The sequence below is a fragment of the Sus scrofa genome, chromosome 15 (assembly GCF_054392235.1).
Source record: "Sus scrofa isolate SSC_HxYL_T2T_F1_AM1 chromosome 15, Sscrofa_HxYL_maternal_Yorkshire_Landrace_v2.0, whole genome shotgun sequence".
Classification (NCBI taxonomy): Eukaryota; Metazoa; Chordata; class Mammalia; order Artiodactyla; family Suidae; genus Sus; species Sus scrofa.
In genome coordinates, this window is record NC_139397.1 from 111,627,057 (window position 1) to 112,609,912 (window position 982,856).

The 982,856-nt window shown below is 33.4% G+C and overlaps 1 protein-coding gene, 1 long non-coding RNA gene and 1 pseudogene across 2 annotated transcripts; 2 read left to right on the forward strand and 1 right to left on the reverse strand.

Annotated features, from left to right (window-relative positions):
- Nucleotides 1–2,647: 2,647 nt before the first annotated feature.
- Nucleotides 2,648–83,647, reverse strand: LOC146396056 (uncharacterized). The gene is made up of 3 exons (XR_014830409.1): nt 83,211–83,647; nt 73,554–73,690; nt 2,648–2,750 (listed from the first exon to the last, which is right to left on the reverse strand). It is a non-coding gene; the product is annotated as an uncharacterized LOC146396056 (long non-coding RNA).
- Nucleotides 83,648–125,741: 42,094 nt separating this feature from the next.
- LOC146396057 (uncharacterized) lies at nt 125,742–727,738 on the forward strand. The gene is made up of 5 exons (XM_084999108.1): nt 125,742–125,852; nt 388,236–388,288; nt 468,242–468,330; nt 727,268–727,355; nt 727,665–727,738. The coding sequence occupies exons 1-5, from the start codon at nt 125,812–125,814 to the stop codon at nt 727,736–727,738; spliced, it is 345 nt and encodes a 114-aa protein (XP_084855234.1). The 5' UTR covers nt 125,742–125,811.
- On the forward strand, nt 623,375–623,515 carry LOC146396058 (U2 spliceosomal RNA; annotated as a pseudogene).
- Nucleotides 727,739–982,856: the final 255,118 nt, after the last annotated feature.

Below are 982,856 nucleotides of genomic sequence, written 5' to 3' on the forward strand. Positions count from 1 at the left end.
GGTTTTATCAATCAGAACAGTGGTTGTCTAAGGCAAACAGGGCTGGTGGTTGACCAAAAGCAAGGAATTTAAAGCTTTCTAAGGTATTGCAAGTTCCTTGATTGGGGCATTAGTTTCAGGGGTATGTGTATGTATTAAAATTCATCAAATTGTGTACTTAATATCTGAAAATTTTACTTAATGTAATTGTTCTTAAGTAAATTAGATTATCATTGTGCTTAACCACATTAACAGTCTCTAAGAGAAAATCATGATTGTCTCAATGATTGAGAAACAAATCATAATCAAATTTAATATCAACACATGAAAAATGTTTATAGTTTATTAGAACTAGAGGGATACTTCTTTGCTCTAATGAGTTGACAGTAAACATAATACTTAATAGTGAGGTTTGATAAAGTGTCCCTTTGAGTTCAAGACCGACAGTATTACCATTTCTAATACATACTGTACTGTAGTGTTTAGCCAGTATAATCTGGCAAAAAAAAAAAATGAACAAATGTATAAGAGTAAAGATTAAAAAATAAACTCAGTTGTGGACAACACAATAATGTATGTAGAAAATGTTAAAAAATATCCCCAGCTGACTTTTTTAGAACAATAAGACAGTTTAGCATGTTGTTGAGTGTAATGCCAATATAAAAAGTCACATTTTTATTTTCTGCCCATAATTATTCTGAAAACAAAATTTAAAATACCATTTAAATACCAAATATTAGAAATAAATGTGACAAAAATTTACAAAACTTTTATCCAGAAACTTACGGATGAGTACTGAAGGGAACTGAATAAGAATTACATAAATAAAAGAATATATGATATCTATGATGTGACAGACTTGATATTGTTTACATATATCTTTATCTCAAATTATTTTGTATATTTAGTACAGTGTTTGTGTTGTATGATATTTCATTCTAAAAAGTACATGAAATTTAACACAGCAAGTATTGTGAAGGCACTTTTTTTTAATGGCTGCACCCACAACATATGGAAGTTCCCAGGCTAGGGGTCAAACTGAAGCTGCAGCTTCATTCCTATGCCACAGCCACAATAATGCTGAATCTGAGCCACATCTGCAACCTACATGGAAGCTTGCAGAAAAATCAGATCTTTATTCCACCGAGGGAGGGCAGGAGTTGAACCCACATCCTCATGGACGCTATGTCAGGTTCTTAACCTGCTGAGCCACAACTGGACTCTTGTCAAGACACTCTTGATGAAAAAAGGATGAGAACCATGGCTCTACTAGATATAAAAGTGTATTATAAATTGATAGTCATGACAGAATTGACTTGGCCACAATTATAAAACATAAACTTTAGGATGCTGTGGTTCTCAACTAGGGGCAATTTTGAACTCTACTAGACACTTTGCAATGTGTGGAAATATTTAGAATGTCTGGGGTGGAGAAAAAGTGAGTAGATTGGCTGGGATCTACTGAGTTAAGGCCAGAGATGCTGCTAAACATCCTAAAATTCACACACAGTTCCCCTTGGCTATAAATAATTTTCTAATCTAAAATAATAATTGTGAAACTTTTTTTAGAATTATGAAATATTCAAAAGGAAAATTATTCATATTGGGATTATCAGCTAATGTCAAAGGTGAAATGAAGAACACTAGGAAAAAATTACGTTTCTAATAAATGATGTTGGGACAATGAAAAATTCAAATCGAAAACTTCACCCTGACTCATACTTTATGCCACAATTAAATCAAGGTGGCTTGTAAAACTAAATGCAAAATAATAGATATTTTAGAAGGTAAGTTATGAGGGAATCTTTATAAACTTGGGGCAGAGAAAGAGAATTCAAAATTCCTAACTATAGATTAAAGGACTACAAATGTGGCTACATGAAAAGTAAGAAATCCTGTTCATCAAATGACATGGCTTGTTGAAAAGTAAATTGGTTCACCCTCTTTTGGGGAAAAAGGTAAGAGGAGAAATGCTGGGGCAGAAAGACGTCACCTGCAAATCTTATGGTGTGGGAGTGTGCTTGATGGATTTGAATAGCAATAGAAAGGATGGTTGAAGCAGAGTTAAGAAAAGAATAGTAGGAGTAATAGAAAATGAGATTAGAAAATGTATAATGAGCCAGATCAGTATAGCCAGTTTTAGGCTACTTTGTAAGAATTTTATTCTGAAAGAGAACTGAGACTTTACCATTGGATTTAGCACCTTGTAGTTCATTGAGACATTAGAGATATTTACAGTGGTGGTGGGGTGGTATCTACTTGTGTGGGGAGAGTAGAGAGTAGGGATTTTAGAAAAATCTGATTGGAGATTCAAAAAAGAATGTAAGAATTTGAGACAATGACTATTAACGACTCTTCAAATAATTTTTTTTTTTTTGTCTTTTGTCTTTTTAGGGCCGCACCCATGGCATATAGAGGTTCCCAGGCTAGGGGTCTAATCTGAGCTGTTGCCGCTGGCCTATGCCAGAGCCACAGCAATGCCTGATCTGAGCTGCATCTGCAACCTACACCACAGCTCATGGCAATACCGGATCCTTAACTCACTGAGCGAGGCCTGAGATTGAACCCGTAACCTCATGGTTCCTAGTCGGATTCGTTTCTGCTGTGTCACGACGGGAACTCCTCTTAAGAATTTTTCATATAAGAGAAGTAGGTAAATAGGGTCCTACCTGAAGGGATGGTAATTTTTTTCTTTCCTAGTGGGAGCAGTAACAGGCCAGTCTGCATATTTTTGGTTGTTTCTGTCCATATTCAGCTGCAAATGTAATAAGCTGGGAAAGTAAAGTTAGAATTAGTAATGATTTTCCTTTAGTCAGGTACTTAAAATGAACCAAGAAAGATGCAAGATACTTTAGGATATGTATAAAAGAAGTTAAGTCTTTAAGAGACATTGAAAAAGTGGTCAATGGGTTATGAGCCCCAGTGGGGTTGAATATTCTTTATATGGAGCCACTGGATTATGTCATATGAAAAGAAGCAATGACTTGAGATGCTTGAAAATGAGATTTTAGTGGTCTCACAGTTACTAGTAATGACAAAATATTTTGTGTGGCTATAGAGAATGGACATATGAGATATATGTGAAAATAAGATCATTGCAAGAGAGGAATAATTATGCTTTATTATTTTATATTAGGGTCATTTATGACTGTTCTGAATAATTAAAATGATAGGAATTGCATTGAGTTAGTAACATTGAATCAGTAACTAAAATCTTTGAATAACTAATTGTATCACAGACTTAGAGAATAACACAAAACTATAAAACCCCTAGAAAATAATATAAGGAAAAAAACTATATGACATTGGGTGTGGCAATGACCCTTTAGATACAACATCAAAGGCATGATGCATGAAAGAAATAATTGATGAGCTGGAATTTATTATAATTAAAAACTTCTCTGCAAAAGACAATGTAAAGAAAATGAGACAAGCACAGATTGAGGGAAAATATTTGCAAAAGACACACCTGATAAAGGATTGTATTCTAAACCATAAAAAGAATATTTAAAATTCATTAAACTAGGAATAAAGGAAAATCTTTCAGCTTGAGAAAGATTCGTATATAAACTTGCTTCACAGTATTCAACACTACACAATTCTTTTTCAAAAATACAATTTCACTGGTAAAATTAAAAATCTGAGGTTGGTTGGGTATTTATTATCTCCATCTGATGTGAATTAAACCATAAAGGAGTTGTAACACAAATGACAGCCTTATGTAGAATAAACCTTTAAGCTAATGGAAGTTTAATAAGATATATGAAATTTACTTAGGTGGTTGCGGTGATTAAGGTTGATGCTCTCTGTATGCATTGCACACTCTGTCAAGTGACCTATGTTTGAGGACACAGTAATATCAATCAGATCCTACATTTCAGCTAAGCTGGTGGAAAGATAATAATAAAATTTGTGGAGCAGAATTGTTCTATTGATCTCTCCTAAATCTAATCTCCCTTGTCGTATCAACCAATCACTAGGTTTCTACCCCTTCAGGACTCTTTGCCCTAAAGCAATGACAGCTGGGGTTGGTATTATATTGAGAATGTTTTCATTAAGCCCTGTCATCCATTATCTGAATACTGTCATCAAAAACATGACAGCAAGCACTTCTCATGAGTTTAAATCATTCTGTAAGAGTAACATAAATGAATACACACACAAACACACCCACATACACACATACACACATATTTCCTAGGCTAGGCTTATTAGCAGGAAAAGTGATTGGGGGATAAATCAGATGGGAAAAAAAAATCTTAATTTCCTTCTTTCTCAATCAATCTAATTAATAACAGGAATCAGAACTTGGAGATGTAGGTGCTTTCTTACTTTCTAGTCTAAAAATAGCTGTATTCAAGACATTATCTTATTTATTTAGTTCTTCATTTGTCTATTAGGGCCTCACCCATGGTATATGGAAGTTCCCAGATTAGGGGTCGAATTGGCCCTGTAGCTGCCAGCCTATACCACAGCCACGGCAATGCTGGATCCTTAACCCACTGAGAGAGGCCAAGGATTGAACCTGCATCCTCATGGATACTAGTCTGAGCGTTACCGCTGAGCCACAAGAGAATTATTGTATTTAAAAGAAAGTAGAACTCATTTCAGTGACAGTATAACTTTAATAATGTACAAATTCCTGCTGCCTCTAAAATGGCTTTTATGTTTCAAGGGTATATTTTCTTTCTTCAACCAAGATTTTAAAATGCAGAGATAAGGTCAGGTATCTCATTGATTGGAAGACAGATTCAGGGAAGGTAGGTCCAAGGAGGAATAGGACTAATGCTTCTAAGTAAGTGATTTTGGTGAGTAAAACTAAGGAAATTATTTGCATGTTAAGTCAGTGTGGAAATATAATTTCTGCATTCTTTTTAATAAAATGAAGTAGTAATTTGAGTTAGTAGAAAGTAAAGCTGTTAATTATATATGTATGATTTATAATGATAGATAAAAATTGATAATGTGGTATATTCCTCATTGAAAATCACCTACTGTTTTAATGGGTGCTTGGGAAAAATCCAGTATTTTGATGGAGTGTAATAGGAAAAGTCCTAGCAAAGATGATATTAGTATTCCTGAAATCTATGAAAATTCAAACATTTAAAAACATTCCCTTACCTCTTTTGTGTCTACATATAAAAGGTGTAATAAATATGTTGAAAAGTGGCTAATGACATCTCAGCATTTAACATTATCATTTTTAAGACTTTATGAACTACAATTAGATAATTACTGGTAATTAGTATGTTAGGATAGCAGAATTACTCAAGTGTATAAGAGAGTCAGCAATATGTTGAATATATGGCATTCATCCAGGGATCAGTGGGGGTGATACTTTCTTTGCTTAATTTTTTATTAACATTGAATAAAGAACCATTCTTGGTCTTTATTAACTCCAAATGTGCTTTTGCTTACAGTTTTCACTACATTATATTCTACACTATTCATATTTTTGTCTTTTATATATTGCTCTTTCCAATAGCTCAAGGGACTTTAACATATTATTCACAGAGAACTAAAATGTAAAACCAAAACTGCAAACTTAACTGAGAAACTTTTACATTCTGAAAGATCTTTTTTACTCTTAAGTATTGAATATATTTTTAAATAACTTCTTGTAAGAGAATAATGCTTAAAATCACAGATCCTTTTTAAAAATATGAGCATTGCATTGATTCTGTCATTATCTCAAAGGTAAAGGTAGTCTGGTTTATGTCTAAAAGGTAGAATGAAGATAAATTAGGTCTATACAGATATAGCAATGGACAGAAAGTTAAAGATGAAGAATGATCTATAGTAGTAATATTAAATTGTTTAAAAAAAGGAAATTAAAATCTCAAGTAGCCTGTTATATATAATTCTAAACATATAATTTTGGTTTGATAATTTAAAAGAAGAATATTGCTTTAAGGACAGGAAAATAAATAAGAACATTTATAAGTTATTTGAAGACATTCACTTTCTCACAGATGAACCACATGAAGCAAGGTAGCCCCTAAAGGCAGTACTAAGAATTGTCAGATATTATTTTCTAAGTTACAGTATTAAAAATTGGAATTTTTCTGGAAAACTTCTCTTTATTTAATCCTAGTTTCCTCTACGTATTATACACACAGACACTCACAATTCATAACTAAAAGATTAGGATTCTGAGGTAAAAAAAAATTTGCATGTTGCTCAATACCCAAAAGCAATTCTTTATTTCAATGTTAAAAGTCTTATTTTAGGACAACATTAATATTACTACTTTTATGCTCTAAAATGTCAGGTATGTTCTACTTTACAGTTATCCTAATAGATCTTTTCTTCCTTGCTATTTATCCATAGCTACTGATACTAAATGAAATGTGATGACAAAAAGTATGATGGTAATAAATATTAAGAAATTGTTACTTGCATCATCTCCCATTTATTCATTTATTAATTTGTCAATGAGTGATGAACATTTTCATGATTCATTTCACTACAGGTCATTAAGAAAATTATAGTTAAAAAAAAGTGATTTTTACTCTGTGAATCCAAATCAGCTACATAGCTGTTTCAATCAAATGATTCCTTCTTTCTAGATCTGTATCCATTTGTCTAGATGAGCACTAGTTCTCTCTGTTTTCCTGGTGATGCAGGACTGTAGAGCATTATTTTTTAAAACAAGTGTTAGGAATTCACTTCACTAAATGAAGAGCTCTCTAGAATAAGGCCTATCTTTCTTTGTTTTAAAAATTCCGAAGGTGTTTGTCCATTTTCACCTTCACCCCAGCCACAGCAACACAGATCCAAGCTGTATCTGTGACCTACATGACAGTTTGTGGCAACAGCAGATCCTTAGCTCACTGAGCAAGGCCAGGGATTGAACTCACATTCTCATAGATACTAGTTGGGTTCTTAACCTGCTGAGCCACAATGGGAACTCCCAAATTTTTAGTTTATTTTATTACAATAATAGAAAACAAGAAAAAAAGGAGAATTTATAAAGTTCCCACCAAAATTTCCTCCAGTCTCTAGCTCTGTAGTTTACAGCTCTTAATGATTTTTTATGCATCATTCTGGACTGTTTATATACAAAGACAAAATCAAAGATGGACATAGGTATCTGAACATACTCATGTATAAATGTGTACCCATAAAATATGCATACACAATTACATATACATATACATGAACACACTTAAATATAGGTTTATATTAGTCATATATACTGTTTATCCTCTCTAGTATTCTTTATATCTTTTTTTTTTTTTCTTTTTAGGGCTGCATCCATGACATATGGAGGTTCCCAGGCTAGGGGTCCAATTGGAGCTAAAGCTGCTGGTCTGTGCCACAGCCATAGCAACAACAGATCCAAGCCACATCTGCCACCTACACCACAGCTCACAGCAACTCTGGATCATTAACCCACTGAGCAAGGCCAAGGATCAAACCCACAACCTCATGGTTCCTAGTTGGATTTGTTTCCGCTGCACCACAATGGAAACTCCTATTCTCTGTATCTTTATTTCTTCCTTTTTTCTTTCCCTAAGAGTATAAATATGTTAAGTTTCCTGACCACAGTGAATAAATTAATAAATAACAATTTCTCCATCTCTTAGTTACATTCTCTATCCTTCCCTTCTCAAGTGAGCTCCTTCAAAGAGTAGTGTAAACCCGTGGTCTTCACTTCCACAGTACCAATCACTTCTCTCTAATGGCTATATGCCTTGATTATACCACTCCACAAAGACTTCTTTTGAAAAAGCCACTCACTGTATCTTTATGAACAAATTTAATAAACACTTTTTGGTTTTTATCTTGGTATAAATCCAAGCTATATTGCCTAATGAATGACTTATTGTTTCTTAGGTTTTGTTTTGCTTTATTTCTTGCTTTCTCATCTTCCTTGACATTTTTTCCTTACTAGTATTTATCTTAGTCTCTTTCTTGAATTTCTCATTTTTCTATAAAAACCTTTAGGGTCTTCCATAAGTCTTTAATTCTTTCCTCTTTACATACACTTTCTTTGAGTGATCTTATTTCCTCTCAGAGTTTAACTTATAATTAAGCTAAATGATCCAACCTTAACTTTCTAACCCTGGCCTATTCTGGAGCTAAAAGTGATGCATCCAGCTGCCCACTACTTCTGTGTCCTGTGGAGTCTTTAAATCTGTTCTAGCTCATCATCTCTGTCTGTGACCCAACCCACCCTCCTCCACCCTGTGGTTTTCTTTGTATTCCATATGCTGACACTTAATAGTATTACCAAATTAAATGAGTTAGAAACCTGAAAGTAATCCCAAACTCTTACCTTTTCTTATCAATTGCTAGTTCAATTGCTAGCAATTTTACTTAAGTCTTTTTTTCTCCAAATATTTCACTCTTTTTTTCATTACCATCAAAACAAACTTTTACTTTTGAGAAAAAAGAAGATGAGGCCACTGCTATTTACAAGGGGTCTTTAATATTTAATCTGGTCCTGAATTAAGGCATTGTGGGAGAAATAAATATGAAAGGTTAAGGGGTCTAGTCAGACAGGGAAATAAGCATAGAAGTAAAGTTATTACTGATAGGGCAGTTTGAGGCCAAGCAGAGGCTTATGAATGTCAAGCTGTGGAATTTGAATTTTACTTTAGAATAATGGCAGTTATTGAAGAATTATTAATAGAAGAGTGACATGTTTAGAGCTATATTTCAAAGTCATTAATCTGGCTATATGCATTATTTGGGTTGGAAGGCAAAACAATTATGGAGGTTGGAAAACCAGGTAGGATAATTTTGAATAAAAATATAAGAAGTAAGAAAGGTATGAATTTGATTCCACTGGGAATCAAAGGAAAGGTAATACACTGAAGGACTTTGTTATATCTTTTTATTTTTTTGGCTGTTCCTATAGCATGTAGAAGTTCCTGGGACAGGGATCGAACCCATACCATAGCAGTGGCCTAAGTCACTTCAAGTGACAACACCAGAATAATCTGCTGCACAACAAAAGAACTCCAACTTTGTTATGCTTCTAATTTAAGCTGAAGGAGACTTTACCAAGAATAGAGTACAAATTTATTCAGTTAATTATTTATACATTTTTCTCATTATATAGAGTTGTTTTAAAATAAGAAAAGATTAAGTAGTAAAACTTATATCTTCTAAAATCAATTCAGTAATTCTGCTTAATCCTTTATTTATTTGACAAAAATATGTTAAAGATAATACAGAAATTTCAGATGACCTAGGAAAACAAATGGATGTCCCAGTTCTCTACATGTACCATTACATGCTCACCTAGAGTAGACAGTGAACAAACTGACATGTCACCTTTGTTTGCCTTGTAAGATACACTAAAAGTGCCCATATACATTGGTTTCATTCCTAGAAGTCCTGTTTAACAAAATTGTTACTTCTCTTATCACACCCGCTATGTTCTGAAGGTAAATAGTGCTATTATACATAGTAAAGTCAATGACATTATAAGGCTTAGCAGATGTTTTAGGACATGGACACAGATCTCATCATGAATGAATTCAACAATGAATTTTAACATCAATTTGTCATTTTCCTCATTGAATTTTTTCTTTCTTATCTGTCTTGTAATTAAAGGGCCAGAGTGCAATAGTTTGAATATGGAGAGTTTTCTAAAATATGACACTTGGAAAAGGGCATTTTGTAGACTGTCTGATTCATAATCACCCTTTCTTGTACTTCAACCTCAGAAAATTTGTAATTCAAAAAGCCTCAGGAAATAGTTGGGGGCTGATATATGTTGAAATAGATTATCTTCATAAAAGTGTCTCCACATTAGATTTTGGCATGTCCAGAGAAATAATTAAGCCTAGAACTGTGCATTCCTGTGACTGTTGATAGATCCATTTGTCATCTCTTAGAGGGAAAGAAATAGAATTTGTTGTTTCTTTGAAACAGAAAAAAAAATCTTTAAAGTATGAGAGTTTCCTATTTTATCTTTAATCATAAGTCTGTGACCACTATGGATAATCAGAATTAATCATTTTACTTCTGTCTAGAAATGAAAAAATACAAGCAAGCTGATGCCTTTATTTACTACATGAAATATCCAGGGGGAAGAGCTTGGGATTCTGAGATAGATAAGCAGAATTCAATCCAGATTATGCCATTTACTGGTTGTATTATCTCAGCTGGTAGGCTAACATCTCTGAAACTTATTTATATAGTGTATGAAAAATTCATAGAATGTTATGGGAATTAAATATGTAGTGCATAGCACATACCCTGACCTATTTCTAAAACATGCAGTTCAATAGTTTAGTGTTTAGCAAATAATTGATCATATGCAATTAGTAATATTTTAGGTCTAGTAATTTTGAAGAATTTATATATTATAAATTATATATTTTATTACCAAATATCTATTGAATTTCTACTTTGTGTCATGTACTTTTCTAGGCACTGAGGATAAAGCAATGAATAAAATAAATTTCTAGCTCTTGTAGAGCTTCTGCTTAAGTAAATATAAACCAACAGTGAGGTGGTTAACAAATACATTATATTTCAGGTGGTAATACATTTTATGAAGAAAGGTTAAGTAGGTTAAGGAGAGAAAGGAAGACATAAACTGGAAACAGGTATTAGTTTAGATAGAACTGTTAAGAAATGAAGCTCAGAATAATGAAAATTTAAGCAAGGACCTGAGAGAAGCAAGAAATGGGATTATGGGGGCTCATCTTCAACAAAGGAAATGAGCTTAAAAATGGCCTGAGGTGTGGAAAGCTTTGGGTTGTTTATACTCACCAAAATTCTATTAGAAGGTACATCATTTCCCCCAACAAGTCTTAAAGGTATTGATTAAGAAGCAAGGTATATGTGACAAGGAAGTCAGAAAAATATTAAGGATGTAATCATTTAGAAGTTTTCTACATAAGAGACAGATGCACAGTATAAAAATGTCCATATACATCTTACACATGGCATATTTAAGTTCAAAGATAAGTGATGTTCATTAGAGTACACTTAAGTATTTAAATGATGAAATACTAAAGTCTCAGAAGTGACGTTGAAGGAATTATTAACCTTGAAACTGTAATTAATTTAATTATGGAAAATGTACTTAAAATTCATCTGCTTTGAGTTTTTTCATATTTTTCATATACCATCTTCCTCACTGAAATCCTGTATGTTTACTTTTTATATTTTTTTTGCATGTGTTTTATTGTTTTGTGTTGTTTTTAAGTAGTGGCGATATAGTGACCTAAAGATGAAATTTGAGAAAACAAAATAAAACCTGCATGTATATATGTAATTTGCCTACAGAATCCCAAATGTTTTGAAAGCTTCTATTTCATTCTTCTTTTTGTGTACGAAAAATTCTTATTTATGAAAGATTTTACTTCTAATCATTTTTTGTCTTAATTTGTGGATTCTCATGTGATATACAGAAAACACCAGAATTAGGCCCTCCTCAGTTAAAATACAGCTATATGCCTAACATCTTTTTTCCTGTATTTTTTTCTTTCAAATATAAAATCTCCATCTGGTTTTGAAAAGAAATAAATCACATTTTTTTCACTCTATAGGAATTAGGCAAAAGAAATAGTGCTTGCATTTTTGTGTTTACCAAACCTATGTAGAATTCTTGGTATCTTCCAAATTTCAGCTTTTATGATAGGCATCATAATCTATTCCAGGGAGATAAAGATTTTGTGCAAAGAAGTCTGGTCTTAAAATCAGGAAATTAATTTACAATCTTATATTGGTTGCTAACTAACTTGGTCATTTTGAGCAAGTAGTAACATTTTTTGATTTTTTCTATTTATTTTTTTATTATAGTTGATTTACAGTGTCCTGTCAATTTCTACTGTACAGCAAAGAGACCCAGTCATGTATATATAAAGAACATATATATTCTTTTTCTCACATTATCCTCCATCATGTTCCATCACAAGTGACTAGATATAGTTCTCTATGCTATGCAACAGGGTCTCGTTGCTTATCCACTACAAATGCAATAGTTTTCATCTGTTAACCCCAAACTCCTAGTCCATCCCACAACCTACCTTCCCCCTTGGCAACCATAAGTCAGTTCTCCAAGTCCATGAGTTTCATTTCTGTGGAAAGTTTCATTTGTGCCTTTTAACCTCCCCCCCCCCCAAATTAAATACTTAGGAATAAACCTGACCAAGGAGGTGAAAGGCCTATATGCTAAAATCAATAAAATATTAATCAAGGATATTAAAGAGGATGCAAAGACATGGAAAGATATTCCATGCTCCTGTGTTTGAAAAATTAATATTTAAAAAATTGGCATACTACCCAAAGCAATCTACAGATTCAGTGCAATCCCTATGAAATTACCCATGATATTTTTCACAAAACTAGAACAAACAATCCAAAAATTTATATGGAACCATAAAGGACCCAGAATTGCCGAAGCAATCCTGAGGAACAAAAACCAAACAGGAGGCATAACTCTCCCAGACTTCAGGCAATATTGCAAAGCTGCAGTCATCAAGACAGTGTGGTACTGGTACCAAAATAGACAGACAGACCAATGGAACAGAATGGAGAACCCAGAAATTAACCCAGACGCCTTTGGTCAATTAATCTTTGACAAAGGAGGCAACAATATAAAATGGGAAAAAGAGAGTCTTTTCAGTAAGTGGTGCTGGGAAAACTGGACAACCACATGTAAATCAATGAAACTGGAACACACCCTCACACCATGTACAAAAATAAACTCAAAATGGCTTAAAGACTTTTTTTTTTCTTTTTTTTTGTCTTTTTTCTATTTCTTGGGCCGCTCCCACAGCATATGGAAGTTCCCAGGCTAGGGGTCCAATCGGAGCTGTAGTCTCCTGCCTACGCCAGAGCCACAGCAACGCAGGATCCGAGCCGCGTCTGCAACCTACACCACAGCTCATTGCAACGCAGGATCGTTAACCCACTGAGCAAGCGCAGGAACCGAACCCGCTTCCTCATGGTTCCTAGTCGGATTCGTTAACCACTGCGCCACGATGGGAACTCCCTTAAAGACTTAATATAAGACAAGACACCATCAAACTCCAAGAACTCCTAGAGAACATAGGCAAAACATTATCTGACATTAACCTTACAAATGTTTTCTTAGGTCAGTCTCCCAAGGCAACAGAAATAAAAGCAAAAATAAACCAATGGGACCTCATCAAACTGACAAGCTTTTGCACAGCAAAGAAAACCATAAAAATAAACAAAAAGACAACCTACAGAATGGGAGAAAATAGTTTCAAAGGATGCAGTGCAACTGACAAGGGCTTAGTCTCTAAAATAAACAATTTATATGTACAACTCAACAGCAAAACAATAACAACAACAATGAAAAACAAAACAAAAACAACAACCCCGTTGAAACATGGGAAAAAGACCTGAATAGACATTTCTTCAAAGAAGATATATATATGGTCAATAAGCACATGAAAAAATGCTCTACATCATTAATTATTAGAGAAGTGCAAATCAAAACTACTATTAAGTACAATCTCATACCTGTCAGAATGGCCATCATTAATGTATCCACAAATAACAAATGCTGGGGAGGGAGTGGATAAAAGGGTACCCTCCTACACTGTTGGTGGGAATGTAAATTGGCACAACCACTATGGAAAACAGTAATAACTTTTTGACCTTCAAGTTGTTGTGGAAGATGAAGTGATTGAATTAACTACTAGGTTTTCCTATATCCTAACAATCTTGATTGTATAAATTTAAAATATGCATACTTGGTGTATGATCTTTTATATATGTTGTTGGATTCAGTTAACTAAAATTTTCTTGAGAATTTTTGCATCTATACTCATCAAAGATATTGGCCTATTTTTTTTTTTTTGGTAGTAGTTTCGTATGGTTTTACTGTGGAAAGCAGTATGGGGGTACCTCAGAAAACTAAATATAGAACTACCATATTACCCAGCAATCCCACTCTTGGGCATATATCCAGACAGAACTTTGCTTGAAAAAGATACATGCACCCATATGTTCATTGCAGCACTATTCACAATAGCTAAGACGTGGAAACAGTCTAAATGTCCACCGACAGATGGTTGGATTAGGAAAATGTGGTGTATATATATAATGGAGTATTACTCAGCCATAATAAAGAACAAAATAATGCCATTTGCAGCAACCCGGATGGAACTAGAGACTCTCATCCTGAGTGAAGGAAGTCAGAAAGAGAAAGACAAATACCAAATGATATCACTGAAATCTGGACTCTAATGTATGGCACAAATGAACCTTTCCACAGAAAAGAAACTCATGGACTTTGGGAACAGACTTGTGGTTACCAAGGGGGAGGGGGAGAGAGTGGGATGGACTGAGAGTCTGGGTTAATAGATGTAAACTATTGCCTTTGGAGTTGATAAACAATGAGATCCTGCTGTATAGCACAGGGAACTATGTCCAGTCATTTGTGATGGAACATGATGGAGGATGATGTGTAAAAATGAATACATATATATATACATATACATATATATATATTTATATGTGTGTGACTGGGTCACTTTGCTGTATAGTAGGAATTGAAAGGACTCTGTAAATCAACTATATTGGAAAAAATAAAAAATCATAAAATGAAAAAGGAAAATATGTATACTTATTAAATACAATATGAAATTCCTTTTTTTTTTTTTTTTCTTTTTAGGGATGCACCCATGGTATATGGAAGTTCCCAGGCTAGGGGTCAAATCTGAGCTGCAGCTGCTGGCCTGTACCACTGCCACAGCAATGTAGGATCCAAGCCGTGCCTATAGCCTATGCCTCAGCTCAGATCCTTAACCCAATGAGTGAGGCCAGGGATCAAACCTGCATCCTCATGAATACTAGTTGGGCTTATTACTGCTGAGCCACAAGAGGGACTTCCTGGAATTCCATTGTGTTAACCATTACTTGTTTCAAATACTTTCAGAAACCCAAACATAATGTTGAATATCACTTATACTTTGACATTCTCAGTTGCATATTCAGAGTGGATTATTAAAAAATGTGAGTATTTTAAACTTCTCCCAACTCCCCTACTTACAAGCTAATGGATTCCCTATTCTCATATTTTATCATCTGTTTTATTGGTTTGGACTTTTTATCTTTAGTTATATTTTTTCTATACATTTATTTGGTCTTCTTTTGTAGATTGTGAACTTTATGAAATAAGAATATATACCTTGTTACATCCTTGATTTTTAGCATAATGTGCAAAGCAGTCATCTATAAATAAAGCATTGACAGATGTTTTCTTAATCAAGGACAGTGGATAACACAAATGACTCTTAAACTCATCTCCCTATGAAATTAATTTATCATTGTTGTCAAGTAAAAGGACCATATACAGAAATCCAACTACAAAAATTAGTGATAGATTTCCTTTGGCATCTTATATTTGAATTCAATTTATGTCCTATTAAATTAAGGGGAAATAAGTCAAGTAATGTCATGTCATGTAAATGCCTGATCTCACTGTTATTTCCATAGCAACCTGATTTAATGTAAATATCATGCAATAAAACTGAATTAAATCAAATAAAAATGGAATTGGAAAGAAAATGGACTTTATCTAAAACTGTTATTCTGTCAGTTTCTTCTTTCATGTTTTTTCCAAGGTAAAAGTACCATTTCAAAGGAGATATGGAATAAGAATACCTATCTTTTGTTAGAGTAAGATTAAAGGTACTCATTTAGTTGTGGTTTTTTTGGCCACACTTTATTTAGACTCTGGGGTAAGAGTAAATGAAATAATTTGCTTTTCTAATGTACATTTAATATACATTTTTTGTTTAGAATTCTGCACTAGGTGAAAAAGCTACATCTATGTTAATTTGACATATTTCCATTTTAAATGTAGTCATTATTGAAAAAATTTGCAAGAGTTATTAAAACTAACAGAGAAATAATTCTGTTATATAGTTAGATATAGATCATGATGTAGATACAGATATAGATCTCCATAAACTTTGGCAATTGAAATTGATTTTAAATATAATGGTGTTCCAGATTGCTATTGCAGTTAAATATTTAGGAATCCTTAAGATAAAACTTTTAACCACTTTCTTTTTATGGAAAACAAAAACTGCTAGTATGCATTCATACTACAGAGATCACATGACCTTATCAATTATAGAAGAACCATTTCAATTTAATCATTCTTTTTATGCAAATGAGATGGAAAATTTCTTGTAGATTTTTGTTAGTGAACTATTAACCAGATATCCTCACATGACTTAAAGCAGGTGTCAGAAATTAGGATTCTAATTCTTTTCCTGGTACTTATCACTAATTCAGTGACATGGAGTTTAAGCACATATGAATTACTTACTTTTTGAACTGTTTGCTTGCCTGTTGTTTGTTGACCTTTTTAGTAAATGATCTTTATTTTTATTCATAGTCAATAATTATTAATAAATACTAACATTCTCCCTTGAAAGAATAAATAACCAAAAAATGTTGATTTAGCACACACTAGTTACATTTTTACATTTTGGATATTATGTATGTAGTTATTAATTTAGTTTATCATTTTATGCTGGAAATATCATAGTAAAGAAGGAAAAACTTAAAAAATGGATTATAATTAAATTAAGCCTAGAATAAAATATGATGTTAGAAATAGTAATGTGATAGCCCATTTCTGTTTAGTAGACATTTTGCAAATATAATTATATTATAGAATCAACATAGTTTGAAAAATAATCTAATTAATGAACTTTCTAATTCTATAGATTATGATTTTATGTATATTTATCTCCTATTCTTTCCCTGCTACTCCAGCCTTCTACTTTTATCTACCATAGTTTATTAATGACAAATAGTAGGAGACAATGAACTAAGAATAGAGTGAAAAAATTGAGAGATATAGAATATATTATTCCCTGAAAAATAATTGGATTCTTTTGCAGGTAAATTAACTTATTCCATTAAGATTTTATCCTTACAGTCATCCTTAAAATGTGAGTTCTCTGTGTCTTTTCTTCATCAAAAAGGTGATATGAGTATTTTCTCATATCTAATTGTAAAGATTAGATGATCCATGAGAGGTTCTAAAAATGCTTCTTTATTAGTTAATGTTCTTTTATTTATGAATGCTTCTTAAGGCTTTCTTATTCTTTCTGCTCTCAGACTCTATATTTTGCACATTACTATTTTGCCTTTCAATACATGAGTCATAGTGTAGATAAACTCAAATGGCAAGTATTTCCAAAGAAGCAACTATATTGAATTCTTGTGACTTAGAGAAACCTCCTAAAGTTGCTGACATCAATTGCAGTATATGACTGTGTACTACTTTGATAAGTAAATATGTCAAAAAATGTTCTGATATGAGATAAAATGGATAAATCCAATAAAGTTTCTAAACAAAATTGAGTGAAAGAGTTGTAAGTCACCTTAAAAAATCGATTTGTTTCAATAAACTGCCTTTTGGAAGTAATGACCATTGTTTTGTATTTCAAAAGTGTTGAGTTTAGAAAACAGTTGTATGTTAATGACTTTGTATATTTGTCTTTTATCTATTTTATTTTATTTATTTTATTTTATTTTATTTTTTATTTTGCTCTTTAGGGCTACACCCACGGCATATGGAGGTTCCCAGGCTAGGGGTCTAATTAGAGCTGTAGCCACTGGCCTATGCCACAGCCACAGCAACTTCAGATCTGAGCCTCATCTGTGACCTATACCACAGCTCATGGCAATGCCGATCCTTAACCCAATGAGCAAGGCCAGGGATCAAACCTGCAACCTCATGGCTCTTAGATTCTTTTCCGCTGCACCAGGATGGAAACACCTCATTTATATTTTAAATTGATGCTTTAATTTTTCGTTGGTATTAATAAATAGTAAGTACTCATAGATATTAGGTACATTATTAAGGGTATGATCATTATTATTAATATTATCACTATGGTTGGTATTAAATAGTGAATTAGGATATCTACATGAGAATAGTAATTTTAAAGATTGTGCAATAGATTCTTGTAAACTTCTGGTTGGAAAGAAGAGATGACTGACCCATTAAGCGGTGTGATTTAAATAAGTGGATAATAACTTACACATATGCATATTAGTGCACCTTTCCTCTCCTATTTTAACATATGGCCTTTATCTTTTTATGTTTTCTAAAATAATTTCTCATTCAAGGATTTCCTTGATGTTCATATTATTCTTTTTTCCTCATGTAAAGAGTTATGTAGGTTAAGAAAATAGATACTGTGCAAGAATTTTCTGTTCAGTTATATGACATCTCTGTACTAATTTCTTGTATATTCTGATACGATGTAAATTGAAGCTCGCTTCTCACTGATATTTCCACCATCATTGCCAGCAATTTAGCATCCACATCATTGCCTCATGAGTTAACTATAATGCTTGCCTAGGTAAATCCCCTTCAGTCCTTCATGAAAAGAGCTGTCACTACAATTTGCACTTTTAATTCATTTATGTTCCCTCTATTTAACAGTGATAATGACAATTATAGTAATGGTTGGAATATATACTTCTTGGTACTTGTCAGTTCTAAGTGCTTTATAGCTATTAACACATTTTTACTCACAATAAATCCATGAAGAAGGTACTATTTTCATCCTTATTTTATAGATAGGGAAAATAAGTCACAGAGTGCCTAAGGAACTTGCCCATAGTGAAGAAGAAACAAAGTTGGAAAAAAATAACATCTGAATTAATTTAAAGTCTGTGAGTATCTTTTGTGTTGGCATCTTTTTGTGAGCTATCCCTTTATTCTCTATAGTCAGTATATTGATACTTATTTTTTTAAGTTTTATTGAAATATAGTTGATTTACAATACTGTGATAATTTGTGCTATACAATAAAGTGATTCAATTGTATTTAAATACTTGTCCTTCTTTTTCAGATTATTTCCCCCCACAGATTATCACAGAATATTGGGTAGAAATCTCTGCTATACAGCAGGTCCCGATTGGCCAACTGTTCCACATACCACAGTGTGCATATGTCAGTCCCCCAACCTGTGCCCTTTGGTAACCATAGTTTGTTTTCAAAATCTATGAGTATGTTTCTTTCTGCAATTTGTTCATTGGCATTCTTTTTTAGATTCTACATATAAGTGATATAATATGATGTTTTTATTTCTCTTACTTCACTTAGTATGATCATCTCTATGTCTATCCATGTTGGTACAAATGGCATTATTTCATTCTTTTCTTATGGCTGAGTAATATTCATATATATACATATTAACATCCTTTTTAATATAATGATTTTTATTTTTTCCATTATAGCTGGTTTACAGTATTATGTCAATTTTCTACTGTACAACATGGTGACCCAGTTACACATACATGTATACATTCTTCTTTCTCACATTATCATGCTCCATCATAAGTGACCAGACATAGTTCCCAGTGCAGGATCTCATTGTTAATCTATTCCAAAGGCAATAGTCTGCATCTATTAACCCCAAGCTCCCAGTCCCTCCCACTCCCTCCTCCTCCCACTTGGTAACCATGAATCTGTTCTGCAAGTCCATGATGTTCTTTTATGTGGAAAGTTTCATTTGTGCCATATATTAGATTCCAGATTAAAGTGATATCATATGGTATTTGTCTTTCTCTTTCTGACTTCCTTCACTCAGGATGAGAGTCTCTAGTTCCATCCGGGTTACTGCAAATGGCGTTATTTTGTTCTTTTTTATGGCTGAGTAGTATTCCGTTGTGTATATATACCACATTTTCCTAATCCAACCATCTGTCGATGGACATTTGGGTTGTTTCCATGTCTTGGCTATTGTGAACAGAGCTGCAATGAACATGTGGCTGCATGTGTCTTTTTCAAGGAAGATTTTGTCTGGATATATGCCCAAGAGTGGGATTGCTAGGTCATATGGTAGTTCTATTTATGGTTTTCTGAGGTACCACTATACTGTTCTCTGTGGTGGTTGTACCAGCTTACATTCCCACCAACAGTGCAGGATGGTTCCCTTTTCTTTACACCCCCTCCAGCATTTGTTATTTGTGGACTTAATAATGATGGCCATTCTGACTGGTGTGAGGTGGTATCTCATGGTCGTTTTGATTTGCATTTCTCTAATAATCACAGATGTTGAGCATTTTTTTATGTGCTTGTTGGCCATCTGTGTATCTTCCTTAGAGAAATATCTCTTCAGGTCTTTTGCCCACTTTTCCATTAGGTTGTTTGCTTTCTTACTGTTGAGCTGTATAAGTTGTTTGTATATTTTAGAGATTAAGCCCTTGTCAGTTGCATCATTTGAAACTGTTTTCTCCCATTCTGTAAGTTGTCTTTTTGTCTTCTTCTTGGTTTCCTTTGCTGTGTAAAATCTTGTCAGTTTTATTAGGTCTCACTGGTTTATTTTTGCTTTTATTTCTGTTGTTTTGTGGAACTAACCTGAGAAAACATTTTTAAGGTTGATGTCAGTGAATGTTTTGCCTATGTTCTCTTCCAGGAGTTTGATGGTGTCTTGTCTTACATTAAATCTTTGAGTTTATTTTGGTGTATGATGTGAGGGCATGTTCTAGCTTCATTGATTTGCCTGCAGCCATCCAGGTTTCCCAGGAATACTTGCTGAAAAGACTGTCTTTTTCCTATTTTATGTTCTTGACTCCTTTGTCAAAGATTAATTGACCATAGGTGTCAGGGCTTATTTCTGGGTTCTCTATTCTGTTCCATTTGTCTGTCTGTCTATTTTGGTACTGTCTTGATGACTGTGGCTTTGTAATATTTTTTGAAGTCTGGGAGAGTTATGCCTCCTGCTTGGTTTTTGTTCCTCAGAATTGCTTTGGGAATTCTGGGTCTTTTGTGGTTCCATATAAATTTTTGGATTGTTCTAGTTCTGTGAAAAATGTCATGGGTAATTTGACAGGGATTGCATTGAATCTGTAGATTGCTTTGGGTGGTATGGCCATTTTTACAATATTAATTTTCCTACCCAGGAGCATGGAGTATTTTTCCCTTTCTTTGCATCCTCTTTACTTCCTTGATGAATGTTTTATAGTTCTCAGCATATAAGTCCTTTACCTCCTTGGTAAGATTTATTGGCAGGTATTTGATTTTTTGGGGTGTAATTTTAAAAGGTATTGTATTTTTGTATTCCTTTTCTAGTATTTCATTGTTAATATACAGAAATGTGACTGATTTCTGAATGTTAATCTTACATCCTACTACTTTGCTGAATTTGTTGATCAGTTCAAGTAGTTTTTGGGTTGAGTCCTTAGGGTTTCTATATGGAGTATCATGTCATCGGCCTACAGTGAGAGTTTTACCTCTTTTCTTCCTATTTGGATGCCTTTTAGTTTTTTGGTTGTCTGATTGCTGTGGCTAGGATTCCAGTGCTATGTGGAATGACAGTGGTGAGAGTGGGCATACTTGTCTTATTCCAGATTTTAGTGGGAAGGCTTTCAGCTTTTCTCCATTGAGTATTATAGTGGCTGTGGGTTTGTCATAAAGGGCTTTTATTATGTTAAGGTATGTTCCCTCTGTACCCACTTTAGTAAGCATTTTCATCTTGAATGGATGTTTATTTTTCAAAATTATGCTCTTGGTACAATTTTGAATGAAATAAAGTACAGTCATCCTAATGATTTATGCAATAATTACACTGATGGAAAATGTGGTATATTCAGTTGTCCCTTGGTTTTGGGAGGGGGGTGGTTGTTTCCAGACCCCAGTCCTATTGTAGATATCAAAATTGGAGGATGCTGATTTCTCATGCTTGGCCTTCCATATCCATGGATTCAACTAACCATGGATCATGTAGTAGTGTATATATTTATTGAAAAAAACACATATATAAGTGGACCCACACAGTGAAACCCATGTTATTCAAGGATCAACTGTGCTGTGCAAAAAACCCTTTTTTGTTAAATATTTAGTTATGATCTATGCTTGGATTTTATACACTTTTAAAAAAAATCATGAATGTCTGGATGAATATTCAGAAGTTATGGAAGATGCAGTATCAATCCCATTTGTGTGATAGTGACTCATGGATTTTAGTAAATTTAGCTCCCTTATCTCCATTTATAAAATGTCAATTTCAATCCCCCCAATTACTCCTAGAAATTTTCAGTACACCAGGTCCAAGGCATGATACCACATCTGTTAAGAACACCTGAATTATATAATTACTGACAATCCAACAATTTTACACTATTTATAGCTTTATAAGACAAATCTCATGTTTTTGTTTTCTTTTTAAATTAGAAAAAAATGCTAATAAAACACATAAACTCTTAGGTCAAAAATACATCTCTTATTAATCTTGGGTTTTTAGAAAATGAATTCCTTTTTTTTTTAATTTTTTTTTTTTTTTGCATTTTTTTAGGCTGTACCCATGGCATATGGATGTTCCCAGGCTACGGGTCAAATTGGAGCTGTAGCCACTGACCTATGCCAGATCCACAGCAATGCCACATCTGAGCTGTCTGTGACCTACTCCATAGCTCAGGGCAACACCAGATCCTTAGCCCACTGGGTGAGGCCAGGGGTTGAACCTGCCTCCTCATGGATACTAGTCAGATTCATTTCCACTGAGCCACTATGGGACTCCATGAATTCTTTGTTATATCTTTAAAAGCACAACACTTACTCAAGGAAAAAGAAGTGGTAAAGAATTTATTGTGCATTTATTTGAAGCCAGGCTGTTTATATTATTGTACATGTATATTTTTGTAATATTAGCTATAGATGTCATATATTTTGGAGTTTACATTTTATGAAATAATATCAAAGTTAGCAATAACAATAATTTCTTTGACTTACATGTCTCTAAATTCATAATTCATAATGGGAAAAGTAATAGGCAGGTCTTCACCATATTGGCTTGAAGAATACCATTATAATAGCCAGTGACAGTGTGTCACAGTTTGAGCATATCGTTCCTATTGTGTTTTGATCAGTAAATGTGGAAATCATCCTGTTGTGCACTACTGAGCTTAACTGAATAAACATCACAACTCTTAGACATCAGTATGTCATAAAGAAAAAAAATGTATTCTTAGTCTATAGTAAATGGTGAAATTATGGTACTATGCCACTATATATACTTTAGTGGTATAATTTTAAGATTTTTAGTATACATTCACAAAACAACCTTAAGTTATGTTTGCATTGTTATTTTTAAAATAAAATAATAATATAAATACTTTTCAATGATAAAATTAATAACTTTATAAAGTAAGTATATACCACATAAAAGTGATATAACATGGTATTTTTCTTTCTCTTTCTGACTTTACTCAGTATGAGAATCCCTGGTTGCATCCATGTTGCTGCAAATGATATTTTGTCTTTTTTATGGCTGAGTACTATTCCATTGCATATGGCACAAATGAACCTATCTGCAAAACAGAAATAGACCATGGACAGGGAGAACAGACTTGTGGTTGCCAGCAGGGGAGGAATGAGGAAGTGGGATGGATGGGCAGTTTGGGGTTGTTAGATGCAAACTATTACATTTAAGAGTAGATAAACTCATACTGTATAGCATAGGGAACTATGTCCAGTTGGTTGGGGTAAAACATGATAGAAGATGTTATGAATAAAAGAATGTATATATATGTATGTATGTGACTATGTTGTATACCAGAAATTGACACAACAATGTAATTCAAGGGCACTCTTTTAAAAAAAAAAAGTATGGTAAAGGTTGTTCAGACCTAAACAAAACAAAACAAACAAGTGCTTTGATTTTTCTCACCCTTAAGTGATATTAGCTATCTTTTGTAGATAGTCTTGATCAAGTTGAGAAAGTTCCCCTCTATTTCAAGGTTACTGAGAATTTTATCATGAATGGGTATTGGATTTTGTCAAATTCTTTTTTCTGCATCTGTGTATATGATCATGCGATTTTTACTTTAGGATGTTAATGTGATGGATTATATTAATTGATTTTTAATGCTGAACCAACCTTGGATAGTAGGATATACACTTGTCATGGTATATAATTCTTCCTATACATTATTGGACTCGATTTGTTAATATTTTCCTGAGGATTTTTGCTTCTATGTTCATGAGAAATATTGATCTATAATATATTTCTTTTCTTGTAATATCTTTCTCTGGTTTTGGTATTAGGGTAATGATGGACTCATAAAATAAATGAGTTAGGAAGCATTCCTTTTTCATCTATCTTCTGAAAGATATTATAAAGATTTGGTATAATTTTTTATTGAAATGTTCGGTAGATTCACCATCTAGGCCTTAAACTGACTTTTAAAGTGCCAGTTGGATATCTTGTAGATCAGTGGTCCTAAAAATTTTAGTGGACAGTGAATTACATAGGAACATATTAAAATGTCAATAATTCCAGCATGGAGTCTGAAATTGTGCAAATCTAATAAGCTTCCGAGGGATGCTGTAGTCTGAGGTTCATGCTTAGGATTTTAGAAGGCCCTGCCTTCTCAGTTTTCTTCTCCATTCCTATTTCCAGTGGCAGGTACTGTTTTGCTAGGATTTCTATCTTAATATTTCTGTAAATTAGAAAATAAATTTATAAGCTCAATTGGATTTATGTAAAACATTTTTTTCTATAATATGTAATAGCTGGTGTTGTGTACTCCATATAGGATCACTTGAAGAAACACATCATGTTGTTCCACTATTAATGATGCTAATTTTATCATTTGGTTAAGGTGTGATGGCTAGATCTTACCAGAAAGTGTTTCCCCCCTTTTGCATTTGACCTGTTGTTCCTTTTTATTGCTGAGTAGAATTCCATTATGTGGATCGCCATGAATTTTATAATCTCCTATTGATGGACATCTAGGATATTCCAGCTTTTTGCCATTATGAATAAAGGATGCATGAAAAATTTTATCTTTTTATATGCCATTTCTTTGGAATTAAATCTTAAAAATTGACACAGTTAGGTCACTAGGTAGACGTATGTTAGTTTTAAGAAAGTGCTTATTTCTAAAGCAGTTGTGCCATTTTACATTCCTGCTAAGACTATGTAAGAACTAACACATTCTTCTAATATCTAATATTGTCAGGTTGTTTTATTTGTTTGTTTTTAGATATTCTGATGAGTGTGTAGATATATCGTGGCTTTAATTATACTTCCCAAACATATAGTTGAATATGATATCGAAAGCAGGCCTAATGTCGTTTGTAATTATTATACTTTAGCCATATATATAATAAAATTTCATTTATACTTGTTAAAATAGGACTTCCAAAAATAGGTAAAAAATCCTGGCCTATATATACATATAAAGCAAGCATATTCCAGATGTTTTATTAACTGAGAGAACCAGAAAGATGTTTTAACCAATTATGAGGAAAATTTAAAAACCGGTGTAATAGATAAGCCAGAAATTTACAAATAGATACAGAACTAGATTTTTCCATGGAGTGGGTTAGGGAGAAACAAGTGCTTTTTTGTTGGCCAAACTTTTATTTTTATGACCATAAATAAGAATTATTTGCATTATTTTCAGTTATCTACAACTTAAAAGATTTTAAGTAGCTTGAAAAAAATGACACAAAGGCTAAACTGCATAGAATTAGATAACCTTGAAAGATGTGCTCTAACGATGCATGTTTTCCTTTGAAGATACTCAGTAATTTTTGTTCCATTTTAAAACCTTTCACAGTTTTTCCCTACATACTTATGCTTAGTGTTAAAATAATCTGCAATTCCAAGAAATAAAAAATTCTTAATAACTAACTCTGTGTGTGTGAGAGAAGAGAGAGAAATAGCAGGGGGAATAGTGACTCTCCTTTCCCACAAGCGGTCATACTAATTCTTTAAATTAGGCACCAAATCAGGTAGTACATGAACTTTATTTTTTCTGACATCTTTTCTATAACTAAGAAATATGCTTGTAAAGAAAATTATGTATTATACACACAGAGACACATATTAGGACTACGGTTTTGAAATTTTAGTAATATATAGTTAATGCAGTTTTTGCCTATTTAGAAAAGTGATTATATCCTTGAGATGTCATAATTTATCCGTATCCATGGAAAGTTATGGAATGTGTCACACTAACTTAAAGTAGCTCAGCTGTAATGCACTGACTTTATCAGTTTTAAGTTTTACGTACATGGCATGGCCACCACAGAGTCTGTAGTCCTGTTGTATCCTGAGTTGTTCATATAGGTTTGCCCTCCAAATTAACATGAGATGAGGAGAATCTTCTTAAATGTGTACTAGTTGTGTAAAGATGAAGAGGAGTTAATCAACTAATGAATATATTAAGCAAAAAAGGACCATAAATGGTCCTATTGTTTTTTGTTTTACACTTAACAAAGTCATTAATAATGTACTGCTGGTTGCAATATTAGATTGACAGCCTATAATTTACTGTCATTTGATAAAATTTTATTGTGATTCTACTAAATGTTAGCCATTGTTCTAGGTATTTAGAGAACAGAAAATAGTGTTTCTGAAAACAGCCTGTCAGAGAAGATGGACAAGTTAAAAATTTTTTTTTGATGAAATACAATATGTGTTAAGGTAAAAATTATGTTTTCAGATAGCAGCATCAATTTTAAATATTTTAAAATATTTTTAAAATGTGCTAGTTTCTCTTTGAAAAGCAGGCGGTTTAACTTTGAAGGGAAACATTAATTTAAGTAAATTAATCTAGTTAGATATCTTATTTTGATATACTAAAATAGACAGATTCTTATTCAACACTTATTAACTCAAAATTTTAATTAAAGTATTTAGGCATAATTGTGGGCACAGATTCAGTTGTAAGAAATCAGACAGCAAGATCTCATGTACTGCTTACGCAGTTTCTATCGATAGAGCTGTAGTACAATAATGTCACAACCAGGATGTTGACATTGATTTGGTCTATGGATTCATCATCATAAGGATATTTCTATTGCTCTTTTAAAGCCATACCCATCCCCTCTTTGATTTCCCTGACCCTGACCTCTGACAACCACTAATCTGTTCTCTATTTCTATATCATTTCAAAATGATTAAACAAACTGGTAGGTATAGTACCTTCATATCATGGAGTACTGCTCTACAATGAAAATGAATGTATTATGGATAAGCACAATAAACTGGATTAATTTCCAGGGAATAATGTGGAGTGAAAAAAGTCAATCCTTAATGTTTACACACATTTCCTGGAAATATTTGTTTATTCATTCATCTTTTGAAGGTCATCTGTGTTGTTTCTGGTTTTTGGCTTATGAATAAAGTTCCTAGTCATTCATACCTGCATTCATGTGCAGGTTTTTGCATGAAAACACATTTATGTTTCTCTGGAATAATGGGTGAAGGTGCATTTTGCTGGATTTTATGTTAGTAATATAAACTGTTTCCAGAGTGGCCTTACCATTTTTTATTTTTACCAAAAGTCAGTTTATCCATATCCTCACAGCATTTAGAGTTGCTACTATGCTTTTATTTTAGCCATTTTAGTAGGAGTGGAGTGATAACATGATTTTAATTTGCATTTCTCTAATAGCTAATGATGCTGGCCATCACTTCATATAATGATTTGCCATGTGTCTGTCTTCGTCTATGAAATGTTTATTCATGTCTTTTGTCAATTTTCTAATTGGTTTTTCTTTTTACTATTGAGAGAGTAAAAAGAGATTGGGTTTTTTTTATGTATGAGTCTTCAATCAGATACTGCTTTGCAGTTAATTGTTTTCCTGTCTGTACGATGTTATCTCATCCTTTGTCAGAACGTTTCTCAGAGAAAATTTTTAAAATTTGCATTATTTTAATTTACTTATAAACACTGCAGATTTGGAATAAACTAAGTCTAAAGAGATATACATAAGTATTAAGGCAATTCTGTAAACCTTCTAGTGGCAGCTATAAGAAAACTTAAAGAACTATAGAACCAGTACAGAACCAGTACTTTAAATGTTTCCCAAATAACAGCTGTGTACAAAATCAGGAAGCAGACTAGGCTGCTGCTATTTTCAGAATATCTAAATTTATGATATAGAGGGAGGTAAATTAATTCCAGAATTTCCCTGAATATGTAATTTGTTCATAGGTGTGCTATGTATACATGTGTATACTCACACACATGCACATGCTTTCACACGTCACTTCATACCTAATAGATATAAGTAGGTTAGTTAGCTTTATTAAGGACCAGGTTTTATAATTATAAGACAAATCATTAGGAGAAAGAACCCAGCATCAGATCATAAAGTAGTTGAGTAATTAACATACATAATTGATTACTGGGAAGAGTGAGTGGTTAAAATAAAACTAACTCATAAAACAAGGGAGCAGAGTTGGTGTATCTGATTAATGTTCACTATAATTGGATTAATCTCAGGTTATGGTGGATCAGATGACATTCCTGCCCTCTTTAAGTGGCAACTTTCTTAGCAAGGAAAAAGAGGGAGAGAGGGAGAGAAACACATACTTACATCAGAATTATAGGGATGGCAGGTACTTTTATGCAGACTCTGATCATTATCTCAGAACAATTCTTGGTATATATTAGTTACTCAATAAGATTGTATTGAATAATTTAATGAATAAAGGTCATGGTTCTTAAAGAACATCCCACTCCAAATTAGAAGTTACATGCCCTTACTGGCCTTATTGCTGGAAATTAATACACATATAAGGCTTTCCCAGCTATCTGTATTTGCTTCCTGGTTTGCTATCTGTTCTTTTCTTCCCCTTCCAATCCTCTCAGGATGTTTCTATGAGCTATATAAGATCAATGATCTCTAAGACATTTTAGAGTAATTCCACTTGAGTATCAGTGAAAGGAACAGGTCCCTGATATCCCCCTGTCTACACCAGGCTGTATTATTTATTGAATTTGTGTGTATAATGGTTGTAAAAAATGATAAATAAGTTACAACTACTACATAGGCACAAAATTCCCAAGAATTTCTTGCCAGGACAGGTTCCTACTCTACTATTATCCTTTCTTCACAAGACCAGGTCCTGCTGACCTCTCAGTGGACCAGTTTTCCTGTGCCTTGTACTCCAGGACAACTGACCCCTAGCCCCAGATTTGGCTGATTGTTTTTATACTCTGTACTACTTATGCAATAAGAAAATCATGGCAACACTTTGCTCAAAGTTTGGGCTATGTAATTTTAAAAAGTCATTTTGTGTCACGAAGCTTGTCTTTTGGATTTTTACCAAGATTAATCCTTTTTTTCAAGCTTTTCTCATCAACATTTAAAAAATTTTCCAGGGTCTATCTGGAAAATTGAATTACAGTGTCTTCAGAAAACAAAACAAAAAAAAATTTGAGCTCTACAAAAATTAGAAAATCAAGATCTGCATTCATAGTAGAAGGCGACTGAATATCCATGAATATGTTAAAGAGATTGCTTGGGGAAAACATGTAAGGTCATTGGAAATAAATTAATGCAAACAGGGAGTGCATTTGATACAAGCAGGAGTGAGGAGAAAAAGAAAATTGATAGTGACTAAGCAACTATTATTTACATGCTGCTTTCACAAACAGTCTTTTATGTAAATATTACAGTGATTCTATAGATTGGCAAATATAATTTTTCCATTATAGATGTGAAGAAAGAAGTTATGCATATCACATAGCTATTGAAGAATGAATTGTGATTTAAGCACAGGTCTCTGTAACAACAAAACTCATACTGGCAAATAAACATGAATGAGTGACTAAAATGGTTCAGTGCCTAAGGATTCTAGAATTTCAAAGTTTTTCAAGAGAAGGTGAAATTGGGGGTTTCAGAACATGAACTTCCTTGGACCACAGTTATTTAAGATTCCTATCAGTAACTTAAAGGGTTCTGTCAGAAAAAAAAGGGTAAAGGCATTTAGAAGTGGCTTGCATAAGTAGAATGATTTTTAGGGTAGAGGTAACTACAAAGGAGGAGTGTTTAAGGGTTTCGAAGAGAAAAGCAAATAAAAAATTTAATGAATATCGTGAGTGTGTTTGAAGGGCAGAATGGAAGTCTCAGAGGTAAGTCATCAAACTATAAATATTTTGGTATTTTACCAGAAAGTGTGAGTGAAGAAAAGATGAGTTTGGGGAGTTAAGTAAGGAATAGATGATAAATGTCCTTAAATAAATCTATTTCTAGAATGACCTTGTCTAAAACATAGAATGACTATGAAACATTATTATATACTTTAAAAGCACTATACTTTAAAAGTACTATACTTTAAAAGGTAAGATTTATAAATAGTTTATATTGATTAGAAGAGTTTGGGGGGTCAATGAAATAACTTAGATGTTAGAGCTCAGATTTTGTTTTCACAAATTATACTCCAGCTTCCATAAGCACTATCTATCCTGGGTTCTCATGAAGTTTAACTTTCCATTTAAGTAACAGGAAATATGTCACTGATTTAAAAGGTATTCTGATTGTCTCCAAATGGAGGCAGCATGTTACATTCATGGCAACATTCTACCACCTGTCGTAGCAGTTGAATGAAAGCCGTGGTGTATCTCATTAACTGATCTCTTCAAAGGAGAGCACTACATTTTATTCTAGTTCAGAATTTGGACTATAGTAGGTATGCAATACATGTTTGTAAATTTAAAGTAAGAAAACAACAATTTGCAGAATATGTAAGTAAAAAAGAAATTGAAAAAAATCAAGAGGAAAAAGAAAAAAACCTGCTTTCGTAGTAGTAAACAGAATATAATGTCGGGACAATTTTGGATAACAGACCTTCACTGAGGATTTTAGATAACTAACTGTAGATTTCTTGTTGCATTATATAATATAAACATTCAATATTGAATTGAAAACATTGTTTAGAATTGCATATTGAGGATCCCAGAATTAAAGAAACAGATGGCAAAGTTCTTATTTTTCCTCACCTTTCACTGATATATTTTTTCTTCATCGCTTTATTGATATTGTGAGTGAAAGAAGAGGTATATTTTAAAAATGTGGTATTATAGTGCTTGTGAGTACTCCATTCAAACCATGAATATAACTTATTTTAACCAATAATAATTATGCTAACTTTGCCTTTTAAAATTGTGAAATATGGAGACTTCAGAAAGTTTAGAAAAGTAGATATCCTTTTTTTTAGGTTGAAGGAATCAATGTTCTTCCAGATGTTCTTAACATATCACATGTATAAAGAAGATATTTATTGTTGAATTCTGAGTATTATTTTAAACTAAAATCCATTTCTTGTCATCAAGTCTGGAGATGCACCACACTTTTGAAAGCTATTTATTTTCATGATTATTTTTGGTGATATTAGACCATCTTTTTCCTATCACCCTCGGCACTGATATTTTAAACTACCAACAAGATTGATAGAATTTGTTTCTGAGGAGGCTGAGAATTTATCTTCAGCCAAAAAATTATATTCCTAGAATCTTAATTGTTATTTTTTTTCTTTTTCTTTTTATTTGAGACTTCAGGCATAAAAATCTGTTTTGGAATTAATTCTTCTCTGTGTATTTGCTTTATAATTGTTATAAGCATGCAAATTGCTTGCCGTTAACATCCATTATTATATTTTCTTTAATTTGTGAAACTAAATTAAATGTTCCTCTGTATTGAATGCATAGATCATAGACTCAGATACTGCAGATGACCTCTAAAGTTTTTAATAAGTGAATTTCATGGCTTCAAGGCACTATTATATCATATTCCTTTGCCTCTTTGTTCTTTGAAAGTAATTGTTTTAGTAAATATATAATAAAGCCATCATGCATCCTTTATTTCATATAATAGATTAAAAATATGTAACTGGCCTTTAATCCAAATTGTCTTATATTGCACAACTCCTAGTAATGACACTTCAGCTTTCGAGTCAACATCTGTAGTTCTAATTGTCTTATACTAAACAATCCACAGAAGTGTGTTGAAAAGGGGTATAGTTCTGTTAACAAACATAGAAAACTGTACCCATACTATTACCTTGATTTAAGTGAGATGTGTTGTTGAATTCTGGTTTAAGATGAGAGTTTGAAAATACTTGTTTGTACCCACATCCCACTCCACCTCTCAGCTCCTGTTGAAATAATTTAAATTATATTTAATTAGATCAAAGATTCGGAGAAAATAACAAAAGATGCCAAATGTTTGGGAGATTTTCTTTGCAACAGAATGTAAACAGAATTAAATTGACTGAGACCTCCATAGCAAAAATACCAGCTGTAGAACTAATTGATTTGTCCCCGGGCAGCTCTGAAGAGATCACTTATAGCCAATAAATACAAAGTATGTAAAGAAATGAGTCATTAGAAAGTCATTAGGGTTATTAATTTAATAATTGCATTGAAAACAGATGGACTGTTAATACCCGATGGTATTGTCTGAATGTCTTTGTCCCTCCCAAATTCATGTACTGAAATATTAATCCTTAATGTGATGATATTAAGAGGTGGGGTCTTTCTGAGGTGATTAGGTCATTGAGGGCAGAGAGCTCATGAATGAGATTTTTTTTTTAAATAAAAGAGAATTCGAAAAGATTCCTATCTCCTTTCACTATGTGAGAACTAAGAGAAGTCAGCAGTTTGGAAATGGAAGAAGGCCCTCACCCAACAGTGCTAGCACCCCGATCTTGGCCTTCAGCTTTTGGAAGTGTGAGAGGTAAATTTCTGTTTTTTGTAAGCCACACACTCTGTGGTATTTTATTATAGTAGTTCAAAAAAAACTAAGACACACTACCTTTTCGCTATGTTTATATCTGTTATTAGCAACAATTTGCCCTCCCTAATATAAAGCACTTAAAGTTTTCTCTCATTTTAAAATAAGTACATAATTTCAGGAGCTTTCCTCTAGAGTGGGATTTGATAGATAATTTCAGTGCATTTTGAGGTAATCCTGTATTCTCACAATAGAAAAACAAGGTGAAAGGGGGAGGGAAAAGGCATCTTTGTTTAAAATGAAAATACAGTAAAGAGATCCATTTTCAAATGAAGTATTTCTCTACCTTGAACATTACAAGGATATCCAGACTGCCTATAGTTTTCCCACTCACACTCACCAGAGTAAATACTGACATTAACCCTACATTTAAGAGAAAGTGTTGAGAGAACAGGCCTGCTGAACTATAGAGAAAAAAATAGATATACTCCCTATATTAGTAAAATTAGTCCATCATTAAAAATCAGTATATAAGTGGGTAATAAGAATTGCTGTACAAAGGGGGACAAGATGAACCAACAAAAGTTCTCCATAGAGAATTGTGAATAGACAGGGGCATGTGCCTTTTTCAAGGAAAATTTTGTCTGGATACATGCCCAAGTGTGGGATTGCTGCATCATACAGTAGTTCTATATTTAGTTTTTTGAGGTAAACTCCATACTGTTTTCCACAGTGGTCGTACCAATTTACATTCCCACCAACAGTGTAGGAGGGTTCCCTTTTCTCCACACCCTCTCCAGCATTTGTTACTTGTGGACTTACTAATGATGGCCATTCTGACCAGCCATTCTGACTGGTGTGAGGTGGTATTGATTTGCATTTCTCTAATGTTTTGATTTGCATTTCTCTAATAATCAGTGATGGTGAGCATATTTTCATGTGCTTTTTGGCCATCTGTATATCTTCTTTAGAGAAATGTCTATTCAGGTTTTTTGCCCATTTTTCAATTGGACTGTTGTTTGTTTTGCTGTTGAGTTGTATAAGTTGTTTGTGTATTTTAAAGATTAAGCACTTGTCTGTTGAATCATTTAAAGCTATTTTCTCCCATTCTGCAGGTTGTCTTTTTGGGTTTTTTTATGGTTTCCTTTGCTTGCAAAGGCTTGTCGGTTTGATTAGGTCCCATTGGTTTATTTTTGCTTTTATTTTTGTTACCTTGAGAGACTGACCTAAGAAAACATTTGTAAGGTTAATGTCATAGAATGTTTTGCCTTTGTTCTCTTCTAGGAGTTTGATGGTGTCTTATGTTTAAGTCTTTAAGCCATTTTGAGTTTATTTTTATGCATGGTATGAGGGTGTGTTCCAGTTTCATTGATTTACATGTGGCTCTCCAGTTTTCTCAGCACCACTTACTGAAAAAAACTGTCTTTTCCCATTTTATATTCTTGCTTCCTTTGTCAAAAATTAATTGACTGTAGGTGTCTGGGTTTATTTCTGAGTTTTCTATTCTGTTCCATTGGTCTGTATGTCAGTTTTGGAACTGGGACCACACTGTCTTGATTAGAAAATTGACAGAACACAGTAAACCAAGTATAATGGAAAAAATAAAAATAATTTAAAAAAATAAAATGAAATGAAAAAATGAAAATTATGAATAGTTCATAAAACTTAAAACTCTACTGTTATATTTGAGAGAATATTTTAAGCAAAAGGAAGAAAGTGCTGTAAAAACAAAAGGACTAGGAGAGAGGATTAAGATGGCAGAATAGAAGGACTGGAGCTCAACTTCTCTCCTAAAAACAACAAAATTCACAACTAAAGGCTGAACAATCTCCACCCAAATGGACCAGAAACCTTAAAAAAGATACCCTACTCCAGAAGAAAAAGAGGAGGCCACATAAAGAGGTAGGAGGGATGATTTTGTGATATAAACAACCCCATTCCTCCCTGGTGGGAAAATCCACAGACTGAAAACTAACTGGTTCACAGAGATAGACTCACCTACAGGAGTGAGAGTTCTGAGCCCCACATCAAACTCCCATGTGTTGGGATCTGGCACTGGGAGAAAGAGCCCCTGGAGCATCTGGCATTGAAGGCCAGTGGGGCTTGTGTGCAGGAGCTCCACAGGACTGGAGGGAAACAGAGACCCCATTCTTAAAAGACACACACAGACTTTCATGTGCACTGGGTCCCAGGGCAGAGCGAGGTCTCCACAGGAATCTAGGTCAAACCTGACTGCAGTACTTGGAGCACATCCTGGGAAAACAGGGGTGAATGTGGCATGTTGTGAGGGAAGGACATTGGAAGCAAAGTTCTTGGGAATATTCAGCAGCATGCCTTTCTCTGGAGGTGGCCATTTTGGGAAAATCTGGCCCCACGCATCAGTCATCTGCTGAGAAGCCCCAGGGCAAACAACAACCCAGGTGGGATCACAGCCCTGCCCCTCAGTAAACAGGCTACTTAAAGACCCCTCAGGCACACAGCTGCCTCTAATCCCATCCAGAGACTAGGCTCCACCCACCAGAGGGATTAGAATCAGCTCCACCTACCAGTGGGCAGGCACCAGTCCCTCCCATCAGGAAGCCTACAGCAAGCCACAATACTGACTTTAGCCACAATGGGGGCAGATATCAGAAGTAAGAGAGGCTACAACTCTAGTATCTATAAAAAGGTCACCACACCAAAAACCTATAAAAATGAAAAGACAGAGAACTATAACTCAGATGAGGGAGAAAGGAAAAACCCCAGAAAATCAGCTGAGTGATGAGATTCTCAGCCTCCAGGAAAAAGACTTTAGACTGCTGATGCTGAAGATGATGCAAGACATTAGAAATAAACTGGAGGCAAAGATGGATAACTTACAGGAAACATTGACCAAAGAGATACAAGATATAAGACTTAAACAAAAAGAGATGCAAAATACAATAATAAATAAAAAATTCACTAGAAGCAGCCAGCAGCAGAATACAGGAGGCAGAAGAACAAATAAGTGAGGTGGAGAACAGATTAGTGGAAATTATGGATGTGGAACAGAAAAGAGAAAAAAGATTGAAAGCAAATAAAGAGAGTCTCAGAGAACTCTGGGACAATGTTAAATGCACCAACATCCATATTATAGGGGTGCCAGAAGGAGAAGAGAGAGAGAAGGGGACAGAAAAAATATTCCAAGAGATAATAGCCGAAAACTTCCCTAACATAGGAATGGAACCACTCACTCAAATCCAGGAAGCACAACGAGTCCCATATAAAATAAACCCAAGGAGGAACACCCCAAGACATATATTAATCAAACTGACCAAAATTAAAGACAAAGAGAAAATCTTGAAAGCAGCTAGGGAAAAGAAACAACATGCAAGGGAACCCCAATAAGGTTATCAGCAGATTTTTCAGCAGAAACTCTGCAGGCTAGAAGGGAGTGGCATGATATACCTAACATAATGAAAGGAAAAACCTCCAACCAAGATTACTCTACCCAGCAAGGCTCTCATTCAGATTTGAAGGAGGAAACAAAACCTTCACAGGTAAGCAAAAGCTGAGAGAATTCAGCAACACTAAACCAGCCTTACAACAAATACTAAAGGAACTTCTCTCGGCAAAAAAGAAAACACAGCAACAGGAAACAAAAATTCCACAAATGACAAGGCTCACCAGTAAAGGTACATATATAGTAATGATATGAAATCATCCATGCACAGTTATACCACCAAAATCAGAAATCATGAGAAGAGGTGGGTACAAATGCAGGACACTAGAGATGAACTTGCAATTAAGAGAACAACAACTTAAAACAATCTCATATACATATAGATTCTTATATCAAAACTTCAGAATAACTGCAAACCAGAAATCTACAATTGATACACAAACAAGGAATCTCTGGAGAAGAAATATATCTCATAGTAAGGAAGTGCATAATCCACCTTGAAGGGGGTCATTTGATGTCATTCTTGGAATGCTGAAGTCTTCTTACATCTGATTCTGATTTCCTCTCCATCAAAGAATGTATGATAATTATAATTAAATAATGCAACTGTACAATTAAATAATATAGTTCTACAATTATATTACTAATAACCATTTCTCTCCATGATACAATGTAAGGTCTATAATGTCTTGTTTATCACATCACCTAGAATGGTGTAATGCCTGTATTGAAGAATCAATAAGATGTAACAAATTGTGAGGACATAGTTATATAGTTACACTGTTTTTTAACCATTTTATGCATCTTATATTTTACTTATTTTCAGAGGGTGTATTATTTTTGTTATTCTTACCAGTTAAGTTATTCTTTTTATTATGCTATATAAAATATTTAATGGTATATAAGGCTTTCTTCTTTATAAATTTTAGTTGCGTAATATACACAAATTTACTATAATGCTAATTCTTAAAGAAAAATTGAAATGTAACAGATAATACTAAATAGTAAAGTTGAAAGCCATACAAAATGGGATAAAGTATAGAATAAATTTCCTATTTGTCTCAGCATATTTTCCATTCCACTTCTCCAGAGGGAGTCACTTCATCTTTCTTAAGATCCATGATATAATAATCTGTGTGAATGTAAATGTGTTTAAATATATGTATTTTATTCTGTAAAAAAAAATAAATAAAATTTCAAAAAAAACCCCAAAAGGAATAATTAAAAACTATCTTTGGAACTTAAAATCAATTTACTAACCATAATTATGTATTATAATATAAATATTTTCAAGCTGGTGCCTAGAAGAAAAAGTCAAAGGGATTTTTGAGTAAAGATTGAATATAATATATGTAGCAAAATGTAGCATAGATTCTGTAGATTCTGGAGTTTAATATCCTGATAATATTTCATGGTGGAAGAAGAAACAATGAAGGAGAAATAAAATAGACACTAATGAAATTATTGACATATTATGATGTGAAGATATCTTAAATTTTCTAGAGAAACAGTTAACATAAAAGGGCTTAAAATAATATTCAAAGCAATCTGTCATGGGCAACACTGAATGCTAGATGACACAAAGCAATGCCTTCAAAATCCCCTGTGACAAGTGCCTGTGAACATGGTATTAATGTCTTATCAAACAAATATGAACATAAATACATAAATGATTTTACATTCACATACTCAAAACATTTATCAATGCTCTTACCACACCCCATTAAATATTACAAAAACCTGTTTGTTTAAGCATACACAAGCACACATACATACACACATATATACACATATGTATGTCATATATAGATGTATATACGTATACCTATATACTTTAAGGTGATAAAGCAAAAGAAAGGCTTCAGTATATTATTTAAACTTAATGGAAGTGCATCAAAAGAAAATTTATTTATTTACTTATTTATTTTTAGGGCTGCACTCTCAGCATATGGAGGTTCCCTGGCTAGGGGTCAAGTCGAACTGCAGCTGCCAGCCTATGCCACAGCCACTGCAACACAAGATCCGAGATGCATCTGCAACCTACACCACAGCTCACAGCAATGCCAGATCCTTAACCCACTGAGCAAGGCCAGGTATCAAACCCACAACCTCATGGTTCCTAGTCGGATTCATTTCCACTGTGCCAAGATGGGAACTCTGATTTCCTTTTCTCCATGCCCTCTCCTGTATTTGTTATTTGTATACTTCTTAATGATGATCATTCTGACTGGTATGAGGTGGTACCTCAATGTAGTTTTGATTTACCTTTCTCTAATAATTAGTGATGTTGAGCATCTTTTCATTTGCCTCCTGGCCATCCATATGTCTTCTTAGGAGAAATGTCTCTTTAGGTCTTCTGTCCATTTTTTGATTGGGCTGTTTGTTTTTTTGTTGTTGACTTGTATGTGTGGTATGTATATTTTGGAGATTAGGCCCTTTTCAGTTGCATAATTTGCATAAAAATTTTAAAATAAATTTTTCTTAGTTCTTGTTTCTGGAATGTCACACAGAGATTTATGAGCCATATTAAACTTTTTATTTAATATCATTATCTTTCATTTTTAAATAAATATTTAAAATATTTATAGTATTTTATCATTATATTTTATTTTCTTAATCCATGAATATAATTAATGATAATATCAATAATAAATATTCAAAAGGATTAAACATCTGTGATTTTTACATTTATTTGATACATATTTACTGAGTACCTAGCAAGGTCTAGTCTCAGTGCTAAGGTGGTAGGTAGTGACCAAACGTACATTTTCTCAGAACTCACAATAGTGGATTGGTAGATAAGAAAGCAAACTTTAAAGTTAGACTGCTTGATTTTTATTTCCATTCCAATATCTACTCCTGGTGTGATTTTAAAATTGATTAATTTCTTTTTTTCTCTGTTTCTTCATTTAGAAAAGAGTAACAGTGTCACCTACTTCCTGAAATTTGCTATGAGGATTGAACCAGTTAATGTAAATAAGGCATTAAGAGGAGTGTCTCATGGGAAATGCTATAAAATGCATACTATTATTCTTATCATTACATTCTTATGGGAAGAACATACAATTTTATAAGTTCGTACAGTAAACTGAGATGAGCCTATTACTTTGACATATTCTATATCATGGGAACATATATGTGTCTAATGAAAACACATGCCTTTATTCTTAAAATATTTTTTCTGAGGGAAAATGGCTGCTCATAAAAGCTAAACACTTTAGGTGGTGAAGAATGGTTTAGAACTACACTTATCCAGAAAGCTCAGAAACCTAGACTTCAGGCACCATGCACATTCTATGCAATCATTTACATCAACCATCTGGCATGTGTATTCTAGATTTATGATTTGGAGCCTTGGGAGGTTTTTAAAAAGCTCTAAACCTTCTTTTTTTTCACTAAAGTCAATTTATTTTAGGGTATTATTGCCTGCAATATAATTAGTATCCTCATTTTCAGATATTTTCCCTGAGTGGATTAAATGTGTTCATTTTTATGACATAATTATTTTTTAAGATTGACTTTTGTTCTATACCTCACAGACATTAAGAATTGTAGTGATTATTTCATAATTCATATTTGAGTACTCAATAGATAGGCTTTTTAAATAATTATTTCTGTATTAACTTGCACCAGGAAATTGATGTCTTTCCCCAAATCCCTCAATTTGGACATTTCCATTTGTTTACGGTAGGGCTTGAAACAGATAAGTTCTTCTTGAATGGATGGCAGTGGGACAGTGGATTCCTATTCTAGTCAAAGTAAGTAGAAGAAATCAAATGATGTTTTAAGTAGGGCATCAAATGTACATTATGAAATGAAGATAAAACTGAGATGATGAATAGTAAGGCCAGTTAATAAGAAGAAGATAGACAAAAGTAGATAAAAGAAATGTGTCAAATAGAATAGTTCAGTTTTAAAACTGAATTTCAAATATGCAGTAAAATGAGTATTGGAATAATGGACTCAGAGTTTCCTTAACTTACTTTTTAATGCCTTGATATTAGTTTCTTCCTTACCTGTTTTTCATATTGCTAGTAGATCAGTATTGATCAAACATTACTTTCATTATATCATTTCATCCTGTAAGACAACAGTTATTTCAGTATGAAGCCTTATCTACTCTACTTTTTAATTTGTATATACCTAATATATGCAACTTCATCCCACTATGGACATTTAGGTTGTTTCCATGTCTTGACTATTATAAATAGCACTGCAATGAACATAGGGGTGCATGTACCTTTTTCAATGCAAGTTTTGTCTGGATATATGCCCAGGAATGGGATTGCTGGATCATATGATAGTTTTATATTTAGTTTTTTGAGGTACCTCCATACTGTTTTCCATAATGGTTGAACTAATATATATTGCCACCAACAGTGAAGGAGGGTACCCTTTTCTCCAAACCCTCTCCAGCATTTGTTATTTGTTGACTTGGTAATGATGGCCTTTTTGACCGGTGTGAGGTAGTACCTCATTGTAGTTTTTATGTGCATTTCTCTAATAACTAGTGATGTTGAGCATTTTTTCATATGCTAAGATTTGTTTAACCCTTCAGCAATGTTTACATAAAAATTGACTTCATTTGCCTTTCTGCTTCCTTTTTTTCTCTTTCCATAACCTGGCATCATCTTTTTTTGATGAACAACGTTATTTTTTCATGTTTTATTGTATTAGGTGACATCTCACCATAATATTTATCGTGAGATTTATAGCAGGCATCTTGGTCTTCTCACTTTAATGAGAATATTTCTCACATTCACTATTAATGTGATTTGCTTTCAAAAAAGATATCTGTCACAGTTATTTATATATTCAGACAATCTGATCTGAAAGTGTAACAATTTTTTTGTAGGTGACATTGTTTATTAACTTTATTTTTTGTCTTTTCAGGGCTGCCTCCATGGCGTATGGAGGTTCCCAGGCTAGGAGTCAAATCAGAGCCATAGCCACCTACATCACAGCCATAGCAACACCAGATCTGAGCTGGAACTGGGACCTATGCCACAGCTTGCAGCAATGTCAGATCCTTCAACCCCCTACGCAAGGCCAGGGATCCGATGCTAGTTGTTCTTAACCTGCTGAGCCACAACAGGAACTCTGCTAATTAACTTTTTATGTTAGATTTTATAGCTTAGCATGGTGGCTTTCCACTATTTGCATTTGTGGAAAGTGGAGAATCACTGTCATTAAAGATAAAATAGGATCTCTAATCTAGGACAAAGCAAGAACCACTGAATACAAACATATCATACTTAGTATGATTTTAAGCAGGGTAATTAAAAGAGTATTTACTTTCTAAGTGTTGATGTTCCTATCTTCTTTCCATTTGGGCTTACAGAATGTTGACAGCTAAAAATATACTCTTTGGCAGGAGAGTGAAAGAGACTTCTCTGGGGAATTTGAAAAGTCCAAGAAGAAATACCTAAAATACTTAAATTGGTGTGTCTCCAATGACAAAACTCAGCCACATCACCCCATGCTAAACTCATAGTTGATAATTCATACTCTTAGGCACAGTACTTTCAACCCAGTTTTGAGTTCCCCTTCCTTAAAATATGAAGAGACAGTAAAAGATTATCATATCTCTGTGAGAATTTTCTAATATAAGATACAAAGACCAAAACTAATGAATAACAAGAGCAACTTGGAAGAAAGAGTGTATAGATAAATGAAATATTTACTGTCTTTGAAAGATAAGAGAATTTACTGAATTCCTGAATAAGAATATATTGCTATTGAAAAAGAATATCTGAAACATGCAAATGAGCTCTTCAAAAGTAGAATTAAAATGTATAAATAAAAAACTCAAAAAAGTTTAGAGAATAAAGTGAAGAAATCTCCCAGGGAGAGGAATATAGAAAATAAGAAAGACAAGACATAATAATTAACTCTATATTAATTTCAAAATAATATGAGTTATAGGAAGAACAAAGAAAATGGAAAGGAAGAAATCATTAATGGCAAATCAAGATAATTTCCTAAACTTGAAGAGTATATGTTTCCAGATTGAAAGAGTCCACTGAGTACTCAATGAAATGAATGAATTAGGAGAAGGCCAAGGCATACTGACCATGAAGTTTCAGAACATTAAGGGAAAGCTTCTGCTGAATAAAATAAAAACATGTCAGATACAGAGGGTAAATAATCGTGTAGTTGGTTATTAGAGGCTATCATAAGTTGGAGCAGTACTTCAAAATAATGAAGGAAAATTATTCCACTAGATTTCTATATACATTAATTAAATATAAAGTAATATGATATATTCAGATATGCAAGGATTAGAACTCATCTCTTGCTCATTCACCCTTTCTCACGAGCACTTGGTAGAAGTTTCACCCAAATCAGGGAATAAAGCAAGAGAGAACCAACATGGGGTTATAGGAAACAAAGGACTCAAAACAAGAAAAAGGCAAAAGGAAATCCTAGGACAGCGGTAAAGGAGACTGGGTCCAGGTAGTAAGCAAGTCTGTCGGAGAAGATAAACAGGGTGGAGATATGTCTTTAATAAGATTAAATTGTTAGAATATCTTAAATGGTGAATGTAATGAGAGGAAACCTAGCAATCAGGCATCATTGTTTAGGGTGGGTGAAAAGGCAGCATTTCTGTTTGCTAGGGGCACAGAGTAGAGAATTTAATCTAAATTCCCACATTAAAAAGTGAGAAGGAAATTACTAAACCTTAAAAGTCAGGAAGTTAGAAGCAAGTACTGAAGCATATTATTTTAATATACAAAAAATTCCAAGGTAAATAGCTGAAAGATTTTGAAAGATTACTTTTAGAGAGTAGGTATGAAAAGACAAGGAAAAAACAAGAGCTTTTTTTTTTTCCTTTTTCTAGTGAGCATTATGGATCTGTTTGACTGTGAACTATATGAATGTATAACACTGAAAAGAAAAGCTCACAAGTGGAAATTTTTAAATAAATGTCACTAAAATATTAAATTTGAGTAATTGGGTATATGTAAGTCCAATGACAGAAATACAGGTGATTTGAAAAAGAGGCCCTTTGGTGGGAAATTAAGTTTAATTTGGAATAAAGACTGGGGTGATTATGGGGCATATGAACAAACACATATTCTAATCTTTTGCTATAGTAGTAATTGTGGTAGTAATAATAGTATGATAATGTTAATCTACATAAAATATTTATCATGGTATTATCCTGAGTATTTTATATAGATTTTATTTAGTGTTTATAATAATTTTACAACTGTGTCTAGTTATATATTTTGGTTGGTAGAACCATGAATATAGAACTGGTGGATATGGAGGACCCACTGTCTTATGCCATTTTATATAAAGGACTTGAGCATCTATGGATTTTGTTATACCAAGAGGTCCTGAAACCAGTCCCCTGAGGATACTGAGAGAGGACTGTACTATTCTCTTTTTACAAACATGAATAAGTAAACACAGAAAGAAAAGGAAAACTGCCCAAGGGTACAGCTTCCTCAGTAGTAGGTCTGGGATTTGTTAATAAAGGGTATTGGGTTATATACAGTTTTTTGAAAACCTCTCCTTTGTTGATTTATTTTTTCATTCTAAAGAATCCACTTATGGGTGCATTGATAAATACAAGATACATTTGTTGTTACAGATTGTGAGGAAATGTTTGAAATGTGTATAATTTTTAATAGAAAAAGTATGAGATTGAAAAATTATTAAAAATGTTATCTAAATGTGTTTCTATAATGCTATGTAATATTTTATTATATTTCCTGATTGTGTTCAATATTAAACACTGAACATATTTCCATTCTCGTTTTATAAGTGAGGATTCTAAAGCCCATAGATCTTCAATGAATTGTAAAAAGTGGTGCAATTAGTAACTGATACAATGTAGTACCAGAAAGGTCAATTTACCATCCCAAAATTCAGTCCCCTGCTGGGGACTCCCTCTCACTGTGTCAATTGTTACTTTGTCAATAATAGCACTTGCATCTATAGGTAGAAGAAAATAAAATGGAAAAGTACGCATAAATATGCAGATGCTGTATTTAAGAATTAATATGAACTTAATTAATACATTAATTTTAGAGAAAGGCCTACATAGAGAATAGTTATTACTGAGAGTTGAATTTTAACATAAATAGAAAATTTATTTCACTTTTCATTATATTTTGTAGTTCAGTCTGTTCCCTGCATTCCTCATCTGATATAAATTCATCATACTCTTTGAAGTTTAGAAAAACTTGTTCTCTCCTTCTAAAAGGTCATAATTGGCATTATTGGATGCAAACTATTGCTTTTGGAGTGGATTAGCAATGAGATCCTGCTGTTAAGCACCGAGAACTATGTCTGGTCACTTGTGATGGAGCATGATAATGGGAGAAAAAGAATATATACATGTATGTGTAACTGGGTCACTATGCTGTACAGTAGGGAAAAAAATGGTATTGGGGAAATAACAATTAAAAAAAACAACCAAACAAAAAAAATCTGATAAAGAGAAAAAAGTAAAAAAATAAAAGCTCATAATTTTTAATGGAAGGAAAGAGAATTAGCCCAAATATTTCCTTAAATGCAGCTGACCTTTGAACAACCCACTTATAGAAGGATATCTTTCAATAGTAAACACTATATGGTTTGTGGTTGGTTGACTCTGCAAATACAGAGGAACCATACATATGAAGGACCAAATATATATTATACTTGAATTAAGCCCCATGTTGTTCAAGAGTCAGAGGGTAAACTATATGTATTTTCTACCATCTAATTACCGTAAACATTAACTCATTTTTTTCCCTTGCTCATCTCTCATTATTAACATTTTCCTTTAAAATAAATGGAACCTAACACTGTTTACTCTTTTTTATTACTTTTTAATATGTGAAAATTTTTATATGTTATCCTAGATTATGCAAAAATGAAGTCCTTTTAAAAAGGCAAGTCATATTTCTAGTTCCTGACTTATAAATCTTGGTGATAAAAGATAAACAAATGGGTGGCAAGAGGCTTAGTTCGCAGCACACAGGTAAATACACAGCTAAAACCACAGCACCTTCATTTTGAATGCCAGCCATTAATTTAATCAAATCAGTGTCACTTAGATTAGTGCAGTATGAAGTTAGAGTAAATTTTCAGGCAAGTAAATTCATTATGTTATCAAAGGCCAACAAATATGTATGCCTAAGTAAGTAAGCTTAGTTGAAGTGATCTAGCACATAAAATAAAAACATAATTGAGATACATTGCATATTGAAAAATAATGATGAAAATTGTTGAGGTATTACAAAACCAGTTACAGAGATGTTCATGGCCTAATGCTAAATGCTATTATTTAAAATAATCAAAATTACCAACAAAATAATTTTGGTGGTTTATATTTTATAACGGATTATCTATCTGCCTATCCATATATCTATTATCTCTCTATCCATCTATCTACCTATAACCTATATATCTCTCTAACCAAAAATAAACTGCAGATAGAGGGGAAATATATCTAAGTTTTATCAAAGGGAACTCCATATCATATATTTTTTATTCATTCTCTCTATCTTACAATCTTATAAAATGTCAAAGTGTTCATAGGTAGATAATAGTAAATGGCAGAAATTGGTATTTGGCAGCCACAACCACTAGGAAAACACCTGTGGTATAACAGTATTGGGGTCTTGATACCTTCCAACAATAGATGTCCTCTGTGGCCCAATATGAAGTGTTTCAGAAAGAGAATTTTATAGGGTTTGGGATTGTGTTTTCTGATTTTGAGCAGAAGCCAAGGAAGCAGGTTTTGCTTTGTATTAGATGGCATTAAGAAGCAAGGGTACTTCTATTATAGGGTATACTATTGTTGACTAGAAAGTGACAGGAACTGCGAAAGGCTAAAGTGGCAATTTGTAAAGAGCAAAAGTTACTCATTTTAGTCAAGGTAAGGGGTAGTTTGGATATTCCTGTGGTTTGTACAATGTTGTTTATGTGTTTTTCAGGCTTGATTACAGAGTGGCCTTATTTTTGTCTTGCTCCATCATGGTCAGAGAATAACTTTGTCATATGATATTTTATGAAATTGTTTATACTTAACAGATGAACATCTTGATTTAGTTGTAAGTGCCAGGCCAGCTTGTGGCAAAAATGGAGTCATAGCTATTTGTCAGCTTCTGACTAGCAGAGGCTGCTCTTCTCTTTTTCACAGATTTTCTTAAATATTTAGAAAACCTCTTATATCACTCTTCAACTCTTCATGTTAAACATTCCATGCAATGAATGTCTCAAATCACTGGTAGAAAAAAAATATATATGTATATATGGATTACTAATATCTTTCAGAAACAGTACTCTTCTGGGAGGACTGTAACAATTCAACACCAGAAAAGTAAAATAAGATTAAACTATAGTGATAAGTCTGTGTTGTTTTAGACTACCAAGTTTATGGAAAGTTGTTATGCCTGGTGTGTAACACAGAGAACTGCACCCAGTATTCTCTGATAATCTATGTGTGCAAAAAATCAAAGAGAATGAATATGTGTATAGGTATGACTGGGTCACTTTGTTGTACAGTAGAAATTATCACAGCCTTGGGAGTTCCTATTGTGTCTCATCAGTGTCAGACATGTTACTAGTATCCATGAGGATATAGGTTCGATCCTTGGTCTTGCTCAGTGGATTAAGGATCTCTCATTGCCAAGAGCTGTGGTGTAGGTTGCAGACTTGGCTCAGATCTCACCTTGCTGTGGCTGTGGCATAGGCTGGTAGCTACAGCTCCAATTTGACCCCTAGCCTGGGAACTTCCATATACCACGGGTGCGACCCTGAAAAATAAAATACAAAATATTACCACAGCACAGAACTTGTAAATTAACTGTGCATTAATACACCTTAAATTAAAAAAACCCTGTAATGACAGCAGTAGATAGCTAATGCAGTGGGCTTTGCCCAGAAATGTGAAATATTATAGGAATGTTACAGGAAGAAGTATTGTTTTTTTTTTCTGTTAAGGAGGAATATTTCTATGCACAATTTAATAGTTATTATAGTTATACATATATTCATTATTTTTTCTCATATAGATTATTGCAGAGTATTGAGTAACCTCCTTGTGCTATACAGTAGGTCCTGTTAGTTATCTATTTTTTATAGTTTAGTGTGTATGTAATCCCATCCTCTTAATTTATCCCTTCCCCTCATGGTTTCCCCTTTGATAATCATAAATTTGACTTCAAAATCTGTAAGTTTTCTTTCTGTTTTGTACCATTTTTATTAGATTCCACATATAAGTGATATGATATTTGTCTTTAACTTATTTCACATATTATAATAATCTATGTTGGAAATGGCATTATTTTGTTTTTTTAATTACTGAGTAATTAATATTCCATTGTATATATGTACCACGTCTTCTTTATCCATTCCTCTGTTGATGGACATTTACATTGCTTTCATGTCTTGGCTTTTGTAAATAGTGTTGCAATGAACATTGGGGTACAGGTACATGTATTTTTTGAATTAGGGTTTTCTCTGGATATATGTTCAAGAGTGGGAATGTTAGGTCATGTGGTAGTTCTATTTTAGTTTTTTAAGAAATCTCCATACTGTTTTCCATAGTGGTTGCACCAGTTTGCATTCCCACCAACAGCTTTGCCACACCTCTCCAGCATTTCTTGTTTGTAGACTTTCTGATGACGGCATTTTGACTGGTGTGAGGTGACACCTTATTGTAGTTTGGATTTACATTTCTCTAAAAATTAATGATGTCAGATATCTTTTTATGTGCTTTTTGGTCATCTGTCTCCTTTGGAGAAATTGAGTAAATGAAGATATATAGAAACATAATTATTTTCTGTGGACTATGTCTATTATTTTTAAGACAACATGAAGTAAAAAGAAGTTTTGAAACCTCACTTAGGAAATAATAAAATTTGCTTCAAGGATGTCTTCTCTGATTACCTGTGTAGCAAACCAAATTTCATGTTACAACATTGGTTACATTTATGAGTTATTAGAGATAACTTAATTTTTAAAAGGTGCTTCTCTACTAATTTCAGCATAGTTAATTCAGTCTAAGTGCAAACATTGAATTAATTTGTACATTTAGATATGTACAGTAGAAGAAGTTGAATATTTCTGATTTATAAGAATAAATAATATTCTATGAATAACTTTGTTAATGTTCAAGAAAGAAATCTAGTTTCATTGATGGAAAAATCTTTATTTTAAGAAGAGAAGAAAATTAAAATGTATGAGAGTAAAGAGGGACTATGTGATAATGCTTTTTGATTCACAATCAAAGAATATTAGGCCAAATGTAAGAGAATGAGCAATAACAAGATTGCAGAAATCCAGATGGTCTGACAATTAAATATATATATATATATTTCAAATCCCCTATGTCTTTCTTTTGCATCCATCTCAATGTGGAGAGGGTTACTTTTTGCTCAGGGATCATGAATAGCAGCTATTACTTTATTCTAACAACAGGTACTTGACTAATAATAATACACATTCAGTTGAGAGAATTAAATTTTGAAATCCTATCTTTACCCTTTGTTAACACTACCAAAATAAGGTTTAAAACATTATTAGTTTGTAAAATATATGTTCTATTCATTGTTTATTCTAACTGAAGGAACCAGACTAATCACTCACTAGATTAATATATATTGTAAGCCTTCAGGTTGGTATAATTATCTCATTCTTCACATTGGTTTAAGAGCAAATTTGACCCATCAAAAGGTCATAAAGATCTGGCATGTAGATGTTGCCCTGACACTTATTTTTTCGATGACACTTTCTCTAATGCACAGAAATGTACAAGTGAAAGAATAACCTTGTTATGACTTCTCAAAGATAAAGGGAAGACAGTGCTCAGAAAATGTTGGTATTTTAAATATATATCAATTATTGTAAAAACTATTTTATAATTTATTTTATCCTTTTCTATGATGATCAAATAAAGCACAGAATAGTGATTATGAAAGAATTAAAATTAATTGAATTTAGCTAAGTGATTTTTTTCACAGATAAAAATAGGCATTTCTCCAAAGACATGCAGATGGCCAATAGGCACATGAAAAGATGCTCAACATCACTAATATTAGAGAAATGCAAATCAAAAGTACACTGAGGTACCACCTCGTACCGGTCAGAATGGCTATCATCAATAAGTCTACAAATAACAAATGCTGGAGAGGGAGTGGAGAAAAGGGAACCCTCCTACATTGTTGTTGGGAATGTAAATTGGTACAACCACTATGGAAAACAGTATGGAGGTACCTCAGAAAAATCAATACAGATTAGCATGTGATCCTGAAATTTCATTCCTGGGCATATATCCAGACAAACTTTCATTCAAAAAGATATATGCACCCCTGTGTTCATTGCAGCACTATTCAAAATAGTCAGGACATGGAAACAACATAAATGTCCATCAACAGATGAATGGATTAAAAAGATGTGGTATAGAAGTACCCATTGTGGCTCAGTGGTAATGAACACAACTAGTATCCATGAGGATGCAGGTTCAATCCTTGGCCTCGCTTATTGGGTTAAAGATCTGGCCTTGCCACCAGCTGCCACATAGGTAACAAACTCGGCTCATATCTGGTATTGTTGTGGCTGTGGTGTAGACCTGCAGCTGCAGCTCTGATTCAGTCCATAGCCTGCCAACTTCCATATGCCACAGGTGTAGCCCTAATAATAATAATAATAATAATAATAATAATAATAATATAATAAAAAAGAAGGTACATATAAACAATAGAATACTACCCAGCTATAAAAAAGATCAAAATAATGCCATTAGTTTGTTTGTTTTGTTTTGCTTTTTTGGGCTGCACCCATGACACATAGAGGTTCCCAGGCTAGGGATCAAATAGGAGCTACAGCTGCCAGCCTACGCCACAGCCACAGCAACATAGGATCTGAGCCGCTTCTGCAGCCTATACCGCAGCACACAGAAACACCAGATCCTTAAACCACTGAGCAAGGCCATGGATCAAACCTGCGTCCTCATGGATGCTAGTGAGATTTGTTAACCACTGAGCCATGACGGCAACTCCAAAGTAATTCTATTTGCAGTGACATGGATGGAACTAGAGACTCTCATCCTAAGTGAAGGAAGTCAGAAAGAAATACAAAAACCATATGATATCACTTATATCTGGAATCTAATATATGGCACAAATGAACCTATTTACAGAACATATCAAACTCATGGACACAGAGGTCAGACTTTTGGTTGCCAAGAGGGAGGGGGAGGGAGTGTGATGGCCTGGGAGTTTGAAATTAGTAGTTGCAAACTATTGCATTTGGAATGGATAATCAATGGGCTCCTGCTGTATAGCCCAGGAAACTTATCCAATCACTTGTGAAGAAACATGATGGAAGATAATGTAAGAAAAAGAATGTGTATATATGCATATATATTCAGTTGTAAATCAACTGAATAAATTTTTTAAAAAATGTCTTTATTTCAGTAGTTTTTGGGTTGACACCAGCAAGGTGAATTTTAGGTAAATTGTTTTCTCTGGATTATAAGGGAAATATAAATATTTCATGCTTATGTCTAGATCATGGTCTTATCTTTAGGTAGACTGTGAAAGATATTGGGTCCCTAATGAAACTGACCAGTGGAAAATTGTCTCTTGGTACTATCTGACCCAACTTATATATAGTTTTCATAATATCAAAGTAGTTATTTACTTTTTTTGTCCTCTGTTGAACCTGTCCCCACCCTCACCTCCCCACCCCCAGAAAGCTTAATACTTGACAGAAGGGATTCTTTCATGAGACCTTGAGAAATAGCTCTGCCATTACTAACTATGAAACCTTGGTGAGTGTCTTAAGTTTTACTTTTCTATCACATAAACTGGAGAGAATCTCTACGTTATTGGCTATTAAATATAAAATGAGAAATATATGTTAAATGCTTAGGAAAATGTGTGTTCTTCAGTAAGCAACTGATAAATGAAAGGGGCTAAGAGTTATTACAATTTTGCCAGACTGACTCCTGCTTTCACTAATCAGGATGGTTTGAAATTCTCACATCAGTCCTTCTATGGAGGCATTATCCTGAATTTCAACTCATGATAGATTTTTTTGAAAAATTATTCATGTCACATCCCTGCCATTCTTTGACAGTTTATTAGATGTCTGCTATATGCCACATTTATATAGAAGAATAAATATTTCCATGCAAAAGTGAAAAAGATAGATACATTTGGAAATATATTGCAATATTATAAGATAAATATGTAAACTTAAAGCTTTGCAATCACTAAGTAATAATGGCCTCCCTGATACCATCTCCCTTTTCCTTGTAATTTCCTTTATTTTCTCTGGTGCTTACAAACCTCTGACTACCATATCCCTTATTTCTGGGTCCCAAACATAAAAAATCTATTAGGATTTACTGGCACCTAATTCCCAGTTTTTTAAAATTTTCTCATAAAACTAGTGCATTTCAGTTTATCCTGTTAAGTCTGAGGGTATTTCTTTCTTACAGATTTTTTTTTAATTTTTGGTAAACATAGCTTTATTGGGAACATGTACAATGAACTCATTTAAAAATATCCACTTTTATATATTTTAATATAGTCAAAGAATTGTGTTTCCATCACCAGAGTAAATTTTAGAACATTTTTCTCTATCCCTCAAAGAAACCATATACTACTTAGCCATTACCTCCCTCCTCCTCATTCTCCCATTCCTAATAGCTCTAGGTAACCACTAATATACCTTTCATCTCTATTGATTTGCCTACTCTGGACATTTCATATATAAATCGAACCTTTGGTATGTGTTCCTCTGTGACTGGATTCTTTCACTTGGTATTTTTTCAAGGTTTACTATGCTATAGCATGTATCAGTATTTCAGTTCTTTCTATTGCTGAATAATATTACAGTCTATGGCTATACCACATTTTTAAAATCTATTTATCAGTTGCTAGATTTAGGGTTGTTTCCAGTCTTTAAGAATGCTATTAAGAATAATACTTCTGTAAATATTTTTGTACATTTTTTTTGTGAGTGTACATTTTCATACTTTTGAAGTAGAATTGATGGTAACTATGTTTAACTGTTTAAGGAACTGCCAGATGGTTTTCCAAAGCAGTTTACCATTTTATCTTACCAACAGTGTATGAGGGTTGAATTTCTCTGCATCTTCATCAAAGGTTAATAACTATTTTTTTCATTATGACTGTGCTAGACTATAAAGTGGTATTTCATTTTGGTATTTATCACATTTCCCTGATGATGAATGGTGTTGAGAATCTTTTCTGGTGCTTAATCATAAATCTTCATTGGAGAAATATCTATTCAGATTATTGGGTTTTTTGACTATTCATTATTATTCTTCATATATTATAGATGCAAGTTCCTTATTGGACATATGATTTTCAAAAATTTTTTTCCACTTCTGTGCGTTGTTTATTCACTTTCTGATAGTGTCTTTTCAACACAAAAGTTGTTATTTTTGGTGATATCCAACTTATCTATTTCTTTCTCTTATCACATTATTTACTGTTTAATGTGAAAATAATATGTAATCAGTGTGAAATATTTGAAAATTATAAAATGTAAAATGAAAAAAAAACCCACTATTCTTAACTTCACCATTCAAAGGCAACCACTGTTAATATTTTAAAATTTGCTTCATAAGTTTTTCCAGTTGTTTATACAATTCTTATTATGTCTGTGTTTTCAATTAATGTTATAGTTAAGGTATTTCGTGTCCTTAATGCTCTTTTAAGCCATGGCTCTTATTTATGTTCAATTGCATTCAGTGACTATACATAGTTTATCCTAAACATTCCCCTAAGTTGATCTTGGACATTTATAACATGCACAAACACACACACACATAAATAAATAAATATAATATTTAATAAAAGTAAATAATTGTGCTTTCAAAAATTGAGGTTGGGCTACTTGAAAGTCTGTGTATCTTTCATCTGTATTTGTAATATTAGATTCTACTTAACTTCTTAAAGGATTTTTTTACCTTAATTTGCTAATTTTTGCTCTTTATGTCAATGTATCATAGTAAAAGGAATTTATTTCTTTGACAGAAAGAAAAAAATTATTTTCTATAATAGTTCTAATGCCCTCATTAACATTTTGTACAAAACAGAAATGACTTAATAAATTAAATGGAGAAAAATCCAGTGGAATATATTATTATGATACATTATAAAAGAAGTTGTATGAGTGACCTGGAGTTCTGAAATATGAGATGTGCATTAAAAGACAGTGACAAGAATGAAAGGCAAAATTCTGTAGATAATATACTATTAAAAATTACTCCCAGAATTTGCTTCATTTAATTTCTTTATAACCTTCTGACAAGAATGATGTACAACTTATTATTTTAAAAGATTTCTCAATAAACCAGAAAAGTGATGAACAGCTCTTTTGACCCTGGACTCAGAAATAATTATGATTATATACACTATTTAGCTTGAAAAGAATCAGACACTATTCATGGTCTGGTACTTCTATGATATTTAATAATCTATACATACAAGTCATTGAAGGTCACTCAACCTTAGAATGCTTGAAACGGACTTAGTCTTAAATGAATAGTCAAGCATGCTTCTTTTCTATTATCCACCTGTCTTAAACCTACCTATGTATGAATTCCTGAAAGATGAACACATTGATTTTATCTGCCATTGACAAAGTTTAAAAGAATTCAGTTATTTTGGACTTATAAATATATTTTATTGAATAGAGTGTTAGAAAATAGGTAGATATTTCACACTATAGGTTTTTGTTATAAAATGAAGCTAGAATCATATTTTATAATTAACTGTCACTTGTTCTGTTATCTTATTTTGGGCAAGCAATATGCTATGGTTGTAAAAATAATAGAAATTTATCTGTGATTCCTGTGGCATTAATGTGGATATTAAAAAATGCAAAAACAAACCATGTTGAAACATAGAAGCATATGCTATCACAAGAACTTGGAAAAGCTATATTATATAATCAATATATTAAGAAAATCCTTAAATAATAATTTTACATATTCAACCTACAATTATCTTTATTCCTATGAAATCTGTTTCTCTGCTATTTTTTGTAATTCATACAGTTCCTCACTGCCAACAAAAGCAAGAAGGTTTAAAACTGCATCTCCAGATTCCAAGGTTACTACAGGATTTTACACTAGGTTTGTTTTACTTTAGGATACTAGAACTTTATTTCGTTTCTAATAAAGCCAGTAGTCATAGTAAATTTTGCATTGTGGTTACTTTCAATGTTGGTGGAAGGAGGTGGTGATAAGGATGATAAACCTATCATTTAAATATCAGAAACAAAATAGCAATCATGTGCATAACTTTCATCCATATATCTCAGCTTAAGAAATTGTATTTTATTCTCCAAATGAGCAGAATGAAGCAAAACAAACAAACAAAAACTACACATCAGGATATTTAAACTTAAGCATCAAAATTCTATTCTGTTAATCTAGTTTGTTTTCATTTAGTAATACATCAGTAACTGAGTCGGATCATTTCTGAATCCTTAATTACCAACTAGGGAAATAATTTAATCAATAGATTGTAGATGGAAACAGTGGCCCTAAGGGAGAATGTACTGTTACCTTCGTTTGGGTACAATAAATGGTCAGCAAGGAGCTCTTGACCAGCATTGTGATCAGTGTGAACTGTTGGAAGCCATGTAAAGCAATGGTGTGACTGGTTAGCTAGAAAGCTTCTTGTTTATTTACTCTCCTCATGCTCAGGCAGGATACTAGCTATGATCAGGGATTAAGGGAATGGTAAATAATGCTGGTTTGTCTATCAGATTTCCTAATTTGAATTCTTACTTTACTATGTACTGAGTCTCTGACTTGGGATAAATTAATAACTTGTTAGCACTCCAGCTTTTTTATTTTTAAAAACGAGAAAGACCGTAATAATATTTTATAGGCATGTTGTGAGGATTAGGTTAGTTATACATGTAAAACATATGTGTCTGGCACAAAGTGAACTCTCACACATGTTAGTCATTATTCAAATATGAGTTATTTGTTGGTTTGTTGTTTTTACTGCAAACATAGAAGGTGTCAGATATAATATAAAATTAAAGATAGGCTTATTAGGAAAACTGATGATTTTCTTAACAAGAGGTAAGCCTAGTGAGAAAAAATGTTGGGTCAATTAAGAGCCTTTTAAAATTGAGATTTCTGACATGTACCTGAAACACTGAGGTTTTCAAGATAAGGGTTTCTAAGTAATAATGCTTATATTGATGGACTCCAAAGTTATATTTTTGCAAGAAATATGAAATAAGGCTTTATGTCCTCATTTTGAGGCTGGATGGAGAATGGAAAGATTAGAAAATGTGGTATTTGTTTGTGCTATGGCAAAAAACAAAAAATTAAGACAAAGTAACAAAAATGAGTGTCAACTCTCAAATTAGAGGTTAATATTAACTTACGTAAGCAGAGCTTTAGGTATAGCAGGAACTTAGGAATTAACTAAAAGTTATCTTTTTATATCATTAGAAAATAACAAATGGCACTGAAAATCAATTAAATTATAAGTTTTTTAAAATGGAAGAAAATATTGTTCTTTATATGTCTTTTCTTTTTAACTCAAAATATATTACAAATCCCACATATGCCAGGAAAAAATAATCCAAAAACCAGTATATTCATTTGAGATAAAGATTTAAGGTGGTTCCTTTATGTGGGAAAATCAAAATAAATCAATGAATAATTATTTTTATACAACCTCATCCTCCTTTGAAGACCACTATTAATCTTGAATTAATTTTCTCATACAATTGTTATAAAAACTAACAATATTATTGGCTTTTATATCCCAAATCCTATTTTTTAAAAAAATGTAAAAAGACAGGGAGAAATATATTCTCTACAAATCAATATTAAGGAAACAGATTAAAGCCATAGTTCATTTATACAGCCAAATAACAAGATCAACTATTCCCTGTTACAGTATAAACAAATCTTCTGTAAAGAGTAACACAAAAATAGGGTAAATTTTGATTTTGATTTTTTTGATTCTTTCATCCATAATTCCTTTTATTATAGGTTTAATCACTAGCTTTCATTACTAAAAACTGTGTATTATGAAGCCTAAACACAAGGGGACTATTATCCCACAATGGCTTCTGGTCAATACATACATTTTCCTAAGACTTCACTACTGCATAATATTCATCGTCTGTCAGCTCTTAAAAATACTCCAGGCCCCAGACTCTCTAAACTCATTTCTTTTTATGACTTTTTATTGACTTATTTCACCTATTAGTTTTCTGTTGCTAGATGTCAACAGTAAGATCCAGGTCTCTATCTTTAGCCTAGTGAGAGAGCAACATCTCATTAGAAGGCCTTACTGTAAGTTATGAAGCTCATGTTCTTCCTTTTGGTATAACATTGACCATTATTGAGACATATGCAAGTTAAACTTGTACACAGTGCATTTCACAGTAATTTCTTTTCTTTCTTCTTTTTTTTTTTTTTTTTTTTCCCCAGAGTACTATTTCTTGCTTCTGATCATTTGCTACTTCCCTTTCACTGGCCTTCATTTTTCCGATGAGAATGAAGGCCAGTGAGTGGGCTTCAGTTAATAGATGGGAAAGGCAGAATAAGAAAGACTGGAGTATATTCCATAAAGAGCCCAGGCAATTCATGTATGGATTGCAGTTTTTAACTACAAGGCTTAGAAGAAGCCATGGTTATTCTTAGGTTGGAAAGAAAGATTCATAGTGTAGGTACAGATTCCTGAGAGGAAGAAAATGGAAGAGAATAAGAACTATCTTGGAAAGTTTCCAAATAGAAACCAATTTTATGAAGTATAGGTTCAAAAGATGGGGTGGTCAGAATTGATGTTGATTTATTTGACAATTGCTAACAATCTAGAAAGAGTGAAAATGGGATCGAAATGTTTGGCAGAAGATTCAAAGGGCAAGACAACTAGGAGATTAAAATCCATCAACAAAAATCTGAACTCTCCTATGGAAAGACTCAGTGTTATATGATGATTGTTGAAGGAGTAGGTGGAAGGATAAGTGACAGAAACCTTCTTTTATTCTTAATAAATTAAGAATAAGGCCCATTTATTTGGGAATTTCAGCACAGGGCTGAAGTTGAACATTATAAATCAAAGCAAAAATACAGTAACTAAAAACAAACAATAATCTAACAAATTTAGAGCAAGCCTAATAATAATAATTATAGTTATTATTTATTCAATAACTATTGTGAGTCAGGAACTATACATACAATATTTCTGATCTTTAAAATAGTTATTATTGATCCTATTTTGCTGAGGCAAAGAGAAAATTAAAAATTACACATAATGTAAGCACTAGGCCTAAAATTCAAACCTAGATTTTTCTTGAATTCTAAATCCTCAACATTTTCATTTAAAATATTACCTCTCAAGCGATCAAGTACAGGAGACCATGCCCAAAAAATTAGGTACCAGGTTTCCACAAGTTAAGATAAATTTAAAGTTAGAATTCTGATAAAGTTTACATAGGGCCTAAACTTTGCTTATGTTTAACACCTTAATGCTGTATCACCTAATACAGTGAGTCCTTTACATCCTCTTACCCATATTACAATGAAAATTAAGTATTCAAAAGTGTAAAATTCAATGCAAGCAAAGATATATGAAATGTTACCGTATTTTCTTTTAGCTAAGTCACTTGAGCTTCTCATATATTCTATTACCAATTTCATTTAAGTTATTGCATCTCATTTATCATATCCTACAAACTAAGGTTAGTTCTAAGAATCATCCTATTTTGATGTGTTAACGTTTATTGCCATGGGATTACAGGGTATAAATTCTTCAGTGCTAGGTAATCTCTAGTTCTAAATCACCTTGTTATCTTCTCCCTGTAAAGATAACTGGATTAATTCATCTTTTCATCTCAAAATGAATTTCATGGCCTCTTTAGCCAAAGGGGAAAGCAAAGTTAAATAACTATTTTGGCTTCTTTATTATAGGTTTAGATGCTTCTTTCAGTTCTCAGAATCTTACTACTCTACTAGTATTAAGGATAAAAAAGTCAAAATATGTTGCTACTTTACCAAAGTATAGGGCAAAGTTTTAGTAAGGAGGAGTGGGCACTATATTTCTTATTTTGTTTAGATAATTTTCTAATACTTTTAGTCTGTGCAAGGCTGTGAGGGGAGGGTTCGACCTTAGGGAGAGCGGGAAAGCTTCCAAGCTCATCTAGTAGGTAGATCTGCATGATGAAAGGACCAAAAAAAAAAAAAAAAAAACCACAGTGTATACCATGAGGGAGAAAGTTCCAAGTGAGCCAAGATAATTGAGGTGTTCTATTTATAATCCCCTTAAACTTGCCACTAAAAGCCACCTCCTCTAGCAGGGAAACCTGCTTGTATACTCGGCATTGACTCATATCAGCATTCCTGCTGCTTATGAGTCCTATAAAATATGAATTTGAGTGAGAGAAATTAATCTTGAGCTTCCCACAGAGGTGAGACCATGTAACTGACACATATTGCTGATGTAATGGTTGTAAGAAATAATTCTGGGTGACTAGATGTTACTCTTTCCCATATATCTGTTCTTTTGATTATATGGGAACCATTTTATGTGGTTTAATGTTATTATTCTTTTTATGCTATTTTCATGAAGTTTTAATATATGTAGGCATCCAGAAATAAAATTTGAACTACTTTAGATTCCTTCTATTTAAGTAAATTCTTTGACAAATGTTTTTTCTTCAGGAATTTGAAATCTTTTATACTTTAATTTTTCTTTAAATTGTTTTCTTTGTATATCAGTAGACATTATCCAATATTACTTATGTCAAATTAACCCTCAGTTCCTATCAGTAAATCCATATTCTCATAATATCTCAATAAATCCATATTCCCTAATTTTTAACCCTAAGCTATATTATTGATTTCAAAATATTCATGTATTTCTCTGAATTCTCAATCAGCTTACATTTCATATTCTTTTGAGATTGGAGACCCTTTATAATTACCTTCCAAGAAAGAGGCAATGACATACAAGAAATGAGACAAGACAGTAATTAAGACAGGCTTTCATTTTACTATCTTTGGTAGTTAAATGTGACAGTTACAGTGAATACTTCATAACAAGCCATTCCCCAGTCAGCAAGATTGACATTTGTAAATAGTTTAAAGATAGTGAGTAGAGATTTCTTGATTAGATAAATGATAAAATAGCAGTAAAACATATCCTAATGATACCCTTATGCCCTCAACATTATCCACTGTGGCATCACTCTTAATTCTGCTTGAAAAAGGCCAGTGAAGTTCACCTCATACTGTAAATGATTCAATACACTACCAAAGTATACTATACAGAACCTACTTACTTGTTCTTACTATCTTATAATTAACTAAGAATGAAAGGAGATAATGTAGTTTCTAATATTCAGAGAACTAAATGATATTACAGACAGTTCCCTACCCTTTTTTCTTACCTCCAATTTTTACTTCCTTGCCCATAAATTGATTTTCCTCTCTTTATGCCCTGCATATTAGCATGATTTGGTTGTAACTCTGGAATCCAAAAGAAAAAAATTATCATATAGAATAAGTAAAAAGCCCAAAGCCTGCTCTTTCTGGGCTTGGAGATTATGGGAAGGAGAGGAGGGCAGAAGTAGAAGAGAGAGGGCCAAAATTCATAATAAAGAGTATCGAGGAGCGGAAACACAAGCTCTGAAGAATTTACATAGGAGACAGGGTTATTTGAAGGGACTATTTTAAATTATGAAACTGAAATTCATTAGCATATTGATTCATTCAACAAATATATACTGAGACCCACTATGTGTCAGGTACCATGTAGGTGGTAAAGACACAGCACTTGTTAAACAAACCATCTTCTGTCAAGTGATCATTGGGAATTCTCTTTGAGCCCATAGTTACGGGTTTAAATAAGATCAACAATTTAGCAAGAGCAGGCACATTGCTAGTGTGAACAAATTATTCATGCAGCATATCTGTGCCTTCAAGACCTGCTCAGGCTAAGAACAATGTTCAATGTTAACACTAGAGGTTGGACTATTGAGAAAATACAATGATATGATTTAAATAGATGAGATAGACTTGTTATAGAGGTGAAACAGATTTTATGGTCACTTGGTGGCTCACCCGTTGTCATTTTATGTTCATGAGCTCCTGGTAGCCAACTTATACCAGTTTCTCAAAGGGAGAATAGTTACTTGCTGCACTGAAATGTCTGCTGACTCTACATCAAAAATCCAGAGGCCTTTTGTCCTACTAAAATTTCCCTCCTTATAGTACTTACTAATATCTGCTGCAGAAACTACAAATTTCCTTTTTTCCTCTCCTCTTCATAATGACCACTGTCAGAGGCACTTGTACCATGAACTAAATTAGCTGGAGGCTCTTCTTTTATTATATGTCTTACTGAAATAATTGTAGTTTTTCAGTTATCTGGTAAATAGAAGAAATACTCTAGTATAGAAAGTCTGCCTTCCCAATTTAAAGTGGCTCATCTGATAGTTTTCCTTCTTAATAGTAGAATCTTCAGTGTGCAGCAAAAAATCTGTTATTATCAGGTCATATTTGGGCTCCTTACATATTATCTACCTCAGTGAATTATATTTAACCCCATTGTCACAAATCTCTCCTGTTGAACATATAAAGGTAGTTACTATTGTTTTCCTTTCAGGTGTTCTGAGCTAAAAGGTCATCAGTTTTGTACACTGACTGTGGTGTCCTCTGTAACAGTGAGGTAGTCAGGCCCCATGTGGTATGGAAGCAGAAAGTGAGCTATCCCCAAAACAGAATGGCAAAGGTAATGGTGTTTTCACCAAGCAAAAGCAAATGCTTCTGGTAGTCCTTATGTATCAAATGGTAGAAATATGCCATTGGAAGATAAAGTGCATTGCAGATGTTAGGGCTTCAACAAGACTACAACTGGAACAGAAAGTTCCTATCTGATTCTTCACTTGATTAAATTTAAGGAGCATTTCTCACATTGAGAAGCTTTTGTTTTTTGTTAAGGTGGAAAATTGAATGTAACGAAGGATATCATACTTGCATGTGTTTTATCTGATGCTATCATTAATCTGTAGTTTTTCCAAGAAAGCTATGCATTTTATTTTCTAATTTGGTAGTAACTGAGATTTAGAGCATTGTTTACTTATTATAATAGCCCTAATTCCTTAAATGTGGAATGAAATAGGATTAAGGAAAGAGTATTCAGGGAAACTCAGGGACGCTAATGAACATTCTGTGTTTCTCTTGTGAAATAATTCACCTCCAACAAATGCTTCTCTCTATGCATCTTTTTCAATTTTCAAATTCCCAAAGTACATAATCCCATTGATCCAGGTTTGGTCAGTTTTCTCTACATGGATCGATTAGCTATGGTCAAGGGACAAGAAGAATAAGAATGAGAAGTGCCCAGATAAGAGTCATTGTTAGTGTGGCAGCCACATGAATTTAAAGCCAAATTTATAGCTGACTCACTATACTAAAGAAAAGAAAAAATATGGTTTGTGACTCTAGGTGCATGTTAATTAAGAAAGTTAAAATTCTTTCTGAAACAGAGCATCACTTTGTATATGAACAAGAAAGCAGTAAATGCAGATAATACACTTACCTTCTTTATTAAAATTCATCAAATTTTAGGCAGCATAGCAGAGTATTTAGGAATTTGGACTCCAGACTTAGATAACCCTTTTGAACTCTGCTTTTGTGCCATATCAGTTGATCCTCTGCACCTCATGTTCCTCAGCTAAAAAAAATAATAATAAAAAAATCTACCTAATAGGGTCGTTTTGAGGGAGAAATGAGTTACTGTTGGAGTGTATTTACACATTATGTCTGACACAGCACTGTATAAAATTGGTTTATAAATTATAAATACATGAAGCACACTTATAAGGAAAGAGAAAAATTCAGCTAAGCAATTTGGAAACATCATGTTTAGTCCTGAATTCAGCAAGACCATGTGTGTATGTGGAGATATTCTTTCATAGTAATATAATCACAAATATAACATAAGAGGAAAAGTTCAAAAGAAGTTATGAAAAATAGTTAAATAATTAGAATTTTACTAGGGAAAGATATTAGATATTTAATTAAATTACATGCAAAAACTTTGAAAAAAGATTTAAGAGGTCTAAAATAAAGGATAGGAAAGTATTTTACAAGCATAAAACATAATTTAGCCTCCTCAATCTCCCTTTAAGAATTTTTTTACTTGAAAACGGCACACATTTTTTTTTCCACTCTCTGCCTTGCAGTAACTGATGGTTCTGATCTTTCATTGGTGGGCAAATATGTGTTTCTAGAGTGAAGCATTTAAAATCCCATTGTTGCCACACAATTAAACCATGATTACCAATATTTAATCTCCATCTCTTTGAAAACTTTGTCTAGCTTTGTATTGGTTCTGAAATCAAGCTAAGGAAGAAGGTGCTATTTATTTCCAACATGTGAAAACAAAAGGAAAAAAATCTCCCCTTCTGCAACAAGCTAGATATCAAAACAAATCATTCTGCCTGTGCTCAGGCAATAACACGCTCACACCTGAGGACTTTTGTTTTTGAGCAAGTGATACAGAGACGCAGGCAAAGAGAGGTTAGTGATATGGCAGTGGTGGTGACCACCTAGTGTGGTTGTCTGTCCGATGACTCTGGAGGTGTCCAGTAGCCACAGTGACGTACTGTTCTGATGGTGGTTTGCTGCCTAGCCCATCTATGTTCTTGCCCTTTTTCTGGGTTTAACTCTAGAGCTTTGTCATCTCTTACTCTTTGTTTGCAGTCCCTCCTTCTTGAGTTATAAATGATCCCATGCTAATGCAAAAGTGGGAAATACTAGTGATTCATGAAGAAAATATAATATTTTAAAAGTGAAAGTATAGTGTATGTTAAAACAGTACAAGAGAATATTTACAATAGTAATTATTTGTGAAATTTCAATTAAAGCAGTTAATCACAGAAAACAAGGAAATTTAAAAATTAGTGGGAATTTTAACCTAATTATCTCTACAATGAAATTAATCTCAGGAAAGCAATAAAACTAGATAAGTAAATTCAATAAATTCACTCTTAAACCAAATTTATTCTATATGTTTTAATGACTTTAGTCATAGAAGTTACTTGGTTGCTAACAATCACTACAAATGCACTTAGAGCTCCTTTATTTATAACAATTTAACTAGGATAAAATATAAGTAGAAATACATCAGGAAAGTATCATTTCACATTGTTTAAATGAAAACACATCACTTTGGAAATTGAAAAGAGTATGACCTAGTGTTAGGGATCCTATAGCTCTGTTCAATGTCACCTTCAGTGTGTATGAACAAATACCTTACGAACTTACTATTTTCACTTATCCACACTTGTACCTTTCTAGATCTCTACAACCCTCAAAGAATGCAAGAGAATATTAGGAAGAGGCATTTCCAAACTTATAATAAATTTTTCAAAAGAAATTGAAATTGTCCCTTGTTTAATTCATAACTATGAAATACAAGGTGAATTTTCAAAGTCAGTGACAAACTTAATGCAGGAAATATATGAAGAATACTCCAAGTTTCGACCTTGAAAAGGTTTAGGTAATGCAAAATATAAAATGATTCATAAATAGTAACTTAATTTTATTGTAGTGAACATCATATAATGCATGCTATATTTATAAAAGCATATTTAATTCCGAACTGAAGTTTAGCATTTCATTATTTTTCTATATACCAAATAATCCAAATTAAAATACTCATACCTATACATTAAATTATTAAACATTAAATGAAAAAATCAAATTTATTAATACAGATAAAACAAGTCATTTTAGTAGACATGAAATATTCATACATGAAAATGTAAACATCTTAATCAGAGATAAAGGCAAATAGAATAGCCAGAATGCCCCTTCAAAAAAGAAAGAAAGAAAGAAAGAAGAAAAGAGAAAGAAAAGTGAGGAATAAGGAAGGGGACAACCTTAGGCAGTTTATAACTATATTAATTTTATTTAGGAAAATAAGTAAACTCCTCTTAGTAATTTACCCATTTGCAGATGTGAAAGGCAAATGCTATTCTAGATATGCTGTTTTCCTGATTATCCCTCCCAGGGAATCAGTCTAATCATTATTGATGTGTACATGAGGGCAGGCTGTGCTGTGCATGAAGGCACCTAACCTAACCAAGCGATTGAAATCAAGCCTATGTTTCATTCAAGTCATGGACCTTGGCACAGGGTTGTGTTAGTCTGGAGAGGTTGCCTTTTCAGAATCAGACTGAGTCACCATAAGGACCAGCACTGGTGCTGATACAGGCTTTTTCACAGTCTGTCTCATCACCACTTTTGGTACTGGCCATTGGATCATTATAAAGGAAAGAATGGATTTCTACCTAAGCAATTTCTTCTAGGTTAACTCATCAGTCAAGGATGCACCAGTGTGCCAATGAGTAACATACAAAAAGAAGTTCCGCTGTGCATAAACAGGCAGAAAACATGGGTACTTTTATGGCTCTGAGTACACCAAAAATCTAACGTTGATGTTACAAATTACTATTATGATGTTGAATGGTGTTAAGATTCACCAGGACTTTTTTGCATTCCTCTACCTCCCGAAGTCATATACCTTATATTTCTGGAGTAATATAAGACAAAATGTATAGTTTTGTGCCATGGGAATCAGACCTGACTCAGGCACACCAAAAAATAACTTCACAAGCTCTATTTTTCCACTTTCACATCCTTCCCTGTACAATACCATTACTCCACATAGCCATATGGGAAAAGAGAGGAATGTGGTCCTTTCTTCTTAACAGCTTCTAGTCTGTTATCATAGCAATTCCTGGAAATCACTAGCCAAAGCTCCCGCCCATGAACACTTGTACTTGCTTCCTTCAGCTGGAACTCCTCGTTCCTCAGCTCCACCTATTTAAGATGTCTGTGCTGCTAGCTCCTTCTGTTCCAAAGTCACTTTCTCAGGAAGGCATTTCCCTGGCCACCCTATCTAAAATTGCATTGCCTTGCAAATTCCCTCTCCCAGTTCCCTACTTTATTTTACTTATTTCTTATCACCTTTTAATGTATAGAACTTTTGTTAAATGTTTTAATTATTGTGTCTTTTTCCCACTAGACTTGTTCACTACTGAATTATGAGACCTGGATAAGTGCATGGTATGAGAGGCACTGTTAAGTATTTGTTGAGTGAATGAAAGGCACACTCTCAAAGTTTGATTCTCAGAAACAATTAAACATGAACAGAAACTAGTTTTTCTAGAAAACTTAGTGCTCCATACCAAACTACAAAGATCTAAATAGTATTTCTTTGTATAGCCTTGTCGAAATTAGTACTGTTACTAAACAGAGGCCTGAAGGCATATTTAACAATTTTTTTTTTTAATTCAGCTACTTTGGAGGAAAGTGGAAGAAGAGCTGGACATTCAGAATCACCCTGCCTTTAGTGTTAGTGAATGATTATGGACAGGTTTGCCTTCTTTTTAAGGCATTATCAGTAAAATTTAAAAATGACTAAATGGCATCTATCATAAATTTAATTTAACTCTGATTCCTGGTCTTAGTAGTGAAATTATTTTTTCTCACTGAATTATTTTCTGGGTAAAATATTGACCAACTTTTAGATATTCTTTGTTATATTGTATAAGTATTTGTTTACATATCTCCTGTCTTGTTAAATTGAGTGCTTTGGTATAGGTGTTAATACTTTATTTACCTGCCTCATCATGTACACTTTAACAATGCTCTAAATCTTAAAATAAGCTCTAGACACACACACATGATTATACTTTTCTTAAGAAAGAACAATACATGCATTTGTAGATATACATACTTCTCTCTCAACTTATACACTATACCTATATATATAGAGAGAGATAGATGTAACTTTTTATATTAACCTAGAGAAACAAAGATCAGCCCTATTGGCCACTTTAATAATTGGAAAAGAAGGAGTGATTATTAACTTTAAATAACTCAAAATTGCTTGACTAATTACTAACAGGATTATCTGTATTAAAAAACAACAGCAACAGAAACAATCTCTTGGGAAACTAGAGTTCTCTTTTTAACTGATTGCTGTTTAGATAAATTTAGGGGAGTTTCCTTTTTTGTTTGTTTTGTTTTGCAGTGAAGAGAAAGCATCTCTATATTAATCTTTTTGACTACAGCAATCTTGCAAGATTTAGCCAACATTTTAACCACTAACATACCATTTTATCTGATGTATAGAAATTTGGGGTTGTTTTTTAACAGGAGGCCACTATAGCTTTATCTTGCACTGGTCATTATTTATCTATCTATAGATTTACATCTATTACTCTGTATATGTCTATGTCTGTATATCATCAAAATATTGTTATAGATGGTTCTTAATATGTCTAAAGGTAGACATAGCCAGAAGGTGGAACAAAGCATAATTTCCTCTCTAAAACCCACCATAGTGATAAAAACAATATTACTCAAGCAGGGTTGTGACCATCAACTCTCAACCATGACACTGACCTTATGAATGTCTGATAATAAATATTAATTTCTCCCATTTGAGAGTGCCAGTATTTGAGTTCTGCTGTTGTTTTTTTCCTAGTGGTGTGTGGTCTATCCTACCTTACTTAGATGTTATATATTTCTCAATGCATACCTTCATCTGTAACTATATAAACTTAAAGCTTGGAGGAAGAAGCTTGGCACTCCCTTTCTTCTAACTCCACCTAGATAAGAATGAAGATCTAATAAGTTTAACAACTGAAACTATCATCCAGGTGCTTCTTGGGGCAGTTGCAGCTCACACATATAATTTTGGAAGATAGGCAATAGGAGCAAGTTATTAAGAACTGAGGCTCTGCTTTGTGATTTCTCTAGTTGAAATTATATAATCTTTAAGAATGGGCAAGCCTGAAAAAAAAATGGCCCATATATTCCTGGTGAAATTAATCAATACCTAATTATTTAGAAGCTGTAAATGCTATCTTTGGCTGACATGCTCACAAAATGTGTTTTCTTCTGTCAATAAAAGCCAACAAATCAGAAGTCTAGCATAAGAGAGGTTGTTACAGAGGACAAAAGACTCACTCTCATTTTTGCACTTAGCTGTTTCATCAATTTAATGGTATTTATGCCACTTTAATAAGAAATAAAAAGATCTTTGGCCTTACAAATGTAATTGGAAAATAGTAACAAACTGATAATACCTAAAACCATAGAAAATATAGTATTCTAAAAAGACCTTTAGAATTCAGGACAGCAAAGCAACATCTGAGATATAGAAAAATAAGTACCACTATATTGACTTTAAGAATAATTTTTAAATGTCATGCATTTTCTCTTTAATTTATTTAAATATTAATTTTTCAATCTGAAATCAGGTTTCATTGATTGTAGTGGACACTGGAAGGCTCAATTCAGATCCAAAGCAAATTCCCTCAGTTGCTGGGAATTTTGACTGTTGATGGCTTAGTGCTAAATCCCCCAGACTAAGAGAACCATCTCAATGTCAGATCCTCTCCCCAAGAATAGCCCCTTCAATGACTGTTCAGTGCTGGGGTATATAGGTTACCCTTGCCTCTTTTGTTTCAAGGGACAACTGTGAAGGACGATTCTGGCTCCAGAACTCCCTGTGGGATCACTTGCTGTGAAATCCTTTGTTGTGACTTCAGCAAAAAATCACAGATTTCTCTCTGTCTAGTTCTATCATCTTCATTTCTTACAGGTTTTGATTTAGGCTACTCACCAATTAACCTCTTACATGGATATCTTCTCAGAACGTACTTACCATTGCAACAGATCTAATACTGATCAAGCAAAAGCTAGGTACTTACATTTAAAATCGTATCATAAAACAATTTTTAATAGTGAAATTACATGACGGTAGCACCTGCCCTTGTACTTATATACCCATCATTTCCATCTGTCATGACTTAAATCACATACATGTTTATATTTCTATACTGTGAACTCAGAACCTCTTAGATTTAGACTTTCTGCACAGCAGTCAGAACAATTTGTTAGTAATTAGCCAATCATCAAGTATTTTTTTGCTTCTAAGATCACTGAGTTTGGCTTTTTAGCATTACTAGGACTTAATCTTTGAGACTTAGTTGAATTCAATCTACAGTTGGGAAGAATCACCAGTAAGTAAATATAGGCTTACTTTTTATCTATCTATCTATCTATCTATCTATCTATCTATCTATCTATCTATCATCTATCTATATTTATCTATCATCTAGCTATCAATATATCATATTTATATACCTGGGCATTGAATAATATTTTAATTGGGTTGCTTTTCAACCAAGCCTATTAATTAATATATTAATAAAATGACTTTATGTAAATATTTTCTTTATATCCATCATAGTATTTTCTAGATTCCCTTATTCTTTATTCTCCAAACAAAATCATATTTATACTATTAGAAATGATATATAAAAACTTGTACCTGCAAATGAACATCAACATATAAATTTACATGTCTCAGGATGAAACCAGTCCATTAAACTCTTGAAATATAAAGGCCAACAACCCAAGTGTCAGTAGAAAATAATATGTTTCTAAACTTTTGTTTAAAACTTTTTTTATTACAAATATAATGCACAAACTGAAAAATGCATAAACATAAATATACAGTGCAGCAAACATCTACAAAGAAAACACTTATTTAACCTCTAATATGAGCCAAGAAATAGAACAATGTCAGAGGCTCAGAAGCACTCATTGGTGTCCCTTCCCAACATTGTATTCCTCCCTTTATTCTAGAAATAACCATGATTTTTACTTTGCTTTATAATTTTACCTCCTTAAATGTGTAATGATCTGGTAATTGAATGGTTGGTAATATCTTATATACCCTAAAACTGACATGATTTTTTAATTTAATCTCCTTGAATACCCTGGACTTCTTACTTAACTAATCACTGGGCATTGGCATTTTGATGACCTCATCAACCTAAAATTCAATATGCTCCAATATAAACTTATTAAAGCCTACTCAGTTCAGACTATCGTCTTGTATTCCATTGAGACATCTTATATTTTCATTGATAGCATCAATTCTCATACTCCAAATTCTAAAACCTGAAGTCGATCCTTTACATCTTTCTTTTTCTTATATAAGCTAAATCCTGTTCTTTTTTTTCTTCTAAGTTATTTCCATTGTCTTTTTCTGTTTATCTGTAGTACCAGATAGAGTCCTTCTCCGTATGCCTATTGAAATATTACAAAAGCCACTAACTTCCTCTCCTTGCTTTAGTCTCACTCAGTGCTTTAGTAACATCCATACCCCACCTCCAAATTAATTTTATGAACCAAGATTCCAATTATATATCTTCTCAAAGTCTCTATTGCCTCCCTTTCATCTGAGATTAAAGTCTCAGATTTTCATGTCATTCAGATATTCATATGCTGACCACATTCAGTCTCTTCCTCCTAATCTCCTGCCATTTCCTCTCCTCGCTTTGCACTACAACAATGCTAGTGGTATTATATTTCGCTGGGCAAACCATAGTGTTTGCTGACAGTACTTACTCTTTCTCTTTACTAGTCCATATTTCCTTTCCGTACAGGATTACATTTTTAGAAACCTTTTTTTCATTCACCATTAACAACTTTATCTTCCCCTGGATTAACCTTTATCCTGAAGGGTCAATGTCCTCTCTTTCACACTCTGAATTTTGTAAATACTTCTATTTTTGCACTTATAACAATGTCATAATAACATAGTGCAATACATTTTAGTGCCATGTTAGTCACTCCTACCGGCTGTGGATTTGAAAATAAGAGAAAATATATCTCTATATACTTAAAAGTAAGCATATTTCCTCTTGTGCAGATGATCCCTCGATACTTGTTCAATTGATTTTTTTTTTCCTTTTGTTTTTTAGGGCCGCAACTACGGCATATGGAAGTTCCCAGGCTAGGAGTTGAATCAAAGCTGTAGCTGCCGGCCCATACCACAGCCACAGCATTGGCCAGATCCAAGCCACATCTGCTACCCACACCACAGCTCACAGCAATGCTGGATCCCACTGAGCAAGGCCAGGGATCAAACCTGCAACCTCATGATTCCTAGTTAGATTCATTTCCTCTACACCATGGCTGGAACTCCTACTTGTTCAATTGAATCATTCTTTAAACTCTGTTTCCATATCATATGAATTCATATTTATTGTAGCAGCACATTGAGTATTTCATTAATCTTAATTTCTACACAGCTGCACTTTTTCCTTGAAAACCTTGATATTGAATCAAGGGGCCTTTGCAAGATTACACGTTCCCAGGTCTACAATTTCAAATTACCACTGAATAATCTAGAGTTAAATCACATGCTTCTCCATGAATAAAAGGATTTAAACCTATATTTATAAACACACTTTATTTTCTATTGTCTGTGATACTTTAATAAAACTATTCCACTTTAAGCCATCTTGGAAAAATAGTTTTCTTTTAAAATTTGCCTCATGCCTGTTAACTAGTGGCTTTATCCAAGAAATAAATATATATAGTAATGCAGATCATTAACATTTTCAGAATTGAGATGGCAAAGTCATATTTCTTTTGAACTTCTTTTGTTTTTGTCTAATTTATTTTCAGAAATGACTCTTTGAAATAAGCTAGACTATTTGAGAAACTAAGTTCTTTGCATCTTAAATTACTCTTTTTCTTTCCTAATGGGAAAGAAGACCCCTTCACTTTTCTAATTACTGAAAAAAAAGGAGTAACATTTGTGTTTTGGCACCAAATTAGTCTAACATGAGATCTTCTTTCTTTTAAATAAATACATATTTTTCTCATTTATGAGCTTCCATGCATGCTACTGCTTTCATTAAATTCGATCGTATGAAACTGCTATTTTATTGTGAAAATTATGATCAACCTTGTTAATTTGCAAATTGTCTGTACTAGTTTGGTGTAACTGTGAAAACAATAAAACTCACAGAAAAGGGATAAAATAGCCTTTTAAAATCTTTCCTTGGCATCCTTTTTTTCCCCAGAAGATACAACATTAATATTTTATAGAAGTAACTGTGATAGTCTATTCTTGACTTACCATGTAGAATTGGTAAATACCTGAGAATTGCATCTTCAATAGTGGTAAAAGATTACAACTTGTAGCTCAAGAATTATATACATTTAATGATACCTTGTGTTGTAAGGAGAAGAGATATAGAGCAATAGACTTTTTGTACATTTAACGATACTTTGTGTTGTAAAGAGAAGAGGTATATAGCAATAGACTTTTCGCTGCATTTTGTGAGTTCACCTAAGGGGACACTTTAGGCAAATGGCAAAGACAAACAGCAATACCTTTGCTAGAGTTTAAGCAAATCATGAAGCTTATAGGAGCTGGTGTGGGAGAAGACAAACTTTTGTTTCACTTTCTTTAAGAAAATCTTTCTATATCGTACTTTATATATTTGGGATACATATGCACACACACACACACACACACACACACACTCTCTCTCTCTCTCTCTCTCTCTCTCTCTCTCACACACTGAGTGTTTTTCTGGTGATAATTTTGTGTCATTGGTTGGCCTTCCTTCCCTCCTCCCTCCCTTCCTCACTTCCTTCCTTTCTTTCACCCTTCTCTCTCTTGCTTCCTTCCTTAGTCTGTTTCTGTTGGTGTACATCTAGGTTGCTTCCAACCTTTTCCAAAGAGTTTCACCAAAGTTTCTTTTCCAGGCTTCATGTGGTCTATTGTATGTCTCCACCTGGACTCTCTTGCCCAGGAATTAGTGGGTTTATAATCCCCTTATGGCATTTACAAGCAGTTCTCCCAAGTTTTTCCATGTGCATTTGAATTTTGTGAGCCAGAGATGAGCAAGTCCATCCTCTAGGTATTCTTGAGAAAGGTTAGAACAGATGTATGCAATAATTTGCAAATAATGTCTGCACTTTTCCCTCCTTTTGGAGGGAAGGAACTGGAGACCCTGATCTGCCACCATATAGGACCAAGAGCAAAACTACCACTGAGGTTGCTTGGGAATGGGGGGTAGATGAGTCAAATGCCACAAAACTTTCCCACCATTCCGAAGGTGGCTTTTTCTTAATTAAGTATTCTTTTGCTTTCTTTAAACCTTTGATTTTTTTCAAAGGTTTAAAGAACCCAAATAAATCCTTAATGATTCTTAGTTTAGCACTTTTATAAATTACTCATATTTTTATTTGAAATATGTTGACCATACACAAACATAAAATACATTCCTTTGGTAGAATACTCATAAAATTATCATACCTGAAACACTAATAAAATAGAACAAGGCTGTAAAAATTTACTATTGACATTACTATCATAAGGATAAAATTGTTTTGCTTAAAATCCTGGGTTTAATAAGAGAAAAAATTTGTGTATCCATTGATCTATAGATTCCTTAATTTATGTCAAAAATACAGCTTTTTTTTGCAGAAATTGACAAGAAAATCCTAAAATTTATGAGGAAATAAAAGAGGCAGCTTCTCTATCTCCAGCAGGAGTTCAAACTGCTACCGGCCTCTATGGGAGGCTCTCCAAGATTAGCAAGTGGGTCTGACCCAGATTGCTTTCAAACTACCACCTGTGTTCTGGGATTTGGAGCATATGAGATTGTGCACACATTCTTTAAGAGTAGAGCTCTCTTTCCTAGTCCTCTAGCTCTCCCAAATATAAGGCCTACAGATTTTCAAAGATAGCCATTCTGAAGGCTTTTGTTCAAGGTGCAAGATTCCCACACTGGGGAGCCCAGTGTGGGCCTCAAATACCTTACTTCTTGGGAGGACCCCTATGGTTGTGATCCTGTTTGTGGGTCACCAACCTGGAGATGTGGATCACAATTAGACCATAACTCTGCATCTCCTATCCATCTCATTGTGGGACTTTCTTTCTGTCTTTAGTTGTGAAAAATATTTTTTGTTAGTTTTCAGGTTGTTCTTATAGATGGTTGCTCTATAAGTAGTTGTAATTTCAGTGTGCTCAGGAGAGGAGGAGGTGTGTTCAGGATCTCCGTGCTAAGGTATCTTGATCCCACCCTTCATATTTGCTTTTCAATTAAGTAGTTTTTAGAAGCTTTAAAATTATGAGTTATACAATTTTTCTAAATGTTATCTGCAATGTTCTACCCTTAGAACATGACATGTTGAGCTTTCTCACTTTTTTCTGTTAAATTAATATTAGCTCTGCATAGAGATCTCTTTGACAACCTACTGTAAATTAACAACCTATTGTAAATTAGCTAGCTTTGTATTTAGTTTTTGTGTGTATGTCTGAACATATTATGTCAATTATTTTGTATATATACACCTAGAAGTAAAATTGCTGGGACATATGGTAACTCTAAATTTCGCAATTTGAGGAAATGTTACACTGTTTTCCAAAGCAGCTGCACTGTTTTATATTCCCATAAGCTGTGAAAGAGAGTTCCAATTTCACCACATTCTCATCAACACTTGTTATTGTCTATCTTTATTATTAAAGCAATACTAATTGTTGTAAATAAGAATTTCATTATGGCATTTATTTGCATTTTCCTATGAATAATGATGTTGAACATATTTTTTGTATTTGTAGGTAACTACTTGAGAGAAATGTGCATTCAGACTTCTGTCCATTTTGGTTTGTTTGTCCTTTTGAGTTGCTAGAGTTCTTTATGTATTCTGATTACCTCTATTCTATGTATGTTCTTCAGATACTTTTTCTGATTCTGTTGACTGTTTTCACTCTCTTAATGGTATTGTTTGCAGCATAAGTTTTTAATTTTTTTCTAGTCCAATTTACCTACCTCCTTCCTTCCTTCTCTCCCCTAATAGCAGAGGGGCTTGTTCCACCCACCAGTAGGCCTTCTACAGTCCACGCGATGCTAGGTGTCATAGCCATCCACATAGGGAGCCTGACCTTCCTAGAGACGTCACATGATGCCTGAAAGAGACAAATACCATATGATCTCACTTATATGTAGAATCTAAAAAACAAAACAAATATAGCAAAGGGAAAATAGACTCATAGATACAGAGAACAAATCCGTGGTTGCCAAAGGAGAAGGGGATGTGGGGTTCAGTGAAATGGGTAAAGGGGATTAAGAGCTACAAACTTGCAATAATAAAATAAATAAGTCAGGGATATTTAATATATAGCATAAGGAACATGGTCAATAATATTATAATAACTTCGTATGGGGATAGGTGTTATTGGACCTATAACTTTGTAATGTGTTTAAATACAAAATCATTATGTCATACACCTAAAACTAAAATAATATTCTATGTCAGATGTATTTCAATTTAAAAAATAAATAAATGAGAAACAACAAAAGAACAGACACATAGTACTATGTTAAAATGAAATAATTTAATCCACGTAACAAACCGGTGAATATATATTACTCATTTTAACCAAGAAATATAAACTTTTATCTTACTTTTCCTTTTTATTTGAGGATGTTATTGTATACTGGGTTTAATTAAATTTTTCAAAATTACATAATTTGTAGATTAATTATTCCCAGAATACATCATAGCAAAAGGAGTATGCTACTGTACTGTAACTGATCACTGCCATCTCTGAATATTCACTGACCCTCTAAATAAATAAAATATCAAGAAAATAAGGGTCTGAGCAATTCTAACAACTTTCAATGACCATGACATTTCTAAAGGGATACAATTATTTTTAAATTTTTTTGTTATAGTTGATTTACAATATTCTGTCAATTTTTACTATACAGTACAATTTTTTTTTCTCACATTTTCTTCTATCATGTTCCATCACAAACGGTAAGATATAGTTTTCTGTGCTAAACAGCAGGATCTGCTTATCCACTCCAAATGCTATAATTTGCTTCTATTAACCCCAAACTCCCAGTCCATCCTACTCCCTCCCTCACCCCCTGGTAACCACAAGTCTGTTCTCCATGTCCATGAATCTGTTTCTTTTCTGTAGATAGGTTCATTTGTGCCATATATTATATTCCAGATATAAGTGGTATCTTATGGTATTTGTCTTTCTCTTTCTGACTTACTTCACTTAGTATGAGAGTCTCTAGTTCCATCCATGTTGCTGCAAATGACATTATTTTGTTCTTTTTCCATTGTGTATATGTACCACATCTTCTTAAGCCATTCAAATGGCTGATGGACGTTTAGGTAGTTTCCATGTCTTGGCTAATGTGAATAATGGATATAATTATTAATGTATATGAGATGGGAAGATTCTGCAACTCTTGTACTTACCTATATATAGCAATGTGATTATTTTATAAAATGTCTAATAAAAATGACATGGAAGTGTTTAAGAATAAATTAAGAATCACTTGTATAATCACATCCCTTTAAAGAAGCAAGTGACAATGTCTATACTATCAAATACCTGAAACATGAACATTGCTAAAAAGGCATTACATATTCAGGAGTCAAGTAAAAATATCACCCTTTCATTTTTCAAGTAACAATAAGCAGGTAATGGAATAATCTTTTACGAATATATCATAGTTAATTTCTCTTCCATATATGGGCATTTAGCTTGTTCCCAATATTTTGCAATATTTTGCACTTGTGACCAAGGCAGTAAGCCTGAATAATTTCTCCATATGAAATTTTTATTGTTGGAGGTGTATCTTCAGGATAGATTCCTATTGGGATTTCTGAGTCCAAATTTATATTCATATCAGGTTTACTTGGTATTGCTAAATTCTCCCCCAGAACAGTTTTGCCACTTTCTATTTCCACTAGCAATGTGTAAAATTTATTTTTTTCAGTTCAAGTTTTCTGGTCTTTATCATATAAAACATCAGTTTCCTTAAAAACTAAGGTAAGGGGGAATTCTAGTCATGGCTCAGCAATGACGAACCTGACTAGTGTCCATGAGGACACAGGTTCCATCCCTGGCCCCACTCTGTGGGTTAAGGATCTGGCATTACTGTGAGCTGTGATGTAGGTTGCAGATATGGTTTGGATCTGGTGTTGCTGCGGGTATGATGTAAGCTGGCAGGCACATCTTCAATTCAACCCTTAGCCTGGGAACTTCCATATGCCATAAGTGTGGCCATAGCAAGCAAAAAAAAAAAAAAAAAAAAAAAAAAAAAAAAAAAAAAAAAAAAATTAGCAAGAATGAACTTCACTCATAGAACTTGGTTAAGGAGCACCTTCAAGATATAGCCATAACTACTGCGGTGGAGGGAAATTGCATGTGTATTTAAGCATCGTGTAGAAAGAAAATAAAATTTTAAATATAGGGACAAAATCAAAAGTTACACATCTGGCAAATTGAATTTATTAGCTCAGGTTTGTATTAGAACTATTTCTGATGGGCAATGTCATGTAATGGTCATAGAAATTAGCACAAGTATTTATTTCTTTCTTTTTTTTTTTTTTTTTTTTTTTTTTTTTCATCTTTTCAGGGCTGCCATTAAGGCATATAAGTTCCCAGGCCAGGGGTTGAATCTGACCTGCAGCTGCCAGCCTACACCACAGCCACAGCAATGCCAGATCCGAGCCACATCTGCGACTCACACCACAGCTCATGGCAATGCTGAATCCTTAACCCACTGAGCAGGGCCAGGGTTTGAAACTGTGGCCTCATGGATACTACTTGGGTTCGTTACCATTGAGCCACAATGGGAACTCCAGCAAGTATTTCTTTTTAAATAATTTTAAAGACTCTCAAAGTAGGCTGAACAGATCCACCAAAGATATCCATATCTGTATCCTCAGAATCAGTCAATATGTTATATGACAAAAGGAACTTTGCCTATATGATAAAGTTAAAGATCTTTAGATAGGGAAATTATATCAGCTAGGCCTGATGTAATTACAAGGGTTCTTTTAAGAGGAAGGCAGGTGATCAGAAAGGAGAAAAGATGCTATGCTGCTGGTTTTGAAGATTGAGGAAGACATGCGCTATGGAATGTAGATAGATTCTAGAAGCTAAAAAGGGCAAGGAAATGCATGTGCCACTAAAGCCTTCAGAAGGTATACATCCCTAGGAACCCATTTTAGACTTCTGACTTCCAAAACTATAACATAATAAATGGTTATTGTTTTAAGTTATTGATATGTGAAAATTCATAATAGCAGTAGTAGGAAACTAATAAAATTCTGAGTGGAGACAATATTTTTTGCCAATACATTTACATTTAGATTAAAAATTCTGCTGTGAAGTTAGGAAAATCAAAGAACTTGGTATACAAAGTGAATGAATATATACTACAAATAAGATGTAAGTATTTTTATATACCTGTTTACTCTGAGGGAATTAACCAGGAACATAAGAAAGAATCACCTGGGATTTTCTTTTAACTTCACTCCCCTCCAGAGAAAAGAATTTTGGAAATTATAGCTCCTAGGATCTTGCAATAAAACAAAGGATTTCACTATAGTAAGCTTAAGTAGGAGCAATTCTGAGTTCAGTTGTCATTTGTTAGTAGGAAAAAATATACATCTTTTATATGCCCATCCTTTTTTATATGTTTTACAACTATACCTATACTTTTTTAATATCCAGTCTTCTTTAATTTCAGTTTATATATTTCAGATCACCAAATGCCCTCCCTCAAAAAGCTTGTTTAGGCAGCAGAACAACATGGTCCACGAGGCATAGCTCTTCAGTGAGTATTTCCTTAATAAAGCTGATTTAGGCATATCCTCAAATCTTAAAGACTCTTAAATGATTTTTAGTTATTTAAAATGGTATACCCAGTTCACAATAAAATAATGGAAATATACTTTAAAAACTAGGTTTCTAGGAGCAATGTGATTAAGTTTAGATAGAATTATAGCTGTTTGCTTTTATTATATCTTTCAAAATTGTGATAGTGCTTATATAGACATCACATGTACAGACATTTTCCATGTCCCTTTATTTGACAGAATTTCAGAGCAAGTATGGAAACATCTTTAAAGATTCCCTGGTGGCACAATTAGCACTTCCAAATCTTCTTATTAATCGACAGAGATGCTTGACTAATTTAGATTTAACTCTTAATTTAAAAAATGTTTTCTTTAAGTTCTGGGTACAGCTTTCTTTTTTAGTCACTTATTAGATGCATATAGTTCAGCATGACTGAAATTATCTTTGAAGAAGTGAATTCGAGTGTACATTTTATCAGGTAAACTTTTAGCAGTTGTTTGAACTATTTTGGACTTTCATTTAAAAATTGAGAATTCAGGGGTTCCTGTTGTGGCACAGAGGAAACGAATCTGACTAGGAACCATGAGGTTGCAGGTTGGATCCCTGGCCTCACTCAGTGGGTTGAAGATCCGGCTTTGCCATGAGCTGTGGTGTAGGTTGCAGATACTGCCCAGATCTGGTGTTGCTGTGGCTCTGGCGTAGGCTGGCGGCAACAGCTCCGATTCTACCCCTAGCCTTGGAACCTCCATGTGCGGCCCTAAAATGACAAAAGAAAAAAAAAATTGAGAATTCACAGTTACAAATAATATTAATCACACATTTTAAAAGGATATAAAGGAACATATCAATTGATATTTGATTAACTTTCTTTCGGGAATATTGTGGGGAAATGTCCAGAATTAGGCTATATTTTACCAGAGATAGTGCTACTTAAAATACGTATTTAAATGTGTGTTAAGTCTAAATCTGTGGTGATTAGCAGCATTAATTTATATTTCAAAATTATTTGTAAGTTAATTTGTTTGAAATAAAATTGCAGAAGCAATCACTTATAATGAAGTACTTCAAGAATGGCATAGTAAAACAATTAATTACTGTGAATTAGAAAGATAACTACTATATCTTAAATATCACTTCAAATATAGAAACCAATAAAAAAGACGTATTTATGGTTGGAATCTGCAATGTTCTTTGAACTTTATATTGCTATGCTATTTTACAGAGATTTAGAGCTAGTTATAGGAATAGTTCTACTTGGTATATTGTAGGAGAAAATGTCCCAATAAAATGTAGAAAGGAGAGACCCCAGCCATGATGACTAAGCAAAGTCTAGCCAACTGCCCCAACCAGTCCTCCCCCATGCATCTGCTTCTGTAAATTTGTTTCCACATCTACTACCTTATGTCCTTGTGAGCAGTATGATTTATAGCACCACATTACTTTTAAAGTTAACTTACTTAAATATATTCTAGACAGTCCCCACCATGCACAAAATTCTCTTCTCAGTGTCCACTTCCCATAAACCTTGTATCACTTTCTGTATCCGTATTAGTCTGTCCCTTATTTTCCAACCAGAGCAATCAGCTGAAGACACTTTCTTTTGCCTTAAAATGCAGTTCCATCCCTCATTCCTTCTATATTGAAAGCACACACATTCTACTTTTCTAAAGCAACCACAGACTGTCCTTTATAATTTCTAAAAACACGTGTTTTTCTTATGGAGACCATTCAGGGTGGCACTGATCATATTGATTAATTATTCTAAATACCTTTTCAGTTTCTGTTTAGTAACTGATGTCTCAGTGTCTCATTTGACTTCTGTTAAACCTAGGTATGATAAGATATTATACCTAATGTTGACAGCTGTAATGACATGTGTGTATTAATTAGATCAGCAAACTTCAATTCTAATTTAAGATATTAATTTAATACTGAAGATATTAATTTAATACTGAATATTTCCCAGTTTACTTGAACCTAAAATTAATTCTGGTCAGTTAGTTACCTTCCATATTTTGAGGATTTATATATGCAAAGCCTTAGTCAAGGAAATGCAGAATAAAGGCATCTTTTAAATATGATACAGTAACCCATGCTGCTGTTTCTGGAATTTGTGAAATAAGAGTGTAGAGATTGGGCACCACTGGATGTAATGAGACCAGTGTCTCATTTATTAGATGGAGGTCTTGTACTAGGAACCAATCCCTGTTAAGTTTTTGCACTCCCAATATAGGAGTGTTAGAAGGGCTGTTACATTCAATTAATAATCTGTTCTCTTATGCTTCCTATAATTGAGATAAGTCCCTGTCATGCCTTGGGTCTCAGAGGATACTGCTTTTGGCAAAGAAATAAATTCCGGTCTTTAAGACTTATTTCCACCAGTTGAGTATTCTTTTCTCTTCCTATGTTTCCTCCTATGGCCCAGACTTCTGGGTCAGTATATACTTCCATCCAAGGCAGGCCTAAACCTTGATTAGGCTCCATTGCCATGTGAATTGAGGCTTTAACTGCTTACAAAATATCTCTTTCTAAAAGAGGAGTTGGACTCTCTGGAACAATCAGAAAGGCATGAGAGAAGAAAGTGGATTCCCAGTCACAACTCAAAGGTTGTATAAGAAATTTTGTAACCGGCTTGCCAGAAATATAAATGTGGCAGATTCATGAGGGAGGGGCCCAGGATTGGAGAGGAGAACTGAAAAGTGGCTCCCATATTCAAGAGGAAGTCAATAGGCTGTCTTCCTACATTTAGAGTTACCCAGGGCTCCTGAGTGGTGATAAGGACAATAGCCATTATGGAAATGTCCTGTCAGCCTTGATCCTGGGCCTGAGGGGTCAATCCCAGAAACATTCATCTTCAGGGGCAGTCCCTCTTCCAATGATCTCCCCAACATATGGGGCACGGCCTAGGTATTATGGTCTGAGTCTTGGGGCATTCCCATTTAAAGGGTCCCTCTTCTCCACAGAGGAAGCAGGCTCCGGGCATAGGTCTCTGCCCTGGTCCTCTCACCTTGGAAACTCCCAGGTTGACTCCCTGTAGTGCCATAACTAGAGCCTCAGCCTTTTCTCTGTCTCTCCTCTTGTTCTCCTTTTATTCTCTCTGGCCCGGATTATAACATACTTGAGTTGCTACTCAGAGGAGGTGCTCCAGGTCCTGATCAGGGCCAAAAGCCAATTTTTGGAGCTTTCTCCATATATCTGGCACCGATTGAGCTATGAACTTATCCTTAAGAATTATTCGGCCCTCCGTTGTTTCTGGGTTCCCTGTTTTATGTTTTCTCAATGCCTTTCTGAGTCTTTTTAAGAAAGCTGATGGACTCTTGTTCCCCTAGTAAACCTTCCGGATAGTTTTTAACAGGCTTTACTCATGAGGCTTTTAATCCCTCAACTATATAAGTAATAAAATGATTTCTATGCCAATTGTTGTTATCTCCCTCATCAGCAGACCAATTGGGATCGCTCATAGGAACTGCCTGACACCCTGTGGGGAATCTTGATCATTCCTCTTCTAATCTGCCTCTGGCATTTATAGCATCATTCCATTCATCTTCCCCAGCTTTGAGCAGTTTTGGAGACTTTATGTAATTTCCCACTTATAGTCAATGTCTGTTTCCATAATAACATGACGTCCTTGAAGGCTAACTCAAAGGACTGCATGAGACCCTGAAAGACCTCAATATATCTGGGTCATCAGCAAATTTTCCCAAATCTGTTTTTATTTGCCTTAAGTCCTGAAGTGAAATAGGTGTATGGACCTGTATTTGGTCCCCATTCTCTGTTTGTTACTTCTTGTAAAGGGAATAGAGAGAGATATAACCTTGGCACTAGTTTGGGGGGGAGGAGCCTTGAACAGTATTGGAGAAGGCTGATTAACTTCTGGCTAATTGGAGAATGGTATTATAAGCTAGTGAGCCTTTAGATGGCCATAGCTTTCCATCTAACAGATTATATAATGGACAGGCTTTTGTTCAAAAGAAAATTAAATGTTCCTTTTTCAGAATCTCAGGGTCAAACTTTTTCCAGTTCTTCAAGGCACATGTCAGAGGAGTTGCTATTGAGCCATGCACCAGGCTTGAGGGTGTGGCTCCCATCGAAAAAAGAGAAAAAACCCAGCATCCAGCACCTATTGTCCTTCTTGGCTACGTGAGGGTGTCCCCTCTCTCATATGGAGCAGCTAGATACTACTGGTCAAATGTCCCATCCGACCTCAGGCTGACTGGAATTAACCACTCTTTACCAGCGTAGCCTCTCTTCCTGTCATCCCTGCCCATTACCTGTCTCTGGACAGAGGTGAAGAAAACCCAGGCATACAGGCCCTGCCCTGGGTTTTCGAATCCTAAGATGCTCACTCCGACATGCCCTGTATTAACATTAGGAAAGTTTCTAAACCACAGTTAACAGGTAAATTGGATGAACCAGCCATCAATTACTCCGACCAGGGTGAAAGTAAACAGCAAAAAGCAAAACTGACTATGCCGAGGCTCTGAGGCTAAACACTTGGCCTAAGTTGGATGAATACTAGCTATTAACTCCTTTTCCCCCACAGACCTGGTAACAACTCAGGATGGTCTTATCATCTAGAGGTCTGTTTCCTTTGCCCCCACAGCTCTATTTGAGGTAATGGCAAAGGAAATGATGAAAGATCAGGTTAGTTTTATACCATAATCTTCAGAAAATCCCTTTTTGAAATCTTTGATCACACAGTCTACAACCATAGGTTTAGGCTTGGGTGAACCCATGGTGTCTTTATGAGGATCTTTTCTATGGCCTGATATTATGAGACCTTCTTTGACCTTGTGGGTGGTATCCCCAATAGCTTTGCCTCCACCACTTTTGAAAGCAAGACAGATCCCACTCAGCTTGCTCTATGACTGGGAAGAGCACCTGCTTTGTTGCAAGTATCTCCTATCCATCTGGGCCCCTGGTCTCAGGAAGGCACTCTCAGACAAGTTCTAATGTTTTGGGCAAAGGACAGGGGACCTTGTACCCAATCCTCCCTATACCCTGAACTGAGCCAGGGAGGATAGGCTTGTCTCCCTGACTCAGATCCTGGGCCTCCGTGAACTGAGAAAATGGGCAGTCCAATGGCTTGTTTAGAATCTGGGCCAGGAGTTCCTGGAGGCCCAGGGGCAAGGTCAAGTTAGATCATCTCCTCGGAGGAATTTATGGCCCAAAATGGTGGAAGCACAGGGGGTCTCTGGCTCGTGGGCTTCTGGGTTAGGTCTCACACCACGTGGCCGCCCTGTGCCGGTGTTGCAGACAAAACAAGGGAGGGTGCCCCCTTCTCAGAAGGTGGCCATTCAGATGTTTGCCTGACCGCCCCCCTCTTGGGAGTTTAGGTGCCTCTTAACAATTGGCTGGTTCGTATAAGCCCCAAACTTGGATTGGACTCGCAGGGAGGGAAGAGAACCCTCAGAGTCCGCTACAGCCATAAGCCCTATGAGGTCACCATGGAACTGCAGGTTAGGACCCACTCGGACTCCGTAGCCACTAAGACCATGGAGCCACAAACTTGAACCTGAAGCACAAGCGAATCAGGCCACTCATTCACTCTCACACACACTCAGAGGTTATCACAATGCCTCCCACTCCCTGGGAGTCCCTAACTAGTAGCTCGATCAAGCACAACTTTCAATCGGCTACGCCTGACATTTGCTCCACCCAAGCAAGAGGTTCCTTTGCTTCCAATCTGGAGCACTAGGACTGCTGTTCCGGTCAGGCACAGCTTCTGACTGGGAGAGTCTCCCTCAGGGGGTGATCAGTCCCCTCTTCTGCCCACTGGGGCAGGACCTGACTGGGGTTGACCCCGGGGCCTTACCTTGGCCAGATGCCTTTCTGGTGAGTTGGTCTGTCTCTCCACCGAGTCCGGTCAGGGTTCGGTCACCCAGGAGTCAGGAATGCCGCTCATGAAGGAGGACCCGGAATACCGTCGTGTGGCGCGCCGCCTCATTCGGTTTGAGGCTCCCCGGCTCTCATGCGGCCTTACCTCTGTTCCGGGGGCTCAAGGGGCCAGAACGGTTGGAATCTCACTGGGGCCTCCAGAATGTTACGGCAGATACCCAGCAGCCCTGCGCTGCAGCGTATCAGCTCTGGCGACAGCCCTGTGGCTGTAGCGTACCAGCTCCAGCAGCTCTGTGGCTGTAGTGGATCAGCTCTTTTACCCGGCAAGAAACCAAGCGAGCACTCAGAGAGTTGGAGAACTCAGGTTTATACGCCAGCGGGCTCAGAGGAGATCGCTCTCCAGAGTCTGAGCCCGGAAGAAGGGTTTCACAAGGCTTTTATGGGCTACGTCTTCCGGGTCCAAGCTTGGCTAGTTGGACTGGAGTGACGTCAGGCAAGGTAGTAGATGCGGAAACAAATTTACAGAAGCAGATGCATGGGGGAGGACTGGTTGGGGCAGTTGGCTAGACTTTGCTTAGTCATCATGGCTGGGGTCTCCTTTCTACATTTTATTGGGACATTTTCTCCTACAATATAAGCGATGGAATGTTTCAAGCTGGTTATATAAAACAATAATCAAGCAATAGACATTTATTTCTCTTCCTTCCTGCCTAGCTCTTTGTTATAAGTAGTGTTTTAGAGTGGTAATATATGGTCTTTAGAATTAAATAGTCTCTTTAATTTTGCCAATTATTAGTTCTCTTACCTTGAATTTATGTTTTTATATTAGTTATTATCTCTGGGTTTTGAAGTTTTTATATAAGAAATAAGGCTCATTTTGTTTTGAGGTTAAACACAATGCAATATCATATATGAAAGTACCTACCACTTGTGGCATATGGTATTTAATAAATTTGCTTCTTTTTTTCTCAAGTTTAAATCATCTTTTTAAAGGTAAATGCTACTATTACAATAGAGTGCTATTATTTACAAAATAATGTCAATAATAAGTAAAATAAACTAAAAAGTGATTATTATCATTACAGGAATGAAGTTCCTTTAAAAAAAAATCAAGTTTATATCAATAATAACAAATCATGTGGAAAAATCTTATTGTGGCTTCAATATATTCAGTGGAAACACCTTACCACTTGTTCTGCTATGAACAGTGAGTTATAAATAAGATATTTGATCTCCTGTATGCAGATGACATGATACTATACATAGAAAACCCTAAGGACTCAACCCCAAAACTACTTGAACTGATTAATAAATTCAGCAAAGTAGCAGGATATAAGATGAACATTCAGAAGTCAGTTGCATTTCTGTATACCAGCAATGAAATATTAGAAAAGGAATACAAAAATATGATACCTTTTAAAATTGCACCTCACAAAATCAAATACCTCGGAATACACCTGACCAAGGAGGTAAAGGACCTATATGCCGAGAACTATAAAACCTTAATCAAAGAAATCAAAGAAGATGTAAAGAAATGGAAAGATATTCCATGTTCCTGGATTGGAAAAATCAATATTGTGAAAATGGCCATCCTACCCAAAGCAATCTACAGATTCAATGCAATCCCTATCAAATTACCCAGGACATGTTTCACAGAACTAGAACAAACAATCCAAACATTTATATGGAACAACAAAAGACCCAGAATCGCCAAAGCAATCCTGAGAAACAAAAACCAAGCAGGAGGCATAACTCTCCCAGACTTCAAGAAATACTACAAAGCCACAGTCATCAAAACAGTGTGATACTGGTATCAAAACAGACAGAAAGACCAATGGAACAGAATGGAGAATCCGGAAATAAACCCTGACACTTATGGTCAATTAATCTTTGACAAGGGAGGCAGGAACATCAAATGGGAAAAGGAAAGTCTATTCAGCAAGCATTGCTGGGAAGCCTGGACAGCTGCATGCAAAGCAATGAAACTAGAACACACCCTCACACCATGCACAAAAATAAACTCAAAATGGCTGAAAGACTTAAATATACGACAGGACACTATCAAACTCCTAGAAGAAAACATAGGCAAAACACTCTGACATCAACATCATGAATATTTTCTCAGGTCAGTCTCCCAAAGCAATAGAAATTAGAGCAAAAATAAACCCATGGGACCTCATCAAACTGAAAAGCTTTTGCACAGCAAAGGAAACCAAAAAGAAAACAAAAAGACAACTTACAGAATGGGAGAAAATAGTTTCAAATGATGCAACTGACAAGGGCTTAATCTCTAGAATATATAAACAACTTATACAACCCAACAGCAAAAAAGCCAATCAAGCAATGGAAAAATGGGCAAAAGACCTGAATAGACATTTCTCCAAAGAAGATATACAGATGGCCAGCAAACACATGAAAAAATGCTCAACATCGCTGATTATAAGAGAAATGCAAATCAAAACTACCATGAGATATCACCTCACACCAGTCAGAATGGCCATCATTAATAAATCCACAAATAACAAGTGCTGGAGAGGCTGTGCAGAAAAGGGAACCCTCCTGCACTGCTGGTGGGAATGTAAACTGGTACAGCCACTATGGAGAACAGTTTGGAGATACCTTAGAAATCTATACATAGAACTTCCATATGACCCTGCAATCTCACTCTTGGGCATCTATCCAGACAAAACTCTACTTAAAAGAGACACATGCACCCGCATGTTCATTGCAGCACTATTCACAATAGCCAGGACATGGAAACAACCCAAATGTCCATCGACAGATGATTGGATTCGGAATATATACACAATGGAATACTACTCAGCCATAAAAAGGATGATAATGCCATTAGTAGCAACATGGATGGAACTAGAGAATCTCATACTGAGTGAAATGAGTCAGAAAGACAAAGACAAATACCATATGATATCACTTATAACTGGAATCTAATATCCAGCACAAATGAACATCTCCTCAGAAAAGAAAATCATGGACTTGGAGAAGAGACTTGTGGCTGCCTGATGGGAGGGTGAGGGAGTGGGAGGGATCGGGAGCTTGGGCTTATCAGACACAACTTAGAATAGATTTACAAGGAGATCCTGCTGAATAGCATTGAGAACTTTGTCTAGATACTCATGTTGCAACAGAACAAAGGGTGGGGGAAAAAAATGTAATTGTAATGTATACATGTAAGGATAACCTGACCCCCTTGCTGTACAGTGGGAAAAAAAAAAAATAAGATACTTGAGGGAATCTTAGATCATAATGTTAAGGAATAATACAAACAATTACATATTATATTTTCTTTGATAAGTTGATTTTCTATGCATTGACTCAATTAAGAGCATTCTTTGCTTATTGCCTAGGAAAGAAGTGGCACAGCAGAAATTCTAGTGCAAAGGGAGACTACATTATGAGACTACATTAGGAGTAAATGTCCTACCTTTGATATGGAGAAGAAATTCCTGGTGCTTGAGTTTGAGATGGAAATAAGAGAACACAATGAAGGGTCCAGGCTTGTGGAAAAGGGGGAACCAGTCCTGGTAGGACCTTGCCATACATAATGAAGTGAGCATCCATAGGGACTGCCAACCATCATTTGCAAGAACTATTGATCTCCCCAGACTCTAAATTACCTGAGTGTCCGAGTCAGTGAACAGAAACTATCAGTTTCCTTTAGGTAAACATCATAATATACCTTTGCCAAGTGTTCCTGAATTATTGTCTTTTCTTTCAGCATCCATTTCTTTGTGAGCATTGAATGTATTCTCCATTGACTGTTCAATAGGGATACCACGCATGCATGTCTTGAGACTTTGCTCCATCCAGATTCAAAATGCAGTATATGGATAAATTTCATTTCCACCAAACTGCCACCAACACTTTTAAAGTCTTAGAATAATGTTAAGTAAGAAAAAGAGTGTGCATTTTTGCTTAGTGGAGTGGTGATAGCATGGGAGGAATGGCTCATGAACCTCTCCACATGTGGAGCTAAATGGAACCAACTCTACATCCACTCCTGCCCCCACCTACCATGCCAAAATCATTATATTTTATTTCATAATAAATAAATAAGTTGCAGAGTGTAGGAGAGGAAAAATAATTTTCCCTCTACTCTTCTAGGTTCTTGGCTGAGGCTCTCCTCTATAATAAAAGATAGGTTAACAGAAGAAAAACAAGTTTATTAACATGCATACCCTCTGTATATATAAGAAATATCTCACAAAATGAAACAACTACTTGAAATGGTCCTAGTCACCACCTTAAATGTCATCTAAAGCTAAAGACAAAGGAAGATATTGGTGAGGAAGGAAGTCAGTTATGGGGGGTTATCAGGCAGTGTCCAGTAAACAAGGGTATAATTCTTATGCAGATTTAAGTCAATTGCCTTCTCCATTGATAAAACTAGTAGAGATTTAGTCATTCTCTTCTTCCTGGTACAGCGAGGGAGACACCCTTACAAAAAGAGAATTTCCCTGTAAATGTAAATGTCTCTTACAAAAGAATAAGTTCTACTAGTAACTTCAGACCTTCTATGTCTAGTTGTTTCTTAAAAATAATTAATTTAAGATAATTCTTATGCACAAATATGCCAAAGGGATATATTTGGGGCGATAAGTTCTGTTCCCCTTCAAGAGTCATGTACAAAATTAGTTATAATGCTGTTTTTTGTTTTTTGTTTTAATGAGTCCACCATGGCATTGAACCAATTCCACAAAGTAGTCTAGGGAAATGTCTGTGTTATCAGATTGCCCCCCTTATGTTCTGACATTTCTCAAAAAAAGACGTTCACTTCAAAGTGATATAGGCACTGAAAAAGTTACTAATCTCAACTACCATTCTATTTTCTGTCTCTAATTTGACTACTGTAGGTACCTCATATAAGTGAAATCATGTTATATTTTTCCTTTTGTGATTGTCTCATTTCACTTTGTGTAATGTTTTCAATATTTTATCTGTGTTTAGCATGTGTTAAAATTTCCTTCTTCTTAAGGCTAAATAATATTGCATTGTATGTGTATACCACATTTTGTTTGTCCATTCCTTCATCAATGCACACACGGGTTGTTTACAGCTTTTGACTATTTCAATTATTACTTCTATGAACATGAGCACAAAAATATATTTGAGTCCTTGCTTTCAATTATTTTGGGTTTATACCCAGAAGTGGAATTGCTAGATCTTACTATAATTCTAATTTATATTTTTGGAGGAACTGTCATACTTTTTTCCACAGCAGCCGCATCATTTTGTTCCAGTCAGCAAGGCACAGGGGTTCCAATTTCTCCACATTCCTGTCAACACTTGTTATTTTCCATTTATTTTGTATTATAGTCATCTTAGTGTATATGAAGTGGTATCTCATCGTGGTTATGATTTTTATTTCTCTAATAACTTGTGATGCTAAGCATCTTTTCATGTACTCATTGGTTATTTGTCTATCTGGGGGAAAATGTCTGTCCAAGTTCTCTGTTCATTTTATAATTGGGATGTATTTGTTGTAGAATTCCAGTAGTTCTGGGTGTATTTTGGAACTTAACCTCCCGGATATGATTTGCATATGCAAATATTTTTTTCCCGTTCTGTAGGTTATTACTATTTTTTCACTCTCTTGATAATTTACTTTGATATAAAACAGTTTTAATTTTAATGAAGTCCACTTTCCCTTTTTTTTTTTTTTTTTTGTTGATCATATTTTTGGTGTCCTATTTAAGAAACTATTTCCAAATCCATGATCTTAAGATTTCCTCTGTGTTTTCTCCTAAGGGTTTTACACTCTTAGTTCTTACCTTTTTGTCTTTGGTCTATTTTGGCTTCATTTTTGCATAAGGTATAAGATAAAGAGGCAAATATATATATGTATTTTTTTTCCTATGTAGATATCCAGTTTTCCAAGCACCAGTTGTTGAAGAGAATGTCACTTCTCCATTGAATTGTCTTGCCACCTTAGGGGAAGATCAATTGACCGTAGGTCCATGGGTTTATTTCTAGATTTTCTATTCTGCCCTATCTCTCCTTTTGCCACTATAATACTGCTTTGATTATTGTTGCTTTTTAGTAAATTTTGAAATCAGATAGTGTGAGAACTACAACTTCGTTAATCATTTTCAATATAGTTTTAAGTATTTGGGATAACTTGGCATTTCATTAATTTTTAATGGGTTTTTTAACTTTATAAAATATATCATTAGGATTTTAATAAGGATTGCATTGAATCTGTAAGTCACTTTGAGTAATATATTTATCTTAACAATATTCAGTTTTCTAATCTGAAAACATAGGCTATCTTTTCCATTTATTTGTATCTTCTTTGGCTTCTTTCACTATTGCTTTGTAATTTTCAATGTACAAATCTCACAATTGCTTGGGTAAGTTGATTCCTAAGTATTTTGTTCTTTTTTATTGCTATTGTAAATACCATTGTTTCTTTATAAATTCCTTTTTAGATTGCTTTTGAAGAATGTCTTTTTAGTAATATGTAAATGTGAATATATCAAATACTTTTTCTGCATATATTGAAGTGATCAGTTATTTTTTTCCTTGGTTTATTAATGTGGTCATTTATTTTGATCATTTTAAAATTTATGTTGAAATATAATTGATGTACAGAATAGAAGTTTGAAGTATACAACATCCTGATTTGACTTACATACATTACGAAATTATTATCACAGTAAGTTTAGTAAATATCCATCATCTTATTTAGATATAAAATTAAAGAAGTAAAATATTTCTTTGTGATGAGAGCTTTTAAGATTTATTCTCCTAAAATCTTTCATATATAATATAGTGTAGTGTTAATTTTATTTATCACATTGTGCATCATATCCCTACTACTTACTTATAACTGGAAGTTTATAATTTTTGACAGCTTTCATCCAATTCCCCCTATCCCTACCCCTACCTCTGGTAAGTACAAGTTCCATTTCTCTTTCTATGAGATTGTTTTTTTGTTTTAGAAATATAAATGACCTACAACAGTATGTTACCAGCATAGTGATTCAGTATTTCTAGATATTTCAAAATGATTACCACAACAAATCTAGTTATCTATGTGATGATACACAGGTTTTATATAGTTATTAACTATATTCACCACACTGTATATTTCATGCTGGTAACTCATTTATTTTGCAACTGAAATTTTGTAACTCTTAATGTCCCTCACCTCTTTCTCTTTTCCCTTCAGCCCCTTCCAATCTGGCAAACATATATTTTTTTCCTTTTTTTGTAAGTCTATTTCTGTTTTGTGGTGAATGTTCATTTGTTTTGTTTTTTAGATGATATGTCTAAAATTTTAAGTAAAATCATATGGTCTGACTTATTTGACTTATAATATGCTCTCAGTCTATCCACATTGTTGCAAATAGCAAGATTTCATTATTTTTTTATGGCTGAGTAACATTCCATTGTGTGTATATGTATGTGTGTGTATCACATTGTCATTTTTCTTTTTTTTTTTTACCACTTAATGAATTTTATTACATTTATAGGTATACAACAATCATCACAACCTAATTTTACAGCATTTCCATCCCAAACCCTCAATGCATCCCCCACACCCCAACCTGTCTCATTTGGAAACCATAAGTTTTTCAAAGTCTGTTAGTATCTGTTCTGAAAAGAAGTTCATTGTGTCCTTTTTTTAGATTCCATATATAAGTGATAGCATTTGATGTTGGTGTCTCATTGTCTGACTATCATACTTCATGTAGCATGATAATTTATGGATCCATTGATGTTGCTGCAAATGCCGTTATTTCTTTCCTTTAAATGGCTGAGTAATATTCCATTGTGTATATTTACCACATCTTCTTGATCCACTCCTCTGTCGATGGACATTTAGGTTGTTTCCACTTTTTGGCTCTTGCAAATAGTGCTCCAAGGAACATTGGAGTACATGTGTCTTTGCGAGGCCTGGTTTTCTCTGGATAGATGCCCAGGAGTGGGGTTGCTATATCAAATGGTAATTCTATTTTCAGTTTTCTGAGGCATCTCCATAGCATTTTCCACAATGGTTGAACAAATTTACATTCCCACCAACAGTGTAGTAGGTTCCTTTTTCTGCACACCCTCTCCCGCACTTATTGTTTACTGTAGACTTTTTGATGATAGCCATTCTGGCTGGTGTAAGTTACCTCACAGTGGTTTTGATGTGCATTTCTCTAAGAATGAGTGATGTTGAACATCTTTTCCTGTGTTTTTTGGCCATCTGTATGTGTTCTTTGGAGAACTGTCTGTTTAGATCTTCTTCCCATTTTTTGAAGGGTTGTTTGTTTTTTGGGTATTGAACTGTAGGAAGTATTTATAAATTTTGGAGATTAATCCCTTGTCAGTTGATTCATTTGCAAATATTTTCTCCCATTCTGTGGGTTGTCTTTTTGTTTTGTTTAAGGTTTCCTTTACTGTGCAGAAACTTTTGTTTAAATAAGTCCCATTATTTATTTTTGTTTTTATTGTAATTAATCTAAGTGGTGGATCTGAGAAGATGGTGCTGATGTTTATGTTGGAGAGTGTTTGACCTATGTTTTTCTCTAAGAGTTTTCTAGTATCTGGTCTTACATCAAGGTCTTTAATCAATTTTGAGTTTATTTTTGTGTATGGTGTTGGGAAGTGTTCTAATTTCATTCTTTTCCATGTGGCTGTCCAGTTTTCCCAGCACTACTTATTAAACAGGCTATCTTTTCTTCATTGTATATTCTGACCTCCTTTTCATAAATTACTTGACCATAGGTGTGTGGGTTTAATTCTGGGCATTCTATCCTGTTCCATAGGTCTGTATTTCTGTCTTTGTGCCAATACCATATGGTCGATGGTTGTTGCTTTGTAGTATAGTCTCAATTCAGGGAGCCTGATTACTCCAGCTCCATTTTTCTTTTTCAGGATGGCTTTGGCTATTCTGAGTCTTTTGTGCTTACAAACAAACTATAAAATATTTTGTTCAAGTTCTGTGAAAAATGTCATTGGTACTTGGATAGGGATTGCATTGAATCTGTAGATTGTCATGGGTAGTATAGTCATTTTGATAATATTGACTCTTTCAATCCATAAACATGGTGTTTCATTCCATCTGTTTGTGTCATCTTTGATTTCTTTCATCAGTGTCTTATAGTTTTCTGAGTACATGTCTTTTGACTCTTTAGGTAGGTTTACTCCTAAGTATTTTATTCTTTTAGATGCGATGGTAAATGGGATTGCTTCCCTAATTTCTCTTTCTGCTCTTTCATTGTTAGTATATAGAAGTGCTGTCGATTTCTGTGGATTAATTTTGTATCCCATGACTTTGCCAAATTCATGGATGAGCTATAACAGTTTTCTGGTAACGTCCTTAGGATATTCTAGGTATAGAATCATGTCACCTACAAATAGAGATAGTTTTACTTCTTCCTTTCCAATTTGGATTCCTTTTATCTCTTTTTCTTCTCTGATTGCTATGGCTAGGACTTCCAAAACCATGTTTAAGAGTAGCAGTGAGAGCGGACATTCTTGTGTTGTTCCTGATCTCAGTGGGAATTCTTTCAGCTTTTCACCTTCAAGAATGATGTTTGCTGTGGGTTTGTCATATATGGCCTTTATTATGTTGAGGTAGATTCCCTCTATGGCCACTTTCTGAAGGGTTTTTCCCAGAAATGGGTGTTGGATTTTGTCAAAGGCTTTTTCTGCATCTATTGAGAGGATCATATGGTATTTATTCTTCAGTTTGTTAATTAGGTGTATCACACTGATAGCTTTGTGGATATTGAAGAACACTTGCATCCCTGGGATAAATCGCACTTGATCATGATGTACAATCTTTTTAATGTATTGTTGGATGTGGTTTGCTAATATTTTGTTGAGGATTTTTGCAATGATGTTCATCAGTGAAATTGGCCTAGGGTTTTCTTTTTTTGTGGTATCTTTTCTGGTTTTGGTATCAGGGTGATGGTGGCCTCATGGAATGAGTTTGGGAGTACCGCTTCCTCTGCAATTTTTTGAAATAGTTTCAGAAGGATAGGTGTTAGCTCTTCTCTAAATGTTTGATGGAATTTGCCTGAGAGGCCATCTGGTCCTGGACTTTTGTTTGTTGAAAGTTTTTTAATCACAGTTTCAATTTCAGTTCTTGTGATTGGTCCATTCATCTTTTCTATTTCATCTCGGTTTAGTCTTGGAAGATTGTACTTTTCTAAGAATTTGGCAATTTCTTCTAGGTGGTCTGCTTTATTGGCATATATTTGCATGCAGTAGTTTGTTATGATCCTTTGTATTTCTGTGATGTTCATGTTACTTTTCCTTTTTCATTTCTAATTTTATTGATTTGAGTCATCTCTCTTTTTTCTTGATAAGTCTGGTTAAGGGTTTATCAATTTTATCGATCTTTTCAAAGAACAAGCTTTTAGTTTCATTGATCTTTCCTATAGTTTTCTTTGTTTCTATTTCATTGATTTCTGCTCTGATCTTTCTTTCGTTCCTTCTACTAGCTTTAGGTCTTGTCTCTTCTCTCTCAAGCTGCTTTAGATGTAATATTAGCTTGATTATTTGAGTTTTTTCTTGTTTCTTGAGGTGGGTTTGTATTGCTATAAGCTTTCCTCTTAGAATGGCTTTTGCTGCATCCCATAGGTTTTGGAGTGTCGTATCTTTGTTGTCATTTGCCTCTAGGTATTTTTTAATTTCCTCTTGGATTTCTTCAGTGATCATTAGTTGTTTCATAGCATGTTTTTTATTCTCCACGTGTTTGTGTTTTTTGCAGTTTTTTTCTTGTCGTTGATTTCCAGTCATATAGCATTGTGGTCAGAGAAGATGCTTGATACGATTTCAATTTTCTTAAAGTTACCAAGGTTGGATTTGTAGCCCAGGATGTGATCAATCTTAGAGAATGTTCAATGCGCATTTGAGAAGAATGTGTATTCTGTTACTTTTGGATGGCATGTCCTATAAATATCTATTAAGTCCATCTGGTTTAATGCATTATTTAGGGCTTGTGTTTCCTTATTGATTTTCTGTCCATTGCTGTAAGTGGGGTGTTAAAGTTCCCCACTATGATTGTGTTATTGTTGATTTGTCCTTTTAAGGTTGTTAGCAGTTGCCTCATGTATTGTGGTGAACCTGTGTTGGGTGCGTAGATGTTTAAAATTGTTGTATCTTCTTGGATTGATCCTTTGATCATTATGTAGTGACCTTCTTTGTCCTTTAAAATATTCTTCATTTTAAAGTCTATTTTGTCTGATATGAGTATTGCTACTCCAGCTTTCTTTTGAAATCCCCGTTTGCATGAAATATTTTCTTCCATCCTTCACTTTCAATTTGTATGTGTCCCTAGAAGTGAAGTGGGTCTTGTGAAGACAGCATATATATGGATCTTGTTTTTGTATCCATTTAGTCAGTCTGTGTCTTTTGGTTGGAGCGTTTAGTCCATTAACAATGGACTAAGGTAATTATTGATATGTATGTTGTTATTGCCATTTTATTAATTGCTTTGGATTTGTTTTTGTTGCTCTTTTTTCTTCCCTTCTTCTCTTGTTCTCTCCTCTTCTGGTTTGATGACTATCTTTAGTGTTGTATTTGAGTTGATTTTTCTTACTTGTTTGTGTATCAATTGTAGATTTTTGGTTTGCAGTTATTCTGAAGTTTTGATAGAAGAGTCTGTATATATGAGAATGTTCTAAGTTGTTTGTCTCTTAATTGCCAGTGTATCTCCATTGTCCTGCACTTGTACCCACCTCTTCTCATGATTTCTGATTTTGATGGCATAATTGTGCATGTATGATTTCATATATTTACTGTATATATACCTTTACTGGTGAGCCTTGTCATTTGTGGAATTTTTGTTTCCTGTTGCTGTCCTTTCTTTTCTGCCTATAGAAGTTCCTCTAGTATATTTTCTAGGCTGGTTTTGTGTTGCTGAATTCTCTTAGCTTTTGCCTTTCTGAGAGGCTTTTGATTTCTCCTTCAAATCTGAATGAGGTCCTTGCTGGGTGAAGTAATCTTGGTTGGAGGTTTTCTCCTTTCATTATGTTAGGTATATCATGCCACTCCCTTCTGGCCTGCAGAGTTTCTGCTGAAAAATCTGCTGATAACCTTATTGGGGTTCCCTTGTATGTTCTTTGTTTCTTTTCCCTAGCTGCTTTCAAGATTTTCTCTTTGTCTTTAATTTTGGTCAGTTTGATTAATATGTGTCTCAGGGTATTCCTCCTTGAGTTTATTTTATATGGTACTCGTTGTGCTTCCTGGATTTGAGTGAGTGGTTCCTTTCCTATGTTAGGGAAGTTTTCGACTATTATCTCTTGGAATATTTTTTTCTGTCCCCTTCTCTCTCTCTTCTCCTTCTGGAACCCCTATAATACAGATGTTGGTGTGTTTAACGTTGTCACAGAGTCCTCTGAAACTCTTTTCATTTGTTTTCAATCTTTTTTCTCCTTTCTGTTCTGCATCTATGATTTCCACTAATCTGTCCTCCACCTCACTTATTGGTTCTTCTGCCTCCACATTCTGCTGTTGGTTGCTTCCAATGAATATTTTATTTCAGTGATTGTATTTTGCATCTCTTCTTGTTTAAGTTTTATATCTTGTATCTCTTTGGACAGTGTTTCCTGTAAATTGTCCATCTTTGCCTCCAGTTTATTTCTAATGTCTTGCATCATCTTCAGCATCAGCAGTCTAAAGTCTTTTTCCTGAAGACTGAGAATATCCTCCTTGCTTTGCTGCTTTTCTGGGGTTTTTTCTTTCTCCCTCATCTGAGTTATAGTTCTCTGTCTTTTCATTTTTATAGGTTTTTGGTGTGGTGATATTTTTTCAGATAATAGGGTTGTGGCCTCTCTTACTTCTGGTGTCTGCCCCCCCTTGTGGCTGAAGTCAGTATTGTGGCTTGCTGTAGGCTTCCTGATGGGAGGGACTGGTGCCTGCCCACTGGTAGGTGGAGCTGATTCTAATCCCTCTGGTAGGTGGGGCTTTGTCTCTGGATGAGATTAGAGGAAGCTGTGTGCCTGGTGGGTCTTTAGTCAGTCTGTTTACTGAGGGGCAGGACTGTGATCCCACCTGGGTTGTTGTTTGCCCTGGGGCTTCTCAGTGCTGATGGATTGGACCAGATTTTCCCAAAATGGCCACCTCCAGAGAAAGGCATGCTGCTGAATATTCCCAAGAGCTTTGCTTTCATTGTCCTTCCCTCACAACACGCCACATTCACCCCTGTTTTCCCAGGATGTCCTCCAAGTACTGCAGTCAGGTTTGACCTAGATTCCTGTGGAGACCTCGCTCTGCCCTGGGACCCAGTGCACATGAAAGTCTGTGTGTGTCTTTTAAGAATGGGGTCTCTGTTTCCCCCCAGTCCTGTGGAGCTCCTGCACACAAGCCCCACTGGCCTTCAATGCCAGATGCTCCAGGGGCTGTTTCTCCCAGTGCCAGATCCCCACACATGGGAGTTTGATGTGGGGCTCAGAACTCTCACTCCTGTAGGTGAGTCTCTGTGAACCAGTTAGTTTTCAGTCTGTGGGGCCTTCCACCCAGGAGGTATGTGGTTGTTTATGTCATGAAATTGCCCCTCCTACCATTTGATGTGGCCTCCTCTTCTTCTTCTGGAGTAGGGTATCTTTTTTAAGGTTTCCGGTCCATTTGGTTGAAGATTGTTCAGCCTTTAGTTGTGAATTTTGTTGTTTTTAGGAGAGAAGTTGAGCTCCAGTCCTTCTATTCCACCATCTAAATCCCTGGGCCAGGTTTTGAATGTTCAGTAACTCTCTAATTTTTAAGTGATCCTGGCATGTTCCTGGTCAAATTGGTAGTCTTATAGCACATTTTTCTGAAATCAGTATATAACAGTGGTTCCCAAAATCTTTCATGTCATGGCACTTTTACTGCCTCAGTATCTCTTCTTGCAATACTTATAAACAGAAATTAAATAAAAACAAAACAACAGCTAATAATTCCATTTATTACGTGCTTATATTCAAAAATAAGTTAAAGTTTTTAATTGGCATAATATCCAATAGATTCCACTCTGGTTTTTTTGAAATATTAAACATTGCATAATGCCCCTGTTAGTCCTTGTGATGCCCCAGTGTACTTTGGCATGTAGGTTGAAGACTTCATTTTTAAAAGTCATATGCTATACAATAGTTTGAATTTAATAATGATGTCTTCAATCATGGTTATTTTTAATTACCATAAGTAATGTTTAGTAGAAAAATAAAAATGTTTTGAAAAGTTTAGTGGTTTTAGAGTTAATTATAATTAATTATATTATATTATAATTTTAGCAGAGAATAATAAAATGATTTGATAGGCCCATACAATTTTGTGTAACTACATGAAGTGTTTTAAATCTGGTTACAAAAGATGGCTGTTGCAATCTAGTCTTTATGTAGCTTCCCTACTGAAGATTAAATTTATGTGGCCTCTTGAGGAATGCATTTGGCAATGTAATACGTTTTGCTTCTAGGTTCTATCTCCAAGGATAATTTGAAGAAATTGCACAGAAATTTATTTTCAAAGCAAACTATTTTCTTTTTAGGGAGATATCTATATCCATTTTACAAAGGAAGAGAGTAATACAGCAATCAAATGTAGATATTCAGCAAGTGAGGACCTCATAGATCTTGTACATGTAGTCATTTCATATGTAATTTTATTAATCAATATAACAAAGAAGCAAGAAATTTGAGGAATCTTAACTATGAAATAAAATGTGGGGATTTATATCAAAGAAACATTTAAATATCTTAAGACCATTAAATATCTATATGGCGAATTCTTGGAAAATATAAAAAAACAAATTTGGGAGTATACTAAAGCAGGAAGAGTTTTTCCTCTTGATTTCTGCCTGACTCCCATAGGCAACTTCCCTTGATCTCTGTGATTTTCATTTCTTATTAAAATATGCAGAATTAATTAGATTTATAGAGCTGAATGATAAAATTGATTAAGATACACATTGGGACTCAATGTGACCTTATCAAGTGAGGTGAGCCATTCATTAATTCAGATAATAGAGCTTATTATAATAATCTTTTGCTTATGCTATTGTTGAGCATAACCACTTTTTTATATTTGCATATGCATATTGAGATAATATCATTTCATTAATTTTTGTACTGAAACTTAATCCTTGTTAGAGTAATTCTGAAAGTTTTAGATGCCATTTATTTTCAACTGTGTATTTGTGTACTACTTCCTATATGCTTTACTAATATATATACAATTGAAACTTTAAATTTTAATATGTTCCTGTACCATCAACTAATTTATACACATCTCTCTTATATATATTCCGTAATTTATATAAATGTCCAGAGTGCTTGGTGTGTAGACAACATTCAAATCTTCTAAGTTCCTTTCCTGTCTTAATTTTTAATGTTTTATATCCACCACTTTTTGTGTAACTGTTTTTCCCCACTTCTTTATTCTTGCAACCTGTTTTCCATATGAAACCAGAAGAAAATTTCTAAATGTAAACCAGATCATGCTACTTCAACCCTCAAAATTTTTTTAGTACTTTCTATCACAATTAGAATGAATGAAAAAAAAAATCATTCTAAGAAACTACAGGGCCGTCCATGTCTAATGGATTTCATTCCTACAATTTCATGAACTTTCCAATCACCTGTCCCTTGCTGGATCTCCTCTAATCTCAATGGCATTTTTGTAATTTACAGATACGTTAGGCTCAATTTCAAATCAAGTCCTTTTTTCTGTATTTTTTTGCTGCCTAGATTGCTCTTCTATCAGATAATCCACATCGATGCAGCATCATTTTGTCTGTGTGTTTGCTGAAATGTCTCCTTGTCTAAGACATCTTTGGTGACAAACTAATCTAAAATAATCTGGAGTTCTCTGGTGGCTCAGCATGTTAAGAGTCTTGTGTTGTCACTGCTGTGGCATGGGTTTGGTCAGGAACTTCCACATGCTGTATGTAAGTGTGACAAAATAAAATAATGTAAATTTCCCTAGTCCTAATTTTCTCCTTTTCCTTGAAAGGGCTTATCATTACTTTAAAGTTATTTCATATATTTATTTGTATATTTTTACATGTTTCTTGTTTTCTGCACTAGAATTATGGTGACCATGCTATTCGGTGTTCAAAAATATATACTTTTAAGAGTGATAAGGGGTATTAAAATAACTGGAAGCATATATATTTTTAAATGTTGATTGACAAAAATTACTTTTATTATATTGTTGAATCTAAAAATAATTCTAAAAATAAAAATAATGCTAAACAAAAATTATTTTCTAAAATATAATTCTTTTAAAAACACATAAATTAATGTAAACACCAAAAACTTCTTTATATTTATTATTAAAATATTAAAAAACATGAGGAATAAGTTAATGTAGTATATATTTTAATACTTTAATCAATTCTATTAGTATTATCTGCCTGTAATATAATGTCAAAGTATTATAAAAGTCTTACCACAGATAAGGTATTCCAAAGCAAGCTTTATAAAATTTCAGACTTAAATATTGTTCTCTCCTAGTACTTTTGTTTGATTTTTCCTTTTCTTTTGTAGGAATTTAAATATTTTCCTGTCTGTAAACTATTTTTAATATTTTTAATTTGCTAAAATTATAAGCTTTCGTCTTGAGACTGGGCATAGTTCCCAGTTCTGTACAGTAGGAACCCATTGCTTATCCCTTCCAGATGTAACAGTTAGCATCCTCTAACCCCAAACTCCCACACCATCCCACTCCCTCAACCCTCCCGCCAACAACCACAAGTCTGCTTTGCATATCTGATCTGTTTCTGTTTTGTAGATAGGGTCATTTATGCCATATTTTAGATTACGCATATAAGTTATATTCTATGGTATTTTTCTTTCTCTTTCTGACTTACTTCACTTAACATGAGCATCTCTAGTTGCATCCATGTTGCTGAAAATGCAATTATTTTGTCCTTTTTATGGATAAGTAATATTCCATTGTATATATATGTACCACATCTTCTTAATCCATTCATCTGTTAATGGATATTTAGGTTGCTTTTGAAATAGATGTTGGTTTTTCTTTAGCATCTTTGTGTCTTCTAATGTCCCTGTAGTTTGTAACATCATCATGGCCACCATAGATGGTGGACAAATATTTTCTTACATTTTGTCTTAATCTGTATTCCCTAAAAATGTGATCTGACAGAAAATTCATGAAATAAAGATGTTATTGGTCATGCAGTTCTGTGGATGCCTGGGGGAGGTGGGATCAGTGTGAGGCAGGGAAGAAGGCAAAACAAATATAAGGAGTTGCATTGTTGTGCAGGTTATAACATTTGGGCAAGTAATTTCTCTATTTTTTTGACATCTTCAGAGAGGTTGCCTCTCCAGACTGTTTGTCCTGGGAAGATCAGAGAGAAAAATAATATTGTCTGTACAACGTATCTTCTGCTTTAACCCCGGTGAGTATTAATCCCCTTGAACATGTGGTGTTTGTTAAGGAATCTGAATCTTATACTTCAGTAACAAACAGAAACCCAGTGGGAGGAAAATAAGGGGCTCTCAGTGTATGTTATAAGTGAGGCACTGATACAGCATATCCAGTGAGCTTCTCAGTCTTTTGAAGATAAGTACAGAATGGTAAAATTACCAGGCATTAGGTGTCATTCCACTCAGAAACAAGGCCAGGGAGGAGAGATGACCTAATGCATGATCTGAATTTGCTACAGTTTATCCCTTGTGCAACTCAGATATGCTTATACTCTGCTAATATATTCCATACTCACCTTTAATTCTTCCCTGAGAATAAGGATGAAATAATGATCTCAACATTTATTGCTAGTTGTGTATCCTTAAATAAACAACCAAATGCACAAACTTTAAAAGGAAATTCCACCTGGTCAACTTCGGCAGTAATCTGGGATCTTGCTGAATAGGGTGATTGAGACCTTGATCTTTGTGTCATGATTCCTCAAGTACTTTGGGCTTATGGGGCTGTGTTTTATACAATGGACATTTTCAGTTATTTTTATCACTGGTTACAAAAATGGCAAAATAGGGAGTTCCAGTTGTGGCTCAGTGGGTTACAAACCCCACTAGTATCCTTGAGGATGCGGGTTCCATCCCTGGCCTCACACAGTGGGTTAAGAATCTGGCATTGCCAGAAGCTATGGTGTAAGTTGATGATGCAGCTCGGATCCCACATTTCTGTGGCTGTGGCATATGCCAACAGCTGCAGCTCTGATTTGGCCCCTAGCCTGGGAACTTCCCTGTGCCAACATGTGTGGCTCTAAAAGGCAAGAGAAAAAAAAAAAAAAGCCAAGAAGGAGACATTCCAGTAAATCACTCCATTCCAGATATAGTTCTTTTTGATCTTCTTGTATAATGCCAGCTGTATCTACTCATGATTGTGAAGATAGAGTACTGCCACCATTACAGTTTCACCAGGTATAGAAGCTTAAGGTAGTTATAACTCTCTTCTTCACTTAGAAAGTAGCACTTCTAACTTGGGAAAGTCTAAGGGGATGGGAAGCACCAATTTAAAAGTGAATAATGGAATAATGGTGATAAAGCAATCCTGCATTTCTTTCTTGCTTCCCAGACCTAATTATCAGCTATTGGTTCAGTGCACATACTGTGTACTGGAGGACAATGACTTTAGATTTTGCCTCTGAGCTTGCTTCTTTATTGAGTCCATCAGTGTAATTGAATGTAGTTAGTAAGAGCTGTGAATCTTACAGTCATTAATTCATAGTCATACCTCTTTGGTGATAAAGTGGGTACCTTGGTCTGAGGCAGTGTCACATTAAATATTCTTTGAGATGTCAGGAATTTTGTAAGCCTGATGGTGTGTTGATGGATGCACTATGGACAAGGAAGGAAAATGCTCATCCAGAGTGTGGAACTTTTTTCTAGAAAAAGATTATCATCATTTTCTACTTGGAAGAAGGGGTCATATTTAATTGACTTATCAACGAGTGACTGGCTAGACTTCCCAAGAATAGTGATAGTTAGAGGACTCTGCAAAAATCTCTGCCTTTGTCAAGATGGGCATTCAACAGTGATAGAAACTACATCGGCTTTAGTGAGAGCAAATCCAACTTATTGGAACCGTGCATAGCCTTATTTATTTCCATTATGACCACTCTGGTCATGAACCCATTGTACAAGCACTTTGAATAATCATCCTGACTACTTTGTTGAAGAGGTCCTCCATGGAAATGGATTCTCTTTCATGGAAATTGACATTATTTGGTAATATCTACTTGCTCTGTATTCATTCCCATGTGATTATCTGCATAATTCTCTCCCAGAATTCTTAGCACTGATTTATAATTCCTTTTTCTTTGAAACTCCTGACCAATGAGCTAAATCAGTGGCACAATTGAGGAATCAATATATATTTCTCCTTCCATGAGCAGTGAATGATTGAATTCACTGCTCACAGCTCTGTCCATTGGGAGAAACTGCTTCTGAATCTGGGGCCAGACCTCAGTGGAGCTGAAAATGGGCAGAGTCTATTTTGAACTTGCACCAACATTTTTGGCTGCCTCATTTGTTAACCAGGTCAACTTCTTTCCTTCTTTGATGTTACATATGAGGTACTTACCATAGGACACCTTCTGACATGTTTTATTTTTATTGATTGATTGATTTTTTTTTTCTTACAGTGTAATGTAATGAGAGATTCTGGTTTTGTTGTTGTTCTTTGGGTTTTTTATTTTGTTTTTGTTATTTTTAAATGATGAGCCTCTCTTGCCTAAAAAGGACTTGGCTTATAGTATAGGTTTAATAAATGTTTATTGAAATAGTGAAGGAATAAATAAACTCTGATTCATCACTTGGCTTCAGTTTTCTTTGTAGTGCTCATCATTCCATAACATATTAATATTATTTTTCTGTCTTCCTCTCCTCCACTTAAATATAAAATACACAAAGATGTGTATACTTTGTTCAACATTATCCCAAGTGTATATAAAAGGGCCTTTTATATCTTTGTTGAAATAATTACTAGGTAGACCATGCTTTCCTTATTTCCTGACAAGTAATACTTAGCACAGCACCTGGTATCTAATAGGTAGTCAATGAAAAAGTTGTGATATAAAATGAATGTATCAATTCTAAATAGTATTTGGGACTGAAGGTAGATTTTCTTAGCACTATTTTGGTTTTCTGGCATGTAGAATTCAACTGGACCTAAAATTATGACTTTAGCTCCTTAAATGTGTTTCTCAAGACGTTGAAAATGTCAATCATTTATCAGACTGAAAGACTGGAACGGCTCATTTCTTTTATTTACACACAGCTTTTTTTTCCAATTCTATCTAGTTTGGATTTTTCATTATTATTGTTACCTTATTTCTTTGAAAAAAATAAAACTAAAATCTTACAAAGTGACATAGGAGGATACGAGTCTCCTTTGTCAGCTTTAATTTATCTCACAGTAGGAAAGTTCTTAAAGGAGACAATTTTTAAAATACTTTTGTATTTTATTTTGTACATATCTGGAGAATATCTGGCAAGAGGATGACCATAGACATTTTTCCTTTCACTACTTGGAAGATGAATAAGGAGTTAATTTTCATTTTTGACACATTATATTGAAATTTTGAATCCATTCTCTGCAAGTTCAGTTTGAAGGAGTCTAATCTCATGATATCATTGAGGACAGCTCTATGAATATTTGTGACAAATGATTCTTTTATTTGCCTTGAAAATTATAATTCAATTTGACAAAATGAAAAAAAAATTATGGATAATGTTTAATCACTACTGTCATATAAGACCTAAGCTGTCAGCAGGATGCCATGACACCTAGTGTTAGTCACTTCCGACTGAGAGAGGATCCATAAAGCTTTTAATAGCCTAGGAAGCTGTGACTTGATATGCTAGCTCATGTAATAGATTTGTTGTCTTTCATGTTCTATATGGGATTCTATATTAGAAACTAGCCTAAATAATATTTTTAATATGTTAAGCTGTTGTATTCTTTATATTTCCACTTCCTAAAATTGAATGCAAAAATATATTGCCAAAATTATAAAAAGCCTTAATTATTGCTTGACATGAACATAATTTTAACCGTAAAGTTTAATGAGATGTTTTATGAAACTAGTCAACATGAGATTATGTTCAGAGGCTATATGCCCAGTCTCGTCCTGGGTACTGCATCATTATCAATAACAAGTAGGTGGAGCTGTAGGAGGTAGCTTATGTACAACAAATGGGGTTGGATTAGCTATGTTTCCAGGATTCCCTGTGGATTGGATAATTTGAATAATTTCCTAGGCTCTGGAATATAAGGGTTGTCTTTAATTGTCTGATAATTGAGCCCAGGGTGCTTAGGGCAAATACACAGAGGCCCTGAGTTTCAGAGTGCCAAAGGGAAGCAGTTAATCAGCTGTTCAAAAAGGGGAACTGGGAGTTCCCATTGTGGTGCAGCAAAAATGATTCTGACTAGGAACGATGAGGTTTCGTGTTTGATCCCCAGACCAGCTCAGTGGGTTAAGGATCTGGTGTTGCCATGAGCTGTGGTATAGGTGGCAGACACATCCTGGATCCTATTTTGCTATGGCTGTGCTGTAGGCTGGAAGCTGTAGCTCCGATTTGACCCCTAGCCTGGGAATTTCCATATGCTGTGGGTGGGACTTTCAAAAGCAAAAAACAAACAAACAAAAAAACAAAAACAGAAAACAAACAAACAAAAAAACAGAAGGGGAACTGGCTGTTCCTTAGTCCAAACCACAAAACTAGGTCAAAATAGCATCAAAAACCAAACAAAAACGCACCAAAAAACAAAACAATAAAAAAAGCTGTATTACATGGGAGAAGGAGTGTTAAACACAGTTGACATTACATCTAAAGTTATTTCTGAATTGTGTATATGTGTGCACAGGTGCTCATGTGAGAAAGTATGTGTGCATGTGTAAGAAAATCATTTATTGAATAGCTCCTATGTAACAGGAACTATATGAGATCTTGAGCAAAAATGATGACTGCTTCACACTGAGGTCTTTTTGTTTTGAATAGATCTTTTAAAATATTTTATTTATTGCCATGAGATGTGGTGTTGGTTGCAGATGCAGCTTGGAAAAAAAAAAAAAAAGGAAAAATAAAACCTCAATTGACAAGCATAATAAGCTTTCAAGATTGCATTTTTTTTTTTGGCCATTTCTTTTCCATTTTTACTTTTTAAAAATATCTTAAATATTTTTAACTCTATGCACTATCATCGTAGTAGATTTTGCCATCCAATATTTTTGGTCTTTTAATTTGATAAACATAAGTTTGGGGAAATTATTTGGACAAATATCATTTTTTAAATTAATTTACATTGAGCCTCTTAACTTGAATGTATTTTTTTAACAAAATATCAAAATGGCTTTACTCTCCCTTTTAATTAATATTTTGTACTTAGTAAATTACTTTTTCTTTACTAGGCTACATTAAAATTCTAGACATTTACTGAACATAGTTTGAAGACTCTAACCTATATTTTTCTTATTAAAAATCTTATGAGGAGTTCCCATTGTGGCTCAGTGGTAATGAACCCAATTAGTATCCATGAGGATGAGGGTTTTATCCATGGCTTTGCTCAGTGGATTAAGGAATCCCACGATTTTATGAGCTGTGGTGTAGGTCATGGATGAAGCTCGGATCCTGCATTGCTGTGGCTGTAGCATAGGCTATTGGCTGCAGCTCTGATTCGATCCCTAGCCTGGGAAGTTCCATATGCCACAGGTGTGGTCCTAAAAAGACTTTATGAGATATAAAGTTTGTAGGATGTGTTTATTTTTGAAGTAGGAAGAATGGGAAAAGACATGTCTTAACTTCCTTTACCGTATTCTATTTCACCATGAGCCAGGAACCATATATTACTTTAGTTCTACCAAAGACAAAGTAATATGTCTATTCACATATCAGAATTACTAGTAATTCTGGAAAATTCTCAAATATATCAATCATTTCTTAATATCTTACCTATCTAATTTTCTATTTTTAAATAAAATATTAAGATGAGTATATTTCAACATATATGAAACATGTACGCATTTCGAAGAAGGAGAATGATAACATACTTGGAAGTCTGGTTACTGTTCCCACCTGGGACTAAGAAAACTTGTAATATATGCATATATTTGTAGAGATGAAGATGTGATACCAAGATCCCCATTAAAGGAAGAACTTAATACCAGTTGATGCCTGTAAAGCTTCTTAAGGGTCTCCTTGAAGTATTACATGTGAGTATATTGAGCCCATCTAGGTAGTCCAAAATAATCTCATCCCAAATTCCTTAATTTGATCATATCTACAATACTCTTTTTACCATAAAAGTAAAAATTTCAGGTTCTGGGGATTAGAACATTGACATCTTTGGGACCATCAGACTAACCAGCATTTAACTACATAGGCAGAGGCAACAATGGGTACTAAATGAAAATATTATGCTGCTGGGAGTATCTTCGGTTATTGAGGAGATTCTAGACGGTGAATCAGTAAAAGACTTCTTGAGAACAATTTTTACATATAGTTTTTAATATGATTAAAAGCTGGTGGGGGGTGATTTGACCCTCTAGGATGACAGAGAAGCTCATGCCAAGACATGGAAGCCACAAGAAATAGAAATGTTTATGAAATTCTAGATACTGGCAGTTTTTAGCTACACGGCACACATCTTTCTTACATTTTGATATTTCCAAAAAATAGCATGTATCTTACAACTATTAAGTACATTTAGTGCAGCCATTCATTTATTTTTCTTAATATCCTATTATTAAAAGATTCTAACAAACATTTAAAAATATAGATACAATGTGATTTTATAAATTTGGTTTATAGGATGCTAAGAAAATGGTGATAGGGGAGCCTGAAGAATAAAACATGTATAAAACTCACTACAGCCTATAACTATGAAAGCAAGTTTATAAACCATAATAAAAGACAGGAAGTTTTTGAATCCATTTAAGAAGGTATTTGGCATAGTGTGATTTTACTTTTAGAAATATCACATTGACTGTATAGGAAAAGGAGTGACACTAAGGGCAAAGAAAACAGGAGTTTGCCATAATCAAATTGCCAAGTATTAAAGGCAAGTATTGAAAGTGGGGTGGCGACTCTATGATAATATGATGTAGAAATGGCCCGTTTTGGTAAATGATTCCTTGGAAGGTAAGAGAAGAAACAGTTGTTAGGATAACTCCTTGATTTTGGCAATTAGTAGAATGTTTTAATTTTTTCCTGAGTGAAGAAATGAGGAACAATCTTTTTTTGGAGATGAATGGGGGGAGATTAATGAGAAATGATATGTATACATCATATTTAGTTTTGAGATATGTGTGAACTATATAAGTATAAATATCTACCAGCCCTTGGATGTAAGAATCTGAATCCCAGGAATAAGTTTTTAGATGGAGACAAAAATACAGTGGTCATTCAGTAATAACTGAAAAACTTAGACAGATATGAGACAATGTAGAAGAAGGCTATGGACTTTTCAGTTTAATTTTGATTGTTCTCAGTTTGGTTTCATTTCTTGTTTTGGAATACTCTTCTATGTGTGTATTATCTTGAGATGTAGTGCCATGTTTCTCACCATAGTATTAAAAGTAAGACTAACTTTCATTTCTCTGCCCCAATGACCAAAGTTTGACATGTGAAATGGGTTCAGCCAAATAGTTGCTCCCACAAAAAACTTTGAATATGGAGTTGGAAGCGTGAGTATTTAGGGTTCATTTATAGGAAATGAAGAGGTTTTCAGTGAATGCAACACCAAGGCCCAGTAGCAGACTTTGGCAGTTGTAGGGGCAGAGTTCTAATCAGACCCTTTCTATTAAGCATGGTTAGTAATGTTTCCTGACCACCTTCTGTTTTTTTACCAGTTTTCAAAGCTTAGTCTTTCAGTTTACCATTAGTTCTTGAGTTCCTAACATTGCTCCAAAAACACCTTTTCTGCCACCTAGTCTAGACAGAGATGACTATCTTTCTTACAGTTATGCTTAATACAGAAGACATACAGAATGAGAAAAGAAATGGGAGGAGAAATAAAATGATTTGTTGGTTACCATCAGTCTTAGCTTTTCATATGTCACAGTAAGAATTTTTCACTTTGAACCCAAAGGTTTTATATTACCATATTCTCTTTAGACAATACAGCCTGGGAGGTAAAGGGAAAAAAAAAAAAAAACTGATAGTTTTGGAATTTTTCAGGCTGATTTGATGAAAGAAGGTGACTGACAACAGTGATTTTATTGTCTGGGAATGAATGAATCTCTTTATAACTTTTCTTTCATTACTCGTGCATTCATAGACTTAAGTGTGTGTTTTATTCAGTTTCATTTTTTAGAAAGGTATGTGTATGTGTATGTATGTGTGTGTATAAATACACAATTTCTCAGTGTATTAATATTTTTCCAATTCTGAAAGGTCTTTCTGGCCTATAAAATGTGGATTAAAGTGATTTTTGTGTTTGTTTTTGTTTTCACTCAATAAAGAATTATGCAATAGTACCATAAAATGGTGTCTTGATGGAATAAATGGAGCTTGTACACCTGTTGCTATCCAGAATGCCTTTAAAATAGAAAATAAACTAGCTCATAAATCATTAAATCTTTTTCCTTTCAATAGTGCACAGGTCCCATTTCAGTATTATGAAAAATAAAACATTAAAAAATGGAGACAAAAAGCTTTTCTAGAGTAATTGAAGAATCTGAAATTGAAATATGCCTTATTCATTTTCATGCAAGGGTCAATATAGATTATGAATTTTTAGGTTTAGTGGATTTTGTTCAGATTTTGAACATAAATAACTTTTAAGATTATTTACCATAAGTATATGATCATCCAATTATTCATTTATCCATCTATTATTCTACAAAATTTATGTTGTAACTTGCATATAATGCCACTGCATTAAGTATAGGAGGATGAAGAGTATACAGATTTTCCTTATCAGTGACCCACAGTTTGGAGAGATGATAGAAATGAGCTCAATTATAAATAGCAAAATAGATTATTAGTATGAAATCAAAAAATTAAGAAAATTTTAGCAATAAATCCTAATAATTTCAATGGTAAAATGGATTTCATTAGGTTATAGAGGTCTATGAAGTCAAGAATTCTGTCTGTTGGGGAAAGGAGCAGGCTATGACTTTCTCAATATTTTCCTACTTTTAAGTTCAAAATAATTGACCTTTGTTAGAATTAAAATATATTAATAGAAAAAATGCTTAAAGAAAAATTCTTAAGAAATATAAAATATTATTTAATTATAAATGTAAATGACCTAAAAAATGAAGTACAGAGGAAAATAACAACAAGGTACTTGAAAGGTAATAATACTTAGGGGAAATAGTCCATCAATTTGTAGGTACTTGTGAATACTCAATTCTTATGTTTTTGCCCTGACTGATAATCTTGAGACTATTTTTTTTCTGTCAAAGCAAGACTTATTTTTTACTGTACAAATCTCATTACATCATCATTTCATTACTTGAATTAGGGTGGATAAGTAATTATTTTAGTTACAGCATAAAATGTTCTATGTGCAATAGTTTAGGGAATGCATTAATCAATTACATTTACATATTGAAATGTATCATGCACTACACAATCCTTAAAAGAAAAAAAGGATTTTTTGACATTTGTTAACTGAGTTATTTTATTTTATTTTATTTGTCTTTTTGCCTTTTTTCTAGGGCCACTCCTGCAGCATATGGAGGTTCCCAGGCTAGGGGTCGAATTGATCCTGTAGCCACAGGCCTATACCACAGCCACAGCAATGCCAGATCTGAGCCGCATCTGCGACTTACACCACAGCTCACGGCAACGCTGGATCCTTAACCCACTGAGTGAGGCCAGGGATCCAACCTGCAACCTCATGGTTCCTAGTCAGATTCGTTAACCACTGTGCCACGACAGGAACTCCTGAGTTATTTTAAATAAGGGAATTTTATTAGCAATAGCTGCCTAGGTCAAGCATCAAAACATTGGTTTAAAAAACAAAACAAAGCAAAATATATTGGTTTCAATAAGTAACATTAGTCTATCTAGGACTAAAGTTAATTACGGATCTTACAGTCTTAGAAATTTGATTGCATTTTAAGGAGAAAGAAATGCTTCTATAAACAATGTCATGTATTTTCAGAATCTAAAATGACTGTTGATAGTCTATATCTGTATCTATCTGTCTGTCAGTCTATCTATCTGTATTTCATTTTAGGGCCACATCTACGTCATAGGGAAGTTCCTGGGCCAGGGGCTGAATCGGAGCTGCCTACACCACAGCCACAGCAACATAGGAGCTGAGTGGCATTTCTGACATATACCACAGCTTTTGGCAATGCCAGATCCTTAACCAACTGAGCTAGGCCCGGGATTGAACCTGTGTCCTCACAGGCATTATGTTGGGTTCTTAACCTGCTCAGCCACAATGGGATAATCTGTTGATAATCTATATTGACAGAGAACTAAATACTCATATTTTACTGTATTTCCTATTAGATTATGCTCCATGCCAGATTCTTGATTCTCTCTAGTATAATTGAAATGTAATATAAAAATTGTAGAAGTTCCTGTCGTGGCTCAGCGGAAATGAATCTGACTAGCATCCATGAGGATGCAGGTGTGATCCTTGGCTTCACTCAGAGGGTTAAAACTCTGGCGTTGCTGTGAGCTGTGATGTAGGTCATAGACGCAGCTTGGATCTGACATGGATGTGGTGTAAGCCAGCGGCTACAGCACCAATTCGACCCCTAGACTGGGAAACTCCATCTGCCTTGGGTGCCACCCTAAAAAGAAAAAAAAAAAAATGTATAAATTGGAGTTCCGGTCGAGGCTCAGTGGTTAATGAATCTGACTAGGAGCTATGAAGTTGTGGGTTCGATCCCTGGCCTCGCTCAGTGGGTTAAGTATCCAGCATTGCCGTGAGCTGTGGTGTAGGTCTCAGATGCGGCTCAGATCTGGCGTTGCTGTGGCTGTGGTGTAGGCCGGCAGCTACAGCTTCGATTAAATCCCTAGCCTGGAAACCTCCATATGCCACGGGTGCGGCCCTAGAAAAGACAAAAGACAAAAAAAAAAAAAAAAGTATAAATAGATTTTATTTAAATAATTAAGCAAATTAAAATTAAGTACTGTGTATGTGAATGTATACTTAGGTGTATTTTGTTGCTTTTTATTTTGTTTTTTTTTCTTTAAACTCAATAGGAAAATCTCTAAACTTTCACATTCATGAATATTATCAATAGTCCATTGTCTGTTTCATCTCTGTGTATAAATAGTTTGACTGCAAATCTATAAATGTGATTTATTTGAGTTTTATAAGTTTTTTTTTTTCTTGCTGGACCAAAAATATTACCGAGCTTTGTCACAAGGTTTTTAGTTTCCATTTTAATACATAATCTAAAGAAAAGTGATTCATATTTGGTGGGGTAGTTGAAAGAAGTGGTAATTTTATAAATAACCTTAAAACAGCTGCAGAGAAAGAATATGTACAATGATATAGTCATAAGAAGTTTGATTTAATCATCTAATATTAATAATATTACGTTTGTGAAAAAACAGAATGTTGAAATGCATTGATATGGATTTTGCATTGTTCACTGGCATAATTTATTGTTGTATTACAATTCTTACTTTATCAGCTAACTAATGTTGATTATTTTGTATATCACAATCACAATGCTAAATACTTAACCAGTATTACTTCATAATAAATCATAATAAATCCATGAGATAATTATTATCTCACTTTTCATATGAAGAAATTAAAGCATAGAGAGATGAAGACCTTGTTTTAAATCACTTATCTATTGATTATCAGCACTAAGATTTGAACCTAAGAAATGATTCCAGAGGAACATTTGTTTCTGTGAAGTTTAATGTGTTAGGGGAAAATAATCATAGTACTTGTACTCACTTGTATCAGTAAGGCATATTAGTAGATGATGCTGGCTGATTAAACAGAAAAGTTTATTGAAAAGCTGTTGTAGGGTATCACAATAACTAAGACCTTGGAGGAGTGAAAGGCTTAGTGCTTACAAACATCCAAAACCATTGCAGAAGTGGTGGTGAGAACAGCAACATAAATTCACTTGCTGCCGCTAGTGGCTAAATGCTCAAGTTTACAGCCCAGAGCTTGACTTAGTCATACCACCATAAATGCCAGCACCAATGCCCTCTGTGCATTAGGGAGATAAGCTTGTGATCATTGATGAAATCAACAGCCACATGCTTTGGCTTCTCTTCTTGCCAACCAAGGGATATGCAACATAGAACCAGCTTTTTTCATTCATTGCCTTTCAAATGATATGCTTAGATGATTTATATTAGCTTTGTGGTGACCAGGGCTTTCTGTTTCTCATTTATGGAGGCAGAATTCATGAATCTTGCTATTTCCCTAAAGGTTAGAAGGATATTATAAAGTGTTAGACTGTCATAAATGTTGAGCAATTCAACATTCAAATTCAAGAACTCAATATTGTTTGGTTAGGAGATGCCTCTACAAGTTTTTAAATCCTATTTTTACTCTTGCATGTCCATGTTTACAGTTATTGCAGATTCTCCACTGACTGCTTTGATCTATCTTCTCTAGTAATATTTAATACTGTACTTAATATCTAATGAAAGAAAATGTTATGTAATAGAATTTCAAAACTGTTGATTGTGAATTATGATGGTTCTATCCAACATACTAATATTTAGGGACTAGATTACTATAAGACAAATAATTAGAGATAGTAAATGATGGCATTGTTTGAGTACATTCAAATAACAATGGACAAAGACTCTTATCTTTTTCATAAAATTCTAGATATATTGTGAAATTTTTCTGGCCGGAAGCACACCCAGAAATAGATCCATTTATTGTAAAGATTAATAAAAGAAGCCAAGATAATTTAATTGTTCATTTTTTAAATTTCTTTATTGTTGCAGTTAGGCAATTCCAATTCATGATTTGACTTGCATCAAAAATTTGATGTTTAGCATGGTGATGAAATATGTTTTTATGGGGGAGAAGTAGGCAGAGCACATTTATTTCCCATCCTCTACTGTAAATATCCATTTATATTGTTCATAGGTGTTTGATCAGTGGATATTCCTGCAGGCAGTCATAAGAGGTAGATTTTCTTCAGAATAGAGTGATTTTAAAGATAACTGTATTCTATAAAATGAGTTGCTTTAATTTTTTTTTTCTTTTTTTAAAATTTTTTGGCCACCCTGTATGCTATGTGGAGTTCCTGGGCCAGGGATCAGATTTGGGCCACAGTTGTGACCTATGTCACAGCTGTAGCAACACTGGGCCCTTAACCCACTGTGCTGGCTGGGGATGGAACCTACATCCTAGTGCTTCAGAAACACTGCCCATCTCATTGTGCCATAGTGGGAACCCCTAAAATGAGTTGCTTTTGGTATGTAAATTTTTAGGTCACAGCCTAGGTTAGACAAATAATAGACACTAAGGTTCTGCTCCTTTAAGACTCAAAACATTAAAAAAAAAAAGACTCAAAACATTAAATTTTATTAACAACTTATTAGAATAACAAAGCATTGATTTCAGGAGGAATTCCATGTTCATTTAGAGACTTTTAAACATGTTACAGTTAAGGAAACTGAAGACAGAGAAGCTAAGTGGCTTGGCTCAGTTTTTCAATACCTACAATGGAAAGAAAGCCCAGCCAAGTCTCCTGGCTCACAGAGTAACTCCTTAATACACCATCCTGCCTGTCTCAGTGCCCAGTATGGGTGATAGTCAAAACAATGATCACACCTGTGATTCATTTCTCTGTGTGTATTGTGCTTCAGTCTTAAAATAGTGTGTCCCAAGTCTCTGTCTTTACAGATAAAGAACACTAAAGCATTGAAGGAATGCATGTGATCTGAGTTGTTTAAGTCTTTATGAAAACACAAGCAAATCATAGTAACTTGGTCATTGATTCTGATTTTAGCTTCATATTATCACCTGAACCGTGACTGATTGCTATTAACTCAGTTATCCCTTACAGACAAGTATCATCTTAGAATGAACTGTTAGACTGAAGAATTAAGTAAAATTAGTTTTGTCTAAAGAGCAAAGTAGAGATGACTGTTCATAGATTTTCATTGATGATTCTCATGTAAAATAAATATACTTAAATGTGAATGGTGTCACTTGTCAAACATTTCCATATAATATGAACAAAATGTTTGTCCTGGGAGGTCATTTGTCCCACTACATCTCTTGTAAAAACATGGAGCTAGCTCTATTAAAGTACCCCTGGAAAAAATAGTTCAGTGCTTGCAGACTGATGTTCCGTAAGAAAATCCAGCAGACAATCTGCTTTCCTCCTTATTCCAGAGGAAACAGTGGCCAAGGGCACTGGATTCTAGAATTCTGAACAGAAATTTTTGTCTTCCAAGGCCTACTTATCTTCACAATAGATTTCAATGGTTTGGATCAAGGCAGGATGAACCTGTCAAAAAAAATTTGTTGAAATAGTTTTTAATTAGAAGGCAGAACAAATGTGGTTATTTGAATTTGTTTTTATAGCATTTAAGTCATTTTACTATTGCTCTCTTGAGGGATGATATCTGAATATCAGGACACCAAACACCCTCAGAAAACAAGCTTTACATTTCCAATGCTTCATAATAGGCCTGGAGCCACTCCAAGTCCCATTAATAAGAACCTAATGGTAAAACAATAACAAGGAGAAAATGCCAATGAAGCACAAATTTGTTGAGATTAAATTATTTCTCATCCCAGCAAGCTTGTTGCATTTGACATTTTATAAAATCAGTCAAAATAGAAGATAAAAACAGCTCTTGGAGTGAACTTTGATGTCAGACTGTTGGGAGTCTCCAGGGACAGTTGACACTGCTAGAAAGGCCTGAAACTGTGAACTAGGATAGCAGTTTTGTGATCAGTCTTTGCAACGAACTTCTTGTTTTCTATAAATGTATTTCATGTTCATGAGGCACAGGCTTACACTTATAGCAGGAAAAAGTGGCAGCAGGCATGCGGAAAGAAAAAAAGAGATTATCAGGCTTTCTAGAGTACAGTCATTTAATATATCTATCAGTGCTGTATGTTTGCTTTTACTCTGGCTAAGCACAACAATCTGCTTGGGAAAAAAATCTGGAAAAAACAAAGGTGACTTTGCCAATATTATGTTTCACTTTGACAAGCTCTGAGGTTTCTGAGGGGAATCCAGTATAAGTGGGATCAGGTCATTCATTTATGTTGTATACAAATATAATTTAAAGATACAGCCTCCATAGCAAATAGGCTTTCCTATGAATAGGCTTTTGGAGGACTAAAGGTGAAGCATTCTTTAAGATTAACTAATCAAGTATGGTGTTAGCATTATGAAATGCCCTGGTTGCAAATGTTGGAGACATTGATTAAATTTGCACTTTATGGATACACACTGGAAAATACAACCTTTAACTTATGGATGGATAAACTTCGTAGAGCAAAATCCAAAGCTCTGGCTAAGTTTTTATATTTTCTGTGTGACTGCACTCAAGGAGTCCTGCTTGCTTTTTGGCTTGAACAACTTGAGAATGTTTCCAAGTCTTATTTAGAAGAAAGCCAAGCTACATATTTTTAGCTCTACTTTGGACAACTCTGAAATTCAAGGAGATGTTGTCTAATTGTTTTTCATATACTTTATACAGTATCTTTTCCAGAATTTCAGACTTAAAATATGTGAATTTAATTAATTAGTATGTGCTGATCAATTTAGATAGAATCCCTCAAAACCACTAGTTTCCTAAATATTAGATGAGGGGCATATATTCAATTTAGAGCATTTCGATATCAAAATGAAGTAAACAATCCAGCAGTAGTTGTATGATCATTTCTATGTATCTAAGAAGATTTAACTTGAATTAATGATGGCCCATGCATGTGTTCTGTACTTAGCCCATGCCTATAACTGCTAATTTATATCTAAAAATATTTATATTTTTACGTTTAATTTTTATGATATACAAGTAATGATGGTAACCATAACAGAGACTGAACTTCTAAGCAGCAGATATGAGAGTTAGTTAACTTACAAAGACATGAAATGTCCATTTTATAAGGCAGGATGCCAAGTAAGATAGCGTTTTTGATTGAAGGAGACCTGGGTTAGTAGAGGGCAAGGTTTCCTGCCCCTAGTCTATCCTCAATAGCCATGTGGCTCTGTATACATCACTTACCTTTTTCATTCTCCTGTGTCTTTTCATCTGTAAAATAAGATTATAATATTAGCTTTTCTTTTTTTAAAAAAGGCTAAAATAATCAAAAGATATGGACATTTTTAAAACTATAAAGCACTGTTTATGTGTAACAGGTTATTGTTTTCATCACTGGGTAGAAACAAAAGGAATCAATCCCTAGTACATACCTTTTTTTAATCAGGGTACATAAAATCTCACAAGAATGGCTTTCTTCCTTTTTATGTTAAAAGGAGAACTGAATGACAAAGATATTTGCTGACTGTTAGACTACAAAATAATATATATGAAATGGTTTTCAAAGGTTGAGAAATTATACCTTAGTTTTTACTTTATATATTATATTATGTTTAGTATCTGTAAATTGGAAAGGAGTATATCAACAGAGTACAGGGGAAAGACAGTAGAATTAAATCTTTTCCAATATCTGTGTACATCTAGTCTTACTAGATACCCTGCTACTCTTCATAAACAGTTAGGGAATAATACTCCAAGAATGATAATAGTTTGAATCAGAAGAATAAACCTAGAGCATCATCTTTATTCTATAATAAGATGAAAGAACATGGTTTATATTAAATCATGACAGATTCATAAAGATTTAAACACCCACTTAAACCTTGCTCTACTAATGTATACAGTTTTTTTAAGTAGTCATACAATGATTTATGAAGTTAGGGTCATTGTCCTTCATAGCTTTGCTTAATTACATGAACACTGTAATAGTAAGTAGACAACAATGAGAAATACATGCGGTGTTCAGTAACTTCATTTTTCTTTCTTTCGTTTGTTTTCCCACAACTCCTTTAACACTGCCCCTAAATGGTGTCCAAACAGAATATTGTTAGCAGAGCATAGGTGCCTCCTTTCTCTGCCAGGAAACTGATGGGTTAATTTGTACACAGATAACTGATCCATCTACCTACAGGTGGGCCTAGTGAAAACACCATACACCAGAAGGGTTAGAAGGTTTTATTCATTTTCCTGTAACCTCTTCTATTACAGTTGAGGATCTATAAATAATTTGGAGTAATTCTAGGGACTAATTCCTTGAAATTAATAAAAAAAGTATTATAAACTTCCATTTATACCTCTTATACTATATGCCTCACTATCTCACATCTTTTTATGGGTCCATGACTTGTTACTGCTTTATGCTGTTTAAAGCTTTGACAATTTTCAGGTGACAGATTATCCTTGGTGGAACACCAAGTCCACTTCCAATTAGAATGCATTCAGTATTATTTGACGAAGTATGCTGTTATATACTGACCGACATAGAACAATGGTGATGATACAAATTAAACTTCTCCTTTAAATATTTACACACAGGGAAATTGAAATGAGGGCTTCTAGACTATGATAAAAGTTCAGTGTGTCACTTAGAATGAGTGAGTAGCCAGGACTTATATTAGGGATAGTAAGACATGTGTTAAAATTGATATCCCCTAAAGGAAAATGTATACACATAAAAAAATCTTTGTGTAAAAATGGACATATATGAATATATGTTCATATATACACATCCTTAAAATTTGCTTTAATCTTATTTAAAGCCTATGAGAATAACCTGGAAAACAGCAGAGATGTCCAGCCAATTTCCCACCTAAATTGTTGTCCTGTTGGGAAATGCTAAGCCCTAATCTTCAGAGATGGTAGATGCTTGGACAGACATAAATAGTCAAGCCACTACTTAAGAAATCAGTTAATATTGGTAAATATTTGGTACCATTGGGTGGAGGGTACAGTTCTTAGTATACGGATTTATTTAATTTATTAACTTTTATTTTATAATGGAGTAAGGTTGATTTACAATATTGTGTTAACTTCAGGTATATAGCAAAATGAGTCTCTTTTATATATATATACATATTTATTCTTTTCAGATTATTTTCCCATATAGGTTATTACAGAAAATTAAGTAGATTTACCTGTGCTATGCAGTAGGTCCTTATTGATTTACTGTTTTGTACATAGTACTGTATATATGTTAATCTCAAACTCCTAGTTTATCCCTCCCCCACCTTTCCCTTTTGGTAATTATAACTTTGTTTTCCATGTCTGTGAGTCTGTTTCTGTTTTGTAAATAAGTTCATTTGTATCTTTTTTTTTATAGATCCCACATATAAGTCGTATTATATGATATTTGTCTTTCTCTCTCTGACCTCACTTAGTATGATAATCACTAGGTACATCCATGTTGCTGAAAATATTATTTCATTCTTTATTATGGCTAAGTAATATTCCATTGTATACATATGCCACATCTTCTTTATCCATTCCTTTGTCAATGGACATTTAGATCGCTTCCATGTCTTGGCTATTGAAAATAGTGCTGTGATGAACGGTGGGGTGCATGTATATGTTTGAATTATAGTTTTCTCCAGATAGATGCTCAGGAGTGGGATTGCAGTGTCATATAGTAGTTCTATTTTTAGTTTTTTAAGGAACCTCCATACTGTAGTCCATAGTGGTTGTACCCATTTACATTCTTACCAACAACATAGTAGAGTTCCTGCTGTGACTCAGTGGGTTAAGGACCCAATGTTTTCTCTGAGAGGATGAAATGCTTTATATATTGTGTGCATATGTATTTACAATTGTTATATCTTCCTCTTGGATTGATCCATTAATCATTATGTAGTTTTTTCTTTTTTTTTTTTGTGATGGTATCTTGAATTCTATTTTGTCCGACATGAGTATTACTAATTCAGCTTTCTTTTATTTCCATTTGCGTGGGATAGCTTTTTCTCTAAATTTCTATAAATTTCCTCTCAGTTTCAGTCTGTATGTGTCCCCAGATTTGAGGTGGGTCTCTTATGTATAGCATATGTATGGGTCCATATGGTCCATTCAGCCAGTGCATATCTTTTGGTTGGAACGTTAATCTAAGTAATGATCCATATGTACGTTCTTATTATCATTTTGTTAATTGTTTTGGATTTGTTTCTGTAGGTCTGTTTTCTCTCCTTCCTTTCTTGTTCTCTTCTCTTACGATTTGGTGACTATCTTTAGTATTGTGTTTGGATTGCTTTTTCTTTTTTTATGTGTATCTATTGTAGATTTTTGGTTTGCAGTTACCACGAGGTTTGATATAGCAGTCTGTATACATACAAGACTGTTTTAACATGCTGGTATCTTAATTTCAAATGCATTTCCAATATTTTGCATTTTAATTTTTCCCTTTTCATGATCGCTGACCATATTTGTGTGTGGATGATTTCCTACATTTACTATATGTTTGCCTTTACCAGTGAGCTTTCCCATTCATAATTTTCTTTTCCACCTAGAGAAGTTCCTTTAGGATTTGTTGTAGGTCTGGTTTGGTGGTGCTAAATTCTGTTAACTTCTGCTTGTCTGTAACACTTTTTATTTCTCTGTAGAATCTGAACAAGAGCCATGCTAGATAGAGTATTCCATGGCTTATCAGGCTGGATCAGGATATGTGTCATAAGAGAAAAAACATTCAACTAAAAGTTTATATTATCTCAACTAAAATGTAGAATATGGGACATTTTCCAGGCATCCCTGTTATTTATTTGTCCCCCGTTTGTCTACTTTGAAATATGGGGTAGTAACTAGAATTTCCTGCCAAAAAGCTTGACCATATAAAGATTTTTTTGGGGGGGGGTAAATACTCTAATGTGGATCCATTTATAATTAAAACAAGCACTATAACCTGTCAAAACTTAAAAAGCTACTTTGATAATTATATTGTATGATAGTAACCTGAGGTAAGATGGTGGCAATAAATAAATAATCAATTGAAGAATGAAACAGGCCTGTAAAGAAAATGGTGACAATTAACTCTATTTGGAGAATATGGCAAAAATAAAAAATAAAAAAATAAAAAGCCATTCAAATCCAAAATATCACTAGGTGACTTATTTGTCACATGCATAGTCACTGGAGATGGGGTTTAAGCACAAAACTTGAGTGAATGTCTAGACAGCTAATTGATTCATTTTTATGGAAATTTTAGTTATTTCAAATGTCATTCTCAACCATCATGAATTTTATTGAATATCTTATTTTTTTTTAAAAACACAGATTAGATTTGGATATTGGTTTAAGCAATATATTGCTTATATTATGTAGTTTTTATTCTTTCACTCAGTCTTTTTAACCTTTATCTTTGAGCAAAAATGTACTAAAATTCATTTTCATCTCTACACTAATGTAGTGATTCTTACAAGATTCATTTTGTTTCTCTCTTATTTTTGAAATAAATAACATTTTTTCCCTAAAAGGTGATAGTTATTAGATTTCATTAATAAACAATATTGCTATACCTTGTTCATTTGACAAGATAATATTTATTGGTTTGTAGAAATAATAAAATTAAACATAAAAATCATTGATTTTTCTTCCTTAGAAAAATTATTCCTATTAATAACTGTAGTTACACAGTTTAAAAAAATAAGTCATTTTCCCCCTTTCTTCTATTAGGTCTTGAATGAATACAGTATCCATATCTAAACTTGTTTCATCTCTACTTTAGCATACTATTATTACATATAAGCTATAATGAGTCTCAGAAATTTTCAGATGAGTTAAGTATTATATATTGAAACACTCCATAGAAACCTATTCTAGAAGATTAAGGTAGATGATGAATTTATGATGTGGTATAGGAATACAAAAATTGTATCTTAGAAGAAGAAACTACTCTAAATGAGCCCAGAAGCAGGAATCTATTTTAAAAAGGAAGGGTAACATGAAATTTAAAACTAGAAATGGCACATTTATAATCTGATTAATTTTTATTTTAGTAGATATACTTAATGTATGTGTGAACTAACCTCAAATCAATAAATAGTAAAAGCTGTGGTCTTATAAATAGCATAATTCAAACAAAACTATCTTGAAATTCCATTATGAATATACTAACTAGAATTTTTTAAATATATTGCAATATTTAAACAAATGAGATCATACTCAGGAATAACGTTACCTCAAACTTGCATCTACAGCTTTATGTCTTCTCAAGGCAACTACACTTTCTTACAGATTAGTTCTCATTTACTGTCTTAATTTTTTTTCTTTCTTCTATTAAAAACACATTTATTTTTTTCATCTTTACAATAACAAGAATTATCCTATATGGACAATTTTGAAATTTATATAGGAAAGTACAAATAAAAAAGTATCTGTCTAATGGTCAGTTTTCCTAGGATATCCTACAGTTATCCTAGAGTTAAGCACTCTAGGATATGTAACAGATTTTACCACAAATAAAAATATAACTTACTTCTGGATATCTTCCACTTGATAGTTGGCATATTCCTCAAATTACAAAATTCAATTCCAAACTTATTAGATCTATCAAAACTAGTAAGGTATTACAATACATTGGGAAAGGAGACAGTGGTTCAAACCAAAGCGGTATAACAAGGAGGTGAAGAGGAAAGGTGAGGTTATGGATATACTGTAAATGCAGAACCTACAGAAACTGCTAGACAATTGGATGTGAAGTTAAAGGTCAAAAGATTAAATAACTCTAGTGTTTTTAACATGGGCAACTGAAGGATATTATTTCTATTTATTTCATTTTGAAAGGAGCCGTACTGAATAAAGATGTATCAAGATTTTAATTTTAGACATATAGTTTCAGAACTTTGCCTATCAGACACAAAAGTAAGGATAGTGAGAATACAGTTAAAAATACAAGTTTGGATACAGGGGAGACATCTAGATGAAAGCTCACGCTTTGAGAGATTTCAATATACAGTTGAATAAATAAGGCCACAAGAAAGTAAAAGAAATGGTATATATATATAATAGAGTAGACAGAAATGTACAAGGCCTGGGACAGGCATTGGCAAACCATAGGCCATTGGCAAAATCCACCAGCTATTTTTATAAATAGTTTTATTGGAATGTGGATGTGTCACTTTGTTTCCATATTTCCCATAGCTGGTTTCACACTACAATTCTTGAGTGGAATAGTTTCAATGAAGATTTTATGGTCCACCAAGCATAAACTATTTACTATTTGGCCCTTTATTTGGTCAGAAAAAGTTTACTGACCCCTGGTTTAGAGGAAACTAGTTAGCAGAGACTAAAAGTTGTATTGCTTTTCACTACAGTTTCCCCAGGACAGTCCTAAATCATCCCCATTGTCACAGCAAATAGAACAAATAAATAACAGAACTTTTCAATTTCTGACAGGTCTTTGGGCAATATCTGATATAATCACTGAAACTGAGATTAAAATAGAAGCAACTGTGGAGTTCCCTGGTGGCCCGACAGGTTAAAGATCCATTGTTGTCACTGCTATAGCTCTTGTCACTGCTTTGGTGCAGTCAATTCCTTATAAGGAATCTTAAATATCTTTTTCTATGCACATATAACCTCTTGATTCTGTTTCTCTGGGGAACCCTGACTAATACGCAGGGCATAGCTCAAAAAAGAACAAGAGTACATCATAACCAAAAAAGAAAATATTCTTAAAAAAAAAAGAAATTAAAAGAAAGCTGATAATCCAGAAAGCAAACTTAGTACACTTAAGAACTCAGAATTTATATAAATATGTTTCATAGGTTAATGGCAAATGGTTTGGGGCAAATCATTAATAAATCATTTCCTAATCATTATAGAAAAAGTAGTTTATATTCTCACTAAAAAGATATTCACATGTTTTTAAAATCTTAATGTTGAAAAAATTTTGATTTAAAAAATTCTGCAATTATCATGAAAAACCATTTTCAGAGTTTTGGCATCAACTTGTATACATACAAAAATCTGCCCTTACAACAAGAAAAAATAGTAAGAACTAAACACCAAATTCTTTTCTTGGGCCCATCAGAGAACTCAGATTACAGAGCAAACCACCAATTAAAAATTTGGAAAGGTAGGCACCTACAGGTAGAAACAGGATCTGGGCATTTACTTACCTGGAGCAGAAGCTGCTTATAAACTGTTCAGACATTAAAGCAGCAATTTTGACGAATTAGTGGAAATTAAGTGTGGGCTGGTGTGAGAGTAAGAAGCTCTCCTGGAGACTATACTCAGCAGATTCTCATAATTTGCTTTTTATCCAGGAATACCACTAGGGTCTCGAAGGGAGAATGGAAAGAATCCAAAAGTTTCCTTTATATCTGGCTGGGGAGGGAAAGAGCAACCACTAGGAAATCCACCCAGACCTTCCCCCTTGTAAAATGAAAGCCTTATTTTGTAGGGGAAGGACATCATCAAAATGCAATGATGAAATATTGTAGCTGGGGGAAGGGAATTCCACCCAGCTGCAGCCTCCCTATCTCACTAAGGGGGAGGGGAGAACCTGAATCTGCTCCCCCTCCCCCCGAAATAGAACAGGAAAAATGCAGGTAATTGCTGTTAGCTGGGGAAGGTAATAGGAGTTGAGAGGAAAAATTCTCAATTTCTGGAGGAGGGATGGAAGTACTTATGAAGACCATCAGATCATCTATTTCAACACACAGGTCCAATATGCATGCCAAAGATTAGAATTTAGTTAGAGAACACCCTCTCCAAGACTCTACTACCAGGCTAACAAGTATCCAGTAATAATGATGCACTGTTCTCAGCACAGTCTTTTTTATTTTTTTCCAACATGCATGCACCACATAGCTTTTAGTTCATTATGACTTTTCCTATTGTCTACATTCTTTTTTTTTTTATTGAGATAGGATTGATTTAAAATGTTGTATTAGATTTTGGTGTACAGTGAAGTGATTCAGTTATATATATATACATATATAGAATATATATCTTCCTTTTCATATTATTTTCCATTATGGTTAATTATAATATATTGAATATAGTTCCCTCTGCTTTATAGTATGACCTTGTTGTTTATGTTATATATTGTAATTTCTATCTACTAATCCCAGACTTAATTTATCCCTCCCTACTTACTCTTTCCCCTTTGGTAACCAGAAGTTTTTTCCTAAGTCTGTGTGTTTGCTTCTGTTTTGTAAATAAGTTCATTTGTATCAAATTTTAGATTGCACATGTAAGTGATATCATATATTTGTCTTTGACTTCATTTAGAATGATAATTTCTAGTTGCATCTATGTTGCTGCAAATGGCAATATTTCATTCTTATGACTGAGTAATATTTCATTTTATACATAACCCACTGAGCAAGGCCACAGATCAAACCTTCATCCTCATGGATACTGGTCAGATTCTTAATCTACTGAGCCACAATGGGAAACTCAAGACTTCTATGTCTTGACTATTGTAAATAATGGTACTGTGAACATTGGGGTGCATGTATCTTTTCAAATTAGGGTTTTCTCTGTAGATATAACTGGGAGTGGGATTAATACTAGATGGCATAGCAACCCTATTTTTAGTTTGTTTGTTTGGTTTTCATCATTGTTGCTTGTTTGTTTGTTTTAGTTTTTTAAGACCCTCCATACTGTTTTACATAGTGGCTGCCCCAATTTATATCCCCACCAACAGCGTAGGAGCAGTCTCTTTTCTCCACACTCTCTTCAATATTTATTATTTGTAGATTCTTTAATTATAGCCATTCTGATCAGGGTGAGATGATACCTCATTGTGCTTTTGATTCAGCACAGTCTTTTAAACAGAATAGATATTAAGAGTAATGTGAGAAAAAAAATGTATACATGTATGTGTAACTGGGTCACCATGCTGTAGAGTATAAAATTGACAGAACATTGTAAACCAGCCATAATGGAAAAAAATAAAAATCGTTATACGTAAAAAAAAATAAATCAAACTCTAAAAAAAAGAATAGATATTAAGAGTATCTTATGAAGAAGAGAAAATAATGAAGAGAAATAAAACAAAAGTCTTAATTTTATAATTGTAGGAAAATTTTTAAATATTGAGTTTATTCCAGATTCCAAAGTACATATGTCAGGCACAAATGTGAGAATGGGGGTCCTCTGAAATCATAAGTGAATAGGGAAGGAGTATATGTTACCTAAGTAAAATAATATTATAGAAAATTATGAGTTTCGAGTTTGTATACAGTCACAAATATTCCTTTAGGCACTTCATGGGATGGTTTGAGAGTGATTGCTTGCCCACAGGATATAGAACAATTGATTTCTGTAGCAGAGAAACCTGGCTGTCCACCACTTAGGTCCATTTTAAATAGTATAGATTTGTTGTTGGGAAGTGGTTGCCCAAATAGGAACTACACTTCATGGCTCCTATAAGTGGATAGAACTTGTGAGATTTCAGCAGCCCAACATGAGTGAAACTGATTTGGTAGGTAGAATAATGACTCCCAAAAGAGATCTATATCCTCATTTCTAGAACCTGTGTATATGTTAGGTTGTAGGGCAAAGGGCAAATTAGGATTACAGGTGGAATTAAGGTCACTAATTAGCTGACCTCAAGGAGAGTACTGAAATAACCAGATGGAGCAAATGTAATCACAAGCATTCTTAAATGGGGAGAAGGAAGCTAAAGATTCAGAACCAGAGAGAAGCTTTGTTGAGGAAGCCTTGGATGACCGTTGTTGACTTTGAAAATGGACTGGAACCATGAAACAAGGAGTGCAGGCAGCCTTTAGAAGCTGGAAAAGGTAGGAAAACTGATTTTATTCTCTAGCTTCCAGAAAAGAATGCAGCCTTATTGGGGTTGTGAGGATGTCTGACTTGCACTACTGTAAGATAAATTTGTGTTGTTTAAGCCAGAAGTTTGTAGCAATTTGATATAGTAGCAATAAGAAATGAATATCCTGAGTTATGTCGTTTTGAAACCAAAATAATTTTAAAAGTAGGTGGCTTCCTCCATTCTCTTTTTCCTCTTCTTTGATGACTTTAATAGTCAGTATTGAAGATGTTGGACCCTTCTTAGACTCCTGAAGGCATCCTTTGGAGTATTCACCTGCACTTAGTTGTGAGAGAAACACACATCTATTTAGTTAAAGTCACTAAAATTATTTAACTAATGTAATGAAACTTCCAGTCTTGCAATGACTTGGCTAATTTTAGTTCAGAAAATAATATTAGAAAAGGTATACATCTAAATATAAACATTCTAATAAAATGTTTTTAATGTGCAAAATAATATCATATGGATATGAAACAGTTTTTAGGTTAAAATTCAGGGGGTTCTCAAGCTAAAGTAAGCATAAACTCTTCAGTAGAAATTACATGAGAGAGGACAATAAAGATCTCAGTAAAGTTAAACCTAATATGAAATAAAAGCAATTGATTATGAAGTTGTGATGCGTACACTGAAATACTAATAATACTTTTTAAGGTTAGGCATTTTATAAGGATTGTGTAGATTATTTTTTATTTTTTTCTGAAGATTAACTTTACCTGTATTACTGAGTTTAGTAATAAGGTTATTTTAATGATATTTACAGTTTCTAGAATCAAACTGCATTAGTATTACATATTAGTGTTATAAAGGACAAACTGGTCCTCAGACAGTATTAAGTAGCCCAACTTTAACTGTATGTTGTAAACAATATAGGACCCTATCATATTCAAAATAACTTTAAGCTTAATAGGCACTATTAGTTGTGTCTTGGGACAGGTTTCATTTGCAATGGTTTTGGTATTTCAGTATGAATGTTTCATGTATCTTTCCTTGTTGTTGGCTGGTATATAAAATAAACCTTGACTTTTCCTACTGTGAACATTTCCACATAAAAGGGGATCATTTCAGACAACATATAACCAATCAATGAAAAGACTTACTCTTTGAGGAGTTCCCGTCATGGTGCAGTGGTTAATGAATCTGACTAGGGACCATGAGGTTGCGGGTTGGATCCCTGGCCTTGCTCAGTGGGTTAAGGATCTCGCATTCCTGTAAGCTGTTGTGTAGGTTGCAGATGCGGCTCGGATCCCGCGTTGCTGTGGCTCTGGTGTAGGCCAGCGGCTACAGCTCTGATTCGACCCCTAGCCTGGGAACCTCCATATGCCCTGGGAGCAGCCCTAGAAAAGACAAAAAAAAAAAAAAAAAAAAAAAAAGAGGAAAAAAGAAAAGACTTACTCTTTGATATAGAATGATTCTAGTTCAGCATTAAAACTTTGGCTATCACAACATTATTGAAAGCTCTCTCGAATAAAATCAAAATTAACAACCAGTTTTTTGGCCCTTTTATAAGCCCCAGCCCATATACAGTCGCTTCAGAGAACTAGCTAAACAAAGAAAAATCATCAAACACAATGAACACAATTCTTTATCAAACACAGTGAATCCCTGTATTTTTCCAGTTTTGACAGGCAGCAGAATATATTGAAGAGATGTGTTTAGGCATCCTTTGATGCCTGAGGGAAGAGGAAATAAAATATAATGTGACAGGAGGAAAAAAGTGAGTTTGCAATGGAAGCACACTGCCAAGTGTCATGCTCTGGTGTTACTATTACAGCACTACCAAATTCACATCAGCGTGAAAACATGTCATTTGTAAATGGTAATGTCTGCAAAATACTATTGCCAGGGAGTCCCTTAAGTTTTGACTTAAATATACACAGTTTAAAGCTAGCTGATGGAAAATACCTAAAGCTAGTCAGATTAGATAAAAAAGCTTATGGGGTTAAACTAAAAGTTCCATGTTATAAAGAAAAATGTTAAAATTCATTGTGAAGATTTTCTAATGTCATAAAGCCAGACAAAATATGCTATTGTTCCTTCATCTCTAATCATTTAATTGTAGAGCAAATTATGTTGTTCTGTTTTCAGCGTTTAATTTTTAAGTTAGCTCTTGGCTGCGGTATCCTTGATTACAGAACTTAATTAGCTGTGCCTGTTAAACAGAATTATGCTCTATTCAGTGTACATGATCACAAGGAAAAGCTTAGTACAAGGAATCAAAATCATAGTGAAGCCTGGTTGACAGTTTCTAAAAGGTGAAAGAGCAGTTTCTAAACAGTCTGTATTTAAGGACAGAAGATTCAAAGGAAAAGAGCTACAATAAAATACAATTATTTAGGCCTGTGTTCTATCTAGGTAAATACTTTTATTGCATGACTGTAAATACTGAGTTACAGAAAATTGAATTATCTTTCACTTTTCTTGTATTACTTCACCAGTAGAGTGATCAACATGATAACTTAAGAGCAAATTAAACAGAACTTTTTTTTTTTGATTTTATAGTCTCCTGGATTTTTAAAAAGCAGCATATTACCTACAGCTGTGTAAATATGTTTTGTGTTTCCACTAGTCAGTAATAATAGCTTCTGATTTTCTTATGACATGCAAATTATATAAATACATAGCAATATACAGTAGTAAATGATGGCTAAGCCACAAATGACTTTTCAACAATATCCTATAAAGTGGATGAGTTCAGAGGTAATTACAACTATGGAAAATTTTTTTTCTCCAAGTTTATGAAAACTTTGTTGTGAATATCACCCAGATGCTACTGCTCAACATAAAATTTCAAAAGAGCTTTACAAATTTAAAACAATTAAGAGATTACATCATGTTAAAATGTTTCTTTTGGATACCTCAAATGAAATAAAAGGACATTTACAATATATACAAACACTATTAAAAATTTTGAGCACAATGAGAGGGTAGGCTTGGTTCCTCAGCAGTGATATCTCCAAATCAGTTTTCAGTTTTATTTATTTATATAATGTGAGATAGGAAACTTTTAATGCAGAAGCAAATAATTTTTTAATCTTGTTTAGCATGCAGCAAAAACATTTACTTGTTCATATTGCATGGGATACTGTGAGTCATCTGTATGGCAGGTCAATAGAGGTTAGCTGTGCTTAACTGGGTTCTGTTGAACTGGACTGAGCTCATGATTATTATTTTTTAACGTTGATGGAAGTAATAACCGTTATCTAGGAAGCTCATTTCCATATTCAAAGGCAGGAACAAGAAAAGCAAAGCCTAGCCATGCAATTTTATTTAATGCTTCTGCAGGAATGTAACCACCTGTGTTTAATTATATACTATTAGCTAAAACATGTTACACTGACAAAGGCCAGAGTTTAAGGAGGTAAGAAGAATTGACTTTTCCACAGAAAGCATAGACACTGGACAGCATAGTAGTCAAAGTTGTACTATCCTATTATAGAGGAAGAATAGTGCTCCAAACAGTGACCCAGTATGCATAGGGATAGATGTTACAGCATTTCAGAGGCAAAAAAAAATCTGCTTCTAATAATATTCATTATATAAGAATTGGAGAATATAAAATTTTCACGTCTTGATTGTTTTACCATATTTATTAAGATCTATTTCACTCCACTAGAACGTGAGCACAATGAAGGCAAATCTTTTTATCTATCTGTTCTTAGAGAAATGCCTGACCTGTTATCGGCACTCACGTATGTGGATGACTTAATGAAGAGAAGCATAGAGCACATTTGGAGGGCGATGTGATTACATTAATAAAGATGATTTTTAATGATACCAAATCTAAATCAAGAAAAAATTCTGAAAACTTCCAAATGTGAAGTTAGGGTTAAACCCTAGCAGAGCTTATTGAGTTACAAAAAGTATTTTTATGGCCTGAATTTCTAGAAGGTAGTCTGCAAATGATACTTTCTTAAATCAATAACATATATTATAGGAGAATTAAGATATTATAGTAAGATGAAACTTTTTCTAATAAACTGAGTCTCATTAAATTCTGTTCCATTAAAAAATATATATTGAAAAAATAGTGCACACACTGTAAGAGCATATTTCAATAATTTTCCTAAAGGGAATCTGTGTAATAAGCCATCCACATGAAGAAAGAGAATATTATTAGAATCACAGAAACCCCCTCATGATCTATTCATATCATACTAATTATTCCTATAAGCACTCTCCTGACATTTAAATAAATAGGTTAATTTTGATTATTTTTGAAATTTTGTAAGCACAGAATAAATTGTATTGCTTTTCTCAAAATCAGGTATGTGGGAAAAATCTTTTGTGTTTTAATAGCTGTATATCATTTATCTTCTCATACAATATTATAATATGTGAATCCATAATCTATCATGATTATTTGGGTTGCTGTTGTGAACATTTTGGTGCATAGTACTTGTGCACATGTGTGCATTTTAGGAGGCATAAATCTAAGTGCTATTGTCAGGTCATCTGGAATGCATATAAATATATATATATTAAAATTTAATAGTACTGTACTATATATGAATTGATACATATATCTGGTAAAACGTGTCCAAAAACTTTTCCAAAGTTCTAACAAGTTATACTCTAGTATCAGTGAATAAGAGGTACTATTGTTTTGTATTCTAGAATTTCACCTTTTTAGAAACCATTCTGGGGAGTGTTCGATATTAGCTTTTACAGCATAGCAAATCAAACTGGTCTTAAACAACATCCATTTGTCTTGAAACTTTGAGATTATGCTTTGGGCTTAGTGAATCTTCTGGTCTCAGCTAGTCTCACTAATGCTTCTGCAAACAGCTTCCAGTTTAAGATGGATGATGCCAGGATGCCTGTGGCTGGGACATTACATCTTGGTTTCTTGTGAGGTGGCGTTATCTAATAGGGTAGACTGGGTTTTTCACGTGGTAACTGTATAGGCTCTTGAGAAATAATAGTAAAATACAAAATTCACCTGGGAGTGATTTTTTTTTTTTTTTTTTTTTTTTTTGTATACTGTGAAGTCATGATGTAGCTCCTTTTAAATTTTTCTGTAGTGATATTACAATTAACTCAGAATTGAAAAGACCTCTGTTTGGACACTGCTATAAAGATCTATCTTTGTCCTAAATCAAGTGTTGAGACTTCATGAGTCTTTGTATTCTCTAAGATATTCCCTTGTTGTATATGTCTAGGCTTGTAGTAAGACTAAACTGTCTCTACTATCGTAATGTTATGGTACATTTTCTTATTCAGTGTAGCAAATTCTTTCTTCCTTCTGTTTCTTCTTTAATATATATATATATATATTTTAGCTATTCTGGGTCCATTGCCTTTTATATAAACTTAAGAATTGGATCAATGGCCAAAAAATAATTTCTTGGAATTCTTAATTCAGACTAAACAATTTAGAGAGAATGGCAGCATTATTTTTGTCGGACTTTTCATCTATAAATTTAGTCCATCTATCTATCCATCTACTTAGTATTTTTTAACTACTTTTAATGTTACATAGTTTTATGTGGACGAGTCTTGGTATGTATATTCCTTTATAATTGTACTTTTAGTTGCTACTTAAATGGTCATGTTATTTTAATAAATATATCTTGAAGGGCATAGAAATACATTTTATTTTTATAATATTGAATTTATCCAGCCAGCTTAAGTTTAATTTTAAAATCGAATCATCTATATGGATGTTATTTTTGACATAGACAATTGCTACCTGAAGACGTTGACAATTCTTTTTTTTTCAACTTAATACATATTCTGGGCTGCCTTTCACCCAATCTATTGACTATTATAGATTTCAGTTCTAAAATTTCTTTATTATTATTATTATTATTATTGGTCTTTTTGCCTTTTCTAGGGCTGCTCCCATGCATATGGAGATTCCCAGGCTAGGGGTCTAATTGGAGCTGTAGCTGCTGGCCTATGCCACAGGCACAGCAAAGCCAGATCCCAGCCATGCGTGTGACCTACACCATAGCTCATGGCAATGCCAGATCCTTAACCCACTGAGCAAGGCTAGGGATCCAACCCGCGACCTCATGGTTCCTAGTCGGATTCATTAACCACTGAGCCACGGTGGAAACTCCTAAAATTTCTATATATAGCATCTTAGTTTTCTAAAAATATTGTCAATCATATTTTTGTGCTATTTTTATAATCCTAAAAAAGCATAGCTACTTTAAAGTAGCTCCCTTGTGTTTCTTGTTTTAACCTTCTATTTCTCTTGGTCGTTTCCTTGTGTTGTCTTATTTCCTTGAGTGTCTGATTATTTTTAATTTAATTTGTTATTTTATTATTTTTTTAGGGCTGCACCTGCACCATATGGAAGTTCCCCAGGATAGGGGTCGAATTGGAAATGTAGCTGCCAGCCTACGTTGCAGCTACAGCAATGCCAGATCCAAGCCACATCTGTGACATACACCAGAGCTCACAGCAACGCAGGAGCTTTAACCCACTGAGCAAGGCCAGGGATCAGACCCACTCCTCGTGAATACTAGTTGGATTCTTAACCTGTTGAGCCACAACAGGAACTCCTGTTTTTAAAATTTTTATCCTATACATTATATATGAAAAAAATTTTGTGATAACTTGAAGTGATGCCTTATAGTTTCTTTTTCCAGTTATATTGAAGTATAATTGACATTAACATTGTATTAGTTTTAAGTGTACAACATAATAATTACATATATATTACATATTTAGTCAAAATCCATCACTTATGTTATTATACTTTATTTCCTGTCATGAAAACTTTTAAGATCTATGTCTAACTTTCAAATATAACATGTAGTAATGTCAACTATAGTTCCATGCTGTATGTTATATCCCCAGAACTTATTTATCTTCTAATTGGAAACTTGTGCCTTTTAACCACCTTTACCCACTTCACTCCCCGTCTGGTAACCATCAATCTGTTTTGTTCTCTGATTCAATGAGTTTATTTCGTGTGTGTGTGTGTGTGTGTCTGTGTGTGAGGTCACACTGTGTTTTTCTTTCTCCAACTTATTTCACTTACATTGTATCCTCAAGGTACATCATGTTGTTGCAAAAGGCAGTTTTTTTTTTTTTTTAATGGCTGAATAATTTCCATTGTGTGTATGTGTATATGTGTGCGTGTGCACACACATGTAACAATTACATTTTCTTTCTTCTGATGATGCACAGGTAGGCTGTTTCTGTATGTTGACTATGTAAATAATGCTGCATTGAACATTGAAGTGCATGTATCTTTTCAAAAGTGATTTTTGTTTCTTTCCAATATAGACCCAGAGGTGGAATTGCTGAATTATATAGTAGTTCAACTTTTAATTTTTGAGGAATCCCTATACTGTTTTCTATGGTGGCTGTACCAGTTACATTCTCACTAACATGTACAGGGGGTTCCCTTTACACCATGTCTTCGGCGACTCTTGCTCTCTCTTGTCTTTCTGATAATAGCCATTCAAATAGGTTTGAGGTGATGTATTTCTCTGTGGTTTTAACTTGCATTTCACCGACGATTAGAGATATTAAGCTTTTCATGTACCTGTTGGCCACTTGTATGTTTTCTTTGGAAAAATGTCTTTTTGGTTACTTCACACATTTTTAAAAATTGGATTGTTTTTAATATATATTGGATTGTGACTTCTTTATATAGTTTAAATATTTAAACTTCATGATATATAGGTTTTGTAAAATTATCCTCCCATTCTGTAGGTTTCCTTTTCATATTCTGATGGTTCTGTTGCTGCACAGAAGCTTTTTAGACTGACATAGTCCTACTTACTTATCTTTGCTTTTTGTTACCTTTGTTTTTGACGTCACATCCAAAAAATCACTGTCCCTACCTATATCACGGAGCTTACCCCTATATTTTTTTTTAAGAATTAATGGTTTCAGGTCTTAAATTTAAGCCTTTAATCCACTCTGAGTTGATGTTTGTGTAAGGTGTAATATAGGTTTCTTACAGTTTTGTTCTTTCTGCGCATGGCTGTCAACATTTTTCCCAACACCAATATTGAACAGACTGATTTCTCCATTATACATTCTTAGTTTATGATACAGAAGCCAATTGACTATGTATGTGCAGGTTTATTTTTGGGATATTTCATTTCATTGTTATATGGAATTTTTTCTATACCAATACCATACCTTTTTGATGTAGCATTATAATGTAGTTTGAAATCAGGAATTATAGTACCTTCAGCCTTGTTCTTTCTCAAGATTGCTTTGGGTATTTGGTGTTTTTTTTTTGTTTGTTTGTTTTGTTTTGTTTTTTTGGTTCCATGTAAATTATGGAGCTTTCCTTGTATGTAATCTTTTTCTATTAATGATTCTGAGATTCTCTCTTGGTATTTTACTTTTGACTTTCTGGATTTTGATGTCTATCTGTTTTTATCCAGGTAAGAGAAACTTTCAGCCATTATTTCTTCACAAAACCTTTCTGTCCTTTCTTTCTTCACTGTCTAGAACTTCTGTAAAGCGAATATCGGTCTACTTGATGGTGTCCTATATGTTTTTCAAGCTAGTTTCACACTTTTTAAATCCCATTTAATGAATTCCAATGCCCAGTTTTTGAATTCACTGATTCTTTCTTCTGTACCATTTAGTCTGCTGTTGAGCCCCTCTATTGAATTTTTCAGTTCTATTATTGTATCCTCATCTCTGTGAATTATTTAATACTTTGTTATATTTTCCATCTCTTTTCTGAAATTCTCATTTTTTTTGTGTGTTATTCCTGACTTCAGTGGATCTTTAAGACCATCATTTTAAACTCTTTATCAGATGACTCCTTTATCTCCATTTCATTTAGTTCTGTTTCAGGAGTTTTATCTTGCTCATATCTTGTTCTTTTGCTTGAAACATATCCCTGTTTCTTTTTTCTTGATTCTCTGCATTGCTCTTGTGCATTAGATAAAACATCCACTTCTCCCAGGGTGAAAGAAGTGGTCTTGTATAGGCGTGAAGGAGTTGTTTTAACTAAGGGAGAAACATCACTTAAGCTCATGGTTGCCTCTCAAAACTTTGTGATTATCCAAGTGGTCTTCTTTGTTATTAGTGATTCCATATTAGTGATTCCCTATTGTTGAGGGCATGCCAAGGCCTATTAGTGTCCCAAAGGGGAGGATCTCAGTCACCACTTACAGAAAGGTTGGTAGCTGGAACCTCAGGAATTGGCTTTTAAATATGCTAATAGATCTCTTTCAGAGAAAGGCTATTCTCTCTGTTCTGATTCTTGGGGAGCTAGGCAACGAAGAACCACTTCTTTTTTTGCTACAGATCAATTGGCCTAGTGAACATAAGCCCTGCTGACAACTAAAGCCAGTCTTTTAAGGAGTATGTCCTCTGGGTGGCAGCCACAAAAGCTTGGGTACCAGACATGTGAAGAAATTTTTTCAGGGAAATAGAAACCGGGAGTGGGTCAGAGGGAGAGCACAAAGATGGTGCCTGATGTGCCTGCTGGCCTCCCAAATCTCTGGAGACTATTGCAGTCTGCTGCTATATTTGTAATAAGTTAGAAGCCTGATCCTAAAGCTATAACTTTTAAGGTATGTAAATAGGCCTTTTTCTGGTGAAAGACTGGGTGCTTTTTGGATTGCTGCTGCCAAGACTGGGGAGGAAGCCATGATGAGTGCGCAGGAGCCCATTAAGAACTGATTCTTTGTTTACTGTAGTATTGTGGGTCTTGGGGACTCAAGTCCCATTGGCTTTCAGAGTTAGGTGTTGAGGGGAGCTGTCACTTAGGTAGAACTCTTAAAAGTTGAGACACTAAATGGTTCTTCATTCCTCAGTTAGAACCTTGGAGGTGTGATTTTCCTCCTGATTATATGTCACTGTGCTGGGAGTAAAGTTTATTATGAGATTGTGTCTCAGTCACTCATTGATTTTAATCTTTTTTTTTAATATTTTTCCCAGTGTGTAGGAGTCATTCAGCTGGTTTCTAGATTGGTTTCTAAGGGAATTATTCAAATGTAGCTGTAGTTTAGTGTGTCCATATAAAGAGGTGAATTTAAGAGCTTCTTATCTCACCAACTTGAATCAGAATCCAGCTGATAGTTTCTTCCTGAGAGAAAACTTACTCTAACTCCTGGGAAGTGGCCAGACTAGAAGAAACAATCCCAAATCACCATATTCTGTACAGTTTTAGATTACTCTAAATTTTGCTTTGGTCTCTTAGGGGCTGATATTATTTTTAATGTTGCTTCTACAATATAGTCTTTTTGGGTGACAACTCAAACTATAGTAGAATATTAAGGCCCCATTCACCTCTGAACCTAGAGCTCCAAACACTTATTTGCTCTAATCCTGTGAATTTATCAAAGCTTCTACTTGGTTTTCTAGATGATCACCTAATGATTTTGAAAGGGCAAGTTTCTTTAGACAAAGGCAGCCCTTGAAGTCTTGTTCAACTCTTTGGAATTCTCTCATCTTGTAGGTCATGGTCTCACAATTCATCACTGACTTATCTCTCTAATACCCTGGAACATATGTAAGTTTCTGTGTCTCTGTGTACTTAAACATTTCTAGTTCTCTGTGGGATGGTGGTTCAAAAACCACTCCACCTGGCAGTTAATTGTCCAGACTGTTTTTGAGTTAGGTATTATTCTTTATTCCAGATAATGAAGTACATTTGGAAAAGTTTTGTAACATCTAAAATTGTAAAGAAATGGAAAAGGAACTTGAACCCAAGTTTATTGTGTCACAAACTTCATATACTTAGCATTCTGGAGAGTATCTTACTTATGAAAGTAAGTTTACATCATGTTAGATTGTAAACATGTTTCATTTAAAGTGTTCTCACTTACTACATTCATACCTTAAAAAAACTCAGCTAAAATTTCATACAAATGTACCAATGTTTGCTCTCTAAATTAGATGTAACTTGGATACTAGGAGAGAAGTCAGATTTCTAGAATGAATTAATTTCCTGTGTCTTTGAATTTCTGTTATAGTAGTATTACATAGATTTTGGTGGGGGGATATACTATACTTTTCTTGTTAGACCATGTGTATATTTCTTGTATTTAGCAAGGCAGTCAGTCCCAGACCATTCTTTAGTAAATAGTATTAAGCCTTCCTATTTACTGAGAAAGTGAGTATGTGTGTTACAGTGATACACACATTTATATTTTATGTATAATGCATTTGTTAATATACTTCAAGAGTTTTGTGCTTTTTAATGTTTTATTTTATGACATTTTATGTTTATTTTCTAAAGTGAAAGGCACATTTATTATCAATTTGATCTGTAGCTCATTTGTCTCTAAACTTCTATAATGTAGTGAAAAATACCACACATATTTTTCTTATTGTAAAAAGTATCCCACAAATGGAATAACCTTAAATCCTGTAAGCTAAGTTTATTTGATTTAGAGACAAAATCAACTCTTTTGTATATAAAATCAATCTTTTCCTATCACATAGGAGATAAAGAATTACATTTGCATAGTGAGACGAATTCAGTGTTCTGGAGGGCATCAAAGACTAAGAGTTAGTAAAAATATAGACAAGGCAATTGGTCTATAAACATGATATCATGGGAGGATTACTATAAAATCATTATGATAAAAACATGTTTTATATAGTTTTAATTTTCTTAAGAGAATGCAGTACCTGGTTTGGTGACACCTCTGAAGACAAGGTTATTACTCTCTACAAATATATTAAGATATGTGGATTATTTCTAATAATAGTCACTAATCCTAGACAGGATAAATTATGTAGTTTCATGTCACTTCTCACACAATAAGTAGAACACAGTTAAACATTGCATTGGATGTAGTTGATTCTGTAATTAATTTTATGAGCTCAATGAGGTCGAGTCACCATTTTTTTCTTATTATTGTCTAACAAATTATAGTTGAGTAATATTTCATCTTTATTAATATGAAAGTGCAGGTTCACATTGAATTTTATTCAAAACAATCCACTGAAGTCCGTATCACTTTCTAAATTCCACAGCCTAGAAAGGAAATCTTATATAGAATCAATCATACCGAATGCATTTGGGTCTAACTTTCAGATATAAAATCTATTTCTTTTCTACTATTCATGACTTATTTAAAAATTAAAATTTGTTTTGATTGCCATGAGAGAATATGGGAAATATAGTTACTAAATATTTTTTTTTCAAAAAAAATTAATAGACTCACCATATACCCAATGATATTGCAGCAGAGTCTATCACAGAAAAATAAAAACTAGTTATTTTTTTACTCTGAAGACAAACTGAATGTGGGTACATTGGTTATTTAGAAAGCCATAGATATATATTTTTGAGGCCTAATTATTTTCTAGTTTGTCACAATCCTGATTTCTTTCTTCATCCGTTTGTGACTGAATTGGCCAAAATATGCAATTTTTTCAATACTAGGTGTTTATAGGTAATGTGGCAATTGATTCAGCATTTGTTTCTTAAGGCTGTAGTTTAATTTTATAGTATTTTATTAACAGAATGTAATGCTTTTATTTTTATGGTATATCTCTGACTGGAAATTTGCTGTATCAGTAATATTACTAATATTATTAAACAACATAAGTCCAAATCTGTAAAACACAACATAAGGTCATCGCTAAAAGACCATAAGATAAAGTTCTCCTGTAGTGAATATGCTATTTCCATCAGGGATGTTTTTTCTGTCCTTCTCTCTCAACATTCTTCAGACATTATAAACTTGAGAACTATAAAATATGTCTACATTATGTGCTAGTTCTGATTGGCAAACTATAGAATCTGGCAGAATATTAATATGCTTAAACATAGAACAATTAGATATTGGCAAGCTTGAGTGAATGTACCAAGCATTTAAAAGTCAAGTTATAATCAGAGCCCACACACTTTTCATCAACACATGCATAGCCCACCTGTGGTTTATTAATTATCTTAGTCATGAAAATTGAGCACAAAACAACACCTTTTTACAAAAATATACAGCCTATATATCTTCTTGTGCTTATTTTTCTGAATAGTAATCTCTAGAAAACAAGAGAGATTTAAAATAAATACTATTTTTTCATTTTAAATATAGCTAGAATTACAATGAAATGAAAGCATTTCTTATAGTAATTATATTTTTAAGTTGGAATTTTTAAATATTTTGCTAAAGCCTAGAAAAATTGAAAATTTCTTTAACTACAAAAGAATATGGTCATTTGAGTGCCATTTGAGAGTAAGATTCACAAATGTCAATATGTAGACTTTTAATTTAGAAGTATTGATACTTTAATATACATAATTACTGTGAAAAATTACAGTTTGCCAGTATTTAAGGTTATTAAACATTTAAGTGTCAATAAATGATCAAAAATTAGTATCTTTTTAAGAGTTCTAAACACTCAGTAATTTAAAAAAATTTGTGCAAACATTATGCTGATATTTAGAATTCTTATGTTGTCTTGGCATTTTAAAAACTGATAAACCTTAATACTCATTTAATTAGTTTATGGGACAAATATTTTTATACTTATTCAGGTCACAGAATACCTAGAACTATGTTATTTGTAAAGTGTTAATAGATAAATACTAAATCATATATTTCATTATTTTTCATTAAATTTAATCTTTTACTAGAGCCTAGGTCACAGATCTCAAAAATACAGGTTGACACAAGAAGCAATAAAATATAAAACAAATGTTTTTTGAAAGGCTTCCATGAAGGTGTAAGAATAACAAAGACCAATCTTTACATCATAATATCATACACTAGTAAACTAAATAAAATACACAGAATGCTTTCAAACATTGGAAATCAACCAGTGCAGGACTCTTGGAGAAGGGAAACAAAGACGTGAGTTTTATAATCAAGTCTTTAAGAAATTTTGGGATCACTTTGCAGAGAAATAAATTCCTCACAGAACCAGGAGCTCTTATTTGGCAGATAGAGATTAGATTTTGGTAAGGCTGAAATTAAGGGACAGGGGCTTAGAAAGAAGGGAGCTATGTGGAAAAAGAACAGCAGAATCTGCATCAGGAATCCCAGATATTTGCTGAGCAAAGGGGAGTGTATGCATGAAATAAAACTCCAAAAGTCAAGGAGGAAAAAAAAAAAAGGAATATGGCTGCTGGAAAAATGCTGAGAGCAAGTAAAAATAGTAAACTTACTTGAGCTCTGACCAGCCAAAACATAGAGGCCTCAGTGATTATTCTCCTGGGACCCTTAATAGAAATTAGAGGGGAAGGATACAGCTTTCTGAATTAGAGTAGCAAACCCAGGCTGGCAAAACTTACAATTAGGCCTCAAAGTGGTCAGAATGATCTGAATTTAACTGTAGGCAAGAATGATATGACTTTATTTAAAGGAAAACACATTTCAAACATTCAACAAAGTAATGTCCAGTATGTAACAAAAAATGAATTAGGCATGCCAAGAAGCATAAAAATATTTCCATAACCAACAGAAAAAGTGTTCAAGAGACACAAGAAATGGCAGGGATGACATAACTAGAACACAAATATTAAATATGCGGTTATAGAACTTGGATCTCAGACATGTAGAGATAAGATTAGCATCACAATTGCTTGCTTATTAAAAAAACACAGTTCAAGAAAAGTCATTAACATGAAGTCTGGATATCCATCAGGGAACTGAAGTTTCAGGACCAGCTACTACCCTGAAATCTAGAGAGAAAAAGGAATATGCAAACAGAAACAAGATTTAAGTATTTGCTGACTTAAGACAAACATCACCAAATGCCATGTAAATCAGTAAAGAGATTAAACTAGGCATTCTTAATGACTTGCTGAAGAGCACATGTTGGTGAACAAGACCAGCATTCTTTTTCCCCTATAGAACCAAGGAAACTTTCAGGGACAAAGCATCAAAAGTATAAATAGAGAGTAATGTTGAGAGTCATAGTAGAGTCATACAGTCTACCAGGGCTGCCTGATTGAAGCTTAAACACTGCACCAGAGGACACTCCCAGCTACTGTAACAGAGCTCAAATTTAAGTGGAAACAGATGGGATATACAAGAGACAGAGTCTATCTGGGGAGGAGGACAATGGGATAACAACAATCCAAATTGGAATAAATAAACAAGATTTCAGCAAAGAATTTGACATTTCTAGTTTTGCTGAAGGTAACCATAGCAACAGTAAACTTTAATCCAAACCTGGGATTTCTCATAGGATTAGCAAAACTACCACACTAAAGACTTTGAAGAAGGAAAGATGTGCTTATCTCCAAGCATAAATCATTTATCTTAGTATCTACTGCCCTAAAGTAACAACTTTCCTAAAAAAATTGAGACATAGAAAGAGGAAAAATATGATTTGAAGAGACAAAATGATTATTGGAATCAAACTTAGATATGACAAATTATCTCATCAGAGTCATCAGACTTGAGACTTGAGGAAACAATTGGTGAACTTGAGGAGTGTGATGATTGATTTTTTTTTTTTTTTTTTTTTTTTTTTTTTTTTTTTAGTGTGTCAGTGTGACTGGGCTAAGGGATGCCCAGATAAGCTGGTAAAACATTATTTCTGAGTGACATTATTACCAGAAGAAATCAGCATTTGAATCAGAAAACTGAGTGTAGAAGGCCTGTCCTCAGAATTCCCTGGTGGGAACTATAGATAATATATATAATTGCATGTGTAAGAATCCAGACCAAAAACCTTTATACTATATGATTCCATTCATGTGACATTCATGATGACAATAGTGGAAAAAAATCAGAGATTGCCAGGTATTTTTGGTGATGGGTGATTTTTTTTTTTTTTTTTTTTTTTTTTTTAAACTACAAAGGAAACACACAACACAGAGGAGCTTCTGTGGAACTATTCTATATAGTATTGGGTTGCAAATGCATGTCTATATCTTTTGTGTGAATTAATTTTATATTTTTTCCTTATCTGGGTAGTTTTCTAATGTCCAAATTCTAGTTTGTGAAATGATATTGTTCACTGTTCTATTTCTGCCACATGAGAGGCTCAGCAAAAGTTAGGTTGTATCTGTGTATATCCATTATTGAGGTTCTCGGGTTCCACTAATTACATCGGATAATCTGAATTACAGCCCACTTCATGTAGGTGGCACCACATTTTATTGTGGAATTATCAATTTCTTCATCCTCTTGTGAATGAATAGTGCTTGCTGTTCGTATAATAGCATGCCCATAGATGATACGGTCTGTTTCTTATCTGGCAAACATTTGTCTAGGGTATGAGAAGGTAATGCCAAATTGTCTTCTAGATTGGTTATACCAGTGCTTCTACCATAGGAATGAGCTTGCTCCACCTTCTTTGCAACATTTGATATACTCAGAATTCTTAATTATTACCAATCTGTGTGGTGTTGAAATATTTTCTTTCAAGTAAGTAAAATTTTTCTATGCATTCTTATTTCTGTGAAGTTCAAGGCTGTTGCCCACTTTTAGATTGTCTTGATTTGTTGGATTTTGTTACATATTTTGGATACAGTTCCCTTTAAGGAGATATTAACTATAAATGTTTTGTCCCACTCTTTCACTTGAGGGTATACTCCAGTCCAACAAAACAAGAATTAAAAAAAAAAAAAAAAAAAAAAAAAGAGAGACAAAGAACAAACCAGTAGTTATCAGAAAGAGAGGGATAGGTAGAGAGGCAAAATAGGTGAAGGGGTTTTAAAGAGGTACAAACTGTATATACCATAAGTTATCAAATAAGTTACAAGGATGCAATGTATAGCACAGGGACTGTAGTCAATATTCTGTAAAGGCTTTTTATAGAGTTCAGTCTATAAAATTTTGAATCACTGTTGTACATTGGAAGCTGATATTATAAATCAACTATATTTCAATAAAAAGAAAAAGGAATCAAATTTTATAATTAAGTTCTAGTATTTTGCTAATATGGCTTTGCAATTTATGGCAATACTTGGGAGACACTGAAGCAAAATGGAATATAATTACAGTTAGGAATCAAACAATTTTGAATTATATAAATATAATAAAGATATTAACTTTGGAAATTGGTTGAAATTTCTTTTAATATGCTTGTTTAAAAATTAAGGGCAACCAGTAATGATTATAAATGGGATATAGTTTTGAAATCTTTCAAATTTTTAAAACATAAAATAAAAATGTTTTTATTATAATAAAGCTTATGGGAAGGGGGAGAGCATGTGGAGGGGAAGAAATGCACAACTTTCAAAGTTAATAGAGGAGTTCCTACTGTGGCTTGGTGATTAACGAACATGACTAGCATCCATGAGGACATGGGTTCAACCCCTGGTCGCTCTCAGCAGGTTAAGGATCCGGTGTTGCCATGAGCTGTGGTGTAGGTTGCACACGTGGCTCAGATCCTGTGTTGCTGTAGCTGTGGCATAGGCCATTGGCTATAGCTCTGATTCGACCCCTGGTCTGGAAACCTCCATATGCCACTGGTGTGGCCCTAAAAGACAAAAAGACAAAAATAAATAAATAAATAAAGTTAATAGAAACTTGAAAGATCTAACATAAATTGGAGAATAGTTTCAGAATGAAAGATTAAAAATGAAAGAAGTAATGTTCTAAATAAATAAGGATAAATTACTTTGCAGAATTTGTCAAACCCATGAATTCTTAAGGCAAGAAAGCACAATGAAAAGAAAAAAAAAAAGCAATGTAAATTCACATATACCGGAGTTCCTGTCATGGCGCAGTGGTTAACGAATCTGACTAGGAACCATGAGGTTGCGGGTTTGATCCCTGGTGTTGCTCAGTGGGTTAAGGATCTGGTGTTGCCGTGAGCTGTGGTGTAGGTTGCAGACGCAGCTCGGATCCTGCATTGCTGTGGCTCTGGTATAGGCTGGTAGCTCCAGCTCCGATTAGACCCCTAGCCTGGGAACCTCCATATGCTGTGGGAGCGACCCTAGAAAAGACAGTAAGACAAAAAAAAAAAAAAAAAAAAAATTCACATATACCTTATAGTGAATACGTACAAAACTAGAGCAAAAGAGTTTTTAAAAGCAGTCAGAGAAAAGTAGAATAATGATGATTTAATGAATAAAGGTTTGTCTGGAGCAAGTATATAATGCAATATATAATTAAAACACTGAGAAAAGTCAACGTTAACCTTGAATTCTGTACATTGTTAAACTCAGCCAACTAACAGTAAATTAAAATGATTTCAACATGATTGTTGGAAAACTTTACCACTGAAAAAGTTTTACTAAAATAACTAGAGAATGGAGAAAGATACAGCAGTTAAATAATGAGAACAATAGAAAACATACAAATAAATCTCAAAAGCTTTTGGCTATACTAAAAATATCAACTTTGAAACTAAGCTGAAACATTAGGCAAAAGTGAAATCAAAGACGAGAAAGCAGAGTATGTGAAATAATGAAATTGTAATCATTTTTAATTGGATAGATTTTTCAATCTGAACTAAGTGACATTAAAATTTTGTCATCACCAATAGAAATAATGTAAAAATGAGTAGAAGGAAACATGGCTATTTCCATATAATAAAATGCCTTGCATCTTATAAAAATAATAATCTATATATTTATGTTTTTACAAATAATATAAGAAATACTGCCAAATGAATAAAACAAAAGATGACAATAAAAACCATTGGATAATTATTTTTATATTACAAGATGCTTATGCTATATGCTTATGTAAAGATATGGATAAAAATTATTTTAAAAATATGGACAAATGTTTCTAATAGGTTTGAGCTATTTTTTTTCTGGTTCTATGTGTTTATAGCAATAATATATATATATATATAATATATATACAATGGGATTCATGTAAGTAATAATTAAAAGGAACACAAATAGCATTACCAAAACAGATTAAATTGTAAGATAGCTTTGGAAATTATATAGTTCAGTCTTTGCTCAGATATAGAAACCTAATCTTAAGGAGAATTAGTAAGTTTTCTATGGTTGCTTAGATGATTAGTAACAGAATAAACATGAACTGGGTATAGGACTCCTTAAATTCAGCGTAGTAGTATTTTTTCCTTGAGAAAACACTTTTTTTCTAGAAAGAGTCATACATACACACAAGCACATGTCCTACCCTTCCGTACAAAAAAATCGATTAGGCTAAAGCAGATTAGTTTATGTTGGTAAAAATGTTAAGTATTTACTGCAGAGATATATGTATATATGTATACAGAATAACATGTATATGTGTATACAGGATAGTATACTCTATAAAGATAGAGACTTTTAAAAGAAATATATGAAAAAAAATTTTCATTGTTAATTGCTAGTTAAAGGCTTTTACAGTTAGTCTTTAATACATACACAATCATTACCTTTGTCAGTAGAATAGCTATTCCATTAGACTCTAAAGACACTTGGCTGAAATGTCAGCATTTGGAAACCAAGTAAAATTTTAAAATTCTTAACCTGTATATTATTTCAATATTCATCATTGGTTCAGTTATGTAGAAAAATTAATGTGAATATCACACTGTAGAAATAATTTTTAGATATATATATATAATTTGTAATTTTATAATAATATCTGATCATATTATATAGGAATATGATAAGTAGCACAAGATATGGTATCAATGCTCTGACTTAAGTTATTATAGAAAACTTACAAATGAATCAGAAAAAAGTTTCATAAGAAAGGGGACAGTAGAAGTTAATTTTGTTCATATAAAATAATTCAGCTAATTTTTATAATTTTTTTAATTCACTAAAACAGACTTACATACATGTATTGAAGCAATTAGGAAAAAATTTAAGAGAGTCCAAATGGAAAGAAAAAACAACTAGAGTCTAATTAAAACAAGAAACTTTATCCATTTTGTTCAAGGACTCCCGTTTACTACCATCTTATGACATTTTGAACACTTTTTATATTTTCTCACATTATGCATTAAAGGGAGTACGTTTACCCTCAAAATTATTTTTTTAAAACTATTTTTATTTATTTATTTATTTTATTTTTTTGTCTTTTTGCTATTTCTTTGGGCCGCTCCTGCGGCACATGGAGGTTCCCAGGCCAGGGGTCGAATCGGAGCTGTAGCCACTGGCCTACGCCACAGCCACAGCAACGCGGGATCCGAGCCGCGTCTGCAACCTACACCACAGCTCACAGCAACGTCAGATCGTTAACCCACTGAGCAAGGGCAGGGACCGAACCCACAACCTCATGGTTCCTAGTCGGGTTCGTTAACCACTGCGCCACGACGGGAACTCCCTACCCTCAAAATTATACTTCTGCTTTTAGAATATAGGAAGATAGTTTCATTTATATTCATTGAATATTTAGTGCCTACTAGTAAAATATTCGGTTATAAACCCCCAGTTAAAAACATAAGCTCCATAAGGACTAATACTTTGTAAAACATGATGATGAACACAAGTACTAAAGAAATGAATAAATTATTTCATAAAGAATTGTGAACATAAACTGGCTATTAAAATCTCAGCATGCTGAGGCTGAGGATCTAATTTAATCATGTTATAATCACTAAGTTCTATAGTAATGCAAAAGTTGATCTTCTGACCCAGTGGACTACCTATGTCCAGAAAGATGATTTACAAAACATACGTAGGAGCCAGTAGACCACAAAGACATATAACTCAAGACTTTAAATAGAAACTTGAGTAAAAGCCATTCTAATGTAAAAAGCATCTGAATTCCAGCATCTTGATTAGCACCTGGAAAAATGATTGAGCCGACTCTGTTAAATATTTCACCCCTGTGTAACCACACAAAAAGAATTGTAATTATTTTTCTGTTGTGTCAAAGACAGAAGTACATTCTGCAATGCAGAATGGCTTGGAAAAGTAGTCATATATTCAAGAAAGAGAAGATCAGAAATAGGATAATAAACCAGGGGAAAAGTTTTAACAATTTCTAGGAATGATGAATAAAATTAAAAGTATTAGTATTTAATGTTTCTGTGCTGTAGTTTGGCCATGTATTTTACCTTTGAATTATGTATACCAGCCAGTCTTTGGTGATTCTTCATCTAAAATTGTATATAAACATATAGGTTTACCTCAAAGATGTACAAGAATGTTACTAAGAGTAAAAACAACCCAAAATAATGACTAAATAAACTTGGTATTTAACAATTGTCTATAAATGTCTACTGTGTTCATTTAATTGACAGTAGTCAAATATTCTGTATCTTTCAGATATTCTGTATTTTTTCTATAAAGTACTGCGATAAGAATGATATAGTATCCAAGTATAATTGTGAGTTTCTTTTGTTATGTCAGTTTTGACTTAATGTATTATTAATCTTTATTCATTGCATAAAATTTAAGATGGTTATATCTTTTATGTACTTATACAAACTTTATGAACTTTCTCTATATATTCCTGATAAAAATTATCTGGGCTGAAGTTACTTCATGTGATACGAAAATATCTTCTCAAGCTCTATTTGAAGTGTGTTTGGGGGTTTGTCATATCTACAGTTGTCATCAACTCACTGCAGTTTTAAAATTTTATAGCAGTAGACCGCTTTGTAATCCTGATTCACTGAGGTTCTTGGGTTTTTCACAGTTTTTCTCCGGGTTACTGCTCCAATCAGTGCAGGCCCTGCATGCCTGTACTGCAGAGGTTTTGTTTCATTTTGTTCTTGTGTTTTCTTTTCTTTGTGCTTTCTCTTGTCTTCTCTCCTCTCTTTTCTTCCCCTCTTCATTCTCTTCCATCCTTTCTTTCTTTTGCCACTCTCTTAATGATAGACTGCTGTTGTTTATATTCTGTGGTAGGCTTGAATGTGGGTGGAAATGGGTTTTCTGGTTTGATTCAGCTCCTTCTTGGGCAGACCCTCTGTGCCTGAGCCTCAGCACTGGGGCTTTCTTAGATTCCTGGTTTCTCTTTCACACAGTAAGGAAACTGCCTTTTATTCACATATTTATGAGTAAAGAACAATAATTCCAGGGAATTAGTCATTTTGAAGAAATCTGCACCTATGCAATAGAGACATATTTTTTGAGTTAGAAGTTGTTCCTTTAATTTCTGATACATGTAGAAATAAATTTCTACCATGAACTTCCAAATATCATTAAAATGTCAGATTTAGTTAGCTGAAATCTTTTACACGCATGAGCAACTCTATGTAGTATACTCCATAGTACAATGTAACAGAAATTCATTGTGATGGCTATTGAATGATTATCTTGAATAGCACATTCAACCAGTTACTGCAGTTGTTATAAATAAATCTATTATCTGTGTAAAACTCAAAAAAATTCCCTATTTATGATTTATTTAGTTTGATTTAGTTTATTTTTATAATTTTTATTTTTTACATTATAGCTGGTTTACAGTACTCTATTTTCTACTATGCAGTTACACACACGTATAATACATGTATACATTCTTTTTTCTCACATTATCATGCTTCATCATAAATAACTAGACATAGTGCCCAGTGCTATGATTTATTTTATTTAGTTTGATGTAGTTTTTAAATTTGATGTCTGAAACAATGAAACATGCATTTTATATTTTTAGACTTTAATAAGAATTATATATGCCCATGTATATAACATAATAATCCTTATAATAATCACATCAGTAAATAGACTCTATAGTATTTTAAGAACTACAATTTTAAAATAAATTACTTTGCAAATACTGTTAATAAAAGTCTTATGCAATTATAAAGATCAAAACTCTATAAAAGGAAGTGGAGGGATGAGATACAACTTTATGAGCAAAATGGAAAGAAAAAATAACTTAATGAAATATTTAATTCTAAATAGGCATTTATTCTTTACTGTTCATGAAAAATAATTAAATACCATAGAAATACACATATTTAAGGTAAATATTTTATTTTTTACTATTGTAAAGACAAGGGGCTGAATTACATTAGTATGTAGCTACTTGTTTATTTCTTAAAAGGAATCAAACCCCCATACACACATACAAGTGATTGCAGTAGTTGTATGCAGGAGCCACAGTGTATATTACATTTCCTGGAAGGAAAATGGTAGGGATGAGTTTGAGTGGCATCATATTATTATATTTTTATTAGTAACTATCTATATGGGATCTTGCATTTGGTTAAATAGGTTTGAATCCTATTACTATTCTTGAATATCTATGTGATGTGTAATTTTGGACAGTTACCTAATGCTGTGACTCTCAATTACTTCATCTATAAAATAGTAATAATAACAATATTACCATACACTTTTGCTGGATGGATTAAATTAATGTGCCTTTTATTCCTGAATGTAGGAAGACTATGATAAGTACTATATAGATATATAGGTAATAGAAATTATTTTTATCATAATAATCATATACTATCTACTGAGGTAGACACTTTAAATACATTATCTTAATTCTTACAGGCAATGTGGCAAATTTTGGATATATTTTATATCTCATATATTGGGTACTCTGTCCAAGATAATGTTTTAGGGATAAATTGAGATTGCATGGTTTTTAATATGAACTTAATAGGGTATCAGTATTATTATTTATTCTAGGACATTGTCAGTTTAGTCTTTTTCAAGGCAGCCATCATCTTAACTGTACAGATCAAAAAGGGCTTTTCAGCTTGTGACTCCTTTCTCTTGCTTTTCTATGATGCTGTTTATGTGTATTCTTTATAACACTGTCTCTCTCATTTTAATTTTATGTCTTAAGATACTCTAAGAAAATAAATGTGATATGAAATTATATTTTAGGAATGTTTCACATATCCATTCTTCTGAATGTTTTACATGACAATTTCTCTACTGAAAAAAGTAAATAATAAATTCAGTGGAAATGAGAATAAATCAGCAACAATAGACATTACTCTTCAAATACTTTCAGTAAATGTATTATATTTTCTGATCATATTTAAGATAGCTTGATTTAGCATTGGTCAAGGTTGATTTATTATAACATTTGATCTTCTCAGGAGATGTAATTTTTGTTAAGAGGGAAAATCTTAACCACTCTGGATCATGAGGATGATCATTATATCAAACCAAGATTTTTAAGTGCTGCTGGATAACTGATTCCCTGGTGCTTTGATATATTTAAAAACATTGTCAGAAACAATGCATTTCTTAATCATTTGTTTAATAATTGTTATTGTTCTTGAGAGTTTGATACTTGAAAAGTATTTCTTTCAAGAAAATTAGTAGGAAATATAATAAACATTGATGTATTATTGTTTGCAATGTTTTTCCTTGAGAAATCTTCCAATATTTTCCATTTCTAAAAATCCCTAGAAATTCATTGTAAATACTATTTTTCCAAAGAGTATGTCAAAGAATGTAGTACACAAACATATTGTTTTAGGTACTTATTAGGTTTCTTTTCCTTTATTTTATTAATGTCATTTTTTCTTATACCCATTTTTTCAATTAAACTGATAAATATCTGCACATATTACCTTTAGCTTCTATAAATAAAGATTAAAGTATAAGAATTTTAAAATTTATTGGATTTAAGATATATATTTATATACAAGATTTTTTGGGAGTTCCCATTGTGGTTCAGTGGTAATGAAGCCAACTAGTATCCATGAGGATGCGGGTTCAATCCCAGGATGTGCTCAGTGAGTTAAGGATTTAGCATTGCTGTAGGCTGTGGTATAGGTTGCAGAATGGCTTGGATCCCAAATTGCTGTGGCTGTGGTGTAGGCTGGCAGCTGTAGCTCTGATTAGACCCTAACATAGGAAATTCCATATGCCGAGGTGCAGACCTAAAAAGACAAAATTTTTTTTTTTTTGTATATGGCATAAAGATATAATCATTAAACAAAAAAATTCTATTTTTTTCCTTCAGTCTATCTTTCTTACAAAAATCTAGGAAGTTTATGAAGTAAATTATTAATACAGAAAAATTTGTTTCTCCTTGATCATGTTTTAGACTTACAAGTTGTAGTGCCCGTTGTGTACCTAAGTATACATGTATCTGTCCAAAAATAGGCAGAACAAGCAGAACCTGACTTTTTATGAGATTGGTTTGTGTGATGTTAACAAAATTAACCCTTCTATTTGCCTTTTTTTAAAAAATTTTCCCACTGTACAGCAAGGGGATCAAGTTATCCTTACAAGTATACATTACATTTTTTTTCCCCACCCTTTGTTCTGTTGCAACATGAGTATCTAGACAAAGTCCTCAATGCTACTCAGCAGGATCTCCTTGTAAATCTATTCTAAGTTGTGTCTGATAAGCCCAAGCTCCCGATCCCTCCCACTCCCTCCCCCTCCCATCAGGCAGCCACAAGTCTTTTCTCCAAGTCCATGATTTTCTTTTCTGAGGAGATGTTCATTTGTGCTGGATATTAGATTCCAGTTATAAGTGATATCATATGGCATTTGTCTTTGTCTTTCTGGCTCATTTCACTCAGTATGAGATTCTCTAGTTCCATCCATGTTGCTGCAAATGGCATTATGTCATTCTTTTTTATGGCTGAGTAGTATTCCATTGTGTATATATACCACATCTTCCGAATCCAATCATGTGTTGATGGTCTCTAGAATATATAAGCAACTTATACAACCCAATAGCAAAAAAGCCAATCAATAAATAGAAAAATGGGCAAAAGACCTGAATAGACATTTCTCCAAATAAGATATACAGATGGCCAGCAAACACATGAAAAAAATGCTCAACATCGCTGATTATAAGAGAAATGCAAATCAAAACTATTTGACTTTTTAAAAAAGGGCGTAGATAAAATAACTTTGTTGTTAGTTTAGTTAAATGACTAATATTAATATTATGTTAAGTAAATATAACCCCTGAAGCAATCATATTTGCAATTTCAGAATATATTTCTGCGAACTTTTCAACTGTCAGTATCCTGATCTGAGATTGGATATATATAATACTTGTACATAGAGAAGTAAATACTTGAATGACTAAACAAAAGATAGTACTTTTTATTTATGAATCAGTAGATATAAATCTGTCTTCTTTCCCAGTTTTTACCCTAACCCTATTTTGCTCTGGTAGCACATGTGACTGAATAGGAAAAAGTGGCCTCTTATAAAATTAGGGTTGTATTAAGGTTAGGTCTAAGCTAATTAAACAAAAAATATTCTAAGTAATGGTTGCATAAGACATAGGATATTTCTTAACATTTCTGTTTTATAAATTCAACCATTGACCTAGGTTCTTGTGTCATCTCCTAAAACATATTATCTTAAAGACTGGTTGGAATGGACCCATCTTCCCATCTGTATTAATTCTCCCTATAGTAGGAAACAGAAGGCTACCTAAAGGAATGTTTTGAATTTAAATTGGAGATAAGCAAAAGTTGAGCACATGAAGCCTCTACTCATGTAACTATGTGCACAGCTACAACTGCTTTCCTGTAGAAGAAGGCAGAATTATTTTTTTGGTTGACAACCAATTGTTTTTGCTATTTTTATACCTGAGAATAGTGTGGTATTAAAGCGAAATACACTGTTATGGCTACATTATTAAAGGAGTAAATAGTGTATAGCAACTTCAGTTAAAGTTTATGAAGCAAACATAGAATTGCTCTTCTTTCTTTAATAAAAGCAATACAAAAATGAGAAGAGTAAAACATTTGAAGCATTATTTGTTAAACCTTGGAAATAACCCATTTGAAATCCCAATCTTGAAAGAAGGAAAGCAAATTATTGTTGTGTGTGTGGGTGCTATCTTTCCCATTACTACCTTATGGGACATGAGCCAGCACCAATCCTGATAGTATGCTTACTGCTATTGCCTTGGGAAATCCCCTCTATCCCTAACCTAGGAGTTCTAGGTTTTCTGCCAACCTTCATGAAACTGTGACAGATTAACATGTTAGTCAAAATATGGAACACTTTTGCACCTTCATTGTTTTTGACACTCTGAAACTGATGATCATAGTCAGAAGCAATGCTGAATTAGAAAAGCACCATTTGGCAACCAGCATAGTAAAAATTAAATTTATCCAATGAACACAAATGGATTCTTAAAATAGCAGGTGAAAATTGGAGGAGAAACAAGGTATTTATATGTTCTTGAACGACTATCACACAAAATATTTATTATTGCAAAGTGATCAAAATTAACATCACAATAGTTAAACAAATGAAAATAAGGTATAATAAAATTTGATGCAATGAGAAGAATAAAGCATCATTTCTGTTATATTTCTACAAAAAATTATGTATAATTATGAGAAAACATCAGGAAAACCCAATTGAGTGATGCTCTATATAAGAGCACTTCAAAAGTGTGAAGGTCATGAAAGTCAACAAAAGACTATAAAATAGTTCCATATTGAAGGAATCTGAAGAGACACAACAACCAAATGAAATGTAGAGCACTAAATTGAATTAGTATCCTATTAAAACAGAATAAAATACTATATTAGTTCAGTAAGATATAACTATTTCTATATTACTTTGACTTTTGGAAACAGGAATGGAGGCTGTGAATTAGATAGCACTAATGTATCAATATCTGGAGTTTGATGGTTTTAATGTGCTTAGGTAGGACAATGTTCTTAGTTTTAAAAATTACACACCAAAGTTTTTCAGTGTCAGTAACTTACCTCTCAAATAATTCAGGGGAAAAGTTTTTTTGTCACATCCTATTATCCTTTAAAACAATACATACATGCAACAATTTCTAGACTGACCAAGAATGTCAAGGAAGTAGAAGATCTGAAAAACATTACCAGCCACTTTGACCTAATTGATACTTGTGGAACAGTATATCAAAAAATCTCATGATATGGAGTTACCGTCGTGGCTCAGTGGTTAATAAATCCTACTAGGAACCATGAGGTTGCGGATTTGATCCCTGGCCTTGCTCAGTGGGTTAAGGATCCAATGTTGCTGTGAGCTGTGGTGTAGATTGCAGATGCGGCTTGGATCCCACATTGCTGTGGCTCTGGTGTAGGCCAGCGGCTATAGCTCCAATTAGACCCCTAGCCTGGGGGTCTACAGAAAGTAGCCCTAGAAAAGGCAAAAAGACAAAAAAAACAAAAAAAAACAAAAAAAACAAAAACAAAACTCACGATAAACAACACACTTCTAAATAATCCTTGAGTCAAAGTAAAATTCACAAGGAAAAGTAAAAAATATTTCTAATTGAATGATAATAAAACATCAGAATCAGTAGAATCCAGTGAAAGAAGTACTTAGAAGAAATAATATCTACTTACATGTGGAAAGAAGTGGAGTTGGTCTAAAATCAGTAATTTAAGAGGTCAACTTAATTAGTTAAAAGAGCAATTTAAACCCAAAGAAAGTAAAAAGACAAAATAATAAAAATGCAGCATTTAATGAGTTGGAAAAAAGACAAGTAATTGTCAATACCAAAAAGCTGGCTTTTAAAAAAATCAAAAGAATTAATATGTTTGTATTCTCTCCATTTTTATCTGTTAATAAAAATTACAATATCACAAATTAAAAAGAGGCTATCACTATAGATCTTACACAAATAAAGGATAATAAGGTAAAATTATGCATATTTTTGTCATCTAATTTGACAATAAAAATTAAAGACATTTCACATTTAAATGAACAAATAAGATCACAATCTTGTGAAAAAGGAAAAAAAGTTCTACATCTATTTACCTTTATTACAAAAAGGATTCCTTAGAAATAAAACTTCAGGCACAAGTTATTTCACTGGTAGTTTCTATCAGACATTCTAAGAGTAAAGAAAAAATTTATATAAGCTTTTTTGAAAAAATATTAAAAGAGTGAATCCTTCAGTGTGTTTTAAAAGGTGAATCTAATCCCCATACTGAAACTAGAGAAATTGTTACAAAAAGAAGGAAAAAAGAGAGGAATGAGTGTATTGATCAGTTTCCATCATGAACATAACTGAAAGCTTCCTTAACAAATAGCAAATGGAATCCAGCAATATATAAAAGGATAATGTATCATGACCAAGTGAAATTCATTGCAAAAATTGGTTTAATACTTTTAGGAAATACTTTTAGAAAATACTTTTATTGGTTTAAATTATTATTTATTGGTTTAAATTGGTTTAATACTTTTAGAAAATACTTTTATAAATACTTTTAAAAAATACTTTTAGAAAAGCAGTCAATATAATTCATCAGGTTTACAGGATAGAGGCAAAAATTCATGTGATTTTTCACAAGTTGCAGAGAAAACATTTGACAAAATTCAGTACCCATTCATGAGAAAAACTCATTGTATAGAACTTCTTAATTTATCTGCAAAAACCTATATCTATTTTTATACTTAATAGTAAAATATGAGCCACTTTCTCACTAACCTTTTTGAGGCGGAATGTATACTTTTAACATATCTATTAAGTGTTGTATTGTGTGTTTTAGCCATTAAAACAAGGCAATAAAAAGAAAAAGCATACTTAGAGGAAAGGAATTAAACTTTTTGTGGACATAATAATTGTTTATGTAGATAATCTTAAGAAATCACGAAATTACAACTAACAAGTGAATTTAGCAAAGTTTCAGATATGACAGTAATAAAATAGTCAACTTTATTTTTATATATCAGCAGCAAACAACTGGAATACTAAGTTGATAAAGTTATTATCTTCTAGGAGTTTAATGTCATATCTTATGTTTAAGTCTTTAATTCAGTTTGAGTTTATTTTTGTGTGTTACGAGGGCTGTGTTCTAACTTAATTGACATACATGTGGCTGTCAGATTTCCCAATACCACTTGCTGAAGAGACTGTCTTTTTACCATTGTATATTCTTGTTTCCTTTGTCAAACATTAATTGACTGGATTTATTTCTAGGCTCTCTATTCTGTTTCACTGATCCATATGTCTGTTTTGTGCCAATACCATGCCAGTTTGATTACTGTAGCTTTGTAGTATTGTCTGTCAGATGAAATTACAAGCAACTAATACATTTCTCAAGGTTTCAGGATATAATAGTAATAAATCAGAATTCCCTTTATTTTTATATATCAACAGCAAACAACTGGAATAGTAGGGCGATAAAATCCACTTATAATAGAATCAAAACATAAAATAAAAGGAATAACTTGACAAAAAGATATGAAAGTCATTAAAACTGAGTGCAAGTTGTGAACTACTTTTTAACAAACCAAGTTAGAGTCAATGCAGATGCTATAATATAACATTAATGAATTCTCCACTGGTTCTATTCCAGTGATATGCAGAGGCTGATTTTTCCTGTGTCATATAATATGATTAAAAGTAGAATTTATTTATTGAAAGACACACTTTGTTTTAAGCTCAATTTATTTAAATTTGGTGAAACATCCAAAACCATTTATACAATTCTAAAATTATTTTTATCATTATAGTAGTTATTTTAGTCATGATTGTTTGATATATTGTCATATTGTCATCAACAAAAACCTTTGAAAGTATCCATGTAGGAGTTCCCATTGTTGCTAGTGGTGATGATCTCATATCCATGAGGACACAGGTTCGATCCCTGGCCTTGCTCAGTGGGTTAAGGATCTGGCATTTCAGTGAGCTGTGGTGTAGGTCAAAGAAGTAGCTTGGATCCTGTGTTGCTATGGCTTTTGAAAGGTGACATTTATAGATGTCAGTTACCAACACAGTGCAACATGGAGGACTAATTTGTCTCCTTGAGATATTGTTAACAGAATTTATGAAATAAAATCATTAATTTATCAAGAAATATGAAATTCAACTAAAAATATCTCCATGGAAAGCATTCTTTCTGCTTTTTTGAAAACAAGTTACATTAATTAGAGTGTCAGTAATGAAAAAAAAAAGAAGTAGCAACTGGAAATGAATACTAGTTTAAAGTGTATATAGAAGAAAGAATATCATTTTGACATGTTTATCATAGCATGAAATAGCAGTAAAACAATACTGCAGATGTTTGCATTTGAGTCTGTATGATAGAGGCAGACATAATTTGAGGATAATTTAGTATCATAATTAGATGAAACAAAATATATTAAAATGAAAAAATTATATAATGCTAATAAATAAAAGTATAGATATTTAAATTATTGCACATATGCAACATTGGTACTCCTTGTATTCAGAGGCCTCATTAGGAGGAAAATATATTACTGTTATAAAATCAAATTTAAAACAATGTTCTGAAGAATAGAGGCTGATTTTTATCTGTATAGCCCTCTCAGCACCAACCATTTTTAACTGTATTATTGACAAGTATATGTCAATAGATTCAAATATAAAGTACAATTTATCATGCCAAAGGATTCATAGGATGTGTAGGAGAAATTGAAAAGTTTGAGAATAAATGTACCATGTTCTACCTTGAAATCATTTTTTGTAGAAAAAGATAAGACATTTATAGGCATAGCCCCATGCCCTGTCCATTTACTTCCTTCCCTATTAAAATATATAGCCTTGATTAAATGTGTCATATGTTAGTTGAAAACCAAAATATTTATCTCTGGAAGCAGGGCGGAGATGGGTCAGTATCTCAGAAAACTTAATAGGGAAGCTGTTAAAGGAACCTAACCAGGTTTCCAGTTTTTGTTAGGGATACAATAACCTGGGAAGAGAATCACTCCACCCTTTCAACAGCAGCAAACAGGACAGTCTACACATCTACAAGCTTTCCTGAATCTGTTAAAGATGGAGGTACGGACACAGTGGATTAGGAATCCGACTGCAGTGGTTCAGGTTGCTGAGGAGTGTATGTTAGATCCCTGGCTTGGCAGAATGAGTTAAGGATCCTTGAGGCTTGGATTTGGTCCCTGGCCTGAGAACTTCCATGTGCCACAATCATGCCCCCCCCGCCCCCCGCACCACAAAAGGAGGTAAAAGACCAACTAATTAACCTGAAATCAAGAAGAAAAAGACATGAGAACTTGTTTGCCTGGGGCAGATGCAGCCAGATACCTGCAAGAAGGATTCAGTTAATATTGTTAATAAATTGGAAAAGCCTTGAGAATAGGAATTCTGAGAGAAAATAGGAATTCTTAGGATTTATAGATATTAGGAAAACTTGGCATCTGTGTGTAGAATTGAACTAGGCCATAGTGGGAATATCTACACCAAGAAAATTGGCAAATGTCTCAAATTAGAGCTTGATTTATTGTTCTCTTGATTGATTCAACTTGAGAAAATGATGGATAAAATGTTAATAATATAGATTAAAGTTAAAACTATATTGTACTAGTGGTCTATATTGTACCAGTGGCCATTACTCCATAGAGAGCATAGAAAATGAGTAAAATACTTCCAATAGTTTGAAAACACACTGTTGTTTCAATGCTATGTAACATAAACGGCCAAGGAATGTTTCAATTTTGACTTGTTAGTGTAAACAGAAAACATCAACATTCATGTAGGAACTACTTATCTGTGGATTGCAACTAAGATTACATACTGATAGAGAAAAAAAATATGTTAAAAATGAAAGAGTTCTGTGAGACTCAGTCTGCTCTATGGAAGTTACAATAAAGTGTATCAAATATTTTATTAATTATAAATTGTGATGTATATATACTCTTTATATCAGCAAATTGAAGTTTTATACATATCTGTACATTTTGGGAGAGGTGGTTATTAATCTGAGTACATAACTGAATTTATATACACACACACACCATGGTTTATTCATTCTGTTGTTGGTGAAATTTGGGTTATTACAATTACCTTGCTATTTTTCAGGACACAGAAATATTGCACATGCTCCCTTTTGCCAGATTTTTCTGAAAGGACAAGGTAGCAAATACTTGTCAGGCATAGAATCTTGTCTCTGTCAGTAATTCTCTGTGCTGTCATTGTGATGAGAAAGAACCATAGATGATAGTAGATGAATGAGTGCCTATTAGGCCCAGGAGACTCAGTGTACAGATTCTTGCTCTTGGGTAATATATATAGGAAAGAATTTCTGGGTATGTATCTTAGTTTTCTGGGGATGCAGTAACAAATTGCCACAAACTGCGTGGCTTAAACAGTATAAATTTATTTTTTCACTGTTCCGGAGAAGAGGTTAGAGGTCCAATATAAGGTATAAATAGCTCTGGTACCTTCTGAGGGCTGAGAGGGAAGCATAAGTTCTAGGCCTCTTCATTTGTAGATGGCTTTTTCCTTTGTCTCTTTATCTTCTGAGTTCAAATTTCCCTTCTTATAAGGCTACTAGTCATGTTGTATTAGGGCATATCTTAATTATCTAATTTAACTTTATTCCTTCTGTAAAGACTGTCTCCAAATTAGATCACATTCTGATGTAGCTGGGTCTGGGATTTCAATATATAAATTTTTGGGACACTTTCAATTCATGACAGTATTTAAATGTTAATGTTGGGATTAAACACATTGAGATATGAAAGAATAAAAACTTAAGATGCCTAACAGACAGTAAACATCATAATCATCTGTTGTCACTTATCATTATTATATTATTATTTCATTTGCTTTAAATAGAAATCATTGGTTTTAAAGCCTCTGAATCCTTAAGTATCTTTTTCTTAACCCTGTCAGATGGATATCTTCAGTGAGTATAGGATTTTTTAATTACTGTAAATTTCTTTTTCTATATTGTGTATGCTATTCCAGGATTATACTGGAGCAGTTGAGAAGCACAATACTTGTTTAATCCTTTTTTTATTGAACCTATCTTTTATCTGCACTACACTCTTAATTTTAAGTTTGATTTGTCTTCTTTAAAGTAGTTGTTATTTATCTATATACCAGTTTATTTTCTTGTTTTTCTTTTTTACTATTTTACTTTAAAAAAAAAAGTTTATCCAAGCCATCTTTACAGCTTTTGAGACATCTTCAAGTATTTACAAATTTTGTAGGATGTGGAAACATTATGTTTAGGTTTTATTCAGATTGCTTAAGGATAATGTGTCAAATGCCAAGAAAAACTGAGTAGTTCTTCCTGTTTTTAGTTTTGAAATCCTTCAGGGCAGTGGTTCTGCTTTCATAACCACTAATGTGGACCACAATTCAGGTCATCTTTAATCCTATACAAAGATCATATACTGTGGGATGATGATAAGGTCTTCATCGAAGCCTCAGAATTTTTCATATTTTGAAATTTAATGATTATTATTACTATGAAAATATTTTTCTCCATAGGCTTCTGATTTATTTTAGGTAATAAATAGCACATGTTTCAGGCACTAGACAACTAATTTGTACTTAATTACTATTGACTTACAAACAGAAGAAGGCAAATGACTCAAATGTTAGATACTTTTTAGGATACAGGTTAACCCAAGGCAGTGACATCTGTTTATGGGAAACATTCTTTGAAAGATAAAATGTTATAATCTTTCATCTTAACAAGACTACAATTAGTAATTATCCACCTTGATTTATGAACAGTTTTTGTTTTACTTTATGAGCAATGATTTTCTATTAGAGTATAACTTATTTATAAATATTATTTATAGTGGTTTATAATGTGGAAATTGCTGAGAGTGAGAAATAATGCTATTGAGTATAGTGGTTATTTTGAAAAAATATTGATTGCTTGTACTTTGAAGAGTTTAATATAATGGTTATTTTTTAAAAAAGCATTGTAAAAAGTAATAGTCCATAAAATCCCACAGCTTGTTTCTAACAGAAGATTCAAAATATGTATTATTTGTTTGATTTTGTGGAATGGTAGTTACCATATTGGCTACTGATAGGAATTAAGGGCTGTAGCAAATACATTTAAATTCTCACTTCTGAATGGAAGGAATGTGTTGAAGCAGCTGGCATAAAACATTTCTTTTCCTGATGAATTTAGTCCTTTGTCTTGGGGGATACCTCCAAGGAAAGAAAATAAGGCAGGTGACTCAATCTAATCTCTTCGTCAGCTGAGCCTGTGGGTACGTGATGAGCAAGTTAATAATGATATTTTTAGGAAGACTTCTTGACTATTGAATGCACCAGCTAAGGATTACTAATAACAAAAACCTCAGAATCTAAGTCATGACTTTTTGGGGAATCTTGTAGAAGCTATTGCAAAGAGTTTAGCCAAACAACAAAAGTTGAGGGAACAGGCTCTGTTACAAGACTTCTCTCATTTCTGACACCAACCTTAAGTTTTGGGTTTTTTTAAAATCACCCTCAAATTCAAAAATTTAATAGACGAACTCAGAATTTACCAAAAGCTGTTATGCTCACAGTTGGAGTTTTATAGGAAGAAGATACACATTAAAATTATCCAAAGGAAGAAACTGGGGGCAGAGTCCAGTAGGGGTTCAGACATGGAGCTTCCAGTTGTCTTCTTTGTGAATCATGGATAGTGTTAACTCCTCTTAGTCACAGTGTGTGACAGTGTGGCCAGAGTGTTGCCAGCCAGGGAAGCTCACTTAAGCCTTTGGTGTCCAGAGTTTTACTGGGACTCAATCATGTACCCCATGTAGCTGATATTTAGTCTCTAGCCTCACCCAGAAGTCAGGCTAATACTGTGGGTCTTCCAATTTGCCCAAAAATCAGAAATGATACCTCATGGTCCAAAGCCCCCATCATAAATCATATCATTAAACTATCAAGTAGCTTGGATGTGTGACTTGTGCATACTTAGAAGGCTCCACTCTTAGTTTAAAGCTCTGCCGTCATCATAGAATTCTTAGTAAATTTTGAATAAAGACCTACAACACTTTCAATTTCACTGGCGCTTCTAAATGATATACTTGTCTTAGTTCCACTTATGTTATATTTTAAAGACCAGCATTGTATTATGCAGGAAAAAATTCATATGTAGACAACCTATACAGAAAATGAGGTAATGATTAAGATACATTTGTCATATGATTCATGCCGTATATCTTTTGATTGTCTTAGGATTGTCAGTGATTTTGGATCATGTTTGTTCCTGTACAGGTAGCACAAGGATGCAAGAAGGGAAAGGTACACAATGAGTTTAAAAACTACTGATAATATTCCATTCCTCTACCTGAATACAAAGCTTTGTTTTTTATTGTATGATATAAATGTATATGTATACATATACCTGATGTATTTCACATAAAATGGAATAAAAACTGAACTATAAGCATAAGTAATCTATAGCATTATAGAAATAGTAAAACTGAAAGGCAAAATAGAAAAGACAAACTGATAATTACAACTTCCATGTAAAAGAAGCATTACTTATTGCTATAAAAAATATTATATAAGAAAAGCCTTTTAATTGAAAAAAAAGGATAGGATATGGGTAGATCATTTCAAGAGAGGAACTATAATTGCACAAGCAACTTTCATAATTAATGAAAAATCAGTGATATAAATTTTAATAATAAGATTATACTTTTGCTTATCTAATGAAAAATTTAACATTAAATAAATACTTGTTATTTGTAAAGATGCAAGAGATGCACACTCTTATACAATATCAGTATAAACTGGCCCGATATTTTTAAAGGCCAATGTAGCAATCTGTCAAAAATCTTAAAATGTGATTAACATTTGATCATGCCTAGAAATACACTTTGAGAAAATAACCATAGATGTGTACTAAGGTATTTTTTAAAGAAACCTCATTTCTTTAAGTAAAAAAGCATAACTTGATTGCTAATAATAGGATACAAGCTAAATAAATTGATCAAATATTACTTGTATGGGATAGTAAGCAGCAAGTAAAATTTCATAGAGACAAATGATAAATAGAGAATCAATGTTCAAAATTGCCAGTGGCTGATTTATCTGGGGAAAAAACTAGATGGGGATATTTGGTTTTCAGTACATTCATATAATTTCCAAATTTTCAACAATGGACAGGTATTTTTCTTATAGAAAATATAACCTTTCCGTAGAATATGGTGTGGAGTTATAATTTTTTATTGCCTTTTTCCCCTTAAAGTCTTTATTTTTTTAGTTTAAAAACATAAATATTTTAAAGACATTTTCAATGACTTTAAAATGTTTTCAGTTTTCTCACTTTGTAGTTTCCAGAGGCTTAGATACTTTGAAAGGTTTTTGTCTTCTGACTTGTCAAATGAAGCATCATGTTTGGTATACTACAAAGCACAAAGTAAATATCCAGAGCAGCTGTCCATCCTACATTACACACCAAACATTAAATCCAAATGATTAGAGAATACTCTAGCTTACTTAATCATTACATCCTTTAAAATTATTCTCTTTTCAAAATTATATTTAATTTGACATCATTCTCCCTGTCATGACACTGTTAATCATGTGGTAAAAGAAGAAAGAATATTTTTTTTTAATTTGCCAGTTAGAAATTTAAAATTAATACTATTAAGCCAATACAAACATGTCCCTGTTTCTTCCCTAAAATTATATAGGGATTGAAGATACTAGATTTGTAGATTTCAGATATGTACTTTTATGTTGATGGCAATGTATACAGGAAGTTGTAGACTTGGAATTCTAAAGAGCTATTTGGGGTGTTAGCACCTTGGGAAAAAATTGAGTTCTCATATAGTTCCATCTTTCCATCTGTCTTTTTCTTTCTACCTCTGCAGTAGAATTAGGATTTATGGAATCCTTCTTAAGGTATAGGGAAGTAGCTAGACAGATTAATAGTTGGATATTCATATATATAATCTTATACTCACATATATATATATATATTTAACTTAAATCTCATTTAAAAAATTTACCCTATATTATATCTTTACATTGTTTTGTTTTTCTATACTCTGAAACTTCAGTAGACTGTCGGCAAAAAGATATTACCACAGCATTTTTTTTTTAAAGTGCATAACACATTGTTCCTTAACAATTGAAATGGAGAAAAATATTGTAATAGACATTTGGTTCTATTGAGAACTGTAAGAATCCATGCTAGTGATTCATATTTTTTACTTTTATTTATTTTTTTGCTTTTTTAGGGCCGCATCCATGGCATATGGAGGTTCCCAGGCTAGGGGTCGAATCAGAGCTGCACCTGCCAGCCTACATCACAGCCACAACAATGCAGGATCCAAGCTGTATCTGCAACCTACACCACAACTCACAGCAACACCAGATCCTTAACTCACTCAGCGAGGCCAGGGATCGAACCCGCAACCTCATGATTCCTAGTTGGATTCGTTTCCACTGCACCACGATGGGAACTCCTTTTAATTTTTGACGTGTATTGTTGAGAGTAAACAGTTAATATTTCCTGAGACCTGACCCAGTAGTCCTTTACTACTGCTAATACCAAGAAGTTGACAATCTATAAAGAAGCAATCAGTGCAGCATCAGATTTTTTTATTGCCGTAATCATAATAATAAAATGGCAGTTTGACTAAAAGACCTGAAAGTTTGATTCACTATGTATTGTGTTTTAGACAGTGGGAGCTTGTTAGGGAAAATAGTGGCACCAGGAAAAAGCTATATATTTTCCCTTAATAACCTTTAAAGAGGTTTGTGCACCTGAAGCATTTTAGAATTTCTTTATATTCTATTTGTGCTCTTTTGTTTAACTGACTTTTTTTCAGAAGTCAGCTATGTTCGTCTGATGAATATATTCATTTTTATTCTTGACCAACTGACCTTGAATTAATCTGTATTTGGCAATGATACATTAGCTTTTCCATGTGTATATTAATTAGGTAGAACTGTGTTCAAGAACTCAGAGCAAGGTTTTAAAATATGGCAGTTAATGTATATATTTATATTTTATTTTAAAAATTTTATTAAAATTCTTAATATGCATTTTTAAACAAAGTTAAGGAATTTAGTAAATGCCTAATAAGTAAACCAGTTTTTTTTTCGGGTTAGAATACTCCTAAGGATAGTATTAGTGTGATAGTAAACATCATTTCCAGGCCAGAATTTACTGTTCTTGATTTTGTACAGTCTTTTGGCATTAAGGTGATTATAACTTTCATTCTTTTAAATCCTGCATGTCCTTATTTAATCTACTGTAAATTTTAGGCTAGGACTAGTTTAATGAACTCTGAAAATGCTTAACACGTGCATCTCATTTTAGATTTGTTGATAAATGTTGGTGGCAATATACACAAAATAGAAAAATATTTTCAAGTAAAGATATGTAATCCATACTATTGATTTGATATTTTGTTCACCCTCTGGAATATTTGTGTCTTGGCAGTAAAAATAATAAATTGTAGCTTTACCCAAGTAACCTCTACAGAGCCTTTCTGAATAACAGTTTTTATTTATTTATTTTTTTTGTCTTTTTGCCTTTTCTAGGGCTGCTCCCGCAGCACATGGAGCTTCCCAGGCAAGGGGTCTAAGTGGAGCTGTAGCCGCTAGCCTACGCTACAGCCACAGCAACGCAGGATCCAAGCCACGTCTGTGACCTACACCACAGCTTACAGCAACGCCGGATCCTTAACCCACTGAGTAAGGCCAGGGATCGAATCAGCAACCTCATGGTTCCTAGTCAGATTTGTTAACCACTGAGCCACGATGGGAACTCCCTAAATAAGAGTTTTTAAATGAAGCAACATATTTATGAGCATATCTTGTAGACTGGAATATACATCTACACTCTTTATCTGTAATTTAATAGTGCTTAAAAGGAATCTGTCAAAGGTAAACAACTTAAACAGAAATAAATCAATTAGGAATAAGCTAATTATAAGGATGAGTTGATTTATGCTTGCTTTTTCCCCCCTCATCTATGAGGATCCTAGATTTCTAAATATGCTCCAGTGATAGGCTGACCATGTGCTGTGGTTTGTTGGGGCAATCCTCTCTTGAGCTTCTTATCTCTGTTTAATTATTCATTGTATTCCCCTTTGCTCTCAAATGTTTATGTGATAAATTATGTAGTCACCTACATGCAGTGGGGACTGGCATAAATGAAGTACCAGCCAAAATATAATGGAGGGACTAGAAAGTGAAAGGGTAAAGGACATGCCTGGGAACAAAGTAGGAACAAAGTAGGTAGTGTTCTTCCACAACTCTACCTGGAACAAAGTTCCTTTATGAAAGAAAATTGGCTAACATGTCATGCCAAGTTAACCTTGGAAAAAAGAATCATAATATAGATTTTATCATAGTAAATACTCAGGGAATACCTTTAAAAAGTAAATGAATTAGATTATTCAAATTTCTTCAAACTAGCATTCCTTGAATGCTTATGACCACCAACTATTTTTACGTAATAATACATCTAAAATAAACATATTCTGTAAATAAGTTTATTGAATACTTAATTATCCAAGCCCATATAGACTCCTAAAAGTGAGAGGCGACTATATCATTACTAATGGTAAAACTGTGAGAAATGTATAAATGGGCATTGCGCTGGGTAAGCTAGAATAGTTTGGAGCGATACTGGAAGTAAGATCACCATACACATTGTCCACATAAATCAGAGAGCATTGGATCTTTTAAAAATTACTGTAATTTTGAATGTAATGCCCAAACCAATAAATAAACTCTCTAATGGCATTTAAGCAGGGTATATCAGGTTCTCACTTGCATATAGTATTGTGTAGATAAGAGAGTGGGATCCACAATTCCTGTTGTAGAGTGGTGGAAAAATGGGAAGGGAGTTCCCACTGTGGCTCAGCAAGTTAAGAACCCGACATAGTCTCCAGCCTGCTGTGGGTTCAATCCCTGGTCTCGCTCTGTGGTTTAAGGATTCAACATTGCTATGGCTGTGTTGTATGTCTCAACTGCAAGTCTGATTCAACCCCTAGTCTGGGAACTTCTATATGCTGCACTTGTGATTATAAAAAGAAAAAAAAAAAAAAAGGGATGGGGGAAGAAAGGTGGGAGAGATAAAAGTGCTAAGGCATTTTTCTTCAGTGAACAGCTGGTCTATACTGTGTCACTTGGGGAAGACGTGATAACAGTTTAACAATCAGAACACTTAGTTGTCAGGAATAGTTTAATACTATATGAAATATGAGTGGTCACTGAAGTAGAAATGGAAGTTTCAAATAAGTCAGCAATTTGGAAGTTAACAGGTTACTCATCCTTATATTTAAATTTCATATTTCAAATATAGATATATATCATGTATACACTTATATGTAATCAAAATAATTTCTTAAACTAGATAAATAACAATTTTATTATGTAAAGCATCACAAAATGCACACATTTTATAAAAACCTAGCATGCCTAAAATATTCTGAAGAGGTTTGAAGGTGAAAGGCTAAAGAAAACTGCTAAAACTCAGAGGTGTTTCAGATTATGCACCTTTTTTTAACTCACAGCCCTAATTTAACCCAGTTAAATTTGGTGATGAGGCTTAGCTTAAGATAATCTGAAAGCTTGCTGAATACTTCAGTCCAAGCCCCATAATAGAAAATAAGTCATCAAGCAGATAATTTGAAGTTATAAAACTACATAAGAAACAATGACAGAATAGAGAAAAAATATAAAAGAAAAATGAAGAAAAAAGGAGAAAAGAAAACCAACATCCCTACAATTAAGGGGATTACAGAATGAAGGAATTCAAAGTAATTTTCTTTGTTTCATTTAATTGAGTATGTGATGAATTTTTAAAGGAGACTAAATCTTTCATTCATCCCTTTAGTTTTACCCTTACCCACCTGGCTCTTTACTGTAGGTGACAGATGTTAATGGACATTTGCCCCCCCTATTTCCCTTTGGTTCTTCCAAGGGAATCTCCAACATGAAATCAGAGGAACCAATGAGTAAGGTTTATTTCCATAATAACATCCATGTGGTGTCACCCTGGGCCGCATCACCTAACCATAGCATATACCTTTCAAAGTATTCTCACTTCTTCCTTTATTTCAATGATTATACTGTCTCTATTCCACTGGGACTAGGGGTGGGAACACCTCAGCTTTTAGTAATTGCCTAAGTGACTTCATTATCCCTATATGCACCTATGCTTTGTAAATAGTCCCTTTATTGAACGTTTCTTAAATTTTCTTACTTTGAGTATGACGTCTGTTTCCTATTTGGGCCTTGTTCAATTCAAGAAAAATAGTAAGTCTCTAACAGGCTATATTTCTGTGGCTGGTCTCTGTTTTTCTTGAGAAAAACCTGTTTATTTCATATCATTTTTTTAATCCATTCTTCAGGTTGTTTTTTTGACAGGTGAAATAAGTGGATGTGATCAAATCTTAACAGTTATGTGGCATATAAAATCTTCAATATTAGTGACCTGGCTCAGAAAAGAGCAGGTGGTATAAATTGCATTTTGTCATTTTTCTATTTTAACCAATACTTACCTGCATCTTAAGGCAATGATCCAATCAGTTTATAGAAAAATGTATCTTCCAACAGTTTTACAACTTTACAGGAGAATTCTGTAAAACATTTAAAGAAGAGTGAACACCTATCCTTCTCAAACTATTCAAAAAAATTAAGAGGAAGGGGCACTTTCAAAGTCATTCTATGACTTTACAGGTGAATTCTGCTAAACATTTAAGGAAGTGTTAATAGCTATCCTTCCTCAAACTATTAAAAAATTTTAAGGGGAAGGGACACTTTTGAGCTCATTCTATGAAGTCATCAATACCCTGCTACCACACAAAGGCACCACAAAAAGAAAATTATAGTCCAACATCACTGATGAACATAGATGTAAAAATCCTTAAACAAAACATCAGTAAACCAAATTCAATAATATATTAAAAGGATCATACACCAAGATCAAGTGGGATTTATTTCAGGGATTCAAATCCATCAATGTGAAATACCACGTTAACAAATGAAGGATAAAATTCACATGGTCATCTCAAAAGATGCAGAAGAAGCTTTTGACAGAATTCAAACCCATTTATGATTAAAAAAAAAAGCCTCAAAAAAAGTACATAGACGAATATACCTCAATATAAATAAGGCCATACAGGACAAAGTTCTAGCCAACATCATGTCTAATGATGAAAAGATAAAAGCATTTCTCTAAGGTCAAGAACAGGCCAAGAATGCCCACTTTTACCACTTATATTTATCATAGTATGGAAGCCCTAGCCATAGCTATCAGAAAAGAGAAAAAAGTAAAACAAATCTATATTGGAAAGGAAGAAGTAAACTGTCACTGTTTGTGGATTGTATGATACTATATATAGAACAACCTAAAGATGCCAACAAAACTTATTAGAACTGAGAAATGAATTCAATAAAGTTGCAGGCTATGAAATTAATATACAGAAATTTATTATGTTCCTATGCAGGAACAAAAACTATCAGAAAGGAAAGTTAAGAAACAATCCAGTTTACAGTTGCATCAAAAAGGATAAAATGCTTAGGAATAAACCTAAGTGAAGAGATAAAAGACCTATACTTACAAAATTATAAGACATTTGTGAAATAAATTTAAGATGACACAAACCAATGGAAAGATATATTGTGTTCTTGAATTGGAGGAATTAGTCTATTATTGGTCAATGACATTTTTCACAGAACTCAAAGAAAGACTTCTAAAGTTTGTAGGGGATCACAACAGGCACCAACTAGCCAAAAACATCTTGAGAAAGAACAAAGCTGCAGGTATCGTGCTTCCTGATTTCAAACTATACTACAAAGCCACAGTAATCAAAACAGTATAATACTGGGGCAAATGTAGACACACAGATGAATGGAACAGAACAGAGAGCCTAGAATTACACCCATACTTATATGGTCAATTATTCTAGGACAAGGAAGACAAGATTATACAATGTGGAAAAAGCCTCATTAATTAATTGTGCTGGGAAAATTAGATGGCTACATGAAAAAAATTGGACCACTTTTTCATGCCAAATATAATATAAAATAGGCTTATTAATTGTAATAATTTTATAATAATTTTAGGTAGATTATTTTAGATAATCTTTACACAAAATAATGCCAATGTCTGATGTGTTATTCTTGCCTTTCCTATAACTTTTTATTTCCTTTTATAATTTTATTGAAATATATTTGTGTGTAAACTTAAGGTGTACAACATGTCCACTTGTTACATATATTATTGTAATATGATTACTATTGTAGTGATAATTAACACCTCTATCATATTACATAATTTTCTTTTCAGTGGTTAGATGATTAAGTTTTAGTCTCTGTAGATTTGAGCATTAAAATACAATATTATCTGTATTCACTATTCTGTGAATTAGATCTCTAGCACTTATTTGCCACTTATTACCATTTTGTTCCTTAAAAATGGTATAATGATATAATATTGTAGACCTATCTTTAATTTTTTGAGGAACCTCCATGTTGCTTTCCATAGTGATTGAACCAATTTAGAGCCACACCAAAGGCATTCCCCATTTTCCAAATCCTAACATTTGTTATCTCTTCTTGATGATAGCCATTCCTAACAGGTTTAAAGTGTATCTTATTGTGGATTGATTTGTATTTCTTTGGTGTTTATTGGTTTTGAGCATCTTTTCATGTATTTGTTGGAAAATACTTGTAGTTCCTTCCTACATTTATTATTTGAATTGGTTTTTTGTTTGTTTTGAGCTGAGTGAGTTTTTAAAATATATTTTGCATATTAATTATTTGTCCTGTTTATCCCTTATCCAATATATCATTTGCAATATTTTTCTTATATTCTATAGGTTACCTGTTCTTTTTATTATTTGTTTCTTTTGCTATGCAGAAGCTTTTAAGGTTGGTATGGCCTCATTTGTTGATTTTTGCTTTTGTTGTTTTTTCTTTTGGTACCATATCCAAAATCCATTGTAAAGACCAATAGCAATGAGCTTCTGCCTATGTTTTCTTCTAAGAATTTTATAGTAATGGGCCATATGTTTCAGTCTTTGGTCCAATTCAAATTAATTTTTGAAAAGTGCTATAAGATAGGGGCCCAGTTTCATTGCTTAGCATGTGTTTAGTTTTTCCAGGTCATTGCTTGAAAATACTATTTTTTTATCCATTGGATTGATTCTCTTGGCTCCCTTGTTAAGTATTAGTTGACTGTATTCATGCACATTTAATTGTGAACTCACTATTCTATTCCATTGGTTTGTGTGTTTGATGTATTTGTTTTTATGTCTACTATTTTTATTACCATGTTTGCTGTATAATTTGAAATCAGAGATTGTGAAACCTTTGGCTCTATTATTCTTTCTCAGGGTTGCTTTGGCTATTCAGGGTATTTTATGGTTCCATACAACTTTATAACTTTTCTATTTCTGCAGAGAATGACATTGGAATTTTACAGGGATTGTCATGAATCCCTTGGCCTTTAGTAGTGTGGACATTTTAACTATATTCATTCTTCTGATCCTTGGACATAGAATATCTTTTCATTTGTTTGTGTTATCTTTGATTTCTTTCAACAAAATTTTATAGTTTTTGTTGTATAACTCTTTCACTTTCTTGGCTAAACTGCCTCTTAGGTGTTTTATTTTCTTTGATGCTATTGTGAATGGGATTTTTTTTAATTCCTTTTTTTTTTTAAGATGTTTCATTTTTAAGGTATAAAAATGCAAATGGTTTCTATATGTTAATTTTATATCTTGCATCTTTACTAGTTTCATTAATTTCCAACAGTTATGTTGTATCTCTGGGAATTTTAATACACACAGACATATTATCTGCAAATAATAATAATTTTACTTCTTCCTTTCCAATTTGTATGCCATTCATTTCTTTGTCTTGCCTAATTGCTCTAGCTGGAATTTCCAGTACTGTAGTTAGTAAAACATGTGAGTGGGCATTATTGTCTTGCTCCTGATCTTAGAAGCATAAACTTTCATTTTTTTACCCTTGAGAGTAATGTTTCTAATAATTATTATTATATGAATTAACATTTATTATTATCATTATTATTGCATTTTAGGCCACACCTGTGACGTATGGAAGTTCCCAGGCTAGGGGTTGTATCAGAGCTACAGCTGCTGGCCTATGCCACAGTCACAGCAATGTAGGATCCAAGCCACATCTGCAGCCTATACCACAGCTCATGGCAACACTGTATCCCTACCCCTTTGAGTGAGGCCAGGTATTGAACCTGCATCCTCCTGGATACTAGTCAGATTTGTTTCTGCTGTGCCACAATGGGAACTTCTAACATTAATTATTAACATTAATTATTAGCATTATTCAATAATGCTTCTAACATTTTTCTCAAGGGTAAAAACTAAGGGACTATTTGGTTCCTTCTACACCCAATATGTTGAGGATATGTTGTATTTTGTCAAGTGTATTTTATGCATATATTGAGATGATCATGTGCTTTTATCTTTCATTCTCTATGTGTTGTATTCCATTTACTGATTTATTTATGTTGGACTGTAATTGCATCACAGGAATAAATTCCACTTGGTCATGGTGTATAATCCTTATGTTTTGTTCTTGAATTCAATATGCTAATATTTTGTTGAGAATTTTTGCAGCTATATTCACCAATGATATTGGTCTGTAGTTTTTTTTTGTGGTATCCTTATCTGGATCTCTTATAAGGACAGTGCTGGTCTTACAGAATATATTTGGAAATTTTCTCTCTTTCTCACATTTTTGGAAGAGTTCCAGAATATTGTGTTAATTTTTCTTTTAATGTTTGGTAGAATTCACCAGGGAACCATCTGATTCTGGGTTTTCTGTATCGAGAGATTTAGGGTTACATAATTTTTTATTCATTATTGTTCTGTTTGCATTTTCTATTTTATGCTGAATCAATCTTGGTAGATAGTGTGTTTCTAGGAATGAATCCATTTATTTTAGGTTATCTTTTTGTTGGCATGTAATTATTCATAGTAACCTTTTATGATCCTATGTGTTTTTGTTGTATCAGTTGTAAGGTCTTTTTCATTTTTATTTATTTGAAACTTTTCTCTCTCTCTTTTAAATACCTAGCTAGAGGTTTAAAAATTTTGTTTATCTTTTTGAAAAACAAATTTAATTTTTGTTGAAACTCTGTCAAATTTAATTTTTGTTGAAACTTTGTCAATGTTTTTCTGGTCTCTGTTTCATTTATTTCCATTCTGATCCTTAGTACTTCCTCCCTTCTTCTACCTTTGGGATTTGTTTGTTTTTTTCTAGTTCCTTGAAGTGTAGTTAGTTTCCTTGAAGCCTTTCTCATGTCCTAATATATGCATTTATCACTATAAACTTTCCTATTAGAACAGCTTTTGCAGGATTTGGTATGTTGTGTTTTTATTTTCATTTGTTTCAAGATAATTTTTATTTGCCTTTGATTTCACTTTTGAATTACTATTTGTTCAGAAATGTGTTGTTTATTTTAGACATATTTTCAGATTTTTCCAGTGTTCCTATTTTTTATTTTTATTTTTTGATTTCTACCATAACATTTATTACCATTGTGGTCATACCATTGTTATGATTTGAGTCTTCTTAAATATGCTGTGATTTGTTTAGTGTCCTGTCAAATGATCTATTCCAGAGAATGTTTCACTTGCACTTGAAAAGAGTGTGTAGTCTATTGCTATTGGATCAGATGTTCTGTATATATCTGTTAAGTCAATTTGATCAAAAGAGTAGTTCAAGCTCAGTGTTTCTTTATGAATTTCATGTCTGTATGATATATCCATTCCTGACAGTGGGATATGAGTTTCCATACCATTATGGTATTCTATATTCCTTCCTGCAGATCTGTTAGTATTTGCTTAATATATTTGGTGCTCTAATCTTGGGTGCATATAAATTTGCAATTGTTGTTTTCTTGATATATTGACCTCTTTATCATTATATAATAACCTACTTTGTCTCTTATTACAATTTTTGGTTTAAAATCTGTTTTGTCTAATATAAGTATCACTGTCTCTGCTTTTGTTTTAGTTCTACTTGCCTGGAATACCTTCTTCCATCCTTTCATTTTGAGCATATGATTGTCTTTAGAGCTGAAATTGGGTCTTAATTATTTCTTTTTTTGTCTATCTAGTCTCTCTATGCCTGTTGATTTGTGAATTTTGTTTTATTTCATTTTATTTTTCCCTTGGCTTCAGACAATTCCCCAGGATACAACACTGAATAGAACTTTGAGACTCAGCACCCTGTCTTTATCCCAGTAGCATCTGGGGTGGGGGGAACTACTAATATTTCTGCATCACGTGTGATGTTTCTGTAGGTTCTTGTTTTTGAAACTTGGTGTCAGAAAATGAAGTTTCTTTTTATTTAAAGTTTTTATGAGCTTCTTTCTCATCAACTAATTTTGAATTTTAAGTTTTTTGCATCTTCTCAAATCATCATGTGATTTTTCTGATTTTTTTTGTTTTTATGTAGCAAATGTCATTGATTGATTTCCAAATGTTATAGTCTTAGATTCCCAAATTTTTGCCTCTGATTGATTCCCAGAGATAGTGAATACCCCTGAGGAGCTACCAGCTATAAAATATAAAGGTCTCTTTCTAAAAGCTTCTTTCCTCCCTGGAATGTTAATTGTTTTATCTTTGTTAGCTTTCACAATTATTGTTGGACTGCAACAATAAATCATATAACAGGAGTTCCTGTTTTGGCTCAGTGGTAATGAACCTAACTAGTAACCATGAGAATGTGGGTTCAATCTCTGGCCTCACTCAGTGGGATAAGGATCTGGCATTGCCCTGAGCTGCGGTTTAAGTCACAGACATGGTTCAGATCCTGCCTTGCTGTGGTGTAAACCAGCACTGCAGCTCCAATCTGACCCCTAGCCTGGGAACTTCTAAATGCTGCAGTGCAGCCCTAAAGAGCAAACTGCATTTGATTTTTTCAGTGACCCTGTACAGCATTAACAGTTTCCTGATTTTATAGATGAGAAAACTCAGGAAACACAAAGTGTACTTATAATAGATATTTAGTAAGTATGTGTTGAGTGAATAAATGATAGAAATTTAAATTAATATAACCCAAATTAAGAGTCTACTGTGTGATTCAGAGAAGTTAAGAAGGTATAGCCCTGAATTTCAAAGAGCTGGAGAGATAGACAACTACTTATAAAATGCTGTCACCTTACATATTGACTGAGAAGAAGCAAAAGTATCATGGTGTCATAATGAAAACAAATCATCTCTGAAAAACTGAGGAAGTCTTATGTATTACAAGCAATGAGATCTAACCAAGATATCTGACTTGTATTCTTTTTCTCCTTATAATATGTAATTTTCATTCATCTTTTTCAAATATATGTATATATATATTTTTTTCATTTAGAGTTTAGTTTTTTTAGAGGATTTTAAGGTTCACAGAAAAATTGAAAGGGCAGTTGGGAGATTTCTCACACATGAATACTTTCTCCACACATAAATAGCCTCCCACATTAGTCATTTAATTTAATTTTTGACAAACTAGAGTTTGGGAGTTATATTCATTGAGCAGTTAAAGTTTTCATTCAATTTTATTTGTGGCTTGCATTATTTATACTGAGAAGATATTTGTAAATTTTATCATCTTTATTTTGAAAATGAGGATAATTTTTAAAAAATTTTCTTCTAGTATTATGGCATTTTTTGGATGCCAGGTGTTATTTTTTTTGTGTATTGATGTTGCCAATACTCTTTAAATCTGTGATTTGATTTTTTTCATTTTTTGAAAAAAAATCTTTTGTCTCTTTTCATATTGTTCACATCTTATTCATTTTTTATGGCAATCCAATTATATGGTAGATATTTTCATTATATATTCCACATGTCTCTTATGCTCTTTTAATTTTTTCTTTTCACTGTTTCATTATCTTCATGTTTTATTTCATAGTTTGTCATAAACTTGTCTTCTTTATTTCATGATTTGCACTACATTAATTCCCTCTTCAGATAAAAAATTTCAGTTTGGGTCTTTTATTTTTTTAATAATTTATAGTTCTTTCTTGAGAAATTCTATTTGTTTAATTATTACAAGCATATTTTCCTTTGTATGCTTGAGTCAAGTTATCTATTATACTTTAAAATATTTGTCTTTTGATTACAATATCTGGGTAATCTGAGAATTTTTCTGGGTAATCTGAGAATTTTTCTTAAGTAGCTTTTCCCTGTGTTATGTCTGACATTTTCTCCATTTTTAAATCTTTAGTGATATTTTTGTTTTATGTTGGATATTTTGAGTGCTCTTTTTCCAAAGACTGTCTCTATTTTTTGTAATCATTTAACCTGACACCTAAGTTCAAACTTGTCTCCCCTTCAATTCAAAGAACTCTCTGACCTGTTTCCCTAGACTAAGCTTGGCTTTTTGGAGTTTATTCACACACATAGTTCAGGGATCATCCATTATTTACACTAGATTTAAATGCAAAATTTGGGTATAAGGAGGATATTTCAGGAAAGTTTTTATTCCAAATTTGCTGTTTTGTCTGTCTTGCTTTTCCACCCCAATTTTCAGCTGCTATACTCACCTAACACTCTGCTTTGGTTGCTCAAGCCAGTAGGAATGGTCTCTTTGATAGCATCTGTTCAGGGTTTTCTGCCCTACATGGTACTGATTATTGTCAGTTTTCAGACAAGAAACTTTAAATACATAAATATACCCATACTTTTCCTTTTATCCAAATGTAGTATAATGTTTCAAAGCTGCTTTCCTTTAGTCACCCAACATTGTATTCAGGTAGTTGATTTTTATATTTTGTCTAGAGTTTTTGGTTGTAACCTGTGGGGTAGTTGTTCTGATAGAAGCTGCACTACCTTTACATGTAACCTCCAATTTCTTCTTCAGCTGACTTCATTTTATTTAACAGTTAATTTTAGTTATTTATAAGAATCATTCGGTTTAGAATAAATAATTAAATGGAGATTACTTTTTAACCAAATTTTTAATGTCTATGTAGAACCAGCTTGTATTAACCACTTTATATAATTATTTTTTTAACCATATATTATTTGGAGAAATTAGACTAAGTTTGTTTCCTCCTTTATTGCATATTTTATTAGATTGTAGAATAAAGTTTAGATTTTCTTTATTTTTTTATTTTTCTCTTGTACCATCTACTTTGCCTGGCTTTTATAATCCCAATACAAAGAATGAGGACTTTTTTTTCTGATTTCTTCAATTTTGTCTTTAATTTCTTTTTATTAAAGTTTGGTTGATTTATAATGTTTCTTCAATTTCTGTTGTTCAGCAAAGTGACTCAACCACACACAGTTTCCTGTGCTGTACCATAGGGCCCCATTTACCATCCATTCTAAATATAAGAGTTTGCCTCCAAAAACCCCGAACTGCCCATCTATCCCACTCTCTCCCTGCCTGGGAACAAGAAGTCTGCTCTCCTTGGCCATGATCTGTTTCTGTTCTGTAGATAAATCATCTGTGCCATATTTTAGATTCCACAATTAAGTCATATCATATAGTATCTGTATTTTTCCTTCTGGCTTACTTCACTTAGTATGAGAATCTCAAGTTCTATCCATGTTTCTGAAAATGGCATTAGTTTACCTTTTTTATGGCTGAGTAGTATTTCGTTGTGTATATGTACCATATCTTAATCAATTCATCTGTTGATGGAAATTTAGGTTGTTTCCATGTCTTAGCTATTGTGAATAGTGCTGCAATTAACATAGGGGTGCATTTATCTTTTTCAATGAAAAAATTTTGTCTGGATATATGCCTAGGAATGGGATTTCTGGATGACATGGTGGTTACACATTTAGTTTTCTGAGGTTCTCACTCTTTTCTAATATGGTTTATAATTTTGATATAGAGAAATTAAATTTGAATGCAGTCTTTCAAATACAACTTTTATACATAAGGGGATTTCAAAATTTAGATTTCTATATGTACTCATTCATATTTCTTTTCTTCAACAAACATAAAATTCATTCCATGTGCCAGATAATTTACTAGTTATTATGAACACAGTGATGAATAAGAAATAATCTTCATACTTAAGGATTGGGTCACTGAAATTAAGATATTACAATGTAATCTGTATAATGCATCATTCCCCACACTGTTACAACTAATAGATAAAATGTCCTGGTGCCCCATTTGAATTTTACCTTACAGAAAATAGTTTGTTATAGTTTTGTTCATGTTTTTAGCTATGGATTCGATCACAAATTATTTAAGGCAGACTAAGTCTTTCCCATGGATATTTTCTTTCTCTTTCTGAAAGAATCTTTGAGTTTACTCTCATTTATAACCTTTTTACAAGGATTTTTGCACATCACATAATATATACTACATTGTCTGCTTTTGACCCACTTCTGTTTTTATATTCACAAAATCACCTTGTGCTGTTCTTGAATAATGCTGAATTGATTGAAATGTTGGCAGTTCATTTATTATGATTTTAACACTTCAAAAGAAAGGATTTATAAAAGATGTTAGAAGCTCTAGAATGCTAACATTCAAATCTCACTCTACTTTTAACTAAGTTAATATGTTTACACATTTCTGTAAAATTGACTACAGGAAACTATACCTAATCACTGATAAAGGAGTTGAAAATTGTCTCAAAGACAGTAAAAACCTCAGCAACAATACCCTAAGGATGTAAGTCTAATTCTAGAAGGGATTCTAAATACTCATGGCTTCCCAAATTTTATTTTTTAATCATTGTACACATGCAATAAGATAGAATTTCAGGATATGCTAGGGTAAAAAGCTGAAGCTGCTTTCAGTAGGAAGAAACAGATGAAGCTCAAATGACCAGGCTCTGCTCTCAACCCCTCTGATCATGGAAGACCCAGTACCTCAAGCACACCTATAATACAGTCACAGCACTTCATTTGGGACTGACTCCTCTAAACAGTTTATGTTCATTTATTTCTTGGAGTTATGAGTTCATGATGGAGATCATTTAACATAAGCCTTGCCTTGCTGACTGTTATTCTTTGAGAAGTAGTCACATGGCCTATATTTGGCAATATTGGAGTGAAGAGATTACTTAGAAGAAATATTCATGCTTTTCTATGCATCAAGGAATTCCATAGTGCTTGTTGATGTGCACAGCCATGTCACAATCATGAAGGGCACCAAAAACAGGAAGAAGCTGACATACAGAAGATAGAATGGAGAACCAGATGATATATTATCTTCATTTTTTCATTTTTTTTCTGTATTCTGGGTAGAAACAAACATAATAGAAATATAATGTCTATTATGAAATATGTTTATATATAATCTCTACTAAAAATTTTTATGTTGGTGATATAACTGATGGAATCAAACACCTCCAACTCTGGATAACTTTCTTAAGGTATTTTGAAATACTAACTAGTTTAGGAGGACAGCCTTTCATCTGCTTTCATGTAATAGAATTTTTATTACTTGTCACATGCAAATAAGTGGAAATGGGATATTGGCTTTCGTAAGTGCTTATATTGTAGCAAATGACAGTTGAAATTTACTTTGAGCTCCTTCTTGCTTTATAATTGCACAAATATTCAGACTGACTAAGTTTAAGAAGTCCTTTTAAGAGCATACTTCATTTGGATGTCTGTTAATGTCTTACAGAAATATAAATTTTATAGAATTATAAAACTTGTCTTATAGAAATATAGTTTTTATTCATATACTCAAGAATAATATCCTAGAAAACAGACTTATATGTTATCATGGAATATGAAGATGGAATACTAAACAGTACTGGTAGGAGTTCCCATTGTGGCTCAGCAGTTAAAAAAAAAAAAAAAACATTTAGTATCCATGAGCATACAGGTTCAATCCCTGGCCTCACTTAGTGGGGTAAGTATCCAGCCTTGCTGTGAGCTGTGGTGTAGGTTGCAGATGTGGCTTGGATCTGGCATGGCTGTGGCTGTGGCATAGGCTGGCTGTGGCTGTGGCATAGGCTGGCGGTTACAGCTATTCCCCTAGCCCAGGAACCTCCATATGCCTCAGGTGTGGCCCTAAAAAGAAAAAGATACTACTGGTAATAAGTCTGAACTAAATCCTTTCTTGTGTGTTGTAATACTCATTGAGAAATGAACACCAGTTAAGAGAACATTGGGGAACAACTATATGACGTTCCAATATCATCTAGTTGACCTCTTAGAGCTCATTTTCAAAAATTAAAATCAACATCAGGAATAAGAATATTATCACAAATAACTCTAAACACAATATCCGATAGTAGATGTCTTAATTCACCTTGTTCTACAGTTTTTAACCGCATTCTCAGTCTACAGTTGCATGGGTTGTACACAGACTCTCTTTTCAATTTTATAACTTGTCTTCAGCATTGTTTCCAAATATTTCTGTTTCGCAGCTGAATTATACATTCAGATAAAATACCTGAAACATTGATAGTTTTTATTAAGGCTTTATTAAATGTTAATTTTTTAATATTTCAATATGTATTTTTTACTTAAAAACTATATAAAACATTGACATTTAAATGTGGCCCAATCAGGAAATAAAGATAATTAACATTTTCAAACATTTTTTAACACATGTACCTCTATAGTATGTCAAATATTCCACATTTGTGTCAAACTTTATTAACTACCAGATTACATAAACATTTCCAAATGACAGAATACTTTATCTACATTGATGAAATTGTTCCAATTTAACACATTTTGAATTCTTCAACTCCCCATTGACTCATTTGTCACTTAAGCTTTATAAGTTTTTTTCCATTATTATACTAAAAAAATTTAACTTAAATTTATTGTACTCCTTAATATTCATCTTAAGCTATATAAGTTTTTTTTCATTATTATACTCAACAGTTTAACTTAAATTTATTGTACTCCTTAATATTCATTCAAGGAGCTAGAAAGAATCAAATAGATTTAGGGGAAAAATTGAGCTATATATTATTTGCATTTATTGATATGTTTTTATTAGGTCATGATTTATTGAAATACATGGTATGGGAATAAATCACTATTATACAAGATATCTTGTAATAAGTGCTATAAAATTTGTACAAAGAGTTATGCAACAGCATTAAAATTATTTTAAGCTGAATTCTTAAAGACTTCATAAAGAACATTTGGGTTGGCCTATAAAGAACTATAGGGTCAATCTATTTTATTGTCAGTATCTATTTGCACTGCCTTTTTAATTTAACAAGTTGTTACTTCCATATGATAATGCTCATTAGAGTATGTGGGTCATTTTTCTCACTTTCCTCTTCAAATTCCAATATTTTATTTCTCATTCTTCTCATCTCTTTTCATAATTTTCTTTCTTCTTCCTTTTTTTTTTTTTTTTTTTTGCTTTTTAGGCGTGCACTTGCAGCATATTGAGGTTCCCATGCTAGAGGTCTAATTGGAGCTACAGCTGCCAGCCTACAGCACAGCCACAGCAAAACTGGATCCAAGCAGCATCTGTGACCTACACCACAGCTCACCATAAAGCCAGATCCCTGACCCACTAAGCGAGGCCAGGGATCAAACCCGCATCATCTTGGATACTAGTTTGATTTGTTTCTGCTGCGCCTCTATGAAAACTCCCCATAATTTTCTTTTTTGGACATGGAATATTTAATAAAGTTAGGTAAGCACATTACCTACCTGGAGAGAGCACATAAATGCTAAGAATGGTCAACAGTGAATTGTTTCAAGTATTTGCTCAGCACACTGGCAACGGCATCTTAAATGCCTTAACCTTCTGTTCCTTCTTATTCTGATTTAATCCAGTTTAAATAAATATGTGTGTGTGTATGTGTGTATATATATATATATATATATATATATATATATATATATATATACACATATTCATACACATCCATGCACTAGGCCACAAGGCGAGTCAATATTTTGTGTACTAAATTCTAATTTAAAAAATCTTTAATGTAAAATGTAAATATTAAATGTTAGGAGAGTTTGAGAGTGGCTAACACCTTACCCAAGTCATCTTCTTTCTTCTGATTTTGACCCATTTGAGAATTAGAAGGAATGAAGGGGGTAGATCTTTAAATATCACTTTTTTCAGTGGTCAGTCTAATATTTAAGACTGAATATAGTTTATAGCTATGGCAAGTGGATTCCATAATAACAGCTGTAAGATTAGGCAGTGCAGGGCCTGGGCAGGCCTTCCTCCACAGGAAAAAATGCCATCCCTGCTAGTAGTTAGAATGGATCCCCTTGTGTGCATCTTTCTCCCAAAAGGGGAAGGGGAGAGGAAGGGCCCTGACTACAGATAAGTTTCTCTTTTCTAACTCTCCATTTGGGCAATGAATGAAGAGAGAGGATAGAGGTACATGTGCATATATTTATATATAAATAGTTCTCCATGTATATAATCATGAATATATGAATATTAATATATATTAAAATATACAACTAAATAGATTTGAATTTACTCTGCTATTGAATTTTTTAAATAGTGCAATCATGATATAGAACATTTCTATCATCACTTATAGTAAGTCTCCTTTGTTTACCTCTAGTCCCAGGTAACATCTGATCAACTCTTTGTTGCTATAGTTTTGACTTTTCTCAGAATCATACAATATCTGGCCTTTTTGTCTAACTTTTTCCACTGAACATAATACTTCACAAGGCTCTTTTATGTTTCAGTAACTTTTTCTTTTTAATTACTGACCATTCTGCTGTATGGATATAACAAAATTTGCTCTTCCATGTATAATTCTATGAACATTGGATTGTATCTAGTTTTTCTTTTCTTTTTCTACTTTTTTTTTTTGTCTTTTGTCTTCTTAGAGCCACACCTGCAGCAAATGGAGGTTCCCAGACTAAAGGTCTAATCAGAGGTGTAGCTGCTGGCCTATGCCACAGCAACATAGGATCTGAGCCACATCTGCGACCTACACCACAGCCCACAGCAGCACTGGATCTTTAACCTACTGATTAAACCCGCAACCTCGTGGTTCCTAGTCAGATTCATTTCTGTTGCACCATGACGAGAACTCCATATCTAGTTTTTTGATCTGAGTGAAGGTGATGTGAACCTTTGAGTAGATGTTTTTTTAATCACTGTTTTTTTCATATTACTTTTGCAAACACAAAGGATTTGTATTCCTGGTTCCTGTAATAAATATATGCTTAACTTTATGAGAATTTGCCAAAGTGTTTTTCAAGGTGGCTGCACCATTTTGCATTTCACCAACAGGGAACAGACAATTCAACCTACTTGTCATCAAATCTTTAAAATCAACTAGTTCTCCATGTTGCTCAGATACTTATTTTCAAATTTGCTTTCTAATCATTTCAACTATCCTTGATAAATGCATAACATGACACCATTTCCCCTCAGAATAATCGCTTTAGTCTTTTATTATGCAATTTCAGCTTCTTCATTATGGAGTAACACACTCAAACAGTGATTTTTTTTTCTTTTTTTGGCCACACCTGAAGCATATGGAAGTTCCCTGGTCAAGGATCAAATCCTAGCTGCAGTTGTGACCTACACCACAGCTGCAGCAATGCTGGATCCTTCACCCACTCCTTCAGGTCAAGGATCAAACCCATGTGGTGGTAGAGATAATGCTGGATCCTTAACCCTCTATGCCACTGCAGAAACTCCCTTAAATAGTGATTTATTCCTTCTGTTTACATTATATTTAATTTAATCTTTATTTTATATTCTGTTTCATTCTCTTTTATATTCTTAAACTGTCTGGTTTGGTGAATTTGCTATTTTTTCCTAAGAGTTATTTTCCCCTCATGGATATTGATAATCAACCACATGTTTCACTCTGCTAACTTTAGACTGTTTTATTTATCCACTGTTCCCTCATAATAGTACAACAAAAGTACCAACTGCTATTATTTTCCACAGTCAGCACCAACATATTCTTTAGAAGATATTGCTTATTATTCTGTAATTTCCCCTTTCCCATTTCCAATTCTAAAACTTGAAAGTTCTGCAAAATAGCTTTCTAGTTTTAATTCTAAGTTATGATTATATTCTCCTTTACATCAGGAGAATTTTTTTTTTTAATTTTCCCACTGTACAGCAAGGGGATCAAGTTATCCTTACATGTATACATTACAATTACATTTTTTCCCCACCCTTTGTTCTGTTGCAACATGAGTATCTAGACAAAGTTCTCAATGCTATTCAGCAGGATCCCCTTGTAAATCTATTCTAAGTTGTGAGGAGAATTTTCTTAAGCTCATGGTCCATGGGATAGAATTCAAGGCATCTGTGAGTATGGATAGTGTGATGGAACAGAATGACCATGAATGCATTGAAATTATTTCTATTGAGACATATATCATAATTCTCCTTTCCTTCATTCTAGGGAGGATTTAGTTGTTTTGTTAGACCAATAGATTGGGGTGTAATTAACATTTTGAGTTTTATTACACTAGTTAATAGAACACTTGCAATGTTTGCTTAGGTATTGGAACCTGTTCTTGGAAGGTTCCTTCTTGAAATGCAGTCATCATTGCAGGAGAAATCAAAGCTGAATAATAGGCAAAGCATATAACTGTCCCCATTGAGCTGTAAGTAGCCTTCAGTGCAGTTGTGTACTTCTGTGTCACATCTGATTAAATGAGAGATCCAAGTGAAAATCTTCTCAGCTGAGTCCAGTCAACCAAAGAATTGTGAGAGAGAGATAAAACAGAAAAAATTTCGAAGCCACTGAGCTTTGGAATGTTTTGACACACAGAGATAAATAATTGGAACACATGAAAATATATTTTATATTCATTAATTTCCATTTAAACTGTGCATTTGTTTCAGATATATGTATAAACAAAAATGCATAGTGCTATTAGCAATATTTTTGACTTGTCACCAATAGAAAAACAGGGGATTTTATATCGCATGATGGAATGTATTTTTTTAAATGCTTTTATAGATAACACTACTTTGAAAGTGTGATGTTTCTAGGCATTCAATAGATCTTGTTATTAGTGTGTTAATAGAGAAGCATATGACATTACATGTTTGTTTTTAAAATTTGGTGGCTATTTCAATATAATTATAATCCTAATCTAATTCAATATAATTTTCTTTGTAATCCTATAATTTTAATTGTAGGCCTTTAAAAACATAATCCTGAAAGAGGGTCCTTAGGCTTCAGCCTCAAAGAAGTCCATGACACAAACATTGTTAAAAAATGACCTGCTTTATAGCAAGTCTCTTTTTCCAGAACTCTTTACTTAATATTTCTATTGCAAGTGTACATTCATTTATACTTAATACTAGGCTAAAAAAGTAGAGGAAAACATATTTAGGTACATTGTTGATTAAAAATTTAGTCTTTGAATATGTGTGTGTGTTTGTGTTTCTGTGTGGGGTATGTATCTCTATCAGTGTGTCTCTTAGAGAATTTGCCAAATTTCACAGCGGTGTGTAGATCAGATATACTCAGTGGTACCTCTTTATTTTTGATGCTGGTAGTAGCATAAATGATCACTACTCTAAACTGCCAATTCCCTAATTCCCAGCTCTGAGGTTTTTAAACAAAGTTTGTGTTGAGAGAACATAGGAGAAAAGACTTATTTTTTAAACCACTGGAGAGGTCATCTACAACTTAAATGAATAATAGGTTGCATTTTCTTAAACTAGCATTCTTTCCAACAATAAATATTTTCATAGCTTGAGGAAATTCTATAACATAATTTACAAGTGAGGATAGACAGTTAAGCCACTATGGCAAACAACCCCATAACTCAGTGGTTTAAATAACAAAATGTATTTATTGCTTATATATTTAGATAGATGCAATTCTATGTGACCTTAAGGTACCCATCTACCACAGGAGGATGCCATTTCACTTCCTTATCAACGCAGGCTTCCACTGTGGCTGCAGCAGAAGAGAGAGTGCCAGACACGCTCATATCAGAATTAAATGCTTGTGGCCAGCCGGGGTGACACATCTCGTATCATCTCAGTTTAACAGAAAAAGACTCTTGCAAATGCCACATACACCCAGAAAAGGGAGAACTGAAATTCTTGCTGAGCAGCCTAAGTATCTATCATAAACATATTTACCAAAGAATAAAGTTAGCTTAGGGTTAAAGGTTACACACAAATGTTTAAAAATAGCTTCTGAAGAGTGGACAGAAACATGCTTATACCATTACGTTGATTACTAGGAAGACAAAACAGATCTGCAACTTACTGTAAATGATGGAGCATGGTAAATTTATTTTTTGTGAACCTTCACCTAAGTGTGATTAGTCATTTAACAAGGTGATTTCTCTTAGCTCACAGAATTATCAGTATTCTGTGTCCTTCATCCTTCTTAATATCACAAAGAGAGGTGACTTACTGCATGGCATCTGAATGAATAAAATACTTTCATGCCTAAAGCATATGTGTAAAACTCTTAATCCAAATCACAATTGTGACTTTTCATAAAGATTAAATGAGACATATATTATTTTATTCTTAATATTTCTTGCAAAATATTGGGGCTTAAACTTTCTGATCCCATTATCTATTTTTCTGAACATCCCCCCTACACACACACACACACACACAGCCAGACAGCCAAAGGAAGGCAAAGACAAAAAAATGAATCAAACAGAAAACATTAAAGAAAACAAACATCATCAGCAAAAAGTGCAAATGAGTTAAGGTTCAAAAATATTGGCTTTCTACATTTAAAATATTTTAAAAATAGAAATATTAATAGAAAAAAAAGGCCAAATTTACCAGATTTCATCACTCTGTTTATGGTAGGAAAAGAGCAACGTTCACAGATGTTTATCATATTTATAAATATATATATCTAGAGATATTATAAAATCAGGAATAAAGTTGTTATTCATAAGAGATTCAAATCTGTAGGACAAGGTTTAGAGTTTCTAATTTTCTGGAACAAAACCAGACTAGATGACCTAATTTTTATATGAAAATGTTTAATTTTTTTCTCGAACTGTTAATGTGCCTAAGATAATGAAAGCAGAGCAAAGTGTCAGTTTCTGCTTCTAAGGCAAAAGTGTTGTGAATGTATATAATAGAATAACATATATTAGAATAAATAGCCATGTATCACAGGGATGAAGATCATTAGAGCCAGACTGTCTGAACTGATATCTTCACCATTTTCCATTGTGTGTTGCCTCTGAGGATGTTAGGTAAATTTGTTGTATCTCTGTGCCTTTTTTTTTTTTTTTTTTTTTTCCCTTTTTGGCTTTTTGTCTTTTCAGGGCTGCATCCGTGGCATATGGAGGTTCCCAGCCTAGGGGTCTAATCGGAGCTGTAGCTGCTGGCCTATGCCAGAGCCACAGCAATGCAGTATCTGATTCCCATCTGCGACCTACACCACAGATCACGGCAACACCGGATGCTTAACCCACTGAGCGAGGCCAGGGATCACACTGGCAACCTCATGGTTCCTAGTCGGATTCATTTCTGCTGTGCCACACCGGGAACTCCTCTGAGCCTCTTAGATTATCTATATGGTCCTTAATTTCTTTATCAGTAACACAGAGATGATAATACTACCTTATTAAAATTTTTATAATTAAATGAATACATTTATATAAAGCATTAGCTACCCCAAACATGTGGTAAGTATTCGCATCAATAAATGTTACCTATTCATTTTTTAAACCATTATTATTTTCATGATCCTCTTTTCATCATGGAAGCCTCTTCTCTGATGATCTTATTGTTTTTTACCTCTGATATCCCTTCCCCTCAAGGACTGTCCATTCTCCACTCATTCCACACACTGCTTGACGTCCATTAAACTTGTTCTTTATATATATCATAGCACCTAGGTTGTTTAAAAGTCTGTTTGTTTTGTGTATAGTATTTTCAAACATTTGGTAAGATATCAGTATCATTTGTATGCAGATTTTATCATCATACTTCATTGGGGTAAGGATATGGCTATTTTTCCCATTGCTATACATATTTTATTGACAAAACTGTACATTGTGCCTTTATTTAGGTTTTATATATATGGAAAAGTATGTACTATCCATGCAGTTATGCATACAAAATAATATGTATAGATATGTAAGTGCTGAAAAGAAAAATTGACACTTAAGTTTATTAGGTTATTACGTGTTCATCATGGTTTAATCCTTATTCTAACAAGGATCTATTTGATTTTCACAATTACTCTGTGAGATCAATACCATAATGAATCCTATTTTATAGAGGGGGCACTGTACCTCTAAAGTAAGTTACCTACCTTTATACCATAACATGTGATAACTGACTTCATAGTCTGTGTCCTAAACCATTATGTTACTACACCTACTGTTTTATAATGTCTTCTCCACACAATGGGGTCTTCGTTTTGTTTTCTGTTGTCTACACAGCGTTACAATGCCACCTAGTAAACTATAGGTGCTTAACAAATATTTTGAGTAAGTAAATTAATCTGTTACCAGAGTTACCAGTGTGGCTCAGCAATAACCAACCTGACTAGTATCCATGAAGACATGGGTTCAATCCCTGGCCTTGCTCATTGGGTTAAGGATCTGGTGTTGCCGTGAGCTGCAGTGTTAGTTGCAGATACAACTTGGATCTGGCACTGCTGTGACTATGGCTTAGGGTAGCAGCTACAGCTCTGATTTGACCCCTAGCCTCTGAACTTCCATATGCCACAGGTGTGGCCCTAAAAAGCAAAAATAATAATAATAACAATCTATTACCTTGAACATGTTAATTGTTATTATTAAGTTGAACAAACACTATTTACTTCTTGTCTTGATTTCTTTATTTGATAGAGCTATATTAATATTTCTCGATGTGGTTATTGATTTGTAATTTTTTCTCAACAGTATAATCACATGGTATTTTGTAATTTTAATATGTTGTATTAAATGGTATTAAAATAATTATACTCTGTATTTATTGTTGGCTTATCTTTTTACCAGCATTAAATGTATGGATTCTTTGCCATATGTTATTTTGTCTGACATTACAGTTGCTCAGTTGCTGCTCTCCTCCTTGGCATTACCCATCAGATTGGCACTTCTTGTGCCCTTAGACTGAGTTTCCTTTGGGAGTTGTCTTGCTTCAAGAGAGTAAGCACATGCAAACCCTATTCACACTTTTTATAGTGGTATTTCTAAAATTTATTTTTATTAGAGTGTAGTTGATTTACAGAGTTGTGTCGATTTTGCTGTACAATATAGTGACCCAGTCACACACACACATATATTTATACAAGAAGACCATATGTATATTCTTATCCTATCTTCTTTTTCTTATACTATCTTCCATCATGGTCCATCCCATGAGACTGGATATAGTTCCCTATGCTATACAGTATGACTTCATTGCTTATCTAGTCTAAATGTAATCATTTGCATCTACCATCCCCATGCATTCCACTTCCTCTCTTCCTCCCCCTTAGCAACCACAAATCTGTTCTCTATGTATGTGAGTCTGTTTCTGGTTTGTAGATAGGTTTTTTTGTGCTATATTTTAGATTCTGAATATAAGTGATGTCATATGGTATTTGTATTTCTCTTTCTGACTTACTTCACTTAGTATGAGAATCTCTAGTTGCATCCATGTTGCTGCTAATGGCATTAATTTTTTCTTCTTTATGGCTGAGTAGTATTCCATTATATATATTTGCCACATCTTAATCCATTCATCTGCCAGTGGACATTTAGGTTGTTTCTATGTCTTGATTATTATGAATAGTGCTATAACAAACATATTCACTTTTCAAAGCAGTCCTCTCCCTACTGCCTCTTAGCTTCTGCTTGCAGTTCCCACAATGCCAGGAGCTGAGATCTCTCTGTCTTGTGCCTGTTTTGGGCCATGGTTTCTTCTAAAGGCTCTGGCTGTCATTCTCAGGGCTGTTTCATTCTTCCCTGCTTGCTTTCCACACTGTCTGATAACCTGATATTTTTCTGGGTTTGGAAGTGTACAATTACCTTAGGCTGACTAATTTTTGTTCACTCCTGTGTTTGGTGTATGTAGTGTGACTGCAGCTTTTATTGAACCATCTTGAAACCTGGAGCTTAGCATGGCCTTGAAAAGGGATATACTTTCTATTTTGAAAAACACTATTAGTTATTACTTAATGTAAAAGGAAGGACTAAGTTACTTGTTACTAAATCATGTTTCTTTCTGACATCAAAAAAGATATTGGGAATCAATCTGTTAATTTCACAAGGGTATTTTACTAAGTGGTGCCATTCCTGTAACAATCAGACATGAAATATCACTTCCACGATTTTGACTGCAGGAAAAAAATCAAGATTAAGTGAGAAACTTCATCTCAATATGTGAGAAAATCTCCATACCCTAAATTAGGTTTCTTTACATTCTACAAAAAACATTCTACCATAAAAATGAGTCTATCTATAAAAAGTGATTGGCATCCATGTATGTGGATATATAAGATGAAGTATCTGTATTAATATGGTTTTTAAATTTTGATATGTTTATTGCTTTATGCCAATTTTATTTCATATCTAAATTTTTTCAGAGATATATACAAATGCTCAAATACTCTTCTTCAACTGGGTAAATGAAGGATATTTTCATATTAATATAATTAAGAGGACCATGTCTCTTGCTTTGTTCTTAATGGACAGGATATATTACATTCTAGATTCAAAGAGAGAAAGAGAAAGAATTAAATCAGGATTTCCCCTTTTACCTTCTCTTAACAACAGGCATTCTAAAAGCAGACTTAAAAGTTGATTGTCTTTGTAATGAATTTTAGTCAACCATCTCTAATTCAGTCTTTTCACTAATAAGTATTAACCTGCTTCTTCTGAATTAGCAATTAGTAAATAATTAAAATAATTATTTAAGGATCCTATACCCTGAGTTCAATCCTTTTGATGGTAGTATCCGTAGCCTTTACTTTATCAAGGAGGTTTGCCATGGGTACTAGGTAGAACATCCTAATGTCAAATGTGTTAACCAAATGCAAGTCTCTTAGACAATTTACTGCCTTGGCACTAAACTCAAGGCTACCTCTGAGTTCTCTTTCCAAGGATAAATTTAGCACAATTTGTGATGTGGAAATATTACACTTGAGCTGTTTATATAACTCTTTTTCCTGAAAAAGAGTTACTGAAGAAGTTTTCTATCCTTATATTCGTCTTTGATCTAAGGCTGTCAGAACTTCATGTACATTTCATATTCTTTAGTTAAATACATGTCCTTTGGGTTATGAAGAACTGTCAGATGACAGAATTGGACATAAGCATATAAATTTCATGATCTATTGAAGTATTGGATACTACATTTCATTTTCTTTGTATTAGTTTGTCATACATTTGTGTATATATATGTGAGTATGCATACACATGTATAAATATCTATATACACACATATACATAAACTTCAAATGCTTTATTTTTAAAAATCCCCATCTGTTGTAATTTATTACTAATATTTTATTTTGAAGGATAGCTTTAACTTTGGTTTTTCAGTTACTCTGATTTTGCAAGCCAAAATACTGTTGTTGCCTCAGTCTCGGCATTTCCTCTAAGAAGCTCTTATGCTACTATTGTATTTTAGAATCATCTTTCTTGACATGTGTATATTAGTTTGCTTCTTTCTTAAGATATAACTTCTTTCTTAAGATAATTTTTTTAGATTATATCTAATATGCTATTTTTTCTGATTTGTTTTACTCAATATGCTACAGAAGAACTGATATAGATATACTTATTTTTCTTTCGATAATAATCTAAACACTTGGTAATATATTCCCTATTTCAGGTAGCTATGGCCTCAGACAATTGGCATCTGTTATTTTTAAACCTGCTGCTTTTGTAAATATAATTAAAATAATTTTAGTTTGCAAAATAAATAAAATATAATGATAACAGATATGAAAATAGTATTGGGTTGTAATTTGAAACTTTCTCAGAGCTCAATATTAAATTAGTTGGATCTACCAGAATGTGAAAAATATAAATTCTGTGTTTTAAACAGGAGGAAAAAGTAACATTTCTTAAATATAAATCGTTATTGGAATACCCTCTGTGGTTTCAAATTTTAAAAATACAGTTTAATATTAGTTTATTTTAGATAATATAAACCAAGTGATTTTCTTAATTATTCACTAGTTTTTGTTGTTGTTTATAAAGCCCTGATCTTAGCCTACATCCCTAGAACTTTACAGAATGAGCAACAAAAATTGAGTCAATTGTTCAAACAGCATGTTAAGTTTTGCTAGTTTTTTCCCTCCATGAATTTAGTTAAGAAAATGACTAACACAAGTAAATAATTATACAATAAGAGAAATAATAGAAGTCTACTAAAAAATCGAAAAAGCAACATGGTAATCTAGGGTATTAGGCAGTATAAGAAATAGGAATTAAGCCAAGGTTAAGTAACCAAACTAAAATTATGAGAAAAATTTCATTTCAGAGGACAATTTTAATAGAGTATAGAATATTTTAGCCAAAAATAGAAATGTGAAAAATGGAAAATTGGTATATAAAAAAATAAAACATTATATTCTAACATAGACTTCAAACATAACCTTAAGTTGTGTTACTATTAAATTCTTAAAAACCTGTGGTTTTAAGCATTTATAAACATTAATAACCCACATATTCGATGCAGTAAAATAAACAATAAATTATTTTCATTTTTTTAAAAGTTATCCTCATCACAATTTATTAAAAATATATTTTCACACTTCCTGTTTAAAACAAATAAATATAAATTAAAAGAAGATATAGTAGAGAGACAGAACAGTCTAGAGGATATCTTTTTTTCATGCTTCTCAACATTTATCCCTCCATATGCTAACAAATCACAATTATCCTTTTTGAGAGAAGAGGAAAAGTCGTGAGACCTGGGGAAACTCTCAAACACATGGTACTCCCTTCTATGCTACTGAGCACTGAGACTGCACAATAAGAAATCATCTCATTTATTTATCAAGTAGTTGGCCAGGGCAACCAGAAGCCTTCTCTAAGACTAGTTATTGTCTTTTATTTAGATACTTACCCCCTCAAATTTGGAATATTCAGCTGAAAGAATAGTAACTAATTTAAACTAAATTATATTCCTATGCATTTTAATAAAATAAATTCTGACTAGATATCTCGAAGAATTGCATTGCAAGTGACATGCCCTAAAATATGGAATTATCTGTGTCAGTGTGGAATTGACACAGTGTGTCTTCTCCATTTATTTCCTGAAAGGTCAGTAATCATTTTAATGTAGTGAAAAAGTTATTGGCTTAACTATCACTTTTAGTTTCATGAGAGAGAAAACATGGCAACAGAGGCTGGACCTTTAGGGGCTTAATATAAAAATATCAGAACAACAGAGTTAGCTTTTGGTAAATTTATACACAAACAAGATACATTTCATCACATTGGCTCCTGTGAAATTACATAGATAACTAAATACATCCAAGTTAATGGTTGCCCTTTTAGCTTGATACCATAAAAAGATAAGTGAGGATATTTAAAAATTGGTATACCTCAAAGAATTAGAAAACCCAACTTTGGGGTCCAAAAGTAAATTTAGTATAAGCTAAGGCAAAGTAGGTGAAAAACACAGTTGGAAATAAATTTAGAGAAAGAGTAACCAACAGCTGGAAGAAGATAGGTTTCTCACAGGATTGTATAATTCCTTGCTCGTAAATAGTCATACCCACTTTTTTTTTTAATTTTTTATTTTTATTTTTTTTAATCTATTTTATTTTTGGTCTTTTGTCTTTTTAGGGCCACACCCGTGGCATATGGAGGTTCCCAGACTAGGGGTCTAATCAGAGCTACAGCTGCCGGCTTATGCCACAGCAATGCCAGAGCCGAGCCACATCTGCAACCTACACCACAGCTCACAGCAACACTGGATCCTTAACCCACTGAGTGAGGCCAGGGATCGAACCCACAACCTCATAGTTCCTAGTTGGATTTGTTTCTGCTGCACCACGATTGGAGCTCCACACCCACTTTTAAAGAGCCATCATCTAGATGACATCTCTGGGAAAGTGGAAAATCAGTATCTCCTCAGTTCACTATTTAATTAGCACAGTTAAGCATTTAAGTCAAGTACTTGGTATATAGGACAGACCTCATGGCAGACATAGATTTTCTGAGACCATGGCTTTTCAAAATGCAAATTCAATAGAAATCTAAAGGTTTAAGGGGACTTGTTTGTTTGTTTATTTGTTTTGGTTTAGTTTTGGTTTTGGTTTGTTTTGGCAAGTAATGTCAGTACCAGCAAAGAAAGCCACATAGTTTTGTTGTCCTTAAGGCAACCTCCTGCCCATTAAACTTTCACACTCTCAGGAAATAGCTTGTACAAGTGTTTCAGTCTTTGAAAGACAAATCCTCTGATATTTCCATTAAGACTTAGACTAAGGGTGTCTAGAATTCCAAAACAGCCCTCTGTTGCATTTGCTCAGATATTTCTACTATTACTAAAAGTCCTCTAGGAAGATCACTTAGCACCAACTTGCTCTCTTGAAAGAGAGGGCAGATTTCAATAATCACTGGAGGGATGATTTGAGTGGGCTTTCTATCTTTGACTAAGGCCATACTCTCATCATCCTGCACATACTTGTCTACCAAGATCCTCTGCAGCAGCTACTCTTTGTTCTTCATGACTCCTAGACTATGACACTGATAACCATATGAAAACAGATTCACATCTAGTTAAAATAAATTAGAGGCTACTAGAAATTGAAATGATAGTTTGCTAAGTTTTAGAAATAGGTAGAAGTTACCAGGCAGATCTTACTTTCATTATTCTCTTTTTCCAAGATTAATGAAACAGTTTATGTTATTTTAAGTAATTTTTAAAATCGTCTTTTATTTATCACATGACAGATAAAATTTTACCTTTTGTTACTCATAGCTCTAGTTACATTTTTGACAAAAAGTAACACATTTTTGAAAGGCTTATAAAATAAATTCTAAAAGGAATTCATATAAGAGAGGATTCCTTTTTACATGTGTGTGAACAGATTCCAGTTTTTTCTACCCAGAATAATTGGATAATGGATTCAGGTGGCAGCACACACAAATGTTAAATGTATCCTGCAGTACCACCTTTCCTCTTAGATTAATATCAAATTTAAAGTGGCATAATTATATGAAATAATATCAATTTTAAATAAATATAAAAATTACAATGGCAAATGCCTCATAAACACTAATTTGATAAAAACTATTCCTTATTCTTCACTTAGTCTCTATGTTGAAGAGGAGAATAAAATCCGTGGCTCTTTCATTGATCAGTTATTTGTTTTTAATTTAAATTTTTATCCTCCAAAATTTTGTATTACAGTCCTTCAAATAAGTATCAGAACCTGGAATAAATATTTAATCAAAAATATTTACATTATCTTTAATATTTATGCTAAGTAGAAAACATACAAATATACACAGACTTTATAATTAATATTTCCCTATTTATTTACAGACCTTATCTAAAATTATTTTTAATTGTGGAAATGCTTTTTAAAATATATTTTAATGTGGAAAATATATAAATATAAAATTAAAATGTATTTATATATTAAAGTTTACTTATTTTACTGATGTTTCAACCAATATTTTTGTAGGTTTAACATAGCTGAAAATATGTAACTGCAAGCCCAGATCATTTTATCTAAAAAAATATGTATTCTATATCTCAAATTATGTATTTCTCTTAACCTCTAAAATGAGTCTGAAAATTATATTTGTGAGAATTTAATATCTATTTATAGAAGCCCTTACAATAATATCAGTAGAAAGACTTACAAATTTTATCAGTGTACATCCATGATTTTGAAGGAAGAGGATATTTTTTAGACAATTCATATATGACCTTGTGCTTTTTCCTGATTTTGGATTTATGAATTCCCTGTTGGTTTTCTTGGCTTCCATATACGTAATTAGCTATAAGTAAATATTTGAACCAAACTATAAAAGTTAAGAGTTATGTCGTGAAATAACACCTTAAATGTTGTTATTTTGAGTTTTCCTAGAAAACAAAGAGCAGAACATAAGTAGACTAAATCTCAAATTAGGTACATGGATAAAGATCAGTCTTATCAGTTTATATGATTAAAATAATTCTATCTATCTATCATCTATGTAACTGTAATGGAGTCCACTAGATAGAATAATTTAGGCTATCCTGAAGTAAACAATCCAAGAGCATCGTGGCTTATAACAATAAATATTTTCTTCTCAGTCAGGCTACATGTTGACTACATATCATTTAGAAATTCTTTTCTACATCTCTTACCTATGGACCCAGGCTGACAGAGCAATTGCTATCTGAAACATATCAGAGCAATAGAATGAAAGAGTGAGTTCCATCAACAAAAAGTTCCTGTTTGTTGAACATACATAAGCATACGACCCATCCAAGAGGACCTGGAATTACATTCCTATGCTGTGCTTAATAGGAAGAATAAATGGAAATATGTGATATAAACACTACTGGTTATATTACAACAAAGTCATAGTTTCCTATAAGTGCTATAACAACCTCCTCATTTAGGTATTTCTTTTATTTGTTTTTAATTTTAATCTGTAGAAGATATTATTAGTTTTTATTACCCCCGTGTCAAAGAAAATATTTTAAATGAATAACTTAAAAACTCAACATATAGGAAATACCCTATTGAAAATATTTTAAATGGATAACTAAAAAAATCAACACATAGGAAATGATGTTTAAGTTTGAAATAAATCAATAATTAATTGTCAAAATTGAGTTCTAGTAGACTTCAAGCTATAAATGTTTTTTCTCAAAGCAAAATCAAAACCAGAATAGTAAAAATTCATAAAAACAAAATAAACAAAAATATGATATAGTATTGCCCAAAGACCAGAGCAAAAACTGATTTATAAGAGAACAAAAAGAAGTCATCTTACTGGTAGCAAGTAAGCCAATTAAACTTCTAGTCCCACACAACTGGCTACTCATGAAACATTAAAATCAAATCACTTCAGGCAAATGCTTTGTAATGGATTAACTTGTCCATGATGTAATCAAGCTTTAGAATAATATTACAACTGCCAAAAAAGACTTTCAAACAGCAACATTAAGACCCTTTGCCAGATGAATCCATTACTGCAGAAAGAAATCCTTCAGGCAATGTTAGGTCACTGATTATAGCAATTTATTTCTCATTAGCTTAGAACAACCTAACCTCTTCATCTGTTTCTGCTCTGCGAAACTGCACTTCAGAATCTGTATATACAAACTCATAAGGGATCATTTTATTTCTTTCACTTAAAAAATGAGTATTCTCTAGAATTCTAGTCAGGAATGCTGACCAGTTGGCTCTTCTTGTTGGAATGTCATAAGATACTGATATTCTATGTAATAAAGAATATCACATAAAATCAGACATAAAGAATCACACATAAAATCAGAGGTGCATAGGGAGTTCCTGTTGTGGCTCAGCGATAATGAACTGGACTAAGATCCATGAAGATGCAGGTTCAATCCCTGGCCTTGCTCTGTGGGTTAAGCATCCGGCGTTGCTTGAGCTGTGGTGTAGGTCACAGATGTGGTTCAGTGTGTCTGTGGTGTAGGGCCAGCAGCTGCAGCTCTGATTCATCCCTTAGCCTTGGAACTTGCATATGCTGCAGGTTCTGCGCTGAAAAGACAAAAAAAGAAAAAAAATCAGAGGTGCATAATTGTAATGATCATCAAAGTATACTCAAAAGATTTCATATTTGGTAAAAAAAATTGAAAATTTAACATTAGTCAATAAAATTGTAAAGATAGCAACATTTCAAGGGATAGAAAATTCGTGTATCGTTAAAAAACAAAAGTTTTAAAAATATAAAAAATTATGGGAAACATCCTTTGTCATTAAAATTTAGCATAATCTTGCCATTAAAACTAATAAGTGTTTTATCTATCTTTCTATCTCTTTATCTTACAGTTGTGGAGACCAGAACTCAAATCCGTTTCACTGAGCTAGAATCAAGCTCTCTGGAGGGTTGCCTCCCTCTGGATGCTCTAGAGGATAATCCATTTTCTTGCCATTTTCCTATTTCCCAAATGCAGTATTTGAATCATTCACCTTTTTCTATCTTCAAAGCCATAAGCATAGCATCTTGCTTCAGTCATCACATTGCCATGATTTTCACTGCTTTTAATGACTTTTTCTCACCTTCCAATTTCTAAGCATTGAAGGAATAGAGAACACTGGACCAGAAATATAAGAAATTAAAGGGATTTCTCAAGAGAAAGCAGTCTCTAAATCTGGTTTAAAGTTTCCAGCAAAATATTCTAATATTCTTTATTATGTGCCTACCATTTTGAAAAATCCATAGGCAGGAAGATTTTAAAACATACTTAACCACTATTTGGTCTAATGCCCCCACTATCTCAAGTAGTAGGGTACTATTTCCAACCAAGAAATATATAGACTGGGGTTTAAAAAAGGAAAGTGGAAAATTCCTATTTCCCGAAAAATAAATGCTCAATACCAAGCCAGTTCTAAGCTTATGTAAAAACAAAGCTGAAGTCTGTTTATCACAGTTGATTTTTTAAGATTTAGGCAACATTGTGCTGATTTCAGAAGTACCAAGAGTGAGATTACAAAATAGGCACTGGTATTCTTAAAAAAAGTTCCAGTGTTTTAAAAGGCAAACTATTCTGCGTTAGCTCTTAACATTAGGTTTCTTGTCTAATAGTACTAACTAATAATAATATCTAAAGTTTGTGTCTAAAAACAGAACCTTCAACTTATGAATGGACTCATCAAACACAATCATCTCTCTCTATTCTGGATACTGCCACTCTAATTTAAAGTGTCATTTCTCATACCTGAATAACTGTAACATAATCTTATCTAAACTATTTCATATCGTGCTCTATCTACTGCAAACCATCCTCCATATCAAAAATCAAGCTTCTGGGTTAGTGTTTGTTTCATTACATGCAATCCCTAAATTACATTCTTTCAGTTTGAAAAGGTCAGAGGTGCTCTTAAGTATATTAAGGAGTGGGAAGTTATTATAAGTTAAAAGAGGAAATTAAGAAAGAATAGTGGTAAACAGGCTTAGTAAACAACAGGAAATAAGATCTAGTGACACAATTATCTTGATGCCTCCTCAGAAATGGTATTTATTTTTGTGATTTTTGACTTTGTTGATTGCCTTATCAGTGAGAGTCTTTGGATCAAGTATTCAATTTCCTCCTTGACAATAATCTTCATAGGGACAGCAACTGTCAATCCTCGTGCAGCGTTATACATCTCTAATGTCTGAATAGTCATACACCTAGTTTCACAATAGAAAAGGATGAAGGATAGATTCAGAGGAAAATATATAAATTATTTTATTTCGTATAAATAATTCTTCTTACTCAAAAGGCCAGAATCAAGAGTAGAAAAAAGAAGAATAGCAAGGATAAATAAAACTAATCAAAATCACCTGTTCTGCAGTGTATCCCAAGTCATCACACAATACCTATGTCATAGTAGAATTTATTGGGAGCTATGAATGGTAAAGAAGAACCAGCTAAACATAATTACTAGCCATGAGAAGAGAATAGGACTAATTGAAATAGTGTATAATCACAGATATATTAGCAAAAGAAAAACACATTTTTGAAGTGGAGAAATAACTGAAATTGTAGGGGGAAAAGCCACACTCATTTGGAAGACTCTAGAGAAAAATACTCTAGAATAAATAGAGAACAATTAAGTTAATTTGGGGAATTTATTCAACTTCATGGCAAAGAAATTGTTTCTATTATTAGAACAGGGAAAACACAAATAAAATGGACCAAGATATACTTGGAATGGAGAATCGAAAGCTAGAAATGGAGAAGTCAAAATACTCTGAATAAAACAAAAGAATTTTATACACATAAAATTGTAATTCAGTTAAAATGTAAACAGAAACTCTTGAATGTGAAGGCTCTGACTTTATTGAGTGATGTTTACCAAATTAAAATCAGAATGCATTTTAAATTAATAGATTTCTAAAAAGAAGGAAGATAAACAGAGGAACTATAAAATTTAGAAGGTTAATAACATCAGAAAAGAGATGAAAAGCATTGTACAAAATATTTAGTCCATAAATTAAAAACAATAAAAGTCTTTACATCCAGTATTTTAGTTTCCTAGGGCTGGAGTAATATTACTACAGACTTGGTAGCTTAAAAATAACAGTAATTTATTCACCCACAGAAGGACTGAGTATAGAAATCTGAAATAGAGAGTGACAGAGCCACACTCATTTGGAAGTCTCTAGAGAAAAATACTTCATTGTATTTTTCTAGCTTCTGGTGAGCCCCAGAAATTCTAGATTATACCCTTATCATTCCAATCTCTGCCTCCATCTTCATATGGCCTTCTTTTCTGTGTCTGTCTCAGTATTTGTCCCCACTTATAAGGGCATCTGTCACTTTTATAAGGACCCACTAATCCAATATAACCTCAGATTAACAACAGCTGCAAAGGTTTTATTTCCATCTAAGATCAAATACTGAAGTTCTGGATGAGTATGAATTTGTGGAGAACAATACTGAATCCGGAACATGTATAATATGAAAGTTCAAATTTATGAGACCTAAGATAAAGTAAGATGAGACAAGAGGAAGTGGCAGAATTCAGGAAAGAAAAAATAAATCACAGAAAAGAAGGCCTTTTTTGTAGCAAGGACAAATTAGAATAGACAGTGTTGTAACATAGTAATAGGTATAAATAACAGATAATAGAAAAGAAAATGAGAAAGTAAATTAAAATTATTAAATACCTTAAAATTATCAGAGGAAAAATGATAGAAATGTTTAACTACAAAATCAAGTGTACACATCATCAGTTTTCAATGCCTTATAAGTAGATTACTGAGCTAATATTATAGAAAATCATAATGATAAAATGCAAGATAAATTTCAACTATAAAAGATTTAAATCTTGAAGTGAACAGTACCCAGAACTTTATAAGGTTAAAAAAATATAGCATAACCCATATTAGGAGATATCCTAACAGACATTTAACTTCAGAAAAAGAAGCACAAAAGTAGTTTCATACTTCTTCACACTGTATTTAACAGTAGAAGGTAGTAGAGCCATATTTTTAAGACGCTCAGTGGAAGAAGTGCGACTGAAATTTTCTGTAGTGCCAAATATTTCTGACATTCAGGAACTCATGGAATTTGGTTTCTCTGAGCCCTTCAACTAAGAAACTACAATTGGGAGTTCCTGTTCATGGTACAGAGGTTAACAAATCCGACTAGGAACCATGTGGTTGCGGGTTTGATCCCTGGCCTTGCGCAGTGAGTTAAGGATCTGGCGTTGCAGTGAGCTGTGGTGTAGGCCGCAGATGCGGCTCAGATTCTGCATTGCTGTGGCTCAGGTGTAGGCTGGCAGCTACAGCTCCGACTGGACCCCTAGCCTGGGAACCTCCATATGCTGCTGGAACGGCCCTGGAAAAGGCAAAAAGACAAAAAAAAAAAAAAAAAAAAAAAAAAAAAAAAAAAGGAAACTACAATTGGACCAACTTTATTCAACCAAGAAACTGGTGCTAAGTTATGAATGAAGAAACTGGGCCACTTAGTAAGTGGTGAGGGAACTCAGGAAGCCCTGTGTAGAGGCCTAGGAGAATAACATCTAGCACCAATTTGATGAATCATGTCAGTGAGTTACCTTGGAAGGAGATCCTCCAGCTCTAAGGAAGCCTTCAAATGACTGCATCCTGGCTGACATGAGTGCAATCTCTTATGAAATCTGAAGTCAAATTATCCAGCCAAGCTGGTCATGAATTCCTGACCTACAGTAATTGTTAGAGAGTTTGGGACCTCAGAGAAAATAACTGCTGTGGTTCTGATTTGTCAACAGAATATGAATGTTAAAAATCATTAAGATGTAGACATTATACAAATAGAAATAGTAAATAGTGAGTAAAACAGTACTTATTTGCTTGACTTTTCTCTAATAAGAAAAATACCTTGAGCCTTTGGATAAGAGACTAGAACCCTCTTGCCCTTAATGACCCAGGCAAAAATCCTCTTCTCCTTAGGGAAGAGTAGATTTAAAAGGTATCTTTCTTTAGTTGAGGAGCAAGAAGCATTCCTGGATACAATATTCTCTCTGGTTCAAGTCAGAAATCAGTTCCCATTAGAAGAATGGAGAATCTGATTCTCTACCCAGGATGACCCAAATACACAAGGCATGTTTTGCTTTAATGAGGGAGGGTAAGAAGGCCATGTTACTGATGCCAAGGCAGGACCAGAGAGACACAAGTCCTGTTCCTCCCCATTAATAATGAGGAAATCTGATATATCTGACAAAAGTACAAAACTTTTCTTAGAAATTTCCTAAAGTGTGAAATTATGATAGCCACAAAGGAAACCTATGCAAATAACACATTATATATTATGTAGATTTGTATTAACCAGACTAAATGAAACAAAGTGAGAAGTAATTACAGCTTTGGGAGTGCCTGCTGTGGCACAGCAGGCTAAGGATCCAGCACAGGTTTGATCCCAGGCCTGGTGCAGTAAGCATCTGATGTTGCTGCAGCTGTAGGTCACAGCTGTAGCTTAGATTCAGTCACTGGCCAGGGAACTTCCATATGCTGTGGGTGTGGCCAAAAAAGAAAAAAAAAAGAATTATAATTTCAAAAATTTGCTCCAACTTGGGTTTAAAATTCTATATAATTCTTAGGAGTAAACAATCAAATTAAAAATAAAATTACAGAATAAAAATAATTCATATCAGATCTATAAAATTAAATCAAGAATCAGAAAGACTGATTAGTTTAAATATATTAATAAACAAAAAGCATAAGAATAAATTATCCATCCTACATTATGAAAATATAAAATATATAAAATACTTATAAAAATATTTCTACTCTAATTTTGATTATTTCTTCTATACTATTTTCTTTAGGTTTATATTGCACTTTTCTCTAGTTTCCTAATATGGGGGGTTAGATTACTCATTTTAGATATTTTTTCTTTTTTTAAATATATGCATTCAATCCCTGTAAGCACTGGTTTTGCTACATCCCCAAAATTTTGTTTTCTTTTTATTTTCACATGATCAAAGTAATTTTTCATTTAAGTCTTCTTTGATCCATATGCTGTTTAGAACTGCATTGTTTAATCTCCCAACATTTGGGGATTTTCCATCTCTCTTTCTGTTATTAATCTCTAGTTTAATCCTACTGTGGTCTTAGGGCATACTTTGTATGATATGCACTTTTAAAAATTTTTAAAGGTGTGCTTTATGGCACAGATTATGATCTGTCTTCAGGAATATTCCATGTGAATTTAAAAATAATGTATATTGTGCTATTGTTGGAAGAAGTATTTTATAAAAGCCAATTAGTTACAATTAGTTATAGGTAATTGAGGTGCTGTTCAGTTCAACTATGTCTTTAACTTGTTTTCTTGCCTGCTGGATATGTCAATCACTGATACAGAAGTGTTGAAATCTCCAACTCAAATCTTCATCCTTAACATATGAATTAAACTTTTCTAAAATGTAGTTATTGCTCTATAGTTTGCAATAGACATTTACAGCTAATCTAAGTCCATTTTCAAAAAATTCTGTGTTGTTTTGTGAGTATTTCAGGTGCTTTATAATAAGAAATAACTAATTCCTAGAAATTAATAAAGAAAGCAATGAAACCACAAGCTTGTGGAAATATCGATAAAATTAATAATCCTCTAGCTAGGCTAACCGTGCAACAAAAAAAGAAAGAGTAGATGCAAGTTACTAATACTAAAAATAAAAGACAGCTAATCACTAGTAATCTCACAAACATTAAAAAATATAATAAAGGAATGCTATGAACAATTTTTTTGCCTACAGATTTAATAACCTAGGGGAAATGGGGAAATTCCTTAAAAGATATAATCTATAAAACTCAAACATGGAGAATTAGACAAAAAAAATAAATTTATAGCTGTTAAAAGACTTAGACTAGTAATAATATCCAAAAAAGGAAGCCCTAGCCAAGATTTTTTTTTTTTTTCCTCTTGTCATTTTAGGGCTGCAGCCATGGCATATGGAGGTTCCCAGGCTAGAGGTCTAATCGGAGCTGTAGCTGCCAGCCTACACCACAGCCACCGCAATGCAGGATCCGAGCCACATCTGCGACCTACACCACAGCTCATGGCAACACTGGATCCTTAACCCACTGAGCAAGACCAGGAATCAAACCCGAAACCTCATGGTGTTCCTAGTCAAATTTGTTTCCACTGTGCCACTACGGGAACTCTCCAAGATGGTTTAACTACTGAATTCTTCATACTATTTAAGAAGGAAATGATCCCAAATCTATGGAATTTCTTCTAGAAAATAAAAGCAGAAGGAACATTTCCTGACTCATCCTGTGAAATAAAGACATTAAAATAAAGGAAAAAATCAATATCTTTTATGAACATAGATGCAAACTTCTTTAACAAAATATGTGAAATAAATAAAAATATATAAAATAATTAAACACCACAACCAACAAGTATTATTTATTCCAAATATACAAGAAAGGTTCAACATTTAAAAATCAATTAATGTATTCCATCACATCAACAGGCTAAAGATGAACATCATTTGTTTATATCAATAGAAAAAATAGGGAGTTCCCGTCGTGGTGCAGTGGTTAATGAATCTGACTAGGAACCATGAGGTTGCAGGTTCGATCCATGGCCTTGCTCTGTGGGTTAAGCATCTGGCATTGCTGTGAGCTGTGGTGTAGGTTGCAGACGTGGCTCGGATCCCACATTGCTGTGGCAATGGCGTAGACTGGAGGCTACAGCTCCGATTAGACCCCTAACTTGGGAACCTCCATATGCCATGGGAGAGGCCCAAGAAATGGCAAAAAGACAAAAAAAAAAGAAAGAAAAAATAATATTTGACAAAACAAACTAGCATTCAAATATAACTCTTAACAGATTAGGAATAGATGGGAAACTCTTCAACTTGGTAAATTTACAAAAACTCTACATCATACTTAATGGTGAGAAACTATGCCTCCTTTCTTTTTAATATCAGAAATAAGACAAGTCTCTCTTACTATCACTATTCTTGGTGAACTGGAAATCATAACTAATTCAATAAGACAAGAAAAAATAATAAAACAATACAGACTATGGAGGAAATAAAACTGTGTTTGTTTATAATGACATGATTTTCTATGTAGAAAATCACCCAAAATTCACTAAAAACCTCCTAGAATTAATAATCAAGTGTGACAAGATTGCCATATAAAGTTCACGAAACAAAATTTAATTATATGTTTAGTATATAAGTGGGAAAAGGAGAGATGAATAGGTTGAGCCCAGATGATTTTTAGAGTGGAGAAAATGTTCCGTATTATTGTAATGATGGATATATATCGTATATTTGTCAAGTTCCATTGAATGTACAATACCAATAGTGAACTGTAATGTGAACTATGGACTTGTGACAATTATTATGTGTCAAAGTAGGTTCATTATTGGTGAGATAGTGACATACCATTCTGGCAATTGATGTTGGTAATAGAGGAGCCTATGCATATGTGAAGGCAGGAGGTATCTCATAACAACATTTATATGTTCTAGCCATTTACAATTCTGTGACAAGAACTAATTCTAGTGCCTCCCCAAGTCACAGAATGATCATGAAATGAAATTCTATTAATTGCTTAAAAGAGGGAAATAATCAATATTTGGTAAATAGTGCTAAAAATTACCTCATTCTGCTTCTTGTCATCAAATAGTCAATATATCCTCCCCCCCACAAAACACCTGCCATACCTCCTCAAATCACATTATACAAAAGTCCCTCCATCATGGTATTAAGATGTTAAAATTTTAAGAATGTATCAAGGAATTAGAACAGATACGTAGAAAATAAAATAACCCTTCCAGAAAGTAAATGGTAAAATGCAAATCAAGGATTTTAATGCATGGATCACACTGTTTTGTAGACTGCATATTTGTGGTGGTGGGCAGATGGATAGAATTTGCCTCTATGAACTTGATTCACTACAATATTCATATATTCCTGTCATTGGCCTATTTTTTGCAGTCAACAAAGAACTTGGTAAAATGTTTTCTGTGTAAGTAATTATTAAAGGAGCTAATTAATGTTAGGCAGATTAATAATGTAATTCAAGTTTGGAATCTTAATGTTCAATCTTTGATGAAATATGTGTGATATATATAATATATATATGTATTAACATTTAGCAATTTTATATTTTCTACTAGATAGTATTGTAAAATTAAATACACCATATTCCATTGTTTAAACCATGTTTCTTCTACCCTAATTTCTTCTCTGGTTATATTTGAAACACTGATAATAGGTAAACATAAAAATAAGTTGTTCACGTGTTGTATTTTATATTGTTTCTACTAACAATTTTTAAGACTACACACATTTCCCCATTATTATAAATATTTTGCCATGATGTCATAAGCTGAATTATTTTGTTTTTCATTCACCTTTATTTGAAATGTGTTTTGAAGGATGAAATCTAACATAATGAATATAAATCTGAGGTAAAATTACTGAAGTAGCCAGAAAGAAAAAAAACCTCACTGAGTATATAAAATACCTGAGAGTTCTAGGAATTAATGCTGACATTATACTCTGCAGTGTGCTTATACTATCTTTATTGTTGTCATCTGTATTCTGGAGGTTCTCTTGGGATTGCTTTCTTGCTCATGGAATTTTGTTGACACATTAGATGTCAGCTTCTAAAAAATTTATGGAGTGGAACAGAAGGGTGTTTCCTTCTTAAACTTTTATATACTCAGGTTTTCTTCTCCTGATGTGGCAGCTGGGATTATCTTTGGATCACATATTGGGACTTTTTCCAGAATACATTTGAACAGGAAAATAAAGGAGAATACCAAAGTTTGACATTGACAGCAAATCTTCAAATTTTTAAAAATTAGTAATTTTTATTAGAGAAATCTAAGAAATAAAATACTGATTTCATGATTTTAGTATATGCACATCTTTACATTTTATATATTTGTGTAACATTTAGCTTTACATGTTTACATATTTAATCATCTTATTTATTTTTGACTTGCATTGAGGTATTACCATGACAGTGTTTTGCATCTAGTGTTTTAAAGCTAATTCATTGTATTTGATCCAAGAAACCAGGAGGGCATCTCTTCTATTTATCAAATGTCAGTGGCTTAGCCTCCTCAGAGGACAGAAACAAGGTCAGATAATTTCTTTTCCTCAGACCCTTCTCTCTGTGTATAGTTTTCTTTTCTTTTTTTTTTTTTTAAGTCTTCTGCTTGTGAGGGATAGCTAAGTTAGCAGAACCAAATGTAAAGTTCACCATGCTGCATTTTACTAAGTGGCAGAGTCACTGTATGTACTCTTTTAAAAAAATGTTTATTTATTTTTAAATTTTACTGAAATATAGTTGATTTATATATAATGTTGGGATACTTTCTGCTATACAATTGGGAGATTCAGCTGTACGTGCCCACACATCCATTCTTTTTCAGATTCTTTTCCATTTAGATTATCACAGAATATTGGGTAGAATTCCCTGTTCTATACAGCAGGTCCCCATTGGCCAATCTTTCCATATACCACGGTGTGCACATGCCAATCCCAAACCCTCAGTTCGTTCTCCCCTGACCTGTCCACTTTGGTAGCCATGTTTGTTTTCAAGGTCTTTGAGTCTGTTTCTGTTCTACAAATAAGCTCACTTGTATCCTTTTATACGATTCTACATATGATATTAAATGATGTTTGTCTTTCACTGTCTAACCTCGCTTAGTTTTATAATCTCTAGATCATCTAGGTCCATCCATGTTGCTGCAAATGACATTATTTCATTTTTTTATAGCTGAGTATTATTCCATTATGTATATGTACTCACCACACCTTCTTTATCCTTTCCTCTGTTGTTGGACATTTAGATTGCGTCCATGTTTTGGCTATTGTAAATAGTGCTACAGTGAGGTGTATGTATCTTTTCAAATTATGGTTTTCTCTGGATAGATGCCCATAGTGGGATTGTTGAATCATAGGGTAGTTCTATTTTTAGTTTTCTGAGGAACCTCCATACTGTTTTCCATAGTGATTGTAACGTTTACATTCCCACCACTCTTGATGCTTTCTGCTACATACTATTTTATACCTTGGTAATGTAGTCCTTAAATTCTTATGCACAGGCCTATGTCAATATAAATGAATATTTTGTATATGCACATATGTGTATATATATATATATATATATATATATATATATATATACATATCCTCCTCCTCTTTCCCCCCTCCTCTTTCTCTTCTTCCTCTTCTTCTACATCTACACACACACACACACACACACACACGCATGCACACACACAAAACAATATTTTTTAATGGGAGTTTGAATCAAGAATAATAGGGAATCCTGTTTAGAATTTCAAGGCGAGAAACTTTTAAAATATGGGAAGTTTATTGTATGTATTAAATATTTTATTTACTAGTTATGTTAATGTAAGAATAAACTTCTTAAAATTATCCAGAAATAAATTTATATTACCATTTGAAAGAACCAGTAGAACCTTAAATGAAACTTAATCACTATGCAACAAAATTTGTCCAGTTTTTTCACTTACAAACAATCTTGTGGGGTAATATCTGAGACAATAGGGAATGAAAATGAGAATATAATATTTTTGGGGGGGAGACTGAGTTTTTACTCAAGAGTAAGTTACTGTGTCCCGCAATATTAATAGTTGCAGCCTGACCCTGTAGGTTTATTTCAAATATTTTATAGTATAAAAGGAGATAAGCATTGACTTAAGAATCAGAAATTAGCCCTACTCTGACACTTTTTCTATAGAAAACAGGTAATTTTGAAGAGGATATATGTGATTAATTTTCTGAAAATGATTAATATCAGAGAATAAAATATTAAAAGCATGAGAAAAAGACAAAAGGAACCTGGTTGAAAAGCCTTAGAGAGTTTAAGAGAAAATTCTAAGGCACTAGAATAACTGACTATTATTATCTGTGAATAAAATTGACCATGCAGAAAATTTCACCAGTGATGTGAAAGACTGACTTTGAAATATTTTCCTGAATGGAGAAGAATATCAAGGAAAACAAAAGTGATTTTACAGGCTCTATCTTAGCTCTCAAACTACATTCAGAGTAAGATATTGACAAACAAATAAGGATGGAAGAAAAACTTCATAGGATTAAGACAGTCTTAAACTTTCAAATATCAGAGTGGTAGGCAAAATAATTTTCTATAACCTGTTTTTTAAAATGTACTTTCCTTTGCATGAGTTTCTTTTAACAGTTATTATTCTGAAACATTGTCAGAACTTCCCTTTATCTTTAATGAGCAGTTTAAGCTCATTATGTTATACTTCCTAGATAGTAGTCGACTGACAACTTTTCATCAATTAATCAAAGAAAAAACACCCACAAAATTTGAAACACCTTTCTTTATATTAAATGGAAATGTGTGGTACCTTTATGTTTTACTACTCTTGTAAGTACTTTGCCTTGAAACATTCATTGTATCGCTACATGATACAATTTACATTGTCACTCCTATTTCATTATTAAATTTCTATAAACATTCTACTATATTTAAGATCTTGACTTTAAGAGTACAGCGATTTAATGACACCCTGGAGTTGGCTTTAGGTTTCTTATTACAACCATCGCTGCGAATAATGTGGTGCTTTCTTTCAGGCTAGTGGATCATCTGTATTCCAAATGCCTATTCTAAAATTATCTGTAAAATTCTAAGTACAGCAGTTTAGACTATTAATGTTCTTTGCCACTGTAATGTAGCTAATGAAGAACATACCAGGATAAGGTTAAATATTAAGTTGATCCATTTTGTTTCCTTATATTTGCATATTTATTGTAATATTCACTCTGTTATTTTATTGAAGATTTTTCTAACCTTCATGACCAGTATTTTAGAATTTTTTTATTAAAATTATTAAAAATTATCCTTAAAGGCATTTCTTCAGACTTATGTATGTGATATAGTGCAATGCTCCAAAGATAAGTGGAGGAGTGAGGATGCTTCACATTGTGAAGTTTAAGCTTAGGAATTCCTACAAATTGTGATATATGATCACTAGTCATCTGGAGTCCAAAAGGGTAATATAAGGCAGGCCATATATTAAATATTAGCACAGTTCAATATCCTTGTTAATTTTTATATGAAACTACATTAGTAGAAGTTCTACTATTTTTCCAAAAGCTCAAATAATTTTTTATGCATACACAGGAGTCTGTGGCTGTTGCAGGTAGGGACCTTGGTCAGAACAGTAGGATAAAGGTGGAGATTACAATCTCTACGTAAACCAGCCTGAATACCAATCCTAGCTCATATAATCATTGGCTGTGCTTTATTTTCCTGAGTTTAAAATGTTTTTATTTTATAAAATGTTATATAGCATTCATAACACTTGCAGGAAGTATTATGTCCTTTACAGAAGAGGAAAGCCAGGTACTGAGATGTTATGTAATTGCATAGGATACCACTAATAAGGAACAGGAATGGGATTTCAGCCAAAGCAATCTCTTTCTAACTTCTATTGTATGCTTCCTCTCAAACACCCAGATCACATTAATACTTAACTTATAGGCTTATTGTTAGGATTCAATGACATGTGAAACATTAAGAACATAGTTTTAGCATGTGATGAACTCTCATTATATTTTTTATTTTTAAGTATTGCTGGTAACTGCACAATGGAGCCAGTTATTATCACTTGCTTTTTTTTTTTTTCTTTTTGGTTTTGCCAGTGGCATGCAGAAGCCAATGAGGCCAGGAGTCGAACCCATGCTACAGCAGTGACCAGAGCCACAGCAGTGACAACACGGAATTCTTAAGTCACTGAGCCACCAGGGAACTCCAACTCATTGTATTCTAGTTATCATACAGACATTTTATTACCATGTTGTTGAGTCTGCATGTGGGCAGGAGATGAGAAAAAAGGCAATGATATTCACAGAGAAGTTGAGCTAGATTCTGAGAAAAACCTTGAAAATATCCCAAATATCCCAAAGTATTAACCACTCTGTCCAATTTCTCTTGACATTTGACTATTTCTCTGCCCTTACTGTGGCTTGCATTTCATTCTCAATAGAGGTAATTCTTAGATTAAATAAAATGGCAATTTTATTTTAATATCATATTCACCACACTTTATGATTACTATAATAACCCTGTGTTACTAATTTTATTGAGTAAAATTACTAAAGAGTCATAAGAAAGAAGAAAGAAAAAATTTAAAAGGAAGAAAGGAAGCAAGTTCAGTTCTGAGCATAGAGTGAAATTTTATAGGTAAGTAGAACAAGGAGTGCTTATTTAGCATAAAAACAGTGAAATATAAAATGAAAAAATTAGCAATTTTACTGGCAACATATAGCCAGATATTTCCATTTATCACATAAGACATTTTGATCACTCATTGTATGTGTGTGTGCATACGTATGTGTATGTGTTTGCTAACTTTTCACTTTTCAAAGGTTTTGGCATTTTGTACACACATTCTAAAAGAATAAAGGAAGAGTTCTCATCCTATAAGGGACATGACCATGACCAAATCGCATGGAAAATTCCTCACAGTTCACCTATTGCTCTGGATGTCTGTTACTTCATAAATTAGATTTAGAATTAGCATTACTAAGGCAAATAAAAGCAGATTATAAAAGGTGGTTAGAGTTCATACTCCCTCACTTTGCCTACAAACGTTTAACTTAAGATATTTGAAGTGAAAACCAACTTAAAATTTCCTAAATACAAAAATTTAGAGGAAATTCTTCCAGTAACACACAAAATTACGAAGTCTCATCTATTCTACTGTGAGCAATATTAGTGTGCTCTGTACTAGTCGGAATGCCTTAGAAATTGACATCTGAGATATTTTTGTTTTTCAAAATGTTTTTATTCTACTTGAATTATAATGTTCTGTCAATTTCTGCTGCACAGCAAAGTGACCTAGTCATTTTTATGTATGTGTATATATATATATACACACACACACACACACACACACCTTCTTTCATTTTTTTTTATTATTTTTCTACTGCCAAATAATTTCCCAATGATTAAATGGGAATGTGCAAGTTAAATGAAAGTCTTTCAGGAATTGGTAAGGAGTGACCACTATTGGGTCCTAGACTATGTGTTCACTGTTAATTTACTCTGTGCCAAAGATGATTGATGGATTAAGGAAAATAGCTATAACTAATCCTTTTATGCATATAAGAATTCAGTGAATAAGTGATTTATACATTCTATGCATTTTTTTTTTTTTTTTTTTTTTTTTTTAGCGCCCCAGTTGTGGCACACGGAACTTCCCAGGCTAGGAGTCAAATCAGAGCTACAGCTGCTGAACTACGCCACAGCCACAGCAGTATGGGATCTGAGCCATGTCTGCAACCTACACCACAGCTCATGGCAACACTGGATCCCCGACCCACTGAACAAGGCCAGGGATCAAACCCGCATCCTCATATATACTAGTCAGATTTGTTTCCACTGTGCCATGACAGAAACTCCCTTATATGCATCTTAATGGCTGAAAATTTTTTCTTGATTATTTGATCATGAATGCATTTGGAACTTTCATTCCTTCCCTAGGCAACCTACACAAAAACTAAATAAAAGTAATTACTTCTGATTACTCTAATTTTTTTTTTAATTCTATAACACCAGGGAGTTCCCATCGTGGCGCAGTGGTTAACAAATTTGACTAGGAACCATGAGGTTGCAGGTTCTATCCCTGGCCTTGCTCAGTGGGTTAAGGATCCAGCGTTGCTGTGAGCTGTGGTGTAGGTTGCAGACGCGGCTTGGATCCCGCGTTGCTGTGGCTCTGGTGTAGGCCAGTGGCTACAGCTCCGATTCAACCCCTAGCCTGGGAACCTCCATGTGCTGCAGGTGCAGCCCTAGAAAAGGCAAAAAGACAAAAAAAAAAAAAAAAAATTTCTATAACACCAGTGCACCAACAGCTATTTACTTGGACCCAAACAATGGCTTTTTCTGCATAGAACTGTAAGAAGAGAAATAAAGTAATCCTTTTTTGTATTATCTGGATTGGTATTTCTATTACTATTTACACCTAGAATGGATCTTGATATGTAGGAAGATAGATTATTTTTTTCCCTAAACATGGAGGCAGATAACAATTTTTGAACTCAGCTATAGGTATCTATCCTCTTTGCTGCTTAAGATATTTTATTAATGAAGTGACAGATTTCTTCATAGGGCAATTCATTGAAAACTTTATATAGCCTTGCACAGCATGTCTAATAAAAAGGAATCTGGTATGATCAGTAGTAATATAATGAATACCATATGAATTAATAATATTTGGCCACTTCTTGAAGTTTTAATGGCTCCATCTGTCTCTTAGCTCGTTTAAAATAATTAATGTTCTCTCTCTTTTTTTTTTTTCCCTGCAGCAGTAACTCTTACATCTTAGCTTCAGATGGGTACATATATATATATATATATATATATATATATATATATATATATATGTTCCTGATCATGGACCCAACTATTTGAGTTTAGAGAGGATGTGAAGATTTAATTCTACATTTTAATACCTTAAGAAGAGACAGTCCAACATTTGCCAGGTTGATTTTTATTTATGAGATTCAGTCTCAAGGTTGCCAAGATGGCACAAAGAAGGAAATAAATCCAGCGCTTGTGATAAGCACTTGATTATCGTTACTGCAGCAAAGAAAACAAAAAAGTCAAATAACTTTTATCATGTATTCATCTGAATTTCATGTTCTCAAAAGAGTCTATAGATTGACATATTTATAGCATGCAATGATTATTCAATTGTCTGCTGGCTAACATTTTCTGATATTTTTCGTATTTTGCTTTACTTATTTACAGTTACCTAAATCATAGTGCTAATCCGAAAGCTAAGCCTATGAATACAAAATTAAAAGAAATGATTTGAGAAAATATTTCTAAACTGCACTTTAATAGAGAAAATGTTAAGAAAGTTAAAAGAGTAATTATAAAAACAGAATCTCAACTTTGTTTCAACTAGCATTAGCACAGCTAGAGGGAATAGTACAATATAAATTAGGGATTTTTTTTTTTTTTTTAAAAGCAGAAAGAACTTCTATGACTTCACTATATGGGGATTTGGCAGCCTGTGCCAGACATCAAAGTGGATGTTGTGCAGAGAGTTGCTGACCTGACATCTGAAATACAGACTTTATTGACTGTGGAGCATGAAATGTCTGGCATGTTAATCTTTAGTATCAAGGGATTCATACAAACAGAGCTGTCATTTTAAGGATAATTAGTAACTGAGACACACCAAAGAATGGCCTTATTAAAAAAATAACCTTTGAAAATGCACACAAAAAATATTTAATGAAATAGTAATAAAAATAATGACAAATTGTATACTTAGATAATAAAGTAAAACAAAATGACTGAGGGCATATATAGACAGGGAATTCCAACATCTATGACTGGTAAATCATATGGTAAAGCACATGTGTAGATTTTTTTTCTTTCTTAAAGCTTTGAATGAGTATCTTTTCTTCAAATTTAAAAGGCAAAAGATTTGTTTGTAACATATATTTCTTAAATACAAACACATTCACAAACTAAAATAAGCAGAATCTAGAAGAGAATACTAAAAATACCTGAGTTATAATACTGTGTAATTGATGAATTGATGAACTAATGAATTTATGAAGAAATCTTGGACTGATGAATCTTTTGGGTAAAAGAAAATTTTAATAGGGACAACATTTTAAAAAAATATATAGCTAATCAAATAAACTTCAAATTTTATAAAAATTAAGAACAATACTATTTAATAAAGCATACCACTTTTAAAGACTACATGTTAATTTTTTTTTTTTTTTTTGTCCTTTTGCTATTTCTTTGGGCCGCTCCCACGGCATATGGAGGTTCCCAGGCTAGGGGTTGAATCGGAGCTGTAGCCGCTGGCCTACGCCAGAGCCACAGCAACGCTGGATCCGAGCCACATCTGCAACCTACACCACAGCTCATGGCAACGCCGGATTGTTAACCCACTGAGCAAGTGCAGGGACCGAACCCGCAACCTCATGGTTCCTAGTCGGATTCGTTAACCACTGCTCCACGACGGGAACTCCTACATGTTAAATTAATATGAATTTTACTAGTATGTTCTTTCATTTATTCGTGGGCACATAATGCATTTACTGAGTGCCTAACTTATACACTGGCTATGGTAGGATCCTGACAAAAACTTAGTTCCTGTCCTAATTATGTCTTAGCTTACATTTTAAAAAAGCAATCTGCTTAAGAAAGATGAACAAGCAGCTACAGAAAGATGAACAGACAAAACCCAAGTTAGTAGAAGGAAATAAATCAAAAAGATCAGAGCAAAAATAAATGAAATAGAGACCCCCCCCCCAAAAAAAAGAATAGAAAAGACCAATGAAATCAAAAGCTTGTTCTCTAAAAAGGTAAACAATAGGGATAAGCCAAATTTATCAAGAAAAGAAGGGAGTGAAAAATCAGTCAAATCAGAAATGAAAAAGAAGGTACAACTGATACCACACAAATACAAAGGATAATAAGTGACTACTATGAGTAACTATATGCTCATATGCTCGTAAAATGGACAACCTAGAAGAAATGGACAAACTTCATTTTCTATCTCTGTGAATCATTTTCTGTTTTATAAATGTTTATTTTTATTATTTTTTAGATATAACATATAAATGATCTTGTATGATATTTGTCTTTCTCTGTTTGACATCAAAAATAATAAAATACCTAGGAGTAAACCTACCTAAGGAGGCAACATTCCTGTACTCCAAAAACTATGACACTGATGAAAGAAACTGAAGAGAACACAGAGTTGGAAAGAGGTACTGTGTTCTTGGATTGGAAGGATCAGTAGTACTAAAATGACATACTGCCCAGGCATTCTATGGATTCAGTGCTATCCCTATGAAATTACCAATGGCATTTTTCACGGAATTGGTACAGAAAAATTTTAAATTTGTATGGAAACACTAAAGACCCAGAATAGTCAAAGCAATATTGAGAAAAAAGAATGGACCTGGACCAATTATACACTGCAATACAAAATTGCAGTTATCAACAGTATGGTAATGGAACAAAACAGACAGATCAGTGAAACAGGATAGAAACTCCAGAAATAAACCCATGCATCTATGGTCAATTATCTATGACAAAGGAGGCAAGAATATACACTGGAGAAAAGATGATTTCTTCAATAAGTGGTACTGGGGATACTGAACAGCTGCATGTCAAAGAATGAAATTAGAACATTCTTTAACACTATATTCAAAAATAAATTCAGGGAGTTCCCTTCATGGATCAGCAGTTAATGAACCCGAGTAGGATCCATGAGAATGTGGATTTGATCCCTGGCCTCGCCTAGTGAGTTAGGGTCTGGCATTGCCATGAGCTGTAATGTAGGTCACAGACGTGGTTTGGATCCTGTGTTGCTGTGGCTGTGGTGTAGACCAGCAGCTGTAGCTCCACTCTGACCCCTAGCCTGGGAACTTCCATATGCCGTAGGTGCAGCCCTAAAAAGCAAATAAATAAATGTATATTAAAAAATAAATTCAAAATAGTTTAAAGAGCAGATACTATAAAATCCTAATCCTAGAGGAAAATATTGTCAAAACACTCTGACATAAATTTCAGCAACATTTTTTTTTATATCTGTTGCCTAGAGTAATGGAAATAAAAACAAGAACAGAGGTGTGTGTATGTATATATTTATATGTGACTGGGCCACTTTGCTGTACTGCAGCAATTGGCACAATATTGTAAATCAACGATGCATAAATACAAAAGAGGGGTAAATAAATATGTGGAGCACAAAACTACCTTATGTCATTTTGGTGAGAAGGGAAGAGAAGTATGACACTGGGAGAGAAAGCATGAGTATAATAATAGAATTAGCATTAACTTAGAATGACTTATTATTACCAAAGGGAAAAGGCTTTGGAGTGATAAATTAGACATTTGGGTTTAACAGGCACACATTGCTACATATAAAATAGATAAACAACAGGGCCCTATTGTATAGCACAAGGAACTATATTCAATACCTTGAATACTAAATATATTCAATGGAAAATTGAATATATACAATGGAAAATATTCTGAAAGGAGATATATATATATATATATCCCTACATAAATCCAATATAATATATATAATAAATATATGTATAAATATATAATGGAAAATAATCTAAAAGGATATATATGTACACACATATGTAAAAAAGTCATTTTGCTGTACACTGGAAACACTGTAAACTATCTATTCTATTAAAAATATGAAGAAAAAATGCCAAATATTAACCCATTTAAATAAAAATTCTACCTTTGAAGGCACACTGCATAGAGTAATGCTATTATTATTATTATGCATTTTTCCCAAACATTCTTTTACTGTCTAAAAATTGATTTTAAAAGGCATTTTCATTCTCTAACAACTGGCATAGCAGCCTACTTCACACAGGAATGATGTAAGCATTCTTCCTTTTCTATGTAAGGAGTTATGATGAATTTGGGAACAACTCTATCCAATTTTAGAGTGATTGTTGCTAAAGAAAGAGGAAGCCATCAATAAGGTGGGGGAAAGTGAGAAGAAAGACAGCCAAATCTCCATTTTTATGTAAGGGGAACTCTAACATCTAAATCTGAAAAATCAAGATTTGAAAATATAAGTGTATTATTTAAAGATATGGAAGTAAAAAAAAGTTTTGTTTTTTTTTTATTTTCCCACTGTACAGCAAGGGGGTCAGGTTATCCTTACATGTATACATTGCAATTACAGTTTTTTCCCCACCCTTTCTTCTGTTGCAACATGAGTATCTATACATAGTTCTCATTGCTATTCAGCAGGATCTCCTTGTAAATCTATTCTAGGTTATGTCTGATAAGCCCAAGCTCCCGATCCTTCCCACCCCCCTCCCCCTCCCATCAGGCAAAAAAAAAGTTTTAAAGATATGGAGATATCAGACTTTTCAGCTAAAAGAAATCAAAGCAGTTTCTTCTGGAATTGGGAGGTGGGAGAGAACAGGAGACTGCTATTTTCATGAGTCTCATATATCCATTGATCATACTCTATGCAAATATGCCTTGAGTAAAATTTAAAATTAAAAAAAAAACTAAAAACATTGAGTTAAAGCTCAATTAGTAAACCTAGAATAAAAACGTTTTAAAGGTATGTTTTTGAAGACTTTAAAAAATACATTAGAGGAAATTTGAGTCTTTCATGTAAGGCACCATCTTTGAGTCTTGATTATTTCTGATTTCTTAATTTAACTTTTCAGGTAACACATTACACAAATTAATATTTCTATTCTGCCAGAAAATTAACTTTTTTCCATAATTAATTTATGAGTTTTTTCTATGTAATGCTCACTAAATCTTAAAAAAAATCAAAAATGTCTTGTTCCAAATATTAGCCAGTTTTCTTCATATTTCAATATATGAAGCCATACACTAGTTTAAAATAATGGGCAATAAAGCTATACTTAACAACAAATTAGTGTATTAATTATGAGACAAATTAGGACAGCCAATATTTCTTCTTCAATTTCCTTGAAATTTCAATGAATAAAATTTTAAAGTAAAAACACTTTCACATATTAAATAATGAATAAATGTCCTAATTACATGAGATAAATACACTGTATTTGAATGTTTACTCTCGCCAATTGCTCTCCAAATGCTTTATGATATTGAATTGCATATTTCCCATGTATATTTCAATTAATTATACTTTTTTAACTAATTTAAAAGTAACATATACAAATGATTACAGATTATTTAAAGGAGAAGGCTGTGTAAGAACATTACATGTCTTGAAAGTCAATGGAAATATCTGCCCTAAGTTGACCTCAATAAAGCAAATTTTAATAAAATCCCTGCTCATAAAGTATTATCTTTAAATATCTAGGTCTTGAAGGATATACATGCAAATAAGTTTACCTTCACATTTTATTTACAATTCATTCACATTATTGATAGTATCTAGATACTAGTATAAAGTCACTCACAACTCTGAATTAGCCATTACTGAGTCATATAAAAAATGATTAAATATCAAGACCTTTCTTGACTCTGTGGACTATTTAGATAGCCCTTCTTACATCCTAATTTTGGAATTTAAAAATTCTTGTTATATATGTAATATATGCGGATTTAATTTTCATTGTTACATACTCGGGGAAAAAATATATCTGTATTTACTGAATTCAGTTATATAAGACATATTCTTTTTGTTTGTTGGTTGGTTGGTTTTACTACAAGCCTGATGTCACTGAACTTAATCCTGCCATTCTTCCAATATAATCATCCACTTAAACATTATTGTATTAATTACGTTTAGTGTACTGTAAGAGATTGTAAAATATAGAGGCTTTATTATAGTAGTAAATTATCTCTCAGTAACAGAAATCTAGGCTCACATTTTAGCTCCGCTTGAAGAGGTGATACTGTGATCCAGGTTTCTTCTATCTTACAGCTCTAACATTTCTGAGTAGATCATCCTAAAACTGAATGGTTGAAGCTGGGCTACCTCCGTATTTACATTGCAGCCTATGGGAAGAGAAAAAAATTAAATTCTAGGTACATGATTATGGAGACGACCTTGAGTAACAGCTGTAATTTATACTATGGAAGATTCTTCTTCACAACTCTTCTTTTCTTCCCTTTAATGGAGTTATACATACACACCTTTTGCCACATGACTTTGCAGTACTTTGGGTAGGTTAAGTGGGAAAAATATCCCCTCTGTGTTGATTTTGGGTTTGGCCACTTCACTATTGGAATGTGAATGGAAATAACAGTATGCTAGTTCCAATCAGAGGCTTTTTAAAAAATAAATTTTATTGGAGTATAGTTGGCCTATAAAGTTATATTAGTTTCAGTCATACAACAAAGTAAATCAGTTGTACATATACATATATCAATTCCTTTTCAGTCTTTCCCCATATAGTTATTACACAGTATTAAACAGTTTACCCTATGCTGTACAGTAGGTCTTTGTTACCTATCCATTTTATATATAGTACTGTGTATACATCAATCCTAACCCCCTAATTTATCCCTCCCCATCTTGCTTCCTCTTTGGCAACCATAAATTTGGATTCAAAATCTTTGAGTCTGTTTCTGTTTTATAAGCTCTTTTGTTTCATTTTTTATTAGATTCCACATGTTAGTGATCTCATACGATATGTGTCTTTGTTCGACTTACTTCACTTAATATTATAATCTCTAAGTCCATCCAAGGTGTTGCAGATGGTATTGTTTCATTATTTTTATTGCTGAGTAGTATTCCATTATGTATATGTACCACATTTTCTTTATCTAATCCTCTGTCCATGAATATTTAGGTTGCTTCCATGTCTTGACTATTGTAAATAGTGCTGCTGTGAACATTGAGGTACGTGTATCTTTTCAAATTATGGTTTCCTGTGGATGTATGCCCAGAAGTGGGATTTCTCTGTCATAGGAGTGTTCTATATATAGTTTTTTTTTAATTTTTTTGTCTTTTTGCCTTTTCTAGGGCCACTCCCGTGGCATATGGAGGCTCCCAGGCTAGGGGTCTAATCAGAGCTGCAGCCACCGGCCTATGCTAGAGACACAGCAATGCAGGATCTGAGCAGTGTCTGCAACCTACACCACAGCTCATGGCAACACCAGATCCTCAACCTTCTGAGTAAGGCCAGAGATCAAACCCACAACCTCATTGTTCCTAGTTTGATTCATTAACCACTGAGCCACGATGGGAACTCCCCATATATATTTTTTTAAGGAACCTCCATACAGTTCTCCAAAGTGGTTGTGGCTGCTTACAGTCCCAACAAGAACGTAGGAGAGTTCCCTTTTCTTTGCACCCTTTCCAGGGTTTATTGTTTGAAGACTTTTAGGTTATGACCATTCTGACTGGTGTGAGATAACTCATTGTAGTTTTGATTTGCATTTCTCTAATAATGACTGATGTTGAACATTTTTCATGTGCTTTTTGTCCATCTGTCTATCTTTGGAGAAATGTATCTTTAGATCTTCTGACAACTGCTTTAATAAAGTTGAAAAATAAAAACCATACAATCATCTCCATAGATGCAGAAAAGGTCTTTCAAAAATTCAACACCTATTTTGAGAAAGTAGGCTTGGAGGGAACTTGCCTAAACTTAATAAAGCCTGTATATGACAAACCCACAGCTGGCATCATTATCAATGGTGAAAAGCTGAAAGCTTTCCTGCTAAAATCAGGAACAAGATAAGGATGTCCATTCTCACTACTTTTATTCAACATAGTTTTAGAAGTCCTAGACACTGTAGTCAGAGAAGAAAAAGAAATAAAAGGAATCCAAATTAGAAAAGAAGTAAAATTGCCATTGTTTGCAGATAATACAATTCTATACATATAAAATGCTAAAGATACTACCAGATAACTATAAGAACTCACCAATTAATTTGGTAAAGTTGCAGGATACAAAATGAATACACAGAAATCTATTGCATGACTGTACAGCAATGATGAAAGACCAGAAAGAGAAATTAGGGAAACAATTTCATTTACTATCACAGAAAGGAGAATAAAATATCTAGGAATAAACCTACCTAAAGAGGCAAAACACCTGTACTATGAAAAGTATAAGATGCTGATGAAGGAAATCAAAGATAATGCAAACAGAAGGAAAGGTATATAATGCTCTTAGATTGGAAGAACCAATATTGTCAAAATGACTATACTACAAGGCAATCTATAGACTGAGCACAATCCCTATCAAACTACCAATGAAATTTTTCACAGAACTAGCATAAACAATTTTAAAGTTTGTCTGGAAACACAAAATATCCCAAATGGCCAAAGCAATCTTGAGAGAGGAAAATGAAGCTGGAGGAATCTAGTGTCCTGACTTCAGATTTTACTACAAAGCCGCAGTCATCAAAATAATATGGTACTGGCACAAAAACACCAGAAATATAGATCAGTGGAACAGCATAGAAACCTCAGAAGTAAACCTGTTCACCTATGGTCAATTAATCTATGTTAAAAGAGCCAGTCAGAGGCTCTATAAGGTTTATGGGGATTTCTTCTTTTCTCTCTCAATTCTACCTTCCATGAGGAAAAAGAAAGGTAAAACTGTACTAGACAGATGTTGCTCCCTGAGATTTACTCAAAAAAGAAAGTATTATAATCCATTGAATGGCAATCCCACATTTTGTTTATCCATTTATCAGTTCATAATCTAGATTTTGGCTATTATGAATAATGTTGCTATGAATATTTGAATGGAGGTTTTGTATAGATATGTTTTCATTTCTCTTGTGTAGATATATATTAGGGAAATTACTGGTTCATATGGTAACTCTATGTTCAATGGTCTGATAAACTACCATACTATTCCAAAGTGGCTGTATCATTTTATATTCCTACAAGCAGTTTATGGGGGTTACATTTTCTTCAAATCCTAACACTCATTATTTTCTGACTTTTTGGTACTCTCTAATTGGAACTAGCACACCATTATTTCTGCTCATACTTTCTTGTGATGTCTTTGGTTTTGGTATTGGGGCAATGGTGTGGCTTCATAGAATGAGTTGGGAAACATTTTCTTACTCTTTTTTAGAGGATTTTATAAACATTTGATATTCTTCCTCAAATGCTAGGTAGGAGTGAATACTGTAAATAATATATATTTGGACCATGTATTTTATCCAGGTGACAGCCTTTGCATTTGGTTGGAATATTTAATCTATTACATTTAATATTTTTATTGATATAGTTGGATTTATTTTTGCTATTTCACTTATCAAAATTTTCTGTAGTTTTCATGACACTTTTTGTTACTCTATTTTTTTCTTTACTTTCTTTCATATTAAGTAAATACCTTCTAATGAAGTAGTTTGATTTATTTAATTATTCTTTTCACTGTATTCTTAGTACTGCTCTAGGGTTTACCATATACATCTGAAGTGATCTGAATCAGCATCTGATGTGTAAAGCTTAATCCCAGTGATATATAGAAATGTCACTCCCATTTAACTCTATTTCTGTTCCCCATTTTTGTGGTATTAATAATGATACTCAACATCTATTAGTATTTTAAAGCTAAGAACATATAATTACTACATTTTATTTGTAGTCGTTTCCTTTCTTCCATCCACTTGCTTTGTGCTATTGTTGACAGATAAATTCACATAAATTGTATTTCTATATTTTATATGTTTGGTATATATATATACATATATACATGTATGTCTATATATGAACATTTATATATATATATATATATATATGTAAAATTGTGTGCAGTTGCCTTAAATCAGTGAAGAGAAGGAAAAGGATGATACTAATTCTTCAGTCTTATAAAATTATGTAATTATCTTCACACAGGCTTTTTTTTTTTCCCAAATGCACACAGATTACTGGGGTCACTTTCTTTCGGCCTAAAGAACTTCCTTTAGTATCTCTTGTAAGGTGGGTCTAGTAGCAACAAACTTTTGGTTTTGTTGGTGTTTTGTGCTTCTTTTTGTTTTTTTAAACCAAGAGATTATAGTTTTATTTTGGTCCAGACCCTAAAAAGGACTCCTTTCAACTGTCTTAACAAGTTTATAAATATATTTGAAAACTAGCTGACCTACAGTTTACTCTAGTTTGGATCTCCTATTAAATTTCTTTTACTACAACCTCCACTGTCCTCGAGAGTGACTTTAGGCTTGAGCTTCTTCACTCTCTGTTGCAAATGAAGGCAGTACTTTTGGGAAGTGATCAAGAGCTATGTTTTTTATGATCCCTTTTTCCTTCTCTATACCTGGGGAAATCTCTAAGGTTGGGCTTTGGAGGTGAGGCTAGAGATAATATCAAGTTTCCCTGTGAATGGCACCTCTATGCTAGGGGCTGAGCACTTGTTTAGATGGGCAGTAGCCTAGAGTCCTTTAGACTTGCCTTTCCTGGCATGAAATTACTGTCTCAGAAGCTAGGACAAGAGTGATCAGGCTATGAGTATTCTCAACATGCCATACCCAAAGTAGACCTTCCATTTCTGAAGTGTAGGGGTTAGGGATAAGAAGGAATTCTGTACCTCTCGACCACACTTTCTGAAGCTTTGTTTTAGCAACAAGGAACTTGGAACATGATGACAAATGTGAACATGTGGTTCCTCCCAGGAGGAAAGCCCTCCTTCTGGGTTAGGAGAAAGGGATCCCAGTCTTCTTGAATTTGTCAGTTTAGAGTGAGGTCTCTGCCATGCTAATCAGGGAGGAGAAGGGGGGGTAGTTATTGTTTCAGATACCGTAGACTCTCATCTTTATAGCAATTTTTATAGATTTATAGATATTTCTTCATTCGTTGGTACCACTTAGGACCATTTACAGAGGCTTTAGGATAATCTATATATAGTTTTCATCAAGTCTCACTGGAAAAAAGGTTAAAGGAGCTCCTCATACTACTCTGTTGGAAGTAAATCTCTTGATTGTTTTAAAGTGGAATCCTATCTCAGGTGGCAATTCTTGACTTCTGAGCCTCTGTCCAAATACCTGTTCTTTCTCATTTTCTTTGTTCCTTACATTATTTTATTTTTAACAAGTCATATTTAAAGTCTAATGATCACAAGCTTATTCCCAAAATAAACCTTTTTTTATTTATAAGGAACCATGTTATCCTGATTTGCTCTTAAATGGTAAACTGATTTTAACTCCCTCCATTGTTGTACAGAAACATGGAAACATGTTCAGACTCAGAAAAATAACTGAGAAACTGTGATAAATATTTTCTCTCATAGCCATCATATTGAAATTTGTATGATATATAGATATGCGTAGCCTATAAGCACAGAAAATGTCAGATGATGAACCGCAATACACTGAAGTTTTTAAAAAGTGAGATATCTCTTTAGATGAACATTTACGCAAGTGTCAGCCAGCAAACACAAAGACTATGGTAAGACCACCTGTTTCATTACTCTCGAATACATGGAAATTGTCTTCAGTATTGCTGAAATATCACAACATTCAAAACTGTCTATATATAGTAGTGTTAATTCATAGGTAGATTTTAAGAATGACTCAGACTTACTGCAAAAGTGAAAACAAATGAAGTAAATTATAATAACTTAAGAGTTAGTTTACATGCCACTTTAGAAACACACATTAGTTTTATTTTACATCTTATAGAAGACAGATGGGTATTAGAAAAGCTTTAAAATGAAACTTGTATACTAACCAAGTAACAAGCAAAATGCTCAAGACTACACTGGCATAATTTAACAACTGCAATTATTGGGCAAGACAGTCTGTGAAATTAATGGTCTCTGCATGCACAGCTTCTAAACATATACTATAGTGATTGAAAGAGGTGTGTTACACTTAAATCCACAATTGAATCTAATAGATTCTGTCCCCAAGTTACTAACTCAATCTCTGGTGTAAAATGAGGGGATTATCACTTCAAGAGTTAAGAAAGTCACTAAGTACCTCATTTTCTACTAGTAGATTTTTAATCACAGAGAGAATTAAGCTTGCGAAATAATGGGCATGCTAGTCTTCTGCTTCAAAATACAGTAATCATCATATAAACTGTTTAATTCTTAATTGTTGTGAAGCAATGTAATTGTGACACTGGTATTGACTTTAGGAAAATTTTCGATTGAAACTGAAATTGGATGGATATTCACAAGTATTGGTCATACAAATTATTTTTTGAATAGTAACTTTTGTACATAAGCACTGTTCTAATTGCAAAAATAACAAAATGTAATAATACGAAAATAATGTTAGTTGGCACTCATAAAGTTATACCTTTTAGCTAAGTTTGCAGTGTTTTACAAACACAATTTCTTTAATCCTTACATCCTATTTTTCACACACTCTGTTATAAAAACTGTTCTAGTTGGAAAAGATGATATCTGTATTTCAATTTTAGTAGATTACCTTAATATCGTGGAATTCAATATCCAAGAAAGAGTCCTGTTAGTCATACCTAATGAGTGCCCCCTGGAAGCTGATAGCAGAATACTACCATTATTCAAATTTATATGATTAGCCTATCCTATCTAGACTCATTTGCAGTGATAGATAGATTAATAAGACTCCCCTGTACTTGTGTTCATCTTTACATTTTTTTAAAGCACAATAGTAATGCCTCGCATCTTCTGAAGACTTGAAAGAATGACCCTATAAATTCTTTTGGTTCATTCTGAAATGACAACCTCATTCTTAGCTCCCACCAGAAACTGTCAGCATCTTGATAGTGAAAAACAGAATATAACCTCAAAGTAAAAGTGGACTTAGATGTGCAAAAAAATAACTGGATATAAGACAAATAGCTTAAAGCAGATGAGGGCAAAAAGCTAAAAAAATTAAAAGTTTGAAATACATTAATTATTATAAATAATAAATTATTAAGCATAATTTAAAAACAGTAGTTATTTGTAGGTTATTCAGGTGCTATCAAATTATTATTTTAATTGTGTCTTATTATAAGTATAATTATTATTGGAGGATGCAATAGAAGAGGTCAACATGGGATTAGTTCCCCATACTAATTCCAATTGATATTTATGTCCCATGAATATAAAAATATATAATCATAAAATTAAAGAACACTATAATAGCAAAGCAGAAAAGATTTATGAGGATAAGAAAATCAAGCAGAATGACACAGAATGGTGGAGTTAGGATGGATTACATTGGGATTGCAAGGTTTTGTGCTTTTCAAAGCCAGGAAAATTATCACCTAAGACATTTGCAACATTGACATCATTGCCATTAAGGCATTTCTTTCTGTGACATTATGGATTAGGGCATCTGTGAGTAGACTAAAGAAGTACATTACTCAGGAGTATAGATGAGGTGCCCTGATAAAATCAACAGTGATATTTATTTATTTATTTATTTATTTAATGGCTGCATCCTCAGCACATGGAAGTTCCTGGGCCACGGACCAAATCTGAGCCAGAGCTGTGAACAATGCCACAGATGCAGCACCTCCAGATCCTTTAACCCACTGCACCTTTAGGCTGGTGATTGAACCCATGCTGTCTCAGCAACCCTAGACACTGTAATTGATTCCCCACCCACTGTGGACAGTGAGAACTCCAGCAGTGATATTTTTAAATGACAAATGATCTTTTTTTTTTATGTAGGAGTTAAGAGACATAACTTTTTTGAGAATGATATCTAAGGACAGTGATTTATGCCCAGAATCTGATGAAGCATGAGGATATAAGGCTTCATTTGTGTCTTAGTTAAAAAATGTAGTGTCCAAAAGCATAATCTATTTGGAGGGGGAAAGATCATGGAAAACCTATTATAGTTCAAGCCTGCGAGTTACTTAAGTCAGTTCTGCCTTCATTCTATTGAGCAGAGGTGCACGATATGAATCCAACTGACTACAAAAGGAAAAAGCAAGTGAATTCAACCGCACATCTAAGATATCAGTGTTCAGCAAAAATACAAATAGTTAACTAAGCATATAAAGATGTTCAAATTTGCTATAATCTAATAAATTTCAAACAAAATATGTTGAAGAAGTTACTCATTGACTCTTGGTAAACACGTAAGAAATATACTTCAACAGAACAATTTTGATCTTTTGATTCAAGAATCTTAAAAATCCTTTAACATAGTTATTTGATTTCAACAAGTCTGTTCATAAAATGATAGGAAATGTAGACAAATAGTTATGAGTAAATGTCAATATTATTTTAAGCACTAATTAGATTGGATTTTAATGTTATTTCTAAATGTATGAATTACGGTAAGTTTGTTTCTTTTTTGTATTTTTCTTTGTTTTACAAATTCACTGACATTAAGTTATGTTATTTTGACATATTTTTAAGAAGAGACAAAAAACACATGCGACGAGTTCCTGTTGTGGCTCAGCAGTAACGAACCTAACTAATATCTATGGGGACGCAGGTTCAATCCCTGGCCTAGCTCAGCAGTTAAAGATCCAGCTTTGCTATGAGCTCTGGTGTAGGTCAGCAGCTGCAGCTCTGATATATCCCTAGCCTGGGAACTTCCATATGCGTGGGTGTGGCCCTAAAATGCAAAACAAACAAACAAAAAAACAAAAAAACCAGAATGTGTTCAACACAGCAGAAATTATATTCTCATTTAGGAGATAAGTAGCCAGAATTGATATAATAACACAGTTTCATGAGAATCTCAGGAGCCTAGCTTCATTCTGTCATATTATTTCACCATGCATCTAATGTAAACTTCCTCTTCATAGTGTCATCACATCCATAATTGAGAGGAAGTTGGTACTGGGTGATGATTCTCCTTGGTCTGGCACTTCTTTTTTTTTTTTCCCCCTTTTTTTCCTTCCTTCCTTCCTCCTTCCCTCCTTTCCTTCCTACCTTCCTTTCTTCCTTCCTTTCTTTCTTTTTTAGTGGGCACACCCATGGCATATGGAAGTTTCTGGAACAGAGACTGAATCCAAGCCACAGCTGCAACCTACACTGAAGCTGATGCAATTCCAGATCTTTTAACTCACTGCACCAGACCAGGGATTGAACCCACACCTTCATGGTGACCTGAGCTGCTTCAGTTGGATTCTTAACCCATTCTGCCATAGTGGGAACTCTAGTCTGGCATTTCTTTCCGCAAATGTTCTGAGTCTAGAAGGCAATTTACGAGGGTCGGAAGAGCAGGCATCCCTGGAAAGATAAAATAGTAACTCCCTCCAGAGAGCTTTACAGGCATGTCTCCTCTTTGAAAATATCTCCTCATTGGAGATATCCCATGATAGAAAATTATACCTTCTTTCTAACAGTAAGATTTGTTTACATTCAGGACAATTAGGTAATGTTGTCCTAATGAGTGAACATTGGGCAGGTTTGCCAGCAATTAGTATACAAAATTAGGAATTTATACAAGCTGAGTGTTCCTCAGCTGTGAAACAGAGCTGAGTGCATAGCAGCTACCTGGGTCTGTCCTCACAGACTTGAAGGTAGGGCAAGGGTACCAAGGTAAGCACGAAGCTTATATTACCTGCTATGACATGAGTAGAGCCCAGCTGACTTACTCCATTTGGTTACATTAGACTCCACCCACAAGTGTGGCAGGTTAGCCTATGAGCTGTGCTGCTGCTGAGGAACCACTTGATTGCTCGACCTAACTGATGGAAAAATGAAGGAAAGGAGCAAAGCACATATAAGAACTGTTCTTGAAGAAGGCTTTGCAGAACCTAACATGGTACATTTGATAGGGTTACAGATCCATACAAAACTGGGAATTATGGTCTTTATCATTTCTATGTGTGCAGAAAAATTGTCAGTAGGTCTATTACACAAGAAGGGAAACATATTCTAGAACAACTAGCTGTTGTCCTATTTCAGTAATCACACTAAAAAAGGAAATAGATAATTAGCAAGAAAGCAATGCAGAGTGAAATAAAACTCATTTATAGATGTTATTATTATGTATATTCACATACAAATAAATATCAAGATATCCAAATAATTTAAATATGTTAGTGAATTAAGGCTATTAATTTTAATGGTTGAATAATATATGTTAAATCACAACCAGATCTGAGGAGAATTTTTGAAAGAAAAAGTGAAGATAAATGCTGAAAGACAGTTTTATAAAAAAAAAAAAAAAGCTAAACTTTAATTCAGTATGTCCACAGGGAAATATCCAATTGAAAATCAGGATGTGGTGGCATTGTCAGAATATATATAAGAAAGAAAATGTGTTAAGACTCTGGAGGCATTAGGGCACTGCCTAAGAACAGCACCACTAGTTTAGTCCATTTTCCTGAAATTGAGTAGTAACAAAAACTAAAAGTAAATTGGCAAGAAATATGTCAGGATGTCATGAAATGACAACTTCTCCTTTGAGGTTATCATAATTGTAAATCTACAGTCTAGAAAAGAGAGAGAGGACCCAGAGAGAGTGAGAGCAAGTCATCTCATAGCTCACTAAAAGATATATTTAAGTACTCTAAGTAATTTTTCAGTCCATTTTGAGGAGGAAGTAAAATAAGTACTAAAACTGTCAAGTATCAGATTTAGACCTGTTGTGGTAGTGGTTTTGTTTTATTTTCTGTAATTAAACCTGTTTACTCATTTCCTGGTATTTTTTCAACAGGTATAAAGGTAGTTTAAGAAAAATGAATTGTATTGGATAATTTTAGAAGGATGTGAATTTATTATTAATTATCTTTCATTTATTTTATTTGCATATTGTGATGGCCTTACCTATTTTCCAATTAGTTTCCTCTGTTTTTGGATAGCAAGTGATTCTAACAGAAAACTCTCAATGTATTTTATTATGGGCTTGGTAAAAATGCCCAATCTAGCAGATAATTACACATTCTACGACACTTTTATAGGCTTTTATTTCATAGCCCATGAAGCTCAATATTTCGTGAATTTTATAGTCCATGAAATAAAGAGCTGGTGTAGTAATAAGTTAAACCATTTAGGTTTCAAAAATGAGTGTTAATTCTGAGATTCATTATGCTATAGGCCAATTGTCTAATTAGTTTGAGAGGAATTTTATTTTTATATATTTAGAGCAAGCTCCTTATCACACAAACAAATTTTTACTGAAGAAAAAGTCTGAAACCAAAGAAGTCAGGCAAAATGAAGAATAGTTTTTCATCTGTAATTCCAATTACAATGTAAATAGGCACAGGTTTGTACCCTACAGGGTTCATTTGAGACTTGTATAACCCATGCTGAAGTTTGAAGAAACAGCAAAAAAAAAAAAAAAAAACACCTTGAAATACCTCAAATATAGACAAATGCAGGTTATATCAAAAGTAAAGGTAGTTAAAAAACATCAACTTGAGTCTTTGAAATCATTGACTATTCATTCTTAGAGTGGCTTTTATTTTGAATGAAGCCTAAGTATCTCTTTTAATTTGTATGAAAGAAATGAGTTATCTGTGGAAAATGCACATTTACTTCTACATTGCCACAATATTATAATGCTGCCCATGGCTTAGTGAGTATATCTCAATGTGTATTCATGGAACACTGGTTTTGTTTTGAATTAAAAAGAAATCTGAAAAAGAGCTCTGTGGTTTAAAAAAAAAAAAGTGAAACACTTCATTAAACCATTTAAGATGTTTTTGTTTGGTTTTGAGGCAGGATTTCTGAGAGATCTAAACGTGCAATGTTCAAGGCAAGGCTCCAAAAGGGTGACAGACATTATACTATTTCCCAAACCCCTTTCACTGCAAGGCTCACTTTTCATAGAGCTTCACCTAATAGTTGCTTTCCGTAGAACCCATTAAGTTAAATGGTGACAATGATTCTATGAATTCACTCACTATGAATGTTTGGACAAGGATCCTTCACAAATAAAAATGATTTTTTCTTAGCCTTATATAATTTAGGTTTAAAGGAGCCATTTGGGCATTTATTAAGAAAGGCTTTTTTCCTCTGCCATTTCTATTCCATGCTATACTTCATATTTGATCAGTCCCTTATTAAAAGATATTTTATTGTGCCCATACAGTATACATGTATACTGGATGCTCATAGAGAAATAAATAGAATTTATGGTCTGGTATCAGTTTTTCTGAGACCATATGACTCTACCACAGTTCTGATACCTCTGATAGCATCCTTTTAAATCACTTCAAGACCAACAGTCTGGACCCTGAAGCATCCCTTGAGTGGCTTTATATACATAAGCTCAGTTAAAATTATCAGTACTTCTAAGAAGTCAGTCCTCTAAATAGTCTGTTTTGCAGTAAGAAAGCAAGATCACAGGGGTCATAGAGCAAGGAAATGGCAAAGTCTATCAGACCCAGCTTTCTGACTAAAGTTCTACCTCAGTATCACCATATTTTCAGTTTATAGATGCTTCTATAAATAGATGGAATTTGACAAGCACTGAAGGACTGAAGTTAGTGATTTAGGTTTCATAAATTTTTTCTTTCCATTTAATTACTGTGTGCACATTACCTAAGTTCTTTGGCTTTGGGTTATTCATCTATATAATTATGTTAATTATACCTCTTTATATGTCTATCCCAAAACATAGTAGATTTTAAACTTTTTAAAGAAAGATTTTTTTTAACTAAATAAAGTGTTATTCACAATTCTAATTAAATAAGAGATATAAAGCAATTTATTTTGGATGAAAAGGGGATGGCAGGAAGCATTAAAAACATGTTAAGGCCTCAAAATTCCCTTACTTCCTCCTGCCCAGTGAAAATACAGGCTACCTTAATAACAACTTTGCATATCATAGGGAATTCTCTTTGAAAGAATTCTCTTTGAAATTCTTTGTCATTTTAATATTCCCATATATCTAAAATTATTTTGTATTATCCCATGTTAAATAAATCAGTACCATCTTGCTATATCAGTGTGTCAAGTCTGTTGGCCAAACATTTTCTGGAATGTAGCACCCTTCAAATATTATATCAATACTTTCTAATGCTATGACAGAGGAAAAATGCATTCATTTTTAAAATTACATTCTTAAAATAAATGGCCTTAATCACACAAGAGAATCATCTTCAGAATTCTAAACTGCCATAAACATAATTCCTTTTTTATAGTTTCATATTTGCTGACTTTTTGAAATAAGATCAAATATGTTAATACAGCTAAGATCCAAAAGGACAGAGATTTGTTGATTATAAAATTGATTTTCTTTGATTCATTTAGTACAAATAAAAAAGTTCCTAAAAAGAATTTCTAATATATTGTCAAAGTAGATTTAATCTAATTTTAAACATGTTTATATTTTTGACACATTCAACACAAAGTAAATAAATTCCAACAAAAATTTAAAATTTCAGTAGAATAATAAACTTAGTGGCTACCAGATCTCCTGTGTTTATTTGGGGAGAATTGTTGAGATATACAATTTTATCATAACAATTATATAAATGATAATGTAGTTTTATTATGTCTTCAAATATATAAAATAATATGTTTCTTATTGAATGTAAAATAAATCCATTTAGCAAAGAGTGCACTATGGATATTACTTAAAATTAGGGTATTAAAGTGTTTAAATAACATGTATAATATAAATTATTCTTGAAAGCTTACTGTGAATTCTTTAATCCACATTTATTTCTCCCCTTCTGTCAGTGCTTATATATAAGTAACACTTATAGGAACTCATTTAGTATAAGAAATGCTGTGAGAATGTAATAGCATGTACTGGCTTTAATCTAAAAGACATGGCCAGCTTTCTGTTTTCTATTCCCAGAAACTAGTCCTTCTCTGCTGGAGTGCTCTGCCCTTCATTCTGACATCTGCTTTCTGGTAATTCAGAATCCATTAAAAATCACAAGAATTTGGTATATTTATTATATACATTATTTAATTAAATGTATATCTATTTAATGTATATTATATATACATATATACAGTCAATTTAAAATATTAATAAACATGTCATGAATTTTTTTTAGCTTAAGAAAATGAAGAACTTAGTGTCACTATAAAACTGCAAAAGCTTTTAAATAGTATGATTTATTCTCACCCACTAGTATTTTAAGGAAAGGCCCAGTTTAATTCTAGTACCTCTAACTGCTTTTATGTGGATTGATTACTTAGTCACCTTTGTTTGTTAGGTATGAATTTTGTTTGTTTTGTTTTTTGTTTCTGGTGGGATTTTTGGAGTATGAATTTTGACACTAAACCAAAATATAGATCAACTTTTTTTTTTTTGGTCTTTTTAGGGCTGTACCCACCACATGTGGAGGTTCCCAGGCTAGGGGGTCCAATTGGTGCTGTAACCACCGGCCTATGCCAGAGCCACAGAACACAGGATCCGAGCAGCATCTGCGACCTACACCACAACTCATGGCAATGCCGGATCCTTAACCCACTGAGAGAGCCCAGGGATCGAACCTGCTTCCTTATGGATGCTAGTCAGGTTCGTTAACCACTGAGCCACAACAGGAACTCCTGGATCAACAATTTTGAACAAACTGGGATACCAATAAGAATTTTTGCTTCCTTTTCTACACCTTCTCTCTGGAGCCCAGGACTTTCAAGCACCTGGCTCTTGTTCTTTTGGTCAGTGGCAGCTGGTAGGATGATCTGTGGATTTCCGATTTGGTACAGATTTGCTGGTAAGGAGGGCAGTGGCTTGTGAAAGAATGGCTCATCATACATCTAATCAGGTATGCATCTCATTCCTACTGTTGCAAATATGAAAGAGGCGAGTTTTAACACATAATATAAGCACTACCTCAGACCCTGCCATTGGTTTAGAGCAATAATTACAATTATTTGGAAAAAATAAACAATAAAAACAAAAAAACTTTTAAGGATTATCCATAAAGAGGACAAAAACAGCAAATGACATATACTATAAACCCCTTTTCTAAATATGGAAGTCACATATATGTCTCCATCTCAAAGGGGTGATTTGTTAAAATCTTCAAATTTCTTAGCTTTGTGGAAGCATTTTAAATTAATTCTGTGGGTTAATAAGCCAAGAGTATGACAGGTTTTATTTTTAAATCCGGTCCTAGTGCGGTTTTGAAACAACCTTCGCTAATGTATCTAGTTATGTGTGCCTTATGTAATTTTGGAATTGTTTCCTCTGAGGCTGATTTTAAAACTTATAACCTCCTGGAGGGAAAACAGTGTTTATTTAAAAATAGCATATCCAAAACTCTTCATGTATTACTAGAGATTTTTCTAAGGTATATACCAAGGTAACTCCAGGCCTACTGAATTAGAATCTCCATGGGTGGAATTCAAGAGTATCTGTTTATTTGTGTACTTTACGCAGTATTTTCATACTGGTGTTGGAATTTTGTCAGTATCGATCTATATAAGTATTATTTCTGAAACATGAATAGTTTGTCTTATTTGTCTTGTATGGATTTATCCTGTTTTTTCTCCACTTGGAAATATGTCTAAAAGGAGAATTGCTGGATCATGTGGTAGGTGTATGTTTATCTTTGAGAAACTACAAAACTGTTTTACAAAGTAATTGTCTCACTTTATATTGTTGCAAGTAGTGTATGACAGCTCTTCTTCCTCCACAACCTAGTCAGCATCTGAAATAGTTTTGTTTTTTCTTATTATTGTTAATTTTGTTTTAAACTTTGGCCATTTTAACAGCTATGCATTGATATCTTATTTTAATTTTAATTTACATTTCTCTAATGACTAACAATGTATAGCATCATTCTGTGTATTCATTCATCATGCATATGTCTTCTGTGGTGGACTTTTGGCATCTTTTGCTCATTTTTAATTGGGTTTATTGTATATTATTGCATTTTAATAATGATTTACATATTCTAAACTCGTTTTTTGATTTGCAAATATTTTCATTCAGTCTAGTCTTCATGTGCTTAACAGTCTTTCTAATAGTAGATGTTCTTAAATTCCATAAAGTATAATTTGTCAATTTTTTTTCATGGACCATATTTTCAGTATGTATCTAAGAAATATTTGCGTAACTAATTTTTGCATCATGGTTCATGATGGTTTTCTGTTATGCTTTATTCTAGACATTGCAGTTTTAGGTTTTCCCATTTAAATCTATGATTTGTTTTAAATTAATGATTTATATAATGCAAGCTGTGGATCAAATATCTTATATTTTTTGCATATGATTATCAAATTGTTTTGGCACTATTTCTTGAAAAGACTATCCTTTTTCCACTTAATTGTTTTGCACCTTTGATAAAAATGAGCTACTCTTATGCATATGGGTCTATTTCGGAATGCTCCATTATGTTCCATATTTCTACTTTGAAACTGATACTACATCCTCTTGTTTAATATAATGTTTTAATAAGTCTTCAAACATAGCTATTTTATAATATTTCCTTAACTGTTGTGGGTCCTTTGAATTTTAGATTCAGATATCAAATTTCTATAAAAGTAGTCTGGTAGGATATTAATTGGATTGCAGCAAATCTGTATGTTTATGTGGAGAGAATTGTCATCTTAATAATATTGAGTCTTCCTATTCATGAGTATGATGAATTTTCCACTTTTCCACTCCCTTTTTCTAGATTTTCTTTATTTTCTTTTCAGCAATGCTTTTTAGTTTTAATTGCTGTGGTATTTTATATCATTTCTCAGATTTACTCCTAAGTATTTCATCATATTTCAGCAAATCATAAACAACTTTTAAATGTTCGATTGTTTGTGTTCTACTACATAGAAATATTTTTGATTTTTACATATGGATCTTGTATCCTGCAACTTTTTAAAACTCACTTATTCTTGTAAGTTGTAGATTCCCATCAGTCTACATAGACTATCTGTGACTAAAGATAGTTCTATTTCTTGCTTAGGGGTCCAGTCGGAGCTCTAACTTCCGGCCTATGCCACAGCCACAGCAACACAGGATCCGAGCCATGTCTGCGACCTACACCACAGCTCACAGCAATGCTGGATCTCTAATCCACTGAGCGAGGCCGGGATAGAACCCACAACCTCATGGTTCCTAGTTGGATTTGTTTCCGCTGTGCCACAATGGGAACTCCTAATCTAAAGACCTCTTATTTTACATTTCTTGCTTTTTGCTCTGGCCATAACCTCTAATGCAATGTCGAATAGAAATGGGCATTCTTGTCTAATTCCTAATCTCAGGGGGAAAACATTCACTGTTTTATTATTAAGTAAAATCTCACCTGGGTGTTTTCATAGATGTCCTTTATCAAGTTAAGGAAATTTCCCTATATTCTTAGTTTGCTGAAATCTCTTAGGGCCGCAGTTGCAACATATTGAAGTTCCCAGGCAAGGAGTCAAATAAGAACTATAGCTGTTGGCCTACACCACAGCCATAGCAATGCCAGGTCCAAGCAGCATCTGCAACCTACACCACAGCTCACGGCAACACTACATCCTTAACTGATTGAGTGAGGCCAGGGAACGAACCCACATCCTCATGGATACTAGTCAGGTTTATTTTGACTGAGCCAAAATGGGAACTCCTTCTGAACTCTTTTTTTTAAAAAAAACATGAATGGGTGTTACATCTTATCAAATGTTTTTCCAGTGCCCATTGAGATGATGCATTTTTTTAAAAAAATTATAGATATAGTGAATTCAATTGATCTTTGAATGTCAAGCCACCTTGCATTCCTGGAATCAACCACAGTTAATCATGACTGAGAAATATATATATATATATATATATATATATATATATTTATATATATGTGTGTGTGTGTGTATATACACATACATACAGAAAGAGAATTTGATTTTTTAAAATTATGTTTAGAATTTCTACACCTATATTATCAAGGGATATTGGTTATACTTTTATTTTCTTATAATAGCTATTTTTGTTGTGAGTAATACTGTCTTCATCAAATGAGTTGGGATGTGTTATCTTCTCATCATTTTTCTGTAAGAAGTTGTGTAGAACTGATATTTATTTCTTAAAAGTTTGCTGGAATTCTCCAGTGAATCCAGTTTGTCCCAGAGCTTTCTTTATATGGAAAATTCATCTAAAAATGCAATGCTTTTAATAGATATAGGATTATTCATGTTATCTATTTCTTCTTGTTTAAGTGTTGGTGGTTTGTCTCTTTCAAGACTGTTGTCCATTTTGTATAATTCATCAAATTGATGTAAGAGATTCTATAATATTTCCCTCATATGTTTTAAAACCATGTAATAATTTGGTGACTTGTGTCCCTTATTTTTTCTTGATATGTTTAGTTTTTGCTTTTATGGTTTAGTGGTAGCCAGTGACTTGACAGAAGATTTCCTTAAATACCTTTACCCAGTATGTATTCCACATTTTGGCCTGGGATCTATTGTGAATACACACCCTTTAAATTTAGGAAATTTACAGAAAGTTTTATCTTTCGGTTCCTGTTTTTGGAGGTTCTAATTGTCAGCCAAAAGTGAGGTTTGAGCCCCTCTTTTGCAAGTCTCTCCGGGCATATGCACAACCCTGTGTATGAATTAATCTTTCATACCTTCAAGGATACTTGGGAGCTTTTCAAAATCTGCTATGTGTCATTCAGTTGACTAGGTATTTCCCTTTGATTTGATCAAGCTCTTGTTTGTTCCAACTGAAATTATAGCCTTGGGCAGCTGTGATGTTATTGATTGAAGTAGATTGCTGTTGTTTTTGAAAACATCCTAAGAATGGGCTTATTCCAGGAGTCCCTGAAAAGCAATTGAATGTCATCTGGCTATGGAAATATTAGTAGAGATTTAAAAGAGGTCATCCCTGACTATTGGCTGTAAAATTGTTGCCTTTTCATGCTTATCACTTCATAGAGCTGAAAATATAGAGGATGGGTGTAGTTCTAAGTAGAAATGTCATAGACCTGACGTTCTCACAAAGCTTAGTAGTTTTCTTAGTAGTTTTCTTACTTTTAACTTGTTCTGTGCCTTTGATCAATTTTCAGAGTTCTAAAATGGCTGATTTTGATAATTCTACTGTTAATTTTGTTGCTTTTACCAGGGAACAAATTTACTGAGGTTCTGTGTGTCTACCCCTACAAGCCCATATTTATTCGCATTTCTGTTATGTTTTTGTATCCTTTTAAATTTGATCAACAAGATCTGGGTTTTTGTTTTTTTATTTGGGGCTTGACTGTGTAAAATGCATTTGTCTATAATTTTCTTTTGATATTCTTGTTCACTACCCGATTCCTCAGGACTTAATAATATAGTATACTGAAAAAATATTCCTAAGAGGTATAGTGGCACAGAGCTGAACTGGAAGACAGTTATAACGAAGATAAATTTTATGCTCACTAGAAGCTCACAGTTAAAGCCCACAGTTTAGAGCTGATTATAATGGATCTTATATATTTGTTTAATATTTTAAGGGAAATGTAGTATTACTGATAAATTTGTATAATTTGATCATAATTTTTATTATATTCTCTTATTTATTTATTTATTTATTTATTTTAGGACTGCACCTGTGGCATATGGAAGTTCCCAGGCTAGGGGTCAAATTGGAGCTGTAGCCATTGGCCTACACCATAGCCACAGCAACCCCAGATCCGAGCCACATCTGTGACCTATGCCATGGTTTATGGCAACTCTGGATTCTTAACCCACTGAGTGGGGCCAAGGATTGAACCTGCATCCTAATGGATGCCAGTCAGATTCATTTCCACTGAACCTCAACAGGTACTCCTGATCCTAATTTTTTAAAGAAATTTATATTACTGATCCTTGTTCCCATGAGGATACTGATTATCAAGAAAGCTCCTCACAATGTTGCATGTGTGTGTGACAATTTATAAGACATCCAATGAGAAGATTATAATAATTCATTGATAATATCTACTGGTTTTTGTCATGTGATGAGTATTTCAACTTTTCTGAAATCCCCAAGAGATAAGCACAGTTAGTGTAACACTTAACAGCTAAGTAAATTTACCTCTAAAGAGGTTTATGACCTAAAGAGCTAGGAACATTTGAGTAAGAAATGAATCACAGACAGTCTTGTTACAGTAAATTTACTGGATTTAATGAAAACAAAATTAAATAGAGAAAAAGAGTGGGAAGGTAAGCAAGTGAAAAAAGATATGAAATATGAAATCAAAAAATAACAAATGACTGAATTAGATAAGCTTATCAAGAAAAGACAAGTGTTGGGAGTTCCTCTCATGGCTCAGTGGAAACGAAACTGACTAGTATCCATGAAGAAGGCAAGTTCCATTACTGGCCTTGCTCAGTGGGTTAAAGATCCAGCATTGCCATGAGCTATGGTGTAGGAAACAGAAAAGTCTAGGATCTTGCATTGCTGTGGCTGTGGCATGGGCCAGTGGCTTCAGCTCCAATTCGACCCCTAGCCTGGGAACCTCCATATGCTGCAGGTGCGGCCCTAAAAAGACAAAAAAAAAAAAATAAAAATAAAAAATAAAAAAAAATGTGGGCATTAGGCAAACCACTAATGGCAAATATGTATTAAGATGCTAGTAGAATAAGCTGCATTTAAAAAGAGAAGCAAAGATGCAAATTAGCTTGTCCATATAAAGGTGGAAATTTAGAAATGTAGACTTTCATAAGTTTGCTACTTAGAATGATTCTAAATTCTAATTGCAATAACACTTGGATTGATTGCAATTTTCTTTTCTATTATAATTAGCTTCATTTTGTCTTCATCTTTACCGATTTTGTTTTACACTCTTAATAATAATATCAGTAAAGCAAACAAAACTAATCAATGGCCTATATTTTCTAACACAAAAATCACTTACTAGCTGGACAAGATAGTAGCTATTCATCAATTCAGAGTAAAACTACATATTAATTTTAAAGATATTCTCAAATTAAATGCCTTATACATGAGAAAATTAACAATAAGTAATTTGAACAATTAATTATAGGATTGAAAATAAACTTAATGTTTACCTGAAAGTATTGCTGTCCATTTTACTTCAGACAGGTCTTTCTTTTGTCAAGACACTCATAGAAGGGAATTCCTATTGTGGCTCTTCGGAAACGAATCCGCCCAGCATCCATGAGGACACAGATTCGATCCCTGGCCTTGCTCAGTGGCTTGATCTGCTGTTACAGTGGGCTGTGGTATAGGTCACTGACACAGCTCTGATCCCACATTGCTGGGAACCTCCATATTCTGTGGGTGCGGCCCTAAAAAGACAAAAACAAAAGACACTCATAGAATACCTAAATCAAAACTTGAATCACCATATTATTTACATATGTTATCCAAATATACATTTTTAAGAATTAGATATATAAATGATTTGTACATTTTAAAAATAACTTATAATCTATGCATACACTGGAGGAAATACTTGGTTATCAGATCACTGTATTAATTATTTGGGGATTTTATCTAATTAATTTATTTATTTTGTGTTTTCCAGGGCCTTGCCCACAGCATATGGAGGTTCCCAGGCTAGAGGTCTCATTGGAGCTGTTGCTGCTGGCCTATGCCAGAGCCACAGCAATGCCAGATCCAAGCCGTGTCTGCGACCTACACCACAGTTCATGGCAATGCCAGATCCTTAACCCACTGAGCAAGGCCAGGGATCGAACCCACAGCCTCATGTTTCCTAGTCGGGTTCGTTAACCACTGAGCCATGATGGGAACTCCCGTATTTGGGGATTTTATAATCATTTTAATAAAATTACTTTTTAGTTAAAAACTCTATTGTGAACACATTACAAAATTGGTAATTTACAAGTAAAAACATAAAAATCAACACATTTATTAACAAAATTATGAACATGATTTTGCTAACTGAAATTAAAAATTTCTGTTATTTAAGTGATGGAAAAGTAAAGCACACTATTTTCCCTTTAAATGCTTGAACAGATTGTCACCATAGCAACTAATAGATACATCAGGAGAAAAATCATTCAAGTATATATTCTTGCAGGTGACTCCCACTCTCACATCTTTCTTTCAGTTGCCTTCATACTTATTATTGGAACCAAAACAAACATTACTGGAAAAAAGAGAATTTCACTTTAAAAGCACTGATTTCCAAGTAGCATTGACTTGCTAAATTGCATATAGCCAAAGTGGTAAATATGCATTTAGTCTTCATTCTGTAATATCAGTTCCTGCCTATTTAATTGCAATGGAACAATATTCCCTAGTTAGCACATCTTCTCTTACATGAAAAGCAATTCTTTCTGGTCTTCCTTTCTAATACATAGAGGCTTATATGGTATGTGTATGTGGAGGTTCTTAGAAGTAAATCCAAAATGTAGATTAAGACATCATCATAACTAATGGACAAAGAATAAAATATTTCAGTAAAGAATAATTTATAATATCCTCTCCAATGATATTAATTGCTGTCATTTACTTTGATTTATACTTGTCATCAAATCTCTGAGTTAGATATTTTATCCACAATTCCTAAATGAAAATATAGCTACTCTTAACCATTAAGTAACTTGACAACTATTTACAGCTATTAATCAGTGGAACTGGAATGTCAAACTATGCCTGTTTAAGTGTAAAACTAAAGATTTTCCACTGCAGTGTACTGCTGCTTTCATATTATACATAGAAGCCAGATGGTAAACTGGAAATATATCAGGCACAGAAGCCATGTCTGAGATGGTACTTTTATTCCAATATCCATCCTTTTCCCCCATGTGGAAATATAAATGCTACCCCCTCCCCTCAGTTTAGCTAGGCACTTGACTGGTCCTTACCATTCATCAACTTTTCTTGTAGCAATGAGTTGTAACATGGTTAAATTCAGAGCAATGGGAAATAAGCAAAAATTATGTATGCAGTTTCTAAGATGATACTGTCCCAAGGCTTCCTACTTCTTTTTGTAGGCTCGTGTACACATGTGGAGGGAAACCAATTCCAACCATGCAGGATTACAACCAAAGAATAGTAGTTCCACAAGATGTCAGAAATTCAGATGCCTGAACAACCTTGTGGCAGTCTTGTTTTGTTCAGGTTTGGACTCTTCACCCAGAGAGAGAGAGAGGCATAAACTTCTTTTTAGTTACTATATTTAAGGTTCTCTTTGTTAGAAGAGCTTGACTTTTACCCTAAATAATGTAGACTTTCATGAAAACATATTTTGGCCTGGTCTTTCCTAGTTACCTGATACCTAGAACAATTTTATTCACATAATAAATTTTAAAGAATCTACTACTGATTTAAATTAACCTTAGATACTGTTTATTAATAGGAAAAAATTTATAATAAAGGTGGCAGAGTTATTCTCATTATTATCAAATACAAAGGGTAAGAGAGGCAACTTAAGCTAAAAACAAATTCAGAGTTCCATACCAACCAAAGCTAAAAGTGAAACAGTATGGATTCCTTAGATTTCCTTGCCGGATAAAGTGAAACATAGTAGTGCATCAGCAATAACAGATTTTTTCTTAGCTTAGAATTCCGAGGAAAATTTTATTGCACTGGATTTTATGCCAAAGATAATTAACAATATAAACAATAATTCCATGCACGGCATTTTTACAAAATGCAGGGTATTAGATGTATATCACCTCTTGTTTTGACTTTGGAGAGTAAAACATTAAGATGTACTTTGTTAAGTATCCCATTTTATAGGGTTTTTTCAATATATGCAAACTATGGTGGATGGAATTTTTTCGTATGTTCATAGTCTTATTAAAGCTGGTGGTGTAGGTCACAAATGCCACTAAGATCCTGCATTGCTGTGGATCTGGCATAGGCTGGAGGCTACAGCTCTGGTTAGACCCCTAGCCTGGGAACTTCCATATGCCACGGGTGCGGCCCTAGAAAAGCCAAAAAATAAATAAATAATTAATTACTTTTGTAAAATTAATATATTGCTTTTCTGCATATGAAATTTTTAACATTAACATTTCTCTATTAGTTGAAATCAATTTTTTCTTTATATTCAAATAATATTAAAATTGGGAGCTTGGGGTTAATGGAGGCAAACTATTGCTTTTGGAAGGGTTTAACAATGAGATCCTGCTGTGTAGCACTGAGAACTATGTCTAGATACAACGGAGCACAACAATGGGAGAAAAAATTATGTATACATGTATGTGTAACTGGGTTCCCATGCTGTACAGTGGGGAAAAAAAGTGTGTTGGGGGAAATAACAATAATAAATTAAATAAATAAATAAGGAGGGAAAAAAAAAGCAGGTAACATCTTAGAGTTTAAATATAGCATATATACTTCGAAAAAATCAAGAGGTAAACATAAAAGCCCCATATTTGTAGATTAGTTGATGTTAAAATACATACTTTAACAAATATGAACTTAAAATATAAGGATTTTATGTAAGCAGTAAGGTGAAAGCTGATGATAATTAGAATTAAATATGAAATTTGTTATCTTGACTAGGAAAAATTCACTTGTCTTAGATAATTCAGCCAGATGTCTATTATTATTTTAGTCTCTTTCTTTTAGAATAATTTTGTTTCACTTTAAAGTTTGACAATAATGATGGAAGAATGGTGATTTAGACTAAAAATGACCTACCATCTTTGGAGCACTAATATTAGAAGGTCCACAAATTAGTATCTGTGGCCAAATAATCAAGGCAATTGATGTTTAGGTAACTTATATAAACATACACAAATGACTGCATTTAGGAAGGCCCATTATCCAGCTAGAGCAACCTCATATCTCTTACCATACTAAAGGCTATATTGAACAACAAGCCTCTATTTTCTTCTGAAGCTCATCACCTATCACCCACATAAACTAAGAAAGTAAATCCTTTTGGATTTACATTCTTAAATATATCTTGACTCTTAATAAGTATTTTATTGTATATTAAAATCATCTTTGCTTTAGTTTTTCCACATTTTTTAAACTTCAATATATTTTTTAATATTATTCCAAAATATCTGAATTCTACCCAGGGCCTTCATGATTTTACAGATTACAATCATATGAGCATACTTGTACTTATTCTAGATTCTCCCAAGTTAAAATTTTAAATGTATTCTACTATTCTCCCTTCATTTTATCTTCATTTCTTTTGTTTTTATCTCTTAATTTTTCCTGCTAAATATTTTTTTTCTCTTATATCTTTAACTATATGTTCTTTTGGAGAATATGAAATGTATCCTGACTTCTTCCAAAAGTAAGTTATATTTTATTTGGGCCTTTGACCTTTTTCATGAAATATTCCATTGACCTTTTAATTATAGTAACATAATGTCCATTGAAAATGGCTAAAAAGATTTTCAAATTTCTATTATGAGTTCTAACAGATAGTGTGAGGTTGATCATCCTATATAGAAAGCTTGGATTACTTTTTATCTAAATGTGTTCTCGTGCTCTCACCTAAATAGAAGGTCACCTAAATAATTTGTCAATGTATTTCTATTTTTATTCTCTCATTCCTCCTCAGGAACCTACCCCTTACCAGTTTTGAAGAATAAGTGGTTTATTTTTTGTTCTCCCCTACATAATTTACTCCCTGGAGAACTGTTGACATTGCCACAGCAGTCATCAGTTTTCAGACTCTGTTTAAAGGTTTTCATAAGTCTAGATGGAGAACTGGCCTGTATTCTCTATTTTTATAAATGAAAGTGCACTCAAGCACTGACTATAACATCTAACAGGGATGTCCTTTACGCTATCCCCCTTATCATGTAGTCAATATATACATACATATATTAAATAGTTTGCACAAATAAGGAGATGGCATGGAGGTTCACCTAAAGACTTGTTCAAATCAGTGACTTTGATGATGTCAAGTTGCTATATACATAAATATAATTTGGAATTTATTATGAATTCTATGTAGCTCTCAGACTGTGAGAGCTATGTATATGTATACTCTGTGTACATATTTCCATAGTATACATTCTACCTTTAAGTATGCACATGAATGTAAAGTCTGCAGAGGATAGGCATGGTGACATAGGTATTTTCCAGCATGAAAAAAAGTAAGGAATACATTGTGTTCTTAACCTGTTAAATACCTGAATGAGTAGTAAAAAATAAAACTAATTAAATAGCTTGGTCTATATTGCTAGAAATGTATTCCATGGAACACTAGCAAATAAGTTAATAGTGTCTATCTTTAAAACACTAATTAAAAAGTTCCTATTCATATAATTTACAACATATACTCTTCAATCTTTCTTGGAGATTGAGACTATTTATTAACATAGGGGGATTCTCTGTGGTCTGAACTAATTTCTCAAAAACTTTAATCAGACTTAAAAATATATATATATTTTAGGGCCGCACCTGCAGCATATGGAAGTTCCCAGGCTAGGGGTCAAATTGGAGCTGCAGCTGCCGGTCTAAGCCACAGCCACAGCAATGTAGGATCCAAGCCACATCTGCAACCTATATCATACCTCATGGCAATGCCAGATCCCCAGTCCACTGAGTGAGGCCAGGGATTGAACACGCATCCTCATGGATGCTAATTGGATTAATTTCCCCTAAGCCACAATGGGAACTCCTTGCAGTTTTCTAAATTCACCATTTCACTTTGAGTATATGGACTCTATTTAAACATATAGTATGTTGTTGTATTTATTATATTTTGAATTTATTATAAAAATACTGTTTACATGCTAGGTTTCGTATATAATATAATTGACACTACACATGAACAATTGCCCTATCTTCATGGATTTATTTTTGTTTTAGTAAGTATGAATACTACAAATTACATTCTGGTTGCAGCAAAGGAGAAAAGGCAAAAGACATAGTTTTACACAACATTTAACAAGACTATGTTTTATTACAGAAGCAGAGGAACTGACCTCTGGTATTAGGTTCTCTGAGGAATACTAAAAGTAAGAGAAGCACATTAATATTAAAGCCACTTATACAATTTTCAGACAGCTACAAAATGTCTAAATACCTTTTCCTTTCTTTGCTAAAGGAGTGCGAAAGTAGATTTGTGACCTTCGTTATTTACAACAAAATTATGTCTTCTTCTACAGCCTACTGAATTTACCAAAAAAGTCATGAACTTGTACCAACCAGAAACAAGCTGTCTGTAAGTTAATTAATCACTAATAAATACTGAGGTTAATCTGGAATATTTTATGTAGAAGAAAATTTAGAAATAGAGTTAAATGGACGCAAATTCATTTAATACTTTTTTATCTTATATTTATTATTTCTTAGGAGTTATGATCTATATTAACATGACAAACTATATATTATAAATGCTTTTTTTTTTTTTTTTTTTTTGCTTTTTAGAGCTGCACCAGTGGCATATGGAAGTTCCCAGACTAGTGGTTGAATCGGAGCTACAGCTGCCAGCCTATGCCACAGCCATAGCAATGCAGGATCCCAGGGCATCTGCAACCCACACCACAGCTCAGGGCAATGCCAGATCCTTAATCCACTGAGCGAGGCCAGGGATTGAACCCACAACCTCATGGATACTAGTTGGATTCATTTCCACTGCACCACAACCGGAATTCCCTGGAAATATCTTTATGCAATAGAATAACTCAATTTGAGGTAGGAAATGAACTCAAAAGATTTAAAGTCAAGTTCTCTCAATAAACACATTTTGGTCATTCTTGACTTGCAGTGAAATGTTTTAGGGGAACATTGGGGCAATTTAATTTGATTTTAGATGTAGCATTTTGACTCTTACATAACCAAGGCACATATTCATAGAATGATTTAATTATCTGGAAATATTCCTTTAATAATGCATTTAGGATCTGGCAGGAGATACTAATGAGAAATACTTAGACATAATTGATTCATCCACTGATTATGTTTCCTCTCAGATTCAGTGTGTGTGTATGTGCATTGTGCATATTTTCTATACTATTTTTCAAGACTGTTTTCATTATTTCTAAAACTTCTAAAACATCCACATTTTTAATTGTGATATTCATACCATAGAACAAATACTGTAATCTACTTTTGTTTACAAATATAAATTCAAAGGAAATTATTTTGATTAGAGAATTAATTTTGAAACACATGTTTATTCCTAGCTTTAGATCATACTCTAAAGGAGCTCTTTTAACCAGGGACTCAATTTAACTAGGATGCATGTGTCAATTAAGGATGTTAAAAAAATGATTACCATATTGAGTAAAATTTAAAAGGATTTTTGAGAGAGCTCAATATGTACCAAAATAGTTCACAAAATATCCAAAAGAAAGTCATATAGAAAAATTAATCTGGATTATATAATGCCCCCCCCCAAAAAATGGTTAAGGAGTATGATAGTTCCAGGGAAAAAAGAAAAGAGAAAACAACTGCTACGTATTCTGAGTGTTAGGGGAGCAAAAGTAGCATCCTGGATACAGCAGCATGCATCTAAGCAGAGAAAATGCAATCAGAATATTTCCATGAACCATAATTCTACCAAAAAAAAACCCTCTAGAATAATCAACTTAAGTTGTTAAATACCATTATTTATAATCATAAGCTTCATTTTTGTTTATGTTAGTCTCACAGTGAAATTTTTCTGCTGACTTTGAGCCATTGATTCACCAGTCTCTCCACTGAAACGAACTACCTGCACCATTCTATTTAGAGATACACAGTGGTCCAAAACTCTCCTCCCTAAATTTTCCCTGTCTTCATCAAGAGAACATATCAGTTTATTTCCTATTCTTCTCTTTTCCAATTACCCATAGTCTTCCAACACACATTAGAAACTCGACGTGTTAAGCCTAATACCATATTTATACTAAACAGCAGCAACAGCAACAAAAATAGTAATAAACCTTCTAGAAACACAGCACTTAATATCAAAATAATCAAGACAAATGTTGTGGAAACAGTTGGAAATTTGAGAATTAGTGGGAATCAAGTGATCTTTTAAAGTCATTTTTCAGATTCCATACCTACCCTCAAATACTGAGGTTAATGAGATTTATTGTAATTTTTTAATAATAATATAATCTACAGTCAATAGCAATTAAGACAGCAGTCTATTGATCAGAATACCCTTATGAATGTTTAAGTGGATATTCTTTGAATTTTTTAAAGAATTGTATTAGAATAATTTGGACTTATATTGAGACTCATAAATTCTGTATACCCATAGTGATTCTGAGTGCTCAATAATATTTACTCTATTTGTTAATTTTTTTCATTGTTTATAAAATGTGTTAGAATTTTTTTTTTAGTAATTGGAGAAGGTAATAAGATTATATTTCAAAGAATGTCAAATTCTCAGAACGGTGAAAAAATATCAAAGTGTGAAAAATATAAAAGTGTATATTGATAATGATAGTATGTTAACAAAGACATTGAGTTAATTTTTTAAAACCATCTCATTGTTAGTGTTCACTTTTGAATTTGGATGAATTTTTCTTCCCTCCAAGAACATTGTTAACAATTTTTCCAAATCTCTAAAGTCTTTTATTCTTGAGTGGGGGGAGAAAAAGCATGGGTCTATATTCACCATATTTTGGCATTATTCAGGAAAAAATAAAAGTGTAATTACTCTCAAAAATAATTTGTTTTTGTTTTATAACTGAGAATAAAAATGATCTTTTATTTAAGATATCCACTAGGGACAGAGCAAAATGTTTTTAGTTTATCATTATTCTGCAGAAAATTTAGATTTCCCTTAAGAAATCCAGTGAGAAGAGGCACTTTGCTCGAAATGACTGAATCACAGTTCTCAGGAGGCTGTCCCAAGAAGCAGATGTTTTCCATCTTCACCTGCTCCTGAAGTGCTATCATTAACACTTTTACCAATCACGTGCTATAAATTATAAGCATGCTCCATCTAGTTCCTTTTTTTGATTTGTATTTCAGTTTAAAAAGTCATTTCCACATGTTTTTTAATTTTATTTCAGCTTCCTGGGACCACTCTCCATTGCAATGTGTGACTATTGTCTCTGAAAATAAATGAAATGTAGCTGTCAATATCAATAAATAAATAAGATATAGTGAAAGATATATGAACAGATATATAAATGATTTGCTAAAGTATTTTAAAGTGTTTTTAGAAAGAACATTATTCACCATCCAAAATTATTTTCTTTTTTAGATTATTTGACCACCTCTGGGATTAGTATTGGAATATTCTTAGAGCTTGGCTTTTATTATGATCTTGAAACTTGACAGTCTCACTGAGTACAAAGCATATTTGCAAATTTGTTCAGTAAATACATAGGGCTGTTACCATGGGTTGATAAAATTCTCCAGAATGCACATGGTTACTAATCTAATAGAACAACATTATTCACGTGCATATGTTCATTTGATGTAGAATGTTTTTGAGAACTTCTTAATAAAATGTGTGTATACTCACGTCAGTTCCTCTAGATCCTGCCTAAGGGCAAAGAACTGAAAACTTAATTTATTCTCCTAAAAAAGAAGAAGACAGCGATAATTTTAATTAGGCTATGAGCTAATTGGTACTCACAAAACAATGTAGACATTTTATTTCAACTTTATGAAGAAGTCTTGATTATCAAAGATAGCACAAATAAAATAAATTAGAATTTTAAATCATAGACATATAATTTTTGTAATAATGCATCTTTTTTCATTTAAATTTATTTTCTGGAAATTTTTCTTTCTTTTGGACTAGTGGGGAAAGTCAAACTGAAAGACGTAATTAAAATAATAAACCTTTCAGGTACTCAGAACAATTGAATAAAGATCACATAATATAGAGTCTTAAAGGGAATGATGTTGACACACAAATAAGAATGACATAATTATCCTTGAAATTCTATTAGTAAAGTTCTGGGGAAGATGATGTTAATATTTTACTTTTAAATCTCTGTACTTATATATCACTGGATGATCTCTTAAAAAACAAAGCACAGGAGTCAAATCTTCATGGAAAAACACTTTTAACTCAGTATTATCCAGTGCCTCCTGATACTGCTATATAATTTCTATAGGTGGGTGGAATTTTATAATACTCTTCTGAACTTCTGAAATTCTAGCATACCTATGCAACTTCTTGACCTTATTAAATAAGATATTTGTAATAATTTGATCTATTTATTTTGACTATAACTTCAAATTAAAATCTTCCACTGCTTATACTTATTTGCAAGTTAGAAAAGTGATTGTTGTCTTAAAAATCTCCCTGTTGTGTCGTCTTAAAACATTTCATGTGGAACACAGATGTATTTATGGACACATTTATGGAATGTCATTTTCTTAATGTTTTTCAATGCTCTTTTTCTATTAATCTTCATAAATTATTCATCAGAGATAGAGGGATAATTGTATGAATGGGAGTCTAGAACTGATGAACAGTAGTAGTGATATTTTTAAAACTTTGACTATTTTTATATTGGAATACCTAGTCATAAATTCAAAATGATTTTAATTGTTGATTTGGACATGCTGTTTTTTCCTAATATTTCATATTTTCCTCTTAACTGAAATAACTGCAGAATACATGTGAAAATTGCATAACATGAATTTGCTTCTGATATAGAATATAACTTGGTTATTCAGTTTCTTTTTGGCTTTAAATTTCTGTTTCACTTAAATATTTTTTGTATAATTTGCTTCCCCACAGTTGATAGGCTAAGATTAGACAACAACTTTAAGAACTTACTTCTGATCTAGGTCTTTTTACATTTGCATAAAAATGACAAGAAATCCTGACTTGTAATCAGTTATGCAAATTAAAGTAATTATATAGCATTTTACATAAGTAGTCAAAAATGTTATGATAGTCTTGCTGCTGCCAACTAAAGCTATGTGATGGTTGATGCTGAATACTAGTTGGAGAGAGACCAAGAGTTATTGAATTTAGATTATCTTTTCTGTCAGTGTCTGTTTTTGCCTCCTTTGAGAGAAATTGAATTCCCTGCTGCTGGGCTGTGATGGGAAGACAAGCAAAATGGATAAGGCACCTAGGATTTAGTCTCCTTTCCTTTCATCTCACCCATAATCACAAAACATTTGCAAGAAGTCTTGACTTGGGCTTTCTTTTCACTAATGAAAAAGAGAAACTTGGTACTGAGTTGAAGGAATGCTTTGGGCTGATCTAATACTAGAAACTACCTCTGAAGTGGAGTGCTTTCCTCCTATCCCTGCTTCCTTTACTTGACTTGTAGGCTCTTAAAAAAACTTGTAATGGAAATAACTCTCAAAGATATTGCTAGCTAAGGGAGAAGGCTGCAAGCACTAATCCTGCTTTCATTAGGAGGGGCATTGGCAATTCTTCATTCAGCATCCCTTACAATGGAAGGCTGCAAGAAAGACCTTCTTTGGTGGCTCAAACTTTGGTTCTAACTCTAGCATAATCTCTTAAAACTAAGCTCATTGTCCCTTTCAAGGGTGGGTTACAGGCTGCTTTTTCTCCTGACTAGCAACATCTCACATGGGAGGAAAACTATATGTATACAACCCTTTATCTTCTTGATACCATCACTAGGCTCTCCTTATAGCTACCTTCTGCTTCAAAGCCACCCAAATCTTGCAAGAAGGATTCAAAAATTCTTTTTTTTTAAGTTTCAATAATACAGCGGTTAGTAATAGACTTGCTGAGGATAAAAATTCAAAATGCCAAAACAGTTGCGTTTCTATGTAGTAACAACAAACTATCAGATAAAACATATAAAAACAATCCTATTTACAACTCGTGTGTGTGTGTGTGTGTGTGTGTGTGTGTGTGTGTATCAAACCTTGGGAATTTAACCAATTGAGGTGAAAGAACTTGAAGAAAATACAAATAAATGAAAAGGTATTACATGTTCATGGATTGGAAAGATTAATACTGTTAAAATGTCCATGCTACCCCAAACATCTATAGAGTCAGTGTAATTCCTATCAAAATCCCAATGGTGTTTTTCAAAGACAAGGCTTAAATTTCTTGTAGAAACACCAAAGATCTCTAAATATCCAAAGCAATTCTGAGAAAGGAGAACAAATCTGGAAGCATCACAATTTCTGATTTCAAACTATATTATAAGGCTTTATTAATCAAAACAGTATGGTGCTAACATTAAAAATAGACACATAGACCAATAAAACAGAACAGAAAGCCCAGAAATAACCCCCTCATATACAGTCAACTAATATAAGGGAGCCAAGAAGATGCCATGGGGAAAGCATGGTGTCTTTAACAAATGGTGTTGGAAAAACTGGATAACCACATGCAGAAGAAGGAAATTAGACCCTTGTTTTATATCAGTCATAAAAATTACTTAAAAATGGATTAAATACATAAATGTAAGACCTAATACTTAAAACTACTAGAAGAAAACACAGTGGGAAAGTTCTTTGAATTTAATCATTGAAAAGATTTTTTGAATATGACATGAAGAGTGAAAGCAACACAAACATAAAAAAGGACTGCATCAAATTAAATAAAAAAGCTTCTGTGCATTTGTCTTTCACTGTCCAAGTTACTTCACTTAATCCGATAATTTCTAAGTCCATCCATGTTGCTGAAAATGGTGTTATTTCAGTATTTTTATGATTGAGTAATATTCCATTGTACATATGTATCCATTCCTCTGTTGATGGACATTTAGCATGTTTCCACATCTTGGCTATTATAAATAATGCTGCAGTGAACATTGGGGTGCATGCATCTTTTCAAATTATGGTTTTCTCTAGATAGATACCCAAGAGTATAATTTCTGGATCATATGGTAGTTATATTTTTAGATTTTTTTTTTTGAGGAACCTCTATACTGTTTTCCATAATTGTTGTACCAATTTGTATTCCCTTTTCTCCACACCCTTTCCAGCACTTATTTTTTGTAGACTTTTTGATGATGGCCATTCTGGCTGGTGTAAGGTGGGACCTCATATCAGTTTTGACTTGCATTTATCTAATAATTAGTGATGTTGCACATCTTTTCATGTGTTTTTTGGCCATCTTTATGTCTTCTTTGGAGAAATTTCTATTTAGAACTTATGCTTATTTTTTGATTGGGTTGTATGTTTGTTTTTGATATTGAGCTGTATGAGTTGTGTGTATATTTTGGAGATTAATCCTTTGTCATTCACTTCATTTATAAGACAAACATCATATCATATCACTTATATATGTAATCTTAAAAATGGTGAAAATGAACTTATTTGCAGAACAGAAACAGACTCACAGACTTTGAAAACAAACTTAGAGTTACCAAAGGGGACAGGTGGGAGGGTGGACTGGGAATTTGGGATTGGCATATGCACACTGAGGTAAATGGAATCAATGAATATGTGTATGTGTATAACCAAATCCCTTTGTTGTACAGCAGAAATTATCATGTTGTAAATCAACTATACTTCAATGAAAACTTTAAATATAAAAAAGCTTCTGTATATCAAAAGAACCTATCAGAAAAATAAAAAAGCAATCTCTTGAACCAGTGAAACCATCCATCTAGTAAGGGGTTAAGATCCAAAATATATAATGATAGGCAAAATATAAATTCAATAGCAAAAAAAGTCAAAATCAAAGCAAACTACAAAGAAAACACCAATAAACAGTTAAAAATTGGCAAAGAACTTAAATATTTTTCCAACAAAAATACAACAAATAGCCTACAATTATAATAATCTTCAATGTCACTAATCATCAGAGAAATTCAAGTCAAAACGATGAGATATCACCTTATACCTATTTAAATGGTCGTTATCAAAAAAATAAGAAATAACAAATTTTGATGAGTCTGTGAAGTAAAGGGAATCGTCATGCACTGTTGGTAGGAATGTAAATTGGTACAGCCACTCTGAAAAATAATTCAGCCATAAAAAAGAAATTCTGTTTTTTGCAACAAAATGTATGGACCTGGAATGCATTATGCTAAGTAAAATAAGTTAGATGTAGAAAACCAGGTACTGCGTATTCTTAATTTTATATAGATTCTAAAAAGTGAAACCCATAGAAAGTAGACTGTTATTTGTCAGGGGCCATAATGGGGTGTGAGGAAAAAGGTTTGTCAAAAGGTGCAGTCTCCCAATTATATGATAAATAAAATCTGGTGATCTAATACACGGCATGGTCACTATTCACAATAGCCCAGACATGGAAAAACCTAAGTGTCCATTGACAGATGAATGAATTAAGAAGATGTGGTACATATATACAATGGAATGCTACTCAGTCATAAAGAAGAATGAATTAATGACGTTTGCAGTAACATGAATGCACCTAGAGATTATCATACTAAGGGAAGTAAGTCAGAAAGAGAAAGACAAATACCATATGATGTCACATATATGGAATATAAAAATATAGCACAAATGAACCTATCTACAAAACGGAAACAGACTTGTGGATGCCTAGGGGGAGGCAGGGGGGAGTGATATGGACAGAGATTTTGGGGTGGGCAGATATAAATTGTTACATTTAGAATTGATGAACAATGAGACCCTACTATATAGCACAGGGAACTGTATCCAATCCCTTGGGATAGGACATGATAAAAGATAACATGAGAAAAAGAATGTGAGTATATATATGCCTGGGTCACTTTGCTATATAGAAGAAATTGGCACAACATTCTAAATCAAATATGTTTCAATTAAAAAATAACACACGGCATGGTGACTATAGTTAACAATATTGTATTTTATATTTGAAAGTTGTCAAACTAGTAAACCCTAAATGGTATTAGTAAAAACAAAAACTATTTTTTACAGTAGATTTTTGTTATCTATTTTATATATAGTAGTGTGTATATGTTAAAGTCTTAATTTATCTCTCACTTCCCCTCCTCCCCAAATATATGTAAGTTTGTCTTCTGTGTCTGTGAGTCTGTTTCTGTTTTGTAAGCTCATTTGTGCCACATTTTATATTCTATATATAGAAAATACCATATATTGTCTTTCTCTGCTTGATTTATTTATGCTAGTATGATAATCTCTATGTGCATCCATGTTACTGCAAATGACATTATTTCATTCTTTTTTATGACTAAGTATTCCATAGTATATAGGTATCACACCTTTTTCCATTCATCTGTTGATGGACATTTAAATTTCTTCTATGTGTTGGCTATTGTAAATAGTACTTCTATGAACATAAAGGAGAAAAAACCATAATTAATGTGAGGGGATTGAGGTGTTAGTTGTTAACTAATCTTATTGTAGTAATCATTTGGCAATATGTACATTTCACGTGTTTTATCTCAATAAAACTGGGAAAAGAAATAAATACAAAACAAAACAACAAAACCCAGAAGAACCACCACTGAATTATTCCTTGGTTCTTGAGGTTCCTAGCCAATCTGCTTTCTTCTCCCTACTTTTCATTGTCTTTTATGTTTTTTGGTTTATTTCGTTTGTTTTGTTTTGGTTTTTTTTACATGATATTCAGAGTTTTCTGATTACCTGTAGGAGGGCTAGGTAAAGCATGTTTATCCCATCTTCTCAGAAGCACTTGACCCTCTAGTCTTATAACATGCTTCCAATGAAACATCTTTTTATGCAGATATGTGTATCTCACATGATCATTTAAAAATGAATCTGCTTATTTAAGAAGATATAATAATTAAAACCCTTCAGAGTGTAATTTTAAAATATATACAAAAGCCTTAAAATATCATATAGTTAGTGATTGTCAGATCTGAGCATCTCAATGCTGCTCTTTGATTTGATTAATCAATATCAGCTGCTTTGGAAGTGGAAATTGTCATGGGAAGGAAGATGAAAAATTAGTGAGCAGAAAGATTAAGTAAATTGTTTAAATCACAAAGCTATGATTCAAAGTTCAGATCATCTGAATATAAGCTAGGACTTTAAAAATTTAGATGCAGTAAGAGACCAATCACATGAAGCAAGGAACATTTTAAAAAAAATATAGAATAAGCATGTAACAACCCACATGAAAAATATAATTTAGGATACTTGTAGAAAAATGGTTAATAAGAATAAACATATTTTGATTATTTGAAAGATTGATGCATGATTTCTTCAGAATTAGTTATTAGTTGAAACTTCTAAAATATATTAACTTATTACTATATAAATATTTGTATTAGTAATTTGGTGATAACTTTTTCCCATCATTACTATCCAATCCTCAGCACAAGGTCTCCCTGTTTATAAAGGATTATTTCATATTTTGTTTTCCTCAAATACTGTTTTTTATAAATATCTTTATTTAAACATATGATTGTAGATAATGGTGGAAAACCAATCACTCCACCCCCTGGCCACGTGAACAGTTAACAGTAATGCCAATCATAGTGTTACATCCCCTTCAATATAACCCTTGTTCCAAAGATATGTTCACAACTCAAGCCAGCTAATCAGTCTCATTTATAAGTGGTTACAGATGAGTCATGAAATGACTGAAGATGTTTAGGGCTAGGTGTCCAGTCTTTGGAGGAGTTGCTCAGAGAGAATTATGCTGACAATTTTGGGAGTATTTGAGATGACAGTAAAAGAATGATAGCATTTGTGTCATTGCTGCTGTTTGTCTTGAAGGTCAGTCCCCCCTATTTCACAAATTGTCCATTTTCAGTGTCTTAATTATTTTAACCTATTTCTATCCGTTGAAAACAAGAAGTCCTGATTAAGTGCATACATCTCAATGTCTCTGATAAGACAAAATACATATGTATGTATTATACATGTGTGTGCATGTAGATATATATGTGTGTATCCACACACACATTTATATGATGATATTTCATTCTTTCTGAACTTTATCTTTTGGTTTGCTTTAGTTTGTTAGCTATATCTAGGTTTGACAAGTGGAAAAAAATGTTTGTTTGAAGAACTCTCTCCTGTCCTTCAGATGTTCTCCCAGTCAACTTAAGTGGGCTTTTCTGACTGCTCAGGGACCTCATTTATTAGAAGGGCTAAAATTTTGTAACATACCGTGACAGTATTATCATCATATGATTATAGAACATAACTATTATGTGTTTCATGTCACTGATTACTACTTTAAGCAGATTTGTTAGAATGTAATATATATAAAATTTTACTAATATTACTAATATGCCCTGATCTCTTTATTATCCTCATCAAAATATCAGAATCTCCTTTTCTCTGCATCCCTCTCTCTACATCTCTCTTATAGTTGTTGTTATGGTGGCCATGGTCCTTGGAATTTAGACATTTAGTTTGAAGGAAATCTGAAAATATATTGCACCATAATATTAAAATAAAAATATCTTAAGATGATATCTCAGTAAAATTTGTATTTTAAGAACAAACATAAAACCTACTTAGGTACTATATAATAAAGGTGAGATATTTGACAATATTGTCTGAGATATTATGAGTACTAGGAGCTATAAGAAAAGCTATTTTTTTCCCCATGCACCAGAACAAAACAAGTGTAAGGCTTTTGTATCAATCTCAGATACGATTTAAACAGATTCTGGCTTGGGACTTCATTTCTTCTATACTGTCTTGTTTGGAGCAATGGAAATAGACTGGGACTGGGATTATGTTGCAATGGGCTATAGTGTTTAGAACACCTGCATGGGGACCCAGATCCTAAGGACTTTCATTTATGTGTGTTTTTGAAATTGCTATCCATCTATGGTATACTCGGTAGTAATAAGTAGCTTAAGTTTAAATTGTAATTGAATTGGCATTATCATTTGTTTACATCTTATTTTTTTTTTTTTAATTTTCCCACTGTACAGCAAGGGGGTCAAGTTATCCTTACATGTATACATTGCAATTACAGTTTTTTCCCCCACCCTTTCTTCTGTTGCAACATGAGTATCTAGACAAAGTTCTCAATGCAGGATCTCCTTGTAAATCTATTCTAAGTTGTGTCTGATAAGCCCAAGCTCCCGATCCCTCCTCCTCCCTCCCCCTCCCATCAGGCAACCACAAGTCTCTTCTCCAAGTCCATGATTTTCTTTTCTGAGGAGATGTTCATTTGTGCTGGATATTAGATTCCAGTTATAAGTGATAGCATATGGTATTTGCCTTTGTCTTTCTGGCTCATTTCACTCAGTATGAGATTCTCTAGTTCCATCCATGTTGCTGAAAATGGCATTATGTCATTCTTTTTTATGGCTGAGTAGTATTCCATTGTGTATATATACCTCACAAAATCAAATACCTCGGAATACACCTGACCAAAGAGGTAAAGGACCTATATGCCGAGAACTATAAAACTTTAATCAAAGAAATCAAAGAAGATGTAAAGAAATGGAAAGATATTCCATGTCCCTGGATTGGGAAAATCAATATTGTGAAAATGGCCATACTACCTAAAGCAATCTACAGATTCAATGCAATCCCTATCAAATTACCCATGACATTTTTCACAGAACTAGAACAAACAATCCAAACATTTATATGGAAACACAAAAGACCCAGAATTGCCAAAGCAATCCTGAGAAACAAAAACCAAGCAGGAGGCATAACTCTCCCAGACTTCAAGAAATACTACAAAGACACAGTCATCAAAACAGTGTGGTACTGGTATCAAAACAGACAGACAGACCAATGGAACAGAATAGAGAATCCGGAAATAAACCCTGAGACCTATGGTCAATTAATCTTTGACAAGGGAGGCAAGAACATAAAATGGGAAAAAGAAAGTCTATTCAGCAAGCATTGCTGGGAAACCTGGACAGCTGCATGCAAAGCAATGAAACTAGAACACACCCTCACACCATGCACAAAAATAAACTCCAAATGGCTGAAAGACTTAAATATACGACAGGACACCATCAAACTCCTAGAAGAAAACATAGGCAAAACACTCTCTGACATCAACATCATGAATATTTTCTCAGGTCAGTCTCCCAAAGCAATAGAAATTAGAGCAAAAATAAACCCATGGGACCTCATCAAACTGAAAAGCTTTTGCACAGCAAAGGAAACCAAAAAGAAAACAAAAAGACAACTTACAGAATGGGAGAAGATAGTTTCATATGATGCAACTGACAAGGGCTTAATCTCTAGAATATATAAGCAACTTATACAACTCACAGCAAAAAAACCAATCAATCAATGGAAAAATGGGCAAAAGACCTGAATAGACATTTCTCCAAAGAAGATATACAGATGGCCAACAAACACATGAAAAAATGTTTACATCTTATTTTAAGATGAATAGTGATTTCATTTTTATCCAAATCAGATATCCAAATCAGTAATTCACCTTTGAGTATCCTCCAATATGTATATTTTATGTGGCAAAGCTGGTACAAAAGTCTTCTTACTTTCCAAATGATTTTATGTTTATATTTTATTTTGAAATCTAAATTTCTACTTAATAAATTTGTATAATTAGCATTATTTGTACCACTAACAGCTCTGAAACAATATAAGGAGGTAAGTACCACAAAGACAAATGTCAACAGATTGAGGAAAGAGATTAAGAGTAGACATTTAGAATGTGTGTGGTTACTTGAATATGCATGCCATCTTTGAGTAGAAAATTAATTGATGAATTCATTTTGAAAACCACATAAAGTAATGTATATTTTTATTATGGTAATATTGTTTTGAAAATATAAACCAGAACATTCAAAGAGTCCAATTATAAGTGAATTTTTATATTGAAGTGGGGGAATAAAAGATATCAGAAAATAGTTCAAAAGAATTCTTTCATCTTAACTTGCTAGTTTACCAGCCCAGAAATTTAAAATGAAGAAGGAAAAATTACAAATAGAAGTCTGTGTATTTCCTAGGGGGATAGACTTTTTGATAGAACTCCTTTGTGAAACTCTTTTAACTCAAAACTAAAGAAAAATATATTGCATTTCAAGTGATAAGTGATTCAACAACAAAGATGAAATATATAATAATATACTAGAAACCAATGGTGTTCAGTACACGTTGTGCTGTCACCCTCGAAAGAGTGTCCTAGGAATGGGCAGATTTGCATGTGTATCCCATCACTGATATGTGAGTGTTACACTGATAATAGTTGTCTATTTCAAACCTGGAGAAGGATCAGAGCCCTTTGGAATTTCAAAGGACTAATTGCTACTGACACTCACCTATCTACCCCTCCAGCCACTGGGTCAGGATTTTAGAGGCCTTAATAGTGTTTTTACGGGGTAAGTGACCAAAGTGGAAACATGCATAGTGAATGCAGAGACAGAGTAAACCTAAAAAGAAAAAGTAATTATAGATCTTATACTAAATGTAATTTTTTTTGAAAAAATTAAACACTTCTGATAAGTATCTTTGGTTGACATTGTGAACTAGTCTTAGTCTGAAATCATCATGATGGGTAGAAAAGCAGAGCAATTAAAAAAAAGTGTGGTCCCTGATAATAGAAACTGCTAAATCAGACAGTGAAAAAGCAAGAAATTAGAGGCCTATCAAATTGCTGTATTTTCTTAAGTGAGATAATAAATACTTTCTCTGCTGTGGCTAATCGGAAGTGATTCTGACTAGTATCCATATGGATGCAGGTTAATTCGTTCAGTGGGTTAAGGATCTGGCCATTGCCTTGAGCTGTTGTGTAGGTTGAAGATGGGGCTCGGATCTGGTGTTGCTGCAGTGTGGCTTAGGCTGGAAGCTACAGTTCCGATTCAACCCCTAGCCTAGGAAACTCCATGTGCTGCAGATGGTGTGGCCCTAAAAACACACACACATACAAAATTGGATTCAAGTTTCTTTTACAGGTAGTAATTGTAACCATATTTACAGGATCACCACCATAATTATACTTTTTATATTCTGATATTTCTGACTAAAACCTCTTGTATTTATTTTTTGGATTATAGTGATTTTAATGTTTTGTTTCTTTTTGCTTTTTGATATATTAATTGATATATAGTTGATATAAAATATTATATTGGTTTCAGATACACAACAGTGATTCAAAATTTTTATAGTTATACTTCATTTATAGTTATTATACAATATTGGCTATATTATCTGTGCTGTACAATATATCATTGTAGCTTATTTATTTTATAAGTAGTAATTGGTACTTCTTAATCCTCTACCCCTATTTTGCCTCTCCCACTACCCTCTTCCTACTGGTAACCAGTAGTTTGTTTTCTATATCTGTGAGTTTGTTTAGTTATTGTTGTATTCACTACTTGATTTGATTTTTTAGATTTCACACATAAATATAACATATATTATTTGTCTTTCTCAGTCTTATTTCACTACCCTACAGTTCCATCTATATTATAACAAATGACAACATTTCATTATTTTTTATGGCTGAGTAGTATTTTGTGTATGTGTGTGTATACCACATTGTCTTTATCCATTCGTTTCTTTATAGATGCTTAGAATTGCTTCCGCATTTTTTTCAAATTAGTGTTTTCATTTTCTTCAGATATATACACTGGAGTGGAATTCCTGGATCATATGGTAGTTCTATTATTAGTTTTTCTGAGGAGTCTCCATAATCTTTTCCACAGTACCTGCACCAAGGTGCATTCCCACTGACAGGGTACAAGGGTTCTCTGTTCTCCAAATATTTGTCACCATTCATTGTGGTCTTTTTGATGTAGACATTCTGACAGCACTGAGGTGATATCTCATTGCAGTTGTGACTTGCATTTCTCTGTTGACTAGCAATGTTGAGCATCTTGCGCCTGTTGACTATTTCTGTCTTCTTTGGAAAAATGTTATTCAGTTCTTCTGCCCATTATTTAACTGGGTTGTTTGGCTTTTTGGCATTGAGCTTCATGAGTTGTTTGTATATTTTGGATATTAATCCCTCATCAGTCATATCATTGGCAAATATTTTCTCCTTTAAGTAGATTATGTTTTCATTCTGTTGATGGTATCCTGGGCTGTGCAAAAGCTTTTAAGTATAATTAGGTCCCATTTTTTTCTATTAGCTTTTGTTTCATTTGACTTAGGAAGAAGATCCTCTCAAAATATTGTTACAATTTATGTCAAAAATTTTCTGCCTATGTTTTTCTAGGAATCTTATGGTTTCTGGTATTACGTCTGGGTCTTTAATCTACTTTTAGTTTGTTTTGTATATGGTTGGAGAAAATCTTCTAATTTCATTCTTTTCCATTTAGCAGTTTTCCCAGCACCACTTGTTGAAAGAGATTGTCTTTTTTCCATTGTATATTCTTGCCTTCTTTGTCATAGATTAATTAATCATAAGTACATGGATTTATCTCTGAGCTCTCTATTCTGTTCCATTGACTTACATGTCTGTTTTTAATGCTGGTTTTGATTACTGTAGATTTGTTGTATAGTCTGAAATCAGGGAATGTAATACTTCCAACTCTGTTATTCTTAAGATTGTTTTGACTATTCAGGCAGAGTCTTCTGTGTTTCCAAACCAATTTTTAAAATCATTTGTTCTAGTTCTGTAAAAATGCCATTGGTATTTTGGTGGGGATTGCATTGAATCTGTAGATTGCTTTGGCTATTTTAGTCATTTTAACAGTAGTAATTCTTCCAATCCATGAACAAAGTATATCTTTCCATGTGTTTGTGTTTAAAATTTCTTTTATTGGTGTTCTATAGCAAGTACAGGTCTTTTACCTCTTTAGGTAGGTTTATTTCTAAGTACTTTCTTCTTTTTGATGCAATTGTAAATGAGATTGTTTCCTAAATTTCTTTTTCTTATATTTTTTTGTCAGTGTATAGAAATGTAGCAAATTTCTGTATATTAATTTTATCCTATGACTTTAAAAAATTCATTGATAATCTCTAATAGTTTTATGGGGCATCTTTAGACTTTTCTATGTAAAATGCCCTCTAAAAACAATGACAAACAATATTTAGCAAGGTGCTTGACTCAAGAGATATACTCAATGGCTGTTTAAGTGAATGTGTTATACAATTATAATTGGATTTGAAATCATCATCCAGATGTAATATATAGCACAGAGGTTGAGGTTTTGAAAGTGGAGCATGTCTAATATATTATGTGAAATATAATAGTATGAATGTACATGCCAATTTTGGATTGGATCATGTTGGGAAAGACTCTTAACTACAACAACATTCATGAAGAACAGCTATGTTTTTCATATTTTTGAAGCATCAAGTAATGCTAAATTTTATCAATATCTGACTGGCCTTTTCACCTCACTGCCATCCATAAGGAAGAAAAGAGATAGTGCAGATGAAGAGTAGAATATACCCCCAACACATTTATCTAGTAACTTGCTTATTCAATTCAATTTACCAAATTTGTCTAAATCTATATCCCAGGTTCCTTGTTAGGCATTGTAGAATATAGTGTAAAAAGAAAGTCATAGCATTTACTCTTAAATGATTAACATTTAGAAAGTAATGAATACATTTATAAAAACCAAGAGGTAGACTCAAGCAGGTCCTAAATTTAGGAGTGGAGATGGATAAAATCAATAGTTATAAATTAGCTTCTATGTCAATTGACATTTTACATAAGGGGAATAAAGTAAAGAAGAGCTTTGAACTGATAGTGTGAGGCTGAGAATGGTGGGTCAGAAAAAAATATAAAATAAAAGAGACATCTGAGAAGGTAGATATGGAATTAGTAAAATCTGTAATATGCTCAAAAACAGTAAATTATTTACTTTGAGCAAAATGTTCATATAAGGAAGTGCCAGATAAAGCTAGACAAATAAATGCAGATCATACCAAGGAAGGTATCAGAAAAGACCTTTAATTAACACTATATGAAATGAGATGTACCATAAGTTTTTGAGGAAGATTGAGATTTAGGAAATGCACTGCAAAAATCTTGGCAGAATAGAATAGGATAGAGAAGGAAAAGAGTAATCTTATAAAACATTTATAGCTATAATCTAGGGAAGATTTCAACAGGAACAACAATAGAGAAAATGAAAAAACAGAGAACATGAATTCCTGTTGATCTTTTCCTGAAATTATACATGTTTCTGCCCTTTACATACTAAAATGATGGCTGTTTATTTCTTTTCTGGTTCTGGAGGAACAATGAAAGTGGATATCCTGGCAGCTGGCCTTTCTACATTAAATACACATGTGGCAATCATCCAAATATCATCATATCAGGAAGAAATAAATTATATGTCAAAAATGAGTCTCAGGTTGTGCTATTAGAAATTATTATATGGCCTTTCCCCTCACTGTATAAGACTTGCTTTCCCAATTGAATAATTTAAGAGTAACCCTGTACAAGAGCGATTTATTGAAAAAAGAGTGATTGCTTCATGATCCATGATACTACGCTCCATCTGGGACCGGCTAACTCTTTAATGCACAGCTGCCTAAGCATCTGCCTCAGCATTGCTAGTACCCACTGTACCCTGTACTTCTTGACTGTCTTCAAAAGGAACTCAGTATGAAATCAAAAGTCTCTGACATTCCCAATTTGGTTAAACTGATGATTCATAGTTCATTACCAAAACTCTTTTCTCTCAGAATTTTTATTACAAGAACTGTTCTACTACTTGGACCAATGATGTTAATGCAAATAATTGATGGATTAGCAACATTTTAGGAAATAACATTTTAATATGTTTGGTCCCTAAAATACTTCATTGTGAGAAGATTTTGCCTTTGCCTCATGGACTTACCATTCTGAATCCTTAAGTGGCTACATTTTTTCCATTATTTTGCCTCTAAATAGTCAAATTGTCATAGTATTTTCTGGCCACTATAAAGCATCTTTCTATCTTGCCTCTTTTAGCCCTACAACTTGATATTTCTCTCCATGTGCTCTTCTCCATCTTCCCAGCCTCTGTGACTAAATGGCAGTCCTTATATTTCCTATGAACTCAGTTAATTTTTAAGAGAAATAAAAATAATTAATATATCACAATTAGGCATGCATCATCCTTAAACCCAAGAAAGATACTAGTTAAATTCAGTTGTGATAAAGTTTTAGAGCAAAGTAAAAGATTAAAAAAATAGTAGTGATATTTTGGAGCCACATAGCAGTAAATATGCGACTACAGATACCTTCTAGATGACTGACAAATCATCTAGCCTGTAGATCTGAGAAAATATAAAAAACAGTGTTGTAGGAGTTCCCGTTGTGGCGCAGTGGTTGACGAATCCGACTAGGAACCATGAGGTTGCGGGTTCGATCCCTGCCCTTGCTCAGTGGGTTAACGATCCGTCGTTGCCGTGAGCTGTGGTGTAGGTTGCAGACGCGGCTCGGATCCCGCATTGCTATGGCTCTGGCATAGGCTGGCAGCTACAGCTCCGATTAGACCCCTAGCGTGGGAAACTCCATATGCCGTGGGAGTGGCCCAAGAAATAGCAAAAAGACAAACAAACAAACAAACAAACAAAAAAACAAAAAACAGTGTTGTACATGAATAGTCCTTGTGCTAACTCAGAGTTTCTATACATTTTTTTTTCTTTTTCATTACCATTCTCTCCCTTGGATATTTTTTTAAAGATTTGAACCTAATCAACCCCCTAAGAAAATTTAATACTACAGATATATCTATAAATACGATGTACGACTATCTGTGCTTATACTTAAATGAGTCAAATTATTTTCACTCCTAAAACCAATTTTGGTCCCCATAGTGGTGATACCTTTTCTAGTCAGAATTCGTGCTCTGAAATAACCATGGGCTATAATATGGTGTGAAGTAAATCTCCCAATCTAGAGATGAGACAGAATCAGAGCATTGTGTTAAAGTATGTATATGTGGGGTAAGGGAAATATAATAATTATTCAGGTGAGAGAGGCAGATTGTACTGTAAGAACTATCAGACCATGGCACTGACCTTATAAATTATATGAAGACAATTTAAAAATCATCAAAAGTAGTAGGTATACTAATCATATTATTTATTTCATCAAGCAGAAAACAATAATGTATGAAATTAGTTTGTAATCTATGAACATGAAAATATTTTATTTATTGCTTTGGACTTTATTGTATAGGGGATAAGTGGAGATCAAATCCTTTCAAAGTGTAGTTTTAGTGTCCTGAATAAGGACTGGGAAATACTGACTGAGACAGCGGCCGAAAAGTCAACTTGGCCAGAATCTTCTAGTATTCATCTGTTTTGTTCTACCCATTTATCAGCAGGGATTTGGTTTGAGAAATGCTGACACAGATAGACAGAGAGTGCCCAAATATAGAGAGCTCCTCTCTCAAACCTAGAGTTTCACTGAGGAATAAGGAAGGAGATGCCACTTTCAAGAAGAAAAAAAAAAAAAAAAAGCAATACTGAGCTGAAAGAATATTATGCAGGGAAACTCAGAAGAATCATGGTTTTCAGTTAAGAGGAAAGTCTCAGAATTTTAGGTCTATTTTAATCATTTTATGTCTCCTAATTTAGTTTGATAATGACAATATGTCCTTAGCAATGAAAGGTCATTGAACACCTAAACATTGTTTCCTATTAAGAAGAAACTTAAGGTATTAGTTCAGAAGCTGCTCAAATTTTGCCATATTGGAATTAAAGTGTTTCAGTGTATAATTAGAAGGTGTATTATTTCATCAAGAGGAAAGTAAAAGCCTGTAGGCAAGTCTTTATTTAATCGAAAGGGGAATAGGACTGTTCTGCATTTTACTAACTATAAGAAAGAAGAGTTGTGAGCATTACATATATATTAAATACAAAATATTAATTAATTTCTATTACTTTTATAAGGATCAAATGAAAGAACATAGCAAGTTTATCAAAATAATTTTGAGGTTTTTTTTTTTTAAACTGGATGTGTAATCATGGGATATCTCATATTTTTTCTGATAATTACCTGCAGTAAATTCTTTAATTCAAGGTATATTTCTCTTTACATCTTGTTAAAATTTGAAATTATAAGTGGTCTGAAAGACTCAAATAATGATTTACCATGGAAACATAAATATGGAAACATAGGAAGATAGGATTAAATGTAGTTAAATGTTGTAAATTCAACTTTATGATTTTTAGAAAAAATAGAAAAATAAGTGCCTCAAAATAAAAATATAATCAATCAGATAGATATTACTTAATCTATAAAAATTAGATACTAAAGAATGTGTTGTGATGTTTTTAAAGCCACAATTAAGGATCCAGCATTGCTACAAGCTGTGGCTTTGGTCATAGATGCCAATTGGATTTGGCACTGCTTTGGCGGTGGCATAGGCCTGCACGCTCTGATTTGACTCCTAGCCCAGGATCTTCCTTATGCCAAAGATATGGCCCTAAATGTAAATTAATAAATAAAATTCAATTTTTAAAAAAGTTTTTTTTAGGGCCGCACCCCCAATGAATGGAAATTCCCAGGCTAGGAGTTGAATTGGAGTTGTAGCTGTCAGCCTACTCAAGAGCAATGCAGGATCCAAACTGCATCTGCGACCTACACCCCAACTCAAGGCAATGCTGGATCCCCGATCCACTGAGCAAGTCCAGGGATCGAACCTGCATTCTCATGGTTATTAGTTGGATTCATTTCCCCTGAGTCACAAATGGGAACTCCAACTTCAATTTCTTTACAATCTAAAATGTAGTGACATTTTCAGAATTGATTGTCAAGATTTGCACTAATGTCATTAATAATAAAATTTTTCAGAATTTGATAAGTGACATTTTCAGAATTGATTGTCAAGATTTGCACTAATGTCATTAATAATCAATAAAATTTTTAAGAATTAGTTAAATATGCAGACTTATGACAGAGACTCTTGTGTTCCTTATTTATTCATTGATGTGTATGTATATATTCTAAATAAAAGATAAGGAAATTTTATTTGCAACCAGAGAGAGAAATTAAGTTACTATTAGTAAATTAAGTTACTATTAGCAGCAATTTAATTCAGGTCCTTCACCAATGTCTGAACTTTGAATGAACTATTGTTATCTTAATAAATTCAGGTGTCTGTATACATGTAGATGGATCAAAAGATAGAGTGGACAAATATTAAGATAGATGATAGATAGATAGATGATAGGTGTATAAATATTTAGAGGGAAAGCAACAGTTAATTAACCAAGAAAGCAGAAATTAGTTTTCTAGAAATTTTTATTATTATTCATTTGAAGAATTTCACATATGTTTTCCTCTCTGTGAATGGTGATTTATTCAACATCAACCTCCTACATATTTTTTTTACATTTTTTTAAGTATAGTTGATTTATAGTGTTGTGCCACTTTCTGCTTAATTGACCTTCTGCATAATTTTGGCTAACTCAATCATTCATTCCATACTTGCCCTCCCTTTCTCCCCCAAAGACCCTCACTCTAGTTTACTTCATTTTATAAAGAAATTGCTGCTCATGCATTTTCATCAAGACATTCATCAAATGACAGTTCTGATTGTAGTATTAAGCTAAGTCAATGATTTTCCCTGTTTACATTCCTAAAGAGAAAGCTTTTGTTTCTAGGTTGATAGTCTGAAAGTCAGAAGGAATAGAAGGTGAAGGGAAGCATAAATCCCTAGTTTGTTTCGGTGAGGATAAGGAACATTTAGGTTTTGAGAAAAAACCTTTTTGACAAATTACTAGGTATATAAATGCCAGGTGTATTGGATCTATATTAGGTTATCTTAACTGCAGATGGGTTGCCTAAATTCAGGAGGTAAACATAGAACTTGTGATTCTGAATTAAGGGCAATTAAGCTTTAATGTCATTTAGAATGTGACTTAAGCATTCAATTTGTTATATAGAGACTTAATACTGAAATTTAAAGTAGTAATAAAATATACTAAATATGATGAAATCTATATGATACAAGATACAATAGATAATCTTTGACAAAATATTTTATAAAATTAAATGTATCATATCAAAATTATCAAATAATTTATAAGTAAATGGAGCTCCAAAGTAAGACATTCATTAAAGATTATTTGATCTCTAGCTTTAATATTTCATTTTCCTCCTTTTTGTATTTCCCTTTATACCCTGGCATTTAGTGCAAATAGTACATAAAACGCACACAGCAATTTTTAGACCATCTGTTATTGTTTATTTTGTGAAAATATAATAACTGTCATGAATTCTGAAATGGAGTAGTCTTCTGCCCTTCTGGTTAAGATCATTCATACATCTGCTTCCAAGAAAATTGAAGTGAATGTGGCATAGAATGGCTCTGTGATCAATTATGGCTCATTTATTTCTAACTGTTATGGCTAGAGGTGTGTCTGAAATCTTGGTGACATAAAAGTGTTCTAAAGATAGTCCTTAATTTTGAATGTGCAATATTAATAACACTCCCCTTTCCACATGACTGACCAGGAAAAATTGAATCACTTCTTTTCCTTTTTCCACAGTTTTAAATCATTGATACTTGTGGTGTTTTGCCTCCTCCTACATCTTCTATCAATTATAAATACTAGCAAAAAGGTACCATTTACTTTTTTAAGACTAGCTGAATTCTTTGAAAAAAGCCAATTCTCATGGGGATTTGTAAGATCCCCTTAGTATTTCTCTTTTTACTTAGCAAACAGAGAGTAAGCTTTAAAAGCCAAAGATTCGAATGTTGATATTGCTTGTTCTTTACTAAAGACCCATATAAATAAATACACTTATAAAATTATGATAATTCTGATAAATAAATCAGTCATTTTTTGATGTATAAGGCACATGTTTTTGCAAGCAATTTAATCTGATATAGTACTTCCTTGATTTGGAAGGGAATAGCATGTGACAGAATGGTTTGATCTTGACAGGGTTCCAAAGCACTGTCACTATCGAACTGTTGCAATACACCAGAAATAAACTGTAATTTATTGGTGACAGTGTGGATACACAGAACGTTGACTTTTGTTTTGTTGTGTTGTATTTTCATCTGTCAGACATGCTCTGTGCACTGGAGAACTCAGATTTGATGATGACTGTAGTCTAATCCAGGATTTCAATTTATATCCCCATTGTTTAACAGTAAAGTGCAGATTTACAACAAAGTGGAGGACATATTAAATATAATATAGTTTCAGTTTTGAAGTATACTCACCACCTCTCATGAAGCAATCATGTCAACATTTAAAGTTCCTCAAGGTGTTTTTCTACCAAACCTTCAATTTTTCAACTTTATTCAGCTGTCACTTTGATAATCAATCCTCTCTCCAATGCTAGAGGTATTTATATATTAAAATATCAATTTTGTAATTATTCAACTTAGAAAAATAAGTGAGCATAAAATAACTACATAGACAAAAAATAGTTATTAGTCTTGTAAAAAATCCTTCAAAGAATTCAAAACAATTTGTGGATAACACAACTTACACATTATAAACATAGTTTCAACTGTGAGTTCCTCTTTAAGGAAAACAATTTTGATATATCCTGGTACTAGAGGAGGGTTCTGATTGAAGGTGAGAATTAAAAAAAAAATTTATTGTGGTTTATTTATAATATTATGTCAATTTCTGCTATATAGCAAGGTGACCCAGTTTATATAGATATAGGTATATAGATACATAGATATTATCCTCCATCAAATTCCATCATGAGTGATGGATATAGTTCCCTATATATATAGATAGATAGACAGACATTATCCTCCATCAAGTTCCATCATGAGTGATTGGATATAGTCCCCTGTGGTATAGGACCTCATTGCTTACCCACTCCCAGTGAAATAGTTTGCATCTACTAACCCCAAACTTCTAGTCCATCTGACTCCTCCCTACCCTCTAGCTAACCACAAGTCTGTTCTCCATGTCCATGAGTTTGATTCTTTTCTATAAATAGGTTCATTTGTGCCATATATTAGATTCCAGAGATGTGATATCACATGGTATTTGTCTTTCTCTTTCTGACTTACTTCACTTAGTATGAAAATCTCTGGTTGCATCCATTTTGCTGCAAATGGCATTATTTTGTTCTTTTTATGGCCAAGTATTATTCTATTGTGTATATATACCACATCTTCTTAATCCATTCATCTGTCGATAGACATTTAAGTTGTTTCCATGTCTTAAGACATTGTGATTAGTGCTGTAGTAACTTGGGGTGCATGTATCTTTTTTTTTTTTTTTGTCTTTTTAGGGCCACACCCATGGCGTATGGAATTTCCCAGTCTAGGGGTTGATGGAGCTATAGCCACTAGCCTACACCACAGCCACAGCAACAACTGATCCAAGCAGCATCTGTGACCTACACCACAGATCATGGCAACATTTGATCCATAACCCACTTAGTGAGTCCAAGGATTGAACCTGTGTCCTCATGTATATTAGTGGGTTTGTTACCACTGAGCCACAATGGGAAATCAACATATATCTTTTTGAACAAAAGTTTTATCCAGATATATGCCCAGGAGGGGGATTGCTAGATCATATGGCAGGTCTATATTTGGTTTTCTGAGGTACTTTCATACTGTTTTCCATGGTGATTTTACCAAGTTACATTCATACCAAAGGTGTAGGAAGGTTGCCTTTTTCCCACACCCTCTCCAGCATATGTTATTTATAGATTTATTAATAATAGCCACTCTGACCAGTGTAAGGTGGTAACTCAATGTAGTTTTGATTTACATTTCCTTAATAATTAATGATGTTGAGTGTTTTTTCATGTTCCTGTTGGCCATCTATATGTTTTCATTGGAGAATTATCTTTTTAGGTCTTCTGCCCATTTTTCAATTGGGTTACTTTTTTGCTATTGAGTTGTATGAGTTGTTTGTATATTTTGGACATTAATCCCTTATCAGTTGCATCATTTGCAGCTATTTTCTCCCATTCCATAGGTTGTCTTTTTATTTTTATTATGATTTCCTTTGCTGGGCAAAGGCTTAAAAGTTTGAATACGTCCCATTTGTTTATTTTTGTTTTTGTTTCTATTTCCTTAAGAGACTGACCTAAGAAAACATTTGCACAGTTGATGTCACAGAATGTTTTTGCCATTGTTCTATTCTAGGAGTTTTATGGTGTTTTGTCTTATACTTGTCTTTAAGCCATTTTGAGTTTATTTTTGTGCATGGTGTGAGTGTGTGTTCTAGTTTCATTGATTTGCATGCAGCTGTCCAGACTGTCTTTTTCCCATTTTATGTTCTTGCCTCCTTTGTCAAAGATTAATTGACCAGAGGTGTCTGGGTTTATTTCTGGGTTCTCTATTCTGTTACATTGGTCTTGGTACCAGTACCACACTATCTTGATGACTGTGGCTTTGTAATATTGCCTAACGTCTGGGAGAGTTATGGCTCCTGCTTGGTTTTTGTTCCTCAGGATTGCTTTGGGAATTCTGGGTCTTTTGTGGTTCCATATAAATTTTTGGATTGTTTGTTCTAGTTCTGTGAAAAATGTCATGGGTAATTTGACAGGGATTACACTGAATCTGTAGATTGGTTTGGTTAGTATGGCCATTTTAATTGTGTTAATTCTTCCAATCTAGGAGCATGGAATATCTTTCCATTTCTTTGAATCCTCTTTAATTTCCTTGATATTTTATAGTTCTTAGGATATAAGTCTTTCACTGCCTTGGTCAGGTTTAATCCTTGGTATTTAATTTTTGGGGGTGTGATTTTAAAATATATTTTTATATTCCTTTTCTTATATATCTCATTGTTAGTATACAGAAATGCAACTGATTTCTGAATTTTATTCTTGTATCCTAGTACTTTGCTAAATTCAATGATCAGTTCGAGTAGATTTTCTGTGGAATCCTCAGGGTTTTCTTTATATATAGTATCATGTCATCTGCATAGAGTGACAATTTGAACTCTTCTCTTCCAAATTGGATACCTTTCATTTCTTTTGTTTGATTGCTATGGCTAGGACTTCCAATAATACATTGAATAAAAGTGGTGAGAGTGGGCATCTTTGTCTTTTTCCAGATTTTAGCAGTAAGACTTTCAGCTTTTCTTCATTGAGTTTTATATTGGCTTTGGTTTGTCATAAATGGCTTTTATTATGTTAAGATATGCCCCCTCTATAACCACTTTGGTAAGAATTTTTATTGTGAATGGATGTTGGATCTTGTCAAATGCTTTTCCTGCATCTATTGAGATGATCATGTGGTTTTTTACTTTTCTTTTGTTAATGTGGTGTTATGATGTTGATTGATTTGCCTAGGTTGAACCATCCTTGTGAACTTGGGGTGAATCTCAGTTGTGGGTATGATCTTTTTTATATGTTGTTGGATTTGGTTGGCTAAAATTTTGCTAAGAATTTTGTGTCTGTATTCATCAAAGAGTATGGTGCAAGCCACATGGGAAATCCATATATTCATCAAAGATATTGGTGTATAATTTTTTTGTAGTATCTTTGTCTGATTTTGGTATTAGGGTGATTGTGGCTTCATGGAATGTATTTGGAGTATTCCTTCTTCTTCAAGATTTTGGAAAAGTTTAAGAAGCATGGGTATAAGCTCTTCTTGGTATGTTGGTAGAATTCACTTATGAAGCCATCTGGTCCTGGACTTTTGTTTGTAGGGGGTATTTTTATGACATATTCAAATTTCTAGTGATCAATCTGTTCATTTGGTCTATTTCTTCTTGATTCAGTTTTGGTGGGCTGTCTCTAGAAAGTTGTCTATTTCTTCTAGATTGTAAAATTTCTAGGTATATAATTGTTTAAAGCGTTCTCCTATGTGTTTTTTTTTTTTTTTTTTTTTGTATTTCTTCAGTATCTGTTGAGATGTCTCCATTTTCATTTCTTATTTTGTTTATTCGAGATCTTTCTTCTTAGTGAGTCTGGTCAGAGGTTTGTCAGTTTTAGTCAAGGTGAGAATCTTGAGACAACTGATCTCTATGGATTCTGATTTCATCATTATAGTATCTTACTCAGTACCTATTACTCATGCTCATGACGGATATTAATTGAAATGTAAAGTTAATGCCAAAGTTAAAAACAAAGCACTGTACAATATGTAATTCATATGTCTCATATCTACTCTTGTGTTATCAATATATTTTCAACTTTATTCTGTGTATGATTTTCATACAGTTAAATGTACATGAGAAATGTGTAAAGTTCAAGTTTTGACAAATGAAAATCCAATCAATATCAAGGTACAGAAGATTTTCATCACTCCAGAAAATTCTCTTCTGCCCCTTTAAAGCCAATTTTTCTGCACTCCTGGAAATTAGATATGATTTCTACACTATATATCAATTTTTACTCTCTCTGGTATTATATATGCATGTTGTGATACAGTATGTGCATTTTATTTCCAAGTTAAGAGCTTCTTTTGCTTAGCATAAACTTTTTGAGTGTCTTCCATATAGTCTTTATTGTGGTTTGTTGGTTTTTATTGCTAAGTAATATTCCATTGCTGTATTTTTGTTTTCTTTATTGACTACAGTGTGGGATATTTTTTTCCATATGTTTTGTGAATATATTTGTTCTAGTTTTTGATATGTAGAATATATATTTCTACATATCTTTTGTGAATATATTTGTTCTAGTTTTTGACCATTTAAATTTTATTGTTCATCCTCTTATTATTGAGTTATTAGAGTTCTTTATATATTCAGGCTAAAAGTCCTTTAATAGATATTTTTATGCAAACACTTTCTCCCATTTACCCTTTAGTATTTTCAACTATATTTAGAAGTGTAAAATTTTAATATTCATGAAGTCCAATTTTATATAACAGTATTCCTCTATATTACCCTTTAAAATGAGTGTTGTTTGTGTGTGTACTATATGAGAAATAACTGCTTTCTTCTGAAGGTAATAGTTATTTCTTAAATTTAGAATCTTAGATCTAGTATTTATATTTGTGAACAGATGTTGGTATATGCTGTGAGGTAGGGATAAGATGTTTAACAGATTTTTAAATGGTTTACTGAAGAAAAAATAATTTGTCCCATGAATTACTTTTATAAAAATTAAATAAAGTTTGTGCATATGCCTGTATATTTGTATGTATTGTCTACTTCTCTATGCTCTATAATTTTCAATTGATTTATATAACATTTTTAAGCCAACATCACAGTTTCTTGATTAATAGTATTTTTGAAGTCAAGTAGTTTATATTTTTAAAATGTATTCTTCTTCCCCATCCCTTTTAATATCTCATTCCCTCTCTCTCTCTCTCTTTTTCTCTCTCACCCTCTCCCTCTCTTTCTCTCCCCTTCCCTCCTCTCTCCCTCTCTAGCTGTTCTATGTCCTTGGCATTATAACATAAATTTGAGAAGGATCTCAACAATTTTAAAATGGATTCTGGGATATAGATACTTTGAGGAACAAATTAATTTTTTCAATATTAAATATCATATATACATATTTATTTAAATCTTTATTTTTTTATTCAGTTTATTTTGAATTTTTTTTGTAGAAGTCTTAAAAGTCCTAAGTTAAATATAATTTCATGTATTTCATGATTTTGGTTATATAATAAATGGTATTTTAAAATATTTTCTATATTTTGGTTATTATTTTATTGACATTGTAAAGTTTTGCTATATTTACTATGAATTCAGGTATTTTTTGGAGGTATATTCTACATGATTTTTTAGGCAAAAAAATAGAGACTTTTTCTCATTGCCTGTTCTAAGTTTCATGTCTTTTTTTTTTATTTCATATTGCACTGTCTAGGAATCTAGTATATTGAATAAATGATGAGATCAGTTATCTTTGAATTGTGACTATTTTTAAAAGAGAAAGCAATTAGTATTTGGCCATTAAATATGATGTAAACTGTAGTGTTTCAGTAGATAGATATTCCTTATAAGGTTGAAAAAGGTTAACTCTACTCTGAGCTTGTTGAAGATTTTGATGATAAACACGTGTCACATTTATTCAAATATTCTTTTTATTATTTCTATTGAGATAATTGTTTGCTTTTCCTTCTTTTTTTCCTGGTAATATGGTCAGTTCTGTTGATTAATATTTGATTTTTGAATGAAACTTTAATTCTTTGGGTAAATCTTGCTGATAATGATAGATTATCCTTTTTGTATAGTGCTAACTTCACTTTACTAATATTTTGTTAAATGAATTTACATATATGTTGTAGGAGGATACATTTTTTTCCTTGAATATATTTGTCAGATTATTATATTATGGCTATACTGACCTTGGATAGTAAATTGGGTAATGTTCCCTTTACTGAAAGAGTTTATCTAAAATTGTTATGATTATGTCCTTAGAATTTTTATAGAATTCACTAGTGTAAGCATCTGGACCTGATGTTTGTCACATGTATTTTGACTGCAAATTCAAATAATAATTTACTGTTAATTGAATAATAAATAGCTCATCATATTTTTCTAATTCTGAGTAAATTTTGATAAATTGTTTCAAAGTACTATGTTGTAAACTTTATTGGCATGAAGTGTTGATTCTGCTTTTTAACATTTATTTTCTAATCAATTTACGGTCACATACACTCTTTGTATTATATGTATTCCATGTCTTTTTTTCATTCCTAGTCAGTATTATTACAGGATTAACAATTTTTTAATTTGTCCTAAAAAAGACTTTTGTTTTAAATTTCTATATTGAATGTCTCTTTTAATTTAATTTATGCTCTGATATCTTTTTCTACTTCCTCCAAATGAAAAAAAAATTTAACATCTATACCTGTGGCATATGGAAGTTCTGGGCTAGGGGTCCAATCAGAGCTGCAGCTGCAGGCCTATGCCACAACCACAGCATCACTGCATTTAAGCTTCATCTGAGACCTATGCAGCTTTCCGCAATGGATTCTTTTTTTAATTTTTATTACTCAAATGAATTTATCACATCTGTAGTTATATACTGATCATCACAATCCAATTTCACAGGATTTCCATCCCACAGCCCAAGCACATCCCCCCACCCCAAACTGTCTCCTCCAGAGACCATAAGTTTTTCAATGTCTGTGAGTCAGCATCTGTTCTGCAAAGAAGTTACGTCTGTCCTTTTTTCAGATTCCACATGTCAGTGAAAGCATTGGATGTTAGTGTCTCATTGTATGGCTGACTTCACTTAGCATGATAGTTTCTAGGTCCATCCATGTTGCTAAAAATGCTGGTATTTCATTCTTTTTAATGGCTGAGTAATATTCCATTGTGTATATGTACCACCTCTTCTGGATTCACTCCTCTGTCGATGGACATTTAGGTTGTTTCCATGTCTTGGCTATTGTGTATAGTGCTGCAATGAACATCGAGTACATGTGTCTTTGTGAGTCGTGGTTTTCTCTGGATAGATGCCCAGGAGTGGGATTGCTGGATCAAACGGTAGTTCTATGTTTAGATTTCTGAGGCATGTCCATATAGTTTTCCACAGTGGTTGCACCAATTTACAATCCCACCAACAGTGTACTAGGGTTCCTTTTTCTCCACACCCTCTCCAGCACTTATTGTTTGTAGACTTTTGGATGACGGCCATTCTGGCTGGTGTAAGGTGGAACCTCAGAGTGGTTTTGATGTGCATTTCTCTAATAATGAGTGATGTTGAACATCTCTTCCTGTGTTTTTTTGGCCGTCTGTATGTCTTCTTTGGAGAACTGTCTGTTTAGATCTTCTGCCCATTTTTTGATGGGGTTGTTTGTTTTTTTGGTATGGAGCTGCAGAAAGTGTTTATAAATTTTGGAGATGAATCCCTTGTCGGTTGATTCACTTGCAAAGATGTTCTCCCATTCTGTGGGTTGTCTTTTTGTGTTGTTTAGGGTTTCCTTTGCTGTGCAGAAACTTTGAAGTTTGATTAGGTCCCATTTGTTTATTTTTGTTTTTATTGTCAATACTCTAAGAGGTGGATCTGAGAAGATGTTGCTGTTGTTTATGTCAGAGAGTGTTTGGCCTATGTTTTCCTCTAAAAGTTTTGTAGTGTCTGGTCTTGTATCTAGGTCTTTAATCCATGTGGAGTTTATTTTTGTGTATGGTGTTAGGGAGTGTTCTAATGGATTCTTAATGTGCTGATTGAGGGCAGAGATTGAACCCGTATCCTCAAAAGGACAATATAGTGTCCTTAATATGCTGAGCCACAATGGAAATTCCCAAGAAATATTATTTTTGATCTTCTCAATGTAACATGTACTTTTCATCTGTAAGCTTTTAATATTTGATCTTTATAATAACATTCCAACAATGTGGGCTTTGCCTGGGTGTTTTTGTTTTATTCTAAATTAGTGTTTTGGGTTTGTTTGTTTTGTTTTGTTTTGTCTTTTTAGAGCCGTACCCATGGCATATGGAGGTTCTCAGGCTAGGGGTAGAATGGGAGTTTTATGCCACAACCACAGCAGTGCAGGATCCGAGCTGCGTCTGCAACTCATGGCTGCATCTGCATCATGGCAACACCAGATCCTTAACCCACTGAACAAGGCCAGTGATTGAACCTGCATCCTCATGGCTACTAGTTAGATTTGTTAACCACTGAGTCACAACGGAAGCTTCTAAATTAGTGTTTTTGAGCTTCTTAGATCTGTAAGTCACTGATGTGCTTTGAATTTTGGAAAAATTCCCCTAGAGTGTTTTCAGAAATTATTTCCCCATTCTCAATGTTTTATCTTCTGAATATTTGACAATTTCTTATTTTTTCCAGAGATGGCTCATTCCTGCATTTTATTTAAAATTTTCTTTCTGTAGCTTATATTAAGCATTTTTCTGTTTCTTGATTTATCATCAAATTTATTGACTTCTGTTATTTTCAAATCTTTATTAAATCTAACCAGTGTTTGTATTTTCTATTTAGTTATTGAAGTATTCAATTCTAGAATTTACATTTGATTTAATTTCTTATTTTTTTTCTTTTCTATACCTAGAGTTCCTAAATGTTCACTGTTTATGATCATATCATTTTTTAAATTATTTTTACACACATTCCTTTAGTTCTTTGAATATAATAGCTACCTTAAGGTATTTTTGCTATAGTTAACATGTGAGCTGTCTTGGCATTGATTTGTTTCTACTAACAATACTTTACTTTATTACTGAGAGTCCTGTTTTACTATATTTTTTTTTGCCTTATTGGTAATTTTTGCATACTATACATTGTTCATGATTTGTTAGAGATCAAGAATCTGTTATTTTCCTCTGAAAAATATCAATTTTCATTCTAGCAAGTGGTTTAATTACTGGTTGATCACCTTGTATTTTTGTAGGCTTTGTTTTATATTTTATTTTAGAGAAGATCCAAGATGTTGCACAAGCCTCTCAACCTCCAGACTTTGTCTCTATATGTTTTGTTGGTTTGTTTAAGTTTTGGTTAGGATACGTCTAGAGAAAGACTTACTATGGTGTAACCTAGATTGTAATATGAAATGTTTCTAGTGTCTTAGCTGCTTTCTTAAGCTATTAATGATCTGCTAAATTTGTATGTAGACATTAGATGGACTGGAGTTCCACTATTTCCCATACTACTTGATTTCTAATACTTCTACTCAGTTTTCTAGTCTGTAGTTACCACCCTCTGGTAAGCAATGTGGATTCTCCCTTGCATGTCCATAGTCCAATTCTCAGCCAAGAACTCATGGCAAACTTCAACACAGAGCTTTGGGGATTTCCCTCTGAATAGCTCCTCCTTTTCTAGAGCCAACACATGCAGCCGCTTTTATCTCAAGTCTCTGCCATGTACACTTCAAAGAAGAGCCACTCTAATTGGGTGGCCACATGCCACAAACAGGAAATTACACCCAGACTTACAATCAAGACCATTTGTATCTGACCTAACTGAATTTCTATGTTCTCAGTGCTGCAGAATTTCTTTGCATGTTTATAATACCTGAGAATACTGCTATATATTTTTATCCATTTATGATTTTTTAGGCCAGAGGACTCACTTGGTGCCAGATACTCTATCAGAACTGGAAGCACAAGTCTTAAATCATTTTGGCACCTCATTTTGTGTCTTCAATAGTATTATCTCAAAAGATAAAGATTTCTTAAAATCTAAAATTTTGTCTTAAACCACTGTGAATAGGCTAGTAAAATAAAAGTTGGCATTTTTCTCTTTGATATATTTCCTATGGCCATATGGAAAACAAATAAGTAACTAAACTTTTGTGAAATTTGTTCTCTCTTTTATAGACTAGAGTTCAAAATTCTAACATAATTTTATTTTTAGAAACAAATTATGCATACGTAAACACATACATAAACACATAAACACATTTAGAGATGGCAAAGTACCTGACACATATTACGTATTTAATGAAAGCAGTCTTCTCTTTAGCAGCAGAATTCTAGGCCAGGGATCTCTTGAGATTTGTTTATTCCTCATAATACTAATTCTTAAAGCATTACTTTTTTTTTTTTTTTTTACTATTTAACTGTTTTCAAAGTGTTATAAATATTGCCACATAATTTTCAAACAATTTTATGATGTAGATTTGTGCAACTCACTATAAAATTGATGGATTTCTTGAAGATAAACACCATATGATATCACTTATAACTGGAATCTAATATCCAGCACAAATGAACATCTCCTCAGAAAAGAAAATCATGGACTTGGAGAAAAGACTTGTGGCTGCCTGATGGGAGATGGAGGGAGTGGGAGGGATCGGGAGCTTGGGCTTATCAGACACAACTTAGAATAGATTTACAAGGAGATCCTGCTGAATAGCATTGAGAACTTTGTCTAGATACTCATGTTGCAACAGAACAAAGAGTGGGGAAAAAAATGTAATTGTAATGTATGCATGTAAGGATAACTTGATCCCCTTGCTGTACAGTGGGAAAAAAAAAATTGATGGATGGATATTCAAAGTTTAAGTAATTTGGCCCAAATTTCACAGTCAAAAAGCAATTGCATAATATCAAAGTCAAATTCCTTTTTTTAATGACTTTTATTTTTTCCATTATATATGCTTTATGGTGATCTGTCAATTTCTACTGTACAGCAGACTAACTCAGTCAAACATATATATACATTCTTTTTCTCATATTATCCTTCATCATGTTCCATCATAAGTGACTAGATATAGTTCTTATCTATAGATAAGCAGGATCTCATTGCTTATCCACTCCAAATGCAATAGTTTGCATTTATTAACCCCAAGCTCCCAGTCCATCACACTCATTTCCCCTCCCCCTTGGCAACAAGTTTATTCTCCAAGTCCATGAGTTTCTTTTCTGTGTAAAGGCTCATTTGTCCCATATATTAGATTCCAGATATAAGTGAAATCATATAGTATTTGTCCTTCTCTTTCTGACTTCTCTCATTTAGTATGAGAGTCTCTAGATCCATCCATGTTGCTGCAAATGGCATTATTTTGTTATTTTTTATGGCTGAGTAGTATTCCATTATATATGTATACCACATCTTCTTAATCCATTCATCTGTTGAAGGACATTTAGGTTGTTTCCATGTCTTGACTACTTGAATAGTGCTGCAATGATCATATGGGTACATGTATCTTTTTCAAGGAAAGATTTGTCTAGATATATGCCCAAGAGTGGTATTATTGCAAAAAGACAGGCTTTTTTTAGCAAGTCGGGCTTGGTAAACTGGACAGCCATGTATAAATCAATGAAGTGGAACACACCCTCACACCATGCACAAAAATAAACTCAAAATGGCTTAAATCTTAAATGTAAGACAATACACCATCAAACTCCTAGAGGAGAATGTAGACAACACATTCTTTGACATCACCCATACAAATATTTTCTTAGGATAGACTCCCAAGGAAATAGAAATAAAAGCAAAAGTAAACAAATGGGACTTAATCAAATTGAAAAACTTTTTCACAGCAAAGGAAACCATTAAAAAAAAGAAACAACAACAGAAAGACAACCTATGGAATGGGAGAAAATTGTTTCAAATGATGCAACTAACAAGGGCTTAATCTCTAAAATATACAAACAACTTACACAACCCAACAACAAAAATAACCAACAACCCAATTTAAAAATGGCCAAAATACCTGAATAGACATTCTCCAAAGAAGATTTAGATGGTCAACAGGCACATGAAAAAATGTTCAACATCTCTGGTTATTAGAGAAATGCAAATCAAAATTACTATAAGGTACCACCTCTCACCTGTCAGAATAGCCATCATTAACAAGTCCACAAATAACAAGTGCTGGAGAGGGTGTGGAGAAAAGGGAACCTTCCTACACTGCTTATGGGAATGTAAACTTGTACAACCACTGTAGAATACAGTATGGAGATACCTCCGAAAACTAAATATGGAACTATCATGTGACCCAGCAATCCCACTCTAAGGCATATACCCAGACAAAAAAAAAAATCCTTTGATTACTAAATCTACCTCCAGATATAAAACTCCAATAAAATAGGGATAGAATCACTAAACATTTGGTAACATAATAGAAATGGTTTACTATTAGATGGAATTATAAACATAATTTTTTTATGATTATGATGATGTGACATTTCTCCTCACATCAGAGTAATAGAAAATACTCCTTCATGTAGAACAGAGCTTCCTCTACCTAGAATATAGCAATTAAAAGCATCCCAAACTTTCTTCCTCTCTAAAGCTAAAAAAATTATCCACTTACTCTATAAAACAGTCAAGCATGTTCTTTTTGTGAGAAAAAAGCCTGTTTTTAATGACACAGTGATTCCTGAAAGCAACTTCTAAATATTTCTGAATGATCATGATATTGATTTCTTTTGCTACCATTAGCTCTGATTTATTTTAGCAACATTTGAGCCTAGGCAGGCATTGTCATTTTCATATATAATTCTGAGAAGTCCTGCCTCAAGTATGTAATTGCATAGGTCAGTAGATTGAAGAATTATGATTTTTATTATAAAACTAACCCCAAATTTGTCTAAACATGCAGTAAAGTATTTGGCATAGGAATTTTCAATACTAACCTTCTAGAATACTATGACTTTATCCTAATTCAGCTGTATAAAATTAGATACAATATAGAATATAAAATTTTCAAACTGGTTAACATGTAAAACCAACACAAGACTTATTATTTCAGCATCATTAGAATTCTCAATAAAATTAAGAAAACTATTTAAAAATGATAATAATTGGATAAATTTGAACACTAATTGGATATAAGTTGGTTGAAGATTTGCTTTAATGTAAGTGGTCTGGACAAGGAGTGTGTGAAGATATAAATGAAACATGAGTCGCTAATGTTGAATCTGGGTTATAGTTTCATTGCTGTTTATTATAGTATTCTTCTTTTATATGTGTATTATTTTCAGTAACAAAAAGTTATCAAATTGTTACATGATAGCTTTTAGTCCTCTCTACAGCTACTTTTCCTAAAACCCAGGAGATCATCATATTAAGAAATGAGTATGGAAGTTTAAGTAACATATAGCTAAGATGGATAAGTAGTAATGTGAAGATAATAATAGCTAGACACAGATATATAAGTATTCAAATAAGTAAGACCAAACAGAGGAAAGTAAATCAAAGATAATAGCAATATAAAGAAGCTGGATGAAAGGAGAAAAATTAACTTCAAATGATACAAACGGACTTGTTAATGGTTTGGAGTAGAACACAGAATAATTTTTTTTTTCTAAATTCCTGCTGAGACCATTTGGTTACATCTCAGAATCATGAAATGCAGACTGATGGGATCATTTCCTCATTGAGGCAGGTTGCAGGTGGCAGGGCAAGCAGAGTTAGTCTGCTCTGGATAGGCTCATATTTGGGCAGAGTAGGGGGTAAAAATAAGGCTTTCTGTTACTGTGGGCTTATATCCATTTAATGACAATTTTTATTACAGTGCATCTCTTTCTCTCAGTTAGTTTGTGTACCATCATTCCATGTATCTTTGGCATTTATCTCTTCCAAATAGCTTCTCCCCATTGAATATTTATATTTTGATTATTTCTTGTTTCTGTGCATTTTATCAAATGTGGCTTTGGTTATCTTTTCTGAATCTCATTTTCTTAATGCTTATTTTTAAACACGTTTGATGGCTAGATATTATATATTTGTCCTTGATAATGTTCACATCTTATGCCATTTGCTATATTCTTATTTGTATTATATAACTTTGTCCTTCAGAAAGTCAAATGTTCTTGGTAATGCTTTTCTTTTCATGAATCACTGCCAAGTCCCAAGGGTTTGAGGTTGATTTGTTCAAGGGACTAAGCAATAATGTGGAAAATTATTCCTCATTGTGCCAGACAAATAGTGCTTTTATCAATCAATTTTGCAAAACATGATTAGAACTAAATAAAATATGTCATTAGTAGTTTTGTAATTAATTTTTCTTACTGAATTACACAATGTAAACATTTGCTAATACCATTGACTATAGTTTTATTTTTCTGTAGGTTTTGTGAAAAACAAAGTCAGCAAAAAGTACAGTCTTTTTTAAAACTGGCATTTCAGATGTTATTGTAATATTATATTATTGTACATAGCTTATCATCTACTTTATAAGCTCTTGGTATTTTTAAATATCTGTGTTTAAAGCATTAAAGTATCAGATTTCTCTCAAACTGTTCATATTCATTCATTTTTCTTAACTGAATACAGTGAACTTTAGTCTCCCTGAAACCTAACTGTTTGATCAGGTAGAATAAACATGCCTCAACAACTAAGCAAAACCATTTTAGAATGGCAGTACAGAACTTTGAAAATTCAAGTCTATTTATTAGAATCTATTTCTCCATTTATTGACTTAAAATTTATGTCAGGCATAACAATATACTGCACAACAATCTATTTGAACCAGGAAAGAATCAGCTCAAAACTGCCTCAGGAAATTTTTTTTTCCTTGTCTGCATACTATTCATTTTCTAAGTTGTGGGATTAATTTTGAGCAAACTTTCAGAAATATCTTATAATTAAGAGATCAAACATTGAAGAAAATACAGGTTCTGTGTCTTCATTTTCCACTTATTAGTATGTGCCTTTGGATAATTTTCTTAGCCTCTTTTAACTTCAATATTTGCATAAGTAAAATACAAATAATTATAATGCATGACAGATAGAAAATTTGGATGAAAATATACATGAAAATCTATCAGAATATTATCTGATATAATGTGAGTACATGATATTTGCAGGCAACTATTATCATGTCCCGCACACTGATCTCTAAAGAACTTTAAGATATTGATTAAAATTCCATCTGTAGCTGTATTGATACTATAGCTATTTTTACAGACAGTAAAGTATTTTTATAGACAGTACTTCCATAAGGTACCATCAAAATGATTTTTTAGCATCTTATAGAACATTCACACACACACACACACAGCAATTCTACTAGCCAAAATTTTAAAGAATTATGTAATAACAAAGTTTTAAAAGCTATTCAATTCTATTTTGGTATTCTCACTTGTGAAGGTCTCCTCTGCTTCCCAGAGTGGAAAACTCTTGGAGAGATGACAACACAGGAAAAATTATCCTTCCCATTGCACTTTAAATATAATTCTCTGAGAGATGTAAAAAATATTAAAAAAAAAAAACTTCAGAAGAGTTTGGAGGGTTTCAATACCTTCTTGTGGTAAAAATAATATAGTTTTGTTAATTAAGTGAAATAAATATTCATTAACTTTGAGGGTGAGCTACTCACAATATGCTTTCCTTCAAATTCTTTTTTTTTCTTTATAACTTTTTAAAATTATTGTTATTTCCCCAATACAATTTTTTTCCTACTGTACAGCATAGTGACCTAGTTACACATACATGCTTACATTCTTTTTTCTCTCATTATCATGCTTCATCATAAGTGACTAGACATAGTTCTCAATGCTTAACAGCAGGATCTCATTGCTAATCCACTCCAAAAGCAATAGTTTGCATCCATTAACCCCAAGCTCCCAATTCATCCCACTCCCTCCCCTCCCCCAGGCAACCACAAGTCTATTCTCCAAATCCATGATTTTCTTTTCTGTGGAAAGGTTCATTTGTGCCGTATATTAGATTCCAGTTATCAGTGATATCATATGGTATTTGTCTTTCTCTTTCTGACTTACTTCACTCAGTATGAGAGCCCCAAGTCCTTCCTTCAAATTCTGAGAATAATTTCCCATTAGAATTTTAAGATGAAGAAAACCTCCAAAACCCTCTGATATAATTAAAAATTCAACATTAAATGTGAGGCTTTTAATAACCATATTATTTTATTTACTTTTTCTTTTAAGCCAAATTTACCCTTATATAAATAAGGGATTATCTCTCTGGATCATTAGGTATTATTATTTGCCAATAATGGGAGTAGAATAAGGCAAATGATCAATCTTTCAATTCTAGGTGATGAGCTAATGGAAAAAAAATAGGTAAATGTAGGAAAATATTTTCTGGGATGGTTCAGAGACCAGGAATCTTAACATTTAGCTAGACTATGGTACATGATCTTTTGTTGTTAAAAAGCTATAAAATAAAATGAAACTTTGTTTACAAAGCATCTCAGAATGATATCATATGATTTATATAGTTAACCCTTATTAGATGAAACAAAAAGATTCCAATTATAAGGGAACAAATTAGAAATTTTAATCAGTCATAATTTATTGTTCAGCCTTCTCTTTGGAGGTTGTACAACTCTGAGAAAGTAAATATGAGTAGCTAAAGGATAGTTATTTATAATTTGGGTTATTTGGTAAGAATATTTCTGATATGAAAACTAATGGTAACAAAAAGACTCCTGATGGAGATGTTTCTTTTTGGTAATGGTGAAAGGTGTTGTAGGCAAGATCATCAAATATGTATATGTGTCTGTTTTTGATGAGTAGAAGGAAGGAGAGATAAATGCAAGAACTTCCATTAAGGAAACATTTGTCTTGTGTCTGTATGATAACATTTGTCTTATGTCTGTATGTATGTAGTCTAACAGAGTGGTGATGATGGTCAAAGGTATTTAAATAGCCTAGTCATTGAAAAAAAAATTGGAGCATAAGCTGGAAAACAAATACTATATGAATTCATTTGTGAGTTTTATGTTCACATAAATCGTTCATGGATACAGGTACTCTTTATACAGTAACATATAAATAGCCCTTGAGGAAGTTTTTATGAAGGTAAAAGTGAAGTTTTCTCTAATTACCTACTACAAGCATTTGGTCAGAAAACTTCACACACTATATTTTTGAAGATGATTTAATTTTTCTTTGAAATAGAAAATTATCGTCATATAATATACCTTATATAACTGAACTTTAATCTTTCCTTATGCTTCAGAACTTTATTAAAACATGTATGAAGGAAATATGCAATGAAGATATAATCATCTTTATTTCTCCAGTATCCTGTTGAGAACCAGATAAAAATCATCATACATAGTCATTTCTCTATCAGTACAAAATATCATTTATTACAAACATTAGCAATTCATTCATTAGTCATAACAGCAGTGTTCTCATTTGAAGTGATCAATTACTAATTATTTTAAAATTCAGAAGCTCTGGGCTTCCTCTGATTATTAAGAAAATGACTGTATCCTGATGAAACACCATGCACAAGTATAAACTTGGCATATCATCTCAAAGGAATAACGCTTCTATAGTAATTTGCTATTAATACTAATAACATGATAACAGGAAGATTTAAGTATTATGCAGGAATTTCTAAGCATTTTTACATAAATATTTACTGACATCTTTCTTAAATAAGCTTTAGCTTAAGAATTCTCTATCAGTAGAAATGTCAGGATTTTAAGGTAAAATGTGTTTGAGTAAAGCAAGCATTTTAATTACCTTAGTAAGAAATAAAAAGAAAAGTAGAATTATACATTTTTATTTCACATTTTGGTTTTTTTTAAAAGTTAAAGCATATTGCATTTGGGGGAAAATATTTGTTTTTCATTATTTTCTTATATCAAACATCTGGAAAATAGCATGATAATATTTAGAACAGGCTATATTTTGCTGTTTTTGTCATTATTAAAGTGTCAAAAATAACATTATACAAACAAATACTTAAGTGATTCCTAAATAATTGAACACATTTTCATTCAGTAAACATTTTTTTTCCAGCAGTACAGAAGACACTGAAGAAATAGACATGAAAGGCATAACCCAAGTTATCTAGAGCTGCCAGCTAATCAGTATTTTGAATTCAGATATTTATTTTGATGCCATATAATTTTAAAGCATGAAACTTTGGGGATCGTTTCATTTCTCAGCCCAGGTTACCTTTTCAATATTCTGTTTTAATTGTCTGCTTTTTTCCCTCATTCTAAATTCTTAGCCAATTTATCTGAAATCTTGGTTTCAGCTACCATCTGTTTAAGATGACTCTCCACTCTTCCAATTTTACTTTCTCTAAAATTAGGTAATAAACATGATGAATTAAGCCTAGTGCCTGAGACACAATTTGTTAGTTGCTTCTCCCTATTCCTTCTACCAAAGGTGTTTCTAACTCTCTGAAACCTCAGCTTTGTATAATTCTTCAAGACTAAATATTTTATATTTTCCCACTTAAGATTATTGTGCATTTCATTACTATATCCAATAACTAAAATGTTCACAGCCCTATCTTTTCCTCAAAGGAGAATTCATGTAAATTTCTGTAAACTTGAACTTTTATACACATGCCTGCTAACCAGAGTTGAAGCCCACTGTTGTCAATATCTCTGAGAATTATTCTCTAATAATATTGTTGCTTTACTCTGAGGAAAAAAATTCTACATAGATGTATTAATGTATCCTTATGGTAAAAACTGGTTAGTTATCAGAAATTTGGTATTGCTTCAAGATGGCACATTTAGAAACTTCTGGACATATCTTAATGTCCCATTTATTAAATGTCAGACCAGGTATTAACTTCAATGAATAGTTGTTAAATTTGTGTGGAACACTGATCTTTTCTAGTGATGTAATAACAAATTTTTGGATTGCAGAAAAAAAATGTTAGCTTAAAAGTCAGTAACATGGGGATTTTACAACTTAAACTTGTTGTTTAAATAATGTTTCAGGCAAAGAAAGTAGACAATGGAGAAATATTCTTGATTTGTTCTTTGCAGACACTGTTAATGCATTCTGACAAGAATTTATGGGTTGGGTATTATCAAGGCTTCACAGATGAAAAAACCTGTGTCATAAAAATAAATAATTTCTCCAAGATCACACATCTAGTAAAGATCATCATTTGAATAAAAACTCAGGTCTACCAGGATCTCCTGATTCTTATTTATGGGGATGGCATAAGGAAAGGGTAGCAAGATCAAGGAAGTAGATATGCTGTTATAATCACAAGTCCTCCTGTTCCAAAGATATAATCGATGAGATCACCTTATCAAAACAAACAAAAAAACCCAGCTAACTCCATGAGTTTTCATGGAGACCTTTTCTTCACACCTGGCCAAATAATTGTCAGAGTTTACCTTTGCTCTTAAGCTTTGAGAAGAATGTTCAGGAAAATGTTTAAATCAGGTGACAAGGCTGCTTTTCTTTCAGAATTAGGATAGCTATGCTATTAAATGTATCTTAAACTTAAAAAAGTAAAAATCTAATGAAATATTTTCTGTTTGCATTTTTTTGTTTCTGTTGTTAGGAAATGTTTTCAAATTATTTCAAAATTCTTAATGTAAGATATTTTGTTTAAATGACACTGGATTTTTAGATTAATCTTATTTTGCACAAAATTTGTTTCTGGCAAAATTCCTGAAACTATACTTTGCTTTTCTGTGTATGAGACACTCAATTGCCTGGTGCACAATCTTAGTGAAGCTAAGACTGAATGTTTGATTCCCACATGAGCTAGCTGACATCACAGAGAATATATCCTTGGCCAGAGACAGTACTTCTATTTCCACCTAGTGATTAGCTTCAAGAAGCACTAATTTAAAACAGTAGTTGAAGTTCTGTTTACTATGGGAAAGATAACTCAAAAAGCATGTTGCATTGACAGTGAATGGGTATGAAAATATTCACAAAGTGATGTTTATTTTACTGTTATGCCCAATGGGATTTTCAATAATCAACTCTTTCACAATGGAGCCAGAAAAGATAAAAAAAAAAAAAAGTTTAAGGCTGTTCAATGAATTAGGTATATAATTATATAAATCCTGAAGAGTAAGGCATAATCTTATTCTTCATCTATCAGTTTGAATATCAGAGGAAGTTTCAACTGGACCGTTCTTTTCTTCTAAAGTTTCAAAATACTTTTAAGACAAAGCTTTTATGGTAATGAAAATATGATTTTCAATGCAACTTATGTTCCTAATCAAATGAGCACTATTCCAAATGCATCAGTACATTCTTCTAATCCTGCACTTTTAAATCAGATTTTTTTTATTCCAATTTTCTCTTGTATATTCATATAGCTTCGGTAGGAAGTATAATTTCCACAGTTGCATTTCCATAATATAATGTAGCTTGCTGAAATGTATATTGGAAACAACTAGCCTTTCTCAACCTTACTTTGGGCCTTAGATTGTGATACCACAATTAATAGTTTTCAGATTTAAGTATATATTATATGCAAAATCATCTAACCTGATACTCAGAAAGCAGTGGGCATATAATAAATATTGTCTGCTCATTAGTCCATAATATTAAACCCTTAGAAAGTTATATCACTTGAAAAATAACATTTTATATTTAATTTCAGAATATATGAAACAAGACCATTAACAGATTGATATTAGAATCATGTTTATCACAAATTATTTATTTTATTCAGTAGTAAACTAAATGGATGAGTGAATATGTCCACAGTAGTTACTCTGTTTCACTATTTTAACTTGATAATCTCTTTTTAAGTAATTTATTTTTTTATTGTCTAAGTTGCCTAACATATTGGACAGCTATTCTTCAAATTGTTTATTGGGAAATACAGTAATTTTACTTTCTATTTTATATATATGTTTATTAAATTTAGTGAAGCTCTAATTTAGTGATCATTTTTTGATAGAAAAAGTTAGAATGACGTTTTCTAACTCTTAAAGGAAGAAGACTAGAACCTGGGAAATTAAAACTCAAGAAACAATAAATATTTGAAACATACAAGAATCAATAAAAATGTCATTTGCATACAACATGAGTTATGTTTTCCAAGACAAATAAAATATTTAATAGGAAAGAATATTTTATGAAAATGATTATATGGAAAGTTTTAAGATATAAGGTACTTTTTCTACAACGATCACTAGACAGCTTTTTTATAAATGACAAAATAATTATCTATTGTGTACCCTCCTTTTACCCTTGGGTTAACGAATTTGGGACTAGCTGATAAATCATAATGCATTATTTACTACTATATGTATATATATTACATTTCAATATGACGTATAAATCATTTATTTATAGGAATGCTTCATGCACCTTTCTAAAGAATCCAAAAGAAGTTTAATTTCTTTTAAATAATTAAAAAGAGCAAATAGGTATAGGGACACTTTTACAATGAATAGATATAACATATATGAGTATCCAAGTAGTAGACTCAAATTCTGAGTATTTTTGTGGATGATCTTTCAGGTGTAATTATGTAGCCTCATAACTTTCTAATATTATAGTACTTAAAATACAAAGTTATTAATACAAACTTTCTGAATACCATTCTAAAGGTAAGTTCCTTGAGGAGAGAGACAGATACTTCTTCTACTTATTCTCTGTACCTGCTTAATATTTTAAACTTATCGTTGAATAAATTAGTGGATTGAATGAATCAATTAACTTGCTAAAACAATGTTACTTTGGAATGCTGTAATGATTATTTTTTAAAGAAAAAAATTAAAAGTTCCAAAGCATTTTTGTAGTTATTTCTACTGATTTAGCATGGAATTTTCAGTGTTGCAAATTTGATACCCTGAATACAGATAACTATTGCGTGAACTCCCTGCAAATCCATTTTTTTTAAAGCAAGATTTTCTAGAGTAGTCACCAACACGGGAAAACTTCCTAAAGCAGTACAAAGGTAATTCATATGTGCATTCCTATATATACTTGTAATTCCAAAAGTCCAGTAGCGATTGTTTTATTTCTTAGAGCAATACATATCAAACGTTTAGCATAGAGTACACAGTTGATTTCCTAAGGATGATAAGCAAGGTAGGATATCCATGTAATAGAAACACTTACAGGTAAGAAGAGTTGAAACCTGCTTCTGTTGAGTAATTTTTGCACATAAATATCTTGGTTACACTCACTAGAATAGCAACAGGATTAAAGTAAGAGTTGACATTTCACAGGATTGAAAAATCACACATGTAAATCCAAAAAATAGCTACAAAATTGCTTTATGGGGAAAAATACAAAGAATCCCATTTGAGAGAAAGATTTGAGAATTTAATAAACTCAATACAAAGAAGCAGTGAGTTGTGGTTGTCTCCCAAGTTAATGCAATTGTAGGAAACATTGATATAAGTTTGGAATACAAGGATCATGTGTAATGTATAATTATTGTATATATGATATATTTACAATTTTAATGATTGACATATTCTAGTTACTGAAAACAATATAATTTGATATTTTATTCTAATACATTTTATTATTTCCCTTTTCAATGAAGTAATCTGATGACTTTTATGGTATTGCTTTTCACCCCTCATTTTACAAAATTAAACTCCTTTGCTTTAGACAGCAACAAACTTCTTTTTTTGTTTAGCTCTTAAAATTGTTATGTATACGTAGTAAACTTATAGATGTAATTTTGTATTTTCTCTGAGTGCCTTTTTTACTATGACCAAAAAAATACCCTTCTTTCAATACTTTATTTACTTTTTGAAATACAATTATTTGGGAATTATATTTGATTAACTTTTGGATTTTAAATATAATTATCACTCTAGAACATATATAAATTCATTTAAGAGAAGGATTATACATTTGGAAACCTCAGATAGGCACCCTCAAAACTTTTGAACTTATTACTTCATATATTTTAAAAATTGTAACCAGTAGATCATTGATGCTATTTTATTTTGTACAGTTAAAAATGAATGTATAATTCAAAAGTTTTACATAAATTTTGCCTACTCTGAGAGCAAATAATTATTTTCTTCAGGAGAATTTTAAAATCTTGCTTAGTTTTCTGTATTTTGCAAAGGGAATATGTTCTTTGTCTTAGTCATTTGGGGCTGCTACAATGAAATTCCATAGACTTCTGGGCTTAACAACACCAGAAACTGATTTCTTATAGTTCTAGAGGTTGGACATGCAAGACCAGGGTGCTAGCATGATCAAGTTCTGGTCAGAACCCTCTTCTTGGTTGAAGATGGCCAACTTCTCTTTATATCCTCACAGAGTAAAAAGTGAACTATTCTTTGCCCTCTTCTTATTAGGGCATTAATCCTATTCATAAGGGCTCTACATAGACCTCATGATCTAATTAGCTCCTATATCCCCTACATTCAAATACCATCATGTTAGGGATTAGATATTAATTTATTAATCTTGCATAGACACAAACATTCAATTTATAACATTTCCCTTAGTATTAATCATAGGTAAAATTTTTATATATACATATATTTAAATAGAGATAAAACAAAATATCAGTAAAACTTGCTTGAAATGTCACAAATAGAACACTTACATTAAAAATTTTCTGAAATACATTTCTGTGAAGAACTGCTTCTCCTAAGCACTCTGCATCAGAAAGTGGTTTGACAAGATAATCTTTTAAATTTATTTTATTGATTTCTAGTTGGATTTGACCATGGTCAGAGACACACTCTGTTTAATTACAATTATTTTATGTTTTTAAGATTTTTTTTGGTGACCCAAATTACAGTGTATCTTGCTATGTGTCTGTGGGCACTGAAAAACCACATGAACTCTGCTGTTTCTTTGTGGAGTGTTCCATAAAAGTCAGTTAGAACCTGTTGATAGATGGTCTTGTTCAGTTCTCAGCCTTGTAACTGCGGGTTTCTGTCTATTGCCAATTTTGGGATTTTCAGCCACTATTTCAAGTATTTTTTTCTGCCTGTATATTTTCTCCTTTCCTTCTGGGCTTCAAATTACATAAGTATCACATATTTTTAAATAGTGTCCCAATCCTTAGGCTTGGTACATTTTTTTTTTCAGTTTACTTTCAGACAAGTAATTCCTATTGTTGTATCTTCAAAGTTCATTGATTCTCCTGTCCCATCCATTTTAATGTTTATGTACTGAAAAAGTGACCACTCATTACCTTGATAAATATTTAAGTGACAAATATTCAAATTCTAAAGAGCAAGGGTCAAAACCTGCAGTGGCTTATGTTGGTGGTAGCTTCCCTACAATCACTGAGGGATGCTAGGAAGGAAGCTGATTTTGTCTCATAAAATATCCTCTTCTGTTATTCTTCACTCTTCCCATGTCCCACTCACCTACCTTGGGAAATATCCTCATTCTTTAGAATAGTGGTAGGGATATTATATTATGAGGGTTAGAATAGAATATAATGACATTAAATTTAATCTTCACTTGGTATAGGTTAACTATGAAAAACAAGTACATAAAGTTTTCATTATGATATTAACCAAATAAATTTAACCATTATATTTTCAGAACAGCAAATAGCAGCACACACATATTTCAGGGTGCTAATCACATTTCAGATGATTAAAGATGAATTTCCCCACATAACCATTTTTTTTTAAGAACTAAAACATGAGGTTGTGGGTCCAATCCCTGGCTTTGCTTAATGGGTTAATGATCCAGCATTGTTGCAAGCTGTGGTGTAGGTCACAGACCTTGCTCGGATCTGGCATTCCTGTGGTTGTGGTATAGGCTGGCAGCTATAGCTCTCTTTTGCCCCTAGCCTGGAAACTTCCATATGCCGCACCTGCAGACCTTTAAAAAAAGAAAGAAAGAAAAGAGAAGAGGTGCTTGAAATCAGATTCAAACTTTCCAAATATATCTTCTGATATTTAATATTTCAGTTCAATTTACAGTATTGTTTAAATCTGAAATTTTTGGAGTTCCCTTCATGGCTTAGTGGTTAACTAACCTGGCTAGGAACCATGAAGATATGGATTTGATCCCTGGCCTCACTCAGTGGGTTAAAGATCTGGCATTGCCTTGAGCTGTGGTTTAGGTTGCAGATGCAGCTCGGATCCCACATTGCTGTGGCTGTGGCATAGGCCAGCAGCTGTAGCTCAGATTCAGCCCCTAGCCTGGAACCTCCATATGCCATGGGTGCGGCCCCTAAAAAGCAAAAAAAAAAAAAAAAAAAAAAAAAAATCTGAAATTTTTAAAGGATGCAAATATTAGATCAGTTCAATATATTTAAATCTTTATCATAGAAATATATATTTAAAAACCTTACAAAAGAGCATAATAAACAGATGGGAAGCAGTTTTTGAAATTTAATATATTGATGTTGCAGCTGTAGTGCACAGTAGCTACCTGTAAATAGCAGAGCTGTTTCTGTAATATTTGCTATATTGACTTCCATTAATAGTCTGTGATGTTTTGCATTTCATAAAGATTTTGTCAAGGTGTTTTTAAATCAGATGTTGGATTTCAGAAATTAAATTTCAAGTTTATTATTAAAAATATGCTATATTAATTGAACTCAGATGTCATTGGATATATTTTGGAGGGAAATGATCTTTTCATTCTGTCATACACAACAGCTTTTGGTTAGTTTGCTTCAGTCATTAGATTGGGCCATTGATGGGTTGTATCTGCAGATGTATTGACTAGGAAACAGTATGAACTTATTCTAAAATGCAGTTCCCTGCCTTTGCTATAGTACTACCTCATGCTCTCCTAAAAAACAATTTTCAGAATGTAAACTGGTACAGCCACTATGGAGAACAGTTTGGAGATACCTTAGAAATCTATACATAGAACTTCCATATGACCCCGCAGTCCCACTCTTGGGCATCTATCCGGACAAAACTCGACTTAAAAGAGACACATGCACCCGCATCTTCATTGCAGCACTATTCACAATAGCCAGAACATGGAAACAACCCAAATGTCCATCGACAGAGGATTGGATTCGGAAGAGGTGGTATATATACACAATGGAATACTACTCAGCCATAAAAAAGAATGACATAATGCCATCTGCAGCAACATGGATGGAACTAGAGAATCTCATACTGAGTGAAATGAGCCAGAAAGACAAAGACAAATACCATATGATATCACTTATAACTGGAATCTAATATCCAGCACAAATGAACATCTCCTCAGAAAAGAAAATCATGGACTTGGAGAAAAGACTTGTGGCTGCCTGATGGGAGATGGAGGGAGTGGGAGGGATCGGGAGCTTGGGCTTATCAGACACAACTTAGAATAGATTTACAAGGAGATCCTGCTGAATAGCATTGAGAACTTTGTCTAGATACTCATGTTGCAACAGAACAAAGGGTGGGGAAAAAAAATGTAATTGTAATGTATGCACGTAAGGATAACTTGATACCCTTGCTGTACAGTGGGGAAAAAAAAAAAAAAAAAAAAAGAAAGAATTGAGCTCTTTTGTTTCTTTTCTCTCTTCTAAGAATCAGCTTTCAAAAGCCATAGGTTTCAGAAACATTCTGAGAAATCATATGCAAATTATTTCTTACCAGCAGAAATCCTTATTCTTTTGCCATAGATTTACCAAAAGTTGTCAAATGTTTCCAGTTCAGGCATTTCGTTTTTCTTTCTTTCTTTTTTTTTTTTTTTTTTTTTTTTTTTTTTTGTCTTTTTAGGCTGAACCTATGGCATATGGAGGTTCCCAGGCTAGGGGACAAAATCAGAGCTATAGCTGCCAGCTGACACCACAGCCAAAGCAACTTGGGATCCAAGCTACGTCTGCGACCTAAACCACAGCTCATGGCAACGTTGGATCCTTAACCCACTGAGCAGAGATGGAACCTGTCTCCTCATGGATACTTGTCAGATTTGTTTCTGCTAAGCCAGAACAGCAAATCCTGGTTCAGGAGTTTCTTTAAATGTATAGTGTTTTAGAAAAAAATAAATGGTTGATCTCATGAGTAAAAAACATATGTATATGGAAATTTAATGACAGAACTTAAATATATTTATTTTTTCTTTTTCTTTTTTAAATTAATTTATTTTATTTATTTATTTATTTATTTATTTATTTATTTATTTTTAGGGCTGTAGGTCGGCGTACGGAAGTTCCCAGACTAGCAGTTGAATGGGACCTACAGCTGCTGGCCTAGACCATAGCCACAGCAATGCCCGATCTGAGCCGGGTCTGTAACCTACACCACAGCTCATAGCAGTGTTGAATTATTAACCCACTGAGCAAGGCCAGGAATCAAACCCTTGTCCTCATGGATACTAGTCAGGTGCATTTCCACTGAGCCAGAATGGGAATTCCATGACAGAACTTAAATATTTATGTCCTGTTGCTAGACTTTAAATAGTTGAGATCTAATTATACTGTAATGGGCAATACTAGCACTTCCACAAATCAAGTTATGTGACTATATTTTTAATATTTTTAATGAAAGTAAGTTTGTTCTGCTAATAATCAGGTACAAAGCGGTAAAATGAGGCAAAAGTTTTTTAAATTGTTATGTGAATTGTTTAGATTAAAAAAAATATTCAGGTAAGCACTCAACACTTGCTTCATTACCACTCTAACTCAAAAGAATTTCTGCTTAATTATTTAGGAAAAAATCATATTAATATAGAAAATAATTGTAATTATCTATTTGTTCCTTTTATAAATATTTTACCAAATTTTGAAATTAAACAGTTTAGTGTGAGTCTTTTTCCTGTATATAGGATGTTTATGATGTCATTAAACATGCCAAAGAGGATAATTATTTAACAATATACCAAAAGAAGCTTTCTTTTTTAAATAATTTTTTTATTTTTTCCATTATAGTGGTTTGCAGTGTTATGTCAATTTCTGCTGTACAGCAGACTACCTCAGTCAAACATATATATACATTCTTTTTCTCATATTATCCTTCATCATGTTCCATCATAAGTGACTAGATATAGTACCCTCTGCTATAAAGCAGCATCTCATCATTACTTATCCACTCCAGATGCAATAGTTTGCATCTATTAACCCCAAGCTCCCAGTCCATCACACTTCTTCCCCTTCCTGCTTGGCAACCACAAGTCTATTCTCCAAGTCCATGAGTTTCTTTTCTGTGGAAAGGTTCATTTGTGCCACATATTAGATTCCAGATATAAGTGATATCATATGTTATTTGTCTTTCTCTTTCTGACTTCCTTCACTTAGTATGAGAGTCTCTAGATCCATCCATGGTGCTGCAAATGGCATTATTTTGTTCCTTTTATGGCTGCTTTGTATTCCATTGTGCATGTATACCACATCTTCTTAATCCATTCATCTGTCAATGGATATTTAGGTTGTCTCCCTGTCTTGGCTATTTGAATAGTGCTGCAATATACATATGGGTGCATGTATCTTTTTCAAGGAAAGTGTTGTCCAGCTACATGCCCAAGACTGGAATTACTGGATCATAATGTAGTTCATATTTAGTTTTCTGAGGTACCTCCATTCTGTTTTCCATAATTGTTGTCCCAATTTACATTCCCACCAACAACGTTGGAGGGTATACTTTTTTCCCAATAGAAGCTTTCTAATGATGTTAATAATACAAACTAAGTTTAGAAAGTTAATTCCAAAGGGTCAGAATTGTGTGAATGCATGAGAGGTTGAGACTGGAACTCTGTAAGTATAAATTTGTAACAGCATATGTTTAAAATCACTTATCTCAGAACTATAAATTACCCTAATTATACACCCTGTTTTTCTTTTGATAAATAAATTCAACATAACTACTCTTTCTTTGTCATTATCAGCTTCAAAGGTTATTTTTTATGCCAGCAGAAAATTACTATCAAGGACCTTATGTGAAAACTATAATAAATATAAAATATATCAATTTTCTTTCAGCTATACTGCTTCAGCTTATAGAAATTTTACTTTTTCAGCAAAGACCATTTTTTCTTTTGTTTCATGATTTATTTACTTTTTGTCCAAAATTAAATTTTTACAATTCTCACTAGGCCCAATTACTTTCAAATATCTTTAATTAGAAAACAGTATTTTGCCTACCTACTCTCTCATTCACCACACTTGCATGAATCTCATTTCCTTGATATGGCTGAGTTCTGATTTCAGTATTTCACATGAGCTATTAAAATTAATTATCTGTAGGTTATTTTTTCCTCTATTATTTTTTCTCAAAGTTTCACCAAGTATCCCTTGCTTGCTTACTGCATCATTATAATTCAGATGCTTTTTAAAAGTTTCAGTATCTGAGAGTATTAAATATTTTGTACTATTTTGATGCTCACCTAACAATGCCTTAAATTAATGTTGTATAATATATTCCAACCTTTAGAAAGATATTGAAAATATGTGTCAAAAACTGATTATATCTGAACAAATACTGGCCCACCTAAATATACCTGATAGTGGCAGACAAAAAGACATTTTTCAGTGCAAATTGATGCTTGTAGAGATAGGCATATCCATGAGGCCAATGTCCCATTTTACCTATTTTTGTTTTGTAACAGATCTATTGTGATATAATTTACAAACCACAATATTCACTCATGTGTGCAACAAAGATAGTTTTTACTATAATTACAGAGTTGTGCGACCATTACCATATCAATTTTAGAATATTCTTCTCACATTCAAAATAAACTGAATGTTCTTTAGCTATCACTCTCAATTTCTGATTCCTCACAGAGCTAGGTAACTACTAATCTACTTATATTTGTATTGATTTACCTATTCCAAATATATTATCTAAGTAGAATTATATAGTCACTTCACTTATCATGTTTTCAAGGTCCATCCATGTTGTAGCATGTATCAATACTTCATTTATTTTATGACTGATTGATTATTACTTCATTTTGTGAATGTACTACATTTTGTTTATCTATTCATCAGTTGATGGACATTTGATGTTATCCAACTCAGATATTATGAATAATATTGCTGTGAACATTCATATAAGTTTTTGTGTGAACATATTCTTTAATTTATCTAGGGTATAGATTTAGGAGTAGAATTACTAGGTCAGACAGTAACTGTTTTTGTGTCTTGGGAACAAATGTCAGACCCATTTTAAAATCTCACTTGCAATATATGTCAGTTCTGGTATTTCTACACCCGTGTCCACCTTTATTATTATCTGTACTTTTTATAACAGTCATCCTAGTGTATATGAAGTGATATTTATCAAGTGGCTTGATTTGCACTTCCCTGATGCCTAATGATGATGAGCATCTTTTCATGTGCTTGGTGCCATTTGTGTATAGAGATATCAATTTAATTCCTTTGCCTGTATCTTAATTAGGTTATTTTGTCTTTTTATTATTGAGTTGTAAGAGTTCATTAACTATTCTAGATACCAGTCCATTATGAGCCATATACTTTGAAAATATTTTCTCCCATTTCAAGTGTTAGGTTTTTTGCACATAAATGTAATAATGTCCTTTAAGTCACAAAATTTTTTGATTGTTATGCAGTAAATTTTTTTGATTTCTTGCGTTTTGAGGAAAAAACACATTGCCAAAGTCACCTTTATGCTTCTTCTAACAATTTAATAATTTAATTCTAATATTTATGCTTTGATTCCATTTTGATTTTTTGACTTTTTTTTTTTTTTTTTTTTTTTTTTGTCTTTTTAGGGCCACACCTGTGGCAGGTGGAAGCTACCAGTCTAGGGGTTGAATCAGAGCTACAGCTACTGGTCTATACCACAGCCACAGCAATGCCAGATCCTAGCCACATCTGCAACCTACACCACAGCTCACAGCAATTCCAGATCCTTAACCCACTGAGTGAGGCCAGGGATCAAATTTGCATCTTCATGGATATTAGTCGGATTTGTTACCACTGAGACACGACAGGAACTTCTTGACTTGTTTTTATATTTGTTGTGATTTAGGCATCCAGCTTCATTCTTTTGCATGTGGCTATCCAGGTATCCTAGCACCATTTGTTAAAGTAATTTCCCCCCTCAATTATATTGGCATATTTATGACAATTCAATTGACCATAAATGTAAGGTTTTTAGTTTTGTATTCTCAATTCTATGCCACTGACTTATATGTTTATCCTTATACCAGCCCCACACAGTTTTGAATACTGTTGCTTTGTGGTAAGTTTTGAAATCAGAACATGTTTTGTGCAACTTTGTTTTTCTCGAGATTATTTTAATTTATCTGGTTCCCTTGAGTAAGTCCATAAGTTTTATTAGTATCAGCTCATCAATTTCTTTAAAGAAACAAGCTTGGAAAATGATAGGGATTGCACTGAATTTGTAGATAAATTTAAGGATTATTGTTATTTTAATGGTTTCAATATTATGTCTTCAAATTTATAAGAATGTTACAGATTTTCTTTACTTAGGTGTCTTTTAATTTACATCAATGATATTTTATAGTTTTCAAAATATAAGTTTTACATTTTGAATTCTTATCCTTTTTGATATTATTGTAATTGGAATTATTAATTTCACTTTTTTGTATTGCTCACTGAAAGTGATTCAATATTGTATATTGATCTTGATGTGCTTAATATGTGCTTAATGGTTTCTCTGAGCCTTTTTTTAAAATTTTTTTCCTCTCTATTCCTCAGTTTGCATAATCTCTATTTTATTGATCTTTATTCAAGTTTGCTAATTCTTAATCTGTTGATCCCCTCTAGTGTACTTTTTATTTAAATTACTGTAATTTCTAACTCTAGAATTTCCATTTGGTTCTTTCTAATACATAGTTTTTTTCCCCTTTATTTATATTTTCTATTTGATGAAACATTATCTTCATAGCTTCATTTAATTCTTTAACCATGGTTTCCTTTACTCTTTGAAAATACTTATATGACTTAGTATTACTCAGTCTCCTTGTTAAATCTGTTGATCTCCCAAACTCTTGCCACTGCCTGTTTTCTCCCCTTTCTATGGGTAATAGTTTCCTGATTCTTTGCAAAATATTTTTTCAAAAACTGGACATTTTAGTTAATTTTTTGTAATGATTTTGGAACCCCCTGATACGGTAATTTTTGCTTGTTTATATATTTGTTTGGTAATTGACTAGATTATTTTGATGGTTAAGTCTATTTTCCAAGCAGTGCAAAGATCCTGACACTGTCCCTCAGGGTGTAGCCTTGGCATGTGCAGAAGCAGGTGATGTGGCAGTGACTTAGTAGGGTTCTCTCTGTTTCTTTTTTCTGACCATATACAGCTCTGCTGTAAAGCTCTACTAATGGTTTGCTTAATGCTATATTGTTTACAAAAGTGCCCCAGAGCTTAAATTGTCCCACAGACTGATTCAAATAAATTTGAGCTCCTTGGCAGTGTTAGTTTAGGAATTCAGTGTTTAAGATTTGTTCTGCCATAAGTAACACTTTTCTTAGGTGTCTCTTTCAGGTTCTTTCCATTAAAATGTGTTAGCCTATCCTTTAGCTTATATCTCTAGAAAAAAAGCTGCCAACCTTCTTTTAATCGCTTTGCTATTTTTGAGAGCATCCTTAGGAATGAAGTTTGCCATACCTTGTTTCAAAGAAAGTTCCTTTGTGAAAACTCCACCCTATGAAAAGGCCAAGAAGAAAGCAATTAGGGCCCCAGCATTTTTAGTATCCTGTGATGGCAGTAGAGTCTCTGCACCCTTGACTTGTCAGCTACGCTCCAGAAACTTAGCCTCTGTATTTGATAGGATGAGCATTGCTTATATTCAGGCTCTCCCATGAATATCCCATATTCTATGAGTAGGAGTTTTGGGCATAAGGAACCCTGTGTTCTTGGCTGCACCCAGCTGGAATAAAGTTTCTGTTATATTGGTCTGGGAGGAAGAAAGGGGATCATGATTCAAATACCTCAGATTACCACTGTTCTTACCAAGTGTGAATAAATGTTTCTCCACTTACTGTATGCTCTTAGAACCATTCCCAGTGATTTTACTTTTTTCCCATTTTCAGCAGTTTTTCTGAGGAGTTAGTTCCACAGAGCTCCTTACATTGCCCCTTGAGTAGTGGAACTCATATGTACCTACTTTTACATCAGTAATGATGATAATAATTAATTACAATAATTATATGGCATTATTACATCATGTATACATTATATAATGTTATAATTATATATTATATAATATTATAATTGTGATTGTATGCAGAGTGAATATCACAGAGTTGCTTAAAAAAGAAAATATATTTTCCTTAGGTAATTAAGTATCTGATAAAACATATTGAATTGTGCTTCCTCTGGCTGAGGGTAAGCTGTGTGTTTTCAGTATGTTGGGGGTATCTATGATGTTGAACTATTCTACCGTTTATACATACATGTGTGTGTTTTGGTTTCTCTTCTCTGAAAATCGGGAGTTTCTTGAGGATATGATATTGCTTATTAATACTTGTATTGCCTGACACATATCACATAGCCTACATTGTAGGCTTTTAATATGGCAGTTTGATTATTTGGTAAACAATACCTGTCTTGCTAGATATAACTAGGTATTACTTTGTGTAACTACAGACTGTTGCACTTTGAAAGAGTATAAAGTAATTTGGGTGGTAAGTCAGGTGTCTTCTTTAGTTCATTGTGAGTTAAAGGTACACAAATCCTGTTACATACTTTAAAATCTCCTCATCTACTTTTCCTGAATCAAGGTTTACATAATTATCATGATAGTTTTTATAACTGGAGCTGAACTTAAAATGCTAATATTGTTTTTATTTTTTCTACAAATTCCAGAGGAACAGAGAACATCATAGAGACCTTTGCAAGTGAAAGAGTTTTTTGCTATAGAACTAGGTGGCTGAAGAATTGAGTTGCTCAATTATCAAAACTTTGATAAGTTGTTATAATTTCTAGAAATTACCTATTGTCGACTAACGCATTCTCAAAAACTAGCCTAGCTTTTAGAAAGGTGTGCCTCAGTTGACAGGTTGTCTCTAGGAATCAGCATTCTATAAAATAAGTAGAATAGCAATAATGTGACTAGAAACTGGTGATCTAGTGCAGCTAATGAAGAATTGTTCCAAGATGTGAGTTAAATTTATTCAAGAGAGGATTTTAGTAGAAGACAAGAATCACCAGGGCAATGCTGCACATAGTAGGGATTTAAAAAATACTTATTTGAATGAATGTACATGATCTAGTTTATAAATGCTTAAAAAAAGGCTCATTCTTCCTTTCGTGAAAATCTGGGAATAGATGGTAGTTTGACAGTCTCAAAATATGCTAAGTGCCCCAGAAAACCTACACGCTAGCCAAGAATTAGTAAGGTGAGAAGCTCTATTTTAGTATCAAAATGGGGACAAGTCTCAAGTGGGATATTTTAATTAAAGCAATCTTCTGTGAAGCTAATTAATATTTTTCTTTTATATATACAATGAGTATAAATATATAAATATATTTGAATTATTGAATCGTTTTAATGCTTGAACTTTTCTATTCAATAATTTTTATAATTATTTAAAATTAACTCTCACAATTACATCCAATCATTGTTAGGGAAAAATAACAAAACCTTTTCCTATTTTTGAGATATAAACTGTATACTTTATAGTATTATTGTATTCAAATCAATGGCAATATAGGAAAGCTTATTTACAAACTGCATTTAAACTTACATATAAGTACAAGTATTTATTTTGCTCTGTGTGTATGTATTCAAATCTGCCTCCTTATAAAAAACCACCACCACAAATGGAATGAAAACAAACAAGCTAAAGAGTATATACACCTAAATAACAACAGATGTAAAACATATACATACCAAGTTATTCTTTAATTTTCTAGTTTACTGAGCAATCATTCCTGCCTCTAAATCATTATGTAATTCAGTACGTCTGTATTAGAACTGTTTCTCTTCTTCAAAATTATCCTGAATATTAAAAAACCTATGTACTATGTCGGACTCATGTGTAAGCCCAGGGTTGTGATCATAGAGAACTTTCAGTTAAATAACTTAAGGATTATGTATCTTAAAAAAGATTCCTCTACATATATTTTAGGTGGAATTATAAAATTAGAGCTTAATTTCTCCTACTGTGCTTGAATAAATGATAGATTAAATGGTGCTGCATTCTTTGAATGTTGCTTTTTAATGAAATAAACTTAAAGAAAAAGATGAGATTCTAATGTAGACCACAGGCAAGAAAATACAAAAGGTCCACTTTTAGAGAAAGATCTCAAACATAAATTCTGAAACTACTTCTCCTCTTCTCTGACTAGGGTTGAACATACATATTCCAGTGCCCAATGCAATCTCAATTTATGTCTGTTGACCCAACATAATTTTTAAATCTGCCCCATTTTATTATTTAAAAAAATTCTGACTTGGGTATTAGTTTATGTAGTTATTTAACCATATATTTACTAGAAATTTTTGACATTCTCTCATTTAATTATTATTTTAGATTTGATATAAAAAGATTTTTGGAGTTCCCATTATGGCTCAGCAGTAACAAACTGGACTAGCATCCATGAGGATTTGGTTTCAATCCCTGGCCTTGCTCAGTGGGTTAAGGATCTGGCATTGCTGTGAGCTGTGCTGTCAGTTGAAGACGTGGCTTGGATTCCATGTCGCTGTGACTGTGGTGTAGGCTGGCAGCTGTAGCTCCAATTTGACCCCTAGCTTGGGAACTTCCATATTCTGGGGGTACGGCCCTAAAATAAATGAAAAAAAAAAAACTTTACTTCAAAATATTCCCCTGAGAGGATCAAAATATTAGTTTACTTCATTAACTAATACCAATTAGTATTCACTGTTTTAAGAAAAAATTTATTCAATTTACTTCAAGGGAAAAAAAAAACACTAAGATATTTTAGTTTAGTTTTATTTTTATTTATTTATTTATTTATTTTTTGTCTGTTTAGGGCCACATCTGCAGCATATGGAAGTTCCCAGGCTAGGGGTTGAATCTGAGTTCTAGCTGATGGCCTATGCCACAGCCATAGAAATGCCAGATCCAAGCTGTGTCTGTGATCTACACCACAGCTCATGGTAACTAGGGATCCTTAACCCACTGAGAGAGGCCAGGGATCAAACCCATGTCCATATAGTTAAAAGTCAGGTTCATTACTGAGCCACAATGGGAATGCCAAGATATTTTAGTTTTAATGCTATTTATTTGTGCCATAAGTTTTAAATAGTCTTAGTAAGGTAAAATTTAAATACAATAAAATTAATTTATTTAGGGGGAAGAATTTGATGAATGCTGTTAATTGTACATTTACCAGTGATATAATCTCCAGTATAACTAAGGTGTGGAACAACTTCATCACCTATAACATTTCCCTTGTGCCACTTTATAGTCAATCCAGCCTCTGATTTGCAGCCCCAGGCAAACACTGATCCATTTCCTATAATTATAGTTCTTCCTTTTCCAGCATTTCATATAAATACATGATTTCTTTCATTTAGGCTCCATTTGAGACTCATCCACATTGTTGTGGGTCTGACTCTGTGTTCGTTTTTATTGTTGGATAAAATTTTGTAATTTGTTTTTCCATTTATTCATTTATGGACATTTGATTTACTTCCTATTTCTGACTAACAATAAAGCTGTTCAGAATTTCATGTGTAAATCTGTTTGGAGACATGTTTTTACTTATTTCGGATTAATTCATAGTATGGAATTTCTTGTTCCTTCGTAAGCTCATTTTAACTTTTTGAGATATTAGTAGTCTGTTTGCAAAGTGATTAAACTACTATTCCTACCAGCAATAGGTAGGAGGAAACACATTTGCTTTACAACCTTGGCAGCATGTCATATTGCAGCAGAGTTGGTTTTTTTTTTTTTTTTTTCGGTCTTTTTAGGTCCACACTCGTGGCATATGGAGGTTCCCAGGCTAGGGGTCTAATCAGAGCTGTAGTACCGGCCTATGCCACAGCCACAGCAATGCCAGCTCCGGGCCACATCTGCAGCCTACACCACAGCTCATGGCAATGCCTGCCAGATATTTAACCCACCGAGCGAGGCCAGGGATTGAACCCGAAACTCATGGTTCCTAGTCGGATTTGTTTTCTCTGTACCATGACGGGAACTCCGTATTGCCACACGTTGAAATTTAGTCATATTTGTGGGCATGAAGTGGTGTGTGTGTGTTTCTTTTTATTGAAGTACAGTTGATTTACTACAGTGTTTTAGACATACAGCAAAGGAACTCAGTTTTACATACACACATATATGTAGACACATATATGTATGTATTATTTTCCACATTGTTTTCCATTATAGGTTATTATAAGACATTGAATACAGTCCCCTGTGCTATACAGTAGGACCTTGTCATTTTTCTATTTTATATATAGTAGTGTGTTCTTGCTAATCCTAAATTTCTAATTTATCTTCCTATCTTTCCCCTTCTGGTAATTATAAGTAAATTTGTATAAATTTTTAAATTATACTTATAAGTGATAGCATATGATATTTGTCTTTTTCTGTCTGGCTTCACTTAGTATGATGATCTCTAGGTCCATCCATGTTGCTTCAAATGACTATTTCATTCTTTTTTATGGTGGAGTAATTGCATAATATGCCACATCTTTATTCATTTATCTGCTAATGGACACTCAGGTTGCTTCCATGTCTTGGCTGCTGTAAATAGTGCTGCTGTGAATATTGGGGTCCATGTATCCATTCAAAATTAATCTTCTCCTGATATAGGTTCAGGAGTTGGATTGCTGGATCATACAGTAACTCTATTTTTAGTTTTTTAAAGAGCCTTCATACTGTTCTCCATAGTGGCTGCACCAATTTAAATTCCCACCAACAGGAGAAAAGAGTTCTTTTTCTTCATACCTCCTCCAGGATTTATTATTTATAGACATTTTGATGACCATTTAGACTGCTATGAAATTATACCCCATTGTAGTTTTGACTTGCATTTCTCTAATAATTAGCATTGTGGAACATCTTTTCATATGCCAGTTGGCCATCTATATGTCTTCTTTGGAGAAATGTCTATTTAGGTCTTCTGCTTATTGGGGGGATATTTGATTTTTATTTTTTGATATTGAGCTGTATGAGTTATTTGTATAATTTGAAAGTTAATCCCTTGCTGGTGGCATTGTTTACAAATATCTTCTCCCATTCTGTAGATTGTATTTTTGTGTTTGTGGCTTCCTATGCTGTGGAAATTTAAGTTTAATTAGGTTCCATTTACTTATTTTTGCTTTTGTTTCCATTATTATAGGAGGCTGCTCCAAAAAAATATTACTTCAATTTATGTCAAAGAGTGTTCTGCCTGTTTTCCTCTCTGAGTTTTAGAGTATCTGGTCTTACATTTAGGTCTTTAATCCATTTTGAGTTTATTTGCATAAATGATATTAAAGAATAATTATATTATTTTACATGTAGCTGTCCAGTTTTCCCAGCACCACTTATTGGAAAAACTGTCTTTTCTCCATTGCATATTCTTGCTTCTTTTATCATAGATTAATTGACCCTAAGTGTGTAGATTTATTTCGGACTCTGTCTTGTTGCATTGATCTCTGTGTCTGTTTCACCATACTGTTTGATTACTTTAACTTTGTAGTATGATATGAAGTCTGGGAGCTTGATTCCTCTGGCTCCTTTTTTTTTTAATTCCCAAGATTGTTTTGGCTGTTTTGGGTCTTTTATGTTTCCATATACATTGTAAAATTTTTGCTTCAGTTCTGTGAAAAAGACAATTAATTTTATAGGGTTTCGTTGAATCTGTAGATTGCTTTGGGTGGTAGGTTATTTTAACAATTGATTTTTTTCCAGTCCAAGAACCCAGTATATTTTTCAATCTATTTGTGTTATCTTCAATTTCTTTCATCAGCATCTTACAGTTTTTTGTGTACAGGTCTTTTGCATCCTTACATAAATTTATAACTAGGTGATTTATTCTTTTTGATGCAATGGTAAATGTAATTATTTCCTTAAATTCTCTTTCATATATATTTTGTTGTTAGTGTATAGAAACACAACAGATTACATACATTAATTTTGTGTCATGCAACTGTACCAAATTCATTGATAAGATCTAGAATTTTTTTTTTTTTTTTTTTTTTTGGCTTTTTGCTATTTCTTTGGGCCGCTCCCGCGGCATATGGAGGTTCCCAGGCTAGGGGTCTAATCGGAGCTGTAGCTGCCAGCCTACGCCAGAGCCACAGCAACGCGGGATCCGAGCCGCGTCTGCAACCTACACCACAGCTCACGGCAACGCCGGATCGTTAACCCACTGAGCAAGGGCAGGGACCGAACCTGCAACCTCATGGTTCCTAGTCGGATTCGTTAACCACTGCGCCACGTAGAGAACTCCCTAGAAGTTTTCTGGTGGTATAAATCATAAAAACTTTACAATTTCCTATGCAGAGTACCATGTCAACTGCAGTGACGGTTTTACTTCTTTCTTACCAATTTGGACTCCTTTTATTTATTTTTCTTCTCCAATTGCTATGGCCAGCACTTCCAAAGCTATGTTGAATGAAAGTGGCAAGAGTGGTAGGTATTAACTTGTATTTTGCTGTTGATAAGTACTGTCAAACCTCTTTTCATCTTGTAATTTATTTTTTTTTTAATTAATGATGTCTGGTTTCAACTATGTTGCTATTATGTGCTGAATTTTTTGCTATCCATTAATAAATTGTGAAAGTTCTTTATATATTTTGAATGTGGGGCTTTTCTTTAATGCTTTACAAATGACTTTCCTTAATATTACATGTGCTTTTTCAGTTTTTTTTCTGAAATTTTTCTTTTAAATAGGAAATGTTGATACCTTTTGTAAAATTACTTCTCTAGATATTTTATACATCACTTGTGTGTGTGTCTGATAAAACAAAATTAGCCTAATGTCACTAAAATTTTTGCCCCAAATTTTCTTAAAATTAAAAAAAAAAATCTCTTTCATTTAAGTCCATAACCCATTTGAAGTTAATTCTTGTATATAATATAGATAAAATATTGAGGTATACTAATTTCCATACAAATGACTAGTTTATATGCCACTATTTTGTGGAAAACTCTATTTTTTACTCATTGAATTATCATGGAACTTTTATTGAACTTCAATTTCTAATATTAATATGAGACTATTTATAGAACTTTATAGTCCTCCAGTGTCTCACATGTCTATTTTTTTTATCATGAGTCTTTTAAAAATTATGTTCACAAAAGCAAGTAGCAGATTTGTTCTTTTGCAGTATTTTTTTCTTGTCTTTTGACTTCTCATAGAAATTTTCAAATTAGTTTGCTAAATTCTTTATAAAACTTCCTAGGACTATGATTAAGAATATATAATGAAAATCAGCTTATGAGGAGTTCCTCAGGCCTCAGTTGCAGCTCCGATTTCATTCTTAGCACAGGGCTTCCATGTGCCATGGATGAGGCCATTTAAAAAAAAAAGAAGATAGGAAAACAAAATCAACTTATAAAAGACTGCAGTCTTCATTTAGTTAGGCCCTATTTGTTTTCCCTTAGCAATATAGTAGTTGTATAGTCAATAACATTAGTAAATTTATAGTGTTGTGCAATTGTCATCACATTCTAGTTCAAGATACTTCTCTTTTATCTGTTTGCAGTTATTTTGTGGTCTTACCTTCTATTTTTAGGCAACCCTGACTTGTTTTCCATCTCTATAAGTTTGCATTTCTAGACATTTTATGTAAAAGGACATATATTCTTTAATTCTGTCTTCCTTCACTTAGCATATTGTTTTTGATATTCATCCATGTTATATCATAAAACATGTCATATATTTTATTGATTTTAAATCATAAATAATATTCACTTACTCCATGTTTTTGTTTATCCATTCAACAATGGGGAGACATTTGGATCATTTTTAATTTGAGTCTGTTATAAATAATGTTGCCATTATTCACATGCACATTCAGAAATGTGTTTTTATTTCTCTTGGATATATTCCTAAGAATACAAATTCTGATCATATAGTAAGTTTCTGTTTAAGTTTTAAGGAAATAACCAAACCGTTTCCAAATTAGCTATACCATTTACATTTCCACTAGATATAGATGATTCCAGTTTCTCCAGTTCCTTGCCAACAGCATTTACTGTATGTATTTTGTCCATATTAAATGACTATTCTAGTGTGTGAGTGGTAGTACTTTATTGTGACAATTTGTGCTCTCTAATGACTAATGAAATTTAGTATCTTTTCATGTATACATCTTTTTCGATGAAATATATATTCAAAAATTTTCTCCATTTGTTTTGGGTTATTGAGTTGTGAGTGTTCTTTGTAAACTCAGGAGAAGTCCGTATAAAATATGTTCTTTTTACACATTTTTCCCAATCTGTAACTAACTTTTCTCTTTTTAAGTAAAGGCATCATTTGAAGTACATTTTTTTAAAACTTTGATAAAATCTGTGTGGATTTTTCTTTTTACGAAGTTTATTTCGATGTTGTTATGTAAAAGCACTTTGTCCAAACTAAGATCTTCATGATTTTCTTTTATGCTTTCTTCTAGAAATTTTATAATTTTAACCTTTACATTAGATATATAATTCATTTTGAGCTAACTTTTGTGTTAGTGAGGAAAATGTTATGCTTGTGAATACCCAATCATTCCATAATTATCTGTTGAAAATACTATCCTTTCCCAATTTTGTCTTGGCACTTTTATCAAAAATATATATTGGAAGATTCTCAATGCTCTTCAATTTAATATATATTTCTATTTGTTTCAACACCCTACATTCTTGATTATTATAGTTTTATAGTTTGTTTTGATTTGGGGTAGTATAAGTCCTCTAACTTTGTACCTTTAATAAAAAAAAATTTAGTATTCTATACCTTACATTGCCATATAAATTTTAGAGTATTTTTTTAAATTTCTACCAAAAAAACCTTTTGAGATTACATTTTGATCCAGTTGGGAGAGAGATTTACAATCTTAATAATATTGAGTCTTTCAGTTTATGAACATGAAACAATTCAATTTATTTATCTTCTTAATTTGTCTTAGCAAAATCTTCTGATTTCCATTATATAAGAATTGCATTTATGTCATTAAATCGATTTTTGAGAATTGTGTATTTTTTGATATTCTTGTAAGTTAAATTGTTTTGAAATTTTCTTTCTCAGATTGTTTATTGTGAGTATATTGAAATATAATTGATTTTTATGTATTCAATTAGAATCCTAAAAACTTGCTATATTTTTATATATTTAGTGATTAGTTATATCAGCTTTATTATAGTTTTTTTTTGGTGTTGTTCTTTAAAAAAATTTATTTTTATTTTTTTATTTCCCAAATTTTTTTTCTACTGTACAGCATGGTGATCCAGTTGCACATACATGTATACATTCTTTTTTCTCCCATTATCATGCTCCATCATAAGTGACTAGACATTTTTCTCAGTGCTACACAGCAGGATCTCATTTCTCATCCATTCTAAAAGTAATAGTTTGCATCTATTAACCCCAAGCTCCCAGTCCATCCCACTCCCCTCCCTCGAGGCAACCACAAGTCTATTCTCCAAGTTCATGATTTTCCTTTCTGTGGAATAGCCAAGACATGGAAACAACCCAAATGTCCATCAACATATGATTGGATCAAGAAGATGTGGTATATATACACAATGGTATACTACTCAGGCATAAAAAAGAAAAGAATGCCATTTGCAGCAAAATGGATGGAACTAGAGACTCATATACTGAGTGAAATAAGTCAGAAAGAGAAAGACAAATACCATATGATATCACTTATATCTGGAATCAATACACAGCACAAATGAACTTTTCCACAGAAAAGAAAATCATGGACTTGGAGAATAAACTATTCTTAATGCTAATTTTCAGAGAAGTAGATTAAACTCTACTCCTAAAGATGAAATGTCTACTTATTTGCATATATAGGATAAAATGATCCTAAAATGCAATCAAAGATATAAAGCCATGCAGATTAGAAGTACAGTATCAATTGGGCAGTAATAAAGTATAAGACCAACCAAAAAATTTGTAGTTTGACTACTACTAGGTGTACATATATAGTCTGGCATCTTTTGGTATCTGGCAATATTTTTTTTTCTTTTTTTTATTACTCAAATGAATTTATCACATCTGTAGTTATATACTGATCATCACAATCCAATTTCACAGGATTTCCATCCCACAGCCCAAGCACATCCCCCCACCCCAAACTGTCTCCTCCAGAGACCATAAGTTTTTCAATGTCTGTGAGTCAGCATCTGTTCTGCAAAGAAGTTCCGTCTGTCCTTTTTTCAGATTCCACATGTCAGTGAAAGCATTGGATGTTGGTGTCTCATTGTATGGCTGACTTCACTTAGCATGATAGTTTCTAGGTCCATCCATGTTGCTAAAAATGCTGGTATTTCGTTCTTTTTGATGGCTGAGTAATATTCCATTGTGTATATGTACCACCTCTTCTGGATTCACTCCTCTGTCGATGGACATTTAGGTTGTTTCCATGTCTTGGCTATTGTGTATAGTGCTGCAATGAACATCGAGTACATGTGTCTTTGTGAGTCATGGTTTTCTCTGGATAGATGCCCAGGAGTGGGATTGCTGGATCAAACGGTAGTTCTATGTTTAGATTTCTGAGGCATGTCCATATAGTTTTCCACAGTGGTTGCACCAATTTACAATCCCACCAACAGTGTACTAGGGTTCCTTTTTCTCCACACCCTCTCCAGCACTTATTGTTTGTAGACTTTTGGATGACGGCCATTCTGGCTGGTGTAAGGTGGAACCTCAGAGTGGTTTTGATGTGCATTTCTCTAATAATGAGTGATGTTGAACATCTCTTCCTGTGTTTTTTTGGCCGTCTGTATGTCTTCTTTGGAGAACTGTCTGTTTAGATCTTCTGCCCATTTTTTGATGGGGTTGTTTGTTTTTTTGGTATGGAGCTGCAGAAAGTGTTTATAAATTTTGGAGATGAATCCCTTGTCGGTTGATTCACTTGCAAAGATGCTCTCCCATTCTGTGGGTTGTCTTTTTGTGTTGTTTAGGGTTTCCTTTGCTGTGCAGAAACTTTGAAGTTTGATTAGGTCCCATTTGTTTATTTTTGTTTTTATTGTCAATACTCTAAGAGGTGGATCTGAGAAGATGTTGCTGTTGTTTATGTCAGAGAGTGTTTGGCCTATGTTTTCCTCTAAAAGTTTTGTAGTGTCTGGTCTTGTATCTAGGTCTTTAATCCATGTGGAGTTTATTTTTGTGTATGGTGTTAGGAAGTGTTCTAATTTCAATCTTTTCCATGTGGCTGTCCAGTTTTCCCAGCACCACTTATTGAACAAGCTGTCCTTTCTCCATTGTATATTCTTGCCTCCTTTGTCTTAGATGAGTTGGCCTTAGGTGCGTGGGTTTAATTCTGGGCTTTCTATCCTTTCCACTGATCTATATTTCTGTCTTTGTGCCAGTACCATGAGGTTTTGATGATTATTGTCTTGTAGTATAGTCTGAAGTCAGGGAGCCTGATTCCTCCAGCTCCATTTTTCTTTTTCAGGATGTCTTTGGATATTCTGGGTCTTTCGTGTTTCTAAACAAACTTTAAAATATTTTGTTCAAGTTCTGTGAGAAATGTCCTTGGTAATTTGATAGGGATTGTATGGAATCTGTAGATTGCCTTAGGTAGTACAGTCATTTTGGAAATATTAACTCTTCCAATCCACGAACATGGTATATCTTTCCATCTATTTGTGTCATCTCTGATTTCTTTCATCAGTGTCTTATATTTTTCAGAATATAGGTCTTTTGTTTCTTTAGGTAGCTTTACTGGTAGGTATTTTATTTTTTTGGATGTGATGGTAAACAGGGTTGCTTCCCTAATTTCTTTTTCTGCTCTATCATTGTTAGTGTATAGAAATGCCGTCGATTTCTGTGTCTAAATTTTGTATCCTACAGCTTTGCCAAATTCATGGATGAGCTCTAACAGTTTTCTGGTAGAGTCTTTAGGATTATCTAGGTATAGTATCATGTCATCTGCAAACAGTGATAGTTTTACTTCTTCCTTTCCAATTTGGATTCCTTTTATTTCTTTTTCCTCTCTAATTGCTATAGCTAGGACTTCCAAAACTATGTTGAATTGTAGTGGCAAGAATAGACATCTTTATCTTGTTCCTGATCTCAGTGGGAATTCTTTCAGCTTTTCACCATTGAGAATGATGTTTGCTGTGGGTTTGTCATATATGGCCTTTATCATGTTGAGGAATGTTCCTGTTATGCCCACTTTCTGAAGGGTTTTTATCAGAAATGTGTGTTGGATATTGTCAAAGGCTTTTTCTGCATCTATTGAGAGGATCATACGGTTTTTATTCTTCAGTTTGTTAATTAGGTGTATCACACTGATAGATTTGTGGATATTGAAGAACCCTTGCATCCCTGGGATAAATCGCACTTGATCATGATGTACAATACTTTTAATGTATTGTCGGATGTGGTTTGCTAGTATTTCATTGAGGATTTTTGCATTGATGTTCATCAGTGAAATTGGCCTAGAGTTTTCTTTTTTTGTGGTCTCTTTTCTGGTTTTGGTACCAGGGTGATGGTAGCCTTATAGAATGAGTTTGGGAGTATCCCTTCCTCTGCAATTTTTTGAAATAGTTTCCGAAAGATAGGTGTTAGCTCTTCTCTAAATGTTTGATAGAATTCGCCTGTGAAGCCACCTGGTCCTGGACTTTTGTTTGTTGAAAGTTTTTTAATCACAGTTTCAATTTCAGTTCTTGTGATTGGTCCATTCATCTTTTCTATTTCATCTTGGTTTAGTCTTGGAAGATTGTACTTTTCTAAGAATTTGTCCATTTCTTCTATGTTTTCTGTTTTATTGCCATATAGTTGCATATAGTAGTTTCTTATGATCCTTTGTATTTCTGTGATGTCCGTTGTTACTTCTCCTTTTTCACTTCTAATTTTATTGATTTGATCCTCTCTCTTTTTTGCTTGATAAGTCTGGCTTGGGGGTTATCAATTTTGTTGATCTTTTCAAAGAACCAGCTTTTCATTTCATTGATCTTTGCTATGGTTTTCTCTGTTTCTATTTCATTGATTTCTGCTTGGATCTTTATGATTTCTTTCCTTCTACTAACCTTAGGTCTTCTCTGTTCTTCTTTCTTGAGCTGCTTTAGATGTAAAGTTAGCTTGTTTATTTGAGCTTTTTCTTGTTTCCTGACGTGAGCTTGTATTGCTATAATCTTTCCTTTTAGAACCGCTTTTGCTGCATCCCATAGGTTTTGGTGTATTGTATCTTTGTTGTCATTTGCTTCTAGGTATTTTTTAATTTCCTCTTTGATTTCTTCAGTGATCCACTGGTTGTTTAGTAGCATGTTGCTTAGTTTCCACGTGTTTGGGTTTTGGAGTTGTTTTCTTGTTGATTTCTAGTTGAACAGTGTTGTGGTCGGAAAAGATGCTTGATATGATTTCAATTTTCTTAAATTTACTGAGGTTGGACTTGTAGCCCAGGATATGATCAATCTTAGAGGATGTTCCATGTGCACTTGAGAGGAATGTGTATTCTGTTGCTTTTGGATGGAATGTCCTATAAATATCTATTAAGTCCATCTGGTTTAATGCATCATTCAGGGCCTGTATTTCCTTATTGATTTTCTGTCTGGTTGGTCTGTCCATTGCTATAAGTGGGGTGTTAAAGTCCCCCCCTATGATTGTGTTATTGTCAGTTTCTCCTTTTAAGGTTTCCTTATATATTTCTTCTTTTAAGTTGCCTTATATATTGTGGTATACCTGTGTTGGGTGCGTAGATATTTAAAAGTTATATCTTCTTCTTGGATTGATCCTTTGATCATTATGTAATGTCCTTCTTTGTCCTTTAAAATATTCTTCATTTTAAAGTCTATTTTGTCTGATATGAGTATTGCTACTCCAACTTTCTTTTGATCCCCATTTGCCTGAAATATTTTCTTCCATACTCTCACTTTCAATTTGTATGTGTCCCTAGAAGTGAAGTGGGTCTCGTGAAGACAGCATATATATGGATCTTATTTTTGTATCCATTCAGTCAGTCTGTGTCTTTTGGTTGGAGCGTTTAGTCCATTAACATTTAAGGTAATTATTGATATGTATGTTCTTATTGCCTTTGTATAAATTGCTTTGGATTTGTTTTTGTTGCCCTTTTTTCTTTCCTTCTCTTGTTCTTTTCTGCCTAGAGAAGTTCCTTTAGTATTTGTTTTAAGGCTGATTTAGTGTTGCTGAATTCTCTCAGCTTTTGCTTATCTGTGAAGGTTTTGATTTCTCCTTCAAATCTGAACAAGAGCCTTGCTGGGTAGAGTAATCTTGGTTGGAGTTTTTTTCTTTTCATCACGTTAAGTATATCATGCCACTCTCTTCTGGCCTACAGAGTTTCTGCTGAAAAATCTGCCCATAACCTTATTGAGGTTCCCTTGTATGTTATTTGTTTCTTTTCTCTAGCTGCTTTCAAGATTTTCTCTTTGTCTTTAATTTTGGTTAGTTTGATTAATATGTGTCTCAGGGTGTTCCTCCTTGGGTTTATTTTATATGGTACTCGTTGTGCTTCCTGGATTTGAGTGAGTGATTCCTTCCCCATGTTAGGGAAGTTTTCAACTATTATCTCTTGGAATATTTTTTCTGTCCCCTTCTCTCTCTCTTCTCCTTCTGGCACCCCTGTAATACGGATGTTGGTGCGTTTCATGTTGTCCCAGAGTTCTCTGAGACTCTCTTCATTTGTTTTCAATCTTTTTTCTCTTTTTTGTTCTGCATCCATAATTTCCACTAATCTGTCCTCCACCTCGCTTATTTGTTCTTCTGCCTCCTGTATTCTGCTGCTGGCTGCTTCTAGTGAATTTTTTACTTCAGTTATTGTGTTTTGCATCTCTTCTTGTTTTTTATATATGGTATCTCTTCGCTCAGTGTTTCCTGTAAGTTATCCATCTTTGCCTCCAGTTTATTTCCAATGTCTAGCATCATCTTCAGCATCAACAGTCTAAAGTCTTTTTCCTGGAGGCTGAGAATCTCCTCATTGCTTAGCTGATTTTCTGACTTTTTTCCTTTCTCCCTCATCTGAGTTACAGTTCTCTGTCTTTTCATTTTTATAGGTTTTTGGTGTGGTGACCTTTTTACAGATAATAGAGTTGTAGCCTCTCCTTCTTCTGATGTCTTCCCCCCCTATGGCTGAAGTTGGTATGGGGGCTCGCTGTAGGCTTCCTGATGGGAGGGACTGGTGCCTGCCCACTGGAAGGTTGAGCTGAATCTAATTCCTTTGTTGGGTGGGGCTTAGTCTCTGGATGGGATTAGAGGCAGCTATGTGCGTGAAGGGTCTTTAGGTAGCCTGTTTAAGGGGTGGGGCTGTGATCCCACCTGGATTGTTGTTTTCCCAAGGCTTCTCAGCACTGACTGATGGGTGGGGCAAGATATTCCCAAAATGGCCACCTCCAGAGGAAATCATGGCTGCTGAATATTCCTGAGAGCTTTGCTGTCAATATCCTTCCCTCACAAGCCATGTTCACCCCTGTTTTCCCAGTATGTCCTCCAAGAACTGCAGACAGGTTTGACCCAGATTCCTATGGACTTTGCTTTGCCCTGGGACCCAGTGCACATGAAAGTCTGTGTGTACCGTTTAAGAATGGGGTCTCCGTTTCCTCCAGTCCCATGAAGCTCCTGTGCATAAGCCCCATTGGCCTTCAATGCCAGATGCTCCAGGGGCTCTTTCTCCCAGTGCCAGATCCCCACACGTGAGAGTTTGATGTGGGGCTCAGAACTCTCACACCTGAAGTTGAGTCTCTGTGAACCAATTAGTTTCCAGTCTGTGGAGCTTCTCACCCAGGAGGTATGGGGTTGTTTATATCATGAAATCACCCCTCCTACCTCTTGATGTGTCCCCCTCTTTTTCTTCTGGAGTAGGATAACTTTTTTAAGGTTTCCTGTCCATTTGGGTGAAGAATGCTCAGTCTTTAGTTGTGAATTTTGTTGTTTTTAGGAGAGAAGTTGAGCTCCAGTCCTTCTATTCCACCATCTTAATCCCCTGCTCTGGCAATACTCTACCTCAGCTTTCTTCTTCTCTGTTTGACCAAACTGTGAATAATTCTGGAGATCTCTTGCATCCTTATATAGCAAAGTGATGGTGCTATCAAACTGGGAGACCACCACACAATGTCCTGTGTCTGAGGTTCAGATTCTTCATGTCTCCACACAGAAGGAATTCAGCAAGAGATAAAGTGATAGGCAAGAAATAGATTTATTAAGATTGGATGCTTGTGAGAGATGCAAGCAGGCAGGTACAGAAGCTCTGCCCCAAAATATCTGGTCAGCTTTATTATAGTTTACTCTGGGTTTTCTACATTAGAAAATATTATCTTATTATAAAGACAGCTTTAATACTTTCTTCCTTTTCATTTCTTTTTATTACCATATCAAATTTGTGGGCATATAGTTGCTCATAGTATTCCTATATTGTCCTTTAATTTCTGTTTGGTCTGTAGTTATGTCCCTTCTTTAATTTCTGATCATATTAATAATGCCATTTCTTATAATTTATATTTAGCTTGGCTAGAGGATTATCAATTTTATTAATCTCTTCAAAGGACTATCTGTTGGTTTTGTTGAATTTTTCTATTGATTTCTTTTTTTTCAATTTCTTCAATTTCTGCACTAATTCTAATTTCTCTTATTTGATTATCTGCAATTTAATTCACACCTTTTCCCTAGTTTCCTGAGATAGAAACTTAGATTATTTCTTTTAGATCTTTCTTTCTAATATATGCATTTGCTCCTCTCTATTTCCCTCTAAACACTGTTTTTATTCCATCCCACAGTATTGGCAAATTTTGTTTATATTTTTATTTCCAAAAAGGATTATAATTTATCTTGAGATTTTAGATTATTTCCACTGTAGTCTGAAAGCAAACATTTAATGATTCCTATTCTTTTTAATATGTTTGTGTGTTATGGCCCAGAATGTGGTCTATCTTAGTGAATTGTTCATGTGAGTTTGAGAAGAATGTGTTTCTGCTGTTTTAGAATGAAGTAGTCTGTAGACAGCAATTCTGTCTAGTTGATTGATTGAATTCAACTGTGTTATTAATGATTTTCTGCCTGACCTGTCCATTTCTGATATAGATGTATAGATGTCTCCATCTATGATACTGGATTCATCTACTTGTTTTTGATGTTAGTTTTTCTTTTAAAAAGTTTGATGCTCTATTGTTAGGTACAAACTTTAAGTATTATTTGTCTTCTTAGACAGAAACAAGAAAAATGAATATAAGTGGATTGACCATATCTTTAAACCATTACATTTAACTTTTGGTGGTGGTAATGATAGTAACTGAAATTTTTCATTGAAGAGAATTAATTTAGCCCACACTGTGCAGGGTAAGTTAAGAAAGTAAGACAGTTTTCAAATCATGGTCTTCAGAAGACTGGATTGAGAAATATTAATAGATACTCCATGGGAAAAAAGTGCTTTTGAAGGAAACTATCATCACGGATGCACAAATATTTAACCCCTATCATTCAACACCTTATCTTTAAATCATACTACATGATAACATAATAAAAGTTTAAGAAGCCCTGTAGTGTAAAGAATATAGACTGTTAATCATATCTCAAAGAAGCTGGAAAAAGAAAGACTTTCAACTCTGTCAGTAGTTTACTGAATTAGAAATTTCTACTTCATTAGCAGAATTCCTACATTTCAATAAATTTAGGGCATGGTTCCTCAATATATGAATATGGTAATGTACATAAAACTTTAATTTGCTAACCTACATGTTGAATATTATTCAATTCGCCTGCTATTGAGTTTTTAAAATCTATTTTAACATTATCTTAATGTTTCACATAAGTTGCTAGAGCAGAGTAGATCAGTTTTTAATTTAATTTACAGCAAACAATAAATACTAATTTCCTATTCCCCAATCTTTACCCATGAGATGATGTAATAGGAGAAAAATATCATGGAACACATATGGAGTCTATACTGAGAGTGAGAAACCCTGAATAAGATGAATATGGGCACTTATTTATATGCTGTATCACTCTCATCCAGAAAAAGGCTGCTTAGAAATATAATGGAAAATATACTGGCTTCTTACTCTATCTCCATGGAATATAAATAAATCTCTCACTGGCAAAGATAAATAAGTTCATTGTCTCCAGATTTACAACCTAGAATGTCCTCAAGGTCCCAGGTTTCAGCCTACCTTGAAATGTAAATACATAATTCAGGAGATAAATCTCTCTGGATCTCTCTCTATCTAATTAGTCATAAATTATCTTTCAAGATGGTTTTTACCCAGACCTCAAGTTTTAGTAAAATTTGTTCAGAATATCCAAACTATGCAGAAACAGAAACTATCTTTCCTACAGGGTCACTCCCACAATGCAGTAATTAAAGCAACTCCTACTAAAATAAGAATAATGCTTTTCTTTCAATATAATCACACATATACTGTAATTTAGTCACTGTTACTAACTCAATATAATTTAGAGTGTTATTTTCTTAGTTTTTATAAATATAAATGACTATAACAATAGTTATGTACACTTAATATCAAAATGTAATGTTGTGGAAATTATTTAAAATTGCGATTGACCCTAGCCTAAAAAATACCTTGAGGTTGATAATAACTTTTAGCAAATGTATAGAGCTGCTCGAAGCCTACTTTTAAAGATGAGAGGAAAAAAATCCTTAACTTTAAAAGTAGGCCAATGTATCTTTATCAAAATTAAACTTTATAAAAAAGCTAATCTTTAATGTCCTGTGATATAAGTTCATCTAATGAAAATCAAAATCAAACAAGGCCCATCTAATTATTTAAACAGTCAAATATGCATATATACATAATAATATGTATAACAAATATACATAATAATAAACAAATATACATAATAATAATGTAGCCATTTATGTGCTATGACATGGGCCTTGAGATTATTTTTTTTGTCTATATACCTGTGCATTACACAATTGGATATCAGATGTAGATCTCAAGTTTAAGTGCATCATTGAAATCCCCATTTTATTATAATAATAAAGTTTGTATTTATATACTAACTTCTAAGATTAGAATATCATTAACTTTTCCATATAGTGTATTGATAAATGTTCATGAAAATAACTAATATACAACATTCATAACTTTATTAAGCTTTGGTATCCCAGAATTATAAGCTCATTATTTGAAAATAAAAAACATAGTTTATTCTTTTTAAAATAAGCAATAGTTATTAAATTTATTTTGACTTTTCTCTGTGATAATGTGATTAGTATTTCAGAAAATTAAAGATGTTTTCTAGGTGAATTTCATTTAGTTATTCATTCCTGATTTTATTTTTATGTATACTATCAAACATCCAATAAAAGTATAATTGTACAGTGAGTAATGCAATACACACCCAACTACTGGCTTCGTAGCAAGAACCATGAGTGCTTTTCTCTGGTTTCATCATGAGGTATCACTATTTCATATTGGGTATTTATCATTTCTAGGTGTTTCTTTAACATTCACTATAAACATGTATTGTAGGGCAGTATATGTTTGCCTATTTTAACTTTAAATACATGAAATTTAATGTATTTTCTGTAATCTGTCTTTTTTTGCTAACCCATTCCATGTAGGGATATGCAACAGTTTATCTTTTCTATTGTCAGATATTTCCATTATATTTCTCAATTTAAAAACGAAATCAATAATATTGCTATAAACATTCTTTTCATGTCTCTTTATATATGCTGTTTCTGCTGAATCTCACTCTGGGGGTTATTTACCTTGTATATTTTATAATCTGAATGTTTTTGTCTAACCATTTAAAAAGTGTATCTATGTAAATTCTTTGAAATTGGGATAATGGTCCGTCATCCTTCATCCAAGGAAAGGAAAGATTTACATAAGCTTTTCTTAAGTGCCTGGGAACTGTGCCAGGTCTGGAATACTTCAAAGTAAATTACTCAATTGATGTTATTTGGACCGCTTAGGTGAGATAAACTGGGGTTGAAATTTACCCAAGAACACATCATTCCTCTTGCTTCAAACCCACTCAATTTTTATAACAGCATCTTGTAGTGAAGGGGCATTTTTAACTTTAAATTCTGAAATTGTGTCCCTAAAAGATACAACTATTGTGAAAATGGCCCCTAGTATACTTTTCAGTTTGCACATAGCTGATGCTTTGTTTCTGTTGTATTTATTACAACAAACTATTAAAAGCAAAGTTCAAATGTGATAGGCTAGGAAACTGCATTTAGGAGAAAAATGAGGCTTTGGGAATCTGCTTATCACACTGAATTCATCTAAGCCTAAATTTCCATCCTGTTTATTTATTTGGTAACAATTTTTATTCTTTTTAGATTATTTTTAAATGTTTTGTCTAACTTTCTAGCAATATAAGGTTGCTCCAAATTATGTAGAGTAATAAAGGCAGCATCTGATGCTATCAGTCTAAATACAAAGATGGTAATTTTGCAGTAACTTAAAAATATTTCACATTTCTATTGTACAATGCATTAAGCCTTTATTGCTTAGTGTCTCACTTTGTGCCAAATTTCCTGTCAGAATTTTGTTTTTTAACTTTTTCAATATAAATTATTTATTCTTCTTCTCTCTCTCATTGTCTATGTTCATTTATATGTATTATAATTATTTATATACATAATGTTTATCATCTGTTAACAAACTTCCACTTATGGTAACTTTTATCTTCAAAATTTAATAATACCTAAGTAAGTCAGTATATATTTATGCTCTTCCATAATATTATGGCCTTAGAATATGCTGAATACAATCACTTCCTTACAACTTACATCTTATTTTTCCTATTTTTCATATATACTCTATATGTATGATCTTCCAAACTAGAGTTGTACATAATCAATGTTATTTATGTTTAACTAGATACTCTCATTTTCTTACTTATTCCTTCCTATATCTGGAATTTTCATCTTGAGTTCATGGTATCTTTTCCTGAAGCACATCATTTAGCAAATCCTTTGATGAGGTGAATTTGTGGTAAAATCTTACAGCTTTTGTTTATTTGAAAAATTCTATTACCCTTCATTTGTGAAAGATATTTTAATTTGTGTATTTGACATGATTGTAGCCTCAAAAACAATGCTAAGATATCATTCTATTGTTTTCTGACATCCAAGCTTGCCATTAAGAATCAACTATTAGTTAAATTATAATTTGACATATGTAAGCTTACTTTGTCTCAGCCTGCTCTTTGTTTTTTTTTCAGTTTTAATGTGTCTAAGTGGGGATTTCTTCTTGCATTCTCCTTGGAATTTATTTTGCTTTCTATATCCGATGATCCTGTGTTTTTCAATCTGAATCTTTACTTCTAAAATTGTCTTCTATTTGTCTATTATCTCCCTCTGAATTACTTATTAGAAAATATACTCCATTTTCTTTCTTTATCTGTTAATCTATCCTTCATTATAATTACCTGTTTATCTATCTTTGTCAACCAATGACATTATACTTGAAAATGTTTATTTTACTTAATATCTAAGTACCTTTCATTGGGGCCATATATTCTAGTCTGATTGTAAAAATATACATAGCATATCCACAGATGTACAGCCTACATAGATACAGGCTCTGAAAATTACTCCAAAGTAGTATAGGTTATCTTTCATATCTTCTTTGTTCCTTTGTATAAAATTTTATTTGGTTTATGGTGGCATCTCTTTTTTATTTTTGTAGTGTCTTTTGCTTGATGAGTAGGTATGAGTTTCTTCCCTAACTTTTGCATCAGAATCAACTGAATATAAATATCTGACAGTTATTATAATGCCCTGTTTACCAGGGACATGAATAAGAGATGTCTTACTTCTTAAGCCCTCCCCTATTCTTTACTCAGGTATCTGCATAAGAAAAGAGGAGAGAAAATTTGGTATAAAGTATTAAAGTATGTTTATTAAATGAATGGATAAATACATGAATATATTAAACTGAATATGTGAAGAACAACAATTTTAATGAGTTGTAAAAGATAGAGCTATCCATATTTCAAGTAACTCTCCTGGCCTTCCCACTAGAGGTTGACATAAAACCATTCTTCTTTATGCACTCATGTATACTCACACATACATACATACATATATATATATATATATATATATATATATATAGACACACACACACACACATACAAATATACACACATATAAATATATCCCATATCCAATATCATCTTTGTTTACCACAATTTTTATGCCCAATAAATTTAACTATAAGTAGAATTAGTTTTGTAGCACGTGGAATGATTTTTACACCATAACTTTGAAGGATAAGTCAACTGCATAGGGATAGAAAATGTCGCTGACCTAAAAAATATTAGAACAAAAGGAACTACTAAATGCTAAAAGGAATTTTTAGAAAAGATTTGGCATAGGGTGTTCCCATTGTGGTTCAGTGGGTTATGACCCCTACTGGTATCCATAGGGATATAGGTTCACTCCCTGACCTTGCTCAGTGGGTTAAGGATCTGGCATTGCTATGAGCTGTGGTGTAGATCACAGATGCAGCTCGGATCTGGCGTTGCGGTGGCATAGGCTGACAGCTGCAGCTGTGATTTGACCCCTAGCATGGGAACTTCCATATGCTGTAGGTGTAGCCCTAAAAAAAAAAAGGAAGAAAAAAAGAAAATATATGTATATACACACACATATATATGTATATACACACATATTTTGCATAATGTAACACTGCTAATTTCTATTCAGGTAGGAGTAAACGTCTTCCTTGGAGAATTTACTGTAGATTTATTTAATTTTTCATCACAGAAATTAAAGCCAAGCCATAGCTAATAACTGTCATGGCAAAGAAATTATGAGTTATAAGCAAAAGGCATGGTCCATGTATGTTAATTTAAAGTATACAGAATTACTAATTCAAACAGTGTGTTAAAAAGTTACTGCCACCTTAGTACACCAATGTTCAAAAAATATTTTTGGTGGGAATTTTATGTAATGTGAGAATTTCCTTGTTTACACCATAGACCATTGTAATCAGTGGCCCTGTTTTACTGGCTTTGGTTTAATTTTTGAAAATAGGGGAAAAAAATCTAATATGTAACATTGGAAACATATCATTTGATTATATAAATGACTTTTGAAATGGAACAATGATATTACTGTCAAATAATATTTTAATAATATGGATTTATTTTTAGAGTTATGAAAAGAACAATATTTAGGTTATATATAAGATTTTATTATCAACTAAAACATACTAAATGTTATATTATGATTGATATTGATGAAAAATGGCTGAATCATAAATGTATTTTTTGAATATTGCTAGTGACCTTTATGATAATGTATTCACTAGTCGCTTCTCATTTTAGTTTAGTATAATAAAGAAAATGGACCTTTTTTGAAAAATAAGCACATTTACTATGCTTTAAATTGTCATTCCGTTCAGCATTATCAGTCTAAAATCTTTTTCCTGGAGGATGATAATCTCTGTATCACTTAGATGTTTTTCTCAGGCTTTTTCTTACTTCCTTATCTTAGTTATAGTTCTCTACCTTTTCATTTTTATAGGTTTTTGGTGTGGGTTCCTTTTTGCAGACAATAAACTTATAGCCTCTCTTAATTCTGATATCTGATCCCCTTGTGGCTGAAGTTGGTATGTGGGCTTGCTGTAGGCTTCCTGATTGGAGAGACTGCTGCCTGCCAACTGTAGGTAGGCCTGATTCCTATCACCCTAATGGGTGGAACTTTGTCTCTGGGTGAGATTAGAGGTGGCTGTGTGCCTGTGGGGACTTTAGGCAGCCTTTTTTCTGATGAGTGGGGCTGTGATCCCACCTGGCTTATTGTTTGGCTTGGGGCTTCACAACACTGATGAGTAGGGTCAGATATTCCCAAAATGGTCACCTCTAGAGGAACACCTGCTGATGAATATACCCAAGGTCTTTCCTCCAATGTCCTTCCCTGACAATGAGCCATAGCTACCCCCCTGTTTTCCTAGAGATGTTCCAAGAACTGAAGTCATGTCCAGACTCTTCACAAGTACACATGGGACATTCTCTAGGATTGATCACATTCTTGACCATGAATACCACAAATCAAATCTAGGTAACTTTAAGAAAACTGAAATTATATCAAGCATATTTTCCGACCACAAAGCTATATGACTGGAAATCAAAAACAAGAAAAAAACTGCAAAAAACCCAAACACATGGAGACTAAACAACGTGATACTAAACAACCAGTGGATCACTGAAAAAATCAAAGAGAAAATTAAAAAAATACCTAGGAGCTAATGGCAACAAAGATACAACACTCCAAAACCTATGGGATGCAGCAAAAGCAGTTCTAAAAGGGAAGTTTTTAGCAATACAAGCCTACCTCAGGAAACAAGAAAAAACCCAAATGAACAACCTAACTTTACATCTAAAGCAGCTAGAGAAAGAAAAAAAAGACAAAACCTAAAGTTGGCAGAAGGAAAGAAATAAAGATCAGAGCAGAAATCAATGAAATAGAAATGAAGAAAACCATAGCAAAGATCAATGAAATTAAATGCTGGTTCTGTGAAAAGATCAATGAAATTGATAAACCATTAGCCAGACTAATCAAGAAAAAAAGAGAGAGGACTCAAATAAAATAGAAAACAAAAAAGAAGTTACAACAGACATCACAGAAATACAAAGGATCATAAGAGACTACTATATGCAACTATATACAAATAAAATGGACAACCTAGAAGAAATGGGAAATTCCTAGAAAAGTACAATCTTCTAAGACTTAACCAATGTGAAATAGAAAAGATGAACAGGCCCATCACAAGTACTGAAATTGAAACAGTGATTAAAACCTTCCAATAAACAAAAGTCTAGGACCAGATGGCTTCACAGGCAAGGTCTGTCAAACATCTAGAGAAGAGCTAATACCTATCCTTCTGAAACTATTCCAAAAAATTTCAGAGGAAGGAAGACTCCCAAAATCATTCTATGAGGTGACCATCGCCCTGATGCCAAAACCAGACAAAGATACCACAAAAAAAGAAAGCTATAGGCCAATTTCACTGATGAACATCGATGTAAAAATCCTCAACAAAATACTTGCAAACCAAATCCAACAATATCATTAAAAGATTGTGCATCATGATCAAGTGGGATTTATCCCAGGGATGCAAAGATTCTTCAATATCCGCAAATCATTCAGTGTGATACACCACATTAACAAACTGAAGAATAAAAAGCATACAATCCTCTCAATAGATGAGGAAAAAGCCTTTGATGAAATCCAGTGCCATTTCTCAGAAAAGCCCTTCAGAAAGTGGGCATAGAGGGAAACTACCTCAACATAATGAAGGCCGTATATGACAAGCCCACAGCTAACACCATTCTCAATGGTGAAAAGCTGAAAGAATTCCCACCAAGATAAGGATGTCCACTCTTGCCAGTACTATTCAACATAGTTTTGGAAGTCCTGGCCACAGAAATCAGAGAAGAAAAGGAAATAAAAGGAATCCAAATTGGAAAGGAAGAAGTAAAACTATTACTGTTTGCAGAAGACATAATACTATACCTAGAAAATACTAAAGATGCTACCAGAAAACTATTAGAGCTCATCAATAAATTTGGCAGATGCACAAGATACAAAATTAATACACAGAAACTGACTACATTTCTGTATGCTAACCACAAAAGATCAGGAGGAGATTTTAGGGAAACAATCCCATTTACCATCACATCCAAAAGAATAAAATACTTAGGAATAAACCTACCTAAAGAGACAAAAGACCTATACTCTGAAAAGTATAAGACACTGATGAAAGAAATCAAGGATGACACAAACAGATGGAAAGACATACCATGCTCTTGGATTGGAAGAGTCAATATTATCAAAATGTCTATACTACCCAAGGCAATCTGCAGATTCAATGCAATCCCTATCAAATTACCAAGGACATTTTTCACAAAAGTAGAGCAAAATATTTTAAAGTTTGTTTGGAAGCACAAAAGACCCAGAATAGACAAAGCCATCCTGAGAAGAAAAATGGAGCTGGAGGAATCATTCTCCCTGACTTCACACTATACTACATAGCTACAGTCATCAAAACCATATGGTACTATGGCACCAAAACAGAAATATAGAGATCTGTAGAACAGGATAGAAATCCCAGATTTAAACCTATGCACCTACAGTCAACAAATCCATGATAAAGGACGGAAGAATATACAATGGAGAAAAGAGAGCCTGTTTAATAAGTGGTGCTGGGGAAAATGGACAGCCACATGGAAAAGAATGAAATTAGAACACTTCCTAACACCATACACAAAAATAAACTCAAAATGCATTAAAGACCTAAATGTAAGACCAGTAACTATAAAACTCTTAGAGAAAAACATAGGCCAAACACTCTCTGACATAAGCCACAGCAATATCTTCTCAGATCCACCTCTTAGAGTAATGACAATGAAAACAAAAATAAACAAATGGGACTTAATTAAACTTAAAAGTTTCTGCACAGCCAAGGAAACCCTAAACAAAACAAAACCCCACAGAATGGGAGAAAATATTTGCAAATGTAGCCACCGATGGGGTTAATCTCCAAAATTTATAAACACCTTCTGCAGCTCAATACCCAAAAAAACCAAACAACCCTGTCAAAAAATGGGCAGAAGATCTAAACAGACAAGTCTCCAAAGAAGACATACGGATGGCCATAAAACAAGTGAAAAGCTGTTCAGTAGCACTCATTATTAGAGAGATGCACATCAAAACCACTATGAGGTTCCACCATACACCAGCCAGAATGGCCATCATCAAAAAGTCTACAAACAATAAAGGTTGGAGAGGGTGTGGTAAAAAAGGAACCCTATTACACTGTTGGTGGAAGTGTAAATTGGTGCCACCACTGTAGGAAACGGTATGGACATGCCTGAGAAAACTAAAAATAGATTACCATTTGATCCAGCAATCCCACTCTTGGGCATCTATCCAGAGAAAACTATGACTCAAAAAGATATATGTACTCCAATGTTCATTGCAGCACTATACACAATAGCCAAGACATGGAAATAACCTAAATGCCCATTGACAGAGGAGTTGATGAAGAGGATATGGTACTTATACACAGTGGAATATTACTTGCCCATAAAAGGAAAGAAATAATGGCATCTGCAGCAAAATGGATGGACCTAGAAATTATTGTGCTAAGTGAAGTTAGCCAGATAGTGAGACATCAACATCACATGCTATCAGTTACATGTGGAATCTACAAAAAAGGACACAATGAACTTTTTTGTGGAACATGTACTTACTCACAGGCTTTGAAAAACTTATGGTTTCCAAATGAGACAGGTTGTGGCAGCAGGGATGTGCTGGGTGTTTTTGATGGAAATGCTATTTAACTGGGTTTTGATGATTGTTATACACTACAAATGTATTAAAATTGAGAAATTTAAAAAAAATTTTAAATAAATTAAAAAAATAATTTGTCATTCTTAACCTAAATAATATTCTTAAGTGTGAAGTGATATACAGTTTATTGTTATGAGAAGTATTCAGCCTGTAAAGTCTCATTTTTAACATTGGTATTTAAACTGACTGCCTATTCATCAGTAGGATATAAATAGTCCACAAGACTCAAAAAGTTCTCTCAGGCCAAGTATAAATTTCACTTTAGAAATTAAATATACCCCTTCTCTTTCTACATCACAAACTTCTCCCAAATTCCTTGGAATTTTTCCCAAGCTTGAGATATCTCAGTCATTAATTTATTGGTTTTTACCATTTACTTTTTGCCAATGGCTCTTCTCAGCATAATATCATTAACCCAATGAGGATTCATCCTTTATTATGGGGCCTGCTTAATCTAGTTTCAGCCAGCTGTCTATTCCACTTGGGATTTCTGTTCTGGACTCACCTCTTCTTAAGATTTTAACACTGCAGCTTTCTTGTTGTTACTTATGTATTGCCCCCAGTACCTCCCCAAAATTGTTTATTTTACATATTTTATTTTTAGCTATTAAATTCTTCAATAAAATGCATCTCCCTTCTGAGAAGTATTACCAAAGAGAAAACATATTCTTTCCAGATGTTGCATTTAATTTAAGTTTCTGGTCTTAGGCAGTTCACTAATTCTCTTTTCCTTTAGTTTACTTACTCATAAACTGAAAGGTTTGGGTGAGAATCCTTCTATAATGAAATAATCAAAATTAGAGCCAAATAGGACTCAACGTGGACAATTAGGGATCTGCAGTTAAAGCTCATGTGATTAATATTTCCTTTTCAAAGTTTTCATTAATTAGGTATTTCATTGATTAGATCTCAGACATGTTTAACTTTTATATTTAGATGTTCCCCAAATCTGCTTACCAACAACTGTAATTATAGTGTATTAAAGAGACAAACGAATAGAAGCTGATGGAATACTGAAAACACATACACACTTAAAAAGTAGCTTTACCAATGACTCAACTGTGAAATAAATATTGAAAATAGATTTTATATATTTAACATTCAATACTTTTAGTAGTATCACAAACATTTCAGAAGCTATAAGAGAAGCTATAAAACATTGTGATATGTCACCATTTGAAGTATATTGCTAGTGGGAATGTAACATGGCTCATCCACTGTGGAAACAGAATTGCAGCTCCTCAGAAAGTTAATAGGATTACCAGATGACCCAGCAATTATATTCACACAAGTACTCAAATACTTATATATAAATGTTCAGAACAGTACTATTCACAATAGCCAAAAGGTGGAATCAATTCAAAAATCATCAACAGATGAATGGATAAATAAATTATGTGATATCTATAACATATATTATTCAACCATGGAGAATAATCTCCTTGATACATTTAACAAATTTGCAAAAGTTAATAAAAACTATTTTATCATGTTTACTTATAAAATTTACTAACAATTATATTGGATATAAAGTGAGAGTTAATGAGAATCATGACCTCTCACAATCCTCTCTTGCTTCCAAGTTTCCTTCTTGTGTACTTTCGGTTTCTTCTCTACCATCCAGTTCCGGTTTCCATGCCCTTCCATCTTCCCTTCTTTCTATCCTCCATACACCACCTTCTAACTTTCAATTCCAATGTCCCCACTAAAATCTCCCCTCTGCTTCCAAGTCTTGCCCATCTTTCTCAGAACATCTGAATCAACATTTTCTTCCCATGTTCAAACCCATTTTGGGGACAGGTAGCCAAGTATCTACTATGTCATGACTCTAATCTTCATCAAATGAGAAAAACACTTTCTTTTTCACACCTATAAAATGGTATGGAGAACAGCAAAAACTTCACAGACCTCTTCAAAATTACTGTAAACCCTCAAATAGCATGGCTTTTAACTGTGTGGGTCCACTAATATAGATTATTTTTAATAAATACTACTGTACTACATGATCTAAGGTTGGTTGAATTTGTAGATGCAGAACTACAAATATAGAAAGCCCACTCTGGGACTTGAGAATCCTTGAATTTTGGTGCCCTTAGGGGGTTTTGGAATCAATATCCCCTACAGTGTCTACAAGGCTGTATGAAGAAATCCCATTCAATGGAACTGTTAAATTACCACAGACCATTTACAGACTAAATACTGTTTTTGTAAAGGAAATTAATTATTTTTAAAATTAATCATTCAGAAAAGTAGTGTTCAGCCAAAGTTTTCAGCTTGAGAAATACCAGATTTCCTGGAAGTAAGATATACTTAGGGAACATGTAGAAGAGAAATGATATTTGGCAAGCAGCTCTACAGCTGCTGATTATTGCCACTGAAAAGAATAAGATTTATCTTAGAAACACAAACACGCAAAGATCCATGAGTTAAACTCTAAGTGATGAAAGAAAACTTACTGAATTAAAAGTAAAATTGGAAACTAAATCCCAGAGGTGGCTCATTTAAAAATGATAATAAATCAAACATGAAATTTATCTGATCTACTCAAAAAAGTTAAAAACAAGCAAATGACACAAAACTATATATGTGAGAACAGGGATATAACAGTAAATACAAATGAAATAAAATAATTATATGAAATTAATGTTATCAACTTTATGGAAATTATTTTAAAATCTGTGATTAAAATATTTTAACAAATATACAAATCATCATATACCAGAAATTAAAAAAATTTAGAAGTTGAATTATACAAAAGGAACTAGAAAAGTAATGAATTACTTTTCCTTATTAAAGCACCAGCCACAGCTATTTTCACAGATGTTTTTAATAATACACTTGCGTAAGTAGTAATTCCAATATTTAAACCCTTCCAGAGGATATAAAAAGATTCCACATTATTTTGACAGAATAACAGTGATAAATCTTTACAAAAACAATACAAATAAAACCACAGACCAGACCATTTTAGAACTGGTACAGAATATCTTAAATAAAATTGTATCTAGCTATGAAGATTTAAAATATTTAAATCTGACCATGCAAAGTTTATCCCCAGAATGGAAAATCATGCATAATTACAAAATATTTAATATGATTTATCAAAATAATAAGTAAATGAGAAAAAATATTATTGGCCATTTAGACTTAAAAACTGTGGAATCCATACAAATAAAGTGGAAACTAAACAACACTTCATTTACATAAGAAACAAAAAAGGAAGAGAGGAAATCTATTAAATATGCATCCCCAAACAAAATATAGTCATTTTTGCCTATTTTCCAACTTTTCAGTCTTAGGTATAATTATGTCTTAACATAGCATTACTTATATATTAAAATGTTAAAATTTCCAATTAGTAAATCTGTTATTTCCATCTCCATTTTTCTATCAGTATTTCAGTATTGGCATTGACTGGAATGATATGAATAGTTGGCATTTATTGAAACGCCAATGGTATTGATTGAAAAATCTATCTACCTACAAGACTCTGGAGATATGTGTCAGAATGTCTAGAAAACTACATCGTAATCATATTTATTTCATTATTTTAAACTGTGTATTAATATATGAAATATGAATAAATGACAATTTTCTACTTGATTGATGATCATATAAAATCATTATTTTCATTTATTTGATACATGTTTACTTAACATCTGCAGAGCAATTCTGACCTTACTGGATTTTTTTCTGTTGTTGTTATGGGAAGGCATGGAGTATATAAGGTGTTATTTTTAGATGTGGGTATCAAAGGGAGAAAGGCATTTCTTCAGGAAATTATAAATTTAGTTTTGGACAGATTCACTTTGAGATACCTTCAATTAAACAAACAAACAAAAAAAGGTGGTTTGGTAAATGAGCCTAGGCTTCAGGGAAATTAGATGCTAGTGATAGTGTAGCAAAAATTAAGACCTATAGCAAAGAGATTTCTGAATGACGTTTCAACATTTTTGACATATAAATGTAAACCTATTTTTTTGTTTGTTTATAACACAATGTCTATAGAGTTAAATATTTAAATTGGACCTAAAGCAGAAAGATACATTTAGCAATGATGGTTAAGGTTGTAGATTGTAGTAGGTATGGATAATGATTGTACGTACTAGTTTGGAATATAGTAGATGATACAGCTGATGATAAGGATAAATATTTGGGTTTTTGGTTGGTTTGTGTTTATGTTGTTCCGAGATCAAGAAAGAATTACCACCTGTGGCCCTGTTGCATAGAAAAAATTAAACATTTTTAAACAACTATTTTTTAATTGTTAAAAATGTAAATCACTTTGAAAATTTGAAATATCACCAGTACAAGAAAATAACTGATATAATAAAAATAGTACTTATATTAATTACACAAGGCTCATTTTCTTTAACATCATTTTGGTAATTGGTATGTTAATTGGTATTTTATTCTTTTGGTTGTTGTTGTTTTAGCTGTCACATGTAGATACTGTTATGTGCCAGGTTACTTAATGCTAATCACAATTTCTCAAAGATCTTGGGGTGGTGAAAGATAAAATGACTTGTCCAGAATCACATAATGAGTTACTGAAGAAGCCTGGATTTAAAATGTGATAGTCTAGTTCCACTTCATGCTCTGATTTATATATGGTACTGGCTCTGAGTTTTTAATGTGATTTTATGTGCATTTATTATAAAACATAGTGCATTGTTTTGTGGATCATGTTTCCATGATTAGACCATGAGTTATTTAGAACCTAGTTTTATCCATCTACATAATCCTACTCTAGCCAGGATCCAGTGCCAAGTAGGTGAAGAATAAAAGATAGTTGAAATATTCCGTGGTGTCTTATGAAAATTAGTGCATATATAATGAGTGAATGATCTTTGAGAATTGTAGAGAACTACAAATCTAAGAAATGAGAAAGGAAAAGGGCTTTTCAATTTGAGAAGTGAAGGTTTCTTATTTTTAAAATCTCAATTTTACTATGTTGGCAAAGTCTAAGCATAGTAGCTAATTGAAAGTTTTGAGAAATTTGCAAACATCTCTTTATAGTAAACAGTTTCATTTGCAGTTTTACCTTTAATAACATACCAAATGTATATCATTAATGAACACCTCAATAACTTCAACTTGATATGGTCTCAAGTGTTAAGATACTTCCAGATTTTATTAAACAAAATATGCTAGATGGAGCATCTGCTATGCTTCCAAATGGACTTATCTTTCTCTTTTCATTTCTCACTCAGGATTTTAAAATTGCTTCCTTAAAAATCTTCTTGAAAATCATCTGTCCTATATTTCCTTTTTTATTTAATCAAGAATTAAAAATATTAATCTATGCCCATTTAATTACATGATTTGGTGTTACCCTACGTATTTCTATGCTGTTTGGAGATATCTTTATCTTTTACATGTGCATTTCCTCGGAATGAATATGGGTTGAAACTTATTCCAGAACTTGATGCATGGTGTTTCTCACCTTCCTTTAATGTTTTGTAATTATACATTGTAAAATTTAAGCATACTGTAACCATTTTATAATAAGATTTCAGAATGTACCCAATTTTTATTAGATTGGCAATAAATAATTTCCTATCTACATATATATTTATATCGTTAGAATTGCATTGTTTTCCTCGATTCCCACCCGCGGCACCACCAAAAATTGAAGCAGGGGCGCCTTAGAGATACAAGCAAGCTCTTTAGGCAGGAGCATTCCAGCTGGGACCTGCCACAGCCATATGGGGATAGGTATAGAAGTGGTGGTCAGGCCTTGATGTAACATGTAACCATAGACAAGCCCCTTAAAGCAACAGTGTTAGCACTGGAGAGTTACAGCATGGGAGCATTTCTGCCCATGCCAGGTGCTTTAAGGGGGCATCACCTTTTCTACCACTGGTCAGTGTTGCCTTGGAAATCACACTTTGCTGGAAAGGAAGTGTTACAGTAGATTTTATTAAAGTGAAAGAGTGAGCTGCGGGAGTATGGACTGGCCTAGCTTTACAGATGGGTTTCCCTTATATCCTCATTCTGCCGACCTGATTCTACACACTCCCCGCCCCCACTCCATGGCACATGGCACATGCATAAGGGCTGAGTGTCGATTGGTTTTTGTATGGGGGATATTTGATCTTCTGATTGGTCTCTCATTTGCATGAGGAACACATTATATAAAGGCAGTGTGAGAAGTGGGCCACAAACCTTTTCTAGCAGGGAGTAGGAAGGAGCAGACCAGGTTGTTCAGTGTTGGGGGAAGGGACACTACAATGAGGTGGGTGGGGCCATAATAATGGTCTGGTTATTTTTGCCTTGGCCAGGGGGTTTGGGTTTAATCTCCTTGAAGTGGACTTGAAGCTTAACATTATCATTGACTGTATCTGTATATGAATCTATAATATCTATATCACTGATATCAGGATGGATATATCTTTTGGTCCCCATGCTATTTCTTTAGAATGGTTTTCTATAAGGTAGAAATCTAGGTAAGTATTAAGAAATAAAATATTTCCTACCATATCAGTAAACAAAAGAATGTCTCAATTATCAGCAGTTGCAGCCACTTACAATCTTGAACACTTACAATCTTGAACACTTCAGGAAGGAAACAAGGACTAACTTGCCATCTACCAGCCATCACACTGAAGCTGCTACCCAAAGATAGTTCTCAGGATGTGAAAACACTGGATACAGGCCCTTTGATAGTTGAAGTGTATATCAAAGAAAAGATTTCAGTGAGCACAGACCCATGCATCATCGCATACCTAGAAAAGTGCTAAATTCCTTAACTTGTGATATCTAGTGTTCTGTTGTTAACAGTAATCTTTTGTTCCTACTACCTACACTTAGTTGCAAAACTCCTATATATTCTAGCTACCACCTTAGCTTCCTCAGACCAGTTTCCTCAAGGTTGCTTTAAATGCTGCCTTGTGGGCTTAAGTCCTCTTTTGTCCACTGAATAAAACATAACTCTCAACTTTTAGGTTGTGCATACATTTTTAGTCAAGAGTAGCCAAACTTATTTTAATGTGTAAATATTACTTCTAAATTATTTGTTAAAATTACTATATATTATCATACAGACACCAGTAGCATTTGAGATTTCAGCATTCTCCATGGACTCATAATTAGTAAGTGTTTTATCATTATTTTATTTTGTGACAATCTTATAAGTGAGAAATGGTATTTTTTTAATTTCAATTTAATTATTGAAAATTCTATGTGTCTTAGAACATTTTGTATTTTGTAGATTTTTAATATTTACTCATTTACATATTTGATTATTTTTTATAATTATGGTTAGAAAACAAAATACTAACCTTCGGGTATACGTCTTATAAACATTTCCTTTCAGTCTTAAAGTTTTGTTTGCTTATTTATGTTGTCATTCCATTTTTACAACCTTAAATTTTTAAAACAAATATGCTTTGTAAGTTGAAATGTAATAGACATGACTCAAAATAAGCACTGAAATTATTTTAAAAGAGGCGATGATAGCAAAATATGATACTATTGCACAAATATGCAAATGATATTTTTGAAAAACTTGAAAATCTTAATGCTTAGAATGAATATTTATTCTATCTGAATGTTTTCTGTAATGCAACTTTCCAAGGTGTGAATTTTAGTCCTGCAACTTACTAGGTATCAGAACTTGAGTAAATGATCTCATCTCTGAACTTTTGTTTCTTCATCTTCACCAAGGTGATAATTATAGCCCCAATGTCAAAAGCAAAGCCTATAGTAAATGACCAAAAAATGTTAACCATATTTACTCTATAAAGGTAAACTTAGAGAGCTCAAACATTCTGTTTAAGATTCATTATGAGGTTAAAAAAAATAGAATGGAATAAAAAAATCCTGTTAACAAATTTAACATACATATATACATCAAAGAACTATTCAAAAGAATTAGTCAATTTTAAAACATAAATAAATATATCATGCTCCTTATTAGGAATATTGAATATTCCAAAGAAAACAAATTTTAGCAAATTGAATGAAATTTAACCCAAAGTACTAATGAAAATTTTAAAATGTTTAGAAATTTGCAAAGTACTTAAATTTCTAGTGAGAGAATAACTAAAGGAGTTGAACCACAAAATAAAAATATACAATTGGAGAAACCAAAAATATAGCATATTTTGGCTCTGTTTTATGTCTTACAACAATTTAAAAATTAAAGGAGGAAAAAATTATTGGTACACATTTGTCCAAAAAAAGTCTTAGGAAATAGAGAAATTCAACAATATTATAAACATCAGTGGAATAAAAATGTTGCATATTTTTAGAAAGAAAATCAACAGGATAAATAACGTATAGTCACAGATCAAGTATGGTAGACAAAAGATAAATATAAACAGGAATCTTCAAGAGTAGGAAGATTAATCTCAAAATGAGAGAACATGTTTCTCTATGAATTTTAAATGAATGGATATGGATATGCCACTAATCCCTCTCCTATTGTTTAATCATTATAATGTATATAAATAATTGGTCCTTATTTATTTTGCACTCCCTAATCTGGCTAGACAATTCTGTATTTTTCTGAATTGGGAACACTCATCAAGTGAATTGCATTTATCTCCATTTAATTTCAATGCATGCAAATTTGTATTCACAAAAGTGAAATGCTTTGTAATAGTCAGAGGATGAAAGCAATTGGGTAAAACCAAAGGTATTTTGCATGGAACAATTTTTGACAAATTTCAATTTTTACTTAGCTTAATTGAGAGTCCTGCCTGAGAATCAAAGAGACGTCTTTAATATATAAAGTGTTTAATTTATGATATATAGTCCTCAAAAATAAGATTGTTAGCTGTTAATGTCAATAGCTTTTCTTTCCTTTGATATTACAAAATATCCTAGATAAATTATGTAAAATTATGACTTGGATTTTCTTTACAAATATTTAATTTCCAACCAAATGTATCATATCTGTTAATTTGAAAAATAATTCATAATACATGCAACTGCCTGTGTTTATGGTTCAATAAAGTCCAGATCAAATCAGTGATATTTTACTGACTCCCATAACTTGTATTTTCTTTTAGGAAAACTGGGATGCTGCCAATTTAAGTTGTTCAGTAAAAACGTCAGCGAGACAAATAAAAAGTTGAGAGTTTTCTATAAGTATATTGTCCTGCTGTGAATTGCCTCCCTTTGCCATTTGCTTTAAATTTGTTAAACAATGAATTCATTATAAAAATCAGTAACATAGTGAAATCAACATTATATATAATAACCATGTACTTATTAATTTGAAAATTTATAAAATGTCATTAACCTGATTCAGACTTAGGTTGTTTATGTCCACAATGAGTTTGGATTAGATAATATCCTAATTTCTTACTAGTCTAGCTCTCTGTGATTCTTAAGAAAATTTAGTAGGGGATATCTTCCTATAAGATATGTAGACATGTATCTTACTTTAAAATAACACAGTGGTATGTAATTATTTAAAAAATTTATTTCAACAATTGCAACATTTTATTTCTGAAAAATTATAAGGGTCTCTAATTTTGTGATGCTTTCTGTGAAAAAGAAATTGAGAAATACTTAGAGAGTTATACTACCTATTGATATTTTATAGGCATAGATAAGTTCTGAAATTTAAAATACACGTTATTCAATTTATTATTAATTGAATATTTTGGAAGGGGACATAACCCCTGTGGCACAGACCCAATGTCCCTTGAGGGCAGTGCTATGACTTATGGTTACATTCCCAGAATCAAAGAACTTGGATTTGTCTTTCACTGACAAATGTTTACTTTTCAATACTTTTGATATTCTGCTTTTCCAATTTATAGTTTCTTATATATGTTTAAGACTATCAATGGCAAGATTTAAAATAAACTATTAAGTTGATGAAAAATGACATATCTAAAATTGATAGCAATTGCACAGATTAAAATTTCCATTGAAAATCTGAAATATATATAATATTTCAAATAAAGTATTTATTCAACAAGCCTAATAATTTAGAATTATGATCAATGTAGCACTGTTTAATGAAAAATCACAATTTTACAATCATTGAAAAATACCACATTTCTAAAATAGAGTTTCAAAAAGCAATAGACAAAATCAATCAAACCAAGAGCTGGTTCTTTGAAAAGGTAAACAAAATAGGCAAACCTCTGGCTAGACTCAACAAGAAGAGGAGAGAAAAAACCCAAATAAGCAAAATAAGAAATGAAAAAAGAGAACTCACAACGGATACTACAGAAATACAAAAAACAATAGCAAATACTATCAACAACTATATGCCAACAAATTCGACAAGCTAGAAGAAATGGACATCTTTCTAGAGACCTACAGCCTGCCAAAACTGAATCAAGAAGAAATAGATCGACTGAACAGACAGATCACTAGAAACGAAATTGAATATGTCATAAAAATACTCCCTGCAAATTAAAATCCAGGACAAGACGGCTTCATAGGAGAATTCTACCAAACCAGGACCAGGTGGGATTCATCCCAGGTTCATAAGGATGGTTCAGCATACGTAAATCAATCAACATCATACACCACATTAACAAAAGAAAAGTGAAAAACCATATGATCATCTCAAGAGAGGCAGAAAAAGCACTTGGCAAAGTCCAACATCCCTTCATGATAAAAACTCTTACCAAAGTGGGTATAGAGGGAACATTCCTTAACATAATCAATGCCCTTTATGACAAAGCCCAGAAAATGTAATACTTAATGGAGAAAAGCTGAAAGCCTTCCCACTAAAATCTGGAACAAGACAAGGATGCCCACTCTCACCACTGTTACTCAAAGTAGTATTGCAGTCCTAGCCACAGCAATCAGACAAAAGTAATAAAATGTATCCAAATAGGAAGAGAGGTAAAACTGTCACTGTATGCAGATGACATGATTCTATATGTAGAAAACCCTAAGGACTTAGACCAAAAACTACTTGAATGGATTAACAAATTCAGCAACGTAGCAGGATATAAGATTAACATTCAGAAATCAGTCACATTTCTGTACACTAACAATATTAGAAAAAGAATACAGAAATACATTTTAAAATTGCACCTCAAAAATCAAATACCTGGGAATACACCTGATCAAGGAGGTGAAGGACTTATATGCCAAGAACTATAAAACATTAATCAAGGAAATTAACAAAGACATAAAGAAATGGAAAGATATTTTATGCTCCTGTGTTGGAAAAATTAATATTGTAAAAAAGGCCATACTACCCAAAGCAATCTACAGATTCAATGCATCCCTATCAAATTACCCATGATATTTTTCACAGAAGTAGAACAAACAATCCAAAAATTCATACAGAACCACAAAAGACCCAGAATTGCCAAAGCAATTCCAAGGAACAAAAACCAAGCAGGAGACATCTCTCTCCCAGACTTCAGGAAATACTACAAAGCCACAGTCATCAAAACAGTGTAGTACTGGTACCAAAACAGAAAGACAGACCAATGGAACAGAATAGAGAACCCAGAAATAAACCCAGACACTTTTGGTCAATTAATCTTTGACAAAGGAGGCAAGAATATAAAATGGGAAAAAGACAGTCTTCCCAGTAAATATTGCTGGGAAACCTGGAAAGCTGCATGAGAATCAATGAAACTAAAACACACCCTCACACAATGCACTAAAATAGACTCAAAATGGCTGAAAGACTTAAATATACGACAGGACACCATCAAACTCCAGGAAGAGAACATAGGCAAAACACTCTCTGACATCAACCTTACAAAAATGTTTTCTCAGGTCAGTCTCCCAAAGCAACAGATATAAGAGCAAAAATAAGCCAATGGGACCTAACCAAACTGACAAGCTTTTGCACAGCAAAGGAAACCAAAAAGAAAACAAAAAGACAACTTACAGAAAGGGAGAAAAGAGTTTCAAATGATGCAACTGACAAGGGCTTAATCTCTAAAATATGCAAACAACTTATACAACAGCAAAAAAAGCCAACAACCCAATTGAAAGATGTGCAAAGGACCTGAATAGACATTTCTCCAAGGAAGATATACAGACGGCCAACAAACACTTGAAACAATGCTCAACATCACTGATTATCAGAGAAACGCAAATCAAAACGACCATGAGATACCACCTCACACCAGTCAGAATGGCCATCATTAATAAGTCCACAAATAACAAATGCTGGAGGGAGTGTGGAGAAAAGGGAACCCTCCTGCACTGTTGGTGGGAATGTAAGCTAGTACAACCACTATGGAGAACAGTATGGAGATAACTTAGCAATCTATACATAGAACTACCATATGACCCAGTAATCCCACTCTTGGGCATATATCTGGACAAAAATCCTCTTAGAAAAGGCACATGCACCCGCATGTTCATTGAAGCACTATTCACAATAGCCAAGACATGGAAAAAACCCAAATGTCCACTGATGAATGATTGGATCAGGAAGATGTGGTGTATATACACAATAGAATACTACTCGGCCATAAAAAAGAACAAAATAATACCATTTGCAGCAACATGGAGGGAACTAGAGACTCTCATCCTGAGTTAAGTAAGTCAGAAAGAGAAAGACAAATACCGTATGATATCACTTATATCTGGAATCTAACGTACGGCACAAAGGACCCTTTCCACAGAAAAGAAAATCATGGACTTGGAGAATAGACTTGTGGTTGCCAAGGGGGAAGGGGAGGGACTGGGAGGGACTGGGAGCTTGGGGTAAATAGATACAGAATGTTGCCTTTGGGATGGATTAGCAATGGGATCCTGCTGTGTAGCACTGGGAACTCTGTCTAGTCAATTATGATGGAACACATAATGTGAGAAAAAAGAATGTATACATGTATATGTAAGTGGGTCACCATGCTATGCAGTAGAAAAAAATATATATATAAATTAATAAAATAAATAAATAAATAAAATCACCTAATATTTTATTTGTTTGTTTGGCCATATCCATGGCATGTGGATGTTCCAGGGCCATGGATCAAACCTATGCCTCTGCAGTAACACTTATGAATCCTTACCTGCTGCACCACAAGAGAACTCCCATCTTTGAAAACATATATTGTTATATTAAAAATAACTGATCTTCTTTTGACCATCTTTTCTAAGACATTTTTGCACACAGAATTAGATATCTATGTAAGTGTCTTTCACAAGTATGACTAATCTCTTCATAAATATTATTTAATTTCATTTGTACGGGTTTGAACAAATTATTTTTCATCTTATTCCCAAGGCATATTACAGTCTCTCCTACCAAATAGTTACTAAGTAAATACTTGTTAAGTTAATCAGTTCTCTTGATCTCAATTAGATAATTGACTCTAACAAAGTCCTGCTCATAGATTGCCAAGGAATGAGTAGATTCCACTACCTGACTCAATGTTTTAAACTATACATAAGTATCTAAATTAGCTCTCAGTCAAGGTTTTTCAAATTTCTTCTTCCTCTAGATAGTCTGATAGAAAATTAAAACCACCTGTACTAATATTACTCATCATTGTTGGCTTTCTTAAACAGTGAATCAGTGTGAATCATATATTCATTCCTTATGTTTTTTTAACTTTCCTAAAAAATTAAATAGTAAAAGGGAAAATTTTATTAAAACTCCCTAGCTTTAACAAAAACAACAAAAATATTTGTCATGATATTATTGGAGAAAACAAGGTAGAGAAGTTAGAATATAGAACATAGATGAATTTATTTTCCTTTATTACCATAGGTAAGAGATAAGAATTAAATATATTTTATCTATGGAGTCAAAAAATAATGGTTTCAAGCCAGTTTAAATTCTTACATAGATCTAGTAACAACTTTACTGGATTGATGGGGAAAAAAAGTTTAACTTAAACAGCAGCAAATGGGTTGGATTACTCATTTGAAATGCCATTTGCAATACTCAAAGGAACTTCACATTTGGCTGAAATAGCACAAACTATTATTCAACTAGAGTGCTGTACAACTTCTGGCAAGCAAAAAAGGCATTATTACAATTATCGTCATCATCACCATCACCTCATCACCACACCATCATCACCATTATTATGAAAAAGGGTACTTATCCTCCCCCTAGGAATTCTAACTTGGATACAGTCCAGCTAGTATGAATTGTGCTGTACATTAAAAAATGAGTAAATGAAAGGATGAGAAAATAGCTCTGGTGTTTTATTACCTTGGAATCTGGGACTATAAAGAGACCAGAATCATACAATGGAAAATTATGTGAGAATAAAACGGCACAATGTGCAGTAATTTACAATCAATTTAGTATATGTCAAGTCATAAATCTGTTCTTCAAATAGATTTTTCACTATTGGATGAATGTTTAATGTTTATGTTTGTTCCCCGGAGCTGGTCCTTTCAGATTTGTTTTTAAAAAATTTCACAATATTCAAAGATATTTTTGACCTGACAAAATCATAATATATTATATATGTGAAAAACTTTACAATCTGTCAATATATTCAATCTGAAAATTTCAAAACCTGGCATCTACATGGTGTATGCAAAATGTACATATGAGTCTTCTTGTTGGCACTTAGCTAAGGAAATACCCATTTTCATGCCTACGTGCCTAATGAAATGTATTTTGTGCCACATTTGGTGTCTGAGTTGAAAGAATGGCCTCTATTTTGTAGAAAGTTAAATATTTTCTATAGTGCTCTTCAATATTTGTCAAGGTTATTTGAAGAGTAGAAAGAAGTCTTGGAACTAAAGTATTTATTTGGTTATGCTAGAACCTTAGCTAGAATGCACTATGTAGTGTGATGTGTATTACATGGACCTCTAGCACATGTTTTTATTCTCCTCAGAAGAACACAGTTAAATTTCGTATAGTTTCTAGATTGTTAATATTTTTCTTTAACAATATTATTCCAGAAATATTTGGAGCATTTTCAAGCAATGCGCTGAACAGAGTATGTACAATTAGATATTTCATTTCAATGAAAACTGAAATGTTTTACCTCCACTGCAAAGAATACTTGCTCTAGGTGAATGGTGTGTAATTCAGCAAAGAAGTATTTCTACCTGATACTATGAAAAGCTCCACAGGGATGCTTTAAAGAAGTGAAAACAAGTGAAAATATCTTTTGCTCCAGGGAAGGATTTAGTTGCCTGATAACTACCCTGATAGTGGTTAAATTAAAATATACATATTTTTTTCTTTTAAGTTAATAAAATGAATGTTTTTGTTGAGCAAAGCATTTGTAAGACTCTTCCTATAGAAATTAGACAAGAGTGTGTCCAAGTATTTAAAACCTATATGGAAAAATTTGAGAGGACAAGGTAAAGGCAAAAACAAAACAAAAAGCATCCAAACTCCAGTTAGAAAAAAATAAGTGGAAATATGTTAGCTGACAATAATGAAGGGAAGGGGAGATAATTGTTTCTGTTTGTGTGTCTGCATTTGTGCCTACTTGTGTGAAGGCAGGTAAAACTATTATTATTTGCTAAACTGCTCCTCTGGGTTTTTTTTGTTTGTTATTTTATTTTATTTTTTTAGTAATCCAGCTTTCAGTATGAGAAGAACATTGTATTCTTCATGTATTTTTTGACATTTAAAGAGTTTTCTCATGGGAAGTAAGATATCACTATTCTTTGAATATTGTCCAATTTTTTAATTATTAAATAATTAACATTGGTCTCATTAATCACATACTACCTAAAGTAAAATAAAAATTCATGAATTTACACATTAAATTTTGCCGAATTTTATAAAATTTAATTGACTTAAAAAATACTTCTAAATCTTTGATGGCAACTTCAATATGATTAAATTACACATTTTAATGTTTTGAACATCTTAAATACGAATAAAGAACATCACAATGATTATAATTGCAATTAATATTTTTACATAAAGTCTACTTACAAAAGCACAAATTCCAGGCATTTCAAGTTTCTTCAATGCATTTAAAATTTTATATCCCTATTTATATTATTATATTTCAAATTCTGATTTTATTAATGACATTCTTCTTTTTATTCTTTTGCTTCTTATTTAAGAGGGTTATTATTAGGAATATGTGACGGGTGAAATTGGAAAGAGGGTCAAAAATCTGTGGGTAGGACTAGAAAATTTGGAAAAACCTTTTCCTAGTTCTCATCAAGAACTTTATGACGAGATAAGGACTTGGTACTCACCCTTTCAATACGGGTCCTTCTGCCAGCTGTCCCCTGCTGGAGACCATGTTTTGTACAGAAGCAAAGGAAAGTTTTATTACTGATCAAAGAATGAGCTCAGGCTCTACCATACAGGCTCTTCTGGAAAGGCTTTGGAGAGGCTGCTTTATAGGGTTCTAGTCAGTGAAGGGTGGGGCGGAGCTCTTGCCAGTTGCACAGGCATGTTGCTCCCTGCATCCCAGCCTAAAGTGCCAAGGTAGTGTCTTGGCACCCCGCGCATTGTCACTGTCTTAACTTGAGTTGCCCTTCTTGCCGAAGGTGGCAGGATGCTTGCCAATTCTGGGTGTCAGATGCAGTGGTTCTGCTCTGGGACCTCTAATCCGACCATTAGGTGGATGCCTAACCAAGTGAAACCAGACTAAGGACCAAAGAAGAAATGAGACACTTAAATTCCATCTTATTTTTCCTAGACACCCCAGCGGGCTTTGCCGGTGACAGAATTTGTGCATTGCTTGTGGAGATGTTCAAATTGTTTATCTTATTCACTAGGAATGTGACTGCTGCATTGTATTGTTAAGTCTAAGTTTAACTTTACAGGAAACTTCAATGTCTTCTGGTCTGGTCTGTCCTAAATGTCATGGTCCATGCACATGTGTCAGAAAAATAATTTCTGGACTCATAGTGTGGTGAAAAGAAAGAAGAGTTTATTGAGATAAGAGATGCTGCTAACACAGTGGAATGACTTCCCTGATAATCAGGGAGAACATGTGGTCATGTCTATTTTTATAGCCCAGATAAAGGAGAGGTCTTATAATACATTTGTTGACCTACTGATTGGTTGGAGAAAAGGAGCTTTATGATACATTTGCTGGTTACTTGGGGGCATAAATGACCCATATAGGGGTGGGATGAGGAGTGGGCCACATGCCTTTCCTAGTAGGAGTTAGGAAGGGGTAGGCCAGGTTGCTCAAGGTAGGGGAGGGGCGATACCATGAGATGGGTGGGGTAATAATAAAGGTTTAGTAATTCATGTCTTGGTGAGAGGCTTTGAGTTCTATCTCCTTGAAGGGACCTTGTAGTCCCACACTTTATTCTCTCCTACCTTTCTTTTCTCTTATTTTTTTTTCAATTCTTACTTCTTACTCTCCTTAATTCCTACCTCCTCCTTCCTTGTCCTTCCTTCTTTCTTTATTCTTTAAACATTTATTGTTATTTACTGAGCTCTAGTCACTTCATATTCAAGGCATGGGGTAAAACAATAACAAAACCTGTATAGTTTATGCTCTATTGAAATGTATATTCTAGTGAGGAATAAAAATTTTAAAAAATCAGTAAACAAATGAGATATTATATAATCTGGTAAATATTATGAAAGGACCTAAATCAATGACTAAAATAGAGAGTAATAGAGCCATGGGATCCACTTCTCTGAGGAAATGATATTTTAGCTGAAAGATAGACAACGCGAATTTCTAGCTCTGCTAACAGTGTAGAGAAAGCATTTCAGACATAAGAATAGTATATAAAAACATCCTGATTGAACAGTTTTTGTGAACTTATGGAAGGCCATAACATATGGAGGCTAGTAAGCAATAGTAAGTGGGTACAAAATAGTGTTAGAATAAGTTGAGTTGGAGTTTGCATCGTGGCGCAGTGGAAACAAATCCAACTAGGAACCATGAAGTTGTGGGTTCAATCCCTGGCCTGCTCAGTGAGTTAAGGATCCAGTGTTGCTGTGAGCTGTGGTGTGGATCACAGACAAGGCTCAGATCTGGTGTTGCTGGGGCTGTGGTGTAGGCTGGCAACTACGGCTCTGATTAGACTCCTAGCCTGGGAACCTCCATATGCTGCAGGTGCGGCCCTAAAAATACAAAAGACAAAAAAAAAAAAAAAGAAAAAGTTAAGTTGCTGAAGTTTTATTATCGCATAATGGTTCTCAATCATTCCCACTGCCACTTCTGGCCAAGCATAATTTGCTAAGAACTTTTCACTATTATTTAAACATATCTTTCAAAAGAAGTTTGACACTCTTTGCAAATTCTATTCCCCCTAGCTATGTACTCTTTTTTATTAAGATTATTTTTTTATTTCCTTATATATGTATTTTTTTTCTACTGCACAGTATGGTGACCCACTTACATATACATGTATACATTCTTTTTTCTCATATTACGTGTTCCATCATAATTGACTAGACAGAGTTCCCAGTGCTACACAGCAGGATCCCATTGCTAATCCATCCCAAAGGCAACATTCTGTATCTATTTACCCCAAGCTCCCAGTCCCTCCCCTTCCCCCTTGGCAACCACAAGTCTATTCTCCAAGTCCATGATTTTCTTTTCTGTGGAAAGGGTCCTTTGTGCCGTACGTTAGATTCCAGATATAAGTGATATCATATGGTATTTGTCTTTCTCTTTCTGACTTACTTAACTCAGGATGAGAGTCTCTAGTTCCCTCCATGTTGCTGCAAATGGTATTATTTTGTTCTTTTTTATGGCCGAGTAGTATTCTATTGTGTATATACACCACATCTTCCTGATCCAATCATTCATCAGTGGACATTTGGGTTTTTTCTATGTCTTGGCTATTGTGAATAGTGCTTCAATGAACATGCGGGTGCATGTGCCTTTTCTAAGAGGATTTTTGTCCAGATATATGCCCAAGAGTGGGATTACTGGGTCATATGGTAGTTCTATGTATAGATTTCTAAGGTATCTCCATACTGTTCTCCATAGTGGTTGTACTAGCTTACATTCCCACCAACAGTGCAGGAGGGTTCCTTTTTCTCCACACCCTCCTCAGCATTTGTTATCTGTGGGCCTATTAATGGGAAAAAGACAGTCTTCCCAGAAAATATTGCTGGGAAACCTGGAAAGCTGCATGAGAATCAATGAAACTAAAACACACCCTCACACAATGCACTAAAATAGACTCAAAATGGCTGAAAGTGTTAAATATAAGACAAGACATCATCAAACTCCTGAAAGAGAACATAGGCAAAACTTTCTCTGACATCAACCTTACAAAAATGTTTTCTCAGGTCAGTCTCCCAAAGCAACAGATATAAGAGCAAAAGCAAGCCAATGGGACCCTAACCAAACTGACAAGCTTTTGCACAGCAAAGGAAACCAAAAAGAAAACAAAAAGACAACTTACAGAATGGGGAGAAAAGAGTTTCAAATGATGCAACTTTCAAGGACCTAATCTCTAAAATATGCAAACAACTTACACAACTCAACAGCAAAAAAAGCCAACAACCCAATTGAAAGATGTGCAAAGGACCTGAATAGACATTTCTCCAAGGAAGATATACAGACGGCCAACAAACACTTGAAACAATGCTCAACATCACTGATTATCAGAGAAACGCAAATCAAAACGACCATGAGATACCACCTCACACTAGTCAGAATGGCCATCATTAATAAGTCCACAAATACCTATGTACTCTTATATTTCTTATTCTTGGAAAAACACCTAGGTCCCCTTTTCTCTTTAAATATTTTCCTATTTTTCTCCAAACAAATTAAATTACTTCCTATTCTAAACAGCTCTTGTACTTTTATTGTGACATTTACCACATTATAGTTCAAATGATCTATTTATAGCTGTGTCTCCCCAAAAATCTTTAAGATTCTCTGAAGTATGCTCTCTTCTTATTCACTGTGTACTCTGTTATTTAAAGCAAAATCGGCTTTATTGTATTTTATTATATATAGAGTAAATGTCAACCTTTTTAGTGTATAGTTCTATGCATTTCCCCAAAAAAGTCAAGTTCAACCACAATCATAATATAGAATATTTTTATAAACCAAGACAGTTCCCTCAAGTCCTTTACATTCAAACTCCTCTACTATTCCATTCCCTTGCAATTAGTGATTTATTTCCTATCTATATTGTTTTGCTTGCTCTATATGACATGTAAATAGGATCATATAGCATAAATGTTTTGATCCTGCTTCTGTTCCATAGCATAATGCTTTTGCATTGCAACAGTTTGGTTGTATGTTTCAGTAGCACATCTGTTTATAATGGTAAGTAGTATCACATAATATGAATAAATTATACTTTGTTTACATACAAGTTGCAGAACATATAGGTTGTCTTGAGGTTATAAATAAAGCTGCTGTAAATATTCATGTAATGATGTTTTGTGGACATATATTTTCATTTATCTTTGCCAAATATCTAAGCTATTTGAGATTCTTGGGTCATATGTTTAGGGCAGATTTAAATTTTTAAGAAACAGCCAAACTGTTTTCTAAAGTAGCTGTATATTTTTTCCATTTTAAATATTAATATATGAGAGTTTATGTTGTTCCTCAATTGGTATTATCGAACTGCCATCATTTTTATTCCTTTCCAGTCATTCAATTAGGAGTCATCGTTTTAAATTCTCTAGTGACAAATTTTGATGAGCATTTTTTATTTCTTATTTTCCATTCATATATCCTCTTTGATCAAGATTTTATACCATATGACATTACATATATTTGGAATCCAATATACGACCTGAATGAACCTTTCCATAGAAAAGAAACTCATGGACTTGGAGAACAGATTTGTGGTTGCCAAGGGGGAGGGGGAGGGAGTGGCATGTACTGGGGATCTGTGGTTAATAGATGCAAACTACTGCATTTGGAGTGCATAAGTAAGGAGATCCTGTTGTATAGCACAGGGAACTCTTATCTAGTCACTTGTGATGGAAATGATGGAGGATAATGTGAGAAAAGGAATGTATATATATGTGTGTGTGTGTGTGTGTGTGTGTGTGACTGGGTAACTTTGCTGTACAGTAGAAACTGACAGAACACTGTAAAGCAACTATAATGGAAAATATAAAAATCATAAAAATATTTTATGTACATCTTATCAAATCAGTTGACTGTACATATAAGTTTCTATAGGTCCACAGTGTACAATTCAAGTCTATTCATTTACCAATACTATACTGTGTTGACAACACTAAGTTTATGTCTTGAAATCAGATAGTCTTGTCTTCTGCTTTTGTTTTGTCTACTCTAGTTTATTTACTTTTCCACATAATGTCACTTTTTGAATTCCATTTAAAAAAACTGTCTGGGAGTGTAATTGGCTGATGATTAATCTAAAAGTGCTAATCCCTGTTAAAAATCCCTGTATAATACTACTTGGATGAGACTCTAATTTGTAAAAATAGTAACAATAACATGGCTGTAGCCAATATTGAACACCATACCATGCCTGGAGTTAGGGTGTAGTAAGTCTTTTTTAAAAAGTATTATTGAAGTATAGTTAATTTATAAGGCTGTGATAATTTCTACAGTACAAAAAAAGTGACCCAGTCATACATATGCACATATCCATTCTCTCTGGTTCTTTTACCACATAGATTATCACAGAATACTGAGTAGAGTTCTCTGTGCTATACAGCAGGACCCCTTTGGCAAGTCATTCCATATACTTCAGTGTGCATATGCCAATCCCAACCCCCAGTCCATCACAACAACTACCCCTCAACCTGTCCCCTTCGGTAACCAAAAGTTTTTCAAAATTTGTGAGTCTTTTTCTGTTCTACAAATAAGTTCATTTGTATTCTTTTTTTGTTGTTGTTTCCACATATAAGTGATATTATATGATGTTTGTCTTTCACTGTCAGACTAACTTCATTTAGTATGATAGTTTCTAGGTCCACCCACATTGCTGAAAATGGCATTATTTCATTCTTTTTTATAGCTAATATTCCATTGTATGTATATACCATATCTTCTTTATCCATTCCTCTGTTGGTGGGCATTTAGTTTGTTTCCATGTCTTGGCTGTTGTAAAGAGTGCTACAGTGAACATTGGGGTGTGTGTATCTATTCAAATTATGGTTTTCTCTGAGTAGATTCCCAGATGTGGGATTGTAGGATCATGTGGTAGTTTTATATTTACTTTTTTTGAGGACCTTCCATGCTGTTTTCCATAATGGTAGCCACCAATTTACAGTCCCACCAACAGTGTAAGAGGGTTCCTTTTCTCCACACTCTCTTCAGCATTTATTATTTGTAGACTTTTTATTGATAGCTATTCTGGCTGGTATGAGGTGGTATCTCACAGTAGTTTTGATTTGCATTTCTCTAATAACTAGCAATGTTAAACATCTTTTCTGTGTTTTTTGGCCACCTGTATATCTTCTTTGGGGAAATGTATATTTAGATCTTCTGCCCATTTTTTGATTGTGTTATTTTGTTTTTTTGATATTGAGCTGCGAGAGGTATTTGTATATTTTGGACATTAATCCCTTGTCCAGTTGCTTCATTTGCAAATATTTTCTCCCATTCAGTGGGTTGTCTTTCTGTTTTGTTTATGGTTTTCTTTGCTGTGCAAAATTTTTAGGTTTAATTAGGTCCCAATTGTTTTTTCATATTTTTATTATTCTAGGGAGTGGATCTGAGAAGATATTGCTGTGGTATATATCAGAGAGTGTTCAGACTGGGTTTTCCTCTAAGAGTTTTATAGCATCTGGTCTTACATTTAGGGCTTTAATCAATTTTGAGTTTGTTTTTGTGTATAATGTTAGAGAATATTCTAATTTCACTCTTTTGCATGTAGCTCTCCAGTTTCCCATCACCAATTATTGAAGAGACCTTCTTTTCTCCATTGTATATTCTTGCCTCCATTGTCACAGAATAATTGACCATAAGTGCTTGGGTTTATTTCTGGGCTTTCTATTCTGTTCAATTGACTGTTTTGTGCTAGTACCATACTATTTTGATGACTTTGTAGCATAGTCTGAAGTCAGGGAACCTTATTCTTCCAGTTCCATTTTTCTTTCTCAGGATTTCTTTGGCTATTTGGGGTCTTCTGTGTTTCTAAACAAATTTTAAAATATATCATTCTAGTTCTGTGAAAAGTTCCATTGGTATTTGATAAGGATTTAATTGAATCTGTAAAGTTGCAAGATACAAAATTAATACACAGAAATCAACTGCATTTCTATTACTAACAATGAAACATCAGAAAGAGAAATTAGGAAAACAATATCACTTACCATCATATCAAAAAGAATAAAATACCTAGGAATAAACCTACCTAAGGAGACAAAAGATCTTTACTCTGAAAAAGCTGATGAAAGAAATCAAAGATGACACAAACAAACGGAAAGATATACCATGCTCCTGGATTAGAAGAATCAATATTGTCAGAATTACTATTTTGTAATAAGTCTAATGTAAATCATATTACTGGATAGAGTTCCCTAGTGGCTCAATAGGTTAAAGATCAAGTGCCTGGGAACTTCTGCATGCTGCAAGTATGGCCAAAAAAAAAATCATATTACTAGATAGGTAGGAGTAGTGATCCCTTTAAGAAAAGTTTAAATACTAATGTTAGAGGAAAAGTGAATACATGCTGAGCAGAAAATAAAAAATAAACAAATTTCCATTATAGATAAAAGTTTATATCATTTTTTTTCAAAAGTAGAGACTTTATTTCCCTTTCTACACATCACTTGTAAAAAATTTAGACTAATAAAAGTCTATGAATGTTTAAGTGGTTATATACCATTTGGAGAGGAGAATAATGTATTAGCCCATATCACAATATTATAAACTATAGCCATCTTTATTTAAAAATCAGGTTTTTTTCTTATTTTTAGACAACCTCTAATGCTTTCCATACAGTCTAACACCATTACTGGAGAGCTCTTTCGTAAGTTAACAGGAATGTACTCTCTGGGTAGCTTCAAATTCGTGTCATATATAAATGCTTTTAGCTCTTTCCTTTTATGTCATCATGTTTATGTACCTTCATCAGCCTGTGGCACTTTGTACTTATTTAGCTTTCTTAAGTGGTCCTTAATTAACAAATGGCTTGACATCTCTTCTGTAAAGTGAGATTTAAGCTATATTTTTTATGAATTTATGCTTGAAAATGGCACTTCACAGGGGAATATTATAAACTTATTATTATTCAATACAGTGATTGATGAGTCTCTAAATAGACTTTTGAATGTCACCAATGCATATTTTCATGATCAGAAAGAAGAATAGGAAACTCTGAGAAGCAGAATAATTGGAATAAAAAGAATATTATGATATAATGTGATAATGGAAGGAGATCATATGTTACTCAAATATAGAGTTAAATGTTCTCTCTAAGCAAATCAATATCAGCTATATTTGTGAGGAAGAGATTCAGATAGTGAGTAATTGTTATCTAGACTATCCTCGCCTTGTTGGAAGAAAAAGAAATAAGCTACTGTATAGATACTTTATATACAGGAGAACCTCTTTTTGCCCTGTCAGACTCTGGTATAGTAGCTGAACCCATATATTACTACCCTAAAATAATAGGCTTCAAAAACAAATTAATTAAAGTACCTGATCCTTTGCATAGAGTATTTCTCTGAAATTTCAAGAATCGTATCCATGAGAACAGTTGATCCTGGAATTTGGGGAGCAAAACACCTGGATGGTAGAAGTGGAGTGACTTCTTAAAATACCCTGAAAAATGCAAACTTTCCTATTTTAGGTGCATTCAGTTCTGTTTATTTATGCCTTGCTATTTCTTATACTCCTATCTTTAAAATCTTGAGGCAGTTTTGCAACTTTAGTGGTAGGGCTAATAAAGCAAGATGCCTGGAATTCCCTGGTGGTTCAGGGTGTTTAGGATCAGGCATTTTCACTGCTGAGGCTCTGGTTACTGCTATGCTGCAGTTTCAGTTCCTGGCCCAGGAACTTCTGCATGCCTTGCGTGCAGCCAAAAAACAAAAACAAAAAGAAAAGCAAAATAAAACACCAAATAGATTAATTAATTTATTTTATTAAATAGACTATATAGTTTACCATCATAAAGATAGCACCTGAGGCTAAAACTAAAATAATGTTTACATCTTTATTAGACACCATGTGGAGAATAGCCTTATCATAAAATGTACATTTACCCTTCACTCATTAGTCTCTTAAAATTCATTATAAAAAATAGGTAACGAATTTAGAATAAATTAAAAAAATATTTTACTCTAAAGCTATATAATAATTCGTATGATTCTATCTTAATTTTTTTAGTATTCATTATGTTTTTCAAGTAAATTTAATAAGATATAGCCATAAATTTAATCAAATGCGGTATCCTGGATAACAATGTTAAAGGTAAAGAGTATTCTGAACTCTTATAGAAAAAGGAAAATGCATAATTTTTTTTTAGGTCCGATATTAGATTTTAGCCTATTTACAAGCCATTAAGTTAGCCTATTATCATTTTATAAATGTTTTCAGAAGAAAAAGACTCCTGGTTCATAGACAGAGGACTCAATATTCAAAGCAAAGGAAGTAACAGGTAAATCTGCATGTATATGACAATTTGGTTGACCCAAAATTCCATTGGGATGAAGCAATATGATCCAAATTGCAGGTGAGGTTTGTATCATAGCTGAGGAATACTGAGTTTTGAGGATCCACCATTTAAGGAGCAAGCTTGCTTTGTCCCAAAGTCATATATTACCTTATTTTTATATAAAGTCACCTATACTTTATGTATTACCTATCTCTCTCTCTCTATATATATATATATGATTTAAAAAACAGTCACACATATCAAGTAATTTTATTTTTCTTCTGTGTGGAAATGGATTCTACCAAATAGTCAATGTAAAACTAATTTGCTATCATACCTTAATTCATTTATTGAGGTCATTCTATTGTCCACAATAGGAATAACAGATACTTGTTCCCTCATTCAGGTAGTTGGGGAGGAAGGACATAAATTTACTTTTTAACCTTATAAATTTTAACAGCTTAAATCAGTATTGTTACTGTCCTTTTTTTGGGAATAATCTTGGAATTGCTTTGAGTCAGATTTTAATTACACATACACAGATGCTCACACAGATATGGTGCTACTTGCATTTGGTCAGCACATATTATTTTCTATTAGCAACCTCTATATACATGATTACCTCCATTGTTTGCCACTTATCTCCTATAATTTTTCTAAAAGAAAAAATGTCTGAGAAAAATAATTATAAATCACTAAGAATTTTGTTTTTAACATAATTTAGAAGTTGAATTCCAAAGACATTTCGAGCAGGCTATATTAACTCAGAGTATGATCTTTAATGTATTCATCAATGTGGTAATATCCAATAAAATACACAGAATCTTCTATGTTTCAAATTTTTCATCATATTATATTCAAACATTAAAAAGATTTTAAAAATCAATATGAGCATTTTAAATGCAAATTAGGTAGTTGATATACAGATTATTTCAGAACAGAATATCTTACTGGAGATAGTCAAACCTCTGGTCAGTTGTAAGCCAAAAGTTTTACCTTTGACTGGTAGAATTTTAGACTGTATGGACTTAGGAAAAAACATAGTTTAAGTTCATGTATTTTCAGAAGAATAAACTGGAAAAGTTAGAGTGGACTCTTATGGTAAAATAGTGAATTAGAAGCAAAACTAGAAAGTAGTTCTTTCATTTTCCAACCTGGACATTTACTTAGGGATAAAATTTGGTTAAATTGTGAAAATATATCAAAACCTTCAACTAGGAAAAAAAACAGGAAAATACTGATATATAATAAGTCTAAATTATCTAAAATAATAATACTAATAATATTAGCTAACGTTTACTGAGAGTTACTAAATGTTGAATACTACTCTAAATAACATATATAAAAACCTAATTTAATCTGCACAAGATATGTACGTACTTATCACTTTTTCCAATTGAGTTATGAAGAACACAGAGGACTTAGTTCTTTACATGATTAACCATGTAATAAATTATGGAACCATAATTGTATGTAAGTACTATGTCTTTAGAAAAGTATTTTCAGCTATTAAAGTGTATATTCGAGGCACAACCTGAGACATGTGAAAAATGTCAGAAAATAGAATATGGGAAAGGGAGTCAAATTAATTTTATACTGATTATGCATATTGTCTGATCCATTCTAACACAAGTGGGGAAAATGAACAGTAATTGAGTGCTGCAGATTGGTAGCAAAACTAATATATGATCCTAATTTGCTCCAAATACATCATCTATCTTTGGGAGTCTCAAAGAAATTGTTAGGAATCATGGTGTGAAAGTAGGTAATCAGAAAGAAAAAAAAAAAAAGGATCATACAATAGGGTAATAATAATCCTAACTAATTCATGTTTTGTTAAGTATCAAAACCTACATGATTACAAAAAAACAAAAAAAGTGTCGGAATGAATTGCTAAGTGTTCCCTCCAGGGAAAAATATAGGTCATTTTTGCCAGGTACATTAAACTAATTTTTTATCTCTAGATAAGCTCTCCTGTCTACCTTTCAATCTCCAACTATTCTTATTGATCATAGAGAAGAGGCATGATGAAACGTTACCGAGAAATAATGTATCATTTCTAATGACCAAGGCAAGCATTTCCTTGGACTTTTTCCAACGCTCGCTGCCTGGCTTTTCCCCTTAGCCTCTATCAGTAACTCCCTCGTGTACCTTATTTTGGGAAACATGAGTCTAATCATCTCAATCATATCATAGACATCAGATGCTTCTAGTTTGGCCTTATGCTGACTTAATGGTGCTGGCTTGTGGAAACTACTTACTCACCTTCTATCAGTTGTGTAAAAAGGATAACAACTTAAGTTATTGAACATAATGATTAGTTAATGCCTCTAAGCACTAAAGAAGTTCTAAAATGTACCACATGATGAGGGGATAGAAAATTGTGGATGCAGAAGTTCAATTCTCTCTAGCACTTTAGGCAATAAATACAGTGTTACAGATCTCATTCCTTTCTAGGATGTGGTGTCCCCAGGAAATAATGCCTTAATTACCTGTAAACTATTAAGAGTAAGTCATGCATGTATCTTTTCAAATTAGAGTTTTCTCCAGATATGTGCCCAGGAATAGGACTACAGGGTCATATGGTTACTCTTTTAGTTTTTCTAAGGAACCTCCATATTGTTCTCTATAGTGTCTGCACCAATTTACATTCTCACCAATAATTGCAGGAGGGTTCCTTTTCCTCCATAACCTCTCCAGTACTTATTATTTGTAGACCAGCCATTCTGATTGGTATCAATTGATACTTCATTGAAGTTTTGATTAACATTTCTCTAATAATTAGCAAATTGAGCATCTTTTCATGTGCTTGTTGGCCATCTGTACATATGCACTCCAATATTCATATCAGCACTCTTTACAATAGCAAAAACATGGAAACAACCTAAATGTTCATTGGCAGGTGAATGGATAAAGATGATATATGTATTATCATATGTATATAGTACAATATTACTTATGCATTAAAAAAATGAAATAATGCCATTTGCAGCAACATGGATGATCCTAGAGATTATTATACTAAGTGACATAGAGAGGAAGACAAATATCATATGATATCACTTATATATGGAATCTAAAAGAATGATGCAAATGCACATGTTTATAAAATAAACAGATTCACAGACATAGAGGACAAACTTATGGTTACCAAATAGGAAAGGGAGAGGTGATAAATTAGGAGTTTGGGATTAGCATATATATACAACTATTTATAAAATAGATAAATATCAAGGTACTACTGTATAGGACACAGGGAACTATGTTCAGCATCTTATAATATTGAATGTAAAAGAATCTGGAATGAATGTATGTGTACATCTATCTATCTATGTATGTATCTATCTATCTGACACTGAATCACTTTGCTGTATACTAGAACCTAGCACAACATTGAAAACTAACTTTCCTTCAATATAAAAAGCCTCCAGCTTTGTTCTTTGAATAGAGTATACTTTTGGTTTAATATAAATAGTATCCTTATAAGAAGAGTAGAAGAGACATAGAGGCAGATACACAGAGAGAGGAGAATGACAGGTAAAGACACATACAGAATCAGAGGGAAGACAGCCATGTGGCAATAGAGTCAGAGACTGGAGTTATGCCATTGCAGGCCAAGAAACCTCAAGGACTTCCTACAACCATCAGAAAGTAGAAGAGAGAACATGGCTTTGGCAGGATACCTTGATTTGGGCTTCTAGTCACTGACTATGTATGAGAATACATTTCTGTTGTTTTAAGCCACCCAGTTTGTGGTGGTTTGTTATAGCAGCCCTAGGAAATTAATACAACCCCTAAGATAAAGTCAAAGTTGCTCACTCTTATCAATGTGCATGAAAATTACAGCACATCAAACCTTTAGAATCAAAAGAACATGATGCTAAGCAAGAAAGGGTACATATTAAATTAGGTTTAATGATTTATTTGAACAGAATTTAATATTATTAGAAACAATGTTGTTAATAAAGTTCATGACATTATAAAATAGATGACTATTTTCAGTATTATTTTGATTAATATGTAATATAAAGAAATTTTGGATCTTGAGATTAGGGAATTACTGCAAAGCCTAAAGATAATGAGTCTGTCATGGATATGGTTTTAAAAAACAATAATTCAAAATTAATTGAAAAGTTAATGATTTAATGAGAGTAAAATATAGTTTCTAAATCCCTTTTACATCAAATTGATGTGTTAAAATCAAAATGAGATATTTGCTCAGATTTCACATAAAGTTGTGTCTCTTAAGAATATATTATACTGGTTACTTTTAAATTATATAGAATGAAACTTCATTCTCAGATATATAGTACTTAAATTTGATTAGAAAGAAGTATTTAATTTTTAATTTTAGTTTTACTTAGATACCCTAAAAGAATATATTTATGTATTTATACATAAACTATAAAATTATTAATTACAATTTTATATTTTGATAAAACATTATTTCCATCTTCTATCAGTTACACACCAAAGGCAACCACTGTCATTAAGTTTTCTATGTATTTTCAGTTTATTTAGTAAAGCTTCATACTTTTATTACATGTATGTCATTTTTTAAAATTTGCATATATATAACATACTTTTCATATAACTCTATACCAAAGCATACACTTTATATTTTTCTCATTACAATACATCATTATATATAAAAGTGCTATGGTCAGTTCTTCTTTAGGAATGACATAGCCTGTGCTATTCCAAATAGAGAGCAAATTATGTTTGTTTTTATGTATTATTGTACATAGTTATGGCTAATTTCTAGTGATATCAAGGAAGTTGATATTTTAAGATGACAACCATTTGGTACTTTGCCTCAGATCTTAATGATAAAATGTTCCTGGAAATTTCCAAACTATGTCTTTCTTTACAGAATACACCTTATGTGACTTTTAAGATTAAAATGCTTAATACAAATTTGTCTAACAAAAAGAAAAAAAATGTAGATTTAAAATCGATATTAATTGAAAAGTTACTTAGACTATATCCCATATATATAAATCCAGTATGAAAAAATAATAAATTTGCAAGAGGATGTTTAAAGGCACAATAAAGAATACTTATCTGTATGCTTTTATATCTAAATTTGGAACTCTAGGGTACATAGTAGAAAATGCCCAAGAAAAGCACCTAAAATATAATAAGCATGTCAAATTAAAGATATATTCAGTTGTTTATAATTGAGAATTCCAACTTTTCTCATCAGGACAATGAAATAGCATATGTAATTGCCACCATTAAGAGAATAAAAGTCTGCCTCCTTTATTGTAGATTAATTGGCCATTGGTGTGTAGGTTTTGTTTTGTTTCATTTATTTAGGACCACAGGTTTGACATGTGGAAGTTCCCAGACTAGGGGTCGAATCAGAGCTGTAGCTGCTAGCCTACACCAGATCCGATCTGGGTCTGTGACCTACACTACAGCTCATGACAATGCTGGATCCTTAACTCAATGAGCAAACCTGCATCCTCATGAATACTAGAGGGGTTCATTTCTGCTGAGCCACAATGGGAACTCCCAGTGTATGGGTTTATTTCTGGGCATTCTTTGCTGTTTTACTGATCTATATTTCTGTTTTTGTGTTAGTACCATACTGTTTTAATGACTGCATTTTGTAGTATAGCCAGGGGGTCCAATTCCTACAGCTACATTTTTCTTTCTCAAGATCACTTTGGTTATCCAAGATCTTTTGTGTTTCCATACAAATTTTTAAATTTTTGGTCTAGTTCTGTGAAAAATGCCATTGGTAATTTGATAGGGATTGCACTGAATCCATAGATTGCCTTAGGTAGTACAGTCATTTTGAAAATATTAATTCTTCTAGCCTAAGAACATGGTATATCTTTCCATCTGTTTATATCCTTTTTGATTTCTTTCTTTAATGTCTTATAGTTTTCAGAGTATAGTTTTTTGCTTCCTTAGGTAAGTTTATTCCTAGTTTTTTAATCTTCTTGATGTGATGATAAATGAGATTATTCCTTAATTTCTCTTTCTTATCTTTAGTTGTTAGTATATAGAAATGCAACAGATTTCTGAATATTAATTTTGTATCCAGCAACTTTACCAAATTCATCAATAAGCTCTAGTAATTTTCTTGTAACATCTTTAGGCTTTTCAATATATGGGGTCATGTCATCTGCAAACAGTGACAATTTTAATTCTTCTTTTCTAATTTGTATTCCTTTTATTTCTTTTTCTTCTCTGATTGTGGTGACTAGGTTTTCTAGAACTACACTGAATAAAAGTGGCAAGAGCATACCTCTTTATCCTTTCCATGATCTTATAAGAAAAACTTTCAGTTCTTCACCGTTGAGTATGATGTTAGCTGTGTGTTTAACATATATAGTCTTTATTATGTTAAGGTATATTCACTCTTTGCTCACTTGTTGGAGAATTTTTTTTTAAATCAGAAATCAGAAATTGATGTTGGATTTTATCAAAATCTTTTCATATTGTTTCCATTCTTCAATTTGTTAATAATTGGCAGATATTGAAGAATCCTTGCATACCTGGGATAAATCCCACTTGATCATGGTATACGATTCTTTTAATGTATTATTGGATTCTGTTTGCTAGTATTTTGTAGAGATTTTTGTATGTATGTTCATCAGTGTTATTGGCCTGCAATTTCTTTTTTAGTTATATCTTTGTCTTGTTTTGGCATCAGGGTGATTGTGGCCTCATAGAATGTTCCTTCTTCTACAGGTTTTTAAGAATGTTTTCAGAACGATAGGTGTTAATTCTTTTCTAAATATTTGATAGAATTCACTTGTGAGGCCATCTAGTCCTGGACTTTTGTTGTCGAAAGTTTTTAAAACAGATTCAGTTTCAGTACTTGTACTTGATCTGTTCATCTTTTCTATTTCTTCCTGGTTGAAGAATTTGTCCATTAATCTATGACAAGGGAGGCAAGAATATACAATGGAGAAAAGACAGTCTTTTCAGTAAGTTGTGGTGGGAAAACTGAACAGCTACATGTCAAAGAATGAAATTAAAACATTCCCTAACACCACACATGAAAGTAAAACTTTATTAAATACCTAGATGTAAGAATGGATAGAATCAAACTCCTAGAGGAAAAAATAGGAAGAACATTATTCTACCTAATTTGCAGTGATATCTTTTTTTATTCACCTCCTAGAGTAATGAAAGTAAAAACAAATATAAACAAATGGGACCTAATTTAACTTAAACTTTTTCACAGCCAAGAAAACCTTAAGGAAAGTGAAAAGACAACCCACAGAATTGGAGAAAATATTTGCAAATGAAGCCACCAATAAGGGATTAATCTCTAAAATATATAGACATCTCATCTAGCTCAATATCAAAAAATAAACATCCCAATAAAAAATGGGTAAAAACATTATATAAATATTTATTCAAATAATGCACACAAATGGATTACAGTCACATGAAAAGATGCTCAACATCACTAATTATAGAGAAATGCAAATCAAAACTATAGTAGAGTGTTAATTCACACCAGTCAGAATGTCTGTCATCAAAAAGTCTACAAATTATAAATGCTGGAAAGGTTTTGGAGAAAAAGGAACCCTTCTACACTGTTGGTGGGAATGTAAATTGATGCAGACACTTTGAAGAATGGTTGGAGTTTCCTTAAAAAACTAAAAACTACCATATGATCCTGAGATCCCACTCCTGGACATATATCTAGAGAAAAACATAATTTGAAAAGATACATACACCTCAGTGTTCATGAAGCCCCGTTTACAATAGCCAAGACATGGAAGAAACCTAAATTTTTATCAACAGATGAATGGATAAAGAGCATGTGGTGTATTTATTCAATACAATATTACTCAGTCATTAAAAAATGAAATAATACCATTTGCAGCAACATGGATGGACATAGAGATTATCATACTGAGAGTGAAGTAAGTCAGAAAGACAAATATCATATATCACTTACAGGTTGAGTATAAAAAAAGATACAAACAAATTTATATACAAAACAGAAATTGACCCACAGATATAGAAGACAAACTTATGGTTACCAAAGGGGAAAGGGAGGGGAGGAATAATTAGGAGTTTGGGATTAAACATATATGCATTACTATGTATAAATTATATAACCATCAAGGACCTAGTATATAGCACAGGAAACTACACTCAATGCTTTGTAATAATCTGTAAGAGAAAATAATCTGAAAAACATATATGTATGTATAGCTGAACCTCTGTGGCATGCCTGAAATTTACACAAATTTGTAAGTCAATTATAATTCAATTAAAAATGAGAATATTCTTCAGAGTTTCATTTATCTTTCTGAAAACAGATTTTTACTGGGTCATGTCTAATTGCAGCTCATCAATGAATAAAGCTTTAGTTTGTTCTTTCCTGGAGTCTATTCAGGCTCATTGCAAGTGACGTTATGAAGGCTTTGCCATACATCTATTTATTTGATGTGCTCAAACTCTTCATCCCAAATTAGACTCCCTTGAGTTGACTACTGTATTTCATTTTCTTAGACTTGTCACTAAAACACCTAAGACACCTAAACACACCTAACACACCACTTGCTCAACCACTTCAGTGGATGTGGTCCACCATTTTGGTTCATTTACTGCTCCAGAATTTAGGGTTTGAAGGAAATCTTATCCCTAATTTAATTTTAAATTTGATAATATTTGTGTATAATTTTCTATTTGCCTATCTCTTTATTCAATCTCATGAAATTATAATGTATTCTTTTTTATTTTTTTCAGGGCTATAACTTATCGCCTTAAGCACTCTAAAATGAATTTTGAATCATTTTTTATTATTTGCCTTTTATATGTATAAAAGTGTTTAATTATATAAAAATACTTTTTTACTTAAGGAGTACAAGGTTGCAAAAAAACATAAAAACTAGGAACTTTTTAAATTAAAAGGTTGGCAGGACAATTTTGGTGAAATTAAAAGAATAAACAGGAGTTCCCATTGTAGCTCAGTGGTTTAAGAACCCAACATAGTGTCAATGAGGATGTAAGTTTGATCCCTGGCCACACTCAGTGGGTTAAGGATCCAGGGTCACTGCATGTCTGTGGCATAGGTCTCAGCTGTGACTCAAATCCAGTGTTGATGTGGTTGTGGCATAGGCTTCAGCTATAGGTTCAATTTGACCCTTACCCCAGGAACTTCCATATGCTGTGGGTGTGGCCATAAATAGAAAACAATAAAAATAAAAATAAATAAAAGAATAAACACTATTTCAATATACCAGAATATCAAAATTTCTGAAATAACCTAGAAAAATTTCTCCGGCTCAATAGAAGGAATTGAAAACAATAATAAAATTATAAAATCCAAGGTTCAGGGGAGTTCCTGTTATGGTTCAGTGGAAACGAATCTGACTAGTATCCATGAGGACACATGTTCAATCCCTGGCCTGCTCAGTGAATTAAGGATCCCATGTTGCCATAAGATGTGGTATAGGTCGCAGATGTGGCTCAGATCTAGCATTTTTGTGGCTGTGTTATAGGCCCGTAGCTACAGCTCCAATTTGACCCATAGCCAGGGAACCTCCATATGCCACAAATGCAGCCCTAAAAAGACAAAAAAAAAAAGAAATCCAGGGTTCAAACTTCTTTCCACTTACTTATTCCTCAATCAACTTTCTAACTCGTGAGAAATTTAGTAGCCAGGAATAGTGAATCATTACAGTCTGTCAGAATAGTCTCTATTAGTTGCATACATTGCAACTCAAAAAGTGATAGAAATGACTTTGAAGTATACAGTGAAGCACCCTAAATTAGGATAAATGAAACTTGGCATGTTATATTATTGCAAATATTGGTGCTAGAGGTATTGTTACATGAAAATTTTACATTACATGAAAATTGAATTTGCTTTTTAACGAAACCTTCAATTGATTTGAATGGTCAACTTAATATTCCTTCTCAATAAAGAGTTTCTAAAGTTTGAAAGCAGAGAAATAGAAAGTAAAAACCTTTAGAATTTTTTTGAGGGGAATAGGTCAAGTATACTACTGATTCTAAAACTGAGTAAATATTATTTTCAATCCTTGGATATCTTTTTTCAGTTCTCTGCAGCTGTGGCATAGTCTGGCAGCTGCAGCTCCAATTTAGCACCTAGCCTGGGAACTTCCATATGCCATGTGTGTGGCCATAAAAAAAAAAAAAAAAAAAAAGCAAACCAACAAACAAAAAAACCACACACAAAAAAATGAAAACCAAACAGAATTTCTCAGTCTATATTATCTTTAATGTAATTTTTTGTTTTAAATCATCCCATTCTTGGAACAGATTTCTGTATTTATTTACAATTCCTCCTCATTCTTCTGATTGCAAACACTAAATTGTACCTAAATTCTCATGTGACTTTTTAAGCTTAGAAATAGGAGATGGACTTTGGTTTCTCTTTGCCACTAATCTCTAAAAATCAGACTGTCATAAAAGCTCATAGCACATCCCATCCATGCCTTGCCCCTGAAACCAAAGTCCTTCCTATGATTTCTACTCTCCTAGTTTAGGGCCTCTTAGCACTTGAGTAAAGGTCTGAAAGCTTGTCCAGATGGACTCCCAGGCTTCCATTGTATTCAGGTAATCTGAGCCATGTTCATTAAATCAGCTCTGCCTATATTACACCTTACTAACCAAGCTCCATATTTTCCTGTATGTAATGTTATTACAATTCTTTGTAGTCTAACCAAGAGCTAATTTGCCAAATGTCTTCCTTCTCTTATCCTGAAAACGGTCTGTATTTCAAACACTCAACATTCCTACAACTAACTTGTACTTTTCTATATCCATGCCTATGTTGTTTTTCCCACATGGAATTTTCCTTATTTGGTGATGGGGGGGTTTATATCTGCCATTTCTCAAATAAATGTTATTTCAAGCATGATATCCTTTAAAACCTATGTCAGAATCAATCTCCCTACCCTACAATTATCACTTACTTGTACCACGTACATGAGATATATATAATATGTCTGTTTCTTTCATTCTATCAAGAATTACTTGAAAATGTAGGCCTAGCTCATTCTTCTTTGAATTCCCATTTCCTTCTTGTTTGATAAATTTTGAGCATGTATTGAATAAATGAATATTGTGTGAATTGATATAAACATAAATTAACATTAGTTATTTTGTACTCAAATCACCAATTTAGGATGGAATACAAATAGTTTTCTATTAACTCTCATAAAAGTTTAATTTTCATGGAGCAACCCATTATTAAGATAAGCTACTAATGTTACTAACCTACACAGCTAATATTTTTAAAGTAGTGTTCTACTTTTTTTTTTGTTTTTTGGAGTTCCCATCATGGCTCAGTGGTTAACGAATTAGATTAGGAACCATGAGGTTGTGGGTTTGATCCCTGGCCCTGCTCAGTAGGTTGAGGATCCCGCGTTGCCGTGAGCTGTGGTGTAGGTTGCAGACACGGCTCGGATCCCGCGTTGCTGTGGCTATGGTGTACGCTGGTGGCTACAGCTCTGATTCAAACCCTGGCCTGGGAACCTCCATATGCCACGGGACCTGCCCTAGAAATGGCAAAAAGACAAAAAAATAAAAATAATAAAAAAATTTAAAAAATGACATTAGCTTGAAAAAAAAAATTACAATGGAAAATGCGTATTGATAAAAAGAGGCCTTGTTTTTATAATTCTACCATCAGCTAACCACAGTTTTTACTTTTAAAGAAATTATCTAAATGTGATTATTTATCCATGTACACATGTACATTTAATAGATAATTTTATCTTATATGACTAATATTTTCTTTATGACACAGTATAGGTATTTTAGCAGCTACTTTGGATTACCCTGAGAAAGATATCAACATTACTGAATGAACATTCTCTATTTGGGCTCTTTCTAGTGCAATTTGCAATTTTAAAATTATTATAAATAAAGGAGCCATGGAAATTATAGTGCAAACTGAGACACTTTTGAAAGTAAAAATGATATATATTCATAGTCACTTTAATTATAAACAATATTATAATGAAAACAGTAGACATATTTTTGAGATTAAAATATACCTATTTTTATTTTAGCTTCCTAAACTTTGAATTGCTGTATCAGGGTATAAATATTTTTTAAGGCTTCAACCTGCATGTCCCTCAGAAGTAGTTTCAGTATGATATATTCTGCTACCAACAATAAAAGACAGTAAATATTCCCTGTACTCTCAACAAATTAAGGGTAGTTTTTTACAGTGTTAAGTTTTAAAAAGGGATTATGTCACAATATAAATTTGATTAGAGCATCCCTTCACATTTTGTATTGGCCATTTATATTTCTTCTTCTGTAAAATTTTAAAAACCTAGAGATGTCATATTTTTTTTGTTTGTTTAATTTTGTTGTTGTTATTTTTTTGTTTTGTTTTACCCATGAATTCTGGCTGCATGAATGCTTGAAGAAATGAAAATTCAGAATTAGTATAGAGTATTTAAAGTAATCACAAACCAATGATTTGAGATTTATTTTCAAAATTGCCTGAGGCTGGAAATATAAAAATGTCAAAATTCTTAAAAAGATAACATTTAATAATGTACTGATGATAACATGATAGGATTATTATAGGTGCTAAGATAAAGATATGATAATGGAAATATTTATTTTTAATTTATTGTTATAATCATAGTTCAAAGAAAAAATAATAAATATTTTTAATAAAAGTTCTTCTATACTCATACTGTTTATATATGATAAGATTAATTCATTCTGTATTTTATCTGTCAGAATATATGCTTACATAATTTTGAATCAGGTTAAGTGGCTGAATTTGCAAAGAACATTGGTTTGATTTACCTTATAATTTGTTCTTTATTACATTTTTTATAAGAACATGAATCAGAAAGTCATCTGCCTTCTGATAAACAAGAATAGAACAGAAAATGTCAATTTCGTGAATATGAGTGAGTACCAAGCTGTTCCCTAAGGGACAATGGAAGTACTATCAAAAATTATTTGTTGATTTTATGAAATTAATATATTGTACTTGGACCAAAGTATATTAACCTTAAAAATTCAGCTGAGTTATTGATAGGAATATCTGTAAGGATCAATCAAACTGAGAAACAAATTAATTATAATTTCTCATTATATCAGTGGCTAAATTTGCTCTTTCTCATCTATGCTATACATGTCAAATTCAAAGGTGAATCAATTAGTTATAATGATAATTAGATTTTTAAATATTTACATTTTTTAGTATTTGACTTAAATGTTATTTGGAGGCTAATAATCTATATCAAACAGTCCTTTTACTTTATAATTAGATTAATATTGAGATTCTATAGTCGGATCAAGTCAAATAGTTACAGTAGTCTTTTTTTTTAATGCAACTGAATTGCTGTGAAAATTATTGTGCTAACTACTCACCACTTGGGGACAGATATCTAGATTAATGTCAAAGTTAACAATATAATTATTTTTGCTGAATACATAATAGGGCAGAATTGAATATATTTTAAATTAAACTATCTTGATTATGAAGATTTGTGCCTTGAGCCATTGGAAAAATGCAAAGAAAAGGCAAATATAAATATTCTTAAATTATTTTGTGGTTAGAGAATTCTGTTCCAAAATATTCTGAGAGATAATGGAAAAACTATTGTTATGGAATATCACATTTTGTTTGACATTGTGTTTGTTATAAAATGTATTGCTTTCAATGGAAAGTAAAGCTAAACTTGATATCCACAACTGCAGCTTTATCAGAGCTAATCAATCAATTACTTCAAATGTAATTTGCTGAATTCAGTTAAACACAGTGAACACAATTATGTTAAACATACATATCACTTCTGAGGACATATTATAGAGGTCTATTCTTAGTCTTCCTATGTTAAAATATTATCATATATATTGCTATGAATTCAGTAAATTAAAGATTAAGCTGAATACCTGTTCCACCAGTTTTCCCAGAGCACAGAGTGTCTCACACCTGATTTCCACTTTCTTATATTGATGTTCTTATTTTAGAATCCTAGAGTTATTTTTTCCTGTTTTTCTGATTAAGCCAAAAATTTTATTAGCTAAAATATATACTGATACCCATGAAAATCTGGAGGGTAAAAGTGATTCTTAATTTTGTCCAGTTGTAGGATATCAATATTTTGCTTCATTTTGTTTTAAAAGTATAAGAATTTTAAATTTCTTTTGAAATGCTTTCGGTCATTGTAAAGGTTACTGGGCTTTCACCCACAGAACGCTAGCCACATGAAAATAACCTTGTGTAAATGTAAATGGGTTAGTGAAATTTTAATTAAATGATATCTTAAGGTGGAAATCCCAAGAATTTCTTTCAGACAGAGACACTATTTTTTTTTTTTTTTGGTCTTTTTGCCATTTCTTGGGCCACTCCCGTGGCATATGGAGGTTCCCAGGCTAGGGGTCTAATGAGAGCTGTAGCCTCTGGCCTATGGCAGAGCCACAGCAACGCAGGATCTGAGCCATTTCTGCAACCTACACCACAGTTTATGGCAATACCGGATCCTTAACCCACTGAGCAAGGCCAGGGATTGAACCTGCAACCTCATGGTTCCTAGTTGGATTCGTTAACCACTGAGCCATGATGGGAACTCCCAGAGACACTATTTTATTTAACTGTAAAAGTATAATGAAAAACTTAATGTACAACATAAGGACATATTATAAATTGAAATATATTCTAATTATACTTTTATAGGTTCTCTATGGTGCAAATTCTGTCTGGACCATCTTATTTATTCATTATTTATGTTTTTGGCATCCAGTTTATTTTTTTCTTTGTGACAAAAAGAATTCAGGAAAAGATAAGTGAAGTAATAACGGACAAGTGAGTCCAAAGTAAATTGTATTTTCTGCGGCTCACACTCTATATCTGTCAGTTTCAAAGCTACAATTGGGAGATGTAATTGGTATGAGTATTTTTTATTTTTAGTTTTCCGAATGTCTTTTATTTTTGTCTTGTAGAACTAAATTGCTTTCTTCTTTTAGCATTAATATAGACTCTAACCTTGTATTTTCAGTAATTAGCTATAGATTAAAATATTAAATCAATGAGGATATCAAAATATGGAAATAAAGATTATACTCACAAAAGTGTGACAAGAAAGATAATCAGGATTAAGGATCACTGTTTTTAGTAGGAAAAGATGATTGCTTTCTCAGGGAAAGGATAGCATTGTCGACTTAAAAAGAATGCACAAAGTGAAAGTTGAGAGTTAAGTTTTATTTGGGGCAAAATTAGGACTCAAGCCTGGGAGACAGCATCTCAGGTAGCCCTGAGATGCCACATAGAGGAGGGCTAGTGGGGAAGCCAGAATATATGAGTTTTTGCAGCAAAGGGAAGGTAAAAGAAACAAAAGATTTACAGATAACCAGATTTATAGAAAAACATTTACAGAAAATCAGTTTCTGTGGGAAGATATAAAGGTCTGGGCTTACTGGAATCACTCCTTCCATTTGCATCTCAGCTGTGGTCCAGTCTTCTTTGTTTCTGAATTCCTTCATGTTTCACTGTTCCATCCTTGGGTGTGGCTGTCCTCACAGACAACTTTGACCTCTTCTGTACACTGAACTACAGCCCAGGAATTTCTCCAAAGAGAGAAGGGGGAATATCAAGATATAATTCATAAGGTGAAAGGGGAGGTGCATGCAGCCATGCACACATTTTACAGAAGTTTACTGCTGGTCTCATAAAGGTTACTACTAGTAATAGACATTAATCATCATTGAAGAATTTTTTAGTGTTTTTCTAGATATGAGGAGGTGTAAGAATTGGGCTCATAAAATCTAAAAATATCTAACTACCCTAAGAGCTCTTCTTCTAGTTTTCCCAGAGCACAGAATGCATCACTCCTGGTCTCCACCTTTTTATCAGAAATAATTTATTTAGAAATAGTGTGTCTGGAGTTCCCATCGTGGCTCAGTGGTTAACGAATCTGACTAGGGACCATGAGGTTGCGGGTTCAATCCCTGGCCTTGCTTAGTGGGTTAAGGATCTGTCATTGCCATGAGCTGTGTTGTAGGTTGCAGATGTGGCTCAGATCCTGCGTTGCTGTGGCTGTGGTGTAGGCCGGCGGCTACAGCTCTGGTTAGACCCCTAGACTGGGAACCTCCACATGCTGCGAGAGCGGCCCTAGAAAAAGCAAAAAAAAAAAAAAAAAAAAGAAATAGTGTGTCTGATGGAGTAGGAGAAAATAGAGAAACCACTAGGTTACCATGATCAAGGAGAGTGTGTTATATTGTATTATTGTTCTTTCCACAAAGGTTGAAATCAGCCAAGTGAAGAAGTTGCATACACAGAGCTTGATGCTATAAAGTGGAATGAGGTATTTGTTAGAATTAAGATTTGGAGAAATGAGGAGGAATAGAATTAAGAAAGAATGATTTTGGAAAGGATGTGGAGGAAGTATGCTTCTCCCTCATGTTACAATGGAGACAGAGAATAAAGACACAAGGCATTTTGAGATGGAAAGTCTGGAAATTGAATAATCATCCTTGTCAGATGAACCCAATTTTTTAAATAATGTATTGAAAGCAGAGAAATGGGGATTATTGTGAATTTGAGGAATATGAAATGCATGTGGATCCAGGGATATTTTATAAGTCATATTGAACAAAAGAAAAAATAATTTTCAAGTTCTAAAATTTTTGAAATAAATTATAAATAAATCTGAATAGTATCATTATGTATTTCTGGCAGCAATGTAGAGCATCTACTAAAAAAAACCATATAAAGGAGAAAGGTGGAAGTCAGAAGATATTAAATTGCCTTATTTTCCACACTATTCCAATTATGTTTAATATCAACTTCTCTCTGTTCCTTTCTTTTTGTTTAGGAATTTTATCCAATATATATTTATATGAAACAGAAACCAAAGAGCATGAGTATATCAAATATATATTTATACATAATGTAACACTATGGCAAACATGAAACAGTATATATATTTCCGGATGACAGAAAAGAGCATGTGTCATAGCATTTATACAAGTATTTCTCATAAATAACAATGTAACATGAGTTCACAGTAACTTCTCCCTATTTTTTTAGTTCACTTCCTGGTGCAAATTAATAGGAATAACTGGGTATTTGAAAAATTCCCCAGAAAGTTTTTTTACCAAAGTTAGATCTTCAGCTTAAACTTAATTGCTTTTGGTCACCGTTGTTGTTCATCATAGTCTGATAATGATGATGCTTGCAAAAAACCCCACTGAATTAAAAGTTGTAATTTTGCTACTAGATCACTAGATGGTATACAGTTCCTTTAAGGAAATTTGAATTAGGGAATGCATGAAACAATGATTTTATTATCCAACAGTAAATCTAACTTTATTTATTAAATTGTATTATTTCCCCCAAATTAGTATATTACTACAGAATATTTTTAAACACAGTTAATAAAATCATCATCCTACTGTTGTATGCTAAAATGATTATTTTTTCAGATTTTTTCTTAAATATTAAAACATACCATTTTGGTTTATAACCTATAGTATATTGCCAGGTCTACCTTGGCTTATAATTAATAAAAATGTTACATGCCAAGACACCTATAAAAGCATGAATTTTAGTTTTACTACTACTTTAAATACTACAAGATATAATTAGATTAATACTGAAAACTGATGTCAATGTGATGTTATACTTTTAATAATAAGCAGTCTCCATGATAAATAATTTCAGGTCATCATAATAAGAGTGACTGATCATTTGATACTTATTAACTGAACTATGTTGATTAATGTTGTAAGCCTACTAAAACAGTAAGGAAACTGAAGAATCAATAATATCTGAGGATGTCAAACCTGAAAAAATTATATAACTGAATACTTATGATATTTATTAAGTATATTATAGACTATAAAACATTAAATTAGCTCACTAAATTTTAAAGTATTTTTTAAAATATCTTTATAGACATAGAACATTTTTTGTTTTTATTCAATACCCACTGTACAGATGAGTGGCATTTGTATAACATACTTTTTACTGTAAAATTATAGAAAATGCCTTTGATATGCCAAAAAAAATATTTGGGATTTAATATCTAGGGACACAGAAACTTCAATTATAACACTAATTTGAAAGTAATTAGGAGTTCTCGTCATGGCTCAGCGGAGTAGGGACCATGAGGTTGTGGGTTTGATTCCTGGCCTCAATCAATGGGTTAAGGATCCAGCATTGCCGTGAACTGTGGTGTAGGTTGCAGACATGGCTCGGATCCCACATTGCTGTGGCTCTGGCATAGCCTGGCAGCTACAGCTCTGATTAGACCCCTAGCGTGGGAAACTCCATATGCCACGGGAGTGGCCCAAGAAATGGCAAAAAGACCAATTAGACCACTAGCCTGGGAACCCCCATATGCTGTGAGTGTGACCCTAGAAAAGACAAAAAAAGTAATTAATTTTAAAAGAAAATATGGTATTGGTATTAATCCTTAAAATGGATTTTTAAAAATTTATTTCTTATTAATAAATATAACCTTGTGTGGACTTCTGATTTCAGCAAAGATGGAGTGGCCACATTCTTTCCAGTTCCACTTTCTTACCACTATTAAAATGAAATAAAAGTGCTGGGTATAATGCAACAAATAAACATAGAAAGAAAATGAAGGGTATAAGATAAAGGGGGATAGAGTAGAGATTTGGAATTTGAGGAATGACATGAGGGTGAATGCCTGGTTTCTATTTACATTGAACAGAGTTCTGCAAAAGCTTCCAATCCAGATTTGTCAAAAGGTAGAGACAAAAAAGAGCACCAAGAAAAGGCATTTTCTCTTAGCCATAAGACCAGGAAAAAAGGTATCCTAACAACAGCAAACTCTTCTGTCAATACTCAATCTATTCCATGCAAAAAATCAAACAATCTTTCAGTGGGGCTGAGTGGGGAAGTGATCTTCCACCCCAATCCAATGGCTAACAAAGCAAGTGGGCTTGCACTTATTCCCCTTTACTATGGTATCAGTGGGGCCAGGCAAGAAGCTAATCCATCATCTCCTGGCAGAAGCAGACAGCATTCTAATTCACCTGTCAAGGTAGTGTCAGTATTACTGAAGACAATTGATCTCCCAACATTTGCTTTGTGGAGTGGAAGCAGACAGTTCTTTGGATTCCCTTGCCAGGATAATATCAGTGGGGACTACTGAAGAGCTTAGACTCTGTCCAGCCAACCCATCCTCAATCTGGAAACAATAAAAATGAGCCAGGATGAGGTAGGGCCAGACATTCTACTTCACTAGTCCCCCACTGGGTCAGAAGGCTCCAGTGAGGAACTGAGACTCCATTTTCATTTGGCATCAACAAAGAATGAAGTGGTAGGAAGCGGAGCTAGTTGAACTGCAATTACATTCCTGCCTTCCTCCTTAAGTCACAGGGACCCTGGGCAAGCTGAGCTACTGCCGTAATCCTTTAGCAATAAAGCATTGTGCACAGATGGCAAATAAACACATGAAAGATGTTTATAATCATGTCATTAAAAAAAAACACAATGAGATATCACTACAAGTGGATTATGATGGCTAAATATAAAAAATATTGACAACAAATGCTAGTGAGGATGTGGAGAAACTGGATCAGTCCTGTATTGTTGATAGGGGAGTACAAAGCATTACAGCCACTCTGGAAAAGAATATGACCATTTCCTACAAACTAAAAATGCACTTATCATACAACCAGGTAACTGCACTCTGGGGCATTTATTCCAAAGAAATTAGAACTTATGTTCACACAAAATCCTGCACACAAATATTCATAGAAGCTTTATTTGTAGTAGCTTAAACCTAGAAAAAGTCTAAATGCCTTTCAATTGAATGTTTGAACAATCTGTCATACATCCCTACCATGAGAAATGCCACAGAAGCAAAAAAAAATATTGCTATAAGATACAATTTGGATGGATCCAAAGAGAAATATGATGAGTGAAAAAAGAATCTCAAAAGTTTACCTGGTGAGATGGGATTATGGTGGCAGAATAGAAGGACTAGAGCTCACCTTCTCTCATTAAAAGCAAAAAATTTACAACCAAATGCAGAACAACTTTCAACCAAATGGACTAGAAATTTTCAAAAAGATATCCTACTCTAGAAGACAAAGAGGAGGCCACATCAAGAGGCAGGAGGGACGCTTACATGATATAAGCAACCCCATAACTACTGGGTGGGCAGCCCACAGACTGGAAAGTAACTGTATCACAGAGACTCACCTACAGGAGTGAGAGTTTTGAGCCCCATGTTAGGTCCCCATGCCTGGATCTGGCATTGGGGAAGGAGCCCCCAGAGCATCTGGCATTGAGGCCAATGGGGCTCATGTGCAGGAGCTCCATGGGACTGTGGGAAATAGAGATCCCATTCTTGAAGGGTGCATGCTGATTTCATGTTCACAGGGCCCCAGGGCAAAGCAGAGGCTCCATAGTATTCTGGGTCAGATCTGACTGCAGTTCTTGGAGGATCTCCTGGGAAAACAGGGGGTTATTGTGGCTCATTGTGGGGGAAGGATATTGGAGGCAAAGCTCTCAGAAATATTCATCAGCATATGTTTCTCTAGAGGTGACCATTTTGGGTAAACCTGGCCCCACCCTCCAGCACTGAGAAGCCCCAGAACAAACAATAATCCAGATGGGATCACATCCCCACCCATCAGTAAACAGGCTGTCTAATGACCCCCAAGGCACAGCCACCTCTAATCTCACCCAGAGACAAAGCTGCAACAACCAAAGCTATAGGAATCAGACCCACCTACCAGTGAGAAGGCAGCAGTCCCTCTGATCAGGAAGCCTATAGCAAGCCCACTTACCAACATCAGCCACAAGGGGGACAGACATCAGAAGTAAGAGAAGCTACAATTCTATGATCTGCAAAAAGGAGACCACTCCAAAAATCTATAAAAATAAAAAGGCAGAGAATTATAACTCAGATAAGGGAGAAAAAAAAAAAAAAACAGAAAAACAGCTAAGTGATCTGGAGACTATCAGCCTTCAGGGAAAAGACTTTAGACTGATTATGAAAGACATTGGAAATAAACTGGAGGCAAAGATTGATAATTTAAAGGAAGCATTGAGCAAAAAAATACAAGATTTAAAACTTAAGCAAGCAGAGATGCAAAATATAATTACAAATAAAAAATTCATTAGAAGCAACCAATAGCAGAATACAGGAGACAGAAGAATGAATAAGTGATGTGGAACAGAAAAGAGAAAAAAAATGAAATGAAGAGAGTCTCAGGGAACTTTGGGACAACGTTACACACACCAACATCCATATTATAGGGGTGCCAGAAGGAGAAAGGAGAGACAAATGGACAGAAAAAAATATTTTAAGAGATTATAGCCAAATACTTCCCTAACATGGGAAAGGAACCACTCACTCAAATCCAGGAAGCACAACAAGTATCATATAAAATAAATCCAAAGAGGAGCACCGCAAGTTGCATATTAATCAAACTGACCAAAATTAAATCTATGAGTTTGTTTTGTTTTTAGAGTCTACATATATGTGAGACCATATGGTATTTGTCTTTCTTGCTCTTATCTCACTTAGCATAACACCCTCAAGGGTGCATAACACAACACTATTTTTTTGACATTGACTTGTTCTTAGGAATAAAAACCAAATTACATGTGTGTGATTAACTGAAAGTCACTATTATGTTTTTATTTAATCAGCTTATGTTCAAGAAAGTCAATTTACTTTTTGAAAATTTGAGTACAACTCATCACATAAATTTAGCTGCAAAACAATTCTGAGAACCATGTACTTCCTTAACTGGTTAATTTACATTAATAAGCATTTTCTGAGGTGCCAGAAGGAGAAGAGGAAGAGGAAGGGACAGAAAAAATATTGGAAGAGATAATAGCCAAAAACTTGCCTAACACAGGAAAGGAATCACTCACTCAAATCTAGGAAGCACAATGAGTACTGTAAAAAAATAAACAGAAGGAGGAACACCCTGAGACATATATTAATCACGTTGACCAAAATTAAAGACAAAGAGATATTGAAAGCAACTATGGAAAAGAAATAAGTAACATACAAGGGAACCCAAATAAGTTTATCAGCAGATTTTTCAGTAGAAACTCTGCAGGCCAGAGAGAAGTGGCATGATATACCTAATGTGATGAAAGGAAAAAGACCTCCAACCAAGATTACTTTACCCAGCAAGGCTCTCATTAAGATTTGAAGGAGAAATCAAAAGTTTTACAGGTAAGCAAAAGCTAAGAGAATTCTGCAACAATAAACCAGCATTACAACAAATACTAAAGGAAATTCTCTAGGCAGAAAAGAAAAGGTCAGAACTCGAAACAAAAATACCACAAACTTCAAGTCTCACAAGTAAAGGCATATATACAATAAAGGTAGGAAATCATCCATGCAGAAATATGCTACCAAAATCAGAAATCATAAGAGGAGGGGCCAAATGAAGGACACTGGAGATGCACTTTCAATTAAGAAACCAACAAATTAAAACAATCTCATATATATATACATATACAGATTCAAAACTTCAGAGTTACTACAAACCAAAAATATACAATTGATACACAAACAAATAAGAAAAATCAACTCAAACACAACACTAAAGACAGTCATCAAACCACAAGAGGAGAGAACGAGAGAAGGGAAAAAAAAAAGCAACAAAAACAAATCCAAAACAATTAATAAAATGGCAATAAGAACATACATAGCAATAATTACTTTAAATGTTAATGGACTAAATGCCCCAACCAAAAAGACAGACTGGCTGAATGGATGTAAAAACAAGATCCATATATATGCTGTCTTCAGGAGACCTACTTCAATTCTAGGGACACATACAAATTGAAAGTGAGAGGATGGAGGAAATTATTCCATGCAAATGGGAATCGAAAGCTGGAATAGCAAAACAGACTTTAAAATGAGGAATATTTTAAGAGACAAGGAAGGACATTACATAATGATCAAAGGATCAATCCAATAAGAAAATATAACAATTATAAATATAAATGCACCCAACATAGGATCACCTCAATATAAAGGTAACTGCTAACAACCTTAAAAGGAGAAATTGACAATAACACAATAATACTGGGGATCTTTAACACTTACAGCAATGGACAAATCATCCAGATGAAAATCAACAAGGAAACACAGGCCCTAAATGAAGCATTAGACCTGATGTACTTAATTGGTATTTATAAGACTTTTCATCCAAAAGCAGCAGAATACCATTCTTCTCAAGTGCACATGGAACATTTTCTAGGATTTATCACATCCTGGGCCACAACTCAAGCCTTGGTTACTTTAAGAAAACTGAAATCATATCAAGCATCTTTTCTGACAACAAAGCTATATGATTGGAAATCAACAAGGTAAAAAAAAATGTAAAAAAAACACAAACACATGGAGACTAAAATACATACTGCTAAACAACTAATGGATCACTGAAGAAATCAAAGAGGAAATTTAAAAATACCTAGAAGCAAATGACAACAAAGATATAACACTCCAAAACCTATGGGATGCAGCAAAAGCAGTTCTAAGAAGGAAGTTTTTAGCAATACAAGCCTACCTCAGGAAATAAGAAAAAGCTCAAATAAACAACCTAACTTTACATCTAAAGCAGCTAGAGAGAGAAAAAAAGACAAGACCTAAAGTTGACAGAAGGAAAGAAATCATAAAGATCAGAGCAGAAATCAATGAAATAGAAATGAAGAAAACCATAGCAAAGATCAATGAAACTAAAAGCTGGTTCTTTGAAAAGATCAACAAAATTGATAAACACTTAGCCAGGCCTATCAAGAAAAAAAAGAGAGGACTCAAATCAATAAAATTAGAAATGAAAATGGAGTTACAATGGACATCACAGAAATACAAAGGATCATAAGAGACTGCTACATGCAAATATATGCCAATAAAACAGACCACCTAGAAGAAACAAACAAATTCTTAGAAAAGTACAATCTTCCAAGACTAAACCAAGATGAAATAGAAAAGAGAAACAGATGCATCACAAGTACTGAGATTGAAACTGTGATTAAAAACCTTCCAAGAAAGAAAAGTCCATGACCAGATGGCTTCACAGGTGAATTCTATCAAACATTTACAGAAGAGCTTACACCTATCCTTCTGAAACTGTTCCAAAAAATTTCAGATGAAGGGACACTCCCAAACTCATTCCTCATGCCCAAAACAGACAAAGATACCACCAAAAAAAAAAAAAAATTACAGGCCAATTTCACTGATGAATACAGAGGCAAAAATCCTCAACAAAATACTTGCAAACTGAATCCAGCAATACCTTTAAAAGGATTGTATATCATGATTCAAGTGGGATTTATCCCAGGGATGCAAAGATTCTTCAATATCCGCAAATCATTCAGTGTGATACACCACATTAACAAACTGAAGAATAAAAAGCATACAATCCTCTCAATAGATGAGGAAAAAGCCTTTGATGAAATCCAGTGCCATTTCTCAGAAAAGCCCTTCAGAAAGTGGGCATAGAGGGAAACTACCTCAACATAATGAAAGCCGTATATGACAAGCCCACAGCTAACACCATTCTCAATGGTGAAAAGCTGAAAGAATTCCCACCAAGATAAGGATGTCCACTCTTGCCAGTACTATTCAACATAGTTTTGGAAGTCCTGGCCACAGAAATCAGAGAAGAAAAGGAAATAAAAGGAATCCAAATTGGAAAGGAAGAAGTAAAACTATTACTGTTTGCAGAAGACATAATACTATACCTAGAAAATACTAAAGATGCTACCAGAAAACTATTAGAGCTCATCAATAAATTTGGCAGATGCACAAGATACAAAATTAATACACAGAAACTGACTACATTTCTGTATGCTAACCACAAAAGATCAGGAGGAGATTTTAGGGAAACAATCCCATTTACCATCACATCCAAAAGAATAAAATACTTAGGAATAAACCTACCTAAAGAGACAAAAGACCTATACTCTGAAAAGTATAAGACACTGATGAAAGAAATCAAGGATGACACAAACAGATGGAAAGACATACCATGCTCTTGGATTGGAAGAGTCAATATTATCAAAATGTCTATACTACCCAAGGCAATCTGCAGATTCAATGCAATCCCTATCAAATTACCAAGGACATTTTTCACAAAAGTAGAGCAAAATATTTTAAAGTTTGTTTGGAAGCACAAAAGACCCAGAATAGACAAAGCCATCCTGAGAAGAAAAATGGAGCTGGAGGAATCATTCTCCCTGACTTCACACTATACTACATAGCTACAGTCATCAAAACCATATGGTACTATGGCACCAAAACAGAAATATAGATCAGTGGAACAGGATAGAAATCCCAGATTTAAACCTATGCACCTACAGTCAACAAATCCATGATAAAGGACGGAAGAATATACAATGGAGAAAAGAGAGCCTGTTTAATAAGTGGTGCTGGGGAAAATGGACAGCCACATGGAAAAGAATGAAATTAGAACACTTCCTAACACCATACACAAAAATAAACTCAAAATGCATTAAAGACCTAAATGTAAGACCAGTAACTATAAAACTCTTAGAGAAAAACATAGGCCAAACACTCTCTGACATAAGCCACAGCAATATCTTCTCAGATCCACCTCTTAGAGTAATGACAATGAAAACAAAAATAAACAAATGGGACTTAATTAAACTTAAAAGTTTCTGCACAGCCAAGGAAACCCTAAACAAAACAAAACCCCACAGAATGGGAGAAAATATTTGCAAATGTAGCCACCGATGGGGTTAATCTCCAAAATTTATAAACACCTTCTGCAGCTCAATACCCAAAAAAACCAAACAACCCTGTCAAAAAATGGGCAGAAGATCTAAACAGACAAGTCTCCAAAGAAGACATACGGATGGCCATAAAACAAGTGAAAAGCTGTTCAGTAGCACTCATTATTAGAGAGATGCACATCAAAACCACTATGAGGTTCCACCATACACCAGCCAGAATGGCCATCATCAAAAAGTCTACAAACAATAAAGGTTGGAGAGGGTATGGTAAAAAAGGAACCCTATTACACTGTTGGTGGAAGTGTAAATTGGTGCCACCACTGTGGGAAACAGTATGGACATGCCTGAGAAAACTAAAAATAGATTACCATTTGATCCAGCAACCCCACTCCTGGGCATCTATCCAGAGAAAACTGTGACTCAAAAAGATACATGTACTCCAATGTTCATTGCAGCACTATACACAATAGCCAAGACATGGAAACAACCTAAATGTCCATTGACAGAGGAGTGAATAAAGAAGATGTGGTGCATATACATAATGGGATATTACTCAGCCATTAAAAGAAAGAGATACTGGCATTTGTAGCAACATGTATGGACCTAGATATCACCATGCTAAATGAAATCAGAGTCAGGCACCAACATCACATGCTATCAGTTACATGTGGAATCTAAAAAAAGGACACAATGAACTTTGCAGAACAGATACTGACTCACAGGCTTTGAAAAACTTATGGTTTCCAAATGAGAAAGGTTGGGGGGTGGGAGGATGCACTGGGAGTTTGGGATGGAAATGCTCTAAAATTTGGCTTTGATTATCACTGCACAACTATAATGTAATAAAATTCATTGATTAGGAGTTCCCATTTTGGTGCAGTAGTTAACGAATCCGACTAGGAACCATGATGTTGTGGGTTCCATCCCTGGCCTTGCTCAGTGGGTTAAGGACCTGGTGTTGCTGTGAGCTGTGGTGAAGTTTGCAGATGTGGCTCGGATCCTGCGTTGCTGTGGCTCTGGCATAGGCCGGTGGCTACAGCTCTAATTCAACCCTTAGCCTGGGAACCTCCATATGCCGCAGAAGCGGCCCTAGAAAAGACAAAAAAAAACAAAAAAAACAAAACATTGAGTAATTTAAAAAATGTTTACTTGTATGTGATTCCCTTCATATGCTATTCTTAAAATAATTAAGAGAACTGATTAGTGATTGCTAGGGATTAGGTAGAGAGGGCAGAAAAAATATGGTTGTGACTATAAAAGAATAGCCAAAACCATCCTTGTAATAGAATTATTCTGTATGTTGACTCTGATGGTGCTCACAAAAATGCCTACATCTTAAAACTACATAGGACTAAGTACACACACATACACACAGACATTTGCATTTAGACTGATGAAATATGAATAAGGTGTATGGATTGTATCAGTGTCAATTTCCTGATTGTGATGTCTTACCATACTTAGGCAAGATGTTACATTGGGGGATACTGAGTGAAGGATATATGGCATCTCTCTTGAAGTCTTTTATTTCTTACAGGAGCATGTGAATCTACAATTGTTGGTGAAACAAAAACAGAAAACTTGTGTTTGGTTATACATTTAATTCTATTGATTTAAAGTTAGAGTTATTAATTTCTTACTTTTAACATAGTATCCAAAACTTGCCACCTTCTAAATATCTTTCTACTACTTTATTTTCCTCACTTGTAATGGGCAATATTAGCAGGTGTAATATATTTAGAGTAGCATCTAATAAATAAAAAAGTCATACAAAAATGTTAGCTATTATTTTTTCTATATGCCAAATGCTATAACTTGACCTTGCTTTTCAAAACATTAATATTTTATATATTGCATAACTACTATTCAGAGTATTGCCTAATATGTAATAGACATTGAGTGTCCTTGCATGGAAAACATATGTATGAATGAAAAAAACTGTTATTTCATTTTATGGGGGGAGGGGTAATCTAGTATAAATCCTTAGAACTTTTGATTTAATCACTTGGGTTCTGACTTTCTGCTAAATTACAAAACATATTTTTTCTGTTGTTGAGTACTGTTTACTGCAGTCAATTTTAGGCTAGCACTTAGAATTACAGCAATATATTCATGAATGTACTGTATAGCTGTATCTTTAATATCAATTTATGAATTAAATCCTGCAGTTTTTTTTTCCTCAGCATGTTATGCTCGATAGTCTTAAGATGGAATAGTGACTTCTGAATTGTTTGTGATTAAGGCCATTTAAATTTACCTATCAACTAATTTTGAGGGTCTAATGAATGTCAGTTGATTTAAAAAATGCATCTGTGTCAGTTTTTCCTAAATTGCTATAAGATAAATACTGCTACTTTCATTTGATAATTGGAAAAAGTGATGCAGAGAATAGTAAAATAATTAGTGCAATTTCCATACTAAAAAAAGACAGAGGCTGGATTATATCACTGGTGTGCTGGTAAATGTTTAACAACCAGCTGTCTGGGGTGTGAGTGGGGGATAGTTTGGAAAGGTCCCTGATTTTGTAGTTTACTGACATTTCTGCTCCAGATACTCTGATGGCAGATTTCAAGCTACCTCACTAAATACTGAGATGGGAAGAGATATGAACATTATTTCTCACAAGGTAATATAAGCCAGCTCTAGCACACTAATGAATGAAACCCACTTCTTTAACCTTACATCTTGCACCCTTAATTTTGACATGTGTACATTTCTTGCCTAATTCATCATCCTAGAGTTTACTTACCTGTTTCTAATAAATCCATTCTCGGCCAGTTCATATTACACACACACACACAAATTACATGAAAGGGGAAAAATACTGAATTCAGTCTATGGCAAAACTTGTTTCTTCTTAGTTGGGAATAAAATGAATTAATAAACTGCCTGAAATATTTATGACATCACATTCATTTGAATGTTTCACCATTAAGTGAAATGAAACTGGGTGTCTATCTCTATAACTCTTTCCCTATCTATCTACCTATCATCTATATATGTCACATACATATATGTACCTATACGGGTACATATATACACTTTTGTGACTGCATAGTAGGAAAAATTCTCTAAATGCATTTCTTTGGAAGTAAAATATATACTTGAGGATTATGCCCCAAATACTTTTAACATTTAACATTATTCACTTCAAAACAGTGGGCAGTGCACTGAAAATGACTTCATTAGTTTCTTTTTCACACTTTCGAGTAATCTTTTTTCTAGTATGAGGTAATTCTTTGATATTCTCTAAAATATTTAGTAAATCAAATTTTATATGATTAGTTATTGCCACCCATTTGTGGTAATTTGTTGATTTGATATTTAATTCAACTCGTGGTTATTTTTGTAGTTCATTTTTTTACCCTGAGAAAAATACTTACAAAAGCTGGTTTTGTTTAGGTTTTTCTGGCTGTTCTTGTAGCATGTGGAAGTTCCCAGGCCAGGGATTGAACCCAGGTCACAGCTGTGAACCGAGCCACTGTAGTGACAACTCTGGATCCTTAGCCTGCTATATACCACAAGGGAATTTCCTCAGCTGATTTGTTTTTTAAGAAAAAAGTCAATATGACTGTTTCTAGCTCTCCCCAAACTGTCTTGTTCTCTGCAAATGTGAGTTTTAATTGTTCTGTCACTGAGGACTTTTTTATTTCCTGTGTAAAAAGAGTGAGAAATTTGGAAAATTATGTTTTATTTTAAATTCTTTAGTACCGGAACAATAAAAACTGTTAACCAATTGTTTTTAGTTATTTAGTCATAATGTTTTGCAAGTAATTCTTAGGGTCCAGATATTCTTGTGGTTTCTTGGATGGTAGAGAGTTTCACCACATGATGAATTCTTGCTTAATTTTTTAAAAAACACTTGTGCCCACATGAAAATAAATTTGATTGCTGACATATAAATGGTTTAGAGAGGTCAAGTGAAACTTTTCAATTTCAATTTCCTTTTTATTTCATACTTCATTTCTAACAGAAAGCTGATTTAATATATTTTCTTTATAAAGAAAACAAAATACTCCAGCGTTCCAAGAAAGCATCAATGAAACAAGGTCATCAACATTTTCCATTAGTGTGTGTAGTAATTTAATATTTACCTCTTTATAAATAAGTCTGTAAAAATTTATCACCTATTAAGTTATCTTCTTTTAAAATGATTGCCAAAGGCTATATAAAAGACATAAAACCAATGGGACATTTATTTATATTGAATATAATCTCAAGTAAATACTCAGCACCTTGTTTCATTCTCTTCAAAGTTTAGCTACCTCTTTTATGACATTTTACAAATTACAAATAGTTATAGGCATTTATATATACAAAGTTTTTCTTGAGGAGGACCTAATATTTTTTGCAACTAAGGAATTTTTGTGGGAGTAGAGACACTATTCAATCACCATAACTCAATTGTAGTTTGCTTTCACCATTGTATGGGGTTCAGGGAAAGAATGAGGAAGTGAAAAAAATAAATGTGGCAAAATAGGTGAAAAATTCTTGAGTCCCTGTTATACTATATTTACTACTTTCTTGTATTTAATTTTTTCACAGTACAGTTCCCTTCAAAATGGAGCAATAAATGTTATTATAACACACTCATGCTGTTTGTTTGGTCCCAGCTCTAGACTTTTGGGATGTGTTGGTATTTAGGTTAAGGTCAGGCATGGGAGATATAAGCAAAACTAGAGATATGTGGACATATCTGATCCAGCAATTTATTGAGACGACTTGGAGGAGGAATTCTAATTCAGAACATATAAGTAATATATCAGTTTAAAATGTCTGATAGATTGGGGAATTAATATGGAATTGATAAGAACTAATGTATCTAGTCAAACCTGGTTGTTAAGTAGACCAGAGAAAACTAGGCTCCTCACAGAGAAGCCGAACTGCTGGAAAGACATCAGGGGACTCAGGAGCTCTGAATTCCAGCCTCACACTACCTATTATGCCTAGGTGGAATTTTGTTACTGGGGGGAATCTTTTTAAAATGGAGGAGCAATTAAATTCTCTAAACATCAATGTCCATGTGAGTTAAATAAGAATGGCAATACTTAGTTAAATGGATTCTGGGAGGATTAAAAGAAATAGGTATAAACAGGACCTACCAGCATCTGTAGGCTCCTAGGCGAGTACACATTACATTGAGATAATCTCTAAAAGTCTTAACATTGCATATGGAAATACTCCAATGAGTTTTATGTTTCCAAATCCCTTAAACATAAAACACTTTTAAAATTATGGCTTGGAGTTCCCGTCGTGGCGCAGTGGTTACCGAATCCGACTAGGAACCATGAGGTTGCGGGTTCGGTCCCTGCCCTTGCTCAGTGGGTTAACGATCCGGCGTTGCCGTGAGCTGTGGTGTAGGTTGCAGACACGGCTCGGATCCCGTGTTGCTGTGGCTCTGGCGTAGGCCGGTGGCTACAGCTCCGATTCAACCCCTAGCCTGGGAACCTCCATATGCCGCGGGAGCGGCCCAAAGAAATAGCAAAAAGACAAAAAAATAAATAAATAAATAAATAAATAAATAAAATTATGGCTTATATTTTGGCATCTGAACTATTGCTTGCTTTATGCAGTCTAAATTTTTATTTCTTATTTTTATTTTTGGAAAAATTCAGAAGCAAAATCAAGGGATTAAAAATAAGTCAAGGAGTTCCCTTCGTGGCTCAGTGGTTAACGAACTCAACTAGGATCCATGTGGATGCGGGTTGGATCCCTGGCCTTTCTCATTGGGTTAAGGATCTAGTGTTGTGGTGAGCTGAGGTGTAGGTTGGAGATGCAGCTTGGATCTGGTGTAGCTGTGGATCTGGCGTTGCTGTGGCTCTTGCGAAGGCTGGCAGCTGTAGCTCCAGTTCGACCCCCTAGCCTGGGAACTTCCACATGCCACAAGTGTGGCCCTAAAAAAAGGCAGAAAAAAAAAAAGTCAAATGTTTATGGAAATTTTAGGGGAAATCATGTATCATGTCCCTAACCTTTAAATATCTACTTTCAACATGAAATGAGAGACAAATGATCTATCAGCATATGCTCAAGGACTTTCATTTTTATAATATCACTTTTTTTTTTGTCTTTTTACCTTTTTCTAGGGCTGTTCCTGCAGCATATGGAGTTCCCAGGCTAGGGGTCTAATCAAAGCTGTACCACCAGTCTACACCAGAGCCACAGCAACGTGAGATCTGAGCCATATCTGCAACCTACACCACAGCTCAGGGCAACGCCGGATCATTAACCCACTGAGCAAGGCCAGGGATCCAACCCGCAACCTCATGGTTCCCAGTCTGATTCATTAACCACTGCACCACGACGGGAACTCCTAATATCACTTTTTAAAAACACTTTTCATGTTCAAGCTTAGATATTAATATATCCTGAAGATACTACATTTTTTCTTGGGCTCGTTGTACTAAACTGTTGACAAGTTTAAAAACAAAAATAACCACTTATAAAAATTATATTTTGTAAAGGAAACAGTAAGATTTATTTTAAATCAATATTTTGTCATTTCCCTAATTCATGTTTGCCTTTACAGATATCTAATTAAAAATAGTATGTTTACAAATTTTTTCTGCTTTCTTTTCTCTCTCTGGTCATTGTTATTACCACAGTTTAAGAGTCTCCAGTTTGTGATTCTCCTCTAAACATTTCTTTGTATCAGAATAACTAGGAGTAAAAGATGGTAGAAAAATAAAAATATAATACATTTTATGGTTTTATAATTGTAAGTATTTTCTTATATTGTCATGAATGTTATTATTTAAAACAAGTCAACTTAAATCTGATTCTTTAGGTCCTGATCTAATATTCACATTAAAATATTGACAATTAATTCTCCCCACATGAGGGCACTTAGACATACTGATTTTATTATAACTATACTGAATTTTTTTTTCTTTTTTTCAATAAAGAGGAGGAATTACTGAAGAAATAGATATGGCTCTATTGCTGGTAGGGTATAACTACCATCTGTTTCCATGACAGTATTTTATACACTGAAAAATCAGTGCACAGAACAGAGTTGGTTTAGTAATTGTCTCTACTGACAGAAAGGGACACCTGCCTGAATAAAGGGATTTTTGCCCAGAATATTGAAGTGCTGAACAATTATACAAAGTTCAGCAAACAAAACAAAGTAGAACAAAACTCATATTTCAATTAGTCATGCAATTTATCTTATTGAATAATTGCCTAACATTGGGTTAATTAAAATAAACATAATGAAAGAAGAATTACTATTTCCTTTAAATTCATTTAATATGTGTAAGTTTAGCTATGTTTAGGAAGGATAGCAGTCTTCACTGGAGAATAGTATGAAAAGAAAATGTACTAATTTAGCAAAATTTATTTATGATCAATTTTATCTGATTTTTTTAATCTATATATTAAAAATACTTTGGTAATCCTATTCTGAAATGATTAACATTCTGTGAACACCAAAATATGAAATAACAAGGACACCTGAAGGCTTATAAAAAATTTGTGTTTATTACAAATATGGAATAGATTTCAAATAAGAAAACAGGAAGAAAAAATATAATGTTTTAGAAAATTGTAGTTTATAACAAGAGTTCCTGGAGTTCCTTGGCTCAGCAAGTTAAGGATCCAATATTGCCACTGCTGTGGCTCAGGTCACTGTTATGGTGCTGGTTCAGTCCTTGGTCTGGGAATTTCCACATGCTGCAGCTGCAACCAGAAAAAAAAAAAAAAAAAAAAAAAAAAAAAAAGAGGGAGAGAAAGAAAAGAAAATAAAATCTTGCGGAATACATTCTATGAAACAAAGAAATTTTCAGTATATTTAAAGCATATGACTAACATAAATGCTCTGAGGAATATCAAATTATTGAAGAGTTTTGAAGAGTTTTAATTTGTTTAATGATTTCATTTTATAAGCAATTCATTGTGTGACACTGTTTTTTAGAGCAAACCATATATAGAAGTATTTAAGAATGTACTATATCAAGGGGAAATTGACATCAATGAAAATAAATGACATTTTTTTCAGAAGTCAAAATTGAATGTGACAAAGAAATATAGAAGTCCAATTTGGGAAATGGGATAGAGTAAACTGTAATAAAAACAGTCTAATGTATATTCATTTTTTGACACAGATGGATCCTCCAGACAAGATTGATTCTGGATAAGGTCTACATGCACCAAGAAGGTATGTGGTGATTTATTACTTGTATAGTGGGGTTCTCTTTTGGAGAGAAAGGCAGGATCCTAAGCAGATCTGAAGAATATCTTCAGGGAGTAGGGAAGAGATACTGGCTTGAGTTTTATCGAGCTTACTTTGTGAGGCTGAGGTGAGAATTTCCACACTGGCCACGACTGAGTGGTTTGAACTTGCAATGGAGTTTTTTATTAGTTTGACAAGATATGAGGTGAGAAGGAAGCTAAAGGGGCAGTACTTGAAACTTGTCAGCAAACATCAAATATAGAGTCAAACTTTTTATTACAATTCACCTTTGATATTAGATTGATGCTGAAATGGAATGTGTTTAATTAGATTGAAGTTTAACTTGTTTAAGCGAGTCATTCTATTGCTCTGTAGCCTGAGGCTGTTAAGTAAGGGAGGTGAATGTTGCATCTAACATTATGTAACTTGTGAAGTGAAATGATTAGATCACCATAGATAGTGTTTGGAACTTGAAAGGGAATAAGAAGTGTCCTACTGAGTCCTTTTAATGTACAGGGACATGTGTGACTTGATTTATATTTTAGGTATCATTGAGACAAGAAGTTCCCAGAATTCTTTACTTCAGAGTGGATAAGGAATCAGTGTCTTCTCAATGGTTCACTTGGCTCCATTTGGCCTCCAAATGATTGCTTTTTCAGAGTGGTTGTCTGTGATAGCCTTCCAGAAAAGCATTCCTTATGCTTGTCACTATGGAATGCCTCCTATTTTTCTCTCACCATCTTTATTGTACCTATCACTATTTAGTGTTATATTATACATATTTTAAATTATGTGATTTCCCTCAAACAGTAAATTCCATGAACCGAGAAATTATATTTTGCCACTTTTATATTCTTGGCTTAAAGAATAAAGCCCGGAGTTTAATGAATATCATTTAATTAGTAAATCAGTGAGGGATGGATGGGCCTAAGTAAATTCGAGCAATGAGGGAAGAGAGTCTTACATGGAGTTTCAGGAAAGAAGCCATAGGAAGTGATTCTCTCTTTCTAATTGTACATCACCAAGGAAGGATATTAATAGCTGCTATTGGCAGCTATTTTATGAATAAAAGGGGGAAGAAACATCCTCTAATATAATGGGTATTACTCAGGCAACTAATATAAAAGAACCTGGTTCTGAACGTCATCATTGAATTTAAGAATCAGTTCAGATGCATGCCCTTTAACATAAATGGTGCTATTATATCCCTTTTAGTAGCTGAAATCATCCTAATAGAAGATAGTAATATCTCAGTACAACATTGAAAAAGAACACTGTAAGAAGCAATGATTAAGATATGAATTATTTACTAAAATTATTTGCATATTATGATATATATGTAGCAAGAAAATTTTTTTATTCCAAAAATAGCTTTATTCATCAAATACCGTAACATTTTAAGTGTAGTAAGTTTTAAATTATTTAATAATAATTTGAAAATTCATACACTTCACTGAATAGGTCTGAACATACACATTTATCCCTAAATCTTACTCTTTTAAAGATTTAGCATAAGATAATTAATTACAGCTACCTCATTTAAAAAAAAAAGCCTAAAAACTTAAAAAAAAAAAAAAAACCTAAAACTACTAGCATGATAAGCTTCAATGATACCTGAAGAAAATGAAAATAAATTAGTCTATTCTATCTGGGTAGTAAAATAAAATTATTTGCATATTATAATATAGATAGATAGATGAAGAGATAGCACAAAAAATCACCTTGCTAAGCTCTGTGAAAGGAAAGATGTGCCTGCTATACGTGATGTGACGTTGGTGTAAAACCATTGTCGTAGGAGGAGATGAAGGAGTGTGATCTTTTAACAACTATAATCTCACTGGGGAGTGGGAAAGTGATATTGCAACCATTAGAATTACTTTGATTTGTAATCAAAACGGTCCTGTAATTTGTCTTTTTAATTATACACAGATAATTATAAATTCTGATTTTACAAGCCAAGTAATTTTACATTTCATTTTCCAAAATTTATTAAATTGGAAATTTGTAATACTTTGTGGCCTTTTTACTTGTTTTGAAAAATCTATTTACTTTTTTTTCAAGGTATTATTCCAGATACATTTTTTCAGACAAGGGCCTCTATGGGTCAGAAATAATTCTATAGAAGAAAGCATTTTTACAAGCATTAGAAATAATTTTAATAGAAGAAGAATCTCATCTATCTAGATGTGACTATGTTCCACATTAACTTTATTTATTGATTGATTTTCTTTTTCACTTTCCTCTTTTATTGGGAATCAGACACAGGGCACACAGTGTGGGAAACAGCCTGACATAAATAAATTTTAATAAATAATCTTAGTTTATAATTTTAGTAAACCATTTAGTAAATTATATATGTATAAGTACTGTATATATATATAGTACTAAGAGCCTTAACAACAGAACAAAGAAATATAAGTATAGGAAAATATAGCATATTTATAACTTTAGAACTTAATATAAATTTTTTCTGCTCATAAATATAGAATATGTGTTTCATATGTTTTTCTTTTTTCTTTGCATTATCAGCAGCATGTTCTATTATTAAGAAAAATTTATGGTTTAAATACCATTTTTCTATAGTCAGTCATTACATTATATCTAATATACTTTATATTTACTGTATAGTTCCAGATTTTATCTATTTTGTTTTAAATATTTATTTGACTCTATAAATGGAATTTAAATTAATTAATGTAGATTATTTAAAACAAATACCAGTCATAATAGATTTAAAATTTTTGATATGTTTCCAACTATAGCCTATTTCCTGCATAAAGGATCTATAAATATACTGATGGACATAAGCTACCAGTTTCTTCCTTTTATAAGTTTCTTTCAGACTTTTACAGTTAAATACTTCAACCAAAAGTATCTAGGCATTTCTGTATACTTAGGGATATCCTTAGTGAAGGGGAAAAGTTGAATATATATATATATATGTATATATATATATAGTTCTATCCAAATGCTATTATTTTTATTGAATTAATTTGATATTTTCCAAAGGCCTGTACAAGGATATTTTGAAATTCTTTTTTACATCCTGCCTATTGAAATTTTCTTAATCATTCAGAAATGATTATGGTCAGCATCTTCTAATTGTGTTTCTAGCATTTGAATTAAAAAACAAACCTAATGAATATTATTAGATTGATTGATCTTAGGAGAATGAGGAACATAGTAAAATTAATATTCTGCCTCTGGTATGTTCAATATTTATAATTGAAAAACTTTCCTTCACATTATTTGCATAGGTGAGTACTACTGCATATCTTAATATCATTTTTATAACAATGCAAAATTTTTAAATTATTTTGAAAATATTAGTTCAATTTAAAAACAGGATAAAAATAAGAGTAGTATATTATGTAAATTCTCATTTAAGTGCTTATATATAATTAATTTTAAATGCTTTATATTCAAAATTGATCATATTAAACTTTAAATATTGGTTTTACCTTTACTTTTCTTTCATATGAAGGATTGATGTTGCTAACAAAAATGTATTGCAAATATATTGTCTTATGCATTATAAATGACAATTGTATGTAATAGATCATATGTGAATAGTTTATTTTTAAATTCAAGAGCAATTTTCAATTCTCCAAATATCTAGATCAATCATTGACATTTAACCTAAAAATAAGCTCCAAAAAAAACTTTTTTCCCTTTACTTATGAAAAATAGGATTTTTAGATCATTTAAATATTAGCTTTACAGATATCAATGACTAACTATATCTCTATGATGGCTATTAATAATTCGAGAAAGTTATTAAATTTGTTTATGTATATATTCAATTCAATTATATACATATATTTACATATGGAAATATGTACTATATGTTTTTTCTTTTTTCTTTACTTGTATCATGCATTTTCAAACTCTATTTATGAAATAACTGTAAATAAATTTTGAAGTGGGAGGGAAAAATATCCCCATAGGTACTGAATTGATATATTTGTTTCAATCAAGAGTTAAAATATTGTAGTAAACTGTCAGTGTCTATGTTGAGGGAGATACATATATGCATAGTTATAGTCTGAAGCACTAATTTAAATCAAATGTTAAAGAGTTATCTAATTTAGTGACAACTAAAATTTGTGATCATGCAATCAAGGTGTTCACAGGAATAAAAGTTAAAAAAAAACACTGGGGACTCATGGCATGGGGAAATTTAATCCTAAATTGTGGATATTTCTTTTCCTAGCACCCTGTGTATTTCCATATCAAGGTATTTTATAGCACAGGCCCTTTTAATGGGTGTCCTATAGAAAGGATCTTTCTTTCAACTGTGTGGTAAATAAGGCTGTGACACATGTTGTCTTCCTTCATCTTCACTTTACCTTACACCCAGGTAGAGTATTCATAATATAGGCTCTCTGCCTGTTGATGGAAGGGGCTGATCATAAAGAAAGTGCCAGTAAACACCCTTGGACAAAGGCTTACAGATTGAGGGTCAACATTTCAAAATTCTTACCTCAAGAATGGAGGCAGGAGTTCCCATCGTGGCGCAGCAGAAACGAATCCAACTAGGAACCGTGAGGTTGCGGGTTCTATCCCTGGCCTTGCTCAGTGGGTTAAGGATCCCGCGTTGCCGTGAGCTATGGTGTAGGTGGCAGATGTGTTGCTGTGGCTCTGGCATAGGCCGACAGCTGTAGCTCCAATGAGATTCCTAGCAGGGGAACCTCCATATGCTGCAAGTGAGGCTCTAAAAAAAAAAAAGACAAAAAAAAAAAAAAACAATAAAAAAGAATGGAGGCCGTTAATGTTAAATGAAGCCTCAAATCATCATGTGCAAAACTAACCAATTTTCAGAGCAGTATCATCTCTTGATTTCTCTAATATACCAAATAAAGTAATATACATTACTCTAAAGACTAATTTAACAAAATAAAAGCTTATATGCTGATTTAGCTTTTTTTTCTTTCTTTACCTATTGAATCATATCAAATTATCGATATGTTTTTAAATGAATAGAAGATGGATCAGTTGGCTATTCCTGTAACCAAGGGCACTTTAGACTACTGTGAAGCATTTTTAAACAAAGTAAACATATACATTAATTAAATATTAGTAAATATTTGTTTTTAATTAGTAAAATGATTTTTGAAAATACTTATGATTAATGTTCAGTATTAAATTTGATTTTGTTAAAATGTTATTCTTGCAAGAGACATACTTGAACTAAATAAGGTATGTCATGCTTTTCATATTTACATAACATCAATTAAAATCTAATAAGTTTTACATTCAGATCACACAATAATCTCAAGTATCAACATTTATTCAGTCTCAGAAAGAAAATATCACTGTTACCTTTGAATCAGCTAATTACCTCTTATTGCTGTAGTAGAAATGTATCTTTTTACAAGTGCATTTGCTAGAACTTTACCAAAGCTTGCATCACTACTGCTTATAAAATAACAAAATGGTATCAATTTTAAGAGTACTAAATTTTTTTGACTACATAGAACATTTAAATGACCTGTTTTAATAAGTTATGTAAGTTCTGAATACTACCCATAAGTTAGACAAAATAACAGGGCATTTATCTGTTTCTGTTTTTCTTTTATTGAGTAACTTGAGCATAGAATATACAATTATATTAAATTTCCAAGAAAGAACTGAGGAAATTTTAAAAAATGTTAAGAATATATATTTAAAATGTTCTCATTTTATATGTTGCTTTCCAAAACAAAATTACAAGCACTGAATATCAATTACAATCAATATATATGCACACTTGATTTTTGGTTGAGGTCGTTTGAGATATTCAGGGTTCAGTTAAAAATATATGTCTTTCAGGACCTCTACTAGGTCTGGGGAAAGCAAAAATTCATAAAAAAAATCTTTGTTTTCAGATTTTCTTCGTTAAGATTTTTTTTTTTTTCTTTTTAGGGCCACACTTGCGGCATATAGAAGTTCCCAGCCTAGGGTTCGAATAAGAGCTGCAGCTGCTGGCCTATGCCACAGCCACAGCCACGCAAGATCCAGTCCATATCTGCAGCCTACTCCGCAGCGTGTGACAATGCCAGAGGCTTAACCCACTGAATGAGGCCAGGGATAGAACCTAAATCCTCATGGATACTAGTTTGATTCTTAACCCAATGAGCCATAGTGGAAACTCCTTAACATTTTAATTCTATTATGATCTCAGATTATACATTATATAAATCATATATTTAAAAAACTGGGGAGTTCCCGTCGTGGTGCAGTGGTTAACAAATCCGACTAGGAACCATGAGGTTGCGGGTTCAGTCCCTGCCCTTGTTCAGTGGGTTAATGATCTGGCGTGGCCGTGAGCTGTGGTGTAGGTTGCAGACGCGGCTGGGATCCTGCATTGCTGTGGCTCTGGCGTAGGCTGGTGGCTACAGCTCTGATTCGACCCCTAGCCTGGGAACCTCCATATGCCGCTGGAGCGGCCCAAGAAATAGCAAAAAGACCAAAAAATAAACAAATAAATAAATAAAAATAAAAATAAAAATAAAACTGTTGATGTTTCTGTTATAACTCAGAGATGGCATCTTAATGAATGCTCCATGTGATTAACACATTCTTGTGTTCTTAAGATGAAAACATTCTGCAGTTGTTAGATAGAATGTTCTATAAATATCAAATCAAACTTGTTAATAGTTGTGGTTCCATCACCTACAACTTCACTAACTTTCTCCTTAATTTTTCTATCAGTTACTGAGAAATGAATATTGAAGTCTCAAACTATAATTATGGATGTATCTATTTCCATTGTTAGATCTGACATATTTTACATCTTTTTTTGGGGGGACCTCTGTTTTTGGTGCATGCACATCTACCATTACTAGATTTTTTTCCCCCGAAATTGACCCCTTTATTATTACTTACTGTCCTTCTATATTCTTGTATTTTCCTTGGTTTAATGTCTATGTTATCTGAATTTAATATAGCTTAATTTTGATTTGTGAATGTTTTATTCTTTGTTGTTTCTTTTCACCTATTGAAGTATTTATATTTAAAATGTTTCCTTATAAACAGAAGATCATGTATCTTCCTTTTTTATTCTATTACCTCTTAATTTTTTAATGATGTACTTAAAATAGTCACAAAATTTATTATTGATATGTTTTGATTAAAGCCCTTATCTCTTTATATTTTTTCTTTTTATATTTTTATGCTTTGTGAATTTTTTATAATTTCACTTATGTTCTCCATTAACAATATGTAATTACAAATATAATTTAAATAAGGGGCCACTAACTTCAAATAATATTGTACCACTTCATGTGTAATATGAGAACTTTACCTTTTCCAATCTATTCCTTTTGTACTCTGCTGTTAAAAATATTTCATTTTAGTGTTCTCTAAACACATATTGTTAATATCTTGCTTTTATATTCTTTTATTTTATTTTTTGATTTTACCCATGGCGCACAGAATTTCTTGGACCTGGTATCAAACCTATGTTTCAGCAGTGACCTGAGCCACAGTGGTGACAATACCAGATCCTTAACCCATTCGGCCACCAGGAATGAGAAAAAGTTTTTTGCTTTTAGAAGAAAATTAAGAAAATATGTGTTTACTTTTCTTAATTTCCAATGCTTTTCATCTTCTTTGTATAGATTTATATTTCTTATTATATCATATATTTTTTGTTTGAGAATTTTCATGTATCATTTCTTATCAAGTAGGACTGCTGGAAAAGAACTCCCTCAGTCTTCATCTGTCCTTCACTTATCAAGTATATTATTGCTGAGTACAGAATATTGAGTTGATTTTTTTTTTCTTTCACCACTTTAAAAATGTTACTTGTCTTCTTGCTTTCATGGCTTCTGATAAGACCTCTGTAACTCATATGATTGTTTCTTTCATGTTACTGTATCTTGTACTCCGGCAGCTTTCAGGATTTTCTATTTCTTGTTATCTTACTAAAATTTGAAAATAATATGCCTGGGTATCTTTTTAAATTTATTGTTTATTTTAATATTTATTTATTCTTTTGTTTTCTGAGCTCTTGAATTTGTGGTTTGGTTTCTGCTACTACTTTTAGAAAATTATTAGCGACTGTATTTTCACAATTTAATTTTTCGTGGTTCTCTTTCTGGGTTTCGAATGACACATATATTAGACCACTTCATATATTTTACATAGCTTTTATTCTCTGTTCCATGCTTTTCCACTCACTCTGTTCTCTTTTTGTGTTTTAATTTCAGTAATTTATCTTGATCTGTGTTCTGAGTCAATGCTGCTATCTTCAGCTCTGTTGAGTCTACTGAGTGCTTTAGAAGGCACCATCTGTGTTTACTGTACTTTTGTTCTTAGCACTTCATTTGAATCTTAGAGTTATTATCTATTTACTGAAATTACCTATCTGATCTTGCAAGTTATCTACCTTTTCAATTATAGTCTTTACCACTGTTATTTAAAAATTGTTTCTGAGTTCCACCTATGTCATATCCATGTCAGTTCTGATAATTGCTTTGTCTCTCCACACTACAATTTTTCTTTCTTTTTGTATGTATTGTAGCCATTTTGTTGAAAGCTAGACTCGCTTTGTAGGACAGTAAATAAAGTAAGTTAAACATGTTTCTGCTTGGATATCAGTATATCTTTCTTTCCATGAGGGCTTTAGTTTGAATTTCTTTTAATCTCATAGAAATTGGACTGTTTAAAATTTGCTTCCCATTTAGCTTTAAGTCTCCCTACTTATCTTAGATTTCTGCCTTATGCCATTCTTAAGAGAGAACTTTTCTTGCAGCTCTCCCACCAGATACGTTAGACTGGTAGAGAGGGACACAGAAAGGGGACATTCTTTGATATTGTCCCCTATCATTCGTTGATATTAAGCCTCAATTTTATGCAGTCACTAGAACTTGGTTCAAGAGGGCAGATAGAGTAGACTTCACAATGTTTTCTTCCCTTCCTCCACAAGTAACGCCTGGGTTAGCACCTAATATAGCCCTTCCCTCAGTATTAGAGACTGTTGCCATCAACCAGCTGCAGAATGTTTTCACTAGTGAACTCAGCTTAAACCTGTTGAATGCTGCTTTTTGTTTTCCTCAGCCTGCATCACGTAGGAAGCTCTTTTGGGATTTTCTTTGAACTTCTCTGTGAGTGCCTTGTGGGGTTCATGGAGGAAGAGCCTATCCACAGAGGTACAGACTCCCTTAAATTTGTGTACTTCACACTTTCATGCTAGCCCTATCCTCAGTCTTTAGCAATTCTTTATAAAGTCCCTAGCTCAATATTTTTACTGACTTAAGTAGCGTCCATTTGTGTCTACCCTTGTTAAGTGAATGCTTGGATCACGTTTTTTCTGCACATGCCTGTATACCTCCAGATTTCTGATTGTTTGTTTTTTCTTTCATATTGGTTTTCTGCTAGTTTGAGGAAAAGTTTTTAAATTGTAGGCTTTAATATATTTTCATATATCTAACCTCAGTGACTTGTCAAAAGATGAAAGGAAGTTGTGTGTATGACTGCTGTTCTGTTGGTTTCATTATATTCTTTTAAATTGAATACTGCCCTCATTTCAGGAAATTTAAAGTAATTAAATGACTGATAACATCATTTTAATAGAAACATAGGAGCCTACATACCATCATTAGTAAGTTGTTATATGTAGGCTTTTTCAAAACTGTCACCATAAGAGTTCTTAATAATTCAACCGAGTAAATTAAAAATTATGGCAATCCAAAACCTATGCTATGTAGCAAAAACAGTTCTAAGAGGGAAACAAAAATCTCAAACAACCTCACCTTATTCCTAAAGCAACTAGAGAAAGAATAATACCCAAAGTTGGTAGAAGGAAAGAAATCGTAAAGATCAGAGCAGAAATAAATTTAAAAGAGACTAAATTCAAATTATTTAAAAATTAACATTAGTTTATTAATGTGGCTTTTTAAGACAAATATTGCTTTACAATTATTTGGATTTTAATTATTCTTTAAAAAAATAATCATTTAAAAATGAATTTTCCCCATTTCTCATATTTAAATCCAATTTATCTAAACTTGTTTATGCATTTACTTCAGAATAATATTATTACTAGCAGATATAAATTAGTAATACATTAGCACATTTCATTTTTAGATTTCAAATAAGTAATATCTTTCATATATTTTGGCAAAAATACCTAAAAACATTTATTTGTTTTTTTATGCACACTGCAGAGAGTAGCCATACCTTATATATCCTGTGAGTTCAATACTAAATTTGATTTTGTGAAAATGCAAAAGTTAGTAATTAAATTTGAACTTCCTGAAAGTTGGTATATTAGTATTATCAAGTGAATTATTTTTATCAAAATTATATTACTTTCAAATTTGCATAGGAAAGCTTTCTCTAGTGACCATTTTCTTTAAATTAAGTGGATCATACCTCCTTCCCCTTTCTCTGAATTTTCTTTTCTTTATCATATATAGATTTTTTTCAATTCCTATTTCTTTCTTTATATCAAGTAAGAAACAACTGTGATTTTTAATTTTAATTAATTCATTCTTCAGCACTAATAATATTATGTTATTTCATTACTGCTAAATTATGTAAATACTAGGAGTATTCTTTCATCATTTCTCTTTTTAAGTAACATTTTGTATTGTTTTCATTTCTTGAAATATCTGCAATTAAAAAATCATCAGCAGTTCCCATCATGGCTCAGCAGTCAGTGAACCCAATTAGAATCCATGAGGGCATGGGTTCGAACTATGGCCTTGCTCAGTGGGTTTAGGATCTGTAGTTGCTGTGAGCTGTGGTATAGGTCCCAGACTTTGCTCCAGTCCCACATTGCTGTGGCTCTGGCCTAGGCTGGAGGCTACAGCTCCGATTGGACCCCTAGCCTGGGACTCCGTATGCCGTGGGTACGGCCCTAAAAATAGACAAAAGAAAAATCAAATCTTATTCTCTTTGTCTGACCTTTAACTATTTCATGCCAAGTTGCTCAAGTTTAGAAACATCGTGAATTTTTACATCCCTATAAATCACTTATATTTTATTGTTTATTTTTGGTAAATTTGTAAATTGTGAATCTTGATAATCTAAGCCTCTCAAAGTATATAAACCCTAATTGTGAGCCTATAAGACAATAAAATGCTTCCCTTAGATTGGTTAACCTGAAAGCTTTATGAGTGATTGACCATTACCAGATCTCCATGATGTAGGTTATAAACTCATGCCTTAATCATGATTTTACTGTTATTATTTGCCATGTATCTTACACTGAGGACACTGAGATATCTGAAATATCCACACTTAGGTTGGTAATTTTATTTGATATACTCTTTTTCTGGAGACTCTAGATGGACTTTATTAAAACATGTCAATAACAAATAAAAATTTATTTATCATTTAATATTCTATAGAAATATATATAAACTATACTTGGGGATGTGAACTAATATTGATTGAACTCTTCAAGACAGAAGGCATATGAACTTTTGAACACATTCTTCAAACTAGTCAAAAGTATTTTGCACATCCCATATTATTATGCATGTTAAAGACAGTTCTATTACCCACCCAAATTATCAAGTTATTTACCTAAGCAATAAGCAACAGGATTGATTCACAGGTATACTTGTGAATGAAAATGACTAAGCCAAGCTAACTTTCTTCAGTACCACTCAATCTTGACAGAATATTTTTATCACATGAGGAGGATTTTAGGTGTCTAAGTTTTGGCCCTGATATTATGATTTATTTTATATAGGATGGGCTGTATTAAATACATATATCTTTTAATATCTCCACTGCATGATTCTAAAGGGAGCCACATTATATATTCAATACTACAGGAGGTATTCACAAATTTGCACACTGATTTTTAAATGGAAACAACTGAATTTTTACAAATTGAAAATCACGTGGATTTTTAATTTTGCATATACTAATCTGTCCAAAATTTGATTAGTACTTTGTATTCCTCACCTAAAATTAGTAATGATCTTTGATACTAGAAACTTGATTCTACGGTTCTGAGAAATCTCCCCATATTGACTGTACCCATTAGGATTGTAAATTTACCTTTCTAATAAAATCTGAAGTTCACTAGTACTTATCGTCTTATATTTCTACTGACTAAATATTTTCAAAGGTACTGTATATAAAAGTATGGGTTAAAAAAATAGTGATTATTCACTCCTGTGTTTTCTTCTTATTAGTATATTTTGTTTAACAACTTTGTTAGATTATAATTGATATAAATAACTTATTTGTATTCCAATGCACAATTAGTTACGCCCATAAGCACACACCTACTCACACCCAGGAAACTTATCACTACGGTCAAGACAATGACATAATGAGATAATTCATTCCCTAAATTTTCCTTCTATCAGTTTATAATCCCTTTCTTCCACCACTCCCTACTCCATCTTTTTCACTAATAATAACTAATTTGCTATCAGTTAGTACAGATTACCATTCATTTCCAATAATTTTATATAAGTTGAATTATATAGTATGAACATATATTTGAGTTGGGAAGAAGGATTTGGTTTGTTCTGAACAGCATAAATATTTTGAGATTCATCTATGGTTTTATGTATATATAATCACAATTTCTTTATATATTCATCTCTTAATATACATTTGTGTTGTTTCCAGTTTGGGGCTATTACAAATGAAGCTGCTGTGAACATTTGTGCACAAGTCTTTGTGTGCCCATAAGCTTTCTTTTCTCTCGGGTGAGTGCTAGGGATTGAATGGTTGGAACACATGATAAGTATGCAATTACTGCCGAATTGTTTTCCAATGTGTTTGGAGCATTTTGAATTCCCATCAGGAGTGAATGAAAGTTCATTACCTCCACATCACGCCAACATGTGGTATGGTTTAATAAGTGTGTAATTGTATCACATTATGATTTTAATTTGCATTTTTCTAATGACTAGTTATACAAAACATCTTTTACATGCATCTTTGCCATATGTGTATCTTTTGTTGAAGTGTTTGTTCATATCTTTTGTCCATTGTTTACTTGCTTTTTCTGTTTTTTAAATTATTATTGAGTATTGAAAAAATGTTTACATGTTATAGGTTTTTAGTCCTTTATCAGATATATACTTTTCAAACATTATTTTCTAATATGTGTTTTTCTTTTACATAATCTCATCAATGTTTCAGAGAGCTGACTTTTTTTTTTCTTCATTTTGATGAAGCCAAAAATATAATTTTCTTTTTCAGGTATCTTAATTCTGGTGATATATCTAGGAAATCTTTGCTTAATTAAAGTTCAGAAAGTTGTCTTTGTTTCCTTCTGAAAATCTTATATATTTCCATTTTACATTATTATCCCTGAACTCTTTTAGTTAATATATGGTGCAGTTATGGATTAAAGTTATTCTTTTATTCTTTTTTGCATATGGATAGCCAGTGATAATGGCCTTTGTTAAAAAATACATTATCCAGTAAGGTACCTTTTTACCTTGTCAAATATCATATACATATATATGATGCTATTTCTAAAATTTCCATTTTATTTCATTGATCTAATTGACCTAGTTGTGTAGCATTAGAAATGGTAAATTGGATAAAAATATAAGATTATTGGAGTTCCTGCTCTGGTGCAGTGGGTTAAGCGTCATCTCTGTGACAGCTTGGTTCACTGCTGAGGCATGGGTTCAATCCCAGGCCTGGCACAGTGGGTTAAAGATCTAGCATTGCCATGGCTGTAGTAGAGCTTACAGCTGTGGCTCAGATTTCATACCTGGCCTAGGAACTTTTATATGCCTGGAGTGCATATATGATAATGGATTTTTGTTTATATATATAAAAGATGATTTTATCACTTAAATCTCTTTAAAATATAATTGACTTTAAGTGAAAAAATAGCAATGTGTTTTGTGGTCTATACAAAAATGTAATAAAAATGTCTTACGTTTATCTTAATAGCATGAAGTCTGGGAGGATATAAATGAAAGTATACTATTTTAAGGTTCTTATGCTATGTATAAAGCAGTGAAATATCATTTGAATATATATTTTAATAAAGTTACATTTTATAAACAACTATAATAAAATGTTGTGGCTAATAACTTAAAATGAGATTAAATATAATAAAAATACTCAACTTCTGAAGGAGAAAACTTTTAAAAGGAAAAAATAGCAGAGGCAAGATGAAGCAAATGCCAAAATGATAACTATAAATCTAGCCATACCAGTAATCTCATTGCATGTAAATATACAAATGCCTTCATTTAAAAATCAGATTTTAAGAATGAACAAAAAGCAAGACCTAACTACATGCTGTGTATAGATAGCATATGCCTTTTAAATATTAATTCATAAACAGTTTAAAAATAACAAGTGACAAAGTAATACCATGCTAACACTACTAAAAGAAGATCTGAGAGAGCTATACTTAAAGAAGACAGTGTAGACAGCGTGGATTTCAGAGCACACTGAAGAATATTACCAAGGTTAAAAGTAGTCATTTAATAACAAGAATAGGCTCATATTGTCAAGAGGATGTAACAATTTTGAAAGTTTATGAGTATAATTAAAGTGTTCCAAAATAAATGAAGCAAACACTGATATCACTGCAAAGATAGACAAATTCATAGACAGAATTTTTAACATCCATCTCTCAAAAAAATTGATAGAAAAAAGTAGAACATTATCCACTAATCTCTCTCTGTCTCTTTACTTTTTTGGTCACATTTTCTTCTCTGACTTGGACTCCTCCCTCTTTCTTATAAGTATCCTTGTGATTACTCTTATACCCACAAGGACAATGCAGACTAATATTCTCTTCTCAAAATTCTTAAATTACGTCTACAAAATCTGATTTTTTTTTTCATATAAGTTACATACTCACAGGTTCCAAAGACTGGTGTATGCCCATCTTTGGGGAGCCATTAGTCAGTCTACCACAGCCTATATTATTATTAATTTATTAGAATTATCATTTAATGGCTTTATAATGTGTAATTACATATTTAATAAAATCCATTTGATTTTTCCCCAGCTGTTAACCATGTAGGTTTTTCCCAAAATGAAATTAACACATTTATATGTTTTGAATACCTATGACTATATCCTTAAAAAAAGCTAATAGATGTATAATACTGAAAAAGTGAATAGAATGATTCTTCACAGGATTGTATTTATGATATTTAAAATTTAATTTCTGTGTTCCAATTTAAATTTAATAATTAAAAATGTTTCATAATGCTTTTTAGGAATATTTGAGATTTCATTTGATTGTATTTAATCTAAATGATTATATGTTATACAATTTTTTGTATAACTTTATGGGACATGTGTAAATGCTTTCCTTAATCTCTTTAAAGAGCCTTTTGTGCGACTGAATACCCTGAACTTTTGATTTCCCTGAGATAACAGTGAAAGGTTTTATAATCACAAACTTGGCTTTTTCTTTAGGGCATACTTTTTTTTTTTTTTGTCTTTTTAGGGCCGCACCCGCGGCGTATGGAGGTTCCCAGGCAAGGGGTCAAATCAGAGCTGCAGCTGCTGGCCTACACCAGAGCCACAGCAATGCGGGATCCAAGCTGCATCTGTGACCTATACCACAGATCATGGCAACGCTGGATCCTTAACCCACTGAGCAAGGCCAGGGATCGAACCCGCAACCTCATGGTTCCTAGTCGGATTCGTTAATCACTGAGCCACGACGGGAACTCCATAGGGCATGCTTTTTTGTCAGTGAGCGCCTTGATTTTAACATATTTTGCAGTCTGGATAGGCTGATCATTTACCAAATCATCCAGATCTATTTCCTTCTTGTTTAACAATTCTTTCAATACTTCTATCTCTTTCTTCTCCCATTTAACTATAAGCAACAAGGAAAAAAATAGGCCATACCTTCAATACTTTCCTTGGAAATTTCCTCAGATAAATAGCCAAGATCATCCTTTACAATTTCTGCTGTTTAACTATAGGACACAATTCTGCTAAGCTTTCTGCTGCTAAAAGGATATGAAATAATCTCTTTTCTTCCAGTTCTTCCTTAACAAGAGCCTCATTTCCTTCTGAATCCTCTCAGCAATGTAGAGTTCAGGTTCTGTTAATAATCTGTTCATGATGATCTACACATTCTCTAAGGCAATTTGGGTTTTCTTTGATTAGCTCCTCACTTCCTTCTGTACCCTCAGGAACAGTCTTTCAAAAACATATTCTGTTCGAGACAATCTAGGTTTTCGTTTTTTCCTTTCCTTTCTTTTTTTTTTTTTCTTTTTCCACACTCCTCAAAATTCTTTCGCTTTCTTCCCAATGCCTCACAATATAACCACTCCCACATTTTTTAGTATTTGGTATAGTAGCATGTTTCTCTTGGTATGAAAACCTGAAATAGTTTCCAATTGTTGTAACAAATTACCACATCTTTAAGGAGTCAAGCAACACAAATTTAATATCTTACTCTTCTGTAGGTCAGAAGTTCTGACATAGATCTCACAGTCTAAAATCAAGATGTCTTTAGGTCTGTGTTTTTTTAGGGGAGAATATATTTCCTTGCCTTTTTCACATCCTACAAGAACCTACATTTCTTGGTTTGTAGCCCCTTCCTCCAATGTCAAAGCCAACAACATCTCATCTGTCATCCTCCTTTTATCTTCATGTCTCTCTAACCTCCCTGAGAAAGGTTGTTCACTTTTAAGGACTCGTGATTATGTTGGGCCTTCCAGACAATATGGGATAATACCCCCATATAAGGTCCCTTAACCTTAATTATATATACAAAATCCCTTTTTCCTTTAAGGTAAAATATTCACAAGTCCTAAGGATTAGAATATGGATATTTTTACTGGGAGAAGGGCATTATTCTGCCTATTACAGGAAGCAACAAGTAAGTTTTCATGGAAAGACATTATGAAGGAAAAGACCCCACTATATGGATTTTTGTTTTATCACATTAGACTAAAGTTACATGAGTCTATCTATAAATTATTTTTAATATCATAATAGAAAATAAACTACACTTATTATTGGGGACATGAAATTTTCTTCTTTGCTATTTTCTTTAAGTCAGAGAAAGAAACCACAACATACACTGACTATTCCTTTTCCCATAGGTTACAGTTCTAATTGGTTCTCACATTTTACCTGTTCCACTGTGACCATTTCAGGACTAATTGTATTGTCCTCTTTGTTATTCTTCTACAGAAAGCCCTGACTTTTATCTGTCCTATTACAATGGCTCCAACAGTAACCAGAAAAAACAGTGTAACATGTAATTTGACAATATTATGCCATAGAACTTTTCAAAAGCTCCCCATAAACTTCTTGTATATTATGGATGGTTCTCAACTATCTGTTCCTTATATGTTTATAATTTCCCTCTAATCTTTCATTATCTTTCCCTGACCTTCCAAATTTTGGTACATAGCTATACTGTTCCTTCTACCCTCTACTGCTTTGCACAAATTACTCTGTTTATCTGAAATGTTTCCTTGCATGCTCTTATTGAACAGTTGTTCTTTCTTCCCTCTCTGCTAAGCTCACCCTGGGTTCAGGGTATCATCTGCGCACTCACATGATTGTCCTGTCTACACTGCTTCTGCATTTTTGGAAATTATTCAGTAGGATCATATTTCAAAATCACAGACTATTGCTTTGTCTTAATGTGTCCAATTGCATATTAAGCAAATATTAGATACTCCACAAATATTTTAAAATAATGAATGTATGAACATTGAATAATGACAGAAATAATCTTCTTAGTGATCTTTATGCTGTACAGATGTGATGTCTCCGTCTCTTTTTATAAGGAGACCAGCCTTGTTGGGTTAAGGCTCCACTATTGTGACTATTTAACTTTATCACCTTATATATCCTATCTCAAAATGCAGTCACATTTAGAATCAGGGCTTCTGTATATGAATTAGATGGGTTGGAATGATTTAATCCATAAAAACCTATACATTTAAAATATATATTTTTAAACATCAGTGTCTGATCTTAGTGGAAATGCTTTCAGTTTTTCACCATTGAGAATGATATTAGCTGTGGATTTGTTATATATGACTTTTACTATGTTGAGATAGGTTCCCTCCATGCCCAATTTCTGGAGAGTTTTTATCAGAAACAGGTGTTGAATTTTGTCAAAAGCTTTTTCTGCGCCTAGTGAGATGATCAAATATGGTTATTATTTTTCAGTTTATTGATGTCAAGTATCACACGGATAGATTTGCCGATATTGAAAAATGCTTGCATCTCTGGGATAAATCCCACTTGATCATGGTGTGTGAACTTTTAAAATATATTTGTATTTGGTTTGTTAATATTTTGTTAAAGATTTTTGCATCAATGTTCATCAGCGGTATTGGCCCGTAATTTTCTTTCTTTTTTGTGCTATCTTTGTCTGGTTTTGGTATCAGAGTGATGCTGGCCTCATAGAATGTGTTTGGGAGTGTCCCTTCCTCTACTATTTTTTAAAGAGTTTCATAAGAAGAGGTATTGACTTTTCTCTGAATGTTTGACAGAATTTGCCTGTGTAACCATCAGGTCCCAGACTTTTGGTTTTTGGAAATTTTTTTATCACATTTTAAATTTCAGTATTTGTGGTTTGTCTATTCATATTTCCAATTTCTTCCTGGTTCAGTAATAGTAGGTTGTACCTTTGTAAGAATCTGTCCATTTCTTCTACATTGTCCATTTTATTGGCACATAGTTGCTTAAGTAGTCTCTTATGATCATTTGTATTTCTGTGGATCAGTTGTAATTCCTACTTTTTCATTTATAATTTTATTGATTTGAGCCCTATCCCCCTCTTTTTTTTTCTGAATGAGTCTGAAAACATTTCCACTAAGACTGGAAACAAGACAATGATGTCCATTTTCACCATTACTATTTAACATAGTTTTGGAAGTTCTAGCAATTGCAATCAGAGAAGAAAAAGAAATGAAAGGAATTGAAATTGGAAAATAGAAGTAAAAACTTCATTGTTTGCCTATGACCCTACCAGAAAACTATTAGAACTCATCAATGCATTTGGCAAAGTTGCAGGATACCAAATTAATACGCAGAAATCTAGTGCATTTCTATATACTAACAATGAAAGATAAGAAATAGAAATCAGAGAAAACATCCCATTTACCATCACATCAAAAAGAATAAAATACCTAGGAATAAACCTACCTAAAGAGACAAAAGAACTCTACTCTGAAAACTATAGACACTGATAAGAGAAATCAAAGATGACACAAACAGGTGGAAAGATATACCATGCTCTTAGATTGGAAGAATCAATACTATTAAAATGACCATACTATCCAAGACAATCTATAAATTCAATGTAATCTCTATCAAATTACCAAGGACATTCTTCAAGAAGTAGAACAGAATATTTTAAAATTTATGTGGAAACACAAAAGACCTCAAATAGCCAAAGCAATATTGAAAAAGAAAAATGGAATGGAGGAACCAGGCTCCTTGACTTCAGACAATACCACATATGATCAAAACTATTTGATAACTACAAGTTATCAAAACAATATGGTACTGGCACAAAATCAGGAATATAGATCAATGGTAGAGGATAGAAAGCCCAGAATAAACCCAAGCACCTATGGTCAACTAACCTACAACAAAGAAGGCAAGAACATAGAGTGGAAGAAAAATAGTCCCTTCAATAAGTGGTGTTGGGAAAACTGGACAGCTACATGTAAAAGAAGGAAACTAGAACACTCTCTAACACCATTCACAAAAATGAACTCAAAATAGGTTATAGACCTAAGTACAAGACAAGATACTATAAAAACTCCTAAAGAATGCTCTTCAACATAAATCAAAGCAACATCTTGCTTGATCCCACCTCCTGGAATAAGTTCAATAAAAACAAAAATTAACCAGTGGGACCTAATTAAACCCAAAATCTTTTGCACAGAAAAGGAAGCCATTAAAAACATCAGGTGATTTTTGATAATATCAACTGGGCGTGTGAAATAACTAGTCTAACTCAGAATAGAAACTGGCTCATTTTCTGTGCTGAGACCCATGAATAGTTATAGCAGTGAGTAGACCAACCCTTGAATGTAAGATTAAAGTCCAATTTCTAGGCATATGGAGAGTGGAAAGCAATGGGTGTTCAGAAGTATCCACCCAAGGGCACAGTCAGAAGGCAAGAGTAGGATCAAAGTGAAGAATCAGCAAAATGAAAGAGGATAAGATTGAGGAATGCAAACTGGAATAAATGCCTGGAAGCATTCACCACAACTACAGTATATAGTGGTAAGAGGCTTTCATGAATCTGGCAAATCAGAACAATGAGGGGATTGGGCTGACACAGCACTGTGGTGCAGAAATTACCAAGCCTCACTGCTAATTAAAAACTTTCTGCAAAATTAGGAGTTCCCGTCCTGGCGCAGTGGTTAACGAATCCGACTAGGAACCATGAGGTTGCAGGTTCGGTCCCTGCCCTTGCTCAGTGGGTTAAGGGTCCGGCGTTGCCGTGACCTGTGGTGTAGGTCTCAGACGCGGCTTGGATCCCTCGTTGCTGTGGGTCTGGCATAGGCCGGTGGCTACAGCTCCGATTCGACCCCTAGCCTGGGAACCTCCATATGCCGCGGGAGCGGCCCAAGAAATAGCAAAAAGACAAAAAAAAAAAAAAACAAAACTTTCTGCAAAATTAAAAAGTCTCTAGAGGGAAAGTTGGATCCAAGCTACATTGTGGAGAATGCATCCAAGGAATTGCCACAAAACAAACACTGCAATCCAGGTGTTTTTAGGAATCTGGCAGATTTTGAGAACATCTGTCTTAGGGCACCTAGAATTCTGTTTTATTAAATAGTCATTGATGTACATGAATAAAAAAATTTTTATTAATAACTATTTTTAATCTCATTGTTGCTTCTTACATACCTACCCTTAAAAACTATTCTCTTCAATCAGTATTGTAAAGGAAATCACAACATTTTAATATATTATAAAAACAATAAGGGATACTGCAGAATTAAAACAGTTTTTCTTACACAAGTACAATATTCTAAGCAATTTCTCTAAATTTTAATTTAGGTAAATAGTTCTTAAATAGATCCAAATAAGTTTTCAAGTTTGAAAACTTATTTAAAGTCAATGGAAATATTTAAAGCCAAAGTAAGAATTAGTAACAAGCAGCATGGATCCTTATAAACTGTTTATAATCTCATATTAGTTTAAAAATGTGATATGCCATATGCCATGCAATTACTGTATAAAATAAATAGTAAATACATGACTATGAATCATCTGCATATATGACTGATTAAATACATAAAGTAGAATGATGAACACCAAATGTTTGATCCTCAATTTATGTATGCAGCAGGTGGTATGCAATTTTTTCCAGGATGTGTGTGTGTGTGTGTGTGTGTGAGAGAGAGAGAGAGAGAGAGAGAGAGAGAGGGAGAGAGAGAGTGTGTGTGTATGTCTGTTTATTTACAACCTTCTTTCTTCCATTTATGTTTTTATTCTGCCCAGGTGAGAAGCCATAGAGGAGAATTTGGCCAGAAAGTTTGTTTGCACATTAATCTACAGGATTAAACTCTGAAGAACATTAAGAAATTTAAGGAGAATAAATGTGGGAGCGGAAAGAAAAGTAATGAGAAAATGAAAGGAACAGGGAAAATAAGTTGAGAGCTGTTGTAGGAGAGCTCTTCTGTTCCAGAGCACTACATCAATGAACATTTTAAGGATTTCTTGTGTGTTTTAGGTACAATGTCCTCTTCACCAGCTCCTTAAGAGATCATCTGAAAAGAAATATGGTTTTTAAAGGGTCAAGATGATCTATTTTATTCTTTTGCATATGACTTTATATAGCCTTTTTGTTTTCAGTTATTTAAATAAGTCAAGGACTTTGGAACCGTTCTGCCTCCAAGTCACATTTAACCATCCCTTGAAACTCATACACACCATTGTTGCTCTGTTAAGAAAAACAGGTGCCCTGAGTTGGTTAAAGATCCTTTTTAGAAGTGCTTTTCAGACATTAGTTATACACCAAAGACAAAACAACCTATTCAAAAAATGAAGTGTCTTTATGAAGTCATTCAAGTTCCAAAAGGCTTAGCATATGAAAGGCTTATGTTAGGAACAATATGTCAGTAACTCTATAATCGCCTGAAAAAATAGATTTCTGACTTGGCTTAATTCTGTATGTCATTGGCATTTTTCTATAAAGCATCACTACCTAAAACACATCTGAGTGTTTAAGCATGTAAACAGCCAAGAAGATATTAACCAGCATAATTTCTTGATCAGTAAACACAAATGAGCCATCTTCTGGTGTGATGTAATGAGCTATGCCTCTGGATAGGGCTGAGCTGCATAATCAGAAATTGGAGACTTGTATGGAGGTCAGAAAGGGTTTCCACCTTGAAGTGAGAGTCAGAATAGATATCCATTCTTGGAAATAAAAAATTTTTCTAGGATAGGTTCAAGAAGGAGGATGAACAGAACTTTAAAGCTGAAATCACAAGAAAAGAGGGGGTATAGAAAATTGTCTTCAACACGTGAGAAAATATCCTAAGGGATAGTAATTAATTATATATAGTAGATTTGACCTGTGAAAGAATATTAATAGCTATCATATTTACTTTAATTTTGCTTACTATGATTAATATGGGAAAAATAGCACTTAATAGTAATTTTAATAATAAAACAAATATTGAAATTTCTAAATAATATTAGTTACTTCTTCCACTCCTGAGGCTTTAGAATCAACACTTTGAAACATTTCATAACTTCAGTGTTTGTATTCTTTTATACCTCTGAGAAACTGACAACTTCCTGTAGCCCTCTGCACACTTTGAAATGTCAGATCACTATGCCTGGACCTTCATCTTTTTTGTTTATTCTTTTTATTTTTATTTTTTTTTTCCCCTTCTAAATGCCAGCGTTTCTCTTGAAACTCGCTGGGTGAGAGGCAGACTGTTGGTATCTTTAAAGTTCTGTATGGAATCACCTCCAAATTACTAGTTCCTCCAAGAGACATGCTGTCAGTATCTAATGTAACGTCACAAACCCAAACACCCCCATCCTCCTCCCCTGCTCCACTAGTACTTTGTATCTTCCTCAGAGATGTAGCTTATTGCAGGGGATGTGAAACATTTGGAGACACTAAGCCTCTTTCAACTCCCTCCCTGTATTTTGGATATTAAATTTCAAAGATAGAAACCAGAAAAGTCTTTTTGCCAGATTATCCTAATCTAAGATGTTTAATCAGTCAGAGACATTTGTTTGAAACTTTGATTCAGGAAGGTAAAAGGTGAGAAGCAAGGGTTATGAAGGAGTGTTGATCTTGTAGCCAGTGCAGTACCAGAACAGAGATGTGTATTTATTCTGGTGCAGCGATAGAAGTGTTCTGCTGACCTCTGCCCAGTTTGACCATTAGTACAGCCCTGGAAGGGTGGCTGGGTGCTGTTCCAGAGAGCTTTAGAGCCTCTCTGCCCCTTGTGAAAATAAATTTATTTTCTGTGTGTATTCTGATTTTGAAGGTGAGATAGAAACTTAGCAATGATCATTAATTGTTTCCTCTCTGAATGTGTCCTGAAAGAACATTCTCTTTGCTAATTGATTCCAATTTTTCAGTAAAAATATTCATTTTGAAAACCAAACTTTATTATATGAAGAGCTGTGTAATGGCCCTTGGCCAACCAGTATCTGAAAAAGACCTGAATTACTGCAGAAAAATACATAGATTGGTATTCACTTTCATAATCAGGATTTTTTTTTTAGGTTTTATATCATGAATTCCTCCATATGTAACACTATAAATATAAATGTTAGTAAATGAAGATGTTTCTGATAGGAACATGAGTTCTAAAATTCTTGATACATTAAAGGCTAAAGAACTTGTTAAGAATATGCCAGTAATTCTAACTGCCCTAAAAATTAGGTAATTGATTTGGCTTAATTCTGTACAGTCATTGTACATTGGCATTTTTCTATGCATTTCCTCATAAAATGAGAATTTTCTAAAATACTTTTTAAAGTACAGAATATTCCAACATTTTAAAGTTTAAGAATAATTGAATAATTGAATGATAAATGGAGCTACTGTAGATATATATGTAAGTTTGACATTAAACTGATGTCTGGTTAAAACGATAAAAATTATTAAAATATTCATTAGAAACAGACTAATACCAGTGATATTTTGTAACTAAAATAATCATTCGCCATACTAAATTTTTGTGCTACATATCATTGGAGTAATTCAATGTGAAAAAGGAAATTCAATTCTGTATATCTAAATAGCCAAATAAAATAAAATATACGCTAATGGCTCACTGCATTTTAGATACTAACTTTCATGTCATAGTTATTAATATCCCACCATCATTTGTTCTTCCTTTCAGGGTCTTGTTTTCATAATCTCTTTTATACGTGTTAAGATAGTCCTATGAAAATTTTGGTTTAGGGCTTTTTTCTCTCTTTTTATTTATCATTGTAACATGTATGCTAGTGTTTTCTGGATGACATAATAAAAATGTTTACCAGTATTTACCAGCAATAATGCATAGAAACTGTATAGTATCTTTCTGTTCATAATAGCTTCTTTAATTTATAAGTAATAGAATATATATAAAAATCTATGTATTAATATGTATATTCAAACTAACAATAGTTTTAGTTAAGTCATTTGTATGAACATATCACTAGTTTTTTGTTTTTCTGTTTTTTGTTTTTTTGTTTTTTTTTTTTTTTTTTTTTTTGCTTTTTAGGGCCACATCTACAGCATATGGAGGTTCCCAGGCTAGGAGTCTAATTGGAGCTATAGCTGCCGGCCTATGCCACAACCATATAACATCAGATCCGAGCCGTGTCTTTGACCTACACCACAGCCATGGAAACACAGGATCTTTAACCCACTGAGTGAGACCAGGTATCAAACCCTCAACCTCATGGTTCCTAGTCAGATTCATTTCCACTGTGCTACACTGGAAACTCCATCACTGGTTCTTAATAACACACATAAAAAGCATTTTTCTTTCTGCTCTTTAAACAAAATATATTTGCCATAATAGTCTTACCATAAAATATAATATATAAAAATTGGGTCTACAATAGATGAAACATTGCAAATAAAAAAACTCAGGTATTTATTTATTTGTCTTTTTGCTAGGGCCACACCCATGGCATGTTGAGGTTCCCATGCTAGGGGTCGAATCAGAGCTGTAGCCACTTGGCCTACACCACAGCCACAGCAACCCAGGAAACAAGCTCTGTCTGCGACCTACACCACAGCTCATGGAAAGGTGGTTCCTTAACCCACTGAACAAGGCCAGGGTTGGAGTCTGCGTCCTCATGGCTGCTAGTCAGATTTGTTTCCACTGAGCCACGACAGGAACTCCAGATTAAGGGATTTATAAGAAGTGACTATTTTTATAGTGTATTTATTTCTTAATGATTGTATAACTTTATGTTTTAACTTAGGTGAATATATTTCATAAGCATAATTTATATAACTTAATCCATTTCTGTAAAATCATGCACCTCACATTATATAATTACTATCAGTAAGCTATAAGTACATAATTGTTATAAGTCAACAACTTCTGTTGAGGAATCATTAACATGTTTGAAAGAGGAACTTCTGATTAACTGAAAAACACTTAATTCCTATTTTTCAGGAACAAAAAATAATTTGCTAATACCTATCACATAAAGTGAAATAAGAAGTTCTTCTAAAGGAGTGAATGAGTTAAAATTAACCTAGTGAAGATAATATGTATACATTTAAAATTTAGTGTTTTTTAAAAGTTTATTTAATCACATGGTACTCTTTTGCTTCCAATGTAGATGTATTGGTATAAATAAAACACCAGAAAATATAAATTTTGATAACATTAATTGTAGCTTTAGAGAGTATTTTAACAAATGCCATTTTCTCATCTACTTTAATCTACTATTATATAGTGGAAAGTTATTTGGGGTTTGTTTGATTTCAGTCCTTCTACAAGAAATGCATTTTGTTGACAGCTACTGTAGCCTTGAGAGCAATTTTCATGGCACTGAGCTTATTGTTAACCCATTCAGTTGATCAATGTGAAAACAGCAGCACCAGTTAAACCATTATTTTAGTAGTGAGAAAACAAACAATAATGGCAATTGGAAGCTCAGAGTGCTTCCAATTTCAGATTGCAGATTAATTTCAGATTTTATAAAAATTAGTTCATCTTTAGAACCTAGATGTATTCTGTTTCAATATCTGGATTTGATTTGTTTAGTGAGCTCTGAATCATTCTTGTTTTTGTCTTTTGCATTTTCTTTGTTCTTGTCTGTCCATTTTTTTCATTTCTTTTCTGTAGTTCCTTCCAATTTTATTACTAAATTTAATTCTCTCTCTCCCTCATCATGTGACCATTATTTTGAATTAGTTTTATTCAATACATACATACACTTATACATATATACATATCTATACATTCATATATATGTATATGTGATACACTTTACTTAAATATAAGAGTATATGTTCTTATACTTATCTTTTATTTAGCAACACAAAAATTATCAATTTATCTCCTTTATGGGCTTGTGATTTTCATTGTCAGTATCCTTTTGTTTTAGTAAGTTTTAGTGTCTCTAAAAATGTCTTAATTTTAAATGTAGAGAGTTAAGTTTACACTTTTTTTTTAGTGAGGAGAAATGAGATATTTTACTATGACCTTCTGAAGTAATAGTTATTGTCTCAAAAGATTTAGAAAGGAAATGCAACAGAGTATAAAAAGCACTAGATTCATACTAGAGTAATTCTAGAGCTTAATGTAATCTCACTTACTAGGTACATTATGTAAACAATAACTAATTTCCCCGTCACTGGCAAAATAGGGAGGCATTCTTTCACTGCCTAAATTCCAGAGTTGTTTTAATAATATAATTAAGAAAATATATAGGGACATACCCTCTAAATTGCAAATTCCTATATGAAGAGTATACAAATGTAAAAATGTGCATTGATTATAAAAATTATTTACTGTTTTATCAATTAAACTCAAAATATTCCATTTGAAATTTCTAGTAGAAAAATTATTTTATTGAACAGTGGGTTAAGGATCCAGTGTTTACACTGCAGCAGCTTGGGATGCTGCTGTGGTGAGGGTTTGATCCTTGGCCCAGGAAATTTCACTGCAGTGGGTGCATCCAAAAAAAGATTAATTGAGAGTTCCCGTTGTGATGCAGTGGTTAACGAATCCGACTAGGAGCCATGAGGTTGCGGGTTGGGTCCCTGCCCTTGTCAGTGGGTTAACAATCCGGTGTTGCCGTGAGCTGTGGTGTAGGTCGCAGATGTGTCTCGGATCCCGCGTTGCTGTGGCTCTGGCGTAGGCCAGTGGCTACAGCTCCGATTGGACCCCTAGCCTGGGAACCTCCATATGCCGTGAGAGCGGCCCAAGAAATGGCAAAAAGACAAAAAAAAAAAAAAAAAAAAAAGATTAATTCATTAAAATAAAATTCCTAGTAGATAGAGTAAAAATTTAGTAGGACTTTATTCTGATTTTTCTGTTGTCAAAAATGGATATCTACTGAGACCAGCTCAGCAGGATGGGGCTGAGGAACGGGTGCTATGGAACTTAAGGGAAAAAGTTAATATAAAACAAGACACAGAGACATTTATCTTAAGTAAAGGTGGGAACCGGGGAACTCAAGGTCTCAGGGACCAAGAGCCCTGCCTCAAGAAACCACACTGCTTTTATTGTGCTCTTTAGGATCACGTCAAGTGAGGAGGGGGCTATATAGGGTTTTTCTTATTATTTTTTAAGATCTTTTATTATTTTAAAAGTCACATAGCTGGTAGATGGTTGAGCTTTTACTCCGACCTTTAGGCATTTAACAGTCTTTAGCATTTGAGGAAGATTGGCATTAGCTATCTATGCAGAGCATTCCAGAGAATCCTCACTGTGCTTCTGCAAATGGCATGCCTATCTGTGGCAACCTGGCATGCCTAGGTTTGCACCTTGGTTCTCTTTGCTAATGCATATTCTGCTAATGACAGCTCATAAACCACTTGGGGCCTTGAGGCTCATCTTCCTCTTATTCTTTAGAGGACATATCATGCTTGTGCAAATGGCATGCCAGTCTGCACAGGTCTGGCATGCCTAGACCAATGCATTATGTCCTCATTCAGCTGACCCTATGAATAACTTATGCCTTTAAGGTCTTTGTTCTTTTTTTTTTTTTTTTTTTCATTACTCAAATGAATTTATTACATCTGTAGTTATATACTGAACATCACAATCCAATTTCACAGGATTTCCATCCCACAGCCCAAGCATATCCCCCCACCCCCCAAAACATCTCCTCTGGAGACCATAAGTTTTGCAATGTCTGTGAGTCAGCATCTGTTCTGCAAAGAAGTTCCGTCTGTCCTTTTTCAGATTCCACATGTCAGTTAAAGCATTGGATGTTGGTGTTTCATTGTATGGCTGACTTCACTTAGCATGATAGTTTCTAGGTCCATCCATGTTGCTAAAAATGCTGGTATTTCGTTCTTTTTGATGGCTGAGTAATATTCCATTGTGTATATGGATCCACTCCTCTGTTGATGGACATTTAGGTTGTTTCCATATCTTGGCTATTGTAAATAGTGCTGCAATGAACATTGGAGTACATGTGTCTTTGTGAGTCGTGGTTTTCTCTGGATAGATGCCCAGGAGTGGGATTGATGGATCAAATGGTAGTTCTATGTTTAGTTTTCTGAGGCATCTCCATACTGCTTTCCACAGTGGTTGCACCAATTTACATTCCCACCAACAGTGTACTAGGGTTCCTTTTTCTCCACACCCTCTCCAGCACTTATTGTTTGTAGACTTTTTGGTGATGGCCATTCTGGCTGGTGTAAGGTGGTACCTCATCATGGTTTTGATTCGCATTTCTCTAATAATGAGTGATGCTGAACATCTTTTCATGTGTTAATATTATCAAAATGACTATACTACCCAAGGCAATCTACAGATTCAATGCAATCCCTATCAAATTACCAAGGACATTTTGCACAGAACTTGAACAAAATATTTTAAAGTTTGTTTGGAAGCATAAGAGACCCAGAATAGCCAAAGACATCCTGAAAAAGAAAAATGGAGCTGGAAGAATCAGGCTCCTGGACTTCAGACTATACTACAAAGCAACAGTCATCAAAACTGCATGGTACTGGCACAAAGACAGACATATAGACCAGTGGAACAGGATAGTAATCCCAGAATTAAACCCATGCACTTACAGCCAACTCATCTATGACAAAGGAAGCAAGACTATACAATGGAGAAAGGACAGCTTGTTCAATAAGTGGTGCTGGGAAAACTGGACAGCCACATGGAAAAGAATGAAATTAGAACACTCCCTAACACCATACACAAAAATAAACTCCAAATGGATTAAAGACCTAGACAGAAGACCAGACACTATCCAACTCCTAGAGGAAAACATAGGCCAAACACTCTCTGACATAAACGACAGCAACATCTTCTCAGATCCACCTCTCAGAGTATTGACAACAAAAAGAAAAATAAACAAATGGGACCTGATCAAACTCCAAAGTTTCTGCACAGCAAAGAAAACCCTAAACAACACAAAAAGACAACCCACAGAATGGTAGAACATCTTTGCCAATGAATCGACTGACGGATTAATCTCCAAAATTTATAAAAAACTTCTGCAGTTCCATACCAAAAAAACAAACAACCCCATCAAAAAATGGGCAGAAGATCTAAACAGAGAGTTCTCCAGAAAAGACATACAGATGGGCGAGAAACACATGAAAAGATGTTTAGGTCTTTGTTCTTAAGCTTAAGTCATTTACCATCACTGTGACTGTTTTTCAAGCAGGAAGATGGGGTAAAGTAAAGCAGGACAAGATGGGGTTTTCAGCAAAGAGGCTAAGAAAATATTGTAGAAACATGTCTCGTGACAGATATCATCATACCTACTATAGATTCTAGGTTACATAAGACAATATAGAGGCTATATTTCTCAAAATTTCTGTACCTCCATGATTCTGGGTTAAAATTCCAATAAGGGAAATCTGTACAAGTTTTGAAAGGCAAAAGGAGAAATGGCATTAGTTTTTTTAGAGGCATATTCAGGTTAATTGTAGCAGATATGAAATTAACAGCAGCTTCCTCATGACCTCTTGAGAATCATTCATTTCCCTGGGGCAGAGTAAGGCAATTCAGGATATTTCTCAAAGTAGCTTTAGAATTGTATCAAACAATTAACTTTGCAAGTAATTACTCATATTAACATCACATAACCTCTGGTATGATGTACTGAGAAGACTAAAACATTGTTTCTCTGGTATTTTTGCCAACAATGCATAACCTCAGTATAATCCTGGATATTTATCCTGGATATATATATATCCTGGATATATATTTATCCTGGATATTTATAATCCTGGATATATACAAACATAAATTTAGGGACATTCTGCCAATGCTCTGTAAAACTGAAAATTGAGTTTCAAACAAGCAAAAATTGAAGATATGTGGAGTAGAGGACACAGAGGACATGACAGTGTGATGTGAAATCCTGGGTTGTACTCTAGACCACAAAAACAAATAAAAATATTGGTGAAGAAACTGGTACAAAATTTGAATAAGATCTGTAGATTAGTTAATAATATTATGTTAATATTAATTTCCTAGTTTTAATAACTGCATAGTGATTAGGTAAGAAGTTAACATTAGTGGCAACTGGGTGAAAGAACCCTACACTATTTTTTAGTATTTTGGCAACCCTTCTGTAAATCTAAACTTATTTCAAAATGAAATGTTTTCTAAAAATACAGCAACTTTCTGGCTTTTGAGTTGCCGTGACAGAACAGAGACCACTCCAACAGAGAAAAAGCCAAATTAGGAGTCTTTATTACTGGCCAGGGCCACACAGTGCCTAAAAGCGGCTTGAGTGTGAAGCCCTGAACAAAAAAACAGACCGCTGTTTATAAAGGCAAACTTACATCCAGGTTGGGAGGGGATACACATGCATAAGCAGAGGTACAGAAGCGAAGCAGCGGTTAAGGTACTTTAAACCTTAACTAGTAATAGTGTTTAGGTTAAATAGTAATGATTTAGGGTAAGGGCCTTATTTCCTGACTTCAAGCAGACAGCTTATGTGGGAGCCAAAGAGGTGATTAGATGAGTAACCCTGTAGCAGCTGCAGTTCTCCTTATCAGCTAACTTTGTTGTCTAAGGAAGGGGGCTGCAGCCGGAGGCCTAGGTGCCAAGTTGATTACATTAAACTGGTGCTGTGGAATGTCAGCAAAGCCCGGGTTTAGGTCTTTCATGAGAAGTTTCTGCTTCAGTGTTTCAGAGGTCTTCAGTGTTGGATTCCCTAACTTTCACTCCTCCAGCTCTTCAGTCTTAATACATATGTGAAACCTTTGGTACCTTTAATATTTAGAAAGGCTTCTGTGTTACTGAATAGCCAAAGGATGATATGCTTTGGATTTCAAAAATAGTTTCAAGGAAATAGGATGAGCATTTATTAAACATGAGAATATTAAAGTTCAGATTCTAGAATTGTTTCTTTGATTTAATTTGAGTATTTTAATATCTTAAGGATTAAAAGGGAATACAGTACTGATTCTTTGATCAGAACCCTAGAATAAAGAAACTAAAATGTTAAAATCATTACAAAAGTACATATAATCACAGGTCTCCAAAGAAATCAATGTAATCAATCATCTAATCACTAATCTCTAATGCCTTGTAGCATGTGTTTTCTGCTGCTATAATTTAAAAGCTATAATTAAATATTAATATTAATTTAAAAATGTGTTTACTATAGAATGTAGTGTGTAACTGTTTCTAAAAAAGCTTTAATCAAAATGACACATTAAAATATTTTTCCTCCAGAGGTTAGTGGCAATGAAACTCATTTAAAATCTCATTAACTATGTAAATACAATTGTGGAAAGGCCTTGGTAATTCTCTTATTTATTGAAAAATGACTATCAATTTATGTAGCCAATGAGTGCTGGATATGTAGCATGCTACTTAGTTCAACCCAGTAAAATTACATGTTACATGAAATGAATCCACCAACAAATGCTATTCACTAAATGAATTAAAAAAGCAAACATTCCATCAGGCTTTTGAGAGGTTCTTATGCATGTCTTCCTAAACCTGTGTTCTGTGATACTATATGAAATACACCACAGAAGTCATCAAACATTACAAATTAAGGATTTTAAATTTTTAAAATTATTTTGGAAAACCAGTCATTAAATATTTATCAACACTGAATTTATTGAGGGCCATCTTTGGAGACTAGACATAGTAAACATCTTTTATTTCACAGAAGTAATCTCAGAAAGAATTCCTGAGTTTGACAAGCTTATGTTGTACATCACCATTATTAAAATATTCTTTTGGTAATTTGATAATTTGCTGATTGAAGTTTACATTGGGATGTGTTTTTCATTTAAAAATATATAATATATGCCTAGTATTTTAATCTGTTAGCAGATGCAATTAGGTGGCAGCTCCTCATATATTATATGGAAAATTTTCACACTTTTCCTAAAATCAGACTTTCTTTGTTTCCACGCTGTTCAAATCAATTTTTACTATTGGATAAAGTTCAAATCAGATGAATTTAATAAGCAGTGATTATATGAGAGAAAAATAATTTCTAATAGAATTTTCCAGTAACAGAAGTATATGACTAAATATTTCTTTATTTTTCTCTATACCATTCAATTTAAACTAAATTTCTGATTATTATCAAATTAATGGGTTAAAATAATGGGGACATATTCCTAACAGCAATTTTCTTATTAATCCAGGAGTTTTTGCACTGTTTCCTATTTGAAAATTAAAAAAAAAAGGTCCCATGAAATATAAGTAGATCTGAATAAAATATAATTAAATAATTGTACACTGAGAATGTATTATTTTCATGAATAATATATATTAGATACAAAGAAGACATTTTAGCTTGACCTTACCAGTGGGATCTGCTTCAAGACCCTTGTGTAAATTGATTGTATATTTGAACTGAACAAGGGTAACATTATTTGTTTTCTCTGAGCAGGATTATTAGCATTTGTTCTGATTTTAATACTTTCCAGTCCATTTAACTCAGTAAAGAGTTTCTAAGAACAGCACAGTGAATGGAAATCTAAATAGAACAAAAAAATCAAAATCTTATTTATAGTCAGTTTTATATCCTTTAATTTTTATCCTTATATGTATAAACTAAATAACACAGGATAAATTGGAAGAAAGAAGAAAATTGGATAAGTGACAACATCATGACCTAACCTTTTAGAATATGGAAAAAAATGGGGAGAATATAGAGAATACTGTGTGACAACAATGTCATAGTAATATAAGTAAAAGAAATTTGTTGAATGTCCACACATTTATTTGGCTCTTTACAGAGTTTGCCTTTATTAAGTATTATAACAATCTTAATAGTTATCATTATATGTATTGTAAAGCACAAGTATGCAGGTCATTTAAAAGCCATTTAATGTAACAATGTCACTCATGTGTCATAGTTTGTAATTGAAAGTATTAAAATGGGACCCAGATTTTTATAATTTAATAGGTCTTAGATATTTCAAAATATCAATTCCTTTCAGTGTGAAATATACATTCATTGGCATTGTGGTGAAAAGGAAAAAATACTCAGATCTCAAAAAGCTGAGTTTCTAGTCTTAATTTTCAAACATAAATAAGCTGTGGTAATTACTAGCATATTTAATATGTCTATACCTCAGAGTTAATGCATCTAAAGAAGAGAAAGGACTGAATGACCTGGATGCATTACTTCCACATGTAAAGCTCCATGATTATTTCTATCATCTCATTTGTTCTTTACAAAAATGGTAGGAATTATCCTTCTTTTAAAAACTTTTTTCAAGTATTTAGAGCATATACAATATAACTATGATCACATTTATCCAATGTAAAGCAATGAAGCTTAATATAATATACTTAAATTGTATAATATCGAAAATATGTTTCTTTATAAAGATTGAATTTCTAAAGGAAATTTTTGGAGGTTTTTTTTTTTCTTGTTTAGGGAGAGAGCTTACATTCATGGTAGTAATTGTGACAACACTGGGCTAATTTCTTCTTAGATATGTTGACAAATCTTTACATGCCTAGGAAATAGATGTTTCAAGAAATGTCTTCATGTAAAATACTGTTTATTAGAAAAATATAAATATGTACAAATCACAATTTATGAATAATTTAATGTATGTATACACACATACAACACACACACATACACACATACAAGATGAAAAACACGGAGTTCCTGTCATGGCTCAGTGTTTAATGAGTCCGACTAGGAACCATGAGGTTGCGGGTTCGATCCCTGGCCTTGCTCAGTGGGTTAAGGATCTGGCATTGCCTTGAGGTGTGGTGTAGGTTGCAGACGCGGCTCGGATCCTGAGTTGCTGTGGCTCTGGCATAGGCCGGTGGCTACAGCTCTGATTTGACCCCTAGCCTGGGAACCTCCATATGCCGTGTGGGTGCGGTCCTAAAAAAAGGCAAAAGACAAAAAAAAAAAAAAAAAAAAAAAAAAGATGAAAAACACATAGGACACTCAGACCTCAATCTTCATGGCAGATAAATGGACTAGATATCAACTGATTACATTTAGGATCTAAAAGTTTGCACTTTTTACCAATTTCCATGAATAATGTGGGTCTTTGGAATATATCTAGTACCTCACACATTATCTTTTTTCTTTGTATCTTTATTTGAATTGAAAGTTCAAGCCTTTGACTTTTTCTTCTTGATGAGACATAGACTATTAAGACTAACTTTACCCTCTCTTCCACTCATATATACAGTATTGAGAAAATACAGACACTTTTTTTTTTACTTAAGGGTCAAGCTCTTATTCTTCAGTTTATATGACTGAACAAAAGTAGACATTAACAAGTTCAAAATAGTTTTGTATATTTGTTTTAAAACACATATCAAGAAAACATCACAATTATAGGTGAAGTGTAAGAAATCCTATAAAATGCAAGAAAACAGTGGTGTTCTACATTGTACTGGAAGTTCTACACAATGAATGATAAGAACAATTGGTTTATTTCTGAAGTGAAAGGGTTGACTTTTAATATGGGCAATGTGAATGATTAGATGACATACACAGTAAGTATTTTTGGATTTAAAAAATAAAAACACTTTATATATATAGGTTAAGATATGAAAAAAGTAAGGAAATAGTCATATAACCATCATGAATCTAAATTTGTATTGGCTTAAGCATCTAGCCTAATATTGTTTGATGATTTACTAAAATTGATCCTTGATTTAATATATTTAGTATCTGGCTCTTGACAGAAAAGTCACAGACCTCTAATATGAGATTATGTTCATCACCACAAAAAGTTGTTGCCATAATTTCCCTGAAAGAAATTCAGATATGATGGCTCATATATATTCCATTTTGAGTGATGTAACCTACATGTTTGTAGTCACTGGGCTGGTAGGAGGGAACTGCCTCATTTCAATGCATTCCCTCACTCACATATCTGGCAGTTGCCTAGGGCAATGTGAGAAACTGGGAATCACGTATCTCTTCATCTAACAGGCTAACCGGAACTACTTTAACTGGCAGCTGGGTTCCAAGAGCAGCTCCAATGAGAACACATTTTGCATGATGCTCCTTATATTATGTTTGTTAATTTAGTTGTATTAACTAAATTAAATTACATGACCAAGTCTAAATTAAAGAAATGGAGAGGTAGATTTCACCCCTTGATTGACTCTTGTTGCAAGCAGTCATGGGAAGATTTCAGCTATTGTTTTTTCAATCTTCTTTAGCCTACCCTCTGGCCAAAACAGTTTTCATTCTTTCTACATATAAGAAATACCCCCATCTAAAAAATTCCCAAAGTTTCATCCAGTTACATTATCAAGCTTGAAACCCTTGATCTTTTCATTCTTACCAGATATTGATACCCATGAAGTTCTAGATTCAGTTCCTTGGTGAGGCTCCTCTTGATAAAACACCTGTGAACTAAAAAGTCAGGGCTAACTTCACCTATGTTTTACGTAGTGTTTGCTGGGCATAGTCATATTTTGCATGAGTTATTAGCACAGGTAGGAATCACCTACTCTGGCTGACTTCACACACTCATATCTGCAATTGACTAGTGAGACAGTGTCAACTGGGCTTTATGTCTCATCATGCCCTTGACTAGTGGCAAAATTTCAGGTGTAAGAACATTCGAGGTGTTTCTAACAATTGGGTTTACAAATTTTCTTTGACTGAACTGAGTCACATAGGAAAAATCTAGATTCAAGAAACAGAGAACGAGACTATATTCATTTAAGGACAAAGGAATTCATACCGGTTTTGACAGTCTGCCTCAGGTGATAATGAACTGTATAGTTAGTCTTATTCTTGTGTAGGTATGTTGATGAATGTGTATAAGCTCTCTCTTGGGATCGTATATAGGAATAAAACTACTAAAATTTGTTTTATCAATTTTTTAGTTATACGTTTTACCCAAATTATCTTGTATGTTAGCGTCATTTTTTTATAAAAGCCACTTTTCTTTTTAATAACTGTAGGATAGGTAGTGATATTGCATTTCCTTTCCTGATACTGTAATTTGAATTATTTGCCAATCTTACTAACAATATATTAATTTAATTTTTATTTTTGAAGAAATATCTATGACTCTGCTTATTTTTAATATTATAGATTAATTTTGATTTAATTTCTGCTTGTGGTTTGTTATTTTTCCCTTTTATTTCTCTAGAGTTGATATGTGTTATTTTGCTACTCTCCTGAATGGGTTCCTAACCAACTTTTAGCCATTCTTTTTTCTTCTTATTATTATTATATGCATTTAAGGCTACAGATTTATTTCTAAACACAACTGAGCTTTGATTTCACATGTTTAAACAAGTCATAAAATAAATACCTTTCACATTAATGTGTATATAATTTGCATTTGTAAAAGTAAGGTGATTTTTCTTAAATCAGTAAATAACTCTATCTTCTTTCTTTCTCCTTCATTTGCTATTGTTTCTCTTTTTTGATTCTCTGTTCCTTTTTGATACTTTTCCATTTATTTTATTAGCCACTTGGTGAAGTATTAAGATCTCTTACTAATATGTGGATTTTGGAGGACAACTTCTTTATTTACTTAACATCTCACCTATGCATTTTTATAAGGACTTTGTTACCTCTAAGATTGCAAATTGGGTATGTATTACAGTTGAATACAAAGTATTGCTTTTGTTGTTGAACATTTATTTCTTTACATATTTTGCAATCTACGAGGCATACATTATTTTCACAGAGTCAGTATTCAGTCAGTATTCTTTTATATTTATCAAATATCTTTTTTTTCATTTCCTTTACATTTCTCAGTGCAATTTTGTTTCTCTGCTTTTGTTTTAATTATTTTTGCATTGTAGCTCCTTTAAGTACTGTTTATAATAGTGCAGACCTGCTGGTTGTTATGTTTTGCTTATCTAAATATAACCTCAGTTTTCTCCCAATTTTCAAGCACTTTTACACTGAATTTAAAAATTTTGTTTGCCCTTTTTGTAAACGCTTTAAACATGAATTAAATTGTTTTTTGGCTTCTGTAGTATCTTAAAGCTATCAGAAAAAGTTCTTATTCTTGCTTTTATGAAAACAATGTCTACTTTTTTTTTTTTGCTTCTTATAATCTTTTTTTTTTCCTTTGAGATTTAATTATCTTCTGTTTGACTATAGTGTGTTTCTTTATTTCTTTTTTTGTCTTTTTGGTGCCGCACCCTCAGCATATGGAGGTTTCCAGGCTAGGGGTCAAATCAGAGCTATAACCCCTGGCCTCCACCACAGCTCAAGGCAACACCAGGTTCTAAACCCACTGAACAATGCCAGTGGATTGAACCTGTGTCCTCATAGATGCTAGTTAGATTTGTTTCTGCTGAGCCACGATGGGAACGCCCTAATTTTTAATTTTTAGTTTTATTTATTCCTTTTGAGCTTTACTGATGTCTTTACTTCTGTGGGTTGAGATGTTGTTTTTTAAAAAAAGGCATGCCAGATTTATGGTTATCAAAGTCTGGGGGGAGCTGTTGAATGAAGACTGTGAAAAGGTACAAACTTCCAGTTATAAGTCAGTAAGTACTAGGGATAAATGTATAGCATGTTAATATAATCAGCACTGCTTTATGTTATACATGAAAGTTGGTAGAGTTCTCATCACAAGGATAAATTACTTTTTTTCTTTTTTTTTTAATATCTACCTGAGACAATGAATGTTTACCAAACTTGTGGTAATCATTTCATGATCTATGTAAGTCAAATCATTATGCTGTACACCTTAAACTTACACAGTGCTATATGTCAATTATATCTCAGTAAAACTGGAAGAAGAAAAATAAGTAAATACTTTTGAGGGTAGGCCATTCTCTATACTAATGCTAATTTTGTCTAATCCTCCTTAAAGAGTTTTTACTCATCCCTACCTCTCTTTTAAAATATTTTTTGTATTTTAAAATGATTCTACTACTTTTCTTTAGTTAGGATAACCTCTAAACTATGCAATATATAGTTACACTAGGATCATAGGCATGAAACAAGACTATCTTGGGCAAATAGGCATGAGTGGTCAATCATCCAAGTTAATCTATCTGACATTCCAAACATGGGTTTGGGAATATGCTAGTAAGTCCTATGGGGAATATATTGAATACCTGTCTTTAGAATATTGATGTATTAGGAATGTCACTGTCTTTCGTATTTAGCTTTTGCCGAACACAAAGCAACAGAGGAAACTTTTAGAATTATATTTTATATATCTTTCAGCTTTGTTGAGGTATAAATGATAAATGAAATTGTAAGATATTTAAAGCATATGGCATAATAATTCAATGTACCTATACATTTTGAAAGGATTCCCATTATTGAGTTAATTAACAATATATGACCTCACATATTTAAACTCTTTTTTTTCTTTTTGGGGTAAGAACACTTAAGTTCTATATTCTTAGTAACTTTCCATTTTACAAAAATGTATTAGCAACAATAGTCACCACGGTATATATTAGATCCTCAGAATTTATTAAGTGAAAGTCTGTACCCTTTTACAATTCTCTCCTTATTTCTCATATCCTCAAGTCCCAGGCAAAAAAATATCTTATTCTCTGTTTCCATGAGCTCAATTTTTTAAAAATATTATTTGCATAAGTGATACCATTGCAGTACCATTATATATATGACATTTTATTTTATATATATTTAAATGATTTTTATTATTTCCATTATAGTTGGTTTATAGTATTCTGTCAATTTCTACTGTACAGCAAAGTGACCAAGTCATATATATATGTGTATATATATATATATATATATATATACACACACATTCTTTTTCTTACATTACCCTCCATCATGTTACATCATAAGTGACTAGATGTAATTGCCTGTGCTATAGCAGGATCTCATTGCTTTAACACTACAAATGTAATAGTTTGCATCTATTAACCTCAGACTAACAGTCCATCCCATGCCCTCCCCGTCCCCCTTGGCAATCACTAGTATGTTCTCTAAGTCCATGAGTTTCTCTTCTGTGTAAAGGTTCATTTGTGCTGTATATTAGATTCCAGATATTTGATATCATTTTATATTTAATTATCCATTTACCCAACAATGGATTTTTAGGTAGTTTCCAGTTCTTGACTATTGTGAAGAATTCTGCAGTGGGAGAATATGAAAGTAAAGACATGATTTCAAGATAGTGATTTTTATCTCGTTTGGATATAGACCCAAAAATTGGATTGGAGATCATTTGGAAGTTCTCTTTCTAATTTCTTGAGGAACTCCATACTGTTTTCCATACTTACTATACCAGCATATAGTCCTGGACTTTTCTTTACTGGGAAGTTTTTGATTACTGATTCAATCATTTTATTCATTATTGATATGTTCAGGCTTTCTCTTTCTTCATGACTCAGTCTTGGCAGGTTTTATATATCCAGGAATTTATTCATCTCTAGTATTTGACCTAAATTTTTGGTATACACTTTTTATGGTATTTATTATAATCCTTAATGTTTCTGTGGCATGTTATAATGTCTTTTGTTTCATTTCTCATTTTACATATTTGAGAGATTTCTCTTTTTTCTTGGTAGGTATAGCTAATGGTTTGTCAATTTTATCTTTTAAAAAATAGCTTTTAGTTTCACTGATCTTTTCTACTGTCTTTTTGTCTCTATTCTTTTTTTTGGTCTTTTGTCTTTTTAGGGGTGCACCTGTGGCATATGGTGGTTCCCAGGCTGGGGGTCTAATTGGAGCTGTAGCTGCCAGCCTACACCAGAGCCACAGCAACTCCAGATGCGAGCCACGTCTGCAACCTACACCACAGCTCACGGCAATGCCAGATCCTTAACCCACTGACCAAGGCCAGGGATTGAACCCACAACCTCATGGTACCTAGTCAGATTCATTTCTGCTGTGCCATGATGGGAACTCCATGTCTCTGTTTCATTTATTTCTGCTCTGCTCTTTATTTCCTTCCTTATACTAACTGTGAGCTTTCTTATTTTTCTGGTTCCTTGAGGTGTAAAATTAGGTTATTTTAAATCTTATTTTTTCTTAATGTTGATTTTTATCACTATAAACTTGCCTCTTACAACAGCGTTTGCTGCATCTCATAATTTTGGTATGTGTCCATTTTTATTTGTCTCAAGATATTTTTTGATTTTCTTTTTGTTATTTCATTTGAAGAAGTGTTTATTGTTCTGGAGCAGTGTTTAATCTCTACCTTTTCGTGATTTTTTTTCCAGTTTTCTTCTTATAATTAATTTCTAGTTTCATATCATTTTATTTTAAAAAGATGATTAATATGAATTCAGTCTTCTCTGTTTCATGCTTTGCATAGTGTCTTCTTTATGGAATCATGTTATGGAATTTTTTTTCTGGAATTATTATTAGGAAGTTATTCTCCATCAGAGTAATGTAACAATCTTTTAGAATTTAGGAATCGTGTACATTATCAGCTTTTCCTTTACTAGATTTATAAAATTTAAATTCACCTACTCTTTACAAGTACATATCTTAAAAATACATTTTGATTAACTTTAATTTTTTTTATTTTTTTTAAATATTGCTCTCATTTGTTACCTCTTTGTATATATACTTTCTTATACTGCACTTTAGCTTGCTCTATTTTCTGAGTCCATATCAGCCACCTTATTTATTTAAAGGTAAGAATATAAATACAGATGTCCTACATATATTTATAAACTAAATAAATTATATACAGAAAATGAGACATTTTACATGTATTTTTCTCTTTATATATGGCAGAAAAATGACATGGAGGAATATTTTAATAAAACATTCTTACTATTTCAGTAAACTGCCCTACCTAGAAGTAGAGGGCTTGCTGTATCTCAATGTTATTTTATTGCTGTCTTTCATTCTAAGCTAAATAAAAACTATTGGGTACCTTAGCCCTCATTTATTAAAACATATTTAACTATATGGTACATTTTTAGCACTATTTATTCTGACTGTAACAAAGTTATATGTGTAAAATAAAACAATTATAAATTAGATTGAGTCTTTTGAATTTAGATGATTTATCAATCGAGTGTTTTCAGCATCCAAGTGTTTGTGTTTAAATAAACACATTTAATAAATTTTGAGCAGAGTTTAGGAGATTTTTTTTATACTTAAGAAAAGCACATTTACCTTGAAAAGGCATTTTTTATTTTAAAAGTCAAGTTATTCTTTTGGTGGTACAAGCAATGTTTTTCTACAAATTGTAATTGATTCTTCTGTATCAGGGAAAATTATGACTATGCTATATTGAAACCAAAGAAATATGGCTTCAGAAACATTGTAGAAAGTTAAAATATGACAATATAAAAAATAAAAATAACTTAGAGTGTTTATGCAAATAGCCCTATGTCATGTTATTCCTATACATTTAGACAGCAAAGCCAATCACTTCCAATAAATTCTTCAATGCATTTATCTCATGTTCCTAAACATATATGGATTCAAAGTCTAATTCTAATAACTTTATCCCAACATATATCTACTTTTCTTTATGGAAAACTTATGTATATTATTAATGCTCTGTATCAATATATTTCAAGTGAAATTTTGATGGTTATCACCTTTATCTGTCTAAATTATAAGCTACTAGCCCTCTGAATTAATTGTGTGAATACTTATATAACATGGTTTTATAGAATATACCAGATTTTATTAGTGATAGGGAAGGTTTTGTACATAGAAACCATTTTACTTTTTCAAATCTAAATAGAAAAAATAATAATAATCCACATATTTCTTAGTTTCCAATTTTACTTGGTAGATTTTGTGTTATGGTTTTCAAACTCTGTGTTCATGTTATTTCCTTTTCTGCTGTGCTATATCAGTAATAGACTTTTTCCTTCTTTTTCTTTTCTCGTCCACCTCTCAAATTTATTCTAAAAGCATATTGTTTTTCTCTCTATATGCCAGGGACTTAACTTTCTTCTTCATTTTACTATAGATTTTGCATGATTGCTTACCATCTGTTTCTAATTTCTGTTTACTCTTGAAATATGATTTCTCTACACATATGCCAATAAGCACAGAATATAAATAAGCTTTCCCAGATATACCCATCTTCTAATCCTCTCTTACTACACTTGGATTCCACTGATTCAAGACTTTTGTTTCTTCTTATTCTTATCAGTATTTTTCCTATTACTTTTTCAGTTCATTTATTAGCAAATATTTATCTTTTCAGTGATTCTTAATGCAATTTTGAATCTAAATTAATTTAAAATTCTTGTAATCTTAATTATAATTATATTTGCTATAAATGCCTTATAGATTCAACAGGTCAAAAATCAAAAAATTGTACATCCAGCTAAAACACAGTTCTTCATTTTGAAAAAGATTCTTTGTTTGACCTAACTTTTAGTCAGGCTACTGAACCTTTTACTAGTCCCACCTGTGTACCTCCTTATCCGTTCCAGCCTTAGCAAGAAACCTGCTAATTCAATTTAACCAGAGCCCTCCAACTCTGAATACCTGTTTCCTTCAACATCTGATCCTTATCCTCCATCATCTTGGAGGTGATATCTGATTGCCCTGACCTACCTTCAGTAAGAATGCTGTTAGTTTGGCTTAGACAGAATCACCCTTACTGCTGATGTTTCCTCTTAAAAATTTTCCATTCACTGACCCTCATCCTTCATTGGCCATAAATCCCCACAGGCACATGCTCCTTCTGGAGTTGAGTCCAATATCCCTCACTGTAAAATCCCATTGCAGTAGTTCCTTTACCTAGTATCATGGTCCTGAATAAAGTCTGCCTTATCTTCTTTAACAACTATCATTGAATATTTTAATAATTTTGAGTTCAGAGTCTGTGTGAAAAATATGTAATATTTACTTTTGCAAATAGAACTTTATGAAGTTTATATAATTAAAAAATAATTGTATGCTGTCACAATGCATGATTTCCCTCTTCGAAGATGGTTCTTTGTTTCCTCTTGCAACATTATTTTTAATGCTCTGAAAAATATAAATAACATTATTATATTACAAAGTAAGATGCTTGGGTAATAGTTCCTTTCTAGTTCTACTATCTGGCATTCAACTTTTAAATCTTAAGGGTCACTTATTTACTGTAGGTGCTTCAGAAAGGGGTTCAAGAGTACGAGGTGATGTAAACGAAAAAAAACAAAGCCTTTTTTCCTTACTATCTTTAAAAAATATTATTAAATATCACTTGAGTGAAGAATAAGTAAAGAATCTATGTTTCCACTGATAAGGATCAGAAAAGACCAGCCTAGTTGCACTACAGTTTGCATTTCTATGTGTATTTTCCTAAGCATGGTTTGTAGCAGCATTTAAAGACTATCATTCCTCCTGAAATGTGATCATATTTTCCTCTTTATAAAAAGTTCTACTTTGAGAAATGTAAATAAATTATTCTTAGCTAGGTGGTGGCACCTTAAATATTTGCTGTTATTCAGAATAAATTTAAAATTATATGCCCTCGGAATCAGGTTTTATGATAACCTTTTCTTTTTTCAAAAAGAAATAAGCTTTTCTCTATAATTTAAAATAATAAATATTCGACTTCAGATTTTAAAATAATCAAAGTATAGACCTATATTTTCTCACTTGGAAGGAGCATATTCTAGATTAATGTTGAATTATCTATTGACACTGTAGATTGTAATATTACCTATGTATTCAATTTTCATTAATATTTGAATTATTTGACATTATAAATTTTAATTAAAATTATTTTAATACTATTTAAAACATTTTTTATGGCCACATACATGGGATATGGAAGTTCCCAGGCCAGGGATTAAGTCTGAGCCACAGCTGTGACCTAAGCTACACCTATGTTAATGCTGGATCCTTTAACCCACTGAACTGGGCAGTGGATCAAACCCACATCTCCACAGTTGCCTGAGCCACTGCAGTTCAATTCTCAACCCCTGTGCTACAATGGGAACTTACATTTGATACTATAAAGCATTATATTTACGTTTGTTTTGTTTTGCTTTCCCCTCTAAGTTATTAATTATTCTTTAAAAATTTGTTCAAATCACAACAGACTCTAGATAATCAGCACATCATCCCCTTTCTTTTTGCTTACCCACTTAAAACATTTTTTTAACCTCAGGTAAATATAGAAATCAATTTAAAGTCAACATTAAGCTTCATAACAAGGGGAACAACAGAGAAGCTGGCACCCTAAAGCTTAGAGAATCAAAAATAACATTCTAATTTCATGTTATTTATCATCAAGATGCTTATTTGGTTCACTGTCAAATAGATTTGGATTTTCTAAATGCTTTAATTATTATTCAATGTATAAAACAGACTATTAAAAATCAATGCAACCTTTTCTTTGTATTATATTTTTAATTGGCCCATGTCTCTTTTCAGTTCTTTACTTAAGAAGATACAGTAACTCATAATTTGTTAGCCACAGTTTTCTCAAAGGTAGTCAATATCCCAAATAAGAGCTAATTAATAAATAAAAATCTCTTTTAACTTTTGAGTTTACTGCACTTTATGGGTATACTTCCTCATTTTATTCTCTCTCCAGGTATAATATTTTAATATTTTTAAATATGCGATAGCTGTCTAACCATTCCTTAACCTTCCTTCAAATAGAATATGAAAACAGTTTGTATACTACCAAGCACACAGATTAATCTTTCTTATTTGCTTCTTTTATTATCATTTAGAAAGGCTACATGAAAAATGATTTTCAAAATCAAAATATTTCCATGGGCAGCTATACTATTGCAGACTTCTGGGGAGATGCAAATTTTTTATTTCTTTCAAGATACTAGACAGTTATTAGGATAAATGCCTGTAATAATCAGAGTAAAAATGTTCCTTGCTATAATAAGCCACAAGAAAATCACAGTATATTAACACAAGAACAATGCATTTCTTGTTCTTGCAAAATACAGTGTAGATATTTCTCGTAGGCAGGATTTCTACAGTAAGTGATTCAGAGATACTGACACATTCTTTGTTGCTCCAATTACTTAATTTACTGGTGGTCAATAAAGTCTCCACAAAAAGAGAGAGAGAAAAAAATTGCACGTGGGAGATTTTTGCAGACAGTTTGGCAAGTGTATTACCTAACTTTTAAATGCTCCACTGCCTAGAACTATAAGAAAGACTAGGAAACACAGTATTAAACTTATGTTTCATTGAGACCTGAAATGGTCTGGTAAAGCTAAAGAACTGCCTCTGTTGCAACTATTCAAATTGCAAAGAATACATATATATATATATATATATATATATATATTCATATATATGTAAATATAAATAAGTAATTAAATATGGCATAATTGAAATATAAATTTTTTATTTAAGCAATAATAGAAATGCTTTTCTATTTCTCATTCTTATAAATAAAACTTTCTATTGAACCATTATTTGTTAATACTCCAATTTTGAATTAAATATAATAGAAATATATAAATTAGTTTTTGATGTCACTCTTAAAAGCTAAATTGAAATACATATATATGTATGTATAGTCTGAAGAGTTATGATAGGTACATTTATTTGCTTGAAATAAGAGCTCTGCTTAGAAGTAACTAGCTCTTGGCATTCCCTGGTTGCCTAGTGATTAGGATTCAGCATTGTCACTGCTGTGATTTGGGTTCAGTGGTCTGGGGACTTTCACACACATGTCATGGGCACAGCCAAAAAAAAAAAAAAAAAAAAAAGGAAAGTAAGAAACTGACTCTAAACAAGGACAATTTATTTAAATAATAATGTAAAGTAATTATTTAAATTATACAATGTACATACAAAATTTTTATGAATCTTTCTCCTGTGAATTTCACCTAATAGTCTATGTCTTGCCCTCCATTGTCCCATAGTTATTTTCTAACACATTTTAAGCATATTAAAGACAGTATATTTGGCTTATAGAAAATGCCACTTGCAACTTTTGTCCTTAAATATTTGGTAAATGGGTTTATAGATAAAAATTGTTTCTGTAGTCAATTACATGATAATAATTCTGTATTCATATGTGGGAGTTTTGGATAGAAAAAAGAAAATCCAGCTATTTCAGCTTCTGAAAAAAATTTAATGTAGAGAATTGGGTACTTAAAATCTTTGACAGACAAAAAGCTGGTAAAAATGCTAGTAAATACTCCAAACATACTAAATTATAGAGTATATATAAAGTTTTCATTACACATAGCAAGATTTCATTACCAAATATAGTAATCAAGATCTATTAAACAGAAGTGCATAGACTTGCCAAAAGAAAATTCAGATATTTTGCTTTTGTTTTTTTATATCCACTAGCTTTAGAATTTCAAGTTTTGTCAAAGACGTATGGTATTCTGAAATCATAAAATTTTTTTCTCTGTTGTGATGACCATTTTTTCCCCACAATTCATTTGAAGGTTATCTTTCTGTCACCAAGAAAATCTACTATGTTTTAGTAAAAATTAAAACAGTAATGGAGTTCCCATTGTGGCTCAAGAGTTCCTATTGTGGCTCAGTGGTTAACGAATCTGACTAGGAACCATGAGGTTGCGGGTTCGATTCCTGGCCTTGCTCAGTGGGTTAAGGATCCGGCGTTGCCCTGAGCTGTGGTGTAGGTTGCAGATGTGGCTTGGATCCTGCGTTGCTGTGGCTCTGGTGTAGGCCGGCAGCTACAGCTCTGATTTGACCCCTAGCTTGGGAAACTCTATGTGCCGCGGGAGCGGCCCAAGAAATGGCAAAAAGACAAAAAACAAAACAAAACGAAACAAAAACCAACAGTAACAAGCAAGAGAAATCAGCCCCACATTGGGCATTGCCAAATTGCCAATTTTAAGTTGTATCTTATCATCTCCCTAATTATGGCACTCTGTGTGATGATTCAAATTCAGTTGTGAACTTCACCCAATCTAGTATCCCAATATCTGTTACTGAATTTTGCTCTGTGGATATGGAAAAAGAAATAATCAGTCTTACATTCATCATAATACAGGTTTAAAAAATTAATCTCTAACTTCCCATCCTGGCTTAGCAGGTTAGGGACCCTATGTTGTCACTATGAAGTTGTGGATTGGATCCCTGGTCTTGCTCACTGGGTTAAGGATCTGGTATTGCCTCAAACTGTAGAGCAGCTTGGATCCTGTGTTGCCATGGCTGAGGTATAGGCCTAAGCTGCAGCTCCAATTTGACCTCTAGCCTGGGAATTTTCATATGCCTCAGGTATGGCCATAAAACAAACAAACAAATAAATCTGGAGCCTAAAATTAATGCACCCTTTTAGAGTAGATTACAAATAGGATGAAGAAATTTTATTTAGTCTTATGTTCTTAATATAAGGAATGTATGGCATAGAAGATTTCTAACAAGAATACTTTAATAGATAAAATATTGAGGCACAAATCGCTGCTTCTTAAAAAAGACAGTTAAACTGTTCTAAATTCTTTCTCTTAGATCTTTATAGGTCATACTTAATTTTAAAAATGATGTAAGTCTATAGCCTCAAATTATTCTGAAATATGTAAAAAAAAAGTCTAAATTCAACCACATTTGTTTTCTCCAGTGTGTTAGAGTGCTTTCACTAAGCATAATTATTTTGAAATGCATCCATAGTGTTGCATATATTAATAGTTCTTTTTTATTTCTGTACCAAAATTTATGTATCAGTTTACCTGTTGGTGAATATTTGGCCTCTTTCAAGTTTTGGGTTGTTACAAATTGAGTTCTGCTGCATATTCTTATAGGATATTTTGTCTCCACAATGTTTTCCTTTCTCTCTGAATGAATGGAATGGCTGGATCATGTTTATTTTTGAGGAAACAGCCAAACCATATTTGTATTATATTATATTTCCACTAGCAGAGTATGAGAGTTCAAGTTGTTCAATATCCTGGCCAAAACTTGGTGTGGCCAGTCTTTTTAGTTTTAGACATTATCATAGGTGTATTTCACGATGTGCTTTTAAGGTATAAATCTGTAGTTATCAGTAATGTTGACATTTTTATGTGCTTAATTTCATTGCATACATCTGATTTAGTAAGTATCTGTTTATTATCTGTACAATTGCTTTTGCTATAGTTGAGTTCTTAGAGTTTTTTATATTATTCTGAACAAAAGTCCTACATCAGAAATGTGAATTGCAAATATTTTATTCTAGTCTCTGGCTTGTTTGTCTTTTCATTCACTTAATTGTGTCTTACAAGAGGCAGATATTTTCAGTTTGGATAAAATGAATTTATAATTTTTTCCTTTTCAATATCATGCTTTAAGTTTATATCAATAACATCTTTTCCTAACCCAAAAACAAAAGTAACTTTTTCATGTAGCATTCTAGAAGTTTTCTATTTTTAAATTTTGGGTTTCTATATCAATAACATAGGACTAACAGAATTTTTTGGGAAATAGTGTCTCCTCTTTAAATTTCTAGAATATTTGAGCATAATTCACATTATTTTTCCCTTAAGACTTAATATTCTATGTGTATGTGTATATACACACACATATATATGTACAGTAATATGTCTCTTCTACCTAATCACCATGATTAGAGGTTTATCAATTTTATTTATCTAAAGAACTTCTATTTCCATTGTTTTCTTCTATTATTTTCCACTTTGATATATATTATTCCCTTTTTCCTCTCATTTTGCTCTTTTTTTTTTTTTTTTACAGTAGAAGCTGTCTTCATTCATTTCAGACATTTCTTCTTTTCAAAAAAGGCATCTAATGTTATCATTTCCAACTCTTGCTTTATGGCATCCTACAAATTCTAATATGTTGTGTTTGTATTTTTATTTATATTCAGTTCAAAATAATTTCTAATTTCCCTTTTTATTTCTTATATGATACATGGATTACTTAGAAATGTGCTATTTGTTTCCAATATTTTGAGACTTCATAAATGTCTTCCTGTTATTCATTTTTAATTAATTTATATAATGATCAGAAAAGAAAATATGACTTGAATCCCATTATGTTCATTAAACTTGTTTTATTTTAGAATATAGTCTACTTGGTAAATGTTCTATGTGCACATAAAAAAAATATGCATTATGTTGCTGAATGTATGCTCTTAATATTAGTTAAGTTCAACATTATTGTTTCATAGTTTTGTTTCATACTTCAGTGTACTTACTGCTTTTCAGTCTCTCATCTATCAGTTGTTGAAATGGATATTAAAACCTCTGCTTACAATTTTGATGTTGTGTATTCTTTTTGTAGTTCTATCAGTTTTTGTTTTGTGTAATTAAAGCACTGTGTTTACATATAAAATTTTATGATTGTAATGCCCCTTTGATGAATTAAGCACCTTAATGTGGTGAAGTGAGCCTCTACTTTTTCTGTTATAAATGCAGCTTCATCATTTTTATATGATTAGTATAAATCTTCTTGAATCCTTTTACTAATGTCCCATTTATGCTGTAATTTTTAAAATATGTTTCTATTAGACAGCATCTATTTGAATCTTTCTTGCCATTTTTTTCCCCTTTTTTCTTTTTAGGGCCGCACCTGTAGCATATGGAAATTCCCGGGTTAAGGGTCAAATCAAGCTGCAGCTGCTGGCCTATGCCACAGCCACAGCAATACCAGATCAAGCCATGTCTGACACCCATGCCTCAACTTGTGGCAGTGCTGGATCCTTAACACACTGAACGAGGCCAAGTATCAAACCCACATTCTCGCAGACACTATGTTGGGTTCTTAACCTACTGAGCCACAATGGGAACTCCTGGATCTTGTCTTTTAGTACAGTCTAATAATATGTGCCTTTTAATTGGCTTGTTTAGACCATTTACATTTTATATGATTATTGATATGGTTGTGTTTAAATCTGCCATCTTACAAAATGCTTTTACTGATATCATCTCTTCTTTTTTCACTCTTTCCTTTTTGGGGGCTGTCTTTTGATTATTTAAGAACTCATCTTTACATTTCATCATCATTGTTGACTTATTATCAACAATTTGTTAGCTTTATAAATATAATGTGTAATCATATCTGCCAGATTTGGTTCATAGGGCACATCTTTCACTTATTGCCTATCGTCATGTGGTGTTATAGGACTTCATATAAAGTACAAGAACTTTATTGTCTTTCTTCCCATCAGTATTTATGCTCTTGCCATACATTTATTTTCACATATATATTAAGCTTGATAAATAATGTTATAACTTGTTTAAAAGTACATTATATTTTAACAAGATTTAAATAATAAGACAAAATCATATATCTTATACATAGGAATTATTTCTTATCCTCTTTGGGTTTATTTAATCTATACTTCTCTCTGGCACCATTTTATTTCTACCTAAAGGCCTTCAACATTTCTGGTTATGTTAAACCAGCATTTGTTTTACCAAAAACTTTTTATTTGCTTTCACTTTGGGGAGATATTTCTAATGAAATTTGCTGTTATCCTTATTTATGTTCCCCTGATTTACAAACATCTGACCCTTTTTAAGTTTTTCTCCTTTTCACTAGTTTTGATTTATTTTGATTCTGATATTATGTGGTATAGTTTTCTTCATGACTCTTTTATGTGGTGTCTATTGTCTTAGAAGTAAGAATTTAAAATATTTATTAAATTTGGAAACATCTTGGTAGTTCGTTTCTCTATCATTTTTTTCCTTCTCTCTCCTCTCCTTTGAGAAGTAATTAGATGTACATGTTAGACCATTTAAAATTTTCTCACATCTCACTGATACACTTTTCTCATGGTATTATTTTTCCCTCTGTATTTCATTTGGATATTTTCTATTCCTTTGTCTTAAAGTTAACTTTTTTCCCCTTTAACACCTTATTTACTATTAATATCACACAGGATATTTTTTCATCTCATAAATAGTCATTTGTTTCTAGAAGGTTTACTTTGTATCTTTTTAAAAACTATTCCAAGTCTCTACTCAATATTTTACATACAGAATGCCAGTTAAAGAACTATACTTTTATTTTGTGCTGATTCTAAATTTCTCCACTATTTAAGTCCTGTCAATTGGTACAAAATTCTCCTTATCATAGATTACGTTTTTGTGCTTCTTCAGAAACCTGATAATATTGGATTGGATGCTGTACATTGGTGGTTTACCTCGTTGGTTCTGGATTATTTTTGTATAGCTGCAACTATTCTTGAACTTTTCTCTTGTATATAGCAACAGTTGACCCTTGAACAATGTGGGGGTTAGGGACACTGACCCCTGTATGCTCTAAAAGGTACACATAACTTTATAGTCAGCCCTTCATATTCCAGATTCCACATCCTGAGATTCAACCACCTGCGGATTGTGCTGTAATACATATTCATTTAAAAAATCCATATGTAAGTGGACATGCACAGTTCAAACTTATGTTGTTCAAGAGTCAGCTGTACTTGTAAACAGTTTGGACCCTTCAGAACTCATTTGTATGGCTTTTAGTTAGACCCAGAACAGAGTCAAGTCTAGGGTGAATTATACTTATGTTCCACTACTGAGGCAAGACCTTACAGAGTACTCTCTCAAACCCCTCATAAATAAGGAATTTTTCCGCTCTGGGTATTGTTAACAAGTGCTAATTTGTTCAATGTATAACTTCCCTATTCTTGAGTAGTTTCCTCACATAATAATATTGTTTAGTACTTACCTGAAGCCTCTAGGGATCCCTATGTAAAACAATCCCCTCTGTTGTTTCATCCTGTGAACTCTAGTTGCCTCAATACTAGCAGATACTCAGCTCTGTCTCTTCATCAAAGATGAATTCTCTACCTTGATTCTCCCCTACCTGCAGCATGGGCTGGAATCTGCATCAAGACAGCAAGCTAGTGAAATTGTAGGGCCTCCTTCAACTAATTTTCCCATCTCACAATGGTCATTATCTTTTGTTGCCAAAGAAGAGTGTCTCAAGATTGCTATGTCATATTTTTGGTTTGTTGTTATTGTTCAGGCAGGAGGGTAAATCTAGAACCTGCTATTCTATTTTTTCTGTAAACAGAAGTGACTTTCTAAATTAATTTTACATTTAAATTATATTCTTTAGTTATGCTTTCAGAAAGTACCTGAGTAGAGTCTACTTTTCCTCAGAAGCTCATAAACATCTTTTAAATACTAATTATTTTTTAATATTATAATTTTTTTCTTTTGGATTGTACCCCATAGCAAGTGGAAGTTCTCAGGCCAGGTTTTGAACCCACACCACAGCACTAAACAAAGTCACAGCAATGACAACACTGGATCCTTAACCTGCTGCACCACTGGGGAATTCCCTGAATTTATTTTTTTTCTTAGCAACTGGAGAGGTAGAGCTATTCTCTTACCATTATCAATGTAGATAATGTAAAATATACTGACAATCTTATTTTTACTCCTTTTCCTACTACTTTATTTGTAATCCCTTTTGAATATTTTCATTGAACTGGTTCAGAAATTTCACTATATTTCCTTTATTTTTTCTTTTTTTCAATTTATTTTTTTTTGTTTAATTTTTATTTTTGTGTTTTAATCCTAATTCTCAGTGGACCCTTAAGGTTTGAGAACTTTATTTCTGACATTATTTCTTCAGATATTTCTCTCATGTATTTATCTGTTTTCTTCCTTCATATTTACTATTATATATTGAAATATTTAGCTTTATATTCCATTGCTTTACATGTGATTTTATACTTGCCATATTTTATATCTTACTACAATATTTTGGAATAATTCCCAGGCTAAGGGTTTCAATTTGCTTTACTGAATTGTAGATTTGATCTTGGTTTGTTATCTCTTGTTACAATTCCAAGTGCTATCACACTCAATAGAGCAGAAATATTTAATGGCTTTTTAAAATTGGTCTATTAATTGTTACTGTAAAACTGTAAGTTCTTCTATTTGTAGATTCTCTATCTTCAAGCCACATTTATTCTTGGTTTTATACTGACTTTTCAGTAGCAGAATTCTCAAACATTTGGTGATCTTGCTCAAGATTCTGAGTATACGTTGGGGTTGGCTATTGTTATTCAGCATCTTGGTGTGGGATTTGGGAAACACTGTATTTCTCAGGATTGCCAGTTATTACCAGTCCTAGACTAATTTTCTGGCCATGAAATCCACCTATATTACCTTATTATAGCAGTGACAAATTACTGTTTCTGTTTGCTTTCAGAAGTTTAGGTGAGAGCTTGGGATTTTTTTCAAATGGCCCAATATTCCAAATGCTACCTCATAAATCTTAAATCTATAATATAGTCTTTTGATTATACCTATCATCCAGCAAATCATTTTATACTAATGTATTCAGGAAAAGTTTTCTCCACTATTGTTTTTTCACCCATCTATAAGAATCATCATTTTATCCTACAGAAATTTCTCAAAATATTTGGTTTGTGAAATTAGTGGTGTAGTGACAGTGAGAACACATGTACTTTGATTTCAAATGAACTGGTTTACATCTCTGCTCTCTTGATCTACTTTCTATAAGTATAATTCAATATTTAATATATCATTGTTAAGGATTATTAAAAAAATGCCTATCTTAGTAGTGGTATGATATTTTAAAAGTAATCTTACATGTAGTGGTTAAAGGATCAAATACAAAATTCAACTATTATGCCAAAATGAACAAAAAATGAGGTATAACACTAATAAAGCACTGTATTTATAGTTAGTTTTAATATTTTTATTAGGCACCAAATATGTGTCTCACGATACATATTTATTTATTTCTTATTTATTGCATAAGATATAAAATATCAAGAAAATTTCTAATTCTTTATTGCTTTCATTTAATTATAAAAATAAAACTTCAGGAATTCCAGTTGTGGCGCAGTGGATTAATGAATCCGACTGGGAACCATGAGGTTGTGGGTTCGGGATCCAGCGTTGCCATGAGCTGTGGTGTAGGTCGCAAACGCGGCTCGGATCCCACGTTGCTGTGGCTCTGGCATAGGCCGATGGCTACAGCTCCAATTGGACCCCTAGCCTGGGAGCCTCCATGTACTGCGAGAGCAGCCCTAGGAAAGGCAAAAAGACAAAAATAAATATAATATATATATAGCTTCAGTCCCTAATCAATCTGTTACATATATATAGCTTCAGTCCCTAATCAATCTGTAAATACATGTAGGGAGGGAAACAGCTTATAATTTAAATTTAAGATGCAGAACTTAATGAGTCCCATCACTAAAAAGAAAGGATCATTACGTGTCATATAAGTGCTAATTATAGCTACAATAGCAATCATATTACAATGTGTAAGTATATCAGTTAACATGTTGTACCCTTTAAATTTGCATAATGTCAAATATTTCAACAAAATCAAAACCAACCAAAAAAGAAAAATAAGAAGACAAATACTGGCTGTCAACAGCAAATTAAAGCCCTCATTCAAATTCAGTCTGCAGCCTGTTTCTGTAAAGCTCTATGGCACACAGCCACACCCATTTGCTTACATATTGTCTGTTGCTGCTCTCACACTGTGACAGTGGAGTAGAGTAACTGTGACAGTTAACATGGACCTCAAAGCTTCAGCTATTTCCTATTTAATAGAAAAGCTTTGCTCATCCCTGGCCCTGGATACACAGCTACATCATCCCATTTCTTGGGAGTAAAGAAGGTCATAGTAGAGGCCCAAGGGCAACTGTCACTGCTACTACTCAAGAAAATGTATAAGCTTTGAAAGCCCTTCAAGAATAATTACACAAAGAGTCAACCTCTGTTACAGCCATTTACTACAAATTGCTATACAAAATGTTTGAAAGGATTTTGGTTTTAAAAATCCAAGTCAATATCAGAGTAACTGATAAAATTTCCCTTAATTCCTCTGTATTTCTACTTACCTTTGAAAAGTTAGTAATACATTTGGATTAACTGTAAAAAATAAAAGTATAGCCTCACCATTCTTTCATATAAATATTTAATAATGTTGACTACTTCTATGTTTTGTTACATTTTAGGATTAAAGTTCCCTGATATGGTAAAAAATAATACAAAACATATACAAAGAAGGTAGTAGTAATAATAATTTTCTATATGTGTGGAAGAATGTCTGAAAATTGCCCCCTCTACCAACTTCTGTAGTTTTAATTTAGTGAGTGAAAGTGATCATAGATGTTGTTCAAGGAATTAAACTACTAACCATTAGCTAATATATGGTGCATCACTAAAAATATATAGTGAAAATTTCTTGTCAGAAAAATGCATAAAATTTTAAAACATCAATAAAAGTGACAATGTATTCTCAGAATTTATTTCTTAAAATTATCTCCTCTATTTTCAACAGTGGAGTTAATAAAGTAAGTATCAAAACAAACTCTCAGCTTCCGTGATAGGAAGTATGGTCTGTATAAATGAAGGAGGAAGCACTTTGGAATGGTATAACTCATATAAATATTGACCTTGCTGACTACAAAATGCAGGTTGAATTTACTGAAGGGACCAGTTACACCTAAGTAACAAAATAAGCTTAATGAAAGCAGCTGAACATAAAAAAACTTACTGGAGACAACATTTTAAATGAAGAATAGAAAAAAAAAATAAGTTGCAGACATATAACTATAAAACTTGAAGTTATTTTATTTATTAAATAACATATTCCTAGTACTTATATGGAAGTAACACATATTCACAAGATTTTGTGACACAGATCCTAACTACTTCTAATTTATAGAGTTGGAAGTAATATCCACCTTCTGCCATATGTACTATATGTATTTATAAAATATAAGATGAGAATCACATAAGTGGACTGATTAATCAGAAATGTGTGTATTACTTCATTTCAGAAGTCATATAAATACATAAAATGCACATAAAACTATTCATTCACTTAAAAATATTTATTAAGTTAGAGTGTGCCAGGCACCATTTAAAATAGGTAAAATAGTAAATAAAACATATATAATCACTGATATTATTTATATTTCATCCAGATCTATAAGTGCATTGGCATTGCAAAGGAAATAGTTAAATGCCATTCCCAAGAAATGTATTTGGATATAAATTTAAAGTAAATTTTTTGTGTGTTTTTTCTATAAAAATTAATTGCAATCTATTTTACAGGTTTAGAAAACTCTGGTTTTAAAATATGTTATATATGCATTAAGTATATACTTAAATCTAACACATAATTTACACAATAACATGTAAAAGTAATATGTATATTTACTGTAACTATCATTATCACTACATTTTAATAAATTTCAAAGAAAAATTATGGGTTAGTTCATGGATATATGTATGTGTTTTTTATACAATTTTTATTTTTTCCTTTATGGTTGATTTACAGTGTTCTGTCAGTTTCTACTAAACAGCAAAGTGACCCAGTCATACTATATATATTTATTTTCCTCATGTTATCCTCCATCATGTTCCATCACAAGTGACTAGATGATATGGTTCCCTGTGCTATACAGCAGGATCTCATTACTTACCCACTTCAAATGCAATTGTTTGGGTCTATTAACCTCAGACTCCCAGTCCATCTGTATGTGTTTTTAGTTTATGTGGCTATAGTAAAATATAAAATCTGGAAATATGACTGGAACAAGATAACATGTTAATGAATGAAGAGTGTGTCTACATTACATTTATAAACTATTCATATTATACTTTACTTATATGTCTTAGTGGCTGCTTAGAATCATTCATCTAGCTTCATTAAGCTATAATTTGTTATATTTCACAGGCAATTACAAAATTTTTTTTCTAAGTGGTTTCATAAAATATTTTTGAAAAAAATTATTTATTGATAACCTTCATGGCATAGGCTAAACAGGACACAAGTTTTTCATCAGTAAGTTCACCTGTTACTGTTCCATTACCTATTTTCATTTCAAGTTCTTGCTCCTGCTTGTATAATTTATTTTCTCTGAATGTAGAAACATGCTCATTATGAGCTATTTCCCCTCAATTATCAAATTTAATACAGGCATACCATGTTTTATTGTACTTCACTTTATAGCATTTTGCAGATTTTGCATTTTTTACAAATAGAAGGTTTATGGCAACCCTGCATTATCAGTGCCATTTCTCCAACATTTGATCACTTTGTATCACTGTATCACAATTTGGTAATTCTTAAAATAATTCAAGATTTTAAAATTATTATTATATTTGTTAAGGTGATCTTAAATCAGTGATTTTTGATGTTACACTTGTAATTGTTTTGAGGTGCCACGAACCATTCTTTAAGACAGTCAACTTAATTGTGAAATGTTGATTGTGTTCTAACTGCTCCACTTACTGTCCATTCCCCTATCTCTCTCCCTCTCCTCTGTCCTCATTATTCCCTAATGTACAACAATATTAAAATTAGGCCCATTGGACCTCTAAGTGTTCAAGTGAAAGTAAGAGTTGCACACATCTGTCTTTAAATCAGAAGCTCTGAATGAGTAAGCTTGGTGAGGAAGGCATGTAGAAAGCCAAGATAGGCTGAAAGCTAGGCCTCTTGTATTGAATAGAGATGCAGATGTATGTACACTGAGATTACGTTGTTTTATACCTGCTAACACAACATTCATTCTACAGCACATGGGTCAAGGAGTAATTTTCATTTTCAACTCTTATTCTTTAAGAAATACATACCATAGGAGTTCCTGTCAGGGCTCAGTTGTTAACAAACATGACTAGCATCCAGGAGGACATGGGTTTGATCCCTGGCCTTGCTCAGTGGATTAAGGATCCGGTGTTGCCATGAGCTTTGGTGTAGATCACAGATGCAGCTCGGATCCCATGTTGCCCTGACTCTGGCATAGGCTGGCAGCCACAGCTCTGATTGGACCCCTAGCCTGGGAACCTCTATATACTGTGGGTGTAACCCTTAAAAAAGAAAAGACATACATGCTATAAAGCTATAGCTGCCATAGATAGCAGTTTCTCTGATGGATCTGTGTAAAGTCACTTGAAAAACTTCTGGAAAAGATTCACCATTCTAGATGTCATTAAGAACATTTGTGATTCATGGGAAGAGGTCAAAATATCAACATTCACAAAATTTTGGAATAAGTTAATTCTAACTCTCATGGATGACTGAGGGCTTCAGGAATTCAGTGGAGGAGGTGACTTCAAGGAGGAAAATAACAAGAAGAACTAGAAGTAGATGTGGTAAATATACACAATGGAATACTACTCAGCCATAAAGAAGAATGAAATAATGCCATTTGCAGCAACATGGATGGAACTAGAGACTCTCATACTGAGTGAGGTAGGTCAGAAGGACAGATACAATATGATATCACGTATATCTGGAATCTAATATACAGCACAAATGAACCTTTCCACAGAAAAAGAAAATCATGGACTTGGAGAACAGACCTCTGGTTGCCAATGGGGGGGGAAAGAGTGGGGTGGTTGGGGAGCTTGGGGTTAATCGATACAAACTATTGCCTTTGGAATGGATTGGCAATGAGATCCTGCTGTGTAGTGCTGGGAACTATGTCTAGTCACTTATGATGGAACATGATAATGTGAGAAAATAGAAAGTGTGCATGTATGTATAACTGGGTCACCATGCTGTACAGTAGAAAAAAAATTGTATTAGGGGAATAACAATTAAAAAAAAAAGAAAGAGAAAAGAAGTGGAAGCTAAAGATGTCATTGAATTGCTGAAATCTCATTGTAAAACTTTAACAAATGAGGAGTTGCTTCTTATGGATGAGCAAAAAAAGTGATTTCTTGAGATGGAGTCTTCTCCTGATGAAGATGCTATGAGGATTGTTAAAATGACAACAAATAATTTAGAATATGATATAAATATGATGAAAAATCAGCAGTAGGGTTTAAATCCCACTTTGAAAGAAGTTCTGCTATGATAGAGAAATCATTGATAAAAGGAAGAGTTAACTGATGTGACAAAATTTATTGTCTTATTTTAAGAAACTGTCACAACCGCTCCAAAACTTCAGTAACCACCACCCTGATCAATCAGCAGCCATTGACATCAAGAGAAAACTTCATCAGCAAAACAATTAAGACTTTCTGAAGGGTCACATGATAGTGTGCATTTTTTAGCAAAGCATATTTTTAATAAATTTGTGTACATTTATATTTATTATTTTAAAAAATTTTATGGCCACATCTGTGGCATATGGAAGTTCTTGGGCCAGGGACTGAATCCAGGCAACAGCTGTGGCAATGCCAGATCCTTTAACCCACTGTGCCAGGCTGGGGATTAAACCCACACTTCAGCAGCAACTGGAACCACTGCAATTAGATTCTTAACCCACTGTGCCTCAGCAGGAACTTGGGCATTGATTTTTAAACCCAAAGCGAAGCACACTTATTAGACTACAGTGTAGTGTAAGCATAACTTTTAAAATGACATTTGCATTTTATTTGTTATTTGAAGTACAGTAAACACACATTCAAAGTGTAAAATTTGATCAGTTTTATCCTGTTAAACATAACATGTATATATGCACTGGAAGACAAAAAACTTGTTCTCTAGCTTTATTGAGATAGTCACTTTATTGTGGTGGTTGGGAACTGAACGTCCAACATCTTTGAGGTATTCCTCTACATTTTCATAATGGTTTATAGTGTACCAGGTATTGAATTGAGCTAATAACAAGGGTTGCTGCAAAATCTGTACTTTAGAAGATTATGATTTTAAAGTATTTATAAGTTTCAGACTTTTTAAGATACAACTAGTTAAATTACAACTTGATCAACTTTATTTTATTTTTTTATTTTTTGTCTTTTTGCTATTTCTTTGGGCCGCTCCCACGGCATATGGAGGTTCCCAAGCTAGGGGTCCAATCGGAGCTGTAGCCACCGGCCTATGCCACAGCCACAGCAATGCGGAATCCGAGCCGCGTCTGCAACCTACACCACAGCTCACGGCAACGCCGATCGTTAACCCACTGAGCAAGGGCAGGGATCGAACCCGCAACCTCATGGTTCCTAGTCGGATTCGTTAACCACTGCGCCACGACGGGAACTCCCCCAACTTTATATTTTAATCACTTTATTGAGGTGTAATTAACTTACAAGAACACACATTGCATGTGTACATTTTAATAATTTTTAGTAAACTTAGATGAATTTGAAGGCGTAAATATATTCCAGTTCTAGAACTTTTAAATCATTCCTAAAAATATCCCTTATGCTCATTTGCTGTCAATAACCATTGCCACCCCATGACCTAGACAACCACCAATCTCTATACATTTACTTCTTCTAGAAATTCCTATTAATGAAATCATAAAATACATTGTCTTTTAGATCTGGCTTATTTCACCCAGAATGTTTTTTGAGATTTATCCATGTTATCTACTGTGTTAATAGGTTGGTTTGTTTGTTTACATTGCTGTGTAGTATACCATTATATGGACACACCAACTTTGTATCTATTAATTAGTCAGTGGGAATTTGGTTTCATTCCAATTTTTGGATACTATGAATAATGGTAACATAAACTTACATATACATGTCTTTATGTGGACATAGATTTTCACTTTTCTTTGGTAGATAACTTAAACCTAAGGGAAAATTACTAAGTTATATATCAAATATATATTTAGATTTAGAGGAAAGTGTTTTCCAAATTAGTTTAAATAGTTTTATATCCTTACCAATAATATATAAAAGTTCAGTTTATCTAATTTGTTGGCAGTACCTGGTATTTCAGTTTTTTTAGATTGTCACCATTCTAGTGGGTATTAGTGGTATATCATAGTGATTTAATTTCCTTTTCCCTAGGGACTAATGATGTAGAACTTGTTTTCATGTACTTAATTGTTATTTGTAGATCCTCACTGGGGAAATTCAGTTCAGATGTTTTAAACATTTCTTATTTAGATTGGTCTTCTTATGAATGAGTTATGATTGTGGATATATATATACTTTGTCAGACATGAGATTTGGAAATATATTCTTTTAATCTGTAACTTGACTTTTCATTTTCTTAATCGTGCAATTGAAAGAATCAAAGTGTAGGTTTGGTAGCAAACTTAAAATTCAATCACTTCTCAAGACTAACTTCTCAAATCATTCTATGTGAAGCTCCTTCGTGTTGTCTCTATGCATGCACTTTTCAGTTAACCAGAGATATGGCTTTATATAGTTGTTCTATTGAGCTCTCAATTCCAAAATCTTGTAAATTTGAACTCATTTTAAATCTTTTCCTTCAAAAAGTGAATTTAAATTTTATTTCAATATTATAGTTATTATGCCTAATATTATCTTACTTTTAGTAATCAAGTCATTCCTTATTACTTTTATATAGTGTCAATTTGTTTTATCTAGGATAGATGGAGAAAATTTATATGCTTCTTTCTCACTCTTTCTATTGTATCTTCCTCTCTCTTGTTCATTATTATTCTTTTTTGTGTATTATAATAGCTTATAATGTTTATGTATTGGAAATTGGTTCTATATTTGAATTAATTTTTTGAAAACAGGCTTTTAATCATATTTTCACCTTTCACTTCTTGGTTAGTGACACTGACCCTATATTATTATTTTAGTGACAGGATTATGGGAACTATGTTCTTTGTCAGCGTCTGCATGTTTGAAAATATACACATGGATGATGGTTTAGATGTTTTGAACATTTGGATTCCATTTTTTCCCCAGAAGATGTATAGACTTCAAAATGTCCATATGTTAATTGCTGCTTTATAGAAGTTTTAAACCATTTCAATTATTTTACTCTTTTGTAGGTTTTTTTGGGGGTGAGATAGAGGGTTTAGAAACCTGTATAATTATTAACTTTTAACCTGCCTTTCTTTGATATTAATGGGTCAATATTAATTTTTTCTTATGAATTCTTCCATTTTAGACTCAAAGTTCTTCTTAATATCAATGTAGTTTTATTAAATTAAATTTAGAGAACACTTTCACTTGTTTTATCTCTTGTTTAGGGTATTAGTTATTGTATTAAACCTTCTTTTTCTATTTTCACTATTTTTAATTTCTATGTTCTATAGTATTTTTCTGTAAAAATATATACAAGCCAATGATATTAAACTTCATATAACTTTTTCAACTTTGTATCAATATTTTATTTCAAAAAAATATATTGATCAAAAGTTTTGGTTTGAATACTGCATTTTAACTATGGTATCATATCTGTTGTTTCTCACATGTTTTTTCTTTTTCTTTATTTGTCCTGTTTAACATGTTTTATTTTGTTTTTAACATATTAATCCTTGAAAGTCAAAGTTTTTCTTCATTGTCCAATCATTTGATGGTGGGTACTATGGGATAGTGACCAAAGGAATGTGTATTATTAGTATCAGGCTCAAAATTTGGTCTGTTGCCCACTTTGAATTTTTTTTTTTTTTTTGAGTACTAGAAATATTAAAGAACATAAATTATCTATAAGATCAATTAAATTTGAATAAGTTATTGATGGTCGCAGCAAAGGTTTTAGTCTATGACAATGGAAAGAATAGAGAATATGTGAGCCGTATTTTGGTTGTTTGTTTTTGACAGGAAATTTTAGACCATTTTTGAAACAGTAAGAAATGTCTTTCAGAGAATGTGGAAGTGGTAGAGGAATGAATATTATAGAAGAATAAAAGCATATGAAGGGGTCATATCAGCAAGAATTGTATTTAGTTTCCAAAGTTGTAAATCAAATTGTTTCAACAAATAAAATTAAAACAAAACAATAAGATAATGATGGTAACAAATAAAACCTTAACGCATCCTGTTATTTTCATAGACTACTTTACAATAATGTCAGTAAATAAATGGGTTCAGGTAAAATGAAATTTTGGATGCACTTAAGATGGTTAACCATTAAAGCATTTCTGAACTATCTATGTAGAAATGAAACTATATATGTAAATTTGAAATTAGCATTTGAAAAAAGCTAAATTATTGCAAACAAGAACTCAGTAATTACCTAAACTACTTTTGTAAATTCTGTGCACATATAAATGCTTAGCAATAACAAGGAGGGATAGTCTCCAAATAATTGACAAATTGACAATTTCTAACCTAAATATCATTTTTATTGATCAAAAATTAATAGAGCAATTTAAACAAATTAGATTATAATGTGTAAAAACAGAGGACTTGTTTTAAAACAAATATCTTTAAAAAACAAATGACTGCCTGAATTGGTCAGAAAATCTCTGAGATAGACACAGGGAATTTGGGGTTTTCTTGGAGCCACACATGTATCTTGGAAATAGGATGTAAATTAAACTTGACTGGTAAGTTATATTGCATGACAGAACCCTATCCTTTATAAATGTGAAGGGTAAAGTAAAAAAAAATACATTGCTGACTCCTTTGCTTTTGGGTATATAATTACTCACTGCTTTACTATTCCAAACTTATTAGCTATTCAGAGTTGAATTGTTCATTGAAATGAATTAACTTGTTATGGATTAGTATCATTTATCCTATAATTCTTTTGTCCCTGAAATTTGCTACCAGGTAATGAATATGGAGAATTTATTTTCCTGTCTCACTATCTTCTGATAGTTTTTAAAACAAAATATTTTTTGCTGAACACATACATATCCCTCTATGTTATCCTGCAGATTAAATATAAAACATTTGACATTTCATTAATTTCCACCCTTTGTGCTGTGTAGATAGCTGATATTAATGTGATAAATCTCTGAACAGATGCTTTTGCTGAAATTGCTCTAAATGCTTCCATAACCTATTTGAACTCAAAATTGGAAATACAGTGTTCATAAAGCTATACCATGATGCATTTTATATCAGAGTCAACTAGATAGAACATAGTATTATTGCAAATCAGTTTAGCTTTACTGTATTATTTTAGAGTTTTAGACTATTGCTGTGATTATTTCTGTACTTCGAAATTATCAGTGATATTGTGTGTTTTCTTGAGTGCACAAGCATCATATCTTATTTGACTTACTCTAGATTTTAATATAAATTAGACACAATTGAAAAAATATACTTCTGGGGCATTGGTTATCATAATCATATAGAGTGTCTAGAGACAAAAACATTCTTTTATTTGGAGGCACAAAAACATGTATAATAGTTTATGCCAGAAAATGGAAATCAAATTGTATATAGGAGCTTCAAGAAATATTGGGAAAACATCAGTTATAGAAGTTAATCTATAATATAGCCCTAACTTTGTAGGTGAGAAAATGCAATTTATCTAAAATAATATACTACCTTTTTCCTTCCATTTACCCATAGAGAAAATGATGAAATTGAGAGCCATTGGCTATTAATTAAGCCAAATCCTTTGATGTCTAGAATTATAAATGTTTATTCAGAAAATTTAGGTTTGTGTATACTGCAGATGAAATATTTAGTGGTAAAAATTTGGAAGAAGTGGTTTTAAATACCCCTAGGAATGATCTTCAGGATATTGGTAGCCTTGGCCAACTTTAATAAATATGGTAAAGATTTATGCATGTTCTTCCAGATTGAACAGAAATACAGTTTTAGATAAATATATTTATTAGGAAAAATGAGATAATTATTCCTAGTGTGAAAGCAGCAAGAATTCTCTTGGGACATATTATAGGTCCTCATAAATATGTTCAGTTTAGCCTCACAATTTTAAGGCACTAGAGATAGCTTAGTAACAGGGATCTTCCTGGAAAAGGCCTCCATTTGGAAGCTATAAATTTTAGAAATTTTCTCTTATATTAATTTTCAATGGTCCCAAATTAAATTGATGTTTTCTACAGTATTCACCTTCGGAAGTTACATTGTAGTATAGAGACCTTAACATCATAGTATTCTTCGCATTACTGGCACATACCTGAAAGAACCATATCATATGGAGGAGTTCCTGATTCACTTGTTTAGCATTGCTGGAAGTGACAGAGATGGGCATACTATGCTGTGGAACAAGTTTTAAGTGTAAATCCCAGGAGGCCAGATGATCAAAAAATTTCCCCTTACCTCTGATTATCAGAAGAACCAACTCCCTAAAAAGGAAGTAGGAGGAGGGAGAGAGGATGAAAGCTAATGTTTCTAAGACACATTAAATATTAATAAAGGAAAATATTTTAAGAACCTATATTGTGGAGAGCTTTAAATGTGACACTATTTGAGGAAAATACAAAAGAAAGAAGTTGGGTTAGCTTTTCATTTTATTAGACTATTAGTTGTTATTTTCTTGTTTTACCTTCATAACATAATTGATTCACATTGAAGACTTTGAATCATTGCTGTATCATGAAGTGCTTTGACATAATCAAAGAGAGATTAGATCATGTTCAGTATCACTCTGGTGTTACTTTACACACTTCCATTGTTTAAAAAATATTAAATTACTTCCAATCTTAGTTTTTATTCAGAATGTTTATTTAAGGTGATCACAGTATATCCTACTTATGTGCCATTTATAATCAGAATCTTGTAAATAGAAATTTAACACAAAATCTGCAGACATGTAAACCACACTAAATGTGTTTGTCATTGCAGAATTTTCTGCAGAAGAATCAGTTTGGTGGAAAATCAGTTAAGCAGGTAATTAGTTTGAATTGCCTATTTAATGATCCAGTAGTTCAAGTCATTTTTGTATTTTACTTAGAATTAAATATTTGAAGACTAATATGCATGGAGACAAAAGCATGAGTATATAAGTTTTAGTACTTTCACTTAGGAAATATTTACAGTTTTTCTTTTTCCTCTTCTACATATATATATCAGAATATACCTCTCAGTTTAACTGTAAAATTAAATTAAAAGATGAATATTAAGTTTAACACATAATAATTGTCTAAAATATTTTCTTCCTTATTCCTCTTTATCCCTAAACATGCATTTGGATGTGATATTTATTACAGAGAAAGTGCTGCCATTGTTGGTGACACATTATTCAGTAGAATTCTCTCCCTTTTTTTTTTCCTTCCATATAATTCTATCACTCATTTCATCATAAGTATACCTCGGAGATATTGATTGTTCAGTTCTAGAGCACTGACAATTTTGTAGTATAGTGAGTCACATTTTGTTTCCCAGTGCATATAATAGTTATGTTTATTGTAGGCTATTAAGTAGGCAATAGCATTATGCCTAAAAAAATGTATATACCTTAATTCAAAAATACTTTATTGCTGAAAAATGCTAACCATGGTCTGAGAATGCAGAGTTGCCACAAACCTTAAATTTGCAAAAAAACTTAAAATTCTCTAAGCATAATAAAAGCGAAGTAGAATAAAACAAATTATGTTTGTATGCATTTCATGTTTTAGAACCATTCTTTTACAAACTGCAATAATTAGTAATAACTTTAAATTAACTAAAGTTGCCATCACATGACAAAATAAAGATATAACATTGTGACAAGAAAACACTAATGATTTCTGACTTGCGAAGAATTATCTTAAAGATGGAAGGGGTAACCAGTATAATATGTAAGTCAGTAATATGAAATATACAATTGTTTTCTTAATTATAACCCACTTCTTTGCTTGTGTCGTTTGTTTTTTGCTTCAAATGGATATTTATCAATTCCTCCATAAAGCATGTGAACCAGTTCTTTGAGTTTTAATCACTAATTTATGAAAAGTTGTTGGCTAAAGTATCATTTTCAGGTTACATAAAAATGTAATTTTTAATGATTATTTCAAAGAACACCTTCAGTATTCAAAATTTTCAATCAAAGAAAATGTTAACACTATTTTATGAATCAGTTTATCTCAAAAAATGCATGTACTGATTCCTCCTCTGTGCAAAGCACTGATATATGTTGGGGAGGTTATTTGTTTCTAAAACTAAATTAAATTATAAATTTCAATTATATTTATGTCAAACTGAAGTGACTTTCATATTTATACAAAAATCCAAAGTCAAATATTGTGTCCTCTTTGGTATTTTCTCAGTGTTCTACTGAGATTTAATCATTTCTTCCTGTACAATTCTTATATATTAGTTGGCATATTCTAATTTAATAAAATTATATTGAGGCTGAACTTCTTCTAATATTGCATCACAAAATAACTGCATTCAAATGGTTGTACTTCCAGTAGTTTCAAGTAGCATCTATCTTATCAACCATGTGAATGAAACAAGCCTTAATTCTGAATAAAAAAACAACTTGCTGAAGTCACTAAGGGTAACCCAGAAAAGGAAAAAATCTCAAGAGTAGTCTACACATCAGAAAAGAAAATATTAGTAATTTTCCTATATTACATGGCTTTTTGTCTTATATAAACCTATGGCCTTACTGAATTTAGGAACTAAAACAAAGCTCAGAGAAACTACATTAGCCGATTAGTGAGAGGGAAATTCTGGAATGAAAAGAGCCATGTAGTGCTCAAATATCTAGCTTGTTTCAAAGCAACACATGAACAAGAGGGACTCCAGCCAGCCCACCTAAAAAATAAAATAACTGAATAGGATTTAACTTGTCACATACTGCAGGAGAGACCAATTTGGAATTTTTAGTTCACCCAGAATAATTGTATGTTAGAATACATTTTGAAAATACCTTTCAAGTGAATATAGCAGAATTCAGAGTCCCTAAATCATATTCTTCATAATGTAAAGGGTATAGCCTAAAATTACTGGATATATGAAGAATAAAAACTGAAGCCATAGTCAAAAGGGAAAAAAAAGCAAAATAATGTTATCTGGGTTCTAGACAAAAGAGTTTAAAGAAGCTGTTGGAAGTATGCTGAAAGATCAAAAATGAAATTATGGTTATAATAAATGAACAGAATGGAAATCTCAACAGAGGACTATAAGCTATAAAAAATACACATTATAAAACTAAATTAGTAGATGCGAACTATTGCATTTGGAATGGATAAATAATGAGATCTTGCTGAATAGCACAGGTCACTTGTGATGGAACATGATGGAGGATAATGTGAGAAAAAGAAAGTACATATATGTATATATATATGACTGGGTCACTTTTCTATACAGCAGAAATTGACAGAACATTATAAATCTAATATAAAAAATAAAAATCTAAAAAAAGAAAAATATTTTAAAATTGTAACTCCTGAAATTAAAGAAAAAAAATACTCGATGCACTTAACAGTGGAACATGGACCTAATAATCAAACACAGATCACAGAGGAAAGAGTCAATGAATTTGCACATAGAGTAATAAAATTTAACCAATCTGAACAACAGTACAAAGGAAATGGTAAGAAAAGAATAGAGCCTAAATGACCTGTTAAAACATGTCAAAAAGTTTGATATGCATGTACTTAGAACTAAAAATCATAGAACAGTAAAAAATAGACAGCAAAAAGTATTTAAAGAAAAAGTATCTAAAGAAATAGGTGAAAAAGAAAAATTCCCAAATGAATTAAAAGACAAATTAATGAATTTAGAATCCCAGATATGCCGGTTAGGACAAGCACAACAATTTGACTATTACAGGCCATAGCTAGGTTCATCATAGTCAAACTGCCAAAGATCAAAAGTAAAGACAGAGCCTTAAAAACAGACAGAAAAAAAATGATACGGGGCACAGAACAATAACAGTAAACATAACCACTGAATTCTCACTAGAAAGTATGGGGGAGACATTTTAAAGAACTACAAATAATAATAATATTAACAACAATAGTAATAAATTTTTTTTTAGATCTGTCAATTTAGAATTCTATTGTAAAATAAAACTATATTCAGCACAGTTTTGGAAGTCCTAGGCGCAACAATCAGAGGGAAAAAAAAGAAATAAAAGTAATCCAGATTGGAAAGGAGATGTGAAACAGTCACTGCAGGTGACATGATGCTAAATTAGAAAATCCAAAGACACTACCAGAAAACTACTGACTCATCAATTAATTCAGTAAAGTTTCTGGATACAAAATTAACATACAGATATCTCTTGCATTTCTCTATATTAACAATGAAATATCATAAAGAAAAAGTAAGTAAATAATCCCATTTAATATGGCACCAAAAAGAATAAAATACCTAGGAATAAATGTACCTAAGGAGGCAAAAGACCTGTCCTCTGAAAACTATAAGATGCTGATGAAAAAAAGAAATGAAGGCAACACAAAAGGATGGACAGATATACTGTGTTCTTGATTGGAAGAATTAATATTGTTAAAATACGGAGTTCTCGTCATGGCACAGCAGAAACGAATCCGACTAGGAACCATGAGGTTGCGGGTTCGATCCCTGACCTTGCTCAGTGGGTTAAAGATCAGGTGTTGCCATGAGCTGTGGTGTAGGTTGCAGACGTGGCTCGGATCCCACATTGCTGTGGCTTTGGCATAGGCTGGCAGCTACAGCTCCAATTGGACCCCTAACCTGGGAACCTCCATATGCTATGGCTCTGAAAATACAAAAAGACAAAAAAAAAAAAAAAAACAAAAACATTAAAATACTACCAAAGACAATATACAGATTCAATGCAATCCCTATCAAATTACCAATGGTATTTTGCATAGAACTAAAACAAAAAAAATTAAATTTGTGTGGGAACACAAAAGACCTTGAATAGCAAAAACAACCTTGAGAAAGCATGGAGCTTATCTAATCATACTCCCTGACTTCAGACCATATTACAAAGCTACATTCATCAAAACAGACACTGGCACAAAAGTAGACATATACACTGATGGAACAGGATAGAAAGCCCATGAATAAACTTACCCACCTATGGCCAATTAATCTATCACCAAGGAGGCAAGAATATACAGTGGAGAAAAGACAGTCTATTTAACAGTTCTTTGGGGAAAACTTATTTAAGAATGAAGGCAAAATAAAATCATTTCCAGGTCAAAGAAAACCAAGGGAATTTATAACTAGCAAATCTGTACTATAATACTAGTGGAAGATATTCAGGCTAAGGAGAAATGATACTGCTTTTAAACCCAAATCATGTAGAAAAAGTAAGGAGCATCAAAAAAGTAAATAAGCGAAAAAACCTAAAGAAATATTTTTCTTCTTAAATGTTTAAAATACATATGACTCTCAGTAGAAAACATATCACATTGTCTTTTGTGTTTATAACATTGAATGATACATTGCAATAACAACATAAATGATAGTAGAGGAGTAAAATATAAATAGCATAAAATTTTCAATCCATGTATATATCCATTTATGTATGTATAATGTAATGTGTGTATACATTAATGTATGTATATTGTGTATAATATATATGTGTATATATAAAGATAGAGAGACAGGGACAAAGACAAAAAGGGAAAGAAAAAGACATAAAGAGAGCTACAAGTTAAATCAAAAATAGGTAAATTGAAATAGAATACAAAAAGTGCTCAGTTAATAAGAGGAGAAAAAACAAAACAAATGCTCAATTAGAAGAAATAAATCCAATCAGATCAAAGAAATTATATCAATATGTAATTTTGAAATATTCGTAGTTAATATGAATGCCAAAGTTGGAATATGTATATTGTGACTTAAGTAAAAACACTATTCAGTGTAAAAAAAGTGGCTACATCAGGCAACTCAATTTCCCCATTGTTTTTTCTCAAGAAAACCATGGAATTTCTGTATGCTTCATGTACACTTGTCAGTTGTTACAGAGAATATTAAGATGCATACCCAAGTGACATATTTTAATAAAATTTATATGTACTACCTAAACATTATTTTTAGTTGGAACTAGCTTTCTTATTGTTTTAACTGTATGTGTTGGATCTAGCTTCCTTATTGTTTTAACTATATGTGAAAAGTACAAGGACTACTAGAACTGTTTGGAGTTACTACCTAGGTGCATGTTAAGGTAACAGCATCTTTATCCACTTTTGGTTTTGCATCATTTCAATGGTCAACAAGTGAAAAATGTTAAATAACATCATGATTACTTTGAAAATAGTTTAATCTTGAAGATGCCCTGAAAGGGTTTTAGGGGCTTCTTTTCACAATTTATACTTGAGGACATATGTATAATATGATTAAAAATGAGCTAGTAATTAATTATGTATCCTAAGTTGTTATGCATTGAAGAAAATGTAACATTCATATATATTTACTGTATATTTGGTGATGTTTTGGAGGGATGCTTCAAAAATCAGCATCTGTAACATTTCATATTTGCAAATATAGAGGGAAAAAAAGCCAGTTTTTAGTCAAAGCTGTTTAGTTATCATTAAAATAGAAAGGCTGTTGTTATCAATGAAATACTGCTCTTCACTTACTGAAATCTACATTATTTTTACTCAGTGCCATGAGGTTAGAATTGAAATACATCTTTGCAGGATACCTAAAAAAATGATGAAAAATGTGACAATATAAGAAAGAAGTGAATGATGAGAACCACTCCTAACATCGTGATCCCATAATTTATTTATTGGTGGTAGCATAGCCATCATAACTTGCTGACTGTTTCCTAAGTGTCAGGAGATGGCATCAGAGGAAATATGTTGTCCTGCATGTTTAACGATGATACCACTGATCCACTGGATTATTCAGTCTTAGTGATGGATTTATGCTCATTTCCCATGAGATGCTTACTTACCCTTCCTCTACTCTTTGACCACTGAAACTCATTTTTTTAAAGAAAATGTGGAGATAGGGCCGTTTGTAGGAAATGATTAAAAATATCTGATTATAGTAAGATTAAGTTTGTTACAGTTATTCATATACTCTCAAAGATCACAGACTATATAAGGAGAATTTAAGTAAGCCTAACATATCCTGTGACAAAGTCCTTTATTTTTCTGTGTTCATTTATTTAACAATGTGTCTATTTGTATAGGGACAGACATAGATATTCTGTAAATGCTCTTCAAGATTTTTATTATTCTGCTCTTATCTCCTGCTGTAACACTTTACTGGTTCTTAAAATAATCTACCATATATTCGCTAATGTGAAGGAAAATAAGGAATAAAATGCAGAGCATCTTGTAAGAAGAATTGTGAGGAAAATTTTTTTTTTGGTAGTATGTGAAAAAAGAGAATAGTCAGCCATTATTTGAAGGATAAATAATGTGTATTGTTAATAAAAAAAAAAATCATCCAGAGCTCTACAGTCTTAAACTACTAACTTTGGAATTCAATGCCTTTATTATAAAGAAGCAGTAAGTTGTAGGAATTTGTTCAGATCCTATGTCATATTATTTTAGTTATTCTCAGTAATTAGCAATTCTTTTGCCCATTCTTTTGATAGTTCACTTATAATTGAAGATATCTCAAACTGATGCAAATTCTCACCAACAATCAAGGTATATGGTTTCTGGTGAAATTTGTGGTGTGATTAAAAAGAAGGTGATTGTTTTTCAGAAGACAATACCAAAAGAGTTGTTTCAGTCTATATCAATGTTATTCAGTATTTATGGAGTTCTTCAGTTGTACCGACTGGTTCTTACAGCAATACTAGCTTACATATGTGAAACTTATCAAAATTATTGAGAATTATAGCCCTGTACTTATATACATATTATTAAAAATCAAAAGACAATCTGTGTAATTGAATATGTTATGTTAATGGTTACAAAATAATTGAGCTATGTGCCTGGGTATTATCTAATCTAATCAATGTTTAATGCATTTTCTTGAATCTTTAACATATAATTTTTTTTATCCATGGCTTAGAAAATGCTTGTTATATGCTTTCAACATAAACATATTTACCAGAGTGAGAATAAATGTGCTTGTGAGAAGGGCACTAGTACCTCTGAGAAGCTCAATGGTGCCTTCTCTTTGTAGGCACAGGCTAGGAGAGGCTGTTTAAGAACTGGGTTCCCTAAGAGTAAGGTGAACATGAGATCCCTATATAAAAACATCCATATAGTACCCATCAGAAGCAAGGTAGAGACAATTATCTTTATAAACGACAATGACAGAATGGCAGCCATTAAGATGTCTACTAGGATATGGTACCCTTAGGGAAAAGACAGACAGATAGCAAAAAAGGAATTTCTCAATCTATACAATATAAATAAATCAAAGATGATCTGATTTATGATATTGGGATACTAAGAACTGTGGCAGCAGTAAAAGTCACAATAGTCTTGCCTTTTTTCTAGTCCTGAGTATATTTTAAGGTTTGGAATCCAGTCAGATGGAAAGTCTGAGTTCCTAAGAAGAAGGACCCTCCATCACTGTAGAAAATGCATATAATAACTCTTTGCCACATCCTCCTTCAGATAGTCTTAGGTCCACTAACATGTATAATACAGCAGGAACAAAGAAAAAAGTGATATTTGATAATGGGTTTAATTTACCATTAATATCCAGCGACTCAACACATCACCATGGTCTTCTTTTAAAATAGGTCACATAGTACCTGCATAACAAATTGAGTCCTGGACAAGGTCTAGCTCACAGTGTGTCTGCTGTATCTGCACACCAAACCAATGATAATGTGCCTGACCCAAAATACTTGTCTGAACCCACACATTCTTTTCATGGCTTGTCAAAAGTAACTACTACAATGGGGAACGTCAATAAACCTCTAAAATTGCTCCCCTTAAGTCCAAGACACTAAATCAAAAATTACATCAAGACTCCTGCTTCAAACTATGAAGAGCTCTAGGGAAATTGTCTTCTCTTCATTGGCAATTAGAAAACTAGAAAAAAACGTATGTGAATCAACAGTTTTCAGAGAGTCAGCATAAGACTTTGTCTCCTAGAGAAAGAAACCAATAATGTGAGCCCTAAATTTTATTGAACATACTGCCTGGATGTAGTTTCAAGGTTGCAATGAAAGGAGAACCCCAAACAGGGCCCAAGACCTGAGTTGGGCAGACAGAGGGAGGCCAAAGCAGTCAGGATTCATGGAGGAGAATTACCAGTGATTGGAGACCTGTACACAGAAAATTTAGAGATATGAGAAGGAATCTCCTAGCTTCCTTTTCTGTGTATTGATCTGCTCTTGTGTATGGTGATATTTCAGGAGGCTGGAAAATTGGAAAGCAATAAGCTAAACAATTTCCTGAGCTCATATGAAACTAAAATTATTCATGTTCCCAAGAGTCAGAGTAGAGAGACTTTGTAATAAAAAGGGATTACATAGAATCCTGAGAAGATATGCCTTCATTAAGGAACCTTAATGTAGTCTAGTCTGTGTCTTAACAAAAGCTTAACAAAATTGGAGAGGATCAGAGTTCCTGTTGTGGCTTGAGCCACGAATCTGACAGTATCCATGAGGACACATGTTTTCATCCCTGGCTTTGCTCAATGGGTTAAAGATCTGGCATTGCCATGAGCTGTGGTGTAGGTTGCAGATGTGGCTTGGATACGGCATTGTTGCGGCCGTGGCGTAGGACAGCAGGTACAGCTTGGATTAGACCCTTATTCTGGGAACTTCCATATGCTGTGGGTGTGGCCCTAAAAAGACAAAAAAAAAAAAAAAAAAAAAAAAAAAAGAATGGAGAGGAGCAAACAGATCTGTAAGTAAAATACATACCAAAACAAAGTCAAGCACACTTATAAATGCTAAATTTCTGTAATCACAATATAAAATTCATGATTTGAGATATCTAATAAAAATGAGAAGGTAGATAAAAAAACAGAAACATAAGACCCATAATCGGGAAAAGACATATTCAGTAAAAATAGAGTGAGAGATGACAGAGATGTAAATTAGCAGGAAAACATTTTAATACAGCTATTGTGCCTATCACAAATGTGTTCAGAGAAGAAAAGGAAAGGACAAACACAATAAAAAGAAAAATGGAATATATAAAAAGTTCTAAAAGGGTCATCTAGAGATGAAAAATAAAATGTTTGAAATGAAAATACAGTTGGTGGAATTAACAGCATTGTGGACACTAGAAAAAAATAATGAACATGAAGATAAGGAATTAGAAACTATGCAAAATAAAACAAAGAGAGAATAATTGAAATTGAACTGAGCATTAATAACTAGTGGGAAAATATCAAGACATCTAATAAATGAGAAGTTGAGGTTCCAGAAGGAGTCAAGAGTGAAAAGAAAAAAAAATTGATGAAATAATTTCCTGAGATTTTTCAAAGTATAAGAGAGTTATAAACCACAGATCCAATATGCCCAACTAAACTTAAGAATCAACAGAAATAATAGTGCTGCAATGAACATGCGGGTGAATGTGTCTTTTTTAAGGAAACTTTTGTCTGGTTATTGCCCAAGAATGAGATTGCTTGTCATATGGTAGCTCTATGTACAGTTTTCTAAGGTACTTCCATACTGTTCTCCATAGTGGTTGTACCAGCTTACATTCCCAACAACAGTGCAGGAGGGTTGCCTTTTCTCCACACCCCTCCAGCATTTGTTATTTGTGGACTTATTAATGATGCCATTCTGACTGCTGTGAGGTGGTATCTCATGGTAGTTTTGATTTGCAGTCCTCTAATAATCAGTGATGTTAAGCACTTTTTCATGTGCTTGTTGGCCATCTATACATCTTTTTTGTAAAAAATGTCTATTGAGGTCTTTTGCCCACTTTTCCTTTGGGTTGTTGGCTTTTTTCCTGTTGAGTTGTATAAGTTGTTTGTATGTTTTAGAGATTAAGCCCTTGTCATTGTATCATTTGAAACTATTTTCTGCCATTCTGTAAGTTGTCTTTTTGTTTTCTTTTTGGATTCCTCTGCTGTGCAAAAGCTTGTCAGTTTGATTAGGTCCCATTGATTTATTTTTGCTTTTATTTCTGTTGATTTGGGAGACTGATTTGAGAAAACATTTATAAGGTTGATGTCAGAAGTGTTTTGCCTATGTTCTCTTCCAGGAGTTTGATGGTGTCTTGTCTTATATTTAAGTCTTTAGGCCATTTTGAGTTTATTTTTTTGCATGGTGTGAGGGTGTGTTACAGTTTCACTGATTTGCATGCAGCTTTCTAGGTTTCCCAGCAATACTTGCTGAAAATATTTCTTCCCATTTTATGTTCTTGCCTCCTTTGTCAAAGATTAATTGACCATAGGTATCTGAGTTTATTTCTGGGTTCTCTCTTCTGTTCCATTGGTCTGTCTTTCTGTTTTGGTGCCAGAACCACACTGTCTTGATGACTGAGGCTTTGTAATATTGCCTGAAGTCTGGGAGAGTTATGCCTCCTGCTTGGTTTTTGTTCCTCGGAATTACTTTGGCAATTCTGGGTCTTTTGTGGTTCTGTATGAATTTTTGGATTGTTTGTTCTACTTCTGTGAAAAATATCATGGGTAATTTGATAGGGATTGCATTGAATCTGTAGATTGCTTTGGGTAGTATGGCCATTTTTACAGTATTAATTTTTCTAACCCATGAACATGGAATATCTTTCCATTTCTTTGCATCCTCTTTAATTTCCTTGATGATGTTTTATAGTTCTCAGCATATAAGCATATAGGTCTTTCACCTCCTTGGTCAGATGTATACCCAGGTATTTGATTTTTGGGGGTACAATTTTAAAAGGTATTGTCTTTTTGTATTCCTTTTCTAATATTTCATTGTTAGTATACAGAAATGCAACTGATTTCTGAATGTTAATTTTATATTTTGCTGAATTTGTTGAATTTGTTGATCAGTTCAAGTAGTTTTTAAGTCCTTAGGGTTTTCTACATATAGTATCATGCCATCTGCATACAGGGACAGTTTTACTTCTTCTCTTCCTATTTAGATACCTTTTATTTCTTTTGTTTGTCTGATTGCTGTGACTAGGACTTCCAATACTATGTTGAATAACAGTGGTGAGAGTGGGCATTGTTGTCTTGTTCCAGATTTTAGTGGGAAGGCTTTCAGCTTTTCTCCATTGAGTATTAGATTTTCTATGGGTTTGTCATAAATGGCTTTGATTATGTTAAGGAATGTTCTCTCTATACCCACTTTGGTAAGAGTTTTTATCATGAAGGGATTTTGCACTTTGTCAAATTCTTTTTTTGCATTTATTGAGATGATCATGTGGTTTTCTCTTTTCTTTTGTTAATGTGGTATATGACGTTGATTGATTTACGTATGTTGAACCATCCTTGTGAACCTGGGATGAATCCCACCTGGTGTATGATCTTTTTTATATGTTGTTGGATTCAGTCGGCTAAAATTTTTTTGATAATTTTTGACCCAAATGTCCATCAACAGATGATTGGATTAGGAAGATGTGGTATATATACATAATGGAATACTACTTAGCCTTAAAAAAGAAGAAAATAATGCCATTTGCAGCAACATGGATGGAACTAGAAACTCTAATATGAAGTGAAGTAAGTCAGAAAGAGAAAGATAAATACCATATGATTTCACTTGCATCTGGAATCTAATATATGGCACAATGAACCTTTCCACAGTAAAGAAAATCATGGACATGGTGAACAGAACTGTGGTTGTTAAGAGGGACAGGAAGGGAGTGGGTGGGACTAGGAATTTGGGGTTAATAGATTCAAACTATTGCCTTTGGAATGGATAGGAAATGGGATCCTGCTGTATAGCTGAGGGAACTATGTCTGGTCACTTGTGATGGAGCATGATAATGTGAGAAAAAAGAATGTGTGCATATATGTGTGATTGGATCACCTTGCTGTGCAGTAGAATGTCACAAGACATGTTTTTCCAATCTTCTTGCTTGATCATACACCCATAGCCCCTCCTCACGTGATTTCATCAAAAGAGTAATATATAAGCGGTGTGGTTTCTTGAGGCGGGGCATTTGGTTCCAGAGACCTTGAGTCCCCCAGTTCCCACCTTTACTGTCTCTGTGTCTTACTTTATGTTAACTTTTTTCCTTAAGTTCCCCAGCACCCATTCTTCAGCCCCATCCTGCTGAGCTGGTCTTGGCAGTAGAAAATTGACAGAACACTGTAAATCAGCTACAATGGAAAAAATAAAAATCATTATAAAATAAATGAATAAAATGAAAATCAAAAAAAGAATCAACAGAAAGAGAAGCACAAACAATGCCTTAATCAATTCATTACAAACCATTAATAAATAGGGAATATTAAAAGTGACAACTAAAAAGGAAAATTATATAGATAGGAACAAAATAAGAATATTCTCAATGAAACTTTGCGATCTGGAAGGGAAGGAAACAGCATCTTTAAAGCACCAAAAGAGATAAAGCAACCAACAAAAATGGGCAGCCTGAAATTTTACACTCTGAAATAATATTTTTCAAAACTTAAGCAAAATACTTTTCAGACAAACTAAGGTTGAAAGTATGAAATGCAGAACTGCACTATAGGAAATGGCAAAGGAAGTTCTTTAGGCAAAATCCAGAGTAAAACAAATGGAAATGTGGCTTTATAGGAAAAAAATTGAAATGACCAAACATGGTTAATTCTGAGGTTGCATCACGCACGAGGGAATCAACTGGATTCAATCGGGATCCATTGCATCACGCACGAGGGAATCAACTGGATTCAATCGGGATCCACTATATTATTTCTTATTATATATCACTTTAAATAATATTTAACTATTTGAAGCAAAAGTAATAACTGTAACTATATGCTTGAATGTGAACATGTGTAGAAGGAGAATGGAACTATGCTATTGTAAGGATGTTAAACTATTTGGAGATCTACTATATTATTTAAGTGTAGAGTATGATAAATTTAATATATGTATTGTAAAAATCTAGACGATTAACAAACTATGGCCTGGGGGCCAAGTCTTCCTCACCCATAGTTGTTAGGAGTGTTATTTATTTTTTAAATAAATATTAAAAAAACAATAGATGAAGGAGAAATAAAAGGATAAAAAGAAAATAGTATTGAAAGGTACAGGTGAAGGAAGAGGAAGAAAAGTATAATAGGAGGTGATTATATGTGGCCTTCAGGGTCTGACAAATCTTTCTTTCTAAAAAGTCAGATGAAAATACTTAGATTTGTAGGTCACATACAATTTTATGGTACAAATATTAGGATATGTAGGTCAATATTTGTTTTTCTGGCCCTTGCTCTAGAGCACAAAGAAATAAAGATACAGCAAATGAACAATAGTGGAGATAGGGATTCATCAAAAGAGTTTCATATAGACGGGTGTGGGTTCCATTTATTGTCCTACTATTATCTGCCCTGCTAGAGTTTAATGTTGAAATATAAAACTGAAATATCCTAATTGATAATAGAAAAGGTAAGTGCATTTAACATATCAAATTTTGTGAAAGTCAAATTGTTTGTTAGTTAAAAAAAATAATAAATTGGTTTCATTGTTTACTTTAGAGGTACTCATGAGTAAAATACAGTTAAACATAAGTAAAATTGTTTCTTGCTTAAATATAATCATCTACATTTTAAAATGTCACTAGAAATATAAAAGGAAATTAAAGTTCAGGAAATAATAATTACTAATGCTTATTCAAATTTTATTATGTGCCACTCTACAAAACACTGTAAATACTTTATTTCTAGTCACTCATTCTTTGTTTATAACTTTATAAGAATAGTGCTGTTATTATCATCACTTTAAAGATGAGGAAACAGGCATAGAAAATCCATCTTGATATCTGCAGTATTTTTATAAGCTGTCCTTTAGTTTTTCTTTAAAGTGTTCTGTATACACAAAATTTGCTTAGCTAATTTGATCAACAGAAAGAGCATATCTATAATTATGCAAAGGTTAACTTGCTCACACTGAATCAAATTTAACTGGTCAAACTGTGTAAGTTACATGGTGAATATATAGTATTTTTTCTTTTAATAGACTGTTCAGTTACAGTAGCATCTGGCAAGGTTTATTGACAGGTGGGGAACCACTACCTCAGACAGCATGGTGAGAAAAATCTTCGATGATGTGATATTTCAGATGTGAGCAATGAACAACAAGTCATTACAAAAGTATTTATTAAATCCTCCCTGTGTTTCACTGTTTTAGGCTACAGAGATATGGCCCTGAAAACAAGGAAGGTGAGATTTCTGCCTCCAGGAAGCTTGAGTAGCAGAGCCAGAACCAGAGGAAAACAAGTAAGTTAATTTTAGACATTAAGTGTATAAACAAACAAAATAATAGGTTTTAAAAAAAATGGTATGGGTAAGGGTAAGTCACTGTTTTTTTAGTGGCCAGGCTATATTTTCAAAATTTAACCTGAGACCTGAACATGCTCTTGTGTGAACAAAGTGCTCGAGGAAAGGGATGACCAGGGACAGAGGCTCAAATGTGACAAAAGCCAGGGTGGAAAATAACAGAATGCCTAACTTATCAGATAACCAACTGTGTAAATTTGAGCAAATTCATTGATTTCTCTGTGCGGGGGCTTCCTCCTGTATAGGGAATTTGGCTAGATGTCCACAAACCATTATTCCATCGACAAAAATCTTCTTTATTTTTCCTAATCCTTTTATATTTGTTATAACTTTGTTAAATTACCATTTGTTAAGTGGAGTACAGGGTGCTGGATGGTAAGCTGCTATCCAACAATAGACAATAAGAGAATTGAAATAGAGAAGTTTGTCCCTCACAGTTCCTGGGAGAAGTACAAGGCAAACCTTAATGCTGAGAGTGCAGAAAGAGAGTGATAGGCCCAGGACCATGTCCCTCTATTAGGTTCTGTGAGTGGAGTGCTTTGGAGTTCCTGGACCAGGTTAGTCAAATCAAACCAAATGAGGAGGATTTTGGTAAGCTCCACAGGGATCTTATCTTAAGGGGTGTCATAAAGGTAAGGCCCTGGGGGGCAGGGGAGATTGTTGTTCACAAGGGATATTAACTATCAGAAACTTAATGTTTGCTTGTGACTCTGTGGGATATTATCTAGGGTATTAATTTACATGAGGGCACTAGTGTCAGTTTAAGGTTTCTCTGGGCTACTTGGTCAAAGAAAATGTCTTCTCAGGGAGCCAGATCACGAAGTAGCTTAGCTAAACTCTTAACAGCGTTATAATTGATGTAACTAGTTTCGCACTTCTATCCTGTGTTTGTAAGCAGACAAACGTTACAATAAATCTGGGTGTTCCATTTGGAGGGAAAATTAACAAAAATTCAGCTTTTATTTTAGATGTTGTCTCCTTTTTCTTCCTTACTCTTCATCTCATTTATAGGACAATCATAATAGAATATTAGCAAATTTTTGTGATATAAATTTGTATATTTTATACATGAATTCATATTCATATTTTATAGTGTTTTATCGATTTTTAAATAAAATTTACATACTTTGATATACTTCTTACAGAAAAAAACACGTGATTATAGTGTTATATTTTTTATTCTCATTTACAATATTATCTACCTTATAATCTTTACATCCATCCTGTTATTCCATTCTGGTTATGTAGTACCTATTAAAAAAAAGGGGTTATAAACTTACATTTTCTTAATAATAAATTTGAAAACATTATAATATTTTAATATTATAGCATGTTTTAGGGAACATACTCTAAATTCTGTATTGAGGTGTCATTCAAAACTGGAAATTTCTACATCTTCAGATCTTTCATCAAGAACAGATCTTTCATCAAGAACAGATCTTTCATCAAGAACAGCATTAATGGAATAGACTATACCTCTCTATCTTTATCTCTCTTTCTCTTTATATATATATATTCTCTATCCCTAAACCATGTTTATTTACATGTTATTAATTAATACAAGTCTTTACTAAGCTAAGTATATTTTCTTTGTGTGAAGATGAAAGCTATGACTTATTTGAAACAAAGGGATTATGATGTGTAAACCTATGAAATCGAATTATAATAGCAAGAAACATTTGAAGATGATAATTACCTTAACAGAAATTTACCTAATACCTATTGAGTGACATACATTGTTTAAGTATTCTAGAAATTGTAGACTGTGAAGATACACACAAACAGCCTCAAATACAGTCTGTAAGTTTAATGACTCAGCAAGTGTATTTCTCTTCACACAAAAAGGTACATGCTAAAATCATGGCCAACTTCCTCAAATGCAAAGACATATATTGAAGTCCTACATTGATATTTCAGTACTATAAAATAAGAATCCTGGTTTGGATATATGCTGTCTAATTCAGACTAGATAAGGTTTGAAGAGTGACATTCTCTGACTCCTAAATACTAAAAACAAACCTCATGAACTGCTTATAACAGTAGTGAAAGTAGTTAATAGGAATTAGGGAAGATGACAATGTAGCAAAGGTGGCAAAAATAACTATTCAGCCTGTCCTGTTAGAATCAAATGATCAAAAAAGCAATTTCACATATTACTTCAATCAATAGAATTTAATTCTCACAATAACTCTGTGAAGTAGTGAATTGGTTAGCATTCTTTCATCTCAGGGAACAGAAACCTGCTCTGGCTAATGTAACTTTTTAAAAGAGAATTAGCTTAACAAATAGATATAATTTTTAAAAAAAGAGAGAATGAAAAAAAGAAAAAACTCAATAGCCATCTCTAATGAAGGTCAGGAACTTTCACAATTCTAGAAATTTTAATCGGGAACATATGTATTGTATATTGAGGGCACTGACTTTTTAGCCTTATCTCAACTTGAATTTGTACTCAGAATTTAATTTACCAGAAGTTAAAAGTTGATTGTCTTGTTTGGATCACCATCCCCACCCTCCCCCGTAGCAGGTAATAACAGGTAATAACAGGTAATAGGGGAGTTAGTTTCTATGAACAGAATCATTCCCAGAACTTCCTAGAATGATATGTGAAAATTCTCTTTAGAAATACAGATAATTTTACCAAAAGAAAAGAGAAGTTGGATAGAAAAAGAAGGAAATGTTCGCAATGTGGATAAGTCTTAGTGGTTTCAGAGAGATGGAGGTACATTAAGTCTGATCAAAGCTAAAGAGCTTGTAATTAGAAATTTTCCAACTTCACTTTCTTTTCCTTTTCTTGATTCTCATAAGGCAAAGAATAGCACCTAGGTCTTGATTGGACAATTTACTGAACAATGAATTCTGGATAGATGTCTGAAACTTGACAAATAATATGCATGCCCATGTTATTGCAGAGATAAATACAGATGCATACACATTACAAATAGATATAGGTTGTCTTTTATAATTAAATGGGTTGTGCTTCTGATTCATGTTTATTTATCTTGAGATGCCCCATTTCAAAGTGAAAGTCTCTACTATAATTTTAGTCTCATTGGTCAGCCAAAATATTTTTTAAAATAACCTGAAAAATGAAAATTTATTTTCTCAAAGCTTCAGTTTAATCATAAGGCATACACTTAAAATTATGGACTGAAACAGATGCTTAACATATGCCACAGGTAGAGTGATCATTTTCATCATTATCAATTAAGTGTTCACTGGCTGGATATAATAGGTATTGTAAGGAAAATGTCAGAAGTTGTAAATCTTAAAGTATGTTGAAGATGGCAAGGTAAAAATTTAAGTTGTAGTATGGAGCAATATGGTTTCTTACTGTTTTCATTCCTATGTAAAGTGAAAGGTTTTATTAGCACAGCTTAATATCAAGCTTATTAAAGTACATTCTCAATTGCTCTAGAATATTTTACCATTTTAGTGTTGGAAGAAAAAACTTTTATATATTCCCAATACACACACACACACACACACACACACACACACACACACATACACATATGTTTAAAGTCCATCTCAAAGTCAATATTGTGAAAAAAACCATTTAAGAGCTCTTACAATGTCAAGTGGTAAGTGGTAGCAGAATGCACAGAATAGTCTAAGTAAGGGTCCAGCTAAGATTTTTCCTTCTAAGAGTCTTTCAGGAGAGACAAATTTGAGATTAATTATTTAATATAAGTAGGAATTGGGCAAATGAATTTTGATAATGTGTTTATTCATCAGGAAGAGGAAATCACATGTGCGAAATATTAGAGGTGGCAAACCACATAGTTAGAATGTCCATGCAGATGGTGATGCCCATGAAAAGGAATGGAGATAGATGCTTCTGTGTGGGGGGACAGATTTGAAGTAGAACTAAAGTTTGGATATATTAATTAGAGGTAGCTGTGAGATATACAAGTAGCAGATTCTAATAGAAAACTGAATATAATTATCTGGAGCTCAGTGAGAATCCTAGACTAATTTGTACAAGTTTTGTAACTATTAAAAAAAAAAAAAAAACACTTGTTGAAAATCTCTGTAGTGTACTAAGAGCTGGAGTATTTGTATTAAATCAGATGGTTCTCTAACCCCATGTATGTTATAGTCTATTGAGTTGTATAAGTGATAGTTTTAGATGAAATCTCTAAGAAAGTATATAATTAGCAAAAAGCAACAACTAAAGGATTAGCCCTTGAGACTATTTAAGGCATTATCAGAGCAATATGTATACATAAATAAGATTTAAAGTATAGCCAATAAGGATATATTAAAGGATAAATTAACACAGCAAATTAGTAAAGACTTAAGAAAACAGAGTGATAGTTCTAACACTCTAGAAAGTTTATCAGTTAATTGTCCATTTTCTTGCGCTAAAGGAGAATCATTGATGATCTTCAAAAGGTATGCAGGATGGGAGTTCCCGCGTGGCGCAGTGGTTAACGAATCCGACTAGGAACCATGAGGTTGCGGGTTCGGTCCCTGCCCTTGCTCAGTGGGTTAAGGATCCAGCGTTGCCGTGAGCTGTGGTGTAGGTTGCAGATGCGGCTCGGATCCCACGTTGCTGTGGCTCTGGCGTAAGCCAGTGGCTACAGCTCCGATTCGACCCCTAGCCTGGGAACCTCCATATGCCGCGGCAGCGGCCCTAGAAATGCCAAAAAGACAAAAAAAAAAAAAAAAAAAAAAAAAAAAAGGTATTCAGGATTCAGGATGAATGTAATTACTTGATAAGTTACTAGCATATGGGCACTAGAGAGTATAAGTGGGATATATATATAGGTAAGTAGATAGAAGGATATAGTATTGTTATTGTATTTATTTATTTTTAATTTGAGGAGAATGTCAACAGACTAAAGAGAGAGAGAAACAAAGTAGAATTGAACCCCATTTCCACTAGGATAAACATGAATAAAAAGGTAGGAGTATTTATTGGAAATCATTGGCAGGAGACATAGAACTAAATAAAATAACATCTTGTCAGAAGACCTCAATTTTCATGGTGAAAGGAGTCACAAAGTTCTGAACGTGATGGATGAAGTTATATCATATGGTAAATTAAGAGTTTTGTATGATTACTGAGAAAATGGGAAAGAGAATGACTAATGTCCTCTGGAAGGATTGATGAATATACAAAAGTCACTTGAAGATTTAACTGTTCTAAGACCAGAATCACTGTTACCTATGTGGTATCTAGCCTTTGTTGTTATTTTGTTGCTATCATCTTTCAGGTTAATTATTTTAGTCTGTCATCCTATGTTTGAATGGTTTGAATTGTCCTGCATCTGGGGTTTGGTAGGGCTTGTTTGGAATGAAAAGAAAAGTATTAGTTTGAAGAGTAATAGCTAAAAGTCTACATCATGGAATTTTGGATGCATTTGACATGCAGGTAGAAAACTAAGCTGTTTTCTTGTACTAGATTTTAAGGTTCTAATATTTGAAAAATAAGAAATTGAGCAAGAAGGAAAAACAGGAGATCATAAGCAGAAGACAGAGTATACATTATTAAACTTCAGCACATGTGTAGTGACAGGTCATGACAAAATATGCTGTGTAACATTAGATGAGTTACATAAAAATAAATAGAAGTAAATTCTTTATCTTTAAATTTAAGTGTTATTTTATTAAATTATGGACATGATTGAATAAAACTGTAGTCTAAAAAGTTAAAAATAATGGCTACCATATAGCAAGTATGCAATTAAATGTTAACATATTTATAATATCTATAATTATGCTTATTGTCTCTCTACCATTTATTTAGTAATTGTTAGTCTTGATAAGTGTCTACACTCTCAAAGATAACTCCAAGTAAAATACACCAAGGTTAGAGGTAATTTGTAATATAAGTCTGTTCACTCAGTCTTCTGGAATGGAGAAAATGATAGAGAAATATACCTCCATAAAACTTTTTCCCAGAAGGAGATAATGGCGAGATTGTACCTGAGTCAGCAGGAAAGCTACTATTCTTCTGGGAAGTCACAGAATCACAGAAGAAATCATATGGTCAAAAGAAAGAATAAATACATCACATATAGTATGTGATTAATGCTAAAAGCGAATTATTATCTCTTCCAGATATTTATTTAGCATTTTGTGCAGATCAATATCCAAGTGCCCAGTACATGGTCAAACATGTAAGATAAACAGATGGGTAGGTAGATAGATAGAGAGAGGTAGAGGGAAATGACTGACTGATGGAGTACATGAAAAAAATCGAAACACATCAATAAGAACCAGAGAGATTTATTCCACTGGCTTTAAGTTAGCAGAATACCTATAGCCTCTCTGTTTTACGCTGAAAAAAACAGCATTTTTTCTTATATTTTGAAAAATACAGTGATTTTTTTCTTTACTACACAAAGTGATAGAGTTTTTAATATTAATTAACAAAACAAATTATATTGTTTTAAAAATCCTGGCATATATACTGTATATATGCTTATGCTATACATATAAAACACATGCATTTTTGCTGTCTTACATGATTTTTTAAATGAATTACTTATTTCTTTATTTTAAGGAAAGGAAATAGTGTTTCTTATTACCCTAAATATGAGTGATGAATTTTTAGTCTATATGAAACAATGGTAATGAATATAAGAATAATTAGTACAGTAAAGCTATAGCCATCATTTTAGTTTGGAGCTTGCTATGTAAAATCTTAGTTATTGCTAGTAAATAAAATCAATGTAATATGAAGATATTTTTCTATATAAAGTGTGTGGTACCTTTCCACAAAAGGCTTTTGTGTGTCATGCTTTCATTACTTAACACTTTGTATATATATTTTTGAATTTTTGAATGATTAACCAGAAATCATACTGACTGTAAGTATAGCCTAATGGAATTGAGATCTTTTAATGAAAAATCATCATGAGATATACTCATTATCAATAGCACTTGGAAAAAGCAATTCATACCATATGATCATTTCTTTGACTCAGGAACATTTCAATAAATAAAGACAACCCCTAGTAAAATAAATTCATTCTGATTCCTGAAATGTAAATACAGAGATACATACACATACCGTATATTTTTTAAAGTAAAATGGATTGCTAATTGGTTAAATATCCCTGCCTCTACATATTCAGTGTCTCTCAAAATATACTTTCCTATTTAATTGGCTTAAACACATTTTTCTTTGAAGCGTGATTCATGTATTATGGTTTAGTCATGAGTTAAATATTCACATAGGTAAAACATAGAAATGACGATTCACGACCCTACATTTTGCTCCCTTATTCTAAAAACTATTTTTAAACAGCTTTATTAAGTCATGAAAGATTCACCATAAAATATGCATATTTCATGTGTTCAATTCAATGTTTTTAATATAGTCACAAAGTTATGCAACTACCCCCTACAATATAAGTCTATACTTAATCGCACCTAAAGAAACCCTGTGCCCATTGACTTGTGAAGACCTTAAATCTTCACATCCCTCTCTACCAGCTAGGCTTATGAAACCACTAATCTACTTTCTACCTCTATGTATTTGTACACTATTATGTAGGGAATATTACAAAATGCAGTCTTTTGTGAGTGGATTCTTACACTTTGTATCGTGTTTTCAAGGTTCATCCATGCTGAGCATATGCTAATACTTCATTTTCTATATTGTCAAATAATATTCTAACATGTACATATACCATATTTATTGGTCCATGTAAAACTTGGTGGACATTTGGGTTATTTCTATGCTCGATTATGAATAAAGCTGCTATGGACCAGTTATTGAGTGGGTATACATTTTTATTTCTCTTGAGTGTTACATGGGAGTGAAATTAGTAGGTCATATGATAACACTATATTTAACATTTTGAAGAACTACCAGGTTATTTCTGAAAGTGCCTGAACTAGTTTTCATTTGTACCAGCAATATATATGGGTTCCAGTTTCTTCACATTGTTCCAACATTTCAGTTGTCTGCTTTTTTGATATTAATGCTTGAAAGTGTGAAATAGTAGCTGATTGGGATTTGAAGTTGAATTTTCCTAATGATTATTGATGCTGCACATCTTCTTATGTACTTGATAGCTAATTGTGTATCTTTGGAGAAAAACCTGTACAGATCATTTGCTCATGTTTAAATCGGATTAGTTGTCTTTTTATTATTGAGTTGTAGCAGATCTTTATGAATTCTGTATATAAGTCCCTTGCCAGATACGTAATTTGCAAATATGTTCTCCCTTTCTGGGGGTTGTCTTTTTACTTGATGGTATTATCTATTGCACAAACATTTTTAATTTTGATAAATTCAGTTCATCTAATGTTTTTGTTTATCGTGTATGCTTTCAGTGTCATATCTAAGAAGCAATTGCCTAACCAAGGTCAATAATATTTCCTCTGTTTTCTTCTAAGGGATTTATAGCTTTATCCTTTAGACTTAGGTCTAATGTCCATTTTATGATAATTTTTGTATATAGTATGATTAAATGCCTAAATTCATTCATTTGCATTTGGATAGAAGTTGTACAAATTCCATTTGTTCCACTGATTTGTTATGACACATTTTTAAAAATCAATTGACCATAAATATGAGATCTTGTATTCTGGATTATACCAGGATTACACTGTCTATTAAACTTACTTCGTAGAAAGTTGGAATCAGGAAGTATGAGTTCTCCAATTTTGTTTTTCTCTTTCAATAGTTTCAATATTGTTTTGGCTAATCTGGTTCCCTTTTGTGTATCCATGAATTTTAGGTTCAGCTTGACAGTTTCTATAAGCAACCAACGGTGACTCTGATAGAGTGAGATTTCATTGAATCCAAAGATCAGTGTGAAGATTATTGCCATTTTAACAAGTCTTGTTATCCATGAACAGGGGATGTATTTCCTTTAGTTTAGGTCTTTTAAAATTTATTTAAACAATATTTTGAAGTTTTCAGGGTACACATATAACTGACTTTTGTTAAATTCGTTATAAGAGTTTTTATAATTCTTATAATTATCAAACACTAGGCCAATAATATATATATGCATGCAGCCATCTGGGCCTTGATATTTCTTTGTGTAGAGCATTTAATTACTAATTCAATTTCTTTTCTTTTTTTTATAATTTTTTTTATTTTTCCACTGTACAGCAAGGGGGTCAGGTTATCCTTACATGTATACATTACAATTACATTTTTCCCCCCACCCTTTCTTCTGTTGCAACATGAGTATCTAGACAAAGTTCTCAATGCTATTCAGCAGGATCTCCTTGTAAATCTATTCTAAGTTGTGTCTTAAGTGATCTATTCAGATTTTCTACTACTTTTTGAGACAGTTTTGGTAATGCATGTCTAAACATTCATCTATTTCATGTTAAGTGATCTATTTTGGGCATGAACAGTTGTTCACATGTATATGTTTTATTATACAATTTAAAAATATAAGTATACTCATTTCTTTCTAATCTAGATACTCTCTTCCTTTTTCCCTCTTTTTCCTCTAATTTTCTTCACCAGAACCTCTAGTACATGTTGAATATTAGTGGCAAAAGTAGATTCCTTGTTTTCTTCCTGAATTTAGTATAGAGTAATTAAACTTTTCACAATTAAGTATGATATCAGCTGTGGGTTTTTTTGTAGGTACCCTTAACCAGGTTGAAGACAATTCCTTTTCATTTCATTCTAAGTGTTTGTTCTTTTTTAAGCATGGAAAAGGTATTGGATTGCATCAAATTATATTTCCACATCTATTGAATTAATGACTCATGCCTTTTATTCTAGTAATATGATGTATTAAAATTATTGATTTCATATGTTAAACTCTACTTATATTCCTGAGATAAATCTTACTAAGTTATATAACATTTAATATAATTTTCTTGTTTAACTTTGCTAGTATCTTCCAAGGTGTTTTTGCACCTGTACTCAAAAGGATATTGGTGTGCAGTTTAATTTCCTAGTGATTAATTTACCTGGCTTTGGTATTAATGTAATTAAAATATTTGGGAATTCAGATAATATTTTATTAAAATTATAAAATATCTAAATATACAAAATACAGATAATGTTATAATGGACACCTATTACTTATTTTCATATTTTAATAAATATCATTTTTACCATATTTGATACACATTGATCTCTCTTTAAAAAATTACAAATTATGAATATAACCTTATTGTGACCTTTTCAAATTATCCCCGCTCTTGAATATTATGATTATATTTACAAAGAATGATTTTATAGTTTTCCTAATTGTAAACATAAATAATGTATTATTGCAAAAATGATCCATCTTTATATGTGCCAAAATTTTAAAAAATTGTTTATTTTCTCTCAATTATATTTATTAAATTTTCTTTATTCTTTTTTATTCTTTAACAAATTCAAAGATTTACATCATGCCCTACTCTTTTAGTGAATGTTTTTATGTTTGTTACATGTACACTTATTCTAAGAAAGTCTTAACTGAATTAATACTTCTACAAACTTCCTCAAAAATATTAAGTCATTTAAAACTGAATCTCTCTTTACTTCTTTGAATGCTGTTTTATATGACCAATATTTTGGCTTTATTTTGTTTATCTTGCTATATTATCTGTTGAGTTAATTTCAATGAAAGTATTTTTTTTAACAAGTTTTATTTGCTCCTTTAAAAACATTTCTCTTTCTAGGGGAACTTTTTTCATAAGTTCCTAAATAACAGATTTATATATGAAAACATATATATATATAAAACATTGTAATAGTATTTTCTCAAGCCCTTTTTTAATCTAATTCTTCTCATTGTTGTAATTTGTTTTGTATTTTAATTATGGCATTATACCCTGCATGGGTTATCACTCCGTAAAAAAAAATCCTTAAGATTTCGCTGTGGAGTTGCCTTTCCAGATCAATGTTGCATTCATTTCTGCTAGATAGTTGGAAAATATTTAGGTCTTTGACTAATTTTTAATGCAATTTCAAAATTTGAGAGTTCCCTGAATATTGAGTGGTATAAATTTAAATCCCAAATTGGTATGAGTTTTAAACTTAAAACTTCAAATTTTCAGCAGAGATATTTTTCCTTAATTTCATAGCTCATACATTATCAAATGTATTTTCTTATCATTTCCCTCGACTTCAAGTGTCTTTAAAACATTATTCCACTATCACTCTGAGAATTCCAAATTTTTGCAGAAATATTACTTCCAATCCCCTACTTTATAAGGGTATAAGACCTTGCCTCCTATGCCTTTTTTGGGGGGTGGGTGGGAGTTGGGATAAGTTTGGAGGGGGTCATAAAACTTTTGCCACTAGGTTACATCTCTTACCCAACTCTACCTCAACCTCACTCCCACCCCTGATAGACAGCAACCACTTATCATCTTACCTCTGTAATATATATATATATATATTATATGTTGGATCCTTAACCTGCTGAGCCACAAAGGAACACCTAGAATTTCAGGGGTTTTATTTAAGTGAAAAATATTTTAAAAATTTTAGTCCACACCTTGTTTAAAAAGAATAATTGTACTTATTTATTCATACCTCTTTATTTTGGGGGGAAATTTTAAGTGTAGGTTTCAGGCAGTCACATGTTATGGAGCAGGTGTGTGCTCAGTGGGCTCCAGAGGTAGAGCTGGTGGGCGAACGCTAAGAGGCAGAAGATGACAGAATTCATAAGGCTGTGCTGTGAGTCATGTGGGTTGTGGCACAGGCTCTATGCCAGTGAAATGCCATTTTAATATATTTTATTTAAGTATTATTATTTTACCTGATGTATTATCTCTCTTTAATCTGTGATATTTAAAAGATGAAGAGTGACAAAAGTTAGAATAAATAGTAATAAATATAAGACTGTTTTGAAATTGTAATAAAAAATAAAAAAAAACCTTGAGGATTAAACTTGGAGCGCTTCATGCTGAGGATTTCTAAGTGAAAGTACATTTTGAGTGAACTCAGAAGCATTATCAAAAAACAGGCATCTTATTTTTAGAGCCATACATGGCTATATATAAGGAGAATGCAAAGAAAAGTTGCTTGTTTGAACTTTCCTAGGATCCATGTCTTATGAAATCAAGCCTCTTTTTAGAATCTAGAAAAAGTTGTATCTCATGAGGGGATGATGAAGCTTGTTTAATACTCTCTCTCTCTCTTTCAAACTGAGAATACTAGCACTGCATTAAACAGGAATTCCTTCAGTATTTGAGGCTGAGGGAAAAATGGTCTTGAGCAATAACCTTATACTTATTTATTTGGGAGGTAGACTGGTGAAGCAAATACCTGATTTCATTATACCATTTTGTATAGCAACTTCATCATAGGATATGTGTATATAAGTATTTATTTAAATAGAATCTGGTCAACTGTTTCATGTTTGCCATTAATAGATTTGAGTTTTACAATAAAATGGCTGATTTGAGTTGTTCTCTAAGAAAATGTTAATTGCAATATTGATAATGTTATTTTTTACTCATTAATATTTTAACTAATTTTACTGGCATTATATGTTGATACAGCTGTTAGTAAAGGGAGAAGGAAAACTCTCTACAGAAGTCCAGCTAGATATATGTTCTAGTTATCTGAGAAGAATATACATTTTTTATACAGCCATTAATAAGCATTATTTTTAGCATGGCAATTTCAATCTCAGAGAAATGTAAAACAGCGATTTGCTAAATATTAGTACAAAAGTATCAGAATTTGTTGAGTCCTAAAAACAAACACTAGAATACATTTTATTTTATGACATTCAGATTTCTTTTTTAGATTATATATACTATGCAAGAGTAAACATTATTATCCTTTTTTATATATTTTTCTTTCAAAGGAAGAGCTATTTGAAATTAAAATAATGTAAGGGGAAATGAGAATATATAATAATAACTGAAATGACTATAGTCAATAAAATAGCAAGGAAAATGATGTTTTAATTACACATTTATTTGATTAATGTTTTAAACATGAAATTCTAATTCAGACATTTTAGGTAAGGTTAACCATTTTTTTTTCAATAAAGTACATTGTTATTTGAAATTATGTACTAAATACTATATTACAAAAATAATAGGAATTTAAATATTAGGATGCCTCAAATTATAGCATAAATATCCAATTACTTATTTCAAAAATATACAGAAAAATAGTTATATCAGCCTGACACAAAAAGTTGACTTTTCCTGATTAAGAATGAATTATTCAATTAAATAATCTTCTGTCTATGATATACTAGAGATTTCTAATATTTAAATTATATGTAGTTTTAATAGTGTATTGATTCCTCTCTTAAGTATTATATTATTGGAAAGAGATTTATTTCTTATCAATGGAATGCATTGTGAAGAAATATAGTTTTAGAAGTTCACTTTTATTTAGGAAGCATCAAAATGTTAACTTTCAAAATGTAAATAAAATATTTATATGAACTCATGTTCATTATACAAAAGTTAATCCTCAAAATTGTAAGAAGCAATGCATAACTAGGGTAGATTTTCATTTAAATAAAGTTATAAATATTGGATAGTCTTCAAGACTGAATTAGAGAAGGCAAATTGCAAGAATATAAAATAGCTTTCAATTCCATAACATTCTATAATTTAAAATTAAAAATATACACTGCAATTTTTGTGGCAGTTTCTAAAATAAATCACAATTACTTCTCTTCAGAAGATTGTGATAATATAAAAGTCATGTATGTTTTAATGACAATGTAATCATTATAATTTACTTCATACCATGAAGCAGTAGAAGTATTTTATACATAATGTACTTGGTGCTTTAACATATTCCTTTATCCTCCCATGAATTCTTGAAATGATATTTTCCTTTTATAACAGAGAAGGAAGCTGAGGTTCAGTGAGATGGGACAATATGCAAAAAAAAAATGCAAACAAGGGATTTGAACACAGACTCATCTATCTATAATTATGGCAATTCAGAATGCAAGAAAATTGTGATAAAAGTTTAAGTGTACCCACCATATGGTATACATGCTTTGACAGCACAGAAAACCATAAAAAGGAATAACTGATATCATCCATTCTCTCTATAACATGAAATAGTATATAAAATGTGCAAGAATAAAATATTATGGAACTGGGATATAATGTTGAGGAAAAATACAGTATCATTGAGTGTGGCTCATTTTTTACTTATGTAGATACTTCTCAGACTCCTGTCCACACTCATATTGCTAAATCTTCCTGTCATTGAACTGTGAAGAAAATAGAAAAAAAAAAAAAAGAGTGAGTATTAGTGTTTGCCTAGACCATAAATATAAAATAGTTGATATGAACTTTTAAAAAGGAAAAGAAAATTCCCCTCAAAGACACAGACAATAGCAATTTTAGTATTATACATGTCAATTAAATCTTCACATTTATCTCAGGTATCATTTTCTCTGTTTTACTCTTCTGGTCTTACCCTAAGTTATGACAATGGCCATTCATTAAGAACAAACAGAAAAACTGGCATATTTAACAAACACCTAATTTTTTTCCTTAGTAATGAATACTCAAAATATTGTCATCCAACCAATATGTAGTGAATCAAAGTTTCTCTAAAGCCAATGAAATCTATATGATTTAATGAAGATTGCTTACTGTGTTTGCTTCAATTGACACAAAATGATGAAAATATAGTTATTTGGTTATTTTACATTTTGCTTTTGAGTAATTAATAATATGTACATAATTATATATTCCTGATATTATATTTAATATTAGATGTTATAAGAAACTGGACATATAAAATTATTTAAATTTTAAATTTTATTTTTCTTGGTAGTTTTTCTTGTTGCCCTTCTTTTTGTGTGTGTGAAGCTAGTTATTAGAGCTTTTAAATATCTATTTTATAAAATATAAAACAGTAAAAATTGACAAATATTTTTCACTTTTTTTATTGGTTTTATCCTACTAGATGACCCTAAGTATAGACATTAAAATTACAATAAAATAGATTTTAAAATACTGATATGTTAGTAGTTCAGGATTCACCAGAACCAATGGGATAAACATGGAACTGGATAATGTTGTGGAAGCTAAGTGCCACAACCTACTATTTGCAAGCTGGAAACCAAGAAAGACAGTAGAAGGAGGAATTTGCTCCTTTTTTCTTAAGAAGTCTCATTGCTTGAAGTGGGACCTCTCATCTCATCTTCTCCTGCCCTTGGCCTAGGATTTATATCATTGTTTCTCATCAGGCCTTTGAACTGTGACTGTATTACATGTTTTGAACTATATTTAATTATATGATAGAAAATATGATGTTGACATCCATTATCATTCTATATCTTTTAAGTGATAAAAATGTCTTAGTGACTATAGGTATATATCATTCTATAAATTTTAAACTTAGGAAATTTATAAATTATTTCAACATAGAACAGCATAGTCTGGCACTGTGCTGACTATGTATGTATATGTATGTATATATATATATATATTTAGGGTAGTTTTAGATTTACAGAAAAATTATGAGAATAGTACCTAATATATTAAAGTATTTTTGTAGTTTTTATGCTTTTCTAAATAAATAATCATATAGTTTGCCAATAAAAAATTTTATTTCTTTTCTAATCTGTACACCTTTAGTCTTCTTGACTTATTTCACTAGCTAGGACATCTAATAGGATATTGAATAACACTGATGATAGATAAAATCATGCTTTCTTATGGTAAAGTTTTAGTCTCATAAATAAATTAAATGTCACTATTATTTTGGTATAGCTCCTTTATTAGGCCAAGGGTCTTGCCTTTGATTTCTAAATTGAGAATTTTTTTAATCATCATGGGTTTGAATTTTGTTGAGTGTTTTCTGTATCTATGGATATGTGTATGTTCATTTGTTTTTTTATTCAATCTGTTAATATTAATTTGATTAATTGATTAATAGATTGATGTCAAGCCACTCTTATATTCCTAGAATAAATGCCACTCAGTCATGATATATTGACTTTTTTATATATTGCTGAATTCAATTTGCTAATATTTTTGAGGATTCTGTGTCTATGTCAATGAAAGATTAATCTATAGCTCTGTTTTCTTATAATGCATATATCCTATGTGATTTTTTAATCTAATCTTTTTTTGACCTCATAAAAAAAGTTGAGGTTTTGCTGGAGGAAATAGGGAAAAACTAGTATAATTTCTTGCTTAGAAGTTTGGTTAAATTCACCAGTGAGGCCATCTAGGTCTAGCACTTTCTCTTTGGGCTGTATTTAAGCTTATTGCAGCTATAGGTACCTGAGACTTCACATTTCCCTAGTTCCTTGTTTATATTTCCCCTCTTGGCTTTGGGGATTTTCATGTATTGTTGATTGGAGAGAGTCTATGTCCCCCCACTCCCTTGCCAGGACCACAAGGAAATTTTCTCAGATTTTCACTTTGAGAATTTGATGGGATCCTATAGGTCAACCTAGTAAAGGTGTAATCACAACAATGTGGCCTACCAGGATTTTATCACTCTCATACTACTCCATACTCAGCTCTAGTAATTTATCAAAATTATCACTTTCGTTCCTAACAATTTATAGCTTCACTGTATTCTGTTCCAGGTAAGCAGATCTCAGTTACTCTATCTCTCTAGAAGTACTTCTGTCTCCAGATTTCTTGATGGCAGTTTACCCTCCAATCTCGGTTCCATAATGAGTACAGAAAAGGGCATTGACTTTCAGTCTGTGTAACTTTTTTCCTTATGATGTCAGGAGAGATACTTCCAAGCCACTTACATGTCAGCAATGTGACCAGAATTCTTTCTTGTCTGTTTTGGACTAACTCTACTTTGAGTTTTAATCCTGACAAAAATATTTATTTTTCCTTATTTTCATATATGTACATTTTTCTGGGACAAGTAGTTTTACCTGTCTATACCTTAAATGACTAATTTTAAAACAGGGATAATATTAACTAACTCAGAATTGTTAAAAAGATTAAATTAAATGACTCATATAGGTGTTGATTATAAATTTTAACATCTATAAAATGTTTAATTTAGGGTAGTGATTGTATTAGTTTTTCCCACAAATTTCCTATTCATATAAATACTTGTAGGAAAATATGTATTGGCTCTAGTCCCATCAGATAACACATACATAAGACTAGGTTATTAATATTCCACATTTATGTGTGCCTCTTAAAAATATGGGTAGTGTTATTAGAACACATGCAAAAATTTTTCTGGTCTAAAGGCAGAACTTTTCTTTATATAGTATATAGTTAATCTAATAAACAAAGAAAACCCAGAAGAAACACAAATAGGCATTTTTTTAAGTTTATGTCATTAAAATTTATGTGATAAAACTCATGAAATTGGAAAATCTCTTTCAAATTTTACATACTTCAGACATGGAATAGTAGTCATATTTTAAAATAATTTCTGTATTACTAAGACTGTATTATAATTCAGATTTTATTCTGTCCAATCAGTAATATTTCATGTGCTAAAATGAAAAATGAGTGTTGCTTTTTAAAGTTAGTTTGATATTTAATGGGTTCTATCATATGTAAATTTCTAAATTAAAAGAAAATATAAAGCATATGCCTTCACCTTGAACTGGTTTAAATTTTTAAATTAAAATATAATAAGCAATTATTTGCTTTCTAAGTAATAAAAACCCAGAGATAGAAGATAATCATCTAAAAGGATATTTGCAGATGATTTAATCAATAACAAACTATATCGTATCCTCTCACCTGCTCTATGATTCATTTGGTCATAAGTGAAACAATATGAAGAAATTAATGCTGTAATTGAGAAGATATAGTAAGTAGCCCTATACTTATAAGTAACAGTCTTTAAAACAGTATTTTATAGCTACAGTTATTGAGACCACAAATCCTTTAAGCAGTTTTTGCGGCACTTATGTTTTGGGCTGAACTATGTCCCCCATATTCTTATATGTTGAAGTCCTAATCCCTAGTACCTCAGTATATGACCATGTTTGGATTTAGGGCCTTTAAAGAGGTGATGAAATTGGAGTTCCCATTGTGGTTCAGTGGTAGTGAACCTGACTAGTATCCATGAGGATGAGGGTTTGATCACTGAACCCGCTCTGTAGGTTAAAGGATCTGGCATTGTCACAAGCTATGGTGTCAGTCTCAAACACGTCTTGGATCCCACATTGCTGTGGCTATGGTGTTGGCCAGCAGCTGCAGCTCCAATTTGACCCTGAGCCTGGGAATTTCCATATGCTGCAGGTGCAGACCTAAAAAGAATAAAATAAAATAAAGAGGTGATGAAATTAAATTGAAACCATAATCTAATATGATGAATATCTTTATATAAAGACAATAGAATAGAGACATGTTATGGCAGCCCTAACAAACTAAATACCTCACAAGAAAGAATAAAAAAGGCATGAACAGAAACATTAACAGAAAAATCCCAAAAGGTAAAAAGCATTTGGGAACATGATCAAAATCCCTAAGAGTTAAACAGACATTAATCCAAAGAAGACATAGAGACGACTAATAGGTACATGGAAAGATGTTCATCATTGCAAATTGTTAGAAAAAACGCAAATCAAAACTATGACATACTACCTCACACCAGTCAGTATGGCCATAATTAAAAAGTCTACACACCATAAAGGCTGTAGAAGGTGTGGAGAAAAGGGAACCCTCCCACACCGTTGGTGGGAATGTAAATTGGTACAACCACTATGGAGAACAGTATGGAGGTTCTTTAAAAAACTAAAAATAGAGTTACCATCTGTTTCTCCAATCCCACTCCTGGGCACATGCTGGACAAAAATATGATTTGAAAGGGTACATGCACCCTATGTTAATAGCATTATTATTAGTAAAATTATTACTGTTTTTGCTTTTTAGGGCCATACAAGCAGCCTATGGAAATTTCTAGGCTAGGGGTCAAATTGGAGCTGCAACTGCTGGCCTATGCCACAGCCACAGAAACATGGGATCTGAGCCACACCTGAGACATACACCATGGCTCAGCATTGTGGGTTCCTCAACCCACTGAGTGAGGCCAGGGATCAAATCTGTGTCTCCATGGATAGTAGTCAAGTTTGTTACTACTGAGCCACAATGGGAACTCCCATAGCAGCATTATTTACAGTAGCCAAGATATTGAAAAAACCTAACTGTCCATTGACAGATGAATGGATAGAGAAAATATGGTATATAATCAACAGAATATCATTTCAGCCATAAAAAAGAAGGAAGTAATGAAGTTTTCATCAACATAGATGAGTTGAGAGAATATCATACTAAACTAAGTAAATCATAGAGAGAAAGACAAATATCATATGATATCACTTATATGTGAAATATAAAATAGGACACAAATGAACATATCTATGAAACAAGCATACTCACAGATAGAGAGAATAGACTTGTGGTTGCCAACAGGCAAGGTGAGGTGGGGGGAGGAAGAATTGCAAATATGGTGTTAGCAAATAAAAAGTAGTATATGTATGGATAACAACAACAAGGTCCTACTGTATAGCACAGGGAACTATGTTCAATATCCTATGATCCACCATAATGGAAAAGAATATAAATTATATATATATATTATTGATATGTGTATATTATTTTTAATTTTTAAATTTTAATACTCATATATATCAATTACTTTGATGTATACCTAAAACTAACAGCATGGTGTAAATTAACTATATTTCAATAAAAATAAATGATTAGAAAAAAATTTAAGATGCTGTTAATAGTATCTGCATATGTATTATTTTTCATATTCATTTCCATTGTAAGCTATAGCAAGATATTGCACACAGTTCCGTGCGCTATACAATAGGTCCTTGTTGTTTATATATTTTAAATACAGTTGTGTGTATATATTAATCCCAAACTTCTAATTTTTCTTTCCCTTGGCCTGGTCCCCTTTGGTAATCATGTTTGTTTTCTATGCCTATGAGTTAATTTCTGTTTTGTGAATAAGTTCATTTTTATCATCTTTTTGATTCCACAGGTAAATTATATCATATGATGTTTTTCTTTCTCTGATTTGCTTCACTTAAAATGGTTATCCATTGGACCATCTGTGTTGCTGCAAATGGCATTATTGCATTCTTTACAAGGTTGAGTAATATTTCATTGTATCTATATACCATGTCTTCTTTATCCATCAGTAGTTGATAAACATTTAGTTTGCGTCCATGTTTTGGCTACTGTAAATAGTGTGGCTATGAACATTGCTCTGCCTATATCTTTTGAAATTAGAGTTTTCTCCAGATACATTTGCATGAGTGGAAATTCAGGATGATGTAGTAATTCTGTTTAGTTTTATAAAGAGCTTCTATACTGTTTTCCATAGTGGCTGCACAAATTAACATTCCCACCAACAATGTAGGAAGGTTCCTTTTTCTCCATACCCTCTACAGAATTTATTGTTTGTGAACTTTTTGACAATAGTCATTCTGACCATTGTGAGGTGATACATCATTGTAGTTTTGATTTGAAGTTCTCTAATAATTAGTAATGTTGAGAAATTTTTCATTTACTGTAGCCTGCATGTATGTCTTTTTTGGAGAAATGGCTATATAGTGGTTTTTGTTTGTTTTTTGTTTGTTTGTTTGGCTGCAACCTCAACATATCGAAGTTCCTGGGCCAGGAATCAAACCCATTCCACAGCAGTGACCTAGGCCACTGCAGTGGCAATAACCAGATTCTTAACCTGCTATGCCACAGGAGAACTCCAGGTATTCTAATTTTTGTTTGTTTGTTTTTTGATATTGAGCTGCATGAAATTGATTGTATATTTTGAAAATTGATTGCTTGTCAGTAGCAATATTTTCAAATATTGTTCCCCATTCTGTAGGTTAGTTTTATGTTTTCTGGTTTCTATTGCTGTGAAAAACTTTTTAAGTTTTATAGATCTCATGTGTTTATTACTATTTCTATTTCAGGAGACAGATCAAAAAAATTGTAGTGAATTATGTCAAAGGATGTTCTGCCTGTTTTCCTCTAGGAATTTTATAATATCTGGTCTTATATTTAGGTCTTTAATCCATTGAGTTTATTTTTATACATGGTGTTAGGGAATGTCCTAATTTCATTCTTTTACATGTAGCTGTTCAGTTTTCCCAGCAACACTTATTTAATAGACTGTCCTTTCTCCATTGTTCTTACCTCTTTTGTCATAGATTAATTAACCTTAAGTATATAGTTTTATTTCCAGGCTTTCTATCCTGTTTCATTGATCTTTTGTCTATTTTTGTGGCAGCACTGTGTTGTTTTGATTACTGTAGCTTTGTAGTATAGTCTGAAGTCAAGGAGCATACTTCCAACTTATTCTTTTTTCTCAAGATTGTTTTGGCAGTTTGGTGTCCTTTGAGGTTCCATATAAGTGTTAGGATTATTTTTCTAATTCTGTAAAAAATGCATTGATATTTTGATAGGGATTAACTAAATCTTTAGGTTACTTTGACTAAATAGTCATTTTAACAATATTAATTCTTCCGTTCATGAACACAGTATATCTTTCTATCTCTTTGTGTTGTCCTCAATTTTTTTTTTAATAAACCTCTTAGAGTTCACAGAGTACAGGTCTATTATCTACACAGATAGGTTAATTCCTCAGTATTTTATTTTCTTTGATGTGATGGTAAGTGGATATTTTTCCTGAATTTCTCTTTCTGATCTTTTGTTGTTAGTGCATAGAAATGTGAGAGATTTCTGCATATTAATTTTGCATCCTACAACTTTATAGAATTCATTGATGAGCTCTAGTAGTGTTTGATGGCATCTTTGGGATTTTCTATGTATGGTATCATGTCATCTGCAAACAGCAAGAATTTTACTTCTTTTCCAATTTGGATTCCTTTTATTTATTTATATTCTCTGACTGCTGTGGCTAGGACTTCCAAAACTATGTTGAATAAAAGTGGTGAGAATGGACATCCTTGTCTTTGTCTTGCTCTTAGAATAAATGCTTTCAGCTCTTCACCTTTGAGTATAATGTTAGCTGTGGGTTTGTCATCTATAGCCTTAATCATGTTGAGGTAGGTTCTCTCTCTGCACACTTTCTGGAGAGTTTTTATCATAAGCGGATGATGAATTTTATAAAAAGATTTTTCTGCCTCTATTGAGATGGTCATAAAGTTTTTAGTCTTCAATTTGTTAATGTGGTGTATCACAAAGTTTGATTTGCGGATATTGAAAATTCCTTGCATCTCCAAGGTAAATCCCACTAGATCCTTTTAATTTATTGTTGAAGTCAGTTTGCTAGTATTTAGGTGAGGATTTTGAATCCATGCTCATCAGTCCTAATGACCTGTAACTTTCTTTTTTTGTGATATCTTTTTTTGGTGTTGGTATCACGTGATGGTGGCCTCATGGAGTGAGTTCAGAAGTGTTCCTTCCTATGGAATTTTTTGAATATTTTCTCAAGGAAAGGTGTTAACGCTTCTCTAAATGTTTGGTAGAGGAGTTCCCATGCTGGTGCAGCAAAAATGAATCTGACTGGGAACCATGAGGTTGCAGGTTCAATCCCTGGCCTCACTCAGTGGGTTAAGTATCAAGCGTTTCCGTGAGCTGTGGTGTAGGTTGCAGATGTGGCTTGAATCTGCCATTGCTGTGGCTGTGGTGTTGGCCAGCAGCCATAGCTTTGGTTAGACCCCTAGCCTGGGAACCTCCACATGCTACACATGCAGGCCTAAAAGGATACATACATACATACATACATACATACATACATAAATGGTAGAATTTGCTTGTGAAGCCACCTGGTCCTGGACTTTTGTTTGTTGGGAGTTTTTAAATTACTGATTCAATTTCAGTATGGGTAATTTGTCTGTTCATGATTTTTATTTCTTCCTAGTTCAGTCTTGGGAGATGTGCCTTTCTAGAATTTGTCCATTTCTTCTAGATTGTCCATTTTATTGGCTTATAGTTGTTCTTGGTAGTCTCTTATGATCTTTGTATTTCTCATATGTTGGTTGTAACTTCTATTCTGATTTTATTGATTAGGCCCTCTACTTTTTTCTTGATGAGATTGGCTAAAGGTTTATCAATTTTGTTTGTGTTTTCAAAGAACAAGGTTTTAGTTTCACTGACCTTTTCTCTTGTGTGTGTATGTCTTTTTTTGTCTCTATTTCATTTATTTCTGTTCTGAATTTATGCTCTTCTTCTACTAACTTTGGGTTTTGTTTATTATTCTTTCTCTGGTTGTTTTAGATGTAAGATTATGTTGTTTATTTGAGAATTTTTTTGTTTCCTGAGGTAAGCTATAATAGATATAAACTTCCCTCTTAGAACTGCTTTTTCTGTATCCCATAGCTTTTGGGTCATCTTTTTTCTTTTTTACTTGTCTTTAGGTATTTTTTTATTTACTCATTGATTTCTTTAGTGAACCATTGGTTGTTTAGTAGCATGTTGTTCATTCTCTATGTGTTTGTGTTTCTGGCAGCATTTTTCCATGTTATTGATTTCTAGCTTCATAGCCTTGTGGCCCATAAACCTGCTTGATAAGATTTTAGATTTATTAAGTATAATGAGGCTTACTTTTTTGGCCCAGCATGTGATCTATCTGGAGGAATATTCCATATACATTTGAAAAAATTGTGTACTTTACTGCTTTTGGATGTAATGTTCTAAAAATATCAATTAAGTCCATCTGATATAATGTGTAATTTAAGGCCTATGTTTCCTTATTGATTTGTCTATTGATGTAAGCAGGATCTTAAATTCCCCCACTATTATTATCTTACTGTTAATTTCTCTTTTGTTAACATTTGCCTTATATCTTCTTGGATTGATCCTTTGATCATTATGTAGTATCCCTGTCTCTTTTAATAGTATTTATTTTAAAATCTGTTTTGTATGATATAAGTATTACTAATCTAGCTTTCTTTTGATTTCCATTTCTGTGGAATACTTTTTTCCATCTTATTATCATGCTCTATGTGTCTCTAGATCTGAAGTGAGTCTCTTGCAGGAAACATATATATGAGTCCTATTTTCGGTCTGTTCAAACAGTCTGTTAGTTAGAATATCAGTCTGTTTACATTTAAGGTGATTATGGATATGTATGTTTTTATTGCCATTTGTTAATTATTTTGGATTGGTTTTTGTAGGTCTTTTTTCACTTCTTTTGTTCTCTTCTCTTGTCATTTGATTACTAACTTTAGTGTTTTGTTTGGATTCTTTTTTCTTTTTTGTATGTACATCTATTATAGACTTTTGTTTTGTAGTTACCATGAGGTTGTTGTATAGCAGTCTACACATGCTTTTTTTAAGTTGCTGATCTCGCAATTTCAAATATATATTAGATACCCTGCATTTGTACTCTCCTCACCTCATGATTACTGATTTTTCGTATTATATTTTCCAACTAATTGTTTTGTGTGTCCCTTCACTGCGTATTTTGGATATAGATGATTTTATGATGTTTGTCTTTGAACATCCCAATAAATAGCTTTGTGTGTAGATATTTTCCTACCTTTCTTTTATATTTCCCTTTACCAGTGAGTTTTTCCATTTTATAATTTTCTTGTATCTAGTGTGACCTTTTATTTTCCCATCTAGAAAGTTACCTTTAGCATTTGTTGGAAAGCTGGTTTGGTGGTGCTGAATTCTTTTAGATTTTTCTTTTCTGTAAAGCTATTGATTTCACCATAAATCTGAGCAAGAGCCTTGCTGGATAGAATGTTCTTGGTTGTAGGATTTTCTCTTTCATCACTTTAAGTATATAATGCCTCTCCTCTGGCCTGCAGAGTTTTTGCTGAAAAATAAATGATAGCCTTAACAGAGCTCCCTTGTATATTATCTGTTGCTTCTTCCATGTTGCTTTCCATATTTTATATTTTCTTTATTTTTGTCATATTTATTGTGACAAAATCATAATCAATTCCTCTGTGGCTTAATTCTGAATAATACTCTTTTTGTTTCCAGGACTTGGGTGACTTTTCCTTTCTAAGATTAGAGAAGTTTATTGCTATTATCTCTTCAAATATTTCCTCAAGCCCAAAGATTTTCTGAGCTTCCAGACAGAGAAAGGACCCCTATAATGTACTACTAGCATGCATAATGTTGTCCCAGAAGTCTGTTAAGCTGTCTTCATTTCTTTTCATTCTTTTTCTTTTTTTCCTGTTTGGAGGATGTGATTTTCTTTTCTTTTTTATTTTTTTATATTTATTTTATTATTTTTTTATTTTCCCACTGTACACCAAGGGGATCAAGTTATCCTTACATGTATACATTACAATTACCTTTTTTTTTCCCCACCCTTTGCTCTGTTGCAACATGAGTATCTAGACAAAGTTCTCAATGCTATCAGCAGGATCTCCTTGTAAATCTATTCTAAGTTGTGTCTGATAAGCCCAAGCTCCCGATCCCTCCCACTCCCTCCCCCTCCCATCAGGCAGCCACAAGTCTTTTCTCCAAGTCCATGATTTTCTTTTCTGAGGAGATGTTCATTTGTGCTGGATATTAGATTCCAGTTATAAGTGATATCATATGGTATTTGTCTTTGTCTTTCTGGCTCATTTCACTCAGTATGAGATTCTCTAGTTCCATCCATGTTGCTGCAGATGGCATTATGTCATTCTTTTTTATGGCTGAGTAGTATTCCATTGTGTATATATACCACCTCTTCCAAATCCAATCATCTGTTGATGGACATTTGGGTTGTTTCCATGTCCTGGCTATTGTGAATAGTGCTGCAATGAACATGCGGGTGCATGTGTCTCTTTTAAGTAGAGTTTTGTCCGGATAGATGCCCAAGAGTGGGATTGTGGGGTCATATGGAAGTTCTATGTATAGATTTCTAAGGTATCTCCAAACTGTTCTCCATAGTGGCTGTACCAGTTTACATTCCCACCAACAGTGCAGGAGGGTTCCCTTTTCTCCACAGCCCCTCCAGCACTTGTTATTTGTGGATTTATTAATGATGGCCATTCTGACTGGTGTGAGGTGGTATCTCATGGTCGTTTTGATTTGCATTTCTCTTATAATCAATGATGTTGAGCATTTTTTCATGTGTTTGTTGGCCATCTGTATATCTTCTTTGGAGAACAGTCTATTCAGGTCTTTTGCCCATTTTTCCATTGATTGATTAGCTTTTTTGCTGTTGGGTTGTATAAGTTGTTTATATATTCTAGAGATTAAGCCCTTGTCAGTTGCATCATTTGAAACTATTTTCTCCCATTCTGTAAGTTGTCTTTTTGTTTTCTTTTTGGTTTCCTTTGCTGTGCAAAAGCTTTTCAGTTTGATGAGGTCCCATGGGTTTATTTTTGCTCTAATTTCGATTGCTTTGGGAGACTGACCTGAGAAAATATTCATGATGTTGATGTCAGAGAGTGTTTTGCCTATGTTTTCTTCTAGGAGTTTGATGGTGTCCTGTCATATATTTAAGTCTTTCAGCCATTTGGAGTTTATTTTTGTGCATGGTGTGAGGGTATGTTCTAGTTTCGTTGCTTTGCATGCAGCTGTCCAGGTTTCCCAGCAATGCTTGCTGAATAGACTTTCTTTTTCCCATTTGATGTTCTTGCCTCCCTTGTCAAAGATTAATTGACCATAGGTGTCAGGGTTTATTTCTGGGTTCTCTATTCTGTTCCATTGGTCTGTCTGTCTGTTTTGATACCAGTACCACACTGTTTTCATGACTGTGGCTTTGTAGTATTTCTTGAAGTCTGGGAGAGTTATGCCTCCTGCTTGGTTTTTGTTTCTCAGGATTGCTTTGGCAATTCTAGGTCTTTTGTTGTTCCATATAAATGTTTGGATTGTTTGTTCTAGTTCTGTGAAAAATGTCATGGGTAATTTGATAGGGATTGCATTGAATCTGTAGATTGCTTTGGGTAGTATGGCCATTTTTACAGTATTAATTTTTCTAACCCAGGAACATGGAACATCTTTCCATTTCTTTACATCTTCTTTGATTTCTTTGATTAAGGTTTTATAGTTCTCGGCATATAGGTCCTTTACGTCTTTGGTCAGGTGTATTCCGAGGTATTTGATTTTGTGAGGTGCAGTTTTAAAAGGTGGAAGATATGATTTTCATTACTCAGTTTTCCAGATCACTGATCCCTTCTTCCACCTTATTTAGTCAACTATTGATTCCTTCCACTGTATTTTTATTTCAGTTATTTTCTTCAGTTATTTGATTATTCTTTATATTTTTTAATTATTTATTTTCACTTAACTTTTCACTCTGTGCATCCATTCTCCTCCTAAATTCTTTGATTATCTTTACAGTTGTTATTCTGAACACTTTCTCAAGTAGATTCTCCACATCACTTTGTTCTTCTTCTGTGGTTTTATATTGTTCCTTCATCCAAAGCATATTTCTCTGTTGCCCATTTTCCTAAGTTTCTATTTGTATTTTTATATATGTGGTAGGTTAATTACATTTCTCAGACTGGGAGAAGTGCCCTCTGTAGGGGATACCCTATGCATCCCAGCAGTGCATTCCCCTCTCATCACCCAAGGGCCATGGGCCAGCTGGTCTCAGAGTTTTGTGTGGCCTGTTTGCATACTTGGTCTGAAGCCTATGAGACTGTAGTTTTGTGGTTTCTGGTATCTGTCCACTGGTGGTTGAGGCTAGTCTACAGGCTGGTGCAAGCTTCCTCGTGGGAGTGGCAGTGCCTGCCCGCTGATAGGTGGAGCTATGTCTTGACCCTCTGGTGGAAAAGGCCATGTTTAGAATTGTGTCTGGAGGCTCAGAAAGTCTTTGGGCAGCCTGTATGCTTAAGGGTGAGGTTGTGTTCCTGCCCACCTGTTGTTTTGCCTGAGGGATCCCAACACTGGACCCTACAGACTATTAAGTGGGGCCAAGTCTTGGTGCCAAGATGTCAGTCTCTACAAGAACTCAAACAGATGAAGCTCCCTGGCACCTCTGCCACCAGTGTCCTTGTTCCCATAGTGTTATTTAAAAACCTAATCTAACTTTGGCTTATAACTTTAAATTTTGTTTTCTTCATAATTTAAAAATGAACCCTTTAAATAGTTATTAGTTTATCTTTAGAGGTGTATATATACATATATGAATGATATAAACAATGGAAAAACATGAATTGAGCTGTAAAGGAGCAGAGCTGATTTTTATTATTGAAGTTAAGCTGGTATAAGTTCAAATTAGAGTGTTATAACTTTAGGTTATTAAATGTAATCACCATGAAAACCACAAAAATAGACAAAGTAATTTGAAAAGGAATTTAAACATTTTACTCTTTAAAAAAAATCAACTAAACTTAAAATAAGATAGTAATAAAGCCTATAAAGAACAAAAAAGTTATAAGGCATATAGAAAACAGATAGCAAGTGAAAGAAATAAGTCCTTTCTTATTAGTGATTATTTTAAATGTAAATAGATTAAAGTGTTCAATCAAAGTACATCGATTGGTAGAATGAATTTTAAAAGGATGTTTCAAATTACGTGCTGTCTACAAGAGACTTAGTCATGTAGAAACAAATAGATTAAAAGTGAAAGGATAGAAAAAGATAGTCTGTAGAAATAAAAACAAAAGAACAAAGAGAGGGTAACTATACTAATATAAAAAATAGAGTTTATATAAACGAAGCTTTCCTGAAAGAAAGAAATTACATGAAGATTAATAAAAGATTCAACTCAGTGGAGCAAAAAAGATATACAAATTATGACAGACTTACATATCTTAGATTAGCAAAATATATGAAGCAAGAATTGACAGAATTGAAAGGAAAAATATACAGTTCTACAGTTATCATTGGAGGCTTCAGTACCCACTTTCAAAAATGGATAGAACAACCAGAAAGATTTATAAGGAAAGAGAAGACTTGTATAACACAATAAAACAACTAGATATAACAATGGATCTAATATAAGACACTCTACCCAACAACAATAAAATTGATATTCTTCTCAAATGCACATTGAGCATTTTGCAGAATAGACCATGTGTTAGGCCACAAATTACGGTCTTAATAGGTTTAAGAAGATAAATATTATTCAGAGAATGTTCTCTGGCCACAATTGGATGAAATTAGAAATAATAACAGATGTAAAACTGGAAAACTCCACAAATTGTAGAAATTAAACAATACGCTCTTAAACAATGGATGAAATAATCACATTGGAAATTAGAAAATGCTTAGGGATGAATGAAAATAAAACATAAGCAAACTAATGGGCTATAGTAAAGCTGTACTAAAAATAAAATATTTATCTATAAATAATAAACTTACAAAAAACAAGAGAGGTATCAAATTAACAAACTAACCTTACACTATAAGGTACTAGGAACCAAACTAAAACCAAAATTAACAGAAAGAAGAAAATAATAAAAATAGAGCAGAGATAAGTGAAATAGAGAATATCAAAAATAATGGAGAGAATCAATGAAACCTAAAATTGTTTCTTTGAACAGATCAACAAGTTTACAAAGCTTTAGCTAGATGCACTAAGATAAAAAGAAAGACTACTCAAAATGCTAAAAATCAGAAATAAACTTCAGGGCATTATTATCACTTCAGAAGAAAAAAAAATATATTATAAGAGAGTACTAAAACAAATACGCCTAACAAATCGAATGAATTAGATGAAATGGACAAAATTCTTAGGAACATTCCAGGACTAAATCATGATAAGATAGAAATTCTGAATAGGCCTATAACAACCAAGGAAATTAAATCAATAATCCAAAAACTGCCAACAAATACAAGTAACTTAAAGCAATATAAAAATAAGAATATCAAGCCATTGCGAGTGAATTAAATGCCCCTGAATTATATACTTTAAAATGGTTAACTGTGTTTATGTGCATTTCACCTTTATCAAACATACACACACATTCACATACACACACACATTCACTTATACACACACAAATGTGAATTAGACTCTCAATCCTTCAGTCTGAAGTTTTAACCTTTTTTCATTCTCTGGAAAGAAATGGTGTTGTTGAAAATATGTTTGCTTTTTTGAAATTATGAATTGAAATTATAAGATTAAGCCAATACTTATTTTGGGATTTATAAAAGAAAACTATATATCCAACACTAATATAATATAATCTTTTATTTCCTGACATTTTCAACTAAATGTTTATTGCTGATATAAATTGAAATATATGTAATGAGAAATAGCTTCATTTAAATTCCTAGGATTAGTTAGTAAAATATTTTTCAACTGGCTCATCCAGTTTCTAAAAATATGCATGGTTTTTCCTTGGATACAGAAAGCCAAATTATTAGTATCTTCCAATTTTTCTATTATTAGTAATTCAAATAGATAAAACCTTCCAAACAATTTTCCATGTTCTCTGACTTACACACACACACACACACACACACCCCTATTTGAGGATTAATATAAGTGATCCACTTAATGCTATTTTCTTAAATGCTATCTTCATGTACCGTCTCAGGTTTCTCAGAAATAGTATGGCACTTGAGAGAGTTACTTGCTCTATGCAAAATGAGCATTAGGCTGTTACTCTGTCTTCTGTCATTTTAGCCTGTAGGGAATTAAAGTATGAACACCAGGTGCATCCTGTGGTAAGTTTTTGAGTAACTTTTGCCTTCATATGAAACAATATGACAAACTTGAAATGTATGAAACACTTTATGACAGATACTGACAGAAATAACTGATTTTTTTTTCCTGAAGAAAAGGGAAATAGTGTAGGGAGAAAAAATATACAATGACTAGCTGAGATGCATTGGGGGAGAGAATGTTGACTATGATCTTGATTTTTTTTTCCAGTAGGATTTGCCCACTTAAATCCTTTCCTTCAAGATTGTTTTAGGAAAATCTAGTATTTGTGACATAGCACAAGTCAGGGCAAGGTCATGCACAACGGGATGCTTGAAGAAGTACCAATGGACTAGGGAATATAGATTTTAATATCAACAGGTTCAAGTTGTTGACAGATTGGACATACTTGCTAAGACAGCAGATCCCACAGGAAAAGTGCATTTCAGAAACTGATAGCTGATCTGACTGTTGCAGTATACTGGGAAAAGGAAAGAAAAATGTGTTAAGGCTGAGTGAATTTGTAGTTTTCTGATTAAATTTTGTGATTCTGCTAGATTTTAATTATGTAAAAATGTATTATAAAATGAGAAAGCAGTTTTTTTTTTCATGGAAGTTGATTTTATTTGTGAAACTTCTAACATAGAAATAAGAGTATACAAATGTATTAGTTGAGATTTTGTCCTATGAAAAATAATTATACTCGGGCCCTTAAATATGTGTGTGTGCTATGTGTGTATATATATATAATATTATTATATATATATAATAAAAATTATGTATTTCCCTATGTCCAATAATACATACTATTACTTGTCACCATTACAAGAAAAAAGTATTGATGAAATATATTAATAATTGTTCTCTTGAATGTGATGAAATTTAAATTAGGTAATATCATATTTCTTAGTAGATTTTCCAACATATGTCTGAGGATATTTCTAATAGCAGGAAAGACTTCATCCAGAGGCATCAAAGATGAAGGCTATCTGTCACTAAGAATTAGTACAAAGACAAAGCAGGATTGCCACAAACCTTCAATTTGCAAAAAAAAAAAATGCAATGTCTGTTAAGTAAAATAAGGCCAAGTTCAATAAAACAAGGTATTCCCGTAACTCTTCTTAAATAGTTTCTAACTTTCTGATAGTCATAGGCAGGCTTTATACTTTTGTAGCAGATGTCCATAGTTAGCTGTTAAATGACCATCCAACATTAGAATCAACATGTGTCTATAGTTTATTTTACTTTATGTATATATAATGTGTTATTTTTTTATTTTAAATGCACAATAAGAAAATGGAATACTCTATATAAATTTAGAAAACCAGAAATGATAAAAAATATAGATCATTTGTTAATTGGAGATACATAAAAATTTATTTAAACTTTTTGAGAATTTATTTCTAAAAGTTTACTGTTTATAGTTAATTAAAAGTAAAGATCATTTCTATAGCAGGGGTTATAAGTTTAGACAAAGAATGTTTTTGTTGTAGTTATCTATTGTTTTCCGATCAAGATTATTTCCTTTTCTTTTCAATTGGCTTAAAGAAAGTATCGTTCAATAATAATAGATCATCTGCGTATCTAGACTATATTTTCACTTATCTAGTGATTGCACCTCTTGTTCCCCAATGAAAAGAATGCACAAAACATCTTTTGAACCCTAGAGCTACATATACTCATTTTTATGTTGGTAATTAATAAATTTTATAAATATTTTGTTTCTGAAGTGACTTTAGGATACACTATATATTGATTATAAAATTAAAATAATATAGATGTCTAAAAACACTCATATACAAAAATTAAATAACATAAAATTATTGTGTTTAAAATATCTGACAATTCAAAAGAGTATCTTATTTTTTGAAATTGATTATGAATGATTCCTGAGCTGTTGATTCCAGCATCTTCTTTTAAAGACCCTGTTTTATTTAAACATTAGACAAAATTTAGCAGAAATAGTATGTGATCTGTACATGCTAGCAGCACCTGCAAGAGACAAAATTCATGTATTACTAGGCTCATTTCTTAATGGTAGATTCTTTTCTTACGGCTAAGACTATAGGAACTATAGGAATTTTCAGAGTTCAAAAGAGTGCCACAAATGTGCACGTAGAGTTGAAACTATTTTTCTTTTGAGTAACAAATTATTTATTGAACTTCTAACCTGTAAGAATAATCTGTGGAAATAGAATTATTTGGCCTGGGAAATTCACTGAAGATTGATTATGACTGATGTGTCTCCTCAGCAAGTTCAAACATATGTCTCAGGATTTACTTGTTTATGAAAAATCATTCATACTTTGCAGTATTAACGCATTGCAGTATTAACGCATTGCAGTATTAATGCATTGCAGTTTTTTTCTGTGAGACATACTTTAATTAACTGAGTAATTAAAACAGCTCTTTGAGAACAATTTTTTAAAAATTTTGAGTTTATAAAGGCAATAGTGAAAAAAAGCATGCAACTTTGTATTATACACCAGTAGGAAATATAATATAGAGACTGAGAAATGTGTTTTGGTCTATTTAGACACTTACAAAATATCAGTGCACTGAATCTCTCTTGTGTCCCATCACCAAGGCTCATTGGTTCTTTCCTAAAACAAAGGCTATTTAAAAAATACTTTTCTATTTATGCTTATCTTGGTTATCAATGCTAAATAGTATTTATAGGAATTTTTTAACTTTTCTCAATTTTAATAATTACTATTGAATTTCTGGTCATGTGTTTTCATAGTAATGGATAAAGAAGCATCTATATTTTGCTATTATTTATTAATAGAATTAATAAAATTTAAAATAGAATCAATAGAATTGTAAGGCAAATAAAGACCAATGAATCACAAAATCATGTGGAGCTGTGTGAGAATATTTATTCCACATGTGTTGCTTATAGCAACTCCTTCCTGAGACTGATGGTAACTCCTGGAGGCAACTAGCATTGAAGAGATTGAAAAAAAAGGCATGAGAAGGCAATGAATCATGTCGAGAAAAATGTCCAACTTTTATGGATGCTTGGTAGAATACATAAAATTGCCGCAGTTTTAAAATAATCATTAATTCTGTAAACAGAGGTTTTCAAGTACTTACAAGAAGTTTCAGAAATGATTTTTTTTTTTTTTTGTCTTTTTACCTTTTCTAGGACTGCTCCTGCAGCATATGGAGGTTCCCAGGCTAGGGGTCTAATTGGAGCTGTAGCCACTGGCCTACACCAGAGCCACAGCAATGCAGGATCCGAGCCACATCTGCAATCACACAGCTCACAGCAAAGCTGGATCCTTAACCCACTGAGCAAGGGCAGGGATTGAACCCACAACCTCATGGTTGCTAGTTGGATTCATTAACCACTGCGCCATGATGGGAACTCCCAGAAATGATTTTTTAAATGTACAACAAAGGTGTGTTATTCTTCACTAAGTGATAAAGCTATAACTTTCCATCCATGACTTAGTAGTTTTATTTTAATGTAAAGATACTATATTTCAAAATGCAATCACGAGTGAAATGTAAACTTAAATTACATTTATGCAGTAGTACCATGCTTCATTTAAATTAGTAATTCAGGAATATTTCATAAAATTTAATTAATATGTATACATTAGTACCCCTATTACATAAAAATAACATAGTATTAAAATTATAAAATTAGACTTTCCTCTTTTATAAGAAAGGAAAATGATGGATCATACCATAGTGCAAAAGGAATTTATGAATTCTCCAGTTCAGTGTAACAATGCGCAAAGCCAATAACGGAAGCAATATATTCTGAAAAGCATAAACTGAACTTCCATCAGTGAATAAGACATTAGTATCACTCAATGCTGTTGTGAGTAAATAGGAAAGAGCAAATAGAGCTAAATTGTTTTCTCATTTCGTCTCTAAAATATCAGTGCTTTGCTCCTTACCCACTAATTATCTCAACAGTTCAATGCTTTTAAATAAAAATTTTTAAAATATCTGAGAGTAGAGCTGAACCCTATATCTATAATCTCATTGGTTTAAAGTAGCACTATATGCTACATAGCACAAGGGATATTCTATTAATAAGGCTGGAAAAAAATTGTAACCCCCCCTACCCCAAATATACCTGAGTCATTACTGGCTGGACCAGGGAAAATAGAAGATTAAGAAGAATGGATTCTTCACAAATGAGCATCAGTTCAAACAACTTCATGTGTTGGCCATGCAAGTAAAGTTTCGTTTGTACAAAAGATTTCATGGCTGAATAGTAATGAAAAAAACACTCTTAAAAAAATATCAGGTGGTTTATATAATAAATCACAAAGGAAATCTAAAGAGATCCATCAATAGCTACTAACATCATTTGACGAGATAATCAGTTTTTAAAATATTTATTTTTTTAAACTATTTTGATATATAGGTCAGGCAGTCATAAAAAAACTACTTAGACATTTAGTTAACATTTTGAACCACATATGGCAAATATTTAGATAAGTAAATTTATATGGAAATGAAAATTCCTTATTTTGTTGTAGTGAATTTTTGAATGTCCATGTAGTTCAAGTAGGTAAAAGAAGAAACTGTCACGTTAATGTATTTAGTGGGGGTCTCAATTGTATATTTGAATGCAGCAATTTCAATCCTTGTGTTCTTGAATTATACATGATATATTAGTGGCAAATACATGTAAAAGTATAAACTAATTATTAATGAGATTTTAGTTAAGATCTTAATTCCATTAGTATTCTGCATTAAGAAACTATATTTTTCAACTAATGTGCTAGCCCTTAGCTAAGTGCTATGAATAAAAATATAAGTTTTTTGGAGTTCCTATCGTGGTGCAGCAGAAACAAATATGACTAGGAACCATGAGGTTGCATGTCAGTTCAATCCCTGGCCTCACTCGGTGGATTAAGGATCCGCCGTTGCCATGAGCTGTGGTTTAGGTCACATATGCAGCTTGGATCTGGTGTTGCTATGGCTGTGGCATAGGCCGGCAGCTACAGCTCTGATTAGACCCCTAGCCTGGGAACCTCCATATGCTGCGGATGCGGCCCTAAAAAGACAAAAGACAAAAAAAAATAATAAAATAAAATAAATGAAAATGTAAGTTTTTAATAGATAAAATTATAAGTCAGGAGAAAGGAAACTTTTTTACTTTTGTTGCAAATCATTTTCAATTTAGGATTTTTGTCACAATTACTATTTCATTTTTTTGTGAGTAACTATGTTATGCTGAGTTTGATGATACTATGGCTAGGCTGAGATTAAGTTTTTACTCATGGAATATTAACTTATTTCATATGTTCTACCCTACTGCATATTTACTTAAAACAAAAAGAGCTTTACTTTTGAACATTAAGTAAAATGCAAGAAGAATACATTTAATCCTCAACAAAATCCTGGCACTGAATTTAAGAGCACATTAAAAAGATTAGACAGACAGCTTTCTCTTTCTGACTTTGCTTAGTAACATAAACTCTAGGTCCATCAGATTAGCTGCTTCAAATGCCAGTATTTCATTCTTTTTTATGGTTGAGTAATACTCAACCATATATTATCCAATTATATATCATATTCTTTATTCATTCATATGTTAATGGACAGTGATGTTTCCATTTCTTGGCTATTGTGAAAAATGCTACAATAAACATGGGAGTGCAGATAACTCTTTGAGATATATTTTTTTCTTTTTCTTTTGTTAGGTACTCAGAAGTAGGATTGCTGTATCATATAGTTCTATTTTTAATTTTTTGAGAAACTTCCATACTGTTTTCCATAATGGCTGTACCAATTTATATTCCCATCAATAGTGTATAAATTTCCCTTTTCTTTACATCCTTGTCAACATTTATTATTTTTTGTCCTTTTTATGACAGCTATTTTTATGCTAAAAGAAAAGCATTCTAATAAAACATCTAGAGAGTTCTCTTCATGGCTCATCAGTTAATGAACCTGACTAGGATCTATAAGGATGTGTGTTTGATCCCTGGCCTCACTCAGTGGGTTAAGGATATGGCATTGCTGTGAGCTGTGGTATAGGTCACAGACACAGCTCAGATCCTGCATTGCCGTGGCTCTGGTGTAAGTTGGCAACTGTAGCTCTGATTTGACCCCTAGCCTGGGAATTTCCATATGCTGCAGATGAGACCCCCCCCCCAAAAAAAAACAACAAAAAACAAAAACAAAACCTTATATTAATTACCAATTTAGGAATGGGGGGGAGAGGATTGTGTTAAATGAATTTAGGAATCAACCAAATCCTGAGAGTGAGAATACCTGTAAGACAAATGTCTTTGGATTGCCCCAAAACATATCCTTGGGCAATAATTATAACGCAAGCACATGAATGGGCATGCCAAATTGGGGCAGGGAAGAGAATACACCCATAAAGCCTGCATTGTGGACTAGCTACCACTGGGGGGAACCAAAGCCAGTCCCATCACACTGGCAACTGAGCATTGCATCCAAGAACCTCTGGGAGCTGGGTATTTCTACACCAACAGTCCTTATTTTTAGTTATAATTTTATCTCAAGAGCTAATTTCCCATTCAGAATTTGGCTTTCTAAAGCTTTAAAGGAAGTTCTTAGGCCATAAAATCAGATACTGGCTACATTAAAAAGGAAAGGGCATTGATTTCACTAGTTTCTACCAGAGGTGAATATATATATATATATATATTGAGTCACTTCTGGTAGAAATACATAGCAGGAGAATGGGAGGAGGAAATGGTTACAGATTAAAAGAGACCTCATAGATTAAGAAGAACTACTATACATATTTATCATCTTGATTTTGGGGATGTATACATATATATGTCTAATCTCATAAAGTTGAAGATGAGTAAAATAACAATTTAATTACTATTACTTTCAATAATGACAGATTTTGTTTTGGTTTTTATAAATGTCTTGGTTTTAAAAACTCTACCATGGATCATGATTTACACCATGGTAGTGTTTTGCTGTACGAACTGAATTTTTCAACAGTCTATGTAAAAGTAAATATGATGTTATTTTACTACTACTTTGTTCTGCATAGAACATAGTATTTGTTTTACTATACACATTCATTTTAAAACATAGTCTGAATTTATTCACATAATAAACATAATTCTTAGTTATACTAATTGAAGGTAATAATCACTGAGTCCACATCCTGGTTTAATAGAACCTATAATAAGTCAGAACTATGAAAAGCAAATAGAATGGCATATATTTTTAACATTTTCTAAAACTAAAGAGAAAAAAATGGGATGAGGAAAATGATAAGTTGGAAAATTCAGTTAATTTAATATACAGTCAGTTCAGTAAATGTGTTGAAAATCCAATCAGACATTGGCATTTGCTGTAATTAATGTACTTTTAACCTAATAAGTAGAGAGGAAGACAGTCTGCTAAAAGAATAATTTCATTTTTTACTCAAGATAACTGCTACATCATAATGATGAAAGATTTCTTGTATGTATAAGACAAAGCTAAGCTATAACGAGGTTATTGGTTTTTTCTAGACCAGCAAATAAGTGAACTCTAAGTAATGGGCTCCAATTTAGAGGGTTGTTTTTTTAATTCTAAAAATAAGAACTTTGCAAAATTCTGATATATCTTTGAGTCCCTCTGCATGCTCTTCAGTCATTAGAAATGAATTTATAGGGGTTGAGGGGGAATGGGAGTCTGAAGTTCTATTTATATTCTATAATATAGTAGCAATGTCATGAAACCCTGAGGGCTAAACTTTCGAAGGAAAATAATGTCTACAATAAATAAACTAGAAAAGAAATTAATCTCCAAAAAATCTAATTGACACTAAACTGAATAAAGCAGCTTTCTTAAAGAGCGACTTTTGTAGGATATTTAAATAAAGTAATGAGATAGAAGGCATTGTAAAGACATTTGATAATCAAAAGAAAATTTGAATGAGTTAGCAACTAGTTATTCCAAGGAATGGAAATATTAACTCGTGCCAACTGTATCTGATTTGGCCATTTTGGATCTTTAGGCGTATGTTTCCAATGCCTAGAAATCATTTATTTTGTCTTTAATGTAGATGATATTTATACTCTCTAACTTAATTGTCTAACATAGTCTTATAGATTTAAAAAATTATGTTTTAAAAGAGATTTGAAAGTGAGAATGGTTTTAACACTATTATGAAAGACCATTTTAGAGATATTAAAAGTGTATTAACTATTTATTGTCTTAGAATTTTTCTGTGTTCTAATAAAAATTGCTTTGAGATAAAGGAGTATAAGGAAATACTGAGAGATTATGCCATAAGTGACATACTGCTTTATATCCATTATTAACAGTTACTTGCAAACTGAGACTGAATGCTCTTCTCTTGACTTTTCTAACATCTGATAGGAGGCAGTAATGGGCTGGGGAAACAAATATTTATGAATGGCCATATTTCTGAGAAGCATGCTATTTTAGAAAAACACTAAAATATTCTTGCTGCCATAGATATTTGCAGCCCCTGCTCCTGGGGATCTCCCAGGGTTTTCACTAAAGTTGAATCCAACTGACAGAGCTGCTTAGAGCCCCACTGCTCTGTCTCCACCCCAGGGCTGAAGCTGTTCTTGTGTTATGCCTAATGCCAATTACTGCTGTTTTCTGCCCTCCAAGATCAGAATACCACAGTGCCTTACCATCTGGAAGACTAGAGTTGATATTGCCTGCACCCTGCCCCTAGGTCCCAAGTTGTTACAGCCTTGATCTGCCATTGCCAGGGCCACACTGGCAATGGCAGATCATTGAACTCTGGGTCTTAAATTGGGCCTTTGACCTACCATTACTGGGGCCAAGTTACTGCTGTTCTGTGACTGCACCTGGGGCCAAAGTCAGGAATTTGACCCACCATGTCTAGTATGTGCAAATTTTTCTTCAATACTAGTGCATTTTGTGTACTTTCCCAATTGCAGAATCTTCTTTTAACACATGCAATTTATATTGTAAATTGATTGTGCAGATATGGCAACACATATAGAAACAGAATATGATTTAACCTAGTAATCTTTACCTAACTATGCCTTGTCTGATATGACTAAACATATATACACAGAGAGAGGAAATGTAAAAGTAAGTAAAACGTTTAACTTTAAGGACTTTATTGCATCTTTGCACATAAAGGACCCTTTATTTTTAGGGCCCTTATTATTAGGGTATTATTAAAAATAAGGACCCTTATATTTAAGCCCTCTCCCATGCATGACCTTTAACATATCATTTTGATTTTCCCACTGCTTAACATTGAGCTTGGCCAAGTAATTTGCTTTGATCAGTGGGATATTAGTAGACATGAAGCAACATTGAAACCTAAATGATCAGATTTTCCTTCTTTCTCTAGCCCTTCTATGAACATTATGAGAATATACCCAGGCTTGTCCATGGGAGTATAAGTGACATGTGAAGTATAACAGAATTGCTGTAGTTATCCCTGGTGTAGGCAGCCTAGATAAGCAAATAAACTAGTTGATTCCCTAGACAAATAAATGAGCCCAGCTAAGAATAACAAATCATCAACTGACCAAAGACAGTTGGCAAGATAATTGAAACTGGTTATTGCATATTTTTAATATATATTCTAGAGTTATTTAATTTTTTTAGACTATGTTTTTATGAAACATTAATAGAAGTAAGAGTATGTTTTAAAAATTCAGATTTTGGTGTGGGTTTTTTTTTGTTTATTTCTTTTATTAAAGTTTTCAACAATCTGGATCTATTCTGATCAATACTCTTTAAATTAAAAAATAAATTAAAAATAAAAAGCAGTCATTTTAGCTTTCATCATTTCTATTTAATATTAACACTTCCATATAAAATAGAACTGCAATGTGCACTTGATGATAGCAGCAGCTGCTTACTGATGAGTTTTGAATCCTGAGATATTTTGAAGGCTAAACCCCACTGGGAACTTTGTCAATGTCAATACCTATTAATAATTGCTGACAAATTATCAACAGTCCAGGAGCAAGTTTTCTGTTGATGATTTGTGAAAAACAAACATATGGTAACTTTGGCATTCTCTTAATTTTCTTGCTGGAGATATTTCACTTTGATATGATTAAAAAGGCAAAGTCAATTTCAATAAAGTTTATGTGATATTGGTAGAGCCTATGAACAGCTTCTCCCAGAGTGTTTCTGTTGTTGTTTCAATATTATTTTCTGAGATGGAGAAAGTACATCTGGAAAAGCACTGGATAAACACAAGTATGACAATAAAGGAATTCAATCATTAGCAAAACAGGTTTTTAGGAAATTAAAAATGGCGTTTTCAAGTGTATGTTTTCATTTAAAGCATTCTCATCTTCAGTTTTCCTTTCAAAGGTAGCAATACCTAATGTAGCATTGTGAGTAATCAGATAGAAGACACAGAGGAGATTAAACATCAAAGATTTTTTCCTACTTTTATTTTTGTCAAAAATATGTTAACTATAACACAGTATGGCCAATATAGTAACTCATTTTTAAAACATTAATATTTTCCCTTTGGAATGAAAATTCCCATGAAATCACAATGTAGCCTTCTGTGTAGACACAGGACACCTAAGAATAAATTAATTTTCTTAGGAAGGGTGAACACAACTCATAGATTTCATTCTCTTAAGAAAATTTTATGTTAGGGCAATTTTTGAGTCATAGAAGTAAAAGCTGAATTTTTTCCCTACTTAGGATATAAAAAATTGCTATTGACTGTCACTCTCATCCTAACAAAGAAAACAAAATCTGCCTTCAAAAATATGTACATATATACTTAAATCCTATATTATCAGTAAGAAACCTAATAACAGAAAGTAGACAAAGACAAATTTAGGAAAAAAAGAAGGAATAATTCATATTGATAAGAGGACCAATTATTCACAGTAATCAATTAATTAGCACAATAATAATAAAGGTACATGTCTTAATAGCAGAATTTTAAAATGCAAACATAGAGCAGAGAATTGAAGGGAGAAAGATAAATCAATGATTATAAATGAAGATTTAAAAACCTCTCTCAGTAATTTTTAGAACAAGTAGGCAAAAACTGTAAAGGGGATTTGATCACTATCAGTCTGTTTGACCTAAATAAATTAGAAAATATTATGAATTCAGTGATAATCAAACTACAGCCTACCAAACCTGTAAGATTCACTGCAGTAGTTTTTTGAGTGAAATTAACAGCTTATAGTATTAAAAAAGAAAGAAAAGCCTTAAATTAATGATTTAAGCTTCCAACTTATTTAATAAACCCAAAATAAGTAGAAGAAAATAAATAATAATAAAAATTAAAATACAAAATAAGCAATAGAGAAAAATCATAAAATCAAAAGTTGGTTCTTTAAAATGATTAATAAAGTTTTAGCAAGATTGATTAAAAATAGAGCAAATAAACATTTCTAAAAATTGCTATAAAATTGGATTGTGATGATCATCGTACAACTATAAATGTATTAAATTCATTGAGTAATAAATAATTTAAAAAAATATCAGTCAACTGTAGATTAAAACATAAAAGATAAAAGAATGAAACTTCTATAATAAAACATTAGAGAATATTTTCATGAAAAAAAATTTTCTAAACTTGCTATAAAAACCAATGCAGATCAGTAAGTGTTAAGAGTAATATATATTATTATTTATACACACACCTTTTGTATACATGGCATATTGGATATATGTGGCAAATAAGCATATGAAAATGTACAATTGCAACATCAGTCCAGCTACAGCAACCCTTCTCCAAAGGAGCCAGAAAATAAACACTAAAACTTATTCTTTTTCCTCGCCCTAAATATATAGCACTACCCCCATTGTCCAATTACAACCATAAAGCTGGGGTCAAAGTAACTCACTGATGTTCCTCTAATAGAGGTGGGAACTATTGAGGCACGGAGCAGGGTGGATACAGATGGAGTTTAGATCTGATGAGAAAAAAGAAGAACAACTAGCACAACTCCCTGGTAACATCTTTTTTTTTTCCAAAAAGAAAAATGGAACAAATATATTGGGGGCAGTAGAAGAAAGGAGGGCAGAGAGATGGATAATAACTGCCTCCAAACATTATAACCTATTATTTTTTCCTTCCCAAAGCTGTTTAAGTGAAAATATTTCTTCCACATCTTTATTTCAATGACACTGCCAAGTATTTTTTTTTTTTTTAATTTTGAGATTTTTATCCTACTTACAATCTAAAAAGTTTCCCTACCACATTTTCATGGAGATGGCCGAAGATATAAGACTAATGGGTTAGAAATAGAGGAGAGATTTTTATACTCACAACATTAGCAATAGCCAGAAAATATGCAGTCGTACTTGTTCATAAACCCCAGTTCTCACAGGGTATCATGAACACAGTAGTGTTATAAGAGAGGAACCCTGATGTTAGGAAATCCCCATCTTCTACAACAGGCTGTTAGCCTACATGACCTTTGCCCCCGAGGAAGACATTGCTTTTATTAAACTGGGCAGTAAACACACCTGCCCTTTTACTTCAGAGGTAAACATCCACATCTTCCATGGCTTTTTGATACACAAAAAACATTGAAAAAAATCATGAAGGACAAAGGTGGTCAATACTTCTAGTGCAAGGTGGACAAAAATTTGAGAGATCCATAGAGAATATTCTCTCTCAAATATCACCAGCTTTTCTAGAACTCCATCTCCAACCAACTAACCAAACAAAAATCCACTAGATTTTTTTTTTCCCTAAGCACCTTTGTGAAGTCTCTGTGCTTCTGTAAGAATACAAACATCCCTTAGGTTTTCTAATCAAGACTCATTCTGTGGATAATTGGCAAATACTTTGGTATCATAAACAAAGGACTTTTGCTGGCTGGTTTGAAATATAGTCTTAATGAACTTCATTTTTCTGCATATATTTTAACATTTTATGGTGAGATATATGAAACAATCTATGTACTCTCTCCATCTATTCTTTATAGTAATGTCACATAATATTCTTTATATTATGTCACAACCCAGGGATATTGACAGGTTACAACAGATGTGGCTCAACATTTTAATCTATTTAAAATGTTGATGATGACCATGGCGGTATTGGAGGAGTATGATGTTTTCATAAAATTAACTACTAAAAAATGCAAAATTTGTCATATTCTTTCAAGGTGACCACTCATTATGCTCCTCTGAGGCTCCAAGGAAAGCTAGATATAAACTTTAGCTGTGACTAGCACAGAGTACAGAATTCTTTGACATCTGTGCCAGCTGTTCCTCCGTTTGAACTTCATTTAGCTTCTGAACTGATGAATAATGTGATCTTTGAATAAAAAGGTGATTTGAAGCTTGACTATTTCATAACTAAAACATACTTCTTCTGTTTCTATATATTGAGGCAAAAATGATATTAATTGACTATAATGACAAGCAGTGTTTTTAGAACAATAAAAGTAAAAGCTTATAAAAAGTAGATCTCATTAGGTTAGTGCCTATTATTTCATGCTGGGTAGGCAGTTTCATGAATTAAAATGTGTTATCTCTAAGCATATGATATTCTTTCATGGTTTGGAGTGGTTGAGTTTTCAGAATTCCTGCCAGTATTTGGCATTTTTTATGGTTTCCTTGCAGGTGTTGCAGCTCAGCTTAAACCTTTACCTTAGAAAGATAGAATATAATTCATTTTTGTATAAAAGTTTATTTCATAATATAACAGGCAAAATTTACATTTAAAATGTGCCTGTTGAAGTTCCCGTCGTGGCGCAGTGGTTAACGAATCCGACTAGGAACCATGAGGTTGTGGGTTCGGTCCCTGCCCTTGCTCAGTGGGTTAACAATCCGGCATTGCCGTGAGCTGTGGTGTAGGTTGCAGACGCGGCTCGGATCCCGCGTTGCTGTGGCTCTGGCGTAGGCCAGTGGCTACAGCTCCGATTGGACTCCTAGCCTGGGAACCTCCATATGCCGCGGGAGCGGCCCAAGAAATAGCAACAACAACAACAAAGACAAAAAGACCAAAAAAATAAATAAATTAATTAATTAGAAAAAAATAAAATGTGCCTGTTTTTTATTTTTAATAAGCAATACCAATACCTTATTAGAATCCTATATTGTTGAATAGAATCCACATATTTCTTTATTTTTTAAGGGCCACCCCCACAAAATATGGAGGTTCCCAGGCTAGGGGTCGAATCAGAGCCTTAGCTGATGGCTTACACCATACCCACAGCAATGCAGGATCGGAGCAGCATCTGCATCTACACCACAGCTCACGGCAAGGCCGGATCCTTAACCCACTGAGAGGCCGGGGATTGAACCTGCATCCTCATTGATGCTAGTCAGATTCATTTCTGCTGAGCCATGACCAGAACTCCAGAAGCAACATATTTCTGAAATAAAAATCTTTTTTTTTTTTTTTGTCTCTGTATCTCAGTAAGAAGATTTATTACAATTTTGGAAAGATAATGTATTGGGAAGGAAATGTATAGGAATACACATAGAATACACAGTTAGAAAGTGCGAATCTAGCCCAGACATTGAAGAATATTCATTGTTATATAGACAGGTATCTGAAAATAGAAAGGCTTTTATAAGGGAAAGGGAATACAGTGGTCTGAGAAAAGATAGATAATGTCAAACTCAGGGTAATATGCTCTAAATGTTATCTTTCAAATAAATGTCATGGCAATTCCATTAACATGGAAGGCAGATACTACATAACAGGAGAAAAAGTATTATCTGTATAATACTAATTTTAATATAATGAAAGCAATTTAAAAATTACTTCAAGAAGTGGAAAAATACAGAAATAAGCTTTAAAATTCTCAAATTTGAGGAAAATATTGTTGAAGAATAATACTGTGGACTTGTGCATGAGTTCCAAAGCTATGAGAACTTGGGATTTTTAAAATCCAGAAAGGAAAATAATCACTATGATTTATTGATTCTAGCCTTTACCTTGTATTGCATGACTTTTTTTTTTTTTTTTTTTTTTTGTCCTTTTGCCATTTCTTGGACCGCTCCCGCGGCATATGGAGGTTCCCAGGCTAGGGGTCTAATCGGAGCTGTAGCTGCTGGCCTGCACCAGAGCCACAGCAACGCAGGGTCCGAGCCGCGTCTGCAACCTACACCACAGCTCACGGCAACACTGGATCGTTAACCCACTGAGCAAGGGCAGGGATCGAACCCGCAACTGAATGGTTCTTAGATTCGTTAACCACTGCACCACGACAGGAACTCCGCATGACTTTTCTTCCAACTGCAAATTCCACCCTCAGTAACAGCAGTATCTATACTGCACAGTGAGAGAATGCCTCATTATTTCCATAACTACATTTAACCAAGTAAGATATGCTATGTGCATTTTCTTTCCATTATGTTCTACATCCCTTTTTCCCCATGTCATTATTTGCTATAGTATCCATCCATATGATTCAGTTACCAAGTTTCCAAAGTGCTCCTGGATTTTGTGGGATCTTTAAGGCACCGAGATTGCCCTGAGTTTCATTCATGCTTGTATAGAACACCTTCCTTTTTAACCCAACCACTAGTGTTTGGCATTTTTGCATGGGCACCAAAAAAGACAACACACACGCACACACACACACACACATACACACACTAGAGAACAAAGATTTTGAAGATATGTCTATTTTATAAAAAGAAGTGATATATTTCTAAGCATTGATTTATCACAATGGCATATCACTTAAGACTAAAAATGTATGAATAACTTTCCTTCTGGGAACTGTATGTAGATTTTACATACAAAAATCTAATCTCTGAACAATAAAAAAATGAAGAATTATGTTTATCTTAAAACTTGTTCTTGAAATTTTGTATTATTCGAGAATCTTCTTTCTTGCTTGGTTGCTTCTTATTTGATATTTTTGACACTTTTAGAATGAAACTGTTAATATAACAACTAGTTTAAAAGCAAAAGCATTGGCTAAGTGGCAACTGGTTTTGCCCCTGGGAAAATAATGGGTCTTTTTAAAATAATAAATTAGATTTTTATGTTGATGTATGATTCTATGTTGAGATAAATGGCCTCATACAATATATAATTTACAGATTTAAGACAAAAACATAATTTGTAAATATTACCTCATTAAATTTAACATCTTTATGAATAATTATATGTAATTTTTGAAATAATATATAAATAAATATTTCTACAAGTTATAAATTACAGAGCTGAACAATGCTAAATTATTTCCCCCTTATAATTCTCATTCACCAAATTAAAATCAAAATTATGTGGATGATTTTAAGTAAATGTTTTTAAAAGAACTTTTCTCAATATTTCCCCCTCAAAATTAGCAATTTTTACATACTCTTGCTATTACAATTTTTTTTGTTTGATAAACTGTATCCTATTCAAGATACTTCATGCTTCATGCTGGACATACTGAATATGTTTCTTGTTGATTTTCAAAGGATCACAGCTGGGAAGTCATTTATACATAAGCTGAAAGAAATTTTGCAATATTTTTCAGATACAAAATAGTGTATAAATTTTAAGTAATTATTAGTTATTATAATCATGGACATACTATTTTCTCTTTCTAGATAGAGAAATCATCTCAGATTCTAAATTGAGAAATAATTTAAAATGAGTAACCAAAAAAAAATAAACAAAAATTTTTAAAAATTAAAATAAAATGGTAACCTAAAATGCATCTTTATCACTACTTCCTTTAAATGTATTTCAGAAACACTTTCCTTTAATAGGAAAACAACCATGCGCCCAGTTTCTTTAATAATAAAAGAGGTAGAATATTTGATCTCAAGTACATTACTGTAATATTATTGAATTTGTCCAATTAGTAACATTTAATAAGGAAAAAATAATGTTCTAATTTCTATATCCTATTTATTTCTTTAGAGAATAGAAAATATCTTACCCACCACTCCACCGTTCGACATGTATTTACAAGAAGCAGAAATTTTTCTTGGTTTGTGAAGGAACCAGAAAATAACTAATTTTACTTAGTATTATTTCTTAAATATGTTGCACCATCCTTTTATGTACATTTTACATTATAATAAATATTATTTTACTTCAGCAAAGTAATACAAAGTGTTTTTAATCCCCTTTAAAATGTTTTTCCCAGCTTTCTATTTAATATAATATTGAATGGAATGTCTGTACATTGAAGACTCTTCAAATGAGAAATTATGATTGGCTATTAACACTGCCAAACAGGAGTTCCCATTGTTGCTCAGCGGTAAGGGATCTGACTAGTATCCGTGAGGATGCAGGTTCAATCTCTGGCCCTACTCAGTGGATTAAGGATCTAGCATTACCTTGAGCTGTGGTGTAGGTTGCAGACGTGGCTTGGATCCTGCCATTGCTGTGGCTGTGCCATAAGCCAGCAGCTGCAGCCCCAATTCAACTCCTAACCTAGGAACTTCCATATGCCACACATGCAGTCCTAAAAAGCAAACAACAACAATAACAAAACACTGCCAATCTATTCTGCCCCAGAAATTGACTAAAATAATCAGCACTCCTCCCTGCTTTGAGGTAGATTGGCTGTTATAGGAAAACAAACCAGATACTCCTCCATAAAGATAGAGGAACTCATAAACAGTTTCCTCTTTTTGACCAGTCTCTATGTCACTTAGTTTTCATAAGGAAAACACAATTCACAAAACAACAGGAAAAGATTAAAAAAAATTTTTTTTTTAATCATTCTTTTTTTTTTTTTTTTGTCTTTTGTCTCTTTAGGGCCCCACCCATTGCATATGGAGATTCCCAGGCTAGGGGTAGAATCAGAGCCACGAGCCACTGGCTTATACCACAGCCACAGCAATGCAGGATCTGAGCTGTGTTTGTGAACTACACCACAGCTCACAGCAACTCCAGATCCTTAACCACTGAGCGAGGCCAGGAATTGAACCCACATCCTCATGGGTAGTATTTGGGTTCATTAACCACTGAGCCATGATGGGAACTTCCAGGCAAAGCTCAAAATTTAAATGGATACCTGACCTAGCCTTCTTCAGCCTATGGATTCTATAATCTTCTGCTTCTTTTTTTTTTTATCTATTTTATTGAAGTATAATTGATTCACAATATTAATTTCTGCTATACAGAAAAGTGATTCAGATATATATTATATATATTCAGATTATATATATATTATTCTTTTCCATTATGGTTTATCATAGGATATTGGATATAGTTCCCAGTGTTATACAGTAGGGCCTTGATTTTTATCCATTCTATATATAATAGTTTGCATCTGCTAACCCCAAACTCCCACTTCATCCCTCCTCCAACCCTCTCCCCACCTTGGAAACATAAGTCTGTTCTCCATGGCTGTGAGTCTGTTTCTGTTTTGTAGATAAGTTCTTTGTGCCATATTTTAGATTCCATACAAAAGTGACATCATATGGCATTTGTCTTTCTCTTTCTGACTTCACTTAGTGTGTATGATAATCTCTAGTGATATCCATGTTGCTATAAATGGCATTATTTCATTCTTTTTTATGGCTGAGGAGTATTCCATTATATTTATTACTACATCTTCTTAATCTATTTATATGTCTATAGACATTTAGGTTGTTTCCATATCTTGGCTATTGTGAATACCACTGACATGAACAAAGGGATGTTTGCAAATTTTCAAATTATAGTTAGTTTTCTCTGGATATATGCCCAGAAGTTGGATTGCTGTATCATATTGTAACTCTAGTTTCAGCTTTTTGAAGACTCTCCATACTGTCTTCCTTAGAGGTTGTACCAATTTACATTGCCACCAATTGCATAGGAGGGTTCCCTTTTCTCCACACCCACTCCAGCATTTGCTATTTGTAGAATTTTTAGTGATGAACATTATGACCAATGTGAGGTGGTATCTCATTATAGTTTGAGTTGCATTTCTTTAGTAAAAAATTATGTTGAGCATCTTTGTTATTTTTTAAAGTTTTATTGAAGTTCAGTTGATATACAATGTTGTGATAAATTTTGCTGTACAACAAAGTGATTTAATTATTCTCATATCCACTGATTCTTTAGATACTAAACAGTCTATTATACTTCTCTGAGCACATCCTTTCAGCTATGTCATAATGAGTAATATTAAGGGCTGTCTGCTTTAACTGCCAGTATATAGGAGACAGAATAAAAGAATTCTTATACCCTAGGTATTTCCTCTCATGTTATCAGGGTTCAGGGGTATGAGTCAGTAGGTCTTAAGAAGCAGAAATTTTGTTGAATGAATATCAGCAATTTTCCCCTGTGTGTCGCTATTATAATCCTAATATATTGGTACAAATATCCAAAAAGAAATATTTACAAAAGGAATTAATGTATTTTAGATAAGTACATGAGAGGGAATTCTTTAATTTGGCTCTCAAATTTAATTTTCCTTGGCTCTGAAGTTTTTCAATTTCAACACATATATGCATTTATATGAATTTCTATGACAGTATATGTAAACCAATTTAATTATTTTTTATGCCTCTTTTTTTGTTTCTATAAGTATTTTCTGTTATTATTTATAAAGTCTATTTTGGGGAAAAATAGAGACTTTAAATTGAACTCCTCTAGAAGATAAAACTAGATTTCATAAAACGTTATTTTTCTATATATTCATGTGTGTTTGTGGGAGAGAAGGGGTGTGTGTGTGTGTGTGTGTGTGTGTGTGTGTGTGTGTGTGTGTGTGTGTGTGTGTACATACAGGGACGATTCTTGAGCTTCTACTTTCCAGCCACAAGGAAATACTCAGGTGATTCATTTATTATAAGACATATCAAAAATAAGGAAACATTTCCTAAGCTTTTTTGACCATGGAGTATGTTTCCACAGATCATCTTTAAGGGTTTGTCTACTGAGGAAAGCAATTTGAAAAATGAGGATATTGAGGATCAGAGAGGTTAATTACCTAGTAATTCATAATATGTGAGGTTCTGAGAATTCTGGGTCGATTCATATGGTCCATGAGCCAGATAAATAAGACTTATCCAGATTTTGAGAAATCAGGAAGTAGTTTGCAAAACACCTTATATCGGATAAAAAGGATTTGGATATTTTGTCATTGGAATAAAAAAAAAAAAACAATACCTTAACAAGAAGGATAGTGCCCATGTTTCCAGTTATGATAGAATAACAATAGGAGGTATTAGCAAGTAGTAAATCATATAGAGATTTTAGTCTTTGTAGATGTAAAAATGTAAGGTCAAAATTGTAAGATGTATTTGAGATGGTTCAGGCATAAGCTTTAAATATAATAAAATATTGTGAGGTCACTTTCAAGTGCATTATTCTATTTAGCCTACAGTGAAAAATTATGAACAAGTGATATTTTGTATATTTTTTCCAAATTTAAGTGCATAGTCATCAATATATTTTTTGTAGTTTTTTTAAAACAATGTGACTTAGATGTTCAATATAGTCTTCATAGTTAATAAAATGCAAATGACAGAAAGGAACAGATTTTAGCACTCCAGTAGCAGAGTAATAAAAAACATCAGAGTCCTAGTGCATATTCTCATTTTATATTTTAAAGACATTCATCTATGTTATGAGTTTTTAAATGGCCAATCATTTTTATGCATAGTGTCACAATATTTTTCATCCAGGAAATATATAAAACTTTCCTTGACTATTTAAATACCTTCCAAGCAGTTCATAAAATACTTTAAGAAAAATTATAATTTTATTTCAATATATATTAGGCTGTCATTCATTTTTCCAGAAGAGGAGCTATGCTACCTCGTACTCTGTATAAAGTACATAGACATCCATCTTAGCTTATAAAGCCAGTTAGAATAAATGAAAGATCCTCAGAGTTACTGATCTCTACAAAATCAGACAGGAATTATCTCAAAATTGTTTGTAAAGAACTAAAAGAATGTTGATAAAGAAAATAATATTTACTAATCTGATGTTTGGACCATATTAGTATAGGCTAATTTTGTTTCTTTTCAAGAGTATTTTTTTCTTACATAAACAAAAGTCTAATATGATAGTAGCAATTCAAATAGCACTTAAATTCTACCCCCAGGTAGAAGAGCACGAAATGTGCTTAGTTCAGCACTACAGTGGAAAGAGGGTGATGCCACATCCCCAGTACCCGGATTCACAGTGCCTAAGCCTGGATTTAATAAGAACATAGATTGTTCCCTTCCCACACCTCAACATGCTAACAAACCCAGGTAAAACTAACCGTGAAAAACACTGGGCTATAGATACTTTGTGGTGAGCATCTGCCACATGATATGAGGGATCAGAGGATAACCTTGGAACAGAAATTGAGAAAAACCCTCTGACAAAATAGCCCACAATCTATAAATAAGATCTTAGTGCAAGAATTTCAAGCTTCAGGTGCACTGAAGATAAACAAGTTTCAAATCCAGTCCAAACCCTGACTCTATTAATACACACAGTACAAGCCTGGCAGAAAGAAACAGAAACCTCAGCTTCTATCCTCCAAAACAAGTTTAATTTTAAATAAAAGAGTATATACCACACAAGGCACATTTTGTGTCTTCAAGACAAACGGCCTGAAGATGCAAACGAGACTCAGATATGATACAAATATTGGTATAAGACAGGGAATTTTAATAAATGTAATTAAAATGTTAAAAACTCTAATGGAAAAGTTAGATCACACTCAAGATCACATAGATAATTTAAACAGAAAATGTAATTAAAATTAGTAATCAAATAGAAAACTAGAAATAAAAGAACAAGATCAAACTGAAAAATTTCTTTAATGGGCTTGTCATTAGACTCAAGACAATTGAGCAAATAATTAGTGGTCTTGAGGAAAGGTGAAGAGAAATTATTCATACTGAAATATAGAATTCAAGAGTTGTCAGTCAATATCAGATACTTTAAGATACATGTAATTAGAATCTAGGAGGGTGAATAAAGAGGCCTAAGGAAATAATTGAAATTATGTCTGACAACTTTTCTAAAATTAGTAATAGACCCCAAAATAGAGTTGAAAGAAAGAGAACAATGAATAGGCTAAAGACCAAAAAAAGACCATACATAGGCATATCATATTCAAATGCTGAAAACCAAAGGCAAAGATAAAGTCTTGAAGACAACCGGATTAAAGTACATTGCTTGTAGTGGAAGAAGGGTAAGAATTATAGCAGAATTCTCATGAGAAACCTTGCAAGCAAGATCGAAGAGAGAATAAAGTCTTAGAAGTAAAACAATACAATGTAAATTCACAAAATTACACCCATGTAAATATTCTACAAAATAAAAGGGAAATAAAGAATTTCTTAGATCAACTAGAGCAGGGAAGACTTTGCTAGCAGACTAAAAGAAATATTAAAGGAAGAGCTTTAGAAGGAATATGATGTAAGGCAGAAACTTGGATCTAATGAAAAAATGAAAGAAAGAAAGAATGTAAGAGATGAACTAAATAATAATAAAATTCTTATATTTTCCTCCTTTATAATTGCTCTGAAAAACTGTTTGAATCAAAAATAATTAACAATCTATCTTGTCTCAGAGCATAGTTAAAGCTAAAAACATATGATCATATATTAAAACCATTTTAAAGAAGGAATTAGGTTTTACAAGGTGCTTAGAGAAAATTACATAAAGTACTTTCAAATAAATAGGGCAAGATACAAAAGCATGTAGTTACTTATCTAGGAATTTCTAATAACCAGTTTGTAAATGAGTTAAATGAAACAATAACTACATTTTATTCACTTTATATGGTTGAAAGATATTACATCTTTCACCTCTGGGAGGTAAACAGAAAAAAATAAAAGTAAAAATGTTTACAGTTGTTTTGGTAAATGGTGTACTATTACACTGATTTTTAAAAATTCTTTGAAAATAATATATACATATCATGCTTATGCTTATAAGTGATCATATCATATATATGTTAGGGTGGTCTTCATCCTATTTTCTTGCTTCTACTAATCCCCCTTTCATTTTCTATCCATACCACTTTTTTTTTAAACTACTTAACCATACTTTCAACCTAATCTACACTTTCCCATAGTTTTCTTCATACCTGTATAATCATAGAGACATAAGCATATACAAACAATAATAGTAAGTACTTTATGCTAATTGCAAAGATCCTGTTCCAAGTCTTTAAAAAATTTGCCTCATTTAATATCTAGAATAACTCCTATCAGTTAGGCAGATATTACCATATCTGATTTTTCCAGGTGGGAAAACGGAGATATAGAGAGGCAAAGCAGTTTGTCCATAGCACACAGCTTGTAAACTTAATATTTGGAATTCAAATTTAGGTTGTCTGTATCAAGCATTCATCTTAACTGCCATGCTATTCTGCCTTTTCCTACCTCCTAATTAGAGAAAACGATGTATTCAGTCTTCTACCATAATACATTCACAGATATGATAGCATGTGATCTCACTTCTCATATGAAAATATAGAAGAAATAACTAGGGAAATCCTTTAATTAAATTGTACATTATGTTAGGTTAATTAAATGCACTATAAGCAGAAATGAGGTATTATTTTGGTAGAATAAGGGAAAATTGCTAATGAGCTAAATCAAACATTTATGAAGTTTTTATTAAATTGTCTTATTTAATTGTCTTCACTGACTTGACTAATTTTATCTCTAGTACATTTCACACTAAATTGTTGTTATTTTTAGTAGCTCTTAAATAAGATATTATAATGAATGGAATTTGGCAACCAGGAGAATAAATAAATAAGAACTTGTATCTCCATATATTCGAACTGTGTTGGTGGGTTTCTGAGATCTAAATTCGACTCTGCATTTTGAGTAAATAATGCAGAGTGACTTTAGTCTTTATTTAAAAGTGTGTATACAGACATATGACATATATGGAATGGGAAACTGAAGAAAAATTATGAGAATGTTAAGAGAATTGAATGATCTTAAATTAGATTATTTTAAGCAAAGTCTATGCTACAGACTTTCAGATTCAGAGTGGTTGTTAAACAACATTAATGCACCTAGATTTTATATTTTCAAACTATTGTGATTTTATTTTAAAATCTCAAGAATTTAAGGGAAGCAATTTTACTTCTTTGTAATCAGACTTAAAAACTTATGTAATACATTCAGGAGACATTTTTCTTAAAAAGTATTTTCCAGTATTAAGACAATTCCAAACAACTCAATGCTTTAAATAAATACAAATAAATTGCATTAAATGCAAAATATTAAAATGTAAACTAACAGGATTAATTTATTTCTTGTATTTTGGCTTGAATTTTGTTTGTATTACAAGAATTCTTTTTGTCTTAGTTAAGAACATTTTAGATTTAAGAAATAGAAATTGATTCAAGCTATTCTAAAAGGACAAATCAAATAGATACATGCACACATGTGTGCACACGGACACACATGCCTGTGTAGGCACAGGGGAAGTAAAGATGCATTGCCATCTCATACAAAGTGAAGCCAGATGGGTTGAAAATGTAGTAGAGTCATGTAAAATAGCTGATTAACAAGAACCTACTCTATAGTGTAGGAAAATCTACTCGATACTTTGTAATAGCTTATATGAGAAAAAGGAATGGATATATTTATATTTATATTCAGTCACTTTTCTGTACACTTGAAACTAATACAGCATTGTAAGTCAACTCTATTCCAATCAAAAAAAGAAAAAGAAAAAGAAAAGAAAATGCAGTAGGGCCACCTGAGATGCTATAGGTAGAAAGGCACTGGGACTTGGTATCCAATTTCTTAAGAATTCTCTGTGAAGTGTCTTATCTCATTTACATCATTCTGTCAGCAAACTGGATTTCTCTTCCCCATAATCTCATCAGGAAATGTCTATTCCAATAAAATTCACGATTATGTTTTCTCTAAGGTTTAATACTGTTAGAAATTGACTACATTCTCAATCAGTAATCCAAACCTTCAGGTGAGAGTATTTGCCTGGTCAATTTGATTCATTTATCCACTCATATTTTAGCCCTTACCAGAGAATGCCTCATTCAGATGGTAAAAATTTAAACTAGAGGGCCCTCCACCTCACCAAAAATGGTGGCAGAAAACTATTGGCTTCTTTCTTAACCATTAAACATAGTTAAATATTTTTTCACTATTTTGCTGTATGTATGTGATATATTAGAAGAAACTAAGTAAATCAAAAGTTAATTTAAGTTAGTTTGTAAAATACTTAGAGGAAGAACAATTACTTGATAGAGAATAATTTAAAAATTTCACAGCAGGGAGTTCCCATTGTAACTCAGTGGTTTAAGGACCTGATGTGTTCTCTGGGAGGATGTGGATTTGACCCCTGGCCTCACTCTGTAGGTTAAGGATCCACCTTTGACAAAAGCTACAGCATAGATTTTAGAAGTGGCTTGGCTCCAGTGTAGCTGTGGCTGTGGTATAGGCCTCAGCTGCAGCTCTGATTCAACCCCTAGCCTGGGAACTTCCATGTACCATGGATGAGGTCCTAAAAACAAAACAAAACAAAAAAATCATAAGCAACTCTATGCTAATAAAATGGACAACCTAGAAGAAATGGACAAATTTTTAGAAAGGTAAAACCTTCCAAGACTGAACAAGGAAGGAATAGAAAATATGAATAGACTGATCACATGTACTGAAACTGAAAATGTGATTTAAAATTTTCAACAAGCACAAGTCCAGGACCAGATGGCTTCACAGGTGAATTCTATCCAATATTTAGACAAGAATTAATACCTACCCCACTGAAATGCTTATAAAATATTGCAGGTGAAGGAACACTTCCAAACTCATTCTATGAGGCCACCATCACCCTCACACCAAACCAGACAGAGATAGTGCAAAAAAAGCTAATTACAGGTTAATATCAATGATGAACATAGATGTAAAAGTCCTGAACAAAATATTAGCAAACCAAATCCAACAATGTATTAGAAGGATCATATATCCTGATCAAGTGGAATTTATCCCAGGAATTCAAGAATTCTCCAATATCCACAAATCAATCAATGTGATATACCACATCAACAAACTGAAGAGTAAAAAAATCATTTGTCCATCTCAACTTATGCAGAAAAAGCTTTTGACAAAATTCAGTACCCATTTTTTTTTATAAAAGCTGTCCAGAAAGTGATCATAGAGGGAACATACCTTACCATAATAAAGGCCATATATGACAAAACCACAGCTAACATCATTCTCAATGGTGAAAAGCTGGAAATTATTGCTAAGATCAGGAACAAGACAAGGATTCCACTCTCACTATTTTATGCAGCATAGTTTTGGAAGTCCTAGCCTTGGAAATAAGAGAAGAAAAAGAAATAAAAGGAATCTGGAGTTCCTGTCGTGGCTCAGTGGTTAATGAATCTGACTAGGAACAATGAGGTTCTGGGTTCGATCCCTGGCCTTGCTCAGTGGGTTAAGGATCCAGCATTGCTGTGAGCTGTGGTGTAGGTTGCAGATGCAGCTCGGATCCTGAGGTGCTGTGGCTCTGACATAGGCCAGCGACTACAGCTCCGATTAGACCCCTAGCCTGGGAACCTCCATATTCTGCAGGAGTGGCCCTAGAAAAGGCGAAAAGACAAAATAAATAAATAAATAAATAAATGGAATCCAAATTGGAAAAGGAATAAAATTATAACTGTTTGCTGATGACATGATACTATACATAGATAATCCTAAAGATACTACCAGAGCTCATCAATGAATTCAGTAAAGTTGCAAGATACAAAATTAATGCACAGAAATCTCCTGCATTCCTATACACTAACAATGAGAAATGAGAGAGAGTGAGAGAGAAAGGGAGGAAGTTAAGGAAACAATCCCATTTACCACTGCATCAGAAAGAATAAACTACCAAGGATTAAACCTAAAGAGGTGAAAGATCTGTACTCTGAAAACTACAAGATGCTGATGAAAGAAATCAAAGATGACACAAACCCTGGAAAGAGATACCGTGTTCTTGGATTGGAAAAATTAATATGGTAAAATTTTTTTTTTTATTTTATTTTCCCACTGTACAGCAAGGGGGTCAGGTTATCCTTACATGTATACATTACAATTACAGTTTTTCCCCCACCATTTCTTCTGTTGCGTCATGAGTATCTAGACATAGTTCTCAATGCTATTCAGCGGGATCTCCTTGTAAATCTATTCTAGGTTGTGTCTGATAAGTCCACGCTCCCGATCCCTCCCACTCCCTCCCCCTCCCATCAGGCAACCACAAGTCTCTTCTCCAAGTCCATGATTTTCTTTTCTGAGGAGATGTTCATTTGTGCTGGATATTAGATTCCAGTTATAAGTGATATCATATGGTATTTGTCTTTGTCTTTCTGGCTCATTTCACTCAGTATGAGATTCTCTAGTTCCATCCATGTTGCTGAAAATGGCATGATGTCATCCTTTTTTATGGCTGAGTAGTATTCCATTGTGTATATAATATGGTAAAAATTAATATACTACCCAGTGTGATCCAAATATTCAATTCAATCCATATCAACTTACCAATGGCATCATACTCAGAGAAAAACAAGAACTAGAACAAAAAAAACCTTAAAATTTGTATGGAATCATAAAAGACCTCAAGTAGCCAAAGTAATCTTGAATAATAAAAATGGAACTGGAAGAATCAGGCTCCCAGACTTCAGACTATACTACATCTTACAGTCAGCAAAACAGTATGGTAGTGGCACAAGCACAGAAATATAGATCAGTGGAACAGGATGGAAAACCCAGAGATAAACCCATAGAGCCTTGGTCAAGTAATTCAGGACAAATGAGGCAAGAATATACAATGGAAAAAAGACAGTCTCTTCAAAAGTAGTGCTGGGAAAACAGGACAGTTACATGTAAAAAGTGAAACTAGAACATTCTGTAACACCATACACAAAAGTAAACCCCAACTAGATCAAGGACCTAAACTTAGTTCAGATACTATAAAACTCCTTGAGGAAAACATATGTATAACATTCTTTGACATAACTTGCAGCAACATCTTTTTTGACCCACCTCCTAGAATAATGAAAATAAATACAAAAATAAATGAATGGGACCCAAAAGCTTATGCACAGCTAAGTTACCATAAACAAAATGAAAAGACAACCTGCAGAATGGGAGAAAATCTTTTCAAACAAAGCAACTGGCAAGGGATTAATCTCCAAAATATACAAACAACTCACACTGCTTTATAATGGGGAAAAAAACACAGCCCAATCAAAAAATGAGCAGATCTAAGTAGATAAGTCTCCGAAGAAGACAGACAGATGGCCAAAAGGCACATGAAAATATGCTCAACATCACTGATTATTAGACAAATGCAAATCAAAGCTACAATGAGATATCACGTCACCCCAGTCACAATGTCCATCATTAAAGAGTCTAAAAACCATAAATCCTGGAAAGGGTATGGAGAAAAGGGAACCTTCCTGCACTGTTGATGGGAATACAAATTCATACAATAATTACAGAAAAAGTATGGAGGTACCTCAGAAAACTAAATATAGTACTATCACATGATCTAGCAATCCCACTCCTGGGCATATATTCAGAGAAAAACAAAATTTGAAAAGATAAATGCACCCCAGTGTTCACTGCAACACAATTTACAAAAGCTAAGACTTGGAAAAAGCCTAAATTTCAATAAATAGAGGATTGGATGAAGAAGATATGGTACACATATGCAATGGAATATTACTCAGCTATAAAAAAGGACAATACCATTTGCAGCCCATGGATGGACCTAGAGATTATCAAATTAACTGAAGTAAGCCAGACGCAGAAATACAAGTATCATATCACTTACGTGTGGAATCTGATAAAAATGATACAAAATAACTTATTTTAAAAATCAACATACTTAGATTTCAAAACCAATCTTATGGTGACCACAGTTAAAACTATTGGGAGGAGGGAAGAATTGGGAGGGTGCAAATAACATTTGCACACAACTGTACAAAATAAATTATTATTGAGAACCTACTATATAGCACAGAAAAATCTACTCAATAGTTTGTAATAACCTATATGGGAAAAAGAATGGATATATTTATATGTATGACTGATTCACTTTGCTGTTCACCTGAAACTAATACAACATTGCAAATCAACCATAATCCAATTAAATTAAATTTAAAAGAAAATAACTTATTTATAAAACAGTAACAAACTCGAAGACTGACTTCAAAATTAAATTTAGGATTACCAAAGGGGAAACCATTGGGGGTGGGATTGATTGGGAGGATGGATTAACATATACACACCACTAGATAAAAAATAGATAACTAACAAGGACCTACTATACAGTGTAGAACTCAGTGTTCTGTAATTACCTATGGAGATGGAGAAGAATGGATGTGTGTGTGTGTGTATAATGTGTATATATGTGTGTGTGTATACATATATGTGTGTATATAAAATCTGATCCATGTTGCTGTAAACATGATGGTAATACAACATTATAAATCAACCATACCTCCCTCAAATAAATTAAGAGAAAAAATAAAAATTTCAGGGGAGTTCTTTCTAGAAGTTGGAAAATAATTAAATTTGAATGCTATTTATGCAAAAAGAAGGAAAATGTGTAGCAGTCACTGATGTTTAACACACTTCAGTGTACATATAAAGTACTGATACAACTTGAGCTTGTGTTATTTCTTACTCTTTCTTTCTTACTCTCCTGGCCCATTAATCTTAGAATTGGCCAACATTTTTCTCATCAGTCCTATTTGATGTTCTTGGAATAATTCCCAATTCACCTTGTTAAATCCAACTTACTCTTCTAGTTAAAATAAAAATCAACTTAGGTCTTTTTCTGGATGGATAATGACTGATAATATATTTTACAAATTTAATACTTTTCCTGTATAATACTTACTAAAGTGGCAATTTTGTATTTAAAAAAAAAAAGGTATAACTTCCTATATTAGTTTGCTAGAACTGCCACAAGAAAATACCATAAATTAGGTGGTTTAAACAATAGAAATTTATTTTCTCACAGTTCTGGAGGCTAGCCAGGATCAAGGTATTTCCATGTTTGATTTCACCTGAGGTTTATCTCCTTGGCTTGCAGCCAGGTGCCTTCTCGTTTTGTCCTCACACTGACTTTCCTCAGAGCACACATGCCTGGTATATCTGTCTCTTCCTGTAAGTACACCAGTCATATTTGATTAACTCCCCACTTTATGCTTCATTATAACTTAGTCACCACTTTAGAGACTTTATCTCTAAATATGATTACATCCCGAGATATTGGGGGTTGGTGCTTCAACATATGAATTTTGAGGTGATGCTCTTCAGCCATAATACTCTTCATTAGATTGGGCTTCATGAGGATGTGGCACATACCTCTTTTGTCCATTCCTTTATGTTGTTTTTGAATGAGTGACTGACTGAATGAAATATGTATAAATGAATATTGTTCCATATATGGAAATAAGTTGTGACTTTGATTTTATTAACAATATAGTCTAAATTAAGCTGACTGCCTCAATTTATAAGCAATTGAACAGTTTTAAATCATGTCTAAATACATATAAGATCTAATATGTTGATAGTAATTTTGAAGCTAAGTATAATATTAATGTCACTAAGGTGACAATTCTGTCATTTCTCATTTTTTATACTTCTGAATTTTAAAAAGTAATGTCATCAAAACAAAAAATTCAATATGATTATATTTTGCCAACCCATATGTTCTTTAGCTAAATTTCTAAAGCTGGTTCCTTAAGATATTTAAGTTTATACTCTTTTTGAGCTGTCTCCTTGTTAACAAGCAATCATTTTACTGACTGAATTTTTGTAACAGCTCTTATACAAAAAAGGCTCTCTAAAAGTTTTCCTATTTGTGTCTTATTTTAAAAATATATAAAATGAATATATAATTTTATTTTACTGACAGGCATAAACTTAAAAGAATACCAAAGGAACATATAGTTAAGAAATATACAAATTACATAAAATGTTCAGCTGTGCATGTATTTTTAGTAAACTTTTTATTAAAGTGTAATACACAGAAAATTATTCAAGTATCAAGTTCATAGTTCAGTTCACTTTGTTAAGTAAAATCACCAATGTAACCAGCACCCAAATAAGTAATATAATCAGTTCCCTCCAATGCCTCCCTCAAGTTGGTAGCCTCCTTCCAAGATAACACCCATCATGACTTTTATCTCGGTAGGCTTTTCTTTAGGGGTTGCAAATTTTACACAGTTTTTTTTTGTCTTTTGTCTTTTTAGGGCCACACCTGTGGCATATGGAGGTTCCCAAGCTAGGGGTAAATATATATTAATTATCCATCCTATTGTTGATAAATATTCGGGCTGTTTCTAATGTTTATTTCTCCTTATTTTATAAATGCTATTATAATTCTTATGCATGTATTTGGTATAAATATATACCTATTTTAGACCTATATATACCTGTTAATAGAATTTCTGAGTGATAATACATACATGTTTTCACTGTTAGTAAATTCTACCAAAATGGCAATGTAATTTCAATTTGGCTCTCTCCCATGAGATATGACCCTTAAAACCCAGACCCATACTTTGAGAAGAAGATACAACTCTAGCTGATATCTCACCTGACAGTAAACATAAACCACCCAACATATAAGTGAGAAAACCCTCAGGTGAATCCAATTTCCAAACTTCATGACACCCTGATTCATGCCAAGTAAATAAGAGTAGTCCTCACTGAACTTGCTCAAATTACAGATTTGCAAGCAAATATATATGTTTCCATTGTTTTGATACATTAAGTTTTGGAGTGATTTGATATAAAGCAATTGATAATTGGAAAGGGGGAAATTTCATTTACTAGCTTGTAGATGATGATAATGAAATAGTGAAAACCCTGTATATCTTCTACATTTAGGACATGTCTAGATAGTCATATACTTGGTAAATGTGTAACTATAATACTTCCATGAATATCTTCTATTTTAGATTTTATTCTGATTTGGAACAATGTCATGCAATTAGTTTCTCAAAGTATATTACTGTTATCAATCATTTTATCAGCAGAGTGATAAGAACAATCATTTTAAAAAAATTTTTACCTTAAAACTTAAGAGAAAATAAAGTGAACATTTATGTTTCTATTTTTAAATATTTTGAGAACAGGAATTAATGCCACTAAGTATTTCTATATGAAAACTAGGAATTGTCTTAGCTAAATGGTTTATTTATTTATTTGTAAAGGTGTTCCCCCACTTTTGAAAAAACTGTCCTTTGTATTTCTAAAAATAAATATAATTGCCATCTTTTAAATTATGTGATTTATTGAATAGTCTTCAATGTATCTTATATAATAAGTTGCTATGGACATTGGCAAAATATATTAAAGAAGTACTACCTATTATGAGTTCTGTGTATTTATTGAGGGAGATTTAAAATGTTAGCCAAGATCTCTTTTTTCATCTCTATCTCTTTCTGTCTCTGTATCTGTCTCAAAAAGGCACTAAGCAAAAAGAAAAAAAAATATTTTAAAAGAAGATTATAACCTATACTTTTAAAGATAAGCTTTGATGAAATATAATTAAAGCAATAAAATATGCCCAGGTTAAGTGAATTTTGGCAAATGTATTTGCTTAAGTAATTGGCACTAAACCAAGATATGCAATTCATTCATAACAATGAAATTTCCTTTGTGACATTTTTCATTTATCTTCTACACATGCCTAGATCTAAGCAACCACTGATCTATCATTACAAATTAAATGAAGCTACTTATAAATGGACTCATACAATATGAACTCCTTATGTTTGGGTTTTTGCTCTTTATATACTTGAGATATAGTCATAATCTTTTTTTGAGATTCATATATTTAGGAGTGTAATTATTGAGTCATTTCTAAAAGATATGTGGATCTTTGTGAGAAACTGCCGTAATAGTTTTCCAAAATGGTTTTAACCCTATTCATTCTTACTGAGAGCATTCCTCCAGTTCCATGTCTTTACCAATACTTGATACTATCAGTCTTTTAAATATCAGCCATTATTTTATCAGTGGGTATATAGTGGTATCCATTTGTGCTTTTAGTTAACATTTGCCTAATGACTAATATTTTTGAGCATATTTTCTTGTCCTTTCAGTCATCTGTGTACTGTATTTCATGAAATACCTGTTGAAATATTTTGCAACTTTTTATTGTTATTTTTTATTATTGAGTAAAAGTTTTATGCACTTTAGATACTAGCAACCTCCCAGATACATGTATTCTTGTACTGTGACTATTTTCATCCACTCTATAGCTTTATTGACCATTTGTTAGGCCAGATTAGAATATTTTAGTTTTGGTGGACTCCAATTTTAATTTATTCTTTTATGGCTTGAACTTTGTTTTATGGTTTGCTTTTTATTATTTTTCCTACTCCATGAAAATATTTATTCCTAAGTTTTCTTCTATAAGTTAAAAGTTTTACTTTTATCCTTAATGTTTCATTTTGAGGTTTTGTTGGAATATCTGTTGCACTATTTCTTGAAAATATTAACTTTTAGCCATTGAGTTGCCTGGGCCCTTTTGTAAAAAATTAGTTCACATTGTGGGTCTATTTCAGACTCTACTCTGTTCAATCAATTTGTATTTCCATCCTTAATCTAACAAATAGCATTGATTACTGTGGCATAATAATTTTTAAATCAGGATTTTTTTGGCTAGACAATATTTTTGCATTCCTATATAAATTTTCTATTCATTTATTCTCTAAATTAGACCCTGTTGGGATTTTTACTGGGATTGTGTTGAATTTGTACTTCAATTTGGAGAGAATTGTCTTAAAAATATGAAATTGTTTGATACCTTTATGCCTTCATTATTTTCTCTCAGCAATGTTTTATAGTTTTCAAAGTTGAATATTGGAATAGTTTGTTAAATTCTTCTATATTTGATTTTTGATGGGATAAAAATCACCTTTAAAAATACCAATTTCTTGTTTATTGCTAATATATAAAAATGTAGGAGTTTCTGTCATGACACAGCGGAAACAAATCTGACTAGGAACTGTGAGGTTGCAGGTTCGATCCCTGGCCTCGCTCAGTGGGTTAAGGATCTGGCATTGCCGTGAGCTGTGGTGTAGGTCACAGACGTGGCTCATATCTGCTGTTGCTGTGGCTGTGGCATAGGCAGGCAGCTACAGCTCGGATTGGACCCCTAGCCTGGGAACCTCCATGTGCCGCGGGTCCGGCCCTAAAAAAGGACAAAAGACAAAAAAAAAGTGTAGTTAATGTTTTATATTTAATTTGTGTCCAATGACCTTTTTCTCTTAACTCACTAACTAAACTCTCTGATTAATCTCGCAGGTTTTTTTCTTTTTTTTTAGTAGTTTCCTTAGAAGTTTCTCCATATAAATTTCTCCATCATGGTATGTTTAGAAACTTTTATTTGATATAAAACACTGTAAATATTATTATTTTAAATGTTTAAATATTATGTTTTACTATTATATACAGAAATTTTGAACTTTTATCTTAAGGCGATTAAATTATTTGTAGGTCATTTTGATTCCTTTGAGACTTGTTTTTAAACTTTCCTTACATAGGACTAGAACAGATGTTACTCCGGGAATATTTCAGCCTTAAAGTGAAGTGTACCTTCTTGAAGTTTATTATATAATGTCCCATTTGGTAACTAGGACTGTCATCCTGTCTGGTCAGAACTGGAAAGTTTTTCCAACTTCTGTGAGCTCTGGGAATAGTTCAGTTTAGAGCTTTCCACAGAGAGTGAGTGTGTGTGTGTGTGTGTTTGTGTGTAGGTGTGGAATTTCACCTTACATGTGCAGTCTGTTATAGAGCAAAGATCCTTTGCATATCTCTGAGATTCTTTCTCTATGTATTTCCTTGCTAGAATTCTGCCCTATGTCTTCGAAGTGCCAATGCGCTCTTTTAACTCAGTGAGATTATCAGGCTCTTTTTCAATACTTGCTCCTTGTCCTTGAATTTCTGAAACTGCTTTCAGGCAGAGAGCCAGGGTGATTAGAGGGCTTGCTTCCTTTGTTTTCATCTCACAGGGATCACAATCTTTTTTTTAAATTAATGTTTAAAGTAAATTACATATATAATATGCATTATATATGTATATATCTTATTAATATCCAAAGTGCTAGCAAAACATTTTGTTGCAAACTTACATATTAATGATAATTCTTGAGGTTTTTTATAATGATTTTTACGTTTACCATTATAGCTGGTTTACTAAAATTTTCAATTTTCTGTCAATTTTCTACTGTACATCAAGGTGACCCAGGCACACATACATATATACATTCTTTTTTCTCTCATTATGCTCCATCATAAGTGACTAGATATAGTTCCCAGTGCTATACAGCAGGATCTCATTGCTTATCCATTCCAAAGGCAATCATTTGCCTCTATTAACCCCCAATTCCTACTCCATCCCACTCCTTCCCCCTTGGCCTTGGCAACCACAAGTCTGTTCTCCATGTCCATGATTTTCTTTTCTGTGGAAAGTTTCATTTGGAATCATATTATATTCCAGATATAAGTGATATCATATGGTATTTGGCTTTCTCTTTCTGACTTCACTTAGTATGAGAGTCTCTAGTTCAATCCATGTTGCTGCAAATGGCATTATTCTGTTTTTTATGACTGAGCAGAATTCCATTGTGTATATATACCACATCTTAATCCAATCATCTGCCGATGGACATTTTGGTTTGTTTCCATGTCTTTGCTATTGTGAATAGTGCTGCAATGAACATGTAGGTGCGTGTGTCTTTTTCAGGGAAATTTTTGTCTGGATATATGCCCAAGAGTGGGATTGCTGGGTCATATGGTAGTTCTATATATAGTTTTCTGAGGTACCTCCATACTGTTTTCAGTAGTTGTACCAATTTCCATTCCCACCAGCAGTGCAGGAGGGTTCCCTTTTCTCCATACCCTCTCCAGCATTTGTTATTTGTGGGCTTATTAATGATGACCATTCTGACTGCTATGAGCTGGTACCTCATAGTAGTACTGATTTGCATTTCTCTAATAATTAGTAATGTTGAACATTTTTTCATGTGCTTGTTGGCCATCTGTATATCTTCTTTGGAGAAATGTTGATTCAGGTCTTTTGCTCATTTTTCCATTGGGTTGTTGGCTTTCTTTGCTGTTGAGTTGTATAAGTTGGTTGTATATTTTAGAGATTAAGCCCTTGTCAGGTGCATCATTTGAAAAGACTGTTTTTTCCCATTCTGTTAGTTGTCTTTTTTTTAATGGTTTCCTTTGCTGTGCAAAACTTGTCAGTTTGATTAGGTCCCATGGGTTTAATTTTGCTTTGGTTTCTGTTGCTTTGGGAGACTGACCTGAGAAAACATTTGTCAGGTTGATACCAGAGAATGTTTTGCCTATGTTCTCTTCCAGGAGTTTGATGGTGTTTTGTCTTATGTGAAGTCTTTAAACCATTTTGAGTTTTTTTCATGCATGGTGTGTGGGTGTGTTCCAGTTTCACTGATTTACAAGCAGCTGCCCAGTTTTCCCAGCACCACTTGCTGAAAATATTTTTTCCCATTTTATATTCTTGCCTCCTTTGTCAAAGATTAATCGGCCATAGGTGTCAGGGTTTATTTCTGGTTCTCTATTCTGTTCCATTGGTCTGTCTCTCTGTTTTGGTACCAGTACCACACTGTCTTGATGACTGTGACGTTGTAATATTTCCTGAAGTCTGGGAGAGTTATGCCTCCTGCCTGGTGTTTGTTCTTCAGGATTGCTTTGGCAATTCTGGGTCTTTTGTGGTTTCATGTAAATTTTTGAATTGTTTGTTCTAGTTCTGTGAAAATTTTTTGGGTAATTTGATAGGGATTGCATTGAATCTGTAGATTGCTTTGGGTAGTATGGTGATCACAATCTATTGCTTCCTCTTATCCAAAGTCAGCTAGTAGTTGCTTCAAATAGCTTTGTAATTGCATATGTGTTCAAGTCATGAATGTCTTGTTCCAGCATGACCAGTGAGTTAAGACCCAAAATATATGAAAATATTTTCAATAAACTAAAACAAAGTGTGCAAGCTGTGTATTTCAACTTAATTATGTGAAACTAATAAATACTGATTGTTATTTAAAATAATAAGATTAAGACTTTAAATTAATATGCCTCTAGAATTTAAAATAATTTGTTGAGCATGTTATATATTGATAGGTAGATAGATCAATCTATATATTCTTGTAATGGGAGGAAAATTTTATATTTTCTCAATTTATTCAAATATTGCATATGAAAATGTTGAACATCCTTTGATGACCATCAATATACTTTGAAAATGTATGATAATAAAAATAAAATGACTACTAGATTATATTGCATTTTGAGGAGAGGTTAAAAACGTTTTATTTCTATGTGATGGTAAGAGAAACCATGATAAAAACAGTCTTATTTTTGGCAGAATAGCTTATCTCTTTGGTGACATGCGTTTAGCAAATTTATTTTGTTGTTTTTTTCTTTCCTCATTATCTTTCTCTGACTTATTTTTACTTTGATAATAAATTAATGCTTAATTCTTTTATTTCAAATCAAGAACATATATTAATTGTCTAATTATAGAAGGAATTTATAGATCAGAAAAAATAGTTTATGAGGGACAACGTAAGCTTTTCTCTACTTATATATCATATTAAATATTTGCTAATGTAGATGGGATATGCAAACTTAAAGGACAAGTATAAGAAGAGCTATCTTTGTCTATTTAGATTAAAATTAGAAAATTAATCAGCTGCAGAAATTGTCCCTAGACTAAGACTCTTCTATCTACATACTTCATAAGTTTTTATCCAGTAGAACTATCTATTTTCAATAAGCTCTTTTGTTACAATGTCAGGTGATATTATTTATTGAACTCTAATGGCAGTCAAACCAGCAGGAACAAAACTATGCATATTTCAGTAGTTAGATATGATGACAAAGTATAATACTGAAGTTTTGATCTGACACTGAGAATTTAAATATATATTACACTTTGGTGCTTTATTGATAGGACTATAGGGAAATTAAGATAGATTTTGACAGGTGTGAGAAACAAAATTATAAATACAAATAGGAAAAATAATAATGGTTTTAACAATCTGGAAGCTTATTCATAGCATATCCTTTTTTACATTTCTAATGCACATGCCACATCTTAATTCATTTTTTATCATTCTATTTTGACCTAATCAAGAGAGTATTTTGAAGTGTTTGGGGAAAGTTAGATGTCATATATGAAAAGGTGCATGCCTGCATGTGTTTGCCTGCATGTGTTTGCCTGCATGTGCAACATTATTACAATATGCAGAAGCAATAAAAGTAGTATAAATAAAAGTAAGAAAATAGCATTACTCATTGTGAAGCTTTTTTAATAAATGAATTATAGATATTTCTAGATATATTAGATTTCTTCCTCAAAAATTGTATCCAGCTTTGTCCATATTTTTATTGCACAAGAAGAAGAATAAATTGTTCTTATTATAAAACATGCTAGTGTGGATTGTTTTTGACTGAATTAGGATTTCCCAAAATGTGTATGTTGAAGCCCTAACTCTTAATGTGATCTATATTTGGAGATAGGGTCTTTAGGAAAGTATTTAAGGTTAAATGAGATCGTAAAGCTGGGGCCCTAATTCCTCAAGACTGATGTCCTTATAAGGAGAAGAAGAAATGTTTGAGAGTTCACTTCTACACTCACTCTCTAGCTCTCACTCTCTTCCTCTTTACACACACACACACACACACATAGAGGGAGAGAAAGGGAGAGACACACACAGACATAGGGGAGAAACTGTGTTTGGACCTAATGAAAAGGCAATATTCTACCAACGTGGAAGAGGAGTCTCACCAGAAACCATGCTAACACCTTGGTATTGGTCTTCTAGACTTTAGAACCATGAGAAAATAAATTTCTGTTGTTTTAGACACCCAGTCTCTTTTAATTTCTTACAGATGCTGAGCAGACTATACATAAGTCAGTGTTATCTTCATGTTCAAAGCATTGATAAATAGACGTTCAAGATTATTTAACTTATTGTTTCCAATCAAGGAGAAAAGAAGTCTAGGATATTTTCAAATATAAACTACAATATTTTATGTGATATTTAATCCTAATACCTAAGCACTCTCTTGCTCCTTTCTATCCTTGTGTCCTGAAGATTTTTATCTTTTTGTAAAAATTTACATCTGGAACCAGACTTTGCCATTAAGGATAATCAAATTTTTTTTTCAGGCAAGAATTTGTCACAGTAATTGTCATGTGGTCATAGAAAATTTTCTGTAACTCAAACAGATTTTCTTCCAGAAACAAGAGCAACCATTTTCATGGGATACTAGGCCACCTATTGTTATAGTTTTTAAGTGTGTCCACAGTCTATTAATAACATCATTTTAAACATGAACGAGTTATATTACTATGTGTAGTGTGATTGATAGTTAACAATGACATTCTGTGACAGCTACATTAAAAATCAGAACTATTAAAATAAATGAATGTCTTATTTTAAAATATCATATTAAGTAATAAATTTTATTTCCTGAGCATAAAAAATATTGGTAGTTTAAAAAAATTACAAAACACAGGAAATAGTTTGTGTGAAATACTTATCCCAAAGAAATGCTTAAAGCTGCATTAGAATTAATCCAGAGTAAAATTTGCCAGTCCTGTTGACTACTCATCTGCATTCAGGATCTCATGGCACTCTTTGAAATAACAGAGGTATTAACCCTGCAGTTCTGGCTTTACTCCAAATCTATTAATTAAATCCTCCTTACCTTATATTCCCCACATATTTCCAATTAGGAAAATTATTCTTCATTTCTCTTTGATATTGCAATTGGGAAATGTTCTGGCACAAATCCCCTGTATCTGTTCTCCCTTGGAATTTAACTTCAACACAGCTTGAAATTTGTAACGAATGACATCTTTATATTTAAAGTGTTGTGCCTTCTAATGAGCTGGGGCAACAGGCACCCTTGGACATTTCATAAATATATTATTAAGATAAAACATGGCACCTTGCTTATATATGTGTTTTTTTTTTAATTTCTTAACCATAAAACATCATAATAGAAGAAAAATAAATAGCAACTTCCAGGATATTTTAGCATATAGGGAGGAATTTCCTGGCCAGAAAGCAGAAGTTATACTAATCAAAACAGAGATAAGAATTGCCAAGCTTTTCTTTCCTTTTTTTTTTTTTTTTTTTTTTTTTTTGCTTTTAGATTTCTACAGCTGGCTATGTGGAGGGAAGAACAGATGGGATGAATTATATATTTAAATAGCCTTTGACATCACATCAAACACCTTGGCTTTTGCTCTGTAAATGGAACTTAACATTTTTCCACTTATTGCAGTCATAGCGGTCTTTGCACTTTATTAAAATGTTATAGACTAGACAAGTAATAAAATATATAATAAATATATTGTGTATTAAAATGACAAAGTGATATCAGAGAGAGTACCCAAACATTCTATTTTCAACTATGAACACAAAACAATTCATTTTTTATTCTCTAAAAAAATGTGTTACCTAGTTGTACTGGTGGAAAATTGTCTGTTTTCATTTCCTAACATTAAGAATATTTCTGGAGTTCCCGTCGTGGCGCAGTGGTTAACGAATCCGACTAGGAACCATGAGGTTGCGGGTTCGGTCCCTGCCCTTGCTCAGCGGGTTAATGATCCGGCGTTGCCATGAGCTGTGGTGTAGGTTGCGGACGCGGCTCGGATCCTGCGTTGCTGTGGCTCTGGCATAGGCTGGTGGCTACAGCTCTGATTCGACCCCTAGCCTGGGAACCTCCATATGCCGCAGGAGCGGCCCGAAGAAATAGCAAAGACAAAAAAAAAAAAAAAAAAAATTTTCTAAGTCAGTGTTTATTTCAGGAGTTTACTCACTGTTTGAGAATTGACCATGGTATAGAGGTTGTTGCCAGCCCTAATCTTGGATTTCTGACAGGACTAAGTGATTTGCAAGTGGAGTCATATGTTGTAAAGAGAGAAATTAAGATGGATTAGTTCACCTTGCTGTACAGTGGGAAAATAAAATAAAAAAAAATGGATTAGTTCATTTATTAACCCAGCAAATATTATCTGAGCACCTACCATGTGATAGATATGGATCTAGGACTGCAACAAAGTCTTTAACCTTAAGATGCCTTTTACTGTGTAAGAAGGCAGTAAACACCCAAACAACTAAATGTATAATGGCTGATGCTATAAGAGTGCTGCAGAACAGAGAAGTAATAAAGAGGTAGTTGAGAAAAGCATCATTTACCTAAGCTGATCAGAGATGTTACATTTGAGAAGTGCTGTTTGAACAGAAACATGAAAAATGCGAAAGACTGAGCAATGTGGAACATATGGAGAATTGTTTTTGGCTATGCCATTGGCATGAGGAAGTACCCAAGATAGGTATCAAACCCACATCACAGCAGTGACAATGCCTGATCCTTAACCACTAGGCCCCCGGGGAACTCCCCGGAGTACTTTTTTTTTTTTTTTTTAAACAGTGAAACAAGAAGTACAAAATACTTGCTATAGAAGGATGCTTGATGTGCTGATGGAACTGTGGGGAGAGTGCCATGCCTATGCAAAGTGAGCAGAGAAAGAAAAGAAAAAAATGTTTGGGTAGTAAAAGTAATGGCCCTATAGGCCCTTTTAAAGGCATTGGCTTTTATCTGAATGTTTTCAGCATAGAGTACTGAACAGAAAGCAGAAGTTATACTAATCAAGACAGAGAGAAGAATTGCCAAGCAAGGTGGACAAGGAGTTTAGTTAGGAAGCTATTGCAGCGATTCAGGTTTGAAATGTTGGTAATTTGGACCAGAGTGTTAAGTGATGGTAATGATATGCAGTGGTTAGATTCTGTAGGTTATTTATTTATTTATTTATTTTGGTCGTGCCTGTGGCATGTAGAAGTTCCTCTGCCAGTGATCAAACCCACGCCCCAGTGGTAACCAGAGCTACAGCAGTGACAATGCTGGATCTTTAACCCACTGAGTCACCAGGGAACTCCTCTGGAGGTAATTTGAAGGTAAAAATTGCAAGTGATCATATAGGCCAAATGTGTAAATAAGAGAAAGAAAGAAAAGAAAGACTTCGAGTCTTTTGTCTTTTTTTCCAACTGATATAAATGACATTATAATTTAATGAAATGTTTAAATACTCTGTTGAATAGTTTTCCTCCCCAGTCCGTGTCCACCCAGAATCTCAAACTGTGAACCTATTTAGAAAGAGGGTCTTTTTGCATTCTTAAACTAAGGTCTCAAATGAGATAATGCTAAATTAGGGTGAGTCCTAAATCTAATGACAGTACCTATACATTGACACACAGAGAAACAAGAAATGTAAGATGGAGGCAGAAATTAGAGTGATACTACTGCTAGCCAAAGGACACTGAAGATTGTGGTAACTAGTCAAGTTCAGGAGAGTGGCACGGACTGGATTTACCCTCAGAAACTCAAAAAGAACCAATCTTACCAAAATCTTGAATTCAGACTTCCAGTCTTCAGAACTGTGAATAAATTTCTGTTATTTTTAGCCACCAAGTTTGTGATAGTTTGTTATATCTAGGAAATAGATCTAGATAGGAAAAATAACTGACAAGTTAGTGGAAATTAGGAGCTTGATTTTTGCATATAAATTTGAGATGTTTATTATACATCTAAGGGGAGTTGTCAGATTGGCAAAGTTTGTTGTAAGAGTCTGGAGTTCAGAAGTAAAATTAGGCCGAATATAATCATTTGTGAATCATTAGAGGATAGTTGATAACTAAAGTTGTCAATGAATAAAACCATTTGTGGAATGACAGTAATTGTGAAGAAAATTGATAGAAATACATAGTTGTTGGGTAGTCTAACATTCAGAGTTCAAAGAACTGAGAGACCAGCAAAGGAGAGGGGGAAGGAATAGAAGCCAAGGGAAAAGAGTCTGAAACATATCCTTTATCAAATGTTAACAGATCAAGTAAGATGAATGATGGAAATTACATAGTGAGTTTAGCAATGTGGAGATCACAATGTGTTGACCTTTCCAACAGTTTTTTGTTTTTTGTTTTGTTTTTTTCTTTTTTTTTTTTTTTAAGGGAGTAGGGGCAGGCAAGACTCTAATTGTTTTCAGTTCCAAAGGAAATGAATAAGAATGAATTAAAATTCAATTTTTCAAGTTTGGCAAGTTTGAGTTTGGCTGGAAATAAGAATAGAGAAATGGGACAGAAGCTTGAGGTTGATGCATATTCAGATACTTAAAGATTAAATTTCCTAGGTCACGTTAATAAAAATAAAAATGTTTGCTCTAAGCCATGCTAGTAGGAAACCATAGATTTTTTTTTTGAAATGTACATGTTGACATAATTGCAAAGAGAAAAATCTATCTCAAAACAGATTTGGGTATGGATAAATAGCATTATAACCATGTATTTCAATATTCTGTCTGTTTGCATTAATAAGTAAATTAAAAATTGGATATAAGATAAAAATGGAAAATATGAGTGGGAAATATTAAAATGTCTTCTATTCTGGCTATAAACAAGATAGAAGTTTGAATATCAAAAATTTGATATAGAACTATATGATAGGTAAATTACTATAAAACCAAATATGGAATTTCCAGTACTATCTAGAGTATAAAACAAACGTTAGTATCATGAATATAATAGGTTTTACACTGTTTTATAGAAATACTTTGACATATGTAATAAACACTTTCTTCATTTATCTATAACAATTTAAAGATTTATATAATTTAATTTTGATGTTAATACTCAGATTTTAAACTTACAAAAATGAATCAATTCCTTTTACCAAATATGAAAAGTGGAAATATATCATATATCATATTCTTGGGCTCAAAGCTACTTAGAAAGACAGACTTATAGTGTCATCATGCTCTGTTTTAGCATGGATCATATTAGTTTCTAGTTTATTGTGTTCCTAACTCCTTCTATGTATATTTTTCTATTATCCTTTCATGCTTTATTTTCTTATATTTGTATCCAAATTACACAAAGCCATGTTTGTTTGGAAATTATGTTGTATGTTTCCTAAGGAGATTATTTTGTTGAGCTATTATGTAATAATTATTTACAATGTAGTATTTTAATTCTTATACAATTATGATGTTTAAGGAACTTACTATTTTTATATCATCCTATAATTCTGCCTGGAAATCAAAGGATCTGGCTTTCTTTCCATTCTATTGACAAGCTGATAATCTATGAAAAATCCCAATGTTGTTGAGGATTCTGTGCATTAGTTTACCTTCTAGTCAATGACTACATACAACAGTTGTTTTTCCGTTTCTTTGAAAAGAAATATCTAATCTAAATTGTAATTATGATTTTATAATTAGTTTTATCTGACTTCTATGACATGAGATGCATTTATTAAAGCAAAATGCATTTTAAAATGGGAAAACTATTCTGAAGGGATCTGTTACATGTCTTAATAATAATGTCTTGTCATGAATGAATAGAATGAGCTATCTGTACTATTAGCACCTCTTCTAAATCTTTACCATTTGTGCATAAATACAAACATATTATTTTTTATTGTTAAATCTTCACAAAGTATTTTTCAGTGAAACTCCATTAAACCAATTTATTTTTGATAAGCATTACAACATGTAATTAAATACTTTCTATCTACTAAAATCATCATGACTTATTGACAATGTTTCATCAGGAACAAATTTTTTGGAATAAAATACTCAGCAATTTTAGCATTATGTATGTTTGGCCATAGAAAATGTTATTGTCCATATGTTCTGCAACTGCCATTTTAATATTTGTTCCTGTCATATCTACCATTCCAAATTCTGCATGCCAAAACTTTTAGTTCTAAATTCATCTAAAATACTTAGCTTTATGTAAACTTCAATCAATATTGCTTTTTATTATATTAACTCAATCCTTATTTAATTTTATTCTGCATTCTCTCTAGAAAGTGTAATTTTCTTCAATTTATTTCACCTTTTAATACTAGTAAAATATTTTTATATCCTGTTCTTTTATTTATAAAAAATTACTCTGCATAATTTTACCCAATATCAATTATACTTTATGATGATTGTGTGATAAGTATGTATGAAATGAAAAACAGGAGTATTTTTGCTCCTTGGACAATACATAAGAAAATCATAGCATATCTTCTGAGATATTTTCAGTATTAAATTATTATTTAAGAGTAGATTAGTAGAGTTCCCTGGTGGCTCATTGGTTTAAGGATCCTGCCTTGTCCCTGCTATGGCAAGGGTTTAATGCCTAGCCTAGGAACTTCCGTGTAACCTGTGCATGGCCAAAAAAAAAAAAAAGTAGATTAGTGCATTACTAACCAATTGTTTCAAATCTTTAGTATCATTTTATATACCATGTATTTCTGTGCTTGCTTATCAGATCAAAGAATAGAGTATAACAAACAATGAAATAAAAGTTATAGCATAGGAGTTCCTGCTGTGGCACAGTGGGTTAAGAATCCAACTGCAGTGGCTTTGGTTGCTGCAGATGCATGGATTCAATCCCTGGCCTGGTGCAAAGGGTTAAAAGATCTGATGTTGCAGCAGCTGTGGCATAGTGTGCAGCTGCAGCTCAGATTCAGTCCTTGGGCCCACGAACTCCCATATGCCACGGATGCAGTCTGAAGCCATTAAAAAAAATTGTTAAATAAAAATGAAGAGTTAACAGGGAAATGTACTTACATCATTTTGTTGTTTGTAAAATAGATTTTCTTCAACTCAATAGTCATTATGTATAAGAATTTGAAGGATTCGTGTACCAATTCCAACATTTACCAACATAGGTCATCTGTGTATTTTCAAATCGTATATTTTTTCTTATTTTCCTGCTTCATTTTCTCTCATTTTTGTTTTTCTTTATTTGCATGTAGCAGCAATAGAAATGATGAGTTGAATTGACTCTGGGTTCTCTTCTGTGGATGAATAACATATTTAATAACTTGCAAACTACTGGACAGTCACCTTAATTTCTGGATATTTGGATTTAGAAAATGTTAGAACTTTAATAAACAAGTCTCAAATTCCAAATTCTGTCTCTCTAGCAAAGTGCAGTTACTGAAGTTCTACATAAATCCTTAGGTTTCCATCACTGTTTTCTAACATTTTCTTTCAAGTCTCACCTTTTGCATGAACATGTAGGAATCAGCAAAGGCTTGTGAGGAATATGAATACAGAATTTCTGGTTCACTGTTCTTTGCATGGTATCTTTAAGGGATTTTTCAGACCCCTATGGCAGTCCCAAACCTTGACCTCTGACTCACAACCCTATTAGACTGAATAAAAAGATGAGAGTTGGAGAGAGAAACATGTAGTGAGATGAGGAATCAGTATAGCATTGGAAACATTTTCAATTTTTTTTCATATTCTCTTCATATTTAGCATTAAGAAGCAAATGTAAAATCATACAATATTTCTATATATTTAGAGAAGTATTTTCAAATAATAAATGAAATTTATAGTTTTGAATATGTCACTAATACTATAAATAATTTTGATCTGGTTACCATAAACAATATTAATTAATAAAACATATGCTTATTGTATTAAATCTTTGATAAAAATATGAAGAGTTTACATATATACAAAATTGCATTAATTTATAATTGCATTAATGTAATAGTTGTATATTAAAAGTTTTCTTCTTACCAAAATTCAGCATAGTGAATCAATCATATTCTCTATATTAAAAATTATACAAATAAATTTTATAAATTTAAAATAGTACAAAATAGTACAAACAAAGTGGGAAAAAAGATAAAATTTTTAATTCTATTTCAGGCATAAGATAATTAAAAAACTCATTCACAGACTTTCATATATTTGAATTGTATGAGTATATTTTTTAAATCTATAAAATTATTTAAAGTAAAAAAACACTCCAAAAAATGAGAAATTGCAGTCTTCTCTGAAATATTCAGTTGAAGATATTAATAAGTACTAGGAAGTACAAAGAGGAAATTTTTACATTCATTAATTTCTGTTTATTTAAATTGGAGTTCATGTGAAATATTTTAAGCTTTGCAGTGTTTGAGAGAACATATTTTACTCATATCATTTGTTGAAAATATAACTGACATATTTCAATTCACTAAAAAATAGATAAAATTAAAAATAAGGAAGATAATTTACCAAAAATCCTGCTAGAAGATAAGGGATATGACATCCTGACATAGGTAAATCAAAGTTAGTACAACACACCTCCTTTTTAATCCTATTTCAATTATTTTGTGACATAAGGAAGTTATTTAACCTCATTAATTACCTCTATTTTCTCTGTAATTTCAATAGTAATAAATAATATTATCATTTTTTTATAAAGATTTGTATTTTTCCATTGTAGCTGGTTTACAGTGTTCGGTCAATTTTCTACTATATACATGTATTATTATTATTTTTTTTTAGAGAATTAAGCAAGTTTTCTTTTTCTTTAAAAATCCTTAGTCTGACTAGACATGTAGTACATGACAGCATGACGAAAACGGTGTCAATAATAAAAATGATGACACATCCACCCAGTGGAATATTTCATATTCATATAGATTTTAATACAAAAAATTCTTATGATATGAAATTGTATGAAAATTTCTTAAGATATGACAATTCAGAAAAGTAAATGGTGTAATTTCAGAGTCTATAGATTGAGAGCTTCATTTTCACTAGATTGTGTTGAATTCTTTTACCTCTTACTCCATTCAAATGTTTCATCATATTCAGTACACACAGTGTTTCTTTAACTCGTGTGTGTGTGTCTGTAGCAAAATAACTTAAAGCCATTTGGAATATAGCTAGTTCTGCTTTCCTAAAAGGTGGCATAAGTATTTAAGTGTAAAGGTAAATCTCCGTAATGCTTCCTCTACTGAGAATAGAATGGAAAAAAATAACTGAAATTTTAAAGCCGTTGTCAATCACTGCTAATTCCTTCTTTTACAGGATGGAAATGTTATGATGGTATTTTATGTATGCATGTATAGGTTGTTTTGCATAGCTGTGACAATCATACTAGAATTTCATAATGCAAAGATATAATCTAGGATGTGCAATAGAAATGGAATTGATTTGATGTGTGTAATAGTAAAAATAATAATAGAAATATTGAATCTCCAGGGAACTTGAGGTTAGAAAGGAGAATGAGCAGAGTCTTAAACAAAATAACATAGTTGAAATTTGTAATCAGACCCAGTAGAAAGCTGAGTAAAAGAATTTCAAGGACTGGGCTATATACTATTTTAATTAGTATATATAGTTTGGGTTTAGGTCATAAAAACCCTAGAAAATGAGTGAAGCATACCACACCCTCAAGTGTCTTATGGGAGCACAAGGGAGAGTTAAAGAAAAGGGACTGATTTCTATAATGTGGATCATGCTAGAGTAGAAAAAAATGTAATAAGAAGAAAGTTAAAACAGGACAGAGTTAAAAAGGACAGATTATACAATCAGGATTTTTTTTTCATAAGTTGCAGTTTAATTGATTTGGTGCTGTCCAAGCAAAACTGCCTCAGAAAATGACAAAGAATAGAAGGGATTTGAGAGAGAATAACCAAAATTTGGAATCCTAAAATAACTACTCATGATAGTCTAAGTTCTTGACCACTGGATATTTGGTTGATTCTTTCCTTTATTTGAGCCCTATAGTTTTTTAGTGGGATAAATTACATAGGTAAAATAAATTATGTATTCACATGTGTATGTATACATACACAACTCAGTGGGCAGAGAAATAAAGCAAAAGCATTCATATTATAGTGAATTCAACATTCATCTTGGAAGCTAGCCAAAAATTCATAATCCAAGGCTCCTGATTAGATTCTGATTAAGTGGATCTGGTCTGAGGTTAGTTTTAGGAATCTGTACTATAACAATCAATAGTTAGGTGGCACGAAACATTACAAAATAATGTTCTTTATAAAAATTAAATACAATGGTCCAAATAAAGTCATCTTTGCACAGTTATTTTTTATAATTATTTTAACAGTTCTAATCTTTGTTTAATTTAGCTTATTAAATCTGTTCTTTCTCCATTATATAATTGTGTTATTAACAAATAATCATGTTGACTCATGCTTTTCAATTTCTTGGACTCCAGAGAGAGTAATTTTGATTTGAGACTTAAATGTATTTATACATTTTAGAATAATAGCGTGTTGGCAATTTATTATAATCCACGAGTCTGGGTTGTAAAATATGTCTGCATATATTATTTTTCATTATTATCACTAGCATGTGAAAATATTATTTTTTATTATTTATTATGGTTAATGCTGTGTTAGAAATTTTATACATTATTTTAAATCTTTTCCACAAGTCTTTTTCAGAAATCAGCATATTAATCCATGCCTGACTCCAAATTTACACTTATTCTTTGCACGCATTTTTAAAATTAATTTATAGACATGAATCAAGTGATATACCATCTTATTTATTGTTTTCCATCATTTAATTATCTGATAGTAATATAATTAATTTAAAAGAGGTGATGAAATATTAGTAAATTATTAATATTCACTTATAAACAGTTTTTTTTAATGTTTAAAGCCCATTTTGTGAAAATAAACTGAAATATTTTATGTTAAATTTATAATTCACTTTTTGGAATCACTTGACAAAGCAGTTTTAATCTCTGCCTATTTTTATTTAAGGTTTATTTTAGGTAATTATAACTAAATCTAAATCCTAAATCCATTTATTTTTATTTATTTATTTTTGGTCTTTTTTCATCTTTTTAGGGCTGCACCTGCAGCATATGGAGGTTCCCAGGCTAGGGGGTCTAATTGGACTTGCAGCTGCTGGACTATGCCACAGTCACAGCAACGCCAGATCTGAGCCGTGTCTGCGACCTACACCACAGCTCAGAGCAACACCAGCTCCTTAACCCAGTGAGCAAGGCCAGGGATCAAACCCACAACCTCATGGTTCCTAGTCGGATTCGTTATCGCTGCGCCATGACAGGAACTCCCCTAAATCTATTTAATAAGTACAGTTTAATTACATTCTGCTATGTTTCCAGAAAGCTTTCCTACTGAAAAAAGGCTATAAAGATACCATTACATGTATTATCCAAATCAGCGAGCATCTTTGTTTTGAAAGCAATGAGGTCCTAATGTACAGCTCAGGGAACTATATCCAGTCTCTTGGGAGAGAACATGATGAAAGATCATATGAGAAAAAAATGTATATATTACATATGACTGGGTCACTGTGCTATACAGCAGAAATTGACACAACACTATAAATTATAATAAAAATAAAGAAAAAAGGAAATCATGAAAAACTAGTGCTGCATAAAATTTAAATTAATTTTAAAACAGCTACAAACATGTAAATTCATTCTATGCCTGCATAGTATCTGACAAGTGGTCTGTATTATAAAATTATAGGCTGCAGGTTGTGTCATGCCTTCTAACCCTAAAAATACATTAAGTTGTAGTAAAAATAAAAAAAGTCCAATTAAATCAATAGAGTATACAGCATGATCTGTGGCCATTCATTAAAAGAGATCCCAGATATTTGAGTGTTGGGGTATTTGAGTGCTGAAATAATATAGCATATATATATTCTGTATCATCACTATAAAATATAAAAAGAGTTTTGTTGTATAGAAACCTGGAGTCTTTAAAAGACGTTTATGTCTATGGCATAGCCAGACATTGAGTTAATCTTCCCAGTCTGCTATTATTTGAACAAGTTGTTCTGAAAGCATATTTATGTGTAAGATGAGAATAAGCACAATAAATTTATTGTAATGTCTGGTATTAGGAAGTGGCATAATGGAGCTATATTGAATTTTTTTCATAAAGGAAAACAGGAAAATCCCAAAACAGTGAGAAAAAAAAGGTAAATATAGCTTAGACATAGAATGGGCTAACAGACTCAGATAGATAAAGCAACAGTACCTTTTCAAAAGGTCATTTGATTAGTGATAGACATATTTATGCACCTGAGGAATGTACTGCTAGACCTGAGACTCACTCTATAATCTTTAAAATACCTTAAATACATGATGGTATTGATAATGCAATATTTTATTTACAGCATTTATTGAAGACAATGCTATTTTTATTCAAAATTTGGATGAAATCTTATTTTCAAAATAAAGTATTTATGCAGTAGTTTACTCCCACATTTTTTTTTAATTTTAAAAAATGAAACCCATAGTCTTTGCATTTAGGAAAACAGGTAAGTTTATGTTTTTGTTTGTAATATAAGTTTATTAATCCCAGATACTTTCCCGAATGAAGACACCCAAGTATAGAGCACAAAAGTTTGATTATAAATCTTAGAACTTCTGCATAAAACTATTCTCCCTTTTGTGAGTGACAAGCTTATAACTCTTACTATCAAAAGACAAATATTTAGTGTTACTCAGAAATGAGAACTGATATAAGGCATTTCTGAGGTGACATAAAATCATGGCAATACTTCCCACACTACCTGTTATATCCACGGTTAAAAATACTTTATATGAGATTATCTGAAAATATTTTAAACATTTGAAAATTCAGATTTGGAGTAAGCTCTGATTTTGAATTCATATATGTCTGAAATAAAATAATATCATATCATTGGAATCAAATTTTTAAATGAAAATGTTAAATAGTACATAAATGTTGAACATTCACATAAATAATACAGATTTGATTGTTCCAGTAGAAATGATAAAATTTACATAGATTTTGTATTTATTATATTCTTCCCCCAGATATTGAGTATCAATCCTTAATATGTATTTAAAAAGGAAAAATCAACCTAAATTTTGTTTTTTAATTATGTTTGAAATCACATTATAAAAATGCTACAGATTTTTTTTTGGAAAAAGGTAGAAACAAATCCTACTGTCTTTCTGGTGTTATTTTCTTGAAGTAGGACTCCTTTCATCATTGTATCTCCAGTGCTCAGAAAATGACTAATACACATGGCATACTTCCAAAGATTAATAAAACAGTGCTCTTGAAATGATGGAGCTCACAGTATAGCAGGAGAAACATAAATAAACAAATAATTTTAATAAAGTATGATAAAGCTGGGTAAAGATCTAAACAGGGATAGGACAAAAGATGTAGCCATGTATTCCCCAATTTTCTTTAAACTAATTATCTCAGAACATAGGTCAAAGTGGTGGCTTTGTCTTCTGTAATTCTACAAAGCTAATTTTGTGTGCAATCCAAGAGATGGTTACTTGAATGTATGATAAATATAAAACATTTGAATTACACAGCTGGATTCAGGGGTAACAGAGAGGAAACAGTGGTTGCTCTATGTTTTAGAATATGAAGAAATCAATTATAGACATATACCACATCTTCTTTCTCTAATCTTCTGTTAATGGACATTTAGGTTGCTTCCATGTCTTGGCTATTGTAAATAGTACTGCAATGAACATTGAGGTGCATGCATCTTTTTTTTTTTTTTTATTATTATTTTCCCACTGTACAGCAAGGGGGTCAGGTCATCCTTAGATGTATACATTGCAGTTACAGTTTTTTCCCCCACCCTTTGCATCTTTTTAAATTATGCTTTTCTCTGGATATATGCACAGTAGTGGAATTGCTGGATCATGTGGTAGTTCTATATTTAGTATTTAAAGAACCTCCATACTGTCCTCCATAGTGGTTGCAACAATTTACATTCTGACCAATAGTGTAGAAGGCTTCCCTTTTCTTCACACCCTCTGCAGCATTTATTGTTTGTAGGACTTTTTGATGTTGGCCATTATGACTGGTGCAAGGTGATACCTCATTATAGTTTTGACTTGCATTTCTCTAATAATTAGTGATGTGAAGCATCACTATGACTTTTCTGGGCATAAGTATCAATTATTCCTTCTCTAGTATTTCCTTACATATAATATCTAATGTTCAATCATAAGTTATGTGATATACATGGAAGTATGGCAATAGAGCCCATCTTTAAGATAGAATTAGTTAATAGAACAAGATGTGTCACAGACACTGGAATTATTAGATAGCACTTTTAATGCAGCTACTATTAAAATATTAAAGGGATAAGGATGAGTGATGTTAATAATTGATGGAAAATAGGAAGTTACAAATATATGAGTCATAAGGATGATATGTAAAGCATGGACAATTTAGTAAAAAATATGTAATATGGCAGTCATTTTGTAATGTATAGAAATATCAAATTATTATCTTTTGTAATAGGAACTGATATAGTTTTGTAGATCAATTACACTTAAACAAACAAACTCATAGAAAAATTGGTCAGATTTTGGTGGCTTGGGGTGAGAGAATGGGAAATTGGATAAAGTGGTGAAAAGATATAAACTTCTAGTTATAAGATAAACAAGTACTAGGGATGTAATGTATAACATGATTAACATAATTAACATTGCTGTGAGTTATATATGAAAGCTATTGAGAGTAAATCCTGAGTTCTCATCAAAAGGAAAAAAATTGTTTCCTTTTATTTTGTACCTATATGAGATAGTAGATGTTCACTAAATTTATCACTGTAATAATTTCATGATGTGTATAAGTCAAATCATTAGCTATACACCTAAAACTTACACAGTGGTGTATGTCAATGACATATCAATAAAACTGGAAGAAAAAATGAGTGAAATAAAATCTTGACACATGTTCATTTAAAAAAATATTAAATAATATATAAAGAACCTAGTAAAAAATATGCAGTAGTTGTGAACAAATGAAAACAAATTAGAAAAATGAAAACTATATTAAGAGATAAATGGTAGTAATGCCAAAATGAAGTATAAAAATGGAGATTTCTGGTTATTGGTTTATCAACAAGTAGACCAATCAGAGGAAAGGATTAGTGAACTTGACAGATCACTAAAAAATTTTAATGTCCTGAAGAATAAATGAATACACCTAAAAGATCAAGATCTGTTGAACAATAGCAAATAGTCTGATGCTGATATATGTATATTTGGTGTCTGAGGAGAAGAGAAAGAGAATGGGTTAAAAAAAATGATTGAAGAAATAGTGGCTGACCATTTTTGAAAAATTGTGGAAGAAATCAAACCACAGATCCAGAAAGTTCAGCATATACCAAGAAGAATAAAGAAAGTGACACCTAGAAAAATCATAGTCAAAATGTTGAAAACTAACAGTGAAGAGAAGATCTTGAAAATAATCACAGGCAGGGGATGGAGAATAAACATTACAGAGAAAGGAATGTTAATAAGAAAGTTAGATGACTTTATATTAGAAAAAATAAAGAATGGAATAAAATGTAATAACATCTTTAAAATGCACAATAGAAAGAAAAATACTTGATATTCCCCTTGAGAATGTTGAAAAAAAGATATTTCCACAGTCTGAAATAATTTGTCTCCAGCTGACAATTATTAGAACAAAAATTCTAAAAGAAACATTTTAGCCTTAAAAAATGAAATCTAATTCTGGAGGGAAGCATGAGAAAACCTAGAAGGTGTACAAATTAGGTAGATACAAAGAAAGCTCTTTTTTTATTCTTCATATGCAGACATATATGCAAATGCATATACATATACATATATATATACATTTATTTGAAAAATGAGTGACTAAGTATAAGATGAAAATAGTGCATCGTGGGATATTTAGAGTTTGTACAAAAAAATTTGATAATAGAAAAAACAACAAAAGGAGCCAGTGATTATTGTAGTACATACGAGGTAAGATTACATTCTTTTTTTAAAAACTACAAAACATTTTATATTTTTCTATGTTAGTTTGTGTTTATTTATTTTTTGGCTGCAGCTATAGCATGAGGAAGTTCCCAGGCCGGGGACTAAGCCTTCACCAAGCTGTAACCAGAGCCACAGCAATGACAACACCAGATCCTAAACCTGCTATGCCACAAGGAAACTCATCTGTTAATTTAAATAACAACAATAGAAGACTGAGGTGTGAAAGATAAGGGCAGCTCCAGGGATAATATCATAAGTGATTTTGGAATATATTGGATAAATACTTTTTGAATGATTTGGATAGATAATTCCATGTTGCTTAACTTGTAGCACTGAGTATAGTATCATTTTGTAATTCGAACAAGAATTTTAATTTTTTTATTATATGTAATATTTGAATATTTCAGAAGAATGCTGAGGCCCTTCATATCAGGGAGTTCTATATCCACAGATCCAACCAACGTGCTGTGAAAGTCAAAGTTGGTTGAATCCATGGATGCAGGAAGTGCTGATATGGAGGGCCAAATACAGTATGTCAATTTATATGTGGACCTTGAGCAACCATGGATTTTAAGAAAGTGTCTTGGAACCAATTCCTTTAGGATTCTGGATACCAAGGGACAACTGTGTATCCATTTCTAACTTGTATAATTATGCAATTACATTTGAAAGATATAAAATTTAAACATATGTATGATATATTGATATGTTATATCAATTTATAATTTATATAACTATATTATCACATATGAATATGTATAATTTAAATATATATGTATGTACATACATTTAGTACAGTAATCATATTGGGACCCATTAGGCATTATAAATAATTATATATTCTTTCTTTATTCTCTCCTCCTCTACCTAGACAGTAGACACTTTCCAGAATTTTTTATGTATTATGTATTATGCATATACATTTTTTCTTAATTATTAATGAGGCTATATACTATTTTTAAAGCATCGTGGTCATAGGTATTTCTTCCATTGTAAAATATACTTCTGAATTTTTCCCATTTTAATTTATATTGTCTTTTGTTAATGATTTGTAGAAGTTCTTTTATATTTTATACTAAACCTTTGTTGGCTCCTTTGTGACTTTTGTCTTTTTTTTTTTTTTTTTGTCTTTTCTATAGCCGCACCCATGGCATATGGAGATTCCCAGGCTAGGAATCTAATCGGAGCTGTGGCTGCTGGCCTACACCACAGCTCATGGCATCACTTGATCCTTAATGCACTGAGCAAGGCCAGGGATTGAACCCACAACCTCATGGTTCCTAGTTGGATTCGTTAACTAACCACTGAACCATGAAGGGAACTCTGACTTTTGTCTTCAATGTGCAAATTGTATTTACATTTTGATTTAGTGTCTTTCATTCTAATATGTTCTGTTTGAATTGAGCTCTTAATTTTACTGTAGTAAAATTTACACACAGTCCCTTGTAAGTTCAGCATTTTTAATCATATGTAAGAAATCCTTTCCTGCCACAGTATCAGAAAATTTTTCATGTCTCCTATATTTTCTTCCAAAATTTTAAGGGTTTTGCTTTCTCAAATTTAAATTCTTAATACATCTGAAATTTATATGTATATGTGGGCCATGATAGGGAATAAGTAAGGTATTATCCTATTATTCGGTGGATATCAATCTTTACTTTCTTTGCTGATTTGCTGTGGTCAAACAATCCAGTAAAATCATATCCTAATTTTATATTTGCTATTACATCCAGTTGGTTAATTTGCCATCTGAGCTTCAGTTTCACACTTTTATTTTTCATAAATTCATGTAAAGACTCTTCAAATTCTTTTTTGGAAACATTTTGGCTATTTTGGAAACTACTCTTTTATATAAGAATGAAAACCTGTTTGCCCAAGTTTCATGAAAAACCCTATTGGATCTTTATTAAATTTTCATTGAATCTTTTGCTCAGTTTTCAGTTTGAAAAGAATTGACCTACATAAAATGCTAAAATCTTTTTTCCAAAAAATATTCATTGTTTCTCATTTTAATACTATATATAAATATATTTAACAATCTTTTATTAGTTGTATTACTATTTACTGGTTATATTATTAGTTATATTTATTTATGTATTTATTTCTAATAGTATCTGCAGTTCTAAATGGTGCATTTTATAATGCACATTCATAACTGGTTACATTGATATATTCTCGTATATATCTTTTGAATTTTCATAGGCATATATATCTTTTCATAGGTATATATCTTTTGAATTTTCCTTTTAGAATGATTGCTTTATTTCTCTCTATAATTCTTTGTTTTGCTTTCTTTTCCTTGTCATTTTCCTTTGGCTAGGACTGGAGTACAATGTAGGATAGAATGTGTGATAATGTTACCTATGTCATATTCTTTATTTTAAATGAATTATTTCCATTGATTCTCAATTAAGAATGATAATTTCTATTATTTTTAGTAGATACTATTTATCACATTTGATAAAGATTCACGTAATCATCATGGAGTATGTTGAGTTTTATCAAATAATTTTTCTAAATCTATGAAATGATTATATCTTTTTCTCCTAGGATGTTAATATGATAAATGCATTTATACATTTCTAATGTGATAGCACTCTTGAATTTCTTGGATAATCTCAATTTAGCTGTGATATATTCAAAATTTTAAATATTTAAAATTTAATTTTGAAAATATTGCTGGATTCTTATTATTAATACTTTAAGGATCATGAAGTTTGTATTTATTTTTCTGATTGAGGTAGAATTGCTATCTCTCTTTAACAAAACCAGAAAGTTATACTAAGTTCTATTGGTTTATTCTGAGGTTTAAATCACTTTATTATATAACTGATAATATGCACCCTTTTTGTCACCCTCTTTACCTAGAAGGGTTCATATAATAACAGAATCATTCATTCCTTGAGATTTTGGTAGAACAAGCCTATTTATTAATGTCTAGTATTTTATATATTAGAATTTTTAACTTATGCTTCAGTCTCTTTAATTTCTTTCTTCTCGAGTCAATTTTTAAAAATTTTATTGTTCTAGCTGTTTAAATATTTCATCTCTTCCTCTCATATGTATTGTCATAAAATTTTACATAAAGTTCTTTCATGCTCTTATCACTTCTATTTCTCTAAATGTTTTTATTTATATTTATCTTTGTCTTTTCTCAATTGTCTCAGTCTTGTTAGAAATTTATCTTATTGTTAGCATTTTTCAGACAAGCAGCTATTAGCTCTGTTTATTCTCTTTCGTCTTTCTTCCACTGATTTGTGTTATTTGTGCCAGTTATCCATCTGTCAGCTCTCAGATCTGAATCCACTCTGCATCACCCTGCTTGTGATACTAGACAATCTCTTTCTTTCCAGCTAGCTCATTGTTAAGCATTGTGTGTGAGCAGAGGGCACAAAAAGGACACTTCAGGTAGAAGGGGACTCTTGCAAATTCTGTGCTTTACTTTCTTCTGGCTTCTGCAGGCACTTGTTTGGTGTGTGACACTCAGTGGATCTCTGCCCCACAGGTGGGTGGCCTCAATGCAATTTCCGTAGGTGCTCCAGCTGGGTTCTCAGTGGTGAGTTCAACAGCACTCACCTATCCTACCTCACCCTGACCCACCCCTTATACAGGTGGCTTTCCAACAATTTCAAAAGTTCTCCTTTACCTTCAGCTTCCTGATGAATTTCATTGATACCCTGTGGGCAGCCCTATTCCATGGCACCCTGGCCACCAGCAAAGGCCCACAGCTTGTGGGCCAGTTCTGGCCAGGAAAAATCCATCAGACTTCCCTGCCATCCAAAGATGAGTCCAAACACACCCTCTCCAACTAAGTCTGAATACCAGCCTTGCAGGGGGACCCTCTTTCAAGATGATTCCTTTCCTGGGTTTACTCCCACAGCCCTTAAGTAGTCTAATGGTTCTCTTTTCTCTTGCTAAGTGTAATGAATTTCTTGTAAATAGTTACTAACTCTTTACAGTATAATTTACACTACTTGCCATGCAGGTTCTGTCTCCAGAAAATTATGTTTATTATCTATTTACTGCTTTTATGGGGCTTGTAGTTTATTTTTTAACCTCTAAATTTGAACAGTTAACTCATTAATTTTTAGCTTTTTTGTCTTTTGTAACCTTGAGGTTACAATAGTCCCTCTAAGTAACATGTTTACTACTTCCCAAATATTTTCAAAACAAATGTGTATATGTGGATATGTGTGAGTATGTGTTATGTCTGGTGTAAATAAATGAATTAGATGACTTCAGCTGCTGATAAGTGCTATGATGACATTAAAATCATGTAATATAGTAGACCGTTATAGGGTCATAGTTTATCTCAGAATGGGTATTCAAAGATGGCATCTCTTTTGAGCTGACATTTAACCTGGTGTTCTGCACTGGCCTAGTTTTCTGTTGCTCCTCCTCCCTCTATCCTTGGATATAGCCATTTGGTTTATTTCTCTGTGATTAAGCTGCCATATTCATGGCCCTGCATGGAGAAAAGAAAGGGCTGTACATTACTATGCATTGCCCAGGTGGAGAGATACCATAAGTAAAAATAAGTACAATGATAAATATGAATTACAAATGCCCATAAAGTTTCTCTTTGGCTATCAGCATCTATCACCTACCTCTGTGACTCTGGAGTTACCTTTTTATTTTTTTTAATCTTTAGTGCATACCCATGCACATTTTAAGCTCTGCTTTCTTCTTAAGCATAATCTCATCTAATTGTTGTCTTTAATGGAATAACCATAGTTTTTTTTTTCAATCAGTGATAGATTATATATTATATACTATATAATCTGTTATATATATATGTGTGTGTATATATTATGTATTTTTAGCACTTTAAAATGGAAAGGGGTGACAGACATATATGCTCAGTGTGCCCTCTATTTCATTTGTTGTTTAAATTTGCATTTTAATCCTTTAAAATAAAATGTTTTAATATATTTTCTGGTCAGAAGAAGACCCCTATGAAGAATAGACTCAATAATAAACAAGTCTGGAGTTCCCGTCATGGCTCAGCAGTTAATGAACCCGACTAGTATCCATGAGGACATGGATTCGATCCCCAGCCTCAATGAGTGGTTAAGGATCCAACATTGCCTTGAGCTGTGGCATAGGTCACAGATGCGGCTCGGATCTGGCGTGGCTATGGCTGTGGCGTAGGCTGGGAGCTGCAGCTCTGATTCAACCCCTAGCTTGGGAACTTCCATATACCAAGGGTGTGGCCCTAAAAAGACAAAAAAATTAATAATAATAACAAAAATAATAATAATAAACAAGCCTAATTTTACTTTCACGTACTTTGGCAGCTTTATTCAGAATTCTGTATCTTTAATAACCATAATAGACTTTTCACTGAACTCATGATATATTTCTTTTCTAATATCACAGAACAAACAATTGTCCTTCTTGAATTTGGTAAATCGTTTCTTCTCCACAAGTATTATTATTATTATTGACTTTCACTTTGTTAGTTATGTCTTTTTTTTTTTCTATTTATAATGGACACTTTAAATTCTAATCATCTTATCCAAGGTGAAAACTAGCCACCCTAATGTGGTATGATCTATAAACAGAATTTTTACACTTTACAGTCCATCATTCTGGACAGTGATGAAAGCATAAAACCCTGAATTTAAGATTAATCCTGTAGGACACCAGTTGTTATATATCCTGCTTGCAAACTGACCCCTTTTTATTACTTTCTGATTACAATTTAGTCAGTTGCCTGCTGACATAATAGCTGTATAATCTAAACTATATTTTCCAAGTACATTGATAAGGATATTAAGCTCAATATACTATGCACTAAGGACTCAAAAACCTCACTAATGCTACATTAATGTTAGTACATCACAGTGGTATTTATGAATACCCCAAATCCCTTGGAGTTACACTTGGCAGTAACTCAAGGTATAATAATAAGGAAGTCACCAACCATCTGTCAGTACAGCTGGGTGAGGGTAACAAGTTCATAACAATGAGAAAACAAATTTAAAGCAATGGGTGATCATTGGTGACATTTCAAGAAGGGGTTTGGTTGTAATGTAACATTTTAAAAAATCTAAACACTTGCTCTATGATACCCCCAATTTTTTTTCTGTTGCCAATTTATGATCTTAGTGAATAATCCCCATATATTACTATTGCAGCCAAATGTTTTCCTGTGCTTGCCTTTCCAAGGGCAAAAAGACAATCTTGATATTTAATAGGTATCCTAGTTGTCTCACAAGAATTGGTAAGTAAGAGTATCCTTATATGTGTACATAGAGTAGTAATTGAAGAAAAAAATATAAAATTATCTCCCTGGTTATCAACTTCTCAATTAAATGAGTTGATCCTGGTTAAAATGACAAGCAAAAAGTCTAGAAATGAGTTGTAAATTTTCCCAGATGTTCACCAGTAGATCTTCAATGCCTCTATACCATTCAAGAAACTTAAATTCTTTACAACCCTTTATTTTGCATATGCTAAAATTATCATAACCCCTAATTATTTCAGAGTACATTGCAGGAAACAAAATATTAGCAGTAAAAGATACAATTAAAAGAATTTGTTTCTTACAAATAACCAGAACAGGAATTGAAGTTATCACTGAATATTAACTTTAAGAACAAAATCATGGCTGTGAGTGAGAGGTCAGGAATATGCCTCTGCTCTTACTACTGCATCACAGTTGTCTGTCACATAGCTGATACTACCACCCAAAGCTTGAATACTTGCTGCCCTAGAAGTACTCATGTATTATGTTCTAGGTATGTAGCTCATGAAAGAAACTTAAACACACAAAAAAAATGCTGCTTCTTACAAAAATAATATCCTGAGTTGTCAATAAGTACTTGATATTTTGTGACAAGTTTGAGTTAATAAATATTCATGAATCATGATGTCATATAAATTTATTAGAGGTGATAAAATTCTGAACTTTCTAAAGATTGTTGTGATAGAGCATATTTTAAGTATATGTTAGGGGAAGAAAATAAAATCCATTAAATTTATTCAGTTGTTATATTTATTTGTTTGCTATATATTTTCTGTAGGGTGTGTAGAGTGTATTTATGAGAGGAACACAGAAGTTCTCATCATGGCTTAGTGCTAACAAACCTGACTAGTATCTATAACTAGTATCCCTGGCTCCATTCATTGTGAGGTGTGGTGTAGGTCTTCAGCTGCAGCTCTGATTTCACCCCTAGCCTGGCAACTTCTATATGCTGCAGGTGCAGCCCTAAAAAGACCAAAAAAAAAAATTAGAGAGAGAGGGAGAGAGAACACATATTTATTTTTGTGAGAGGGCAACTTTTTTTTTTTTTTTTTTTTTTTTTTTTTTTGCAGCTGGGAAATCCATATACCTCAGGGAAGCTAAAAAAAATGGTTTTACATGAAAAAAGGGGGCATCTTTTTAAAAATCTCCTTTTGATTTTAATTGTAACTTTTTGATCTTAATAGACATTAAATTAAAATTATTTAATTTATTAAATCACATCTCTTTTATACTAATGACATTTTTGATACATGCTCAGAACACTTTGAAGGTAGAGAAAGAGAATTATGGGATAGATTAATTGATTGAAAAAAGCTAGAACTGAAGACAATGGTAAGACTTGGAGTTGAAGCATGAAACAGACTAACTTCATGAACCATAGAACAAAGTGCAGTTCAGGTAGTGAGCTATTCCCTGCAGTTTCAGAGATGGAGTATCAAAGGGGATAGGAGAGCCCACATGTGGAAAAATGGACCTGGTGGTCAGAATCTTACTGAGTTTCTGCTTTGTAGTTTCTTAATTGATTGGAAGGATTTGGAGGTGTGGGCAAGATAAGTCTGCAATCCAGTTGCTGAGGATTAAATTTGATGCAGTTTTTTTTGTTTTACATGATCAGGATAAAATTAAGGTTAAAATCTGTTGGAATTTTTAAAAGTTTAGAAAATACCACTTATAAATTCCCCTTAAATTTTTAGTATTGATTATGTCCAGGTGTTATTAAAGTTTTCTAACCTTAAAATAAGTGTGTTTGAAATGTCTTCTATTTAGGAAGTCATAAGCCTTTGGGCATTGCTCTTTGAAAATAAGTGGACTTTGTTTTGTTGAAAAGGTTTTATAAATATTACTAATTCCCATATACAAATACATTCATATATCCCTATCTCAACCAACTTGACATACACACTCCAAAACTCTCCCCTTATATTTTATATATTTTTAATCTTATCTGCTATTCCAGAGCCATTAATGGCTCTGAGTCCACAAGGCTGTGCAAGACTACTGGAATGGTCATTCATTCCACAGACATAAGAATCATATGAGAGTAAAGTTGAAAAAAATCTTAGAGATGTTGAGTTCCTCCATTTTAAAAATGGAGAAACTTGAGATTTTCTTTATTGCTTCTTAATTTTTTTCATGTTACATATTTTGATGTGGGTAAATTTTGAGGCCACTTATCAGTACTCTTTAAATGAACTTTATATAAAAGGTGAAGAAAAAGCAATGGCTTGATGACATATTACTGATATTAATGTGTTGCTCATGGATCACCTTTTTCTTGATTTTTGTATACCTTGTAATCTTCTATTTTCTATTCTGAGTGAGATAGTCTAGATCATGTTTTCTTCCTTTAAATGATACTGAGTTTTATAATGGCAGGCATTTAAAATAACAGGACTATCTTAGTTTTCTTGACTTGGTTTACTACTTTGTCAGTGATACTTTATTTCTGTTATCTCCTTAATGCTAGGGAATGGTTCTTATTCTAGAGTTTGATCCTTAATTCTAATACATGACCTTTCTGGACTCTGAACTAGAAAACCCAAAGGGCTTAGCAGCATTTCTACTCTGAGTTGGGAGAAACTCCAAAATATAGCATTATAGCAAAATTTTGATATAACCCAACATCAAGTATTCTATGCTAGATTTAATGAGACCTTACTCTTAAGATGCTTAGCTTGGTCACTGCCAAGGACTCAAAACGAACTCCCAAGAAAACTTCCAGAGATATCTCTCAGTAATGTTCCCTCTTTCTTTATATGACCTGCCACACATATTCCAACTCCTTAAACAAGATTGCATGCTGGTGCTGCCTCCTCAGCTCAACAAGATCACATCTCATTGTATGAGTTTGACCTTCACAAGCCATGGTTTGGAAAATGCTCCCAAACAGATTACCAGGGTTAAGAGGAAGCTCAGTCTCATTTGTTTCCTTTTGTTCAGCTACCACAGTACCATTCTGTTGTCCGGTGACTTCATATCAGATACTCTTTCCTCATGAATGGAAATCCATAATATTTATACGATAGTGTGTTTACAAGTGAATTTAGTAAAGTTAGTGATAAAGATGAAATCTATGCTGTGATAGAGTACTTCCTAAGGATAATTGTTTCAAATAGGCTTTTATTTTGAAGTGCAAAAAATAAATTGAATTTATTTTGATCATTTTAATATTTATGTTTCCTTTATAAGAAAAAGACTTGAATAATTTCAAAACTTATGCTACATCCCTATTCTACCATATTCACATAGTTTTATCATTAAATTTCAGAATTATTAGAAAACTAAATGCATGATAATTTTGTGAAAAAGTTAGGCACAAAATCACTTTTTCTATGACAAAACTGGAATTGCAAGTACTATTTTTGTCTTTCTGTAAGTGCGACAACATTATTTGTATATTTTTGAGATACAAGATTGTAGCTATGTCATATATTCACAAACAAAAATATTTTATTTAGATGAAGGTATATTAAAAACCTTACAATGAGTTGTTAAAAATCTCCCCTTGGTTCTTGTTTTTAACTGTTCATACAATATTTCAAGAAAAATACCCACAGCCCACAATCCCTAGTAAGGATGTCTCCAAATTTCTAAAAATGTCTCATTAGTCCTCAGGAACAAATCCATTTCCGCAGTTTCCCTGCTATACCTCCATGTGTCACAGTTATTCTCTTTGGCTCCATCTAGCTTAGTTGTCCCAGCCTGTCATATTCACCACTGCTTTGCCCATATGTTAGGTGGTAAAGATGTTCAACATGGTACAAATTCAGGCAATAACAGAAATTCTACTTGGAACCATTCCTCCCTTAGGTAGCTATAATATTCCTCATTAATCAAGCTCAATACTTCTAGACCCCTTCCCAACAGGGTGGGTTTTCACTCAAGAAAATCATCAGTGTCTTTTCTAACAATACAAATGCAGCTAAACTTATTTACTCTTTCATGTTTACAAGGCATGTCAGTAGAGAATTACATCAAAAATGTATTTCTGTGTACACATTGGAGTCATTCCCAATAAAATCAGTCTATACAAATAGACTTCTAAAGCAATAAAATCATTTTCTTGAACAGTTTTGTATTTACAGTTGAGTGAGTGGAAACTAAGGCTCAGACTGGGTTCCTGATACGCTAATAATAAAACCCTTTTAAATTATCATTTAGGAAATGAATCTGATATGTATACATTTATTGGGACTGGTAAAAGAACTTAACAATATCTCTTGATGTCAAGGATCATAAATTTTGACTTGAGATAAAGCAAAATTCAGTGACTGGCTTACTCATCTATGGTGGTATATCCTTTGGTAAGTTATTTTCTTTTCTAAATATGTAATATTGTGATGTAATAAGAAATATATATTTTAACCTTTATCTCTTAATTCTGGCCAGAGTTCCTAAAACCTTTGTAATTTTCTAAGCAGTAAAGGTACAAGAAACATCTTTATCCTAATATTTGGTCTTTTACACCAGTTCCTGAAACAGAACTCCTAAATACCTTGTAATTTCATGAGTGACAGGAGCATATTCAATTCTAAAGAAGTGACTCTTGGTGGGCTCCTGGATAGCATAAGGATGGGGCTGGACAGCACAAAGACCAGGCAGTAATTAGAAGTTTGGAAACTTTGCCCCATTACTTATCCTCCCTGGGGAGGTCAGAGGGGCTGAAGGTTGAGTTAATAATCAGTCATGCATATATTTTGAAACCTCCTTAAAAATCCCTAAAAAGTAAAGTTCAGAGAGCTTCCAGACTGGTTAATACATTCGCATGCTGGGAGAGTGGTATACCCTACCTAGCTCTATGGAGACAGAGCTTCTGTGCTTAGAACTCTTCCAGACATCACCCTTTGTATTTTTTTAAGTCGCTATTTATCTGTATCCTTTATCATATACTTTATTATACAATAAACTTGTAAATGTAAGTAATTGTTTCACCAAGTTCTGTGAGCCATTCTAGTGAGTTTTTGAACCTGGAGAAAGGATTATGAGAACCCAACTATAGCCAGTTAATCAGAAGTACAGGTGACATCCTAGAATTTGCTATTGACATGTGAAGTGGGTGTGGTCTTCTAGGATTGAGCCCTTCACCTGTGGGGTCTGATGCTAATTTCAGATAGATAGTGTCAGAACTGAATTGAATTATAGGACACCCAATTGCTGTCAGAGAATTGACAATGTGACAAAAAAGAATTATTTTCCCACAAAGTCCTAATTCCTCAACTATAAAATATAATTTATGGAGTTAATATAAGCAATATACAACAATAATATTTTAAAGCATTTTGTGCTTATGTAGAACAGATAGTGACTCAAATATTATATATGGGAGTTGGTGGTAATTGTGGCGTTAGTATAGTAGAAATGATAATAGTAATAGTAATAATAGCAGTGCTTGTTGTACTTTCTAGATATCACAAGTATGCAAGAAAAGTCTATAATGCAGTATTAGACATTAAGGAATTAGAGGACATTCTGCAAACTCTTGCATTAACTAGAACAGGATTCTGAGAAATATAGGTATGGACAACCCACTCATAGAAAATACCGTTTTGTAACTGAAGCTCTATCAAAACACAGTTAAAAGATCTTAAATCAGTAATAAGGCATTTAAAAAGCTACAGTAAACATAACAGTTCATCTTTAAATTATAAAAACGATGAAGGTAGCTTGATAGGAGGAGGTGTGAAAAAAGATTGGGGCTACGAATTAATGGAGATAAAAACAAGATTCACAGCACTAGATACCCTATAGAAAAAAATGCAAAAACTATGGTGCTATGCACAGCATTCTAGTTAGTAACTTGCTGCTTCCCTTTCTGCTACTATACTTTGGATTTAGCAGCTTGGTGGCATACAATACTAAATGTTAGAAAATGTCATGTATAAACTAGTAAAAATCAAGTAACATATTGACTTCATTTCCCTGTTTATCAATCACAAATGAACTAAAGATGCATTGTAGTACGACAAATTATATTTGGTGCTTTAAAATCAGTTAAGGCAATAAATATATTGGCTTATGGTGAGCCTAGAATGTTGGTGAAATGTGCTCCTGCTTAATCATCTAGTAATAGCATAAACTGTTTTGTATTTTTATTGCTACACACATGGAAGGGTTTGCTAGGTATAAAACTTAGTACATTTATTATATAGGGATGCTAAGAAATATTGCCTGGTCTCTGGCACATAAGTCATATGCCCTTGAAAAAAAGTAATAAATTAACTTATATGGAATTAATTTTGATTTGAGAACATGTGTCACAAAAGTTTGAATTTAATGGATAAATAATTAGTAATAATGTTAAAAATTCTTCTTGGTCTTGGATAACATCTTTTTCCTAATCTTAGGACATCACCAGTGATGGATTGTTGCATGTAATATGATAGTATGAATTTTCTTGTTTTATTATAGAATATCAAATATTTTTAGTAAGGTACAATTTTTTCATATAGTGGCATAGAGGGAAAACTAGAGAATTATGAAGTGCTTTATCAGATAATTTAACTATAATTTGGAAAAAAGCATTTATATTCTGAAGTTCTTAAGACACTTCCTCAGAGATGCAGGATTCTAAGAAATAAAATATGAAAATTAATTTATCTTATAATTATATTTCATAATTATATAAGATAAATAAGTAGTAATGAGCATATTATGTTATTTAAATTATTTTATAAATTAGAACAATAAAATAGAAATGGAAATCTTTATTTATGTCTTTTTACTTCAGTAAAGTATTTGAGGTGGCTGAAAATTCAGGGATCAAACAGAGAATAAGTTGACAAAATGAAGGGAAAACGCAAAATTGCTACATAAGTAACCTACTTCTCTCTGAGTTCATTTATAGCCAATACAGAATAAAAAAGAGAACTATAACGGCCTCTTTATCTTTCATTAAGTAATAAAAATTGCAACACATCTTTGTAAGATATTAATATTTTCCTGTCATCTAGTTGGAACTCTTGGTCATTTGTATAAAATAGTCATTTATTTGATAATTTAAGGTAAAATAAATATATTTGATAAGGTACAATGGAAACTTAGAGACTCAAAGGACAGGCAAGGATCTGGGCTTCTGGAACACAGGCATAAAGTGGAAAGCTCTTGGAAATACTACAGAAAGTTGTCTCTTTGCCTTCTTTCTCTACTGTTTATCTGCATTGTTCTCTTTCTTCAAGACAAAGGAAAAATGAGGGAAATGGTCGGGGTAATAATATAATTCTGTAATAGTAAAATAATATAAGCTGCTATAAAAATATACTCTAGAATATATGATGGCTCAAATATACTAGAAGTAGAATCTGTTTTGTGAATATCTCAAAAGTCCCTGCCACAGTACCTAATAAAGCGTCAAGAAATGTTGTCTGAAGTTAAAAGAAAAGGAATTGAGTTTTAATTGTATCATTTAAAAGTACAACTGTAACCAAGGGAAACTTAAAAAGATAAACTAAAAATTGAAAGTGAAGAAGAGTGATGCAGTGGTTAATGAATCCTACTAGGAACCATGAGGTTGAGAGTTCGATCCCTAGCCTTGCTTAGTGGGTTAAGGATCCGGCATTGCCATGAGCTGTGGTGTAGGTCACAGATGCTGTTCAGATCCCGCATCTGCTGTGGCTCTGGCGTAGGCTGGTGGCTTCAGCTCTAATTAGACCCCTAGCCTGGGAACCTCCATATGCCACAGGAAGTGGCCCTAGAAAAGGCAAAAAGACAAAAAAAAAGAAAAAAAAAAGAAAAAAAAAAGAAAGTGAAGAAGAGTAACAGGGTAGTATAGTTGAACTAAAGCCTCTTATTTCATTGTACGGGTCAAAAATAATCTCAACTTGAATTATCACCCCTCTTAATAAAACAAAACAGATTTGCTATACTCACTAGGAGAAGATGAAAACAAAAAGTGTGAAAAGTTTCCCCTTGGAAATTGGAACCAAATATGGTAAAGCATGTACTGGGTGATGGGGTTCCGAAGGTTTTTCCATTATAAATCCCTCTGTATTATTTTACTTTGTGTATGTGTATAATATAAATTTAAATGAAAATGAAATTTGAAGGGAGTGTATTAGTTTTCTACTGTTCTATAAGAAATTATTCACAAACTCAGTGGCTTAAAATAATACAAACATATTATTTCATATCTCTGTAGGACAGAACTCCAACACAGGGTTCAACAAGCTAAAATCAGTGTTGGTCAGCTTCATTCCTTTCTGACGGAGTGTTCATTTTCTTTATCTGGGATATTGGCAGAATTCACTTCTTTGTCCTATGATAGAGATGCCATATCCTTGCTGGCTACCAACTAAAGGCCGTTCTTAGTTTCTAGAGGCCACCCTCATTCCTTGGCTTGTGTTTCCCTCCCTCCTTCCAAAAGGCCAGCAAGGGCAAATCAATTCCTTTTTATTTATTTATTTATTTATTTATTTATTTATTTTGTCTTTTGCTGCTGCTGTTGTTGTTGCTATTTCTTGGGCCGCTCCCGCGGCATATGGGCATATGGAGGTTCCCAGGCTAGGGGATGAATCTGAGCTGTAGCCACCGGCCTACGTCAGAGCCACAGCAATGCGGGATCCGAGCCGCGTCTGCGACCTACACCACAGCTCATGGCAACGCCGGATCGTTAACCCGCTGAGCAAGGGCAGGGACCGAACCCACAACCTCATGGTTCCTAGTCGGATTCGTTAACCACTGCGCCACCACGGGAACTCCAATTCCTTTTTTATTTTTTGACACTCCTCTTTCTTCTTTTCTCTCTGACCCACACTTCTGTTTGCCTCTTCTACTTTTAAAGCATTCTTTGGTTAGATTATGCCCACCTAGATAATCCAGGACATTTTAATGTCTATGATCTTAATCACATCTGTGCCTTTGGCCATATATATATAAAGTAACATATAATCTAACATATAAGGTAACACATAATTTCACAGGTTCTAGAAATTACAGTGTAAATATCTTTAGGAGACCATTATTCTACCTTCCAGAAAGAAATAAAGCTTTCTCTTCTTTTGGACTTAACTCATTAAATACAGACATTTACCTTTAAAAAGTAAATGCAAATCTGTCATCAAATATATAAGAAGAAATGTTCTGATTTGAAAGAAATGAAGTTTGACAAAGTACAAAATATATGAAATTAAGCAAATTAAATGCTTAAGACATATGAAAGAAACTAGAAGATTAGATAAAAGAATTCATAATCATCAAAAACCTATGAAAAATTTTAAAACATAAAATAAGTAGAAAAAAACTAATAGAGAAGTAGATGTTAAGTATATCAAGAATTTGCAATCATAAAAACCATAAACTTGAATGTAATATAATATACAGAAGGTTAAACATTTTAAAAGTAAAAGAAATTGCCCTTGCTAACATAATCAAGAAACTAAATAAAAATAAAAATAGAATTTTATAAAGCAAGCAATCTTTAAAGATGAGAAAAAAACACAAATGCCATAATCAAAAACAGTAAAGTTTCTCAATGATCAATTTATAAAATAGCAATGGAAACATTTTTCCTCTTACACTCATCAAAATTTCTCAAAACAGAGAGAAAAAAAAAAAATGTCTTTTGTGAGGCATTACCCTACTGATTTTGAAAGAATACTTAAACCCAAGTGGTTACTCAAGCTTGTTCATGGTTTTACAAAATGGAAAGGTACCTTGAACTTTTTTTTTTTATTACTCAAATGAATTTATCACATCTGTAGTTGTATAATGATCATAACAATCTGATTTCACAGGATCCATCCCACAGCCCAAGCACATCCCCCCACCTCCCAAACTGTCTTCTCCAGAGACCATAAGTTTTTCAATGTCTGTGAGTCAGCATCTGTTCAGAAAAGAAGTTCCTGTCCTTTTTTCAGATTCCACATGTCAGTGAAAGCATTTGATGTTGGTGTCCCATTGTATGGTTGATTTCACCTAGCATGATAGTTTCTAGGTCCATCCATGTTGCTAAAAATGCCGGTATTTCATTCTTTTTAATGGCTGAGTAATACTCCATTGTGTATATGTACCACGTCTTCTGGATCCACTCCTCTGTTGATGGACATTTAGGTTGTTTCCATGTCTTGGCTATTGTAAATAGTGCTGCAATGAACATTGGAGTACATGTGTCTTTGTGAGTCGTGGTTTTCTCTGGATAGATGCCCAGGAGTGGGATTGCTGGATCAAATGGTAGTTCTATGTTTAGTTTTCTGAGGCATCTCCATACTGCTTTCCACAGTGGTTGCACCAATTTACAATCCCACCAACAGTGTACTAGGGTTCCTTTTTCTCCACACCCTCTCCAGCACTTATTGTTTGTAGACTTTTTGGTGATGTCCATTCTGGCTGGTGTAAGGTGGTACCTCAGAGTGGTTTTTGATTTGCATCTCTCCAATAATGAGTGATGTTGAACATCTTTTCATGTGTTTCTTGGCCATCTGTATGTCTTCTTTGAAGAACTGTCTGTTTAGTTCTTTTGCCCATTTTTGGATGGGGTTGTTTGTTTTTTTGGTATGGAGCTGCAGAAATTGTTTATAAATTTTGGAGATGAATCCCTTGTCAGTCAATTCACTTGCAAAGATTTTCTCCCATTCTGTGAGTTGTCTTTTTGTGTTGTTTAGGGTTTCCTTTGCTGTGCAGAAACTTTGGAGTTTGATCAGGTCCCATTTGTTTATTTTTCTTTTTGTTGTCAATACTCTGAGAGGTGGATCTGAGAAGATGTTGCTGTCGTTTATGTCAGAGAGTGTTTGGCCTATGTTTTCCTCTAGGAGTTTGATAGTGTCTGGTCTTATATCTAGGTCTTTAATCCATTTGGAGTTTATTTTTGTGTATGGTGTTAGGGAGTATTCTAATTTCATTCTTTTCCATGTGGCTGTCCAGTTTTCCCAGCACCACTTATTGAACAAGTTGTCCTTTCTCCATTGTATAGTCTTACCTCCTTTGTCATAGATGAGTTGGCTGTAAGTGCATGGGTTTAATTCTGGGCTTTCTATCCTGTTCCGCTGATCTATATGTCTGTCTTTGTGCCAGTACCATGTAGTTTTGACGACTGTTGCTTTGTAGTATAGTCTGAAGTCCGGGAGCCTGATTCCTCCAGCTCCATTTTTCTTTTTCAGGATGTCTTTGGCTATTCTGGGTTTTTTGTGTTTCCAAACTTTAAAATATTTTGTTCGAATTCTATGAAAAATGTCCTTGGTAATTTGATAGGGGGTTGCATTGAATGTATAGATTGCCTTAGGTAGTATAGTCATTTTGATAATATTAACTCTTCCAACCCACGAGCATGGCATATCTTTCCATTTGTTTGTGCCATCTTTGATTTCTTTCATCAGTGGCTTATAGTTTTCAGAGTACAGGTCTTTTGTGTCTTTAGGTAGGTTTACTCCTAGGTGTTTTATTCTTTTGGATGTAATCATAAACGGAATTGCTTCCCTAATTTCCTTTTCTGCTTTTTCATTGTTAGTATATAGAAATGCTATTGATTTCTGTGTATTGATTTTGTATCCTGCAACTTTGCCAAATTTGTGGATGAGCTCTAACAGTTTTCTGGTAGAGTCTTTAGGACTCTCTAGGTATAGTCTCATGTCATCTGCAAATAGGGATAGTTTTACTTCTTGCTTTCCAATTTGGATTCCTTTTATTTCTTTTATTTCTCTGATTGCTGTGGCTAGGACTTCCAGTACTTTAAATCATTTGAGTGCCGAGAACCAAGAAACATATTATTTCAGTTGGTGAAAATTTGCTTGAGCAATTAATCCAGCTTTGGAAAACTGATAAATCCTTTCAGCCATAAAAGTTGTTACTTTATCTTGGAAAGATTAGTAAACAATGGAGGCTACACTGTGATAAGACTGTATTATCAACTTAAATGATTTTGTTTAATTTCTCCATCAATATAGCATCTAGTTTATGCACAAGTCATCAGGCTATTTGAGTACCTTTTAAAAAATGAAAGAAAAAAACATTTTAAAATCAATTGATTTTTCTTACCTTTGATTCAAATTTATCATTACTTTTATAATTATATTAATAAAAAGTAGATTATTTTTAACATTCATACAGCAGCACTTACATTTTCATTTGAGTGTTTAATACTGAAGTAGATTTTGTTTTTTAATCAATAATCAGTTGTTTAAGATTATGAACATAATAACCAATGTTCCCTTGTAACTTAACTTTAAATACATACTAAAAATCTAATAAATTTCCCTGTAATCTTGTATGTTTTTAAAATTAATAGTATTCAGTTCCTTTTGTTCTTTGACGGATTCTCAATTAACTTACAATTTGGAAGCTTAAACTCCATTGAACAATTAATACCACTTGCAAACTTAATTAAATTATCTTAAGATGTTTTAAATTATAAATTACAAGGTGAGTCTCTAAGGCATTTCAAAGATCTTGAAACATAGGCAAAATGTACTCAGATTTAAAACAAAAATAATATTTGCTTGTATAATTGAACATGCTATTTATATTTTAATTCCAAACACAACTTTGGAATCATTTCTGCTTTATCTCTGTTATATTTATACTATTCCTTATTTGCAAATAATTTTGTCAGTCATGGTTATGACAATTTAAAAAAAAAAAAAAAAGCCCCACATTCTGGCATACTTAAAATGGAGAGATTTTAATTAAGGGACTACCTACAGAGATGGGATCAGGGCTAAGTGGACAGAAAATGAAAGCTGTAGTACCCGGAGATTTGTACAGCTGGAAGCCCCTTCTACTCCTAGGGCTGAAGGGACAAGTCAAGGAAATAGTGACAACACTAACCCATTGAGAACTGGAAGGTGTGAAGAATGGGATTCACCGTGGGAGCTGTAGTTAGTGGAGAGTACCCCTAGGCATATCTTCATTTCCTCGTGTCCCTAGACATGCAAACTGCAACTCCTTAAGGACCCCTGCTTCTTGTTAGTCTAGAATAGCATTAAAGATTGAAATCTGGGCACTAAAACTATACTATGTATTTGGTTACTAGTATACACAAAGTAACAGATTTCTAGCTCCCTTTAATGAAATAGATGAAAAAATAATTTTAAATAGTCTCATTTACACTTCCCTTTCATTCTTATTATATGTATATATATATATATATATCATAATATTATTCAGACTGAAAAATCATAAATTTGACATATAATTAAATGATTACCTATTTAAATTTTGAAATTTTCAACTGGGGCTCAAGTTATACACCCTGATTTTTTATAACTCCGTATGTTGCATTGATCACCATTATATTTTCAGTCTCAGAAGATATTTTACTTTTGTTTGATGCCTGTTGGTTTCATTGTACATTTATCGTGGAATCTGGACTCTTTCATATTTTTTTTTGGTAAATTCTTACGGATTGGGGATATATATTTTTAGATTAAGTGTTGGCCTCAAACCCCCTTACCCTGAGCTCAGAGCAGCCTCAGGGATTCTTTAGCTGAGAGTCTTTTGCTCCTTAAGGAATAGGTGAATCTGGTTGTTAAACCACCACCCCGTACTGGTTTGATGCGTTGACCCTACAGAGATAGAGCCACCTCCTAAGTACAGAACTAGTAGCTATGACCTTATTTGGAAACATCTTTGCAGTTATAATTAAATTAATCATCTCTAGATGAGACCATGCTGGATTGTCTTATGGCCCTAAATCCAAAAACAAAGACCATTGTAAAAGACAAAACAATGATTTCCACTGCAATTGAAATTAAGACTAACACCCAGACACTTTGGGATCCTCATGCACTGAATCAACAGATAGTAGAGGAGACAATGCAGGGGAGAAGGCCAGGTGAAGATAGAGGTAGAGGCTGGAATGACACACTCAACAGAAACTAGAAGATTCAAGAGAAGATTCTAGGAACATATCCCTCTAGAAACCTTGATTTCAGACTTCTACAGCCAAAAAAATTATAAAAAAATAATTATCTGTTATATTATATCATCCAACTCACAGCAATTTATTGTGCCAGCCCTGCGAAACTTGATATGCATCCTATTTAAATTCTTCATTTAGAAACCAATCCTATCTTTCCAAGATCATTGTCATCATTTAGCTTGGTAACCTCAAATATTCCATGGTTCAGGTTTTTGCTTATTAACCTAAAGACATTGTTTTTTCTTGTCTTCATGAGCATCCTTAATAGATCCAAATCTTTGATTTTCACACAAAATTTCACTATTGGTTGAAGGTACTCTATAGTTTTCTGTTTACATAGTTGTTCATTTTATACAAAATACTTATTCTTTTAGTTCCATCCCTGAGTTCTGATATTCCATGCATTCTTCAAAATATTAACAATGATCTTTTATAACTTAGATCAAAAGCAGAACCTAAAACAAGGATATATGGGCACACGATTTGCTAAGAAATTTTTCTTAGGAGAAACCAGTAAGGAAATGGAAGAAGCAAGTTAGGGAAGTGGAAGAAGCCTTGAAAGAGTGTGATTTCATTGCAAAGTCCTACAGAAGAAAGTCTTAAGATAGAGAATACTGCTGTTTAAGTTACCTTTAGCATTGTCCTGTAGTGCTGAGCTCACCTTTTCCCATGTGTGTCAGTTACTCTGACTCTCTATGTCAGCAGGCAAAGAGGTTCCACTATCTCTTCCAAAGGCCCAGGGAACACTAAGAGCATGATAATGTGAGAAAAGAATGTATACATGTATGTGTAACTGGGTTACCATGCTGTACAGTAGAAAAAAATTGTATTGGGTAATAACAATAAACAAATTTTTAAAAAGAAGAAAAATTATAGTGCAGCCAATGGAAGGGAGTGTATGTCAAAGCAGGGAATAGAAACTAACTCTCTCCCAACTCCTGCCCTCAACTCAGACCACTGTGTGATACCAGTCAGAAAAGTCTACATATTACTCAGAAGGTTATAAAAAACTTCCAGGAGTTCCCTTGTGGATCAGTGGATTAAGGACCTCACATTGTCACTGTAGCAGCTTGGGTTGCTGCTATGGTGCAGGTTCGATTCGTGACCCAGGAATTTCCCCATGCTGCATGCCTGGCCAAAAAATGCAACATAAACTTCCAAACTCAGCATCTCCTTTTTCTACTTCAGTAAGAATTTGTTAAAAGTTGAAGTCTGGACTCTAATTATATGTAAATTTTCTAAGTTCATTCCTAAAAGACTTCTTTCTTTTTCTCTTAGTTGTGCATCATATATACCTTTCCAATTGTATATCTTTTCCTCCATTGAAGTAGACTTAATTGTAACCTTACTTGCTTCTTGGCCATCCTAAATTAAGCCCCTTTTATGAGGAAGATTTTTTTTTCTTATAATTTATCTTTACATACTTCTAAGGAACTTGAAATACCTTATAGGATTTCAGAAATGTTAGTACTTTTAATTTAATTAAATCAAAATATTATTTCTCCCATGTAGCCTCATATGATTTCCAGTTTTTCTTCTAAAAATATTGCTGATTTTAGCCATAACAAAAATAGTTGGCAAACCATAAAAATTTCACTCTACCTGCTATAATTAATTAAATATTTGAGAACTAGTATTTTTCAGATGCTTCTGGATTCTAAGTAGATGAGGTTATAATATAAAAAAGAATTTACTAGTATGTACTACTACAACTCATGAAAAGTAATATTGTAAGGCAAAAGTATCAGTCTATGCATAGCATATTTCAACACTCTTCCTAGTTCATAAGCACATATTCTTATATGTGCTTAATACACTTTAACTGGCTTTTGTTCTATTGCTGAAATTCTTTCTTAAATGATAATTGCTATAATTCACCTATCATCCATTGTTGTTATATAATGTCTGTTAATAGCCCTGCACCATGGGAGAAAAATTAGTATGGTGGATTTATGTGAACACAAATCCTAGACTTATTAGATTTATGTCATCGGGAAGGTTATTGAACATCTCTTTGTCTTAGTTTTCTGACATGTCAAATGGGGATAGTTAAAACATCTGTTTCCTAACATTGTATTATAATTAAGTGTATATTCGTAAGTAAATTTCTTAGGACAGTCTGATGCACAGCACTTAAAAATTGACTATTTTTATTTATATATTAAATAGATAACATTATATTGTGTATAATAGAGGAAAAACTTTAGGTCATTTTTATTATCTACATTAAAAAATACATTAATGAATATACTATTTTATGTTTGTAGTATTAAATGACTTTATACATACAGAATTTAGTGGGATATAATCTTTAGGTTGCTATCTTATTTTATTTCTTAATCAACTTTTATTTTCAGATAATTGTAGAATCTTAACACTGATACAGCTAAGATAATGAGTATTTCTATCACCAAAGGAATTCTTCATGTATCCCTTTTATAGCTACTCCACCATCTTCCCATTCTTCCCCTCCCCTTCCACAAAGAACTGCAAACTACTAATCTTTCTCCATTTTATAATTTTGTCATTTTAAAAATTCTGTGTAAATAGAATCACAGTATGTAACCTTGGAAATTGTCTTTTTTTCCTCACTCAGTATCTTTCTCTGGAGATTCATCCAGGTTTTTGCATTTATCAATAATTTGCTCCTATTTACAGCTGAGTAGAATTTTATGATTCAAATGTACCACAATTTGTGTTACCATTCACTCAAGGACATCTGGGTTGGTTCCAGGATTGGTCTATTATGAAAACATTTGTATACACATTTACGTGTGAATATGTTTTCATGGCTCTGTTTTAAATAACAGTGCAGTTGCTGGGCTGTACAGCAGTTCTGTGATTTTGCTTTTTGAACAAACTTCTAAAATATTTTCTAGAACAGCTATAACACTTTACATTCCCACCACAAGGTATGAGTGATCCAGTTTCTCCATGTCACCAGCATTTAGTGCTGTTCCTCTTTTTTTTTTTTTTTGCCATTCTGATATTCTGATATTTATACAGCGATCTTTCTTGTGGTTTCTAATTTGCAATTTTCTAATGGCTAATGATGTTGAACATCTGTTCATGTGCTTATTTACCTTCTGTATATCCTCTTCCATGGAATGTCTCTTCATATTATTTGGCCATTTTCTAATAGGATCATTTGTTGAGTTATAAGATTTTTTATGTATCTGAAATAGTCCTCGATCAGATATCTTATTTGCAAATATTTTTGCCTACTATAGATTGCTTTTATATCCTCTGAACGAATCTTTCACAGAGCCAAAGATTTTATGTTGCTGAAGTCAATTTATCAATTTTTCCTTTTATATATTTTGTTTTTGGTGTCAACTCTAAAAAAATTTTTGCTTAGTTCTAGATCCCAGTGATTCTCTCAGTATTTTTCTATAAATTTTAGAGTTTTATTGACATTTAAGTCTGTGATACATTTTAAGTTTTTATTTCTTGTGTTCTTAATTTTTATTTAAGTGATTTTGTACTGTACATAGTCTTTTTCAAATTATATTTTTGGTCAACATTATACTTTTGAGATTTATCTGTGTGGGAATATGTAGTTTTTTTTTTAATTTATTATGGGTATAGTTTACTTAATGTTGTGTTAGCTTTAGTTATGTATGTACACAAATCCATTCTTTTTAAGATTATTTTCCCACTTAGGCCACCACAGAATATTGAGTAGATTTCCCTGTGCTATTGAGTAGGTCTTTGTTGCTTATTGATTTTGTATACAGTACTATGTACATGCCAATTCTAACCTCCCAATTTATCCCTCCCCCCAACATTTCCCCTTTGGTAACCATAAGTTTGGTTTTAAATTTTTGAGTCTATTTCTGTTTTGTAAACAAGTTATTTTGTATCGTTTTTATTAGATTCTATATATTAAGTGATTTCATATTATATTTGTCTTTCTCTATTTGATTTACTTCACTTAGTATGATAATCTCTAGGTCAATCCATGTTGCTGCAAGACATTATTTTGTTCTTTTGTGGCTGAGTAATATCCCATTGCATATTTGTACCACACATTCTTTTTGTTTTGTTTTGTTTTTTTAGGGCTGCACCCAGAGCCTATGGAAGTTCCCAGGCTAGGGGTTAAATTGGAGCTACAGCTGCTGGCCTACAACACAGCCAGAGCCAACAACAGATCCAAGCCATGTCTGTGACTTATACCACAGCTCATGGCAACCCTGGATCCTGAACCCACTGAACAAAGCCAGGGATCTAACCAGTGTCCTCATGGATACTAGTTGGATTTGTTACTGCTGAGCCACAACAGGAACTCCTGTACCCCACATTCTTTATCCAATCCTCTGTTGATGGATATTTAAAAGCTTTTGTATAGCAAAGGAAACCATAAAAAAAAAACAGGAGAAAATCTTTTCAAATGGATAAACCAATAAAGTATTAATCTCCAAAATATATAAAAATTTTGTATTAAAAAAAGACAAAATTTTGTATCAAAAAAAAAGACAAAAAATGTCCAGGTCTAAATAGACATTTCTCCAAAGAAAACTGACAGTTGGCCAAAAACACATAAAAAAGATGCTCAATACCACTACTTATTAGAGGAATGGAAATCAAAACTGCAATGAGGTATTACCCCATACCGGTCAGACTAGCCATCTTAAAATGTCTACAAATAATAAGTGCTATAGAGGGTGTAGAGAAAAGGGAACCCTCCTACACTATTGGTGGAAATATAAATTGTTGCAACCACTATGTAAAACAGTATTGATGTTCCTTAAAAAATCTGAATATACAATATATGATCCAGTGATCCCACTACTGGACATGTATCTAGGAAAAAATCATAATTCTAAATGATACATGCACCCCAATGTTCACCGTAGCGCTATTTACAATAGATAAGGTATGGAAGTAACTTGTTTTTTTATAAGGTGTAAGAATTAGGTCAAAGTTGGAATTCCCTTTGTAGCTCAGTGGTTAACGAATCCAACTAGGATTCATGAGGTTGCGGATTTGATCCCTGGCCTTGCTTAGTGGGTTAAGGATCTGGCGTTGCCGTGAGCTGTGATGTAGGTCACAGACACGGCTCAAATCTGGCATTGCTGTGGCTCTGGCGTAGGTGAAGAGCAACAGCTCTGATTAGACCCCTAGCCTGGGAACCTCCGTATGTTGCAGGTGTGGCCCTAAAAAGACAAAAGACAAAAAACACCAACCAAACAAACAAAAACAACAAAAAAGAATTAGGTCAAAGTTTATATCTTGCTTATGAAATGGATGTCCTATAGATGTTGAATTGCTATTTCCTCTGTTTAATTTCTTGTGCACCTGGGACAAAAAATAATTCTGCATCTTTTGTGTCTTTCATATTCTCTATTCTGTTCATTGATTGAGGTGTCTATCCTTCTGCCAATACTGTACTCTCTGAATTACTGTAGTTATACAAGTAATGAAATAGATATATTCCTCATGATTTATTCTTTTTCAAAGTTGTTTTAATTATCCTAGTTTCTTATAAATTTTAGAACAGTTTTATCTGAATCTACAAAACTTCTTGATAAGATATAGATAAAAATTTGTTAAATCTATATGTCAATTTGGGGAGACCTGATGTCTATATGATCCATGACACAGTTTCTCTCTCCATTTATTTAGAAATTCTTTGATTTCATCAATATTTTGTAGTTTTTAGCATACAAGCCCTGGAAGAATTTTATTATATTTGATCTTAAATATTTCATTTATTTTAAGCAATTAAAAGTAGTACACGTATTTTAAATTTTGCTGTGTGTCCAGCTGTTATAGAAATACAATTGATTTTTGTTATATTTAACTTGTTGACCCTGATCTTCCTAAACGCATTTATTAGGTCTAGGAATTTGGATTTTTTGTAGACCCCTAAGGGTCTGTGGTTTTTATTTTATTTTATTTTCCTTTTTACCAGTTGCACACCATAATTTCTAGCACTATGTTGAACAAGAGTGGTGAGAGCAGATACACTGACTTGTTCATGATCTTAGGAAGAAAACATTCAGTCTTTCACCAATAAGTATTATGTGAGCTGTAGGTTTTTTGTAGTTGCTTTATCAAGTTGAGGAAAGTCTCCTCTAGTTCTATTTTACTGAGAGATTTTTACTATCAATATATGTTGGATTCTGTTAAATTCATTTTTGACGTTGATTGACATCATTATGTGGGTTTTTTTAGTTTTCCTGTTAGCATAGAAGGATATATTGTTTGTTTTTCAAATATTGATTTAGCATTATATTCCTGGAACAAATTCTATTGATTATACTTTATAAATCTTTGCATATGTTGCTGAATTCCATTTGCTAATATTTTACTAAGAATCTGTGCTTCTATATTTATGAGGAATGTAGTTATCTTTTGTCATATTTTTGTGGTCTAGATTTCATATCAAGGTAATTGTTTGCTTTTTTAACAAAAAATGCAACATATTCCCTATATTCTAGAAGATGCTTTATAGAATTTGCATTAACTCCTTTTTAAACATCTGGCATGGTTCTCTTGTGAAATTATTTGGGCTTTTATATTTTTATTTCGGGAATCGTTAAATACAAATTAAATTTGCTTCATGGTTACAGGGCTATGTAAACTATATTATACTGGATATGTTTGGGGAGTTTGTGTTTTTGTGGAGTTGGTCCATTTCAACTAAGTAGTCAAATTTATGTTGTTTATAGGATTTCTTTAACATCCTTTTAATATCTATCTGAAGGTATTGCTATAGTAATGGAAGTTTGTATCTTGTCTCCTTTTTTTTTCAGTCTTGTGAAGGAATGTTGATTTTATTGATTTAAAAGACCAAAATTGATTTATTTTTCCCTTGTTTTTCTATTTTTAATTTTTTGACTATATAATTATTTTGATAATTTTTCTGCTTTTTGTGTTTAATTTGCTCTCTTTTTCTATACTCTTCAGGTGGAAATTTTGATAATTTGTGTCATTTTCTATTTTAGTGCTATAGCTATCTCCCTAAGCACTGTGTACTGTATCCCACAAATTTTTATATATTTTCATTTTTATTCAGTTCATTTTTTTTTATTTTTCTTGAAATTTCTTAAATGGTTCATTAGTTATTTAGAAGTGTGTTATTTACAAGTTTTAGGAAATGTTTCTGTTATGTTTCTTTTATTGATTTCTAGTTTGATCTCACACTTTGATGATTTAAAATCTTTAGTTGATGTTTATCACAGGATATAGCCTATCTTGGTACATGTTCTCTTCACTTGAAAAGAATGCATATTCTTCTGTTTTAAGGAAGAGGGTTATTTAAATGTTGAATAAATGTGTTATTGAGTTCTATATACTTTCTGAATTTATATTTAGCTGTTTTATCAATTATTGAGAAAGGAGCATTGATATCTCCAAGTTAATTGTAGATTAATCTATTTTTCAGATTTGTTAGTATTTTTAATTTTTTTGTAATAGTTGATTTACATTGTACTGTCAGTTTCTGCTATACAGCAAAGTGACCCAGTCATGCATCTATACACACTCTCTTTCTCATACAAATCTGTTAGTATTTACCTTGCATAGTTTGCAGTTCTGTTGCTTGGTTCAATGCCTTCTTAGAGAATCAACTCATTATTATGCAATCTCTCTTTTTTTGATAATTTTCTTTACTCTGAAGTTTACTTTATGTTACATTATTATGCCATATTCTGAAGTCTACTTTATCTTACATTATTGTGCCACACCTGCTTTTTGGGTTTTTTTTTGGGGGGGGAAAGGACATGGTATTGCTTTTTCTGGTAGATATTGGAAGTGAGTTTCTGGTTGATAATGGTCATATTTTTAATCCACTCTGACCATTTGTCTTTTAATTGCTGTGTTCAGATGATTTACATTTAACTTAATTACTATTGTGTTGGGGCTAAGTTTGCTGTTTTATCATTTGTTTTTTTTTTTTTTCTTTCTTTTTCATTTTTTTCTGCCTTTCTGTGAGTTATCTGAAGTTTTTTTGCAATTTCATCTTATCTATAATATTTTTAGTGTTTCTATATATATAGATTTTAGTAGTTCTAATTATTACATTATATCTCTCTGTCTATATCTATAGATACATAGATGCCTATTTTTTCCCTTCTTCCAATTCACTATTTCTTTCTTTTGTTCCCTCAGTTCTACTATTGAGCCCATCCATTAATATTTTTCCCCAGTTATTGTATTGTTCAATTTGCAGTTGAGTCTTTTTTATATCATGTAATTCTTGAGTGAGACTTTTTAATTTTTCATGTTTTTAAGCATGTTAATTATTGCTCATTGAAGAATTTCTATAATGGATTATTTTAAATCTTTGCCATGTAGTCTAACATATCCCTCATCTCAGTATTGGTGTTTGTTGATTGCCTTTTTTCATTCAGTTTGAGATTTACCTGGGTCTTTGTTTAAATTGAAGTATAGTTGATTTACAATGTTGTGTTAGTTTCGGGTGTACAGCAAAGTGATTCAGTTATACATATGGAATCTTTTCTTTTGTAATTCTTTTCCATTATGATTTATTCCAGAATATTGAATATAGTTCTCTGTGTTATGAAGAGGAACTTGTTGTTTATCTCTTTTGTATAAAGTTGTTTGTATCTGCTAATCTCAAACTATTAATTAATCCCTCCCCCACCACTTTTCCTCTTTTCTAATCATAAGTTTGTTTTCTATGTCTGTGAATCTCTTTCTGTTCATTTGTATCATATTTTAGATCCCACATATAAGTGATATCATATGGTATTTGTCTGTCTTGTTCTGACTTACTTCACTTAGTATGACAATATCTAAGTCTATCCCCATTGCTTCATTGCATTATTTCATTCTTTTATAGGCTGAATGGCATTCCGTTGTATATATGTACCACATCTGTATCCATTCATCTGTTGATGGACATCTAGGTGACTTCCATCTTTCTTGATATTGTGAATAGTGCTGCTATGAACATAGGAGTGCATGTATCTTTTTGAATTAGAGTTTTTTCCAAATATATGCCCATCAGTGAAGTTGCTGGATAATAGGGCAACTCTATTTTTATATTTTTGAGAAAATTTCCATACTCTTTTCCATAATGGCTGCACCATCTTATATTCCCACCAACAGCATAGGAGGGTTCCCTTTTCTCCACAATCTTGCCACCATTTGTTATTTGTAGACATTTTAATGATGGCCACTTTGACAGATGTAATATGGTACCTAATTGTAGTTTTGGTTTCCATTTTTCTAATAATTAGTGACATTGAGTATCTTTTCTTATATCTGTTGGCTATCTGTATATATTCTTTGGAGAAATGCCTATTTAGGTCTTTTGCCCATTTTTTGGTGGGGTTGTTTTTGTTGTTGTTGTTGTTGTTGAGTTGTATGAGCTGTTTATATATTCTTTTGGAAATTAAGCTTTATCAGTTGCATAATTTACAAAATTTTTCTCCCTCTCTGTACTTTTTTTTTATTATTTTAAGGTTTCCTTTGTTGTGTGAAAATTTCTGAGTTTGATTAGGTCCCATTTGTTTATTTTTGCTTTTATTTTTCTTGCCTTGGGAGACTGACTGATTCGGGTGCAATTTATGTTAGAGAATATTTTGCCTCTGTTCTCTTCTAGGAGTTTTATAATGTATGTCTTCTTATATTTAAGTCTTTAAACTATTTTGCTTATTTTTGTGTATAGTGTTAGAGAATGTTCTAACTTCCTTCTTTTACATGTAGCTGCCCAATTTTTCCAGCACCACTTATTGAGGAGACTGTCTTTTCTCCATTGTTTGTTCTTGCCTACTTTGTCATACATTAGTTGATTATGAGTTATTTCTACCCTTTCTGTTCTTTTCCATTGATCCATATGTCTGTTTTAGTGCCAATGCCATGCTGTTTTGATTACTGTAGCTTTGTAATATTGTCTGAAGTCTGGAAGGGTTATACCTCCAGCTTTTTTTTTTTTCCCTCAGGATTGCTTAGTCAATATTTGGTCTTTTATGGTTCCATATAAATTTTAGTATTATTTGTTCTAGTTCTTTCAAATGTCATGGACAGTTTGATAGGGAATCACATTAAATTTATAAATTTCTTTGGATAGTAGAGCCATTTTAACAATATTAATTCTTCCAACACAAGAGCATGGGATATATTTCTGTTTCTTTGAATCATCCTCAGTTTCCTTTATCAATGTTTTATAGTCATCAGCATATAAATCATTCACCTCCTTGGTCAGGTTTATTCCTAATTTTCTTTTTTTTTTTTTTTTTGGATGCAGTCTTAAAAGGAATATTTTTTTTTATTTTCCCTTTCTGACATTGTAAGTGTAAAGAAATGCAGTGGATTTCTATATATTAATCTTGTACCTGAGTTTTGATATGAAAAGTAATTTGAATGAAAACTAGGCATTTTTATTATTATAAGATGCTGGATTTTACTTAAACCTTTTGCTTTTACTGGCTTTCTCTAACATGGCTACATCAGGGTAAGTACAGTCATCAGTGTCTTAACTACCTGTTGGGATTAGTAATCCAGATTTCCCACGAGGCCTTAATTGACACCCAAAGTTAGGAGATGGGCTCCTTTTACTTCTATGTTGGGATAAGTTTGAGAAATTAAACTCCCCAGTATACTTCACATAAAAAGTTTTTTTGTTGTGAGAGGTAATAGTGAGTCATTAATTCTCCCCACATGGTTCCCCTCACACAGAGAAAAGTGGCCTTTTTATTCCTAAATGGTGGTGAATGTCAAGACTCACCAATATGCCCCTGAGAAGATGAAACAAATCTATTTTTCCCTGTTCCTTCCATTAAGTACAAATGAAAACCTTGTAAATTTTATGTAAAACAAACCTGGGAAAACTGTGAAAGGTGGCAGACTAGGATGATGAGGATGTTAGTTTCTTGGGGTATTTTTTACCGCATATATGCCAGACTTGGAGATAAAAAAGCAACCAGAAATACCAACATGTCAGAGAAAAAAAAAAAAAAATGCCCTGACAAAAGTCTGCTTTCTCAAACCAAAGTACCAGGAAAGGAGTAGTCTAGCAATGCATAAAAATGTTTAGACAATTTTCCTCTTCCCCAGAAAAAACACTGAACACACACACAAATTATAGATTCAACTGATGCTGATAAATGCCAAGGGGAGCCTAAGTTTCCATACTCAAACACTTTAAAGAGGATCTTCCAATCACCTCCATACTTCTAAGCCCTTAATCTTCAACTCTTCATGGTATCTGAAAATCCAAAAGCAAGGGGAGACCCCTCCCCATTCAAACAGAAGAATAATTTATTTTTAAATATATAAAAAACATTGTAATTAATAGCATATATGATCAAGGAATTTAAAACATGACTGTAATTCCCAGTTTCCTGGGAAATAAATTATGAAGGAATGAAACAATGGATAGCTGAGAAAAGAAAATATATCAGCTCTTTAGGAAAAATATATCACTTTCTCTGTAAATAAATATTTTATGTATTTTGTGAAATATTATAACAGTACCATCACTTTGCAAAAAATGGACTGAGCATTATGTAAATTAAGCAAATTAAGTGCACTTAGCACAGGTAATATCTTGATCAGAAATACCTGGCCTTTATCTGTTATATTTATGACTTTATATTTCTGAGAAACAAGAGAAAAGGGTTGGGAAAGCCAGATTTTGAAATCATTTTCACATTTTTCTACGATGTCATACTTATTGTATGTAGATGTGTTAACTATCTACTGTTCCAAGATCTGTACACATTTAAATTATGGAAGCTTTTTTTACTGCTGTGAATTCAAAGATATCCATTTGAATGATTTTCATGTCCTCAGGACACATTCTTTGCAGGAATATAGGGTATTTTAAAATTAAACGACGTATTCATGGGCCAGCATAATGATTTCTTCCAAACATAATAAAGTCTCTTTGGAATATCTGAACGAACAGAATGAAATTACCTCAACTATGGATAGTACACATTTTCATATATTCTTATTTACAGAAAAATGTTTAATAATCTCATGTTAAACATGAAAATTTTATTGGTAGCATGAGAATTCTATTTTTAACAATAATTTTTATATACTTTAAAGTAATATTTCTCTTTTTTCAATATACTGACAATTATTGAATTCATTAATAATCTATAAAATGGAAATGTTGGAGTTCCTGTCATGGCTCAGTGGCTAAAAAGTCCGAATATTATCCATGAGGACACAGGTTTGATCCCTGGCCTTGCTCAGCAGGTTAAGGATCTGGCATTGCCTGTGAACTGTGGTGTAGGTCAGATCCAGCATTGCTGTGGCTGTGCCGTAGGCCGGCAGCTTCGGATCCGATTTGACCCCTAGCATTGGAACTTTCATGTGCCATAAGTATGACTCTAAAAAGACAAAAAACAAAAAAAAAAAAAAAGAAAAAAAATGGAAATGTTATAGAATTAAGATTTGCTTCTTTAATATTTATGTTATTTTGTCAATTTTGAAACTTCATGGTCTTTTCATGTAATTATTTTCTAGCATTTAATAGGCAAGTAGAGCAAAATGTGTTAACTTTTTATGAAAACACAGTTTCTCATTTTTTAACTTTAAGAATTTAGGACATAAAAAGATATAATTTAAAGTATCTGAAAGATAACATTTTCTATTCAAAAGGAACCAAGATTCATTTAAACCTAGAATGATCTTCTCTTTTTTTAATATATAGAACTAGCTCAATGACCTTAAAGACTTATATTTTCCAGATTTTTACTAGATATGCAAATGTTAGCAATTTGTTTTCCAAACAACATATTACCATTGTATTTTTTTTTTTTGTCTTTTTTTTTTAGGACCGCACCCGTGGCATATGGAGGTTTCCAGGCTAGGGGTCAAATCTAGCCGCTCAATGCCAGATCCAAGCCGCATCTGCAACCTACACCACAGCTCACAGCAACGCTGGATCCTTAACCCACTGAGTGAGGCCAGATCTCATGGATGCTACTCAGATCCGTTTCTATTTAGTCACAATGGGAACTCCTACTGTTGTATTTTTAATACATGGTTTGAAATAAATGAGTGTTAAGGGTAGTAAATTCATATGTAAACAACCTGTATTTTTCAGAGCACTAATATCATTTTGATATGAATCAATCATAGTGGAAACATAAATGCCTTTATTAATGGGCAGATTATAAGCAATAAATCTTCAGTATGTAAAGATAATCTTGAGAAAATAAATAAATGCAATTTGGAATGCCACTGACCTATTGGCCAAGAATAGAACAGAGATGGGGCATTAATTTACTAATATTTTAAGGTACTTAAGCATTGAGCTAATTTGTTGCTATTGTCATAGATACAAGAAAATATAATGGCAATAAAATTTTTAAGGATCACACTTTACATAAGGCCAAAAACCTTTTGAATACATTAGTTATTGGGATGATACAAAAGACGAATGAATTATATTAGTTCAAAAAAGTGATACATGGAGTTCCTGTTGTGGCTCTGTGGAAACTAATCTGACTAGCATCCATGAGGATGGAGGTTGGATCCCTGGCCTTACTCAGTAGGTTAAGGATCTGGCATTGCCGTAAGCTGTGGTAGGTCACAGACGTGGCTTGGATCTGGCATTGCTGTGGCTTAAGCATAGGTCGGCCAGTGGCTACAGCTCCAATTCGACCCCTAGCCTGGGAACTTCCATGTGCTGTTGGTGCGGCCCTAAAAAAAAAAAAAAAAAAAAAAAAAAAGATGCATTTTTCATATTAAATAATTCCAATAATAATCTGCTAAAGTAAGCTAATGAACTTAACAAAAGTAGCTATAAATGGACACACAGAGAGATGCACACAGGTACACACACAAACACAGCAGATACTTAAGGTTTTTAAGTCATTTTTCCCAAAAAAGTGTCTTTTTTGTAATTTCAAATTCATTAAAAAGAAAGGTTGCACCTGGTTTAATCTCTATTTATGTAATTCATCTTTTTAAATGGTTTCTCATCATAGATACCAGTGCTTGACTACAATGTGGGTGTGGGTGTGGGTGTGGGTGTGGGTGTGTACTGATTCACATCTATCTAAAGTGATTCTTTCATTGGAAGATGTTTTGAAATAACTAAAAGTTGAAATATTTAAGTAACATAATGTATGGCAAGTTATATACTATTTTTCATTGTCAATTTATTCCTTTCTTATTTATAAATACTGATGTAGTACAATAATGTGCCCAGAACTGTTCAAATTCTCTACAAATGTTAGCTCACTTCATCTTCACAGTAACCCTGTGAGGTATCATAATAATTCCCATTTTAAAGATGAAAAAATAAGGTACAGAGGAGTTTAATAAGTTATCCAACATCACACAGATAATATATGAGTCAGTATTTAATCTATGCATTCTGTCTCCAGGGCCTATGATTCATAGTAATAACCCTATGTGGCCTAGATATGACAAATATTGTAGCTTTTAACATGAATAATATGACAATGTATATAATTAATTTTATTTAACATGACTAAATACAAATGTAGCATGCCCATTACTTGAGGATGACTGAGACAACTGTCCTAAAGAAAACTGCTTTGTTGTTGTTGGGTGACTGACCCTTATCAATCTTTCCCAATGGACCACAAGCACCATGAGGCATGGGCTATATTTGTACTTATGATGGTATGCTTAGTAAATAGTACAGTATATGTTGGTTGAGTGAATAAACAAGATAATCATTCAACAAACAAAGAATATTATAGTGTACGTAATGTGTGCCATATTGGAATTGGATTAATTCTTTTGTATTTTCATATAGCAATTCTTAGGATAAAACAGTTCTAAAATGTTCTAACAAAAGTATTATTTTAAATGCCAAACTAGTTTTTAAAGCTGGCACTAAGTTTGGAATGAGCGATTTACTCATCTTTATTAAGGACTCTATGCCCACATGTGCAACATTTTGTTAGAAGACAAGAGGAAGAAAGTAAGTGCATTTGCTTATGGAGGTGGAGTGGGCAGTCTCTAAAGAAAGAACATTATGAACAAAATCTGTTCACTTTAGATGTAATTAACCTTCTTGTGCCATCTGCATTATTAATGTGATGGGATTATTATACTTTCCTAATGTATCTGAATTTCTATTCATGTTTTCTCCACTAAATAAATAAAAGTGGTTGAGTAAGATGACATTTGCCTTAACTTTTCGCTATGGATTTTTTTTCTAGAGCTGTGGTAGTCTGTTAAATACAAACTGTTAAATGGATGGTATTTCATGAGAGGTTTTGAACCTAATTATACCAAATGTCATCACTTTATTTATTAAAAGGATTTGCAAAATTGCTCAGCAAAAAGATGGATACATGGATTATTATGACATTTAAATTATTCCATCCATTTCAAATAATTTTATAAGGCAAGTTGGACTGACAATACTCTTATATGTATAATCAATTTGATTTATTAATTCCTGTATATCATTTTAAAAATTTTCTTATTTAAATAGATGGCTATGGTATATAATAGCAATTAAATTAGAACATAGATATTGCTATGCATTATTAATTGACTGTGACACATCTAAAGTTAAACAAGACTTTTCTTAAAATCCGAATGATGAAGCATTTCAACCGCTTTTTAAAATAGTGTTCTGCATTAAATATTCATTTATTTTTCCATTTGGGAGGCAATTTTGTTTGACTTCCATGGTAGTATCTCAAAGATTTGTATCAGAACTGACGTACGTATATGCTTCTATAAAGAAAACTATAGCACTGTATTTCCTAAATTACAAAATCATTACCTATCTATCCATCTATCTGTATATCATCTCTTCAATTTAAAATGTTACCCTCTATTTATATTATTAATCTGGTTTCAGACATATTAGCACATATTAGCAAATTTTTTTTTTCAGACATATTAGCAAATTTTTTTTTAATTAGAATTCCAAACACAATTTTGAAAAATAGTTGTATACTTTACTGAAAATATACTGAACATATGGAATAGATGATAAATTAAAAGTAACATCACAATAAAGTAGAGAATTGTATCTCTGAATTATATAATTGGAATATTACCAAGAATTAAAAGAGTTGATTGTAAACAAAAAATATGGGCACTACTCCTGTATCCAGATGTACTGAAGAAATGTATAGGAGTTCCCATCGTGGCTCAGCGGTAACGAGCCCAACTAGTATTCATGAGGATGTGGGTTCAATCTCTGGCCTCGCTCAGTGAGTCAAAAATCTAGCATTGCCGTGAGCTGTGGCGTAGGTCACAGATGTAGCTCAGATCCCACATTGCTGTGACTGTGGCTGTGACCAACAGCTACAGCTCTGATTCTTCCCCTAGCCTGGAAACTTCCATATGCTGCATGTGCAGCCCATAAAGCAAAAGAAAGAAAAAGAGAGAGAGAGTGAAATGAAGATTTGCCTTTAAGTCTTTTGAGTTGGTTCCTAACTAGCTCTTTAAATTACCTTTTCCCCACCCAAAACAGCAAACTTAGATCTTAAGATCGGTCTGAATTGTCAAATCAAATACAATACAGTGTGTGCTGTTCCAAAGGCAGAAACATACATTTTATGGTGGTATTAAATTAGATAGGACTTTTCAATGAAGAAATTTATTTTATAAAAAAATTCTTCACATTGTTATTTACACACATGTAGTAAACATTACTAATGTGAATGGAGTTAGCCTTTGAATCTTACAGGGTGTAAGGAAATATCTATTTGAAGAATCTTTATATTACTAGAGTTGTTTTCCTTGAAAATAAACATGAACCAACTAAAGCATCCATGTACTTGAAGCCAACATTTGAGTTATAGACATATTCAACTCTCTAGGTAGTTCTTGCTTTTAACTAATTCTTGCTTTTACACTTTCAGTTAAAGGTATGAGCTTGTGTTTGAAAAAGCAGTACCCACACCCCATTTGTGTGTCTTATCTAGACTGGCCTATACATGATATTGACAATATAGATGAGATGTTTCTTGCACTTAGATGACATTTCATGGACATTTTGTTGTTACTCAAGTTTCCAACTTGTTTTTTGGTTACTCATCCTATGTAGAACCTACCTTTTGTATATAATTGAATATCATACCTCCTATTTTTTATGAACACAAGATATAACAAACATTTGCTCAATTATTCTTTCTGACCTTGGAAGTAATTAATTTAAAACATAGGTTATAGATAATGTTTTATAACTCAGGAAAATACTTACCTCTCCACAAGATTTGGAACTTGATTAAAGAGAAAATCATGGCTTGAGTTTATTTTAGATAATGTGTAAACAGGAAACCATGAATAATGAGAGTCAACTGTACTTTAATGCTGTTCGTTTGTTGTTACTGTAACTGTTTTTTAAAATCATCATAAAAATGAAACAGATATTGATTTGTTTTTCACTCTAATCAATAAAATATTTGCATCCCTTCAAACTGAAATATTAGTTTCCTAACAGTGTTTGCATCTAATGATATCTGAATTCAACTTACTGTAGGTTTTAAGGTTAGAAGTAATGTCGGATCAATCAATGATATTTGTCAGTAATCATACATAATTATGTAATATATTCTCACCCCTATTTTCAAGTTAGTCTATGAGATATCTAAACCTTGGATTTTTTTGGTAAAATTATATATTTATTGGTATTGGACAATCTACAATTTGAAAAATGTTAATTAATGTTTATATTTTATGTAGATCTCAAGATTAGTTATTGGTTTGTTTAAAATATAGCTGTCTGATGCTATAAGCACATAAGGAGGACCTGAGTGTCAATATGGATGTATAGGAGCATAATCTGTTGATTTATGACCCTTGAGGGACATCAGCCAGTTGAAGGGTTCTAGCTGTAAAATTCCTAACAATTAACTATGGGCAAGAGAATGAAATGAAATCTAGCTCTAATTACAACTCTTTCATGGCATTGCAGCAGAATGTCATATGGCTCCTAAAAATTATTATCCAGGATTCTTAAATACATTTAGTTTACGTGATGATGAAACTTTGACTCATTCGTGATGAATCTCATATATATAAAAATAATTACATAGACAAAATTTAAAACAAAGTATGGAGACTGCTCACATGGTTCAAATTTGGTGGTAGTGGTCAGTGGAAAGATGATTTTTAAATAATAATGTAAAGTTAATTTTTAATCTGTATAGTAATTTTCTTATAAAATCAATACCATTTTCATCTATTTTCCATGATTACAATAGCCAATTGAGCATGATTACAAATTTTCATGTGCACTTGCATATTCAATGATGTTCATTCTTATATGGCTTATCCTTTGTCTTCTAGATGTTTGATAAATCTGTGAACTGTGGCAAATATTAAAAAAAAACCAAAAAACCTATATTTCCTGGTGAAAATCACATTTTTATTGGGTGAGGGAAAACCACATTTTTACATGGGCCTATGTACCAATATCTGTATTTATTTATGCTAAAATATATTAAAAATAGACTTTTTATATTTTTAGTACAAAAATGTTCTATAGATCCCTAAACATGTTCAGAAAAATAGTTATATGTTATATTTAAAAAATTGGATAATCTGAAAAGAAAGAAAAAAAGAAAAAAAATTGGATAATCTGATGTGAACTTGTTAAAAAGAGGAATCTTAGAATGTCTATACCTTAAATTTTCCTAAGAAAAACAATGTGGAATTTAAATAATAAATTAAAAATTAGCCAAGAAATAAAAGTGAATATGCTACTTGCACAAAACATTAAATCTTTATTATTACCAATTAACTCTCAATTTCCAAATGCATTAATGAACTCCTCATGGTACCTAGTATGTACTTCAAAAGAACTTTTGTATTCATTATTTGGTCATGAGCATGAACAAGCTTATTGAAGTTATTACTCTGTAATACCTTAATGACATGAAAAAAAAAAAGAATCAGAATAATACTTATTAACACTTTGACACATTGCCAGAGTAGCTAATTTACACCCAGGGAGTAATTTACAAATGGCGAGCATCTGGATGGCTACATATTAAGCTCCCTCAGGTGGATGCTTTCATGCCTGGTATTACTTGGAAACACTTTTAAAGACATGACACCTGCTCTATAACAGTTTGCAAAACTAAGGACAAACACATGCTGATTGATATATTCAATGTTATAATAAAGCACAAATAAATTAGAAAGGCTGGCAATCTCAAATTAGGATAGAAAGATACCGCAGAAAGCAACTGTATTTTTATATTAACATTTTAGTTGTATTTATATAATACATGTATATATATAAATGTATTTATATGTATGCATCTGTGTTATGTATATATATGTATAGATATAAATGTATTTGTATGTATATAGGTATATATGTATAAATGTATTTATATGTATACCTTTATATGTATATCTAAATATATTTATATGTATACATCTGAATATGTTCTACTATAAAGTCTTATTTTTTCCCCAAAGAATGATTGCACTCTCCATTACAAGCTAAAAATAATTGAACAAAGGAGGAATTGTGAGATGTGCATAAGAGTACTTCTTGGCTCTAGAGACAGGTTTTTCTTTAAGATTTTGTGTCTGACATAAAAATGAACCTCAAGCCTGTAATGAAATGAGATTATCCAAATTTCCTACCTACTGGCCATAATTTCCTGTATGTGTCATAGGCCCCTCAAAACAGCTATCAAAACACGTATAGTGGTATAGTCCCCAAATTAATCTTCTTATATATATGCATTTATCCAGTAATGTATCTAATTACATTTTACATACATCTCTCCAATACAGAAAGTTATTTTCTTCTTCTTTTCCTTTCCTTTCCTCACATTCAGTTGATCCTAAAATGTAACTTCAATCCTGGTTATGTAAAAGAATTAAACAATTTGTTTTTCTTTCTTACAAAGACCTTTATTATCTGGCTCTTGCAAAACTATAGTCTCATCATTATGTCATTTCCCATTCCTCCATGATAGGCTTCTTGTGAGCCCCTGAATTTGCCATTTTTCTTATCTTTGCATATTACTGTTCACTCTCTTTGCACAAGCTAATTGCATTTCCATAGTCTAAACCCTTGTTTTTCCTTTAAAACATTATTTAAATACTTTCTTTTCTGCAAAACCCTCCTTGATACCACCAAGTTCAATTTGTTGCACATTTTCTAGGCTCTCTTTAACACTTAATGTATTGTTTAGTAAGGATATATTATTTTAAATATCAAATATTTTCCTGAATATTTATCTTATTTATTATCTTGTATATTCCTTCAAGCAAGTTAACTGCCTGTTTATTTCTAAGATACCCAAATCCTGCATTTTTATAAGTTTTTTATAAAATATTTGTTTGAATTAGGTATATTTTGAATCAAAAGTAGAGGATTCAACCTTGGTGTAAAAATGAACATATTAAATAGGATAGTTCAGCCCATTTTTTGGAAGCCACTGCCCAACTACTAAGCCTATTTCACATCATCTAAAATTTTACTATGGCAGTTTAATACTATGAGATGTCAATTTTCCATGTTGGTCTGGTAGGCTGCACTGTGGTTACAGAAATACCATATATACCCCCAAATTGTAGTGAGTTAGCACCACAAAAGAATATTTCTTGCTCAGATAAAGTTTGACATGGGTCTGCTGAGAGTCTCCTGTGATTCAGGGTTTAGGCTTTCTCCATTTTGATGCTATTAACTCAGTATTTGACTTTACAGATCTCAGTGACAAGATTATTATCCAATTTTATACATGGAAAAAGACAGAGATATTATAGCTTGCCTTTGACCATTTATTAATAAGTGGGAGCCCAGGAAGTTTAGCTTCCATTCAGATGTTTAGCTACTATGTTATACTCCCAACCAAGATAATAATTTTAAAGGTTTTGTATTTCCTGGCACATGGTAGGCTCTCAATAACTCTTATTTCTTCTCATTTTATCTACCAGACTGAAAGACCTTTGAATACAAATGTTTTTCTTATTAGTCTTTTTTTTTTTTCAGGACTTAGCATAAGAACTGGCAAATAATAGGCCAACAATAAAATGCTTTGATGATATTGTCAAGGGAGAGCTATGGTATGCTAAATAAAGGGAGAGGTATAATTTTTTAATCTTTCTTATGCATAGATTTCCTGATGTTAAAATACACATTAAAACTATTACTTTATATAGATTGAGCATAGTATATTTCATTCCAAATAATTTTAATATATTTTTAAACAGTAAATTTACTTGATTTTAAACTCAATACATTTTTGTGATTAGTAAAGTAGTCTCATATTTGAAGTCTGAAATTGTATTTTATTTTATTTTATTTTATTTATTATTTTTTTTTTTTGTCTTGTCTTTTTAGGGCCAAACCTGTGGCATATGGAAATTCCCAGGCTCGGCGTCTAATCAGAGCTGTAGCTGCCAGCCTACACCACAGCCACAGCAATGCTAGATTGGAGCCACGTCTGGACCTGCACCACAGCTCATGGCAACACTGGATCTTTAACCCAATGAGTGAGAACAGGGATCGAACCTACCACCTCATGGTTCCTAGTTGTCTTTGTTTCCACTGTGCCATGACGGGAACTCTGAAGTCTGAAATTTTAACTGGGGGAAAGCTATAACATGTCTACACTTTGCTATGGAGGACTCAAAGAGCATTATAATTAGAAAAACACTTTTAGAAGGCTGAAGATTAAATTAACATGAAAACACACATATGCACACACACACAGATACACACACACACACAATTCTTAAGTGTAACTTAAAATGGCTTAATTCTGCCCCAAATTAATGGTGTAAGAAATGCCAACCAATTCAGCTACATGGCACACCAGAAATGTCTGGGCTCTATATCTAATAATACAAAGTTTTAGTTATATAAATTCTGCTTAATTTGTGTAGCATTGAAGAAAAGATAATGTTTCCAATTAGATTTTTTGTAGTTACTTTTGTCTCTGTATAATTGCTTAAACTTAATGAATATGTGAACAAATTAAAAGTTAACACCTTGGACTTTTAAAGTTTTGTCTTAGACTCTAGATTTTTTTTTCTTATCCGGAAACATAAAGAAACTTATAAATTCATGATATAGTTGTTGTGTGGGTTAATGAAACGCCATATAAGTCATAGGACATATTCTTGACATGTATTTATTAGTAAGTAAAAAGTAGTTATTTTTATTATTATATGATAAGTTATTCCTTGCATCAATTATTTTTGGGTAATATAATTTTTATTTAATCTTTTCTTTACTAATACAATTCAGCCGATCTTTGCTCTTAAAATAAATAATAGGAGTTCCCATCATGGCTCAGTGGTTAACGAACCTGACCAGTATCCATGAGGACGTGGGTTTGATCCCTGGCCTTGCTCAGTGGGTTAAGGATCCAGCGTAGGTCACAGACACAGATCAGATCCCACGTTGTTGTGGCTATGGTGTAGGCTGGCAGCTAAGGCTCCAATTAGACACCTAGCTTTGGAACCTCCATGTGCCGTGGGTGTGGCCCTAAAAAGACAAAAGACAAAAAAATAAATAAATAAAAATAAAAGCAACAATAAAACAAAGACGGTGGTTCTTTTTTTTTTTTTTTCATAGCACCACCTATAACTTTTTTCTTATGCCTTTTGCTTTGTGGCTTAATTAGAAGGTTAACTATAAAAGACAAGTAGAGGAGACATGAGACTAAAATAAAAAAGTGAGCTGAAGAAGTTTTATATCTTCACTGCTGTAGATGCATTTAACATTTACTTGTTATTTTCATCTTGTAGAAGATATTAAATTTTTCTTATATACATATAATATTTTGTGTTACATTATATATTTTAATAATTTATAGGAAATTATGCATTCAAGTAACATAGATTTTAACTAATAGTATTTTAGAGTTCCTGCTGCGGTACAATGGGTTAAGAATGCGACTGCAGCTGCTTTGGTTGCTGCTGAGGTGGGAGTTGGATCCCTGGTCTGGCTCAGTGGGTTAAAGGACCAATGTTGCTGCAGCTGAGGGATAGGTTGCATCTGAGTCTTGGATCCAACCCCTGGCCCAGGAACTTCCACATGCTGTGGGTTCAGGTATAATTTTTTTTAATTTTAAAAAATAGAAGTACTTTGATGTTTATTGGGCTTATTTTCAATTTATCTATTTAGATCATTAGTGTATGTATGTATATATACATACATGAAGATACAGTCACTTTTGTTGGTTATGGAAGATAATCAAATACCTTCAATTAATTCATTAATAATTTGAACATACAATGAATTACATGTGATAATTTTCAAAATTAAACTACATTTTCATTAGTTTCCAATTTTAATTAATTTTCTCAAAATTTTGTGCCTGAAAAATAAATTTTACTTACTGTGTATACAGCATATAGGTGCATATATATATATATAGAGAGAGAGAGAGAAAATTAATTAAAATTGGAAACTAATGAAAATGTAGTTTAATTTTGAAAGTTATCACATGTAATTCATTGTATGTTCAAATTATTAATGAATTAATTGAAGGTATTTGATTATCTTCCATAACCAACAAAAGTGACTGTATCTTCATGGCCTGAGGCTACATGAACAAGATTCACAATTCTTTCAGACACTGTAAAGAATTTAACATATACACTCAAAACAGAAAGAAGAAAAGGCACTAAAATAAAAATTCACGTTGGATTCTATTTAATTTTTTTTCTTTTTATTTTTAAGCATGAAATTTCAGGCCTGTGTTGTAATTTTTTTATAATTTTCTTAATTGGTGACTAAATGTAGCTTGCCAGGTATGCAGTTTACTATGTAGAAAAATATCATAGGGAAAAGAAAGTTATAGAATTATAGGCAAAATATTATTTTTCAATTCAATGTTGAAATACAGTTTTTAGAATTAACTTACTGCAAGCAGTAAGAGAAAATAACCCATACATTTAAAATTATCTTAAATTCTAATTTCAAATGAATATGTATCAAAATAATAAGCAACTATGTGATCTGTTCAATACTAATGAACTGGATTTGCCCTATGTGAAGTTTACCTGCAATTATATAGATCAGTGAGTTAATATACAAAAGACTAGAATTCAGAAATATTAATAGAACTTCAGGATCTTTATCTCCTTTTCAGTATACTTATTATGTAAATTTATGGGCCTAATTGAAAAATAAACTACTTTATGGTGAGATGACATCTAAGAGACATCTAAGAGCCTGGCTCCTGGATTGGAAGAATTTTGACCTTTCAGTAGCCCCAAAGAAAAAAAGTCATTTTAATTTGGTATTTCATCATGAAAACTTGCCTTTTTGTAGATTTGGCTCCAATAAGATTTCGGAGACTGAGGCTCCCTTGCCAAAAAGAAATAGAATTAATATCCTACTCTGGTTTTATAATCAAAGTAAAGGAGTCATACCTTTGGCCTCACACCATGGAAAACTATTTAATATTGTCTTATACCTGTTTGAGAGATGTAATAATAGCAATGATGCCAAGGGATCCACTCAACCATTAAAAGACCAATGAGCACAGCAATAAGAAAGATAATAAAAAGAGTTTCATGGATAAAGAAGAATTTATTGGTTTTCTAGGTTGGAATCTGGGCCAGAAATGAAAACACTAAAGACTAGCTAGGGGCAGCAAGTGTGATTTAATATATTCCTGGCAGAACACATAAGAGAATACTCAGATGCAATTACAGGAGACATCACCTCTTATGAATTACAATTTGCAGAATCCATTTGTAAAGCACTATAGAGAATATCTCTTCCTCATAAAAATGTTTCTGTTTCCACTGTCATAAAGAACAAGTAAATTTTAAGTCAAGATTAGGAATCATAAAAAAATAACTTTGGATGGCAAGACAATTTTTGAAACTTCAAATTCTGTTCAAATTATTTATTTTTCATTTGGAGAAGAATGGAGGGATGAGTGTAAAAAAATTATTTTTTCCTAAGAAATTAGTAGTAGTTCTTCCATCAAAGACTTGGACAATTTATTCAATAGCGTATTTGAAATATTTCAAAATTCAATATGCTACAAGCTAATTCGCTAATTAATTAACTAAACTCAAGTCTGAGTCTATCCATGCAGAGCAAAGGGAAGATTGTAGGCAAAATGAATTTTTATTTTTTGGTTAAAATTAAGTACTTTCACCTAACTAGATTATTGAGTGTACACTACGTCTATATTGAATAGTTCAGCTCTTTATTATTATTTTTTTTTAAAGAGGAAAACTAGTCAAGCTGTTATGGACATGATGGTGCTCTAAAACATACTCAACACTTGGAAGAGGGAGTGCCTATCCCATTGTCACTCAGCAGTAATGAACCTTACTAGTATCCATGAGGATGTGGGTTCGATCCCCGGCCTTGCTCAGTAGGTTAAGAATCTGGCATTGTTGCGAGTTGCAATGTAGGTCACAGACATGGCTAGAATCTGGCATTTTGGTGGCTGTGGTGTAGGTCAGCAGCTATAACTCCGATTCTACCCCTAGCTTGGGAACTTCCATATGCCACAGGTGCCACCCTAAAAAGAAAAAATAAATAAAAAATAAAAGGGGGTGTCTACTGGCATCCCATATAACTCTAATTACCTCCTAAGTCTCCATCTCCAAATACCATCCCATTGTAGGTGAGTTGTAGGACTTTAGTACATGAATTTTGGTGAAACATATATAGTCAGTCCATAACAGTGTAATTGCATCTCTATGAGCTAACAGAATATTGAAAAAAGAGTAATTTATCTAATCTTTTATTTGCCCACTTGCTAGTAAGAGACATTGAAACAAACCATAAGTTAACATATAGAATTTTGTACCATAGCTCATCTGTAATGGATATATCAGGGAGAGGCAAGCTGGGGGATGAGTGGGATTTTCTCAGAGGAAGAAATTCCAGTTGATTGGCTCCACTATAAAAATATGTATTTTTAAGTAGCAAATTGACTTCCTAGAACAACATATTAGACATTGTTAACAATAATTTCCCAGCATTAAAAACATATTTTCTTTAGTGGAGAATGAAAGTGTACTTTTACTAGTACTGATAACATTTTCTTTAATTAAAATAATCTCATCAGCAAATCCTATGAATATATTCCTTAAAATAGGAATAAACCATAATTGTGAAAAATATAAAGCCAGTTTTGTTTTGAGCAGAAAAAAATATAAACCTATTACATAATTAGTATATTATTAGCAATAATTCAGATTTTTGTCTGATCATTAGAAAGGCATTTGCTTTTAAGCATTTATATAACAGATGCTTTAACTTTAGAACAGCACTGACCAAAAGAAAAGTAATGGAACCACTTATATAATTTAAAATATTCTAAATACCGTATATTTGACAGTTTAATAACATATTTTAATGTATTTTATTTAAATAAATATTTCTAAAATATTGCTTCATCATGAAATCAAAGATTACTGAGAATTTTTTATATTGTCTTCAAAATAGTGTTTATTTTATATTTATAGCACATTTCAGTCAGACTAGCCACATTTCAAATGCTTATAGCCATATTTGACTAGTGCTTCAGGATCGTGGGGAACATCAAGATTATTAGAAATAGAATAAAAACTGTGGGAAACAAACAAATTTAGAATTAGCTATTGGAGTAAGATCAAAAGGCTTTGATATAAAGTATAAATTTCCTGATTGAGCAAAGCTCTGTTAATGTGAGAAATGAGTAATAAAAGACAAAAATTTTTCTTTATTACAAATAAGCACTGAGGAATGAAAAAATATGTCCCAACAAAGAAAGATAGTGTGGTATTTCATCATAGCATATTTTTTTAGTTCCACTGATAATCAGACTGTGTATTTCTTTCAATAATTTAATGGTAAGGTAAATTACCCTCCATATGTAAATCCCAAGAAGCATACTAACTGACAGTAATTTTCCAGAGACTCCATTGCACATTTTTTGGTACTGGCTGGTCCCCAGCTCCTAGGCAAAAGCTGAATAAATGTGCTAACCAGTTGTCTGTAAAAGTTTATTTGCCTTGCTGCTTTGTAAAATTCTTTGTTACAGGATATCATTTCCATAACCAAAAGATACTGCATTGAGAGGCCATAAATAGGAAAGGGTCATCTTGAATTTGGACCAAAAACAAGTATTCTTGGCTAATCCCATTACAGATTAAATATAACTAGAGAAATTTTAAATGAATGATAAAAACACTTGCAGAACTTTAACAGCAAAAAAACAGACATAGTATAATGCAAATATAATAATATATATAATAAGTTGTCAAAATATTTAACTGCTGTAATACAATCCTTGTTGGATAACATTTCCATTGTTTTATTCATAGAATGTCTCATCCTTGTTACAATATTTTTCTTACCTTACATTTTCAAAGCGCATCTAACTCACAATTCAAACGGTTCTAATCTGGTTATATGCCAAGAGTTAGAAGCTGTCACTATCAGTAAAGATAGAATATTGCTCAAGTCAGTGTCCATTTTTATGGTGATAGAAAAAAAAATCTAGATGGAAGTGATAAAATTAATGGACCATCAAAGATTATTTACAAAGGAAGTAAATCTACTAAGAGATGTTAAATACATAATTTTAAAGAACACCTAAGATAGGAAAGTCTTGGAGACAAATATAAAGAAAAATAATCAACACTTTGAATTAATTTCACAATAAGTTATGAACCTAAAGGATGGAACTATAATTAATATATTAGTGCATATGTATCCATGATTTATTTTTGTATTAGATTTATTCCATAAAAAAGATTTCTACTTTTTTGTGCAATATTTCAACTCTGTAACAGAGACATATGTCTCTGTTATTCAATTAAAAAAAAAAACTGTACCAAAGCAAATCTCTAAACCTATTTTATAATTCAGACTGAACATATCTCCTCCTCTCTGCATAGATTTATTCAATTTGTGTACTTATATATTGAATCAAAAAAGGTTTGGTTGATTAAAACCACCACAATAGTAAAGCCTTACCGCTGATTTCAGGGCATCAATAATTTAGGGTTTGTGGATGTGGACTAGAAGAATAATATGAATTTTGTTGTTGTTTCTTTGTAGCAGTGGTTTAGAACAGAAGTAATTTGAACATGATTTTCAAAAGTTATTCCTCAGATAATTTAAGGCATTTCTTTTCTATATATCTTCCCCGAAATTACCTAAGGTTGTTTTTTTCCTTATAATATATGTAATCCTAAGCCAAATAAAGAATATTTTGATTTTTGTTAAAGCAGAATAAACCTTGAAACACATCAATTTTTATAACTTTTATAAACACTGCACTTCTATAAGAATTGTATTAATGTTATCAGTTATATTTTAATATTAATATTTCATTAGTTAAATGTGCAATTCAAACGGCATATAAATAAAATGAATAATTGATATTCTAATAAAGTAAATTCATATATTTTCAAAGATCAGTGGAATTCTTATAATTTGACCATGATTTGTTTCTCAAATTTCATGTGACTTTGTTGAAGATTTAATAACCTTTGACATATATTGCAGTTTCAACAAAGTAAATGAGGCTATTATGTAAGTGAAAGAAATGTTATAGATTCTCAAATCTAACTACCTGTCAGAATCTACTGATGTGCTCTTTAAAATTATTGTAGCTGAAATCAAATTTAGGAATAAGACTTTCTAGATATTGTATCAAGAAACTGTATTTTTATAAATGATGTCTGCATTTTTGTCTGCTGTTTGCCAAATGACTGGTGTTTGTGACCCATGGTAAATACTAAGGAATTGAAGAAAAAGAAGTGTATAAATTTAGGCCAGGAGGAATTCCTGTCATGGCATAGAGGAAACAAATCCAACTAGGAACAATGAGGTTGCAGGTTCGTTCCCTGGCCATGCTCAGTGGGTTGCCATGAGCTGTGGTGTAGATCAGAGATGCGACTTGGATCTTGCATTGCTGTGGCTGTGGTGTAGGCTGACAGCTGTAGCTCTGATTCGACCCCTAGCCTGGAAACTTCCATATGCCGTGGGTGCAGCCCTAAAAAATATTAAAAAAATAAAAAATTAAATTTAGGCCATGAGCTATATTGCTAATACCATAATTTTTCACATTACACAATTATTGTGGTTTTTGAAATACTTAAACATATTAAGCATATGGTCATAGAATTTTTAAATTATAATATTTTGATAAATTGAATATTTAAAATGAGCTAATCCTATGGTCATTCTCAAGCCAACAACCAAAAAAAAGAATCATAGGTGTAGTTAACTGAAAATGATCATGGAAAAGCTAAGTCCCACTAAACCCCAACATATTTATTTACTCAGTATCCAGTGAAAAACTTGAAGCCCAGAGAAGCTAAATGGCATGTCTTCAGTTCCATGGCAAAATGTAGTCTTTAAAAATATTATTTATTATTTATCTTGGTTCAGTGGTTAACGAATCCGACTAAGAACGATGAGGTTGCAGGTTCGATCTCCGGCCTCGCTCAGTGGGTTAAGGATCCAGCATTGCCATGAGCTGTAGTGTGGTCCACATTGCAGTGAGCTGTGGTGTAGGTGGCAGAGGTGGCTTGGATCCGCGTTGCCGTGGCTATGGCGTAGGCCGGCGGCTACAGCTCTGATTAGACCCCTGGGAACCCCCATGTGCTGCAGGTGTGGCCCTGGAAAAAAAAGACAAAGAGACAAAAAAAATAATTTAAATAAAAATGAAATATTATTAAGATACAATTGATTTACATGTTGTGCCAGTTTCTGCTCTATAGCAAAGTGACTTGGTCATGCATACATATACATTTTTTTAATGTTATTTTCCGTTATGGTCTATCTCAGATTGGATATAGTTCCCTGTGATAAACAATAGGACCTTATTTATTATCCATTTTAAATATAATACTTCAGATTTACTAACCTCAAACTCCCCGTCACTCCCCCTCCACCTTTGACAACCATGAGTCTGTCCTGTGAGTCTGCTCTATTTTGTAGATAGGTTCATTTGTGTCATATTTTAGATTCCACATATAAATGATATTATATTGTATTTGTCTTTCTCTTTCTGAATTACCTAATTTAGTATGATAATCTCTAGTCACATCCATGTTGCAGCAAATACCATCAATTTGTTCTTTTTATGGCTGAGTAGGATTCCATTGTGTGTATATACATATACCACATCTTCTTAATCCATTCATCTGCCAATGGACATTTAGGTTATTTCCATATCTTGGCTATTATGAATAGTGTTGCTATGAACATAAGGGTGAACATATAATTTTGAATTATAGTTCTGCCCTGATATATACCCAGTAATAGGATTGCTAGATCATATGGTAGTTCTATTTTTAATTTTCTGAGGAGCATCATACTATTTTCCATAGTGGTTATACTAATTTACCTATACGTCAATAATGTAGGAGGATTCCCTTTTCTCCACATCCTCTCCAGCATTAGTTAGGCAAAATGTAGTCTTAAAATTGGGTGGTGATATATACATACATACATATATACATACATACATACATACATATATATATGTATGTATGTATATATACAAATGATAAAATTCTAATAATAAATATACTTATTTCTTAAAGCTATAAGCCAGTTTAAGACAACTTTGTTATTTAATTTGATATATTTGCCCTGGAGTTAATTTTTTACAAGTTCCATAAAAGTTTTTCTTCTGTCCCACCCATGATGTGCAATATTCATATTTTAATCATAACCAAAGGTTTAATCACTTTTTAAATTTAATTGTTCCTTAGAGCACCTCCCTGTTGCTCACATTCCAGTTCCCCTCTACATATACACAGGAACAAATTTAGTTATGCCACCATTTAATTATAATACCCTAACATAAACACTTTTTTCATTTACGAATATTACCCCATAGTCTAGTCCATGATGTGGCAGGTTCTTAATGACTGTGCAGTAACTTAAATTAATAAAATAAAATTCATATTCATATTCAGAGTGCCTCTGATTTTCATCTATAAATTGACTAAAGTATTTCACCTATTAAAAAGTACTTATCTTTCTTTATGCAATAGCTTTATCTTCATTTTTAAGCAAAACTTGCCACATATTCTTGCATGTGTGGAATAAACAAGATGCAAGAAAATTCAGCGAACAAGTTAACATGATGATTCAGCAAAAGAACTGGTTTAAAACTTAAATCTTGTAATGACTACATGATTAATCTTATAAAATTTGTACAGTGTAAAAATTAATAAATTACATTTATTCAACTTCTAGATTTTTCCCTTTTTTGGTATTTTTTATTATAGTTGATTTATAATGTTTCTTCCATTTTTGTTGCACAGCAAGGTTACCTGGGCATAAATAGTTTCCTGTGCTGTACAGTAGGACCCCAGTACCCATCCATTCCAAAGGTAACAATTTGCATCCACAAACACCAAACTCTCCATCCATTGCACTCCCCTCCCCTCATCCCTAGCAACCACAAGTCTGCTCTCCTTGGCAGTGATCTGTTTCTGTTTTGTAGATAGGGTCATCTCTGCCATATTTGAAATTCCACAAATAAGTGATATGTGGCACTTGTCTTTCTCTTTCTGAATTACTTCATTTAGTCCGAGAATCTCTAGTTCTATACATGTTGCTGCAAATGGCATAATTTTATTTCTTTTTATGGCTGAGTAGTATTCCGTACATATATGTACCACATCTTCTTAATCTGTTCATCTGTCGATAGACATTTAGGTTGTTTCCATGTCTTGGCTATTGTGCATAGTGCTGAAATGAACATAGAGGTGCATGTATCATTTTGAATGAATGTTTTATCTAGATATATGCCCAGGAGTGGGATTGCTAGATCATATGGTCATTCTATATTTAGTTTTCTGAGGTACCTCCATACTGTTTTCCATAGTGGTCATACCAATTTACATTCCCACCAACAGTGAAGGAGGGTACCCTTTTCTCCACACCCTCTCCAGCATTTGTTATTTGTTGACTTGTTAATCATGGCCATTCTGACAGGTGTGGGGTGATACTTCATTGTAGTTTTGATTTGCGTTTCTCTAAGAATTAGTGATACTGAGCATTTTTTCATGTGCCTGTTGGCCATCTGTATGTATTCTTGGGAGAAATATCTATTTAAGTCCTCTGCCTGTTTTTCTTTTTTCTTTCTTTCTTTTTTTTTTTTTTTGGTCTTTTTAGCGTATATGAAACTTGCAGCATATGAAAATTTCCAGGCTAGGGGTGGAATCAAAGCTGCAGCTGCCAGACTATACCACAGCCACAGCAACATGGGATCTCAGCTACATCTGTGACCTACACCATAGCTCACAATAGTGCCAGATCCTTAACCCACTGAGTGAGGCAAGGGATAGAACCCATGTCCTCATGGATACTAGTTGGGTTTGTTACTACTCCCCATTTTTCATTTGGGTTGTTTGTTTTTTATTGTTGAGCTGTGTGATTTGTTTATATATTTTGGAGATTAGGCCCTTGTTAGTTGCATTGTTGGCAAAGATTTTCTCCATTCTGTGGGGTTTTTTTAAATTGTTTCCTTTGATGCACAAAAGCTTTTAATTAGGTGGCATTGATTTGTTTTTGTTTTTATTGACCTTATTCTATGTAGTATATCAAACAAGATGTTTCTATGATTTATGTCAAAGAGTGTTCTGTGTTTTCCTACAGGAGTTTTATAGTATCTGGCCTTATATTTAGGTCTTTAATCCATTTTGAGTTTACTATTGTGTATGGTGTTACTGAGTGTCCTAATTTCATTCTTTTGCATGTAGCTGTCCAGTTGTCCCAGCACTGCTTATCGAAGAGACTATCTTTCTTCCACTGTATGTTCTTGCCTCCTTTATTATATATTAGTTGACCATTGGTGCTTGGGTTTTGCTCTGGATCAAAGCAATCCATATATCAGAGTGAAAGCCCATATGCTTTTTCCATTGTAAACAGACTTTATTGGTGGGTTTTATATACTGTTTTTTCCTAACACATGAGTAAATGGACTTTGTAACAGATATTCTAAATGTATCCACATGGGTCCTATTTTGTAGAAAACAACAACATGATACTGTAGTTCTAAATATTGGAGGAAGAATTGAAGATGTTGGAACATTAATCAAGTAAGAGATGATGCCAAGGCATAGATGTAAATTTTGTTAGGTATAACAATGGCATTGTAGTTATGTAAGACTGTATTGATATTCTTTAGAGATTATTTTGAAATATTATGGGGTAGGAGTTCCCATCAGGGCCCAGCAGAAACAAATCTGACTCATATCCATGAGGATGTATGTTTGATTCCTAGCCTTGCTCAGTGTGTTGCTGTGAGCTGTGGTGTAGGTCACAGATGCACCTTGCATCTGGCATTGCTATGGCTGTGATGTAGGCCAGCAGCTACAGCTCCAATTCGACCCCTAGCCTGGAAACCTCCATATGCCAGGGGTATGCCCCAAAAAGACAAAAAAAAATATTATGGGGTAAAATAATACAATGCTTGGGTACTGCTTTAAAATATGCTTAAGAATATAAATTTTAAAATAATTGTCACAAAATACTATTTGTTGAATCTATGTGATAAGCATATGCTGCATTATACTTTTGTAGATGCTTGGAATGTTTCATAAAAATGGTGGGAAGGCAGTATTTACCTCAGATGGAACTAAATAAGTTTTTAACTTTATTTTGTCAAGAAAACTAGCAATCTAATAATTTTATTTATTTTTCTTTATGACACTTGACTGACTGGGGTATCCAGAACCAGGTGGAGCTGATTAAACTGAATGAAAACTGGGAAAACTGACGTATATATATATATATTATTCATTTATTCATTGAACAAATATCTATTAAACATTCAGTTATATGCCAGGCAGAGTTTTAGTTACATCACAGTAGACAAAATTCTTTGCTGTAGTGGAGTTCACATTTTACATAGAGATTCTTTGCCTATCTATTTATCTTCCCCACAGTCAGTTCCTCCCAATATATCTCCTTTCTCTAGACCCATAACTTTTAGGTTCATGTTGGTAAATGCCCTTTCTATACTCATTACTAACTCATATTACCAATTTTAAAACAAGGACAGAAGTTGTTTAGAGTTAGTCTGTAATATTTCTTCCAAAATGTGAATCTTTAAAGAAAACTAGCATATTAAAATTTCATTGAATTCTAGTTCTGCTAATAAAATAATTAATATATCTTTCAAGTATGGCTATGTTTTTACCTTTCTTTGAGAACAAGAAAGTTCAATTATTTCATTCTATCTCTGTCTATAAGAGCTACATTTAAGGACATGAGTCTTAATAACAGTTGGTGGAAGATGTTAAAAGAAGGTCTTACATTTGCCTCTGAAGTGTGCCAAATACAAAATAAATTTAACACAATAAAAGAACATATCCATAGATTTTTTTAAAGTTTTTTTTAAAAAGCACTTCTTTCATTATTTTAATAACCAATATATATAATAATGTGCTATATATAATTTGGGCTGAATGACAACTTCATGTATCTGTTATATATGCTTTATAGATTATTTTTATATGAAACAAATATATATAATATTATCAATATTGATAAAAAATAACATTAAAATATGTGGATATATACATACCTTTATGAAAAATAAACTTTACTTTCTATTTAACCTTATATCAAAACACAAGAAAGCAACAATTGTACTAATAAAAACGTCTTTTTTTTCACTTTACACAGAAAAGTGAATTATTTAACAACTAAGATTAATTACATGAAAAAAAAAAAATGAAGCAAGTTCTGAGGTCAGTTTGATATTGGTATTTGTTATACCTGCATAAAGAAACAAAAGCTTCCCTGGAGATAGGCAATTGAAAATAATATTCCATATTGAAAACCATCCACCATACAAATATGTATGATACATAAACCTTACAATTAAGGAGCATAATAGTACAAAATAAATTTCCACTATCAGATACTCAATTCATTTAATGTTGAGTACTTTTTGCATTATTTCCTGTAGTTTCCATTTATTTACGCATAAGTTTTTTTCATAAGCATAAACTGATTCATTTGTTTCAAAGCTTAATGAAAATCTTCCCTAAAGAACATGACATATAGGAGCTCCCATTGTGGCTCAGTGGTTAATGAATCCGACTAGGAACTATGAGGTTGCGGGTTCAATCCCTGGCCTTGCTCAGTAGGTTAAGGATCCGGCATTGCCATGAGCTGTGGTGTAGATCATAGACATAGCTCAGATCTGGCAATGCTGTGGCTTTAGCATAGGCAGGTGGCTACAGCTCCAATCAGACCCCTAGCCTGGGAACCTCCATATGCCACGGGAGCAGCCCTAGAAAAGGCAAAAAGACAAAAAAAAAAAAAGAATATGACATATAAAAATGAATAAAATCACATGTATGAAATGTTTGCATTATTTTTGTATGTAATCATTTTAAAAAATACATCTAATATTTCTTGCTTGCTGGACTTGAGTAAGCAAAGTCTATGTTAACATTTTCCCTTGACAATAAATTTTGTCAAGTAAATATTCTAATATTATAATTTATATAAATTAAAACCTGTTGTGAATCATATTTGTTATACGTTTCTCCTTTGTTTTCAGACTGTCAAGAGTTCCATCTACTCATAGAATATGACTATTAGATAAAATTTGTTGTGTGGCATTCTGGCCTTCCCAATTTGGTATCTCCTGGACTGTGTCTCTGAGGGAGACATTTTTAAATCCCCCATTATGATGATGGTTTATTTAATGTTTTGTTTTGTTGTTTTTTTGTCTTTTCTAGGGCTGCACTCGCAGCATATGGAGGTTGCCAGGCTAGTAGTCTAATCGGAGCTGTAGCTGCCGACCTACACCACAGCCACAGCAACGCAGGATCTGAGCCACGTCTGCAACCTACACCACAGCTCATGGCAACGCCAGATCCTTAACCAACTGAGCAAGGCCAGGGATCAAACCCGCAACCTCATGGTTCCTAGTTGGATTTGTTAACCTCTGCACCACGACGGGAACTCTTTATTTAACTTTTTCAAATAAAATCTTCTCATTCTTGTTTCATATAATGTAAATATATTGTTGTGTTTATACTTATACATGATCACAATATGTTTCAGATGAACTATTATTGATGTAAATAGGACTGTACTTACCTACAAAATGACAGACATTTTGATAGTATAAACTTGGTAAGATAAACCTTTTTATATCTGCTTACATGCTGCTAGGAGACACACTTAAACATAGCTGGAGATTAATAACCTAATTTTTAAAAGTGATTAAAGACTTGAACTGAACATCACTAAACTGCAAAAATAGCACCTTTTCTATATGGGAGTAGGGGAATATAGAGGAGAAAATCAGCTACTCACATGGTGGTAGGTTGTTGCAAAGACTATTTCCACCATGAAGGGGAGCACTTTGTTCTCTCTGAAGTAAACTTGTCCTCAATATGGATTTATCTTCCCTATTCTCAATACTTCTGCAAAACCACCTTCTGTGGATTTAGAGAATGCTTTTTTACTGCCCTAATATTCCACACAACATAGTTTCTGAATAAGGAATACATTTTCAGTAAATGAAGTAGAGTTCATGATCATGGAAAATTCACTGCTTATATCAGTTATTTATGGCTATGTAACAAATTACTCCAAAACTTACAGATTTAAAACAGCATCTACACATTTTTCTGGAGGGCAGAAATTCGGGAGCAGCTAGTAGTTTGAGTTCAAGGTGTCTCAGGAGTATCTCTCATGAGTGGCTCTCTTGAGGATTTGCTTCCAAGATCACCCACATGAGTGTTGGAAGGAAGCTTCAGTTCTGTGCCATTTGGGACCCTCCTTTGGACTGCTTATAGCATGATTTCTCTCAGATCAAATGACAGGCCAACAGGAAGCCATAGACATTTATAAGCTAATCTCAGAAGTGATATACCATCAGTCATATAGTATTCTGTTGTTCACAGAACAACTCTGATCTAGTACAACATAAAGGGAACTATATGTGGCATAACACAAGGAAGCAGATTCATTGGGAGCCATCTTGAAAACTGACTACAATACTTATCTTACTTTATCCCATACCAGCTTGTAATCACTGGCCTTTAGAACAGTGTCAGGACCTTTAAAAAAGTTAATTATGGCCCCAGGTGGGTAATAATACATTGTGGGGCAAGAATAAGGGCCCTCTGGAATGCAGCACATGTTTCACATCAGGAAGCAGCATATTGTACCCTTGCTTGCATTGACAAAAATCATGGATCCTTGAATCAAGGAATGTTTTATCTCATTCTAACTTATGATCCACTAGTGAAATGTATGCTCCACAACTTTAGTCTCTGGTCTAAGTCTAAAAGTCTTAAGGACTGAGACCAGGAGGTCTTAGGTCCACAGGCAAGAGAAGATGGATGTCCCAGCTGAAAAAGGGAGAGAAAATTTACCCTTCCTCTGCTCATTTGTCCTATTTAGTCCCTCTAAGGACCAAGTAACTCCACAGTGGTGATGGCAGTTCTTTACTTAGTCTACTGACTCACATGCTAATCTCTTTCTGACCTACCCTCACAGACATACCCAGAAATGTTTTACCAGCTATCTGAGCATCCCTTTGATTACTCATGTTGACACATAAAATTAACCATCACATTAAGACTGGAATTGCACCATATAGAGCTTACAACTCTTGACTCCTTTAATTGTCGGAAAAAGTATAGTTACTAACTGGGCCACTTCCACATTGAATTAAGGTATTATTTGTTAGAAGTGAAAAATATGAATACAATTGTTAAGGCTACTCAAAATGGTCTTCTTTTATCTTCTTATTCTACCAAATACTTCTAAATAATGAATACAAATAACCTTAATTCTCATGAGCAATACCATGTAAATGTATAATTTTCACATTGTTAAAATATGACTTATTAGAATTAGGTTCTATAACTTGTTTAAGCCTTTTTCCATGGAAAGCCAAAAAGCTTTTTCTTATAGCATATTTAACAGTGTAAATATTGTAATATTTGAGAATAGTATGTATATTAGACTGTAAAAATATATACACTTAAAATTTAGTGACACAAGTCATGCAAATGTTCTTTATAAAGGGGAGGATTTCCTTCCTTTTGTAGAGAATGATATGGAAAGAGAAGGAGAAAAGATCTTTGAACTAACTAAACTATTTATAAGTGTAATAGTAGGACTACTGCTAATCATATTTAAAGTGAGAACAAAAAAAGTGACAATTTTGAATGCTTTCTGTTTTCTAGTGCTCTCTGTTTTCATACTTATGTAACAAAATAATGGTAGATTGTAGGCCTTATTATTCCTTCATTATACTGATACAGAAATTAAACCTTAGGAAGATTTTTTTAAATGTGTTGAAACCATATCTTAGTGAGTCCAGCATTCTAATATTGAATTTCTATACCTTCTTTTTTTTTTTCCTTTTGTCTCTTTGCCTTTTCTAGGGCCGCTCTCACGGCATATGGAGATTCCCAGGCTAGGGGTCTAATCGGAGCTGTAGCTGCCAGCCTGCGCCAGAGCCACAGCAATGTAGGATCTGAGCCACATCTGCGACCTACACCACAGCTCACGGCAACACCGGATCCTTAACCCACTGAGCAAGGCCAGGGATCGAACACGCAACCTCATGGTTCCTAGTCAGATTTGTTAACCACTGAGCCATGACAGGAACTCCTATACCTTCTTTTTAACAGTTTTTATTTATATAGAACTTTTTGGTTTACAAGTCACTTAATTGCTTGATCATCACAATATAATCTTGAGCAAACATGAGAAGTATAATTATTTTTATTTAATAGATGAGAAACTTTAGTCCAAAAGAAATATTATCCTCTTTTCCCCTCTGTGCTTTATTTTGATTAGTTTTTATTTTCTCTATCTTCAAATACACTGATCTTGTTTTTTCCACTGTCTAATCTTTTTTGATAGTGGATTTTTATCTCTAGGTGTCTCATATGTGATCTTTAAACCTTCCTTCTCTTTTTCACCCTCTCAGGTTCTCTACCTTCCTGAACATGTAGAACATAATTATAACAGCTAATTTAACACTCTTTTCTTGTATCTTCATCATTTATGTCATTGTTGGGTCTGTTTCTATTGACTGATTTTTCTCCTGGCTAGTGGTCATACTTTCCTGCTTTGTTGTATGACAAGTAATTTTAGTTTGGATAATATATACTGTGAATTTTACATTTTGGAGTACTGAATTTTGCATTCCTTGAATAGTATTGAATTATATTTCTTGCTTGCAGTTAAGTTACCCTGGATAAGTATAAGAAGACATTTCCGCCCTTGCAATTTTAGTATTCTACCCAGTGACCTACATATTATAAGATATTTCCACTCTTGCTGTATACATGAACATTCTCCTTCCCTAATGGAAATCCTAGTATTGTTCTTCCTACCCCTTTTGGGAGTCTTTCTCTAAAATGGGGTGGTTTCTTTTCACACATGTGCAAGTCAGCAGTGATGAGACTTTTTTGTATATTTTTGGAGACCCATCTCTAGGCAGTTTCCTTCCCTTTGGTACACTGTATCACAAACAACTTTTTTAACCTTTCTTACTTTTTGACCAAGAATTCTTAACCCATAAAATTCTCCAAACTCTGTCTGGGCTCCCCTTCCTATGCTGTGCCTTATAAATGGCCTTCCAGTCAACCAGCTGTTGCAATTTTAGGGCTCGTCTTCAAGTGTTTTCTTGTTTTCAGGAACCATAGTTCTGAACCACTTTGGTCTATTATTTTGATCTAATAGCTGTTGTCTTATGTAATTTATCTAGTTTCCCAGTTGTTTAAGACAAGAAGAAAATATAGTTGTATACTCCTATCTTGGCCATAAGTAGAAGTTTCTATAATTTGGCCTTAAATAAGGTTGAATGAAAGATGAGCCACTAATGTCTAAGTACTTAATAAATACTTGCTAATAAATTAATGGATGAAAGAATGAATGCCATTTTATTTGGATTCTCTGATGACAGTAACTTAGTTTTCAAGTGTCCCAATATTAGCCCTCAAACTGATGAATTTTTATCTTGGTTGACACACTTACAACTCAGACCTTCAGTCTTAGCTATCAAGCTTAATAAACGCTATGCTTCTAAAATATGTGGCAAATAGAGTACAACATCATGGTTTAATAGTGTAAGAGAAAGTGCAAGAACTAGAATATAGGAGATCTTGGTACCCATTCAAATTAGTGGTATCCTAAGTATACTGATAAGTATTACCCTTTAATTTTCAGTAGATGTTGTTACATGTAAAATATTAAATATATCAGTTTACACTTGTACCACGTTAAATGCAAGTATCTCCTTCAACAACATGGTTAACTTTCTGTGGTGTTCTCTCCATCTACTCAGAGGATAAAATACCAGCAGCGCTAGATTTCATGTAAAATTATTCACAACCTGGCTTTGGCTGCTTTTCTATCCTTTTCTACTATCACTTATACAAATCTGCATTTCTTAAATATATTTTCACCTTATTCTGCAATCAAATTCTATCTTCCTATAAGGTTTCACAAACTTCTTACTAGCCTGGAAACCTCTTTAAGATATAGGCGTTATATTAATAAGAAAAGTCTAGTAAATAGGTGACTGATACGATAGGAATTCTTGCATCTATATTTCTATTTGAATTTATTCAGAGTCTTTGTCAATGTCTATATCAAGTGCGTAAAACAAGTGTAAAAATGTTACCAAATGGAAAATGATTATTTTTTAATTTAAGGAAATAATCTGAGTTCAATAATAGATGATTGCATCTAATGTTAGTGGAATCATGCAAAGAAAAGGCAGGAAGGGGAAAATCAATCAGAAGGGCATTTGAAGCAGCAGAAATAGCAGATTTAAAAGCATGGAGGTATTAGTGTTTCTAATAGTAAACACTTTAAAATGGTCAGTGTTTGGAAACTTGAATGAGATGAAACTAAGGAACAAAAAGAGCTGAACTTGATGGGCATTGTATTTCATGCAGAATTTTGTATTTATTCTGTTTATATGACTGCCATTGAAATTCACTTATTCTATAAAAGGTATATATCTTTAAACCCTCAATTATAAGGAACCATAAGTACTATAACACACCCTAAAGAGCATGAAATAACATGATAGATAAAAACACAGCAACTTGTAGTTGTAGATATCCTTTCCAAAATATAGACAGATCTTCACTGATACTTTATGAAGCAAGACTCTACACATGAAAATTGAGGAAATATGTCCAACGTATAGCTATAAACACATTATGTTTTTATAATTATAGCTAGTTTTCATTTTAAGCCTAGCAATTAACTCAAATGAAATTCAAGCATGTTTGACTTTTGTGAATTGTATACTACAAAAATTCCGCATGCACCCTTTAAAGTCAAGTGTATACTGATTGTATTTTAGAAAACCAGTCAAGTGTTTATGATTGAGAGGTTGGCACATTAAGAAAATGATGAGACATCTAAAAATTTAACCAAAAATTTACCTACATTTAAATTATGAAATGAGGGAGTTCCTGTCATGGATCATGGTTAACGAACCTGACGAGTATCCAGGAGAACGTGGGTTCGATCCCTGGCCTTGCTCAGTGGGTTAAGGATCCACCGTTGCCTTGAGTTGTGCTGTAGGTCACAAATATGCCTTGGATCTGGCATTGCTGTGGCTGTGGCATAGGCTAGCAGCTACAGCTCTGATTTGACCCCTACTGCCATATGCTGTGAGTACGGCCCTAAAAAGATAACAACAGCAAAAAAAGAAATGAATTTGAACACTCATAATCTAGAAGCCCATTGAAATCATGGGATTTAATAAGCCAAAATAATCTTGGAACAGAGATTTTTAGTGCAAAATGAGACTCAGATTATCCCTAAAAGTCTTGGGAAAATCACATGGAATAAATATAAAGGCCTAAAATAGGATACACATAAGAATAGCTGAAAAAAAAGTGCTAAACTGAAGAAACAGTGTTTATTAGAGACAAATGACACTTCTCTAAGTGATTTTTTTTGCGTTCTGATGTTTTAGAAACCAATTTTATGACTCAAAATGAACACTAAATTATTGTTACTTGCACATATCATTTCATACTTTTTCATAGCACTTAACATAGTGTCCAATATATTCTAGGATGTCATTACATTATTATCTTGATATAGTTTTGCATTTTTTAAATTTATCCTAGAATATTATCACAATGTATTTACATGATTGAAAAATAGGAATACACACATTTAATTGACCAAAATACTATTCAAATCCACTAACTATACTTAGTACACATTTAAATGCATTAACTTAGTAGAATAATTTCCCAAGTTAATCTACATTGCACCAGTAACTCCTGATTCCCAGAGCAATGAAGTCTGACATAATCCAAGGTCCTCATTCCAAAGATAATGGTATGAATCCGATAATAGTTGATCAAGTGGTTGCAAGAATACCACCTAATTTGATTTGAGTACCAAGGTCTCTTTCTAGTTCTTGCTCTTTCTCTTACACTATTAAACCGTGATGTTGTACTATATTTGCACATATTTTAGAAGCATAGCATTTATTCAGCTTGATAACTGAGATTGAGGGTCTGAGTTCTAAGTGTATCAACCAAGATAAAAATTCATCAGTTTGAGTGCTGGTATTGGGACACTTGCAAACTAAGTTGCTGTCATCAGAGAATCCAAATAAAATGGCATTCATTCTTTCATCCATTAATTTATTAGCAAGTATTTATTAAGTAGCTACTATCTATGAGATATTATTCTAAGAACTGCTGATACAACTGTTAATAAAACCCCTACCCTCGCTGAGATAGACAGGATAAGATAGACATCAAACATACAATAGTTTATTAGATGGTAATAAGTGCTATAGAAAAAAAAAACAAAAACAGACCTGAAAAATGGGACAGGGAACATAAGAATGATTTTTATATAGTTTTAATTAAGGAGGTCAGTAAAAGCTTCACTGAAAAGTTCATATTTAAATAAAGACTAGAATTCGGTGAGTAAGTAATCCATGTAGTTATCTGGGAGAGGAGTGTTCTAAAGAGAATATTAAGAGCACACGCCTTGAAGTGGGAATGATTTTGTAAGAAACAAGAGCAACTTGGATGTAGTAGACCAAGTGAGGGGAAAAGATGTAGGAAATGGGGTCGGAGGTAAGAAGGAGCCAGACCCTTCAGGGCTGCCTTCAGGGCTTCTACACCAGCTTTTGACTCTGACTTTTCTCTGGATGGGACTGGAATGCTTTGGAGGGTTTTATGAAGAGAGTTGATAGGGTCTGATGGACATTTTAATAGTATCATCCTACCTGTGCTGTACTGAAACTAGATTTAAGAGAGTAAGAGTCAAAAAAGGAGAACAATTAATAGATAATGTTATAACCCTTCCTGCCCAACTGCACAGTGAAGGATGAGAGTCCTACAGATAACCAGAGAAAGTGGTAAGATGTATTTGGATTGGGGCTTTTGAGTTCTATAAATATTCTTATATACTACTTTCTGTAACAAAAAGAACTTGCACATTTAAAAACAATAACATCTGAAAATATATAAGGTCACATTGCTTACTGATTACATTAATGCAGGCAAATTTTAAATATTTTCAATGTAAATGTACGCTTATATGCATATTATAAGTTAACTGCAAAATAAAATGTCATATCATTGATTTATGTATCCAAAGATATCATATGAGTATATTTTTAAATTAGCAACTTAATATTTCAAATATACTTTTCTTAATTACTCAGAATTATTTCTTTTATTTTTGGTTTAGTATGCAGAGTAAGCACTTCATTCAGAATGAAAACACAGTAAACTCCTTTGTGTACATTTTAATAAACCTATATAAAATGAGGAATGGTAACTGAAAAATGACTTTTTCCGACAAATAAAAATCATTTTGAAGTTCCCTTTGTGGCTCAATGGGTTAAGAACCATGAGGATACAGATTTGATTTGTGGCCTCACTCAGATGATCTGACATTCCTGCAAGCTGCAGCGTAGGTTGCAAATGTAGCTCAGATCTGGTGTTGCTGTGGCCGTAGCATAAGCTGGCAGCTGAAGCTCCAGTTCAACCTTGTGCTTCCGTATTTTGCAGGTGTGGCCCTAAGAAAAAAAAAATTCATTTTCTTTAATAAAATGATATTCTGAATCACTGAGTACCAGGGCACACTAAACATAAACATGAATATTTCTGGCCCAATAACTCCAAAAGAGAATTTAGAAATTTTACTTTAATGGATGATGTATTCCTTACTACTGTGACAGCTAAAACAAGGCCAGGTCTTCAGATCAATGCAATTTGTTCTGGGTCTCCTATTTAACAGTAGTCTGGACTTGCATCCTCAGTAACAGAAAAAACCATCAAACAAACCAACAGACAAAAGCACATTTTCATCCCAGTTTGCATTCATAATTTTTTAAAAATACTATTATATCCAGTTAATCATTCTGTCTCTGAATGTTTCTTGCCAGGCTGAATCTGACATCTGGCTCAGGATGCTATGGTATTTTAAACATGTCCAAAAATATTCAGAAGTGGCCTGTTACAATTTAAAACTTTAGCACAGGACTTGCCATGAGGAATTTTAATTCACCTAGATTCTAGAGAGAATAAAAGAGATGACTCAAAGAATGCTGGTTTATGTTATCATAGATCTAAGACCGTGGTTAAGCTTCTAGAAAATTCAGGATTACCCACTTTGGGGCCTATGGTCAATCTGAATGGCCAAAGGAGCCAATGGACTGATATACAGTAGAAAGTAATGAACTTAAAACATGTTAATGAGAGAGGCTTGGTAAGTGAATTTTTTTTTTTTTAAAGTCAGGAATGAGAATGACTGATACGATACCATGACTACCTGTATCTCTACAAATTGTTGGTGTTATGCAAGTAATTTATCCTCTCAAAAGGAGAGGTTTTATTATAGAAATCCTTTATTAATTGCATCACATGTACTAAAATGCATACCTAAAGTCATAGGCAATTTATTAGTAAAAGTTTGGTTTTTGCATTTATCTTAAGTGCTAAAATATTAACCTATAGATTTCATTCATCTTGTCACTTCCCTCTTATCTTCCTGTATTTAATAATAACTATGTTTCTTTCTATGCTATTAAGTATCTTGTTTTCTTGCCTTAACCAACCATCTCTTTATCCTGCAAATCTAGTTATCATTTACTTGAAAGGAAAGATAGAAATTCAAAAGATAACATTCATCCAGCTTGTTATCAGAAGTTGATTCTAGTTAGTTATTAGAAATTTTTCAGAGAAATCTGAAACCAGAGAAATTGAACATTTATATTCATGTCCATTGTAGAATAATTTCAAATAAAATTAATAAAGAAATAAGTATTCTGTATCTGCTCATTTTGACCCTAGTTTGTTTTAAGAGGAAATAATAGCTGCTTAAATGCTGTTAGGTCATTGAGTACACCAAAAACAGAGGTCATTGGAGAGCAAATAATGATTCATTTTTAGATCAAGTTTCTAACACTAGGGAAAGTTCCAAGAAGTATTTCATTTTTAAATGAATTCCTTCCACTTGGAGACAAAGGTCAGCAAGCTAGCATTAGTTAAAGAGGTCTCAGATGCATCAAAGTCACCCACAGCAGTGTCTCTCTAATCCTAGATGTGTCCCCAAAGGCAGCAGCCAAAGCAGAAAATAGAGATTTGTTAAAGATGCTAATAATAAGGGCTGTGATCTGCAAGTATCTTGCGTTTAGAGTTAGGATTAGCAGCTTTTTGTTTTCCCCACAGAAGAAAAAAAAAATTCTATTTATGGATAGTTTCCTTTTAAAGTAAGTTATATATTTGGAATTGATCAATCTATTATAAAACAACATGGCCAATTATAGTATTGCTTAGAATCCAGACATTCCACAGTATACACCAGAAACTTTATATTCTTTTAAAGTATCCAGAGTCATGATATAATAGTCAAACTAAGGCATAGATCACCTTTCAGGTGAAAATTTTTCTAAAGTGAAAGTAGTGAAAAAATTTTTCATCCTGTCTAAAACATCAGTAATCACAAGCCTGGTTTGGTATTCTCACAGAAATAAATATTGATTTCCCTAATTCATACCTTACCAATGGCAGGAAAATGCTTTTATTGCTCTGAATATTTTATTGTTTTACAATTGAAAGATTCTGTTAGCATTAGATTTTTATTGCTTCATTGTTCTTTCTTTTTTCAAAAGGGCATTTGTGTTATTTTTTGGTTATAGACAAGAGAAAAAAGTGAGGCTGAAATTAATGTTGCACTCCTCATACCATAGTTCCCTTGTCAAGTATGATTTATCTAATTATGGCCTTACTCTCATTGAATTTGCAAGAATTTAATGAAAACTAGGCTATTTTCCTATTACATTCTTTTTAGTTAATCAGACTATCAAATTATGCACATTTATGCAACAATTAATTGGAACCAGAAGCTGCTCAAAATATTTCATGTGAATGAAGTTTAAACATCCCATTCTTTACTTGACTACTGACAATTGTTATCTGGTGTTTTGTATAGGCTGATGTTGTGACTATATTTAATGTTAACAATCTTTGGACAAATTAACCAATACTGTCCAATGTGCATGGACACTGACTTGATCTATTAGGTTTTATTTTATTACGACCCTCATGTGCAAATCTGACTGAATAATTCAGAATAAATATTAAAACAGTATTGATCTAATTTACCAGACTCCAGTTAATTTACATGTCAAATGGATGAGTTTAGGAATTCATCCAATTGCAAAATGACCGAAGGAAATTATTCGAACAAAAAAATCAACATGTTGTTTTGAAAGTATTTTCTAAATCTCCGGATGAAACAACTCTAAAATAGAGACATAAAAGCTCTTCATAAAAAATATATTTATGTTATTGTTTGTCTTGCCATTCTCTCAATAAAATCATTTGAAGAATATTCAAAAAATATCCCTGGTTAAAAATGTGTTGCAGAGACCCAGTTTAGATATTTTAATAGTTAATGATTCTTGGATGGTTTCTAAGACTTTATACTAGATTCCACTCAAGAAAAAATACTGCAATATCAAGGTTTTATTATAATTTGCTTTACAAATTCTTGACAAAATTATAAAATGTGGTTAAAACTTGACTGAGACATTTTGCTAAACATATGCCAGTTTATTCATTAATAGTGTACAATTAATACAGAAATTACCTAGTTTAAGAATCACATAATCAGATTATTCTGTACCTTGAATTCATCATAGGCCCAAAATATACTTAGCTATGAATTTGACTGAACACAAGGACGGCCTTAGAGCATAGGCAGAAATGACTGGGAGAGTAGAAAATGTTAATTTTGTGCATCAATTGACCTGAAAAGGAGGGGTATAGGAGACAGGAAGAAAAAGATTATTCCACAACTTTTTTCTTTTTTTTGGAGATAGTTAGATAGATCAATATAAATAAAGATATATACACAGAGAAGCTTTGTCAGGAGATTAAAATCTCAAAATAATTGCTATACTAAGCCAGACTGAGGAGACTTGCTTATGAATATTTTTATAATTATTGTGCTATTTCAATAAAAGTATTACTAAATATGTACACTGGCAAAATCTCTCAATGATAAATTTCTTAATTAAGCATTATACACATTGAAAAGAATAATTTATTTGTAAATATAAACTATGCACAGGGATTTCTGTCTTTTTCTTATAAAAATATTCCTACTGCAAATTCATCTACAGGGCCAAAAAAAGTGATCAGTATGTCTAATGAGTTATGAATTTTGACAGCGTTTTCTTTTAATCATAGTTATTCATCAAATTATATTAACAATTGGACTTTCTCATGTTACTTTTTTCTTCATATTTTTTATTTTCTTTATTGTATATCATTATAAGTGAACATAATGAAGATAGCGGCAATGGTATTTCATGTAGTAGGCAGTGGAACACAGTCAGTTACATAAAAATAAAAGCAAACAGGTTCCCTCCTCTCCCCCACCCCAGAAAAAAATAGCATGAGTGTTGCAAAACAGGAAAAGAATGCTAATCAAATCCAAAATAAGCTGTTAGTAAAAAGCTTTGAAGACAATCATGGGAATAATTAATTTAATTTAGGGAAAGATATGTTCCCGCCAAAGAGTTTGGGATTGAAAAGTTATCTATTCAATATTACATTGTGAAGAGTGTATCATGGGAGGAACAGGAGAATTAGTGAGAAATAATTTTAGGCGCATAATGCTAGAATGATGCCTGTGTCTACTAGAATTGAGAGAAAAAAATTAGGATTATACAAGTACTGTCTACAACTACGAAATCATTTTCTTTTTTAAATTTTTCTATATAATGATTTTTATTTTTTTTTCCATTATAGCTGGTTTCCAGTGTTCTGTCAATTTTCTACTGTATAGCATGGTGACCCAGTTACACATACATGTGTACATTCTTTCATCTCACATTTTTATGCTCCATCATAAGTGAACAGACATAGTTCCTAGTGCTACACAGCAGGATCTCATTGCTAATCCATTTCAAAGGCATCTATTAACCCCAAGTTCCTATCCATCCCACTCCTTCCTCTCCCCCTTGGCAACCACAAGTATTCTCCCAGTCCATGATTTTCTTTTCTGTGGAAAGGTTCATTTATGCCATATATTAGATTCCAGATGCAAGTGATATCATATGGTATTTGTCTTTCTCTTTCTGACTTCCTTCCCTCAGTATGAGAGTCTCTTGTTCCATCCATGTTGCTGCAAATGGCATTATTTTGTTCTTTTTTATGGCTGAGTAGTATTCCATTTTCTTCATTCATTCCAGCATGGGAATAGGATAGGCATAGAATAGACATCTCTATTCCAAAAGGGATTTTCTATTCCATTGGTCTGAGCCAATCAATGATGGTAGTGTCAGTCTTGCCATATTCTGAACTACTTTCTGGGTCATTCTTCCCTTTGAAGGATAACTCATGTTTGCAGCCAGATAGCTGGATGATCCTATAGAATCCCAGAAATCTGATAGTCTTTCTTTATTTTGTTCTATCTCTGTTTTCCCTTCGGGACAAATTGGCAGTGTTTCTACTGCTATAAATTTCTCAAAAAGCTTCTTGGCTTCCCAAGCAAATCATAGGAATCTAAACCATCAGACAAGCTGTTCTCCAAAGAGCTTTCCTAAATAATCCCATCCATATTCCTGGCTTTTGCTGAGGTGGTTGATTGGATCCATGAACCACACTATAATCTCTCTAGCAAATGCGTCAGGCCATAGTTTTTGCAGTTTTTCCAAATATTCAAGTTCTGCATTGTTTTTGTTTTGTTTTTGCTCAATAATTTATTCTTCAATTTATTTCTCTCCTCTCACCTTTTACTGTAAGCAACAAGGAGAATCCAGTCATGCCTTCTATTCTTTCCTTAGAAATCTCAGCTAAATATCCAAGTTGGTTAGTTTTCAGTTTTACTTCCCACAAAGCACTGCAACAAAGTCAGGCTACGTTCTGCACTACGTCATGACAAAGATCATCTTTTCTATGGTTTCCTAAGTATAGTTCTCTATCCAGCTGAGGCTTTACCAAAAGAGTCGTTAACTCTCATATTTCTACCAACATTCTGTCCATGGTGATGTGAGTATTCTCTATGATGATATAAGCCTTCTCCATAGCTCTCCTCTTTTGTTATGGGCCTTCACCAAAATCGCCTTTTATTTCCATGTTTCTACCAAAAGTCTATTCAAGACAATCTAGATTTTTTCTAACATGCATTCCAAGACTTTTTCAGCTTCCACCTATTACCTAGTTCCAAAGCTACTTTCACAATTTTAGGTCTTTTTTAAAGCAGCACTCAAATTCCTAGTACCAAACCTGTTTTAGTTTAATAGGACTGCTGTAATGAAGTACCATAGTTTGAGTGGCTTAACTGATAGAAATTAGTTTTCTCACAATTATGGAGCCCATAAGCCCAGATTATGTTGTTGGCAGTGTTGGTAGCTTGGTGTCTTGAGACTTCTCTACATAGTGACTCTCTTCTACCTGTACCTGCACAACATCTTCCATCTGTGCAAGATTGTGTCAGAAGTCCATTATCTTATAAAGACAAGTCATAGCGCATAAAATATATATTAGTTAAAGTTCTCCAGAGATAATAAAATGTATGTGTGTATAATTGTGAATTAATACAATGTATAAAATAACTGCTTCCCCAACAGATAACATTTTACTTGTTTTAAGAGAATGAAAGAAAAGAATATGGAAAAGAATAATACTTTTGGAGTACTTGCTACTTGCTAGTCATTGTCCTGGAAACTCTACATAGACAACTTCATTTATTCCTTATAATAATCGCTTCTCGGCCTTTTGGCTAAGATCAAGTGTATTCCTTATAATAAATATGAAGATTAAATAGTTTTTTTACTTATGTTGAAGGTGGAGTGGAGTAAGTGAGCTTCAACAAAGTGGGTATATTTTTCCCAACATCAAACAGGGTGATCAAATAAAGGTGTTTTATAAATTGTTGTTGCCATTGTTATTGTGACAAATAACTCATGACTTTGATGCACTTCAGCAAAAGGTATAAGAAGGAATTAAGGTAACTCATAGAATAGAAGGAAAGGTCATAAATTTCTCCATTGAAGATGGGCATCTAAACATACAGCTAGAGTCAGGTGGCCAGAATTAACTATTGGTCTTCTAAAGACTCTACCTTTGGGGTAAAAAAAAAAATTGATCTTAACATTCCCATTCTTTCTGTCATGTAAGATTTAAAATTCTAAGTGAAAGGGGGAGTAGGTAGTCTTGTCTTCACCATGTATTCAACCAGGAGATAGAGGATGGCAGAGTACATTGAATAGCAGTCCCACCAAAACTGAATTAATGGGAGAAGTCTGGACAATCAGAACTTAATTGAAGTGCTGTTATCAAATGAAAGGGAAAAGGCATGGTTATAAAGCAGACAAAACCCATAGATATTTGTCTGCTAAACTAGTAGATGTAAAGATAAAAATCTAACCTAAGTTTGGATGAAAAGCCTGTTGGACTGTCTTTGAGTAGTAGACAACTACTAACTGCTTCCTTTCCAGTTGGCAATCAAGAATTTTGTCTACTGTTCTCCACCAAGTGCAACTATTTCCCACCATGAGGGATTTTTAGTTAAAGTATAATTTACATATGACATTCTCTTAGTTTCAAGTGTGTAACATAAAGTTTCAATAACTGTACATATCACATAAGAATCACTAAAAGTCTAGTTAATACCCAACACCATACATAGTTACACTTTTTTCTTGTTTTGAGAACCTTTAAGATTTACTCTTTTAGCAATTTTCAAACACATAATACAATATTATTATCTATAATCACTATGCTGTACATTAAATTCCTATGACATTTATTTTACAACTAGAAATTCATACTTTTTAGTTCTCTTCACCCACATAGGCGGGTTTCAATGTTTTTCAACCTCTAATCTGTTCTCCATATCTATGACTTTTGGGTCTGGGGTTTTTTCAAACTTCACATATAAGTAAGTTCATAATGGTATCTTTCTCCATCTATCCACAATCAAGATTTGACATCAAAATATATTTGAATCTTCTTGACAATAAGAATTTTAGTCTCTGCACTAAATGAGATACCAATAGTCATGTATATATTTTTGATAAGAAAACTAATAGGATAGTAAATCACTGTAAAAAGAAATTTGTTTCTGAGAATCCTCTTTATAAGAGCATTAACCTTAGTATGTCCCTAGGGAAGAATTCTGATGAAATACTTAATCACTAAGTAAATATTTCATTTGAAAAACAGTCCTCAAGATGTCATTGAAAATGAATAACACTTACAATTGTAATTTAATCACCCTGTTTTCAATGTTATTCTATCTCCATAACTTCTACTTTAGGAATCTTCTTATAACTCATAAATAGAGATCTGCCTTGACCTTACATTGTCAGTATATCTCATGAATAGAGGTTATAAGATAATGTCATTTTTATTCCAAATTTCCAGAGCCAGTATTCTTATTTCACTATTATTTCATCCATAATTTATATAAACTAGCTTATCTTGATATTTATAATATAATTCACTTATTTATAATTTATTATATTTTATAATAGTCATCAAGAAATTCAGCATGATAGGAGAAGGGATTAAGAAGAAACATTTTCTATACCACTTATATTCATTGTTTCCAGTGGTATTACAAACAACTACACTACTTTGTAACATAAAGTATTCTTGCTTCTTTCCAACTAGTATTTCTAAATCCATAACTTCATGTGTCCATATAATTGCCATTATAGCCACAGTAAATCAAGAACAATGTGAATAGATACAAGGGTGTTACTGTTATAAGTTGAACTGTGTCCCCCTGAAAAAGATGTATTGGATTTCTAGTACAGAGTACCTTGACTCTTTGAATGTAGCTTATTTGGAACTAGGATCATTGAAGATGGGATTAGTTAAGATTTGTCACACTGGAGTAGGGGAGGCACTAATAAAATATGAATGGTATCTTGGAAGAAGGTGGTCATATTAAGACACAGAGTCACACAGGGAGAATACCATATAATTATGAAGACAGAAATTAGAATTATGTAGCTATAAGCTAAGGAGCATCAAAGATTGCTAAAAAATCACCAGAAGCTAGAAAGAGGTAAGGAAGGATTCCTCTGCAAGTTTCATAGGGAGCATGGCCCTGGTAATGCCATGATTTTAGACTTCTAGTCTTCAGAACTGTGGACAATACATTTTTTTTTCTTTAAAGATACCCAGTTTGTGGTTCTTTGTAATGGCAGCCCTAGAAAACATATCTATTGTAGAAAACATCAGAGGTATTGGCCCTGGTACACAACCAGACTGACACTTTTTAAATGTGTACCTTGAAAGGCAATGCCTAGCATGAATTTTCAGATTCTCAGCCATTCATACTAATAACTGTAGAAGTTGAATACAATCTTGGTACAATGGCAATTCTCATCAAAAAGCAAAGGACACGTTGAAACAAATGTGGCACTATATACAACTTTGCATAAAACCTTTCAATTTTTTTTTGTTTGTTTTAAGATCCATTTCTAACTTCTTCTTAACTTCTTAACACAAAAAGTTATTCAACTTTTGGTTCTTTTGGCTATTCTCATTTCTTATATCTTCCTGGCCTCTCAGTGAGTTCACAAAATCCTCTTTCACTTATGGCCTGTAAACATTTTATTCTCTCTCAAATAGTTTTTCCTCTGTCTTTCCTTGGCTAATATCTGCAAAAGAAAAGTATGCAGTGACATTTGCTAAAGATGGTAAGGCATAGTTTATTCAGGAACATCATGATGAGTATAGGTACCATTATAAATGGGAATTTATTATGGTGAAAAGCGACTGGGCTTAACTTCAAACACAGAATAGGCATGTGGGAACTTGTAGCAAACGAGCAGAGTGGAGGTCAGTGGATGGAAAACTACTAAGAGGAAACAGGGATAAGGGGGTTCTTGTTAAACTGATCTAACAGGATTCTTCCTGAAGAAGGCAAGGGTGATCCGACATCACCTAGGACATGGTGGAGGATGAGGAACCTGATCAGATATGAAGGGTGGTCATATATGGAGAGTTGGAGGTTCTGGTTAAAATGATTTCACAGGGCTCTGGCTAAAACTGAGTTTTACAAGGAGCACAGATGGGCCTAGAAGGTCTAGAAACCTGACTAAAATTTGGTCAAGCAAAGAATCTTTATCATACCTATGCATAAAACAAGTCTCTGTTTGTTTGTTTCTTTCTTTCTTTATTTTCCTCAGGGAGGGCTTTTTTAGTCACTTCTGAAACTGAGCAGGGACCTGCGGGACTCCTGGGCCCAAAAGACTTTCTGTGTCCCCCAATTCTTGTATTTTAGGAAATTGGCCTCATTCAGCCTGAGTTCCAACGGGCAGACTCAGACAGTTGCTGATCAGGGAAGGAAAGGGATGCAAAGACAAGGGAGGAAGAGTCAAGCAACAGTAGTACAGCTTTGGGGCAGGATCCTGGTTCCCTCTCAAGGGATACACATAATGAAGTAGGCATCTTATACATCTAAGGGAAAAATTACATTCCTTAGGCTTCTTTCAGAAATGAACACTTTAAAACTGAACAGCTTAGAGTCCTTCCTTGTCCTTCTCCCTGGCTTAATTGCACCCTAACCACAATAATCTTTAAGCTAAAGATTAAGCACCCTGAGCACAACTGTCTATGTGTTAGAGATTATTAGCACATGATGTTTTTCAGCAACTTTCCTAGTTTGTTCTAATCTCAGATCACAATGCCCTTTTTGCAAGTACTGTTATTCTAGGCAATAACCCAGAAGACCACCATCATGATCATGCAGAGATCTCCTGACTTCAGCTTTGAAGACTAATATTCCCCCAAAGAAGGAATGCATGTTTGTCACAATCCTGATTCCTATATGAAAACCTGTTTTTCTTCTTTTTACTATAAAACTCCCCAAACTTCTTCCCAAATAGGGGGAGTCACAGTCTTTAAGACATTAGCCTGCTGTGACCCCCTTTGCCTGGCAAAGCAATAAAAGCTATCTTTTTCATCTTTACCCAAAACTCTGTCTCTGCATTTCAATTTGGCACTGGTAGACAGTGGATGCATTTCAGCAACAGTTCTTTCTCACTAACAAGACTAGATTAAGTTCTATTATTATTCTCTTGTTATATATCTCCCTTGTAAACTCTGTTCATCACACTAATAATATTCATCACATTTTTCACAACATACATGTTCCCCAGAGAAGAGGACTTTCTTTGACTTTTTCATAGCTGAAAAGTCCACTATAAAATTCTGGGCATATATTTATGTACTCAATATATACTTGTAAGTTTAATGAACACTATGGCTCTAGGAGAGATTCTTTGTATATTTTTAGGTAAATGTAAAATTCCTTAAGTAACTTTTAATAAAAAGAGAGCCATTGACCCAAAACATCAATTCTGGCACAGTAGTGTTATTGATAATACATTTCTACCTATTACTAATGGCTCAATAGAGAAATAAAATAATTTATAATTAACTTGCATTTAAATAAACAATATAGATATTATTTACATACATTTTATATCCACTTTATTTAAATTACAAAAAGTATCAAGATCAGAAATTGGGGAGAATTTTATAAGCCCTCTCTTTTATTAATTTACATATCTATATTATTTATATATGTTTAATATTAACATTTAATATGTTGCAGTATTAATACATTTGCAAAATAGACTTTTGGGGACATGAAAAGATATTTAATAGTTAGACTGTAGGCACACTTCTGATTCTCACAGTTTGCACAAACTGCTAAACATTCATTTTACAAAAATTACCCAAATTACTATTCAAGTATTTTAAATTATTGCCTATATGATGTATCTATAGAATATCTTTAAATTGTTACTTTAGTTAGGGAGCCAATATTTGTTATCGAATATTATTAGTCTTTATTCCATTTTCTTTAAATACAGCTTTTACATGGGCTAAAACATTTGTTTATTTATCTTAAACAATGTTGCCATACTTTGTATTGATTTTATAATGCTCAAAGCTGAACCCAGATAATCAACTAAATTTTAGAGTAGCAAATAACCCTCAAAACATAATCCATCTCAGGAAAACAAACAACCTGCAAACATGAACTAGAAATAAAAATTAAAAAATCAACAAACCTTTGTTTTTCTTTTATTAGAAAAAAAATAAAGAAACTGCCATTATCTTTTCTTAGGGGTTCATACAAACTTAGAAAAAAATCTAAAGATTAAATCTCAAATACATTTGTAATTCATGTGACTTAATAACGAAAAGTATATTTACTTATATAATGCCATTTTATTATAGCATTCCCACATATATTTAAAGCAAAGTTGGTGTTTAAGATAGAGTTAGATTCAACTTTTATGACTACCCAATCATGAATGTGCAGTGTTCTGACTACCACAAGTTACTTACTCTATTATTCTTAACCTTCTTATCAGACAAGGAAATATGCTCCTCTCAAAACCAATGGTATATGTTTAAGTTGGTTCTGCACATAAATGAAACACAGATATGGAATACATATTTAAATACCATATGATATCACTTATATCTGGAATCTAATATGTGACACAAATGAACCTTTCCACAGAAAAGAAAATCATGGCCTTGGAGAATAGATTTATGGTTGCCAAGGGGGAGGGAGAGGGCGTGGGATGGATGGGGAGCTTGGGGTGATAGATGCAGACTATTGCCTTTGGAATGGATTAGCAATGAGGTCCTGCTGTGTAGCATTGGGAACTATGTCTGGCCACTTATAATGGAGTCTGATAATGTGAGAAAGAAGAATGTATACATGTATGTGTAACTGGATTACCATGCTGTACAGTAGGAAAAAAAATATATTGTGTTGGGGAAATAAAAAAAAAAAAAGAAAAAGAAAAAAATAAATAGATTTTAATTAAAAAGAGCCATATGTGGGAAAACATCATTTCTGTTTTCAATAAAGTATGAAAAAAGAACCCCTCAATTTATTTAATTTCTTTAGTATCTGAGATTGAGGAAGAGCACAGTAAGATGGTAAAGAGGAAAACACACTGCACATATAGAATAATGTAGACTAAAAATTAGACTAGAAATTAGGAAAGCTTTCTTTCCATTCTAACAACTACCTAAAGTTATTTACAAATATATTTTAATTATGAGAGTCCATCAACTTTAAAAGATCCTGACATATTTTGTGTGTTAACAGAAGTTCTTACCCAGACTAAGAAGGATAAAAGTCAAACCCAATATTTTTCATATATATCAAGTTTTTTCATTCATTTTATAAATTTATTTTAACTAGTTATTTTATTCAAAACATCAGGAACATATATTCTAAGCAGAGAATTTTAGAAGAAAGAATCACAAACTGTCAATATTAAATTAAGCCATCAGAACATGCCTTTCTGACATTTTCCTCTCTTTTCAAGAATAAAATGGGCATAAAAGTCCTGTGAACTAAAGCCTAATAATGATAATTTTCAACACAATTACAGCAAATTCTGGAGGTGCATATGTTATTCTTTTCCTCTTTCTATCTTCTGCTCTTGACAGGACCATAATAACTCCTATATGTTCTACAAAGGTTAGCATAAATATAATAAGGCAGATAGATTATTCCATTCTTACCAGAAATGAAACCCATGCACCTCTCCAGTATGCTATAGTATGCTAGCTTATGATAAGCATATTCTTTATAAAATAAGATAAATCATTTTTATGGGAGTTGCCCTCATGTTTATTTCAGATGGCAAAAAGCTGGAAAGAACCCCAGGTGTGGTAATACTGTGCAGTTACATGACTGAAATTGAGAAAAAATTCACTTTGCCGGACAGCAAATCACTATCATATGCATCACTGTATGATTCTCTCTGGTGTATTCCAGTATCAGGGGATTTGTGTAGACAGTGTGGTGGATTAATGAACTAAATTCTCACATTAAGAGATCAGAGTTCAAATTATTTGTGCACTGTAGATTTTATCTATAAAATAAGTAGATAATTGTTCTGTGCTATTAAGTACCTCTTTATCCTCAGTCCTCTTCAGGGGATGCCTAGTTCTTCAGGCTGAAGTGTTCATCCACATTGAGATATAATTGAACTATATCACTTTGAAATTTTCAACCACATTTAAATATTTGGAAACTTTTACTAATGATATCTAGAGAAATGAGGCTTGAAAATTGAGAAAAAAATATTGTTTTAAAGGGGATTCTTATGGCTATAAAATGGTCCTGGAAAATAACATAGATAAAATTCACATGAGTACATGGGTAAGAAATAAGTAGTCTTGCTTTAAAAATTTGTTTAACTTAAATTTTGTTGACAAATGATTAGGAAATGTTTAAAAATTTGCTTAATGCAAGTGACTCAAAAATACTTTCCAACTTTCGCTGATCATAAAATGTAATGTTTATTTCACTAATAAAATTGTGTATATGTAAATATTTTTGAAACTAGCAAAAACATTACTTCAGATTTTGTGAGAGAAATGAGTTTTTACATTCCAAAGTTTAAGAGTCTTAAAATATCCCATTGCAAATGTTATACCATAAAAAAAATCATGATGATCCAATCTCTAGCTTTTACTAAGCCTCAAAGGATAATTACTAGTATCATCATTATTCTTCAGACTATCTTAGAATTTATCACTATACTATTTAAGAATTTTTCACTTGAAAGTGTCACAAAACCCATTCAAATGGACATAAACAATAATAACAAATTATTAGTACACCTATCTGAAAAGCCTGGGAAAATGTGGGTTTTCACCAAGGATTCATTTAATCACTTACTTTATTTCTTTATACAGAACATATGCTTCATCTTACAGTTACCTCTCTTTCTTGTTAGAGTTTGGTCATCTACAGCTTTCAAAGCTTATAGTCTTTCTTGTTGTCATTTAACCATGTGTAAAGTACAATTTTTTATAGCATCTCAGAAAAGGAGAAACTTTCTTTGTAGAAGCGGTCAGCCAATGTCTCCTCAAGTGGGATCAGGAGTGGGCATGCTGAGTTAGCATGATCAGTAAGGTTATATAATCTGCTATTTAGCTTGGGTCAAATGGGCCATGCTAGAGCTGAAATTGGGGACCATTTTCATCTTAAACACATGGACTGCAGTTGGAAGTATACATTAGTGGGTGGAGGCAACACTACCAGGTTGAGAGAGCTAAGTATTCAGAAATTTTACTAGCTAGTTGAAATCAGCCACATTGGGAGCATTTACAACATGAAAGTCTACAAACACTATAAATCACAACCCCTTTAAAAAAAAAAATTCCAGGAGACCCAGTTTGATTGAATTTGTTCCAGAATGATAGAATTGTAGTTTCCTCAGTCCCCGCCCTACCATAGCAAAGCACTGAAATGGCTGGCATATTACAAATTTATTAAATCACAAGTATATTTTCGGAGAGAGAGAGAGAGGGAGAGAGCTGTGGGCAAAAAGAGGGCCTGCCTCGCTTCGCAATTGTTTTTATATCCCCAAGCTGCAGGCCTGAATGCTGACCAGATTTGTCCCACCCCAAGCCTACTGTGTGTGCATAAGGCCCAGGTGTTGATTGGTCTCTGTACGGGGCATATTTGATCTTCTGATTGGTCTTGGGTAGGATACCTCATTTGCATGGGGAACAAGTTATAGGGAAGTTTCTCAGAGAGTCCCCTCACATTGTCCCTGTAGGTGTTTTCATTGCCCCCTATAGAGGTGGGCTGAGGAGATGGCCACACAACTTTCCCAGGAGGAAGTATGATAGACTAGGATGGGACCGGTTGCTCAAGTGGGGGAAGGGGCATTACAATGAGACCTGTCTGGCAATGATGAGGGTCTGGTAATTTTGTCTTGGCCAGAGACTTTGAATTTAATCTCCTTTAAGGGGACTTGAAGCCTAACAAGTCTAGCAACACATTGCTGGTTGGGTACTACCAATATATGAATTATCAATATGTTACTGTATTCTTGTTCATTGAACTACTGCCTTATAATAAAAAGAAAGCTATCAATAAATTCGACAATGTAGATACATCTCAAAATAAATGTCAGAAATGAAAGAAACTATTCTCTGTTTAAAAACAAAAGTGTAGACATTCCATGATTCCATTTACATAAAATTCTAGGAAATACCAAAGTTATGTATAGTAGTAGAAAACAGATCAATAGTTGCCTTGGGTTGTTGCAGAACTAAGGAGTGAGAGAATTATAATGAATCTTTTGGAGAGTCATGCATAGGTTAAACATCTTGATTGAGGTGATGGTTTCATGGATGTTTGCATATTCAGATCTATCAAACTATACACTTTAAATAAGATCATTTTATAACAATTATAATTCAATAAAGCTGTTTAAAAATAGTAAAAACAAACAGGAAAAAAAATGCCATTATTAAGAAGATGAAAAGCCAATCCACGTATTGGAAGAAAATAATTACACATTGTATGTCTGAAAAAGACTTGTATCCCAAATATAAAAGGAATAATCCAACTGAATAATAGGTCAAAGTTCCCAATTTTTTTGGGCTTATCAGACACAACCTAGAATAGATTTACAAGGAGATCCTGCTGAATAGCATTGAGAACTATGTCTAGATACTCATGTCGCAACAGAAGAAAGGGTGGGGGAAAAAACTGTAACTGCAATGTATACATCTAAGGATAACCTGACCCCCTTGCTGTACAGTGGGAAAATAAAAAAAAAAAAATGGTCAAATATTTAAGTACACATTTCACTAAAGAAATTATAAAAGTAGCAAATAAGTACATGAAAATATTCTCAATATCTTTTACTTACCAGGAGAATTCAAAGCAAAATCAAAACAAGCTACCATCACAAACCTACTAGAATATCTGTAATTGAAAAGACTGGTTGTATTAGTTTGTTAGGGCTCCATAACAAAGTACCTCAAACAGGACTGTTAAGCAAAAGAAATTTATTGTCTAAGTTCTGGAGACTAGAAATCTGAAATCACTTCCATCACAGTTGGTTTCTTTTGTTGGCCCAAGGGAATTTTCTGTTCTCAGCCTCCTTGGCTTTCTGATTTCTGCTTTTGTTTGTACATGGTATTCTTGTATATGTCTGTCTCTATGTCCAAATTTCCCTTTTTCTAAAGATATCTGTAATACTGGGTTACAGCTCCCTCTATAATCTCATTTTAACTTGATTATCCCTGTAAACAACATCTCTCCAAATTTGCTCACATTCTGAGGTAGTGGGGATTAGAGAACTCCAACATCTTTTTTGATAGGGACACAATTCAACCCATAAAAACAATAATACCAAATATTGCCATAGCAGTGGACAATCTGGGTCACCTGTGTATTTTTGCTTGGAATGAAAATGGTACAGCCACTTGAGAAAATTTTTGTCAATAAATTAAAAGTTTAAATACAATCTAAACTTACTACCCAGCAATTTCATTCCTATGAATCTATCTGAGTGGAAACGTAAATATTTATAACAATGTTATTCAAATTAAATAAATTTTCATGGCAGCCAGAACTGGACACTCTTAAAATGTACAACTAAAATGTGATATAGCCATAAAATGGAATACTACTCATGATAAAAATGAACACAAAACAACATGGAGTAAGTTTAAGAAATATGATACTTGAAATCAGGCAGACATAAAATATATAAATTCCATTTATGTCAAATATCCAAAAAAGCAAATTTTATAGAAACAGAAAACAGATCAGTAATTGGCTAGGGCTGGGATAGGAGTGGAAATTGACTTCAAATAGGCACAAGGGAACCTTAGGGAGTGATGGAAATGTTTAGAACTGAATTGTGGTGATGCTTTAGAACTCTATGAATTTACTAAAAATCAATGAACCATACACTTAAAATGAGTGAAGTTTATGCTATTTAAATTATAGCTTCATAAAACTGCTAGAAATAAGTCTATTTTAGTACTTCAGACAAAACAACAAAATTTGCTTGGGCAAAGATATCGACAGACAGATATACAGAAATGGATAGATTTAAAATATATTTTTGAGATAAAATAAATGGAGTTTTCTGAAAGCTAGAGACTGGGTGGTGATAAAATGTGTAACATGTGGGTGTCTGACTTTAGGAAATCAGCCTGTTGTAATCCTTTTTCAGAAATAGGAAATAAATATGAAAAGTTATTTCTGGGGAAAGGAAATTAAGAGTACGGTGGTATCAATTCTAATTTATGAGGTAATTGTGAGACATCCAAGAAGACAAGTCAGCAGCTTGAGCTCAGTATAGACGACATGGTTGGAAATGTAAATATGTTATACATCAGGATATGGGTGCTGTTCAAAGCATGGAAAGAAAAAAAAATACATAGACAATATAAAAAGAAAAGAAATATGCATCTGGAGAAGAACCTGGAGGAACTCCAGGCAGAGAAGTAGGAAATGACAAAAGAGTCTGAAATGAGAATCTACTCATGTATCAAGTGTAGAAATATAGAGAATAACAGAGTTAGATACAGAGATTAAGATGGATTTAGAGATGGAAGTAGAGATAGAATATAGTAAATGATAAACATGGAGAAATGAACAAGAGCAAAATTTATCTCAGGGATTATGGGTGGATCATTATGCAGGAGAAAAGTGTTCATGCTGATAAATATTTTTAGAAAAGTAATTTTCCAGTGGCAGACCTTGAATGCTGAAATAAGTAATTTGAACATTTTCCTCTTCACAATTGAATTATTTAACGTTTCTGAATAGGGAAATCATATGCTGAGAAAGATGGCTCAAGAAAAAAAAAATCATAGAATGATACAGACCTTTAAAAAAATCTGTATATGTATTTGTTAAAGTTAAATAAGTCAGGAAGATAATTCAAATAGTTTCAGTTATTGCATGCAAAATGCACCTAATAACAATCTTTTTCTTGAAACTTGGAAAGACACAAGCACCATTCTACTTGGTTATGACAGAGTATTAAAGTATATTTCTTCTATAAGAAAAATGCATTTGATTTGTAGAAAATAAAAATACTTTAACAAAGTTGCACTACCATAGAATCTCTACCACATCATATAGCTACCATATTGATACATAGTCAATGTTTGAAATCCACTGGTAGGCCAGTGATCACTATCAAATGCTCTTTGTTTGCTCTTAACAGTTCTTGCAATTAGAAAGAAAAAATTCTATCCATTTGTAGTTTACTTTCTCTTAGGGATTAAAAATAAATCTGAGTCCTTTTGTCCCTGACAGCCATGTAATTAAGGAACATCTTCCCTCAAAATTTTTTTGTTTCTGTGAGTTAAATAGTCCCAAATCTATTAAGTACTTGTTATATGATTACTGCTCTCCTTGTTCCATTTGGAAATCTGAATAAACTTAATTTTTTAATCTATGCATGTCACTTAATATTAGTTTTCTCACAAATATAAATAGTGGGGGTTCCCCTCGTGACTCAGTGGTTAATGAATCCAATTAGGAACCATGGGGTTGCGGGTTCGATCCCTGGCCTTGCTCAGGGGGTTAAGGATCTGGCATTGCCGTGAGCTGTGGTGTAGGTTGCAGACGGATCCTGAGTTGCTGTGGCTCTGGCATAGGCTGGTGGCTGCAGCTCCAATTGGACCCCTAGCCTGGGAACCTCCATATGCCACAGAAGTGGCCTTAGAAATGGCAAAAAGACACACACACATACACACACACACACACACACACACATACATATATATAGTGAGTTGAGTGGATCAGCGGTTTTATAACTTTGGTCAACATTTTTCTGAATAGGGAATCCAAATACATCAGACATTTGAAAGTGGTGATATTTTAAATGAGATATAAGACTAGCAGTCATTACCTAATATACCTCACAAGAAGCCTCAAGTTCTAATAATCATAGATTTTAAAAAATTTTGACTATATAATCACAAAGTTAATTTTAGGTTCCATTATTATGTTTTTAATGATTACCTTCCTTTCACAATTATCCACCATTGTGAAGCAGGCAGATACCAATCCTCTCCCTGGCTTCTGATTAGCATAGACACATCATTATTTGCAATGCCAATAGAAGGCTAAGAAGCAGTCTTTGTAAAAGAAAAAACAAAAACAAAACAACTTTATGAAATCCCACTGATAGGTGTAGATATCATTGAGTAACATAGAAAAAAGAAGGGAACCAGTATGGAGAGGCATAAGAAATGGCTCCTAGGAAGCCACAAACTGCTAACATCTATAGTGAAGCTGAGTGTGAAGTGAAGGCAAAAAGACCTGTGACTTTTTAAAATATCCAGATTTTTGATGTGACCTTTTGTCTTATGTTCCATGAGCACCTTCTTGTGCACATGTGCAATAATTTTTCTACAGGATAATGTAGGAGCAGAATTACAGAAAACTGAGTATGTGCATCTTTAGTTTTACTGGGTAATTCCATATTATTTATCCAAATTAGTTGATTGAATTTATTTCTCATTAGCAGAATATAATTGTGCATCTTTCTCAACATATTTGCCAGGCCTTGTATAATTGTCAGAATATGTATTTTTTCCCATCTATGGGTGTGATATGATAACTCATAGTTGTTTTTTCTAATTTTTCAACTTTGATTACTAATAAAATTCAGAATCTTTAAATATATTTATTGGTTATTCAAGCTTATTTTTCTATAATTTGATTGATTGTTCAAAGGTATTACCCATATTTTGTTAGGTAATTTATTTCGTTTTTTATTTTATTACTGACACCAATTTTACGTAGGGTTTTGCACTGTAGTTATTTTCTCAAAATTTGTGACTAGTGTTTTAAATAGCTATAGATATTTTTAATTTCATCATGGTCACATTTTTCAATAATGTTCTTAATAATTTCATCTTTCTTGTTTTGTTTCCTTTCATATTTTTTCCTTTCATACTCCTAAGTCATAAATAGAGCCCTTATATTTTCTTCTGAAATTTTTAAAGGATTGTCTTTGACATACATATTATGTCTTAATTCATACAAAGTTTTATTTTGTACTCTAGTCTGAGTAGAAATATAGTTTAGTTTTTTCTCCAGTGGAGAAAAATGTTCCAGCTAATTTAATGTAATAATCTATCTTCCCCACAGTAATTTATTATATCTTTCTCAGAAATCATTTTTTAAATATTTGTGCATTTATCCTGTCTCTTCACTGTTCCATATCTCTACTTACCTATCTAAGAGTCAATGCTAAGCTGTCCTAATTATATTTTATTATATTTATGTTGATTATGAATTATAAAATATTTGTACACTTTTTCTTTCCAACTATGTTATTAGTTCAAAAACAACATCAATATTTTTAAATATTTGTAATTAACAAAATGAGAGAATTTTAAAGAGTGGAAAGATGATAGGAAATATGAGGGAAGAAAGAAAGAGTGAAAGAGAAAGAAAAGAAGAAAGGCGGGGAGAGAAATAGTAAGGAATGGAGATAATTTTGTGTTTTTTCTTGTTTCAATATTTTTCAAAGTAAGTAGTTATGATTCCATAAAATTGATTGTGGGAGTCACAGAGTCACAGAAAATCAAAGGCAAGAAAAATAAATGAGTGTATTTTATTCCCTAAGTGATTATTTATAAATCAAGGTAAACTATCACGTTCTCTAGAGCATATTTATTATATTTAGAATAATTATAGGATTGAAATAAGAATTCAGTTTCCTTAGGAAACAGACTTCTCTCTACCACTTCCTAGCTATGAAAAATGAGCAATGTATTTGTATGCCTCCATTTCCTCTCCCAATCAAGGGCATAATATTTGCCTTATAGGATCTTTAAAAATATTAAATAAGATAATGAATGCAGACCTCTTTCCAGTGTCTAGTGCACCTTGTGAAATAAGTACATTTTAGTAATTACAAAAATAAATACTTGGGATTTTCAGGAAGAGGATTTCTACTGGTTAATTTTGAAATATATATCCATTTGAATAGTACATATTAGTCAACCATTTTGGGGTCATGAATTTAAAATAAAAAAGTGAGGATATTTAATAAGTACTATTTTTTACCAGTTAAAAATGAATACAGTCAAATAAAATTCATTTTTATGGTGACTATTTGTTCTGGTAGGGTAAGAAATAAAAATAATGTTTCAATGAGTAAAACAAAAATACAAGTTTATAATAATAATAATAATAATGTAATGTTGAATCATAACCCAAAGCATAAATTATCTATGACTCCATTCTGATATGAATAAATAGTTAAATGAACTGATGGGTGGAGAGAATAGACAACTCTTTCGTGCAGTAGAATTCCAAATAATTAATGCAAATACTGCCATCTCAAGGAGGTGGATCACAATTATCCACACATGTGTATAGGCTATGCATAATGACTTCCTACCAGATATTTAAATAAGAAAAAGAAGAGAAAGAGTAGCTTTACCTGGACAAACACCACCTTAGCCAGGTGATTACAGCTAGTACCAACACTGACAAGCCATGTATCCTTAATATAGTATAATGTGGTGAGATTGGCACTTTATCCTCAAACTCATAACTTCAATATAATCATGAGAAAAATGTCATAGCATCCAAATTGAAGGATAGTCTACAAAATAGCTATTACTCCTCAAAACTGTCAGGATCTTCAAAAACAAGGAAAGTCTGAGAAACCATCATGGTGTAGTGGAGCCTAAGTAGACATGACAACTAAAAGTAATATAGTGACCTGGATGGGATCCTGGGACAGAAAAAGGCTGTTAGGTAAAAGCTAATAACTTCACTTAGTATACTAATATCATTAGTTAATATACTAATATCATATTAACTAATATATTTCTGTATTATTAATTTCTAAAAACATACTATACTAATGTAAAATATTAATAATGAGGAAGCTTGAATGTAGGGTATACCCAAAATACCCAAAGTCATACTATCTTGGCAATTTTTCTGCAAATCTACAGCTATTCTAAAATAGTTTATTTTTAAAAATCTCTGTGGACAAGAGAAGAGTTAAATGGCTATGAACATACATCATTTTTTTCCTTTGGCCCAAAATGTAATTACTTATATTTATCAAGCACAGCTAAATGTTTGAAATCATTGTGAAGAAAGGCCTGTCAAATTAAACACTAAATGAAGGAAAGCAAATGTATTCCTGTTTTTCATTTGAAGCAAAATGGAGTGTTCAATTAGAAAGAAATTGAAAGTCAGGTAAATTTAATATCTCACAATATAAGTTAAAATTAATCTTTATTCGAATATTAGTTCAGTTTATCAATATTAAATCAACAAAAAGGAAAAAGAAATTAAAATAGGATACTTGTGCAGATTAAACTATAGTATTTCAACAGAACTAATTTCTACAGTTCTCAACCATGGTCCATAAAATACTATGTTACTAAATATGCTCAAATTCCAGTATATAACTAATTTACATGTGACAACTGACTGAAGCATATTTTTTTAAAAAAATTGAATATTAAAAATTGTTCATAAAGTATACAGTTTTAAGTTTTACTAACCTCTATAGTTTGGAAATTTTTTTTTGTTTTGGATAAGATATAAAGGAACATTAAAGTATTGGTTTAGTTGAAGCAATAAACATCTATTGTTGAAAAAAAACTCAAAGAAAGTACAAAACTCTGTTAAAAGGTGTTTTGTGTTTATTGTAGAGGCATTTTTAGATTAAGATGAGTGAACAAATCAATTCAAAGCATCCAGTGGTTTAACATTTACTGGAAAAAGGATTATTATTTCTCATGATAATAATGATTCTCCTACAATTTAAAATATGCTTAAAGTAACAGTAAAGTTGACATCAATAGCAAAGTGAGATTAATTGATATTGAGTGCAAAATGATTACTGAAGTCTTCAAAGTGCATAGATCTGAAAGCCTTTTCTATTACAACCTTCTGCCTTTCTAATAAGCCACAAATGCACCAGACAGAATAAGCAAAAATCAATTTAATATTTCAAAATGAGTCAAATATTCTAACCACAGTTCTTATAGTTACATTAATTGATTTTTTTTTTAAATGGCAAAAACGCAAACTTACAGCATTAACCCAAAAGGATCTGAGGTCATTTCCAAGTCAATGTGATAAATGATTTCAGGTTCATCAGCACTTAAATTTGCAAATTGGGAGTACTGTACTTCAAAATAAGAAATGCTAATGCTGGTCATGTTTCATCTGCAATTTTCAGGCTTCATTTAGTGCATATCTGTTTTGATATTTCCCTTTCTTAAATAACTCAATGAGTCCCCATAATTCATAGATTTATTATTCATTCTTTCTTTCCTTTCTTCCTTTCTTCCTTCCTTCCTTGCTTTCTTGCTTTCTTGCTTTTCTGTCTTTTTAGGGCTGCACCTACAGCATGTGGAAGTTTCCAGGCTAGAGCTGAAGCCACCAGCCTATGACAGAGCCACAGCAACGCGGGATCTGAGCTGTGTCTGTGACCTACACCACAGCTCACAACACTGGATCTTTAACCAGTTGCCCCAAGACCAGGGATTGAACCCAAGTACCCATGGATAGTAGCTGTGTTTGTTAACCACTGAGCCACAACAGGAATTCCATGATTTATTTTTCAGCTGGGGTTCAGAGACCTCTGTTCGTTCATGGAACTATTATCAGAGGTGCAAGAATTATCAAAATTATTTCCATTTTGTCTTCACATTTGAAGAAATATTACACATAGCCCCTATAGAGACAAACACTCCTAAATTCACATTCATGTTTAAAATCATTATTGGCACCAAGCAGTATTTTTGTAACTGTCAAGGATTTTTGAAATGAACATATATGAATTTAAGCACAGGAATCCCATATATATATATAACAAGTTATTACATTAGACTGAATAAAAATTGTTTTAACTTACATATGAATAGAGGAAAATGATAGTATGCTTGAAACATAATAAACAAATGCAAAAAGGTAGGTACTCCAAAAACAAAATACCTGCATATTCTGTTGGATATTTATATTTTCAAAACATATGTCAGATACACAGTTCTCATAATTTTTGTAAGAGTTCATTAGTACGGCAACGAAGGCTCAATGAAAAATTTTCTACAAATGACTAATATATGTTCTTAGGGATTACCCATTAAAACAATTGCTTAGTTGTTAACAACAGTTTTGTCAGTGATGACTGTAATGTGTCTAGTAATAAACTAAATTGATAATAATAAATACATAATTTCTACCTAACTCCAAAAATCTGTAATTTATTTTCCATAAGTCAACATCAGCTATTATAACAAATTTATGCTGTTAACTTCTATTTCATTTGAAGCTTTCTCTACCTTTAATTTATATATTTAGTTTGTAGTTATAGAAGGACTATAAGTGTAAAAATTTTAAGTAAAAATTTAAAGGTGTGTATATTTACTCTAAATTGTAACATATTATTATAGCAATATTAGAAGGCTGTGAAAAATATTTCACTCACTCACTGATTAAAAATGAAATATTCTTAGTCTTTTTCGAAATATTTGCTTACTACTAATAGTATTACCTTCTTTCATGGTTGGTACAATGATCTAAAAAGGAAACTAATTAATCCTATTTCCGCTCTCCATTCAAAAGCTTTTCCTAGAGTCAATAAGTTCCTCATTTTCCATATATAATTACATGTTTTTAAAGTTTCTTCTTTAATCATAATTAAATGATGAAAATAATTGTTATAGTTTCTGCTTTGCTGGGAACAAATAAGTCAATTTTGATAAATGACTTATTTATCAGTCATATGTGAAAAAACTATTATTTATTTTGAAATCTAAGTTTCTACTTCTGTCCATCATAGAATAGCTAGAACTACTTACTCCCCTTTCTTTTCTGTAAACAACTAGGAAAAATGAAAAATTATATGACAAGTGTTTTTAGGAATTTGATGACAGATAGAACATATATGAGAGAAGGGAAACAAGACCCCTGAGATGACCCCCACCTTTCTGCCTAGAGGCAGTTCATCGACTAACATGCACACACAGAGAGCATGGCTGGTCTCATTCAGTTGAGAAGACAGAGACTAGATCTAACAAACCTTGATATACCTATAATTTAAGGAATAAAGAAAATGGATTCCAGAAAAGATCTCAAAAATTATTCCTGGGGTCCACTTGCATATTTCACCAACTACTACACTAGTCATAAAGTAGAATTCTATATTTTTCAGAAGACTAACCAAAACACCTGTAATTGGAACAAGCTCTGGAGATCCCATAGGAAGCTTCCCCTAGAAAATGTTCAAATTTTGACCCATCAGAGGGGAGACTCCAGGACATTTAGCAAGAACTGAAAAATTGTATACCTTAATAGAAGGTATAAATTGGTCCTAGAATGAAACCATCATTTAATCCACCATGTTGAAGCTTAAAAACAAATCTCGAAGGGATCGAGCTAATCCATACATAATGTATGCTGCCTGACAGAACAAAGCCCACTACTCTTTAAAGAACAGCAATGGAACCCCTCACACCACAATGTAAAATATCCAACATTCAGCATGCAATAAGTGGCAAAGATGACAGAGTAGGAAGATTCTGAGTTTACCTCCTCCCATAGCTACACCAAAATTATAACTATTTACAGAGAAACTATTGATGAGAATGACCTGAAAACTAACAGAAAAGATCTATAACTAGAGATATATACCACAATTCCTTTATAGTAAGGAACAGAGACACAGTATAGTCAAGACCCATACCCCCAGTTAGGTGATCCGCAAGGAGAGCATGATTACAAATGCAGATTCTCCACAAGGAGCAAGGGTCTGGGTCCCACCTTGGGCTCTGCAGTTCAGGGACATGTCTCAGGAGGATAAGCTCCCCAAACATTTGCCTTTGAAGACCGGGGGAGCTTACTTTTGGGAGAGCCAAAGAGCTGTGAGAAATAGAGACTGCACTATTAAAGGATGCACACAGAATTTCACAAGATCCAAGACCCAGGGAAGAAGCATTAATTTGAAAGTAGTCTAGGTCAGACCCACCTGCTGATCTTGAAGAGCTTCTCAGATGGCAGGAGGCAAGTGGGACTCTTGCTGGGGTCATAGTCTCTGGTAGCAGCCAACTTTGAGAGCTCCTTCTACCACGAGGGCCCTGATACTGGCAAGTACTAATTTTGAATCCTTTCACTAGCTTATTAGTGCTGGGACCAGCCCCACCCATCAGCCAATCAGCAATAGTGCTGGGAACCCCTAGGCCAAGTAGCTAGCCTCACAAAGACATTGTTTTACCTATCGGCAGGATGTCACCAGTGCAGGCCTTCCTGAGGCCCCCAGCCCCCACCCAACCAGGACATGTGAAAAATAACTAGGAGAAAAGTCAGTCAATTAAAAAGACCCAGAAATGATAGAGGTTACAGAATTAGCAGAAAAGGAAACTAAATCTAGATTTAATATAATTTTTTCAAAGATTTATAGGAAAACACATTTATAATGAGTAGGTAAACATGCATTAATCATTTTTAAAAATTTTCTTTATATTATGATGTTTTGACATCTTCACAAAAAGGAAAAACAAGCAAAAAAAACCCCTTTCTGGCTGGGAAGAGATTGCCCTTTCAGGGGCTAGTCAACTCTTAGCAAAGTGCCCAGATCAGATCATATCTCTGATATGAAAACTAACCAGTTTAGAGCCATACCTCCTCTTTCTGGCCCATACACTCCAGGAGGCAATATTCCTCTGTACTCAGTTATCTCAGGGCCAGGCACCAGGTAACTAGGCACTAGGGACCACTCTTATAACCTAAAGCTCACTGAAATTATTTAAAGTAGCTAAAATGTTCATCCAGCCCTTTTTACCTTTCCTTCAGAAACCCCAATAAAGTCTCTAGCCTAAAACTATCACTTGTTCCTGCTTCTGCTTTCTGACCAGAACCTGGTGTTCTTCCTATGGCCCCATGTGGGGAGCCACATGTCTTGTCTGTAGAAGAACTGTGAATAACATTAAACTTTTCTTTCAGTGACACTGACCTGAGAGGGGGGCATGGAACAAAGGCATAGAACAAAGTAAAATATATAAATAAACTAAATAAGAGTGCAGTAGGCTGAATGGTGACTCCCAAATATGTCCATTTCCTAATCTCCTGAACCCATGATTATCACCTTGTCTGCCAAGGAAATACGAATAAGAATCTTGAGAGGAGGAGCTTACCCTGGATTATCCTAATGGTCCCTATATGAAATCGCACATATTCTTTAAGACAGACAAAATGTAGGGCAGCCATAAGCTGGAAGATGCAAAGAATGTGTTCTCCACTAAGATCCTTATGGAACACAGCCCTGCCTAAATCTTGATTTCAGATTTTTGGCTCACGGAACTACGAGATAACAAACTTTTTTTGTTCTAAGCCACACAGTTTGTGGCAATTTGTTACAGCAACCTAGTACAGATTTTGACACTGAGAAGGGTTTTAAGAAGCATGATAGAAAAAGTCTAGATTGCCTTAAAGTGACTATAGAAACCTGTTCATTAAAAGTGATTCTAGGCATTCCCATTGTGGCTCACAGGTTAAGAACACATCTAATATTGATGAGGATGCATGTTTGATCCCTGGGCTCACTCAATGGGTTAAGGATGTGGCATTGCCAAAAACTGCAGAGATGGACCTTGGATCCAAAGTTGCTGTGGCTGTGGTGCAGGCTGGCACCTGCCGCTCCGATTTAACCCCTAGCCTAGAAACCTCCAAAAGTGGCCCTAAAAAAGAAAGAAAAAAAAAAAGTGATTCTACCGATGCTCAAAAGGAAATGTGAAAAACATTGCAAACCAGAGGAAAGATGATCCTTGTTTTACAAGGGGCAGAAAACATGGATGCATTGTGTTCTACTGTTGGCTGGAGAGCAGAACTTTACGTAATAAATTTGGATATTTAACTGAAGAGATCAATGTCCAAATAAAGTGTTGAAGGCCTATTTTTTGGTTGTTATTTTGTTTTAGTTTTTCTTACTGATGTGAAGTGTGAGAGAAACAAGATAAATTGAAAAATAAACTGTTATGCAAAAAGGAGTCAGAACCTGATGGTTTGGGAAATTCACAGCCTAACCAGATTGCAAAAGCTACTAAAATTAGGAGATTCAATATTAGGAAAGTATGCTCTGGAGAGAAGCCCAAGCATGCGACTGGACAACTTTTGCTAAAAACTTTAGACATGTGACTCATAGATCAATTCAACCATCTTGGCAGAACTAGGACCAGAGAAGTAATTATCCAGGAAACATATGTGGAGAAACCCCTTACGCTATGGTTTTAATTCCAGTAACATATACAGGCTACCTTCAAGGATTTGGACAATTGTGTACTAACAAAAACAAAAGGCAACAGAGGCAAAATGACAAGAAATAAGGCTGTCAGACTCCCCAGATTTTTCAGACAGGAAATAGGCTGATAAAACTACTCAGATGCAAATATGTACTACCTTTAACCAGAAAAAAAAAAAAAAAAGGAAAAATGACTGTGACTCTCTCTGGGCCAAGAAGGCCAAGCTGTGAAGACAAAGAGCTATGGTATTATAGGCATAGAAGGCCAAGCTGTGAGTATGAAGGATTATTCTCAGGCCTTGAAACCTAATAGAATTTGCCTTGCTGGATTTTGAACCTGTTTGGGAACAGAAACCCCTTTATTTTTTATATTTCTCTCCTTTTTGAAATGTAACTATCTATAACTATTATCTCATTCCTGTCAAACCATGGGACAAGGGAGGAAGATAACTTGTTTTCTAGTTTCACAGGTGCATAGGTATAGAGAAATTTTGCATCAGGATCATTCTAAAAGTCTCACACACACCTGATTCAAATAATGATATTTGAGATTTTTGAACCAAGGAGATTTAGATGGGGTTTCACACTTGAGTGGATGGTACAACATATTGAGATATTGTGGTATGTTGAATAAAGTGAATGTATTTATGGATCTTTGGAGGCCAGAAATCAGACTGTGATAGACTAAGAAATGTCCTTTCCTGCAAAGATATATTCAATTCCTTCTCTCAAGACTTCCTGAGCTTTTTCTATTATAAAACAACAAAAATGTAGCTGGAGAAAAATTAATTAGAACAGTTAGCCAAAATATTTTGCCAATGCTTTGTTTTTATAATCCTATTTACATAAGCTAACATGTTTCTTTAAAATACATTTGTATATGATGAGCAGGATTTTTGCACTAACTGGCATACCTACCTAATTAAAACATGTGGAAACTTCTTCAGTTTTCTCTGTCAGAAAAATAAATTAATTAAATGGCAAATGAGTGAGATGCATTTCACAATGATGTTAAGTTTATTAACTAAATACATGAGCAAGCAGAACTGACAAGGGTTTACGTGTTTTCCCATATGCATATGGAAAATACTAATTACTCCAAATCTGTAAAAATATACTGAACATTTCTACAGATTACTTTAAATATGGCATAAACATCAGAACTTTTCAGTGGTGGCCAAATAAATTCTTTTCTCTCCCTTTTCCTTGTGTTTCCCAGAATTGAGAAACTTAGATGTTTTATGAGTGGAACCTATGGAGGAGTTCAATGATGAGGTAAATAATATTCTCTGACTAAGGAGACAAGCGGCATGTGCGCTGGTCAGTTCTCTTTCCTTCCACACCTTCTGGTGGTGCTGGCAAGTAGGTGATGCTACTCTATTCTGATTCTTAGGCTTTCTTCAAATAAGAATCGTAATATGGGATAATGAGCAGACCAGTTTGAACTTGTTAAAAATGGACTTCCACTTGCCTTTATTCTGTCATTTGGGCCTATACAATACAGGAAAAAAATTCTTCCAGGTTGTTGGTCATACATACTTGGCTTCTACACTGGGGACTGGACTCAAATTTTCTCCTAGAAACAACGAATTGCTTTCTCTTATGTAGTCATTTCCTTTGAAGTTCTGAGCTATGAATGGGTACTCAACTGTAGGACCAGATATTTCTGGATTTATAGTACTAATTGTTATCCTAGTCTTATTTCCAATTTCAAGAAGTTTGAACAACTAAAGGAATATCCAAATAGACTTGTGGGAAATTCTCCCAAGAAAGAAAAAAGTTTTCTTCATTTTAATAATTCTGTAGAGTTTAAACTTTCAACAGCATGTCTATAGCTAGTGAAAGTATAACATTGAATTCATTATGAAGATCAGGACAAGTTTGTTTGGAACTTGGATTTTCATTTCATAGAATCCTATATAAATCAATCTAAATTCAGCATGAAATAAAAAAGAAAGATTATACGCTATTTGGGGTTTTGAGTAGATACTACCATGGAGGAGGTAATTGATCTCTATTTCTCTTCCTCTTGCCATTCTTTTGACCTCTTTACTTAACTTCAACAAACTCTTAATTTGTTTTCAGAATAAGCTTTATCTATGTCCCTGAAGCCCTTTCCCCTTTTTTATATGCACAAATTTCAAGCAATACCACACAACTTTGTCTGCAATGTAGCTTTATATTAGTCCCTATCATCAATCCCTCAAGATATCCCTAAATAATTTTAAAATACTAAAAGTACATTTCTCATGCACACCCATCATCAAGGTAGACTCCCTAATCTCTACTTTTAACAAGCCAATTACCTCTGAATACATCCTATCTAGCAAATTTGGAACAGTCACTGCATGGAATAGCTAACATTTGAGGACTGAGGTGAATTTTCCACAGTATCTTGGAAACAATACCTCCCTTTGTTCTTAGGTTGAACCGAAGATATTTTACCTGTTTGAATTTGAACCATAATTGTGAATAATCAGAGAGTAAGATTAAGGATTATTCTATAGAGAACTAACACAATTCATCACTTAGCAAACAAAATAAAGGTCTGCATCTACAATTATTGTATTATTGCCTTGTGATAAGTTTCCTAGGTCCTCACAGTTCCGAGAATAAAATAATAAAACTGACAGAGTATACTTAGAGTATTCTGACTCTAGTAATCCAATTTACCCAGGGGCAGGATAAAAACACAATAAGAAAATAAGACTTTATAATTTTGCGTGTGAGAAAAAAACATGTCGGGTGTTCTGAAGACAATCTTTGAAACTCACGGGAATGTAGGATCAATAGAAAGACTGATTGATCTTGTAATCAAATAAGAACTGTGGGAAAAAAAGAAACTTAAGGAAGGATAAAAAAGAGGGTTCCTGCTGTGGTGCAATGGGATCAGCAGGGTCTTGGGAGCACTGGGATGCAGGTTCCATCCTCGGCTGTGCACAGTGGTTTAAGGATCCAGTGTTGCCACAGCTGCAACTTAGGTCACGACTGCAATTCAGATCTGATCCCTGACCTGGGAACGCCATATGCCGGGGGGTGGCCAAAAATTTTAAAAAAAAGAAAAAAATGATAGGATACCCAGAGTCAGCCAACAATAATTGTTTATGCAGAGATAGAGAAAGCCTTCAACTTTTGAAATACAATGTAGTTTTAACACCTGAGGAATCCTAGTTGAAGAGATTAAGTTAAAGGAATTGTAATCCAAAATCAGCAATGATCAAAATTTGATGTGCATATAAATCACCTGGCATCTTGTTAAAATGTTAATTTTGATTCAGAGCCTGATATTCTATATTTCTTATGAGCTCTCAGAATACAAGGAAGTTGCTGATTTCCATATCACACTTTAGTAGCAAAACACCAGAGGACATATGGGAAAATGGTAAAAGATTAGAATGTAAACAAATATTACTCAAGGTCTTTAGTTGTCAAAAGGGAGAAATATGGTTTTGAGGATGACTATCCAAGTGAAGATGTATTAAACTTTAGTGAACCCTGAAGCAGAGGATTTGGAATCATTTAGCAAGATAAGTACCAGCTCTGTGAATTTTCTATTTTAAATATATTAACAAAGAATTTGAAGTAAGACCAGCAGATGAGGAGACTATTTCCATTGGCAGACCAGTTTATTACTCACAGTTTTCAGGAGGAGGGGCCACAAAGGGAAGCCCTAATTTCAGTCACAAGTGGAAAGAAGGAGATTTGTGAACAAAAACCTTTATTGTGGTTTTTGCAAGCAGAATAGTAATAGGGAGGTTTAGGATTGGATAGTTTGAATAATATCACCTTGGGGTTTTGGGGTTATCTATAACTGTCTGGTAGCTGGCTTTGAGTTAATTAAGGCACAAGAAAAGTGGTCCAGAGTGTGAGAGCCTCCGAATTTGTTGATTTGTATCTGAAAAGGGAGCTTGCAGGGAAGGTCTCTAGGGATGGGCTTATTCTGGATGGGACAGCCCCTCCAGTGTCTGCAAGGTCCCAGATGTCAAAAGTATCAGAATATAGAAAATAAAAGAACTGGTTAATATAAAATGGGCATTAAAAAAAATGTGTTCAGAGGGGAAAACATGGTTAGTTCTAAATTTAGGAAATAATGAGGCATTCTAAGTAAGTGATCCCTAAAATATACTGAGAAATGAAATGTCTGATGAAAAGAGATCAGTTAGGCCAAAACAAGAAAGTTTGTTTGGAGGCATACTGGAGACCTTAGATGTAATGAATGTGGTTAGATAATCAGTTTGTGACTCGGGGGTTGGGGAGGGGGGATTAAGGGACAAGACTGAACATGATCTTACAATCTCCCTCTAAAGTAGAACTTGTATCCTCAAAAAACAAATTAGAAGAAATGCATATCACACTCCTTCCTTTCAACATTCCAATCTCTCTTTCCAATCTGACTTGACTAGTTATCTTTCCAAACTGATGCTCTAGAGAATTGCTTGTTTGGGCTGACAGATAACAGTAGAGTATAAACTACTGTACTGGTTTTTCCACATTGATGCTGTTTTGCTGTGTGTCCTTCAAATATTTCTTGAATGCAGAATGCAATGATTGAACTATTCTCTCATGAATTAGGAAGAATAAGAATGAGAGCAATTGTCTCACTTCTCAATCAATTCTGCAGACCTAAACAAACATGGTTACATATGAAAACACTGTTCATGAAGCCAGATATTTGAACAAAGAAATGCTCCAATTACTGCATGACTAAAAAAGGAGCAATACACACACACACACACACACACACACACACACAATAAAATCTCCATGAAGGAGGAAAAATTAAGGAGATAATATTTAAATTATTGTGGACTTGTTCTCTGATCATCACTTTGCCAATATAATTTAGTTCTCATAACAAATTGAGTAGGCTTCATTCTGAATCTAAAATAAGGACACTGCATAAGGACCACCTGACCACTTGCAGACATACAACTTTTATCTGAAAACTCATCCCTAGGAATTCTGATCCTATCATCCTTTTGTGGGGAACGAAGAAGAATCTGAATTTTAAAACATATGACAGATTATACCAATATAGGTGACCTTGGCCCATATTTTGAGATGTGCTAGATTAATTTACTTATACATGTCATATATAATATAGCAAATAGCAGAGTACTGATATTCATTTTTTCTCCCCATCATGATCCAAGAGAAGAAATTTTTCTTGGAATATTCCAAAGATAGTCTATTTTTTTTTTACAAGTTCAGAAATTATTTATGAAACATGTTTCTTTATACAAAAGTAAATGCAACAAAAGTTGGGATGGGGCCAATTATTCTTTGTACCAAACAAAGATTTATGAGGGCTCTTCTCCAGATTTGAAACATCTAATTACCCTTATTTTAATGGCTTTCCTCTCTGTTAAAAATCTAGATGATTAAGTTATTTGTTTTTCTAAAGATATAGAACAGCATGAAATATAGGAAAGAAGTCATAGTCTATATCAAGGAGATTATAAGCAATTTGATATAGAGTAGTTCCCTGATAGATTTGAAAGTCATATTTATGAAAATATCTGATTGGTTTTACTGCTGTTTCTTGATCATTTCACATAAGATTTAAATTTTTATTAAAAGTTAAAATGGAATTTACAGATAACTGTAAAGTTGAACTTCACTAAAACTATAGTGAGTAAAATTTCAATTTATTAGAATATCATTTATAATAATGTAATTGTCAAATGAATAAAGCCATAAAGTTAGTAACTTACTGTTTTTTGTTCTGTAAATGGAATGTTTTTTTACCTAGATCAAATATATTTAATTTTACTAAATTTCTCTTCCTTTAGCCATAAAATGCCTTAAATGTAATTTACTGCTTCTTTGAGATAGAGAAATTATAATAAAAATACTTGTTTGGAGAGGATATTGAACAACATAAACCATAATTTTCTGTTGCTTTCTTCTACTTCTTGATCTATGACAAAGGGAAGATTTAAAATGATCTAGCTGTGAGGACTGGGGTAAACTCTGAGCAAAAATATGTTTAGTCAATTTCAGAGTAATGGATTGAATGTTAAGGCTTTTTGTCTCCTATGTGCAAAACCCATAAGAATCAAGAAGCATTAGTTACTTTCTTACGGTAAAATATCCTTAACTGATCAGATCGAATTCAAAGTTAAATCCATGCTAGGGAAGACTTTACAGGTAAAATATCCCTTTTTTGTTTTGCTTTGTTTTTTGTCTTACAATCATGAAGTTGTATTCTTAGACTGCTATTCTTACTAGTGGGTTTTTTAAAATTTATCATAGATAAATTTCCCTCCTTTAATCTCCAAATAATATACATTCTAGCTTGAAAATTTGAATAAAGTAAATTATCTGTTAAATTATTTCATCCATAAAGTTAGATTTGAAATTCATTTAAATATATAAATTTACTTTAGCATTTTCCCGTTTTGCTTTATTGTAAAACTATAATAAACTATTTCAGTCTAACCCCAAAGCCCCAGTAAGTGGATAATTAGAATTTTAGAGACCATCTTATGTCATATGCAAACCTTACCTTTTAGTGAAAGTAAAAACTCTTTGCTATGTCTTAAAATTAAAGAATATATTCAAATTATTTTGCTTTTACCAAAATGGTCAGGTCATTATTGTTTAGAAAAATGTAAATAATTATATTATTTGAAATAATCAAAAAATAAACCTTATATTACAGTTTCATAGATTTTAAAAAGTAAAAAAAAATAAGCAATACTAGAATATTTACAAACTCAGTTGAGCTAAATTGTTGATCCTTGTCTTTGACCATTGTGATTCTGCCTATAGAAACTTATCATATGGAATAATCCAAAGAACAGGACAATCTATTATGTCCTATAAATCAACAAAATACAGCAATATAGAAATAACTATTTAGAAATATAAAAATGCATCCAATGACTAGAATAATTATCATTAACTTTCATTGTAGTCCATGTGTCTATATGGAAAAATATTTAAGCAGAAGTAATTATTAAAATCAAGACACAGATATATGTGTAATTAGGGATTGGAACTATTAAGAAAAAAATCTCCATTTTAAAAATACTAAGTAGATCATATATTAAAAATATATGTGGTAAAATATATCTATTCTCATTTTTATTCTCTTCCCACAATACAAAATAAACTGCCTTTTAACTGTAAGATTGGCCAGTCACACACCCCTCCGCCACAAAAAAAAAAAAAAAAAAAAAAAAAAAACACACAAGGTTGACTCATTCATCTCAATAGTAACTGCCAACACAGCTAAGTAGGTGAAAAGATGCATCTTGAGCTCCATTACCAGATATGCCTGAAGTATAGGAGAAATTGAAGATCTTCTTGATTGATTTTTGTGAACAAAGTACAAATGTGGGAGAATGCCAAGGAAAAGAGAAATCAGCAGACAGCTATAGAGAACATATTCACCTACTCCTTCACCTTCCCAGTTGTTCAACCGACATAAATTCAGAGAGCACTGACTATTTAGTAAGACTGGGAGGTAAAATGAGGGACTAAATCAATATCTATTGAGTTTTTATTGAGTTCCTATTTAATAGAATGAATCTTGATTTTCCTAACACTCTTAACAGTCCAATATGCAGCCTTTGTCCATTTATTTCTTCTAATAATCATTTATTTTTATAGATATTTAGTGAACTCCAGCCTGTGTGTGAATCACTGTCCTGGATAATGTGTATATTGTACTGTGTAAGTTAGATATTGTATTGGTATTTCCTCAAAAATTTTTCATTTTAATTGGAGCACAAATAAATAAGTACATAAATAATATAGTATGGATGATGATTTGTATGATGCAGGAAAAAAATTAAGATGAAAAAAGAGAAACCGATGTAACAGAGATGAGATAGTTTCCTAATGATTATAAGTGAACCAAATCGAAGCTAGCTATATTTTGGGTTCTCTTGCCATTCTGCACAGAGAGAAATAACTCCCAAAATGGACCTTCATCAGCAAGAGGCTATAGGGGATACTATCAAAGGAGTTCTGCTAAATGAAGGAGATAGGACTTGTACTGTATTTCTCATTTTAAGACCTACAGTACAATGACAACCTTTTGAGGAATCTGTAGGAGACACACCCATGAGACAGCTGACATTGTGATGGTACCATGAAACAGGCATGGATGACTATATAGTGGTTGGATCAGCAGCAACAACTGATAGAGATATTAAAGCACCAATTAAACTAGAAACATCTATTCTTCCACTCCCATCCCAGAGTAAAGAGAGACTCTGAATTGGCAGAAGGGTGAGGAGATTTCATAGCAGTCCTCATTCCCATCTTTCGACAGCAGGGCAGGGTGAAATATGGGAGGAAGACAGAAATCTTACCAAACCCCATTTCATTTCAGAGTTTTAAAGTCCCAAGGCAATGTTTGGATGGATAGAAGGAGTGGAGATTGGATTTGAGAGTGATGCTTTAAATCTGCTTCTTGTCAAATGATTCAAACTTATACAGTATAGCTTCCTTATTAAATTAATAATATCAGTATAATAATTAGAGTTATCATTTTGTGAATGCCTACTGTGACCTTGGAAATGTATTTGATTTCTCCGTGTCTTAACTTTCTCATTTGTAAAAAGGGCACAATAATGTTACTTATTTCAAAAGTTGTTTGCATGAATTGTGGCAATACAGTTAAAGCATTAAACATGGTGCTAAAAAATAAGAATAATAAGTATGGTATAGCTGTTAGCTATTATTATTATGTGATGGTATATAGAACTATTGAATATCTGTCTTCCCCTTCACTAAATAACTTGAGATTGCAATATACTTTCTATTCTTGTGAACTCATTTTAGATATGATTTTTCCTGATATCCTTTCCGGAACTCAGTGGTAGGCCAGAAGTTCCCCAGCATCTTGGTGAGTTAAGGATCTGGCATTGTCACTGTTGTGGCACATGTTCTTTAAAAAAAAAAAGAAAAGAAATATCTAATAACTTTCTCAACTCTCTCAAACTCTTCTGATTTGATGTTCTGGTTTTGAGAAAACTGGATAATTTTTAAGAAGCCAAATAAGTATAATTAGATGGTAAGGAGAGGATTAAGGTATTCTTCTACTAATAAAGTACATAAGAATCAGTAAATATTAGTGCACAGCATACCAGGAATGAAATCCCCCTACCGTGTATTATGAAAAGAACATGTGTTTTATTTATCTGAAGGATACTTGAAGGGATTAATAATGTTTATGAAGTTCATACCTCCCTACTAGAGTATGCTGTTTATTCAAAACACATCAATTATTTCTAGCTGTACTACCTGATAAAAAATGGCAGCCTGTGAGTACATTTTTTTCTGTAACATGGGAAGAAGTTTGCACACTTATTTTTTCATTAAGGGTAAAGTTTCAGTTTATCTTAAATTATAAAAAGCTTTTTCTTGTGAAAGGAAATTTATTATTCCTTGGCTCCACCAGGACAAGAATCTTGGAGACAAAGTGTGGTAGGGTCAGATTTGAGCCAGTCTGAGCTCTGACATATCACTAAGATGGAAAGCCCCTTCTGGACTGATGGGAAATTAGCAGTTCAGATTTTGAAAATAATATTGACAAGAAAATCAATCTCCTATAATGAGAGCATGGTTAAAGAGCACATTTTGAAATAACTTTGAGTTTATAGCAAAAACTACAAACGTAATGAAAATGTAGAGAAAACCTTGAAAAAGAAAATGATAGTCTCGTTGATATTTAAGAGCAGGGAGAAAAGATTACAACATAACAGTTGGAAGAGGTTCAGTTAAATTTGGATAACAAGTGAAAAATAACTGGTAAAAACTTAAACCTGGAGAGAACTTCTCTTAGCCACACTCAGAGAGGATCTGTAAAAGCAACTTAGAGAAGAAGTTCAAGAAGTTTAATTCTAAAATATAAGTACTAGAGCATCAAAATAAATTCTCTTAGGAATTCCTTGGTGGGCTTAGTGGTTAAGGATTTGGTGTTGTCACTGCTATAGCTTGGTTCAATCCCTGGCCCTGGAACTTCTGTATGCCACAGGCATGACAAAAAAAAATTATGTTAAATTTGTGTTAAGGTAAGGTAATAGTATCCAGTCTTATGATAGTATGTTATTAGTATGTTATTAGTATATTATATCATACAGTAGTGTTGATAATTATAATAGACATTTATCTCTAAAAATTTTCTAGAAACTGTATAAGCACTTCACTATGAGTATTGAGAATAACTTGCAGAAAATGGAATTAAGAGTAAGGGAGACAGTTTTTCAAAAGTCTTATAGGTAATAAATATATTTTGCTTTCCCACTTATAAAATTCCAAATTAGAAGTTACTTTCAGAGAGATTCTTGGGCTGAGTAAAGTCTACATCATCTTTGTAAAGCAAAATTGATTATTCAGAGTAAGCAAAACTAGAGAAGCCACAATTCCTTACAAAATGCTAGTTTATCCAGGCTTATTTCTGCTTTGGATTTCTCACTTAACACTGACTTGGGAATATTTATTTTATAATTTTTATTTATTCTGGTTTTTGAAAGCTATCTGACAGAGAAATTAGGCTTTATTGAATTGTGGCGAATCCTAGAAGAGTGTAGGTATCTATTCCATTTCTGTTTTTAAAATCTAATGGCTAGCTCAGTTACACTTATTAAAATTAAAGGCTTAAATGGATTTTATGTGGTAACTATAATACAGATGATGGTAAAACAAGAAACCATTGTTTTCTTACTTTTAAATGAAAAAAGATCTCTAGTGTTTAAACAAAAGGCATTCTTTCTTTTAATTACATGTATAATTAGAAGCCACAAAAGCAGGAGATTTTTCCTAGGGTTTGTTTTCACACGTGTATCTGTGAAGAATTTAAAAAGAAAAACCAAAGCTTTCAAAACCAACAATGTTTATTATTGTTCCTAATACAATAGCAATAAAATGATATTGCCATTGAGTAGATAATTTCCATCTCAGACCATCTGCAGGTGTGAATCTATTAATGTAAAATTTAGGCATCACAAGTTACTATTATTCCAAAGGGAAGTTAGAGGTTAGATTATTCTCTAACCATCAGCTTATTATCTTTGATATTTGTAGACACCCATGAGTCACATGTACAATAGATTAATAATAAATTAATTGTAACTTACAATTATTATTTATGAGAATGATACATAGTTGCAACATTTATATATTTTAATTTCCTGAAAAATAAACCCCAATTGAGGACTATAAAAATTAGAATATAAACATCAAAATATAAAATGCTTTGCTCGCACCTTAAACAGGATAATGTTTAACTTGATGTATTCTAATAGATTGATTTAACTGTTCACAACTACAGTTTATTCCTTACCACATGATTAGGAACAGAGGAGATAAATTACTTATGTGTACCTGTTAAGTGAGTTTTTGCTAATGTGTAAAATTCTGATATTATTCTAGGGAATGTAAACTTTCTTGAAGAAGGAAACTTAAAGAAGGCTTGAAATATGTATCTAATGAAAGCTTTGTTTGCCCAAAAAGGCATTTGAGGGAGTGGAAACTTGATGTGATTTACTAAACCTATGGTTATGATCTTAATATTTTCCATCTTCAATTTCTTTCTGCAACTGCACATGCCTTCCTCCATAAATATTTTTTAAACATGATTTCCTATCATTTTTGAAATAATATTATATGTTATAGGCATATTTTTACAGATGAGGAAACTGAGGCTTAAAGATTTAAGCAACTTGAATAGGCAACACAGCCCAAAATTGACTAAGGCGGGATTTTAAACATTTACCCTACAATACTCTTACTATTATAAAACAAATAAAATTAGCATAATAATAAAAATCACAAATATTCTGTAAAACTTTGGGATAGAGATATTTACTTTTTAAAGAGAGTTTTTCTAGAACTCAGACCATACTCTGAAGGGGTAAAGAGTCATTGAAATGAGGGAATTCTAAAGCTTTGGGTGCTTAGTCATCCATCCTAGAGATGTTACCTTAGGTCATAATTTTGGCTACTGGGCCACTGATTGATGCATATTGGCATTTTGGCAAGGCATGTTGGCATTTTTATTCTTGAACCCATATTTTGTATAAACATTCTCTCTGTTGCATACAAATATTTTATATTCTTTATAATATTAAGAATATTCTATTAAAAGAGGATCCTTTATGCCATTGAGAAATTTTTCTATAAATCATGGCTATATGTATGAGGAAAATAATAAAAGATCAGAGAAACTTTTGTAAAAGACAAAATCAAGTGGCCTGAGAAATGCGACCAACAGGTTGAGATTAAGACACCTATAATGCTATCACTCTGGATGTGTGAATGGGAACAAAGCTGCCTCATAAGGACATACTATAAAAATAGACACTAGACCAGGTATTATTTCTCTGGATGAAGCTAAAAATAATGCAAAAGTCTTCACTGAGAATTTCCAGACTACATTCTAATGGGTAGGGATCTTGACCCACTTTAACTTGTATATCCAACCCCTCACTACAAAAGGTCTTCCAAACAAAACTATGTAGTCCTAAACTGGTTTTAACTTCAAGGCCTTAGAAGAAGTAAACACTCTTTACAGATGGTGATATTTGAAGCCCAGTCTTCAAAAATTATCTTAAATGAAGCTTCAAAAGGTATGAATTAATAATGAAAATAAAATCTTTACATTTATAAGGAAAGACATAAATTACTGAATCAAGACAATGAAAACTGAAATATTGAGGTATGTAATATAGAATATGATTTTTTAAATTTAAAAATGCATAACAAAGGAAAAACACAGTGATGAGCTGCTGAGATCCTCTTTGATGAAAGGGCTCACTGCTCAGCTGTGGGAAAGGACATCAGCAGGCAGCCTTGAGCTGGGGTCTGCTCAGCTGCAGAGAGAGCCCCTTCCCCTGAAGTTACATCCCTCCATAGTTAACTTAAGGTTGCTGACTGTGTAAAGTTGAGCTATAAAGCCTCAGCATTGCAGCTCCATGTGGGTTACTCAGTCAGGCAACATTTGCTCCAAAGTTCCCTAGGAAGGTTGGCTGGATCATTGGCAGGCCTGTGTGACAGTTCCATTTCTTCCTCTGCCAGTTCTGCTTCATTAATCCCCTTTCTTTCATAGCTGGTGATACCTAATTAACATCTAAAATATCTAAAGTCTATCTCAGAAGTATTCAATTATTAAAAACCCAACCTTGAACAGGAATAATTTTTTAATGAAAAACACCTCTCTCTCTCTCTCTTTCTCTCTCTCTCTCTCTCTCTCTCTCTCTCTCTCTCTCTATATATATATATATATACATGTATATATATATGTATATGCACAGCTTGATCATTTTTTAAATTATAACTAAAATATAGATATTTTATATATAAATATGTATTATGTATGTATGAAATTACAAATTTTTAAAAATGGGTCAAGCAGCATATTAAACAGATAAAATAGGAAAACTAAATAAGATTTTGGAAATAAATTTTAAATGGACTAAACTCTCCAGCTAAAAGACAGAAATCGCCAGACAATTAAAAGAGAAAAAAAAAAACCTGCCATATCTGTTAACAAGAATCACATCTAAAAAGCATAAGGATACATAAAGAGGAAAAATGAAGGGAAGGGAATTTGATAGCTACCAAAGAACAACAAAACACACACACAAAAAAAGTGTTACTGCACTGAAACAACTCAATTGCTACAAACAAAACTTTTTTGGAGAAAGTATTATACCACCACCCTTATGCCATTCCATAAACTCACTAGTGACCAAAATAAATGACTCTTTTTGAGAACATAATCAGCCAATGACATTACATTCTAAATAGTCTTTTTAGACACAAATCTTAAGAAAGAAAGAAAGAAACAGGAAAGGAAAGGGAGGAAGGGAAAAAGAAAGAGAAAGAGAAAGAAAGAAAGAAGGAAAGAAAGAAAGAAAGAAAGAAAGAAAGAAAGAAAGAAAGAAAGAAAGAAAGAAAGAAAGAAAGAAAGAAAGGAAGGAAGGAAGGAAGGAAGGAAGGAAGGAAGGAAGGAAGGAAGGAAGGAAGGAAGGAAGGAAGAAAGAGAAAGAAAGAGAGAGAGAGAGAGAAAGGAAGGAAGGAAGGAAGAAAGGAAGGAAGGAAGGAAGGAAGGAAGGAAAGAAGGAAGGAAGAATCTCTTGGGGGTTTTCCTATGTCATACTCAGCACCAGTCCAGCTACCTTTGTGCTGTTGCTTTGGTTTCCTCTATGACTTGACATTCACTAAATATTTAATGAAATGTTAAAAATAAAGTACAAGCATTTAGACAGTTCAAGTAATAAAGAACAGTGGGGGAAAAAAAGTAAAATAATCACTCCCAATCACTGTTTAAATAGGAAGATGAAATTTATGCTAAAACTTCAAAGTGCTCAAATATCAATTCTCCCAAATTTTATGCACCATTGCAGTTGTTCATCAATAATAGCATTAGCAATAAAATATAATATTTTAAGATAATTTTTATTATCTTTGTTTCCAAGTCAGTTATAGACATGGTAACTGATACTTGGAAACAGGGGTAGGGTATGAGAAATATCAGTACACAGATTTTATTAATAGTGGGTAGTGGTTTTCAGTTGAGAATACTGAACCTACTGAGTAGTAACAAATTTGGCCAATTTGTTTTTTTTATTTTTTAGTTTTTCAAAACTTTCATAAATATAGCCAAGCATAGAAACCAGGAATATCTGTTTGATTACATTCCCAGGCTTCCAATTTTCAATATAATTCTGCTTTTTTTCCAAAAGTCATTTATTATATTAGTGTACAATTTCTAATGTACAAGGCACATTCTGCCTTGCCAAAAGCAAGCTCAGTAGAACAGTAAAATGAGATTAAGTTTGAGCCCTAAATGTAGAAAACTGCTAAAAGAAAATATTATTTTGGTCATGATGACCTTTTCTTTTTATTGGTAAAGTTTAAATTTGAGGGAAGAAAAAAATAACCAAAGCAAAAATAAATATTTTACTCAGACCTTCAAATGTAAGCCTTTTTCAATTCTCTGTGCAGTATATAATATAATTATTAGGTAGTAATTGCTTTGCTACACAGAAGCATCATCTTCATAAAGAAATATTACTTTTTTTTAACAACAAGCATACAAATTCAATTATTCTGAGCAGAAAATAGGTATGATATGTATTTTTACAGTATAGATTATTGGAGTATTTTGTATCTATCTAATGCTTTACTGATCAAATTACATTATAATCGTATCAGAAATATCTTAATTAATTTATTCCCTCATTTAATGTTTTTCAATCACATAGTGTCATGCATTGGCTATACTGAGCATCCGAACCATGATGATTAAAAAAACACATTAACTTCTTCCCCGTGTGAAACTTCCATTTACTGGAGATAGCGATTAATCATGTTAAAAATTGTTTAAATAATGTTAGTCTGTAATAAGCTGCTCTTCATTCCCACTCCCCTTAACAGAAAAAAAATACTCAAAATAGTTAAATATATTCCTTACTTCCTTTTCCTCAAATTCAGTAATTTTTTCATCTCCTGTTATACAGGCTTTTTCCCCTGCTCCCATTTAAATTGCTTCAATTTTACTCAGTACCTTTCATGGGACTGTATCTGCAAAACCTGCAAAGATTTTTCTCAGGGTTAGCTTTGTATGTGTGATGGCTAAGTTATGGGTTAGTTAAATCTTTTTTTTTTCATTTTTTAAAATTTTATTGCAGTATAGTTCATTTACAATGTTGTGATAATTTCTGCTGTACGACGAAGAGATTCAGTTATAAATGTACATGCATCCATTCTTTCTATGATTCTTTTCCCACATAGATTATCACAGAATATTAATTCCTGCCCTCCTCCAATTTTTGTTTTTGTTGATATTTTTTTCTTTATTTACATATTTATTTCAGAGAAATAACAGTGTTGCTTGGGGAGGGAATTGCAGGAAAATGGCAAGTGGCCAGCATCAAAATTGGGAAAAGCATGAAGGTGTGTGAATGTAAGAAATGACTTCCAACTCATGTTGCAACAGAAGAAAGGCTGGGGGAAAAATGTAATTGTAATGTATACATGTAAGGATAACCTGACCCCCTTGCTGTACAGTGGGAAAATTAAAAAAAAAAAAGAAATGACTTCCAGGTGAACCATTGGTGAGTGGACCTGAAACATAATTCAGTGGATATCAAGTGCTCTTAATGGGGGTGGTTGCAAAGGAAGTATAGATGACTGATGCTTGGGTTATATGTGTATTTAAATAGAACTTATCTTGCTAAAGTCTACAAAAATTTTAACAGTTTTTTCTCTAGAAATCTCTAGCATAAGAGTACTCACTTAAATCTTAACTCCCTTGGTGAAAACCAACAATACTTTCTTTTGCTCATATAACCTGTTTTTTTAATACCCTAATCATAGAGTCCAATTGAGAATAATTGAGAATACATATTTTAATCTTCTGTTCATGTTTCTAAATTGTACATCGGTTTGTAAGATTCATAGAGCAAGACATTTTTCATTTATAGTAAAATTTCTTAGTAAAAATACTTCATATATCTACAAAGACAAATAGTAGGTTAACCAAGGTCAAATATTTTAATTTTGGATCCCAAGAGCTAATACACTACCTAGCACACAATAAATTATTCACTGAAGTCATGGTGAATGAAACAATAGGCATCAGCATTTAATCACTAATGAAAATAAAATGATGAGATCATAATCATTAATTCATAGATTCTTTAGTTAGAATCTCAGAAATCTTTGACCTTTAAGAATTTTAAATATATGGTTACTGATTACAAGGTTGGTATTAGGCATCTAACGATGTTTTACCATCTCTTATTACAGCAGGTGATTTTATTTGAATCTTTTGTTTAGAAGTATATAAGATATAAGTTTAGCTTATTATCTTCTGAGAGCTAGTACATCAATACAATGGAACATTGTAATAAGGAATGAGAGAGATATTTATATGATATGGAATACTCTCAAGTACATGTTTCTATGTGTAAAAAATTAAATTACAGAACAGCATATGTATATTTTATAATTTTTAATAACAGGGTAGCACTATGAATGTATACATTTATATAAATATATGTGTGTGTTTATTATACCTGCAGAAAAAAAGAAATTCTGGAAGGAAATAAAAACAAGTTTAAAAAATGGTTATCAGAAGAAAGGACACAAGAAAGGAAATAGGTCTGAAAAGATAAGAATGGAAGCTTAACATCTCCAAATACATTTTGATATGTATTTTGCTTTTGCAGGAGTTCCCGTTGAGGCGCAGGAGAAAGAAATCCAAGTAGGAACCATGAGGTTGAGGGTGTGATCCCTGGCCTCACCCAGTGGGTTAAGGATCTGGCATTGCCATGAGCTATGGTGTGGCCAGCGGCTGTAGCTCTGATTCAACCCCTAGCCTGGGAACCTATATATGCTGCAGTCCTAAAAAGCAAATAAATAAATAAATAGTAAACCTCAAAACACTGAGAATAAACTAAAATGAATGAATATCATTGTATATCAGATTACTGACATAACCACACTGAGAGAATAACTTTCCAAATGACTTTATGTATTGTTTTAACTGTACATCCTAATAAAATATGTTCTTAGTACAAATACAACCACGAGACAACTTAATTCATTAATCAAATCATTCAAGTTATATTAATGTTAGTATTTTGCTTTAAGCTAAGAAAAATATAAATAGATAATTATGCTAATACTGATAGGGAGTAACACTCAATAAAAAGCAAAAAAGTTAAAAATACCAAATAAAAAGTTTTTTAAAATAGTGTACTGCTAAATTTGAATTAAGAAAATCACATACAAACTTTTGTTGGTTGTTTCCTTTTCAAAAGTTTAAATATATTAGATTTAAAATTATGTATTACTTTTTAAATTAATCAAATAGGTTTTTTTTCTTATTTTTTTTTTTTGTTGTTTTTTTTGGACCACACCTGCAATATATGGACATTCTCAGGCTAGGGATAAAATCAGAGCTATATCTGCCTGGCTGCGTGGTATCTGGGCCATGTCTGAGACCTACACCACAGCTCACCCACAACACCAGATCCTATACCACTGAGCAAGCACAGGGATTGAACCCTTGTCCTCATGGATACTAATCAGGTTCGTTTCTGCTGTACCACAATGGGAACTCCCTTACAGAATAATTGAACTCTCCTAGGTGGCAAGAAATGTGTCAGGCCCTGGGAACATAAAAATGACTGTAACTTGGTTCCCACCATTGGAAAAAGTGTAATCTAAAGGTTCTCATCAAATTTAGAGATAAAGATTTGGAAGCCTTCATCACAGAAGTCATAGTTAAGCACTTTCAAGTCTTTGGTGTTTGTTTTTTTCTTTATTTTTGTCTTCCTTTTACATTCCGATGAATGCTAGAATAAATGATTGTTTCAAAAATTACTCAAAATATTAAAATTATTTGCAACACTTGCCTTATAATACCACTTTACATAATTATTCAGCTTATATGTTACCCCTGGATAACTGACTTTTTTATTTAATGGTCAAAGAATCCTGAGCTTCTATTTTAATGATTATGATCTCATCACTCAAATCACTTAAGTATGCAGATACAAAATGAGCTAATAATTTTCTGAAATAGACTTCACAAACTTCTTATCGAGCAGAATAAAAAGAAATGACATAAACGCCCAGAGTGATAATGAATAATTAGTCTTCCTCCTACTTTATAAAATTATTTCATTGTACTTATAGATGTGGAAATCTGCCTGCCACTTAAGTAACTAATCAAACTGACAATTATTTTCCTCAGGATCTATATTGATAGCAAAATATACCTGGGATGGCGTCGGCACTATAATAATTATTGAAATTTGACCTCTCAGTGATACTTTATAATGGACAAGGCTAGATTGCAGTGGAATGTGGTAACCAGAAAATTTATTGTGACCAAATTGTAAGTGCTGAGGTTATCTCAGAGAAAATATAATGGATAAGAAGGAATCAAATATTGTTTACATATGTATTTAAGTTTCTTCAAAGTACATTAAATGAAACTATTGAATATAGGCAGATCAATGTACCTTAATTGCCAACCATAAAAAAATCAAGTGACAATTTTAAAGTGATAATCTCTACCTCTGTTTCAAAATAGTCTGTACTTTTTAAAAGCCATTAAATGTGTACCATGAATTTTGTATCATGTAACTATAATACCTTTACAACACAATTGAAAGAAATTAAAATTAGAAACATAAAAGGAAAATAAAACCTTTTATTGACATAGTGCAAATTCTCACAAAAGTGTAAAATATTCCATATCAATTTAGTAAGAGAGAATAGAAAATTTCATCCACTGAGTGATTGTATTTTAAAAATTGTTCATTTTAAACCACTGAAAAAATTAGCAACACTTATGACCATCTAAATACTGAGTTTTCCTGCCACAAAGTATGTTGCATTTGAATCATGTATGCTCTCTAGGGCTGTAAAAAACTCACCCTATAAAATTTATACCCAGTTCAGTAGACTCAAATTAAGACTATTACTGCAAGATAATTAAGATTTTTGTAATTTGTTTAAGAGAATTGTATATTTTCATAAATCCTAGTTTACAAAAATTTATTTCCCATATTGACCTTTCTAGAGCAAAGATTGGAAAACTTTTTTCTATAAAGGACCAGATGGCAAATATTTTAAGATTTGTGGACTATGTGGTTTCTGTCACAAATACTTAACCTCTGCCCTTGAAGCATGCATAGACACTAGGTAAATGAATGGCATGGTTGCATTACAATAAAAATTTACAAAAATAGACTGTAGCCTGAATTTGCCCAGCTGACTGTATTTTGCCATTTTCCCTGGAGGAAAGAAGTGTGCTGTGGTGGAATCAGGGTGTTAAAAATGTTCCTCTCAAGATGGGGACTGCCTAAACTCATCAGTTACAAAGAAATGAAATCACAAGACATTTCACAATTTTTCATATATTTATACTAGAGAAGTACTACCTAAAACAAAATGTACATGGTTAAATACACTCAATTATTTCTACTAAGCAAAGCAATAAATCACATAAACTAATAAGAATGCTGTTTTTCTAAGTATAATATGTAGTCAATTTTTAAACTAATTCTGATGTCACTGTAATTTACATTGAAAATGTATTCCATTCTAATCACATTTAAAATTTTTCCAATTCTCTCTATATATAGTGGTGTAGGCCAGCAGCTATAACTCCAATTTGACCTCTAGCCTGGGAACTTCCAATTCTATACACACACACACACACACACACACACACACACACACACACGCACACACACTTCATTCCACAGCATCATGCTCTTTTACTAAATTCAAGAAATAAGAGTATTGACCTTAAAATCAGACAGAACCATATATGTGTACACAGAACCTTGTGTTCAGGTTTGAGCCCTGGCCTTGCTCAGTAGGTTAAGGATATGGCATTGCCATGAGCTGTGGTATAGGTCAAAGAAACAGCTGATACCTGGCCTTGTGGTGGCTGTGACATAGGACGACAGCTGTAGCTCCAGTTTGACCCTGAGCCTGGGAACCTCCATATGCCATGGCTGTGGCCCTAAAAAAACACAAAATAAAATAAAATAAAATTTTGAAGACAAAAATGCATAAGAAACAAATGGTTTAAAGGGAATCTAAGAAGAGAAAACCAAAAGCTAAGAGATGATATATTTACTAAACAAGTTTTTATTGAATACCTAATGGGAAACGGATGTAGGAAATTAGAAGATAAACTACAAAAGTAGTCTATCACCCTTAATCTAATTTCCACTATTTTATTTTCATTTCTCTTCAGTCAAGAACTCCCATTTGTGGTCTCATATTTGTTCTAATCTCTGAGCCAATTCTGACAAAAGTAGGAAGTGTTTGTGTTCTCCTAGGATGTAATCAAATATGTCTTTGTATTAAGTAAACCCTTTGGAAAGAGAGCTTCCAGTGAGTTACAGTGTGGCCATAGGTTATGTACAATTTATCATGAAGATATCCATCGTTCTGACAACAGAGTTTCTGTGCCAAAAATCTTTACGTTTCCAAATTATGAGCCCATATTTATGTATATCTAGATCCTCCTTTTTTTTTTTTTTTTTTGTCTTTTTGTCTTTTGTTGTTGTTGTTGCTGTTGTTGCTGCTGCTATTTCTTGGGCCGCTCCCGCGGCATATGGAGGTTCCCAGGCTAGGGGTCCAATCGGAGCTGTAGCCACCAGCCTACGCCAGAGCCACAGCAACGCGGGATCTGAGCCGCGTCTGCAACCTACACCACAGCTCAAGGCAACGCCGGATTGTTAACCCACTGAGCAAGGGCAGGGACCGAACCCGCAACCTCATGGTTCCTAGTCGGATTCGTTAACCACTGCGCCACGACGGGAACTCCTAGATCCTCCTTTTGAGCCCATTCTTAATTTATGATCAACTAATTTGTATAACATATGTGATTCATAAAACGATTGAAGTTCTCTCTATAATGACTAGTACCTACCCTCTGAAGTACAAAACAATACTTTTATCTGCTTCTTGTGAACCCCGCCTCTTATATGCCCTCCTGATCTTATTCTGGTGGATTTCTTTAAGCAACCCAGTGCATTACTCAGACACCAATTCTGACTCTCTTTGAGCTTCTTTAGACACTCTGTCATAGGTATAATACTGACCTGTAATGCCTTTAATCCTGTAATGCAGGATCAAATCCAAGGTTAGAAGTCAGGCCAATGTCTGCTTTAACCCTTGTTTCCCTCCTCCCATTCTAAATTAACTGATAACCATCCTAGATTGAACAGAGAAAGACAAAACCTGAAATGATGTTCTACAGTGAGTCAGATTTATATTTTTACCTAGTATTCACTGAGTTAAAGATAATTTGACTATAATAATTATAATTTAAGCATTATAAAAGGGAATTATTGGAAGAAAATTGATAGTGACCAAAGAACTAAAAAGAGACCTGTAGAAATAAAGGAGGGTTGAAAGTGCTTAGGTAAATATACAAATGGCTGTATTTCACATTATAGTAATGTCAGTGACACACAGGGTATATGAGGATTGAAGTTAAGTCATATTGCACTAAGAAGTGAATGAAAGAAGAGATAAGAAACCTCAGATGAGATGGAGCTTAATGGGAATTTCATAGGTGAAAATAATATACTCATGATCAAGGTCTCTAGTGTGTTTGGGGAAACTAAAGATACAGTCAAGTCTGCCAATAGCAAACAAAGGAAAGGAATGCCTAGAGTATAGGTTGGACCTTATGAAAAATATCATAGATACAAAGTTGAAAATGCTCTTTTCAACTTGCTAATTAATGAGGAACAATGATGTTTTTTATTCTGATAGATGATCTCATCAGGCTGTATCTTAGGCCACTATAAGTATAATGACTTGGAATAGGAGAAATAGGTGACAAGGCAACCAGTTAGAGATTTACTGAAATAAATTAAGCAAGGATGAAGGCCAAACGTGGGTACTGTCACTGGAATTTTTAAGGTGCAAAGATAAACTGAAGACTGAAACTGAAACTGACAAAAGGAAGGAGAAAAAGAAATCAAAGATAATTCTAGGCTGGATGAATGGAGGACATTATGTTATAAAACAGGAAATTATGATGGATGAGGTATTTCTCTAAAGGAAATTTGATGAGTTTTGGAGAGCTTAGAGTATTATTGGAAATTGACTTAAGGGAATCGGAAAGTATGGCATAGCTGAGACTATGAAATCGATATAATATTTGGAAACTCTGATATTTCAAAAAACCAAAAGTTGGAGGAAGCGTATGGAGGAGCCATCATTTATGGCTGGCTGATGTTCTAATTAAATTTCGCCACAAACCACCATCCTCACAAATTATTATTTGGGCCTATAGAAGAAATATACAAAGGAAAATACATAATACAAACAAGCAAATAATTAGGTCAAAAGAAATTTAGCTGAAAGAGTTTTGAAGTTCAAATATATAAAGAATTATATCCAATTAGATTATTAAATATATGATGAAAGTTATCATTTTATATAACTCCCATATTTCCTATAGTAACTAATGTTGAAATTTATAATACATACATCATAAGAAACCAATAAGTTAATGAAGTACAATTACATATGCATACATTAATCAATGCAGATGATAACATATCATCTTGCAATAGTATAATAAAAGGAGATAATCATTTATAATATAACAACATTTGCAAATATGATAATGACTTTTCTAATACATCATAAATTTGAAGTTACCAGTAAAGTCCATAGTATCCAAAACAATTAATATACTTATTAATTAGCTACTGGCGCAATAAAATTCTAAGGAAGAAACATAAGTAAAGTGACATGGTATTATTTTAAAAGACTTAAAAAATAAATACAAAGTATATGAGCAGCCTTATCAGATTAAACAAATGCTTTCTCAAGTTCAATTTAAAATTAAATCAGATTCATTTTCAAGGTTTTGTTTTCAAAGTAGCTACACATATTTTATATCTTCAGCACCTGGAACAGTGATTAACACATCTTAGTATTCAACAAATTCTTTTGGAAAAACATGAATGAATAAATGGCTAGATAAATCAATCAACTGATTTCTCAATAATAAAAATTATTTTCTATCATGTTTTCACAATCTTTCAGAGCCTATGCTGAATAAAAACTACTTAATTATCTTTTTTTCAAATGAGTTAATTTTATTATTTTTTAATTTATTTTTTATTTTAATGATTTTTATTTTTTTCCATTATAGCTAGTTTACAGTGTTCTGTCAATTTTCTACTGTACAGCAAGGTGACCCAGTCACACATAAATATATACATTCTTTTTTCTCATATTATCATGCTCCATCATAAGTGACTAGATATAGTTCCTAGTGCTATACAGGAGGATCTCATTGCTTATTCACTCCAAAGGCAATAGTTTGCATCTATTAACCCCAAATTCCTAGTCCATCCCACTCCCTCCCACTTCCCCTTGGCAACCACAGACCTGTTCTCCAAGTCCATGGTTAATTATCTTTTTATTCTCACATGATTCCATGAGTCAAGGATCTCTCAAATAAGGAAACAAAGTAAGGAAAATTATGGAAGTTTAAGGTCTTAGAGGTGATAGGTTTCCAGGAGGATGGTGACAGACCCCCACCCCCACCTCCCACCCCCAAATGTGGCTGTTCATCTTGGAGACTTGCTGTGGACCTGGATGTGGCCTGGGCAAGATTTACACTCTTTCCAGGAATGTGGATACTCAAGTTGGGCAGTAAGAAACGATGACCTGTGGAAAATGATTGCCTACATAGATTAAAACCTATAAAGATTAATGGCCCTCTGTCATGGCACTCAACCCCCTACCCCTTCCATGACCTTCCCTGCTCCTTCTTCATTGTTCCTACCACAAGTCCCCACCATAAACTCCCGCCACAGATTCCCACCACAGATCCTTTATAAGCCTGACATCTCCTATCAGTCGGTGCTGATGCCATCTTGAGTTCAGCCTATTCTCTTTGGATGCCTTAATAAATTTTTCTTGCTTTTATCAGCATGGCCTTTCCCATTCCTTCCTCAGCAAACCTAACAACAGGTAGCAGAGATTGGAGGTGCTATTGGAATCATTTCCATTTCTTCCCCAGACCATTGATTTTAAAGTGCTATCTTGTGCCACATTTTTCTTTCTTTCTTAAAGACTTTCCTTCTTATTTATCATTCATTTATTTTCTGAAAAATCATACTTAGAGATAGTGTTTTAAATTTTTGGTCTAAGGTAATTGTTTCTACTCATGTTTTTTATTTTTGTCATTCTTCCTCCTGGAGGAATCTGATCAACTCACCTTAGGTGACACATTGTCCCTTCAAGAGAGTAATATTGAGCAAGTCAATGAAATTTTCTGTGCCCGATTTTCTCCACTGGCAAATTTGAAATGTACATGTTTGGCCTACATTGCTATGCTTGTAGGTGCGTAACCAACAATTATTATAATTCACCAAAGTGAAAAATGGGGAACTAAATATTTTTCCAAAGTATTCAACATGTTAATTTAAGAGTTTCACTACTCATGACTTAAACTTAGATATCATATATACACATACATATGTGGATATCATATATACACATACATATGTGGATATCATATATACACATACATATGTGGATATCTACACATTTTCTTCAGTTTTGGATTTTAATGTCCTTGTTTTATAAGTATGCTCACTTATTCTTTTGTACTTTTTTAATATTTCTTAAATATAATTAGGGTTTTCAAAACTTACAGATTCTCACTATGACTTTCCATTTAAAATCTAAAATGTTTTTCCTTGATTTTCTCATGCTTATTGGTTAGAAAGTGTGCTAATATTATCTTTCAAATGACCTAATGAATACAAACCTACTGATAAATCTTGTCAGTATCTGGCAACCCGGCCATGACTGATAAGAAATAAATCATAGCCTACATCCATGTGAGGGCAAAACTCCATTATAGAAGAAAATTCATTCTGGTGTGTAATACTGGGTGTCTGAATAACAGAACTAAATTACATCAGCAAGAAGTTTCTGAGTGGTAGTGTATATATATTGGTCATTGAAAGAAGGTATCCATCACCTAATACAATTCTTAATAAGTCTTCAAAATACAAAGAAATTTAAAGAAAAAGGAAACATTTCTTTCATGTGTGCTGGAATTGTATGTGGCTAAGACAAATTGTAGTAGTAAGCGCATATCAACTCTTCAGTCTTACAGTGGATGGCAACTACTCAGTAGTCTGTCATGTGAGTTAAATGGAGGAAAGCATGTAGATCACCATATCCTCAAACTGTAAGCATACACTTTTGTCTCAGGCTCCAAGGAAAATCCTTTCGCACTGCATCACAGAAGATTAATCCTCATTGTAAATCCCATTCTAAATTGCTATCATTTATTTTTGCAAAAATTTGGCTCATTTCAAACACGATCATAATTAATATTTATTTAGAGGCTTTGCTAGTTACACTGCTTCAATGTATATATACTTTTTTCATTATATAATTGTTTTAACAACTTTCTGATCTATTTGGCTGATGACAAGATTGAAGCTCCAGGTGAAAAAAAAAACATATACAAGGTCACATAGCTGGTTAAATGAAGTAGCCAAGATTTAAATTTCTGTCTTTGAAATGTACATCCTTTTGAAGAATGCTCATTTTCTCTGCATAATAACTGAAAGGATTTTAGTGATCATTTAGTCCAAACAGCTCATTATAATGATGAAGACACCGAGGTCCCCAGAGGTCAAGTGGCTGGCACTAGGAGACTTGAGGCATAGCTTGAACATCAACTAGTTGCCTTTAAGCCATAATTGTAATAATGGCTGCACTTGCAGCTTTAGTTTCTGTGTCCTAGCATTAGCCTTGCTCCTTTGTTCTGAAAATAAACATGAACTAGTATGATGAAACTGTAGCTATTTTTTTTCCTCCTTATACTAGTGTTCCTCAGTTGGTCTTTCATGTAGCTTCAACACTTTCCTTTTGGTGGACAGCAAGTCCCATTAGCACAATGTCTCTGGAGATGTCAGTGTGCTAGAAAATCCAGAGATTTAAGAATAGTGAAAGGTAAAAAAGCCAAAACCAAAACCAAAACCAAATTGTTGAAAGGCTAAGAAAAGTGCAAAGGATGAACTCTTTGAATTTGGTTAGTAATACAGACAGATTTAATCTTTAGGTAGATAATTCTATCAGCCAAATGTAGGCTAATTAAAATCACTTTAAATGGGTAAAGAGTATTAGCCTTTTCCCCCCACCCTAGATGATTTTACCAATTAGCATAATATAAGAAAAATATTACTCTATGGAAATGGAATGTTAACAAACCTAGTAAATTGCAAAATGTTTTGAAGAATATTTACAAAGACCAACGTTGCAAGCCTTGTTAGTCCAAATTTGAAAAGCGTAGTAGTTGAATGCTTGAAAGTCATTTACACCAAGAATATTCATTTGAATTTAACTGCCCAATGAAACTAAACTCAGCAGTGAAAAGTAAAGGTTGAATTAATGTCTGCAGTTAGAACAAGAAAATGAGCAGTAACTAAGCAGCATGTATTTCATTTTTCATGTGAATATTCATTTCGCACTGTCTGCTACCCTATAGCTCACTATCTCACTTTTAGAACAGATGATTTTTATTTTAGGGTACTTTCCTAATCCCTCAGAAACACTGAGATATTTGATAATTTTTTACTCTTCATTTACATAAATCTTTTACATATGTGTATGTTGGTTGCCTAGATTTCAGACTAGACTCAGGGGTACAGTTGTTTTGATCTTAGATGCACTCTCACACACATTTAGTATTTGGGGTGTGTTGGCTGCTTTTTTTCTGATTGTTGGCTAGATTGCCCAGGGTGACTAGATGTTCTCCAACAGGCCAAACTATGTTTGTTCATGGAGCTTTTCCCTTCCTTTGAATCTTTTGTTCTAAAACATCATGCCATATTTTGTAATAAGTGCCAATTTATGTGACCTAATATTTTAAAACATGTACTTTGCTTATATACAGAAAGCATAGGGTTACAAAGATTATTTATCCTCCTTAAATAAATGTAATGTGGGAGTTCCCGTCGTGGCGCAGTGGTTAGCGAATCCGACTAGGAACCATGAGGTTGCAGGTTCGGTCCCTGCCCTTGCTCAGTGGGTTAACGATCCGGCGTTGCCATGAGCTGTGGTGTAGATTGCAGACGCGGCTCGGATCCTGTGTTGCTGTGGCTCTGGCGTAGGCTGGTGGCTACAGCTCAGATTAGACCCCTAGCCTGGGAACCTCCATATGCCGCGGGAGCGGCCCAAGAAATAGCAAAAAAAAAAGAGACAAAAAAATAAATAAATGTAATGTGAATGCTTCATGGTAACACCAGATCTCATAGCAATTTATTATTGAATCTAAATGTGATTGAATTATTTTCCATTAATGGTTTATATAAAGATGTAATTGTTGCTCTAGTGTTTAGTATTACATGCAGTCAGACAAGTAGCCAATCCAAAGTTCTCCACTTTAAAGTCACATTTTAAATTCAAAAAGCATAAAGTATATTTCTGTTGAAACAAACAAACAAAAGCCCTAACTAGAATCAGAAGACCAGAAAGGGCAGCACTCATACCCTGAGATAATAACAGAACCTCACAGGAAGAAAAAAGTCTCCTTTTTTCTGAAGGGCCAGCCAATGAGCAGTCATGGGCTCTTTTTACTGCAGCTCTCCTAGCTTTTCTCCTTCTATAAAAATATTCTCCTTTCCTTGTCATGGGGAGAGTTTCATGTAGCTCACTATGTTTGCACACCCCAAACTGCAAGTCTCTGCTGAGCCCAAGTAAACCATTCTTTGCTGGAGAAATATCTGGCAATCTCTATGTTTCAGGTTAACATTTCACATAATGTGATGTAGACTAGAAAAACATGAGAAGGTCTATTACTTCAAATAATCTATGTATGTTATGTAAACAGAATAGTATCACACATTCCTTTTGGACCATATTTTTGTATTTATTTGTTTTATTAATTTTTTGGCCACATCCATGGCATATGGAAATTCCCAGGCCAGAGACTGATCTGAGCTGCAGCTGCAACCCATGCCACAGCTGTGGAAACACTGGATATTTAATCACTGTGCCACAGTGGGAACTCCTCATTTTGACCATATTTTACATTTCATTTTTACCTTCACTATTAATGCCTATAATTTATATAAAATTCATATATATGCAAATACTATATTCTATCATTTATATGCATATATTATGTGTAACACATGCAACTTCTGATATTAAAGTTCTTCTTGTCTTTTTATCAGACTTAAGAACTGGATTTCTTTTCCCAAAGGGGACTGGCTTTGGGGAGGATAAAGGAAAAATTATACTACAGTATATATTGTATTTCTTGCTATCAACACCATTTTTTTATACAAATACATTCTTATTTACCAAGAATTAATCAGTCAGAACCCAAGAAAAATGAACTATTCCAAATGTGTTTTTGTTTTTATGATGCTGTGTAACAGATGGAATTTTATACCATGTTATATTAGTATACTATTAAATTTTAATTTCAATTAATAATCTTTACACTTTTCTTTTATGCACACAGGGGATATTTTAGTCATTCCCTTCTAATTAGCTTTAATTGCTAAATTCATTCTGAAACAGGAAGTCATTAGGTTCTCAAATATTCAAAGCTGAATTTACTGATGTCATAATAAAATTAATTAGCTCTTTAAACAAAATATTATGACATTTTTATTTTGACCAATCTAGTATTAAATTGGTGATATAGACCTATATCTATATTTGTTTATAAACAAATAAATAAGCAATATTCTTTTAAACAAAAATTTCAATTATGTCTAACAATGACTATTAGAAGATTACACAAAAATGCATTGGATACTCATTTGCTATTTCCCTTCGGTTGTGTGTTCTGACAGCATTTCAAGTCAACATTCTCTGAAAAATATGCTTTTTCATAACTTTGAGCCTTTGCTCTCCAGTGGGAAATTTTTTTTCTTTCTTTACCAAACTCTTAACTCCTTCAAACCCACGTCTAGTATTCTTTAGATATAAAAGCTTAATATCAAAATAAAACTATTATATTATAGACCTGATGTAAATCTCTTAATATTCTAAAATTCATTTGTGGGACGTGAAATATGGATAGAATAAATACATATCAAATTAGTTTAAAAAGCAAACATATAGAAAGTATAAATAAAATAAAGTAGCATTATTTTCCAATGAATTAACCAATCCAATTATGCTAATACAGTTTTCCTACAGAGAGTCTTGGGTCATTCTTTTCAAAAAGTATGTCCATAGAACAGAACCAATAGAAATATTGAAAAAATTTGTTAATGTTTTAGTTTTTGTTTGTATTTTCCCAATATTTAATTTCTTGGCCACACATCTTGAAATTTGAACCCAGTGGCACAAAAATCTGTGCTTGAAAATACCTGCAAATTATTCTAATCCTCAGCCTTATTTACAAGAAAATTTTCCAGACGCTTTTAATAATTAAGTAATGAATATGCATCTTCATTAATAGGTAATCAGCCTATAAATGAACTTCCAAAGGGCTTCTATACAGTTCAGGGTTCTTAAGATACAATTCAAGGTTCTTAAGATACAAAAATGAAAGAAACACAAGTATCTCTAGAATTTCGTATTTTAGAAGTGTGCAAACAATAAAGAATCAAAATAATATTTTAAATGATTTGTGATGAGTCAAATCATTAATTCAATGTTATTCAACAGATAATTCTTGAATTACTTCTACATTCCTTCTCTGTACTCAGCAACAGGTGCAGATAGCAGATTCTGAGGCAGTCCTAAGGTTTCTATCCCTTGCAGGATACATACAGCAACATGGTAATTTCAATGACATGAGATATAAGTATAAGGTACCATTACAAGTAGAAAAAAAAGAGCAGGAAAATCAGACTTAGAAGAGACATGAGGTCCTCAATCCTGGCTGTTCATTGTATAATTCAGGCAATTTTCAGTAACCTCAATTCCCAGATAGCATCCCAAACCTATTAAATCAGAATATTTTAGGATTTGATCATCAGTATTTTTTAAAATTCTTGGTGATTCCAATGTTTAGCAAAATATGAAACTGATTAGTTAGTGACTGCATTCTGGAATATAGCATTTTTTGTTCTGATTTATTTAGGAATGAGTAGTAGTTAGCCAAATAAAGGGGGAAAAATGAAGTTAAGTAAGGGAGGGGGTGAGGAGGGAAATATTACATGTCTTATAGATTTAAAGATATCAGTAAAATTGAATGTAATAGAGATGAGTCTGTTGTGGAATGTAGGGAAAAAATATAGGATCTAGTAAGATGCATTTAAATATTTCATTGTGTCCCAAAGATGGTGATTCTTAAATGTTTATGTGCTTAAAGTTCATTTGAGAAGCTTTGTGAAAATTCATACTCCTAGACCTTTATTCCCAGAGAGTCTGATTCTTTAGGTCTGGAATGGGAACCAGGAATTGATTTTAAACTAATTTCCATAACATTAGTTTGATGTATGTTGCATAGTAACAAATTTAGAGAAACAAGGAGAAGAATATAATTCAGATTTGCTATTCCCTATGAAAAAAGAGTGGGCTTGAGAAATTCAACACTAGACTCTGGGACACTAGGACACCACTGCATCCCTAGGGATTGTTGTAACAGAGAAGCTTGAATTTGACTAATGGCAATGGAGATGGATCATATTTCACTTTTAGTTGTTAACATTTTTTAAAAAATCTCTATTGAAATTTTATGGGTTTTGTTTCTAATAAGAATTGACCTATTATGTTCTTTTTTAAAATAAAAACAATTTAAGTACTAAAAAATTTCTTTGGTGTCATTTATTACTTGCTTTTGTTTTTGTTTTTTTCTTTATTGTAAAGGAGGTAGTCCTTTAGTTTTCTTAAAGTCCAGCTCTTAATTCTCCAGGGAACAATGGCCTTGTTAATTGATTACTAGGACCTATGCTGCCTTTATGTTAGTAGTCCATGGAATTTCGGAAATTGGCTAGACAGCTAAGGAATGTGATATAAATTGCACATTAACAAAGCTTGATTTGCTGTCCTTATAACTTTACTTACACAATATAGAGATATAATACTAAATGATATTTATTAATTTTCTGTTTTAATTAGAACTAAAAGATGTCATTACCACACACAACAATTCATTCTAAGAAGTAATCTTTAATTAATTAGGTTTTAATTTTATTCTCTATCCCAGCTTATACCTTAGATTCTTTATCAAACATTTTTAATGTTCTAAAAATTAGCACTTAAATATACAACACATGATGTGAACATTTTGTAAAGCTCATTTTTTGTAAAGCTTAAATGACGATAAATAATTAAATACTTCTTGTAAAAGGTCATTTTCATGTGTATGATCCTACATATCATAAGATTTTAATACGGAAGAAGGATAAATCTCTTAATAAAAAACTTAGTTATTTTATAACTGCAATTCCTCCTTTCTAACACCATAGGTAATTTACTAAGTTTCCATACCTAATTTAACTTTTTTTTTTAATTTCCTTTTACTTTTAAGATCCTGTGCTAGCAGTAATTTATTTTGACTTTGGTTTTCCCAATACTGTCCACACATTCTTGTACTATACTGAAATACTTATCTTTGTGATTTCCCCATATCTAATCCTCTTAGAAAAATTCACACCTTATTCAAATCATCTACCTGGTTGCTCTTTCATATTTTATTTTCATGGGTATAGTTTATTTCTTTGCCCTTATTATTGCATCTTAGAAAGTGCCAGCTTCCAATTTTGCTATAGACTTTCTGTCAATGTATTTTTTCCAACCAGTTGTCTGAGCTTGCTGATGCATACATTTTTAAAGTCCATTTTCTTGGTTCTTTCATTCACTTCCAATTCATGATCATTATCTCCTAAATTGCCTTCCACTATTACATTTTCAGCATATGAAATATAGGTAATGAAAAACGTTGCTAGGATTTGGTCATCTATTTTGAAATTTAGTGTCTTTAGAAAAGTTTTAAAAGCTAAAAGTATTTTTCTTTTTATAGTTCGACAACTTATTTCAAAGCTAAGTAATCGGTGTTTCAAAATATATTCAAATAGTTTACAGGTGATCCATTTACTTGGCAACATGTCTCTTTGGCTGCCTGGATTTGCTAAAATACCATCTTATTTGGAATGTCTCAGGGAAACTGTCCAACCTAGATTGATATTTTAGTGTACATGTATATTTTTAATGATGTTAATTTCTACCAGTTTACTTTTGGTCAGTGTTTCCCTTCATTTTTGTTCCCTTTTTTCTGGAAGGAATCTTAACATACTTATCAATCAGTTGCATCATTTTTTAGGCTTTAAATCCAATGGGTATCTACTATGATTTCTATAGTTTACTAAATAACACTGCTCTGACAAAATCGATATTGATCAGGCTATTTAGTAGTGACACGTTAACAAGTAACACCAAGCGTTCATTTATGATATTTTGAGAAGCGAAACTAATTTTTTATTAAAGTTTGGATCTCAGACCTAAAAAAAAAAAAAAAATCTTTGAGAAATCAGCTAGTGATAAATAACAATAAAAGAAAAAGTTCAATGAGAACCTCATATTTTTTCTCATATCTAAAGCATGTCTGTACATCAGCATGTATTTATACTATCTGTGACCTTATTTTGTATTTGTGTTAAGTATAGGAATATTAAACGTGTTTTGTTACTTTTGTTTTAAATTTAAAATAATATTTTCTATGAAAAATATTAACCTGAATTACTTGAATATAATTTCTTAAGTATTTTTTTTCAAAAAAATTTTTGGAAACATAGTCTAAAGTGGCAACAATAAACTTGACCTGAACAGGATAATGGCTAAAAAATCTCCTCCCCACCCCTTTTGGCTTCCAGGAATAAGTTTACTACAAAAAAATTCCTCCTCAGTGACTTAGTGAACATTAATTGCATGGCCACTAGCTTATTTATGACAAGATCAGACACAGACTCTGCAAATTTCCATTCTTTGTCTCAAATGATTAGCTGAACTCTTTGGACCCACTAACGAATTTGGACATAATACCTGTTAACTTGACCAAACTTTAATTAGAATTTTCTCCTTCCCTCAGGCTCTGAACTTTAAAACTCTTCACTTCCCTCCCAGCCACCACACCTCTGAGCCAGTGTGGAACGTAAAATAGCCTCTCCTTAAAACTTGTGGCTGACCACAAGCAAGGATACTTCCTGGTCAATGGTCTGATTACACCACCCTCTCCCCCATACTGGATTCTTCCTAGCCTTGTTTTCTCTTTTCTATGAAAGAAAAGCCTTTTCTGTCTGACCTCTGAGATACTTACAGGTCTCCTAGTTGGAGGCTGATAATACAATTACAATAACTCTCATCCCCTCGTGGCAGTAATTTTTTTTGAAAATGTCTCTCCTTAACTAGATATAGGTTTGTTTTTATTTGACAAAGATAATAAAAATATACATAAGACACTCTCAGTTAAATGAAATGGACTCTGAGTAAGTTTGGGCCTGACATTTGAACATAATATTATTTCCTTAGCTTATTAAAATAAAAAGTTATGTTGATTTATTTAAATTTTTATCTCAGGTACTGTAAATATATAATTAAGAAAAAAGAAAAGAAAAGCTATAAATCCAGCCTTACAAAAGCTTATGGTATAGTGGAAGACAAATTAGGTAAATAAGTACTATAATAAATTATAATTTGAAGTTCCTATCATGGCTCAACAGAAATGAATCTGATAGTATCCATGAGAACGCAGGTCCAATCCCTGGCCTTGCTCAGTGGGTTAAGGATCTGGCTTTGCTGTGAGCTGTGGTGTAGGTTGCAGACAAAGCTTGGATCCAGCATTGCTGTGCTGTGTTGTAGGCCAGTGGCTACAGCTCTGATTTGATCCCTGGCCTATATGATGAAGGTGCAGCCTTAAAATGACAAAATAATAATAATTATAATTATAATTAAATCAGAATATATTGTAATTTAATTTTCATAAGTTGCTATAGGATTATAGAAAGAGGAATTTTGATATCACATAATGCCAAGACCAGGTCAGAAAGGTGACACTGAGAAATTAGGGGAGAAAACAAGTGAAGTAGAAATAGTTAGGGAGACATTGCAGGGAAAGGCATTCAAGGATTAGGGATATCCTGCATAAAAATACTGATTTGAGGGAACATGGGGAGTTTGAGTTACTATTACTTCAATGTACTTTCTCAATTACTCAAGGCCAGGAAATATAGAAAATAGTTTCAGAAATGCTAACCTATACCACTATTAAAAGCAACCTCACTATCTAGCTTTAAGTAATCATTTGTTTATCATTTTTTAAGTAAAATTTACATTTAGTGAATTGCCCAAATCTCGAGGCACATACCAGTATAATACAATCTTATCAATACACAAAACCTTTCCATAAAATTCCAAAAAACTTTTTTGTGCCCCTTCTCAATCATCCCTAGTGACTTAAAGATTTTTACAGAATTATGATAGATTGATTCTACCTCTACTAGAAGTTCATGTAAATGAAATTGTATAGTATTATACTGTATGCTCCACATATATAATACCTGTGAATTCATCCAGGTTTTAGTATATATCAGTATTACATTCCTTTGTGTTATTGTTAACTATATTTGGTTATATTAATATTTAGTATCCCAACTGTGTTTACACATTTTCCTTCTTTATGAACTTTTGGACTGTTTCCTGTTTCAGAAAGCTATAAAGTTGTTATAATTATTTGGGTACAAGTATTTTTGTGGATATGTTTTTTTGAGTAATTATCTAGAAGCTTAGTTGCTAGATCACTTAGGTGCATAATTAACATTGTAATAAAATTCCAGAAGGTTTCCCTAGGTATTACATAATTTTAAATATCCATTGGCAATGTATGTAAGTGCCAAACTGTCAACATCTTTATGAAAATGTTTATTATTTTTACTGTCATATTATTTTGTTAAATTATTTGTCTATTTATTTGCGTGTTATATGTTCTCTGACCCCGATAAAAAATTAAAACTCCCTGGTCTAAAAAATAAGAGGAAGAATTCCTGCAATGTTGCTATGAAATAATGCAGGCAAAATACAATGAAGGACAAACTTAAAAGTTAAGAATGTTAAAACCAATCATAAACCCTCTCTGAAGAAACTTCTTAATGAAGCCTTTCTTAAAAAATATTATTTATCTCAAAAGACTGATATGCAAGGGAAAACTGATAAGATGTAAATTGGCAATCATGTAACTATATATAAATCAGTATTGATTTTATTGAAAAGCAAAAAAAAAAAAAAAAAAAAACACACCCTAATGGTATGCATTTGGGGAATACATAAATATAAGATAGATCTAAAATATTAAGCATTAACATCTAAACCAGATAGTGAAATTATAAACTTTATATTATTTTAGCATTCTTAGAATTTTAGAAGGAAAGAAAAGATATTATGATAATCCTCTAAGATATGTGTGACATAAAATTTTATAGACAACTATTATAAGGATAGAATTATGAGTATTTAAATAAAAAGAAAAATGAGAATAATAAAATTTACTCAAAACAGAATGAATAAGATTTTTTAAAAGTAGTTTTTAAAATGCAGAGAGTAATAAAAAAAAATAAAAAACATAGGATGATGGGTCTAAGTACAAATATATCAGTTATTAAAAAACGAAGTGCATTGAATAAATAAATTTACTAACTTTATATTCAAATTAGAATTTAAGAATCTAAGTGAATGCTGTTTTCTAATAATCTGTATAAAAAGTAAAGACAGAAAATTAAAGTGGAAGAACCAATATTTCTATACATATTTATATACATTTATATTTATAGGCATAACCATTTATAACATGGCAAAAAAACACAGTTGATGTAATCACATTAATATTAGATAAACTAGACTTTTAGAAGTAAAACTTATTTGAAATAAAAAAGTTTAATTTTGTTTATAAAATAACCATGTCACAGGTTAGGTAATTCCAAATTTAAAAGCCTAAAATCACATGTAAAAACTTACAGTTTTTCAAGACAAACTTCATATACCTGACATCCTAGTAAGCAATTCCCTATTTAAATTAATTCATTTAATTATAAAATTAAATATCACATAAATAATAATTAACACATCATGCAATGGAAATACAATATAAAGTTATTACAAAATTACTATATTTCCTTGTGCTATATACCAGAAACTAGTAGTAAATCAACTATACTTGAATAAAAAATATCTTTAAAAAGATAATATATATCCCGAATGACTTAAAGAGTTTGTCTTAGGGAACGTTTACCAAACAATAGTTCTTACAACTCCAGATGACACATTCTTTTAAACACATATAAACATTTTAAAACTTCTCACATATCAGACTGTAAGATATTCACAACAGTACATATTATAACAAATAATATATATTATACCAGTAATGGGCACCAGTCACCATGCAATTAAGAAAAAGATAATTTAAATCTCCATAGTTTAGGAAAATAAACTTTTAATAACTTAGGGGTCAAAAAAAAGCCTGGAATTAAATAACAACAAAAATACACATGTTCAAAACTTGTTTAATGCAGGTAAAATAGTATTTAGAAGGAAAAGTGTAGCCTTGAAAGCACATATTGCCAAAGGGCAGGAACTGAAAATAGAAAGTGAACAAATAAAATGAATGAGATAATATAGAATTTTAGGCTCTTAAAAATAAACAATAGAATAAATGCAATAATATTAAATAAAATTAAATAGTAAAATTAAAACATTAATGAAATAGTAATCTATATATATTATACACAATAGGAAAGGTCAACAAAATCAACTGGCTAATTGAAAAGATTAAGATAATGTATAAACTTATGTTTTTCAAGGTAAAAAGCCAAGTAGACACAAATTAATAATGCAAGGGGAAAGAGGATATAAGAGAAACTGTCAATGATATGAACAAATATAGGCCATAAATGTGAAAACTGGATAACATTAATAAATTTTTAGAAAAATAATTATTTACCAAATATGACTTCAGCTCAGATTGAAAATTTTTAATTCTGAATCCAGTAAACTAGTTTTACAGTATTTAAAAAATGGTACACCAAAGAAACCAAGTTGTTTTAAAGGGTAGCTCATGGGACAGCTAACTCCTGGAACAGATGAATCCAATCTTCTATACTTCTTCCTTAGAAAAGAAAGAGGGACCATTATTATGCAACTCATTTTATAATACTGGTTCCAGAGCTGACAAGGACAGTAAGAAAAGAGAAAATTATATAACAGTGTTACTTATGAACACAGGAAAAATGTCCAAACTAAAACATTAGTAAGTCAAATTTAACCATATATAAAATAGTATCAATAAAATTATTATGCATCATGACCATTCCTGCAACCCCACAGCAACAATCTTTTCCACCTTTCACAACACAAAATATGTTACCTGGTGGGAAGAATAGAGATGCTTTTGAAATGTAGAGTTTTCTTTGTTACATTTTTCAATTTAATGTCTGCTCATTATTCCAGAAGATTTTAAAGCTCAGTAAATTCACTATTTGATTAAGGACAGAGTCTCAGAGCCACAGACACACATTCATAGAAACAAATGTGATCAGGTAGTTCTATTGCTCTCTAAATCTTATCATATATTGGAAGCAATAGCGTTGCAGGTCAACTGAATTGTTTCTTGTTTTCAGTTGCTTGTATCTGAGGCATCTGTCACGGTGTGATCTAAGGACTGACTAAAGCCTATTTGGGGAAATTCTGTGGTTGTGGTTTTTACTCTCAAAGCATGTTTCTTTAGAACCTTTGTTGTGTGAGAGAGTAAAGCAAAGAGCATGGTTTTTTGTGAGCACTAAGAATACAATAAACATATGCTCTCAAGAATCTGCTGAATTTGCTATTGAGATAAAATGAGATATTGCCTAACAATTAAGGTAAATTAAGCAGCTGTTTCTTACTATATTGTGCTAATGCTGCTTTGAAATTGTAAATTGTTGATGGGGGATCAGAATGAGAAGGGAACAATATCATTTCACATTTCTATAGGAGTTCATCTTATGATTATCATAAGAAACAAGTGTTTTTGCAGCTGGTAGTGACTAGAAATAAAATATGAGAATCAAAGAGAGCTAGTCAAAATAAATAGAAAAAAAAGTAATAGAATTAAAACCTGCCAGTTGATCATTTAAAAAAAAAATAGACTCTCTGAATGTGCATGTGAAACTGTTAGGTAGGATAGGATAAGGATCAGACCTGAGTGAGTAAGAACAGGCCAAAAAAACGGATGCCTGCAATTAAACTTGTATAGAACTTGTATAGGCACAACATCAAGGGACTCATCAGGGAATTTTCTGGTAACCTGTCCCTCACACAGTTGAGGTATCCTACCCCAGACCAATCAGAAGATCAAACATGCCCCATACAGAGACCAACCAACACTCAGCCCTCACACACACACAGTGGGCCTGGGGAGAAAAATCTGGTCCCCACTCAGGTCCACCGCACGAGGATACAAGAGAAGCCCAAGTGTCAAGTGGGGCCAGTCCCTACTTCTGGGGTGGACTACTCTCCCTCTGAGAGTGTACTTTCGCTTTAATAAACTTGAAACACTTTCCTTTCTGCAAAGGAAAGTTTCCAAGGTGTCCCTGACAAGGCTGCAACACTTGCCTTTTGGCAAACTTGCTGTGCCCTATAGGACTGTAACCCTTTGGTTGTAACACTTTCACATGAAGGAGCTTGTTTACACTTTAAACACACTCACCATTTCAATTCTTGGCTGTGTGCTGGCAAAAATGCAGAAAACAAATGCAGCCAGAACATTCAGACCATGGCCATAACAAAACTACTTGCAAGAGTTATTGATACTAATGTTAGGCATGTCACTTTTCCATCTGAAAGTAAAAACTGTAAAAGAATAAGCTGGAAAATACACTACACTTTTTAATATCTTAGGGACTTATGAGTCCTCCAAAGACATTAAAAAGATGGCCTACAGAATTCAAAGATGAGTGTTTAAGATTCAATATTAAAGCATGTGGAGGGGAATAAAGGAATAATATAGGTTCAATTGGAAATGTACTTTGTTACTATTTGAACAGCTAGTTATACTTTTTCATGTTATTTGAAGGGCTTAAAAAACTATAATATATATTCTTATATATATATATCATACAACAGTGTGAGCTATTGTCATCATGGTGTGCCTGGCATCCCTTACAACTTCAGTGCAATAAGTACTATTCATTTTACAACTGGAAGTTTGTACCATTTGACCACTTTTACATAATCCTCCCCTTCACCATCCATTATTGAAATACTTCAATTGGTGCTTAAATATAGTGATGAAAATTTATTTTGCATAACAAATATCTCATGCACATTTCTTAACACAGTATGGGCAATCAATAAGTAGGGACAGGAGCAAACTCCATTCATTAAATGCATCCTGTTTTTGATATATATTTTAGAACTTGCCAAGAATTCATGCTCTGGTTTACTTTTACTCCCTTTCTTTTACTGAAGCCAAATGATATTATTTTAGGTTATCACATTCTACTGTGCTAAACAATGTCATTCTTTTAAGAAGTTCAGTGACATTAAGGTTTCTGTGGGGTAGGTGATGCATTCCCTTCCCAAAAGGGTATAATGAAACATGACAAAGATGGTAAATAATTTTTCCTTACATTGCAAGGTAATCCAGTGAAGGAACTCAATATAAATTTTCAAAACTCTCTTACTTTTATGCTAGACTGCATTCCTAATATTTTCTATGTCTGAGGTATTATTTCATTGTATTTACTTGACATTTGTCAAGTACTTTCTAATCTTTCAGTCCTTTTCTATTCTTTTCATCCCCTTTCTGATCTTACAGTGATGAGTAAGAAAATGGAAATTCAAGTATGGTTAATAGAACTTACCAGACCGAATCTCTAATCATTCACTTTCATAAATTTATTTGTAATATCAGTAAAAATACTCTAGCTTTCTGGCTTAACCTGTTTCAAATTATTACAGCTACTTATCATTATTAATTAACTTAGAATTTATGGTATTCAATATCATAAATTTTAGGTAGATTTTTAAGGTAGTTTTTTTGTTGGTATAGTCATTTCAACATTCATATAGCTTTTTAGAGTTTAAAAGCACTTTTGAAAGTTTTCCTTTTTTTTTTTTTACTTCAGCCTGTTTGAGTGACATTACTGGTATCAATAAATATACCTATAGACATATTCAGGAAATTAAGAATTAGAAGGAAGTTTTTGTTTGTTTGTTCCTTTGTTTGTTTTTGCTTTTTAGAGCCGCACTTGCTGCATGTGGAAGTTCCTAGGCTAGGGGTTGAACTGGAGCTGTGGCCGCCTGCCTGCCACAGCAAGGCAGGATCCCAGTTGCACCTGTGGCCTACACCACAGTTCAAGGCAACACCAGACCCTTAACCCTTTGAGCGAAGCCATGGATCGGACCCACATTCTCATGGATACTGGAAGGCAGCTGTGCTCACCACTCTACCGCTAATGCTGCCTCATGGATACTGGTTGGTTTCATTACTGCTAAGCCATGACAGTAACTCCCAGTGGGGTGATTTAATTATGTTTATCCAGTGGAAAAATATGTAGTCTCTTCTTTATCAGGAGAGCACAATGAATCTAAGGTTTTTTAGCATGTTTATTACATAAGAAGGTGAAATACTGTAAATGCCTTCTTTATCTTGACATATACACACAAAACAAAGGGCCAGGCATTATTTGATTGGGAACTGACCTAATTAGAACTACTAGATAGTACTGGGTTATGAAGTATCACAGATGAAGTAGAAAAATAGAAGTCAGGAGATTGCTGATGACTGTTACTTGGCAAAAGAAAAAAGTAAGTTGGAAGACTTCAGGGGAAGCTATTTAAAATACTCTTTACTATTATTTTTCCTTATGTCAATTATCAATTCTTATCCTGGGGGAGTTCCCATTGTGGCTCAATGGGTTAAGAACCTAACTGGTGGAGTTTCATTGTATCTCAACGGTAACCTGACTAGCCTCCACAAGGATGTGGGTTTGATCCCTGGTCTTGCTCAGTGGGTTAAGGATTCTGCATTGCCATGAGCTGTGTTGTAGGTCACAGACATGGCTCAGATCCCCTAGCTTAGGAACGTCCATATAGTGCAGATGTGGGCCTAAAAAGCCAAAAAAAAAAAAAAAAAAAAACAAAAAAACGGAAGAACCCAACTAGTATTCATGAGGACGTGGATTCTATCCCAGGCCTTGCTAAAAGTACAGCATATGTCCTGGATGCAGCTCAGATCTGGTGTTGCTGTGGCTATGGTGTAGACCAGCAGCTGCAGCTCTGATTCGACCCCTAGCTGGGGAACTTTCAGATGCCACAGATATGGCCCCAAAAAAGGAAAAGAAAAAAATATTCTTACCCTGGGGACAGTAGAACAAACCATAGTTTGATATCTGACTTATGAACATTAAATCATTAAAGCAAAATGAAACAAATGTAATAAGTGCTCTGTGTTTATCACTATCCATACCCCAAATCATCAGTTTTAGAAAGGGTAGATATCATGAATTAAATTCAGCACATCAAAAAGACAGAACAGATTGCAAAGATGGTTGCCCCCTCCTTCTTAGCTCAAAAGAATCAGTCTTTACAAAAATATAAGACACAGCCTATAACCATCGGATGATGCATGTTTTATTGTTATTTCCATGTAACATATGACTAAGAATTTATTAGTTTATGAGTTCCCAGATTATGTGTATAATTCTGCTGATGAGGGACAGATTCCACTGATCTTATCTTACTTGAACTTATCTTCTCATGCTAGTGATTTAGCCACGCTGTCTGATCTAAGGAAAGTGTTACCTCAGACAATTCTGTTTCCTCCACATGCTTCCCACAGCTTTCCAGCCGGGTTGCCTGGGCATGTTCTCATAGTGATGACAGGTTCTCCAGGAGAAGAAACAGAAATACAGGGACACTTGTTCAAGTTTCTAATGGCATCAAGTTTACTCCTTTTCCATAGTCCAAGGCAAAACACAAGACCACACTACACTCAAAGGATAGAGAAGCCTACTCTCCCTTTTTGTTTAGTCAAATTACAAAAGGCCTGAACACAAAGGCGGTTAAAAATTGTGGCCCATGTAATTAATTGCTGGTCCACATTAAATATTATAAGCTTCCATAGACAGTTATTGAAAATCTTTGGAATCTCAGGAAAATGTTACAGAAGTAGCTCCAATGATGCTTAGGAGTGGAAAAGAAGGACAAGTTCCGACAGGCTGGAAGGGAGAGCAGATTAACAGATTCTGAAGGCAGTAATCTTCTTGGTAGATTAGAATTTTAGAGATTTCTTGGAGCTAAATTACATGAACAAAGACAGGAGGTAAAAATCTTGAAGTTTTTTACTCTGACGCCAATGTTTCGTTAAGAATGATCAGTTAGGAATTCCCGTCGTAGCTCAGGGGTTAACGAATCCAACTAGGAACCATGAGGTTGCGGTTTCGATCCCTGGCCTTGTTCAGTGGGTTAAGGATCCAGCGTTGCCGTGAGCTGTGGTGTAGGTTGCAGACGCGGCTCAGATCCCGCGTTGCTGTGGCTCTGGCGTAGGCTGGTGGCTACAGCTCAGATTCAACCCCTAGCCTGGGAACCTCCATATGCCGCAGGAGCGGTCCAAGAAATTGCAAAGACAAAAAAAAAAAAAAAAAAAAAAAAAAAAGATCAGTTAAAAATTGTAAAATAAAATATTATCTATCGTGGTGTTTTTGAAAGAGATGAGCAGTGAGATACAGGAAAGACAACTGACCTTAAGATGTCTCCTACAAATGCCTGTAACTTAACTTTCTGTATTTCAGGGTTTTGTCTCCTGTTTCACAGGTGTTAGAATTTGAACTTGCTTTTTTTTTCCCATGTTAGATTAGAGCCAGAGAATCAGTTCAAATGAATCATATTTCTATTCATGTCACTGATTTATTTTTAAAAAGATGCCAAACATTAAAAGTACATAATTATTTATATTTCTCTTTTCAGTATGGAGAAAACAAAATATATGTATAATTTTGTAAGAACACATATCTTCTCATTCATTAAATATTGATTTCAGAGGATGTAGCTTACTATAGTCTCTCTTGCTTATTATACCCAATCTGGATTGCATAATAAATATTTTGGTAGCATGATTTTGGAGGAAAGCAAAGAGTAAATTGTGTCTGAATTTTACTAATGCACATTTCAAATTGAGGGGAAGGCCAGTAAGAAAGGATAAAACAGAAAAATAAAGTATTATGGGACCACAGAGAGTACTTAAGAAAATTTAAGAGAGATGACCTGATTTTATTTGGCTTCATTTTATGGGACATTGTTAGGAGCAATAAGGGTAACATGAATAACCCTGTGTAATTTTTTGTGTGTGTACCTTTAAAAGCAGATTAGGTCTCACTGAAGAACATTAGCCTTTGTCCACTCATGGAAGCCTCCTGCCCAGATCTCTCATAAAAAAGGGTAATAGAAATCCAAATAAAATCTATTTTATTTTCCAGCTCTTTTTCTATTTTCTACTCACATCTACCTGTATATCTAAAATCCAGTGCTGTTAGAGTCCTCAAAATGAATCTATTCACAGAACAACTTGAGTGAACAATGCAAACTCTACCACAGATTGTTATGGGAGCACGAGGGGGAAGTTTATATCAAGCCCATTATAGCATATGACTTTAAAAATGTATCTTAGATATTTTGGTCTTTACATTTCCTTTTTAGTCTTTACTATACTGGTGAGTTTTCTTTCTGATATTTTCTTACGGAGCTCACAGCTCTCTTATTTCCTCCTAAATTCTTCCCAATCAAGCAAGAGCAAAAAAAAAAAGGGGGTATGGGGAAGAAAAAAAAAAAATTCCTTACAATGTTAATATATAGCTTAATTTTTGGCTCTTATCCATCTCAAATCTTCAGACTTTTATCGTGTTTTGGTTTATCGGATGGTCAAATAAACAACAGATCTCTTGGTTATTAAAACCCATACTGTTGAATTCTCTTAGAGCAAGTGTCAGTACATTATGGCCCTGAGGGCCAATTCTGGCCTTTCTCCTGTTTTTATAAGTAAAGTTTTATTGGAATGCAATCCTTGTCATTTATTTAAATCTTGCTTATGGCTGCTTGCATGCTACACTGACAGAGTTCAGTAGTTGCAGCACAGATCTTATGGACAAGGATGAAACTATTTCCTATCTTTCCCTTTACAGAAAGTGTATACCAATCCTTGCCTTAGAAGATTGAGATTGCAGGTAACAATTATTTGTTGTCTTTAGGCAGCATTGATATACTCTGTTCTCCTGTTCTCATTGGACAGTGAAAATACACACACACACACACACACCTCTCTCTGTTTTGTTCTAAGACCTGATTGGAGACACTGGGGGAGAGTCCTTTTCTATCTTTCATAATTTGGGTGTCAAACAGAACCATAACCCTAACTTTGAACATTACTTTGTCTTAAATAACAATAAAAATTCATTTATTTTTTTTCAAAACAAGGTCTTATAATAGTGTTTTAAATTTTAGTACTATAAAGTACAATTTAAGTGTGGATATATTAGTTTCATTTATAAAACATTCATTTTTCAATTTTTAAGTGATTGTGGATGACAAATGGCAGAACTGTTAAAGTGTTAGCCTAAAGAACAATATCAGATACCAGAAAGGAATCTTTATTTTTAAGTGATTAATTTCCATTTATAATTTCTGTATCAGGGAGCATTCATTTATCAGAAGAAGACATTTAGCTTATTTAATTCAACACTTGGCTCTGTATTTTTGGGAAAGCTGGAAAGAATGTTCTTATTTTGGTCTATGGAAAAGAAAATTTTAAAAGGCTAAAAAATACTAGAGAATATGCCAAATATCAGGATTAACAACTCCTAAAATTTCATAGTGAAGCAGTAATTGCCCTGATCATAGTGTTACCAAAAATGGGGTCTGATGCTTCTTGCTCAAAAGTGAATAAAGAGGCACAGTTGGTGGAAAGGAAAAGTTGCTCTATTTCAGAGGCCAGCAACTGGTGGGGAGGGTGGACTTGTATCCAAAGGGCAACTCCCCCATGGACAATCGGTGAGCAAAGGGGAGTTTCAGGAATATACAGAAAGGCGAGGGCTGCAAGTAGAACGTCCAGTCAGCTCTGACAGCCATCTTGAAATTGGACATGCTGTGTGTGGTCTGATCAGCATCATCTTGATTGTTTCAAGTATGGTTAGTCTTCTGTTTGCTCAACAATCAGGATCAGTTTGTTCCTTTTTTTTATTTATTTATTTATTTATTTATTTATTTATTTATTTATTTTAGGGCCACAACTGGAAGTTCCCAGGCTAGGGGTCAAATTGGAGCTGTAACTGCCAGACTACGTCACAGCCATAGTAATGCCAAATTCCAAGCTGTGTATGACCTACCTCACACCTCACAGCAATGCCAGATCCTTAAACCAGTGAGCGAGGCCAGGGATCAAACCTACATCCTCATGGATACTAGTCAGGTTTGTAACCCACTGAGTCACAATGGGAACTCCCATTTTTTGAGGCCAGTTCTTGGAATTGTGAAAGCTTGTGTCATGGCTCTAGTCTGGTCATCATGTACTTAACTTCTTCCATGTGGTGGGGGTTTCAGTATAAGACAACTCAAAGAATATGGCTCAGGATATTATCTACAGCTCTTGAAGAGGAACTCAAGGTCCTTGGATTTTTAATGACTAAATTATTATTTGGTTTTGACTGTTTTCCTTTGCTTCTGTATTTTCTTACTTCTCTGATTAAACTTATTTTTTGACTAAGTTCTTCTACAAACAAAAGGCAGGTAGAGGACATGGGATGAGGAGGTAAGGACCATAGGGTCCTGCTCCATTTCAGGGGATCCCTTTACTCCATCTTGCATTGATAGTGGAAAACTAGTTAAAACTGAAGTAATGGAAACACAGCAATTAGAACTATTAATGTGCTCACAACTTGACAGGTTCATGTAGTAACACAGTATCTGAAAAATAAATTAAGGAAGGAAGGAAGGAGAGAAGGAGGAAGGGAAGAAGGAAGGACGGAAGGAAGGAAAGAAGGGAGGGAAGGAAGGAGGGAGGAAAGAAGGAAGGAAGGGAAGGAGGGAGGAAGGAAGGAAGAAAGAAAGGAAAGAAGGAAGGAAGGGAAGGATGGAGGAAGGAAGGAAGAAAGAAAGAAAGGAAAGAAGGAAGGAAGGAAGGGAAGGAGGGAGGAAGGAAGGAAGAAAGAAAGGAAAGAAGGAAGGAAAGGAGGGTTGGCCGAAACCCGACCTCTGTCCACTAGGGCTGAATAGAAACAGAAATGTGGAGACAGGATTTTGGGTGAAAGAGAAAAAAATAACTTTTATTGCTTTTCCAGGCAAAGGAGGTCGCAGCAGACTAGTGCTTTAGCCTTAAAGACTGTGTTCTCCTTTGGGGAAAAAATGTGGGAGTTTTATAGTCTAAAAGGAGAAAAATAGGATTTCAGATAACAATCAGGATTGTCTTTCTTCTTTGGGAAATTTTAATCATCAAAGTTGGTGTCAGGAGATCTTAGCTTGATCCTGTTGGTGGTCTTCTGGGTTATAGTTTAAGATAACAGTACTTACAAAAGGGCATATTGTTCAGAGATTAGAACAAACTATGAAAATTCCTGAAAAACATCATGTGCTAATAATCTTTAACCCACAGACAATCATTCTTAGGGTGCCTAATCTTTTGCTTAGATTATTGTGTTTAGGGTGCAATCAAATGAGGGAGAAGCATAAGGAAGAGCTCCAAGCTGTTCAATTTTAAAGTCCATTTCTGAAAGAAGCATAAGGAATGTAACTTTTCCCTTAGATGTATAAGATGCCTAGGTCATTATGTGTATCCCTTGAGAGGGAGCCAGGATCCTGCCCCAAATCTGTGCTATTGTTGCTTGACTGTCCCTCCCTTGTCTTTGCATCTCCTTCCTTCCCTGACCAGCAACTGTCTGAGTCTGCACCTTGGAACTCAGGGAAGGTCATGGGGGCTGAATGAGACCCATTTCCTAAAAGCAAGAAATGGAGGACACAGAAATGCTTCATACCCAGGAACCCCACAGAGCTCTGCTGCATTACAAAAGGGCATATTTCCCAAGATTGTTGTATTACAGTTTAATCCTATTAGCATTGCAATTCAAATGTAGAGGATCTCTTCTATACAGAAAATTTAAATATATACCAAATAATAAAGAGGATGGCAGATTCATGAATATAAACCCAAAATTAAGATCTGAAATTGCAAAATTTTATTTTAATGATAACCAGTTAATGGCCATCATGGTATTTATCGCTAATCATTATTTTTATGAAACTGTAATATTTATTTCAGCTACCTTTTGGCATAACAATATTGTCACAAATTTAACATATTTAAACCATACTCATTTGCTACCATTTATTGTTCCTATGGTTCAGGACTTCGGCATGGCTTAGCTAAAGGGTTACCAGGTGAGAGGATTCTTAAGTTTGCATTCAAGCTCTCAGCCAGGGCTGCAGTCTCCTCTAAGGCTCTCCTGGGAAAGAATCTGCTTCTGAGTTCACTCAGGTTCCTCGAAGAATATATTTTCTTGGATTGAGCTTTAGTTTTTTCTTCTGTGAAACAGAGACTGCTATCACTTTTAGAGGCTGCCCACAATTCTGTGTACCAGGGGGTTTTCCATCAAGACTGCTTCATTCCTCAAAGCTAGCAAAGGAAAGAGACAGATTGCAAAATTCTAGACACTACACTCTTAAATATATAACCATAGCCACTTTGCCGCTTTTGTCATATTCTACTCTTTGAAAGCAAGTCATGAGGCATGTCCATTCTGAAGGGGAGGGCACTGCACATGGGCATGAACAGCAAGAGGTAGGGATGTGGGGACTTCCCTAGTGGCTCAGTGGTTAACGAATCCAACTAGGAACCATGAAGTTGCGGTTTTGATTCCTGGCCTTGCTCACTGGGTTAAGGATCTGGCATTGCCATGAGCTGTGGTGTAGATTGAAGATGTGTAGGCCGGTGGCTACAGCTCCGATTTGAACCCCTAGCCTGGGAACCTCCATATGCTGCAGGAGCAGCCCAAGAAAAAGTAAAAAGACCAAAAAAAAAAAAAAAGAGGTAGGGATGTGGGAGGCTAATCTTTGATATGTTCATCACTGTAGTCTTGTTTTGGGCAGTTACCCCTGTCTTATTATGATTATGTGATTTTAATAGATTTTTACAAAGAAATATTCTCTATATTCCTCTCCTTGCATTGAGGAGTAGGAGTGTGATTAAAGTTGGACAATCATAGTACAGTGATAGGTTTAAGAATGGTCTCACTCATAATTCAAGTCTATTCTACCAGAATCATTCCCTAGAAATGCTCTTTCCATAGTTTGTAACAAGATCTCTCCTGGTCTGTTTGGTATATAAAGTCCTTTTTTCTGTAATAAAATGATTCCAAGGCAGAAGTCATTAAACTGAAACTTGGTGAATTCTGCTTTTCTCAGATTAGTTTGAAGTGACAGACATTGCAAAGGAAACAATATAATTATTTCAGGATTTGAGTAATAATTACCATAGTGCCTATCCTGAAAATAAATAAATGGAGAAGCCAAGTGATATTTTAAGAATAGACACAGCCTGGGCAAAGTGTTCTTCAAATGGCAACATGATATATGCTTTGCTTATAAAACATTTTCAAAAACCCTTAGCCTTCAGAAATATTAGTTGGCCCCTGAATTTTTCTTTCCCTTGGCTCATATTTATTAATGACATCTCTCCTGATATGAGAACACATTTTTTCTTGTTTACCTAGGTTTAGAGTATACCAACAATGATTGGAAGCATATCTTGGTCATTTCTAACTCATCTCACAGCATTGCAACTGAAAAATGCTTGACATATCACTTACAGATTATTGACTATTTTTATCAGTCTTATCATAAACCATATTAGCATTAAATGCAAAATCAAAAACCAGCACTAGCAATTTCCTAATAATTAGTACAGTTTTTATGTAGTGAGTTGTAAATGAAGTAAGTAAATATTTACAGAATGCATATCTGTATGACACCATTATCTTGGTTATAGCTCTTTGAACAGTAAAACCACTTGACTCATTGTGGCTCAATCTGATTTATTCCTGTGGATTAAGTTCTTGAAGATGAGAGTAACAATGACTACATTGTTGCATGATTTGGATTCAATTGATTTTTTTTTCCAATAAGGCTGTGACAGTCACAGCAATTAAACTCTTCATGTTTTCATTACTGGTAAATTCTACCTTTCTGGCATATATAAAAGATAGCCGAAATTATAATTAGACTTCTTGTAAAATCTGAATAAGCATTAATTAATTTAAAATTATTTCTTCTTTAAAATACCTTAAGACACTCTTCCTAATTGAACATGATATCAGACTTGCCAGTTGAGATAAAATATCCAAAGTGCCACTATTATTATGTATTTTTCACATTGGTAGGATAAATGGTAGGATAACTGGTAGGATAAATGTTGCGGTATTCCTTTTCCTGTTTTAATAGAAGAGTAGAATTCCATATATCTCTTCTTTCATTAGAGAAATTATTACTTGAATGGAAATTCATTCCTATTTTGTGTACTCACTTTTTGAGGGAAAATGTTACTACCAGTAATACCATTGTTATATCAGAAAATGTGAACAAAGTCATTTAGAAACATTTACTAATGCTATTTGTTACTTCAAGAAATACAGTGAGTAAAATTTATTCTTTAAAGTTTGAATTTGGGGAGAATTTCAGATATCTTGTAAGAAATGCCTATTGTTATATTGCAGCTCTATTATCAAAGAATATCACTCAGGTAAATTAAGGTGAATGACACTGAGATAAAAAAGATGACTATAAGTAGCAAGGCAAGGAAGAGACTCGAGGCAAAGCCAGAATAGAAATAGTTTCTTTCTTTTTTTTTTTTTTTTAAGTGGAAGAGAGATTGAAAGTGAACCTAAGAATCAGCTTGAAATTATGTTGCTATTTTCAGTATCTTCTATCTCTCAATAGAAACATAAGCAGATATTCATATATCCATGAATGTATATACTTATGTATGAGTGCATTGTAGAATTATATGAATATTTAATCATTTTCTATATATTTAATTCAGCATATAAAACTAATTTTCTAATTCTCCATTCACTTTGGGAGCATGTTCCAAGGAACATATTTTATAATATTGGAGTTCCCGTCGTGGTGCAGTGGTTAACGAATCCGACTAGGAACCATGAGGTTGTGGGTTCGGTCCCCGCCCTTGCTCAGTGGGTTAACGATCCGGCATTGCCATGAGCTGTGGTGTAGGTTGCAGACGCGGCTCGGATCCCGCGTTGCTGTGGGTCTGGCGTAGGCCAGTGGCTACAGCTCCAATTCGACCTCTAGCCTGGGAACCTCCATATGCTGCGGGAGCAGCCCAAGAAATAGCAAAAAGACAAAAAAAAAAAAAAAAAAAAAACAAAAAACAAAAAACAAGGAACATATTTTACAATATAGATGTTATTAAAAGTATTAGCTGAATGGGAAGATCTCAGTGAACAACTATGATAAAAATTTAGTGCTTATATCATGCAAAATGTATAATTTACATTATATAATAGTGCCTGAAAAATATAAAAATACTCCTATTTTAGTGAAGGTTTGAAATTAAGAAAAGATCAACAGATAATTTGATTTAGGGAATGTAAATTTCTGAAACAAGAAGATATATAATGTGGGGATAAGAAAAAGATCAAAAGGCCATTTCAATTCACAGAATTGAAACCCAGAGTTAAGGTCAAAATAAAACAAAGCTTGAAAAAGATATTGTGATTCAGAGTTCCCATTGTGGTGCAGTGGAAACGAATCTGACTAATATCCAGGGATGTGGGTTCAATCCCTGGCCTCGCTCAGTGGTTCAGGGATCCGGAGTTGCCATGTGTCGCTGGAGGCCAGCTCTGGCGGCCAGGGAGTATACATCCCTATCTGAGAGGGACATGGCGTCGGCAAATGTACAACACAGAGACAGCTTCTTTGTCCCTTCTTTCAGGGCGCTGGACTGCTCCAATTTTATTGGCATAAGTGGTTGATTATATAGACAGTTTTTTGCTACACATTACATCACAGCGTTAAAAGTACATTGGTTAACTGTTACATGGTATGGCAGCTATACATCATGTTTTAAGATCTTTGTTTTAACTAAACTTAGTGGGTACAATTTAGGGGCAATTAGGTACAATACATCATGTGGAAAGGAGGAGACAGTACAAATCATCCCATGGCCAGCAAGTCTTCACAAGTTAAAAAGGTCACGGATGCAAGAATTGGGCATTCACAAATCTTGTTTTTAGACTGGTGCTTATCTTCAAAGAGTTATGGCAGGGAGATAGTGTAAGAAAATATAAACCAACCTAACTAGCTATCACTTAAAACTTTCTATAACTCATAGCTAGGTGTCTTTTGATCAAGAATAATATATGTCTAACTTCTATGAACCTCATTAAAATCCTAACTCTAAAGTTTACCATATAACTAGTTAGTAGATAAACACTATGTTTTAATTAAGTTGGATTTAAATAGGGGAAAGTCTTTTAGGATGAAATTCTTATTATATTATTGTTGTAACTTTGTTAAATCACAAATCACCACAGGAAAATAAGAATGGGAAATAAGAACAATAAGTAAATAATCAGGAAAGACTGAGGAAAACTGAATAACAAATAAAACAACAGGAAAGACTAGGTCACCCAAGAAACAATCCATGTTCTCCGGTGCAAACTTGGAAATTGTTTTCCCAGGAAAGCCCTAATTCTTCTCCATCAACATCAAAATGAGAGCTGTGTAACCTGAGGCCTGCCCTCGGCTTGTACCATGCAGACAGGCTTTTTATCCTGACCAGAAGCCCACCTTCGGCTTGTACCGTTCAGGTGAGCTTTTATTCTGTGCAGAGCCCCACCTTCGGCATGTACCGTTCAGGTGAGCTCCCTTCCTTGGTTAGGAACTTGCCTTCAGGTTTTTCTGCCATCAGGCAAGGTCCTTTTTTTTGAGTCCTGCATCTTCTAGGCTCCCCGCAGCCATGGGCTGTGGTGCAGGTTGCAGATGCAGTTCGGATCCCATGTTGCTGTGGCATTGGCCGGCAGCCGCAGCTCAGATTCAACCCCTAGCCTGGGACTGTCCATGTACATGTGCTGCAAGTACAGCCCTAAAAATCCAAAAAAAAAAAAAAAAAAAAAAGTAATGTGATTAGACTTACAAGAAGCATATATAGCCATAAGCGAAGCAGCGACAAAATTTTAATAAGCTTAGGATGCAGTGATATTTTAAAAGCTATCCACATTTTAAATAGCATTTAATTTTTCTCACTTGTAATTTTCTTTGTATTATTACATAATTTAAAATATGTTCTTATATGGATAGGAACATGCATAAAGCGTTGCAGAAATCATTGTAAAATACATGAAGGATAGAGGAGAGAAACCAATTTATTTAATAAGTGATGAAGAAAAATGATGAACCATAATAGATCACTAATGTATTTCCATCATATTAAAAATACTTAGGGAATTCACCATGTATATCTGTAGAAGTTCTAAATTAAGAAAGGAGTGTTCAGTATTTATCTCATCCGTGTTGTGTGTGTCCATTCCTATAGAAAGAGTGTAAACATGGCACACTTACTTGAGCTGTCTTGGCCTGAGACCATCACCTCTCACTACCCTTCACATTCAATAGGAAAACATTAATTTTATGACCTGCCTAAATGCTAATGGAAGGATTGAGATATGTAGAAAATTAGCATGTTTTGCATGAATTGGGGAATATTTGTGAACAGTACAATCTCTATTATAGAGGCTGATTCTCCAGGGCTGGCTCTTGACATCCAAACTCAGGAAAGACACATAAAGTAAGATGCTAATTAGTTGGCACTGAAAACATATTGGCACAGATACCAAATATAGTGCCTAATCACAGTTTGAATGTATAATAAGACCATATTATCTTAGCTTGGTAAAACCTGATGAACCCATCTCACATTAGAGATAAAACTGCCTCCAATGCCTAAATGTTTATGCTCTTGGACAAGGACTTCAGTGACTGATGATCACTTTAGAGTGATAGGTTCCTTCCCTTAATATATTTGAACAGTAAGTTAGCAAACATCTGGCTAGCCTAATAACTATTCCCCTTCTTAATATCTTTCTCCTTTGATCCATTATGTATTGATTATAAAAGCAAACTTTCATATTTTTATTATTTTCAGCTTTGGGGGGTTGATGGTTTACTTTGCTCTGATGACCATCAACAAGAGTTAATTTAAATAGATTTGTTTGTTTGTTTGCTTTGCTTTTTAGGGCCAGCAGCACATGGGTGTTCCCAGGCTAGGGGTCAAATCAGAGCTACAGCTGCCTGCCTACACTACAGCCACACAATGCAGGATCTGAGCCACATCTGCGACCTACACCACAGCTCACAGCAATGCTGGATCACCTACCCACTGAGGGAGGCTAGGGATTGAACATGTATCCCCTTGGATACTAGTTGGACTCATTTCCACTGTGCCACAATGGAACTCCACAAATAGCTATTGTTTGAAAATTCTGTTATGGTCTTTCCTTCAGATAAATATTTTCATAACTATGTCTTTATTATTATATAATTTAGTTATTTTCAGTTATATATTACTTATAAAAACTATAAACAACAGTACAGGAAAAATAATGAAATAAAACTCTGCTGTTTTCTCTCTTTCTAAAATGAAACTTCAGTGACTCTAGTTTTTAATAAATGATTGACAATGGCATCTTCTTCAATTTCCTTTTAAATAGTATCATTAAGCACATCTTCATCTCCAGTATTATTCATTTAAAACCTCAATATATTAGATTTCACTTCAGATATAAATTTCAGTGCCAATAAAATATACTAAGAATGTATCACTTTCAAAGAAAAGGCAAATATTACAGTTTCTATTTCAATTTGGAAGAACTCAAAAGGAAAATGAAATAGATTTTAAAGGATTGATGATATAAGAGAATACATCAAATACTTTCTAGTCTATTGATTTTAATAATTCACAGTTTTCCCTAAGCTATCATTCAATGAATGTAACACTACTTTCAGGATAAAAGCTTTTTTCCTCTATTCATATTTACCATTTAACAATACTTTAAAATTTATTTAATCATCTGTAAAGACATAGAGTGCTGTCTCTCTCTTTCTTGGTATATATAAATATATGCTGTATATCTTATATAGTATATTTATATATATATGTATATATATGTGTGTGTGTATACACACACACACACACACACACACATACCTTAAGCAAGGTTTAAATTTAATTTAGTTCATTTGGTTTCTATATATAAAGTTACTAAGACAAAGTAATTTCATAGTAAATTAATATTACTTATTATAATTGCTGTTTTTAATAATTTGACAATTTTGAGGACATATGAATTCACATTTATTATCTGTAGGTATAAAAAGCTGATAATCTCAAGTGATACTCTGCAGACACCAAAACTGTATTACCCAACCTAAAATGATCAACATCAAAAATAAAATCTTTTATATTTAGCAAACCAGATACTCTTTCTTAGCAGAAATGTAACATGGTTGTCTGTTAACCTATTTCAAGTCCCCTTTTATAATGAAGAAATCTATTCTTCAGCTCTGTGAGAAGCGTCTAGCTATCATGAATTTATACATTACATTTATTCTCTATTAATGGCTTGAGAATGAGTGTTCTAGCTTATAGCTTTAATTTTTTGTAAATTATTTGTTGTTACCAGATTTTCCTAAGAGAAAACAATTAGCAGAGATGTGTCTTTAACAGTCATTAAAAATGCATTTTAGGGAGTTCCCATTGTGACGCCACAGAAATGAATCCAACTAATATCCATGAGTATGTGAGTTTGATACCTGGGGCCTTGATCAGTGGGTCAAGGATCCTCTGGCATTGCCATGAAAAAGCAAAAAAAGAAAAAAAAAAGCATCTTATACAGAAAACTGAAATATAAAACCCATAGAAAAGTTTAAAAATAGATGTTTAGTATGAAAAAATGAAAAAAACCCTACATATTGAAGTAGCATGCATACTTTGCAATTATCCATCATTTCAATAGTAGATAAATGGTGAACTATTTTCCCAGGTCAATGTGTGATCAGCAATTATGTTTAAAATATACAAATATTATTTGAAATTCACGTGACCATAATGAACATTTTAATTTTTCTGCTAATTTCTGTCATCTCAGTTAAGAGTACTTAGCATGGGAAAACAAGGAGCAAAAATATTAACTATAACTAGTATCTTTTCTTTAGGAATTTTTCTCTTTCACAATATATAAAATACACTCAAATAGTTCTTAAAAGACTTCAGCAATTTTGCTGCATTGTTGATTTCAGAATATTTTTAGAAACTGCTAATCTAACACGTCATTGCAAAATATTTTCCAGTCATTAGCTTGGTCTGTGCTGCTTCAAAATCATGCAAAATACACATCTGCCGTGATTGGTACAAGTGACACATCCTTATTTTTAAGTGAAAACATTTATTTCTATTACATTATCTATTAAGATATTAAAGGAAAAAGAGGCTGTATTTACCCTTATTTTACAGATGGCTCTCTGTTATTGATAAGTTGTAAATGCATGACTCTTCCCTGAAACCCATTTGGCCAGCTTAGTTCATTGAATACTAAGAAAAGTTCAAATTAGTTTAATTCATCTAGTTTCTATTTTGCTTTAAATCATGTTTTTCAATAAACTACAAGTACCTTGCCTACAGATTATTTAACAGCTGTCTCCTGACCTTCACTTCCTATGCTATAATTATATCTTTTTCCCCTACTTCCTCCTTACTGAAACTTTCTTATTTATTAAAATTTAGTAAGCTGTTTGTTTTTATAATAGTTTCTCTTTTCCCCCCCAAAAGAAATTTATGCTTCTTTTATATGTACAGTTCTATAAATTCTATTTCATTCTTTTTTCAATAATGGAGGTTCAGTTTGTGGCTAAGGAGTTCTCTCAGATCTTAGGTGATGTCAACCTAACATGTCAACCAAGAAGGAAAAGAAAAATATAAGACATAGAACATAATTATGATTTTTGTCAGCCTTGGGAAGATAAAACTAAGAAAATAATCATGAGATGAGAAATCTATAACTACATTACACAGCCGTACATATTTATAAGCAAGGAAGATAATATCTGTTTGACTTGCATTGCAGCTTCTCACTTTAAGGAAGGAATCTAAAAATCTAAAATAAAAATGCTTGTGGATGTTGATGTTCTACACTGATTCCACGTAAATTGTTTTCCTTCTTATTTAAGAAGTTCACCAACTACCCTAGAGTAATAGGAAAAAAAAAAGATATATGAAAGAAAATACACAATTCATTATTTAAAAGGTACATCATGAAACTTCAGGAATTTCAGAGTGAAGATCTCTGCAGATTTGCTCTCCATAGAAGCAGGAAAACACTGGCAAATTTTTTAAAAGTCAGCTTCTATAGAACTCTGGAAATTAATGTGACTTGGAACAATCAAGGTTGTATTTATACAATAAAAGCTTTTGAGAAATCATTTCTCAAAAAATCCAATATTTTTGAACAAACTATGTACAGTAGGCAGTAGAAGAAAGTAGCTTTATTTTTCTACCATTTTCCCTTTAAACCCTTTTATTTGCTTATTTCCCCAAATCCTACCTTTTTTTCACATGAAATTTCATATGTACTATGTAACTTTTAAAGTCTATTTTATATTAAAATGTATTGCAGACCTTATAATGATTACACCTTACCAACAATATATTAAAGTTTACTTCCCTCTTAGGCTTGTAAGTTTATAGGGTTTGGCATAGGAGGGTGACAGGAAATGTGCATGGTTTGCTGTATGCTTCCTTCATCTATCTGTTTCCCACTTGTTCTATGCCAAAGTGGGGTCCTTTAGCATGAGTGGGAAAGGTACGATGCAGAATGATATGGCAACATTTCATTCGCTTTATACTCTCCTTGTCCTTTCAGCATTTTCTTACTCCCAGAACCCCTTATAGAAATGGGCAAGGGGAAAATGAAAAAAGAAACTGCTCTTTCTTCTATTCATTTTTTCTCTCTCTCTCTCTCATCTTCAAGGTTTCTGCTTAGTAGAACAGAACTTTATTATTTTGTCTTCATTATGCTTTTTTCTGTTTTGGAGACCATAAAATTGAAATGGAAACAGTTCAACTTTAACATCCTGAATAAAAATTTTCTACGACGTAAGAGATACACACACACACACACACACACACACACACCTCTACCAACACATACACACACACTGACAACTCTCCCTATAATTCACCATGATAAAGTAGATCTGTCAGCATGGTAACCACCACAAGTTTAAAAATGGCTTAAGATTCTGAAAAAAAGGCAAAGCACAAATGGAGAATCAATACTGACTTATTTAGGATGGTGTTATATCATGCCTTTACACCATGAGGCTAAGACCACATAAGGACTCAACAAAGATTATATTAATATGATGTTGAAAGAAGGTGAAGTAACTACCCATCAATAAAGTAAAAAGAATGGCATTGCGATCAATAAAAAAAAAAAAAACCTGCTTAATTAAAAAACAAAGTAACGGAGTTGTTAAATCTCCAAGAATATTCAAATGGGTAGACGTTCATTCTCCTTCCTATGTCCTTCCTGCCCTTTGCCCTTCAACTTCCATAAAAGTATCAATTTTATCTAGTCTTTAATTTGATATATATCAGTAAATATATGTGACCTAGAAACAACATTATAGGGCTAGAATAATCCCTGCTTTGTTTTTTAAATCTGAAAATCCACTGACTGACATGAACAATAGCAACAGAGAAAAATCAATTGGCCTATGAACCTGTACACCCAGGATCTGCATTGTGAATGCTGTGTAGTGTGTGTCATCTCAAATGAAGCCTGTCTGATTAGATGATTCATGATCCCCATTTACAAATTAGAAGACAGTGCCCAGAATGTGTGAAATGTTATTTTTGGTCTCTAATTTGTGGCTGTGCAAAGTGAAAGTCATTGTTTTGTTTTTCCTCCAAGCAAAAGGCATTATTAGAGAAAGTACAGTTGTTTCAATGCCTATAATTAAGAATATAAGCAATACACAATTCTAGAATAATTCACAATTCATTACATTTGTTTAATTCTAATTATGTGGGAAGAAATTTTAAGTAGAACCCAGCAAGTTGGAATACTGACAGGTATGGAGGAGTTAGGAACTGAACTGTATTTAGATCATTGTGCCAAGAAGATGATTCATACAGGGAAGAGAAAAGTTTTTCCTTTAGTTACATACAGGAGGGTCAATGCAAATATTTAAGTGATGTATATCATTTTAGAAAATGTTGGCATGCAGTTATTTGACCATTGAAGTACTATGCCAATCAAATTATTATAAGTTTGGCATGTTTATTTCTCTTAAAAATATTTTTTATAATGTATATGCTCATGACAATGAGACAAGTTTTGTCTATATACACAAAATTATGTATTAGGTGTATATAATAAAAATTTGATCTCTATACAATAAATTAAACATTATGCATATATATGTATATATAAATTTTTATCTAGGCATAATGAAACATCAGCATTAAATATATATAGATACTATTTTTATTTTCCCAAGCTTCCAAACAGAATAGTAAAAAAAATAAATAAATGTTAAAGACCAAATTGAACCTCAATATGAAAGATCAGATTGAATGTAGAGACCTAACAAACTTTAAATGAAAACCATTAAAAAATACTGCTTTAGCTTAGTTTCGAGGACCAAAATATAATACTGGATTAAAGAGCATTAGTTTTGGAATGAGACTGTCCTGAGTTTGAATTCAATCCTCCCATGCTGTATAACAATGGGAAAAATCAAGCTGAATTTCAATTTATTTATTATTAAATTAATATTAGCATCCTAATGTCATAGTTACTGTGAGGAATAGGCAACACATTTTGTCAATGATACCAAAACACAAGGTACCTAATAAATATAAAGCACTGCATAAATGTTTATTGTCATTTTTATGGAGTTTTGTTTTGTTTTTTTGTTTGTTTGTTTTGTCTCTTTGTATTTTTAGGGCCTCATATGGAGGTTCCCAGGCTAGGGGTCTAATCTGAGCTGTAGCCACCGGTCTACACCAGAGCCATAGCAACACATGATCCAAGCCACGTCTGCAACCTACACCACAGCTCATGGCAACACCAGATCCTTAACCCACTAAGCAAGGCCAGGGATTGAACCCACAACCTCATGGTTCCTAGTCAGATTCATTTCCGCTGCACCACAATGGGAACTCCTTGTTTTGTTTTTTAACTGTCATCAAATCCCTGCTTTGTTTTTTAAATCATGCAAGCATGGAGTGATAAACTAAATGCTTATTTGGGTCAAAATTTTTGACTGTGTTAGGCTTGTGTGGAATGTTTAGAATTTTATTAAACTAATAAAAGACACATTTCAAATGTAAAAGTCATATATATTCATTTATTCACTACGAATTTTTTTAACATCTCTCATATACGAGGCATAATATGAGGTATTAAAGATAAAATAATCATAAAATATAGTCCTTACCTTAATAGAGTTTATAGTCTGGGGTAGGAGAGAGAGATTAATCAAATTATTATAAAAATGATATAAACTTTCTGGTATAATAAATGTACTGAAAGAGAAGTACCTGATACTGTTTGAGTGATGAAGGATTTGTCTAGGTTATGGAAGTCATAAAGATTTCTGGGAAGATTATACTTAAAAGACTATTTTAGATACTTATGGTTACAATAATTAGTGCTCAACATATGACAAAGCTGTAAAATAGGGAATATGGCAAAAATGTTTCTGCCTAATAACCTCTGAGGACATTTTGGTTTTATTTGGAAAGCAAAATAAATCAAACTATAATTTTAAGTATAATAATACATACAGATAAACAATGTTGTAGGAAATATACCTGGATAAGGCTTTTAGAGAACAAAAGTCCAATTCAATTTTCCTTCCCTGTCTAATAGGGTTTCTGGTGAAGAACCTTTAACGTGTTCACTTCTCATACAACATAATTATTTTCAAATTGAAGCATTGCTTGGGTGCTCTGTGAAATAAACTCAAATGATTATGTCTTACTTATTCAGATTTTTTTGAAAAGGACACTTAGAATGTAATTTCATTTAAGGGAAGTGAGGTAATTATAAAGCTAACTTATGTGAAAAATATTACCTGTGTAATTATTTGCCTTCCTAATATATAAATTTGTAGCACTATACTTGACTATAATGAGATAAATCATAAAATCAAATAGCATGCTGAGTTGCCTTCTACATTATATTGGTAAGCAGGGTTTATTATGTTAAGTATTTCTGTCCACTGAAGATAAGCAAGCACTTTTTCTGTCTTTGAAAGGCAGCTATTTCTCCTCTGCAGAGAGATAGTTTGGATTTTGAATTCACGACCTAAAGGAATATGATGCATTATTTACTTTCTAAGTTTTTTTCATATGGGGACTTTTAAAACTGACAATGTTTCTTAAGTTTTTGAATAACATTACTGCATTTTTATCTGGAAATTGGCCCCAATAAATGCTTACATTCCTCATGAATATATGCAACAAATATATATTAAATATATAAAGATATTTGTAAATGTGGGATAAGACCATGGGTACAATTCCTCTTACTCTTCGAAGTCCAGACTATCCGTAGTAAATATTTTATTCAACTCATCTTTTTTTTTTTTTAATTGCAAAAGAGGATCTCTATTAGGATTCTAATACTTGTCTTTTAAACTTAGAAGTTATCCTAAACATTCTTTTCTTACTGCCTGCATTCCAAATTCCAGACTATGCCGTCTTTTTGACTCATCTTTATGTAAGCTGACATATGGGCTGTATTTTCTCACTTGGGATTTAAAATCTTTGGTCAAAATGGTGGAGGTGAAGTGTGACTGCAAACAGCCCTCTTCCTCTTGCTCAAATCTTACCAGCAACTCTGTGGCAACATCTCCATTGTACCTTAGTTAGCACCTAGCCGGTGAAAACCATACATAAAAATGAGCTAAATGGAAACGATTTCCTTTCTTTTCCTTTGTGAAAACATCTTCTGAAGTGTTGGTGAAGATAAAGGATAAAATGCTTTCATGGTAAACTGAAAGCATGAGGCATGTAACCCCAGTGGGATTTAGCATATTTAGAATCTCTTCAAGCTTTATTAAAATAATGAACTCCAATCCTGGAATTTTAGGTAAAAATGCGTATGAGAAATCTAAATTGAATTTTTAAAAGACTATGCTTTCCCAGTTTTTTTCTGCTTTGCTTTGATTTGAATGAGCTAGCACATCATGCCTCTTTTCCATGTCTTGAGTTTGGAATCTTGTACAAGATGGACATAGGAATCAGGCAGATAGAAATGTGTTACCTTCTGTACTGTTACACTCCATTTTGGAGTGTTAGCCAAGTACACTTGGTACAGGCTGCCAAGAAATCCTGGCCAAAAAAAAATGAGTTTCCAGGGTAAATACAGCAGGAGACACCACAATTGCCCATGGGAAGAAAAGAGAAAGAAAAGAAATCTCTCTGCCTTAGTTAGCCTATCAAGCTATAAATACAAATCCTTCACCAACTGAGTAAGTCAGTAAACCTCACCTACAGAGAGGAGTAAGAATACTTAGCAAGGAATTGGCAAGAATACTTAAGATAAAATCCCTCCTCAAGGAAACCAATCTGATCCACACTTGTCTCCTTTTATTGTAGTTCTGAACTCTTATTTCCACAACCACTCTGCCCTTTTTTATGTGTAAAGTCGGATTTATTTAATAAACTTTTTATTTTGATTTATAGAGAAGTTGAGACAAGTTCCTTGATATCCTGCAGGCAGATTTCCCTACTTTAATATCCCTCAGAAGGGTATATTTATCAAAACTAAGAAATTAACATTAGACCATACTATTAACTAGGCAAAGACTTTATGCAGTTTTCACTGTTTTCCATTAATATCTCTTTTGTTGTTGTTGTTCTTGGATCTACTACTTTTTTAAAATGTAGGTTTGATTATTATTCGAATATGGTGAGACTAATATATCAATAGAGAATTCCCATTAAAAAGATAGTTTGTTTTTCACAGTTATTAAGAGGAAGAGGCATGCCACTCCATTCAGGAATACCTGGGGAAGCATCAGGGTTGGTCAGGAAGAAGATGGAGCTAGGGAAAAGTTTGGAAAGAGGTCTTATTTGGGTTTTCACTGGAAGAAATGGGAGAAGTAGGGCAAATAGAATAAGTACATTTCAGTTTATGATTGGATACTTTGAATAATTTCAGTTGGCTCTGGGGTATAGGAGATGTCAGATTGCCTGGTTCATTGGTCCTGGGGTGATCAGGGCAAAGAAGAGCAGACTGAGTATGATACTCATGTGAAAGCTTGACAAAGTTGGTAGTTGGGGTATATGCTTCTCATTGGTTGGAAAGGCATGCTCCTGGATGTATTGCTTGTGACCTCTAGGAATCAGCTAACTCTAAGACAACTTACTGTTTACAAGACCCCAAGATGTCAAATCGTCAGAGCAAAAAAATGTTTAGTATATACACAGATATCTAATTTCATTTAGCACTGTGGCTATGTTGCACCTTTCTGTTAGAGTGATATACAACATGGTCTAAAAAGCTCTCTTTAATCTATAATCCACGTTCTGCATTCTTAAGGAGACTTATCTTGCATTTCCCCCTATATTTTTCTGACTTTTTTTCCTGGACTTCAGTCACAACGGCTTTTTTTTTTTTTCTTGCCTTTTAGGACCACACTTACAGCATATGGAAGTTTTCAGTCCAGGTATCAAATCAGAGCTGCAGCTGCGCCTACACCACAGGCACAGCAATACCAGATCTGAGCTAAATCTGTGACTTATACCACAGCTCATAGCAATGCTGCAATGTAAGATCCTTCACCCACTGAGCAGGCCAGGGACTGAACCTTCATCCTCATGGATACTAGTCAGATTCTTAACCTGCTGAGCCACAACGGGAACTCCCACAGTGACCATTTTGTACCTACATGAAAATACTTTTTTCCCCCTAATTTGAAGTCTTTTTACATAAAATGATTTCTGCTTCTGTGTACATGTTCTCTCTCTAGCTCTGTGTTCTCTCTCTCACTCTCTATACAAGCTACCATCTACAGTCCCTCAACTACCAGCTTAAATGTTGATTCTGCAAAGTAATCTCTCCAGACCCTCTTATAAAGCCACTTCCCCCACATTTTTATATATTAGCACCCTAAATGCTTTTACTGAACTATCATAACTCTAATTAAATTATGAAATGTGTAATTTTTAGTTTAAGGGGTGACCCCTATAGCAAATTGTATACTGTATTATGTCAGGGGCTAAATGTTTCATTCTCTTTATTCCTAGTATAATACACAGTTGTACTCACATGCACAGTATGCAGCATGCAATACACAACACATAACAATTTTTCTAAAGGTGAGAAAAGTTATATCTGCATTAGCATTATCAGTGCACTCTCTTTTTAATGCAAATTTTGTTATATAATTTCTTGATATACAAGTCAAATATTATTAAAGTTTTACCATATATGCTTAATTTATCTTTGTGTAGGTATACGTGTGCTTATGATTTATTTATTTGTTGTGGAACCACAGGAAATTGAGGTGCAGATATCATGATATATCACCCTTAAGCATTTCAAAAGGCTTAAGCATTTTCTAAAAATAGAAATAGTGTCTTTCACAGCCAAAATACTATCATTGTTACCATGGTATCAAAAAGAATAAAATACCTGGGAACAAATCTACCTAAAGAGACAAAAGACTTGTACTCTGAAAACTCTAAGACACGGATGAAAGAAAACAAATTTGACAAAAACAGATGGAAAGATACACCATGCTCTTGAATTGGAAGAATCAATACTACTAAAATGAGTATACTACCAAAGACAATCTGCAGATTCAGTGTAATCCCTATCAAATTACCAATAGTATTTTTCACAGAACTAGCATACACAAAAATCAAATTTGTGAGGAAACGCAATATACCCTGAATATCCAAAGCAATTTTGACAAAGAAAAATGGAACTGAAGGAATCAAGCTCCTTGACTTCTGACTATATTATAAAGCTACAATCATCAAAATAGCATGGCACTGGCACAAAAACAGAAATATAGATCAGTGGAACAGGACAGAAAGCCCAGAAATAAACTCACACACTTAATGGGGTTTGGGTTTATTATAACAAATTATAACAATTATAACAAAATTGGCAATAATAAAAATAGAGGAAAGACAGTCTTTTCAATAAGTGGTGTTGGGAAAACTGGATAGCTACATGTAAAAGAATGAAATTAGAACATTTTCTAACACCATACACAAAAATAAACTCAAAATGGATTAAATACCTAAACATAAGGCCAGATACTATAAAACTCTCAGAGGAAAACAGGCTGAAAACTCTTTGACATAAATCACAGCAATATTTTTTGATCTACCTCTTAGAGTAATGAAAATAAAGCCAAAAATAAACAAATCAGACCTAATTAAACTTAAAAATTTTGTACAGCAGAAGGAACCATAAACAGAAAAAATGACAACCCACAGAGTAGGAGAAAATCTTTGCAAACAAAGCAACTGATGAGGGGTTAATCTCCAAAATATAAAAACATCTCATGCAGTTTCACATCAAAAAAAGCATACAATCCAATGAAAAATGGGCAGAAGATCTATTTAGAGATGTCTCCAAAGAGGACAGACAGATGGCCAAAAAAACACAGGAAAAGATACTCAATAACAATAATTATTAGAGAAATGCAAATCAGAATTACAAAGAGTTATCAACTCACATCAGTCAGAATGGGCATCATCAAAAATTCTACAAACAATAAATGCTGGAGAGGCTGTGGTGAAAAGTGAACCTTCCTACAATGTTGAGGAGAATGTAAATTGATTCAGCCACTACAGAAAACAGTAAGGAAGTCTTTTTAAAAACCTAAATTTAGAACTACCATATGATCCAGTTATCCCATTTTCTGGAGAAAACCATAATTCAAAAATATAAATGGAGTTCCCTTCATGGCTCAGTGGTTAGCGAACCCAACTAGGATCCATGAGGATGTGGGTTTGATCCCTGGCCTCACTCAATGGGTTAGGGATTTGGCATTGCCATGAGCCATGGTGTAGGTTGCAGACTCAGCTTGGATCCCATGTTTCTGTGGGTGTGGTGTAGGCCAGCAGCTGTAGATCCAATTCAGCCCCTGGCCTGGGAACTTCCATATGCCATGGGTGCATCCCTAAAAAAGGCAAAAAACAAAAAAAAGAAAAAAAAAAGGTAAGGGCAGCCCAGTGTTCATAGAAGAACTATTTACAATAGCCAAGACATGGAAGCAACATAAATGTCCATCAACAGAAGAATGAATAAAGAATATGTGGAACATATATGCAATGGAATATTACTCAGCCATAAAAAGGATGAAATAATGCCATTTTCAGCAACATGGATGGACCTAGAGATTATCATACCAGTGAATAAGTCATACAAACATAATATGATATCATTTATATGTGAAATTTAATAAACACTGATACTAAAGAACTTATTTCTAAAACAGAAATAAACTCACAGATTTCAAAATCAAACTTATGGTTACCAGAGGGGAAAACTTTTTTTGGGGAGAGGGATAAATTAGGAGGATGGGAATAACATATACACACTACTGTATAAAATAGATAATTAACAAGAACCTACCATATAACACAGGGGAATCTACTAAATAGCTTGTAATAACCTACATGGGAAAAAAGAATGGGTATATGTATATGTACTACTGATTTACTTTGCTATAAACCTGAAACTAATGCAGCATTGTTAAGTCAAATTTGCTCCTATAAAATTGAAAAAAATACTATCATCATATCTAATAAAATTAATATGAATTCTCTAAAGTTTCCTATTATACTTGCCATTTTTAACCAAATTCAAATAATATTCATGCACTTGTTTTTTCTCTTTCTGCATAAATTTTAATGCAGAAAAAGACCTTGTGGTATATTGGGTCTCCCAGAAATAGACCAGAAGATGATTCAAGCTCAAAGAATTTATTAGAAAGTTTAAAAACACACACACACACACAGAAAGGGAAGAAGTGAGTAGGTAAGGGAGCCAAAAAAGGGTGCATTACCAAGCCAATTACTCTTTGAGTGGTTGGCAACTAGTCCCTCTAGGGCAACTCCAGAGTCAGAGCACAGCCCACACCTCTGATAGCTCCCTTATACATCGCAAACCCTGATTAATTGTTGCTTAAGGACTTCTTCAATCATTAATTCCCTGATGCCCTTACCTTACTCACATGAAAGGCAGGAAAATATGCCCTGATGACAAGAAAAATTTCTCAAGAAGCTAATAAGCTGCTTGTAGGGGCCAGTCACACTGAAACATGAGAAAGTAGTAAATGCAAGAGGGTAAGGTTTTGCAATAACATTGCTATATCTCCCAGATTTTTATTTTCTAGCGACATTGGCTTTTTGAAGGGAGTAGGCTAGTTGTATTAAAATAAAATATGCCACAGAATGAATTTGTCTGATTGTTGCCTCATGACGTTATCTAATTTGTTCTTCTGCATCCCAGTATTTCTTATAAATTAAAAATTAGTTTTAAAGGCTTAGAATAGATTCAAGTTGAAGTTTTCACAAGGATGGTCCATAGAGGATGAAATAGTTCCTTATGCTGCCTTCTATTATGTTATATAAAATGTCAAATCTTCCCCTTTTTATGATGTGATCTTTAATCATCCAGTTATGGTTGTAACCTCTACATGTTCTCATTGTAAAGGTCAGTTTTATCTCCTGCACAATTAATTAGCAAGTAAACTAATGATAATAGCCTGGCACCTTTCAATTAGTCAGTCTTCATCACTTTTAAATTCTAGTTTTTGGTATCCGAGGATGATTCTTGCCTGAATCATTTATTTTGGAGGCATGACAAGGGTGGTTTTAAACTATTGTTTCTTTTACAATGAATACCCGAAATTGTCCTGTTTAAAAGAAGAGGAAAAAGGAGGAAAAGAAGAATGTGGAGGATAAAGTCAGGGAGAAGGAATAGGAAAAGGGGAAAGGGGGGGGCTCTTTTTCATCAAGTGGGAATAAGTTATAATTTAACAAAGCAAGCTAAATACTTACATGCATATTTCCCCCTTAATTGCCAAATTTCATTGTAAGAATTTCCTGCAACAGTGATCTCCAGTGGTGGAAAATTACTTCTTGTTTCTCTCTCTCACACACCAAAACATCAATATTCATTTACTTCATATTTTACTTTCAGTTATAGTCAGTGCTGTACTAAGTGCATTATTTTCACTTTGTCCCAGATTTGCCAGGGAAATTTACCCTCCTTTGAGGGTTGCAGTCCCTCTAGGAAGAATAATACCTTTTGCTTGGATCATAGTGAGTTATACAATGTTAAGAATTTATTTGTGAATATGTATCTTTAACATATTGGTGATATTCACAATAGCAAATCTTCATTTTATGTCTTTGTAACTTCGAATTCATTTCCCTGTGGTAAGCTTTTTTTTAAGGACACATTTTCTTTGCTATCTTTAAAAGTGATGATTCCATTTCTTATGTTCGTGAACTCACAGCTGGAATGAATGATTAAAACGTACTGATTTTAAAGATCCATAACCTGCATGTAAATTCCCTTTTTTCCCTCAAAGATTCATTCTGCAAGTGTTTTTTCTTATCCTAATCTTTAGGAATGCTAAGAACAATTCATAATTTTATGGACTAATTCAGCATTAATTTTGTATTTTATAACTTTGCTGTTGGAGTACATATTATACACTTAGGTATCTAAGGTACATTTTCTAAATGAAGGATATTTTAAAAAGTAATTTATATATATATGATCTCTTCCAGGAAACACAAAAGGTTTTCCCTCAAGGGCTATAGAAGCAGAAAAGATGGCAGCATACAATTTTCACAAATGAACTTTTAATAAGAATACACTGCCAAATCACAATGATTTATATGCAATTGTAAAATATAAATACTTAATGTGGTTTTTAAAGCACTGAATTGTATTGAATCAGTCACCTCCATAAGTCATGGGTGTTGATTTCTTAAAACATTATTGATTTGTTAAAGAGAAAGGTATCTTGGGTCCATAATTTCTCTCATTGCAAAACACTAAGTAGCTAGAGGCTTTTAAAATACTGGTTCAGCTGAGAGAATCTATTTTTAAAAATTAGCTTTGAACTTCTCTTTTAGTGCATCTGTTTACAATCTCTAGCATCATCTGCAATATAATTGAAAATATGCTTTTATTTATCCAGCCTTTATTAAATTGATTCATACATGTTGATGAAGGTTGGCAAAGCTGCATCACTCAGAACACTAAAAATAATGTGAACTTATTCATGCTACCATAAAATAAATTTTTGTAGCTTCAGGTTGAAATAATTTTGCAAAGTATGCTTTCCCTGCTGATGTTGCATTATCAACTCATCATAATGTAGGGTTATCATTTTATTTTTCCCATTCACTGTTAATCCTTGTTTTCACTCTTCAACCTCCACTTTCACTATAATTTTCTTAACATTACAGTCATCATAGGGAAAATGTAAAGAATTGTAACAGCATGGGAGATCTGCTTTTATCACTGGTAGTATGTTATCTAGTTAATGAGTGTCTGCCCTATGGTTCATAATATTTAAGATTTGCCACCAGATAGTATGTTATGGGCTGAATTGATCCCCTCCACCCTCCCCCACACACACACAAAATGTTGAAGTTTTAACTCACACTACCACAGAAAGTGAGCTATGAGCCACTTGGAAATAGGTTCGATGCTGATGTAATTAGTCAAGATGAGGTCATACTGGAGGAGGACAGGCCCTGCTGTCATGTGCGTAGTATCTTTGTGTGTGTGTGTGTGTGTGTGTGTGTGTGTGTGTTATTTCTTTGGGCCGCTCCTGCGGCATATGGAGGTTCCCAGGCTAGGGGTCAAATCGAAGCTGCAGCCATTGGCCTACGCCAGAGCCTCAGCAACGCGGGATCCGAGCTGCATCTGCAACCTACACCACAGCTCACGGCAACGCCGGATCGTTAACCCACTGAGCAAGTGCAGGGATGGAACCAGCAACCTCATGGTTCTTAGTCGGATTCGTTAACCACTGAGCCACGATGGGAACTCCGGCATGTGCGTAGTATCTTTAAAAAAGAGGAACATTTAGATACAAACATGCATATAGGGAGAATGCCATCTACTAGCCAGACTTGGAACAGATCCTTCCCTCAGAGAAAAGGAGCTAAATCTTCTAACACCTGGATTTTGGACTTTTAGCCTTTAGAATTCTGAGGCAACACATTTCAGTTACCTAAGCCACCCAGTCTGTGGTACTTTGTTACAGCAGACCTAGCAAAATGGCACACATTGTTACTGTATTTGTACAAGGGTGGCTGAAGTGATAACTGAATAGCCTATAGTGATTTCTAAAGAAGTATACAAATAAAGAATATGTTATTTTCTATTCAACTTAGTGGAAAACATAATATACTTGTTTGCAACATGGTGACTCCAATTTGGACTAACACTTGCCTGTATGACATATCTATTTTTATTTTATTATAGGCTATAGCCATAGGTGTCTCCATATCATTGAGTCTAATTGTACTTTGAAGTGTCTGAAGCAAATTGGATGACATTTTCCTGAGTTGAGAGAAAGTGTGTGTACTGTGTCCAGGAAACTCTCTGTATTGTGTTCAGAAGCATTATCTGCAGATAAAAGGTAGAACTGCCAACTCAATAGATCATCTCTAAAAAGCTTTTTTTTCACTGTGTCCATGGCTGTCCAAACAGCTTGAAAGATAGTGGGTATTTATCTTCTTTACATGATCAGCCAATGTAATTAAATGGAAGTAATGACAGTTCCATTGTGTTAGGTAGAATGTTAAATCAATATTGCATTGTCACTTCACTTGATTCTTAAACTGACACACACACACACACAAAAAGCCTTAGTTTTATGAAACCAATTTTGGAAATTGTTCTTTTACTTAAACTCTGTAGTACCAGTTTATACCCCAATTATTTCAACTTCATTTTATTAATACACTGGCAAAAGATTTTGGAAATATGCCAGTGTCATATTTTAAAACAAATTTACAGATAAAATAAATTTACTACTCAAATTCAAAGCATATATTTAAAGTTATGGGAGTTCCCGTCGTGGCACAGTGGTTAACGAATCCAACTAAGAACCATGAGGTTGCAGGTTCGGTCCCTGGCCTTGCTCAGTGGGTTAAAGGATCTGGCGTTGCCGTGAGCTGTGGTGTAGGTTGCAGACGCGGCTCGGATCCCACGTTGCTGTGGCTCTGGCGTAGGCTGGTGGCTACAGCTCCGATTGGACCCCTAGCCTGGGAACTTCCATATGCTGCAGGAGCAGCCCAAGAAATGGCAAACAAACAAACAAAAAAAAGTTATGAATTTTTTATATTTCTACCAACAGAAGCTCTATAAATTAAAATTACACTTACAAAACTTTAAAGTTTAATTATTTTAAAACAAATAAATTGAACATGTATTTGTTAATTCTTAATTTGAAAAGAAATTTTGTCTATCCTTCTTTTAATCCAGTTTCAAAATTATACAATGCCCCTTTCAATTATTAATACCTTTTCATTCCTTAATTTTCTCTCAAAAGATTGTTCTCAATAATCTAAGACTCAAGCATCAAAATCTCATCTCATGCCTCCTTTCTATTTTCTCAGCACATAGAAAATAATGGATAAAGATAACTTCCTCCTTTCTTTCCAGTTTAATGATTTATGACCTTTCTATTTTTTTCTCTATAAGGAAAAGATAAGACAGATTTCTTTTTATTAAATGCCATACAGTATTTCTATTCATTAAAATTAAAATAAGTGAGTTTTCTATTCACTTTGTTTCCTAACAATAGAATTTTGTGTTTCCTTCCTTTTTTCCCTTCCTTTTCTTGGGCTCCTGGGTATTTTGAGTTGAATGGTAAAATTGAAGGTATTTTTTACTTCAATTTCATGTCTTAGAGTTTGGTCATGAAAAAATATATGTAGTAGATATTTTAACAAAGAAAATTTAATATAAAGAATTGATTTGGTAGACATGGGCAAATTTAGAAAGAAAAGGAAAGGGAAATAAAAGAAAGAAAAAGAAAAGAAAAACTATGACAGCATACAGATGGTCATTGCAGGAAAGAGCTAAATCCCTAGGACTAAGACAGGTGTCAGCAAACTATGCCCTGTGGGCCAATCCAGTGTGCCACTTAATTTTTAAGCTAAACTAAGAGTGGCTTTTATATTTTAAGTTTTTATATAAGTCCTTACATACTATCATCAGTGTTACCTCTTAGCCTTCCAAACTCAAAATATTTATTCTCTGGGCTTTTTAGAAAAGTTTGCTGACCCTTGCACTAGAGGAACAAAGGGAAGAGGTCTTGTGAGATAAAGTCTAGGGAACTAGGTCTCTCACATCTGCTAAAATCTCTAAGGGTTTTGCCTTCAGGCTAGTTCTGAGAACACCCAAAGAACTTTAAGTCTACAAACAACTGGGTCTGCTGGACTGAAGGGGCAACAGTGAGAGGAAGAGTAGGGAGTTAGGAAGGGTAGGTCTTATTCCCAGCCTTCTGACTTCATTAGCCCTCTATCCTCCTATTGGTGCTTTGAAGAGCCATGACCCCAGCTTTATAATGCTTGGAGCTTTGAATACATGGAGCTAAAAGACTATTGCTTATTAACATAAGTGGTCTACTAGATAGTTCTGAATTGGATAACGAGAGATTTGCTTTTGATTTAGATGACATAACTTTCAAGACAGACAGGCACAACAAATCATTCCTAAAGAAAACATTCAAAAACATCTGAATCTATAAAGTATGCTTTACTTGCTTTCTGCTTTTATTCCAGGTCATGTGTTTATTCTCATGTACAAATATTGGTACCTTATGGGTTACTCAGATTCACTGTGGTCTCTTTCTTTTATTCAGAGTAAGAATCTATTAAGTTTCCACAAAGCCTCTTTCCATAGGTGCAATCTTAGAATGGTTACGAGCTAAATATCCCAGTGTGAGGAAGTAATAATCTTCATTTTCTTTTCCACCAAGTCTTTCATGTAGGTCAATCAAATTAAACACTGATTATTGTCTTAACCCAGAGTTTTACTTTTAGAAGTGTAGTGCATAAACACAAATTCATGGAAACAACCATTAATTTCTCTCGACTAACCTCTTCTCTTGAATTAGCATAGATTCATGGTGTTATTCTCCATATGTCACTGGATGGATATGATATAAAAATGATACAATTATAATAAATATTCCTGGAGTCCTATTTTGACTACTGCATCCATGTTTCCAGGGAAAATAAAAAAGTCAGTTTGAATCTGAGGGCACTATTTCAATTAGCAGAATATATGAATTTTAAGAACAAGACTGTGATCAAGACTGATTTATATTATATTCACTTCTAACTCCTCTTGTCTGAAATGGAGACCTGTTTTTTCCATGAGTGGTTCTTTAAGAGCAGAAGATTGTTTTACATTTGATAATTTGCTTTAATCTTATTATATACAGAGACTTCTCAACTGAACAGATGACCCTTTGGAAATTTTTACACAATATGAATTTTTACATACATTAACATGCATGGTAGTAAAGTAAATTTCTTGGTAAATGAGCAAACACAAACATTATGTTAATGAGTTAGAATATAGACTCTTTAGAAAATCTAACCAAATTTTCAATAAACGTGTACTAGCCTTCTTATACTGCCATAACAAAATACCACAGATGGAGTATTTTAAAAAACAGAAATTTATTTCTCACAATCCTGGAGACTGGGGGTTCAATATTAAGGTGCCGGGTGGGTTGTTATCTGGTGAGAGCTGACAAAAATTCTCTATTTGAGCAAACTCTATTCAGGTTCCTCTGAACTCTTTCAACTAGGTCTAATCTTTGGACTTCCATGTTTATCTGCATTGTCCAGTTTTAGCAAGAACACTTTGTAGTCAGTTTCAGCAGATTCTCACTCATACCCTCAATATCCCATCACCCTGGATATCCAGGTGGTTTCCTTATCCTTGATTATTCCTTAAGGGATGTCCAATCACCCTGGCCTGCTTTCAACTACAATCCTTTTAGGTCAGTCTAGCTAAAATCTTCCTTATTCCTGATGTTTTCTCATATAATTTCAAGGTCCAACTATCTTGGGCCATCCATAATTAAGTCAGTAATAATTCCATATTTGGTGTCCTAGTACAATATATAAAGGATTATAAACAAAGTGTCAGAGTACCACAGATAATGCAAAGTTCTTTAAATCATTTATAGTACTTTCTTAAATTAGCTCATTATTAATTACCTGCCAGGAAACCATTGCCTTAAACAATGTATATACTTTTGGTATGTCATTGTTGAATCTTTTATACTGACAGCTGAATGAAATGTAAGATTTTTTTTTCTCATCTCAAGGCATAGAGAAATATGTTAAGCATTTATTTTGAAATAAAATACACTGTATAATTAATTGTGTATGAAATGCATCATTCATTGCAGAATTAGTTTATATTTTCAAAACTTTTCTTGGGCTGCAGTTGATCATACATATTTCATACTATTTTAAATTTGTACGCTTTTGCATTTGGTATAATTTAGTTCCAACTGTGTTATAAAATGAATACCAAACACTGTCTGGAGGCAAACTGAGGGGAAAGTGCTTTATCTGGTAAACTGAAACGTTAAATCATTAATCATATTCTTCCTCATCATTTTTTTAAGACATTGTTTGCATTCAAGTCAAAGAAGTCGTAGAAGTCATAGCCATACTTAAAGTGAGAAAGCTGGACATATTTAATATTTGCGTAAATTTTCTCAATCTTCCTTCTGTCCTTCTAGCTTGATTTCATGTACTCTAGAGGATATAAAGTTACAAAAAAACAAATAAAATGACTTTTCTCAAACTCCTTTCAAGCTGAGGTTCTTCATGTAGATGCACTCACATGAGACTTGCAGGGAAAAGAGAGACATGTGGTCAGATCTACCAGTGTGGGGAGATTGTGCTTTTGGTTCTTCATCTTCTGAAAGAGCCATGATAGATATTCTGGAACTTGGGTCTTTATTATCATAGGAAATTACTGTCAGTTGTCACAGCATGGGATCTATAACAATGTCACTGGTGCTTCTTCCAGCTGCTTCTTCCAGCTGCTTCTTCCAGCTGCTTCTCGCTATCTTTTTCTCAGGTCTATATCTTTAAACTAGCAAGAATGTTTGTCACCTTAAACTTGTCATCTTAAACTAGCAAGAACTTTTTTTCCACAGTGAAGAACTCAGGCAGCAATTAATACATTAGAGTCCAAGGAAGATGAAAAAGGAATTTGTGGTTTTCTAACCTGAATGGGTTTGGAGAGAGTAAAGTTCTGATTAGAATGACTGATTCCTTCTAAATGAGAAGGGTAATGAAATGAGAGTCTAAATATTTTAAATTATCAGTAAATCTTTGTCAGAGAATCAAGAATCTTCTATGACTCCTTCAAATGAACCTTATATCTTGTAGCTGAAGATCTGATTCAATGAAAATTTAGGTTTTCAATTCCTGTCCTTGCCAAGCCAAGATAAAATGTAGGCTTAAAAGCATAAGAAACTTGGGAGAATTGGAGTAACTTCAAGTAATAAAAACTCTCAAATTTCACTGAAACTTCCTGCCAGCAAAAGCAGTAAATTTCTCCACCTCTTGAAATATTGAGGCTGTGTTTACCTTCCATAAAACTATACCTGAAATGTTTCCATGTAAAGTAATATAATTTCTCCTGATGACTCTCCCTTTTCACTCTTCATAGCCTCCAGATCAATGCCTAGAATCAGATTCCTACATGCTTTAGGGCATCAAAAACTTGAAGAATAAAGATTATACAATAAGATAAATACATACTAAGGATGTAATGCATAATATAATTATAATTACCATGCATGTTATATATATGAGTTGTTAAGAGAGTAAAGCCTGAGTGTTCTCATCACAAGGAAAAATATTTTCTCTATTTCTTTAATTTTGTATTTGCATGAGATGATGGATACTCACTAAACTTATTATGATAAGCATTTTATAAGCATTGGCTTATATAAATGTATATAAGCAAAAATCATTTGCTGTATGTCTTAAACATATACAGTGCTATATGTCAATTATATCTCAAAAAAAAAACTAAAAGAAAAATTATATAATAGAAGTCTTCAAGTATTTTGTTAATTACAACAGTAACAATTTAAGAATGTGTACAAGGATATATACTTATTGTGTTAGATACATACGGGAAGATGTTTTTATATTGGCCAACCATATTTATATGGGTGAACTGGACAGGGATTTTTATTTCAACCAGTATACTAATTCAAACAGCCATAAATGGCTATAGCTGTTTTGATTAGTGGCCTGTAACCTGGATTCAGTGGTCTATTTAAGTGAAGTTGAGATGCCAGAAATTCCTTGGCTTCATATAGTGTAAATTGCCAAAATATCTCTGGAAATAGCTACATAATATAAAGGAGACTCCTCATTTCTTAACTCAAGGCATTTGGAAAACATTTTTGAAGACATTCAGTATATCTGAAAAGTGATATGGTATTTTTCTCTGGAGTTTGGCAATGAAGGTAGAATATGCTTTCTTTGATAGGGGATTTTTTTTAGTTTTATTGGTGCTGTTGGCATCCTGGCCTGCCAAGGCTAGGTAACAACATGTCAACGACAAAGAACGGTGTCCTACAAGGCAGGTAGGCATAAGAATGGTGTGAGCAGCATGGATGTTTTTGCAGGAACTGATTGAAATTATAGGTTTTAACAACCCGAAGTGTTGAATACACCATGTACTCCTATTTTGATCTATTCAACAGAAAAAGAAAACTGTAGATCTAGTGAATGAAGTCCTGATGTGAGCCACAATGAGAAAGTCTTAGTGCCTCACTAAATTCTATTACTTGAATTTTATACAATAACTATGGCTCCACCAGCTTCATATTATATTGTACAAGAAGTCCCTGTGTGAAGAAATGGAGCCTATGAAGGCACATCTTAGAACAAGACTTGCAATTTCATCAAAGATATTATTGCTAGGAAAAAAAAATGTTATCAGACCTATTTAACTGTTCCTTACTCTTCTGCTTCCCATTAAATCAGTTGTTACCACTGATGTCCAAATTTTGCTTCTCTCTACTGCTCTACTGTGATTGCTAACACCTCCCCTGTAGACTCCTGATTTTTTTTAGTGAAACACCAGGTATTTATTTCCATTGCTTGCCAAATGTGACTCTTAACTCTTTGATCATAAACTGAAAGTGCCACCTACTTTTTGTCTCTCAGTAAAGCATCAGCTAATGAATGCCAATTTTTTAATTTCCAACTAATTTCAATTTCCAGCTAATAGAATGTCAAGTTTTCAATTTGCTGAAATCTGTAAGTATTTCAGTAAGGAATTGAATATATTTCCCCAAAAATTATCTGTTGAAGCCCTAGCCACCAATGTGATTTATTTAGATGTGGGGTCCATTGGGAAGTACTTAAGTTTAGATGAGGCCATGAAAGAGAGACCCCTACAATGGAGTTAGCATTCTAAAAGAAAAGGAAAAGACCACAGCCCTCTCTCTCTCCCACCCCCTCCTCTCTCTCTTTCTGCCCAGCAAGAATACAGTGAAAGGGTGGCCATCTGCTCACCAGGAAAAGAGCCCTCATCAAAAATAGGATATTTTGGCATTGATCTTAGACTCTCAACCTCCAGAACTATGATGAAGAAATGTCTGTTATGTCACCCGGCCTATGTATTTGGCTATAGCATTCTGAACAGACTAAAATTTATATTTTTTCACAATGAAATTCCTAAAGGGCTTTAATAATGTGACTTGAGATTTATTTCCATGGGAAACACTGCTCATCTATTGGTTGGGAAAAATGTGATGAAAAAGATATTAATGTTTCTTTTCCAACATCTCCACCTTGTTTAAACCTATAAATGTGTTTTTCTTAATTATAAAAGTCATTTGGGAAGTATAGGAAAGTATAAAGCCAAATACTCCATAATAAATTGTTTTCTATATTGTGTTAGAGATTTTGTTTATTTCCTTAAGGTAATTATTAAATGCACATATCATATAAAGCTATATACACATATATAAATATTATATGTTCAAGTTAAAGTTATATTTTATATTGATCTTATATTTACCTTAATGTCCTCATATCTTGATATCTATTTTATATATGATAGTATAATTTTTTACTTAATACTTTCATATCATTATTACATATTCTTTAAAACCAAAATTTTAGTAAGTACATTATTCTACCACATAGATGAACAATAATTCATTCAACAGTTCTGAATGAATTAAAAACATTAAGGTTGCCTGCATGTGAATAACTTTAATATAACATAAAAAAGTATACTTCAGCAGTATTTTTCAACATGTTATTGAAATCTACTTAAATTTCAGGCCTCATTTATGTGAAATTAGTATAATTTTTACTTTAAACATCTTTGTGAGTTGACATACATTAAATTAAATATATTTAGAGTAGGGATTCTTCAAAAATTAGATTATTTTTGTTATATTTAAGCATATGATATCATTACATTTCTTCTAAAAGCATGGTGCTCTCGTGCAGAAATTTCCTTCTTTTCTTTGTATTGTGCTTTACTTTCTAGACTAGGTTCTTCATTTCTTCTTAGCATGCTATATTTGTTACTTTAGTTATTATGTAGAAGGTAGAATGTATTCCTCATTGTATTCCTTCTCTATTCATTTTCATCTTGCTTATATAATTGTGATGAGCCACATCCGGAGTTTGAAGATAGTGATCATCTTGATGATGACAATGACAACATCAATTGATTCCCCGATTCTTTCTATCTTATCCAATATCTGTTGATTTTCCCCTAAAAATTGCAGATTCCCTTTCATAGTTGTGTGGTTTAGGGACTGGTAAAGAGATGGCAGTGCAGGAGAAAAGTTGAGTGGGGCTGAGTGCTATATTTGTCCAATGTTTAAAAATCACTGCCTTTTTCTTTTCTGGTTTTCCTGTTGGTTTCTGGCAGGGTGGTAAATATGGTATCAGTTACTCCATCATGATTGGAAATATGAGTCATCAGCACTTTTTAATCAGTTTGCTACCTGTTTGGATGGGTTATTCCAATCTGAATTTTCATCAAAGTATTATTCAATATTCTAGCCCGTGGCTCTTACTTATAAATCCCAGAATCAACTTGTCAATGTCTGCAACATCCCTCTTTATTATTTTATTAAATTCAGGTATTAAAATGACAGAGATTTCTTTACAATATTTTCTATAAATCTGCTTCTGGGGTATAAGAAAACATTTTGGTTTTGCATAGAGTTTTTATTCTTAGAAATTTACTGAATTTTCTTATTTAAATGTATATTATTGAGTACATATAATGATGTCTTTATTTCTTTCTAATCCTTATGCCTTGTATGTATGTATGTGTGTGTGTGTGTGTGTGTGTATATATACACACACATATGTATTTTTGTGTGTGAATGTGTGTGTGAAGAAGTGGTATCAGCAACACCCATTGCGGGGAGCCGAGAAGATGCAGGGACTCAAAAAAAGGACCTTGCCTGATGGCAGAAAAACCTAAAGGCAGGTTCCTAACCAAGAATGGGCGCTCACCTGAACGGTACAAGCCAAAGGTGGGCTTCTGGTCAGGATAAAAAGCCTGCCTGTGTGGTACAAGATGAGGGCAGGCCTCAGGTTACACAGCTCTCATTTTGATGTTGATGGGGAAGAATTGGGGCTTTCCTGGGAAAACAATTTCCATGTTTGTGCTGGAGAACATGGATTGTTTCTCTGGTGACCTAGTCTTTCCTGCTGTTTTATTTGTTAATCAGTTTTCCTCAGTCTTTCCTGATTATTTACTTATTGTTTTTATTTTCCATTCCTATTTTCCTGTGGTGATTTGTGATTTAACAAAGTTACAACAATAATATAATAAGAATTTCATCCTGAAGGACTTTCCCCTATTTTAATCCAACTTAATTAAAACATAGTGTTTATCTACTAACTAGTTATATAGTAAACTTTATTTAGGATCTTAATAAGGTTTATAAAAGTTAGACATATATTATCCAAAAAACCTAGCTGTGAGTTTTGTCTTTGATTTTAAAAGCTTTTAAGTGATAGCTAGTTTAGTTAAGTAGGTTTATATTTACTTACACTGTCTCCCTGCCATAAAGCTTTGAAGATAAGCACCAGTCTACAAACAAGGTTTGCGAATGCCAAATTCTTGTGTCTATGGCCTCTTCAAAGTACTCACTAAGTTTAGTTAAGACAGAGATCTTAAAACAGGATGCATAGCTGCTATACCATGTAATACTTAACCAATGTACTTTTAACACTGTGATGTAATCTGTAGTGAAAAACTGTCTATATAATCAACCACTGTTGCCAATAAAATTTGAGCAGTCCAGTGCCCTGAAAGAAGGGACAAAGAGGCTGTCTCCAATGCAAAACCGACGTCCGTCCATCTTCTTTGGGAAAGTGTACACTCCCTGGCCGCTGGAGCTGGCCTCCAGCAACAATCCATGTATTCTCTTTAATATTAAGGGGAATACTTTTTTTCATCATTAGATGTTATGCTACATAAGGTTTCTTGTAGAGAGCACTTATGCTATATAATTATTTACTTTTAAATTTGTCCTTTGATGGCTATAAAATGTTTCAAATTATTTGCTGCATCCACTGAGGTGATCATATATACTTTTGTCATTTAATCTATTAATATAATTACCATTCTTATTTTATAATGTTAATGCTTCCATTCTTAAACTGTGCCTCAGTTGATTATAATGCATCTTAAAGATGTTGGAGTTTTTAAACTTATGATTGCATCATAGGCATTAGATCAGCCTAAGATTACATATTGGCAATCTTGGTTAGGTTTTCCTTCAAGATTACACCAGCATTTCAAACAGGTTGGGAGAATTCCTTTTCTTTCTTAAGGATAGTTTGTATAAGATATATAGATATAGATATATAGATTAAAAACTGTTCTTGAAAGTTGAGAACTGACCGCTAAAACTAAAGGGCTTTGTGTGTGTGTTTCCTACAGTTGCAAATTTTTCCAAGTTATTTTATTTGTAATTGTGTATTCTATTTCTTTTCAGATCAGTTTGGTTAGCTGTATTTTTCTATGAAATCATTCAAGTTTTCTATTTTATTGGGATATTTTTATTTTAAATTTTATTTTAAATTTTAAATGTGTTTTATATATCTGCAGTCATTACCAATTTTTTATTTTTACTTTCTTATAATTCTTTATGTTTTCTTCATCAGTTTTAATAGAGATTTCTTACTGTTGATTCTCCCTAAAATATCTTTGCTTTGTGAGTTTATGCATTTTTGTGCTTGTCTTTACTTCTTTCATTTCCTTTCTTTAAGTTTAATCTCTAATTATTTTTCCAACTTTTTAGATTAGGTCCTCAGACCATCACTCTAGGTGTTTTAATGAGATGAAATTTAATTTGAGAGTCAGTGTTATTTTACCAATGTTACTTTCAGTTTTCTTTTAATCTCTAATTGATGTTTTATTTAATATATATTGAATTTTAGGTCGTTAGTAGCAAATGCAAATTGATTTTCTAGTCCATCTGGGGTATGATATAAGTCTCAATTTACAATTTAACCCTTTTCAATTATGCTTCTACCATTTCAACCCAACCAACATGCTCATGTCTAATGGACATATTATTTCCTCAATAGAACATTAAAACACTCTATTTCCGTTTCTTAGAACACTTACTCCATGGGTTTCCATGACACCACAATTTTTGTTTTCGTTGAAGTGGCTATCTTCTCTATCCTCTCTTTTTTCACCTCCCTGTTGCATCTTCAGTCTATATCTGTTCTAACTGCTCTTCAATATTTGATCTGAGGCCTTTTTCTACCTCTTGATGCACATATTTTTAATTTAGTTTACCTATTCAAATGGCTCCAAATATATCTGTTAATAATTCTAAATTTGTCCCTTTTGACAGGTTTTACAGTCTGAACTGCAGACTCATCAAGCTGATACTGCCCTTCACGTTGTCATTTGGATGCCTATGGTATCACTGCCCATGCCAGGTGACTTACTATTTTTCTTATTTCCCCTAAACAGCCCTTGTATCCATTCTCTATTCTTGAAGTTTAATGAATTTTTAAAGTATATTTTGGTTTTATTATTTATGTTTATTTTTTTCCCTCAAAATCCCTGCCTTTGATGCACATATTCTGGTATTCATTTGGTCATTTCAGACAAAATTTCCTTCAAATGTTAAGTAATTGATTTTAGAGCTATGTGTAAAATTTTGTCACTTTATTCAAAGGTACATAAGTAACACATGTGTGGTTAATTGCTTTATAGGAAAAATCCCAAATTATTTGCTCTAATAGCTCCAGGGAAGGGATTTGTGCCCATTTTCAAAAAGTACATTGATGATTATGGTAGAACTATTGGAATGTTCTAAGTCACAGTTTTGTGTTGGTGGAGACTTCCAGAACACTATGAAAATGATTATCTCCCATTCCAAAGTACAATGTTATGTATGGAGGAAATAACATTAGAATTCAGTGCTGGAATATTAAAAATTGATTTCTACTCATTTTGAAGCTGAACTGGTTAAGATTAGACTTTCAATCAAATTTGCACAGTATAATCACAAACCTTTAATAAGAGTGTCATTTGAACTAATCCATTAGTCTTGTCCAAATTAGCTCAGTTGCTTATAAGGTATTAAAAGCACTACAAAGCCTAACATGTTTGTTATGCTCCATAATCATAGCACCTGTTAAACAGTCCATCACAGCTGTACTTTTAGCAGATTACAGGCCATTAGGCAAGTTATACAGTACCTTCCTTTTATAACCTAATTTCTTTTCTTTTGCATGAGACTTTCTGGATCATAAAATGAAAACTTTTTCATAGCCCTTAACTGATTGAGATGAGGAGAGTGATTTTTAAATTATTAGGATGCTCAGATACAATTTGCAAATGCTATGGTGAAATGCAGTAGTAAAATATTTCATTAACTTTTAATCCAATTTAAGACTGTTTTCTTCCTTTGAGGACTAGATATCTATAGATTCATCATGCTCTTTTTGGAACAATTTTTTAAGAAAAGAGTAAAACTATATAGAGTAAGAAAGCACAAAGACCTATATTAAAGGATTTTTTTTCAGAGTCCAGACAGTTGCCAAATGGAAGAAACATCTGGCATCTATTTTATTCCCTCATTAATTTTTTAAGCATTTGCAGGTTGTCTAAATCATCAAAACCCTCCTGTGTATGCAGGCACATATATACAAAATTACCTTTAGAATCATAAAGACTATAAAATAGATAAGGCAATTTATTTACTTATTCAAGATTCAATAGGAGTCCAGAAGCTTTAAGTGTTCTGCTGGGTACTGGAAAGAAAACAGTGAGAAAATGTAACTTACCTAACTTGGTCCCTGCTCTCATGGAGCTTACAGTTGCCTAAGGAAGGCAGACATTAATCAAACATACCAGAAAAACGAATAACAGCAACAATGCTACACACACACAGATATATACACGTTTATCTGTATATATCCCATATTTTATGTATATACACATTACCAATCTGTGAAGCAGAAATACTCAGACACACACACAAACACACACATACACAAGCCCAAAACCAGGAGGTTACAATTCTGTGCTTACCGTAACCCTGAAGCAGTAATATTTTCATTAAAATCCAGTGTCACAGGGGTGATATTGGAGTAGGGTATATGAAGGAGGGAGAACATAGTATATTATTCTGGGGGAAAAAATCAACACAATTGAAAAATTCTATGGTAAGGCTTGCCCAGGAAACACTTGGAAGATGAAAAGAATCCTGGTGTGGCTGGAATACACAACCACCAGGGAAGATTGCAAGAGCCAAGTTTTCAAGGTTTTCTATATATCAGCTTATTTAACACTTTGTAGCCATTGTTGTTTTTTGCTCTTTATCATAGATACAGAGGAAAAACAGCATGTGTTTTTAAGCAAGGAAGTCATACAAATTTGTCTTAAAAATGTCTCTGGTTGCTTTATGGAGAATGGAAGTAGAGGAGGGAAAGTGGTGTGTAATAAATATATATAGTCATAGAACCAGGTCAAAGAAGATATAATTCTGTACAAACTTCAAATTAAGGGGTTAATTCCTACTTCATCCTCTCTGGAGTTTTCATATTATTTTTAAGGTATATTCATATAACACATTAAAATGAAACAGTAAAGACCCATTGGAAAGTGGCTCTGTGAGAGTGAATAAGAATTTAAATTATCAAAGAACATTTACAACAAGCCACATTATTTAGCCATTTAGGGTGTTAAGGGGTGTCAGTAATTAACAGCTGTGTTCCTTGCTTTGAATGGATTTGAAACTAATAGAGGGATGAACAAAGTAGACCGGCAAAAGGTGATCATGTTATCCCCTTTGCTAATGGTAGAGCCATAGAGACTGTCATGGTTAAGCTTTGGCCAAATGGCTTAGGGAAATTTTACTCAAAAGTGAATAATCATAAATACTATTGTAAAGGCAAAGGTGGATATATACCAAGGGGGATGGGAGTTGGTCTGGATTTTAAAAGTTCCGCTGGTGAGGTAGCAATATCATATGCTCTCTGCAGACAGTTATATACCAAAACAGAAGAAAGAATAGGAAGAGATTCAGTCATGTATTCTTAGTGTTTCTCTTTCAAACTCACCCATAAGATGAACTATTCCTTTTTCCTTAGCAAGAGTTGGTGGAGAGAGGGTTGCTATTCTAAAGACGTACCCTCAACACATACTAAAATAAATAGAAATCTAAGGTTCTACTTAATATTTTGTCGTTTTCTTGACTCATTACTCTTAACTATTAACTAGGCCTGTCTCTTTCTTTCCATGAAGATCAGCAGTTTCTTATATTTTTTCCAAATTTTGCCCACTCTTATTGTCTAGTAAGCTCATCAAAGATTCTAGAATGACATTAAAAGGCAACATAAACATTCCAAAAACAAAGTGCCAATGATATGAATATAACCAAAATCTGACTCTTTCTTTATAAAATTCCCAAGGGAGAAGTGAAACTAAAAAAGATTATCCCTTTATAAAGTCCAAAGATGAAAGAGAATATGCTGAAAATAAAATTTTATTATTATGCTGTATGAAAGTCCACATCCCTCAGTGTTTGATAGAATTCACCTGCAAAGTCATCTGGTTCTGGCCTTTTGTTTTTTGGAAGATTTTTGATCAGAGTTTCAATTTCACTTGTGACTGGCCTATTCATATTTTCTATTTCTTCCTGGTTCATTCTTGGGAAGTTATACCTTTGTAAGAATTTGTCCATTTCTTTTTTAGGCTGTGTTTTTTATTGGCTATCATTGCTTATAGCTGTCTTTTGGGATCCTTTATATTTCTGTGGTATCAGTTGTAATTTCTTTTTCATTTCTAATTTGATTGATTTGAGCCCCTTCTTTTTTTTTATTGATGAGTCTAACTAAAGGCTTATTAATTTTCCTGATCTTTTCAAAGAACTGGATTTTAGTTTCTTTGATTTTTTTCTATTGTTTTCATTGTCTCATTGATTTCTGCTCTGATCTGTGTGATTTAGTTCCTTCTACTAACTGTGGGTTTTGTTTGTTCTTCCTCTAATTGCTTTAGTTGTAAGGTTTGGTTGTTTATTTGATATTTTTCTTATTTCCTGAGGTAAGATTGCATTGCTATAAACTTTTCTCTTAGAACTGATTTTGCTGCATCCCATAGGTTTTGGATTATATGTGTTTTTGTTGTCATTTGTCTCTAGGTATTTTTTTAATTTCCTCTTTGATTTCTTCAGTGATCCTTGGTTGTTTAGTAGCATATTGGTTAGGCTCCATGTGTTTGTGTTTTTTGCATTGTTTTTTTTTTTTCCTCTTGTGGTTGTTTTCTAGTCTCATAGCATTGTGGTCAGAAAAGATTCTTGACATAAATCACAGCAATATCTTTTTTGATCTAACTCCTAGAAAAATAAAAATAAACAAATGGGACATAATTAAACTTAATAGCTTTTATTATGTTAAGCCATAACCAAAACAAAAGGACAACCCAAAGAATGGAAGAAAATCTCAAATGAGGTGACTGACAAGAGATTAATCTCCAAAATATACAATCATGTCATTCAGCTTTATATTAAAAAAATGCAACTCAATCAAAAAATGGATAGAAGATCTAAATAGACATGTATCCAAAGAAGACAGAGAGACAAAAAAACATTAAAAGACAATATCACTAATTATTAGAGAAATGTAAATCAAAACTACAATGAAGTATCACCTTATACCAGTCAGGATGGCCATCATCAAAAAGTCTACAAACAATAAATGTTGGAGAGGATGTGGTGAAAAGGCAAACCCTCCTTAACTATTGATAGGAATACACATTTGATGAAACCACTATGGAGAATAATATGGTGATTCTTTAAAAAAGTGAGTATTGAACTAACTACCATATGATCCAGCAATCTGACTCTTGGGCATAAATCTGAAGAAAACCATAATTTGAAAATATACATGCACTCCAGTATTCATTGTGGCATTATTTACAACAGCCAAGATATGGAAATGACCTAGATGTCCATTGACAGGGGAAAGAATAAGGAAGATGTGGTACATATATACAATGGAATATTGCTCAGCCATTAAAATAATGAGATAATGCCATTTTCAGCAACATGGATGGACCTAGAGATTATCATAGTAAGCAAAGTTAGACAGTAAAAGACAAATTTCTTATGCTATCACTTATATGTGGAATCTTAAAAAAAAAAAAAAAAAAAGGATGTAAATGAACTTACGTGCAGAACGGAAACAGACTCACAGACTTTGAAAACAAACATATGGTTACCAAAGGGTACAAGTGGGAGGAGGTTGGACTGGGGATTTGGGATTGGCATATTCACACTGAGGTAGATGGAATGACTGGCCAATGGGGACCTGCTGTATAGCACAAGGAACGCTACCCAATATTCTGTGATAGTCTATATGGGAAAGGACCTGAAAAAGAATGGATGTGTGTATTTATCCACCATGCCTCATCTACTGTAGACAGAAAGTGAGTAAGTTTTATGTGCAAGAAAGTCCAAGAGTTAACTGATTTGGAAGTGAATGGATTTTAATAACATAAATAGCATTATGTACCCTCTTTTGTCTTCCTCCCAAAACCCTTAACTGCTGCCTAATCATGACAATAACTTCAGACAATTCAATATGAAGGAACCATTTAAACTTACTTGGCTAGTAGTCCTCAAAACTTTCAAGGTCATCAAAAACAGAAATGTCTGAGAAACTGTCATAATCTAGAGGAGCCTGAGTAAATATGATGACTAAATAAAATGTGAAATACCAAATGAGATCCTGGGACCAAACAAGTATATTAGGTTAAAAAAAAATAAAGTCAAGTACATACTTTGGTTAACAATACATCAATATTTTTTAATTGGTACAAATGGATCATATGAATGTAAAATATTAGTAATAGAGAAAAATGCATGTGGTGTAGATTGGAACTCTCTGTACTATCTCTCTAACTTTTCTGTAAATTTAGATCAATTATAATATAAACATTTATATAAAAATCTTGTAGTGATTTTAATTGTTTGCTTTCTATCTAAGTATTTATCTAAAGAAACTTATAGTTTGCCAAACAGGGTTCTTTTTTAAGAGTAATCCTAAAAATAGTCTATAAGCTTACACTTATAATTACTATTTTGTTGTTATATTTGCCCCCTTTTTTAAGCAGTTCATATGGTTCCTTGAGTTATAATTAGATCTATTAGTCATTTTTGGACCTTAGAGTGTTTTTTATAGCTGTTTTTCATACACATGCTGATAAGCACAGTACAAAAATAGTCTATTAAGATATTAAAGCAAGTTATCTTTTGTTTATTATTGCATACTTAGATTGCTTTGGGGTATCTTGTCCTCCTTGGCAGTCATTGCAATACTCAACACATAGAACTCTACTAGCTTCACAAACACCAAAATCTAATTAAGACAAAAGCAACATTATGAGCCTGATACATCTTTATGTGATGGAGAAAAAATACTAACAAACAAAATGCATTTTCAAAGGTTTGGAGTAAATGTCCACTCAAAACCTCCATATACTCCTAAAGCGTATCTCATATGTATTCATCTGTTTCATGTTCTCTGAATAAACTTTATTTTATGAGTGTTTTTTTAAACAGCTTTATTGAAGTTTAATTGGAATAAAATAAATTGCCTATATTTAAAGCATAAGCATTGAATATGTTTTGATGTGTGTGTGTGTGTGTGTGTGTGTGTATGTTTGTGAAACCATCATATCCCTACAATCAAGATTGTGAATATACCCGTCACACCAAAAGCATCCCTCCTGCTCTTTGTGAACACTCCATGTCCCTAAGCAATTACTGATCTTCTTTCTATCACTACAGATTTGATTAAATTATTTAGAATTTTATAGAAATGCAATAATAGTTATCTTTTTTATCTGGCTTTTTCAGGAAGCATAATTATTTTGAGAGTAAACTTCTGGGTACAGTGTATGTAAGTCAGAAACTGTAATGGATCTGAGATGTTAGCTTACTTGTAAGCTAACAAGATAGTTTGCCGTAGATACACAGACACAAGATTTCTGAATGATGGAACAGAAATCTTGTGTCAGTTCCTCAAGTGCCAGTCCTATAGGAAATGAGACATAAGAACCACCTCTCACCTGCATATATTTATGTTACAGTAGAGAAACTCTGAAATTATGAAACTTTGATCGTATATAGGAGCTAAGAGCACATCTACCTACTCTGGCAATGTAGGCCTTTGCTCTTAAATATAAACAATGCATCTCTGTGGAGGGAGGGGAAAGTATCTAATTTAACTTTAATCACCATGGAATATAAACAGATATCACTGAGTCTTATTACTCTTAGAATGTAAGCAAATGACTTCGATGGAGAGAAGACTTTATTAAGTCCCTTGACAGAAATATATGGTTTCTAGCGTCTAAGGTATATGTGTCAAATACATGCATAGAGTGACACTCCATAAAGCCAAATGCAGAAAAACCAAGAAGCTGTATGCTAAAGTTCATACAAGGGGCTAGGAGACATTTGAGTTTTGAGTTCACTTCCAGCTGGAGTGAAGAGTCCTTGTTGAACACCTGATGCATTTAGCAGAGACTCCAAAAGGAGTAAATCATAGTAGTAGGTCTAAAACAGCCAGTGTAAAGGTAACTCAAATCATTCTAAGAAACTTAAAAACTAGGATCAAAAGAGCTTCAAGGAATTTAAATGCCTTTTAGAATAAAGAGAGCATACACTGAATGAAGACTACAACAAAAAAACATACAGCATGAAAATTAAATGCCCAGCATGTAATCAAAATTACTATACCTAAGAAGAATCAGGAACATAAGATCCATAACCAGAATAGAAATGAGTCACTAGCAATAGACAGAAGTGATAGATGAGACTGAATTATTAGATAAGGACTTTAAAACAGCATTTATAGTTATGATCTTATTTAAAGGAAAATGCAGTAGACAAAATGAAAGGAGGAAAGAAAACTATAAAAGAAATCCATGTAAGGTAGAAATTTTTAAAATAATAAATGTTTGGAAAAATGTTTTTTGGATGCTATACAAGAACAGAAGAAAAAGTAAAGACTGGATAAGATAGAACAGCAGATCAGTAAACTGAAAGCAGTAAACTACTCAAACTGAAAGAATAAAAAATTGCTAGGAAAAAAAAAATGACTAGACCATTAGCACTCTGTAAGGCAACATTAACATTCATGTGTTTGCAGTCTCAGAGAAAAAGCAATATTCAAAAAATGGTAACAGAGAAACTTTATTTTTTAGTGAAAATGATAGACCCATAGATCCAAATTTCTCAATGAAAATCAATCATAATAAATATAAATTGAAAACACAACATAAGCAGTAAAATTAAATATCTGTGCTCATAGAAAAGAGAAAAGCCTAAAATATGCCAGAGGGTAAAATAATTGTATTAATAACAAAGTATAAAAAAATATCTCTTTTCTTGTCAAGGCTAAAGACAGCGAAGATACAATTATAATTAAAGAAAGCTGGGTTCCTGCTGTGGTACAGCAGGTTAAGGATCCAGCATTGTCTCTGTGGTGGCAGAGGTTCAATCCCTGGCCTGGCACAGGTTCAGGATCCTGTCGTGGCTTGGATTTGATCTCTGGCCCAGGAATTTCCATATGCCGAGGATGCAGCCAAAAAAGAAAAATAAATAACTAAAGGAAGAAACTTTCAAGTTAGAATGCTTTTTCAGATAAGGGGAAAAAACATTCATTTCATTTGGTACGTTTTTGATTATATTACAACTGTATTCTGCCCATTTTTTGATGGGATTGTTCGTTATTTTGGTATTGAGCTGCAGAAGGATCTAAACAGTTCTCCAAAGAAGACATACAGATGGCCAAAAAACACAGGAAAATATGTTCAACATCACTAATTATTAGAGAAATGCAAATTAAAACCACTGTGAGATACCACCTTATACCAGTCAGAATGGCCATCATCAAAAAGTCTACAAACAATAAGTGTTGGAGAGGGTGTGGAGAAAAAGGAACCCTGTTACACTGTTGGTGGGATTGTAAATTGGTGCACCCACTGTGGAAAACAGGATGGAGATGCCTCAGAAAGCTAAAAATAGAATTACCATTTGATCCAGCAATCCCACTCCTGGGCATCTATCCATAGAATAGACTCATTGACTCACGTACTCCAATTCCATTGCAGCAGCATAAACAATAGCCAAAACATGGAAACAACCTAAATGTCCATTGACAGAGGAGTGGATAAAGAATATGTGGTACATAGACACAGTGGAATATTACTCAGCCATTAAAAGGAAAAAAATAACAGCCTTTGCAGCAACATGGATGGACCTAGAAATTATCATGCTAAGGGAAGTCAGTCAGAAAATGAGACACCAACATCGAATGCTATCACTTACATGTGGAATCAAAAAAAAAAAAGGACACAGTGAACTTCTTTGCAGAACATACTGACTCACAGATTTTGAAAAACTTGTGATTTCCAAATGAGACAGGTTGGAGGGTGGAGGAATGCACTGAGGGTTTGGGATGGAAATGCTATAAAATGTGGTTGTGATGATTTTTACAACTGTAAATGTAATAAAATTCATTGAGTAATTGAAAAATTAAAAAACAAACAAAGCAAAACAAAAAAACTGTATTCTGGAGCGCACATTGTGGCTTAGCAGGTTACAAACCCAACTAGCATCCAGGAAGATGTGAGTTTGATCCCTGGCCTTTTTCAGTGGGTTGGGGATCCGGCATTGCTGTGAGCTATGGTGTAGTTAGCAGATGTGGCTGGGATCCCATGTTGCTGTGGCTGTGGCATAGGGCAGCAGCTGCAGCTCTGATTTGACCCCTAACCTAGAAACTTCTGTATGTTACAGATGCTGCCCTAAAAAAATGCAAAAAAGAAACAAATAAACAAAACTGTATTCTACCTATATTCCTTTTCATTGTTACAATAATTGTCTTAAAATGTTTAACCTTACAAGATTCACGTGTGTTTTGTCTGTAGTTCACCTACATCAAGCATGGTATTTATTTAGTAAGTATTTGTTCAATCAATAAATTAAGAAATGACTGTCAAGCAGAATGAAAATACTTCAGCTGAAAAGTATCTTTTATTTTAAGAAAAGTCATATGATAAAATGTGTAACATAATATTAGTCTTAATTTTATAACCAATAATTGATGTAATAGTAAAATGTATTTAAAAACTAAACTATTAGTGAAAAGAACTCCAGATTGTTTAAACTGTATAATTCACAGGGCTTCAGCTACACTGACATAACTTCAAAACTTAACATAGGTATTCTAGGTGTATTAAGAAATTATTTTACATGTCATTTGGGGGAAATATATAATGAGAAAACTGACTGAAATTAAGTTCCTAAGGCATGTTTTCAGAATTCACACTTATTAGAAATCCCAAATTCAGAGCCATATCACAATCATTTTGTTTCATAATATGCTTAGCATTTTCACTTTAGACAAGGTTAAAAATCTTATATGCAGTAACACTTAGGACTTCCATAAGATTAACTATAATGAGGAATTTTCCTGTTTCAGTTGAGGAAACACAAAAAAAGACATTGAGGAAAAGGAGGATAATGATCTAAAAGGAACAAATTGAAAGATCATTTCACTAAAGATGCAGAATAGTTCTGATATCTCTGTCTTCCTGTAGGTAAGAGTAGACAAGTTCCTCTATGTCTAACATTCAGGTCGGTTCAGGCTTTTTCTGAAGATTTTGGAAGATTACCAGGGCTGACATAGGAAGGAAGCAAAGTGAAGGTCAGAAGAGTAATAAGAGTGATAAGTGTTTCATGCCATTTACATATATGGTACTTAAAGCCCTGAAGAGACTTTTAAAATGTTAGCCAATGGTAGAAGTAGTATTTGGGAAGTTCTGCCAAATATATGGTTAATAATAAATATGGATACCCTTGGCTCAAATGAGGATATCCTAAATTGAGACCAAGTCCTTTCAAGCTACTTGTGAACACATTCTCAAATGCTTCAACGAGCAACCTCTTAAAAAGTAATTTGCAGACAGAAAATGTAATATGTAACATAAATTATCTTCTAGGTAGTTGCTTATCTTGTAGACAAGCTCTCATTATTGGGGCACAGGATTTTGTCCAATGTGAAAAGATATATAAAGACTATATTTAATAAGTCTCTATTGTCACAGTTATTAATATGTTCTGTTAGAAGTTTTGAGCAACATAATTAAGGTTTTAAAATTTAAAATGTCCTCCTCCTAGTAAGCTTTGCTACTAAAAGTTAATTTTCTGCCCAAATTGTGAAATATAGAGTTATACCTCTCTTTGGAGAAAAGGGGAACATGAAAATTAGCACTTAACTTTTTGCTCTCTTTCATATTTAAGATAGTATGTTTTTTACTTGTGTTATGCCCTAACAAATTATGAAAGAATGCTTTAAAAAATATACTCTTACAATCTATTAGTATCATGGTTTTCCTTTGTGTTTACCTGTCAAAGACTATCTCTTTATAAGCTAATGATTAATCTTGCCCAGGTGTTAATTATCTAAATACTTTCATTTTAGTACTCTACAGTTAAATAATGACTTACTATCCCATTGTGCTTATCAGCCAGTTTTATGTTCCCCAAATTAGTAAAAGTTAACAAAGCTGTCTTTTAATACTTTTTTACTATAGGAAGCAATGCTATGTTTTGCACAATGAAGTTTCTAGTTAAAAAAACAAATAAATGAATTCAAGCAAAATACCTCTACCTAACTTTAAGTATCCTCATACTTACTAACTAACTCCTGGAGACCTAGCCATGGCCCAATAATGCATGGTGGCTGTTGACATTTTCATTTCTTTCTGAATGCATCTTTGGAAATCCCCTGTCTTTTTAACTTCATGAGAAAAGCAAAACTTTTGACACAGAAGCTAAAAATTAGCTTAGTGTCCTGACCCATGTGTTCCTCTCACCTGCCCCTCCCCGCCCAAGGGTGTATTCTTGATTCTCATACCTTCTCCCTGCTCTGCTGAAATTAGGCACATCTGTGCCTATGGGTGCAAATAAATGTAATAGGATTGTAATTTTCCCCACCAATCTAAAATAAAAGTCTAGGGAAAAGTACTGGGAGAAAACTTCATTCTATGAGTGTGGCTACTTGCATAAATTTTAATAGTCAAAAACTTTAAAATAAAAATTTATAGTCAGAGAAAATAGTTATCAGGTTTTTTTAGGTTTCTCTTTGTATCTTCCCATCAACCCTTTGGATTTGGGATGTCTCATCAGTTCCAAGCACCAAAAGATGAAGGAGGAGTGAACTTCGTGTGGTATTCTTTAAATTTTCTATTCTTCACAAAGTGCTTAGCACATTTTCTGCAACTAAGTACTCAAAAAACATTAGTTATTAAATTATTTAAGCTTTTTATGAAAGGTGAAGAGTATAGTTTTTCATGATATGTTTAATAAAAATTACTGAACATCTCTAGTTGTTTATAGGTCACAGAGAAATTAAGTGATGGCAAGACAGCTTAGTATAAAATTGAAAAGCGTTAAGCAGTTATAATATATTTAACTGGAGAAACAATGCAAAGCATACTTTTTTCCTACTTGTTTTGTTTAAGGTAAGGATAGTATCAAGGAAACTAGCATTCTCATGTGGTTCCTTTTCCACCTCTTCAACTGTACTTTTAAATATTGCTGAAAGTACTGATCAGGGTGCGCATGACCAGACATTTGACAGATGCTTGCCTTTTCCAAGGTGAATTGCTTTTATTAAAATGTATTGTGAATGGCGTTTTACCCTTAAAGCATGGCATTTTGAGGTCAAAATAGCACTTCTCCTGCTAAAAATAATATTAGAAAATGATTCTTACCAAATAATAAACACCTGCCATTGTACATATAGAAAAAGGAAGTGAAATACTTTTCATGTCACAGATTCAATTCTCTTTTTCTGTTTTATGATCAAAATCACTAAGCACCTTACATGTCCAATAAATGGAACAATACTTCATTGTCATGATTCAGATTGTAAACCTTGTATCATCCCACCTCAAACCATCCCAAGCAGTTTCTCAACACATCATTAGTCTTCCTTTCCTAAAGGGACATTGGAGACATTTCCATAATGAAGTGCAGGCAAATTTTGAAAGATTATTATTTAATAAAGATTTATTAATCATCAGTTTAAGCTAAGCAAAAGATGTACAAATACAACATAAGGAAGAATGATAAATGAAAAATAGAAGAATTTACATTTGTGATTGAGCCCAAAAATACCATTCTTTTATAAAATTAATTTTGTATTAAATAAAAAATAATCATTTATTTTAGGAAAAATTTTCCACATAATAAAAATATGTATATCTGCCTAGAAAAAGCAAGAAAAATAACTTTTCTATAAAATCATTATTGTTCCTATATTCATGTACACACCCCTTTATTTTCATGTATATGTAATTCTCTGAGGTTGGGGGAATTGAATGCTAGATAAGGGAAAGGAGGGAAGAGAAAAATGGGAAATAAGAATATACATTCTTTGTTTTAATTAATCAGAAAGCCTCAGTAATAAGAGGGTAAAATCAAGCTCAGAAACCACATGTGCTATATAAAAACGTGATAGTGTACATTTTACTGGTCACATACATGAATTAATTCCAGAAACATTCATTGAGCAAGAACATGTAGACCTTGTCCTTGACCCTGGCAACATAAAAATTAAATCATTGTTCTTGATATCAAATAATAATTGTCTCATAGGAAAGATAGACTTGCAGCCAGATAAATGTATTAAAATAAGTTAGAATATGAAAGTGCACATGGATTAACTGGAAAATGGAGGTAGGTTCATTATTCTCTCATAAGATGGGGTAAAGGAGAGTCCTCATTAGGTATTGGTCTTCTAATACCTAACCCATGGAGATAATGGATGAGTTGGGATTTTGAGAAAGACTATAAATTTGATACACAGAGACTCTGACAAGGTCATCTAGACCAGAAAGCCTGTCCAAAGGAAGAGAGGTGCAAATTATTACACTACTGCTTCAATACATGGAGTGCAAAGGGACAAGGGGCCCTTGCATAGAACACAAGGCATCCTGGGCTTTAGTCCTTAGCAGCTGGGACTCTTTTTTTTTTAATTACCTTTTTTTTTCCCCACTGTAGAGCATGGTAACCCAGTTACACATACATGTATGAATTCTGTTTTCACACATTATCATGCTCCATCATAAGTGACTAGACATAGTTCCCAGTGCTATACAGCAGGATCTCATTGCTAATCCATTCCAAAGACAATAGTCTGCCTCTATTAACCCCAAGCTCCCAGTCCATCCCATTCCTTCCCCCTCCCCCTTGGCAACCACAGGTCTATTCTCCAAGTTCATGATTTTCTTTTCTGTGGAAAGGTTCATTTGTGCTGTATATTAGATACCAGATATGAGTGATATCATATGATATCAAATATCATATTTGTCTTTCTCTTTCTGACTTCCTTCCCTCAGTATGAGAGTCTCTAGTTCCATCCATGTTGCTGCAAATGCCATTATTTTGTTCTTTTTTATGGCTGGATAGTACTCCATTGTGTATATATACCACATCTTCTGAATCCAATCATCTGGTGATGGACATTTGGGTTGATTACATGTCTTGGCTATTGTGAATAGTGCTGCAATGAACATGCAGGTTCATGTGTATTTTTCAAGGAAAGTTTTGTCCAGATATATGCCCAAGGGTGGGATTGCTGGGTCATATGGTAGTTCTATGTATAGATTTCTAAGGTATCCCCATACTGATCTCCATAGTGGTTGTACCAGCTTGCGTTCCCACCCACAGTGCAGGAGAGTTCCCTTTTCTCCACACCTCCTCCAGCTTTTGTTATTTGTGGACTTATTAATGATGGCCATTCTGACTGGTGTGAGGTGGTACCTCATGGTAGTTTTGAGTTGCATTTCCCTAATAATCAGGGATGTTGAGCATTTTTTCACGTGCTTGTTGGCCATCTGTATATCTTCCTTGGATAAATGTCTACTCAGGTATTTTGCCCACTTTTAAATTGGGTTGTTGGCTTGTTTGGTGTTGGGTTGTGTAAGTTGTTTGCATATTTTAGAGATTAAGCCCTTGTCATTTGCATCATTTGAAACTATTTTCTCCCATTCTGTAAGTTGTCTTTTTATTTTCTTTTGGTTTCCTTTGCTGTGCAAAAGCTTTTCAGTTTGATGAGGTCCCATTGGTTTATTTTTGATTTGGGAGAATGACCTGAGAAAATAATAAGGTTGATGTCAGAGAATGTTTTGCCTATGTTCTCTTCCAGGAGTTTGATGTTGTCTTGTCTTATATTTAAGTCTTTCACCATTTTGATTTATTTTTGTACATGGTGTGAGGGTGTGCTCTAGTTTCATTGATTTGCATGCAGCTGTCTAGGTTTCCCAGCAATGCTTGCTGAAAAGACTGTCTTTTTCCCATTTTATGTTCTTGCCTTCTTTGTCAAAGATTAATTGAGCATAGGTGTCTGGATTTATTTCTGGTTTCTCCATTCTGTTCCATTGGTCTGTATGTCTGTTTTTGGGACTCTTTAATTTGAAGAACAGCTTAGGGTTGAAAGTGAAAGCATTTTGGTAGATACTAAAACTATAAGGGAAAAGGACCTTGTAGAGATATATTGATAAGTGTGCAACCTGGTAAATATTATCTACTGAATGCTATTATTATATTTGAAAAAACTTTCAATTGGGAATCTGAAAATTGGGTTTCCGCTTAGAATTCATAAAACTTTCTTGAGGCCAAAATAAAATGAGCTCTAATTCTTCTAGTCTTCCTAACAAACCATTTTTATTCTCTTTTCTTCAAAACTACATTTAACCATATATTGCCAACTAACTTCTCTCTAAAGAGAAAGGTGTAACTGTTAATACACAAATAACTTGCACTTCTTAATAGACTATCTGTATTCAAAAAGAATAGATTGGTTAGAATGGTTGATTTAAACAGAATTTAACTGATTAACATAAACATTTGGTTTCATTTTCCTGCTGCTTTAGGACAATGACTTTAGATGCTCTCCCTTTACTTCATTTTTTTAATTCATTTTATATGAATTTTGTATTTAATAAAGAATATAATTCTTATCTCTGTATGACTTTCTTTAAAAGCATGAAATGTTTGTGTTCTATTTACATACATCAATCAAAAGAAAATAATTATCTAAATTAATTTTACCGTTATTCTGAGCATGGAATAAACAAGAAGCAAGTTTTAAAATGCCCTGGAGGGAAATATAGTTTTTTGCTTTATGAAATAAAAATAAATATACCTGAAAAGACTAGAAATTAAGTGTCACATTTCTTTGTTCTAACAATTAATGTGACTTTGGAATTCTATTCCATATGTGATAAACAGCCCTCTAACAATGATTTAAAATTGTCATTGGAGATAAAACTCCACTGCTAACTTTTATTTATTTATTTATTGTCTTTTTGTCCTTTTAGGGCCGCACCCACAGTATATGGAGGTTCCCAGGCTAGAGGTCTAATCGGAGCTGTAGCCACCGGCCTACACCAGAGCCACAACAACACAGGATCCGAGCCTCATCTGTGACCTACACTACAGCTTACAGCAAAGCCAGATCCTTAACCCACTGAGCGAAGCCAGGGATGGAACCCACAACCTCATGGTTCCTAGTCGGATTCATTTCCACTGTGCCATGATGGGAATTCCTCAACTGCTAACTTTTAAAATTATTTTTAATTTAACATTTTTAGAATTTAAAAAAAACAAAACTCTCTTTATCTTGGCTTATAAAAGTACTACCTTTACCTTGAGTTGCCTTTTGAGGTGATTGAGTCCAGTTGCCAATTGTTATTGAGGCAACCTGTTTCTCCATTCTTGTACACAGTCCTCCTGATTATTGACCTAATGGTCTTTCCAGTCTAGAACAATATCATTTCAGTGATTTCAGAGACATGGCATTTTCTGCTTTAACTGGCGATCTTTTCTGGATTTCCTCCAGCTGACTACTGAATGTAAGGGCATTCCTTCCTTTGAAGCCAGTCATAGCTACACAGTGACGAATCCACCTAAATTGCTAATATCAGAAGTAAATGATTTGCTTGGAAGACAAAGGAAAGAGAAAGACAATTTTGTGCCTTCTATTATTATAACAAGATCTGGAGAGATGGGAAAGTTGAAGATAAGCAGAACATTTTCAGAAGTCGTTTGGAGTCTTTGGTCATTAAGCATCTCAATAGTCAATGCTTAAAGAGTGCAAAGAAAGCAAGTTTCCCCTATGAAGTTTGTGAATGTTGGTGAATATGAATATAGGTATTTTGCTTCCCAACTCTAGTTTTAGTATAAGTGATTAGCAAATGTTATCCATGCCACCAGCTCAAAAGAATAGTTCAAATGGCAGTATCGTCTCTCTTTACATGAAGATTACTTCTGCCATTACTCCAGTATATATATGGCAAGAAGATTTTTTTTTCCCAGATATATGGCGTCAGTTTGGGGCATGTGTCAAGAGTGGTAGTGGGCATGTATGCCAGATTCTGTAGTGTGAGATCTTTATCCCTAAATTTAGAGGTCAGAGAAAAAAAATTTTAAAAGACCTTATTCGTTACCAGAAGGGGAATAAATCCTTCAGGCAGCTCAATCTCTCAGATTCATCAACGCTAAAGGAAATGAATAAGACTGAATGTGTATCAAAAGCCACTATGCTCTCAAACAGGATGAGCCCAAAAAAGATATTGGCTGAATAAATGATGTGTTTCCTACAGATGTAGCCATTTTTTCTTATATTTCTACTTCTAGAAAATTTAAATTGTGACAGAAAAGGAGTTAAAAAGTTTAAGGACAGTCAGTCTCCCAAAGCAATAGAAATTAGAGCAGAAATAAACCCATGGGACCTAATCAAACTGAAAAGCTTTTGCACAGCAAAGGAAACCAAAAAGAAAACAAAAAGACAACTTTTAGAATGGGAGAAAATAGTTTCAAATGATGCAATGGACAAGGGCTTAATCTCTAGAATATATAAACAACACATACAACCCAACAGCAAAAAAGCCAACAACGCAATGGAAAAATGGGCAAAAGACCTGAATAGACAGTTCTCCAAAAAAGATATACAGATGGCCAGCAAACACATGAAAAAATGCTCAACATCGTTGATTATAAGAGAAATGCAAATCAAAACTACCATGAGATACCACCTCACACCAGTCAGAATGGCCATCATTAATAAATCCACAAATAACAAGTGCTGGAGGGGCTGTGGAGAAAAGGGAACCCTCCTGCACTGTTGGTGGGAATGTAAACTGGTACAGCCACTATGGAGAACAGTTTGGAGATACCTTAGAAATCTATACATAGAACTTCCATATGACCCCACAATCCCACTCTTGGGCATATATCCAGACAAAACTCTACTTAAAAGAGACACATGCACCCGCATGTTCATTGCAGCACTATTCATAATAGCCAGGACATGGAAACAACCCAAATGTCCATCGACAGAGGATTGGATTCGGAAGAGGTGGTATATATACACAATGGAATACTACTCAGCCATAAAAAAATGCCATAATGCCATTTGCAGCAACATGGATGGAACTAGAGACTCTCATACTGAGTGAAATGAGTCAGAAAGACAAAGACAAATACCATATGATATCACTTATAACCGGAATCTAATATCCAGCACAAATAAACATCTCCTCAGAAAAGAAAATCATGGACTTGGAGAAAAGACTTGTGGCTGCCTGATGGGAGGGGGAGGGAGTGGGAGGGATCGGTAGCTTGGGCTTATCAGACACAACTTAGAATAGATTTACAAGGAGATCCTGCTGAGTAGCATTGAGAACTTTGTCTAGATACTTATGTTGCAACAGAACAAAGGGTGGGGAAAAAAAATGTAATTGTAATGTATACATGTAAGGATAACTTGATCCCCTTGCTGTACAGTGGGGAAAAAAAAAAAAAAGTTTAAGGACAGTGATTTAACTTGTACTTTGGCTGGCATAATTCATTATGAATATGACAAAAAAATCACTGCTTTCAATAAAAATGATAAAAGTTACCTGCTAAAATGTAAAGGAACATTTTTTTATGTTTGAAACACATATGCTTATAAAAAATGTCTCATTATTGATTATGAAAAGCATGAATTATAGGATCTGCTCTATGAATGGTCAGTTTGCTCACCAAACATGATGTAAAGCTAAAACTAGTAGAAGAGCAAAGACAAGGCTTATTTTTAAAAAAAAAAATTTTTTTTGGTTATTTCAGGATCATAGATGTCAAATTCTTGGCTTCCTGTTGAAAAATAAGTAGATTTTCCATTATATAAAAAATAAAGAATTTTTTAATAAAACATCAAGTGAATTTTAATGGAAGATAAATTTGATTAAAATGTTTAAGTTCATAAATTCAGAATTTGTGAAAATCTGAACATGTATCAAAATGTTTTTATTCTTGCATAATTCTAACAAAAAGGGTTTGTTAACACTGCAATATATAATAAAGAATCATGAGGCACAATTATTCCTTATAGAAATCAACATTTTATTGAATATTTTAAAAAGCATTCCTAGGAGTTCCCGTCGTGGCGCAGTGGTTAACGAATCCGACTAGGAACCATGAGGTTGAGGGTTTGGTCCCTGCCCTTGCTCAGTGGGTTAACGATCCGGCGTTGCTGTGAGCTGTGGTGTAGGTTGCAGACGCGGCTCGGATCCCACGTTGCTGTGGCTCTGGCATAGGCTGGCAGCTACAGCTCTGATTTGACCCCTAGCCTGGGAAACTCCATATGCCACAGGAGCGGCCCAAGAAATAGCAAAAAGACAAAAAAAAAAAAAAAAAAAAAAAAAAAAACTGGAAAAACATGGCATCAAAAGGAAAAAAAAAAAAAGTATTCCTAAAATTTTATTTTTACTTTATAATTTACTCTTTGATTAAAATTATATCCAAATATCTAGCTATATCAATACATATTTATTCTGTTTTTGGTAACTCAAAGCTATCACATTAAAAATCCAGCAACTTTTTACTGTATCAACTTTTTTCTCACTTACATTATTTTCTATCTTATTTCTGTTAATGGGATCTCTCTCTACCCGATTTTCAAAGTTGAAAATATTGTATTTGACTTTGAGTACTCATTCTGCCACACTCCTCAATTCAGCTCTTGTTTATACCATATTGATTTTTAACTTAAAGGTATTTCTTGAATCCAGCTTTTCTTCTTTCGATTTAATGAAAGTGCTGTCTCTCCTTTCTCTCTCACCTTGGCTGCTATAGTACCTTCACTGGTCTTTGCTACTAGGTTCATCCCATTATTCTAATGTTTTAACTTTCCTCACTGTGACTCTTTTACTTTCTTGTTTAAAACCCCTATTTAATGGATATGAGATGAAATCTAGACTGACTCAAAGAAACTGACAAATCTGCCGCCAAATTACTATTTTAGCCTCATCTTCAATCACTTCTTCAATTTCCATTACTAATTCACCCAATGTTTCCCTTTCAGGACATATACTTTCTCAATGTTTTCTACCTGTTCTTATTACTTGAAATGAATTTTCTGCTCATTTTTCAAGCCCCAAATTTAATACAAAACTTTTTTTCATTTCCCAAGAGAAGAGATGGAGAAATGATTGCTCTCCTTACCCACCATTCCCTGCCACATTTTCTTCTCATTATTATTTCACTCACTGCATTTTAGTGTAACATTAATTTAGAGCTGGTGCTTTCATTAGATTACTATGAGATCAATATTTAGAAAAAAAATTCTAATTTTTGTTTGTTGGCAGCCTGTAGCAAAGATTCTAGAGTTCAGCAGATACTAAATAGATTTCTTGAAAAAGAATTTAGGGTTTGTTCAAATTGGGGAACTAAATGAACAAAACATAGAATTATGCATTTTTAAAAGATTTTTTTCCAGAAAGATAAATAAAAAGTGGCAAGAGCGATCTTAAAATCATGATTAAGAAATCATAATTTTGGTGAACATTTTCCTATAATATTTTAGGAAATGTATTATATATTTTTTATTCCAGTATAGTTGATTTACAGTGTTGTGGTAGTTTCTAGTATATAGCAAAGTGATTCAGTTATACATATTTTTTTTCAATTCCTTACCATTATGGTTTTTACAAGATATTGACTATAGTTCCCTGTGTCATAGAGTAGAACCTTGTTGTTTATCCATTCTATATATACAAGTTTGCATCTGCTAACCCCACACTCCCAACCCACCCCTCTATACTCCCTACCCCTTGGCAACCAGAAGTCTTTTCTCTATGTCTGTGAGTCTGTTTCTGTTTTGTAAGTAAGTTAATTTATGTCATATTGCAGATTCTACATATAAGAGATATCATATTATATTTGTCTTTCTATTTCTGGCTTACTTCACTTAATATGATAATCTCTACATCCATCTGTGTTGCTGCAAATGGCATTTCATTCTTTTTCATTTATTATTTATGGCTGAGTAATATTCCACTTCTCTCTCTCTCTCTCTCTCTCTCTCTCTCTCTCTCTCTCTCACACACACACACACACACACACAGCATCTTCTTTATCTATTCATATGTCAATGGACATTTAGTTGGCTTTCATGTCTTGACTGTTGCCAATAGCCTTGCTGTGAAAATAGGGATGCAGGTATCTTTTTGAATTAGATTTTTCTGTAGATATATGCCCAGGAATGAGATTGTTAATTATACAGCCACTCTATGTTTAGTTTTTGAAGAACCTCCCTATTGTTTTCCATGGTGGTTGTACCAATTTACATTCCCACCAAGAGCATAGAAGTGTTCCCTTTTCTCCATACCCTCTACAGCATTTATTATTTGTAGACTTTTCAATAATGGCCATTCTGACCCGTGTGAGGTGATAGTTTGCTGCATTTTTAATTTGTAGAAAATGTATTATTTCAGTTAGCAAGAACTCTAAAAGTGTTTATTTGAAATATAAATGGGAATTTAAAATAGAATTATTTAATATCACTTTTGATCCAGAAAATAAAAAAAGCATTTTATTCATGAAAAGCTAAAATTATAACATTAATATTCCCTTATCTTACAGTAAGTGTTCTGTATCTTCTCTACTTCAGGCTACATATTTGCTTGCTTCTGATGGAATTTCTTAGATTCTTTTTTTGATATAAAATGTATATATTTTGTATTTGTATTTTGGTATAAATAGCAGTAGCACAAGCTAGTGCTGCATATTATTTGTTGAAGATTTACTTACAGCAAAATGAAAAGACTTCTTTTATCAAAGGATACTTAAACCTATGGATTATTTTATTAAACATGAATATTTTCATTTTTTTAATTTTATTATTAGATAAGACTTCAATCTGATGTTACTTATAAATCAATAATTTTAAGGACTTAATATTATAAAAAATTTATTTTTAAAGCCTTTAAAAAATAATGGATCTCACATAAATGTAGAGAGCCCTAAGACACACACAGTGTTCAGAAGGCTTTATTATTGCAATACATTTTTTTGTAATTAGAACACTTAATGATAAATAAAAAGTCTGTACATGCTTCCTTTTTCCTTAGTACTATGTTATCAGTTAGGTGATGTTTTAATGAAATAAATCAAAATTAGCTCTTGTTTTATAGCTGTCTGTTCAGACCTATAAAATTTCTTTAAGGTGCAAACTAAGCCTCATGAACCCACTGACTGTCTCATCAGAGGTTTACAATAGCTATTTCTAATTATTTATGATGTTAGTATACAGCCATTTTCCCCTGTTTCTTTGGGTCACATTGGTTCTGTTCTCATTCACCTGCAGTTTCTTGCCTCTTTACTCATTTTCTTATTTCTGGTCTAGGTGAATTTACATTATGTCGATAGAATTCACTTAAAAATATATAGTAATTCAGAAAATATGAGTTAGTATATCAGTTTTCTAACAAAATCACTCTTCTTAGCAATTATTAAGCAATATAAAAACACTCCACAGAACGTATCTCAAATGTTTAAGAGACTAAATTGCTTTCAAGTACTCTCAGACCCTGGAAAACATCAATCAAATTAAAACAATTTAAATACATTTTCTTCATTTTATTTTTCATTAAATAGGTCACCTAAGCATCTTTGCGAGGGGAAATTTATTTATTTTTTCTTTTGAGGGCCTCACATGCTGCATATGGAATTCCCAGGCTAGGGGTAGAAATGGAACTGAAACTGCAGGCCTACACCACAGCCATAGCAACGCCAGAACCCAGCACATCTGTGACCTATACCACAGCTCACTACAATGCCAGATCCCTAAGCTACTGAACAAGACCAGGGATCAAACCTGCATCCTCATGGATATTAGTTGGGTTCTTAACACACTGAGCCACAAAGGGAACTCTATTTTATGTTTTTAAAATATATTTTATTACATTAAAATATCCGATCATCAGACTAATAACATCTAGTTATTCTAGGAGAATGATTTATTTTATCAATTTAGACAAATTTGTAACTTTAATTAATTAAAAATATTTATTATTGAATTATAGTTGACATACAATAATATTATATGTTACAGTTGTATAATAACGGTGTCACAATTTTTAAAGATTATACTATCTCATAGTTATTATATAATACTGGCTATATTCCTCATGCTGCACAATATATACTTGCAGTTTATTTTATACCTAATAATTTGTAACTCTTAATCCCCTGTATATTGCCTGCTCCCCTCCCTTCGATATCTATAAATCTGCTGCTTTTTGTTATATTCGCTAGTTTTTTGTATTTTTTAGATCCCACATGTGATAACGTACAGCATTTTATCTGACTTATTTTACTTGCCTAATACCCTACAAGCCTATCTATGTTGTTGCTGCAAATAGCAAAATTTCATTCACTTTTATGGCTGAGTAGTATTCCAGTGTTTGTGTGTGGGGGGGTGGTGCGCACGAGCGTGGAGGTGTGTGTGTGTGCGTGTGTGTGCGTGTGTGTGTGTGTGTGTGTGTGTGTGTGTGTGTGTATACCACTTCCTTCTTGTCCATTCATCTGTTTATGGACATTTAGGTTGTTTCTGTATCTTGGCAATTATAAATACTGCTGCTATAAATATCAGGGTGTATGTGTCTTTTTGAATTAGTGTTTTTGGGTTTGTTTGTTTGTTTTATATATACCTAGGAATGGAATTACTAGATCATATGGTAGTTCTATTTTTAGTTTTTTTGGAAACCTCAATACTGTTTTCCATAGTGGCTGCACCATTTTACATTCCCACCAACAGTGTGTAAGGATTACTTTTCTCTACATCCTTGCCAAAAATTTGTTATTCGTGTTCTTTTTTGTGATAGCTATTCTGACCAGTGTGATTTGATATCTCATTGTGGTTTTAATTTGCATCTCTCTGATGATTAGTGATGTTGCACATCTTTTCAATTGCCTATTGGCCATCTGCATTTCCTCTTTGGAAAAATGTCTATTCAGTTCTCCTATTTTTTAATCAAGTTGTTTGCTTTTTTGACGTCGAGTTGTATGACTTGTTTATATGTATTAGATACTAACCTCTTATTGGTTATATTATTTGCAAATATTTTCTCCCAGTCCATAGGTTGTCTTTTCATTTTGCTGGTGGTTTCCTTTGCTATGCAAAATATTTTAGGTTTAATTGGGATTCCATTAGTTTACTTTTGCTTTTATTTCCTTTGTTTTAGGAGAAGGATCCAAAAAATATATAGCTACAATTTATGTCAAAGAGTTCTGCCTATATTTCCCTCTAGGACTATTAAGGCACCAGTCTTACATTTAGGTACTTAATCCATTTTGATTTTATTTCTGTATATGGTGTAAGATAATGTTCTAATTTCACTCTTTTACATGTAGCTGTCCAGTTTTCCTGGCACCACTTATTTAAGAGACTATCTTTTCTCCATTGTGTATTCTTGACTCTTTTGTCATAAATTGACCAAAACTGCATTGGTTAATTTCTGAGCTCTTTATTCTGTTCCATTGATCTATGTGTCTGTTTTTGCACCAGTACCATAATGTTTTGATGACTATAGCTTTGTAGTATAATCTGAAGTCAGGGAGCTTGATTCCATCTAGCTCTGTTTTTCTTTCTCAAGATTTCCTTGGCTATTTGTGGTATTTTCTATTTCCATACAAATTTAAAAAAATTTTTGGTTTAGTTCTGTGAAAAATACCATGGGTTTTTTCACATGGATTGCCTCAAATCTGTAGATTACTTTGGGTAGTGTGGTCATTTTAACAATACTGATTCTTTCAATTCAAGAATATGGTGTATCTTTCCGTTCGTTTGTTTTGTTCTCCATATTTACTAATAAATTTTCTTCTCATCTCTGTTCAGTAATTTTCATGTTTTTAATAGAATATTTTATTGATTGAAAATAAAAATTATAATATTGTTTTTTAATATATTTCAAACAATAATAGTATGGTTTAGTTTTACATAGATCTGATGGGCTAATTTTATCCTCTCAAAATTCATGTATTGAAACCCTAACCCCAGGACCTTACAATGTAACTGTATTTGGAGATAGGGCCTTTAAGAGGTAATTAAGTAAGAGAGTCTATTAGAGTGCACCTTCCTCTGATGTGACTGGTATCCTCATAAGAAGACAAGATTAGAACACAGAGAGACACCAGGTATAACATATGAAGAGGCAGAAGGAGGGTGGCCATCTGTAAGCCAGGGAGAGAGTTCTCAAGAGAAACCATGCTTGCTAATACCTTGATCTTGGACTTCCAGCCTCCAGAACTGTAAGAAAATGTTTCAGTTATTTAAGCATCCAGTCTGTAGTATTTTGTATGGCAGCCCTAGCAAACAAATGCTGTAGATTTTCTTGAGGTATGAGTGTTAATACTTTTTACTCAGAGAATATGTTTTCATCGCAGAGGGTATGGGAGAGAATGGGTTTTACATTCAAACCAATGTAGGTAAAAGTCTCAACTAAGCTGCTTAAAAGTACCTGATTTGCTAAAATTCACTGAATTTCAATAACCCCATTTATAAATGGGAATAATTGCAATTAAATGAGCTTACAGATAGCAAACTAACTGAAAATAATAATTTCACTGACCATTTTTAATATGGAAAAAAATGTTGCTTACTTTGGGAAAAGTTCTGTTCTACTCAACTAAAATATTTACTTAAGTGTTAAGTTGTTTTTGAGAGATTGATTCTTATTTGTTTTATTATCTCTTGGTAACATTGAGTGGCTATAATTTATTCAAAATCCCCTCCTAAAAGCCCTATGCTCTTGAGTAACAATAATAATTAAAACACCCAAACCTCAAAATACAACAGTAACAGTAAGTGAATACTACCAATTATGCTGTTAACTTACATGTATTGTTTATTTCTCAGGACTGATGACTCACAGAACAGTAAAATTGTTAATCCCTTCATTTTATATCTTTTCTGTACTATTTAAATTTAAACTAATTACTTTAGATTAAAAATTCTGTTTTCCTCATTCACACCATTAATGTACTAAATTGCCACACGTGGCTAGTAGCTACTGTATTGATCAGTGCAGATATGGAACATCTCCATTATCTCATAAAGTTTTATTAGCTCCTGCTGCTAGTCATTAATAACTATAATGAACATACAAAAGAAAGTTCAAATTAGTTAATAAGGAAAATAAGAGTTTTTAAAATGTTTTATTACTGGCACTTATTTCCTATAAAGGCCTTAGTGTATTCATAAAATTATATCCATGTTTAATTATGAGAATATGAAATATACACAGTTCTCTGTATAAATATTACAAAGTAAAGTTTTCTCTTTTTACAATAAAATTGAAAATCTGTCAGTAAACTTAGCTTCATTTCCTTTTTGATAATCATGAAAGTAGATAATTAAATGATGCTTATTAAAACTCCCTCTGGCACTCAATATTTCAAAATAATGTGTTTCCCATCATTGGATATCAGAGAAGAAAAAGAAGAAATGAATAGTTGAGAGACTACTCAAATTAATTTATTCTATTAAAATGGCTATCCATGGATATCAGTTTTTATTACATTCTGCAGCCTACAGGATTACAATGATATTATAGAAATATTTCCTCTAGTTCAAAGTAAATGAGAATGGATATTTAGGATAATCAGGAAGAACCATTACTAAAAAGAAATGCTTTGAAATACGGTTTCTATTCATTTTTTATTTGACACCTAAAAAGTAAAATGATATATCAAGCCAGAAGTGTTATTATTTCTTTCTAGGACTGTAGTAATTGTACATTAGATTTAGTTACAGAAAAATGTTTATAATATTTTATCAGTGAGTATTATGAAATTTTTATCTATCAGATTTTTAGTTGATATTTTATTTATTGAGCAGATTTAGATTTATAGAAAAATTGAACAGAAAAATATCATTCCCACATCCACTTCACTCCGCCCCAATATTTATTATTATTAACATCTTGCTTTAATGTGGTACATTTGTTATAATTAATAAACCCATATTAATACACTATCACTAGCTAAAGTCCATACCTTAAGGCTCTCTTTGTGTTGTGCATTCTATGGGTTTCGACAAATGTGGAATGTCCTCTATTGACCATTACAGTATTTTACAGAAAACTTTACTGCCCCAAAAATCCCCTGTGCACTATGTACTCATCCCTCCATCCTACCCTCTATTTCCTTTGAAACCTCTGATTTTTTTTCCCACTGTCTATAGTTTTTCCTTTTCCAGAATGTTACATAGTTAGCATTATACAGTAATATGCACATTTCAGACTCAGACTGATTTCTTTCATGCAGCAATACTTATTTAAGTTCCTCTATGCCTTTATGTGGCCACATATTTTATTTTTAAAATAAACATATCATTGAAGCTTAATGAACCAATACATCTGCCAGAAATCTCTGAAATTGCGATGGCCTCAGATACTACTATTGGATGGTTTGAATGTTGTTATTTTAATTCCTCTTAACAAGTGTGAAGTACAAAGGTGATAATGTTACGAATACCTGTGAACAGTTTCAGGTCATTATATTACAAATGGATTACTCTGCATAAGATGAAAAATGTTTACCTGGAGAGATCCATTGCATCAGACATTGAATGAAATACCTCAGACTATTTTTTTAAGTGTTTGAATTCTTAGCAACAACTGCTACTACTACTACTACTACTACTGCTACTTTTTATGACATTTATGCCATAAAAAGATAAAAATCCTATCTTCCATGAGTGCACTCTAGAAAATACTTTGAAAGTTGAAACTCTCCAATTCTCAGAATATTTGTTCTATAGATGTGCCAGACTTTACAGAGGCTCCAGATTTTTTTTTTTAAACCAAGATGACCTTAACCTAACCCTCACCTTGGTTAAATTTTAGATAGATTTCTTCCAAACTGTAGGTTCCTGACCTCCCTTTCCTTAGAGCATTTAATTTTAGAAAATTTCATTGTAAATCATTTTTCTGTCCCTTTGAGATGTAAATCTTTGCCCAGGTTCTTTCTCATTTTTCAACCCAGGCCTGTCTTTGATAAGGACCTGGGAGCCTTCTCTTTGAAATGTAAACATCAAGAAAGACACTGTCTTACCTCCCTGTCTCTGTTGGAGGCTAGGAGCCTAACTTCCATAAGCAACCCTTAGCCAACACATGTGACCTGATTATATTGACCACATTCCTCTCTGATGTCCTCCAATAATTTTCCACTAGATCACTCGAGCATGTAAGAACCCTTTTTGTTCTGGTGCTTTATTCTGTCTCCTCTATTGTGATAGTCTTTATAAAGTCTAACTTGTCTGGTATAATTTCTCTCTGATTGTTTATTTGAATATTTCTTCAAAGTAACATTTCATTAATATATGAGTAAACAGATCTCAATATAATGAACTGAAAGGATGTATATTCATTGTGTTCACCAAATTTTTAATGCACATCTTTTCTTTGATAAAAATTATAAAAGATATCACCCAAGTCAGATTTTTAAAAGGGACAGAGCTTATAATATTCTCTTTGGACAAAAATTCTTTCATGATTCAAATGAAAAATTTTCCACTTTGTAACACATCTTTAAACAATCTAATACAGAATAATTTAATGCTTATTTGGAAAAACTCCAAAGTTTGAAGACAATATATCGAATACTAGACTTCCAACAATTTTCTATTATTTTCAAGTAAGAATATTTGTTCTATTATCATTAGAGCAAAGAAGTCACATGAATTCCACAAAAAAGTAGAATGCCACAGTTATTTTATTGTCGTGAATTGATTTCTTACGTGTTGCTTCTGCTAGACAGGAAAGAAAACGTGTGCAGTTTTATTTTAGTCAGAGTCCATTCAGAAGTTCAGTCTGTTGAAATGATAGATGCTTAAGAGAAATGGAAAACTAAAGAGCAGTTAAGGATAATTGACATCTCATGTCTTTGAAAGGCATATTTTTTAAAGGGTTAAGAAGCATAATACCTTGAAATTTTTACATTGCAAAAAGCCAAGACCTACACAGGAAATGTGAAACACTTGGCTAAATGTGTAAATATTGCTAATTATATCAAGTAATTGCATGAGGGAGAGAACAGTTGTATTTGCATGATTAGCGCGTCCAATGGAGAGTAGCCAGTTTAGAGAACATCCTGGAGAAGTTTTGCACAAGGGTTTGGGGCAAGAAATTCAACATATTTGCCTTAGCTCCATTGTATTAACTTTTTCCACTCTAGATTTAGGCCATATTTAGCATAATTTCTCATGTACATTGCTTAGACACTATTGCCTATCTATAAAGGAAAAATCCTCTTTCCCATTAGTCCCATAGAAAGGCATTAAAAAAAATCTAATTGGAAATTAAGCTTTGATAAGCATTGGTGAGATGGAATAATATCGTAGATTAGTTTCAACAGTTGAGTAAAGCAGGCACTTGGCATAATTTATGGGCTTAACAAACCCTCAGTGACCAAACACAGCTTCCCCCACAGGACTACTATCTTGCTGTTCTTGCACATTTCTGACTCATCTACCCATCACTAGAGCAAAGCTCCAAGTTAGGGAACAAATGAGTGTCATTATTTAGTAAACAATAGTGTCAAAATCACAATTGTTGCTTGGTTGGAATGAAAATAACAAACTCTTTTAAGCATATTAATTAATTAATCAAATAAAATTGTCATTGTGTTGGAAGAAATAGAAGAAATGTTTGAGTATAAATATTAAGATGAGGCCATAAAGGGGGTAGGGAGAGCAGTGATAGGTCCTTTGAGAATATAGTTATAACAGTGCTTAGCATTGATACACTTTTTAAAATGTCAGCCAGATGAAGCTCATTGGAAAATATTTTAATATATGGAGAAAAAATGAAACACTAGGGTAAGGAAGAATTAACAAACAATATCAAAATCAGACAGGAACAGTGTCCCTGCTCACTCTTCTTTTAACACAGACCTATGAATTTTCCTCTGATGTTCCTTCATAGCTAATTCTCTCCTCCTCATTCATGTGTGTTGTCCCTCTTTTTTTCTGATTTACAAAAGAGCTGCAGGGTATAGAACTTAAGCAGGATAACATCTTGTTTCAGAGAATTAAAAGTGCTTAAGATAATCAGAAACTGTTTAAGTTTCTATAAGGATATCGAGCCAATGATATTTGCTTCAACACATTTGTACAAAATTCAATTTTAAAGTTCTCATAAACTGATAACTATAAATATGGATAATGTAGAACCAGCAGGATAAGCCAGATATGCTCAATAATTCACGAATCCCTACTTCTTATTTTTCATATATTTTTCTCTCTCTTCTGCACTCATTTTTTTTCTCAACTTAACATTTTAAAGTGGTATTGTCATCTGTTGTTGGAGATGCCTGAAACCAATATTCCAGATCAATGGGTGAATAGTCTGGCAGTGAAGGAATAAATAATACATTTCTAAGTTGGCAAATCTTCAATAAAATCAAGGAAATAAAAAGCATTAGTGGGGAATTAAAAACCTCTCCTTTTCTATAATGCACATTATCAGATTTTTCTCCAGTAATTCTCAGAATAGACAAAAAGGTGAGTTTTGAAAAAATTTATAGAAGGAAGATTAGTACAATTTAAAGCAGAAAGTAAACCAAACCAATGTGTCCATGATGAAAATCTTCAGCAGCTATTTTGTCCAATAACTGAACAGCTGACAGTTATTATTGCAAAAATTTTCATTGTAACTACTGTGACAAAGAGCACTCTGCAGTTAGAAATGGCTTACTTCCTTGAGAGATTTAAGTGATAGTAAAAGAAAAAACTGAGTTTAATATTAAAGTTTGATGTCTGTGACAGAATATGAAAAGCATGCTTGTTTTCATGGGTTGAAAGAAAAACTGTAGGAAGTGATTGATTCCTGCCATATCTCTTGATGTAGATGTACACATAGATATATCAGTCTAGATCTAGGTTTATACAAAGAGAGAGAGAATTTCTTAATCATTTCTACATATACATGAGATGTGTAGCACATATATCATAGGGGATGAAGAATATGTCTAATGAGAGGTAACATTCTAGTGTAGAAGTTTTTCATCAAAGTCTTTTCAAAGTTCTTTTTGAAAACTCATATATGAAAATATCAAAACAATTTTTAAAATATAATATCAAAATCAACATTTTATACTATTATAAAGTGAAAGGGAAGATGCATTTTGATACTCCTTAAGGGGATGTCATTTTCAATTAGTGAATCAGAGTCTTGAAGTTAAACATATATTTCAGGACTTAGAATTGGAAGATATTGGAGTTCCTGTCATGGCTCAGCAGTAACAAACCTGACTATTATCCATACAGGTTTGGTCTCTGGCCTCGCTCAGTGGGTTAAGGGTTCAGTGTTGCTGTGAGCTGTGGCATAGGTTGCAGATGTGGCTTGGATCCCATGGTACTATGGCTATGGCATAGACTGGCAGATGCAGCTCCAATTCAAGCCCTAGCCTGGGAACTTCCATATGCCATGGGTATAGCCCTAAAAAAGACATTTAAAAAAAAAGGAGAAGGTATTTGCAGAGAACAATGTCATTTTGTTAATTGTAAGTTTAAAAAGCTGAAATAATATAGAAATTGGCCATGTATTACCATAGTTCATAAGATACCTAAACATATAAATCACTATGAAACACAAGAAACCTTGGGACAGGGATGTATTCGCTGAGTAGAATAGCTGATCATTTGTAGAGCTTTTTTAAAAAATCCTTCATAGATTTGGGGATTCATTGACTTGGGATGTGACTTGAACATTGTGATTTTCGCAATCTTCTCAGGCGATGCTAATGTGCAGCCAAAGCTGGAAACATCTGGGGTACAGATAGGAGTTACCTGGTTATAGCAAGAGAAGTATAAATATTGATAAAAAGTGAAATTTGGGGGAGTTCCTGTCGTGGCTCAGTGGTTGACTAGCACAGGTTCAATCCCTGGCCTAGCTCAGTGGGTTAAGCATCTCACATTGCCATGAGCTATGGTGCAGATTGCAGACTCAGCTCAGATCCGGCATTGCTGTGGTGTAAGCCGGAGGCTACAGCTCTGGTTGGACTCCTAACCTAGGAACCTCCATATGCTGCAGGTGCGGCCTTAAAAAGACAAGACAAAAAAATACAATTAAAAAAAAAGTTAAATTTGGAATTGCGTTGGGTTTTTCACTTCTAGTTTCTTTAGGCCTGCTTGGGATTTAGGAGATACGGCTCTTTCTTTTTTATTTTTTTAAATTGAAGTATAGTTGATTTTCAATGTTGTGTTAGTTTCACATGTACAGCAAAGTGATTCAGTTATATATATATAGATATATATACACATATCACATTTCTTATTTTCTTTACCGTTATATCCATTGAGCTTCTGCTACCAAAAAATCTAATATCCTACAAGATTTGTGATTTGAGATGAATAGTGGACATACATTTGAATAATTTCATGCATGTATATATGATTGAAATTACTCATCTGAAACTAGTAAGACCACAATGAGTGCATGTGTATATGTGTGTGTGTGTGTGAAGCATATCTTTATTCAAAACATTCAATATATTTTCTGATATGACTATTCTGTTAGAGTTTGAATAAAATCAAGATTGACTAAAAAAGCAAATTCAGAAATATGCATGATTTTCTACATGTCCAAGTAATTTAGGACTGCTACAACAAAGTACCATAGACTTTGTGGTTTATAAACAATAGGAATTTATTTCTGATGTTTCTGGAGGCTGAAAGTCCTGGATCAGGATGTTAGCATGGTCAAGTTCTGAGGAAGGTCCTCTTCTGGGGTGCAAGTTGCCATACTTATTGCACCGTTTTGTGGTGGAAAGAGAGTGAGATAGCTTTCTGGTGTCCCTTCTATAAGGGCACAAATCCCATTTATAGTTGTTACTACTGTCATTTCAGAGTAATCAAAATGTCGTCATTTAAGGTAGGAAGAAAATAATCACTGTCTCACTTATAATTTTCATAATTATTTTGACAAAAAAGTAGAAAGATACCAAATTGGACTAAATGAACAAGAAGAAATTTTATTATGTTTCATAAATGATGTTTCAATATTTTAGTAATATAGAAAGGATTTGATATTATTTTTATATAAAACTCTTAGTAGTACTAAATAGTAATATATAATAAATATTAAACTCTATTATTCTCTAATAAAAATACTGCTATCCCTACAAAATTTAGCAGAGAATATTCCTTAGTCTTACCAGAAGCAGCACCTGAAACAAAGGATTGTATGCAAGTGGTTTATTTTAGGAAGCCATCCTAAGGAAAAATAATGAGAGACTTGGAAACATAAAACAGGAGAAGTTGAAAAGCCAATATAAGTGTATGCTCTTGGACTGTTTACTTATGTGGGCAATAATACCTAAATTCTGTTGTCTACCCTTGGGGAACCTTGTAGAATGAGCTGAAGCCTTGTGCCCTTGACAAGAAAGGATGGCAATATCTACACAGACTCTTTCTTTCTGATGATTAAAGGTTGTCCCAAGTTTTGTTAAACCTTTCAATTTCAGGTTTGTGCCTTAACCAGAATGACTTGAGCTGATTCCTGCAGGAGTCCCATGTTCCCAGATATGCCCTGGGGGAGAAAGCAAGAGATTGCAGTTCAGCCCTGGTTAAGTGCTTACAGGTTATACCTAAGACAGCTGATCACCATGGCAACCAGTAAAAACTGGAGTTAAGTAAAGGCAAAGAGGATGTGTGACAAAGGACTAGATCTGTCCACTATAGAATGTAATTTTTCTCCTAGGCTACAATAATCTTTCTTCTCCCCACAGTTAAAAAAAATGACCAAAGTTCATGTATTATGTGATAATTCTAATTTATTCTTTTGAAAATTTTGATTATTTTTACATGATTATATGAATTGAGAAATTCAAAAATAAATGAATAGAATTTTACTCTTTCATTTCAGTTTCGAAAGTTCTTTAGACATGCTCAGTTTTTGCTTGCTGGCTGGTTGTGTTTTGACCAGATGTATCAGCCAGTGGAAATCTGAGGTTTTCTTTAGATAAAATAATACAAAGACAGGGTTAAATTGCATATTTTCAAATATTATGAGAATCTCTTTTTCTTCAGTGGTCATTCATATTTATCTTTATGGGTAGAATAGATTTATCTCTATGGTTTTCATGAAACAGATTCATGTAGCTAAAATTGCAGATGAAGTGGAGTTTCTTCGGTTTCATATCCTTCCAATAGAGAAGGACAAAATAAAATGCATCCCTTAGACTGAGACATTCCTCGATTTCCCAGTTTCCAACTATACCATGGTTTTTGGTTACTTCTGGCGCAGTGTTTCTTCATTTATCAAAGCATAAAATGTTTCCTTCTCTGACTACTCATTATTTACGTAACAAACTCTGCTTCTACTCTCTTCCCTGTGGATCCCAATAGGGCCAATGACTCAGCAATTTATTCACACCCCAAGATATGCAGTCCTTCATAGAAATCTTGCCAATAACACATGACAGAGGTAGATCACAGATAAGTGGCCCATTGTATGTTTGTTTCTACAAGAACCTCCTGTCCCTACTCCTTCCTATCTGCTAACAGTTTTAATTTTGATCATAATACTTGATTGATTCTTTCCCATTCAGATCAATGTTGGTTGATTATTTTATGCATAGACCAAACACAAAAGTAAGATTTACAACTTTCTTAAATAAAAAGAGATATGATAGTTTAAACAAAGGAACTAGCAGTTGTAAGGTTATAATGTGCATAGTACACTTGCTTGTCAGTAAAGATAAGCTCCAGCTGCAAGCTCAGTGCATTATCAATATCCTCCAGGACTTTATTTTTGTTTGTTTATTTGTTAACACAGTAGTCATCATAGAACCAGCTTTGTGCTTCAACAGCACAGAAAAGAAAGAAAATCAGAAGCTGTTCTGTTGGTGTGACAGAATATGCATCATCAGTATCATTCAACTAGTGCCTATAGCCCATTTCTTTGTTTTTCTCAATTGTATAGATTTCAAAGCAATAGGATAATAGAACAGTTTAGATCTTAGACCACTTTGGTTCAAATAGCACTTTCAATTTCTATCTGTATGACCATGGGCATATTGTTGTAAAACTGTTCTTATCTTTTTATCCTTACGATGTGGATAAAATTATTATCCATGTATAGAATTCTAATGAGAAAAAATAAATGTTTTGATGCATAGAATGCTTTTAAAAGAATTATGCAAATACTAAGTGCAATGTAAGTGTAACTATTATATGGAACTTGAAGGCTCCCTTTTAATTGTGCCCCCCTCCCAAATACCCACTTTTTTTTAAAATTTCCAATGCTAGTTTTTGTTTTATTATTTTTTTATAATGATCATAACAATCTGATTTCACAGGATTTCCATCCCACAGCCCAGGCACATCCCCCCACCCCCCAAACTGTCTCCTCCAGAGACCATAAGTTTTTCAATGTCTGTGAGTCAGCATCTGTTCTGCAAAGAAGTTCCGTCTGTCCTTTTTTCAGATTCCACATGTCAGTGAAAGCATTTGATGTTGGTGTCTCATTGTATGGCTGACTTCACTTAGCATGACAGTTTCTAGGTCCATCCATGCTGCAAAAAATGCTGGTATTTCATTCTTTTTAATGGCTGAGTAATATTCCATTGTGTACATGCACCACATCTTCTGGATCCACTCTTCTATCGATGGACATTTAGGTTGTTTCCATGTCTTGGCTATTGTAAATAGTGCTGCAATGAACACTGGAGTACGTGTGTCTTTGCGAGTTGTGGTTTTCTCTGGATAGATGCCCAGGAGTGGGATTGCTGAATCAAATGGTAGTTCTATGTTTAGTTTTCTGAGGCATCTGCATACTGTTGTCCACAGTGGTTGCACCAATTTACAATCCCACCAACAGTGTACTAGTGTTCCTTTTTCTCCACACCCTCTCCAGCATTTATCGTTTGTAGACTTTTGGATGATGGTCATTCTGGCTGGTGTAAGGTGGTACCTCAGAGTGGTTTTTGATTTGCATCTCTCCAATAATGAGTGATGTTGAACATCTTTTCATGTGTTTCTTGGCCAGCTGTATGTCTTCTTTGGAGAACTGTCTGTTTTGATCTTTTGCCCATTTTTTGGTGGGGTTGTTTTGTTTTTTTGGTATGGAACTGCAGAAGTTTTTTATAAATTTTGGAGATCAATACTGATTCACTTGCAAAGATTTTCTCCCATTCTGTGAGTTGTCTTTTTGTGTTGTTTAGGGTTTCCTTTAGTGTGCAGAAACTTTGAAGTTTGATCAGGTCTCATTTGTTTATTTTTGTTTTTGTTGTCAATACTCTGAGAGGTGGATCTGAGAAGATGTTGCTGTCGTTTATGTCAGAGAGTGTTTGGCCTATGTTTTCCTCTAGGAGTTTTATAGTGTCTGGTCTTATATCTAGGTCTTTAATCCACTTGGAGTTTCTTTTGGAGTGTATGGTGTTAGGGAGTGTTCAAATTTCATTCTTTTCCATGTGGCTGTCCAATTTTCCCAGCTTCACTTATTGAACAAGCTGTCCTTTCTCTATTGTATGTTCTTTCCTCCTTTGAAATAGATTAGTTGCCTGTAGGTGCGTGGGTTTAATTCTGGGCTTTCTATCCTGTTCCACTGATCTATATTTCTGTCTTTGTGCCAGTACCATGCAGTTTTGATGACTGTTGCTTTGTAGTATAGTCTGAAGTCAGGGAGACTGATTCCTCCAGCTCCATTTTTCTTTTTCAGAATGTCTTTGGCGCTTCTGGGTCTTTTGTGCTTCCAAACAAACTTTAAAATATTTTGTTCAAGTTCTGTGAAAAATGTCCAAATATCCACTTTTATGGTGACTCTTTATGTTGGTTGCACAAAATTTTGTTAAATGATTAGGAACTAAAGAAAATTATTTAATATACTTTGACATCTAATTCAACAACTTACAACTCAGTATTATTCTGCATATTTGAGCTCTAAGAAGCATTTTTTACTTATTTAGTTGGTAAGATATACTATTTCCTTTGGGCATTTCTATATCAGTGCACAAACTTAATTCAACCCCCTCAAATTTTGTAAAACATGTCCATATTATTTGTGAAATAATCATTATAACTTTCCTCAGTGCTTTGCAATAATTATTTTTATGTATACCATAGTCTTATATATTTCAGTCTATATTGAAATCTATTTCATATATAATTTCCCTAGAACCACAATATTTTATTATATCTATATATTGTAACATGAAATAAGTGATGGTAAATCTTTCCATTATATTTTAATACTTTGTTTCAATATTTGTGATGACCAACATAAAGATGCCTACCCAGTGACTGACCCATTGGCATCATTCTGCTTTTCAGCCCACTTCCTTTTCATTAGTCTGGTGTTACACTGATGAGGAATTTGATATCATTTAATGTGTTTGAGGCTCATGGCTGATATTCATCTCAAAAGGCTGTTATTTACCTTGAAGCTATAATAACATCCCCTTTAATTTCAGTGTGATAATTCACAGAACATGTGATATACCCCTTGAGATAGGCCATTTGAAGTCTTTGATGAAAATATGATTCATGATTTTTCTACAAAATAGTGATTATGAAATCACTTAGGAAGTATAATATTCGCTCTCACCACTAATGTTTACCTTTTTTTATTATTCCTAGCTTAGAAATGGTGGAAATGTTTCCTCAAATGACTAAAGCTATAAATAATCTTCTGGACACAATGTCAAGGTATTTAATAGCCTCTAACACTGTGCCAAGGTAAGTGAAAGTTACCATTACTATCTTCTACTTTCTTTTTACATGTCTTTCCCAGGTAGGTACCCAGTATTCTCATTTGTTCTTTTCAGTTCTTTTCTTAGGTTAAAGGCTGATTTTAGCTTCACTGGGCTATTTCCTACTGTAAAATGTCTCTGATTTCCCACTTCATATCATGCATGATATAAGGCTCATTCTCTTAGGATTTTCTAAAAAAAAAAACTCACATCGAATGATAATGGTACAAAACGTGGTTCCTGGGAGGAGGTACTTACTATTTAGTTAAGAACCTCTGGAGTGAGTATGAGGAACTCAAAAGCTTGGAATGGAAAGGATAGGACTGAGACAGTGGAGGCAGCTAGCTCACTCTATCTCTGCATGGGACTGCACTGAATCAGAGACTATGGTGTCCAGAGGTTGCTTGAAAAATAGGAGAAAGGAGAAGCAAATTCTAATGAGACACCAGTGGAGCAGAATATTGGGAGTGAAAAATATCAGGGCTTTACATTCAGGAAGATCTCAGTAAATGAAGTAGAGAGTGGTCTAATAATGGATGAAATAAGAAGCATAGATTGGTATAATGGGGATTTTCCTCTCATTAGTTATCTCTACTTTCCTGCTCTTTCTAGCACTTATGCAAATACCTCTCTCTCTCTCTCTCTCTTTTTTTTTAATCTGAGATGCACGTTCTTAAAATGAATGTCAAAAGAGGAAGTGTTAAGAGATACATGTTTCAGCATGAAGATCTTCATAGCACCTTATGCCCTGAGCTACTTATGGTACTAATTATGTGCAGTTCTATTAAAGGATAACTTGCATAGGATTTGTGCTCTGAGTTCTTATTCACATTTCAATTCTAAACCAGGAGCCATATTTGGGGCATTTTGTAAGAAAGAAGTTTTATATCATTATTTTCCCAGGAGATTTACATTGCATTTACTTTAGTTTTCTCACTGATTAATAACTGAAAAAATCAAATTATGTACAGTAGCTTGCAAATTGTTGTTTTGTGTTTTTCTCTTCTAGACTCCTATAGATCAAATTCATGTTAATTGTCAATTTCCTAGGGGAAAAATATATGGTATAGGTTTAACAATATCTACTTTCAAAAACAACATGTTATAAAGACTTGGCAAAGAAAATTCAAATATTACTTAAAATAATTTGTGCAGTAGATTCTTTGTGCTTTGATAAACTTGAATATGCCTGGAGATGTTAACTTGATTGGAAAAATGTAGCTGTTGGAGATTAGCCATTAGGAGACTCTAGACTTCCACAGGAAACAATTTTACAAGGAAGGAAATTGTGCTCATCATTGGATTAACTGTCAGTAAATTGATCAATCTGAAAAATATGCATCCCCTATTACTATTGAAATTATTAATGTGTGTTGAAATGCATGTGGGAAGATAAGCTTCAGTAAACCTACAAAGTAACTCATCTGACATGAAAAATTTTTTTGTTTAAAAAAAGTTACATATAGAAAAAATTGTAATTTTTTTCTGTTTCTCTCTAAATTAATTTATCTTACCCAAAACTTATCCCTTAGAATATATAGCTATAAATATAAATATGCAGACCATAGGTATATTAATTTTTTCCTACATACGTAATGGCAACAGAAAATATCAGTGGCTTTTGGAGCTCTGGAGCCAAGGTAAGACGGCATGTATGGAGCATGAATGGAGGTGACTTTCTCCCCAAGTGGGGCTGAAAAAATAGGAAAATTGTTTGAGAGAATATCTGGGGTTGATATGTGCATGCATCTTCCTCCTTCATTTAGGGATACAAGACACAAATAATCTTTCAACCACTCTTTTCCTCTCAATCACCAACTAAGATGATTTTGTTTATTTGCTTGTCCTTTGATTGTTTCATCCATCTTCTTGCTATGTTTTGTTTCCTTCTGCATTTCAGCTACTTATAGTTAGAAATCTGCCTTTTTTTTCATCAGGGTAAATAATTCAATAGCACACATGTATTGATATGAAATATACAGAAGCTATTTAATATGATGAACATTTCATACCTGCTTTTTGATGACAAAGGAAGAACCAGAAATCTCTTTTGTCATGAAACTGTATTGATAGATTAATTTTATGACCTTAGTCTGTGTGACAGCTCCCCAGAATTTTAAGGGAGAATTGTGTATAAATGTGGTAGTCGGTAGAGAATCATACAATTTGTATTTTAAACAGGGACACTTTCAGTAATGAAAAGGGCACACAAAATCATTACCAGGTGTCAACTGATCTATAAAGGCAACTCAGACTTGGCTTTGGAAGAATCAGGAATAGTGATAGGACACTATGCAGTAAGTTTTACAGAATTCTTCCAGATTACCTCATATATAGCAAATATCTTTTCTTACATCATACTTCCTTCAAGACATTAAATAAACAACAGTAGAGCCATTCCAAATTGCTGAATGGGGAATCCCCGTTGTGACTCAGCAAGTTATGAATCGAACCGGTATCCATGAGGATACAGGTTCGTCCCTGGGCTGGCATAGGTCTGCAGCTCCGATTCAACCCCTAAACTGGGAACTTACATGTGCTGGAGGTGCGGCCCTAAAAAAAAGAAAAATTGCTGAACAATAAAGCTGGCATCATTTTACTTAGGAAGTCAAATTATGATGAATAAACATCATTAGCATATAAGTAGTCTATGCTACATTCATTAATATATTTTCTTAGATTAATGTATCAGATTGGAGAAAGGGACTTTTGAAAACAGAAGACGTCTTCTCCCAAGGAGAAGTGTGAAATATAGAAGGTTCCAGGGCACTGGGTCATAGGAAATGGAGTGTAGATTATTGCCAAGGGATGGTGGAGGCTAGCTAGTCTTGCTGCTCAGGCTACTGGGTTGACTTTCGAACTTTTGAATTCTTGAAAGGGAATATATAATTTGGGCAAAGAGGGCACACAAATATCCATCCATTATCTCACATGTTGACTTCAGGGACATTGCAGGCTTACTTCAGAGATAAAAGATATTAAGAGTTTCAGTGTTGTAAAGGATATTAGAGATAACTTACCTAAAATTTCTAATTTTGCAGATAAAGTTACTGAGACTTACAGAAAGTGAGAGATTTGGCCAAGGTTATACAATTTTTAAGAAATTTTACTATTGTCTGCTTAAATAATAGTGTAGATAAAAAGAAATTTTTAACGTTATTCACTGTTCAATTTTGAGATAAGTATAGTAGAAGTGAAGCAAATATGAGTAAGAAAGAATGTTCCTAAAGGACTTGTATAGCTTGATGAAAATTACATATTTAGAAGAATAAGACACCCATTGATTACTTGTCATTTGAGTTGTTAGGACAAGAATTAACTACTTTTATTATTTTTAACATTTGGATATTCGACAGTAACAGAATTAAGTACCTAAAGTATTCTTAGAAATTTAGTAGAGTTTTTTACAGTTTTGACCTTTCACTATTTCACATTAGGATTGGTTGGCAATTCTTTCTATCCCCACAGGTTACCGAGGCCATAAAAAGAGAAGGGAATTGAATAACTAGCAAATTAGATGCGTTATATGAAAAGGCCAAAGAGGAAGTCTCTGGCTTCATAATTCATGGAAAGTATAACATATCAAAAATCTGGATGGCAAGATATGTACTATGTGGGAAGGTAGAGGGATTTTTTTTCATCCTTGATAATAGCAATAGATTTGATAAGCTCTTAGAATTCAACCTGAAAATGATGTTTTACATTCCAGTAATCCAGGATTAGAAACAAAGATGAGGGCCATTCAGGAGACTGCTGATAAAACTCCTGTCTCTCTTGTGATGCAGAGTAGTCAACTTTGATGAATGCTACCCTGTAGAGATTGTTCAGTAGCAGTGACAGAAGCCAACTTGAGGTGACATAAAGTAGGAGGGACTGTATTGGGGCATATATTAACTGATTTATTCTGGTTAAGGCAGTAATTTTTGTTCCTACTTTTTCACATATAAGACAAAAAAAAAAAAATCCCACACACAAAAAAAATCCCTACTACATTGATCATCTGCCCCCTCATCAGTACCAAAAGTGAAAGGATTCCATGTAGTATTTTAAAGTGTGTGCTTATGTGGAAGTATTTAGCTAACTTCTTAATAAGGACTTAACATATTCATTCATTCATTCATTCATTCATTTATGTGACTTAGGTATTTGAGTCATATTTGTAAAAAAAATTTACATAACAGGACAAAACAAAATAGAAGAAATATCAATACAATATTTGGCTGGTAAAATTGATAAAGTTTATATGTAGCATAATTTGCACATTCTTTATGTGTTGAGAACAACAGGAAACTATGCACCAAATATTTCAAAATAGCCATTATCTCTTAGATCATATATTCTGTCAGGGGGAGGAATTATTACACAAAACCTATACAACTATGTATACACATATTTGGATTTGTAAAATATTCTCTAAAGGAAAGAAATAAGTTGCTATGAGGAAAAAACGTAAAACAAGAATTTATGCAACAGCGATTTAATAAAATCCATATATTGACAATCTACTTTGGAATGTCAACTATTAAAAAATTGGGATGGGAGTTCCCTGGTGGCTTAGCAAGTTAAGGATTGTAGTGTTGTCACTGCTGTGGTTCTGGTTACAACTATGGCCCGGGTTCAATCCCTGGCACAGGAACTTCCGCATGCCTTGGGAATGGTCACAAATTTAAAAATTGAGATGTTATTTAATATCAATGGTAAGGCATTAGAGGTTTTATATGTTAACTAATATAATGCAAATTTTTATAAATGTATATGCATTCCATAATCTATATCTCTATTTAGGTATATAAATGTCTATGAAATAATATGGTAATTTGTTGCACTAAAGATAATCATTGATACCAAATATATACGGTAAAGGGTCTTGACCTTATTATTTTATGGCTGTTTAGGTTTAATAGTAAATTTAAAATATTTTATACAGTGAATTGTATATGTCATCTATGACTGTTCTCAAGTGTATGAATCCATTAGATGTTGACATAATTACAATATAATCTGACCCAGAAAAGAACTTTATAACCTAAGAAATATTATGACCAGGAAGAGCAGTTATTTCTAAAACATAAGAAAACATAAGCTTGGGGTTATCAGATGCAAACTATTGCTCTTGGAGTGGACTTACAATGAGTTCCTGCTGTGTAGCATTGAGAACTATGTTTAGATACTTATGTCTCAGCAGAACAAAGGGAGGAAAAGAAATGTATACATGTAAGTGTAACTTGGTCCCCATGCTATACAGCAGAAAAAATGCATAAAATAAAATAATAAAAAAAAGAAAACAGCATAGAATGTTTTTATTAATTTGTTTTCAGGAAAACAGTGGTAAGCTTAGCTATTTGGAAATGCTTGTTTTCATCATGAGGAACGTAGAATGGACAATTATGAGAAATGGAATATATTCCAAGTTAATGATTATGTTATGATCCTGCAAAATCAGGAAGAAAATTGGTTAAGGAAAAAAAGAGAAGAAAAATCAGAGCACTCACACTCCCACACACACACATACACAATGTGTCATGTACAGTGCAAGTGCTAGGTACAAAAATGAGTAAAATATGAGCCTGTCCTTTCACTCACTTACTAAACAATTTTTATATGTAAATATACCACTTAGTATTATGATTCTTTAATGTTCTTGAAATACAGTTTCAAATATATTTTTAAAACCATGTTTTTATTTTGATTATTTGATACATGATTGTTATATACAAACATACACACAAATGCACACTTAAGATAGCTTCACTTAATTGAAGTTTCCTACTTAAATAAGTGTGCTGTTAACTTTTCAAATGCAGGGATTGACTTTATCTCTGAATTCCTATCACTTAAACACATCTAACAAAACACATGTCACACAGAAGGAAATTGTTGTTTGTGTTTAATTATCAATCAACTAATGATTTACAGATAATAAATTAATGACAGAAAACCTAAATTCTAAGTGAATTTTGTTTGCCTTGATTGTATTGCTTTAGTTCACTTCATATTTTCTCAAACCTCATTGTTGAGGATAACAACTCTTGAGTCTTGATCTTCATCTCTGAGACACACATTCTTTAAAACAATTTTGAAAACCTAAAAATTAATTTCAGTTTTAAAAACCACAAATATGACTCAATTTTAATTTATAAAAAAATCAAAGCAATATCTACTTCCTTCATTATTCCTACTTGAATTAAGTTGCATCTAAATAAGTTTTCACATTCTAACAGAATACCTTCAGTCTGCAGATTACAAATGCAAAATATAGAAGACTTCACATCTAGAAAATAGGCTTTTGGGATCTAAACTCATTATCATCAAAGTGTGAAGTTCTAATTGCATTACTTTTAATAATATATCTTCTATATAGATATAACTCAATGCCTGTAAATTCAGGAAGTGGGAAATGGAGAGTTTATAATGCAGGGGAAATTAATGCTAAGAAGATTCTGAGTTGTCACGATTAAAAATTTTCCACCCATTATGTGAATCCTATTGATCATTGCAGGAAGCAGAAAAGTGTGCTGTTCATTGATTTTCTTTGGCTACTGAATGCATTAGGCCTGACACATTTGATGGGTAGGCAAGTTTTCAAAGGAAGCTCAGTTAAGCTAATCTTAGTTCAGAGCAATATTCACAATGGAATAAGAAACGTTGTAATTGCAAGAGCAAATAGAAGAGTCAGAGGACTATATTATGAGCCATATGAGCATAAAAATTAGACATGAGCCTCCCAAGAGACCACAGTAAAACACATCAAATGTAGCAATTACAGGATAAATTGGGTTTTAGCTTTTCACCCTTCAGCCAAGATAGTGAATGCAAAGCAATTAGTTGTTCTGTCTCCTTAGCTAAGGGAGAGTGTCAGAATTCCATCAAGTTTATAAAAATATAAATGAAGATATTAGATAGTTGCATCATATAAGACAGTCTGATGGTAATTCTACTGCCTATACATTCAATATTTTGTTTCTAATGATCTGTTTCTTTAAAGTATGTATTCATAAATTGTATCATAGAATACTGAAAGAAAGAATGATAGCAAATGCAAATCCTAGACTGTTCTACACTGGGAATTAAATCCCATTAAAAATAAAACTGGAAAGTGTGATCTTGTATCCCTGTTGGAAGCTGTCTACTGCCTTATTAATACAATGTCAGAGTACAATGTTACCTCTCAGTAGAACAGGATGGTGTCAAAATGCTATGTATATTTTTCCAGTACATTAAGTACCAGGGCACTGTGTATGCTTTAGGTGAAGAATAATTAAATTAGCATAACCAAGTGGTCTTTATGCCCACAAACAAATATTGTATATTTGGAAATTACCTGTCTCATTGTTTCCAGTCCATTTAGCATGCAAGCACACAATTCAAATTTCTAAGAATAAATGAAGACATACAGAATATTAATATCATATTCCAATTTAATGAAATCCAAAAAGAAAACCCACATCCCGTGGGCATACTAACTTGCCTTTCAGTGTCTTTGGAATGTGTCCTTCAATCCAGAGAACAACTGTAAATTATCAATCATGTGTGGGATATTTGAATTGTAATAACTATTTTACTTTTTGTTATATTATCAAAATGCTATAAGAATTAAGTTCTTTAAAATATTACAACAAATGTGTGTTGATTTGCAAATTGGCCCCAGTACAATAAAGGTCCAGAGAGACCAAATAAATAAACAAGCCACTCTAGATTGTAGGTAGTAGGCTTAAAAAGCAAGAGAGCTTACATATTTAGGTGGTCTTGGGCAGCCCCAAGATGAGTTGATATTTGTACTTGCCCAACAGAATCCTCAAATTTTATATAGTGGTTTCACTGGGCTCAGTTACCTATATCATCCAGGTGGTCTGAACAACATATTGCCCTCAAGGCTTCATCCTTGCAGACGGTTCCCACTTGGAAATGATGAACACAGCACACATGCCAAGGACAGAGGAGAGGGTGAGGAGCCTCTAACTCCTGGGGGTTCCTCAAGCGTCAACAGACAGTGCTCCTCTGGATGACCTCCTTCAACACTCCATCCCTCCTTACTGGCTCTTACAATCTTATATGCCCCTTTTACCCGCATCCTATTTCCTGCAGTACGCCCCTACCCATCAACAAAGGGTTTCATTAGTATGGCAATGATTCTTGGCCTGTGCTGGAGACACACACCACAGAAACAATATAGGCACATGCAAGAAAAAACAGAGATTTGGATAACTATCAAGTAACAATTTTTTTTTAACAAGAACCCTGAGATCCAAACCATTATTTATGAAGTATCCTAGGCTGGAGGTCAGATCACTCAAGTCATTCACTTGTGTCCTCATGTGACTTAAAGATGATACATGAGGATACTCATCAGCTATGAACACACAGCATTCTGTTTGAATAATCGTACAGCTGCCTCCTTTAAGGGCAATAATAATGTCCAAGGTCATTATATTATGGAGGACAGTTTTCCTCATTAAAAAGATTTCAGTGTTCAGTAAAGACAGGCTTGGTTGGCTATCATTTAAGTCTTGTTGGGTGAATTTAGTAAGGACTATAACATCCTCCAGGCCAAATGAGGAACAAAGATGGCAGCCAAATAATTTTCCCAGTTGAAAATAGACTATGACAACCTGGCCTTGAGGAGAGAGAAGTGGGCAGCTTCAGTAACTTAACTTGGCTGTGGATATTATACATGTTGGTCGTGGGGAGGCAGTACTGTCAAGCATGAGGAGATGGACAAGGGGTGGCATAGGACAGACTAAGACCTCCATTTTCTTCCATTTTCCAATTGCATGTGTTCCATTTCGTATATAATATGTTACAATAGGACCAGCTTACAGCAAACCCAAAGGATACCAGTGGAGACTGAGTATGAAATAGCCCACTCTTATCAGTGGGACCTCCCATTGCAAAATCCAGTAGAAAATGCCTTTCTCAAGCATGAAGGCACTTGGTATTCTCAACAGCATAGCACTGTGATCTATGGTGAGAGTTAGGGCAATAATTTTCCCACAACTTCCATACCTTTACAGTATTGGGTGTCTTGTGAGGAGTCCCCACTCTGGCATATGGCTCACCCTTCAAATGTATTAAAGCCTGAGGTAGTGCTTTATTCCCCATGGCCAAGGTGACTTTACTCCTTAACAGTTTGATCCACTGCTTTAATGTTTCATTTTTTTTTCCTATCAACCCCATTTGTCAGTTAGAGGGGAGCTAGAACTTCCATTCAATGCTGTGTTCTTTTGCCAAATCTTACACATCATGACCTTTGATATATGGCTCCTCATCACTCTCTATTCAGTAAGCATATCTCTGCATGGTACTAAGCTTCTCTGATCTGCTAATGGTGGCAGCCCAGCTTGCACAGTAACAAGGGAAACTTTAGGTTAGGCCAAGCTCAGTGTCCACACAAACCAAAGCGTGTTTGGGACCCTCACTCAGAGGGAGAGATACAATATAATCAATTTGTCAATCCTCTCACCAGTTAGGGACTCTAAAAGGAAGCCTTAGATTCCTTTGGCCTTGGGTATTGTTTAGAACACAAGGGATATGCTGTTACTACATTAACAAGTCACTGTATTTCAAGGGAAATTCAGCATCCTTGACTATAGGCGATCCTTCATGGGCGGTCTAGTGGCTGCTGTTTCTATGCACCCAATCTGCTGTATCTACTGAAGGGTTGGTTGCCAGGGCTTGTACTTGGGCTAGCGCATTGATTTTGTGATTGCCAGGGGGTGTCAGAATCTTATGAGCCAGGACATGGAAAACAGTAAGGACTTCTTCATGCTCTTACAGGTGATCCCAAATGCCTTTCCACATATCTCAATTCCAGAAGGGCTTATTGGTGATTATCCACCCCTCAAATTCTCATTGTCTAAGATACAGGGTTAATTCCTGTAGAATAGCCAACAGCCATTACAAGGGTTAATGGTCAGGGTTCAGAAGTAATCAACAAAATCACTCCAAGTTCAGCCCATGGCTGCTGTGGTTCATTCCCATTTCCATCCAGATAGTGTCAGTGTTGGGCTGAATGGCAGCTGCAATCCATGTTGCCCTGACTTGGCCCATCTGTACACCAGGTATCAGCGAGAATTTCCCCACACCCTCTCTACAACCCACGGAGGCCATCACAGGAACAGGGGCTGGGGAATTTGAAGTATTTATAAATTCTACAGGGCCTGGTTGCACCCACGCTTAGGGAGGACAGGGTGCCCTTCAGCCACAAATAGGCAATTCACTTAGTCATGGTGAGGGTTGGAGCCATGGCAGGATATAAGGATGGAACATATTCTCGACCCACTCCTAAATAGGAAGGGAAGTTTTTATCATGGTATGTGCTTCCTTTATCAGAGGCACTACATGAAGGAGCATTGTGTATACTGCTAGGAACTGTCGCTTTTGGGGGGCATGTCATGTTCCTGCCCCCTTCTAGAAGTCTCTCCTTCAGTTGTCTCTGCCACAGTGCCCCAGCCCGTTCCTTCTGAAGTCACAATTACATCCAACTTAAATAGTAGCCTTTCTTGGGAGATTCCCAGAGCTTTAATCTGCCTCATCAGTATTTTTTCATTCTCAAAGGCGACTGGCTTGCTACTCTGATTCCCAGTCTCTTTCATACCCTTTCTTTATCAGATAGTATAAAAGACAGTGACACTGTGCCAGGTGGGGAATAAGTCTTTTGAAAGCCCAAATCCCTCCAAAGCTTGTACCTCTTTCATACACATAGAAGTTGGATAGGCTTACATCTTATAAATCACAATTTCTAGAATAAGGCAAGTCTTACCTGAGCAAACAACTCCCAAAAACTTTATGGTGGTGCCTGAGCCATGAGTTTTCTCTGGGTTCAGTGCCCATCTTTTTTTAGAAAATTATTTTTGTTGTTTTTTATTTATTTATTTTTTTGTAGATGTATATGCAAAGTCTGCAATGTTCTGCAGCAGAGGAAAGTCTTCATATATTAATATTATACCATCAGTGCAATGGGCCTGTTGTACTGATGTGGGGAAGGAGAACAGGGACAGGTCTCAGACCACCATCCCATAGCATATTGTGGGGCTGTGCAGGTAGTCTTGGAGAAGCACTTAGTCCATTTTTGCCACTGCCGCATGAAAACAAATTGATCATGTGACCCAAAATCTAGGTGGATACTTAAATAAAGCATTTGCTAAGTCCAGTACAGCAAAGTACAGTCCTAGGACCCTTGGCCAAGTTACCTAAGATGATGGTAGCGGTGGCCACAGCTGTGTGGATAAAGGGAGCACTAATATTTTAAATTCTCGGTCATCTGCTATGGGGCATCTGGCTTTTTTACTGGCCATGCTGGGCTGTGGAAAGCACTCCATGCAGGGTGTACAATACCCACAAAGTGCAGTGCTTGTGGATTTCTCTTATTGCTTTATACCCCCAGGTAACTGTCATTTGACAGTATCACTCCTTAACTCAGAGGCAGAATTCACTGAGAGATGTTTCCAGAGTTTGATCTTGTAGGATATTGATGTTACCCTGTGGATACCTCTTTCCTAAGGCTCATTTCTTCAGACTTCTGCTGGCTCACCAGTTATTGGTTCACAAACTGGCCCCTGTGCACAGAGGGAAGAAAAGACTGAAAAAGAAGCAGACAACTCCAGATTGGCAGGTGACAGGTTTAACAAGCCAGGAAACATACATAGGAGGCTTGTCACGGGTTTCCATAGGAAGAGTAAATCTCTGTACACACTGGTTAGAATCTTAAAATGTTTATATAAAGGCCTTAAGGGGGTTCAGTCTCATACCATCCAGATGGTCTCAGCAACACCTTACTTTCTGAAGGCTACATCTTTGAAAATGCTCCCAGGATGGAAAGGGTAGGCAGAATGTACATTCCAAGGACAGAGTGTATGTGTGTGGTGGGGGTAAGGAACCTCTGATTGCTTGGGTCCAGCTCATGGATCAGCTGGCAGTCATGTCCTCTTGATGATCTCCTCCAATACTATCTTACCTCATTACTATTGCTTTGGGGGGAACTTTATTCCAAGGTTAGGTCAGGAAAGAAGATCAACACAGATCTAAGGCTTTGTATTTGAGAAGATGAAGCTTGTTGAATTTCATTTATTTGCTGGTGTTTTCTGAAAAAACAAAATATAGATTTGAATTTAGAACTGCACATTGTAGTGTCTAATGTTTTTTGTTCATGTTCCAAATGTCTCTGGTAATTCTTTTTTTTTTTTTATTAAAAATCCATGAAACCATTCAAAGAATAATGTGCCATAGTTGACAAAATATAATTTTACCTCTTTAGATTGATTTTTACGTCCCTTCTTCCAACACTCTACTTGTCTCTGAAAAAAAAAAATTCCTATATTTTATTTTTCTTCATGATCTTTATATCTTTTGTTTTATTTATATTTATTTATTTATTTATTTTAGGGCCACACCCACGGCATATGGAGGTTCCCAGGCTAGGGGTTGAATCAGAGTTGTAGCTGCTGGCCTATGCCACAGCCATAGCAGCACGAGAACGGAGCTGCATCTGAAACCTACACCACAGCTCATGGCAATGCCAGATCCTTAAGCCACTGAGCAGGCCAGGATTGAAACCGTGTCCTCATGGATGCTAGTCAGATTTGTTTTCTGCTGAGTGATGACTGGAATTCCTATCTTTTGTTTTAAAGGAAACTGGTTCATTTTCCTTATGGTTTGCTTCAAAGTACACATTTTAAAATTTGGACAGAAATGATGATGTTATATAAATACAATTACTGTAAGGAAAATGAAAAGTTTGAATAAAAAATATCCTTTGGGGAGTATATGTTTTGCAAGTGTATAATGCTGTACTGAACATGTCCAAAAACTTACCAAGAAGCCAATATTATACTCAACAAGTACATATAGAATATTTAGGTAAAGAACATTATAGTAAAACTTCATCTGGGTTCTGGCCATGGTGCGGGTTAAGAATCTGACTGCATCTTGGGTCACTGCATAGATGTGGGTTTGATCTCTGACCCTGTGCAGTGGGTTAAAGGATCCAGTGTTGCAACATCCGTGACATAGGTTGGTGGCCCAGGAATCCATATGCTGTGGGTGCAGCCATAAAAGTAAAATAAAAAACAAAAACTTCATAGTGTATTTCAGTCTGGAAATTGGAGGAATGTGGAGATAATATGGAGAATTATTTAGAGGATGAAGACCAAAGTGGAAATGGAGATGCTGAATTTAGAGAAGAGGTTAAACCAGAGAGTTTGATAGTTCTCTTTAAATATTTGAGACATTATCTCATAAAATGGCTTCCTTATGACTTGGCATATTTCCAAGATATATATATATTGAAATTTTGGGTAAAATTTACAGAGATAGACTTTTGTTTAAAAAAAGATAAATAACTTGGAGTTCCCATGTGGCTCAGCAGTTAGCAAATCTGACTAGCATCTCTGAGAACACAGGTTCAATCCCTCACCTTGCTCAGTGGGTTATGGATCCGGCATTGCCGTAAGTTGTGGTGTGGATCACAGACGAGGCTTAGATCCTGTGTGACTGTGGTGTAGGCCAGCAGCTACAGCTCCAATTTAACCCCCAGCCTGGGAAACTCCATATGCTGTGAGTGTGGCCCTAAAAAGCAATAAAATAAAAATAAGTAAAATAAAATAAAATAAGTAACTTATTTTAGGAGCAATTCCCAGAGAAGGAATGATCTGACTCATTAACATTGAAATTACCAAAGCATTAAGCCTCAAAGAATGGTCTATCCTGATCAGGTAGTATTGTTTTCTTAAGCTTTTCATAAGAAAACAATGGCTTGTAACAGTATCAAAGATTTCTTAATGATGTCTATTTAATATAGAAAAAACTAAATGAGCTCTCAAAGATGAGAGTTTCAGCTATTCTTGGTATTTTCACCTGAAGTTCCTGTATATTTTTAGATGATTCTGACAAAAAAAAAAATTCTAAAAAATATCTAAAACTGCCATTAACATGTCAACTTCAAATGGCACCATTAGAGAATTTATGTCTCTATCAGCACTCCAACCCTTCTCCTCTTTCCTTCCTGAAGGTGTCAAAAATCATTACAATGCAATTATGGTGATAAGTACTAAGGCAGAATGGTAGAAATGAGATAAAATGTAAATGAAGAAAGATCATTTTTAAACAGCAGGGTATAATCTAAATGACCTTCTGACAGGTTTGTAAAGATATAGATGAAGAGCTCCATAACCCTGCTGCTTTGAACTTTCTTATTATAAGATTCAATCATTTATTTTGGGGGGTCACACCCATGGCATGCAAAAGTTCCTAGGCCATGAGTTGAAACTGAGCCTCAGCAGTGACAATACTGGATCCTTAACCTGCTGAGCCACCAGGGAACTCCAAGGTTTATTTTGTCTTCTTAAACACTGCCAGCACCCCAAAGGAAAATCCACAGGAAAAAAAAAAACATGCTATGGCTACAGATTTTTGTCTCTTTCAAATATGAACAAATTCAATGAGAATGGCCATGGAAGATACAAACAGTGATCTTTCTTTTTAGTTGTACAGGGAAAAAGTATTCAAATTTTTTTCTCTATTTCAATATGTGAGATACTTCACTATCCAGCAAACCAAAAAGACAGTTTATTTGTGGACTTTGCCATCACAAAACTCTAAGCAGGAGGATGTGACAGGTGATAACCACAATTTTTTAAAGTATGTAAAATTAGGAAGCAAATATAGTAAGACTATAGTAAATAAGTTATGCTTATTACACAAGCCATCTTCATGTATACTAATGATTTGGTGTATCTGAAATCTCTGTCACTTAGAATAGATAAAATTAAAGCTCTATGAGTAAATTAGTTAAATAATATAATTTGTGGCTAAAACAAAGGATGAAATGAAGGTCTTAACTGTGTTGCTCACTCATAAGCATATTATCTATCATCTCAATGCTCACCACATAAAATTACATACATAAATAATATTAGTAAATCTATATTTACCAAGGACCTTAGTGAAAATGTGTTAAAGTTACTATTGGTGTTTCCTTCCAGGTCAGATATAATCACTGCCCCCCCCAAAATCATCTCATAGCAGACCAATGGGAGTGAATTATAGAATTCCTTTAGTAGGGATGTGAGGAATAGCACAATTTTTGAAAGATAAAATTCTGAAATATTTACACGTCCCACATTGCAGTGATCTGGAATGTAAAGAGAAGAGTTAAGGAGTAACACTTTCTTTATGTGTCTCCAAGCAATAATATATTTGAAAACAATTGTAATTTTATTTTCTTAAAACTGGAAATAATACTTACCAATTGGAATATCAACCTATGGCACAATAAAAGTGATTCTCTGAACTTGATTTCAGAATACCTTACCCAGTGTTCCTTGAATACAAGAAAGTGTACCAGAAGGACTCCAGAGTATATGTGAAATAGATATATTTATGTATGATCGCTATTGTCTTTTTTCAAAAAAATAGATTTCAACAAACTACTTTTTTCAAACTTTGATAGTAAAGAATTTTTTTACTCCAAAGGAGTATAGATGGAATATTTGCATATATGGACAATAAATGCACTAAAATGAATTTAAAATTGGCCCAAATAAGGAGAGAATTTTGCTTAGTGAAGAGTATTTAGTTTTGGTGTATTGATCTTTAAGACAGATAAATAGTATAGATATAGAGATAGATGATAGACAGATATAAACTATATTTAAGACATAGTAAGGGGAAAGCAAGCAAAATACAGAAAAAGTATTCTATTTAGATTTCCTCATTGTTCAGAAAATTATATGTGTATGTATTGGTGTTCACATAAAAACTGTGCATTAATGCAAAGAGACTGCTACATGTTACAATGAAGATCTGGAAACTGGGGAAGGGAAAGAAAAGATTTAGTTTTACTTCTTCCGGTGTTTGAATTATTTTGTGGCTTTACGTCATTTTTATTATGGCAAATTAAGAATCATAATAGTTATTAAGTTATGTTTTCTAGGATAACTCCTCATTAAATTAAATGAAATTTACTCTGCCATAATTGTATACAAACTTTTAAAGATAATTTTGGCCTATAATAAAATGAAACAAAATGAAGACAAGAAACTTTGATTATTAATTAACATACGTATTTGTTTTTCATCCTGGGTCACAGCAGATGTAATAGATATATCTTTTATAATGAAGTTTCTTACCAATGTATATTTGAGGACAACAAAACTGGCTATTTTCTGGAATCTGACATGAATTAGGTTTTGCTCTAATACAAAAAGGCTTGTCTTATGAAATACTATGAAGCTTATCATTCTGACTGCTATTCTTATATTCTGAACAAAAGAAACCTCATATATTTGAAGATACTTAGCTGAGTACATATGATATATACTTCTAAAATGGTCTAATAGATTACTAACTTGAAACAGAAGATGAATGGTGGTTTTATGATTTGGATAAAAAATGTTTACTACTTCAAAATATGGAACACCTAAATTTTAAAGTTGCATATAATTAGCAGACATGGTACTTCCTTCTTACCTGCTGGCAATATTATAGGAGAATTCCAAAATTGTGAGTATATTTTTAAAACTGAAATTGTTGTTAAATTATCCAGTAACCACACATTTTTATCTTGCTTCTAAATTTCATGAAATATCTCTGTGAAGTCCATGTGATTGTAAACTTTCATTAAGATGACTTCATTCTGGATGAATGTTTTTCACCTTTTGGCAAAGAAAAAAAAATCTAAGTTTGTCTTCTGACTCTTCAATGTTTCTGCTAAATGCGGTGAGGAAAAATTATTTAAATTTTAAATTCATTTAAATTTCATTGCTAAATACCCTTTAGGAAAAACCTTTTTTTCTGTCAAGATAATTAATAATTTTAAAAGGTCTTTTCAATATGCATTTGCCTGCAAGAAGCTTATAACCCAAAGACTTGGGAAAACAGAAATTATATATTTTCAGATGTGATATGATCCATGTGTCTACTGGGAATGTGACTACATTAATATCCAAATTTAAGCATAAAATATACATATTCTTTTTGCAAAATCAGTTCCTGAGATAATGACCTATTAATATCAAAAATAAATAAAATATTTTGCCTCTACTCGCTTAACCAGTTTCTAATTCATTTTCAGAATAGTAGCAAGATAATTCCTGACGCAAGTGTTTTACTTTGCGAGCCCCTTTTCTTATTTCTCTCTCGTATTTACATTACCAAAATGTCTACTAAATGACTCTTCTCAGAATGAATTCCTTTTTACCCTTGTTGGATATAATTTCAACAATATATGTGTTTGTGGGAGGAGAAGAACAAAACAGTGCTAAGTAAAGTAAATACTGAGGAACACTGAGTGCATGCTATTTTTTTTTTTTTTTATGATCAGTAGTACATACCAGGTGAATGGCAATATTTTTTTTTAATTTTATTTTTTGTTTTCTTTTGTTTTTTGACTCAAATGGAGGAGTCCTTTTCCTGATCATGGAGAGGGTATTAATCATGAAAGTTTTATTCTTAGCTGATTAAAATAGTTGTAGATGTCAAAGGGTAGTTGAATGAGACGGGGCAAGAAGAATGGTCAAGCAAAGCCTTGATACCAAACTAGCCTGCAGGACTGTCATCAGAGAAAACATGGAATCAATGTAATCATGAAATATGATTTAATGTTAGGTAGAAAGCAACATTTTAGTGAAAACTTAAGGTTAATATTAGAATAAAACTGTTATCATGTGTAAAACTTTATAGCTATTGTACTTGAATAAATTTGTTGAGAATTAGTGTAACATGATAGAAGAAAAAAAAAACCTAAAGTGTTTAACTGAATTTGAATCTTGATTTTGCACCTAAGAAGTAGAAATTGAATTTCCCTGAATTATTTAAGTAATCTGCAATTCCTCTTCACATGTTAAATGTGTATACTAACATTCTTTAGGTATGTTCTAATAATTAAATGAGATTAAAAATGTAATATTCAAATCAGTAAGTTGGCCCATAGAAAGTGCTCCCTATCATTATTGTTCTTAATAATTTATATTTTAATAATAGCATAATTACTTTTAGTAAGGGACTCTCCTTCAATATGTGTCTATGGATGGTCTTTAAGTTCTAGCCATACTGTCATGACTTAAAGGTGTATGCAGGAAAAATAATAACATGAACTTTATTGCTGTACTTGTAAAATTTATAGTCCATTAATTTCATGTCCTTCCAAAGACAACTGCAGAATGCCTGCAAATTCAATGGCCAGCTACATACTTAAATGCAGTGCTTAATAAGAATTCAGAAACATTCCACCCAGCAATTTAAACACTGGGCACTCTCATTGCTTTGGTTAAAGTGGCTCAGAAATTATTGCCACCAAATGAAGTTTTTTGTTTGTGTTTACAATACGATTCAGGAATGTAGTATGCTACAATGCATTGGGAAGCAGTAGAATTATTTTTATACTTTGTTGAATTATTTTTATACTTTGTTACCACTCCTTGCTTCACTAAATTCTGTAACCTGCGGAGAAGAGCACAGCTTTGATGCTAATACTGCAGCAGAACCTGACATTGGAGTTTGTGGTTGCAAGCTCTCAGGTAACTGCACTTCTAGCAACTAAAAGTTGCAAATGAGGGAGATCTGAGCAATGCACCACTGCTGCCTCAGGATTATCCCACACAGTGAATTATGACAGAATGGTGGATAACTGTGGATTACTCACTTCTTCAATTATATAGTAACCTTTACACCTTAAATTAGGAGTCAATAAAACCATTTCTTTGAGCACCACACTGCATTAACTTAAATACAGTAGTTAAAATTTTATAATGACATTTGAAAAACCAAAAATTAATCATTTATATCACCTGTATTCCATTAATTAATATCAAGTCCCCTTTTTTGGGAAAGGATTGTTTACCATGTCCCTGCCTGACAACACCAACATCAAGATTTATCAACCAGTTGATAAAAATTTACAAAATAAGTTTCAAAATGAGTTAGTATCAAAAGTTGACATTAAAAGATTTTTAGGCTATTCCAGAACTAAGGACATTTATAAGTAAAAGCAGTTTTCACACAGAATGTAGTAGACTTACTGGAATAAAGAACCTTTAGATTTTCCAGAATATGGTTCAAATTTTATTAAAATATATAACAAATTATATGCTAAGTTATCTGTCCACCTCATTATTTGTTCTACCCCCTCTTATGGTTATTTTTATTCCAAGCCTCTGTTAGTGCCTTACATAGGATAATTAATGTTTGTTGACTGTATCAGTGATGGTGAGTGGAGTAAAACACAAGAGTGTAAAGGGAAGACCAGCTCTTCCTCTTTGGGCAAAGGGTTTATGGGAGTTATTGGGACTTTTTCCTCATCTGAATGACATATTAACAGATGTTTTTTCACTTTGCACATCTACAAGATAGTTAAATATTCAGAATTAAAATATGACTTTGGAGAAAATATCAGCACAAAAAACAAAATTAAATGGTGTAAATATATTAATTTTTAGGAAAATGTCCAAGATTTTTTCTAGTACTTCATGATACAAGTTTTAATTCTTGTTCTCCAAAAGAGTGAGTCTGCTCCAGAAGGGTATGGCTCCTGCTATTACTTTTTTCAAAAAAAATTTCATAGAAAATAAAACTGACAATAATTAAGAAAAAAAAAAGGTGAATTCCTAGTGCTTAGTACAAAATTTTGAGACTCATTATATACTTTTTCATTTTCCTTTGGCTGAAAGGCACATTCCACTGGTGACTTGAAGTAACACATTTCTTATGTTAAGGATATTACAATCTGAGTAGTAAATTTTATTATTTTACCTACTTACTATCTTTTGTAGTGTAAAAATCCTAGGCCCCAGTTTAGTGCATCAGGTATATGCTCTAACAGAAACTCTGTCGCATGGCAGCTTATTTCCCAATTTCTGTTGAAAAAGATCCCTGCAGGTAATTGCTACAACAGAATCAGCCCTCTGATTTGCATTGACTTTCAGTGATATTTCCTGCAGGTATGTAAGACTCTAAATGCAGTTTCTCTTGTCTAAGAATATGAAGTTTATAGACATTAGTGTACCGATCATTTCTGCCATTGGGTAGATATTATTGACCTATAACTGACAATCTTTCATAATGCTCTCCCATTGAGAAAATCTAGACTGAGAGTGAAATACACCATGGGACTTCTTTGATACATAATTTCCTTTTTTAAAAATGCCAAAAAGGAAGCATACTGCCATATTAAGGGTGTTGGAAAAAACTACATATGAAATCAATATTACAAATTAAAATTGAGTTCCATAAGAATTAAAAATCAAACAGCAACAAAATACATACAGCTAAAATGAAACATTTTAGCTCATACATTTGAAAAGTTTCCTATTGCTATTGTAAGTAATTACCATAAACATGGTGACTTAAACATTGCAAATATGTTCTCTTACTCTTCTGGAGTTCAGAAATCCTAAAGCAGTTTCACCAGGCTAATGGCAAAGCTATTTCCTTGTGGAAGATCTGAGGGGAGAATTCTTTCATTTGCCTTTTCTGTCTTGTAGAGCTGCATTGCTTACATTCTTTAGCTTCCCTTTTTCTTCATTTTCTTTTTTTTTCTTCTTTTTTTTTTTTTTTTTTTTTTTTTTTTTTGTCTTTTTGCCATTTCTTGGGCCACTCCCATGGCATATGGAGGTTCCCAGGCTAGGGGTCGAATCGGAGCTGTAACCACCGGCCTACACCACAGCCACAGCAACGCGGGATCCGAGCCGCGTCTGCAACCTACACCACAGCTCACAGCAACGCCGGATCCCTAACCCACTAAGCAAGGCCAGGGATCAAACCTGCAACCTCATGGTTCCTAGTCGGATTCGTTAACCACTGAGCCACGACGGGAACTCCCCTTTTTCTCCATTTTCAAAGTCACCAGTGTAACACCTTCAAACCTCTCTGTGCTTGTTTTCACATCCTCTTCTATTTCTCTGACCAGTTGCTTTCCTTTTATTAGGATTCCTTTCATTCGAAATCACCCATATAATTCAGGATAAAGTCCTCACCTCAAAATCCTTAATCCAATAACATCTGAAATTATTTTTTTGTCCTATAAGGTACCATTCACAGTCTGTATGGATTAGGACATGGACATCTTGTATGAAATGGAGGTCATTATATAGCCTACTATAAGTTCTTAATATTAGACTTAATATTAAGTATTAATATAGTAAAATTATACTTATTTGGATTGTATATAGGAACATTATAATTGAAAGTCTATCAATAATTGAATTTTACTCATGCCTTAACTTTTACTTATTAGGTATTTATTTTAATGCTATAACATGATAATTACCAATAGTATAGTATTTCATCATATTGCATACGTTCAAGCCTTATTTTTTTAAGAAGTGTTTAAGACATTAAGTACTTAAATTTAGATGAGAGAGCAAAGTTTTCTTTCATAACCTGAAATCATGATATTAGAAGAAACAAATAATAACTATGTAAACTGTCATTAAAACAGACAAATTAATGTATAAATTACATCAGTTATGACAAAATGAATAAAATATAAGTGAACATGCTCCCAGAGTTAGAAGAGTCTGACACTGATTTAGAAATTCCTTCATTTGAAGTCAATCAGAGCTTGATTATTAGCAAAACCAATACTTCAGAAAATCTGAGGAAAAAAAATTGATTAATATCAGAAAACTTGGAAAAATAAAACCAAGTGGTATTAAATTACGTTGGCCTTGGATCTGAACTGCATTAGATTTTAGGCTTGTTTCTTAATTTTGCTGAAGACTGGCCTTATTAGTGGACAACTTTCCTAATAAGTGATTATTAATTTCTATCAGGTTTTAACATGTGTTTCAGGAGCATGGCAATCTGTTTACATATCAGAAGTTTTGTTTAATTCTATGATATTTCTAAATTGGTTTAAGTAAATTAAGCAAATGAAAAAAAATTCCAGAATTCAATTATTATTAAGCAGTCAAAACTAAGTAAAATATGTGGAAAGAAGCTCTTAAATGTTAACCCTTCTAAGTTATATCTGGTGAGACAACTTGGAATCAAAGTTAGTGGGCTTGTCATCTTGGTTTATGAAGGAGACTGCTCTCTTCTGAAACAGACAACCAGGAAAAAGTCCCAAATGTTAACCAACTGACTAGGAACCAAGGACAGCATTTGCCTCAAAACATAATAAGACATACCATCCTTGGGAAAGTAAAAGAGAGACTTTTGATTAGTTTGTCTACAGGGATTATAAAGTACAAATCACAGAGTTTCCTTTTGGGATCCTAAAACACTTTAACTCCTGTTACTTTCATCCAATATCCAAGCTTTTGTATTAGGGTTGTCAAGAATAGGTAATCTATACTTTTTTTTTAAACTATAAAAAACATGAGTAGTATTGTTTGTGCAAAATCCACTTGTATATCCATATATTTATCTTTTCTGTTAGAATTACTGTCCTGCATTTATTTCTTTTCCTGGGATTTTTTCCTTCTGTCTGAAGAACTACTTTCAGTGATGTTTTAATGCAAGTCTAATTTTTAAATTTATTTTTTAAACTGACTTTTGTTTTTCAAGTAGTTTTGCTACTTGTGGAATTCTGGTTTGGCAATATCCACCATGCCCTTACTTCTTTCCTTTCTGTTCAGAGGTCAGCTATACATTTTGCTGCATTTTAGTGTAATGTAATTTAATGTAGTGTAATATTTTTTTCCCTGAGTGCTTTTAAGGCTTTCTTTTATGTTGGCTTTTGATGGTTTGTCTATGATATGTAAACATGCATGTATTTTTATTTGAGGAATGCGTTATATTTATTCTGCATTGGATTTATTGCACTTGAATCTTCAAGCTTACTATATTTAACTGGATATTTTAATGTTAGGGATTTTAAAGATTTTGCAGGTAATCACATTATCTCAAATGTCTGGGAGGCTTCTTTTATTGTTTCTCTTGTTTCCTGGTCATACAGTCCTGTTCATGGATTGAATGTTGAATCCTTTACATATATAAAAAAAATCCTTTATATGTAAAAATATATGTATAAATCATATATATATAAATCATATATATATATATATATATATATATATATAAAACTATAAAGACTTAAGATTTTGTATTCCGTCAGAAAGAGCCAAATAATTCATCTGCTAAAGTAAAGGGATGATGCTCTTAATCAAACATGGACTGAATTTTGTCAAGAATAATTGCAGTTTTGTTAAAACTCAATCTATCTTTGCTTCGTTCCTGCTTCTATGGCAGATGCCATTTGGTGGATCTTTTTCTCCCCAAACCAGAGAGTATGAGACTTTTCACTATATTTTCTTTCTCTTTAAAATTATTACAGAAGTAAAATTTGCATACAATATACACTTTTGCCCAACTCTCTGTGTTTGTTTCAATGTGTAACATATATAAGCCATGTCTCTCAGTCTTAAAAGACTGGTTTTGTCTAGGAAGTGTCCTGCATAGCCCAGTAGCACAGTTTCCCCTGTTTACCAGAGCTGAGAATTCCAGAGTTATCCCCTATGTGGACTGAGTGTACAATCTGTTGTGGTTGCTGCTACATGCTGGTGGGTGGGAGTGGTCCCCAGGCCAGTTGACACCGTACTGGTGGATAGGGCTGATCCCTGGCCCATTGTCTCTGAGGCCTGGTTGTAACTGCTGTGGGTGTGCTGGTGGACAGGATAGGGCTGGCCCCTAGTCTGGCTGTAGTCAAGGCCCCTGAGACTGCATCAGGTGTGCTCAGAGACAGGGCTGGTAGTGACTGCTGGGGGCTTGCCAATATGCAGGGCTGTCGCCAAGTGCATCTGGCTGTGAGTTCCACCTATGACTCTTGTGGGAATACTGATTGCAGTGCTGACTTCTCAGAGAGCTGATATGGAGAGATCCTGGGGCTGGCCAGAGTTGTCCATTAGGTGGGATGGGGTGGGAGATGCTTTGGAAATTGTGATATTGCTGGGCTGGGCAACCTGCCAGGTGGGTGTTGGATGTGAGCTTCTTTAGAGAGGCCAATCTTTGGCCTGGCAGATTGGGTAGGGCAGGTCTTCAGGGGAACCTCAAAACTAGGTATGTAATGTTAGCTAGGTTAATAGAGAGTGACAAAAATGGCCCCACTGGTACTGAGTCAGCTAGGTGGGATAGTAAAATAAAATAAGATAAAAATAAAATAAAATAAAATAAAATAAAATAAAATAAAATAAAATAAAATAAAATAAAATAAATAAAATAAAATAAAAAAGACACCCACCAGCACTTCCATCTCTGGAGAAATTCCACCAGATCCCTGCTCCTCTGGTTCCACTAATCCCAAATTAGTCAATGAATCTCCCTCTTGTAGGACCCGAGTGCTTTTCAAGCTGCTGCTTCTGTTCAGGGACTCGGAACAAGTGAGACTGTACATGAGCTCTTCAAGAGTGGGGTCTAGTTTTCTCACAGTCCTCTGGCTTTCTGGTCTTATGCCCCACAGATTCTCAAAGCCAGACATTAAGGGGATTTATTTTCCCAACTCAGGGTCCCTGGGCTGGTGTGCCCAATGTGGGGCTCAAACCTCTTGCTCCCAAGGAGGGGCGAAATATCCCTCCTGCTTGTGGGCCACTGACCTGATGGTTTGAGTTCTAAGTAGGCTACATATTTACTCTTCCAACCCATCTCTGTGGGCCCTTTCTTCTTATCCTTTGTTGTAGAAGTTCTGTTCTGCTAGACTTCAGATCATTCTCAGAGAGTTTTTCTACATGTAGTGTAGTTTGATGTGCCTGTGGAAGGAAATGAGAGCAGGATCTTCCTACTCCACCATGTTGATCTAGAACTTTTTCATTATTCAATGGTTTTTAGCATAGATTTTAAACTCACAGATCCATATAATTCTTTATTTTGGAAACGTCTTGTAGTGGACACTGAGCTATGTGTCTGAAACTCTCATGTCCGTTTTTTTTGTTGTTGTTGTTTTGTTTCATTTTTTGTTTATTTGTTTGTCCACTCAAGAGCTGAAGCAACCATGAAATGTTCAGATGATTTATTCTCTCCAAGTAGAAGTGGGACATAGATTCTCAGGCTCTAGCTCTCCCTAGGTCATGTGTTTTCTCAGAGTCCTTTATCAGTTACCATACTTTTTTGCTGCAAGTGGAGAAGATCAAACAACAGTAAACTAAACAATAGAGTATACATTTACTTTTAACACAAAAAATAAAGTCTGGATATAAAGTGGTTCTGGAGTCAGTTAGTTCATTGATGAAATAATACAACATCATCAATGACCTACAACTTCTTTCTCACACCATTACAGTCACCTCAAGTATTATTTCCTTACATAGCTGCATCCAGAGGTGAAAAGGAGTGAGAAAATATTTTCAGCCTGTAAGGAGGCCTCCACTTTTTTCATCCTAATATGTAGATTGAATAATATGTCAGTTATCTTTTGCTGCAATTAAAAAATAATACCCAAATTTATTTGCTCACGACATATATGGGATGGCAACTTGGGCTGGGCTAAACTTGCATGATGTGTGTCTAACTCCATTTATTTATTGCAAGCTGAGCTTTCATCTCTAGTGAGCTGGTAGTTTATGGTCAGTTGCATATATGTGATGACTTCCTTGCTTTCAGGATGGTTGATGAAAGTCACTGGGCCACGTACCTCCAGCAGTTTATTAATGGAATTTCACATAAAGGTGGTCACAGAGTTATTTCAAAAATAGCAAAGAAAGGCAAGCCTCAACACACAGGTATGTTTGCTGTGTCTGCTTACATCAAGAATACTACTGTACTATTTGCCAAAGTGAATTCCTTAGCCAAGCCTAGATTCAAGAGATTTAGAAATAGATATTTGATGGAAGGTACTGCAAAGTCAAATTACAGAAAAAGAGGTGTGCATACTGGGATTGTAGCCATTTTAACAATCTATCATACTTAGCATGTCTGTACCTAAACCAATTATGTCAAAGGTAAATTACCATTATTGGCTTTGAAAAATATTTTTTCTAATATTTGAACAGAATTGGCATTGTTTTACCAAAGGAAAAAACTGGGAGCTGGCAAGAGATTTTAGTTGACATAATGTCTACTTTATTTATCCTTCCCTGAACATGCAAGGGCCATATGACCCAAGAATTCATTTAGAAGCTCTTATTCGGAAATTTTAATCTTAGGCATAGAAACAAGCAGTTTAGTTGGATGTGAAAATTTTCTGTGACATAGTTCTAAAAATATTGTCAATTATTCCCTGCTACCTTGAGGCCATCTCTTTCTATTATACCTCAAACTGCACTGTAACTGCCAATAGTTATCAATAATCCAATGTCTATTGCTTTTCCTAAGGAATCTTCCTGAGACATTTCTTAATCAAAATATTTTATCTTTATTTTTATCAGTAGGTGACTCTTAACTCTTAGTGCTTATACTCTTTATTGAACATTTATCAAAAGTCTGAAATACTTACAAATCCCCTCCTTCAAGGAGCATGTAAACTGATTAGAAAATATTAGATAATATTCTAATTATTGGATGTCTAAGAGAATTAGTTTGGTGTTAAAAAGAAATATAGGGAGTTCCCATCACGGTTCAGTGGTAACAAACCTGACTAGCATCCATGAGGACACAGGCTCGATACCTGGGCTTGCTCAGTGGGTTATGGATCCCGTGTTGCTGTGGCTGTGCTATAGGCCAGCAGCTACAGCTCCAGTAAGACCCTAGCCTGGGAACTTCCATAATGCCATGGGTGTGGTCCTAAAAAAGACACAGATAAATGTATAAATAAGGTTGAATTAAAAAAAAAGATGTATATAAAAGTCATGTGTGGGCTCCTGATGTAAAGTAACAAGAATTAAGATTAATTTCATTTTGTCCACCAAGATCCATAAGACAAAGTAAAATGTACTCTTTATCCATTTTACATGATATTCAAAACAGTGACTGGAGTTTCACCTAAATTATTAATATTGAAGCTGTATGCTCCTTACTTAAAGCTTACTGCTTTATTTATGAAAGGAATGATTGTCAAAAATCCTATTTCAGAAGACTAGTCCAACCCTATTTACAGGACTATACCTCTGACTAGATAATTATAATTTATACAATAATTAAAATATTCAGATTGGTTTTATTATCTGATAGATTACAATAAAGCTTTATGGGTAGCTATAAATAATTAACCTCTACTGATACTACTTACGCATATTTAGGGATCTTAAAATTGCTGAACATGGGAGCTCCTGTCATGGCTCAGCAGTTGGCAAACCTGACTGGCATCCATGAACATGAGGGTTCGATCCCTGGCCTTGCTCAGTGGGTTAAGGATTCAGTGTTGCCTGTGAGCTGTGGTGTATGTAGTCTGCAGATGTGGCTCAGAAACTGTGTTGCTGTGACTGTGGTGTAGGCTGGCGGCCACAGCTCCAACTGGGCACCTAGCCTAGGAACCTCCATACGCTGTGGATGTGGCCTTAAAAAGACAAAAAGACAAAAAATAAAAATAAAAAATTGCTGAACATGCAGTTCTCTTAAACATGCATCAGACAGCATGGATTAAAGACCAAAAACAGCACGATGTGCAGCCGTAGTATGTGTGGTGGGGAAAAAATACAAAATTTCTGGAAGTGACATTAAAAAGGCATCCATTTCATATTTATTGTAAATTATTTCATTCATTCCCTGTTAGGTATATGAAAGCCATGTATGATGTCACACAATTTTCTCTAAACCAGCACAGCCTCTTGGCTCAAGTTACCCAACCAACCTTTGAAAAGTGGATGATGTTCGGTTTTCTCCCTATCAACCACAGTTTTGTCTTCTCCAAGGTTAGCCAAAGAGTTCCAGCAAGGTGCTGTTCCAAACAAGAACATAACTGGGGACTAGACCTTTATGCAGTGTCATTATGTTTAAAATATCAGAGTTTATACATGGCTGTCTCATATCTTTCATCAGTCCCTTTGTTATGTTTATTCTTTAAGTGCTTTCTTTTTGTGATTCTAACAAGGTTGCTGAGTTTGTGTTCACTCACATTGAGGACAGAACCGCAACAGGAGGCATGGATGCATAGCTCAGCTTGAAACTGTTGCTTAAAATATAGCAGCATTATTATTTTAGGATCAACATGAGAACTATAGTTACGTACTTAATTTTGAACATGAACACTAAAGTTTTTTGTATCCCTTCCCTATCCTCCTCCCTCTACTTCTCATACCTATTTCACTTAACTCTTTTAATCTCCATAGATGAGCTACACACCACCCCATTGAGGAGTGGCATAGAAGTGGCAGGTAACGTCACTGTGAAAAATTCAATTCAATTCAAAGTTTCTTCAACCTTAACCCCAGGCAATCCCAAGGAAATTTAAAATTTCATCTTTTTAAAAAATTAGCAACTCCAATAGCCAGAGGGCATTAAATAGCCAAATATTGGAGAATTTCTTACCATTACGTACCAAGAATTCACGTTTACCACCTTAATTGCTTCTTCCTTTGGCCTCTATTGTGTTCTTTCTATATCTCAGGGCCTACAGTTTTTTTCTTTCCTCAGGCAGTTCTTGGTAACAGCTGTTAAATCTAAAACTGTGCAAGATCTTAGGTGTTACCCTGTTAATATGATATCCTGCTGCAGTTTTATATGTACATATAGGCACACACACATATGCATATACATGGATGCAACCAAATATGGTTATATACACATTCATATATATGGGTGCATATATATATACATATATGTGAGATAGGTGTATACATGTATATATGTGTATATATACAGAGTATGTATGAATTGTGTGTGTGTATATTTTTTATTTATTCACAGAGCAATCTTAGCAGCCCTGGTTCCCCATGTCCCAATTCTTCACAGGGCAATGAAATGAGAGCAAAATGTCACCAGTGGATGTTGGTTTACATCTGGAGTACATATGGGCAGTTTGTACATCTGACCATTCTCCCTCTGGGAATAGAAGGAAGCAGACCTTTGTTTTGGAATATAAACATATTTCTTGGGGGTGAGGAGAGGGGAGAAATTCTGTTTTTATTCTCCTGAAATGTAAACAATTGACTCAGGATTCATTGTCTTTAAAATGTAAACCAAGGGATTCAGAGGAGAGAATACTTTGGAACAATCAATGGCCTTGATACTCCTTAATCCCAAGTACCAGTGCTCTTTGCTCTGAAAGCTCTGGCTTTGCAGAAACGGGAAAATATTCAAGGAGCATTTTTTTTTCCCCAAACATGGGGAACTTCCACTGATGGTTAGTAATACTTTATCTAAATTCTAAGACTCCACTCCCTTATTCAAACTATTGCGCTTAAATTAACAATATTCTCTTCCCTCCTATTGTCCTAGCATACTTTTTTTCAATAATATTAAATGTTTCAGAATAGATAAAGAAAGACAATGACCTCAAATAGTGTTTTCTCCCTCATTAAAAAAAAAAATCCTTAATGAAAGGAAAGTCAAATCTCACAATAATTCAACACTGGAAACAATAAATTCGGGTAAGTAACAAAATTCACAGCTGAATAATGCGTTCTGTCATAGGTCCCTTAGTTTTAATCTTGCATGATCCTGGCTTCTCTTTTTACCCAATGGTTTTTATTGCTTAGGAACATAATTTTTGCATTACACAATACACATATGTTCTTATATGGAGATCTTTAATTGATTGTCTAAGTATATAAACCATATTCTTTTATTAAGGGGGACCATCAAAATTTCTTGAGCAGGAGTGTGTCCACAGTGATACTTTATGATGGTTATTTCAACAGCAATTGGTTCCAAACATTAATGTGGAAAAACAGAAAACTGGGAAAATACATTGGAGAATATTGCAATAATCCAGGGATAAGATGATACATTCATGAGCCAGAGCAGCTGTGAAAGTAATAAAAAAGAAGGTGTTTAAAGCAGGAGACATTTTTAGGGAGAGTTGATACTCTAGTTTGAAAGTATGGGTATAATGAAAAGCTGAAATTACTAATACTTAAGCAGTAGGGCATTTTTTTTTTAATCTTTAAGTGTAATTAATGTCAAAAGAAAATGTTAGATTAGGTGGGAATAGAAAACTCACTAGGAAGTGTTATGTCTTAATTGATAGAAGAGCCATGTGGAAAAGTGCAATACTCTAGAGTGTCACTGCCGGGACACTGGGCTATATTGATCCTGGGTAAATTATACTTATGTTCTTTCCATTAGTAACCACTTGTTTATCCCTGGTCTTACTTACTTAATGACACTATTTTTCTGCACAAGTATGATGTTTATCTTACGAAGTCTTTACACATTTTTAACTGTGTCATTATTTTTAGGAACTTTAATTGTGACAAGTAGCATCAAAACTTCACAGCCACTTGCCCTCTGAAATATTTTTTTTATTATTATTATTTTTAAAGTTATTTCCCCAATACAATTTTTTTCTACTGTACAGCATGATGACCCAGTTACACATACATGTATGCATTCTATTTTCACACATCATGCTCCATCATAAGTGACTAGACAGAGTTCCCAGTGCTACACAGCAGGATCCCATTGCTAATCCATTCCAAAGGCAATAGTCTCCATCTATTAACCCCAAGCTCCCCAACTCCCCCCACTACCTCCCCCTCCCCCTTGGCAACCACAGGTCTATTCTACAAGTCCATGATTTTCTTTTCTGTGGAAAGGTTCATTTGTGCTGTATATTAGATACCAGATATGAGTGATATCATATGGTATTTGTCTTTCTCTTTCTGACTTCCTTCCCTCAGTATGAGAGTCTCTCGTTCCATCCATGTTGCTGCAAATGCCATTGTTTTGTTCTTTTTTATGGCTGGGTAGTACTCCGTTGTGTATATATACCACCTCTTCTGAATCCAATCATCTGTCGATGGACATTTGGGTTGTTTCCATGTCTTGACTATTGTGAATAGTGCTGCAATGAACATGCAGGTGCATGTGTCTTTTTTAAGGAAAGTTTTGTCTCGATATATGCCCACAAGTGGGATTACTGGTCATATGGTAGTTCTATGTATAGTTTTCTAAGGTATCTCCATACCGATCTCCATAGTGGTTGTACCAGCTTACATTCCCACCCACAGTGAAGGAGGGTTCCCTTTTCTCCACATCCCCTCCAGCATTTGTTATTTGTGGACTTATTAATGATGGCTATTCTGACTGATGTGAGGTGGTATCGCATGGTCATTTTGATTTGCATTTCTGTAATAATCAGGGATGTTGAGCATTTTTTCATGTGCTTGTTGGCCATCTGTACATCTTCTTTGGAAAAATGTCTATTGAGGTCTTTTGGTCATTTTTCCATTGGGTAGTTGGCTTTTTTGCTGTTGAGTTGATAAGTTGTTTGTATATTTTAGAGATTAAGCCCTTGTCATTTGCATCATTTGAAACTATTTTCTCCCATTCCGTAAGTTGTCTTTTTATTTTCTTTTGGGTTTCCTTTGCTGTGCAAAAGCTTATCAGTTTGATTAGGTCCCATTAGTTCATTTTTGTTCTTATTTCTGTTGCTTTGGGAGACTGACCTGAGAAAATATTCATGAGGTTGATGTCACAGAATGTTTTGCCTATGTTCTCTTCCAGGAGTTTGATAGTGTCTTGTCTTTCAGCCATTTGGAGTTTATTTTTGTGCATGGTGTGAGGGTGTGTTCTAGTTTCATTGCTTTGCATGCAGCTGTCCAGGTTACCCAGCAATACTTGCTAAAAAGATTATCTTTTTCCCATTTTTTGCTCTTGCCTCCTTTGATTAATTGACCATAGGTGTCAGGGTTTATTTCCGGGTTCTCTATTCTTTTCCATTTGTCTGTCTCTCTGTTTTGGTACCAGTACCACACTCTCCTGATGATTGTGGCTTTGTAATATTTCCTGACGTCTGGGAAAGTTATGCCTCCTGCTTGGTTTTTGTTCTTCAGAATTGTTTTGGCAATTCTGGGTCTTTTGTGGTTCCATATAAATTTCTGGATTGTTTGCTCTAGTTCTGTGAAAAATGAAATCTTTGTAACATGTTTTGAGTATGTGTTCTAGAGGATATCTCTTTTTGTCTTAAAAACTGAGTTCAACACAGTTCAACCTCATTCCATTAGGGATATTATAGTATAAGTATTTGCTATCTCTGTGAGTTAGTTGTGTATTCAAGTTAAGTGAATCAATATAATTGCACTTCTAATCATGTCTCTTTTCCTGTGCAATTTTAATGCGTTTTATGGATGAACATAAAATGTGCTTCTAATATTAATTAATGACCAATTGTTCCTCTTAAGTGTTATTCCCAAAAATGCTTTCAGTAATCACTTGCTGTTCTTTTCTGTAACACATGGGTCATAATATTATATTAACCTAGACCTTTGCAGTATATACTTCCTTTTGATACTATTTCATATGAATTATAGGCATTGAAACTTTTAAAAAGTTTTCAGTTTATCTAAGTCGATACAACTGATATTTTTTGATAATTCAAGAGCAAAAATATCCAGAACCTTGAACTAATCTAATTTTATAATTTGTTTTACAAAAATTAAAACAATTACATTCATATTATTGCAGAATTCTTCTTCTTCTTTTTTTTTTTTTTTTTTTTGTCTTTTTGCCATTTTCTTGGGCCGCTCTCGCAGCATATGGAGGTTCCCACGCTAGGGGTCGAATCGGAGCTGTAGCCACCGGCCTACGCCAGAGCCACAGCAAAGCGAGATCCGAGCCGCATCTGCAACCTACACCACAGCTCATGACAATGTCAGATCGTTAACCCACTGAGCAAGGCCAGGGATTGAACCCACAACCTCATGGTCCCTAGTCGGATTCGTTAACCACTGCGCCAGACGGGAACTCCCACATAATTCTATCATTAGAACTCCACATACTGCCTTATATCAGAAACTGGTAGCAGTTCTCAGAAATGCAAGCCCTTAATTTCTTGTCTTAATGGCTATACTTAGTTGAATAGACAAATGTAGTAGACATGAACACATAAGTGGTATGTAGTAAGTTTAATTTTTCACAGAAGTTATTATAACAGGTAAGCAGGTAAAATCATCAAGCTGTCACATATTTCAAACTTTAGATCACATAGGCCATATAAAAATGCATGTGACAAATAACTTAGACTGTGAATACATACATTCTGCCATAAGAGGAAGAGAGTGAACACAAGAACTTCATGTGTCTGGCTAAAATCATTAATTTAACTCTTTTTTAATGGTACAATTGTTGACATTCATTGTAGGTTTAAATATGCAGTTGAAAAAAAAAGTCTTTTTGAATTACACACATTTTACCATGGCTTGTGTTGAGATGTAGAAATAATCCTCCATGACTCATGTTTTGAGAAACACTGATTTAAAGGAAGAATATTTTAATAAGCAATGATCTAGATGCAAAATCTGCAAACATTAGGAATTGGATTATAATGAATAAAGTTATATTAAAATTAGTGCAAAATCAAATCCTGTCAATTTATATCTTTGCAGAAGAAAAGTAGTTTTTAAGTTAAAAGTGTATTTTTTCAGAATCTTTTACCATATGCTTCAATTGTGTGCCTTTTCTTTACAAATAATGAATGAATGAGCTAGGAGAGAATTAAATATCAGTAGACTTGTAGGAATACTTCCTACTTTTGAAATGCTTTATTAGTAAAAATGACTTTAGGGGACAAATATGAAGAATGACATGGAAGCAACCTTATGATAAGTCATTTGTTTTTCTGTAATCTGCCTTATTGTTTATCTTGTTAAGATACTTGTTGAGCAATTCTGCTGGATCTTCTGGCACCTGACAGGAGCATCATCAGTCATCGCACGGGCTTTGGCCTGCAAACTCTTTTAGGAGATTCAGGAGGGATACGGATTTAAATTTTAAACTGGTTTCTGTCAGTGTGACAAATGAACAGCAGAAAATTGTAGGACAATGGTAGAATGTTGAAATGCGTGCCAAAAGTAATGGGCCAATCTTCAAGTGGAATCAACAAAAATAGTCTTAAAATATCTCTAAGTTACACCATTACCATCATTCTATGTCTGAGGCACGAGGACAGCATATTATTGAAGCTTCCCACCCTGTATTATATTCAGAAGTAACATAATTCATTATTCAGAAAGTAAACCCATAGAATTTTAAAAATCCTATTTTTAAAGCACTCACTCTTTGCATTTTCCTTTTGAAGAGTCAAAATGAGAAAGAATAACTGACCAAAGTCTTAAGATAATGACACGTAAAATTTCCCCCCAGTTAATTTTTCCTAAATTCATTTTGTTAGCAAATGTTGTTTTATTCTTTTAGTAATTGTATATAGTGGTGATATTCCAAAGTGGGTTATTCAGATTTTTATAAAACATTTTTGCTATAAAGAACTAGAAAAGTTACTGTTTTTTGTTCGTTTTTTATTTTTATGGCGCATTCATGGCACATGGAAGTTCCCAGGCCAGCAGGCATTGAGGCTAAAGCTATTATATATTTGATAAGGTTGTTCTATTAAACAATTATTACATGGTACAATGTGCCAGATACTGTTTAAAAGTGTGTTTAATATTCATAACTCCTTTTGATGTAGATATTATTGTCATCCCCATTTTAAAGATGAGGATATTGAGGCAGAGAAAATAAAATTATACAAGTCATATACTTTGGACACACATGCACTTAAAATTCAGGATCTGGATTTAAACTGAGGCCGTCTACCTCCAGGAGTTGTGTTCTTAGATATGCTAGACACTGTTACCAGAACTCAATGAGATTATGCATATAATAGAGGAAGTTCACCACTCTGCTCTAAAAGCAAGAGTCCTCCTTCCAAGTCTTCAATATTTTGAATCCTGTGCAATAATCTTTGTAACCGTGTTTCAAATGGCATATATCCTCATTTCACTTTCTCAGCCTCTATTATTTCTAATACCTCAGAGTTGTACCCCTGGTTACCTTCTTTCCAATCTCAACAACCCACCCCTCTTCTCTCCCTTTCCACCATAAAGTAAAATAAAATAAAATGACAGAAGTGTATGAATAAATTCAATCTCCTATCTTTTGGTATTAAAACTATTCCCCCATCCACTATAAGGTATGTCATTTCATATTCTAAGGGTATTTAATTACTATGACTAGATTTTCTGACTAGTCTGAATTGTCACAGAACACAACTTATTTACAGAAAGTGTTATTGTTAGAGTTTACAAAAAGTTACACGTAGGAGTTCCCACTGTGGTGTGGGGGGTTTAGAATCTGACTGTAGTGGCTCAGGTCACTGCCAGCCTGGCCCAGGGATCCAGCACTGCAGCAGCTGTGGCATAGGATGCAGCTGTGACTCGGATTCAGTCCCTGGCTCGGGAACTTCCATATGCCATGGGTGCAGGCGCAGCCATTAAAAAAAAAAGTTAAATATATGTATCAAGTGACTTTGAGAAAGGAATAGTAAGTTCATCACAAGTTAGGAAATGTCTAGATGATTCTATCTTCTTCAACTATTTGAAGGAATTATGTGTAGTGTTAAAAATTCATTTAAAAAAACTTAAACCGTACTCTTTGCATTATTGTCAGAATGAAACTATTTAAAACGTTTTTCCTTTATATCTTTTTCTATGAAATAATCTCCTAGGCAAAGGTGAGAATATTTTCTTTTTCCTTGTTTCAGTTTTGTACCCTTTAAACTGTTTATTCCACTGTAGTATGAGTTTTAGTGGTTAAGAAGGGTCTTCAGTTTGGGGTGTTTTTTGGTAATATAAAATGATTTTATTCTCTTGTGACATTTTTACAGAAAAGTGCTTCAGTATGATTCTCAACAGGGTCACTAGAGTTGCGAGCACTTTGAATTTAGATATAAAGGAAAAGAAGACTCTAAGAGGAGATGATTCCTCCTGCTCAAAACAGACATAACTAGATACTCATTAACCAAATACATACTGGAAAATGATTTGAAGGTTATAGAAATCCAAGAAGCTATAATATAAAAATTCCTCCAAGATCATCATCATGATCAATTCTATTCACTAATAGAGAGTCAGGTCTTTGGTTTTTCAGAAACACACCAGAAAATATATAGGCAATATAGGCAATATTAAAGATCAGCTGTGATGTTGATTTAATGAATTTCAATTTTTTTACTCCTTAAATCTTTGCTTCCAAATAGGAGACATTACAAAAAAAACGTGAATATCAAAACTTTGGCTGTATACTCCTAATCCAAGCAATGATTCCTGACTAAAACAAAAACCACACTCTATGTCTATTCTACTGTCATAGTTATAAATCCAAATGCACAAACTTTGTACAGTAATCCTCCCAAAACAAAACCAAAAACTGACTTCTCACTCTTTTACTGTTTTTTTTTTCTCCATTTATACCTCTAAAAACATTCCTCTTCCAATAAGCTACAGCCCTCTTTCTTTTTTCTCAATAACCTAAAATTTCTGGCTTCTTTGGCTTTTGCCACCCAAGTAAAGAATCATGAGAGTCTGCTATTTGCCTGTTTATTCTGCTATGGAAGAAACTTTGTACCCTCTCGAGATTCATGTACTTCACAACACTTCCCAGAGCCCAAGCATTTAGGTGTGGCCCGGTGATTAATGCTTGTAAATAGAACATGGACGAAAATAATATGCAACTTTCAGTTTGAAGCTCTTAGCATAGATCTCTCTCTCTCCCTCTCCCTCTCTCGCTCTCTCACTCTCTTCCTATATGTTTCTGTGTCTCTTTTCTCTCACTCCCCTCCAACCTTCTAACTAGGCTCCTGGAAGCAAAGGACCCTGAAATGTTAGATTTGAAAAACAAGAGTAACTGGGATTCCTGACTCACTTGTAGGAGAATGTTAAATTGGATTGTAATATAACATGATAAATACATCTCTTTTCTTTCTCAGGTTTTACTTGGTCTTATCTTTTTAAAATTGAATAAATCTTCTTTGGGTTTATCTCCCAACTTTCAAAATATAAATAGTGTTGTTGTTTAGCTTTAAATATGGTGTCATTTCCATTGTGATTTGTTTATTTAAAATGTGAGTTATTTGGGATAGCATAGTTTTCAAATATATTTCCTAAGATGTATTTTATTATGTATTTCTAGTTCTATAGAATTGTGGCTTGATTCTGTCACCTTAGAAAACTTTCTATGTGTGTTTGAAATTCTTGTTTATTATTTTTACCTTTCTAGGAGAGTTCTGTAAATCTTCTTCTGTTTGTCAGCCTATGATATATTACATAGTGGGAACAATCTCAGTAGTTTAATGCAACAGAAACATATATATATATATTATGCATATATATATATATTCATATTCATGTCATACAATTCAAATACTTCTCTTTTCCAAGTCTTCTTCATTCTAGTAAATTCTGAGACATACCATTGCCACTACTGTGACAGAGAGAAAAAAGCAATGTTGGAACCATGTGACAGCTCTTAAATTTCATACTTGGATATTGCCTATTACACCTGACTCACAGATCTTTGAACAAAGCAAGTCATATGGCTAAATCAGATATCAGTGAGTGTGGGAGAATTCACCTCTTATAAGAAAGGGTAGTAAATATTTGAGAAAATATACACTCTTATAGCATCACATAAATCTTGTTATTCATGTTTCCTATATCCAACCTATTTTTTTGTTCCTTTGACCTATAGATTTCTTATACCGATGTTTTACAACATCCATTGTATGTGTGGATTTGACAATATATTCTATTAATTCCATCAGATTTAATTATGTTTCAGGGATGTATTGCTAGCTTTATTCCAGTTAATGATTGTTATTATGTTTTCTAAGTAGATTTGCTCATTTTACCAGCACAGAGATCCTAAAAACTCTACTGAAACTTTTGGCCTTAGACGGTCTTGATACTATTTTGAAATAATATTTATATTGCTACCCATGGTTTTTACAATTTTGATTTACTTGGTGTCAGTCCAGGTTGCAAAAGCAAAAATAACATAGACTAGGTGGCTTAACCAGTAACAATTATTTCTCACAGTTCTGGAGGTTTGGGAGTCTGCCTAAGATTAAGGTGCTGGCACATCTCCATGTCTGGTGAGGACCACTGCCTGGTTTTCAGATGGTCATATCCTCATTGTATCCTCACATGGCCAAGAAAGATCAAATCTCTTGTTCTATTCTTATAAGAACACTACCCCCATTCACCATGAAGGCTCTGCCCTCACAACCTAATTACCTCCCAAAGGTCCCACCTCAAAATACCATCACACAGGGGATTAGGCTTCAATATCTAAATTTTGAGGGACACAAACATTTGGTCCATAGCACTATTTATTTCCTCTCTCTTTAATTTTATCTCACCAAATGCCATTTAAAAATAATATCTGTTGTAAATAACATAGACCTGCATTATTTTATTCAGTCTGATACCTGTGGGGAGGCAGTTTTCCATGGTGTGTCTATATATCTCAGGCTCTCTTTTCAAGGACTTTTGTACAGCAGAAAGTCTACTGAATTAATATGTCTCCATCCAAGTAAGGGAGTAAATTTATTTACATTTCAGAATAATAAATCTCTCCCTTCTCTGCTTGGAAGTTTGCTTACCTTACAGGGTAATAGAGAAAATGTCTACTTGTAGCAAAAATGAGCCATTTTGCCAGCAGCCTTTTATAAGATTGGGGCTTTCCAAAGCCTAGGGTGGTAGAGATCAACCCGGACCCACTCGGCAATAATTCCCAGTCTTTCCATAAAGGATAAGGGTACTTTATTTATTTATTTATTTATTTGGGCTGCAGGTGCAGCATATGGCAGTTACCAGGCTAGGGGTCAAATCGTCCAGCCTACACCACAACCCAAGCAACACGAGATCCAAGCCTTGTCTGTGACCTACACCACAGCACACAGCAACGCTGGATCTTAAATTCACTGAGCAAGGCCAGGCATTGAAACTGAGTCCTCATGGATACTAGTTGGATTTGCTACTGCTGAGCCACGATGAGAATTCCTAGATTTTGTATTCTTGATTTCTTATATATAATATTAATTTTTTTCCTAACTTGAAACATGATAAATGTAAATTTGTGATAGGATAGAGACAAAATGATACATAGTTTCTATTGGATATATTTTGAATTATTATCATGTGCTATCTAATTTTTCTTGATTTTAAATGTTTAAAATTTCTTTGACATATTTAAAATCTTATCTGGGGCAAGTTTTCTTTGACTGAAAAACAAACAAAGAAGAATTTCCTTTAATTTATGGAAGTTCTTTGATTTAAAGTTATATAATTTTAGTTAATTGAGATTGAGTGACCAATTGAGTTAATTGAGGAGTGGTTTTGAGATTGTGAGGGTAGATATGTTAGTATTTTGGTTTTGTTCTAAATATCTAGCCAAAAGCATACTTAGCCTTTGTATAATTTAATAAGAAATCTCATTACTATTTTCTTATTAAATGCCAAATGGAAAAAAAAATCTTCCCTGAGACATATAGAACCAATGTGCTGTTCTTAATAATAAAATTTGCTAGTTATTAATCTGCCTCTTCAGTTTTATTTTTTTACCAGAATATTTTAATTTATTACTTGATTTATGTATTATTTGATTTTACCAGTAATTTATTTATAAAGGCATTTTTCCCATATTAAAATATCTTACAAATTTTAGATTTTTTTTTTTTTTTTTTACATAATTCTACAACTTTGGTCCTAAATGCTTTCCAACTCTTGGGAAAATAATGGGTACATAAGTTTTTATGTCTATATACATGTATATTTCATTAGAGTGATAGAATTCTGCCTCTAATCATGGAAATTAATAGCAATTATTTTAGAATTAGTGTCAAAAACTGGAAATTCTTATTTTTAAATCTCTATTCAATAATGCTGAGATTATACTAATTTTGGAAATAGCTAACTTCACCATAGTACTTATAATGTTTCCACACATATATTTAAAATAGCTCCAGGATTTCAATATTCTGTATTATTTTAAGGCTACATAAGAAGTCCACTTTTTATTTAAAAACTATCTTAGTCTTTGGACTAAATATAGTTTTATGGCTGAAAAAGTTCTTTTTGTCAATCTCAGACAACTGCTTCTAGCATGCAATTTGTCATTTGAGAAGTAAGTGGTGCATGGCCCAGGTGTGAAGTGAACTGATGGAAAATTATGAATCAAGTTAGCAAGGAGACCTCCAAGGTTGTCTTGAAATATCACGGAGAACTATGCTCTCAGTAATCATGGACAGAATTATGGAAAACAGTCCCAAGAATGATACCAAGTTACTATGCTTTTTTAAGGCTAGTAGAATTAGGGTAAGATATTGAGAAAATCTTAAATGGGTAGCATTGACAACAAAACAAGTAATGGTTTAGTTAGTCTTATTTAAAACATTTTGCCTGTTTACTGATTGCAAAGCAATATGAGGATGAAAATACTAAATAAAACAAATAAGTTCCATATTTTCATAAGTGTAGAGTCAGGAATGCTAAGATTAAGTCCACATTCTTCTCTCTCGATTATATACACTCTGATCCCACTCTAGCACATTTTCAACTCTACAGCCTGAAAGTGGAGAAAACTATGACAGTCTAATTAAGGAACATCTTAAATACATGCACCATAGCCAGAATTTACCAATCAGCAAATCAAGATATGGATTATGGTACAGCTTGCGTTGCTTGCTCTAACAACATTCATTGTTTGGATTCGAAAAGTCATAAGTACTATTTGAAAAAAATATCATATAAAGAGTCAAAATATAAAAAACAAAACCAAAGTTATCCAGTATCATAACTACCAGTGATTGATCTATTAACATTTTTGTGTATATTGGTTCAGAGATATTCCATTCATTTATTACACATTTAGATATGCTCCTTGGTTTCACTACTGTAAATTTTTTTTTTTAACTTTTCTAGGTCTTATCACATGTATCTACTAAATATCTTGTTCTTTGTTGCTGCCCTGTTTCTTAGGTAGGCCACTTTCAACTCTAGCCTTTACTGCATCCTCTCATAACCCTGTTCCCTGTATCTATTCTTGTCTCACTCTAATCCATTCATCTCTTTTCCACCCAAGAGATCTTTTCAAAAAAGAAAAGAAGATTATGTTACTCCCCAGATTAAAAACTTCATTGCCATGACCTTTTACTTTTGATCAAATCTGAAATTCTTAAAATAGCCTAACATGGCCTGCCCAGCTCTAGGGTCTTCCTTTGCCTCTCAAACCATGACTTTTCTTTCATTAAACTGGACAACAACCCAGACAAGCTCTTCAGAGTGATCCAGCACTGAGATGGATGGTGGATGTGTTTGAAATGTTCTCCATGCAACATGTCAAATTTACTGACCTAATTCCTAATTCTTTTTTATTCTGTGCATTTCATCTCGACTTTTTTTTTTTTTTTTTTTTTTTTTTTTTTTTTTTTTTTTTGCTTTTTAGGGCCACACATGCAAACATATGGAAGTTCCCAGGCTAGGGGTTGAATCTGAGCTGTAGCAGGTGGTTTATACCACAGCCACAGCAATAGATCTCAATCGCTGATCTGAGCCATGTTTGTGACCTACACCACAGCTCACGGCAGTGGTGGATCCTTAACTCACTGAGCAAGGCCAGGGATCGAACCCATGTCCTCATGGATACTAGTTGGGTTTGTTAACCCCTGAGACACAAGGGGAACTTTTCACCTCGACTTTAACTTTACATGACTTCCTTAATCCTTCAGATAAAGTCTCATTATAATTCTCTTGAATATATAAACTTGATATAACATATTTTAGTCTCTTCAGTCTAACTAGCATCTTAATTACAGTGTTATGTAATTTTATTATTTACCGATTTATTTTTAACCAGTAAATATTTGAAGACCAAATTAATATTATTTTAAAAGATTGATTATTATAAATTTGAGATATATTTTTATATTAGAAAACATATCCTATTGCATGTTTTCACTATACTTTATTGAGCAGTTTCTGCTTGAATATAGGCAGTTATCTTAATAACAATTTTAAACAAAGTTGCAATGAGCAAGTTATTCATATGTTCTATTTATTTATAAATGTACTTAATCATCTGTAGTAGAGGTAGAATTGTGGGCTAAAGCATATATATTTTTTTATTTTGATACACATATACATAAAATGTATCATCAAAAAGAGCTTTAGACTAGCAATAAATATGCCAATTTACTTTTATATTAGCAGTACATAAAGAGCAATGACCTCCAGCAAATGCCATCTGAAGTCTAATATGAGTCTTATGCTGCTTTTTTACTTTATTCTAAAATAATATTTTTGTATGTGCTTAGATTCACATTGAATTTAAAACTTAACTTTGTTCACTAAACGTCCAAGGCTGCCTGTTTATAATGATGGCAACAACAGCAATAATAATACCACCAATAACAGTAATAATAACCACCAATAGTAGTATTAAAACTAGAAGGAGCAGAAGCAGAAAGTACAGAAATAACACTCATAATATAAAAATCCTTCTTAATTTAAATGATTTCACCATGAGTTATTGCAAGCTCTTGGCAATCAGTGCTATTTTATCAGTAGGAACCATCTTCAATATTATAAACAAGTTCTGCCTTAGCATTAAGAAATATTGGGCACTAATGGGTTGCTGAGCATTTATTGAAAGACAAGCAGCCAACGAATAAGTAAATTATTTTATAAGAAAAGTATACACAAAAGAAAATTGACAGGAGTTCCTGTTGTGGCTCAACAGGTTACAAAACCAACTAGTATCCACGATGATGTGGGTTTGATCTCTGCCTCACTTAGTGGGTTAAGGATCCATTGCTGTGAGCTGTGGTGTAGGCCACAGATGCAGCTTGGATCCCACGTTACCTGAGAGCCTGTAGGAGCTTCCATATGCCACAGGTATGGGCCCCAAAAAAAAAAAAAACAAACAAACAAGAAGAAATTCTTCTTGGTATTTCTACTAACATCTCAACTCTATTTTTACTTAACCCTATAAATGCATTGTTCTGCACTCCAAAAATATATATTACTAATCATTATAGCGATTGTAATGACCAAAATATTTCTCTTTAAGATTATGACCTATCTCTACTTCTCTTTGGTATGCCAAAATACTGCAATCACTGAATACTTAATAATGCTTAACAAGTGGGAACTTCTTTTCATTTAAAGAATATATTACTAGATCATTTCAGTTTTGTTTTTCTTGCATAGCCAATGTTTATCCTTGAAATATTTGTGTGATACTTTCAAAATATAAATAGTTGCAACAAGGTGGAATGACAGTTTTCTTTAAATTTTAGATTTTGTAGAGAAATTAATAATTCAAGGTTTCAAGTAAAATGAGAGAGGGAGAGATAGAGGAGAGAGATACATGGCACAAAATTGGTTCAGTATTTACCAATAAGAATCAGAGTAGTTTATAGAAATTTAAAAAGTCAGTAGACCTGTAAATGGAGGATGGAGTCCTGAATAATTCAGATTTGATTTTACAGAATTTATGTTTGGGCATGCTTACACATCTTATATTATAACAAAACCTTTAAGACCATAATCAATTATTTTATTCTGTATTTCTCACTGTCATAAAATATGTTTATCATATACCCTGTTAAATATAGATTTAAAAATAATAAGCATAAAAAAATAAAGCCTTATCATTTTATTGCACACATTTTAAAAGATTTAGAGTTCTCTGATGAAACAAGAGCATTCTGATTCCTGTTATAGGCAATTTATACTATGATATTGACTTTGGTTGTGAGCGGTTCTCCTGGTAGAATTGATTTATGATACACTCCATTGCTATCCAGACAGTTTCCTCTGAAGTGACAAAGAAGTTCTGCTTCCCTACCCATCTAATCAATGGAAAGCAAAGCAAGGCCAAACAAAGCAAAATCCTTTATACAAGGTGACTGGATACTAAAAGTCATGTTGTATATGCTGTGTGAAAATAAATAGTGGACATATATACCTTGTTAATTGACATTGTTATGTGCCTCTCAAAAGATCAATTTATACATGGTACAGAGACTATAAAAACTGTTGTTGCATTAAATTGTTTGTTAAAAAAAATAAACAGCCATACATTTTATGTGAAAGTTAATACCTTTATTTATAATCTTTATCTGTGTGTGTATGTGTGTATGTGTGTGTGTGTGTGTGTGTGTGTGTGTGGATATAGGTATTCAAACATTCAAGGAATAAATAGTAATTGACTAAATGAGACCAAACAAATATTCAGATAGGAAGATGACTTTTCTTCCAATTTATTTTGCCAAATTGAAGAAAACCATGAAGTGCTCTTGAGGCTCCTTAGATTGACAGAAAATTGCTGATCCTGATACTATACTGCAGATTAAATATATTATTTTTGAATCTATTTTTACTTTACCTTCAAGTTACATTTATATATACCTGGCCACATTTGTTCTGAGGTATAATAAAAATTACAATGCATAGAACAGAATGCCAGAGCATATTATATATAATCCTTACAGTCTTAAACACTAAATATTCTAGTGCATTGTGGTTAGAACATAAAACCTATGGAGTGGGGACACATAGAGGGCAAGGAGTGAAAAAAAACGTAGGATGAGGATAGATTTGAATGGGTCTTATATACCATAATGTACCCTATGGAAAATTTTATTAACTAAAGTAAAATAAGTGATATATTTGCATTTTTAGAAATATATTTGGGGACAGTGTGGGAAGGGACTGGAAACAGGATAGATGGAGATGAAACTATTCTTGCTGTGGAAAGAGCAGATGAAACTATTCTTGCTGTGGAAAGAGCGTTAGGAAAGTCTCTGGAATGGGCTGTGATACAGAGAATGAGGACAATGCATATTTGTGAGGCATTTTGAATAGAACTTTGAAAACTTGGTTACTGAGAACATGGAGGGTAAAATAGAAGAATGAGCCAAGAGTGTTTCTAAGGTTTCTAGCTGAATATGTAAATAGATTAGAATGTAATTGATTAGGATAGAGAATGAAAAAGGAAGACCATCTCACAGATAAAATAGTGAGATGTATTTAATCATAGATTTCTTTATTTCTGAATGATTTTAGTTTATCTCTGTAGAAATATCAAATAAACCCAAATCAATGTCTCCATTTTATAGAGTACAGACTGGTATCATCATGGTAGATTCATCACATGAGACCCTTTTTATCATGGCAACAATCATTCTCAGAGTGATAGACTTATATTTTGGATATAGAACTGCTTTCTTTGCATAAAGCACTTTTGTCAGTACTATTACTCATAGATTTATAGAATATTGTTTTCATCATCATGATATGCCAGTAAAACTTTATACCAGAAGTATTATGACAAAGAAAATATGGCACTATAATTTCTGCGTGGAATTCACTGGTCTTATATGTGATCCATCAATCAGAATCACTTGGCTTGGAAGAACAGTGTAATGATTCTCAGAAGGCTTAGTTATGTAACAGGTGGCTTATGTGAACCTCTTGCATTGGGATCTCAGCCTATTGTATGAGACATTTGCCTAAAATCAATAATCAATGCATGATGCCATCTCCCCTGTAGCCAGAAACAAATCCTGAAACCAACAGCAGAGATAGGAGTGGATTCTGTCATTATTATTCCTAATAATCTATTTGGAAAAATGTTTGTCCCTCTTATTATGACCTTGATCTTGTGCTTGTAGATCATTGTGCCCAAGGGAAGTCTGCTTCCACTAGGGAGCCCCAAAATGGTTCCAGTGAATTGGAAACTGAAAAATACCCCTCATAATTTGACATTCATCATTTAAGTTAAATAACAAATCAACAGGGAACCTACAAAGTTGATCAATCTTAGTAACTAAAGAAATTTTTGTTGTTGATACCTCACAGGGGATAGGAAGACTATTTGGAAATAAGGATTTTTCCTAGATCTTTATTTCCTAATAATTCTGATCAATGAAAAGCTGTTGTTTTTACCAAAAACATGGTCAGCAGTAACTCAAAATCTGTAGGAATAACACTTTGAGTTATTTCACCAAACCAAGAACCCAGTTTATCTGTGATGTAGAAAAGGGTAAGAGATGTATGGAATGGGTAGTGTTCATAATTATTTAGATACATAAAGGTGTTTATTTTTACTTATACTTCATGACCAGCTTGGAAGCCCAGGACCACTATAGCACCTACATATTTTACATTATGTATTTTTTTTCTCCCTATTTCTCCACAACAAATTGATAGCAGCCATGACGATACATTTACAAACAGATGAGTGTACTTTGTGTGTACCCTGAGATGGAGACACAAACTTTTACCTGTAGGAAGGATAAGAGTGAAGAGCTGAGGGGGCAAAGTGGTGGATCTTCCATTTGTGGCTCTAAATCAACTCTTCATCATTCTTATGCGGTCTCTTCCCTGGGAAGCTGAACTCCTTGGCTTCTGGTTCTATATAAGTAATGCATAGTCCTGGCAGGAAATCAAGAGGAATAATTACACTGATGTAAATACATTTACTCCAGTGTTTTTCTCCCAGAGAGGTTATTTCTCTGCGTGTGTCCCTCAAATAAGTGCCTCTACTTCTTTCAATACAAATTTATCTATTCATATCTCTTTCTAGGTTCTGCTAGCCACTTCCTTCTTATGCTGTTTCTTGCCTGGAATATTTAGAATTCCTCTGCTATCAGAAGAATAAAATATTTTCTGCAGTAGCTTGTGGATTCTGACACTATTCTTTGTGGTTTGAAACACCCTCACACCTTGTGAATATTCTCATTGTAAAGAATTCACAATTAAATTTCCTAATTTGAGTGTGCCATATATTTCCTTTGGGACCATGAAGTTAATACTATGTGTGAGAGCTTTCTAAGACAATTCACACAGGAAGCTGTAAAAATGCTACAAGGAAGATTTGAAGCTTTTGAGATAACCATTGCAGACAAATCTCATAAATCTTCAACATATTCATTGAGAAGCAGCTGCTGTAAGCAAGCACCATTGACAAAAGCAGAATGCTGGTAGTGACAGAGAAAGTTGCTTTGAACTAATCTGGGATAACAAAGGCTGCAGATCCCATAGATCACCAATGAGATACAACTTGTAAAAAATGAGTTGAAGCTGGGAAAGCACAAGAAAACACGGAGAGCCTTATTTTTAAATCCTTTGTTACAACAATAATAAAATATAAAATGTTTTTACAAGACCTATACAGAGTTTTTAAAATTACCTACCTAATGTTGGTGGAGAAACTAATAAAAAGTGAATGAGGCAAGCCTAGATAGCCTTGAGAGAGCAAGAGAATACACACACAAAGAAACACTCATAGAAGACAGACAAACAACAAGAGATGATGGTAGAAAAAAGAATGAGTTCCCATCGTGGTACAGTGGAAACGAATCTGACGAGGAACCATGAGGTTGCGGGTTCGATCCCTGGCCTCGCTCAATGGGTTAAGAATCTGGCCATGAGCTATGGTGTAGATCGCAGATGCGGCTCAGTTTAGTTCTGTGGCCAAGGCCAGCAGCAACAGCTCCAATTCAACCCCTAGCTTGGGAACCTCCATTTGCCACCGGTGCGGCCCTAAAAAGACCAAAAAAAAAAAAAAAAAAGAATGATTTGTAAAGTAACTCATAATCTTAAAAAATACTTTAAAATCTAAATAACGTCGGTAAAAATCAACAATCATTTGGATATCTATTTAAAAATACTAAGTCAAGTTGGCATCAAACTTCTTGAGAGCTGTACTCATCAGAAAGCAGTTGAGAGCTGGTAGCAAGATACTTAAAGAAAGGTCATGGGAGCCAAGAATATTATATCTAGCCAAGTTTTCCTTCAAATAGAAGGACAAAGACAAATATTTGAGTTTAGAAAACTATCACGAGTTTAGAAGTCTAGAAACTAAAGAGATTCACATTATTAACCTATAAGTGGTTATAGTATAACTTCAAATGATATTATACCATCCACATAAAGTGTAAGAAGCTTACAGGAGTAAATTCCATTTCCCCTTTCCTAGCCTTTGTGCTATTGTTGCCATTCATTTTACTCTGCTTGTTATAAGCCCTAAAATGAATTCTTATGTTTAATTGTTTTTTATTTTCAGTTTTTAAACACTTTTGAAGTGTTAAAAAAAAAAGAGAGAGTACTTTGTACTTAATCATGCATTTACCATCTCCAGCACTTATCATTTACTTTTGTATAGACAAATTTCTCTTGAGTATCACTTCTCTCTCCCTGAAGGATTTCCTTTAGCATTTTTGTAGTGCTAATTTGATGACAATGGAGTCTTGCCACTTTTTATGTCGAAAAAACTATTTTGCCTCTTGTAAAAAAGATATTTCTCTTGGTATAGAATCCTGATTTACTGTCTGGTGTTTTCTGTGAATTAATATAATTTATTCTTTCTTCTGTATCTAAAGATATATTCATATTCAATGAATAATTAAGTTAAAAAAACTGTGTAGTATGTTTATGTTATGGAATAACTAAATTTTCAATTGGAGTGTTTTGCTCTAAGTATTGTAACACCTGCAGTGTTGTGTTGATGAAGAGAGACAATAAGCATACCAGCAAAAAAGTAAAGGAAATAAGGGCAAGTAGTAATACATGTTTAAAAAAAAAAAAAGTGAGAGAGACATTCTCTTTGCGGCTCATCAGCTGACGAACCCAACTAGGATCCATGAGGATGAGGGTTCAATCCCAGGCCTCGCTCAGTGGGTTAAGGATCCAGCATTGCCGCGAGCTGTGGTGTAGGTCTCAGACACTGGTGGCTCAGATCCTGTGTTGCTGTGACTGTGGTTCTGATTCAACCCCTAGCGTGGGAACTTCCATATGCCTTGGGCATGGCCCTAAAAAGCAAAAAAATAAATAAAATTTTAAAAATGGTAAGGTGATAAAATGACAATGGAGTACCATTATTTTTGGTAGAATGTTCAGAAAATGTTTCTCCAAGTCTCTGATTTACCCTAAAGAGTAAGGTAGAGAATACTAGACAGCAAAAACATAAACATAAATCTTGGAGTAGGTGAATGCTTGAGTTATTCCAGGTGATTTGCAGCAAAGTCTGTGGAACTTACACTTAAATTGTAAAATAAAAAAAAAAAAAATGTAGATTTAACCCATAGAACATAGAAGTGAAGGGAGTGTATCAGCCATTTTAGTGTGTTTTATTTTATGTTAACAAAATACAATTTTAAAATATGAGATATATTTTTCTGATTGATCTTAATTATTTTTTAATTATACAGATTGTGAAAAGGCATCAATTCAATGGTTCTTTTTCATTACAAGGTATTTATTAATCACATCCTTTTATTAAAAATTATCACAAATCACTCCTCTTAATATCTTTAATTTAAAAAAAAAATTTCTCATTAGTTTATTTTATAACCATTAAGAGGAAAATATATTTTCATTCGATAAATTATTATTAATTAGCAGCAAGCATGCTATGTTGATGATTGACCTACCTATATGATTAGACCCTGAATGTGATTAGATGTCATACTGGAATGCAGTAAGAGTCAACTAAATCATACTCCAAAATTACTAGCTTACCAAACCGTCATTTCATTTCATATTTAGAAAATGGAGAATTAGACCCCTATTCTGGGAACCTCTATATGCTGCATGTGCAGCCTTAAAAAGACAAAAAAGAAAAAAAGAAAGAAAAGAAAACGGAGAGAATATTTATTCCTCAGGAGTAAGCCTGTCTATATAATTTTTAATTGCTCTTATTTTTTTGCCAAGTAAAAAATAATCAGTGTGGTCAAATTAACTAATATGTCCTCTTCAAAGAAGATGATCTTTAAGGAAGGCTAAACCACAAAGTTCTCTGGAAACTAAATACTTGTTCAGATTAAACAATCAAGCACAAACATATACAAGATATAAAATACATGTGTATAAATATATATACATTTTATATATACATATGTTTATATATTGTATAATGTGCATGTGTTTATATGGGCTTATAAATACAGTCAACCTTTGAACAACATAAGTTTGAACTGTGTGGGCCAATTGATACATGAAATTTTTTCATTCAATAATTCCATAATTATATGGTAGTTCCTTCATGTCCAGGGCTGTGAAACCCATGGATAATCTGACTGTACTATGCCATATATATATAAAATGGACTTGAGAAGCTGCAGATATTTGGTGTACTGGGGGAGGGGGCTCCTGGAACCAATCCACTGAGGATACTGAGGGATAACTGTATATGTTTATATATTTTTTTTTCTTTCACTGTTTAATTATTTAATTATGACATCCTTCTTCTATGCCTATATATAAATTGCAGAATGTCCACTATAGCAAATTCTTGAATTAGAGTGGATCCAGAGTCACTTCCACAAAATCAGTATACTGCGAAGGGATCCACTTAAAATATACTTCTTGGGAACAAGGCAAAAACATATATGGACTTCTTTAAATTTAGGTACACCATGTCGATGAACCAAATTCTCCCACATGTTTTCTGGAAAGAGAGAAAAGATTATAGCCAAGTAATCTTTACGTTATAGACAGATGTATTTGTTTTCTGTTGTTATGTAAAGAATTGATTATATCCTAGTTTCCGTGAAACAGGAATATAGACATAGAATAGTTGGGCCCTTTGCTCAGCATCCCATTTGGCTGAAACTGAGGTTTTTGCTTGGGCCTATAATCTCATCTGAGGCAAAGTAACATGCTGGTATATAACAAAGTAATCACCTTCAATTTTGAGTAGACAAAATGCAAACATTTAACATATGAATATTTATAAGCTAGTGCCAGACAAATTCCAGATAAATGATGTTCATCGAAACTTATAAGTAGTCTTTAAAAAAAGAATTAAAAGTAGTTAACAGTTAAATATAATGGTGATGATGATTACATGGAATGTTAAGTTAGGGAGGCTGTAACTAGCCCCAAAATGTGAAGCATATGGATTTTGTTTTGATGATTTGTTTATGTGATTTTGATTGTTACATAAAAAGTTAAAAAGAGAAAATAGCTTTTTTAATAGTGATTATTTTCTGCAGGTATTTTGATTATTTTTTCCTACCAAGTATCTAGGGACAATTAGATAAGATAATAGGTTCTATTTTGATATTTGGTTCCTATATCTTATTTTAATTTATTATGTTATGATACATAATTATTTTTTAAAAAAAGGTAATTAAACAATATCAGAAAAAGGAAAAAGCAAGTGAATCATTATAAAATGTAAACAACATGGGGAAAAAGCCCAGATAATTAAACTGTAAAAATAAACTTTACAAAGTTTACGTCTGATGTGTTTGTAGACAATGAAACTCTTTACTTCATTTATATTATGTTTAGAGCATAATTCAAAGAAATTATATAAAATAATATTCACATGTTTATACACTATTTTACAAGGAAGTTATAATAAGCTAAAAATAATATATAGGATAAAAATTTATCTAATTTTATGTTTCCTAGAGTTATATCAAATGTACATAAAATAATTATATTTAAATTTGCTATATTTAAAAATTAACATACTTTAAAGTGATATTATTTATGTTAACATGCATATATATCTTTAATACTATTAAACTTTATTTTATTCATTGTGGAAAAAATAGAGCCAGATTACTATGTTAAATCTAAAGATAGTGTATCTATTAATTTTATTATAATTTTTTTTTTGGCCATACCTGCAGCATTTGGAAGTTCTCGGGTCAAAGATAAAACCCATGCCACAGCAGGGACCCAAGCCACAGCAATGACAAAGCCAGATCCTTAACCCCCTGTGCCACAAAAGAATTCATTATAATTTTCTTTGGCTTAACATCTCATTAAATTCTATCTTCATTATATTACATTCTTCCTATATATTTACTGCAGTGTTTTTTTTGTTTTTTTTTGTTTTTTTTTTTACTCACTGATAGTCTATATTAAACAGCCAGACTGATATTCAGAAGTGAAATAATAAATTTGCTTATACACATGATTTTGTTTTTATCATTTCAAGGTATTTTATTTTGTTCTCTCTTATCTTCCCTCAGAGAGCAAGTGGAAGTGCTATCTATGGAATACTCTGGTTTTCTATAAAACGCCCATTCTTGAAAAATAACTTATTTAAGCCTGTTTAAGCTATATTAGCAGCACTTTTTGACAGTTCTAGGTTAATGTAACCTTGGAGAGTTTGGCAGAACAAGAGTTCAACTAGGAAGAAAACTTTCTTTCTTTCCTCCAGTATTTGTTCAGTAGAAGACCTAGCTAATTAAATTGAGTTCATCTCTAATGAGACCATTTTGTTAATACTCTCTCCTCAGCCAGCAATTTCTTTCTAGTATTAATCTAAAGACTGCATATTTTCCTTCCTTTAATGTTATCTTGATACAGTATTGCTTGCAAAAATAATACTTTATAATCACAAGTATTTTCCTTCTAGAAACTAGGAATAAGCAGTACTAATGATTTTCATAATTAAGAAAAATAATTTTCCAGTTTGATTTAGATATACATTTAAGAAAAGTATAATATATTGATGTGTTTCAAGCATAAAATAAATAAAAGTATAGTTAATAGAAAATATATACCTTATATACACATATAATGTTTTCTCTCTTTGGGGATTTTGATGATATTTTATTTTGAAATTATTTTCTATGCTTAAATGACACAAAGATTAATAAAGAAGAGCTGATTTACAACTCATGATGCTCATATAAAATGACAGAACCAATTACACTAATTTCGGTACCCCTTCCAAAATATTTTAGAACCGAGTAGGCAATCAAAATAATGTTCCTGTCATGGCGCAGTGGAAACAAATCTGAATAGGAACCATGAGGTGGTAGGTTCAATCCCTGGCCTTGCTCAGTGGGTTAAGGATCTGGTGTTGCTGTGGCTGTGGTGTAGGCCAGCAGCTACAGCTCGGATTAGACCCCTAGACTGGGTACCTCCATATGCCATGGGTGAGGCCCTAAAAAAACAAAAAAATTAAAAAAATATAATGTGTTTTGAATAAAAGAAGGAAGGTGACAAGGGCATTTTAAATTGGATCCTCAATAGGACTAACAGTCATTAGCCTTTCTCCTGCAGGAATTAAAATCAAGACATTGACCAGAGCTCCAGGGGTCTCTGGAAGGAACCAGAGTCTAAACCAATCATATTTCCATTTTCTTTGACATTGAGTGATTCAGAAGTTGGCTGCAAACAAATCAATTTCCCTTACAAGGAAACATTTACTATTTAAAGAGAAAGCAACAGAAATCAAAACAGACTCTCTTTTCCTCTCTTTTATGTGAAATGAGTGAGGAGTATTAACATCCCAGTTGCTTTTAGCTGTCATGCTCCAATCATAGGAGAATCAGTGATAGGATGGGGCCAACACTGAAGATGGCAGAATAGAGACAAAGGAAAATATTTTCATTTTTGATAGTACTGTTTGCTTTCTTGGACCAAAAGTAAATTTGTTTATTGCATCCAAAAGAATTATATTTGAAAGGAAAAAATAATAATAATATTTGAAAAAGTTAAAAATGTGACAGAATGGAAATAATGAAACCTATCATAAACATAAAACCCAAGCATATAATAAAAAGAGTGAATGGTATACTTCAATGAAAAGGGAATAAATGTTAAACATCTTTCAATAATTTTTTTGAATAAAGAAATGGAACAGCATGAAGGGTATTCAAGCACAGGAACATTTTTGCTTTGCTTATTGGCTTAAAGAATCATTTATTATTTTAAAGTCAGTCTTCTTTAGGCTAAGAAGTATGTAGATTTTTAGAATTATATTGAAGCTATTTTAATGTTTACTTTGCTAAATTTCTTAATCATTATCATAATTACCACTGCATAGGCAGATGTTCGATTTTGCTGATGATTGAAATAGGGATGATGATAATGTTAAGAACTTATTACTAAAAATCAGTAAATATCTATCAACTTTGCAATAATTTTGTTTGGTAGGGTTATTATGAATTTCAAGAAACAGTCACTACCCACAGTTATTGTGGGAAAAAAAAAAAGAGTAGGATCACCAAGGACTAAGTAAGCAAAATTTTATGCATAGAAAATATTATGTACTGACATTACTAAACTATGAAGTTCATACAGTGTGACATAGGATAGGATTTAATGGTATGCTAATTATGGTGTGTAAGCAATAATGAGAAAATACAAGGAAGAGATTAATTTTTGTTAAATGTTCAAAAGAAATAAGTTTGTATGGATTTAAATTTAATTATGTTAACCATACTAATTCTGTAAATTATAGCTCAAAAATATTTCTTGTCAATAGCATTTTATAAATATTGCATATTTCATTCTCCTCTAAGTCTCATTAGAGGTTTTAATACCTATCAGCACATTAAAGACTACAGCATTTATAAAAAATAAAATGTCAAACGTTTAACTTCTTTTTAAAAAGTAAATCTTATTTTCTGAGTAAGCAACTTATTCAAAAAGTTCAAAAAGTTATGAATAAAATAATTATTGTTTCAGTTTCTCCAGATATTCTGAAGCAACCACAACTATCAGATTTTGTTTACGTTCCAATGAATCACTATCTTTTCCTCTCTCTCTCTCACCAAGCATCATTTAAATCTCAACTAAACTAAAAGAAAAAACAAACAAATGAAAAGCACTAATGCTAAGGTGATATATAAGGTGGCATTACCTGACAAGAATTTTAAATAAGCAATTATAAAAATTCCTCTACAAGCGATTGTGATTACTTGTAAAACAAAGGAAAAAATAATGTCTCAACAAATAAAAAAATGTAAAGAAGAATACAGATTTTAGAATTGAAAATACAATAACTGAAATATAATATCCATTGTGTGGGCTCAAACACAAATGGAGATGATAAGGGGAATAAAATCTGCAAAATAGGAAATAAAGTAATAGAAATTATCTGAATAGCAGAGAGAAAATAGATTTTTTAATTTAAAAATTTTTTTAAAAATTTAAAATTTATTTATGTATTTTGGCTGCAGCCAAGGCATATGGAAGTAGCTGAGCCAGCAGCTGAATCCTAGATGTAGCTGTAACCTATGCCACGGTTGCAGCAATGCCGGATCCTTAACCCACTGTACTGGGTGGGGGATCAAATGTGCCTCAGCAGTGACCTGAGCCACTGCAGAGACAGTGCTGGATCCTTAACCTGCAGCACTTCAGCAGGAACTTCCAATTTTAAAAAAATGAACCAATGAACCTCTATGGAGGAGATGTTAAAACAAAGGAGACTATGCCTGTGTGTGGCAGCAGGTTTATGGCACACTACAACTTCTTTCAATTTTGCTATAAATTGAAAAGTGTTTTTAAGAAGTAAAATCTTTAAATTATTTTTAATTAAAATATTTTAAATAAATCTATAGAATCTGTGGGTTCAATAAATAAAAATCTAGTATCCACATCATTGGAGTTGGAGGAAGAGAGGAGTAAGATACTGAAAACTTAATAGAATAATAATGGTTGAATCTTTCCTGATTTCTTGAATGATTTAAACCAGTAGATTCAAGAAGAGAATCTAAACACATAGGGTAAAACCAAAGAAACCCATTTTAAGATATCATAATGTCTGAAATTAAAGATAAATGAGGAAAATATCCTAAAAGCTGACAGAAACAGTGTATTACATTTAGAGAACAATGATTTGAATAACAATGGATTGCTCACTAATCCATGCAGGCCTAGCAGAGGTGGAACAATATTTTTAAAGAGCTGAAAGAAAACAAACAAACAAGCCCACTGACCTCAAAATTGCATATGTATTGAAAATATTATTAAGAATTAAAGGTGAAATAAGACATTTTTGATGAACAAAAACTAAGATAATTTGTAACTAGAAAAAAAAAATTGCTAAAGGAAGCCCTTTAAGCAGAGGAAATGAAAGTATAATGATACTTAGAATATGAATGGAGAAAGAACAGCAAAAGGCAAATAGATGGGTAAATAGAATGATCTTCTCTTCTTGTGTCTTTGTTATTATACATGATAGTTAAAAGTAAAATTTATAATATTATATCATATATGTCTTATTATATGTAGGGGAAATATTTATGATAGTGATAAAGGATGAGAGTAAAGGAAAGTATGTGTTGGTGAGTTTTTTATATTTCACTTGAAGTAGTAAAATATCAATATTTGTTGATTTCTGTAAGTTACATATGTCTATTGAATATGTTCATTAGCCTGATTTTAGTGATAATTTGGTGGGTGTGTCTACATATATGTACATGTCAAAATGTAACAAATTATACAGTTTAACTATTTTTAGTTTATAGTATGTCAATTATAACTTGATAAAAATTTAATTAAGGGGGAAAGTATTTAAAAAGCTAAAATATTAGGCTCTTGGACATAACAGGTCCAATTTCAGAAATTTTTCAATAATATAATTTACAAAAATTTTGCTAAAAATTTTATTTCAAATTTATTAGTGAATAATTTTAAACATCTTACATTTTTAGTATTCATGTTTTGGTTAAATTTGGACAGAACTAGAATATTAAATTGTTATAAAAATGACACTTTACAAATACTAAATTCTATAGTAAACTTCAGAGCCTATTGAAGTAATATATTAATATATTACAGAAATATATTAATATATTTACAGAAAATTGAAACTATGTGTACAGAAAATTGAAACTATGCGTACCAAAAAGTAAAGAAAACCTCTTCCATCTGAAAAAGGCATTAAGGATTCAATGTCTGGGAGTTCCTGTTATGGCTCAGAGGAAGAAAACCCGACTAGTATCCATGAGGATGCAGGTTCAATCCCTGGCATCACTTAGTGGGTTAAGGTTCTGGTATTGCCATGAGCTGTGGTGTGGGTCGCAGACACAGCTCAGATCCCACGTTGCCATGGCTGTGGTATAGGCTGGCAGCTGCAGCTCTGATTAGATCCCTAGCCTAGGAACTTTTTTTTGCCACAATTTGGCCTCTGTCTGCTGCTGCTGAATTGAAACACAGAGACAAGGTTTTGGGTAAAAGAGAAAAAAATAGCTTTATTGCTTTGCCAGGCTAAGGAGGGTCACAGCAGACTAATTCCCTAAAGACTGTGTCCCCCATTAGATAGAATTGCAAAGAGTTTTATAGTAAAAAGGAGAAAAATAGATTTTCAGATAGGAATCAGGATAGGGACAAAAATGCCTTCTTTTTTCTTTTGGGGAGATCTTAGTCATCAAAGCTGGAGAGAGATCTCTGTATGATCATGATGGTTGTCTTCTGGGTTATTGCCTAGGATTGTGATGATCATTGTACAACTATAAATGTAACAAATTCATTGAGTAATTTAAAAAAATAGTACTTGCAAAAAGGGCATATTGATCAGAGATTAGAACAAACTAGGAAAGTTCTTGAAAAAACATCATATGCTAATAATCTTTAACCCTCAGGCAACTATGCTCAGAATGCCTAATCTTTCACTTTCAGGTGATTGTGTTCAGGGTGCAATTAAACCAGGGAGAAGGACAAGGGAGGAGTCTAAGCTGCGCTTGACTGCTCCACCCTCCCTTGTCTTTGCATTCCCTCCCTTTCCTGATCAGTGACTGTCAGAACCTGTCTCTAGGAAATCAGGAAAGGCCATGGTGGCTGAATGAGGCCCATTTCCTAAGAACAAGAAATGGGGGACACAGAAAGGCTCTTGCATCCAGGACCCCCATAGAATTATGTCTGGTTTAAACTTCCATATGGATGCGGCCCTAAAAAAAGAAAAAGATGCACTCTCTGATTCTATGTGAATTTTGAAAGAGGTAGTCCAATAAGCTTTCTACATTTGTCTCATTATTTACTACATATGGTTATGTACATTTATATGTATATATATAAATATATAGATTGCACTTTTTAAATGAGAAATAGAATTCCGTTATTTTACTGTTTTAGAGTCTGGAGTCTCTTTTGGGAGGGTGGTTAGTAAAGTGAAGTATAAATAATATTACATTGTTTCAATTAAGGGAAATAGTAAAATCCTCGCTGTATAAATCTGTACCATACATATTTTAAGTGGTGAAGAGAGTCACTAACACTAAGCAACTGATAAATTATACTCTATAAATTGCAACTTTATTTCTATATTTTTGCTTTCATTACAAGCTAGGATTTGAGTTTTGAAAAATACATAATTCTCTTTACTAATTTCTCCTCTCTCATTTTCACTTTGTATTATTCTTGTTGGCTTGTTAATATCTGTAAAATTCCATCAGTAAATTAACTATAGTTTAAATATCATAAAGATGTAATGAAGACTAGAGTTATCAAGCAATTTTATAATTATTGGATTATGAGGAAAGCTATACTGGTTATTTTCAGTACTTGCTCAATTTTTTCTTTTTTTTTTTTTTGGTCTTTTTTATGGCTGAACCCTTAGCATATGGAGCTTCCCAGGCTAGAGGTCTTATCAGAGCTACACCTGCCAGCCTACACCACAGCCACAGCAATATGGGATCAGAGCCGCATCTGTGACCTACACCACAGTTCAGGGCAATGCCAGATCCTTAACCCACTGAGCAAGTCCAGGGATTGAACCCACATTATCATGGATACTAGTTGGGTTCTTTAACCACTGAGCCATGATGGTAACTCTGTTTAATGTTATTTTAATATTATATAAATGAGGTTTTTAGCAGTTAATATATTTTTGAGTTATTAGATTATTTTTAGCTTTTGGATTATGGATAGGAATTCCCATTGTGGCTCAGTCACAGGTCCTGCCATAAAAAGTTAAAAAAAAAAAAAAGTCTTCTGGCATTCCCAGAAGGATTGAGAAATCAGAATTTTATGAGGAATCGAGAGAAGAACAAAAGCTACAAAACATATAAATGATAGTAAATTCCAGGGGGAATACCAAACAATACAAAAGTGTAGTACAGAATTACAAATGAGATGTAAGAAATTGATGAACATTGCATTTATGTGATGAAAATTCACAATTTTTTGTTTGTTTTTGCTTTTTGTTATTTTTGACCATGCCCACTGTGTGCAGAATTTTTGGAGCCAGGGATTAAACCCATGCCACAGCAGCTACACAAGCCATGAACACCAGATCCTTAACCAGCTGTGCTTCAAGGGAACTCCCGAAGGTTCCTGGTGCTTTTGTTGGCCCATACTCCCATAAGTCTCCACATTCAGTAAGAATCTGAAAAAAGATTTCCCAAAGCCAGTGTCTCATGTTTCCCTCTTTTTAAGAATTCAGTGGATTCAGTTTTGTTCCTTTATTAGAATGCTTTTATCATAAAATTACAGGATGAACTTCCAGAATTACTCTTGACAATTTGAGATTATTTTGATACTTAAGCACATAGCATTTAAAATACATATATACATATATATATATATATATATATTCATATATGTGGGCTGTGCAAATCCTGCATGCCATCTTTCAAAAACAAATAGATCCAATTTACTGATTCTCATTACAATCTGTTTACTGAAAAAAGAGCCTACAGCAGACGTTTCGATTTGTACCATATTTTTTATAAAATGAGCAAACAAATATCTAAAAATAATATCTGACAGGGAAGGGCCCATTCAAAGGGACTGATTTGGAATTCTAATACTGCCCACCTCACTATACTGGGATCTAAGATTAATCTGATTAATTTACTCTTCACTCTCCTTACTGGTCAACATTTGCGAGATCCTGTCTTTATATATTCTTTGCTTTTAAGATCTTTCCTCTCAAATTAAACTTACTTTTTCTTATATCTTTCTAATTGGTACAAAGAATAAAATACAGTCACTTTACTGATACAATAAAACATAAATATTAACTCAGATAAAAGAATAGGGCTATCCTAATGTGTTTTACTTTTTTACATTACTGAATCACAATTGCACAATTCTGAAAACAGAATTAGGATAGTATATAAGCCTTTGTCATCTATGTTAAGATAGACTAACGTTTAAAGTGTCCAATAGATAATCATCTTTCTTTTTCTTAAAAAAAAAAAGCAATTAGACATTTGAGTCTGTGAGTATGTAAATCCCATTCTTAAGATTGGGATTTATCTTTCATGAACATAAATAATATGGCAAAATTACAAATAGTAAGAAATCATTCCTTTAGTTGACTATGTAACAAAGCACTTTGAAATATTACTTTCTAATCCCATACAAATATAGATTTCATTTTAAACATGATGATTTTCAAAAATTTGTGGAAGGTCTAGCATTTTGTAATGTATGATGGTACATTTTTCTTAACTTTGGCCAAGATACATGACAAATGAGAAACACTCTAGTAAAAAATAAATACATAAAACCAGGACTATCATCATGAAAGATGTCTACCGTCAGAAGCGATAGACTTTCCAAATGGAAGTTCTGCATCAGTGTATGAGAACAGGGTTTATATTCCTTTCTTGACTTATCCTCCTAACCTTACACTATAAAATTAGATTCTTATAAAACCAGAGCTCTAAAAACTTCCCATTTTCCACTGTTCTTCTTTTCTCATTTTTGGTCTTTGCATCTAAAATGATCTGTGAAAGAATAAAGTCATACTTCAGCTGCTGTTGTGTTTAATCTATCAGCATTCAGATGTTTCTCCAATGACATTATTCACAGAGTCAAGAAAAAAGTGCAACTTCAAAGTATTAAATATGGTCTCTTTCTTTTTAAATATGATAACATTTTCAAAGGTGAAAGGGGTCTTCCTTGAAACTAGCAACTGATTTCATGCTGTAAGTTTCTCATTTTATTTGAATTTGATATTAAATAGAAGAGCACACAACCATGTCAAAAATCACTGCCCTACTTTGTTAAAGTCAGACTTTTTAGAAACCAAGAGACCTATGCAATTATTATTGATTAGAAAATGACAATGTGTCATAATATTTATTGAGTGCTTATTTTTATTGAGCATTATTGCCTAATATACTATCCATAACTTTTCAATATGAACAAAATTATAATGTGTGAAAAAAGACAAATCTTGGATATAGAAAACCTAATATTTTAATTCATGGAAGTTTCTTATCAAATGGTTTTAGGAAAACTAGTTCAGATATCTCTCAGTTTTACGACTTTTAAAATAAAAATATTGGAGTTCCCGTCATGGCGCAGTGGTTAACGAATCTGACTAGGAACCATGAGGTTGTGGGTTCGATCCCTGCCCTTGCTCAGTGGGTTAAGGATCCGGCGTTGCCGTGAGCTGTGGTGTAGGTTGCAGATGAGGCTCGGATCCCACATTGCTGTGGCTGTGGTGTAGGCTGGCGGCTACAGCTCCGATTGGACCTCTAGCCTGGGAACCTCCATACGCCGTGGAGGCGGCCCTAGAAAAGGCAAAAAGACAAAAATAAATAAATAAATAAATAAAATAAAATAAAAATATTAACCTACCTCATAGTAGTCTTTGGACATTCAAAGAGATGTTTATTTTATTATAATTTTTATAAACCATAAGATATTAAGCAATTATAAATATGTGTAGAGATCCTATTATGAGATTGAAAAATTATAGAATTTTAGAAAGCATGGCTATTCTTCAAGGTAAAGGAAAAGTCTGGTCCACTATCTTTTTGCCTGAAATCATCTCCCCTGCCCCAGCTTATTCATAGGCCAGAGGTTCCATTCTGGAAAGGGAAAGCCAAGAAGACCACATGCTACCACTCCCCACTCCCACCAGTGCCCACTCATAGAGAGTGTCACTCCACTCTACTCAACCCCCAGGTCCAGTGCAGTGGCACAAGGGTATTGACCAGGGAGAAAGCAGCCATAAATGTGCAAACTATTTGGGTCTGCCTGAAGGGACTGAAGTGATTTACAACAAAGACTGGGAACTTCATGATTAGGGTGTGTCAATACAAATAATTAATAAATAATCTGTGATAGGAATAGGAAAGTGTTTTACTTAAGCCAAACTGAGAATTATAGTCCAGGAGACACAGATTCAAGAAGCACTTGAATTGTGTTCTGCCGGACTGCAAAATGGGAAAGAGTTACATAGACAAAACCTGCCAAGTTACATAAGTTATTTGTCAAAAATTAGAAATGGAGCTGGCAGGAAGTAAGGGAGCTGCCTGTTAAGCAACTGATTGGTTTTTGAAGTAGTTGCATAGTTATAAGGGGACACTTGAAACCATAAGGTTGCAGCTGGCAGTTGCTAGCAGAAACTGATTGAGAATGGTTGGTGATGTCCTTGAGTTTGATACAGTTCAGAAAATTCAAGTTCTTAGTGATGTAGGAACCTGTCTGAAACCACATTCATGATGGCTACCTAGCTTCATTTTGGATGCCCAAACTGCAGTTTTATATATTGTTAGAACATCAGACATGACAGGGGTACATTCCTTCAGGGTTTCAAAAGAGACATATGAATGCATACATAGTAAGTCAGCATGAACTTGTTATTTGGGAAAGGAACCTCATCCTTGAAGGAGTACTAGCATGGGTGTCACAGGAAGAGGGGTCAACTATACCTGTCTGCAAAGTGGACATTCTAAACAATCTGTAAATGCGTTCTTTTCTTTTCTTTTTTCTTTTTTTTAAAGGCAAATGGACAGTGTTTTTTTGACAGGCTTTTCCAGTTAGCATAAAGTTCAAATCAAATCATGTATAAGCCAGAATGACCTCCCTGTACCTCACTATGTGAACATTTCTTCCACCAGTTGTTGTCTAAAGCAGTAGAGATATTGATGGAGAGCAGTTAATAGAAGGCTGACGACTCTCCGATACAAGCAAAATGGCAGAGTAGCTAAAAGTTTAATATAGAGAATCAGAGAAACAGGAGCCAAGAAGAGCCCTCCTGGGGACGTGGAAGACTGTGCAGATGTTCTAAACTGGACCTCTTTAGGAACAGTCAGAAAAGGACGTGGGGTTATACTTGAGAGCACAAAATCCCACCAGCACAGACAAGAAACCACATTAGTACACGAGGCTTAAAACAAACCTTTGGTCAAACACTGAGAAATAAGCCTCTGTGAACCAGGAGCAGGCAGACGGAAGTTAACACTGAATATCAGATCAGTAGAATTAGCATTGAAATGTCTACATAAGTAAACTATAATAGACATACATTGCAGTTTCTGATGTTCATGTCTCATTCCTTATAATAGCCTCTTCAGGGAAAACTCATACCAAAGAAATGCCAAAGAGATATTTCAACTTAGTAACTCTGTCTTTAGATGCCACCAATTGATTAAGTCAGGGATTGATACCTGATCTATGGAGAGTTCACTGATGGAAAACCAAGCAGAGTAGTTTTCTTGAAAGTTTCAATTGATATACATATGATTTCCAATTAAGTATACCTACTTAAATAGTAAGTTCATGTTGAATTGGAGCTAGAAAAGCCATTTTTAAATACAAATTCAGGCTCATTATTATGCAAGAAAATAATTTGCCCCCCAAAAGCATAAGCATTGAGCAAACATGCAGGGATAAGCAGAGATAACAAGCCAATGGTTGTGGGGGTGGCGGGCAGAGAGACTGACAGAAAGAGAAAGAATCAATGAATTATTCTTTAGGTTACTGGTGACTTTCTGCTTCCAAATTCTACTTACTTTGTCCCAAATTTGATTTTTTTTAATGAAAGACCTCATAAGTTGCCTTTAAATTTGACAGAGTATTGGAAAGTGCTCGTTCTTACTAACAACAGAACTGTTAGTAAACAAAAATGGTGACAGAGGAGTTCCCATCGTGGCTCAGTGGTTAATGAATCCGACTAGCAACCATGAGGTTGCAGGTTCGATCCCTGACTTTGCTCAGTGGGTTAAGGATCTGGCGTTGCCATGAGCTGTGGTGTAGGTCGCAGACGCCACTTGGATCCGGTGTTGCTGTGGCTCTGGTGTAGACCTGTGGCTACAGCTCCAATTAGACCCCTGGCCTGGGAACCTCCATATGCCACGGGAGTGGCCCAAGAAAATGGCAAGAAGACAAAAAAAAAAAAAAAAAGGTGACAAAAAGCTATAATTTAATGCAAAAGACTGTCAATGAAATGAAGATCTGACTGTGGAGGTGCTCTGGGTTGGAGATAGTGCATAGCCTAGAATGGAAAGTAATGAGTCTCTGCTAAGGTGTGGCAATAATGGTATGTAAGCCTGAGGAGGTTTGGAAACCCATGCCTGGAATGATGATGGACCCTGGAGGACTTGGTAACCAAAATAAAAATGAAAATGTTAGTGTTAGTAGTCAAACAATTATAGAAAGTAAAAGATAAAGTCAGATATAAGGTATAACAGGAGGAAGTATAAACTGAAGAGCAACTATATATAATTTGTTTAGGGAAGTCTTTCTGCAATATTCATTGCTCTATGAGGGGAAGACAAAGCTAGACAATACCATCTCATCAAGATCTTCTAGTCTAGAACCACAGCTATTGAACCTCAGCTATTTTACACAAGAGCATGTGTGAAGCTAATAAAAAAATTGGTTCTTAATAATGACTAAATAATGGAAGTCTCAACAATTTAAAGAATTCTTAAACTAAAAACAGTTAAAAGAGTTCTTACTTTAACTAAAAACAGAGATGACATTTTTCCACAGTTAGATTTGAAAATGTGTGGTGTCAGCAAAATGGATCTGGTCTAGAAATAAAAGGGCAGAGTCATATTCTTAGGAATTGCTAAAGGGTATATGCAATTGTTTTTAATTAAGATGTTATTTCAGTGTTCAATGACAAGGTTTACTTTATGTATATTTGTTGTCAAGAGAACAAGTGACACGAAACAAGATGTTAAAGTAGATCTTTGACCTTGATTTTGATCTTCACCAAAGGTCCACCCATTGAATGATTGGCAATTAATACTTTAATATTTTAGATAAAGGCAAAGGCAAACTTATCTTCAAAGTTTCTAACAGATAATAGTCTCGACATAGCCTGCTTATCGGTCTTTACAAGGGTTTTCTCTTTGTTCATGCATCAGAGAGACCTGGAGAAATGCTTTCTGATACCACAGTATTACTAAAATGATGGAGAATATAAGCTTTCCATTGAAATTTACAGAATCTGTAGTAGAAGATGAAATTAAACAAGCACTTTTTTAATATAAAAATTCCTCAGGAGATTCTATTATTAGTCAGATTACCAGAATTTTTTTTCTCTTTATATGCAATAAAAAATTAACATTTACTGGGGTAATATTTTACAAAATAAACTATAAAATAAGAATTTGTGGTAATAGCAAGAGTTACATTAAGTTTGTTTGTGATGTTGTATAGTATGCTAGGCCCTGGAGACCTGTGTCTTTGGTCTTCTTCAGAATTATTCGTGAAAAAAGAGCTGTGTTAAGACTGAAGCACACAACACTTCATGCGCCGGCTTGGTTGGTTTTTGTTTGTTTTTATTTATAGCACATTTTGTCTAGTGTGATGGCAGTTTTTAATCAGTTTCAAATAACCACATAGCTTTTTTACTTATGAGAACATTTTACAGTTAAATTAATAATTCAAACTTCAGAGTAAATTTTGGCAGAAATAAATATTTATATATATATTTATATATGTATAAAATATAAACTTTTAATTTCATTTTTTCTTGTAAATAAGTTATTCTAAACTATAATTTGGATTAACTGGCTCATGAACTCTTTAAAATTACATATAAATTTATATATGCCTATGTATATGTGTCTTTAATTGTGATGAGGCTCTATTACATTCTCACAATAGTCCTTAATTCAGAAAAGTTAGAGAATCAATATTCTAAATGTTGCTAAAAATGTAAGGGAAAAAGGTATAGCTTGAGAAAATACTTTTAAAATTTTGTCAAAATTGTAAAAGAAAATGGAGAAATAAGTTCCCTGTGTACTTTATGTCTAAATGCCACCTGTTCCAAATGTTAAATCTATGAATACAAATTGTCATTGATGCTTTGACATTGGTATACTGATGATGGCCTTTAAAAATATTTTGCTTAACTAAATTCATCCTGTTAGAGAAATGCTTAGTCAAATTATATTGTCCTTGTGCACTGAGAAGGGACAGCCATAAATCACCTCTAGTAAAACAAACATTTCTCAGCAGTCTTTTCATTTTAATTAGTAATGGAGAACTTAATTCTGCTCAGAGGAAAACATGATAACTTTGTCTCTAGAGCTAAAGAATATCTTTTTAAAAAGATCCTTTTTTAAAAAATTCCATCCATTGACCCTTTGAACATTGAGTTAACTCATGTATATCCTGTTCAAGTCTCTATATTTATTTATTTAAAAATAACATTGAGCTCTTAAAGTATGGCAACATTGGGGATTGAATGGTAAGAAAATTATTCTTTCTACTTGAATCTTACATTCTAATGAAAACCATAAATACATATCCAATAGTTCCTCAAATATGGAATGACAAATTGACATAAGAACTCTGAGGAAAATAAGAGATGCTATAGGAGTGTATAAGAAGAGAACTTGACCTATTCCAGAGGCAGATTTTATAACAGATAAGCAAATAAAGAAGAATCCATTGACAAAACTTACCCAAGAAGATTACACGATCAAAAATTCAGACAGCTCCCCTGGCGGCTCCTGGCCATAAGGATGTGGATTCCATCCCTGGCCTTGCTTAGTGGGTTAAGGATCTAGCATTACTGTGAGCTGTGCTATTGGTCACAGATGTGGCTTGGATCCTGCATTGCTGTAAGTTGTGACATAGGTCAGCAGCTGCAGCTCCAATTCAAGTTCCCTAGCCTTGGAAATTCCATATGCTGTAGGTTTGGCCCTAAAAAGCAAAAGAAAAAAAAAAAAATTCATTGCTAGAGAACCCAGTTTTATTTGTGTCCCTTCTCTGCTTTCACTAGCCTTGTTTCATGCTTTGTTGTTCTGAAAAATGACAAATGACAATAAAATTCATTTTTAATGAATTGGCTTAGGACACAGGTAACTTCTAAAGTAAATACTGTGGATGGAGAAATTAAATATACTATTTATAAATAAGATATGAAGACAAGGAGTTTTCAGAAACTCTCGGGGTTCTTGTTTGTCAATATTTCAGTATATGATATCAACTTTCATTTACAAAAAAGCAAAAGAAAAAAGAAAAAGAAAAGAAAAAAGTAAAAAAGTCAATAAGGGTAAAGTAATATAGGATAAGAGGGTTTTATGTTTAGCTTATAAAATTTTGAGAATAAGGGGCTAATGATATTCCTGAGTGGAGATTCTGGGTATAAAAGCCAGACAGATGTGGTGGTAAAGAGATGAAAGGTATTGGCAATAGAGGTACTAAAATTTTGACTATACATTGTACACAGGATAGAGTGGGAGGAAAGAAAGACAGGGGTCGTGACCATGCAGCATTAGAGGGATGAAACAACTGAAGCTACTTGAAGTTCCTAATTAGATTGAAGAATGGTCATGGTGAAAGTAGTTAGAGGATAGTTAGTGTAGTCAGGATGTGCCTTTGATATCAAAATACATGCATATGACTTGTAATATGTAAATGTATATATACACGGGGTGACCATCAGAATATTTAACAGCTGGTGCCACATCAAAGCAAAACAGGGTCTTGAAGGCCACCTGCTGTGTAGACATCTATACACTAGTTGTTGGGTTGAAGTGTTATCTTGCAGGTAGGGGACAAAGCAACTCCCTACTAATAGATGTGAAAATATTTAAATATTTTAATAGTTAATCTGCATGATTTTAGCAATATGCAAAACTGTACCTGTACAACACATACAAAATTTCTATAAAATTGGAACTATTTTGATTATGATCTCTGTTTGAAAAAAGATTTTGGAGAACAGCTGTTTGATTCTTAACTGTGATACTGCTGAATGTGTTAGCAATACCTACAATGTCATAACAAAATATTCTGCAAAAGTCTATTATTATTCCAGACTTATCTGTGACCCTCATTAAATCAATGAATATTCAGGTCTTCAAGCATGGTCATGTTTTACTGCTTTCATCATTTTCATTTAGCAACCTCCAAATCATTTTTTGCAGATACTAGTGATTTTGACACTATGTTTTGGTCATAACCTTTTCCAGTTCAAATGTATCCATTATTCCATTTAAATTCAATATCCACAAAAGCATTCTTTCACAGTAATTTGATTCCTTAATTTTAATTACCTTTTCTTCTATTTAACTTAAGCCATTACATATCTACATATATCCTTGAAATTGTATCTAAGACACTTTCAACTCTAAAGTATTTGTGGAATCTTATGCTTTTTGACGAAAATATATATATATATATTTTTAAGCCTTTCATTTAATTTTCTCCATTAAACCTTTTCTTGTACCTTTTTATTTCCTAATTTCTGTCTGTCACATCTTGACTTTCTATTCTTAGTTTTCCTAAACGTCTCCTTTCATGTAGTTTTTAGGTTGTTTATATCATAAAAATGCTAATGAATAGACTTACTGCATAAAATAGTATGTACATCTTCAAATTTAAAAGATAATGCCAAGTTAATTTCAAAACTCTTTATACCAATTTATATCTTTATAAGCAGTGTATAAGATTTCCATTGATCCACATTCTCAAACAGTTTTTGGTGTTGGCAAGTTTTATAAATGCTTGCCAAATGTTCAGAGTGGTCAGATCTCATTTTGTCTTTGGTTTGCATTTCAGTTATTATTGGTGAGATAGGAGGGTTTTTTTGGTTTTGGGGTTCTCTTTGGCATTTTAGGGCCCCACCTGTGGCATATGGAAGTTCTCAGGCTAGGGGTCAAATCAGAGCTACAGCTGCCAGCCTATGTCCAGCCAGAGCAACGCAGGATCTGAGCTGCATCTGCAAAATACAACACAGCTTATGGCAATGCTGGATCCTTAATCCACTGAACAAGGCCAGGAATAGAACCCGGAACCTCATGGTTCCCAGATGAATTCCTTTCCACTGCGACACAATGGGAACTCCCAAGATAGGAGTTTTTAAATATGTTAATTGGCCATTTTTGTTTTCTGTGAGCCACTTAATTTTCTTTTTATTTTTAATTTATTTTATTTTCCCACTGTACAGCAAGGGGATCAAGTTATCCTTACATGTATACATTACATTTACATTTTTTTTCCCCCACCCTTTGTTCTGTTGCAACATGAGTATCTAGACATAGTTCTCAATGCTACTCAGCAGGATCTCCTTGTAAATCTATTCTAAGTTGTATCTGATAACCCCAAGCTCCCGATCCCTCCCACTCCCTCCCTCTCCCATCAGGCAGCCACAAGTCTTTTCTTATTTTCTATTTTTAATGTGTTTGATTTTAATGGATGTTTGCATGTGTACATATTTTATATGTACATGCGTATATATGACCATATCTATAACTATCTACATGATCATTGTTTGCTTTCATGTATCACAAAATTTATTTTCAAGAGGCTATTACATTTAGTGTAGTGGATTTATAAGTGTAGCTATTTTAGCATAAGACTTTTTTGTATCACAATGTTTTAAAATTATTTCTTCCTATAAAAAATTTGACTTTTCAGTTTAAAAATTTTAAGCTACTTGGAAATGATTTTGGACAGGAGATCCAATTTTATTACATTTCTGCATGGATATTAAGTAGTCCTAGCACATTTTATTATGATATCCTTTCCCTATTGGTTTTCATTGCTTCTTCTCTCACATATTAAATTTTTCATGTATATGTAGACCAATTTCTGAGTCTTCCATTTGGTAGCATCAACCAATAGGTCTATCCACCTTGTTTTAATTAATATAGATTATAATAGCAGTGTGCAGCCACCAATGTCTCAGCTCAATTTTTATTTTGAATATTCTTTTACAAATTTTTTAAACCTAGCTTCCTTCCTAGTGATTGCTTCTGTGTCTAAATAGCTTAATTGTAGCCAACATTAGATAGAGGCTGTGCTCAAAGAGCCAAGAACCATAAAGTCAATCAGCTGCCAATGGACCTGTGTCAGTGTGGGAAAGTAGAGTTGATCAGGGCTTGGCCCTCTTTGACCTCTTTTATATGTTCACAGTCTCAACTAGGAAAACGTCTGTTTCAACTATGACCATAATCTCAGGCCTGTAAGTCCAAGTCCTTGGTCCTCCCCCACTCACTTTCATAGGCAATGTCTTTTTCATTTTTACAATTACATGAATCCACTGATTCTTATTCGGCCTTTTGTAAGTTGCTTTTTATTTAAGCTAGTTTAAAGTAAGATAATGATGAGCAAAACCTCAACACACCTGTCACTTATCTAGTAAATGCTTATCACTTTGCTACAACTGAGAATATAAAAACAAATTGCATATTATTTTTCCTAAAAGAGATTACATTCTTACACAAAATAATAAATTCTGGATTGTTCCAGGATTTGAAAAAGTACAATGAAGTATTTTCTTTAAAAAGTCTTTACATTTAAGTTTCGGATTATTATGAGAATAGCAAACACAAGAATTTTAAAATAGGGAGTTGAAATACAGATGTGTTGATGAATCAGCTAAGTATATAATGGATAAAAAATACATAAAGGACAAATTTTAAAAATAGAGAAAAATAAATGAAGGAACAACAACAACAAAAGAAATATAAACCAACTCCCAATGGGAGAATGACTGATACTAAAATGTAGGCACAAGTATCTTATGGTTATGTCAGTAAGAAGATAATATTCAAAGACAAAACAATTCTGAGAAGGATTAGTTGAGCGGGAAAGCTTTACCAGAATTAACAGTATACTGGTGAAATGGAGTACATTATGTAGTTATTCCAGATGAAATGGACAGTCTTTTTCTTTTTTAGAATCTTGAGCCTAATTTCTTGTCCCTTTTATTAAGGGCTGTCAAGCATATGGACCAATCTCACTCACCATAGGTGTACTACAGGACACAAAGCAATAGTATATGGCTCAAGTAAAAAAAGAAAAGAAAAGAAAAAATTAGCCAGAGATTTAAATAAAACCTAGGACAGAGAGAGAGGATGGTGCTTTTTTCAGGTTTTGCACTGTAAACATGATATAAACTTAGGCTATTTGGATGTTAAGCCGGAGGAAAGGGAGGGGGTGGGCAGAAATACATTCTCATATAGAGAACTTGATAGCTTATTCCAGGAAAAAAAACAAAACAAAAACAAAAAAAAACAGGCAAACAGAAAAGGAGATTCTTGATAGTATCATTTGATTCCCTTTATCCAACTATTCCTTGAATTTTCCAACTACATACTTCAATGCTTTTCCATCTCTCTTTAGCCGGTTTGAATTGGGTTTACGGCCCTCAACATGCAAACACTGCTAACTAATGAATATTTTTCCTTTTATTTTCTCCCCCCACAGAATCTGCAACATGTCCAGGGACAGTTTTGAGAAAAATAATCATAAGAAAGGGTATCTTTTTGGCCTAGAATATATTTATATGTTGAATAATATGTTAAGTGTTTTGAGTTCCCATTGTGGCTCAGTGGTAATGAACCCTACTAGTATCTGTGAGGACATGAGTTTGATCCTTGGCTTTGCTCAGTGGGTTAAAGATTTGGTGTTGCCATGAGCTGTGGTGTAGGTCACAGACATGACTTGGGTCCTGCACTGCTGTAGCTGTGGTGTAGGCCGGCAGCTAAAGCTCTGATTTGACCCCTAGCCTGGGAACTTCCATGTGCCATGGTGCAGCCCAAAAAAGATGAAAGAAAGAAAGAAAGAAAGAAAGAAAGAAAGAAGGAAGGAAGGAAGGAAGGAAGAAAGAAAGAGAAAGAGAAAGAAAGAAAGGTGTTTTAAAACATGCCAGATTATCTGGGATATGTCTCCAGAGTTTTCCCATTATAATCAGCTGATAGAAAATTTGTAAGGTATTAGTTTTGATTTTGCAAAACAGTTTCCAGGGTAATAGTCTGATTGTGTAATATTTCTTTTAAGGTGTTTCAAACCACTATTAGATTAATCTCAATTCTTTGATGCAAAAAATTAATGCTTTGGCAGCTCTTTTAAGACACACATTGCTTTTTTATGAATTCTGCCAAATAGGAACTTTAACAAAATTATTTCTATCAGCACCAGCCATTTAGGAAAACCACAAAGATAGACAAAAAGCTAAAGCTGATTGTTGGAAAAAGAGGATGGCAGATAAATTGTGCAAAATGTTATTGCTTACCATGTCATTCTGACTTATTGACAAGAGGAATTCTTGTTAAATTATAAACGAGGCAATATTTGAAAACTACATATGCTTTTTTTCTGATGAATTTTAAGAACAAAAGTGTTTGAATTATGGTGAGTCTACTTTTATACATATACAGGTTATGTACAATGCTTATTTTTGCTAGGAATAATGACCCAAAATGGATTCCTTCCAAACTGAATTTTGAAGCCCCTAGATTTGGTTCACAGTATAGATGGACTGATCTTATTTGGCCATGTTGATCATATTTGAAAGGCATCTCCCAGGTGACTCTAAAACAGTAAAACTATTAGAAACATCTCCCCTAGAGCTGTCTGGTATTGATTTTTCTGCTTCAACCAAGACATGAATCAATAACACTTCTTTGACAATCATCACTACTAAAGTGAGGTCACACTGTATTCCAACACTTCCTAGTATAAATCAGAGATATCATTGTAAAAAGCTATCTCTTAACTCATCACTTTTTTTTTAAACATTAATAAAAAGTACTGATGTGTATGATGTAGCATGTTCCTTTGAAGTATAGTTTTACTCAATCAAGGACTTTTGTTGAAGCCCTTCTAATTCCTTTTAGATTTATTGCTACCCTGAAAAAAAAAAGTCACAGCTACAGAATAATTAGTATGTAGAAATTAAGAGAAATCAAATGTATCAAATTATGTATATATATATGCCTTAAATTTTATGGAAACATGCTCTTGTATTTATTCCTCATGTTGTAAACCAAATAACCATATATACATGATAATATTTTTAGTGGTATAGGGAGTGATGACTAAAGATAATGGCTGGACTCAAGGGAAAAGAACTGATCATAAAAGTTGTTGGAAACCAATGCAATTGAGTCATTGTAAATTTCATGTAAAATTTCAATTCATACCATATCACTTAGTAAGTGCTCAGTACATTTTATTCCACACTATACCTCAGTTCTGATATAAAAACAATAATGGTATCTTCACTGGAATGTTAACAATTATTCTATTAGGATGTGTACACATGTTAAAAAGCCATAAATTTGTATTTCATTTATTTGTTGTAACAGATAAAGGCTTGGATTTCTAAAATAAAATTTTTACATATGGAAAATTATTTGTGCTTTTCAGGGCATAAGAAGCTTAAGTTTTCTCTACTACTGATTAAATTAATATTTTTTTGTTATTTTTACTATAGAGCATTGACTCAACGCTTATTTATAAGTAAATTTTAAATGTTTGACTTTACATTCTCATAAATTATACTAATACTCCAAGGAATATAAAAATTTATACCAACACATACAAGGAAACGCATATTTAGAACAGTGTTTGTATCTACCGTATTATATGTATTACAGGTATGGTGCCTTGGATTTTCTATTTGAGATAATTCAAAAATTGTCAGCATACCATCTTACATTCCACCAACAGTGCAGGAGGGTTCTCTATTCTCCACACCTCCTCCAGCACTTGTTATTTGTGAACTTATTAATGATGGCCATTCTGACTGGTGTGAGGTGGTATCTCATGGTCGTTTTGATTTGCATTTCTCTAAAAATCAGGGATGTTGAGCATTTTTTCATGTGCTTGTTGGCCATCTGTATATCTTCCTTGGAGAATGGTCTATTCAGGTCTTTTGCCCATTTTTCAATTGGGTGGTTGGCTTTTTTGCTGTTGAGTTGTATAAGTTGCTTATATATTCTAGAGATTAAGCCCTTGTCAGTTGCATCATTTGAAACTATTTTCTCCCATTCTGTAAGTTGTCTTTTTGTTTTCTTTTGGGTTTCCTTTGCCTTGCAAAAGTTTATCAGTTTGGTTAGGTCCCATGGGTTATATTTTTGCTCTTATTTCTATTGCTTTGGGAGACTGACCTGAGAAAATATTCATGAGGTTGATGTCAGAGAGTGTTTTGCCTATGTTTTCTTCTAGGAGTTTGATGGTGTCCTGTCGTATATTTAAGTCTTTCAGCCATTTGGAGTTTATTTTTGTGCATGGTGTGAGGGTGTGTTCTAGTTTCATTGCTTTGCATGCAGCTGTCCAGGTTTCCCAGCAATGCTTGCTGATTAGACTTTCTTTTTCCCATTTTATGTTCTTGCCTCCCTTGTCAAAGATTAATTGACCATAGGTGTCAGGGTTTATTTCCAGGTTCTCTATTCTGTTCCATTGGTCTGTCTGTCTGTTTTGATGCCAGTACCACACTGTTTTGATGACTGTGGCTTTGTAGTATTTCTTGAAGTCTGGGAGAGTGATGCCTCCTGCTTGGTTTTTATTTCTCAGGATTGCTTTGGCAATTCTGGGTCTTTTGTGGTTCCATATAAATGTTTGGATTGTTTGTTCTAATTCTGTGAAAAATGTCATGGGTAATTTGATAGGGATTGCATTGAATCTGTAGATTGCTTTGGGTAGTATGGTCATTTTTACAATATTAATTTTTCCAATCCATGAATATGGAATATCTTTCCATTTCTTTACATCTTGTTTAATTTCCTTGATTAATGTTTTATAGTTCTCTGGATATAATTCCTTTATGTAGAACTTTGTGGAGAAGATATGGAGGTACCTTAGAAAATCTATATATAGAACTACCATATGACCCAGCATTCCCACTCTTGGGCATATATCCAGACAAAACTTTCCTTAAAAAAGACACATGCACCTGCATTTTCCTTGCAGCACTATTCACAATAGCCAAGACATGGAAACAACCCAATTGTCCGTTGACAGATGGTTGGATTAAGAAGATGTGGTATATATACACAATGGAATACTACTCAGCCATAAAAAAGAACAAAATAAAGCCATTTGCAGCAACATGGATGGAACTACAGACTCTCATTGAGTGAAATAAGTCAGAAAGACAAATACCATACAGTATCGCTTATAACTGGAATCTAATATAGGACACAAATGAACCTTTCCATGGGAAAGAAATCATGGACTTGGAGAATAGACTTGTGGCTGGCTGCCCAAGGGGAGAGGGTGGGAGTGGGGGGGATTGGGAGCTTGGGCTTAATGGATGCAAACTATTGCTCCTGGAATGGATTTACAATGAGATTCTGCTGTGTAGCATTGAGAACTGTCTAGATACTTACATCACAACACAGCAATGATAGGAAAACATATGTATACATGTATGTGTAACTTGGTCCCCATGCTGTAACAGTGGAAAAAAAATAAATAAAAAAAAATTGTCAGTGTAATAATAAGAAACAAACATGTTTCTATATATAAACAGAGTGATTTTTTAAGTGTCTGTGTTAATTGGTTAAATCACCTTCCCCTTCATATGTAAACTTTTACAAATGCCTTTTTGTGATGACAGTTTTTGCTACACCTCAACATGTGTCTATTAGAAATATATATTATGCACATTAAAACAAATTTAATGGATAAGTCTGGGCTATATTAGGATTTGTATTTTAATATATATTGACTTCATGTGTTAGTATAAAATATGAATGCTAATAATATTTTATATTTATATGTACACCCCCACACACACATATTCCAAATAGGAATAGGAGTCATTTTCACTCTCAAATATTATTTTTTGTGTGTTTTATAATTATGATTATTTTTATGTGCAATATATTCACTTTTATCATCAACAAATTTTTTTTAAAGTGCTAAGATGTATTTGAAATATTACTCTAATATTTATGCTAGTTTTACATCCATCCTTGCATATATATGTGCATTACAATGCAGTAAATTATTCACAAAAAATTTTTGTTTTTTTTCTTTAAATATCATTTTCTCATTCTATCTTCTCTCGACTAGTAAGTGTAGATATTATATGACTGGTAATAAGTATTAAATAAGATCGGTTAATTTAAATGGAAAAAATATTAGGTACATCTACACATGCATATAAAATAATATAAATATTTTGGATAAATAATTTATCCCATGCCTAAAACCTCACCAGACCTCAAAATGATCATAACAGTAATTCAGGAAGCTACATGCCATTTGTCTAATATAATTTGAATAGAAAAACATGCAATGAATAGCAAAAAATGTAAACAGAAATGTTGTCTGTTAAGGTGTTCTTCATGAGGAAGAAAAGGTGCTATTACTTTCCTTGTAGTCTTTCTTTATTAGTTTAGCCTAAAAATAGCCATTGAAGTGTTTTCCATTATGTGCAGTGTCAAAGTGAACTGCCGATTTTACAGGTGAAATGAATAGCTGCTTTGCTCAAAAATACTCTGGCAATCAACTATGCATTCTGCCAAACCAGCATGCTGACCACCTACTTGGCTTGAGTCAGATGGCTGTTTGGAAGCTTTTAGTCATTATCTTTTTATGTGATGTAACTGCCCACTTTTCAGCGTGACTCATTTATCATTTTATGCCAAAGAACTGGATTATTTTGTATTTTTTCTTGTTATCTTTCTGGAGAGTCTGACATGACTTTAATGTCAGTGTATTTCTTACTAGAAGAGAACATATGCGATATTTTGAAAACTGGCTGAATTTGACAGCATGCGAATGACACTCAGAATATGTAATTTTCTAACATTGCCTTGTGGGACATACATGTGTTTACTTTTAGGATCTAGAAACTTAAAGCCTTCTATATAACACCTCCTAAGACTGCTTTTAAAATTCTTCAAAATAAAATATAGGAAAATTAGGTCCATCTGGAGCTATCGAATATGGAAAAAAATTTGGTAAGACCAGTTACTATAAACACTATAGAGGCATGTTCTTTGCAATGTTTAATAAACCCCAGTGATTAGTACTAATATTATGTGGAAATTTGGAAACTAAAAACCCAGAGAATAACTAAAGAAAATGTAGTAAGAGAAAAAGTAAAGTTGTATTATGGAAAGGCGCACAGTGGGGAGGAGAAGCACCATGATAACATAATCTACTCATAGGTAATCTTCCAATCTGGCTCTCCATTCACTATGCAGTCACCCTGTTTTCCCTCCTGCCATTCTACTACTCTCTCCTAGAAACATCATTCTGTCTTTTAAATTACTCTGTGCTAACAAACAAGAGACCTAGCATCTCAGTGTGGTTCACTACTTCCTTGCCAGCACCTGGTGCAAGGATCACATTGACAAGGGTGATATGGAAGAAAGGAATGACTAGTAGATGTGGAAAAAAATACATCTACTGATGTAAGTAAAGCTCGAGTCAAGAAATCTAATACCAGAGAGCCAGAGGGCAGAAATCAAAAAAGAAGCAGTCTCAAGATCTAAATAATGGGAGGAGCAGTGAGTGTTCAGAAGTTCAGGCAATTTTTTTCCAAATGCAGATTAAAGGGTACTTTGAAATCAACATTAAGCCCATTCCCTATTTTTTTTTAAGAATTGATTTCACTGTGTGCTTAATCGTTCTTCCCACAACCCCTATTTTGAAAGACAGTGTCAGAGACATGTCCTCTTAATGTTGAATCATGTGTATTATTAGATGAGAAAGTGAATTGGATGGGAAGAAAGAGCCTGCCTGCTTTCATTAGCTTTCCTTTTTACCAGCCATATGAATTGGGCAAATAATTTAGCCTGAGTTTTAATTTATGCTTTGCTAACTTAAAGATTGCAGTGTCTAACTGATAGGGTTGACATGATGGTTAATAAGATATTGTTTTTAAAGTGCTTAACTTACAACCTGGTTCATAATGAAATACTCAGCAAGTAATATCTATTTGATTATTTAATAATAAAACTATCAGTTTAATTAATAATAATGTTAATATTAATATTGGTCTATCTTCTTTTTCTTATGGTTTTCTAAGTTAAAGTTGTTTTTGTCTACTTTTTTATAATACTTTTGATGAACATGAGCATCCAATGAAGTGTAGCAAAAAAGAAAAGTTCTGCAAACTCATAGAATTGTGGTCTTGTCCAAGATTTAATATCAAAGAAAATAATACAATTTCAATAATTGGGGGATTTGGAATATAAATTTGTAAATTATCTGTAAATTTAAATTGGTGATTATGAAGGAAATGATTAAAAATATATTTTGGAAATATTATATATGAGTATATAGCCTAAAATTCAGTTCTTGGAACTTGTAGGAAGTTGTGTAATTTAATGATCAATGAGAGATTTATCAGTGATATCAGAGAAGTGTTTGTGAATTACAGGAAAGCAAAGGAAATAAATGCTATAGATGCACTCAAGGATCAGGTGGTTTTATACTTGTCAAATTTTGCAAGGCACAGAATGTCCAATTTGAGCCACAATAAAGCTTGTTTAGCCTTCCCTATGACACTGATTAATTATACTTACAACATCATGTCACAGCTAAGATTATGATGATCATTAACAATTTGAAATGAGAAAAAGTGAGATTTCAAAAGGAATGGTATAGATGAGTTGGAGAATGGAGTTGTGATGATGTATACAGTAGCCAGTCAGGTTTTTCGGGTTATCATTTCGATTTATATTGCCTGTCCAAAGGTGACTACTCCTTTTGAGAAAATCAAGAGCTATAGGGGGAATCATATCCAGTTTCTATATCCTTAGAACTACAGCTCTGGATGTATCTGCAAAGCACACACACATGCACATGCCCACACAAACACACACATTTACACACACAAACATCATTAAAATAAAATCAAGCTTGGGACCCATTGTACCCTCTGTTATATGAAACTTCAAGTAAAATTATAAAAGAGAAGCAAATTTTATAAATTCAAGTGGACTGCATTTTTCATTGTCTGTATGTCTGTTTATTTCTACTCACCAACTTTACTTCTTTGAAGTATAAGTTAATGTAGAACTCAAAGGTCTTCCCTAATCTCTATATTAGTTTTAATACAATTGAGACATTTCCCAGAATGACCAAGGAATACATTTTTCGTATAAGTTCTTTTATTACTCTATATTGTTTCTTCCCACTTGTCAAGAAACAAACTTAGTGTGGACTGCATTTTCCAGTGTATTAGTAGGTGGTTAGGTAGCATAAAATTCCCATGAAGCCATTCCTATAATCATGGCATTGGCAAACTAGCTTCTAGAAGCCATTAAACTCATGTCATAAATCTGGCCATAGTGAATCTATATGGGAATTGATGGGACACAGAGAATGAATTATGTATTGCAGAACCGCTGAATGGCAATAAAAGAATGCTCACTCAGATGCACATTGTATGGAGGAGAAATATATATTTTTATGTTACCTATGTATCCACAATATTAAGTAACTGGAATTGTCACAGAGTATGAATGATTATGTAATATTATGGTTTAATCAATTCAAGGGAAGCATTAGAATTCATAATTGTAGAAATAACCACTTTTTTGAGCAAAAGTATATGGTTATTTTATAATATATTATTGGAAATATACAAAGTATAGCAGTATTTTAAATTGTATACAACTAATTAAAATGATTCTTATTGAAGTATTAGAAATAAAGCTTGGGTCATACTTACGATGATTAGCTCAGCTAGTGAGTTTTTAAAAATATTTAATTACAGATGCAAATACATTTGGATTACGTTCAAATTGTAATTAATAGTCTCATAATGCAAATTATGCTAATTATTCCCTTTGAAAGATTCAGAGAACATACATTTCAGAAGAAGTATGTATTTACTTACTCTAAAAAATTTTCTGAATTAAAGTACACATTTTATATAAAATTCTTATGAGAATTAGAGATCCTGCTGAAGGAATTAGCCTGGTGAACATGCCTATCACTTCTAGACTGCCTTGAGACCTGTAAAACTAATTCCAGTCATTAAATTAATTTTAATTGTGTATTTTTTGATGAACATGCCAGGAGGCCATTTAAAGAGACTTCATCCTAAAAGATAGAAAGGTTCGCCTACAATATACTGTTTGAGCAGAGTCAGAAACTGTTCAAGCTTTCAAAGCAGTCGAACTTTTCTTTTAATGCATTATTCTTACAGAGAGAAAGGAGAAAATCATTTGCTAGTCATTCTAAGTGAATTAATTCAGATTATTAAGATGCTGAAAAGAAAGAGAATACATTCCTTTGGCTATTAGAGCCTAAAGAATAAGAAAAGTGTCATTTAAGGGACATCCAGACAACACATAGGAGACAAACTTTGTCTAGTTGAGCTGATCTCTATTATTGGGGAGAATAAAGAGAGTTGAAAAAGTAATTCTTGTTCTGGAAGCAAGGGGAATTTAATAAAATAAGTAAAACCAACATTGATTAAATGCTTAAATTAGAGTTAGGGCCAAAGAGTCACCATGTATAAATCTGAGTTTCAAATATGATATGTCTCTGTGACACATTTTTTTGTGTGTAAGAAATTACATATTTTTAAACTTTAAAGGTTTTTAAGTTAAAATTCAAGTAAAAAAAAATTTAGTCTATGTTCCCTTCATTGTACTGTAGAGCTGACAGAGCTTCTTCCCTCCAAAAACTCTACTTTTCAAACTCCAGTGAAAGTAGATTATGAAAGAGCTTATGCAGTTCTCTGTCTATATAGTTCTTTACAGCACGGAACCTGATATGTTCCATAAATTTTATCTAGAGGCACCTATTTTTATGTCATTATATTATATTATTTTATTTTTCTACTGGAAGGAAGTAATATTAAACCTATAAAGCTAGAAGCATAAGCGGATAAGAGAAGTATCTATAAAGGAAATAAAATTAAGACATGACAATCTGATATGAGTAAATAAGAATAAAAGGGAAAGTGTTTAAATACAGTGCCATCCAAAGAGAAGTGAGGTTTGATGGGGATTTTAGGAATCCTGTTGTACATGCTGGCCAGAGGCCCTAGCAATTGAGGTCATTTTAACTCCTCAGCATTGTAGCATCCTTCACTTAAGAGTTCTTTCGCTCTTTCCCAGAAAATACTAACTCCCCCCAGCAAATACTTATTAATGTAAATTAACCAGTTAAGAAAGTATATGGTTCTCAGAAATGTTTTGCAGCTAAATTTGTGTGATGAGTTGTACTCAGATTTTCAAAAAGTAAATTTACTTTCTTGATCATAAGCTGATTAAATAACAACATAATAATGCAGTTAATCACACACAAGTAACTTGTTTTTTTTCCTAAGAACAAGTCAAAGTCAAAAAAATAGTGTTGTGTTATGCACCTTGAGGGCATTATGCTAAGTGAAATAAGAGTAAGAAAGACAAATACCATATGCTGTCACATATATGTGGACTCTAAAAACAAAGAACAAACTCATAGATTTAATTTGGGTTAGGTTGATTAACATGTGTCTCAGGGTATTCCTCCTTGGGTTTGTTTTATATGGTATTGTTGTGCTTCCTGGATTTGAGTGAGTGGTTCCTTTCCCATGTTAGAGGAAGTTTTTGGCTATTATCTCTTCAAATATTTTTTCTGTCCCTTTCTCTCTTTTTCCGGCACCCCTATAATACAGATGTTGGTGTACTTAATGTTGTCCCAGAGTTCTCTGAGACTCTTCATTTCTTTTCAATCTTTTTTCTCTTTTCTGTTCCGCATCAGTGATTTCCACTAGCCTGTCCTCCACCTCGCTTCTTCATTCTTCTGCCTCCTATATTCTGCTGTTGGTTGCTTCTAATGAGTTTTTTATTTCAGTTATTGTATTTTGCATCTCTGCGTGCTTAAGTTTTAAATCTTGTTATTTCTTTGCTCAGTGTTTCCTCTAAATTATCAGTCTTTGCCTCCAGTTTATTTCCAATGTCTAGCATCATCTTCAGCATCTTCAGTCTAAAGTCTTTTTCCTGGAGGCCGATAATTTCCAGATTACTTAACTGTCTTTCTGGGTTTTTTCCTTTCTCCCTTATCTGAATTATAGTTCTCTGCCTTTTCATTTTTATAGGTTTTTGATGTGGTGTCATTTTTGCAGACAATAGAGCTGTAGCCTCTCTTACTTCAGGTGTCTGCCCCCCTTGTGGCTGAAGTTGGTACTGTGGCCAGCTGTAGGCTTCCTGATGGGAGGGACTGATGCCTGTCCACTGGTCGGTAGGACTAGGTGAGATTAGAGATGGCTGTGTGCCTGGGGGGTCATTAGGTAGCCTGTTTACTGATGGAGGGGCTGTGATCCCACCTGGATTATTGTTTGGCCCTGGGGCTTCTCAGTGCTGATGGATGGGGCCAGATTTTCCCAAATGGCCACCTCCAGAGAAACACACTGCTGACAAATATTCCCAAGAGCTTTGCCTGCAATGTCCTTCCCCTACAATGAGCCACAGTCACCCCCATTGTCCCAGGAGATCCTCTAAGAACTGCAGTCAGGTGCAACCCAAACTCTTTTGAAGCCTCTGCTTTACCCTAGGACCCAATAAACATGAAAGTCTGCATGTGCCCCTCAAGAATGGGGTCTTCATTTCCCCTAGTCCCATGGGGTTCCTGCACACAAACCCCACTGGACCTCAATCCCAGATGCCCTGGGGGCTCTTTCTCCCAGTGCCAGATCCCCAGGCATGGGGACCTGATGTGGGGCTCAGAACTCTCACTCCTATAGGTGAGTCTCTGTGATACAGTTGCTTTCCAGTCTGTGGGCTTCCCACCCAGCAGGTATGTGGTTGCTTATATCATGTAATCTCCCCTCCTGCGTCTTGATGTGGCCTTCTCTTTGTCTTCTGGAGTAGGTTATCTTTTTGAAAGTTTCCAGTCCATTTGGTTGGAGGTTGTTCATTTGGCTCTGATTTTATTGTTTTTAAGAGAGAAGTTGAGCTCCAGTACTTCTATTCTACCATCTTAATCCCCCTTCCAAACTCATAGATTTAGAGAAAAGACACACACACACACGATATACATATTTCTTACACATATACACATATATATTTAATTTTGGTCTTTATGTCATTTGTTTTTAACATATAAAATGAAACATGTTTTTATAAGTTAAAGTTAAGACATTTTTAGGAAAAGATGATTTCTTTTTCTTTTTTCTTTTTTTTTTTTTTTTTGTCTTTTTGCCATTTCTTGGGCCGCTCCCGCGGCATATGGAGGTTCCCAGGCCCCCGGCCTACGCCAGAGCCACAGCAACGCAGGATCCGAGCCGCGTCTGCAACCTACACCACAGCTCACGGCAACGCCGGATCGTTAACCCACTGAGCAAGGGCAGGGACTGAACCCGCAACCACATGGTTCCTAGTCGGATTCGTTAACCACTGCGCCACGACAGGAACTCCCCGAAAAGACGATTTCTTAAATTAGTTTTCCTCAAACTCAGAATTGCGGTGTAATATTAAGGATCCAAAATTTTCTATTTAAATGTTATCCAAGAGAGTTCCCTTGTTGTGCAGTGGGTTAAAGATCCAGCCTTGTCTCTACAGTTGCTCTTCACTGCTATGGCATGGGAACTTTCGTGTGCCATAGGCACAGTCAAAAAAAAAAGTGCCTGAAAATTGCTCTGGGTTATTTACATTTGTGAGATGAAAAAGCAGAACATGTTCAGAAAGAACAGGTATTTCAGAGACAAGAAGTAGACTAAAATCACGATTTGCCACTTAATGTTGGGGTAGATACTAGTTTCAGTTTCCTCATCTGATTAGAAGGAAGTGGTAATACACAAAATTACTTATAAATTGGAAATTGTATGCTATACATAACTGTTGCGTTTCTTCAATATACATTCCTTTATCATTAGAGAAGTGGCAAATTTATATCCAGGAGAAGCTGAAGATCTTGAGGGGTGTCAATAACCCTCTTTCTCTGTTCTAGATCTCTGTCCCTCTTCAGCTTTGTCCACCTCTGCTTCTCCAGGTGACTGCATTGTTTATAGCTGAGGGTAGAGTTCTCTCAGTCTCATGGTCTGTATGTGCTGAGGCTTCAGGATCCAGAAAGATATCCAGCACTGACATCCCTTTTATTTAAAATTGCTATGACCAAATATCTTCAAATGTTGGTGAATTCTATTCTATTTTTGTTTGTTTTCCCCATAATTTTTTCTAATAACATTAAACATTTAATTTAAATGCTTTTATTACAGTGATTTAAATGCTTTTATTACAGTGATTTTATTACATAGTTGTTACTAGTAAGCAGTACATTACAGTTTATTACCACTATAATTCTATAGAGTTTTGTACATTTTATTGATGATATAATTAAGGTTTTCCAGATTGGCTTATGAACTGAATCCAATTTGTCAAATATTTTTGTTAAAACTCTGATTTGGCTATAAACAAAGTAGACCTATTTCATTTGTGTTTAATTTAACTATCTTTTAAAAACACAATCTAAAAATATATTTATTTTCATTTGGGAGTTTTAGGTATTTTTATTAATTTACAAAATTTTTATTTTTTATCTTTTTTGCCAATCATAACATTATCTTAGTATTTTATTTTATATGCTTTTTTAAATCTTATTTGCCTTATAAAGTTTTCTTTTTTAAAAAATTATTTTATATTGGAAAATAGTTGATTTACAATGTTGTTTTATTTTAAGTTTCAGGTGTATAGAAAAGTGATTTAATATACATATACATATATCAAACATTTTTCAGATTATTTTTCCACATAGGTTATTGCAGAATATTGAATAGAGTTCCCTCTGATATACAGTAGGTCCTTGTTGATTATCTGTTTTACACATTCTAATGTGTATATTTTAATCCCGAACTCCTAATTTATCCCTTCCCCCAACATTTCTCCTTTGGTAACCATAGTTTGTTTTCTAAGTCTTTGAATCTATCTCTGATTTGTAAATAAGTTCATCTGTATCATTTTTTTTAGATTCCACATATAAGTAATATCATACATTTGTCTTCATCTGACTTACTTCATTAATATGATAATCTTTAGGTCCATCCATGTTGCTGCAAATGGCATTATTTCACTCATTTTTATAGCTGAGTAATATTCCATCATATATATGTACCACATCTTCTTTATCCATTCCTCTGTTGATGGACATTTAGGTTGCTTCCTTGTCTTGGGTACTGTAAATAGTTCTGCAGTGAACATTGGGGTGCATGTATCTTTTTAAATTTTGGTTTTCTCTGCATATATTCCCAGGAGTAGGATTGCTGCATCATATGGTAGTTCTAAAGTTTTTGAGGAAACTCCATACTGTCCTTCAAAGTGGTTGCACAAATTTACATTCCCACCAACAACATAGGAAGGCTACCTCTCTCCACAGCTTTTCCAGCATTTATTGTTTGTAAACTTTTTGATGATGGCCCTTTTGACTGGTTTGAGATGACACTTCATTGTAGTTTTGGTTGGTATTTCTCTAATAATTAGTAATGTTGAACATCTTTTCATGTACCTTTTGGCCATCTGCTTGTCTTCTTTGGAGAATTTCTCCAAATTATTTCTATTCTGTACTGTTCCATTGAAGGAATGTTATAATGTTATGTGTTTCTAGAAGAGAAAAAACATCTCTTTAATATAAGATTCTTTCTCTCTAACTTTTTATTTTTCCTTTATAATTGTTTAATCCTTCACTGTTAATACTTTCTCTTTAATAGAATTACCTGCTAATATGGATATAAATGGCAAAATCTATAGTTTTCTGCATAGGTAGCAAAAGTAACGAAAAGTAGTGATTCCATATTTCCAAATAAATAATTTCCTTTTATTACTCCAAAGGGAAACGGTATATATATGTAATACATATGTGCACACATACATAAGTATTACATGTATTTTGGTAACAAATATCTTACTAAAGTCTGCATGCCAAGACTATTATAAAGAATTTAAACATGAGTGAATATGTGACAAGGCTCAAGGATCTTTATTTTACATTTTCATTATGGTTATTTAAAAAAAAATTCTTAGAGGCTTGTTGCTAAAAGTGTCTTTAAATAGAGTACAAGTGCATTTTTGCTGAAACATTTGTGTTTTGGTTAATTTTGATAAGCCTCACAAGTGTGAGGGGGACATGCTGGAAAGCCCTGGTGACAGGTGCTTTGCCACCTGCCTCACTGTGCTATATGGCTAGCAATAAAGATAATGCTTTCCTCACTCACTGATCACCATTCACTGAATGACTGAAATTCTGGATGTGGTACAATATTTAAGAGGATGGCATTTCAGAGTCATGAATGCTTATTCTGAGAATCTAACAGTTTTTAAAACTACCATTTCTCCATTCTTATATAACAGAAAAGAGAAACATTTCAATAGCAATAGCAATCACTTAAATGTATTAAGTCAAAATAATATGTATATATCGTACATGCCTTTTTTATGTATACACGTGTGTGTGCAGACTTGCTACAATTTGCCAGACACTATTCCTAAGTATTGTGATAGCTCAGTGAATAAGATGGAAAAATATCACAAAGTGACTTAATTTCCATTTAGAATAGCTATCATTTTCATATTCAATTCAATAATCCTCATTTTATATTTGAGAACACTAACTCATAAGGACAATAAGGATTGGAGGAGTTCCAGTCGTGGCGCAGCGGAAATGAATCTGACTAGGAACCACGAGGTTGTGGGTTTGATCCCTGGCCTCGCTCCGTGGGTTAAGGATCTGGTATTGCCATGAGCTCTGGTGTAGGTTTCAGATGTGGCTCATATCTGATGTGGCTTTGGCTGTGGCATAGGCTGGCAGCTGTAGCTCTGATTCAACCCCTAGCCTGGGAACCTCCATATGCAGCAGGTGCAGCCCTAAAAAGCCAAAAAAAAAAAAAAAAAAGGAATTGGAGACAGATCAGAGAGAAAATATCAAAGCTATGATTCAGACACAGTTATATTTGACTCTAGAACCTGAATGTTAAGTGCTATATTATATCACAAACTATAGATTTACGTTACTCAAACTAATCATGAGTTATTTAACCTTCCCTTACTTAAAGGGACATATCTGTATTGCAGTATTTTGAAATTTTCAAATTATATGCAAATTATCCAGCACACTAGAGCACCTAACAAATTTTAGCTATATATTTTTCTCTGGCCTCTAAGCAACCTTCACAGATGGCAAATAGATTGCATCTTGAGTGCTAACCTTTATCAGTAGTAGTTTCTAGGATGACCAGTTAAGCCTTCTCTACAGGCTAGAGTGTCAAGATAAAGTATCTATGCTTTCTGTGATCAGAGATAGGGGAAGGTACTTTTCATTCCTCTGGTAAAGGCTAAGATCCATGAATGCAAATTCAATTACTTACTATACCTTGAATTTCCAACTACTAGCTTTGGAACCCTAAGAAAATTAAGGATGTCCCCCTCTTCTTTCGAGTGTAAAGGGGGATGAAAATAATGCTAATTTCATAGGGTTATTATGAAGTTTAAGTGAGATTATAGTCATAAAGTTATAGGTTGAACACATATTTTATTTCATTATCTCTCAAACTGAGGTAAAAATATAGTAAACTGAAAGCACAAACTGGAAAGGACAAAGAGAAGAACAAAAGAGACCATAGCAAAGTTTTGGAAATTGGAAAGGCAAAGGGTGAGAAGAGAAATACTGGACAAAATATAGGGAGCACATAACAGAGGTGGAGGGCAAATTTCCTAGAGGAAGTCATGTTTTAGTTGAAAACCATGATAGGTAAGAGTCCTCCAAATGAGGATTGAGAAGGTAAGATAAGGCTGTATTATTTACACAGAAGCTGGAGATAGATTGACCCACTGGAGAATTCTTTTTTTAAATAACATGGCTAGATCATAAAATATAAAATGAGGAAATAGAAGAAATAATAAGGGAGTGGAAGACGGAAGCCAGTACTTACAGAGCATCATAAAGCATTACTAGCAGGAATTAGAAAGTCATTGAAGCATTATTTATGAGGATAGTGACTTTCTCACAAATACATTAAGAAAGTCTAATGTGGTGTGAATAATAAATTAGAGGAAAGAATTGAAACCAATTAGAATTTTTTTTTCAAAAATTCTATCAAAAGATGATTGTCAGTGTCTCAGCTGCTATAATAGCAGTGAGAATGGAGATAAAGTGATTGCTTCAAGAAGGAGGGTTCGATAGTGCATAGATCTTATTTGACATACTAGAAAGCTTCAGGGATGGGAGATAGGCGAGGAGGGTTTCATAGTTTCTGGCATAGACACCTAGGAGGATAGTGTTATTCTTCACAGAAGGGGGAATGCCATAAAAGGAGCTTATTTAGACTGTGGGAGAATGCATGGGAAAATTAAATTTGATTTAATTGTATTGTGCTTGCAATGCTTCCACATAACCCAATATGGATTGAATTTATCCAACTAAAAATCAACGAAAAGTTGTAAGCCATAACATGTATTTAGGAGTCATCAACCTGCGGCTCGCAATCAAAGCCACAGAAGTGGAATATATTTCCCAGGGGGATTGTGTGGAAGAGGGAAAAGAAAAGGCAATAGAATGCTGTGTAACGAAGTATCACAGCCAGCCTGAAGAGAAGTCTAAGAAAAAGCGGTCAGTGGAAAACTAGGCATGAATTATTTCACAGAAGTCAAACCAAGTGAATGATCCAAAGGGCAAGGAATTTTTACGTGGTATTTTAAAAGCAAACTTTTTCCAACTCCTATCATTCCTCCAATTTATTTTAGATTTTCCATAATAGTCTGCAGATATGTGAGATGCTTGAGAGGAAAATAACTATTTATAGTAACCTCTCTGCCTGGGGTGCCTAAAGTAATGTAGGGTGACTCCATGATTTAATTAATTAATTAATTAAATATCAGTACTTTAAAAGATGTATTTTAAACTTATTGTTTCTTTAAAAAGTGGTAGACAAAGTTTAGTATGTAATATCAGTTTCATTATTCAATTTTATTAATATTATTGATTAAATTTGTTTACAAATAAGGCAAATAGAGACTCAGGTCTTTGGTGTTTTTTATTATAACACTCACCAAATTTTTAAAAATTTTGTAAAGAAATCCTTAATTGTAAAATAGTTCTAACATCAATTCATTAGGGTAATCTAATTATCAGAGTAGTCTTCTCATGATACAATAAAAAGTATGCATGATGTATAAAAAGTTCGATTTGTTATTTTAAAAAAGAAATAGTTAAATAAAACTCAAAAGACCACAAAGTGAATAATTTACTATGATTCTTATTAATTGGCTCCAAAAAGCTTGTGCGTGTATGTAGATTTATGAATTTTATCACCTGTGCAGATTTGTGTTGCCACCATTGCAATTAAAATACAAAACAATTCCATTACAGTGAAGAGCTTTCTCTGTTGCCCTTTTACTGCCACACCTCCCCTGCTCCTTTCCAACATCTGTATCCATGCAAACACTAATCTATTTACCATCTCTATAATTTTGTCATTTTGAAATATTGTGTAAATGAAGTCATGCAATCTGTGATCTTTGGAGACTATTTCCCCTGCCTTAAGTGAATGCCCTTGAGATCCATCCAAGTTGTTAAGGATATCAATATTTTATTCCTTTATATTGCCAAGTAGTATATCATGGTATATATGCAGCACAGTTTAGCTATTCATCTATTGAGGGAAATTTTAGTTGTTGATTCTAATAAGTAGGTTCTGTGAACAACTTAACAGTTGTGTAAAGGTTTTTTATGTGGACATAAATTTTCATTTATCTGAAATAAATAAGGAGTGTAATTGGCAGGCCATATGGTAAGTGTATGTTTAGTTTAGGTTTTTATTTTGTTTTAAGAGGTTGCCAAACTATTTCTTTTAGGGATTTGTTTCGAGCACTTTTATTTCAGCTCTTGAAAGATGCAGTGCCACTGTCTTTTTTGTTTCAGATTAGAATTTCACTGTTATTCAAATTGTCTTCCCCATATATGTAAGGTGTTTATTATTTTCTATTATTTCCTAGTTATTAAAAAGGGGACAGTATAACTGAAGTGATGTTTTCAAATGAAGAAGTAGTATTCTGTTCACATTTGCTTTTGATCAATAGTGAACTCTTTCAGCTTAGGAAACTATACAAACACATGTGAGTTTACAGCATTTTTAATTGGCTCTTTCACCCCCCACATTCTAAAAATACAGTCCCAAAATCTATACTAACTTATCATAAGCATGCAAGCCTTTATCTTCTTGGCATAATGTAAAAGGCAATCATCTCATGAGACACTGTTGTTTTTCCATCTCAATGTTTTTTCAAGTGATAAACCAAAACTGTGACTTTTTATCTGGCACTGAGCTAACAGTGTGAGTCACAGGAGAGAAAAACTGTAGGTGCTTATGACAGGAAGAGACATGAAATAAATTTACTGACAGGACATAATGTTACAAGAAATAATGTTACCACTAGTGGGGTTTTTTTTAATTTGTTTTTTGATATTTTCCCTGATATTCACACCCATGTGGTGAGGCCATTACCATAAACATAAAAAACATACACATTTCAATATGACTTTGTAATATCAAAAATATTTATCTTCAAAACCATGGCATTGTTTGTTGCAGAGAAATTAAGCTATCTAAATAAGTCACCCTTAACCATTTAAAATTCTAAAAATTAGGTATGTATGGTCAGCTTGGTAAGTTCATAAAATGTGTGTTTAGGATCTGATTTCTTGGTTAATAATGAGAAAAAATATTTAAATATATGTATATATAGTGCTTATTCTGTGTCTGGCAACAAAGAACTAAGAACTTTGGTAATGTTATTGATTTAATCATATCAACAATCATATGATTTATTAGAGATGAGAAACTGCAACAGAAATAAATTACATAACTCCTTATCTGACTAAGGATAATCAATATAATAAGTGATGTAGCCAAAAACTGAACCCAGATGGTTTGCCTCAGTGTTGCCTCTCTTATGCCCTACACTTTGCAGATATATGGGCAACTTTTATGTCAGCTCAAAAAACTATACTTTATTTTTTTTTCCCAGACTGACAAGTGCCCAATATTTATTCTTGTTTTTGTTGTTTTTTTTCCATTTTTTTATTACTCAAATGAATTTATCACATCTGTAGTTGTATAATGATCATAACAGTCTGATTTCACAGGATTTCCATCCCACAGCCCAGGCACATCCCCCCACCCCCCAAACTGTCTCCTCCAGAGACCATAAGTTTTTCAATGTCTGTGAGTCAGCATCTGTTCTGCAAAGAAGTTCTGTCTGTCCTTTTTTCAGATTCCACATGTCAGTGAAAGCATTTGATGTTGGTGTCTCATTGTATGGCTGACTTCACTTAGCATGATAGTTTCTAGGTCCATCCATGTTGCTAAAAATGCTGGTATTTCGTTCTTTTTGATGGCTGAGTAATATTCCATTGTGTACATGCACCACATCTTCTGGATCCACTCCTCTGCCGATGGACATTTAGGTAGTTTCCATGTCTTGGCTATTGTAAATAGTGCTGCAATGAACATGGAGTACATGTGTCTTTGTGAGTCATGGTTTTCTCTGGATAGATGCCCAGGAGTGGGATTGCTGGATCAAATGGTAGTTCTATGTTTAGTTTTCTGAGGCATCTCCATACTGTTGTCCACAGTGGTTGCACCAATTTACAATCCCACCAACAGTGTACTAGGGTTCCTTTTTCTCCACACCCTCTCCAGCACTTATTGTTTGTAGACTTTTGGATGATGGCTGGTGTAAGGTGGTAACTATACTTTAAAGATGTAAATAAAATAAACTTTTATGCAATAATCAGAGTAGGTGATATGGGAAGAAAAAATGACTTGAATAGTTCTTCACACTGGCAAATTATTACAGCCTAGGTTATGGCAATATAATTATTAAAATTTTCTTTCACCTTGTATTTCCACTGACTTTCTTTGTTTTGAAGTGTTTCTATTGTAAAGTATAAGAGCTGAAGCAGCTGAAATGTTTCAGACCACAGAGAATAATGTTTTTATTTTAGTCTTTAAAAGTTCACTAAAACTGGAGTTCCCATTGTGGCTCAGTGGTTAACAAATCTGACTAGGAACCATGAGGTTGCAGGTTTGATCCCTGGCCTTGCTCAGTGGGTTAAGGATCTGGCATTTCTGTGAGCTGTGGTGTAGGTTGCAGACGCGGCTCGAATCCCGCGTTGCTGTGGCTCTGGCATAGACCAGTGGCTACAGCTCCGATTAGACCCCTAGCCTGGGAAACTCCATATGCCACAGGAGCGGCCCAAGAAAATGGCAAAACGACCAAAAAAAAAAAAGCCCTAAATAATAAAAGTTCACTAAAACTGAACAGCACTAAATTACCTTGCTGAAATCACTGTCTGTCAACAAATTGCACCTTTACAGCTAGTTTTCTCCATTGGAGGTAGATTTGCATTTTGGAAATTATATTAAGGTACTGGTAAGGACTATTTCAGGCTTCTTATTTTGATTGAAAATTTTGAAATATAGAAGGGGTACTTTGTTTTTAAAGCATACTTTCAAAAAATTATCTTTCAAATTATTATAGTCTCCAAAAATATTTATTGATCAAAGAGAATATAATGGGTTTAAGAGAGCAAAGGTGTTATTATTTATTTTCTCATAATTTCTAATAAAAAATAGAAAATAATGAGAAGTTTAAATCTTAATAACAAGTTGACCAATAAATAAATACCACTTGATCAATTCTTATTTGTTTGTTCTTTTAGGGAGAGAAAATATCTCCTACACTTTTCCCAGTTTATAATTATCTTCAACCTAATTCTATACAGAGAGAGTAGTTACGCTGTGGTGATAGAAATTGAGGCCAGTCCTTATAATTATACAATGAAGGCAACAGGTATTTGGGAAAATTGATTTGTTGCCAATAGAAGAATGTCATAAGGACTTTACATTCTTCTGTATTAGAACAACACATTGGTTTCCTTTGCTATTTAAAGTTTAAAGATTTTCAATCCAATCCCACAGCATTTTATTTTTATTTTTTAATTCTAATTCATTAGCGCTGAATGAGAGTATTTAGGAATTTCAAAAACATATTTAGAACTTTACCATGCTGCTGTGTTCCAGGTCACAAGCAGGAATCTACCAGAAGCATCTCAGGACCAGATGACAGGAATTTGAGGTGCAAAAAAAGGATATTACTTAAAGATTATCCAATATTCTAAGTGCATTATCTATTGCCTGAATTCAAGAGTCTAAAATTTTCATCATTAGATTTCCTCTTGGACAAAGCATTATCTTTGAAAAGAAAGAAAAACAGCATGAGAATATTAATATCACTCAAGTCAAGTATATCTTGATAGTATGATGGAAAGAAACACCTGGAATGATGCTGAGGAGTACAGACTCAGCTTGCATGGCACAGACCTGGATGATGCATGGACATAATGCATGCTATGAAGGAGGTTGAGTTAGTTGGACATTCACCTTTGTTGGCCTAAGATCTATTTTAGAGACTAAAATGTCTTTATGACACACTAATCCATTGTTTTGATATTCACAATAAATTTCTATACTTCTCAGGAGGTGAGTATTAGTTCAAGAATTGTCCCACAAAGTGATGTATTTACACATTGTTTTTTGGAAGGCGACCCTTTGTCTGTCTAGACCATGAGTACTGGAGAGTGATACTTTGATTGGATGGCCTATTTCAATTTCAAAAGGCCATAAATTCAGCCTTAAAATTGCTAAGTACATCTCTCTGTAGATATTTACTTGACAGTAATAGTTTAGCTCATTTGGAAATAATGTGTAACTCTGTTGTTTTAAGGATCAGAAAGGAAGTCAAATTTAAAATGAAACCACCAATTAGAAAATAATGAATCAAATTTCTTCATTTTCATCAAATTTATGTAGGCTCATCATGATCATACTCTTCTTAAACTTTTATCAGTATAGTTAGAAAATAATGGTATTGACATTAAAATTTGAGATTAAGTGAATCAGTTCTTGGTAAGTAATCAGACTTCTATCTTTTGCGGAAACCGCAAAAACCGTGACAACGGAAGGAGACAAATAGCACTCGGAGATGTGGAAAAGCAAGGTTTATTCAGCACCGGTGCAGGCTCAGAGGAGTCACCTCCAGAGTCTGAGCACCAGGTCTTTGTTCTCAGTAACTTTTATATACTACAAGGTCTTGATTTTCCCATGTAAGCATCCTGGACCTCCCCCATCCCCAAGCAGACAGTGTTCCTCTCTAAGAAACTGAGCAAGCAAGGTTACAGAAGCAGAACTGATAAGCAATGCTGGGTACCTGATTAGCAGGGCTGCTGGCTTGGACAGAGAGCACACAGTTGTTACATTATTACAAGAAGGGTGGTATAGAGATGAGCATAGCTGGAAAGTCCTGCAGCTGCCTTCTTAGCCAAGGGGGGTTGTTCTTTAGTTAAAACTCTATTTCATATCTAGCATGTAGAAAATGCTTAATAAATGTCAGTTATTATTTTTACACCACCCTATATGTAAAGGATTTAAGTGAAATATCATAGTTCATAGTGAAATAACAAAAAAACCCAAACTTCAGAACTATATTCAAGATCAAAGCTTAACATTAAGGGTGAAGAAAAACCCTTACAAAGATTATGCATTCATTTATGTATTAAAGTAATTTATCATTAAACAAATATTTTTAGAAAATTTACTTTGGGACAGTAAAAATTAAAAGTGATTTATGCTGAGTGGAATAAGGTTTTTTCTTTCTAATTAAGAGAAAAGTATTAGCAACTTCAATTGCTAAATTCTGTTGGTTAAAACCCCTTAGAGAAAAACAGTGACGGAGAATTTTCTTTTGAAAATGAGATAAAGTACTGAAAATTTCTGTTCCAGAAACTGGTAGATTTGAAAATCAAGTTATATCTCACTAGAAAATAAACATTAGGTGGAAAAAAAGCCTTTAAAGCAGTATTTTCACTTATAGTGGTCCTTGCATTAATATTTAACTAAAACTGTTGAGTATCTTCCTTTCATTGAATAGCAATGAAAGATAAGAATGTATAGTAACATATTCACCATATTTATTTTGGTTTTTCTCTCATCCTGTAGAAATTTGGGCCATATTAAATATGTAATGTTAAGCCTTTGTTTGCTATTGAAATTCCAGATCTATCCCTACTTAGCATTCTTAAAATGAATATTTTGGCAAGGAACCAATGTCTGCCCAACAACCTCATATATTTAACAACAAACTTTTTTTTTTTACTTCACACTTGTATCCAGGAAAATACAGCCAATCACTAAATGATGTTGAATATTTGAGGCTTGTTGGATCTTATTTTAGTGATATGAGAATATCACTAGTTTGAAAGTAAGAAAACTCAATAAGGAGTTCCCGTCGTGGTGCAGTGGTTAACGAATCCGACTAGGAACCATGAGATTTTGGGTTCGGTCCCTGCCCTTGCTCAGTGGGTTAACGATCCGGCGTTGCCGTGAGCTGTGGCGTAGGTCGCAGACGCGGCTGGGATCCCGCGTTGCCGTGGCTCTGGCGTAGGCCGGTGGCTACAGCTCCGATTTGACCCCTAGCCTGGGAACCTCCATATGCCGCGGGAGCAGCCCAAGAAATAGCTAAAAAGACCAAAAAAAAAAAAAAAAAGAAAAAAGAAAACTCAATAACGTAATGTATATAAAGAAAAATGGAGTAACAGGAGATTGTTATGGGAATCAAGATACAAAATAACCACATTTTATGAAATAGCACAAAAGACAGAAAGTTTAGAGAGACAGAGATAAGAAAGACTGTGTCTTCCAAAATGCTTGTTCTACTTGAGCTAAATAGTCAAGCATGTACATTGAGTTGGATGGTTGTTTAACAAAATCAGAAAAGAGAAAGAAGAATCAACAATGAATCAGGCTATCAAAAGGTGTACATTTCATGACTGGGAACATACAGGCTGATTTATTAAGAGAGTACTTCTCTTTTTCTCTGTAGTTTCCCTTACCTCCTACCAGAGCATTCATTATTGCATGGCATTTTCTCTGCAAGTTTGTGGTTGCACACTCCTGTGTTGTGTTTGTACCTAGTCCTCCATATGACTTTAGCTCACTATTTGATTCCTAATCTCAGCAAATCCTGTGGCAGTTTTAGCTTTTCACTTTAAAAGCTAAAGGATGACTAACTTCACTTTTTGACATGAGCAGTTGTTAGCATTTAACACATTTTTTTCTTAGTACTTTGAAGCAAGAAAGATCATGGTTTGTCTTTTTTTTTTTTTTTTTTTTATGTTTAAAGCTGAAAGTCATAAGTATAAGAACGTCTGAGAGAAAAAAACCCACAAACGCTCCTGAGGGTTTTTTACATTGTCAAAAATGCGATGATTATCTCTGTAGTTTTAAGAGAGCCATAGGATATTTCCTTCTGCACTATTTGTAGCATGTAGCTCAACAGTGGTTAAGAAAATGCAATGCATTTACAAGTGGTCATTGAAGTCTACCCATTTCCAGGAGGATGAAAACATTCTCAGAAAAGTATTAGATAACACTTGCATATTTCCATATTTTCCTCAAGGTAATGATAGAATTTAAACTAAAGAGGCTATTCAAAGTAGAAAAGAGAAAGAGAAGCTTTAAGCCTTGTCTTGAATAAAGGTTGAGTGAAAATAAATAGTAGCATCTTCTCCAGAATTGTTTTGTAAAAGCTTTTTTTATATTTGACTTTAAAATACATGTGACTTCTTTGCACACTGTGTACCCAAAAGTAGTTGTAATAAAATGTAAGATTGTCAAATATTATTAAATGGTAGCTGTACAGTTTACATTGTAATTAATATATAATCAAATTTATAACTATTTTCTTGAAAAGATTAATTTGTGATTATAGCCAATATATTATTTACTGACACACATAATAGATGATAATATTTTAAATAAAAATACATTTATTTTATTCATGAGTATCAAGTATTATTTCAGTCACTCGAAACTTGCCTATACCATAAGAAGTGATATAAGTAAATTTATACTTATAAAGAAACAGCATCAACAATTGGCTTTCGAAAAATAGAACTTGTGTTCCCATGACAACGTAGGGATAACAAACCCGACTAGTATCCATGAGGACTCAGGTTCGATACCTGGCCTTCCTCAGTGGGTTCAAGGATCCAGTGTTGCTGTGAGCTATGGTATAGGCAGGCAGCTAGAGCTCCAATTCGACTCCTAGCCTGGGAACTTCCATATGCTGTGGGTAGGGCCCTAAAAATACAAAAAAAAAAGAACTCTTATAGATAGTATTTTTCCAAAATTAAAAAAAAAAAACGCATATATGTCCCCTTTGGTAATACAAATTATGTAACATTTTAGATTATTATATCTTTTACGATTTAAGTGAAATTAATAGGTAAACAAAATAACTAAAGTGTAACACTACTTTTGTGTAGGTATGAGTCAAGATTTTGTTTTTATATGAAAATACAAGTCTGTGGCAGAAAAAATGTAAAACTCCAGATCTGCTCCAGGGCCAGAGGAGAATATTTATTATTTTTAGAAATATCTTTTTTTTCTTGAATATTAAGATAACTTCCAGATAGATCTCAGTTGAGGAGTCACTCTTTTACATACAATGGCACAGATAAAACCTTTAATTTCAGAAGGTATGTGTTTGGACAGGAGTTGAGGTACATACAATGAGCTCCAGGATTTCCAGGGGGAGAGAAACTTCAGGGACACAAAGCAGAATGAATGGTTTAGAGTTACACAGGGAAGGAGAAAAGTCATTTCTGCTTAATCAATAAGGAGTAGCAATAGTAATTTTCAGAGTTTGTTTGAGGAAGCAATGTTCATTAGCAATGCATTAGATAAAGATACTTCAATAAGGTGGATTTTGATCAATGGAGGATTTTCTGTAGTGACTACTAAGAACAGTGGTAACTGGAAGTGACCGTGCTGGCACACACTGTAACGCACAATAAGAGCGGCCCTCATTGAAGAGGCTCATCAGAAATTAAGATGACAGGAATTCCAAGTGTGGCACAATAGAAATGAATCTGACTAGGAACCATGAGGTTGAGGGTTCGATCCCTGGTCTTGCTCAGTGGGTTAAGGATCTGGCATTGCCAGGAGCTGTGGCGTAGGTCACAGACTGGGTTTGGATCCTGTGTTGCTGTGGCTGTGTCGTAGGCTGGCGGCTGTAGCTCCAATTTGACCCCTGGCCTGGGAACCTCCATATGCCGCAGGTGCAGCCCTGAAAAGCAAAAAAGAGAAATTAAGATGACAGAAAAGAAAAACAAGTGCAAATTAATACAGAAGGAGCCATTAAAAGAAACTTCGATAGAGGAAGGTAATGGAAATTATTACCAATATAACAGTATCCTGTAGAGCTTGCTATGCTTATGTCTGAATTGAATACCATTTCTGTTCTGCAGTATTGTTTAGTAATCTCTATGTGATTATTTTTATTTCCATTGTAAAGTCCTTCTTTTACATTAGGCATATCTCTCCCCACGTACACCTGAACCCAGCATACCTTGTCCACTAACGTCCAGGCACATGTCTCTGCGTGGACTTTGTGTTCTGCTCTTGCCTCCCTCCAGTTGTGTTTCTGGCTGCAAACATCACATAAGTTGTTACTGTCAGGGATCATGGCTCCTATTACAACTCAGTATCCCAATTTTCCTTCTCCCTCACCCATTTCTCTTAGGAATACTATAAAAGTCTTATATGCATTTTCCCTGTTGTCCCTCCAGTAATCTATCTTCCCTACTGCAGCCACTCTGCACTCTTTAAAACATAAAGCATAATGTATTAACACATGGAGAATAAACCTCAAATTCCTTACTCTGAAAGCAAAATTATAACATTTGTAGTCCAATACTCACATTTCATTACTTATTATCAATACATCATTTTTATTCTCTTCAAAAAAGTCAATTCATTTGGAAATAAGACCTATAAACCATATCAGGACACAATAATTTGTATGGATCCAATCTTATATCCACCATTGTGGAGGGTTCAGTCATTTAATTAAGACTTTTGCTCTCCCATCTCTAACAGGTCAATCATGTAGTAATATCTTGGTAGGTTGTAAAGATCAAAAATTTTTTTTGTCTTTTTAGGGCCTCACCCATGGCATATGGAAGTTCCCAGGCTAGGGGTTGAATCAGAGCTGCATCTGCTGGCCTACACCACAGCCACAGCAATGTGGGATCCAAGCCATGTCTTCGACCTACACCACAGGTCATGGCAACACTGGATCCTTAACCTACTGAGCAAGGCCAGAGATTGAACCCACATCCTCATGGATACTAATCAGGTTTGTTACCACTGAGCCACAACGAGGACTCCAAAATCAAATTTATAAATACAAAAAAAGTAAATGTAAAGCTTAATTTATCAAAATTATACATTTATAGAGGTAAAGATTATAAATGCAAAGATCTAATATATAAAACTATTTTGAAATTAAATGTGCTTTACAATGTTGGTATCCTCTGGATTATACTGTCCTGATTGGAAGGAAAACCACAATTGTGTCAACAGAATCTATTAAAATATTCTGGTCTTATAACTTGGTTACAAACAAATCTTAATGCTAGTTTGGTGGTATATACATTGAGTCCCTAATACAGTATTTTTTCAAAAAAGAATTTTTTTTTCTTTTGTCTTTTAAAAGCCACAGCCGCAGCATATGGATGTTCCCAGGCTAGGGGTCTCATTGGAGCTGTTGCTGCCAGCCTACACTGCAGCCACAGCAACTCCAGATCTGAGCCATGTCTGCAACCTACACCACAGCTCACAGCAACGCCGGAACCTTAACCCACTGAGTGAGGCCAGGGATTGAACCTGCAACCTCATGGTTCCTAGTCGAATTCGTTAACCACTGAGCCATGATGGGAACTCTTTCAAAAAAATTTTGAGAGAGATAATATCTAAATATTTCAGAATTTGAGAACTTTGTATTACAGATTTGGTTTTAATTCATGTAGTGTGACAACATTTTGCAGTGTGATTTGAAGAATTTTTCCTCAAATACCACTCTCCACTGCCAAATGTGGTTCACAGAGGTAGTTAACATCTAGATGTGGCCCCAGGTTCCTGTGAGGTCATTAGAAAGAGGCTAAAGAAACTGACTCCAGGTGGTCAAAGCAAAGAGAAGTAGAAATGGGTAATTTCCTTTTTATATGCATACTAGGACCAATGCTTAGTTAAGTCTTTGTGATAAAAATATAAAAATAGAAATCACATTTAATGCTTATAACATCCCTATGAAGTAGGTAACAATAGGATTGCTGAAGAAGGAAAAACATTGGAGAGTTGATGAAACTGGCCCAAGGATCACATACTGATAAGAACCATAACAGGATTGAGCTGCAAGTCTGTTTGTTTCTATTTAATAACCCATACATAGTCTTATCAGATACTGTATACTGAATGAGTCATGGCAAAATCCAAGTGGAGAGTTTAAATGGAAGTAGATTGCTAGATTCTCTTTTGAAAGCCAGGAAGAGGAGAAGAAAAATAAAGTTTTTTTCTTTTTCTTTTTTTTAGTGCTTCACCAGCATATGGAGGTTCCCAGGCTAGGGGTCCAACCAGAGCTGTAGCGGCTGGTCTACGCCACAGACACAGCAACGCTGGATCCAAGCTGAGTCCGCGACCTACACCAACAGTTCTCGGCAATGCCAGATCCTTTACCCACTCAGTGAGGCCAGGGGTTGAACCCATGACCTCAAGGATGCTAGTCAGGATCGTTAACCGCTGAGCCATGACTGGAACTCTGAAAAGTAAAGTTTTAATGGAGCTTCTAGGTAGGTTTGCAAACATTCAGTTGTATGTTGAAGATCTCCATTCACTTTTGTCTAAAAGGCTTTTCATTTTCAGGAGTCCTGTCATAAACTGGGGGTATCAATATGAAGATTTAATGTCTTAAAAATTGTCCCATATGTCCCTAGCAGTGGTTACATTATTGTCTGTAGTTTATCTAAGAGCAAGACTTCAGAGTGATGGGAATGGTGAGAACTTATGGGTTAGCTGTCCTGGGATCTGGACAGGGTAGATATGTCCAGAAGAGCAAAAGCGTAATGAGAAAAAATTTTTAATTTTTCTAGGACATGTATATAAAGCTATGAGAAAGAAAATTCATTTTCACAAGCACAATTTGTTTGTAACACTGTGCAATGCTACTCCACTTATGATGGTGTTTAGTACACTGACATTTTTAATGTTTCTCATCTGTATTTACTAATGTTTTGGCTTTTGTTTGTTATGAGATTTTTGGTTGTTTTATTTGTAGTTTGGTTATCGGAAATATATGTGTATCTACATTCAGTTTTCATGACATAATCTCATTAAAAAATCAATTTTGTTAAAATTAAATTGACCTGTACTTACGCCCTTACTCTGTACTGTGTTAGATTCCTTGAAATGGTACTCATATTTTTACTAGCATGGTTTGTTATAAATAGAACAGAGTTCCAAATCCAATGCCACCTCAAAAAACATGAAACATGTTCTCTTTACATGGTCTGTAAATTCATGGATCAATAAGAGCATATAGGTTTTATGAAAATCAATGTATTGAGAACTAGCAACATTCTCGGCAGTTAGAGGAATTAGTATTGTATACCTGTGAAGAAATTTGAGCAGCACAATACAGCATTCATTCTAGCCCACTCATTATGCCAACTGGATCTATATCTTCATATAAGTTTTGGAAACATCTTTTCCAAAATTCTGAAAGATCTTGGGAGAAAACAGAATAATAAAGTTCCATGAGCCTCTCCACTGAAATTGATCTCCTTCCTCTTTTTCCACTTGATTAGAATACTTAAGCACCTTCATTTTTCCTCTCCTCTTTTTTTTAAACTATTTTTTGTTGGTGTTTTTGCTTTTTAGGGCCATACCTGTGGCATATGGAAGTTCCCAGACTAGTGGTCGAATCAGAGCTGCAGCTGCTGTTCTATACCACAGCCACAGCAACATGGGACCTGCACTGTGACTCTGACCTACGGCAGATCTTTAACCCACTGAGTGAGCCCAGGGATGGAGCCTGCATCCTCATGGATACTAGCAGAGTTCATTACCACTGAGCCACATGGGAACTCCTCTTTTTCTTTTTCTTTCTTTTTTTTTTTTTTTTTTTTTTTTTTTTAGAGTTTTATCATTCCTATTGCTCTGAGTGCTCCCAGCACTGTAACAGCATCTTGTACATTTAGTTCTGAACTGCAGAGAGCACCTCCACTGAACTTCTTAGTGATGCACAGACCTCCAGCAGTGCATTCCTTAGAGTTTAGGAAATGGTGTATTTGCTGGGATCTCCTGTAAAACATAATCTTCTGGTGCATTTTCTGCCTCATGTAGTATTCGCTCTAGCATGCCCAATTCTTTGAACCTTCTAATCACTATAGGTTTTCACTTTTCCATGTTTCTTCCTAGAATCATGTTTACACAATTTACTGGGGTCTTTACTGGGGCCAAGATAATCGATTTTTCACTGATGCCAGGAGAGTTCTCCCACATCACTATACTTTCCCTCATCCAAAGTTTTTTGCCACCCCTCCTTGACCCATCTTCCTCACAGTTTGGTCCTACATGTATTCTGCTGACTCATATATGCCAGGGCACATTGACTAGCTTTGCATTTGGTTTGAGGTGTAGTCCATGTCCTCTTACCCAGGCTCAGCATGCTCCCTGCCAGTTTATTTATTGAATGTATGCATGAATAAACATTTGTGACTAGTATATTTTCGGGGCAAACCATATGCTTTCTAGCCAGGATAAAATACACATTACAAAAATTCGCATTGCAAACTCTGTGTGTGTATATGTCCTTTTCCTAATAATCTGGAGTTTTGTATAAAAGCCTTCATTTAAAATGTCCCTACTGGGAGTTCCTTTGTGGCTCGGAGGTTTACAAACCTGACTAGGATCCCTGAGGATGAGAGTTCAATCCCGGTCTTCACTCATTGGGTTAAGGATCTGGTGTTGCTGTGAGCTGTGGTGTAGGTCCCAGATAAGGCTCAGATCTGGTGGTGCTGTCGCTGTCGCAAAGGCCGGCAGCCGTAGCTACGAGCTACGTACGATTCGACCCCTAGCCTGCGAACCTTAGGGTGGATGCAACCCTAAAACAAACAAACAAAAAAAAAAATTCATACATTTTAATAGAGGTTGTAGTTATATGTCTCATCTGGCATTTACACATGCTTTGTTCATGCCACATCAGGCTTAAAAATGAGTTGTTTGTAAAAATTAAAGGTATTAGAAATATCACGAACACATCTGCATGTTTTCTTCTTACAAAGTAGAAAACATTGTAAAACAATGGCCACTTTTCTCCATGAAAACAATTGCACAGCAAAGTGCTTGTCCTTTCTTGTGAAGCAGTATCACCACCCAGCCTGCTTCATTCATTCATTTCACTTGCCTCTTCACTATGAACTTTGAGTTTGTGGCTATGGTTTCATCATAAAATTCACTTTCATTACCTTTTATCACTATATTTGCACTGTCAAGAATTCTAGCCACTTTTCATCTATCTAAAAGTATTTCTTCCCTTATACTGTTTACTTTAGTAATTTGTTTAGAAACTTTCTAATTTCATGGTGTCTTATCATCAAAGTGTTAAACAAAACTGTGTGTATGGTTTTCTATTTCCTTTTAACTGCTCTCATAATATTTAATTCTTTATGTGAAAATGTGAGATCCATTGTTCTTACTAGAACTAGAATATTTTAAAGTTAGACTTTTAGGAGGTAGAGGTGGGTGGGAAGGTAGACAGCAAATCTTAGAATCATTTTCTGTGCATATTTAATATAAAAGACATAATTCTGAAAAAAATCAAATCATCCAAGATCAAGAAAAACTAGAAATTCTCTCCACTAGGAAAATCAGTTTTATTTTAAAATACATACAATTTTGTGTATGTAGATATAGTCATACCTCAGGTAAATTTTTAGGATCCTTTTTTTGGGAATAAACATTAAGATATTTCAAAGAACAAATTTTGGATAGTAAGTACTATGTTAGTCTCCCAATATAATATTTACAATTTCCAAATTTGGAAGCAACAAGCAAAAAAATAAATAAAATATCTAGAGGTAAAGTAACTTTATAATTAGCAACATGAGTGTTATGCCCAACTTAGAAATTTGAAAAAATTATGGTTTTCTGAAAATAATACTCTTTGCTTTGTTCAAAAACAGAAAAAGAATTGTGTTGGGGGTCTTTAAACCACCCGCGGTTTCAGTGACTTGCTAGGACACACAGGACTTAGTATTTTGTTATATGTGTGACCATGGTTTATAAAAGAGAAAGAAGACACAGCAAAATCAACAAAAGAAGGTGGCACATGGGGTGAAATCTGGAGGAAACCAGGGGCAAACTTCCAAGAGTCCTTTCCCCGCATAGTCACACAGGATGTACCTGTTTTCTTCCAGGATAGAATTGTGACCACTCATGAAATATCTAGGAGGGTTTCTGCTACAGTGCAGTGGCTTAAGAATTCAAATGCAGTGGCTCCAGTCACTGCAGAGGGGGGTTGGATCCCTGGCCCAGTACAGTGGGTTAAAGAATCCAGTGTTGCTTTAGCTTCAGTGTAGGTCACAGCTGCAGCTGGGATTCAGTCCCTGTCCTGGGAACTTGCATATGCTGAGGGTGTGGCAATTAAAAAAAAGAAGACTCAGGCCCAAGGTTTTTACTGGAGGCTTGTCAACTGACACCGTCTGCTCAGCACATACCAAGATTACAAATTCTCAGAAGGAAAGCATGTGTTTAGCATAAACCATGTTGTTTGTACAAACAGATCAGGCACTGTGAGATCCTTTTATTTGTTAGGAAATGGTGAGAATCACCCCCCAAATTCAAGTTCCCAGGCATCAGTCAGGGGCCACCTCCCAAACAGTCCTTTCTAATAATTGCAGTCTTGTGTTCCATGAACTGTTTTCTATGCAGAAATCTTTTAAAATTGGCTTCTATAAGCAATTTAAGTGTTGTTTAATGTGTGATGTTATCCGTGATGGCAATCTGAGGTGCATTTCCTTCAAAATCTTTACTATAAGCTACAATGTGATTATAGATATTAACTGAGAAGAAAAGAAGGAACACATTTCTACTGTATTTAAATTGTTGGCTAATGTTTAATTGCTTGCTATTTAATCTCTGGATTAGAGAAAGCACATATTTCTTTTTCCCAATTCTTACTTTTAAATTGTTGAACAGGAATAATCTCCCTGTGGCATGAACACTGCATTTCAAATCTCATACACTAGAGAAGTCTGCACAGCACTTGAAGGATCTTTCTATCTGATGGTGCTCAACAGTGCAGGTGTGTGCTGGAAACACTGCATATCTCATTGTGAGAGAGCCTCTTCATTTTCTTATGCAGGTGAAAATCTCCTTTTCATCATTCATGTGCATATCTCTGAAGCAAAGAACATTTCTCCTTTTCTAGAGATGAATAATAAAGCATTAGTACTATATGCATCAGTAATAGCAACTTAGCGTTCATAGTAATTACATGGAAATCAATACACTGCTGCTCAGGCTATGGCTGTGCTCTCAGCAAAATAGACAGAAGAGATTTATTTAAAAGATGATGATGATCAGGAGAGTCAAAGAAAATGATTCTACTGCTTCAGTTCCATTGAGGGAGATATGATCACTGTGGTGGTATTATTAGCATAATTATTATTTTATTTTATTTTCTACCTTCTATTTTGGCAGATAATATTACACAGCATGTGAATAAATGTGAGTGTAGGTATAATAAATACAAGAGGATTCTTAAATTTGGGGGGGTTTTAGGGGGCTTTTTTGCTTTTTAGGGCTGCACCCGCAGCATATGGAATTTCCGGGCTAGGGGTCAAATCAGAGCTGCAGCTGCTGGCCTACACCACAGCCACAGTAACACCAGATCTGAGCTGTGTCTGTGACCTACACCACAGCTCACAGCAATGCCTAATCCTTAATGCACTGAGCTGGGGAAGAAATCGAACCCGCATCTTTATGGATACTAGTTGGTTTGTAACCTGCTGAGCCACAATGGGAACTCCCAAGGATTCTTGAATTGTTATCACTCCTTTTCAAGTGCTATTTTAATTATTCTTATATGTTTCTCATATATTTTAACGTAAACATTAAAATAAGTAGTTGAAAGCTAAGTTTATAACTTTTGAGTAATTTAAATACACTCCCTTTTCATAACTACATATGCACAAATCTGTGAAACAAGTTATAGTCATTCTTCAATTGTTAAAATATTTTTCTAAATATTTATTTAGTGTCTTGGCCTCTAATTGGTGAATTCTTTTTGTTTTCCTTATCAAATATGGATATAGTTTGTTCAAGTATGATAATTTAATTATTTAGGAAAGATAGTGATTAAAATAGAATCACATTGTTTGAAATAATCAAGCTTACTTGATATAGATGTTTAGTCTGAAAAAGTTTATGTCAATTGAAGCCTTTTAGAACACAAAGAGTAAATTGAAGTCTCTACAAGAATCCATTTAGAAGAAAAAGTAAATTAAAATAATGAAAACTACTGTTTGAAAGCATTATCCTTTGTGTGACATGAAAAACATGTATAATGAGGATATTTTCCAGTCTCTTTAATCATATTTAAAACCTTGCAGATTAATTTGGATTAAATTTAAGAAAATCTTCCCTTTAGCAGGCATTCCATCAAATGAAAATCTAACTCCTACATAATCAAACACATTTTAAGCTTGATGAGTAACTAAAATATATTTACCACATCACAGAAGAATGCTACTTAGGTCATAGAGTGTCCTTATTCTTGCACAGTATTGAACTTGTAAAAGATTTGATGCTTCAATTTCTTCACATGAACACACACAAAAAGATTAATTGAGGTAAAGCAATTAAACTTCATTAAAGCCAATGTTCTAACTTCTAACACTTTTATCAGTCTTTGGAGTGTTCAAAAAGGGCCTTTATGATCATTATATCATTTGATCCTCACCACTGTAAGGGAGCCAAGGAAGATGTTATTATGAATATTTTAGAGAAATGGAACTAAAGTTTTGAAAGGCCAAATAATGTTTTTGTAAGCTAGGAATCATGTACACTGTTAGTAGGCAAGTAAGTGGAAGCACAACGAAAGGAGGTTAGGTCTTACAGTCTTGGAGATCAGAATTATTTCCTGAAATGTTGGTGGTGTACACGTGTGCATATGTGCTTGTAAAGCAAATTCTGCCAATAGAAATAGAGACTCTAGGTGTCGGATTGTTTTGTTTTTCACCATTTTACACTGATTCTTTATATCTTCTAATTTAAAAGTTACTTATGTTCACTGACCTTTCAAGTTGCTTGATAAAATATTGCACCTACTTTATGGAACCTATAAGCCATATATTTTTCACTATTTAGCTGGTGGATTTAGGTGATTTATTATAATTTCTTAATCTTTAAGGCACTGTATAGTCTACTAGGGCTGTCATAACAAAAGGTCCAGACTGAGGGGCTTAAGCAACAAATATGTATTTCTTATAGTTATGGAGGCTGTCCAACCTCAGTGTGACTGCAGGTTTGGTTTCTCCTGAAGCCTCTCTCCTAGGCTATGGAACAGTGGCCTTCTTGCTGTGCCTTCATATGGCCTTGCTTCTGTGTGTGCACATCTTTGCTCTCTCTTACTCTTCTTACAAAGACACCAGTCATTAAAGCCCCACCCATAAGACCTCATTCAACCTTAATTAACTCCTTCAAGGCCATATCTCCTAATATAACATAATCTGCTGGGAGTTAGAACTTCAATTATGAATTACTTATTTTTTGTCTGTCCCTGTAGCATATGGAAGTTCCCAGGCCAGGGATCAAAACTGAGTCACAGCAGCAATCCAAACCACAGCACTGACAATGCTGGATCCTTTTTTTTTTTTTTTAATTACTCAATGAATTTATTACATTTATAGTTGTACAATGATCATCACAATCCATTTTATAGGATTTCCATCTCACCACCTCAGTGCATCGCCCCACACCCCAAACTGTCTCCTTTGGAAACTGTAAGTTTTTCAAAGTCTGTGAGTCAGACTTCTGTTCTGCAAAGAAGTTCCGTCTGTCCTTTTTTCAGATTCCACATGTCAGTGAAAGCACTTGATGTTGGCGTCTCATTGTCTGACTGACTTCACTCAGCATGATAATTTCTAGGTCCATCCATGTTGCAAAAAATGCTGAGTAATATAATATTGTGTATATGTACCACATCTTCTTTAGCCACTCCTCTGCCAATGGACATTTAGGTTGTTTCCATGTGTTAGCTATTAGATAGTGCTGCAATGAACATTGGAGTACATGTATCTTTGCGAGTTGTGGTTTTCTCTGGATAGATGCCCAGGAGTGGGATTGCTGGATCAAATGGTAGTTCTATGTTTAGTTTTCTGAGGCATCTGCATACTGTTGTCCACAGTGGTTGCACCAATTTACAATCCCCCCAGCAGTGCACTAGGGTTCCTTTTTCTCCACATCCTCTCCAGCACTTATCGTTTGTAGACTTTTGGATGATGGCCATTCTGGCTGGTGTAAGGTGGTACCTCAGAGTGGTTTTGATTTGCATTTCTCTAATAATGAGCGATGTTGAACATCTTTTCATGTGTTTCTTGGCCATCTGTATGTCTTCTTTGGAGAACTGTCTGTTTAGATCTTCTGCCCATTTTTTGATGGGGTTGTTTGTTTTTTTGGTATTGAGTGGTAGGAGGTGTTTATAAATTTTGGAGATGAATCCCTTGTCAGTTGATTCATTTGCAAAGATTTTCTCCCATTCTGCGGGTTGTCTTTTCATTTTGTTTAGGGTTTCCTTTGCTGTGCAGAAACTTTGAAGTTTGATAAGGTCCCATTTGTTTATTTTTGTTTTTACTGTCATTACTCTAAGAGGTGGATCTGAGAAGATGTTGCCATCACTTATGTCAGAGAGTGTTCAACCTATGTTTTCCTCTAAGAGTTTTATACTGTCTAGTTTTATATCTAGGTCTTTAATCCATTTGGAGTTTATCTTTGTCTGTGGTGTTAGGGAGTGTTCTAATTTCATTTTTTTACATGTGCCTGTCCAGTTTTCTCAGAACCACTTATTGAACAAGCTGTCCTTTCTCCATTGTATGTTCTTGAATCCTTTGTCATAGATGAGTTGCCTGTAGGTGCGTGGGTTTAATTCTGGGCTTTCTATCCTGTTCCTCTGATCCATATTTCTGTCTTTGTGCCCATAGTATATGGTTTTGATGATTGTTGCTTTGTAATATAGTCTGAAGTCCAGGAGCCTGATTCCTCTGGCTCCATTTTTCTTTTTCAGGATGTATTTGGCTGTTCTGGGTCTTTTGCACTTCCAAACAAACTTTAAAATATTTTGTTCGAGTTCTGTGAAAAATGTCCTTGGTACTTGAATAGGGATTGCATTGAGTCTGTAGATTGCCTTGCGTAGTATAGTCATTTTGATAATATTAACTCTTCCAATCCAAGAGCATGGGATGTCTTTCCATCTGTTTGTGTCATCTTTGATTTCTTTCATCAGTGTCTTAAAGTTTTCAGAGTACAGGTCTTTTGTCTCTTTAGGTAGGTTTACTCCTAGGTATTTTATTCTTTTGGATGCAATGGTAAACGTGATTGCTTCCCGAATTTCTCTTTCTGATCTTTCATTGTTAGTGTATAGAAATGCTGTCGATTTCTGTGTATTAATTTTGTATCCTGCAACTTTGCCAAATTCGTGGATGAGCTCTAACAGTTTTCTGGTAGAGTCTTTAGGATTCTCTAGGTATAGTATCATGTCATCTGCAAATAGTGATAGTTTTACTTCTTCCTTTCCAATTTGAATTCCTCTATTCTCTTTTACTTCTCTGATTGCTGTGGCTAGGACTTCCAAAACTATGTTGAAGAGCAGTGGCGAGAGTGGACATCCTTGTCTTGTTCCTGATCTCAGCGGAAATTTTTTCGGCTTTTCACCATTGAGAATGATGTTTGCTGTGGGTTTGTCATATATGGCCTTTATCATGTTGAGGAATGTTCCCGTTATGCCCACTTTCTGAAGGGTTTTTATCAGAAATGGGTGTTGGATTTTGTCAAAGGCTTTTTCCGTGTCTATTGAAAGGATCATATGGTTTTTATTCTTCAGTGGTTAATGTGGTGTATCACACTGATGGATTAGTGGATATTGCAGAACCCTTTCATCCCTGGGATCAATCCCACTTGATCATGATATACAATCCTTTTAATGTATTGTTGGATGTGGTTTGCGAGTATGTTGTTGAGGATTTTTGCATCTGTGTTCATCAGTGAAATTGGCCTATAGTTTTCTTTTTTTGTGGTATCTTTGTCTGGTTTTGGTATCAGGGTGATGGTGGCCTCATAGAATGAGTTTGGAAGTATCCCTTCCTCTGCAATTTTTTGAAATAGTTTCAGAAGGAGAGGTGTTAGCTCTTCTCTAAATGTTTGATATAATTTGCCTGTGAAGCCATCTGGTCCTGGACGTTTGTTTGTTGGAACTTTTTTAATCACAGTTTCAATTTCAGTTCTTGTGATGAGTCCATTCATTTTTTTCTATTTCATCTTGGTTTAGTCTTGGAAGGTTGTACTTTTCTAAGAATTTGTCCATTTCTTCTAGGTTTTCCATTTAATTGGCGTATAGTTGCATGTAGTAGTCTCTTAGGATCCTTTGTATTACTGTGATGTCTGTTGTTATTTCTCCTTTTTCATTTCATTTTTTTTTTTTTTTGTCTTTTTGCTATTTCTTGGGCCGCTCCCGCGGCATATGGAGGTTCCCAGGCTAGGGGTCGAATCGGAGCTGTAGCCGCTGGCCTACGCCAGAGCCACAGCAATGCGGGATCCCAGCCGCGTCTGCAACCTACACCACAGCTCACTGCAACGCCAGATCCTTAACCCACTGAGCAGGGGCAGGGATTGAACCCACAACCTCATGGTTCCTAGTCGGATTCGTTAACCACTGCGCCACGACGGGAACTCCTCATTTCTAATTTTATTGATTTGAGTCCTCTCTCTTTTTTTCCTGGTATGCCTGGCTAAGGGTTTATCAATTTCATTGATCTTTTCAAAGAACCAGCTTTTCATTTCATTGATCTTTTCAATGTTTTTCTTTGTTTCTATTTCATTGATTTCTCCTCTGATCTTTATGATTTCTTTCCTTCTACTAACTTTATGTCTTGTCAGTTCTTCTCACTAGAGCGGCTTTAGATGTAGAGTTAACTTGTTTATTTGAGCTTTTTCTTGTTTTCTGAGGTGGGCTTGTATTGCTGTAAACTTTCCCCTTAGAACGGCTTTTGCTGCATCCCATGGGTTTTGGAGTGTCTTATCTTTGTTGTCATTTGCTTCTAGGTATTTTTTAACTTCCTCTTTGATTTCTTCAGTGATTCATTGGTTGTTTAGTAGCCACGTGGTTGAGTCTCCACGTGTTTGTGGTTTTTGCAGTTTTTTTCTTGTTGTTGATTTCTAGTCATATACCGCTGTGGTCGGAAAAGATGCTTGATATGATTTCAATTTTCTTAAAGTTACCGAGGTTGGATTTTTCGCCCAGGATGTGATCAATCTTAGTGAATGTTCCATGTGCACCTGAGAAGAATGTGTATTCTGTTGCTTTTGGATGGAATGTCCTATAAATGTCTATTAAGTCTATCTGGTTCAATGCTTCATTCAGGGCTGGTGTTTCCTTACTAATTTTCTGTCTGGGTGATCTGTCCATTGCTGTAAATGGGGTGTTAAAGTCCCCCACTATTATTGTGTTATTGTCAGTTTCTCCTTTTAAGGTTGTTAGTAGTTGCCTAATATGTTGCAGTGATCCTATGTTGGGTGTGTAGATATTTCAAATTGTTATATCTTCTTCTTGGATTGATCCTTTGATCATTATGCAGTGTCCTTCCGTGTCTCTTAAAATATTCATCATTTTATAGTCTATTTTGTCTGTTACGAGTATTGATACTCTAGTTTTCTTTTGATTCCCATTTGCATGGAATATGTCTTTCCATCCTCTCACTTTCAATTTGTATGTGTCCCTAGAAATGAAGTCGATCTCTTATAGACAGCATATACATGGATCTTTTTTTTTGTATCCATTCAGCCAGTCTATGTCTTTTGGTTGGAGCATTTAGTCCATTGACATTTAAGGTAATTATTGATATGTATGTTCTTATTGCCATTTTATTAATTGCTTGGGATTTGCTTTTGTTGCTCTTTTTTCTTCCCTTCTTTCTGGTTCTCTCCTCTTCTGGTTTGATGACAATTTTTAGTGTTGTATTTGAGTTGATTTTACTTATTTGTTTGTGTATCAATTGTAGATTTTTTGTTTGCAGTTATTCTGAAGTTTTGATATAAGAATCTATATATACATGAGATTGTTTTAAGTTGTTGGTCTCTTAATTGCAAGTGCATCTCCCGTGTCCAGCATTTGTACCCACCTCTTCTCATGATTTCTGATTTTGGTGGTATAATTGTGCGTGGATGATTTCGTATTTTTACTGTATAAATACCTTTACTGGTGAGCTTTGTCAGTTGTGGAATTTTTGTTTCCTGTTGCTGTCTTTTCTCTTCTGCCTAGAGAAGTTCCTTTAGTATTTGTTGTAAAGCTGGTTTAGTGTTGCTGAATTCTCTTAGCTTTTGCTTACCTGTGAAGCTTTTGATTTCTCCTTCAAATCTGAATGAGCACCTTGCTGGGTAAAGTAATCTTGGTTGGAGATTTTTTTCCTTTCATTATGTTAAGTATATCATGCCATTCCCTTCTGGACTGCAGAGTTTCTGCTGAAAAATCTTCCGATAACCTTATTGGGGTTCCCTTGTATGTTATTTGTTTCTTTTCCCTAGCTGAGTTCAATATTTTCTCTTTGTCTTTAATTTTGGTCAGTTTGATTAATATGTGTCTCGATGTGTTCCTCCTTGGTTTTATTTTATATGGTACTCATTGTGCTTCCTGGATTTGAGTGAGTGGTTCCTTTCCCATGTTAGGGAAGTTTTCGGCTATTTTATCTTGGAATATTTCCTCTGTTCCCTTCTCTCTCTTCTCCTCTGGCACCCCTATAATACAGATGTTGGTGCATTTGACATTGTCCAAGAGTTCTCTGAGACTCTCTTCATTTGTTTTCAATCTTTTTCTCTTTTCTGTTCTGCATCCGTAATATCTACTAATCTGTCCTCCAACTCGCTTATTCATTCTTCTGCCTCCTGTATTCTGCTGTTAGCTGCTTCTAGTGAATTTTTTATTTCAGTTACTGTATTTTGCATCTCTTCTTTTTTAAGTTTTATATCTTGTGTCTCTTTGGACAGTGTTTCCTGTAAGTTATCCATCTTTGCCTCCAGTTTATTTCCAATGTCTTGCATCATCTTCAGCATCAACAGTCTAAAGTCTTTGTCCTGGAGGCTGAGAATCTCCTCCTTGCTTAGCTGCTTTTCTGTTTTTTTTTTCTTTCTCCCTCATCTGAGTTATAGTTCTCTGTCTTTTCATTTTTATAGCTTTTTAGTATGGTGTCGTTTTTGCAGACAATAGAGTTGTAGCCTCTCTTATTTCTGGTGTCTGCCCCCCTTGTGGCTAAATTTGGTATGGCAGGGAGGGCTTGCTGTATGCTTCCTAATGGGAGGGACTGATGCTGGCCAACTGGTAGGTGGAGCTGATTCCTGTCCCTCAGGTGGATGGGGCTTTGTCTCTGGATGGGATTAGAGGAAGCTGTGTTCCTGGGGGGTCTTTAGGCGGCCTATTTACTTATGGGTGGGGCTGTGATCCCACTGAATTGTTTGCCCTGGGGCTTCTCAGTGCTGATGGGTGGGGTCAGATTTTCCCAAAATGGCCACCTCCAAAGAAAGGCACGCTGCTGAATATTCCCGAGAGCTTTGCTTCCAATGTCCTTCCCTCAAAACAAGCCACATTCACCCCTGTTTTCACAGGAGGCTTCCAAGAACTGCAGTCAAGTTTGACCCAGATTCTTATGGAGACTTTGCTTTGCCCTGGGACCCAGTGCACATGAAAGTCTATGTGCACCTTTTAAGAATGGGGTCTCTGTTTCCCCCAGTCCCATGGAGCTCCTGCACACAAGCTCCACTGGCCTTCAGTGCCAGATACTCTGGGGGCTCTTTCTCCCAGTGCCAGATCTCCACACGTGGCAGGTTGATGTGGGGCTCTGAACTCTCAACCTTGTAGGTGAGTCTCTGTGAACCAGTTACTTTCCAGTCTGTGGGGCTTCCCACTTGGGAGGTATGGGGTTGCTTATATTGTGTAACCAAACCTCCTACCTCTTGATGTGGCCTTCTCTTTGTCTTCTGGAGTAGGATATCTTTTTGAAGGTTTCTGGTCCATTTTGTTAAAGATTGCTCAGCCTTTAGCTGTGAGTTTTTTTGTATTTAGGAGAGAAGCTGAGCTCCAGTCCTTCTGTTCCACCACGTTAATCCCATACTCCAACAATGCTGGATCCTTAACTCACTAGGCCACAAGGGAATCCTATGAATTAATTTTGGGTGGTGGGACAATTCAGTCCATAACAGGTGCCTAGTTTGAATAATGGTTTTACACCTGGCAGTTATAGTCCCCAAATTAAAAGAGATTAAAGATAGGTCATAGTTTGATTTTTTTTCCTAGGGAAAATGTTTATATTAAGTAAAAAAAGATAGACTTAGAAGTTATAGTGTTTATAGAGTTAACTATTTAATATGGCTGATATTTAATAAGTAATTCAAATCATTATTTTTCATTTTGGTAATATTAGTTCATAAAATTATATTAGGAAAATACATCTTAGAGTTAGCTCCTAATGATTCTTTTACAGCTTTCCTGGGTGATCATTCTAAAAGTTTTTTGTTCAGTACTCTAATTTCTCTCGACCCTTCCCCTGTGTATTTTGCTGACCAGCCAATTGTCCTAAAAAGAGCACCTACCTTATTTGCACTTTGTTCTTCTAAACACTTCATATATGCATGACCCCAGTTTCCTCCTGGTAATCTCCATAATGTTTATTCCTGTCTTTTGGTTCTCTTATGATAAAAATAAAATTAGTCCCTTTATGAAGTTTCCACATCCCATTGTTTTTTAACTTTTTGGTAAGTTTGCACAAATATATTCTACTATGGCCTATATCTTCAAAATCTAATCCTTGATTACCCCTTCCTATTATCATTGAAACATGTTCAGTTTCTCCCATATTAAAAATTAACTAGAGCAAGAACAAAGCAACCAGTAAGTCCAAATAATTCTAAAGTGTTATTATCTTTATGCAGTACTCAAAATGCACAACTCTAACAGGACTCTGTCTCAAAGGGCAGCCTCTGTGGTATCAGTGACTCTTGAGAATGCTAACACCCAAGTCAAATTACTGATGAAGTGATAAAATTTCATATCTCCAAGCTCTGGGGTTCCAGAACTCCAGAGGGTTTGAGGCAGAAGAAGGAAATGGTTTATATCCTCAATGTTTTGTCAAGTGGAATGCAAATAGTGGGATACTGGCAGATGGAATTCAAGGATGGACTGTGCCCCAAGTCTCAAAATTCCTGTATTAAATAATTCTACTATCTGGGTATGTCATGTTCCTAACAAAGAGACTTCACCCCAGGTCAGGTGCAGGGGGGAGAATGGATGCCACTATAAGGTCCCTTCTGTATTTTTTAATTCAGGCCCTTCCCCATCACCCTAAATTCTCCTTCCTGTCTGTATAATGTCTTCATAAACCACATCCAAGATTCACTTCAGAAAACAAAACATGCCATGCTATACTATATTCCCAGTTGAATTTGTTTTTTACTTATTTCTTTTTTTTTTTTTTTTTGTCTTTTTTGGGCTGCACCCAGGGCACATGGAAGTTCACAGGCTAGGGGTAAAATCTGAGCTACAATTGCTGGCCTATACCACAGCCATAGCAACACTGGATCAGAGTCATATCTGTGACCTACACCACAGCTCACAGCAACACTGGATCCTTAACCCACTGAGTGAGGCCAGGGATCAAACCTGTATCCTCATGGATGCTAGTCAGATTCATTTCTGCTGAGCCATGACAGGAACTCCTGTATTCCTTGTTGACAGATAAAGTGCAAATGTGTTCTCGAATAAAATTCTAGATGCTCTGGATCTGGTAATATCTGTTTACTAATTCCTTACCAGATCATTTAATTCAATGATCATGAATTATTTCCATGGTGCTTTTATAACCTGAATATATAAATGTCTACCTATGAGTCATAATAATGAAGGATTTTTTTATCAATACTAGTAAACAAGAGTTCCTCTTGTGTCTCAACAGGTTAGGAAACTGACTAGTATCCATGAGGATGCAGGTTCAATCCTTGGCCTCACTCAGTGGGTTAAGGATCCAGGGTTGCCACAAGCTGCAGCATGGGTAGCAGCAGATGCATCTTGGATCTGGCATTGCTGTGGCTGTGGCTGTGGCCTAGGCCAGCAGCTACAGTTCCAATTTTATCACTGGCCTGGGAAATTCCATATGCCACAGGCATGGCTCTAAAAAGAAAAAAAAAATGATAGTAAACAATATTAGTTCAATTTAATCCAGATTAGTAAGAAAGACAACTGAATTTTTATTTATTTTCTCATTAATAAATACTATGTTGAGCATCAATACTTCTTCAAGCTTCAGTACATGACCATTCAAGTTTTAGATCCTATTGAAAGAAGATCTTTTTAAATAAGCTCAAATTCAATGGATATTTTCTTTCAAGTTATCCTTAAAGAGCTTACCCTGAAAAGTAACTTTCCCTCTTAGGTACAGAGCATGGAGAAAGCATCAAAGGATAGAGTCAATTACTTTATTAAATTTTACTCATATATAACAAGTATTTCCAGGGGACAGACAGGTAACCTTTATTTGTCCTCATGGATGGGGCTGTTAGCTTGAATAATGTACCTCTTCTCATTTTATTTCTTCTTTGCATGATGCTATTAGGCAGCCTATTTGTTTTTCTTACGAAGCTTTGCTTGAATATGATAAAAAAAAACAATGCAAATATTTGTGAGGTTAGAGCTATTGATAGTTTGCCCTTTATCTAACATTTGAAGAATACTTTCCAGCAAGTAAGACATTTTCAAAGATAATTATTTTTATTTTAGAAAATCATCTTAGTGGTAAGGTTTTTATTTTGTCCCAATTTGTTTTGTACAATGGTATTGCAATATTTATTATAATGGTTGAGGGCAGAGTCTCCAAAACAAGACTAGACCTGACCACAAATAAGGTGATTAAAATAGTTTGGGGCATATCATAAGCACTAGGCAAGAATTAATTAATTATTAGTAATATTGTTCTAAGTAGAGAACAATACAAGCTGAAGTCATTGTCATTATGTATTTGTGTGTATGCCATGGGGTAGAAAGGCATTAAATAAATAAAGTTTTCTTAATATTTCTTCTTTTAATGCCCAGTAGATTTCCTATATTATGGCTTATCAGCCTATTTAGCTTATATACATTTTTATTAATATGATGATTTTTATGTTTGATAAAGAAGAAAACAGAGCAAGGATGTGGTTTTTTTTTCCCTAAGTGAGGAAATAGATCACTATTATTTCTGCAAATTGTTGTTTCATCCCTCCATGCATCACTCAGGTAAAGGTGAAATTGAACATTCTCAGCAGGGTTCCACCGTAAAAATGGCAACAGTGTTTACCTACCAACTGTGCCTGTCAGGTCAAGAAGGCCTCAGTAAATTGCAGCGTTAGTGGCTAAGTTTTCTGTGGTACCTGCTCCTACTGCTTTATCACATTATTCCATACAGTTGCTTTACTGAACGTTTACCCATATTTGTGTGTGTTAACCCTGCTCTACCTGAACCCTGATCATATTGGTGACTTTTTTCCAGGTGTAGCCCTAGGAAATGCCCTCTTGTGGTTCTGGAATGAGGTTACTCACATACTTGAGGATTATTAAAATTATCCACCTTGCTAGAGATAAAGGGGCATAGGAAGTATTTGGCCTCTGGTGATATCATAATCACACCAATGACTAAGATTGCTGGGATGAGAAGGCGTGCAGGTGGAGGGAGAGAAAGGGGAACAATCAGCTGTCTGATGGAACAAAATAACAATAGTGCTGAATACAAGGGAAACCTCTTTCCCTTCCTTCCCTCCCTGATCAGGACTGACCTTCTACTCCTTGAGTTGGTATATATGAAACTTTTATATTTTTTTCACTATATACACATGTATCTGATACAATTATAAAAGTGGGATATCTATATTTCAAATTAGTAAATACTATTTTTTGTGTGTATTGAAATGTAAACAAAATGTAAATAAAAGTCTGTATTCTTTTCCACTTCCTTTCTCACTGTTAATTTAGCATCTAAAAAGAAGAGTTCATTTAGGAGAAAAAAATGAAAAAGAGTTCATTTAGAAAAAATAACAGCAACATTTGCCTGAATTTATAGCATATTATGAAAATAAATTAATGAGGTTTTGTTCTAACTGTATTTTCCTTTATGTGATTTGTATTCCATAAAGCTCATAAATGTGCATAAATCAGAAGGGAACATCACAAAAGCTTTTATTTTGACTAGTAATCAGAATTACTAAGTAGAGACTACATAGTCATATTCAGCATTCACTGAATTATGAAGTAAGGCTGTCTCTAAAATCTTACAGGCACATGAAAATGTGTTTAACATCATTAGCCATTAGGGGAATGCAAATTAAAACCACAATGAGTTATAACTACATTCATATTAGAGTGACTTAGTTTAAAAAAAATAATGAAAATGCCAAATGTTGGCAAGAAAGTGAAGCTATATCTCATGTACATTGCTGGTGTGGATGTAAAATGGTACAGACACTGTGGAAAATACTTTGGTAGCTTCTTATAAAATTAAATAGGTACTTAGCATATGACCTAGCAATGTTTTTCTTGGGCATTTAACCCAGAAAAATGGAACTTGAGTGTTTGCACAAAAACTTGAACATCGAGGTTTGTAACGGCTTCATTTTTAATAACTCAAAAATGGAAATACCTCTAATGTCCTTCAACAGATGGTTAAGCAAATGCTGGTACATCAGTAAAATGAAATGCTACTCAGTAACAAAAAGGAACTAATTAATGGTAAGCATAACAACTGAATGTATTTCAAGAGCATTATACTTAGGGGAAAAAAAAAAGCATCCACTTGAAAGTTTATATATTGTACAATTTCATTTACAGGATACTACTGAGGAGTTTCTGTTGTGGCTCAGTGGGCTAAGAACCCAATTAGTTCATGAGGATGCAGGTTCAATCCCTGGCCTCACTTAGAGGGTTAAGGCTCTGGTATTGCCACAAGCCGTGGCAGATCACAGATGTGGCTCCAATCCGCTGTTGGTGTGACTGAAGCAGAGGCTAGCAGCTGCATCTCCATTGGACCCCTAGCCACATGTGGGGCCCTAAACGAAAAACAAACATAACACCATTGTAATGACAAAATTATGGAGATGAAGTACATATTAACAATTGCCAAAGGATAAGGACAGTGGTGGGGCAAGTGAGGACAACTACAAAGGGGCAGTGCAGAAATTTCTCTGCAGTGGTAATAGAATAGTTCGGTATTTTGATTGGTGGTCATGCGCTTACATGCATGAGATCAAATTAAATAGGGCTATGCACACATACACATATGCAAATAAATGAGTGCATATAAACACTGATGAAAACTAGATGAGGTTTGTAGTCTAAAAATGGAATTGTATCAATGTCAGTTTTCTGGTTTTGATGTTGATCTATGTTTACGTAAGATATCATCATTAAGGAAACTGGATAAAGTCTTCCTCAGACGTTACATATTATTTTTGCAACTTCCAAAGAATCTATAAAACTCAAATGACTAAAAACTGTAACGAAAAACAAATTATTTAAGAGATACACTTCTAGTAAACAGAAGCATGAGCCCCCAAAGATATTGACACTCCAGTCCTCATCCTTGGAAGCTAGGAATGTATTCTTCACACAGCAAAAGTATCTTGGGAAAGGTGATCGAGATTACCTCGTAATGAGATTATCCTGTAATATTAGGGTGTGTCCAGTCTAATCATATGAGCCCTAAAAGTGGAGAACTTTTCTAAACTGTAGGCAGAGAGTTGCAAAGTCAGAGATGCATCATTGCTGGCTTTGAAGATGAAGGAGGCTATGCTCAAAGAATAGGTATAGGTGCTAGAACTGGAAAAACAAGAAAACATTTTTCTGAGAGCTTCCAGAAAGTAAAACTATATCTTGATTTTAGCCTGATAAGACCCCTGTCATATTTTTAACCTAAAGAACTGTAAGATAATAAAACCGGGTCCTTTTAAGCCAACTGTCTAGTAATTATTATAGCAACAATATTAAAAAATACATTTTATTAGAAAACCAGTAGTGGTATAATTATATTGGAAAACTAATATAACAAGGAAGTTCACTGTGTGAACTTTGGATCCTGAACCCCCCCTCAAAAAAAAGTAGTAAAAAGACATTTTAGAGTTAATTGGAGAAAACTGAATATGACAAGGACTTCATATTATTAGTTTTGCTGATTATGATAATGCTATTGTGGTTCTTTTTTGTTTGTCCACACTTGGGGCATATGGAAGTTCCTGGGCCAGGGATCAAATCTAAACTGCAGCTGCAAACCACACCACAGCTGCAGCAATACCAGATCTTTAACCCACGAGCCAGGCCAGAGATCAAACCCACCTCTTACCCCTCAGCAGTGACCCAAGCCACTGCAGAGACAACATTGGATCTTTAAGTGGGAACTCCCATGGTTCACATTTAAAAGTGACCTATCTCTTAGAGAAAAGTGAATTTATATAGTAAAGATTTTATTTTAAACAAAAAAATAAAAATGTAGGGAATAGGGATAGATGAGACAATATCAGAAGAGTGTTGGTAACTGTTGAATCTGGGGAATGGGTACATGGGGAATTATTATATTATTATTGTATTTGAAGTTGCCTTTAATAAAATATTTAAAGCTTATTAATTTATAGGAATAAATCATTGATAGTTATAAATATAATATCATGAAAAATATATTTATTTTTATTAAAGACATCTAAGAGAATATAGAAAAACTTTTTAAAAGTTCTAAGCCTTGACACATATTGCAGATTTTAGCTTTAGTGATTAACTCTTCTTTTTTGGCTGCACCTGTGTCATACAGAAGTTCTCGGGTCAGGAATTGAACCCATACCACAGCAGTAACCAGAGCCACAGCAGTGACAATGCCAGATTCTTAAATTGCTGAGCCACCAGGGAACTCCTGTGATTAACTTTCAAGTGCCTGAATAAATCATTCAGTAGCTGATTGAGATCTTAACTCTTTTTGACTGATATTTGTCCTGTCATTATTAAAATAAAGCAAATCATTTTAATATACTGAAATTGTGTTTTAAAATTGGCCATGAGTGTTCTGACAGTGAGGCTGCATAAAAATGAAAAGATAATTTTGGAGAAGGAAGGAACATTTCATTAGGATATCATCTTCTTGATAATCTATCAATATAATATGATTTTCTTTTAATGTCCTTGTCTCCTTTAGACTCCACATTCCTCAGTCATTTCAATTAAGTCTCAGTGCATTGGTCAGGATTTGGTTGCAGATAACCAAAATCACTGTATTTAAACAGATTAAATAAAGGAAAATGAATGCTTACAATAAAGTTGGAAGAGATGGAAGAGTAGCCTCTAATCTGGATCTCCAAGAAAAAAAACTATGACAACACAAAGGGATCACTGACTTTCTGCCAATATTAGGAAGCTGGCAAATCATCTGAAAACTATAGGAATTGTTGACTGAAGAAACACATTTCTTTACCTCTGATCCAGAGATTTGGAAGCTGCCTCTACTGTACTTGTTGGCTCTAGAAACTTGCTATTTCTGATAGATTTTCACTTCCAGAACATGAATGGCTCACACTTACATCTCACAATTGTGGTGAATGGTTATTAGATATTGTTACAGGAAATCCTGTTTTACAGTAGAAGGTGGAAGTGCTTTCCTGTAGAAGGTGAAGGTGCTTTCTAGTAGAAGGACAGAAGTGGTAAAATTATGATCTTCATCCTATTTCATATATAAATATGTCTGAATATGGATAAAAGTTATTATCATTTCTATGATGTCACAAGAATTATAAGATTATAATATTATAAAACATTATATATAAAATTTTAGTATCTATAATTTTTTTTTTCCATTTTTTCCATATTTCCTTTACCCTTAACCAGTCCTTCTCTGGTTGTGGTTATTCACCTGATGTATTGACTAAAACACCATTCCTGAGAAAACATTGATACTTCTGCCTCTTTGAGGTTCCCACAATATTATACTAATTTTTATTACTGCACATGGCAATTGTAGTAGACAGCTTCAAAAATGCTTCCCAAAGACTGTCCTTCCATTATTTACTACTCCCTTATGTAATCTCCTCCCCTTGAGGGTTGGCTGGACTTAGTGAATCATTTCTAACAAATAGAATATAGAAAAATTAAGGGGAGTTCACGTCGTGGCGCAGTGGTTCACGAATCCGACTAGGAACCGTGAGGTTGCGGGTTCGATCCATGCCCTTGCTCAGTGGGTTAAGGATCTGGCGTTGCCGTGAGCTGTGGTGTAGGTTGCAGACGTGGCTCGGATCCCGTGTTGCTGTGGCTCTGGTGTAGGCCAGCGGCTGCAGCTCCGATTAGACCCCTAGCCTGGGAACCTCCATATGCCACGGGAGCAGCCCAAGAAATAGCAAAAAGACCAAAAAAAAAAAAAAAAAAAAAAAAAAAAGAAAAGAAAGAAAGAAAGAAAAAAAAATTAAGGAATGCCTATCTAAGTTAGGTAACAAATACACTATGGCTTTCATCTTTCTCTTTCTCACTCTCTCACCGCCCCGCCCCCCACACATGCTTTCCTCCATTACCTCTGGGAGAATTCAGCTCCCATGTTGCAAGGAGCCCTATGGGTATGGAGACAACCACATGGTAAGGAAATGAAATCTCCAATCAACATCCATTGAAGACCCGAGGTCAGCCAACAGCCAACCATGTGTGGGGATTTGGAGGTGAAGCTCCTAGTGAAGCGTTAAGATAACTGCATCCCTAGCTGGGAACTTGATTGCAGCCTTGATGAACAACTCCAAGCCACATCACTTTAAGTCATGTTTAAATGCCTGACGTAAAATTATGAGATTATTTTTTGGGGGGCCACTAAATTTTGAAGTAATTTGTTACGCAATGAGTCAACAAATACAACAGAATTACAGGTCCTTTTGGGTTTCATAAAAATTCCATTATTGTTTTCAAACCTATTTACTCAATAAATAGGAACAGCCATCTTAGCTATATCAATAACTTAACTTCTTGACCTGTTGTTTAATGGAATGAGAACTAATGGCCAGAAGACCATCTTAAGTCTTAAGTCACAGTTGGAATCATCACTGTGTCTCCTGAAGGAAGCATTTCTATAATGAATATTAGATTTGCAACAAAAATTTCTCAAAGCTACTGTCATTTATAAATTTCTCTTCTTTTTTACATGTTATATTTTTTAGGTGTAATGAGTAAATCATTCTCCACACTCTCAGGTGTAAAAGAAATATAATTTTATGTTCTCACTTCGGGTATAATTCCAATAGAGTAATGCCAACATGGCATGGTAAATTTGGTACCTCCAATCCTTCTCAGAGTTCATTTCTAAGCTTTGTTCATTTATTTGGTGTTAAGGCATTAGTAAATGAGACCATCTGATTCTCCAATCATAATTCAAATATATATTAGTTTCTCTCAATATGTATCTCTCTCACACATACACACAAATGCACTTATGTATGTGTGTGTATGCATGCTGATATCATGTGTTTGTGGTTCTTACTTGCAAACAGAGTTCTAGATACAGAATAATCATCATCATGTTTCTTCATATAAGTATCCTTTGAAGCTTTTCCATGTCAACAGGCATAAATCCAACACACTCACTTTAGCAGCTCATACTATTCACTTGTATGTGTGGACCATGATTTATTAATCAATCCCCTGTACATGGATATCAATTTTGCTTACAATACCTTGTTATGTTGTCAGTAGTGATATACATTTATATTTAAATATATAAAACATGTTATATATTTGAAAATTATGGAAAACTTTTTCAGATAAATTCTAATATTAGCACTACTACGTAAAGATATGCACCTGTAGAACTTTGATAGGTACCATCAAACTATTTTCAAACAGAGGAGTGTCAATTAACACTTCTCTTGCAGTTCTAGCTGTGGTACAGCAGGTTAGGATTCAGGGTTGCGACAGCTGTGGAATAGGTCACAGCTGCGGAATAGGTCACAACTGCAGCTTAGATATGATCCCTGGTGCAGGAACTTCCATATGCTGCAGTGTGACCAAAAAAGAAAGAAAAGAAAAAAAAAAGGAGTATCACTATTTTTATTGTTTGTGGTAAGAGTTCTTTATATAGTTTAAGCCCCTTATCAAATACATGATTTGCTAATATTTTCCTTATTTCATGGGTTATCTTTTCGTTTTCTTGATAGTGTCTGTTGAAACATGTATATCTTAAAATATGGTGAAGTCCAACTTATCTTTTTTTTATTGCTCATGATTTTGACACCATATCTAATAATCCAGTGACATGTCCAATATCATGCAGTTGTACGCCTAAGTTTTCTCCTACAAAATTTATAGTTTTGGCTTTTATATACAGGATTTTGATTCATTGTCAGTTAAAGTTTGTTATGGTGAGAGTTAAGAGTCTAATTTCATTCTTTGGCATGTGGCCTAATTATCCCAGCATCATTTCTTGAGAAGACGGTTTTTTCCCTCATTGAATGCTCTTAACACCTTTGTCAAATATCAATTTACAATAAATATATGGGCTTATTTCTTGCCTCTCAATTTTGTTTTACTGATCCATATATCTACCTGCCTTTTGTTTTAAAGACATTCTTGACTTGTTCTCTGGCTTTTGTTCAGAAGAATTTAATGCAGTCTTCATAAATGGCCTACTTATTCTGGAAAACAAAGTAATTCTCCTTTTTTCTGCATAATTCTTTAAAATAATCTCAGAAATAACACCCTGACATATTATCTATAAATCTTCATTTTTTGATTCAATGTTCTTTTCTCAAATGACAAAAGAAGAAAGTGCAGTTACTTCTCTTTCACTTGTCTTGACAAATGTTTTCAGCTTTTTAGAAAAATAACTATATAGGAAATGATTTTTAAGTGCTGGCTGCTTTCACTGGGTATGTAACAAAGCTCAGAGTGGCATGCAGAAAGATATCATTGTTACGTCAGTCACTTTTTAAAGAAATGACTTCCCAATAGAGGTGATAATATTGGATCTAAGTTGTTAAGAAATTGTTCAAAAAATACTACAGCTTTACATGGCAGAGCTCATATTTTATGCAGGACAATTGAGGACTCAGAATCTTATGGAACGAAAGCTTGGATCAATGCACTGGGTAAAGAATTAAAGTTTTGTCTAAAGGATATTCCTCCTGGGTAGAGGAAGAAGGATGTCACAGATAACAACTAGTCTTGAGACCAATTACGGAAACTAGGAGTGTAGAAGCTTTGTGTATTTTCTTTTTCTTCCTATGTTTAAATATTTCTTTGCATTTTAAAATATTTCCTTCTTCTCTCTCCTTCTTTCCATTAATATTTGATATTCCTGTTGTTGAAGATTTGTTTTCTAGTATTAGTATTTAGGTAACAGAGTATTTAGTGGGACTGTGGGAGGAATTTGATGAGTGATCGATATAGCTAACTATTGATAAAATGACTTAAAAAGTCTGTGCCTGCTGACTTTCAGAAAAGTTTTTGAGGTTTTTTTTTTACTTGTACTGAGAATAGCTGCATCTTGCTATTTTGTTTTGTCATAGAAATCCTAATGTGTGTAAAAAATGAATGTGAACATTGAATAGCCAAAGGGATGGACTGGGCTGCCGAGACCAGCTCAGGCTGAAGAACGGGCGCTATGGAACTTAAGGAAAAAAAGTTAACAAAACAAGACACAGAGACATTTAACTTAAGTAAAGGTGAGAACCTGGGGACTCCAGGTCTCAGGGACCAAGAGCCCTGCCTGAAGAAACCACACTGCTTTTATTGTGCTCTCGAGGATTACTTCAAGCGAAAATCATTAGCATTTGAGTTAGCTGTCTATGCATAGCATTTCAGAGACTCCTCACTGTGTGTGTGTGGGCATGCTTAGTTGTGGCAACCCTGGGTGCCTAGGTTTGCACCTTGTTTCTCTTTTCTAATGCATATTCTGTTAACGACCACTCATAAACCACTTGGTCATGAGGTTCCTCTTTCTCTTATTCTTTAGAGGACCTATCATGCTTGTGCAAAAGGCGGTCCAATCTGCACAGGTCCGGCGCATTGTATTATATCTACATTCAGCTGACTCCGCGAATAACCCATGCCCTTAGGTCTTTGTTCTTAAGCTTAAGTCATTTACCATCACTGTGACTGTTTCTCAAGCAGGAAAACGGGACAAAGTAAGGAAGGGTAAGATGGAGTTTTCAGCAAAGAGGCTAAGAAAATATTATAAAAACATGTCTCGCAACACTGGGCTAGCTATTAATTCATTATCTCTCAGTACCAAATCCACTTTTCTTTGTTTAGTGTGTGATTCCAGAGCTGACTCATAAATTCATTTTTCTTTGGTGCAATACTAAACGTTGTCAGTAGAGGGAGCGAATAAAATACTGTAGGCCAAAGAAACGTGCTCTGGTAGGCAGTTCCCTTTCCTCCTTTGGTGTGTAGGCCAGAGAATGGGTACCAGGGAGGCCGAGTGGTGCTCACTTTCTAGTGGGTCTTACTAGGTGCCCAGCACACCAGTTCTCGTGAACCACCTCTGGCACACTGGAATTTTCACGTGAACTTCTTGGCCACACAATACACAGTTTCTGTGGACCAGTCTGGCCTACCTGTACTGTTTTACAATGGTGCAAGCCATACAGTGGTCACTGCTCTGCCTGAGTAGTTCCATTCACACAACTGGCAAATGTCTTTGCCATATGTGTGCTTGCTCCTGCAGCAGCCACACTCTCTCCAGCACTCTCTGCAACTCAGCCTGGGGAGCAGTGTGTTAAGTTCTAAGTTTCTCGCATGTTTACCCTTGTGCATCCCAGAGGTTAAAGCCACTTCTCTCATTTGCTATTTCTTAATTTTTTTAGAAGCTTCTTCTAATAAAAGTTGTTACCTTTTATTAGTTAAAAACTCTGTAATAATTTTGTCCTTTTATCTCCTGATTAGAACCTGACTAATACTCATATATTGAAATAAGTTGCAGTTTGCACCAAACTTTCTGAACCCTTCTGCTCTTACCAAAAACTAGAAAGTGGATATTTTAACACTTAAAAGGCAATAGTAACTATATAATAATAATGCTAGTAATAATTAAGGACATCAAATATACCACAGAATTAAATACTGATGGCAAGTATTATTTCTTGTTCTTCTTTTAAAAAAATCTGTATTGCATTTAGAGGCTGGATATTTATTTGAGACTATTTTATTCTTCCTTGGTCAAAATTATGGACACATTATGTTGTTATTTACTAACAAATTAGTGTTTCACAGAAGTGTGGTGCAGATTAAGGAATATGTTGACTTATCTCAGTTTCTCTATTTATGATTATTTGCTTTTTCTCCCCACTTTTAGCTATTAGTACTTAGTAAAGTAAATGGAGAAATACACAAAGATTTGACTCAAGATTCACTACATAATTTCCAGTGTAAGCACAAGAAATTTGTTTGTAGGATCAAGCAAAATAAATTGGTTTAATAAAAGCGAAATATTTATTAAACATTCTAATTAATATTGAAATTCATCTGCAGAATTATTGGAGAGCCCCACTTTTCCCCCACCCCCGTATGGCTGCAAACTTAAGATGATGACCAAAGTTCTGTATAAAATATTAAAAATGTTCCCGGAAACATGAAACTTATAAGATTCCTAGAAATCTTTATGATTAATTTAATAAATGTCACACTCTAAATAAATTCTTAGAACTTTTAATAATACAACTCATATTTTCTACTATAATGTAAGAAAGAAACAGTATCTATCAAGAATAAAAAATTTTGGAGTTCCCTAGTGGCTCAGCAGATTAAGAATCCAGTGTTGTCAATGGCTTGGTTGTTGTTATGGTGCTAGTGTTAGGGTTGCATTGTTTCCTCAGTCCCTGCCCATGAGTGGCAAAGAACTGAAAGGGCAAGGGTGCATTACAGCAAACTTATTAAAGCAAAAGCACACCCTCAGAGGAAGAGCGGCCACCTTGTGAGTAGAGACTGGCCCTGCTTTACAATTGGCTTTCCCTTATAGCCCCATACTGCAGACCTGAGTGGGGACTCGACTTCTCCTGCCCCAGGCCCACTTCCTGCCCTGGCCCACTACACATGTGTAAGGGCTTGATTGATTGGGCTCTGTACGCTTCATATTTGATCTGATTGGTCTCTGGCAGGATGCCTTATTTGCATGGGGGACTGGTTATTCGGATGTTCCCCAGAGTCCCCTGATGTTGTGTCTGCACATTCCTATTGCCCCTATAGAGGCGGGGTGAGGAGTGGGCCACATAGGGGGTATTGAAGGAGCAGGCCTGGTTGCTCAAGGTGGGGGAAAGGGCATTACAATGAGACTTGTGGGGCATTAAGGATCTGGTAATTCTTGTCTTGGCCAGAGGGTTAGTGTTCAATCTCCTTGAAGGGGACCTGAAGCCTAACACTAGTTCAATCCCTAGCCCTGAAACTTCCATATGCTCAGGGAGCAACCCCCGCTACAGAAGGAAATAAAAATTATTTTGTGATTTAATACATATGTTAGAGGCTTATATTGAAATTCAAGCTATATCCTTTTTTCACATATACTGTGATGAGAATTATATGAATATATTCTCATTCCTCCTTTGATAATGTAGAATGAAATAATGCTCCTCTCCTCAATAAAGTCCTTAAAAAGCTGGTTATTCTTCCCATAGGATTAAATTTTTAGAAATATTTTATGCCAAATATAAGGTGATATTCCAGGTTGAAATTTATGAATAATCTACACTAACAATATAATTATACTATTATTTTCCTACTATACTTTCTCTACTGTGTTGTAAATTAATTATAAAATGTTTATCCATTATACAGTCATCATAAAAAGGGGAAAAGAAAACTCTCAAGAGCATTTTTAATGAGAATGATTTGATCAAATAAGAAGTACTATAAATAAGGTAATGAATCAAACCTAAATAGCAAAATGGAACAACTCTTCCGGGGTTCATATAAAAGTATTTATAGATGAGTTTTTGCACATTTTGCAATATAGAAGAATAAATTAAAATAACATTTTAATAGATTAGTAACAAGAACATGTTGCAGTAAAAGTAAAGTGGGTGTGTGTATGTGTTTTGTGTGTTTGCTTAATTTGAATTTGCATTTAACTGTTTTTTAACAGTTAATGTGTTAGTAACGCATTTCACTTCATAATAAAATAGCATCATCCAAGTGAATTTAACTCACTTAGTCCCCACTACCTGCCACACATAGTTTCCCTAATAACATGTTTCATCAGTGTGGCTGAAATTATGAGCCAATATTGGTACATATTATTAATTGATTTCTATAGTTTAATTAGTTTTCACACTTTTTATTTTGCATTTGTGGGTTTTTCACAAATGTAAAATGACAAAAATCCTCCACTATAGTGTCATACAGAAGAGTTGCACTGCACTAAAAACACCCCAGGATAAACCTATTTATCTCTCCTTCCATCCCCTCAAGCCCCTGATAGTCAGTGATCTTTTTACTGTCTCCATATTTTTGCCTTTTCCAGAGCATTATATATTTGGAATCATACAGTATATAGCCTTTTCAAAGCAACTTTTTTCACTGAACAATACGTATTTCAGGTTCTTCCATACATTTTAATGACTCGATTGTCCACTTTTTATTGCTTGATAATATCCAGTTGTGAGTGTATATCATAGTTTGTTTATGCATACACTTATCTTCCTTGTTTCCAAGTTCTGGCAATTATAAATAAAGCTGTGATGAACATTCTTATGTAACTTTTTTTGTGGACCTAAGTTTTCAACCACTTTGGGTAAATATCAAGAGTAAAATTGTTGGGTTGTATGGTAAAGGTATGCTTAGTTGTGTCAGAAACTGCCAAAATGTCTTCCAAAGTGGCTTCTCCATTTTGCATTCCTACCAGCAATAAGTAAGAGATCCTGCTACTTCACATCCTCACCAACATTTGGTGCTGTCAATTTTCTTATTTTAACCATTCTAATAGGTGTGCAGGTAACTTGTTGTTTAAATTTGCAATTCTCTAGCATAAGATGTTGAGAATCTCTTCTTATGCTAATTTATCCTGCTACCTTGCTATAATCACTTAGTACCAGGAGGTTTTTTTTTTTTGTTTTTGAATTTTTGTAATATTGTTTGTAAACCATCATGACATCTGCAGACAGAGACAATTTCATACTTTCTTTATTTTTACTTCCTTTTCTTGTCTTGTTGCATTAGCTAGACTTCCAGATAATTTTAAATAGAGTGACATCCTTGTTTTCTTCCTTATCTTAGCAAGAATGCATCTAGTTCCTTGCCATTAAGCATAAGGTTGACTGTAGGTATTTTTGTAGATGTTCTTTATCAAGTTGAGGGAGTTCCCCAGTGTACCTAGTTTTTTGAGGGTTTTTATCATGGGTGAGTGTTGAATTTTGTCAAGTGTTTTTCTACATTTATTGATAAGAGCATATGTTTTTTGAAAATATTTGGCCTGTTAATGTAATGGACTACATTAATTTTCCCATGTTGAATCAGCCTTACATATTTGGAGTAAATCTTACTCCACTGTGGTGTATAATCCCTTTTATACATTGTTTTTTATTTGCTAATATTTAGTGAAGTATTTTACATCTATGTTCATGAGCTATCAGTCTGCAGATTGCCATCCCTATAATGTCTTTATCTGGCTTAAGTATTAGGACAATGTTTGTGTCATAGAATGAGTTAAGGAGTATTCACCATGCTCTGTTTTCTGGAAGATTTTGTAGAAAATACATATAATTTCTTACATAAATGTTTGCTAGGATTCACCAGTAAACCTATGTGGACCTGATGCTTTCTGTTTTAGGAGGTTATAAATTATTGAAATAAATTCCCTAATAGATAAAAGTTTAGTTGTATATGCATTTCTCATGTGAATTTTCCTAGATTTTGTCTTTCAAAGATTTAGTCCATTTTATTTAGGTTATAAAATTTATGGGACTCCAAATGATTTTTTTCCTTTAAAGTTTATTCCCTCTTGTACATATTTTAAAAAATATAGAAGGCTTGATTTTCTTATTATTAATGTGGTTGATGTCTTGTTTGTTCTGATCTCAAGTGGAATGATAGATAATATTCTCAATTCTAGATAATTGAATATGCTCAGTATTCAAAGGCTAAGTCTTTCAACTATGAAAGAGTATCATTTCAGCTATGTTCAACTGAAAAATAATTTTAAAAAATTTGTCATATCTTACTTTCTTGGAAAACCATTTGGTAAGCAGGTGTTGACATTCACTTCGTTTATTGATTTCAGCAATTTCACAATCAACTGGACTTGAATAATTTTCTAAAAATGAATAACTTCACATCTTTACCTAAATGTTTTTTCTCTAGTTGGTGATACATCTGCCTTTTCATTGTGACTTAACCTGTTCCTCAGTGTTCTCCATGGTGATGACTCATCTCAGTTTGGGTACACAACTAGAATTACACATTTGGTTTTGGTCTCTACCAAGTCTCACTGATTTTATTGGTGGCAATTTAAGAAACCTCTTTGGTATTGAAAAAAGTCATTACCTCTTCTCAGAAAACAAATATTCCAGAAACTTGAACTTCTGGGCATTTCATGAGTGAGAAAATCTCACTGAGTTTTAAAACTGTATAGTAACCAGTGGAAACATTCATATTTCTAAATGGCTTATTATTTATAACCTATAAATAACTGAATAAATATACAGACTGGAGAGTGTTTAAAGAAATAAATCTACTTTATAATTACACTTTAGTATCTTGATGAATATTTCATTCATTATGAAAATTTGTATTATTTAATCTCATTTATTATGCTTCTTGTCATAGGAGTGAAATGAGTGAAAATCAACAAATTATTTCTTCAGATGCTTTGAATAAGTTGGCATCAGTGAAAGTACCAAATCAAACAGGCATGGCAAAGCATTAAATGTTTAGACAGTTCCACATGATTATTTGAAATGGAAATGACATATTTCTATGCTTGAAACTCAATGCAAATTCTTACATAATTACAGAGGAAGCTATACCTACTTCCATCAACTTAAATTATTTTCTTTAATGATGAAATGTAATTGTAGTTCTCAATATAGTCACATATAATAAAATTAGATAATTGACAGTGTTAACTAGAGTTCCTGTTAAGAAACTCTGAAATAGATCTTTGATAAACAATTGATAATAACAAGAGTGTTGAGAAACAACAAACTTAAAATAACTTATATTGTGTATTTTTAATTTAAGATTTTAATTTTATCACTTTAATATAACTACAAATTATATATTTTATGAATTTCATTTTAAGATAATGTTATGCATCTTGCCTATTTACAAATTTTATATTAACCAGAGGACTAAATGATCTGGCCATCTAGAAGAAATAGAGTAATTATATAATGTTTTATCAAAAATTTTGTTTGATTTTAGTATAAAGCAATGAGAACAAAGGCAACACACAGTATAGTTTGGGTGCTGTTAAGAGTCAAAATGGAGGGAGTTCCTGTTGTGGCTCAGTAGGTTAAGAACCTGACTAGTATCCATGAGGATGCAGGTTCTATCCCTGGCCTCTCAGTGGGTTAAAGATTTGGCATTGCTGAAAGCTGACGTGTAGGTTACAGATGAGGCTTGGATCTGGCATGGCTATGCCTATGGCTGTGGTGTAGGCCAGCAGCTACAGTTCAGATTTGACCTAGCTTGTAGCTTAGATTCAGCCCCTAGCCTGGGAACTTCTATATGCTGCAGGTATGGCCCTAAAAAGAAAAAAAGAAAAAAAAAATGAGTAGAGATGGAGGATTTGACGTGCAGTTTTTAACCTATGAAATTTCTAGCAGTAGGGCTTTGATCAATGTTTACACCAAAGGGGCAAACTTATTTTCCAGAAGACAGTTTGCAACAGAGATGTATATTGTTAGACAAATAATATTTAAAATGCTGCTGAATTAGAAATTGAAATATTTCACATTTTAGAAAATATTTTCTAGCTTTGTGAAATACCTATAAATAATAGACAGTAACTGAGAAATAGCTATCATAAGTAGGATAGCTCTCCAGTCTTCTGCACACCACAATTCCCATTCACATCCCTCTTTTGACCTTCTCTCCCTGGAACTGAATCTATTTTAGTTTTGATTCCTAAATATTTCTCCAAAACTTTATTCCTTTTTTTTTTTTAACTCAATGATAATAAATTTTTTTTTCATAGATCAGTTTGATAAAGTGAGGTGAGGATTTTTCTGTAAGCTGTTGTCCTCTAGTAAACTCCCTAAACAGTCTTTTTAAACTACCATTATTCAATGAAGAAAGGTGGTAATGTTACATATGCACAGATAGAGTGAAACATAAGCCAGGGTGCAGTCAGATTCCAGTTTGTTCTGGAATTCCATGACCTGCCAATTCTATGTTTAGTTCTCTTTCCTAATTGCTAGTTTTGTGACCAGCAAAGACCCCATGTTCATCTTCAGATGCTTCACTGTGAGCTCACAGAGGCAGTTTTATCTCTGGAGACCACTAACCCCCCAGAGACATCTATACTGGCTTCTTTTTGTAGTCCTTGTCTTGCACTTGGACATGCCTAACTTTTAGATTTTCTTGCATGCTTCAACTCACTTACCTGGTCCAGGAGGTCAATGCCCCTCATTTTTGATATTAACTACACCAGCACACATAATGTGGTGTAAGATCCCATTTGTATAGCCAATCTCTTAGTCCACAAAATCCACCATAGTTTCTCTTCTGAATGAACCATGCCTGAAACAGAAGGTACCTCCCATTCCAAGTGATCTTTGTGGCAGATGTGACCATGCCTATTTAACTCCTCTTAGACACTGAGTCTCAGTGTATTTTTTCACCATATAGCCTTTATTTGGCACAGCAGCTTCTGATTCTTGTGTTAGGAAGCCAGTTCCTGTAAGTGGAGCCATACTAAAGCTAACATACTGTGAGAAACCCAAGCCATACTGAAACCCTCTGAAAGATGAGGTACACATGTAGGGAAAAAATGGGGTCTGTAACCACACATGTGAGGCACCACACATGAGGGGAAGATGTCATCTTGGAAGTGAATCCTAGCCATCCCAACCCTAGCCACTCCATATGTATGTATCAGAGGTGAGCCACTCAGACAAGCACTTCTCACGAAAACTCTGAAAAGGAATGGATAGATGTATATGTATAACTGATTTACTTTGCTGTACACGTGAAACTAACACAGCTTTCTAAGTCAACTATACTCCAATAAAATTTATTTTAAAATAGCCTCAAAATTGTGAGCAAAATAAAAGTTGTTTTAGGCAACCTAGTTTTGAGGCACTTTGAAATGAAACAATAGATAATCAGAATCTCCCCTCACCCGCAGGGAATATCAGATGGCTTTGTAAGAAGGGCCTCTGTGCTCCTATCATGAATCAAAAATTTTAAAAATTAAGTTTAAATATTATGACTGCAAAACTATAAATAGAGAGTTCTTTATAATCTTATTTGTATAATAACTTACCTGAGCATTACCTAGCTTCAAATTAATCTGGGACTTTATTTCTCACATTGACTGACTATTGAGGTTGAAGTTTCTGACCCTAAGTGCTTGGCTTTCTCCAAGATTAATTTCCTTATTTATAAGTTTGCCTTTTGTAACAACAACTTATAAATCACTATGATTCTAAGTACAAGGAATTATTATAATCCTTTAAGAGTTTACACCATTGTTCAAAAACTACTCTGTGACAGTATATATTTGATATATTGAGACTGTTCCTGCCAAAACATCACAACAAAAGGTGAAGTGTTCATGATAAAATAATTTATCACTCTAAGTATGTATAAAAAAACTATAATTTATAAAAGTATTTCTAGAGTGAGTTATAGGTTTATATTTTACTCACTCTTCTTTTGTCTCTGCTGGTGATGTCTTCTCAAAATTTACCTTTTTTGACCAGTCAAAATGTATTTTGCTAAGTGATGTTCCTGCCCAAAATGCATGCATTGAAGTTATTTATGAGGAAACAAGAAAAGTCAAATTGAGAAGGAAACCACGCAATGACTGTCCTATATACATCTAAAATACCAATGTCAAAAAGAAAAAGAAGAGCTGAGACACTGATCTAAATTAAGAGAAACTGTGGTTTTGACATTTGGTAGCATCATATGAACTAGAGAGATTGGCAGTTTGTGCAGATAACTAAAAGTCTATCTACCTATCATCTCTCCATCCATCCATCCATCCCATCCTTCCATCCATTCATATACACATAGATATAGTCTTTTATTGAGACAATTTACATTCAATGGAGTACATAATATTAAATGCACAGCTCAATGAATTTTGTACATGTTCACATTTATGCACTAAGAATTTGTATTAAGACACAGAATATTTTCTCTTTTCTTCTTTTAGTCATTTTCACCCTACAGATATCCTATCACCATAGAGTAGTTCTGCCTCAAAATAAGATCACATTAGAGAGAGATGGCTATGCCCAACTTGAGGGCAAGAAACATTTACAGAAGTACAGGAGATTTAGGCTGGCAAAAAAGATACCACTCACTGAGGTGCTAGAGGGCATTAGCTAGGATGCTGTCTATCAGAATACCAGTGATACTCACTAGAGCATGTGTATCTTGAGTGTCTCCAATGCTACTGCACCACTGGCACAGAAGTTACCTGCCAGTGGGCCAGTTCTCAGAAGGAAAAAACATCAACAGCGATAAAAATGTGCCAGAATCAGAAAGAGCTGTTTTCATCTATCACCTCTACGAACAAGCCCTAATACTGTGGCAGCTGAAGAAGAAATAGTTATAGAATTCAATTCAAGCCTTACAAATCAGGGCAAAAAAAAAAAAAAAAAAAAAGTAGATTTGAACTGAAAGTTTAAAAAAATGATAAATGGCACATGCCATGCATATTAAGTATTCAGCAATTTATCCCAAACTTTACCAAGGAGGAGACCTAGGATTGCAGAGAACAAAAAGAGAAGGATGCCCCAATGTTCAAGCACTTTTTAAGCCACTATTTAAGACATGTTATTACCATATTGTCATTTGGCCAAAGGACTTACAGAGCCAGCCCCGTGTTCCAGGAGGACATAATGGCATGAACAATTACAGCCTTTACTGTTCCTGCAACTATATTCCTCTGCAGTAGATGACCATTTGTGTTGTTTCCAGCTTTTTTTTATCCAATGAATAAAAGTGCTAAAAACATTCTTAGATGTATTTTTGGTAGGCATAAACATTCATTTCTATTACATATATACCTAGGAGTGGAATTGCTGGGTATTTGGGTAAATATACATTTGGCTTTAATAGAAAATGCCCAAAATATTTCCAAGTAATTGTAATAATTTTACCCTCTCACTAGCAGTAATGAGAGTTCCAGTTCCACATTCTCACTCACACTTGTATCATCAGCTGTTTTAATTTTATTTGTTCTAGCGTAAATGTAGTTGTTTGTCATTATGGTGTGATTTTTGCATTTCCATGATGACCAAGCAATTGAGCACATTTCCATTTGGTTGTTTGGCCTTACTCTTTTTGAGGTGCTTGACAAGTCTTTTAATCATTTTTTAATATTTGGCTTCTTATATGTTCCTTTTTGATTTCTAGGCATTCATAACATGTTTTGGGTACTAGTCCTTTATTATATATACATGCATTACAGATTTATTCTTCCCACCTGGTCTCTCATGCATATCTTTTAATAAGTAGAAATTCTTATTTTTAATGAAGTTATAGTTTGTTTTTCTTTACGGTTAGTGCTTTTTGTGCGTTTTTAAAGAAAGTGCTCATTCTAGGTTCATGGAGATAGTCTCTCTCTCTATTTTTTTTTTGTTTGTTTTTTTTTGTTTGTTTGTTTTTTGTTTTTTAGGGCCACATCTGTGGCATATGGAAGTTCCCAGGCTACCGGTTGAATTGGAGCTACAGCTGCCAGCCTATGCCACAGCCACAGCAACACCAGCTCAAAGCTACGTCTGCAACCTACACCACAGCTCACAGCAATGCCAGATCCTTAACCCAATGAGTGAGGCCAGGGATTGAACCCTCATCCTCATGGATACAAGTCAGATTGGTAACCTCCTGAGTCACAATGGGAACTCCTTCATTTTCTTTTATTTTAGAAGTGTCTTGCTCATTTTTCACAATTAGTTCTATCATCCATCTTTCTTATACAAATGTATGGTGCAAATTATAGGACAAGTTATTTTTTATAGATATCCAATTAGCATCCATTTATTGCACAGACAATGCTGAATCTTATCATACTTTCAAATGCAGCTCCCATGGAGTGAAGGAGCCCTTTTTAAATACTCCTTGCTCTGTGTCAAGTAGAGGAAGTGGTAGCCATGCATGTTCTTTTCTCTTGCTGCTCTGAAAGAAGTATTACCAGTTGCAGGAAGTACATGACCACCAGGTATGGGTAAGGCTCTGACTCTGGCCTGAACACCAGAAAGGACAGCCTTAGGGATCTGAAACTGGAGAGAGAACATCAGAAGTGATAGAGTTGAATAAAGGCAAACATTAAATCACTGCATTATTTTGTGGCTCATCCTCAAGCTACACGTGCATGAAGATGGGTAGAATCAGTACATCAACGATTTGGAGAACTGAGTAATGGTATATATCACAGCCCAGGTCCCAGAGTGAATTTTGTGTCCACAGAATCTAGGTTGGAATTTGAATAAGTCTAAACCCTACCAGGTGGACTGCCTTCTAAAATATAACAAAACTGGAGTTCCCATGGTAGCTCAACAATAACAAACCCGACTAGTAACCACGAGGACTTGAGTTTGATCCCTGGCCTTGTTCAGTGGGTTGAGGATCTAGTGTTGCCGTGAGCTGTAGTGTAGGTCACAGATATGGCTCAGATCCTGTGCTGCTGTGGCTGTGGTTTAGACCAGAAGCTGCAGCTCCAATTTGACTGCTAGCCTGAGAACTTCCATATGCTGCAGGTGCAGCCATAAAAAGACAAAAGACAAAAAAAATAACAAAACTAAACTATATCATTTTTTCCTGGAAAATTTTTACAGTTCCCTGAGTCTCAAAATATAGTATTCAAAATGCCTGTGACTCAAACCATGATTATCTGATGTACATGGAACAAGAAAAATCCAAACAATTCTCAAGGAAACAGCAAATCAACATACACCAACACCAAGGTGATCAAAAAATTTAAATTATCAGACAAAGTTTGTAGAACATCTATAATTACCAGAGTTGGAAAAGGGCACACTTTCTTGGGGAAAAAAAATGAAATTTTAGATGTTCTAAGCCAAGAAATGGAGTCATAAAGAATAACCACTAGAAATTCTTTAAGTGAAAATCACAACAGAAATAAAATTAACTGGAATAGGAGAAGGGATTAATATATGAATAGAGATGATAGAGGAAAAAAGTAAATTTGAAGATTGATCATAGAAACTTCCCATTCTGAACATCATATTAAAAAAATTAAAAATATGAAAGGAACAGAACCTCAGGTACTTATGGGACAATATCAAAAGGTCACTATTCATGCCTTAGGAGTTTAAGGAGAGGAAAAAGGGACAGATACAGGAAAATATTTTTAAAAACAATGGCTGATTTTAATGAGATATAAATATATAGATCTAAGAAGTTCAATGAACTGCAAACAAATCAAATAAACAGTGCATTCAGACACATAACAATCAAATTGCTGAATATCAAAGAAAAAGAAAGGTCTTGAAAACAACCAAAGAAAATCATCATATATATAGTGGAGGATAATTATTTAAATGAATGTAAATTTCTCATCAGGAATGATAAGAAGCCAGAAGAAAGTGGTGAACCAAATGTAAAGGCTGAAAGAAAAGAACTATTAACACAGAATACTTTGTTCAACAAAAATATCTTTCAGGGGTAATGAAAGAGAAAAAGTAATCCTTTGATGAGGGAGAATCAAGAAAATCTGATTTAAAAAGCATGCTAAAAGAAGTTCTTCAGGTGAAAAAAGTAATAGTAGAAGGAAACTTGGAACATCAGGAATAAAGGAAGAGCTACTTAAATGATTCTGTTTTAAAATTTATAATTGCATATATATTTTATAATATAAATAAGAAATTATTACCTTTGTATAATTCATTTTATTATTATTATTATTTTTGTCTTTTTGCCATTTCTTGGGCCGCTCCTGTGGCATATGGAGGTTCCCAGGCTAGGGGTCTAATAGGAGCTGTAGCCACCAGCCTATGCCAGAGCCACAGCAACGTGGGATCCGAGCCGCGTCTGCAACCTACACCACAGGTCATGGCAAGGCCGGATCCTTTAACCCACTAAGCAAAGCCAGGGGCCGAACCCGCAACCTCATGGTTTCTAGTAGGATTCGTTAACCACTGCGCCACAACGGGAACTCCTGTATAATTCATTTTAAATGCCTAAAAATAATTTCTGTTGATATGACTACCTAGGAAAAAGGATAGGAAACAAACTAGCAATTCAGAAAAAAACTGAAAAGACTTTCTAAAACAGTAAAATGTTCTCTTGTGGTGCAGCAGGTTAAGGATCCAGTATCATCACTGTAGTGGCTTGGGTTGATGCTATGGCATGCATTCGAGCCCTGGTCCAGGAACTTCCACATGCCACAGGCATGGGCAAAACAAAACCAAACAGCAACAACAAAAAATAGTAAAATGTGTAAAAGAGGATGGAAATGAAAATGTACAGAAAAAAAGAGATTCAAAGCACTCGAAACTAATACAGCATTATAAGTCAACTGTACTCCAGTAAAAGTTAATTTAAAAAAAGAGAGGAATCAAATGCAAATTAAGTGGGTTTAATACACTCAGGTTCATATCCTGCCAAAAGATTTCATTTTTTAACTTCATCAAGAAAAATAATGTTCATGAGAGGACTTTGTAAACTAAAATTCTCTGAAAGCAAAAGTTAGATTTGTTATTCTTTTAAATTTAGTTCTCTTCATTTTTTTTTTTTTATGTTTTTGTTTTTAAGTGGAAACTGTGAAGGGGGAATAAAATTAGTGTATTGCTACAGTGCAAATTCACTTGCATTATGGTAACAAAATAGAACAATAGTCACTAACATTCTAGTTTATAGTGTTTCCTTATCTGAGAGAAAGAAATACAAATTTTATATAGCATTAGTACTATGATTGAGTAGTGAGAAAAAGAATGTATGTATATATGTATGACTGTGTCACTTTGCTGTATGTAGAAATTGTCAGAATACTGTAAATCAACTACAATGGAAAAAATAGAACGATCGAGTGTTTTTTATTTTAATTTCAGAGCTGTGTGTTTGCTTTTTTAAAAGACAATACACTATTTTATTTAAAAACTAGGATGTGTATGCCACTTGATTAGCAGGTAAATTGCAATACGTCTTGCTTTAAAATCTAACCGGAATGTTTAGAATGAGAATTGAGAACAAATAATTGCAGATTTGCTCTCATTTATCAGGCCAGGCTCATAACACCAATGCTCAGAACTCCATTTATTTTCTCATTTTCTTTTTACATCTGTAATTAGGGCATGATGCCTACAAGTAAGTAATAGGTACTTAATAAAAGCCTCATGTTTCGAATAGCCTGACTCCTCATAGGTATGTTTAATTAAACCAAAGAAGAAATCATAACTTTCTCTTTTAGTTTTGTTGCTTTCCATTAAAGTAGACAACTTTATTAAGACTGTTGGGAATAAGAATTAAATGCTATGAACTAAATCATCTACAAAAATCATAAGATTAAATATGCAATTAACACATCTTTTATTAATGTGATAGCAGTTGAAGTTTATTCACATGGGTTTTGGTTTTTTGTTTGTTTTTGGCTGTGCCCACAGCATACATTAGTTCCTGGGCAAGAGACTGAACTCACACCACAGCAGTGACCCAACAATTCCAGATCCTTAGTCCACTGAGCCACCAGGGAACTCCTCATCCACATGTTTTGGATGACATTTGGACTTTTTTCACCTTTACAAGAGGCAGATCATATTATATGATCTTTCTGGATAATTATAAAAGTTGTCAGTGGTGCCCATCTACCAAATTTCTTAGTAACTGCCATTTAGCCCTTGTTAGTGTCAGTGGTTAATAAGTGGAAACATTTCCCCATTTTCTGGCTAACTTATTAAAATCAAGAACAAAAATCAGTGCTAACACTAGCATCTGTAACCCTGCATATCTGAAGCAATGGATTGGATTTTAAATTTACTGTGTTTGAAATATTTCTTGCCACTATCATAGGTTTTCTGGGATTTTACCTAGTTTTGAGAGCAATATTTCTATCAAAGTATCTTAAATTATTTTGACTTTAAATTTTTCTGAGACCAATAAATATATACCAGATTTACTTAAAATGTAAACAATAGAAAATAAAAGTCTTACAGGGATTTTTCACACTAGTGTGCCAAAATGCATTTTTCAAGAACATATTGCTTATGTAGTTGAAAAAGGAAGAAATTATTTATGGTTTCTTGACTTTGTGTATTTGTATAAGATTCCTGTTTTTTTTCCTTGTTGAATCTGTTCTCTTTCTTTCACCTTCATGCCAAGCAGTGAAAGACAAAAAAGCAATTATAAGGTGAATGAAACAAATATACATTGACCTATTCATGGATGTTTTCTTCCAACTTCCAAATTTCTTTTTTACTGATTAACACATTAGTATTTTGACTTAATTTCTTATGATAGTAAAGGATATCATTATCTTATTTTTAATATTTAAAAATATTACAAAAATTGTGCTTTTACTACTAATATGGATATGGTTGGCAAATAATTATAGTTTCAACATTTCTTTTTCTGTTAAGGTTTCTAGTAGGATTTTAGTTAACATCCAAACATGACTGTATATTAGTATGCTTGTAGTGAACTTTTCCATTGACAGTTGAAAACATCAAATTTTTCTTAGAGCCACTGCAATGAAAACGTCAGGTCCTTAACCCATGGAGCCACCAGGGAACTCTGAAAACCTAAAGTTTTAAACAAAAAAGAGACAACTGTAAAGATTTAAGTTTTTATCTCTATATGATAATAATAAATTTCTGTGCCTGTGCTATATTCGGAGTTTTTATTTAAAGACAACTGCATAAACTGCATTCTTTGTAATGCTCCTCCTCTCCACCTACATAAATATGCAATAGCATCAAACATGATTTGATAGTAAGTATACTTATTAGGTACTGAATTTTTCCATTTACAGTTGAAAACATCAAATTTTTCAACTGTAGGGAAAACTATTAATCAGGGTGTATAAGAATATCATGAGATTCTAGATTTTGAAGAAAACTTAGAGAACACCTAGTCCCATACACCTTAACTTTTCTGGCTAACATATTCCTTTATGAGCCTGATGAAAGTATGGACCCACTCTACAGAGCAAGACAGACATGAATGCTCTTTCAGCTGGTATTAGTTAGTTGACTATGTACCAGGGACTCTACTGGGCACTAGTGAACAAACAAATATGGTCTTTCCTAGTGGAATTTGTAAGTGGACTTTTCTGATGGGAAAGAAATACATTAATCAGATAATGATACAAATATAATTTTACAAACAATAAGTACCCCCCAAATAAACATTACAAGAAGCCTCAGCATCTGTTAACTCCATCCAGTCCAATATTAATGGATATAAACTGTTAGTAGTTTTATGAAAATCCAGGCAGAGGTGGTGCTAAGGACTGATTATGTCCTCCCAGCATCTAGGGTTGGAGCCCTAACCCTCAAGGTGAAATATTTGGAAGTGAGACCTTGGGAGGTAATTAGGTTATGTGGCTAGAATGCTCTTGAAGGGGATTAGTGCCTTTCTAAGAAGAGACGCTAGAGAGCTGATTTGATACCTTATAACATGTGAGGACACAATGAGTAGATAACCATCTGTAAACCAGGAACAGGGCTCTCACCTGACACTGAATCTGCTGGCACCTTGAACTTGGACTTCCCAGCCCCCACAACTGTGAGAAATAAATGTCTAAGCCGACCAGTCTTGACATTTAGCTATAGTAGCCTGGGCCAACTAAGACAGGAGTCTAACCAGGGGAAAAGTTGTAAAGCCTTTCAGACAAAAGAAACAAAATTTGCAAAAGCACTAAAATAATGAGAAACATACTAATGGCAAGAAATGAATACGTTCACTCTGAAGGAAATGCTGGCTTCAAAGAGAAAATGGCAGGAAAAGTTGAAATAGTATGTGTTGGTTTATGCAGGAAATTTAAGTCCTTAAAAGGCATTTTGAGTATTATCAATTTTAATCTAATTACAATGGGAAACCAATCAATTTTTTGTTTAGAGATGTAAAATGATAAATACAATATTAAAATATCACTGTGGCAAGAGCAGTTTTGAAAGGTCATGAGAAGACAATCATACTTGCACAATAGTTTTTATATTCCTTCCCACCCAAACTCTGTTATAAACTCATAGCATTCTACAGATATCCTTCTAGATAAGGGAACTAAAGAGAGCAGTAAGTGTGGGACTTGTGCTTGCTGAGGCTGAGTAGGCAGAGTAGGCAGGAGTAGGCTAAATTAGGAAGGGCTTTGTATGTCAAGATAAGGAGTTGGAGTTTTATTCAGAAAAGAAAAAGAGGTATTAGACTGTCTTAGGATTGATGAGTCAGATTTCACTAAACCTACCCAATATTTTCATGTGGTTCCTACTATGTAACAGACATTATGCTAGATTAGAGGACATATTTATGACTAATGATTGAAGAAATAACCAAAATGCACTAGAGAAAGATCACTCTGTCATCAGCATGAAGAATGAATTATATTTCAATCCTGCAGATGAAGAATGATGAGGGCCAGAATTCAGCAGAAGACAGAAGAGGTTTAAAATCTATTAGGGATATAAAACTGCTGTTTCCTAATTGATTGATGATCACACCAAGAACAACAAACATTTTTGGATAAAAAATTTGTGTGTATATAAATAAGGACATATATATATAATTATATGTATGATATATCTTCATAATATAATACATATATGTCAAATATATGAATATATTTGAGATATTACATATGTGTGTATGTTTAAGCAAGGAATCTTGAGTCCAAAAAGTATAAAAAAGTGAAGATAAGAGGTAAGCAGGTCATTGATTTCCAAACATTTGATAGGCATATTGAACTTAAGCCAATTATAATCTTGTTTTTTAAAAAATCAAAACAAAGGAATAAAGCTCAGGAAAGACATAAGGCTAGTCAAGGGTAGAAATTTAATAGGAGACTTTCTGCTTATATATAAAACCACAAATATATGAACTTCAACATAGCATACAAAGATAAATGATATATAAATCCATCCCCTGACACCTCCACAGTTCATGAAGAATTATAAAAATAGAAATAAAAAGTCTTCCCAGGTATTTGGCAAACAGAGCAAGGCTCATATAGGTTTGTGGTATGGAATAAAACCATTTCATGATGTGAAAAAACTCAAGGTAAATGTGTAGTTAAAATGATTCCTTCCTAGAAGTGGACACAGGCATGTAAGAGAGGTAGACACAAATCTTCTCCAAAAGAAGCCTCAAAACATTCTCACTGGTGCTAGGAGACATGTTTCTAAAATATATTCTTAGCCTCGTTGCTTCTATATTCTATGCTGAAAACTCCATCTTTCCCTGCTTTACTTTACCCCATATTCCTGCTTGAAAAACAGTCACAGTGCTGGTAAATGACTTAAGTTTAAGAACAAAGACCAAAAGGCATAAGTTATTCATAGGGTCAGCTGAATGAGGACATAATGCATTGGTCTAGGCATGCAGGACCTTTGCAGATTGACACGCCCTTTGCACAGCATGATAAGTCCTGTTAAGAATAAGACAAAGAGGAACCTCATGGCCCCAAGTGGTATATGAGCTGTTGTTAGCAGAATATGTATCAGCAAGGAGAATGGAGGTGCAAACCTAGGCAAGCTGGGTTGCTGCAGATAGGCATGCCAATTGCAGAAGCACAGTGATGATTCTCTAGATCTTATGCATAGATAGCTAATGCCAAGCTTCCTCAAATACGAATGATTGTTAAATGCCTAAAGGTCAGGGTAAAAGCTTAGCCATCTACCAGCTATGTGACTTTTAAAATAATAAAGGAACTTTTAAAATAATTTTTAAAAAGCCTATATGCTACACCTACAACCCCTTCCTCACTTGAGGTAATCCTAAAGTGCACAATAAAAGCAGTGTGATTTCTTGAGGCAGTGCTCTTGGTCCCTGAGATCTTGAGTCCCCTGGTTCCCACATTTAATTAAGATAAACGGCTCTGTGTCTTTTCATTATTATTATTATTTTAATAGCTATTTCCCCAGTACAATTTTTTTTCTACTGTACAGCATGGTGATCCTGTTACACATACATGCACACATCCTATTTTCGCACATTATCATGCTCCATCATAAGAGACTAGACCTAGTTCCCAGTGCTACACAGTAGGATCTCATTGCTAATCCATTCCAAAGAGAATAGTTTGTCTATTAACCCCAAGCTCCCCACCCCCCCTTCCCCCCCTCCCCCTTGGCAACCACAGGTCTATTCTGCAAGTCCATGATTTTCTTTTCTGTGCAGAGATTCATTTGTGCCTTATATTAGATTCCAGATACAAGCAATATCATATAGTATTTGTCTTTCTCTTTCTGACTTACTTCACTCAGTATGGGAGTCTGTAGTTCCATCCATGTTGCTGCAAATGACATTATTTTGTTCTTTTTTATGGCTGAGTAGTATTCCATTGTGTGTATATATACCACATCTTCCTAATCCAATCATCTGTCAATGGACATTTGGGTTGTTTCCATGTCTTGGCTATTGTGAATAGAGTTGGGCATTTGGGTTGTTTCCATGTCTTGGCTATTGTGAATAGAGCTGCAATGAACATGCAGGTGCATATATCTTTTTTATGGAAAGTTTTGTCCAGATATATGCCCAAGAGTGGGATTGCTGGGTCATATGGTAGTTCTATTTATAGATTTCTAAGGTATCTCCATACTGGTCTCCATAGTGGTTGTACCAGCTTACATTCTCACCAACAGTGTAGGATGCTTCCCTTTTTTCCACATCCCTTCCAGCACTTGTTATTTGTGGACTTAATAATGATGGCCATTCTGACTGGTGTGAGGCCTTGTTTTACGTTAACTTTTTTCCTTAAGTTTCACAGCACCTGTTCTTCAGCCCTTGCCTGCTGAGCTGGTCTCAGCACACTGATAAATTTTAGGAAATACAGTCTTATAGCAAATTACCAGAAAATGACAAATAAACAAATCCCATATGCAATACAGAGCAGAACCTGCAAAGACTCAAATATTGGAATTATCACACATGGAATATAAAATAAATAGATCTAATAAAAATTTTTAAAAAGAAGATAAATTAGGCAAAAGTCAGAGGATGACTAAGCTACTTTAAAAAAAAAACAACTACAAATACGAAATATAAAAAAAATTGGAAAATACACATTAGACTTCTCTAATAGATTAATACAAATATCAGGATAGTGGTTACTTCTGAAGGGGGAAGAGAATGTGATTAGATAAGGAAAGACAAGAGACATATTTTTTCAGACTCAGGAGACCATGCTGTTTACAAATTTTCATGTATATATAAAACATTCTTTTGTATTGGTATTTAATACAAACAATTTACAAATCAACAAAAATTTAGGGATACTGGTAGAATTTGGTTGCAGTTGGAGGGAAAGAGATGACTTAGAATGACTCCTAGGTTTCCACCTCAGCCAATTAGGTAAATGGGGTTGTTACCTAGGGAGACAGCAAAGATGGGAGTGGGGCAACTTTGAAGGAAAATGTTTTTAAAACAGTGCATTTGAAGTGCTTGTGAAGCATATGGGTGAAGATATAGAGGAAGCAGTTAGAAATGAGTAGTTGAAAAATCAATAAAGACATAGATGAAAATCAAGAAAGTTGAAGATAAAGGTATTGAGACACAAATATAGGAACTATGCAGAGGGGAAATGAACCAATATTTATGAGTTACCCAGTGTCCTGACAATCTCATACTGTCCCAATCCCATGAACCAGGATTTTGAAGAGAGTTTCATGTTCTAAGTATGAGCAGGGTTTTGTAGGATCAATAGGTGATGTGGGGGCACCAGGAGAATCACAACAGTGTGAAACTCTTACCAGTACTAGTCCTGAAAGGTTGAGAGTTAGAGGAGGGCAAGTGATACCAAGATTGTGGAGGTGGAGGTTCTTGACTGACTTTCTAGTGAGTAGAGGGAGGGGGTGCCTGCGCGAGAGCCTAGGTGATGCAGACTATAGCAGGGGAGTCAGGCCCGGTGGGCAAGGGCAGGACAGAGGATGGTGAAAAGGTTTAGAGTGGGGAGCAAACTGACACAAGTTGGGAATAGAAGCTCCTGAAACTCTAACATTTAAAACTGATAATGATTAAAGAATGGGAACCACGTATTACAAAGGTAAGAGAACTGTCATAAAATACAAAAAAAAAAAAAAAAAAAAAAAACTTGGTTTGGCAATGAGTGGAAGGTAACCTTTAAGCAGAAGACAGCTGGGAGTTGTGACAAATGATGAAGAGGAGTCAAAGATGATGAAAATTGCCTAGTTGGAATGGATGGGGTTAGGAAAATATAGGAAACAGTGTAATGCTGGAAGCAGTTCAAAGCCAAGGGTATGAACTAGGCAGGAAGTAAAGTGGATAGTTTAGGATATATTCAAGAGGTTTTTTTATTGGTTAAAATCAATTAGATCAGATAATATTTGGATATGCAAGTTAGAGAAAGGTGAGATAGAGAACTGAAAGATATTGCCAAGGAAGATATTGCCAAGGATTTTAGTTCAGAAATAAAACCAAATAAGATACACTGAAAGAGGGTTGGTTTAAGAAGGGAAATAGAATTTTCTTCATTTTTCATTTTCAGATACACATCACACTTACTGAGTATGCAAAGTATTCACTGGCATTGCAAGCAAGCAGAGGAAACAGATCTAAAATGCAATAGAGATTAGGCTGTGTCAATAATAGAGTGTAGGAAATCATTATTATATTGGACTATATTTGGAAAAATAGCTGGATCTACCATAACACTGAGACAAGAAAAGCAATCCCTGATATCCAGGTGCTAGCTGGCAATGTAAACTAGACCTTGTTGCTACAAGCTGGGAGGGCACTCATGGTTAGGCTATGGTACTGTCCTGGTGAACAGAAATAATTTCACAGAACATCAAACTTAGACAAGGCCAATCTGTGGTCATGATGGATTAAAACAACACTAAGGCCACTGCATAATCATGACTGAGCACTGACCAAATAAGATCATTGTCGAAGCCACAAAAATGACCAACTTTTTCTATCCTACTAGTCAGAGTGACTGCTGTTTTTTTCTCAATTATAGCTTTAGCACAGGGCTAGTCTTCACTTTAGATAAGATTTATTAAGATACCCAATCATAGAATTACTTTTGCCTCCAGAACAAAGTCTGACTTCTTTTAACTTTCCCCCGGATCACCTAACAGAAGCCCAAATCTTACAAGTTCTATTACCTTCTTAATGAGATGTCTCACAGATCCTGGAGGTATACAGTCTCCTTTGCTGCAAAGAGTATTAAATCCAGCTTGTTTAATTGGTGTCACAGGTGGTCTTTGGCTGAAGGGAATTGACAAAACTTTGATAACCTCTATGTCTCCCAATCCTCATCACCTCCCCCTACCCAAAACACGCACATATAGTAAAAAAGCAAAACTGCAGTGTTTGAGGAGAATGGAGGCATGGGGAAAACTTTGTCATAGAATTTTGGTTTCATCAGTTGAAAATGAAATTGACAAGTTTGGATCTTTTAAAAACTCCTTTAAGCAAGTTTTTAAATTTATTTTTTAGTATTTTTTTTTTTTAATTCTCACAGCTAGGACTTCAAATATTACCCAAATTCATAATGCACCATGGTATTTAATCATCATACTTACTGGATCACGTGTGGTCAAGGTACTCAGTGTCTGGAATGTGACACCGCACTATTATAATCAAGTTATCTTTATAAATTATTATAAGTGCTTTCAGTTTGCACTCAGTGGTCTCGGTACCTTTGTCATCAGTGAAATCCAAATTGAAAATCTGATTGAGTGATCTCCTCTGATAGAAACAAATATCATTCTCTCTCTTTCTCATCTTCCTCTTCCCTGGGACCCCAGTTGCCTCTCTCTCACAGGAAATGAGCAGCCTCACATTTCCACGTGAGAGTGATAATGTTCAGCAGCTCTCACTCTCTTTCATGTCTGGCTGGCACGGGGAAGTGTTACGTGGATTGATTTGCACTGGTACTCGGCCAGTCCCTTGTTCCCCATTTGCCCACTGACAAGTTTTATGAAGGACACTTAGTGCACAGTTGCCACCTCATTTATGAGTTCATCTGCAGTGTTGTACCATGTGCCTTTCCCAGTTTGAACTTGTTTACTGCAGTTTCCTTCTCTGCCAGGAAAGGTGAAGGTTATTTTATGGCTGTGCAGATGATTGCCTCACACTTGGTCCCATCTAGATGGTCCCTTGGTACCTCATATAGCTTCTTGAATTATACTTTCCAGTGGTTTTGGATGTCTTCCTGTGCTGTTAGCACTTTGCCATCTGCTATCCTGATGCCACTGCAGTCTTTGGGTAAAATTCAATGTTTACAAAATCCCTGTGTAGTGTTTCTATCTATCTCTTGTCTCCAATATTTTTTACTACATTGATTGTTATTTTTTTTATCTCTCATACTTGGGTTTTAATTTTTCCTAACATTTTTCTGGCGTCTAATAGAAAAAATGATTTTTTAAAATGCATCATGCTAACATATGCAGCCAATGCTCTAATTGATGATGTTCAAATGTATTGCAAATATTTATTGAAATGAAAGTGATAGCCATTTATATCTTCAAAGTTCATCAATCTCTTAAAATTTTATATAGTCAGCTCATAAATAAGTTCTAGGTATCTAAGTTGTTATAGTTTAATATCTTTTAAAATTGCTTTATTTTTCAAATCTTGAATTCATCCTAGGGTGTGTTGACAATTTTACATTTTTGTTGTTTTTATTTAGAATAATTTTCAATGGACACATAATATCAATATTCTATTTTAAGGCATTAAATAATCATTAAATTACTATTAAAGGAACATAAATGTCTACAAATCTTTGAAAGCAGTTATCACTTTATTTACAGTTCCTTTTCTCAAACTATCACTACTGACAGCTTCCTGGAACATATTTAGACATGCCTGCCACTTTCATCAAAAAAATCTATTGCTACAAATTGAACAAAAAAAAATATTTCTGCTCCTGACAAGATGAATTTATGTGCTATCCTTCTCCACATTGGAGTTACACAAAATAAATGTCTTCATAGTTTTTATTACCATCACTTTTATGCATTCTTCTTTTTCAACTAATAGAAACTAGTTGTAATGGGGAAATTCACAGTCATAAATAACAGTGATGTGGTGACACATGTTACCAAGTATTATAGAAGTATTTCACAGAACCCAAGGGAGATTTTCTAAAATGCTCTAAAACTTACAAGTGATGACAAAACCATCTGGAGTAAAATGATTATATATTCACTACAAAGTAATTTTGTTACAAAAAAAAAGCACTAATTCATGAGACTCATTCAATTAACTTCAGATTCTCCATTTCTTAAATGAGAATTCATACCCATCTTGCTTATTACTTACTAGAATCTTCTCTCTTTCTTAAATGTGTAAGAAAAATAGGGAGTCGGAAATGATAAACCTGAGTCATTTGGAGGTACCATACTTGGTGTTTATTTGGTTATCTTTTTCAAAGAACACAGAACAAAACTAAAAATAACAAGACATTGAACCAAGGGCTGACCAGTCACTAGCTCTTTTCTCTGTCTTCACACACCTCCAGTTTCAATTATAGTTGAATCAAAGTTCATGTAAGATAAAAATATGCTATATTTGTGTTTTTCTTCTGTTTTTCTTTTTATAATTCACTCCATTTGTATAAGCATCTTTAAATGTGAGAGCTAGAGCTTAGTATCATCCTTAGAAAAGTTAAAATGTAACAGGATCAGGGCTCTTTATTCACCCAGAACTCTAAGTATTCTGGGTACTAAAATAATCTAATAGACTCATAAATGCCACAACCTCATTCCTCTTTGGAATTAAGTAAACTTCCTTGAAGACTTCATTTTTTTTTCTTATTGCTCCCTTCCCTCCCAGGAGTCATATACTTTGGTGAAATTTCTAGGGGCTATAATAAAGAAGCAGCAGTTCCAGTATAACTAAACCACACAGTTGAAGACAAAAGATGATATTATTATAGAGTTTAGTATCCAAACAAGGAGTTCCCACTGTAGCTCAGCAGGTTAAGGACCTATATTATCTCTGAGGATTCGGGTTCAATCCCTGACTTCGCTCAGTGGGTTAAGGATCTGTTGTTGCCACAAGCTGAAAGGTAGGTCACAGGCCTGGCTTAGATCTGGTGTGGCCATGGCTGTGGTGTAGGCATCGGGTGCAGCTCTGATTTGACTCCTGGCCTGGAACTTCCACATGCTTCAGGTCAGCTGTAAAAAGAAAAAAGAAAAAAAAAAAATCCAAATAATACTAAGAATATAGCTATATATACTACAGATGCTAGAACCATGGGCATAATATGGACTCTTGAATTTTAGTTAAGGACAGAAATAGTCCTTATGAATTCAAAGTTTTAGTGAAACAAACTTTCAACTTATACTTTCCAGTGGTTTTGGATGTCTTCCTGTGCTGACTCTTCTTCATTCCATACCCATCCCCTCTTTTTAAGATCTCGTCGCTTTTTCACATTTTTCCTCCCTTGGGTTTTGTGATCACATTGCCTCTTGCAATCCTCTCAATTGCAGATTTGGTTACACCATCCCTTAGTTTAATAGTTTCATGATGAAAAAATAGTAAATAAATGAATAAAAATCTTTAAGTTTAGAGATCACTCACTGCCTAGTCCTTATCATTATCTCCCACTCCTTCTCTTTCCACATTCCCAAATCCACCTTGTGGTTTTGCATACTTATATAATGCATAATGGTATGCTCAGATGTCCCTCAGCTGTATTTGTATGTATACATAATGCACGTTTTATCTTACTCTTCTCTTTCCCTTTTCTTTGCTGCCTGTCTTATCTCTTGTTTGTTTAGATATTCCTAGTGGCCTAAAGATGTAATTTTATAGCAAGTATCTAAACAACTCAATATATTCTTGACACTGAGGCTTATTTTTCAGCTTTACTATTTGCACAGTTGGGAATATTGCTGTGTAGAAATACTTATCAGTAAAGTAAACCTTCTCTCTCTAATGTTTCATCTTAAAGGTAAAATCACCCTGCTGTTGCCATTAAGCTCTCCAACTCATGTATAAACATTCTGTTAACTCCAAACAGCATGTTTAAAGTATGTTAGTTCATAGTCGTGAAATGGTTGCACATTTTCAGTATTTCTAAAGATTGGATCCTTTTAATGCACTATGGAAAACATTAAACTGTTTAATTCATTATTGGAACACTTTCATTACAGTAATAACAGTTTAACACCCTGCAGTGGCAATTCTGAATGGAAAATTAAGTATATATTTGTGTTAGCTTAGGTTATTTATATGTTAGATGATACAATCTTGACATACCGGATATTGTTCTTCAGAGAGAGGGATACACTTTCCAGTAATTAGTTTAAATGCATCAAATCAATATAGGATATTGTTAGGTTAATTTCTATTTTTCTGTTTAACTGATTGAAGTTTCTTCAGAACATTTTTCTCATGGAATTTTAGTATAAACTCTATTGGCATGAACGGTGAAAAAAATGCAGGGAGACAATGAAAACTCCCACCCACTCTAATTTTGCAAGATCTAACCTGCAAGGAAAAAAATCCTGAAGCTGAAATAAATAATCAAGTAAAAATAGCTATACCAATAAAACCAGAAATGGAACATGGTATCTTCATTTTAATTTTATCTGTTATGAATTAAAAGAAAAGAAGCAAATCTTTGTATGTGATTTTTTTTTTTTAAACCTGTACAACTCATTTAATGCTTTAGGGTTTCAAAAGTTAGTTTAAATTAATCTATGTACCACCCATCTCTCTCTATTTAGTATCTGTTTGTATTAAATACTCAAATCCATATCTAAACCTGATTTTTGAAATTATGAGATATAAGACATATTTTAAGGCTTAATTATGTAGTTACATGGCAAGAATAAAGCTTAGTTGTAAGGGGAAATTAAGATATGCTTTATTTGTAAATAAAACCCTAAAACGTACGTCTGTCCATACCCTTCTAACATAGGCTTGTTATCTGATTGACTATAGAAATTGATCATAAATGCTTCTTTAAAAAAAAATCATTCCTTAATTCATAGCCTGTCGTACACCAGTTGTACATATCAGGTATTTTTATTTAATTGATTTGAATTTCCTGGGAGGAAACTCTTTGTGCTTGAGCTGTGAGTTAATATAAATGTATTTTTAAGCTGAACATCTTGTCTTGGGAGAACAGAATCAAAAGAATCAACACTTTACATAGTCTTATTCATAAATTATATTCTAACAATGCGTTCATAGATTACACTATGGAATGGTAGAGAATAATCCCATAATATCCTGTTTGTAATTATCTAAACTTGAGAGAGGAAGAGAAGACTAAGTTTGTTTATAAACTGCATGTACCATAGCAAGCATTACAATAACTTCATCTTAGATACTACAGTCCTGATTTTTTTCATAGAGTAATATGTCATCTTCCTTATTAAAATCAAGCACTTGAGCCAATAATATGTTGTTCCCACTGCTAATGGTTGAGTTGTAATAATAAATAGGCCCGGGAGTGGTCAGTGAAGTGTATACTTTCTCTTTTTTCTTTTTAACGAAGTTCCCAGGCCAAGGATCAGATCCCAGCTGCAGTTGAAACCTAAGCCACGGCTGCGGCAATGACAGGTCCTTAACCCACTGTGCGGGACCAGGGATCAAACCTGTGTCCCAGCACTCCCAAGATACCACCAATCCCTTCTAGCCACATAGGGAACTCCTTTATACTTGGTTTCTAATGCCAGGAGCAGATGTCAAAGATTGAAACTTGCCTTCATAAGGAACTTCCTGTTTCAGAGGATACAAGAAGACATCATTTTTCTCCTTTAGTTTTCCTTAGAACCAAAATCTTTGATTATGATCTATAGCTATGCTGTCAAGTAGGGTAGTAATTATATATATGTGGGTATATTAAGTAGAATTTAAAAATTCCGTTTTTCAGTCTCACTAGTACATTTTATGTACTAACTGGTCATGTGAGACTAGTGACAGAATGGTTAATAGAACATTTCCATATTGCAAAAATTTGTAGTGAACATGCTTATCTAGGAATTCACTCATCTCATAGTAATATCTCATAATAACATCTCATCCACTCAGATAGATTATCCCAGGGACTGAGGTATAACCAATAATAATTACAACCCTGCAACTACTACTATGTGTGCCAAAGGATCAAATAACAAAATTTTTAAAAATTATGTGCTTAGAATTGTTTATTTTGAATTACAACTTTAAATTTCCAAAGTTAAAAAAATCCATGCTCACTTTGAAAAACAAAGAGGCAAACAAAAAATCGAATGAAATAACCAAGAATTAAGAAAGTAAAAAGCAAAAGATTTTTGTCTCTCCTACCTTATTTCCATTTTTCAATTGCTAAAAATTTGGCATCATCATTTCAGACCTCCATTCATCTATTTACTTACTACCTATGCATCCAAATACCAAAATAATTGGAAAAAAAAGAAGTAGTATGTGCATTTTTCCCCTTGGAGATCTATTTGAGAAGTCAAGTTTTTTAAATAAGTTTTCCATATTTAGAAAAACAAGTTAGATAAGTCTCATATTTGTGCTCCCATTTTTCAATAGTTTTGTACATATATCTCAAGTGCCAGTAACTGAGTGTCCTCTAAGCTGAACAACACTTTGATTTGAAATGATTCCATGAGAAAGTAGCAAACCTCTCTTTGCACAGAATATGCAAATGATTGGATAAAATTTCAGACTATCAAGTTAAAGCGCATCAATTAAGTACATTTTCAGTAATATAAGAAAGCATTTCATCATTATGTTATCTATTATCAGAAAAGATGGCTATTGCTACCATGTCCATAAGTTTTAAACAAGGCCAATGATGGGATAGTTAATTATACTTCAATTACAGATTGAGACCTGCCAACCGTTAATCAGAGTTTGTCTTTAAGGGTATATTTGGCCTCAGCCTTTTGCCATTCAATAACCACAGACAGGAACATTATAAAGAAAAGCAGCCTTTGTTGGGGGGAGGACTAAAATAATCTATTTCAAGCTTTAAGTTTCTTATGTTCTCCTACAACATATTTTTTAATCTCTTATTTCATGTATAGAGAGAGCTATAGATTAGACAAACAGCTACTTAAAAGCCTATATATGAGGCTATTCACATAATAAATTATATCTTCATATCTCCTTTCTACACACCAAAATTCAGTCTCTCGGAAGTATAACCTATGTCTAATTAAATTAGAAATTTGAAATCCCCAATGAGTCAAGAATCTTCACAACCAAGCTGCAGATTTTATGAATTTCAAAAATGAACATATTTTCAATTACATGGGCAATATGTGTTATTTTTTCCTTTTGGCAAATAGCCAGAATATATGCATTTCCCATTATACATGCATGACTCATAGAGGAGGAAGTACATTTAATGGAATTGATGCCTTTTTAATGGCTGTGTGGCCATAGGATTTTCCTATTGTGTAAACAAATGGGTGAATGAGTGATTAGATGGTAGTTCTGAGGTAACACTTTGATGTTGAACACAGGACTGTTGGTGATAATGATAACTAAATAGTAAAAAATCTAAATCCTTTAAAAAAAAAAGAAGTTAAAGGGATGATAAAAGCCACTGTTGTTGAGGATGAGAGAACAAGCACCATCACAATTTTGAAGGGAGTTTCAACCTTTTCAACAAGTACAATTTTTTTGGACCAGGAGTGGATATATAGAACAAGTCAAAATAAATAATAGCTATACTCTTTGACCTGAAAATCTCTCTTCCAGGAATATATTTACAGATATATTACTAAAAGTATAAAGAGAAATTATTGCAGTATTTTCTGCCATAGCAAAATCTTAGAAATAGCCTGACCCCTATCACTTGCATAGTTGGTAGAAGATTAAATCCAGCTTTATAAAGTTCTTAAGAAGGAGCATCACATCAAAATCAAGTAATGTGAGAATGTTGTAATACATTGAAACATATCGTTAAATAACCATGCCATATAAGTGTATTAAATATCTATATTGTGCTAATTTTAAAAGATCACCCAAATACATTACTTTACAAAGAAAAATAAAAGGAAAAAACAATCTTTCCCTTTTAAACAACAAAGGAATATGCACTGAATTGTAAATTTTATTTTTATTCTGTAAATTTACTTTAGAAGCTACTAACTTCCTAGTTAACTATAGGAACTGAGAGTATAAGTTGATAAGAAAACGAATACTTACATCATTTGATTTTTTATTGTGTGCCTTTATTATTTTTTAATAAGATTATTTATTTTATTATGAAAACAGAGTTCCAGCAGAGTCAGATTTTTTCATCACGTCCTGAGATTTTACTGACTCTGCAGGCTACACCAAGTCTTTATCTCACAAAGTACTGTGACCTGAGGATGTTGATAATTCTCTAAGCCCACATCCCTCATTCTTCCTCCCCAGCTCAGCGCAATGGCAGTTCCTACTGAAGACCAGTGTTTAGGAGTCAGGAAGTTAATACGAATCTTCTCTTAAAGGTCACAGTTCCTACAAAACTGAGGCCACGTTCTACAGATTGATATTTAACTATAGGTTCGTATTAGAATAACCGGGAGAACACTGTAAAGACAGATATGCATTGGCTTCATCTCTGGAAACTCTGACTTAGGATGCCCAGAAGAACTCGGTCATTTGTACAATGAAGTCCCATTTCTGACTCTAATCTATAGTCCCACTTCCTATAACAGGTAAGATAGTTTCAACATCTTTTCGACCACTTGTGTACATGTTAACTTAAAAATGTCATTACATTGCTTTTAAACACAGAGAGAGGGAAGTGTTTAAAGGGATACTTCTGATTGGCAGTGCTCAAGACCAGGCATTTCTACTTCTTTCTGTGTGCTACTCTTCTGGCTCTGCTCTGGACTGCTATGTGAAAGAAAATTCCATTTTTTTCCATTACAGTCAGTCATCTCAGTCAAGCTGTATCCCCAACTATCTGTATATGGGACAATGGCATGGTTAAATTTGTATCAGAATCTCAGTTAATGCCACAATATGTCTACAAGTATTTTTAGTAGGACAATGTCCTACTAAATGAAGAGAAGGATTCATTGATTCAATTTCAGGCTATGCTTTAGAAACACTGTCCTACTAAATGAAGAGAAGGATTCATTGATTCAATTTCAGGCTATGCTTTAGAAACACTGCAACATTGGAGAGTTTTAGCTAGCTAACCTCATAAATGCAAAGTATGTATGATAAGATTTGCTTTTGGCTCTGGCTTGGCCCCTGTCAGGAGACAAGAGGAGATAAGAGTAGGGGAAAGAATAGGATAGGAGATGTGGCATATCAGACATCACAGATAAGAACAAGAATGGAAATCTTTAGTAAGGCTCTTATTGTCAAAGAACTTTCCCAGTTGGGCAGCAGATCCTCATAGTGATTAAACATTTGGAGTCCTCCTTCCCTTCATGGGTTAGGAAAATCCTAGATTTCAGAGGTCTTCCTGCTCAATGAGAGTGTAAGGGCAACTCTTCTACATTCAATCTGATGGGTATGAACAGATAAATCTCTTTGAAAAGTCAGTGAGTATATGAACAAAGTACATAATTACAGAAAGGGGAAATGCTTCATAGCAAGTTCTATCAAGAATTACTGAAACCTCTTGGTACAATTACATTTCATTATGAGATTTTCCCCTCATTGAAATATAGCCCTCTAGACTTATCCTGTGGTATCTTGATTATTTCTGGATGAATAATATTTATAAAAATTTATTTTATTAGAAGGAACTGGGTATGGTAATGTCCAAAGGCACGGAATATTAAAGGAAGTACTTAACTCTTCTATTTAAAATTGGAGTTCCCATTGTGGCCCAGCGGAAACAAGGAAACAAATTTGTTTGTTCAACCTGAGGATGCAGGTTCAATCCCTGGCCTCACTCAGTGTATCAGGGATGGTGTTGCCACCAGCTGTGGTGTAGGTTGCAGAGTCAGCTTGGATCCCCTGTTCTCTTGGCTGTGGCGTAGGCCAGCATCTATAGCTCTGATTCGACCCCTAGCCTGGGAACTTCCATGCGCTGTGGGTGTGGCCCTAAAAAGCATATGTTTATATATGATGATGATAGTATATTATATTTTTGTAGTTATCAATATTTATGTCACTTTTATTATTTCTTTTAATTCCCAAAATACTTTATGAACTAAGTATTCTTATTACCTCCATTTTACAGATGAAAGCAGCTTGAAGAATCAACTCACTTGCTCAAATCCAATGGTAGCAAATGACATGCATATTTTTCCCTACCTCTAAGTTCAGTGCTCTTCTAGCAAAGCACATCAGCCTCCCATTTTCAATAATGAATAAGTAGTATTTGATTTTCTGGGTTTCTATGAATAGTAGGTAATTTTCATTGCTTGTCAAAGCTTTCTGGCCTTGCTGCTTCATTCAATCAAAGTTTAATAATATGACCTCCTTGAGGTATACTATTAGAAAATAAAATTAATTAGTTGAAGCCCAGTGGTGCAGATAACCTAAGAAACAACTGGTTCTCCCTTAGGACATGGACCTGATACAGGGCTAATTTTGCAGCACAGATTTCTTTCTTTCTTTTTTTTTTTTTCCTTCTAGTAGGAAAATAACTCATATTCTTGTAATAGACAACTGCACAAGGAATTTATTTTTAAATACGCTCTTTAAAGGTTAAATGGCTGTTAAGCTGGTTTTCTAAACTAATACAGCAGATGAGTCTTCAAGACTGGGGACAGCTGTCTGTTCTTTTACATCACTCTCTCGACAGTGAATCTCAGAGACATGCTGGCAAAAAAACAGGAAATCAGTTTCAGCCAAATTCCCACATTTCAGAGTCTTGCTGATGAGAGCAGGGAAAGAATCTCTTGACAAGGTGTGGGTGGGTGATCAAGCCTGTGTATACAGTGCATTGCAAGCTCACACTTGTCTCATTCTAGAGAAGGACTATTTTCATGTCTAGTGTTTGTGTTTTCAATAAATATCAACTACTTGAAAAGCCAGTGCTTCGAGAAAAGAATCAAGTTTATCAACAGTGAGTTGTGATTTGAAAATCCAGCAGTCACATTAAAAACTCTCCAAAGCTCAACTGGTTTTTATTTATTTATTTATTTATTTGTCTTTTTGCCTTTTCTAGGGCCGCTCCTGCAGCATATGGAGGTTCCCAGGCTAGGGGTCCAATCAGAGCTGTAGCCGCCAGCCTACACCACAGCCACAGCAACACAGGATCTGAGCCATGTCTGCGACCTACACCACAGCTCACAGCAATGCCAGATCCTTAACCCACTGAGCAAGGCCAGGGATCAAACCTGCAACCTCATGGTTCCTAGTCGGATTCGTTAACCACTGAGCCATGACAGGAATTCCTCAACTGATTTTTAAAACTACAGACAAGGCAGGAAAAAAAAAAAAAAAAAAAAAAACATGTTTTAAAATTTAAGGACGGAGTTCCCGTCGTGGCGCAGTGGTTAACGAATCCGACTAGGAACCATGAGGTTGCGGGTTCGGTCCCTGCCCTTGCTCAGTGGGTTAACGATCCGGCGTTGCCGTGAGCTGTGGTGTAGGTTGCAGACGTGGCTCGGATCCCACGTTGCTGTGGCTCTGGCGTAGGCCGGAGGCTGCAGCTCCCATTCGACCCCTAACCTGGGAACCTCCATATGCCGCGGGAGCAGCCCAAGATATAGCAACAACAACAACAACAACAACAACAACAAAAAAGACAAAAAGAGAAAAAAAAAAAAAAATTTAAGGACTTCTGTGTACTTCAAACATATGTTTCAGAGTAATTTGCTATTTCTAAAATGTCTTAGTTCAATAAAGAGCTCTAACCAATAACAGGATATGTAGACAGAAATATCTTCCGAATTTACTGTCTCATTCAAATTTGACCTAAATACTGATAATTTAAGTTTTTCTATATATTATGATTGTTGTGTATACTCTGAAGGAATATTCATTTGCCTCTTCAGTTCAAATTTGATAAATTAAATGTTTATAGTAAAGCTATAAACCACTGAGATACATTTATCCACTATGCTTTCTTAAAAGCCATACCCAGAGTTCCTGTCATGGTGCAGCAGAAACGAATCCAACTAGGAACCATGAGGTTTTGGTTCAATCCCTGGCCTCACTCAGTGGGTTAAGGATCTGGTATTGCCGTGAGCTGTGGTGTAGGTTGCAGATATAGCTCGGATCTGGCGTTGCTGTGGCTGTGGTGTAGGCTGGCAGCTACAGCTCCAATTAGACCCCTAGCCTGGGAACCTCCATGTGCTGCGGGTGAGGCCCTAAAAAAAAAAAAAAAAAGACGAAAACAGTACCACACTCTTCCCCTGATAAAATTCGTTTTCTTTATGATCTTTTAATGTTTTGGCACGTTTTATTTCTTTTTCAGCAGCGATTTATTTTTTAAATTATAACTACAAAAAAGGAAAACACAATTTTTATTAATTGATTTTTTTAAAAATCTTTGACTTAAGACATCTTTGTGTTTCCATTGCTGCGACCATTAAGAGAAAGGACAGAAGGAAGAGGAAAGCTCTAGAAACTTCAGTATTTTATAAATTATATTCCATATATTTCATAGCCTGTGGTTAAGAGTAAATGAAAATTTTGAGATATCTTATCAAAATGAACATGAAATTTGTCACCTTTATCTTGCTTACTGCCTCATTTTCTTAAAATGTGTTTTCTCATCTGATGTTGTAGTTCCATTTACCTTCTCACAGGAATGTTTGTGCTTTATCAGATATTATCTATTATCTGTGTCTAAAGTGTTCCAAAATTACTTTGTGCTTCCCATAGTACATCGGAAATGCTTTGCCTATTTGGTCACCAGTTACAGTGAGCTTTGGATGGAGAACCTGTAGTTGCTTTATTCATGGACTATATTTCCTCTCTCTCTCTTTTGGTAAAAATCCATTCAGCCTATCCTGGGGATTGTAAACTCTATCCTAAAAATTTGCAAAACCAAATGTTAATTCTTTGTAAAAGTCAACAAAATGACAGAATTTTAGCTAGATTAATCCATGAAAAGAAGAGAGAAGACAAAGTATTAAAATCAGTAATTTGAGAGGAAGAATTCACCATATACCTACAGAAATAACATGATTACAAGGGGTACTCTGAACAACTGTATGTGAACCAATTAGATTTATATCAAACTTACTAGTTTAACTTGTTTGATTTGTTCTGGAGGAAATGATCAATTTTATTTATTGATTGATTAATTTATTTATATTTTTAAAAATTGTTATGGCTGCAACTCCTCCAGCATATGGAAGTTCCCGGGCCAGGGATTTAATCTAAGCTATAGCTGTGACCTACACTGCACTTGTGGCAATGGTTGATCTCTTAACCCACTGAGCTGGGTGGGGAATCAAACCTTCTCTGCAATGACCTGAGCCACTGCAGACGGATTCTTAACCCACTGAACCATAACAGGAACTCCATAACAGCCAAATTCTTAAAAACACAGACTACCAGCTCAAACTGGAAAAAAAAAGAAAAGGTAAATAGAACTATAACAAGAAAAGAAAATGTGCTGGTAATTAAAAAGTGCTCACAAAGAAAAGCCAAGGCCAAGGTGGCTTCACCTGTGAACTTTGCCAAACACTTAAGGAAGTTTTAATACCAATTAACCACAAGTTCTTCCCCCAGAATAGAAGAAGGAAGCACTTCCCAATCCATTCTATGGGGCCATTATTATACTGATACCAAGTCAGAAAAACACACCACAGACACAAAAGACAAAGTACACACCAATATCTCTTATGACTAAAGACAAAAATTTGCAACAAACAACTAGCAAACAAAATCAAGCAAGTTCAGAAATATATAAAAACTCTATAAGCATATGAGATTTATATAAGAAATACAAGATTGGTTTACCACTAGAAAATCAATTAATATGATACAAATTATGTGAAATTTGCAAGGCTAACATCACACTAGTTGATGAAAAACTGAATCATTTTCCCTAATATCATAACAAAACAAGATGTGCTCTCTTGCCACTTCTATTCCACACTGTACTCTAGGTTTTATCCAGATTAGTTAGGCAAAGAAAAATGAAATATAAGACAGCCAAATTGGAAAGGAAGAAATAAAACTATCTCTATTTACTAATGAAATGATTTTATATATAGAAAACTGTAAGGAATCCACTAAAGTACTATTAGAACTAAATAGCAAATTCAATAAGTTTGAAGAATATAAGATTATGAAATGACTTGCATTTCTATACATGAGGAATGAACAATCCAAAAAATGAAATTAGGAGTTCCCGTCGTGGCTCAGTGGTTAACAAATCCGACTAGGAACCATGAGGTTGTGGGTTTGATCTCTGGCCTTGCTCAGTGGGTTAAGGATCTGGTATTGCCATGACCTGTGGTGTAGGTTGCAGACGAGGCTCGGATCCCACATTGCTGTGGCTGTGGTGTAGGCTGGCGGCTACAGCTCTGATTGGACCCCTAGCCTGGGAACCTCCATATGCCGCAGGAACAGCCCAAGAAATGGCAAAAAAGACAAAAAAAAAAAAAAAAAAATTAAGAAAATATTCCTGTTTTCAATAACATCAAAAATAATCAAATAATCAGGAATAAATTTAACAAAAGTGAACATTTACGCTGTGACAATCACAATACTTTGCTGAAAGAAATTATAGAAGACCTAAATAAATGGAGGACACACTTTGTTCTGGAACAAAAGACAATATTGTTAAGAAAAGAATGTCCATAAATAGGTCTACAGATTCAATGTGATCTCTATCAAAATCTCAACTGGCTTCTTCACAGAAATGAGAAGGCTAAATTGTTATAAAATATAAATGTCATTGCAAGACACTATAAATAACTAAAATAATCATGAAAAAAAGCAAAGTTGGATGACTCATATTTCTTCATTTCAAAATTCACTACACAGCTATAGCAATCTAAATAATATGATACTGGCATAAGAATAGATTAATAAAATGGAATGGAACATTTGGAAATAAACTCACATTTACTGAAAATAAATTTTTGACAAGGATGCTATGGCTACTCAATATGAAGAATAATCTTTCTAATAAATGATGCTTTAAAAATTATATCCCTAATGCAAAAGAAAGAATTTGCACCCCTTCCTCAGTCCATTTACTAGAATTAACTCAAAATGGATCACAGGCATAAATATAAAATTAAACCTATAAAACTCTTAGAAAAATATCAAAGTAAACTAGTGAACTAGTATGAGATCAGCTTGGCTTACATGCTCTTTGCTTTTGGTCTGAGACCATATTCTAAACGGACAACAGCTTTCTAATAAAAATGGCAGGAGAACAAGGGGCCTTGCCAAACCACAAAAATACATGTAAGCCCCTATTTTATATACTCTGCCAACATTCTTTTGGCTAAATCAAGTCATATTGCCAAGCCCAGTATTAGTAGGGCCAAATGGTCTGTATTTCACAGGAGGAAAGGAGAGGGCATACAAATTGAATTAAAATAATAAAAACTTCCATAGTGTGTTCTATAATTGTGGAAAGACCTTGTGTTTGTATCATGGAGGTATAAGATTGCACCAGGCTCAACTGTATAGTAAACAGCTGTCTTAGAGAACTGCTGGAACCCATGTGTTAGGTCCATCTCTACTGTAGTAGGCCACTGAAATTTAGCCTAATCTAAGAAATGCAAACATTTTCCTCCTTTAATTAATTATATTAATTTAATTTAATTCTTACCTATAATAATTATTTTCTTGATATTTCTCCCTATATTAATAATTTTTAGAAAACTGAACACAAAATATTGGAATATGCTCAAAACATACTTCTTTATCACTTCCACATCCAATCAATTGATAATGCTCAGGTTCTATTTGCAAAATGTATCTTATATTTGTCTTCTTTCTTTTAATTTCATTTTTCTATCCTACTAGGGGTCCTTACGATTGCTACTAATAATTATTGCTAACATGCTAACAATTTATTGAACACATTGAGTGTTACAGATTGTCTTAATTGTATCCATTAAATCTAGGCATTATAGGAATTAGAATTGAGAGAGAAAAAATTTTTTCTCAGAATTTCAGTGGAAATAAGTCACTGTGGAGATATATGTTTCAAGATGTACCAACTAATGATTAAATAAACTCAATTTCCTGAGAGTTCCTATAGTGGTACAGCGAAACCGAGTCCAACTGGGAACCATGAGGTTGCGGGTTCAATCCCTCTCCTTGCTCAGTGGTTAAGGATCTGGCATTGCCATGAGCTGTGGTGTAGGTCAAAGATATGGCTTGGATCCCCGAGTTGCTGTGGCTCTGGCATAGGCCGGCAGTAACAGCTCGTATTCGATCCCTAGCCTGGGAACCACCCTATGCTGTGGGTGTGGCCCTACAAAAGACAAAAGGCAAAGACAAAAAAAAAAAAAAAAAAAAAAAAAAATTTAAATAAACTTAATTTCCTCATTCCAACAAACAACAGCTGCTATGATTAGGTGCTAAACTACTTTCCACTTCATCCTACAGTACACTAGTGATCTCATGAGTACTATTATTTTTATTTTTCCCCTATGTTTTTCATTAAGATGGTCACTCAGATTGAAATACAGCAGTGAATCTATGACTACTTAGCATGAAAATGTAATTCAAATTTTTACCATTACATTAATAGCATAGTTTATTTAGTTATTTTTCTTTTTTTCTACTTCCTTCTCTCCTTTCCAACATAGTCTGCCTATCACAGGACAGTCTTTAAAAAATAATAGTTTTCCCCAGTGTTGTTGAGATATAATTGACATACAGCACTGTTAATTTTTTTTTTTTTTTTTTTGTCTTTTTAGGGCTGCACCTGTGGCATATGGAGGTTCCTAGGCTAGGGTTCCAATCGGAGCTCTAGCCACTGGCCTACACCACAGCCACAGCAACCCCAAATCAGAGCTGTGTTTGCGACCTATACCACAGCTCACAGCAACATTGGATCCTTAACCCACTGAGAAAGGCCAGGGATCGAACCTGCATCGTCATGGATGCTCGTTAGATTCATTGCCGCTGAGCTGCACTGGGAACTGCTAATTTTTTTTTTCTGTGATGGTACTCCATGAGCATAAGCTGTGTGTTCTTCCACCTGCATAGCTCCAGCCTTGGTCAGAAGCTATTAAGAAAAATTAAATCATAAGATAATCAGAAATATCAATTTAGCCAATTACTTTACATCATTTACTAGGAGAGATATTAAGTAACAAATTGTCGGATTTAACTTTCATTTTGTTTCTTACCACTTTTTGGTACAGGTGCTAATAGGCAGCAAAAAGGACAAATGGCAGATATTTGTAGAACAAAGGCAAGATGAAATAATTTACAGGTGTGACTATTAGCCTCAAAATAACTGACAGCATGAATAAAATGGTGGCTGAAATTGCAATCAAGAGGATAGTAAATGACATCTGAAGATAAATGACCTTTGTTTGCATGTAGTAATATTTAACATCCTGTTTTTCCTATGAGTCATCAAATGAATCTAAGCTTTTTGCCCAAATCTCATCATACACACACTCACACCACACCACATATGTACATGCATATACATACACATACATGCACACACATCTATACTTATGGACATAGAGATCAGTAGCTTTTCTGACTCCTGAGCATCTCTAATAAAGTCATGTACAAGAGCATGATGAGTATTCCCTCTACGGAGTGAAAAATTTATGAGCATTATCCCCTTAGGTGCTAAGCAGTGACTCTTAAAAATTAACTCTTTATCTATTCTAGCTAGAATAATGAATAAAATATGGCTCTTTTAGGCCTAGAGAATGGGTTCAAGCATAATTCTCTTATAATTAAGTAATAAGGTCATAGCTTATGAGATCTTTTCACTGGGTTCCATAAAATATTACAACAATTGCTCTGCCCCTGCTTAACAGCTTATTCTTCCTGGGAGACCTGTGAGAATAAGAAGAAAAGATCAATTAAACACATAATCTCAAAAACTACATTTGTGCAGGGCATTTTTGAAGCATGAGAACAGGACTGACCCAAGATAAGCTGGTGAAGTAGGAGTTTTGTCTTCATCACCATTTTAAGTCTTGGCATGTTTTCAGTCCCACAGCAGCTGTTTAAAAATATCTATCTTATAAAGTGTAAATATATAATACATATGTGTGTATACAACCATTTTGCACATTTAATTTATAGACTGTAATGTTAGGAAGTTTGATCTATCACATTTCCACTTTTACCTGGGTGAATCAACCTTTTTTGGGAAGTCCCATAGCTCTATGCCCAGAACTACTATACTATCCATTCTATTGCTCTGTAAATGTATACTTCTACACAGCTCTTCAACAATGTACTGTGTCCTTCATCAAGCAGGGAATGTCTTAAGCATCTCATCCCCAAACTCTAATATGATGCTTTATATAGTAAGTAAATTGCATATGCTATTCTAAAAAAATAACTATACAACTATATTACATAAAAGTCAGTATATATATAAAACACATGAGTACATCAAATACAAAATAGGCTGCTTCTCTGATCTTTTTTATGAAGTATAATAAAATGAAATCAGTCTAGTCATTGACAAGTATTTAATTCCAGAATTATTACTTATAAATTGCTGGTCATAAAAATGAACCTGTTTTTTGTTGTTTTTCCACAATATTTCACCTGAAATTCAATGTTATTTAAAATTCATGATGACTCTAATAATTTGAAGAATAGTCTTTCTCTTTTATTAAAATTGTGGTAAGAACATTTAGCTTCAAATCTGTCTTCTTCACAAATTTTTAAGCACACAATATAGCTGTTAAACATAAGCACAATATTATACGAGACATCTATAATTTATTTGTTGTTATATGAGGTATCTAAAATAGTCAAACCACTAGAAACAGAAAATAGAATCTTTCTATGTAGTACTTCTCCAAGACGGCTTCAAAACCTAGAATGATCGTTCTTCCCTCTTCCTTGTAAATGTCCCTTTCATCGCTAATCCTCCTTGAACGTAAGGATTTTTCCCCCAGATTTGCCCCCTATAATGTCCCCATGGCAACCATTATGAGGCGTAAAAAAAGAGGGACTAGATATATATTTACTATGCTACATATATCTATATCCATTTACCACTCGACACTGTCTGCATTACTTTATGCTTTCTAAAGGTCTCCCTCAGCCCAATCTCTCTTGAACATGGCTTACAAATACTGCAGTTGTTATCAACCCTCTATAAAAAAGTATATTAATGAATATGCATCACAATAAAAGTTCAAATTACCATGTAGCATTTAAGTCCTCCTTACTCTCACCTCTGTCATCTCTCATTTATCTGTAATAGCTCTCTCCACCAGGTTCCTGTAAAAGCACTACTTCCTCCTTTATGACTATGTAGATAATAGCCTTTTTTTTCTTTTTTGCTTTTTAGGGCCACATGTGGGACATATGGAAGTTCCCAGGCTAGGGGCTGAAGGTAGGATCGGAGCTGCAGCTGCCTACCAGCCACAGCCACAGCCATAGCAACGTGGGATCCGCTGGATTCAAATAGCATTATTAACATATATTTATCTGACCTTGGACTAATTACCAAAATTCCTGAGTTTCTCTATTGTTATCTTAAAGTGGAGATAATAATACCAACTTTTTCAAGTCATCATGAAGTTAAAAGTAAGCAGTAAAATTAGATCACCTATAAGAGTTTCTATGTACTTCCTTAAGTGGTTAAAACAACAACAAAAATTACTGTTACTATTACATTTTAACATATTTACAAGATAGAACTGAAAGGCTTTAAATATAATGATTTTAAAATTTTCATTAAATAATAGTTTGTTAAAATTTTACATTTAGTGACTGATACACTAATATGAAAATATTCTATGAAATGGTTATAGTTGCTTAAGGTGGTGGTTTTCATTTCTATAAAAGATTAGACTTTATTATATAGGCAAACTGAAATCCTAATTGCTCTTTAGCACTTGGGAAACTAGTCTAAAAAACAGATTAACCCAGAAGGACTAAAAGTCACCCCTGTCTAGAATTTGTCACACCGAACTTATATTTACTCTCTGTATGTGGCTTCTCAACTATCACACACGTTGTGCAAAAAGCAATAACTTGCATTGACATTATCTACACCATGTATGTCTTTATTCAATTACATCTCACCTCAAGCAATTTTTTTCCCTACACTGCATCGATTTGGGTGTTTTTTAACCTTTCCTCATTTCTTCCCTTCAGTCCTCTTTAATACCAGATGGGACATCATGATGTCTTTACTGATTGTTTTGTAAAAAAATCTCTCACAGCCAAGGAGCATAGATCTTTGTGTGTAAAGGAGAGAAACCCAGCAATAAGCCAGGATGCCATGGGAACAATTATTTAAATATACACAAAGCACTAGTGTTGGCAAGTTTTTGGTAATTTGTACTTCAGCACTGATGTGAATGAATTCCAGGTTATATCTTTAGTTCAGAGAGGAAGGTTCATGGAGAGGACTAAAAAAACATTGATATTAGCAGACATTGATTTGAAACATGGCTGTCAGTCACCAGTTGTGTGATTTTCAACAGCCTGCTTAATCTTTCAACCTTAACTTTTTAACTATGCATCTATTAAAAGTGAGATAATTGCAATAGTGTTAGGGAGAATTAAAAAGACTGTAAATGTTACCACTACATTATCCTAGGAATAATCCTCAAAAGATACAAAATCTGCTGATTTAAATAACTTCCTCAGAAATCAGAATTACAGGATTTGTCTTATTAGATTTGGCTGAGAAGATTTTATATGCATGTATATACATTTAGATTATGACCACCTTTTTATAACTGATTTATACAAAATTTTGATATTTTCAAAAAAAAAGACCTGCAAAATGCTGTAAATTTATGAGTTATGGGAAAATCTATCTTAGTGATAAATATGCCAACATAAACACTTGATGTAATATGAACAGGTATTTTTGTAATGTACATAGGGTTTAAATAAGTTTATCCTCAAAATTCTTGAGCTCAGGGTTACTGTAATTAGTGTGTGCCACACAAGGAATTTGCACTGCCTATCACCCACATTTGATAAATGGTGATGGTTTACAACTAGAATAAGCACAGTTGCTTTATATTTGTCATACATGAGTTTAATGGTTGGCTTATCTTCCTTTATTGGAAATCCATTGTAATCTATACGTAATGGATATAAAGTGCATCCAGGAAATGTTTTCCAATTATAAGCTCTAAGAACTCTACCCTAAGGATTTAAATATATTACAATGCAAAGTAAGCTCCAGTTTAATCATTCAGTGGGATAGGACACTTCCAGAAACAATATCTAACAAGACATCAATGCTGAAGTAAGAGAATAGTCACTGTGGTAAATAAATATTTGACTCAATGTTTGATTTTCAATATATGTAAAACAAGTAATACAATGAATTTGTGTAGAATTGTGTCCCATCCATTAGCACTTTTACCATGTGTAAATTCCAAATAGAATGGATAAAATGTACAAACACAGGTATTTTGCTGAGAGTGCAGATGTAGAAGAAGCAAAATTGAAATAATACAAACACCAATATGTACACAGTGATGTTATTTATAAAGGTAAATATAGTGGAAAAGACAACAATAAATATTTTTGTAATAGTGTGATCAGATAGTTTCCTAAGGATCTAGTTAAATATCCATAGTTATTATCTTAAAGGAGTTATGTTACATTGTAATTGGAAACATCCATATAGTTATTTAGACCTTAGCTATATCTTATCTAAACATATTCTTGGGAGTTCCCGTTATGGCACAGCAGAAACAAATCCGACTAGTATCCATGAGGATGTAGGTTCTATCCTGGGCCTAGCTCAGTGGGTTAAGGATCTGGCATTGCCATGAGCTGTGGTGTAAATCACAGAAAGAGCTTGGATCTGGCATTGCTGTGGCTGTGGCGTAGGCCAGCAGCTGGAGCTATGATTCAAAGCCTAGCCTGTGAATTTCCATATGCCATGGGTGCAGCCCTAAAAAGCAAAAAATAAATTAAAAAATAAACATATTCTTACTTTTAATTTTTTTTTTTTTTTTTTGCCTTTTTGCCTTTTCTAGGGCCATTCCTGAGGCATATGGAGGTTCCCAGGCTAGGGGTTGAATCGGAGCTATAGCCACCAGCCTACACCACAGCCACAGCAATGTGGGATCCGAGCCGAATCTGCGACCTACACCACAGCTCACGGCAACACCAGATCCTTAACCCACTGAGCGAGGCCAGGGATCGAACCCGCAACCTCATGGTTCCTAGTCGGATTCGTTAACCACTGCACCACGATAGGAACTCCTAATTTTTTTTTTTTTTTTTTTTTTTTTTTAGATCCAGCTATTTGGATTCTTCAGGTAGCTGGAAAGAATTTAGCTCTATCAATTGAGGAGGTAGTCTATTCTATTATTCCTCACTTATGTTGTTACCTGGTAGCATATATTAATGAATCTCTTGATGTTTCAGTCAACTTCAGTGACATTTGTGATGCAGAGAAATCCATGTACTGAAAACAATGGTAAGAGTAGATCTCATGTACTGCGGAAAGCATTCTAGAAAAAAAAAAAAAGTTCATATCTGGTAAATTGACAATTTGAAAGAGAAATTTTCAAGCAGATTGGAATTCATCATAAAAGTTATTTAAACATAAACACAGTTATTGATTCTTTTGAAGTATCAAGAGGTAGAGGCTAATTATAAAGCTATTAGGGATTAGCAGTCTTTTTTATGACCACATGCATCACAAAAAATTGACTACTTATAAACTTCCCAAATGGTGGGTTACCTAACAATTGACGTCTTTAGAGTCCTTACTTTAAAATAATGATGAAAATGTCATTAACTCCTTTTGCTCTTTAATGGTCCTCCTTTGCCTACGTCAGATTTTCCTAAAATGATCTGACATTGCATGACCAGCCTAACTTCTGTCCCTCCAGTCTCTCTGTATCTGATACTTTAAACTCAGAATTATGAAACTCTGCTTCCTGTACACAATTCTGCATTGTGCCTCCAAAATTTTATTTGCTCAAGTGCCAATTTTTGAACACTCCACTTGTTCACTCTGTTGCACCATGGACACAAAATTAAACCTGCCTCAGATGTTATTGTTTCTATTGCAAGATTCCTTCCCTTCCTCTCCTCTAATCCTTGAAAACATAAGTATAGCTGCAATTGCGCTTACGTCTTACTGTTCTTACCTTATACACTGGTATTTTAAGATTATGTGTGGTCTCCTCTAGCCTACAGGGTCCCTAAGTACAGAATATGCTGATTTATGTTTATGCATCTAGTGTCTGAAGGTGCTCATTTAGTATTTGCTAAACTTTTCCTAGGAGTGAACCTTTATTTATATTATCCTAACTTTTTTCTTCATTGAGGTTTTTCCTCTCAAGTTTTTGGTCATTTTTAGTTATTTTTATCACTTAATCCATTTATCATAATAATACTTAATATTTAATAATATTTAATCATCTAATCTTCTGTTCCCATAATAACATTTAGAAATAATAACCTAGACAATGACTTTCAAGTGATGGTAGTAGAGATGAGTCCTGAAAACTAAACAGCTACTGAGTATTTGATGAAAAAAATTATTTAAAAATATTCTGGTCACATGGATGATATTAACACAGTGTTATGAAATAGATTCTTTAAATATGTTTTTATGATCAATCTACTTCTATTAACTATATTAGCTTGTACATGTTTAATTGTTGTATGTTTCAAAATGCTTTTCTTCTAAATAGAGTAAGCATTTTTCCTCTGTGCTAGTGTTTTTTAACAATAAAACTCACATATGTATAAGTATAAAGTTTAGCTAATCTCCCATAATAGCTGTTTTAAATTACAAATTTATGAATCTAGATTTGAGATTTTGCTATTGGGCATATATTGTTTGTATGAGGTCTTGGATGTATTTATGAAGGATAATATAATTTTAAGAACTATATAATCACATTAGAATAAATCATAGCATAGAAAATTAAGGTGGTTGCTTTTGAAGAGAAATCTGTGTATCCAGTGTACCAATACCAAAGATAGACTTCTGGCAACTCACTTTTTTCTGAGTTGGTGGCGGGAAGTGAATAGATGATGATAAAGTCCTTGTGAATAGTTGAGGCAGACTACAATCAGGCAGAGAAGAAAAATACATGCAGATAAACACTGAAACAAAACGCAGGTTTAAGCATCAACTCTAGGAAAAGGAACGAGCAGACATACCATGCTGTCATATGGTCATCTCAAATGGGATGGTTCCTTTTGAGCCTATGAATCATTCAATCTGTGAGGCAAAATGCTGCTTCTAAAGCTGCAATTGATCTTGGTCTTACAGTAGAGGCTATTGTAGCTGAGTACAGACTACATGTGTAAACTGGGTGGAAGAAGCCTCAGGTAACAAATCAGTCACATCAACACACATAAACAGGACAGCAGCACTGACAGTTCTTGTCTTTACACCTGAAGGTAAAGGATAGCTTTATGTGAAATGTAAAAAATTACCTCTGAAGTTCCTAAACGAGGTAATATTAAGTTGGGGTACCTATCACAAATCTAAGTTTTTTTTTCATATTTCTATATCTCAAGACAAAATTTCTAAGGGTTTTCATTTTAGAGGGTCTCAAAAGCTTTGCAGTAGTTTCTACCAGTAAATTTCTACAAAATTTAACTGTAGCACAAACTATGTTTCCCTCAAAAGAATTTTGTCTCCTTTTTATATACAATGGGGTGTGTGCACATAAAATGACATTGACCTTCACCTTATAGACACTCATCAAGGGAAGTGAGTTTGTATTAGGAACTCTGGCTTCCACAGACCATAATCACATAGCCTACAAATTGTGTTTCTGTAATCAATTTTAAACTATGAAAGCAATTGTGCATGCATTGTCAATGAGATATATGGAAAAATATTTGTTTCTCTTATCTATTTTAAAATTGGACTTTGATTAGGACGTGGTCACATCATGTGTTTAGGAAGCACAGGAAGTGTATGAAATGTTTATGAGAAAGTGATTATTTAGATTTAGTATATGGCCATCTCTTTTAAATGTAAATACATTAAAATATTTGCAATTACATTTGTGTGTAATTATCCATAATTAATATAGCTACTTGTTTACAGACTATTAAGTACTTGACAGCAAATTTGAAGCAGAAAACTGAAATTTTTAACAGCCTCTGTCAATTGAGAAATGATGACTCATGCATCTTTTGAATTATGCACTTTCACTGTAATATGTGACCAGTTTACAAAAAATGCATTTGTATCTGCATTTTATTTTACATGTTTCATGCAAAAAGTGCTATTACTTCTTTGTATCAAGCAAAGGAGAAAAGATATCCTAAACATTTACTAAAAGTATATTCAATACACATAGATCGAGTGTCTATGAAATACAGGGTGGCCACAGTAGTAAATTCAGACACACAAAATAGCACATACTTAATACTCAAGAAGCTTGCTTTATAGCAGGATAAGCAAAAATTTTGCTCAAATTATCATAAGACAAAATAGAGAAGTTCTTTTAAGATGAGATAAAGAAACCATTATAAAATTAAAGTGTAGGAAGACATTACTTTCTTTGCTGGAACTGAAGAAAATATGATAGAGGAGGAAGCAAAACTTTCATCTTTGGCATGGGAAAAGGTCTTCAAAACAATTTAATTCCAGAAGACAGCGACAATTCTGGAGAAATACAGTCACTCGAGTAGTGTTAAGCACAAGGTTACAGGAAAATAATTTGGCGATGAATTTTGGGATAGCCAAGCTATATTTTTGACCAGTGGTAATGGAGAACTATTGTTTTTGCTTGTTAGTTTTGTTTATAAATGGAATTCAATATTCAGTTCGAGAATTTGGAAAAATGTCTTTGCACTGTAGTTTGAAGATGAAAAATCTGGAAACATCAAGTATAGTCAGAATCTTATTACAGCTATCCGGGTCATAAAGCAAATAGAAAGTGACAGATGTGAGTTGGTGGAAAGAAACTATAGAATGTATTAATGAAGAGATGATTAAGAAGGAATATTCAGGGATAACTTGATATTTCACAGTGAATATTAAATGATTTGGAGGAAGAGGAAGAGCATAGAATTCCAGAGTGAATGTAAAGACAGATCTTGGTCTTTTAAATGGTAGGAAGGGCAAAATCAGAATCAGGAAGTATAAGGTTACCTACATGAGAAGAGCCATGTAGATTTAATATTGCCACTTGTGAAATCAAAATGGGTACTTAAGGAGATGGAATAATGTTGGTAGTTTGGGCTCCATTAATCAGTATTTTCCTTCTGGAAACATTTTCTTCCTATGGCTTATGAGAACACACTTACCTCCAGAAATTTTTGTACCTCTCTGCAGCTACTTCAGAGCATCCCCAATTGCTTCCTCTTTGTAAGAAATTCCAAAACACAAAGGATTATCAAAGGATTCCCTTTGTCTGATTGAAGAAAGCTGCCTGGAAACTGTTTGGAACATGTCCCTCCTGCCTCCTCATCCCAAACCTATGAGTTTTTGAAACTCTATTTTTGAAAAGAAATCTGTCAATAGCTTGGCCTCCTCGGCTTCACTCCTCCCACTTGCTTCACTCTTAGATTCATCAGAGCAGACCTGACCTGGTTCCAACCCATCACAGATGGCCAATCCTGAGCTCCAGTCACAGTGCCCCTTCAGTTTGTCCTAGGCTTGGTAGGGATGCTATTGTTGTGGATCACAAAGACCTTGTTTGGATTTTTTATCAACTGTGTAAACAATTTTCTCTATTAAATGCCTTTCGTTAGGTTGAGTGGTTTCTGAAATTTTTCCAAAATGTGTAAAGTCATTTTCATCAAGGGCTATGCCACCTGTCATGAGGAAAAAAAAAAAAAAAAAAAAAAAACGCAGTTAATTCTTACAGGGAACATAAATCTGGTGGACTGTTTAGAATTGAAGAAGCTTGAACACTTGATATCCAATCTGCTTATTTTACAAATGATGAAACTAAGGCAACAAGAATTTTATTTGCAACTATAGGATAGATCTATGCCATCTGTCATAGAGAGAATTTTTCTTCATTGAAGGTGTATTGATTGATATAGTAGTAGAATCCAAGAATTTAGAAGGTCATTTCTCAAAAGGCAACTATATTTTTAGAAGCTGGGATGGGGTTGCAGGAAGTATTGGTAAAACAAATGTTCATTAAAAAGTTCCATTTTTTTTTTGTACAGAGTATGTTAAGAAAAAATAAAAAATATAATCTTAGTGTTTCCAAAATGTAATTAGTTAAACAAACAAAAAAATGATGGCTTAAGCACCCACAGCCTTGAATACACTGTAGAAATTTGCAATTAATGGCTATATAAAAGTTCAATATCTGGAGATTTCATTGGATCTCATTAAATTTATGTTACAGAATAACTTGGCTGGAAGTGAAGACCAGCAGGTGCTATTACAGTCATTTTTTCCCCACAAAATTACATTCTATGTCTAATGGAAGTTTATTCAGAGGGAATGTATTGACTCTATAACCAAAAGTTCCGTTAAAACCATTATGAGAGGTTATAATTTTGCATTCAGAGATTCTTTAATAGTGACTATTGACCCATGAGAATGTAGTCATTATAAAATATAAAGATTTCTTTATCACTATACTTACAGTTTTGTTAAAGGAGAAGAATACTAGACAAGGAATTGGAGGAACTGGTATTGACCATGGCTCCAAAAATTAGCCAAGATAGCAGTTTGAGTAACACATCTGTCTTCTCTGGCCACTGCCCTCTTATCTATGAATTGGGGCTAACATCTATTCTGACAACCTCATGGAACTGATACAAATATAAATAAAAACAATTTTATACATCACATATAGAATTATGCATGGAGACTGTATAATTGTATGCATATTATATAATTGTGCAAATTATATGTGTTTTGAGATATCAGTGGCATTATTGTTCTTCACAGTTTCCACTGTATTTAGTGAATAGTTTTACTAAGTATAAAGTTGAAGTAAAAATTTTATTTAGATATTAATTGTACTTTTCTATATTGTATTTGATCCTGCTCTAGAGAAGAATGTTGAATGACTTATGTTGAATTTTTCCCTTTACTTCTTTTATTAATACAAGTAAACAGATAAAATTATAAAAAAGGCAACAAAAAGAATGACAGAATATTGAAATGGATTAATTAGTTTTCAAAATAGTAAATCAGTGTCAGGTTTATGAGGAGTTAACTGGATTGCACTCACATATTCGCTGGTTTTATCTGAATCTGCTGTTGCATGATTTAAGGAGTTACGACTTGTTAAGCATAGATGTAGGACCTCAGTGTTGCAAATGATTTTGGTTTGGGTTGTACATTCTTTTTTTAAATTTTTATTATGAATGACTTACAATTTTTTGTCCATTTCTGTTATACAGCAAAGTGACCCAGTCATACATATACATACATTATATATACATATATATATATATACACATTCTTTTTCTCACATTATCCTCCATCATGTCCCATCACAAGCGACTAGATATATAGTTCCCAGTGGTTGCACATTCTTTTTTTTTAAGGTCCACACCTGTGGCATATGTAAGTTCCCAGGCCAGAGGTCAAATTAGAGCCACAGCTGCTGACCTATGCCAGACCCACAGCAACGCAGGATCTGAGCCGCCTCTAGAACCTACACCACAGCTCACAGCAATGCCGGATCCTTAACCCACTAAGTGAGGCCAGGGATCGAACCCACATCCTCATGGATCCTAGTCAGGTTTGTTAACCACTGGGCCATGAAGGAAATTCCCTGGTTGCACATTCTTTAATGTGATATTGGAACAGTTACCAGGTAGTGAGATATTTGAATCCACATGTTTTGAACTGATTATACACAATTATTATTACTCATTTTATATCAATTTGATACTGATGCCTTAAACACCTCTTACAGTCCCCTTAATCTCTGTTGTACTTTTCTTATTGATTTAAACACCATAAAAATTAAATAAGGTGTAATAAAGAATTATCACGCATCCAATTCTTTTGCTATCTGAGCTGAAGATGAGGTTGACATTTCAAGGTAATTGTGTAACATATTGGAGGAAATTATTCTTCTGTACAATGGAACTACGACATGGAAATTTAGTGGATATTCAGAAAAAGGTCGGATAATGTATACTCTCACATTATATGTGCTGACAGTATGGCCTCATGAGACCATGTATTGAGAAAGGGTTCAAAGTGATGATCAGTTTAAAAGCCCTAAATTAAAATACCTACCGCACAAGCACACAAGTGGATTTTGCTCCAAGAATTATAAACTGCTTGCCATCTTTTCTTCTCTGAAAAAAAAAAATAGGAAAGAAGGAAAGAAGGAAAGAAGAGGAAGGTAGATTAATTAGAAAAATCATTTGTTCAGCTAATTAATTGGATACTCTGGTGTCCCCAAAGGAGAAGAGATTCTGTTTTCAAGCTGCTAATGAGATTAAGTAACTTTCCTGGTTGATCTTAGAGTTCTGACATAGAGTAAGAAGTCCCTAAGATATAGCTCAAAGTAATTTATGCACTGGAAAACTAAATAATATGTGATTCCATAAATTTAGCATAGCAAACCAAAACAAATTTTAAGTATTAGTATGTTATTCTTTCAGAACTTTGATAACTGTCTGAACCTTTGAAAACAGAGTTGAAATACTTTTTCTTTTACGCATTTGAAATTACTAATCATCTATCCTTCAGTCTTAAAGAAAACATTTCATTGGTATATTTTGTGTGAAAAATATTAATAATAATCCTGAAGACTTAAGAATTATGTTACACTTAAAACTATTCCATTGCTTGGGCATAACAAATACACATTTATTTGTAAGTAAAGATTTGTTGGTTATAACAGTGAGTCCAAAAAAACCATAGACTCTAACCTTTTTACTTTGCATTTTGTTTGGACTCTTAAATAATACAAGCAGTTTTAAGTGACGTTGGTTATTTTTTTTTACAAGGTTAAATATCTAACCAGCTCCTGCAGAAACAATAGAGATATTGGATATTATCTGTTTACCAAATTCATCTTATTAATTTATGATTGATTCTTTTGAAAATTTGTTCACTTAAATAATACATATTAAATCCTTACATGCTTACCCAGGTCGCTCATTGTTCTTGATTATGGGAATGCAGTGTTGAATAAAGGACAAGAGTCCCTGTCCTCATGGACAGAGGTCTAATCAGAGATCAGGCAGTAAGGGATACCACTTTGAAGAAAAACAGAGGGAAAGAGAGCGTTGGGAGTGGGTGGTGAATTTTGGGGAGATGACAGTATAAAGACTTAGAATAAATTATGGCAGACAATTATCATTATCATAGCCAATGGAAGTAACAAAATGATTATCTACAACAGTCATCCAAACCTATGAAGGCCATTGCTGATTAAAGAAATTGAGAGCTGTACTTGTTCTAATTTTGAGCACCTACTCTTATGTATACATATGGAGGGAAAGTGATTAAAATCTCAATGTCATATATAATGATTTCTTGTTTATAAAAGCAAGGATTTTTTCCTGGATATATTTGTCTTGATTGCCACTGAGATGGTAAAAGACAGAATCTTTCCAAAAAGAATTTCCTTCATTTTACTCATCCATTTGATATGTATTATTTTAATACATACAATAGCATTTAAGTAATGTATGATATAGCCTCATAACATTTTAATTAAATAAAAATCACTGCTTCTTGGAGTTCCTGTTGTGGCACAGGGGAAATGAATCTGACTATAGTATTCATGAAGATGAGTGTTCAATCCTTGGCTTTCCTCATTGGGTCGGGGATCCGGCATTGCTGTGAGCTATGGTGTAGGTTGCCAGACATGGCTTGGATCCAGCATTGCTCTGGCAATGGTGTAGGCCAGCAGCTGTAACTCTGATATGACCCCTAGCCTGGGAACTTACATGTGAAAAAAAAAAATTCACTGATTCTTTATGATAAATTGGAATCATAAACAGTAACATTAATTTCCCAGTCAGAACCCTGAGATACTTTCAACTTTCCATACTCCAAAATAAATATAATAGGTTAATTTTGTTAATGATTCCTTTGTAGATGTCTAGCTCCCAAGTGTACTTCTCTCTTACCTCCCCTCAAACTTCATGAGAAAACTGGTGGAGAAAATGGAGCAATTACAAGGGGGCAACTTGGATAAATGTAAATATATATATATATGTAATATTTATCTGGACACCCAGTTTCTGTACTGATATAGTTGTGTTCTTTTTGGAAAAAAAATATCATTTTGGCCCATAATCCCTCTATTCTTTGAAATGAGAATTTTTTAAAATTAGATCATAAATTTTACATATATTAATTTTTTTCCTAAAATAAAATTGAACAGATCCTAGTGTATTAAGTAGACCTAGTAGGAGTTTCCTTGTGGCTCAACCGATTAAGAATCTGGCATTGTCACTGCTGTGGTTCAGGTTGCTGCTGTGGTGCAGATTTGATCTCTGCCCAGGAACTTCTGTATGCTTCAGGCACTGCCAAAATAATTAAATAAATAAGCCTAAGCAGTGCTGCTCTAGATGGCATAATATAGTTGGGAAGGACTAGAATCACTTTGCATTTATCACTTTGAAATACATTCTTCACCCACTCCAATGCTTATAAAAACTGTTGGGAAATTATATAAGCTTTATCCTGAAAAAATTTTTCAACACATGTATGACAATTATTGGTTTATCACTTATTATGTGTCATACATGCTGATTAATAGTTCTATTAGGTCTAAAATTTCATTTAAACAATTATTATTTAAATAATTAAATGTTGTTTCTTAATGAAAGCTTAAACATTATTTCTTAATAGTATCTTTTTTCTTATTTTTATTTTTAAAAATTTTTTTTTAAATTTTTTATTGTTATTTCCCCCAACACACTTTTTTTTTTCCACTTTACAGTGTGGGGACCCAGTTACACATACATGTATACATAATTTTTTCTCCCATTGTCATGCTCTGTTGTAAGTATCTAGACATAGTCCTCAGTGTTATACAGCAGGATTTCATTGTTAATCCATTCCAAAAACGGTAGTTTGCATCCTTAACCCCAAGATCCCAATCTCTCCCACTACCTCCCCCTCCCCCTGGGCAACCACAAATCTATTCTCCAAGTCCATGATTATCTTTTCTGTGGAAAGGTTCATTTATTTGTGCTATATATTAGATACCAGCTATGAGTGATATCATATACTATTTGTCTTTCTCTTTCTGACTTACTTCACTCAGTTTGTGAGTCTCTAGTTCCATCAATGTTGCTGCAAATGGCATTATTTTGGTCTTTTTTATGGCTGAGTAGTATTCCATTGTGTATATATACTACATCTTCCTAATCCAATCATCTCTTGATGAACATTTGGGTTGTTTCCAAGTCTTAGCTATTGTGAATAGAGCTGCAATGAGCATGCGGGTGCATGTGTCTTTTTTAAGGCCATCATTAATAAGTCCACAAGTAACAAGTGCTGGAGGGGGTGTGGAGAAAAGGGAACCCTCCTGCACTGTTGGTGGGAATGTAAGCTGGTACAACCACTATGGAGAACAGTATGGAGTTACCTTAGAAATCTATACATAGAACTACCTTATGACCCAGCAACCCCACCTTTGGGCATATATCCAGACAAAACTTTTCTTAATAGTATCTTAGTAAAAGGAATAAAGCATATACAATCAAGCTTTCTAAAAATATATTATAATTAATAAGTCAATAAGCAACATTGTCAAAATACAAATATGAATATTTTAAGAATTATTTAGCAAAAGTGTATGTTTTACTGTATTTGGTGAGGTGAAAGATATGTCTTTTAATGAGTAAACACTTCTGAAATATATTAAATTACAGTTTAGAAAACTAAGTTAAAGTCATAAATAAAATTCCCACATAAAGACAATTACTCTGGGCATGATTTTCATTTCTGAAAAACAAACAAAAAACATTTTTATACCTTTAAAATTTTCTTCAGAATAATATTTTTTTAGACAGTGAATCATTATCAGAGTAACATAAACAGCATTTATATTGATTAAGCCATCTTACAGCCTTAACGGAGCTAATAATTTTAATGTCAAATGAATAAAGCATAGCAGCTTCCAGTGAGGAAGTGGCCTTAATTGCCATTGCAATGCAGAGAAACAATAACTAGACACCCAACAGCACAGTGACTAAATTGTTTTTGATGATAAAACTGATGATTCAACAGACGGTTTATCAAAGTATGAATGCATTAAATGCAGTATGTTGATCTATTTATACATAGTCTGTCATTTTAAAATTAGGAAAATAATGATTAAAATGCCAATGAAAATCCTTGTTTTCCCTGTAAGTTTTAAATTTTAATGTTAGTCTAAAAACTGGGTAGACATAAACCTTAATTAATCCATTCTCATATTTGTTTTATGTATTTATTTTGTATAAAAACAATGACATATTATTCTGCTTTTTAAAGCTGTTTTTTAGAATCTGTGAAAGATTATTAAACTTTTAAGCATATTTTTCATCATACTTTTAAGCACAATAATACTGAAATGGAAATATTTAATAGTAGTCAATTTTTCCACTGGAAATGTAATTTATTACTTATCATATTTAAGTTAAAAAAGTTAACTGAAGCATAACAAAAATCATGGAATTTCAAAAGATTGCATATGCATATGCACATGTCCCAGGAATAATAAAGAGAACTATGGATTCCAGGCATGTGATGTGATCCAAAATGTCACTGATGGCATATATTGTCTCAGAAATACATAATGCTATTTTATATCTTATTTTTTTAATGAGTCTGATGTGAAATGACCTTGAATTTCAGTATCGTGTATTGATAATATATTCCATTAAAATATTTTTGAATAAACTTGTTAAATGTCAGTTTGGTTACAATGACTTTTAGAACATTTATAGTTTACAATCTGTTTGTTGATTATAAAACTTAGAAAAAAAAAAGGTGTTCCTTATGATGTACCTGGTGCTATTTATAGGTTAATGCTGTTGTCTACAGAAGCAAAGAACAATAAAAGTAGGCCACTTTTAATGCTATTTTTTCCTGTGAGTGTTTGGGGAAGTAGACTAATTGGCCTAAAAGACTGAGTGTTGCACAAATGTTTGACAGTTTCCAAGCATGCTTCAGAATATGGAGCACTTCTAATTTTTTTTGGCCATGCTAGTGGTTTGTCTAGGCAGATACTGAATCCCAGCCACAGCAGTGGCAACACCGAATCCTTAACCACTAGGCCACCAGGGAACTCTGGAGCATTTCTACTCTTAAGCAGCATTCATGCAAAAAATTTATTAATTTAACATTTATTCTTTTCCTATGCAAAAGCTAGCACCATTCTAGCACCTAAGAGGGATAGGCGAGACCTATCCCAAAGTCTCAGTTTACTCATTTGTAAATGAACTCCTAGAGTATTTCTTGTAGTGACATGACAAAAATAGAGTTTCTTTTGACATTCCTATCTTGAGCTGTCTCACTATACTTTTTCCCAGAAGAAAAAGACCAACATACTATGATGATGTTTTTTTTCTTTTTCTTTTTTTCTTTTTCTTTTTTTCTTTTTACAGCTGCACCTGCTGCATATGGACCCTGGCTAGGGTCCAGTTGTCAGCTGCTGGCCTACACCACAGCCACAGCAACACAGGAGCCAAGCCACATTTAATACTCTGATTTTTTGAACAGTGGCCCTGCAGGAATTTCTCTGTATAATGTTAGACTAAATTCGCTTCCAGTGAGGAAATGGCCTTAAATGCCATTGCAATGTAATTGTTTAAATTACCACCTGATGTTCCTACCAATTTATGACCTCAGCAGCTTCTGTTCCTTCTGAGCAGATCTCAGTTGCCGTATCACTCTAGATAAACTTGTCTCTAGGTGAGCTTGATGAACTTGTCTCCAGATTTCACAGCAGTCTTTTACCCTGCAACTTGGTTCTTAAATGGGTCCCAGAAAAGTCATCGATTTTCAGTTTCTCCAGATTTTTCTTATTGTAAGATCAGGTATGATGAATTCTGAGCCCTGTACATGTCTGAGTTGAAATTGGAAGACTCACTAATTGTATATTGTTATATAACTATATTTAGAAGGTAATACTGAATTGATAGATTTATGGGTCTACATATTCAACAAGGTTACAGGCTCCTAAAGGATACTATACATTTATTTATATTTCTATATACAAATGCTTAGAATAGAAGCAGATATATGCTTTGTAATTAATTCTCTTTGATTGGAAGTTTTAATATGGCATTGGATTTTACTGAAGATTTTCAGCATTGAAATAACCCTGGTGTTGCAGTGTTTAACAAAAATTATTCTGGGCATACTACCTACCATAGTTTTTTAAAAAGAGAAGCAATTATAATAATCGAGAGGTGATTGGTGCCTGTACAAAAATAGACACTTTGGAATCGCAAAAGCAATGATTTGTTATACTTAAAGGTAAAAAAATGACAGTAATGTACTCATTCAATTAATGAATATTTATTGTGCATGGTCTATAGTGGGATTTTAGAATTTCAAGAGATACATGAGATTATACATTAGTTATCAACAAACTGATCAAAGAACCAAGTCTGAATAGAAAGAACTGGAAGAAGCTCAGTAAAGACTGAAGTGAGTAAGAAGGTATCTTCATGTTACAGATTTTTTTTTTTTTTTTTGGTCTTTTTTTGCCATTTCTTGGGCCAATCCCACGGCATACGGAGGTTCCCAAGCTAGGGGTCTAATCAGAGCTGTAGCCACTGACCTACGCCAGAGCCCCAGCAACATGGGATCCAAGCCGTGTCTGCAACCTACACCGCAGCTCATGGCAACACCAGATCCTTAACCCACTGAGCAAGGCCAGGGATCAAACCCGCAACCTCATGGTTCTTAGTCGGATTCCTTAGCCACTGCGCCACGTGGGGAACTTCCTGTTGCAGATTTTTTTAATATATTTTCTATCATTTGATGAAAAGAGAAAATAGCTATAGATTGTTAATGATCTACACACCATAATACATATTATGTATTCTTTGTCAGTTTGCCAAATCCATTTCTTCCACAAATGCTTATTGAGCATCTCACGTGCTATCTAAAGGGATTCTAAGAAGGTGAAGTAGGAGAATTGTAGAAAGAGAAGTAAGGAGTTCCCGTCATGGCTCAGCTGAAACGATCTGACTAGCATCCATGAGAATATAGGTTCAGTCGATCCCTGGCCTTGCTCAGTGGGTTAAGGATTCTGCGTTGCTGTGAGCTGTGGTGTAGGTCGAAGATGCGGCTCAGATCCTGTGTTGCTGTGGCTGTGGCACAGGCTGGCAGCTGCAGCTCCAATTTGACCCCTGGTCTGGGAACCTCCATGTGCCATGGGTGTGGCCCTAAACACACACACACACACACAAAGAGAGAAGTAAGAGGAGGAGGATTAACACAAGAGGAAAGGAGAGAAAAGAGAAAGAAAAATCAGGCTCTTTGCCTGCAGTCAAAACTTTGCATTCCAATCCATAAGAATGCACTTTAAATCGATTATAAAACAGCTTAAATGCTCCAGGCTTTACCTTAGACTGCCATGAAAGATGTTTTGAGGAGTTGATATTTAAATCAAGTCTCAAAGGATGTGTGGAATGATCATAGAAGGATCTAAGATAGGTGAATTGAATGAACAGTCTCAGACTAGACATACAGAGAAATATACATCATTTGAAGGGCTGGAATGTAAACATCCAGGTTGCTTATGGAGAAACTTGAGGCAGGAACCCTGAACATGAGCTGGATTATGGAAAGCATCTTGCGTCACAATAAGAATCTTGGATGTACTTCTTGGGCAAGGGGAAAAATGTAGAGTTTTAAAAAGAGGACTGACAAACCAGATTTGAGTTTTAGATGGATTATTTTGATAATTGGTGAAATATTAAAGGAAACAGGCTGATGAGAGGGAAAGTAAAAACACATTTGATTTAGTTGTCCAAGTGAGAGGTAACAGAGACTGGGAACACTTATTTCTTGAAAATGCCATTAATCCTCCCCATTCATTCTCATTCAATATGTAACTTCCAGTAGATTTATTATATTGTTAGTTCCACTACAAGAATTCTGAAATGACTGTGTTAGTACCTATTAATTTTCTATGACTTGGCATTTCTCCTTCAAAAAATAATCTATTACGACAACATGAAAGTAGGTGTTTTCTTTGTTTTTCCATGTATCTTGGTTTATTGATTTATCTTGGACACTCTAAGCATTGTATTACTTTAAATTCAATTATTTTTAATGGTTCTTGCATGTTTCCATAAGTATCTTTTACAATTTAGCATTAATGGACATTCAAATCCTTTCAGAAAGCAGCATTCTTAAATAGTGCCATTTTGATGTTTAAAAGTGTATAGTTAACTTGAATATTATAATTTAATTTGCCAAGCATATCAACATTATATGCATACTGGTAAAATTGATTGTCATATTTTTTGAGATTGATACATGGCTCACATTTTATCTGAAACCTACAAGCCTAGATCTTGGGTGGTATTGATCAATAGTCATAAATAAAATGTGCTTATACATTTTCTGAGAGCAGATTGTTCTGAATAAAATGTGATTAATATTTAGTTTCAGCTTGAAAAGTTATACTGCTTTATGTTATTTATATCTTATATAATGAAATAATGAAAATAATAAAATAATATTATTTATTTTCTTCCAAAAATTGAAAACAAGTAGACAGACAACACACTACAACATTTATTCTTTGTCTTTCCAATATATAAACATGCATACATTTTTTATTTTAATCTGTATAATTGTAAGAATGATATGGTCTTGCATATAACAAGCTGCTCTTGTGGAATTTGATTTTCTTGTTTTATTTTATTATATTACATATGCTTTTCAGAAGGAAAAAGCCTCATATCTATTCATTACAAAGTTAAGTCTTTTAAAACCTATCATCAAAGACTTGGACACTAGTTAGTGTGAAGAGACTTCCATGTGCTTCCTCTTTGATCTTTAAATCCTTCACTGACTTATATTAACTTTTCTCTCCACTTCTATTCCCCATTAAATAGTGTTTCATTATTCAACAATAAGTCTTTTGAATGTCGCTGTAAATCAGACACACATGCTTTTGATACTGCCATCATTAATAAGGATATTACTCATTGACATCTATGAACTTGAATTTATACAGTGCCCCAGAATATCATTACAGCAGCCATGCAAATTATTATGTACTCAAGGCCTAAGGGAAATAAATCTGAGTCTTAAGAAAATTAGTCAGCAATTTGAAGTCCTTCAGTGGTTGCAGACAGCATTCATAAAGTCAAAACTCTTTGCAGAAGTGGCCTCATGACTTCAACCCTATCTGTCTAACTTTGTCTCTTTCAATTTTCTTTCCCTCTGGTCTAGTCTTAAATCAAGTAAAATTCTCTGATACTCTTGGAAGTCCATGTGTCTGTGCTTTGCGCAATCCTCCCCTCTACCAAGAATGTCTCTCCCAACTTTTATCCCACTTGGATAATTTTTGCTGTCCTTTCAAATGTCCACACAGAAGTAAATTCATTGCAAGATAATACTAATAGAGTTTATTTATGTAAATAATTGCACAGCACTAGGGATATGGCAACGAATCAAAATAGTCTCTGCCCTCAAGTGGTTATTCACTGGTAAATCTTTCAACTTTTCAGTTTGTGACAGACACACTTCTTCTGTTCCCTCAAAATAACCTCTAATGTTACTATGGCAGGACTTAATTCCTTAACTATAATACTCATCTACTTGTAAGAATCTCCATTAAATTCCAAGGTGCATTGTAGTAAAGAGAGTATCTTTCACTTTCATATCCCAGAATATAGCACAGTCACTGCTAAGCAGTAGGTCAACTCCAAATATTTTTTTAAAAAATTAATATATAAATTAAATGGATGGAGTCACAGTAAGTAACCAGCATCTAAAAGAGATGAATATATATTAGTGAAGTAAGACCAAAAAAACACCGTATTTACATGCAAACATTTTTACACTTAACCATTTTTTTGTGTAAATGTAGTTTCTTGCCAATGTTAAGTGTAGCGTTTTCACCGTAATGTAATTATGCCTTTATTTCTTTATTTATCATTTGTGATGATAGTTTCTGTATTCAAACAGTGAAGACTTTAAGGACATTGGAGTTAATAGATTATATAAATCCATTTATACTTCTAGAATGTCATTTCTTCTTTTGAAAGATGGATTTGAGATTCAAAAAAAAAAAAATTCCTGCTATCTTCACAATTACAATATGAATGTGGCATTCACTTATCATGCTGATGAGAACCTAAAATTTTTCTGTGACCTCAAATAAGTACATTTTCAAGATGGAAATTTTGCTGACTGAGAAAGCACAAAGGAAAGTACTAAATGAAAGTCTTGAAAAGAACTCCCGTTCACATGGGGAAAAGGCTCCACAGACTAGAAAGGGTTTTTCAATTTCTTTATTCTCCCATGCTATCTGACATGTGACATATTCTAGAAAACCACTTTTTAATAAGGTAGCTGCTAGCCACATGTAGCTATTTGGATTAAAATTAATTAAAAGTAAATAAAATGTAAAAGTCAGCCCTTCAGTTGCACAAGTCACACTCCAAGCACTCAATAGCCATCAGAGCTATTGGCTACTCTCCTGGATGCACAGAAATAAAACATTTCCACTATCATATTTCCATGCTATTAGATATTTCTATCCTACTGAAAGTAGAAGTTGTTTGATAAGTGAAATAAAATTAATTAAAATGCTAACCATAAACTAGCGCTACTCTATGCTTTCATATTTTATCGTAATTAAAGTATATATGTTTTGCAACTTTTACATTATGTACCCATTGCCTTCATAAAGAAAGAAAATTTTCTTTGCAATCTTCTATTCAACAACTCCTCATGTATAAGCATATGTACTAGTATAACGCCTAGTGTATAATAAGCTTATGAATTGTTAGAAATGAGTCACTTAACAAAATCCAAAGGTTCAAAATAAATGGGATCAGATCCAATAAAAAATTAAGAATAGATTAATATATTTCCACTTAACAAAAATAAGCTGTGCTTCAATTAACTTCTCTATATTTTGTAATTCATTTTGTTTTGAAAACATAAATGATGTGTATAATATATTTTTAATGTTGCCATACGGTTATTTAATTTTCAGGCTTGATTTTCTAAGAATTCTCAATAAGTGATGTAAAATTGAGTATCCTTCTAAAATACAATTTTGTTACTGTTGCAATAACACTGAACATATCAAAATATGGTATGACATCGGTCAAGTTCCTTAGGTTTGCTAGGTTATGAAGTAAAGGCAAACAATGATCAGTTTTCAGGTTATTGAGAAATAAAAGTATATGAGAGGCTGATTAATGAACTTATGTTTATTTATTCATTTAAGAGATATTTATTAAAGTGGTAGGCTTTTGTTGCCATTTGTTTGTTTGGAGGATCAGTAATGAAATAATTGACATTCTCTCCTTGTAAGATTTCAACCATCTCTGAGATACAATCTCCTCCTCTTTCTTTTTCTTTTTTTCTTTTCTTTTTTTCTTTTGATTTTGATTTTTTTAGGGCCTGAGGCATATGGAAGTTCCCAGGCTAGGGGTCAAATCAGAGCTGCATATGCCGGCCTACATCACAGCCACAGCAACGCCCAATCCAAGCTGCATCTGTGACCCATACCACAGCTCACAGCAATGAGGGATCTTTAACCCACGGATCGAGGCCAGGGATCGAACCTGTGTCCTCAGGGATGTTAGTCCAGTTTGCTATGGCTGAGCCACAACAGGAATTTCCTCCTCTCTCTTTTTTGTTGTGAAAATTTGTTACTAAAAGAAAATTACTTTGCTCCTAGTCTAAGGATTTGTTTAAAGCTTAAGTTTGTTCAATTTAAGGTATGATATAAGAAAGAATGTAAAACATAAAAATTCTTCATGTTTTGTAAAAATCTATCCCTCCACAATTAATACAATTGTGTGAATAGCTTATGATGGAATATTCTCCTTTATTATATCATTTCTTTATAGTTGGAGGAGAAATAAAATGAAAAAAGTATGACTTAAGACCAGAAAAAGAAGAAAGGAGGAAGAAAAAAAAAAGAAGTGGAAAAAAAAAAAACAAGAAAAAAGGAAAGAAAGAAAAAAGGAAGGAAGGAAAGAAAGAAAGGGAGGAGGGGGAAGAAGGAATGGATATGGCAGGGTGGAGGGTGGCAGAGAGAAATGAAGACAGCATTTTTGAGAGTAATAAATTGCCTTCATCTGAATTTGAACCATTTTGCTGGCTGGTGATTATGGATAAATTCTCACAAGTCCCACCTAAATACACACTTAAACAACTTGACAAAACATGACAGGTTGGATCCTCCCACTTGTTACATAGGTGTTTGCAATGAGGGAAGTGATGCCTCTAGTTCAAACTGTACTTTTGCAAGCTGAAGAAATGTGGCAGCTTGGCATAAAAGCAGACATGGTTAATGACAGTGAAGCCAGTGGGCTGACAAATGGGGGCAGTCTTTAAACAGCGTGGTTGAAAGGTTGGCTGCTGAAAGGGTAGGCAAAGTGATCCATTTGCTGAAAAGGATAATAAAGTATAATTATTGATACTAAATTGTAATTAATAAAATGGCCTTTAGAAAATAAATTCTGTCTTAATTTGCAAACCCCTGGCTTTCAGAAGCAAAATAAACTTCTTCAAAGTAAATTTTTAATCTTGTGGGTTTAATGTGGTCACACTAGAATAATTAGACCCAGTTTTATTCTCTGATCTATAAATTACATGGTCTTTAATTTGACCTTTAGCTGACTTTGTTACTAAAATGATACATAGAAAACAATGAGAAAAAATAACTTGGTGATTTACCTAAAGTGATGCATATTTTATTATTATGTATAAACCAGCACACAATAATTTTTACAATGCTTCACTGATATATTTAAAAGTAATCAGACAGTTCTACCCCAATGTATTAGTTATACAAGTGTACCAATACAGAACACTGCTGCTAACTATACTTTAATCATCCTTAAGAGGGTTAGTTGGGATCATGCAGCTACGAATCATATTGTTGTTGCTTCATTTTTATATTATAGGTGAAATATATTCATAAATATTCAAACCATGTAAACTAAAAGAAATTAATGTGAAATGTAAAAGAGAGAAAAGCAGAATGGAATCTCATAAATTAGGCTCACTTAATTTTTGGAATTAATTGTTCATCTACTCAAAGATACTTATTTTCTAAATTTTTGCTTCAGAGTGGTAGTAGCTTCAATTAGAAGAGGATCATTAGGAGTTCCTGTCATGGCACAGTGCAAACAAATCTGACTAGAAACCATGAAGTTGCAGGTTCAATCGCTGTCCATACTCAGTGGGTTAAGGATCCAGTGTTGCTGTGAGCTGTGGTGTAGGTTGCAGATGTGGCTTGACTGGTAGATGTGGCTTGGCTGGCAGATGTGGCTTGGCTGAGCTCTGATTCAACCCCTAGCCTGGGAACCTCCATATACCGCTGGTGCGGCCCTAAAAGGCAAAAACAAACAAAAAGTAAAAAAAAAAGAAAATCATTAGTTGTGAAATAACAATGGCAATCCATTAATAAGAAAACTATATTTTAAGGAAATATATTTTGTGTGTCACTCTGCCTCATATGAAAATTAGCAAGCATAATTTTCCACTCCATGACCATCATGAATGACAATCATTTTGCCTAACGAATTTTATTTTGCTACTGCCAACTAAGCCCTGTGCTAGTAATTCTATTACTGTTAAATATCTTAAAAGGGCAATTCCCGTCATGGCTCAATGGTTAGCGAATCCAACTGGGAACCACGAGGTTTTGGGTTTGATCCCTGGCCTTGCTCAATGGGTTAAGGATCCGGTGTTGCTGTGAGCTGTGGTGTAGGTTACAGACTCAGCTCAGATTCTGCATTGCTGTGGCTCTGGCGTAGGCCGGCCAGCGGCTACAGCTCCGATTTGACCCCTAGCCTGGGAACTTCCATATGCCGCGGGCGCGGCCCTAGAAAAGGCAAAAAACAGAATAAATTAATAAATAAATATCTTAAAGGAAGCCAGAGATAGGAATAGAAGTTACAGCACTGTATTTTACTATTTCTAAACTCTGAATTTATAAGTTATTTCCAATTATCCCCAGTATAATAAAGTTTGTCAGAAGGACTTGATAGGATATTAATTTAAATGGCTTTTGAGACATACTTTCTCTTCAAATAGGAATATCCACTTTGGGAATTCCAAGAAAACCTTTAGTGATTAGAGCTGAGAAATAAGTCAGTGTTACTGTTTTTCAGAATGGTCTAGGGCTATATACCAATTGGCTGGCTAACTTCCAGCTTGGCTTGAACAAGAGATTCTAAAATATATAAATACCAAATCTTCAAGTTCATATCTGGTGAAAATTTAGTTTTACCTGAGTCTTTTTTTTAGGACCACGGGTGCAGCATATGGGAGTTCCCAGGCTAGGAGTCCGATTGGAGCTGCAGCTGCCCACCTATACCACAGCCACAGGAACACAGGATCCAAGCCACATCTATGACCTATGCCACAGCTCGTAGCAATGCTGGATCTTTAAGCCACTGAGCAGGGCCAGGGACTGAACCCATGTCCTCATGGATACTAGTAATCTTCATTACTGCTGAGCCACAACAGAAACTCCTTTGCCTAAGTTTTTAAGAAAACAGATGTCTTGTATGCTAAAGACCAAAAAACTTGAACTTCAGAATTGTTTCTGGATGATTCAGTAGAATGTACCTATTCCATTCTATTTTAATCCTTATATTCATTGTCATTTGATTTTCAAAAAGGATGCTAAGACTATTCAGTGGATAAACGATGCCTGATTTAATAAATTGTGCATAAACAAGTGGATATCCACATGCAAATAATGTTGTTGCACCTATTCCTCACAACATACATAAAATTAACTCAGAATTAATTATTGACCTAAATGAAAATATAAATCTCTTAGAAAAAAACCTTAGGTGTTAATCTTACTACTGTCATTCAGGCAATATTATTTTAGATATGACACCCCAAATCAAGTAAATAAAACAACAACAAAAAAAAACCAGATTGTGTTCCATTGAGATTTAAAACCTATCTGTTTCAAAGGATAAATACCAAGAAATTGAAATATCATATAGGATTACTGGAGGAAATATTTGCATATCTCATATCTGATAAGAGACTTACATCTGGACTATTTAAAGAACCCCTGCAACTCCATAATAAAAAGACAAAATTCTAACTTGAAAGTGATCAGAGGATTAGAATGTACATGTCTCCAAAGATGATACAAAAATGGCAAATAAGTGCATGAAGACACTCAATATTTGTAGATATTTGAGGAGTGAAAATCAAAATAACAATGGGATATCACTTCCTACCTACTAGGATGACTATCTTCAAAAAAAGAGACAACAGGAGCTCCCGTCAGGGCTCAGTGGCAACGAATCTGACTAGCATCCATGAGGACACAGGTTCAATCCCTGGTCTCACTCAGTGGGTTAAGGATCTAGCATTGTGTGAGCTGTGGTGTAGGTCACAGACATGGCTTGGATCCTGCATTGCTGTGGCTGTGGGGTAGGCCAGTGGCTACAGCTCCGATTCAACCCCTAGCCTGGGAACCTCCATATGCCAGGGCTGCAACCCTGAAAAGATTTAAAAAAAGAGAGAGAGAGACAATAACCAGTGAGCAGATGAATCCTACTACATTTATTTGTATATGAAAATTAGTATAAATGTGTTGGCAAATAGTTTGGCTATTCCTTAAAATATCAAACATAGAATTACAAAGGGCCATAGCAATTTAACCCCTAGATATTTATCCAAGAGAAATGAAAATATATATCCACACAAAAAATTGTATGTGAATGTTCATAACAGCATTATTTATAATAGCCAGCAAATGGTAACTTTATAGCAATGCCCATCAACTGAGGAATAATAAAGTGCTGTATATCCATAAAATTGAATATTATTGTGTGATAAAAGGTAGTGAAGTACTGTTAGTTGCTACAATGGATGAATCTTGAAAACATTATGTTAAATGAAAGAATCCAGCCCAATATAGACCACACATTGTATGATTCCAAACACATGGTATACTCAGAATAGGAAAATGTTTATGTAAATAAGCTAGTGATGATCTAGGGTGGGAGGGGATAATAGAAAGTAATTACTAATAGGTATAGTACCTGACAGGGATGATAATGAAAATATTTAAAAACTGGAGTTGTGTAATGATTGCACAACTACGTAATATATTTAAAAATACTAAACAGTTCATTTTAAATGGGTAGATTTTTTTCATATGTGAATTATATCTCAATAACTAAACTGAACAAATACATATGCATACATAAAATTTAAATTTGAGAATATAATTTCACTATAAAAGCTAATATTACATGGGGCTTATTTATATCATGAATAATGAGTGAAATAGAAAATGAAATTCCTTTACATGTATTATCTCATCTGACAGCCATGAAATAGAGAAAAATATTTATTCTACTAACATACTATACTTTGCAAATCTATTGAAAATTATATAATTTGTAGATTTTAAAGATTATAAAGAAGGTTCAATATAATAAATTCTTATTTAACATGTTCATGAAAAATATACATAGTATTTACTTTGCCAGAAAATAATATTTTTAATATACTGATTTTATCTCATTGATTTTGAATGTGTAATTTGAAATGCATTTTTTTCCTAAAGAACTTCTTAATTGCATAAGCCTATTTGCTTCTTTTTGTTACAAATCTGATTCACTTTTTATTAACAATCAATATGAATCTAAACTGTCCATGCTCTTGAACATTCAGTTTTCTTTTTCCAGTGGAAATATAAAGAAAGAAAAATGTATATTATTATTTGTATTGATATGTTTAAATGTAATTGATTTGAGTAACTACAGGAAGTAACTTTTATATGGGTAAATAGTCAAGTATACACATGCAAAAGGAGAGGAATAAAGAAAGATATTCCATTGTTCTAATACTCCTTAAAACATTATTTCTGAAGATACCGCTTGTAAATAAAAATATAATGTTCTAATCAATAGATTAGATTTAGTGGTTAAAAAAACTGAAATGTGATTTTTCTTCTATCTGCTCAGTACAGGTTTAACAAATGATGAACATTGCTCAATCTTCCTAATAAACTGTTTCTACGGCTAGCCATACGGAAGGGATTTCTCATGTTTCCTTTCTTGGTTAAATAAAGCAAATGTTTGGAATATTAGGAACATTACATAGATTATATCATTATTTTTTCAGATTATGTATAATTTCCTCTTTCAGTTTCTATTCATGGTGGACTATGAGTTTCATTAATATTAAACTTCAAGGAAAGTAAAATTTTGAGTTTTATACCATCCTTTCAAAAATTTTTATTGCCCCATCTCTCTCACGAAGGTAAATTAAGAAATAATTTTCCTTACACCCGACATCTTTATTTCACCTCTTATATCACTTACCCATAAAATTTTTGCGAAATTTAAAAATATATAATTTTTCTATTCAAGCTTTCTTTGGCCATGACTTCATTTCTCTCATCATCTGCTTTTACAATTTTTTTCATGATTAGTAGTCCTCAAGGAAGGCTGTACCTTCTAACTGGAGACTCTGTCAACTCAGATTTCAACCTGATGATTGCCCAGAAGGCTGACAGATTTGCCCATGTTGTTTTTTACTCTTTTCATTTCTCAGGGTTTTGTTTCAAATTCCCTTCCAACTGGCCGTTAAAGGCACACTTCAAAAGGCATGCCATTACTGGCATTAGTAACATATTATACTGAATGGGAAAGCAGAGGACAAAGAATTTGTGTTCTTTTACTTTCTGCCAACAACTAATATGTTCAGTGGCAGAAATGCTTACGGTTTTATTTTACTATTATTTTTAATCTTCTGTCACATGATATTCTGCTGTGAAATATCTTCAAGAGAATAACACAGTCTTGCTTCAGTTAAACATACATAAGTTAATCTTGGATTCAATATTTATAAAGATTTGTTCTATTTAAATATATCTTTATCAGCACAATATCCATTTTGTGAGGCCAAATAACACCCATACCTGTGAACTTTTGATGAAATGGAATATTGAAAGTTCATTCTCCTTTTTTGTAAGTGGTATATTTATAGTTTTATATTATTTTCAACATTTATTTAATGAGTTCCTACTACGATCAGTAAAACAAACAAGATCCGTGTTCATGTAACTTTCATTAGTTGAGAGTGATTAAAAAATGAAGAAGCAAAATGTGTAGTATATCATAATTATTATAAAAACTAGAATGATAATATGGCATATCTCTAAGCATGGAAGATAATTTACTTAAAACCACAATGATATAAAATTAATTTGTGTAGAAACAAGTATGAGATGTTATCTGTGAGTGTGAGAGAGAGGGGACAGGGGTTGGGATGGAAAGGTTTGTTAGGGAAAAGGAGGTCAGAGGCAGCCATGGCTTATTGAGCTCTGTATCAATACATGAGAGATTTCCTGGCAAACAAAGAAGCTCAATTGGTAACAGCTTTTTAGAGAAAGTGAGTGATATAGATTCTTGGGGGAAAAAGTATATAGTGGTGTTTATAACTACAAAAAATATTGAATATAAATTAAACTCTATAAAAACACACTCCTTTTTTACTCATGTAAAATCTCTAAATGTGTGCCATAGATGCATTGTCTCAAAATTTTCGTGACTTATTTCTCACATGTCAATCATCTCATGGGATTTTCTTCAATTTTTCGCTTTTAAAATGTTATCTTGCCATAGCGCCTAGTTGACTATGAATTATCTACTCCACTGCCCCAAGAAGATCTGTTTTACTTTCCTAGTGAAATTCCCAAACTCTTTTAAAAGTGTTCTCTTCTAGGCTGGCTAAAAATACAAAATTATTTATTTCTAGTTAATAGTGGACGTGTTTCCTGTCCTTTGAAACTTCTCTAAAGAATTGTCCCCCCAAAATACAGAGTACTTTACACCTCATAGAATTCAGAATAAATTCACATAGATTAATAATCATTTGACTAAAATATTATTTAAGAACTTTAAAAGTAAACTAAAAGTAAAGGTATGTTATATTCTGTGGTTTTTAAAACTAAATCCCTGTTAATTTTGAGTTTGACTTGGAAATATTAATGCAAGAGCCATATTAGGCTCCGATATGATGAAAGTTCAAGCTATAGGCCAAAGAGAAAGCAGGTGACATTTAATTCCTCTTTTGGTACTCTACTTCTCCATGAGCCATTTCCCCTATTAAAATTTACTAACTTTGTTCTGTATCACCTAACTCTGTAAGACATCAAGCAGCTACTTTGTACATGAACCCATGATAATATATTAATGAAATAAGACTAGAGATCTGCTTTCAAAGCTACATTTCATTGTTTATTTTAAAGTACCATATTGTCCTTATTATGAAAGTGATATGTGTTCATTATAAAATATTTAGAAAGTAAAGAAAAACCATAAGAAAAGTATAAATGATTTATAATTCAATCAGCTGTCATAACCTCAGTTGGAAGTACCAGCTGAATAATTTTCATATGCCTATGTAGGAACATTTTATTCAGAACATCTGCAAGGCACTGAATATACTCGTAACATGATTTGTGTTGGCATGTTTCCATCTAATATTATCCAATGTTATTATTTTTAGTACTTAACATTAAATTATATGGATCTTAAAAACTTTACATCATTAGTAATATTAGATTGTTTTATTCTAATGTGACTATAAACTATGCCATATAACTAATAACATTGATATTTGTTTTAATTATTTATCCTTACACATTGCTCAGAGGTGAGTACATTTGTACATTGACATTATATGTTGATTTCATCCAAGAAATAGAATTATAGGGAGCTCCTATTGTGGCTCAGTGGGTTAAGAAACTGATGTAGTCCCCATGAGGGAGCAGGTTCGATCCCTGGCCTTGCTGTAACTGTGGTGTAGGTTGCAGATGTGGCTCAAATCCATTGCTGCTGTGGCTGTGGTGTAAGCCTCAGCTGCAGCTCTGATTAAACCACTAGCCCAGGAAATTCCATATGCTGGGGGTGCAGCCATAAAAGGAAAAAAAAAAAAAAAAAGAAAGCAATAGAATTACAAAATTGAATAATATACTTTTAAAATTTTCTATATAAGATTCTACAGTGTGTTCAAATACTTATGTATGAGAATGCCTCATAAACAACATTAAATAATACACTTTGTTTTAATCTTTGCCAATGTGGAGATAAAATATATTTCTTTGCTTTTCTAACATTAAAATCAAACATATTTTTTGCTTATTTTATTTTGTGAATTGCCTATGCATCCAGTTTGCCCATGTTTTAATTAGGTGTCGTTTATGTATTGATCTTGAGAATCCTTTTGTTTCATGTATTAATATTATGCATATTTTTAATTTATTCCCAATTTAATGTCTTAATTTTATATATGTAAAGAACATAGCATAATTGCTTTTTAAAAATGGCATATCAAAAATGTCATCAGCATGACTATAAAACAATCAAGTAGTACCAGACCCCCCAAGAAAAAATACTTGTTAGAATCTCTTACTTAATGACATGTTTAATGACTATATTTATCAATCTAGAATCTATTTTTCTAACTTTCATGTTTCAATTATCCAAGATGTCTATCTTGAAAAGTGATATTTGGAAGACCAGCTAAAGCCATGCAGCCTAGAAATCAAAAAAGCTCTGAAAGTGCTCATCACAATAATATTACTTATTTACAATACCTCTCCAGAATGTTTTTAAAAATATTGAACTATTAAGAATGAAAATATATTCAGAAATATATTATTAGTCACTTTCGCTGTTTGTTTTAATGAAGTGCTTTTCACTTAGAAAAATGAATTTATATGGTTTTATCTCATTGTTTATTTACCTTAACTGGAATAATCACTATTAAAAACTAAAAATGGTTTTCTTTTATACCATTTCTGAAAAAATGGAATGAAATTCTTAGAAAGAAAATACATTTGAAAATATAGTTTCTCCTGTTTTTAATGATAATAACCACTATAATTGGATATTTAAGTTAATTACAAACTTCATTTTTTAAAAATTTTGTTTCTTAGATGTAATAATAATAGTAATAAAGAAATAGATATATACTGAATTTTTGTAGCAATCTGGCTGGTTATAGCACTTATGTCACCTATTAACTAGAGATGGATTTGATTAGACATTTGTGCCCCATATATATTCTTATAGTTTTTGTATGTACTGTATATCATTAATTCATTTGATAAATAATTCATAGGTATTTTAAGATATCTGTTATTTTTTGTACTTCTGGGAACAATGGAGACAAGAGTGAAGTTGTGCACTAATGGAATGTTTATGAGTCAAAAACAAGAGTAATTAGATAATTATGTTAACAAATTTATAGTTGTCAGCTGAGGTAAGTGCTCTGATGAAAAGACAGAATCTATGTGAGCTCATAAGAAACTAGCATTACCTAGATTGTGCAGTGACCTTGTGTGGGGCCCAGATTATGCTGAGCTCTCAATACTGAACTCTTCATAGACTATTGTATTTATCTTTGTAGCTCCAATGACAAGAACAGTATTAGCATATACTAAGTAATCAAACCATTCAGTCAACTGACTTTCTGTAACAAAATTTTAAATAACCTTATGTAGCCAGCACTATAGGAAGTATTGTTATCATTAAAATTAATTAATAGTCCAAAGTAAGCTATCAGGAGAAGATATTTAGTTCATTGTTGGTAAAATATCTTTTATAAAGAGATTACTTAAAATGAGATAACATACGCTGTTTCTAAAATGTCAAGAAAATATTTTTCTCATCTACATCTATACAAGCATAAAATGTGTGATTTTTGAAGCAAGACCAGAAAAAAAAAACTTATTTGTCATTTTTCTGCCCAAACATAAGTAGCAAAATTCATTGCACTCACAAGACCACCAAAATCCACATATAACGCTTAATCAGAGCTGAATTTTCCTCTGTGCTAATCTCATGCTATCCCTGTAAATAGTTATGGGATAGATTAATGAATGAGGATCACTGGTTGCTCTGTAAAATATGATAAATAATTGTGCTTCACCTCACTCCATTTCAGTATATAATCTTTGGGTCAATGTTTTCCATTCTGCAAATGCTAACAAAATAGACCATAGTCAGAGAAAGGCAACCATATTGCTGTGGATTGATTTGTTTCTTTTATTTTGTTTGAATAGATAAGTGGTAGAAACTGAGTATTATAGATTAGATAACTAGGAGGTTACTGCGATAGCCTTCTTCCTTCACATCATTTTGCTATTACCATCAGTCATTTATGGAAATATAGCCACAGTTAGAGGAAGTTAGGAATCACTTAGCTTTAATGGAAAGGATACTCCCTTTGGGGGAAGGAGTTGAGAGGAGTGGGAGGGAGTAGGAAGGATCTTGGAGAAAAATTTATTTTATGCTATGAGATTAATGATATTACCTGCAGGCCTAGGGCCTAGAATCAAATGCTAATGGACTAAAAGTGGGAGTAATTGGTTCAAATGTTAATAAACCTAGAAGATTGTCAGGCATTTTCAGGGGTGCATTTGTGGTTTTACATACTGGCCTTTTGCATCATTTAAAATATATATGTTAGTTGTTGAAAGATGTGCTATTCATATACTTCTGAGATGTTTACAATTGTTTAATATCTCATCAATGTCTTTAATAGCCCTGCAAGTATATTTATTTATAGGATATATTTCAATAGTCACAGTTTAATTTCTGTGGTTTCCTAATTGAAGTGCTGCTAATAGGGTATAAATCCACACTGCATAAATTGTATTCAGTCAAGTCACTAAGGCTATTTTTTAAAAACTTAGTTGAAACGGAAACCTTCACATGGAACAAAAAGTAGTCATAAATTCAAGAAATAGTTAAATTTTATACCAAATTCTGAGCCAGCATTGATAATGGTGATGATTGATTTAGAGTTTCTTTCTTTTTTTTCTTTTCTTTCTTTCTTTCTTTCTTTTTTTTTTTTTTTTTTACGGCCACACTCATGGCATATGGAGGTTCCCAGGCTAGGGATCCAATCAGAGCTGCAGCTGCCATCTGACACCACAGCCACAGCAATGCAGGATCCAATCTGCATCTGCAACCTACACCACAACTCATGGCAATGCCAGATCCTCAACCCACTTAGCTAGGCCAGGGATCAGCTTCATGGTTCCTAGTTGGATTCATTTCCGCCGCAACAGAACGAGAACTCCTTGAGTTCCTTTCTTGATTTTTGTGAAATATTAGTAATGTGGTAAAATATATGACTTGTATTTATCAAAAAATTCCAAACTTCAATTGCCATTTACATGCTTGTATATCAATAAAGACAGGTTTTGGTAAACCTTTAAAAGAAAGGGAGTTTTTATTTAGACGTGTTTATGTTAACTGTTAGATAAGATTTCATAATAAAGCTCTATAGGAGATACTTCTTCAGATTTTTTTTGCTATGTAAATTTATGAAAAAATACTTCTGAAGTTCCCAAATTACTGATAACTCTTGGATGGGTGCATATTATTTATGGGAGTGAAATGAAATCAGCAATTCGTCTGCAAAAATATAGAGGAAGTTAAACTTCAGAGATGGGCCTTTCAACTTAAATGTAAACAGTAATGTTAGGTTATTTGAGGATAAGAAACATACATGGGAATGTATGTTATTCTGAACAGTTTCCTTGTATCTAAAACAAATACCAGTGCCTGGTCCTTTGTGTTTTTTCAAATAGGACTGTTAGAGTTCCCAATTATGACCTGTATTTATACTGCTATAGTGGAAGGTTTGACAAGAGTCTTCTAATGAAGCATTGTACCATAATTTATTAGGTTGGGACCTTTAAAAAAAAAGAAGATATGGGAAAGTCAAGTCAATGGAATACCTTATAAACATTTTAGCTTGATTTTCTAATAAGGAAAATGTCTTGGATTTATATTATCACATTGATCACCATTTTAAAATATATGAGAATGGGGATTGAATATCATTTTAATAAAACTAATTTCTCTCTTTAACAGAAATTTCCTGTTCATATTCATTGCTCCTATTAAGGTCAGCTGTGAAAAACATGAACAGTGCCTGATATAATTTGTTTTCTTACTAGAATATTTTGGTTTTCCATATTTTACATCAGTTTGTCCTATTGAGAGGAAATAAATAAAACTTTTTATTTTATCTATGAATGCTGCAGGATTCGCAGTGGGGACTCTACCCAGACAAATTTCTCTGGGCTGTCTATGGAGACACCCACCACAAGAATATCTCCCACCCTAACAGTCTGATTTCTATGAAGAGGCCCACTGCCAAGTGCTCGACTGATTGGACCAGGGTTGGAGCCCTCCCTGCCTCCCCAGCTTGAGCTAAATCAATCAGACTCTCTCTCCCAGGAACTTAAAGAGTCAGAGCTCAGAGACTGGAGTTTGCTCTATTTATCTGTGACTGGGCCAACTGCTTGATGCTAGTGATGTAGCCTGTCTTCAGGAAAGAAGAACTGGCTTATCCCTAACATTAATGGGGCCAGGAACAAGCCTATTTTTTTCCCCTTTGGCTCTGCATATACTAGAGCTACAATCCTTTCACCATTTTCTTGAGTTATTACAAACTTGATTCTAACAGGTTTTGCTTCATTCTTTGGTGATTCTATGGAGAGTAAGATATTTGGAGTTATCTACTCTGCCATTTTCACCAATGTCATATTATCTGCTTTTGTACTTTAAAACTATATTATTAGCTGCCTATAAATTGAGAATTGAAGTATTTTCCTTCCTAATTGGCCCTGTGATAATTTTAGAATATATATCTTGCTCTCTGATAGGACTTCATAAGGTAAAGTCTCAGTCTATAATATATACACTACAATTTTCTTAGGTTCTTGTTTGTAGAGCTTATCAAACTATCTTTGTCTTTACACTTAATGTGTGGATTTTATATGCATCATATTATTTCTAGTATACCTCACCTAATCTAAAAAGTTTTGGATTGAAGAGACATTAAAGGAACTCTGCGTAAATGCTAGGATCTATTATATTAGTGGATTGGAAGAACCAAAATTATAGTTATTATGCTTTTCCAAAATGATTTTTTGTTCTGTTTTATTATATTAAAAAATGAGCAGGAGAGAAAGAAGTGGTTTTACACATTCGTTTTTTCTTTGGTTCATGGGTAGGGGTGTTTTATTTCTATTTGTTTTTATCCTGCTTGGGTTCATAGGACTTGTTGCATCTCTGGATGTATGTCCTTCATCATCTTTAAAAAATATTGTCCAGGATAACTTAAAGTATTTTGCAGCCAAATGCATCCTCTCTTCAGCTTCTAGTACTCCAATAATGCACATGTTGTGCCTTTTAATTTGTTCCCATATATCTGTTAGAGTATATATGTTTTTATTTTTTTAACTGATTCCAAACAAATATTTTTCATTGACTTGAGTTCACACATTTTTCTTCTCCTGTAAATCTATTATTAGAATTCAATACTTAATTGAGTAATGATACATTTATTTCTGACAATTCCATTTTACTTCATTTTCTATTTTCCACTTGTGTAATCCTTTTTTTTTTTTTTTTTTTTTTGTCTCTTTCTATGGCCGCTCCTGCAGCATATGGAGGGTCCCAGACTAGGGGCTGAATCAGAGCTGTATCTGCTGCTCCACACCACAGCCATAGCCACTTGAGATCTGAGCTGTGTCTGTGACCTACATCACAGCTCATGACAATGCCATATACTTAACCCGCTGAGCGAGGCCAGGGATCGAACCAGTTTTCTCATGGATACTAGTTGGGTTCATTAACCACTGAGCCAAGATGGGAACTCCTAATGTTAAATCTTTCTAATTGAGCATTTTGTATGATTCCATGTTCTCTTCTTTCGTGGCATATGAATTATCTTTATTTTTCCACTTTTTAAAGTGGTTTCCCTTAAGTTTGCCATGTGCATTTACAATGAATTCAAAAGCTGACTTTCAAGTAGTAATATACAATCCCATTACTAGTGCAAGTACTGTATAACAACAAATTATTACTATCCCTTTCTTATATCGCTGGTATCATTGCTGCCATTAATTTTACTTATTCATAAGTTATAAAGCTATAATCATCAAATACATCATTGCTATTATCATCATTATTATTATTATTTAGGGCTACACCTGCAGTATATAAAGTTCCTAGGCTAAGGCTCAACTCTGAGCTGGAGCTGCAGGCCTATGCCACAGCAATGCTGAATCTGAGCCACATCTGCAACCTACACTGCAGCTTGTGACAATGCTGGATCCTTAACCCACTTAACAAGGCCAGGATTGAACCCGCATCCTCATGAACACTGTGTCAGTTCTTAACCTTCTGAGCCACACAGGAATTCCCCTCACTACTATTTTAAACAAATTATTATCTGTTAGGACAATCAAGGATAGGAAAAATAAAAGTTTTTATTTTACCTTCATGTATTACTCTTCCTATGCTCTTCCTTTTTTTGTGTATCTTCTCACGTAAATCTCTCTTTCTCACAACATATTTTAGCAATAATCCTATAAATAAATAGGATCAGTGAAATTATATATCTTTACTGTGTATATGCGTTATCTTTTATAATTTAATCTTCAAAATATTGGGGACTGATTTGCTTTTTCTACCACTCAGTTATCTCTAGGAGAGTGAACATAAAACGTTAATGTATTTGCTTTATAATACATACAGCATATGCCCACCTGTGTCAGCAAAGGTTTAGGCCAGGTTCTGATTGGTTCCCTTTCAGTGTCTGTGATATTGGTATGATGGCTTTACATTTTACTCTGTTGTTGGGTTCAAACAGAGTCTCTTCTACTTACTAACAAATCTCTGAATCTTTAAATGATGCTGATACCTATTTAAGCCTATTTTGTACTCCACAAAATGATACTATTACCTTTTCACTTGGTTTTGCTAGTATTTAACTAGATATGCTATACACTGTGTTTAGTACATTGTTTGAATGTACTTAGTATACTTCTTTGCAAATATAAAATACTTATATATGACAAATTTATGAATAGTGCTATAATTATACTCACTGCTAGTAGTAGACAAGTTTTAGAATCGTTTTTTAATATCATAACTTAGAGAAAAATTAAACTTGACATCTAAATAGGATTGATCAGTTTTACTAGCATAAAGTTACCACATTTTTTTTAGATCTAAAAAGATGGATAAAGTTACTCTGAAATAGTCTGCATTTGAAAATATCAGGGGTTTTAATATCATAACTTGTTTTATGCCAGCTTGGACTAGCGTAACTAAACAGTGACAAGTATGTCAATCCTTTATTATATTGTTTGCTTCTTCTTTTCATTGTCTTTACTTTTTTTATCTAATGCCAATTTGAATGAGCTATTTCTGTCTAATTGACAATTGTAACAGTTTATTGGGCTAAGTGCTTAGAGGATTGCAATGAGAGGTTCTAACTTCAGTGTCAAGATCCTGTTGCTGCAGGCTATTCACCTCTTTTCAATAGCAAGGTCACCCCAAGTGTCATCTGCCTTCTTGGATGTGCAAACTTCTTGGCAGAAAAGGGATTTTGAATTCTCACAGCTGGTCAACAGAGACAAAGTATCTCAGTATTCTGCATGTAACACATGCACAAAAGTTTTTTTTTTTTTTCCTGCACAGCTGACTTACATCTTCATTTTAACTAGTCTTGTTACATTTTTCCACTGCCAATAATTGTCCCTTGGCTGAATGACACAAGAGACCCCTGTGTGTTTTAGCCATCCCCAGACAGGGCACATATGCAATATGATTTGAGCAATGTATTTGAACAAAATTGACGTGCTCCTTGTCCTTACATTGCCTTACAAGATTTTCTTGTTTTTACTCATCTATGTTGTCTTTTGTTTATTTAATTTTTTGCCATACAGTTTTTTTCTAAGAAAATAGATGTGTAATCTGTCTGCAAAATACATGGCCTCGCTTGTCAAATTATTAGCCCCTTGATTATTATTTATGTTATAAATACTTCCCATATGTGATTTTCATTGTTATTATTGAATATGTTTTAGAAGATTAATAGCACTACTATTAATAAAAGTAAGCAACAGGGAAATGCACTAAACTAGACATCCAGAAGTGTGATTTTCAGCTGTCACTTTCCTCATATTTTTACAGACAAAGGAACTAGTACCCTTCATCCTCAGACTTCATCAACTATCTGATGTACAACACAAGCATCAATAGGCACATAGTTAAATAAGAGCTTCAGCATCACTGGCCTATAAAGACTGGGAAACATCTTGGTGGCCGAAGACTCCACATTTTGTGGGTCAGGTTTAAACCATATTGCAAACCCATAGCCTTTGGCTTCCAAAATCCTTCCTTTTTGTCCCTTGTGTTATGTTGACTCAGGTTACCACCTTACATTTCTGCTGCGTTTACTCTGTTCCTTAGCTTGATAATTCCTCCTCAAAACTGCCACTTTCTGTGATCCTTAGCACTAGTGGAAAGAAAAACCAAAATTTCTCTTCCACTTTGGCACAGTGCCATCTAGGATTTTCTCTCAAGTTAGGACTCTTGGGAGGCTTTGATTTTCCTGAGAAAACTTCACCTAAGTTGTAGGGACCAGCAAGTTTGGGTTGCAGGTTCAGGATATGACATGAGAGGACAGTGGAAATAAGGGCTATAAACTAAGAAACTTGTCAAGAAATTCCAAAACTGGTAACAAATTCAAATGGGTTAGATGACACAAAGAGAGAGGTTGTAAACAGCCAAAACTGCAAGACTTGGACCAGTGGCATGCTAATCTAAGCTCCAGCTTTCAAGTGCTTTTCAGGAGCAAACATTTTCACTCCTTAACAATTATCAGAGGTGCTATCGTTCTCCCCATTTTGTAGGTGAGTAAACCAAGTCACAGAGGGGATAAATAACTTCTTTGAGGTCATACAGCTAATAAGTGGTTAAGGCAGAGTCTGAATCCTGGCAGTTGCCTGTCTCACAGTGCATGCTGTTAATCACCTTTTATGTCATTATATTGGTTGTAGTAGCAAAAATCAGATGTGACAGCAAAATGAGTAGGAATGAGATAACTGCATGTGGCACAGTAGTGATCAGACTGAAAAATTACTTTAAATGATAATTGTGATGGTTTAGACACAGAAGACTGCAGTACAAACCTATGCAAAAGGAGGAAGGCAATATAGTTTGTCATCCAATCCTAGGCACATTTGAAGATAAAAAGAGGGATATTAATAATTATGCTGAGGAGTTCCCATTGTGACTCAGCAGTTAATGAACCTGATTAGTATCCACAAGGATGCGGTTTTGATCCCTGGCCTCACTCAGTGGGTTAAGTATCCAGCATTGCCGTGAGCTGTGGTGTAAGTCACAGAGGCAGCTCAGATCCTGCATTGCTGTGCTGTGGCTGAGGCCAGCAGCTGCAGCTCCAGTAGGACCTGGGAATTTCCAAAAGCCACAGGTGTTGCCCTAAAAAGCAAAAAAATAAAGAAAATTAAAAAATTATTCTGAGGCTGCAGATTTAGTTCGGGACCATCCTAGGCAATCTGAATATACAATCTCTTGATGTATAAATGCCTTCCCCAATATTTCAGGCTTAAAACAGGGCCAGTGTAGAAAATTGTTACATTGATCTAGCCAGTAAGAGTGAGCCAAGAAATAACTGTTTTGAACCAATTTTTATATAAACATTTTGTGCCATATGTGGGTTATCTACTATATCTATTACAGGTTTGCAGACTATAATATTATACTTTCTACAATATCCTTTCCAGAATTTCATTTTAACGTTGCTCCCTTATTTCTATTTCAGGATATGACAGGAAATAACCATATGAAATCTTGTACTGCACCTGTTTAAAGATGGGTTTGTGACGAGTGTATGTTCTATCACCCAGTATCCTTCTAAAAATGATGGGCTTAAAATATTAAATTTAGAAATTGATGTTAGAAAAAACTATTTATTCTAAAATAGATGGTTTACTTTTCTTAGAAATATTATTTAACTCTTGTTTTAATTTGGCCTATAAAATATGCTGACTCCTTTAATCTGTATAGTTTTATTTTCATGTACTGTGTCTTCACTTTCCCTGTGTATTTATATTTCTTTTTCTCTGGATTTTCTTCTTCAATTTTATATTTTAAACATCTAAGTGTTTCAGACTTTCCTGAAATGTGATGAAATAAATATCATAGGTACCTTTAAGTTATAGCAAGCCAGTAGAATTTGATTACACCTTTCACAATTATCATTCTGCAGACAACTGTTGATAATGTTCTTATTTTTAAAAATTTCTTTTCAGGGAGTTATCTAAAATAATGCCCACTGATTGCATCATTAGTGTGTCTGTGTGGCTAATTTACCTCTACTCTGTCCTCTAAATCAAAATAAGGGCAGCCTTGTTCAAAAATGCTTCAATTCTTGCCACTAGCTCCCCTAAGTGGGGAAGGGTGGCATAACACTGATCAGGAAATCCTATGTCAGATCATCTGTAGCACAAGTGAGCAAGAGTAGCACCTGTCCAAGAAATCCCCATTTTTTTAACCTCTCTAGATGCAGTCTAGGTGAAAACATGCTGGACATGGGAGAGAATAAGTCTTAGTGCATTTCATATAAGAATTCACAGTTTGTGTCAGAGGAGGAATATTGCAAAGGTTGAAATTTGAAAGAGCATAGACCTGTGTCTGAGTGACTGTGTTATCCACTAAACTGAACAAAGAGTTGTTAATTGCACTTGATTCCAGAACAACTACCACTTGAGAAGAACCTTCTCTGGTATGTCCCTTCCCAACATGCTGAAGGACTTTCAGACACAGACATTTATTTGGTGGAGGCTATTAATATTTATACCACAATAAGAGGTGAATATAAAGGACATGATTTCAAACATAACTAGAAAAGGATTGGAGGGCCAACAAGAGATTAGGGCACTCCTCAAACACTGATAAAAAAAAATTAGGGGGAGTTGCTTAATTGATCTTTTTTTTTTTTTTTTTTCCTTTTACGGCCACCTTACAGCATATGGAGATTCCCAGGTCGGAGCTGTAGTTGCGACCTATGTTGCAGCTGCAGCAACACTGGATCTTTAATTCACTGTGGGCCAGGATGTCCCTGTACTGCAGAGATGCTGCCAATTCCATTGTGCCACAGTGGGAACGGCTGAATTGATCTGTTCTTATTCAAAAGCATATGCATATAAAAAACAAGTACCTATCTCCTAAATGATCTTACAACCATTGGAAAAAAGAATAGTGGCCCCAAAGATCCAAAGAAAAAGCACAATTAAAAAAAATTCTTTCTGTGGCAAACATAAAAAATTAATATGACAGGAATAGTTTCTTTAAAGATTCTGAAGATCAGGATTAAGTGAATAAAACAGAAGTAAAATTAGAAATACATGATTGGAGTCCCCATCATGGCGCAGCGGAAACGAATCCGACTAGGAACCATGAGGTTGCCGGTTCTATCCCTGGCCTCACTCAGTGGGTTAAGGATCCGGCGTTGCTGTGAGCTGTGGTGTAGGTCACAGACACGGCTCAGATCCCATGTTGCCTGGAATTAGACCCCTAGCCTGGGAATCTTCCTTTGCAGTGGGTACAGCCCTAAAAAAGACAAAAAGACAAAAAAAAAAAAAAAAAAAAAAAAAAGACGATAAAAAAGAAACACATGATCTAATCAATGTAGAATTAAAATATAGATAAAACGAATATAGGTGGTAAAATTTATTCAGAATAAATGGAGAAGTAATCAAAATCAAGGATACAATAGAACATTTTTATCTTCTAACATACCTTAAAGATATTTTCATCAAGATATTTAAACTAATTGAAACTTACAGTACATGCTATATTCATCTTAATTAAAAAGCCAATTCTCATTGCAAAATGAATCATTCATATCAGATTTATGGTAAGAAAATATCTGTATTCATTTTTCAATTTCAATAAACATGATAATATATGTCCCTGCGATACTCATCTTTTTTAAAAAATTCTAACTCAATATTAGGTAGATTAGATGAAGACAGTAAGATAGGTATTTGGATAGGTGGTTGAATAAATGATAGATATATAGATATATAGATAGATAGACAGATACGTTGATAAACAGATATATAGATAAACAGAGCTGTGGCTTGAATTGTGTTCCCCCAAAATGTATGTGCAAGTCCTAACCCTTGGTAACTGAGAATTGAGCCTTATTTTGAAATAGTCTTTGAAGATTTAATCAAGTTAAAATGAGGTCATATTGTATTACGGTGGACCTAATTTATAAGTTTGTAAGAAACTACCAAATTGTTTTCCAGAATGTCTATGCTTTTTTACATCCCTCACCAAAAGGGTATGAGTTCTCCACATTCTCCAAATTCATGTCGTCACTATTTTTATTTATTTTTGTTTTAGTTATGATAGGCATGTAGTCATATTTGATAGTAGTTTTAATTTACATTCCCTTAATGGCTAGTAATGTCAAATATCGTTTTATTTATACACTTAAGTGCCATCTATACAACCTCATTGGTGAAATGTCTGTTCTTATCTTTTGTCCAGTTTGTAGTGGGTTGTTCATCTTTATATGGTTGATTTTTTTTTTTTTGTCTTTTTAGGGTTGCACTAGTGGCACATGGATGTTCCTGGGCTAAGGGTCCAATCAGAGATGTAGCTGCTGGCCTACACCAAGCTCATGGCAATGCCAGATCCTTAACCCACTGAGTGAGGGCAGGGATTGAACCTTCATCCTCATGGATACTAGTCAGGTTCATTAACCACTGAGCCATGACAGGTACTCCTATGGTTGTTTTTTGAGAATTTTAAAATATATTCTAGATACTTGTTTTTCTTTGATATATGATTTGCATATATTTTATCCCAGTCTGTTGCTTATTGTTGTCATCTTTACTTGGTCTTGTTCCAGAGAAAAGTTGTTAATTCGGGGTGCAATATATCAAATTTTCTGTAATAGATCATGCTTTTGGTATTAATTCTAAGAACTGTTTGAGTATATCTAGATTTCCTCCTAAATGTTTTTTTTCTAAAATTATAAGCCCCAAGGCTTAAAAGCATTTTATTTTCAAATAAATTCCATAGATCTGTCTTTGAGCTTACTGATCCTACCCTCTGTCTTCTCCACTTCATTATTGAGTCCAACCAGCAAGTTTCTTATTGTATTTTTCAGTTTATGATTTTTATTGTATTCTCTTTTATAGCTTCTATTTCTTTGCTTAGATTTTGTTTTTCATTTGTTTGAGGAGAATTTTAAGTTACGTATGGAAGTATTTTTATGATGGCTGCTTTAAAATCCTTGTCAGATAACTCTAAAATCTTATTCATCTTAGTGTCAATAGCAGTTGATTATCTTTACACAAGACATTTGCGATGGTTGTGTTGTTGTTTTTATTGGTGCTTCTTAATAAACATCCTAGATATCTTGGGTATTGTGTTAGAAGACTACTGGCCTTATTTAAATAATTTATTCAGCAGTAAGTCAATTTATTTAAGTTTAGCATGCAGATCTAGGTCTACATTTGTGAGCTGTGATTCCAATGAAACCTAATTTTCAAGGCTGTGTAGGTGCTATTTTCATCTGCTTGGTTTATCTCTTGCCGGTAGAGTCCTCCCGACTTTTTGCTGATACTGTTTGTGAGATGGGAGTTGCTTCTCAGGCAGAGCTGCCTGGTGCCTCAAATGGGGAAAAGGCCTCACCAGCCTAGAGGAACCAAGAGCTTTTCCCAGATCTAGAGCTCCTTGTAGCATGTTCTCTCCTGCCTTTGGGGGAGGAAATGTACTTCCCAGCCTGAGTACTTGTGACTAGATCAAACTTGACAGTACTGCTTGCCTGTCTGGTACCTCCAATGAAGAAATAGAGTTCTGAGGGCAAAGAGAATTCCTAGATTGAGCACTTACTGTGGCTGGGTCTTTCTCGCCTGCATACCCCACAACCTCTATGGCCCTATGTCTCTTGGATGGGGAGGGGATTCTCAAGGCCAGAAGAAATCAAGAGCTGCATCTGCTTATTGTAGTGTGAGGTCCTCTGTAGGTGCTCCAGGGCCATGTGCTGTTTGAGTGTGGAAGGGATACCTCAGTGCTGGAAGAGAAGAGGTGTACTTTTCCTGGCTTCTTATTGTCAGCATGAGTTTTCAATCTATCTCCCTTGATGGTTCTTGAGTATTAAATTCCAGTTGAGGAGGTAGAATATACACTTTAGAAAATATGTAATTAAGAAAATCCACCAAGGCATAGTGCCTAGCAAATAAGTAGTGTACTGACTTTGGTTAATTAAAAATTAGAAATGAAAGAACATTTGTGTCTTTGGATATATGTGTCTTCACTCAGTTTAGTAGACTCCCCTGCAATTCTTCTTTAGCATGTGTAGATCTATCCAAATAGAGCTCACAAACAAGCGCAATTTGATACAACTCAAATTATATGTGACGTGGAAATATTTTGGAGTTCTCTAATCAATTTGTAAAGTAGTTTATTTTGAATTTTTAGATTATCTCCTAAAAAGATTGTAAACATTTGATATAATAACTCTTCTAACACAGTAACCGAGAGCTACATATATTGCATATTGCTCCAAAGTATTATATAAATAATAGCAGCAAAAATATTTATTGAGCTCTTACTGTGTTAGTTCTCATCAAAATATCTTATATGAACATATTACTTTTATTCTTATAGTAATCTTATGATTTAAATAGTTATTACTCCTCTTTGTGTATGAGAAACCTGAGGCACAGGAGCTAAGTAAATACCTTGCCTAAGGTCACATAGCTGGTGACAGGGCTGAGACCCAAACACAGGGATTCTGGCTCATATTCCTGGGCATACTACTAGAAAAAACTTTTAGGACAGTAATTAAAAAATCCGGACAATTTATGGAGCAAATAGAATAATTTGTGAATAATATGGCTATACCAGATTTAAGAAAAAAATGATAAATTTTAAGATAACCAGTTCGTTACATCTTTTCCTTAATACACGTAAAGGGAAATGCATATATTGGTTTGAGTTAAGGTGATTTTTCTTGTTAATGTGAACATAAATGTTTTGCTTTGTCAATGCCCAGAGTGTTTTTGCATTTTAAGACATTTTTACATAAGAAAGAAGAATTCTTCAAGTGAGCTCTAGTTTGTATTTTACAATAGTTCTTCTCATTGTCTACTCAGACATCCTAGGCTACTTCACAGTAAACAATACAATGTTTGCTTCTTTTTAGTTATATGTTTAATCTTTGGTCTCTTAAAATTACTAATATACCTACTAAAAAATGACGACTGATTTTTAAATGACCCTATGCACTTCGATAACGTTACTCTAAAGCTTTCCAAGACCTTATATGTTCTACTTTTGCTTTCAAAGTTTATGAGCGTTTAAGAGGAAATTTAAGGACACTGATAATTTACTACTTGTGTGCCACATTTTAATTTTATTTTCCATTTTCTCATGTTAATTTTACAATCCAGTGTAAAACAAATTTTTGTTGCTGATTACTACTAACTGACAATATTATCAAATCATATTGAATCACAGAGATGTTGTAGCCAAACTGAAATCGCTTGTGATTATTTGGACTAATCTATGTGTTCACTGGTGTATGTAAAACATTTGTAAGGAAATAATAAATGCTGTATGTGATTATGACTATGTCAAGGGGTGGTGCATAAATTAGTAAAATTCTGCACTGAGGAAAAGTAATTTAGCTAGAAAAATACAGATAGTTAAATGTAAAACAATTACATCATATTTTCTTAGAAAACATTTCATCAAGTAAAAGTCATTTAAAGTTTAAAAATAATTTATTTTGCATTATTATTCAAAGATAAATGGATGAATCAATCTTGGATTTTATTACTTAAACTATAATACTATACAATTGTTCTAATGAGAATACTTTTGCAGGCATAAATTTTTGGCACTTCCTAGTAAATTTTGAAGAGAAATATCAAGAAAAGTTCTTAGGTTAGTAAGTTCCATGATACCTGGTTTTGCGAACATTGCCTTCTATTCTTGATGAAACTTTAACTCATGTAACCGTATCTCTTTGCACATAAATAGAATGGGAGGGCACAAATGATGTAAAAGAAGAGCGATTATATACTAAATAACCACTTACGAATGTACGAGCTTACTAAAGTGAGGAGGGTCTTTTCCATACCTGCAACCTCTCCATCTTTAATAGAATTTGGTTATTCTTCCAGTTATTTTCTAGAAATAATAGTGTTTTTAATGAAAATCACTTTACAAGCCTGTTTCATTTGAGAAACACTTTTATTGTTTCTTTTAAGCAAAAGTTTTGTAATGTGCTATCATCAGAGAAGAAATTTTTTTTCTTTTTTTTCATTTTTTTATTACTCAAATTAATTTATCACATCTGTAGTTGTATAATGATCATAACAATCTGATTTCACAGGATTTCCATCCCACAGCCCAAGCATATCCCCCCACCCCAAACTGTCTCCTCCAGAGACCATAAGTTTTTCAATGTCTGTGAGTCAGCATCTGTTCTGCAAAGAAGTTCAGTCTGTCCTTTTTTCAGATTCCACATGTCAGTGAAAGCATTGGATGTTGGTGTCTCATTGTATGGCTGACTTCACTTAGCATGATAGTTTCTAGGTCCCTCCATGCTGCAAAAAATGCTGGTATTTCGTTCTTTTTGATGGCTGAGTAATATTCCATTGTGTACATGCACCAAATCTTCTTGATCCACTCCTCTGTCGATGGACATTTAGGTTGTTTCCATGTCTTGGCTATTGTAAATAGTGCTGCAATGAACATCGGAGTACGTGTGTCTTTGCGAGTCATGGTTTTCTCTGGATAGATGCCCAGGAGTGGGATTGCTGGATCAAATGGTAGTTCTATGTTTAGTTTTCTGAGGCATCTCCATACTGTTGTCCACAGTGGTTGCACCAATTTACAATCCCACCAACAGTGTACTAGGGTTCCTTTTTCTCTACACCCTCTCCAGCACTTATTGTTTGTAGACTTTTGGATGATGGTCATTCTGGCTGGTGTAAGGTGGTACCTCAGAGTGGTTTTGATTTGCATTTCTCTAATCATGAGTGACGCTGAACATCTTTTCATGTGTTTCTTGGCCATCTGTATGTCTTCTTTGGAGAACTGTCTGTTAGATCTTTTGCCTATTTTTTGGTGGGGTTGTTTGTTTTTTTGGTATGAAGCTGCAGAAGTTGTTTGTAAATTTTGGAGATGAATCCCTTATTGGTCGATTCACTGGCAAAGATTTTCTCCCATTCTGTGGGTTGTCTTTTTGTGTTGTTTAGGGTTTCCTTTGCTGTGCAGAAACTTTGAAGTTTGATTAGGTCCCATTTGTTTATTTTTGTTTTTGTTGTCAATACTCTGAGAGGTGGATCTGAGAAGATGTTGTTGTCGTTTATGTCAGAGAGTGTTTGGCCTATGTTTTCCTCTAGGAGTTTGATAGTGTCTGGTCTTCTATCTAGGTCTTTAATCCATTTGGAGTTTATCTTTGTCTATGGTGTTAGGGAGTGTTCTAATTTCATTCTTTTCCATGTGGCTGTCCAGTTTTCCCAGCACCACTTATTGAACAAGCTGTCCTTTCTCCATTGTATAGTCTTGCTTCCTTTGTCATAGATGAGTTGGCTGTAAGTGCATGGGTTTAATTCTGGGCTTTCTATCCTGTTCCACTGATCTATAAGTCTGTCTTTGTGCCAGTACCATGCAGTTTTGACGACTGTTGCTTTGTAGTATAGTCTGAAGTCCAGGAGCCTGATTCCTCCAGCTTCATTTTTCTTTTTCAGGATGTCGTTGGCTATTCTGGGTCTTTTGTGCTTCCAAACAAACTTTAAAATATTTTTTTCAAGTTCTGTGAAAAATGTCCTTGGTAATTTGATAGGGATTGCATTGAATCTGTAGATTGCCTTGCGTAGTATAGTCATTTTGATAATATTAACTCTTCCAATCCACGAGCATGGTATATCTTTCCATCTATTTGTGTCATCTTTGATTTCTTTCAACAGTGGCTTGTAGTTTTCAGAGTACAGGTCTTTTGTTTTGAAGAGCGATTATATACTAAATAACCACTTACAAATGTACAAGCTTACTAAAGTGAAGAGGGTCTTTTCCATACCTGCAACCTCTCCATCTTTAATAGAATTTGGTTATTCTTCCAGTTATTTTCTAGAAATAATAGTGTTTTTTAATGAAAATCACTTTACAAGCCTGTTTCATTTGAGAAACACTTTTATTGTTTCTTTTAAGCAAAAGTTTTGTAATGTGCTATCATCAGAGAAGAAATTTTTCTTTACTCACCCAAGTTGTATTTGACCGTGTGCTACTATCATGGTAAATAATTCCAGTATTTGAAATTTAAACTTTGCTTTAAAAAGGGGAGTTATTTCAAGTTATCAGTACGGCCACAATTTAGGTAGTAGGAAATATAACAAATTAATTAAATGCCATTATTCTAATATAAAATTTAAGCACAGTTTTGAGTGTAGTACTAAACCGAGGGCAACTTACATTTAAAATTAGGTGTTGGAGTTCCTGTTGTGGCACAGCGAAAATGAATCCCACTAGGACCCATGAGGTTGTGGGTTCAATCCCTGGCCTTGCTCAGTGGGTTAAGGATCCAGCATTGCTGTGAGCTGTGGTGTAGGTTGCAGACATGGCTCAGATCTGGTATTGCCGTGGCTCCGGCATAGGCCAACAGCTGTAGCTCCAATTAGACCCCTAGCCTGGGAACCTCCATATGCCACAGGTGCAGCTCTAAAAAGCAAAAATAAATAAATAAAATTAGGTTTTTATTACTCAAAAAATACAGGAGGAAGGTACCTGATGAGAGTCAATGTAATAATAATCCAAGGGAGCTAGATCTAATATATTTGTAGAAAGCAGTCTACCTTTCAAATAAGTCAAAAGTAAGGTATGTGCACCCCATTAGTTATGGCAGGTCCTTCAATTTTCTATTGTTTCAATCATTTTTAAATTTAACTAAAGACAAATAATGGATATAAGGAAGTTTATTTTGCCAATTCAGCAAAACTGGATAAGTTCATAGTTACCTTTCAAAAGTGTGTTTATATCTGGTATCGATGAGATGGTATAGGGTGCTCAGTAAAACTATAAACCATAGAAATAGCACAAAGGACAAGTGAAGGCAAAACCTGAAGTGTGGTAAGTAAGGCCACATCAGACTGGAAAAACAACAGTATCAGAATGTCTTCACATTCCCGGTGCAATGGAGAAAGAAAGCTTGACTGGGCATTTCCTGTCCCCCAACCTCTTACCTAAAACAGAAAGCAGCACAGATAGTATCATTCTTTCTTTAATTCAACCAGGGGTCCCTCTGACGGTACGAGGAGAATCAGAGTATCCACGCATGCATGTGTACTCACACACACACACATGGATCTATGGTAATAAAGATTGGTGGAAAAATAAACTCATCAATCAATGGATCAAGAACTCTAAAATAGACCTACACAAATATATTTAACTAAATTTTGACATACAGGTGCTAAAACAATTCAATGGAAAAAGGAGAGTCTTTTCAACAAATGTTGGAATAATTGAATATCTGTAGGCAAAAATATGTATCTCAATGTAAATCTCAGGTCTCAAACAAAACTTACATATTTTTTACCCTGGACTTAGATGTAAAATGCCACACTATAATTATTTTGTAAGAATAATAGTAGAATATATCTGGGATCTAGAGATAGACAAATAACTCTTATAATTAAGATCTTAGGAATAAGCAAATAATTCTTATATACTCATGTATTATTAAGAATATTACTCAACCTTGAAAAAGAAGGAAATCTTGCTGTTTGTGACAACATGGATGAACTTTGAGGATATTATGCTAAGTGCTATAAGTCATTCAGAGTTAGATAAATACTGGACCTGGATGGTATCATTTATATTTAGAATCTTAAAAAAGTCACACTCATAGAAACAGAGTAGAAAAGTGGTTGCCATGGAGCTGGAGGAGGGTGGGGCAAAGAGAAAAGCATGCATAATTTGACCACTTATAGCACTCAGAGTTAGTGACTGAAATAATTTCTCTAGGTATCTGAAGAAGAAAAGAATAAAATATATTAGGTCATAAAAAATCTATAGAGAAGGTGGGAGGAACTGAAATTGAGGAAATTATTGGGATAACGGTTTTTACGTGAATCACAAGCCAGTTGTCAAGATATTGTGGTGGGTGCTTTGTACACCGCCATAACTTCCTCCCATAATGAAGATAGTGGTTAGACATTGGCGTGTGGAGTCCAGCCACTGCACATTCTGAGTGTGTCAGAATCTGTCACCAATTGCCAAAGCAGGAAAATGGCCTCTGTCTCACTTTTGCCTCCCAAATCTGTCACAGATTTATGTCCTTCTCCAAACCTTAATCTCATTTCGGTCTCAAAAAGCAAAGGCAGAGAGTTCCTGTTGTGGCTCAGCAGTTAATGAACCTGACTAGTATCCATGAGAACGCAGGTTTGATCCTTGGCTTTCCTCAAGGGGTTAAGGACCTGGCTTTGCCATAAGCTGTGGTGTAGGTCACAGATGTGGCTCAGGTCCCGTGTCACTGTGGCTCTGGTGTAGGCTGGTGGCTACAGCTCTCATTGGACCCTGGGAAGCTCCATGTGCCATGGGTGCGGCCCTAAAAAAAAAAAGCAAAGGCATCTGAGGAATATATTTTGAGACTGACAGTGCCTGAAATTCCTGAGTAATATAGAAAAAGATGTGAAGGATGCCACCTTATTAAGTGCTGAGCCTTATCCTAGTCTCTTGTCCCATTATTTTGTACAGCCTATACTTTATATCATAGATTTTCTTTGTCCAATATGTGTTGTTATATTAGCTATCAATCTTCTCAGAAACCAAAATAGACATATTATAGTTGCTCAGCATATATTATTGAATAAATCTATGAACTTTGGCTAATAACCCCAAAGTCCCTGGACACATCACTTTTAAGTAGCAGGAAAGCTTGCTAATAGATTAGCAACAGGAATC

Coding starts and splice junctions, on each gene's coding strand:
- LOC146396057 (XM_084999108.1), top strand. CDS start 125,812: ATGAAACAAGGAGTGCAGGCAGCCTTTAGAAGCTGGAAAAG. Junction 125,853..388,235: donor GCCTTTAGAAGCTGGAAAAG/GTAGGAAAACTG, acceptor TTTTTGACACAG/ATGGATCCTCCAGACAAGAT. Junction 468,331..727,267: donor CCAGAACCAGAGGAAAACAA/GTAAGTTAATTT, acceptor CCCTTTTGACAG/GTTTTACAGTCTGAACTGCA.